Genomic DNA, 1153433 nt, shown 5'->3' with positions numbered 1-1153433 from the left:
TGTTCAATTTCAAGTGTCTGGGTAACTCCATTTGGGGTAACCATTTTTGTGCATGTTATTCTCTTAAAGGAATAATGGATTTGATATTTTTGTACTGTCCAGGAGAGGACTGGGCGGTACAGGACATACCTTTCTGGGTGGAAAATACGGGGCTCAGAGTGTGTTGGGATCACCCTATGGTAATCTTTGAGGCTGGTAAGAGCCAAGGTGTGGCTCTCTGGTTGCAGCACACACAGACATAGCTGGGAGTTACTTACATGCTGGAGGCTCTTTGTGAGTAGTCCAGGTTGGAGACTTGTAAAGGGCACTCTAGGTTACAGGGAAGGGGTGACACAGCTACTCATTGATCTGGATTGTACCCTGGTATGTCACAAACAGATAAGAGCAGAGCCCAGGCTAACTGAAAAAAGTACTTTAACAAAACCAGTTGGATTTTAAAGTACACCACTTCCACCCCAAATTCTAAACTTTATTGTTTGTGGACTGAAATTTATTTTTAATGAGAGTGAATTGAATTTTTGTAGGTATCAGTGCACCTTGAGATGTTTGGGAAATTCTTACATTGACAAAGCTTGTCCTTTGGAAAAAGTACTCTATGTAACAGAGAAAAGGGTTAGATTGGCATCTTGTCGAGTCTAATTTGTAAATTAATAGCAGTAGTACATATATCCTGTAACTTACTTTCACCTTCACCAAGCTTCGTTTCCCCCCATCAGTTGTTCTGCACACTCAGATTCATTTTGACTGGTGCTATCATCCTTTACCTGATTTTCTAAACATTACTGTGAATGTATATTGAAAATACAGCACCTTGATTTTGGAAGTACTCCTCTATCAGACACATCTTGCTGATGTATCTAATATGAGTTTTAAATAAATTTGGCATTGCAGGTCAGAGCATAACAAAGTTTTGCAAAACTATTAGCCTTCCTTTTTACCCATGAAATCTTGGGATCTCATGTTTGATACAAATGGTTCACAATTTTGATGAACGGGTTCTCCAAAGCTCACAAATTGACGACTATTGTTTAACCAGCATTGATCTAGCTTTCAGATTGAATATCTAGGAACATTATGTTGTTACAGAGTGAGCTCTAAAAAAGAAAGAAAAAGTTGTCACTAAGCCAGCAGAATGTTGCAACAGCATAAAGCAAGGAATTTTTTAATGAAGATATATTTAAACAAATATAAGAGGGGTTCTAAGACAGAGACTATGACAATGGGTATAAAAACAGCAGAAAAACTTGTGCAAATTCAGAATGCAACATGGAGCAGAATGGCCTCATTCTCAGAATTGAACCCCTGTCTTCTTATGTATTATAAATACTTTTGCTGAGCTATTTGAATTTAATACAAGAAATAATCATGAAATACATGTCAAATTTCTAGGTAGCAACAGTAAAATTTCTGGTGAATTACATGGTACCAAAAGTCTGTGTAACTCAGAACAGGAAAATATGTTCATCTATTTTGTTATTCTGCCTTTTTTTATTTTATACAAATAAATTGAGAAATCTTGTGGTTTCTGGTGGAGATTCCCTAAATGTTTCATATGCCTTCCAAAAACAGGATGAAGCTCAGCTACAAACAAGGAAGAAAATTAGTGAAAGCCTCCTCATCATTTTATTAATAGGATTAAAAATATTCTACATTTTCATTTACACTGGGGATAAACCAAATAGAAAATTAATTTTGAATCCAATTTAAGTTTTCCAAAGCAAACAAAACCTGGGAAACAATGTAGTCTATAGAGAATAGGGCATAATGCTGGATTTTCTCTGATCCCTTTTCCACTCAGCTTCTCCGGAACACCTTGTCCAGTTCTCGGGGATCCAAAAAATGTATTTTGAATAGTATTTGTCTTACATCATCTTCTTGAAGTAAGTCTGAGAAATGGTTTGGTAGTGGCTGGTTAGTCACTGTGTTCTCAATGTGTAAAATTTTCCTCTGGATCTGCTCACTATGGAACTCAGCTTTGCTAGATATTTGTCAGTGGAGTGTGGTTCAGACATCAGTGTGCCTTTTCATTGTCCTGTGATATCCTTTCTAAAACCTTCCATAAAGGAAGGTCTCTCCAAGAGGAAGTGGAGCTAACTCCACGAAGCATCCATTCAGAAGAAATCAACTTAAATGCTAGTTCTGCAAACACTTCCATTTTATTGGAGTTTGTGGACAAATCACATGAATATCATTACTCAGGTGCATAGGGAGTCATGGGTTATAGATATTTCTGCATCATTGAATTGTTTTTTTTGGGGCACTTTCATTCCTATGGAAAAATCTAAGACCAAATGCACTCTGCCTTTGCACTGCTTCTGCAACATAAAGAAGACATAAAATTAGCTTACTCAGGCAATTGTTAGGTTTGTGGCTCCTTTGCATTGTTGGAGTAGTGCAAAACAGCCTAATGTTTTGGTGCTTGGGGCTGTTATTTTATACCTCTCATTTATTTAGTGCTCAACAGATTGAAAAACTATTAATATTGTCAATATTATATGTTTAGTACTTTGATTATTTTTTTCCATCCAGCTGTCAAATTCAGCAAAATAACATGTCAAATACATTATTTATGAAAAAATGGTAGCATTGTAGAGTTGATCAAATACAGTTCAGACCACCTCTTTTAAAAAACAAATTAGTGTTTCTTTGAAATGTTGTAATATATAGATGTGACTATTAGATGCAAATGAATACACACATAAATATGATTGAGATTGTCTATAACCTTCAAAAACCACATTTAACTTCCCTAATTTCAGTGCTCACAATACCATTGTCATCAAATGCTGGTTTTATGAGAACCATTCACATATGCTTTTTTTAAACAGCAACCCAGTAAAGGAAAGACCTACCTATCTGTCACACAGTGGCTCACTGTATTGAACTTCCAGTAATTGTTCAGATGATTTCACTGACCTGTTTTTAATGTAATGGAGCCCTTTCAGTTTGTGGATACCCTACGTTAGAATTATTTTCAGATTCCATTCAATAGCTCTGTCTGTTCAACGTCAACAGTATAAAATGAGTTCCACTGAGGTGAGCAGCCTAAAAGCTGTAAACACAGGTATATAAGCTTCTTTACAGAAGCTCTTTTAAATGTACAGCTGGTTTACGAAGGAGCTAACAATTTAAACCTGACCAGTTTCATGTGCCAGTTAAAAATAGTGCTTATACTAATCAGCTTGGTTCCTGTGACATGTAAAATAGTGGAAACCACAGGGAAGGGAATGTTAGAAAAGAAGTTAGAATCATTTGAATAATAGGAAGAACTTGCATAACTAACCTTCCTGATGTTTGGACAACAGTGATAATGGCAGTTCATATCATGTAATGTATTTGAATTGTCAGAAAGTCATTAATGAAGTTCCATATGGTGGGATCCTGCATAATTTGCTGGTTAAACCTCAGGGGCCCAGAACAGTTCACAGGGATGGATGAAGACCTGGTTCTGAAGAACAAAAATTTGAGCAGTACTTGTTACGAAGTGCTGCTACAGGAATAGTGCTAGTGATTCATTAGGTAGCACTCTTTCATCTGAGTAAACTGAATCACTGACAGCAAAATAGTGTTAAGTAGGGGCACCTCGCTGCCTGTGCTGGATGAGATGTAAAAATCTATGCCAGTGGTGGTCACAAAATATCCAGTGGCAGTTATCATCAGAGTAATGGTGTTAACCTTGCTGCTGAACTGAATTTCAATTTGGGTACCTTTATTCTGCCTACCTAAAATCCCCTTCCCTTCCATTTGCAATTAAACTGCTCCTGACTCTGCTCTTAGCTTGTAAACAACTACCACCTTTCACCCCAGAGGCAGCTTGTGACACGTGTAGGTGCTTTTAAATAATTATTAATCCTCTATCTGGATCTGCCACTGGCATGGTGTTTCTGTACAATATATGGGGATGTATATTTCATCCTAGGGGGCTGTCGGATAGCGGAGCTTCCTTAGGGCAGGAAGGAGGAGGCTCTTTTTAATAGTCACCTAAAAGTTTCCATTTAAGTGTTATTAAGATACAATGTCAGAGCCATTAAGGCTAATGGCTGTAGTCCCTTATCCTGAGCAGCACACAATTTGACCGGGCGGGTCTGGGCCCAGTTGTATTAATTTAGATCGAATATATATGCTAAAGGTTTTAAGCTACCTCAGTCATTGCCTAACATTAAACAGTGTTAAACAAGGTTCAGGGCTTAGTATAGAGAGACCTCAGCCTGCTTAGCAAACACACCATTAAAAGTCATTTTAGCCTTTTATTAAAGATACAGAAAAGAAGGATAAACAGTTAAAGCATTTGAAATGTCAAGTATTAAATAAGACTTTCATTTTAACAAATTCTCCCCCCTCTGGATCTGGGGGGTGGGGGGTGGGGGGCTAGCCTGGGGCGGGGGGCGGTGGCCGCAGTGGGGGCGGGCTGGACTCCAGCGGGGGGGGTGTGCATGGAAGGGGGGGCCTCTGGCGGAAGGGGCGGGTCTGGGGGCTAGCCTCCCCCAGCCTGCAGTTCATGCACTGCCCATTGTTAGAGCCCATATGTGGGCAGTCTGGACGAGTGGTCAAAGGCCAGAGTAGAGTCAGAGTCATGGTCAGGAGTCATCCAAGGGTCAAGCCAGAGTCAGAGTCACACTAAGGGTCAAACGAGAGTCAGAGTCTGGGCTAGAAGCCACGCCAAGTATAAAACCGCAGTCGGAGCCAGGTGTCAAAGCTGGAGTCAATAACTGGGATCAGGAACAAGGAGCAAGGAGAGGTAATAGTCACAAGGAGTGGGAAGGAGTCAGGAATTTAATTTTAGGGGTCTGGCCACCAGCAGGCCTAGCAACTAATTGATCAGTCAAGGGTGTGGCAGGAACAGGGAGCTCTATGCAAGGTGGTAACCAATCAGCAATTGGCTGTTAGCCAGCTGATCTTGTTGAATCAGCAGGTATAGCCTCTGTTTGTAGGACATCACCTGCAATTTCCCTGTCTGCACTGGGTTGCAAAGAGTAAGGCTCCCATTTGGCTACCCCACAGGTATGGGTTGGAGACCTGCAGTGTCTGACAACACCACTCGGGATCAGGATAATGAAAATCTGGCATCCCAGGAGTCAGTGGGGGTGGCAGGCAAGGTGTTGAAGTTTGCTCCGGTAGCCTGTCTGTTCTTTTTGTTCTTTCCTCACTTTCCCCACAAAAAGGACCCCAAAAGGGAGTGATGGGTAGAGTAGCCCATCCCCTCATATTTTGTTCACCAATTAAGGCTAATATCTGACATCCTAATTTTGGTTCATTAACTTGTAGCTCAACATCTCATGTTTTAACAAGCATAATTTCAACACAGTCCTTGAATTAAATCAGCTTGGGCTTTTTTTGTTTAGACTAATTCAATTTTTCTGTCTCCCTTTTGCACGGTTTCCCATTAACATTTGATGTTATAAATTATTGTAAGATTTTATGAACTTTTACATACTTTTTACTGTTGAGCTCACTATTCTGGTAAATGTGTGAGCTCAATTGTCTCAACAGCCTACATAATCTTGTGACAGAACCTAAGAGGACAATTGTGGGAGGGTGTGGGTGGATGATATAAGAACACAGACTATCTCAAGAAAGGTCAGAGAAAACAAGACTGGGAATCCCATAAAGCCACAGGAATCTGGCAGGGCATCTGAAGAACATCTGTCTAGGTGGCCATCATGGGATTGGTAAGACCTTAAGCTAGACATACATGCAGGTTGGTGGTTGTTTTTAAATTGTTTTTCTCAAATATTTTGTTCTAACAACTAGGTCAAACTATTTTGTGTTAAGAAGCTTGTTGGGCAATATCACTGGTCACAGGTTCCCAAAGGGAGAAAATGCAGGTGCTTGAAACCCAATCAGATAAGTAGTTACTATGCTCAGGGTAGTGTACATAGGTCCCAGTCCAAGAGTAGAAGAACTGCAAGATTCCAGATGGAGACAGGTATGAGTAAGAAGCCCAAACCTGGATGCTCTCAGAGAGACCAGAAAGAGAACAGATGCTCAACTATCCCCAGAGCTGTGACATGGCTGCCTGTCCATGGTGGAAGAAATGATTTCTGTGTGTATGTTATATATCAGTTTATGTTTATAGGGACTGGTGATCTTTCCTCTTATGCCAGCTTTACCCTGGAATCACTCCACTGATGTTATTGCAATTACTTCTGAATTACACCAGTGTAACTAAGAGATTCTGGCCCATTAGGACTCACAGAATTTTCTGTGATGAAAAGTCCTATATAAACATAAAGTGGCGTTGTTGTTTATTATTCATAATGACCCATGTCAAAGGTAGACATACAAAAGGATATAAATCACTTTCCTAGGGGGTAAATCCAAAGTGGGATGCATGTGTGCAAAATGAGTCCCAGACTCAAGAGTGGGTAACCCAGAACAATATTACTGATGTGAAAATGACAGAGCAGAAAAGACTCAGGGCAGGAACCAAGGGAGAAGGAGGAAACACACTCTTGCACCTCCCTGGCTTCCCAGAAAGGAATGCCACAGTGGGTCCCACAGAAGATCAGGGCCCACCATCGACCCACAGATAGTGGGAACGTCCTTTATTAGGGTAGGGTTTTCAAATGCTTTCAACAAAATTCCCATTGATATCCCTGAACACAGAAATAAGGGCAATGCTGAGCCCTTTTGAAAAGCCCACCCCTAATAAATTTCAGATAATATTTTGTCAGCACTGAAAATTTTGAAATTATATAGAATATCTTGACTTAGTAGGTGCTGGCCACTTCACAGGATCACGTCCTGACTAGAACCCATGGAGAAACATAAAGTTCTTATTTCATTTGCGAAAATAACAAATGCTTCAGTATATCAATTATCTCATTGCTGTGTATTTACACATATGTGAATGCCTTTGTTCATTTGTACCCCATCACTTGAGAGCAGTTGGAATTTGAACTCTGAAAATCATTGAAGAGTCTGGCAAAGGAACAAAGATGAAGTAGATTCCACCCAGAACATCCATACTATAAGCAAATTGCAGCATTTGTTGTGACTTGGGCCATGTCTACACTACCACTTATGCTGGCAAAACTTATGTCATTCAGGAGTGTGAAAAAACATCTCCCTGAGCGATATGAGTTTCTCCAGGATAAGTGATAATATGCACAGTGCTATGTCGGTGGGAGAGTTCTCCTGTCAATATAACTACCGCCACTTATCGACGGGGGAATTCTCTCCCATCGACATAGAGCGATTACACTATTTCATGGTTACACTATTACACGGTTACACTCACTAGTGTAGACATGCCCTAACTTAACTATCTATTACACTATTACATGGTTACACTATTACACAGTTATACTCACTAGTGTAAACATAGTTTAACTTAACTGTCCGCAGGCAGTGGTACTCCATGTGCTGAAAACAGTGACAAATTACAAAAGTGTAATTCACTCATAGTTACCTATTCATTTGTTAAAGTGTACAATACAATCACCACTGCATCACAGATGCTATAAAGATATAGTTAACAGTTTCCTTGTTGGTATACAATCTGTATTCCATATATTCTTCTTCTTGCCTTTCAGTGTTGGAATTGGTTCTTCATTAATCTTTTAAAAACATGATTAACTTATATACATATAATAAAAGAAGACAGTGCCACAAAACACATATAAGAGGGGAATGACACTGGAAGGGGGTTGGCATTGCTCATTATATCCAGTTACTTGCATCAAGAACACAAACTTTGCATTAAAAAGCTACCAGAAACACTTGTGCCACATTTCATGAATGCATGATATTTCATACCTTGCTTGGATATTGCACAGGAGCCCTCTAGATGCATAGTTAATTGGGAGTTCTGCGCTTACATGAGATTTACAGCCAGCTCAGAAATCTACATGTAAAAATCTAATTTTCAGGGACAAGAGGTGGATTTGTTAACACCTCTGGAGGACTGTGTCTTTTAAAACCATGAATGAATTACACTCACTTACATAGGCTTTTTCATCTAAAAAGTTGATAAAATTCTAATATGTGATAACAGTTGGTCAGAAAATGTGTCCCTGTTTATTGGAAAGCTTTGAAATTCAAAAATGTTGATCCTCTCTAACAGCATTTTTTAATTTAATAGTTTGCACTTCCTTAGCAGCTTTTGTCAAAGTGCTTTGCAAACATTAATATATTTAACCTCACCACACTCATGTAAGGTAGGTCATCACCATTTAATCATAAAGAAGTTATTTGTCCAAGGTAACAGGATAAATCTGCAGCAAAACCAGGAACAGAACCTAACTATAGTCTTATGATTTTACCGTGCTTTGCAAATCTCAGACTATACCTGGTTTTATGTTGTGTTCAAAAAAGCAATGGGTTTTAGCATCCATCCTGGAATTGTCCCATATTTGGAAATAAGTATTGATTGAACCACTGACCCAAAATTGGCAGAAGTACAAATAAAGAAACTCTCAGCTAAATCTGCACACACATGTATTTCCCAAAAAAACTGATTATCACAATGTGAATAATAAGTTGTTCTGCCTTTATAATACGTAGATATGCCATTTGTTCTAGCAATTTCATTGTTTTGTTACTGTTGTTCAAGCCCTTGTGGAGATGGTTGAATCTTTAGCTGTCTGTCGAAGAACAAGAATGTCCTCCATCCCACAGCCTCAGAAATGGGGAGGCTGAGGTTGGCTCAGCAGGAGAAAGAAACCTCTGTCCCCCTTAAGGATTATACCCTCTCCTCCCCTCCTTTGTGGTCTTGAAGACAGGAGGAGATGGGCTGATTGGTTGGACAGAAGGGCACAGCATAAGCCTGTTGGCTCCTGCATGCCCAAAAGGGAGAGTTTATAATTCCTTCCACTTGCCTGGCAGCACCAGTTTGCACCAAGAAGTAAAGCTGAGCAAAGGGAGATGCAGCAGGGTGACCAGCAGGGGGGTCCAGTAAGGATGGGCTGGAAATCATCTTCAGAGAGGCAGTCAGGGTAGCCGGAGGGCATGTGCAGCAGGTGAGGTTCCAATAAGGTCTCCCTTGGGCAGGAGTTTGGGCCAATACACAAATATTGGGTATTGGAGGGATTCACCTTTTCTCGAGATTTTTCGGGAGCTAGCTGCAGCCTATGGTGCAGGATCCAGGTGCTGCCATTTCTGCAGCTGGACTGCCAGGCTAGGATGGAATTATGGATTTCCTGGGTCCTACTACACAGACATTATGGAGTTGTTGTTGTTATTATAAAGCACCTTAAAGTCACATTGAAATGAACATGAGCACAACACTCAGGAGTCATTAGCCAACAATCTTCCTCTGTGTTTCACTGTCTTAATTCAGCCTTGAGAAGCACAGCATGCCACACCCTGTCCAGTCAGCTGCATCTCAAATCACACTCACCATGGGCTTCCACTGCCTCTTTAAGGGTTTGTCAATGCAAATGCCCCTTTGGTGGAATCTGGGCGTAGGCCCTATGAAGGCAAGATTAGGGTAGTAGCAGCAGCCAACAGAGTATAGGTCTTCCCCAGCAGGCAGAATATTACATATCAAACACCTTTAAATCCAGCTCAAGTGAGAATGTAGGTACAGGTGCCAAGGCCATTGAGAAGGCTGTGCCTGTGTGAAGGATCATAGAGTGTGGTGGCTGTCATTGCAGCTAACAGTCCCAGTCTTCCAGTGAAGGAGGCTTAAACAAGAGTGTCTGCTCCAGTCATGGTTTGCCTTCTCAAAACTGATAGAGATAATATTTAAAGAGCAATAGATATAGAAATCACCTTATGGCATAAGGAAGCCATGACAGAAGGCTGGGCTGACTGACATAGGAAGGGCAGGGAGACTGACTAACCTGAGGGTGGGAAAGTGGGCTACCCACCTGCTATGTTCAGACATGTTTTCAGGGAGGTTCAGCCTTGTCAAAATACAACAATTTACTCTGCCAGGCACATGATATCTTTAGGATCGTAGCATGGGTCTATTCGTAGGAATTTATGTTGATGCTGGCAATCTGCACAGGAATGAAGTGGAACCAGGCTCATATAGATCTCTGATTAGACTGCTGTCCTTGGCTCATCTGATGTTATCCTTTGCACAGAGAATGGTTTATATGTTCCATGGCAGGCAAACGAGAAACCTGATATTAGCAAACAGATATTCTGATCCTTCACTAAGAGCAAATGTTGTTGGAACTTATGCAAATGTAGATGCAGATACACAAAATAAAATAAAATTTTGGACCCCACACAGCTCATTTGCCCTGGCCCCCAGGGGAGGTGACACTCCATTAGAGGTGGTGGGAGTCAGTTAGAGGCTTGCCATCTAGGTACAGGACCTGTAGAGGAAGTTTGGAAATGGCATCATTTGCAGTTTAGCTACAGGTGCTATGGTTACTCCTGTGTGGTTACCATGGCAAAGCTCAGCATAGCACAGGAACAGTGTTCAGTAGCACTAAAGATATCTATCATATAAACAGGTAGGTTGGATGGAATGATTCCAGACTTACATCACATATTAAGAGGAAAGATATTTTATTTGTTTTTTAAGTTTCACGACCTTTCAGGATAGTGGATCACTAACCATCTCTTTTGAAGTGGATGCCCAAAAAGGTATCTGGGGAACACCACTTGGATCATGACCCCATGTGAGGAAGTTAGTGAATGGTGGGAAGGACCTGGAATAATGTCTCTCTTATTCTGCCTGCATTCTTCTCTAGACATGGTGAAAACTTGTAGATTGAGTGACATTAACATAAAGCAGCTTCCTGACTATTCCCTGTACTCGTCGGATGCTAATCTGCTGGTTTTTATTATGAGGGTCAAGTTATTTGCAAAGGCCAAGGCCATGAAGGCTCATGGTCATGCTCAGCATCTAAAGGTTCAGTATAGATGTCAGGGTGGACATTGGTATGCAGACTAGGTTTGTGTCTTACAGGTCGTGGGCCACCTGGATAATATTTTATTTGCAGAAAAGGTGGATTCAAGAGAAGATACAGGCCCGTTGGCCTTATTTCAGGTTGTCTGGTAGGTTGGGAGGACTTCCAGAAAAAGAAATACAGAAAGTCCCCCTCCCACACACACATACACACTCTAGGCTGGCTTATCTGGACATTGAGTTAGATAGAGAGGCATGTATGTCTACTCTCAGCTAATAAACTGGCAGGATTTGGGGAGCTGGCTAGAATGGCTGGGGCATCCAAGAAGATTATTTTGCATGAAATAGAGGCTTGACCATCTTTACTTTCACACTTCAAGGGGTGCCCTTTGCGTGGGTATTTTGCAGTTGGTGGCCTTTTCAGTCATGCCAGACCCAATTTATTTTTGAGAGCAAATCAAAAAATGGAGAATTTGAGTGTTGGACAGTTCCTGAATAAGAGTAATAGGGTTTATTTTGAAGGGAGAATTAGATTCCAGAATTGGACCTGAGATCTAATTCGGTAGTAGGTTCTATTTAGGCTACTGATGGGGTGTTCTTGATCAGTTTATTAAGGGGCCATCAATGGAAGATTTACATAGGGCTTTGGTTTCAGGGATCTGCAAAGGGAAGAGAGATATCCAACAGCCTGATTCTCAGAATATCATAAATGCAAATAAGAGGTGGCAAGGTAAGTCATAGTACTATGGGAGTCTGGGATATGCCCAGTCAAAGCAGAACAGACCTGCCTAGTGTGGAGGCTGCTGATGCCAGGACACCTTTCTTCACAGGGAAAGAGTTTACTATAGAAAATAAAATTGCAGTTCATGTCAATATCAAAGCATGTATATTTTTGAGGTTCCCGTGGTGAACTGGGATCCCATTAATTTAGGATTAGTGTGGATACATCCACAACACATCTTGAAGTATGAGTCCAGTGGTTTATACCTGCCAGTGGTGGCATCTGAATGCACAGCAGGGTAGGGGACCCCCTGTCAGGAATGATAAGGCAGTGGTATAAATGTGCTAAACTCTTTCTGTTTATCCCTTCCTTCAGGAACAAGTGGTCTGAGATGACTGAGGATGGCAGCTGCCAAGTCATAGGAATTGGTGGCTAGATGTGCTGGTATAGTGTTCTGCATTTGGCCCAAAGGCAGGTGATCAATTCTCCTTGGAAATTCACAGTTGGGTTTCTGTGGTGAGAAAATTCAGAGTTGTGATGAATGGAAGGGGGCACGTCTGCAGATCCCCTTTTACATTTGTTGGCCAGGGAGTGGCCAAAAGAATGAATCATTGTGCAGCTTAGAGGAATCAATGTAGAGAGTTAGTAAAATGGTGGATTTAAGTGTTAGGTCAAAGAGATTAGGGGTGGATCCAGTGCCTTTTCCCAAGCTAATGTCACTTGACCTGAGATGCTGCAGTGGAAGGTCTGGGAATGGGAGCTGCTGGAGAGAAATAAATTGGCTGGTGGCTAAATTGTGGGAGTGGGAAAGACTAATGATTGCCCAACGTGGAATTGCATACCCAATACCAGAGTTATTCAGTGAAGATGTGGCACACCTCTCCAGCTGGGGAGTGGATATGACTCTGGGTACTCGTAGGGAGTGAATTGTTAACAATCTGAGAATCCAACAGTGAGTGGGAAGGGAGGGAAGCAAGGCAGCTAAACAAATTGCTGGCATCTGCTGGTGGCAGGTACCCACTGCACATAATTGTTCCATGAAAAAACAGAATTGGAAGCAGATTAGGAGAAGGCTTCTCCTACAGAAGGTAGGGAATGGGGTTGAGGCTCCTAATGTCTGGTATAATAAGGAAACAACTTTGTCTTCCCTATCCTTTTAACTATTGTATGAGGGGAGGACATTGGTGTCCTAGTAGTGATATAATCAGGTTCATGGTATGAAGAGGGGGTTGGAGGTAGTCCCCTACTATGCAGAATGGATTATAAAGAAAGGATGGCATCCATCAGACATGTTATTGTGGATAGTATCCAGATATGTAATTTAATATATTTGTGGCCTAGTTAAACCACATTCTTCGTGTCTTGTCCAGTTTTCCTGAGGTGTCCAGGAATTTTTTTTTATAATGTATAAAAAGAAAATGTACAAACTGGTGAAGCTGATTGTTTTCTTCAATCTTCAAGCATACATGAGTTTGCAGATATTGCCACCTTTACTTACAACAGGTAGTACCTTACTCTGTGGGTAGCTCCACTGAAATCACTGGGACTACTCATGGAGTGAGGTGCTACCCAGGATGAGAAGGGGTGGTAGAACTTGGTTCTTTGTTATTATGAGTCAGTAATAGGGTAGAGGAGTAGTTCTTACGTTTTATTTGCAGGAAGTGAAAAAATTGTAACTTCCTTTAACTAGCAGTTGCTGCATCTTTATTTCCTTTCCTCTAGTAACCAAATTTACTAGATACACATAGTTAGATCAACATGCTGATGGTGGTAATATTTCAGAAACTGAACGTTTGGTCTCAATAGAGATAGATACACAGATAATAAGATATTAATATTTGGCTGTTCCAGAGTTTAATGGCACCTAGATTATTATTAGTAGTATAAATACAATACGCCTGCAGTGTCTCCACAAAAGCTTTGTTCTCTATCACTCTTTTCAAGTACCAGAATGTTTCCTTAGAAAGGCAACAGCTTTAAATAAGCTTCTCAATTTTAAAATATATACACATACATTTTGTTGATTTTGGGTTGCTGTATTTAGCAATAACAGCTTGTCTCAGTTTGGTGTCTGTGTGTCTATATGTTTCCCCTGCCCGCTCCAATCTGTTAGATGATGGTGAACATGGTAAAAGTATAATAAATTTAACATTGGACACTGTCCAAAATGTACACAGTTCAGTGTGGCAGAATGCATTTTAATGCAGATTATATTGATTGGAGACCTACTGCAAAGTAACCAGAGCTGCTGACCTTTGATATGTGTTTTCTGTGGCCTTGTAGATGACGACAACTTGGAAGGGAAAGAAAGTGCATTTGAACAAATTTAAAAGCTCAGCTACTGAGAACTTCATTTAATTGAGACTTACTGAAACTCTGTGAAAAGGGGGAAAGAGGAAGGGCTCAACAACACCAGAGAAAATTTAAAACTCCCTCCTCCCTTCTTCATAGGGTGCTGATAAAACTGTCTCAGGATGAGAGTTAGTAGTTCAAGGTGCACTCACAGAAAATTCCATAGGGCATTCATTGTAGTTAAGGCCAGCTTTGAAGGTAGCAGGGGAATTGTTGGATGTGGTCCATCTTGAGTATGTTTATAAATAACCCTGCAGCTGGCATTTAGCTGAAATATAATAAGACTGGTGCCAAAGAAGTAACCTTTTTTTCCCTCCAAATCAGTTGAAGCAGGAACATCATATGTAAGAAGAAACAGCTACAGCTTGTATGGCAGGATGGCTACTTTGGTATTGAATTGAGTTCACATTTAGTGACTGCATCATTAGCAGCAATCTGAAAGAAAATATATTCTATATATGGCTCTTAAACTGCAATGTTATAGTGACTCAGCACATAGTAATACAGAGACTAAAGTAACTATCTTTAACGTTCAGCCACAGTGCTGGCAACAATTGAAAAGGTGTGGGGGCAGGCAAATAAGGGATGTGTGAAATTATGTTAGGAATTTTTTGGATATTATAATGCAGAGGAGAAAATCTTCTATACTGTCAAAGCATGAGTCTTCAAAATTTCTTTGTCAAAAGTGATTGATTGCTATAATTTCATCTGTTAGTAAATGACTCTACAGGGTCAGGAAATAGCTTTCTACATTTTGCAGGCAGGACAGAAAGCTATCTAGAGATCTGCAACTGTGGAGGCTATGGGTGTATCAACACTATGAGCTTGGGGTTCTTTGATTCATAGATTCTAAGCCCAGAAAATACCATGGTGATCATCTAGTCTGACCTCCTGTATAGCAGAGGCAATAGAAATTCCGAAAATAACTCCCAGAGCATATATTTTAGAAAAACATCCAAACCTGATTTTAAAATTGTCAGTGATGGACACCAGATTCTTGGTAAATTGTTCTAATAGTTAATTATTCTCACTATTAAAAATATATGCCTTATTTCCCATATTAATTTGTCTAGCTTCAACATTCAACCATTGGATCGTGTTATACCTTTCTCTGCTAGATTGAAAAGCTCATTATTTAATACTGGTTCTCTATGGTGGGTACTTACAAACTGTAATCACATCTCCCCTTAACCTTCTCTTTATTAAGCTAAATAGATTGAGCTCCTTGAGTCTATCACTATAATGCATGTTTTCTAATTCTTTAATCATTCTTGTAGCTCTTCTCTGAACCATCTCCAATTTATCAGCATTTTTCTTGAATTGTGGGCACCAGAAATGGACACAGTATTCCAGCAGTGTCAAATACAGAGAGAAAATAACCTCTCTACTCCTACTCGAGATCTCATTTGTTCTTTTGGCCACAGCATCACACTGGAAGCTCATGTTCAGCTGATTATCCACCATTACCCCCCAAATCTTATAAGAGTTACTGCTTCCCAGGATATAGATCCCCATCTTGTAAGTACAGTTTACATTCTTTGTTCCCATATTTATACATTTACATTTAGTTGTATTAAAATGTATACTGTTTGTTTGTGTCCACTTTACCAAGTGATCTAGATTACTCTGAGTCAGTGACCGGTCCTCTTCAATATTTACCACTTCCCCCAATCTGCAAACATTATCAGTGATGATTTGGTGGTGGTGGTGGGATGCGGGGGGTTGTGTAATCTGCAAACATTATCAGGCCTCAGACCTAAGAAACAATCCCCACTGGAACCAGACCAACTCAATGATGATTCCACATTTAAGTACATTTTCAGACCTGTCAGTTAGTCAATTTTAATCCATTTAATGTATGCCATGTTAATTTTATACTGTTCTAGTTATTTTAATTAAAAATGCCATGTGATACCAAGCCAAATGCCTTACAGAAATTTAAGTATATTTCATTAGTTTTCTTTATCAACCAAATTTGTAATCTCATAAAAAAAGTTAGTTTGATAAGAACTATTTTCCATAAACCCATGTAGATTTGCATTAATTACATTATCTTCCTTTAGTTCTTTATTCTTTGAATCCTTTATCAGCCACTCCATTATCTTGCTCGGGATCGATGACCAGCTCAGAGTCATCCTATTTACCCTTTTTAAAAACTAGCACAACACCTAGCTTTCTTCTGTCTTCTAAAATTTCCTCAGTTATCCAAGACTTATTGAAAATCAACATTAATGAGCCAGTGAGCTCTTCAGTCAGCTCTTTTAAACTTCCTGGATGCAATTTATCTGGACTTGCTGATTTAAAATTGTCAAACTCGAGTAGCTTCTATGTAACATGATCCAGCAGTACTAGTAGAATGGAAAGAGTGTTATCTCCATGAGATAGACTGAATCATCTGTTTTCCCCCCCTCAAATACACAACAGAAATATTTATTGAACATTTTTGTCTTTTCTGTATTATTACTGACAATTCTACCATTGCCATCTAAGTAATGGACCAATACCATTGTCAGGATTTTTTTTTTTTTTTAGTTTCTAATATATTTTTAAAAACCTCCTTATTGTCCTTACCTGTTGGTCGCAGATTTTTCTTTGCATGCCTTGGTTTCCTGTATCAATTTTCTACAGTTCCTAACTTCTGATTTATATTCATTACTATCAGTCTCCCTCTCCCTCTCCCCCTGTGTGTGTGCGCACGTATACATATATACGCAGACTAGATGCCCAAAATGTCACAAATGAAGAAGGCTGTGCCGGTTAAAAAAAATGGTGTAGAGAGAAATGAAGGAATCTGTGTGTGTGTGTGTGTGTGTGTGTGTACACAAAATATGTACTTCAAGGTCTAAAGAGCCAGACACTTCAAAGAAAAATAATACTCCCATAACTGATTTGTTTCAGCCATCCTTAATTTTCTGTGCTCCAGAGACAGATCCCAATCACTTTTCTCATTATATGTTACAGTGATCAAAGTCTAAAGAATAATACCTCCTCAGAAAGACATAGAGATGTTATAAGTTACTATGTTTTTGTTTTCAGAACATCTGTGTGCAAAGATGACAGTTTGCCTTTCATTTTTGTAACAAATGCAAGGAGACCAAAAATAGAAAAAACAGGAACAGAGCTTGGACTAAACTCAAGAATTTGTTTCCCTGCACAGATTAGACAAATAACCTTTGAATATGTTTGGTCACTTTTCTTCTAGTTGTATTATGTACTTAATTACATATCGATAATTAGTTATTAAAGATTTAAAAAGTCTTTTACTGATATATAAGAATCATGTGGTTGAGTAGGTATTCCCTAAATTTATATTTGGAATACCATATCCTTCAAGGTTGTGATGTGAGAACTTCAGAGGTTCTTCCCCCTTCTGCCCCCCCCCCCCCAAGAAAAAGGAAAAAAAAAAAGGAGACTCATAATAGTCAAGGCTGGAGATGACTAAAGGCGGGAGTAAAGTTTTAGATGTAAAGATAGAGAAGAAAAATGACATAACATAGAGATTCAATAAGAGAATAATGAGTAATTTGATCAAATTGAGTCTACATGGTTGATTGCATTGCTTCCTCATATGTAAAAGATGGATGATCTTTTTAGCCATATTTGTAACGTAAAACATTCTGAAATATACAATGAACAGTTGCCTGGATGCTAGTGCATGATGCTAATTTATTTTGGAGGTGATGTATGCTGAATGATAATTAAGAAGTGTATCTGCTTTGCCAGGTAGAAGATCTATTGAGAAAAAAGTTAACTCCCTCTGTCCTGAATACTTGAACCAGAATATCATCATTAGGATGCCAATGAATCTTATTACTGCTACAGGCCTTTGAAAATAATGTTCTTAAATCAACACAATATTTATACAACTTGTGTCTTGTCTACAACATAATGTACAATATTGACAGGCTCGATCTTTTATTTAATTTATTCCATGACCTTCTGTGATGGGAATTAACTCCTATCACCTGCAAGGCTGACAAAGGCCTGGTGAGTCATGCTTTGCATCTGGGGAGGTGAATAGCTAATTGGCTTAGAGCCAGAGGGGGCGGAGCTAACTCATGACAAGTAAACAGTGGAAAGTTGGCAGAGGAGACAGGCCTCTTTGGCTGATAGAAGCCCAGAGTTAGGCCACATAGACAAAGACAATGGAGAGAACAGTGTAGGCTCCTGCAAGGGAAGCCCTATATAGGGTGTGTAAGTAGAGAAGAAAAGACTTCAGTAGCCTAAGAGGGTAGGAGAACTGTTCAGTGGCATTTGGACTCATTTATGTGCCCGAGAAAGGGTCTGAACTTAGGTGACTTGGCCAGAGGACTGAGCCACAAAAGACCTGGGGCCAGAGGCAGGGAGCCAACAGGAGGTACTGGAGCCAAAGATAGTAGCAATATCCTGCACCAATGCAAGGGGGCTCTCTCCTGATGAGTGAACCCTGCCACACCTTCCAGTTTATGCTTTATATTATCCACCTGTATTTATTCCTTGACTGTAACAGAAACAGTCACCAAGAATTGCATTGACCTTCCTGAGGAAATGAATATTGAATTCAGACACAAGGTATTTTCTTTGAAAACACTATGCTGTTATTTCTGTCTACATATTTCTTCCTCAAACTCAGAAATGTGATTATCAAAAGAAAAAGTTAACAGCAGAAAGGTATTAGATTGTTGGGAAATAATTTAATAATTTTTTTGAGAATCTCCTTGTTAGTTTTTTGCTGAGGTATTTTTTGAAACACAAAGTTGTGTAATCATCCATCATGTCATATTGAGATAATATGATTTTCCCCTAGAGTAACTCAATCAGTGTTGTACTGCAGAATGATATGAACTGCAATCCTCTGGTCATCTAAGCACCATTTTTAAAGCAATTTCACCAAATTGTATTTAATTTAAAGGTTATTCGAAGATCAAATATGAAACTTCTATTGATTTTTTTCTGTGTTAAGCCTATGAATGAACATTGGTATTATTCTTGGAATAGCTAATTGAAATTTCATCATTTAAAACTTTTGAGGAGCTATAATTTTAGCCTGGTTGTATAACCTGAAAATATTACAGGTCAAAGATTTCTAGGACCTTAGAAATAGCCATACAATAACAGACAAAGGAAAAGCTATTTCTGGCATTTGTCTATACCAGAAGCTCACGAGGAAGGTCAACAACTCCATAATAGAATCAGAAGAGAAAACATAAAAAGCTCATCAAAATTCAGAATTTCCATTTTGCAGGAAATTTTGAACTTTGGATATTGTTCCAAACTGGATTTCAAACATTTTTTAAATTTCCTACAAAACCAAAAAATTCTGAAAAATCCATCTGCAAATTTCACATAGGAAAAAATTTGGAAATTTACTTCAAGCAAAATGTAAAAAAGAAAATAAGGTAAGATAAGCACTGTACTAATAGAGTGGCTTTCTTCAATATTGTTGTGCTAGCCTGGAACCATTATCTATTGTATTGAATAATTATTGTTCTAATTGCTACAGTGTATTTAGCTTATTTTCTTTTGCAACAGAATGCCGGATCAGTCTGCCCATATGCAACAAAATGCCAAATCAGGACCATATATTGCTCTGGAATCAAAATAAAACCATGACAGTCCTGCTACCCTGCCGTAACTGGCACAGTTCAAAGCAACTGCAACTGCATCTCAGTGGTCTGTCCTGTGAAGGGCACCCATGCTCAGGCTTACAGCTCCCCTGACATTGTCTTTCTTGGGTGGACACCTGCATCTTACTCTGTTCTGACCAACGTAGTCTCAGGCTACACAGGTCCCTGCCTCCACCAGGTTATTCTTAGAAGAGACAAGGTGCCTTACTTACTTTCACTCTGATACCAGAGTGATTGTCAACGTAATTGCCACACAAGCCTTTCTGTGCAAGCCTATTTTATTTTTAAGGTAAAAAGCACTAGAGATAAAATATGTATTAAACAATAAAAGAACTTACATGCATGCTAATAAACTCAGACACCCTCTCAACTGTAGCATGGACTCTGACAGGAGTACTCCTTCAACACCCCCCACACAGGGTTTCATTTGTGGTCACAAGTTCATCACAGCTTCAGTTCAGAACAAGTACCAAGTCCTATGGGCCTCAGTAGGCCCAGTCCTTCCCATCTTCCACTAAGGATTGTGGCTCTCTGTGGACCAGGGGTCCTGTCCATTTGCTGGAACAGGAAGAAGGCACTAGGTGAGCCTAAACTCAGGCTTTTAATCTAAAAGTCGTTTCTTTGTCTGTGTGTCTCTGGAGAATCCAGATTGAACTAGGAGATGCACAAGGGTGACCAGACAGCAAACATGAAAAATTGGGATAGAGGGTGGCGGGGTAATAGGAGCCTATATAAGAAAAAGACCCCTATAAAATCTGATCACTCTAATATGCACACCTCACCAGAAGGTGGCTTCAAAGGGCTGATAACAGAGGAAGTACATTCATATCCTCTTCCTGCTAAACAAGATATATATAATTCCATAATAAAACATACACAATTGCATTTTTAATACAATGGACACCCCCAAAGTATTAACCCTAATTCAATAAGGTTAAACTTAATTCAGTACAGTTTTTCCATAAGGTTTGTCCAGGATATTGCCAGTCTGTCATGTTACATTTCATCCATAAGTGTTCTTTAGTGAGGAAGACATGGTGACTGAGATTCAGGTTAATGCCAACTCTTCCACAATCAGTAGAGATGTATACCTGTGCGTAGCTCCACATTTTGTGGATGTATATGTGTGTGTGTGTGTGTATATATATACATACACACACACATACATATATATAAAACAAATGTCTGTGGTCTTTATATGATGGTAGAATGCTCTGGTCTTCTTTCCCTGCTTTTCAATAACTAGGAAAATGTACAGCTTAAAATGCAAAGCCACATTTTATATATGTATTTTTCTAATATATGCAGAAGATAAATCTACAGTGATGGCTCTTTACACAATTCCAACCACACAAAAAAGTATATGTAATTCAAAGTCTCTTTCCATATCTGTGAAGCAACCATTACAGAGACAGTAAATCTACTATTATAGAATACCAAGTCCCAAATATTAATGCAACGCTTATTTGATTTTCACAGCAGCATATTATATTGTAGATACCTACACTACCCCTGATCTTAATCTTGAACAGCCATGTATCACAGCTTGACCCCACTGAAGTCAATGGAAAACTCTCATTGAACTTAGCTAGAGGCAGATTGGGTCCCATAATTTACCTTCCTTTTCCTGTGGTTCACCTTCATCAAATGATTTGCTTTGCGCGTGTGTGTCTATGTGATTGCTCAATGTTGCAAACCATAATAATTCATATTCATAAGGTTTAAAGCCAGAAGGGACCATTAGATCATCTTGACTTACTTTCTAGACTGTATCACAGTCCTTTAAATTTCATTCAGTTATCCCCCATATTGAACCCAATAACTTGTGCTTGACTAAAGGATATATTCCAGAGGTGAAGAATCCAACATTTCCACTGGTAGTTTGTTCCAACCGTTAATAACACCCATTGTTAAAAACATGTGCCTTATTTCTGATTTGAATTTGTCTAGCTTCAGCAATTGATTCTTGTTATGTCTTTCTCTTCTAGAAGCCCTATAGTATCTGGTATTTTCTCCCTAGGGAGGTATTTCTACACTGTAATCAAGTCACCTCGCAATAGAATCATAGAATATCAGGGTTGGAAGGGACCTCAGGAGGTCATCTAGTCCAACACCCTACTCAAAGCAGGACCAACCCCCAATTAAATCATCCCAGCCAGGGCTTTGTCAAGCCTGACCATAAAAACTTCTGAGGAAGGAGATTCCACTACTGCCCTAGGTACCGTATTCCAGTGTTTGACCACCCTCCTAGTGAAAACGTTTTTCCTAATATCCAACCTAAACCTCCCCCACTGCAACTTGAGACCATTACTCCTCGTTCTGTCATCTGCTACCACTGAGAACAGTCTAGATCCATCCTCTTTGGAACCCCCTTTCAGGTAGTTGAAAGCAGCTATCAAATCCCCCCTCATTCTTCTCTTCTGCAGACTAAACAATCCCAGTTCCCTCAGCCTCTCCTCATAAGTCATGTGTTCCAGTCCCCGAATCATTTTGGTTGCCCTCCGCTGGACATTTTGCAATTTTTCCACATCCTTCTTGTAGTGTGGGGCCCAAAACTGGACACAGTACTACAAATGAGGCCTCACCAATGCCAAATAGAGGGGAACAATCACGTCCCTCGATCTTCTGGCAATGCCCCTACATATACAGCCCAAAATGCCATTGGCCTTCTTGGCAACAAGGCCACACTGTTGACTCATATCCAGCTTCTTGTCCACTGTAACCCCTAGGTCCTTTTCTGAAGAACTGCTGCCTAGCCATTCGGTCCCTAGTCTGTAGCGGTGCATGGGATTCTTCCGTCCTAAGTGCAGGACTCTGCATTTGTCCTTGTTGAACCTCCTCAGATTTCTTTTGGCCCAATCCTCTAATTTGTCTAGGGCCCTCTGTATCCTATCCCTACTCTCCAGCGTATCTACCTCTCCTCCCAGTTTAGTGTCATCTGCAAACTTGCTGAGGGTGCAATCCACACCATCCTCCAGATCATTTATGAAGATATTGAACAAAACCGGCCCCAGGACCGACCCTTGGGGCACTCCCCTTGATACCGGCTGCCAACTAGACATGGAGCCATTGCTCACTACCCGTTCAGACCAACAATCTAGCCAGCTTTCTATCCACCTTATTGTCCATTCATCCAGCCCATATTCCTTTAACTTACTGGCAAGAATACTGTGGGCGACAGTGTCAAAAGCGTTGCTAAAGTCAAGGAACAACACGTCCACTGCTTTCCCTTCATCCACAGAACCAGTTATCTCATCATAGAAGGCAATTAGATTAGTCAGGCATGACTTGCCCTTGGTGAATCCATGCTGACTGTTCCTGATCACTTTCCTCTCCTCTAAGTGCTTCAGAATTGATTTCTAGAGGACCTGCTCCATGATTTTTCCAGGGACTGAGGTGAGGCTGACTGGCCTGTAGTTCCCCGGATCCTCCTCCTTCCCTTTTTTAAAGATGGGCACTACATTAGCCTTTTTCCAGACATCCGGGACCTCCCCCGATTTCCATGAGTTTTCAAAGATAATGGCCAATGGCTCTGTAATCACATCCGCCAACTCCTTTTGATTAACTAAATAGATTGAGATTGCTAAATATTTCACTGTAAATCATTTTCTCCAGCCTTCAAATAATTTTTGTGGATCTTTTCTGCACTTGCTCCAACTCTTCATTAGCCTTTTAAAATGTGGACACCTGAACTGTATACAGGATTCTAGTATTAATTTAACCAAAGACGTACACAGTGTTAACATCACCACCCTACTTCTACACACTACTCCCAGTTACACACCCATTAGTCATACATCACATTCATAATTTTTACCACAGTACCACACTGGGAGCTCAAATGTTAAGTTGTCCACTATGTCCCTGGATCCTTTTCAGAGTCACTGCTTCCAGGATACAGTCCCCCATTGTGCAGGTATGGCCTACATTCCTCATCCTAGACATATAATTTTGTATTTGGCTCTCTTAAAACACATTTTATTAGAATGGGCCTAGTTTATCAAGTGATCCAGATTGCTCTGTATGGCTGCCCTGTTCTCGTTATTGTTAGAATTCCATCAATCATTGTATCATTTGCAAATTTTCCAAATTTTATATCTATATTTGAAAACCAGTGATTTTATATTTAAATCCAGATCATTAATAAAAATGTGGAATGAACATATCAGAACATAAGAATGGCCATACTGGGTCAGACCAAAGGTCCATCTAGCCCGGTAACCTGTCTTCCGACAGTGGTCAATGCTGGTACCCCAGAGGTAATGAACAGAACAGGTAATCATCAAGTGATCCATCACCTGTCACCCATTCCCAGCTTCTGTGTGGTATCGGGAATAGTACCAATCTCTGTAGAACCCCAGTGGAAACACTTCCACTCAATGATGATTCCTCCATTGATGACTGTTTTTGGAAATCTGTCAATTAGCCAGTTCTTACTTCATTTAACATATACTTTATGAATATTGTATAATGCTGATTTAAAAAAAAATAGAACATCACGAGGTACTAAGTAAACTGCCTTACGAAAATGTAAGTATGTTACAACTATGCAGTTGTCTTTATTTACGCAACTTGTCATCTCTTCAACAATAAAAGCAAGTTTGGCAAGACCATAAAATCTTGATGACTGGCATTAATTATACTTCTGTGCTTTAATTCATATAAACATTCTATGAATTCCACAGCCTACTACCTGTTCTCTTGAAAACAGACTCATAGATATTAAGGTCAGAAGGGACCATTATGATCATCTGGTCTGACCTCCTGCACAATGCAGGCCACAGAATCTCACCCACCCACTCCTGCAATAAACCTCTCACCTATGTCTGAGCTATTGAAGTCCTCAAATCATGGTTGAAAGACATTTGTTTCTCTAAGGATTTTTATAAACAATAACTAGTTGTTTTTCAAAATGCTCTCTGATTAAACATGCTGGATGGAATTTAACAATGTTTTGGAAAGTTGAGTGAAATTTTACAGCATTGTCATCAAAAAGTTTCAGCTGTGAGAGCAATCCCTTTTAAGGGGCAGAGAGCAAGGTCTGGTCTACACTGTAGACCTATATTGGTATAAGTATGTGGCTCAGGAGTGTGAAAAATCCACACCCCTGAGCAATGTAGTTATACCAATTTATCCTCCCGCCCCCTTCATATAGACAGCACTATATCAGTGGGAGAGCTCCTCTTGTCAACGTAGCTACTGCTTCTTGGGGAGGTGGATTAACTATATCAAAAGGGAAAGTTTTCTCCCCTTGGTGTAGAGTGCTTTCATTAAAGTGCAGCTGCACCAATGCAGCATTTTAAGTGTAGACATATCCTCACTGAGAAGGTTTGCTTCCTGGCTGAACATGACTGGTGGTTGGATGTCTAGTCAGGAATAAACTTTGTCAGAGAGAAAGAAAAGCTCTACTAAGGGAAGATGATTAGCTAGTAATTGTAAAGTGCTATGTATCTTTAAAGAGTCATGTAAACATTGACCATGTAATCCCAATAGCATATCTGTGAAGCAGATAAATAGCAGGAGGGAGTTTTTCAAAGGTACTATGGGAGTTTGGCACCCAACTCCCATTGAAAGTCATTGTGGGCTGTGAGCCAGTCATCCTTTTTTGCCTTTGAATATGTCCCCTCAATCCCCACTTTGTAGGTTAGGAAACAGATATAAGGTGCCAGATTCTGTCCTCACCTAGACTTCATACAGCTCCATGGGGCCAGATTGTCAGCTGGTGTAATTTGGAGGTAAACTGCATTAGACTAAAGCCAGCTATCTCAACCAGTCATGTGTCCCTAGGGCAAGGAATGAGAGAAGTTAACCTTTAAAATATATATGTGCCTTTGAACTTTCTCGCTTTGACTTAGCGGACATTCAGATTCCAGTGTCCTACAAGAGCTCTATCTTCATTTCCAAACCTGAGAGGATTTCAGATGTGATGGCTTTATGATGTTAGCTTTTGGAAGTTTGTCTGAAGGAGTTTGCTATTAACTTCAATGGGAGCAGGATAGTACACTCTGTCTCTCGTTGTTCTATTCACCAGGAGTATTTAGTTTTAGAATGTCGATTAATTTCAGTTAACTCACACAATTCACTCAATTTTTTTTATCATGATGAAAAACAAAATTATAATAACTCACACTGTTAATAGAATCCCAGTTGAGATTATTAAATATTTTCGGATATTTTTCTACATTTTCAAATATATTGACTTCAATTACAACACAGAATGCAAAGTGTACAGTGCTCACTTTATATTATTATATTTGATTACAAATATTTGCACTGTAAAAATGATAAAAGATAGTATTTTTCAATTCACCTTATACAAGTACTGTAGTGCAATCTCTTTGTCATGAAAGTGCAACTTACAAATGTAGATTTTTTTAATACATAACTGCACTTGAAACCAAAACACTGTAAAACTTTAGAGCCTACAAGTCCACTCAGTCCTACTTCTTGTTCAGCCAACCGCTAAGATAAACAAGTTTGTTTACATTTATGGGAGATAATGCTGCCTGCTTCTTATACAATGTCACCTGAAAGTGAGAACAGGCATTTGCATGGCTCTTTTGTAGCTGGCATTGCAAGGTGCCAGGTATGCAAAACACTTATATGCTCCATCATGCTTCAGCCACCATTCCAGAGGATATGCTTCCATGTGGATGACACTCGTTAAAAAAATAATGTGTTAATTAACTTTGTTACTGAACTCCTTGGAAAGAATTGTATACCTCCTGCTGTTTAACCCACATTCTGCCATATATTTCATGTTATAGCAGTCTCAGATGATGACACAGCACATGTTGTTCATTTTAAGAAAACTTTCACTGCAGATCTGACAAAATGCAAAGAAAGTACCAATGTGATATTTCTAAGGATAGATACAGCACTCAACACAAGGTTTAACAATCTGAAGTGCCTTCCAAAATCTGAGAGGGATGAGGTGTGGAGCACGCTTTCAGATGTCTTAAAAGAGTAACACTCTGATGCAGAAACTACAGAACTCGAACCACTAAAAAGGAAAATCAAATTTCTGCAGGTGGCATCTGACTCAGATAATGAAAATGAACATACATTTGTCCGCACTGTTTTGAATAATTATCGAGCAGAACCTATCATCAGCATAGATGTATGTCCTTTGGAATGGCGGTTGAAGCATGAAGGGACAGATGAAACTTTAGTGCACCTGGCACATAAATATCATGCGATGCTGGCTACAACAGTGCCATGCGAACACCTGTTCTCACTTTCAGGTGACATTGTAAACAAGTAGGCAGCGTTATCTCCTGCAAATGAAAACAAACTTGTTTGAGTGATTGGCTGAACAAGAAGTAGGACTGACTGGACTTGTAGGCTCTAAAGTTTTATATTGTTTTATTCTTGAATGCAGGGTTTTTGGTACATAATTCTACATTTGTAAATTCAACTTTCATGATAAAGTGATTGCACTATAGTACTTGTAATGGGGGAATTGAAAAATACTATTTCTTGTTTGTTTACCATGCAAATATGTGTAATCAAACAAGTATAAAGTGAGCACTGTACATTTTGTATTCTGTGTTGTAATTAATTTCAATATACTTGAAAATGTAGAACATCCAAAAATATTTAAATAAATGGTATTCAATTATTGATTTATAGCACGATTAATTGCATGATTAATCATGATTCTTTTTTAATCACGCAATTAATCACAATTAATTTTGTTTTAATCGCTTGACATCCCTAGTCTATTTTTGACCTTGCCAAATGTGTTGTTTTAAGTTTTTTAAGTGATTTTTAATTTAAGGAGTTTTGTTAGCTACTTTTCTTACAATCATGTCCCTATTACTCTGACTTTATAAAGTTAATTAAAATATATGACTCTGCTAGCTTTCTCTTTTGAACAACGCTTAAAGATGTTCCTAATGGTGTCTTAGCAATGAAAGGTGTATGCATAATCCATACTTTGACAACAGAATATAATTTGTGCCTACTATGCATATCTGGTATACTGGTACTCCACTTAATCCAGGGACATTTAATAAATTATACTTCAGACCTCAGGTAATAGATTTGTTGTATAATTGTGTTTGCATTAGCAAAAAATCTCTGCTGTGTAGGAATGTGTAAGGCCAGTTCTAAGTTGTTAAATGGTGTTTAACTGGGTATTCAAAACATATACAACTCTAAATTTTGATGTATTAATAGAGTAATTGCCAATTACAAATTAAAAGAAGAAGAAATGCAGATCAAATATCCACAAAATACAATGGTAATTTTTATTTTTATTTAAGAACATAAAAATGACTATATTGGGTCAGACAACAGGTCCATCCAGCCCAGTATCCTGTCTACCCACAGTGGCCAATGCCAGGTGCCCTAGAGGGAGTGAATTTAACACGTTATGATCTAGTGATCTTTCTCCTGCCATCCATCTCCACCCTCTGACAAACAGAGGCTAGGGGCTAGGGACACCATTCCTTACCCATCCTGGCTAATAGCCATTTGGCATGGTATTTTATGCCAGACTCTTTAACAGATCTACTCTAATCTTAATAATAAAAGCTGCTTAATTGGGATGAAAGCTGCCCCCACAGATGACCCAATTAAAAAGAGTCTACTGACTGGTTCTTCCAGTTCAGTGTCTTTGGCAGAGGGATAATACAGTAGTTCTTAGACCAGAATACTTTTGTCTTAGAATATATGTCTGCAACTGGAAATTTGGTATTTTTGCTACATCTTGGAGAATCTCTATGACATCGAAATATCCATAAAATATCAGACATTAATTTAACTTGAAGTAATCATCTCCTGTAGTTTGACGAGAATTACAAAATGTGCTCATTATGCACAACAGTGAGGATTACTCTAGGAAGTATAGAAAGGGATTACTTTACAAAGTCTTGTTCCCTTTTTGCTTAATATCTATAGTTTTTGGAGAATATTATAAAATCCTGAGATTAATGTTGGCTGAGAATTAAGCCTGGAAAAAATATTCTATTTGCTGCATATAAAACTGAAATGAACTTCTAACTAGATCCTAGCTTTCAAATACATTATCTCCGCATTGAAATTATAGTTACTGTATTCAAGATTTGTGCTTCTAAGTTCAAAAACACATTCATGTAGAAAATCCTTTCAGGGCATGAATATATACTGACATTTTGAAAGTTTCTCAGTTATCAAATGTGTGGAAAAGCCCATGGTTTTATATAGTTGACCCTGACAATCTGACAAGGTTAAAGGAACATTCTTATCCTGAGGTTATATACACTAAGGGTATGTTTACACAGTCTGTCACAATGAGCTTCCCAGCCTGGGTCAACAGACTCAGGCTCATAGAGCTTGCACTACTGTGCTTACAAATAGCTTGGGTTGGAGCTCAGGTTCTGAAGCCCACCCTGCTCCCTAGGCCCAAGCCCCAATGTCTATACAGCTATTTTTAGCATGGTAGCTGACCCAGGCTTGGAGGCATGTTGCCATGGTATGTGTAGACATATCCTTAACCAAAAAAAAAAAAAAAGTATGAGAAATGTCTGGGTTTGTTCTTTATTTTGGAGAACTTACTATTCTCTATGCTTTTGTTAGGCCAGAGTGAAAAAACAGCTTTTGATCTGTATGCTACATTGCCAACTCTCATTATATTTACCAGATTCACAAAGGTATTTAGGCACATAACTTCCACTGATTTAGTTACGAGACTAAATACCGTTGTGTATCTGAGCCTTAATGTGTTTCTTAAACCCATTACTCCAGGACTCGTGGTCATGAGAGAATTTTTCAGCTTTCACTTAAAGAAAAAATGTTTCTAGCACTCTGATTTGTGCAACAAGCTTGATAATGTGAACCTAAAAGGCTTAAAATCCAGAAGGCAAATGAAAGAACCCCATATTTATTCATTTTCCCCCCATCAAATTTCATTATTTTTAAGACAGCACCATTATTCTGAGGGGGAGGGAGGACTAAGTCATTAATTTTGACTACTTGGGGTTGACAATATTGAATTGTCACAATGAATTGTGGGTAAAGCTGGTTGGGACTTTAAGAAAAAAACATTTTACTTGGAAAATTCTGATTCTTTAAATGGAAATTTATTACAGAAATGTATCCATTTTCCCTAAATTTTCATCAGATCCAGGATGGAATTACTGGACAAAATAAGAGAAAGATTAGCTGAATATTTAAATAATCATACAAAGCGGAACAGCTCCAACAGGAAAGATTGAGAGACTGACACCATAGCCCTGTGTTTAGGGCGTTCACATGGGATGTGGGGAGCAGGGACTTGTAACTGAGTCTCTCACATCCCAGGTAAGTGCCCAAACCATAAGCTACACATACAAAATGATAGGGTGTAAATTAGCTGTTACCGCTCAAGAAAGAGACATTGGAGTCATCATGGATCATTCTCAGCAAACGTCTGCTCATTGTGCAGCAGCAGTCAAAAAAGGTAACAGAATTTTAGAAACCATTAGGAAAGGGATAGAAAATAAGACAGACAATATCACCATGCCATTACATAAATCCATGGTCTGCCCACATCTTGAATTCTGTGTGAAATTGTGTTTGCCCCACCGCAAAAATGATATGTTCAGTTGGAAAAAGTACAGAGAAGAACAACAGAAATGATTAGGAATGTATATATTTTGGACCAAAATACTCATTTTTCTTTGGCTGTACTGCTTATTGTTGTGCTTTATTTGTCTTTCTATATGCCCTTGTTTGTAAAACTGTTACCCTTGACATTTTTCATTTTGTTTCTATTGTTTCCCCGATCATATTTTGTTATGGCATCTGTATAATACTGTAATATGTTGTTCCTTTTAGCTATATTTTTCGAATGAAAATATGTGAGTAAACAAGTGGCAGTAAGGCTGAGATTCAATGGGAGTCTTATATAAAGGTTGCCTCTGTACTTGTATTGATTCCAGTAATTGCAGTGGAAAGTTCTTTCCCCCCCCTCCATTTGTTAAGGGAAAATAGAGCAGATAACCTACTGCCTTTGCAATACTTGTATTACTATATAAATAAATATAAAAGCTGTGATAGATGGTGATCAAGTTGTTTTTAATACATAGATGTAGGTGGACACACAAGCTATATCCATAAACAAAAAGTTCTTAGTCTTAGGATAAATTATCCTGACATATATATACCCCCCTAATTCTGTTCTGAAGATCATGATGTAGCAGTTTCATTCTATATAGTGCTTATAGTTTCAACAGCTCGATAGGTTCCAAGGATTTGAGCCATTTGTATCTTTCTAGAGGCTTTGGGTAGGATTCACAATGGTAACATTTAGGTGCCCTGCTGCCTAGTGGAATTCACAATCCTAAAGTAGGCAACCAGTCTCCTCTCCAATGCATGGGGACACTTAAGTATTTAGGAAGGGAATTCACCAAAGCCAGCAAGCTGGGAGGGGACTCACCTAAGCAAGCGAATAAGAAATGTTGTCCATAGGGATGTGGCCTGAATCTGGCCCCTCAAGGCCAGAGGGATTCACATCCATGAACCTTCTTCTAGAGTTAGCTGTCTAAACCAGATTAGTCTTTTTTCAAGAAAAAGTGAGGAGGAGGAGGAGGAAGAGGTGGTGCTCCTTATAGCCCTAAGCCCAGTGGTTATCACTCCCCTGGGCAGTGTCACTATTTCAACATCTGTGTGCATGGCCAGCACTGAAAGCCTTAGGAACTTTGGAAATTAAGGTGTCTATAAATTTAGGTGCATATAGGTTTAGGCAGCTGCTGAGCAGGGGCTTTGGGAGCCAGTGGCATCTAAAAGTTGGACTCAGGTGCCTAAATGCCTCTTGTGAATCCCACCCTCAGTAACTCACTTGTGCAATTGTTGACTTATTCTTTATTGCGTGTCTAATATCAAACCCTGTCAGTTACATAAACTTTAGTGATTGAACCTTTAGGTGGGAAAATCCTCCCCCAAACTTCATTTCCAAATTTTGCAATCATCTTAAAAAGAGGTCCAAACTGAAAACCTAGGTCTGAATTGTCTTGAAATATGGGGAAAATCAGAAATGGCTTCTCTGAATAATGGACCAAACCAAAACCCCTCATTTAATATCCCACCAAACAATGGGGATGTTTGGATCAGCATGAGTTAATCTCCAATCGGATTAGGAAAAATGTGTAAAAACAGAAAAAAAGGGGAAAAAAAAGGGCCAAAGTCTACTAATGTCTAACACGATGGTGTCACTGAAAATGCTTCATGTGGGATTGGCTTACCTCATGTCAATGGATGATTACTGCTGAGTGTCAAGAAAATGTGAGAAACCTCCAGATGCTTGCCAAAAGCCATAAGAAAAAAAATGCCTTCTAGAATGAATTGCTTTACATTTGCTCATATCGAAATCTCTAAGCCATTTCAAAGTTTTTAAAGTGTTCTAATATTATCTGTATAACTTAAGGTATTAACAAATAGATAGGTAAATAATTTAAGGTGGTTAAATGTTCAATGGATAAGGCCATATTCTTCCTTATACACATGAAGAACTTTTAATGAGAGTTGAGCTTATGGAAGTGTAGGCAGAATTTGTCCCATTGTCATGGCATGCTCCTTGCAGCTTCTTAGTAGCAGCAAATATATGTTTCTGCAACTTTGCAGCATTATTGCCTGACATAATTAGTAGTTTATATACTATTCACTGTGACAAAACATTGCTTTGCAGAAATAAATGTTGCAATTACTTTCTTTTCCAATTGAAAGAAAAGGACAAAAATGCAACTTGTTCATGGAAACAAAAATCCGCAAACCTGAAAATGATTTCTTATAATTAAAAAGGAAATGGATTAAATTTTACCAGTCCAGTCATAGTGGTAATTTAGTCATTTTACTTCTCAGTGCATAATTCTGAACTTGTTTTCCCTTGGCTTTTCATTATACTTTATGGATCAGCACTCAGTACAGTGAACATGAAACAGTCAGCATTTCCTTTCACTATACCTGTTGGCAATCATTGGTATATAAGACTCTCCTGAGTTCACTAAAGGCAACACTTTTTTTTGCATCTCTGAAGAATGTGTGACCTTTATTGCTTCTTTATAAATCCAGTTTATTGATGTTTCTTTTGCATATTGGAAAGCTTACTCACTTTACTGCTTTAGCTTACAGTATTTAGCATGGAAGCAAATAAGCAAGCTGGACAGAGGTTTGGGGACATGTAAAACTGAAATTTTATTAAATACAATTAATTTTTAATATCTTTCATTATCTTGTATAGATTAGAGCATGTAAAAATCATCTCTCATATTTTACTACAGATTATACTCAGGAGTGAACTATTATGTAGAAAAATTTGGACTCAGAAGTATTGTATCTGCCAGATTTCACCCTCGATTACATTTAATTTAAAACTATTTTCAGTTTTAGGCCTGGGTGATTGAACGAAGTCACTTATGTGTGCATTGTTTGTTTCTTTAAGTGCACTAGAAGTTGGAAATCTCTTTAAACATGATGATGAGCCATTGTCAAGCAATTTTAAATGTAGAGATTTCTTCAGTTGGAAAGAGCAGACTCGTGCTTTGGGGCCTCCCTTATTCCCATATCAGTAACATACCGTCCATCCAAAATACAACTATTTAAAATGATCTTTCTTACCCATCAATCTGTCCACATCCCTCTCCTCGCCAAATCCTTCCTCTTGTTAAGCATATAAAAGTTTAAACTCCTTATCCGTGCATTCAACCCATGTCCATCAATTGCCTTTTCCACTCTACAAAGATAGAGAAAAATGTACCACTCACTGTGAGTAATGGTAGCATAGTCTGGCTCAGAGGGATTAGAAGAGAGATGAAGGTGAGAGGGTAGAAGAAATTGGACTTTCTTCCATGTGTCATGTGCAAATAAACCAAATAAACAGATTAAACCTAGTGTTCACTAATGCCTTTATTAACCATTACTATACATACTGGACAAAGGCCCAGTTCTGCTCCCATTGAAGTCAATGGCGGCTTTGCAATTGACTTCAGTGGCTGAGCAATAGCACTACATTTAATAATATTTACATAATTTTGAGGATATAGACAAAAATATCCAGTTCCTTTAATGCACAGATGGAAGAAAATGGTACAAAAGGGGATGCACGCATATAGGATTGTAGAGCAGGGCATGAACTTGTTAATGATGCCAGGCTTGCTCATGTGAAGAGACATCCAGGATGACAGTAAATGGACTTCATTCTCTATGCAAAGAAGCAACAAGAAGAAACCATTGCCTACAATGCTGACCAGTACTCTCTTGTTTCCTTGTACTCCATCTATCTGTGCATCCCAATCTGTTGTCTCGTCTTATATTTAGATTGTCAGCTCTTTGGGCCAGGGACTGGGACTGTCTGTCTGTCTTGTTTGTACAGTGCCTAGCACAATAAGGTACTGGTCCATGACTGGGACTCATAGGTGCTATGATAATACAAGTAATATATAATAAGAAGAAAGACAGCTGCATAAATACCAAAAGGTTAATTTGCAAAGAGATTTTCAGTTTTACGTTTCTGTGGTGAAATGATTAATAGGAAAACTATTTTTTTAAAAGTTTTAAAAAACTCATTTAAAGAATGACAGTGCACTCTTAAGATTGCTGTAATAAAAACACGCAAGATCTTTCAGGTTTTGATGCATTCTTGGTTTTATTACACAGATACTGTAGTTATAAATATTCAACCTGAATGGGTTGCAAACAATTTAAGTTCATTGAAACACAGGAATGCCATGGATATAGCTAACAATAATAACCTGCATAACTCATTTCTAAGAGTTATGTCAGCTTCAAGTGTCTATTTAACTTACACAATAAAAATACAAGGGGAAATTAGCAGCACAGCACTGAATATACAGAATTTACCATCACGGTAAGATACTCTTATACTTATCAGTCAACCAAAAAATGTGAAAGTCAGACAATGGGATATCTGTCCCTATGTATGAATTAGTGTCAAGGTACAATATGTATCTGATGCTTTATATACTAGTTATGTTTACTATTGCATTCGTGTGAATAAATTGGAATAGTGCAAAACCACTGTAGTTGGTATACTTGTTTATCGTAGGCAAACTGGAGGGCTTACCATGAAGACTGATTAATTTCTTCTTTATTCATGTAATTGTATATTCTATTTATTAATATCCCTTTAGTAAAGAACTAAGTTTGTGAGCTGTCAAGGTTCCTCCCCCACTCTGAACGCTAGGGTACAGATGTGGGGACCTGCATGAAAAACCTCCTAAGCTTATCTTTACTAGCTTAGGTCAAAACTTCCCCAAGGTACAAAATATTCCACCCTTTGTCCTTGGATTGGCCGCTACCACCACCAAACTAATAGTGGTTACTGGGGAAGAGCTGTTTGGACGCGTCTTTTCCCCCAAAATACTTCCCAAAACCTTGCACCCCACTTCCTGGACAAGGTTTGGTAAAAAGCCTCACCAATTTGCCTAGGTGACTACAGACCCACAGACCCTTGGATCTTAAGAGCAATGAACAATCTTCCCAACACTTGCACCCCCCCTTTCCTGGGAAATGTTGGATAAAAAGCCTCACCAATTTGCACAGGTGACCACAGACCCAAACCCTTGGATCTGAGAACAATGAAAAAGCATTCAGTTTCTTACAAGAAGACTTTTAATAAAAATAGAAGTAAATAGAAATGAAGAAATCCCCCCTGTAAAATCAGGATGGTAGATACCTTACAGGGTAATTAGATTCAAAACATAGAGAACCCCTCTAGGCAAAACCTTAAGTTACAAAAAAGATACACAGACAGAAATAGTTACTCTATTCAGCACAGTTCTTTTCTCAGCCATTTAAAGAAGTCATAATCTAACACGTACCTATCTAGATTACTTACTAAAAGTTCTAAGACTCCATTCCTGGTCTATCCCTGACAAAGACAGACTATAGACAGACACACAGACCCTTTGTTTCTCTCCCTCCTCCCAGCTTTTGAAAGTATCTTGTCTCCTCATTGGTCATTTTGGTCAGGTGCCAGTGAGGTTACCTTTAGCTTCTTAACCCTTTACAGGTGAGAGGAGCTTTTCCCTGGCCAGGAGGGATTTCAAAGGGGTTTACCCTTCCCTTTATATTTATGACATGAGCTCAGTACAAAATGACAATTATTGAGTAGGTTCAGACTACTTAAAGTGAATGCTGAGATTCTAGTTTACAGGTCTGTAAGTGTTGGGCTATATTAAAAACAGATTCAGGTGAGCCTCTGACAGCTCTTCATTGGGGAAGTATACTTCTGTGTGAGAAAAAAATCACTATCTATTACATCACTATCTTCTTTCAAAGATTCTGCTGGGGTTAGCAGCCTTAATTTTCAGTCCGATATCTATAGGACCCCCACCAGTCAGGCTACCCTAGTCTGAATCCTCAAGCCACCCTGGCTATCTTGGTACTAGTTGTCTATAACCCTGCTCACTGGTCAAGAGGTAGATTCAAGGCCCCTTGATCCACCATAATGACACTCTATGCAGATTTTTCTATTTCCAGGCCCCTCTACCTTGAGATATACTACCGTAAACCTCTGTAACCCAGGACTGAATCTTGTCCCACCGAATTAAATCAATAAAATGTACATTTAGCTGATAAAAATAAATATGGGGACTTGGTTCGAGAGAATTGAAAACAATTATGACATTTTGACCCATTCTTATAAACGGCAAGATCTGGTTCCTGGGCTAGCAGCCAGGACAGTGATTCAGTTCCATGGATAATGTAACAGTTGTCTGGCCAAGTTTTATAACTATAGATGTATTTCTCTGTCTATGGCATTGTCTTTATCTACATCTTGTCATTATCAATATCTATATTTACTGAGCCCTGAAAGATTTTGTGCAGCGTTCCTATAGGCAGCCGATCGATCAGAGTGAATTGGCCATTCATTTATCACATTATTCCATATTTGAACACTGCTTTGGAAAGTTACATGTCCTGGTAAGACATTTCAGGATCTCAAAGTTTTCTTTTGAGGCCAAACGTAAAATCAATAGTGACTTTTCAATATGGGTGAGTAAGAGGTGTAGCCTCAGTACTATAATGATAATATATTAGAGTGTATAAATCAATGCATGTGGTATGGCAGGGAAGAGGTTCAGAAAGTTGTTTTTTGTTGTAAAACAGTTTGAAAGGTCTCCATTCCATTCCACACCACAACATAAACAAATTCCAAAACTGCAGCGTTTTTTTGAAAATTAAAATTCTTTTTTCCAGACAGTCACATTTAAATCAGTGACAGTTTGGGAACTTTTAAAGTCCACATGAACAAGAGTTGGCAGACGGAACTAACAGATAGCAAATGAACTCTTCTCCCCCGCCTCCATCAAATTGTGTGGACTTTATAAGCAGGAATTCAGGGATCATGCAACCAACAGCAGGTGCATCTACACTAGAAAATTAGTACCTGTGTGCCAGCAATGATGCAGGTGCACTGGTTCTAAATTGCTTGCATTGTTAGGGCTTTATGGCGTTTTTACCGCCATGTAATGAAAATCAGCTCAGAGTAACTTTACCTGGCATGGTGATAAACAGTGCTGAGTCATATCTACTGCAGTGCATATACTGTTGTTGCCAATGATGTAGCTGCACCATGTTAGCAGTTGCTGTAATACCCACATTCATTTTTGTGTGTGTTGTTAAGACTAGTGTGTGCTGTGCATTTCCCGTCTCCTGCTCAGCAAGCCTTTCTGTGTGTGTGTAGGGCTGTTATCATTCTCAGGCTAGACACGAAAATAGTAAGCATGTGTTTAAAAGGGGAAAAACTAACAAAATACTTCTGTTGCTGCTATTTAGTAGTAAGCAAACCAACGAAGGCACGATGCAACCTCCAGAAATTATATAAGGCATCAAAATAAACAGGCTCTGTATGACTTTCCCTATTAATATTCATGGAGAGAAAGTGCTTAGGAGAGACAGGGAAGAGTGTACTTGGTGTAGATAGGAAGGCAATAACTTTGCCATGACCTATTCAATAGCTGTACTGAGAACAAAGATAGTATTACTATCCAGAAACAATAGAAGCACCGCTTGTGGCTTAGTCCATCTGCTAACAGTTGTACACCCTCCTAAGAGCTTATATAACTTGCCTCTTACCGCTTAGTTTGTTCTCTTTTTCACAAATGCCAAAGCAACTCTAGTATACAAAAGACGGATGTTAGATTCCAAGTATATGCAGCAGTGCAGATAATTCAGGCAGGCATTGGGGTCGATCTGGTTCTAATTATAGTTCCCTATTGCATACATCTATTATCATATAAACAGCAGTTTAATAAATCAACAATGGTAGATGGATGAAATATATGGTTGTGTAACTGTGCAATATGGGCTATATTCTAATACTCCAGGTAGAGTCTGAGTAAAAGGATCATAAAAACTACATGGGTGTTGAATGGCAGAAGGAATCTTCCAATCCAACCCACTGGGTGGGATGGTGCATATTGTTAACTTGACTTTAGCTACTGTTATATCTCCTATAGCTACAGTGTTGCTTGCTGACGGCCACATTGCCCCTACATAGAGTTGTGATTCACTGAGTGGACATGCTGGCCATTTTCTACCATGCCCATAGTCTCCCAGTTCCTGCACCATGGTACTTCTCTGAAGAAAGAGTCACTGCAGAGTTTGCTGCCTGAGTACATCGGCCTGCCGTGCTAAGTTCTCTTGTGTAGGCTCTTTGCTTCTCAAGCCCCACACAGTGGAAACACGGCTTTGAAGGCACACTGTGGGCCTTCTGCAGCTGTACTATTTGGCCCACTACATGTATCTGGAGAGAGTTATTTTTTTATGATTCATAACAATCATTTTCTCTGTAACTTGTAGTTGCTGCCTACGAAATCACCATCACTGTTTCTGTACTGGCTTAGAGTTTCTTTAAATCTTACAAAGAAAAATTCCCAAACAAACCACACACCAAAAAAAAAAAAAAAAAAAATCACATCACCCTTAATTTGTTGAAGTTGAATTCTTGAAAGTACTTTTACATTTGACCAATATTTGCATAAAGTGGACTTAAAAATTATGCTGAATTACTAATTAAACCACTTTGCATGTGCAAATTAAAATGAGAAGGTCCTTAAGGAGTAATCCATATCAATGATGATCTTAACCTCTTTTAATTGGATCATTGGAACTCATTTTATCACACTGCATTATACACAATACTCAGAGACACATTCAGAATAATCTGAAACATTCTCTCCAGAGTGAATGGAATGTTAGACTCACAAAAGATTTTATTGTTTCAATTTTCTTGCATGGGTTTAAGTAGTCTTCATCTATCCCAGCTTAGTGTATTTCAATGTATGCCATCTGTAACTATATTTCCCTTTCTTCAAAAATTGCTGATGTCTAGTTACATGCCAATATCTCTGTAACTGCTTGAAATTTCAGCTAAATCTTGGTATCATTTTAAGCTTTAGCCAAAATACTTTGCTTGCTGTTCCTACCACTTTTGCCAGTCATCTCTTTTCTTTTTCTCTCTTTACTTTTCTTTCCTACTTCTATTGAAGACAAAATCATTATGCATTAGGAATTATTTGTTCTTTGATGGACAAAGATGTTCTCATATATATATATATATATATATATATATATATATATATATATATATATATATGAATGAATGAGAGAGAGAACAAGGTTACTTTTTGTTTTGGTTGGTTTCATTCGGATATTTATTTTTAGGCTACCTATGATGGCTGTGCTGTAGCAACAATAATAAAGGAAGTAAAAAGGAATACATATAATGAGATGCATTAGAAAGACAGATCTTACCCATCGTGTGCCAAGCCTCTGGGTTGCTATACTGTCTTCATTACTTGCACTCCTTTTATTCAGGAGGAATACATCATGGAGCCATATAGTTGTGGATGCACCTGCATGATCTTTCCCATTCTTTGACCTTGTTTATGGAAATGCCACAGAAGAGAGCTCTGCAAGCACAGAAGAGGGTTGCATCCCCTTGCATGGGATTTCCAAGTGCTATTTCCCCACCAGGTCTGCTGAACAGTGCTACTTTCCCTGTGGCTAGGGGCCCTCTGCAGACATAATAAGAAAAAGGGAACTTCAAAATAAATAAAAAACTTTCCCAAAATTATAACACAGAATATGGAAAAGCCCTATTAGACTCTGTCTATCTTTTTCTTCTCCTTATAATAATATGTTGTAGAGATTTTGTCCAGGCTCTCTCTCAATAACCCAGTTAATGGGGCTTTATTGTCGTGAGCAGGGATGGATTAAGGCATAGGAGTAACATTAAGAGTAACAAGAAGGGTTTCTTCAGGTATGTTAGCAACAAGAAGAAAGTCAAGGAAAGTGTGAGCCCCTTACTGAATGAGGAAAAAGCTAATGTACTCAATGCTTTTTTTGCCTCTGTCTTCGTGAACAAGGTCAGCTGACCCAGACTGCTGCACTGAGCAGCACAGCATGAGGAGGAGGAGACCAGCCCGCTGTGGAGAAAGGAGTGGTTCGGGACTATTTAGAAAAGCTGGATGAGCACAAGTCCATGGGACCAGATGTGCTGCATCCAACAGTGCTAAAGGAGTTGGCGGATGTGATTGCAGAGCCATTGGCCATTATCTTTGAAAACTCAAAGCGATCCGGGGAAGTCCCGGACGACTGGAAAAAGGCTAATGTAGTGTCCATCTTTAAAAAAGGGAAGAAGGAGGATCCGGGGAACTACAGACCAGTCAGCCTCACCTCTAGTTCCTGGAAAAATCATGGAGCAGGTCCTCAAGGAATCAATTCTGAAGCACTTAGAGGAGAGGAAAGTGATCAGGAACAGTCAGCATGGATTCACCAAGGGCAAGTCATGCCTGACTAATCTAATTGCCTTCTATAACGAGATAACTGGCTCTGTGGATGAGGGGAAAGTGGTGGACGTGTTGTTCCTTGACTTTAGCAAAGCTTTTGACACGATCTCCCACAGTATTCTTGCTAACAAGTTAAAGAAGTATGGGCTGGATGAATGGACTATAAGGTGGATAGAAAGTGGGCTAGATTGTCGGGCTCAACGGGTAGTGATCAATGGCTCCATGTCTAGTTGGCAGCCGGTATCAAGTGGAGTGCCCCAAGGGTTGGTCCTGGGGCCGGTTTTGTTCAATATCTTCATTAATGATCTGGAGGATGGTGTGGATTGCACCCTCAGCAAGTTTGCAGATGACACTAAACTGGGAGGAGAGGTAGATATGCTGGAGGGTAGGGATAGGATACAGAGAGCCCTAGACAAATTAGAGGATTGGGCCAAAAGAAATCTGAGGAGGTTCAACAAGGACAAGTGCAGAGTCCTGCACTTAGGACGGAAGAATCCCATGCACCGCTACAGACTAGGGACCGAATGGCTAGGCAGCAGTTCTGCAGAAAAGGACCTAGGGGTTACAGTGGACGAGAAGCTGGATATGAGTCAGTGTGCCTTTGTTGCCAAGAAGGCCAATGGCATTTTGGGCTGTATATGTAGGGGCATTGCCAGCAGATCGAGGGACGTGATCGTTCCCCCCTATTCGACATTGGTGAGGCCTCATCTGGAGTACTGTGTCCGTTTTGGGCCCCACACTACAACAAGGATGTGGAAAAATTGGAAAGAGTCCAGCTAAGGGCAACAAAAATGATTCGGGGACTGGAACACATGACTTATGAGGAGAGGCTGAGGGAACTGGGATTGTTTAGTCTGCAGAAGAGAAGAATGAGGGGGGATTTGATAGCTGCTTTCAACTACCTGAAAGGGGGTTCCAAAGAGGATGGATCTAGTCTGTTCTCAGTGGTAGCTGATGACAGAACAAGGAGTAATGGTCTCAAGTTGCAGTGGGGGAGGTTAAGGTTGGATATTAGGAAAAACTTTTTCACTAGGAGGGTGGTGAAACACTGGAATGCGTTCCCTAGGGAGGTGGTGGAATCTCCTTCCTTAGATTTTTTAAGGTCAGGCTTGACAAAGCCCTGGCTGGGATGATTTAGTTGGGGATTGGTCCTGCTTTCAGCAGGGCGTTGGACTAGATGGCCTCCTGAAGTCCCTTCCAACCCTGATATTCTATGATTCTATGATAGGCACTCTAGACCCATACCTATGGCTTCAGTTGCTGGAATTACATGATAAAATCAGAATCTCAGCTTTCATTTAACCAAAAAAAAAAAAATTCTCATCCTCATGGATGCAAAGAAAAGCCTATAAAGAGGCACCACATCTAACCGAGCCTGGAGACAGCCTGAAGCAATAGCTCAGAGGAGTGGACTTTACCCATTTATATGAAACCTGTAACCACCTCAAGGAGTGGCAGGGCTATAACAGGGGTGCATGGGTGAGTTTGGCTTAGGGCACCAGATTGCATTAGTTTGGCCCTGACAGTGAGTAGTATTTTACTTTGCACTTAGTCACGCTGGTTTAAAAGAGAATACTTGTGTGGTAAAATACCAGAACCAGCTGGAGTAATTGCAAAATAATGTGCCATTCAGTACAAGAATGTCAATATCTAGACTTATGACTTTTCCCCCTCAGTTAATATATGTCTAGTTTTTTCCTTAAATTTGCAGATATTAATTGCCAGGATCATTTTTCTTTCTTGTTAAAATGATACCACCTGTTCTTTCTGCCAAATTGTCCATATCTCTGCAGATTGTTCCCAAATATTTGTCCATAATAGTCATGTCAGTGTGACAGGGTTGGGACTCACCACCACAGCACCTCCCGCTGGCACATCTGGGAATTAGCTCTGTCCTCTGCAGGGCACCCTCTGCTGGTGGTGTCCCATCTGTTGTCTCCGCTCTGCTGTCCTGGGACCTGCGTGGCTCCCTGCTCGGCAGCATCCTCTGCAGGACACTCTGCAGCCACTTCAGGACACTGCCCTCCAGCACTCTGGTCTCAGCCCCTTTCGGGGGTGGAGGGGAGGGAGGGAGGTTACCAGCAGTCTTCCAGGTCGCCCCTGCCGCAGTGGCCAACCATAACCCCCAAAGGCTAGCCCCTTTGCTCAAGGGCCGGTTGCAGTTTGTCACAGCCACTCCTCCATAGCCAGGTGCAGTACAAGTGGGAAGTGGGCGGGGGGAAACCCAGGCCCTCCCACTGCTCTGGGTCCCGATCCAGGGACCCTCTAGCAGCAGCCTCTCCGCCCTCCTTCTCTCCCCTCATCTGTCCGTCCTCCCTGGGTCACTTCCTCTCTGGCTCCTTGCACCCTCTAGGCCCTTCTGGTCAGGGCCCACAGTCTGACAAGTATCGGCTGGAGCTCTCCTCTGCTTCCTGGAGCCGAGCCGGGCCGGGCCGGGCCTGCGCTCCTTAGCTCAGGAGACAGACCTTCCCCACGTCTCTCCTGGGCAGCCTTTATATAGGGCCTAGCCTGGCCCTGATTGGCTCTCCCCAGGCCTTGTCTGATTGACTGCAGGTCTGCACAGCCTCTCAGGCCTGGTTCAGCCCAATCTTGCCTGGGAGTGGGGCACCGCCCCACCATAGGCAGTATTTGTGGAATAAGGTGCTGCTCAGTAAAGTGGTATCAGAAATTAGCCCTGTATGGGAAGGAATAAATGTTTTGTCACCTAGAGCACAACAAAACCTTTTGTTATAAGCAGGCTGTCTTCTAAAAGAAGGTGAAAATTGTCTCCCCCTACCCCTCCTTTTCCATGATTAGGTCATGCTTTTTCTCAAGAGAGCAAAACAAAAGTAAACTATATTCTTTATTTTCTCCTGCCATTACACAAGGAAAATTGACAGGGAACAGGGAGACCCTGAAGGTATCATACTGATATTTTATTGCAACATGCAGGGGAAACATCAAATTAGTCAGTGACAGAGATTTGGCCTTGGGTTAAATTGTCAGAAGCTGATACAGCCCAAGCCCAGGGCCACTGAAGGAGAATATCTGTTAAAGGGATGAGAGTGGGGGCACGCACTCCCCATAGTACGACTTCTGCTGAGGGGACCCAGAGCCAGCCAGCACAGCAATGGAAGTGGCTTGGGAATGTGTTGATTCAGGGTGACCCATAGAAAGCCTTCACTGACTAAAACTGCTGGTGCCTGGCAGATTCCCTCAGGGCACACCCCAACTGCTTTCACTCAGGGTAAGTTTCCCACAAGACTCAGAGTCTGTTTCTTGTGCTATCATACAAGAAGATGTATTTAACTTAATTTCCCTCTTCATTAGGTCTAGTCAGAGAACATTAGGTATTAGCTAAACCTGGGCCAAAACATGTTAAAATCAATACCTAATCTAACAGGCTTATAAAATAATTTAAACACATCTTGGTGAAATAGGAGCCAAGAATGCTATTTTGCCTTTTTTTTTGTCTGGCACATTTCTGTACGTAGGCAGCTCCAGTGGCCCTCGGACTTTGCATAGGGGCTGTGGAGGAACAGCTACAAACCACCCCAGAAGCTAGAATGGAAGCTGTGGCCTATGCTAGAGCTACATGGACGGCCATTGTGTTAATTGGCTACAGTTAGTCCAACTGTCCTCTTTTTCAGAGTTACCTGCAAGAAGCCCAGTTCCCATTGTTCTTGGATGGAAGATGAGAATTTCACCCTCAGCAAACAGGCATCAGCAGAATTAATCAGCTAAGGTCAGAAAGGTGGAGAATGAATGCTGCCTATAGTATATTCCATGACTGCATGCCACAAGAGGAAGAATTTAAAAAAAATCAGTAACAGAACGTTCTTTCTTTTTCAACGGATGAAGAATTTTCCCACATAATGAAAATTAACTTGTTCTTTAACCACTTTTCTATAGAGATGGAAATCTCTGGGATGCTAACCCAGCTTTCATTAGATGGGTCATCATTAAGGAAACTATGCGGACCTCAGCCTTGTAGATCGATGAAGCTGAGGATTTAAAAAATAAAATACAATAATTTGAGAAGGATTCCCACAAGGGACCAACTAATGAAGGCCTAAGAGAGCTCTGAAAAGTAAGTAATCATGATTTACATTTGTATTGTTGTGCTTATTTTGATGTTTGTATATGCATCCTGAGGCACTCTGGGGTATGTGTGTGTGGTTTATTACTCTAAATAAAGAGATAATAAAATATCCTGAGTATGCTATATTCAGAAATAAGAGCATTACTCAGAGTCTGACAACAAGGCTGGTTAAGTTTTAGCAGGGCAGTTAAAGAAGTTAGAAAACACAAAAGGAATTTTAAACTGGAAACAGGCTCTCTGAAACCTTTGCTGCTTCTATGAATACTTGCATAGACCTGAATCTCATCAAAACAAAATTAAATTTAAGATATTCTTCTCTAATATCAAGATAAATAAAACATTTCCAAATACACATGTTTTTCCTAGAGGCTTTTCTGAATGAAGTTTTTAGAGTAATTATAAAATTAATTTCAACTAGGCTATTTCTAGAATTCTTTGTGTGGCTTTACTTAGATTTATTACTCTGATAACACCCTACATTCCTTTTGCAGTGGGGTCTTGTCCCTAAAACATGAATGTTTTACATAGTTTGTCCTCTTGAAATAAGGGTTAACTCTGCATCAAGCTGAAATAGTATAAAAAGGAGATGTCCAAATCTAGATAAGACACTCTTAGGTTTGTCTCTTGAGATAAATTCCTTAGAGTTACATTTTTTCTTATGACAATTAAACTTCTGTTAAATATTTTGTTAAAAGCACAAATTTCAATAATGAATAAGTGAATATAAATATGGGAGGCTGAGATTTTCTTCCGTGGCATTTCTTGTCCTTGGGTGATGAGACAGAAACTTCTTAAAATTCCTTTGATGAACATTAATATGTTGCAAAGTAACTAGCTAAACATAATATCTATTGTTATATTTCAAGCATCCTGGTTATAACATACTTACAACTACATCTTAATAGTCAATAAAGATGCAAACATATTTGTAACAACCTAATCAAAAGTTATAATTTTAATAATATCATTTTTGCATCAGTTGGAGGGGTCTCTCTTACACAGGGATGTGATCATTAGGTCAAGAACTATTCACTGGCTAAAAACTCCACTTAAGAAGGCCAAACTTCTGCCCCATCTCTCTGAGTTATAGTAATGGCTCAGACCAACTGTGCATATACTCTGTCCCTGCCTTCTGAATTGTTGGGGAGGATACCGTTCCCTTTGAAACCCCATAGTTACCTGGCTCAAGGATTATTTCTAGGACTTTGCACAGGGATATAGTTTCACCCATTTATCATAAATGAAAGCCGGACAGGATTAGAAGAGCTAATTACCTCCTTCTTGGGTGCATCCGTGTGTAACTAAGAGCCTTTTACCCCATGTAGTGCACACATTACAGGAGGCAGGCATAAATTAGGTCCTAGCACAAGGGGGCACAAATGGAAGGTCAGTAATGCTGGCAGCTGTGCTAAGGACCAAAGGGGGTGAGTCTTATCTAAATTAGGCATGGATGAGACTAAGTTCATCCCTGCATGATGGGTATGTTTTCACCTCTGACACAGCTACAAAGTACTGAGGGATTCTTTCCCCTGGGCCCAGAAGGCATTATGTCTTTTATAGGCACATTGCCCTCTGCTACTTCTGCTTGGACAGCATGCTTCATCCTCTTCCAAAGCATGAATGAGCTTTGCAAACACATATAATTGAGCCCTAAATATCTTAAGTTGTGACCATTGTACCTTCACCACTGAAGTCTTCCTATCAAAAAAAGAAGAATGCTTGCAAAGTTTGCTATATTTCTCGCTCTTCAATATACCTCAATCTAAATGCTAATTTTTCCCTTCCATATCACTTCTGTGAGAATATCTTCATAAAAATTCTATTGGACGACACTTTCCTTAAGTCTTCTTGAAAGACATATCAGTTTAACAGACTTAAAATGTATGCCCTTGATTTTCCTTTTATCTGGCTGATCTCAATGTCAAATAAAGTTTCCAGTAAAATAAAAACGTGGAATTATCTTTCCATAATCCAATAGGATTTAATGCTTAGAGTGCATCCAAATTAATTCTGCTGCTTAACAATGGATGTCACACAGTGGAAGAGATTGGTGTCTTTTTTTTTTAATATCACAAGTGGTGCAAAGTAAAGTATAGCATGAAATAAATCTCATTTGTTTATTCCTTGAATTTAAGATATCATGGCTTGATTTTGTATTTTTCTGTAAGATTTCTAAAAGAATTGCAACCTTGTTTTCTTCTGTCACACTTAAAGACTTTCCTAATGTTAACTCCAAAGTGTCAAAATCCCTCTAAAAAAATTTCTTGCTGCCAGCAACGTATATTAAATGTTCAGTAAAGCTGGAATTTGCTATGCTATTTTGGTAAAAGGTGCTTTCAATATTCAGGAGAAGGTGCTTATGTCATAGCACAGTCTAGTTGAACTAAATCCTTAGAAAAAGAATATGCATATTTATGAGTTCTCCATAACCTGGCTGTTGCGTTAACATAAAATATACCTTCCAGTATTTAAATGCAAAAAAAAAAAAAATGTCCTGAGGTCAGGCAGTGACTCTCCATGTTGATGATCGCATGTTGTTGTTCTACTACTAAAATACTGAGAAAAAAGACTTTGTAAAGTAAAGAGAGTGTCAGAGCAAAGCTAAATAGCTCATCAGCATGAAAAAGAAAAAAAATGGACATTCTAACTAATTTAGCTTAATTCTGACACTTACCCACATCCCTTTAGAGTATGGCATTAAATACTTTACTGAGGTTTTGTTTCAGTTTATTTTACTTTCTTAGACTAGCAAGTCCTTTACTGCATTTTGCTCCTCATGCTAAAAACCACATCTTCAAAAGCCCATCTTTGTTTTGAAGGAATGTTGCTCTTTTATCCACAACTGTGCTATTATTTCATGTAAATTAGAACAAAACTTATTCTCAGAAGGTGCTTTTGTTATACTTATATACCGACATACGTATTTTACAAATCACTGTATCACAGTTTCAATATAACTCTCCATAAGTTGAGATAAAGTTTAGATACCTCTCCGCTTTGGAGAAATGATGATGCCACCTCTCTGTAAGTCTATATGCGGGTGAAGCAACACCAGCAGAGCTTTCATATTTCTCTTGTTCATTCAAAAGCAGAGTCAAGCCATTTGGCAAAGATACAGGCTCTGATGAATGAGCTCTTGTAGTTGTACCTGAAGAACGTGGATTTGTTTTAGTTCATTAGGCTCACAGCTGGCTAACATTATTTTGTTGTTATTTTAAAATATGCACTCTGTCATCAGTGAGCTACATTAAGTCAAAGCTCTTGCTTCAGTATAACCTGACAACGTTGACATTGTTATTCGCTGCAGGCTTTGTACTTCTAGAAAATATCTTAAAATATACATCATGAGAAAGCACGGGACGAGAGCATGTCAGAACATTTTCAATAACAGGGTTTTTTTTCATCAAAATATGCTACATATGCTAATAAGACAGAAAATATAATAATACCTCTATATAAATCCAAGGCATGCCCATATCTTGAAAACTGAGTACAGATCTGGTCATCCCATCTCAAAAAAAATATATTGGAATTGGAAAAGATACAGAGAAGGGCACAGTTCTATATGAGGAAAGATTAAAAAGTCTGGAACTTTTAGCTTGGAAAAAAGACAACTAAGGGGATATAATAGAGGCCTATAAACTCTTGACTGGTGTGAAAAAGTGAATAACAAAATGTTATTTACTCTTTCACATAACACAAGAACCAGGAGTTGCCCAATGAAATTAACAGGCAGCAGGTTTAAAACAATCATAAGCAAGTATTTCTTCACACAATACACAGTCAACCTGTGGAATTCTTTTCCAGGGGATGTTGTGAAGGCCAAAACTACAAACAGGGTTCAAAAAAGGCCTAGATAAGTTCCTGGAGGACAGGTCCATCAATGGCTATTAGCCAGCATAGTCAGGGATGGAACACCATGCTCTGAGTATCCCTAGCCTCTGTTTGCTGGGAGTGGAGGAGAGGGGATAGATTGCTCAATGACGGCCAGTTCTATTCATTCCCTTTGAAGCACCTGGCACTGGCCACTGTCAGAAGACAGGATATTGGGCTAGATGGATCATTGGTCTGACCCAATATAACAGTTATTGTGTTTTTTTATGTTCTTGTCAAGGCTGAAATATTTTGGTCCCTAGAGGGAAAAAAATGTATCAAACATTTCAGAACTAAAACTGCAAAGGCAAATGAAAATGCTAAAAGTTTTCTTTTTTTGGTTACAGATATAACCCATATTTGAGATGGATGCGCCATTATTGTCCTGTTGAGTTTGCTTGTCATTCTTTAATGGAAGATTATTTTGGATACACAATCAAAGGGGGTATATTTCCCCATCTGTAATATGGGGATAATGATACTGACATCCTTTGAGGTCTACTGATGAGAAGTGCTATATAGGAGTTAGGTGGTATTATAATTTTTAGTTTACTATGAAAGGTTTAAATGTTTCTCTTAAGATTGTGTTTCCCAAATATTGGGTCATGACCCACCAGTGATTTGCGGGAAGGTTCCAAATGGATCATCCGGGATGTGATAGCAATATTTATGTTTATGCCACGGACCAACTTTTTAGACACCTCAAGCCCTCTTCCACCTCTGCAGTGCCTGTCACTGCCTCCCATGTCACTACCCACCCAGTGCATGTCCCGGAAGTGCTCCCCCAGTACTCTCACTTCTGCTGGCCTGGGGCAGCAGGCAGTGGTATGTGGAGTGGGATCTGGGCAGGAGAAGCCTGGAGGAAGTAGCTGGAGCCAGCCAGAGGACAGTCAATAGCCTTGTGGTGATTGCAGCCCAATTGTAGGGGGAGAGGTGTTGTCTGGGATGCAGGAGGGAACAGGGCTGGGAGAGTAAGATCAAGGGGGTGAGGGGAGCTGACAAGGGGCATGGGGCTGGGAAGCAAGGGGGAACAGGGGTCTAGAGAGCTGAGACCAGCTTTTCCACACTGACCACAATTAAGACCAAACTATACAACAAATTTCTTGTTGAAAATGATCTCAGACTCTGCACCTCCAAAACTGCCCCAAAATTAAATATATACAAAGCAACTCAATGACATCCTTCTTATTAATTATGAACAGGTCTTGCAGTGTGGAAAGCACATTCTGCTGTTTTTCTTTTTTTCTTTCATGTTTGAATTAGTGGCTAATTTTGGTTTAACTGAACACAATACTGTGGTATGTTGGCTACAGTAATGTTTTTATCAAATTAATCCAAAAATCAATATTTCTGTTGCACAGATTTTTTTAAAAAAGTAAATTGTCTCTCTCCCCCTCCCCCTTTTCCTATATATAGATGTAATGGTGGGTGTCCCAAAAAGACAAATGCAGTTCGTGGGGTGCCTTAGTAAAATTTTTGGGAACCACTGATTTAGAGATTCATGCTTGTTGAAAATGAAAACGAACAAAACAAAACCAAACACCCTCATTTACCTGACTTTTCTCTCACCCATTCTACTTTGGTATCAACAAATAAAAGTCCTAGATTGCTTATATCTAACAACATCATATATAGGACTTTTACTTGCACTGTGGAAACTCTGAAGATGTTTTCCATCTCAAAGAGTTGATTAACCTATAGGCAAATTTTAAAATGTCAATAACAATGTATTTTTGTACTAGTTGAATTAGAAAATGTCAAAGTGGTTATTTTACCTATACTTCTCATGAAACCACAGGTGAAGTTCAAAGGTAGCTTAGAATGCTTATTATTCTTATGCAAATTCTTGATATGCAATTTGGTGTGAGCAGGAGAACTGAGAATTGGTTCTTTTGCTCAAACTGCTTATCCACCCACAGGCTAAAGAACTGCACATTTTTAATACATTCTGGGGAAAACTTTGTTCTCAGTTATAGCTGTGTGAATCTGGGATAATTCCATTAATGTGAATAGAGTTACTCTGGATTTACATCAGTATAACTGAAAACAGAATTTTGTCCATTGATTGTGTTTGTTTTGTTTTTTAATTGAGAAACCACATTTTATATCATGTAAAATTCCAAAATGGTGCAGGTGGAAGTGAGCCCTAAACCTCCATAAGGAAGGATTTTGTATTTACTCCGACTAAACAGCTGATCAACCTGCAGTAAAGAGGAACATCTGCATAATTAATGTATATTATTTCTACTAAGCCAAATCCACAGAAGAAGTATTCTGGACAACAGTTTTTCTGTGTCCCATTGCAGTGTAGCCATCAGCCCAGAGGCAAAACAAAAATATGATTTCTTAATGTCTAATAGTCTACGTAAGCAATGTCTCCACAAGAGGAAGTGAGTCATGAGACAAGGAAAATGTAATGCACTGGCTCCTGCACCCTGGAAACCATGAAGAGCTACTGAAGCCATTAAATATTGATTTCCAATGCTCTCCATCCTTGCAGAGCTTGCAGTACTGAAGAATCCCACCTATATATCTGACCAGTGGGTGTACAGCAATACATAATGATAAATAATCCTCCATACATGTTAATGATGAAATCATCACCACCGTTATAAATGGTATTCAAAAAAAATCACCATCACTAGGAGGCTGAATGGCTGAGAGTTGGTAATAGAAGTTAGAACCTTCAACTTCTCCAGCCTCCTGGTGAAGATGGCTCAGATGAGGCCGAAAGGCTTGAACTTGAACAGTGCTGTGCATGCTGGCCCTGATCCAACAAAGCACTTAACCACAAACTTACTCTTCAGCCCTTTAATAGCTTCATAGGAGTCAATAGCAGTACTCACACCTGAAAGCTAAGCCCATGCTTGAGTGCTTTGCTGGATCAGGGCTGGAGTGCTGAGCACTGAGCAGGACTAAGCCCCGTGAGATTATTTTCTGATAGCTGTTCATGGATTTATGTCAGATGATTGCTGGTCTCAATCCCCTTCTAGAGAGTTGGCGTCCATATCATGACTGAATTACCTTGCAGTTTCAGAAGGAAGGCTAAAGTGTAGGTATTGTATTCGGTATCTGCTCTCCGCTAACAGCAGTCTTTTCAGGTCATTGCTGAGACACATTTATAGGCTTGTTTGAAAGCTTGCACTACTGCTGTTTGTGCTGCATTTTTTCTGCACATAGGTAGAATATTTCAGTCTTCAAGACTGTCTGTCTGACGTAGGCACTAAATTCACTTACATATAAGGAAATAAAAAAATCAATTGGCATTTATGATGCTAATAATATTAAATGTGTAGTGTAATGTTCCTAAAGACATTTTATTTCATGTAGTGATTTCCATGTATCTCTCATTCAAAGAGTGCATATTGATGCATACTATTCATTTCTCATAACTAATTTTCAGTAAAATTCAAATGATAAACACAATTTATTATGGAATTTAAACATCAAAATATTTCATATTCACCTGTGATAGTCCGCTGTGCTCTTAACAGAGTATTTAGAGATGAACATGTAAGATGGAATTTTCAAAAGGACGTAAGTGATTTTGGAGCATCCATCCCATTAATTTCAGTTGACATTAGGCACTTTTGAAAATTTTACCCTTTGTCTGAAATTAATGGGATATATGCTCCTAAATTGTTTGAAAATTCTATCTGTAATGGAAAATGCCATTGTGAACCCATATTTCACACACAGGGTAAAATTTTCAAAAGTACCTAATGTCTTAAGACATTTTCAAAAGTGACTTAACTACTTAGGAACCTACATCCCACTTCACTTTCAGTGAGGCTCTTGTGTGTTATTTTATGTGCATTTTAAAATTTATCCATGGAGAATTCAATAGGATGTACAACTCCTATAACTGGGTGCTGAAATTGGCTCACAGATTCCTTTTCTCAAAATGTCACTCATATGGCCACGTTTGAAAATTAGCTTTCCTACATTAAAAGTTTGCATCTTATTTGAATGTCATTGAAATCTCCTGTGAATCTAGAAACCTTGTTGATGAGCTCCTTGTAATTATTCATAATACAGACCAGTCTTAATTTTAAAATGGGCCACTGCACCGTACTCACAAAATAGATTCATGTGTGCACACATAAATGTGAAAATAAAATTACTCTTTAAATTTGAATTAAATTAGATTAAATTAGAATTATTTGAATACTATATGATCCAAAGCATTCATGATATTGAAGCTTGACTACATCATTTTGCTAAAATTTTAAGGCTAAGTAGAATGATGCCTCATCACGGTCCTTTTTAAAAGCACTATGGATGCCAGTTCTGGAAATGGTATTGACAAACACACTTGAAGCAGATTCAACCTTAATTCTCGAGTATGTTATGACTTTGCAAAAGGAGACAAGGGTGAGAATTAGTAACCCAACAGAGTAAACAAAGGAATGCTGGATGCTGAATGATTCCGTTTTGATCCAGGTTGGGGCTAGCACTAGTTTTGTGGGGACAAACTCAAAAGTCTGATGCTTTTGGGGCCATACTCCAATAAACAAGAAGAAACATGTTGATTGTGCTGTTTTTACAATATATTTTGAGTACATTAATGGAGATTAAACACACAGATAACTACTATTTCCCTGCATGTTCTAGGAGATGCTGCGATAAACCCAAATGCTATTGAAAATGATCAAGCTTTTCACATTTTAGCTGAGTTATCTATACTGCACAAAAGCTGTTTCATCAGGCAGGTAGAGAGGAGCCAGCCAAAGAGCCACATTAAGAAGCACCTGATTTTCACATGCAGATATTCGCTACAAACAGCTGGTGAAGTTATAGATGTAATTACTATTCAATAAAGTCAATAACCAAGTTGCAGAGCAAATAATTTAGTCCTGATACTTGATCAATGGAGAAGCATTCTTCTTAAGGACTTAGGTTTGAAAGAGAGGAGATTCTTGAATACAAGAGCCTTTTATCTGTTTGCACCTGACACATTCTAGAAAAGGAGCAAAGACATCTATTGAATTGTAAAATCATAAAAAGAAAAAAAAATGCATAGGCTTATCTTTCATGTGGTTGTCATTGTAGAGCAAACGGAAGTTTTGGGAAAAGGCAGTGAGAAACTTTCAGAGGTGGCAAGCAATCCTCCCGAAGCAGAAGAAAAAAGGTTTGACTGCAGTACTGGGTCAGAAAAAATGAGACCATACCAAAACCATTGTCTGACCCCAAAACACTACACGGAGACACTTTGTCTGAATAAGTCTGCTACCCGGTAGCACACTCATTATTGCATGAATAAATTCCTATACACTCCTTCTGATGCTAATGATTTTTATACCGATGCTGCTATGTGCAGCACTCCATATCTCATCAATGGAATAAAAAAAATGGTAATTTCAATACCTAAGAAAGCAACTCATCAAGCTAATGAAATATAATTTAAAAAAATAGGCATTAAAAAGTAAAGACCTGTTACTAACACACATCTCAAATACTCCTCATTTGATGGAATGGCAGTAATTTTTGTCCAACACTTGCCTTTGTTCCACAAATTTTTGGTATCCTATCACTTTTGCAGTTGAAAAGTTATTCACATAAAAAATAAAGGAATAAGTAGCTGAGGTTACACAAACTATTATTTTTACTATAGGAATGACTCTTTCAGCATTTGTTTCCCATATATATTTCAACTCTCATTTTGGTCTGTGTCAGGCAGAGATGAGGTCCTTGGCAGCTTGGGAAGTATGCTTGCTAGTAATGTTCTGGAAATAGTGATAGGATTATAAACAAAAAGGAGAAGAATTAAAACAAAAGAGGTTTGATGTCTGCGATGTTCCTGACTTTATGAAAAATACGACATTTGTGATAAGGATCATGTAAGTGGAGTCACACAACGCATATCTGAAAAGATTTTCTTTTCTGTGCTCATTTTCAACCTGTTTCTCCTTCAGTGGGATTTGCGGGCACTCATAGTTTTTCACAAATGTCTAAGGACCTCAAAGATTAGGGCCTTTTGCACTTTCCTATTTTGCAAGCATTGATTTTTTTCTTCTTCTTTTTTCTCCCAAACAAGCTGTAATTAACACAGCTGGACGTAAAAGCTTCAATCTACAGAACACCTTATCTTCCCAAAATATTTTTCTTTGTGTACCAATATAATCAATAAAGCTTGCTCAGCTATAGGAATAATGTCAATTAACTTGCAAAAACGTAGTGTTTTAAAGTGTCAACAGAACTAGCAGCTATTAAAATCAGAGAACCCCAGTTTCCTCCCATACTTAAAATAGGAAATATCTGTGGTACCTGTACGGTAACAGTTGGCAAATGTTGACTTTTTAATGACTACATGTGAATTGCTATGGAGAAACAGAAACAACTAATAGACATTTCTAACTAAGTGACTTTTACAATGGAAAAGCTTTCTACTTAGACTCTCTCTCTTTTTTTTTTCCCCTCTTTTTTTTTTCAGTTTGGTTTTTGAGTTTGCATGCCCAAGTTTGCATCCCCAGTCAGTTGCACATACAAGTTCTACGTCCGTATGCATCTTATGGAGTATAGATCCAGCAATGGTTATTAGCCAGGATGGGCAGGGATGATGTCCCTAACCTCTGTTTGCCAGAAGCTGGGAATGGGCAACACAGGGGATGGATCACTTGATGATTACATGTTTTATTCATTGCCTCTGAAGCACCTGGCATTGGCCACTGTTGGAAGACAGGATACTGGGTTAGATGGACCTTTGGTCTGACCCAGTATGGCCGTTCTTATGAACAAAATGATGTTCATAACATGCTCATAAGTCGTAGTATCTCCAAATTCAAAGTTTTGAAAATCTGGCCTCTTTTATTTTTAGGGCAGTCTCCTTATTTATGCAGTAATACATTCCAAAAATGTGTGTTTAAACAGGTATTGGAATAGCACCATGTAATGAATTGTACATTATGCACACACACAATCACATTATTGATAACAGAATACCTCTGCCTGCTCCCCCTTCCCCAAAACCTTTCACATATAATACATTGTGGCATGGGATAAAGATTATCAGCAGTCTTTACTCAATACCCTGAGCTTGCGGTGGTGTGTAATAGCACTGCCTCAGGAGGACCACAAGGAAAGAATTGAGACTCAGTGAACCACCTCCAAACTGATTCAGTGGAAGCATGTGTAAACACACACACACACGTGAATGGAGAACTTCACATTTATATGATTAAACAGTTCTGAGCCTGCCCCAAGGGAATTGTAATAGGAAATAGGGTTTTTCACCTGCAGATCCTTACTTCATACTGAGAAATTCAGTCCAAATTGGTAGTGGTCAAAAGTTATTACGATCTAATAATTATTTCTTACCCATGTGCACTAAATTTTTGTGCTTATTCTAGCTTTTAATGAATACATGTTCATATCATAAAACCCAGAACTTCTATGACATTTGGCACTAATCAACACTTTTGTTAATTGTCCGAGATACCAACAAATGACTGAACTTGGCAAATAAATTCCCTTCGCAGTCCTAGAAGCCATCCCTTCAGAATAGGGTAGAGGAACTTTGTCTATGCTGTACATGTTTTGTGGTTAAATAGAGATTTAACTGGTTTTCATCAAGCAGTATTCAAAAGCAGTAAATTCTTTCCTTTCCTTTCCTTTTGTAAGTCAAATTTGGGGCCTATCCTTTGGTAGTGTTCCTTTACATAATTTATGCTTTTCTGGAGATTTGTTTTGTTTTACTATATTTGTCACCAGTTAGGCAAAAGCTTTTTCAGAGCCCAAATCAAAAGTTAAGCAGAACATTAGGTGCTTTAATATTACATTCTTCAAGATTGATTCTGTTGTATATTTGAGAACACAACACTCAGCATAACTTGTGGACAGCCATAGGCAGGGAGTTTTCAGTTCATACATCATTCACAACTTTCTGTAGTAATTCAAAACATTTAATCTAACCTTATTGGACAAACACATTAACACAAATACTTTACCTTTCTTCCCTTCTGTTTAGAAAGTTCTCTAAACTACAATACTACACTGCAATAAAACACCTGTGGCTGGCCTGTGTCTGCTGACTGCAGCTCATGGGGCTCAGCCTGAGGGGGTTATAAAACTGCAGTGTAGACATTGGGGCTTGGGCTCGGACCCTCCTGCCTCACAAGATTCCAGAGCCCTGGCTCCAGCCCAAACCCAAATGTCTACACTGCAGTTTTACAGACCCCCAGTCTGAGCCCTGCAAGCCCCAGTCAGCTGACGGAGACCAATCTCAGGTGTTTTATTGCAGTGTAGACACATCCAAAGTGACTTAATGCTTAAAATACAGCTGGCTTTTCCATCTAATAAGTATGCTTGGCTATTGTGTAGTATCACCTTAGTCCTATCTCAGTTGTTCAGGCATATACAATATACTGCGCAGGGATTTCATTTCTTTATATCAGAAGTGAGAAATAAAATGTTGTCATTATTTTCATTTAAATCTCATTTTCCAAGCTACTCATTTTCCTCATACTGGGGACTGAAATAAATTTAGTTCCAAAGTCGTGTCAAATAACAATTTGTTGAATTTACTGTTAATTTATTCAGAGTAAGTGTTCTGTGTTGTTATTTATTCAACCAGATCATTGTGTCCAGTGCTATGCCAATCGAGTGGGGGGAAATGGGCTTTACCTCAGGAAGTATACAGTCTAAATCAGAGACACGGTGACATACGATACATGGCACAGATTTGGATTTAATCTAGTTTTCCTGAATTACCTTGAAACAAAGACAATATAATGTACTTGTCTATATGAATAATATTCATCTAATACAGACTAAAAACAAAGATTCAGATCCACCAAAATGGTTGCTTTGGAGGTATTCATTATTGTGTTGGAAGTACAGTATTACTCTTATGCGTGATGCAACTATCAATGCCTCATGCAATCAGATGTATAAAATCTCTCTCACACCTTCTTGTTGAACTGTCCAACCTTTTGAAGATGAAGATAACATAAGGATTCTGTAATGTTTATAAAGTCAACTAGCAATTCTTCTATAGGTCAGCTTCTCCCATTAAAAAAGCAGCGATATAGAGACCATTGGTCCAATTTTCCTAAAAGGGGTTAGGATGACAGAGATTCAATGAGGCGCACAGTAAAGAGTGCGTAAGCCTTTATTCAAAGAGAAATGGTCTCATTGTTAATGCTCAGACTTAAAGGAACAGAAGGGTTTTGTTTTAATAAAATATGTATATGAAAAGAATCTAAAATACTTTTTTCAAACATTTTTCTGTTTAGATATTTTCTTTGTAATGTCTTACAAATCATTTTAAGCACATTTAAGTCCATTGGGGGTATTTAATAAGACCATAACATAGCTGAAAAAGAAAACATGGCAAAGTATGTGAGTAGAACATATTTCAGTCAACCTTACGTGAGTACAGTCAGTTGTCTTTCCAATTACACATTTTCAACCTCGTCAGCCAAGGCAGTGTGTGTAGGCTCTTCACCATATCTCCTGTAGCAAGCCATCTGACCAGACACTCTAAGCATATTTATTTGCATCATAATTTTTAGAGTCTCTGGCTAGAGTGCTTTCCTTTTTAAGATATGGCAAGGTGCCTTCAAATGCAAACATTGTTGATTGGTCTATGGAGAGTTAAGGAACCTTATCCAGGTGTTTGGCAGAGAAACCTAGTACAAAGGCATTTGTTACCATTGCCCAGGTTATTTTGGCCAGATAGTGTATTTGTTTTAACCACAGTGTGGTGCTATTTCTCTTGTATATGCCCTCTTGGATCTAAATGTTCCTGCATGGTTTGCAGATTGGAAGATACCAATTAAACAGTGTGCTAGTGACAGTTAGCGGTGGGTTGTCCTTGAAACGAGGCTAGATAAATTGGTCAAATCTGGGGAGGTTGGGCCTCCCGATTTATTTATTTTTTGTTGTTTTTGAGGTTGGAAGTATTGAATGAAACAAGAAAAGCATTAGGGAGTTGTCAAGGCTGAATCCCAGCTCTGTCACTCCGAGTGCAGAAGTGGAGCCCTCAAGGATTTAAAAAAAATTAATACTTTCCGCTCCAGGCTTGTATGAAACTCGCAAGGTTACAGATTTTCTCTGACTTTGGCTTGGTAAATGCTGCCACCACACAAATGCAAAAAAAAAAAAACCCACAAAACCTTTGAACCCAGGAAGGAGAACTTGGGAATTCCTCCCTGTGGGGTACCCTCAAGCTCTTTCACCCCCAGTGCAGGGAAGAGCTGAGAAAGGAAACACAGGAAATTAGCTGTGGCTACCAGCTAATCAAACATGCACAAACCTCGTAGGACATCAAAAATCCAATCCTGTTCTTAAAAAAGGTAAATTGTATTAAAAAAAAAAGAAAGAAAATACATCTGGAACTTAGACTTTTGTTAGATTTTAAAAAAGCAATTCCAAAAATCAAGCACCCAAACCCTGTTGTGGGGGTTCAGCTTAAAGGTTACAAGGAAACAAAAGCATCCGGGATTAGCACAGAGGAGTTCACAAGCCTAAAAGAAATAACCCTAATCATGTCTAGCTAAACATTCTGATCTACTTACACATTTGGAATTCAGAGAAGTAGTTCTAAGCATGATCTAATAATCTATGATCATACCTGGCTTAAGCTGCTTATAGCATGGCTGCTCAGCTCCTCCAGCTCAGAGACAACCGACAAAGGGAAAGTTTCTTTCTCAATTTTAAAAAGTTCTACCTTCTCATTGGCTCTTTTGGTCAGGTGTCCACTTTTTTTTCTTTACCTGAGGGACTTTTTAACCCTTTACAGGTAAAGCAAGTAAAGAACAGCTACCAAGAGGGATTTTACAGCTAACTGGCTGGCTGGGGGTCCATCAAAGGGAGCTATCCCCCCCCCTTTATTTATCACAGGAGTGATGATAGATGTTGAGTTATGAGAGGGTTTACTCTCTCATTGTGAGCTGCAAGGCTCTTTGTTAGGTTTAAGCAAACACCTTTGTGGCCACATCATACTCAATTGCTATTGTAATATTTCAGCCATTTTGATGATGGATAAGATCAGTTCCTCTAGTGAAATGTTCACCATTTCAGCCAAAATATCACACGTTCTCACAAGATTTCTGATTAATTTGATCTGGAACTGACCAATAGTCCTCATCTATTTGTGAATCAAATACAAAATTCATGGATTCAACTCTGCCCTCTACCTATTAATTATTATTAATCATGTTTATTATGGTAGTGCCTAAAGGCCAACCAAAAATGGGTCCCCATTGGGCTACGCACAGAACAAATACAAAGTAGAAGATGGTCGCCCCTACCCCAAAGAGTTTACTATCTAAACAGACAAGATGGACACAGGGTTGGGGAAGGAGTATGACACACAAGCTGAATGAATAATGAGATGGACTCAAGTGCATGTTAATTCCATGATTTTTTTCTTTTGGTGGGGGGATTAGTTAAGAAGGGTCAGTTGAATGGGAAATAAAAAGGAGGAAGAGAGCTGAGGGAGACAGGACAAGGGAGAAGATGGTAAGAAGGGAAGGGGTGGTATGAAACGGAAGTGAAAACACAATGAAGGAGAGGGTTGGAGCAAATAGGCAATTGGCACACAGCCAAGTAAGTCCTGTCAAAACTGTAGAAAGTTCTCCGAGTGTCCAGAGGTCTCTGCTTTGGCTGCTTTTGCTACTACCAGCTGGAATCTCTGGCTGGCTCCTCTTTTCAGTTTTTCTCCAAGGCTACATGGTGAGGGGAAGAGAATGGATCTGAATGCCATGGATCTGAATGCCTCCAGAGGTTTTTCTTTTCTTTTCTTTGGGTGCAGGCATATCCCCTGCATAGTTCTGGGTCTGGAGTAGGGTGACCAGACAGCAAGTGTGAAATATCAGGACAGAGAGTGGGGGATAATAGGCACCTGTATAAGACAAAGCCCCAAATATCGGGACTGTCTCTTTAAAATGGGACATCTGGTCACCCTAGGCTGGAGGGAGGGAGGGACTGGGGGAAGAAGTGGCTCTGGCTGGCCCAATTTTATCACACCGTCCCCTACCACCACTGCAGCAGACCCTGCTAAAGTATTGATTAGTTATTTATTTTTTAATATTGCAATAACACCCAAAGACCCAATCAGGGGTCAGATTTCCACTGTGCTAGATAACAAACTTATAGGAAGACACTGACACTAAGATATTATAGTTTAATTATTGTTGTTGCGACACCTCATGTCCAGTATTGTTCATAAACTGGCTTGATGGCCCCAAGTTTTACTGACCCTTTAATGTGTGTGGGAATCATTTTTGAAATAGTCCTTTTTAGTTTCCATAATTAAAGTGATTTAAAAGTTATAATTAGGAAGTATATCTATGGCACATGAGCTGACAAAGGAAAATGGAGCTTCAAAAACTATTCTTTTCTATGAAGAGCTCCTACTGTGTCAGAAAATTACAGTGTCCATCTTTTAATTTGGCTCAGCGACAAAGGATTTTCTACCTGCTCAGTTAATGCCTTTTGTGTTTTTATTTTTCAAATGGATGTTCGGGGGCTGGGAGGGGGGAAGAAGGGGAGGGAAATGTGCTATGCTGCGTATAACAGTGTTCTGGTGTTAAACAGGAACAGAGGAATGAAGGAAAGTTTCAAATAGAAGGAAGCCAGGGTTCCATGTAAGTCCATTCCCTCTGTTAAAGTGCAGCAGCAATTGTGCTGTAATGTTGTTTTTCCTCTAAATATAGAACTTGTCTAATTAGTCTTTAAGGATGTTTGTACTAGTTATTCCTAATGGCTTGTTCTTTTCATTTGGATTTTAATTGCTCCCTGCAGCAAGAAATATTTCCTAAATCTCTTCAGGATTTATCCTCATCCCTTTCAGATCTTAATTATGACTCTTTGGCTTAAAAGACCCAACAGATAAATGTAAATGGATAGGGTGACAAAGATGTTTAGGTATCTAAAGATGTATGAGATTTTCAAAAGTGCTTAGGTGCCTAACTTTAATTGATTTCAATGGGAGTTAGGTGGCTAACCACTTCTGAAAATACCACTGGATGACTATCTGCATCTTTGCTGCCTAAATACCTTTAAAAATCTGGCCCTAAGTGTCCAGCCTTAGGATTTTATATTATGCTCTATCATACTGGATAATGCAAGGGCCAAACTGTGCAGTGCAGGCATTGGCTCTCATTGGGGATATTGTGGATCCACCTCAGAATGAAGGATTATGCTTCAGCATGTAAGCAGAGAGGCAGATGGATCCTGACAAGTGAACAGGAACTGTTTGGCAGCCATGTTTAATCCATTACTGTATTGGGGTAAATTATGAAAAGTACCCATCCATGTAAGGTATCCGTATATGGTACCTGATGCAATTTTTGTTCACACTTGATAGGACCATGGACTTCCATGTAATATAGGTGCTAGAATTGAAGCCCACAAAACAATATTTATAGGGCCAGATCCTCAGCTGGTGTAAATCAGATTAAGTCAGTGCTTTACAGCAGCTGAGGATCTGGCCCATAATATTTAATTTCGTTGTTCAAACAGATTATAATGAATGAGGGTTTAAAAAAAAATCTGTATGTGATGCGCTGTTCACCCCACCCTAGCATAGCAGGGGTTAATGAGGCTGATAAGGATCCAGTTAATCAGATAGACCACTGCTGAGGGGAATTAGTGGCCTAAGTAATCCCTGAATGATGATGGAGCCCACCTGACAAGGAACAGGAGGGGCTACTATAAAGCCAGGAAGCTGAAAAGGGTTGTAGTGAGGAAGCCTATGGTCACTCTCTAGGCATCAGAAAGGGAAGGAAGGAAGTGGAAACCCTGGAGATTCAGGCCCTGCAGAAAGAGTTTACCCAGAAGGGTGGTGGTGTAGAAGCCTGAGAGAGGATGAAGGGAGAGGATCAGGGAAATGGCTGCAAGGTGGGACACTGTAGACCTTAAATGCTGATTAGAGGGCCTCTAAGCTGGAACCTGGAGCAGAGTGTCGGCCCAGGTTCTCCTCTCAGTTACTGGGGAAGTGGCATAGTTAGGGCAGTGGATTTGAAGACTGTGGAATGGTTTGTCCTGTGGGACTTTGATACCCCTGGAAAGGCAAAACAAGTAGTTACATGGCTGGAGGACCAAACTGTGAAGAGGGAGCACTCCGAGTCACACCGAGAGAGGGTGCATGAATGAGCGATGGAGGGGGATGTTGAACCCGGAAGGAGCTAATTCCCAGACCAACCAGGATGTGACACCACAGCGGTGAGTGAACCCCCTCCTGGTCTAAGATATCATATGACAAGATTCAGTGCTTGGGAGAGGCTTTTTAACACATGTTTATTTTGTAACTACTGGAATATGCATATATAGGTAAAAAAAGTGTTCACAAACTGTGACAAAGTTCCTGCTCTACCTTGGTGGGTCTTGCGCTTATTGGCGGATTTGCTCGCCTTGGAGCTTCACGGCAGCCCTCAGCTTGGCCATTTTTCTGAACCCACAGTCCAGGTCAACTCTTCCTGCGTCTGAACAGAAGTTGGGAGGATTTGGGGGGAACCCGGGTCCGCCCTCTACTCCGGGTTCCAGCCCAGGGCCCTGTGGAAGGCAGATGTCTAGAGTGCCTCCTGGAACAGCTGTGCGACTGCTACAACTCCCTGGGCTACTTCCCCACGGCCTCCTCCCAACACCACCTTTATCCTCCCCACAGGACCTTCCTCCTGGTGTCTGATAATGCTTGTACACCTCAGTCCTCCAACAGTCCGCGTTCTCATTCTCAGCTCCTATCGCCTCTTGCTTCCAACTCCTCACACGCACATCACAAACTGAAGTGAGCTCCTTTTTAAAACCCAGGTGCCCTGATTAGCCTGCCTTAATTGATTCTAGCAGCTTCTTGATTGGGTGCAGGTGTTCTAATCAGCCTGTCTTAATTGTCTTCAGAAGGTTCCTGATTGTTCTGGAACCTGCCCTGTTGGGAAACGGAACATCCTTTGCTTGCTCCTCAGCTATCTGCTTTCTATTCTTTCCTAACCCCCCTTACTTTTTGCACCTGCCTTAGTCCCCCCCACCCCCGACCGGGCCAGACACTTTTTTTTGTTTTCTTTTTATTTCTGTCTTTTTTTCCGTTTACATGCTGTCGGCCCTCAGCTTGCCGCCAGCACCCCCCCCCCCACGCCTGCTTTCAGGCGCAGCTATTTGCTTCAGCTGAGCCCCTGGAGGAGGGGGGGGAAGATTGCCGATTTTGCTGTCCGGAGGGGGGAGTGGAAACCCCCAGACCCAGCTGTTTTGCTGGCAGCTCAGACTTTACAACATTCTCAGCATGCCGGAAGCCTTGGAACACAGCCAACTCTTCTGGAGAAGAAGATTTCAGAAGACAGGAGAAATAATCCGGGGAAGCTATAAATCATCATGAAGGGGGCCGTAAAACTGAGTAATTTTCTGAATTATACTCTCGTGGGGGGGGGGGGGGGAGTTTGACTGTGGTTATTTGCGTTTGTGGCGGCACAGGGGATGTGGCGCGGAGCCCCCCCCCCCGATCCATCGGTGTCCCTAACCCCCCCACCATTACTACAGCTGTCACGGCCCCCCCGCCGTCCGTCCCTGCTGGTAACCTGCCATCTCCCTTCGGATCCAGCTGTTCACTTTGAACTTTGCCTTTTGGACCGGACATAACAGCCGACCAACCGAGACTCTTTGGACAAACGTGTGTGGGTCTCCCCCACCCCCCCCGGATTGCTTATCCCACAGCTTGCCCCTATTACTGGACCCCAATTTTGTCCCCCCCCCCCCAGTCCAACCCCCTCGGCATCCCCCCCCCGCCTGCAGCCCAGTGGGGAGGAGCGGTTACTTCGCTTCCCCCTCCCTCCTCCTCCTTCCGGTGTCTCCCCGTCTCTCCCTGCTCACAATGGCGGGGAATGAGAGGAGCGAGGCCCCTTTAACAATCTCAGTTGCCCCCCCCACCTCCACCCCTGCCCAACCCCCAAGCCCTCCCCCCCACCATTGCTGTCAAAACACCTGCCACTGCCCCCGCTGGGGCATCGGCAGTAGGAGGCACCGGGGCGACTACTGATGCTGCTACGTCCACCCCCCCCCAGATTCCAGGAAACCCCTCCCCCCCCCCAGTTGGCCGGAAAGGCCAGGGTGTGAAGAAAGGAAAGGGCCCCGCTAAAACCACCAGGCCCTCCATGGCAGGGGCTGCCCCCACCGCTGTGGCCTTGTCATCGACCATGGCGTCCCTCCCTGCTGTTCCCTCCACCAGCTCTGCGAGCATCCCTCCCCCGGCCCCCAGGACGTATGCCCGGGTGGTGGCAGCCCCCCGCATGCCTGCTGCCTTGTCATCCCGCCCACCCACCACCTCCGCTACCATCAATAGAGGCCGGGGCCCCTTTCCCACCATGACCAGGAAGCACGGCGTCCGTTGCCTCCTGGTGCCCACCTCGCCCCATGTGGAGACATATGTGCAGGCGTTGGTGAGGGTGGTAGGACCCACGGCTATTGTGGCAGCCTCCAAAATGTATGGGAAGTTTGTCTTTTTCTTAGAATCGGAGGCTGCCACCCAGGAGGCGGTGGAGAAGGGTCTGGAGGTGGGAGGAGTGTTTGTCCCCCTGGAGCTGCTAGAGGACCTGGGCATTCGCCTAGTCCTCACCTCCGTCCCTCCCTTTCTACCCAATGCCGCCCTGTTACCCGCTCTCTCCACCCTGGGGAACCTTGTTTCTGTCATCAGCCCTCTCCTGTTGGGCTGCAAGGACCCCACCCTCCGTCACGTCCTCTTGTTCCACTGGCAAGTGCAATTTCTACTTCCACCGGCGGCGCGTGATGGAGAGGCGCTCGAGGGGTCCTTCCTAGTCCCCTACCAGGGAGCCCACTATCGGGTCTTTTCCTCCACGGGAGAAGCCCGCTGCTATCTCTGCCGCTCAGTGGGGCATGTCCGAAGAGACTACCCTTTGACGCAGCGGGGAGGGGCCCCAAGACCCCTCCGAAACCCGGCAGGACGTCGGCTCTGTCGTTGCCGACACCCCTGGCCGCCCAGCACCTAAAACCACCTCTCCTCCTGCTCGATCCACCGCTGCTCCCGTCCGGGCCCAAGAGACACCTCCCCTGCAATGCCCAGACGAACAAGGGAGTCCCACCCTTGCTATTAACAATCCAGCAGAGCCTATGGAGGAGAGTGCAGCAAAGATATTACCGGGCATAGGAGAGGGCCCGCCCCAAGGAGAACCCCCTGCCCCTCATGCTGCCTCACCATTACCCCCCCGAACCCCTGAACCATCGCCTCTGCCCCCTGACAGGACCCCTGCTAACCAACCCCCAGATGACACTATGGAGGGCTAGACCCTAGTCCAGGGGAAGCGAGGCAAGCGGAAGGCTCGAGCTCTGCTGCACCCATCCGATGCGGAGGCCCCCCGGAAGACCAGGAAGGGAGGCAATGATACTGAGCCTTCCGCTATGCCCACGAGTAAGATCCATCCGCCAGTGTTGGGAGGAGAAGAGAGAATGGCATTGGAAGGTAGAATCTCCCCTCCACGGGAGACCCTCCCCTCCGAGACCCCTGAGGAAGCGCCTTTTGCCCGGATACCACCCAAACCCCCCGCGAACCCTGAAGTGACCGTCGAGGCGGGCCCCAGAGAAGAGACCCCCGGGGTGGCAGAAGACGACCTCTCCTCCATGTATGAGGAGATCGAGGCCCTAGGTTTGATCCCGGTCACCCAAGGAGAGGATGACTGACTGCCAGCTGGCCTCGATCTGGGCAACCTCATCCCAGCCCCCCTTTCCCCATGCTCCCTCCCCCTAACCACCTTCCCGGGCAGGCACCCTACAGAAGGTGGTCCACCACCTGATGCCATGGCCGCCAAATCCACCACAGAGCCTGCGCCTAGCATCGCTAGGAGCCCCCTCCCTCACCCCTCACCCCTCGAATCTGCTCAAGAGGCACCACCTTTCCGCTGCTTGCCTCCCGAAGCCCAGATCCTTGCCTTTGCCCCTGCCCCCACCCCTATCCCTGCCCAATCCACCTCCTCCTGAAATGCTATTGCTGCCCCTGGGGTTATTTCTTTTCTGTTTTTTGCGGATTCCCCCCAGGGAGCAGCCTTTGCATTTTCCTGCCACGACCCATTAGGAGCTGCAATTTTCCCTCCGCCATCCCCTTCTACCCCAAGGCATGAGATGGACCTAATAACTTTAGCCTGTCAGACGCCCCGTCGGTGGTCTGCACCCTGCCTGCCCGCCTCAGCAGACCACGAGGCTGCATCAAGAGCCCCACCAGGGAATAACCCGGAAATTGCAACCCCACCCCCCCATAAGCTGCGAAATGCATTGCGGAAGTTTTTAGAAAACATCCGTGGCTCCCGCAACAGGGTACAGCTAGCTCTCCAGCTATGGGGGGACTTTGATCAACTCCTCCAGGCCACAAGGGCCCTTATAAAGGAGGGTAGAAGGCAAGGAAAGCACGGTGCTGCGGCCTACGGGCGGGCCTGCGGCTTCCGTAATGATTTACTCACTTACGGGATGGGTCACGGATTGCTGCGCGACCCGCCGGGGGCCGCAAACACCCCCGCCAATAAGGAACCCCCACCCCCCCAGCCCTCTGCATGACGCCTCTCATCACAACTTTGAACACCAGGGGCTGTAGGATGGCTCTCCGCAGGTCCCAGGTGCTCTCTTACCTTCGGGAAGGGGGGTACTCTGTAGTTTTCCTGCAGGAGACCCATACGGATCCGACTGCCGAAGACAGCTGGCGGCTGGAGTGGGGGGACGGGGTCTATTTTAGCCACTTCACGATTCGGTGAGCTGGAGTGGCAACCCTGTTCTCCCCCAACCTACGGCCCGAGGTGCTAGGGGTCACTGAGGTCGTGCCAGGCCACCTGCTGCATCTCCGAGTCCGTATGGAGGGGCTCGTGGTAAACTTTGTTAATATCTGTGCCCCGACAATGAGCCTGAAGCGGCCACAATTCTATCAGCGGGTGTCCGACTTCCTCGGCACCCTAGATTCTCACGAGTGCCTAGTCCTGCGAGGGGACTTTAACACCACCCTCGAGGAACGGGACCGCTCAGGGGCCGAGCTGAGCCCGGCCGCTGCGAACATTCTCCAAGGAATAGTCGAACATCACTCCCTAGTAGACGTCTGGCGTGACCACCACCCAGATGACACTTCCACGTTCACCTTTGTCCGGGTGGAGGCCCATCGGTCACACCACTCTCGGTTGGGCCGTATTTATTTATCCCGTTTCCATCTTTCACAGGCCCACTCCTCCAACATTCAGCCAGCCCCATTTTCCGACCATCATATAGCCACCGTAACAGCCTCCCTCCATGCAGAGAGGCCGGGGCTGGCCTATTGGCACTTTAACAACAGCCTGTTGGAGGATGAGGGCTTCGTGACGTCCTTCCGAGAGTTTTGGCTTGCCTGGCAAGAGCAGCGGTATGTCTTTCCCTCGGCACGGTGATTGTGGGATCTAGGGAAGGTGTGCGCCAAGCTCTTCTGCTGTGACTACACCCAGGGCACCAGCCGACGGAGAAATGCAGCCATAGAGCAATTGGAACGGGAGGTCTTAGAGATGGAGAGGCGTCTGGCCGCCAGCCCCGAGGACCCGTTCCTCTGCAGAGTGTGCCGGGAGAAGCGGGAGGAGCTCCGGGCCCTCGAGGACCATCGGGCCCGAGGTGCCTTTGTTCGATCCTGCATCCGCCTCCTTCGGGAGATGGATCTCGGCTCCCGTTTCTTCTACGCCCTGGAGAAAACGAGGGGGGCCAAGAAACACGTCACCTGCCTTCTAGCAGAAGACGGTGCCCCCCTCACGGATCCGGTGGAGATGTGTGGGAGGGCCCGTGACTTCTACACAAGCCTTTTCTTCCCGGATCCGACCGATCCTGGCGCTTGCGGGGTGCTCTGGGAGGAACTCCCCATGGTCAGCGTGGGCGACCGAGACCGACTAGAGCTGCCTCTCACCCTGGCCGAGTTCTCGGAAGCCCTCCGTTGCATGCCCACCAATAAATCTCCGGGCACGGACGGGCTGACCGTGGAGTTCTCCCTCGCGTTCTGGGACATCCTTGGCCCAGACCTAGCCACTGTCTGGGCTGAGTCTTTGCAGAGCGGGGTCCTCCCTCTGTCGTGCAGGTGAGCGGTGCTCGCCTTGCTGCCGAAGAAGGGGGACCTCTGATTTACGAAACTGGCCTCCCGTCTCACTCCTTAGCACGGATTACAAAATCATAGCAAAAGTAATCTCGCTGTGGCTAAGGTCCATGATGGCAGACATCATCCACCCAGACCAGACCTATACTGTCCCCAGTCGCAGCATTTTTGACAACCTATTTCTAGTCCGAGACCTTTTGGAACTCAGGTGTAGAGACGGTCTGTTGTTTGCCCTCCTGTCTCTCAATCAGGAGAAGGCGTTCGATAGAGTAGACCATGGGTACCTCCTGAGCACTCTACAGGTGTTTGGATTCAGACCTCAGTTTGTGAGTTTTTTCCGGGTGCTGTACGCTTCCGCGGAGTGTCTGGTTAGGCTCAACTGGACCCTGACCGAACCAGTCAGCTTCAGGCGAGGAGTACAGCAGGGGTGCCCCCTCTCGGACCAGCTGTGCGCTCTGGCGATCGAGCCCTTCCTCTGTCTCCTCTGAAGGAGGTTGACAGGGTTGGTGCTGTGGGAGCTGGAGCTGCAGCTGGTCCTGTTGGCGTACACCGATGATGTGCTCCTCGTGGTCCAGGACCCGGGCGATTTGGCGTGGGTGGAGGCTTGCTAGGCCATCTATTCGGCAGCCTCCTCCACCTGAGTCAAGAGCTCTGGCTTGGCGGTGGGGGACTGGCGGCAGGTGAGCTCCCTCCCACCCGCGCTTCAGACCATCTGGTGGAGCGCGGGTCCATTGTTCTACCTAGGTGTTTACCTTTCTGACACGCACCCTTCTCTGCCGGAGAACTGGCAAAATTTAGAAGGCAGGGTGATAGAAATGGCTCCGGAAATGGATGATGCTACTCCGATGTCTCTCCCTCCGAGGGAGAGCACTGGTGCTTAACCAATTAGTCCTGTCCACGCTCTGGTACCGGCTCAACACCCTGGTCCCGGCCCCGGGTTTCCTGACCAACCTCCGGACATCCATTCTAGAGTTCTTTTGGTCAGGAATGCACTGGGCCCCTGTTTGGGGTTCTTCATCTACCCCTGAAGGAAGGAGGGCAGGGCCTGAAGTGTCTGCACACTCAGGTCCATGTCTTCCGCCTCCAGGCCCTGCAGAGGCTCCTTTATAGTGCAGGTAATTCAACGTGGAGCATACTGGCGCACGCCTTCCTGCACCGCTTCCAAGGGCTCCGATACGACCGGCAGCTCTTTTATCTCTGTCCGAGAGGTTTTCCGCGAGACCTCTCCGGGCTGCCAGTCTTCTACCAGGACCTCCTCCAGACCTGGAAACTGTTTTCAATGACTAGGTCCGTGGCAGCCACCGTGGGAGCCCCTCCTCGCGGAGCCCCTGCTACACAACCCCCAGCTTTGTCTGCAGGTGGCGGAGTCCAGCTCGGTGCGCCAGATTTTGATCCTGGCGGAAGTCACGAGAGTCGGAGACCTCCTGGACTACGACCGGGGAGACTGGCTGGATCCCCTGACGCTCGCTCAGCATATGGGGCTCTCCAGACCTCGTACCCCCCGGCGTGTACTTCAGGAGGTGAAGGCCGCCTTGACGCCCGCTGCTCAGGCTTATCTCAATTGAGCCCTGTGCGAGGGCGCACCCCGCCCACCTTCGACCCCAGGCCTGCTGGACCTTTCAATTGGGCCCCTGCATGAACTGCAGCCAGTCAGCTTCCAAATCGCGCCACGGAAACATCTATACACACTCACGCTTCACACCCTTCATGCCCCCACCTGGTGTCCCGCCCCGATACAAAGTGGCGGGACCTCCTGCCACCTTTGGAGGGTGAGCAGCCCTGGTGGGCCAGCCTGTATTCCACCTTGGTCCCGAGGCCCGTCGGGGACATTAGTTGGCGGCTCCTTCACGGATCTGTGAGCAAGGGCGTGTTTTTGATGCGGTTCACCCTCATCCTGGATACTTGCTCTTTTTGCAACGTGAGGGAAACCCTGGCGCACATATATTTAGATTGTGCCAGGCTGCAGCCCCTTCTCTGGCTCCTCACGAATATTTTATTATGCTTTTGGCTACACTTTTCCCCTCACCTTTTTATTTACACACTCCCCATCCATGGCCCCACAAAGTCACGGGATCTCCTGGTTAACCTCCTCCTAGCCCTAGCTAAAACAGCCATTTATAAAACCAGAGAGGGGAAGCTGGCCAATGAAGCGTCCTGCGACTGTAGGGCTGTCTTCCGATCGTCATTACATTCACGTATCCGGGTGGAGTTCCTCTGGGCGGCGTCCACCAACACCCTTGACGCCTTCGAGGAGCAGTGGGCTCTGTCGGAGGTTCTCTGCTCAGTGACCCCCTCTGGTTCCCTCCGTCTGACCCTTTGATTAAGGGGAAGAGCGAGAGACCCCAGTCGTTGCCGCTGTGGACACCATCATCACTGTCACCTAGGAGGGGTCCTATCACACATGGGTCTCCTTCCCACACCCCCAAACCACCCACCCCTCAGCCGTGCCCATCTTGTTGGGCACTCTCAGGAGAGGAATAATCGGTGACACTGGGCGTGGCACTAGGTAACTCGAGGGAGTGGAAGACCATCAGTGTCGAGGAAGCCCCCCAGCTCTGGGCCCAGGCTAGTCTGAACACTTCTCCCTCCTGAAGGCTGCTGTGTCATACCTTGCATTTGCTTTTGTTTTGTTGCATAGTTTTGCTTTATCCCTTTTGGTGATTCTTTGTAAGTGTTACACAAATAAAACTCTTTTCTGCTTTAAAAAAAAAATTACTCTCCTGTAGCCATCTGGCACGACCCTGTCACAAAAGATACATCTACTATAAATATTACCATATACTGTAGCTGACCCACAGCTTACTTAACAGAGGTTCAATATAACAAATACTCAGTGACCTAAGATTCCCTTTAAGAATACGGTAGAAACATGCTTTCCTGTTTCGTCTGTAGCTTTCCACCTTTGTAAATTATACTGTACTCTAAATAGCAATTACACAGCTTCACCATATATATAATTAAACTGCATTCATTATAAGATTATTAGCCTATTAAAGCCATCAACTTCTCACTGATAAATAATCAGTATAACTATGTGCACTTGCCTCTTGGTTATAATTAAGTAACAAATGGTACATTATTACTGTGCATCAAGATCTTTGCAGTCATTGGAAACCATTAGTAGGTAGTCAAATGCTGCCTTTTTTTGTTTGTTTTTTGATGCAACAATACCAATATTAACAAATACTGGGCAATTGTGTGTCTAACTATAACCATAGATGAAATCCTGACCCAGCTGTAGTAATTGACTAACTTCCCTTTAACTTTCATGTGGCTGGGTTTCACCCCAAGAGTGTAGGAAGATGATTTAAAGAGCCTAGCCCTTCAATTACTCCTCACTCATGGGAGCTGAGCACAATAGTAATCCACGTGCTGGGAGAAAAATCAAGAGGCCCATCACAAATCATCCTAATGGGGATGGGCATAGAGAGGGAGAAAGGGGGCCTTGAAGCCACTCTTCCTACATCAGCCTAAAGAACTGGGTGGTTATGAAGGAACAAGTTCCAGCAACCCAGTGAATGATGCAGCATGCACATTCCACAAGGGGGCCTGGTGGCTTTAAAGTGAATTCTGAAGCACAGTCCCTCTCAGCACCTGGCTTCAAACCAAGCTGAATTGTCAATTACAGTGGTCATTGTTTTTACTGTACTTAAATGTTACAAGAGTGAATTCAAAAGCACCCAGAGTTGGTCTCTTCTCCCACTGAAGTCAATGATTAAATTCCCATCCTGCCTGTACAAATCTATAGTAATTGTACATCTAAATGAAAATCTCTCCCTCTTTTTAAAATATCTGAATGCTAAAAGCTGTAATTCTAGGGCTTGTTTATAAGCCTGAGAGATCCATAAGTCTCTTGAATTATGTATTATCTTTTACAATGTAAGAATTGCTATATCCAGAAACTATTATTGCATCCCAAAGCTCTTAAAAAGCCCAAACTAAATTAACTCTTGTTGCTGCCACAGACGAGGCTAATGGACACAGTAGCCAAATAAGGTGCCTTGAATATGAGGTGCTTAAGTCACTCAAAAGACAGACAAATATAAATGTGTAGCTTTTCCTTGACTATGAAGTTCACAATTGCTAATGTTTCTGCTCATGGCATGTACAAGAGCCAGTGTAGAATTTAACATTCCTTTAACTCCTAAATAAGAATATTCTAAAAAAGAGTTAATACAAACAACTGTGGTGATTCTTATACCATTATCTAAACCATTTTGCCTTTAAAAACAAAACACACCCCTTTGGTCAAAGTGCAAAATCATCTTCAAGTAGTTTTGTTCTTTTCTATTTTATGTATTGAAACTACTTTCAAAACCTAAAATTAAACCACTCCTTTTGGAATTTCAGGATTATATTGTTAGCTCTCTTTTGATTGTAAAATCTAGGTATTATATACTTTGGCTGAAAATATAGGAGAGAACTTTCTCTAAAGCTTGATTTGATCTGTTAAAACATTGCTTTCTAAGCCCTCTGGGTGAATTTCACTTCCATGCAGAGGACAACACAAAGCCTATATGGGACTTAAATCTTATTTTGCTGGTATGAATGGGATTTAAATGGATTATGATCTTTGTGAATTTCACCCTTTTAGAGCAATGGACCCTTAGCGAGCGGAGATGATGCTCAAAAAAATCTGAGGTCAAGGTAGTGTAGGACAAATATTAAGATCAATGGGGCTATATATAATAGAAACGTGGAATGAAGTGCTAAATCAACAGCTATATAATTTCAGATATGGGAATTTAGTCCTAGTGATATAGCTCGCCCACTATTATTGCAGTTGTGTCACAAATCTGTTGTATTGTTCCTCTTGTATGCTATTCTTACTAAACTCGTATTGCTGCTTATGTATGGAGATGCTGTCAGTTAATGATATCAGTGAAAACAGAAAAGGAGGACTTGTGGCACCTTAGACTAACCAATTTATCTGAGCATAAGCATCCGATGAAGTGAGCTGTAGCTCACGAAAGCTTATGCTCAAATAAATTGGTTAGTCTCTAAGGTGCCACAAGTCCTCCTTTTCTGTTTGCGGATACAGACTAATACGATGGTTACTCTGAAACCAGTGCAAATAGAGGAAATGAAGGAGGACTGCTGCAATATGGTATAGATAGTAGTAGAAGTTTCTAGTAACTCCTGCTACTAAGGGAGGCTACAGAGCTGGCCCAGGAAGTAGAATCCGTAGAGGTACTAACATCAGGGGACATGCCTCTTTAGATAATGAGGAGAAGCCAATTTCTACTACAGCTGGTATCACTAGCTACAGTGAACTTACTCAAATACAAAAACTTGTAATATAAGGATGCATGCTAGAAATCTTAGTTAGTAATCTTAGAAATTAGTAATAGCCTTCTTCCTCAGAGCAGCTGTGTGGAGGCTGAGGTATTGTTAAAATGAACTTGAAAGATGTCTTAGTAAATATGGTGGGTTTTCCATAAAACATGGCCCCAATTTTGCAAAGCACATGCTTGAATTCATCCCTATTTAGCACCGCACTTAAGCATGTTTAACTTTAAGCACAGACTTAAGTGCTGTCCTGAATAAGGATGCTTCCCTAAATTGGGGCTCAGTCAGCAATATTAGTGAGCTTGAATTAATGAAGACCAAACAAACCAGCTGGGGACAAACTCTGAAAGGCTTAATCAGTCAAAATTCCTATTGAAATCAATTTATTTTTGACTGAATAAAAAACAAGTAAGGGTTTTGGTTAGTTCTATAAAACTGTCATTCCTGAGAGAGGGACATGTTTACTCTTTACAGCACTATAGATCCCAATAGACTATGGGCAATATGTATAGTTTAATGGATAACAACTGTTCAACAGATGACATCAACTAATGTACCTTCAAAATCTTCAGTTCTGCCAACAGATTACAGCTAATTGGGTAGACTGTTTCAAGATTTTGTTGTACTAACTGATCAGAGGAAGTTAATTGCATTGAAAAAGGAAAATCCTTTAAAAGTTTAAGATACTTCCATATTGTGAAATTGTTCCACTCAGATCCCAATCCTGGAACCTATTGCATGCATGGAGGACCCTTACTCTGAATGAGGCTTCATGTAGATATAAGTTCCACATTATACATGGAGTAGATGGCAGAATTGGAGCCTCAGGGCACACTCAAGCACCCCATCAAGGTGGTGATGTACACACTGCCCTTACTGTACACTGTGAACTGCCTCCTAGGAAACAAAGCACTTAAGACTGTAGCTAATGAAGTCCCCAAATGAGGGAAGCCAATCTGGCAAAAGCTGATTGATGTAGCAGAAAGTCATACAAGAGCTGCCTTGACTGAAAAGGATAAATCTGTTGTATTGCAGACATCAGTGTGTCTAGAAAGGAAGATTTCTGTGGAGTCAGAGGAAGTCAATAATTTCATAATGAAGAAACTGTTGTCTGGCTCTTCACCAGCTGCACACCATTCATTTGCTTCACTGCAGTTATTCAATAGTTGACAACGTTAAACATGCACCAAATGAAATAGGTGGAGGATGAACATTTGTACATCTTAGAGCAGACATTTAAATACTTAATTTTTGTTTGTGTTCCGTCTGCAGAGTGTAAAAGAGGATTTTTGTCCGAGTTAAGTAATTCTGGTATAATGAGAACACTGTTTCATGCTTCATTCATGCCTCGCCTTGAGGTTTCCATTTACACTGACAAGATTTATGCCCTTTGTTGGGGAATAGTGATTGGAATTCCTTGACAATTAACACATTGCTGATCATGGGGTTAAGATAAGATGACTATTTAGGTATTTTGTGTGAAACTTTAGAAGGCTGAGTCAAATTTTCTGCTTGTTTAACTCCAGCAATGGAATTATACCAGCAGAGGATTTGGACCATTGAATTTATACTGGAAGTGAGATGAATTGGAGTATGTAGTACCGTAAATTTGTTCTGTGAATCTCTGATTGGTAACTGATGACTAAGAACTAGACATGGATCTGTTTAGTGTACTTACATGGTAGGAAGATGAAGTGGCTCAGGAAGAATAGTGAGTTTCTGTGCATGTTGGAAAAAGTTAAGCTTTGCTGGGTCTTCTCTATGAACTAAACTCTGCAACAGGAATGAACTACTGGACTTCATCCCATAAGTCAGTAAAAATATTAAGTCTCTAAAGTAGGTAAAAAGAGTATATTCATTTGAACACAGTGATTAAAATTGGATCATGCCCGTCTATTGGTTAACACAAGGAAACATTGGATCATCTTAATAAGAAAACCAGCATTATTTCTAACCTCTCTGATGTCTGAGTCTCAAGTTTTTCTTTTTTTTTTTGTTTTTGTGTTTTGTTTTGGGTTTTTTTTGGGGGGGGCAGTGTTTTCGGAAGCTTTCCAGACAATTGATTGTCAAATCAAACAAAAACCACCTTCGTTCATTTGTTTCTCTGTGCTAATCTGTTTTATTTCCCTTCCTTTCCCCACATAGCAACAGTTTAGCCAGTTGTCATTTTTAGTAATATAAACCTCCATCTGAATTATTATTTTTGGGCTTGTTGGTGTTTATTATATTGTTTATAAGGCTGACACGAAAACATTTGTAAACAGGAGCCACACTGCTGCTTTTCTAAGTCATTAGAAAGCTAGTCTTTGACAGGCTTACTGTGTTAGTGGATGGTGGGAAGCAGTAAATGTGATTTTTTTTTTTTTTTATTTTTAGTAAGGCTTTTGACACTCAGGTGACATTCTCACAAGCGAACGAGGGAAAGGGTCTACATGAAATTACTACAAGATGAGTGCAAAGCTGGTTGAAAGACCATACTCAGAGTAGTTCTCAATGATTCACTGTTAAACTGGAAGGGCCTATCTAGCGGGGGTCCCACAGGGGTCAGTCCTGGGTCTGGAACTAGTCAATATTTTCTTTAATGACTTTGATAACAGAGTATATGCTCACAAAATTTAGTTGACACCAAGCACTTTGGTTGTAAGCACTCTGAGGGTAGGATTAGAGTTCAAATTGGAGAATTGGTGTGAATTCAGCAAGATGAGATTCAATAAAGACAAGTGCAGACTTGCAAAATAGGGAATAAATGGTGGGGTGGAAGTGCTACTGAAAGACTGTGGGGGTAACCGTGGATCACATATTGAAAGTCAACAGTGTAATGCAGCTGCAAAAAAATACTAACTGTTTGGGGGCATATTAACAGGAGTGTTGTCCCACTCTACTTGGCACTGGTGTGGCGACAGTTGGAATACTGTGTCCCGTTCTGGACACCAAACTTCAGGAAAGATGCAGACAAATAGGAGGGAGTCCAGGGGAGGTTAAGAAAACTAGGCGTGTTTGGTCTTAATCTATGGCAAGTGAGATTAAGATTATATAGTAGGAGAAACTTTCTAACTATAAGGGTAGTTAAGCTCTGGAGTAGGCTTCCAATGATGTTGTGGAATTCCCATCATTGGAGGTGTCTAAGAACAGGTTGGACATACACCTGTCAGGAATGGTCCAGTTTTACTTGGTCCTGCCTCAGCACAGGGAGCTGACCTCAGCTTCTCGAGGTCTCTTCCAGCCCTACATTTCTATGATTCAGAGAGCAACAGCTCTCTGAACTTAGAAATAGTTATCAACGTCTCATCACACTAAGCCTCTGGAAATCTGTCAAATACTGTCTGGAAATCAATAAAATGTTTTCTGCCCTCTCTTTATAATAAGATGATGTAACGAGATAAGGTCATGTGAACTACAGTGACCTCTGGTCAGTGTTTAAAAATGATGTATGAACACTATCACTAACAAAAGAGGCACTGTGGCCTAGAGCACTAGACTGACACTCAGGAAAGTTGGGTTCTATTCCTGGCTCTGTAGCTGGTCTGCTGAGTGACTTTGGGCAAAGTTGATTTCCTTTCCCATGCCTGAGTTTCCCCTTCTTAAAATGGGAATGACAGTACCCTCTTTGCAAAGTTCTCTGAGGTCTACTGAGAAGAGCTAAATAGTATTAATATTTAAACATGTATTATAGTGAAACCTGAAATAATCACTTCCATATTTTAAACCTTCAATTTAAAATCATATTCCACAAGAAGTTGATTATTTTAGGGTAATAAAAATGCAAACTCAGCCTGCTTTCATCTTGTACTAATAAAATATATTTTATGGGCGACTTAGTTTTTATGACATGACTGTACCAAAACATTACAATCATGAAGCAGAGAAGAAGTCACCTGGCAACCCTCAAACCAACAGTGGAGTTGAGGGTCAGGGAGGCAGGGGGCTTCCAAGATTGCAACAGAGAATTTGGGGATGATGCAAAGCTGCCTATGGAAATACTTGTTCGTAGATGAACTCAGGCCACAAAATTTGGCTTTGGATTGTGAACCGCAAAGCTTGGAGGTGTTCTCAGTTTTGGGCTTGGTATAACTCGTTATAAAAATGGATCAGGATCTGAGTTCATATTGCTTAGGGACTGATTTTAGCTATTATGGCAAATCCTAAAATATACTGAATTTCTCCTGTCACCCCACGCCACCCCCCTCCACCCCGAGTTCATGCATGAGATACTGATCCCACTGAAGACAAAGGGTATTTTCCAGTGTCTTCAGTGGGGCCTAGGTTTTTCTTCATCTGTTTTTGAAAGTAGTGTTTGGGCTTTGGCTCATTACAACATGAAATACAGCCATCTGATTCTACCACAGTTATTAAATATAGCATTTTTCTCCCACTAGTTGGCAGTTGGGATTTTTGCTATATCCATTAAATATATCTGTACCTCTGTTACATTTACAATTCAACTCACTTCTTAAACAAATACCTGTTAAAAGAATAAACCTGTCAGAAAAAGCTGCTTCTTGTGCACAAAAAATATAAATTACAGTATGCCAAAAGAACAGACCTGCAATCAATTTTCTATTCTGCCCCTAAAATTACAGAAAATAATGTAGTGGAACTCTATTAAACAAAATAAATCTGTTGAATCAATGACTTCTCAGGGTGATATACAGACATATATAAACCACAAGAAATAGCATGCAGAGCTTGAATAGAAAGGGAAAAATATAAATTAAAATAAACAGAAGCCAATTGCAAATAAAATCGCTCCCCTCCACAGCAGAAAGTATAGCTAAAGAAATCAACAGTATATTTGGAATAAATTTAAATACTCATAGTAACAAACATAAGGAAAAGTGTAAATACCAGCAGACCACAAAATACAGGTTGTCGCTTGATGCATGTAATTTTCATCCTACAACTACAGTGGACTTGGTGTGGGTACATGGGTCCATCAGTGCAGTATCAGCTGTAGGAGAGAAGCCATATATTTAAATGATGAATTCTAATATACAGGCAGAGGACTGGGCATCCAGGTGTTATTAGGACATGATACAGAAGGTGATGAGCTCCTTCTGTGAGATTCTTTCATCAACTTTTGGATTAGGTCCATCATAGGCACTGACTTCCCCTCTACCTGGGGGCTGCTTGATTTTTCCCCCAGTCCCTGCCCCCACTCCACCCCTTCCCCAGCCCCGCCTCTTCCCACCCTGGTTCCTTTTAAATTTTACTGTTGTAGTTTATGCATCAGATTGCAAGCAATGGAACTCTCATCTTGCCAGAATGCAGCAGAGGAATGAGGCATTCATTCAAGGGAAGCGCATAATTAGACAAACTGGTCTATAGGACCTCACCTTATTACATTTCTTTAAAACAAGGTGACATTTGAAAAACCTCTGGATGGGACCTCATTTTATCATAACCCAATATCCAAGTTGAAACTTAGTTGCTAGGAAGTTTGTTTTAAAACTGAGATTCAGAAGGTCCCTAAAAGGGAGGCCAGTTAAAGTGCTAGATCACCTTATGCTGGCTATAAGGCAGGCATTTGAGATTTCACCAACAATTACTGGCCATATTTCATAGATGCAAAATTCTGCTCACCTTACTCCAAACTATTAGTTTAATGGAAGTTTTGTGTTAGCAAGGCAAGCAGGATTTGGCCTAGAATATATGGTGACAAGAATATAATTAGTGTGGAAGCAATGTGACATGAACTGTTGTAGTCACGAATGGATTTTGATCCAGCACTAAAAAGAGAGCCAGATTTTCAGATGGCATAAATTGACATAACTCCACTGAAGTCAGTGTAGCTCCACTGATTTATACCAGCTGAGAACATAACTCAGAATATGTATATTATGGATAGAGCTGGTTGAAAATTATTCCTTCTGAAGATTTTCAATTGGAAAATGCTGACTTCACAAAACTGAAATGTTTCTCAGAAATGTATCGACTTTTGTCAAACTGTTCAATGGGAAATTACATAAATGTCTTGTTTCAACCTTATTTCCACTTTTATGTTGGGATAAAACCAAATTTTGAAATCTTGATTTCTTATGGGTTAGGAATTCTTTTTTTTTTTAACAATATCTAATTGTGAGAGTAATAGACTATAAAACAGAATGGTATTAATGTATACTTAGCTGATGGATTCGTTTTAAAATCTCCTTGAGGAGTTTATACCTTTTTTCAAGGTGATGGGCTTTAAAACTAAAAAGGTGCTTTAAAAGTTCATGCATGGCTACTGCTGCTATGCAATTGCTCCTATTCCTCTACTTAAAGCTTCTCTTGTAGAAATTATGTGGGAGAATTATGAATCCAGTCACTCCCACTAGAAGAAGGATTGGAGAATTTACTCTCTCTCATACTGCAAATATTCCTGCTCAAAGTGAGATGTTTGATCTCCCTACTGTTGTTGGGAGGTTTGATTATTTAATTTTCCCTATTTGGCTGCCTCCTAATCTAGGATTAATGTATGTGGGTAATAAACAGTCTCGGTTTACTCCAGACCCAATCTTGGAACAAATGTTTTTAATGTTTTCTTCAGGAAGATAAAGATGTTTTTCAAAATCTCACTTGGTGCTTTTGGGCCAGTTTTCCCTTCTCCTTAGTCCTATTGTATAGTACTGGGCTCCACTCTTAGTCCCACTAAGATCAAAGGAGTGTTGCCAGAGTCAACTATGGATCCACATGAGTAAGAATCTGACTCCTAGTAAATATGTAGAATATTTAGACTCCTCTTTATTTGCTTCTCATATTTGTGAGAATATTTATTTGCATTCTTGAGATCAATAACCAAATATTAGAAAAATCTCTTGTCCTTACTCTCAACACAAATTGTGTCTCTTGTATCATCTCAATATGCATAATTTTTTACAAGACTCCATAATCCCTTACCAATAATGTCCCTGTGCCTCTTATTTCATTTTGTGTATCCCTTCAGTAAACTCCTGCTGTTTTAAATCCCCAATCATTTTTCTCATTCAGCCATGTCTGTTTATGTTCAACAATATGTAACTCCCATTCAGCAATCTTACTGTATAAGATGTGCAGCTTTTCTCTTGACTCTCCTTTGATTTATATTTCACTAGAGGTATCTCCTACTGAACATTGTTAACCAGTGGATAAATTACCTTGGGATTTAGGCAGCAACATCTAAAACTCTTTCCACCTTCATTATATATAATAAAATATGGTCATGTAATTTTCCATATTATCATTCAACTGGTTTGCTCCTGAGCTCTTGAAAGAAAGCCTTTTTCTTTTTTTCACATACCACTCCGTTTTTCTCCCAAGCCTGACTCAGGTGCCTGATAACTTTCTTACAAAGCAAAGGCAAGGTCTAACATTTCCAAATTGAGAGTGCAGGTGCTTCTGCACCTTTTGAAAATCAGGCCACTTACTTAAGCATTTGGATTTAGGAAACTGTTTGAAAATTCCAGCCAAGAATTTCTGGCATGTGTCACTGAAAATTAGGAAGGAGCAATGACTTATTTTTCTTGCAAAAACATTGATAAATCTAAAGGCGTAATGGTATCCATGTTTCCTGTGCTGTGCTACAGTGGTAAGACTTCAGGCGAAAACACTGATTTTTCTGTGAGATCTTCACTGCCATGTAGTGTATTGTGATACAGCTCTTCTTAATTTCTATACAGTATCATACATAGCCTGAAATTGAATCTACCCACATAAAGCTTCAGTATTTGGACTCTACATGTATAGAGTGTGGGGTGGTAAAAGCCTCTTCCCACCTCAGGGCCAGGTGGTTGGGATGCTGTGCAGCCTTCACTATAGCTGCTACCCCAACCTATGGACTAGCTTAGTTACTCTACCTTGGTTGCATGGGATCTCCCTGAAACATGCCTTCTATGGCTCCGGATAGACCTGCACAGAAGCCTGTTCTGCAGAGGGTGTATAGGAATGACCTGCATGACTGCTCACGTTGCCAAGACTTGGAGAATGTCCTTGCATGTCTTAAGTGGTGCAGAGCGCTGTCCACTGACGTTCCATACCAGGCATGAATTTCACTTGGATTTTTACAGTGCAAGCCAAAACTTCTCAACTGTACTATCACTGTATCCCCAGAAGTTTATTTACAAATGGAAATCTACTGACAGACTCTCCTCTCCTCCATCCCGAAATGGTAATGTGTAAGGCTAAGATTTTGTCTCAGATATTTTTAGTAAAGGTAACGGTTTTAGTAAAGGGACGGTTAGGTCATGGGCAATAAAGAAAAAATCATGGAATCCCATGACCTGTCCCTGACTTTTACTAAAAATATCCCTGACAAAATGGGGAGCTCAGCTGCGGGGTCCCCATACTGCCTGCAGAGGTTGGGCAGCTGTGGGGGCCACTCCAAGCTCTGGGGGCTCCCACTGCCCTTGGAGACTGGGAGCTCCAGGGTCCCTAGGCTCTGAGCTCCAGGGCCCCAGGGGCAGAATTCACAGAGATCTCTGGAAGTCATGGATTCCGTGACCTCCATGAAAAAATTAAAAGGAGTACTTGTGGCACCTTAGAGACTAACCAATTTATTTGAGCATAAGCCTCCGTGAGCCACAGCTCACTTCATTGGATGCAATTGTAGCCTTAGTCTTGCTTACATAAATATGTACAGTGATACAATGTCTAATAGGTTAAATAAATACCTAATTGAAAGCATCCCTGAACTGGCTACCTTGCAGTATAATAAATAATACATACTTACAAACATGTATTTTTAATTGTATTTGAGATGTGATCAGCAAACAGATGCATTCCTTATGTAATGAGGTGTTTAGGCTGCTTGGTAAATGCATAGCTTATATTTTTCACTCATAGACTTCAAGTCAGAAGGGACCATCATGATCACCTAGTCTGATCTCCTGCATATTGCAGACCACAGAACCTCAACCTGCCCACCTACTGTAATAGACCCCTAATCTTTTTTTTTTTTCTTTCTCCTGTGATCAAGTAATTCCCTCTCTCAAACACTTAAGGAGCAGTAAAAGGAGACAGTCTAATTCCTGCTCAGTACAGGAAAGAGTTAGAGCTCAAGACCAATACTTCCCTACACAGAATAAATCCAAAATTGGAGCAGGAACTTTCCATCATGACTTTGAGCTTTATTTCCTCCTGACAATGCTGGTGATCCTTACCAGTGTTACATCTAATTTTTCCCACCCACGTGCAGAATGATTTTTGTTATGTGCACCAATATGGAGGTAATGTGTCACACATCACCTCCATATTGGTGCACATAACAAAATTTGTGGGATGAGGTGGGGCAGAGGGATTCGGAGTGTGGCAGGGGGCTCAGGGCTGGGGCAGAGGGTTGGTGTTCAGGGAGGTGAGGGCTCCGGCTGGGGGTGCAGATTCTGGGAATGAGAAGTTTGGGGTGCAGTGGGGCTCCCCAGGGCTATGGTGAAGAGAGAGGACTCCCTACAGCAGCACCTGGACTCGGGGAAGAGGTACCTCTCCCCCAGCTGCGACAGGTCTGGGCTGGGTTGGGACCCGGGGTGGGGGGTGCCTGTCCCCTGGCCATGGCAGGTTCAGGACCAGGTGGGTCTGGGGCTTGGGGACAGGCGGCAGGGAGAGTTGCAGTGCTTAATAGGCAGCTGCAAGGCCCTGTAGCTTAGAGGGAACTTGCATCCTTACTCCATTTTTATGCAGGCAAACTGCATAAAATGGCAGTTTGCCTGTGTAAAATCTGAATAAAATCTGGGGACCAAATTGTGGAGCTCATACTCAAATTGAATAATAATTAACGAAGGTTCTTAAATCACCATTACTTCCTCTAAAAATGACACATCAAATTGTCATACGCTGTACTGCATTATTTAATTTGAAACTCTTTTTCTGGTCTCCATGTCACCTGATATAAATGCCATAGAACTGTGATGGCACAAGATAAAACACTCCCTATAGTCTTGAAATATGTTCCAGAAATACATGAGGGCACATATTTGTAGTTTTTTGCCTTAGACTGAGGAGTAGTTTAAAATGATACATAAAGATTTCAAGAGAATGCTGTCAAGGGTGGTTACAAAGCAGAGCAGGACAAACTTTTACTTCTCTGTGGATTCACACTACACTCCTGGGGTTTTTGAACTGCCTATTGAGAATCAGGAGGAACTTTATTAAATCTTAACATTTGTTTCTCCCACAGTGGATTTTGGCTAAATTCTGGTTTCCCATGCCTCAGGACTCTTAAAAATAGAGTTCCCCTTGTAATTTTTATGATATGGTTATAAAATGTAATCATCACAGGAAATTATGGTGTATCCGACAAGTTCTAATTTATAGAGCTGATTGAAATGTTTTGAATTGATTTTTACAACATTTTCATAGAAAATTCAAATGTTGGGGGAAACAAACCCTGAAAAATGTTGATGAACATTTGTATCAAGGCATTAGCTTATTAAAAACCCTATTACCAAAATGGTGTTTTTATGAAAAATTGCATTTTAAAAAAAATACACTTTTTTTTTTTTTACCGGATCTAATCTTTTTACTGTGGTTGTTCTGGGTACTCGGGACTATTCCCCCATAGGCCCACCTTGAACTAAGCTAGTGGAGACTTAATAGTGCAGTTGATATGGGAGTTTCCTGGAGGAAGTCAGGCAGAACAGTGGCAACTGAGGGACAGGAAAAGATGTTTGAAATCAATGGAGTGGAATTCAATGACAGTGTTGCTCATTTTGACCTTGTGGGACTACTCCTGTGAATAAGAAACAGGATTTCACCCAACAGAGAAATTAAAAAAATAAATAAATACCTGCAGTGGACAGTTTTCTTAAAGCATGGATTTGCTCAAACTCTGCTCCTCAGTCTCCAGGCCCTTCCTATAGATGACAAACAAGTTGAACATTTCAAAAAGAACCAGACCTAGAGCTCAAGGTTTATACTGAGCACCTCAATCTAGCTCTTAATGATACGCATGGAGCATACAATACAGTTGGTTCAATCAAAAAAAAGAAAATCACCCTTTCATTTTCCTTGACACAATAACTGTGTAATAAAGTTGAAAATTGAGGTGCTAATCCCTGATTCTAATAAAATGCAACTGAAAACCTTTTGCATGGTGAAGCGGACAAAAAGTCATACTGCGGTGCTTAAGTTTCAGGAACCGTTTTCCCCCTTGAGCGGAATCGACTACTTTGTGCAAGGCACAGGCTGTGCAACTAGTCTAACAGCACAAACATTGGGTTCATCCACCTTCTGTGCTTGTTTGATTGGGGCACTTTTTATTTAGAAACCTGTAATGTTACTTCTGCCACAATGTAAAGTCCTGTAGTCATCTAATATTGATCAGTTTGAGGCTTCTGAATCTGTAAAAGAATGCCTAAAAACTACCAAAGACGACAGAATCCTAAGAGCATGAAGCTAGTTAGATCTTTCGGAAAGTAAAAATGTTTGCCTGAGGAAGCTGACAATTCCTGTTTTGATCCCTCGGATGGTAATGAAACAGAGGCAAAGTTAACAAGTCAGCATAATTCTGTCCACATGCCAGACAAGTTATTTCAAACGGCAGTTTATATCGTGTACTTGGACCATATCATTCAAGAAATACATGTGAAATTTGATCAAGATGATGATGCCTGTTCTAAACTTCAATACTTCATCTCTCAGCTTGCTGTCAAAGCTAATTTCATCTATATACAAGAAGTTATACAGTATTATGCAAATGATATTCAGCAGCCGTATTCAGCAATTCTAAGTGAATATAACTGCTGATTCAGCAAGTGGTCTTGTCAAAGATATCCAGCAGCCAAACAAATTTTTTTAAGTTATGTTTAGAAAAATCTACACCAGTGGTGGGCAACCCACAGGCCACCCACAGCCCGTCAGGTTAATCTGCGGGTGGGCCACCAGACAGTTTTTTTACATTTGCATGGCCACCTGCAGCTCCCAGTGGCCACAGTTCACCGTTTCCAGCCAATGGGAGCTCTGGGAAGCATCAACCAGCATGTCCCTGCAGCCCATGCCACTTCCCGCAGCTCCCACTGGCCGGGAACAGCAAACTCCCAAAAAACTGGGAGCTGCGGGACGCCTGGTTGCCTCAAACAAACTGTCTGGCAGTCCGCCAGTGGATTACCTTGATGGGCCATGTGTGGCCTGCGAGCTGCAGGTTGCCGATAACTGATCTACACTGTTCACTGTTTTAAATACTTGGGATTTTGCCTGAAAATGTTGAGTGCTCTTGGAAGGCTTAAAAACCTCACTTTACTCCAGCATGGGTTTAAAAAAAAAGTTAAATGGTCCTGAACATCTTACTATGAAATTGAGAGATTAAAATTTTTCCTAAGGCTATTTTTGATGGGTTAGTTCAAAACTCATGATGCCTACATTTTATTCTTTGATCATATAACATTCATATAGCTGGTAAAGTGAGGAAACAGATTTCCCACCAAACTCCTCCCTCTTCTTCTGGTCACTGAAATAGGCTGTCAAAATACCTACCATTTGGATTCCAGTCATTTAGATGATTGGTATAAAGTGGTTATATCTCATTTAGGAAGCACAGGCAGAGGAGGGGGGGGGGGAAGGAAATGATGTTGCATTATACATGGTGAATATATTCACTTGTTCTGAGGTCTAGAAGGAGGTAAGAAGCAGACAAGTTGAAAATCTGTGTGAAGATAAAAGAGGAAAAACAGGGGTGATGTTATGGTAGGGATCTATGCTAGACCACAAAATCAGGAAGAGGTGGATGAGGAATCTCTAGAACAAATAACAGAAATATCCCAAACAAAAGACCTGCTGGTAATGGGGGACTTTTCCAGCAAATCATAGAATCATAGAATATCAGGGTTGGAAGGGACATCAGGAGGTCATCTAGTCCAAACCCCTGCTCAAAGCAGGACCAATCCCCAATTTTTGCCCCAGATCCCTAAATGGCCCCCTCAAGGATTGAACTCACAACCCTGGGTTTAGCAGGCCAATGCTCAGTTAAAATAATATGGCAAAACACAATGTCCAATAAGTTCTTGGAATACACTGGGGGCAAATTATTTGTTTCTGGTGGTGGAGGAAATAACTGGGGCACAGTCATTTTAGACTTGATTCTGATTAATGGGAGGAATAGGTTGTGAATCTGAAGACAATTTGGGTGAAAGTGGACAAACTGGAGAGAGTCAGTGACAGATATGGCAATTTCTTGCAATATCATTGGAGGGAAAAGTTACTGAATCAAATTAAGTATCTTTGGAGTCTAGTGCATTAAATGCAAAATTTATGTATTTTGGCCTGGGCTTTTGTTACCTCCCACTCCCACCCCCAAGAGGTATGATGTGACCCCAGGAAGTGTTATGAGCTTCAGAGGACTATGTCATACAATAATGAACTTATGGGACAAACAGTATCAAGTGGTTTGCCTGGGAATCTCTAGGGGTAGTTGAATGCAAATTCCCCACCTTCAGTTATGCAAAAAAACCCAACTTTTGAAGCTACCCCCTGTGGAGATAACTTATCTTTTGATTAACTGTTCCTGGAATACCAAGGTCAAAGCCCAAGCTGAATAAAGGAAAGACTGACCTACTCATGGGGGTGCTAGTTCTGATGTAATGCTGCTGTGAACTTGTAACAACAGGAAAAAGCCCTTTGTGGTATTTGAAGGACTGACTCTTACTAGATGCCTTGTTGGAGCTGGGGGATGATTTCTGGTAAGCTTATTAGCATGAATCTAGGGTTTTGTTTTCTCTGTAAAGCTTCATCTTAAGGATAAACTGCTTGCTTAGAAATAGTTGTGACCCAAGGACCTCTTGATGTCAACTGGCAGAGGATACAGAGATGTACATAGGGGTAAAGCGATTCTCTGGGCTCATCCCAAGAGGTCATGTAAGGTCTCTACTGAAAGCATTTGCCAAACTTGCCTTCATAATCATTGAGATGTATGTTAGCGTATATACATTCCTTACATATTTTCCATTTATGTTCTCTAGGCCTTGTAGGTAAAGGTAGTGTAACTTGAGACTCACTTCTCCAGACAGGAGGTGGGAGACACTTACCTCTCTGGTGGACCATTGTGTATTTTGTGTCTCAACAGAAGTCTATTAGAATACTGAGTTGTGCTAATGAAGACCTTGCAGAGACTTCAGAAGGGAACTAACAGGAAGAGATAAAGAGCGGGGATGGGGAAGCCCTATTTTAAGGGGAACATCAAAGGTCTGGTATATCTGAAGGTGCATGTGGAGAGACACCCTGGCATCCTCCAATTTGAGGACAAGCTGCCAGTGATCTTGACTTTATGAAAGGAGGATCTCAGCAAACCTGACTGGAAATCCTGGGAAAGGACCTGTGCTAAACTGCCATGTAGGAAATGGGAATGTCTTGAGTTAAGTTTAGGCTCTAAAAAGTGTTATGATTTTATTTTATATGTAACAATATATTTGCAGTATTCTTTCATTTGAACCTCTATTTGTTGATAGTATGTATAGTGAAAACCAGAACATCTATGTTTGTGTCAAGTGGAAAGGTAATCCTAAGTTGAACCTAGTAAAATGGTGTGTATTCCTTTGGGAATAGGAAATTTGAGAGTGTTTAGTGAAGCAGGGACTGAACACTTTAGGAGGATGCTTGGAGGGTTTAGGTTTTGGTGTGTGCCTATCTCTAACTTGTACAGAGAGAGCAACGCCTGCGGAGGCCTGGAAGTTCACGTGTGTTGCCAGATACTGGTGAAGTCAGGGAGGTGATCTACAGAAGGCACAAACGAGACTTCCTCTCAGTAAAGGCTGATTGTAGTTGGGTGCCTCACAACCCTGGGTATCTGTGGCAAGTGTCACAATAGCTCAATGGTAACTTGTAATTGTGGCCAATTATAGCTGTTCATAGTCTTTGAAGAGAAAGCCAAGTGCAGACGCTTACCCACTTAGGCAGCCTGGCATGCTGGGAATATCACACGTAGGCAGGGTACTGTGGAGCCTAGAAAAGCCCAGTCAGGGAGAGAGATGTGGATCTTTGCCCAAGAGTGATGACTGCTGAGGGGCCAGGAGCCTGGACAAGGTGCCCTTGGTAGACCACAATGGGGGAATAAAGGTGCAGTTGCCTTGAACAATGACAGTCCGGAGAAGGGCAACAAAAATTATAAAAGGCTTAGAAAATCTGACCTATGAGGTAAGGTTGAAAAAACAGAGCATGTTTAGTCTTGAGGGAAAAAAAGGGCTGTTAGAACAATTGATCACTGTCCTCTTTATATGTCCACTGAAGTCAGGACAAGAATGACTTAATCTGCAGAAAAGGAGATTTGGGTTAGATACTAAGAAAACTTTATAAGTATAAGGATAGATAAGTACTGAAAAACTTATCAAGAGAGGTCGTGGAATCCCTGTCACTGGAGATTTTTAAGAACAGGTTAGACAAAAACTGGTCAGAGATGGTCTAGGTATATGTGGCCATGCCTCAAAACAGAGCGCTAGACTAGATGACCTCTCAACTCTTCCAGCCCTACACTTCTGATTCTGTGACATTGCATGAATGTTGTGATGGAATTTACTGACTGTTGGTCCATGAGGTGGTTTTTTTGCCTATCCATATGGTAATGAACTACACCACCATTAGCTGAGTTGCAGGTGAGCATGGTTGGACAGGCTTTGGATAGATGGTGCTGCCTGTTGCCAGCTATATGGAAGAAGTGCTGCTGTGTGAGGGCTCTGGCTGCATTAACAGTTTGTTGGATTTTTAGACAATGGCATCACCTCATTCCTTCAGATACCCCTGTTACACTAGTGTCAGAATTGCAGGATGCTGATGAAATTAACCCAACTCAACAAACAGAAGGCCACATTAAGCATCTTTGACCTGGAAGAACCAACTTGAAACGAGGTGGGTCATAGGCAGGCTTTCAACAGCTGGGGGAAAGCTATAATAGTTCTTTTTGAACAATTGAATAATTGAATTGTATATCTCAGCAACTGCTGATTACCTGAATTTTTAAATTGTGCGGCTCTAAATTAGAATCTACCTAATACACTGGAGTTGAGAGATGTGGTGGAATTTCAGTCTGGTCAGAGCACTAACCTTCTGGAGGTTGTGGGACACTACCTCATCAATGAGGAGAAGACACTTGGGACATGGGTTTTCTGAAAGGCATGTCACTCTGGGTAGTGACTACCTTCCTTACTGAACAGTTGCACTGTTGACATAGCTGTTTGGGGAGAGCAAAAAGAGACGGCTTTTGTCTGCTTTTGTTTTTCCTTAAGCCTGATTGGTCAGGAAGAAATCATAATATACTCCAAAACAAAAGTAGCACAAACAAATAAAACAGCTATTTATGGCCTCAGGTGCCTTAATAAGGGCTTAGTTTCTAAAGCTGCACAAGATATCTAAGCGAGCAAGGTTTCATATAGGGGAGGAAAGACTATTTTAGTTTTAAGGGACAGGACCAGGAGCAGGACTAAGGCCGGATACTCAGCGAGTGTAAAATGAGTTATCTCAATTGAATTCAATAGAAGCTAGATCAATTTACATTGTCTGAGGATCAGATCTCTGGAACTTATTCCAGACTTGTCCAGATTTCCTCTGTGTATTTGAGAGAATCACATCACCTATATTCTTGCAGTCTCATCTGTTAAATGTGAGTAGCCTAGTGGATAAGGCACTGGACCTTAGGAGACTTCGGTTTAATTCCAGGCCTTGAACTGGTTTGTGGGTAATCTTAGGCAAGTCACTTCTCCTCCCTATGCCTCTATTTTTCATCTGTAAAATTAGCGCAATAGTGCTGACCTCTTTTGTAAAACACTTTGAGATCTAATGTTGAAAAGTATAAGAGCTAGGCATTATTATAACTCCTCACCTTTCCTCTCCTCCTCTTATTGGACAATCCTATTGAGTACTGATGTTTTTTTCCAGCCTCTAATCGAGCAAAGAAACCTCTCACTATTTCCAAGTTATTGTAAGAAATGAATCTGAGAGGGAGAACTATTGCCCTGTATGTCAGTTCATCACTGCCGAACACTTTGCTGTCGCTGAGCTTGTTTTGGGTTGTGGAGAAGACTGATGGATGCAGTGCTGTGACTGATGATCTGCATCAGCACTTTATTGGATGATTTTTAACCTATTTCAGAACATCTGTCCATTTAATGTGGTTTGAGAGAGAGAATGCAATGACTCCCCAGTTAATGAAAATGAACTAAATTCAGACTGGTAGAAATGAACAACTGGAGAGTCTAAAAATTAGCTATTCTATATGACATTAAAATAGCATAAATTAACTTTATAGAATGGTTAACATACAGAAGGTGATGTTTTGGTGGGAAAAATTCATCTAATGCAAATAAGTCCAATCATGATACTGAGAATAATTGTGTGTGTATATATATATATATATATATAAGACAAAAAATCTGGGCTCACCATGCACATTTCTGTAAACTCCATACTGCAAAGAGGAATTAAATATAAACTTCATAAAAGGATACAGTAGAAGGATACAGTTAATCACATAAAATGTTTAAATGACATAAGCCCCACAAAAAGCATCAAAATTACAATTAACAATCAGGAATAGAGAGACAGATTGAATTTTGGGGTCAGGGAAGGGGAAAGAGCATGAGAGAAATGGTGTCAATGACAAGACAGAGGCAGGGGAAAAGCTCACCAGATCAGAAAAATGAGTCCCTAGAGCAGTGATGGCAACCTGTAGCTCATCAGGGTAATTCGCTGGCAGGCCATTTGTTTACATTTGCATGGCTGCCCACAGCTCCCAGTGGCTGTGGTTCACCATTCCCGGACAATGACGGCCCCCCAGTGGATTACCCTGATGGTCTACATACAGCCCACAGGCCACAAGTTGCCCCCCCCACCACTGCCCTAAAGGATGGACTCTGAGAGTTGCATGGTACTTCAGCAGATGACATCAATTGAGGTAAATGCAGGACTAGTACTTTCTCTGAATTTGTGAAAGTAGGAGTCTATTTCTCATTATAGATCTCAGTAAATCATCCCTCTCTTGCTTTCGCTTGGAAATTGTCACTTGCTGCTTTTACTACCATTCTTCACTTACGTTCTTTCTGGAGGAGCTGCACAAGGAAAAACAAATAAAACTGACGGCCCATAAAAATCAATTAGGCGCATAGATTTGCAAAGCATTTCTGGGATGTTTTCAATAGCACAACTTAACTTCGCCTCATGATTTTTGAGGTTTCAAACTCTAACAACGTTCTTCTATGTATTTGTCTTTAGCAAGATCTGAAGGCAGTAGTTCTGGGCAAACCACAAGTCTGAGTTCAGGTTCCATTCAAATATCAAAAAGTCTGAATGTTTCTGACCAATTCCTACCTTCTGTCTGCCCCTGTACTAGCAAACTTTTTGCAGGAATGCTTCACCAGCCACACAGCTATCCTGGTGGCAGCAACTGTGGAAACTGTAGTATAGATGATGATAGGGTTAGATGACATGGTGATAAATATCTGAGTTGCATAGCCAAGGCAAAATGCTGCACTTCCTCTGATCTATAGTATTGAATCAGATATCTTGAATCTTTAGGGTGATGTTTTAAGGATGCTACATTACATCTTCCATCATTGGTCCAGTCTTGGCAAATTATGCCTATAAAATCTGAACATGGAAAGAAGGCCTCTTTGGCAAAGAACAGCATTAGCCATAGAGTTTTTAGCACTTCCAGACAATATAGGCTGGAAACAGGAAGTAAAATAACTCAAAATGTCTCAAACTTAATAAATGCTTAAACTGTGTTCTATTTTACAAAGAGCTAATGGTTTGTTTTATTTGTTTGACAGGGAAGGGGGTTGTATGTTGCCTCAGGCTAGTTTCTTCTTCCCCCGCTAGATGGGTATTCCATATTGCAGCAAGGCAGAAAAGCCATGTCTCTCTCTCTCTCTGCTACGCTACCCAGCCATTCCTCTCTACCCCTTATCAAAAAACCTATAACCTTTTGTTATAAAACTTTGGCCACTGATTTCAATGTAGGCAACGGAGTTGACCACCTGACTCAAAACAGCAGTGCTGCACTTGACACATTTTCATCAGGGTCATGGGTGGTGGGTCAAGTTGCAAGATGGACCAGTTTTAATGGTATTCAATTTTGGCTTCTCCCTATGAAACTATCAACTGGGACCAACCATCATTACCTACTTTCATTACAGTAATGGGAATGTAAAAGTCACATTCATGGAGATAGGCCAACAATGCTGAACTTTGTACAACATATGTGAGTGAGTTCTGATGCAAGCTATTTTGCACTTACAATTCTAGAAAAGTATGATGGGTTGTGAAGAAATTGCTAAACTAACAGTGTTTGCCAGTTGAGTCACAGAAGCAGTTGAGTTGAAAAATATTTGATTACATTATTTGCCAGCTGTTGGAAAATGTCATACTTTCACACATGCTGAGTTATAATCTATAGAATGGATTGAGTAAGGGAAAATTATTTTCAAATACTGAGTCTGACAATTGATGAGGAAAATTTATTGAATAAATTGTACATAAATATTATTCAACCAGCCCCACAAATCATAGACATTCAAATTATGGCAGCTAGAAAAAACATGGCACTTTGACAAATCCTTCGCAGCTGATGCCTCATTATCAGATATGATAAAATTAACATCTGTGGGTAAAGAGTGATATAATGAGCCATTCATTGATCTTGACATGCAGTTTTTGTGACCTAGTGACTGTGGAGTGAGTTCCCCTCCCCCCAGATGTCAATGGCATTTGCTGATATTCATCAGATGACTTTTCTGTCAATAAAGACCTGAGATGGATTTGATCTGGTAGTTGTAATCTAAAGGTGATGGTGTCCATAAACCATTAACCTGATTACCTAAAACATCCCATCCCTTTTCATTGTCTTTTCAGATGTATTAATAGGAGCGTTGTATGTAAGACACGGATGGTAATTGTCCTGCTGTGCTCAGCGCTGGTGAGCCCCTCAGCTTGAGTACTGTCCAGTTCTGGACAGCACACTTCAAGAAAGATGTGGACTAATTGGAGAAAGAGTCCAGAGAAGGGCAGCAAGAATGATAAAAGGTTTGGAAAACCTGACCTAGGAAGAAAGGTTACAAAAACGGGGCATGTTTAGTCTTGAGGGGTGGGGGGAAACTGAAGGGGAGCCTGATGTAATTAAGGGCTCAGCTGTGTGATGGGGTGTATTCCCCACAGGGACCCCTGAGAGGGTAAGTTAGGCTAGGCAGGCCTAATTAGCCCATTAAGCAGCAAGTGGGGGGAGAGGCTACAAGGAGGCTACTAATGAGAAGCCGACTCAGCTGGGCAAGAACAGGAGGGGTCTGTATAAAGCCCAAGAGCTGTAGGCTGCAAGAAGGCAGGTTGTAGTTACTCCCTGAGAGGAGGAAGCTGGTGTACTTGAGAGGGTGAGAGCCAGTGATGTAGGCAGTGGCTCAAGGAAAAGCAGTAAGGGCTAAGATAGTACAGGCCTTAGATGAATGTTATAGGGTGCCTGGGCTGGAACCCAGCATAGAGGGCCAGCCTGGGTTTCCCTACTGACCATTGGTAGTGGTGCAGGGCGTTGGAGACATCAGATGGATGGCTAGCCTGAAAGGGCTGTGTTTTCCCCAGAAGGGGAGGAACTTGGTGACCTGGCTGGAGGAGCAAGCCACAGACTAGAAGCTGCTGCTTCAAGAGTAATAGGGGCTGCGGACTGAGAGAAGAAGACTGGTAGAGAGACTGCTGAGGAGGGTGCAGCACCTGGCAGAGTTAATCCCCAGCACAGCAGCGAGGGAATCAATTGTTCTCTCTGTCCACTGAAGGTAGGACAAGAAGGACTTAATCTGCAGCAAGGAAGATTTAGGTTGAAAACTTAGTTACTATAAGGGTAGTTGAACTTTGGAATTGGCTTCCCAGAGGTGATTGTGGAATCCCCATGATTGGAGGCTTTAAAGAAAAGTTTGGATTGTCATGGATGTCCTAGGTTTACTTGTTCCAACCGAAGTGCAGAGGGCTGGATTTGGTTTCTTCCAGCCCTATGTTTCTACTATACTATGATTCTATGTTTCTTTCAAGCATTTGACATCTTCTTTGTTGGTAGTTAGGTATTTTAAGTAGGATTTTCAAAAGCTTAACTCTAAGAGTAGTAAAACTCCCATTGACTTCAGTGGGAGCAGAATTAGGCCAATGCTGAGTGCCTTTGAAAATCCCATCTGATGTGTATTTCCTCTTGTCTATAGTGCTGCTAATGGATACTAAATGTGGGGAAGGGCTAAGGGAACCATTTACCTGCTGCAGATGTAGTCTAACAGGTTTTGTTGCTTGGGCGGAGGGGGGAGACAAAGTAACAGGGACTGTTTAATGAGTCTGCAGTATTATTCACATATCCAGTATAGGTCCCTTCTACCATCTGAAGAAGGACACTCGGAGCCCCCCCCCCCCCCCCCCCCCCCGCAAAACCCTTAAACTTGGCACCATTGCTGATGTGTTACCAGTGCCTGATGTATGTTAAATGCAGCAGCAGCAAGTTCTCAGCTCTCTGAGTAGACTTTTTTGTTGCACTGAGCAACCTTTTTCACAAAAGACACCAATGCCAGTTTCTAGTGAGTGACTCATCCCCAAGAATTGACACTAGTTAGAGAAATTAAGGCAAACAGACAGCTCTCTTGCTGCTTACTGCTGACACAGCATTTCTAAAAGCTTGCTTGCACACTGAAACCTTGTATAACTGTTACAATACCATCTAGTGATCCCTGCCATAATATTGAACACTGCATAAACAAACTCTATCAATTGGGTCTTGATTGCCTTCAGAAGGGTCACAATGACTGTTTGTTTGTTTTTTCCCTCTTAAGGACATTTATAGAATGATTTTAAAACACATTCAAGAACATGCTAAACTCTCAGTAAATACAGCTTCTACTTACAGCATATAATTTTGAAGCTAAAAAGGGTCATTTAGCTGGTCCTGAATACTAGGATTCAAATGCATAGATTTATATTGCAAAAGTTGTGCTATTTTAGGCAGGGTGTGCTGACTATTCCTAATGCAGAAGCATAAATACTGGGATGAGAATACTAGAGTTAAATTATAGTGACTAAATAGCGAGGGTGCTTCCATAGCTTCTCATAAGTGTGTTCAGCTTTCTGTAAGGGGTGGTTGCATGCAAAGGTCAGTGAGAATGTGGGGTCTCCCAGCAGGTTATGGGAAAATAGCTATGCTGCTTAACGCTGACACATACCCATGTGTCTGTAGATTCCAAATGCTTTTTATGTTTAAATTAGCTATAATTTATGACTGTCCTAATTGTAATTACCCTATAACATTAGCAAATTTACTATTTCTGCAGCTTTAAAAATGTTTCCAATTGTTAGATACAAATGGAAACCGTATCCCCCTGGGGCCAGGAGCAGCAAGCATGAGACACTTAGCATTCCATGCTTCCAGAATATTTATACCTGAAAGGGACCAGAGCTCAGGTTTCCTAGGACCATTAAGCTAAGTGAATTTTATTGCCGTGATATTAGGCATTTTATTGTCAGGCTGCTATCTAGGAAAAGCAATTTATCACAACCCAGAGCATGCCACTTTAGAAAGATAGGTATGGGCCCCATTTCAACAAAGTTCTTGACTATAAGCATCAACAGGACTACTTCTGTGCTTAGTCAATCACTTGCTTAGGGACCTTGAGCTTCCATGCATTTCTGGGTGTAAAGTAGCTGGCCCCTAAAAGGAAATTGAGCCTAGCTCTCCTGTTCCAGTCCAGGGGCACTTGAACTTGGGTTAATGAGGAGGATATGGCTGCCCCCATAGGTGATGAAAGTAAGGGTGTGGGGCTGCGGTGAGGCTCCAGAGTCTTCTCTGGTGTGTCTCAGTCCATTTAGACACTTGGGTATGTACCTGATGTGTTGCTGGGCTGTTGTGATGGTAAATATTCAATGTACTGTTCAGACTATGCTGGAGGATTGTGGTTGTGACTTTTGTAATAAATTGACCCTGCCAAGTGCTAGTGATATCTCCAAAGTCACTGGGGCCACCAGAAGAGGGAAACTGACAGAAGGGCTGCTTGTAGGGCCACTTTCACTCTAACAGTGAAATTCTGTTTCAGGCTCATTGCTAATCCTAACCTCTTGAATGTGGGAAAGTTTGGTGGGAAATTTTACAAGAACATGAAATCTCCACTTCCATTTCTTGGCTGTGATAGACTTTCTCATTGTTTGGAATTTCTAGCTCTGATCGTTTCCAAGAGGTAGAAGACGAAGGCACTGTGAAATGAAAACAACAAAATAAGTTAGTGGGTTTTAGCATAGTTTATAGAGCATAGAAGTCCTAAAAAAGAATCATGAGTTTTCTTGATCTGCATTTCACAGAGCAGTTGTCTCATAAGACACTCACTAAAAATATCTAAGATTCCTGACAATTTTTAATTAGTCTTATTACAGAATAAAATGATTTTAGCTTATATTTGCCTGAAAAAAACATTGAAAACATCTATTTCTCTAGTAGTGCTAGTTTAAAGCCTATTCTGAGTGTCATCCTTTCAGATGTAGGTGTCTTGCAGGTCAGCTTCCTGTTTGAAGGAGAAATCAGTGACAGTATCAAGGTCTGTTTTTAGTGCAACTTGTTTGTTTACACATCTACACCCATCCTAGAACATAGGGAGCTCATAAAAGGAACGCAGACAACCCCCTCTTCCAGAGATCTAAGCCTCGATATTGTTATAAAGTGGTCATCAGGGTGTTAATTGTTACTCAGAATATTGTGGGTTGAAGCCATGCTCCATTCCTTCCTTACTGCTTAACTCTAGCACAGAGAGTCCTTCCATCACAAGAGAAACCCTTGTCCCAGTAGTCCTACCTGCCCCAAACCTAACCATAAACCCAAGAGCCCTACCTATGAGCCTAAAAGTAGATTAGGGAGTCCTAGCCACCTCAACCATAACCATAGTCCATGGAGCTCTACATTCCTCAACCCTAACCCTACCTTGGGGAGCACTACATGGCACAATACTAACCCTGACCCAGGGATGTTTATCTTCCATAAACCTAATCTGGTGAGGCAGCCTGAAACCTGCACCTCTAGTCCCAGGAGGCCTTCACATCTTAACCCAGATCCTAGTCCAGGTAGTCCTACCCTCTGCAATTTTTACCCTAACCTGGGGGCTCTACTTTCCAAAAACTGAACGCTATTTGGGAGAGCTATATCCACTTGAATCCTAACTCTAACTGCAGGATGCCTAACCTGGGAAACCGTACCCTCCGCAAACCTAGAGCTGGGCCAATCTGTGGTTTGGTTTGGTTTGCTGTGGTGGTGGCACTTCCAATAAATGAAATTTTTGTCTAAATGAGTGAAATTTTTCAGACTTTGTTGAACTGAAGAACTCAAAACCAAGTCTGTTCCATAACAGAGAATGGAACCTGGCTCTTCCGCATCTCAACTGAGTCATATTCATGAATAAAGAAAAGGAGTACTTGTGGCACCTTAGAGAATAACCAATTTATTTGAGCGTAAGTTTTCGTGAGCTACAGCTCACTTCATCGGATGCATACTGTGGAAAGTGTAAAGATCTTTTTATATATGCACACAGCATGAAAAAATACCTCCTCCCACCCCACTCTCCTGCTGGTAAAAGCTTATCTAAAGTGATCACTCTCCTTACAATGTGTATGATAATCAAGTTGGGCCATTTCCAGCACAAATCCAGGGTTTAACAAGAACATCTGGGGGGGGGTAGGAAAAAACAAGGGGAAATAGGTTACCTTGCATAATGACTTAGCCACTCCCAGTCTCTATTCAAGCCTAAGTTAATTTGCAAATGAATTCCAATTCAACAGTTTCTCGCTGGAGTCTGGATTTGAAATTTTTTTGTTGAAGAATTGCAACTTTCATGTCTGTAATCGCATGACCAGAGAGATTGAAGTGTTCTCCGACTGGTTTATGAATGTTATAATTCGTGACATCTGATTTGTGTCCATTTAGTCTTTTACGTAGAGACTGTCCAGTTTGACCAATGTACATGGCAGAGGGGCATTGCTGGCACATGATAGCATATATCACATTGGTGGATGTGCAGGTGAACGAGCCTCTGATAGTGTGGCTGATGTTATTAGGCCCTGTGATGGTGTCCCCTTAATAGATATGTGGGCACAGTTGGCAATGGGCTTTGTTGCAAGGATAGGTTCCTGGGTTAGTGGTTCTGTTGTGTGGTATGTGGTTGCTGGTAAGTATTTGCTTCAGGTTGGTGGGCTGTCTGTAGGCAAGGACTGGCCTGTCTCCCAAGATTTGTGAGAGTGTTGGGTCATCCTTCAGGATAGGTTGTAGATCCTTGATAATGCGTTGGAGGGGTTTTAGTTGGGGGCTGAAGGCTGAACGCTAGTGGCGTTCTGTTATTTTCTTTGTTAGGCCTGTCCTGTAGTAGGTGACTCTGGGAACTCTTCTGTCTCTATCAATCTGTTTCTTCACTTCCGCAGGTGGGTATTGTAGTTGTAAAAATGCTTGATAGAGATCTTGTAGGTGTTTGTCTCTGTCTGAGGGGTTGGAGCAAATGCGGTTGTATCGCAGAGCTTGGCTGTAGACGATGGATCGTGTGGTGTGGTCAGGGTGAAAGCTGGAGGCATGTAGGTAGGAATAGCAGTCAGTAGGTTTCCGGTATAGGGTGGTGTTTATGTGACCATCATTTATTAGCACTGTAGTGTCCAGGAAGTGGATCTCTTGTGTGGACTAGACCAGGCTGAGGTTGATGGTGGGATGGAAATTGTTGAAATCATGGTGGAATTCCTCAAGGGCTTCTTTTCCATGAGTCCAGATGATGAAGATGTCATCAATATAGCGCAAGTAGAGTAGGGGCATTAGGGGATGAGAACTGAGGAAGCGTTGTTCTAAGTCAGCCATAAAAATGTTGGCATACTGTGGGGCCATGCAGGTACCCATAGCAATGCTGCTGATCTGAAGGTATACATTGTCCCCAAATGTAAAATAGTTATGGGTAAGGACAAAGTCACAAAGTTCAGCCACCAGGTTAGCCGTGACATTATCGGGGATAGTGTTCTTGACGGCTTCTAGTCCATCTTTGTGTGGAATGTTGGTGTAGAGGGCTTCTACATCCATAGTGGCCAGGATGGTGTTATCAGGAAGATCACCGATGGATTGTAGTTTCCTCAGGAAGTCAGTGGTGTCTCGAAGGTAGCTGGGAGTGCTGGTAGCGTAGGGCCTGAGGAATGGCCCAACTTGATTATCATACACTGTAAGGAGAGTGATCACCTTAGATAAGCTATCACCAGCAGGAGAGTAGGGTGGGAGTAGGTATTTTTTCATGCTTTGTGTGTATATAAAAAGATCTTCTACACTTTCCACAGTATGCATCTGATAAAGTGAGCTGTAGCTCACAAAAGCTTATGCTCAAATAAATTGGTTAGTCTCTAAGGTGCCACAAGTACTTCTTTTCTTTTTGCGAATACAGACTAACACAGCTGTTACTCTGAAACCTGTCATATTCACGAATAGTTTCAGGTCAACTGAAACTGAATTGTTTGTCGAATAAATTATTAGTCCAGAAATTCATTAAGTATATCAGTTACTGCTGCCAGGTGCAACTCTAATAAAACCTTTAAAGACCATATTGTACCCTTTCGCTTCCATGGAATCTCCTATAATTTATTTTTAACACAACTTTTGTGCCCTGCTTGTTTTTTTGTGTGTATTTCTTGACTTCCTTCTATAAGTACTTTTTAACTTTTGTTCTCACCTTTATACTATTTTCATAGCCGTGGTTTTAATATGCTATGAGACATGTGGTTAGGCTCCAACTCATTCTCTTTCCTAAGGTGTATGTGGCCACTGAGGCCATGATCCTGCAGACAGATCCCTGGCAGTGGACCCTGCAGCCTTCATGGAGCTCTCAACTTTCCTGGGGATCTGCATGGGGTCAGGGCTGTGGCTGCATTTGCAGAATGGGGGCCTTAATTTGTTTTACGTTATTGCAGGATGTTATGCTCTATCAGACATAAGCATTCACACCTCAGGATGTTTTATATTGACTGTTATCCCAAAATAAGAATGTTAAAGTAATAAAAAATATTAGTCTGGGTCAACTAAGAGCCTCATCTTAACCCCACTGATGTCTGTCTTTTCATTGAGTTGAGTGGGCTTTGAGTCAGGCCCCAATGAAGTCTCATTCAACAGCTACTGCTAGAGTAATTCTGCACCAAAAAGATAAATTCTGTGCACAATATTTTAAAATTCTGTACATTTTTTGTCAAAATAATGCAATATAATTATGCCAGTTTCAGTTATTTGGGTAATTTATTTGAAACACAATGGATGGAGAATGAGAAAGCATTGGTGAAAATCCCCAAACCCCCTTTGTCTAATAGTAATGTAGCTACGTTTGACCCTTTAGTTTTAGTTATTAGTCAACAAACACATGCAGCCATTTGCTCACTATTCCATCATAGGCAACTGAAGAGCAAGTGAGTGTTTGAGGAATCAAACTCACAATGTATATTGGCTAATGCTTATCTTCAGAAATGTCAGTAGTAAACAGTTCATGGAACACCTCTTGGAAGGAATTTTTTTTTCAGTCCTAAAAAGCAGACCAGTTCTAATCCCTAAAGTACAATAAGCATTTAAAAGGCCTTTTTGTCATTTTCAATAAGTCTCCTTTATGTAAATGTAATGTAAAGGAGCCTTAAAATTTTTATACCTGTTTTATGCTCCTGGGGGAATTCACTAACAACAATAGGAACAACTACAGCAGGCAGACTGCAACATTATGCTCTGCCTGAAAGGACAAAGCCTGCCTCTCACTTACCTCCAAACATCCCGAAGCCCTGCCCCTCCATGCTGGGCACACCGCCATAGTGAGCCAGAGGGACATCTCCGCACGCACGTGCACACAGCCCCCTCATCACCACATGATTTATGTCTCCTCCAGCTGTTCCCAGCTGGCAGGGGGGAGCAAGTGACTGCCCTTGCAGCTTCCCTTTGATTCCCATCAGCAGTCATTTTTCTGTGGGTAAGCAAAGAAATCTGTGGACAACAGATAAATTTGATGCACGTGCAGTGGTGCAGAATTCCCCCAGGAGTAAATAGCCACTCTTTCTTATGATTTGTGTTCTTTCAAAGCTACAGCTGAGTGAAATTTTTGGCCAGAATTTTTTTCTCAGAAAAATGCAGATTTGGATCTACCCAAATATTTTGCAAATTCATGTTTAATCTGGCAAATAGTTTCAGTGGAAAACACAATCCGTGTTTAATTTCAATGTTTTCAGAATGAAATGTTTTGATTTAAAATGACTGCTTAAAATTTTACTTCAATTTTAATATTTAAAACGTTTTAAAAACCTCAAACTAAATGCAAGACTTTGTTGGACCTGAAATACCTTTAGATTTTGGTTCAGCCATTTAACTGAAAAATCAGTTGTTTGCACAGATATAATCAAGGCACCATGATGTCTAGATAAACTCTATCAACACATAGATGCCTAGTCAATCAGAGCATGAAGTACTGTTCTACACTATTTCCCGTCATTATTTATTGATCATTTGTTAACATCAGTATGTTGTAATTCCAAGGTGCCCATCCTCATTAATGTCTCTGTAGCCTACATGGCCAGTAAGTATAAAAGATTCTCTCTTTCTGTGAAATGGTTACCAGCTGGCTTCAAACTATAGCTGTTCATCCCTTTTTTCAACTTTTTAAAGTATTATAAAAGCTCTGTTAGAGTATGTGTGTGAAAGCTGTGTTTCGTTAGATGAACAGGTCAGGCTTGATCTTTCCTCAGGTGATACAGACAAATCTCAGGAAGTGAGCAGCTGATTTGAACTGAGGGATTGCAACATGGTATATGGTTTTACAAGACACTGATAGTACAGAGGGAATGTTTCACCAATTCCTATGCACATGTGTGCTGCTTTAGGTTACCACAGTGTTGAGATTTTTCCATGTATGAAGAGCAACCATATATTTTCAATATAAATTACTTTAATTTTGGAATCTAAAATGTTTGAACCAACATCTTCACTACATCTTGTATGAAGACTGACAGAGCTGTTAAAGAGGCCTCTGGGGTGATGTGACACACATTGATACATATAGCAGAAAATGTCCTTAAATTGTAACGTATGTTCATGAATTACTTTAGGTCAGCACCAACACTTCTTTTCAGAAAGTATTAGCTGATACATTATTGAAAATCTATAATAAATAGTGTTGTCCCCTTGTAGTGGGACTTAAATATTATACCAGTTTTTATTATATTGGGACTGTATTTTAAAAACTTCTCAGGTTCCTGGATGACAAAAACATCGATGTGTTTATGGACCCTTTGGCGTCTAGGTTGCCAATTTGCATTCAGTTAATATTAATGCAATGTCCAAAAGTAATATTGTTTGTCTGTCAACTTCAGGACTGCCTAATGGCTTGGCTGCTAAGTGCTTGAAATACAGTTTAACACACAAGCAGGAATACAGCAAGACTGTTCAATTTGAGCACTGACCTAAAGTCATAACCTTTTATCTCAGGTAGATTTGCATGAAGAGTGAATTCCAAAGCTTGGGGCCCTCCAACTAGAAAATTCTGCTATGGGACACTAGCACCACCATTTTCGCATTTGGGAGTAGCACTAATCAGAAAATGGTGGTTTTTTCCCCCTCTAGAGAAAATTTCAACAAATTAGTTTCTAGTGAAATTTTCCACAGAAGATTTTAGTTTTTCTTTTGTTTTATGAAAAGTCAACAGAAAATTAGGGTTTTTTACTAAAATTATTTTTAACAGTTCTGATGGGAAAACTTTTCACCAGCTTGGATAAATGGTAACGGGTGAGATCGCCCATCCTTGATAGGGCTACTTGAGGCTTTAGAGGTCATTACCAACTACACCTAGAATCTAAAAGGAATCTAGGGTGCAGATTAAAAAGTTACACATAATAATTTGGGTGGTAATCATTTATCTCCTCATGAATCTGTGACCTTTGTTACCAGGCCTTTCAATGGGTATGGAGAGTGAACTGCTCTCTTTTTCTGAGAGTTGGTCTCTCTCCACAGTGGGATTGAGAACTACTGGTGCAGCAATGAAATGAAGTTTACACTCTTTATACATGAATTAGCTATTCTTACTGTAATAGCATCCAAGAACATTACTTAGTAACAGTATCTAATCGAAAAAGTTATTTATTACTTTTATTAGATGTATTTTATTGTAGGTGCAATTGGTATACATATACAGATTTCCCCTACCCCCTTAATTTTAGAGCTGTATTTATTGGCATATGTATGTATTTATTAACTAGTGAATGAAAACATTTATGGTTAGTTTAATTTTGAGTTATTTGGTAAGGAGATACAATGAAAGGCCTAATAGGAGCCTGAAAATACAATTAACCCATGTGTGGCACTTGGAGAGGTGTTATGGTTAGTTAGTAGATTCACCTGAAAAGGAGTGAGGTTTCCTTTAAAGGACTGAGAAAGCTCAGAGTTAAGGAAGAGACCTAAGAAAGTAGATTGGGAGTTCCTGTTTGATGAGAAGGGTCTGATAGAAGCCAGGAGAGAGGAGAAATGGTAAAAAACAACAGAAGGGGAGTTAGTTCCTGTGATGGGTCTCAAAACGGACAAAACATTAGGCGGCAACCCTCTGATGTTGGTGTTCAGTTGAGTAGTAGCGTATTATGGAAATGTAGTGAACTTCAGTTCACACCCATGAAGGGCAGAAGTGGTTTAAGTTTGTATTTTTGATTTAGTATTTCTTGGAGAACTCTAGAGAAGAATCCTGCAAGCCATGACCCTGAAAGAAGGGTGGAGCCTTAGAGGAATGCAGGTACACAGTGAGCCCAGGAAGGAGCTGGTGAGAAAGGCCTGCAGATAGGCTGAGATGGGAAGAATTGGGGGAACTGTTTAGGTACACTTGCCTGCTTATTACAGGTTCCCTGGGCTAGAACACAGAGAAGAGGGAGGACCTGGGTTCACCTACTGGCCCCTACAAACAGTGGTGTGGAGACCTAGAGACCAGGGGTTAGAGGACTACTGAGTTAGCACTTGGGCTAAAAGCCTAGTTTGAGGCTGTGGGACTAAAGTTTTGTTGGATTTTCAGTTATCCTAGAAGGATGGGACTAAAAGTGACCTGGACAAAGGGCCGAGTCACAAAGAGACAAACCACCATAGGGTCAGAATGGCTGTCAGCAGGGGATGCTAGATGAGAAACTCTACCAAATTAAGTCATGAGAGGGCAAGACCGAGTGCACTCCTCTGCAGGAGGAAAAACCTAGAAAGTGGGAGATCATCAAATCGGCTAAATAGGCTCAGACAGACATGCTCAGCACTTGAAGTCACAGTATTGGTTAATCAATGCATAATACAACTTTAAAGCCTAGGTGTTGCATACAAGTATAGATAAGGGTGTACATGTATCCCCCATTGGAAATCTAAAGTACTAGAAGTCTCATCTATCCCCCACCCCGACATAAATTCAAAAGAGAGGTGCTTGTAATGGGACAATTTTCCTAGAGTCCTGTTACCAGTAGATCACAAGAAAAGCTGCCTGCTTGACTTTTGTTTCATATGCATTGGGTCAGATCTGTACATTGAGCAGATTTACTTTCTGAACAGCATGGCAACTGAGTCACACCAGGGCTGAAAATGTTGGGCTTCTAGATTCTATGTGAGATCAATCAATTTACTACAAGTACAAGATGACCACCATCCTGAGGCTTAAAATTTTGAAGCTATTGCCATTCCACAGGCAGAATTAAATAACTTCCCAATGGCAGTCTCAGTTCTTCCTGTTTTTGTTTTTTCTGTCCTTTCCATCACAGTTGTCCCTGTGTTCCTCCAAATTGTGATGAATAGTTTGACACACTACGAAAATTTGCAACATGGACAGATTCTATAATATGACCAGTTATACATGACATTGTCTTCAGTGTTGACACTGGGCTAGGCGCAGAAGTAAAAAATGATACATGTAGTCTCACTTGAAGGAAGGTTTTACTCCCCCTTCCCCCTCCCCAACCTGAAATGGTACTGCCTGTATGTTTGTATACAAGTGTAGTTTACTCAGGGGTTTCCTCATTTACTTCATGGGGCATCTATATACAATATAGTTCATATAGATATATTATCTTCTTGGGTAGAAAAATAGGCTTTACTAGGTCTTAAAATCAAGAGGAATCATTTGTGTGTCTTTATACAATTAATAGTGGAAAGGATGAAAAATGTCTTAATTTGTATGGTGGTGATGCTGTCAGCCCACATTCTGCAAATTTATATAGAAACAAAGCCAGAACATCATCTGGCATAAATTGCCATAGGTCCATTGTCTTCAACAAAGCTATGCCGATTTACATTAGCTGAGGATCCAATCCTGAAACTAAACTTTATAAAGCATGCAATTATACGCCTTCTAGTAATGTAGTCTGGACTAACCCTGCTGAGATGTTACCTTCTACGACACACGATGTTGCAAGAAACTAAGGGAGCGTAAATCCCTGCATGAGAACTGGAGAGCAGGGAGAAAAGTTCCTACACAATAACTTTGATCCTTATGAATCTTTTAACCTTTTTAACAATCAGAATGTGATTCAACTCCAAGCATCCAAACTGTATAGACAATATGCTCACTCTGCTGGATGTTTGAGATGTGGAGGAGAGTGTAGAATCTTCTGGATGGAAAAAGGAAGCATATGCAGGGAGAAGTAGCAGTTTTCATTCAGATGCATCTGTTCTATAACAGGAATTTTTCTCAGTTCGGTAAAATACAGGATTAATTTCTTTTTTCTGTCTTTCTTTCTTTCCTAACATAGACTTACTGCTGGAAAAAAAGTTGTATAGCATACAACAGAAAGTAATTTCATCAGCTAATTTGCTTTTATTGCCTTTCAAGGTGCCCTATCCAGCCGTTCACTCTCCTAGTTGGTACAGTGAAAACTAAATGTTCTCATTACTATATTTCACTCCACTGAAGCTAAAAGTGTCTGATATTTTCCTTGCACTATATTGGGTTTTTTCATTTCCAGTATTTAAAGAGAATTAATTTCATCCAAGACACTTTCATCCAGTATCAGGACACTTCTTAGGTGTCTGATCACTTTTTGGCCAATCATAGAGCTTCAAGTGATTTAGATGTGAGGGTCTCCCTTTGAATGAACATTGGGAAATTCTCAGTGCTTAAAAAAAGCAAGGTGGAATAACCACTGGAAGTGCACAGCAGGATACTGAGATAAAAGACTCAGAGAAGCACCATTAAAGGTTCAGGGGAAAATGGAGATAGTGTACCTGAATCATGGTAAGAGCCTTGCTTTCTCATGGGACTCCTTCCTTAGTTCACCCATTGTGGCAAAAACATATGTTGGCCCTAAGATTATAAAGAATATGGTTCTTAAACTGAAGCAGACTGGTGATTTTTTTGAGCCAATATTTTTAATTTGAGTGGCAGCAGCAGCTATGGATACTACATGAATGGCTTGGGATTTATCAGCCATTAGAAATGAACTCTCTAGTCAGTAGTCAATTGGAAATGATCTGATAGTCTAATTCCTAATGAATGAGGGTCTACATTACACAACACTTTGCAATTAATTAATTTATACCACTGTTTTCAGCAGAGAAACCAAGGGCAAAATGGGCAAAGAGATCGAAACACCTCCCCATCCCACTTAGCCTAGTTGCAGTTACATCAACAGGGTGATGTGGAGAAGCTTTTTCTGAAACCATCTGCACTAGACATCTTAGGCTAAAGAGAAGACATTAGTCTCTGGAAACTTTCATAAGCTATACATTATTTAATATTTTCAAAGGAGTGGAATGCTGTGTATTTAAAGACCTGGTTTACAGACAGCTAAGATTGCTCTTAGTGCTACTTAGTAAGTATCATTACAGAAGATAAAAAATCAGATATTGTAGTCAGCACTAGAATAGCAAGAATGAAAGACATCCTGGAAGATCAAACATCTGATGAGAAGGGACAAAAAATTGAAAACTAAATTCCAGCACTTAAAATTACATTTGCTCTGTGTTAAATTATGGCTGTGAAACATGGACACTCAAACAATTGATGATTTAAAAAAAAAAACTTCAAATTGTGGTATTATAGAATTCTGGAAATTATAGATCCCATAACTAATGAAAAAGTATTGGAGATTATTGGAACTCTGCAAATGCTAGTCAGATCTTATGAAAAGAGGGATTTGATTTGGAGGCCATATTTAAACAAGTTCAGTGAACGATGCATGTTTATGGGTACTAAAAGAGAAAATTGAGAGAAGAACATGAGGCAGAAAAATAAGATTGTGTGTGGACAATGAGAATGGAAGAAATGTAGAGCTGGGTGGATCAAAAGGATTATTCAGCCACAAAGATTAGCAGGGTATCGTACAGTATCGGCTACCATCAATCCAAACCTCCAATAACGGAGATGCTACATAAGAAGGTTGTTGTTGTTTTTTCTTTTTCTAGTTCACACTTATCTATCTTTGTAATTAGGTTCAAAACTCCTCTTTCTTGTCTCTCCTCCTGTTAAATCAAAGAAAGTCTTGCTGTTAATTTCATTGGGACCAGGCTCCAGACCAGGTTCAGAACCTTCATAGTTTTGAGGCTGAAGCTGTCAGTAACCACAATGTGTATTAAATGAAGCTCAGTGCAGCACCACTTGTTAGAGATCTGTGTAATCAAAGAGTAATAGAACACTGCTACTTGGGTCATAAGAGTTTTTTGAAAGCTAAATTCTGAGAATTTAAAACTGACTGGAAACCAAAGTCTTAAAATAAACGTTCCAGATTTCATCTATTTTTATGGCTACTTAGAACAATAATGCTAAAATGTTATTGAGCTGGAAGTTATCCAGGTCTCATCATCAAAAGCACTTTGCATATTTATAACTGACTGACTTGTTTAAAATTTAAAAGTATTGTGTAGCATAATTCTTAAGAGTTTTATTTGTTTTGGCTAAGAATAAATCTGATTTTACAACATGCCTGTATAAACCTTTCCATTACAGTACACTACATACTATAAACTATTAACTGTATTTTGGCCACTGCTTTCTAGCACTTCACCATGCTTACAAATATTCATGTAGTGGAAATCAGATTTTCACCATTTGAGGATCTGACCCACAAAGTACAAATAAAATAGAAAAAAGATATTGACCCTCATTCTGCTCTCAAATGATCTAAATTAGAAGTAACTCTATTAAAATGAGGAGTTACTCACTGCCATTGGAAAGTCTTTCCAGTGACTTCAGTGTTTGAATACTAAATTACATTGACCAATGTGAGTGTACACAGATCACAGAGGAATACAAGCAAGAGTACAGAATGGAATTCTTCTTGCACATTTTTATGTTGTACCAGGTTCTGATCTCTGTTATGACACTACAGACCTGCACCGCTGTAAATCTAGAACAGCTGGATTGCAGTCAATAGCATCACTCTAGATTTACAGTGATTTAATGGATCAGACATTTTGGTTTTCCCTGAGAACAAATTTTTGTTGTAACAACTATTGGACCAAAATTCGGAAGAAAAGCCTGGGTTTGCCTTATAGCAGGGATTGGCAATCTTTGGCACACGGCCTGTCAGGGAAATCTGCTAACAGGCCAGGACAGTTTGTTTACCTGCAGCGTCCGGAGGTTTGGCCGATCACAGCTCCCACTGGCCATGGTTTACTGGTCCAGGCCAATGGGGGCTGTGGGAAGGGGCTTGGGCTGAGGGATGTGCTAGATGACACTTCCTGCAGACCCCATTGGCCTGGAATGGCAAACTGCGGCCAGTGGGAGTTGCAATAGGCAGAACTTGTGGACGCTGCAACTAAACAAACCATCCCAGCCTGTCATTGGATTTCCCTGAAGGGTCGTGTGCCAAAAGTTGCCAATCCTGGCCTTAGACAATTAAGAAATCAGTCAGACAGTTTATCCATGTGAAAACACAACCCTCTAATGCTGCCAGGGTCTGTCCCCCATCCATCATGTATTGTTATATCACTAGTAATGGTCAAACAAGTTGAAGCTGCCTTTGGGCTCCTCTAGTTTATGCTCAGAATTTCCCCAAGTATTCTGGCAAGCACATGTGCTAGCTTCTAATAACTGTGATCAGAATATGGCTCTGTGGTTAAGATTCATTTAAGCTATTTCTCACCCTCCTGGCTTCTCAACTCCATTTTGTTTCCCTGCAAATGTCTGTAGATTTGTATCAAATGCTACATGCAGGAAGAAAGTGATCTCATGTATGTGAGTTCAATCCTTGAGGGGGCCATTTAGGGATCTGGGGCAATTTAAGTATATATGTCACTTTTCATCTCATCTACACAATCTGCCAGTATTAGGGGTGAGTTACTAATGATATCAGGACCCCTACTTTATATATATTCTCCATAAAGAAATATACACTATAGCAGTTAAAATGATCCTTCTAAAATACACTAGGCTAGGTTTATATATAGCAGATCTTTTTTTATGGTTTCATAAAACATGTTACATAATATAAACTGAGAATTATTAAGATAAACACATCTTTTTGTTAAAAGGTGAAACAGAAAAAACACCACAGTTGTAATTTAGCTTTAGATTTAGTGACTAAGTCAACCTTTCTGACATATTTCCCCTTCGTTTTCATTCAGCACTCCATATTAATGTTAATAGGAGTGCAGTTGACATTCCTGAGCACATCAAGGAGATGCAATGCGCCTAGGATTCTATACAAAAGCTTTTAATTTTTGCTACCAATGACTCCACCAGGTCTGTCCTTCCATTTTCTCCACTATTAAGTCACTAGCTTCTACAGAATTTTCAAATGTCTCTAAATATAAACCATTTAGTACACTGGTCATTTCTCAGACCCAAGACACATAACTGAAAATGAGAAATAGGAATAATTTCTAAATTAATCACTCTACTGGATCATGGATAATACCAAAGCCAACAAACCCAGAGTTCGCAAAAAGAAAAGGAGTACTTGTGGCACCTTAGAGACTAACCAATTTATTTGAGCATAAGCTTTCGTGAGCTATAGCTCACTGCATCTGATGAAGTGAGCTGTAGCTCACGAAAGCTTATGCTCAAATAAATTGGTTAGTCTCTAAGGTGCCACAAGTACTCCTTTTCTTTTTGCGAATACGGACTAACACAGCTGTTACTCTGAAACCCAGAGTTGTTTCTGATCAGAAACAAGTATGCTTGTTTGTCTCATTTTTATTGAGTAGTATCTGATGGACAGGAGAGGACAGGACAAACCATGGACAAGAATGAGTGGTGACACTGTACTGCTCTTTCTGTCTGCAAAGATGCTCTGGGATAAGAGAGAAAGATCATCTAATATCTCTTTCCAGATATCTGTCTGTCTCTCCTTATTTCTAGGTTGTCTGTCTTGCCTGTATTTTTCACTAATATACAGTTCTTAAATTTCTCAAGCTCCAGCTGAGCACATTGTGTTCAAGGTGTTGTCTACTCCATTGTGATTATTTTTCTGTGGTACAAGTACCAGGAACAGGCTATTGTGGCTAAAGATAATAAGGTATTGATTAGCACACACAATCCAATTGAAAAGGCCCCTTCTTTTTCATTGACAAGTGTTTTTTAATTAGTTAATTGAAATCCAGAAGCTTTAAGTGCAGATGCTTCAGTCCTATGTTATCCTTGATTATTACACAACTTGTTTCTTAATGGACATTGAGCTGACATTTGATGTCAGACCAAAACTAATTTGGGAAAAGTGACCGAGAATGTGCTTTGTTTAAAAAAGGCACTGTTTGTAATTGCCACAATCACATTCAGTTTTTTCTTTCAAAATTTAATTTTTAGCATAACATACCTAGGGGTTTGTCCTCAGAATGGTTTCTGAATAACCATTCGGGGATATTATAACAGAATAACCATTCTGGGTCTGGGATAATTATAACATTCACTGTTGTGCAGCTCAGATCCTACCAAATTCCATGTTGTTGGGAAACCGATGTTCCCCATGAAAATTTCATCATAAAGCTTAAAAGTTAGCATTGAAAATGTTTTTATTGAACTTTCAAAAATGGTTTCTTTGGGTTTTTTCCAAATAAAACCCCCCAAAACTGTCATTTTCCTATAGAAATATCTATTTAGACAAAATGTTCTTCTCCCTTTTGTGGACTTTATCACAAGATGGGAAAACAGGTTTCCAGAATCTCTCCCCTTTTCTTTCTTCAGGGCTTCAATTGAGCAAGGCACTCACTGGGCAGCATGAAATATAAACATTTCTTCCCACAGAGGCAAAACTCCTCCTGATCTGATCATGAGTTTTGCCCAAATACTGAATGAACAGCTTCTGTTTATAGATCATCCGTTTACGCAAACTTCATTTTCTGTGCTTATGGTAAGCAATTAAAGCAGCATTATACATACACTTCACTTTTCAATGAGTTCTGGGGGGCAGGAAGGAACTACAACATATTCATCACGAAAGAAGAAAGCTAAATCTACTCTAGTGTGGGACGCAATGGTACCTTTACCGACAGGTGGTTATTCAGGCAAAATTAATCAATAGGCATTGAATTTATGATAAGTAGAAAGGAACAGTAAAAGGAAAGAGACCCAGACAGAGGCAAGGAGACAAAGAAACTCCAGATTTTATTACTCTAATGGCCAGTGGTGGTTCGTGCAACCTCTACTGCATTTATTGCTCATTGATTCACTTTAATCATCATTAGACTGTGATCTAAATATTTTGCTGTCTATGCATAATTACACACAGAGAGCTGATCTAGGATATGTTAGCTTCAGTGGAAATTTGTCTGACATAGTCATAGTATTTAAATGTTCATTATATATCAATACTTGCATTAAATTCTAGTATTTAGTCAAACTTAAAGCTGCATGGTAGAAGTCCACTGATATATTGATTATTTCTTTTTCATCTTTGTAACTTCCACTGCACAATTGCATGTTTGCTAAGGCAGATCCATCCATCCACAAGTTCTTGAATTTATACAAATAAATATGATTGAAGGATCAGTATTAAAGAATCCTCATCACATAAGTGCAAATAATGTGCTTATATATTCTATATAAATCTGTACCATCGCTGATTCAGCTGCAGCATATCTAACATTGAGCATGGCATCATCTAACCATGATTTTCAGGAGTAAACTTTCTGTGTAATCATTAACACATCAACTTCTCTCTTTCTAACTTCAATGAGTTCAGTCTATTTTATCTGAGCCTCAACACATAATAACTGGAAGGGTGTTGCCACTCCTTATGTTTATCATAATAGTATCTGTTCCTTCTCAATTGATTAAAATTATAAAAAATATTGACGAGCAAGTCATAGGCTCATTAACATTATCACTAATCATCAAGAGAGAGTAAAGATGTGTCAGATGGCAAAGGATCAAACCCTCATATAATCAGAAAACAAAGATTTGTCAATATCTTAGTGGTTAATGGGGTATGAAACACAAAGGACATGCCACATTGTTATCCGGGGTTCTTTCAACCCAAAGCTCTTGCTAACTTTTACTCTGTGTGAGGTGGTGTCAGGAAATAAATCAGGGGAGACACGACCGTCCAACCAATAGATGGCTGGCACAAACAGGACAACACAAGAGTGCTTTCACTTAAAGCTAAACTTTACTTAGTCTCAAGCACTTATACACATGTCTGCAACAGGTTAGTAAAACATCCCCAACCCTTGATAATTACCAAAGCTGAGTGTGGCTCTCGAGTGGCACGGCGGCAGCCCGTCTGCTAGTGAGGAACACAAGATGCATCCAGAGGGAGAGTCCAGTCCTGAAGAGTCCCCCTCCCTCAAACTTTTTCCCCTTATTTATACATTAGTAATAGAATGACGTCCCTTAAAGCAAACTTGTTAAGTAAGCAGTTTCTATGGTCAACCCAGAGGTTCCTTCTGATTATCAATTAACCAGTTGTGGGTTTTTCCAGAGTTTGCAGTCTTGAGGCCCCAATACACATTCCTGGGACACATTCTGCTCTTCTAAGATGTATGTATCAGCAACATCAACACAATTCTTATCAGGAAGGATGTGGGGGTCAAGCTGCCCTTTCTGTGGCACCCCCCCCCCCGCCGCCTTGGTTAAGCTAAGCCTGCTGACTTGGCTAATTTACAGCCTGCTGACTTGGCTGATTTTAGCAATAATCCATAGTGGTTTCAGGCACTTTACTGGTTTGCCAAAGTCTCCCTGTACAACATATTTAAATATTCTGTCTTAAAAACTAAAATGGACTGTTGAAAACTGCTTATTTTGTTAACTTTAAGTCATTATGCAAGGTAGCCTGTTTCCTCTTGTTTTTTCCTACCCCCCCCCCCCAGATGTTCTGGTTTAACTTGGATTTAAACTTGGAGAGTGGTCAGTTTGGATGAGCTATTACCAGCAGGAGAGTGAGTTTGTGTGTGTATGGGGGTGGGGGGGATGTGAGAAAACCTGGATTTGTGCAGGAAATAGCCAGACTTGATTATCATGCACATTGTGTAAAGAGTTGTCACTTTGGATGGGCTATCACCAGCAGGAGAGTGAATTTGTGTGGGGGGGTGGAGGGTGAGAAAACCTGGATTTGTGCTGGAAATGGCCCACCTGATGATCACTTTAGATAAGCTATTACCAGCAGGACAGTGGGGTGGGAGGAGGTATTGTTTCATATTCTCTGTGTATATATAAAATCTGCTGCAGTTTCCACGGTATGCATCCGATGAAGTGAGCTGTAGCTCACGAAAGCTCATGCTCAAATAAATTGGTTAGTCTCTAAGGTGCCACAAGTACTCCTTTTCTTTTTAGGGTTTACCTAGTATCATATGCCCACTTTGTAACAACCACTCATTGTAGATCTTTTTTAAACAACAAATTATTTTAATACAAGACTCTACAAGGAATTACCAATGCTACTTTACTTTGTGGAAGATACCTTTTATTACACAACTTCTGTGACTGACAGTCAGACTCACTAAACTTGTATCTTCAGACAGAACTTACACGTTACTCCATGTCAGAGGGACACACTGTGTTGTAAAGCACCCATAAAGTGCTGAAGTCCAGCAAAGTGTGGAAAAAGTCAGAATCTCTGACGTAAAGAAGGAGAGGTTGAAGAATAAACCAATGGTTCCCAGACTGAACTGGTGGTTCATGGAGCAGTTGTTGGTGCTCCATTGAGAACTGTCTGGTCACAGGGCATTGGCTTCTTTTCCTTATTTTCATCCACTAAGTATTCCTTTGTAAGACAAATATATGTTAAGGGTGGGATTTTGAAAAGCATAGAGCGCTAACCTAATTCTGCTCTCCTTGAAGTCGATGATAAAATGCCCATTGATTTATACCATCTTTCCATGGATATATTTGCTGTGGCTTATACAGGAATGTTATATGATTGTGAATATGAAGGAAGTTGCCCATGAGACAAGCTGTCTATTGAAATGTGGTGCACACCATGAAAAAGTTTGAAAGTCCATGAATTTACACTATTAATCATGTAAAATAAAATATAACTCAGAGGGATAGTGTGAAGAGAAGCTCACCTTTCTGAGACAACTTGCCTCTCCGATAGTGGCAAAAGCTCAGCAGAAGGCAAACACTGACACCAGCTGCATGCATCTTACTGGAAAGGAAGATAGGGCCAGGGATCTAGAAATGGGTGATGACCAATCTCTTATAAATTACATGCTAAAAATCACAGGAAGATGCATATTCATGTCACAATATTGTGCTTATGTGTGATCATTTCCCTCCTTGATCTCAAGTGTGCTACATCACTGTTTGCATTTTATTACCTTTTCAGAAAGAGAATGAATTTTTGTAGCCTTTGATGGACATCCAATTTACTGGCCATGTTTGTTTTAGAAATGAACACTCTCAGTTTGTCTGGCTCTGAACAATCAATACCTGAAACAGTTGAGGACAAAGACTGTAATCCCCCCTCCCCAAAAGCATTCTATACTCTTGTGAGAAGCTTAAAACAAAACAAACTGCCAAAAAATTGTGCATTATTTAGTCCTCTGAATTCTATGAGTTGGGTAAAATTAGTATATGTTCCAACTGTTACTTGTTTGTTGCACATTGCCTATTTTCTCCATTTCCCATGTTGTCTTTTGTTCTATTTTGGTTTAATTCTTAGTTACGTGTCTACTTTACAATTTATGTTTCTTATTCCTATCCCAGCTCAGATTTTTTGATCTCTTGATATTGAGTGAAATAGACTTTTGAGCAAATGATCACACTTTTTTGTCCTATTTACATTAATTTTAGATATTTATTTTTTTGAACCAGTCTCCAATCTCCTTTTCATTTTTCAGGTTGGGGACTGAAGTTCTAAGTAGGAGACGTATGTCACTACTGCCACATAAGCTGAAAAATCATGTTAGAGCTAAGAAATTTTAATATTTCATTAATGGTATTTGTTACAATGCGAAAGATTCTCCTATGTTTATCTTTTTACAGAGAGCGTCAAACTTACAGTTAGTTTAGTCCTAAGAACTCCTGTAAACAAAAGATTTGAAGCCACAGTCTGTCCTAATATAAAGACATCTGAACTCATCCTAAGTCATTGTAATTTCCCGTGTTTTATACCAGAGCTGGATATGTCCCTGTTTGAGTTTTTTTAAAAATAACATTAGCCTATCCCCTTTAAGGCAGAAAGCTAGGGATGTGACTTAGAAGCATAACTCTAGACTGGTACTTCTAAGTCAATTAGACACATTTGAAAATCCCACCCTAAAATATTACAGAAGACTCAGTTGAAGACTCAGGGTCTGTCCTCGGGCCGGTTTTGTTCAATATCTTCATAAATGATCTGGAGGATGGTATGGATTGCACCCTCAGCAAGTTTGCAGATGACAATAAACTGGGAGGAGAGGTAGATACGCTGGAGGGTAGGGATAGGATACAGAGGGACCTAGACAAAGTGGAGGATTGGGCTAAAAGAAATCTGATGAGGTTCAACAAGGACAAATGCAGAGTCCTGCACTTAGGACGGAAGAATCCCATGCACCGCTATAGACTAGGGACCGAATGTCTCGGCAGCAGTTCTGCAGAAAAGGACCTAGGAGTTACAGTGGACGAGAAGCTGGATATGAGTCAACAATGTGCCCTTGTTGCCAAGAAGGCCAATGACATTTTGGGATGTATATGTAGGGGCATTGCCAGCAGATCGAGAGATGTGATCGTTCCCCTCTATTCGACATTGGTGAGGCCTCATCTGGAGTACTGTGTCCAGTTTGGGCCCCACACTACAAGAAGGATGTGGAAAAATTGGAAAGAGTCCAGCTAAGGGCAACAAAAATGATTCGGGGACTGGAACACATGACTTATGAAGAGAGGCTGAGGGAACTGGGATTGTTTAGTCTGCAGAAGAGAAGAATGAGGGGGGATTTGATAGCTGCTTTCAACTATCAAAGGGTGAAAGGAGTGTGGTGAAACACTGGAATGCGTTCCCTAGGGAGGTGGTGGAATCTCCTTCCTTAGATATTTTTAAGGTCAGGCTTGACAAAGCCCTGGCAGGGATGATTTAGTTGGGGATTGGTCCTGCTTTGAGCAGGGGGTTGGACTAGATGACCTCCTGAGGTCCCTTCCAACCCTGATATTCTATGAAATTAACAACAACAACAACAACAAATCAAAGGTGACCAGGGAATCTAAAAAGGAATTCTTAAATTGAAAGACACATGAGTGCTACAGAGAGAAGAACATTAAACAGAAGATCCCAGTTAGGCCTCAATCTTGCGATGTGTTCCTTAGCAGCAGACCCCTGTGCCCAGTTATAGCAGAATCAGCATCTTAGAGTCTGACAGTTAGTCTGGCAAAACAGCAGTCTCTGCAATGCTTTTTGCCTGGGTTTTTCTTTTTTTTTAATAAAATATTAAAAGAAATAGCATAATGCCCAAAAGTCTCACTGGTAGGAAAGACTCCCATTAGAAATAACAGTGTGCTTTCTTAGTTTAATTTTAAAATTAGATTAGATTAGAAATGAACAGAGGGAAAAAATATTTGAAAGAGTTTCCAATTAGTGACCATTGATCTGGTATAACAAAAGAAAGGATTGCTATTTGTGGTTGCATTTAAAGTGTAACTGGTGAAGACTGTCTGCTTGACAATGAGCAACAGCACCAAAAGAAGCGTTATGCCTGTTTCTGAGAGTGGAAAAAATTAAAGCTTTTGAATATATTGCAAGTATTATTGCTAAAGTATTATTTTATTAAATACCATTTTACATGAGCATGTCTTTCATTATAAAAATGTAGAGAGAAAGAAACATATTAATATTGCCAGGTTCGTTGTGATTGACCGAAGTAATGTGTCTGATTTGGAAAGCAGAAGAAACAGAGGGTCAGACGGTCCATGGTTTTTCATGGCTGAGCTAAAATCTAGATTGTGCAACATCCCTCACAGCCCCAAACACAGTTAAAGAGCAAATCGCTGCTCCAGAGGGTACACACTCTATTTAAAAAACAAAACAAAAAAATAAGCAGATGAAGGATTGGGGACAGGGATGTAACATGCAAGCAAATTAATATGATGACAACCTGGCATTGCTTTGTTGTTTGCATGAGTTGGCAGCTGTGGTTTTTTTGGGGATATGTATTAAATACACTAAAATAATAGTTTGGTGGGGGCGGAGGGGTTAGGAATGCATTTATCTTTCCCAAATAAAAACTCACAGAAAAGGAGAAAACCTTGAGGATCTATAAGTAGTTAAGAAAGTCAACCTTTGTCCCAGAACACATTTACCTCAGTAATAATAAAATCACAATGAAAAACCCTCTTTCCACCATCAGTCACATTGAAACCACTATGGGTACTTTATTAAAAAGAAACAAAAGAGCAAAGTACATTTAAGGCAGCAGTATTCAAGTCAGCCCTGGTGGGAAAGGAGTACAATGCTTTCTTCAAGTCAGTGATTACGTTTTAAATAAATGGAACTACACAAGCATGAGACCTTGGGAGCTTCTGATTTTAGTCTCTCTGAATTGATAAGATTTAATAGTGAAAAAAGTTTTTCCAGAGCTCCATATTTGAAAACCATTGTAAATGTTGCATTCCCCCCCCCCCCTCCCTTGAGGGAAGCTTTTAATATAATTGAGAAAATGCCACAAGGAATGTTTTATTCCTTACAATTTTTAAGCTGTTCTGGTACAAGCACCTGCTTTGGTAATGGGGGAAGTGGTGGCGGCAGCAGCAGCATTTGTGCTTACCGCAGTGGGGTTTGGGTGGCAGTAGCCCAGCCCTTGACAGCTAGATATGCAGAGGGCCTATATGCTGCACATTCATCCTACATCCATTATACATCATCCAACATCCATACATGTACTCCGTCAAGCACAGTGGGGTGAGTTAAGGGCAGAGTAAGAGCTTCCATTGTGATTTCTTCTGTTGGTTTGTGACATTTGAAAAACAAAAATCAATCCAAGAACAAGTGGGATTTTGACTATGCATGCCTCTGTTTTATTGTACTCAGCATCTACTAAATGGTCACTGCCAGTAATGGTAATTAGACTAGAGTTACAGATTTAAAACCCTAGAATGTGGGTGCCCAGTTTAAGATATCTAGATGTCACAAGTTGCACCAGACATTTTAAAATGTGGGCCTTAGTCCCAAATTCAGCAAGGTACTTAATATCTGCTGTTATGGGGCTGTAATGCATATAATACAACATAAAGAAAACACCTAAACTGACTTGATTGACCTATGGTCTGATCCATTGTGGCAAATTACATGGCTCACAATTTTAGTCTATAATCCCACAAAACTCACTTCAAATGAGTCCAGCCTGTAATATTTACAGTGTCTAACGTACTGAAGTCCATCTTACCTATGAAATTGGAAGACCAACAGATATTACAGCAGACATTTTTCTCAGAAAAGCTGCTATACATCACTTGAACTGTCTTATTTTTATGTAATTCTTTCTTCTGCAACCATTTAAAGCAAAGTTAAGCAAAGCTTTTTGATTTATTGCAGTTGCCAACTCTCTTTGATATTTTTCATCTTTAATCATTGTGGCATGAAATCAGGGGCAGCATGCAACTGATCCGCTAAATGAGTCAAAATGGTGCTGGACTCCTGGACTCTGGATGAAAAATCAGTTATATGACAGAACTGATCTATGTTAGCAGGTTTTCAGTGTGTATTATAGACTGTAAATCTGTTATGTTTTGTTCAGCTCAATATGATTTGTATCTAATCTGTATTATTCAGTATGCTTTCTGTCACAGATGGCATCTGATTTATTCCGCTTAATATGGTTTATAGGCATTTGGCTATCAAGTACAAATTTAAAAAAATATAATTTATCATTTTATGGGATTAATTAGATTCAGACAATTTACGTCTATTGAATTAGGTGGAGATTTTGTGTAACTGTGATAAGAACTGAGTTGGCTTGGTATAAAGAAATTTAAATATTGGTCCCTCGGGCTAAAGGAACAATACAAACTTCTGAGGACTCCTCGCATGGAATTTGTGCTTTAGACATCTGCTCAGATAGTAACAAAGCCCCAGATAAGTGATTAACAGTGTGTCAAGGATTGGGAAAGTTTTTGCTTTGATTAGAGCTCTTCTTACAATGAACCAACTATTTTGTTTTGGTACCTGATAGATAGCAGAACTATCTGGAAGCAGGATAATCCACGCAAAAAGCACAAAATGTGTTATTTGACAGCTGGTGGTTTCTTCTGTAATCTCCATCCGCGGTGGATGTTTTATGCCATGTGTTTAACAGAGTCACAATGGCATAAAACATCCACTGCAGAGGGAGAGTAGTAGCATAACATGCATGCTGCCAGTTAATACTTCTGGTTTCCAGTAATTCCAGTAGGAATAGTGCTTTCCAGGTTTCTCAACTCAGAGATTTGGACACTAGTTGGAAATATAACTCTCCTCATCACTGGACATTAGTTACTCACTAGTAAGTCTCTTGCCCTGAAGAGGGATGAGGAATCCTCACAGAGAGAATTGGAGACATTGATCCAAATACACCAAATACAGTGTAGCATTTCTGGTAGTTAGTAGCATAATTCAGGAAAATGGGACTGTCAAACAGCAGTTTATTGGCAATAATTGCAACAAGTCAATGTAATAGCACAGTAAAAAAGCAAAAGCAGGATAATAAGGCAGCATCTGTTGGCATATGGTGTAGGATAAGAAACACTAGTTGCAAAGTGACAGTAATCGCATACACTGGTACAGCAGTCAAGCAAGACTGGTGGCACGATAGTACACACAACAGCAAAAATGCAGAATGCAAGACTGAGCTCGCATGAGCAAGGAAGGTCAAACAAATGATGCCTCTCAATGACATTTGTAACTCAAATATAAATGTGATAGCTACATGATTTAAGGTGATAGTATGTTTATCAATAGCCCTTAAATATCAGAGCAGACCGCAAACCACACAGGTTATTCACTTTTGCACACACAAAAAAACATTCTCTGCTAGCATTCAGTGACTGACAAATAGTATCCAAGAATCTCCAATTGAGATGATATGCCATCTGCTTGTCATTCATTTCTAAGGGCTTTTTACACTGGGAAGAGGAGAGATCTGATACAAATGATTATGGCCCTGTATACCAGAAAAAAATACATATTTTTATCCTTTTAGAAAATGAAATGGAAAGCATCTGTCATTGATTTTAACACCTGTTTCAAATTCTAAAATAAGTGTAGTAGTTTTCTTTTTATGGATGAAGAATCTCAACAGATGAAAGACATTCTATTCTTTGCAAAACCTTTCAGGTTAATCAGCTAAATTTCACTAATAAATCTGATGCTTTTGTTGTTGACCGACGAGGTCTGTTGCTTCGAAAGCAAGGAAGTGATTGACTAAAAGGCACAAAAACAGACAAGCCGGAGAGCCGGCTTAAACTCAGACTACTGAAAAAAAGGGCGGCGGCGGGGGGGGGTACATTTCTCATGGTAAGATTCTTTCCCAAACTTTATATATACAAAGTTCCCCACATGTGTGTGTATATATATTAATATTATACTCTCTCTTGGAGAAGCATTTTGTAAAAATGTTTAACGTACAAAGCTACACACTAAAAAAAATGGTTAATGTGAGGGTTGTCCAGTCCATGAGCAGCAGAGAAAGTGATCTCCCGACATATGTAATCACTTAAGTTTGCTAAGTATTATGGTGCTGTAGAAATAACTCTAGCATTATTGTTGCCGCTGAGTTTCCATTATAACCCTGATTTTGGTTCCCTTCTAAAAATTACCCCTAAGTCATATCAGCCTCAAAATTAACAGGTTAATTCTGATGGATGGACATATACTGTAGATTTCTTTTCTACCAAATTTGAAGTGAATTTGACAAGCGGTTCTTAAACTAAATCCCCTTGCTCATGGAAGGTGGGTGAACCTCCAGCTCGGGGAGGTTAGCCCCCAGTCGGGCCTGCCCCTCCTTACCCCACTGGAGCCCAGAGCCCTGTCTCCTCCCCATGGCCTCCAGCCCCACCCCAATGCTGGGCGAGCGTCATGTGCCTCCCACAGCTCCTGAGCCGCGGGGGGTGGGCAGTGCACAGCACCAGTGCCTTCAGACCTCCGAGCACCAGGCAGCATGGCCCTAGCGCCCAGGGCTCCCCCTGCCCCTCCCAACGCTGGGCGGCCCCAACCACCCTAAGTTCCAGCCACCCAAGCACCAGACCCAGCACACTTCCTGGAAGATGAGTTGCCTGTCTGAACTGGGGAAAAGGGGGAAGGGCAAGCAGGAGGGGGCCTTGGGATAGAGCATGGGTGGTGCTACGCCTGGCTATTTGGGGAGGCATAGCCTCCCCCAGCCTATGATACCTGCCACCCATGTCCTTGGTAATAGAAGCATTCATCACAAGTCCAAAATTTAGGAGAAACTAAAAATAAAAAAGAGAGCAAGCTGGACTTCCCTAGCTGAAAAATTATTAATACTTTATTGCAATGTGCCATTGTCTCTGATAAGCGTACTATAGGTGTCAATAGAATGCTGCTGACCTAAACTCTCATTTTAAAAAAGGAAGACTGTGGTCTCAATCTAAACTTTTCTGAAACTGGAGTTAATATTTCTGGTCCATATCTGTGATTTAACTTTAATGGGATATATAGGTTTAAAATAAAGTTAAAAGGCCATGAAATTAAGTGTTAAGGTGCCTTTCTGAAACACATTATTAACACTCTCTCAGATAAAACTATAATTTTAACACTGTTCAGTTCAGGGCCAACACAAGTGAACTGATGTATAATCACAATAAGCCGACACATATTAAAAGAATAAATGAAAAAACTGCACCACTGTCCCAACTCGGGGTCTCTGTGAGTGCACCCCCCCAAAGATCAGGTCTTGGGCCTTTACCTCTTCTGGAGTGGCATTCTGCTATTTGCTTCTTCTCAGACTACAGCCTAGATACTAACTGTGACTAATTCAACAGGTCCAAGTGGGGTTGGACCCCTCAAAAGTTTCTCTTTAATAGTTTGCAGTGATACAGAAACAGCATCTGTAAAAGCAAAGCACAATGTATTTTGCCTAAAAGGTACAATGCTCTTAGAAAGGTAGATTTAAAATAACGAAGACCTACATGCACCTAAGCTTATCCCTTTCTATCCATGGTTTAGGCAGATCCTCCTAACTTGGATGGGGAATAAGGAAGAAAATTCTACACTGTTTATAGCCTTCTATCTGTGTCTGTCAGACTGTCAGCCTTTTCACTGACACATACAGGCCAGTCACTCTCAGCTCACTCAAAAAAACCCTCCCTTTCTGCTAGGGCCCCTTTTTTAACTGGTTAGGGTTGTTTGAGCTCAGGCGTGGCCTTGGGAAGGGTTTAACTTCCTGTCCTGGATAAAGCCAGTTTGGTTGTTTCTCCTCCCACAGTTCATGACACAGCAATTATCAGCTTGATTCCTTTGAACCTGAGACACTGTCTTTTCTGTGTCATTGTTTTATCTGTCCTGGATTCCTCACAACTTCTCTTTACGGCCTCTTTTGATTTAACTATATTCATTCAGCAGGTGACAATACCAAATTGAACAAGGAAACAGAGTCACACATAATATAAAAGATAATACAGATGTTTCCCCAGTATGTTACACAAGTTTTGTATGCATACAAACTTAGTTATGTTGTACATAAATTAACTAATAACTTATGGGCAATAAATTTGTGTACTTAATGTTTACTAATTTATTTGCCCTCCTTCATGCTTCAAGTTAACATAAAACTTTTGAAAGACATTCTCCCATGGAATTCTAAATCATCTCATTAATGACCAGTTTCACTATACCGCCATATATTTCTTTATCTCCTGTAAACTTTAACATGTCTCTCAACAGTAAGGCAAACTCCATAAAACCAACTAAAATGAAAAACAACCTTTTTTCCATATTCTCTCTTCTTTTTTTAATTATGGTACATTGTGCTTACTCTACTGGGGCACAGTTAAGGTTGTTAAAATGAGAATCAGTTCCTTTGAGAATCATAGAAGGTTAGGGTTGGAAGAGACCTCAGGAGGTCATCTAGTCCAACCCCCTGCTCAAAGTAGGACCAACCACAACAAAATCATTTCAACCAGGGCTTTGTCAAGCCGGGCCTTAAAACCTCTAAAGATGGAGATTCCACCATCTCCCTAGGTAAGCCATTCCAGTGCTTCACCACCCTCCTAGAATAAATGTTTTTCCTAATATACAACCTAGACCTCCCCCACTGCAACTTGAGACCATTGCTCCTTGTTCTGTCATATGCCACCACTAAGAACAGCCTAGCTCCATCCTCTTTGGAAACCCCCTTCGGGTCGTTGAAGGCTGCTATCAAACCCCACCTCACTCTTCTCTTCTGCAGACTAAATAAGCCTAGTTCCCTCAGCCTCTCCTCATAAATCATGTGCCCAGCCCCCTAATCATTTTCATTGCCCTCTTCTGGACTCTCTCCAATTTGTCCATATTCTTTTTGTAGTGGGGGGGCCCAAAACTCGACACAATACTCCAGATGTGGCCTCACCAGTGCTGAATGGAAGGGGATAATCACTTCCCTCGATCTGCTGGCAATGCTTCTACTAATGCAGCCCAATATGACGTTAGCCTTCTTGGCAACAAGGGCACACTGTTGACTCATATCCAGCTTCTCGTCCACTGTAATCCCTAGGTTCTTTTCTGCAGAACTGCTGCCTAGCCATTTGGTCCCCAGCCTGTAGCAGTGCATGGGATTCTTCCGTCCATTCTGCACTTGACCTTGTTGAACCTCATCAGATTTCTTTTAGCCCAATTTTCCAATTTGTCTAGGTCACTCTGGACCCTATCCCAAAGGACATTCTTAACTCTTAATTTCTTGGTTAACTTTTCTGATTGTTTTTAACACAGATGTTCTTGAAATGCAATACACACTTAAATCCTCGCATGTGACTGAAAATTTAATTGAACAAAGTTTTTTGTTTTTTTTTTGTCTAGGAATCATTGTAATAGAACATGAAATATGAGAAATAGTGTGACAGAGGTGGAATTGCTAGGCATTAATTTATAAATACTGATGTAATCATTGTACAAATATTGTAAGTTATCTATTCAGTGAAGTTACTGTGTAAGTATTAGGGGATATCAGAATTTCCTGTATGACTGAATTGATTGAACTTAATAGAGGACTATGAGAAAAGCAAACAGAACAGCAGCACAATAGACCCAGATATAAGGACACCCCAGCACACATTTGAAAGACATTGGAGCAAGCTGTTAGCTTCAAATGAAGTTACAAATCTTGTTTTGCCCAAACTGGGAGTTACCAGATCAAAGGACTACAAAGAGTTAAAAAGCTTTTTGAGGAAAAGAAGGGGAGTGAGTCACCAGGGGCTGTCCAGGGAGTTTCAATGAGATCTTACAGGGGAGCCAAGCTGAGATAGATATTGGATCTGCAGAGGAGTCTCGAAGAAGTGAGACTTACCAAGGTCCCTATGTGGAAGATGATTAAACACCTCGTAAGCTGGACGTGATTATGGTCTCTTTTATTGTTTTTAAGATATATTTGCTCTGAACACATTTAGTGCTTCCTTTGTTTTAAGGAAGCTGTCTGGTCACCATATGAACCACTGTCATTGCTCCCAAAGAGAAAAGAACTGCAGTTTCAGAGCCTAAGGGTTTGCCTGTAGTTTGCTGCAGTATGGTCTATGGGGATGTAAATTGGAACATACCAAAGTGTTGCACTGTAACTACCCCGGGCGGAGACTACTGGCGCTAACTAAAAAGTACCTAGTTCCTATTAACATAGCTGGAGGACTGTACTAATAAAAGCTATTTACTTTTTAGTCCATGCCAGCAGCATCCGCATAGAGCAAAGTGCAACACTTTGGCGCACTCGAGAGGGCAAACCCCTGTAGTTCACATTGCCCAGAAGTGTGGACGTAACCTCGGGCAGACTGGCTGAGATAGATGTAGTCCCCTGGGTATAAACTGTGGTTAAGGCTCATTCTGAGAATGGGGGAATCATGTGATTCTACCTCAAAATAGAGGTGACAGCTTGAGGCCTAAGACCTAAATGGGTTGCGCTTGAAGCAATGAGGAGGAGTCAGAGGTCCAGTTCACCTAGTAACTGTGACATAGGGCAAAATGTTTCAAAGTAAGAATCCACAGCTAGCTTTCATGATTCATGTTTGTGAGTATTTGGCAGTTCTATATATCTATATCTAGCTTTGAATTTCAGGGACTACTTCAGTCCTGTGCTCCGTACTTGGGCAAAATTAATTTGTCTGAGTAAGGAGCGTTGGATCAGAGTCTTAATACAGAATTTCGCACATAGGATAGTATAAATCAATATTTATAAAATTAAAAAGTATGAGAACTGGAGAGCAGGGCAGCAGCTTGTATCAGAAAAGAGGGAGAATACACAGAATATCAGAAAAAAGAAAGATTACGAACAGAGAAAAGGGCATCGGCTCATTCTATTTCTTCTGTTACTGACAGATTAATTTGATATCTTCCTGGAGTTATATTGACATAATCTTGAGAGCATTGTGTGCTCCCATTACAGTTAAAGGGATGTTTAACTGTGTGATATTTTTGTCACAAAGAGTGTAATTAAAACTATCTACCTTGCAGGCTTTCTAGCTCTTTTTGCAACTAAACTTTGTGTTGCTTCCAAATGAGAACATGATTTGATCTACACAAATTTATGAACTGCCTACAGACTAGTGATTGTTGAATGCATCATGCAGTATTTGACTTGCTGTACAACAGCTTGAATAATGTTTCTAATGCACAACAGCAAAAAACTTACTTCAAATATAGTGAAAAAATTCCAATATATAAGTAAAAGAGACTTTAATTCATGTAAAAAGGTAAATATGAATGCAAAGGTATTACTTATATACATGGCTTACCCTGCACACAAACTGGATGCTATATTTGACATTCTGCTGTTTTAAATTCATTAGATAGTATTTGTGTCAACAAGCCTTAATAAGGAAAAAGCCAGTCATGATCAACAGTATGCTAAGACAAGTGCTATTTGTGGAAGAGGATATTGCATTGTGATGGAAATGGTATTGGGCACAGACTCAGGAAGTTAAAACCTATTTACAAACCCATAAAATGCCATTATATTATGTGCATTTAGTACTCAGCACATTTCTGAAAGACATCAATAAAAGGGACGTGTTGTGTGGTGTGTGTGCTGTTGAGAAGTAGTCTAACAATCCTACATAACATAATTCTCACTTTCCCAGCCCAATGGGAAGATTCGTACTGGGATAAAACAGGAAATAATTTAGAGCACTTACATGGAACAAATCTTCAGAATCAATCAAATGGAAATATAAAAAAAAATGGAGCAGCAATATGTTACAGAGAATGACAGCGTAGATACTGTCATAAACAAACAGCTAAAGTCCTTGTCCTAAACACTTTTTTTACTCAATTAAGAAACAATATTTTCTTCTCATTGATCTTCTTTCCCACCTCCCTTTTTCAAAGTTCTGTTTTTCTCTCCTTTTATGCTATGAGCAATGATGAATTATGGAAAAAAAACCCAATACTTGATCCAGTCCCCAAGCAACTGTTGTTAGGCAATGCATCACTGTAAGCTTATAAATAAGTTACACTGACTTTCTCAGGTACCAGGCAGGTCCCGTTAAATCCTGCTTACTGTGGTCATATTTACTTTACACAATGGCACTTGATAGAAAGAGATATTTTAGTTCTGACTCTTTTCTAGTAAGTTCCTATCAACCTTGCAGTTCTAGCATTCACACACGCATACTAACATTCCCCAAATTCAACCCCTGAAGACCAAAAATAAAACAGCCTCTGGAGTCCAAATAATGGGAAAGGGTACATAGATACTACATGAATTCTCATGGGTTTCAGAATGCATAATATAAATCAGTATTCAGTTCAGAACACAGAGAGCCCCAGAGGTCAACACAGCCACATAGTGCATATACAGAAGTAACTCAGATTTTGTAGAGTGTCAACTGACAGGTTAGGAATGGAGAAAACACCCTTTCAAATAATGCAAAGTGCATTCACCCAGAAAGACTGACAGCAAACCTAACACTGGACGTGTGACAACACCTAAAGGCAAGAGGAAAATATAGGATACAAACTGGTAAACTCCATTTAACAATACAACAAACCAATACAAAAAAGAATGCTCTTATCTGTTTTGGCAACAGTATCTACAAAAGACCATGGCAATTGCCAGGGAATTGCAGCAACATCAACCAGCAACGATCTAACCGGAAAGTGGCACTCTGAGAACACATTTAACATTTTAATCCTTTTTTGCAAGATACATAGAAAGCTAGGACATTCTCTGAAGTAGATTCAGCCCTGGTGTATTTCCATTATGGCTGGATATGTAAAGCTAGAGAGAGGGCAGAGACAAAGATGACATGCAGGTTGTGGACCTGAGTGACCTGAAGGATTGTGGTATTGTCAAGAGTTACAGGGAAAGGGTTGGGAGGGCAGATGAAGAGCTCACTTTGGCCAGCTGAAATTAACAGTGAGACCATCTTGAAGAAATGTCAGAAAGACAGGTTGAGATGCAGGATTGAACAAAGGGAAGCAGGTCAAAAGCAGTGAAGTAGCTATGTGAGTAACAAGAATAAAGAAGGTAGCTGAAGCCACGGATACAATCACTTCAAGAGAGAGTGCAAAGGGATGGTGGTGGGGGCAAGTATAAAACCCTGTGAAACCTCCATAGAAAGTGTGAGAGTGGTGAGGGATACCCACTGAACAAGACAGTAGGGGAATGACTAGAAAGGCAGGAGGAGAACTAGGAGAGGGTAGAATCAAGGACACCAAGGGAAGACAAGGTTTTGAGAAAGGGCAGGTTGATGATGTCTAAAGTAGTTGGCAGGTCAAGGAGAATGAGGATGGAATTGGAAGAGAGAAACCTGAGACACCAGAAATAGAAACACATTCAAAGAGTTTGGAGGTGAAGGAGTGAAAAAGAAATTGGAAAATAATTAGAGCTGCATGTGGGGACAAGGGGTTTGTGGTTTTTTTTTAATGATTGTGAATATGGTTGTATTGTAGGTGAAAAGAACGTGAGGACAGAGGCTGAAAAGACAAGTGAGTGAAGGGGTGAAAATGGAGCAAGGGAGGTCAGGAGGCAGGAGAGGAGGTAGTGACTGGGACAGATTGCAGGGTCAGAGGAGAACAGCAGCCTGAAGACTTTAGTGTTGGTGAGTGGGGAGAAGGAGGCGGAGATAGTAGCAGAGAGGGGGGTCATGAGAGATCCTGTTGATCTTCTCTGAATAAATCACTAATTTTTTGTCAAAGAGGGAAAGAATGACTGAATGGGGAGGAGTTAAGGAGGTCAGAAAAGTGGTGGATAGATGACTGGCATTGCCAGTGTGTGGCTCATCTACAGTGGAGGAGTAGAGCTGCTCAACCAGGAAGCAGCTGAAGGACGGAAGAACAAACTCATAATGAGAATGGGAGACAATTTTCTTTTTCTTTTTTTCTTTTTTTTGGGGGCGGGGGGGTTTGACACAATAAAAACTTTCACGGAAAGTGTCTGTTTTCTTTGAAAATGTCAGTGTTTTGTTAGTGTCAGGAGTAAGGGTCTGCACCTGTTCAAGGTCCTGACAGCCTGAAGGGTCAGGTAGGCTACCTGAGTGGACCACCAGCCTGATTGACTGAGGATACTAACAGGCCTGGTTAAGCCCAGCAGTAGCTTGCTGGTAATTCAATAGGTATGTGTCTGTGGATTCTTTGTCTCACTCCAAGCCCTGCACTCAGCCTTCAGGTAATCTGTTGCTGAACCTCAGCTCTGATTGCTGGTTCCAGTTCTATCTTGACCCTTGGCTCTAGCATTCAGATTCTGACTTCGATTCTCACCTTCAGCTCTGAACGTTGGCTCTGACTCTGCTTTGACTTTAGGCTCTGGCATTTGGACTTTGACTACTAGGCTTGATTTCCTACAACCTAGTCCCCTGACAGAAAACAGAAAACCTAGACATAAAAAAATTTCAGTGGAAAACTGATCCTCCTTTACTTCCTTCCAGCTGAACATTTTCAGTTTTTAAGGTTTCCATTTTTTAATGAAAATTTGAAACTTTCCTTGGGGGAAAAAGAGAGTGAAACCTGAAATGAGAAGTAAGACAATTGCAACCAGTTTTAAAGTCTGTTTGATCATGGGACTTTCTCTTGGATGCATTGGAGCAGGAATGGAGGAAGCAGAACTGGCAATAAGCCTGGGTTGGGGTGTAATGAGATGGACCCTGTCATGGGGAAATGGAGCAAAGCTGTCAGGGAAGGTAGATAACAGAAATCTGATGGAGTCAAAATGAAGAGAGAAACAGAAGGAAAAAAGTGAGTGGGGTGTAGAAGGAGACTGACTGCAGTTTAGAAGTCGTGAGTGTTGACTATAGGAGGTTACAGAATGATTGTGGAGCTGGCTGAAGCGGGTAAGGTTGTGGTCAGAGTGGGTGTACAGTGATTGGTGAATGAGCCAGGGAACAATGAGTCAGTCCTCAGATGTGTGTAGTATTTTCATGAAGCATCAGAGATTTCATAAGGAAGATTTCATTAAACAGCACTTAACTTAAAAAACCAAGAGACAATTCTTATTTCTCATCTCAAGTGTCACTCTCTAACATCTGCCTGTGCTGTTTTGAAGTGTCATAATAACTAGATAAAATGCTTTATATTTAGAGAAAAGATTAACGCTTATCTCCAGATATTAAAAATGTCTCAGTGTTATTGTAATGTTGATCAGCAAACAGAACATCAAGGGCATGATTGTAGATATCACAACAAATTTGTGTTTGAGAGTAGACCAGATTAATCACTTGGGGGGGGGGGTCTATTATTCTTTGTTCTGCATGCAATGTTCCCATTCACATGAATGAATGAGTTTCTTTTATAAAAAGAGGAGAAATAAATTCCTTAAGGATTTAGCACAGAGGAGAATTTTATAGTCTTGCAAAAGGGAGGAACTACGTAACTGGAGGATGGAGCTAAGACTGTGATTGTACAGCCCTTAGTGTCCTATGCATCAGGCACAGAATACCATGACACCCTTGAAAATAAAAAGTTTACTGTGTGGGTTCAGATGAGACCTTTCTGTTCTTTATGGATATGAAAGATCTAATGGATGTTTGTAAGTGTAAGGGTTTCCTCATTCTGTCTGTTACCCCTTGTTCTGCATGCAATGTTGCTCATTCGTACCATTGAACAGACTATACCAATGCCCAGCCCTAGTCCTCTACAATTGTGTAGGGTACTGTGCACCGGCTGGCTGGTGCCCTCTGCTCCAGCTTTAGCTGTCTTTTAATGGCTGTATATGTATATAGTCCATGCAATGCTTAAAAACAAAATACCCTGTGTTCTGCTTGTTCTATCACTGTTATTAGAGGACTCCGGAGTTCCTTCATAGCTATCCCAGTTATGTAATCTCTTTTAAATGACAATTTCTGTGGGACATTCCTCCTCTATCCCAGAACTAAAGCACTGGGCATGGCATGCCTCTCTAATACACTTGCCCAGGGAAATCAGGCTTATAATATTTTCCTGGGGAAACCATGGAGACAATTTAGAGTTTCCAAATCTATATACAATTTTGCCCTCTGGTGTCATACACTCATTAAAAGTGAACTGCAAAAGTTCTGCTGAAATGGAAATGCTTGTTTGTAATATCCCAAACAGGGAGGGAAGCTGGAAACATATAGCAATTTACAAATGCAATTGATACTCTGTTTTAAAATAATCTGGGATACAAATTGGCTTTCTGAACAATCAGAGCTGCAAGCTTCCTGGTTCTTCTGTTGAAGGGAATGTCATTATGGCTTCCCTAAAAATAGGGTAAGAATGTCACTTCATTCAAAATCTAAATGTCATTACATTCTAAAGCACCTTTTTCATTCCTTTGTACAAAAAGTAATTCCTTTTGGTCTGAAATTTCTCATATTTAAACTCAATTCAGAGGTGAACCTTTGGGAAAGGTTGAACAAAACTGGCTGAGCCATTTCTGAATTATTATGATCCTGTGGGAAAAAAACACATGCCCCCATTTATTAAAACAAATGTTATTTTAGAGGCTTGACTAGCTCAGTAATGGATTTAAAAAAAAAACAAACATGAAACTTGTACTAGATTTAGACTAGTTCCTCCTTGAAGGCAAATGACTGTGGCAGGTTTTGGGGGAAAGTTCACAATAAAAAATGAGTTACAAGTGTCTGAAACTGACTTTACCAGCTATGCACAATACTTCTTCTTTGTAAATGTGGAAGATGCATCAAAGGACAAATGTCGCATCCTAATCACTACGTGGGGATGGAAAGCCCTCCCTGCAGCAGAACTGCAGTGATTCTGTGCATGGGGATTCTGTAACCCATACATGCCATGAAGTAGACCTCAATCAGCAGCAGCTTTTTCTGCAGAATCACAGAGATGCAGTTAAAGTGGGGGGCAACCCAAGCTATATGGATCCACTGCCCCAAACTGCTACAGCATCTGAGTACTATTTAGATTGTTGCTCCACACTTTGGGTTGGAAGATATTGTCTCCCAAACCTCTGCAAATATCTCCTGTACAAGACTCATCTGTAGGCTTTTTCCAGTGGCCCAGGAATTAGTCCAATGTACATATCTCCTGGGATTCACACGTTCAAATCCAGATCAGCCTGGAGATGACTTTAAACATAATTGGTCTAAAACCAATTATGAAAATGATGAATTCTGCATAGTACCAAAGACAAAAGGCCAGTCTGGAATCTGCAGAACTGGAGGGCTATTGTGTGAGTCTGTAAGACATTTTTTTTAAACCTCTGATCAACTGATACCTATATTGTATATTTAAGACACAATTTACTTTGTTCCTAAATAACTGCAGAATAAGCAACCTCAAAAATAGCACACTAAAAACTACATTCATCTTCACCTTTTTTATCCTGTCCTTCAGTTTTGCCAGAAAAATATTAAACCTGAGCAACTGCCAGCTTTTCTGTCATTAATATTTATGACACACATTTTGAATGAGTGCTCATTAATTTCATCCTGGTCAAAACAATATCATATCCACCAATCAAAACTGTAAACTTTTGCTATGGAACAAATCGTGCATTTTAATTTTATTTTTATTCTGATCTGAGGCAAACTTTTCCTGGCAAATATTACCATTTTTGCAGGGGGGGGGGGCAGGGAAGGAGGGAGAATTCTTTTCCCCACTGAAATTTCAGCTTTGTATTTGTAAAAATCTACTTTAAATTTTTGCAAAACAGTTCCCCACTCCAAAAATGAGCTTGTTCTACATGCTTCCAGTAAGGAATTTCTTGTCTTCCACACGGACCTATTAGGGTTAGATACTATAATACACTAGATCACTTGAGTAATGGGAAGTTCGATAGAATACACTCCATCTGATCTCCATATTTCTGCCTGAAGATCAATCACTTACAGCTTGTTTATTGCTTGATCTTGAATTAACTGTGTTGATTTACCTGGATGAAGTGACCCAGAACACGTACAAACAGATTAATATTTCTCCAGATAGTCCCTGTCTGTGCAAAATTCAGTGTCTTGCTGTCATGGGGCTAGTTACCCTTCAGGAAGGATCAGGACCTAACTGACCCATGCTGAACCTGTGGGCTACACCTGAGAATAATCAGGTGTTCCAGGTGTTTCTCCTTTAGCTAATCAGTAATGGAATAACTGAGCTAGAATGAGGCTGCTAGAAAAAGTATGAAGAGTGAGTTGGTAAGCAGGAAGGTGGTGAGAGCTGGAGAAAACTCACAGTTGCTATGGCCTTTGGAGGTAGAGTAGGTCTCTGTGGGGTCAAGCCCTGAATGCGGGCTTGGATTTGTTAGTAAAAGCCCCAACGAGCACTGACTGGAAAAGGAGACAGTTGGATGCATCATTAGGCTCTGGGAAGAGAGCAGAGCTAGTGTAAGCTTCCAAACTCAAGAGTTGTATCGTTAGACTCTGAGAAGAAGAGCATTCTGAGAGAGAAAAGACCCCAGAGAGAGGATCAAAGAGGGTTTTTTCTTTTCTCTCTCTCTCTCTTTCTTTCTTTCTTCCACTCCTCCCCTGGGAGAAGCCAGCTAGAGGACCCAGAGGGAGCAAAGCAGGCTCCTGTTGTGGGAATCATGAGTTTGGGTCTACAATGGGTATAAGAAACCTGGAGGTTAGGCTCCTGTAGGTGATGTCCTGAGATAATGGCTTATAAGTGGGGACAGGTAACCCCTGAAGTAAACTGCCAGAGTCCCTGAGGAAGGGAGGCAGTGTGGGAAACCTGCTGCGAGGAAGCAGTGTAAAAGAAAATCTGCAAGGGCCAGGAGAAGTAGCCCAAGAGGCAAAGCAGAAGCTATTAGTCTAAAGATTTATTTTGAACATGCATTGAACATGAATTTGGACCTCTTCTCCCTGGAAAGGGAGTGAACTTTTATGTAAGTTGACTGGAGGACTGAGATATTGAAGGCCCTGTGAGAGGAAGAATGGCCTGCAGGAGGCTTCAGATAATGGCAGTGTTATGCCTTTATGCAGTGCGGTGCTCTAAGGCTAAGTGTGCCCCACATCACGTGTGTCTCAAGTAATGTAGCCAGATGGCAGTACAGTGTTCTCTGTTTGAATATTATTCTTTCATAAGGGATAGTTCTTTGGTTTAGTAGAATCAGCCTACCTTACACAAAGGAGATTGCAAATATGTAATATTCTCCTTTTTAAAAAGGAGAAAGGACAAACCCGTGACCTTAAGGAGGTTTTAAGATGCCTTGTAGACTTTGTTAAATAGAACAATATATTATAATTGTGATAGACCCAGGCCAGTTGGATACAGCAGAGTAGTCGAAGGCAGAGATACTGGCCACTGGATAAGCAGTTTTTTTTTCCCTGCCTGACCACAGCAGGGGCTCCTACAGGCTAGGGTGGACACATGACTCCAAATAGCCTTCAAAGAGTTAGGTGAGGCTGTTAAGCTAATGTGAACACCTGACTCTAGTTAAGGCCCCTCTGATACTATAAAAGGGCTCACTCCAGCCAGGCCAAGGGGAGCCAGATGAGAGGAAGTATGGCTGAAGGGCTGGGTAGTGAAGACACCCTCATGCTACTCGAAAGAGAGCCCTTCGGTAAGGGTGAAGAAAGCACTGAGAGAGAAGCGCGGGAGCTGTGGGGAAGTGGCCCAGGGAAATGTAGCAACTCTGGTGGTGAAAGGTTGGATGCCAAAAGCTGCTGCCATTAGGGTCCCTGGGCTGGAACTTGGTGTAGAGGGTGGGTTCCCCCCCAAACTCCCACTACAGAAACACCTTCTGGGAGGGGAAGACAGGCTCCTGTCAGGACAGGAGGCTAAACTGTTCTGAAATAAACCCGTAGGGACAACAGAGACTGTGAGAGTTCTCTCACCAAACTCCTTGTTGTCTTATGAAAAGGGCTCAGTAGACTGTACCTTGGCCCTAGAAAGAGAAGGGCTATGTGGAGGGTTGCAGTGAGCCTCTGAGGCTAGCATAAACTGCCTGGAAACGCGGGACCCACGGGGACAAGGTTGGAGCTCTGCCACATGATCATTCAAATAGCCTGATGGTTCTGATTTACACTTTTCAGAAAGCAAGACTTCCCTGTTTACTGAAGAGACAGATTGGCCTATAGTTTAGGGCACTAGCCTGGACCTAGTGAGACCCAACTTCAATTATCTGCTCTGACTCAGTTTAAAAGCTGTAAACTGGGGATAATAGCTCTTCCTTCCTCAGAGAGGCATTGAGTATAAATACACTGTAGACTGTGTGTGGCTCTTGAATACTATAGTAAAGGGGAGTGTGTATGTATGTATATGTCTGAGTGTGTGTGTATACACACACCCCTAAAATAGAATGTTGGAACTCCATATTTAATCCATTAGCCAATTATTCACCCCACTATACACTGTGTGTGTGTTTGGGGGGGGGGGAGGAGGGAATAGGTGAGAGAGGGCTTTGTGGGGGGGAAAATTGAGTAAAGGATACCAATGCCAAGTTTTCCCACATTCTTTTATCATGGGAATGATGGGAGAAGGGTTTGAGCAGTTCAGTTGCCAGCATCCATTTGTACAGAGGTCCTGTGGAGCCTCTTGCTCTGGGGCTTCCTACACCCTACTCGGTTATGAAACCCCTCTTCATATAGGTGCCCTAAACACTCAAGCTGGGATTCCCCAGGAGCCACTGCACAAATGTGAAAGCTACTTGTGTTCATCTGGGCAAATTTACCACTACTGGCTAGAGGTGGAGGGAGAAAGCAAATGTATGCCGCTCCTCCCGTATGAATCTGAAGAGGGAGACATACCAGGTAGACCTCTGACTCCTGTGGGAATGATCCCTTTCCTGGAGCTGTGTAACACCTTGGTTAGTAAATACAGTTGCCTCAGATCCTCCAAATGGAATGTAGGCACAATGGAGGGGATTGTAATTGAATGCAAGAGAAGAAAATCTCAGTTTCCAAGGGGGGGTTGGTTTGCATATTAAACTCTAAATGTTTGCATCCAACTTGCTTTCAAGAAAATTTTAAAAAAGCTGGATGATGTGCTCTGGGAACTAGTTTGTCTTTGAGCCCAATGCTGTATGGACTGACCATTTAAGTTTCAGCTGAGTGTGTGTATTTAAATATATTTTCAGAGCATAAAGAAGCTGTTATACTCCCTACTGGGAATAGTGATTTACAAGGGTATAGTTCTTGGGATCTGTAAACATATGCTAAACATCCTATTAAAAAAAGAAATTGTGCTGGCACGACTAGATGCTTTTAAAACGTGGAGTCCTTGGAGATTTACAGAACATACACGGCACTAGAAGTGGAGAGGGGGATGGCATTAAATGTATCAGAAAGAAGTGTCTTGCCAGACTGCTATGCTTTCATAATGCTTTCTTATAAACAAAGCATTAACGTGTGCTGTGTACTCTTTCTCAGCAGGAACATAATGAAAATTCAAGTGTTTGTATTAAAAGTGGGGGTAGGGGGAGACAATCTTGATTTTTTGGGGGGAGGGGGGAAGTATCAGAGAGCCCCTAATAAAGCTCTGCCCAGTCTTTTTAGCAAGAAATTCTTCAGAAGCCCCAATGAGGCGCATTATATCTTATGGCTTGGCAGCCAATGTTTGAACTGCTAATGCCCGAGTTTCCTTTCCTACTGTGTAAATTGGGATGAACTCCACGAAAGTGTCTGAAGCTAGATGGGTTTAAATGACTGAGGGAATCAGATCCCTACTTCCTGGAATGAATAATATGTACTTTAAAACCTGGATCCTAATGACTCAAACTGACAGTCAAATGAGGAAAAACCCTGAAAATTAGCCCTCCAACATGCTAGAAAAACTGTTTACCTGCATATAAAAGCCAGGACCAGTGTCGGCGGGTAGCAAGCAGGCAGGGCTGGCTCTAGATTTTTTGCTTCCCCAAGGAAAAAAATTTGCTGCTCCAAGAGCACAACTGCCCAAGCAAAAAAAAAAGGGAGGGGGTGGAATTGTGCCCCCAATTGCCTAGGGCCCTATGCCACAGGGGCTCCCGTCAAGCTATGCTGCTCAGGCTTTGGCTTCAGCCCCAGGTGGTGGGGCTCAGGGCCTCGGGCTTCAGCTCCATGCGGTGGGGCTCCATCTTTCTGCCCTGGGCCCCAGCAAGTCTAATGCTGGCCCTGCTTGGTGGACCCCCTGAAGCCTGCTCAGGGCCCCCCAGGAGGCACCGGACCCCTAGTTGAGAACTGCTGCTTTAGTGATCAAGTTCTAATTAAAAACAATGCTAATTTATTCTATGCATCAATCTGTAGATAGAGCTGTCACCCTTCACCCAGTGTGAGTGAGTGAGTCATCTCATGAGCAGCATACAGCTGCTAAGTGTTTAAAACTTCCATGGCCATTGTTAAAAACACAACACCCTTTCTTATACTTCAGTGCCACTCGTCTTGTATCTGAGGACCAAAACATTTAAGTAATAAAGCACATGTGGAGTGTGAAATCGAGATGATCAATGACTGATGACAAATCCAAATCCTCATGTTGAGTGTAAAAGCACACTGAAGCCATCTGTTCTGTGATATGTGAAATGAATAGCAAGTACTCATTTTCTCACTTTATTTCAAATGAGTAACCCACTACAAATTGAACATAATTTACAGAGAGTCTGGTCATTTTAGTATACATAATCTGGAAAAGAATAAATCTCTAAACAGCTGAATTCATAAATTATGCATTTTTGACATTTAAATGTATCAGAAGGACACTGCAAATCAGGCTCTCTTGCAAGCTCTAGTGCATGGCTAACTTTTTCAGACCTGCCTGATATTATTAGGCCTATATTTCTTGCACTGCACTATGGCATTCAGAACTAATTACTGTCTATAAAACATTCAGTGTGCCAAACTTCCCTTGACATAATCTGACTTTGATTTGTTGTCTTTTTTAAACCCATCTGCCCTGCATGTTACGTCATTAAGGTTTCAGCTTCTCTTGAATGATTTTTAAAACCCATATTTGTATTAGTCTCCAATTTTTAGGGGGTTAACATGGATGCAGCCATTCACAGCTCGCTCAAACGTATACAAGAGCTCAGTCTGCGAGCACATTTTCTGCGTGTTTGTTTTTAAATATGTGAGATTGTAAATTATAGGAATGTAAAGACGAAAATCCCTCCTTCTATATGAAATTTATCCAAAGTCCCAATAAAATCAATAGGAATATTTCCATTGATTAAAATGGACTTTGGGTCAGACTTTGTCTCAAGAAAATCTCTCCTGGTATACATTGTGCAACCTGTACTCCCATTACCTACTTAAGTAATGTGTCTGGTTGCAGTGCATCTACTCAAGTGAGTAAATGCTTATAAGGATTGTATGTTCTGGCCCAAATTTAGGTTTCATCCAATCTCTGTGGGTGAACTCATAGCCTCACTGAAGTCCATCACAGAACTCCCATTGACTTCAGCAGGGCTAGAATGTGTCACTCTGTCTTGAATAAAATAAGAACTTTCAACAGGGATTTGATTTTCTTAGCTACAGCTAGCTGTAAGACAGCTGGACACAGAAGGCAGTGGACTGGGCTGACTTGGAGGATGCCTGACAAGCTTGTTGTTGTCCTTATCTTCAAGACAATCACCTGTGTCATTGTTCTTTCCTAGGTCAATACTTTCTCTTTTTGCTTCCTCAAATTATAATTTGTGAGATGTAAAATAAGAGTCTATATTTATGAATAGATTAATACTTATGTAGCCCCTTCCCTGAGATATGGATCAAGACCCTCCCTGGTGCTGGCTACTTGGAATGATTTTTCTCCTCACATGGGTTGGGTTCTCAGTTTTGTTTTTTGTTTTGTTTTTGTCATGCCTGGTCTCTCCGCCCAAGGTGACTCCAAGACACACGAACTGCAATCCCTCAGGGAAATGAATAACGCTACCGCTGCTGTAAAACCCAGAACACAAGAAAGGACATGAACACAAACCCCAGTGAAGAAATGATGCACCCCAAATTCCAGTATAACAAAGGGGGACTGTGATGGGTTGTCTATGCCACACAAGGCAGAGCAGGTTAAATTAGGTAAATTAAGATGGTAGGCTGCACCTGGGAGAAGATTTAGGCTTAAAGGAAAAGCCCTAATGAAGATGGATCCCAAATAGGAAGTTGCAGGTTGAACCTATATAAAAGGAGGAAGCTGAGCACATAAGGGTACTGTTAGGGAAGTAGTCACTCCCTGGCAGAAGGCAGGGGTGTTTGGGGACACAGAGTCTGGCAAGAAGTCAAAGAGACAAGTAGCCTATAATGATTCCCTGACAGGAGGGAGTTTGGGCTGGCAAACCTGGGAGTGAGGATAGAGCAGAGAAGTGGGAAGGAGTCCAGGGAAACAGCAACGGACCATAGCTGCTAGATGTAGGATCCCTGGAGTGGTGGATGAACCCAGGTTTCCCCAGCAGCTGCTGGGAAAGTGGATCAGGACCTGGCTCTGGACTGGAGGACTGTCTGGATCAGCATAAGGATCTGGTGGGAGTTTGATACCATGTGACAGGAGGGCTGTGCAGCGGAGGGCACAAAGAGAAAGCACTGTAAGTCCTGGAGACTGAGGGGGGCCATAGTGTGAGAAAAGGGGTGTCAGACTGGATGAAAGCTGATTCTCCAGATGCAGACACAAGGAGATGTCCCAGTGGTGAGTGAACCCTATGACAAGGTCTTTATTGGGAACAGGAAACTAAGATCTGAGGAAGGAAAGGCTTAGGGTTAACTAAGTACTAACACATCAACAAATTTCCAAGTACTCTCCCCCCATCCCCTTTTTGACACCTTTCCCTGGCAAATGGTAGGCTGGGGATGTGTTCAAAGATGAGTGCTGTGAACACTGGCCAGCTTAAACAACAACAAAAAGTCTCTCCTTATGATGTCTTTGCCCCTGTGGAGGCAGTGTCCCCTCCTCACTCACAGGTCTATATTCCCGTGGAAGACTTGGCTAGGTTTTGGTAACTAGTACAAGGTCAGATCTCTGCCACTCTGGATGCTGGTCTTTGTAGGGTTGGCACTGCCTGATCTCACAGCTGTTCAAAGACTCCCTTTGTGGGGTAGGGGGGATAATCAGAGATTACCTGAGCTATTCAGCTTCTCTTTCAGCTCCCAAACTTAGTGCTTGAAATTAAAACTAATCTCTTTATCTCTAAACCCGCTGCTTCCTCCTGCTGAAGAACCTGAGCAGCCTTGGCTCATTTTTGGCCCGGCAAACTTCTGGTCCATGTCACCATGCAGAACCTGCCTTATAGGCCTCAGCAGGAGTTTCTAGTCCATTGTCCCCACCCCTGACTCCAAACATGATGAGAAATAGTGTCAAAATGTTCTGCTAAGTTAGCCATTATTGTTGTAGTCTATAGGGTACTATGACTCCCTAAAGGCTCAGTCTAGAGCTGGTAAACTCCAAGAGGGGATTAAACCAGAAAAGATCTCTAGTAATTTTATTGTCACAAAAATAGTTTGGAGAGAGAATCTGAGAGCTACAAGTGCACTTTTCTCTGATCTGAATTTCCCTGGTGTTAATTTCATCATATTCATTGGGGTTACTCCTGATTTTCATCAATAAATTCACGAGTCTATCATGGCACCTGCCTTCTTGTCCACTTGATTGTAGATCCTTGACCATGCTCAACGGCGTACTCTCAGGCTCAACCAGAGTTGCCATAATCTAGCATTGGTTTGGCCTGATTTCCTCCCACACTGTGAGGCAGTATCACAGACAATGTCTGATGATGAAGTGCCCAGCTCAACATCTACAAGTTGTCTATAATGCCTAGCCTCCCTTGATTTAAAGGTTGTCCTATGTAAGTAAGGAACCTGGACATGGACCATGAAAGAGAGAGAAAGTCCAGAATTAGTGCAAGTGAGAGCAGATTCAGATCCTAATACTCAACAAATGGCTAAACATGGAGGAGCAATATCCAAAACTTGTCTTTTGGTGCAAATGGTTTTGAAAAGAGAAACTTTCCAAATAAATGAGTTTGGAGTCATTACATGTAAAAACTTATGATATAAGGTAATATGCAGTCAAATGGTGAGGCCCTTTCCTCAAATTTTATTCAGACCTCACTCAGGCAAACTCCAATGGACCAATGTATTTGGTCATTTTTAATAAATCTAAGGGCTAAATTCCCCAATGTTTAATTCCACTGGTGTCAGGAGAGAAAAGCCTACTCATATGAGAAAGTCCAGCATGATTTGATCAATGATCTGACTATTATAGGCGTTGGTCTGGAATCCTTACTCAGGCAAAAGCCTTGCACAAAGTTTTGCCTAAATCAGGAGTGCAAAGTTTTGCCACTTGTATGTTTTTGACACAAGTTGTTGTGATGGGTGCATGTTATGTCCCTTTCTCCTCTGACAATGACAAACAAATACAAAGACCAGGAATAGACCACCCCAGACTAACATAGTATGCTAGCTCTCAAAACATTGGAGAGATTTTTGCATATACCAGTCTAATTTTACTTACTTTTATGGTAGGAGAATCAAATGTGGGGCAGGTTGGTACTTTCAGCATTCACTATGATATATTATCCTAGTCTTAATACTTAGACTGAAGTCTTTTAAAATCTATTTACGCTCCTGTTTAAAAGACTCAGAGTTTTAGAGAAGTACAGGTGTCCTTAATATTCTGTCATCACTTCCCCCTTTTTTCTCTTCAGCATGTTTGATCTTTAGTTTAGTTTCTTATTTTTCCTTGTGGACTTGATTTATTGGATATCAAATGGTGCACAGAAATCAATAGGTACAGTGTTTCTAGCAGTGTGTCCTAAATGGCGTAAAATAGTCCTCTCATGGGGAATAAACTTCGCGTACCAAACCCTTCCCACTTAGACAGAATGGAAGAATGAATATTATGATAAGATGGACTGAGTCCTTGAGATGTCTGACATGCAGATATAAGGCAGAAAATTTTGGTGTGTGTGTAACAGACATACTTTTGTAGAGACAAGCATTTTTGCGACCCTCTATAATTTAGGAATTAGTCCAGATGTCTGCCAGTTCTAAGCACAATGATCAATGTCTCGGATCATAACCAGGTTATCAATTTCTACTAAGTATCTTGCCACAAACCACAAGGTTCAAAGGGCTAATCCAAATTCATATAAAATAGGATGACATTTTATACAAAAAGCTGAAGGACTGCACATGTCATCGTCAGCAGAATGCCCCTAACAGATCTGCTTCCAGTCACCATCTACCCCTCTCATGTATGGTCTATTTCTGCAGTTGCTCTGTGCTTATAGAAATGCTATTAATTTTAATGGCAATTCCACTTGTGCCATGGATGCCCATTTTGACTAATAGCAGCAGTAAAAAAGTCACTTCATTGTGGTAGTAGTTTGCAGACTTAATACCAATTTATAATGGTGATCACTTATGAGCAGTTGTAGTTTGGCTATTATGGTAATTATTATTAAGGTGATTTGAAGAAGAATTTCAACGGCTGCCTTATTTGAAAAGCAACTATATTGAACATTTTTAATCTGCTTGCTGATCCATGACCCTATAGTTTGGTTTACAACTCTTGGAAGACTTTCCCCGTGAATTAATTTAGTTTGCAGAACAAAACACATCATGATGCATTTTGGAAGCATCTATACCTGTATGCATGGTATGTAATACAATTGAGTTCCTGAGCAGTTTTACCATTTACAACTACATTGCCTCTTTTTAGACACGCAGGCTAATTTTCTCTAGTCATTCACTTGCAACTATTTTAAGATAATTATATAACACCTGTGTATTTGATACTGGAAGTTGCCTGGAGGCTTAAAATTGATTCAGTGGAGGCAGTTTCCCAAATGAAAGAGAGACCTTTCCAAACAGAATCTAAAGATCATATAATTTCAGAAATATTTTAGCTTTTAGTAGAGATGCTTGAAGGAAAAATCATATCCCTTGGCTTAAGTATCAGTTGCAAATTGAACTTGTCATCCTCACTTTACAGTTGTCCTACAGTTCTTTTAGTTTTAAGGTCATATTTTCATTAATCTCCTATTTCCAACAAGGCTTGTAAACAGAATTCCTGCTATAAAGGATGTTAAACTCTTTGTAATCGTCAACTGGGGAAGCATTCCAAACATTTTTGCATTCTTAAACTACACACAGTGATCCACAAAATAAGGGCTATTATAACACAGGTCTCCTTGCTGCGTTTTGTTCCCATATAAATCTAAGGCCAAAATATAGCTCTTGGATAAAGTGGAATGTGTGTATATGCAAGAAAGCACCTGAGTGGTGAAGAGATGTATTATGCCTCCTAAGGCAGAATCAATCCAATAGTTCTGGGGGAAAGCACTGAGTTACACACTTGCTACACCTGTGTGGAAAGTTGAACATGCACTAACCCCTACCTACCACTGCCCCACCCCACTCTGAACCATGCAGTGTTGGCATTAGTATTAGCAATCCTTGCACTCAGGAAATGTAGATTAATTATAGTTACCACTTATATGGGGGGATATGAAGATAAAGAGATCTCTGTGCTTTCTCCTAGAGCAACACTCCCAGGCAGTGGCAGGCAGGCTATTGGAAGAGAGGATGTGTGATGGTTAAGTAAAGTGACTCTCTTAAGGGATACCATTTAAAAAAAAATAGGAAAAATCTCATACAAACAACCAGCATTTTATCTGCTTCAGTGAACCCAGTAAAGCAAATGGTTCCCACAGTCTCATATTCAATGCCTACTGATTCAACTTTTCATCAAACAAACAATAAAATGCCACCTATGGGATATCATAACTCTCTTATTGAGCTCAAAAATTTAAGATCCACTGATCTGTGGTTTGTATTGATGTTTATCTCTTTATTGCGTCTTCAGTTCTGACTTTGTCTCGCTGTCTCTAAGCAGTCTGACATTTTAAAACTAATTTAAAGGATATTGATAGGATACACAAACATTATACATATATATTACTGTACATTATTTGCTAGTTTGTTGGCGAGAAGAATAGTCAAGTGGGAGTTTTTAAAACAAGATGCAGGGATGATGGAATAAATCAGACCACTCTGGAATCTTCTACATGATCCTATCAGACCTAATCAAGGAAATTCAGGTGATCCTCCCCAGTAGGAAACAAATTAGAAGTCTGAGCGGACAGCTACTACATATGAAGCCTATTATGGCTTTGAAACTCACAAATCTGACTGAGACGGGGTGGGTTGTGTGTGTGTGTGTGTGTGTTAGTAATTAATGCTTCACAGTGTATCAATCCATAAATGGAGCTAGTGAATGGATGAATACTGACAAAATCTTGAAGTCCTGACTCTAGACATACCAAAGGAAAGCTATTAAAATCTTTGGGATTTTTGCCTCAGTAAGGATTGCTAGATTTGGTCCATTGTAAGTATGTACTTTACCCAGCTTGTGGGCAATAACTTAGATAACTGTAAGTGGGGGAATAGTCCCGCTATTGTGGGGAACTTTCCTGGCTTCTGCACTACCCCGGTGATGTGGGCTAGGGAAAGGATCTGAACCCTCGCTCCCACTTCTTTTACCCAGTGGTCTCCCTGCCCTTGAGGACTCCTCTTCCGCTCTCCTGTCTAGCAGTGTCCTTGTAACCCCAACAAGGCTGAGCCCAGGATTCCTGGGGGGCTCGACCCCCAACCCTGCTGTGGTCACCGAGGATAGGGGCTAGGGTGTCCTCACTCCAGGGTACTCTCTCTGCACTGGGCACTTCCCTGACCCACTGATCATTACATACAATCTGAAGCAAATGCAAGTTATTTAATCAACAATTAATTTTAAAAAGAATAAGGGAAAATGGGAAAGGTTAAAGGAAACACGTCAACCTGCTCTATGGCAGGGAACATCACAAACAGTGTCTCTGGAATGTCCGGGCAGTTCACAGTCTGTTCCGTGTAAGTCCCAGGCCTTCTTCTCAGGCCCTGGCTGTGCTGCAGGGATGCTGTGGGTTGAACACTCCCTCTGGTGGTGGCCACATGCTCTCAGGCTTTAGGTGGCAGGACCCTTCTTCCCAGCTTTGCCCCGCCCTGTCAGGGTTACCAATCCCCCTGCAAGTCTGGCCTGCAGAGCCTCCTGGCTGAGGCGTCTCCCTGTGCTGGGCCCGCTGCCCAGGGTCCCCCCTCACCCTCCCCAGCTGCTCACGACGCCCGGCTCCGGACTGCTCCATCTCTAGCTCCACTCTGTCTTAGTTTCAGTTCCACTCTGCCTCAGCACGGCTGCTGCTGCTCTGCCTCCAGCTCCCTGGGCTGCTTCTCTGGCCCCTCTGCCTCTGGTTGCTACAACTCTCTTCCCAGGGCAAGTCTGCTCTCTCTGGGCTGTGCCTCTGGCTTTGGGGCTGCAGCTCTGCTCCCAGGACAGGGTCTGCTCTCTCTGGGTTGCTTTTCTGGTCCCTCTGGATCTGGCACAGCCCTGCTCCCCAGTTCAGCTTGGGCCCCTGCTTTCTCCTTAGCTCAGCCCCACTCTGTCTGACCCCGGCAATTCCAGCTCACAGGGAGGATGGGACCTCCCTGGCCTCCTGACTCCCTGATTAGCCTGCCCGCCCTGTCATTCAGGCTGACCTGGAGCATTAGCCTCTCCCCATTGCTCCTAGGGACGATCAGTCTCAGGGTCCTGATTTCCCATAGACCCTTCCCCTTTTAGTACTGGGAGCAAGCAACTAAAACACCCCCACTGAATGTTAGTAAGGGGGCAACAGTGCCCTTACATAAAGATATGTGGCACATTGTTTGTTTTTTAATTGTGCAGTATACTACTTGCATATCATTTTAACAATACTAGTATTCCTCAATGTAGGCTTTTCTGTGTAGAATGCTATTTCTAATGTGAGACAGAAGTGGATGACAGATGGGGGCAGACCCTATGTAGTAAATGTATTGGCTCTGGGTAAATGATCATAGTTTTGTTTATTCAATAGATTCATGAATGAAAATGTAGACAAACTTGTGAACAGTTGAATAGTGAAGGTCAATTTAAGTCTAACTTATGAAATTGCCACATGTTGGGCAGATAAATACCAAATATATTGATAGTTTTTTTTCTGAATAGCGAGGTTGAAGTGACTAAATTGCATGCTAACATTTCCACAAAGTCACTAAGCAATGACTAAACTCTCCACCAAAAAGCCTGCTCAAAATTAGGCAAGTCAGTATCTTCAAGCACACACCCGGGCGACAATGTGTAACAGCAAGAAAATTAATGCCCATGCTTCTTAAAGAAATGACCAGCTACTTCAGTGTGGTTTCCAACAAGGAAATGACAGCTGTGTCAAAGATGGCAAACATCTTTGTAACCTGCATATTTAAAATGGCTCTTAGAAAATAGTCCTCCCCTGGTTAGGGTTGGGCCTGTAGCCTGGTGGTAGAAAAGAAAGGGGAAAGATGAAGGCCAGTGAAATAAGCAGCAATACTGATACAAACTTTTTGTGGTACACAGTATGTGAAAGGTGATATGGAACCATACTGAAAGATCAAGTATACTCCCTGTAGTACATTGTTTTCTCTTTGAAAATAAACATACTGGCTTCCATTAGCCACAAAGGAGAGGGATTCTGGTCCAGCTATAACAGTATCATCCCTTCAGTTACAAAAAAATAAAAGCAGACACCTTTAAAAAGTCAGTTAAAAGAAGGGAGTTCTCTACCGCTTACACAGATGTTTTTGCACTCCTGGAAGAGTGACTTGGTGCACTGTGTTCTAATCTGGTATACAAATTACACACTCCTGACTACATCCACAGCTAATGTAAACCAGTGCAGCTCCACTGAGGTTAATGGAGCTATCCCAATTTACCCTGGTTGAGCAACTGGCCTATGTTTAGTATTCATTCCCAGTTTTGTCCTGAGGGGGTATAAACCCAATGCAATAGCGTTAGATAAAGTTGAGTTACTTTCAATTTTTAACTGCTGTAACGGAGAAGAAGATTGGGTTTCCAGCATTATCAATTGTTGGTTGCTTCTCGGCTGAGATTTGCTTTCCATTAAGACCCATTTTGACATATACATCCCTAAAATCCTCAAAGGGATCATTTCCATTTCAAAGTTTGCAGGTGTGGTCTTTGGCCTGCTGAGAGTGTTTTGCCCCTATTTCAGGTGATGGACGTAAACCACTTTAAGCAGATATTAAACATATGGTAAAGTGTATTCTAACACCTTTTTAAGCCATATTTTATCCCCCAAACCACTTTTTCTAGAAAACTTGAATGAAGTTTATTCAAAATATTTTAAGAACTTTGCCAAGGACCAGTTTTAAGGCTGGGAAAGTCATATTCAGAATTTATATTGTGAGCTCTTTGAGGCAGGTAATGTCTGTTACTATATATCTGTGCAACACCAAGCACAATGACATCTTCATCATCTGGACCCATGGAAAAGAAGCCCTTGAGGAATTCCACCATGATTTCAACAATTTCCATTCCACTATCAACCTCAGCCTAGACCAATCCACACAAGCGGTCCATTTCCTGGACACTACTGTGCTAATAATCGATCGTCATACAAACACCACCCTATACCAGAAACCTACTGACCACTATACTTACCTACATGCCTCCAGCTTCCATCCAGGACACACCACACTATCCATTGTCTACAGCCAAGCTCTAAGATACAACTGCATTTGCTCCAACCCCTCAGAGACAAACACCTACAAGATCTCTATCAAGCATTCTAACAACTACAATACCCACCTGCTGAAGTGAAGAAACAGATTGACAGAGCCAGAAGAGTACCCAGAAGTCACCTACTACAGGACAGGCCCAACAAAGAAAATAACAGAACGCCACTAGCTGTTACTTTCAGCCCCCAACTAAAACCTCTCCAGCGCATCATCAAAGATTTACACCCTATCCTGAAAAATGATCCCTCACTCTCACAGAACTTGGGAGACAGACCAGTCCTCGCTTACAGACAGCCCCCCAACCTGAAGCAAATACTCCCCAGCAACCACACAACAAAAACACAAACCCAGGAACCTATCAGCAACAAATCCCGATGACAACTCTGTCCAAATATTTATTCAAGAGACACCATCATAGGACCTAATCACATTAGCCATGCCATCAGGGGCTCGTTCATCTGCACATCTACCAATGTGATATATGCCATCATGTGCCAGCAATGCCCCTCTGCCATGTACATTGGCCAAACCAGACAGTCTCTACACAAAAGAATAAATGGACACAAATCTGACATCAGGAATCATAACATTCAAAAACCGGTAGGAGAACACTTCAACCTCTCTGGCCACTCAGTAAAAGACTTAAGGTGGCAATTTTGCAACAGAAAAGCTTCAAAAACAGACTCCAGTGAGAAACTGCTGAGCTTGAATTAATATGCAAACTAGAAACCATTAACTTGGGTTTGAATAGAGACTGGGAGTGGCTGGGTCATTACACATATTGAATCTATTTCCCCATGTTAAGTATCCTCACACCTTCTTCTCAACTGTCTAAATGGGCCATCTTGATTATCACTACAAAAGTTTTTTTTCTCCTGCTGATAATAGCTCATCTTAATTAATTAGCCTCTTACAGTTGGTATGGCAACTTCCACCTTCTCTGTATGTGTGTTTGTATAAATATATATATATACTTCCTAGTTGTTCCATTCTATGCATCCGATGAAGTAGGCTGTAGCCCACGAAAGCTTATGCTCTAATAAATTTGTTAGTCTCTAAGGTGCCACAAGTACTCCTGTTCTTTTTACAAATCATCTGCATAACCCATTAGAAACTGGCATTCCTCTTCCTTCCTTTCTGATTGCCACTTAGACTCTTCTGTCTTCATGCACAAACCAACTACTGCTGCTCCACATAAAGTAGAGTGGAGAATAGCAAGTCCTTTGCTTCTTCTCTCCCTGCCTCCTGGGAGTGAAAGGGAGTGCACTAGATCCCTTGTGGATCCTTGCTTCCCAATTTCCAAGGTGGACACTACTTACCAATTATGTCTGATTGCAAGGAGAAAGGACTGGAGGTCTGCCCAATTATGGTCAGCCTTTAGAGGCTGAAGAATGTGTTGGGTTTTTTAGGAGAAAATAAATGAAAATATCAAAAAAGTCTATCCCGAGGGTATTTTTACCTGCAACACACCTTTGCTAACACCCTTTTAAAAAAAACCTTTCATAAACTGGAATTAGCATATTTTATATTAGTTGCTAAAGGTGGGGGCGCCTCCATTTGATGACATTGGTGCTCAGTTTTATGATTCTTAACCTTTATAAATTTAAGGTGCTAATTCTAACAACTAGAGCAAGTTATTTATTTGCTTACTTGTTTTTTCTTGTGTGGTAGAAATCTCATTAAAAGTATACTGAACAAAGCATAAATGTGCTATAGGGAATAATCCTGTGCTCACAGTGAGAGACACTAATGACCTATTTGGGTCATTTCCAGTTCTAATTCCTTTGACATTATGTTTAAAACATGAGGGGCAAAATTCATCCACAGTGTTAACCCATTTGAATCAATGGAATTACCCCAGGAATGAATTGGGTCCAGTGTTTCCAACTTGTACATGTGTAGAGTTCTCATCACACCTTAAAAAATTAAACAGCAGAATAGATATAAATACATTTCCTTCCATTAATCTAAATTTAACGAGAAAAAATGTTGCAATAAAATTAGAGATACTGAACTATCCATAGGAGATTCCAGTACATTATTAGCCTACTCACCCTGCCACTTATCTTCAAATGCACACACCACCAGCAGAAAGGATTTAGGTTATATTTTAGTAATCCAAATCTTGTGGGTAGTGGGTTTTACTGAAATTGGAGCACTTGTTACTATAATTTAACTACAAAAACCCCACATTTAGTAAAGTAAAAGGTTTGAATTCAATGCACAAAAGCAACGAGGTTTACAGCAATATCAGTAAGGTTGGGGTGCCAGCCAGGATTTCCAACCTTTAAATCTGAATTTCCTTGGTTTTCTGGATTTGTCAAACATTTAACAGTGCTTAAATATAGGCTTCCTTCATGATGATAATGAAATGTCCATAATGGTAGCATTTTTAAAAGAGAAAAAAGGATAGAATAAGCAAAAAGACAAGACTCACTGCAGAAAGGAGAGTTTGTAGTCTAGTGGCTAGAGCATGTTACTGAAGTTGGAAGATTGGAATTGTATTGACTTTGTGTGACTTTGAGGAAGCCATTTAGGTCCAGATTTTCAAAGGTACTAAGGTGTAACTACAGTCAGTATTGCAACATCTAATTGATTAAGGAGCCTAAATCTCATTTTCAAAAGAGATTTTTGACACTCAAGAACCTAAATCCCATCAAATGACAAGATTTTGGATAAGTGCCTAAACCCCTCTTGAATGTGAGATTTAGGCTCATTAATCAGTAAAGCATTGTATTGCTGAGCATACGAATGCCACAATACCTTCCAAAATCTGCCCCTTAGCCTCTCTGAGCCTCAGTTTCACTAGTTGTAAAATGGGGATAATACTTACCTATTCAGAGGGGAGTTTTGAGGCTTAGTTCACTAATATATGTACTTTGCGATAGTCAGATGGAAAGTGCTATTTAAATGCAAGGTATTATGCTATTATTATGGATGGGAAAGACCCTGCAATTACTAGTTAGCTTCCAAAGTCTCTCAACAACCTATTAGTACTGGCTGGACTGTTTTGTGATGAAATTCCATTTTATCGAAGCTAATGTGTATCCATAGACTGGTGGTTAGGGCAGTGCCCTAGGGTGTGGAAGATCCAGGTTAGAGTCCCTGTTGTGCCTGAATCGCAGTGATCTGGCATGAAAACTGCTCTGAAACTGGGAGAGTAGGGACTTGACCCCAGGCCAGGCCCCAGGACAGTGCTGAAATCACGAGACTACACAGGGTGAGAGTATCTCTAAAACAGACGTTTTGACACAATTGTATTTGCAAAAAATGTTTGAAAGGGTTCCTTTTTATGCAAGTGTGGAACAAAAACAAACGTTGAAACCTTGAAAGCTGTTGCTGTCCAGGGAACGAAAATTCTGTTTTGCTCTAATAGCTACATTGTAGTTTCTGCATACTTGCCTCAGAAAAAGCCTAGATCTACTTTTGGAAGTTTCATATTTAAATATGATGAAGAGAGAACTAATCCTGACACTTTCACAAAGGATATTTTGTGTGGGTTTTTTTTTAATGTACTATAATTCTAGCCAGCTATGTACATTTTATATGGTATGTATTTGTAAATCCAGGCAATTGTGTGTGGCAGTCTATTGTTTTTTTCTGTCACACTGCACGTTACAGTCTATTACCTTCCATTCCAAATCTAAATAAAATGTTTTTAGAAAACTGTGCTCTTACATTTAGCTGCTGGTTTGCTATGTCAGGTCTGATTTTCTCCAGCAATGCATGCACAGCTTTTAGGGAGACTTATAGAATGATAAATTGTATAATAAATGAAAGGGAGTGGGGTGTGACCCACTCCCTCACAAGGTCTCAGAGCCCAGGCTCTTGCCCAAGCCCAAATGTTGGCTGTGAACCAACTTTATGTTCTGAGTGTAGATGCCATCGATAATGAGGATGTCAGAGACCACATCCTGAGCTCTGAGGGTATGCCAACACAACTTCTGGGAGCAAGTTGCATCCTGTGTCAATAGACTAGTGTTAACAGGTCTCATGCTAGCATGGGTGTATGGCTCAGTCTGGCACTCAGGCTCTGAAGCCTACGGAAGAGTGGGCTTCAGAGCCCAAGCCCAAACATCAAAGCTAAGTCTACACAGCTATTTTTAGCATGCTTGCCCAAGACCTGCTAACTTGACTCTGACAACCTGGGCTGCGAGACTGTCTCCCAGCATCAGTATCGACCATACCCTTTTAGTCCCTTTTCCTATCAGCTGCATCTCAATCCTGTCTGTGTTCAGCTTTGCACAGCTACTCTTTATTAAGGTGTAGATTTTGGCTAAGTACTGAGACAGTTGGAAGGTGATGCTGTTTGTTTGTTGGGCTCAGTAGCATGCAGACTACCTGAGTTGTCTCACTACTTCTCCTAACTGCTCCAGGCAAATGCTGAATAATATGGAGAGGATGGAGCCTGTGGGACACAGCACCTGTCTGTCCCAGACACAGGACATTTGTCCATAACAACCCACTGGGTTCAGTGTGAGGGAAGAACCAGAGCCATTTCAGGGCATTTCCATTTATCTACTTACAGCTTCTTGGAATGAAACAGGAGTATTTAATAATGATCAGTATCAAACATCTGAGAGGTCTCACAGGATGCATATGGATGCATTTCCTTGTTTATGGTCAGGTGGTCACCCACCAGAGCCAGTGCTCTCTCACTGCCATGCCCACTCTGGACCTGAATGAAAAAGGATCTAAGAGATTGTCAGCTAATATGTGATGCTGGTGACCTTTCTCTCCCTGTCCCCTAGTTCCCAATTTCCTTGCTCTACGAAGTGGAGGTTAGAAACTAAGTCATAGTTTGTCCGGTCTCTATTATCTGATTATATAATGCCTGATAGCCCATTCTCTCTGCTTAGCTCTCTTTTCTATGATGACAGAAGGGTACTGAAAAGTTTACTATCTAAATTGGACATAATATAGTAAGGGTACATCTACACTAGAAGCAGACACACTCATAATGCTAGTTCTCCTTGAGCTAGTGCGCTAAAAATAGTAGCATACCCACTGTGGCATGGACTAGCTGGACTGAGTACAAACCCTTCTGAATTCCATGGATGTGTACTTGGGATCCTTCAGAATGAAAAGCTCAGTAATCTATGCATTATTATGGGACTTTATATAATAATTAATAAAAAGGCCAGATCCTTAGCTGGTGTACATTGACACCAATTTATGTTAATGGAACTATGCCAATGTACACCAGCTGAGGATCTGGTCCTACATGCCTCAATCTGATCAGCGTTGTTAATAGTGGAAAATGGGGAGCCATCCTGCTCAGGCCCAGATTAACCAATGAGCCCTCAATGCATTTGCACAGGATCCATATCTCAGAGATCCCCTACCATCAGGGAAAAGATAGGGGGTGGTGTGGAACCATAACATGTACAAAAACAACCCAGGACCAAGAAGAGTGAGGGTGGATGGGTATCTTGGGGTGAGAGCCCTGCCTGCAGCCTCTGTCATGAACCAACTGGTCAGAGCAGGGAGCTGGGTCAACCCCGTGTGACAGGAGAAGCTGCAAGATGAGTGAGGGTGGGTTCATTGTTCCACATCCCTGAGGCAGGGAAGGTAGAGGTGGGGAGTTCCAATTGCCATAGTGCACAAGGCCCCACAAATGTTTAATCTGGCACTGCTCTTACTCCTTTTTCTAAGGGATTTTGCCATCTATGTCTATTAATTCTGTTCCTCCTCTCCCCCATTTTTCCAAATAAACCAAATTGTTTTGGGTACAAGGATATAAATGGGACTATATCCATGTTATGGAGGCAGAAAACTGCTATGGAAGTAATGCAGTATTTTGTATTAAAATTTGGAAAATCACTGTACACACTGAAGATTGGAAGGCTTCTCTGTCTCTCTCTAGTTCTATAAACTTCCACAAGCATTAGACCACAACATAGATTTAGAGTTATGGCTTTAAAATGAGACAGCAGAGTTCCTATTTGTAAATGTTCTCTCAACTCCCTGACTTCTGCACAACCATCTCTTAATAAGGGTTATGGTAAGGTCTTCCAATTTAAAAAAAGGGGGGGGGAAAGCCAAAATCAGTGACAGCTGGGTTTATGAGGGTGTATTCATTAGTTAACAGCACCCTAAGTTAGCACTGTATATGTTACATCACTCATGCTTTCCAAACTAGATCCCTGAGATAAAATTCACTAGTTAACACAACAATGATGAAGTTAATTTGAATCAGTTGACATCTTGGTTCTTTAGCCTATACTGAATTCAGAAAAAAATATTCAATTAAATATGCTATGTAAAGTGGACAACTTAAGGGCTTTTTATTCCACCTAAATGTCCTTCTTAACTTCGAAACAAGATGACCTTAACTTAACTTCGAAACAAGATGACCTAGGTGATGTCATGAGGCTACCCCGAAGTATCTATGAAACCAGCAACTTACTTTAATTGTTCACATTCCTCTGTATAGGAAAAGTGTCAGAAATTAGTAAGCGTAAACACATCTTTACTCGCATTTTCATATCCAGTGTGGGTTCTTATTCTTCAGTGTTAGTTACAGGGGAAAAGTCAGTTCTGGACAACTTCCTGTTTTCACTAGTGGCGAAGAAAATATTTCTGATATTTTAAATTGTGTATGTATCTATATCCACTGTGATGCATCTTTAGAGGGAGTTGTCCCTGAAAATGGTATTTAGTTATTTCCTGGTCACTTACTAATGTTCCAACATAATTCCAGGAAATAATTTATTCAATATACAGATGCACTTACCAGACAGAAACTAATCCAAGTTGCAGAGCTGCCAGGATGATTGCTATTCTTTTCACAGCTGGTTTTGGGATTTCTTCAAAAAGGAGAAAAAGGGGAGGAAATTACCTCTAACAGAACACTTTCATTGAAACAATACTCATTACCCATCACTGGAGTTCATTAATTACTTTGAGATTTTGCAAAAAGAAAAGGAGTATTTGAGGCACCTTAGAGACTAACAAATTTATCTGAGCACGATGAAGTGAGCTGTAGCTCACAAAAGCTTATGCTCAAATAAATTTGTTAGTCTCTAAGGTGCCACTAGTACTCCTTTTCTTTTTGCGAATACAGACGAATACGGCTGCTACTCTGAAATTTGAGATTTTGGTTATCTGAATCAGCTACTTTGGGTAAGATATTACAATATGTCTCCCAGATCTCTAAATATCTTAGATCTTCAAAACAATGTTTGGAATACATGTAGGAACATAACAAATAATAAATGTTAGTTTTATTATTTATTATAGGAGATTAAAGGGAGATGAGGAAGTCTTTTTCATACAAATATAACAGGAGTAAAGAAGTATTAGGAAGAAAGTATGTCCATTAATAAATGATGAAGGTAAATAAATTATTCAAAAATGACTGGCATGCTAAGCTTGTTTTTTAAAATCTGCCTTCATCAAGAAATCTATGGAAAGAAAATCTGACCCGTTACTAAGGAAGCAAGATTTTGCTAAAATAATCACTGATACAAAGCAGACATTTATGTACAAATTAAGTAATTGACATTCTGCAAATCAGTCAGTGCAGATGACGTGGGATCATAAGAGTTATTACTATTGACAATATTGAAAAATGAACAACTAGGAAGGCACTAAAAGCTTTGAGGAAAACAGATGTAATACCAGTTTTCAAAAAAGGGAAAGCACAGTGATTCTGATGCTTACTTTCCTTTAAGCCTAACTCTAAGGGTCAGACAACCTCGGAGGGAGGGGGAGGAGAGACCCTGGACAGACAAACTTGATTATTATTGGTTTCCTTATATAAAATTACTGGAAAAAGGGAATAACAAATGTAATCTATTTTACAACATATTTACCAAAAGTAAATTTGTGGATGACTGACATGCATTTAGATTTAAGAAAGGCATTTGATATACTTATCTCAGCAATCACAGCTAAATGACACAGCTCAACTATCAATCATTTACAACCAGTAGAGTGCAAAAGATTAAATTATTTATTAGTAAAAATTGAAATAGTGAATAAATTTGAGGAAACTGATCTAAATAAATGAATTGCCATGATCATTTGCTTTTTTTCTGCTAGAATGGTGCACTGTAACATGAAACAAAAACTATCTCTACCTAAAGGAGTATAAACACAGGGAATTAAGATTATTCAACTAGGGGCACAGATTCAAAGGCATAAAAGGCAGAACATTAATGGAAGTTTGGGAACGTAATTCCCATTTGTGCCTCTGAAAATCTCCCCCTTACTGGTTACTTCAGGAATTGATGGGAAGTCTGATTTTTAATTTAACATCTACCTTGGACTGTAAAAGTCAGCCTCAGGGCCTGAGTATGGCAAGTGTAATATGCCCAGGGTCTTATCCGTGCAAAGGGATGATGCACCATTTGTTAGTAAATATGCCACATCACACAGTAATAGTTCAGAGAAGGTCAACAAAAATAATCAATTGTCTAAGAGGAGGCATGGAATTATAGGGATAGATTAAATGAGAGAAGTATTATGTACTGTGGCTTGGATGTGGCTAAGGTGGACATACTAGCTGTCTGCAAATAATTGAAAGGTGTAAACCATATGGATGTAAAGGAATTATTTTGTATGCATGATTATAACTAAACGCTATAGGATGAATATAAGAAAGTTAATGTTTAGCTGAATATGGGGAAAATAACCCTGAAAGTGAGACGTACAAGACTGTGGTATAACTAATGTCCGTTTCTTGTTCCTTTGGAAAATAGGCAGGGCAAAGCACTAGAAAATATTCTGTAGACAACACATCCTTGTTGGCAGGCATATAGACCTAGTCGGTTTTTTCCCTTAGTACCTTCTCTGATCATTCAGAGTGCTCAGCATCAGCAGTGATTTGTTTCAAAGAAATAAATGACCCAAAACAGATTAATGAATCTTTTAGACATACTAATGAAAAGGAGGATTGCAGACTTCTATTCTAGATACAGATCTCTCTCTTCAATTCTAGATCTCTCAGCTTCCCTGAGCCTCAGTAGCAGGTTTTCTCAAGATAGTTAGATGAATTCCCCAAGGTTATACATTTGGGGCCAAATTATACCGTCACTTATACCTGTACTTCTTAATTCAAGGGCCCTCTGTCATCAATCAATGGGTGCTTACAGCCCTAAGCCTAACATTTCATCTATCTGTTGTGGAATTTATTCACTCTCAGGGTCAATTCCAGAGAACAACCAACTTATTACAAACAAGCAAACAAAGACACTCCTTGTCTGGAGGACAAATGTAATTACAAGTCTCCTTGGCTCTGGATAGGTAACTAGTGGAACTTGTGTGAATACTGTGTATGCTGATATAATATACAGCTATGGTTAAATCAAGTCTCGTGGCAGCCATCAGCTTTAAGACCAATTACTTGCAGTATATTAGGATATGCAAGAATTGTCACAGTGGATTCTAATTCAAAATCATTACTGTCCATTTTCTAACAGTTTGCAGTCAGCTAATATCACAAACATCAGCCTTTGCAGAAATCTTCTATTATTTCCACACCAAACCAAGAATTTAATAAGCAATTAATTGCTGAAATGATGCATAGCTATCTGCAATAACCATTTATAGACATTCAGTTCAGAAGGAGAATAAAATTGAGCTGGTCTGGTACATCTAAATGTACCTGTGGGGAAAAAATGGCTCATGAGTGATGTGATTAATACAGGGGTCAGAATAAAAGGGGAAAGGACAAGGTGTCATTTTGAAGGTTAACTTTTCTTTAAAAATACAAAAACAAAAACCTCACCAAATGAACATGTGAATGAAGACACAGGCAAACATCTTCAAATGCAAGTGCATAATTGTTAGATACATGGTGAAACCTGGTTTCATTTAAGTCAGGCAAAACCCCCATTGATTAGTGAGGCCAGGACATCTCCCATAGATTTATATTTTGGCACCTAAATGAAAGTCACCTTAATTTCAAAGATAAGCAGCTCCCCTTGATTTCTTGGGATTTGTGGGTAGCTTAGCACTTCTTAACATCAAGCCACTGATGCCAATGAGAACACACATTTGAGTAGCTGCTCATGATGGAATTAAAGATGTGATTTATTGTCTGACCCTAAACAGGCAATTGATATATCCTTCAATATGCTAGATTATAGATAGCATAATTCCTAGTCAATCAGCTGAGCGTAAATGTTTCATTTAGAAATTACATGAATAGGAAACTATTGGTAAGAACTTTTTTTAATTAACATGATGTTTTTAAGCAGGATAAGGCTTTTATAGCAAGCTTTGTGCTGACCCAAAGTCAGTGCAGAGAACTTTGGAGAAAACTCAGGAGCTACCCCGTTGAGTCGGCATTTTGTTTTTGTGTTATTGAGCTTACTGTTTGTAAAACTATTTGAGAGAAATGTTCACCTAAAAGGTTTGCCAAGTTGATTCCCAAAACCCCTGTAATAGAAGCCCAGCTCAAAGAGAAGGATTTGTATTGACCCCTAAACCTCAATGAATCTTCTCTTCTCTTCCATTATTTCATCAGGGGCCTTCCCAAATACTTTTGTGCCAATCTGCACCATGATGTAATTTACCCAGAAAGAGGTGACCATTGGCTAGTTGTAAAGAGAGAGAGGTGAGGGAAGGATGAAGTGAGATTGTTTGGTTTAGTGTCTGGGTGCTAGCTGGTGCTGCTGGGCTGTGATATAAGGGAGATCGGACTAGATGATCTGGTGGTCCCTTCTGGCCTTAAATGCTATGACTGTAGGAGGAGCCATCTCCCAAATACTGAGAGATGGGGATGCCCAAGACCACCATTGCAGGAAGACCCAGAGCCAGCCCCCACCCACCACCAATCAAGGGGGGGAGATGTACCACCTGCTGAACTGAAGTAACATTTTTCTGTAGCTAAAAATTTTTAAAAAAGAGAGAGAAATACTTTCAGTTGTTTTCTGTTGCTCCCATTGGTGAGAGTCACTACAATCTTCTTGACACTAACTCCCATTTCTTTTATATGTATACCACACCTACCAATTAATAGGATATTTTTGCTTAGATTGTTTGTTTTTTTGCTGAATTGTTTCAGTTGACCCCTGAGTCAAAATTTGTAATATAATTTTTTCAAAAAAGTTTCATCCAAAATTTTTATATTTTATTTTCTCTGTTCTTCATGTCTATCTTGTTCTTTTTCACTCTAGTAACTTATCTCTCTCTCCCCCCTGTCCCCTCCCCCCGTTCCTTCCTTCATCTCTTTCTACTATCGCTGTTCTTCCACAGGCCTACCCTTTTTGCCTTTGGCATACACATGAATGAGGGAATGTCTGCATTTAAAAAAAAACAACAAAAAACGGATGTTTCCTTCAACTCTCATTTGACAAGAAATGCTTCCTCAGGAAACACTTAAGATCACAAGGTGTAGTTTTGACAGCCAGACCTAATGATTAGTTCTCAGTAGCTAGGAGAAAAAATATTGTGAAAAGGCTATCAATCCTTTATAAACTGGGGTATAAACTGGTCACTGGCTGGGGTCAAAAGGAGGAACTGCAGAATTGTCAAGGTGCCTTATGGAATTGTCATCATCCTCTGGAATGTCCTTTATTGTCAACTCTTGGTAAAAAGGCAACAGGTTTGATGATCATTCAGGTACGGTATCTTGTCAAAACAGTGTAAAGCATACCTTTTAAAGGTTTAAAGACTGGAGTACATTCTAAGTTCATGTGGGCTGTCGCAAGTGTTTGTGGGAACAATGTTAAACCCGACTCTTTCTTATCTGTTTAACCAGTGCAAGCAAAACATAACTTTTTTCTAAATCTTTTTCCTTGAAGTCTGAAAAGGCATTGATATTCCAATAAGTTTGTACCTTCTGGGATAATTGCATCTCATCCTTATAAATGTCCCCTTTCCCTTACTTCAAACATTTTAACAACTTTAAGATAAATTATTATTACCACCAAATTACCACAGGGGTACATTCTCCTCTTTCTGCTCAGACTTAACTCCCAGAGCTATGCACGTTCATTGAAAGGACATCATATCATTTAATTTATACACACATTGTCAATAATGAGTAAAGCCTCTATTTTGTTCACACTTGCCTGGGCGTAAAAGTAGCTGTCTACTCAAAATTACAAATGGGCTATTAAAATGGAGTGATCCACATATTCATGCATAAATATTTAACAACGTCCCCCAAACCAGCAAACAAAAGGCTTATTAAAGTGTGCCCATTCTGCAGTATTTTTACATCTATCTAACATGCAGAGTTTTACAAACTAAGCCCAACTGACTGGTATTAAAAAATAATGCAAATAGAGAGGTTTGTAATGTGTTTCTTTAGAATAGCAGTGCTTAACATATGGTATTTGATAGCGGCAGGCAGTGTTAACTATAAGACCCATTTGGTAACTTTTTTGAAATAATTCACTATCGTCTCTAATACTATGTGTACTATGGAATTCATTATAAGTAATTTAGTGGTGTCATTTAATCAAGCAAGTAGTATGCTTTATTTCTTTTTGTTTGTCTGGTGTTAATTCAGTTTTAGATTTTTATTTGAAAACTCTTGCTGACATTTTTATATTTTTACTCACGTCTCTAACTATATTTATCTGATTTTTCTGATAAATCTTTAGGGCAGAATCTAGTGAATCCATTATGTACTCTACACTACTGGAATATGTTTTAGTACCATTGGAAAAAAAACTATTTTTAGACATTCAGTTCTTCATTTTGCTGTTTTTTATAGAGCAGTCCAGTGCAACTAACCTCCTACCTCTTTATAATTATTCATATTATCTATTTTGATCCTTAATGAGCCTTTATAACTTTATTTTAATTTTACCTTTCTAAAAGACTATTAACGGCCTATCACACTGTGCACAAAATTATAAAAATAAAAATGGCCATACTGGGTCAGACCAAAGGTCCATCTAGCCCAGTTTCCAGTCTTCTGACAGTGGCCAATGCCAGATGCCCCAGACAGAATGAACAGAACAGGTAATCATCAAGTGATCCACCCCCTGTCACTCATTCCCAGTTTCTGGCAAACAGAGGCTAGAGACAACATCCCTGCCCATCCTGGCTAATGATCCATGGACCTATCCTCCATGAATGTATCTAGTTCTTTTTTGAACCCTATTATAGTCTTGGCCTTCACAACATTCTCTGGCAGAGTTCCATAGCTTGCCTGTGTGTTGTGTGAAGAAATACTTCCTTTTGTTTGTTTTAAACCTGCTGCCTATTAAGTTCATTTCATGACCCCTAGTTCTTGTGTTATGAGAAGGAGTAAATAACACTTCCTTATTTACTTTCTCCACACCAGTCATGATTTTATAGACCTTTATCATATTCCCCCTTAGTCACCTCTTTTCCAAGCTGAACAGTCCCAGTCTTATTAATCTCTCCTCATACGGAAGCTGTTCCATTTTTTGAGGGGATCAAAAAGCACATGGACAAGGGGGATCCAGTGGATATAGTGTACTTAGATTTTTCAGAAAGCCTTTGACAAGGTCCCTCACCAAAGGCTCTTAAGTAAAGTAAGCTGTCATGGGATAAGAGGGAAGGTCCTTTCATGGATTGGTAGTTGGCTAAAAGATAGGAAACAAAGGGTAGGAATAAATGGTCAGTTTTCAGAATGGAGAGAGGTCAATAGTGGTGTCCCCCAATGGTCTGTACTGGGACCAGTCCTATTCAACATATTCACAGATGATCTGGAAAAAGGGGTAAACTGTGAGGTGGCAAAATTTGCAGATGATACAAAACTATTCAAATAGTTATGTCCAAAGTAGACTGCAACAAATTACAAAGGGATCTCACTAAACTGGATGACTGAGCAACAAAATGGCAGATGAAATTCTGTGTTGATAAATGCAAAGTAATGCACATTGGAAAACATAATCCCAACCATATGTACAAAATGATGGGGGTCTAAATTAGCTGTTTCCACTCAAGAAAGGTCTTTGAGTTATTGTGGACAATTCTCCGGAAATATTTGCTCAACGTACAGCGGCAGTCAAAAAAAGCTAACAAAATGTTGGGAATTATTAGGAAAGGGATAGATAATGAGACAATTAATATCATACTGCCCCTATATAAATCCATGGTATGACCACATCTTGAATACTGCATGAAGATCTGGTCACCCCATCCCAAAAAAGATATATTGGAATTGGAAAAGGTTCAGAAAAGGGCAACAAAAATTATTAGGGGTATGGAACAGCTTCCACATGAGGAGAAATTAAAAAGACTGGGACTTTGCAGCTTGGAATATAGATGACTAAGAGAGGATATGTTAGAAGTCTATAAAATTTGACTGGTGTGGAGAAAGTGAATAAGGAAGTGTTATTTTCTCCTTCACATAACACAAGAACCAGGACTCACGCAATGAAATTACTAGGCAGCTGGTTTAAAACAAAAACAAGGAAGAACTTCACACAATGTACAGTCAACCCGTGGAACTTGTTACCAGGGGATGTTATGAAGGCCAAGACTATAACGGGGATCAAAAAAGAACTAGATGAGTTCATGGGGGGGGATAGGTCCATCAACGGTCATTAGCCAGGATGGCCAGGAATGCAACCCAGGCTCTGGGTGTCCCTAGCCTCTGGTTGTCAGAAGCTGGGAGTGGACAACAGGGAATGGATCACTGAATATTTGTCTGTTCTGTTCACACCCTGTGAAGCATCTGGCATTGGCCACTGTTGGAGGACAGGATACCGGGCTCGATGGGTCATTGGTCTTACCCCATATGGCCTTTCTTCCATTTCTAGGGTAACATCTTGGAGCTAAATGAAGCTTCCCAGGTGACTTAAGACTATCTCAGTAGATGCTGCTTTGTCAAGGTTCTCTACATTCCAGTGGGGTAAAAGGGAAAGATTGAGGCCTCCTCAGTCTTTGAAGCAGAGCACTGTGTGAAAAAGTTATTTTATTTTGAAAAATTGTATTCTTTGACTCAAATGTTTGGTGGTTTGCCCATGCATGCTGGGTTCTCTTGGCTTATCTATCTTATTTAGTGTTGCCTTCACCAAAAAAGCATATCACATGGCAAGAGTACCCCGGGCAGTAAATTGGCAAGAACTATCATCTTGTCATAGGAGTCCTGGGTCTTTGATTTCCTGCCAAATGTATACACCAGTTACATCTCTCTCTCTCTGCCCAGTAGCAGTACCACAGCTAGCATTCATTATAAGCCCTTCAGCTCTTAATATTTACCTCAGGCTGAAACTGCTATTCAGATTGGCAGCCAGAGAGTGTTTTTGTTGCTGTTCCCATTTGCAAAATATAATATCTTTTTTTTAAATAAGAGGTGATCCTCAAAGGAGCATGACAATGAGTCCTTCCTTCTTTGTTTCCCTTGATTTTTGATTCATGTTAAATTTTTAACCCTCTAAATTGTTAGTCCATAATTTATAGACCTTTGGATTTTGGGGTGGTTGGGGGAAGAAGAAATGTGTTATGTACTACCACCGAATGCAGTGATACTTTGGTGATATTGTAATGTCTATAATACTCAGCTACGATTTCTATTATAACTTAATATTATAAATACATATAACTGTTAGGTACAGTGCTAAAATAAAAAACTGAGCAAAGTGAAATCTGCTTTATTTAAAACATGAGCAAAAAGGTTTACTAGAAAACACCAATTTTTTTGTAATTTTTTTTCTCTTTCTTTCTGTATTATTGAGGCATGGATAGCAGCCCCATAGTTAACGGTTATGGATATTACTTGAAATGTAAATTCTTGTTTCACATTTTCAGGATTGAATTGGTCTCCATATTGGTATAATAACTTTTCATCGGACAAGTAGATGGGGAAGAAGATTTTTGAAAGGCACAAATGGCTGTTAGGGACCTAACTGCCATTCGTGCTCTTGACAATCTCCCCTTGAATTTTTTGAATGTTTTTTGTAGTGGGAATATTTTAAAATGTCTCTTTCTGAAAATTGGTCCTGTTTCTTCATATTTTGATGGGGGGGGAGTTCTCTAGCTCAATAAACAATACCCCGCCCACACACACACACACACTTTGATAGTGTATCAGACATAGGTGACTTTTGAACATTTTTTAAAGATGAAACACAGAGTTAATCCCCTTCCTCAGAAAAAGATAATTGATTTTCACAATTCTAGCTGATAGAATTCTTCAAATCCCTCAGCTATTTCCATTACCTGCTGCTCTCAGCCTGGCTCCCTGAATAGAGATACAATTTCAATCAAACTAAAATGATTAAATGCAAATTTCCATTTTTCATCAAAATGTTGTCTTTGTCCAAGTCTTCCAGCCAGCTCTGCCTGATTCACTAGCTGAGCTCTGCACATGCCCCCAATGGCACAGGAAGGCAGGATGGAAGATACGGGGTTTCGCTCTGAGGAAGGGATGTGGCTTTGGAGGGACATGATAGGGTGAACAGGGATATGGTGGGCAACCAGAGAGTTAGTAGAAGATTTGAGGGCTTGTTCAGGGTGTTACAGGGACTGAGAGAGAGGTTACCAGGGATATGCCGGGGGCACAGAGAAGATTCTATCTTGTGGGTTGTCAAGACTGGGGCTTTATTACCAGTTGGGAGATAGCACAGAGTCACTGAACTTCCTCTCAGGCTTCAAAGGTTGAAGCGTTCCCTTGAAGCATCTGCCTCTGCTCCCCAGCCCACCAAGAGACAGCAGCATCATGAGAAGACCGTGATACACCAATACCTCCCACAGAGAAACTGAGGACTGCCCCAGGATTGGTGCATCAGCTCTCCAGCGAACTAGACAGGAGTACGAGGAAAGTCCCGAGTGTTTCTGTGCCAAGGCATCAGCCCATCAAGGACTTGCTGCCTTAGTGCAATGAGGAACAGGCTGATCGATTGGTGGAACCCACCAAGTGCCAGTGTAGCAGAGGGTCTGGTCTTTCCTTCATACTCAGTTTCACTCACCCCACTCTAGGGTCCAAGCTTTCATAATCATTCCCCTGCTTCTCCAGTATTTAGCTTTCTCTTTTCCCCATGGCAACTTGCAGCAATACCATGGGAAGTGAAGGGAGATGCAGCCAAGTAGAAGACATTATGAGGAAGGGTTGAATTGGGATTTGGGGGCGTGGTGGGCGAGAGGGCATGTGGGTAAATCTTTGATGGGCCAGAAGAGGTGCTAATGGATGTGGGGGAGGATGTGGAAAAAGTAGGTTTTAGTTGGGAGGAATAGAGTGGAGAGGTGAGGAATTGTGCTGGTCATTCATATATATGTGCTGTCACATGGATTTACTTTAAGCACTTTTGAAAAAATTGGTCTAGTTCAATAGTCAATTAAGCTTATCTTGAAACTCAGAAAAATACTTCATTTAATAGTTGAAAGCAGTAGCAGCTACTGCAGATCCACACAACAAAATAAGCCAGCAAAATGCTCTTGTCTTGCATTTTAATCTGTCTAGCAAAGAAGACTCATTTGGTAGCTTATCAAATCTTTTGTGTGTTTAGCATTTGAACATTTGCAAGAGAGAGTGACAGGAGAAACAGCATCTTTCCAATAGTGTCATTAGGGAATGATATTTAGAAAAGAGTCAAAAACGTATTAAAATTTGATCTATGCTTCAGGACCTGCTGTCGAGTGAATCATTCATCTCCACAGTCAGCCTTTGTGCAAACCTTTAGCTTGGTTTCTGTATTCCAAAATCCTTAAAGCTTTATGAATTTAAGATGACTAAAGAATGTTGAGAATTCAAGTATCAGCTTGGGATGGTGTATGATTTAGAAGGAAACATTCTAGACTCCTGCCTCTCTATTGTTCTATGCCTTGCAGTCTGCATTAAACGTACTGACCACTGGCTGGGTAGAATGTAATTAGAGAAGCTGCTGAGAGCTCTTACCATCACTGAACTCTGTAGTTATACGTTTCAGAGTAACAGCCGTGTTAGTCTGTATTCGCAAAAAGAAAAGGAGTACTTGTGGCACCTTAGAGACTAACCAATTTATTTGAGCATAAGCTTTCATGAGCTACAGCTCACTTCATCGGATGCATACTGTGGAAAGTGAATGCATTCACTGAATGCATCCGATGAAGTGAGCTGTAGCTCACGAAAGCTTATGCTCAAATAAATTGGTTAGTCTCTAAGGTGCCACAAGTACTCCTTTTCTGTAATTATAGGTTGCATTCATGCTGAGTCATGTTTATTTCAGTGGAAGTTTACTAAAGAGAATGGTACTCCTACATTTGGTACAGTGACAATATTATGAAGAGATTAAAACATCTTTTTTTTTTAATGTTTCTCCCCACCCCAGGTAACCAGATTGGTGCTTAACAAAATTGCATGCAAAGGAGGTTGAACTGAAGGTGAAAGGGAAAATTCAGCTCCTAGCTACATGATCAGCCAGTATTCAGATTAGAGAACTTGGAAGAAGAGGAAATTCGTGCAGGTGGTTTCTTTTTCAATTGAAAAGCCACCTATGGCATTATCTTACAAATCTACCATTGAGTTTTCTTGAGTTGTGTGAAGTGCCTACCTATACCGATTGAAGACTATTATCACAGATGGATAAAGAGCAGTGTAGTGCTTTCTAATTATGTGTACCATTCCCAGTGACACTGTGTCATTACAATTGCACTAAACTCAGAGGTTTTTCAGACATTTAGGAAAACAATTGGTTCAGTTTCAGGCTATGCTGATTCACACTACTTGAATTTTGCCTTGAGTTTCAGAATAAGTCAATTGATTACACCAAATTGCACCTGGTTTTGTGTTGTAACCATGTATATCTGAAAACTTCATGTGACTTTTGATGCAAAGTCATTAATTGTCCCCAGTTTAAAATGGAACTACATACAAGTTCACTTGAAGTATAAAAATTGCACAAAGCTTTTCACAGTATGCATCCGATGAAGTGAGCTGTAGCTCACGAAAGCTTATGCTCAGATAAATTGGTTAGTCTTTAAGGTGCCACAAGTCCTCCTTTTCTTTTTATGTAATTCAGGTGTACCAGACTGTCAATCAGAAGTTAGAACTACTGAATTGGTGTCAACAGGCAAATGGCTCTATTTTGGCATTTGTACTGAGAATCCTCAGCCAGGAGCAATACCCTTTGAGCTAGGGGAGATGTTCTCTTAGCTGTTGGTAGTAGTAGGAGTTGTTACTGTATATCCCCTTTTTAGACCCATAATCATGAAGGGTACAATGAAATCCTCAATCTAAAACTCTGAAAGGTTCACATCATTTGATATATGCTAATTCTCAGCCCTCAGATACTAACCATTTTCAATCACTACCAACCCAGTCTGGATTCAAATCGGCACCCTAGAGGCTATATTCTGTTATCACCTCCCTGAGCCAATTAAACCTCATTGCTTGTTGTTTGGTTTCCTGCTATTTGGTGCAGTATAGTAAGGTTTCTTGCTCTTGCAGTTCACTTTTCTGGAATATGACTGTAGTGCAGGCACTATAGGTCCCAGCATCCTTCAGTATTGTCTGTTGTATTTTGATGATGCATTGCCTTCCTCTCTCTGTACAGCACCAAGCACTCGGTGACTCAAAGTCCCTTCTGCAAGAGGCTTTACATTTTAAAATCCAAAACAGAACAAATTGTTCCAATACATAAAGCTTTGGCTGAGGGTCGAATCTGAAATGGGGGTGGAGTTTTGGTTTTGTCTAGTATCTCCTGTTAAATTAGCTGGCTTTCCCTTAAAGGGTTTAGATAGAAGGAAGTTGCTTGCAAAAGGTGGGGAGGAGTGTTCCAGGTACAAGAGGTAGCATGAGTGACCAGAGTGGAAGAAGGATACAGAAGGGACATTTAGAAGCTCTTAAAGAAGTATGAGAAATGGGGGGTGGGGAGGAAAAGTAGGAAGAAATAAGAAAATGTAGGTGCAGGTGGGAGGGAGGGTGTATGAGAGAGAGACATTATGCAAGGCTTTGTAGGCAGGACAATAAGCCTGGATCTGATATGGATGGTAAAATTAAGCCACTGGAAGAATATGAAGAGGAGAGGGACATAGTAAGCAGGCAGCAGAGGAAAACAACTATAGCAGCAGCAATCTGTGTAGACTGAAAAGGAGACTGGATGTAGCCAGAGAAGAGGAGGTTGAAGTAGTTGAGACAAGAAATCTAAAGCATGGGGAAAGGGCGGGGGTTAGGTCCTTGCTGTACCAGATGTTAAGAACCCCAATTCCCTTTCTCCAGCTTCCCTAGGAAGTGTTTTCCTCTAAATCCACTTCCAGCTCCAGGCACTGGGTCTGCCTTCTTCCCAATCCCAAGATGAGTTTCCTAATAGTTAATAATTACCTCCCTAATATTGGCTAAAAAGGTATGCACACCTCCATCACTACTGCCAGTCTGATATGTGCATACCTAAACCCAGTATGAAATGTCCTAATGGACATTACCCATCCACTCCACCCCATTCATGTACAATTTAGCCACCTTTCCTGCCATACCCTCTGCTGTCTCAATTTGGACCAAATTATAATAAGCTCTGGCAAAAGATTCTGTATCTGTCCCAAATTCCTCTTAGCCCTGATCATAAGTCAACCCCCTTGGAAATTCACAAATCAGTGTCTGCTCTTTGACTGCTAAGGTGTGTACATGGGGCATCAGCTAGTTCCAGATTATGGCCATCCTTCCAGTCCAACTCCGCATTGCATCACCACTGAGACCCAGCTAAAAATCTCCAGGTGAACTGGCCACCTATTTCTGGGCCCAGTGCACAATACTTCATCCTCAGATCCACATACTCTCTCAGCTGATCTGTTCGTTTGCTCCTCAAATTGGATAGATAGTAAAATTAACTCTTCACACTGCTAGATGCTGAGTCTCCACCTGGAGCCTCACATATGTCCTGTGTCTATTTGAATGTCAATATTCAATCACTTGTATCCCTGAAAACCTCTGGTCCTAGTTGGGCCACAGCTGTTGCTGCCTTGATCCTGAACAAGTGGGGCCCAAATTCATGTGTAGAGAACACTGCCATTGTAAGACCCCCCCTTCAAAACAGCCATCAACTTTTGTGGGGTGCCTCTGTCATCAGGAAGAAAGAAGGAACCCATATCTGGTTGGCCTCATTATATAAATTCTTAATGCCCGCAACGAGCAAATTCCTGCCTCACCATCCCCTTGAAGCACTTGGCTGCCCTCACTGATGTGTTTTTTTCACATCCTCAGAGTCAAGATAACCAATCATTCACTCCACCGTAAGTCCCTGAACATCAAAACCCTACTTGGAGTATCCCTTGCCAACCCACACACCGGTTCATTATTCTAAATGGTTCAAAAGATGCTATCAGGAATGCGATCTTGAACAAGGCCATCTTCTGGATGCTTTTGCATATCTGGTGAAGAACTTGTGATAAACCTCTCAGCCTCTGAATACTGATGGGATGTCAGGTATCTTCCCTGAGGCCTTTGTTTCATGACTAGCCCTCTCACAACATCTTTACTAAGAACCTGCCACAAGGCTTTGGGTACCCTTTCATCCTACTAATAATCCTGAAAAGCAACCTGAGATGGTGGATCGTGACAGCCTGCAATGTACCAATGATGCCATGTTCTGAAGTATCTGGTCTTCAGAAAGAGGTATAGTAATACCATGTCAAGAGAGGATTTTGGCCAGAAGGAAGAGGGTATAAATTCCCTCCCTTGCATGGTGAGCATGGCAGGTCTGTGTCCCACCCAAGACTCTTCCAGTCCACCCTTGGCTGAAGTAATTGACAACTTTCCCCTCTCCTCAAGCCTCCCATAGCCCTTTTTTTTTCTCCTGCTAGACAGACATGGTCCCCACCCTCGCCCCCCACCAGGCATTCAGGTTGCGGAGGGTGCATTGTCAGCAAGGCCGAGTAGATGATCTAGTAGGTATTTTCTTTACTGTAACTTCTGTGGAGAGGAGAGGACAATTTTATAAATGAGTGACTTTTACAAACTGAGCTTTTTCTTTCATTGTAATGAATCTAGAAAACAGAAGGCAGATGCTGCATGATTATGTTTAATGTGACAATGGCAGGATTTCATGTGTGTTATTCCAATTCATCTCTAACTGTACAGAATAGCCTTAAATGGGGAACATTTTCCTTATTTATTCCATGTTTATCATCATTACATTTTTCTTCCTGAGCAGTACAGAAGAAAAGGTTGCAGGTGGTGTGGATCTAGGAAGCTCATATATATAAAGACTATGCTCATATATATAAAGACAGGGTGGCTTAGCACAGACTAATGTAATGACTGGTCCTGTAATGGTCATAAACAGGAAGAAATGTACATATGTGTAAATAAGCAATCACCATATGCTATCTGGAGCTGCTTCATGCCCAACTTTGATCTTTAGGATTGATAAAAGAAGCTTTTTTTTCTGAGCCACAGCCACCCTCAGGTCTGCCTGTCCCCTTTTTACCATGATACATTAGTGGAGTGATTAGGAGTCCAAACAGGTGTGCATTGTATGAAAGTGTTGTGGGCTGTGAAGTATTTCTTAAGCATTCAGTACCTTTTTGTGCTCCTGCTGTAGTGTGCAAAGCTCCTCTGTACCCACTTCTATGCTGTGCAAGCAGATGCAGGACTGACCTCAGGAATAAGCAAAGATTGAGGGAACTGATATGTGAAGTGTTCTTCTCAAAGAGTTGACTGCCTCCAATGATTGAAGCCAGGGGTGCTCAGTACCTCACAGGATTGTGTTCAAAATTTTTCAGTTGATTTCTTTTAAAAAAATCATCAAGCACGAGCCATTTCTTTTCTTGATGCATTATAACATAAAAAATGATCATGCTTTAAAAATATTTATCATGTGATCCCTCACCTGAAGTTTCCCTGCTCATCCTATTAACCCCTATTTTTATATTTCAAGTACAATAGCCCTATTCTATTAAAAATGTCATCCTGTTTGCACAAATATTGCACAGGTAATAGTGTTTGTTATAGCACCTGATACAGGAGTAGCACAGAATCTGGAAGTCAGCTGAGTCAGAGAAGTGAAAAGAGGATTGTTTTTCAATCATTTATTTAAAAATTCTAATGTCTACCTGTGATTTGAGATTTTTAAGCAACCTGTTTTCATGCATTTACAAAAGCTTTGTAGATCACTATGGACAAATGGAAATCCTCTAGACCATCTAGCTGTCCCACAGACACCTCTGTTACAGTGTGACCCTTTGTTGTTGCCTATATCCTCCCTCCCCTTGTCTTACTTCTGCTCGTCATTCTCACTTTTGTTGCATCTTCTCTCAAATCAGACTGTAAGGTCATCAGGGCAGGGACCTGTTTGTAGAGTGCTTAGCATAATGGGGGGCTCAGTACTGTTTGGGTCCATAGGTGCTTCAATAAATAATAGAAAATCCCTAAAGTATTTTCAATGTGTGTACTAAGTGTTGTATAAATTATCAGTAGCTTTGTGAATCATTGCTTTATGTATAGGTTACGCACAGTATCATTACCCATACTGCTAAGATGTCACTGATCTCAATACGATATTAAAGTGGTACATTATCTAATGGTGGCTTACATTTTAACAATATACAGGTTTCTAACATGCAAATTAAAATAAGGTCATAGTCAGATTCTGAAAGTCAATTAACTCAGAAAGCAGAATGAAAGTTCATACTAATCCGCTAATGTGCATCTCAGTGGTAATTAATTCAGGTCTTTGTAGTGGTTCCAGGAAAGTAATTTACTATTCTGTAGGACGAGTCTGCGAAATGTGCTTTTTGGTTCTGAGGCATTCAATTATGATGAATAAATAATTGCCATAGTTTTGTTTTACAAAATTATTATGTAGTCTTGGACTATTAGAATTGATTTGTATCAGTGATAATCTGCAAAGCTAGAGAAGCAAGAGACACAGAAGGCTCAGGTCGCTTTTAGTTTTGTATTACTGAAATGTCTAAATTGTATCTTACCTTAGATTTACTGGCTTCTATGAAAATAACAACTATCCAACTAACTTCAGGATTGACATTTTTAAATAAGATTATCTAAAAGAGATCAGGATCATCATATTCCCTTTATGTGGAAGAGTATACTTTGGATAACATATTTCACAAAGGATTAACTTGTCTCAGTTATGCCTTGCAGACACTGGCTCATGCTTGTGGCAATGTAGAGATTCACTGCTGCAGGGAACATTCCACAATGGAACTTTTTTTTTCACTTTCCACACTTTTGGGGCTCTTGGGCTCAAAGTGTGTCCTATGGTTTAGTTTTATTGTTGCATTAGTAGTAGTATTAACAAGAATGTAGTCACAGCTGAGATTTTATGGAAAGAACCATTCACAGGTATAGAATAGTAACCATTGTTCAGTCACCCATGTCCACAAGGAAAGGGCATATCTTAAAATAACTTCATTTGTCATTATCCACCACTGGCCTAAAGAGTCAATTATGGTCTCTGTTTACTTAGCCCTTACATCACTTAGAAATATTAGCCCTGGGTGAAATATTTGCAGTGAAATTCAATTGTCATATAATAAGATTTTCATATTTTGTTTTAAAAGGAGTGATTATCCAATTTCATGAAAACAAACCAAACTTTTGTGACTTTGCTTGCCCTGAAAAACAGTCCCTATTTATTTATTTTTTTAAGCAACAATCTTTCAATTTGTTGAAATTCTGGATCTTGTTCAGATAAAGGTACATTTCTGGGACAATGATGATACTTTTCTGGTTCAGAACAGCATTGATTTGTTTAGCAAAATGCAGCATTTCTGAGCTTGATGCTTTGCTGCTCTGTAAAGTTCTGTAGCTTTGCTGTTTTGCACAGCAATAATATGTGGCTTCAGCAGTCTATCCCCAGCCCCCTTTCCAGCATAAGCCTACCTCCTGAGAACTAAATGCCCTCCCACTTCTCCATCCCACCTTTGAGAACCAGAGAGAGGATATTGCCTCCTCCATCAGTTAAGTGTTCCCTGACTAACTTTCCTTTACTGACAGGCCTGCCTCCCCACATAGACATTCTTGATGCACACCTGTTCTTTCCCAACCACCTTTGACTCTGGCTGTGCTCCATCTCTCCACTATTGTCTCTTGATCTGAGGAATAGACTGGGATCCAACAGATGGGGTAGGGAAACCATATTGGGGGGCTCATGTCGTGGGGAGACAGAATGAGATGAAATTGGGGTCTCTTAAGAGTCCTGATTTAGCCAGAAACGTTCCTTCCTTCCCAGCATTTCCTCTAAACCTTGGAGCCTAACCAATCCCAAGGGTTTTAAATACCTATGACCCTATTCAGTAAGAACTCCAATAAGAATTTCACTTGTGTAACTGGGGGTTAAACTGAGACCCAAAGGATGATACAGTGTTAAAATGAGCTATAATGTTAATTATTCCTATATTAACAATTATTATTTCTGCAGAAAAGGACCTGGGGATTACAGTGGATGAGAAGCTGGATATGAGTCGGCAGTGTGCCCTTATTGCCAAGAAGGCCAATGGCATATTGGGCTGTATTAGTAGTAGCATTGTCAGCAGATCAAGGAAAGTGATTATTCCCCTCTATTCGGCCACACCTGGAGTATTGCATCCAGTTTTGGACCCTCCCCACCCCCACTACAGAAGGGATATGGACAAATTGGAGAGAGTCCAGTGACGGGCAACAAAATTGATTAGGGGGCTGGGGCAAATGACTTAGGAGAGGCCGAGGGAACTGGGCTTACTTAGTCTACAGAAGAGAAGAGTGAGGGGGGATTTCATAGCAGCCATCAACTACCTGAAGGGAGGTTCCAAAGAGGATGGAGCAAAGCTGTTCTCAGTGGTGGCAGATGACAGAACAAGAAGCAATGGTCTCAAGTTGCAGTGGGGGAAGTCTAGGTTGGATATTAGGAAACACTATTTCACTAGGAGGGTGGTGAAGCACTGGAATGGGTTACCTAGGGAGGGAGTGGAATGTCCATCCTTAGAGGTTTTTAAGGCCCAGCTTGACAAAGCCCTAGCTGGGATGATTTAGTTGGTGTTGGCCCTGCTTTGAGCATGGGATTGGACTAGATGACCTCCTGAGGTCTCTTCCAACCCTAATATTCTATGATTATTGCAGTAAAGCTATTATATCCCAATTAGGATTAAGGCCAAGTTGTGCTGGGCTCTGTACAAACAGTTTGGACTCCTGTGTCTCCTACCTATTCATAACATAAATTCATAACATTCAAAACATAAAATATAAAGCTACAAGGCTTGTTTTCAGGCAAGAGTCCAGTCTTAGCTATGGTCTGAGTCGGCAGTCACTTCTGTACATGGGTAACTTTATGAATGTGAGTAGGCCCCTTGAGTTCAGTAAGACCAACAAGACTACTTAGATGTATAAAGTTAGTCTGAAGTCTAAGACTGCTGGGCAGAAACATTTGTTCACCTTTATTGATAGTAAACTTCTAAATTCAAGCAGTTGTATTAAGTCTAATGTCCACAGGCAATAAAAGAGAAAGAGAGAAACTAAAACCATCCATTATGGCTCATTGCCAACCAACCTCAACATTGCCTTTGTACCAGCCCAGCAGGATTATAATACTAATTGACTTTGGATCTTTTTTGGGGGGTGAGGGGGGATAGACTTTTTAACGTATTTGTTCTTTAATTGCTAACCACACTAACTTTACATCTAGGTGTTTGGGGCAAGATGGCAGTGCCCAACTAGATTCCACTTATATTTGGAGACTGATGATATGTACCCATTTCCAACTACAAATAGAGTGCCAATCATTGTAATATGCAATCAACATAAAAGTAAAACAGAGGAGCTATTTTCTTACAGTCATTGAGAGACCTTTGTTTTACTGACAAGCAGAAATGAATTATAGAAGGATAAAATACAAAAAAAAGATTTGACTTATAAAGTGCAGTTATCAGAGTAACAGCCGTGTTAGTCTGTATTCGCAAAAAGAAAAGGAGTACTTGTGGCACATTAGAGACTAACCAATTTATTTGAGCATAAGCTTTCGTCAGCTACAGCTCACTTCATCGGATGCATACTGTGGAAAGTGTAGAAGATCTTTTTATATACACACAAAGCATGAAAAAATACCTCCTCCCACCCCACTCTATGCAGTGAGCTGTAGCTCACAAAAGCTTATGCTCAAAAAAATTGGTTAGTCTCTAATGTGCCACAAGTCCTCCTTTTCAAAGTGCATTTAATGTACAAGGGATCTAAAAGGAGGCGCAGTGCTGTCCATTTCTTGAGCCAAATTTTTAATTTTGCTCACAGCAAAAGTAAGGAGATCTACTGGGGTCTAAGAAGGAAGAAATTCTCTCACTTCCTCCAGGCAATGAAACAAAAGTGCAGCTGTCCCATAATCAAAACTGTAGTCTCAGGGCTGAAATAGCAGGACAGTTGATGCTTCCCCACTCCTCTGCTACTCTTGATCCACCCCTAAAACCTACTGTGTTCAGGGAAACAGAGGGATTCCCTGGGTGCAGTCCTAGAGCCTCCAATACTTTTGCCACTATATTAAAGCCTGCACTATAGCCTGTCATGAGTTGAAATAATACTGTATGAAGACTATACACAATATAACATTTTAAGAAGTATATTAACCAGGAGCTGATGAAAGTGAAGAAATGTGGGGTTTGTTTTAGCTACAGAATTCAGAAAACTGAATTGCAAAATCCAAGAACAGCTCAACACCATGACATAAGTGTCAGAACATTACAGCATCATTCCAGGTACCCAGACCCTGGAGTGAAGATGGTGGGAGAACAATGCTGCCTGGAGCAGCAGATGGCACCTTCTAACTAGTGTTCTGGGAATGGACTTCTGGAGTGCAGGGTTCTTAAGTTGCTTGCACATGTGAACAGACCTTTCCTGTTGTCTCAGCTCCAAGAATGAACACCTGGAGTGCACGTTTTGTGTGTGTGTTTCTGAGATCTTCTAAATGTGACAGTGTTGTGATACAACATCTAGCAAACTCGTTCATATTTGGTTTGGTTATCTTGCTAGGGTTAGATATTCGATACCTTTTGTTAAACCCTTTTGGCAATCCTGTTGTGTTGAATAATTAGTTGTTATTATCCAGTCTATATTATGAATGTATATTTAATGGAGAGTCAGTTAACAGGAATAATATGAATAATTCATAGATGCTGGTATCTCAAATCCACTATGGATAATTCATCACTTGAGCATTTCTGTATAACTCAAATGTGGATATTTTCCACGATCTCCAAACAGTCATTTGTAAAGTCAGGTTATGGTAATAGTAGAATGGCTGCAGTACATTATTAGAGGATACTGAGCCCTGGAGAATGGAGATAATTATATTTTCACACTAGTAAAAGTATGCACTAAAATAGCACTAAAATTTTATTTTTATACTTTAAAAATATGACATTTTAAAGTCATGAACATTTAATATTAAATAATTGCAACGTATGGAGTGGTATTTCTTTTTTGATTACAGACAAATGAACTGTCAGTGTCACCTTCAGCACCAGTTATTACTTATTATCCATTATGAAATGCTACTTGTAAAGGATCTATAGCAGTTTATAGCCATTAGCAAAGTAAATTAAATGCAATATCCACTGCTACATGAACTTTGCATTTATTTTACTATTCTCTTTGGTTTTGTTGACCATCACAGTCTCCAGTTGAACAAGTATGACCCAATTTAAAAAAGTTTTTGAACTCACACCGATACTGCATCTCAGATTTGAGTGAGCAGTTCTGCTCAGTATACTGCCCTTTTTATGCCTTTGGATTTAAATCAGCTTGCATTTTTTAGTACTCTGCATTCCTTCCTGAATCTAAACATCCCCATATTTTTGAGAGAGTGGGATTTTGAATCTGAAATATGCCAGTTAAATTCAAAGCAATAAGAGAGGTTAAGCATTAAAGGCATGATCTGAAGTCCATGAAAGTCAATGGAAAGATGACCTTTCACTTCAGTGGGCTTTGAATTAGGCCACTTAAAATATGTCCACCCAAGACTTATTGGCTAAAATGTTCTGCTCATAGACTATATGAGGTATATTATCCATTCAGTCTTAGTATTGGTTTCCCACCCAAATACTGTTTCCTGAAGATTTGTTAAAGTGAGCAGGATTCTGATGTGGGAGTTCACCCACACAGTTCTCATTTCAGGAGCCAGCCTTAAGTTAATTGTCGACCCTGTCTTGAGTTGTCCTCTATTAAGTTATGTGCAAATGGAATCCTCTGCAGGCAGATCTCAGGATTTTCACAGGGAAAAACACTTTTTTTAAAAAGAAATGTTGTATATTAAGTATAAATTTGTATTTTATCCAATGTAAACATTGGAATCACCGTTTTAGGGTGGTCAGCACTTACCAGTTTACCATGTGGACATCAGACACCTATTCTAAACACACAGAGAGAGACTGCAGTTTCTGACACCATGATGTGCTAACTTTGGATAGAAGTTGATGTTTTAATGGCTACCACTGTATGTAACCAGAGCTGGGTAGAAAATGGTTTACCCAACCAATGAGAATTTCAAGATTATGAATTTTTACCATCCTGAACTGGGACAAAAAGTCACAAATGAAAAATTGGAAAAGCTTTTTTTTTGATAAGTTTGATCAGTTTTGAAACATTTTGTTTCATTATAGCATATTGGAATGAAAAATGGAACTTTTTTTCATTTCCAACTCGTTGAAATGGGTGTGTTCTACAATTTTAAAATCTTTAAAAAAATTGAAATGGGACGTCGATCAAAACCCACTCTTTCCCAGGAATAGTTGGCTTCCAAGAATAGATATTTTCCAACAACATAGACATAGCCTTAGACAAGCACATACTTAAGTCTTTTGCTGGATTGGACTAGAGTGCTCAGTACATTGCTGGATCAAGCCTCCAGTGAAAGACCAGAAGCAATGCACATCACTTATAGAACCAGTCAACCATCAAAAGCTTGAATACCACATATCAAATACTCCCAAAGCATCATTCACAGGCAATCCATAGGCAACAATTAGAAGAATGATCAATATCAAGATCTGCTGGTGGGAGTTGTGTGAGGAGAAAAAGGGATTAACTTTATCAGTGACATTATTTGTTGTTTGTTCACTCACCTCTCTCTTATTAACTTAAATCTCTGTATTGTTGGGGTGTTAACACACAATGTGAAGATGTTAAAAGAGAAACAAATCCTTAGTAGAGCTAATATTTTTAATTGCTTTTCTGTGCCGTTTTCATTACAAAGCAGGCAGTACTGTAGGTGACAGCAGGTTTCCTTCAGACCTCTATCAGCGTTAAGTTTAAGCTTTTTTAAAACTGCTATAATATTTTGATTTTAGGCATTCTGTTACTTCTAGCAGCAAGGTAAACTTAGAATATATTTTTGAAAAAGCCCAAGATTTTTCAGGGAAGGTAGACCTTCAGTAAGAATCCACATAATTAAAACATAAGACATCATGAATATTTAAAAAACTATATAAACAATCAGTACAAACTCTTCTGATTTTTTTAAAAATAATTAAATCTTTAGTGGTAATGTGCCAATATCACTTAAAAAAATTGAGTTAAATTTTGTGTAGGCCTCCATCTTGTACATGTACATACTTTGCATGTATCTTTTTTTGCAGGAATGCCATGTATTTATGCATGCAAATAAGCATCTGAGTGTCAAATTATCCTTTCCTTTACATTGTTTTTACCCACCACTGAATTAAGTAAGAGGAATTACCCTGAATTGATCTGTGTGAATGGAAGATCTGTCCCAATAAGTCTAAATAGTCTCATTCTTTTAGATAACTTCCTGCCTAATCTATAGCTTTATCTTTTCTTACCTGGTGTGTTTGTTTCTATTTATGATGAGCCTAGATGCCATGGTAATAGGTGCACTATACATGATTTAAAGTAAATAAATGTTTTGTATCCTCTGATACAGCTATGGAAAGGAACTGCATTGGGGAGGGAGAAGAAATAATTGTGTGGATAGGGGAATGTAGGTAATTTCTGAGCATCTATGGAAATGTTTCTGAACCACTGCAGTGAGTACAGCAAGAGGGGAAGTGGACAGATCATCTGAAAAAGGCTCTCTAAAAAGAAGACCAAGATTTTCAAAAATGGGTACATGAAATTAGGCTGAAAATGCTAATTGTTGTTCCTAAGTAGTTGGTTGTGGGGTTTTTTTCCCACCAAAAGCACGCAGCACATAGCAGTTTCCAATGAACTCAGTTACAGTGCTTTCTGCTTAGCCTTTTTGAAAATTGGCCCACTTATTTAGGAGTTCAGGGCCTCTATTCTGGAAAGCACTTAAGCACATGCTTAAATCCCATTGACTTCAACTGTCTTGAAGTCCTCTCACTGTCCTCTTAAATTGAGGTCTACATTAGAATTTAGCAGCCTACAGTTAGGCTTCTGGTTCTGAAAATTTTGATGAAAACTGTCAGCTTTTGAGTTCTAGAGGCACAGAAAGTGTCTGATGAGTGATGAGTCATTTCTCTCTCTCTTTGAACTCGTTTTAACTCAGATACCATTGTGAAAAAAATAACATTTTTCCCAAAGCAAGTAAAAAAAAAATCCATTAATCCTTCACTGACTCCTTGTATGTTGCATTTGTGTCCAGTGAGACGTTTTAAAGCCAAATTGTACACCCTTGTAAACAAAGATTTATAACTGAAATGTTGGCAGACTCTCTACCACAATGGAATGCTAAGGCTCCTATAGGACACAATAGAACTGGATGTACATTGAATATGTTGTTTCTAGTTCTGAAATGTGGCCCCCATTTTCCAATCAGATCCATGTGAGAGACCTCTGCAGTCACGCACTGCCTCATTTCCACCCATGTGCAGAATCACGGAGAATTTTTGTTTCGGGGCTGATGGCACTTTGTGGCCCTAAATTTTACATTCTGTTGGTGCAATTGGCCCTTAAATCAGTCAGCACATGCTCTTACCCAACTTCACCACTCTTTGTGTTGAAATTTGAGCCACTTTTGGGGAGCATATTTCAAATGAAGTGGGAATCTACTCTAAGAAAGTTTAACTAGTAAGACAGCTTACTGAGTTTAAATGAAATATCATTCACAGCTCAAATGGTTTTAGTAAAAACACTTTTTTCTGCACTTTCAATAACAATTCCTATTTTGCATGCATAGCAGCTCACTTAGGCTGTATTGTCGACCATGTGCTCCCCATTGCACTAAACAGTTGCATTCTGTTACTTTGAGCAAGAATAAATATCTGAATCCACTGTGTATTTAAAATACCTGGTATGCTCTGGTCCATCTCTTAGCAAAGGTGTCCACACTATGCAAATTCCCACTGATGGTGGCACCAACTGGTGGACTTGTTGGGCATTTCAGCAGAAAGACTAAGGATTTAATAATCAAGAAGACTGAACTACTCTTTCAGGCCTATAACTGATTCCTTGAGGACAGGGATGAGGCAAGGCAGTTTGGAGAAACCTGGGCCTGATTTTTGAGAGGCACAGAACTCCTACAGCTATAACTAATGTCAGTGGAAGAAGCAGGGATTTAGCACCTTCGAAAAATCCCTCAGGCCTGCTTATTCTGGGAACAGAGGACCTTGGTCTCCAGGATGGTTGATCTGGTATGTTTATGGAGCACTAAGTTCAGTGTGTGTGTGTGTGTGTGTGTGTGGTGGTTTTTTTCTTAGAAAGGAGTAATATTTGTGTATTTTCACTTTCTGCACAGAAGTACATACTGTCAACAGAAAAGGTCCCCTGCAATCAGTTAAATGTTGATTATATTGCACTTCAGAAGACTGAAACTCAGAAATTTAGAATGCTGCACAGGGCTGTTTCAAAGAATCACTCCTGCTTCATAGAAACCCTCTTTCTGCCCTCCTTCCCTGGTATGTTAGGGCAGCGGTTCTCAAACATCATTGCACCGCAATCCCCTTCTGACAACAAAAATTACTGCACAACCCTGGGAAGGGGGACTGAAGCCTGAGCTGCTCCTCCCTGGGTGGGGTGGGGTGGCAAAGCCAAACCCAGAGGTCTTCAGCTGGGAGGCTATAACCTGAGCCTCACCGCTCAGGGCTGAACTTGAAGCCTGAGCCCCACCGCCCAGGGCTGAAGCCCTCCGTCTTCAGCTTCAGCCCTGAGTGGTGCAGCTTTGGATTCGGCTTCAGCCCCGAGCCTCAGCAACTCTAACGCCAGCCCTGACCACCCTATTAAAACCCACTTTGGGGTCCCGAGCCACAGTTTGAGAACCACTGTGTTAGAGGGTTATTTCTTGTTCAGCTGTTCAACCAGCCCCTGACAGCTGTTGTTTCGTGTTGAGAAATGCAGACTACAGCCATGTCAAAATTCTTCATGCTTTCTAGGTAAATCTGATGGCTGGAGCAACCTGATCCCACTTCATCTCCTTCGCTGCCTGCCACTGGCCATTAATCTGTCAGCGGACATTTGAATTTCCCTAAAAGAAAATAAGATTATTTTCCAACACCCTAAGTTATTACAATACCTTAAAAAAGAAGAGCCATAACTAAGTTGTTTTCTGAAACTGAAACCTTGCTTAACACATTTATAATGCCTAACTGTGACGTTACTGACATAACCTGTGACCGTATAGATCATTGTTGTAAGCAAGGTCCTGTAGTGGCACCAAATCTTGTATAAAGGGGGTCAAATAAGGTGTCTAACACAAGGTTATGGGTTACTGGTTATGATTATGCTATCTGTGTGTGTATCATTTTTGTAGTTGAAGTTATGAATATTGGCTCTATACTGTCTCTATTTCAAACTTATGCTATGCTTCTGGATGACATCCCAGACAAGTTGGTGTCAGCTCTGCCTAGCCTGCTTGATGGCCCATTAAGGACCATCAAATATACAACTGACCTATTGAGAGAAAGGCAGATACACCTTATGCTCAGCAAGGTATGCAGGAACCTGCCTATGGACAGAACTCTAAGGTTTTTCTATGCCATGCGCTGGATAGCGTTTCCTCAGGACAAAGAAATCAGAGACCACATGGCAAGAGCCGATAAAAGGCTGATGCCTCATCTCCCTCTTGTCTTCAATCCTGCTTCTTACCTCTGGAGGGACTTTGCTACAAATGGAAGCGCTACACAAAGGACTGATGACCCATCCCAGCTGTGGATGTACTCCAGAGACTTGATTTGAACCTGCAGTTTATTCCATCACTGCTACAAGCCTGAACCAAGAACTTTGCCATTATTGTATGTAATTGATTCCATTTAACCAACTCTTTCTCTCATCTATATCTTTTTCCTTTTATGAATAAACCTTTAGATTTTTAGATTCTAAAGAATTGGCAACAGCGTGATTTGTGGGTAAGATCTGATTTGTATATTAACCTGGGTCTGGGGCTTGGTCCTTTGGGATCAGGAGAACCTTTTTTCTTTTACTGGGGTATTGGTTTTCCTAACCATTTGTCCCCATAACGAGTGGCACTGGTGGTGATACTGGGAAACTGGAGTATCTAAGGGAATTGCTTGTGTGACTTGTGGTTAGCCAGTGGGGCAAAACTGAAGTCTTCTCTGTTTTGCTGGTTTGGTTTGCCTTTGTGTGCAAAGGAACCCCAGCCTTGGGCTGTAACTGCCCTGCTTTAAGCAATTTGTCCAGAACTGGCACTCTCAGTTGGGTCCCACCAGAACCAGCATTGTCACACTAACAAACAGTTTTATATTTCCTGAGATCTCCATAAACAATAATCAATCCTCACCACAGTCCTGTGGGGCACAGGAAGAACTACTACCCCCATTTTACAGCTGGGGAAACAAAAACAGCCAAGTTCACAAAGTGAGTCAGTAGCAAAGCCAGGATTGGATTGAAGAGTTAAATGCTCAATCCACTAGGTCACAATACTGCTAAGGGGCACAAGCACTGCTGAAGGTCTAAGGGGACAGCCCCTACAATGTTTTATTTTACTCTTAAGCATGGCCGCATTCTCAGCACCCCCTGAACCTTCAGACAGATGTGTCCCACAAAATCTGGCCTCACTTCTAAACTCCCAGAAGTCTAGGTGCCCCCTTCAGCTTCCTTTGTGAGTTCAGAAACTTAAGTCTCCAAATTGAATCCGTATGGATGATTTGTTTCCAAGCCCTGCAAACCAAATCCTAATGGGTTCATGCAGTCCTAGTGAAAAGTAAATATATTTATGATAATTTTGGATCCTCTGAACTCTGGATTTAACACATCCTCATGTGGGTACATATTTGCTCCAGTAATTTCCCTGTCTAAAACCTTAGGTCAATGGATTTTAAGTAAAGTAGGCAGCAATACTAAAACCTGAGATTGTTTTGTCTTTTCTGTAAAGCATATCAATACCCATCGTTTGGTTTTTACACAACACAAGATGTGCTGTTTAAGTATTGAAAAATGAATGAAGAAATGGCTTAAAATTAGTTTTCTAATCTCACTCTCCATATTTCAGAACCCATAACTTTGTAGTGGCTGTTTATTGGACACCTGACTTCAATTATCATACATTGTTGTTTGCAGTGTTGTAGCCATGTTGGTCCCTGGATATTAGAGAGAGAAGGTGAGTGAGGGAATACCTTTTAATTGGACCAACTTCTATTGGTGAAAGAGAAGCTTTCAAGCTCTAGAGAGCCCTTCAGAAGACCTCTGTGTAGCTTGAAAGCTTGTCTCTTTCACCAGTAGAAGTTGGTCCAATAAAAGATATATTACCTTACTTACCTTCTCTCTTCAATTGTCATAGAAATTTACATAGTGAGCTTATTTAAAGAAAATACATTTTGGGAGGCATCAGTTAGGAGGATAATAAAGGAAATGTGAGTAGTAATGGGATGAAACTAAGAACATATAGATTTAGGACTAGATTCTTGTCCCTGAATCTGCCTGTATTGCACTGCCTAAAATACTAATACTTTTCAAACCTCAGTAACCAGATCCAATGTAGCATTTTATTTTACATGAACATCTGTTTCAATTTGGGAGGAGGTTTGTGCAGCTGACAGGGGTTCTGATCCTGCAAGGTGCTGTCCATTGCCAACGCTGAACGCCCTGGCTTGGAATCTCACTGGCTTGGAATCCATGGGGACATGTATCCACAACTCCTACAGCAGTCACCGGTGCTCAGCACCTTGCAGGATCAGGCACAGGCTTTTACTGATTCCAGCCAGTAGGGTCCTGGTTAAACAGGTATTGAGGTAACATTACTGTGCTTGTTAGGCAAGCACTGGTATTCAACTTATGGCATATATGACATTTTATATTAAGAAAGACTGAACTATAGAGAATGGAGGAGAATATCTCCAGGAGGTCTTTTTTTTCTTTGTTATAAACATACAGCAAAGCTCTTGACTTATGCCAAGACAGGAGGGGAAGATTGTACCACAGAGGTGGGGTTTACCCCAAGAGTTTCTTCTAGGGTCAGGCAGTCATGTGGGCCAGCGCTGACTAGCCATGGTACCGGAGGGCCTACGACAGAAATCTATGTAATCATCAAGGGCCTGATCCAAAGTGCACAGGAAGCAATATATATATATTTTTCCCATTGACATCAGTGGCGTTGGCTAAAGCTCTACATAAGCTGCAGGAGACTCTACGTATTATAACTATCTCTCAGTCTTGATCTTCTGAGGTGCGGTGATTCTCTTATTTGCCATTGACCGCAAGTGTGATGGCTGCCATCTTGGCCAACATGCCCAAGACTGAACTGGAGCCCTCCAGAGCTAAGAGCCTGAGCTGCTCTACCTTGAGCTGAACAGGCAAGCCACTCCAGCTGGGGCTGTAACAGACGCCCCTCCTTTGCACTCTAGGCACAGAGGGGGACCTGGAATACATATTCACCAGGGAGTTATACAAGCTCAGCACCTTGCAGGATCAGGTCCCTAACGATCCTTAACTAAGTCAGTGAACAGCCCTAAAGGGTGAGGGAATTTTTACATCTAAACATTAATACATAAGGTAGCCACCTTATAATAACTGAACATCTCACGGAAAGTTTTCCCAAGAAATTGACACCCACACCTCCTAACCATTTCATGGAATGTTTTTAATTTTCATCATAATCTTACCTGATTTTTGTGTATGTTTCACCTTGAAGACCCTGCACCGCTCTGACATAATCTACATCTTTGCCTCTATTGGCATTTCTTTTTGACTACTACCCTCACTGATCTGCTAACCATGTCAGTCTTGGTTGTTTCCTTCTCCCAACCCCATCTCCTTGCCATAGGAACCAATTCCATGGGTGCTCTGGGGGGAAAATAGTTCAGCACCCACCAGCCATGACCATCAGCTGTTCGGCGGCGGGTGGAAGGCGCTGGGGGGAGTGGGAGGGAAGAGGCAGAGCGAGGGTGGGGGCATGCTTGGGGGGAGGGTGCAGAGTAGGGGCAGGAGGGGGTGGAGCCTTGGGTAAGGGGGTGGAGTGGGGGCAGAAGGGGCAGAGTGGGGGTGGAGCACCCCCAGGGAAAGCTGAAAGTCGGCGCCTGTGCTCTTTGTTGTTTTTCCATGATCCCAAGATTTGCCTCTTAGCAAAGGCATCACACTTTCCTCATTCAAATGACCTTATTTTGCATTCACAAGTTGCGAGTTAATAAATAAATAAATAAATTCATTCCCGCTTTGATTTGCCTAGCATGTTCTGTCTTCTCGGTTCTTTCATATGGGGATATATTCACCTTTGTGGCTTGTAACGTGTAAAGCACGCTGTGGATCTAAATAAAGATAATCATTTACTTTATGACCAGCGATGGTTTTATTGCATTGTTTAGGAGGAAACTGCATCAAACAGATACAGTGGTACTCCTAGTTGTTCATTCCGGCCTATCAATTCTAATGAGGAATACTCTGCTGTATTTAAAAACACAACAAAACCAAATAAACAAAAATCCCTTATAGTCAGGGGAGGAAAAGAGACAAACTACTGTGCTTTACAATTACTTTATCAAGCCAGAATGCCAGTTTCTCCAATCAAATGGTATAGCATTTTAAAAATATATTTGTCTTCCTGAACTGTTAATGTCTGGTTTTGTCCAATTGATTTGGAGTCCATTAATACTGGGTTGTGAAAAAACCTTTTGTAGTGATAAACACCCATTTTTTCATGGTTTGTGTGTATAAAAACATCTTCTGTATTTTCCACAGTATGCATCCGATGAAGTGAGCTGTAGCTCACGAAAGCTTATGCTCAAATAAATTGGTTAGTCTCTAAGGTACTCCTTTAGTTTTGTTGCAGCGTGCATTGTGAAGTATTTTATAGTTCATACTGAGGTCTTTTTTTTTAAAGAGGAGGTACAGTGTGTACATGTAACAGGTGCCATCAGATTACTTTGGATTTGGTATATTCATGAAGTCTATAATCCCTCATGGAGGAAGCATTCCACTGCTAGATGCATCAGTTGCCACCTAGTATTCTTGAATTACTAGGGTCGTGATTCAGAAGGCACTTAAGTCTATCCCAATGCAGAAAAACATTTCAATACCCGCTTAACTTTAAGCATATGCTTAAGTTCCATTGCAAATGCCTATAAAAACTGCTTATTTGTATATATGATATTAGTATCGTAGACTGCACACCACATTTTCAGACTCCTGTACACAATAAGTAAGCTGCTGAGCATCTATGGCGCTTTAGAAATAGAACAGAAACATTCTTCTCGGTGGGTTAAAGCCTTCCATTGGAGCTTGGAAGCTTATACAGATCTAGTTACAAAACCAGACACAATTTCAATTGCATTTCTTTGAACTTGGTTTGAACCCAAATCAGGAAAGGTGCAAAGGTATATGAACTAATCTATTCTCCTTGCTAGCCTCAAACAACAATAGCTTTGTAATCGGTTTAGTGTGGTTGAAGGATATTCATCTGTTTCCGTGACTACTCATCTCTCCACACAAGCTAACAATAATGGCACCCTTTAGAGCATAATAACATACATCAGACTATACCCAAGACATTGTTCTTACGCTGTTTCTATAATTGAAGTATTGAGTTGGAAGCAGTCAGTTGGCACAATTGTAAAAGTATTTAGAACTAATGTTCTTGGAAGCAGTTATTGTACATTCAAATAATTCTCCATTGTACTGGATAATTTTTTTTCTCTTCATGAAACTTGTAGAAAGCTTGAAATCAATGCAGGCTTTTTTATTATTATTTTATGACCTTGAATCTTCAAGTTTTCAGTAAAGTTTTTTTTTCCAAACAGTGTATTTGCACACTTGAAACTAGCAATAGAATGCCTTACGCATTAACTTTTTGAAGTACGAAGAGTCAAAAGAGAATATAAAGTGACTGTCACAATAGAGAACTTCTACTATTCAAAAAGGTTTCTGGGCTGGAAAAATTTATATAGTGACAAACCCAAGGTATTTATACAACAATGCCGGTCCTAAGTTGGACAAAAGAGGGGCTTTGCAGTTAGGTTTACAACCTAGTCAGGAAAAAAACGTACTGCAGTAGAAGCAGTTCAGTTAAACAAACTGGAGGCAGGTAGGTGCCTATGGAGTTCAAAACCCAAGTATGACAGATCTCAGTGAAAGCCAAAAGGAAGCTGAGATCTCGAGACATTGAATTCTTATGACCAAATCTGTACAAATTAGGTATGTGGCATGTATTTACTTTGCATAGTACGGAAAAGCTGACACAGGTTACATGAGAGTATTTTTTTCTCTATCTGAATATACTTGGTGTCATTGAGATGAGATGGGCAGGAAGTGACAAAGTGGTGTCTGATGGCTCTACAATCTCACACCCAGGAGGAGGAATGTATGAAAGAGTTGTAGGAATTATGCTAGATAACATCACAATGGAGACCCTGCTGGCTTTAGAGCCAGTATATGACAGAATAACAACAGCCAGGCTGCAAATAAGACATTTCAGATATACACTAATCCAAGTATATGCACCAACAAACACAGCAGGTGTTCAGCAACTATTGGATGAAATACCTAACCATGAAATCAAGTTGATAGGCAACTTCAGTGCACAAATCAGCAACAACTGTACTGACTGGAAGGGAGTCATGTGCATAGCACTGAAAGGCATCTAAACTGATAATGGTAAATGACTCTGTACCACAGAGATTCAAATCAGCCTAAAGATAGAAGGCACTCTCAAGAGGATTCACAAGTTCACATGGAGATCACCAGACAATTTGACTGTCAATCAAAGAGACAGCCATCTTCTCTGACCTATGTCAGAATCAGCAGAGGAGCAGATGTTGGCTCAGATCATTATATTTTAGCAGCCAAATTCAACTTCCGATCATGAAGATGGACAAAATGTGTCATAGCAATAGAGAAGCTCAAGGACAAAGAAACACAGATCAGATTGCATTTAGCAACCACTCTAGCGTTTTACAGGACCAGGCTGATGCAAGTCTGGGAGACAGTCAAACTGGAAGAAGACTTAGTCGAGACAACAGAGGAAGTAGCAAACCTCCAAAGAGGGAAGAAGAAAGATGCATGGATTATATGTGTAACGTGGGCAGCACCGAAAGCTCTGAAGTAAAGAAAGGAAGAGTGCAAGACAGGATGAACTCTTAGGGGTGGTTGCAAGATGCAGAGAAAAAGACAAAGAAATTAAGAGATTGAGGCAAGATAGAAATGCCTGGGTTCAGGAGAAGGCAGAAAAACAGTAGCACAAAGAGGAGACTTTAAGCAGTTCTATAGAATAGTGAATGACCTTTCAGAAAGAACCAGACCACCACAGGTGAGTCCCATCAGGGACTCTGTTGGAGGGATGTTGAATATGCATGAAGATCAAGATAGAAAGGACACTTTCATTCCATATTAAACTGACCAGAGGGGATGATCACACACAAGTTTGAGAGACATATCAATAATAAACAAGAAATAGAAGTGGGACCAATAACACTGATTAAATTAAAGCAGTCATTAGAGGCCTCAACCAGGGTAGAAGGCAACTGGGGTTGACAGAATTCAAGCAGAAGTGCTACAAGTGGGAGACAAAATTCTGACTGAGCAGTTAACAAAACTCTAACAAAATATGGGTGAAAGAATAAGCGGCACAAAACTGGAAAGATGGCATCATGGCATTGCCTAAAAAGAGCAATACTCCATACCCAAATTGGAGAGATATTATACTGTTATCAGTCCCAGGCAAAGTAATGACTACTGTTGAATAGAATGAAGAAGGCAGTGGATGAAATACTATGAGAGAAACAGGCTGGATTCTGTCCAGGTAGATCACATTGTGAATAGACAGTCACTCTTTGACAGATCCTCCAAAAAGCTACTGCTTGGCTCAAATCCATCTTAATAAAATGTATTGACTTTGAGAGTGTTCAATGGTGTCTACAGAGAGATGCTGAAGAATTTGGCTGGAAGCTAGGGATACCAGACAAAGCTGATCCAACATAATGAGGTTATATAATGGAATTAGATGCACAGTAAGATCAGATACAAGACTGGGTGAGTGGTTAGATAGCGTAACTGGTGTTAGACTGGGTGGAGGTGTTTATCACCAGTTCTCTTTGGATTAGTAATAGATTGGATAATGAAGCAGGCAACAAAAGGCATCATCAATGGTGTAAAAGGGGTTAGCAGAGATGAGATGCATGACCTTGACTTTGCTGAAGGCATTGCTTTACTAGGTCTCTGATATGGACTTAATTGATTGTCCTTACATCAGAGGTAGAACAGGAAGCAGCAAAAAATAGACTGAAAGTAAATAGAGAGAAAACCAAGATCATGAAAGTAGGAAACTGGACAACAGATGCAAAGGTGAACATTGACGAAGAAGAAATCAAACAAGTAGAAGAGTTCTGCTATCTGGGGAGAGTGATGCCATTTGAAGATGGCTGCAATTTTAAAAATATTCATACGAGGTTAGGAATAACAAATACCACTTTTGCAAGGATGAACAGAATCTGGTCAAACACAGGTCTCCATACCAACCTAAAGGTCAGATTATGCCCTGTGATTGTATTGTGCATGCTAGTGTGAAGTGACGATACCTGGCTCATGAGTTGATGATAAAAGAGATTTGGAGGCTGCCCATCACAGATGGTTGTGGAAGATATTACACATTTAATGGAAAGGCAAAATAACAAATGCGAGAGCAAGGGAGCTGACAGAGCAGGTTAGAAAATATCATTGAAGAAAGAAGGCTCAGGTGTTTGGGATATGGACACGATATAGAAGATGGGAGACCTGCTAAGCAAGAATTTAATTGGGTATCCGAGAGAAGAAAGAGAAAGCAAGGCAGAACTGGCAGAAGACAGTGACAAGATGATACTGAATGCATTGGCATCATTGGGAAGAAATACTGCAACTAATGAGCTACTGTAATCAGTGGAGGAACTGGACTGCCGGGTATGTCAGTGGCACAGAAGGAACTAAGTTCTAAGGTTTGCACATGGTGCAAGGCTTTGTTTTTGTGGAACAGTGGGCCAGTACCTATAGGGAGAGGTGTCTGGACAGCTGGATCTGAGATGGAGGCTATCTAATCTTCTAGGGTACGGGCTGGCAAAACTAGACAGGAGCATATTAAACTACTAACAAGAGGGAGAGTGAAAAGGGGGAAGAAATGAGCACTCATTCAGCACAAAAATCAAGATGCCAAGAATAAAATTAATCAAGGCACCAAGAGACGTGAAGAGAAGATTGTTTGTTTGTTTTTAATAGTCTATACAACAGTGCTAGCAGACTTAATAATAAGAGGAATTGGAATTACTTGTTTATTAGCATAAATTCAACCTGGTTGGTATTACTGAAACCTGATGGGAAATTTGCATGACTTGAATGTTGGAATCCCTGGTTATAACCTATTAAGGAAAGATTGAGGGGGCAAAATGGGAGGGGGAATAAGAACTCTATTAAAATGGCATTATGTGTTTTGAGTCATTGACAACTTGGAAGCAAATGATCTTGAGTGCTTTTGGATCAATATTTTAACCAGATAAACCACAAAGTGGGGTACTACTTGGTGTCTGCTTCAGACCACCAAATCACACTGGAGAATAGGATAACCAATTCCTTATGCACTCATCTATAATGTGTAGGAGGGGAAAAAAACCTGTTATCATGGGAGACTTCAATCTGAGTGACATATTCTGAAAGTCTCATGCTGCCAGTACTAAAAGGTCCTTTGAATATCTAAAAATTATAGATGTAAATTTCCTAACCCCAAAAGTGTTGCATCCAACATGGGGGAATTTTATATTAGATAAAGATTTAAAAATTAATGATTGCTGAGGTGCACATGATCACGACTTGGGTACATTTGTTACACACAAGCAGGATAAAATCCCAACCAGGAAAATGTATATACTTGGTGCTTTTAAAAAGAGCCAATTTTACAAAGCTGATACCAGTTATGAACCAGATTGGCTGAGAGAGAGAATTTAAACAGCAAAAATGACTGATAATTGGTAACTGTTTAAGAACATTTTACTAGATGCCCAGAAAGTCACAATCTTAAATGTAAGAAAGAAGGCTACAGTGGCTAAAAATACCAACCTGTCTCCGGTTATGTCCATACTGTAAAATAGGGGTATGATTTCCCTGCTTGCATCGCGTACTCGTGCTAGCTGTCATCAAACTAGCATGCATATAAATAGTAGAGGACCCATAGTAGCATGGGCAGTCACAGCAGAGGCATGGCTTATTTGTGCAGAGTATAAACTCACCTGAAACTAGCGGGTACCTACTTGGCATGGCTAAGTCATGCAACCACTGCTGCTATCTGTGCTACTGCAGCTATGCTGCTCCTTATTACTCCTGCTAATTAATGCGAGTATGTGAATGCAAGCAGGGGAATCACACCCCTAGCCTGTAGCACAGACATAACCTTAGAAGGGGAAGTGAAAGCAGCTATAAAAATAAATATTTATGGAAGCTGATAATAGACTTTAGAAGCTAAGAATGGTAGAAAAAATGTTAATGAAGCAAAAGGACATGATTAAAATGACATGATAAAGTGATTAAACAGGCTCTGGACAGGCAGGGGGTATTACACTTATTTCCCTGGCTGGTTATTGTCTATTGTGCGTCTACAATGCAAGTACAATGACATACAAAGCAACCAGCTAATCAAGATTGCAAAGTTGACAAGAGATGACAAAATCTTCAGGAAGGAACACACAGCAGGACATATCCTGTTTATGATCTAAGATCAAAGAATTAGTCTGGCATATAAGAAGCATGGTAGGAGACACACTGTATCTTCAGCTAGGGGACAAGCTGCCAGTATGCTTGTCTTATGAATGGAGGGTCACAGCCAGCCTTGCTGTTAAGCACTGGGATAGAGTGAGCTAACCTTTTAATGAGATGGGAGAGGGTCTTCTTAGTTAGGCCTAGGCTCAAGAAGGCATATTATGACTTTATTTTAGGTGTAACCAGTTTGCTTCCAATATTCTTACCTACTTGCTATTACTGAAATCTTTTGTTAAATAAACCTATCGAAGTGCTGTGATTTAAAGTGGAGCTGTGATAATGAGGTGAAACTGGTAAGCTGAGGTTTATTGTCCCCTTTGGAATAGCTTATCTGTAAATACTGTGCGTGTCCAGTGGAACGGGAAACACTGGGGGATGCTCAGTGGGCTTGGGAGTTGCTGTGTGCGGAGGGAAGGTAGAGGCTGCGTAGGCTGGGAGGAGAGTGCTTGTGTTGCCCATGACTGATGGAGTCAGTGAACTGATACCTGCCAGGCACAGACAAGGCTTTGTCACTCCTTACCCAGGGTTGCAAGGTGCCTCACAACCCTGGGTAACCTTGGGAAACATCACAGAAAAAATCTTAATACCTAGGTTAACCCAAGAAAATGGTTAGTTCCAGCATGTCTGTATACCGGAAACGATAAGATGTTTGCACAGCCGTCCTCGGTAACCCCATGGCATTATTGTAACCCTGATCCTCCCTTTCTCATAACTGTTCCACCTACCAAGGGTTTGCAGAGATTCTGTGACATTGCCAAACCCTTTTAGCCTTGGGGGTAAAAGGCCGAGTGAGACCTAAACTCTCAGTCCCTGTTTGACAGTGTGTGGAATTACTGTTAGGTCACAGGGCTCAGCTTTTTATTTTATTTTTTTTAATTTTTGTAATGCTTTCTCAAATAAAGTCATGTTCGTTAAATCCAGAAGCCTATGCTATTCGAAATGCCAATGTTTCCCACCACACAAATGTAATTTGAACAGTTTGGTATACAGCGACTAGGAAGAAATTGCAAGTCAATAATAGCATATAGGTTACATGATTTCCAAAGATTCCCTTCTCAGTAGATTCTTCCAAAAAGCGACTTTATATATTTTAATCCCCACCTTCCCAACCCAGCTGGAAATCACATAGCACAGTCTTAAGTTATTTATAACTGCAACATTCTTTATTTTTACTATTATAATTTTTTCATGTCAGGATTGGTCAGCTATGGGGGAGATAGAGTATGACATTGCTTTATTAAAGCTGACACTTTCCCTATGGATTGAATAAATTTTCATCCTCTGTATATATATAGCCACAGATCATTAGCATTCAGGATCTGTTTTACTATCAACTAATCTGCTCCAAAATATTTGAAATCAAATTTATTTGCCAGTCAGCTATGTCCAAAAATATAATTTAAAGACCCGGGCTCACATTTGTGTGGTTTAGTTATTTAGCATATATAGGAGTTATCAGTCAGTCTCATTAGCAAGGAGAATCAGTGCATTCTGCAGAAGCTGTCACTGCTTTTCTCTCTGGTGCTGATTTATACAGTATGAATCACAAGTGTTTAAAAACACCTGTTTCTCTGTGCCTTACCAGGAAAGGTGATGACATTAAGGCTTCTTGAAAATTTGTCATCTCTGAAGTTTGTGTAATGAAAATGTATGGTTTTTTTTTAATTGGTGAACATTTGCTAAATACATTTAAAAAACACAAACAAAGGCCCCCACACATAGTAAGATCAAGGCTGTAAAACATTCAGGCAAATAGAAAAATCAGATGGAATGGACACTGCCAAGTGCTGTTTGCTGAAATTAATCGGCTTTCATTTGTTCCATTTTTAAAACCCTCTTAGAAGCTTGAAAATATTATTTTCGTGAGATTTTTCTTCCCTCCTTCTATTTGTCAGCTATTGAGGTAGAGCACAGGTGGTAAACTATGGAACATTCATGCCTGCATAGACTTTTTAGGGCTTGTAGCCTTTTTTAGGCTGCATCCAGTACAGGGTGCCATGATCACAAAAGGTGCAATTGTGTCAGAAATTGGCAGCTTTGACTAGTGTTTACTGCCTTGAACACTCATTGAAGTCAGGACCTCAGAATCTGGCCTTCACACTGTACAGATGTGAGTACTGTGGCAAGAGTTATCCTGAACAACATGAGTGCCTGAACCAAAATCCCAGCTTCAAGCACCCCAAATATTGAGGAAATTCCAAACCAAGCTTCTCAGGCTCATCTCTAACTAAGAGGAAACATGATAACACCTGCATACTTGAGCGTGTCTGGCACCATCCAGAGGGCAGGAGAGGAAACAAACATGTTGTGAAAGTATAGACACTCAACATTGCCTGTTGTGAGATAGAAAGAGTTTTGTCTTACAAAGTCCAATCATAGCTGTGCCTTGTTTGCTGCCTTTGTTTTACAGAATTAAAACAAAATTACTATAGGGCTTATGGTTTTTGTTCTGTAATTTTTTCTCTGACACTTGCAGAAGAAGGTGGAAAACAAACAAACAAATAATTATATCCTCTCAGGATGAAAAGTTTAAAAAACAAAAAAACAAACAAACCCCCAAATTAACAGCTTACATATGCCCCACAGATGATAATGGTTTCTAGGAGTAATCAAATTTAGACAATTAGCTCAATTAGCATTACGCCATTAGGGGGAAAAAATAAAACCTGCTTCTACAAGGTGCTGTGTCACAGAGATATAAAATAAAAACAATGTTAATGGCTGAAATTAAAGTTGATAGTGTTCAGCATCTTGCAGCTCTGGACCCACCATATGTGAAAGCAATAGTAAGAAAATAATGTTCCCTAGACTTTTTTCCCGTTTCTCCCACTTGTGTGTTGTTGATGGCTCTAATGGTTCTATTAAATGTGTAATGTCTCTGATACTAGGTGCTGTATAAACACATAGTAAGAGACCGTTCCTGACTCAATCTCAGGAGTGGCCTCTAGCCTTACCATAAGAGAAATACACTGGGTTTTATTATTATTATTTATTATGTAAGCCCTCCAGCCAGGGACCAAAGACATTTATTTTAAGGGCTAGAAAGAGATGTTGTGCTTCTTTATGTAATGTGGTATTCTTCATCCATATTTATTTTACGAACTCAGAAGCAGTTAAGGAAACTGAGTTAGTCTTTAGAGTTTTGTTGAAATGGCAAACATTATATGATTTGTTATCTATGCTTTAAAAAAACTCTAATAATGCCAAACACTTTTCATTCTTATTCACTTTATTTTCATATGAAAAATGTATATGAAATTTCTCTTCGTCTGGCAACTAAAACTTGAAGTATGGAAACCCTTATAAGTGCATTCTCATTTTCTTGCATTTGTCATGTTTTATATAGTTAGAGCTTAGTTGTCTTAATATTATCTGTGCTAACCTAGCTGGATTGCATTTGTAAAAACTTTCTGATATTGATCTCTCCTGGTTTCATCAAATCTTCCAGAGAAGATTGCCTTCAGACTCCTCTTTAAGGGAATGCTAATTAGAGTACCCCGTTTACTGTAATACTGAAGGAGTATGAAATGCAGCTCTTGATAGAAATGCTCCATGGCCTCTATGAGGAATTAGTTACCTGACAAGTTAAGGTGAAATACAGATAACTAGGTGGCCAAATTTGTGTAGACAAATGTAATTGTTTTATGGGAAACGTAAGGCCACTGCTTTATATAATGTAGTTGTATCTGCACTTTGTGTTAATACCATTTTCAAAACTTGTGGCCTAAAATTAGGTTCCAAATTGTTTTTCTTTCTTTTGCATGAAACAGTTTCTTAGAAACTTTAAAAATAATCCCATGTCTGTGCTTTCTTCTCCATTAGGTAGAGATTAATAGTCTCCCCATTTCTTAAGGAGCACAAGATAAAATGAGTCTTCCTTTGCTTACAGTTCTGTAGTAATATCTTACACAATAGCTATTTTTGATATCCCTTTCCAGTGTTAAACCTTTGTGATAGAGCACTGATTTAAAACTAAACGAGGCAGATACTCTTATGTGCTCCATTCCCTTTGTTCTGCTCAAGCACCACAAAAGTAGCACAAGACTAAACACAAACCACCAACTGGGGATTCCTACTCTTCTGTTTGTCCCTCTTTAGAGCTTAGGGGGTTTGGCAAAGGCGGGGGAGGGGACAGAAAAGCAGAAATGACTTGAGTAATGCATGATGTTCCAGTGGAGACAGGTCACTGAAGTGGCAATCAGGAGAAATGGGTTCTAGTCCTAGTTCTCCTATTGATCAGCTGACTTCCATCTCCCCTTTCTGTTGTCTTGTCTGTTTAGATTGCAAGCTTTTTTGGAGGTAAGGACTGTCTTTTACTACTTGTAAGTAGAGTCCCAGGAATAACAGGGTCCTGCCAGATGGTACTACTGTAGTATAAATAATAGAAAGACCCACCATTTCCCTATTGTTTAGTTTGAGAGGTCTGGAAAGCAGCCGGTGGATCAATCCAAATATATCCTCAAATAAGCCTTTGGAAAATCTCCATCCACGGTAACTGTATTAAAAGCAAAAACACATGATTAGTTGCTTTTTTTTTCCCCTTCAGAATTAGAGGTAATTTCAAATGAATTCACAACTCTTGGAAGGTGACAGATAGACATAATTGGACACTAAAGTCCTCTTTAGCTACTATAGAACAAGAAGAGAGATTGTCCTTGTTTCATTGCTAGTTTTATGCTCCATAAGAAGTGACAGGAAAGGGAAGAAGCTGGTATGAATTTGAGTAATTACACTGAAAGCAATAACACAGGAGAAATAGGATGACAAAAAGGCAGCAATTAGGGGTTGGCAGACAGTTGTAGTAAAGGGATGAGTAAATTAGTCCAATATATTTCAAGTTTTGGGTAACAACAATGATGCTCTTTCAGAGAGACTGTTGATAGAATGCACACACAAAAAAACTGAATGAGGATATGGAAGAAAAGCAAATATAATGAATAAAAAAAGGTAATCACAGATCAATACTGTGCTTGGCAGACCATTTCCTTAAAAAAGCAATAAAAAAAAACAAAACGCACCTGAGCTTTTAAGGTGGTCGTGTAACTTAGAAACAAATGTGAAGTTGTCTTTCTTTCTAATCAGGAGAATTAGAAATGACCTTATTCTTATTATGGTGAAACAAATTATGACCAAACCAATCAGTGACACTAAAAAAAAAGAGGCTCAGATCTCTTATTCACAAACAGAAGAAATGGTAATTTTTGTGATGTTAACCAATTTGAAATCAGAAGTGATGGTATAAATCCTTTAGTAGGGTACTGCAGGTGAATAGCTATCAAACCCAATGCTAATTTAAGTGTTTTATGGCAGTTACTCTGATCCCCAGCAATGTTTGTAATATTGGAGAAAATGGCTGAATATCGAGCGTATGTAAGAAATCATATTATCTGTTTATATGGAAAATTACCATTTTTTAAGATTAGTGATGAGCAATTGCTAAATATTATAGATTTTTTTTCCTTCAGCAATTGGTCTTGCATAACCTGCACAATGCTTTCCAAGCCCCTTTCGTAGTTAAATGTTTTAGTATCCATTCTCTTAGACCCTCACATCTCCGCTGACCTTTTACTCTTATGAATAAATACCATGTACTATTGTTGGCTAGTTAAATTCTGAAACACTGCCGCCTGGTGATATTAGAGGTATAACACATGTGGGTCAACATATTTCTGACTTTGACTGAATGGCTCACATTCTTATAGATTTTATGTGGCACGATAAAACATCTTGTTTCGTGTAAGAAATAGTTCATGAGCAACTTAATGCAGTGTGACAGAAGATTATCTGTTTATAGACTCCAAAGTGTATTGTACACACGCTGTCACCAATATGTTCTAACGTGGAATTATGAAAAAAGAACTCACCAGATTGTTGCAAAAACTGGTTTGTTACGTTTACTAAGTTTTGCATATTGCCACATGTTCCCCATTGATCATTTAGGAGCCAGGGGAGCTGTCAGAGTATATAACTGATCTACTTGTGCTTAGACTTTGCAGGTACAATACCTTTTAAAAGTCTGAACATGTAGTCTGATATTTCTATGACTGCTAGTATTTGCACCCACACACACAATGATGTCAAGAGACATGATAATACGGTGGAGACGTAGAATCCTGGCAGAAACATACAAGGACAATTCCCAGCAAGAATGCAGAAGAGGATCATATTTAAAAACAAAAAATAATGTACATTCTCAATTGCTTTGCCACTGGGAAAAAATAAATAAGTAGTTCTTGGAAAACTTACATGTCTTATTTTAGAACTGTTCATTACTAAACTTCAGACAGGTAACACCATCAAGTCCTAAATACTGGAAATATGCTGTAGCATAGGAATGACATTGTTAGCACAAACCCATGAGGGTTTAAAGTGTGCACTGTGCAGATTCTGAATGCTGATCAATAGCTATGAAAATTGTATAGTTTTGAAAATAGATTTCTATGAATCAAAACAAAATTGAGATTAATTTCTTTCTAATCTCCATTATCCTGAAATGGAAGGTCTGTTGCTGAGAAAGTCCTCTTGACCAGCGCTCCCATGTCATCCCCAAAACCTCAAGGAGCCTGCAGCAATAATGCATTTGGGAACAACACATTTAGTACCTTTCGTTGTCACTCTTTGTTTAAATGAGTATTTAGGCATATAAACTCACAAATGAAGGACTTGGCATTCCTGGGGATTATTGCCAAACTGGATCTTCACCTGCAGTATATTATAATACTAGATGCCAGCTGATCCATTTGCAATGCGTGTTTTAATGTGAAATTAGGTTAAATCTAAAAACTTAATTAAGGGGGAAATTTTTTGGCTATGGCAAAGACAAAAATTGGCTTTTACATTTTCTGGGCTGGAAGTGCAAGAGATTTGTTGCTTGTCGTGTTAAATGCTAAAAACAAAAGGCAGAATAGTCTGCAGGCCACTGCTTTTGCTACATTGGGCCATATATTTAATTAGAGATGGGGGAAAACTCAGGTTACTTGTGTTGGCCCAACCTTATGTGGCTCCCAAATAGTCATGTTTGGTGGATTTGGAAGTTTAGGGCTCTACAACCCACCTGGTAGGTACCTACTTTCATATTTTTAGTCTTTAAAGGTTCATATGCTTTCCACCTTTCAACAGGGAACACAGTTGCCAGAGATGCCACAGAGAGAACCATGGCTCTGTGCACGTGGCTAAACTGTGGTGGCTCAGGGTTGTCTACTTTGAATACCGGAAGGGGGAAGAGTGATTCTGCAAACTGACTGGGAGCAGAGATGTTGACAGATGCAGCAGTGAGACCCTTTCCTCTCAGCATCTGAAATTACCAGCTCAATGGAGAAGATTCTTTTTTCCCCCTAATTGCTGACAGTTTCTTTTTTCCTTTAGTTTTCCAGTGTCAATTTCTGTTTTAATTTTCAGCGAATACTGACTGTTCTTTGTGGGTTTGGTAGGACAGCAAAAGCATCTGGTAGGATACAAGTCTTGGGCACTCAGGCACTTTGGGAGGAATCAGATGAGCTAGTGCTCCCTATAGAACAGAATCTATATTCTGCAAATGTCAGGATTGCTTATATGGCAACTCAAGTTCTATGAATAAGAATGGACCAGGTGGACTGCACTGACCTGTCCCTTTCATGAATAAGATTGCTGTGGTTCACACAGCTTTCAGGAAGCAGATCAATATGTATGGAGTCAACAACATTTTCTGGTTATAGCCGCAATGGGGGGATATGTCTACTCTGCATACTAAGGCTGGGCTCGACCCACGTTTGTGTCCAAGCCCCCCCCCCCCTTCAATCCACACACAAATCAGTATGACTCCGGTCAACAAGCATTCAGGACCCAGGTCCTAGGATCCTGGTGGGGTTATGGGTCCAAGCCCTGTCATATTATGGTGTGGGCACAAGTCAGACCACAGACTCGAGTCAGAAGAAGGCATTAGCACAGCTGGAGACCCAGGTCCAGTAATTGTAAACTCAGGTTTACAATGCAATATGGATGCTCAAGCATGGGCTTGGAAACAGAGTCCACAAACATGGGTCCCACATATCCAGGGCTAGTGTGCAGTATAGACATACCCAGTAAAATGTTGGAGAATGTGTGTGAAACTCAATAAATGGCAGCAGGGCTAGGCAACTGGTACCTCCAAGAACATGTTCCTGCCGAGAAACCTAATACTTTCTAGCTGGTTTCATCTCATCTCTTACTATTATGCTAAATCAAAGTTGATGAGAACAGGCAAAGCGGGAGTTGGAATAACTGAATGAAGAAAAGTTCAAAAATGGTGAAGATTTTTGTGCAAAAGAAAGGAAACAAAATGTAGATGAGCACTAGAGTGTGAATGTGGATTTACAGACATGAGGATAAGCAAAATAGTACCAAAAATAAATTTAAAAAACCCCTAATTTTTAACGCATACTTTTTCAGTAAAATACAGGACATATAGAAAATACATGATGGTATGGTATAAAATTTTTGCTGGCACCATATCTCATTTAATGAAGGTATATTGGAAAGCTTCATGGTTTATATCCCTTCCAAAAACTCTTGTATTTGCTATTATAACTCTGGATATTCTAATGATTTGTACCAATCTCTGATCTTTTTTGAATCTACTAAGCTTTTAGCTTCAGTGGTATCTTGTGGCAGTGAGTGCCACAGACTAATGGAATGATATTTTTTTTTCTTCTCAGTTTTTAGCTGCATAATTCTTTTGTGGTTTCGTGCCCTCATAAATAATATGGCCATCCCATACTCATGCAGATAAAACATATGTACCGCACACATCAGAATGCCATGTAGTCATCTCTCTATACCTAATACAAAAACAGTAGCTGGGATATTATTTAACTGAATTTTAAAGATGGAAATTGGGAGAGGAGAGGAAGGGAACGTAATGTTAGGGTAAGATATTATTGGACACAGGTGCTGGAACTCTGGGTGCTGCAGCTCCCCCAGGCTTGAAGTGGTTTCCATCGTATAGAGAGTTTACAGTTTGGTTCACGGGCTCTCAGCACCCTCACTACAAAAATTGTTCCAGCACCTCTGTTCTTGGATTTTGAAGAGGGGTTGGCTGCTACAGTATCACTATGTTCTGTTAGTCTGAACACTGACAAGGAAAGGTACACCCATGCAGGAGCAGCGGAAGTGCCCTAAAAGTGCAGGGCACAGGTGCCCAAACTGAGCCCTCTCACCCCCCCCCCCCCACACCAGCCCTTTTCCCCCAAGGCCCTGCTCTCATAAGTGGCTTTGGTCCCTCCACCCCACCCCCACTCAATTCTGGCACCCCTGACTCCATGCAGAGTGCAGAGAGAATCAGTCACTTGCAAAGGAACATCCCCAGTCATTCTATTATGACAGTGTCCATTCACATCACTACACCGAAGTGGAAAGACAAAATCTAGTACTAGTTTATATTTCTGTCACTTGACTTACAATCTCGGTGAAATAAATCAAGCCTATTTTCACTACAACATTATTTTATGAGGCTATTTTGCACCTGAGGTTAGTGCCATTGCTATTTCTAACCAGGCTGATTACCAGCTATAAAACATACAATTAAATTGGACAATGAAGGAAACAAATGGCCCTTGTACAGATTGGAAACATTTTATATGATGTTTTTGTTTTTTGTTTGGGGCAATCACACAAAGAACATTCTTGATACTGGAAATCTCAGATCTACATCCCCAGGCATACAATACAATACACACCTTATTTTTGGGAATAACTAGTTAGATTGGATGTAACTTTAAAAATAATCTCTTTTCATTAATGTCCAGGACAGGCATTCTTTATAAACTAACTTTTGGGGAGTAGGCCTGTCTTAATCCCTTCACTCTGCTACATGGGTCACCCAGGAATTAGGTGGCAGCACCATAAAAGCCAGCTAGCCAAAGATCTATGTTTCCTGATGAGAAAGTGGTCCAGGACTGGATACTGTGTTTGCACATCTTGGAGACTTTACCAGCATCTGTACAAAAGTTCTGACTGTACGCGTCTGTTGGCACCTACTAACCAGATGGAGATATATTTTATGACTAGTCCTTGGGCCAGTCACAAACTGTGCCCAACCAAGATGGGAATCCTCATCTGTTTTGGTGGCTCTGGTACCAAGAACTAGGGCCCTCCATCAGCTCTTTGTATTGGGATGGTAGTAAAAATGTACTATATTTCATGAAAAAGTAGGTAATAAACCCATTTGTTTTTAATATAATGCACAATTATTATGACACTTTTGGTTTTGAGTAAATGTTAAGCGATTTTTATTGACATTTATTTTATTTATTGGACCAAAAAGTACATTTAGTTTCTGTGCATTGTGGGGGAAGGCAGCGTCTCACTTACTACTTGCAAAAAGGGGTTATGAGAATAAAGTCAGAGAATATAGAATTTTTCTGATTAACATGAAACAAAATCTTTTAACATTTTTTTCCAAAATTTCACACACATTTGAAAAAAGAAATGCTGATTTTTTTTTCATTTTGAATTTGTCCAAAACCAAAATCCAACTGCTTTTCCAAAACATTTTAATAGCATCACAATACCACTAACTTTTTTCGAGTTGAAAAATTTCAATTAAGCGCTGCCTGATAGATGTTCTTGGAAGCTATGGAAGGCATGAATACACCAGCCTCCCAGTCTCACCAAGAGACTGAAATCACATGCATGTGGTCTACTTTTAGACCATGTATCATCTAAATTTCTTTCAAGGAATGTCCTTTAGGGAGAGCATATTGCCTAAAATTTTGACATAATTGAGTACATAAACCCCCAAACCCTGCAGGCAGTGCTAGTAACATCACTAAGGGCAGGTCTACACTACAGCAGGGATTGGTGAGATCAATCCATCAGTGGTTGATTTAGCAGGTCTAGTAAAGACCCGCCAAAGCAACTGCAGATCGCTCTCCAGTCGACCCCTGTACTCTACCCCCGATGAAAAGATTAAGGTAAGTTGATGGGAGATTTTTCTCCCGTCGATCCACCACAGTGTAGACTACATGGTAACTCGATCTAAGGTATGTTGACTCCAGTTATGTTATTCACGTAGCTGGAGTTTCGTAGCATAGGTCAACTTACCACAGTAGGGTAGACATAGCCTAAGTTAAGTCATTCATGTTCTTGTCATGTCCTCATACTGCTTCCAGCCATGCACATGCACTTGCCTGATCGTTGCACTCTGCCAGGTTCCAGGGAGAGCAATTGTGCTCAGGCTGCTGGTATCGCAGCAGATGCTTCATATTTTGAGGCTCTCTGTCACAGTCACAAGTATCTGGGCCAGTGATGTAGCTTAACTTAATCATCGCATCTCTAGACTGGCCAGATCCAGTGCGGAATCAATTTAAGGCAACTCCATAGAGTCCAGGTCTGATCTGCACTGAGTGGTAGGTACTCAACTGGAGCGAGCTGGGGCATGCAAGCTAAAGGGTTGTTCTCTACTCTTGTTTTCCTTGTCTGTTTGGGTGACAATGTTAAGGGTTTAATAGTGGCAAGAAAGTTTTGTCATGACTTCAGTTGACTCAATGTTCATGTTATATCACATATCGGATGTCTTAGATCTGTGCATTGCCTTGTGCACTCAACTCTGCTAGCAACTTCCTATGCTGGGCTCCAGCCAATCTGCAAGCCAGGACCTGGTATGAAGACTCCCAGGGCAGGTATATAAACTCCATGGGAGGAACAGCAGCTCTGTCTGCTCAGTGTCATTCCTTGGAACTCTCTCCTGCCTGACAGTGGTAACTGACTCCTCAAGCCTTAGCCTGCTCCAGCCTTGCTCCCACTCCAGCCCTGTTTCTGGCCCTGCTCCAGCCTTACTCTTGGTCCACTCTTGCGCTGGACTGCTAATTCCAGTTTGGACTTCTGGCTCTGACCACTAGGCATGACTATCCCCATTGTGTTTTATGACAAGAGGCTGTTGAAGTTGGTAGGCATAAGGAATCATGCAATATAGTGGCAGGTGGTGTTACGTACATGGTCTAGCTTCATTGCATGTGGGGATCATACCCACAGTGGGCAGACATATTCAGCAAAGTTCTTTTTAACCCAGTTCTTTTAATGGTGGCTGATGGAAGCACGGCTATAACCCTGACCAGACTTTGCTAGCACTACTCTAACTGACACAGGTATAATATTGGCACTAGACTCCAAGATCACACCACCACCTTATCAATTGATGATGCTCTGGATTATCAATATTAAATCTGATTTTTAAATACATCAAAAATATTTAGTTACTAGAAAAGTTTGGTTTTGGAAAAAAAAAATCTGTAGCTATTTCAATGAAGCCTTTGAACTCTTGTCCCCTTTCCCTGCCATCTCCACCAGTGTTTGATCTATATAGGGATTTGAACAATTGGTTGGAGAAACTAAATGGACCGCTGCTGAATGAAAACTCTTGAGCAAATTAAAGCAAATAGCTCAACTAAACATTACAACAGCAAAGACAACAAATAATAACTAGATAATTTAGTTGGAATCTTTGATTCCCTAGGGATTCATTCAACAACAAAAACAACAGGGAGTCCGGTGGCACCTTAAAGACTAACAGATTTATTTGAGCATAAGCTTTTGTGGGTAACCGGACTCCTTGTTGTTTTTGTGGATACAGACTAACACAGCTACCTATACAACAACAAAATATACTTAGCTTCTATGCCAAGGCATGCAAGGCCCCAAAACCTCTGCTTCTTTCAGATTTTGTACAGTAGAAGGAAACATTCTTTTTTTGAGTTACGCTGCAAGAGAAGCATAAAAATATTCTTTTCAATTATCTCATTCAAACCATGTCTTCAAAGAAAAGACAAAGAAAAGACAAAGATAAAAATGAACTGCACACAAAGATATTTCCTGTGCGTCTCATCTGGAAAATAAGACAGAGTAAAATGTGCAAAATAAAAGTAGGTTATGACTGAACTCGAATGCTTTGCTCACACTCAGTAAGCACAGATCAAAAGCTACACTGGAAAACCAGATAAACATAACTCACAGATATTGGAGATCACAAACTATTCTGAAGATAATTTATTTATTGAAAGTGGTATTTATTTGAGAGGATACTTTATTTTATATGTTTATTTTGAAACTAAACATGCCTTTATAAGTTTACATTATTAATACCTGTGGGGCCAGATCCTTTGCTGGAGCAAATTGGAATATGCCTATTTACACCAGCTGAGGATTTGGTTCACAGTATAGGATGGAATAATTAAGCAAGCACATACAAAGAATATCTATCATGTAGTAATAATGCTAATAGTCAGTCACCCAGACAGTTTTATCTTAAGCAAAAAATACTCTGAGCTTCCATACGTCAATGCTCAGTAAAATGAGATAGAAGAAGCAATCTGACCCTCTTATCCGCCACATATGTTTTATTTTGACTTGTTGAAATAAATATTGGCTGAACAAAATCCTGTCTTTTACCACTATATTTACTCAGAAAACACAGCCTTCAGTTGAACAGTGCTATATTAAATTAATACTTCTCAAAACTTTGCGCTGCCGTTTGTGAAAGGAGTAATTACCAGCTCTGGTGCAATCTACACTGTATAGTATATGGGCTATTTTTCAAGATTTACTGCAAGGCATAGTGAATGAACAATGAAAGACTCCTGAGCTATAATCTTAACAAGGAATAGAAATAGTGAGTGCACTGTTGCTAAAAAACTCAGGTTTGTCAGTACTATCTTGTCCAGGACATCAATATTCTTAATTTGTAACTGACAGGGAGATGGCATTTTGAAAGGCTGTTTTCTATTCAACTTGATTTTCTGAAGGTAATGTACTCAGCTCAGGTGCAACTTTCAGTTTTTAAGGCAGGGCAGTTTTTTACCTGAATGTACAACTGGATATTGACTTGGGTTCCAAGACGATATGTAACTTGCCCAAAGTCATGAATGAATCACCAACTAGTTCTCTATGATCTGACCACTAAGCCATGTATATAGCTTAGCAGGGATTGCTATAACTGAGGCTGTAAAGGAGTTTCTGTTATACACCTTTCCCCCACACATTGCATTTCTGAAACAGTCACTTTTTGGACTGAAATTTCCATGGCACTGAAAACTCAAGAATGCTTTTTTCCCCTCCAAAAAGGTAACTGAAAAAAAACATTTGATATTTGAACTTCAAACTTAGCAGACAAAACATCAACATTTTAATTGAAATTTGGTTTTAATTGAAATTTTCCATGGAAAATTGAAAAACAACTGTTTTTCATTTGAAAACTGAAAATTTTGAATCAGTAAATGCCGCTGTAAAGTGCCTCATAGGAATTGAAGTTAGGGTGCCTCTTATCTCAGTTCTTCTCTATTGGCTGGACTCCCTGACTGGACCATCTCCCAAGATACACTGTGTCCCCCATCTTACTGAACCACTGCATGCATCATGGGTGTCTTAGGCCACTGTCCTAGAGCATTTCCTGAAGCATAGCCAGTCAAGAAAGCTAAGATAGACCACAATGAGACTGCTACTTAATCGCAGTATATTAGGTAAGAATATTTTGTGGCAATGTGAAATGTAACAGTGTCATAGTAGAGGCAGTTTTACAATTTCAAAGACCCTTTTTCCTACTAAAGCTCCATCCTCTGGCTTGAAGGATCTTCAAGAAGCCTCTTCCTCTGTTCATGACCTTCTACAACAAATACTTTGGCAAAAGGGCAGGATAACCAGTATTCTCAGCAGGTTCCCTTCTCTTCTTGCTATTGGTCTTTTCTCTGAGATCAAAGCAGAGCTCCTACTTGGTCATTCCTGTTACATCTCAAACACACACACTGTTCAGTGTTCTACATAGCATATGACTGTGCACCTTCTAACCTTAAAATGGATGACTTCACATGTATGGCCTTTTTTCCCCTTCTTTCCTTGCCCCTTGATGTAGCTCCCTTCTTTCCATCTCTATTCTAATCCCCTAAGGCAGTTGAATATGTGAGCCAATCAAAATGCAGAGCTTATTATAAAATAATTACTCTTGTTTACTTGATGGTTAATTATGTATCTAACATAGTTTGAAGCGATAACTGAAAGCCAGCTCTTTGTTAATATCAGTCAAGCAGTTCCACTTGTAGTAGAATTATTAGTAAATCTGGATCTTTAGAAAATTGTTATCTGAGTACTTGGAACATCTGGTATAATAAAGTAGAAAGGGACTAGCAAATTCATCAAAAACTAATTCTTCAAAATTAAAACTGCCTAAAGCTAATAATGGAGAGTACCGATTGCAGACACCAATTTGTGCCTAATAATTTGTTAGGAACATTATGACTGATGCATTTTGCACTATACTGCTGTTAACTAGGATCTCAGTGTTTGTTCCTCTTGTTTGAACCCACACAGTTTACTGTTCACTGTGATGAGTGCAGCAGAGATTTATCCTGTATAAAAAAAAATCCTAGAGCCATCTGAGTGGTTAGAGATGGGAAATATGTTTTTAATTATCTAGTCCAGTGATTCCCAAACTTGTTCCGCCGCTTGTGCAGGGAAAGCCCCTGGCGGGCTGCGCTGGTTTGTTTACCTGCCGTGTCTGCAGGTTCGGCTGAGTGCGGCTCCCACTGGCCACAGTTCGCTGCTCCAGGCCAATGGGAGCTGCTGGAAGCGGCGTGGGCTGAGGGACATACTGGCCACCGCTTCAAGCAGCTCCCATTGGCCTGGAGCAGCGAACCGCGGCCAGTGGAGCCGTGATAGGCCGAACCTGCAAGCGTGGCAGGTAAACAAACCGGCCCGGCCCGCCAGGGGCTTTCCCTCCACAAGCGGCAGAACAAGTTTGGAACCACTGGTCTAGTCTACTGCTTTGTCAAAGTAGAGCTGTTCCCTTTCACAATATTTCCCAGTGCTTTGTCCTATTTAGTTTTAAATGCTTTCAAAAAACTGGGTCTTTACCACTTCATTTTAGAAGATTATATCATAGTCTAACAGCTTTCTTCATTAGGAAGTTTACCCTGAAAAATCAGTGTTAAAAACTTTTCATTTTGTTAATTTCTATTCCATGAGTTCTATTCTAAATAATTCTTCCTCCTCAAGGATGATTACAACTTCAAATACCTGAAAATTTATGTCTGAACGGAACTATTTTTTTTATTCCAAAATACTGTTGAGTAAAGGCCACTAAAGGTTTATGGGGGGGGAGGGTGGGAGGGAACCAAAATCTGAATCTGATAATTGCTGCAAGAATTAAGTAGAGAAACTTTTTAAATACACATATAAAGGTCTTCTAAAAAAAAATAGTAATTTAGAATAATTTTTTGGCTTTTATAACATCCAGTGAGACATTTTGAATTAGTATAATTCTTTAATCTTGTAAATTAAAATGATGAATCTGATTGAAAACTTGATCTGTGTGATGCAGCATCTGAAAGCTGTACGAGAAAATAAAGTATTTTATTGCCCTCATAAATTATTCAGATATACCAAGATCAATAAACTTTGTTGTGGCATTAAGGAGTTCCATTAAAAGTAAATCTGGTTAAGTAACCACAAAACTGTCTGTGCCTTCAGGGAATTGTAAAGTTTTTCATGAAGTACTTCACATAAATAATCCATATTTTATTTATTTATTTTTATTTATGGATCAGCCCTATGAGACCGAGTCACCTTTTTAGTGGTAACCTACTGCATTTCTTTTGAAGATTACATTAATGTAATGTTACATTGGTGTACATTAATCATACTTTAAATTACTGTGTTTTAGGGGGCAGACTCTGATGAAATGGCCTACATGCCATCTGTGCATTATAAAGTGCAAAGGGCTGCTCAGTAATTGACAATCCCATCCTACTACTTTTGATGATCATATTGCAGCGCTAATATAATTTACTAGTACTATATATGATGATATCTTTAGTTATCTTCTTTAGTTCTATTCATCTGTAGACTCAAAGCACCTTATGAAGGAGGTAAGTATAGATAGGGAAACAGAGGCACTAAGAAGTAAAGTGACTTGTGCAAGGTCACCTGAGTCCATGCCCTGTGCTTTATCCAGCAAGTTAAATAGCCTTTGGCTATGCATATATAATGAGGTGGACATAATAAGCAAAACAGGTTTTGCCTATCAGTCAGTAAACAAACATTCCTATTGTTGTACAATATTAGAGGCCTAGAGACCTCAGACATGAGTGGAATCTTATGCTAGGAACTGTTCAAATGTGTTAAGAGGCAGTCCCTGCTCTAAAGAACTACAAAGATAGTTCTAGGCAGGGAATTGAAACAGAAGCAGAGAGGAGTGAAATGATTTTCCCAGTCAGTCACAGAAAGTCAGTTGAGAACTCTCTAAATTTGGTTGTTATATTGTTCCTTTTCCATGTTTCTTGAGATGACTATACATACTTATGAGACTTAGACCGCAGTTCAGCAAAAGAACTTAAGCACAGGGGTAGTCTTGTTGATGTCAATGAAGACAAATCTTTTGCTCAGTGGAGCTTAAAGAAAACCTTAGTTATTTCTGATTTTGAGACGGTCACTAACATACCCTGATGTCATAACTCAGAACAGTTATTTCCAACAGATGTCCTTTTGCATGGTGGGGAAACCCCTTTAGGGAGGTCCAGGCTGCAAGGAGGTGTCCATCTCTGTTTAGCACTAGATGAATGGGAATCCCTCTCCTGGAGACAGGCAGCTTAGGCACCTAAGGTGTTTCTTATGAGAATGACTATGTATTTGACCATGGTGGAACAGTCATTGGGCCAGAGAGATAGAGTGTGAGAGAATGGCCCTGTAGCCCAGTGTTTACGGCACCCAGCTGGGTCCAGCCTCTCTGCTCCAATCACTCTTTCATTATTTATCCACAGTGGAACAGCTTCGGCAGGACAGATTGAGGGAGACACACACTCATCAGCATATCCCATAGCTCAGTGCTGAGTGCACTTTCCTCTGGCAGAGAGGTGGCATTTAACCTGGGTCCCCCACATCCCATCTCCTCCTGCCAGATTTTGTTTGAGACCCAATCCACTAGGCAGTCTCTGAACACACCTATGGTATCAGGCCCCACAAGTGACATAGGAAGATGAACGACTATCTTCCCCCCGTTGAATCATTCTAGGGCAGGGGTCGGCAACCTTTCAGAAGTGGTGTGCCGAGTCTTCATTTATTCACTCTAATTTAAGGTTTTGCGTGCCAGTAATACATTTTAATGTTTTCAGAAGGTCTCTTTCTATAAGTCAATAATATATAATTAAACTATTGTTGTATGTAGAGTAAATAAGATTTTTAAAATGTTTAAGAAGCTTCATTTAAAATTAAATTAAAATGCAGAGCCCCCTGGACCGGTGGCCAGGACCCGGGCAGTGTGAGTGACACTGCAAATCAGCTCACGTGTCGCCTTTGGCATGCGTGCCATAGGTTGCCTACCCCTGTTCTAGGGCTTAGGCAGGAGACAGGCATTCAGAGGACTAGAGGGAGCAACAGTGTGCATACCCAGAGGCAGAAGTGTAGGTTGCCTGGGGAACTTTTACCCTGAAAACTGAGGCACCAGTGAGTTTAAATGCCTGTGGGGTTTAACAGGAGTTTTGTGGACTGCAGTGAAGCCAAAACTGGGATTTAGGTGCCTAAGTCTGGGGTTTAGGTACCTAAGTAGCTATGTGGCTCTTGGCCCTTCTGACATGGACTGTAACTGGACAGGAGAATATAAACAGTAGTCATAGGTGGTAATGTCTGAGTTGAGATGGGGTCAGGGATTCTGCTCTGCAGTGTGAAATTTGGGCCTGATTGGTGTTAATGGCTAAACTTCCATTGACTTCAAATAGAGCCAGTATTTCACCCTGTATATAGACTGGGCACCTTCAGGACTGGCGCTAGACTCACTGAGGCCCAGGGCAAAAATAAAGGAGTGGGCCCTCATCCTGCTTCCCTTATCTGCTCACACATTGGATTTTTGCCAAAGCTCAAGCCCTGCCACACATAGCTAAAGCCCAAGCCCAAGCTCGAGCCCTGCCATGCTGCCCCCTAATGCCAGCCCTGAGCACCTTGGTGATGTAGAAAGATGTAGTTAAACTGAAAGGAATTCAGATAAGAGGAATAAAAATTGTTGTTTATAGGGTGATTGACCCTGTTGTTTAATTGTACAGCCAATTGATTGATTATACTTATAGTTCGTTAAGAAAAATATTTGAGACCAAATAACCAAATTCAGCTGAATATACTTTTTCAAGACAAAACAGTAACAATAGGAAAAGGAGATGTACATATCTTCCTTCTGGGAAGCAATTCTTATCTCACTGAATATTCACGTTACACAGAAGGTGTGCTGTAGATATATGCATTTAAACTAGCTACCTTTTTAGTAAGGTTTTACAAGTTACAAAACCCTCTATATGTCACTAAAAGCTAACCCACCATTTCATAACCATTCCTTAAGTTGTTATTTTCTTAACTCTCTTTTGGATACTACATTCCAAAGCACTTGCCTATGATAATATCTGTACTAGGACATTGAATGAATGTATCTTGATTTTGATAGATATCACATTTGCTGGTGCCTAAGCTGACTTCAGGTTTGCAAAATGTTATGGGATACTTAGCATGAGTGCACAAGAGTCAGCATAATGCCATTCAAATATAAAGTTCTGTGCTAACTTTATATATAATATAATGTGTAATACATAATAATATGGTGTGTAATATGTATAACATGTATTGGCCAACAATGCTTAGAGTTTAAATATGCATAATTTTACCAAATGAAAAAAGAATAGCCATCTTCAAATCTTTAAAGTGTGTAAACACCAACAGAGAGGAAATGTTCAGGGTCACCCAAAAGAAGAAAACTGCAAGTAATAGAATGAAACTGAGAAAAGGAAAATTTAGGTTGAATATCTGGAAAAACTTCCTAACAAGGAGATTTATAAGGCTGTACAGAGAAGTGGAATCTCTCAGAGGTAATGGTGGAAATCCTTCACAAGAGTCATTTAAAACTAAACTGAACAAAACACTCCATATACTGCAGGGCAGTTCCTGTTTTGGCAGGGGTGGACAAATGACTTTAGTCTTTTCCATCTCTTTTTCTTTAGGTCATTTTATGCTGCTCATATTTACAGCACAACTAGAAACATCCTTCTGATCTCTCAGCCATATTTATACAACTGTTTCCTTTGCCCCTTCATTATGCACAGCCGTGGAGCTATACACATATTACAGGAATGAAAATGATATAGATATGCCCACTTTTTCCACTTCACATGAGTATAATATGTTTCATAAACTGATATTCAAGAAGGTGGTACTGTAAACCGAGAAGAATTACATTTTTTTACTTTGTTTGCATCAGGATGCGACTAACTTATTTATGATTATTAATTCGTGAAGCAGCTATAGTGTATCACAAGCTTAAATGTAGCATTTTAAATATCTATAGTGTTGAGATAGTCAAAAGGCATTCCAATCTGAATGTGGGAGTTTTGTGTCTAATAATTCTATTAAGGATAGAAGAGGGGAGTAGAGGGAGGGCTTGTAACTATTGAAAGGCACAGTTTTAAAATCCTATGAAAGCATCAGCAGAATCCATTCATAAAGTCGTATAATCCCTGTAGTCTCTGTTTCGCAAAAAGGTCCTGTATGGCTGAGGTATCAATCCAGCGTTTGGATGTGCAGCCACACATTACTACTCATCTTGCAAAATAAGTGATTGAGCATGCTCTTAGTATGTATCTGGGGCAGGATGAAGCCTTCCTTTATGTATTATTTTAAAGCTGTATTTCATAAGGAGGCATATGAGCTGTGAGACTTGGGGTCAATGAAGTTGAAATGATACACAACACAAGTAGTTAGAGTGAAAGAAGAAGGGAGGGGGGAACCACCTTTGGGGGGTTTAAATGCAATTTCTGGCTCTCTTGTCTCAGAATGAAAATATTGCTGTATGGAATCAGCTGCCCATCTCCTTCTCTCAGACTATCTATTTATAATGCCTAAATAAACTCTGAAGCATTATCAGACCTTTGTTTTACAATTTACTCCTTAGGTTTCTATCCATTAGGAGCATCTAAGGAGAGGAGCATGGTTTAAAATTTTGCTCCCTTTCGCAGTTTTCTTTAATTCGCTTGCTGAGGAACAGAGGCCACCTGACCTGAATAGATGAGCCCTCACAGATAAATCTTGTGTATCTCCCTCTTTCCAACTTACCTACCCAAACTAATTGGAGAGGGAAGAATTCTTGCTCAGCCGCTCTTCAGAGATTCTGCTCTTCAGAGACCCACAAGTCACAGCTATAAGCCTGAGGGTTCTTTAGACGCAGCTTCCTGGGTACTACAGCTGACCTGTATACATCCCAATACACATCTTTTACCAGTGCATCCAACCATCCTTTATAATGACCATTGGGATTTATTCTAGTACAGAAAGTGAAGCAAAGTGTTTCTGGCCCATAGAGTTCTGAATGGCTTGCCTGCCTTGTCTCAGACACATTGTTCACTGATAAAAGACACACAACAAGCAGGATTTTTTCTTTTATTATTTATTAGCTTAGTTGTTCATTTAAGTAAGGCATTACACCCCTCTAAGTACTCACTTTACCCACTCTGTCAGTGTATAGGCAGCTTTTTACTGGAAAGGGTTACAGCTTGAGCCTTTTAAGTTTATTGTGTAGCTATGCAATTAAAAGTACAGTTATCTGTAGGAACAATCCTTATGAAAATGTGTACTAGGCATTTGTTGAGCTTTTAATATCTCAATATACCTTTTTTCACAAAAGATCTAAAATGATTAGTCGATGTTATAGTTTCCAGACTTGAGGAATTGTTCTCTTAATAGTAAGGAGGCAGAATGATTCCGATTAACAGTAAAATTCAGTTAAGCATGAATATCAGTGGAAGAACATACATCCTAGATGTATTGTTAAAGTGGAACAATGAGATCAAAGAATGGGTTATACTGCTTGTTTTTATTTCTGTATATTTCTGCAACTCAAATAGGACCAAATATATTTTGTTTTTTAAAACTTGCACAATTTGTTCTTTTGCTGAGATCTCGTAGGTCCAATTTCAGTTCAGAGTGGTGTTTCTTTTAATAGCTAAGTTGTAAACTCTGGGAAATAGGGGTTTATAATGGAAATCCTGACAGCTATAGTACTGTGAGCACTAATGTCACTGTAGTACACTCTTGACCCATTACTTTTGGACAGTTCATTTTTTTCAGTAATACATTATTAGAGAAACTTTCACGAGTGATAGATCACTACAAGCATGGTATTGTCCAGAAGTAAATTCAGAGCAGTGCAGAAGGATCAATGCTTTTTCAGCCCCAGAGAGAATAGTTATACTAAATCACTTTCTTTGGCATCATAATATCAGATTCATAAACCACAGAGCCTGCTCTACTGACTCCAAATTCTTCTTTTTTTATATATTTTGTTAAACATGTTGTATTGTGCTATAGATTTGCCACACATATTATTTATCAGTAGAGTCTACTACAATCCATTGTAATTACATAAAATACAAATTCAGAGATTGTATAAAAAATATGGGCCTGATATTCATTTGATATAAATTGGCATAATTCCATTGGTTTCAATCAAGTTATTCTGATTTCTACCATCTGAGGATCTGGTCCAGTTTCTTCAGATTTAGACTAAAATATGCTATTGCTATTACTTTAGACAAGTGTCAAGAAAGAACACATACTGGGCTAGATGGACCTTGGGTCCGACCCGTATGGCCATTTTTATGTTCTTAAATACTCCTAAAATATAATATTATTATTTATTATATAAAAATTTTCCAGAAATATGCTTCAATTCTTGGCATCCTATCTCAAAAATGACACACCACAAAATGTGTTAGAAAAGACTGAAAACGTAGGACTGTTTGGAGAACAGATAAATACAATAGGAATAACAGAGGTATGTATAATAATAACGAATGGTATAAAGAAGGATAACCACATGTTCCTCTTCATTCTTTCTTGTAATACACAAATAAAGGGACGTTGAATGAAATGAAAAGGTAACATCTTTTAAATAGATAAAAGGAAATAATTATGCATTGCATACATTAATTAACCTCTGGAACTGATTGCCACAAGATAGCATTAAGAGCAATACCTTAGTAGGATTATATTACATTCATATGACTAACAAGAAGATCCAGAGTTAGATAAACTAAACTCCCTATATGGGTCTTTTATTCTATAATGGGTTTTCTTACATCTTTTACTGGTCACTGTCAAAGACAGGATACCAGACTAAACAATCCATCAGGTTTGATGGAGGACAGCAATTACTATGTTCCTAATAACTGAAACTGTGTTCTGAGTACAATCCTGGAAAATTGTAAATGTTAATTTCACCTCTTTTTTCTCTTTTCTAAATTTTACCTATAATGTACCTCAATTTCATCCAGTCTTTTGGAGATCTGAAAATGTGTGGCCCAAATTGTCAAAAAGTTTAACTCAATTTTATGGGAAAAATTTGTGCCCATGCTTGTACTTGTAAATCAGCAATCTGAGTACTTGCACTCCTAACAACTTGCACTCCTAAAATGTTTAACAGTGTGAGCAATTAACCATTGGAAGAATCTACTGAGAGTTCTTGTGGCTTCTCCATCACAGACCATTTTTAAAACAGGCATTATTTTGGGGAAGTTTGGTGGCCTGTGTTATACAGGATGCCAGACAGGCTGGTTGCAATGGTTCATTCTGGTCTTGGAAACTATGAATCTATGAACTACCTGTTTGTGGGTATAAATCCAGGCCCTATGTCATCCTGCCACCCATCCACATAAGCCTACACTGTACCAGTTCTGCTTCCTGTGTTGCAATGTCTGAATGCTTCAGTGTTTTCCCCCATGTCTGGAATATTCTCCTCAATCCTAAATCGCCCTCCCACTCAGTGCATCAGTCATTTGTTCGGCTGATGCAGGGATTGTGTCTCTATACTTCTGGTAAGGCACTGTACCCATAACTTCTCTTCTACTGTTTCCCATTTAAGTGATTTAGCCAAGGCTGATGAGGGGCTCAGTGTCATAGCCAGAATTAGCACTCATGAATTTCTTTATCCTGTGCTTAAACTTTAGATCTTACCTTTGTCTCTAAGGGCTATTATACTGGTGAATGAATCATCATAAAAATCATAGATAGTGCATTTGTATGTGATATTTCACCACCAACATATTCACTGACAATGAGATTAGTCTCTGGAACAGTCTCCTAAGGTAAATGATGGAATCTCCGTTAGCTGGAACATTTACTGGAGATGGCAAAAGAAAAGGTACAGTAATAAACTGTTGCATACAGGCAGGGGGTCTTCCACTCCAATAGTTTTTTTTTCCAGTTCTCAATTTGCTGATGACTCTATAACACTGAAGTAACAGTATGTTCTTAACAAAAAAGTACAGAATATCACCAGTATAATAGCCTTTGGAGACAAATGTAAGAATCTTTTGTGGCAGGTTATCCATCAGTGGGTGTAACGAGCAGCAAACATTTGTTGTCATATTTTACCAATCAAAACACATTCTTAAATAACAAATAAATAATACACTGGGCTTACTGAATGATTTAGCTGTTTTTATTTCCTTCTGTATTGTATTGTCTTATAAGGCAATTTTATAAACTTGGTGAGAAACTGTGCAACATAGTGTGAAATGATATTAGATACTGTGCCTAGAACACTATCAAAATTGATAGATATCTGCTGGGCAAAACATGAATTCAGAGTTTCCCTTAATGCAGTTCTGTTATTATTAGTTTCATATTGATTGTTGCTATCCTACTGAAAAGTATTTTAGAATAGGATCTGAGAAATTTTGATATAATTTGGCGACGTCCATACAGTAAAAAACAGACACTGAACTGTCATATATTTTCTGACTTGATTTAGTGCACATTAAATTCCAACAGAGTTAGGAAGATAATCTAAATGAACTAAAAAATCTGATATGAATGCCTACTATGTGACTAAAGTTCAAGTCACTCAACTTCTTATAGAGAAATAATAGTTAAAGGTCTCCAGTGTGGGCTATTATTGACTTACATAGGAACCCCATGTGATTTTGCATGGGTAGATTTGGATTTAAGATTATTCTCACGCTATACGAAATGGGCTGAAAAATTCAAACTTAAGGCTTACACTGCTTTCAGGTGTGCCATTGTGGGAAACAATATCCCTGTCATTGTGTGAGTTCATAGTAAAATGGGACGGTTTTTGGAAGGTACACTTTCACGCTACCACAAACTATAGAAGAGAAAATTATTAAAATAATATAATGTAACTAACTGATATAGACTGTATTCCTTCTCCAATAGTTCTTGCGGTCATTAGCCACATTTTCAAAAGGGCTTCTGTCCAGCCACAGTTTGCCCATATGAAACATTGTGTCTGCGAACACCTGCATGCATTTTTCAAGACGTAACATTTTAGTCAATTTGCACATCCAGATCTACAGCTGCAAAACCCATTTGCTAAGGCATAAGCATCATCCACTTATTGGGGGGGGGAGAGGAGGCCCAATGTGTACAAAGTTCCACTGGATTTCAGTAGGTGTGTAGACCATGCAATGGCTGCAATACTTCGACTCTTACACTAAAAACTGTAGACCAGGCTTACGTGGGCGAGCAGCTTACCCACTAATAGAGACTGAAGCATGGATAAAACTAACTGGCTTCAACTGAATCCAGGCATAATAAACAATAATTCGCAAACCGTGGGGATAAAAATGGAAGTAGAAGAAATTCTGGAGACCATATAGGCACTGGCGGAGGGTTGCGAGCCAGACCTTTTGTGCTACAAGTACTTGCACTGGGCAGCTGTGACAAATGGGACTAGCAGCTAGGAGCCCTGGTGGGGGCACTCCCAGCAGCAAGGGGGAGATTATACCCACCTCCACCTATGGGAATCTCCCACAGCTTCAGGAAGCCCTGCGGCAGCTGCCTTCAGAGCTGGCCTCTGAAGGCAGTGCAGCCATGAAGATACACGGAGGTGGGCCTGATCTCCCCCCGAAGGTAGCCATGCAAGGGAAGAGGAAGTTCAGTCCTTCCCCAGCCCGGTGGACTAGCAGCTGGAGCCTGGTGAACAGTAGGCACTCTCGGCAGAGTGCCCCGAGCTCTGCCCTTCCCCTGCCCCTCTAATAGCTAGATTTCACAGGGGAAGGTCTGATTTCACGGACTGTGACATGTTTTTCATGGCTGTGACTTTGGTAGGGCCCTCCTCATTATCTGTCCCACTAGATTCCTGACCTGCTGTGGGGAAGGCAAAAAACCAACAACTATGTTTGCTTGGCCAATCTGCTAGTGAGGGAAAATTCCTTTCCAGACACACAAGAAAAGAAGTGATGGTGTAATGCCTACAGCAGATCCTAAAACCCAGTCCTACTATGATCCCACATGTGGGAGGGTGAGTGCCACTGGTCTGTGATGAGAAGGGGTCTGGTTGGAGGGAATAGGATATAAACATCCTCCCCCTTATGTGCATGGTGGTCGGTGTCCCAACTGAGCCAGTAGATCCAGTTGTACTTTGATCAGGTAATTGTCCCGTTTGCCCTTCCCTCTAGCCTAAGGCAGTAGGGGAACTTTAAAGAAGCCACAAACGCTTTCATTACTGCCGGAAAGACAAAGCCAACCACACTTAGGTTGTGGTGAGCACAATACTTAACTTGTACATTCCTAAAAGAAAGAGTCCTAAAAGAGATGCTTAAAGACCTATTATTGCAGCAGGACAAATGGGCAAGGATGAAAGAGACACCTACTGTATCTGTGCAGACAGTACGCTGACAATTGGCATATTTGAGTTAGCACAAAGAGGTAACAAAAAATAGAAACATCAACTCAAAAAGTGTGCCTCCTTAGCAGCATGTGCAGTAAATCATTCTGGCAACTAGAAAGCATCCTATTCATGAAGATCAAAAATAAACTGATCCTAAGAAGCAGGTCAGCGGTTACCCTCTATCAAAAAAATAAATTAAGTTTTTGAGTTCAGTTGATGGCACTTTTTCCCATTTTGACAACTACAATCTTCCAGAGACATTAAAGATGGAGAAAAATGCACTACTCAGAAATACTACCTAACCCAACTGATCAGAAACCAAGCATCATGATGATGTCTCTGTATATTATTACCCTCTGATGCCATTGGTTTGTAGATTGAAGGGGAAGGATAAAATTTTAGTGTCACAAATATGTATCTATATGCTTTATTCTACATCACCTTGCTGAAGAGAAGAATTTAGATTCCTTAAGAGAGCGTGTGCCCAGTAATTGACCTATTTGACCGTGTTCAATCATTCAGGTTTTCTATTAGTGTCTTTTTAATTAAAATTTCTTTAACATTTTTACAACAGTAACAATAAATAATATATTGTGCTCTGAATCATACTGACAATTATTTTGTGTGTATCTAGAATAGCATGAAGGACATTACTAATTTAGGAAGGGGGAAACAATGCTTACAAGTCTTCCTGAAAAGTGCATAGTTACCACAATATTAAGTTTAATCAAGAGTTGTGTTTGAGTTTTGACCCAAGTGCTAATCTGCCTGGCATGAATGTGAAATGGATCTGATAGCTTCTTGGATATGTTTTAATGCTTTAATAGAGCAACACAGATCTCTAATTGTGTACAACCTGCCCATGGGCCATTCCTAAAAAGCTCAGAGAGTTCAAACAAACAAATGCATGTAAAGTTGGATCTGAAATGAGAAAGAAATAAAGGCTTCTGTTTCCATCTCTCTACAAACAACAAAAGTCTGCCTCATCTCCCCCAGTTAAACATCTAAAGCGCAGGAGAACTAAATGGCTCAGGAAACTGGAGATTGTCTTTAATAATCAGTTCAAATCCATCAAATTGCTACTGAGGTTGGTTATTATATTATTGTATTTTGATACACACAGTATGTGCTGAATAACCAAAACTAGCATTTGGTTTGTCCAACCTTTTGTGAGTTAGCATATGTGAGTATGAACTCATAAAAGTAAGTTCCAGTCATTTACTCCTTTTCATATTGTTGTACTCTCCCTCACACGTAGGGTGCTCTTATTCATTTAATTCACATATAATTAAAATATGGTCTGCTTTACTAATTATACATAACCAAATTCAACTTCCAACTCTTACAGCTGCTTCCTTTTAAGTGACCCATTTCTGTTCTGTATAGAGATATTATGAAAAACCAAAATGGATTATCCTATTGACCCCCATTTATCATGCTTTTTCAGCTAATTCCTGTTACTCAGAGATGGAGTACATCCAACTTAAAGATGGAGAATTGCAGTCTAATTGTATATTTTTAAATTAAATTTGTTTTAAGTAAATTCTACCACATTCAAATAAGGCATCATCCCCCAGATGTCTAGGAAGCATTGTTATTTTTAATACATTTCTTTCTCTTTAAAAAAAAAAGAGTTGGGGAAAGTAACTTCACAATCACTTTTCTACTGAAGCATCAGTCTCTGACTATTGTCACTGGGCAGGATACCAGATTAGAAAGGTTGGTTGTCTGATCTCTTGTGCCCACACCATATAACAAAGTCTACGCTCCCTTGTATTAGTTCTTTAGAACAATTATATTGTCTTCCAGTTGCAGGGGGTTTGGAGTATGAATGACAGAGAGCACTACGGCATTTGTGTTCATATTTAAGAGCCTAGCAAATGTAATAGCTTGTCATGGTATTCAATTTTAACCAGTTGGCTTTGCTCACATTATTCAATACCTGTTTCAAAAGATCCATGGGCCTGACATCATACTGATAGTTGGCTTTCCCATTCAATTTTCTGTATTGTAGTCCTTTTATTATAGTACATTTCTCATTTGTAAAACTGCCATATATCAGGAAATCAAATTGGAAAACTCATGTTACATTAATTATCATTTCTAATTTGAAATACAAAAGAATGTAAGCTCTTCTGCATAAGGGCTATGCTTCCCTTTATGTTTGTATCTCACCTAGACATTATAGCCAAAGATGGAAGCAAGTAATAAATAAAAATAATAGGGGCTAGACTGAAGGTACAAATATTTAAGAGTTAAGAATGTCATTCCTACTCAATCTGCCCCAATGTGTCTAGCTACAAAGTGATGGCACTTAAAGTACTCAGCCATAACTATACTGTTTGCTAAAATGTAATATAAGATTATAAACTGCTCAGAGACCTTTGCAACACAAACACCCAAGACTTCCATTTGCCAGTGCAGTTCAACTCTTAAGTCTTACTTTAAGCTGTTTTTGAATTAGACAGATTAATGTTGTTCTGTCTAGAGTAATAGAACTATAGTGAAGCACTGTAGCATTTCAGACAGTACAATTAATCTTGGTGAGCTGTCAGTTGAATTTAAACAGACATAGACCAGGTAAACATATGTTGTTTCATAGCCTTTTGGTCTTATCATACTGTTCTTCAGCACCGAGAAGATATTTTGAAATTATTACTATAAAGCTACTCTAGACATGCAGACAAAGCAAAGGCTACATTTTTAGATTAATTGTCCCAGTCTGCTCAAACACATAATAAATATTATGTAAATAACTAATAATTTCAATTAAATAATTGCAAAACATCTTTAAAGAGCTAAAAGCCAGCACAAACCAAGCTTCCCCCACCCACTATGGCAGGTAGGGAGGAGCAGAGCTAGCCAGAGAGATTGTCCTCTGTTCAAAAGCCCTGTGGCCTGACTTGGCAGGAGTTATATTATACTAATCTTATTTACTGTGATAGGTCAGAGTTGCAGATAGCACCAGGGATTCTGTATTTTCTTGTTTTAGCATTAAAGGCATTTCTCTTTGGCTACAGTGAATAGTTAAAGGTGAAAGAGAAACTCCATTTCAGGAATAAAAGCAAGGAATTAAAATAATTAACAAGGCTCATTCCTCATGGCATCTTGTTCCATTTTTTTCTGTTATTGTTTTTCTGACTTGTCTTCTCAGATCACTCTGAGCTGTCTACTCTGTGCAGCACATAGAACTGACTGCAGCTTTTGGGACAATAAAATAGGGCTCAGTGGTGACTTTGCCATGAGCCCAGTCTACGGAGCAACACCTTGTGACTCTGCCCAAGGAGCAGATGAAGAGGAAAATTGTGTCTGCTCCCCCTCAGTGTTCAGCTGGGGCCATACCCTACACCTGCCTTCAAGCTACCACAATTTGCATCCCCGGGTGCACCACTCAGAGCACACTGGGGCAGATCCCAGTGCTCCCGCCACTTTCACGCATTCCTACTCACTCACACCTACATATGCAGGAAGGGCTGTTGCAGCTTGGTAGATTCTGTTCTGCCCCCAAGCAGTTATCCCCCAGTCTGGGTAACCCAGTGCAGGGAAATAAGGGTGCACCTTACTACTCCATACTCCCCTATGCAGGGGGACAACACAGGATACCATCTGGCCCATAATAAATAATAATAATAATAATAATAGTTGAGGGCACCATGAAAGGAATGAACTTTTACTGCACTTAGCTTTGCTGTGGTATTTGTGATATCCCCCTCTACTTAGAACAGGAAATACAGCACATTGACAGACATAGGTTATTTCTGAGAGTAGGAAGTGTCAAGTTTTAATGGTGCTCATTCTGTTTGATCTCTCTTCCCACTTAATCAGTGGTTACAGAGTAGTCTTGATTTCCCCTATAATGAAGCATGACCTTTCTCTATGAATGCCACCATACAGTTGTTTACATGGAAAGTTAATGGGAGGGAAGGGAACCATGACGATCACATTGCAAAATCCTAGCATATTTTCATTTGATTCCCTGTCTGCAAAAAGTGACCTTATGAATGATGCAGGTTAGAGAGAATCTCAGACACTGAGCTGCTGCAGTTATGGATTTGGCTAGACACTGTCCACAACAACCCTAGAGCAGAGGATAAAAAAACTGAGATCTGTTAATGCCTTGGTCATTGATTTGAATTTTTTCACATATGTAATGAAAGCCAGTGGGCACTGTAGCATAATATTAACCACTGCAATTTGGTTTCACGCAATTGCAGTAGTAATGAATCCATTAGGCAGAGTGAAAGTTTGTCATAAACTTTTGGCTTCTCTTAATTAAACATATTAAAACATTTGGGGTTAATCTTTAAACTTTGGCACTGCATTAGAAGTTCCAGAGTAGGTTTTATTTCCTCCAGTTGCCAGTCTCAGCTGGAAAGCTAGACTTCTAGATATACTTTCAAAACAATTTCATCATTATTACTGCAATCACCACACAAGTGGGAAATCCTTGCAGAATGCATCTTGTTGCTAAGGGACATTGTGGCAACAGCACTGCTTGTAAATTGATATTATCCATCACAATTTAGTCATTACAGGTTTGCAATGTATTGCTGGCCTACAAGGATTTGCTACTGCACGACACAAAGATTGTGAAGGAGAGCAGTATTACACAACACTGTCAAAGTATTCTATTTTAGGAATGTTGTGACTATTCAGCAGTTTATTAGGAGCAGCCAATAGGCCGAAGTAGACTTTTTGTTTCTATATAGACATCTTTTCTTCTGTATCAGTACTTGAATATTCATTGGAGCAAGGACTAGAACACAAGTGTGCACCCTGCCTTAGCCACTGGTCTGCAGAAGTCATTCTCACTCCCTCTCTCGGCCTCAGTGGCTATTAAAGTATTTCATACAAAGTGGAAAACTTTCAGCAGGACAGACTGAGAACAGCCTACTCCAGAAAACCTAATAGCCCAGTGGTTAAATCACCCCTGCCAGGAATGGGGGAGATCTGGACTCAATCTGTGTTCCAGAGCATGGATTCAAACCATATCCGATGTAAGTGCTCTAATGATTTGTATACGAGCAGGGCACCACCACTTCCCTACCTGTTTTCTGAATCGAACCAAAAAAATTAAAAACCTGTTCTATTTTGATAATGTTCATTTTGACATTTCCAATCTTTTTTTTTTCTTTTGGCTGAAACAATTGGCCCAAATTGACATAAGTTCATGAACAGTTTTCATTCAAGCTGAAATTTCCTTTTCCGGCCAAAAAAAAAGTTTTGTCCAAATGTTTTTGCCCAGCTCTATTCATGTGTCCCAGGCCCCAGCCTGCTTTACCCACATTTATGTGGCCAATCCCATCCACTCTGCAGACGTGTACCTAAAATAACATGACATCAGACTTAAGCATGACATTTTAACTTAAGATTAAAGTTAAATATGTGCTTAAATACTCTCCTGAATAGGGGTCTTCCTGAATTGTGACCTTATATGGTGTATACCAAGTGAATCTCTATCACGCACTTTAAAAGTCTGTTCAGCTATGCTTTTCATTTTCAGTTTGGAACAGCAATGACAATCTCAGCACAACCTAATTCCTGGTGTCTGGTTTGTTATTGCTTCAGTTTAGATGTTTGAGCCCACTTATTGAGTTCATTAAAGGAGCTTTGCAATATTTTAAAACACTGAAAGACTTAAGAAACTGCTGTCATTTTGTAAAGTCGTGCACAGGAGAAGGGCTGCTCATTACTGGAAGGATTGATGTTTCTCTGCAATATGAAGGTCAGACTTCTTTATTAACTTTATAAGTTGTCAAGCAAATGCAGCTAACATCATCTGGATGAAATTGGTTGTCTTCAGTGCTGTTTAATTGGCAGAAAATTAAAGGTCTGAAATAGCACACGAAAACTGAAGAGCTAGAGGATAAATAGCATTTTAAGATATACTGAGGATTCAATACAGAAAGACATTAATATTTTTTTTAATTATACTGCATGTCACTGTTGTAGAAACATTTTTACCCATTAATCATGATGGAAGCAGGGTTTACATGAGCTTAATTTAAGTGTAAATTTTAATGTGATTTTTCTAAAATTTACAGAAACCAAGAAGTGACATTGACATTGAATGTAAAACTCAAGGGGTCTAATAGGTAGCAATGCCAGGGTTCCTGATTGGCTCCTTGCCCCATATAGAATCATAGAACTGGAAGGGACCTTGAGAGGTCATCTAGTCCAGTCCCCTACACTCAAGGCAGGACTAAGTATTATCTAAACCATCCCTGACAAGTGTTTGTCCAACCTGCTCTTAAAAATCCCCAGTGATGGAGACTCCACAACCTCCCTAGGCAATTTATCCCAGTGCTTAACCAGTCTGACAGTTAGGAAGTTTTTCCTAATGTCCAACCTAAACCGCCCTTGCTTCAATTTAAGCCCATTGCTTCTTGTGCTATCCTCAGAGATTAAGAACAACATTTTTTCTCCCTCCTCCTTGTAATAACTTTTTATGTACTTGAAAATTGTTATCATGTCCCCTCTCAGTCTTCTCTTCTGCAGACTAAACAAACCCATTTTTTTCAATCTTCCCTCATAGGTCATGTTTTATAGACCTTTAATCATTTTTGTTGCTCTTCTCTGGGCTTTTCCAATTTGTCCTCATCTTTCCTGTAATGTGGTGCCCAGAACTGGACACAATACTCCAGTTGAGGCCTAATGATTGTAGGGTAGAGTGGAAGAATTACTTCTCATGTCTTGCTTACAATACTCCTGCTAATACATCCCGGAATGATGTTTGCTTTTTTTGCAACAGTGTTACACTGTTGACTCATATTTAGCTTGTGATCCACTGTGACCCCCAGATCCCTTTCTGCAGTACTCCTTCCTAGTCAGTCGTTCCCCATTTTGTAGGTGTGCAACTGATTGTTCCTTCCTAAATGGAGTACTTTGCATTTGTCCTTATTGAATTTCATCCTATTTACTTCAGACCATGTCTCCAGTTTGTCCAGATCATTTTGAATTTTAATCCTATCCTCCAAAGCACTTGCAACCCCTCCCAGCTTGGTATCATCTGCAAACTTTATAAGTGTACTCCCTATGCCATTATCTAAATCACTGATGAAGATATTGAACAGAACTGGACCCAGTACCGATCCCCGCGGGACCCCAGTCATTGTGCCCTTCCAGCATGACTGTGAACCACTGATACTACACTCTGGGAATGATTTTCCAACCAGTTATGCACCCACCTTATAGTAGCTCCATTTAAGTTGTATTTCCCTAGTTTGTTTATGAGAAGGTCATGTGAGACAGTATCAAAAGCCTTACTAAAGTCAAGATATACCACATCTACTTCTTCCCCCCTATCCACAAGGCTTGTTACCTTGTCAAAGAAAGCTATCAGGTTGGTTTGAGATGATTTGTTCTTGACAAATCCATGCTGACTCTTACTTATTACCTTATTATCTTCTAGGTGTTTGCAAATTGATCGCTTAATTATTTGCTCCATTATCTTTCCAGGTACAGAATTTAAGCTGACTGGTCTGTAATTCCCCAAGTTGTCCTTATTTCCCCTTTTATAGATGGGCACTATATCTGCCCTTTTCCAATCTTCTGGAATGTCTCCTGTCTTCTATTACTTTTCAAAGATAATTACTAATAGCTCAGTTATCTCCTCAGTCAGCTCCTTGAGTATTCTAGGATGCATTTCATCAGGTCCTGGTGATTTGAAGAGATCTAACTTGTCTAAGTAATTTTTTACTTGTTCTTTTCCTAGTTTAGACTCTGATCTTACCTCATTTTCACTGGCATTCACTATGTTAGATGTCTAATAGCCACCAATCTTCTTGGTGAAAACCGAAACAAAGAAGTCATTAAGCACCTCTGCCATTTCCAAATTTTCTGTTATTGTCTTTCCCCCCTCCTTGAGTAACAGGCCTACTTGTTCTTCCAAGGGGCATCTAGGAAGCCTCCAGCTAACAGTGTTGATTTCCTATGACTGCCATGACCATTCCTTCTCCTAAATTCTGGCCAAGACCTTGGCTTGATTTGGACTTCGCATCCTGGACTGGATCTGAAACCTGACTTGCACTCTGATCCTTGGTATTAACCCTAGCCTGGAACTTGACTATGAACTTTTCTGCTACTCTTTGTCTCAGGTTTGACCCTGTTTCGATCTTTGGTCCTGACTGCCCTTGTCAGGATCCTGACAACTTTTTATTCTACTTGTTCTAATTTTAAAACTGCGGGAAACGAAATATGCACCCCCTTCAAACAAATTGAAAAGAGCCTCCGTCACACAAAAAAGAGGCTGCTTCATGGTCATGCTTGCATTTGTCTAACTTAATAAATGGCCCTAAGCTAGTTTGCAGAAAGGGATCCCTTTCTGCTTTATCTTACCTGAAGTTGCATGCACATGATGTAACTGAATTGTATTGTAATTCCATTTGAAATTAGAAAACAAAACATCCCCCTGCACACACACACACACACCGTAAACCAGGCTCCTAAAATTTTAAAACTGAACTTTAAATTTTAAACTTTAAACTACACTTTAAATTGTATGCATGCATATCCATGCAGCCAATGAATGACCATAGTTTTCCGCATAATCAAGCACAACACCTGGTTCTACTTACTGAAGCTTCTTGTCAGTTTAATACAATTAATATTCATTAAGGCTGATACTGGTACACAGTGGGCTTTGCTTTCAGTGATTAATTAAGTGCAGTAATGTTTTACTCATTACACTGGATCAAACACTTCTTCAGAAAGTAACTAATCTAACTTGCCCATCCTTGAAACAGTGTTTGGAGAAAAGAATGGTGGAAGGCTGTCACGATCAGTAGACACCAGTTTTTCAGCCCTGTTACTCCAGCACTACTGTTACGCTCCATGCCATGAAATTGTCAAGAGGCAGCACAAAATGGATAACTGGAGACTTGGAGATAAGCAATAGCCTAAAATAGGCTTGTGTTGGAGTAAGGTTTTTTTTGTAAAAAGATAAATTCTCTAGGAGGGGACTTTAAAAAAAATACCCTTAAACAGAAACCTATGAGCAGATAATCATTAAAATGCATCTACAACACATTTTATTTAATACGAACTCAAGTGCATGCAAGAAGAATTTCAGGATCCAGCCCTTTGATTCCTTGTTTCACTGAAAAAGTTCAATGCATAGGGTACTATAACAGCTGATCTTCTACACTGATGGCACTGATGGCAACACAAATATGCTTATGTCATCCACCTACTCTCATGTGTACTCATCGGCATGTTAACAGGAACATCATCTTGTCACTCTGAAATCATTACTGTACATTTCAGAGGCACCACTTAGCACTTGGGTAGGGATGGTTCTGCTGCCTTTACTGTCAGTGACCCCTTTCTATACAAAGAGCTCTCCTGAAATCATAGAGGTTTGCTACTCATTGTAAGGGCACCATATCTGGCCCAGAGTGCTTTTTTACTTAGCTGCTGCTTTTTAAGGGATGCAGTATGGTCTAATGAACATGTCACTAGGCTGGCAATTAAGAGACCTGGCTGAGAGTCTGTGCTGTGCTTCTCTGAAGTGAAGTACTGTACTCACTGCCCAGGGTTAGGGGAGGCTAAAGTGGCATTAGGTAACCTTTGTACTCTCCCAATCTGCAGTGGTGCCTGGAATCTCTCCAGCTCTGCACGCTGCAGCGCAGCACCTCAGCCTGGGCTTAGGAGGATATTCTTGCTTATAGCTATCTTCCACAAAACTTATGCTTGTGGAGTCCTACCACAGCAGAACCAGGGCTTTACCCTTGTAAAGGGGCTAGAGTGGGAATAAAAATCTCATTGATAGATTCCGTTCTTGGCTTTGCCACGGGCTCACTTTATGACAACAGGCATAAGGAGAAAGGAATAATAATGAATATTCACTGCTGGGCAAGTGCCAAACATTGTTACTCAAAGAGAAAACACTTCTTTAAGAAAGAATTCAGTTTGGGGCCTAGGAAAGACATTCACAATCTCTGCACCAATATCAGCAGGAGTCTGCACAAAAGTGAATAGTGACTCAATCGTTATTAACCTTTGGGCACATTTTCTCCAGGTAGCAGAACCCTCTGCTCTGGGGTGTTTCTGGGAAAAGTGAGGGTTGGAGAGTCCAAAAGAGCCAAATGTCTATGGAAGTCAGGGGAAAAGTAGCCCCAGAGGTGTTTCAGAAACATGGGGACTGAGCACAGATGGATTTAGCAGGTTTTATGTGCTTGAACGCCTGGCCTATTCCACATGTGTGTGGAGAAGGGGAGGAACACAAACTCCACCCTGTACAAAGAAACTCCATTAAGTAAAAGATCTACCAAGACAATCCGATGCAGTTCCCAGCCCCTTACATGTTTAATTCCAGTGTAGTGGGGACCCAGAGGAATGTTTATACCCAAAGAAAGTTTTGCCTAAATATGAAATAAAAAAGACTAAGCAGAAGCTAGTTGAGGACCTCAGGATCCAGCCCTTTTATTATTTGTTAATTAATCTTTTGTTGAAGATTATTTTATAAAGGTTTGTATTAGGGCTGGCACACCATTAAAAAAACTAATAGCGTACCATTTATTTAAATATTTTTGGATGTTTTTCTACAATTTCAAATATCTTGATTTCTTTTACAACACAGAATACAAAGTGCTCACTTTATATTATTTTTATTACAAATATTTTCACTGTAAAAATGATAAAAGAAATAGTATTTTTCAATTCACCTCATACAAATATTGTAGTGCAATCTCTATAGTGGAAATGTAACTTAAAAATGTAGATTTTTTTGTTACATAATTGCACTCAAAAACAAAACAATGTAAAAATGTAGAGCCTACAAGTCCACTCAGTCCTACATCTTGTTCAGCCAATCGTTAAGACAAACAAGTTTGTTTATGTTTACGGGAGATAATGCTGCCCTCTTCTTATTTACAATGTCACCTGAAAGTGAGAACAGGCATTCGCATGGCACTTTTGTAGCTGGTGTTGCAAGGTATTTATATGCCAGATATGCTAAACATTCATATGCCCCTTCATGCTACAGCCACCAATTCAGAGGACATGTTTCCATGTTGATGATGTTCATTAAAAAAACAGTGCATCAATTAAATTTGTGACTGAACTCCTTGGGGGAGAATTATATGTCTCTTGCTCTGTTTTACCTGCATTCTGCCATATGTTATAGCAGTATCTCGGATGATGACCCAGCATATGTTGTTCATTTGATTTACGAACACTGTCACTATAGATTTGACAAAACACAGAGGGTACCAATGTGAGATTTCTAAAAATAGCTACAGCACTCAATATAAGATTTAAGAATCTGAAGTGCCGTCCAAAACCTGAGAGGGACAAGATGTGGAGCATGTTTTCAGAAGTCTTAAAAGAGCAACACTCTGATGCAGAAACTACAGAACCTGAACCACCACACACACACACACACACACACCAACCTTCTGCTAGTGGCATCTAGCTCAGACGATGAAAATGAACATGCATCGGTCCACTCTGCTTTGGTTTGTTATCAAGCAGAACCAGTTATCAGCATGGATGCATATCCTCTGGAATGGTGGTTGAAGCATGAAGAGACATATGAATCTTTAGCACATCTGGCAAGTAAATATCTAGCGACGCTGGTTACAACAGTGCCATGCGAACACCTGTTCTCGCTTTCAGGTGCCATTGTAAACAAAAAGCGGGCACCATTATCTCCTGCAAATGTAACCCAACTTGTTTGCTTGAGCAATTGGCTGAAGTAGGACTGAGTGGACTTGTAGGCTCCAAAAGTTTTACATTGTTATATTTTTGAATGCAGTTATTTTTTTAACATAATTCAACATTTGTAAGTTCATCTTTCATGATAAAGAGATTGCACTACAGTACTTGTATTAGGTGAATTGAAATATACTATTTCTTTGATCATTTTTACAGTGCAAATATTTGTAATCAAAAATAATATAAAGTGAGCACTGTACACTTTGTATTCTGTGTTGTAATAGAAATCAATATATTTGAAAATATAGAAAAACATCCAAAATATTTAATAGATTTCCATTGGTATTCGATTGTTTAACAGCACGATTAATCGCGATTAATTTTTTTGAGTTAATGGCGTGAGTTAACTGCGATTAATCGACAGCCCTAGTTTGTATATAAATGCAAGGATAAAAAAGGAGACAAGAAAAAATTTGCTGTGAAATGAAGAGTACATTAAACATATTTACACAATATCAGGCTCATAATTTGCCTGTCTCAAAAATGAGCCTTAGAGTTAATCCTTTATTAAGAAAGATCTGACTCCAGAGGCTATGTGAGTAAACCTTCTTAAAATAATCTCTCATTTGGGGGATGGGAGGACATGTGATTTCCCCTTCCACATCCACTATCACTAGAGATATGTGCTGCTGGCTGACACAATATCAGTCTACTTTAGGGCTCTATGCTGCTACCTGTTGTCACAGATCCTAGAAAGCACCTCCTTTGCAGCCACCCACTAGGTGCTGTGAGGGCCTCTGTGCTCTGGATCCCCTGAGATGTGTTTAAGCTTCCGGAATCTCAGTAGAGTGCAGCACTCATTCCTCCCTTGGCCTCTATGGCACACTTCCTGGGCACTGCCTCTCTATCTGCTATCACTTCTTGGATATGAGGCTCCTCAGCCCACCTGCTCTAGGTTACAGGAGCAGTGCTCACCCATTACTGAAACACATCCCTCTCCCAGAACTCAACCCAAAAGGTGTGAAGCTTCTTATTTACAGTTTCCCTCTCTCTCAGGTGCATGCAGCATTTGTGAAGCAGTCACTACAAACATAACTTTGGATAGTTTAACACCTTTATGCTCTTTTATACTTGATCATGTAAAGCACAGAAGAGTACAGACCATATAAAACAATGAGGCAGGGTACGCATTTAGTGTTCAGTTTCCTTACCACTTCAGGGCATTTTTTGTGTTGGAGTATGAGTCTCGTGAGAAGTCCAGAGTCCTCTGGGGTCCATCTGGGTTCAGGAGTATGGAGGCTGCTACATGCTGCCCCCTTCTGCCCACCTCTCCCTCCTTGGAACCCTCACACAGCTTCTGTGACCTTGCTCTCTCCTTCTCTATGCTTCCTTTTCCTGTCTCGCCCCCTATTCATGTGTTTCTTTGTTTAAACCCCTCCTGCTCAACTGTTTCTTTTGTTCTAGTCCTAGTAAATTTCCACTGCTCCTGCGTTCCCTTCAGAGGAGTTAAGTAAAAATGGATTTTCCAACGCTTGAGCTGCTTTTTAGCATAACCTGTGTGAGGTCTAAGTATCATTCTTAATCTTAAGTATTTCTCATTGTCTCTGTCTGGTCAGCATTGATGGATCCAAAAATATATAGGCACTCATAACATATCAGTTTCTCATAATACAATTTCATAATCTCAGTCAGAATGTATAAATTATATAGATATAGCCCTAATTCATCATCATACCATCTGGGAGCCTTCCCCATAAAATAGACTGTTGTTTCTCAACTTCTACATAGAGTGCTTCTGCCAACGGGCACTGGCTGAAATTGTGGAAAAGCAGCATCACTTGCCCCATAACCTCAGCCATGCAGAATACAACGCCATCCACAGCCTCAGAAACAACTCTGACATCATAATCAAAAAGGTTGACAAAGAAGGTGCTGTCATCATCATGAATAGGTTGGAATATGAACAAGAGGCTGCTAGGCAGCTCTCTAACACCACATTCTACAAGCCATTACCCTCTAATCCCACTGAGGGTTACCAAAAGAAACTACCCCATCTGCTCAAGAAACTCCCTGAAAAAGCACAAGAACAAATCTGCATGGATACACCCCTAGAACCCCGACCAGGGGTATTCTATCTGCTACCCAGGATCCATAAACCTGGAAATCCTGGATATCCCATCATCTCAGGCATTGGCACCCTGACAGCAGGATTGTCTGGCTATGTAGACTCCCTCCTCAGGCCCTATGCTACCAGCACTCCCAGCTATCTTTGAGACACCACTGACTTCCTGAGGAAACTACAATCCATTGGTGATCTTCCAGAAAACACCATCCTGGCCACTATGGATGTAGAAGCTCTCTGCACCAACATTCCACATAAAGATGGACTACAAGCCATCAGGAACAGTATCCCCGATAATGTCACAGCAAACCTGGTGGCTGAACTTTGTGACTTTGTCCTCACCCACAACTATTTCACATTTGGGGACAATGCATACCTTCAAGTCAGCGGCACTGCTATGGGTAGCCGCATGGCCCCACAGTATGCCAACATTTTTATATCTGACTTAGGACAACGCTTCCTCAGCTCTCGTCCCCTAATGCCATTACTCTACTTGTGCTACACTGATGACATCTTCGTCATCTGGACCCATGGAAAAGAAGCCCTTGAGGAATTCCACCATGATTTCAATAATTTCCATCCCACCATCAACCTCAGCCTGGACCAGTCCACACAAGACATCCATTTCCTGGACACTACAGTGCTAATAAGCAATGGTCACATAAACACCACGCTATATTGGAAACCTACTGACCGTATACTTAACTACATGCCTCCAGCTTTCATCCAGACCACACCACACAATCCATTGTCTACAGCAAGCTCTAAGATACAACTGCATTTGCTCCAACCCCTCAGAGACAAACACCTACAAAATCTCTATCAAGCGTTTTTACAACTACAATACCCACCTGCTGAAGTGAAGAAACAGACTGACAGAGCCAGAAGAGTACCCAGAAGTCACCTACTACAGGACAGGCCCAACAAAGAACGAAACAGAACACCACTAGCCGTCACCTTCAGCCCCCAACTAAAACCTCTCCAGCGCATCATCAAGGATCTACAACCAACCCTGAAGGAAGATCCCTCACCCTCACAGATCTTAGGAGACAGGCCAGTCCTTGTTTACAGACAGCCCCCCAACCTGAAGCAAACACTCACCAGCAACCACATACCACACAAAAAAACCCACTAACCCAGGAACCTATCCTTGCTACAAAGCCCATTGCCAACTCTGTCCACATATCTATTCAGGGGACACCATCATAGGGCCTAATCACATCAGCCACACTATCAGAGGCTCATTCATCTGCACATCTACCAATGTTATATAGGCCATCATGTCCCATCAATGCCCCTCTGCCATGTACATTGGCCAAATCGGACAGTCTCTATGCAAAAGAATAAATGGACACAAATCAGAATCAAGAATTATAACATTCAAAAACCAGTGAGAGAACACTTCACTCTCCCTGGTCACTTGGTTACAGACCTAAAAGTCGCAATACTACAACAAGAAAACTTCAAAAACAGACTCCAACGAGAAACTGCTGAATTGGAATTAATTTGCAAACTGGACACCGTTAAATTAGGCTTGAATAAAGACTTGGAGTGGATGGATCATTACACAAAGTAAAACAATTTCCACATGCTTATTTTCCCCCTACTGTTACTCACACCTTCTTGTCAACTGTTGGAAACGGGCCATCCTGATTATCACTACAAAAGTTTTTTTTTCCTCCTGCTGATAATAGCCCACCTTAACTGATTACTCTTGTTATAGCTGGTATGGCAACACCCATTTTTTCATGTTCTCTCTGTGTACATATATATATATATATATATATAATCTTCTGACTGTATTTTCCACAGCATGCATCCAATGAAGTGGGTTTTAGCCCATGAAAGCTTATGCTCAGATACATTTATTAGTCTCTAAGGTGCCACAAGTACTCCTCGTTCTTTTTGATGATACAGACTAACACGTCTACCTCTCTGTCCTAGGAGACTTTTTGGAGTATGGTTCTTTTCCCCTTTTGGGTCATAGAAAGCATTGTTTCCATTAGGATTGTTACGTTTTCTATTTCTTTCTTTTGTGTGTGTGTGTTGATTTTTTTTGTTCTTTTGGGAGGAATGGGGAAGAGGAGGACAGGTAACATTGTAATGGTCACTCTGGTTATGGAAGGAAAAGCCATTGATAATAAAGGTTCAATCCTGAAAGTGCTGGATTGACCTTAAAACCCACTGCAAGTTCCTTCACAGGGTAAGAGCCAAATATAGGTTTCAACCATCAGACCCACATTTCTGCAGCTAACCAGATGAATGTGAAAATTTACACATTGTATCCTACATTTAATTTTAAAGTAAAAGGTTTTCAGCAAGGGTCATTAGCTATTGTTAAAAGGAGTTTGAATCATCTCTAATTTTTACTACTGCACTTATGGTACATATTTAGTTTCTCCGTCTTAAAAAAAATATTCTCAATCATATACAGAGAAGCAATATACAAAGCACTGTTCTTGCCCTGGCATGTTTACAGGACTTGTGACAGAGCACGGATTACAGTTACAAAAGGTGTTACTGGACAAATGGTGGGAGCATCTTACTTTGCTTTCTGAGCTATGCCTCTTTCTAAAAGGAATGTGCACATGAAAATACTTGTAGACTGAACATGCCCAAATCTGAGTTGGGAATAATACTCACTCTCCTGCTTTTGACAAAACCAACAAACATAGAAGGGGGAGAAGAAAAATGGCTTTTGTTGATGCTCTGAGGATATTGGGTGGCTAGTGAGTCATGGACAGATGCTTTGTGCTGGCAGGTTGGCCATGGAAGCTGTTGCTCTCTGAATCCCAGCTAGCCTAACCAGTCAGGGACGTCATTTGGTTCATGTAGTCAGTCCCACTTGTTCAGTGCTCCTTCTCAGGCTGAGCAGAGTTCGATGGGCTGTCTCATTTTACCATGTGCTGCATCTGATTTCAGGGTCAGGTAAAAAGCTGCAAGAGGACAGAGTAACGATAATATGTGTGGGTAGAAGAGGGAGAAATGGGTGAAACAGAAAGGGACCGTGATGGGGCAGAGAGGCCCCACACCAGAAGAGAAGAGGTTGTCCTATGGGCCTAGCTAGCCCCAAACTGCTATACCTGTAGCCAAAGTCAAACCTGGATGGGGAATAAAAGGAGAGAGTCTGGCTCAGTTCAAGGCTGTGGGCTGTGTAATGTGTGCAAAACCAAAGAAACTGTTGATCATGTTCTGTGGCATTGTGGGCAGTATTCTATGGAATGTTACTTTATGGAAATCTGAGTCTTCTTGGAATCAAAGTTTGGGGTTTTTGTTTTGTTTTTTTTCCTGAATGGGACTAATGAGAATATCATGGAAATGGAACAGTGCAAAGACGACGTTGCTATGTTTCCTTAAAGGTACTGGACTGAGTGAAAGGATGGAAAAACATGGAAAAAATAAACTTGGCTAAACATAATGAAGAAAATGGTGGTCACAGCCTTGTATGATGAGGCTGCTGCACCAAAGACAAAATTCAGGCTGACTGGCCAGGAAGAAGCAAGGAGCTCTGTCTTTCAGCCTGAAAGGAGCTTTCTCTGCAGAGTTGCAAGCCTACTAGCTGGAGCAGCCACTGGGGTGGAGAAGTTAAACCCCAAGAGCGAGCAACACCTGAATAAGGGTATGTCTATGCTCCAATAAAACACCCACAGCTAGCCTGTGTCACCTGTTTTGCATTCAGGGTGCAGGACTATAAAATTGCTGCATAGATGTTCAGGATCAGGCTGGAGGTGGGGTCTGGGATCTTCACCCCTCATGGGGTCTCAAGGTCTAAGCTTCAGCCCAAGCCTTAACATCTACACTTCAATTGTATTGCTCTGCAGCATAGGCCAGCATCAAGTGTTAATTGCAGAGTAGACATGCCCTAAGAGAATGTTTGTTTGGGATCCAAGCCCGAAGGAAAGGGCAGACGTGCCCCATAGGAAGACTAGTGAAGCCCACCTCAGAGGACACTAAAGAGAGACTTCTTCCCCTTTGGGAGACCTGTGGCTGTATCGGTGTACTTGAAAGTTCCACGGGGGTGGGGAGGAATGCTACTCCAGCCAACCTGCTATGAGGACACATGAGGGAGGAGAAGACATGTATCAGGCTGGAATGCTTGGTGGTACAAGCATCCCCACTGATGTGTCAAGGTCTGCATGTCACAATGAAGCCCTCTTTTCTTCTCTCCCCCAAAATGTCTTTTTAAGGGCCACAAAAAAGGCATGATGTGCAGAATAGCTCACCCTCCTTCACTATTTTGTCCATTAGTTAGGCCTAATTTCTTGTCCCACACTCCCCTTGTTTACCAAACATGAGCTTAACGTAGTCCTTGGTTGGTATCAGTCATTGTTGGTGATCCCTCGAGGTCAAGGATGTAGATCTTTGTTTAGATTAATTTAGTCTCTCTGTCTCCTCCTTGCATCTTCTTAAACATTTTATATAAGAGGTCACTGTGACAATTCATGAACCTTTACCTGTTGAGTTCAAATTAGAGTACATTTTTAGGTTCAGTTACTGAAACACCCCTGCATATCCCCTTTAGGCAGGGGTGCAAACTAGTCCTTAACCTCCTGTTTGTTCTCATAGTGCACAGAAGAAAACAAGGTGAAACCAACACAGGTGCAAGAAATCGACATGAGAGAAATAATGAGTGAAATACACATTATTAATTCAGTGGCCTATGACCTTTTTTAGGAAAATACAATTAGTTTCAGTAAAGAAAACTGTTTACTGGTGTTTATGCTTGTTGTGAGGAAACTGAAACCCAGAATATTGAAGCACTTTTGTTAACCAAGTATATGTCTACCTAGGTATCCAGAAAATAGCTCACCACACCATGGGTGTTTTTAGACCAATGACTAATGCACGTATGAACTGAGGGGACATTTTTAAATGAAATATTTACTCTCTAATCCATTATTTCACTAGTGAATTTCCAGTGTCTCTCATGGAAAAAATGCATATTCGCTGCAATTATTGCCTACTCAAGATCATTTATGTGAGATCACAAATACTTAGTCATACTTCTTCATGAAGACCACATAAGCTACCTCATTCATTTAGTCATATTGAGACTATCGAGTAAATGTTCCAATTAATGATAATCAGAAGATAAACAGCCATGCCACATCTCAGGCATGCCGTGTTTTTTAGATAGACTATACAAATTTCTCCATGAATACTCCACAGACCATAAAAAGATGAAACTGCTTTTGTAATAAGAAATGGCATTAAAATATTATTAAAAAAATAATCCAACCTCTAATTGGAAATACTCTGAAATTAATGGTTAAATCTTATAGCAATGTATTAAAAGGTTACCACTGTCAATTTTTAATGAATTCATTTTAATTATTATGATAAGGACATAGAATCAAATGGGTTTAAAGATGTACATTTTCAGTCATCTGGGGTCTGAACATTTTTTTTCACTTCTATTATTCTTTGATCATGGATGTTGATTGAACAGACAGTATTTGCCTTTTCAAAACTCTTTGAAGATGCATTTCTCCATTTTTTTTAAAATTGGGAACTGTTCAAACAAAGTAATCCTAGACTTTTCTTTTCTTTTCTCCCTAACTTTTTTCCACAATGTGCAATTTTTAGTTGTATTGTTCTCCAGCTACTGAGGGTTCTGTTCTCCATTTGTCAGGCTTCTGTTTAAATTGATGCACTCAAAAACAATTTATTGAAATAACTCCCTTGATTTTAAATCTTATCTGATTAAACCAAACAAATATTAAAATAAGATAAATCATACTGAAATGATGTTATTTCAGTCTACTACATATCCTAAATTATGACAAGCAGCTGACCCAATAGTCTCTCTCAATACATAAAGTCAGCTTTAAAAATGTATATATTGGTTTTATAATACACGCAATGTAAAAGCAAAGGCACTCATAGGAAATGTAAAGGGCCTAATATACAGGGACAGTTCCTACTTGAAGTGAGTAATATTTTGACTGCATGATGACTACAGGATCCAGGCCACTTTGTGCTAATTTACTAATATATAAACATATACACTTAATGAATGTATTGCTATTACTATTGTTGCATAAGCACGCAAGACTCAGAAACTACCGCATTTCTGATCCACTTTGTTGCTTTCTTTGAAGGTAAGATCTAGGAATCCTCAAGGGATGATAGGAGATGTAGTTGTTCTTCGCAAGAAAGCAGCTCTCTTGGCAAGAAGGTAGATTGCACAGTATGAAGGCAGAAAAGCTTATTGGTGGGGACTGGATCTGGCAATAGCAGCAGCTCGGCTTACAAGAGAGAGAATGGCAAAATGAGCCATTTTGACCCAGAACTGTGCAGGTGAACCCTCCTCTCTTTGGGGACACCACGACCCTCCCATTCCACACAGGAAACTGCAGAGGAACCAGCCAGAGACCCCAGTCAGTAGAAGAAGCTGCAGAACTAGCAAAAGCAGTCAGTGTTGCACTGGAGACATAGTGGATAAAATGACGTCCAGCCAGATCCTCCCTTCAACTTTCGGTTGGACTTAGAATGGTGGTACCTCTGGGGGTACTAGGAACCAGGTGCTGTCTCCCCACCATGCAACCTTGAGGAAAATGTGCAGAGAGGAGCCAGTCAGAAACTCTTGCAGGTAGAAACAGGAGCAGCCACAGCAAGGACCTCTGGACATTCAGAGAACTCTCTACAGTTTTGACTGGACTTTCTCTGCTGTGTGCTGATGGGCTGTTTGCGCCTACCCTCTCCCTCACAATTTCTTCACTTCAGCTTCAGTCCAGACCTACCCTTCTTACACTCTTCTCCCCAACCTGGCTCCTCACCCCCTTTCCTTCCCTTGTCCTTCCAATTAGCTTATGCCCCCTAAGTAACTCCTCCCCCTCAAAAATGGGGAACTAACATGATGTTTGCTGGTGTCACATTGTTTGCTTTGCTTGTGCGTTATATCCCTTCCCCCACCTGTCTGTCTTGTCTATTTCTATAGTTAGCTCTCTAGGTCAGGGGCTGTCTAGTACTTTGTGCCTGTACCATGCATAGCACAATGGCGTCCCGTTCTTGGTTGGCCCTGAGGCAACATGATGAAAAATAATGAGACAGATTATGGACTTGTTCTTTTAATGAATAACCTGTTAGTGTTATAAAACAATGGCAAAGCAGCTGTCTATTTTAAGAACTACTTTCTGATTGTCTCAACCTGTGTGACCTGGGGTGTACACATACCTAAAATGTGCATTGCTCTTAAAATTCAGGGGGGTTAGTATAATTGATACTTATTGTGGCAGTGCGGGACTCACTGCTGCAGCGCCTCTTGTCGGTCATCCTGGGAATTAGCTCTTTTGACCTGGAGCACCCTCTGCAGGCTGGTGCCTCACTACCGCTGGCCCCCATGTCCCTCCCGGACCCTGGTGCCCTTTTATCTGGGGTGCTGCCCCTCCAGGCAATACCCCACAGATCTGGGTCTCCCCTCCCCAGGGAACCCCCACCCTCTATCCCCACCTTGCCTCAGCCTATGGGCTACTGCCAGTCACCATCTAGCCCCCTTTCACTGGGGCTGAATGCAGTCTGTACAAGCCAGTCATCATAGGCAAGGGAGATTCTGACCTGCTGCCTTTCCCTGCAACCCAGTACCTCCAGCCTGGGGAGTTGCTGGCCTAGAGCTCCCCAGGCATCTCCCGAGCCCTGCTTTACTCCACTACCTTTAGGCTTCCCAGGCAGCTGGGTCCATCCCCCTCCTCAGCTAGTGGGAGAGTGTCTGATCTTGGCCCACTGCTCTCTTATAAGGGCCAACTGGGCCCTGATTAGGGTGTGGCCTAATCTGAGACTGCTTCCCCATTCAGCCTTTCCCCAGCAGCAGCCCTCTCCTGGGCTGCTTTTAACCCCGCCGGGCAGGAGCAGGGTGACTATCCTGCGACAGTTATATTAATCTTGTCATAGATATTGTTGTGTGCACTGATATCTAGCAATGAGGTGGAAAAGTGCATAAGAAAATGGAAAAGGAAGGGGGGGGTGGCAAACAAAGGAGGGTTCCACATGTCCACACGAGAGGTATGGGAAATTGAACACTTTCACATGCTTTAGAACAAATGTGCCGAGATGTGGTTGGATGGCTGATTACTGGGCCAAACATCTGCTCTGTTCATTGCACGATCATTTACATGTGTTATGTCCAGCTCATGTATGTGATCCTTTGCTAGATGTGATCTTTGTTCTTGTATGAAAGGTTTTACAAGTCTCATTCTCTCTCAACACCCGGTATGGGTGGCTGGTTTCTTAGAACCATTCAACAGTAGGGACACGATGCTGCTACCCTGCATATCTGCCACCATTCCAGATGAGAGCAGAAAGTCAGCGCCTAAGAAAGAAGTGATAAACATGTATGGTACCACGCAGTACAGTTATTTTGCTGCACAGTTTTAAAAATCTCTTTCTCAATAACTTGGGCTTTCAAAGATAAAGACTAGCTGCTTACCAGCAACCAGGCCACTAGTCACCAGTGTATGACTCTGCTATCCAAAATACAGCAGTAGAGTCTAGTCTCAGCACAAGCCATTACAAACAAAGCAGTGGAAAAATATGCTGATCACTTGAAAGCCTTTACATGGGATTGCTCATTTCCACCGTAATCTAGAACTGTACAATTTCAATCCAACTATGTTGGCCTCCTGCCACAGAACGATATTTAAATTTCTTCCTCTGCCTTTTTCATCATCCTCAGAACGTCTTACTTCTGCAGCTTGTCCCCACTGCATTTGTTTATCACCACTGGTACCTCAGGTCTTATGGGAGTGCCAAACTTTGAAGTCTTGACCTATATGTCATGTGTCTCCACAGGGAAAATATGTTCCTCATATTTTTGGTTATGAAGTTCATGCCACTAGGGCACAGATTGATGTTTGCTATTGGATTATGCCCGCCACTTACTGTGTCAGAGCTGCTACTTGTTCTGTTGCAGCGACTCACTTTTGAAACAGCTAAACTTGCTAATAAGCCTTATGGCAGCTGGCTCTTCAGCCAGTGTGAGTAGGTAACAGGAAGAAAGCCATAGTGACCAACAATAATCATCTCACTTTTTAAAAACTAATTTTGTTTTAAAATACTCTACAAGAGCTGGTCATAAAATGATTTTTTCTCTGCAGAAAATCTCAGCAGAATACAAGAAAAATTGAAATTTGCTGTGGAAAATTTTGACTTTTCATTGAAAAACAGAAGCCCCCCTCAAATTGAAATGTCTTCAGTTGCCAAAAACTGAAAAACAACAACAAATGGATGAACACTGGCAAAAATAAAACATTTGTGGGTTTTGGCCAACATTTTTCAGTTTCCAAAAAGCAGACTTTCTATGAAATCTCTTTGATCAAAAACTCAATTTTCCATCAAAAGTTTCTAAGGAAATTTTTTGACCAGACCTCAGTTCTGTCCTATACTTACATATCTGAAACCAGTAATATCTGTCTCTAAAAGCAGACTGACTTGTTTTTAAGAATGACCAATGTATGGCCCAATACTGGATCTAGCTAGAAAACCTAACATAGGAAAATATAGGAATTGATTTCTTATTGTTTCCCAAACTTTTTTTTAATTGCAGGTTACAATGAAAAAGAACGTAATCAGTACACTGGTTGTTCACAGGATCAGGTAAGTTTCATTTAAATCTACAGTATAATATATTAGTTTGGGATAACATTAGACAATATTTTTTCTTTATATAAAGACGCTCCCCAACTTACGCAATCGTTCTGTTCTGGAAAGCCTTGCGTAACTCGAATTTTGCATAAGTTGGAAACGTATACCTGAACGTTACGCAAAAAAAACAAAACCAAACCTTGTTTCTAGCTTATGGAACTTTTTCCATAAGTGTGAATTCGCGTAAATCGGGTCTTGCGTAACCTGGGGAGCATCTGTAATGTAATGGCTCTTCCTGCACAAATAAATGCTGTTTGTAGAACCGTAATAAAGAAATTCTTTCTAAAACTAATTATCTTAAATTCTGTCTCTCACTTTAGTGAATTGTTTATTAAAAGACCAATATACTCCGATTTCCAGTCCTTAGCAATAGTAGCCATAGTATAAGCACTAAGTGGTAGTGATCAGTTTTGTCAATACCAAGCAATACTTCTAATCCTGTTATTCTCTATATTCCTGTAATGTTTTCTAATTTGCTCCTTTCTGAGTGAAAATAATCTATGAAAGTTCTGCCATATGTATTCAGAATTCCCCACTTCACAACAAACCATCTCCTATAAAAGCCTGATCTTGCAACTGACTGTGGATAGACCCTGTGGAATTCCATGTGAGTGCCAGATGCATTTCTCTATTCATGGGTCTTTCATTGGTTCATTGGTCCAGGTGTATCTTGTAAATTATTTTATAGGATCTTTAATAAAGTGTTAAGAATCATAATGGGTAGAGCTTGAAATAAATATCTGAGCCTACCTAAAATGTTCATTTTCAGAATATTAATGTTAAAGATCCAAGATGTAAAGGTTTCCCATGCTATAAATCTCAAAGACATCTCTTGTAAAAGAGTGTATAATTCAGGTCAAGTGGCTCTGTAAATTTTCCCTTGAGCTGCACTCTAAGGGCTTGTCTATATGACAAGTTACTGCACAACAACCATAGTTGTGTGAATCTACAGAGCACCACCAGCTTGCCATGCAGTAATGTCCTGTGTGGATGCAGCAAGCTGAAAGTCCCAGAATGTGGTTTAGCATTAAATGACACTCCAACATTCACTGCACTGTGGCAGTGTTCACATGGGACGTTTCTGCGTGGCAAGCCTATGTGTTGTATATTAACAACCTCCCACCCCTGCTTGCTGTGCAGTAACTTGTCATGTAAACAAGCCCTAAGATACTAAATGGTGAGCATTTCCTATCTGAATGCTCTTTTAGATCTTTCAAGTAACCGTTATTATTATTCATTGGGTATAGACAGTGTGCTTGGTGCTGTACAAGGTATGGGTATATAGACAGTTCCTGCTCCTTGGAGATTTCAGTAAAAAGCCCTGTCCTGCATTGAGAACCACACACATAGCCCGACTGCAATGAAGTCCATGAGTCATTCTCAGTGCAGAATAGGGACCTAAAAGACACACCAATAAGCACCCAGAGATAATCAGTTCAAGAGCTCTAATGAAAGAGCTGCACAGGAGAAGCCGTTTGTAATCCATAGCAAAAAAAAATTGTATTGGTCCTACAAACCCAGGAGCCGATGCCATATTTGTGAGTATCATTTACTGACACCTTATCTAATAACTAGCTATTCTGTTGACATGTGAGCCCTGCTGCAACCCATAGAAAGCTGTTAACTTGGGTTGGGTTTTTGTTGCTAATATTTTCCTGATCTCACCGTCTTTCCCACATGTGTGACAGAGAAGGTATTTACAAGACTGATAATGTCTGTGCATTACAGAATTAGTGAGTTTTTGGAGGGAATTGAATGCTGTGGGATGGGGGCAAGGAATTTCCGCACTGGAGTTGGTTGGGATTCCAAGCAAGAGGGAGGAACTGAGATGGGTGTGGGAGAAGGAAATGAACAGGATGTTGAGTCTGGCATCACTGCACCCAGTAAAGGAAGGTATTCCACAAGGCAGAGTGAGGAGCAGTGCACTTAATGAACCTTAAGCAGAGCTGGTTTGCCACACAGGGAGTAGTAGTAAGCTATACCCAAGAAAAGTGTGTGGTAATAGGGACAGCTCCTAGCTCCTCACTCTGGGCTGGGCCTACAAGGAACAATGAAGCCCACTGTGAATAAGGCTTGCAGGACTGACCCCATTCTTCTATGAGACCAATTTCTACCATGTTTAAACAATGAACTGAGCTGTAACTATATTTTCATACCGGATGTTGTAAATCTAAATTCAAATAAGTCACCCTACAGGGTTTTAACCATATGTCTGTAAAGGCCATTAAAGAATGCCATTCTCAGCTATGTGGAAGTATTTATCATGTATTATTTAGCATACTAATGGGAACTGAAAGTATTACTTCTTGTTACTCCTTACATGATTCATCTGTTAGTATTTCTTGCTGGACAGTATGGACTTGATTAACTGGAAAATAGCTAATGCAAGCTGAAAATAAGGCCTGCATTTTTCTTTCCAAATAATTTTTTCAAGCCAGTGCATGCTACTAACAAAATAATTGAAATGCAAAAATTAGTTATGTGCTAGTGTTAAGGTTTTTAATTTTTTTATGGAGCATGTATATTCAACATCAAATCCCAAGTAAATGATAGGCATAGAATAACGCATTGTACCGAAGTAAAAGAAACACAATGATTAGGCCAAAACTAATCATGATATTGATCATGCACCCTAGTGTCTTGTCTCAGAGACCAAAAATATATCTTCACGGATAGGGTGACCAGGCAGCAAATCTGAAAAATCATGGGGGGTAATAAGAGCCTATATAAGAAAAAGACTCAAAAATCGGGACTGTCCCTATAAAATTGGGACATCTGGTCACCCTACTCACGGAGGACAAGAAAAAGTCACACCAAAGAACAAGTTGTAATGAAAGACATTTACAATAAAATAACAGAACTCCAAAAGAATTACATTAGTACCTAAAACCAGCAAAGAATGTTTATAGACATTTAAATGTCATTCTAAAGAGGAAAATGAAGATTATTCAACCTATGGGTTATTTCTGTTTTAGAACATTTTGTGTGTGTGGAGGGACTGGGGCTATATGGCAATGATTAGAAAGCTGCATTAAAATGTATAATGTGACTGTTACAACCCTGTTGGGCTTCCTCTTCTGGACACTCGCCAGGCTGCTGTGTTTGGATTCCAAGGCTTGATCTGTGTATTTAAGTTTGCCTTTGGTCTTAGTAGGCTCCAGCACTGTCTTTCCTTGCCCTCTAGGCATACTCTGTCTGTCTGGTAGCCCTTTTAAGAAATGGGATCCTGCAGTCCAGCTGCCCAGACCCCAAGACCAATGCTGAACCCCACAAGATTCTCTAGAAGTTTAAGGACCCCTCACCCTCAGAACTCCACCCTTGTGCGCACTCTGGTTTATATTTTAAACCTTCAGGGACTCCTGATAATTGAAGCAAACAGACATATAGACAAAAGGATTTCTAAAACAATCACTCTTCTTTAGAGAGCACAAGAGATATACTGATCTAAGCAAAACAATAAACATCTGTATGCTATTCCCTGCCTCAGTTTCCTCACCATGCTTGAGTGTTCTTTGGGGTTTGGGTCAGTGCCCTTTCAGGTTCAAAGTTCCCTCTCCTGAGCCTCACTCCTCAAGCTCATGGTGTTTCCTCTCTGACCCCTGCAACCAGCTTCAGCTGGTCTAGTAGTCAAATGGTGGCCTCTCACCCCTTCCTTCAAACCCTAACTCCCCTGCAGACCAGCTGGGGTCAAACTATTTTCACCCAGATTGGAGCTAGCAAATTGTTCTTCTAGGGTTAGGCCTCTTCAGTTCTTGGTGATCTTTAACAACAATTCCATTCAGAGGGAGATCCTCAGGTATCACTTCTGTCTACGTAGCATAAGGAGTGTCTCACGAAAGAAGCTAAATCTTTGAGAAGAGGTAGATTGCAGCACAACAGTAAGTGGGTATACGGAGTGACGCAGTTTTTTATAAAAACAATACAGAAATTCCCCACAATCTCCACAGTGACCTTTGCTGCATGCTCACACAGAGTATTTTGGGGTAGCACAGTGATTGGGGGGGAGTCTAGGGGAGAGGGACAGCAGGGGTTGGGAGTGGGCAGCATCAAGGTTCCATACCCCGCACATCAGATAGTGTAACTGAACTGGAATACCATGGAAGCAAGCTGTGCCACACATTCTTATGGTATCGATTATTTCCATCCCAGAGCCAAGGAGGGAGCAGGACCAGGTTGTGACTCTACAGAGTCAATGGTTTTCTTCATTTCTTATCAGTAAGTGGCTAACTCATAAATGTGGCCTTTGTTCTAGATAAAATGTTTACATGTGGGCAGACCTTTAGTTTTGTTTTGTTTTTTTGTCACTTGTGTGAGTCATATATGTTGAAGAAGCCCTACTGGGCTGAGAAAAATGAAAAGGAAAGGGAAGAATCACCCATCTGAGAAGCAACTGAGTCCTTTCAGCCTCCTGGTACCATAGAAGGCTGCAAAACAGAACGAGTGGCAAATACTGGGCAATACAAAAGAGTGGACTTTTTGTGGGTAACTCTTTCCTTAGGGTTCTGTGTGAGACTGCAAAATTGCTATGTCTTAGCCAGAGCTCAGAATTATTTCCAAAGATGGACATGTCCATGCTGTTTTTAACTTGCTTGTCTCGAGGAAAAAAAAATGAAAATTTCTGCCTAAAATGTTTTAATAAAAGCATACAGGTGAGAAAAAAATTCCCACATGGTAATCTCAAGAAACTGTGTGAAATCCCAGGGAGGTAACTGGAAAACAAAATAACCAGCCTCTGACAATGCAGAATAGAAATGTTTACCTATAATTTAAGTGAAAGCATGTCGCAAAAGCAATTCTAAAGTCACCTTTGTGGCACTGGTCGATTCATAAGGAACATGAACTTCACCCTAACCTGTGTTTTTCTTAGATAGGTGTCAACTGGATAGCATTAGATAGACTGTATATGTATGTGTGTGAGATTGAATTTCCTAAAATTGTAGGACTGGAAATACATTGCAATTACCTGTATAGTGAAAGTAATTTACAGAAACATTTCATTAATGTTTAGGTAGTTTGTGGCAGGGTGATCTTAGCTCAGGTTATTTTGGGCAATTACCCTGTGACACTGAAGTACACATGAAAAATTTATTTGGAACTAGACTGTTCTGAAATTAATTTAAAGAATAAGTAGTAAATAGTATATTTTGGCTTTTTGACACCTTTAATTTTAACTGTGAACGCCTGTCTCTTTCTTCCATAGTAGTTGGCCAAGTCACTTTTCACTCTAGGGATCTCACTCTGCTAGCAGTATGGTAACAGTTTTTTTCCTAAATCGACTAAAGTTTGCTTGAATCGTATTTTGGGTGCATTAAGGATTCTGTCAGAACCTGTCAAAGCCCTAATGGGAAGCCTACACCTCATCTATACAATACAATTCCAGGACTGTCACCTGTTTGTGTGTCACTCTGAAGCCCAGAATATCTGAGTCTGTCTGAAGTGGTGAAAAAAGCTACAAGCATGGTTGAGAGCTCTTGTTCAGAATATCACTTGCTTGACTCGTCAGTGGGATTTGCACCCTACCATCCAATTTTTAAGTTCTCAGTCATTTTGATTTTATGAATTACACTTGTCCGGTTTACAGATACAGTAAGGCATATTAAGAGTCTTAGACAATCATGATATCAAAGATAACATAACCAGTCACCACCTGTACTTTGTAGCTAATTTACATGCAACGATTTCATTGATTGTATGAGGGAGACTGCACAGATGGCGAATTACTTGGCCCAACTGCAACACCGATGCAACAGTATGGGCTTTCAGCTACTAGTAACAGATAACACAATAAGTAAAAAAATCACTTTACAGTCAGCAGCATGCAGAAACTAACCCTGGGAATGTCAGCATGGTACATGCAAACAAAACTATAGACATGGGGCCATAGACTCTATACTGGTATCCTTACCTCCTATGGCAGTGAATTTCATGAGGCCTATGGAGAAACTTTTTCTTAGTGAATTGAGTTGACTTTTATGTTTAGTCTGCAGAAGAGAAGAATGAGGGGGGATTTGATAGCTGCTTCCAACTACCTGAGAGGTAGTTCCAGAGAGGATGGTTCTAGACTAGTCTCGTGGTGGAAGAGGACAGGACAAGGAGTAATGGTCTCAAGTTGCAGTGGGGGAGGTTTAGGTTGGATATTAGGAAAAACTTTTTCACTAGGAGGGTGGTGAAACACTGGAATGCGTTGCATAGGGAGGTGGTGGAATCTCCTTCCTTAGAAGTTTTTAAGGTCAGGCTTGACAAAGCCCTGGCTGGGATGATTTAATTGGGGATTGGTCCTGCTTTTGAGCAGGGGGTTGGACTAGATGACCTCCTGAGGTCCCTTCCAACCCTGATATTCTATGATTCTATGATTCTATGGTGTCAATATTTTGCTGGTTAGAGGAATCCGCTTGTTGTTTGTGTTGGGGGGGGGGGCGCTGAGTGAATATTAGTGGTAATGAATGTAAGGCACTAACAGAATTAGTTGGTCTGCAAGTGGGAAAATATTGTTAGGAAGTGAAGAAATGGCTCTGTCAAATTTGGAGCCCACTCAAAAACAGAATAGAAGTGAATATTTGAAGTTTGAATTGTATTTTTCCATAGACAAATGAAAGTTCTGGGCTGATGAATGATTTTGTACTTAATTTTGCTAGTAGTCTTGGGAGAAGGGCAAGAACTGTTATCAAAAAAAGAATTTTTGTTCTTATTGCAACAATTCCATGAACTAAAGGTCTGATTTCAAAAACAGGAACCATATTTATGCACACAAACATTTGGCCTTATTTTTCAGCAGCGCTAAGTAGTCACCTGCTCCCTCTGAAATCATGTTCTTAACATTTTTGAAGATCTGACACTTTTTTAGTGCCTGAATATGGATTTAGGAGCCTAACTCTAGGCTCATTTTTTAAAAAATATACATTTATTTCAATGAAATATTTGGAAAAAACCGCAGTGTTTTAACTGAGTCTACATCTACGCAACTCACACAGACATACTTATGCTGGCTGTCGTTTGATCTAGCATACTAAAAAGAAAGATGTAGCATGGACAGTGTCGGCATAGGTTAGCTGCCCCGAGTATAAACCCACCTGCACCCCATGGATACACATTTCGGGCAAGTAGTCCAAGCCACTGCTGCTGCTGCCAATGCTACCGCAGCTACACGACTGCTGTTAGCATGCTAGCTCACATGAGAGCTACTGTAAGTATGTCTGCGCAAGCTGGGAATCACACCACTAGTTTGAAGTGAAGATAGACCCTAAAGGGGTGAATATATTTAATGAAAAAATTCCAGCTGGTTCTCCTGAATCTGCATATTATGCAAGTTTCTCAGCTCCGCCAACAAATCACAGGGTGTGTATGCACTCTCAGCTGGGAGGATAATTTCCAGCTTGAAGAGACACACCTCTTCTCATTGAGCTAGCATGCTAAAAATAGAGTCTGGCCACAGAAGTGTGAATGGTGGGATGGGCATCTTGGATGGGTACGTACTCGGGGCGGCTAACCCGCCACTCACTGCTCACACTCTTGCAGCCAGACTCTATTTTTAGCACACTAGCTTGATGAGCACTAGTGAAATTGTCTCCTTGAGCTGGAAATTACATCTCCAGCTTGAAGTGTAGACAATATCCTTTGTCCTCCACCGCAAACTGCCCCATTCCAGTTCTTTCTCTCTCTTGCTCTCTCTCTCTGAAAAGGACTTTCAGTCATGCTCTATTTTGTGAGATGATCAAATAAGGACAAGTATCAGGCCACTAATCTCCTCCTTTTTATATGATTTAATAAGGATTTGAACTCTTATTTCCAGAGGTGAAAGACCATTCCACTAAACCACTGAAAATCTTACAGTATTTATATTCCTTCCACTACGTGGAGGATTAAGGAGATCAGAAGACTATCATTTGCATTATTGATAAAACTGAATTTGTTTGGAGTGAAACTTGAATTCCCCTTTACTGCTACTTCTACAACAGAAGAGTTTTTCCATCGCTTTAGAGTATGGCCTTTGTCTCTCTGTTTTCTTATTGCTCGACTAATTTTTTTGTTCAATCCACAGAGTGTTTTTCATGATGAGTCAATTGTGCTATAAGTTTTACCATTAATTCTCAACTATGATTTAAAGTGCCGCCACCAGCTAGCAGTACTTGATTATAAGGCTATTACACATGTAATATCTGAAGTTCAAATCAAATGAAAATCTCTCACTTTTTTTCTGTATTCGTTTATCCAACACAGCCATTTTAGTCTGGAGCCTGACAGGCAGTTTCATTTGCATATGGACTGAGGTTATCTCACTACCCAGAGCAGAATCTTTATTTATGGCTTCTCTCTCAGTCTGAAAATCTAGGTTTGACTTGCACTGTGCTCTTCAACAATTGAGAACAAGGAGTCTATGTTGGTCTGGTTAGAAGCTGCCTTTGGAACCTCATTTGCATAAGAGATGGAATATTTTTCTTCAATTTCATATTGATTCCTGGCATACTGATCTACAGGTTAAACCCTTGTACTACTGCAGTTGGGCTTGCAGTTGAAGAACCTGCTCTACTACACCACCTTTTTGTTCATAATTTACTAAGACTTGTTTTCAGTGTTTAGAAGACTGTGTTGTAACTTATTTAAAAATATATCAAAGTATATCACACTGGCAATTGTAAAAAAAAGAAAACAGAATAAAGACAAAACTTCAGCTAAATAGGTATTTGATCTTATATATGCCACTGAGTCAAAACCCCACCGTTTTTGGAAGCCTACATAGCAGTTTGCAGTTTTTGTTCATGTGTCTTTCACAGTTGGTAGACTTAAGAGCACTCTTCTGTCAAGTGTCAACAATGCTTTCTTGCCATAGATAGTGTAACTTCATTTTTGTGTTCCCCTTCAGAGTTGCTCATCTCTTTTTGATATCTTCAGCACTTCACCTTAATCCTGTTAGTGAAGCAGTGAATGCAATCCATCTTTTTTTTTTTATCAGCCTTGTTCACTCCCTTATAAATAAACTTCTCACTGGATTATCGCTTCAACTAATATATCAAGTTCCGTATCGGTGAATGTATATGTTAACAGCCACCCTGGATAATCACTGATATCAGCATCTTTGGAAAAGGATCAAAATTATATCCCCTATAAATAAATTTTAAAAATTAGCAGTGCTCTAACACAGCTTATCTGAATTTCTACCAATTTGTTTTCTCATGCACCTTTGAAAGGTTCTCTGTTCCTTAAAACAGATACACTAACATAGCTGCAACAAACACTACAATAAACAAAGTAGAATAAATACAAATTCACACTTTTATAGCACCTTAAAATACTTTGAAGACAAGTGAAGACCAGGAATTTCAAAGGGGACAAAGGAAGTTCGGCAGTGAAATTCAAGGGGGACTGGAAACTTAGCTCCATTGGATCCCTCTGAAAAGCCCAGTTTGACTCATCTCACTCCTTGAGAATAGGTATTGCTCCCATTTAACAGATAGAGAAATGGAAGTTGAGACAGGACAGTGATTTGCTCAGTGTCCCAAGGGAGATGCTGAATATGGCTTAGAGATAGATTTATTGCAACTGTGCTGTGTGGTGTGATAGCTTTGCTGATATAGCTCAATATTCCCTTCATTAGTCCTTTTGCTGCCTTATTGCACTGCAGTGCCATGCTGATTGAACTAATAATCTAGCAATATTGTATCTAATTTGTTCATCACTACAGCAGGTCTATACTGTCAAATTTCCTCCCTTTCACTCAATATTTATTTCTAATTATGTTTTTTTACAAAGTTATACTGGCCTGTTGATTATAAGAACATAAGAACGGCCATACTGGGTCAGACCAAAGGTCCATCTAGCTCAGTATCCTGTCTTCCGACAGTGGCCAATGCCAGGTGCCCCAGAGGGAATGAACAGAACAGGTAATCATCAAGTGATCCATCCCGTCATAGAAGATTAGGGTTGGAAGAGACCTCAGGAGGTCACTAGTCCACCCCTCACTCAAAGCAGTACCAACCCCAACTAAATCAGCCCAGCCAGGGCTTTGTGAAGCTGGGCCTGTCGCCCATTCCCTGCTCTCGCCCATTCCCAGCTTCTGGCAAACAGAGGCTAGGGACACCATCCCTGACCAATTTACCATCCTCTGTGAATGTCATGTGTTGCTCCCTTTCCCTACCTCATTAACGAAGATATTAAATAAAACATGAAATAACTCAGATCCTTGAGGTACTACATTATAGCGACTCTGACTGTGAGTGTATACGTGCACATACCTATATGTATATGCATGATGTTACATTCTCATGGATGGTACACAGAGAAAATAGGGGCCTCCAGAGAGATCTTGTTTAGACTATGAGGTAACACATAATTTTAAACCTGAAACATGAGGATTCTTGTCCCAGTTGTCCATGCGTGTCATTAATATACTCACTGTCTGCCTGAAGGACAATGATTTGTTAGAGTGTCCCCATTAGACACCTTCCCCTCTTGCAGTTCTATTCATTAATATTTATCATTCTTCTGTGAGGGTGAAAAGTGTTCTCTGTATAGCTCATATATCCATCTCTTAAGCTTACTGTATGATGTTCTCAGTACTAGTGTACAGGAATGCACAGCAGCTAACACAGGGGGAAAGGAAATGAGAAAGCTACCATGCCACACAACCTGATTTTTCTAGGTGATAGTCCTATCATCACAGGACAGCACTTACAGACACTGACGACAAACATTTTAATTAAAGGTCCTGCTGAATCTCTCAGTTAATACATACTGAGTAGAGCCCTTTAAGAATTTCTATTGCTCTTTGTCATTTGACTTGCCATCATTGAGCCTGGGAAAGCCTCTCTCCTTGGGCTAGTCAGAAGGGTCATGGGAATGTTGAGCCACGCATCATGGATATAGTCATCAGTGTTAAAGGCCGTACCTGTACAGAGATTATTTTAGGTACAGTGTCTATGACTGAAAAGAGTAGAGCCATTCATGCATGTCCCTCAGGTCCTGTAGAGTCAATAGGTGCCTGATGGGAATCTCCATTACAGTGCACTGGCTTGCCTAACAGGACACCTGCAAACTCTGAAGGATACCTGGAGACCTACAGGAATAGCTTTACATTTTCCAGATGATGGCCATAGTGTACCATATACCGTTAAAGGAAAGACAGAGCTGCAAGATTTAAGTAGCAAAGAGGTTTGCTGGTTCTGCTCATGCATCGGACAACATGTAGCTAATGTTCTGATTCTTGTCTATTTTGGCTGTTTGGTGGTTATGTTTCATTTTTACATCTTGTCTTCTAAGATTGCCTTTCTGTTTAAAAAAAAAAGTCCTTATTTTCTTCCATTCATTCTCCCTTTTCAGTAGTCACTATAACTCTATCCTGCCTATCATCCATTCAATTCACTTCTTTCTTCCCCACACATCCACAGTATGGCCACAGCTAGTTATACTCTTTCTCTACCACGTTAAAAATATATGACCTAACCTCCCATACTCACTTCTATTATCAACTCCCTTATTTCTTCTTGCATTCTGCATCACGTTGAAACCCATATATTTCTCATCCACTCTTAAACAACTCAGCCCTGCTATATTGCTGCTCAGGTTTCTTCCTGTTCACTCCAAACCAGAGGTGAAAGTAAGCCGGTACGGCCTGGTACGGCTTACCGGTTAGATCCCGTGCGCTGTACCAGGACCGGCTTTCCAAGAGGGCAATTTAAAGTCCTGGGGTAGCGGCGGCGGGGCTATGGCGGGGATTTAAAGGGCCCCGGAGCTCCAGCCACCGCTACTGCCCCGGGGCCCTTTAAAACCCCGCCAGAGGCCCGCCGCCACTACCCCAGGGCTCGGGCAGCAGGGCTCAGGCGGGGATTTAAAGGGCCCTGGGGCAGTAGCAGCGGCTGGAGCTCTGGGGCCCTTTAAATCCCCGCCACCGCTACCCCAGGGCTCGGGCAGCAGGGCTCAGGCCGGGATTTAAAGAGCCCCAGAGCTCCAGCCGCCACTACTGCCCCGGGGCCCTTTAAACCCCCGCCTGAGCCCTGCTGCCCGAGCCCTGGGGTAGCGGTGGCGGGGCTCTGGTGTGAATTTAAACGGCCGGGGCAGTAGCGGTGGCTGGAGCTCCAGGGCTCTTTAAATCCCTGCCAGAGCCCTCCCACCCCTACCCCAGGGCTTGGGCAGCAGGGCTCAGGCGGGAATTTAAAGGGCTTGGGACTCCAGCCACTGCTACCGCCCCAGCCTTTAAATCCCCGCCGAGCCCTGCTGCCCGAGCCCTGGGGTAGCGGTGGCGGGGCTCTGGCGGGGATTTAAAGGCCTGGGGCGGTAGCAGCGGCTGGAGCCCCAAGCCCTTTAAATTCCCGCCTGAGCCCTGCTGCCCAAGCCCTGGGGTAGGGGTGGGAGGGCTCTGGCAGGGATTTAAAGAGCCCTGGAGCTCCAGCCACTGCTACTGCCCCGGCCCTTTAAATCCCCGCCAGAGCCCCGCCACCGCTACCCCAGGGCTTCGGCAGTAGGGCTCAGGCGGGGATTTAAAGGGCCCCGGGAGGGTAGCGGGGGCTGGAGCTCTGGGGCCCTTTAAATCTCCGCCAGAGCCCCGCCACTGCTACCACAGCGGAGCCCCAGGCCCTTTAAAGCTCTACCAGAGCCTAGAGCCCCGGGATAGCGGTGGCAGCCAGGAGACCCCAGGACTCCTCAGTGATTTAAAGGGCCTGGGGCTCCGATGCGGTAGCGGCAGCTGGAGCCCTGGGCTCTTTAAATTGCCCCTGAGCCCCAGGGCTCCCAGCCACCTTTGCAGCTGGTAGCTCGGGGGTGATTTAAAGGGCTCCAGGCTCCCAGCTGCCACTACTGCAGTGGATTTAAGGCCCTGCCTCTTCTGGTTGAGGCCACGCCCCCTGCTCAGGACTCCAGCATACTGGTAAGTCCTGTAGCTTACTTTCACCCCTGCCCCAAACTTTCCCCTTAACCACTCATTTTTTTATTTTTCTCACATTCTTGCCTTTGTGTGTTACTCCTTGCTGTATTGGTGCTCAAAGTTACTACCCCTCTCTTTATTTAAACTCCTCCTGAAAACTTATTTCCTCCATCATGGCTTAAAACTAGTTTCTTCCTTGAAGCCCTCTGGTGAACTCAGTGAGAAATGCTTATAATGAAAACAGGGTTGCAGCCTTCAATAGAGAGAGAGGCCTGCTGTTTCTCATTAATAATGCTAACTATAACTGCTCTTTTTTGAAAGAGGTTGACTTTCTTCATCTCAAATAACTAAATATCAGGGAGGAAGTAGGAAGGCCCAAGGATTCACTTGCAATACAAGAGTTGTAAACTATAAGTGCCTTGGTGTCAATTGTCATTTTGATGTCCTCTCCTTTTGCTTTAAACTAGCTATTAAAAATGCTATAACTTTAAACAATTCAAATATAGGGTCCAATTCTATAGTCCTCACTCACATGAGCAGTAATTGAAAGTAACTGGGTAGTGCATAGTAATTATTCTAACCTGTCATGAGACCCTGTGATGAGCGGAATGTGTTTTCTGCTAGGCTACTGATTGAAACTCGAGTGGAAGTGAGGAAGTACTATTCAACCTGAGTAAGGGTTGAAGATTTAAGCCTATAATGAGTGATTTTACTATTAGGTGAATAAAATGTTCTAAATCCGTAATGCTTTTGAATTAAAATACCCCCTAATTGAGTAGTACATCATTATCTTTCAAGGTGTAGTATTATTTCCACTCTGCCTCTGAATATTAATTTATTGTAAAGTAGAGCTGATCAGATTTTTTCCACAGAAAATTTCAACTTTATATTGGAAAGCTTCATACCAAAAAAGGTGAAAACTGCCAATGATGGGGAAAAATGGCCAAAAAATATGGACATTCAAAAAAACAGTAATTTTTTTGCCTAAATTTTTGCTTCTTTTTGTGTTTTCAGTTTTTCAACAAAAAAGTATTTTTTTCTCAAAGAAATAAGACACTTTCCATTAAAATTTTTGTTTAGTCAAAAAGCCCAATTTTCTGTGGAAAAAAGTTTTGAAGGAAATTTTTTGACCAGCCTATTGCAAAACTATAGAAATTGACTACCACAGGATTTGTAAGAATTCAGGTCTGAAATGAAATATCTTCCATATAGCTCAAATTTTAGATGATAAAAAATTTATAACTAATTGAAAAGACTCATCAGAATAATATATGTAGGACATTATCATAATCATTTTAATACACAAGTACAAAACATGGTAAACATGCTATAATCTATTATATTTGAATAAAGAAAACTCTTATCCGACATGACAGAAATGTCTGAGGAAGTTTGACACACTTATGGCCTAATTCTCTAGTTCGAATGACTTCAGTGTGACTCACATGTTAAAAAATGATGGCAGTAACCTTCCTTGAAAATGTTTGTCCTTGTCACCGATGTCCTCTTTCTTTGCCCTTTCTTTGGCTTGGTAATAAATAATGGTGATTATTTTATTAATATAATTATTTAAAGAAAATCAATAGCAACCCCATGTCAAGAAAAAGGAAAACAAAATTTAATGCAATAGCATTCTTATTCTGAAAAAAGAAAAGGAGTACTTGTGGCACCTTAGAGACTAACCAATTTATTTGAGCATAAGCTTTCGTGAGCTACAGCTCACTTCACAGCTGTTACTCTGAAACCTATTCTTATTCTGAACTACAATAAATGGAAAACAAATTCCTTACAAAATGTAAAAAGCAGAACAGTCATGCAAATCCCACAAAACTCCTTTCTTTGCAGTTCTTCAGTATGTGTAACAAAGGATGGCTCATTACATCTCTCCATTTTTATTCAGGTATTTGGCCATATTACACAGTTATTAAAGGTTATTTGTTGTTGCTGTTGCTATTGTTTAAACTTTAATTTTAAGCACCAGTATGACTGTCTATGTGACATTTGCTGGGAAGGAGCATGCATCCAGAACCCCCAAGTATCAGCTTAGTTTCCTCTGACCAACAGAAACCATCTGCACTTTTTATTTCTTTCACTCTCTGCTAGTCAGAGCTTTATATTGACTTCTGGCTAGAAAATTGAACTTCTTTCCCAAGTCTGGCTGTCTCATTAGAATCCTGATACACTCATTCCGTCTTCCCAGACTGGTGGCACGCTGTAGAGACTAACAAGAAAGGAAAGTAATTGTGATTTTTTTCCCCTCACAAATTCTAGGCTAGTGTCACATCAAGCTCCCAATTATTTCTTGGGGTCAGGGAGCCTATGGAAATATCTCAGTATAAAGCCAGATTTCCAGGCATGGACATAACAGGTGTGCACCCATAAACATGTGCTTATGTGACAGTCTGCAAAATATCTGTCTGCAACAGGAGGGTTAAATGTGCTCTGCTCAGGCCATGTAGCCATATGCTAGGGGAAGGAACCAATACCACAAGAGTCTCAGCAGGGGTCAGTGGGGATGGAATTGACTCAGGGCAAAGGAGGAAGCAGCCAAACTTCTACATGACTCACATACTGCTGTTTTACAGATCATTGCCTTAAAATACTGCATGCAGTTGGTTATAAGAAAGCTGGCTTGTTAGTTCTAAGATTTCTGTAATTGATTAGTTACAAGCTAGTGGTCTGATTCTCTATTGCCCTGTACTTTTTGTAGTCCTATACAAGAGTGCCAAGTGAAGGCAAACTATGTGTAAAATGCTACCAGATCAAAATATTAGTATTTTACAGCCACTGTGTGTAGTCATTTACAAGATTCGACATGTAGCACAATGAATAATAAGGCAAATGAATTATAGGAAGATGTGGGGTGGTTAAACCTATTATTGTTATATTTATTTACATAGTCCCCAATTCTGTGGTATCTGAGTGCCTCCCAAGTATTTATCTTTATAACAACACTGAGGGAGTGGAGTGTTTTCCACACTATACGGATGGGGAATTGAGGCACCATGAGGTTAAGGGACTTGCCCAAAGTCACTCAGGAGTCCCAGGACCTCTGCCACAAGACAGTCCGTTAAACTGAATTCTCCTGGGAGCCACAAAAGTTAATGTGGGGGATTAAAACTGCAGTGGATGAAACACTAAAAGTATTTGGTGTTTCAAGTGAACTTTATACATAATGGGCCAAATCCTCAGCTAGTGACAGCGATGGTTTTATCTGAACTGTGTTTAAGGCACTTATCTCTTGGCATCTAAGAGAATTATAGTTTGTAACTAAATAGTGTTTTCTTTCTCTATTACCTTAATTAAAAAGTGTGAATTTATATGTTTTTAATTATGTGTTTATTTGGTATAACAATTTATTTACAGACATTCCTAGGTACAGCCTTTATCAAAATGGTATGTGGAATGGAGTGTATACACCCCACACAGGATTAGAAAGAGCTAAAGGGAGGCAGAGAGCTATATTAACTTCACCTAGTACATCTGGGGAAGTGTAACAGGGTCTTTCACCCCCTGAGGGCCCCTGAGGACTGAAAGGCTTGGGCTAGCCAATCCTGATTACAGAATAAGCCACACCTGGGAGAGATCAGCATGATTGCCCTATAAAGAACACAGGAGGCTATAATGAAGAGGGTGGAGGGTAAAACTGAGAGATTAGTAGGAGTGAGCAATCCTCATCTGAGAGTTAGGACTGAGACTCCAACCAGGTAAGGCGTGGGAGTAGTCTGCCAAAGCAGGAAGGTCTGGGATGATGAAGATAAACCTTTGTTTTATGTAGCTGTCTGGGTGGAATTAAAGACTTGATTTGGCAAGTTTGTTAACTTAATAAAGCAAAACCTGAGAAGGGATGGGAATGAATAAAAGTGATTGAGTTTCTTAAGCACTCCAAGAGGGGAAAATGAGGTAGACTCTCTGTAGTGTAACCTGAGGCCACTAGTGGGTGTATGGGAGGAACTAGCCCTGCTACTAACTGGTGTACTTGCAAGGGTCCTGTGGTGCTCCTCCCATTAAGGAGGGAATGTGAAGGCATGGGGCAGGTCAGATCCAGAGAACAGAGAAAGCAGTTTGTTTGCTAGCTCAACACCAGCAATGGATGCAGGCTGTTCTTCTGTGGTAGCAGCATAAGACACAGTGAGACAAACAGCAGGTAATCCAAGTGGTGAAGCTCCAGGCACAGAAGGAGTGATAGGAAGACCACTGTTCCCAGCAAGTGAGGAGAATCCTGCTGACATGTTAAGTTTTAAAAGTGGGAAGTCTGGACATAAGAGTGGAATGCCTCAGTTGGCAGTGGGAGTGCTTGGAGTGAGCTCAGGGAAGAGATGCTCCTGGAGTGGTGTGGAGGAAGAAGGATCTGTCCAAATGTTTTGAGAGGTGGGGCATATCAGGGGGATCTATAGCTCTAAGAAGTGTGAAAATGCAAAGGTAAAAGAGAGAGGCAATGAAGTAAAGAAAGTTCCCCCTAAGAGTCAGGGGAGGAGTATGTACAAGGGGGACAAGGATGGAAGACCCCTCTACAAGTTGTTTTGTTTGTGGAATGGAAGGTTGCATATTAAAGACTTGTCCGGAAAAGATCTAGAACCTTGGGGATGTTACAGAGGAGAGCCTGTGAGACAGGGAATGCTAGGCCTTCTCAAAGAGAAGTCCCTAGACCTGTAAATTACATTGCATGGGTTGTTTGTTTAAACATAAGCTACTGGAGGTGTTTGAACTAGGAAGGGAGGAAAGAATGCAGCTTTCCCTGTATAGGAGTGAGAGAGCTTCTGCAGGGAAGACCATGGCACAGGGGAGTTTGGAGGCTTCTGTGGGAAATACTGACTGGGAGAGAAGGGTTGGACCTGGAGGCCACAGCCAGAAGTAGCTGTGGGAGCTACAGCTGTCCTTACTGCCATGAAGCAGGGTAATGCAGTGAGTCCAGAGGGGAAATAGCTGTTGAAGGCTAGAGGAAAAGATATTAAGTCTGAGAGCAGCCCAGTCTTGGAAAGGCATGACCAGAGCGTGGAATCATGTAGGATGTGGCAGGACAAACTTGGTGGGTAAGAGAAGGGTGTGGAAAGGACGTTGATGGTATGTTCTCCTTTAAGGAGAAGTACCAGAGGGAAATTGCTTGCTGGTTATCCTCCTTCAGAGCAGCCCTGCAAGAAAGGAATGAACTAGCCCTGCAGAGAAGTGGGAATTGAAATGCTGGTGGATGAACGGGTTGGGCTACAGCTCCAAGTGGGGGGAGATAAAAGGAAAGAATCCTTTTAGCCCTGGAGTTTAGTCAACTGTAAGTATTGCCAATGGAAAAATAAACTGGCAAGGGATGACAAAGAAAACAAGGCATTCTATCAAGGAGAACTTGACCTGGGGTGGGCAGCAAAGGTGTTTTTTTTCTTTTTAAAAGGTGGGTGGGTGTGGGGAATATGTAATCTTGCCAATCCTTATTGCAGAATGAGTCACATCTGGGAGAGATCAGAGTGATTGCCCTATAAAAAACAGTGTAAGGTTGCAATGAAAGGGCAAATGCTTAGGGATTAGAGACCATGTCCTAAGCACTAAGACTCAGACTCTAGCCAGGTAGGGTTTGGGAGTGGCCTGCCAAAACAGGAAGGGCCCCACATGGGAAGGTGAGGGAAACCTTTGTTTTGTGCAGACGTTTGGATGGACATAAATTTGTTTGAATGTTTAATGAAGCAGAACTTGGGAAGGGACACAAGTGTTCGGGTTTCTTGAACAGTCTGCAGGGAAACTGAAGGCAGGCTACCCGCCATGAGGCAGTGCATCGGAGGCTCAGTTATGGGCAGGTATGCTTAGGTGAATGGAAGAATTCAATGGCATGCAAGACAGTCAAAGGAAGAGGATGGGCAGAAGTCCCCTCTCCTGGGAGCGGAGACTGGATAAGCTAAGGATAGGAAAAAAAGATATAGCTTTTAGTGAGCCCTGTAAAGGGGAACGACTCACAGGCCCTGTGAGTAAATGTCCTGAGGTAAGGGCAGAGAGGTGGAGTGAGGAGGAGGAGCAGTTGAAACCTCAAACCTATCTGGAGCGAGAGAGGTCCAGTGATATTTATGGTTTGGATGCACTCTTGTTGGAGTGGTGGACTGAAAGAAAATCCCAGAAGGGGCATAAGGCCTTTGGGTTTTGCTGGGTTTGCTTTAATGCCCTGGAAAGAGTGAGACTTTAAAGGAATCAGGCCAGATCCACGATGCAGGAGACCATCCGAAAAGGCCACAGAGGAGCAATCCACAATGACAAGGCTGCTCAGTTCAGTATTCACTTTCATCTAAACAATCGGCTGTGTGCTCACTCTGATCATTGCTGAGGTCCAGCCAGTACAGTTCTTCCTACAGCACCTGCAAATAGAAATCCTGGGTCTCTACAGCTACGTCATCCCTATGGAGTGCAGCTTCATGAATGAGGCGGTCTCTAGACAACTTAGATCCCTACCTGTTAAGGACTCTGTAGAGTAGGATCAGGGCTTTGAAATCTTTTGAGAAGGAAATGAATAGCTACAGAACTTGTGAACACATCCTATGCCGGTTTCACATCAGCCTTTGCTGCTCAAAAGATGCTGCAGTATCCGGCACCAGCTTCACTGCTTTGGTAGCAGTTCTGTTCAGCATCTGTATAAAAGGTAGCATCAGCTGAATTTAAAGGAGAGACAAGCATGGATTTTTGACTTGGCCTTTGCCTTAGAAAATGGTGTCACTTCTGGGTCAGACAAAAGTGGGAGAAGGCATTCTAAAAAAAAAACCTGATTCTCATTTTAATGCAATAGTATGCTGTGGCAAGTGAGAGCGGGAAGCAGCCAGACCTACATGTGACTGTGTCTTTGCACTGTGCTATGTCTTTTCATTTTGCTATGTTAGTAATACCATTCTCTCAGTGCCTTGGTGTTTTGAAGCCATAACACACACCCTACTCTGTGTACAAAAATCTGTATTTGCATGGCCAGTCGACCAACTAAATATGCAAACAGGCAATGAGGTTCACAATTTTTTTTTTTTTTGTGACTTGGTGCAGGATTTGCAGATGTACTCTGTACAGCACATGGCTGGAAACTTGCCCCGTAGCCTCGTGCAGCTTCTATATTAAAGTGGCTGTTACAACTAGAAGTTTACTAGCATTCCATTTTAGAATTCTGTTTGTCGGTTTATAAATTAACAGGAGGAAATGATGCTGTGCACAGAAAGTTGTCATAGAAAATCTCTGCCAGGGATATTGTGTGTGTGTAAATCAGATTGGATTCCCATTATTTTGGCTACTTCCCTTAAAAAGGTGATGAGAAATGGCAGCTGTTTTGTGGTTGTGAACGAAACCTTCTTTTAAAAAAAAAAAAAATTACTACATGGGCTAGGTCTAGAAAGTAATTTACTTTCACTTCCATGGTTGACAGAGTGAGAATTTGAAAGGCTGCGGTTTACTAGCAAACCTTATTAGGTAGTTAAACATTTTACCCAATATGCTTTTTTATATCCAGCAGAGTACTTGGAGTACACCATGTTTTAAATGACTTCTTTTTTTTTCTGTAGAGGAGGCAAGAAATTAACTATGCAGAATATCTTTCTGCAGAAGCCTTAAAAGAAAGGGTGACAAGGTGGGTGAGGTGATGTCTTATTGGACCAACTTCGGTTGGTGAAAGAAACCAGCTGCAGAGCTCAGTGAGAGCTCAGAAACTGAAAGAAAGGGTATCAGATATCCAAAACAGGGGTCTGTCTCTCTGGGTCCTTAATGTTGCTTCTATTATTGTAGTAGCTGAATGTCTGTGTCTCTCCCTTTACCGCTACACACATACACTTAAGTAGCTGCAGTAGGCCTATGTGCAGCATACAAGAAAGGGGGCCATTAGCAGCCCTGGGGTGCTGTGCTGGCTCTGAATAGACCAGTGAGAGGATATGGTTGGAGGCAGGGCAAAGGAAGGCACACCGGGTTTACACTTACATGGATTCTAAGGTTTCAGAGGAACAGCCGTGTTAGTCTGTATTCGCAAAAAGAAAAGGAGTACTTGTGGCACCTTAGAGACTAACCAATTTATTTGAGCATGAGCTTTCGTGAGCTACAGCTCACTTCATCAGATGTTTACCGTGGAAACTGCAGCAGACTTTATATACACACAGAAATCATGAAACAATACCTCCTCCCACCCCACTGTCCTGCTGGTAATAGCTTATCTAAAGTGATCAACAGGTGGGCCATTTCCAGCACAAATCCAGGTTTTCTCACCCTCCACCCCCCCACACAAATTCACTCTCCTGCTGGTGCTAGCCCATCCAAAGTGACAACTCTTTACATAATCAAGTCGGGCTATTTCCTGCATAGATCAAGGTTTTCTCACATCCCCCCCACCCCCATACACACCCCCACACTGTATGGGGGTGGGGGGGATGTGAGAAAACCTTGATCTATGCAGGAAATAGCCCGACTTGATTATGTAAAGAGTTGTCACTTTGGATGGGCTAGCACCAGCAGGAGAGTGAATTTGTGTGGGGGGGTGGAGGGTGAGAGAACCTGGATTTGTGCTGGAAATGGCCCACCTGTTGATCACTTTAGATAAGCTATTACCAGCAGGACAGTGGGGTGGGAGGAGGTATTGTTTCATGATTTCTGTGTGTATATAAAGTCTGCTGCAGTTTCCACGGTAAACATCTGATGAAGTGAGCTGTAGCTCACGAAAGCTCATGCTCAAATAAATTGGTTAGTCTCTAAGGTGCCACAAGTACTCCTTTTCTTTTTATGGATTCTAAGGTAGCATACCTCACAGGAGCTGTAGTGCTCCTTGAGTGCAGCTCTGTACCCTGTCTCAGTATTGGGGAGGGCTGAATTTCAACCCCAGGACTTCTGCCTAATTCTTCCACAACATATGTGATTCCTTGACCTTTTTCTAGGGTGGTTGCATTTCTCTTTTAGATGGTAGAGCAGAGTGGAAGGCATACAGGTCATGTACAGAAATTGGTTTTATATCAGCGATTTTGTTTTCAAGTAATTCTTCCCACTTGCTCCATCTTTCAGTTAAATATAACACCACTGTTAACCTAAATCAGGCAGTCCGTATCTCCTTTAGTGGCTATTTTCAGACGTCCATTGACGTAGCAGGCCAAATCTCACAATGTCACCTTGCCTTCAGCCTGTCAAAGCAGGAGCAGTGCCCTCTGTCAATCATGGACAGAAACTGTGCTTCAAGAAGGGCTGAATAATCAGAGTGAGGAAGGAACCTGTGAACTGTCAGCAGCAGCAGATGGAGGAAATGTGGCTGGAGCAGTGTGGGAGCCAGCTCAGGGCAGGCTGTGAGGTGGGGAGGAGGTCTGAAGGGAAGGAAGACAGCCTGTTCTAGGGGAAAGGTCCAAAGACCATGGCAGATGGACGGAGGGGGTGGGGAAGACAGGAGTGATTGCTGGAGTGCTGTGCTGGGGCACAGTGCCTGAAGCAAAGGCTAAGACATGGAGCAAAGAGACAGTGAAAGTGACAGGCACTAAAAGGAGAAGCAGGGAGAGATTAATGTAATGTAAGCAAATCATTAAAACCAATGAATATCATCAAGGAACAAAAGACAAACTAGGATAGTTAGTTGAATATAATTTTTAAACATTTCAGCGTTTTTCCTTGGGCACCAAAACCTTTTACCCTGTCACTAAATCAGTAACAAGCAGCACTGGAGAGAGAAATCCCCTCCTGAGCCACAAAGAACAGAATGGGCAGCAGCAGGGCCAGCTCTACCATGCAGCCCCATTAGTGACACATTGTCATTTTTGACATAAGCGGCATAAGAACCTGAGGGAGAAGATTGCAAGTACATTTCCCTACTGGCTTTTTAGCTGCCAAGTGAACTTTAGTGTCTGCAGTATCAGAGATGGGCCCAAGCTGCACTGTCTGAAGATGCGTGGTTCAGGATGCTCGATCATTCCATCTTATAGATCAGGACAGTTTAAATTCAAAGAGATCTGGATCTAGAGCCAAACTTTCTCTAAGTCTGGAAGTGCTTGGTCCGGGTTCCTCTGTGTTCAGAATTAAACACTTTCATCATCAAACATTTAAATGGGTTGTGACTAGCCATGTGCAGGTCCACAACATGGGGAAGGTGCAAGGAATCTTCTTTGTTTTTCCTATTTGGGTTGTTCATAATTGCAATCCTTGTTCCTAATAAAGGGTAAGGTGGAAGTGTCTATGGTCCTGCTCCTTCTCTCCCTCGCACCCTTCACTGGATAGCAGTCCTGGCCAACTACACGTGAGCATCATAAACTGTACCCCCTTATCTTCTGTAGTAGTGAGCATGATCCCCTGTGAAGCTGGGAGTTCCTGCAGGGGTAATGTAACCCAGAACCACCACCACTACTGCTGCAGCCCTAAATATAATGCTTAAAGGCCCAATTAATCAACCATGCAGGGCAAAATCCTTCTCCGTCCCTCAATTGTTTACAGGTGAAGTCTTAAATATCAGCAGAAACCAGTGGGGCCACCACATACCTCTTCAGCTCAATCCAATTCCTGTACTACTTTTTTTTTTCCCCTCATGACAAAACTCCTTGTTTCTGTACTAGATCTTGTAAAAGACCAATATAGTGGACAGGTTCTGGTTTTATTAAAACATTTTTATAACAAATCCAATGTTAAACACTTTCTCCTTTAAGCAATGTATTATCAATTATGCAGTTTGAATCGCAACACTTGAAGTTTCAAAACACATCTCGTGCAATGTTCAGAGAGGGGGTAAGTACAGAGGGAGAACCTTTCCCTTTTAGTTAAGTGACTCGATGGGAATTAGGATTCAGGGGATAGGAATTCAGTTCCTAGCTCTGCCACAGATTTCTTATGTGACATTGGGCAGGTTTGTCTGTTAGATTCCCCCCCCCCCCCCAAAAAAAAAAATCAGCTCTCAAGCACCTAAATAAACTTGCCACACTTTCAGAAGTTCTCACTGAGAACAGTGGTAGCTGCAGGAAGCTGAGCACTCTTGAAAATCTGACCCGTGTGGGCATCAGTTCTTCATCTATAAGATAGGAACAACAGATACAGCGAGGGAGAAAGGAAATACTATCTTGTCCACTTAAATCATGATATATGTACAGCACCTGGCACAATGAGGCTCCAATCTTGGCTGGGATGCCGAGGGTATGGTAACTAATAATTTGAATTGATTCATTATCTCCCTGATTTTTCTTAAAACTGATTTTTTCCCCAAATTGATTATAGATAACTGTAAGACTTGTAAATGGTGTTGCTTTTATAATAGGTCTCTCATCAGACCAGAACACTTCCATTTAAAAAATGGAGACTAACAATTGTATGCTTGATTACCCATGCAATCCTATAGCTGGCTTAGGTTAATGGTATGTATTGAGTTATTGATCATGCACATTATCTATTCACTGGAATGCCGTAAGCAATTTTCTCCTATGATATTTGCAAAATATTCAGAAAGTTAATCCCGTAACAACTGTCCTGTAAAACAAAGTGATTGGCATATGATTTAGCACATATGTATATTTCATGCGTTTGTACAACAGGGTCTCATTCTTGCAATCATCTGCTCATGAGAGTAGTTGTATTGACTTCAGTGGGATTTTAGAGAATGCATCTGAGTGATATCCTTGCAGTTGTTCTGCTGTTTTGCCTTCTTAGCTGGACACTTCAGCAGACTGGGAAGGTGACACAACAACTGTTTGCAAGTTTACGCACTGTCTAATGTTACTAAGGTAACTGTAAATTGCACAGCAATCTGCTCAGAAGCCCCTGTGAAGATGAAGTGGTCAGAGCTTTTGCTCTTTGGAAATGTCAGGCATTGGCACTTTTCATATTACTCAGGATCTAATGAAAGAGGCAAAAATTACTTGGTCACAATATCTGAGATGAATTTTTTTATCCAGATTTTCTGTAAGCTGTACTCCCTCCCACATGCCTTTTTCACAGCATTCCCCACTCACTTGAAACATTACACATTCAAGGCTCAATCTTCAGCTGTGCTGAATTTTCACTTGGCACAGCTGAGAGGGGAATTGCAGGGGAAAGTGGCTCTAAACCACCTTTCTAGTTTCCCAGTTCTGGGCCAGCCAGGGGGCAAAACAATCCCCCCTCTAATCGAGTAGCCCTGCTGTACTGTGATGTAGTTAATGTAGACTAGCCAACTGTTGTACTAACCATTATCCAGCAATGTGTCATACTTTGTGATACTCTGTACTCTAAAGTAGCTCCCTGGAACCCCCATATTCACCACTGCCATATAATTGTGGAAGACGGTACAGGTGTGGAGCTGGGGGGAATTGTCTGGAGCCTTTCTATTGTTGGTTTGAGGGGCTGGGAGAGCATTCATTTAATTCAGTTGGGTGTGTCCCAGCCTGGGGATGGCTGTGCAAAGTGCAGTACCTGCCAGAAGTTTGTAACTTGACATCAGCATCAATGTGAGGGCCAGCCCCAGTCGGTGGATGTGGGACTGCTGAGCCCTGCGTCCCAGGTTGCACCCTGGAAACCCTGTCACAATACTCTGTCCCCTTCAGGGCCCACCCTTTTGCAACCCCTTAAACCACCCCTATGCAGAGGAGTACAGGTTGTGGATCGCTTACAGCTGGCAGTGCCTGCTTTTTTTGCCCTGTGACAGGGAGAATCCTTAGTTGCCCCTTTTGCATTACATTGTCATTGTTTGCATTACCTGATTCCTTCTTTTTTTTTTTTAAACCCCACCATGCAAACTGGGCAGGGATGGGTGGGTGTATAAATAAAAATAATAACTTTTCAAACTGTGTTAACTTTTGGGGGAGGGGGGATCACACCTGGGGTATCTGGCAATGCAAACAAGCCAAAAAGCATGCTGTGTATATACGTGTATGCATACATGCACATTTCATTACAGTTGTAAAAATGCATGAAGTGTCTGTCTGCATTTGCTCTCACAATGAGTTGCCAGAAAGACGCACGAGAGCAAAACTGCAGTCATGATTCACTGAAAGTGTCAAATTGTGACCTCAAAAATGGTAAACCTGATTTTCAAACTGGTTATTTCCCTTCATGAACTACTACCCACAGAATCTTTTATAATGTGGGATTGAAAACTAATGCTAAAATGATAGCGTAGATGGGGAAGAGGTTTGAAACAGATTTGTACTCAGTAGCAGGAAGTGGGATCCTTCAGATAAAGACATTTTGTTCTTTTGAGAATATAAACTATTACAAGGTGCCATAAATATAAAGGGAAGGGTAAACCCCTTTAAAATCCCTCCTGGCCAGAGAAGAAAATCCTCTCACCTGTAAAGGGTTAAGAAGCTAAAGGTAACCTCACTGGCACCTGACCAAAATGACCAATGAGGAGACAAGATACTTTCAAAAGCTGGGAGGAGGGAGAGAAACAAAGGGTCTGGTCTGTCTGTCGATACGCTTTTCTGCCGGGGATAGACCAGGAATGGAGTCTTAGAACTTTTAGTAAGCAATCTAGCTAGGTATGTGTTAGATTATGATTTCTTTAAATGGCTGAGAAAAGAATTGTGCTGAATAGAATAACTATTTCTGTCTGTGTATCTTTTTTTGTAACTTAAGGTTTTGCCTAGAGGGGTTCTCTATGTTTTGAATCTAATTACCCTGTAAGGTGTCTACCATCCTGATTTTACAGGGGGGATTTCTTTATTTCTATTTACTTCTATCTCTATTAAAAGTCGTCTTGTAAGAAAACTGAATGCTTTTTCATTGTTCTCAGATCCAAGGGTTTGGGTCTGTGGTCACCTATGCAAATTGGTGAGGCTTTTTATCCAACATTCCCCAGGAAAGGGGGGGTGCAAGGTTTTGGGAAGTATTTGGGGGGGGGAAGATGTTTCCAAACAGCTCTTCCCCAGTAACCAGTATTTGTTTGGTGCTGGTAGCAGCCAATCCAAGGACAAAGGGTGGAATATTTTGTACCTTGGGGAAGTTTTGACCTAAACTGGTAAAGATAAGCTTAGGAGGTTTTTCATGCAGGTCCCCACATCTGTACCCTAGCGTTCAGAGTGGGGAAGGAACCTTGACACAAGGCTAAATTTGAGACTTTTGCATTTTAAAATACATTTTTATATCCTGTACCGTACTGCACTAGTGAGCTGCTTGTCTTAGTCCCTTTGGGGATGTCAGACCAGTTGTCTGTCTCTTCACCTTCTTATGAGCAACTCATTACCAACAGCTGCTTTCCGGTTTCATAACTGCTTTCCAGGAGTCCAGTAGGATTACAAAAAAAACACAAGCTGCTATTCACAAATGATTATGTAATAGTGAATATGAAAGTCTAAACACTGATCTTTTAAATAATGATAAAGGTAGTTAAATTATAAAGTAGCTATTTTCTCCACTCAATGTTCTCTAGTCATATTAGACTAAATCAGTCATTGCATTATCTTTCTGTACCCATGCAAAATCTGTTTGCTCACAAAAACCAACACCGGTATATGTTCATGGACAAGTACATGCGCAGATCAGGTGACTGCATGCCTAACTGCTTCATTTACGCAAGCAAATATCACCTTTGCAAGGTCAAATATGGGGTTTATGTGCATAAACAAGTGTAGATACAGGCTTATTTTTCAGGCCAGAAACATGCTGTTTGAAAATGTGGGTTTATGAGGAACAAATCACAAGCTTGTTCTCTGCTTCCCCTTTTCTCTTCTCTCCCCCGCAACCCAAAAGAGTAGCTAAGAGATATGTCGTCCCGGGGAACCTTAAACTCTGGTTCATTGTCTCTGGAAACTTAGAATACCAGACCAGTTGTTTGTTACTTGATTAGCTGCCTCTTCATGGCAGTGGGTTTTTGTTTTTGTTTTTTTTTATTTTTCTTCTCAGCATCTTATTTTGACAGGTGTGCTATACAGCCCCTTAAAAATTATTAAACAATATGCTAATCTCAGTGATTACTTCTTTTGGACAGCAAAATATTTACATGAGATTGTTCTTGACTAATTTAGTAAGCAAGTACTAATTTATATGAGCATGTCTTTTAGGACTAATCCATGCAAATAATGACCCTAACTTTGTTTTCATACAGTAGTTATGACTTATTTAGGCTTTCAAACAACTTTGAGTTTCTAAAATAGGCACTGCATAAATTATTCCAGCTTAGTCACATAGTGTACTACAGCTAGTAACTCCTGATAGTATGTTTTTATTGACTTTTTATCTTGCACTATTTTACAAATATATACTCCTACACATAAGAGCGTTCAGACACATTGGATAATACATTGTAACATCTTCCTACTCAGAAGTCATAAAATTGTTTTCTTTTCATTTGTCTTCTATAAAAGTGTCTCTCTTTATAGTCAGACAAGAGACTGGATGACTCAGTGTTTGGAATAGGATGTTTTAGAGAACTTTTTGGAGTCAGGATATATAATTCTATTTTACACACACAGTTTGTTTAGTACAACCAAATGTAGAAATTAAACAGATTTTATGGTTTTGAAATCCATGAGACGTCTAAGCTGTTGGTGGTTGAGAGTTAGAAAAAGTTGCATTTGTTTACAGATGGTCTGGGGAAGAAACATCCAAGACCTGCTAACAAAAAGCCTTACTCCAAAGTGTGTTGGAGCGTTCTTTAATTATGACACACAGCTCTATCTGGAATATAAACTATTTTCTGTTATTTTATCTATGTAAGTGCTATTATGGCTAAGCTCTTCTGTACAACGAAGGCCCACAGATGGGGTGGGCTAGAAGAAAGTAGTTTTGATATGTCCCAATGAGATGGTCTTGAGATAATGCTCCTAGATTCGAAAACAGGAAGGGTCTAGTCTGTGAAAACCTAAGAGAGCTGGATTTTTCACTATACAAAAGACGGTCCCTTTCTGAAAGGGCAGATGTGGTCTTGGTTTTCATTAGCTTCCATCTGAACACTATTTGGTATTTTATTTTTAATTTATGTTGAGGATACTTTAGCTGGAAAGCCTCAACTGTGATATTATGGCCTTATAAGGAAGATTCCCATAAGGAAGATCCTAATCTTTTGACTTCATTAGTCAAATCCAGAACCTTAACCTCCACCCAGAAATCCACAGGTAGCCAATACAGATTATGAAACAAGGGTGTAGTGCTCTTTCACTGAAAGATCCTATTTAACAAGCAGGCCAATTAATTCTATAGTTGTTTTGGTTTCATAATTGATTTAAGATGTAACCCTAAGTGAAGTAAATTGTAGTAATCTACTCTTGAAATGAGAGAGACATGAATCAAGGTAGTGAAGGCTTGCATCAGAAAGTGTCAGTGTCCCTGAAAACTATTGAAATCCAATCATTCAGCAATAAGAGCTAATCTGATTGGACTCCTAAATTGCAAATGTGGCCTTAAAGAAAAAAGGCAAGAACACACCTTCTGTCAAAGGGACAGGTAGAACCCTAAACATATATTCCAGTTTCTTTTTCCATCCTAATGCCATCGCCTATGTTTTATGTAAGTCAAATCTCAATCAAATAGCTCCCATTCATATTCAGTTTCTCAACCAGACACTGGGAAAGATACTTCCTCACTCACACACTGAACAGGAAAAGCGTCAAGACAGAACACCGGATAACGATAGTGGGCAACCTGCAGGCCACATGTGGCCCTTCAGGGTAATCCGATTGCAGACCACGAGGCATTTTGTTGACATGTACCATCCTCAGGCATGGCCCCCCGCTGCCCCATGGGAGCATGGGCTGTTATAGCAGGGATAAAGGAGAGACCAGTCAGAACTGGGGGTGGAGGGCAGGAAATCAGATCATTATCTTATATGTCTGTATACTGATGCAAGAATTATGGGGAATAAATAGAACTCAAAATGCTAGTAAATAAACGTAACTATGACATAGTTGGCATCACAGAGACTTGGTAGGGTAATGCACATGACTGGAATATTGGTATAGAAGGGTACAGCTTGCTCAGGAAGGACAGGCAGGGAGAAAAAGGAGTCTTGTACATTAAAAATGTATACACTTGGGCTGAGGTTGAGACAGACTTGTCAAAAGTCTCTGGGTAAGGATAAAAGGGATTTTTAAAAGGGTGGTGTCATGGTAGGGGTCTACTACAAACTACCTAACCAGGAAGAAGAGGTGGATGAGGCTTTTTTTTTAAACAAAATCATCCAAAGCACAGGATTTGGTGGTGGTGGGTGACTTCAACTACCTACACTTCTGTTGGGGAAAATATCCAGTAAGTTCTTGGAATGTATTGGAGACAATCTTTTTATTCCAGACGGTGGAGAAAGCTACTTGGGGAGAAGCTGTTTTAGATTTTTGTTTTTGACAAATAGGGAGGAACTGGTTGAAAATTGGAAAGTGAAAGGTAGCTTGGATGAAAGTGATCATGAAATGATGAGTTCATGATTCTAAGCAACGGTAGGAGGGAGAACAGGAAAATAAAGACCATGGATTTCAATAAGGCAGACTTTAGAAAACTCAAGGAGTTGGTAGGGAAGATCCTAAGGGAAGCAAGTCTAAGGGGAAAACCAATAGAAAACAGTTGGCAGCTTTTCAAAGAGACATTATTAAGGGCAAAATAGCAAACTATTCCACTGCGTAGGAAAGATTGGAAGTATGGCAAAAGACCACCCTGGCTTAACCAGGAGATTTTCAATGATTTAAAAATGAAGGAAGAGTCCACAAAAAGTGGAAACTAGGTCAAATTAAAAAGACTACCCGTATGGAGTGCAAAATTAGAAAGGCCAAGGCACAAAACGAAATCAAACTAGGTACAGACATAAAGGGTAACAAGAAAACAGAATGTGGAATTGACAGAGGTGCTTAATGACTTTTGTTTCAGTTTTCACGAAGAAAGTTGATGGTGATTGGATGTCTAACATAGTGAATGCCAGTAAAAATGAGTTGGGATCAGAAGGGCCTAAAATAGGGAAAGAACAACTTAAAAATTACTTGGACAAATTAGATCTCTTCAAGACACCAGGGCCTTGATGAAATGCATCCTAGAATACTCAAGAAGCTGACTAAGGAGCTATCTGAGCTATTAGCGATTTATCTTTGAAAAGTCATGGAAGACAGGAGAGATTCCAGAAGACTGGAAAATGGCACTATAAAAAGGGAAATAAGGACAGCGCAGGGAATTACAGAGCAGTCAGCTTAACTTCTGTACCTGGAAAGATAATGGAGCAAATAATTAAGCAATCAATTTTCAAACATCTGGAAGATAAGGTGATAAGTAACAGTCAGCATGGATTTGTCAAAAACAAATCATGTCAAACCAACCTGATAGCTTTCTCTGACAGGATAAGAAGCCTTGTGGAGGGGGGGGGGGAAGAGTGGTAGACATGGTATGTCTTGACTTTAGTAAAGGTTTTGGAAGAGTCTCACATGATCTCATAAACAAACTAGGGAAATGCTACCTAGATGGAGCTACTATAAGTAAGGCTGTGAGTCTGTCATGGAGGTCACAGAAGTCACAGATTCTGTGACCTCTAACTTCTGCGGTGGCCAGCAGCAGCAGTTAGGGTGTGTGGAAGGGGGCTCAGAGGTAGGGGTTTTGCAGGTGTAGGGGGCACTTACCTTACTTATCCAGCTCCTAGGTGGGGAGGGGGGGCTGTCCCAGTTTTGTGCGCGGCAAGTGCCCTCAGGCCCCACCACCAAAGCTTCCATTGGTTGCGGTTCCCAGCTAATGGGAGCTACAGCAGCCGGTGCTTATGGTGGGAGCAGCGGAGGAGCTCCTGCCCTGGCCCCTGCCTCTGTTGCTTAGGAGCTGCAGGGACCAGGAGCTGGGTAGGAAGCCCCTGCCAACCCCCCTCCTTGCTAGCACCATCAGGGGTCCTGCACACCTCCCTCAGCCCCCCAGACTGGCCCCCCAGAGCATCCCTGCCTCCTCTCTCTCTCTCCCCCCCCTGCCCACCGAAGTTTAGTCATAGCGGGTATTTAGTAAAAGTCATGGACAGGTCACGGGGCCCATGAATTTTTGTTTACAGCCCATGACCTGCCCATGACTTTCACTAAAAATACTTATGACTAAAACATAGCCTTAACTGTAAAGCGAGTGCAAAACTGGTTGGAAAACCATTTCCCAGAGTAGTTATCATGGTTCACAGTCATGCTGGAAGGGCATAATGAGTGGGGTCCCACAGGGATCAGTTTTGGGTCTGGTTCTGTTCAATATCTTCATCCGTAATTTACATAATGGCATACACAGTACACTTATAAAGTTTGTGGATGATACCAACCTGGGAGGGGTTGCAAGTGCTTTGGAGGACAGAATTACAATTCAAAATGTTCTGGACAAACTGGAGAAATGGCCTGAAGTAAATAGGCTGAAATTCAATAAGGAAAAATGCAAAGTACTTAAGAAAGAACAATCAGTTGCACACATACAAAATGGGAAATGAGTGCCTAGGAAGGAGTACTGTGGAAAGGGATCTGGGGGTCATAGTGGACCACAAGCTAAATATGTCCACAGTGTAACACTGCTGGGGGGGGGGGGAAGTGAACATCATTCTGGGATATATTAGCAGGAGTGTTGTAAGAAAAACATGAGAGGCAATTCTTCCCCTCTACTCTGTGCTGATTAGGCCTCAGCTGGAGTATTGTGTCCAGTTTTAGATGCCATATTTCAGGGAAGAAGTGGACGAATTGGAGAAAGTCCAGAGAAGAGCAACAAAAATTATTAAAGGTCTAGAAAACCTGACCTCTGAGGGAAGACTGAAAAAATTGGGTTTGTTTAGTCTGGAAAAAAGAAGATTGAGAGGGGACATAACAGTTTTCAAGTACATAAAAGGTTGTTACAGGGAGGAGGGAGAAAAATTGTTCTTGTCCTCTGAGGACAGGACAAGAAGCAATGGACTTATATTGCAGCAAGGGAGATTTAGGTTGGACATTAGGAAAAAATTCCAAACTGTCAGGGTGGTTAAGCACTGGAATAAATTTCCTAGGGAGGTTGTGGAATCTCCATCACTGGAGATTTTTAAGAGCAGGTTAGACAAACACCTGTCAGGAATGGTCTACATAATACTTAGTCCTGCCACAAGTGCAGGGGACTAGACTAGATGACTACTTGAAGTCCCTTCCAGTTCTCTGATTCACACTGATCACTTGAGCATGAACTTTCTTGTTAAAGCTATAAATGGCATAGAAGAAGTGTTTAGTAGTCCCATTATTCTTTTGCCTCCTTTTGACAAAAGAAAATGAAATTTCATATGTTTTTAGGAACCTGTGATCCAAATAAATCAGCACTGAGTGAGAGGAAAGTTATAACAAAACTACAAATGCTTAACGTTCCAAACTCTTAAAATATAACATGATTATATTCAGAATGACTGAGTCATGATATATTGAATACTTCCCCATCTTATGGTTTGTGAGTGTTAAAGAAATCTGAATTATCAACTCCAAAAATGGAAATGCTTTATCTGCTGTTACTTAAAAGTGATATTTTCAAAATAATGCTTTAAAAATATAAAATTTAGACTGCTTCCCCCCCACCCCCCCAGCTTTCAAATTAAATAAAGCCACTCAAATGTTTGTAGGGAATATTTGTTTCAAAGCTCAGATGTTTCTCTTTTTTTTTTTTTTTAAGGTTCTGATGTCATTGCAGCAATTTCATGCTGTTCTAAAATATTGCAAAAGAATCAAAGAAGGCTGATTAAAGAGTAAAATATATTTCTAAATATTACACATGAAGACAGAATGAAAAAGAATACCTTAAAGAGACTTCACTATTTTAATAGGAAGTGTGTGTCAGTCGCTGTGGAGTTCATAGTTTTCCATAAGTAGCTTATTGGTTTGTCCTTGAAATGTGCTAAACTTGTCCCCCCAAGTGGTGAATGTGAGGTGCACATAAAGGTCGTATTTACCTTCCATAATGCCATGTCAGAATGTTTAGAGGGCCTTCTTAATGGATTTTAGAGATCAAGAACAGTGGCTACTGACATTTTCATGAAAGATGTAGTATGGACATAGCACTCCGATTTCAATTATTTAGAGATTAAAAATCCCGGTGCCTGAAACAAATGATGGAAATGGCAATCTTGATACTTCTTTGGGAGAAGAGATGTAGGGGGAGGCATTTCTCACCTGTTTGTTTTCTGGATGCAGGCCCCTCAAATGGTAATAGAAAATTGGAAGCAGAGATGTATTTAACTGTTCCAGGTACTGGATATATAGAAAGGCAAAATAATAAATGAATTCAACCTTTCATTCCAGTTATTATATGTTTAGATAGCTGAGACAAGATCTCTGCCCCAGAGCAGAACCACCTCAATATATAGAGTAAATCTGCTTAAACTACTCTACATATAATGAAACATTGAAGACGTAACTTCTCTCTTTAGCTTCATTCACATCATATTTATGAGCCACAGAAGTCATAATTAAAACTTCAAATAGTGTAAAAATGAAAGTAAATACTTTTGTTTCCAAGGTTTAAGTGAAGATTCCATACAAAGAGATGATTTTAAACTCATGATGGTAGATTCTGGCCACTGGACCTCTCTCACATCTAAAGAGCAGAATGCCCCGCCCCCCCGCTCCAGAAGGCAATTTCTCCAGTGCAAGAAGAGCATAAGACTTACCTAGATACCCCATCCTTCCTGGCTATGGCTGGATTGGTCAGGGTGTGAGGGGGAATGGCTGGATCTCTCTGTGCTCTGGCTATTCTGGGAAGTTATGCAAGGCTGCCAAAAGTCCGAGCATCCCCAGGAGCTGCTCCAATGTGTACCGGGGGCTTTATCTACCATCCCCCCCCCCCGAATAGCACAGAATTAGGGTAACACTCCCTTTGCTACACCACGAGAGGCACAGCACTGAATTTGCTCCTGGATTGTGTAAGTAAAGGATACACGTGAGTTTCCTTCAGCCTAATTGCAGAATGTAGGTTGTCAGTATAAATTATTGAAAAAGGAGCAGAGAGTAAATATTTTGCAGTGTCATCAGCATTAGTAAAGGAAACTAAATTACACAGTGGAAAGTTTTTGACCTTGGAAATTAACATGAAATATAACAACTTTCAGATTGAAGCATAGGAGTTTATAAAGAAATGTACAGGGCTCCAGGTGCGTCCAGATGAGGACAAGAACAGCCAAAAGGAAGTGGCATGCTATATAATTATAGAGATTTTTTTATTTGTTTTAGTCAAATGGTGTAGTGGGATAGTAGTGACTGCTGGTGGACTCTAGGAATCTACAAAAGAATTTAGGGCAAATTTGTTTGTAGTTATCTTGGTGTTTGCCACTTGTGCCACACAAAAAGAAACATGAGACTTTTTTTTTAATCACTGGATTTAGCTTCAGTCAACAAGAATAAGAGACATTTGAGTGCGTTGGAACCACAGGAAGTAGAGATGAGAACAGTAAGGGCCCTACTAGGAAAACCTAACAAACAGCCAAATTTGGGGAGAAAACTTGTGGGGTTGGTGTTTTTTTTTTGTTTTGGTTTTTTGGTTTTGGGGTTTTTTTGAGCCTTTGCCTAAGTTTGGAGTATATATCATATGTGAATACTCTGCCAAAGCAAAGTGAGAACTTCCCCTTCTTATAATCACATTTGATACAAAACAACTCATTTTGGAGTTACTTCAACCTCCTTGGCAAATGCAAACAATGTTGAGATAGAATATGGACCCGTTTCTCTCTCACACACTGTGTACAACATTACACAACAGTTAAAAACAGGAATAGAAGAATATTGCCTCCAGTTGATTCCTACTGTAATTAGTCAAATAAGAATACAGTCTAAGCATTCCAGTTAACATTCCCATTCTTGGAGTAAATAGAATCTTTAATCAAAATTAGAATATCTGCTTCACAATCCATCAGTCAGATGGAACATAGTTTTATATTATACCTTGTGTTGAAGAAGGGAATATTATTATAGAGCTAATCAATCCTCTTTGAGATACCCTTCTGTATTTTCCCATAGGCCATATTCTCTTCCAGCTACAAAGGTATGAGGATGTCAGACTTGGAAAAAATATTAGAACATTGTACTGCAGATGCTCTCAAGTGAGTGAGCACCTTATCTGGGCTTTCTTAATTTGAATACCAATTCCTTAAGCATTTCTTGAAGTATCAGTTTTTTTTTTTTAATTTATAGCATGCCAAGTGACAAATTTAGGGCTTCTAAATGATCCAGATTTTTTTTGGACATTGCTGCAAAGAATTGCATCGTGTGTGTGTAACAGTTTTTAACAAAGAGGCCAACATCTCTTTACAGCAGCCGAATCTGATTTTGGAGAGGGAGGTCATGAAGCTAAAACACCAACGTTTGTGCTGTATGTGGAGAAATAATTCATTAGAGCTGGAAAGTCATGAATGGGTTTCTACAAGGTCAAGAGCAGACCTTTTTTTAGTCTCTCTTAGAAAGAAGAAACGTTTCTTCTTTCTAGAGATGGGCCAACTAGAAAGAGGCCAGATGTGTTGCTGTTCATCTGAGCCCAGTCTTTTGGAGTTTAGTTGAAATGCAGGGGGATCTGAATCCACCCCACTTGGTTTGCAAAACCTGACCAAGAATTTATGAATCCTTGCACTCCAACTTCATTATGTAATACTTACCTTTACTACTTAACTTCTCTTTCATACCTACAGTATAAACTCTCACAGGAAGGTGCTGGATTGCTGATCTGTACCAGTGTTTGCTTATAAGTAATCTACTTCTCCATGATCTTTTGCTTAAATGCTAATGGTTTGGATAGTTGCAGATATTGCTTTTATCAGTCACCCCACCCCATCCAGTTTCTGGCACCTGTATGACCAGGTAGTCATCTGTGCACACTGAGAAGCACAGAACTGCCTATATACATAAATAAAAGTACAGCATCCAAAATACTGATGGAAGAACACTAAAGCCAAAAAAGTCAAACTTGAGTTCCTAAAATTAGACCCCTTAAAGTCATATTTAGACAGCTAAATACTTCTGATTTTTCACAGGCGATGAGGCCCCACAATTTGTAGTTAAAGCTAGATTTCTCAAAAGATCTCAACACCAGTCAGTCAAAATGTTCTTAAAAAAAAATTGGTTTGTGCTTTTTCAGGGGTTTATAATTCAGGTAGGATTGCTTGAAAAAGCAAAGCTTTCTTGGTTCATGGTAGTTGCCAGATCAGATGTACAAATGAGACATTCAGAGTTGTATAATCATCCCTAATAAGACTATGTGAATATAATTCCAGAGGCATGGGCTTGTAGTATGTTCAGAAATAGCTTTTTTTTCTATCCTGGATAGAATCATTACATGTATGCAATATTTCTTGAATATCTGATCAAGTTGGTAGACCGCTGGTATATAAATACATGCAACATTGTCATCAAAGATATGTTTGTATTAATAGACTGTAAATTAACATGATACACCTTCATAGGAATATTTCAAATTATCCAATTTGATCATTTCTATCCTTTCAGTGTATCCCTTTCACTCACTCTGTTGTGCCTCACGTATTTTTCTTCCATTCAAGTAAAATAGCACAAAGGTATTACAGTTGCTGTAGAAATGCTTCCTTTTTAAACTTAACATCTTTACTTTGCTGTGTTTCATCTGATCTAAATTGTTTTGAAGTTAGTACCTTAGAAATCCCATTATTCCATATGAGCGACCGGATACCCTGATGAGTAGATTTTCCTTTAAAATTGCATTTTGTGTGGATTTTTTTTTAAAAAAATCAGATGTAAGAGTCCCTGCTGGGAGTACTGTATGTATTCAGACATAGAATGGAAATAAAGCAAGATACAAGGAATACTCTTAAGCACTTACGTGTAGCTTACTCTCACTAAGCCAATGTAAATCTTCAGAAAATACTGAGGTGTTTCTCTGTCAGAGAATAGATCCACTCAGAAACAGGCTGGGGATACAAAGACTAAAAAAAATTCTATTTGCTATTGCACAGTACTCCAGATAAAAGTGCTCCTCCTGTAACAGTTTCATCTCAAAGGCACATAATGCTATTCTATTCTTGTATTTCAGTTCAATTTACTTTGTATAATATGAACTGTATCCCAAAATGTTTATGGATCTAATTCAATTAGAGTTAAATAACAAATAGAAGCAGAGGGAGAGAGAAGTTAAGAAGTGAGATGATTGCTGAAAGGATGGCGAGCTGATAAGACAGACAAAAAGATGGTTAAAAACGGCAAGAGTTGTAGAGGAGAAGGCTCTCATACTGAGGTTAAGACTGTAAAGGAACAAAAAAAATGTGCTAGGCAAGCAGGATGAGTAGGAAGGGAAGTGGGGAGAGAGTAAGTTACTTTTCTGGTTATCTGGGGTTTTGCAATGTGTCAATCACCATGGTTTCTGAACTTGGAGATAAAGTTTGAGGAAGGCTGGAGCAAATGCAGGGAAGATTTTGAAAATAAGGGTCCTATTCTGCTCTCATCCGGATGACCAGATAGCAAGTGTGAAAAATTGGGATGGGGTAAGGGGTAATAGACACCTATATAAGACAAAGCCCTGAATATCAGGACTGTCCCTACAAAATTGGAACATCTGGTCACCATAGCTCTCATTTATACCAATGGGACCCGGCTGAAGTCACTGAATTGGACTGAGGAAGGCTAATTCTGAAGTCCACCCTAAATTAAAAGTAAAAGTGTAACATGCATACATAGCAGGAATAGTATTCCATGTAGCTTGCTCTGGATGAGTTCTGGTATGCTCTCAGTGGAGAACCCGTGCCATGGCTAGACCCTGAAGTGGCCATTAGAAACAGAATGTAGTAATCTTCCTATTGCTTTATAATGACCATTAGGCTACATCCTTTAAACAGTAGGGGAGCAAGGGGGGAGGGATAGCTCAGTGGTTTGAGCATTGGCCTGCTAAACCCAGGGTTGAGAGTTCAATCCTTGAGGGGCCCATTTAGGGATCTGGGGCAAAAATTGGGGATTGCTCCTGCTTTGAGCAAGGGTTGGACTGGATGACCTCCTGAGGTCCCTTCCAACCCTGATATTCTATGATTCTAAGGGTTCTGTCACTCTCTTCCATTTTGAATAATTGCTTTATTTATTCTCTGCTGTTTCATCTCAGTTGGTCAGACAACAGTTGTGCGTATTTCCATGTACTCATTCTTTGATATTTAGGACCACACTAATGTACATTTATAGACTTCAAGGCCAAAAGGTACCATTATGATTTAGTCTGACATTCTGCATAACAAAGGCTATAGAACTTCACTTAGTAATTGCTACATCAAGCCCATCACGGAAGTGTAGAACTGACAGGGCCATTGAGAGGTCAGCTGATCCAGTCCCTTGCACTCAAGGCAGGACTATGTCAGGAATGGTCTAGTTATTACAGGTGTTTGTCTATCTATTCTTAACCTCCAGTGATGGAGATTACACAACCTCCCTTGGAAATTTGTTCCAGTTCTTAACTATCCTGACAGGAAGTTTTTCCTAATGTCCAGCATAAACTTCCCTTGCTGCAAGTTAAGCCCATTATTACTTCTCCTATCCTCAGAGGTTAACGAGAGTAAATTTTTGCCCTCCTTCTTGTAGCAACATTTTATGTACTTGAAAATTGTGTTCCCCTCTCAATCTTCTATTCACCAGACTAAACAAACCCAATTTTTTTTCAATCTTTCTTCATATGTCATGTTTTCTAGACCTTGATTCATTTTGTCCCTCTTCTCTGGACTTTTTCCAAATTGCCCACATCCATCCTCAAATGTGGCACCAGGAACTGAACACAATACTCCAGGTGAGACCTTAGCACAGACTACAGTGGAAGAATTACTACTTGTGTCTTGCTTATGACCTCCTGCTAATACATCCCAGAATGATGTTTGCTTTTTTTGCAACAGTGTTACACTGTTGACTCATATTTAGCTTGTGATCCACTATGACCCCCAGATCACTTTCTGCAGTACTCCTTCCTAGGCAGTCATTTCCCATTTTGTAGTGCACTACTGATCATTCCTTAGTAAGTGAAGTACTTGGCATTTGTTCTTATTGAATTTCATCGTACTTACTTCAGACCATTTCTCCAGTTTGTCTAGATCATTTTGAATTTTAATCCTATCCTTCAAAGCACTTACAATCCCTCCCATCTTGGTATTGTCCGTAAACTTTATAAGTGTACTCTCTCTCTCTGCCATTATCTAAATACATTATGAAGATATTAGACTCACAGACTTTAAGGTCAGAAGGAACCATCGTGATCATATAGTCTAACCTGCACATTGTCAGCCACAGAACTTCACACCCGCCCCCCATTCTCATAATAGACTCCTAACCTCTGGCGGAGTTAATGAAGTCCTCAAATCATGGTTTAAAGATTTCAAGTTACAGAGAATTCACTGTTTTACGCTAGTTTTAAATCTGCAAGTGACCTATGGCCCATGCTGCAGAGGAATGCCTTCCAGGCAAAGGGAGGGGGGAAGTGAACTGGAGTCTCCCCACATCCTTTATGAGCACCCTAATGCCTGTGCTAAAGGTTATGAGGGAGGCTGCCACCAATTTCTCCTCCCTGGCTGTATTTTGTGGAATCAGGCAGATTTAGAGCATGCCTACCAGATTGGGCCCCACAGGCAAGGTAAGACCCAGCAGTGTCTAGCCTGAGAGTTTTGTTGGGGTTTAGGTGAGAGAGAGGCATCCAGGAACTTGCCTGAGGCAACAGTGGCCATAGCTGGTGGCTGAAACTTAGGTGTGTTGGCAAAAATGTAGGTGCTTAGGGAATTTAGGCTCCTCCAGACTTTAGGTGGCAGTTGGGGGGGGAGGGATATGAATGCCAGTAGTGCCTAAATGTTGGACCTAAGTCCTGTGAACCTGACCCTCTGTGCCCTAATTAGAGGGGTAGCTGTTTTCACTATCCTTGTGTTGGCCTGGAGTCATGTTTCTAGGCTATTGAGGCATTAGCTATTCATGAGAGGCTATTTTCATGGTATATCCCCAGACCAGATCGAAGCAGGAGAAATCTCACAGGAAAACTCTAGTAGCCCAATTCTAACCTGCAAAGTAGGCTGGATAAATTTGGAAAAAAAACCTGTCTCTTCCTCCCCCCCCCCCCCCCCCACACACACTCTCTGTCTCTGTTGCTTAGATGAAGTGAACCTTTCTAGGCTTGTCCATCACAGATATAGCAACAAGGCCAGGTTGGTTGGTTCGTTTGTTTTTATGAGCCTTTGCCAGGATCTTTTTCGTACTTTCATTATTCTTAACAAACTCTTCCATCAGTAACTTCCAACAATGTGCAAAATATGACACATGAATTTGTCATCTGGTGCTTAGCTATCAACCCTACAGTAGCTTTATTGTTGTTAGTGCTAATAAAAGAAGGGGAAAGGCCTCTGGAACGAAGCTGTACATTCATTTCTTCCTGCGGATTTGATATGTTCGCTGTTGTGTGATCATTATTCAACTAAAATCCAAAGTGCAGCCTATTTTTTTTTAAGTCACTGCCAGTGACTGTGATTGTCCCCGTCCCCCCCCCCCCCCCGTCCTCTGGCCACTTCTCTTCCTTAGCCAGCTTTACCCATTGTTTTCACTGTGTTGGGTTGGTGCAAGGTCCCCCTATGGATGGGAAGGTGCAGCGTCTGAGAACCCCCAAGGCACTTCCTAACACAAAGGGGTCCCTCTGTCTGATTGTACGCTGGAATAGACCAACGTAGATGGATAAGTTTGACCCATATGGTGATAAAGTAGTTGCTAAGTATTAAAACTAGAGATGGGCAAATAAAAAAACATAAATCTGGGTTTTAAGGATCATATCTCCTTCCTGCCCTGGACCCTTTTCCTCCTAATTTCAGGAGTATTAGGATCCAGAATTTGGATTTGGCTCATTACAGGGAAAGAAACTAGTTATGGAAATCAGAACTGGATCCAGATTTGGGTTCTTTGTCTATAGGAATATTTGAAAATCCTTTTGTTTCAGGCCAGTTTCCACTCTTAAAAAAAGAGAGAGTAAGAGAGATGGTGAAATATTTTTTTTTCTACTGCAGCTACCACTGGGCCCAATGAAATTGGAGTCAGACAATAAACCTTTATTCCCTTCTGCTACACTATAAAACTCCAGCCAACCATACAGCTGTTCATTTGTGAAAGTGCCATATTCTTCATATGTACAGTACTGCATTCCAGTTCTTCTGATATTTTTTCCTGATTGTTGAATATACCATATCTCTTTTCTAAGTCCAGCAAAATTTAGCTATTCAATAGTTGTATATCAAGCAACTGTCACTATAATGTCCTGATATTTATCAGACTAAATAAGTACATCAACCATTTGATATTATTAGAATTAATAGCCTTACGGGTGGTACTGGTGAATCGGAAATTGGCATTCTCTTGAGCTTGTACTTAACCAACGGTCACTGTGTGAAAGGGGGTTGTACTCTTAGGGGTGTTGTGATCAAATGAAACATAAACCCCAACTCTTTGACTCTTGTCATTAAAGCTCCCATGATCTCTGCTCAAGAGTTGGAGTTTTAATCCTGCCATTAAATTACAGATCAGATAGTTTGGACAAGTAAAAAGAAACTCTATGGATGAGGGATTCATGTTGTAAATTTTTTGCCTGCCATGAATATCAGTAGTCCTTGGGTGGCAGCAAACACTCTGAATGCAGACCATGTATGGTCAATTGCATGACTGGGGTCTTAGTCCATCTCTTCCCATGTACATAATGGAAATGAAACAAGTCCACCAATCATAAGAGCAAAGCTAATGAGAATTGTGCTAAGTGTGTGTGTGAGTTGTTTGAAACTGCCTGATTGCCTCAAGCAGCTGGGAATTATAGAGGATTCAAATTGAACTGTTTTTTTTTGTTTTGTTTTGTTTCTTCAACTTTGAACCATTTGAAGCACCTAGGGCTAACTTTTGTTCTCAAGGAAAGGGGGAAAAAAATATTAATTTGATGAATGGCTTGAACTTGACTTATTATTTTGTTTGTTAAATAATACAGGTATTCAGACTGAATGTCCAGATATATATCAAAGCTAAAATGGTGTACTATGTGAACTGTATACCACTGGCAAGATCGTTTCTGATTTCAAACAGGATATCATGAAGGGTTGTATTAAATGCTTTGTAATTCTAATAATTCAGCAGGATTAATGGTGTTAAACTGTAAGGACATTGTGTAATGTCTTTCTAACCAACATGCATCACCATTATCCGTGATCTCACTTTGCCTTACCTTATTGTTAATTTCACTAGAGCTGGTCTAGCACAAACATACCTGATGTTCACGGCTTTCTGCATGTGTACTCAAAACATCCCATTTATTAACAAAATGTGCGCGGGAAGTGAATCATGCATGTACAGTTAAACTCTAGAAATTCATAGAAGAATTCTGACTTGACTTAGAAGTTACAAAGGTTCTTATTTTTAAACGAGAGACTCGGCACATAGTATTTCTTCTACGAATGGAAACATAAAGTACTGGAAATTGTGTAAGTGTCGGTCTTATGAGATTTCCAGCCCACGTTTCAGCACCAAGATTCTTTTGGAAGCTTCCACTGTAGCAAATCTTTTATTCACAAATTATGATGTCACTATCTTAGGTATTGATCCTGCAAATCAGTGGGACTAAAATTAGGCACGATTTCTGGTGGACTCCTTGTAGAATGAGGGCATTTTACAAAAAGTGTCGGCAAAAGAGAGATCTGTCTATTTGTTCCCATACTGTTCAAGAACTTTGCATGAATAATCTGCAGTTAGTTCATAATTATCTGGAATCCACACACATTTTGCTTTTTCTAATTAAATGAAATTATCACCTGCCATTTGTATGTTGTACACTTAACTAGTTAATACCTAGTAAGGACCCTAGCAAAATGAATTATTTTACAACCTATTTGTTGACACTGCATCATGGCACACTTTTGTAATAATGAGTCAATTATATCTGCAAGACAGCCTGGCATGCAGAAGTAGCACCCCACACCTCCACATCCCTATAGCAGGTAACCTATTTCCATTCCTACATATGGCCCAACACCTCTATTTAGATGGGGTGTATGTGGGGAGGATATCTCTGGCTCCACTGATTTCCATTGAATCCATTTCCTCCACTGAGGAAGTAGAAATAGAATGCCACCGTACTCCCCGCAGCACAGGTGCTGCAATTGTGGCTGGCCCTTATGATGATGTCAGTAGGTAATTGATAGATTTTAAGGCAAAAAGGAACCATTGTGATCTGATAGTCTGAGCTACTACATAACAGTACACAGGACTTCCCAGAACTAATTCCCCCTTCATGTCCAGTAGTAGTGGTTGAAGTAAGCCATGTCTTTCAGAAAAAGCACATCCGTTCTTGATGTGTGGGGAAACGTCTTACCTTCCCAACACCCACACCCACCTGACACAGAGCCACATAGAATTTGGTTGTGTTCTGGCATGGAGAATACTGCACGCCTGCAGAATATGCATCCATATATAATATAGCCATTACATCCATATTACCATAATGCTGTAGCTTCAAGAGGGTTTTTTTGTTATATTCATTTTATTTACTTTTAAACCAAATCCATTTGCAGTGTGATTTAAGACTTTTCCCCCTGAATTTCATAACTTCATTAACCGCTGAAGCCAGCTTTTACTAGCAAGTGTACTTAAAACTTGTTAAACAGTAATGATTTCAGTTATGCTTTTAAGTTCAAAAAGGCTGATTTTGCTTTTCTCCAGCAGGCTTATCTGTTACAGATATAGAAGCACTGCAAGGATAAGGTGGGTTGTTTTTTCCCCTCTAGCCTTAGGTTTGTATATATGTATTTGGTTTAAATAGAAAATAGTGATTTTAATTACCTTCCTTCTCTAGGCGTAACTTGTATAATGTTGCATACTGTGAATATGGTGTCTTTCTACAAGCTTCTCTTAGGGTCAAAGCTAAAGGTCCTATAGAAAATAATGAAATCATTGAATAGACAGCTAGATGGTTTAGAATTCACTGTAGCAAATGAAGTATGCAGAAACATAATTAAGTAACTAGACATCTGAGACACATTTGGACCATAATAGTTCAGCAGGAAGCAGTGACACCATGCTATTAAAAATCATAGGTAATGAAAAATACTCTAGTTTTAATTTTTAACCCACCATAAAATGTACTGATTAACTATGCTGAAGGGGACTGGAAAGGAGTGGTCTGCTGAATTTTGACTTATTCAAGCATTACACTGGAACCTAGACAATGTATGCAATAAAAAGGTTCATATTTTCCTGAAATGGTGACAGTTGAATTTGGTAGCTAAGAAACAGTCCAATGTATGATTTCTAAGACTACAAATACATCCAATTTAAGAGAAAATAATGCAAGGGAAGAATTTCACTTTTAAATATACTTTCAAAGTGGGCAGTAAATTGGCAAAATATTTGAGCTATGAGTGCCTATGAAAACCCATCTGGCAACTTAAGGTTTTTAAATTAATGTAAAGCTTAGCCAAGCTTAACAAAAGTGGCAAATAAGAAGACAAGATGACATAGTACAAAACTAATTCAAAATTGCCAAAGCCATATCAGGAATGTAACAGGGACCTGCTTCTAGTGATCAGTGATTGAAATAATGGTATGTCAAGTCTAAGGAATATAATGAGGTAAATAATGAAGCAACACAATAAGGTTCAAATTTTGGGTTTGGTTCAGATAAATGCCCCATAAGCAGAAAACAGACTTGTTTCAACTACAATCCCAACTTCTTCAGTTAAGAAGGAATGAGAGAGAGCAGTGGACATGCAGGGCTATATACTCTCCTGCAGCTGAATGAGGAAATATCCGGGACAATATATAGCACTCCATGATGTTCAATGACAAAGTATCACAGATTTCTCAGCTTGATATTCAGCAGTGACGCTAAACTAGAGGGTTCTTTGTCAAGGCAGATGATAATATTTGGCACATGCCTCTCAGCTCTCATCACACAGACAAATTTAACTTGCTTCCCACTCACACAATGTGTTCACATTGACATGATTGTAGATTAATTACATTACAAATGCTAAGTTATGGAACTCAGGTTACAGGCAATGTTAGATTCTTTTAGCAAAATGTTCAGATTTCTAGAGCCCAGCTGCTCTTTTGACATTTATTTTCTGCTTCTCTTTGAGTCCATTAGGACACAGAGTCCAAAAGGGGAAACGGTAGAAGGGCTGACAAAGGGAACAGGGCAATTTCTTGCTCAGCCATCTTGGAGCCAAACCCAGAAGCAAGGAGGACTTGAGAAACTGACCATCTTGCTTACATAGAATGGCCCCACCTCCTGCAGCCTCAGATGTGGGGAGGTTTTGTCTGGGCCAGTAGGGAAAGAAAACCTATGGCCCCTTTAAGGATTGCCCCTTCCTTCCTCTGGGCTTGAGGACGGGACTCCTTGGCTTATGTAACACCTTTTTTTTTCTAGCCAGCTAGCTCCCATATACCCAAGAGTGGGTTAATAAGCCCTTGCCCCCTGTCTGGTGCACCGAGTTATGCCCTTAGAAAAAGTTTCCTCCCTCCCCTACTTGTGAGAGTAGAGTTAGGACCAGGCTTCAGGACCTTGCCCTGATCATATTACTCACCTGGGAAGGAACTTTTCCCTTACTGCCAGATTGAGCCTGGGCTGGGTGGGTTCTTTCCTCTTCCTCTCAATGTACACCCAAGTTCCCTGGGCTGCTAAATTGCAACAACATAAATTTTACGCTTGGGAGGTGCCTAGTGCAGGTACTTGTTCAATAAAAACTCTGATTCCATGATAAACCAGCGTTGGAAGGGGATTAGGAGAAGGCTGTTCCTAAAGAAGGTGGGGAATGGGACTGGGGCTCCTTCTGTCTGGTACAGAGAGAAAACCGCACTTCCTTTCCCACTCTCTCTTAATCCTTGTGTGAGGGGAGGGCACTGCAGTCCTAGCAGCAGCGCTAGGATCAGGTTCACAGTATACAGGGGGTCTGGGAATAGCCCTCTACTAGATGGTATGGATTACAAAGAAGAAAAGCCTGCACTGGACAAGTTGCTGCTAGATAGCTCCCATACATCTTACTTAATCAAGATGTGACCTAGTTAAACTACATTCCAGGTGTCTTGCCTTCCTGTGGTGCCTAGGACAATTGCAATACTGCTTAAAAGAGCTATTTCATTTAAGGGGCTATTTGTTTGTTACCCCCACTGAAGAAAATCCTTCTTTCTTTGTAATTTTCATGTATTTTGGGAGTGCCGAAGGGGATATCAGATTGGAGGTAGCTGTGATCCTGAATCCCCCTGTACGCTGAATAAGGGCAGATAAATGTTCTGTTCAGCCGTATTTGTGTCTTATGTTAGTAGGTTTTGGGGGATTTTTTTTATTCTCCCTTTCCTGTTACCTGTGGCACTGGCCCGTGCCACACTATGCAGAGCCCTTGTCGTGTGAAAACACAGCAATATTTTAAAACGGTTTGGCAGCCTGCATAGATATCAACTGACCTGCTGTCAATGCTAGGCTGTGCTGCTGCCACTGTTGAGCTGAGCCAGCAGTGCGGGCATATGGATCAAGGTGAACAGACAGAAAGAAATTGTGAGGGAAGATGTCTGACGAAGGCAGGGAAGAAGGGAAGGGGGCCAAGACAGAAATGGACTCAGGAAGGCAGAAAACTGATGGAATATGGAAGAGGAGATGAAGGGGACATTTGGGGTATAGAGGGAGCATGAATGGGAATGCTTGGCTGGAGCAGACATTGAAGGGAGCAGGAAAAGACAGTGTGTCTTGGCCATGGTTTGTTTTATTAATCTTTTTTTATTTTAAATTTGCTGGAAATATCCTAAATCTTTAAGGGCCTGACTTAGAGAAATGTTGAGTATGTACAACTCTTACCGAGGTCTGTGGGGTCTGTGGATACTTGACTTTTGAAAATCAGGCTCTAAACACTTCACAGTTCCAGTATGGACAAAACCTCCTTGTACTACTCACCATAATCTTAAGTATGGCTGCAGGCACACAGATGTGTGCACACATTTTATAGACTTACTGAATTCTTTGGAAAGGGAGCCCTGATTACATGTGTCGCTTGAGATTTGCTAGAGCAGGAATCTCTTACCTTAGACCTTAAACACTAGCTTGATTTAAGTGCTATGGCCTAGATCCTCAAAATAGGTACTTAACCATTTAAATCAATAGGATTTGGGTACCTAAATCCTTCTGAGTATCTGGGCTTTTGGTCCCCTTCAAAAATACAAGCAGGTTTGCAAACAAAAAACTTCTTAAAGTTAAGATAAAACCTCATCTCTTTTAATAAGGTTTGTTTACAATACACCCCTCATTAAAAAAGAGTTGAGATTGAATAATCTAAAAATATAGAGAGAACAAATCCTTTAATTTCCAGCCTGATGTGAAGTAAAGGGCATTTAACGTAGTACCAACCCTTTTGAGACTGATTGAGGACTGACATGGAAGATATCATATGATAAAAATTTGATAGGTTTTCAGCCATAGGCTTTAACCTTTCTAAAGACTCCCATAGTGTCACAAACCATAAACCAAGAAAAACATTCCCTTCAACCTTCCAATGAATATAAGTTTACTTCTTCCTCTGAGCAGTCCATTGCCTTGTGTTCTGAATGTTGATCTTGTAGATGGAGTGGAGGTATTTTTAACAGGGACAGTCTTTACACATGGGTTGTACAGAACTGAGCAAATTTGTTTAATGTGATTTTTGCATCCACGAAACTTTGAATTTTCATGAAATTTAAACATTTAGGATCTCTGCCTAATCCATTGGACAGCTATGGCTTCCAGGCAAGTAAAAATGGCAGCCTGTGAAGGAGGTTAAGGGCATATGGCTTCAATCTTCCTTTGGAAGCAATGCCTCATAGTCGCAGTCTCCTAGAAGTGTAGGACCTTGAGCCATCACCTAGTCCAGCCCTGCACTGGGGCAGGACGAAGTATACCTATACCAGTGGTGGGCAACCTGCGGCCCATCAGGGTAATCTGATTGCAGGCCGTGAGACATTTTGCTGACGTTGACCATCCACAGGCACAGCCCCCCACAGCTCCCAGTCACTGCGGTTCGCCGTTCCCAGCCAGTGGGAGCTGCAGGAATGGCAGGCTGCAGGGATGTGCTGGCCACCGCTTCCCGCAGGTCCCATTGGCCAGAAATGGTGAACCACGGCCACTGGGAGCTGCGGGGGGCCGTGGCTGCGGATGGTCAACGTCAGCAAAATGTCTCGTGGCCCGCAATCCGAATACCCTGATGGGCCGCAGGTTGCCCACCACTGACCTAGACCATTTATGAGAGGTGTTTGTCTAACCTGTTCTTATAAACCTCCAATGAGGGGGATTCCACAACCTCTCTTGGAAGCATGTTCAGTACTCAACTATTCCTAGTTTTTTTTTTCCTAATATCTAATTTAAATCTCCTTTCCTGTATATTAAGCCAATCACTCCTTGTTCTACCTTCAGTGGATATGGAGAATGGCTAGTTAGTATCTCCTTTATAATGGCACTTATGATATTTGAAGACTATCAAGTCTCCCCTCAGTTTTCTTTTCTCAAGATTAAACTGTCATTTTTAACATCTCGACATAGGTCAGGCTTTTTAAGCTTTTTATCATTTTTTTTGTTGCTCTCCTTCTAGGGTGACCAGACAGCAAGTGTGAAAAATCAGGATGGGAGTGGGGGGGGTAATATGCACCTATAGAAGAAAACCCCCCAAATATCAGGACTGACCCTATAAAATAGGGACATCCGGTCACCCTATCTCTTCCAGACTCTGCAATGTATCCATTTCCTGAAGTGTGGCAAGCAGAATTGGACACAGTAGTCCAGTCAGGCCTCACCAGTACCAAATAGATCAGGACAACTCCCTCTCCATGTTGTGTACATATGACTCCTTAGAATAGTAGCTTCTTTGGAACTGCATCACATTGTAGACTCATTCAGTTTGTGATCCAGTATACCCCTCGTATGCTTTTCAGCAGTACTACCATCTACACAGTTATTCCCCATTTTGCAATTTGATTTTTTTCCTTCCTAAGTGAAGTATTTTACACTTGTCTTTATTGAATTTCATCTTGTTGAACTCGGACCAATTCTCCAATTTGTCACGGTCATTTTTAATTTGAATTCTGTACTCAAGTGTTAGCAATCCCTCCCAGCATGCTGTCGTCTGCAGATTTTATAAGCATACTCTCCGCTCCGTTATCAAAGTCATTAATGAAAATATTGAATACCACCAGACCCAGGACAGACCTCTGTGAAGACCCACCAGTTTAACAGCAAACCATTGATAACTTCTGAGTTCAGTTTCTAAACCAGTTGTGCACCCACCTTATAGTAATTTTATCTAGACCCCATTATAATATAATTTCTTAAGCAAAATAGGGAAATGAGTCTATGAGAATGTCCTATGGAACAATAGGGGTGAGGAAGCCCTTCTAAAGTCAAGATATATCTAGTGCTTCCTCAATATTCACTAGGCCAGTAACCCTGTCAAAGAAGGAAAATAGGTGGTTTGTAATGATTTGTTCTTGACTTATCCATGCTGGCTATTCCTTATAATCCTATTATTTTTTCTGTGCTTACAAATTGGTTGCTTAATAATTTGTTCCATATCTTTCCACATTTCGAATAGATTGACTTGTCTATAATTTCCCCAGGTCCCCCTCCTTGCCATTTTTAAAGATAAGTATTCTGTTTGCCCTTCTCCAGTCATCTCGGATCTCACTTGTAGTCTGAGTTCTCAAAGATAATTATCAGTTCTGAGGTGGCTTCAGATAGTTCTTTAAGTACCCTATGGTGAATTCAGATTCTGCCTAGCTGAATACGTCAAACTTATCTAAATGCTCTTTAACCTGTTCTTTCCTTATTCTGGCTTTTATTCCATCCCCCTTTGTGTTAATGTTAGTTAACTACTTTTTCATTCAACTACTGTTAACCTTTTTCTTCAAGACAGAAGCAAAATTGGCATTAAACACCTCAGCATTCAAGTTGTCATCTGTTAGCTCTCATTCCACAAAGTATTAGATGTACATTTTCCTTGTTCTTTCTCTTTCTCTTTTTTGCTCCACCCCTAATGTATGTAAAGAACCTCTTTATTACCTTTTATATCCCTTACTAGATGTAACTCATTTTTGTGCCTTAATTTTTCTCATTTTCCCCTATGTATTTGTGCTATTCTTTTGCATCCTTAGCAATCTGTCCATGTTCCCACTTTTTGTGGGAACCCTTTTTAGTTTTCAGGTCATCCATGATCTCCTTATTGAGCCCTATTGGCCTTTTCCTATTCTTCTTCTCTTCACATTTGAGTCATTTGCTGTTGTGCCTTTACTGATGCCTCTTTGAGAAACTGCTAGATGTCAATTCTTTTCACTTTTTCCCATGGGACCTTGCCTACCAGCTCTCTGAGTCCGTTAAAGTTTGATTTTTTTTTTCTAAGCCCGTTGTTCTTATTCTGGGTTCATTCCGTCCTTTCCTCAAATCATGAAATCATCATTTCATAATCACTTTAGCCCAAATTGCCTTCAACCTTAAGATTTGCAACCAGTTCCTCCCTGTTAAAATCAAATCTAAAATGAAACCTAGTTAGTCCTTACAACTTGTTTCAAAAGGTGGCGCCGATACATTCAAAGAACTTTGATTTTTGTTGCATTACTCTTCCAACAGATGTCTGGATAGCTAAAAGAGTATCAACTTCCATTATGGGAATGAAAGGGCCAAATGACCTGAATATACGAGGTGTTGTCCCTGTCTGGAATCGGAGAGATAAGGACTGTGAATTGACTAGTCAAAATGTTCCTTATGTATATAACCATGGATTTTTATAATTCTTTACAGTACTGGTAATACTAATACTGTCTGATTCTTCTCCCGCTGAAATCAATAAGAACAGACTTTAGCAATTCCAGAGGGGGTGTGTGTGTGTGTGTGTGTGAGACAGAGAGAGGTATTTACACCAGGGTGGGATATCAGGGTAACATGAGGAAGGAGAAAGACCAGACTTTTTTTCACATTGAAAAATTGCATGCTTTATCATTTTTCAAATCGGAATTTTTAAAAGAGCTCAGATGCAAACTATTTCCTTTGCTCCATTAATTCTTTCCATAAAAGTATAAAAATGGTGGTCTAGATTCTCAGCTAGTATCAATTAAAGTAACTCTGAAGTCAGTGGAGCTATGCTAATTCACACTAATTTAAGATCTATTCTGATTTTTGTTTTTGTTTTTCAATACCTACTTACTCGCCATTGAAATATTTCAAAGTGGTTGGCCCAAAAATATCTTTATCGAGATCCCAAGCATTTAACAACTGTCTAACTGGCTAGACACCTATAAGACAAATTAAATGAAACAAAGTATTATATTTGAAACTTAAACTTTTTTGGATAATCAGTACAATAAAAGTGCTAACAAAACTTCCTTCAAAATTATTGGTTTGATTTTGCATCTGATATTTACCACTGTTTGTGTTCCACATTTCTGTTGCTGAAGGACTGAAGAGAAGGTTTTTTCTGATCTATTATATGAGCCATATTCTAAATGCATTTGAGCTGAACTACAAAACTATCTGCTCTAATTTATTTTATTGTATCATGTTGCACAAATTGCACCAGCTAAAGATCCTAGTCTGAAAGTTAAGATGCTTCAATTGATTTTTTTCACATCTTAATTTCTCATTCTACATCCTAGTAATAAAAATAAATTGATATAAAGGAAGCTGTTCATGTCACTACTTTTGTTTCCATTTCAGAAATATATTCAGAGTAGTGGGTAGCCATTGTTTCTCCTATTAATGCATTAACCTGTCTTGCAAAGCTTAGTTAAAGTAAGCACTATATTTAACTGTTCTTTCAACTGCCCAAGGGGTGGGCAAAACCTGCCCAGTCCTTCAGCAGCTGTGGCTGGACCAGAACTCAGTGGAACCAGTGTGGTCAGCTGCATGGGGAGCTAAGATTTGGGCAGCGAAGTACTATGGAGGGGCTCCTTGCAGGTAGGGAGCGTTTTGGGAGGGATGGTGTGGGTGAATCTGTGGAGATCCACCAGCCAGACGCACCCATAAGAGAATGAGCACAGAATCCTCGGCTCGGGGGAGGGGAGCGGGCTACTGCACAAAAATAGCTAAAGAGCAGTTGTGTGGTCTGCAGGGAGGATTCCTTTCCCAGACGCCATCAAACAGCTTTTGCTTTGTATTCTGACTGCAGGCGGCAAAGAAGTCTTGTCCCTAAAAGACACTATGCTTATTTTTACAAATGATTATCCCTGACTGTCTGTGGGATGACTAGCAATAATCTTAATTGCTACTCAGGTCCAGAGATGCTGCCATTACTTGGTATTCTCTACCTTCCAGAGTAGTCATGGAATGTGCCCCCAATTAAATCCATGTGATGAATTTAGGGGGCAGATATGATCACTGGAAAATTCCTGCCTGAATGTTGTCTATTACTATGTGTTTCATGCAGTACCAAGTAGTAGAAAACCTATTCAGTTATGTAAATTGGACCTTGTGGTGCATTTTTACTTTTCTGACAGGAAGGGAATGCTGTTACTGTAATAGGGTCTGGAAAATGTAGGCCTGAGTTAAGTGTGTGTGGGATGCCTCAAAACTTTAGAACGTCATACTCTCATGAACCAGGTTTGTAATCCTCCCATAGACTGAAAATTAAACTGCAGAGGCAGAAAAGAAAGGGATGGGGGACTACAAGAACTAAGTCAATGTGATGCTTCCTGTGAAAACAGAACTGATTTCTCAGGGAAGGGGTGGGTCCCCTGTTTCCTTGTATTCACTTTCCTCTCATTCCCCTATTGTGCAGTTATCTAGTTTGTAGGGCAGGCTAATTGCTTCCTCTCAGTGAGGACTGCTAAATGATTCTGAAGCTAGGGAGAAGGAAAATACCTTAAGAACTTAGGTGAAAAAGGGACCTATTCTTCCCCATCCCAATCTCTTAGCAAAGACATGTTTTTTCCTCTTACCACTTCTGAATGGGGACTTACCACATTTGGCAAGCCCTACAGTCTACTCCCCAAAAGAACTTACCACTTTTGGGGAGTAGACTATAGGGCTGTTCTAAGCTCTTGTGGGGAAAAATGAAAACAGCTCCTATTTTTCATTCTTCTGCAAAACCAAATACTCTGATACTTGGGGATCTAGATGAGGCGTTCCTGTGAAATGGATCTCAGACAGGCCAGGGCCAGCATGGTAACCTCCAATATGTATCATGGAATTGTGCTTGTGTGTTTAACAAGCATCCTCTTGTCCTCCAAGGGACATATCCACACACAGTTTTTGGCATTATTTGATGCATATAGCCTGATACATTTATAGGCCCAAGTTCAGCAAGGAACTTAATCATATGGTTAACTTTTAAACATGTAAGATGTTCCATTGACTTCAATGGACTTCTCACATGCTTAAAGCTTAGGTATGTTTGGGCATAGTCCCCTATTCTGTAATCAGAGGTGCATGGGCAGACTTTGTGGCCATGTGGAGACCCATTGATGTGATTGCAGGATCAGGATTTTGAACATGGAATAACGCTATAGTGGCCATTCCAGCTAAAATGATATGGCAAACAAGTGCAGTTTTTTGTCTGACATTAAAGAAAATGTAAAGATGAAAAGAACAATTGAAACAGATTTCAATTGTTTGATGTCTGCAGCAAATCTGTCATTCCAGGAGCAAAGCTATATTGCATTTTGTATCCATATTAGTCATTGAAAAGTCCTGGGTCTCAATGTCAACAGGGGTTAATGAAAACCTCCTAGAACAACAAAGAAAAATAATTTCACTATGAAAGATTTGTCAAAATTAAGAACATAAGTGATCTCTTCAAATGGTGTGTCATGAAAAGCTTTCCAAATTTGATTTTGCATTTATTGCTAAATGACTGATTATGAAATAGATGGAACATGGCAAGCACCATATGTTTTGTTTACCTAAAGGCTCATAAATTCAGTGTCTGTTGGTCTCTCAAACATGATGTGTTAGCAGAATCCTTTCAGGAAAACAAAACCAACTACAAAGTCATCAGGTTGAAGTATTATCCCTTTCAAATGATTTTTCAACCCAATTCATTCTTTGGCTGTAAATATGAGCCAGATGCAATATAGAGTTCTGATTAATTGTTTGTCAAAATGTATGTAGCACATTGAGTATAGAGGCATTGTTGACATCTTGGGTTGCTAATGATCTGTACCCAATAGCCTTCAAAAAAGTGTATCTGTAGATAAACAATAAATCTTCCAGAAAAAACATATGTTTCAGTAAACTATGTTGTCTTATAATTGGTGATGCAAACTTCACAGTAGGACTTGAGCTGAGGTATTGGTAGAAAAGCATACATTTTTAATTCGAGACTTTTTTTACAACCCCATACCCAACTGGAAATAGCCTGTCATGAGCAGCAATGGACCTAACCCATTGGGTGAATGATGAGTAGCTTTAAATCTGGAGCAACCAGATAATGGATAAATCATGTTAAAATCTTATAAACTGTTATGTACTTACTGAGTTGACACCAAAAGGCCCTCAGTGATAAAAATTTGCTCTTACTATTTATGCCTCACCATAACCTTTTGAGGTACATAAATATTATTGGTGCCATTTTTCAGCTGGGTAAACTGAAGCACAGACAGGTTATGTGGCATGCTCAAGATGACACAGCAGATCATTGGCAGGGCAAAATGAACTAGGATATCTGGACTTAGTCCCTTAATCTGAACAGCAGCCCACTTGACTTCATAATATATAATTACACTTAATATAACATGTAATGTTGATTAATTACACACACTTGTAAAGCATAAGGTTTCTCTTCAGGTTTTGTTCAAACAAGTCCAGACAGCTGTTATGCACTGGTATTTCACATGGCCTTACAGGGAAGGAAAACCGCTTCAGCTGCTGTATATTGTCATAGGTGCATCCTAGTACTTATGTTGAACAGTGCTATGGAAATCTACACTGGCTCAGACTCAATTCCAGTTAGGTTAACTATCTTACTTGTGGAGGCATTCAGCGTCACTGGCCACTTTTGAAAATTTATGTGATCATCGCTTATTAGCACCGTAAACACCACCCTACACCAGAAACCTACCGACCACTGTGCCTACCTACATGCCTCCAGCTTTCATCCAGACCACACCACACGATCCATTGTCTACAGCCAAGCGATTCAACCACATTTGCTCCAACCCCCCAGACAGAGACAAACACCGACAAGATCTCTATCAAGCATTCTTACACCTACAGTACCCACCTGCTGAAGTGAAGAAACAGATTGACAGAGCCAGAAGAGTACCCAGAAGTCACCTACTACAGGACAGGCCCAACAAAGAAAATAACAGAACGTCACTAGCCGTCACCTTCAGCCCCCAACTAAAACTGCTCCAATGCATCATCAAAGATCTACAACCTATCCTGAAGGATGACCCATCACTCTCACAGATCTTGTGAGACAGGCCAGTCCTTGCTTAAAGACAGCCCCCCAACCTGAAGCTAATACTCGCCAGCAACCACACAACAGAACCACTAACCCAGGGACCTATCCATGCAACAAAGCCCATTGCCAACTGTGTCCACATATCTATTCAGGAGATACCATCATAGGGCCTAATCACATCAGGCTCGTTCACCTGCATATATGCCATGTGCCAGCAATGGCCATGTGCCAGCAATGGCCCTCTGCCATGTACATTGGCCAAACTGGACAGTCTCTACATAAAAGAATAAATGGACGCAAATCAGATGTCAAGAATTATAACATTCAAAAACCAGTCGGAGAACACTTCAATCACTTTAGTCACTTGATTACAGACCTAAAAGTGGCAATTCTTCAGCAAAAAAACCTTCAAAAACAGACTCTGAGAGACTGCTGAATTGGAATTAATTTGCAAACTGGATACAATTAACTTAGTTTTACTTTGTGTAATGACCCATTCACTCCCAGTCTTTATTCAAGACTATTTCCCCATGTTTATTCCCCACCACCACCACGCTGTTCCTCAGACGTTCTTGTCAACTGCTGGAAATGGCCCACCTTGATTATCACTACAAAAGGTTCTCCCCACCCGCTCTCCTGCTGGTAATAGCTCACCTTACCTGATCGCTCTCATTACAGTGTGCATGGTAACACCCATTGTATATAAACATGGTAACACCCATTGTATATATATTCTATGTATATAAATCTCCCCACTGTATTTTCCACTGAATGCATCCAATGAAGTGAGCTGCAGCTCTTGAAAGCTTATACTCAAATTTGTTAGTCTCTAAGGTGCCACAAGTCCTCCTTTTCTTTTAACTTCATGTAATTATTTCTCTACTCATCTTAGGTTGTTTGTAATTTGTGCATTAAAACTAGTTTCCTGTAAAAATAAAAAAAAAAACATTTGTTCATATGACAGTTAATTTGAGGGATTTTCTAAGGGACAGAAGAAGAAAAAAAACATAATGTTCTAAATATTAAATAAAAATGTTTCTTGGTAATGAGCAATATGCATATTTGTGTGGGTTTATAAACTGTCACCATTTGCAGCAAATTATCCTTCACATTTCCTCCACTACACATTATGCAAAATCCCCATACTCCATGCACACAGTGTTGCAGCCCTGTCAATATTGTGCACAAGCAGGGATATATCATCTCGTGGTATTTTAAGCAGTCTTGCTGACTTTAAAACTTTGCATCATGTACACTTATGTTAACATACGTTTAAATTAACGTGTTAGAGGGGAGGGTTATTTATTTGGGGGGATTGTTTGGCTGAGTTGTGGGTTTTTTGTTTTTGTAAACCCTATTTATTTATCTTAATTTCGAAGAACGTTTGTTGGTTGCCATTAGCTGCATTTTATTTGGACCATTAGCCGCTGCATTGGATGCAGCGTTGGATAGTTTTTTTGTTTTTTGTTTAAGGCCAAAAGGGACCATTATGATCACCTTGTCTGACCTGCTGAATAACATGGTCTAGAAAATTTCACTCCGTGATTCTTGCACCTAGCTTAATAACTTCTGGTTGAACTAACAGAGCATATATTTTAGGAAGACAGCCTGCTGGGATGCTTGGCCCCTCTAGCATCATTCCCAGGAGCTCATTTGCCATGTTTGCCAAATGCTGCCATTCAAACTGGAGGTTTGTCTCTCTGCCTTATAGGGTTAGACTTCAGCACCCACAAGGCATTCCACAGCCTTAAAATATTCCGTCTAGAGTGTTACAAAACATTTGAACACTCATTTGGTATCCTAACATTCACATACATGAGTGAGCATGTGTTTCACTTTCTTCTGTTTAAACTTCCAACAATACATAATCTTATTGTGAAAAATACACTGTATCAACTTTGGAGGAAATGTTGTGTTGTTCTGGCGCAGGGCAACTGCTGTTCACGTGCTGCTGTTATATAAGACAGTAGTATGTTACTGTGTCAGTGGGCCCTCTCTACTGGCCCAGTTTTTCCTGCAGTTCAGCACCTGGACACATGCTCAGTAGTGTGATATATTGTTTCATGCTTGCTTGATTTTAGATGTTTGAAAGTTGCAGTGTGGCTTAAAGCAGGGGTTTCCTGCCTCTGGGTCATGACCCCCTAGTAGGGTGCCAAGAAGCCTGAGGGTGTTAGGAAAATAAATCTGCCTTTACTTTCCAGTCCCAACTTGTGAGTCAGAGTTGGTTTTGTTAGTCAACTTGCTAAGTCAAATATAAATGCATTTGTTAGTATTACTATTATGCACATGCTTGTTACAACAAGCTTATAATTAGGGCAATTAAAATACATCTTGCTTTGTAATACTCCTTTTCTTCCTTCCTTCATTCATTCACCTTGAGGTTTGTGTCTCCAATATTGGGTTCAAAGCACTTTATCCCGTTTTGAAAATTGTTCCAACAATTGATTCATTTTAAATAGCAAATGTTAGTTACAAAATCTACGAACATACCATACACGTTCAGTCAGAAGATGGAGGAGAAAAGGGGACTATTTAGGGCAAAATAGGATTCCATGTTCTCTCCAGTCGCACAATATCTGTTGCTGTTCTCTGAAACCCCACAAGCTTTTTTGTTTTGGGATGGCTAGAACTGAACATGATCAGCCGGATCTTCAGATGTAGATTGGTGTAGCTCATTTAATAGCAAGGAACGTAGGCTGTTGGCAAGTGGCCATTATGAGGGGTGGTCACCCAAGAGCTAGAGAGAGAGAAACTCTGACATCCCTTCATGATAGTAGTCTTTTATGTATGTGCCCCCACACTGAACTAACCCTTTGCACACAAAAAGTTATGTCTAATTTGCTGTCCAGCATGACCCATTGAGTCTCCCTTCTTTATTACTGCTGTTCAACTCTCTCTGTCTCTCATTGATTACATGAATTTCCACATTTTCCCCATATGTATTACTCTACTCTACATTTTAAAATTATTTCTTTACTTATTTCTACACACTGTAGATCAGCAGTTCACAAACTGTCCAGTACTCTTTTTTTCCCTCATATATTTCCAGAATGTGTAAATCACAATATATGTTCTGTCATGAAGCCCTGCTGATTGATGTGGCTCTACTTAAACATTTAAGGGACTTTTTGAACTACCAATAGGGAATTGCCCATGTGGATGGTAAGCAGCACAGATCCACTGGTTCTACTAAGATACTCTAACATGAAATATTTTGCAATACTGTATTATGTATTTCTCCTAATTGTTCAGTATTGGCAAACCTGATCAGTAGGGAGTTATTTCCATGCAATGACACATGCTAATTTAATTGAAGGGGAAATGACTTTGCAGATTTATAAGGCTAAGAATCTGCATGAGTGCCTTTAATTAAATTCATTTTTCTGCATAGGCTCTTGTCATTTCAGATATTCAAAAAAACTACATGTGTTACAACTCCTCCTATACTGGTTTTTCAATTTATTTGCAAGGCTTCATTTAAACAGTTGTCAGCTGCCTGCAAGCACCTGATGAGGTTGCAGTTATTCCAAACATGACATGGAAATAAAAGTTAGAAAACTAGAGAGGGAATTTCTATTTTTATCCTATGATTTTATAATATCCTACAGTTATCACTATAGCAGGTAAGAAGATACCCTAACAAATAGGATAATTAAAGTAAAAGCATAATACTGAGGGCCAGATCTTTGGACATCTCTAAGTGCCCTTTGTACCTCTCCAGTGGCATAAAGGGTATTTAAAACTTCTTTAAGCAGGCCATCAAGGATTACATTGGAGAGAGCTCCTCAAGTGGTATATTTAAAAAAAAAAAAAAAGTAGGGACTGGAAGTCTGTGGGGTAAAGTGATCAGAGCAATGTGAGAGAAGAATCCTTTGACTTCCTGAATGATAGATTGCAGAGGAGATAAATGAGAGCTGGAGAAAATGGATGTGATAGGCCAGATGACAGAAGTCAGCTGTGGAACAGTATATTTGCTTATGGAGAAGGAAAGATGGATTTTAGAAATATTCTAGCTGGAAAAATGACAAAACTTGAGAGCCTGACTCTGAGGGGAGAGAAGATAAGGGGCAGTTATGAAGTTGTGTGTTGAGTGAAAAAGAAGATAGTGGATGTGTCTGAAACCACCCCTGTATTCACACCCTGCACACTACTGCAGTATTTTTTTTGTGCAAAACATGCCTTTCATTTAAAAGCTAATAACACATTAATCAGTATTCTTGTGTAATGTATATACAAAATGCAAATTAAGAGTTATGAACATAAACTGAAATTATGACTATAATATGTTTACCAGACAAGATGGGGATGGGAAAAGGAGGGCAAACCAGTTTCTCAGAGACAAAGGATAAGCTAATGCCTCTAGCCAGGTGTCAATAAAGTTGATTGGCAATCACCTGTAAAGTGGCCATTCTTTGGCAAAGAAGTTGGGCAGGAACAGATGGATCTGCATTTTAGAAAACCGTATAGAAGAGTGGTGGGCAATCTGCCGCATACAGCCCGTCAGGGTAATCCACTGGCGGGCGGTGAGACAGTTTGTTTAAATTGACCGTCCACAAGCATGGCCACAGTTCGCCATTCCCGGCCAATGGGAGCTTTGGGAAGCGGCAGGCCACTAGGATGTGCTGGCTGCCACTTCCCACAGCTCCCATTGGTCAGGAACGGTGAACTGCAGCCACTAGGAGCTGTGGGCGGCTGTGCCTGCAGATGGTCAATGTAAACAAACTGTCTCGCGGCCTGCAGATTGCCCACCGCTGGTATGGAACCTCGTTCACTGTGAGACTCCATGTCTCCTTCCTCACTGCTGGAATGAATTTTAACTAGGGGTAACCCTCGGGAAAATGCATTTCAAAGGGTGACTGGACTAAAAGTGAGGGGCAAAAACACTCCAATTCATCTTTCATCTAAAATGACAAGGGAACCAGCCCTTTGACTTTGCGGGGAGATCCAGACTTGTGAACTTGGTCAGCTCTGTTTGTGGGAACGTGGTAAGAATTTTACCTTTAACCAAGTCTAGTTGGTTAAGTTTGAGCTATTTGAAAGTGTTTTATCTGTGTGGTTTTTTTTTTTTTTTTTTTTTTTGTCGCCATTTCTGACTTTAATACTCAAATTAACTTAAAACCTCTCTTTGTAGTTAAATAAACGTGCTTCATTTTTAATCTAAACTAATCCAGTGTTGTATGTAATCTGACCTGTTTGGTAACTCTAGTTAAAACAGCCAACTGTTGAATATTGAGGCTTTACATGGGCACTGACATTTAACATCGGCACTGTCCAGAACACACACTTTGTAGAAACATTGAGAATGGGAGTGTGTGGTGGGCCACCCTGCAAGTAGTATCCAATGCTGCTGGAAGCCCCAGAGTGTGACTGGAGTGTTGCTGACAGGCTGCTGAGGTCAGAGTTGCTGGACCAGTGTTGCAGCTATACACAGACACACATGGACTGACCTGCATGCTGTTAGGTTGTTTGCGAATGGCCCCTCTTGGGAACTACAACTGCAAAGTATTATGATGCACCCAAAGTTGTGGGGCAGGTGGTAACAAGTGAGGGGTTGCCTTCTGGATTGCACCCCAGCATCTGACAGTGGAGTTGTCAACCACAATGGAGAAAAAGAAGAGGGTTCAGTAGGAGAGATGAAAGTTCAGTTTTTGCCACGATATTTTCCAGCAGGCAGCATGGCCCACATGAGAGATGATAGTTGAAGTGAAATAATAGTGGTGTCTGAGAGACGCTAGAAGATGTATTTTCATATACAATGAGCAAACCATGTACTTCAGTGATTACTTAGTTCAGCTTATCTTGGTTTTTTTTTTTCTGGAATCTAATGTCTCCATGAGAGAACATAATCCTTGCTGACCTTTTACAGGCTGCAATAACTTTAAGAACAAAATGGCTGCTCAACTTTGCTGCACAGAGTTCTTAGAAAAGTAAATGTACAGTATACAGAAAACAAAAGGCGCCACAATATTGTAGCCACACTGCAAGGAGACAGGGGCCTTACCCAAAGCTCTCATTGAGTTCAGTGGTCTTTGGATCAGGTCCATGATGTGAAAGGCAAGATGTACTGTGTTAATGTCAGAGGAAAACCAAAGAAGAGAAGTGATGCTGATGCTACCGTGCTGCCAGAGTTATGAAAATAGCAGTTTCAGGCTGTGTGCATTGAGCCGTATGAAGCCCATAGGAGCCTTATTTTGAATGATGCTCCTCTTTCCCCAGACTCAGGAAGTCAAGGTCCAAGGGGAACATCCTGCTAACAGCTGCAGACTCATGCTGTGTAGAGGGGCAATTGGATGGAGCCCTGTAACCGCTTTACTTTAAAATCTTGCCTCTCCTAGTGGAGGTATTTCCAAAAGGAAACCAGTTGGCTGCTACAGTCTCTGGGTGTGGAGTGGCAGCTGCACAAAGCTGTCAGTAAAAGCACAGAATAACGATGAAGTGGGTTTTTAAAAACAGGTTCTTACTGTCTGTCAGAGGGACAGGAAATTGTAGCCAGTTAAATACCTCTAAAATGCCTGCTCCGTCTAGTGTGGAAATCTGAAAAGAGGCCCAAAAAACAGGTGGAGGTGATAAAAATCTTAGTGAAGTCAAAGGATAGCTAGCATTGATGTGTTAATACTCACTGTTTATCTAAGGAAGGACAAAGACATCAAACTGAAGATAATCACTACATATTATAAACTTCATTTCACATGAGAACCAGATATTTTAATTTGAATGGAAATAAATATTCATACCATCTTTTTTATAATGTGAATATTCTACAATAAAACCTCATTTTTTGGCCTTTATAACAGGTGGCCACCCATACCGTGTTAACCAAATAGCCATTCAAACACGAGTCATTCCTCATGCATTTTAATGAGTTACAAATGCACAGCGGGGCTAAAGATGCATTGTCTTATGTAGTGCCCCTCTCCACCCGGTTACCTTCTTTAATGCCAATCTGCTTACAGGTTTTGATGGACAGATCTGGGTTCTTCTGGATTCCGCCATCCACTCGGGGGTGTACCTTCTTTCTTTTTTCCTATGAATTTATTTGGCAGTGCCTCCACCCCCTCACTCCTTCCTGGCAGAGTCACCAGGGCAGCTTGGGAGGAAAATTCTAACCACGGGTAATTCCCACTTACTTGCCAGATAGTTGGAGACTTCCAAGAAATAACAAACACACACACTATATTCAACACAATTATATTAAACAGGAGAAATGTAACAGGGTAAAACACTATTTTTAGGTTCACTGGTGCCCACGCTGATAATATCGGTGTCTTTCCCCAGTCATGTGACTTGATTGTAGCAAATGTAAGATTGGTGTCCCATTGATACATGTACTTTGTTGGGACCCTTGGTGACCTATGACCACAAAATTCTTCTCTGCAGTGGTTTAGCAGTGTAGCTGACTGGGTTCAGTACAGCTCAAAGGACTCACAAAGGGAAGAAGGAGGTAAATTGCTCCACAGGTTTAATATGCAGCAGGTTATAAAATCTCTAAACCCTTACTCCCTGGTTTGAGGGCACAGTTCAGGGAGTAAGGGGTCCCCAAAACAAATTCCCTGATTGACTAAAAGATGATACATTTACAAACTCCATGAATGACTCTGGACTCCTCAGTCACTGCAGAGGGGCTGATCTCTGCTGGCACGAATCCTCTTCAGGCAGGAATTAGGCTGCTTCAGTCCCAGGATTTCCCCTCTCCACAAAGAGGTGCAGGGCTCAAAGTGAAGATCACACAGCTGTCCTAAAATCCAAACTGTAGTTTCTAGCCCAGCACACACACACACCCAGGCAGCAGCCCTGAACTAGCAGACAGAGCAGAGCTAACCATGTGGTGGTTGGTCTCACCTAGGGAGCTGGAGGGCTAACTCAGCCTTGCTGGGAAAGTTTAACAGCAAAACTCTACAAACTGGAAATCATCAGTGGAGAAGGAAAAGCCCAGCTGAGGGATCTTGCTTTCAGGTCCATAGAGGCCAGTTCTCAGGGGGAACCCTCCATACAGGCCTGGGCCTTAGCAGCTCCCCACGCAGCCAGTCCTGCCCTTGCCCTGGCTGGCTCCAGACTGACTCAAAAATAGCTTCTCCCCTTTCCTGAACTCCCAGGGGGAGGGGCATCTCACTCCCTACCAGAGACAGTGTGCCTCTCCCTGAGCTGCCAGCAGACAGAGCCCCAGGAATCTAGGTAATCTCCTTGGGGGTTACGCTTAGTTTGCATGATGAGGCAGATAGGGCTTGATCCAAAGCTGAATGAAGTCAATGGAAGGACTCCAATTGACTTCAGCAGGTTTTCAGTCAGAACCAAATTGAGTGAACAGGAAAACATGCATATTATGCCTATATGCTTCTGCATGTTGTATAATAAAGTGAACAAACAACATTTCACATAACAAGTGAAGAGTTAGACAAAACAGCTGATGTGAAAGTTTGCCTTTTATGAAAAAAACTACACGAACAAATAAACTGTAACTCACTGCATGGAAGTGGGTTCTAGGCCACAAAAGCTTGTGCCCAAATAAATTTGTTAGGTCCTAAGGTGCCACAAGGATTCCTCATTGTTTTCACTGCATGATGTACTTTTAATTGAGAATGCATAGCACATTTTTATCCAAGTTTTATCTTGTAAAAATAAACTGAAAAAATAAACTGTAACTCATTGCACAGTGATCAAAACTTGATCTTGGATGAGAAATAGGTATTTTAATTCAATTCCATATAAATATTCATAAACAATTTTGATTTATACCATGATCCTCATACTGCATGATTTAAATAAGGTTCTTTCAAAATATGTGTCCAAGGTAATATTCTGGCTGTTAATCTTCAATTTATGGTGTGCTTTGATTCATTTAACCACACGTTCCAGCAGTAGCATAATTCCACAAGTGTCCTTGTGTGAAGTGCCAAATAAAGAGGAGCTGCAGTGTAATATAATTTAAATCAGTTTTTAAATATTAATATATACTTCAGCTTTAAAGCAGTGGATAGTTGAAGGCTGGTTAAGGTTCTTTAATGAGAGAGTTCCATGTTGGAGCAAACTTGAGGAAGGAACATTTGTATTTTCTAAAATGTGCTTAGCCAATCGTATTCTGTATTCCTGTTGCAGTTATGTCAGATATAGATTTGAATGAGAACTCACTCTTAAAATCCAGATTCTCATTCATCTCAGTCTTGAAGCCAAGTAGAACAGGGTAGTCTATCCCTTTAAGGGCCAGGTGTCCTGAGGCCACAGCCTAGTTCAATGATCAGGCCCAGCTGGGAAAGTGTCATGTGATCCCTATAAAGGGTTGAGAAATCTTACTTGGAGGGGAACTTTTTGATCCTGTGACTGGTCCTAGAGAAGAGAAAAAGGCCTTTGGTCCCTTGCAGCCTGTGTGGATTAGTGGAATAGGTCTGTTTTGTGTGGTTCTGTTTCAATTAACAATCCATGGCCTGAGTGAAAGGCGTGGAAGAGATCTGATGATGATGTGTAATCCTTCCTGGGCTGTGGAAAAAGGTCAGCAGCACTACACCAAGATTTAAGCTGGGTTTGGGATATCAGTTGCTGCTATGTCAAATGTGAAAATGCCCATTCAGCATCATGTCTTTGGTGTAGGATCAAGTAAACCACAAAGGTGGCCTAGAAGTTCTTGACTATTTTATCTCATTTTACATTTTCAATGCACAAGTCATAGTGCAGCCAGAATGGATTGTTGAGTTGTGCTTATGGCAGGAAACTGTTCTGGGTGTTGAACAGGGAATATTGGGTACAGAGTGAGTCTACTGGGGGTGATAGAACCTCACTCGCTCCTCTAATAGGCTCATAACCTCTGGCTGAGTTACTGAAGTCCTCAAATCTTGATTTAAAGGCTCAAGTTATAGAGAATCTGCCATTTACTCTCATTCAAACAAACAAATTACCCAGGCCCCATGCTGCAGAAGAAGGTGAAAACTCTCTGCCTATCTGATCTGGAGGAATATTCTTTCTCAACCCCAGATATGACAATCAATTAGACCCTGAGCATGTAGGGGTGACCAACCAGCCAGACACCTGTGAAGGAATTCTCTGTAGTAATTCAGAGCCCCCATCTCTGGCCATTGGAAATATTTGCAAATGGCAGTTGCAAATGGGCCATATGCCATTGTAGGATCCTCCTCATACCATCCCCTCCATAAGCTTATCAAGCTCAGTCTTGAAACAAGTTTATTTTCCCCTACTACTCCCCTTGGAAAGATGTTCCAGAACTATATTCCTGTGATGGTTAGAAACCTTTATCTAATTTTAAGCCTAAACTTACTGATGACTAGTTTATATCCATTTGTTCTTGTGCCAACATTGGCCTTAACCCCTCTCCCTCTCTGATTTTTATCCCTCTGATATATTTATAGAAAGCAATCCTATCTCCCCTTGGCCTTTGTTGTGTAAGGCTAAACAAGCCAAACTCCATAAGGTAGGTTCTCTATTCCTCTGATCATTGCAGTAGCCCTTCTCTGTACCTGATCCAATTTAATTCATCTTTCTTAAATAAGGGAGACCAGAATTGCATATGAGGTCTCACCAGTGCCTTATATAATGGTAATAAGTGTTATCTGTACTGCAAGTACCTCCCTTGATATATCCTAGGATTTCATTAGCCTTTTTCATGGGTCACATCACATTGGCATCTCATAGTCATCCTTTGATTTACCAATGCACACAAGTTTTTTTTTCTTCTATTGCTTCCAACTAAGGGCTGGTCTACACTAAAAAGTTAGATTGAGCCAGCTACATTGCTCAGGGTTGTGAAAAATCTACCTTCCTGAGCAAACTAGTTAAACTGACCTAAATCTCCTTGCAAACAGTGCTAAATTGATAGAAGAATTCTTCTGTTGACCTCGCTACCACCTCTCAGGGAGGTGGATTACCTATGCTGATGGGACAACCCCTCCGATCAGCATATGTACTGTCTTCTTGTTGCCAAGAAGGCCAATGGCATTTTGGGATGTATAAGTAGGGGCATAGCGAGCAGATCGAGGGACGTGATCGTTCCCCTCTATTCGACATTGGTGAGGCCTCATCTGGAGTACTGTGTCCAGTTTTAGGCCCCACACTTCAAGAAGGATGTGGATAAATTGGAGAGAGTCCAGCGAAGGGCAACAAAAATGATTAGGGGACTGGAACACATGACTTATGAGGAGAGGCTGAGGGAGCTGGGATTGTTTAGCCTGCAGAAGAGAAGAATGAGGGGGGATTTGATAGCTGCTTTCAACTACCTGAAAGGGGGTTCCAAAGAGGATGGCTCTAGACTGTTCTCAATGGTAGCAGATGACAGAACGAGGAGTAATGGTCTCAAGTTGCAGTGGGGGAGGTTTAGATTGGATATTAGGAAAAACTTTTTCACTAAGAGGGTGGTGAAACACTGGAATGCGTTACCTAGGGAGGTGGTAGAATCTCCTTCCTTAGAGGTTTTTAAGGTCAGGCTTGACAAAGCCCTGGCTGGGATGATTTAACTGGGAATTGGTCCTGCTTCGAGCAGGGGGTTGGACTAGATGACCTTCTGGGGTCTCTTCCAACCCTGATATTCTATGATTCTATGCTTGAAATGCTAAGTAGAGCAGCTGCAGCATTTCAAGTGCAAATAAATCCCGAGAAGTCCCCAGTTTATAGCAGCAACTGTTAGTCCTTAAGTGGGTGACTTTTTGCATTTTGCACTATTAAATTTTATCCCATTTCTATTACTCCTGTTTTTAAGGTCATCCAAATCTTCCTGTATGATATTCCAGTCCTTCTCCATACTGACAGTCCCTCCCAATATTGTGTCATCTGCACATTTTATTTGCACACTCCCACTTTTTGTGCCAAGGTTATTAATAAAAATGTAAAATAGATTGGTCCAAAGACTGATCCCTCTACTGGTAACCTACTCTACTCTTACTCTACTGGTAACCTCCCTCTAGCCTGGTAGACTTCATGAAAGATGAATTTTCATGTAGATTCCCCTTTAACCAGTTCCTTACCTATCTTTTGATTCTCCTATTAATCTCCAGCTTCTCCAATTTAACCGATAATTTCCCATTTGGAATTGTATCACAGGTAGATTAGATCTACTGCATTTCTGTCCTCTAGAAAATTGGTCATCTTCTCAAAGAAAGATAGGTATGTATCTCATGATCTTTAATGAAACCATATTGTATTTTATCCCAATCATTGTTTATCTATATGTCCTTAAATACTTTCTCTGTCAAAATTTGCATTCAATTGAGGTCACACTAACAGGCTGATAGAAATAGCCTCTCTCTCTCTGGCTCATTCTTGTTGAGTCCTAGCTCCTGTAAAACTTTACTGTATATGTACTTGGTTTGATGCCTGTTGAAGTCAATGGAAGACCCACATTGTTTTGCTTTGTTTTTTTTTTTTTTGATGGGTGTTTTCCCTTGACTGGTTGTATGTGACTCAGCAGCCACCCGCTCACAGCCCATATTGTGTACACACCACACATTGAGAATGTACCATATTATATTTTCCCATGTGTTAAGGTCTGGGTAGTCTAATTTTAAATGTCTAACATGATTTGGCATCTATGATTTGCCTTGAGAGACTGTTCCAAAATTTTTTTAAAAACCAAAACCCCTCTGTTTTGGAATTTATTTTTTTCCTGATGTTCAGCCAAAATTCTTCTTTTAAAAATCCATCTTTTTGCTTCTTTGCCATGATACTACTAGTAATATTTTAATGTCCCTTTATTTCAAGGTATATTGACTAGGTTGCTAATAAAGAATTAAATTCATGTCCTTTGTTGTTCTTATGTGCATAATTCAGAATATTCCCTAAAGACAGTAAAAATAAAAACTAGAACAAAAACAGAGTTTTAGCTGTCCGAATTATTTAAAAGTGTGCTTGTGTGTTGTGTATGTGTTTTTCCACCTTTGACTTTGGTTTCTTTGATGTAAATGAATGAGATGACCTTCCCCTGGCAGAATAAAGATAAAGTAGGCTAGGAAAGCTGTATGATTTTTGAAGTATTCTCCACAGATAAGAATAAATATCCCATATAAATCACATCGTCATGAAAGTCAGGAAAACAATAACATTTCTAACGGAAGTGGTGCAGATCATAATAGCCTGTCATTCCCCACATCTTATAATTGTTAGTAAAATTTTGTAGATAATGAAATAAATATGTAATGATATCTACATGTTCTATGATGTCACATACATTTTCATGGAGAATGGAGAGGAAGGAGTAGGGGTAGAGGCAGTGGCACAATTCTACTCAAGCCCAACCCACAATTCCACAACTTCACTTGACATACCCATATTTCTCAACATTTTGAATTGTGCAATAAAAAAAAAATCAGTGCTGATTTCTTTAATTCAGGGCACCAACATATGAAATGTGTTCCTGTTAAAATATATATTCTTCATCAGCATCACTATTCACACATTTTCATCCTCTCCGAAATCAGGTTCGATGGAGCTCATTGTTCCGAAGGGCCATGCTTTGGGCATCCTACTCACCCTCCAGGATAATACATGCAGGAACACAAATATTTGAAGCTTCAATGGAAGCAAGAACAGGTCTATAGTTGAATTAGATAGGCAATGTCTTCTATCAAGCATATGTACTGGGCCCTTGTGTAGTGTCCACTTTCACAGCCATCAAATCTATTGTGGAATTTGCCCATTGCTGCAGAATTGTGAATCCCAAATCTCAGCTTTCCTTTAAACATTTATGTTCATAGGCTTAATGGTAGTGATGGAAAGTTCAAAAACATGAATAAAGTGTAAACTGATGTAAGATTGTCTTGCTGAATCTATAGTGTCCATGAAACCATAGCTCTGAGGTGTGAACTGCCCCATTTCTCTCAGTTGTGGCCCTACAGACTGCAATTCCATAGCCACTGAATTTAGTATTTTTCCAGCATACCACAGAATTCACCACTTTGCTGTAGACAGACACCTACTATTTGTTTTCTTTCTCCCTGTCCTTCTGTACCCTGTCTGCAGTTGCCTCTTATTCTACAGTTTTCCGCAAAAAGGGGAATTAATTAGACTACACTCTGCATTGTTCCATGTAGCCATGAGTAAGGGGCTGGGAAACTGAGCTAGAGTCCAGCTTGAATGAAGGAGGGAAGCCAGAAGTGTAGAATGGCCATTGGGGCTGCCTGGAGACCAGCACTGCATATGGGACCTGAGAACTCAAGGAGATGAGCTGCTGAAGCAGCTATAACAATTTCCCCTTTTCCTGGCACATATCAGGGTGAGGAAGTTCTCAGCCGGGTCCACTAGACAATACTACAAGAGCTGAGACATGGGGAACAGATCCAGGTAATTAAGAGAGAAAGAGAGAGTGTGGCGGTGGGGGGGGAAAGAGGGGAATCCTCAAAAGTACTCATTGAATTAGTACTCACCGAGTTTTGCATCAATTAATATTTTCAGCTATGAGACTAAATGGCCCCATAGAGCCCTGTGTAAATAGACATGCATTGTATAGTACTCTAAAGATGATTCTGTTAAAGTGGGAGTATGATTTCCAGACTTGAGAGACTTCCACTAAAAACAACCTGCCTTTACAACCAAAACATTGGAAATATTTTTAAATAAATGATCAGAGTTTGGTGCATTCCTTTAATAAAAAAAAAAAAAAAAAAAAGAAAAGAAAACCAAAAAACTCTCCTTCCTGAAATTGTATATTGTGATGTAGGAAATGATTGTATTGTCACTTCTCTCTTACGTATCTAATGTGATCAAAATCAAGAGCAAGAGTTATTTCTAGCTAATTGTTTGTTGCCTGCAGTTTTGATCTAGTTAAATGAAAGATCAAAATAAAAATTATCACATTTTTAATGGGAGTTGGTCATTGTAATTATTTCGTAAAATACTGTACCAACATTTTTGTTCTACCCGGCAGTTTGGATTACTTCTTTCAGGTCTGATCCAGCACTCACTGTTGACTTAAATCGGTGTTGGATTAAGTCCTTTTATGTAAGTGAAGTGTGTTTGTAGGTTATTTGTGAGTTTTACGCATCTGAAGCTAGAATAAATATGTTCACACAGCAGAAATTGTGACAGAATGAAGCGGCATCATAGTGTGTTACCAAAATGACTTGAAGTGATATAGGCTGGCGATTCTCTGTATTAGAGTCTTATTTAAAAAGTAAACATTACTTTTGTGTGAGTAATAGCCATATTCCATACTTAGAGATATTCAGCTACATATTTGTGCATATGTTTAGCAAGCAGTGATGTCTTGGTACATTTATATACCAATAATCTTAGAAATTCTAGCATAGTGAACGTTAACAAACAGTACATCTGCATTGGCCTTTTGTTGATTCAGATTTACACAGGTCAGAATAGGCCTGTAACTTGCTTATTTCTCCTTCTGGTTATTATCAGCAGGTTCAGATGAAATGTGACCACTGACAGAAAATCATTTTGCTTGTCAATAGATATCTCTTAAGCTACTGCAAGATAGTGACCACAGATTAGTTCAGCTGTATTTTTACATCTACACTGCATTGGTAATATAATTCAAAAACATTGACAGTCTTCACTTGGAAAAGATGCCAATCCACTAGTCAGAGGACAACAAAAATGTAATCATTGACTTAGATTCTACAAGACTGTAGGAGCCAAATCCCTTTTATACACTGGTCTCTAATATACCATCTCAGTAAAAGGCTGCTGAATTTGTTCAAATACATGACATCTGTTTAGTGTAACACATGATCCTTTCACAAAACTGTCAGTTTTTAATATGATATTGTATCCAATTATTATTTTTGGTCCAGATTCAAATATTGTTTACACTGTTGTCACATTAGAAACCATCAGAGCAAGAAAGCTCCAAGGTTTTCTGATTAAGGATCTGCACTAGGACTCAGGAAATTTGGGGTTATGGCTCTGCTACTGTGTGATCTTGGAAAGTCACTTTATTAGCTTGTCCATTTCCCATCAATAAATTATAGATTCATAGATATTAAGGTCAGAAGAAACCATCATGATCATCTAGTCCGACTTCCTGCACAACGCAGGCCACAGACTCCTGCGATAAACCTCTCACCTATGTCTGAGCTATTGAAGTCCTCAAATCATGGTTTAAAGACTTCAAGGAGCAGAGAATCCTCCAGGAAGTGACCCATGCTCTATGCTACAGAGGAAGGTGAAAAATCCCCAGGGCCTCTTCCAGTCTGCCCTGGAGGAAAATTCCTTCCCGACCCCAAATATGGTGATCAGCTGAACCCTGAGCATGTGGGCAAGACTCATCAGCCAGATACTCAGGAAAGAATTCTCTGTAGTAACTCAGATCCCACCCCATCTAACATCCCATCACAGGCTATTGGGCCTATTTACCATGAATATTTAAAGATCAATTAATTGCCAAAATCATGTTATCCTATCATACCATCTCCTCCATAAACTTATCGAGTTTAATCTTGAAGCCAGATAGGTCTTTTGCCCCATTGCTTCCCCTGGAAGGCTATTCCAGAACTTCACTCCTCTGATCGTTAGAAACCTTCGTCTAATTTCAAGTCTAAACTTCCTTGTGGCCAGTTTATATCCATTTGTTCTTGTGTCCACATTGGTACTGAGATTAAATAATTCCTCTCCCTCTCTGGTATTTATCCCTCTGACATATTTATAGAGAGCAATCCTATCTCCTCTCAACCTTCTTTTGGTTAGGCTAAACAAGCCTAATTAGGTTATTAAGGTATTTCCTTTCTCCCAGTGTATGTCAGCATTGTCCATTTAGATTATATGGTCTCTGGCACAAGGAATGTCTGTAACAATGTGTTTGTACAGTGTCTAACACAATGACCCCCAACCTTGGTTGGGCCCAAAGACACAATTATAACAACAATAATTAGCTGCAATGAAACCAATTAAATTCTTCATGTTCTGCTACTATGTGCAATAAAAATAAGTTTTTATAAAAATAGTTTTTAGTGACAAAATATATCTTCATTTTGGATGCTGTGCCAGCTTAAAATGTACCTTTTACATGTTTATTGAGCACACTCATAATATGCTGGTTGTGATGCTGCACTCTTTACTCAAGCAGACTTCTCACTGAATTAAATGTAGGCTTGTTTTTGTAGGGTTACTAGGCTGCATCCCATTGTGTAAAGGGTTTTTTTCTTATTGGTCAAGCTAAATGTTTAAACTCTATTGACAATGCTTTTCCTCTAACTTCTTGTTATAGAAGTATTCAGCAGAAGTCTTTGTCTACTATTAAATATTATGTCTTAAACTTGACCTTGGTTTCTCCACACTTGATATCTCCCCTTAAATAGAAGGTATTGTGCAGGTCTGTCTTTTATTCAAGCTGTCAACTTTACATACGGTAAAAGGAGTCATGGATACTCTATTCATTCACATTCGATTGTTTTATTACATCTTCTAAAGAATAGTCTGAAGTGTCCCATTGTTATGCCATCTAGATCTCAAAGCTTGCCAAGATACATTTCTTATGTATATAGTATTTTGGTGTCTTATTGTGATACTATTTGTGGAGTTCTTTAAAATGTTGGATAAGGAGTAGGGCACGTTATTTAATACCTCTGCTCTGTTATGTGGATTACCTTTAGGATAGCCTCTTTACACAAAACAACTATGACAAATATTTTATGATTTAAAAATACTCTACTTGGCCTTGTCATTTTGCTTTATTGTTTTCCATGCTTTCAAATGTTTCATTTTTCTTTTATTGTGGTTTACCTTGAGCTCTGAATTCCTTGATTTTTCAAATGGTTGATTCTTCATGACTTCAACACTTTTGAGTTTTTGTTGTTGTTTCTTTATCCTCGAGTTACTGATGTGTATTCTGAACCTAGTCTTCTGGGTAATGCTGGGGGATGGAGTTTGTTTTTTAAAAGGTCTTCTGTATTAAGAACAGGCACTTGGAAGTAAGATACCCTGAAGAGACCCTAAGCTCTGCAGGGCATGTGGATGGAAGAATGCAAGGGAGTGGGGAGCTTTAGAACTTCAGTAATATAGAAACTCTGTGTTTCTTTGCTCTTTATTCCCCAGCCTGTCTGCTCCTACAGGTTTCGTACCCTAGACTCCTGCTCTCAGTTTCAGATTTGCCTTCTGTGGATTTGGCAGAGATTTGGCCATTCTGACTAACTCAGCCATGAATAACTTCCAAATAATTCCTTTCCCTGTCTCATAATTGACCTTGTGTGTTACGTCTTACAAAGATCTTTAAAATGAACTGCAATTGTAGCTTCTCAGGCAAGCCATGTGTGGCAGAGAAGTATTAAATAGATTTTCATAATATGACTATCATTTAGTTTTGTTTGAAGTCCTATAGCTTAAAACTGTCTTGTCGGAATCACCTCAAATTTGGGCCGAAAATATATCTATAAATGCTGCATGAAAATATCAAGGGGAAATTACCTTTTCTGGGAAGTTTGAGGCGGGGTAAGGCAAAGTCACCCTTCTAATTAAAACAAATTTTAATCTAAACTATAGAATGTTACCATCTCTTCAAACTACGGATTTCAGACATATAACCTGTTGCCTAACCTCAAACATAGTTTTCTCATAAACTTAGTTGAATCAGAGGCAATATCGCAATAGTATTTTCCCACATAACCCTGGCAAACGGGGTACGGTGGTAAATGAAAACTGTCACTTCTGGTTATCAATGAAAACAATTGCTTCCTCTTCCCTTGGACTGATACTGCAAGCAAAATTGTATTTCAAGTCCTAGAAGCCCCTAAAATAAAGTAGGTCAGCATAGAGGGTCAGATCCTCAAATGGTATAAATCATTTATTGAATGGAGCTATGCCTGTTAACATTAGCAGAGGATCTGGACCATTCTTTGAAAAGGACCCCAGTACATAAGTGCAGAGAAATACTTACATGTTGCAGATTTAATCATCAAATATTAGTCCAGGCCATTCCTTCTCCTGTTTAAAGGTGTGGGAGGAAATCTCCATGAGGCTCTTGGAGATTCCTACGATTGTCTTACTGAGGGACAGGGTTGCTCTCCTCATGGAAGAGGAGACTGGGCCCACCTACAAATACCACTAATTACTACAGATGCACAAGAGCCTACAGACATCCGTGACTAGGCCTTGTGCCTCTACATCAGCTCTGTCTCCCATGACACTCCCACCACTACCCTGGCTGGGCAATACCATTATCTTTCAGGGGCTGTGTTGTTGCTGTTTTTGTGTGTGTGGATACATTCCATGGGACTGACAGGAGAGAGAATATGTATTTGCTCTGGCCAACCAAGTCTCCACCCTGTTCCTCTGGCCTGCACTGAGCACCCTGCACAAGGCTGGCAGGGAGGATGATACCACAGAACTAGCTGAGTCCCCCCTTGTATGAGTAAAGGGGTCGATCCCCACAGTGAAGTGACTGAATATGAATCAAGATGATTCAAGTCCACTGTGTGAAATGATTGATGTACGTTATGTGGCGCCAGCTCACAAGCCTTACAGAATCTTCCCTTATCACTCTTTATAGCCGAGTTGCCGTAGGACAATCACCACCTATCTACTAGTGTTAGACAAACCTCATGAGCATTTATTTGTGTTAGCAAAACTAGTTTGAGTTTGAGTCTTTTTTCCCAGTCGTCTAAACCCATATTTCTTTTCAAGAATTATTTTTGTTTTAAGGCTACCTTCAGGGAAGTCTGTGCTATGTGTCATCATGTATAAATGAATGTTTCCCAAATACTATGCTGCCATAAGCAGGTGAGTTCTGGACAGTGTATACATGCTGTATCTAAATTTAACTAGACATATACACACTCTTCCCACCCCCCCTCAAATTTTCAGTCTCGCATAAGCCAAATAGGAACTCAATAATACTTAATTCTGAGTCCAGCATTTGAATCCATGCAGTGGAATCCTGATCCCATTGACATCAATGGTAAAATGCCCACTGTCTTCTGTGAGTCCAGTATTTTACCCATGATGTTTGAGTAGGTTTGAAATTGGCAAATGTGAGTTCACCCATTCTTCTAGTTCCTGTTTCTTGCAGGTAGGTTCCTGTTTCCTAGCTCGGGTATGTAAGTTCCTATTACATGTGATTTCAGGGAATTCTACTGTGTGAGCGCCGAGAGTCACTGTGTGTCCCAGGACAGGAAGGGCTGGCAACAGGCCTGATGCTGACCCATGGAGGGCTTTGAAGTCTGATTATATTTAAAACAATTAAAATATATATTAAAAATGATTAAGGGCTCATTATCACTGATCACATAAGAGGAAGAAAACCCCTTTCCTCCTGAGAAAAACAACCCACATTGATATTTTTCTCACCCAGCTAGTAATGATGAGAGGCCCCTTTGGTTGACATTTAACAAGCTTAATTGAATTTAATGCTGGGCTTTCCTAGCTATCTGCAGCTGGTTTAATAAAGCTGCAGTAAGACATGGCATGTTCTCCTCCCCCCCACCCCGCTAATCTACTGAGTGGGGGAAGCAGGGGCAAGAAATTTCTGCTCAGCCCAGTTGCGAATGGATTGAGGAGAGACATGACCCTTCAATGATTCCCCTCTGCAGATCCTGATGGTTTAGACAGTCATTTGGACACCTCAAAAGATTAAGTGGTGTTCCACAGTTGGTAAGGCAGACATCAGATCACCAGCCTTCAACCCACATGAAGGATCAGATTAGGAAAGTATGGGGTTGTCAGGGAGACTAATTGCAGTGGGTATTTTATGAGAAGACAGAAGTTAAAAGTATCTATGGCAGGTGGCATTTGCCAGCTCTATCAGATTTCATGCATCTGGGCTGATTGTATTATGACCTCTTTCTACACTGATTTCAAGTGGATCCAGGTATTTAAACAAACAATTATAGTAATTTCTTGGTTATCAACCATGAACATGCAAAACATGGTGGTAGCCATGTTGTTTCCGGAGAGAGAGAGAAGGTGGGTGAGGTAATATTTAGAAATTGGTCCAATAAAAGATATTACCTTACCCTCCTGGTCTCTCAAGGAACAAACTAATATTATGAGCAAGATGAGTTTTGGCAATAAATATCATTCTAGTCTCTCTTTGTGAATATATCTAAAGTGAAGAAGGTGCCAGAAAAAAAAATAACTGGGTAGTCCTCTTGGAAAGTGCCAAAAGCCACTTTGTGACCTCTCAGTGCTCCCTAAAGCCTTTGTTTGAATATTAGGTAGGAACATAAGAGATTTGAGGCTCCAAATAACAGGAAAGATTATTTATTTTAAAAAGTTGAATGCTATGAACTTTTATGAGGAGAGTAACTGATGCTATCTTTATTATTTTGTGTTAGTGCTTAGAACACCCAGTGTTTGTCTACACTGCAATCACATGGTGTGATTTGTAGCCAGAGTAGCCATACCCAAGCTAGATTTAATCTAGCTAGCTTTAGTGCCAGAAGAGCGAATCTCTGTCTGCGGGACTTCAGTGCAGGGTAGCCTCATGAATAATTACCTGGGGTGCTAGGCAGGTTTATACAATCCTCACTGAAGCACACTCTGTTGCAGCTTCACTGCTCCAGGACCCAAGCAAGCAAGATTAAAGCTAGCTCAGGTGTGTCGGTTCAAACAGCAATCATACCCAGGGACTGCAGTTTAGACATACTCCCAGTCATGGCCCAGGACCCCATTGTACTAAGCAGCATATAAACACAAAACAAAGACTGTCCCTGCCCCAGGGAGCTTGCAATTTAGTGTAACAATCTTTTCATTAATAATTTACTTCTGACTTTTGACAAAGCAAGAATGAAACACTCCTCTTCCTGCTAACCCAATTAATAATATCAATTTCAGGGAGATCAGTACCTGACTTGCAAAAATAACTGTTGCTACTTTCTTTTTAATATTTGCCTATTTTGAAATCACCCAGGGGGTCTGGAAATGGACAGGTTTTTCAAAAAAGAAATTTCTGTTTTCATTTACATTTCTTGAACTTTCAGAATTTCCAATCTAATGGATGTCTTCTATATATGGGCTCATTGACTTTAGAGGTCATTCTATGGTAGCTTCCTCTTTCACGTTTTCATGTCAATAGTTACTGTGTATTAAGTTCTCAAAATAAAAAAAATAGAGAATATACTGAAATGATTGAAAACCAAATACCTGTTCTAAGACTGTTTAAAGGGATCTATGTAATGGCCTTTCCTCCTTGTAAAATAATTAGAGGCTGTAAAATTCTCTTTGTTCTTTGGCTCACGATAACAGCACTCATTTGTAAAGAGCCAGAGAACCAATTTCCGTTACTGCTACTGCCTTTACTTAAAGATACATCACTTAGTATGTACAGCATTGGCACTATCTGTAGAGATATGTTTGTAGAAGATTATAATTTAGAGACGCTCCCTCATAAGGGACAGTATTATGAACATAGGAATTTGAAGATGTGCCCAGGATGCGGGGGTTGGGAACACCACATGGCTGTGTGTAGCAGCTCACTACAAAAGCTTTCAAGTTTGTTATATTAAAGTTTTATTCTTTTCTCATTCGCTGGCTTGTTGTTTAATGAATCCTGAGGTCGTTATACTATCTGCTCATTTTCTGTGCAAAAGCTCTGATTCAAAATTCCTTCAGTGCCAGGAGTTTGGGGGATGTGAAGACTCCCATTAGATTACACCTTGAAAAACGTTTAGCAGCTAACCCATTTTCTAAGAAATGGAGGCTCAAACTTAACTATTTTGTAGACTAAATTTAATTATTTGCAAGCACAGACCATTGAGTTAGAAGAAATTTCACCATCCCAGAAAGATCCTTTTATAGCTTGGCAGAAGAATTCCAGAGGACTTGTAAAGAGACTTTACAATACATCATTGTTCTAACTTCTCTGAACAATGAATGGTATTGGAGCACAAAATTATAGCTCATCAAGCAATGAACAATAGAAAGATGATGTAGAATACTATCTGCACAGTTGCAGAATAATTGATCAAAGAAGATAGTGACTATGCAGCTTGAGTTAATGACCATAACCAATCATTCTAAGCAAACTCAGTACCCTAAAAGTTTTTTTATTTTTGTTTCTAAAGATGAAGAAAGGCTCTTATTTTCCCTCTACTGTTGCCTGTACATAGCTATTTGTATGTTCAGCACTTATCAGTATTCAGTCTTACACAGGTATTAGAATATCTAGATTTTCATATTTATTGTGCCGTTAGGCTCTAGAAAATGACTCAGTAAAAACAGCATTATGGGGTTCCATATTTATTAAGTCAAACAATTTCCAGGTCAAATTGGTAAGTTTGAGTCAGAAGATATATATATTTTTTAATTGTCAGCTGCACAAACACGTGCTGAGAGGAGTTCAGACTTTGTTTTTCTCTTAACACATCATCATCATCATCATCAGTATTCAAGATTTTTCAGGCAAATTCTGTGTTTGAGTTCAATGTGACTGCACATGTGGTGTATGAAGGCCTTCTTTGGACAAGCTATACAAAACGTGTATGCTTATCTACACATCCCATTCATTTTCTGATCTGGAAATTTCACTAGATCAGGCTTCTTGTGAGATTTCTGTTTCCTAGTTTCAATGCATCTTGAAGTTCCATAAGAACAGCTGTTCTCTTAGTTCCCAGTTACTAATTCTGGATCCTGCAAAATAAGGAGTGCACAGGCATGCAAAGGGTTAGCTAAGCTCTTTCAAACTTGTAAAAAGGATTAATTAGATTCTAATATAGGTGAAGAATCAGTTTTGCTTGTATTCAGGTTGATCCAAGTTGCTTTGTCCTTCCCTGCAAGGGATGTGGATTCCATTACTCAAAAATGTAATTTAATTATCTTTCAAAATGTTTGGAATCTATATTCTGAGGTGCAAGGTAAGAGAGATTAGATATTCTTCTTGCTTTGTTTACAGATTTCTAATTTCATTAGGCCTAGGACAGGGCCTGTTTAGTTCAGGGATAATGTCTATGGAACTCACTCCTTGAGTGTGTTTTCCAGAGTCCCTCTGTTGCTTTCTTCAGCATTCAGGATGCCAGGTGTTTCTCTTAGGTCAGTCTGTCTGATCATTACTTCCTCCCTTCTTCTACCATTCTAAGAGTGTGTTTATAATTGGAGGTCCACTGGGTCTGTTTTTGTTTTACTTCCTTAAATATTTGACTGTGTCCCAGATGCTTGTGTGTGCTTTAAGAAAATAGTAAAGTAATAAAAATGCAGGGGAGGGAGAGTTGATAAATCCAGAGTTCAAACTGTTGGGCAATGGAGAATGGTGATAAGTGGCTGCTAGAAAACAAATTAGTCTTTGACACAGTTAGCCACTTGGCTGAAGGACAGTGGAAGAGGGTCTATGTGGCAGGAAGCATGTGGCAGCAAGGTGCCAAAAATTGGAGGATATCTCTGAGTCTCTGCAGCCAGGGATAGAATGAAGAAAGAGAACTGATCTGCAGGAGGGTATGGGTTGATGTGTGTCTGGGACCAGGGCTGAGGTTCTAACAGCAGAATCATATATGTGCTGATACAAATTCTGCAAAATTGCCAAATAAGGGAATCATCCCAACTGTTATAATATAATAAATGAATAATTTTCAATGTATGTAAAACATATCACTGGGGAAGATAATGTATACATCCAAAGTCAATGTGGCATTGTGAATAATATCACGGTTCTGTCACAACTGTTTTATACACACAGAGATATTGGGTGGATTTTCTTGTGAATCACCTTCCATTTGGAAAGAAAATGGATCCCCTCCCTGTGTTTTGTGGCCCTGGGACAACTCTCCCACTATTTTATTCATTGTTTGGGGCCAAAAGATGCCATTGTGATCTTCTAGTCTGACTCTTGTATTGCACAGGCCATAGGACTTTCCTGAGTGAATTCCTGTTTGAACTGGAGCATTTCTTTTAGGATAAAAATCCAATCTTTATTTAAAAAATCCCAGAGATGGAGATCATCCACCACCCTCGGTCATCCATGGGTAATCACCCTCACTGTTAAAAAAAGTTGCACCCTATTTCTAGTCTGAAATTGTCTAGCTTCAAGTTCCAGCCCTTGGATCTTGTTATACCTTTTCCTGCTAGGTTAAAGAATTGTCTATTAAATTTCCATTCCTTATGCAGGTTTAGAGCCTGCTCAAGTTACCTCTTAACCTTCTCTTTGTTAAGCTAAAGAGACTCAACTTCTTTTTGAGCTGCTTCTACCTGCTACAATTCTGGAGATACTATCGGTTCTACTCTATTACAGCTATGTAGTTTATTTAGGGTCTGATTGATCCAGAGTTCACTGAAGCCAATGGAAAGACTCCAAGTGCTTTCGATCAGGCTTTTAACCCTTCTACTGCAGACAGATTTTTTTTTTACTTTCCATTTTAACGATATATTATCAAATATGTAGTCACTACGAGATGATATTTTGTACTACTATCTTAATGTTTAACATCTTTTTTTGGCAATGTTCAAAGATCTACAGTATTGACTTTTTTTTTTTCTGAAGGTCAAACACTAAACAGATTTTGGGGGCGTGTTTTCTTTTAAAATCTTTTTTTGACAGTTTCAGTTTTTTCAGAGGTATTTGATATGATTCTCTTTGTACTTCCTTTCAGCCAAAGAGCCTCGTTCAGAGAATCAGACAGAAACAGCCATTTAAACAGTGCTAGTAAAAGAAGAGAATAAGAAATTGCAAAAACCACAGAAACCTTTTTAATAGGTCGGTTACATGCCACAGATGAAGTTTACACTAATTAGAAATCATCTGGAGGCATTGTAGCAGATTGAGCCTTCGGCTGGAAGTACTTCCTGACAGGTGGTTCACCACAAAGCAACATTACAATTACCTAACACACTGTTTGATTTGTGTAAACCCTCATTACTACTCACATTATTTAATGAACTCTGTGCATTCTCTCACCTCCCTGCAGAATGCAATGTTCCATTCCAATTTGACAATGAAGGTTGTTCAGTTTTAATCCCTTCTTTTTCGGACAAACAGGAATAATCCCTTATGAGGAAGCAATGGTTTAAATTCAAGTGTCAAAGCATAAATGTTGCACAAAAGTGGTACCTGCTTGTGTGAGGTGCTGAGCACTCTTCCAGCTCTCACTGAGTTCAGTTTAATAAACAGTGAAGCTCAGTTTAGTGAAACATCTAGCATATAGAGAAACAAGTCATGATAGGATGCTGAGTGAGTTAGTGATTTCTGGTGGAAAATTCATGTAGTTTTAGTACTCATCTGAAATATGAAAGAAGGAAATTCAGGCATGGATTTTCACTTTATGGTAAACATATATTTAAGATGCTTGGCCTCATTTAGTTCATTTGTTGCTATGGTACTTTCTTGTATTGGTTTTTCAGTCGTACAAATACATGCAGACTAAACAGTCTGAGGCAAAGATAACAGACCTATATAGACAATGTAGAACTTTGTTATGGGGTAAAAGACACTCAGATGTGCTTTACATGCTCTCCTCTATTAACAGTTCTATTTAATGGTTAGAAAAGCACAAATTAAGAAAAGAAAGAATTGGGGAAAGCCAATAAAAGACAAGAGGAAATTCAACTGTGTTCAAGAAATTATTCCCAAATACTCTCTCATTTGTCAGTATTGTTTTGTAATGTACATGGGTTTGATTGTTTTTTCCATACACATACAGTTCCTTTTTGTTTCAATGGATATTATGCCTTTTGTCCTCAAAACTGTTTCAGTTAAGAAAATTGACCTTGCCCTTCCTGATTATTTATGTTACAGTATTGCCAAGTGACTCCCAACTGAGATTCCAGTTCCACTGAGGTAGGTTCGTGTACCTATGTTGGAAGATGCTCCAAAGAGCTTATGGTCTAAATAGATAATATAGACAAAGATAGGAGAAAAAAATATTGCAATCTTGATTTTACAGATGGGGAACTGAGACAGAGGGTCAAATCCTGGCCCCATTGACATCAGGGGTAAAGCTCCGATTGATTTAAATGTTCTGGGATTTCACCATAAAGCCTCAGTAGCCTTTATATTCAAGGTCAATAGGAAATCTCAATCCATGATAACTACAGAAGCATTTAGATGGGGAATTCTCAGATTTCTAATTTGTTAGGATTATAATTTGGGATTCATTAATCCTACAGTAGTAATCTAGGTCTCTTTTTCCCAGTTTTTTTTTCTAACTCAGTAATTTCACATAAACATTCATGCCATTTTGTATTGCAAGATTCAATGAAAATGGCTCATACAGGATTCAGAGAGGATCTCCTTATGGTCACTGATGCGTAACCTTGAAATAGTGTTGTAATGAATGTTCTGCATTTTATTTAGATTTTATAGTTAACTCCTCATTATGATCACTCATTTGGTGAGCTGGAAAAATCATATGTAACTGGTTCAACTGACTCAATTATCTCTCTTTTTTTTAAAGAAAACATATTCAAGATCTCACATTGATCACACAAACTTTTTTATTAATTTATTTATATTCCAACAAGGGTTTTGAAATTTATAGACCAGGTTTACTCAAAAATGAGAAAAGGCAAATGTTCCCCTTCTGCTAAAGATGAATGAATTCCACCACTTTTCCTCTTTGTAGATTTAGGGTAAGAGTCCCTCAAAAGGATTATAGTCCTTGATTATATGCAGCTCTCAACAAAATTCTTACTATTTTACCACTGTCCAAAGCATTTTAGAAATTATGTGCTGAAAGTAGCATATTCTGTGGAACTGAGTGCTCTATGACCCTTAGGAACGCCCTCAATTTTTTAGGTAATACTTACTGTCCAACAAGCACATGAGTACCGAAGCTTTCCTTCTTATGGGAGGCTTGCTGACTGCTATTTATTCCAAAAACCCTTTAGGAAATTGAACTACAACTCTGCACTGATAGTCTTAGGGTGTAAATTTTAAGCTGCTTTTTTCGCTGCACCTTCAAAGATAACAAGTCACTATTTAGACCAGAGAAGCTAAAAGTCCAAATCTTTCTTGAAATCCTAGAAACATTACCATTATGCCAGAATTGTGGTCCCCATATGATTACATAATAGAGATCAGAAAAGTATTTCATTAAAATTACTTATCACTGGGTAGAGTTGACTAAATATGCATGTAGTTATCTATGTGAGGTATTACAAACGATCCTGTAGAAAGGGAATTTTGTACAAGTTGAATTCTACCAAGTTTTTCTAAGAGATTCACTGCATCAGCTTTGTATGAATAAAAACATAATACTTGATTAACTGAATAAACAATAAAAGCTCAGTGAACTAGTGTATGTAGTCTGTATATCAGAATTGTTGTTAATCAGTAATGTCTAGTCTTCATTAACTGTAAAAATAATAGTTTTGTTTTACTGTGTTGGAGCGTCAGTCAAAATAAAAGACTTAAAAATGTGTATAAATAAGGGAGCTGGGTTGGGAGGGGATTGGAATAGTTTACATAGAAAAGGAAATAGTTTTGAAAAATGGAATACTGACATCCATTCAACTTGAAGGTCAACACAAACAGTACAAAATCATGCATGGCATATGTGATCAGGGGGCAAGGTTGGTGCAGGGATTCCTACTTAGCAGTCATAGTCCCAGCAGCAGCAGTCCTGCCCAATGGGTGAGCAGGAGTAGGGGAACCTGGGCCCACCCTACTCCACTGGGTTCCAACTCAGGGCTCTGGAAGGCTGACTCGGCTGTTCACCTGCTCTATAGGGTGTCTCGTCAGCTTCCCTGGGTCACTTAGTACTCCAGTCCAGGTTTGATCTGGCCACTGCCTGACTCTGGGAAACATTGCCTTTGGGCTCCCAGCTCTCATTCCTGCTGCTGGGTATTGGGTCTCTTCTGCTCACTGGCCCTATTGGGATCCGCTCTGGTCATCCCTGGGAGGTACATCCTCCTGCTTAGCTGGTCAGCCCCTGACTGAACTGGCTGGCTGGCTTTTGAACCCTGTCTTCAGTCTGAGCATGCTTGGTAAACACTAAAGGTGGGGCCTCCTTAGCCCATAACTGTTCCTTAACCCCTTCCTGACCAGCGAGGAGTCTATACAGCCTCCACCTCAGGGCCAGTGTCAGGGTGCCATTCTGTGATTCTTTCACCTCCTCATCTCTTGAAAAGAAACCTGTGTTCTTATTGTCCTTCCCGACCGAGTGAAGGATTTCAAAATTATATGGTTATAATGAAAGGTACCCTCTCGTGATCCTAGGGTTGGTGTCCTTCAGAGTGTTCAGCCAGTGTAGCAGGGCACAATCGGTCACTAGTTTGAAGGGGTTGCCCCACAGGTAATATCTCAGTATGTCCATGGCCCATTTCAGAGCTAGAGCTTCCTTCTCAATGACTGAGTAGGAGGTATCCTACAAGGTGTACCTCACCGTTGATGTTTTGAGATAATACCATGCTCCTACCCACCTCTGAGGCATCTGCCTGGAGCATGAACTTCTTGGCAAAATCTGGGTGGATGAGCATGGGCTCTCAACTAAGCTGCTCTTTTAGTTCATGGAAGGCTTTCTTGCAGGCTGCTGACCATGGGATCTTTTGGGGGCTATTGTTCTTTTCCAGATTTGTCAGGGGGGTTGCAATAGTAACAAAGTCCAGGATGAAATGTTGTCAGTATCCTGCAAGTCTGAGGAAGAGCATACCTGTCATTTGGTCATTGTGCATTGTGCCAGGGCCTGTACCTTGTCCATGAGTGGCCGCAGGCTTCCCCTTCCCACTCGGTATTTCACCTCCCGCCCGCCCAGCCAGCCAACATTTGGTTGGATTCACCATCAGCCCCACCTTCTGAAGAGCCTGCAGTATGGCCAAAACTTATCTCTGCTGATCTTCCCAGCTTGGACTATCCATGACAATGTCATCTATATATTTCACAGCATATGCTCCATGTGGATGTATCACCTGGTCCATCAGGCACTGGAACACCCTAACCCTAACTCAGTCAATGCAAAAATGGGTCGACAAGAGTTTCAGCACTAACATGATGCCAGTCACTCTTGGATTCTTCGACAACCCCTATTTCTAACATCACCTACAGCTCCTGGTAGACTGTTTCCCACATCTTCATTGGTAGTTCTCCCAGTGAAGGTTCTCCCAGATCATCTTCTCTGGCTCTGTGCCTATATGTTGCTGTTTCATGTGGGTATGACCTAGCTGCCCAGAAAACACTGATTGGAAGGCTTCTGCCAGTTGTCTTAGCTGTTGTTCTTGCTCATGCAGGGGTCCTTCCTCCACTGTCACTGATCTGTAGGTGTGGTTGGAGACTCCTTGCGGACCCAACTCTGGTTCTGGTGGATCTGGCATTGTCAGAAGGCCTTCTTCTTTGCACCCAGTCTTTGAGCAGGTTAACGTGATATACCGGAGTTTCCTTCCATCTTCTGAACTGGAATATCACATAATTGAGAACCCCAACCCTTCTCACTACTTCAAATGGGCCCTGCCACTCACCATCAGTTTTGATACTGCCAATGGGAGGAGGAGGAGTAGAACCCGGTCCCTGGGTGCAAACTCCCTTGTCTGGGCCCCTTTGTTATGAGACCATTCTTGTTCCTGCTGGGCTTTCTTCAAGGTCTCCTGGGTGAACACTCCTACCTTCTCCAAGTCCTCCTGCAGTCGGATCATGTACTGGACCACATTGTACTTCAGGGCTGCTTATTCCTCCTATGTCTCATGGAGGAAGCCTGTATCTTTGGGACTGACATCCATACAAGAGTTTGAATGGGGAGAACCCTGTTGAGGTTTGTGGTACTTTATGAATGGCAAACAAGAGGGGGAAGTAGTTGGTCCCAATGGCGCAGGTCCCTGACTACGAATTTCCACAGCATCCCTTTCAAGGTCTTCTTAAAATGTTCAATCAGTCCATCTATTTGGGGGTGCTAGACCAATGTCCTTTAGTGATTTGATCTTCAAGAGGGCCCATAGCTCTTGCATCAGCTTGGATATCATATTAGTCCCTTGATCTGTCAGGATCTCTTTAGGCACCCTGAACCTAGCAAATACCTTCAGCAACTCAGGTGCTATGCACCAGGCAATGGCTGACTGAAGGGATATGGCCTCAGGTACTGTTTAGTGTAGTCCAGTATCACCAAGATATATTGGTAGCTGGTCATTGTCTTTTCTAGTGGACCTGCCAGGTTCATCTTGATCCTTTTGAATGATGTCCTGATTATCAGGAGAGGGACCAGCAAGGCTGTCATAAATATAAAGGGAAGGGTAAACCCCTTTGAAATCCCTCCTGGCCAGGGGAAAGCTCCTCTCACCTGTAAAGGGTTAAGAAGCTAAAGGTAACCTCGCTGGCACCTGACCAAAATGACCAATGAGGAGACAAGATACTTTCAAAAGCTGGGAGGAGGGAGAGAAACAAAGGGTCTGTGTGTCTGTCTGTGTGTCGGTCTGTATGCTGGTTTCTGCAGGGGATAGACCAGGAATGGAGTCTTAGAACTTTTAGTAAGTAATCTAGCTAGGTATGTGTTAGATTATGATTTCTTTAAATGGCTGAGAAAAGAATTGTGCTGAATAGAATAACTATTTCTGTCTGTGTATCTTTTTTTTGTAACTTAAGGTTTTGCCTAGAGGGGTGTTCTATGTTTTTGAATCTAATTACCCTGTAAGATATCTACCATCCTGATTTTACAGGGGGGATTTCTTTATTTCTATTTACTTCTATTTTTATTAAGTCTTCTTGTAAGAAAACTGAATGCTTTTTCATTGTTCTCAGATCCAAGGGTTTGGGTCTGTGGTCACCTATGCAAATTGGTGAGGCTTTTTATCCAACATTTCCCAGGAAACGGGGGGGGTGCAAGTGTTGGGAGGATTGTTCATTGTTCTTAAGATCCAAGGGTCTGGGTCTGTAGTCACCTAGGCAAATTGGTGAGGCTTTTTACCAAACCTTGCCCAGGAAGTGGGGTGCAAGGTTTTGGGAAGTATTTTGGGGGGAAAGACGCGTCCAAACAGCTCTTCCCCAGTAACCAGTATTAGTTTGGTGGTGGTAGCGGCCAGCCCAAGGACAACGGGTGGAATGTTTTGTACCTTGGGGAAGTTTTGACCGAAGCTGGTAAAGATAAGCTTAGGAGGTTTTTCATGCAGGTCCCCACATCTGTACCCTAGAGTTCAGAGTGGGGGAGGAACCTTGACAAAGGGCTTTGGGGGTTTCTGGGCTTCTGACAGTTGACCCTCAGGGCAGGGTGCACAGTAACCCTTGACCTCTGCATGCACCCCAAGTCAGTAGAATCAGAGCATAACTCAGGCCAAGTTCTTCTCCCACCTGAGATGTCCCTCACAGGGTTGGCCAGCTGCAGTACCTGCCATGAAACTTCATAGGGACCAGTAGTTAGGCCCAGGTCTCTCCTATCTGTTCATCCCAGCTCTCATTCCTACTGCCGGAGATTGGTTCTCTCCTGCCCACCTGCACAAGTAGTCCAGTAGTCCCCTGGAGTTCCAAGGGTACAGCCTCTTCTTTGGCTGATCAGTCCCTGACTGAACTGCCTGGCTTTTGAATGCTGCCTTCAGTCCCAGCAGGGGGTTTCAGTATAACATAGTCATAAAGAAATAGAACCACAGATTCCTTAAAACATTAAAAAAAGCCACAAAAACCATGACACTGATGTTCATGGTGATCACAGTGAAGTAAAAATTCATCTGCACCAATTACACATGCCAAACCTTGAGGATATTTGGATACAATTGCATGTCTTCTCATTATATCTTTTGAAGAACAGAGTGCTGCTGCTATGAGTAAATCGCCTACAACTCATCAGAATTATCCCCTGATTGCTTTCCAAGGAAAGCTCTCTCAGACTTTTTGGTATCTCATAGCTTGCCCAGTACAGTAGAACCTGAATAGTTATGAACACCTCATGAATGGATGTTGTTCATAACTCTGAAATGTTCATAACTTTGAACAAAATGTTATAGTTCTTTCAAAAGTTTACAATTGAACATTGACTTAATACAGCTTGTAAACTTTATTATGCGGAAGAAAAATGCTACATTCCCTTTGTTTTTAGTAGTTTACGTTTAACATAGTACTGTACACTATTTGCTCTGTGTGTGTGTGTCTGCTGCTGCCTGATTGCGTGCTTCCCATTCCAAATGAGGTGTGTGGTTGGCTGGTCAGTTCATAACTCTGGTGTTTGTAACTCTGAGGTTCTACTGTACTTCTACCTGGTTGCACTATATTCTTATAGCTAAGAAAAAGAGAGAGTTCAATGCCTGTATGATTTCAGAAGTGTGTACTTTATGTGTAAGTACTGCAGAAGCTCCAGCAAAGTACTAAGTTTGATATGAACTGCTGCAGTTAAGCCATTTGAGAGACCATTGAATCCCACCATGACAAAACAGCAGAGGGAAACTTGCACAATTGACTTTTGCCTCCAGGTTCTCCAGTTGAGGAGAAGGGTAAATTAAGTAGTGGGATTCGCTCCTGGGAAAGGACATGTCTTGTTTGCACCCCCAACCCCTTGCTTCCCTCTTCCCCCTGCAAGTAAAAGAAAATATTTAAACTGTGGCTGAAAATCCATAAGCATTCCACCTGAAAAAGCTTTCTGCTGAATGAATACAAAACCTTGGCATCTGGCCATATTTCTCTCCAGGCAGGGCTGATTTGTGTCTGTTATGGCCTATCTGAGCCCCACACTGGAGCAAGGATTTCAGGTGCTCTTAATTTTAAGGCAATAATCCTACAAAAATCTACACACTTTTAGCTTTATTCCACTGACTTTCAATGAGATTATTCACAGCCCATAAAATTGTGTGTCTAAATCTTTGCTGGACTTGAGTCTAACACTGTACTGAGAGATAAATCTAACACATGAGAACATAAGAATGGCCATAGTAGATCAGACCAATGGTCCATCTAGACCAGTATCCTGTCTTCTGACAGTGGCCAGTGCTAGATGTTTCAGATGGAATGAATAGAAAAGGGCAATTATCAAGTGATCCATTCCTTGTCATCCAATCCCAGGTTCTGGGGGTCAGAGGTTTAGGGAAACCCAGATTGGTAGACCTAGTGTCCATGAACTTATCTAATTCTTTTTGGAACCCAGTTATACTTTTGGACTTTACAGCATCCCCTGGCAATGAGGTCCACAGGTTGACTGTGTATTGTGTCTTCAAAACAAAAAAGTACTTTATTACGTTTTTTTTTTAAACCTGCTGCCTATTCATTTCATTGGGTTATGTGAAGGGGTAAATTACACTTTCCTGTTCATTTTCTCTGCACCATTCATGAGAAAGTTCTTTAATTTATTTTATTAAAGAAAAAGTGGCATGGGAAATCCCTTACCAAATTTGAGTCAAACACATTACCAAAGTCCAAAGACATTTCAAAATGGATTTATTTTGTGAAGTGTGGAGGAAATTATTCTTTGATTTTGCCTAACTTAACAGCTGCTTCCCACATGAAGGAAGATCTACATATGAAGTGCCAAGAGCCTAAGAGCCAATTTGAGTCATGGTTATTTGAGCTTCACATAGGACCTAATCCAAAATTGGAAAGACTCCCATTGACTTCACTGGGCTTTGGATCAGACCAATAAAGATTCAAGCTTAAGTGCCTAGTGTTAAAGTAATACATAAAACCACAATAAAGATGACAGATTTCTTGAAATACAAGCATTTTATTTATGCAGCTGTAAAATCACAAAAATAATGGATATCTTTCAAGAATAGTGAGTTTAAAATGACGGCTGCATTTTGTGTGGAGCTGATAGTTAACATTGTCAGTTCTTTGGTATATTATTTATTTAACATACCTCCCACTCTTCAACTCCCCCAAAAAGCATGAAGCTGAAGTCAAGAGAGGGCAAAATGTCATGGTTTTTATTTTTGTGACAAAAATAGCAGGTCAACTATCCATTAGTAAAGTTGTGAGAAGCTCTTTCCTTTTAAGATATTCTTAAGGTTTCTTTGTCAATTATTCAAGATTTAATGAAAAGATCATACCTATTTCTACCCTGCTACCATCTCAATGGCAATTAATTAATCTGAAGGCGTTGTGGAATGTCACATTAACTCCAGAAAAATAATATCTCTGCATGACAATTTAAACTGAGAATATTGACATACTATATCAACAAGCTGCCTAAAATGTATGAAAGAGCACAACTCATTTTAAATGAGATGGGTAGCATTTTGGTTTGAGTTCCAGACCATTATTCTAGTTAGTGTCACATTACCTATATGACAGCTTGTCATTTATCTGATATCATTTTGCAAGCTTTAAGAACACAATTTTTTTTTAGAAATTGTACAGCAACGGCAGCATCCATTGCCAGTCATATTTCAATTAGCTTCTCAACTGCAGTGGTAATGGCAGGGTATTGCCACTAAGCCAGTATCTAAAACTAGCTGTTTTACTATTTATTTGCCAAGGACCAACTAGAGCCACTGAATGGAAAAGCACTGAACTGAATCTAATGGAGAAAGCTGCTGTTTTGAGGCCGCACCACATGTGAGAGAACTTTAGTCTCTTCAAACTTCTTGTATGAATGATAATCATACCCCACTATCGTCCCTTTGAGGATTGTCTCTCACTCAGACTTTGGAAAGCCCAGAATTATTAATGTATGTATGAGGTGACAGCATGATCTATTGTATAGGGCAATGGACTGAGAGGCAGGAGACTTGGACTCTAGTCTTAGCTCATCTGTTAACTTACTGGGTGCCCCTGGGAAAGTCACTTCACCTGTCTGTGCCTCTGTTTCCCCTCACCCTTTGTCTGTTGGTGCTGGAAGCTCTGTGGGGCAGGGATGTGTTTAAACAATGCCTAAAATAATGGGAGCTAATCTTTTTTTACAGTAAATAAACTGACAAACATGAGAACTATTGAATGATTATATTAAAAGGAAAGAAAATGTTTGTGAAAGTCAATGAATCCCACATATGTTATTTCAGCAGCTTCCTGCACTACGGTTTTTCATGGATTCTTCATTTGGGTGGTTTAATCTTTGAGGTGAAGCAGGATATGAGTTATGATGAAAATTGTAGGCATGGAAATATGATGCAGAATTAAAAGGTGTCTCCAATTCCATTAGAAAAACCTGACTCAGCTGCAGAACCCAAACATGTCAAATTATTTTAAGGAGAAAGTTCAGGTTTAATAAAATTTTACAGTACCATATCATAGTGGATCCTAGGAAAATAGAGCTGTTCAGTATGCACCCATCTACTGCAAGTAGAAAGCCAACAGAGACTGTGGAGCGGAATGTGTCATTCAATTTAGCTTTATCCTCTGCCTGTGTGAGGTGGTTACTCAGGAGGTTGGAGCTGGTATTGTGAGCTTTAGTTAAGAGATTCCACTTATCAGAAACATGCACCTTTTGCTCAAACAAATGTGAACACAATCTGAATGCAAAGGTGGTGCTGCTGCAGTAGTCTTGACAAACAGCATGACTTTGAAGCTGGCCACAGACTCCAGAGTCAGTGAAATGCCTGCCAGGAAAAGACATGCAGTATTAAAATTACTTCATCTATATCCTGTGTTGAGAGAGAACCTTTCATAGCATGTAGACAAAGATTATTGGATTTTAGGAAATGAAGTGATCTAAGACAATGCCATATTCAAACAAACCTCTGCACTATTCTTGGGGAAACTGCCTACCAGCTGAGTGCAAAACAGATTGAAGAAACAGTGACTTGGTGGCAGCAATGGTTAGGAGAGCATGAGTCACTGCAATCAGTCCTACACACAATATATTTATTTCATCTTCGTCTTGGAATACAGCAGCACAGCCACGGCCATAGTTCTAGTAGACAAATATCTGAATGATGAAAGGTCAATCATTCAGTGACCCTTTAATGTAATGAGAACCGAAAAACCAGCTGGGTAGCCAACTCTGGAAAAATTGACTTCGTCTGTTCAAGTGCTGTGTTTAATACAGATTTAGTACATCCAGTTGTTCAGTGATAGACCGTATGAATAAGCCTACTTTGTATAGACGATGCAAGACATGGCACTCTCCTTCAAATAAATTAGTGAAATACTGAAATTTATAGGCCTGTCTTCTTAATACGTACTTTGGCAGAAGAGGCAGTGTAAGGAGACATGGATGACTTGCCAACTTTTTAGTGGCATAGGTCCACTTTCAATCCTAAAGTTCCTCCCCAAGTGGAATTCCCATTGAATTAATAGAAGTTCCCCAAATAGATCAGATGCAGGAGTGGGCCTCTCACTGAAAATCAGTGAAGTTTTTCTGATTTACATCAGTTGAGAATTAGCACACCTGATAATGTTCTGAAAAACTGTACTAGGTAATTTTATGACTGTGTGTCTGCATTTAGACCCCAATCCTCTGCACAGTTCCTAGCATGAGTAGCTGGGCCAGGATGTGGATAGATACACGGGGGGGAAAGAATCCTCCCCACAATCACATGGACTGGCTCCAGCCAATGGCTGAGGTAGCCGTGCATGCCTCTACCATACCCTTCTCCCCTCTAGGAAAGGAGACTGGAGGAGCATCATAGCAGTACATTCTTTTTGATCCTTCCCCAGCCCAACTCTCAAACTTTGTGTTATCGTGTATTAGGCTCCAGGGAGCTGAACTCTGTGTAAGGAGTGCATGGCCCCTGCACAGCAGCCCAACACACAATCCCTGCCTTGTACAGTGGGACCATTCCGGAGGTGGAAGCAGCATGATTTGGGCATCAGAATAGGAAAAAATATTATAGGGAGGTAGTAGCGCCACTTTAGTTAAGACTTATTCATAACCATTGAAAGTTTGAGGCCTCGAACACTACAGCCTTCTACATGTTCCATCCAGAGCTGTGCGGTACGGTTGGTTGAGGATTTTCTCCCAGTCACTAGCATAGGCCCAGTTTTAATCATGCCATTCCTCCACATGTGGAATTCCTATTGAATCAGCCCAATGAACAGGTGCAACAATAGACCCCTTTCACTGCATGTCAATAGAGCTATGCTAATTTACACTAGGAACTTCTTTCTCAGTAGTAAGTATGGATATTAACTAAAGGCTGGATTTTTTGTGTGTTTCTCCATATTTGTTAAGAACTTCTCTTTAATAATATATTTTTGCATTTTAACTATGTCTCAGTTTTATAATTAAAACTTCAGTCAGGACCTATTTCTGTTCTTCTACACAAAGAATTTGAGTAGAATGACTACTGTGTAATGAGAAAAATAATGTCAATGAACAGAAAATGCTTTTGGACCTATATTTTGGTGCAGTCTGTGCTGTGTCATTCTGGGTAGAGTCCTGCACTCAGGCAAAATTATCCAGCCATTGAGGCGTTGATCCTTTGCATGAAAAGAACACCTTGCCTTCACAAAGAATTCTGCCACTAATCTGGCTGTAACTGAGGCTATCCATCGTGTCAAAATTTAAAAGGAGGAGTTGTTTTCATTTAAAGAAGTCAATTTCATTAATGCATAATTTAAGAATGTAACTTTATTATCTATTTCCCTCTGCCTTCTACAAAGACATTTGGGAAGACATGAATAAATGAGCATGCAACTCTACAAGTTTTACTGAGTTGTAAAACAAAAAATTAAATGCCCTTGCTTTTGAGGCCATGCTAAATGGAGTACAGGGAAAAGTCAGATTCTTCTTGCCAGCACTGGCTTTAATATGAACTCTTAGGACAGTGGTTCTCCAACTTTTGTATTGGTGACCCATTTCACATACCAAGCCTATGAGCGAGACCCCCCCCCTTATAAATTAAAAACATTTTTTTATATATTTAACACCATTATAAATGCTGGATGCGAAGCGGGGTTTGAGGTGGAGGCTGACAACTTGCGATGCCCCATGTAATAACCTCGCTACCTCCTGAGGAGTCCCGACCCTCAGTTTGAGAACCCCTGACTTAGGACATTGATATATGGATTTATTACTTGTGAAATGAAAATAAAAACAGCTGTCTATGTATTGTGCTGTTCACCATCTACACTGCTTTAATATGTTTGGGGTGGCATGCAGATAAACAGGCATTTACTTTCAACATAGCAGTGCTAATCTAAAGTAACTGACATTCACTACCACTGCATCATAACACATTATTAAGGTCTCAAAATAGCAAGAGAATTATTAAGATCGTGACAGAATTTTCTGTTTTACAGGGACTATACTCAGTGTCTCACCTTTATTCAGAACCCTCTTTTGTAATTATGCCATGGGAAATTTGAACCCAATTTCAGCCAATGATTAATATGTGTGGAATGATGATGATCTCCCATGTTTGTTGTTTTTTAGGAAATATGGGGAAAATGGAAAAGCCTGATTTCCTTCCCTCCCTGCATAATGCACATTTGCTATCCCATACTCCTACCTAAGCAGTAACGTTGGGACATTAGAAATAATCAGCCACTCATCATTCCCTCCCTCTTGTTCATTTGTATACTTGCGGAGGGTCACTGTTTCCCTAGTTGTTATGGCAACAACTGCCTTTGATAACTGATGTCTCAGACTCCCATAACATTATTATGTTAATTATTAACATAATATACATAATATACATAACATAATATATAATTATGAAATATACATAATTATTATATAACATTATTCCAAAGAAGGATCCTAGGAGGAGATGTAATGAGCTCCTTTTGGGTCTCTACAGGGTAGGTTACACTGTTTCTTTTGAAAGGGCAATTGTTCATTTTATTTTTTTTTTATTTAGAAATACAAGTTTACATGACGATAAGATACAAAATTCCAATTCCTTTTCCTGTATATTTTTACCTGTTTCTTACAAAGTGGAGGCTATGGCTTTCTGAATATTTACCTCTTTAAAAATGGGAAATGTATATCACTGAGCCCTTACTCAGATTCCTGTCACACAACTTTTATATATATATTCAATGGCACTCGAACTTAGTCCTTACTGATGTCTCTTCATAATAAATTTTGTAATATTGGTAATGTACATAGGACTACACTAAACATACTTATCATAGCATCTGCAACTACTATTCATACAGCTTTTGTAATTATCCTTGCTAATTACAGTTGGGATGTAGAATTGGGTACTGTATGCTACATTAAAGCTAGAGAAATTAAAACAGAGCCATTTTATGGAACTATTACGTTTTTGGGGGGGCTGCAGCTCTTAAGGAAGCATTAGCTAATTAAAAACACTAGCATAGTTCCTGAATAAACCACTAAAGTTAAAGGTTACTTTCATACTTGAGTGGTATATGTCAAAACACTTTTTCCTGGTTTGTAGGCCTTGTGGCATATATAATTTAGAAACCGTGTGCACAGTGGAAAAATTCTGTATATAATGGTGACACAAACACATTGGGTAAGGGATCTTGAAAGGAGATTTGCGGTGTTGTCAATTCTCAGGTTCACTTTCTTTAAGAATATTTTTTCAAGTCTCTATCTGACTTTTTAGATCAGTCCTTATCTGTGGGCTGTATTAGTTTTTTTTTTTTTTTCCTGCTTTTTGTGTTTGTAAACTGAGCCTGTTGGAGTGTGAAATCTATCAACAGAGAGAATTTTTAATATTTCACTATATTATATATTTCAGTCTCCAACCATGGTATTGTTTTCAGATTAGGGAGGTTTCTCTAAAACGGTTTCATTTTTTACCTAAATGTACAAATATCTTTAGTATCTTACCTTGCTCCAAGCTGATCAATTGTGATAGAAAATAAATAGACCTAACAGACCCAAAGAAAGGCAATCTTAGATTAAAAATATTTAGGCTTGAAAATATTAGATTTTTATTGTCAAATGTCAATAAACATTGAGTTTGTGACACACACACACAAACTGATGTAAAGTATTTCTGTCGATGATAATCAAAATGTACCGGTAGACAAAATGAAAAAAAAAAGTTAGATTTAAGGATATTTATTTTGTATATTTTGACATATGATCCTTGAAAGATTTATGAATTTGCTTCTGAATAAGCAATGCAAGTGAACTCTTCAACGGTTTGTGGAAACCTCACTGAAATGTTGCTCATGTATGTTTGTGACCTCTGTAAAATGAACATTGATCAATGCTGATGTATCTAAAGAAGTTCCATAACTTTATTGTTCATATGGTGTAAAATCTGTTGGCAGGATCAGGACACCAGCATTCATCCCTAGCATCAATACCAGTTACTTCTACTCTTGCCTTTGAACTTTACTTTGCAATGAATTTCCTAGCTGGACATAATGGATGCAGGGGGAGACTGAGAGTTAGGTGCCTAACTGATATTTGTACTTTTGAAAATCTTTCCTACTGTTTGGAGTAAGTATGGATTGTTATGAGAGAGGAAGGAAAGATCTTGCCATTGGCATGAAAGGGTGAAAGCTTGCGGGGGGAAGTATTGCAGGTAAAACAGATCAAGTAAGATGTATCTAGAGAATCATTAGTATGAAGAGAGATTTAAAATAGAGGACTTGTGTTGTATTTAAAGAGAGAATATCATATCTTTTTGATGGATATGCCCATAAAAATGTTTATTAGACAAAGCCCATTAAGTTTTGGTATCTCAGAATTTTGGGCTGGCTTCAGCCCAGTTGTATAGCATGGTTGTTTTGCTTAACCACTCTTAATGCTTTCTAATGCCCCCATAGCATACAATTAAAATTGACTTCACTGACATCAAGAACAGGCCTTAAAACTGCAGAAACCTCCATTTTATCTTTCAGAGTAACAGCCGTGTTAGTCTGTATTCGCAAAAAGAAAAGGAGTACTTGTGGCACCTTAGAGACTAACCAATTTATTTGAGCATGAGCTTTCGTGAGCTACAGCTCACTTCATCGGATGCATGCCGTGGAAACTGCAGCAGACTTTATTTATACACAGAGAATATGAAAAAATACCTCCTCCCACCCCACTGTCCTGCTGGTAATAGCTTATCTAAAGTGATCATCAGGTGGGCCATTTCCAGCACAAATCCAGGTTTTCTCACCCTTCGCCGCCCCCCCCCCCCCACACACACACACAAATTCACTCTCCTGCTGGTGATAGCCCATCCAAAGTGACAACTCTTTACACAATGTGCATGATAATAAAGTTGGGCCATTTCCTGCACAAATCCAGGTTCTCTCACCCCCTTTCCCCCCTCCCAAAAACCACACACACAAACTCACTATCCTGCTGGTAATAGCTCATCCAAAGTGACCATTCTCCCTACAATGTGCATAATTAAGGTGGGCCATTTCCAGCACAAAGCCAGGTTTTCTCACACACACCCCCCACCCCCATACACACACAAACTCACTCTCCTGCTGGTAATAGCTCATCCAAACTGACCACTCTCCAAGTTTAAATCCAAGTTAAATCAGAACATCTGGGGGGGGGGTAGGAAAAAACAAGAGGAAATAGGCTACCTTGCATAATGACTTAGCCACTCCCAGTCTCTATTTAAGCCTAAATTAATAGTATCCAATTTGCAAATGAATTCCAATTCAGCACTTTCTCGCTGGAGTCTGGATTTGAAGTTTTTTTGTTTTAAGATAGCGACCTTCATGTCTGTGATTGCGTGACCAGAGAGATTGAAGTGTTCTCCGACTGGTTTATGAATGTTATAATTCTTGACATCTGATTTGTGTCCATTTATTCTTTTACGTAGAGACTGTCCAGTTTGACCAATGTACATGGCAGAGGGGCATTGCTGGCACATGATGGCATATATCACATTGGTGGATGTGCAGGTATACGAGCCTCTGATAGTGTGGCTGATGTTATTAGGCCCTGTGATGGTGTCCCCTGAATAGATATGTGGGCACAATTGGCAACGGGCTTTGTTGCAAGGATAAGTTCCTGGGTTAGTGGTTCTGTTGTGTGGTATGTGGTTGTTGGTGAGTATTTGCTTCAGGTTGCGGGGCTGTCTGTAGGCAAGGACTGGCCTGTCTCCCAAGATTTGTGAGAGTGTTGGGTCATCCTTTAGGATAGGTTGTAGATCCTTAATAATGTGTTGGAGGGGTTTTAGTTGGGGGCTGAAGGTGACGGCTAGTGGTGTTCTGTTATTTTCTTTGAAAGTCTCTTATGAATGTTTCCAGGTCCAAATGTATACATCTCTTAATTCAGCATAAAATTTTCTACACTACACTTCTGACCAGTCAAAAAATTATACAAGTTCCGGGCCTGGTATTTTTTATAGCCCTAGGACTGCATAAAAACCCAAGAACATATCCAGGGAAGCAGATAGGAGTTGTTCTCACAAAACCCTCAGGTTTTAGTACTGTCTGCCTTGTGTAAATGCTAAGTAGTATTCTAATTGCTATTATCACCAGGGATTAGATACTACTGGAAGGACAACCTTGGCTGTGGGTGTTCTGTAGGCATTTTCTTTTATTTCCTTAGGGCTCTGGCCTTATATGCTTTTTAGAATTATTATTATTGGGAAACACATTTCAAGACTATATCTGCTTTTTACTTTTGTCTAAAATGTAAGTCACAACTGCAAATCTTTCAAGTGTTCTAACAATTCAGTTTGTGTGCTTCTTACCATATAGATCTGTGCATAGAAACCATAACATACCATGCTGACCATATTTGTCTCCTTGTTTCTTTGTACTCCCCCATCCATCTGTATCCATCTGTTGTCTCTTGTTTTAGATTATAAACTTTTTGGGACAAGGACTGTCTTTTTGTTCCTGATCCATGATAGGAGATTCTAGGTGCAACTGTTCTACTACTAAATAATAATAATAATAATAATAATAATTAATAATTATCCTGGGGAGAAAAATCTCACTGTGAACTTGTGGTACCATTCAAATCAATGGGAATTTTGCCATTGGCTTCAGCAGGACCAGGGTTTCCCTCAACATTCCTGGGTAGCTTTCAGAACTCTGCCTATGAATGTTAGACATTTTCTTGAAGCGTATGGATTTTGTTGTTTTGCTAAGCACAGTCTATATTTGTAGTACTGTACAAAACACAATGATAAAGAACATGCCTGTCCTAAAGTCTAAAAGGGCAGACATAAGGAACACAGATGGTCTAAGAAACATAGCATAGGGAGTCACTTGTTTTTATTTTAAATGAAATAATCTTTAATTTCCCAATGAAACTAGGTCATATTTTCATAGACCAGATGATATTGCAGTTTTTATTCCAGATTTGAGCTGGGAAAGTAATATTGTACCTGTAATACCTTTACTAGTTTATTTAGCAGATATGTTCAGGGATCTGAATTGGGGTATAACATCACCCCTACAATAACCATTAAATAAACCAAAGTGTGGGCTTATCCTGCAAATCTTTACTCATACATGTATTTCTTACTCCCATGAGTAAAGCTTTGCAAGATTGTGCCATATAGCATTAACAAGAATAATTAATTTATCTGTTATTTTAATTACCCAGCCTCATACAAAATCATTCCATATCATTCCAGTTCTAATTTCCCAGGAGGTAGTACACTATGCTACAGCACTATAGTTATTTTTGTGTTCCTTCTGAAGCCGATTCTGAATAGAAAGTGTGCTACTCTTGACCTGGTTCCTGCCTGTTGAGATGTCCCTTTAGATCCGTATAGGCAAAGAATCTATATACGGTATGAGACAGAGGATGCTATGAATCTTTTTCTTTCTCTTTCTGTATAAGTGGTCTTAGCTCTGAAGATTTTAATACATTTTTTTCTAGTCAGAACTTCCAAAAGCTTAGAGTCTTACAGATGTATTTCTTTCCAAAAAAGTATTGTTTCTGCACAAACTGGGAAAGATGAAATCATTTATTTCAGTGAATGGGCTGTGAAGGCTGAAGTACAGATAACTATTATGAAGGATTACAGGACCCCAGACTGAAGAACTCCCAAGAAAGAAATTGTTGTAGCCACCTACAGGAGGAAAAGGGGAAATGAACCGAATGTGTACTATATTTGCATATACAAAGTAGATACTGTGTTTTAAAAGTTGTTGTTCATAATTTGCAGACAGGTTATTTTATTTAATTAACTGCAGAATTTGTGAAGCATTTGTTATTGTTAAAGCTATTCTCCTGAACTGCAAGAAGATGAAGATGTTCAGGTGAAAAGCAATTTAAGAGATTTTGCCATAAATTATTGTATTAATTATTATTATGGATTATTTGCATTACAATAGTGTCTAGGAGCCTAGTCATGAAACAGGACCCCATTGTGCCAGGCACTGTAGAAACACGAAACACAAAGACAGTCCCTGTCCCGATGAGCTTACACTCTAACAGGATCTAATTTAACTTGCCAAATAGCCACCACTGTGATAAAGGAATTAAGTCAGATGCTCTACAGTGTTTCCATAGATAACCAGAAATCCTAAAAAGGCCATGTATGAATCCCTGATATAACTGCAGATCAGCTTGACCAGATGATTTCAGGATGATTAACAGAAATCCTATATTTGGAGAAATGACCATGAATTTTAAAATAGTTCAATACTGACTCAAGTAATGTCATCTCAGAAACCTAATAAACTGTAAAAATTTCTATTTGAAGTCTAATATTTCCATATTGCTTCCTTAAGGAGGTTGATTGAATTGGTGATTAACTGAACAAGCCCTGTCTTGATGAGCAAAAAGAGTGTGTATTTTCAATTATTTAAACTCAGTCAGGTTAGTTGAACACTATTGGAAAACCCTAGTAAGATGCAGGTTGGTATGCTTAAAGCTGTGTTAGCTGGCCATGTGCTAGTCTGGAGGGGAAGTCGAGAAGAGATTCCAGATATTTGTGCTCGGTGTTAGAGGTTAGAAGGCCACTGTTGCTAAATTAACATCATCGATTATTATGTTCCCAGCAATTGGGAAGGAGAGAGGATGAGGAGATCAGTTGGATGGCTACTCTGATGCCTGAAGAATTGTGCCCACTAGCTTGAGCAGAGCTAATGCTTGTCTGCATACTGGGGCTGGGAAGCATGCTCTATACTCCAGTGGCTAGCCTGTGCCGTCACTCTTGCCAGAGTGGCCACACATCTATTTTTACTCTCTAGTTCAAGCAGAGCTAGCCCGTGTCTGTCCATTCAGGTTGGGAGGTACACTAATAGTTGTGTAAACATACCCTCAGAGATTTCTGCTATATCTAAACTAGGAGGTGCCTTTGGTACCTGTGTAGTAATAGCAAATTCTGACATTTTCATGTCTTCTTCTGTACCTACATCACAGGCATAATGTGGGAATTAAATAGCTAATATTTGTAAAATACTCTGAGGATGGAAAAGTGTTTAAGTATTTATTATCAAATAGAATAAAGATATTGAATTTCAATGGAACAAATTTTAGAAAAACTGACAATATGTAGGGGAATAGAATAGGAGTAGAAAGGAGATAGAGAAGGGCAACAAAAAGTTTTTGTAAAAGATAAGTTAATGAATATCCAATGTTTATGTGCCATCTAGGAGTCAAAGCAATATCAAGAGGTAATAATGGGGGGGAGGGATAGTTCAGTGGTTTGAGCATTGGCCTGCTAAACCCAGGGTTGTGAATTCAATCCTTGAGGGGGCCATTTAGGGATCTGGGGCAAAAATAAGGGATGGTACTTGGTCCTGCTGTGAAGGCAGGGGACTGGACTCAACAACCTTTCAAGGTCGCTTCCAGTTCTATGAGATAGGTATATCTCCATATTATTATTATAAGAGGTAATAATGTGCAAAATGTACTTTAAGCGAGAGAGTCAAGTGAGGGATAAATAATATTTTTGGCTTGTCAGTTATTTTATTTTTCTCTATTTTCTCTTTGTTTTTTAAGCAAATGTTGAGTTTGTGTCAATTTTAATCCAGACTCATCACCCAGGTACACAAGAGGAATGGAAATCTGGAATGAGGAGGAAAGAAATAGTTTAGCAGATGGTAAGAAACAAAAAGCTACAGCACAGAACCAAAGGCAGACTGTAAAAACGGGTAATATTTCAAGTACGTAACCAAGTAGTCAGTGAGGGAAGCAGTAGGACCTCCTAAAAATGGCAAGTGACATTTATAGACAGAAAGGTAGGCATTGCTTAAGAAAATAAAATAAAAATGAATTCTTTATCTGTGTTTAAAAGGAAGATGAGCAACAAAGACTAGAATTTGACCTAAATTTTCCAGTGGGAATAAAACTAAAAGTGATAAAAAAAACCCAAAAAAACCCGAAGATCTTGTTAGGAAAGGGGATCTAAAAATTGTCCAAAAACTATTAAAATGTCCTGGTTCAGATTTTGAAAAAAGTGGTCAAAGAGGTAGGTAAGTCTTAAATACATTTAATTGGTCAGAGAGAAGGTTATATAATACCTACTCGATCTGGAGAAGATTCAGAAAAACTCTAAACCCTGAATGATTGATATAAGTTGCGAAGATATCAGAAATTCTTAAAAAGCACAGAAAGCAGAGAACATCTTCAAAATTATGATTAAACTAACCACATCCAGGAATGCATTTACAGCAGGTCATCCCTAATGAAACAAACATTTTTTTTAAAGTAAGCAACAGAAAATTGACACATGGTAAGTTTTTGATATACTTCGTCTTCATTAAATTAGCACAGTAATACACAGTATCTAAATGGCCCCTAAATATGGAAAGAGATAAACTACTTCAGCAGATGAAGAACTGGGTTTTGTAGGAAAGACAAAATAAGTGGAAGCAGATCATACTGAAAGGAAGTGGGGATGTAACAATGTTCCGAATCAGAACCAATTGCCTTCACTTTATGTTCTATATCAATGACCTCAGAAAGGTGCATGTATTTGGGAGAGAAAATTTACTGCTGATTAACTGCTGGGATGCTTGACATTGGACTATGAGTGCAAAGGAGGAAGCAGATGAGGGGTGGGGTGAGATGGAATTGAGAATTTGTTGGGTCTGCTAGGAGACAAGCAAATAAGTGACTTATGCAATTAACAGTAGAGAAATATGAGGTGAAAATAGAGAAAGGAAATAAACAGTAATCTCAGCACTCATATGCTATAAAATATTCCAGCAGGAGAAACATCTGGGACTCTGGAGGATAGAATGAAAATAAAACCTTTGGCATAATGCTCAATGGCATTAAAAATGATTCTAAGTACAAATACAGAAAGTGGATATTACTTAGAGGGATTTATTTTTAGTACTATGCAAAGGGGTATCAATTTAGCAACAGTCAGACTGTATTTTAAATTGTGTGCAATTCATCTCACCTTATTACAGCAAGATTTTATAGCTATACATACAGGTGGTACAGCAAAGGACTGCAGAAGGCAATAGTCTTATGCAAGCACTCAGGATTTTATTTCTTTCAAAGGCAAAAACTATGTTATAATATGATTATGTTGTTATAAGTGATTGAAACAAAGATTCTAAATATGTTCTGGAGAAACTTGGGCTAAATCCTGCTCTTGGCTCAAAGGTGCAATAAGAGATTCATTTTTGCAAACGGGAGCTGAACATGGACTCAGATTTTATTTGTTTGTTTTTCAAGGGGTAATGAGGAAGATTCAAGGAATAGTCAGAAAGCGGGAGAGCAGACTTTTATATGCAATTTGTATTATGTATAAAGGTGTTGGAATGGATGAACTTTTGCTGTTTTTCATCCTAAAATTTCTTATGATATAAAATGCAGATCTGTGTGTGTTCTTCTGAGTATTTGGGAAGGATTCTAGAGATGAATCAGTGGCGTATAGAGGATTCTGAGGTGGCTATATTTTGATACTACAAGAGTCTGTGCATAAAGGGCTTATAGGAAGGGCCACATTCCACCATTGGATGTACAGATGGGGGATCTCAATGAAATCCCACTGGGATCACTGTGCATGCATCAAAAACTGGAAATTAGCCTTTGTGGAAAATATGATGAATTGTTAAGCTACAAAAGAGCCAGATAAGAAAAGAAAATAATTGGAACTTCTTTAAAAACAGAATGGAACTATTGTAATACCAAGGACTAATTTTAATTTTTTCAGGCAACTGTAATGTGATGCATTTGTTAGCAAAGGGATTAAAAGAAGTTCCATCTATGTTATTCTAATGTTTAATTAATAAATTAGGGGGATTGACATTTGAATAATTATAAAGAAATTGGGATGAGGAAATAAGGAGGGGTCTGTTAAGAAGGAGAGTGTTCTTTCTGAGTTAAAGTAATTTTGACATTAAACTCAAAGGCCACACTGATCATTCAGTGTAGAATATAAAACCAATTTTCTATGTAGAGCATGAAATAATCACATTGGTTCATTCATCAAAAGTGTGATCTGGCTGATCAAAATTGAGTGATAACAGGGTTTGTCTATTTTCTTCATTTCCAGCTCTCTGGATTCTTATAGGCTAGTGCAACATTTCTGGGTGCTGGAAGGGGGTTTAAAACTAATAATCTGTTTCGCATGAGTCTCCTAAGTCCCAATATAATATGTTTGAGCCAATGGTAGGGAAGGGAAGAAGGGCCATGTAGTGATACTGATTTAGTACATTGATTTTAGGACTTTGACATATGAAAACTGGACTTTCAAAATTATTGAAGATTTGAGTGAACTGAAAATCTCAGTCTGCACTTCTGTGAGACTGATCAGAACCAGTAATGTGAAAAATTAATGTATATCAGCAAGAAACAGAGTTTAAAATGAAATGTTTATAGTAAAATTAGCTACATGACTTCTTTAAGGTTTAACTCTGAAGCACTGCAATTCTGAGAGAGTCAAATCAAATATTTCATTTAGGCTATATATCAAAGTTTTAGTGGATTGAGGAAAGTTGTACATGTACATGGATTGGTTTGGTGCAGTCCCACAAATCATATTTTGTGGGATGCAGTGGACCGTAAAATTGGAAAATAGGTACTATTACTGCATTCAATGAATGCAAACCTATATGAGGAGACTTAATGTTCCTGTCTGGAGTGTGGAGCATTTAAGAGGATAGATTTTTAATAGCACTTATTATACTTTTATATAATTTCTGCCGCATCCAAAAAAAAAACTTCTGTCAAATGCAATACAAATAGCTTTGTTGTTTAGAGAAGCCAATAAATGGAATGTGTAGAATTTTTGAAAGATAGGAAAAATTCCTTCAAAAATGCCTGGGAGCAAGAAAATCAAAGAAACTGTAGTTACTACAAAATGAGAACAAAGGAAAGACCCATTTGAGATTACAGGCTAGTCAACATAATGTATACCAAGTGCACTTGTACACTCATTTGAAGTAGGTTGTAGGCTGGCCTATTTGTCACAGCTTAAAAAAGTAAAATCAATTGTAAGAAATATCATAATTATATGTATTTAGCTTTATCATGGAGAAGGCTGTAAAATCTCATGAAAATGAGAGAAATATTTGTATTTAAACAATCCGAATAACAAAAAATATTTAAATGTTTCCCCACACTCTGTTCTCAACTAATGGCTCTGATACATACAAGTGAATAATGTACATCTCTAAACTGTCCCCCTCCTGCACTGGCTTATTTACTGAGCAGCATACTTTCCATGTGGATACTAGGTATTACTTTTTAGTGACACTATTGGTCTCTCTAAGGGGTAATAAAGTGTCAGCAAAGGAAGAGTTAGATGTGGCTTTGGAGTTTAGGGATCTGCAATGTGAATGGAGAGATCTAACACCCTGACTCTCAGACAGTCAACAAACCAGTTGTAGGATGGTGAGGTAAGTCATAGTACTACAAGAGTGTGGGGAGGCTGAGATGTACCCAGTCAAAGCAATACAGACTTGCCTAGTCTGGAGGCTGCTGGTGCTAGGGCACTCTTCCTCTCCCCCCCCCCCCCCCCCACCCAGGGAAGAGAGTTACTTCAGAAAATGAAATTTCAGTTCATGGTAATCTCAGTGAGTGCCTATTCTTGAAGTTCCCCTGGTGAACTGGGATCCTATTTGTTCCAGACTGGAGTGGTTATATCCATGTCACATCTTGGAGTAGGAGCTCAGTGGGTTATTCCCATCAATGGTGCCACCCAAATGAATAAAAGAGGCCTCTGTTGGGGAGGACAGTTCAGTGGCTATGTCCTAAATTCTTCCTGTTTATCTCTTTTTTCAGGCTCAAATGAATGGGTCAAAGGAGTTGGAGTGGCTGGAGTCAGGTCCTTTTCCCGGGGGTAATTGTAACCTGGTTTGAGAAGCTGCATACACAGAGCCTTTGTGAATAGACAAGGCCATGCGAGAGGGGTAAATCTAAACTATGTGAGTGGAAAAGGTGGCTGACTGCTTATCATGAAATTACATATCCACTGCTAGAGTTATTCCAGGAAGAGGCAGCAGACTCTCCAACTAACGAGTGGATCTGACTGTGGATACTATTAAAGAAGGGATGAGTAACAATCTGGGAATCCCGTACTGGCGTGGGGAAGTCAACCAAGTAAATTGCTGGTGCCTCCTAGTGGCAGGTGCCCAGTGAAGGTACTCATTTAATAGAGGCACTGGTTCCCTGATAAACCAGAATTGGAAGCAGATTAGGAGAAGACATTTCCTAAAGATTGGGGAATGGGTTGGGACTCCTAATGGCTGGTACAGTTAGGAGACAACTCCCTCTCCCCTACCCCCTTAATGGTCAAATGAGGGAGGGTAGTGGGGTCCCAGGATTGGTGCTGGGACCTGGTTAGCAGGGTTGGGGGGCTAGCAGTAGTTTTGCTCCAGGTGTTAAAGAGTATAAAGGAAGGATGAACCGCTCTGGATGAGTTATTACTGGATAGTTCCCAGATGTGTTAGTAATAAAGCTGAGGCCTAGTTAAACCATATTCCTGTTGTCTTGTCTTCCTACTCTGTCAAACCCATCAAAGGCTTGCCCCAAACACAACAGGGAGTACGTAGTAATGCTAACTCTAACATCTTAAGCTACCATAGAAAGCAGTAAGACAGCCACATGACTTGGGGATATGGGATCATGTCACATACAGTGCCTGCTTCCTGACCCTCTATTCTGGCTGGCTATTTCTGTTTTTCTGCACACACTGTGGAAGGCACAAAGCTGGTGTGGAAGAGCTAGCAGCTATGCTGTGTGAGAAGTAAACCACATGTCTGCCTTTCCTGTCTGTGCTGTCCCCAGGGCTTGATTTGTATGCAGTTACTATTCATTTGCTCCCCTCAATGCTGTGCGTGGGAGTAGAGTTCTCCTGTGTCAATATACGGCAATCTTGATTGCTAAAGATATCAAACTTTATTAAGATATCCCCCCTTTATAAATTAAAAACTTTTTTTTTACATTTAACACTATTATAAATGCTGGAGGAGGGGCAGGGTTTGGGGTAGAGGCTGACCGCTCGCAACACCCCCATGTTATAACCTTGCGACCCCGAGGGGTCACGACCCTCAGTTTGAGAACCTCTGATCTAAGGTGCTGGTCAGCTGAGGGTGAGCACCTCTCAAGATCCAGTCCATAGCTGGACTAAAGTCCATAGCAGGGATACACAGATTGATATATTCTTTAGTGCAACAAGACCCTATCACCATCTATTGTTTATATCATATAGAAGCATGTTTGATCCCAAGTGACATATGTGTATGAATTGCAACATTATTGTAATGGCATTATTTTTGGCTTATTAATTTTTTTATACTATAGGTAAGGACAATTTATCTTATTCAACTTTTCTTTGATTTTAAAGAGACATTGTCAGCTGAATTTGGCCTCAAGTGTACATTTTTGTAAAAACAACCTTTTACAAACTCTCAGACCTTTGACATGTTTTCATGCACTAAAAGACAATCCAACAGAAAGTTGGTTTTAAGAATTTTGCTATCTAAACATTGTACCTTATATAACCTAAATGTGGAACTGGCTTAAATGATCTTTATGTCCAAGCTTGAGAGATAGCGTGCTCAAAGTGGGGGCATCACAAGGGTTCACAGACCTAGCAAAATAAATAAAAAAACAAATAAATAAAAATCAAGCCATGTTGCAGAGGGCAGCACTTAAGAACTGCCTTACCAAAGTTATTGCTCCCAGATTAATATTAGTTCCCACCACAACCACTTATTTCAGGCCATAAAGAGTCAAAAGGCAGCTGGATTTTAAAAATTCTTTCAGCTTAAATATTTTAGTGTTGCTGGTGACATGTTTGTTTAAAATGCACTAAACTTACAATGTCCCAATAAAAATGGATTAATAGGACTGATCATAAACAGTTTACAAAAGTGTATACATCTTTGCATTTCAGCAAACACACACTAACATTTTATAACTCTTAATTTCTCTCTTTTGAATACTGGTTCTATAACATTTATTAAAAATTATTTTGCGGTGTCATGTGACTGTTGTGTACCATGCTTTGGTGTCACCTGACCTATTTTTGCATTCTGAAACCCTGAAAACAGTGTGATGTACATGACCTATTTTATTTCCGCACAAACCAAACAAGATTACTAGTCTCTTACAGTTTTACAATATGTTATGTACAAAACTTAGTAAAATGGAAGGAGGTCACTTTTTTGATACAGTACAGAGTTTGCTGTTTGATTCCTACTTAGGGTATAAAAGTCCATGCTTATATTATTTCATGTGTAAGAGAGTGGATACTCCTTTTTAAGGGAAAACTTCTGTTTAGATGATTAAATGATATATCTCTGAGATCTGAATGCTAAAATAAGTTCTCACAGTTCGCTGGAGCAATGACCTGGAAAAGGGGAAAAGAAGATATTTTAATAAAGAAACAGTGGTTAAATGCTACATGGCTAATAACCCCTGTTATCTCTAATTAGTTTCTAAGAGTTCGCATGGATTTCTGACACAATAATGGTATACTGCATGAGTGGAATGCATCAATAACAGGTGAGTGAGTATGATTTATTTCTGCAGCTTCCCCTTGTGGAATAATCAAACACACTGAATGGCAGATGTATAGAAAATATGAGTAAATCATGGAAGTCTGTACATTGTTGAGATTGTAAAAGCTCCACTTTAAATTATATTTAGACATTTTCCATTAGCATTTTCTCCATATAATTGTATGTCTGCACCCATCTGGAACTAATTTGAAAATCAGAGGTTAATGGTCACAAAAGATGACTTGTACCAATTACATGGAATATTTATAAGTTCAGTCTCAATGCCAGTTCCCACTTTAAATGTTGTTTTCACTTGTCTGGCAGTGACTCCAATAATTGTTTTAACTGTTACATTGTTAACATATAATTAACATAGAATCCAGCTACAGTAATGGCATTTTTGAAAATTGCTGTTTGACAGAGAATCCCTATTCACTATAATAGTATATTCCTTTAAAACACTAAGAAAATATAGATTGTTTCAGAAACAATAACAAAAGTTATTATAAGACCTCTGTATGGGGATTTATCACCCCTTTGAAGTTCCTATAGTGAGACTTCCTGACATCATTAAATTATATAGTGTGACAGGGTCAGGCCAGATGGCTATAGGAGAGTAATAGAAGGCAGATATATTAGCCCCAGGTTAAGTAGGTCCCTTTTCCCTGGGTTAGGTAATAGGGAAGGTTCCAGAACAATCAGGAACCTTCTGGAGACAATTAAGACAGACAGGCTGATTAGAACACCTGCAGCCAATCAAGAAGCTGCTAGAATCAATTAAGGCAGGCTAATCAGGGCACCTGGGTTTAAAAAGGAGCTCACTTCAATTTGTGGTGTGCGTGTAAGGAGCTGGGAGCAAGAGGTGCTAGAAACTGAGAGTGAGAACGCATACTGTTGGAGGACTGAGGTGTACAAGTGTTATCAGACATCAGGAGGAAGGTCCTATGGTGAGGATAAAGAAGGTGTTGGGAGGAGGCCATGGGGAAGTAGCCCAGGGAGGAGGAGTTGTTGCACAGCTGTTCCAGGAGCATTCTAAACAGCTGCATTCCACAGGGCCCTGGGCTGGAACCCGGAGTATAGGGCTGGCCTGGGTTCCCCCCAAACCTCCCAACTCCTGGTCAGACACAGGAGGAGTTGACCTGGACTGTGGGCTCATGAAAAAGGCCAAACTGAGGGCTGCTGAGAAGCTCCAAGGTGAGCAAATCCGCCAATAAGCACAAGACCCACCAAGGTAGAGGAGGAAGTTTGTCACAATAGTGTCTGTATTTGTATATATGCAACATTGTTGTGTTGTTTGTTTGTTTTTTTAAAAGGCAGACCATTCTCATTCCATTAAAAGAAGTTTTCTCCAAAGTGAGCTCTCTCAGGCTGCAAATTAATTGTGTGCAAGGGTTAACTTAAAAGTTAAAGTCACAGTGACCACAGGTTGTTTCTTTTTTACAGGAATTGTATGACTGTCTTGAGTGTTTGTTTGAAGTCTCACTGATGGAAAGTGCTTTTTGTTTGTTGTTTAATTTTTTGGTTTAAAAGATGTTTGTTTAGAGAAAATATTCTGGAGAGATCCCCTTGATCAAAGCATGGGTGATTGTCTTTCCATTGGCCCTGATCAAAGTATGTGCTCTATGTGTCTACATCTCAACAAATAGAGTGTCTCAGGAAGATATTGGCCCACATGAGAGGATGTCATAAAGGCTTTCACTAACCTTTCATTTCAGTTACCCTTCCACATATATAATCCAGTTATAAATTCCCTCAAAGTAGCAACCAGAACTTTTGCTCTCACCTATGTGAGTGTAGGTGGGTAAACCAAAAGGATATGTGAATGGCATTCACATGCTTTGTTTTGCCCAGGTGTTGAAAGCATCATTGGTGTGATGCTCTTAGGGGAGAACTGATTAATGGAGATCATTCCAAGGTAAGGTTCTCAAATTTGGTTTTCTGCTTAGCAACATATTGTACTGTATGTTGGGCCAATGGGAAGTAAGAAGACTAAATCCTAGATAGAATTAAAGGTGTGTCATTAGAGGTTAGGGATAATGCACAAGACATAATTTGTCAGATTTAGCCTCTTTCTGTGCATGTGGAATATCTACAAGCAGATTTGGGTTTCCTGGATATTATTAATTATTCAAATGTAATAAATGAATATCTTTTTAACATTGTTTTACACTGAGCATTAACTGTGAATATTCAAAATTTGAGCTGTGGCACTGTGATGTGATTGGCCAGAAAGGTCATGTAGTATTAAGCGTATCATCAAATTAAATAGAAAATCATATTCCTGGCTGTAGAATTATATAGGAAGGTTAACAATATATAAAAAAGAATATCAGTGTCTACCGCATCTTATACAGTTTTAGAATTGTATCCACAGAAAATCTACTGAATTTCTATTTAACCCTTATTAAATTCTATAGAACTTTCCCATAAGGGCTGTCATTTCCATCTAAGAAAACCCACAGAAACAAAACACACAAAACAGAAGAAAACCACCAAAAACCCTCCAGCACATCTACATCATCTACTACAGAACTATTGAATTAATAATACAATATTGAAGAATGCTGTAATATCAACAATCATTTATAAATGAGCACAATAGGACAAATTTCACCCTCATGCATCTCTCTTAACTATTATTTTATAGTTGATTATATTCTAATAAACTACCACATTTAGGCCCCAATCCAGAAAACAAATACATGCTTAAATTTACCCACATCAATGGTCTCATTGAAATTAATGGAATCATACATGTTAATAAAGTTAAGCACCTACTTAAATGTTTGCAGAATCTGGCCTTATCTTTACTCTTCCTTTCTTAAGGGGAAAGGTTGCACTCACTGAAGTCTTCAACTTTCATGAGTCCTCTTTCCTTATTCCCTACTAAGCTTTAAATTTGTATCTTTCAACTTTACCCTAGTGGGGACAAGTTACTTAAAGTATTTTTCAAGGTTAAATGATTTAATAAGGGGACTTCTCTGGACCTCTCAAATCTATGAAGCCCAGGGCTCTAATATTATTGCTCAGCAGGGGTTCAAGAATGGTTTGGATTTTACTTTAATTTACATTTGCCTAGCTTCTAAAATGTAGATGACAAAGAATGTCAGCAATATGATAGATAGTGATGTCAATGGTCAACAAAAAAAATGGATCTCTCTTTAGATAGAAGAGAATTTAAGATAAGTCTAAATAGATGGGCTAGTAGCAAAAAACTATAGTCTCTGAGTTTGGAAAAAACTTTTGTGGGCAATGGTACTCAAACCTTTCGTGTTGATTATTCTTTCAAACAGTGCAAGAATGATTTTCCATTTACCCAGCAAACATAAGGTTAATTATCTCAAAGAAAAAACACAGTATGTAACCACTATATTTCATTCTGTTAAAAAGTATATCAAGATTTATTGAACTAGAAGATATTTATCATTTTGTTTATATCAAACCTTTAGATTTGGCAATCTTACTAATGACTTGGGGAAATATGAGATGCACTTTTTTTTTTAATCCAGAGGTTGAATTGTGTTGGCTTGAGGTATTTCTAATACATTTTCTTGGCAAGTCACATTAGCATAATCTTATATACCCTTCAAGGTTCAAGGAGGAGTTCAATACATTTAAATGTAAACAGCTTCCCATTAAAATATATATCTTGGAGGAAATCTTGCAGGATCAACACTGCTGAGTAGCTCCCGAAGGATATATAAGTATGCACTTTTTTCCAGAGCACTAGACTTGTTGTATGATGGCACAGTTCCTTGCCCTTTCAAAACAGGAGCCTCAAATGGATTAATAAGGCATGGAAACCAGAAGTCTGTCATACAGAGTTGGGCTATTTTCATCACAGGCCATAGAACACAGTTAACCTCCATTATCATCAACAGCTTACAAACCACACTGGATGGTCGGAGAGAATCAGATTAAATTTGTCAAACTACAGTGAACATTGGCTTAAGTGCAATGATGGGCCTGCAACTAGTAACCTCTTGCAAGCTTGAGAATTAACTCCATTTCCTTACCATACTTTTCCTCCATCACACAGGATTTGTTAAAGCATAATACTGTAGAGATGCACATGACAGCTTGGCTACTCATATGCATTTTTTTTTAAAAGCATCAACTGGTAGATGCACAAATAGTTATGTATTTGTACACAGATGCAATATAAGAGGAAAGAGGAAAATAATCAAGGTACATAGAGTATGAGAAAGCTGGTGCTACCTCTTACAGGAGTGTTCTATATCTGTGTATTTGCAAATAACTAACTAATAGGTAAGGTGTTGCTGGTACATGATGCTCAAGAATATGTAGCATGGTTTATGAGTTTATTGGTTCTGTAGGATGAATATAATTTGTTGTACACAGCAAATGGCTTCCTCTGGCAGCTCTCAACACTGTCAACACTAACAGACATTTGTTAAGCCCATGATACTCTATGGCCTCTGTGCCATCCCACCCACCCCAGGATCCCTCATCTTGGCCCTATGACCTTTGCTCCTCTCCTAATTTTCTCATTTTTGCCCCTCCCCCACAATCATTTGCCTACTGGGCTCAGTCATTCCTCCCGAACATTTGAGGGGATGGAACTTTAGGTTTGGGCCGCTTAGGCCCACCTACACCAATATGTGCAATAGGTACTCTAATTTGTCACCTGTTTTCCAAATTCTTCCCACTGTGGGAAACCTGCATCGATGTCAGGAATCTGATTCTGAGCTACAGCACTTTCTCTGTGGGGAGTAGTGGGGTTAGCATATGCCATAACAACAAATAGGAGGAGTTCCATTGGCATAAATCAGACAGTGGTATAGTGTTCTGAGCTCCAAATAGATCCTGGGTTACTTATGAAAGGGTACCTCACCTATACTGAGGCCCAGAAAGTCTCATGCTCAGTCCCCCAACCATTTGTCAGTGTCTCCTTGCTGGCCATTGCCCTGAATTTTTTACGATTATGCTTGTTCACTCAGTAAAGGGGTCACGAGAAGCTAATGGTGGGGAATCAACATGAGGCTTAACAAGGATAGATATTATGTCGAAGAGGGCAAGCATCCAAATACACAGTCCAGTGAACCTGAGGAAAATCATCTATGATTGAGAAAAGGGGCAGAACTCCTGTTCAATGGATCCTCCTCTTGTCATGTTTGCCCCAATGCTATGATCTCTAGCATCCAGAGAAACGAGCTGACTCTTCCACCAATAAGTGCCATTTTTCTGAGGATTTATTTCTGCATCTCTATCAGGTGCACAGTTGCACAGTTTCCCAGTTTGTTTCATCTTTGTCAGCTTGTATAATGTAACAGGGTAGTCTTTTGAGCAACCATGGGCAAACCCCCTAACGGCCAAGGGTTCTGGTATTGTAATCTATAGAGTGAGCACATGACTGGGAGGGGTTGTGTGACCACATGCTGAAAGCAGGTCTGATCCAAAAGAGGCAGCCTTCTCTTAAGAGATATATCAGGTTCTAGCAAGACCTTGGTTTAGGGCTCTCCACAGAGGCCCAAGGAAGAGGCCTGGAGAAGAACAGTGGTTTGGAAAAGTGCTGGGAAATGGCTGGCAAGATGGCCTGAATAGAGACAATAATTCTAAGCAGTGGCTCTCTCTGTACTTTAAAATAGCAGGACCTGTAGAAGGCTGACGGTATGAGCCCTCATGATACCACCTAGAGGATGGTGAGAACACCTCTGTGACCCAGAGATAAAGGAATTTGAAGAGCCAAGGAACTATTTAATCTGTAATACAGTTGGTTGAAGTTGGATTTATAAGATGAAGGTTGTGGCCCAGGGAGCCCTCGGACGTATTTTGCTTTGTGTTGGGAGTCATGTTACAATAGAAGAAGAGGATGTCTTAGTGTGGCTGGAGGGCCAAAGCACAAAAGATCACAAGCTACCACAAGAGCAAGGGAAAACTGAGAGTGGACATGTCTCTATGCAGGGGATTAGTAAATTCTATCTTCACATAATTTGTATATTAATTTTGTCTGTAAATCTCCTTATCTCTTAATAAAAAGGGAATAAGATGAGTTACAGGAGAACTGACTAAACAAACTAACAGCTGCATCAATGGAAATCAGTGGGGCTCTAGGTCTGTGCTACTGATCTGATTTCAAGATTGTTTCCAAAGGCCCCAGTCCTGAAAACACTTACTATGTGCCTAACTTTATGTCCTTGAATAGTGTACCATTGGAGTCAGAGATTATTCATGTGCATAAAATTCAACAAGTGGGTGCATGTTTCCAGGATTGGGACCTCAATCAAAAAAGTATTTGTTTTATATTGGTGAGATTTAATTTTAAAATCAATAGATACCTTTAAAAAATTTAATAGGATGAGACTTTGTCAGATTTATTTCACAGGAATGACTGAACTGTAAACAAGTGAATAAATGGTGCTTCTAATGGAAGTACTGATATGACCTTCAGTATCAAATTACAGAAAGCCCCCTCGCCTATGGGCATCTGACAACCTGATTTACAGATTATTAGGAAGTCACAGACAGACTGGATTCCCAAGCCCATTGTAGTTTTCTAATTTACTAGATACAATCCGATAGCTTACACCACCTATTTCCACTGTCCAAATAAGAGTACAACACAATAAATGTTTGGCATGTGGAAAAGATGGTCCAAATTAGTAATGTAGTGCAGTTACATTAGCCATCTTTCTTTACTGTGGTTTTTGTATAGTGTATTTCAGTCAATAACAAGTGCTGTTTTGACTGCCATCCAGAATGATTCTTAGTTTTTGACCTCTGCTCTCATTCCCAAAGCTGATGTCATGAGCAGAAAATAAATTGTCCAATGATCTGGCACCAGCAGTCTCCTCTTGAGAGTTAAATAAACCAAGAATATTCTATTCTTAATTCAATGGGATTTTTTTCCATTTGAGTTCAGTGAATGTACAAATGCATTGCTTTCCCCTGTTCAGTTGTATATTGTTTTATTATGTCATTAGTACTACAGATGGAACTTTTGAAAATGTCTTGATCTATATTGTTCTTCAGTCCAAGGGCAATATAACAATTAGAGAGCTGATATAAGTTTTAAAAGAGCCCAAAACTTAAACTATTCTCAAATGGTTTGTATCCGAAACAATGCTTTATTCATTTTCTACAGGCTGTTTCCTATTCTTTGCAACTGTGAAGGAAAAAGAGTACATTCTTCTATCTACAACAAATATACAATAGAAAACATTATTTTGATAAGGTAAACTATAGGATAACAAACTTTAATAACGATGGTGACCATCACAAAAGCCTCCCCCCTCCCAAAAAAAAGGGGGGAAAGTTAGCCACACATAAACAGCTTAACAACATTATTTAAAGAAATTACATTCAAAGGCATCATTCCTATAGTCCTTCTGTACCTTAAATTCGTTTTGATTTCAATACGAGTTATGCACATGGGACCATTGTATGATCTATTCTTACCTTGATTACTCAACTCTGCTATCTGAAATGGCTATCCAACACAGGATTATGTCCTCTGACATCAATTAATTCCATTACAATTCCCTTTAACCCAAATTCACTTAATCTCCAGTGACATTTGGATATCTGGGGCAACATTTATTACGTTATATAGCTGAAAAGATAAAGTTTAAATCAAATTTAATGTGATAAATCCAATTCACTGTATTCACAACATTCATACTGATGATTCCTCATACAACACATCTTTTAAAAACAATCAGAATAATTCAGGTCCATATAACAGAATGAAGCAGCTCTACTCTGAATCCTGCAGCAGAGTTAAAATGCATGCTGAACTCTCCTGCAGCCTGATCACATACAGGTGGAGAGGTTTGGGGTGGTTAAGGTAATAAGTAATGGCTCCTGACCAAGGGCAATGAGATGCTAAAACCAATGTTTCCAAACTTGGATGCCTAGAGTTGGTCACCCTCAAAGCAGTATTGCATGAGTCTGCATAACCCCTCAATCCTAATCTAGCCATTCTTGCTAAATTCCTCACCACTCTCATTCCATAGTGCTCAGATCAATGAGTACATAGAGGTTCAGGCTGTCTGCTTCTCCATCTGTTCTTACCGAGCTCCTCACAGCAAGGACCATCCTTCCTCAGTATTTGGAAAGCCCTTACCACATAGTGCTACTGTAAAAAACTAAAAATAATATTGTTGAGTAATGTATACATTTCACTTAACTAAGTGAAAGACTTTCTAAAAAGGCACAGCAAACACTCTCAATACAAGAGCTTTGGCTCTGTGCAAGTTTTTCAGCTGCTTTTATCACAGTGAAGGACTGAATGCTAAGGAGCACAGATCTTCATGGCAGTTAATCAGGCACAGGCTTTGCTTGGTTAGAACAATACCTCTTGGCTTTTAGTTTTTTTTTTTTGTTTTTTTTTAAACTAATCTAAGTTCTTGTTTTTGGAAAACTTGTTTTAAGAATAAATAATTGGGATAGGGGAAGGAGAGCTCCAGCTATTCATGACCATGCTGGCTTACTTCATCAGCTTAAACCATGTCCATTACATAATTTAATAATTATTCTTTTGTCAGGTGAGAGAACTAATTTGATCATCTCAAAGTCACCCAGAAAATCACATGGAGTGATCTCTTGAATTTTCTTTTGCAGTTGTTTTTTCTTGCACGGGAGCTATAGAGACAAATCCTTTAGATCAAAATCTCTTTATCTCCTTCCCACACGGAGTCTGTCAAATCAGAACAAATACAATGTATTCAGTTGGGGAAATGATCCATTTTTAAGTTAGTTAAACCAGTCCAATGGGGTAACTCTACCACTATCAAAAGGAAAATACTTTTGCCTGACATCTCAAGCATGTTCAATAACCTCTTCAGCTCAATAAAAAGTTGAGGTAGCACTGAAAGATTTCTTATCACCTTCTCTTCAAAATGTCTCTTCAAAGAAAGAAAACCCGATAGAACTCATTGCAGATGTCCAGCATACACTACAAAGCCCTGATTCAACAAGCTACTTAAGCATGTGCCCAACTTTAAGCATGTGAGTAGTCCACTGAAATTAGAGGATTTACTCCTGCTTAAACTAGGCTACCTGTTTGAGTACCCTGCTGGACTAGGGCCTCCGATAGTAGGTACAGAAATGGTTTCACACTAATGGACATTTTATTTGGAGTGATCTTTAACATTAACAGCTGTGCATTTAAAATATCAATCAAAGATATTTTAAAGCAAGGAAGGTGCTGTTATTTCTCAAGTTGAAAAATTGTTTCTTTACTCTGTTACAAATGTTCCTTTTACCTAAAATAATAAATGTAAGTAAAGGTAGTTAATTACTCAGTAATTTGTTACTTATTCATCCTAAAGTCAACTTTACTTCTTAACAAACACTAAAAATAATTAAGAGAAAAGAAGTGACCTTGTTTCTTCTTTTCATGGTTTTTGTCATAATGTACGAGAGAAACTTGGGGAAGGGTAATGGATGGAAGAAGAGGGATCTGAGGGAGTAGAACAGTCCCTAGAGCCTGCTGGTTTTCCACAGGAGGGTGGGGGGAAATAACGAGCAGTGCAGCCCCTGAGTCTCTACCCCTTTAAGAGTGGGGGCAGGGAAGGGAAGAGTAGTGGGTCCAGCAGAAGGAGGAGAAGCTGGGGAACAGATGAGTCTTCTGAATGCCCTAGCAAACAAAGGGGACAGAAGCTGAGGAGCCCTGAAAAGAGGTAGGAAGGCACCAATAAACATGTAATCTTTGCTTCAAGTAAATAAAATACTCAACAAGCCATTTTCAGCCAATATTACTGTACATCTTCTCCATGTGCAATACTGCCCTTACCAAAGAGCAAAAAACACCTGTCATACTCACAATATCTAGCAGCATCTTATCTTTCAATCAACGCATGTGCAGTAATTTTGCTATGGTAGCACTGATGACCACTGTGTAGGATGGGAAACTTTCCTCCAGTGGTGTGAACTGGCCTAGCCCAATTGACTTAAATTTTTCCTCTAAATCTTTACACATTTTCAAATATAATTGAAATGGCTTTGCTCCCCTTGCCTTTGAAAATAGCCATCCTTTTGCAAAGCACTACAGAAACCTGACTTTCTGAACAGATCTCAGCAGCATGTTGACTAAAGCATGGTCAATTGCTGAGCCTTGAGTTTTTTACTTGAAGTGTTTCATTCTTGTGATAGGAAATGATGATGAGGGCTGCAAATCAATGCATTCTGTATGTGATGTGAATGTCTGTGAGCAGTTCTGCAGTCCAGAAATGTCGTATCTGATGCGTGTTAAATCAATTGGTAATGTAAGTCAGGTACTGAACGTTTTCTTCTTTTTACCTTTTAGTTCTATGCTACTGTTTATGATTTAAAAACACTCCTCTCAACACAGTAATGTGAGAAGATAAATCAAGGGCCAAATTATGTCCTTATTTGCATACGAGGAGGTCTCTTAATTTAAATAGGAGTGACACAGGCAGATGAGAGTAGAATTTAGGATATAGTGAAGAAGGGGAGGGCAGGGCTACTTTTATGCAAAGCTTTGTACAAAAATAGAGCATCCTTGAGTTCAGCATGTAAGGTCTGAGGGAGTCTTTATTTCCTGCAAATGTACCTATATAGAATAATTATCAAAGAGCTTCCTCTGTGTTCTCAGGGAAGGATTTGGGTGTTCATTGTGGTGTACTCAGAGAACTCAGAGAATTTTCAAAGCTGAATATAGGTGGTGCATGATGACCATATCTTCAATCTACTGTGAGTGTTGTCTCGTGGGTGGAGTGTAGTCTTTTCTTGTGCATGCATGAGCAGGAGAGGAATGTGAGAGAGCTAAAAGATGGTTTCTATACAAGACCAACATTTTCAAAAGCATGGGGATATGCAAATAGGCATTTGGGCCCTCATCTAGAAATTCAAGTGGGCACCTAGGGGATTTTCTAAGCTTGTGTTTGGCTATCCCCAGGTTACTTGAGCACTCAATGTGATTTTTAAAAGCACTCATGAAAATGTGCTGGGTGTTCAGGGCTGAATGTCTAGTGCTGAACAGTGTAGAAAACTGTCTTTAGATACCCCTGGATAGTGGTCAAACCCACAGATTTGGGCAAGTGCAGGAGATGGGAAGATGACAAAGGATGAAGGAGGCAAGAGGAACCCATCTACCCAACACCTAGGAACCAACACAAGCAGATGCTGTGGGTTCAGGTGATGAATTGGTTGCATACTGCTGAGTCCAGTGGCAGGACATAGGAATCATGGGATGTTTTAAGATAGCATGCCATCACAGACATATTGTATGAATACGGTGACAAAATGATGATTCACTCTCTGCCCTGGTCCATTCAGAGAAAGAAAGTTGCAGTTCACAAGTCCAGTACAGATGGGAATTTCTGCTTGCTTTAGTATTGATAGCTCTGTCTATCACTAGGGGATCTATAATTCTACAGATCACAGAATTTAGAATCCTGCAGGCACAAGGGGGACTGGCTGATGATAAACATTACCTTGAGGGTCTACTGAAAAGATCCAGTGGCAAGGATGTCAAGTGCAGAAGTGACCCTGAGTGGAATGGAGAGGGCATGGCATCTTTGATTCAATCTATTTCCCCCAGCAGCTCATTACAGAAACCCTGGATGGCTTCATCAGTAGACCATCACCTCTGCATGATCTGAAGCTTAGTGAGGTTGAGGAAGGTCCTCTGAGACTCATGAGCCCTGTTAGAAGGGTAAAGGGTGCCTCCTCTGACCCTCAGCCTTCCTTTCTCCTACCTACTTTTCCTGAGTCAATATGTGATATGCAGCCATGACATAAACAGGTGTGTACTGCAGCCTCCTGGAACTCTCCCTTTGCCCCCAAATGCCAAATGACCCTTTCCTTGAAGCCTTGGGCTATATGCCCCAACTCGCCAGGGAAGGTTATGCTCCTCACAATCCCCAGTGCCAGGATGTGCCTGAATAGTAATTTATGCCCCTGTTATAATGTGATTCCTGATTCTATATGGCTTTTCCTCAAAATTAATAATGCTTGTGGGATGTGCCAGAGATCCTGTAAAGTCAGGATGGCTTCTTCCCATGAGGAGTTAGGTGAGTAGTGTGGATTTAGAAGAAGTGATATAAATAAACTTTGTGCTCTAGCCTGATATTTTTTTGTTCACAATGCCAGAGGAGAAAAGTGGGGGGAAATTAAACCATCTGCCTTTCCCCCCTTTTGCAATTTTTTTGGGGGGTAATAAAATCAATTCTCCCCATTCTCTGCCCCCAAGGGAAAAAAAACAGTTTGCCTGGTCTGAGAGTCTAGTGAGGTCTGATTAAAGCCAATGACAAATTTATATTTATAAGCAAGACAACACTGATAAAAATGAATCCAAAAGAAGCCATATTTCTCCTATTTGAGTTATCATTAATTAATTTGATTATGTTAAGCATAAAGTAGTATCGTTAGGTAACTTTTCTGCAACAATGCAGTGTGGAAGGAGTGGATATCTACCTACCCACTTAAAAGACAGCATGTTAGAGTAAGTTTATGGCTAAATATACCTTACAGTAACAGAGTTAAATATTACTTCTCTGATCGTAGGAAATGTTTTTGTTCTGCATGTTTTGTAAAGTATCATGTATCTCAGCAGTGAAATGTATTAAGAGCTTACGGGCTAAATTCACTGGTAGTGTAAATTCTCGTAGCACCATTGAAATCAATGGATGCATCAAATTACAGTGGGAACGAATTGGCCCTACCTTCAATTATAAGGAGAGATAATTCTATACTTTTGAGGGAAATGTTGTTCTGTGTTGGTTGTTTCCCTTTGCCCTTTTAAGTGGCAGGTGAGTTCTCCTACAGATCCTTGTTCCATAAAGCTTGCAATTAAACTCCCCTGTAAATACAGGTTGCTTTCCCCTCACAGCTGGTTTTTAATCAGACAACCTCAAGAAAAGCTAAAACGTGTATCAATCTAAAATTATTATAATCAACAAGGAAGAAATTGGTTAAAGGGATAAATATAAATACAGTCAAATATAAGCAGTATCAGCTAGAAAGCATAGCCCTTTTCCTTTCTGTGTAGAACCATAAACATTTGTAAAGTACACATAGAAGTCACACTTTCTAAGAACCTAAATATATCAGGTAATGTCCCAGCTGCACCGTCCAAGTTAAAATCTAAGAGCAGTGAAATGACTAATCTTCAAAGGAAACATCATAAGGCCTCAGCTCAGTAAAGCGTGTATTTAAATACTCCCTAAAGTTAAGCATATGCTTAAGTGCTTTGCTAGATCAGGGCTGGCCATAACTGGAAGAAATAGTCTTCACCTCGATCCTGTTTTGGCTTCTGTCATAGGATATGGGCTCTTTGAGTCTGTGCACTATCTAACTGGTGCTTACCATCTTCTACCTTTATTTGTTGTTCCTTTTGTGGAATCCTGATGTGCTGATTGTTCCATGATGGGTGTTCTAGAAATGAATGTAGTAAAAAATAATTGGTAATGCCATTAATTATTAGTAAAGCTGGTCAAAAACCAACCATTTTTGTGGGTTAGTTATTTTAATTCAAATACAGAAAATGCTGATAATTTCTAATGATTAGGGACTTCTGAAAGGGAATCTTCATCTCTTTCATTCAGATTTAGCTCACAGAACTAAATGTCTGTCAGCATTTCTGTATGACATACTTGTTGCTTTTTCATTCTGAAAGCTGCAGCTCAGTAACCTGTTCCTGAAAACCAGTACTGTGGAATTATAGCCAGCATCATGTAGATGAATGTCACTGAAACCTTCACTTCTTGTGCTCTCCTGGTATGTGGGAACCCAGCTTCCTCAAAGCCACTGGGAAGTCAGTTAGGAATTGTAGTTAGTACTCAGTGAAACTGTGGACTAGAATTAATATGTCAGTCCAGCTGGTCCATCATTTTTTTTTTACCAATATTACTCAATATATAGGGAAGGAGAGCATACAAGTACAGAAATTGTAGACCATTTTAGAGGATAGAACTTTTGGACATCACCAGCACCTAATATGTCTCCTTTGGAAACATATAATGTAGGAATGGTGAACCTGAGCCTGAGAAGGAACCAGAATTTACCAATGTGCATTGCCAAAGAGCCACAGTAATGCATCAGCAGCTTTCCTCCCTCCCTCCCCGTGCCCTGCCCTGCTCCGCTCCCAGCATCTCCCATCCACCGGAAGCCCGGCCAATCAGTGCCTCCCACTCCCTCCCTGCACCTCCTGATCAGCTGTTTCATGGTGTACAGGAGGCTCGTGGGGGAAGGCGGGAGGAGCAAGGGCATGGCAGGCTCAGAGGAGGGGGTGGAGTTGGGGCAGGGCCTATGGCAGAGACAGGGGTTGAGCAGTGAGCACCCCACAGCACATCGGAAAGTTGGCGCCTGTAGCTCCAGCCCCAGAGTCGGTGCCTGTACAAGGAGTCGCATATTAACTTCTGAAGAGCCGTATGTGGCTCCAGAGCCACGGGTTGGCCACCCCGATATAATGTATTGTCAGTAGCTACTCCACTAATATTTTGATTCACCTGAATTCTTCCATCTTCTAAAACTTCTTTGGACTAGATCCTGAGGCAGCACAAATCCACCAGAAGGCTCTCCTAAAGAGGTAGCTGGAGGTGTCCCTTGATGTAGGGGAATCCAGAGGTGGCATTATGCTTGCATGGCGCTCACCTCTTTAAAATGCATGGTGACTCATGTGATCACATTTTGTAGGGCATAAGTTAATACTTGATATATTTACAGAACAAAAGAGAATTACAAAACATTAATCAGCTCATTGGGTCTGGGCAATTACACTCAGTTGACAAGTATAAACATAAATGAACTTCATTCCTAGTTCACATTTTTTCTCCACTGAGGAAATAACTAAGGTTCAGTCCCTAGAATGCTCAGTAAGGCACACTGACAGTAAAGAGAAACACACAACTATGACTAGGCTACATATTTGGATGAACACTGGCCATTTTGGCAGAAACACAGATCTGATCAAATATACGAGATATGTTTGTACACTAGAATAATGGGTGAAAAAGCAATATTAAACCTAGTGCCCTGATAACAAAGATACCTTCAAAATGACAGAATCAGACTCTAGAATGGTGTTCTTTTCTCATCCCAGTTGTTGGAAGATATGTACTTAAAAACAAAATATAAGTTCTGAAGGAGGGGTCGTGCTAAACCCACTTTCTGCTGTTACATTCTAAACATAGTGCCATTGAAATCAGTTGGATTACTCGTGGTAGTAAAGTTAAGGTAGCATGTACATAAATCTTTTCAGGATTGGGACCTAATGCACTGACTGGTTCAAGTTCATGTTTGTTTTATCCTTTTCCTACATTTTCCCCGAACACACAGATAACATTCAGAAAAAACCCTTGATGCAGTGATCTCATTCTAAGTATAACCTTCATTTTGGTGACTCTGTTGGCTCTTGTTCTTGTAAAAATTCAAATTTATCTTTGCTTCACTGGTGCAAACATGAATGTTTTCTTCAGCTTTTCTCTTCATTGTATACCCAGGGGGCACATTCAGGCTTCTGATGGAAAGTGATCACACCAGAGGAATAATCAGAAAGCTTGTAAGCTTTGAGGAGCTTGTTTGTTTCAGCTCCTGCAGAGCAAACCGCTCACAGCAATCAGAGTCAAAATACAAATCCAAACTAACAACATTTTCATCATCTTGTGCTGCCATATAAAATAGAAAGGGACAAACAATGCAAAATTCAAAGTTCGGATCTGATTCAAACTTTCCTAAAGTTCAGGGGTCAGGTGTGCCCATTAGAAAAAGAAGGGCCAGTTTGGGTATAGCTCTATAATTCCCCATAGTTCAGATTCAGAATTTTCTTCAGGACTATCCCTAGCATAAAGAAACTAGCAAAGAGTCACGGAAGAAATGTATAAACTACAGTCATCCTCCACCAACCATTTCTATATTGTATTATTAGTTTTGTGGCTTTCAAGTGTGGCTTCTTAATTTGAATCCATCCAAACAGAAATGAAGTTGTTTAATCTCAAAGCCCTCCTGCAAATCCCCTCATTAAAACTCTTGGAATTCTTGATGCCTACAACAAACCTGACAACCGTTAAGCAGCTTGGTATGCTGAGACCACTGCTTATCATCCTGACCAATGTTATCTCATTGTTTCCTTGTACTTGTCTGTGTCTGTCTGTCTCCCCACCTGTTATCTCCTGTCTTATACCTAAATTGTAAGGTGCCTAGGGCAGGGACTGTCTTTTTTGTCCTATGTTTATGCCGGGTACAATGGGATCCTGATCCATGACTAGGAATCATAGGCATTACTACAATACACACTCTCTCTCTCTCTCTCTCTCTCTCTCTTCCCCCCCCCCCCCATAATTTTCAAGTAACAAAATATTCTCATTGTGCAGCATTTTCCGAAGTTCCTGACTAGAAAAGAAAATACAGAACAATATAAAAACTTTGGGTGGATGTTTTATCAAGTTAAACTTTATAATGTCACTGATCTTTCATTTAATTTGCTGCCATCCTTAGAATGCATCAAGTCTATATGAGTTAACAGGCAATTTAGGTTGTTTGGTCTGTCATCAGGCAGCTGTAATACTCAAGATAATGCACTAATGAACTCTAAGCAGAGTGGTAAATTTTAAAAAACCAGCTAGTCACCACATTTTATTGTCATGACCTTCAAGGTTAGAGACAGATGAACTGAGAAGCTGGTTACATATTGATGTGGGTTTTTTTTCTTTTTAAAATCCAAAGCTAGTGTCTAGAAATTTCAAAATTAGGATACAGCTCCTTATCTCTACAGTGAAGTGCCAATAACCTTTATCTCAGCTTATTGAATATACTTTCTGAAGAGCATTATTAGGTTTTATTATTTCCATTGTTTTAGATGATGATTTCTGTATCCTCTGGTTTAAATGGTTTCTGGTAAATTGTATTGCTTGATTTCACTCCACAAGAGTGAAGGAAAACAGTGCATTAATCTACTGTGTCATTTATTCTCTGGTAAACCATTTTAGTTATACTTTATAAAATCACAAGGCAATTTATATTTGTCACAGAGGAAATAGGCTTTTGTGTCATGTTACTTCTCTGATTAGATCATGAATTATACCAACCAGGCATGTATTTTAGATGGGATGCTTAGTAAGTGAAGCAGAAGATTTTTATCAGTATAACATTTGAGATTTTATTTGTTCTGTTCAGCACAGAAGAAACTATAATTTAAAGCTTTGACCCTAGACCTTAATACCTGTACTGCATACACACAATTCATAAATAACTGAAACTATCAAAATATTAGTGCACGCTCTGCTATTAACACCAAACATCATGGGGAAACAAATTCTGAGCTCCCTATTGAGAGTCCTTACTTGAGCAAACTTGCATCTTGCACTGAAGGGTTAAATCCTGCTCTTTTTGAAATCAGCAGCAGAGCTTCTATTGATTTCAATGGGAGTGGATTCTGACCCCAAGTAAGATGTTGGGGCCAGATATTTTCCAGTATTTAGGTGCCTAACTCCCATTGATTTCAGTGGGTATTAGCTCCCTAAATACCTTTTTAAAAATCTGACATTTGGTCTGTTAGCAATGCCTTTAGAAGCAAATAACAATTGGAAGAGTTGATATGATACTTCGTAAGTTTCTTTTATAGCTCTAAGTATGTAAAAAACAAATGATAGAACCTTCCTTACAAAAAAATCTGATTCTGAATATTTCATTATCACTTTCGTTGTTTTCATACTAAGCATTTTAAGATAAAAGACTGATCTGAAATAATACAAAGCTGGGAGGTATTGCCAATTTAGAGAAGGACCGGGATATCATACAGGAGGATCTGGATGACCTTGTAAACTGGAGTAATAGTACTAGGATGAAATTTAATAGTGAGAAGTGTAAGGTTATGCATTTAGGGATTAATAACAAGAATTTTAGTTATAAGCTGGGGACGCATCAATTAGAAGTAACGGAGGAGGAAAAGAACCTTAGAGTAATGGTTGATCATAGGATGACTATGAGCCGCCAATGTGATATGGCTGTGAAAAAAGCTAATGCGGTCTTGGGATGCATCAGGAGAGGTATTTCCAGTAGGGATAAGGAGGTTTTAGTACCATTATACATGACACTGGTGAGACCTCATCTGGAATACTGTGTGCAGTTCTGGTCTCCCATGTTTAAGAAGGATGAATTCAAACTGGAACAGGTACAGAGAAGGGCTACTAGGATGATCCGAGGAATGGAAAACTTGTCTTATGAAAGGAGACTCAAGGAACTTGGCTTGTTTAGCCTAACTAAAAGAAGGTTGAGGGGAAATATGATTGCTCTCTATAAATATATCAGAGGGATAAATACCGGAGAGGGAGAGGAATTATTTAAGCTCAGTACCAATGTGGACACAAGAACAAATGGATATAAATTGGCCACCAGGAAGTTTAGACTTGAAATTAGACGAAGGTTTCTTACCATCAGAGGAGTGAAGTTTTGGAATAGCCTTCCAAGGGAAGCAGTGGGGGCAAAAGATCTATCTGGCTTTAAGATTAAACTCAATAAGTTTATAGAGGAGATGGTATGATAGGATAACATGATTTTGGTAATTAATTGATCTTTAAATATTCATGGTAAATAGGCCTAATGGCCTGTGATAGAATGTTAGATGGGGTGGGATCTGAGTTACCCAGGAAAGAATTTTCTGTAGTATCTGGCTGGTGAATCTTACCCATATGCTCAGGGTTTAGCTGATCACCATATTTGGGGTCGGGAAGGGACCCCAAATTGGAAGAGGCCCTGGAGGTTTTTCGCCTTCCTCTGTAGCATGGGGCACGGGTCACTTGCTGGAGGATTCTCTGCTCCTTGAAGTCTTTAAACCACGATTTGAGGACTTCAATAGCTCAGACATAGGTGAGAGGTTTTTTGCAGGAGTGGGTGGGTAAGATTCTGTGGTCTGCGTTGTGCAGGAGGTCAGACTAGATGATCATAATGGTCCCTTCTGACATTCGTATCTATGAAATAGATTAAAAATTGTTAGAATATACTGCATGTATCATTCATACAAATATTTTTATCCTCTCCTAACATCCCAACAGCCCATTTACTTTGAAAATCCACAGTCTTAAAAAGGCATCATTTATTCAGCATGGGGTAATGCACATCAAACAATCAGCATCAGTAACCTTTTTTGTTTGAAGATTCTTGAAGAAAAACTTAACTAATTCCAGGTTTAAAATTTGAGCTTTTGGCAACAAAAAATGGAAAAACCTCCTATTGAACCACAAGGGTTAATAATCAGTTTTCTGTAGAACCATGATAGCCCAGTGACTCAAATAATTTCCTGTGAGCATATAGAGAAAGGTAAATAAGCTCCAATAAGCTACACTGCCCAAAAGATAAATGCACAATACACCTGATACCTACACAGAATTGTAAATCAGTGAAATCCCCATTTACCTTCAGTATAAAACCTTTCCACTTACTGTTTTTGAAAATATCTAGTAAAAACACAAAAGGGTTTTATCTTTTCCTTGATAGGAGAATGTGTGACATCCAGTACTATTACTGTCAGTTACATGAAAAATGCACTGAGGGAAGAAAAGATCCCTAAAATGTATCGAAATGTTTAAAGTTCAAACTAAAATGGCAAAGCAGAGTGAACCTCTGTTATTCATCCTTTTAGAAATAACACCATAAAATGATTTGGGGGCCCTGTACATGGAAATATCACGCCTGCAGATACTCAGGAACTGAATGCTTCCCAGGATCTTTAGCCATGGAGGTTGCTGCCAATACTGAGGAGCTGTGGTCATTTCAAACAACCCCCTTCCACCAGAAGCAGAGTTATGGACTTTGTCCAGCTTATTAGCCATATGTAATTATTGGGGGTTCAGGGGAAAAAGCCCAGCAAGAGGACAGGTGCTTCCATGTTTGGCTGACAGCTGAACAGCCAGGGGAAAAAATGATGTCAAATAGCCTGAAAAGAGAAGAATCTCCTTGACAGACAGCTTCATTCGGGTCACTAGTTGTCATAAATATAAAGGGAAGGGTAAACACCTTTAAAATCCCTCCTGGCCAGAGGCAAAACCCTTTCACCTGTAAAGGGTTAAGAAGCTAGGATAACCTCGCTGGCACCTGACCAAAATGACCAATGAGGAGACAAGATACTTTCAAAGCTGGAGGGGGGAGAAACAAAGGTTCTCTCTGTCTGTGTGATGCTTTTGCCGGGAACAGAACAGGAATGGAGTCTTAGAACTTAGCAAGTAATCTAGCTAGATATGCGTTAGATTCTGTTTTGTTTAAATGGCTGATAAAATAAGCTGTGCTGAATGGAATGTATATTCCTGTTTTTGTGTCTTTTTGTAACTTAAGGTTTTGCCTAGGGAGATTCTCTATGTGTTGAATCTGATTACCCTGTAAGGTATTTACCATCCTGATTTTACAGAGGTGATTCTTTTACTTTTTCTGAAATTAAAATGCTTATTTTAAGAACCTGATTGCTTTTTCAGTGTTCTTAAGATCCAGGGGTTTTGGGTCTGTGTTCACTTATGCAAATCGGTGAGGATTTTTATCAAGCCTTCCCCAGGAAAGGGGGTGTAGGGTTTGGGAGGATTTTGGGGGGAAAGACTTTCCAAGCAGGCTGTTTCCCTGTTATATATTTGTTAGACGCTTGGTGGTGGCAGCAATAAAGTCCAAGAGCAAAAGATAAAATAGTTTGCACCTTGAGGAAGTTTTAACCTAAGCTGGTAAAAATAAGCTTAGCGGGTTTTCATGCAGGTCCCCACATCTGTAGCCTAGAATTCAGAGTGGGGAAGGAACCTTGACAGTAGTCCAAGGACCTAGCTAGGTGAGGAAACAGAGAAGAAAGATGGAGAAAAGAAAGCCCATTATTTCTTTCTGGGAACTGAATATAGGAGCCACAACACCATTGTCTGGTAATTGAGGAACCAATTCCCCTTGCCCAGCAGATTGGTAACTGGAAACAGAAGCTTTCCCCGCTTTCCTTCCAGGGAATTTTTTTCAGAGGTGATGCCATGGTCTGATCTGATCTCCCTACCTCAGAACAGTTACTTCAGCTCTGGGCCTGTGGGATTTCTTGTAGTCAGTAGGAACAGCAGGAGAAGAGACCTAACTTTTCTCCACCCCACTACATCCTCCACTCTCCACTGCAAAAAAAAGTTGATTTCCATTGTAGGACAGCCTTTGCACTGCATGTGGTTAGCCCTCTGGAGATCCAGCATCCATGATGCTGAAGGGGCTTGCATCGCTCAGAAGACTGGCATTATTTTTTCTTTTGGATTGTTCCCATACACTGTATAAAAATCCTTCTTTTTCGTGGTTTCATTTGGTTACATGTAAAATATGATAGTTCTAATTGTTTTGCAACTGAAAATATTGACTTTCCAAGTATAGTTTTATATTAAAACTGGAAAAAATTATTGGGTATTTTGCTGGCTCTGTTATAAATTTGACTCATTCAGCAATGACACAGTGCAGCATATTCTCTCTAATTCTGAGCAACAGATTTGGGAATCTCTGTCAGGGCCTCAAGATGGCCTTACTCTGAATGCCGTCCTGCACTGCCATGGTGGAGACCTTTGACTTCACTAGAGACTCTCTGCATATGCAGGGGGTCTCTGCTAGCAGATGCTGATACAGGACTGGGACTTAATTACACTTATCTTAAGCACTCAGATGGCTCCCATTACAATAGCATCTGAGCATAGATGGACTAAGGGTGGGGTGCATAAAGATACTTAGGCACCTAAGTCCCAGTTTCAGGCTCCACTGTGATCTTCAAAACTCCTGCCAACCCCCAAACTCACTCAGTGCCTAAGTTTTCAGGGCAAAATCACCCGGGGCCTAAGTTTCTGTGTCTGGGCCTATGTATTGCTGCCTCCCTCTAGGTATCTGAATACCTACCTCTTCCCAGAGTGATTTACAAATTGGGCAAACATAGGTATTTGGCTGCCTAAGTCACATGTGGCACCTGATCTGGTAGGGGTGCTCAGAGGCCACCTACTGGATTGATTCCTGTCCGAAATCTGGCAGGAGGAGGAGGAGCAGGTGATGCCCAGCTGTTACTGCATTCACCTAGCATGTCTGAGACCCAGGTTAAATCCCCACCCCTCTCTGCTAGAAGGGGTCTCTTCCTCTTAAATAGTCATTGAGCCAGAGAGAGAGAGTGGCTGTATAGCCTGGGAGGTGAGAGACCATAGGTCCAGCCCCCGATCCAATCACTGTTTCATTATTTATCCACAGTGGAAAAGCTTTCACAGGAGAGATGGAGGGAGATCCCCTCAACATCAGATTTTCCCATAGCCCGGTGGTTAGAGCACTCCTGAGAAGTGGGAGAGACCTGTTCAAATTCTTTCTCCCTGTGAGGCAGAGGGGGGAATTGAAGCTGGGTCTGTCACATCCTAACTGAATGCTCTAACTACTGGGCTAAAAGTTATAAGGTGAGACCCTAAGTGGTTTTGTGTGGAGCAAGGTGGCTAATTCATTACCTCAAGAAACAACTAAGGTTCATAAGCCACCTGACTTCAGGAGAGGGGTGGCTGGTTGTGGATTAGTAATCAGAGCAAGGTACCTCCCTGCAGCCCAGACTTAGGTGCCTATATTCATGAGAATGACAGGGCTTAGCAAACACTCCTTCCATCTGCATCTCCCATTGGCTAGCTCAGGCAGCTCCCTGCTTAGCACTCAGGATCATATGGCAAGGCAGCACACTCTCCCCATGCATTGTATAGGAAGCTTGGACCTAGCTGAGGCTCTGTAGATTGTAGTGTTTTTGTGATTTTTCTAGGTGCAATGAGGCTGAGTGTCTCCAGGCCTGAAGTCCCTTTGTGGATCAGGCCCTAAGAGACTTCCTGTGTAACCTTGGGCAACTCAATGGGAGACCAAGGATATGAACTGGGTCTTCCAAGTCCTCGGCCACCCTAACAATTGGACCATGCTTCCTCACTACACTTTGCCAGTCATGACCAATATTGGGGCCACCATCATTCCACCTGCACAATAGATGTGGCTTCCAGAAGGAATTCACCTATAGTGAGATATTCAGGACAACCATGTCTCCCAGGAACTCAGGCACTGCCTCTAAAACACTCCTAGCCCACATATATGAATGTTAAAATTTGAGCTGCTCTCAACAGCAATATAGCCCTTTTTCTCTCAAGCCAAGCTCTGAGCAAGCCAACAGAGAAACAAAGTCAAACAAGAAGGAGGAATAGCACAGTTATTCTCTGTGTGTCTGAGAATCTCCCTCAGGTGTGAGTTCACTGAGCATCATAACCAGCCTTTCTCTTTTTTTTACAAAGCTTGTTAAGTAATAAATCTCAACAATCCTCTTTAAAGTTTTCTCATTCCAAAGTGCCCTTCAGCTATGTTAATAATTTATTGTTATTTACCAAAGCATAATTCTTACTCAAATTAACTTATAATTAATAAGCACTTGACATCTTCAAAGCACTTTACAAACATTTGATTCTCTCAATACCCCTGTAAGTAGTTACTGTTATTAGGGATGAGATAAGTCATTTTGGCTTACTTCAAACCTACTCAAATATTGTGGGTTTGGAAGTGCAGCTTGAACTCAGGTATTATTGAGTTGCTTCTTATTTGTGACCATAAGGGCAGTGTGGAAATAAGGGGTGAAAATGAAACATTTGCAAAGAGACTGGTAAGAAGATGGGATCTGAGGGGAAGGGGGAACAGTGGGTGAAATACTGTCCCCACTGAAATCAATGGCAAAACTTTCACTGACTTTTGTAGGGCCAGGATTTCACCCAGAGTGTGTACGATAGTTAGGGTACCCTCTTTTCTAGAGTAGCTTTGGGCAGTGTTCTGTTGTTCCAGTTTTATAGCACAGGCATCCCTTTAGCACAAAGAGCATATTTCTTCATTTAACTGAATCAGATTTTAAAGGGGAAGGTTCAATAACAGGAAAAAACAACTCCACAAAATTCAAATAGGTTTTTCAAATAAAAGTAGTCTGAGGTTTCTATAAAATCCCAAACTCTATGAGGTTTGCTCCCCAGTCCCCAGTTGTTGTATCCATCTCACACCTGGGAAAAATAAGGTACAAAGACTAAGGCCTGGTCTACACTGCGAGGGGCAGGGGATAGATCTAAGATACGCAACTTCAGCTACAAGAATAGCATAGCTGAAGTAGATGTATCTTAGATCGACTTAGAATCACTTACTTCGCATCCTCGCAGTGTGGGATCGACAGCCGCCACTCCCCCATCGACTCCGCTTCCGCCTCTCACCCTGGTGGAGTTCCGGAGTCAATGGCAGAGCGATCAGGGATTGATTTATTGCAGCTACACTAGACGCCATAAATTGATCAAACATAAATTGATTGTTCCAATCCGGCGGGTAGTGTAGATGTGGTTTGCCCAAACCCACACTGGGAGTTGGATTGGAACAGAGGAATTCCAGGCTTATGCTCAGATCATTAGACCTCTTTTTGAAAGTCAGCGTCACATGTTGTCAGCTCTTTGCTGACCATATATTTTGTCTGCTTCTCTTAAATGTATATGTCTTATATTTTAACTTCTCAGCTATGTCCATTTTCCAGGGCTCTGTTCACATTCTGTGTATAATAGAGCTAGACATCACATGTCCTCATCCTTCTGACTCTACAGTGCCATTTTCAGGATATCTGTTTGGTGTGAAATGTGAGTTTTATTTTTATAAGCTGTTCATCCCAGCAGTCACCTCTGGCCTTCTTTGAAGATGAGACAGAGGCAGCATGATAAAAGATACATATTTCCAGTTCTTCCATCTTAAAAGTCACACAGGCACCTCATGATCACAATGTTAAGGTTTGGTTAACCAACTTTTCTTGTGCCAGGTAACTCAGCTGCAGCATGAGTAAACAGAATTCATTTACAAACAACAAGACCATCTAATCGAGGACTTATCTGGCACTGTCGCGAGAGGAGAGTATTTGCTAATAAATCCTAAACTAGATTCTGAGTGGTAGAGTATTCCCTTGACACCTAAACCATTAGCTGACACTTTTCACCTGTAACAGTCTCTGGTAAATCCCAGTTTCCTGGCCATGGTTTGAATAGCTTTTAATTTAATCTTCTGTGAATACTACAAGCCACCTTTTATTAACACGCTATATGGATGTAAAACTCAGCAGTGTGACAGTTAGCCAGCTAAAATAGGGGATATTCTTAGGATACGTCTTCACTACCCACCGGCTCGGCGGGTTGTGATCGATCTATTGGGGATCAATTTATCGTGTCTCGACTAGATGCGATAAATCGATCCCCGAATCGATGCCTGTATTCCACCTCAGCAGGAGGAGTAAGCGGAATCGACGGGGGAGCTGCCGCGACTGACTTGCTGCCTTGAGGACGGCCAGGTAACTCAAACTAAGATACTTCAACTTCAGCTACGCGAATAGCGTAGCAGAAGTTGCATATCTTAGTTCGAAACCCCCTTCCCACCTCCGCAGTGTAGCCCAGGCCTTAGATGCCCACCAGTTAAATACATTGCAACTCCTTAGGAACAGACCGTGTTATTTAGTGCTGCCCTTGGACAGCAGTAATGTATACATTAATAATCAGAGATGAACACACTAGATATATCCTTATATTTGAGTTCTGCAGCCCATGCAGATTCCTGCCATCCCATGGGTAGGTCCCGTAGTCTATCACTCCTGCTATCTAACGGAGGGTTGACATTGCTATATATATTTTTGCACCATTCCTTTAAGTATCACAATTACGGCTACGATAATGTCACGGAGGTCACAGAATCCATGACTTCCATTGACCTCCATGACATTTTCTGCCCTGGTGCTGGAGATCCCAGCCAGCCCCGCCCACACAGCTCCCAGCCCCAGCTCTGGTGCGGAGACCCTGCAACTGTGGGCAGCCGGTGGACCCTACAGCTGCCCATCCACGGTGGGCAGCCAGCAGATCACACAGCTGCCCAATCACGGTGGGCAGCCAGCAGACCACACACAGCTGCCTGGCCATGGCAGGGAGTGAAGTTGGGGTACTCCCCAGAGCTGTCCAGCCATGGCTGGGGGACATTGAAGCTCCCAGCTCCCCAGGGATGAGGGGACCCCGCAGCAGCTTAACCCCATGGGCAGGGATATCACAGAGCTCCCACCCACCACAGTGGTGGGGGACCCGGGACCCCTAGCAGCAATGGGTGCTGAACCTGCTTGCCCTTTTGTCAGGGATATTTTTAGTGAATTCAGGGACGTGTCATGGTCTTCCGTGAATTTTTGTTTGTTGCTCCATGGCTTTTACTAAAAATATCCGTGACAAAAATTTAGTCTCTATCATAACCCAGCTCAAACAATAACTTCAGCTGTTTATTTTTTCTCCACATCCCTGTTTGAGCCTCTGTGATTGCTCTTCTCAGTTTTAACTGCTCATCTCAAAGTCCCACTTTGTGACCACCATATGTCTAGTTGTGGACACAGATCAGGGTCTTGAAGCTGGTTGGTTTGGCTCTCTAAACTTTCCAAAGGGAATACTTCTGAATGGCAATGTGTCACTGTAGCGGGGTAGTCACCCCGCTCTGGCCTTGAAGGGGTTAAAACATCCCTGGGAGAGGGCTGCCTGGGGGAGCCAATAGTAAAAGCAGCCCTGCAGAGGGCTGTGGCTGGGAAAAGCTAGGCTAATTGGAGTAGCAGCCAGAGCTGTGGCCAGCTCAATCAGGGCCCAGCTGGCCCTTACAAGAGGGCTGGAGGCCAGGATCTGAAAGAGTCTCACTCCAGCCCTGGACTGGGAAGGGCTAGTTGCCTGGGAGCAAGGTACCGAAGCAGAGCAGTGCTGGGGAAGGGCAAAGGGAGTTGGGGCGCTCCAGCCTGGTAAACCACCAGACTGCAGGCCTTGGTAAAGGCCCAGAAAGGTACTGGAGCTGCAGAGGGGCAGCCGGGAAACAGGCAGAGGCAACTGGTCCTAACCGCTTGCCAGTGACGAGTAGCCATTACACTGCAGTCTGCCCCAGTGAACGGGGGGTTAGATGATGACTGGCAGTAGCCACTGAGGCAAGATGGGTTTAGAGCGTTGGGGGTTTCCCAGAGAGAGGAGACCCAGAGTGTGGGGGTACTGCTGGGGCAGAACCCTGAGATAAAGGGGCAGTGGGGGCCCTAAGGCAGGCGAGACACCGGCCTTCAGAGGGTGCTCTGGGCTGGAAGAGCTAATTCCCAAGATGACCAGCAGGAGGCACCGTGCCAGTGAGTCTCACCTTGCTACAGTCACCCCTTCTCACTTCCCAAGTAAAAGAACATTTGGACTCTAGAGCATTCCTAGCTCCTGCTTTCTTATGGTGTAAGGCAAGAGGTTGTTTTGATTAGGGTAATTTGCACCTGTTCCATTGATGTATAATTACCTGTGCAAAACCCAAATACAGGCACACTGCGCAAGTAAAATAGATCTTGCACCAGGGCAATTTACCCACTTCCCATTGTACAGCCTCAATTTTACACTAGTGTGGTACATCTACACTGGGACTTTCTGCCCATGTAGCTGTAAGTCCCTCTGCAACACCTGCCACATACCCAAAAACACTTGCTATAGACTGGAAAATAAAGCTCTCCTTCATGGAAGTATTGAACAGTGTCACTAAACCATTCACCAGCCTTTTCTGTTCTCTGATAAGAAGGGAAACATTTAACACACACCTTCATATTACACGGTGTAAATGTCTACAACAGGTTGGAGGCAACAAAGAATCAGGGCCAATGTCTTCATCTCATATCTTCGCTTTTTATCAGGAATCATGGTAATCCCCATTTATACTACTGGTAAGTGTGGAAATAACTTGATATGACTATGTAATTTATTTTCTTTTAATAATAGGACCCTTGAGAGATGAGTTGAAACTACTTAATTCACTAGTTCTGGTGCTCAAACATATGCTCTCAGATCTCTTCGTTTGATGTGGTTTAGTTTTCAATAGCTTCATTATTTTATTTTATGATTTGGCACAAACATCATATTCAAGGGTTAGAGGTTAGAGGTGAAAAAAATATTGCTGTTGGCAACAACTCAGTGTATTAATTTCAGAAAACATGAAGGATTTTTGGCTTTTGTCTCAAACCTTTGTCCTTCTTTTCATAAAGGAAGACAATGGCCCCACTGTCCTTAACATTATCGATGGGCATGGATCAGGACCTATATGAGTCCTGTGTTTGAAAAAAGTGCAGCAACTAGGGACACTTGTGTTGGCCGTTAAAGCTGGGTGGACTAATGACTGTCTTTTTAACAACTAGCTGTCCAGGGACAGAGCTGCACTATAAAACCCTACAGTCTTAGCTAGTTTTCCTTTCACTGGATATTTCTTTGTTTAGGATTCCATTGTTGTTTTGATATGTTAATTTTAGACAACAAATTACAGGTGTTGAATCCCCCATTCATCATTCATAGTTTTTTCTTCTGTCTTGCCTCTTTTCATAACTCAATTTTAGCACATCAAAAATCTATTTAATTTTATTTTTTAATCTCCTCTATAGACCCAAACCAGCTCCCATTGAAGTCAATGCAAAACTGTAATTGACTTTAGTGAGCACTACTTCAGTCACTGTATGTGGGTAAACAATCAGTTTATTGCAGAAGATGGAGAATATATCATCAATAACTCATCCATCATACAGAGTTATTTTCCCTTGTTAACTAATCAGTGATTAGTATTTCCTGAAACAGAACAAAGCTGCATTCTCAATGACTAAATCAGTAATGCAGATTTAATTTTCTTCTGAAGTTTACTTGTCAAATCTTTCAAATATAAACTTTCCTTCAGTACACAAAACTAAACTGGTAAAATTACCAAAAAAACCCCAAACCAAACAAAAAAACAACAACAAAAAAAGCCCCTTCACTGTGGAGATTTACTTAGAAATATGAGTCCCTTTACTCATTTTTTGTGGTCTGCTTTCACCATGCAGATCCTGGAAAATCAAACATGCATGCTCCACCTTATTTATTTTCTTAGCAGTCATCAAGGTGAGCAGTGAATCCAAAGCTTTGATAGGGTTATTACCATAATACCTCCAACACAACATTAGTCAAAGTTCTGTAGTGCTGTTTATCATAAACAGTTTGCTTTAAAATGTAAATATATCAAAAGACATGGATTCTCTCTCCATTAACTAATTGGGATCAAAAGAATTTCACATTCACCGGTGGAAATCATAGGAAGTTTCCTAACACTTTGTGTCTCATAAGGTACATTGTAATCAAGGGAGCACATTCATTTGGGGCATAATTTCACTGATGTGTTTACACCTGAGAAATTTTGCCCACTAGTTTTACATGCACCAAGCACTCAAACAATTTTCAGTTAAATCGGTTTGTGAAACATTCTTTGTCCATTTGTGTTGCACGGGAAATAGCAGTGAAAGTTTCCCCAGATATGAAATTTAGCCCCTGGTCCATTTGCTTAGATTATCAGTAACCCTGCCAAATATGGTTGTGATTTGTGGAGTCTGTCTACAAAGAACAGAAATGATGTATTCATTTCATATATAACATTCACTTCATATATAGGCTACCAAACAGCTTTGATTGGTTCATTAATTGTGATCATTTGAACTCACAACTTAGAAATGAAATGTTCTGTTTATTCCGTTGTCAATCTCTTAAGCCATTCAAGTTCCTTTGTAATCACTAATTTTTCATATATTGAACTATTCACCATAGTGAAAATATTTCTGAGACAGAATGTATAGGAGTCTATGATATGCAAAAAACAAGCAACTGGAAAAAGGTCTTTAAAGATTAAAAAAAATCACTTTTCAGTATTGCTTTTTCTTTTGGATGTGATCATCCACTACTGACAAGTTCATTAAAATAAGTTTCCAAAATGGTATTTAAAAGTTACATAAAATATAGGACTAATTTATACAAAAGTCTGGGAATGAAGGACATCTTGAGTGCAGTGAAACTTTACTCTGTCATTCCTATTGTCTTCCATGATAATCATCGTTTTCATTAGCATTCATTATTAATATTGGAAGCATCCATTGGAAATAAGTTCCTAACAATGTATCATATGTTTTGCACATCACATTTTTGCTCTTTGACAGTTGCCTTTATTTTAAGTCTTTTATGCATTTCAACTCAACCAATCAGAAATACTGTGAAACAGTTAGTAAAGAAATTGGCAACTTTGTTATATTTGTTAGAATCCCAGGCTGCGTCATTTTATCTCAGGTTTATTAGGTCTGTTGCTTCCTGGGTAAGCTGGAAAATAACATTGGTAATTACTTGCTATAACAAATTCTGAGACAAATTTAGCAGTCAAGGGCAATATTAAGGTGCTACCTGTGATATTTGTAAGGAGAAGCAGAGGGCACCAGAGAGATCCCCTTTGCACGCAGCACTAGATGGGCAGTCTGTGAGCTGCTTTTCTTGTAATTTACAACAGCAGAAATTGGGCTTTTCAGTGTTCACCAAAATCAATAGGGTTCTGCTTAGGCCTTTCCATGGAATTTTGGAATTGATCAGCTGTGGTGTTCAAAAGTTATCATGTTACAGACAGACAGAAGTGTCATCAAGTTGAGAACAGAGCCTCACCTCACTTGATTCAACCAATTATGTACCAGATTTGTAGAAACCATCTGTGCAAATAAAATAACATTTACCAAAAAAAAAAAAAAAAAAATCCCTCCCTCCCCTTCTCCCCAGTACAATATACTTTTGTACAAAGTGCAATATCCAACCCAAAATAAATCAGAGCCTCTCAGGGATCTGCTCTGACTAATATAATTAATAAACATTTACTGATTTTTTTTTTTTTTACATTCACAGTTTGGCCAAATGACAAACCTTTATTTTTATAAAAAGAAAAGGAGTACTTGTGGCACCTTAGAGACTAACCAATTTATTTGAGCATGAGCTTTCGTGAGCTACAGCTCACTTCATGCATCCGATGAAGTGAGCTGTAGCTCACGAAAGCTCATGCTCAAATAAATTGGTTAGTCTCTAAGGTGCCACAAGTACTCCTTTTCTTTTTGCGAATACAGACTAACACGGCTGTTACTCTGAAACCTTTATTTTTATATATATTTTTAATAAGACATACAGAGTTAGAGTTAGATGGTATGGCTATTGCAAATGCAAATCAATTAAAAATAAACCCAACCTCCGATTTGTTGAATCGTCTTTTTCTTTTCTTGGATCGGTAAATCACTTCTGGTAACAATCCAGTCAGATGGGTAATGCACAAAACAAGTAGGATTGGGAATCCTTGTTTAAAAAATAATCCCTTCTATCTGAAATAAAATAAAGTTTCTTCTGCAGCATATACATAGTGTAGCAGAAGGAATTAAATAACTCTATGGCATTGATTAGTTAGGCAAAAGAAGACTGAGACACATTGTTCTATTCAGAGTGTATTAAATTGTCTGAGTTTTGGGAAAGATTGAATGCTTGGAGGTTTGCACACTTGCGTGCGCACACACACCCCCAATAAACATTTCACATAGGAGGGTTAAACAGAAGCTTCCCTTCAGGAGGGAAAGAATTATTTTAGATTTGCTAGGGCTACTTTCTATGTTTTCTGAGAAGGTCACATTGGAAACTTTTATAAACATTTCAAGTTAATATACAATTTTTCCATGTATAATTCGTTTTTGGTCTCTCACATGCCTTTTCATTATGCTAAGTCCTAAACCTTTCAAATGATATTATAAAAACCATGATGAAATGAGTGTTCTGAGATATGAGTCAGTAGGAACATTTGTGGTTTAGGATTTGAAAGATAATAGGAAGATCAACTTTTAATCCACGTGACTACATTATCAGCTCTGATGCAATCTCTTAAAATAATACAACTAGCTTGCTGTGAGGAGGTTCCGGTTAGCTTAGTACAATGCAACAATATTTTTTTAGTTAAGTCTGTTGATTGCAAGCTTTTTTGGCTGATTTCTTGTAATCTATCTAAAACTGATATTATTATAAATATATATTACTTATAAGGCTGAAGAATCATAGGGTGTATATTTGCAGTTAGGTGCATAGATGTATGCATGATATTCAAAACGTATCAGGATTATAATTCCATTGGTACTACATGGTGTGGATCAATCACTAAGGGAAAAATCCAGATCTTGTTTGTACCTGTGTACGTTTATTTTGTCACCTGTATTTATTCCATTGACTTCTATGCTACTCTGGATTTGCAGTGTATAAGGCATTATTATAGTTTTTTCAAAATACATGGAAAACTATGAAAAGGTATGTTTTCAGTAGTACTTCAATTGTGAGCAATTTTGTTACATGGGTTTTATCAGAAAAGATGTAGCCCCAATTGTCTAGAGTCAGTAGACTGTACAGTAAGGAAGCATATGAAATAAATAACAAAGCAGAGTTGTCATAGTAATTATAAGCTAAATCTAAGGAGAGAACCATTGCCATTAAAAGTGCTCAGCCGGTACTCAACACGTCTAATCATTTGCCCCTTAACAAATAGAGAATTTCTGTTATAGACTCTGACTCTTTCCAGTTTCTGCATTTGCTCTCATCAGACACATGGTTGTGGTACTGTAATTTACAAGTTATAGCGAGTACATACTGCATGGGCATTTCAAGGATATACACTAAGTGACAGCTCTTGGATGATAAGCTGACAGTAAAGCTGAGCAGCAGTCTTTTTGTCTATAGATTCATGTTCTCTTTGGAGACGAGGATATCAAACAGATGTCAGTAGTGCATTTAGCTGTTTGCTAATAACAAGTGCTGCACTACTTTTCTGAACGTTGAACAGCACCTTCAATTTCATGGTAAGACTCCAGTCTGCATAAAAATATATCTATTAGACCTGCCAGCAGCAAGCTTTTCTAAAGATCCAGCACATCCTAGGCTCAAAGTCAGCAACAATTAGGAATAGCATTTGCCAAAATGTAACAACCAGTTTACTACATGTTTCAGAGTAACAGCCGTGTTAGTCTGTATTTGCAAAAAGAAAAGGAGTACTTGTGGCACCTTAGAGACTAACACATGGTGCTGTACAGAGAATAGAAGTCCAGATGCAAGGCCCATTGAAGTCAATGAAAAATCTACCAATCACTTCAGTAGGTGTTGGATCAGGCCCAAAAGGAATACAAATGAGAAGGGATTATTCCTCTGGCTACATGTCATGTTTGAGCCCCAAATGCAAGCATTAATGGGTAGGTATGGCTACAGTGGGGATATAACCCTTAAGTGGTATGATCTGGTGGCAGCAAGCATTCTAATTGTGCTGTGGTTTATTTTATAAGGGGTTGATAGTGTTGATTGCTTTCCTACTGTGACAAAAAAAAATCTTATACACCATATCGGCATGACTTAATAGTGACTAAAAGATATTGCTTCCAATGGAAATAATGATCTGTGACCCACTGCAAGTTCCCACAATGGGGCAATAATACATTTGTATCACCACAATATGTATGTGGTGTTGGGTTTGTTTTTTTTAAACTGCCTCTATGAGTGAACAAATGGGATTGTTGCATTTTCCTAGTTAAAGGCACTTCTCAGCCAAAAAAGTTTTTAGCCATCTGGGATGTGAAAGACCATATAAATTCTCAGTGCACCAGCATAATTTCTCCTACAGAAAGCCTCACAAGAGCAAAGTGAGAATGTTTTAAAAGTCCAACTCCAAGGAATTGTTGCTCCCTATTCTCAGCACATCTTTTCTTCCTAGTGTTCGGGCTGCAGAGAATGCAGCGTGCTGTTTAAGTGTATGGGCAGAGAGGAAGATCCCTCTTCTCTCCATCCCTTAAAACTCACTGAGGAAAGAGAAATCTTTGGCCTGGTGGGCCCTATTAGAGACTTGACTGAGTTCCTGTAGTAGATGGTCAGTGGTCTGTTATAACTGGACCCAACCTTTGGAACCCATGTACTTCCAGTCCAGCTCAATTTGGGCAGAGTCTAGACACTGTTTCTAGCTCTAGCCTCTAAGGAGCATCTCAAGGTGCAGACCACCTCTCTGGCACCCCTCCTTCGGACTCTTCAGTCCAATTTCCCTAGACCTTGAAACTAGTGCTGATCCTTTCCGTGGTCTGTCCTTGATGTTTTTAGGCTGTTAGTGTTACATACTCAAAATGTGGGTCACATTCTTAAAAATGGTGATTGCAATGTCAAGGGAAGGAGCATAGATAGAGACTTGTACAGACATTATACCAGTCTACCACAGGTTGCTTTTCATCTCATGGGCTGAGGATCTCTGTTTCAGAACTGTAAATGTGGGAGAATGATTCAGGCTATGTAGCCCCCTTAACACTGCCTCCCCAGTGGAGTGCAGGTTAACCATGGTGACAGTGCCCTCCCTGTTTTCTATTCCCCTTCCACTTGGCTAAGATGTCAGGAGAGGTATGTTGCATTCATCAAGCTCTGTGCATCTCCAAATGCAATTCCCAGTGGCCTGGTTGGTGTCCATGGGTAATACCCTAGATGTAGTCACAGACTCCATCCCAGGTAGGGTGGGATATGTTTGTACATCTGTATAATTCTGAAATTGCTTTATGATGCTGCATTCCTGTAGGGACCTATCCTCCGGAAATACGTACCAGTTGTTGTGTATCTGGAGCTCGTCTGGACTACACAACTGCAGAGGAAATTATGGGCTGGATAGATTTTTTTTTTTTTTATAGAGACTAAATGTACTGAATTTGTTCGATCAGCGACACTGAAAGAATTCCCTTTCCCGAAGAAAATTATATTGGTTCATTCTGTCTCAGAGAAATATATGGCTATTGTATCTAAATTAATCCACATAGAAAATAATTAAAAATATTATTATGCATTTATACTGATGCATTTAATTGAAGTGTACATGCATAGGTTTTGATCGACTCCTCATATTAATGATCTCTTATGAAAAACAGTGAGAAGTTATACTAATAAATAATAAATACGGCCTGAAATGACGATCGCTACAAAAGTATTGGAAGCGGTAAAATGTTTGAATCCTGAAAATTTATTTACTTAATTTACTAGTTCTGGGTGGTGCATGTAAAAAGATTTTATAGCAAACAAAACCATTCATACACAGAACTTGCTAGAATGCAGCTTAACTATTCGGTTAGCTTGAAATGTAACATATGCTAGGAATAATGTATTTTAGTAATAATGCTTTTAAGCAGCTATTAGTGCTGTACCAGAGCAGCATAGAAATAAGAAACACTCACTCATCATTTCTGGAGATTATGGAAATAAAACATCTGAGAAAACAGATGACAAATTTAAGGCTTTCATGAGACTGGTTTAATTTTCTATCATTTCTCATTTTCATTACAATCATTACCCGCACCCTAAGGGTGAATGTCTTATTCTCAGCAAAATCATACTGCTCCTTCTACAGGTTGTATACTAGAAGCTTTAGCTGGTCTTCCTACACTTTAATTAGTGATGTCAAAACCTGCTCAATAGGGAATTAACCTTAATCCACTCTCTTCTGAATTCACTGCAGAAATCACATTGCAATATTGCCCCTTGCATGTGTGCACAGGATGGTGGGAAGAGTGCGAAGAGTCATCTCCACCTCTCTGTAAGGGACAGACCCAGCTGCAGTCCCAGCCCTTGGAGACTCAAAGCATCCCAAATGGGACAGTGAATGTTAGGGGATTGGTAGGATCATCTCCACTGCACACTGGCCAGTCAGTTTGGCCAGGCACATAGAGGGAGCATATGGATCTAATGATGGTGATTCCACTACATATCAGTGGAGGCCTGGGAGACAGGGTGCCAGAACTCTCCTGGAGCAGAGAAGCTGCACATAAAACCTCACTCAAGGATTTGTGCAACTGAGCCCCAAATATGTACCCTTTACACATCATTACATGACCCATGGGGGTCAAAGAAGGGGTAGGAATCCTGTTTCTGATCTATTAGTGAAGTCTGTTCATTTCAAGGCCTCTAACCTGGGGCAGAGGAGCCAAATATGTGAAGAAGGGCCTCATCCCCTTTCTTCAGCCACCCACACAGCAAGAATTCCACTTCCCTTCCTCAAACAAGATGCCACCCCACTGAATAAATTAATGGGAGCTGGAGGAGTATTCTTCTCATTCCTTTGTTAAAAGCGGAGGAGACCAGCTGCTCTCCTTGGCCTTAGAGAGTAGCTCTCCCACAGCTCTCCCTCATCTATGGCTAATGCAGGGAGAGCTCTCCCTCTTGGTTCAGATGGTTTAAGCATTCTCCCTTCTACCTCTCAAACATTCTCTTAGCCATGTCTGCAAACTCTGAAAGATATCCACTCTAGTAAGCAGAACTTGTACTGGCCGGCCTCCTCCTCCTGACACTTTGTGGTGCCAGCAATATACTTTTTCCTCTTCATTTCTGTTCTCAGAAGTTAATACTGCTTTCCAGCCTAATGGAGGAGGTAGGACCCATGAGTGAGAATGTGAAGAGGAGGGGACAATAGATCAGACGTTCATATGGGGGAAAGAGAGAAGGAATGAGATGGGCTGTACTGGTTTCTGTCCAAAAAGACTCCCAACCCTGCCTCATCTCAAACACTTTCTAACTCATCTTCACCAGAGCCACCTCTGGTGGTCCATCTGAAATGTGGAAAAAATAGTATGTGATCATGTAATTAAAGTCTGTAATATCATACATATGCACAGAGTTATGCATATGACTATGCATATGAGTTAAGGTTACACAGTGCTTGACTTTGCAACTTTAATTTTCTTTTAATGCAGGGTCCAATCAGGACTGGAAACCCTAGTGACAGATGTGGGAGTACTTGGTGGGAAATATAGATCTTTACCCCCAGATGTGTTTTTATGTGTGGGATTTCTGAGATAGAGGTTTGGAATGTAATGGGGAGAAGTTACTTTGGGGAAGTTCTATGTACTATATAGGAGGTCAGACTAGATGATCTGCCCTTGAAATTGATGAAGACAGTTTTCAGCAAACTTCCCTACAGACACAAGCCCAGTGATTACAAGCCATTAAAGCTAAATGGGTCTTTTTGCCCAACGGGGAGCAGCTATCACCAGGATATTAGCTTCAAGGGCTGAGTTGGGTGACTGGGAAAAAAAGCAGTTGGAGGCTATGTCTACCCATGCATGCTTCTTGGGTATGTTTCCAGGTACTGCTAGCACATGTCCCATACGTGCACCAAGTGTCGATATATGCTGAGCTGGGTATGGGTTCACCCTGTGGACAGGGATATAACTATGTCCACACTACCTTTTTTGGTAAGTGATGGTGGTGCTACCGTTTCACGGGTGGTTTCAGAGTAACAGCCGTGTTAGTCTGTATTCGCAAAAAGAAAAGGAGTACTTGTGGCACCTTAAAGACTAACAAATTTATTTGAGCATAAGCTTTCGTGGGCTACAGCTCACTTCATCCGATGCATTCAGTGGAAAATACAGTGAGGAGATTTATATACATAGAGAACATGAAACAATGGGTGTTACCATACACGCTGTAACAAGAGTGATCACTTAAGGTGAGCTATTACCAGCAGGAGAGTGAGTGGGGGGAGGAGGAAACCTTTTGTAGTGATAATCAAGGTAGGCCATTTCAGAGTCTTCTGTGACACATGAGACACTCTGGGAACTTCCTTGCTGATACTGTAAGCCTCCTTCACGGATTTGGCAATGGCAGCTTCTTGTCATCTCTCCCTGCTGCCAAACTGCATTGGAGATACAGAGCTAATGTATGATGATATGGGTCTGCTCCTGTTTCTGCTCGCCTGACAAATGTTCATGTGATGCAGTACCAACTACAGGGTGGAATTGGTCCAGAAAAATTTTCCTGATCAGTTTCAGAGTGGTACCAGCAAGTCATTTTGGATAAACTTGAAGAACTTTAAATTAGAGGTTCATTAGGTGCAAGAAATGTCTCCTGACCCCTCATGGGAATAGAGTCATAAAAGTGTCAGAGTGGAAAGTTATGGCCCCAAGTATAATTGAGATGCCCGTGTTTTAATATGAATAATAAGGGATATAGCCTATAAAGAACTTTCCCAAATCATAAGGTAATTTCCATTCTATGATCTTTGTAATATGGGTTGATGTTATGAGAAAGTTACCACATAGATTTGATGTGATTATACTGTGGTTATTCAAAACCCTAACAAGACACTTTTCAGAAATGTACTGACCCCTTCTTTTATTTGTCCCAAATACTTCACAATTTAACCAGCCAGCAGTGTAACATAAGCCTTCCATAAATTAAAAAAAAAAATCTGTTTTCCTGTTAAAATATAAGGAAAAACAAAGAGCCATTCAAGAACAGCCACTGAATATAATAGATACTATATACCCCTCCCCTCCTATGAAGCTCTAGTCATATATTTCAGTTCTGATCTATGAGAATTCATAGGCCTTGATTCTGCTTTTGATTGCACACAGTCAAACCACTGCAGAGCCCCAAGGATTGGGATGTCACTATTTAGAGACTTCAAAAAATTTCTAACTGCATGAAGGTTTTTATGATGTTGCCAATGCCAGACATTTATTAGACGCTACTACCCCAGCTCAATAAAGCATTTAAGCATATACTTAAGTCCCCTTGGTACGTGAGCAGATGCTTGAAGTTAAGCACACTTACTTTGCTAAATAGGGATGGACTGCAGAACTAGGGCCTTGTGGAAAACCACCTGCATCCTTTTTATCTGTGAACTTAACTTGAATCTTGATATTTAGAGTTGAAAGCTATTGCATTAACCTATCTATTACATTATTTTGTCCTAAAAAAAAACATTCCATGGCCTTCTGTATTTAATTATGCTTCCACCTTCTCTAGCGACTCTGCATTTTTTCTAGCCTAGAAATGTGAGAAATAATCACAGTATCTAATGAGTGTTATAACCTAATGTGGAAGAAAATCTTCAAAAGCATCTGCAATTATGAAAGCTGAGGATTGTACAGTCATTCCTTATTATATATTGCAATGCACTTTCTGTAGTACGGGCTGTTTAGTACCCACTTATGTCTAATATACAGCATACATTGTCAGCCTCATATTTTAAAAGGGGTAAGCATTGATGGAAAAGTAAAACTGAAATTACTTTCTGAATTATTTAGAACAATGACAGGAGGTAAAAACTGCTTAGTAGTTTCCATCATGTACATAATGCATCATGATCAATAAATGCAAGGTCTCCTTAACTTAAAACCCAAATGTATAACTGCATTAATAAAGAAGTATGAAATTGCTTGGCTTCATTAGTTATTCAAATACTCTGGAAAAAGGTATATTTTAAAATTAAATGCAACCGAATGTCTAATGGAGCCTCCAGAGATCATGGAATACATTACAAAATGGTTGTAAATATGTACTGTAATCCCCATGTAAGTTTTAAAAGAATACTATAGTAAAAGTACGCTCACTTATACCAAATAGGATTTCTTTTCAACCCATCTGATTATTATAAGATGATTATCATTACCTAATAAAAGTATTTTATGTGTGTAAAGAACCAAGTTATTAAGTAGCTTATTTGTAAGAGTACAGGAAGTTTTCTAAAAATTCTTCTTAGTCAATTATTGACCAAAGAATAAATAAAAAATACAGGAAGACAGGAAGACTGTGAGACTGTCTTCAAGCATGATATGTCTTTTATTATGACTTTGTACAGCATTTAGTACAATGATACCTCAATCGGGGTTAGAGAAGGTAGGTACTACTGTTAGGAAAATAAATAATTCTGATACAATTTACAGTGGCTTTTCACTGGTGTAACTCTGGTCACTGAAAAAGGCATTTAAATCAGGCTTTCTCAATTTTTCTTCTGACTAACCTTAACATTACAAAGGAGGCAAGATATCACTACTACATCTTTAATTCGTTTAGTCACAAGAAACGAGTCAGCTGGTAGTTTCTTTGCTTCATTTGGCTTTTTAAAAATTGTTAGATTTGCATTGTAGTACAACATTTTAAAATTCTATAAAACAAATCTATTAAAATGACTGTAATCCCTGACATAATGGCACTCAGAAACTCAAATTAAATATGACCTATGCAGCACAAGTGAATGTCGTTTCAAAGTTTTCAGAGATAAATTGAATTCAACAGGCTAATATTGTTACATTGTTATGAGAGTTGGAAATACTGAACACTTGTCTTCTCATATTCTCAAGTATTATCAATCAGATGATACAGAAGGATCTGGGACTGACGACATTTTAGGGCTAGGATGTAAACTTTGTTTTGGCTCAAGAGAAATAGACTGAAATCTGGTCTCGGTCTTCACTGCCTGTTTCTCCAACACTGTTCACTACTCTTAAAGCTGTTTGAACTGCTGTGTAATCCCACAGAGCTAGTCTAGAATATAACATTCTCTGTAGGGATGGTAATTATCCAAGTACCACACAGCACATAATGTTTGAGTGCATCTTTGTCCAAGGGTTGTGAATTTAGGTCTGGGACATAATTTAGAAGCTGCTGAATATTAATCTGTATTAAAGAAAGCATATAACAGTGTTATAAATTTGGATGCATTACTAGTTAACTCTGGGCACAATTTGAGGATGCTGATTGATTGTTAATATCCATTGCAATTAATGGGCTGCTGGAAAACTTCCTGATGGTGCCTTAAGTCTGCTCAAATTACAAGTATGAATAAAATTGCAGAAAGGAAAAATATTAAAAATAATACACAAAATGATCTTATTTAATATTTTACATGGAGTCAGAATTTTTTATTAGAGCATTTCTCTAAACAGCCATATGCCTAAATAATTTACAGAACTAAATAATATAGATGCTGTATATTGTCTTGTAATTTCTATCGTCCCTCTGATATTATTTAAGAAGCAGTGAAGCAGATACAGTTTTCAAGAGAGGCCTGGAATGAAACAGGTGTTGAACACTTCGGTTCTGAACCTAAATTACCTTGTCTACTAAATAGAGTTGCCAACTGTCTACTCTCAGAAACCTAATGCCCTTGCCCCTCCCCCCCTCCCTCCATCCCCCCTCCCTCCATCACTTGATCTCCCTCACCCTCACTCACTTTCACTGGGCTGGGGTGGAGGGTTGGGGTGCAGAAGGGGATGTGGGCTCTGGGCTGAGGGATGGGGCTGAAGGGTTTGGAGCGTGAGAGGGGAATCCGGACTGGGGCAGGGGTTGGGGTTCAGTTGGGGTGTGGGGTGTAGGCTCTGAAAGGGAGCTTGGGTGTGGGAGGGAGCTCCGGGCTGGGGCAGGGAGTTGGGATGCAGTCTGGAACTGGGCAGCTCCCTGAAGCAACTGGCAAGTCCGGCTCTTAGGCTCAGGGGTGGCCAAGTGGCTCTGCATGCTGCTCCTACTTGCAGGCACCGCCCCTGCAACTCCCATTGGCCATGGTTCCCGGCCAATGGGAGCTGCGAAGTGAGCACTCAGGGTAGGGGCAGCATGCAGAGACCCCCTGGCCACCTCTCTGCTTGGAGCTAGAGGGACTTGCTCTCTGCTTCTGGGAACCACGCGGAGCCAGCGCAGGTAGAGAACCTGCCTTAGCCTCACTGTGCCTCCGGACTTTTAGTGGCCTAATACCTCCCAGATTGACTTCAGCAGCCTCCAGAAGATCAAGCCCGATTCCAGGAAACTTCCAGCCAATCTGGGAGGGTTGGGAACCCTACTATTAAAACAGGACTAGATGTTCTCCACAAGGAGAAAATCCACAGAGGTGATAAGCACTCCTAAAACTCTCACAAAATTCTCCTCCAAGATTTCTCACTGTACCCTTCCTTTAAACAGAGGGCTTTGCTGCTTATAGAGTAGAAACTTCAAACCTCAGGGATCTACAGGAAAAGCCAGAGTGCTCTTTCCCAATCCACTCTGTCTTGGGGCAGTTTCCTGATGGAACCATGCTGTTATTTAGTGGACATATAAAGTATGCTCCCTTATAGTGGCATAGTGGATTAGTTAATGTTGCTTCTAGCTGCATTAACTTCTGCACACATAGCCACATATTTACAAAGGAAACAAGCCCTGGAATGCAGCTTTTCCCCAGCACGCCCCCCCCCCCCAGTTCTTATATAACATGGAGGAAATTCCATAAGCTCTTGCAGTAGCAGTGTGTGCATGGGTGCAGAGGCAGGAGGTGAGGGGAGGGCAAAAGCATGCAGACAGCTTCCTTTATCCATGCTTTCTACCAGTGTATTGCCCACTTTTAGTTCTCTTCTGCTTACATGGGACAACAGAGCTGGGCGTTCCAGTTGTTTGTTTTTGTTTGTTTCTCTGTTTTCTCTTTGAATCCCATAATTAGGTCATGCTACAAACTATATATGTGAATATAATTTAATAACTTCTTTGCTCTGTGGGTGAAATCCTGGTTCCATTTGAAGTCAATGGAAGTTTTACCACTAATGTCAGTTGAACCAGGATTTCACCCCAATTTTTCTTTGTTCTCCATAATTTGCCATCCTTGTCTGAGTTTTATTATGTTAATATAACAACCTATTTTTAATTAATACACAGTTTGAATGTGCATGCACAAAAGATGTTAGTTTCATAATCTGTGAGGTTTAGTGTAAAGGAATAATTTCACCTTCTGCATGATCCCATTTCAATGTTATTTTTAATGTGCATATAGTTTTAATTTAAAAAATTCTGGCATTGATTTTAAAAAAAATAAATGAAAGTCTAATCCATTGCAGTAGTAGCAAATAGTATTTTCAATGCAACAGCTAAATTGACTTATGACCTCCAAAGAGAACTTCAAACAGAGCTGAAATGTTTTTTTTAATTGAATTTTGACTTTTGAAGATGCATTTGCATGTTAGGCCTCAAAGGCCGAGCCAAGTAGGAGGTCTGGAGCTAGCTTGTGCTTTGTGTTATTGTAAATCCTGCTGTATCTCATGTAACATGAAACAGTACTATTGTATTTTACTCGGTGAGGAAGGACTCAATTTGTTACATAGTATAGCGTTTTAATAAAAGTATGGCATGGCATATGGGGGATTTCACAGTTTTCTGAGCCGTTCGTGGAATCTTTGCAGATGTTTTGTTTTGTTTCCAGATTTCAGTGTCTCATGTCAGGACAGAATGTATGTAGCTTCTTCAAAGTGATGCATTCCCTGGGTTGAGAAGAGTTCCAGCAAGGTCAGCATTATGCTCCTCGTTGTCCTGGGGGCTGCTGTGGATATTGTAGATACCCAGAAACCATTAAGTAGTTTGCTCCTTTTCAATGTGAGATCTAATACTATAAATTTCATCTCGCCTTAGAGACTTAGTCGTCATATAAATTATGTTGTAGTCTATTGGCTGGTGGTGAGGCAGCTTCTTGTAGGATATGGCTTTTGGTTGATAGTCCTACTTAAATTTGATCCAACTGGAATTTATTGCATTTTAATTATATGACCATTAGCAGTGAAATCCTGGCCCCATTCAAATCAATAGGAGTCTTTCCTTTGCCTTCACGGGGCTAGGTTTTCACACTGGTTTTGGGTCACTCCCATTTCCACATCTAGTCCCATGTAGGAAATTGTTGAGATATGCTCCTTTTGGGTTTGGTACACTGGATCTAAAGAAATGAACCCAGAAGAACAGCACCACAGGGGGACCCTGAAAAGCTGATCTACGGAACTTAAAACATCCTTTCTGCCCATTCTTCAAAAAGATTTTAAATACTGGGGGATAAAGCAGTTTCTTGATTCTTTTTTAACTATATCCTTTATTCTTCAGATTTTCTTTTTATAAGCAAAAATTATTCACTCTTTTCTGACAATTACTTTGTTCAGGTATCAGCAGACCAGAAACAATTAGACTGGACTTTTGTGTTAGGGTTTTCCACAGCTCTAATCCCATACATGTTATCACCTGGGACTGATTTATGACAGATTCTGAAATGGTGACAGAAATGTTGCCTTATGCTTTTATACTAGTTTGATAGAATACATGTATTTGTAATGCTAATTCTGTCTTTTATTGTGTGTTTTTACTAGAAAGTTTCTTATGAAGAAGAGACTGCTGAAAAGATGCTTTATAAATCTGATGGTGATGTGCTGTTTAGTTCTGTATATTATATACCACAGTATCTATCAAACCCAGTCATACTGGCCTGGCTGTTGTGTGGCTGTATATCATGTAATTATAACTTTATTTTGCATTGTAGCACAGGAGCTACTGAATTCTACTTCATACTTACTCCTGCCAAATTTTACAGGTTAGCGTTTTTATTTCATTGTTTGCTTCTTCCTATTTCTCCTGCTGTCTTCCCTCTTGGCAGGATTGTAAGGCTTTATCTTTCCCATTTCCTTTGTTGCTCAGATGCAGAGAAAAGGAGTGTATCTGGGAAAGACTAGAGCAGAATCCATCAATGTTACAGGAAAAGCCTGTGTGGCAAGGACATTCCATTATAATGTACACTATACACAATGTTCTCAGATAACAGAATACCCTGAATGTAGAAACTTCACATGAAGTAACTTCCTCTGATTATGGGATGTTAATTGAAGGCCCCTTCATATCCTAGGAATGCTTTTGGTTCAGTCTCACTTATTAGAAAATAATTCACTATACTAAATCAATAGTGAGGAGTAGATTTAAAAACAGAGAGAATGTTCAGAGCTAAAGTTTCACTTTATCCTACAAAGGAACTACATAGCATATAGGGAAAAGTTGTAGATGGTCCCATGTGAGTGAGCTAGAAGTGGGAAAGTGGATCCAGGAATATCCTTTTCCTCATCCCTGTACACCTGGGCAGGTTGCAGGAATAATTCAAGACAGCACGGTGTGAAGGCTGGTCAGAACTGCTGATGGTGGCTATCTGCCAAGAGGAAATATATCTACATAGGGTTGTTTTGGCCCTGCCTGTCTGAACACCAGGCAGGGGAGCACAGAGACGTAAGCAGTGACTACACCTTTATAAAGTCATGGCATATGCCACGGCCCCGCACAATCCTCTCTTAGTGCCAAGGAGGAATTATGCCCAATATGGGCATCCTACCTCCCTGCACCACTGCTAGAATGCTAAAAATCTTTCATAGCACCCTTCCCCACCACCACCACCATTCTCCAGGGGTTGGGATAGCCATCATTTCTCCATAGCGCAATACTGCCTGCAGAGCGCTATCAAGCACCACATAGTGAGATGGGAGTTTCAGCATAGCTTCCTCCTATAAAGGGTTTTTAGTATGTTCCTATGATAGCATCTAGACCTCCCAGTCAGGATTAAGGCCTCATCAAGGCTAACGGGCCCTCCCTAAGAAAGCTTCGAATCCAATTTACATCTCATGTTATCATAGGTGCTGGAACTAGAGGTGCTGGGGGTGCTGCTGAGCCCCCTGGCTTGAAGTGGTTTCCATCCTTTACAGGGTTTACAATTTGGTTCAATGGCTCTCAGTACACCCACTATAAAAATTGTTCCAGTGCCCCTGGGCGTTATCCTATATGCTTGAACTCCTGAAGCCTTAGCTCCAGCAATCAAATATAAAAATCTGAAGGGGCTGCGCTAATGTGGTATTTGATGTACAAAGCTTCTTGTAAGCCATAATTTCGTTATAGGTCATATGACCTTGCAGTGCGACAGTTTTGCTTTGAATATCCAGTAAACCTGAAAAACTCAACCTCAGATGCCATGTATAAGATATATGTGGCTATTGTTTGCATATGACATTTGGAAGTTTTGCTAATGGCTATATTAGCAATCTGTATGTTGGACAGAGAGTGGCCATCCCTGAACTCACGATTTACCTGTTATTGATATTAGTAACTGGGTAAATACTGTATATCTAACCATCCATCTGCCCTGATATTTTTCTGATATACTGCAGATGTTTCTCTTCTGTGTATGGGGAGATAATTGTGGCATTGGAGAAACCATCAAGTGGTAACTGGATAAATATTGACTTGTTAATGGCAACCAAAGTAGGAGCAGGCAGGAAATGGTTTTCCCATCTGTGACGGAGTACTGGGTCCAGCACTCTGGTCATTGAAACTCTAATTAATTACTCCAAACCAGACCTTATTAAGAAGAGCTGTACCTAATTGATGGGCTGAGGAGAACTAAGAAGCTTATTAGGCCATTAGACAGATGATACAAAAGGCACAGGAAGGATGGGGGAGAAGGGCAAAGCAGAAAGAGAGAAGGGGAGAGAATGCTCTTCCCTGCTTGCCATAGGAGCTGAGGGCTCTCTAGGACTGTAGAGATGAGGCTATTTAGCAAATAAAAGTGGTAAAAATTAATATTATAAATAAACTATACCAGGTGTTTTACCAGGACAAAAGTCTCTGAGCTCTTTGTGGACTTGGGCAGTGACAGGCATGAGTGAGCCCTGCCACAACAGCCCATGAAAATTTAAGATTTCAAAAACAAACATACAAATCCTGTCCTGAACTGGGATGAAAATTTAAAATCTTGAAAACTTTCATGATCTAACAAATGAACAAAATTTTGATTCAGGTAAAACAAAATATTTTGATATTATCAAACCTAAATATTTCACACTGATTTTAATCTTCTTTTCATATAAATTAAGTTAAATTTTGAAATGAAGACATTTTGAAAAAAATGAAACTTTTCATTTTGAAAATGAGATCTTTTTTGACAATTCTGAAAGTTTTGTGTGCGTGTGAACTTGTTGAACCTCAACCTGACCCTTTCCCATGAACAGTTTGGGGCTTTTGGGTGCAAAAATAAATAAATAAAGTTGCCAAAAAATTCCTGACCTGCTCTAAACCAATATAGGTAGTTAGTTGGACCTTCCTACATAGTTGGACACAGGCATAGTGTGACTGAACTAAAATACAGAATCAACCTAACTGTTCAAGATGAGGGAAAATATGCCTTGTGGTTAGAAGAGTTGTGCCAGTCTGGGAAATAACCACTTATAGCTCATTGTGTTTTGGGGGTCATCAGAGTGTCATCATTGAGTTCCTGATCCCTACTAGTCTTCTGTACGGACAAAGATTTAATTAGATAGCTCTCAAAGTTCACAGGGAAATTGGTCAACTTTTTACCAGGAAATCTAGCTATACACAAAAAGTTTCCGTGTAAGGATTCTTATTTAAAACAAAATAAGCCAAAAAATCCACTGACACCATGGACCTAAGTAAGAGGTGATGTATGAAGTATAATAACTTAAATCTGTGAAAAAGTGTCTTTTTCCAACCTGTTCCACAATAAAGCACTCACACTGTAATCAAAATGCCACTTCCTGAGGTGTGAAATTACCAATAAGCGAAAGATCAGCTAAAACCTTCTCACTAATTCAGGATAGCTCAGTCTATAACTAGATCTTCTCCTCCAGAAAGCCACTCCCACCTACTTTATATCTAAATATACAGCTTGGGGTAAAGAGTCATCTATCTTTGTGTGTGAATTGAATCCGTGTGAGCCTTTCGCTGCAGGAGGAACATCTGCTATTAGGGCATGATATTTCAGGCAACCACTGCTGCCCTCTTACATAACCCTTTACACTGATTTAGACTAAGTTAGATTCCTTTAGGCCTACTTACGTGAAATCTACTGATGAGTAAGGAAGTCTAAGTTGATGTAACTGACTTGCTGAGAAAAAGGAAGAAGGTGTAAGTTATGATATAAGTTAGTTCAGAGCACCATGCAACTTCTAAAGGAATGCTACAATTCAATGGCAAGTGAAAATTCCTTAGAAGAAGCATGCTTTACACCTTCTTCCACTAACATAGAGTCCCTTACACATCACATGAGTGAATATAAGTAGTCCTAAGGTGTCTAAATTATTGTAAGGGGATCCAATTTACCCCACTTCACATGTCCCCATGACTCCATTGTTTGCCATGACCAACACAGCCTTATTCATTTTTTCATGTGGTGCAACTTGTCTCCTCTAAAATCTGATGTAGTTCTTTACCTCCATTCTGTAGAATCCCACAGTGAGTCCCTTCTAATTCTATTCTCTCTTGAATTGTACTTTAAAAGTTGTAGTAGTCTTTTAGAAATTACATGGTATTCCTAATTAATTTCTGTGTAATGCCCTTTATTCCATTTGTACTAAACCTTTTCCCCTTTTGTTTTCAATGTCACCATGTCATCTGTTTGTTCTACCCCTTTTCCCCCCACTCCGTTATAGAAAGGGGAAATAAAACCTAAACTTGCAGAGATAAGCATTAATATTAAAATATTCACTGGATAAGCCTGTAAATCTTTAGGCTGAATAGTTTTTGTCTGTACCTTTCAAAATAATTCACCTTTGGAATGAATGTGGATTTGTGCTACAACTTAGTTATCATTTCTTGCTTATTTAAATTAGCTGTTCAGTTTAGACGCCTGAAGTGAATTTCACCAGTGTTGTCATGCTGAGGATTGTCAAGACCAAGAAGTGTTCCAAGTTTAATGCAAACTAAACAAATAATATCACAAGAGATTATCATGTGAATATAGCATTTTAACAAGAAATTTAAAAGCTATTTGTAAGCGTATTGTTTTTTGCTGTAAAATATACATCTATATTTTATTAGTAGTATAATCAGTGCTAAGTATATAAGTTTACAGCATTCAATAAGCGTACAAACGAAGGGCTAGATACCCTTGCTCATACAGAGTAATTCCTTACTCCACAAAGAGGTCCATTGATTTCAATGGGGCTGTTTCGAGAAATGAGGATAACACATGTGGCCCTTTCTCACAGGTCAGTCAGTCCTCTTCTATTTAAAAGATGCAAACTTTAATGGAGGAAAAAAACAACTGAGATTACTTTCTGAATTATTTAGAAATAGCACAGGAGATGAAAACTGCTTAGTAGTTTCCAGTGTGTAGATAATGCATCATGATCAATAAACGAATGCTATCCTTAACTTAAAACCAAATTTATGAATTAATTATTAAAAAGGCATAAAATTTGGTGGTTTCATTATTCATGCAAATGTTATGGTATAGATTACATGTATGGCTGAGGAGGACATACAGTGCAAAGAAATAATTTGGTTTCCTGGTTTACACTCTTTACAATTTTAGAAGGATGGTTGATGACAAAATTCTATTTTAATTACTCAGAATTCATCACATGCTGTCAAGGTCCCTTCCCCAGTCTGAACTCTAGCATACAGATGAAGGGACCTGCATGAAAAAAAAACCCTAAGCTTATTTTTACCAGCTTAGGTTAAAACTTCCCCAAGGTACAAACTATTTTACCTTTTGTCCCTGGACTTTATTGCTGCCACCACCAAGCGTCTAACAAATATAACAGGGAAAGAGCCCACTTGGAAACGTCTTTCCCCGCAAAATCCCCCAAGCCCTACACCCCCTTTTCTGGGGAAGGCTTGATAAAAATCCTCACCAATTTGCATTGGTGAACATAGACCCAAACCCTTGGATCTTAAGAACAATGAAAAAACAATCAGGTTCTTAAAAGAAGAATTTTAACTGAAGAAAAAGTAAAAGAATCACCTCTGTAAAATCAGGATGGTAAATACCTTACAGGTAATCAGATTCAAAACATAGAGAATCCCTCTAGGCAAAACCTTAAGTTACAAAAAGACACAAAAACAGGAATATACATTCCATTCAGCACAACTTATTTTATCAGCCATTTAAACAAAACAGAATCTAACACATATCTAACTAGATTGCTTATTAACCCTTTTCAGGAGGTCTGACCTGCATTCCTGCTCTGGTCCCGGCAAAAACAACTCTCAGACTGAGAGAACCCTTTGCCCCCCTCCCCCCGCCGAGCTTTGAAAGTATCTTGTCTCCTCATTGGTCATTTTGGTCAGGTGCCAGCAAGGTTGTCTTAGCTTCTTAACCCTTTATAGGTGAAAGGGTTTTTCCTCTGGCCAGGAGGGATTTAAAGGTGTTTACCCTTCCCTTTATATTTATGACACATACTTACCAGTCTTGATTCAGTACATGTCATTCCATAGAAACAGTTCACACATAGGGTTGGATTGAAACTAATTGGGATTCAGATTCAGCAGCATTTAGGGGAAGGTGACCTAAAACAGAATCTCCAGTTTCCAGCAGACTCTTGTTCCCATCCTTATATCACTTCGTTCTTCTTGCCACGACACCCACTCTCTGCACTCTCATATCTTCTCACCCCCTTTCTCCATGCTAATTTTTGCATCCAGTAAACTCTGCTTTCTGCTATGTATAGATTTTCAAATGTGTCATGTTCCCTCATATCACCAGCCCAGATTCTGTTCATTCTTCCTTATTCTCCCTTTGTTAAAGTACAGGATCTGCTTCACCTCGACTCTTTTTTTGTTCCTAATTATTTTGGACATTGCTATCGCTTTCAATGGTATTAGTCCCACATTATTGCTTTCTAGTCTTCCTGTGTTTGGCTTTTGGGGACTAGTTCTAGACTGGCTTTTGTTAAACCTCTGTCAGTTTGTTCTTTTAAAACTATTTTTAATATATCATGATATTTGTAGACGTACTTCAAGTATCTGTTCTTGGTCCTTGTGTATTTTCTTTTTATTATTTTCATTTGTAGTACAGTAAAGCCCAAGAGGTCCTAATCATGATCAGAGCCCCATTTTATACATGTAGTAAGAGACACTGAAGATCTAAGTAGAGATAAGCCAGGAAAAAAAATGAGTGAAAAGAAGAATGTGTTGAAAATACCTGAGGTCGGTCTACTTTGCTGTCTATGCAAAAACTAGCAGTTGCACCAATACTGGAAAACAGACACAAGCTTTCTTAATGTAGGTATATCCTCATCTCTGAATTTGGCCCTTTGAGTCATTTTAAGGCTTCCCTTCATCTTTCCGGGCTATTATTCCTCCTATTGCTTGGAGAGCTACAGCATTTCTTCAATAGACTTTAACTTTTGTAAATTCCAATTGTGTTGGACTTTGCCTGGTACTTCATTGCCCTGAACCTGGTGCAGTCATTTACACAGTACAAAGTGGGTGTAACATGCTACCAATTCAGAATGGAAGGGTTCTCTACCAGCTTTGCACTGGTCTAAGTGATTACATGGGACAATGGAAAATCAGGCTGTATCTTTCTTCCAAAGATGCTGTTAGTTGTTCAAAACCAGCAGCTAGATTGATTTATCCCTGGGCTCACTTGTTATGTCTCTTTTCACAAAGCTACACTGTAAGACACTGTATTCTACTAGCTGATGACTGGTGACAGGTAAAGTTCAGAAGGAGTACCCCATAGTGCAAAGTACTTTTCTGACCCTACCAATCTGGAAATATCCACTAATTGATACCTTGCTAAATCAGACCATCCTGAGACTTCCAGTATTTCTGGGTTCTAAACAAGTAAAAAATATTGAGATAACTGCTTTTATCAAAAGTCACATAGAGAAAGGTTAATAATATGATCTCAACTTTCATATTAACTATTGACATATTTGAAACAGTGCCTGTTAGGCTAGACCACTTCCAAATTTTTGTATTCTTCTGCAGAAGGTAAACCCTTGTGAACTTCTCTGAAAGATTCAGTTTCCAGTAAAAGTCAAAGAGCTTGTTTTTTGTGATAACATGCAAGACTTTTAAATGTTTTTTTTAACATGCAATACTGTTCACAAATAAACTTAGAAAATAGAAAAAATGGAAACTGCAGAGCACATAGAGTATGGTATATAAATTGCTGAAATGAACAATCACGATGAATCCTCTCACAGATAAAACAGAACCCCATCATTTGAATTCCTACAGAATGTGTGATTTATAATGTCACACCTAAAAAGCTGCATTAAAGTAAAGCTAAACTACAAGAATACAAGGAAATTTAAATTGAAGGCTGATATCTATGATGCCAGTGCCATATATTATCTATGCATAATGGATTTCATTGTTTGTTTTTAAAAAAAAAAACACTGTAAACATGGATCCATGGAATCTACTCTGATCCATCACTGGAGTGTTCCTGGATTACCCCAAAAGTGACCTTCTATGCTGCTCCCAAACTGACTGATACAGAGACAAGTTGCACATCCATAGAGATGTGCACAGGCATCTTGAGTGTTTGCCACCTGGCCCTCCTTTTCATGCACCTTGTGTGTTAGGGCTTAAGTCAAACTTTTGTACTGGTGACCTCTTTCACACAGCAAACCTATGAGTGTGATCCTCCCCCCACTTATAAATTAAAAAAGCTTTTTCCATATTTAACACTATTATAAATGCTGGAAGCAAAGCGAGGTTTGGGGATTGAGGCTGATAGCTCACGACACCCCATGTAGTAACCTTGTGACCTCCCCCGTGGGGTCATAACCCCCAGTTTGAAAACCTTTGGCTTAAGTGGTGCCGAATTATTTCAGCTGACTCTCTGCACCAGAAATTAGTTTCATGTTGTTGCCAACTCTTGCAATTTTATCGCAGGTCTTTCAATATTTTTTTGTGTTCTTTAAAGCCCCATGTCCTGGACTCCTGTGATCACAAAGAGCTGTGATCTCAATTTTCTTTGTTAATATAACCAACTTCCTGACCCTGGTGGTCATGGAGTAAAGCTTGAAAACATGAGCCCTAAAGGCTCAAAAAGAAGAAGGCAAATATAAAGAACCCCAAATGGGTTTTTTTAACAAATGTTATGATTTTTCAACTTATCTCATGATTTTGGGGGCCTGACGCATGATTTTTTTGAAAGGTGGGGGTTGGTACTGTCAATTTCACCCAAAATAAATGTGAGTCGTAATTATCTAAGACTGAATAAAAGCAATGGAGAATAGAAGTTAACTCTGAACTATTAAAGAGTTTTATACAAGCTAAAACTGTTTCTCCTTGAGGACAGGGATTGTATTGTCCTCTGTTTGAAAGATAAGCCACATTTTAACCACACAACAAAAACACTAACCCAGGAACCTATCCATGCAACAAAGCCCATTGCCAACTGTGTCCACATATCTGTTCAGGGGACACCATCACAGGGCCTAATCACATCAGCCACACTATCAGAGGCTCGTTCACCTGCACATCTACCAGTGTGATATATGCCATCATCTGCCAGCAATGCCCCTCTGCCATATACATTGGCCAAACTGGACAGTCTCTACTTAAAAGAATAAATGGACACAAATCAGACGTCAAGAATTATAACATTCAAAAACCAGTTGGAGAACACTTCAATCTCTCTGGTCACTCGATTACAGACCTAAAAGTGGCAATTCTTCAACAGAAAAACTTGAAAAACAGACTCCAACGAGAGAGTGCTGAATTGGAATTAATTTGCAATTACATTAGGCTTGAATAAAGACTGGGAATGGATGTGTCATTTCACACAGTAAAACTATTTCCCCATGTTTATTTCCCCCACCCCCCACTGTTCCTCACACGTTCTTGTCAACTGCTGGAAATGGCCCACCTTGATTATCCCTACAAAAGGTTCCCCCCACTCTCCTCCCCCTCCCACCCCGCTTTCCTGCTGGTAGTAGCGTACCTTACCTGGTCACTCTTGCTACAGTCTGTATGGTAACACCCATTGTTTCATGTTCTCTGTGTATATAAATCTCCCCACTGTATTTTCCACTACATGCATCTGATGAAGTGAGCTGTAGCTCATGAAACTTATGCTCAAATAAATTTGTTAGTCTCTAAGGTGCCACAAGTACTCCTTTTCTTTTTGTGAATACAGACTAACATGGCTGCTACTCTGAAACCAGTCACATTTTTGTTACTCCTGTTATGTAAATATAGAAAGGCTAATAATTTGTTTATTTGTTTTAAGTTTAACTCCTTCAGTGCCAGTGGAATTGGATTTACGGGATGCTTACAGGACTAGAAGAATATTCCAGACTCTCCTGTTGTCTCTGGAATAGAATAGAATAGAATAGAATAGAATAGAATAGAAGCTTTGCTGCTTCTTGAGTAAGGCAAGATTGTCCCTTAGCCTGTATGAGGCTCTAGATGTGTAATGGAGAATGACCTGCAGGGCCATTATTTCTCCCATGAACAAGTGGATGTGGTGGGGCCAAAATGGAGGGAGGAGTAGATAGTTAGACCTCATCCCCTTCCTCAATGAGCCAGCCAGCGGAGCTGGTGGAGCGTGTGGCAAAGAGCGTATGCTGCACCCTGTAATGAACTGTAACAAAGTAGGAAGCAAGTAGTGAGTTAAGAGCGTAGTTGTGACTCCAAACAGCAATTAATTCCCAGGGTTCTTCCTGGGGCAGTGCGGCTTCAGGCCGCCCCTTATTCAGGGCTAGTAGAAATGTCTCCATCTAGTCCTTAACGATTACACTAGGAACAAGTTAAAGACCTAGATTCTGTCAAGAGGATTCTTTCTGTTGTAAGTCTGTACTATATGCAACAGTATATTTCACATATTTAATAATACAAATCACTATTTTTTAAAGAATGGAGCAAGGTTTAAATAGCACAATTCAATTCAAAAGGAAGCCACTTACCTGCCTCTACGTGTACTGTGCATTTAAGGGAAAATGTTCTGTAATTCCAAATAAGTAGGTGATTCCTATGATTGAAATCATCAAGACTGCTAGACCTTAATCCTGCAAACACTTTTGCAGGATCAGGGAATGAATCATTCTCAAGGGCTTCAGATAAAAGTTGAAAAATATAGAAGAAGGGTGGGATTCTCAAAAGCCATCAGGATTGGCCTAGCTCTGCTCCCTTTGAAGTCAAGTTTGAAGCTCCCCAAAGGAATCCCACCCAAAATACCATGAGTCATTAACAATAAAATAAGGATGGTTTTTGTTAATATTTTTATAGTATAAGTAAGGATTTAATTAGTGTTTGTTAAAATATGATTGTCTTTTTCGTGTTTTGGGTAGGACTCATGCTTTCAAAAAGAGTAGGAGTACTTGTGGCACCTTAGAGACTAACCAATTTATTAGAGCATAAGCTTTCGTGAGCTACAGCTCACTTCCTCAGATGCATATCGTGGAAACTGCAGCAGACTTTATATATACACAGAGAATATGAAACAATACCTCCTCCCACCCCACTGTCCTGCTGGTAATAGCTTATCTAAAGTGATCATCAGGTGGGCCATTTCCAGCACAAATCCAGGTTTTCTCACCCTCCATCCCCCCACACAAATTCACTCTCCTGCTGGTGATAGCCCATCCAAAGTGACAACTCTTTACACAATGTGCATGACAATCAAGTTGGGCTATTTCCTGCACAAAACCAGGTTTTCTCACATCCCCCCCCACCCCCATACACACACAAACTCACTCTCCTGCTGGTAATAGCTGATCCAAACTGACCACTCTTCAAGTTTAAATCCAAGTTAAACCAGAACATCTGGGTGGGAGGGGGTAGGAAAAAACAAGAGGAAACAGGCTACCTTGCATAATGACTTAGCCACTCCCAATCTCTATTTAAGCCTAAATTAATAGTATCCAATTTGCAAATGAATTCCAATTCAGCAGTTTCTCGCTGGAGTCTGGATTTGAAGTTTTTTTGTTTTAAGATAGCGACCTTCATGTCTGTGATTGCGTGACCAGAGAGATTGAAGTGTTCTCCGACTGGTTTATGAATGTTATAATTCTTGACATCTGATTTGTGTCCATTTATTCTTTTACGTAGAGACTGTCCAGTTTGACCAATGTACATGGCAGAGGGGCATTGCTGGCACATGATGGCATATATCGCATTGGTGGATGTGCAGGTGAACGAGCCTTAATAATTCCAACATGGGTAGCAATAAAGGGGGTTGAGAGCAAGAAATAAGTCTTAGCTCCTTTAAAGAACTTCCAGCCATTCACTGCATTTTCAGAAGTCACTGCTATCGATTAAGTGGAATGTGAATAAAAATAAAACAGGCAATGCTTACTTACCTACCTCCCTTAATTTATTTTGTGGGTGGGGGGATTCGGTTTAAGTATTCTTCCTTTTATTTTGCATGTATTATTCACACTGAGAAGCCATCATTAAACATGTGGCTGAAACCAAATTTCAAATGTGATGGATAAAATTGATTATTCTTACCAGAGATAATAGATTCCAAGGTCTCTGGCTTTTTCAAGGCCACAAGCTCTGCTGAAAATAGAATGCAGCAATCAACTGAAGGAAACCAAAGTCTCAACCCTAAGGCTCTCAGAAAGCCTGAAAAGTAACATTTGTGCAAGACTTTTACTGGTAATGATTGCATGTGCTGGTAATGATTGCATGTGCACATGGATTTTTGATGATATAAGGATGAGAGCAGATCCTGCACTGACCGAAACTTGCTAGTGAGGGAACTAATCTATACAAGACATGGACACAATACTCCAATTCTGGGCAGACACACCTCACCTCTGATTGACTGCTTTTATTATGTATCTAGTGTTCCATAAAAAGAAAAAATAAGCAAGTGGACTATTTTACTATAAAATGATCTCAACCTGCAAGAATGTAGGATCCTGAAGTGCCCAATCCTGAAAGAAGGTTGGATCAGGCCCTGAATAGATTCTTCAGTCTGGAGTTTTATCTTTGTTCTCCTGTCATCCCTTGCCTCTTTGCCACCTTTATCCAGCACAGTGTAAACTTTGGGTGTGAAGAGATTGAGTTGGCAACTGCTTAAAATATGCTAAAAAAGTCTAAATAAAATAAAAACCATCTCTTCCTATATGAGTAACTCTGATCGTTACAAAAGCAACACTGTTATAAAAGTAAGAACACACTAGAGACTTGCAATGGGAATTAGTCCCTGAAATGTTCATGTGTGCCTATGTGAAGCCCTTCTTACTTTCCTCCAGTCCTAAATAGCTAGGTCAGAGCTCTGTTGTTTCATTTATTCACTAACTGAACCAGTTACCTTGGGTGATTTATGCTGCTTCATTATACTGATGCCTTTGGAAGTATGTGTCATATTTAATCAACCTTTGTATAAAGATTTTCTTTTTAAATTTGTGTAAGGGCTGGTACCTACAGCTTTCATCCTTGACCCCTTGGCATACAAGGTTTTAATCAGTTGCTCTTAAGAACATCTTATTGGCATCAAGATCTCCTATATATTAGCAAATATCCTTCATATATTCCATTGTTCTAGGGTTTAGAGGCCAAGTTTGGCTAATCTGTCCTCATAACTCAAATTCCCTCCCCAAAATCCTGGATAAATTGATTGCTCTGAGCTGCACCTGCTTGATCTCTGCAATGTCTTTATGTGGTAATCAAAATTGCACATAATTTTCCAGATGAATCTTCAATATATATTGCCAGAATAACTTCCCTGATTTATGCTATGTTTTCGTTTGTCCAATGTACCACCTCCTACTATTGCACAGATGGTTTTATTATCTGAAACCACCACAAGATCTCCCTTCTGGTCTCTGTATCTGACAATGAGCTCTGTGTTTATTTTTGGTTCCCAGCTTCATTACCTTACTTTTGCCAGCACTGAACAGCTTGTGTTCTCTCTTTGCCCATAAACCAAATCTATTCAGGTCATCTTGAGTTTCGTTGTTCTATTCTACTTTACTAAGAGGCTACTATTTTTGTGTCATCATCAAAACTAGTCTGGAAACTTAAAGTCCTCCAGGTTATTTACATACAAAACAAATCTGATTTTAATGTGCTGACTCTAGCAATATCTTATTTGTTACCGCTTTCCAACTCTCAAATGTTGCCATATAGCAACACTTCTGGCTTTTTGTAAATAGGAAAATATTTTAATGCATTCCTGTATCTCTCTATCTTTCTTGCTGATTTTATGGCTCAGGCATTCATTGTCCGCACAGTATAAACCAGTTTTCTGAATTTAAAATCCTATCAAACCTACTGCCTCTTTTTTGTCCCTCAGAACAGTAAACTCTTAAAAGAAATTGAGCAAATTTGTCAAGTTTCTTCTTTTAGCAAATCCATAATTAATATCAGATTATTTGTTTCTGTTACGTGTAAACACATCCATAACTTTCCTTGGATCATCTAACGTGGGGTTCTTCTGCAGTTCAATCCCAGTTAGCATGGTTGTCCCTTGTCTCAGATAATATAATTTGCTCTCTCTCTGTAGTTACGTATACCATGTTTTAACTCTGCTCCCAAGTCAATCTACATCCTTAGCCCCAATAGGAATGATTAGGGGAAATGATTAAAATATCTCATTTATATCTACATTGCAATAGCAAACATTTTTAATCAATGGTGGAGGACAACCGTGCTGTAAGTGGGCCCCAAGGCAGGTTTGTTTTTTACAGTATAAGCTGGCCCATTGTCAGATATGGAGCTTATATCACTAGCTCTAGATTTGTCACCTTCAACCTCTATAAGCTATCAGAAATGTGCTACTTATCTGGGAATTCTGTAGTGAAGGGACATCAAACATTTTTCAGACTTGAGGGTCACTCATATTTCTTGTTCTAGTGTGCAGGGAAATATCAGAACACCCAAATATGAATGCCATCTAGATCTGATTACGATTCTCCCCTAACTCTTACCTAGTGCCGTCTTGTAGAGACCTGGAAAGCCTTCATAGATATTTCAGGGGGCAGTGACTAGGCTACCTACTTGCTCCATCTTGTCTTTTTTGGGGAACTCCCTGTAATCCATTCTCCTTTTCTGCTACAGAATGGTCCTACTTCTCTTGGTTTTTTTCCTACTTCCGCACATTCTATTCAAAAATCTCAAAACATATTGTAAACATTAAGTAATTAAACGGGTAACACCAAGTTATGCCTGCAGCATGATAAAGATAAAGACTCTGGGTAAAATTTTCAAAAGTATCTACAGCCCAGATTTTTAAATGTATTTAGGTGTTGCTTCACTCAGTGTTATAATGCCTAATTCCCATTTTCAAAAGTGACAGGAATTTAGGAGCCTAAGTTTTATTGAAAGTCAAAGAGGAGTAGGAGCCTACAAAGCAAAGTCACTTCTGAAAATGAGATTTAAGCTCCTAAATCAGTTAGGCATTGCAACACTGAGTGGAGCAATATCTATATACCTTTAAAAATCTGGACCTTAAATGCTTTAGAAATCTTTACCCACCCTCCCTCCCTCCTTGCCCTTAAAAGCAAGCAATCTGAAAAGACCCATACAAGCTGTAGAAAAGAGATGTAACATGCAAGGAAAAGGGTTTGATTTTTAAGAGCACTTGGCTTGGGCCTAAACATACTTCCACTGAAATGAATCTGTTTTTTAACCATTATCCTCAATGCTGAATGCTTTTGAATATCCTACCCAAAATGATTGGGCTGAAGATAAGTACATAGTCTTGCTCACCACATAAGTTGGTGACAGTTTAAACTATATATATGTATTAAATCTATTCTCTTATTATTGACTAGATTGTAAGACCTTGTTTATCTTAAATAGTAATCTATTATGCATGTGGTCCTGCTGGTTTGATTACTACTTGCATAGTAAGTTGCTACCCAAAGTAATCATAATTCATAATCTGTCCCTGCTTTTGTTTTAGGCTAAGAAAAGCCAATCATGGCCCACTGTATTTGGTGCACCAGACTTTGTCATGTCTAAAAATAAAGTGATAGATATGTAGAAGCAGTACTTCAGCTCTCTGAAAATTAGTATTCTCCAGTGTTAGTAAAGTACAATGTATACAACTCTCGAAACTGAAGAGCTGACAGGAAACATTGAGCAATTGCAGTTGCCTTTGAATTGATTTGATTTAATATGGAATTCTAATTAAAGCACATGATATGCCTTATACAATTTTAAGGGACACTATTGATATAAATTACAGGAACTCTTTGTCCTTTCCTGAGGAAATATAAGAATCCAATCTGGAGTATCAGTACACTGATAATAAGGTTGGCTATTAAGCATTATTATGCTGTGTGCTGGCATGCGACAGCATTTTGAAAACAAAACAAAACCCAACATTAGCCGTTAAATAATCCATATATACTTGAGGCTAGACAGTCATTTGCTAATACCCTGAGCAAGGGGCAGTGCATAGTTGTGTGGCCCCTGGACCACTGTGGGAAGCAGATTATGACTCAGAGAACTGCAATCAGCCCCCTGCTCTGCGGAAGAAGTAAGCCTGGCCAGGCCCGTACCTGGTGCAGTATCTAAAACCCTGTGAACTGGTATAGCTGTGCTGGCTTGTGTGTTGAGCAAGGAGAGACAAGGCTCCACACAGTTCCTGTCTGCTTTGGGGAAGTAAGAGCTCTGAGGAGCCTGCTTACCCACTGATGCCAGGGGATAAAAGGGTGCTTGTGCAGATGTGTAAGGGCTAATCCTTACAACAGAGCAGAGCAACACCTTCGAATACCTTTAAAAATGTGGGCCTAGACATCAAACTCATTCAGTGAGAGTTAGTCACTTACCTCCCATTGAATGAATTAGATCTCTCAGTGCTTTTGAAAATACCACGAGGCACTTTTCTGTATATTTAGGCCCCTAAATACCTTTAAAATCTGGCCCTAAGAATTTATTTAAGACCTCTGTGACATGAAAAGAGACTACAATCACATAATTGTGTTGCAGATTTGCTAGGAAGTTATAAGTTTGGGATCTGAATGGTGTCACATGTCATTCAAAAGTTGATTAGACTGGCATACCCAGTTCTAGCAATGGACCAAGCCTATTGATTAGTAGCTTGTGTTTAAAAGCGTAACACCTACCACTGGCAAAATGTTTTGCTGTCCTTTCGAGATGTCCATGTTTTAAAAGATTTTTTTTGCCCGGTGTTAAGTATTTGGAAATAACTTTAGGGCAGTGTTTAGAAAATGCAGCTGTTGAGTGCTGACCTCTTATAAAAAACAACAAGGAATCCGATCGCACCTTAAAGACTAACCAATTTATTTGGGCATAAGCTTTCGTGGGTAAAAAAACACTTCTTCAGTTACGTGAAGTGAAAATTACAGCTACAAGCATAAATATACTGGCACATGAAGAGAAGGGAGTTACCTGACAAGTAGAGAACCAGTGATGACAAGGCCAATTCAATCAGGGTGGATGTGGTCCACTCCCAATAATTGATGAAGAGGTGTCAATACCGAGAGAGGGGAAATTGTTTTTGTAATGAGCCAGCCACTCCCAGTCCCTATTCAAGCCCAAATTAATGCTGTTAAGTTTACAAATGAATTGTAGCTCCACAGTTTCTCTTTGAAGGCTGTTTTTGAAGATTTTTTGTTGCAGGATAGTTACTTTTATATCTGTTATTGAATGTCCAGGGAGATTGAAATGTTCTCCTACTGGCTTTTGTATGTTACCATTCATGATGTCTGATTTGTGTCCATTTATTCTTTTGCATAGAGACTGTCCGGTTTGGCCAATGTATATGGCAGAGGGGCATTGCTGGCACATAATGGCATATATCACATTAGTAGATGTGCAGGTGAAGGAGCCCCTGATGGTGTGACTGATGTGATTGGGTCCTCTGATGGTGTCGCTAGAGTAGATATGGGGACAGAGTAGGAAACGGGGTTTGTAACAGAGATTGGTTCCTGGATTAGTGTTTCTGTGGTGTGGTGTGTAGTTGCTGGTGAGTATTTGCTTCAGGCTGGGGGGCTGTCTGTAAGCGAGGACTGGCCTGCCTCCCAAAATCTGTGAGAGTGAGGGATCATTTTTCAGGATAGGAAGTAGATCATTGATGATGTGCTGGACAGATTTTAGCTAGGGGCTGTACATGATGGCCAGTGGTGTTCTGTTATTTTTCTTGTTGGGCCTGTCCTGTAGTAGGTGACTTCTGGGTACCCATCTCGCTCTGTCAATCTGTTTCCTCACTTTCCCATGTGGGCACTGTAGTTTTAAGAATGCTTGATAAAGATCTTTTGGTGTTTATCTCTGTCTGAGGAATTGGAGGAAATACGGTTGTATCTTAGGGACTGGCTGAAGACAATGGCTCGTGTGATGTACCCTGGATGGAAGCTGGAGGCATGTAGGTAAGAATAGCGGTCAGTAGGTTTCCGGTGTAGGGTGGTGTTTATGTGACCTCCTATGAAACTCTCTGGTCCTTTAAAAATTTGGGCTTGTCCACTGAGTCAGGCTGTCTTTCACAAAGGCTACATCTAATTAATAGCATCGGGGGGAGATGTTTGCATGTCTGTGCAAGACAGAGACTAAGAAAGAGAAGCAAGCAATGCAATGATGGAAAAAGGAAAAAAATATGTTGAGATTTCAGGATTGAGTTTCCTCTTTGGATTATTTCTCATTTGGATATAGTGTTTATGCAGACAGAGACAGAGGCATGAGAACTAGAGCTTTCATAAACATACCGTGAGGCCAACAATTTGTGTCTATCTAGCCTCTGCTGTTTCTCTCCACACCACGTTCAGGGTCTAAGCCTCTAGACATGCTTCTGTATATGTCCCTCTTGAAATCTGATCTTCTTTTTCCAGTGTCACTTATGATGTAACATAATGGAACAGTTATTGTGAGACTTTAAGGGTATTTCTGGTCTGTCGTATCTCTAATTCCAGAACTCTTACATTGTTATCTTTAATCTCAATCAAAAAACACAGTTAACCCGTCCACACCATTGAACATACCTGTTGTTTGATCCCACTTTGCTGGCTTTCTAAACAATAAGATTGCTATTTGAATAACCTCTAAATCTTCCAGTGCTGCATTTGATTATTTCCGATTAGCTTGAACTTTTGATTTATTTATGCCACAGCAATAAAATTTGGCATCAATAATTTCCATAACAATAAACAAAATGAGAACTCAGAAGAAGGCGGCCCACAAAGACAAAAAATGCGACACTGTGCTCTTATTACATATTGTTGTCTCTATTATAAAAGCATTTCAGCCTCTCAGATGGCCTCCTACATTAAACTGCCTTCCATTTCCATCTGTGTCTGGGAAATATCATTTTATTCATTTGGTGCTTGCTATAAGAAAAATTACCATTTGTATCATTGTGGCCACCACTTTTATACCATTGCAACAAATTTTATACAAAGCTGTCAGTGGAAATACAAAGGTGTCAATGGAAAAGTTACAATCTAACACGTATGATTATCCTGGTTAAATCCATGTATTAACTTTTTATCTAAAGTTATGAATATTGGCTATGTATCTGTATCTTAAACATGTGGGTTTTTTCCTGAGTGACACCCTCCAGATAGCTTTCTAGCCCTGATATAAATCTATGTGTTGATGGCCCATTAAGTACACTCCACTCTCATAGTAGGCCATTGAAAAAAAAATGTTCCCATCCAGACAGGTCTTCCTGCAGATGCCTCAGAGAGCAAGGAGCCAATGGCACCTCTGTGATTCAGCAAACCATGTAAGGACACGTGATATGCTCATGTGACCCTGGACTCCATCTTGGGCTAGTAACTTTGCATACACAGAGACTGTGGGATTTGTTTGGCACAGTAAATTTCCAAAGGAACTAAAAATACATTTTGCCTTTTTACTGCTCTAATTCTCTGGACTGTGGATTTACAACTCAAAGGAGCATCTTGAACTATGGCCTGAGGACCTTCCAGTCTTTTGGAAGTTACCAGAGAGACTTTTCCAACCCAGCCGTCTATTCCATCACTGCTACAAGGGCTTTGCAATAATTTTGTATGTGTATGATCTATTAACCATTTATAACTCTTCTTTTTTTTTATTAATAAATCTTTAGTTAGTTTACTAAGGATTGGCCAATAGCATGATATTTGGGTAAGAACTGAAATACATATTGACCTGAAGGAAGTGTCTGATCCTTTGGGATTAGTAAGAGCCTCATATATAGTTAATTAGGCTTTTAATAAACTCTCACTATGTTAGACCTTTTTGTCTGGATGGGAGCCAAGGGCTGGAATGCCTAAAGGGGACACTGTGTTCGGTTTCTGGTTAATCAGTGTGGTACTGCAGAAGCTCTTTTGCTGCTGGTTTGGTGAATCTATAGAATAAACCACCAGTTTGGGGAGATTGTCTGCCCTGATTCATAGAATATCAGGGTTGGAAGGGACCTCAGGAGGTCATCTAGTCCAACCCCCTGCTCAAAGCAGGACCAATTCCCAACTGAATCATCCCACCCAGGGCTTTGTCAAGCCTGATCTTAAAAACCTCAAAGGAAGGAGATTCCACCACCTCCCTAGGTAACACATTCCAGTGCTTCACCACCCACCTAGTGAAAAAGTTTTTCCAAATATCCAACCTAAACCTCCCCCACTTCAACTTGAGACCATTACTCCTTGTCCTGTCATCTGCTACCACTGAGAACAGTCTAGATCCATCCCCTCTTTGGAACCCCCTTTCAGGTAGTTGAAAGCAACTATCAAATCCCCCCTCATTCTTCTCTTCTGCAGACTAAACAATCCCAGTTCCCTCAGCTTCTCCTCATAAGTCATGTGTTCCAGTCCCCTAATCATTTTTGTTGCCCTGCGCTGGATGCTTTCCAATTTTTCCACATCCGTCTTGTAGTGTGGGGCTAAAACTGGACACAGTACTCCAGATGAGGCCTCACCAATGTCGAATAGAGGGGAACGATCATGTCCCTCGATCTGCTGGCAATGCCCCTACTTATACAGCCCAAAATGCCGTTAGCCTTCTTGACAACAAGGGCACACTGTTGACTCATATCCAATTTCTCATCCACTGTAACCCCTGGGTCCTTTTCTGCAGAACAGCTGCCTACCCACTCGGTCCCTAGTCTGTAGCAGTGCATGGGATTCTTCCGTCCTAAGTGCAGGACTCTGCACTTATCTTTGTTGAACCTTATCAGATTTCTTTTGGCCCAATCCTCTAATTTGTCTAGGATTCTTGCAGCGTAGTTCATCCCAGGCACCCGGTCACAGTTCATTCAACCATGAAGCTATTTTTATTTTAAAAAATCATTTTTATTCCTCAACTACCACAGGTGGTCAGCTTTGGATCACATCAGAATGATCTGGTTAAAAAGATACCTCTTGTAATATTGCTTAACCTTTATTTTGTTTCTCTCTTTCCACCAGTAACTCTTTTATCCACCAACTACCTTTATCAGGAGTCCTCCAAAATTCAGAAATCAGTGCACTGTAAATGTCTGCCAAAAATCAATCTGTCCACATCTACTCCTTCTCCCCTCTGCACGTTCAACTGCCTCTGATCTCTTTTCTTCAATGTTCTGCCAAGGCCACAAACTCAGCATAAAGGAAAGTGACATCTGTAGTTTCTCCCCCAATTTATTCTCTCTCTCGATATATATATATTTTATATATATATAAAATGGAGCCATGGCTGGAAATGTGAGCTACAAGCTACATATATCGAGAGAGAGAGAGAGATCCTTCCACCTGCCTTCTTGTAGCTCACATTTCCAGCCATGGCTCCATTTTTTATGCTAGATTCCCTTTATCCTCACTGATACTTCCTCTGCAGTATGTTTTCTTTCAGTCCCTGCAGCCAAATCCTGACTGGTAGCTCTGATCACCTCTGCATTGGCTACTGTCATCTGCTCCTTTCTCCATGCCCCTCTGGCTCTCAATTTGCTTCCCTTCCATCCAATATGCTCCATCTTTCTTGCCTGTAATTTTTCATTAGCTACCTGTACCTTTCCACAACTCTTCTTCAGCCTGCATATTCAATCTCTTTTTGTCCCTATTGCCCTTTGTATCCTTCACTTCACCACCTCTGTTCTGTAATTCTGGGACACCAATTTCCCCTTGTTTAGAAATAGTCTAAGTGCTATCTAGTCCATCAAGCTAGCATTGCCAAAATTCCATTTCTTTCCTCTTCTAAATGTAATGCAAAATCTGAAGCCAGATCCTTAGCTTTGTGATATCCACTCATTCCAATAATCTTAACATCTCCTAATTACATAAATACAAAATTACATATTTACTGCAATAATGAGTATGTAGAGAATGAGGGAGTTATGTGTATTACTTTTTATAAACATCTTATGCAGCTCAGTTCACCTGTTTGATATTATCCTGCCTGACTGCAAGGAGTTAAATCAAAGGAAACTGTTGGGAAGACGCAAACAGGAAATGAAACAACAGCAGAGATGAGGTTCCTTAAGGGAACTGTGTGGAGAGCTATGAACTGGGGAATGCCCCTACCTTGCTCCCACCAGGCTGGCAGGACTTCCCTTCCCAGGCCTGAGCCCAGGATCAAAGAGCATACTAAACCATTAAAGGACCCCAGCCTAGAAAATGAAGGGGGATTGAGTGGGTTGTCCACGGGGAGCCTCAGAGGAGGTGGGAGGAAGACACACAGAGAGAAGAACAGACCGCATCAACACAGTCTGCTACTTCCAGGCCAAATATGGAAGTAACAGAGCTGAATGGAAGTTACTAAAGTGGGAAATGATTAAAGTTTAGGTAAGGGGGAGAATGTGTATAGGCCCTTATTGTTTTCACCCTTTACTCTGCATGCTGTGTAATGGCAGGTGAATAAATAATGCTTTGTTTTGAAGATGTTTTTGTCACTTTGATCAATGCTGTCACAGGCTCCTGGTGGAAAAGCACTTACAGGTGACAAACAGAATTGGATCTGTTGTGTTGATTAGTAAACACGGAGCCTGCAGCCCAGAGACCCAGTGTAAGAATGGTAGGACCATGTGGTTCCACCCAGAGAAGGGTAAAGGCCCCAAAAGGGTGGACTCAAGAGGAACTGAAAGAAGTCTAAGTGCAGCTCAGTCTGTAATTAAAACAATAACTGCAAATATAAAGAAAGTATAGGGAGTTCCTTATTAATAGTACTTGTGGTTTGAATGCTAAGATGTGCAGCAACAATTTTAAACTTACTGAAACACCAGAAGGAGGCTTGATACAGAGATTTTCTGGAAATCACTGGAAAATTGATAAGCAAATCCTATCCTTCTAAATCAAGATACTGAAGGGTTGCCAATTTCCATTATAACTTTTGAGATGTACACACACTTTCTCAGCCTGTCGAGTAACATCCGTTCCTCCTTGTTCTTAACAAAGTGAATTAAACAAACATAATAAAACTTACATCATTGGATTCAGAAGATGTTCTTGCCAGCTGCTACCATGTTATTGAGCAATACATTATCAGGATGATAGTGTGTTTGTGATGATGTATTACACTGATACATCATTAGAGCAATTGCATTCTTATGATATATTATTCAATAACAACCCCAGCTAGAAGGAAAACATTTTGGAAACTCAAACTCTAAAATCTTATTTTAAAAGTTGTGTACATACACAGTAAACATTTTTTTAAAAGTTATGGACAGCATCTCTTTGTATGTTATAGAAGCTTCACCTATGGGTGAAAGGCACTCATTTTATGTACTTAATTTATTAACATAATTTTGATATCAAGCTGTTAAAACTGTTGTTTTGCAATTTTTTCCTTGTTATGGCTTGTGGTATAAAGGTGTGATTGATTTAAATATATAAAAGCTCCATTTGTAGATGAGATGTCTAGGTGCTTAGTATACCATCTAAATTCTACTGAAACTGGGGTGAACAATCACATATAAGGCATTCATGTGAGGGTGACATAGGGTGCCAGCCACTGCCGAGGAACGTGAGGATCTTCAGGAGGACTGGCTAATGGAAAAGTTTCCCTCCTTATCGCTAGACATTTGGAGTATGTTCATAGCCAGGAACATTGTCTATTTCAAAGACACTGCCAGAAAATAGGTCCATATTGTGGCTGATTCACTTCTCTTCTTCAAACACTTCTTCCATTCATCCGCCTTTCCTCTTGCCACTATTGAAAACAATTAGCTCCATTGAAAGTGCTGAATTCAGGGTTGCTCTACAAAAGTAATACTTAGGAGTTAAGAACCAGGAATCAGAATCCTGCAAGATAATATCTTCAGAGAAGAATGAAAAGAAGGTAAATAACTTTTCCCTTTCCACTTTTCTTTCCCATTAGAAGACACATCACCTACATAATAAGATGTGACTTCCCACGATGTACAGTGGTTATGAGAATAGTGACAGCATGTACAGTGAATTAGTTGCATCATTTGTTCAAAATATGTACAACTACTTCCCTCCTGTTACTGGGTCAAATTCTTTTATGTTATACACAAGGAATCTCTTTGATGTCAATGGGGGATATCCCAAGGCATAAGGGATAATATAAGGTTCTTGGCTATGAATATATAAACTACTAGGGCCAAATCTTCCCTCAGTTACACTTAGGCCACCCTACTGAATTTTAATAAAAAGAAAAGGAGTACTTGTGGCACCTTAGAGACTAACAAATTTATTTGAGCATAAGCCTTCGTGAGCTACAGCCCACTTCATCGGATGCATTCAGTGGAAAATACAGTGGGGAGATTTATATACATAGAGAACACGAAACAATGGGTGTTACCATACACACTGTAAGGAGAGTGATCACTTAAAGTGAGCTATTACCAGCAGGAGAGCGGGGGGGGAAAAACCTTTTGTAGTGATAATCAAAGTGGGCCATTTCCAGCAGTTGACAAAAACGTCTGAGGAACAGTGGGGGGTTCAGGGGGGAATAAACATGGGGAAATAGTTTTACTTTGTGTAATGACCCATCCACTCCCAGTCTTTATTCAAGCCTAAGCTAATTGTATCCAGTTTGCAAATTAATTCCAATTCAGCAGTCTCTCGTTGGAGTCTGTTTTTCAAGTTTTTTTGTTGAAGAATTGCCACTTTTAGGTCTGTAATCGAGTGACCAGAGAGATTGAAGTGTTCTCCAACTGGTTTTTGAATGTTATAATTCTTGACGTCTGATTTGTGTCCATTGATTCTTTTACGTAGAGACTGTCCAGTTTGACCAATGTACATGGCAGAGGGGCATTGCTGGCAGATGATGGCATATATCACACTGGTAGATGTGCAGGTGAACGAGCCTCTGATAGTGTGGCTGATGTGATTAGGCCCTGTGATGGTGTCCCCCGAATAGGTATGTGGACACAGTTGGCAACGGGCTTTGTTGCATGGATAGGTTCCTGGGTTAGTGGTTCTGTTGTGTGGTGTGTGGTTGCTGGTGAGTATTTGCTTCAGGTTGGGGGGTTGTCTGTAAGCAAGGACTGGCCTGTCTCTCAAGATCTGTGAGAGTGATGGGTCGTCCTTCAGGATAGGTTGTAGATCTTTGAATAGAGACTGGGAGTGGATGGGTCATTACACAAAGTAAAACTATTTCCCCATGTTTATTCCTGCCCTCCACCCCTCACTGTTCCTCAGACATTCTTGTCAACTGCTGGAAATGGCCCACCTTGATTATCACTACAAAAGGTTTTACCCCCCCCCCCACCCCACCCCGCTCTCCTGCTGGTAATAGCTCACCTTAAGTGATCACTCTCGTTACAGTGTGTATGGTAACACCCATTGTTTCGTGTTCTCTATGATATAAATCTCCCCACTGTATTTTCCACTGAATGCATCCAATGAAGTGAGCTGTAGCTCACAAAAGCTTATGCTCAAATAAATTGGTCAGTCTCTAAGGTGCCACAAGTACGTCTTTTCTTTTTGCGAATACAGATTAACATGGCTGCTACTCTGAAACCTGAATTTTAATGTAATCACGAGTGTGACAAAGAGCATAACTTGTGCCTTTTTATCTTGATAAACTATGACATTCTTGATACATTTAGTCCAGAACAGCGATCATTTGGTAGCACGATAGTTTGGCCTTCATTATGCAATGAATCTATTGACAAAGTGGAAGTCATAGAAAAATGGATCTTCTTCCTTTCTTTCTCCCAATATAATAATCATTTTGGCCACTTTTGCAGTGTTCTAGATACAGTGCTAAATTCTGCATTCATTTACACTGGTGTAAATCTGTAGTAAATTTAAAGTCAAGAGTTTTGTTCTGATTCAAACAAGTATAATGAATATGACCCATTGGGTGACATTGTGACTCCTTTAAACTTAATGGCAAAACTCCCATTGACCTCAGTGAAATCAGGATTTCACCCATTGTGCTCTCATCTCTTTTTCTCCACTCATATATAGTGATGTGCCTGAACTTAAGCTCCAAATAAGAACAAATATGGATTTTGTGGCGGTTTGATCAGAGCCTGAAACTGAATTTTGCTAGTCAGGCCTCGTTTCTTCTTTGTCATGTTGTACTTTTTGTGCTTTTCTTTTTTTCTTTTTAAACCAGTTTAATTATCAACAGCATAAGTAGAAAGCTAAGTATTATAACGGTAAAATACAATCACTGTAAAAAAAAACCAGGTTAGCACATTTTGTTTTGCAGTAACATGACTTAAACTGTAATATAATATTAATTTCAAATATTAATTTCAGTTAATTATTCTATTTTAGCAAAACCCAGCTTTGTTAAATTAATTATGTCTAAATTGTAGGATTTAATATAGATTTATATAAACCCAACATAATTACTAGTAAATGTTTCCATTCCTATAATGTGTTATATTGGTTTCTCTGTGTTAATGTTTTATATTTAAAATGAAGGATTAAAACTCAGAAACAGAGATTTCATGAGGACAGAAATACCTTCTTTGTGGCTACTTGGATATGTACAATGGATATTTGTAGTGTACTGGTTACATGATAGTCACGTATTCTGAAAAGTGAAAAGGCTAGATTCTCTCTATGGATACATGGAGATGCCTCCCATAGACTTCCTTGAGACTCTTTTGCTTGTATTACATGGTAGAATTTGGCCTTGTGTTTGGTGATTATCCAGACCAAATACAAAAAATCCTCAGATTACTTATTGGGATTCGATTTAGTACTATTTAATCAGCATTCAGTTTCATGAGTATTAAGCAGCATGAAAGTGTTAAACGAAATGGGAATATGATTGAAAACCCAAGTATAAAATGACATAATGGCAGAAGTAAAAGAAAATAAATGTATCTTAACTGATCTTTGGAGAAAGGAACAGGTCAATCTCCAGTGAACTAAGGACCCAGTTCTTCAAAGCCTCATTCAAGTGTCTAGTGATAAAAGATGGTTTGCAGGACTGGACCCTAAGTCTGTATCAGATTGAGCTATAGTCTCCTTATTTTCCTATTTCAAATTATTTTTGTTGAATAGGAGTGGCTTTGACAGATTATAATATACCACCCCCTCTTCCTCTAATTAACAGGCTCTGCTGTGATTACATTCTACATTGTGACACAAACTCTATTATTTATCTCTAGAAAATTACCATGCCTATAGACGTATCTGTTAGAAGCAAATTAAAAGGGATAAATGGCGTTTAGTGTATAGCACTTATTGCCTTTTATTGAGTAGGTGTGAACATGAAGTGCAGGTGAATAATTACAGGGGTCAAAAATACTTATAAAAATAAGGGTTTGTTCTGCTCACCAGACACAAATGCTCTTCTCCTTGTTGTTTGTCATCATTTTGAAGACAGAAAACAAAATACTGTCTGGGACTAAGAATTTAACTTTCTATGTGCATATTGTCTGATAAGCATCGTGACCTTATTAAAGCAAAGTTTTCCCTCCGTTGTTGGCTCTTAGGGTTCATTTCAAATCTGGACTGATGGGATTAACAATAACATTATTATTCTTGTAAAACTCTGCAAAAAAAGAAAAAGTGGTGACGTCTATTTGCTCATTTTAAGCAGTATTCTTTTCAAGACTCTTCTAGCGAGCTACTAATTCAATGGAAAACTCTCAGATATGTATGCCCAATGTTATTAAATGATGCTAACGTTCACTTTGTTTTGACAAATAGAAAAATATCAATTAACACTCGAGCCTTAGTTTTCTCTAAAACATTGTTATATGGTTAAACTAGCATTTATTAATTTGAGCTAAAATTGTCAAACCAACATTACTAAAGTGTTTTGAGATCTATGAATAAAAATTGCTAAATACTTGTAACTCTGACGTTCTATAAACACTTTGGGAATGGAGGTTGTTCGTAACTCTGAAATGTTCATAACTGAACAAAACATTATGCTTGTTCTTTCAAAAGTTTACAACTGAACATTGACTTAATACAGCTTTGAAACTTTACTATGCAGAAGAAAAATGCTGCTTTCCCTTTATTTTTATTTTTTTTAGTAGTTTCCATTTAACACAGTACTGTACTGTATCTGGGGGTTTTATTTATTTATTTATTGTCTCTGCTGCTTCCTGATTGTATACTTCCAGTTCCAAATGAGGTATGTGGTTGACTGGTCAGTTCGTAACTCTGAAGTTCTACTGTAGTCGTAAAAACCGTGCAGTTCAAGTCTCTTTTAGGAATCAACTTCCTTAGCACCTTAGCAGATTGGGTGCCTCCTTTTAAAGAATGATGGATGAACCTCAAAAGGATCAGAACTCATGTTTGTTTCGGAGAAGTCTGTATAATTCAGCTTTTTATATGAGCTAATCAGATAGAAAAATGTAAGAACAGGTTTTTGTATTGTCTTTTTGACCAACTTCATGCTCTGGTTGGAAAACAGAATTTTTTAAAAAAAATATGTGGATGTTTCAGAACCTCCAAAAGGATTTGGTGGGTTTTTGATGGTAGGATGGGTGTTTGGATTGGAGTGCTCTGAACTTTATCCACACCAGTTTCCATATGCTTACCCTTCACTGGTATAAGCCTGAATTGACACAGAGGGTCCAAAACACCCTTTTCGCTAACAAACTTTGTGGAAGTTCATGTTCTGGTCTGATTCTAGATTCAAACTTCAGCTGCGTCTTTGTCTTTAAAATTAACAACAGGCGTTGTCTCCAAATTCAGCTGCAGGCTTTGCACAGTGATTTCACCATCTCATGCCCGAAATGTAGAGTAATTTCATATTTACTCTACTTAAATGATACCGTGCCCCAATTACAGCCTAATAAGTTTGTCGTTTGAAATAAAAGAAAACCCCTGGGCCCAGACTGAACACCACGTTTAAAAGTATCTGCTTAATTCAGGTGTCTGCTTGCACATGGCACAACCTTGACGTGACGAAACAGCTTTATTCAGTAGATACGTTAGGCAGAATCCCACAGTGTGGAAATTCATGGACCTAGTTTTTTACATTTGGACAAGATCCTAAAGCAAGGATCTTGGCTATGCTGCCAACTTATTTTGTCTGGTCTCTCCAGTTAACTCCCTGTAGGCAGCCTATTGGAATTGAGTCTTCTTTTAAATAAGCCTCCCCTTCTCTGCTGTTACACTTGCTCCGATTCACCACTGCCAGTAGTTGGCAGCTGCTCCTGCAATTTTTCAATTAGAGCTAGGTCATGAGTTGGACTACATATTGAGTAAGGGATTAAGGGGGAGCAAGCACTCCACTTACACCAGTCCCTGAGGCAGGCTACCTCCAGGCATGTAGGAGACAGTCAGTGTTCACAACATGCACTTCCCTCCCTCCATCGACAGCAGGTGGACAGGGAGGGGGAGGGAATGAGTGGAACTGCAGCAAGTCAGTGGCCTGGCTGTTGTAACTTGTTGGTATAGGGATTTACAGCTGGGTGGGAAACAGTTTTTCTGTCCCATGAACATTTTCAAGATTTCCAAAAAAAAAATTCCTGAGCTGAATTGACACAAAATGTCAATCTCAACAAATTATATGAACTGAAAAATCCAAAAAAAATTCCAGTTTGGGTCAATTGAAATGCTTTGTTCTGATAATTTTGACACTTGTTTTCATTTTGACCATTTGCTTTTTTTTTTGACCATTTGTTGTTGTTGTTGTACTTAGTTTAGATTTCAAAATGAAAAGTCAGTTCAGACCAGAAAATCAGATTTGTTTTCATAAATGGTCAAAATGGGATGATTCAAGAACTTTGAAACTTTTTTTCTTTTGCAAAACAAAAAGTTCAAAATGAGAAATTTGTCAAAATAGACCCTTTGCAGAGAGGTTTTGGTTGAAAAATTCCTGACCAGCTCTATAAATGCCTTCCCCCCTAATGTCGGGCCAAGATGAATCAGGGAATGAATTGCAATTCAGAGAAGTGTGTCAGAGTGACAGTGTTTCCTGGGACTACTCCAGGGGATATGTAGTATCTGCGTCACCCTTGATTAGGTATTTTCATAACATCAAAATTTAACAATTAATAAATAAAAATAATGGGGCATATTCTGCATCATACTGAAGCACAACAACAAGGTTTGGCCTAATAATAATAAAGCTCATCCACGTAAAGTTGAATGACTCCTCTCGAATCTGACTGATCACTTACCTGGTACTTTAACCCACCTAGCATAAGTTTCCATAAACTTCATTTCTGTATCTTCTTTGCTTTTGGGGGCAAGGGGAGGAGGTGAAAATGGGAGGAAGGTTTCCTCAGTTTTATAGAGTAAACTATGTCCTTGATCAATGTTTATCTCATTCATTTTAAAATTACCTTCAGTGTCTGTTGGGCTCTCTAGACCACGTGGGCAGCAGGCTTGTTGTAAATTTGCCTTAAATGACCTGTTTCTTTCAATTTGTGGAATTGTAAAGTGTAGGTACTTACTGAAGTTGTGTGAAATCCACAATGGCGTGTGCCCGTCAAAGACAACGTTGCCATTTCATTGTGTGATTTCACATGACCCACCATTTGTTTTATTTGCAATTTTGGTGTAATATTTGCTTTTGTCTCTAAATTATATTAAAATATGCTGATTTGCATCCCTGTCTGCTGAGTTAGGTCCTTTTTCATAGTCATTTTGACATGCAAAACTAAAATGATTAGGGCATATTTTAGTATTGTTTTCAGACTGTTTCACACTGCTTCAGTGCTTACCTTCTGCATACTTCATATCTATTGGGAAGCTAATATATTGATGCTTTTGGGTGGGCAACAGTGGATTGTCAATAAATCCACTTGTCATTCAGCCAACTTCTGACTAAGAAATAGGCAGATGTAAAGGTCTGTGTAACAATACGATGTTTCCTAACAAATATATACCCACCATGGTGTGTAGAGAGTCAGGAAGGAGCTAGGTTATTAGCAGGGCCACATGTTTAATTGTTTATAGCTAGGGTGGACCAGATGTCCCGATTTTATAGGGACAGTCCCGATTTTGGGGTCTTTTCCTTATATAGGCTCCCATTACCCTCCCCTCCCCCGTCCTGATTTTTCACACTTGCTGTCTGGTCACCCTATTCATAGCCATTTTCCACTACATACCTCCTTGAATATCAAACATTATGTCTCCTCCTTTCACCCTTTGGGGATTGCTTTCAATCCAGGCTCAACCCTCACACCGATCTGTAATCTATCTACTTTCAGCTCTGTAGAGCTTTCTTCTTTCTTCTCAACCCTTCACTCTGGTTCTGCACTATGCTGGCTATGCCTCTAATGCCCACCTTGGTTCTGTCTTTGTACTCGCTATTTCTGCTCTCCTCCTGCATCATTCAGAGTCTTTGGAGAAAGTCTTAAGACAACACCAAATTTCTAATCTTTGTTTGCTCTCTCTCCTTCCATTATTTGTGGTATTCTCAACTGCCATTGCCCTCTGACTCTTCTTTGCCCTGAACATTCCTTAAACCCTCTTCCCAGACTCCTCCTCATATTCTCAGAATCCTGAAAAATGGAATTGAAATAATCTGGAAAGAATTCCCTTCTTCCATCTACCCTTCATATCTCCTCTCTTCATTAGTTCTCCTCCCCGCTCCCCTCCCCATCACAGATTTCTGCTGAGATTCCTCCTTCAGTTATCTGCATGTTATGGATGTTATAGAATGTTCAGAGCCCATGAAGTCCCAGCTGCTAATGAGCTAACATGTGACTGGTGAACCTGCAACAGCTGGGAAAATAAAAAGACTGCAGATCAGAAGGGAAGCAGCTGGCAGAGCAACTGAGGAACTATAGAGAGCGGGGTCCTTCAGCAACAGATTGGGAAGATAGTGGGACCTCCAGAAGAAGAGGATCACAGAATATTACTCTGGAAAACAGCCTACTAGAGAGTCATGGTAGGAAGCAGTCCATTGAAGCAGTAAGGTACTGGGATAAACTGGTTCCAACTGCTTCATACAGACTCCTGGATTGGAACTCAGAGGAGTGGGTGGGCTTGGGTTCCCCTGTCAACCCCAGCAGGAAGGGTTACTTAAACCTCTAGAGCAAATAAGTCAGAACCACCCAGGCAACTGGAGACTCTCTCTCCTTCTCTAGGGTTGCTAGACTCTTGATTTCCCCAAGCGGGGACCTGGCTGGAGTCCTAACACAAAACTCCTAGGCATGGCTAAATGGTGATTGGCTGAGCAAAGGGGAACTGAGACAGACTCTCCATAATACCTGCTCAACTGCAAGGAGATCACCAGTGTCTGAAAGCCACCCAGACACTGCATCACTACTTCAATCTATCCCTTCCTTTTCCCACTTAGGCCTCATTTCCCTTACTCAACTTATCAGTCCCACCAGTTATTTTATATTTACCTTTGATACTGTTTTCCCTGGATCCTCTTGCCCTACCTAAAACCATGCTCTCTATCCTGTTTGTTTGAAGAACACCTTCCTTGATTTCACCTGTGTCTAACCTCTGTCCAACCTCTCTCTCCCCTTTGTTCACAGAGTTGAGGCATATAATGACTATTCACATTGCCTACACATCCCCTCTCCAATTCTCTTGTTGATCCCCTGTAATCTGGCTCCCATCCTCTGCACTCCACGAAAATATCACTGATCATTCAATTCCAAAGGTCCAATGACCTTCTCATTTTAAAAGGTAATTCTTCTTGCTGCTCTTTTTGCCACAAAAGTTAGGTATAAAGTCATTCTTATTCAGTTAGTTGGGGAGATAAAATTAAGGGGTGGAGGGTGAAACCTAGTGCTACTTAAATGTAATAATGTAAACCATATAGTAGGAATGCAATTTAAGTCACAGATGCACAGGATAAATCGCAGAAAACCATCTCCATGCCTGAGAGATGGCTTCATTATGAAAGTGAATGCATATGGATGAGAGTAACATGACAACACTACCAGAACTCAGCATACTGATATATTAATATAGTTAGGAAGGTAGGACAGGATGCCTGATAATTGATTATGACAATAGCCCATTAGGATAATAACATATTGACCGTGAAGAAACAGCAGAGAATAGAGGCTCAGACTTAATGAAAATACCCAGCAAACAAATGAGAAATGCTCCAAAAGGACCAGTGCCCTTCCATGTCAGGAGAGGATAACTGGAAAAAATAGGAAATCGCTTATCCCAGCACTGGGTATGTAGCAATAGACAGCTTTCAAATTCAGCTCAGAATGATCATGAATCACCAACGGATGATGATATTGATTATTATAATTCGTATTACATTCGTGTCCAGAGGTCCCAACAGAGATCAGTGCTCGTTGTTGTGTATGCGCATAATATGAGGCAGTTCCTTCCCCAAGAAGATTACAATCTAAGGAGACAAGAAACAGCAGAGGAGGAAAAGGGGAACTGAGGTACAGATTGATTAAATAACTTTCCCAGGATCACACAAGGAGTCTGTGGTACAGCTGGAAATCACACACAAATCTCCCCCGTCCCCCTGCGCTGTTCCAGTGTCTTTACCAAGAGACCTTCTTCCTATCTTCTGTTTTAGAAACAGTGACAGCTATTAATGCCCATCTCTTCCCACTGAGCCAGTGGAATTTTTGTGTTTGATACCTATAGAAGTAGGATCAAGCCATTAATCAGTGCTCACATGTTTATAGTAGTTTTCTAATTTTGCTTTCTTTGTTCACCAGTTTCATGTTTGGTAGTGGGGATTACAAATCATTGTCCTTGAATTTCAGTAATCCTGTGGTGAGCCTGCATGACACCAACAAAATGACCACATCTGTAACTATGCTTATCTCTGTATCCATGTATTACAGAGAGCACGAAGAATAAGACATGAGATCCCTGTACTATCCTTGGTCCACATGTGAAATGCCCAGAGCAGTATATAACCCTTTGCATATAATCCTAGTTTTTACACACAGTTGACAAAGATTAACTGGACAGGGTATTAAGGAAGCTGGGATATTGTGCAAACAACTGTGTTATAGGTCCCCTCTGGGCTGACCCACAGAGGATATGAGTTGTTAAAGCCCCCAGCTGCAAAGCCTGCGTTGGTTAGCTCATGCTGTAACAGATCATGCTTTTAGCTTTGGAGGTCCTGGTGTGTTAGTAAACTGTGGTGGGCCTCAGATGCTCAGGATTGGCTTGAATCCTAAATGAGCCACCACTTATGTGATGGATAATGCACACTTCAGGACAAGTCGTCTTCTAATGGTTATTAATGCTCTTGCTGTACTTTTTTTTTTTTTAAGCTTCAGAAATAACTTCTATGATTCCCTATTTGTTTTTCAAAATGGCTTACAAAATTCAGCTTGCCCTTGGCACAAATTGATTCACAACATCTGGGTAAGTATTGATGGGGGTCACATGACTGAAACACTGCATCACTCTTAGAATATTTGTTACACTACTATTATCACAATTACATCAAGATACTTTCCATATGTTGTATGGAAAACCCACTTCTACACTAGACATTTCGCTTCTGTCTTGTATCTTCACTATGCAAGTTGTGCACAATAAGAACAGTCATTTCTGCAGGAAGGCTTATATATTTTTTAAGTGCAGTTACGTTGTTGATATAAATAGTGGGGGACGCATTTTGACAAATAGACCCAAAGTTTCACTCATGAAATATACATGGATTGACACACAATTACCTGTTCCTCATGATTATTCACTCGTTCCAATGTGATGACTGTCTGCATCTGCTTATTTGCAGGTGAAATTTAGATGCCCAGTTTTGAAAAAAAAGGTTTTAGAAATCATTGAATAATCCATCTGGAATTTTAGGAGAGATTTCCTGTTGTAATATAGCAACTGCTAACTTACATTTGTGAGGAAAGTAGAGCACAGACCTGAGCAAACACTTGAAAATATTTCCTGTGAATATTAGCTTGAATAACACAGTTGAATCCCCTTTCATCTGTGCCCATGCCCTGTTCTGGTGCACCTTCCACAGTTATTTTACTGAACTTCTTCACTGGCAGGCATTTTAATGGGCAGAGCAAAAAGCCATTATTTGCAGAAAGCAAATATGAATATGAAACATGAGTGATGAATACGTTTCAGAAAATCCTAAACTGTGCATGAATAATCCACAAATTTAAAAGGGCTGTTTTTGTGTTTTGCTAGATAAATGATGGTTTGCTCAGCTCTGGGATAGTACACAGAACAAAAGAACTGGGCCACTGAAGAAACTATTAAGTAGTGTAAGTCCTTGCTGCCAACAAAGTAGCTGAAATACTTTAGATATTCTGGAGAATGAAGATGCATGCTCAGATACCAGTGATGGGCACTGTATAAGAATCCAAATAGAACAGAATAATTCCTTTGTAAGTGACTTGCTATTATATAACTATTCCTGACGCTTCCTCCTTATTTAAAAAACAGACTTTCTAAAGCTTCTATAACTTCTTTTTGAAGAGGTACCAAATGCAGGAACTATTGCCTAGCAACAAAGCGCTGAACTTAGCTCACTTCTTTGTTTTTGTTTTAAGCAATACCTGTTTTTACTTACTCATGCATCAAGCTGATCTGCAGGGGAAATATACACTCTGCCAGCTCATTTTTCTATTGTCAGTTTTTTCCATGATTAATGAGACAAAGGACTGTTTAGCTCCATTGTAAATGACACTTCTGGTATCACTCAGTACTTGGATTTTTGGGGAGTTGTCATCATTAACTAAAAAATAAATTGAAGTTAAACTGCAAAGGCAGATAAAACAATTTCCTTTTATTTCTTGTATATTTTTGTATTCTCCTTCTGGAATGAGTGCATCTACCTCTTCATATGTTTTGAAAATTGCTTGCAACCTTAAAGATCATGCAATTAAACAGCAATTAAACTTACTGTGTTTTTATTATTTAGGGTGGATATATTGATATCCTTTTCAGTAGATGGTTTCTAGCTTTTATAATTATTAATGTACTGAGAGAATCCTGGGCCCTGAAATTACTTGCAAATGAAAATCTGTCTCCCATCTCATAAGCCAGCTTTAAAGAGAATCAATACATAACTCTATCACATGCTTTGTAAAAATGCAGTGCACTATAACAGAGGGGGGGAAAGTCAAGAAACTATTAAGCACAGGAAACATTTCTAACCAGGTTTATGATAAGCCTCAAGGGGGGGAAAGGGAATGGAAACATTCTGTAAATTGGTTTTAAAAGAAAAAGAGAGAGAGAGAGAGAATCTTAATATTGGACATGCACTTGGAGTGAATGTTCATGCAAATTCACCTCTGTACAAAGGGAACTCTTGAGATCCCATGCACAAGCTAAGCTCCATTTAAATCCATCATGGCGTTGTGCAACAGAAGTGGTGTGGAGGTCCTTGAACAGGGGTGAATTATAACAGGGCCTTATGTGATGATCTGGACAATATCCTACCTTTGGTGCAATGGGACATGGATAGGATGTTCCCAGAAGAGGCTAGATTGTCACAGCCCTTATTCAGACGTTCAGGCAGTAAAGGCCCCCTAAGTCCCCTGCTCAGATTGTAAATGTGGCCATGTGAAGGACAACAGGAGCTACTCACTCATTACTCCCCACTCAAAGCATGTGAATAGGAGTGGGGCAGAGAGAAAAACGAGCCCCTAGCTCTGGCTCCCTACTTGACATCCAGAGTAACTGGCTGGGTGCAGAATGGGAGAATAAGCTGCTGCACAGAAAGTGGCAAAATAATGTATTCCTCACCCGAGCAAGCAGACAGTAGGAGAGAACTAGTGATCCCGAGTCATAATTAACTTGATGCTCAATACTCAGAGCAGACTGTAAGGTTACAGAGTTTCCATGGAGTTCAAACCTCTAGTTTTTTGACAAATGTAAGCAATTTATCTGAAATACAGCAAAAAAGGAGAAGGAGGACTCCCCCCCACACACAATCATATTTACAAACAATATCTTGAGATATTTACAGGAAAGAACAAGACAAAAATTGAGTTATATTCCTCCACTGTACTCTTCTTTTGATTTAATGAAGCTCAAGAAAGATTGTAAGTTGTACATTTCCAACAGTAGAGAGTAATAGCAATTTCCAACACTTGCAACTTGGGGTGTGCATTTTTAACATTCATACACAGATTACATTAAAATAGCTTTGAAAGAGATGCTAGGTAGGTTAAAGCTTTCAATGGTCCCCATAATAAGTCCACAGTACATATTTACAGCATACAGTGAGTCTTTTCACCTGCTGCTCCTGAACCCACAGGCAAAGCAAAACTGCCTATTGTTAAAGTGTATTATTTCATAAGCAAACTTCCCATCAACTAGCTGGCAACATAAAAAATGCATTATTAAGGCATATCATTAATACTAGGGAAACGGCTCATCCACCAGCTGGCAAAAAGAACTTGTGAATTATTAATATGTATTATTAATTCTACACAAAATCCCTTAAAGGGAAATGAAAGGTTTCAGCATTCCTTTTGAAGAGATTTTAGAGTAGTGAGTCTGGAATATGCATAGCAACCTTCTACAGCACATTAGAAAAATATAAATTATGAACAAGGTATGGAGCATCAACCCACAGGAAAAGAAAAGTATGCATTGTTATTTTTACTTAGTGAAATCCCAGAAAGGGGAATTTTTAGGACCTGGTAAGTGGCTGTCTTTTGCAAAATTATTCAGTAATCAACAGGCAAAGTGAAAGTATATGTAGGCTTGGCAGAATTTGATTTTTATTTTTTTATAATTTTGGTGGATAACATCAGTGTTTCTAAGTATTTTGTCTATTTTTATTTATTTAAACTTTTTCAGTCACAGGATATTATTGGGAGTCAGATGGAAAGGTCAGACAATAATTATTTGATTTACTGATAAAAAAATTAATCCTTCCAAGTCTAAATATGTCATTAATGTGCTTTATTTGTCTTAGCAGCGTGAGAAGTTCAAAACCGTACTTGAAAACTAATTTGACTCAGGGCAATTACTGTTAGATGTCACAGCAGAGAGAGGAGAGGAAAGTCAAGAGTATGTTCCTCTCTTCTCAAATGGAATGTTTCCTATGCCATTGTCAGCGAGGAGTATAACTTGGGAAAGGAAGAAGGTAGTGTGCATACAGACAAATAAGTGGAGATGCTGAAACATAATTTGTTAAATCCATGCAAAAACCACATCTATTAGTTTAAGTATATGGGGCTGTATTTTAATTTTCATCTCTTAAGATAAGAGAGTGGGAAATGATTAAATGGAGCAGGGTGGGTCCTGATGCAAACAATGAAAGGGACAATGATGAAGCAGCTGAATGTGTCCTTCATTGCATTGTGCTGTGTCTCCAAGGAGGGCTTCCACTTTCCTTGAGGCTAATGGATGAATCTGGGCTTTGACAGAACAGAAGTGGCAACATTCCTAACCAAGGCCCAGACTTTGAATTGCACTTTTTTTTTAAACAGTGCTGAGCACTTACATGAGCAGTTTCCGTGGTATTTGGTTCAGTGGTATTTCTTGTGTGAGTATGGGTTCACAATCTGCTCCCAAGAGACAGATGATCCTATTGTAACTACATGCGTTACCACAATTTTAATCAAATATTTTAGATGGAAATGTTATATCAGGTCATCTTGATGACATTGAGCTTGTTGGTCCCAGGCCATTTAGCCCAATTCTTAGAACCTATTGAATATTTTCTATCATTTTAATACAAAATAATAAAATCGGTTTACTTTGAACACCAAGCTATAGACTCAATATACCTAACGTGTTGACAGTTTGCCCAATCCTGAAGTTCTTACCCAGTCTGTAGTCAGTTCTCACTCAAACATAACTCCCCATCATTAGGAACTTTACCTGAGGAAACAGTATGGGCCAGGTTTTTATAGGTATTGAGATGCCTACAGATGCAGATAGACGTCTAGTGGAATTTTCAAAAGTGCCCCAGTGCTCAAATTCCATTGAAAGTAATAGAAACTGGCCTCCAGGCACTTTTGAAAATCTCATTAGGTGCTTATGTGCATCTTTAAGGGCCTAAACACCTTTAAAAATCTGGCTGTGTGTAAGGACTTCAGGATTTGGCTCAATATGTGTTTATTCATGTTCAGATACCAATATTACCTCTTTCTTTCCATTCTGAAGTAAACATTAATATTAGCCTTTGCTCAAGGTAGTGCTGCTATAGCTACTAACAGCCAGATTGACACCCTTATTACGATCTTACTCCACAAGGTAGTGCTGCTATAGCTACTAACAGCCACATTGACACCCTTATTACGATCTTACTCCACAAGGTAGTGCTGCTATAGCTACTAACAGCCACATTGACACCCTTATTACGATCTTACTCCACAAGGTAGTGCTGCTATAGCTACTAACAGCCACATTGACACCCTTATTACGATCTTACTCCACAAGGTAGTGCTGCTATAGCTACTAACAGCCACATTGACACCCTTATTACGATCTTACTCCACAAGGTAGTGCTGCTATAGCTACTAACAGCCACATTGACACCCTTATTACGATCTTACTCCACAAGGTAGTGCTGCTATAGCTACTAACAGCCACATTGACACCCTTATTACGATCTTACTCCACAAGGTAGTGCTGCTATAGCTACTAACAGCCACATTGACACCCTTATTACGATCTTACTCCACAAGTAGTTCCACTGATTAAATGCTACTTATGACCATAAGCCAAGCTGTGGAATACTTACTTATATGAGGGTCCCAATGAAGACTGACTATTCAAAGTACTTACCTGCCCCCTCTTACCATAGTAGGAAGCCTTATAGCCTTCAGTGTATTTATCCTCATAACACCCCTGTTAGCCCTGTTATATACATAGGGAACTGAGGCATAGAGATCCTAAATGGCTTGCCTATAGTCACACAAAGTCTGCACTGAAGGAGGGACTTGACCCCAGGTCTCTGAGTCCAATGCTAGCTCCCAAACCAGTGGACTGTCCTTACTCTTTGGAGTAATCGTGTGAGTAAATCTCACCAGCATAAGTAAGGGTGTCACAGTTGTACACTATGGCTAGTCTAGAACTGGACTTGGCTGCTGCTGGGCACCAAGAATTAATATGGGGATCAGGGATGAGAGCAGTCAGGATTTTCAGTCGTCACATGGTGAGTGATTTCAAAGCAACATTTCCTGGGTCTATCTGATAAAGAACGGTGCCATAAGTGGTAGCACCTATTTCAGTTCCCACCGGACATCCTTAGCACATGACATAACATATATCCCTTATATAAAAATGGCAAGAGGAAAATCTGCCTTGCCTTGATGCTGTATTTCATTACTGTATTTGTTTGTAAACTCATGTTTTACCTTCACCTTTATATTCGTAATGTAGTTTAAATTAGTTCACCTGGTAATTTATTGTTTTCAAATAAAGAATGTTGCTTACCTGGCAGGTTGTCAGAGCTCTAAGAAATGGGACACATTTCACTTTTTATTCACTTATTTATTTTGCAAAATGAACGAATACAGAACGGATAGTTCAGCTAGTAATGGAGATTGAGGGTTCTATTCATAAAATGTTTCTTGGCCATTTCTATGATTTTTGTCAACTCTTTGGCACTCTGCCCTACATTTCCACATTGCCTATCATATGAAATAAAAATTTACACTAATAGAAATGTGAGCCCTACAGAGATCTGAGAAGCACAAAGAGTATCTGCCAGCTTAAGGGTAAAATCAATGCTTAATCAAATGTGTTGCCAGCTGATCACAACAATGCAGTCCCACACTTCACATGGTCCCTGAGACACTGGTACTTTCAGAGTTCTAGTGACTCACCTAAGGAAAGTTTGGAGATTCAGTCTGCTAGTTCATCAAGGGTTCATCAAGAATTCTCCAGCCAGGGGGAGACATTTGCAGTATCCATTCTGAAGAGTGCTTAGGTAAAGACCCTATGCCACACAGTTTGCAAAGGGCTGTGATTATTTCACTACCTCTTTACAGCTGATTAGTTAAGGGATCATTTACCAAGATTGTGGCACTGGGATTGTGTCCGTCTTAACGATTAATTATGGTAGGTCCCATGCCCAGCATTTTCTTACAGAAGACTGTAACTTTTGGTACAGGGAATGGAGAACAATTTAACTAGTACCCTTATTTCCCCCAAAACAATTCCTTATCAACAGTACGTTTTTTAATTTATATTTTTCAGAAGTTTTAACATATCCATAGAGACATACTTAAATACGACAAAGGAAACACAGCAGGAGTATGGATTTAACAATAACTCAGTGAGAAATATTCATAGACTAAATACTCCTGAGATATAGAAGATAAAAATTCCGTAACAACTCTTTCCCACACCCAGCAAAACAAAACAAAAACGTCAGAAGTCAACCTGGAGTAAGTTTGTAATGGTCTCATGAAAGTCCAAGTGTCTTCATAGTTGGAACTTGTGTGTCTATAGATTAATGTCAGTTTTTCCATGAGGATGGTGTTGGTTAGCTCAGTTAGACAATCAAAGAATGTGAGGGGAATAGCAGATTTCCATTTTTGTAAAATGACACTTTGGGCCATTATAAGGGTACTGCATCCATCAGCTGGCATTACGTAAACAGGGTAAATCTTCCAGAATGCCCAAAATACAGAGGCTTGACGTAGAGGGAAGATAGAATACCACACACTTCCTTCCAAGAGATGGATATACTTTAACATTCAAAGGTTACATGAGACAAGTTTGCATTGGAGCTGTCATATCTCCAATGTTTATTATGTGGGGCAAGTCCAGCTTTATGCAATCACTCAAGAGTCCAATACGATCTAATTAGATTGTTTTTCTGAAAAAAAAATGCAAAAACAGAGAACTGGATGTTCTGTGCATATTTTGCCAAATATTATTCCACCTGTTAGAGGAAGGGGAGATATTCAGCTCATTCCCCCACTTTTCTTTTAAGGTATAGTCAGATTAAATCAAGGAGTTCAGCTATTGTATGTGTTACCCACAAAATGTTTTTGGCTCACATACTTTTTAAGGTGAACATCAAGTGATGTGATGTTTGTAACCTGCCAAGAATTCCTCAGCTCTTTCATAATTTTGAGTAGCAGTTTACTGTAGAATAATCTTGGTTTCTTGGTAACTGGTATTTATTATGAAGATATGTGAAGGCAACTCAAGTTGTCCATTCAATAATATCTTTAAGATGAATATGCCCTGGTTAGTCAAGTGGGTTTGAGTTTTGAACTATTAGCAGATTTAAATCTGGGATTATTCTAGATTGGCATGGAAAGATAGCTGGTGAGATTAGAAGTGCTAATGGACTTGATTTTCTGAAGAACACTCCAAGAGCAGGTAAATATTTCCTTTTTCCTTAAAAGTGCAAGCAACTGTTGTTGTTGTTTTGCTTTTTAAATGGAAGTGCAGAGAGAGAGCAAAAGATTAACTAATTTTCTTCAATCTCAAATCACACTGGGTGTTTGGGATGTGTTAGAGGGACAGAATGATTTTATTAAAAATCTTAATTGAAAAGCCAGATAATATAAATACAGATCAAAATAATCCCCCCCCCCTTTTGGAGAGAGGGGGCAGATTTATTAAATATCTTGTGGGATATCTGTGGTATCTTCATATTCCACAAGAATTATTGAATAACTCTATTCTTATAAAAATTGAAGCAGGAAATTTAAGTGGAATTAAATTAGACATATATGTTAATCTTAGTCCTTAATTAATCAATAATAGCTTCTACCTTTCCCAATAAATATATTGGTGAACACTATTTCTCCATGTCTTTTGTCACTTCTCTGAATATCATCCATGTTTGAGGATACTAGTTTTGATAAAGCAGATCATATCCTGATGCCTAAGTACGTTATCTCTTTGCATGAATGAAAGTAGAATGATTGCACTTGAGATGGATTTGGTCTATGAGAAATATTAATCAACTTGAGACTTGTTCCAGTTTATCCAAAATCCTGGTAGCTCACAAATTAGCTTATTGCAGACAGTAGCAGTGGAATTGAAGAAGAGAGATTTTTGAGAGTGAGCAGAACATTATCCACATTAACCACTAATCTTGTACTTTTTATCTTGATGGTAAATCCTTCAGCAGAGGATGTCTGGCTGATATATGCTGTTAGCAGTTCCATGGCTATGTCAAATAGTAGCGGCAATAGAGGGCATCCCAGATGTGTTCCTCAATTTCACTGAAAAGTGGAGGAGATAACAGCACCATTTGTTAGAACAAGGTGTAGTTTGTAAATAATATCAATCCAGATCAGAAAATTAGGTCCAAATCATTTTTACACAATCATTTTATTAGAATTAGGGTAATTATCGCTGTCCGCATATCCGGTGACATTATTGCTGTTGTAAATATTTACTGTAGATTTCTGGCAGTATCAGTACTAATTGATTGATAAATGTGTTATAAAATTCTGTTGGAAAGCCATCACACCCAGGTACTTTGCCTGAGTTGAATGATCCAGTTGCCTTCTGAGCTTCAAATAGAAAAATATCTTCCTCCATGTAATCAGTTTGAGGTAGTAGCAACAATGTGTTTAGGGGTAGTCCATCCGGGAATTGGTCAGATAGATTGGAATAGAACTCATCTTGAAATGTGCAAAGGGATTCATAAAAGTCTTTAAATTGTTTGTTAATTTCATTAGGTTCTAGTACAGAAAGACTATAGTAAAGAGGATATAGTGTTACTGGATGAAGCCATTTTAATTTTTCTCACTGGGAGTTTGTCTGCTTTATCCCTTCATTCATAATGCCTCTGTTTAACTCTATTAAGAAAGAATTCACATTGAATTCAATACATTCATTTTATTTGTATTTTGAGGTAATGAGAGAGTATAGCAACTCATCTTTCTGAGGGCTTTCTTGTTTGTTTTTTTTTCAAATTTGGTAACCCCCTCTGCCAAAGAATTAAGTTTTTCTTTCTTTCTTTCTTTCTTTCTTTCTTTCTTTCTTTCTTTCTTTCTTTCTTTCTTTCTTTCTTTCTTTCTTTCTTTCTTTCTTTCTTTCTTTCTTTCTTTCTTTCTTTCTTTCTTTCTTTCTTTCAATGTTATGAATTCTCCCCCTAATATAACCTTCAGTGCTTCCCATAAAGTTGTAGAGGAGACAGTATTTGTATTTGCCTTCAAGCAGTTGGTAATGGATATTTCAGTCATCTGAATAAATTTAGGGTCTCTAAGTAGAGGTGCGTTTAACTTCCATCTTGAGGATCTGTTAGCACTTTGACTAGTATCTGTGTGAAGAGAAATGGGAGAAAGAGCGAAGGTGACAATATTACTTGTGCCTCCAGACCTACAGGAGCTAGCACCTTAGACATCCATTAAAAAAATCTAATCTGGAATAGGAGGCATGAACCATGGAGAAATATGTGTAGTCACGCTTTGTAGGATACTTCAGTCTGCAAATATCCACTAGTGCAATTTCCTTTAGTAGGGATAATAGATGGTTTACAAAAGCCTCAGATTTTCACCTAGAACACAGAGTTTTTTGTCTAGGATATTATCCTTGACCGCGTTCTAATCTCCTCCTCCTAGTTCCACTGGGGAATCAGCTCTGTTGGAAATAATAACAGTTATTTCTGCAATAAAGGATGCATTCCCACCACTAGGGTTATATACACTCTGCAAAACTAATTTCTTAGCATTGAAAATGCCTTCAATAGTTATGGATCTGCCGTCTGAATCTGACCACAACTGAATAAATTGAAAAGTTAGGCTGCTATGGATTAGTATCACTATTCCCCTGCTTCTGGAGTTGAAAGAAAAGCGATGTTCATATCACACCCATAGATTTTTAATTCTGTCTGCAGCTTCATTCCTTAAATGGGTCTCCTGAAGGTAAGTTATGTGGCATGCATTTGATTTTTAAATGCCTTGAAGTTTTGATTGTCTTGGAGGGTTCATTAAGCCCTGTATATTCTAGGACTAAACCTTATTAGAGTTCATGTGGTTGTTCCACTGCTAATTGATGCCCAGTTAGATTGACAGCCTCTGTGTGCCTTTCTGTGTGAAAGAAATAAATAAAAAATACACAACCCCCATTACTCTTAACATCCCAGACTTCCAATATGGGCACATTGAGATCCCAGATGGCATATGCCTACACCCACCTTTTCTCCCACCAGGCACAATATGAATCCATTAGGAATCTGCCAGAAACATACCTATATTTACCAAAATACATACATCTGCCATGGTAAATGAATGAATGAAACCTATTACTTCATAGATATGAATGCATAAGTAATAGTATATAGTACATAAATGCTAATGTGCATGTGGTATATAAATATTTATACTGATAGACTAATGAAAAGGGTAAACATGAAGTGACATAAAGAATATGTGTGCAAATAAATAGATATGAATATATTATTACCATACACATATTATAAATATATAAACTTTCAGTATAGATAGAAATGTAAAAATAAATATACATGAGCCCATATTAAGTGATATAGGCAGTCACAAATAACATCCAAGGAAACAGTTATGAATATATCAACATCATGTATATATAATAAACAAATAAATAGACTTTTAAATATGATTATGTAAGGAGAAATAAGGCAATAAGAGTATTATAGTTATGACTATATAGATACACTTATGCTGGCTTATCAATATATTGAGAGTATTAATTACCAAGTTATACTAAATATCTTGTCTATCGGTACTAATTACACCCTATTACATTATTAAATATATCAGATACGTCAAATATATGTACGTGAGTGGCCTGGTTTTCCCAGTCACAGTTCCTTTTCTTCAGGGCTTATACTCTTCATTTTCTTTTCCTTTATGAGAGGATCATCCTGTTACCTGTCGTGAGATCTGGTCTCAATTTCTGTAGTGCTTGCCAAGCCTGCAATGGGGTACTGGAGTATTTCACAGCGTCTGTCATCTTCATTATGAAGATTGCAGGATATTTGAGGCTGTGTTTAATATCTGATCCCCTGAGAGTTCGTTTGATGCCTTTAAATGCTGCTCTCATCTTGCTTATATTTACAGGGAAGTCTGGATACAAAGAAAATTTAAAATATTTGCACTTCAGTTCCTTTTTGCCTCCTGGCAAACATCAGCTTAACTTTATTGTTAAATCTTAGCAATTCAAAATTATGGATCTGGGGTTATTATTGTTTTCTCTCATTCTGGCCCATGCCACTCGATGAGACTTTTCAGCCTCCAGGAGAGGCAAACAGTGATCCAAACCCAGTACCTCAGAGAGTGTGTTCTGGAGAAAGCTAATCATATTGTTTTTTTTTCCTTCCAGCTCTTCAGGAATCCCCAAAATCCACAAATGATTCCAATGTGCTCTGTTTTCAAGATATTCTTGTTTCTCCTCAAGACTGGTTAGTCTTTCCCTTAAGGAAATATTCTTTGCTTTAACCTCCTACAGATTGCAGTTTGTAGTTTGTTATCCAAATAGGTCAAATGAACTTTGACTTCTTCCGCATCTTTAGAGCACTCACATGTATCTTGAGATACAAGGTCAAGTTTCACTAGTTAGAAAGTCCATCATATCTGCAAAGTCCTGTGTGAGAAAACCCAGCAATCTCTAAGTCTTACCTGTCTTTGGATACTCAGGCTTTGGTTATTTGGCATTTCTGTTGTTCCCAGCAGGATCCATAATACAGCAAAAAGGGGCGGTCCTCATCTAATTAGTACATTTCTGAGAGAAAGTTATGGTTTAGATGCCTGGGCGCCCTTAATTGATGAGGATTAGTGCATTGGGGTTAAGGAGACCAGGAGGCAGGCTGCTGTCTTCTCTACAGGTCGAATGACCCCACCATCATCAGCATCTTCTAAAGCACAATTTTCATAACCTAAAATATCTGGATACATATTTTTAAATTTAAAACTTTCTCTGTTTACTTTTTGGTTCATTATCCTTAGTTTTAATTGAGATTATTTTTGCTAACCATCAAGATTTTTAGTGCATTTCCGTAATATATGTTCCACGGAGGAACTTGCAGGAACAATGAATTTATTCATGCAGATATTGTGATATTTAAGTGACTCACAAGACTCTTAGGGTACTGAGATCTCAAGAACTGTGGGATTTTAGATGGGGCTGTATTCTTGTGATAAATTGAAGATTCTCATTTTATCAAGCTATGCCTTTGCCCATTCCTTCTCCATACAATAATAAGTTTATGCGGTATACATTGTCTGGGCTATAGAGGATTGTGTTACCTTAAATGTTTTCCTCTATTATTTCACCCTTATGGGAACATTAGGTGGCATAAACTATTTAAGAGAGGGGAAATAAAGAAGAGGTCCTCCTTACCCAGGCCCAGGCCTCCATGGAGGGCATAGGTGGAAGTGAATCTTGAGTTTTCTGGGGCAAAACCAGGATAGGTTTGTTTACAAATCTTATTCCACCATATTCTCTGCCAAAGTAATAAAACCCCTGAAAGAAGCTTCCTTCTGGAAATAGCTTGAAGGTAGCTTTTTATATCACTCTCTTCACTAAAATGACTATTCAATAGTGAACATCAATCCTGAACAGTCACTTTCAGTTTTCCTGAATGGTATGGCCTCATTTCTGCACTGTAGTTGTCTTCAGACTTTTTTCTCTTTATAAAAGGCATCACAGGTGATATTAATAACACTTAACCTGCTCCCACATGAAATGCTATCAAGGTTTCCATTAACAAAATAGTGTCTCTTATGATGTCAGCTGTACATACACTGCATGTCAGGTAATTATCAGTGAAAGCATCTATATCAGTTATGCCAGCAAGAAGGATATTTGATTGTGTCTTTTGTATCTGGCTGCTGAATAAGACTTTTGGAAAAATTGCTTGGCATCTTTAAGCCTCATACGTGGCTCATGGTATACTAATTGTAAAGAGATGATGACCATGATAATGTTACGGGAGTCATTAAATAAAGAACATTACAAATTCTTTGGCCCAGCCCACCAAAACACTTAAGTATGTGATGCTTAACTCTATGCATGTGAGTATTTATTTTCTGAAAACTGAGTGCATTGTTTTGCTGGAGACCTTTCTGCCATATGTTGTGGTGCAAAGATGTGAACAGCAGCGAGGACTGTTTCTGGCCTGTCATCTGGTACTGGTAAATATATGCAGTACTGTTCCATACCTCAAGAAGCAATACAATAAGATAAGGAATGAATATAAACTGTTTCGAAGACTGCATTAATCTTTTGGATTCTTTAAATGCTTCTTTGTGTGTTGGCCTGGGTATTCACATTTCTTAGTGTAGTTATTGTATTAATGCCAGAAAACTTGATAGATTTGGCAGCTATTTGGTGAAATAATTGATTTCACTAAGAGAGTTACTCTATTAAGTCCCATAGAGACTGAGTTTAAGAATAGCTTTTCTTTGTTTGTTATTCTGGTTGTAAAAGGAGATCTGCAGCTGCTAGATTCTTGCCTGTGAATATTTACCCAACAGGAACCATCCCATTTGTTTTGGTTAGAGTCACATAGCTGCCATTTTAAAGAGTCACATAGTTGCCCCACTTTCGGTTGCTGCCCCAATTTCCCTCTGCCCCCATGTGGGTTTACTGTTGTGTAGGAAAAAAAGCAGGCAGAGAGTCTCATCACTCCTAACACGCTTGCACAGCCATAGTTATAATTTGTCTGTGTGCACTCATTGGTTTATATTCTCAGCTTTTGTAAATCAGCATAGCTCCAGAGGCGACGCGTGGAGGGGCACGCAGGGGCATGTGTCCCCGCAGATTTGCTGCTTGGCTTGTACGGGGCACGTTCACACAAACTGAGCATGCTCAGTAACATCTGCTGAAGCTGCTGCCCTCACTCTGTGCCCCCCCTCCCCCTCTCAGCAGGTAGGGGTCCTCTCTGCATAGCTCCATTAAGTGCGAAGGAGCACCAGGATTGCCAGAAGGATTGAATGATTCAGAAGAGGTCTCTCTGGGTGTAGCAAGGCCTGCAGTTCCCTATGCACCAGACACAGACTGGAGCTGTTCTCTTGGGGTGGGGCAGATATTAAACCTTTTCATAAAGTGAGCATGCTTCCCCAGTGCACTTGCAGTCAAGTTCTAGCTTGCTTCCAGACACTGCTGTGCACCTTACACCACCTTCACCCCTCACTTCCCAAGGGTGGCTCCGTTTGTAAGTATATTTTATTCCTATATTGTCACATATATAGATATGCAGAGAGAGATTCTAACTCAATATGAAATCCAGAGGAATATCAGTCAAGAATCCAAATACTTAAACCCTTCTTAGTTTAACTAAGTGCTTATCTCAGTGATTAAAAATTCTTGAGAGGAGTTGTATGGAAAAAGCCTTGAGGTACTCATTAAAATTCGTAGGCAAGGGTTATTTGTTCATCTGTCAGAAAAGGAAAACAAACAAGAATATTCTCAAGTCTCACTGCTAATGTGCAAGAGGTGAAAATTGTGATGTAACATGTACCACCAACCTATTTCAAGTCAAAGCCTTGTGAATATGTTTGAAGATGATGATGTAGTGAAGTACAAGGGAGTGAAAATTTACTAACAATGAAATACCAGAAATAAAAATGAAAGGAGACTAATTTCAATGTAAGTACAGGATAAACAGAAAAGAGATTTGGGAACTGATGATAAAAGGATTGGAATGGAGGTGTGACATTTCTATGTATAAGGGCCAGAGCCTCAGCTGGTGTAAACCATTAGTTTCAGTGGAGCTACACCACTTTACACTGTGAATCTGGCCCATAAATATAAAAAGATAAATTGTTGATAATTAACAGTAAATATTAAGTTCAAGGGTTTAAATAGTAATTTAACACTATCAAAACAGAGCAAGGCTCCTTTATAATCAGTAAAATTATGAGTGCCTTCAATTTGGAAAGCACATAGAGGATGAAAGCAGCATTTTCACAGGCGTTAAAATTAAAACAAATTTGTAGATCAGATTAGTAAAAGAGCTGTAAATAAATATTGACTGTATAGTAAATATCCTGTTCAGAGGTGAGTATCAAGGAATGTTCAGCCATGTCATTTGTATTTCACATGATACTTCTATCCCAGAGAGAGTATTTATGATCTATCCATTCTCTCACCCCTGAAGTTTTTCAGACTGCCAACCAAATAATGAAGGCTTAGTTATACATAGCTTACATGTACTATATATATACTGCACACTGAGTGTATGATTAGTCCATCAACTGCATAATATTATCCATACTCTATACAATAACATTGAAAGTTCTTCCAGAATTTTTAGAGAGAATAGGTTTGTATTGAATGGTGGAAGGATAGTTTTTTCTATTATTTTAATCTTCAGGATAAAGGAGAGCACAGACTTTTCTTTTCTTTTCCCCGTTCTACTAAATTTTCACAGTAGCTTTGTAAGGCGGATCTCTCTCTTTCCCCCTAACTAATTATATATATAATGTTTCTGGATAACTGTGTCTAGAGGGTTAAATGTCAAGGTTGTTAATATTGCAATCAAAAACATTCTTACTGTATCTCTGTTAGGCAGGATGTTATTACTTTTATCCCCAGCTGAGCTGTCGTCGTGTTATTCTGACATCTAAATCTAACTGGAATGTTTTAAATAGATTGCAATTTGCTAAATCGCAAAACAGAGACAATAACAGTCTCTCAAGGAACTGTGCAGAAAAAAAAGAATATTTAAAATTGACTTATAATGGTTTATAATGTACTAGATTGACGGGACTCAAGGGTACTTTTGGAAGGAGCAATGTAATTATTACCAGCATTGATGATGATGACAACAAGGCTGATTCTAGAATGATAGTGAGGATAAAGAAAGTTTGACTGTCATTTGAATAATTGGATTGAGACATGCAAAATAAGCAACCAATAATTTAGAAAGGAAGGGATAATTCCAGATTAGAAGTGGTAGGTTTGGGGATTTTCATTAGTCACAATACAGAAGAAAGAAGAAAAGGTTTAAAAGGTTAATTATTATCAAAACCCATTAAATGGGCTAAAAGTAAAATGAAGAAAAGAATAGGAATTTACTAGATAAAGTATTATCCCCTGACAGGCCCCCCGGGACTCCCACACCTATCCAACCACCCCTGTTCCCTGTCCCCTGACTGCCCCCCAAAAGCCTGTACCCCCACCCCTTATCCAGCCCTTCCCCGCCCCCTTACCATGTTGATCAGAGCGGCAGGAGCTCGCAGCCGCCCAGCCAGGCCACCCAGAGCGCTGGCGGTGCAGCGAGCTGAGGCTGCGGGGAAGGGGGGGGACAGAAGGGGCAGGGCCGGGGGCTAGCCTCCCCAGCTGGGAGCTCAAGGGCCAGGCAGTACGGTCCCGTAGGCCGTAGTTTGCCCACCTCTGTACTACTGAATGTCACTGCATTGGGGAAGCTGAGATACATTTAAGGCTGATCCTGCATCAGTTGACATCAACTCTCCTATTGACTTAAATGGTTGCAGGCCAAGCCCTTACTGCACAAATGGTCCCATTGACTGGCAAGGCAGTACACATTGCAAGGTGCAGCATTGAGTATTCGGCTCAATCATGCCATTTAGACACAGCTACTAGGTTGTGCATAGGGAGGTGGGCTACATCCTGAGACTGGGTATGTACCTTCATTGTAGTCAAGTTTACACCAACTCAGGATCTAGCCAAATGACTGTAATTCAATGTATTCACCTTGGAAGGCTGAAGAGTTAAGTTCACACTGTTGGGACTTAAATCTTTGATTCCTGAGAATCAGGGTAAATTGTTGACACTGATCTTGGATTTTTTTTTTCCCTTTATTACAACTGTAGAGTGAGCTGAGATATCATTGTAAAGGATTGGAGCAATAAAAACAATACTAATGTTTCCTAAATTGAATATATTGTATATTTGAAATGTCATCCAAGCTCCCTGTAGGTTGCCGCTTTGCATTGCTAATAAGCAAAGGGACAAATAATGTATACAAACTGCATGTAAAAAGGGGAACATTTAGACTGATTAAATAATACTGTGGTACCTGCAGCAACAAACAATGGGGATAGATCTTGTGTGAATTGGAGATTCCTCTATACTGCAGTGAACTCAGGAACATATGTGCAAGATTGCCTTTTATCTGTAAAGGGGCAGACAGTTGGATAAAGCTCAGGAATGTCCCCCATATTCCAGAATGAAGAAATGTGCTACCTTATGACTCCCAAAAGATGGTACCTAAGAGACTGAGGATGAAGGTCACACAATTGCTATCAGACAAGGAGGTCACTTCCCGCACATACCACCACATTCCCCCCCACAAAAAAACCTATCACCATAGATATGATAGATAGGGAGAGGATATATGGCTTTCTTGGTGCTACCACTACTCACATTTGAGAAGGGAGATGGATTGGGAAGCACTGTCCTTAATGGCACTTTTCTGAACCTCAGAAATTGGTTTGGTTTGGGTTAGTTTTATAAACGGCAAACTGTGTTCTCAGGAGTGAAAGGAACTGCCAATGGACACCAGAGGGAAAAATCTGTTCTTTGGAGAGATTTGTTTTGGAGTGTTCTTCCTTTAACTAGACTGTTCAAAGAGAAATTTTAAATGTTAGACAATATTGATTAGTCAACACAAAGTTTTCTTTTAATTACTAAAAGTAATTATAACAGAAACACAACACATTTCGGGAGCTTCTAACCAAGTGGCTGATGCACTCTCCTGTGAAAGTTTCCACAATTAACTGGTTAAAATCGTCCTTAAAATGTGAAAAATATTGTTAGTTTTTATACAGTCAGTAGTTTATCTAAAGGTACATGTGTCTTATTAACTCTGTTGTCTCCTAAAGCTCCAGGAAGAAATCACAGCCAGTGTTGAACTGGCTGTCCAACACTATCTGTGATTTGGGGGGCGTGTCATAAATATAAAGGGAAGGGTAACAACCTTCCTGTATACAGTACTATAAAATCCCTCCTGGCCAAAGGCACAATATCCTTTTACTTGTAAAGGGTTAAGAAGCTGAGATAACCTGGCTGGCACCTGACCAAAAGAACTCATAAGGGGACAAAATACGTTCAAATCAGGGGGCTGAGGGAGGCTTTTGTCTGTCTGTTCTGTATACTTGCTGGAGAGAGATCAAGAAAGCAAGCAATCCAACTCCATTGGAATTAGTAAGTACTAGCAAGGAAATGCGTTAGTTTACTTTTGTTTTGGCTTGTGATTTTCTCTGTGCTGACAGGAAGGTGTATTCCTGGTTTTCTTTTTGTAACTTTAAAGTTTTTGCCCAGAGGAAAATCCTCTGTGTTTTAAATCTGATTGCCCTGTAAGACTAGCTTCCCTTCTAATTTTACAGAGGTGCTTCTTTCACCATTTTTCTTTCTAATAAAGTTCTGTTTCTTTTAAGAGCCTGACTGATTTCTCTATTGTCCTAAGACCCAGGGGTTTGGGTCTGTGATCACTTTGTAACCAATTGGTTAGGATATTATTCTCAAGCCTCCCCAGGAAAGGGGGTGCAAGGGTTTGGGAGAATATTTTGGGGAAATAGGAACACCAAGTGGTCCTTTCCCTGATTCTTGGTTAAATCACTTGGTGGTGGAAACGTACCCTCCAAAGGTACGTTTGTGCCTTGGGGAAGTGAAACTAGAATGGTCAAAGAGAAATTTTAAATGTTAGACCATATTGATTAGTCAACACAGTTTTCTCTTAATTACTAAAAGTAATTATAACAGTAGAAGAAAAATAAGAGATACAATGATAGTTAAATGACATTAGTAAAACTTGTTCCTGTAGATTCTATAGCTGTTGCTGTGAAAATAATCACAAGTGTCATTCTCAAAAATCAATGTTCTGGGTGGGGGTTCTGGGGGTGGTCAGGGGACAGGGAACAGGGGGGTGGTGGATGGGGCAGGAGTCTCAGGGGAGCCGTCAGGGGGCGAGAAGTTGGGGGATCAGATAGGAGGCGGGGGCTGGGCCACACCTGGCTGTTTGTGGAGACACAGCCTCACCTAACCGGCCCTCCATACAATTTTGGAAAACCGATGTGGCCCTCAGGCCAAAAAGTTTGCCCGCCCCTGCTGTACAACATTCTGCTTTGTTCATCATCCATCTTTCAAAGATTGGTCCATCCACCTATCAAACCTTCACACTTTGGAATTGTGACAGCATATGCAAGTTAAATGGAAAACTTTTAAATAAAACACAGACATTGTTCATCAATTTAAATGTCATATTAGTGTATTTAATATTCACTGGTTCACATAATGCCAAACTTCACAGTTATCTCTTTTGTGACCTCACTGTATGCAAACTTGCAGTCAATCTCAAAGCTCATAGTGGCATTCACCAAGCTCTCAGCAAAGGGTATTTTTCTGCTTGACGTGACTCAAATATTCACACACGATTTCACAATATTCCACAACTGCCATATGAAATGTAATCTGCTAACTAATCAAATTATTTATTGCCAAGATAAAGTCAGGAGAAACCTCAGTTTTGTAGTTTTATGGGACTGTTATTTTAACAGTTATGACCTATCTGAGGCAGCTCTTTATTTTGAGAATAATGCCAGTTAATTATTTACAGCACACGGCACATCTTGTTTTGCTTTCAAGAGGAACAGCCAAAATGGATGACAGTTTTTTTAAAGCAATAATGCCAAACGTCCATATACTCAGTTTTTAAGTTATGTTTCACCTGTATGAACAGGTCATTCATTTTTGCACTGTCATTTATATTCCTGGATAACTAAGGCCCTGATTTAGTAAAATAATAAATAATGAGTAGTCCCAATAGGGACTATACCAAAAGGAACTACTCAGATTGTTAAAATTAGGCACATAGAATCATAGAATATCGGGGTTGGAAGGGACCTCAGGAGGTCATCTTGTCCAACCCCCTGCTTAAAGCAGGACCAATCCCCAACTAAATCATTCCAGCCAGGGCTTTATAAAGCCTGACCTTAAAAACCTCAAAGGAAGGAGATTCCACCACCTCCGTAGGTAACCCATTCCAGTGTTTCATGCTGAAGTACTTTGCTGTATCAGTACTTGAAAGTTTATGTGGGTTGCCACACTCAATTTGCAAGCCAACATATAATTAATAAAACATATGTCTAGCTTCATGCAGATCGCTTTGCTAGTATGTTGTATCCTAATCTCTTGTCTTTGTTCAGATGCTGTGCACTTTGGGGTAGTGACTTTCTGTGTGTTGAAAGTGCTAGAACACTTTGGGTTCTACCATGATCTAAATAATAATTATTCATCAAACCAGAAGAGACTTTGGACAGTTGTCAGGGTCTAGAAGATCAGGAGCTATGGTATTCCAAAAGAGTCCTCATCCTCACGGCAATTGAAATGATCCATAATAATCAATCTGAGCCCAATGACCTTGGTGAAAAGCAAAAAGATAAAACCAATATTAAGGAAAATGTCTTTAGATGCTGCTTTTGTTTCTGATGCATCAATGAATGCAATTAATTTTTTGGCAAGAGCTGTAGCATTAAACACTATGATCAGAATATTATTGTAACTTGGCTTGGGAGGATGGAGAAATAAAAACTATTGTCATCAAAATGTATGGAGAAAAGTTGGTTGTTTCATGAAGCACTAGGTGAAGAGGTGTTGGACTCAAAGTGGGATGTATCAGAGTGGTCAGATCATCTTTTTGACACTCCCAAGCAGAGACAAGATAGAAGAGACTGCTTGTAGGTAGGGATAGAGGCTGACCTGCAGAGGATGCAAAATGGAGGAGAAATTGCAGAAATCATTCTTCAGTCCTATAAAGTATTTTACTCAGTTAGGCCACATTCTACCTCCACCCCACCCCAAAAAAGCAACCAGGAAAAAACGGTTAAGTAGACATAATCTTATACATGCAATGTAAAATATTCCTCAGTTTACCAAAATATTAGATTTTTTTAATGACTTCAATGGCAGATTAACTGGGCCCTTAAATAATACAGAAAATATGCAAATTTTATGACTGAAAATATTGCTTTTTTAACTAAAACTGTCTCAGGTATTTTATTAAAATTAAAAGGATGTGGGGCCTGATGGCTCATTGGAAGCCAGTGAAAACTCCCATAGAGCTTAAAGGCCCAGAACCATATTGTTTAGAATATATTTTGACTGACAAAAGATGTAATATTTGTGACCTTAATAGTAATACGTAGTTAATGAGGTATTTTTTTAAAAAACAACAACACACACACACAAATACCATAATGAAGTCAATAGGAACTGTTGGGTGTTCACCCTTTGGAAAAATCAGGTAACTTAGGCCCCAGTACTGCAAACATTGGCCTAATGTTAAAGAGGTGCATAATCATTTGCAGGATGAGGGCCTTAATTAGGAGACTATGTCATGGTGTTAGTCACTTAAAATAATATATAAACTTAAAATGAAAATAATACTGTACATTTTGCAAATAGAAAGATCAGAAAGAAAAACCTAGTTCAAAGTTTGGATTTATCAACCTTGAGTATGTTCCCTGTGACAGTACAGAAATATAAATAGAAATAAGATCTTTTGTGCATTATCTGAATAAACACATTCCATCCACTTCTCCAAAATAATGCAATATATTTGGACTCCACAACGTGGAAAAGGCAACTGCATAATGTAAGAGTTCCTTGATATTAATATTCACACCCTTTTTACCTCAGCAAGTCATTTATCATCTAAATGTGTTGTTATTCATTACTACTACATATGTCAGCCATTTACTATGTAACAATTAAAATATTACATTTGACACCCACTATTAAGTTTTAATATTTTATCTCCCTCAAGCATAAATTCCATGTATTACTTTCATAATTTCTTTTTGTATTAGCAGTGTCTTACTTCATACCTTTCACATCTAATTGGTCACTCTTTCTTCTCCTTGACTTCCCCACAGAGCATCCCAGACCACAGCTGAGTGCGGCGGACCCCATGCCAGGTATAGTTTAAATATCCACTTATAAGAAGCTTGACAATGTAAATAAATATTGCCATTTATTTGAAAATGAATTAACTTGTTCAGGGTACTCTGAGCAGCACAAAGCCTCCCTGATACTTTTTTTTCATGCTACTTTCCCCTTCCCCCCCTCGCAAAGAAAAAATCTTGATACCTTTTAAAAAAAAATCTCCATGCAGGTAATAAAAATGATGGTCCTGATCCTGCAGGCATTTAGGCATGTAAGCAACTTTATTCACATGAGAATTTCCATTGACTTTAGTGGAAGTCCTTCTGCCCTAAAGTAGTTGCATGCCAAAGTGGTTGTAGGATCAGGCTTCAGGTGTGTTAATACAATGGTTATCATTAAAAACTTCACAGTTTACAGGTCAAATAAATGTAAACAACATTCCCAGCAATCCTGTACAGAAGGATGTAGCATACCACAGTAACTGTCCAATGTTTAATGTTGGCCTGTGTGATATCATGAAACACCAAAATGCTGGAGATCATGTTCCACGCATCCCTAATGGGTATTAAAATGTGATGGTATTAGTATAAAGATGGTGTCCTGATTTTTTTAAATTTATTATAAGTTTGCTCTCATTTTGGAATTTCAGTGGTTGCAAGTTTGATTGGGTCCTTATTGTCCCATGGTGTGGCATCTGACCATATCAATTGTTCAAAACATGAATTAAGATTTTATGATATGTATCTAATCGTTCAGTCTTTCAAACAGCACTTAGTTACTCTGAAGGAAATATGGTTTTACATATGTACCAGATGACACTGCAGTGTTCAACACAGTAAGAATATGAGAGGTTCAAATACTTAACCCAGCAGACATTTGAGTGAAAATGTTGTGGGCTGGGGTGTTGTATTGGAGACGAGAAACAATTCATTCCATTGCTCCAATGCACTTTCACTGGAGGAGGGAGTGTCTGGAATTTAAGAAGCATGTGGATACATCAGACCCACTCCTACTCCTTACCAAGCCAGCCACTGGTAAGGTGCAAGGTGTTCTCATGAGCCATTGCCCTGTAACATGCAGAGGTTACATACTTTATGGACAGAGTCGGCTCCTTGAGCAAAGCTTTTTTTAAAAAAATAATCTCTAATTGTGTTTATCTGAACCTCTTCGTAACTTAGACTGTCCCTGAGAGATTTGAAGTCCCAGAAAGTTCTCCAAGCATTTCTCCTGACTATAGGCCTGCTCCTACAAGTACTGAAGTCAATGCCAAAACTACAATTGACTTAAATGGTGCAGGATCGTGGCTAATAAGAGTTATGCTCCCTAATCAGGAAGTGGAAACAATAATATGTGGCTTCTACAACTGATCGCTACTAACCAACACAGCTTGAATTTTGAAGATAAACTATCGGATAATTGCAGTGAACTATCTGTGATAAAGGCATAGATTAAAACTTGCACACACAAATGCGTCCTGTAAATTCAAGTATGGAATAAACTTAAGGAAACTGCAATTTGCTCATGGAAGTTCTGTGAGCTGAGGAAGAGGCTGAACTCACTGAGTAATTTATTTCCTGGGTTCGTGGCCCAAAATCATGTAAAGGAACCACCTCACTAAAATGGAAGATGGAAGGTTATTATTGTTTCTTAATTCTGTATTGCCTATTAGAATTTTGTCCCTCACTAAGCTTCTCCCGATGAAAGGAGATATGCCTGCAAAAGTTTTATCTTAAGCAACGAAAATACTTCTTGAAACATCCATATCTGTTGCAATATTAATTTGATATTGGTACTATTAAAATATTGATGTGTTAAAGCTCTGCTAAAGACTGTTTCCATCTAAATAGTAAAATGCATATGTACCTTGGAGCTGTGTAAGCAGCTAGACATTTTTGAAGGCTGTAGTCTGGCCCACAGTATCCCAGAAGAAGTTTCTTCTCTTCATCCTCCTGCTTTATTTTTAGAGTTTTCCCTGTTCTTCTCAATTTCCTTTTAATTTTCTCTTGATAAAGAAACGAGGCTCAGAGGCCTAGAAATTCCATAGGATTCTGTTGTAACTATGTATCTGAATCACCCCAACCAGCCAGGATTTATACTGGATATAAACCCAATATTTTTGCAGAAAAAAAGACTGTACATCAGTAGATCTGAAGCATTAATTTCACTCTAGCTGGCTGGTAACATCTGTAAGATTTACTGCCAGGTGGAAGCTCCCGAGCAGAGGAAAAGTAGGGAGAATAGAGATCCTAAGCTACACTAAGAGACTGAGGGGACACAGTTGTTCCTACTTCCTTTTTTCTTGGTTTCCTTTCCGAATTCTCCTTTTTAATAGTCTGTTTTTTCTCAAAATTAATTGTTTTAATTGTGGTAAATGGCACAAATGGCTCATTTATAAGAAGGGCATGAAAATATTGGGGCAGTTTAGTATAAAGAGGGGATATTTAAGTCAGCACACAATGGAGGTATACAAATAATGACAAGTAAATCTGGTGTTTCTACTTATCCTCTGTCTTAATACAAAAAGAAAAGGAGTACTTGTGGCACCTTAGAGACTAACCAATTTATTTGAGCATGAGCTTTCGTGAGCTACAGCTCACTTCATTCTTTTTGCGAATACAGACTAACACGGCTGTTACTCTGAAACCTGTCTTAATACAAGATCAAGGGACTTTTAATGAAATTGAAAGACAGCTAGATTAAACAATTAATGAAAATAAACAAATACATAATTAACCTGTGGAAATTAATTCCCACAAGATATCACAAGAAGCCAAAAGCTAAGCAGGATTCAGAAAAGGATTAGACATTTATATGGTAATGAAAATGTTCCATAGTTGTTTTGGATGAGATAAAAAAAATGTATAATAGGTATAGAGTTTGGTTCAGCTCTCGTTAAAGGCAATGTGAATCAGATCTGCACCATTAACCCTCATTTTTCAGGACATAAACCAACCACTAATTGATATGGTTAGGAAGAAAAATCTCTAAGGATAGTGTAATGGGATGTGTACCCCACTCAGGCTCCAAAAAGGTCAATATGGTCCTAAGAAGTTGTCTAACATACCAAGCTGTCCCTGGAAAGTGGAACAGGCTTAGCTGAGGATGAAACCCAGCAGAGATTGTCTGGGTGGTGCTGTAAGCAGAGGAAATTAACAGTAGAAGGGAGCAGCAGGGAGAATCTCTAGTCACTCTTTGGGACTAGTTTCAGAGTAGCAGCCGTGTTAGTCTGTATCTACAAAAAGAAACGGAGTACTTGTGGCACCTTAGAGGCTAACAAATTTATTTGAGCATAAACTTTTGTGAGCTACAGATCACTTCATCGGATGCATGCAGTGGAAAATACAGTGGGGAGATTTTATATACACAGAGAACATGAAACAATGGGTGTTACTATACACACTGTGATGAGAGTGATCACACTGTGATCAGGTATGGTGAGCTATTACCACCAGGAAAGAAAAAAAACCTTTTGTAGTGATAAGCAAGGTGGGTCATTTCCAGAAGTTGACAAGAACATCTGAGGAACAGTGCGGCAGGGAGGGGGGGAATAAACACGGGGAAATAGTTTTACTTTGTGTAATGACACATCCACTCCCAATCTTTATTCAAGCCTAATGTAATGGTGTCCAGTTTGCAAATTAATTCCAATTCAGCCGTCTCTCATTGGAGTCTGTTTTTGAAGTTTTTTTGTTGAAGAATTGTGACATTTAGGTCTGTAATCGAGTGACCAGAGAGGTTGATCCGACTGGTTTTTGAATGTGACAACAAAAATACTAGCCCAGGAACCTATCCTTGCAACAAAGCCGGTTGCCAACTGTGTCCACATTTCTATTCAGGGGACGCCATCATAGGGCCTAATCACATCAGCCACACTATCAGAGGCTTGTTCACCTGCACGTCTACCAATGTGATATATGCCATCATGTGCCAGCAATGCCCCTCTGCCATGTACATTGGCCAAACCGGACAGTCTCTATGTAAAAGAATAAATGGACACAAATCAGACGTCAAGAATTATAACATTCAAAAACCAATTGGAGAACAGTTCAACCTCTCAGATCATTCGATTACAGACCTAAAAGTCACATTTCTTCAACAAAAAAAACCTTCAGAAATAGACTCCAACGAGAGACTGCTGAATTGGAATTAATTTGCAAACTGGACACCATTATATTAGGCTTGAATAAAGACTGGGAGTGGATGTGCCATTACACAAAGTAAAACTATTTCCCCATGTTTATCCCTCCACTCCCCCCCCCCCCACTGTTCCTCACACCTTCTTGTCAACTGCTGGAAGTTACCTACCTTGATTATCACTACAAAACGTTTTTTTTTTTTCTCTCCTGCTGGTAATAGCTCACCTTACCTGATCACTCTCATTACAGTGTGTATGGTAACACCCATTGTTTCATGTTTTCTGTGTATATAAAATCTCCCCACTGTATTTTCCACTGCATGCATCCAATGAGGTGAATTGTAGCTCACAAAAACTTATGCGCAAATAAATTTGTTAGTCTCTAAGGTCCACAAGTACTCCTTTTCTTTCTTTGGGACTAGAGAGAGTAGGTACCGGGAGGGTCGAGGAGAAAATATGGGAGATCTTTTCCTGAATAGAGAAGTCTCTTAGGAGGCCCAGAGAGAGATGAAGCAAGCACTCGGAGTGGAGCAGGCTTCACTAGTGAGCCCTGATTAAAGAGGATGATCTAGACTTCCAGTGAACGAGTCCTAGGAGGTGTTCAGTGGAAGAACAGCAGGGGAAATTTAAGAATCATTAAAGGAGGGTGCCCAAAGGAGGGTGGAAGTTGGTTTCAGTTTGTACCTTTGATTTGGGTTTGTTAGGTGATTCCGGAGGAGGGTTTTGGAAATCCCAGCCCTGAGAGAAGGGTGAACCTAGAGAGGTTGCAGGGAAGAAGGCCTCTGAAAGGCTGAATAGGAAGAAGCCCAGAGAGGCAGCAGTAAGGAGATAGACAAAATACCCCTTGGCTACTTGCTATTGTGTTCTTGAGCTGGAACCCTGGTGATGTAGTGGGAGGGCCTGGGTTCCCCGACCAGTCACTGGTAGGGGGAATGGTGGCATGAGGCTGAAGAAAGGGACAACAATGATGGAAAGTCTAAGAAAAAGGAGTGAGTACCATGGGGCCCAAAGTTGGAGCTGAAGACCTGATACAAGTTCTTGGACATTGGTTAGTTGGCATTTTTCTCCACCCCAGAAGGCATGAATTTAAATCATGACCAAGTTAGAGGGCCAAGTCCTGGGAAGAGGTGGACCACTGGAGGAAAAGAGTGCCCATTAAAAGGGGGCACCAGATGAGGGGAGAGAGCCACCACACCTGGCCATGAGGAAGCATTCCAGCAGTCAGTTCACCCTTTCACAGGTAGGTTATTCCATAATTTTCTACTGCAGAGTTTCTTGTAACTTCCTATCAGGGGCAGGATGCTGAATTATATGGGCCAGTTGTGCGGTTGGGATTGTCAGGTAGAAGCTGAAAGAGAGTTTGCACTAATTAAATGGTGAAAGCATTATTTATTTGGGTTTTCATTGTTCCTTACTGATCAAAAGAGGCAAAGTTTTTATCAGAATCAGCTGAACACAAGGTTAACTAACCACTACTATATGTGACTATTATCATTGCAGTCCTAGAGAATCAAGCAAGAAAAGAATATAACAACCTGAAAAATGTAAGAGGTGTGACAGGGCAAGGCCAGATGGCTATATAAAAGTAGTGGGTGATAGATATATTGGCTCCTGGCTAAACAAATCCCTGGTACCAGGATAAGTGAAATGGCAGCTGCTCCAGGTCAATTAAGACACCCGCTAATTAAGAACTTTCCAGAAGGCAGGGAAAATGCTAGGTTGATTGGGACACCTGAAGCCAATCAGGCTGGCTGAAACTAGTTAAAAGCCTCCCAGTTAGTCAAGTGGGTGTGCATGTCAGGAGCTGTGGGAGGAAGTTGTGCTGTTGGAGAGACTGAGCAGTACACACCATATCAGGCACAAGGAAGGAGGCCCTGAGGTAAGGGTGAAGTGAAGCTTGAGGAAGTGAGGGCTGTTGTGGGGAAAGTAGCCCAGGGAATTGTACATGCCATGTTTCTAAAAGGTCAGCTACCATAGCTGATACTATTAGGGTCCCTGGGCTGGAGCCTGGAGTAGAAGGTGGGCCTGGGCTCCCCCCACCCTTTGCCCCCTGATTAATCACTGAGACTGGGAGACAACAGAGACTGTGCAAGGAAGGATAACTTCTCCTCAGCCCCCTTTCTGGCTTATGATGAAAATGGCTCAGTAGACTGTGACCCTTGTCTCTAGAAAGAGAAGGGTTACGTGGAGGGTCACAGTGAGCCCCTGAGGCTAGGGAAATCCACCAGGAAATGCGGGAACCACGGAGGCAAGGACAGAGCTTTGTCACAGAGGATATTGCTTAACTTTCCCATTCTCCTATGTATTCACAATATTAAACATTATAATGGTGAGTAGAGTCCAAGACTAGTTTCCTTCTAGCATCTGAAAGAGTAGCAGTATAGTTCTGTATTTGTTCGCTACACGTACAGAGGGAAAAACACTGAGTTTAAATAAATCTACTAGAATATGTATATAATTCAGAATGTAATGGAACCAGAAGCATCTTGTCTTTACTACCATCACAATACACAGAACCCAGTTTAAGAAATACAGTTCAGAAGCTCATTAATGTAATATTTAAAGCAGCTTTTTAAAGTCAGATCCACTACAATATGTGTGCAACTGACAAAATGTGTTCATGTTCAGTAACATTTTATCATCTTTGGTTAGAAGACTGCATGTAGTATCGTGCTCTTCCAGCCACAAACAAACCAGATTAGTTTCCAAGATCAGATGAGATAAGACTTGTATGGTTATAGTGTTATCAGGAACACCATAGTACTGTATCACCTTGAATGCTGTTCTGCTCAACCTCGTGTTGTAATTTATTCTGTTTTTCTCAGGCAGCAATATTTTAGGATAAATAAATGTCAGTGTAAAATCTGTAATAAGAGAATTTCCATAGGCATACGTTGCCTAAAGTTTGGACTGCATTTTCATGCTGGGGATCTCTACCAATATGCGGAACACCAAAGAATTCAGATGACCTAGATGGCATTATTTTAAGCCCATTTCCCCTTTACTAGTAATACTATCTAAACTAAGTTTGTGAAATCTCTATTTACAGGACATGTAGGGAACTGTTCTCTACAAACACAGATGTTTCTGAAGAACAGAAATGTAGCAGACATATGGTAGGCTGGAGCTGCATCCCCATTTCTTTTGTTAACCTTTTCAGGCTTTCTGCCAATAGACGCACATAACTTTTTGACACCCACACCAACAGTATTCATTAATCCAATTCTTTTGGGTAGTATTTTGTTGATCATTACTACTCTAAATCATAGCATAATCTCCACTGTACCATGATAAAAATTGAAATCTCAAAATCTTCATTAGTGCACAATTAGTCTTTTAGCAAGACCACTTATTTATGACATCTTGTATCATACATGATACTTGTAAAGCTTTGTAAACCTGACCAGTGTGGTCTAAGATATCCAGGATCCTCCCCCTTCCCCTCCATAGCCGCATGTCAAAACTGTAACTTCAAGTGTTATGCCATTAGCAACACAAACTTGGTTATTTTTTGAGAACTTTGAGAAACAAAATAGGGTAGAAGAAACTAGGTACAAAGAATGTATAATTCAGTTAGCTAACCTCACTTAAAATCCATTCCTAATGTACATATTTGGTCAGCCCCTTAGATTTAAGATATCTGTTTATCTTGCTGTCATTAAAGCTAAGCTGCTGTAAGTTATTAAACCCAGCAGTGACTGTTTTCACTCTTGCACAGTGCCTTTTTCAATCATAGATGAGCAGAAGCAAGCAACGAGTCTGAAGCCCATTACTTCACGTATAATTAGAATGTTTAGTTTTTGGTGTACTTGTAGAATTTCCCTCTGGGTTGTCCCTATATGGCTCACTAAAATGCAATTTTTTTTTTCAGTATTCTTCTGGCAATATAAACTATTTATGTACTGGTATTCCACCTATTTTATACATTACAAGGCTGATGGGCACAGTAATAATGTATGAACAAGGCTATCTGTAGATGTGTTGCTTATGAGTGAAGATACAGTAGTAGAAAAGCTTATCCTGTCTCCTGTGGATCATTTACATGCCAAAGAAGTAACTGACAAGCAGCTATGCATGTAATGGCTGGTCTTGCAATCTGAGTGACATCCAAGTCTTAACTTAGTTATTATTACAATTATTATTATTTTATTTGGGGCTTGTAGGTTCAACCACACTACAATCAAGAATGTTGTACCATTGTGCTAGGCACTGTACAAACACAAAGTAAGGAACAGTTCATTAGCTCCCAGAAGTAAGAGACATGGGATTTTGCTGGTGGATCTTGGGCCTTGGGAAAAGGGGAGACCTGAAGTCTTAGCACACTGAGATCCCTCTTTTGATATCTCTGTCCATATCATGGAGGGGGAGAGGATTCAGCAGAGTGAGCTGAATCTTAGGGCTAGGCTGAGGAGAGTTTACCCTTGGAAAATTTGATAACCACAGCCAAGCTGAAACCAAATTCCCATACAAAATCTTCTTCTAGACTTCTTGTAATCTAACTTTTTTTGTTTATAATCTGCAGCATGCAACTAGCCAGTGTGAGAGAACTTTTAAAATCAAACCTTCCATCTGTTTTCTTCTCTCCAAGATACACTACTGAGTTCAGCTGTAATTATCATTACAACTCCACTATGCGTGACTATGCATAGATTTTGTAGTCCACATTTCATAAATTGAGTTCAATGTTGGTAACAGTAACAAGAGAATTGTCTTTCGGTTCCTATGATATCTTGCTTCCAGTTAGTATTAGTTAAAAACCCAACATGGCTCACGGATGAATTCTGGTTGAGACATCATGAAAAACTGAGGGCTTGTCTACAGGAAGGGTGGGGTGTTAATCTGAACTTTTTTGCAGAACCAGGTAATACACATTATGCAAGCCACAGTGATAGAATGCACACGGGATAGTGTGCCCTTTGTCAATGCACATCATTGTGTACACACACAGGCAGTTTGCTATGAACTGACTGTATCCTATGCCTGGCATTCTAGAATGGTATGCTATGTTCCTTTGCTTTGCTGCTAAGTAGTGTGCATTCTGGGATTTTTCTTGTTGTACACATAGCGGAATTCAGGCTAGTTCAAATATTTTTTTTTAAAATCCCATGATTTATCTGTTTCTGCCCTGTACTTCCTTTTTGGGCAGTCTAGTGCCATTTTCAAAATGCTTTCGGCAAGCGTGGACACAAAAACTCTCCACACCACTGTGCTGGCAATGTCTAATATGCAGAGGCTGCTTAGGTTGTATTTTAGCACTCAAAATGGTATGAATTTGGCTTTGGACTTCACCAGCTGCACCACTGAGCAGATGTGTGTAGCAGTAGAAATATACTACAGACCACCTGATCAAGATGTTGATTGTGAAATGCTCAGAAAGATTAGAAAAGCTATAAAAATAGAAAACTCAATAATAATGGATTTTAACTATCTTCATATTGACTGGGTACATGTCACCTCAGGAAGAGATGCAGAGATAAAATTTCTAGACATCAGTAATGACTGCTTCTTGGAACAACAAGTCTTGGAACCCACAAGAGGAGAGGCAATCCTTGATTTAGTCCTAAGTGGCACACAGGATCTGGTCCAAGAGGTGAATATAGCTGAACTGCTGGGTAATCGTAACCATAATGTAATTAAATATAACATCGTTTTGGCAGGGGGAGAGAAGGTGATACCAAAGAAGCCCACCACAGTAGCATATAACTTTAAAAAGGGGAACTGCCCCAAAAATAAGGAACCCAGATAAATGGGCATTAAAAGAAACAGTTACAAGTGTGAAATGTCTGCAAGCCATGGAAACTTTTTAAAAACACCATAATAGAGGCCCAAAGTAAATGTATATCCCAAATTAAAAAAAAACATGCACAATCAGAGGACCAAAAAAATGCCACTACGGCTAAACAACAGAGTAAAAGAGGGGGTGCGAGGCAAAAAAGTCATCCTTTAAAAATTGGCAGTCAAATCTTACTGAGGAAAATAGAGAGGTGCATAAACTCTGGCAAGTAAAGTGTAAAAGTATAATAAGGTGGGCCAAAAAAAGAATTTGAAGAGTGACTAGCAAAAAACACTATAAAGTTAATCAAAAACAGGAAGGCTGCCAAACAATCAGGTGATCGAGGTGCTAAAGGAGCATTCAGGGAAGACAACTTCAATTAATTCTTTGAATTGGTCTTCACTGCAGAGGATGTGAGGGAGATTCCCACGCCTGAGCCATTTTTCAGTGACAAAGCTGAGTAAATGTCCAGATTAAGGTGTTGATGAAGGAGGATTTGGACCAAATTAATAATTTAAATAGTAATAAGTCACTAACACCAGATGGTATTCACCCAAGAGTTCTGAAGGAACTCAGACATGAAATTGTAGAACCACTAACTTGGTATGTAACCTTTCATTTAAATCAGCTTCTGTACCCAGTGATTGGAGAAACACTAATGTAATGCCAATTTTTAAAAATGGCTCCAGAGGCAATCCTGGAAATTACAGGTCAGTAAGCCTAACTTCAGTACCAGGTTGAAACGATAGTAAAGAACATAATTATCAGATACATAGATGAACACAATTTGTTGGGAAGAGTCAGCACAGCTTTTATACAGCAAACTCATGCCTCACCAATTTACTGGAATCTTTTTAGGGGGTCAACAAACATGTGGACAAGGGTGATCCAGTTGATACAATGTACTTTGACTTTCAGAAAGTCTTTGACAAGGTCCCTTTAAAAAGGCTCTTAAGCAAAGTAAGCAGTCATGGGATAAGAGAGAAGATCCTCTCATGGATCAGTAACTGGTTAAAAGACAGGGGGAAAGTAGGAATAACTGGACAGTTTTCTGAATAAAGTGTGGTAAATAGCAGGATCCCCTAACTATCTGCACTGAAACCTTGTGCTGTTCAAAATATTCTTAAATGATCTGGAAAAAGGAATAAATGGTGAGGTGACAAAGTTTGCATATGATACTAAATTACTCAAGATAGCTAAGCCAAAGCAGACTGAGATCCCTTTGTAATTCTTGGCACAAAACTGCCTGCCTGGGCAACAAAATGGCAGATGAAATTCAGTGTTGATAAATGCAAGGTAATGCACATAGGAAAATTTAATCCCAACTATATATACAAAATGATGGGGTCTAAATTAGCTGTTACCACTCAAGAAAGAGATCTTGGAGTCATCATGGATAATTCTCTGAAAACATCTGCTCAATATACCATGGAGCTCAAAAAAAAAAAAGCAAGAATGTTAGGAACCATTAAAAAGAGATAGATAAAACAGTAAATATCGTAATGCCACTATATGAATCCATGGTACACCCATAACTTCAATATTGCATGCAATTTTGGTTGCCCAATCTCGAAAAAAGATATATTGGAATTGGAAAAGGTACAGAGAAGGGCAACAAAAATGATTAGGGGAATGGAACTACTTCCACATGAAGAGGGATTAAAAAGTGGGACTGTTCAGCTAAGACAAGAGATGACTGAGAGGGGATATGATTGAGGTCTATAAAATCATGAATGGTGTGAAAAAAGTAAAAAAGGGAGCATTATTTACCCCTTCACATAAGAGCCAGCAGTCATCCAATGAAATTAATAGGCAGCAGATTTAAAACAAAGCACAGTCAACCTGTGGAACCTGTTGTCATGAGATGTTATGAAGGCCAGAAGAATAACTGGCTTCAAAAACAATTAGATAAGTTCATGGAGGATAGTCCACCAATGGCTATTAGCCAAGATGGTCTGGGATGCAACCCCATGCTCTGAATGTCCCTACGTCTCTGATTGCCAGATATAGGGACTTGCTGACAAAGAGTGGATCACTAGATAATTTCCCTCTGTGTTCATTCCCTATGAAGCATCTGACATTGGCCACTGTTGGAGGACAGGATACTGTGCTAGAGGGCCTAATGTTCTGACCCACATGACCATTCTTGTGTTCTTATGATATGACAACAGTAGGAACTCCTTCAGCAGCAGGGTGTTGGTGACAGCTGAGCCAGGTTGAGGACAAGGAAGAAGCGGGACGCACTGAGCAATTGATAGTATGGACTGGTTCCAGAGCAGCCTTACAGTGTACAACATCAGGAAACCAGAACAGATTGGTGGGACAGGATTGTTATGCATACCTGGGATGACCAGAAGTGACAAAAAACATTCAGGATGAGGAAGGCAACCTTTCTGGAAATATGTGCAGAACTAGCCCCAGAGTTACAGTGGCAGGATACCAACATGCAGTGCACCACACCCATAACAAGCAAGTCACAGTTGCTCCTGTATATCCTTGTCTTTTTCCATAGTGGCTTTAGGCATGGCAATGCTTTACCTAACAACTACCTTGCAGTCCTTTATCATTGCAATAATCTCCCTGGAAAGCTCCTTGTTGGATTCCCTCTTGGTCCTCATATACGGCCTCCACCTCTCTGCATTTTTTCTTTTTTCGAGCGAATCTCTATAAAGATGTCCATAAATATTTCATCAGATATTTTCTGTTTTTTTCCCCTCAGGTTTGCCAGCTATTCTGCTACTGATAAAACAGCAGTTCTGAAGGATCTGGCCAGGGCAGGTGCTATAGTTGTGGGGGTATGTGATGAGGTGTCCATGCCACACAAGCACTGAGTGGGTTATTGTGGGCCAGGAGGGGTCAATTAAACTTAGATGCTGCACCTGGAGGGGAACCAGGGACTGATAAGGCCTAATGGCAGATGAAGCCCAGCTGGAGGAGGATCCGGGATAGGATTATAAAAACAGAAAGAGAGCACAGGGAGGGGGTCTGTAGTTACTCCCTAAAGGAAAAGGGAGTTAGCTAGGGACACGGAGGAGATCCAGGGGAAGAGTAAACCCTGGGATTCTGCCCTGGATTAGGGAGTCTCACAAGAGGCATAGCGGGGTAAGTAGTCCTCGGGAGGGAGCAGAGAAAGCTCCATTATTAAACCCAGAGTTAGGCCAGGAGATAGAGAGGGAGGTAGGAAGGAGCTCAGGGAAACAGCAACTGAGAATTTAACAGAGATGTGTTGCTAGTCAGAGGGTCCTTGGACTGGAACATGGAGTAGTGCGAGTGTCTGGGTTTCCCTACCAGCAACTTGGAAAATGGCACTGGACCTAGACTTAGAACACTTCCTTAAACAGTGTCTGAACAGTTTGTCCACTTTGACTTTGTTATCCTGGAGGAGGTGGTTTATATAGTGACCTGGCCAGACAGCCGAGTCACGAAGAGAGGGAGAGGGGTCACTACATTAGTAACTGAAGGCAGGGAGTGTGAGATGGAGTGAGAATTAGTTCCCAGACCTACCCACAAGGAGGAGTGCCTGTAGTGAGTGGAACCCTGTTATTGGGTATTTAAAAAGTGGCAAGTAGTTATTGTTAATATTCTGAACAATGAGGCTGTGACAGCATTTTTTAACATGCATTTCTGCCTTTACGTCACTGAGATTCTTCCCAGTCTTGGGGAAACCTTTGAGATGGCAAATAGTGGGTGCATTTGGATTTCTGCATGTGAAACATATGCTGTGGTACATTGGAGGCTGCGGATGGAATGGGGTGGAGTAGGAATTACGTTCCAACTCTGGGGATGGTGTTTGGTATTATATTCCTGGTCTGGCTTTGCCGTTTTGTATCAGTGTTCCAGGAGTGGAAGGGAGTTGTGAGCTATACTGGTGGGCAGCTATTCCTCATAATCTCTGAACAAACACTGAGCAATTTCCAGCCTTAGATTTTACTTATGTCCCCTGCAGACATGTTGATAGTGAGAAGAAAAAAAGATAGGATTCTGCAATGATGGCCTGAAGCATTCACTGTTACCAGTCCCTAAGAATTCATGTTACAAGGAAGCTGTGCTCTTTGTGCCTTTACAGGCATGCACTATCAATATCTACCTCATGCAGAGTAAGAACATTACACACAAACTTCTCTTCCTGTAACCACTGTCTTGTACACTTGCATTTCACACAAAAGAATATTTTCTTCATTGAAATATGGCATGGGGTATCATAGACTGTGGCTGAATCACACTGCCAGTTGCTATTTTGAGGTGGAAAGTGGGGTCTTGGGGTAACAGGCTCGTGTTTGCCAGGCACACCAACTGAGGAAAGGGGAAAGGAAAACAAGTCCATGGGCATGTGTCTTGCATGGCATAGTCATGAAAACAGTCAGTATTCATGGCTTTAGCATGAGATGGAGGTTGATTGCCCGGACAGAGTAGATGCCATTTTGGAAAAGTATATAGGGTGGTTGGTGTGAACAGACCATGTGAGCTGATGTAGGAAGGGAGGCAGGTGGAGACCTCTGCCTAGGAAAGACTTCTAGCTCACATCCACCTACAATGGCTGAGGTCCTGGGGCACCCAGAACAAAGGCTAGCACAGCCATATATCATAATAACTAAGGCTACGATTTAGTCATGGGTATTTATAGTACAAGTCATGGACAGGTCACTGGCAATAAACAAAAATTAACAGGCGTGACCTGTCCATGACTTATGCTATAAATACCCATGACTAAATCTTGGGGGTGGGCCAGGGAGCGCTGCTATGGGGGAGTGCTGCTGGGCGGGGGGAGGGGAGCGGGCCAGCAACACCATCAACTGCGGGGAGGGGCACTGCTGGGAGGGAGGTTGACCAGCGGCCAGGAGGGGGGTTCTGCTGGGGATGGGGGGTGGGCCAGCGGCACCAGGACTGCTGCTCGGGGGACCTCTCTGGATAGCGGCCAGTGCGGCTGGCTGCAGAGATGGGCAGCAGCCATGTGGCTGTTCCTGGGGCCACCTGGGCAGCTGGCCCTGTAGCCAGCTGCTTGGGCAGTCCTGGAGTCAGTGATGCTGGCCACTGCAGAAACCACAGAGGTCATGGAAAGTAACGAAAAGAATCCATGACTTCTGTGACCGCCGTGACAGACATGGAGCCCTAATAATTAAACACATTAAAGGTTAAATAATATATTATTTTTAAAAAAAATCTTGCAGCTGAGATTCCCTCCATGGGACTGAAGCTAATCCTAATCTGGGTTTCTGCCTGAGATTTAGGGATGGTTTAGGGAAGAAGTTGGGCTCTCCTGCCTGGTCAGCAACAGGGTCCTGATTCCTGAAGATATTTATTTAAGCTCAAGTATAATGTTGGCACAAGAAGAAATGAGTATAAACTTGCCATGAATAAATTCAGGCTGAAAATTAGAAGAAGGTGTCTCGCTATTAAAGGAATGAGGTTCTGGAACAGCATCCCAATTATGGAGGCTGATTAGTTTTGAGAGAAAGTGGACAAATTTGAGTGCTTGTGATGGGCAGGGGGCAGCAGCCCCATGGCTCACCCCAAATGTGTTCTGGGGTCATTTTTGATCTTTTTTTTCCTCTGAAGCAACAGGGATGGCCACAGCTGGAGATGGGACACTGGATGGGATGGATCAGTGCTCTGAGCATTCTCTCTCTCATGTGCTTGGCTGGCTGGTTCTTGCTCATATGCGTAAAGTCTAACTGATCAGAATAGGTGGGGTCAGGAAGGAATTTTCCCCCAGGCCAGATTGGCAGTGACCTTGGGCGGGTTTTGCCTTCCTCTGCAGCATGGATTGGAGTTGGTTGCCTAGATTATCTGTGTATATCTCACTTAATTATTTCCCTGCCATTTCAGGTGCCTTGGACATTGGTGTGCCTTGGTCCCTCCTATTTTTCCCCTGTTGCACTTTGGTTTCATTCCAGTTGTTGGGTTTAGTGTGTGTGGGTCCTGGGTAGTGTTGCTGGCCAGTGATATACAGGAGGCTAGACTAGGTGATCGGCTGGTCCCTTCCGCACTTAGTTCTCAAGAAAAGTCTTAGCATTTTATTTTATAATTGACTTGCAGTTAGATTATGAAAGGATCCTGATATGTCACACACACGTCACTGTTCCACTGGAAATAAATACTAAATAATCAAACGGAGTTGACATACTTCAGAGTAGAATTCATACTTTCCTGTAATGGTTTTTCCTTGATCATTGATGATTCAGTTGGTTGAAGCATTGTATGACTAATCCGTATCGAATCCAACTGGAAACTCTCACTCAATAGGTGGCCAGTGTTCTAGTCAGTGGCATCTGCACCTGTTCAAACAGTACCCTATCCAATCCTGGTATTTTAGTTGGATCTGGCTGGCCATTTTTTTTTTGACAGCTGGTTCATCAGATCCACATTATTGTCTGGGCAGTGTAGCTTTATTGCACAGAGAGCCCAAGGCACCTATATGGCGTTATCTAAATCTGTCTACTCCTATCCTATGAAGAAGTTCACAGTGGAAATATGGTTCAAACCAGTCACAAGTGCTGAATTATTTCCTTTTGCTACAAAAGAAATATGACTGACTTTCTTTGATAAAGTTCTGTCCTTTAGGGTCTCATTAGGAAGGACATTTATATATTTCTTACACTGAGGGAAAGGCTTCTATTAAGGAGGTTTGATTGTTTGAATTCATCTAGATAAGCAGATTATTCAAAATACAACACAAATACAAGATTTCTCATCAGATTTTGTAAACATTATTTATATACATTGGATATCATATGGAGTAAAAATACTCCTTTTTGTTACAAAATATCCAAACAGCATTTGAAAGACAAATTTTTTGATCTATTTATAGTACAACATTTTATTTGTACTAATAAATTTTATTTGTACCAAATATTTTTAATATATCAATATATCTGTGAAACTCAAATTCTGATGCATCTTTGACAACGGTCTCAATGCTCCACCATAATTAATCTCTCTAAAGCAGTGGTTCCCAAACTTCTTCCGCCGCTTGTTCAGGGAAAGCCCCTAGCAGCTTGGGCCAGTTTGTTTACCTGCCGCATCCGCAGGTTTGGCTGATCGCAGTTCCCAGTGGCTGCGGTTCGCTGCTCCAGGCCAATGGGAGCTGCTGGAAGCGGCGCGGGCAAAGGGACATACTGGCCGCCACTTCCAGCAGCTCCCATTGGCCTGGAGCAGCAAACCACTGCCACTGGGAGCCGCAATCGGCTGAACCTGCAGACGCGGCAGGTAAACAAACCGGCCTGGCCCGCCAGAGGCTTTCCCTGCACAGGTGGCGGAACAAGTTTGGGAACTACTGCTCTCAATCAATGAGACCCCTATACTTTCTGTACCTCTAGACAATACAAAAAACAACAAAGTTCTGACTCTTGTCTTACAAAAGATGTTTATCCAAAGAATTAATTGCAATTTTTAAATTTCCCCAGATCATAAAGACATCCTGTAAAATGTCTTTTGGATGAACTTTACATAGACTCATTAAAAGGTTTTTAAGGGAGTACATCTTTTGAGAGAACCATTGAATCTCTTCAGTGATCTAATGTGGCAAATTATCAATTTAACCAGTCATGTAAGTGCTCTTTTGAGAATCATTGTGGGTGCGTGGGTTGGCTTGTTAAAAAGCTGTAGTTGACAAGTTCAAGTATTGTAATGAATTGGTCTTCTGCAAGTAACTTGCCAACACAGCTACTAAAAATTTACCTTTATAGTTTGGGAATTAATACAGATCAGCAGCACTTCCGCCCACCCACTCCCCGCCCGCTCCACTCTTGCTAATGATTCTGCATCTTAATCAATCTCATTGAGGTCAGAGGGATTAATCTGATAGGGACCATTCTTATGCATAATGCTTGTAGGGCCAGTCCAATAGTGAGCATAGAAACTTTGCAAGTTTCTCTTCAAAACAAAATCTAGGGTTACCGTAGTCTGTATTTTCCCGGACATGCCCGGCTTTTTGGTTCTTAAGTTGCCATCCTGGAGGAACTTTTAAATATCTTAAAATGTCCTGGATTTTGTCATTATTATTTTTCCCCAAAGAAGACTTGATCATTCAAGAAAGAGAGTGAATGTTGGGCACTCTCTTGAGTGATTGCTTTTTTCCCCCTAGCTCCCAGTGCTTGCACCGCAAAACAGCTGTTTCACTTGGCTGGGAGGGACGGGGAACATGACGCGCTCAGGGGAGGAGGTGGGGCTAGGGCAGGGATTTGGGGAAGGGGTCCAATGGGGCAGGGAAGGGGCAGAGTTGGGGGTGGGTAGGGGAGGGGGTGCAAGTAAATACCCCTCCCATGGAGTGTCCTCTTTTTTTGAATGTTCAAATATTGTAACCCTACAAAATCACTGTGAGGATCAGTTGCAAACCATAAAGTGTTTTATGTGGTCACCATTTAAAAAATATGCTGACTCTAAGGATGTTGTCACACCTACTATTTTTCTTGTATATCTTATTAATTATGGAACTTAATGAAGCATAAATAAGAGCTTGGTGTGAAGGCCTTCTGCTTTGTGTGGCTAATGTTTCATTAGGCCTCAATCCAGGAAAACATTTAAACACATGCTTAAATTTAAATCTGATTAATTTAAGTGATTAAAATTAAGCACATGCTTAAGTGGTTTGCTGGACCAAACTATTATTTCCCATATTCTAGCTCAATGCACATATTTCTGTTTGTATATACTCCTGCTTGTTCCAACAAAAGTTAAAGAATAGGAAATGCAACTTTTTCCCTAACGTATTATGTAATGTCATTCATTAGAGAAATTAGTTTATTTATCATGCATTTCTGCTGATAGGAGCTAAAGTTTTTCTCAACCCATATTTCCTTGTAATAAATATGTTGAAATATGAATGTACCATTTCCCTAATACATCAGACAAATCACATTTATCACCCTCCGCATATGCTTTGTGGTAGCAATTTTGCCAATATTTTATTTACTCTCTTGATTTGTAGACATCCAAGGAGGGTGGGGGGGAAAACCCAGTAACAGACCACTTGAAATAGCAGGTAATAGATATGCTAAAGGTTTAAATGATTGCATATAAAATCTGGGATATACAAAGTACAGAGTCAGTGTTAGTACCATTATACAAGGCATTGATGAGACCTCATCTGGAATACTGTGTGTAGTTCTGGTCTCCCATGTTTAAGAAAGATGAATTCAAACTGGAACAGGTGCAGAAAAGGGCTACTAGGATGATCCGAGGAATGGAAAACTTATCTTATGAGAGGAGACTCAAAGAGCTTGGCTTATTTAGCTTAACCAAGAAGGCTGAAGGGAGATATGATTGTTCTGTATAAATACAGCAGAGAGAGAAATACCAGGGAGAGGGGTTATTTAGGTTAAGTACCAATGTGAATACAAGAACAAATGGATATAAACTGGCCATCAACAAGTTTAGGCTTGAAATTAGGTGAAGGTTTCTAACCACCAAAAAGTGAAATTTTGGAACGGTCTTCCAAGGGGAGTAGTGGAAACAAAAAACCTAACTGGCTTCAAGATGAGTTTGATAAGTTTATAGAGGGGATGACATGATGGGACTGCCTACAGTGGTATGTGGCCATCGGTGACTGCCAGTAGCAAAAATCCCCAGCGACTGGAGACAGGACAGTAGATGGGGAGGGCTATGAGTTACTACAGAGAATTTTTTCCTAGGTATCTGCCTGGTGGTCATGACTCCATGCTCAGGGTCTAACTGATTGCTATATTTGGGGTAGGAAAGAAATTTTTCCCTGGGTCAGATAGGGAGACGTCCTGGGGAGTTTCGCCTTCCTCCGCAGCATGGGGCCTGGGTCACTTACAGGTTTAAACTAGTGTTAATCATGTATTCTCTGTAACTTCAAGTCTTTAGACCATGATTTTAGGACTTCAGTAACTCAGCCAGAGGTTGAGGGTCTGTTACAGGAGTGGGTGGGTGAGGTTCTGTGGCTTGCAATGTGCAGGATGTCAGACTACATGATCACAATGGTTCCTTCTGACCTTAAAGTTTGAGTCTGAGGCCATCTGTCCTGATATCTGCTCCAGAAGCACCTGGACTCTTGCTCCAATCAGGAGCTAAGAAACAGTGAGTGGATCTGCATTAGCTCCATTACATAGATACTGAGTGGTTCTTCAGACATTGCCATCCTATTGCTACATTATGAAGCTAATCACTACTATTCCTTATTTATGATAAGACCATCCCCTACTAAAAGCTATCACATCAAGACAGAAGTTGTTGCCACTGAGCACTCAGCAGTCTTAACTATCTCAGCATTTTGAGTGTTATCCCTTGTGCAAGGTTCATTCAATGTATGTGACCTGGAGGTGGGTGGAGAGGAGTTGTATTTGTTGGCTTTCTAGTATTAGTCTATTAAGTTTGTATTTGTTTATCCAGCATTTTCTTAGTTTCTGATTCTTCAGTCTGCCTACCTCTTTTTGCCTACTTCACAGCAAGTAAAGCCATTCAGGGTGAACTGGCTGCCTTCTGTTTTGAATCTTGCCCTCTGAAGAATTCCACAGATGAATTCTGGCATAAACAAAGAACATTCCAGAATCATAGACCCTCAATGGAGATGGCCCTTTGACTCATGTCTTATTATAATGAAGATACGCGGTAGTCACAGAAATGTTAAAGTACTAAAAGCTAGCAGATGGGCCTATATACATGTTACATTACATCTTTAAAGTCCAGACTGTAGATACCAGCGGATGTAGAGGAAACTTTCACCTTTGGCCCTTGTACGGGGGCCTGGCGTGGTCCTGACATGTGACTGTATGAGGCAAGTAGCCTCACTGCTCTTTACCAGTGGTTCAAGTAGGTACATCTCTACATTTGCCAGTAGAGTTTGCATACTGCAACTTTCAACAACTGTACTGAGATCACACTAGACATTCCTCTTTCAATTGGAGTAGTAGGACTAGAACCTCGATTTCCTATTTCCCACGAGTGCCCTCACCATTGGGCTATAGCATCATTCTCAAGCATTATGGGCCATTCCACATATAATTAGTTATATACAACAGAAGTGCTTCAACAGCAAGAAAGAGACATGTGCCCCAGAATACACCATAGCAGTGATTAGGACACACTCTTAGGAGGGGATGACGCAAATTCAAATCCATTGTCCACATCTACTGGGGGGAGGAGGAGGGGAGAATTGAACCTGGGTCTCTGACATCCCAGATGAGTGTTCTAACCACTGGGTTAGAAGTCATAAAGGGAGTGTGCCTGCAACGGCTGGGAGGAAGATACCAGCAAAAGGAGGACACTCAGGCCTAAGAATAGTAAACTATGCTTTATTGAAGGAAGGAAGAACTTACGCTCCAATCTGTGCAGGGAGCCCCTAGGATGTGCGGAGGGACTGCAGGGGACTCTGGCCGTTCGGGACAGCTGACCAGGCAGGACTCCACTGTGTGTGTGTCGGGGGGGGAGTCCTCTGCGGCGCTATATTCTTCGCGCTTTTCTCAGGGTTACATGGGGTCAACAGCTGGTTACATTCTTAAATATATATATGATTTATGCTTATTACATAAACTGACTTATTTACAGGCAAAAATATCCTGAGCTAGGCTACAATATCTTTTGGCAGGGTCTGTCGGACAAAGTTCATTGAAACTGCCTGTATCCTCCACTTACATCCGGTCACAGACTCAGTCCACCACTTAGCTCCTTGCCAATCTTCCGCAACCTTGCCCCTACAGGGAGGCACCACCGTCTGCTCTGGTTGTTTTTTAGGATGCTCTGGGAACAGCTTCTGGATTGGGACTCACAGGTGATATAAGCAAAGGAATGCCTAATTTGAGTCTCCATCTTCAGAAAGAACATACATCAGTCAGTGCAGAGCAACAGAGATAAAAACAGGATATAAAATCTATTACCCTTGTTGTACCCAGACTGGTATCAAAACTTCCAAGACGCATAAATCTTCAGAGGTTTCTTTTATCTAGATTTATGATTTCCTGGGATTAAATACCTTAATTTTTTTTAAAAAGGGTTAACTTATTTACAAATTATCAAATTTCTTCAAACTGATATTCTTTGCTGTAAACTTGAGACAAAACCACAACATTTTTCTAAGGACAATTTATTCTTAAGTTTGTCTTCACTTTCCAAGCATAGAAGAAAAATCTATTGATTTATCCTTAATCTGCTCTGTTCTGGAGCAATTGTTTCCAAAGTGGGAAGGATATCATTTTAAAGATAACCATTTAGGCATGGAATATATTTTTAATGAGAAGGGTAGTTCAGCAAAAGAACATTTAATTGATTTCTAACTGTTACATGGGTAAAAAAGCAGATTAAGATATAATTGATCAAATTGCAAATGAACAATTTGTATATGAAACAGTTACCAGTCTGGTAAAAATATGTATACTGCAACTTATTTGTTACAGCTGTAATGTCTTCAAATAGGATTGTATTGCTAGCAGAGGATGGCTAAGGTAGGCACAGAAAAATGTAGATGGACAAATCTTATTAAGTCCTGGTACAGGTGGTGATGTCCCTAAAGAAGATACATTGCTTCTTAAATCAGTACTAATCTTGATCTTCAGCAAAAAGTAAACAAGTATTTATTATTTAATTGTGGCAGTGACTAGGAGCCCATCATAGACCATGATCCCACTGTGCTAGTCCCTGTACTAACACAACAAAAAGACAATCCCTGCTTCAAAGATCTTACAATCTGAGTAATTACGCATGTTAGGGAAGCATTTGAGGTACAGTTCTCAGAAGTATCACCCCAAAGGACCCTGCAACCACCTGGCTGCAGTGTGGATCACTGCAGTCTTGTGACAGATAGCATTTGATACCAAGATTGCCAAGTGTTTTGCTGACTCACTGTTGCAGGTGGCTTAACTATAAAGGGAAGGGGAACTGGGTCAAAAACGGAGAGAGAAAGAAGTGAGAATATGGATCGAATGCGGAGCATAGCCACACTTTGGAAGCCAGCTTGAACTAGATGTTGTGTGGTTCATTTTGACTTATTTTTGTAAGTAAAGCTAAATTCCAGGAAGTTGGTCGGATTCAGCCTTGTAAAATGTGTTTGGAACAGGGTGTGGTGCTCCCTTGCTCACAAAAAACTTGGAATGCTGTTCTTGGGATTTCAGAGAACTGTAGAGCCTGGATGGATCCCAGGGGGAAAAGTATAGTATCAGCAAACCCCAGGGGAAGTGGCTAGTGTAAACATCGAATAGGGATAGGAGATTCATTTAGGTGAGTGGAATACTAATAAGCCTTCACTAATGGATATTTTTAACTCAAAATGCCTCATAGTGCTTTTCCTGGGGTGGTGTGTGACTTCATATGCCTCTTAAGAATGTGCTGAAATGGCATAATCTAGTCCTTTTGTCTTTAAGTGTTAGGTATCACTTTTACACTTCCTGGTTTCAGTTGACAGAGGAAATAAAAATCTAAATATGACAGAGCACCGTACTTCCAACCAAAGCAATGTCCACACATTTAATTAATCTAACAATGTAGTCTATGCTGGTGAGGTTTGCAGCCTGATTTCGAAGAACAAAGGAATCTGGATATATTTGTATAATCATCGAAGAAGACAAATGAGCACTTAAATATCATGTTATAGCTTCAAAACATAGTACATCTATCTAACAAATCCTCAAAACTCCCTGTGAGGGAAGTAAATATTTCCATTGACACATGGAAAGATTAAATGTATTAATAGTGTTTGAAGTTACTAGCTGCCTCCAGGCCAATTTGAGAAACTGAGCCAGATTAGAAACCAGGAGCCCTGTGTTGAATCCATACTTGTCTCTGCTTATCTGAGTCCAACTTCTGAAGAATTTGCTATGAGTCTCAAATACTGTAGTTTCATGTATTTGTTTTGCAAGAGGGAGTTTCTCATCCCGGAACAGTTCTGTTCCTCATCTTTGACCAGTGAGATTGATCCTATTGTAATCCTGCCAAATAATGAATGACTTTTGGACTGACACTAACATTATGTTCTAAATGAGACAGTTATTCAAATTAATCATACAGTATGTATTGTGTATTACATATGTAATACATAAACCAAGCAGAAACTTGTCTCTGTCTTCCTTCCTAATGTAGGGAAGCGTGGTGCTGGAATGTAACTGGAAAAATTACTGTGCAAGCAGTAAAACCATAGTGTTTGTACATAGTTTTCAGAGACAGACAAAATGATTTACACATGTCCAACATCTTATTTTGTAATTACATCATAGGAACAAAGGGAGAAGATGACTACATAAATTAATTTCCAAAAGATGGTGTTCTACCTGAGTAGAATTGGTTTGATGCCTCTTCTTTTCAATAATTTGCAAAGTAAAACAAGGCCTTACACTCAACTCAATGGCAGGTCTCTGTGTGTGTGTATATGTCTTGTCTAATGGAATAACTTTAGAACATTAGATCTGATCAATTTCAAAGCTTCAGGGAATGTTCTGGGTATCAGTGGGTAGAACCCTATTGATTTTTGTTAGAAATTGTTTACTTAAAAAAAAAAAGGCAGGGAAAAATGGGGACACATGAAGCCCCTCACAAGCATAAGCAATGTAAGTGACTCCTTAGACAAGACCTAGCTTGTCATCTCCCAGACTGGCTTAACTTCCAACAGCAGATAAGACTATGTTCCTACCTGGGATTTTTTAAAAAAGAAAAGGAGTACTTGTGGCACCTTACAGACTAACAAATTTATTTGAGCATAAGCTTTCATGAGCTGCAGCTCACTTCATTGGATGCATTCAGTGGAAAATGCAGTGGGGAGATTTATATACACAGAGAACATGAAACAATGGGTGTTACCATACACACTGTAAATTGGTTAGTCTCTAAGGTGCCACAAGTACTCCTTTTCTTTTTACTGTAACGAGAGTGATCACTTAAGATGAGCTAATACCAGCAGGAGAGCGGTTAAGGTGTTCTACTTTGGGGAGTCGGGCTCTTGAGGCAGGAAGAAGCAGCTTCGTTGAGGAGGGGGGGTTGTCTCCTCCCGAGCGGCCGGGGCTCCGGCTGAATAAGGAGGTTGCACCTCTCCTCTTGAGGTTTGCTGATTCTCTCACTAGTCTACACCATTTAGGGGGAAAAGACGTGTTTCACCACTGATCCTCCTACTCTGGTCTAGTTACTGGGGCAGCGAGAACAACAGATCGTTAACCTTCGCGCATGCCCGCCGATCGCCACCTATATGGTGGTGACCAAGAGGATCTGCTGCCCTGCCCCACAGGGTGACTGGGCTGGAAAACACGCTGTGGGAGAAGCCAACACTTCGGTGTTGAAAAACAAAATTATAGCTGCGCCTCACGGTTCGCAGCAAACCGCCCTCCATTGCTTTGAGAATTGTGGGGTTCTCCTGAACTACCACCTACGCCGACATACTCTCCAGAGCAGGAGGTGACAGTCGTTTTTCGAATGTAAAGGGTTGGAAACCAGGAAACTCCAGACCCCGAAAAGATCAGCTAAGTCTCCGGACGCTGTTGCCTGGGAAGGTTCTGCGCTCTCCTTCTGGTATTAGCTCATCTTAAGTGATCACTCTCCTTACAGTGTGTATGGTAACACCAGTTGTTTCATGTTCTCTATGTATATAAATCTCCCCACTGTATTTTCCACTGAATGCATCCGATGAAGTGAGCTGTAGCTCACGAAAGCTTATGCTCAAATTGGTTAGTCTCTAAGGTGCCACAAGTACTCCTTTTCTTTTTGCGAATACAGACTAACATGGCTGCTACTCTGAAACCTGGGATTTTTGTGCCTATTAAAATAAACATCAAGCTATATGCTCTGTATTGGAACTTCTACCTCTTTGATTGTACTGACATTCCCAACATACAGAATAGCATGAGGGTGTTTAAGCCTGTGGTGCTAGGAATGCACAGTACTGGTTAAGAATTGAACTCTTATGGCACAGTGAAATCTTTGCAGTTGGAAATTGCTGAAAAAAATGATGGCTTCTTGCTTGTTTGCTGACAGGAAGTCAGTGCTGCTTCATCCTTTCCCATTTAGCATACATGTATGGAAGACTCACTAAACCTTACCATTCTGTCACTGACTGTGGTTCATGTTGAAAATTGGTGCCTGCAGAAAGAAACCTTGACTAGAATTGTGTCTAACCTGTAATCTCAAGCTGTTGTGCACCCCTTAGTATTATGATTTTCAAAATAGCCAAGATGGTGTCATCCTGTGGTTGAGGTTTAAGCTAATAACCCAATGTAGTAAAAAGGAATTAAAACACACCACTGACTTCCATTCCCACCTCTAAAAAGAAAAGGAGGACTCGTGGCACCTTAGAGACTAACAAATTTATTTGAGCATAAGCTTTCGTGAGCTACAGCTCACTTCATCGGATGCACTCAGTGGAAAATAGTGGGGAGATTTGTACACAGAGAACATGAAACAATGGGTGTTACTGTACACACTGTAACAAGAGTGACCACTTAAGGTGAGCTATTACCAGCAGGAGAGCGGGGGGGGGGGTGAACCTTTTGTAGTGATGATCAAGGTGGGCCATTTCCAGCAGTTGACAAGAATGTCTGAGGAACAGTGGGGGGTGGGGAATAAGCATGGGGAAATAGTTTTACAGAATACAGACTAACACGGCTGCTACTCTGTGTCCTTTGCTTGACTTGATTCCTACCTCTGTGTCCTTTGCTTGACTTTTTGCTGACTCCTTGACAGGTATTTGAATAAACCCACAACATATTGTGCTTACTCAATCTATCCGCCAACTACTCTCACCAAAGTGAAACTGAACATGAACAAAGAGGATCTATTTTGTGGGCCCTATGAGGGGAAAAATATTTCTTAGAAAGCGCAAAGCATCAATTACAAATAATGTAACTGAGTTGCTGTATGCTAAAATGGTACCACTCCCCCTCTTCTCCATTGTTAAAGCACCGGCCCATAAGCATAAATAACATGGGACAGAAGGACTGTGTTGAATGACCTTTCCTATCAAAAGGAATTCTGGTTTTGTATAAAATGTAATATATCTTCTCAAGTGCTAGTGTATAAATCTTTCTTCTTCCATCTTGCTAGGACTTCTACTCATAAGAATCTAAAGTTTAATTTAGGGTGAATATGATGGGTGAATTCAAATGGTGCATGTACCAGAGAGGCAGAAAATATCTGCAGTTGTAACCTGAAATGCTTTGTCTTACTAGTTTATTTTCTATAATATTTCAAATTAGTCAAAATAAGTAAATTAATGGTATTAGCAGAAACCAGCGTTACAAAACCTCACTAAAGATACCCTGGGTCAAATTTTTAAATGGCTTCTAAGTTTAATTCTTTTGGCCAGTGTTTGGGGGGCAGGGGAGGTGATTCCCTTTCTGGCCACATAGATCTTTCAGTCAGGGGAACAGAAGTACTACTTTCTACTCAGCTTCCATGTGGAGAAGGCCTCTTTGGGTTGTTTTCCTAAGGGCCTGATCCAAAGCTTGTTGAATTCAATAGAAAGTCTGAGGAGAGCTGGTAGTTTCTTGAGGAGACAATATTAAAAACACAAGTGAAGCCTATCATGATGCAAAGAAAAGAGCCATATATGTCTCTTACTAGTCTTCCTATCAAAAGCTCTTTAATTTGAAAATCAGAAAGGAATCCTACAAAAAGTGGAAACATGGAAAAATTGTAAAAGAGGAGCGCAAAAGAATAGCAGAAGCATATAGGCACAAAATCAGAAAGACAAAGGTACTAAATGAGTTACGTCTAGTAAGGCTTATAAAATGCAATAAGAAGTTATTTAAATATATTAGGAGCAAGAGAACTATGAAGGATAGTACAGATCCTCTACTTAGCAGGCAAGGAGAATGAATAACTCATATCAAGTCTTCACTAGAAAGGTTAGTGGCAACCAGATACTTAACACAATGAATGTTCACCATAAAGGGGAAGAAATGCAGGCCAAAAGAACAGGTTAAATATTTAGATGTATTCAAATTGGCACGGCATGATGACATTAATCAGAGGGTGCTTAAGGAACTATCTGTCGCAATCTCAGAACTGTTAGCAATTGTCTTTGAGAACTCCTGAAGGACAGGTGAGGTGCCAGAAGACTGGAGAAGGGCAAATATAGTACCTATCCTTAAAAGGGGGAACAAAGAACTTGGGGAATTATAGGCAAATCAGCTTAACTTTGATACCTGGAAAGATACTGGAACAAATTATTAAGCAATTAATTTCTAAGCACCTGGAGGATAATAGGTTTATAAGGAATAGCAAGCATGGATTTGTCAAAAAGAAATCATGCCAAACCAACCTAATTTCCTTCTATGGTGTGGTTACCAGCCTACTGCATTGGGGCACGGAAGCAGTAAATGTGATAGCTTGATTTTTTTTTTTAATAAGGGTTTTGATGGCATCTCACATGACAGTCTCAAAGCAAACTACAGAAATATAGTTTCATCTAGACCAATATACGGTAAATGCACCATTGGTTGAAAGTGTACTCAAAGAGGATTTCTCAGTGGCTCACTGTAAAACTGGGAGGGTATTTCTAGTCAGGTCCCACTGGGAACAATCCTTGATCCAGTACAAGTCAATATTTTCATTAATGATTTGTCTATGATGATAATGATAATGATAATAATGGAGTAGAGAGTATACTTAAGATTTGTAGATGACACCAAGATGGGAGGGATTACAAGCTCTTTGGAGGACAGGATTAGAATTAAGAATGACCTTGACAAATTTGAGAATTGGTCTCAAATCAAGAAGATTAAATTCAATAAAGACAAGTGCAAAGTACTTCACATAAGGAGAAAAATCAAATGCACAACTACAAAATGGGGAATGACTGGATAGGTGGTGGTACTGCTGAGAAGGATTTTGGGGGTTATAGTGAATCAAAAATTGAGTTTGAATTAACAATGTGGTGCAGTTGCAAAAAAGGCTAAATCACTTTGGGGTGTCATATGTAACACAGGAAATATTTGTCCTGCTCTACTTGGCACTGATAAGGCCTTATCTGGAATATTCTGTCCAGTTCTGGTCAAATTGGAGAAAGCTCAGAGAAGAGCCGCAAAATGCTAAAAGGTTTAGAAAACCTGATCTTTGAAGAAAGGGTTTTTTGTTTTTTAAAGGGCACGTATCATGTAAGGTGTCAATGGAAAAGTTATCTGTCAAGGATTTAACCAGGATTATCCTACATGTATCATTGTATCTCAAGTTATGAATACTGGCTACGTATTTGTACCTCAAATGTTTGTTCTTGGGTGGGGAGGGTGACACCCACAAGATAGTTTACATCCAGTCTCACGAGCCCATTGTGAATGGACTATTCAAGCTTGATGGGCTATTAAGAAGAATCGATTCTCCAGATTGCTCTTCCTGAGGACACCTCAGACCGCAAGGAGCCAATGGCCACCCTGTGATTCAGCAAAACATGTAAGGCCATGTGATGTGGACATGTGACCTTGGACTCCATTTATAGGGGCTTTGGGCTTTGTTTGGGACAGTAACTTTCCATGCATGTGGCAGAGGATGTAAAAGACACCTGAGACATCTCCATTCTGCCTCATTCCTGCTCCAATTCTCTGGACTGTGCATTTACAACTAAAGAGTATTTTGAACAATGGATTGAGGGCCTTCCAATCTTTTGCAAGTTACCAGAGAGACTTTTGCAAGCCAGCAGTCTATTCCATCACTGCTACAAACCTGATCTAAGGACCTTGCAATAATTTTGATGTATATGATCTTTTAACCATTTTAACTTCTCTTCTCTTAATAAATTCTTAGTTTACAAAGGGTTGGCTGACTGTGATATTTGGGGAAGATCTGAGATACATATTGATGGGGGGGTAAGTGTCTGATCCCTTGGGACTGATAGAATCTCGTATATGGTGAATGGGGTTATTATATAAGACCAATTTATCTGGGTGGGAACCAAGGGCTGGAATGCCTAAAGGGGTCTATTTTGTCATCTTGTTAACCAGTGTGGTGCTACAAAAGCTCTTTTTGTTACTGGTTTGGTGAATCTAATTGTAGTATAAATCACCAGTTTCTTGCAATCTGCCAATTTCTTGCAGTCTGCCCTGAGCGTGGCATTCTCAGCATGGTCCATTCCAGGCACACCAACTAAGATAGCTTAAAAGAGGAAGCCCATCAGAAAGAACCCTTGACACAGATGTTCAGCCTTAATTCCATTACAAAGAAAGAGATTGAAAGGCAGAGAAAATAGGCAATTTGTTGGATCTTTTCCATAGAAATGTTGCTAGGTTCTGCATACAGTTTAGATATTACAGAATCACAGAGGGAATTGAAAACATGGCACTTGTATAAAGATGCTGTGTTCCCTTGAAGTAAAATTCTATGTACCATGTAAACTCTGCAGCTAAAAGTCAAATATAATTTTCTGATATAATAAACAGAAAAGACATTAAACTCATCAAGAGATTGTGCTAAACAACAAAAGAAGTTTATAAAGATTATTACAAAAATTAAGTTCCCCTCTTAACCAATTCAAAAATAGAAAAGATTACTCTTTTAAAAAATGAAATATGGATTACCAGGCAATAAAAATAAATTTGTCTTGTAATGATATACATTTCATTTACAGCATCTTATGATTATTCTGGTTTTGATACAAGTGATGAAATGTGATTCCATTAGAGTACAGCATGACTGTCCATTTGTAGAGTACTTCTGTTTTTACTAATGTCCATTAATGCTCAATCTAGTCCATTTAATATCTCATCCAGTCTAATGTACTATTTCAGCTTTAAGAGCTCAGAAGAAAAATTACACTTTAGTGTTAATCATTTTGTTTTTCAATCTGAGTGTTGTTGCAGATGCAACAGTGGGGGAAAAAACACTGTTCACTTATAGGTTCCAGAAAGTTACCCAATTTTTACATTTAATCCTATCTAGTAATTATCTTCAATTTGTGTTGAGGGATAAATACACAACAACTTGTGTGAATATACAAGATTTGTCATTAAAAACAACCTTCCTCAAGAAACCTGATAATTTACAATAGAAACTTATATTGAAAAACACTTTTTTATTCAGTTATTTTTCTCCAGTATAATTTCTTCTGAAAGATATCCATGCTCCATAATTTCAGAATATTTTTCTTTAGTATGTATTTTTCCCATTAGTGATTTGGGGCCTAATCTAACTGATTGGAGGAAATGGAAAATCTCCTATGATTTCAATGAAAGGAGGATCAAGCCCTTAGAAGGTTGCTTGTTTATCTTTTTCAGTTTCTATAGTATGCCTACCCAAATATCTCCATACACATGCAAGTCAGTACAAAGCCCATGTTCTCACAGAACTCCTACTGATTCTACTGGGAGTTTCATGTGCAGGGCAGACACAAAAGTGCCCCAAAGCAATAATTTCTGAAAGGGCAAAATTAATTCCAGAGACCAACAAGTGGGCTATGCAGCATTTATGTCCTCAGAGTAAGGCTTCAGAGGGACATGGGATCTGCATCAGTGTAGTGATGGCCCTCTCAACTGAAACAAATGTCATCCAAACTGGCTGACAATGCAAAACCATGGGGCTACTCTTGTGAACTGTTGCTCACATTTGAGAAGAATGGGTTCAGTCTGGCCCATAATGTTATAGTCTTTATCCAAAGTAGACAGCTTCACATTCATAATGCCCATTTTCATGGATTACAGAGAATCCTCAATGATGATGATCACGAGTTGTGTAATCAATTGTCAAAGATGGGATCAAGTCTTTGGTAGCAACAATTTCATGTTGATAGGACAAATCCTGACTCTCTCTTATCTCTAGAATGGCAGAATTACCACACTTACCAAAAAAAAAAAAAATACATGTCTTGGTGGAATTTCTTTTCTGACTGAGCACTGTGCTTTGATTAATTCCTATCACTTCACACAGTTTGAAGCACAGTTTACTGTAATCTTAGTTTAACAGCATCTTCAAGACTGACCACATTTCCATTATAAGACACTCTTATAAACCTCAGCTAATGCTTTTTGTCTCAGAGTGCTATAAAAGACTTTGTCACCCTTGACTGTAGCTCTAACAAAGTGGATCAAATATTACTTTTTTAACATAGTTTTCCTGAGAATTCACCCATACTTTATCACTTCATTCTTTTCAATTAAGAAAAGCTACCCCTTGACCTATGTTCTTACATATTTATCTATTATTGATTGACTAACACTGGCATTTCACTTCTTTTTCCTTCCTGGTATTTACAGGTGCTTCATCACAATATTGTATTCCTTGCCGACTTGAACCTAATTTATAGTCTCAAAAAGGTACAACCACACTCTTCAGGTCTTCAACAGCTTCTACCTTTTTAGAGTAATGGATGACAAATGTAGAATTGCTTTAGCTCAATGTATATCTGACTCTCAACAGTCAGAGCATTTTACAAAATAGTGTCCCAATCCTGAAAAAAGAGTTATGCACTTAGGTAATGGGGTTGCCCATGCTTAAAACTCAGGATGTGTGTTAAGTGTGTGCCTTTTCAGAGTTGAGATCTACTTGAGTAGTAGTAAATCTAAAAGATCTTATAGTAAAGCTATAGAGCTTCTGTATTTACTTCAGAAGACGTATTGGTATGGAAAACAGGACACATCCTAGAACTTTAATTCTTAACCAAACTATGAGACGAAAGGATTAGCCTTAAATTTCTTAAGGCTGAAAAATTAAACTTTTTTTTTTTTTTGGCTTGCTGAATGTGTAACCTATAATTTAGGAAGGTTCCTCCAGCTTACTTTTCCAATCTCACAGCAGGTTACTTTTTCCAAAGGTCAGTAATTACTCTGCAAGAAATATTTCATGGCTTATTGCTTAAGGATGGATAAACTTAAAATATAGGATGGATAAACTTGATCAGTTAATTTAAGAACCAACTCAAAGTTTCATTCAGTGCTTATATAGGAATTTTGATATTTAAAAATTCTGTTGTGATGTATCTTTTTACTGTGTATCTTTTTTTTCTTTTTATCTGTGCACTTGGTCTTAAGCGAGACCATTCTGAGCAAAGCTTCTCTTTAGGCTTTCTGGTCTGGCTTGCACTAAGAAAACCATGCCCTTATGATGTGTCCACACCAATTTTTAAACTAACAAGGGTTAAGCTTGGCAGAGCTTCATATAAATATCACAGTGCTCTTCAACAGTGACTGAGAAATTCAGCTGTGAAAGTGAGAAGGTATGGAAAGCTCCCTCCTTACAACAATGCTAACCCTCGTAGGCTTCCAGGAGGCAGGGACCCATGATGCCACTCTAAACCCACTGTTCTTACTTGCTACCAAGTTAATGATGCAAAGTTAGCTCTGCTGGCTGGAAAAGAGCTCAACTGGTAAATGCTATTTGAACAAAGAAACAACATAGTCTCTCTTCAAAGTATCCTGCACTAGAGATGCCATGTATGATTGAGCTCTTCAGTTACATTTATATTTAGTCATGTCACTAAAGGCAAGACTGTTCCTGTTGAGCATATCCAAGAGTTAAGGGCAATGCAGAGCTGCAGTGCCCTGGAGTGGAGAAGGGGGAAGCACGAGAAAGCTACTACATTCATCCTACTTTCCTGCTAGTCCTGCTGCAAAGGTTGGGGTGGTGCTATGATGCCACACACCTTCACCCCTCTTCTCTCAGTGTTACCCCGGGGCAAGATAGAGGGCGCAGTGTCTGCTCTTCCTTGACTGCAATTCTGCTGACCCATAAGCAGGCCGTGCAAGTGATAATGATATGATAATATATTGGCTCAGTCTATGTAGTGGAGTATATGAACAATTAATAGCTTTTTTTTGTGTGGATTTTTAATTACTGTTTTAAAATCCATTGTAGTCTACACATTTAGTGAATCAATTTACATAAATTCAGCCTATAAATCGGACCTGCTTAAGTCTCCAAGCCAAGTTGTAGAAGTAGCAATTATAGAAGGTGTGAGAGAAATACAGCTTCAGAGCCTAGTACCAAAAAAATTGACAAAGTTTCACAACCAAGCCATTTTTTAATCTGTTTTGCTATCACTATAGAAATTACTATTCAATATTTCATCAGTACATGTTCTTTGTTTATAAGAGTCAAATATAGGAATTGGTCATTCTGGCTTATTTATTAATATATGGGTACCACTGAGCACAATAATATTTGCCTCTGTAAAATGGGAATAATAGTATTTTTCTACCTCACAGGCCTGCCGTGATGATAAAATGTACAAATACCTTAGATTGGTCTGAAGGTCAATATTTAGGGCAAGTATTTGGATCCCTATTTGCAATCAGAGGTCTGACGGCAGCATGTTTTGACATGCCCAAGCTAGCTCTGATCTTGCTAGCTTTAATACCAATAGCAAGGAATCTGCAGCAGCATAGGCTAGCTGCTTGTGTATATACCTAGGGTGCTGTTGTACAGCCTGTCTTACCGCCCATGCTGCTGCAGCGTCACTGCTATTGATCAAGATAGCTCTCTCAAAGATACCTTGGGTATGTCTGCTGCAGACAGGGCCTGTATTAGTAGAATGTCCAGAGCATCATTACCCCTTCTAACACTGGTACTTCCTGAACTCTGTAGGCAATAAAATGTTTCCAGTGACAGTCCAGCATCTCGATATGATAGCCTGTATATTAATGGGGATTGATTAATAGGGATTCAAACAGATTATGTGGGTAATTTATTTTATCTCTGAAGGGGAGAGTTCTGGGGGCTGTGGTGGTTCTTGTAAGAAAGATACATGAGCCGAAACAAGAAAAATCACTCCTATTCAATGTGGGCAGTGGTAAAACAGGCACGCCTATTGTGGGAGGCACACCAAGAACTGTTGCAATGGCAGTCAGGGAGATGCACATGACAGGACTTCTGACAGTTGTGAGGGGATTGGAAGCAGTGTCCTCCGCTTCTCATCATTTCCGTTCTCAGCCAAGTAATCTTGGTTTTGCTTTTAGCAGGGGAGAGCTGGCTGACATGTGACATTTGGCTTGGATGGTGGGAGGTGTCCTGTCCCAAGCTGACAGCTCTCCTTACAGGTCTGATGATAGGTCGTTTGTTGGGGTCCTCATATAGTAGTCTGTTACAGGCTCAGCTGACGAGTTTAGCTACAATATTAGGTGCAGCAGCCCAATGGTACCTTTAAGTGGCCAGGATCTTATAAAGATTGTAGGGTGGGGAGAGGTGGGACCTGTTAGGGAATGGACCTTTAAAATGTAGATAGTCCCAAGTAATGAACAGTTTTATTAATCTAAGTCAAAGTTCTAGAATACCCCAAGCAGAAGAGGAGTTCAGGGACTTTTTGCCTTGTCCAGTATAGGGGTTTTCATAATCTTGAGAGTGCCATGGTTCATTGTCTATGCTGCAGATGAGGATTTGTTTCCAATAGCTGTTTCATACTTTTGTGCTCACAGCATTCTCTACTTTGAAGCACTTTGGGCCAAAATCTGATATCAATGTGACTGCCTGGGATATAGGTCAGGGTATATTTTGCCCATTTTCTTTCACAAGAAACACCATTATTTTTCAGATGAAAATGGATACAGTTTGTAATTTCTCTGGTTTATTGAAACTTGGTATTTCTCCCAGTTTTAAAGCTTCTATCTTTTAAATTTCTGCTGTTGTGCATATTCAGTCTACTTTATCCCGTACTGCGTGATCTAGCTGCTGTTGGTACTTAAGCATATTACTAGTTTAGTCCACTTACTCTCCAAATTGTCAGTATCCTTTATTGCTTTGGTTATAAAAGTCCTGTAGCTTTCTCTGTGTTGCATAGCATCTAACTTTCCCCTGGTTAAAAGCTTTAAGATTATCGGCAAACAGACAATGCTATCACTTTCCATGATTGCACTTTCAATATTATAATGTACATCACCAATCTCAATATTGTCTTCCTGTTCCCCAGTTTCTTTTGTAACATAACAGTGAAACCAGCCCTAGTTTTAAACTCTTGCTATGCCAGGGGAGTTTCCAAAGAAAATTTAATTTGACATTGTTGATAAGATTAAAAGATAGAGTTTTTAATAGAATTGGCTTTCAGTAACTTTAATCTACCAACCTTCCTCCAGTCCAAATATTTTTCAGCACTTGGAATAGTTATAGATGTTGTCTTTCCCCACTCACAGCACAAAGGGAATGACTTTCACTACCCCTTGAAAGCTTCATTAAAGGTAACGTGATTATAAAATGATGATTCACAAGTAACTGATGATTCTAAGGATTTGGGTGAGATTACTTTCATTATACCTATTGGTTTAGTAGGAGCATTACAAATACTTGGTGTAATTTCTCATACAATCTAGTGTATATTGCCCTATCACATGGTAGCCATACTATAATTTTAGGACACGATTGTCCCCACAGAAGTACATGCTTGGCTCCTATCAACTTCATTAAATATTACACTAATCCATCCAAGGGGGCAATTGGGACCTTATTGTTTCCTCTTACATAAATAACTTATCATACATTTTTTATTAATGACCAGAACTAAGTATTGTGGGACCTGTTTGGCAAAAATGAGACTTCTGAAAATATTTGATTATCACCAATTAAAAAAAATACTTGCATTTTGCCTGTTATTTATTCTGCCTATTTATGAAACATGAGTTTTGTGACTTAATATCTGCAACAGTAATAAAAATGAAAAGGCAAAAAAAAAAAAAAAAAACAATTCAGTTTCTGGGAGTTGATTGTGAGACCAGATGGCTGGCACTAAGTCTTACTCCAGAGCACTTACAGTGAAGCAGTAAATAGGAAGGCAAATGGCATTATTCCCCATGGAGTTCAAATTACATTCAGATTTGTTTCAGCAGGGTATTAATAGGGTTCCTATGATAGTTGCTATACTGCAAATCCTCGAGACAAATATTTAGTTTAGGTTGTTGCAGATTGTGACTATCAATACTTCAATGTCAACTGGCAAGGGGGTTAGAATAATATCCTGATTCTGGGATATATAGGTTTCTTCACCAAAGAATGTCATACAGGATTTCAAAGGTGTCAGTATCACAATGGTTATGCATATTGTCATAACATCTATGTAAGAATTTGTGTGTCTGTGTGTGTATGTATATATATGGAAATGTTCTTATAGTTTATATCAAGGTGTTAATCCCAAGCAGAGGTGGAAAACTGGTTTCCTGCCAAACCAGAGATGTGTATCCATCTACCTATTGAAATATAAATTGAATATTGTCTCATTCACAATCACTAGTCTGAGCTAAATGTAACTGTAGGGTTGTGAGATTTAACAGGAAGAGAAGAACAGCAGGAGGAAAAATACCTTATCTGAGGGTGCACTTCAGAGGTTTACTGGGCTATAACTAGGGGACAAGGAAATTACCTGTTATCCTGCACCTAGGAAGTAAACAGGTAGCGTGCCTATGTTCTTGAAAATAAGTTTGCAATTAGCCTGTGTAGAAGGCTGGTCTGGACCAGAGGCTTGCCTGGTAAGTTTAGTTTAGGCTCTGGAGAGCGTATATAGATGTTCTGGTTTATATGTAACCCTTTTGTTTCCATTAACCTCACTATCTCTTCAGTTTTGATCTTTGATAAACTTATGATTGCTTTCTCTATAAGCTTATCTCAGTTCTCTGGTGTTATACAAGGAGCTGATCCTGAGTTGAATCATTCGAGCTGGCGTGTACACTGTTTACTTCAGGATAGCATACCTAGTATTACTCTGAGTTTTCAGTGGATAAGGGGATGAACACTACAGGAGAATGCTTCAAAAGGGCTTGGGGACTGGGATGCACCTATTGACCTGCAAGGCAAAGTGAGAGCTGGCATAGCCCACAGGAGATTGATTGGGTGGCTAACAGGCTGGAGGTGTCAGGGAGATGACACCCAGTTAAGCACCAGCAAGTCTCCATCTCCTGGAGGATAACAAGGTGACTCTCAGTCCTGGGCACTCCGAGAACCATCACAGACTACATTTTTGTGTATATTTATGTTTCCATTCTTGGGTGTGATACTACTTACCTATTTTTGTAAAGCACTGTATAATAGCTAAATGGGAGATTTTTTGACATACTACAACTGTTTATTCCTAAATAAATATTCCAGGTGGTGGTCATCTTAATAATACATTCTGGCAAGATCCAACCTTACTACTTCAGACCTTGTACCACAATTGACAATTTCATGCTTCCATATCATGCTAAATTCATACTGCCTGAAGATATGCCTTCTGTAAGTAATTCAAAGAAAGTGCTTTGACTTAAAGTGCAGACTCAGCACAAGTTGAGAACAGCCACTGTTAGCATAGCTGTGTCACACCACTATGAGGGGTGTTTGGGGAGGAGGGGGAGTTAATAATAAAGATGGTAAAATAGTTTCTATTATAACATTCCACTTTCATGTGCTCAATTTTCTATTTCATAAGTTTAGGGCTGGAATATTTGATCTGTGGTGAAATTCTCTTGAAAGTGAGAATAACTCAGGCTGTATAGGCCCTCTAGGCACATGCTTAGACCCACAGTGGCTTAGAGCCAAGAGATGACATATTGTTTCCAGATTTCATAATTGCAGGGGAGGAATCTTGAAAAAGCTGACCACGTGCAACTGATGGAATGATGACAGCCTGAATCTGCAAACAGCTAAGTTTCTGGTTCCAGAAAGCATGATTGTGTCTCTCATGCACACCAGGATTCTCATAATAAATCTAATACCTCTGGGTCTGATCACAAGACAGGACCCTACCAAATTAGTGTTAATTGGCATTTCTAATTGATCAGCATAACCAATGCCCAATCAAACACCCTGAGAGGGCCCATAAGTGAGTGGTGCTGTGATCTGGGTGGCTCTGCAATCCTGCACACTAGGTCACAACACTACTTGCTCAAATTTGGCCTGGCTGCTCCTCCATCATGACAGAGGGACAGCCAAGCCCAGCTGGAGTGGTGAGCTAGACTCAGCCCTGCAAGATAAGAGCCACCACTGTGGGTGAGATAGGATGGGTTTGTTCTCCAAACCCCCCAGCCTGGGTCTCCCCTAAGTAGTAATTTTGTTTCAGTTTCAGATCTTGCCCTGGACCCCCAAAACACCTGGGTAGTCCTGAGGTCGGTCAAGCTGACGGCTGTCCTCTGCTCTACACCTGTGTATAAAAGTTTGTACAAAGTGCTATAGGGGGTGTATGATTTCGCCCATCTTCCTAACAGAAACCAAGGTGTTAGACCCCTTGTGTTTACAATAACCTTAGCACTTGCAAATTATGAGCATTTGACCAGGAAATAAGTAAGCTCTGGAACTTTCTTTTCATACTATGGGATTAGTATTGCAATACAGTAGCTTCATAAAGGAAAACCGGACACATGTGAGCACTTATAAAGATAAAGTTTTACCATATTCTAAAAGGCCCTGCTCTACTACTGAAAAGCATTTGCTTTCTGCCATTCCAGTGTGTTTAAAATGTTGGCGCAAGGAGTTTTTAGCATTGTGTTTGTTTAAATTGAAAAAACACAATGAGTACCACTGGGGCAGATAATACATTTATAATGGAGATTCCTCACAGTTGTTCAAGACATGCACCTTGCAGCTATTTACTATTGTATGCAACCAACTTCAGGATGATAGTCTTACTCAATTAAGGACCAAAGAAGCTAGTCATGTATATTTTTAGATTTTTCCCTGGGCTGGAACCATTCTTTATCTCCTGTTACTTGATATCCTTACATGCCTGGCTCTTTCGATGAGTCTCAAAGGAACAAAATGTAGAAAGATCTAACCTCAATGGAAAAGAGGAAAAATATAGCTATCTGTCAAAAGACGAAGACACACAGAAGAATTCTCCTCCAATACAGATTCTTTCTCCTCCAACACATAGCTCTTATCTTGAGGATGATGATCAAGAATGTCCATATGGCTTTGACTTGGCAGTACTGTTCTTTAGCCATTTGTACTCAGGCTACAGATTACTGTACTCAAAAAATTGGCACAAATAATATGGAACTGGATTTTGGTATTTTATTATTGCTCATTAGTACAAAAGATTGCTTGAGAATTCATCTTCACACTCATATTTATACTTGATTCTACTTTGGGTGAATACTGCCCTATGATGGACTACTTTATTTAATACAACATTTTCCTTTTCAAAGAGACTCCTCTCACTCCTATCTTGTACAGCAGTCTGTGTGCTTTTATTTTAACAGTGATCAGTAACATGGGTGGTGTTCGAATGTAGATTTGAGTCAGTCTAAGGGTGAAAACAGGTGGTGATTTTTGTGAGTCTGCAGAAAACTAGTAGTGACAGGGGAGGGGGGAAGTGGCTACCTTCTCTTTGTACTTCCTGACTTTCAGAGATTTGTTTCACCACTCTACGCATTCTGGAAAGCCATTGGACATCATTGGGCAACCTGAACTCTCTGTTAACAGATTTTGGCCATTTAACTTTCTTTGGTTTAAAAAAAAATAATTCTCAGCCATGCATTTACCACTTTAGTTAAGTCTGTTTAATGAATGACAACACTTGCATTGCAAACATCTACTGTTGTAACATCATGGCAATTGTACTCCAGTAATACACACAAACACAGGATGTGTGTCAGACCCAGGCTGGGAAAACTGGTATCAGACTGGTACTAGACTAACTGGCATGAAGGCCCACACTTAAGATATCTTTAAAATTAACTTTTCAGCACATCCACCGTCACTCAGGAATTAATGAAAGTATGACAATTACTTACTTCCTTGGATCACAATGAAATGTGAAGGGCCTAACCTAAATAAAAGTTTATGAACTACTTCAGTGACTTAACCTAGATACACAACTGCTTTTTACATTTTTTTTCTCTGCATAAATCCCATTGTTTTATTGTGAATGTTAGTTTTCCCCAAGTCCAACTCTAATGTAGCTTTATCTTGTTCATAACAGTAAACTGTTCACAAACCACCCATTGTGTGTGACAAAGAAATTCAAAAACCTTCTGCGGGCAGAAAAAGTCCAAGTGATAGAAAGAATCAGGAATAGCTAATGCTCACATACCACCTTCCAACTGAGGGCAAGTAAATGCTTTAGAAAGGGAGATTTTCAAAAGCACAAAGGGAATTAGGTACCCACCTTCCATTGAAAAGTCAATGACAATTAGATGCAAATTGCTATTTGTACCTCTGAAAATCTCCCCCCATATCTACTAAGAGTTAGATCAAGAGTTAATTTTGGGCTTTGTGTAAGGGCACATCGTTAGGCTGCCACTACGGCAGCCAAGGAGGGAGACGAAGTCCCAATCTGCTTTCTAATCTCCTGATGGTCTGGGGACAGTAGTGTGCACTAGCTCTAGACTCGGTGTATGCTTCACTGCTTCATGCTTCATGTATGCTTCATATATGCTTCCCCAATGTACCAGCACATCTACCACTAGCAGGGGCATTGAGGGAGCAGCGTCAACACGAAGTCTGTGCCCTAATCTGTCACCCCTTCCCCCCGTCTGTGTGAGGTGGTAACAGAGTGGCTCTATGCATCCTGCTTTCCCTCCCACGTAACTACCCAGGATGTAGGTAGCCAGCATAGAGGACACTTTACACCCTCTTATTCCTTTGTGCCACTACAATAACTGGGGGACAAACTGAAAGTTTAGTTAAGATCACAATCGCCCGTGGGAGGGTATAGTGAGTATTCTCTCTACTTAACAGATGGGTAAATGTATCATAGAGGTTAATATGAGTTATCCAAAGCCACATGGCAAATAAGTGTTAGAGCTGAGATTAGACCATAGCTCTGCTTATTCAGACCCATGATCAAACCAATAGACAAAGGGCCTTCAAAGACATGAGCTCTTAATAAAAAAAAAATCATATGGCTAATTGTTTATATACTTATAATGCAACCCACAGAGCAGGTTCCCAGGAGTTCTACTTAGTGCCTCTTTATCTTGTATTTTGATTGTGTTGCATACCAGTCTTTAGTCTGAAGTCTAGAGGTTAATGATTTTTTTAACTAGTAAAAAAAGTGCAATCAGAGTTAGTTATAATCCATTCCTGAGCAATGTTTTTTCACATTGTCCTCTAAGTAATCCAGATAATTAAAATTTGAAGCACAAACTAAAGAATACTTAGTCTCACCTTCAATTTAAGACTGCTACCGAAAGACACAGATGTTAGCAATAGAAAGGGGGAAATATCAGGGAAACATTGTGTTTTTCTCATGAATTGTATCATTAATCCCAATAAAGACGCAAACAGATTATGAAACACACCTTCGGAGTGATGGTAGGAAGATGAAATGATAGTAAAATAAAGTCTGGGGGGGAAATAATTTAGTCTTGCCACCATCTCTTACTGAGATTAATGAAGCGATAATTTGAAATATGCTATTGAACATTTGGTTCACACACATAACTTTATACATGATTTCCCCTTTTTGGGAGGTGGATGTATATATTGGCATATTTTTGGGAAAATAACTTATTTGATAAGTAGGGCCTGACCTACCCACTGATCTAGACAAAAGGCAAGAGCTTTGGGAGATTAGTATCTGCACAAAACACATGAGTAAAAAGGGTTTTCCCCCTTTATTTAAAGAAGCAACATCTTTCCCTACATTCTTCCTCACTAACATTATTCAAAGTCTTTGCAATTAATTTAATTTTGAAAATGTTTCAGTAAAAGGCCAGAGAGGACTCCCCTAGAACTTCATGCAAGTGTGTGTGGGTTTCCATGTCTAAGGCACAAAAGTTCTATTTTTGGAAAGCCAGGCAGCATGTGCTATATTTGGGAAATATCATTGTAATTACCTGTCTGTACATACTGCAGTGTACTAACCAATAACTTACACCAAATACAATGGTCACCTATTCAATTTCTGAGCAGGGGAAGAAAGATGTGTTCTGAAAAGACGTGCTTTTTAGAGGTTTTTAGGAGTCTCTGGGTTTTAGAGATTTTGATAGCTTTTTGTATAACACCTCTAAGGCCTCTCTTTACTACGAGAAGGGGGGGGGATCTTTCTTCCCCGCCCCCCACCTTGATCAGTTGTACAGCCAAAACTAAAGGTGGAAAGAATCCAAGTTACTTAATATCATTCTCAAATAAAAAAATACTAAGTTGCAAAGCAAACCATGAAAACTTGGGTGGGTTTTTTCTTACTAAAACATTTTAAAATAATAATTTAGACATGCTTACCATATTTGGGAGCTGACTGAGAAATGAAGCACTGCACTACATCTAGACAAGCCTCACAACCTGTCTGAGTTATAAGTGTATATATCTCTTCCTCCGGTTGTCGAAAATCTTTGTAGTCCCCTCAGCGCTGTTGATCAGTAGGCTTTTTGTACAATCATACTATGCATAAGAACCTTGGCATTTAAGTTATTAAAGTATAAATGAAGACCTAGCTAGCTCCCTGAATGATTGTAACAGACTGCTCAGCCTCATCAATCATGCAGTGGTCCATGCTGTAACTGATAAATGAAGATATGAGTGTGTAAATATACAAAAATGCTTTTTGGCTGAAATTCGTGTTCCCCTGTCCTCCTCCAGCAAAGTAAAGCTTGGTCTACACTACATGGCTAACTTGAAGTAATCTGCCTTGCATCCACCTAGCTATGGAAGAGACTTCACTTAAATTTGGCTCCTGCTGATGTAAGTGCATCTCGAAACCAATTTAACTGACCTGTAGAGTCAGCCTATGTAATGAGGTTGACACAGTGTCAGAGTAAACATTGCATTGCGTACATCTACTGTTACTGGCTTCCAGAAGCCATCCCACAATACCAGATGCTGACAATACAATCAATACAAGCACTCCTGGTGAGGTTGTGCACCCCGACACAATGAGCCACGTGTGTGCGCCCACAAACAATTTAATAAATGCAGTGGCTACATGCCTACGTAAGTCAGGTTGACCTATTTTTTTTGGTGTAGATATGGCCTAAGTAACCACAATATATGCTAGGAATTCTTGTGTGAGGATTCTGTGCCACTGAATCCACATAAGCATGTATCCTGCAGCACCTATCTTTAATACATATACACCTCTATTAGCATCAGGCTTACTGATTTCAATGAGAATTAGGGGCCTACATACCTTTGAGGATGTGGGCCTGTAATCCTTCCCACAGAGTACTGGCTGTGCAGAATATTTCTGCTTGGCTGGTCTCAACCACCAGTACCCCCATCCACCATTGTGCTACTGTGGGACTTAAATGTGGAATGCTTGTGTGAGCTGTTTGTGCTTAGGTGAATTTCACTTTGTTTTTAAATGAACATTGAGCTAGAGAACAATATACCTAGGACAACTTTGCATGGAATGAAATTATATCTGTCAGAAGAACGTCACTGATGCAAAAAGCTTGGAATCGCTGGAGTTATATTAGAGAATAATTAGCCTATGTGTCATATGTAACAAATTTGCTTGTAATCAGACTGAGAAATATGTGTTAAATATAATCTGTACTTCACAGTTCTATTGGTGTCAGTCAAAAGCTGTGTGTGTGTGTGTGAGAGGGAGAGAGAGAAAATAGTGACTGGTAAACTTAATAGGTTTTAACTGACACCAATATAGTTGTGATATACAAAGATTGTATTTAACATGTATTTCTCAATCTGATTACAAGCAAATTTATTACATCTCTTGTTGTACAAGAAAGATTCTGTAACAACTTTTGAGCCTTAGGCTATTAAAATTGGCCCAAACAAAATTTGTTCATGTTCCTAGTGTAATTACAAAGCCAGAAATATATCAACAACCATGCTGTTCATGCCAAGAGTTCTATTACAAATGCAAATAGTCATGAGAAAAATAGAAAGGTAATTTTCTGAAAGTTAAACTTGACTTATAGTGAGAGGCAACTCTGCCCAATTCTTATGCAGATTTCAGCAAGTAAAACAGTAGTGTGATAAAATACGTTGGTGAAATGTGTCTTAAAAAGAACAAAAGAGGCTACATACAGTAGATACTGCATATACCAGAAACCACTGTATGCTGATGATAGTGTTTAAGGTTTTGGCTTTGACTGTAAATGTCAGGGAATTTAGAATTAAAGTATAAACAATGGAATTCTTAATAGGATAGTAGGGCACAGGGATGCAGTCTCAGAGGTTAGCAACCAGAAAGGCAGTCTTTAATTGGATTCAGAGGCCTTGTTCTTGCTATTTTTTTAAAGTCTTTTATGATGGGTATAGTTAACACACATGAGCTATCCTGAAGTAAAAAGACAAGGCATTTTATTTTTTTTTCTGAGGTAAATTCACCAAAGACAGCTTTCTACCCTCAGGTGGGGTTGACCTCAGTGAGTTTACCTTTACCCTATGGTAAAATGCCTTGTCTTCATTATCTTTTTACTTCAGGATAGCTCACATGCATTAGTTACCCTGAGATTAAAAACACATTTTTATTAGCAGTGGAGACAAGTCCTGAGACTGATAAAGCACCATCAAGAGTGACAGGGGATGGGAATGTATGCTCCTATTTCCTGCAGTAAGACTAATTGAGCCAGTTCATTCCACACCCTTAAACGTTTAAAAGGCAGGTAAATATGATGAAGGCCCATTCCAACTTTGACTGAATTCAAAGGGAAGGCTCAGTCCCTAAAGATGGATTGTGACTGCTGAAGTGGGAAGCCATTGGTATATGGATACGAATTTCAGCAAGATAAGGAAAATATTTCAAAGTTTGTGACACAAACTCAAGGAAAATGTCAGTGTTACAGGATGTACTGCCCATTTAAGAGACTGTCATGGTCCACCTCAGTGGTGTTCTTGTTTTGTTTTCCGCCTGGAAGAGAGGCATTCTTGGGTTGAGAACAAGGCCTACTGGAAAAGGAAGTTGCATAAAGTGACTCTTCCTGATGATAAGAAAATCAGCAGTACGACACTCATGTATTAAAACCTTGAAATATCAGTCACAGCTGTAGGTTCCAGAAGAATTACATGGAAGCATGAATTCTCCATGTAGTTATCTTACTTCTACCTTCTCTAGCAAGTAGCTAAAGACTCCACTTTTAACACCAGTTCCTCTTAAATGAAATAGTAAAAGAGAAATGATTTTTTTAAAAAAAATCTATATATGTGAATTTACTTCTAAAAATATTCAGCCAATTGTACTGCTTGATCATGTCAAAAACAACAAAACTCTTTGGAAAAGACAATCACCCAGAAGCCATAAATTCCTTTACATTTCTAATTAAATCAAACATCCTGGAATGTAGAGCTTTATTCTCTATTGTGTAGATTCTAAACTAGAATCTACACAATTCTAGAATTAGAGAGCTTCCATCCTGCATGTTTCAGAGATTCATTGTCTGAGCAATCCCATTCCAAGCCTGGAAGCTCTTCAAAGATCTCATCCTACAGCCTGTACCTAGATAAAACTCCTATTAACTTCAATAAGGGTAAGGCTCTAACCTTGCTTGGTCACATGCCGAGTTCCCAAAGAAATTGTTACTTTAAAAAATGTTCCACAAAGTTGCCAACGAAATTCAAACTGCTCCTAGCATGGAAGCCTCCAGAAGCTCCTAACACAAGGAGATAATGTTCATAGCATGATCACTGTGCCATTATCTCATTCTAAATGTAATTTCTTTGAGATGTGAGCTTTGGAGAGCTATACCAAGAGGAGAAAATGATTTTAGAAACATGAGAGTTCCTTTTATGGGTTACTTCTTTCCCTGTCAGTGTCAGACTCTCAGACTCAGAGGAGACAGGGAATGAGCTCCCCACAGAGCACTGTCTTGTTGTAGTTCTATTTAATTTATACTTGTGGGTGATTCCAGAGGGAAAAATACTTTGACAAGAGGACAAAACACACACAAGTAAGTTCTTTGTGAGGTAACTGGGTATAATATGTTCTATTGCAGCACAAAGTCCTATGAGAACAAAAGTAGCTAGTTAGAATAAGATGAAAACAAAAACCACCAAAGCATCAAATCCATCTTAAATCTGCTTTATATATATTGGTATAAATTATATAGATTGGTTTACAAATTCATAAAAATTCTATTCTTTATTAAATCCTATAGGACTTTTTCATATGGAGAATTTGACTCAACTCTATCATATGTGAAGCTTTTATAACAAACAAAGAACGGTGAAATCCTGGCCCCCTTGAAGTCAATGGCAAAACTTCCATTGAGTGCAACAGGGCCAGTATTTTACTCCAGGTCTCTAACTGTATCTGGAACCATCCTGTGCAGTGACTGTAAGTGAAAACTCGGTGAATATCATTACATGCAGGGTTAATTTTTTCTTTTTAAAAAAAGGAATTTTAATTTTCTTAGTCAGCTCTTTAAGATAATTATGCATAGTGCACAGATTTTATTTCACTCAATGATTCAGAGTTGTCAAGGTTTGACCACAGAACGCAGTTGTATAGAAGTCAAATTTATTAATTACTTATTCACTCTCAGATCTTTAAATAGTTAGAATATATCGGCTGCCTTTGCAAATGTATATTTATTCCTCTTGTTTCAAAGTGTTTTAAAATGAAAAATGTGAAAAGTGTGAACTAACTTTTGTGGGCACATTTTATTATTAAATAGTTGTTAAATCGTGAAACAATGACTTGTGTAATGGGGAAAAAAGTAATAGTTATGAAATAATTGTGTTTTGTTTTGGAGAAACCACTAACCCTATGTGGAAAGTGTAGCTTCATCTAGCATTGTGTAGAATTAGACTAGTTTGTGAAGACAGCAGGAGCCAGAATTTCAAAGTTAAGCTTGCATAGGTGAAGCCTTAAAGTTGTGCACTCTTACTTTATGCATGGAAATATTTGAAGTTTGCTCACATGTCCATATGAGTGACCAATACAAACACATGAGTGAAGAATAAAAACACAAACACTGGATATTTTCATGCATAATTTTAGAGGTATGCTCAGCTGTGTCATCCAGCTGAAAATGTGACCCAAGATGCCTTTGATGGCAATAAGGCATTAGCAGCTAACACTTTAACTCTATTTCAAGAAAGGGGTGTAGGGCCATAAATTGAATTCAAATAGGTTTTTCTTTAGTGTCAAAATAGCTAGTTTGGCCCTCAGCTCCAGTGGTGGTTTAACTAACACACAGACCAAGTAGCTGAGTGAAGGCTTCAATTTCAAGTTTGGCATGGAGTTAATGCACGCAGGCTTTGTCTAGCTTAAGGTTTGTCTAGCTATTTAATTTAATTGTTTAGTGGCCAAAAATGCAGTTATGATCAACCTGAAACTATTTGTGAATTTGACACAAATTTGCCAAAATCCGCCCACCATCATCCTGGCAGAGAAGGCGGTGGTCCAGGCTAAATACACAAGGGGAATTAGGTGCCATTTACAAGATGCCTGGGTGAAGACGTGGCGGTGGTAGTGACTACTATATAACTCTTAGCCCGGTGGTTAGGGCACTCACCTGGGATGGGGAAAACAGGTTGAATTCCCCCCTCTGCCTGATGCGTAGCAGAGATTTGAATTTCAGAGAGCCTTAAGGACTCTGTGGTCCCCCTTTCTCTGATGAGGAAGATCCCTTCAGGAAGCTTCTAGTGGTATTTGCAGGCCAGAGTCACCTGATAGTGCGTACCCACTGGAGTTAGTCACAGGGTGTAGGGGCTGAGTCAGAGGCACAGGCTCTTTGATGGGATGGGTAGCAGAAATCTGCTAAAGTTACATGGTTCGTGCTAGATGTGGGCTGCAGAAACCAGTCCTGCAGCTTGCACAGTGGGGAAGACAATTTGGGACGATTCCCATTCTTGCATGGATGCCTGTCATTTCTTTACAAGAAATGCAAATGAGAAGTGAAACAAAACAATATGATGGACAAACCTCATACTCTGAACTGGTTCAAAGGAACTTACCTAAATGGAATTGTTTTTAGGACCTAGAAAGTCATGCTTTCAAGATCTGACAATAAGCCTTTACTTTTAAATCCAGCTTCAGACCAAAAGTCTTTAAGCTTGACTTCAGTTCTGAATGGAAAGCTTTTCTGGTGCTACCAAGAGCCTTCCAAATACTCTGTCTCTTTCCAGTTCTTTCCAAGAATCTTCCCTGGCCATTTTAGCTGCTTTCTCAACCTCTGTCCATTTTGACTACTCTTGCCTGTCTCCAGTATAGCCCTATGGCTCCCCCAGAGATAATAGCATTTGGTCTGAAGCTTTAATTTCAGGATTTTACAGTCATGTTGTTTGAATGAAGCAAAAAGTTTCAGCTTGGCTTTGTGATATTTCCATCAATTTGAAAGGAAGCAGTGCAGTTCTTTTTACAGAATGACAGATGAGATTGGAGCAAGCTAGTGTATAAAGATGCCTCAGACTATTGTGATGAGTCATACATCCTTTTTTTAAAATTTAATAGATACCAAGAGAAAGTGAGGGAGAGTTCTTATCTTTGGCTGGATTCCCCAATGCACTTGATTTTCTTATTGATTCGATGACCCCTTTTTATCCTATTTTAAGTACAATAGATTTAACATGATGATAAAGCTAAAACACCATGGGAACTTCTATAGAAAAGTGCAGGTCTCACACCTGATTTCAGTTTATTGGCTCTTTTCTGCCTGCCTAGTTATAGCTGGCTTAGTCTGGCGTGTTTGTATAGAGTGAGCATTTGGCATCTTTGTACCGCACTTTAGTTTTTAACTGGTTGAGCTGTTTTTATAGTGCCTTTCATCTTGATTATTTCATGCTGGGGAGTAGAACTTTCATTGGAACAGCAAACTTGACATATCACTGGAATCAAATAGCTAAATATGCTAACTCAGTGGTTCTCAACCAGGGGTACACGTACCTCTGAGGTACACAGAGGTCTTCCAGGGGGTACATCAAAAAATTTAAATATCTGCCTAGTTTTACAACAGGCTACATAAAAAGCATTAGCGAAATCAATACAAACTAAAATTTCATACAGATAATAGTTTACACTATTCTATGTACTATACACTGAAATGTAAGGACAATATTTATATTCCAATAGATTTATTTTATAATTAGATGGTAAAAATAAGAAAATAAGCAGTTTTTCAGTAATAGTGTGCTATGACACTTGTATTTTTGTGTCTGATTTTGCAAGCGAGTAGTTTTTAAGTAGGTGAACCTTGGGGTACGCCAAACAAATCAAACATCTGGAAAGGTTGAGAACCACTGTGTTAACTAAATTCCTTGTCTAGCACAAACATTTCAAATTAGTATTTTGTGAAGGAAAATCATGATAGCAAATGGTGTGAGATGATAAACATAGGACATTACAAGCAATTTCGCAGTTTTCAGGTTGATATGAAATTTTGGACTCACTGCAAAAACCTAGGGGACAGGGGTTATCAGAGGTGCTGGGCATGCAGAACTCCAGTTTTTATCTGGAGCTGCAGGAGCTCAGCACGTAAGCCCTAAAACTTTGTCTCAACTCCAAATCTTAAGTCTTTGTAATTCCATCTAAAACTATCATTAGCCCCTTGTGAAGAATGGTAGAACATCTCATAAAATCTAGTATTGGGAGACACTGAGAGCTGGAGTTATGGCTTGTCTGTTTAAGGTGCTGAGATTGAGATTGCTGACATCTTGTATTATTTGACCACTTTTGATTGCATGCAACAGCTTTCATATCTCCATGAGAATGAGTCATTAGTGCCATATTTGCCATCTAGCACCTCCAGACCAGATGTAGATAATATGAGATCCATAACGTAGAATAGGGCATGTGTCAGTTGCTTTACATGGAGTAAAGTTTTGCATGTAGAGAAAGTTTTTGTCATCATTAGGAAACAATGGGTGAAATCCTGGCTCTATTGACTTCAGTGTAGCCAGGATATCACTTCCCTCCAGCAAAAAATTGTTGCTAGGTCCTGAGGGATGTTGTTTTTTTTCCCTTCTACAGAGTGTATATTTGTTTGTGTTAAAACAATGGATCTGAAAAATGAGACAACATTTTATCTAGGCCCCGTCATTCAAAATTAGATTATTAATAAAGGTACTGAACCAAGTTTTGGTTAGGTGAATACTTGGTGGGTCAAGTTACCTGCTTTCCTGAAGTTTATTTGGATGGATATCTGAATTTAGGAGATATATGACTTAGATAACTTTCTTCTGAGAATCTTCGTGTTTGTTTGATCCACTGCTGATGTTGCTCAAGACAAGAGAAAGCCCTGGAGACTATTCAAGAAGCTCAGAAAGAGAGAAAAATAAGTAGTATAAAGGAGAGCGCTGTTCAGTAATTCTCTTCCAATAAGAAAGTTTGCATTGGAAAATTACACGTACTAATCATTGCTTAGGGAGACATTGTCTTATTAAAATGAAAACACAGTAGTGCACAAATAGAGAGAGAGCGTGTGCTCCAGTCATCAGCATATTATATAACAAATACATGATCCCATCAGACATACCAAACCCATGAAAAAAAACCCAGAAATTGGGCTTGTTTTTGGCTTAATTGCCTTGTGAGTTGCTTGTTGGTTAGTTTTTTTGGCTTGTTGCTTCTTGCTTCTTTTTTTTTGATTGGCTCCCCGCAAGCAGTAGCAAGTGGCAAGCAGGGGCAAGGTGGGAGAGTCACGGGAGCACCATAGTCCCAGTCTGCACGCGGGTGGAATCTAGTCACATAGAGAGTTCGGGTTCTCAGAGATTCGCTTGTTTTGGCCTTGTTTTGAAATGGGATTATCTTGATTTTTGGCTTATTGTGGAAGTCACGGTGCTTATTTACTGCGTGAAAGTTGGCAACTGTGGATCCCATATGCACACATTACTACTGACAAAATTTATACAGAATTCTTTTGGAATAATAACACAGGAAAACTAGACTAACTTATGTTTGCTAGTTTAATTAAAATTCTTCTTTTCCTTAGCAGGCTTTCTAACCAATAAGTCATACATTTGGATACATAGAGCACATGCAGAGTAATACCAGCATATAGGGGTCTAACTAGCAACAATCTAAACTTCCTTCAATAATACCCATCATACCACTACAAACCAGCAAAATTTGAAATCTCCATTGCACAGGTGATTCCAATATTACAGCATTTTGTTTTTTCATCCTGAAATGGTATAAAAAGTTGAAATTCCAAAAAATCTTAAATTTGGAAATGTCAGTTTCATTTCTATATTTTGATCAAAACATTGTGACATTCCTCAAATCAAAGGACTTAGTTTCATTTTGGTGAGATGCCACAAAAGGCTTCTTTTTGAGGCAGATCAATGATTGCATTTCTCTAGTGTATTGCCTTCTGGGAATTTTCATTCAGGCCCACATATTCTCCTATGGGCCAGACTCACTGGAGGACTACATCTCCCACAATGCACTCTGGACTCAGTTGACCTAACTGGCCATATAACAGCTTTCTTCTCAAACTCTTTAAAACAGTAATTAATTTTCACAAATATCTTTTAAGACTTACCTGTGTCTTGCAGATGAGGAAAAAGAAAGGGTGGTTAAGTGATTTTTGCCCAGTGGTATCAGGGAAGTCAGTATCGGAGCTGTCATAGATAAGAACAAAGTTGCCGATCCCTGTACATTGTTTAGGCCTATAGGCATATCAGCGCAAGCCCAATTACTATGCTGCCATGGTCACTGACTTGTGTACTGTGTTACTCAGAAGTTTATTAGCATTCTTGAAATGAAAAATCCAGTTCAAGCTTTTCACCTTTTGTATACTAATAGTATCTCCAATTCTGTTAGATCAACTGATTGGTCCTTAGAATGAGGTGATGATACAGTATGATAAAGTCATGGTGACGCATACATTTCAAAACAATTTACTATATTATTTGCTCCTAAAGCTTCAATGTGCATAAAGGCAGTGCATAATTCAATATGACCTTGTAACTCTGCTAATTGTGTACATCCAAGGCAAGTCATGTAATGATACTTATAAGTTAACTAAATAAGATGGCATAAAATACAAGCGTTCAGAGTTAAAATTAATAACATGAAGCTTTCTTCATTTCTTTCCATATCTCCATGTAATATGAAAAAAATAATTCCTCGTTGATGCTCTCAGCAATCTAAATTTACCCAGCCATAATATAAGTAGCCCAGACACTTCTCCTTTTAAAATTATATGTGGAAAATGTAATAATTCAGTTTTTCTACTGCAGAAATGTACATTGCTTCTGAATGCAGCATTTGGACCCAGTATACAAATGTTATATACGTTTTTTTTCTGTACCTGAAAAGTATGCTCTTTTTATTTTATGTTTGGGTTGCAATACTTTGAAAAGTTAGCATACTATTTAAGATCATGATTCAATTTCATTTTTTAAAAATATTTTGCTGTCTTTCAGTACAGAGCAAACACATGCAATAGTAAATCAGCATTGTCATAGAGTATGGTCTTGCTGTGCTCTGCATTTACTTAACAGGATTTGCTTCCATTTACTTACAGGATTCAAAGTGGGTCACACTGGAACTCTAAACAGCAGCTCAAACTAATTCAGCTAAAAAGTAATATACTGTAGAAAGATCAATAGAAAGAAATCAATGCACAGTAAACAGTAATGCACCAGAAATGGCAGTCTGGTGTCATGTATATGAAAGTAGTGTACATCAGACCTACCCCGGAACAAAAAAGAGTGGGCCACCACTGGAATAGACGTACAGAATGTAAATAACTTTACCCCCGTCCCTTCTGGAAATGTGGTTATTAAAACTTACTATATAAATATTTAGACTTAGAATGTCATCCTTCAGTATTGAAAATAGTTGTTTTATACAATGAATCGTTCATTTGAGTCTAAATGTTTTGGTTTCACGGTACTGAAATGAAAGTGCAGCCCAATTCAAATCTGTTCCAAATCTAGCTGTACCTTATCTTCTCTTCACAACTGCGCACTATTTTATACCCAATGAAGCATGTTCTGTCATTTCAAAAAATCCCGTTCGTAGCCCGGTTACAGCAGCAACATTGCCTCATTAATATTTTTTACTAAAGATTCCTTTGAATGACACTTAATTGTTTTCTTATGATCTTTGTTGTTAGACTAAAATCAGGGAAAACCCAAAAGTTCAGCTACTGTATAAAGTATTTCTCTTTTCATTCTCATTATCTGCAGGATATATGTCTTGTCCTCATGAAAAGACTATAAATGGGAGATAAGTAATTGCATGACCACTGTCTTCCTCACTGGGATTCTATGACCCTTCTTTCCATTACTGGACCAACCTCTGTTGGTGAAACAGACAGGCTTTTGGGCTCTTCTGTATAGCTCAAAGGCTTGTCTCTCTCACCAACAGAAGATGGTCCAATAAAAGATATTATCTCACCCTCCTTGACTCTAATATCCTGAGACCAATCTTTCCATGTCCTTTACATTGACACCTCTTTCCGATCAATGTCTGATATTTGAGCAGTAGGATCCCTTAAAATTCATAGTACAGTCTTCTCTGCTTCCCATGGACACCTGCATAATTCTTAAGTTTTTTTCTATATTCATTTTCTAATCACATTTTTAAAATATTTTTGCCACAACAAAAATACAGTAATTGTATCGTGTTATATCAATGTTACTAATTGATTATATTTATCATACTGTCTTAATCCTCTCTACACTTATCTGAGATCCATCTACTTAATTGTTGGTCAAATCTCAATCATTGGTTATATCCCAATCCGACTATGTGTCAACCTGATTGAGGTGCAACAAAAGTGGAAGAAGAGGTTGGAACATTCACTTAAACCTTTTTCTAATATGCGATAGTAGCATCAAGAGCAACAAAATTCAAAGTAGGGGACAGTAACAGCAATTACAGATTGTGTTATAATCGTTTCCTTGGGTGGTACATGTTGAATGCTCACTGTGAAATCACTATGAAATTGCAGTTATTATTATTCAATATGGTGTGCACAACTTCTCTAATACAGTCTCTGCCAGTCATTTATTTTGAGGGACCAGCAGGTGTTCAACAATGTTAAAATGCAGTTTCAGTGGAAATCTGTTTCCTATTCCAAGCCATTCTTGCATTCTCATTGGCTGAGTTGTGGGCTAGTTTTTCTTTTTAATAAGGGGCACCTGGCTACCATACAAAAAAGCAATTTACCTAAAGTTATATTAAGGCATATAGGGCCCAAATAGCTTTAAGCACACACTGAAAATGGATTGCAAATCAAGTATTCTCCATTTAAATTAAGGTAAAATATATCTTTAGCATGCTTAGACAGACTGTGTGCAGGGAAATGTTCTTGTTAGGCAATCTTATTTATCCTTTAAACTTTACGTTTGAAACGAAGTCAAATTAAGGAAATCCATAGCTACTTATCTAGTACTGCAAGGAAAATGAGGGTCCCCCGCTCCCTCACAAGTGCATTAGTAGCACAAGTTAAGTTCCTAGTTGCTGCATAATATCACGTAGAATGCATTTGGATTGCAATCAGTGCAGAATACTGGTTGCTGCATATTAACACCTGCAGGGTTGTACCTGGGAAAAAAAATCTGCAAAATGAATTTATCTTGTGGTCTTAAGAAGCAGGAGTGTCCTTCAATTCCATTAATTGTTTATTTCAATTTAAATACAAAACAGACTTTGGGCCTGATTCCCCATTCTGTTACAACAGTTTTTTTTTCCAGTTTAACTCCATTAAAAACAATAGAGTTACACTTAGGTAAAAATGGAGTAATGGAATGGAGAATCAGACCACCATCCACAGCTCTAGGAGCCCAAACAAATATGTACTTTAAATTAAAGCAAAGGAATAATGCACCCAGGGGCATAACAAAGCCCCTCCCATCACAAAATTAATTTAACAAGTAAAATAATTAAAACTGGGAAAATTATACCCACACCATCATATTCATACCTTCAGTTCTTCCCCATAGGCCCTTTGCACACAACAAACCTGGGCTATTTGGAATAAGAGGGGAGTGGGAACAAATTCTAGAGCCACGCAGTTCTAAGTGACAAATGTTTTGTCAACAGCTCACTCCCTTCTGTACAGAGGGGATGCCAGCTTGGTCATCTCCACTGCACAGGACTGTGTCAGAGACAGACATTGGGTCTAGTTGTTACATCAGGAGTTAGGGGGCTAAATGCCAGGGCCAAAGTCAGAGTAGGAATCAGAAATCAAGACTCAGAGCCAACAGTCAGAACTGGAATCAGTAATCAGAGCTGGAAATCAGAGCAAGATTACCTGCAGTGAGGCAAGGTAGCAGTAGAGACAGCAACAAGCCACTATCTAATATTCTTTAGCCGTTCCTGAGACACTTATCAGGAGACACTTAGCCTTCCCAGTCCACCAGGAATTAAAGCATTCCCCTAATACCCAGAGAGTCGAGGATTTGGTAGACCAAGTACTTCTCCTGTCTGCGGACAGTTATGGGTGGCAGTGGTGGGTTGGAGCAGTTTAGATACATCTTCTCAGTGTTGGGCTTTAACGTGAGATGTGAAAAACGATGTGGATCTTCAAGAATTCTGGAAGCTGTAACCTGAAGGCCATTTGGTTTACCCCATTCTGTAATCTTGCAGAGGCCCGGGTATTGGTAGTCTAGTTTGTTAGCTATGTGGCTTGATTTAAGGTTGTGGGCAAAGAGACACACCTTGTCCCCTGAAGCCAAATTGGGAGCAGCATGATGATCTTGGTCTGCGTGGTACTGATAGGCTTTTTTGGCAGACTACAAGTGTACATTGAGCTCCTGGTGCACTGTGGCTAAATCCCTGGTGGCTGGTACTAGGCAACTGATGGGTACATCTGCGTGGAAGTGGGGCAGTGAAAGCCATAGCTTGCAAAGAATGGGCTATGTTGGGTCGGGGCATAGATTGCATTGTTATACACAAATTCAGCATATCACAGTGGTGGGGAGCAGTCATCTGGATAGAAACCCGGAAAGCAGCAAAGAGTTTGCTCCAAGATTTTATTAACTCTCTCTGTTTGCCCACTAGTCTGTGAGTGATAGGTGGATAAGGCAAAGTACTTGATGCCAAGGAGTCTGAGAAATCCCTGCCAGAATCAGGAGATGAACTGGGGTCCACATCCGATACATCACCTGTTAATAATTTGTGATCCTGGAAGACATTTTCAGGATGAGCTGAGCCATCTCCTTTGCAGTAGGAACAGTATGGCATGGAATGAAGTGTGCCATCTTTGTTAGAAGGTCAACGGCAACCAGGATTACCTGGAATCATGGCAGTTCTCCAGTGAAGTCCATTGATGATATAGTAGACTGTTACAAGGTGTGGCTCCTCTCCCACCTTCTCCCCACAGAAACTGCAGGGAATCCAGTGGTTGTGCCTTCACCATATTCTTTTATTTTAAGTTCCCTCCACCATTTCTACAACAATCCCTGTGCAACAGTCTATTGCCAGTGCCAACAGCACTTTGGCCTTCTCCCCAGGACCTCAGGGGAACAGAGTTCTCCTCCCTTCAGGCCTTTGTGTTACTGAGCTCAACTAGCCCTAGTCTCAGTCTCCGTCTCCATCTCCGTCTCTCCCCTCCCCCCCTCCCCCTCCCCAACCATTGATGCTTCCTCCCTGCCTCTTTATCAGACCAGCCAGCCTGATTGTCTAATTATCCCCATCAGCTTTATCAAGGGGAACTAATTAACATCTGAGTGATCAAAGTGCAGACTCACCTGTTCACACCCTGTACTCTGTCAGACCAAGACTGCTGAGGTGTGGGCAGAGACTCGAGGAGACCTAGGGGGTTTGATTGTGGGTTCTTGTTAAGGGTGCAGAGGTTACAGGATCTTATGTAATTCTTAATGTAAGCCTGTAGGCATGACCACCAGAAGTTCCTTGAGACCATATATCATATATCAGAGACCATATATCTTTGAACTGGCTAAAATGTCCCACAAGTGGCAAATCATGGCATAGTTTCAATATCTGGAGCCTGGGATGTCCCTCCAGAACATAAATACAACCCTTGAGATAGAGAAGGCTGTTCCATAATTGTAACTCAGTCAGGTCAGGTACCTCCATAGTTCAGGGACTGGGGGGATCTGGGTTGAGAATGGGTCACCGGGGAGCAGGGAGTGGATGGAGGACATCAGACTGATCTTGATCATTCTACTGACAAAGATGGATAACTAGAGCACAGTACAGTTGGCTCTTTGCCAGATTTGAGATATTCATCTTTATGCAATAGGTCATCTGCATTCACTTTTCTAGTCCCTGAGTAATATGTTACCACAAATTTGAAGCGAGAGAAGAGTGTCCAATGGATCTGGCATTTGTTAAGGCCTCTGGCAGTCAATAGGTTCTCCAGGTTTTTGTGTTTCTTTAGGACTTGGACCAACAATCAGACTCCTAGGAGATGGTATCACTCCTCAAAAGCCACCTTGACAGCCAGTAACTCCTTGTCCCAAAAATATAGTTTTATTCTGACATGGTTAGCTTCTGAGAGTGAAGTGGAGTTGGTTGCAGAGGGGCTCACATATTGAGATAAATATGCACCAATGGCAAAATTTGAGGCATCTGCTTCAATCATAAGTGGTTTGGTGGGGTCTGGGTGAGTCAGGATCAGTGCTGAGGTGAATGCCTCCGTCATTTGTTCAAAGGCCAACTGAACCTCTATGATCAAAGCAAACCAGGCCCCCTTTTGCAGGAGCACTGATATGTTTGCAACCAGGCTAGAGAATCCTTTAATAAATCACCTGTAGAAGCTGGTGGACCCTGGGAATCACTGCACCCTGTAGTTGACATCGGATGTGGCCCAGCTGACTATTGCCATCACCTTACATGGGTCCTTGGTGAGTCCCTTGGGTGAGATGATCTATCCTAGGAAATCCACTGTGTCCTTATCAAACTCACATTTCTTGAGCTTTGAGAAGAGGGGGGTTTTGGTGGCGTCCCTCCAAGATAGTGGTGGTAATGCTGATGATGGAAATCCTGAATTTAGGAGAAAATTAGGATATTAACCAGGTAAATGACAACAAATTGATCCAGCATGTCCCTAACGATGTCACTTATGAAATGCTGGAAGGTTGCTGAGGCATTATGGAACCCAAACAGCATGACTACATACTTGTACTTAAGTATGTACAAAAGGCAGTCTTCCATTCGTCATCTTCACAGATCTTCACCAGGTTATAAGCTCCTCAGAGGTCAGCTTTGTGAAGATCTTGGCAGAGTGGAATCTTTCAAACAGCTTGTTAATAAGCGGTTTCAGATTGTAATCTTGTTCAGAGTTCCGTAATTCAAACAAAGGCCAAAGGGAGCCATCTTTCTCCATCATGAAGAAGATTGGGGCCCCGTCTCGGGATTAGAGGAGTAAATGAACCTCTTTTGCAGGTTTTCCTTGAGAAGGCTCTGGAGTACTTGTAGTTCAGGTTTGGAAATGGAGTAAACGCACCCAAAAGGAAACCTCTGCTGGAGGTCAGTGGGGTAGTAGGGTGTTGGCTTTCTTTTTATCAAATACATCAGCATAGTGCTTATATTTAATAAGAATCCCTAGAGCCACTGGGAATGTTGTGGGCATTGTCAGGGTAACCTTTTGATCCTCCCTCCATGTCTCTGAATTGTTTGGAGGAGCAAACAAGCCTCAAAAGGTTGCTGATCACAGATCAGTTCTTGGGAAACAGGAGTGTCTACAAAACAGGAGTCAAAGCTTACTGTTCCTGACCACCAGTGGATGCATGGGTTGTGCATGATGAGCCTGGGGATGCCAATGAGAACTGATGAATGCAATCAATGGAACTCGCCCAAACTGGAAGATTTCTCGGTGACGCAAAGGAGCCGCCCCTGCAAGGTGGCAAACTGGACTCCCAAGATGTATAGGTTTCCCACTATCTCCATCAGAGAGAGACTGGAATAGGCTGCTTAAACTGTCAGAGACTGGGACATGACCAGTTCTGACAAGTGATTAGAGCAGGAGTCATGATGAGTGGGTTGGAGCAGGAGTCAGTAGCCAGGAATAGGAACCAAGGGTCAGAGCCAAAGTCAGAGACAAGGATCAGAGTCTGGTTACCAGGGATGAGGCAAGGCTGGGTCTAAGGCAGGAGCAGGGCTGGAACAAGGCTGGGAACAAGCAGGCAGAGGAGCTATTGCAGCCATAAGCGAATGCTTTGAGCAGCAGTTGCTGCTAGGCTTAAGAACTGGCGCTCACTCTTCTATATTTAAGACACATCACATTAATGTAGTGCACTAGTCTAATGTAATATGAATGGCTATTTAAATAACTAATATCTTACATTTATAGAATGTGATTCTTAATAACGGCTCTAATCTTCCTCAGGCAGGGAATTCCCAGTAATTTTAACTGGTTTGTCTAAATCAGAAATGCCACATTGGGCCTATAATTTTGTAAAATACTTCAGTATTCCATAAGTTTCAGCTCAACCCAACCCAAGCAATTCTGTACTATTTAACAAAATTATGGGACTTATCTTCTATTTCATATTCAAACAAATCAGACACCGCTGTAAGTGGGAAGTTTACTTGAGTGAGAATTGGGACATTATCAGGAATCCCTGCACTATATAATTGCAGTGTACTGGTGCCTGTTTTCTACCATGTATCCATTCAGAAAGTGGAGTGGAGCCTGTTTGTTTAATGGTGTTGCTCATTGAAGTGCAACTCTTTGCCAGTATTGGGAAATGCTTCACACACAAGAGAGATACAGCCAGGCACCACCAGGGTGAAATGTGGTAGGTGCCTTCCAGCAACGGATTAGGACAGGAAGTTCTGAATACTGTGCCAAATGAGAATTGCATAGGGAATGTAGATTAGTAACTGGACTAAAATCTCTCTACTTGCAAAATCAAGAATGTCACTGTATTTTGAAGACCAGAAGTGTGTAAGACCTTGGTTTTGTCTCCTCCAAAATCCAACAACACACTGAAGCATTAATTGACATTAATTTAAATGGAAGAGTAGTACCTACTGAGTGACCTTCCTGTAGCATTCTGAGTCTTTCCTACTGAACTTCCTTTGAAGTACCTAACGTCTGTATAGTGCTTTGAAGATCTAAGCACTATATAAGTGCTAAGTACTGCAATAGTAAGGCGGAATTATGCTTAACTAGTGAAATTTGATAAGATGAAGCCCAATTCGGGACCTGTAAAAATGGTAACTGATGACCTACATTATGTGTGCTAAGAAAAGCAAAAATTACAAAAGTAGTAAAGCTTTTAAAAGATAACTACTTTCAAATTTCAGTTTCTGTGTATGTCAATGGCAATTAAACTACCAGTAGGTCAAGAGTTTTCTCTTCATGCAACTGCTTATGGATAGTCAATAAATATCATTGCAGTTTGGGGATGAGCAACAGGGAGGTACAATTTTGCTTTACAAAGGGATAATACTAACGATGTTTATGTTTAAGTTTTCTAAAACTATAATAAAGAAACAATCTGGAAATCTAGCAGTTCAACTTTTTTTACTACACAGTGTTTTGTAAAAAGTTTACAATACATATAGTGAGGGATTTGCAGTATGGCCAAAACGTCACTAAGTGCCTATGAACTAGACAAATGTACAAAAGTCAGTGAAGTTTCCTTTTCTGTTCTCTCTCTCTCTCTCTCTCTCTGTCTCCCCACCTTCCTGCCCCCCGCAAGTACTCAGATGGAAAAAAAGAAACTGTTTACGCTGGTTTGGTTTCTTATTTTTGGGTGTGTGTGTGTGTGTGTGTTACCGAGGTTGATATTTGCTTTGGGTAAAAACTGTGCACTTTGTCAGTTTTGGAAAAAAATCCCGGCCTGGTGTTGTCTAACTTTTATTTCAAAATACGGATATGTTTTTTTTTTAAATAGCTATTCTTAGTCATAACAGTTTCAATACTACTTAACCAATCTATCAAAAACAAAACATTTTATTATGCTGTTGAGATTACACTTTTTTAATTTTACAAAATTGGAAGTAGATTTGCCTATTAAGGAAAAAACAAAAACCTAACTTTCCCTATGACAATCCCATCCTATTCTTTTATGCTCTACTCAGTGTTTTGCCAGTAACGACCTACAGAGGGTATAGTTGTGTAATGACAAATAATGGGGTTAACTTGGTAAGTGGTTTCAAAAACAATATTGCACCCTTAGATACACTGTGAAATCCAGGTAGTAGAGTTCATCCTCTGCTTTTTTTAAATCTTATAACATTAAGGCATAAATACGCTTATGAAATATTTAGTAAGAGATCTTTATTCTGAACAATAAATTTTAAGTGAAGTGTCTTACCCTAAAGAGGTGCCTGTCTGTGCTCTCATCTAGAGTTGAATGCATTTTGGTGGAGCCACACTTTCTCTTCTCTCTCATGGTCAGCACAGGAAAAAAGAAGCAACCAAGCATTAAAAATGAAAAGAAAAGTGAAGTTGAGAGAAGAGGGGATTAAAAAATGGAGCTATGTGGATAATTCCTTTCCTCTTGACCCCCTGATTGAACAGCACCTGTGGAGTTCTAAAGATGCTGATGGTGTTAGGAGAAAGTGTTCAGGCGTAAGGGGCTCATGACATCTTTGAAGTGACAGCTGGGTAGATCATTTGATGGAGGAGAGAATCAGAGGAGGAACAGAGGTGCAGACACTTTTTGTTCTGAGATTCAGAACCTGAGGTCTTGGTGTCCTCTACCAAGTTGACCAAGTCAACTGAACCCAGAAGAGGAGGCATTCTGAATGAGTGAAGGTGACAAAACAAGTCAGTGTATCCGGGGAATGCTTTGGAAGATTAAGGTCATCCTCAGCTTTGCCCTTTCCTGACCTTTGAGCGCTGAAACATACAACAGTAATGTTCTCTAAACCTCAGCTTCTTATAGAACTTGTGTGTATATACACACACACAATTGTAGGCAGGGGTGCTGGAACAATTTTTATAGTACGGGTGCTGAGAGCATCCCCACTATCCCTAGTTCCAGGACCTATGATTGTAGGAGATTTGGGGAAGAATGTCCATGACTTTACAGGCAGCACATATATTGCTGAAATGATTAAGATCATGTTTTATATTGGGGAACAAGTCAAGTGTTCTTCTCACAGTGTATTCAATAATGTAATGTTGCTATAAATGTGTGATAAGAGTGAATCAGTCAAGCAAGTTATGTTAATAGCATACATTTCTTTTAAATGATGTAATTATATCCTTTAGGGCATTTGACAGGTCTTTGCATGGGTTCATGGCAGTAAAGAGAGGGTGTACAAGGAGCCTCCTTTCCCCTTGGATAACCCACAAAGAAGTCTGTACCAACTGGAGTCCTTCTGGTTGCTGTCCTCCCTGAACTGGCATTAAAAGCAGCTGGCTGGCCTGAAGCAGATTTCAGTATCCTAAAGAGCAATGTCTGCCTACGTACCTGGCCAGTCAAGAAACAACTGTACCTCCCTGAGGAATTGTACGTCCCCAAGTTCTCCATGAGGCAGCGCAACTCTGTTTTTTTCTGAAACAAAATGGAACCTTGGATCTGCAAATACACTGCAGAACTTTTAAATGACATTATACTAGCAATGTTAGTATTTATTGTTGAATAGTTTTTTTAAAAGGTGTACATTACTCATTTATTTCCATGAAAAGGAAAACTCTGCCTCAGAATTAGTTCTATTTTACATTCTCTCCTATATGCAGAGTGAATCAGAGCTGCTTTGCAAAGTTGTTTGCATCACAAACTCTGAAGACTGTGTGAAAGTAACAGTTTGCAAGTATTTACATTTTAAAAATCAATTTAATTAATATTTGCAAATCTGAATGTAAGGGAAAATGTCACTTTTGCAGTGAACCTGGTGCTTTTGCAATGAATAATAGCAAAACTCAAAATATTTGTGACTTAGGCATAGAAATAGATTTTCATAACAAAATTCAGAGGAAAGTAGAAGCCCAGTAATAGTCTGTTGGGGATAACTTGCCTTTGTGCAAAGCTTATTCCTAACCTGGCCAGTTAGTGGCTATCTTATGTTTTGAGACATCACTTACTATTTTTATCCTATCAAGTATAACTCAGGATATTCTCTATCTCTATAGAAGTCTAGTATTCCTTAAATTCTACTAAAATCTTGGCCTCAGTGATATATAAAGGAAGTGAGTTCCATAGGTTACTGATTATAGGGTGTGGGGGTTATATATGTAGTCCTTTCATGAATTTTAAATTTGCTACTTCCTGTTGACTTTAATTTGCTCTTTAAAGTAGAAGCAAAAGACCAAGAATTTGAGGCTACAGACAAAGGCATGGACAGTATATTACCTGGAAATCATCCCTTGAGATCTGCGTTGAAGCATACTGCCAAGACTATGTGGGGAAGTGTACATTAATACTGCCTTATGCTGTAACTATCCTTTGAGATAACTAGAGAATTTTGGTCTCTAGTTCTATTGAAACTGAAGTAGAAGTCAGTCAATAAAATGAGAACAGAATTTCTTTGTGTGGGTCAAAACATGAAGAAAAGTGATTTTTCTCTAGTTTGAGCAGTATTGAAAATTTCTTCTTGCAATCCTAGAAGATACTGTAATTTAGTAAGGAGTCAAATTTTATTGTACTAAGGGTTATTATATCTAGCCTGTAAGGAGAGGTTATTTTTTTCTTATGGGTGCAAAGCAAGAATATATCTGACTGGCTAAATTGCACCTTTCAAAGTTAAAATTTAATGGTAACAGTCTTATGTTAAGCAGTAGTTTTCATTTAACAAGAAAGCAGACATGTAATTTCACTTAGCAATTATTAAAATAGATGATACAAACTTCATAAACATCTGTTGGGCCTTGAAAAGTTTTTCTTTATTTTTTATTTGAATTATGTTTAGGTGATCTCCAAATACTTTTGATTGTAATGTATTATCACATTTTTATTTGTGTGTGTGTGTGTCTTTGTGATTTTTAACAGACTTCAGCAAAAAACAGTTGTAGCCACTAGGGTAATCAACATTTGTTAGCTGGCAGTACTTCCAGATGCAACAATATTACTCTTACTCCTAGTAATATTACTCTTACTCCTGCCAAAAATTTAAAATTCTGCACACAATATTTTTAAATTCTGCAAAATTCTGCATATTTTGTCAGAATAACGCAATACAATCACTCTGGTTTCAATTATTTTCGTAATCTATTTAAATTACAATGCAATGGGTGGAAAATAAGAGTGGGGAGCATTGGAGAAAATCCCCAGACCCTCTTGTGTAATAGTAATGTAGCTAGGTTTGACGCTTAATTTCTACTTATTAGTTAACAAATATATGAATTTATATGCTCAGTGTTACAACACAGGCAACTGAAGAGCAAGTGAGGGAATCAAACTCACAATTTATATTGGCTACTGACCATTTCCAGAAAGATGGGCATATAAGTACTCTTGCAGCTTCCCTTCCCTTCCCAGTCAGAAGTCATTTTTCTGCAAGGAAGCAAAGGAATCTGTGGGGGTGTGAATTCTGCACATGCGCAGTGACACAGAATGCCCCCGGAGTAAGTTGCTATGTGATTTAGAGGCAGTAGGCTACTTTTTTAAATAAAAAGTATTTGCTGTGTTGTGACAGCTTTCTCGTGTAACACTTATTTTGCATATTTGCTTTAGAAAGCTTCTGAAAAGGGAAAATGATAACACACATTTTCACTCTCTCATGTTATATAATTAGCATTGAGGAGAAAATGACAGTTCCCAGGTCAAATTTGCATGTCAAAACTGATTAAGTCAATACCTATCCTCTACCTGAGTTCACCAATGTTTTACTTCGTAAATCTGGTTGGGATTGCAAGATTATATTCTAAATTAGTTAGGTGCTGCAAAACTGAGCAGAGCAGCACCTAAATATGTTTAAAAATCTGGGTTTTAATCTCTCAGTATCTCAGTTCTCAATCCATTTAAAAGAGCAAGTAACTTAAGAACGGCCATACGGAGTCAGACCAAAAGTCCATCTAGCCCAGTATCTTGTCTTCTGACAGTGGCCAATGCCAGGTGTCCCAGGGTAAATGAGCAGAACAGGTAATCATCAAGTAATCCAACCCCTGTCATCCATTCCCAGATTCTGGCAAACAGAAACTAGTGACACCATCCCTGCCCTGGCTAATAGCCATTGATGGACCTATCTTCCATGAATTTCTCTAGTTCTTTTTTGAACACTGTTATACTCATGGCCTTCCTGACATCCTCTAGCAAAAGTTCCACAAGTAAACTGTGCTGTGTGAAGAAATACTTCCTTTGATTGTTTTAAACCTGCTGCCTATTAATTTCATTTGGTGACCCCTAGCTCATGTGTTATGAGAAGGAGTAAATAAAACTTCCTTATTTACTTTCTCCACACCAGTCATGATTTTATAGATTTCTATCATTTCCCCATTAGTCATCTCTTCTCCAAGCTGAAAAGTCCCAATCTTATTAAAATTCCAATATATCTCTTTTGAGATGGGGCAACCACATCTGCACACAGTATTCAAGATGTGGATGTACCATGGATTTATACTGAGACAATATGATATTTTCTGTCTTACTATCTTTGGGGGGAGGGATAGCTCAGTGGTTTGAGCATTGGCCTGCTAAACCCAGGGTTGTGAGTTCAATCCTTGAGGGGGCCATTTAGGGATCTGGGGTAAAAATTGGGGATTGGTCCTACTTTGAGCAGGGGGTTAGACTAGATGACCTAGTCCCTGACTAGATGATCTTCCAGTCCTGATATTCTATGATTCTATCCCTTTCCTAATGGTTCCCAATGTTCTGTTAGCTTTTTGGATTGCTGCTACACATTGAATGGATGTTTTCAGAGAACTATTCACAATGACTCCAAGATGTTTTTTGAGTGGCAACAGCTAATTTAGACCCCATCATTTTATATGTGTAATTGGGATTATGTTTTCCAATGTGCACTACTTTGCATTTATCAACACTGAATTTAATCTGCATTTAGTTGCCCAGGCAGCCAGTTTTGTGAGATCCCAGTGTAACTCTTCACAGTCTGCTTTGGACTCAACTATCTTGAGTAGTTTTGTATCATCTGCAAATTTTGCCACCTCACTGTTTACCCCTTTTTCCAGATCATTTATGAATATGTTGAATAGGGCTAGTCCCAATACAGACTCATGGGGGCCACCACTATTTATCCTTTCCATTCTGAAAACTGACCATTTATTTCTACCCTTTGTTTCCTATCTTTTAACCAGTTACTGATCCATGAGAAGACCTTCCCTTTACCCCATGACAGTTTAATTTGCTTAAGAGCCTTTGGTGGGGGACCTTGTCAAAGACTTTCTGAAAATCTACACATTATATCCACTGGATCACGCTTGTTTATCCCCTCAAAGATTTCTAGTCTATTGGTGAGGTAGGATTTCCCTTTACAAAAACTATCCTGACTCTTCCCCAACAAATCGTGTTCATCTGTGTGTCTGATAATTCTGTTCTTTGCTGTACTTTCAACCAATTTGCCTGATTCTGAAGTTTCCAAGCAACTTGCAAGTCCCAGTAAATGGGTTATGTCCAGAGAAGGTTGCATGGGGTCACAGGATGCACAATCTTTTGCCAGGTCGGTGAGTGGCAGGGCTGTATTATGATATCAAGATGAGAGTGAAGATTTTTATGTTTAACATTTATTTCACTGTTATTTCATCCTTGCTTTTGTCTGTGTCATCTACTTGTTGTGGCTTGTCATAATCCTAGAAATATGAGTTCTCTGGGTAAGGGACTGTCTTTTCATTAATACTTGTTTATATAGTACCTTGCACACTGGGGCCTTGATCCTTAATTGGCACCTCTAGGTACTACTACAGTACAAATAATAGTGGTAATTGCCATCCTCTCACTATTCTAACAAGCAGTGTTGAGAATAGCTTTGCACCTGAAACATATTATAAGACAAAGAGAAAAAAAACCCTTCTTTTTATATAGTCTCTAAATATGTTTCAGGTAGAGAGAGGTTGAATCTGGAGATTTTTCTCTGGATTTAGAATTGATATCCGGTATTAAACGAGGGATTTTGCCACATGCCACTCCCAGAAATCCAATGCAAATAATTTGAACTATACTTATGGGTATGTAGATATTCTGGGGATACTCACCATTAATAAGAAACAAATGGGGAGCCATATTCTTTCCATAGTGGCATATCATCGCTACAGAATAACTGTTTGGGTATAACTGTAATTTACAACTTTTTTTTAATTTTTTTAATAAAGAAAAATATTATTTCATTCCCAGTGTCGTACTGACCAATATCTTACAATTGTGTTTTGGGGTCTAACATAACACTAAAAGCAGTTTAAATTCCCAGAAATGGTTTCTGGAAGATGTGGTCTGGTGCTGAGTTCCTAATAAAATGATGAACTGCAAACATTGCTCAGCAGCATTTAAGAATTATTTTCCTTGTTGAAGTCCTTTTCTAAATTGGGCTGTAATCTCAGTTTAAAAAACTCCAAGTAAAAGCTCAGGGCTGCTATCAGCCAGGAAATTATACACTCTTTAGTTTATATTAATTAAATAGTTATGTGGAAAGGGGAGTAAGCCATCTGTAATAAGCTAAAATTGCTGACACAGTACTCATAATAAGTTCTTTCCCAGAGGTCTTTATTGCTCTAATATAAAAAATCATTGACTTATGAAGTTCAAAGAAACTTTCAAAATCTTTTTTGTTATATTTTTGAGAGCTGTAACAGAAGAACATGAAGATATTGCTCATAATACTTAGAGCAATGAAACCATGGGAAAATATGCCTAGGGAGTAGGCACACTGTGTGTGAGCTCACAATGCTTTTAAACTGAGGGATTTACTTAAAACCTGAGTCAAAGTGGTCTTTGAGAATGGAAACCACCATAATGAGGTATCTAGGCTTTCTAGTAAATCACAGGAAAATAAAACATACTAGTATAAACGTGGGTACTAAAGTGCTAGATTTTTCAGCCTGTATATACACTGTTACACACTAACACACATAAACAGTTCCAAGGTGAAAACTGGACTGACTTTACCTATGCCAGTAATATGAATATGAGTTACGGTCTAGCTGACGTTTGTTAATCCCTGTTTGTAGCGGAATGCGCACACTTCATTTTCCAACATGGGAACTGGATTTTAATAAACAAACTGCTTTTTCCTTACATATGAGACTGGAAGGTTTTCAGAGATTGGACTACAGAATCTACAGTGCTGGCAGTGATTTTGTAGAGGAGGGCAATGGAAAGAGGGGAACTTGAAGGTTTATTTCAGCACATCCAATTTCAGGACAGAAGATGCCATTTAAATTATAGGGACAGTTGTGGCTTTTCCATAGCTATCTTTGTGTAATATTTATGAAAGAGGAAAAGAATCCCAAATGTATTGTTTTGTAAACTAATAGAAAATTTAAATGGGATATCTGGCCTTTCTAGGCAGATTTTCTATTTGGATAACTGTACTGAAACCAAGCATGCAAGAGGCCTCCTAGGTACAAGGGAGGTAGAATTAGGCAAACCCTAGTGAGATGCTCTGCGCTAGCATAAAAGGTGATTTTCACTTCTTGGCCTCCCTGGTTTCAATATTAATGGTGGAAGTGCACCTGTGCAAAAAGACCCAGTGTTGACAAGCATATGCCTTTGCTGCTTCAGTGAGGGAGAGCACATTCCATCTACACAGTCTTTATGCCAAGAGCCTGAAAGGATAGCCTTCCTTCAAGGATGAAATACTTTGGGCTTGACTCAATAAATAGGCCTCCTTATTGGACAAGTGAAAAACCCAGCTTCACTTTCACCTTCCAGATTCAGTTTGCAGGTCAGGTAGCCACAAAAACATTCTAAACACATTTGATACAGGAATCATGGCAAGGCAATTGTGAGATCCCAGGACGCCATTTTATACTAACTTTTCAGAGTTAAACTCGATTTTAAGTGAATCCAGGAGACTTCTTTAACATTAAGTCCTTGACCTCCAGTTCCAGGTAAAACTTCATGTGTTTAAACTGTCAAAGACCTGAATATTGTCTCTGTTTCCATGTGCTTCCTTGTCTATTTATGGTGTCAACCTGTTGTTTATAGTCTTATACAGTACTTAGATTGTAAGTTCTTTAGAGCAGGGACCATTGTTGTTTCTAAAGTTTCCCAGAATGGAGCCCTGGCCGTTAAGCACCACTGCAATGCAAATAACAAAACATAACTGTAACCTTAGCATTAGCAGGCCTTGGTATTCACAAAAGAATATCTTGGAAGGGAGTGGAAATTTGCACCCAATAATCAAGACAAATGGGCTGCTCTGGCCATTCCTGTTTGCCAGAAGGGCTTCCATTTTGCACAATGGCCTGTGCTTTATTTATTTGCTTGCACTTACTAGAGATAAAGTGACTGAAACCTATAAGTACCATAAATCTCTTGAACTTTGATTTTATAAAAATTCTCACTGCTCATATCCTTTCTCTCACTATGCTCTGAAGCACAGAAGATCATGGCAACTTCAGCTGGGGAAATAAGCCTTTTTCATAAACCTCTGCTTTCCTTTCTCCCTGGGACTCTGTGCTTTTTGCTACATTAAACTCCCTGCCACAAATATTACAAATATTTGATCTCCTTAGTTCTTATTATCCCCTGATCCCAAGCATTGATTGCCTTAAATTCCAGTCAGTACTTTTTAAACTCTTAACCATACCTCTGTTAATGTTGTTCTTGGGCCAGAGTTATAATGCAACTGGAATTAGTGTATTATAAAATGATCTATATAGTACACCTGACACCATGACCTCTATGATGCCTAATAATTCATGTGTATTTAAAAAATAACTAAGACACAGATAATTTCCTAGGGATTAATTCATTTTGAGATTTATAAATTAAGTGCCAGTATGAAGGAACAAAAGTCCATCTTTCATTTCCCCCCTCAGGGGAAAAAAAATCCAACTTCCTCCATTTCACAAGCAAAAGCTTGAGTAAAAAGATGAACCTTGCTCAAAGCCTTGGAAGTCAACAAAAAATACTTGAATTCTACTGGACAAACAAAGCAAATTCCAGTGGTTGTTACTGCTTGAACATTTTGTCTCTAGTTTGGAAGTGAAGACCTAGAAGCAGAAACACCCAGCAGGTAAGAAAGATGCAAACAATATAATTATATAACATCAATACCTTGAGTTGCATCCCAAAGGAATTAGAAGTCAGTGTATTCACAGAGAACAGGCAAAACATACTATTCATGGTTCACATCCCTAAGCAAGCATTCTGTACTAGTGGAAGGTCCTTTGCAGTCTTAAAGGGTGAGCCCATAAGAGCTCATTGGAGTCACAAAAATATCAGAGTAATATTTCTGAAGTGTCTAAAGTCCAGTTGTACAAATGCACTTGGGTGCCTAGCCCTCAGGCTTAAGTGCCTAAGTCCTGTTTTCAGGTGTGACTTCAAACCACCACATCCCTGCTTAGCTTCCACCTAACCCTGCAGGCACCTAAACTCACTTGACGCCTACGTTTTTGCAGTATAATGTCCCTAGGTGCCTATGTTTCTGCCTCTTAGTCTGTGCACTGCTGCCTCCCTCTAGGCATCCTGATGCCTATCTTCCACCTAATCCCCAGCACGATCCACTGGGCAATAGAGTGATTCTTGCTCTTTCTCTGGCCCCATTGGTGTTAAATTATTCACTTATTTAATTAAAGTGGAACAACTTCAATGGAGAGATTTAAGAGAGCCCCACATCAGAATATCCATAGCCCAGTGGTATGCACTGGAGAGGTGGTAGATCCCCTTTCAAGTCCTTGTCACCAGGCAGAGGAGGGACTTGAATTAGTGTTTTCCTATTTCCAGAGAGTGAGCCATAACCACTGGACTAGAGGTTAAAAAGGAATTGGAGGAATATCTCCCTCCTCAATGCTGCCCCACTCCCAGCTGTAGTGGGGGATTAAATGGCCTGTGAGCACAATACACCTGCTGCATTGGGCCCCAAGCTCAAGTTAGACAAAGGAATGTCCATCTTCCCCAGTTTATGGTTTGCAAGCAGAGCAATGTGCTTCCCTGCAGCCTAGATTTAGGTACCTATTTCCAAGAGAAGGCAGGGTTTAGGACGCAGCCCGCTTATTGGCATCTCCCTTTGGCTATCTTAGGCAGAGTGCTGCCGAGTGTGCTGGGTTTGCGGATCATATTCTTAGGCATCTCACTCCCTATTCATTGTATAGGGAGCCTAGCCATCTAACTCAGGTTTTGTGGATCACAGTGGTGTTCTTGTAATTTTTCTACGTGTTTAAAAGTTAAGCATTGTGACACTCTGTGTCTCAACACTTAAGTCCTTTGTGGATCTAGGCCACAGACTCAAGACACCATCAAATGAAAAAAGACCTAGACTTGAATTATCAAAAGGTTGGAGATGATGGCCCAAGGCAGAGTAGTACATTGAGAAAAGGTCCTAGAACCAGGTCACTGTTATAAATTGAAAACTAAAATTAAACCATAGTATTAGTTGCTAATTCATTTTCCTAAGCTCTTCTCAATTTTAAAATGTTACCTTTTTACTTGTCACATTTTCATCTGCTAGCTCATCATAGATCAGTTGATTTGGTATTTGCTCGTGTAATTCATTTGTAGAACATGCCTGTGCATCTTAATCGCCTCCATCAACATTGCCTGTGTACTCATGAAACCAGCACACTCTAATACAGTATTATTGAAAAATTTGGCCCATATTTTCTAAACTTGGCATCTCTTTTCAAGCATCTGCAATATTTATGCACAAATTGTTGTATGTGCAATTTAGGCCATTTAGACATCACAGTTCCTGACTGAACTTGCAATTCATGGTCAGATAACTACAGTTCATAATTATTTGTACTTGCAAAACTGAGGTGCAAAAGGTAGGCCTAGTTAAACCCTGGCTGAAAAATCAGGCCATCTCTCATGCCACTTTAACTTATTAGTGCCCAAAGATGTGGCCCATGAAGTCTTCTAGCGTTTTCATATGGTGCTAGTAAGGGAATGTCTTTGCCCCATGGACTCTATCATAGGAGCACTATTATAGTGCAGAGTTTCTGTGTTGTACGTAGATGGTTATACTATAAGGCACTTTTTTTGTGTTAAACACAATACTCTGGAGTTTTTTCATACCCAACTTTAACTTTTCCTGTTCTCACTGTTATGGTTTGTTCAAGTTTTTTACTACTTTCATTTTCTGAAAACGGACATACTACAATTTCCCCCATGCATTTAACTAGTCTGTTGCATAAAGTCTGGAAAATATTTGCCTGCATCACAGTTTTTATTCCTCCTATTTTGCCTTTAAGCAACCTGACAGCTTCATGTTGAAGATTTTAAACTTTATAATTCCCATTGATTAGTTTCTTCAGTGCAACTAATAGCCATTCAGTCCCTGCTTCAGTCTCTGTGGTTATAGCTATATCGTTGTAGACAGACACCCCACAGGGGTTGCTGTACTCCTGCCAGCACCTTACCACTTCCATCTCCTTCTGCTGATATTACGGCCAAGTTCATTCCCACTGAAAATCAAATAACTTGCTATGTGCATGACATTATCATTCCCTTCTCCACTGCCTACCACAGTAGTTTTCTAATCCCTTGTAAACCTTAGAATATTTTCTTTAAATTACATTTTGGCCAGCTGTTGCATTACTATTTGCCCATTACTTGGTCCAAGAAAAAGAGAAGAACTATTTGTTGATAGCTGAAGGAAGGTGCTGGATTAACATGAATGCAGATGTTTGATTTTTTTAGTGGTGATGAGGTGTGAATTGTTTTCACTGCAGGCAGTAGTTTGAGGGCAATTTTTTTTTAACTTAAGGTTGACAATGTTGAAGAAAGTAATATTTTATTTTCAATACATTTCATATAAACAACATAAGGAACTCTTGGAATTATTTTGTAGATAAGACATTCTTGATGCAAAACTTGGGAAGTCTGATGAAGAAGACAGCCAGTTTGATAATGGACACACATCAGTCTCGATACCACAAAAACTTCATGCACCATGAGGAGTCTCAGTAACTTCAGTGGGACCCATCACAGTGCATGAATTTTTAACGTGTGTAACTCTTTACAGGACTGGAGCCATGGTTAGTACCAATGAGCCAGATCATGTAGTCCTTATTCCTCCAAGAAGTCCCATTGAAGTCAATGGGTCTGCCCATATCAGTAAAGATTTGAACTACCAGTCCTTTAATATGTGGTTCCTATACATCTATCTAAAAACATCACATTAATAAAAAAAGCTCTTACTCTTTTCCTCTCACAATGCTGATTTTCAGGAAGAGAAGGGACCTATTTCTTTATGTGCTGTGTATCACTCAGGCCACAGCTCAGCAATGGTATTATTTATATGCTTAAAATTAGGCATCTGTTCTTTACTCAACTGGGGGCCTCATGCTGTTCCTTTCTTGTATATAGAGCTGCCTTATTTTCTGTCCCACTGACACATCCATAGTTGCTGAGGTCTCCATAAGTAACTGAATCAGTTTGAATTCCAGTTGATGAGAATAAGCAGGATTGGCAGGGGGGAGGTTCCCGTAGGGACAATCTGCAAAACACTCTAGCTCTATGGTGCACTGTCAGGCAAGAGAGATTTAGAGGCATGACAAGCAAGGCACAGTAGTGAGGCTGGCAGTTCTAAGCCCACAAAGATCCATAAGACATTACCTCTCCAAGGCGGGGTGCGCAGGAGCTCCAGGGATAGTCTTATGGCTGTAATAGTAGCCCATGGTGGGGCAGTGTCACTCCATGGTCCGCAGAAAGGCATCCTCCTCCCAGCATGACTTCTTCCTCCCTCCCCCACCATAGATATCCACAGTACACGATGCCTGATTCTTTTAGACTGCAGATTGGGGCTAGGCTTTGGCCTGAGACAATGATCATACTTTTAAATATATATTTTTAATAAACTTTGCCCCATGTTCATTACTGTAGCTCCAACCCCAGACCATTCCCTTTTCCTTAAGATATTCACTACTAAATCATGAGCAAATGTGTATTTAGAAAAGTATTCCTGTGTTAAGAGAATGTCAGATACAGATAATTTTCCTTCATCACCCACCTTCTTTTTAAAAAATATTTCCTTATAACTATAATGAAAAACAATAAAATATCTCTGGCAGTTTTGAATAACAGTCTATTGTTCAGGCAACTGCAAATGTTGCTATTTTATAGCCACATTTGATACATAACTTTATCAAAACAGATGTACCCCGAGATGAGTTAATTAAAATATTGAAATAGGTTAATTGTTTTGAAGCTTAGCCAACCGGTTACTTGTGATGTTTTCAAACAACCCATATTGCTGATTAGTCACATTTTGTGTTTTGATTTACCTCTTGAAATCTGACATTGCTGTAGTCTTTCAATGGGAGATATCAGGCCATTTGATGCCCGAAGAAAGGAACAAATAAAATAAAACACAGTATATTCTAAAAGCAGGGAAATTGGAGTTAGAGTTTTCAAGTGTCTTGTGTACCGCTTGTGTACATTTGATACAAGATGAAATCTGATAAACATAAGCTCATGATAAGGTGCATTCAAAAGGCACCAATGACTTTTAACATGTAAAGGACATATAACTATATGGTTGTGAGCAGCACTGTGAGGTTTGGGGATGACTGCATTGTGTCCTATTGCATAGACATCTCACCACCCCCCATACCTAAAAGCTTTTCTATGACATAGCTAAAAAAAATAATTTTTGAAACATGTAGAGAGTGTTAAAAACTGTTAAGTACTGTTTTATGATCCTTCTGTCTGTTCAACCCAATTTTTAATAATCAGATTCTCAACAAATAGTTGGAAAGTAAAATATATATTAACTTAATAGAGCTTGTTGAAAGATGACAAACATCTTCAAATACTTTCAAGGGAAAAAAATGTATATCCCAATGTTGTGCTGTTGTAATTTCTGGGGGAAAGAACTTGGTAGGGTTGTTCTTTCTTTTTACAATGTTCGTTTCAAAATGTATAAATTTTCAAAGTCAAAAATAATGCTGGGGCAGAGATGGCTTGGTAGGAAGCATACAGATGAGATAGGATGTCCCAGTGGTTAAAGAGGATTGAGGTTCAATTCGTTACTTTGTCACAACATTTCTGCATGACCGTGGGCAAGTCACTTAGTGTCTCTGTGCCTCAGTTTCTCTTCTGAAAATGGGGATAATAACATGCCTACCTCCTGGGGTATTTTGTAAGGACAAATACATTAATGGTTGTGCAGTGTTCAGATACCATAATAATTGTGACAATATAAAATATGTTGTTAAAGCTGTAAATTTAAGTTTATTCCATAGTTACACAAATAAAGGAGTGTATTCTTTGGTTCTCATGACCACATAGGTGGTGCAAATAATATGTCTGGGACCCTGTTCTGACTTCAATTGACAGCAGTTCAACACCCGATATGGTCAAAATGTGTGTACCCACATAACTGTGGACAGAACTAGGCTCATGGGATGTTGGGAGGGGGGTACACGGAGTTCATAATCACATAATTTACTTGGTTTGAAATGACACAAAATTAAACAAAGGACCATCTGGGATGAATATTACAAATGACTTCATCTAAGTGAGGTTGAATCCTGGAAATATGCTCCTTAGCAAAGAGGTAAGCTGATCTTTCAAACAAAATTCTTTGGTTTAAAAGGTAGATCGTGTGTGTGTGTGTGTGTGTGTGTGTAGATTGAACCATAATTAGTGTTTGTATTGGTTTATCCCATTATTTCACAAGACTTCTGCCATCTGTTAAAACTACAGAGCTGGTATATTCCCCCTCCATAGTCCCCTCCAGTCTATGGTAATACAGGAAAAGCAGTAGAAGCCTGGGACCTATAAATATCGGACCTGAATCCTCCGATCCTCTGTCAGACAAACACTGTCCCTCTGATTTTTCTCTTGTTCCCCTCCAGTAATGACAGCAACAAAGTAGCCATTCTGTCAGTGATTACCAAGCCATGACTACATCACTTTTAAGTGAGAGGGAATTTTAGGGCATACCTTGATCGTTAATATTAGGACCTCATTGGAGCAGGATCCTATATTCTCCTTCTCTTCCAGTCAGGGAAGTGTGCTGTCATAAAACTTGACATTTCTACCTACTTCTTGAGATGATTGCTCCAGTCATGAAGTGTGACTAGGTAGAGACACAGGTATCTCAGAAACACAGTCTCAGTGATAAGTAACTAAAATAAAATAATTTTCTATCCTCTATGTGTGGGATATTTAGTTTTCTCTGAAGAAATGAATGATGTCCTTGATACTGTGTTCCTGATTGTAAGAAAATGCTAGTAATTTAGGCTTGACAGTTGCTCAGTTTAATATAGAGAAGTATTATTAATAATATTATTAGTTATATTTTGCATGGTGCTTTTCAAAACAGAGGAAAACTTTATCTTTATCTCTGAGCTAATGTTCTAAGGCACTGATCCTGCAAACACACACGTGAGTAACTTCACAAATGTGGGCAGTCCCATTGAATTATTTTTTTCATATGTCAGAGCATGATTGCAATCAAATTTAGGAAGATGGAAGAAAAGTTGTGAAGATGCGAAGCTTCACATTTTTGTAAAGATGCACAATCTGTGTTTCTTGCAGATTGCATATATCAGATTATCAAAATAACAGTGTAGTAGAGCTCTGAAAAGTGACACTGTGAGAAAGCACCATGCCATTCCATGCTCATAGTCTCTCAAAATTGCATATAAAAATCATTTTAGAATTAAACACTATTTTCTAAATATCAACCCTGATAACTCAAGCTGGGATCAGAAAGTCAAGCTGAGTTCTTTCCTTCTGATTATAATCATCATTAATAAAGATTCTGTAGGCCAAATTCTGCCCTAATTTACACTTCTGCAGCCGTCAGTGTGTTGCTTAGGTATAATTGATTCACTCTGAAATTGTTTTAACGATGCATGAGAAGGAATAGAATCCAGCTCATTCTGTTAATGGCATTGGCCCTGATAGATGACAGGAATGAAGGGTAGTTTTAAAACAAAACAAACTTATTTTTGTTCCTGAAATCTACAAATATGACTAAATATACAAAGGGAACAGTTCTGCTGAGCATGAAGGGGCCATTTTTTAGGCACACTTTTCACAATGTAACCTCAGTTTAAGGTTGATAAATGATGATACTCTTGAAAAACAGTTGATTATGCAAAGTATGTGAGTTGTAATTACAAAGTAAGGTTATTTAACACCTGTGGTTATCAGCTGTTACTACAAATATTAAAACTTTTTTAATGGATTGTGAATGCAATTAATTTAGGGATGATACTTTGGTATTAGTATTTGGATGTGCCTGTGTTTGAATAGATCAATGTAACATTGACCATCGAAAAAAATTACTAGAAAGACAAATTTTGAGTCAGTTGATATTTTAAACATATATTTATCTAGGTAGGCAGTTGACTTTATAGTTCACTTCATTGGACGTCTCAGAAGTTTGAATGACTCTAATATGATCCAGTTCTACAATGACATTTGAACCTAATTATTAACATTATAGTTATCTTTTCAGAATGGGATTAGGTAAGAGTCAAATTTTATTGTTAAAGCAAATATTTTCACTAATTGTATAAAACTTTACTATAGTATATGATCATTCCATTTTAAAAACAAAAATTGGGGGAGGAGGAAGGTTTGAAATCTTATAACATCTTGCTTTTTATTTTTTCTGTCCTTATCATTCTATTTTAATGTTTATTTAAGTTACTAAAACTTATAAAATTAGACATATATTGATCTGTTTTAAGTGTAAGCAACAAGGATCCAATTAATTTAATAAAGTTATAATTATGAAAAGCTAATAAAATAGAAACTATCATTCATAATAATTCTTAGTTTTATTCGTTATTGTTTCTACATATAGCACTTCATAAATCAGAGGGTGCACACAGCTATTCCCACCATACCAATATGGGATTATATAATATACTGCTTCAGCATAGCATTGTTACATTCTGTTTACTTTTTTGCTGCTTCAGCAAATAACCTTTGCTTCCCAAGTTAACTCTCGGCAACAGAGTTCTAATTCTGTCACAATTTTAACTAAATGAGATTTATTAGAAAGAGAAAGTACAGATTTTAAAATAAGATTTAATTTCCCAGTGATAGTGTTCAGAAATGGGAGGTTATGCAACTTTGTAGTTAACATACTTTTACATTTCAAAATAAAGTGTGTGAGGACATCTTTGTACCTCTTGCCTGTGAAGCATCTGTTTTCCTCGTCTGTTATGTAAAGGTTTCATTTGACGATTCAGATTTTTCCAATGCATTCATTTTCTTGGGAGGGAAAAATTCAAGTTCCAATCAAAATAAAGCTCCAGGCATATTTTCCCTCTCTCTCCGTGTGGACTCAACTGCAGATGGTTGCCCAATTACGTGGAAGTATAAAATGACATACTAGGTGACTCTTCAGTCGGAGACCTCATTCACTGTAGGGTCAACTTGCACTGCAAAATCTGCACTTGCAGTTGAATTGCTGGTATAAATTGTACATACAATTCAGCTATAGCCATAGATCTGAGCAGTTGTATCTCTAAGCATCTGAATGTGAGCACAAATCAGACAAATAAAAGCTCAAATTCTTAGCTTTGCACCCACAAGTAACTCTTATGAGCACAAAATTTTAGGCACAATTGTACTATTTTAAACCATTCCTCCTCAAAGATATAGAGAGAGTGTGTCCTGAAGATCAGTGAACTGTGTCAGACCAACTGGGAAAGAGACTTTCAGAGTAAAGGGCCATTCATTGAAAATCCTTTGCCTCAGTCTCCTTCTAGTTAAACCTGGGAACTATTAGCTTGAGTGTCTCTTCTCAATTCATCTTGCATGGTATTACTCAGAGAGATGTAGTCAAATAGCAGCATAGATTGTTAGCGCGAACACTGCAAAGGTGACAGTGAGAGGCAAGAAGTAGCAGAGACAGTGGGCAGTGGCAACAGCAGAGGAATTGCTCAGCCTCCCTCCCCCACCAAGGGCTGGGATGCAAACCCACATGAACTCACTCCTGAATTTTGGGACTTTGCCAGCCTCTGATAGCTGTGAATGTACAGCAGAGGGAGAGGCAAGTGCCTTTTTAAAAGGGCATTCGTGGGTCGGACTTTCACACCACAAGGTGAGAAACTGAGGCAAAGACCACTGCCTAACATACTGTGGTTATGGTTCGTTATGGTTTGTGCTTTTGAATCATTGTTGCAATGTTTTTTTTTCCCAAACTAAAGCTGAGTTCCCTCTCCCTTTTATTAAAACATTTATTTTGTTATGTACAGACTCTCTGCTTGTGAGTGGGGAAGTTTTGCCTTGTTGAGGCACCCAGGGATGGTGTTTAGTTTTCCAAATTATTGGATGGGGACTTGAGTCAGTTCTGTTTTGTAATGTTAGGATGAACCCCTAGATAATGAACCTGGCCGTTGTTGCTGCTGACACCACATTACATGGTTACATTACAGGGTCACATTCAAAATCACTTAGGAATGGATCTGTAGAAAGCCAAACCTGGTATTGTAACAAGAAACAAACTGGAAACCAGCATAGAACATAGTGGTAGCACAATCCCTGTGAGATGCAATTGAGCAACCACCTTCTACATTCATTGATATTTGAGAATGGTCTTCAGGTGTAGTTACGTGCACAGCTAACCACAATCCATATGTGGAGTGACCGATGACTGTAGCATTGTGTGCTCTGTGAGGGTCACAATCTTATATCCAAGATCAGAAGCGGGGGGGAGGGAAATGTGGCCCTGATGACTAAACACCTCATGTTGCTACTTTTTAAAAAAAAAAAAAATCTGGATTCTTATTTCACCTAAGGTAGACTCCCCTTTTTTTCAGATACCAGAGGGCTTTGTACAACTGAGGATTTTTTAGAGAAGGCTGCTTTTGTGGCCCTAGCTACTAAATATATTCCCATTCAGATAAACCTCTACAAAGTTTGTAGTACTAGACAGTGTCAAATGAAATTCACCAAAACGCAGAGGTATTAGAATATAGACTAATGTTCTTGACTAAACTGTTATACCAGCTGACACAAATTCTATTAAAACCTGTAGGTTTGTGTCAGTTTTAAGATGAATGTATGTGTAATTCAGGAATATAATAAATCATATTTTAAATGTCACGTCACTTATTGCTCTCCAGGTTGTAGAAACCTCAAGCTACTATATTTCTAAAATCCTCAAAGTACTGTAATTCACAAAAGTCAAGAAACAGAGTCAGGAAAAAGTCAAATAGCAAGGGCTGAAATGGATCTATACAGTTTCTTGTAGTCAGGAAAAGAAATAGAATTTCTCTGCATATATTTTTTTTCCTTTATAAAAATGATCTCTGTTTTCCACATGTTAGAAAAGTTGCTTCTAAATTTTGCCAATATATTTACGTAACACTGTATCTCTGTAGTGCCTTCTAAGATACCTTTTCATCTCAAATAAATTGGTTAGTCTCTAAGGTGCCACAAGTACTCCTTTTCTTTTTGCGAATACAGACTAACACGGCTGTTCCTCTGAAACTTTTCATCTATGAATCTGTGATCCTATCTATATTGTGTACAGAAAAGGGGAATCTTATAGTGAATCCATAAGAAAAAAATTAATTATATTAGAATTATATATTTTACTATATGTGAAGCATGAGGACAGCAATGCTGCATTGCAGCAAGAGGAATACATGTATTCAAACTGTTCACATCCTACTTTTACTGGTATAATTTGGGGAATGTTATTTTTGCATTCATAACTTAGAGCAGAACAGATGATGAACATTAAGTTTGAAGACATTAATCCATTATGTTGCTAGTGATTCCTCACTATAGGAAGAGTTTAGATTGCCATAATGTGATTTTTGTTCTGCTGGAGAAAGTTCATTATAAGAGAATTCAATAAAAGTGGGTAATTTTAATCAAACTGATGTTTTTCTTCCATACCACTATATCATAAATCCATGCTAGTGGATTCATAGTTAAGGCTGTAACTGTGTTTCTAGTACACAAAAGTGTTTGTGACTCTTATACCTCAAGGTCCTGGAGAGCAAGGGGTGCACAAAAACTGCTTTGTACCTGTAATTACTCTCTAGACAGGGGACAATTTCATTTTCTTAAAGTTTGAAGTTAAGAAAAAAAGGAGATTCAAACGAGTTTAAAACTGAGAGGCTTTCACGCTAAGAATAGTCCTTTCTTAAAATTTTTTATTTAGATCTCTATCTAAAATAGCTAAGTCAAGAATTCAAAATGTGTGTTATTCTGATGACCTCCATGGGAAATACTGTCTTTGAGAAGACTTATGAAAGTTGAAAGGTACATTTTAGAGAGATTTGCTACAATATGTGAACCTTATAAACTCTGCTAATGGAGTTTTAAAACTTTTTAAAATGACAGTGGTTAATCCTGTAAATGTCTGTGCTGATTTTTTTAAAGTGGTAAAAAAGTTTATAGCCTCCTTTTTGTTATGGAAGATACTTTTGAAAAGGCTTGTACTAATACAGTGCTTTCCATTTGTAGATTTCAAAGTGTTTGGCCAATGGCAGCAAGCATGATTGTCCCCAAACCACACATTGGAAAAGGGAGGCACTGAGAGGGAAAGTGACTTGCCCAAGGACACATGGTGAGTCAATGCCAGAGGAGGGACTAGAACCATTTGTCCTAAATATCAACTCATCACTAGAGTTTAAAGTTTTCAATGGAAATTTCTCTTAGAAATCACAGTTATTCTCTTATTGTATTCTCACCAGGACCTACTCCTCAGATCTGTCAACATCTGTCATCTATAAGAGGTCCTTTCTCAAATTTCTAGTTTTTCTATCCTTACTCACTCACTTGCTATCCAGCAGGTGATGGTGGGGGGGATCTCCACCCCAACATATTCCCCTCACATCCATGCTCTTTGATTCACTGACTGCCCCAGGAGAATCACCACTATGAGAGAGAATACAAGAGAATACTCATTCTTGTGCTGCTGCTACTTCCCTGTACTCCTTCCTGGGGCAATGGAAGGAACATTACTCGCATTACAACTAGGGCTGTCGATTAATCACGGTTAACTCATGCCATTAACTCAAAAAAATTAATTGTGATTAATTGCACTGTTAAACAATAGAATATCAACTGAAATTTATTAAATATTTCTACATTTTCAAATATATTGGTTGCTATTACAACACAGAATACAAAGTGTACAGTGGTCACTTTATATTATTATTTTTATTACAAATATTTGCACTGTAAAAATGATAAAGGTAATAGTATTTTTCAATTCATCTTATACAAGTGCAATCTCTTTATCCTGAAAGTGTAATTTACAAATGTAGGTGTTTTTTTTTAATGTAACTGCACTCAGAAAAACAACAACAATATACAACTTTAGAGCCTACAAGTCCACTCAGTCCTAATTCTTGTTCAGCCACTCACTAAGACAAACAAGTTTGTTTACATTTACAGGTGGGAAGTTTGTTCCTCTTCCACACACACACACACACACACACACACACACATACAATAGATGGTCACTCTTGAGAACATGTATAGAATGGTTCACTTTGATCATTGAACTCAGTGTCCTTAGCTATAATAAACTAGTATGAGGATGGCGGGGGAACTGAGGGAAACAGAACCATAGTCTTGTCCCAACATCCTTCCTTTGTGCCAGAGCAAAAGGTAATGTCCTCAGCAGGAGGTGGTGATAGCCATCTACAAAATAACTTTTGCTGATTTGTGATTGGCAGGGACTGCTCAAATTGAAGAAGTAAGAATGTCTTAATCTCCTGCTATTGTAAGAACATAAGAATGGCCATACTGGGTCAGACCAAAGGTCCATCTAGCCCAGTATCCTGTCTTCCAACAGTGGCCAATGCCAGGTGCCCTACAGGGAATGAACAGAACAGGTAATCATCAAGTGATGATGTAGTCACTCCTATCATCTAGATATTAAGGGCCATATTCTGCCACTTGGATTCATCTTGAGTGGTTTCTTACTCCAGACATCTAGAATAGCCCCACTTAAAACTTAACAATAAATTTCGTAGAGAGGGAGTTGTGAGTATAAATATTTATTAAAATATATTTCTTTACCATATAGTCCCTCTAATTAAAATATAATAATGACCAGAAGGGGCAGCTATGATTAGAAATTTAAACAAGAATGACTATATTATCATTGCAATTGTTGCTTTGCTCTTAGAAGTTCCAGAAAGGGCACTGGCAATGACTTCCCCGACCTATTTTAGTCTACTAACAATCACAAGCACAGTGAGACTAGATTCTTGAAAACAAGCAACATGAATGCATTGCTTTTTGATCAGCAAGGATGTGACTATGCTTGGGTAGTTTAGAGAATTCCATAATTGTTTTGGGTGACTAGAAAACGAAGTATCTGAGTGTGATAGTGAGATGTAAGTAGCCTGAGAAGATCTTTTATATGTATTCCTTGCTGTTAAATACTGAGTCATTTCAAATGTTCATTTTGGAAAAGACCCCTCCAATTCAATTCCTAGACAATGGCAAAATGTTGCTTTTCTCTAATTAATGAGGTAGACCAAGAGGTCACTAAATTCAGAAACTACTGGCAATAAATAAGGAATAGAGTCAGTAGCATTTGGCAGAAAAAAGAATAATGAACATAAAGCAAAACTTTTAATGTTTGAGCCAACTGAAATACTATGACCACTCAAATTCTGACATACTCTTTTTAGTTTGACTGATAAATCAAGTGTAAGTATATAGGAGCTGAAAAATTTTATCCTTATCTGAAGTGCTTTCCATAGCAACAGAATGAGAGAGTTTTGTTTGTCAATAATTGGCTAAAACCTAAAGTTGAGGCAGTCTGGGAGATTTAGGGATCTATCTTCCATTAATTCTGCAAAGGTTTGAAAATCTCAGTGCCCCACCACCATATATCAATGAATACAGAATCCAAGATATGAAAACTAGTAGAACTGTGAGTTGGATATATGGATATACGTGAGGAGAGACTAAAAAGATTAGGGCTATTTAGCTTAGAAAGGAGATGACTAAGGTGGGATATGATAGAGTTCTATAAAATTATGAATGATGTGGAAACAAGAATCATCTTGTTTACTCTTTCATACAGTACAAAACTCAGGGGACATCCCATGAAGCTAATATGCAACAAGAGGAAGTATTTTTTCACACAATGCACAATTACCTGTGGAACTCATTGCCATGGGATGTTGTGATGGCCAAAGTATATCTGGTTCAAAAAAGAACTGGATAAGTTAATGGAGGATAGATCTATCAATGGCTATTATCCAAGATGGTCAGGGATGCAACCCCGTGCTTGGGGTGACCCTAAAACTTTGACTACTAGAAGCCAGCAGTGGAAGTCAGGGGTGGATCACTCCATAATTGCCCTATTCTGTATGTTACCCCTGAAGCTCTGGTATGGGCCACTGTAGGAGACACGATATTGGGCAAGATATTCTGACCAAGTATGGCAGCTCTTATGTTCTTTTAGAGATCACACTGGAACACAGACCTAAGGGGGATAAATAAGACTGGATAAAAAATGGTTATTTCCATCAGTGACCCAATCCTGCTACTGCTACATTGGAAGTTTTGTTATTTGTTATTGGTTTCAACAAGAGGAAGAGTAGGCCTTTGATCTGTTCTTGCTGGATGAACAGGAATGCCAGTTCCTGAATTGTCAGGATATGATTGCTGAGGATGGGTGTCTTAGTTTTATTATGCTAGCTTCCATCTTTCTCTGTAACAAAATTTTCCAGTAACATGAGCATATCTTTTAGATTGCTCCGTAATGCAGTTTGTGCATATTCATATTCTGCATATATTTCCTGTGCTTTCTGATGTGCAGCCTTTTAAGCAATGTTAAGTAATTACATTCTCTTCAGTTGCATTATATATGACAGCATCGTCCGGCTCATCTTTCAGAAGCATGTTGCCCTGTGGAGAAACAGTCCAGACTGCTCTTGAGAATGCATTAAATAGGCAAGTTTGACTCTCAGACCCCAGTGCTTAGACATATTTTCCATGCCAAACTAAGGAAGCAGCAATGCAAAAGAGCTAGGAATTATTGTTTATTATTACTGTAGTGCAACCTTGGATGTCCCTTAAGGCTGTGTCATTTGTGTGAGCACTGAACTAACCTGATATTGTCGTAGTATGAGTACTGAAACTACCTTAAAGAAAGCAACAAGTGGCCTCAAGTTTGCTAGTCTTATGAGCATGATATTGTCATAAGCAGATATAGTGAAGAATTGTAAAAGGAAGGAAAAATTGGGTCAGGAAGCCAAAACCAAGATTTTTCTTTTTATCTGATGCTGTCAACATTCTGCTTCATGATTCCCTCTCAAAACCAGCCATCAATCAGAGCAACTGCCAGAGATGTCATGTTCTTAAGATGCGGTAGCACTGTTATAGAGTTCAAAATATCTTGTATCTGTTTGTTCATGATGATCTCAGCTTAACTTTGCTATCAAAGGACAACTTTCCTATCAAACGACAGCTTGATGTTTTCTTAAGTGAAAAATGTATTCTAATCTATTTGACCATTTTCACTAACTTTACTACTGTTTTTTTTTTTAAAAATGTGTGGACCCTCAGCCCCTGTTCTGATACTTTTTTCCTTGTCGAGCTGACTCTCTTTGGCTTGGGAACTTTGAAGACTGCCATCTCATTTCCACAAAGCCTAGTCTGCTGGAAATGCTTCCAGTTTCATTATTGTCAGAAGTCTTTTTCTACATTAACATTACACGATTTAAGAACATAGGTCTAGTCATAGTCAAATCAATTTTCTGAGTATATGGCAGGGAGGGAGGAGATGCTGGAGCATTCAGAAATTTTAAAAGTACATTTAAATTATTTACAGGGTTGCATTACTTTCTGAATAATGCGGCACTGTAGATGGATGATTCAAAGCAGTGCCAAGTCTTTTGTAGTCATTTAAGACGCATTTTATGAATCTATCACTCTCCGTATCCACCCACAGACACTTCTCAAACAGCTGAGGCCAAAATCATTATCATGTAGATAAGAGTGAGCCTCACAAAACAAGTACAACAGTTTTAATTAGTCTAATGTATTTAAATTCTCAGAAGATTTTTTTTTTAAAATGCACTTCCAGCTGTTTGGAGCATAACTGCATAAAACCCAGAGTGAGGCAGTGGACTGTATTCATCCCAGGGTGAATGGTAAAATACATCCAGACACACCACCCCCAGTGGCCAATGTCATCACAATTCTCTCTTGATGAAGGGACCCTTAATAAGCCAGCATTACCTAAAACAGTGCTGGCAGGGAAAGGAGATGCTTAGGATAGCAAAGGTCTGTGCTGATTCAGCAGCACCTTTTGGCATAAATTCTACATGGCCATAGCTTAAAGGTGGAAAACCCCTAAAACGTGTGGCAGAGACAAACGCTGAGAACATCGGGGGGTGCAGAAAACCAAGCTGTCCTAAAGGAAAGTAATTTACAGCTTTTCATAAGCCATCTTTGGTAAATCTAGCATTTTCACCCAACTGGTAGTAAAGACTATTCCTGTATTCTCTTAACATCACATGTGAGGATAAAGGTAATTTCACCATGCACTATTGTTTTTTTTTCCCTTTTATTTTCTGTTTTCATTTAGAGATGGGAGAGTGTAACCAGGGGAAAATGTGTGTGCATCCAGGAAGGTTAAAAGGTAACTATGAATGGAAATGAAAGTATTTTGTTTCATAAGAAATAAACTAATGTAGATGGCTTCAATTTCATCTTCAAGGATAGGATTAGAGAGGTGAAGTAATTCAGGTAAAATAAGACCTCAAGCTGTAAGAAAAGGAAAAATTGTTTTCAGTAAAATGTAATGTCAATATTTTTGTAGTATCTTTCTGGGCTATTTCTTGACTCAGAAATTTTGCTTTTTATTAAATTTCTATGCTATCATCATATTTTGCATTGAAAATACAAAAAATGTGGATTTTTGATGCAAGCTGACCTTTAATTGTCTAAAAAATTATATTTCAAATTTTAAATTTGAATTCAAATTATATTTCAAATTTTAATTGTATTTGTTCACTAATAAAAAAAGGAGCCTACAGTCCTAGTCGTTCTATCTCTGATCATAAAAATAGTTTTGGAAAACTAAATTGTATTTGAGAACTTGTTGGCTATCAACCTGTGTCTGATTCTCTGGGGTTAGGTTCCACATCTATATATAGAATCTTATTTAGCCCCCCGAGCATCTGGTCACCTTACAATCTTAAATGTATTTTTCCTTACAATGTCTCTGTGAGGTAGGAAATGCTGTTACCCGCATTTTACAGATAGGCAACTGAGGCATAAAGAGACTAAGCCTTAACTAATTTATGATCCTAAGTCTCGCTGACTGTTAGTAAGACTTAGGCTTGTAAGTCAATTCGGTATTGGAGCACTGAAAGGAGTACACATACCTTTTAAAAATCTGGCCCTAAAAGTGACTTGCCTAAGGTAATATAAGAAGTCTGTAGAAGAGCAAGGAGTTGAAACTGGTTCCCTTAAGTCTAAGCCTAACACCCTGACCAGTGGACCATCCTTTCTTTATTGAGCTTTGATTATTCCCTCTGTTTTTCTACTGACATCTAGTTCCGTTGTTCCTTCGTAGTCTTGTGCCATATCAACCTACTCCTCAACTGCAGCCTCAGTTGCTCATTTGCTGATTCAATGGGGGTAAGGAACTAGGTTTTCAGGAAAGTAACTTCTGACTCTTGAACTAAAGGAAGAAACATGTTTGTTTGCCTAAGACCTTCTACAGCCATGAGTGCAAATATTCCTGGCTGGGTCTGTATAGTGTGCACTTGACATCTCTACTCACACAGGATGAAACCAGACTCTTTAGTTCCACTCACAGAGTGGAAGCAGTACTGCTTAGCTTAGCACATAGGAATCCTGACCAGAAAAAGGCATCATCCTCCAGTGTAAAAGTGACTGAAATGACATATTTATCTTTGCCAAATTCAGTGGTGACATAAACAATTGTGTAACTTAGGATATCATAGGCCAGGTTCATCCATGTGCTAGCTCAGGGATAGAGGGGAATCCGCTTCCTGCCCTTGATATGACCAGAGCCCTTTGTCTCCAAAAATCCACCTTCACTGAGGTTTTCCATGAATGGGGGGTATTCCTGTGGCCTTTTTACTTGCTTGTAAGTGGCATAGAGGGTCTATAGGGCAGGGATTAATTCCTCCTGGTCACAAAATGAATGTAAATGGTGGTGGAGTTTACATAAATGTGGGAGTTGGGGGTAGACCAAATGACTGAATTTACATACTCAGCCTGTCCCAGAAACCTCCTTGAGAACTGCACCTGTTCCTCCAGGCTAAATGTGCCCCTTTATATTTATAAACATCCAACATAATCATCAGACAGTAGATGATGGTTAATAGATTGGGTGAAGATTTGTTTTTGAGGATACTGCATGAATAGATTAAATGATTCATTTTTGTCTAGTTTATACTGTTTGAAATCATGGCATGATGGTCATAAATTCTGTGGGTCAAATTCATCCTGGCATTAGCAGTCACAGTTCCATTGAAATCAGTGGCATTATTCCTCTTTGCAGTATTATTGAATTTGGCCCGGAGTCTTCAAAACTGTGTGCTGTGCTGCCCTGTGAATATGTTTGTCTCTGTTTTGGGTATAAATTATGAGAAAACAGAATTTATAACAAAACAAAAAGTCCACATTGTAGTATTATGCAAAACAAATGCCTTTTTTAATTTTTTTTTTGCACTGTAGAGTTCTTTAGTTCATTGCTTCTCAATCAGTGACCTCCAGGGAGGTCACTAAAGGCAATGGAGTGGGGGGAAGCAGGGAGGGAGTAGCCATGAAGTGTTGAACTTTAGTTACAATTAAAAACAAAGAAAAACTTGCTCTCCTACTCCCCATATACCCCCGCTATTCATGGTTGAGTACTGTCTGTCAGCCTCTCAAAACACATGCACAAATAAATTACATAGGCATATCATTCTCACTGATACATTTTTTACATTACTTTTGTAAAATGTAAAGGGATTGGGGAAATTTTTAACTTCAGAATAAGGGACCACCAATCTAAAAAGGCTGAGAAACGCTGCTTTAGTCTGTGGTTCATTAACTATGAGCGTCTATAATCCTTACTTCCAAATCTAGGATAGAGGACCTAATACAATTCATTCACAGGAATAGTCTCGTTAATAAATGTTTTTGTCACTTCCCGCATGCTCATAAATTTTATCTAGTTGTTTAATTCTATTACAATGATAGTTACATTTTTGGCCCATTTAAACCGCAGTGACATATTGTACTTTTAAATGATGCCTTGGCTAACATTCTTTGTCAATAAAAACAGATTCTGATACTCAAGCCTGTGTGAAAGCTATGGTTGAAAACATAACAATTGCTGTGTTCACTTACAGAAGTATCTTTACTACCAATATTTTGGGGTACCAACACGGTTACCTAAAATCTAATTATATTTTCTTCTGTTCCATTCTTTCATGTAGTCTACCTTTGTACTCCAAAGTCCAAATCAACCCAAAATATAAAGCAGAGAATTTTGAAAAATACAGTTTTTTATTTTAAAGATCTGGGGTGAAATTGTGTTTTCAGTTTCATCGGTGTAAATCGGGAAAAAAATCTATACTAATTTCAGTAGTTACCCCAGTCTTATTGAGAGCAGAATTTAACCCTGGTACATTTAACATTGGGAACATTTTTGATAGACTGTGACTTCTGCAAAGGATTTACTTACAGGGTGAGATTTTGGCATTTCTGTTATAGCCCTGAGTAGGGGCAGTGTGGAATTGCACAGCCCAGGAACAGCACTGGCAAGTCAGTGCCTTAGGCTAGTATAGTCTTTTCCAGGGCTACTCATAGTGCATGGGAAGTGGGCAACTTGCTTCATCCAACAGAATGCACCAGCCTTTCTCTGCAGAAGGGTACTGTAGGTGGACAATGCCATAACTCTGGCCCTTTCCTATCTGGATCCATCTTCCTTGATATCTTTCTTTGCTGGAGACCAGGGAACTAGCAGCACCTGTAGCCCAGCAATGCTGCTATTTTGACAAAGCTCTGTGTAAGCTACATAAGAGTGAAGCTTTTTATAGAGCCCTGTGCAGCTGTGCAAGGACTTCTTCTGCTCCAGCCTATAATGAGCATAATAGATGCATAGTACACCTTGAGATTCCATATCTGTGCAGGGGCTAGTTAATGGAGCGTGCAATATTTTACAATAAACTGCTTCATAGCAACTCCATCAAGTGAAAAAATGTGCATAATCCTTCTTCTCCACCCGTTCCTTTTAAAACTTTGCAAGCAGTCCAACGAGTAATACTGGAGGTGACAGCTCTGCTAATAGACGTATCTATTTATTGTTCCAATTACCTCATAACACTACCATAAAATTAATTAATAATTTTGTGGCTTTTTTCCTCAATCTGCTCTGTGCCAGCTCCTGTGTAAATGAATCTATTATTGCTCCTGCAAAAATAATAAAGTGTGCACAACAAGGAAACAGTGCATGAATATGTAAATAATACAGAAGGCCACTAATATCATAAAATGTGAACGTTCAGTGCCTGGCTTCCAAACTACAGTGACTCTATCTCCTACATAGCCAAACATAGGCAGCAATCCGTGGGTTTTCCCAGGGAGCAGCCGGTTATGGAGAAGTTATATTTTTACTGAAAAGTATTTGCATAGAAAGGACTGTTCCCTGTATGGGGGCAGCTGTAGAAACAAAGGAAGAAGAAGAGGAGTTACGGAGGTGAAACACCAACAATAGTCTTCATTTTCAAGGGTAAGAGGGGTGATTTAGCTATACCCAGATATAGTAGCTGTGGTGCTGTCCGTGTGAGGCCACTTCAGCCTATAAAGATGAGCCCCAAACGTAATAAGGGTGAAAGAATTCAAATAAGTGCACTATTGATCAGTAGTGTAGGAAAGCTACTAATTGTCTGGTGTATAAAAATAAGATTGGTCTTGTCCATTTCCTCATGTACAGGTGCTCATACATTACAGAAACCATCACTAATTTTTCATTCCTTCAGCAATTAAATTACTACATGGTCCAGATTAGGAGGCTCAGTTTGCTACATAGAAGGGCATTTAAAGAGGACCAGAATATTCTCATTGTAGAGAGAGTGCAGATTACATTTGCTTTGAGTGCAGATTACATTCTCCTTCTCCATTCTCATTAAATCTCTGTCAAAAAGAAGCAGTTTCTGAATTGTAATGTGTTTGTATTTCTTGTAAATCACAGTGCTTAAACTGTAAGAATCTGACCTTTCCAGCATTCTGTGATTTGACTGGTTGATTATTTCTTCATCTCCTCACCACCCATTCTTTCAATGCTGCATAGAGAGGTAATTAAAAAAGATTTAAATGTCTATCAATTTTTCAATTATGGTCTACTGTTTGACTAAAGAAAAATACAGTACTAATCACTGCAGGTGAAATTAAAAACTCTGTCCCTTTTCGGGACTTTTTTCTACCAGGTGCTCTAAACTAAAACAAAATATGCTAGCTTATTATGTACTCATACTATTCATAAAGGGAGATGTACACCCCTGTCTAGAAAACTAGCACCAGGTCTGTGCACCCTTTTTGTGGCCATGTACTGGACTGCATACACCGGCAACGGAGTGTATCTCCTTACTGAATATTCCATCAAATAAATAAAATATTTTCCTTCAATATTTTCAAAACGAGTTTCTGATGATATGAAAGCTGCTACTTGCCAAAATGCAACTTACTCCCCGCTCTGACTTACATATACATCACCTCTAAATTTTGCCCACTGAAACTAAGGGAATTTCAGTTGGTTTAATTCAAGTGATGGGGTCTAAAAGAGAGTTCTAGCAGGAAAAGCATCTAACAGAAAAGTGAAAGGTTGTGAAAGTTAGAGTATCTTTACCTTACAGAAAATTGACTGTGGCCTCATGGGGGTTTTTTCACATGCCTCATAGCATTATAGAGACACAGGTTAAATAGATATAAAATTTAGGAATTGTATGAACATTAAGTCATCACAACTCGTGTCTAGTTTCCACTGTGGCTAAAAGGCTATCAACTAGAAAATTAGAGACATTCAATTTCACTGGTGGACTCCAGGTCTATGGGGAAAAGTTCTTGCAAACTGGGGTCCCTCTTTTGGTAACTTCTGTCCCCTTCACAAAGGGGAAAGTGAGAGGATCCAGGAGAGCACACTGAATCCTTGGGGTGAGCTGTGCAAACTCTGCCCTGAGTTATGGACTCCATGAAAAATGCCTTGTGAACCGTGTGCTGGACCCATGTACATCCCTGGGGTGGGGATGTGGGCAGCTAGTGTCCCTTTCTGATGTTAAATTTTAATAAAGTTGCAGCCTGTCCCTTAAAATCTATCCTTGCATCTGTCCTCATTCATTTGTGAGTCCTGATCAAGGATGCAGAAGAAAAATAAGAGAATAGCAACAGTGATCAACTGATTGTGTAGCTAGTGATCTTAGAAGTGAAATTACTGTATACTTTGTTGTGAATGTTGTAATCTTGCTGAGCCATGACATATTCAAACCATTTAAAACCCATTAGCAGATAGCAACCAATATTTCACAGGCATGATTTGTGTAGTGATAACCTTTTCATATTGTCCCTAAAGTTTGGTGCTGCTTCTTCCTCTTGAATTGCACTGATAAACACATACTTGCAATTAACCTTCTGGAAAATAACGAGTCCCTTTCTACTGGTAAAGTAAGCAAAATTAAACCACTAAGTAACAGTTTATTTGCCTCTGTTTTTGCTTGGACAAACTCCCAATGAAGTCCTTATGGGGCAGAGTCCATTACCCTTCCTCACATTAAGTTGTGCCTTCCTCTGGAGTAATACTGCCTATTCAAGAAGTAACACTCATGGTGAATAAGAACATAAGAATGGCCATACTAGGTCAGACCAAAGGGCCATCTAGTCCAGTATCCTGTCTTCCAACAGTAGCCAATGTCAGAGGGAATGAACAGAACAGGTAATCATCAAGTGATCCATTCCATATTGCCCATTCCCAGCTTCTGGCAAACAGAACCTAGGGACACCATCCCTGCCCATCCTGGCTAATAACCATTGATGGACCTATCTTCCATGAATTTCTCTAGTTCTTTTTTTGAACCCTGTTATATTCTTGGCCTTCACAACATCCTCTGACAAAGATTTCCAAAGGTTGACTGTGCGTTGTGTGAAGAAATACTTCCTTCTGTTTGTGTTAAACCTTCTGTCTATTAATTTCATTTGGTGACCCCTTAACTCGTGTGTTATGAGAAGGAGAAATAAAACTTCCTTATTTACTTTCTCCACACCAGTCATGATTTTATAGACCTCTATCATATGCTCCCTTAGTCCTCTCTTTTCCACGCTGAAAAGTCCCAGTCTTATTAATCTCTCCACATACGGAAGCTGTTTCATACCACTAATAAATGTTGTTGCCCTTTTCTGAACCTTTTCCATTTCCCATGTATCTTTTTTGAGATGGGGCAACCACATCTGCACACAGTATTCAAGATGTGGGCAATACCATGGATTTATATAGAGGCAATCTGATATTTTCTGTCTTATTATCTATCCCTTTCTTAATGATTCCCAACATTGTGTTCACCTTTTTGAATGCTGCTGCACATTGAGTGAATGTTTTCAGAGAACTATCCACAGTGACTCCAAGATCTCTTTCTTGAGTGATAGCAACTAATTTAGATCCCATCATTTTATCTGTATAGTTGGGATTATATTTTCCAATGTGCATTATTTTGCATTTATCAACATTGAATTTCATTTGCCATTTTGTTGCCCAGTCACCTAGTTTTGAGAGATCCTTTTGTAGCTGGTTTCAGAGTAACAGCCGTGTTAGTCTGTATTTGCAAAAAGAAAAGGAGTACTTGTGGCACCTTAGAGACTAACCAATTTATTTGAGCATAAGCTTTCGTGAGCTACAGCTCACTTCATCGGATGCACTCCTTGTTCACATGCTTGTTGACCCCCCAAAGAATTCTAGTAGATTGGTGAGGCATGATTTCCCTTTACAGAAACCATGTTGACTATTCCCCAACAAATTATGTTCATCTATGTGTCTGACAATTTTGTCCTTACTATAGTTTCAACCAGTTTGCCCAGAACTGAAGTCAGGCTTACTGACCTGTAATTGCCAGGATCACCTGTGGAGCCCTTTTAAAAATTGTCATCACATTAGCTATCCTCAAGTCCTTTGGTACAGAAGCTGATTTAAATGATAGGTTACAAACTACAGATAGCAGTTCTGCAATTTCACATTTGAGTTCCTTCAGAACTCTTGGGTGAATACCATCTGGTCCTGGTGGAATCAGGTCCTGTATTAGTTAGATATTGTTTTTAATTTTCAACTTGAGAACTCAAACACCTGAAAGATGGGATTTTATTCTAACTATGAAGAGAAAAACTCGCCTAGGGCCAAAGCAAGCATGGAATATTTCCTCAAAAAGGTGTATGTTTTGGAAAGTGGGGTTATGAATCCTTGTGAAAATAGGGTTATATTCTAAATTGTTTTGCAGCAGCTACAATAGGGGCTATTAAGCTCCTGCCTGAATATGACTTATAGCTTCCTGAGATATAGGTTTTATATTCCTCTTTCATTTACTTGCATGTTTTAAGCAATTTGCTTGTTTAACAGGCTACAAAATACCATGTCTCCCCTTGTTGATATAATTTCACTAAATTGTCCATTGTTTTTAAAGTTTCATGTTTCTACATTTTTCTTTAAATTTGGTTTACAAGATTACATTTCAAACCTGCCTTTGAAATTACCTCGGTACTAAAGTCATTTTCTCAGGAACCAGCAATCTTTGTTTCTTCTTGTCACCTGTAGGCATAGCAAGGAACTCTTCCCATTTAAATGAATACGAGAAGTCATCATAAAAGATTTCTGCTGCCCCATTTTTTCTTATTTATTCCTAACATTCTGCCCATTTACCATGAACTTTTTCACATTTCACAAACCACTAGTCGTCTTTGAAAACAAATTGTGCTATTTACTTATCTCCTCAGAGGAAGCTAATGGTTTACTGGGTGAAATGTCCAGAACAATAAGGAAAAGTGGAGATGTGTATTCCAAATAGAAGTATACATCTTCTGTAAATAACTCCCTGTTGAAATTATGGGATGTTATAGAATTAGACACCGATTTTTATTCTTATTGTATTTCAGCAGTATCAGAGCCTATCCGTGAAAATAATAATTTAACCTGACCATTGCTATACAAATATTTTGTTCTTCTTGTGGCAAAAAAATGCATATTTGCAAATTTATTTTTATTTCATAAAGTACTGCATGTATTTTCCCATTCCATTAACTTGTCTTTGAAGGGACACCATCTCAGTTCTGAACCTCAGGGGCAAGCTATAACTTTTAAAAAGTAACTTCAAAGGAAGGGGGGAAAGAATTGACTGAAACAAAGGCATTCTTAATTCTGCTATGCAAACGTGCTTGTTTAGCTATTACAAATGGAAAAGAGAATAACAAAAAGGCTAACAGTAGCATACCTTCTATACATGTGTGTGATAATCCCAGCCCAATAAATGTATGTACTGTCCATGTCACCATTACAGACTGACCATCTAGGGATTTTGAAGGTCCTCTACTCTTGATCCCCAGTTAATTGAAGTCAAAGGGAATCTTCTTAAATGTCTTCTTTAACACCATTGACTACAGTGGAGTTACACATCAATGAATTTGGTTCACACGATCTTATGTTGATCCATTTTACACTTTCAAAAGGATTTCTTCAGAGTTGAAAATTGAATATAGGGTCACATTTTCAAAAGGTATTAAGGCACCTAAAGATGCAGCTAGGTACCTAATCTGATTCAAATTAATGGGAGTTAATTGATCTGATTAAGCACTTCTAAAAATGCCATTAAATACCTAACTGCATCTTTATTCCTTTGAAATTCAGGCCCATAGTGTACATTATGAATACTTACCATGACTAGTAAGGATTCCTGAATGATATTTTCTTTAATTTAATTTACATTTCTCTATTACTTTTGGCAAATTGTTGACATTCACTGGTATTTTCTTACGTTGAGTCTAGCAGCAAGTGAAACGTGGTTACAAATGTTTTGTTTCTTCTACAATGGAACTTCATGGCTTCACTTGCGAACATGATATACTAAGGCTCTGATACACAAACTAAAGAGTCCGATCATGCAAACGGTTCCCCTGGAAAATTGTCAGGATTTTTGGACAATCTAGGCAAAATTCATTTTCTAACTACAAATAGATGTTCTGTGCAGCATAAGATGATATTACGTACCTTTTGAGTGAATACAGTTTAAAAGTTGAGATGCCTGAGTTTTGCAGAAAGGCAGCTAGACCAGCTAAATTTCGTGGATGGGATCCTTAGAAAAGAGGTATCAGGAATATTTTGCAAAAGAAGGATAACCTACTTGAGGGTGGAGTGAGAAATTTCTATCCATTGCAAAGTGCCCTAATAGGGAGTAGGATGAGGAAAGGAGATTGGAATGGGGGCATGTGCTAACTGTGTGGCGCTGCCAAAGCCTTCCTAAAATTATTAAGTACTCTAGACCTTCACAAACAGTTCCTTAATTAACTTGCACTGTGTCCTACCTATATCTATTTGCCATTACTTAGTCCTGTAATATAATGTTAAAAAAAAGTTAAGGGACAAATATCTAGCAAAGTTAAGTATGCTTATGAAATCACTAAGTACTCCATGTCTGCAGTTTTCTACACAGCATTATGTCAGATGCTGTATTTGGACAGTTGCTGGTATTTAACAGGGAGTCATGATTTTGGATAATCGTGAACACGGAGCCGTTTTTCTTAAGTTGTGAACAAATCAATTATTCTAGTTCCTGAAACACTTGAAAAACAGTGAGTGTAGAAAAATATCAGCTTAGATATGCAGGTGTACTGACTTCTAGTGTGACATACTTGAAAAGCTGTGGATGCCAGAAAAGCTTCAGTGAGACTACTCACTTCAGTAGCAGTTACAGGATCAGCTCCCTGTACTGGTTTTGCAGAGTACATTTGACTCTTAAAATCTTCCAGTATACTGTTAGAGACTTGGGATCTTTAACATTTTGTCCTCTGTTCACCTGAATTTAGGATTTACTAACAGCTCCCAGAAATCAGTTTGTGTGTGTGTATATTTACTCTGACATTTAGAAATAACCAGATCCTTCCTATCTATCTATCTATCTATCTATCTATCTATCTATCTATCTATCTATCTATCTATCTATCTATCTATCTATCTATCTATCTATCTATCGGATCTGGTTATTTCTAAATGTCAGAGTAAATATGCTTCATTCCCATGTTGTGTTGCCATGTCATCCCGTTATTGAATCTATTGCCCACCTGGGCTTTCTAGTACATATGTCCTACTTATTACATCTAGGAAGTCTTTACCTAACAAACAATCCCTGAAAAATAACTTCCCTTATATTTTCTGCCATTTTATTTCCCTTTCTTTGCTGGTGATGTATTTCTTGTGAGCCACTCTATAGCTTTGGTTGTAATCATTATTCAGATTAATGTGCATTAAAATGTGAATGTTCTAGAGTAAGATGTCCACTAAAGACTTAAACTCTAGTGACCAATTCCTTGTGGGCTTGCATGGAAAAGCTTGCAGTCTCACTGCTGTGTTAGCCATTGTTTGTTAGATTGCAAATGAAAACCACCCTGAAAGCTGCCAGTAGCTGTATCAAATTTATTTTTGTAGAGTTGTTTGTCTTACTTGAAAGGATGAGTCAAGGAGCAGGAAAGATCACTAATGTAACCTCGAAACAAACACACCATATTTCTGTGCTTATTTGTTTGCTAAAAGTTGTCCATACAAAACGATTACCCTTTTAAGTAGGTTTCTCTCATATTAGAATTGACTAGAAAAAGATGTAGTGTAGGTGTAGCTAACATGACATATCCCAATCTTGTACCAGCCCCTTTGTGTTATCTCAGCATCTGGTTCCATCATTTCCCCTCAGAGAGTCAAGGCAGTTGTCAAGGGAAAGGGCATGGCTAAAGCACTGCTGCTTTTTGCCAGTTCCTTTGTGGGGTTGGTACTTGATGTTGCTGGTGCAGACCTGAGGCTGTTCTCAGACAAGGGTTCAAATTGAACCACACAGCTCTATCAGTCAGAAGTGTACAAGGAATAAAACCACCCTGCTCAAGTCCTGCACTGTGCCAAACTGTGTAAAAGGTGGTTATTTATTGTTATAGGTATATCATCAGGTAACAACACCAGTAAATATACTTACATAAGTATAGGAGTACTTGTGGCACCTTAGAAACTAACCAATTTGTTTGAGCATAAGCTTTCGTGAGCTACAGCTCACTTCATCGGATGCATACTGTGGAAAGTACAGAAGATCTTTTTATACACACAAACCATGAAAAAATGGGTGTTTACCACTACAAAAGGTTTTCTCTCCCCCCACCCCACTCTCCTGCTGGTAATAGCTTATCTAAAGTGATCACTCTCCTTACAATGTATATGATAATCAAGGTGGGCCATTTCCAGCACAAATCCAACCCTGGGGATAAGCTATTACCAACAGGAGAGTGGGTTTGGGGTGGGGGGGGGAGAGAAAACCTGGATTTGTGCTGGAAATGGCCCACCTTGATTATCATACACATTGTAAGGAGAGTGATCACTTTAGATAAGCTTTACCAGCAGGAGAATGGGGGGGGAGAAAACCTTTTGTAGTGGTAAACACCCATTTTTTCATAGTTCGTGTGTATAAAAAGATTTTCTGTGCTTTCCACAGTATGCATCCGATAAAGTGAGCCATAGCTCACGAAAGCTTATGCTCAAATAAATTGGTTAGTCTCTAAGGTGCCACAAGTACTCCTTTTCTTTTTGCGAATACAGACTAACACAGCTGTTACTCTGAAACCTTACATAAGTAAGTATATTTGTTTTAGGTGTGGTATATACGTACTTGGTGCAGCATTGTTTATCACAAATGTGTTATTGCAAACAATATTTGAATATACACTGTTGTAGATGAGCGGGTATTATCCTTGCATACAGGTATATGGTTCAACATGATTATACAGGTGTATGCTGAAATACATCACCAGTCTATTGGTGGTTGGTGGACTGTTTTGCGCATACATGCAAAGTGGATGATTTCATATGATACTGTGATTATCGGAAGTTTAGGCTGTGAAAATGGAACCCCATATCTCAATGGGTACTTGATTTCCACCACCCTGGAAACACACACATACTTGATTTAATATAATACAAGTGTCTGACATCATAGTCTTGCAGAGAATAATTTAACGGAAAAGACAGACATTTGCACTTTTGGATACCTGATCTAAGTAAATAGAAAAAATGTACAGAAAATCAAGGGTTTTGTTGTATTCCTATTCTCATGCTATTTTATAAGCTTCAACCTCCTCATTTGTTGTGAAGTCAAAACATCTTGACATTTTGACAACTGACAGGGATTTTATGATTAAGGAAGACAAAAATTCACACTCAGATGCATCTTTTATTCGCAGCACATTAACTGCACTCAGTATTTCTAGTCAGTCATTGTTCACATCAGAAAATAGTGAATTGCCATCCTGTTTTTTCCCTTTCATGCAGCGTGATTAACATATATTTCTAGCTAGCTAGCTATCTGTGTGTGTGTGTGTAAACACCCACACACATCACACACTGTTGCACAGTAAGACCTTGATTTAAACTGACAAAAGACAAGGGATCCCAAGTTAAATCTTCTATGGGATTCACATTTTGAACAGACCTTCTGTAGCACATATGGTTTTTGAAGACAACTCCCTGTTCTGAGGTCATAATACCTATGTTAAACTAGATGAACTTAAGATGGTGCACCAATTTTACCATGGAATTTCCATGGTTTTGTTGGTTTAAATCAAACTTTTAACTTTATGGTACCCTATACTTAATTTCTTTATCTAATATATTTTTATCAAGTTTTCTCCTGATAAGTAATAATAATTCTCCCAGTTTGTTTATAGTTTAATTAATTTTGTCCTTGGCAAAAACAAACAAAAATGTGGGAAAATATAAAATATTGTTCTTTTAAATCTTTTTCAATCAAGTAAAGGTTGCTGGCAGTCATTGATGTCTTACAAGGTTCCATTAATACCTATTCCACTTTTCTATCCTTTTTCTTGACTTGCAAACCAAAATGAATTTTAAATAAATTTTAGTTGATTGCAGGCAAAATTGGCATGGACTCTCCAGTGTAAAACCATATGAAATAAAACTAGAGAGAAAACTAGAGAGAAACCAGAATAAAACTGTTACTCCAATGACTTCTCTACTTTGTGCCTCTTACCTACAACTATGAGTGGAAATCATGGGGAGCTATTGGCAGGGACATCTCTGTGGCAGGTTCATGGATCTGCAATATGCTGTCACTGGAAATCCACTGCAGCCCAAACCTGACCACTTTTAGAACATAATGCAAGAAAGTGCAACAACTACTGTGAATAAGATGAACAGAATTTGTTCTAACTTTAAGTCTTTGTTCAAAATTTTATACTATCTGTAGCAATTCTAGTTCTGCAGCTTCTAGATAAGTTGGTTTGATCATCGTAGAGAGATGTGCAGTACACAACTTTATATTTTCTTGATCTATATTAGATAAACAGTGGCTAAACATTAGCGACCCATTGCTTATAAATAAAAATCAACCAATCATTATTAGAGATCAAAAAGTCCCGCATGATGTCCATCCCACTACTAATATAGGATTATTTTCTATATAATGTTTAGACACATTTGCATAATTTTAGTGATGTCTGGAGCTGGATAGGAAATTTTCATCAAAATAGTTTTCCATTGGAAAACTCTGTTTCAACAAAACAGAATATTGTTCACAAAATCCTATTTTGACAGTTTTGTTTGGGGGAAAAAAATGGATAAATGTTTTGAAAATGTTAGCATCTCATTTTGACATTTTCTGATTGAAAATTTTGTTTGTTTCTTTGTTTTTTGGTTGAGGACTATTTTACTAATTCAAATACTGCCTTGATTTCAATCAGCTGAAGGTCATACAGCGGTGCTTCTGGTGTGAGTAAGAGAAACAGCATTTGGTCCCCTGTTAGTTAGTTATTAGTGTAATAAATAATACCAGCAGCTATTTATGTACAGCTAAGTAAATTAAATAGAACATATTACACTATTATTCACTATTTAAGATGCCAAGAAAACCATTACAATTGTTTTTTTTTCTCTCTTTAAAACTTTAATTGTTGCATTTGTCAGTTAGCAAGAGTGTCAGTGTGTTATACCATATCCTTATAGGTGAAGAATTCCTTACCTTCTCCTCTTCTTATTCTTATTCCTGCTGCTGCACAAATGCCTGATAATGCCTTCACCTACTAAAGATTCAGGTGTCTGTTTAGAGATAAAACTGTGCTTTTAGTACAGCAAAGGCTGTGTCACTTTCTTCTATTGGCATCCCCTGTTTTTAGGCAGTTCAGAAGAAAGATGCAGGTATGTTTACCAGAAATTGGAGCTGTATCGATTTCAGAGATGAAGGGTGTTTGGATCAATTTTCTTTTTAATTTGGGGCATTCTAAAGGTAAGAGTCCAGGAAGATCTGGGTTCAGATTTTGCACATCCCCCAAGTTTGAGGTGTTGAGATCTGGCGGTTCAGTTCATGCCCACCTGTGCTACAAAGTTAACAGTTTTTTTTATACTTCATGTGATCCCCTTCTTACCACTGTGCATGGTGTGTGATGTGAAAACAAACTGAAACATTGTCAGAAGAAGAACACAAATCTTTAATACAGCAAAAGCTCTCAACATGCACAAGTAATTCATTTTTCTTCTTTTTGGAACAGAAGCCTTGTTCACATTTGTGCCTACCCTAAACTAGTCCAAACCTATTTGAGTGTATGTGGAAAGCATTTAAAAACAATGCCTAGCTGAAGTTAGTTGGAAAGCTTTCGTTATTTTTAACTGCCACCCACATAAGTTCAAGTAGGTTTTGCATGGTTTATGATAGGCTCTGTAGGATATGAAACACTCTGTTATGAAAAGATGATGGACAAATTAAGACATTGAAAGCCCTAATATTTCATCATCAGTCATAGACTCTTGACTGTGAGAAAAATAATACTTTAACATATAAAACAATTTATAAATGTTTCCTTTCAAATTAGCCCGTTGATGGGAAACATTCAGACTTTTACCATATTATGACTGTGGATAAGGAATAGGTAGTAATATTTTGTGACTATTCCTGCAGGACACTAAACAGAAGTTCTCAGCAAAAGAAATGAAGTGCATAAAAGATGGGCCTGCACAGAGAATTCCAAATTGTAATCCCTAATTCTTCCACAGTTTGCATAAATCTATAAAATGTTTAATACATATGGCATATATTGTATGTAATAAAGCAAATTGTTCCTCATATGTTTCTCTTCCAGATGTACAATGGATGTTAAAAAGTGTACTCAAAGGCGAAGGTGGAGAGGAAAAAAAAAAGCAGGAACTCCTTACAGTGAGATGATGATATATGGGAAATATATCAGAAGAGTCCAGAACTAAGTCTTATTCAGGTCTTATTGACTTCAATGGGAGCTGGATTAAGTCTATGGTGACTAGAGAACATAATATATACAATAGAGATTGAGGAAAACACTCTGTAAACTTTATATCCTTCATCTATGAATAAAATATGCCTTCAACTCAGGAATTCTTTCCTATACACACATGAACTTTTTTATTTCAATCCCCATCTAACTCCTTAGACAAAAACATCAAATCCACTAGGGAGATCTATAATCCATAGATAACATAGGCTGAAAAGAATGTCAGCATTTCAAATAGCAATTTCTATTTTGTATGGTTAATAACATAGCAATAAAAACATATCCCAGCCTGAAATGTTGCATTAAAGGTTTCCACTGAAGTTTGTGATTGTTTGTTTGTTTAGAATGATAAACCACTGGGCCATTTTTGAGTAATAAAATTACAAAAAAATGTAGGGATGCAGATTTTTAAGACTTTTTTAGTGCATGTAGAACACAAAGATGTTTCAAAGTAAAATACAATTATCTGAGCCTACATCATTGAAAGTTTGAGGAAAGAAAACTTTGGTTGATGGTGTCAAAGAACACTGTCTGATACACAAGGACTCATTTCCCAGTTCTGAAGAAGAGCTCTGTATAATCTTGAAAGCTTGTCTCTCTCTCACTAATAGAAGCTGGTCCAATAAAAGATATGTTCCTGCGCCCTGCTTATCTCACAAAAGGACTCAAATAACTCCTACAAACATATCCCACTGCTATGATGGTAGTGAAAAGAACCTAACTCTCTTTTGCCATAGATGTGGTAATGTTATGCCTTGCAGAAATTATCTGCACTGTAAATTACTTTGTATACTCAAGTTTCAGAGTAACAGCCGTGTTAGTCTGTATTCGCAAAAAGAAAAAGATGCATCCGATGAAGTTAGCTGAGTGAAGTGAAGTGAAGTGAGCTGTAGCTCACGAAAGCTCATGCTCAAATAAATTGGTTAGTCTCTAAGGTGCCACAAGTACTCCTTTTCTTTTTGTATACACAGATTGACTCCACTCAGTTTCCGAAACACTACATAATTAACTGTGAGGAATGATCTCACCCACTTCTGGGGTTGTCTCAACAGCTGCTAAAAACAAACCAACAGGAGGACCATAAGAACGGCCATACTGGGTCAGACCAAAGGGCCATCTAGCTCAGTATCCTGTCTTCCGACAGTGGGCAATGCCGGTGTCCCAGAGGGAATGAACAGAACAGGTAATCATCAAGGAATCAATTCCCTATCGCCCATTCCCAGCTTCTGGCAAACAGAGGCTAGGGACACCATCCCCGCCCATCCTGGCTAATAGCCATTGATGGACGTATCCTCCATGAATTTATCTTTTTTGAACCCTGTTATAGTTCAAACAATCTTGGCCTTCACAACATCCTCTGGCAAAGATTTCCAAAGGTTCCAAAGATTTCCAAAGGTTGACTGTGTTGTGTGAAGAAATACTTCCTTTTGTTTCTTATAAACCTGCTGCCTTTTAATTTCATTTGGTGACCCATAGCTTGTGTGTTATGAGAAGGAGTAAAAAACACTTCCGTATTTACTTTCTCCACACCAGTCATGATTTTAGAGACCTCAATCATATCACCCCTTAGCCGTCTCTTTTCCAAGCTGAAAAGTCCCAGTCTTATTAATCTCTCCTCATATGAAAGCCGTTCCATAGCACTAATAAATTTTGTTGCCCTTTTCTGAACCTTTTCCAATTCCAATATATCTTTTTTGAGATAGGGCGACAACATCTGCACACCGTATTCAAGATGTGGGCATGTCATGGATTCATATAGAGAGGCACTCTGATATTTTCTGTCTTATTATCCATCCCTTTCTTAATGATTCCCAATAATCTGTTCACTTTTTCAACTGCCACTGCACAATGAGTGGATGTTTTCAGACAACTATGCACACTGACTCCAAGATCTCCTTCTTGAGTGGTAACAGCTGATTTAGACCCCATCATTTTATATATATAGTTGGAATTATGTTTTTCAATGTGCACTACTTTGAATTTCATCTGCCATTTTGTTGCCCAGTCACCTCGTTTTGAGAGATCCTTTTGTAGCTCTTCACAGTCTGCCTGGGACTTAACTATCTTGAGTAGTTTTGTATCATCTGCAAATATTGCCACCTCACTGTTTACCCCTTTTTCCAGATCATTTATGAATTAGTTGAATAGGGCTAGTCCCAGTACAGACTCATGAGGGGACAAAGCTATTAACCTTTCTCCATTCTGAAAACTGGCCATTTATTCCTACCCTTTGTTTCCTATCTTTTAACTGGTTACAAATCCATGAGAGGACCTCTTATGCCATGACAGTTTGCTTTGATTAAGAGCCTTTTGTGGGGGACCTTGTCAAAGGCTTTCTGAAAATCTAAATACACTATATCCACTGGATACCCCTTGTCCACGTGGTTGTTGACCCCCTCAAATAATTCTAGTAGATTGGTGAGGCATGATTTCCCTTTACAGAAACCATGTTGACTATTCCCCAACAAGTTATGTTCATCTACATGTCTGACAATTTTCTTCTTACTATAGTTTCAACCAGCTTGCCCAGAACTGAAGTCAGGCTTACTGACCTGTAATTGCCGGGATCACCTGTGGAGCCCTTTTTAAAAATTGTCATCACATTAGCTATCCTCAAGTCCTTTGGTACAGAAGCTGATTTAAATGATAGGTTACAAACTACAGATAATAGTTCTGCAATTTCACATTTGAGTTCCTTCAGAATTCTTGGGTGAATACCATCTGGTCCTGGTGACTTATTACTGTTTAGTTTATCAATTAATCCAAAACCTCCTCTAATGACACCTCAGTCTGGGACAATTCCTCAGCTTTGTCACCGGTTTGGGAATCTCACTTACATCCTTTACCTTGAACACCAGTACAAGGAATTCATTTAGTTTCTCCGCAATGGCCTGATCATTCTTGAGTGCTCCTTTAGCATCTCAATTGTCCAGTGGCTCCACTGGTTGTTTAGCAGGCTTCCTGCTTCTGATGTAGTTACATAAAAGTTTTGCTATTACTTTTTGAGTCTTTGGTTAGCTGTTCTTCATATTCTATTTTGGCCTTCTTAATTATATTTTTACATTTCATTTGCTCCTTTCTATTTTCCTCACTTGGATTTAACTTCCACTTTTTAAAGGATGCCTTTTTGCCTCTCACTGCTTCTTTTACTTTGTTGTTTAGACACGGTAGCTTTTTTTTTTTCTTCAGTTCTCTTCCTATGTTTTTTTAATTTGGGTTGTACCCTAAAGTTAAGCCTCTATTATGGTTTCTTTAAAAACTTTCCATACAGCTTGCAGGGATTTCACTTTTGGCACTGTACCTTTTAATTTCTGTTTAACTAACCTCCTCATTTTTGTGCAGTTCCCCTTTCTGAAATTAAATGCTACAGTGTTAGGCTGCTGTGGTGTTTTCCTCGCCACAGGAATGTTAAATTTAATTATATTATGGTCACTATTACCAGGTGGTCCAGTTATATTCACCTCTCGGACCTGATCCTGTGCTCCACTTAGGACTAAATTAAGAATTGCCTCTCCCCTTGTGGGTTCCAGGACTAGCTGCTCCAAGAAGCAGTCATTGAAGGTGTCAAGAAACTTTATCTCTGCATCCTGTCCTGAGGTGACAGGTACGCAGTCAATATGGGGATACCTGAAATCCCCCATTATTATTAAGGTTCTTTTTTTAATTTTAATAGCCTCTCTAACCTCCCTGAGCATTTCACAGTCACTATCACCATCATGGTCAGGTGGTCGGTAATATATCCCTACTGCTATATTCTTATTATTCAAGCATGGAATTACTATCCATAGTGATTCTATGGTACAGTTTGGTTCATTTAAGATTTTTGATTCTACACATTACTTTACATATAGTACCACTCCCCCACCACCACAACCTGTTTTGTATTTTTGTACCCTGGTATTACTGTGTCCCATTGATTATCCTCATTCCACCAAGTTTCTGTGATGCCTATTATATCAATATCCTCATTTAATATGAGACACTCTAATTCACCCATCTTATTATTTAGACATCTAGCATTGGTATATAAGCACTTTGAAAATGTGTCACTTTTCATCTGTCTCCCATTACATGATGTAATTGAATGAGACTTTTTTTCCATTTGACTGTTTCTCATCAGATCCCACCTGTATTTTATCTTCCATCCTCTCCTCCTTACTAGGACATAGAGAATCTCCATTAGTAGATCCTCCCCTAAGGGATGTCTCTGTCTGAACCACCTGCTCCTCTGCACCCGTCGGCTTTCCCCCTGCCCTTAATTTAAAAACTGCTCTAGGACCTTTATAATTTTAGGTGCCAGCAATCTGGTTCCATTTTGGTTTAGGTGGAGCCCATCCTTTCTGTACAGGCCATCATTTCCCAAAGGTTTCCCCAGTTCCTAATAAATCTAACCCCTCCTCCCTAAACCATTGTCTCATTGAGACCCTGCAGTTCTGCCAGTCTAACTGGCCCTGCACATGGAAACACAATGCCTTCCTGCCTAGAAGAAAAGGAGTACTTGTGGCACCTTAGAGACTAACCAATTTATTTGAGCATAAGCTTTCATGAGCTACAGCTCACTTCATCATTCACTTCACTTCACTTTCATGAAAGCTTATGCTCAGATAAATTGGTTAGTCTCTAAGGTGCCACAAGTACTCCTTTTCTTTTTGCGAATACAGACTAACACAGCTGTTACTCTGAAACCATTCCTTCCTAGAATTCTTCTGGAGCGACGTGTGGAAACTTGAATGGGCATTGTATCTATAGGGTTGGTAAACTTTTTATTTACTTTAAAAGAAACTTGTGAGCCAGTCTCATCTCTGTAATTCCCAGGATGTCCTATCTTTTCTATTTTTATCTTTATAGCATATCTAGCTTTATTTATATAGTCTGAATATTATTTACCTCTCATTTGCAATCCATGCTTTCTTTTTCCCCAATTGAATGTCTTCATGAAACCCAGGCGTATTGTATTATTGCAAAGAGGGAGCTATTTTTGACGATTCCACGATGGATTTGTAGATTTTTCCATATTTTTAGATGTTCACATTCCTTATGATGATTCCTTTAAGCATATATGATAGTAAAACAATTTTTTTCATTTTATAGTCAGCATATAGAATAGTAGTGATTCACAAAAGAGAAAGAGAGGGGAGACACTTTACAATAGCTAGTGATAAGAGAGTTGGATTTATTTCTGTTGAAAACTGACTTATCGTATTAAGCCCACATAGATCTGTGGATAGCATAATCTAATATTTCTGTAAGTAAATACAAGTCTCAAAGGCTTGTACCTCTTATTGAAATCATTCTTAAAATCACTGGATATATATTTCAGTTGATGTTGCTGTACAATTGAAGTTTAAGTTTCTAGTTCTAATTTGTTCACCTCTTGGAACTTATTTCTGTTAGGCTTCTATTCACAGCAGATGTGCCATTATCTCTATATCTAAGTCCTAGTTCTGTCACAGAAAATGTCTGAGTCATGTAGGGCACTGTTTTTGATTAGTTCTAACTCATAAGGGTTCATTTTCCCTTTGAGAAAACACAGTCTTTATAGATGTGAGCTCTCCATAATATCAATAAGGATCATCTTCAATTAGAAGATAAGCACCAGTTGCTTTGATGATAGGTATTCCAGGTGCATCACATTCAGTGTTCCATTTCCCCCCTCTCACTTTGAATCTTCTTATTATGGCTTTATGTGCAGCTGAATGTCATTCTGTATATCCAGTATAACAGCATGGAGAAAATACTCAAAATGACATGGAGGAGAGACTTTAAGCCCTCTTTAAAGTGGAACTTTAAACTGTAGAACACTGAGGAAATTAGTAAACTGGTTTAATTACACTTAGGGTATGTGTGTGTGTGTGTGTGTGTGTGTGTGTAAAATCCATCCTTCTGGGTTGTGAAAGCTTTAAAAGGCCAACCTGAGTTTCTATCTAATCAACCCACCTGTTCAAAAGACAAGTAAACCCACTGCCCAAGGAGAGAAGAATACATCACAGTTCTTCCCTCTGCAGAATTATAGTGCTGTTCATGGAGGTAGGGAGCTGAGGTAAATGGACAAATAATCCTTGAAGGTGATGAGCATGGTATAAAGCAGGCAAACCAAGAGCTAGACCTGCTGCTTTTATCTGCCCAATACCTCAAATTTGCATGGATTCTGAAAAAAAAAAACACTGGAGGCTTTCACACTGGCTCCCTGACCTCTGTGTTCCCGACTAACCACGCTTTCTGGAACTGCACAGATGGGGCTATGGAAAAGGTAATTCAACCTGTAGATGCACTAGCTTTCCCATGGTGTGGCCATTCTCAAGGGCCACTGCTCTGCCCACAGTGGATGTTCTGCTGGCTCTGACACGGGGACAGTACTGCAGAGGAGGCTTATCCCTATTTCTCTTGGAAGGATTGAGATCTGGACATGGATATTCTTGTTCATGTGAAGATCTATGGTGAATGATCACCTCTGGGATGCCAGCTTTGATTAGGAGAAGGGGAGAGAGGCTTAAAGACGACTTGTTTCTCTTACAAGTCATATCTACAGATAGCCCCTTTATATGCTGAATTTGCTCAAAAATGCTTTTGTTGGTGTTATTCTAACATAAATAAGCATTTTCAAAGTTCTAATTCCTGCTGACCCCACTGCCTCTATTGTCAAACACTCCTGCTGTGAGCCTGTACTTGTCTCCCACAGGGTTGGATCATAGGGGTGTCATGGGTCTGCTGCACTTTTTGAGAAATGGCACTGAGTTACAATCACTGAAAAGTTCACAGTTCAGTCCTGCAGGGAATCTCTATTGCAAAGCATTGTCCTACCCTGCAGGAAATCTGTATGCCCTGCAGGAATGGACTTTGAAATGGTAATTGCTATATAATTTTCACTGCATTATTTCAGGTCTTTTAACTCAGTTTTTTTTTTTTTAAGGAAATAATTGTTCAATCAGCCTCATATAGTGTGGGTGGATAGTTGGAGAGGCACGTGGGTTATTTGTTAGTATTTTTCTTTGTTTTTTTTTTTTCAGATGTGATCTTATAATCAATGGATCAGTCAAAGTATGTTGTGTATTGTGTATATTGTTACTGAGGGGTGAAATTAACTGCCCACCACTTAAAGCCCAGGTATTCAAACTCTGAGCTAGAGAGCTTGGGGAGGTGAAATTCACCTCAATCCATGGCAAGAATGTGGGGCTATTGTATTCGTGCAAATTGGAATCTTTTTGGACCCACCACCAGCCAGCCCAAAAATGCCTTCCATGCCAGCTCTCCATAGGCTTGCACATAACTATTATGTAATAGACAGTGGGAATGTGCTCAGTTTTCTGACTCCCTATGCAGTGCTCAAGGGTCACAGAGGGTTGGCACAAGATCCTCAGCACCACTGGTGAACTGCTACCAACTATACATTTACACTTCCACTATTTCACATATTTCAAATTCACTAGTATGCTCTGACTGTTATGGGCTCCTCCACCCCTGCAAAGCACACACAGTATACTGGTGAATCTGGCCCAACGTACTCAGTGCTAGTAACCATTTTTATATGTGATGGATTTGGAGCTGCTTTGTAATACTGCTTGAATACTGTATGTTGGCTTGGGTTCTGGGGTGTTTATTATATCAATATATTACATTAGGGAGCTGTCCTGAAAAACAGGCAGGAAGGAAATGAATGGCGCAAAATAGCCACCTCTCATCTCACTTAAGAATTGTTAACAGACAATGCCAGAACCTATTCTCCTTGGCAGTTTTGCCTCCTCTCCAGCTAATGTACAAAACTGATTTGAAAACAGGGCAGGAATAGGCCTGTGAACACGGAAGGATGAAATAACTTGGCCAGGATAAAAAGGAACCCTGTATTCACCTGTACATGCAAATAGCTAATGCAGAGTTATAAGGAAACAATGCACATCTGCACATTTTGCATAACACTTTTGTTTCAGGTTGCTTAGGCAATTTGCCCCATAGGTGCAAATATTATTATAATTTGTAAAAAGTTAAAAATATTTAACTCAGTAAAATCCTTCTCTTCCCTCTGCTCCTATTCTGAGAGGTGGGAGCTGTTTGGGGAAACAAGACATAGATGGGGCTTGCCTGCCTAAGTCCCTCTTAAAGGATGGTAGGGCTTTAGATAAAATAGACGTGTGTAGAGACTGTTGTTTTAAATTCCTTATTCTATAAAAGCTTTGTTCCTACTGCTAAAATAGAAAATACTTTTTTTTTTGTATGAAAGCCAATTTGTCATTATATACCACTGATCACAGATTACAGAAGAGAAGAATTGCAAGTGCCTGAAGGAGATCAAACCTCAGGGTAAAAACTGTTGATACACAGGGCCTGGTCTAGGAGTGGGAGAAATTTGAAATTCTACCCCGGGTAGGTAAAGTACGAAGCCTGACCCCTGTGGTTGTGTACTCAGAGACACCACAAAAGTACAGAGGTGCATACAGGCCTGGAAGCATGTCATATTCCACATATTCAGACAGTAAACATCCTGATACCTCAGCTAACATGCAGTATTTAGACATTATTTTTGCAGAACAGCTCCAAATCCATCATAGTATTAGTTTGGATTCATTATGATGGATATACCCTGAGTTGAAACCCTTTTTATACAGTAGTTCTTATACCTGCCTAATTGTTTCTTTGTAAACCACAGTATCTCACCAATATTTTAAATACCAAAAGAACCAGAATTTTTAGATTCAGACAGTAAGGGCATCATATTAAATCCCTGCAAACCCCCATCCTCTGTGTATAAACTACTTTGCACATGCAGATAACTCATGTGTGGAAGCAATGCTTGTCTGCACATTTTGCGTAACACCCCTGTTACAGGTTGCTTAGGCAATTTGCTATTCTAATTTATAAAAACTTAGATGTTTTTAACTCAGTAAAAGCCTTTTCTTCTCTCCGCTCATGTTTTGTTTAAAGGTTGTCAACCTACTTTGTCTTTAACCTTGTAAACAAAAAAAAAATCTACTTGTAAAAACTTGGCATGTTAAATGTTCATCATAGGCAGATTACTGTTTGTTTTTATGGCCGTGTTACAAATATTCCTGAAAAGAGTGCTTCATTAGGAGAAAACCAACTGTCCATGAACTAGTCAGTTAACAAACTATCACTTCCTCTCCCACTCTTATGCAGTATTGTCATCTCAAAGCAGTTCAAAAAAATAATCATGAGTCAGGCTCCAAAATATCGTGAGATTTTTAGAAATAATAGATGTGGGATTCTTTTTATTAGACTGGGTTTTTCAGCCTTGAGGGAGTCACATTTTTATACGTTTCAGAGTAACAGCCGTGATAGTCTGTATTCACAAAAAGAAAAGGAGTACTTGTGGCACCTTAGAGACTAACCAATTTATTTGAGCATGAGCTTTCGTGAGCTACAGCTTCATCCGATGAAGTGAGCTGTAGCTCACAAAAGCTCATGCTCAAATAAATTGGTTAGTCTCTAAGGTGCCACAAGTACTCATTTTCTTTTTACATTTTTATACTTTTTTTCTGCATCCACTTTTCTTTTAAAGAAAGTGAGATGCTTACATATCACTTAATTCCACAAGATGGGGCTTTGAGTAAAAATATTAATATCAAGAGTTTTGAGATTAAAATAATGAGTTGCAACACCGGGGATGTTTGCAGTTGGCTTTTAACACTTTTGCTCTAATAGGTGAAGACAGCGTTCCCTTGGTTACAAACACACACCAACTGTCAATGATGCAGATGACGACACTAATGAAAACAATATATAATTTAAATACTTTTCACTACTTAGATTTATAACACATCTACATTTTATATTAGTGTTCATCCTTCTCCCCCTGAATTTACTGAGCATTTGGTCAGGATCATGACCCTTTGAAAATATTTTGTCACTGAATTACAGCTAAATTACATGCCAAAAATTGTATGCCAACTGGTATTCCATGCCAAAAATGGTACATTAAAATGCAAGAGTCAGGAAACAAGGTTTAATGTGCGCACATCACTCTGTACCGAGAACTTTGGGCGCTACAAAACATAATGATGTTAGAAAGCAAGCTCCCAAAAGGACTGTTATAGCTGGGGTGAGGTTGGGGATGAGCTCCCAACACCTGTGAAAGGCTGGCATCTATGATAACCTCTGACAGCCAAACTCCCCATTACTTACCTTCACATGGCAGAGGCATTTTTGTAAAAGGTGGGTATCTGGCACTTGTAAATTACCAAATAGCTCAGTGCATTTAGAGCCTGTTAGTCTGGGAGGGCAGCCTATCTAGGAAAAGGAAAACTGTGATCGCAACCCCCCAACCACGGGTTCAATGAAGCCTGGTGTTACGCAGTGACAGGTCTATGTCAACAAGGTGGGAAGAGATTGGGCATGTACTTAATCTAACTGGGGAAGGCCCTCTCACTGAGATGCCAACTAATACGCTATAGCTGTGGTTCCCAACCAGGGGTCCGGGGCCCCTGGGAGGCCATGAGCAGGTTTGTGGGGGGGGAGGGGCTGCCAAGCAGGGCCAGCGTCAGACTGTCTGAGGCCCAGGATAGAAAGCCGAAACTCCGCTGCATGGGGCTGAAGCCTGGGGCCCTGAGCCCCGCTGCCCAGGACTGAATGCTGAGCAATGTAGCTTTGTGGGGGGTCCAGACAGCTGCCTGCTCGCTACCCCCTAACGCTGGCCCTGATTTTTATATGCAGAAGACCAGTTGTTGTGGCACAGGTGGGCCATGGAGTTTTTATAACATGTTGGGGGGGAGGGGAGGGCTCAGAAAGAAAAAGGTTCAGAACTCCTGCCCTATAGATGTTATTGGTGCAAGGTGACTACGTTGGTGAAAGCAGTTTTCTTCTTTTTGTGGCATGTTCCCCAAGGATTGTGCCAGCTCACCTCTTCCCTGCCCCCAGGCCGTACTCACTATGGCTGGGACAGCCAACTGATTCAATGACTCCCTGGCAGAAATGAAAACGTACTGCTTTACCCTTGCATGGGTTCAGGGGAGTGATTTCAATATAGCAAGTCTGCACTATAGCCTCTGTGCGTTGTATGTTTTGCAGCTGAAAATGTGCCTTCAGCTCTCCCTCCACATCAGTGGAGAGTCTGAGCCAGACAAGGAGAGGAAGAAAGAGAATGCACAATGACATGTTTGTAAAAAAATCATGCCTCTGGAACAGTGGATGCTGAGCAGAGGGCATGGAGGATTGCTTTCTTCGGAAAAATGGACATTAACAGCAGGAGAAAAGCTCAGGAGAATGAGCATGACACACAGCAGAAGATGGTGATTCTGAAGGACCAAACAGACATGCTGAGGTGTCTGGTTGACCTTCTGATGAAACACCTGTCCAGAGCTGCATTCCAGCACCACTCTATCCCCTTCTGCCCCTTCGCCACATACATTCCACATAGTGTCAGGGGCCGGTGCTTTATCGCTGCCATGCCATCCTGCAGGATGGCGCATACAATCACAGCCGCAAATGAAGGAAATTGCTATGTTCCGCACAATGGCTCCTCTCATGGCTATGGAAATACTGCAGGATAAGGCACATGGTGTTTGCAACACTCCCCACGACAGTGCAGAGCTGTGTAAAATCCATGCTTCTCTAGAGATGGTGGTGGTGTGAGCTTGCTAGGCTTTTGAAAACAGCTTTGAAATATTATGGGATGCAGATGAAATCAGTGCAGAGAAGAGAAGACTGCATCCTGGGACGTTCCGGCCATGTTCCCGGGCACTCTGCAAGCATGTTTTGCTCTCAGGAGACATTGCAAACCCTTCCCAAAACACCTTGCAGTGAGTTGGACTGTGGGGTAGCTACCCACAGTGCACTGCTCTCTGCACTGATGCAAGCGCTGCAAGTGAGGACTCATTCCACTGACACAAGAAGCATAGTGTGGACATACGCAGCCAACATAATTACTGTGGTGGCTGTATGTTAACTTAAGTCAACTTAAGTTTGTAGTGTACACATGTCCATAATCCTTTTGCCTGTAATATATGCTGTTTAAACTTGGCTGTTTAAACTGTTAAATATGGAAGCTGCCGCGCTGTAAAAATATTTAAATTGCTGTCTTTTTAGATCTTATCACTGCTCTCTAAAGGCTCTTCAAAAGGGTGTTCATTGTTTCTGTGAACACTTCTTGCTGCTGGGATTTAAAGCTATATTCCATTTCCTTCTCAAAAGTGCGCCCGTATGATGCTGAAGATTAAAATGAATGTTTATTTCTAACTAATAAACAGTCTGCATTTTCTGACAGATTATATTCACAAGAGCAATATCATAACATACTTCCTTTGATGTGTATGTTTCCCATGTTGTCAATTAGCTGAAGAGAAACTGTCACTCTTTCCAGCATCTTTATTTCCATGACCAGATCTTGTCTGATAGCTGACATTTTGACAAATGATGTATGTAATTTTTTGTGTGTTTCTGAAAATATTCTGAAAAGCTGTTCTTTCATTATCCAGTATACATACATACATTTATACATACAACTTCTAAAGTTGACGCTGAACAAAGACTGTTGAGTAGATGAAATTATTTTGTTATAATAGGGAATACTTTTTCTTTTTAAAAATAATCCCTATTTCTACCTCCTCTTATAGTGTAGCCATACAAACAAACAAAAGCTACAGCTATTTTATTCAATAATAATTTTTTTAAAAGAATCTGGAATATTAAATTATACAGTATGAAATATTGAAACAGTGCGCTTATGCAATGCCTTTCATCTGAAGTTTTGTATACACTTTAGAGACATCAGTGAATTAGCCTGACAACACTTCAGTAAGGTAGGCAAGTAATTGTACTATTCAGATTTTATGGGTAAGGAAATTGAAGTGCAAAGAGTGCGGTTTTCAAAAGCATTCAGCACTGGCCTAACTCTGCTCCCAGCAAAGTCGCTTTTGTTCAATGGCAGATACCAGCCTGTTGCAAAGCCAGGGATAGAGTTCAGCTTTCCTAAGGTCCAGGCATGGGTCTTAAACCCAAGACCACCTTTCTCCTATTGGTACAAGACATCCAGCAGGGAAAAAACCATGAAAGGTCTGCATGACCTTTCCAAAGAGGAAATTTCACCTGCCCAATGCATCCAAAATGAAGTTCAGTCAGGGATAAGAATAAGATAGCATATGGCTAATGACTTACAACGCACAGGGCCAGTGTACACTGCAACAGTGCATCGACACTGATGCAACTGTGACGCTGGAGCATGGCTGCTGAAGACACATTACGCTGATGGGACAGCGCTGTCCCATATGCATAATTACTCCACCTCATCAAGAAGCGTAAGCTATATTGGCAGGAGAGCATCTCCCACTGACATAGCGCTGGTTTGGACAGCGTGAAACTTGTGTCAATCGAGAGGCAGGAGGGGGGCTTTGTCACACTCTGCGCGATGTAAATTAGATCAACTTAAGCAGTATTGTAGACCTGCCCACAGAGAGTCTCCCTGAATTTTAAGGACCCCTGTTCATTTCCAACATTCCCACTTCAATCAGCAAGAAATCCAAACATCAACAATAATAAGGGATGGGGTGCCCGGTCATATGAGACTTAACTCCTCCCTTCATCTTCATTCTCATATAAAAGTCATTTTTTTATTGAAATAAAAAATAGGACTTGACTAGGAGCCCTCTGTCTCCCCTCCAATGTGACTGTAGCAATTCTTGTCAGTGGTTTAGTGGGGGAGTGATGAACGATAAGAGTTGGAGAACTCGGAAGGTAGGGAGCTTTTTTATATTACTCCCTCTCCTGAGTAGCTTTGGAACTTCTGGATGTTTCTGTGTTTCCTTCTAACATTTTGCCATTGACAATTAGTCTGACAATAGTCTTGGGACTTTTTTACCTGGGAGGGTAACAAATTTTTCTCTAGCTAGAGTCCACTCTGTTGAGAAAGAGGAACAAAATAATGTAGCCAAGCTATTCTCAATTAAAATTAGCTTGGTAAATTACTGCAAATCAACTTCTGACTTTGAAGGTCAGACGGTTATTGGAATTTGGGGGAGGAGGAGAGACAGGAAAAGATTTTGGAGAAAATAACAGCAACTTTAAAAAAATACTTGTGATCCTCAAAAGGCTTTTGAAAATACTTTTTGATTTTTACATTTTATATATTTTTGTAATCTTTTCCTGAGAACAGTCGAAACTCACACAAAAGTTTTAAGGGTGTGCTGTTTTGAGCCTTTACTCTGCAGATACACAGATTGTTAACTTTGGTAGTTTACTCAAAAAAAGTTCAGTTATCCCTGAAAATATATTTTTTGTAAACTCAGACTGATGTTTGGGAAGATGTGAATGTGAATATGAATATGTATTTTGTATACATACCTTTCTCTGTAAATATAGATACCCACAGTCTTCAACAAGTTAAACAGCCATAGTCTTTCACCATAAGCATACAAATGTTTGTAACCAGATTGGTTCTTTTCCTCTTTCTAGTTGCTGGAGTAAAGATTATATCTAGATCATTTGTATATAGGGATCAAAAGGGAAGTGAGATCTTCCCTTCAGTAATGAGAATGGGGATGAAGGTAGATATAAACACTTTCATGCTGTGATGGAAGTGTATGGATGATTTAGCCCTTTACATACATATGTATGACTCATGAAGGCCACATTTGTAGTTTATAAATATACAGCAGAAGAAAACTATTTCCTTTGCTGAGTGTGTCCATCATAACTATTTTAAATCCACAGATAGTGATATGAATCCATCCACAATCCAAGCAGTCGAAGAGCTTTCAATAAAGTTGGAGCACTGGTTTTCATTAACCAAATGGCTTCACCCACTTGTTTTGGTGGGGAGGGTTAGCTCAGTGGTTTGAGCATTGGCCTGCTAAACCCACTGTTGTGAGTTCAATCCTTGAGGGGGCCATTTAGGGATCTGGGGCAAAAAATTGGGGATTGGTCCTGCTTTGAGCAGGGGGTTGGACTAGATGACCTCCTAAGGTCCCTTCTAACCCTGATATTCCATGACTCTATGAAAGTTGGTTGGAATATATTGTCTGCAAAGGGTAATTCCTCCATACACTTTCACCACAGTACAAAAATGGTCATATCTCTTCTTTTTCTTCCTGGTTACAGAAGGAAAGAATTCACATATATGGGGCACATATATAAATACACACACACACACACACACACAAAATGCCTCCCTTTTGGTTGGTATAATTTTTGTGTATTTATATTTACCCAGTGCCACGTACATCGTAGGTAGTGAATATGTAATTCTAGCATAGGTTCCCGTAATGGAAATATTGACCTTAGGGAGAAGTTTAATCAGTATAGAGATGAGCTCATGCCAATTCTTGGGCAAAGTTAAGATACTTCTCAGTAAGGAAGGAACTAGGCAGCCTGCGTTTCCTTTTATGATGGTTTTACACCAGTGTAATTTTATTTACTTCAGTAGAGACATTCCTGATTTATTCTGAGATAAGAAAATCAGCCACTAAAAATTAATACAAAATTTTCCTCTGTGAAAATACTCACAGATTTTTATTAAACCTATGAAAATCACATGTATTTCTACAGCTTAAAATTAGAGCCAGGAAAATTGATCAATTTGCTCTGCTGGGGTTTCTGTCAATATTTCTAATCAGTGTGTGTTTGCTTCTTTATTAACTTTCTTAAATGGTATCTCAAGTTTTAGTTTCAATGAAATCAATATTTCAAATTGAAAACAATTTGAAACCACCACATTTCCGTTGGGTGGGTACTGAAGCCATGTGCCAATGTGATTTACACATGATTTCTACTGAGAAACTACTTCCTGATTTTGCCAGCTGCAGAGACTAGCACAGTTCTTCTCCAGTGTGCAATCTGCAGATAAAGCAGAGGTGCAGATTCAAAGTGTGTGACGAAGCAGAGGGCAGTATTGTCAGTGAAGAAGATCTGGAAAGCAGAGAGATATTATCAGATTGAGTAACTGAGTACTCGGTATCAGAGGGGTAGCCGTGTTAGTCTGTACCCACAAAAACGAGGAGTCCAGTGGCACCTGAAAGACTAACAGATTTATTTGGGCATAAGCTTTCATGGGTAAAAAGCCCACTTCTTCAGATGCATGGAGTGAAAACAGGTGAGTATGGAGCCTCACTGCTAGCTAGAATCATACAATCATAGGGTTGGGAGTGGCCAAAAGATTCATCGAGTCTAATCCCCTGCCAAGAGATTTGTTGTTTCTAAACCATCCAAGAGAAATGACTATCCAGCCTCCTTCTGGAAATCTCCAGTGAAGGAGTTATCACAACCTCCCGAGGCAGTCTGGTCCGTTGGCCTGCTGTTCTTACAGGTAGGCAGTTTTTCCTGAGATTTAATCTAAATTTGCTGTGCTGTAGTTTGAAACCATTGTCTTTTTTTCTTCCCTCTTTGGCAAGAGAGAACAATTTTTTCCATTTTTTATGGCAGCCTTTCAAGTATTTGAAGACCGCTATCGTGTATCCCCTTCATCGCCTCTTTTCCATACTAAACATACCCATCCTTCAGCATTTGTTCCTTTGGTTTTCATTCCATCCCTTTGATCATCTTTGACGCTTACGTCTGAATCCTTTCCAGTTATTCTCCATCCTTTCTGTACATTGGTGACCAAAATAGGACACTCGACTACTCGAGCAGAAGCCTAGCCAGCACCCAGTAGGACAGTGCTAGCACCTCCCGTGATTTGCCTGCTACGCTTCTGTTAATGCAGCCTAAAACTGCATTTGATCTTTTGCACCAGCATCACACTGTTGACTCCTGTTGAGGCAGTGATCAACCGCAGCTCCCAGATCCTTCTCAGCAGTGTTGCTGCCAAGCCAGTCGTCTCCCATTCTATACCTGTGCATTTGGTTTTTCTTCCATCAGTGCAACACCTGACTTTGTCTTTGTTGAGTTTCATTTTGTTGGTGATAGCCAGGTTCTCCAAGTGATCAAGATCAACTTGGAATTTTAGCTGTGTCTGCCAAAGTGTTGTCAACTCGCAAATTTGATCACTGTGTTCTCTATTCCCACATCCTGGGCATTAATAAAGATGTTAAACAACACAGGACCCAGAAAAGATGCCTGTGGAACCCCACTGGAGACCTCCCTCCAAGCTGACATCATTCCATTAATGGTTACTGTGTTTGCAGTTGTTTAACAAATTATGTAGCCAATTAATTGTAGTTTGGCCAATCCCCCATTTCTCCAGCTTACTTAGCAGAATGTCATGTGGGACTACATCAAAAGCCTTTCTAAAGTCCAGGTATATTATGTCCAGCACATTCTCTTATCCACCAGATCAGTAACCCACTCAAAGAAGAAATTAATTAATTTGATTTCAAAGAACATGGCAGAGATCTTCTGACTAATCTGAAAGAACTCAAAGACATTGATGTAAAGACCCCTACTACCTTCAGCCTTGCTTGCCATGACCCCATGTGATCCCACTGACAATCTGCAGCCTTTAGAGACCCAGTGCCCTAAGACTCATCCTTACTGACCTCACTTTCTCCAGACATTCCCTAAATGACCCCTCTGTGATCCTGACAGCCTCCAAACTTATCAGTGATCCCCCCTGCATGACCACCTCCAGTCATACTACGTGTGACCCCCCCACTACTTGCTACTGGCCCTCACTAACCGCCCTTGAGCTCTATGACCCGATGTGACCCCACTGTCTTGCTAGTCAGCCTCTTTGACGCCTGCATGATGTTGCTTCCTCCAGCAAGTCCCTAACTGACTCCTGTGACCCTGACAGCCTCCAAACTTATCATCACTGACCCCTGTGTGATCCTCGCTCTCACCGCTGTTGCTCTCCAGGACCTCATTTGCGCACCCACCCCAGCCCTTTGATACTGAAGCCCATTGACCAATGAATGACTGCGCACACACCCGCTGTCTTCAGCCTTGCACTCCATGATGCTGTGTGACCGCGTTGACCTGATACTTAGTCTCTTTGACACATCCCAACATAACCCCTCTTTCGCTAGAAACTCCCTTATTGACCCCGCTGTGATCCTGGCAGTCTACAAACATCTCAGCAGTGACCCTGCCCATGTCCTGAGTACCACAAGTGTTGCTTCCTGTGACCCTCCCCAGCCCCTCCCCACTTCCTGGTCCTCGCTGACCCCCTTCATGACACCCACTACCATCAATCAACCTTGCTCACCATGACCCCACTGACATGATATTCAGCTTCAGTGACCCTGCTCACCCCTGCACACTCTGGGCATTCGCCTACTGACCCCCCTGACTGCCTCTAAAAGTAACATCATTGATACCCCTGCCTGACCCTCACTGCCACCTCGTGGACCACACTGCCTTGATACTGAGCCTTATTGACAACCCCCGCCACTACATTTGGCCTTGATCTCTAATGCCCTGTATGCCCCTCCACCCCCACCAACTTGATACTTAGCCTTGTTGTCCCCTGAATGACCCCCCACTTTCTCCAGTCATTCCCTAAATGTCCCCTCTGTGACCGTGATTGCCTCCAAATGGATCAGTGACACCCCCCACACATGAACCCCACTACTTCCCAGCCTTGCTATCCATGACCTTCTGAGAGTGCATACTTGCTACTGGCCCTCAGTAACTCTCTCCTGCCCCCACCAGCCTTGAGTGCCAGGACCTGATGTAACCTCCCTATGTGAGCCTCACTATCAAAACTATTGCTCTCCATGACCACGTTTGACCACAATGGCTTGCTCGTCAACCACATTGACCCCTGCATCAATGTGTTTCCTCCAGATACTACATTAACGCCACCCCCCCATGACACCATTGGCCTCCAAATGTATTATCAGTGACCACTGTCTGATCTTCACTGTCACAAGTGTTGCCCTGCATGACTACACTGCCTTGACATGCATTAACAGTATATTAACTACCCCTCCCCCACACATAACCCTCAGCTGTGCTCTCCCGTGATCTTTGTGCCCCCACTGACATGATAGCCCTACTGTCCCCTGCATGACCCTACTTTTACCAGCCATTTCCTAAATGACCCCCCCCCCACTCCCTCATGATGCTGACGCCTGTGTGATCCTCATTATCACAACTGTTGCTCACTATGCCGTCGTTTGACTCGCCCTCCCCCGCCTTGCTACTCAGGCCCACTGAACCCTACATGACCCCCCTTTCTCCAGAGACTCCCTAATTGACTCCCTGTGACCCTGCCAGCAGCCATACTTATCACCTGTGACTCCTGCACAACCCCCCCACTCTCCCCAGACTTGCGTACCATGGCCTCAGATCTTTAATACTCACTCTCACTGAACCCTTCATGACCCCCAACTCTCTTCAGTCTTGCGCTCCTTGACCCCACTGTCCTTTACGCTGTTGACCATAGATTTCTCCTTGTGTCCCGTTGCTTCCCATAGCAATTTGCTACAATTTCTAGCTTCAGCTTGATAAGTGCTACTATCAGCTTCACCGCTCTTTCATTTTTTTAGGTGCCGAAGTCTTCCTTCACATTGTACCGGGAGCTTGGGTACCTAACTTGGGGTTGTGAATTCCACTCACCCATCAAAGTAAGACCCTTGTGAAGCCATGCTAGTTAAGCACGGTTTGCTCAATCCCTATATTTACTGCCTAAAGCTTGATAACTGTCAGAGATTAGTGTCATGTCACCATTGTGCCAACTATGCTGTCTGTTAAAACTATCAGCAAGTGGATAGCTGTATTTATATCTGGCTTCTTTGTGTCGCAACACTTCATCAGCTGTTTGTGACTAGGACAATCATATTTTGAATCTGTAGATAAAGGTTGATGAACCTTAAATGGATGTGACTGGCATTTTTCTTCCCCCTACATTACCACAAGGAAGTTTGCGGTACCAGTAGGAGTTGAAGAGAAAAAGGCACTTGAAATGCCCAGAGTGAAAATGTCAATTAAGTAGTCACCCTGCAAGCTTTTTATGTTTGGTTCACATTTTTTATTTTGAGGTGTCTGATTCCTAGCAGGAAAGAAAAGCCTCCTTAATGTGTCTTTACGTGGGAGCAATAGCATAGAATCATACAAGTCAGGTGGTCATATAGTTCATCTATCAATGGACGCCGTTTCTTTCTTGTGTATTTTCTAGTGGCTTTTTGGGTTTAGTTTTAAATTTCCCATGGGCCAGAGCATTACCCCTTTTCTTGGGCAACTTTTCCTCAGTCTAGCAGATATTACCGTTAAGAAGCTTTTCTTGATGTTTAGCCCAAATATTCTTTTTGTCCCTGACAGCCAGGCAAAAAGACAAGATGCAAGGAAAGTGGTTTAAAGAGGTCACAACTTTATTACCTTCACTTATTGCACAACTTTTAGGCAATACTGTATTAGGCAGTACAGTGCAAGTCACCCCTCCACAACTGGTCCAATCCTATTGCTTTTGCATGACAATTAAAGGGGTGTGAAAGATGGGATTGTCGCCTCACTCATTAGGATCTCACACCCGATTCTCCAGTTTCTTTTAGAAAATGCCTTCCCTGATGTCCACATCTGAGCCTGGTTTATCAGGGAACTGACCGCTCCCCCCATTCCGAGAACCTTCAGTGGACACTCACTTGGACTTGGGGGAGATGGGGGAGGGTGGAGGCTCAGGCTGGAAGGATGTGGTTTATATCTCTTCCTCCAGATGACGAGGGGCCAATGGCTTACCTCAGTGCCACTTGCCCACCCACCTGCCACATGGAAGCCCTCACAAAGCCCTCCCCCCCTTAATTCCCTGCTAACCAAGACAGAGTCTCCCAGAGTGCAGAGGAAGGGGCAAGGGCCATTTATTTAAATCTTTATGCAGCTTTGGTGCTAGTCCAGGTGCCACTGGACCAGGCTTGTACAAATAGAAACCATGAATTAGGCTAAAGCAGGGATTGGCAACCTTTGGCACACAGCCCACGAGGGTAAGCCCTCTGGCGGGCCAGGATGGTTTGTTTACCTGCCACGGCCACAGGTTTGGCTGATCGCAGCTCCCACTGGCCGTGGTTCGCCACTCCAGCCTAATGCGGGTTGGGGGAAGTAGCGGCCAACACATCCCTTGGCCCATGCCGCTTCCCGCAGCCCCCATTGGCCTGGAGCAGTGATCCAGTGGGAACTGCGATCGGCCGAACCTGCAGACACGGCAGGTAAATAAACCAGCCCGGCCTGCCAGAGGGCTTACCCTGGCAGGCTGCATGTCAACAGTTGCCCGTACCTATGCTAAAGGTTATAAATGAAGCAGCTGCTGCTACTTTCTCCCCCTACCCTGGCTGGTCTCTGCAGTGATGCCTTTACAACTAACTCAAGGAGACTGTGGAGCCCACAAGGCAATAAGCACCTAATGCCCTGAGGGATGAGGCTTAGCTCACACCCCTTTTTCCTACTGTCGGGCTTAGCCTGGATTTTGTGAATCTTCCTGTGCATGATATAGGGAGCTTGCACAGCTGACTCAGGGTTATGAATTCCACTAGCTGGCAAGGCCCCTGAAAGTTAGGCATTGCAATGATAAAGTCCCTTGTGTGAATTTAGACTTCAAAAAGACACTGTCTCTCATTTCTTCAGTGTTACAGTGCACTGTCTCTGCTATTAATAATCATCTTTTTGTGAAAGGTCTTTAATAATCAATGATTGCCTGTTGCTCTTTAATATTTATACCTCACATTGATGAAATCTTGTAAAAGGTGCTCTTCTCTCTTTCCAGTCCCCTCCACCACTGCCACAAACACTTTCTGTTCCCCTTTCTTCTTGGCTCCCTCATTGGGAGGGAGAACAGAAGAAAAAAAGATGGAGGTGCTCGTCTAAGCTCTGCACAAACTAAGCTCCACCAATCTGAGTTGCCAAAATGCTCTGAGCTCTTTTGGATTTCTAGTGCAGCTTTGAACGTGCCCATGGGCTCTGCTAATTTTCTTTGACTTGGCTTCTTCCTGAGCTGGGAGGAACAATGAAGCAATGGAGCTCAGCCAAATGCCATCTATGTATAGCATCAAAATGAAGTGTCGCTTATAGACAGACAAATTTATTACAGCATAACCTTTCGTGGGCTACAGCCCTCTTCATCGGATGCATAGAATGGAACATATAGTAAGATTATATACACACACACACACACACACACACACACAGATAAATTGGAAGTTACCACACAAACTGTGAGAATCTAATTAGTTAAGATGCGCTATTATCAGCAGGAGAAAAAAACTTTTGTAGTGATAATCAAGATGGCCCATTTAGACAGTTGACAGGAAAGTGTGAGGATATTTAACTTAAGGAAATAGATTCAAATAAATTTGTTAGTCTCTAAGGTGCCACAAGTACTCCTGTTCTTTTTTCGGATACAGACTAACACAGCTGCTACTCTGAAACCTGTCATAGACAGCCATGCAGCTCTGAAACCCTCCCTCTCCTTTTTTATGTGAGGAATGAAACCATTTAAAGTTATCAGCAAGTGGCTTAGCTGAATGTAGCAGTTCCCACCTTTCAGAACTATTATTCCAGGATCTCTGCTGACTCACTGCATCAAGTTGAAAACTACAACATTGTCTCCACGAGGATTTTACAGCAGGACAGCTAACTTGAGATAGCCAGTTCAGTGTAAAAGCTTGTTTTGCAGTGATGAATTAGCCACTTGGTTCATATTTCTGAGGTTTTTCTTTAATGGCTGCAGACTTGGTTTTTTTGTTTGTTTTAAAGAGCGTTTGGGCACTTTTCTTTACATGTCTCCTCCCGTGGTGTCTCCTTACCAGAAATACCATGGGAACTGTGGTTCTTCTGGTACTTCAAAATGTTCAACACCAGTGATAGAAGAAGCTTTGATGTGGGGTTTGTTTGAACCACATTATTAATATGGGGAAGGTGCTTTGCTTGCCTGCCCAAATCAAGGCAATGCTTTAGTTAAAGGGGACACCTCAATAACCTGCAAAAATTAAGCTCTCTATTACTCAGCAAAAGATCTCAGCGAAATCTTAACATGTTTTCATTAATATGATATGTATGTTCCAAAATCAGCTTGTATCCATGTGAGCAAGCTAAGTGAACATACGTACTAATCATGTCGGAATTAAGTGGCACAGGCAAAATTACATGTCTTAGTGCAGTATTATGCACAATAGACCTTTTTTAGTTCTTTGTTTTTTTCGCTATTAGTATAGCTGAACAAAATACAACAGCTGATGAAAATATGCCTGTGGAGATGCTTTAAAACTGCCTCTTGCCCACCGATGGTTAATTGCTTGTTGTCCATGTAAGTTGTGTAAATTTTTCAATGCTGAATATTTTCTCAGTAAAATCAATTTGTAGCACCTGAAAGTAGAGAAGAGGTCAAAGGAAGAAAACGGGTATGAGTATATAATAACAAATCACAATGGAGGGAAGCCCAGCCCAGTCATTCTTAAGGATTTGGGGCTAGATCCACAAAGGGATTTAAGTGACCAAACTGTCACTTTAGGCACCAAAATCTAAATTCTAGTTCTTCAAAAAACCCCTTCAGCTGCCACTTAAGTCTGAAGTCCCCACGCACATAGATTTCCACTGGTAAACTCCCCTCAGTGCCTACTTTTTCATTAGTAAAGTGTCTAAAGTATTTAAAAATCCATCAGTGAACATATGCACAGATGCCTCAGTCTAGATGCCTGGCTCCCAGCTCATGTGTAAGTCCCAACAAGATTCTTAAACTAAGCATTTTCCTGCCTAGCTCACTTGCACCTTGGTCTCCCAAGTCTCACCTGAGTGCCTCACTCTCACACTTTCTCTGGTCCAGTGACTCTTTCTTACACACAGTGGAATAACTTCAACAGGAGAGATTGGGAGAAACCCATCTCAGAACACCCCATGGGCCAATGGTTGGTGCACTCACCTGGCAGGGGGTGGAGACCCAAAATTCAATTCCTTTCTCTATATAAAGCAGAGGACGGAATTGAACCTGAGTCGCCCTCATCCTTGGTGAGTGCCCAACCACTGGCTAAAAGTACAGGGGGCACCACCATTTCCTCCTCCTTTTTGGTGAGAAATGGCTAAGGCAGCTAATTCCAGGAGAGAGTTCGGAGCTGAGAATCCAAAGCAGAGGGTAGCACCTCCCTCCAACCTGGATTTTAATACCTAGCTCCCTTTTTGTGGGGAGGAGGAGCCTAATTGCTCACCCTTCTCCTCAGCATTTCCTACGGGCTAGCTTAGGTGGCTCTACATTCAGTTTGCTGGCTTTTGTAGATCCTTATTTGAAGAGCACCTAACTTTCCCCATGCATTGTATAGGGAGCCTGGGTACCTAACTTGGGACTCTAGAGTCCACTAGACTGCAGGGTGCCTAAATGTCAGGCATTGCAACATTGAGTCTAAGTCCCCTTTGTGGAACTAGTCCTCGGTTTATTGACATGCTTTCACTCAGGGCTCCACAGAGGTTATGCCCATTTGGAGTTCATTGCAGGACCTTGGTCTAAAAGACATGACTGAGTATTATATGTTGTGTAAACTATGTATAATGGAAGAGCCTAGGAAAGGATACAGATTTCTAATGAACCAAAAAGGCTACGTTTTCAAAAGCATTTTTTTGTTTTAAAGTTTACATACTTCAAAATTACACAGGATAACTAATCATTTAAACAGATTTCCCATTGAACTGTCAGCATTAGTTATAAGGTGGGTGAGGTAAAAAAAAAGGTTACTTACTTTCTTGTAACTGTTGTTCTTCGAGATGTGTTGTTCACGTCCATTCCATATTAGGTGCGCGCGCGCTGCGTGCACAAGCGTCGGAAACTTTTTCCCTTAGCGACTCCCGTCAGGCCGGCGGGGCCCCCCGAGTGGCGCCACTGCGCCGTGCATATATACCCCCGCCGGCCCGACCCCCTCCGGTTCCTTCTTGCCGGCGACTCCGACAGAGGGGTAGGAGGGTGGGCAGTGGAATGGACGTGAACAACACATCTCGAAGAACAACAGTTACGAGAAAGTAAGTAACTGTTTTTTCTTCTTTGAGTGCTTGTTCACGTCCATTCCACATTAGGTGAATCACAAGCTTACCTCTGGAGGAGGGTAGGAGTCACAGAACAACTGCTCAGAGGACCACTCTGACAATTGCCGCGTCATAGAATCATAGAATATCAGGGTTGGAAGGGACCCCAGAAGGTCATCTAGTCCAACCCCCTGCTCAAAGCGTCCTCTCTGGCCTGCTGGTTGACCGCGTAGTAGGTTGTGAAGGTGTGCACCGAGGACCAAGTGGCTGTTCTGCAGATCTCCTGGATCGGGACCTGTGACAGGAACACCATAGAAGTCGCTGTGCCCTCGTTGAGTGGGCCGTGACCGCCGGGGCCGGAACACCTGCGAGCTCATAGCACTCCCGGAGGCAGCTTGTAATCCAAGACAAAATCCGCTGAACCGACACTGGGAGGCATTTCACCCTCTTGGCTACAGCCACAAACAGTTGCGCAGACTTGCGAAAGGGCTTGGTGCACTCCAAATAGAACGTCAGTGCTCGACGCACATCCAAGGTGTGCAAGCTGCGAAGACTCAGGTCCGTATGGGGTTTCGGGAAGAACACGGACAGACAAATGTCCTGGCCCATATGGAATTGGGAGACCACCTTAGGGAGGAACTTGGGTGCGGCCGGAGCTGCACCTTGTCCTTGTGCAATACTGTATATGGTGGCTCAGAGGTGAGGGCCCTCAGTTTGGACACCCTTCTGCCCGAGGTAATGGCACTCAGGAATGGCACCTTCAAGGAAAGGTGGAGGAGCGAACAGGTAGTGAGGGGCTCAAAAGGGGGTCCCATGAGTTTAAAAAGGACCAGGTTAAGTTCCATGGAGGGACTGGGGAGTGGGAGTATGGGAACACCCTCTCCAACCCTTTAAGGAACCGTCCCACCATTGGGTGGGAAAACACCGAGCCCCCCGAGAACCCCAGATGGAAGGTGGAGATGGCCGCCAGGTGCACCCTAAGTGAGGACGGGGCTAACCCTTGCTGCTTGAGGTGCAGGAGGTACTCCAGGATGGCCTGCACTGGGGCCTGGCCCCGCCGTACCTGTTGTGGTTCACACCAACACGTGAACCTTTTCCACTTGGCCATATAGGCCGCCCTGGTAGAGGGCTTTCTACTGCCAAGCAGAATCTGCTGCACAGGAAGGGAGCACTGGCTCTCCAGGGCATTTAGCCACAGAACCGCCACACCATCAGGTGCAGTGACTATAGGTTGGGGTGGAGAAGCCTCCCACTGTCGTGTGTAATGAGGTCCCAGTGGAGGGGCAGGACTACTGGGGCCTCCACCGACAGCTCTAGGAGTGATGTGTACTAGTGTTGGTGGGCCCACGCTGGGGCGATGAGGGTCACTTCCACCCTGTCCCTGCGCACCTTGAGCAGGACCTAGTGCATCAAGGGGACGGGGGGAAGGCATACATCAAGCCCTCTCTTCACAGGATCGCAAACGCGTCCGCGAGCAAGCCTGGGCTGCGGCCCTGGAACGAGCAGAACTGCGGGCTTTGGGCATTGGCCCTGGTGGCAAACAGGTCTACCCGGGGAAACCCCCACCTGCGGAAGAGCGAAAGTATAACATCCGCCCTGAGCGTCCACTCGTGCATGGGGTACGACCTGCTGAGGAAGTCCGCCAGCTTGTTTCGTACCCTTGGGAGATAAGCCTCAAAGTGTATTGCATGGTCTATGCAAAGGTCCCAGAGGAGGAGAGCCTCGCCTCGACAGAGTGGCGAGGAACAAGCCCCACCCTGCTTGTTTATATAAACCATGGCAGTAGTGTTGTCTGTCAGAACTGTCACGCTGTGACCACTCAGAGTGGCGTGAAATGTCTGGCAGGCGAGACAAACCACCCTGAGCTCCTTCACATTCATATGGAGCAACCGCTCTGCTCCGGACCACAACCCCTGCGTCATGAGGTCCCCCAGGTGAGTCCCCCTTCTGTGGTCGAATGCGTCCATCACCAGCGTCAGGTCTGGTTGTGGGGCGGCAAAGGGGATGCCTTCGCAAACCACAGGCTGGGACTGCCACCACAGAAGGGAGTCCAGCACATCCCTTGGGGCTGTCACTACCAAGTCCAGGGGGTCCCTGTGTACCTGCCTGGGCGAAACACCTGAGCAAGCCACGCCTGCAGAGTCCTGAGTCTCAGTCTGGCATGCCTGACCACGTGCGTGCATGCTGCCATGTGGCCCAGCAGCTGCAGGCAGCACCTGGCCATTGTCGTTGGAAACTAGCACAGGGAGGCCACCGCTTGTTGGATAGCCTGGAAACAGGACACTGGAAGGTTTGCCCTGGCCTACACTGCATCCAGGACTGCCCCTATGAATTCCACTGTCTGCGTGGGCACGAGCGTGGACTTGGGGACATTGACCAGGAGCCCTAGCTCGCGGAACAATCTCAGGGCCACCTCCACATGGCCCCGCACTTCCGCCTCGGATCAGCCCGCCAGGAGCCAGTTGTCGAGGTACGGATACACCCAGATTCTCTGCCTCCATAAGAAGGCTGCCACACCGCCATGCACTTCGTGAACACCCTTGGGGCCGCAGCCAGATCGAAAGGGAACCGCAAACTGGTAATGTTCTTGGCCCATGGTGAAGCGTAGGAACCGCCGATGTGCTAGGTGGATGGTGATATGAAAGTACGCATCCTTCATGTCGATTGCAGCGTACCAGTCCCCCGGATCCAGGGAAGGGATGATGGTGCCCAGAGAGACCATGCGGAACCGGGCCTTGACCAGGAACTTGTTGAGCCCACGCAGGTCTAGGATGGGGCAAAGGCCCCCTTTGGCCTTGAGGATGAGGAAGTATCAGGAGTAGAACCTCTTCCCCCTCAGGCTGTGCGGCACCGCCTCTACCACCCCCGCCTCTAGCAGCGAGCGGACTTCCTTCTCTAGGAGATGCTCATGAGAGGGGTCCCTGAAGAGGGACGGGAACAGGGGGTGGGGAGGGAGGGAGGCGAACTGCAGCAAATCCCTGTTCCGCACCATGCGTAAGACCCAACGGTCTGACGTAATGGTGGACCACGCACGGGAGAAACGGGACAGGCGGTTCAGGAAACAAAGGGATGGATCCGGTGACTGGTCTGGACGCTGTCCTCGAGCGCACCTTCAAAAGCCTGGCTTAGTGCCCGATTGGGGTTTGTGCTGGCCTTGGTTCTGGCCCGGCGCATTATTGTTACCATTGTTGTTGCGCCGTCGCCTGTTATCCCTGCCTCACCTATGGTAAGGCTCATGCCTATGGTGAGGCTGGTACTGGCTGGTACTGGGGTGTGCATACCCAGCGACTTAAGCGTAGCTCGTGAGTCCTTGAGGCTGTGCAGCCTCGTGTCTGTCTGGTCTGAGAAGAGCCCGGACCCTTCGAAGGGGAGGTCCTGGAGTGTATTCTGGACCTCGGGCAGCAGGCCTGACTCCTGGAGCCACGCCGAGTGCCTCATGATCACCTCTGATGCAATTGTTTTAGCCACCATATCTGCCAAATCCTGGGAGGCCTGGAGAGAGGTCTTGGCTACTGCTTTGCCCTCGTCCACCAGTGCCGTGAACTCCTGTTGGGAACCTTGCCGGAGGTTGTCCTTAAACTTCCCCACTGCCACCCAGGAGTTGAAATTGTGCCTGTTGAGGATGGCCTGCTGGTTCGCAATCCTCAACTGAAGACTCCCAGATGAGTAAAAAGGTCCAGGCGTTTCGCCTCCGTGGCCTTAGGGGCCGGGGCCTGCTGTTCATGGCACTCCCTTTCGTTTAACGTTGAGACCACTAGGGAGCATGGACTCGGGTGGCAGAACAGGAACTCATAGCCCTTAGAAGGGGCAAAGTATTTACGCTCCACTCCCTTGGCCGTTGGAGCGCTGGAGGCCGGGGTCTGCCATATAGTCTTATAGGACTGAATGGTCTTAATGAGCGGGAGCCGTCTCAACTCCTCCCTGTGCCGGTCTCTGGGTGGTGCTGGAGAGCAGCATGCCCTTTCCGGTGCTTCCTCGTGCCAACCCACTGCTGGTGCTGTAACCTCCTTCTGGGCCACTGGCAACTGTTGAGTCTGCAGAGTCAGAGCTCAACTGGGACCAACTCCGGGAGCAGTGCCGGGACGGTGTCTTCGAGCGGCACACCATTGCCGGCTTACCCCTCGATGGCACCCGCCGACAGCTCAATGAGGTCCTTTGCAGCCTCAAAGGTGCCAGGCGTAGAGGGCTGATCCATTATGCTCTCGAGCCCATCGTCTGCACTGAGCTCACTTAGGTCTGGGCTCGGTGGGGCTTCTGCTGCCGGACTGCCAGTCTCAGCACCGGTACCACGGCCTTCCTGCTCTTATCGGCGCTCGGTGCCTTGGGAGTTTGCCTCCTGTGCGGGGAATGACCACACCTTCCTTTCGGCTGCGCCAGGAGCCGCGCCCGGAGGACGAGCAGTGCCGGGGCCTAGCCTGGCACTCTGGGGCTGACGGTGCTTAGCCGGTGCCAGGTCTCTTGACGGCTCTGGGGCACTACGCACCGAGGAAGCCTGAGCCAGCATTGGGTGCTCCTGGCCCGGCGGCTGCAATGCGGCCACCATTAACAGCTGCTTTAGACGAAAGTCTCTTTCTTTCCTTGTTCTAGGCTTAAATGCCTTGCAAATCCTACACCGTTCAGTTTGATGTCTGTCCCCCAGATAACACAGACACGAGTCGTGGGGGTCACTAACCGGCATAGGTTTGTGGCACATGGCTCAAGCCTTGAAGCTGTGGGCCTGCAGCATGCCCTGTGGCCCGGGGCGGATGCTGGAAGCCTCCAAGCACCTAATGACTTAAGTGTCCACAATAGGTATGTTAACGAACTGACAACAGCTTGGGCCAGCAGGGGTATAAAGACACAGCACAGTGGCGCCACTCGGGGGGCCCCGCTGGCCTGACAGGAGCCGCTAAGGGAAAAAGTTTCTGACGTTTGTGCACACAACACGCGCATACCTAATGTGGAATGGACGTGAACAAGCACTCCAAGAAGAATATCTTTTACTGGAGCAACCTCTATTAGTGAAAGAGACAAGTTTTCAGGTTATACAGAGCTCTTCTCTTGACCTGAAGAAGAGCTCTTTGTTGCTTGAAAGCTTGTCTTTTTCACTAATGGAAATTGTTCCAATAAAAGATATTACCTCACCCACCTTCTCTCTCTTTAATATCCTGAAACCAACATAGCTACAATAGCCTTGCAGATAGTATTAGTTATGGCTTAATACTCAATTTTAGATAGAAAACTAGGTATGCAGTCTAATTGTAATAAGCAGTTTGGAAGATCAGAGTTAGGTTCAGAAGTTGTATCTCTTTCTCCTTAAGGTATTTTAATTAGAAAATTTATACATTTAGTGCACCAGGGTATTCCAGGCTCCTGTACCACTGGCTATATTTAAGAACACAGCAAGTAAAAACACCCCTGTTTGAAAAAGGTTTCCCTACCTGTGTGGAATTCTATCAGGTTAACATTATGCAAGAGTGACAGCAGAAATGGGACAAGGAAAGGACAGTCATTCAAGTTCAAAGGTAGGTAGACGATCAAAGATTAAACACAAGAAAAGGAATGATTCTATTCAAGTTGAAGATAGGACACTGTAACCTAAATAAATGCTTAGCTTTAATTAAAACTCTTGGAAACTGCCTCTGCTCTGTGGGTAAGTTCTCAAAGTCATGAGAATTTTATTTATTGCTTGAAATGTTATATGGGAAGAGAGTGAGAGAGATTAGGTTATCTCAATTTTCATTGGAAAATATCTCTAGTTATAAAAAAAGTAGAGGGCAGGAAAGATTAGATCCATTTTAAATTACAGTGTATAGAGGTGGCATGAAAATGTTTCGTTTTCTAAAGGTAGTTCAAGAGATGGAAAGGGTAGAACCCTTGAAAGCATTTTCTCATGACTGATAGCAGCATAGGAGGAACAGAAGGCAGCAAAGGCTGTCAGTGAAAATAAGAAAAGAAGGAGCAGAAAGAGAGCTTAGCTCAGTTGTGAGAGGTGTTAGATTAAAGGAATCAAATGAAAACTTGTAGAGGAAGCAAGAGCAGCCTGGTATAAGTAAACAACAAAGCATGCTACCTAGCAGTCACTGCACAGAAAATGGGTTGGTGAATACTAGACCTAGACAAATTAATCTAAGGGTAAGGAATCCACAATGCCTGGAATTCTACTTTCTTTTTATTAATTTCTAATATGAGGAAAAGTATTTTTTAAAAGGAAAAACAAATAGCTTTGATTTATTTAGTCCCTACTTAAGGAAAACACTAAAGCAGGCATTAAAAATTAAAAACATGCTTACAAAAAATTAAAGTGCTTTCCTGAATCAGGGCCTTAAATCAGGGATGTCATTTGAACACAAATAAATCCAAATAAGGGGTAGTTACCAACCCTGAATGTGTGTTTTAATATCTGAGCCTCTGTAGGAGCTGGGGGGAAGAAGCGGGTAGATAGGAGCAGAGCGGTAGGAGCCAGAAAGGCGGGGAGACAGACTGAGGAGAGAGGCAGGAACAGTAAGTGGGGATGCAGGGAATCAGGAGCCAGGATGGGGAAGTCAATAGGAGGAGATGGAGATAGAGTCCACAGTTGGGGTGAATAGAAGTAGAGAGACTATGTGCACAGAGGCAGCAGACTTTATAACCACTAAAACACACTCCCCTACAGAACCTGGATTTGAATTCAGGATTCTTGAGCCTCTACATTTCTTTGCTATCAGCTATCTGTGAAATCCACTGGCAAAGCATATTTATCACCCCCTCTTCAGTGACTGGTTGACAAAAGAGGACAAGAGCCTATTACTGCTACAATTACTCCATGAGCTCAAATAATCTGTTGATCAAAAGGTCCTAGCCCTGCTGATGATCCAAATTATAGGCCATATGGTTCTACATAATGGATTTTCTGTTTTTCCAATTTGTTTGCTTGCTTGCTTGAAATTAGTAAATTATATCCAAAGAACCATATTACCCCAAAACCTTCAGGTTGCAAAGTCCAGCACTAAAAAGTTAGGGAATGCCAGAATTAAGACTGCTTTAATTCAGCCCACTTGTACACATGCATTATGATATAGTCTGACTATATGATCACACATTTTTCCCCCACAGGACTCTGCCTCATTCAGTGCACAAGATATATGGTACTATTGGAATTAATCAGGGTTATATGTGAATGAGGTCTGTAGATTTTCTGCATCATTTGTTGCAGAATTGCAGAAGTTTGAAGGTGTTTAGGCAGGAGACTGGAGGAAGGGAAAGGATGGTTCCAGGGTTAAAGTAGCTGCATGTTATCCTGGAAAACTCGATTCCATCCCTGTCTTGCATGCTGAATTCCTGTGTGATACTGGTCTTCACCTAAACAAACATTTTCAGTGAGCCACTAAATTCCTCCATTTTTTGGATGTCCAGTGTGAGATACCTGGGGCCAGATTTGGAGAAGTGTTGGGGACTCACCACTGCAACTCCCTCCCTAAGGAACTGGAGTCTAACCCTCTCTGCCACAAAATGTATGTATGATGCTGGGCCCACAAATACCATGGTGACAGCACCGCAGAAATGCCATGAGGAAATATATAATCTTGCATTCAGTGCAGAGTTTGGGTGGTGTGCATTAAATAGGCCTGAGGGCTCACACTGAATATGGAGGATTAAAGAGAAACATTGAGTAACTAACCATTCAGTGAATGAGGCAGGGGTCCTGGAGAAAACCAGTATGTGATTCTGTAATTAAAGGCTGTATCATAATGCAAATAAAAAGAGGGTCGAATTAAGGTTGTGGGATCAGCCTTAATTCTGGCATTTCTTTACTTTCTTTTAATGTAGGTTTTTTGAGATGTAATTCATTATGTAAGCCTTGATGCTATGCTTAGGAGTGTGCAAAATGAAAACTGACACTTCCTGCCTGGAAGAGCTTATTTGCACTGCCTAGGCATAACAGGGAGATTTAACAATGCAGTTTCAATCTAAAATGAATATCTTTATGTCTTGGGTTTATATCCAGCACTTTAAATTATTGGAACATACATTAAAATGCATACAGTGAGAATACACAGAGAAGTATAGACTAAACAGGAAGGGTTTTTTATAACAGTACTTGAGAACAAGCAGATTAATAGACTTTAGAATTTTTATTGTAACCAAACCTTTAAATTTTTCACCTACCTGATTTTCTTGGTTACTGGTGAAATTAGTAATCACATGTGTCTGCCCATCATAAGTGACAGTAACATTTGTAATCTGTTGGCTTCCTATTCCCCAGATGTTCATATAGCCAAATTTCAAAGGATTTGTGTTAGTTAGGAAATTGTTGTGCAGCACACTCATATTAACAGTACTCTGAAAAAATTGACAAAAATTCAGGAGAAAAATCAAATGTAGTAATATCAAAACAGTAACACAGATAATCTTCCAAATTGAGTAATGTACAGCAATTTAAACCAAGCATCCAGGGACCATGGGCCAAATTCACACCTACTGCAATTTCATTGCCAATAGAATAGGATCTTCTAATTTCATGTCTGATTTGGCCCTCAAGTACTCTGTAGCACAAACCCTTATTTAAGTTGCAGAAACAGGAGCTGACATAATTAATTTCTAATGTTTATTTCTCCTTATTTTCTTGGCTAATGGCAGCATTCAAAAAGGAATTGAGTATCTCAGCCATAAGAATCAGCTCCATTCCACCCTCTTCTCACTTTTCTTTCCTTACCATCTGGAAAATTTTTCACTAGGTGCTTTAATAAAGTAGACGATTGCCTTCCAGTCTTCCTTTATTCACTGGTTTTATGAAGTGAGTTTATTGCATGTAAAACATTTTGTGTGCCTGGGTGATAAAAATATCTTATAGGAGAGGCAGCCTTTTTATTCATTGTTCCAGGCATACAACAAGTATTGTTTCTGCTGCAGTTTGCAAAAACTTCACATTCACCATCTTACTGATGTTTTTCATTATCCCAAGAAGTATAAGACAGGAGACAGGCATGATATTATCCTTGGCAATTCTCCTTTTCCTTTACCCGACTTTGATAGCTTTATTCTTCAGCTGTTGAATTTCAAGACCAGGAGCTACTGTGCAAGTTTCTCATTGGGATCACTCCCAGTCTCATAAGACTACTCCAGAGGAAGCCTGATTGGGGGCTAGGGAACATTTATCCTATCACACCTGGGCTTCATCATGTTTGAACAAAGGGAACATAAAATGTTTGTTTCCTAACAGGACAGTTCCTCCCAGGACTGAGCTGCTCTTTCTGAATGTTCTTATCCAAACTTCCCAGCACAGATCACAAGACAATTGATGTATTCAAGTCACCAAGGCCCAGCAAAATTCACCGCAGGGTACTTCAGAAACTAACTGAAGCAATCTTGGAACCCTTAGCAAATATCTTTGAGGACTCATGGAGGATGGGTGCGGTCCCAGAAGACAGGAGAAGGAAAAATGTAGTATCTATCTTTAAAAAAGGGAACAAGGAGGACATGGAGAGTTATAGACCAGGCAGCCTAACTTCAATACCTGTCAAGAACAAATCATACCAAACCAACCCAATTTCATTTTTGATGGAATTGCTGGCCTTGTGGATGGAGAGAAGCAGCAGAAGTAATATAGCTTGATTTTAATAAGGCTTTTGACACAGTCCCCCATGACAGTCTCTCAAGCAAGCTAGGGAAGTACGGTCTAGCTGAAACACTAATGTGGGTGCAAAACTTTGTTGCAAGACCATATTCAAAGAATTGTCATCAATGGTTTGCTGTTGAACTGGGAGAATGTATCTAGTGGGTTCCTGCACAGGACCAGTGCTATTCAACGTTTTCATTAATGACATGGATAATGTAGTGGAGAGTATGCTTATGAAATTTGCAGATGACACCAGTCTTGTAGGGGTTGAAAGTATTTTTGACAGGACTAGGATTCAAGGTGACCTTGACAAATTGGATAGTTGGTCTGAATTCAACAGGATGAAATTCAATGAAGACAAGTGCAAAGTACTATACTTAGGAAGGGGGAAAAAACAATCACTCAAATATAAAATGGGGAATAACTAGCTAGGCAGTAGTACAGCTGAAAACAATCAGGGGGTAACAGTGGATCACAAGTTGAATATGAACCAACAATATGATGTAGTTACAAAAAGCCTAAATCATTTTGTGACGTGTTATATGTAAAACCCAGAAGGTGATTGTACCTCTCTACTTGGCACTGGTGAGGTCTCAGCTGTGTATGGTTTCTGGGTGCCACATTTTAAGAAGTGGACAAATTGGAGGGAGTCCAGAGGAGAGCAGCAAAAATGATAAAAGGTTTAGAAAACCTGACCTATGAGGAAAGGTTAAAAAAACCTCGCTTAGTTAATCTTGAGAAAAGATGATGGAGGGGGAGCCTGATAACAGTCTTCAAATATGTTAAAGGCTCTTATAAAGAGGACAGTGATCAATTGTTCTCCATGTCCACTGAAAGTAGGACAAGAAGTAATGAGCTTAATCTGCAACAAGAGAGAGGTTAGGTAGATATTAGAAAAACAATTCTAATATAAGTACTGGAATAGGCTCCCAAAGGAGCTTGTGGAATCCACATTTGTGGAGGTTTTTAAGAACAGGTTAGACAAACACCTGTCAGGGATGCTTTAGGTATATTTGGTCCTGCCTCATCATGGGAGGCTGGACTGGATGACCTCTCAAAGCCCCTTCCAGCCCTACATTTCTATGATATAATTAACATGCAGGAATGTTGCAATGAATGGTATGGATACAATGGGAAACAGTTGAATGGGGGGAAAAGAGTGATTGTAGATATAATTTTAAATAAAACTATTGAGTCTTGAAAAATTTTCATTGGGAGGTAAAAAAAGAACTTAAAATGACAAAATATATATAAATACATACCTGGTTTGCGGCAAATGTTGCAAAGAAATAATGACCATTTTCATATGTGTCTATAAAAGAAGGAAAAAATTGGTAGAATGTAATCTATTCTACTACCAAAAAAAGATAAAATAACAACATTAATGCAGCTAAACTTTTACAAAACCAATACCTGTCCCTAAGTTTTCTTTCCTGTTTTCAGTTTAAATGGTACAATCGAACAATCACATAACACCTGTCACTGTTCTCCTATTTCTATAAATAACACAGTTAAATTAGTGTACAAATTTGTTCCAAGTTTGAACTATCGTATTTCAGTGGACAGACCTAGAATTCTGCACAAATTTTCAAAATAAACTTGTTTGTAGATTTTTAAATAAGGAAATAATTAGGTCTAACTGCCCTTAGGGATTTTTGGCAATTCATTATTTCAAATTAAATTAAAGGACCTCATGGTAATGTACAAATCTAGGAAATAACTCAAGAGGTGGGTGGATAGCTCCTTGCACTCACCTGCCTTAGGCATCTCTGCAGGGCTGGGTACAAACTAGCCCTAGGTTTATATACCAAATCAAAGCAACATACTCCTGGCCTTGCATCCCCACCCATGAATAGTTGGTACTCGGGGTAATGCAAAGAGTAGAAAGGAAATGTGGCTAGAGCACACTGTTCTCTGACCATTTGGGGCCAGCAAATAGCCTGGAGACTGTTCCAACTGGTGAATGTTAGGAACATCCACAAATCAGCCTCTGGAAGGAGCAGAAAGCCACCTATACTCCCACCTTCAGACACCTCTGAAGAGATGGCCCCTAATATGTCAAACATCTTAGTTTAAAAAATTTTAACTGTTGAAATCAGTTTGGTCCTGATCCTGTTTCACCTGTATGCTGTCACTTGCAGGAGTGGAGCCCATCTTTGATATTATACCAAAAGTGATCACACTTACCAATGCTTACTCCATCATCCCAGTAAAGCTGACCTTGAGCGACCTCGTTATCATCCAAAGCAACAGTAAGTCCCATAAAGTTTTGTCGGCTACAAAATAAAAAGGAAGCCAGAAAACTCATTAATTTTCCTCCTTTCATTGGAGTCACAGCTGTACATATTGTGACAACTGGAAGTTGACTTCTGGATTTCCTGACACACACTTACAAATATATGAACTTGATTCTCAGTATTAATATACTTTTCCATTACATCATCAGACTGAGCAGGGACTGTGTACTTAAAAAGAAATTGCAATATTATTCTTATTTAGGACTAATTCTTGTCAATTCCTGCTCATCTGAGTAATCTTATACACGTGAGTAAAGTCAATGGGCTACTCATGAATATCAGCATTATTCACTCAAGGGATGCGGGATCACGGCCATAATTTCCAAGCTCGGAGTTATGGGGAAAGACAATAAAGAACAAACAAACAAACAAACTGGAAGCTCATGCAGCCTTTGTTCTGTATGCACAACTCCCTGAAACATGGTTGGAAGCAGGGGAGTGCCAAGTGTGTCCTTTAAAAAGAAAAACATAGCATAAAATAAAGAAACACACAAATATGTTTCTCTTACTGTATTATTGCTAATAAGGGTCCTACAAAGGATAAAAATCTCATCCATTTCACTGAGGTCTCAAAAGCTGAGTAAATAAACATCACTCACTTTCCAAGCTACAAATTAACAGATCAGTTCAAATTCCCATGTAGAAAATTGTTAAATATTGGGTAAAATATTAGCTAGCATATTGTTTTTCAAAAATTACTGTAAAATTGTTTTAAAGGAAACACTCCAATTTACTTCATTTACCTTTGATTGGTATTAAGACCAGGTTCTTGCCAGGGGATGATGTAACCACCCCGGACATGAAGATTGATATGCTCAAGAGGTGCTGGCAATGTCTGCAATTGTCCCCTTACTCCAAGATATTTTCCCTGTAAAGGAAGATTTTTTTGAGCAGGAAGGCATACAAATTCTGTTGAATGCTTACAAATGTACAATACATCTTTCCTCTGCCTGGGAAGTCAAGCAGTGATGCACATACACATCATTTTATACAATTAACTCACAGAAACACTAACGGAAATCCGTAAATATGGCCATTTCCAAATCCATCTGTGATGCAATGTTAATAAACTGTGCTGTAGCTTTAAGTAAAGATTTGATTCATGTGTTATATCATAAGGAGCACTGTACTTTGGTTTTTGCTTTCTGTTGGTTTTGTTGTTGTTTTGTTTTAAACTTTTCTGGTGCTTTAACTGCAAACTATCGACACTTCAGAGGTGAGGTTCCTCAGCCACAGGACAAAGAGGAGGTATACCAGGTGCACGAGCTAGCTGTTATCATGCAATGTGCATACATGCACACATATCTCATTGTACCAATGCTAGTTAATTAGGCAAAGCAATGAAGAAACTCAAAATAAAATGATGTGTTATCCAAGGGGAACCAGACAGTCACTCTGAAACACCTTTGCTTTTCTGGCATTTCCATATATTCAGCAGTTCCATTTTAAAATGGTGACAGCAGAACTGTCCAAACAAAATATTATTGAATGAATCAAAGTTTTCTATTAAAAATGGCAACTCTTGCCAAATAATATCTGACCAGTCCTAGCTGGTCACAATTATTTGACCCTTTCCTAAGTTTTGGGTGCTCAATTAGAGTTTAGTGTCTTTTAAAATAACTGGAATATAATATTAGGGCCTGACCACGCAAGCTGCTGAGTGCAGTCTGAGAGGCACTCACGTCAATGGGAATTAAAGGTGTACAGTATCTCTAAGGATGTGCTCAGCACCTTCTAGGATCCAATTCTTTAAAAAGGTCTATTGTACAAAGAACACTATTAATTAAGTTGCTTACCGTGTAATAATCATACCAGCGTGCATTGGGTATATAAGCATTCACTTCTGTAGCTCCCTGAAATGGGAAAGCATACTTATAATAAGAATTAAAACTTAAATCAATGTTTATATAAACTCCCTTTGAAATGTTCATTCCATAAAGAACATAAATGTTGAAATGCTTACTTGATCCAATACAGGGCTAATCAGCAGTGCTGGGCCCCACAAAAACTGTTTGTATATCTCCCACGTTTTTTTGTCATCCACAAACCTAAAAGAATGGAAACATTGTCAATCACGGCTTAATCTTTTCAGTCTTATTTTTTATTCTGGGCACACAGTCAGGTTACTATCGCCAATCAATTCTACTTGCCAGGAGGCCCCCATACAGAAGTGAAACACCATTTTTCTAGGTGGTTAAAGTTACTGATATGCCATTGTAAGAGCATCATTAGCTGGATAAACTCCCTTTTTTCAGCTCATGCCATCTAGATTGCACTTCCCTACAGGAAGGGACAGATTGTCTGCTACTGTATCCCCAATTAGTCAGAGGTGGGGAAGGGCCAGTCAGAACAGAGAAGGACAAAGGGCTATGGAAAGGAATGTACTCATAGTGTCATACAGGTCATAGGGAAAAAACATGCGTGAGGTTTATGACTGGGCAAAGACTCAACTCCTGCTTCATAACGATTCAGTTATTCTGTATCAGCGTTGCTTTCAAACGCTTAATACTTACTCGTGGAGCACAGGACGAGCTACAGTGCTACCAAGAACATGGGCTTCGTGCATTAAAGTGTAGAGATAAGGTAACAGTGTGTATCTTGTATTGAGTATGTCCCTGGAAATATTTTGAAATTTTTCATCAAAGGAAACAGGATCTTGCCTCTAAAAATAAAGATAAAACAGGGTTACTCTTTGTATTGTAAAATCTCTCTTGTACCCATCTTCCTGTCAAAGGGAAATGCATGTGGGCATCCAATAGCAGAATTTGGCTTTATTGACTAAAGTTCAAACAAAAAGTTTTAGACGGAAACCAGCACATTTAGAGAACTCCAATAAACTGAGTAAAGTAAAGCATGCATCTTTGTGGGTCCAAAGCAAATCCAAATAAAGCTGGTTATAGCTGAAGTCTGCTCTGCTGGCTTCCTGGGAAATGAAGTCAGCTCCCTTCCAGACAGCCAAACGGCAGGCATGATACTGTGGTAATGGATACTGAGAGGTAGGTTCTGATCCAAGCCCCAGTGAAGTCAATGGGATTGTTTCCATTGATTTCCATGGATGCTCAATCAGGACCTACTTTAGGGTGAATCATCCTTTCATTATTACAGAGCACTCCCTTGGAAAGGGACTGTAGCTAATGGTATTTGAATTGACTAATCTCAGTGGCATATAATTTACAGAGAACCGTCAACTCACCATAGTTCCTATCACATTATGATTTCTAGAATAGGTGTAAAATGATCCAAGCTGCATCCAGCGGGCACACATTTCATACGTTGTATCATTGAAGAAGCCACAGATATCTGCTCCAATCTAAAAGCATGTAAAAGGTAATTAGAACTTAACACTGTAGATGATTAGAATGGTATTAAATTCCTATTCTAAATGTTTTTAACTAATAGCTTAACTTACATAGGAAATTCCAAAGAGGCCAAACTCCATTATACCTGCCAAAAAATCCAGAAATAAATAAGACAAACTCTTCAGTTGCATCTTTCTCTGTCAGGCCAAATAAGGAGGGATTCTTAGAAGGGGAGGTGGGGCCAGATGGGATTCCCTACAGACAAAGTCTGTCTTAGTCCCACTTCCCCATGATACAAAACTGTAAAATGGCACAATTCCACTTTCTTGCTGTGATATCATCCAAATTTACACAACAACTGAAAGTTGCTTTTCTTGGTAGTTTACATGACAACACAACATAAACCTCAGCCTAAGCCCTCATAGCTTGAATGTTTCTAGGGTTTTCCTTATGGGTCTGATCCCTCTTTGTTTCTACATCCATATACCTGAGAAAGCGCCATAGGTTGGAGCTTACACCCCTACACTGAAGCTAATTAGATACTTGATACAACTTTGCAGTGATTCAGCAAAAATACCATTGCCTCTTATGCATGGTTCAATTACCCGGTGTCTGGATGACTCAATAAAAAGAGTTCTGCATCCCTATTCAAGCTCCAAGGATTTGTCCCTCTCTTACTGAAACTCTCTAATGTCCCAGTACAAAACCACCTCGCAGTTTTCCCATATCTGTTAGCATCTGGAGACTAGCCAGTGTCCCACTGGTTATGTAGTGGTTTTCCAAATGTTGATTTTGTACTATATGCATAGAACCGTGGGCTGTATGTCACAGGAAATGTGATTTCCTGTAGTTCTGTGGTAAGCTCATGCAGTTGATCTTAATTAATCACCTCTCTGAGTGCCCTATGATCTTTTGGTCACGCTAATGTGGAGATTCTTGATATTTCCGCTCCTTACGTTGTACCTTCATTGGTGTGTTTTTAAATACATGTAGCATCAACTGAACAGCCAGTCTTAGCTGTCTTAGTCTATCTGACAAAGAGATGTTTAATTTTGTTTAAAACAATAGCTCAGGTTGGATACAACTTAACATGTTTCAAGGTTGCTCAGATGTTACTTATTCATCAATAAGGAGAGTTGTTCTACACTGGGCAATCCTAAGAAGTTCATTCAGGCTTCAGGGCTACTCCCTATATCGAAAATAGTGATAACATCAGAAATAGCTCGAAAAACAAAATTAACTCTAAGTGCAGCAATTGTGCTTCAGCAGACATTTTTCCTCTGTGATGATTTGAAGCTTGAGGGCCATTAAAATAAGTTACTCCTCATACCAATAATAGATTTTTCAAGTTGGTCCCATCTTGCATAGTTATCTCCAAGCCAGTGACCTGCCCATTGTCCACTAGAGGGATATGTTGATCGGGTGATAACAATTCCACGTTCCCCTGTGGCATTGCGTACAGCACTGATATCAAAAATACAAACATAAGCACATTAGATGCAGCAATCATAGGGAAAAATCCCTTCTGTAAAATACCTAATTAGGAGACATCAGATGGAGAGACCACATTTCTATGGAAAACGTAGTTCTTAGCTTCTGAAGCCTTGATCCTGTAACCATGTATGCACATGTTTAAATTTACTGTCAGTAGTTCTATAGAGTTAAGAAGAATTAGTTGCAAAAGTAAAGTTACTTATGTGCATAAATGTTTATGATTTAGGATGAGGACCTAGATCAGAACTACTTGCCAGTGGGGAAAGAGTTGGGGCTGCTGCCTTTGCAGTCAGCATCAGCGTTCTCCAGAACAAACCTGTGAAGTGCTCAGCCCCTCTCAGGATGAAGCACTGGGAGCACAAGGATTCAGATTGTTCTGGGACTGAGAGGGAGAAGGGGCATAATGTCTTGCACACCTACACTCTGGCCCTTAATATTTTTCACACTAGACTAACATTTTATAAATGCTGTATTGTGGTTATATTACATACTACCCAGTGAACTAACAACAGTGCTAATCGCTTGCACTTCTGTAGTATTTATTATTTGAAGTTCTCAAAGAGCTTTGCAAGTTAAAGTTATACAAACTTCAAAAGTTTTATATTTTGGTATGGATTACCATTCTCTCTTCCAAGCACATAAACAGGAGAGGCAATTTAATTGTTACAGACCTGCTATATCACTGGCGTGCAAAAAGAAACTCAATGGCCATCTTTTACCCTGGTAAATAAAGCTGTATTTGCTGGGACCACATTTCAGATGTCCAAGGTAGCGGTATTAGAAAATGGCAACCAGCTTTTTGGACCTGATCCAAAGCCCATGGAAGTCAACAAACTATTAATGATGGAATTGCAGATCATCAAGGGTGAGGCTCAATTATGCCACTGAAGCTACTTCCACTGATATCAATGGAAATACTCAGGGTTTACACCTCAGTAATTGAGACCACCATCTGGCTGCAAAGACACTAGTTTTTTGAGAATAAAAAAGTGAAAATGACTTACTAGTAGGTAGGTTTTGCCTGTGACCATCCATACAGACTATGTACATCATAGTGCCTGACAGGGGTCCCATCTGGCAGGAACTGTTGACTTTCCATGCACAAGGTCACAAGATTCAGCCCTTTTTCCTTTTCTGCCAAAGCTAACAAAGAGGAGATTAAAAGTCAAACCATTAAACATAGTGCCAACAAGAAACCAGGTAAGTCACTCACTCTTTAAACCTCCATTTTTCCTTTACTACTGCCCTCTTTCAACTACCTGTGTCCTGATATATTTTGGCAAGAACATTTAGGGCCATGTCTTCCCAGCAATTTTGCAACAGTAGTTCCTCAAGTAGAATGATGGCAGGATGGATCCCTTGATGGTGTCACTCCAATTTTTTGAGAATTTGTCTCCAAATACTATCTACGTCCAGCACTCTTGTGTACTAATTCACTGCCACAATGTTATTACAAACTGGATATGAGCGTGTACCAACTTCCATTGTCCGCACTACAAAAGTACCATTTTAGTATGTGGAATCAGGACCTTAGTTTGCATGTTCTCCTTAGATTTTTAACTACAGCCCCAAAGTATATCATAGGAAGTAATCTTAAATAAAATATTATTATTGATGTTTACAATCCTGGATTTTAATATGAAAAAATAAATTAATGCTGAATATTTTATGCACGGTTGGACCAAATAAACTCTCTTCTTTTGGCCCACAGAGAATCATTAATAATAAAGAATCCAGTTTACAAATCTTTTCTGCTGGGTGACACAGGGTATGATTTAATAACAATGTATGTGGTAATAAGAGTGCAAACTACAGACAAGATTCCTTACCTGGCATATAAGGGGGGTGGTTTAGAAGTGGTTCTCTGCAGCCATTAACTGCTCCATTAATAAAGCTTGCTGGTTCATTCATGTCCTAATATATATATATATATATATTTAAGAAAAGAACACAAATATTCAGTAACTTTGTCCTGAACCAATGTCAACTCAGATATTCAATGAACTAAAGTTTCCTAAATCTGCCCGTTTGAATTCTAAGGGGAAAATATGCCTACTTACAAACAAGGAAGCAAATATACACACAAACTGAATACAAATGGAAAATTCATCAGAACCCTTCTGCTGACAAATGCTGTGCTGTTACGAATGTTATTTCTTTTCCCCACTAGCTGTTGGCCTCCCCGAGCTCTGACTGAATTAATTAGGGTGCTTCCCCAAACTTGCATTTTATTTCCATACACTAAAGGTCCCTACTTCTCAGGCTCCTGGCTGAGAAGCTATGGACGTGGCTGTATAACTCCCTGTGGAGTACATCTGTGACATTTCTGAATCAGCATGGGGAAGAGAGAAGCTCACTACACAGGACAGAGGGGTGCACTCTTTAAGCCTAGAAGCTGCACGTGTTCCATGTTTCTCACACAGCTCCAATTCGGTTATCCATATGCATGCTGAGTAGCGCCATATGCCCATTGAAATGTCCCCACAGATCACTGCAATCTGAACTCTGTCCTTGTATTCACCCGTCAAGCATTTTACTATTCAACAGGCTCCACTTTGCATATTTTACTCGATCTATCCAAAATGCTCCCCCGTCATTCGTTTTATACGCGCTAACACACAGACATTTGTGCTGGATTCAGAAACACAGAATAGACCAGCAATAGATTTTTTCACCGCTTGTCAAAGTACAGTATAATGATATTGATGGTGTTTATCCTAATTGCCATATCATTATTGTACTGCATTAATAAGCTCAGAAATCTCTGTGTTGACATATTTCTTTAGGAGATGGCTACAGAGTAACATTTTCTATAAATGAAAGCCAGACATATTGTAATCTCTTGAAGTTGTGATTTTCAAAGGAGTCTAGGGAATTTAGACATATCTTCCAATAAAACTAGTGTGTGTCATAATCCCCTAGACAGCTTTGAAACTCAACCCCAAAATTTTATATATCAGCCATTTACATAAAACAAACTGCAGGAACACAGATTTTTCTTAACAGCAGGTTTTCCCTCATGGTAATAATACATTAACCCAGCTATTTGACATTGGGTGGCTACAATTATTGAGAAAGCAAGATGATCTTTTGCAGTGATTTTGGGAGGAGTTGTTAAGAGAACATTATTTGTCAAAACAATGCTGACTGATACGGCCCGTTTAGTATATGTGGATACACATTGTACACTCATCACATCTAAAGATATTACGTGAATTGTTTAGGTGGTCTACATTATTGCATTTTGGGCAATTTCATAACCTGAAATTTAACTTTTCCACAGGGACGGATGTGCACTGATAGTGATGGGAGGAAGCTTACACAGTGCCCAACGAAACAATAACTCGATGAAGTCAATTTGTTTTAACCCCAACTGTTTTGAGCACTAAATTGACTCACAAAGATTACACAACTGGGAAATATCCTTGCAGGAGCAGGTGTTAGATTACTTTGCTAGAACTAGTGCTCTGATTTACCTTCTTGCTAACTTGCATTTCATCCACAGTTGTTTATACTGGCTCACCACAAAGTCAGACCCGATCCTATAACTCCCACAGAAAGCATTATGAAATGTGGCCATCAGGTACAGATCCCCCAAAACAAACAGCATTAAACTAATACGTAGTGTTTGAACTTATTGGTGAGGCTAACACTCAGGTTTCTTCATTGTGGGCTGGATGAAGGAGCAGTCAACATGGTATTAAAGATAATGAACTACTTAGTGGCATAAAAGTTACTGAAGCCTTCTTAGAATAGTAAGAATTGTGTGAAACCAGTAACAAATCTCCTACATGGGGTATTACTAAACAAAGAACCAAAACAAGACAAGGCATGCACTTACAGTCCACAGGCCATCAAATTTTACACTCTTCTCTGGATTAGCTGGATTAGTGTGGAATTCTACTATTTCTTTTTGCCACCACTGTGCTGTAGAATTGCAGAAGAAATCTGGGAAAGCTGCATAAGCTCTGTACAGCTAAAATAGTAACATACAATATATGAAAAGAGACACAGGTGCTGGATAGCAATATATTCAACTGATTTAACAACCTAATCAAATGAAACCACTGACTAAGATTGCAGTTAAACTACAGACATCTATTGTTAATATGCGCCTACAGTGGTATGAAACTCAATCCTAAAGCTCGTATTCTTTGTTAACTGTTTAAGTTAACATGTCTCAGACTAAAGTAAATAGTCTCAGGTAAATAGAGTATCAGACTAAATGCATAATCCAAATAAAAAAGAGAGAGGAAGAGCACCAAAAGAATGCCACAATGGCTAAACAGCAGAGACAGGGAGGCCATTAGAGTAAAAAAGGCATCCTTTAACATTTGAAAGTCAAATTCAAGAGAGGAAAATAGAAAGGAGAACAAACTCTGGCAAGTTTATTGTGAGAGTATCATAAGGCAAGCCAAGAAAGAATTTGAGAAGCAACTTCTTCAAGATGTAAAAACTAACAGTAAGATTTTTTGTAAGTACATCAGAAGCAGGAAGCCTGCCATTCAGGCAGTGGGGCCATTAGATGACAAAGACGTTAAGGGATCACTCAAGGAAGATCAGGCCATTGCAGAGAAACTAAATGAACTATTTGCATCAGTTTTCACTGCAGAGGAGGTCGGGGAGATACTCAAAATAAAGCTATTCTTTTGGGGCAACAAATCTGGATAAAGATAATTTTGGGGGGAAGAGTCTTTTGTAAAAGTAAGCCATGCCTCACCGTTCCATTAGAATTCTTAAAGGGGCTCAACAAACATGTGGATAACGGTGATCAAGTCGATATAGTGTACTTGGAATTTCAAAAAGCCTTTGACGAGGTCCCTCACCAAAGGCTTTTAAGCAAACTAAATAGTCATGGGATAAGAGAGAAGGTCGTCTCATGGACCAATAACTGTGAAATGGCAAAGTTTTCAGACAATATAGAATTATTCAAGATAGCTAAGTCCAAAGGAACCTGGGGAGTTAAAAAAGGATCTCACAAAATTGGGTGACTAGACAACAAAATGGCAGATGAAACCCAACTTTGGAAAGTAACGCACACTGGAAAAAATAATCCCAACTATACATATACAATGCCACTAAATAAATCTATGGTACACTGATACCTTGAATACTGTGTCCAATTCTGGTCGCCTCATCAGGGAAAATAAAAAGATATAGTGGAACTGGAAAAGGTTCAGAGAAGGGCAACAAAGATGACCAAGGGTATGGAATGGCTTCCATACAAGGAGAGAGAGAAAAAAAGACTGTGATTATTCAGCTTAAAAGAGACAAGACAAAGGGAGATATGATAGAGGTCTACACAGTCATAAATAGTGTAGAAAAAGTGAAGTGTTATTTACACTTTCGCACAATGCAAACACCAAGGGTCACCAAAGGAAATTAACAGAAATTAACAATCCTTGAGGGGGCCATTTAGGGATCTGGGGCAAAAAACTGGGGATTGGTCCTGCTTTGAGCAGGGAGTTGGACTAGATGATTTCCTAAGGTCCCTTCCAACCCTGATATTCTATGATTCTATGAATCTGGAAATTACATCTCCTAGCTCTAGTGCAGACATATCCTAAGCCATTGATTTCAATGGAGCCAGGATTTTACCCTATGTTTCCATAGGATTCTATCCAGCACCAGTACAGTTAGGGGGAACCAAAATCTAAATGAATGGAGGGTGAGAAACACTAGGGATTACATCATATGAATGGCCGGGGCATTTCATAGCCAACACTGTATGTGATTAGTAATAGTCCTCATTAACAATCCGATGGCTGTTCAACGCTCCCAATATTGTAAGATTTCACAATCCAACTCTTTTTTTATTATACAAAGTGTAGGTGTAGGATGACTAGTATATAAAGTACATTTAATAACAACTATTATTTATTATTTACAGTTTGTTTTACAGCCTTACAGACCAACTGGGAACATGGTCTCATCAGTACTATACAGAGTGCTGGACAGCCCCTGCCCTGAAGATCTTACAGTTTAAGTCCATAAGAAAAGGGTGGAAGGAATATAACACACAAGCAGAGGGACTTTTTGAAATGTCATTTTAGTTCCATGGTTTTTTCCCCTATTAAAAGAAAATCTGTGGTGTGGGGGGGGTGTCAAGGAGTGATTAGCGAACTGGAAAACCAGAGAAAGGGAGATCATTCACAGAAAGGAAGGAAGGAAGGAAGGAAGGAAGGAAGGAAGGAAGGAAGGAAGGAAAGTAGAGCAGGTTGAGGTGGAGAGACTGTGAGAGAGGGGGCTGAAGGGAACACTGGTAGAAGTGTTAAGCGTACATACCTGGATCTGTGTTTCTAAATCTGCAGAATCATTAACTACTATATTAGGATATTCTGGCCAAACCTAAAGAGAAAGGAGGGAAGAAAAGAAATTAAGCTACACTGAATTGATATTTATGTAGTTTCTGAGACATACTACAGCTTTTAAAATGTACTCTTTGCAGGTCAGAGTGCACACACAACTGCAAAGAAAATATTACATGTTTTGCAGTGTACGTACATTTAGCACTGTACAAAATAAATTCCTTCTATGAACATGCACACCCCTCCCCTAAGAAAAAAAGGGATACAGCTGAATAACATTATTATAGTGATAGCACTACAGGCTAAATTATCTCTCTATTACCTCTCCCAGAGGTAGCACAGATACACTTAACAAGAGGGGTGGCAGGCAAAGCTCGAGGACTCCACATAAAATAGTCCTCAATTTAAAAAAAAAAATGCAATTTACTCAGAACAGTCATTTTGAAATCCACTCCTCATTTTTAAACTAGTTCTCACAACAGTACCTTTGCCCAGACAATCTCAGTGCTGTTAGGCCATTTGATGAAGACATCATCCTGCACACCTCTTGTGAATGCTAGATAATCATTTGTTTCATTGCCTGATATGGGTAGGTCCTAAAATACAGAGTGAATCCAGTTTTACAGTTATTTTAAGGAACAAATATGTACGTTATTTAATTCATTAAGTGAATTATGGTATTTCACTATCTATAAGTATACTAAGTAAAGAAAAAAGTACCAAACTACTGACCAGAATAATGATGAATCTCATTCCTTCAGCTTTTATTCGATTAATCAGAGCAGGAAGTCCTGCAAAGTTTGGGCTGAGAGTAAAGTCTAACTTCCGGTTCATGTAATCAATGTCTGTATATTGTACATCCTGCAATAAGTGAAAACAAGACACAGAAAAGGTTAGAAATTATTTTAGACGTCAAAGGCGTAATGAACTTTAGAAAGATTGTATTAACTTCAGAATGTTCAAATGGTAACATCTGGGGTTCTTATTTTTTTCTGAATTAGTTTGCCTAACTAATATTTAAAACACAACAATCAAAGTAAAAGAAGTGTTGCCTTGAACAAAGGTAAAATGGCAAAATGCTGTATTTTAAAGCAAAGATATTGGGCTAGATTCATCGGTATGTTCTGCATATTCACCCATATTATAAATGTTGTGGATTTGCATCAGGAAGATGTTGGCTCAAAATATTTATATAGAGGCACAATTTAAGATTTGAAGGAAGCACCGTTTTCCATGTACATGTTTTTACAATGGTATAAATTGGGGCTTTCTCTCATGCAGGGAGAATGCCATGAAAACAAAATGGTATGGTGCAACAGTAGTGCCAGAATTGTCATTTTAGACACGGTGGAAAAATTTTATGGTCCTTTAACTTAAGCAGTAGTTTGTGCTGTTAGCTCCTGATGTCAAGAATTCAATCCTGTAAATAAACTGACTGGGGTTATTGTTACGAGTGGGGGCTATGCATAAACGGAGATGAACTGCTGTAGCCCTCTGACATTTGGGATAAACTTCCCTGCCCAGAAGAAGTGTATAACCCATGCTAACATCAGTAGCTATTTATCTGACTCTAGGCCTTGTCTTCTCTTGGACAATATGATGTGTTCTTAACTCAGATTATTTAATTCAAGTTAACTAATACTAGATAAACTCATAGTGAAGACCATAACAAGACCCACCACCAGATTTCTACCCCAGCTACAGGAAGCTCTGCAGTTTGTAGTTTCCACACATTAGGTGGAAGTAAACCACTGGCCACCAACAGAGTGTAAATTGAGTTAAGAACACACAATGGCTTTTTTTAAAAAAGATGCATCCCCTAGTGACCACATATAGAGGTTTATGAGTTTGCTACTTTCTCTAAGATAATGTGCTTGGTCCTTTAATTCAAAAAGTAGAGGCTCATGCTTTTAGATCCAGAGATGTGGGTTCCATCCTTACAGACTACTTGAAAAGGGGTATCATTACAAATGGGGGCCCGTAATGGGATATGACCTACTGTGGACTGCTCTTACACGAAACCTTAACAGTGATCTCAGCAATGTTAAGGAAGAATAATTTTCCAAATGAATGTATTCTGACAGCCAGATGCACGGATACAGGGAATATGAGGCTACTATTAAGGTTCTGCATGAGGGCACAATATGGATAAAGTTAGAGAATGTGTTGCTCTTCAGAATCTGTAGGAGATGGAAGCAAACGCCTTATGGTATGTTGGACAACCTTATCAACACTGTTGGAGGTGATGGGAAAGTGACAAGGAATGATACAGACTTTCCCCATAATGTCTGACTTTCATTCTTTCCAGGCTGAACAGCAAGAGTTGGTCCTGATAGGATTAAATTTAGTTTTTGTTTGGGCTAATGATAATGATATCTGTGAACAGGGCATAATGATTTCTCATTTCTTTTTCCCAAGAGAACAAACCTGTGATTAGAGAATTCAAATAACATCACTAATTATAACTGTAATCAACATACATAAGGTATCCGGGCTGCCTTCATTGCCTCGTACAGGTCAGAGACTTCTGTGTCGTTTTTGTATCCATAACGGCACAGCTGGAATCCCAAAGCCCAGTACGGTGGCATGACCGGTCGTCCAATCAGCTAACAACAGTAAAATAGGGGGGGGAGAAAACATTATTTAATCATGGTGATATGGAAAACAGGACAAAAATACAATTTATTGTATAACTTTTAACATAATCAATCCTACTGCAGTGTATTCCTGAACAACAAGCTCTGGCGTTGGGCCCAACACCATGTAAAAGTCCAGAATTCCTCCAATAGTGCGATATGTCAGAGCAGGAGTTGGCTGGAATGTGACATCTGAAAACCCAGAAAGTGAAAGCAGAAAGTGAATGTTTAGATAATCCACTCTTAAGGAAAAGGACATAATGTATGAAAACACTTCAGGAATAAAAAAAATTGTGTGATTTTTTTTTTTTTTTTACCCATTGCATTGCTGTTAAGCAAGAGGACTCCATGAGCATTTCCATCATTTTCCAGGCCCATGTAAAAGGGATGTAAACCATAGGAATTCAATTTGTACTGCAAAAACAAGAAAAAGAAGTTATGGTTTCACTTTGGAGGTGAACATATTTGTGAACATTCTACTGGCAAGTAAACGGTCTAATATTCCTAAATGACTACTGATAAATCCACTCTCATAAAATACCTTTCCCACATTTTAAATTTTTAAGAACTTTTCTTGTACTGTATGGATACATTCAAATGGCCTTTTGACATTTCTGTTTTATACAAAAAGTTCTAAAGGTGTAATTGTAAAGGTCAGGAGAGTACAGCTATGTAGGTAGAAGACAGCAAGATATATCATCATTAGACTGATGAAGAAGCATATAAAGGAGAGAAACATGTAACAGTCTATAACATGACCCACACATGTATTTTCCTATCACACATTTTTAACAATGACAGCTCAGCAGTTTACAACTAGAAAACCAATGAAGTGGAAAGAGAGTGGCCCATGGAATAACTTCAAAAGTTATTTCTCCTCCCTTGGTATCCTGCTGTTAATTGATTGATCTTGTTAGACTGACCTAACACTTGGTAAAGCAACCCACATCCTTTCATGTATTTATACCTGCTCCTATATCTTTTACTTCATACATCTGATGAAGTGGGTTCTAGCCCATGAAAGCTTATGCCCAAATAAATTTGTTAGTCTCTAAAGTCAGGCTGAGTTAGTGATCAGTCTTAGTCATTTTACATATGTGTATAGAAATTACTATTTACATCTGAGGCCCCAGACAGACCCACTTCTCTTTCTGTTTGCAGGTAGAAGCCCTACCCGGGCACACTTCTACATCTTCTCAGAGAGTGGGGCCACCTTGGGCAGCAGCCCCAGACTATGAACTTGGAAGAGTGGACATTTTTGTACCCCCTTAACCCAGAAAAGTTCACCCAGGATTATGTCCAAGTCCTCCAGCATTTAGTTACATTTATAGGAGCAGCCTTAAAGTGATATGAGGCTGGCTCCATCTGAGCTAATGCCTGCTCTGCTCACAGGGAGATCTGACAATTGTCTTCTCCTTGCTCCCTGCTTCTTGCTGCTGACATCTTGGTGCCTCAGGGTGGCCCACGTAGTGCGGGGCTGTTGGGATTGCAGGACCTGGTACTAACCCATCTCACTCTTGGAGGTGGAACCATTGTGCTTATGTTCCTTGCCATTTCTGCCCCAATCTCACTTGCTTTCACAATTGCTGGGCACCCTCCTGCAATTCCCATTAAAGCCAATGAGAGCTCCGAGCATCCAGCATCGCAGGAAACCTGGCCAAAATCTATATTTTAACTAGGCGTGTGAGAGTGATTGTCTATGGGTTGCTCTCCCTCTCCTTGTCCTCTCTACACAAGGCAAATTTCCAAAGGGGATAAAACGGCTGCCAAGACATGTCTATATGAACTATTAAAACCACAATATTTCAGGCTAGAAGTGTATTTCACAAAGTGGCCTTCAACAAAATAATCAAACCTTGACAAGTTAATAAAAGTTAAATTTCCAGAACTTGGGAAGGATGAGAGAAAATTGGCAAAAAGTACTGCCAAAAATAGTTCTCCAATTCTGCTCAGCTCTTATAGAAACCAACATACACCTCAGAAACAGAGGAGTTGACATGACATAGATAAGATCAGTGGCCCATATAGCCTGCTATCCCATCTCCAGATGTGGTAAATATTACATGCTTCAGAGAAAAGTGCAATTAATCCAAAATGGAATAACCTGTTTTAAAAGAAGTTTTTTTCCAAACCCCAAGTTCCTGATAGGAACTTAACTGTTACTAAACTGAGTTTTGGTTTGTTGTAATGATAATGATATCTGTGAACAGGGCATATCATACACCAATATTACTGCCTGCATTATTTTAAAACAAAATATACTACAGTCACCCTGGAAAAAACTCAAAGTCATGTGTACCAAGAACATCATTGCTGCTTAGGAAAGAATCTAATTCAAACTTCATCTCTACTTACACCAGGGGGCTGGTCCTTCGTAAACATTCCCCAGGTGTTCCAGTTCATATCACGCCGAAACGTAGCGTGTTCAGTTTCACCAAATCCATAGACATATTCTGATGGAAGACGGGTAGAAATCTGAATGAACATGTCGCTAAAGGTGAAGCCAGGTACTTGAGAATCCCAACTGAAAGAGAAGAATTACCCAACTTTCATCAGTAAAGAGCTGGAAAGATACACAAATAACAGTGGCTGAGAAATTTGAAAGTTACAGAGAATATTTGGTGTATTAGCCATGTATTTGCTTTTATTAATGAAGTGCAGGATGACTGTTTAATCTGCTAGAAGACTATCTGTGTCAGAGTGCAAGGAAGTTGGGTATTATTGAATACACTCTTGAATTTAGTTTAAATGAACACTAAATATGTATTCAGAAGTTTCTTAGAACTGAAGGAAACTTTAATTAATCTATATATTAATTTCAATGGTAGTGATGTTTTTAAACCCAGTGTATTGTATGCTTAGTAATGATGGGACGTGGGGAAGCAAAAGAGATGTTAGAGAGACTGATGATCTGATTGAGGTGGAACTTCAGACATAAACAAGGTGTGGCCTAAAAGAAACTTTATCTTTGTGAAATGTCTTAAAAGGGGGCTTGGCTAACAGTGTCTGAAGCTCACCCTTTTGGCAGATTGTACCTGACTGCTACCAGAAACACTATATTCACTGATAGCATCAATTATAAGGATGTTGTTGCTCAAAGATCAAAGGGGGAGACCATCAAACAGGACAAAACTAAATTCATGCAGTGGATCAGAGACAGCAGGGCACATGCAAATGAGGACTTTTAAGAATTGATTTCAGAGTAGCAGCCATGTTAGTCTGTATCCGCAAAAAGAAAAGGAGGACTTGTGGCACCTTAGAGACTAACAAATTTATTTGAGCATAACCAGTCGGAGAACACTTCAATCTCTTTGGTCACTGGATTACAGACCTAAAAGTGGCAATTCTTCAACAAAAAAACTTCAAAAACAGACTCCAACGAGAGACTGCTGAATTGGAATTAATTTGCAAACTGGACACAATTAACTTAGGCTTCAATAAAGACTGGGAGTAGATGGGTCATTACACAAAGTAAAATTATTTCCCCATGTTTATTCCTCCCCCCTGCTGTTCCTCAGAGTTTCTTGTCAACTGCTGGAAATGGCCCACCTTGATTATCACTTGATTATCAGGTTTTTTTCCCCCCCGCTCTCCTGCTGGTAATAGCTCACCATACCTGATCACAGTGTGTATGGTAACACCCATTGTTTCATGTTCTCTGTGTATATAAATCTCCCCACTGTATTTTCCACTGAACGCATCCGATGAAGTGAGCTGTAGCTCACAAAAGCTTATGCTCAAATAAATTTGTTCGTCTCTAAGGTGCCACAAGTCCTCTTTTTTTTTTTTTTAAGAACTGAGGCATCAAGAGATGCGAAAAGACAGAAAACCCCATCTACCAGTGGATGTATCACAGAGATGGAGGCTAAGTGCCCCCTTAGAAAACTGATGAGAAAACCATGAGATTTCAAATATAGCAGGTAATCTCATATATGCGTAATGTCTGGATTCCTTGGTGACAACCGGTGAGACTCAGTTCCGACTGAGAGCCTTTTCCATTTCATGGATAAGTAGCTCTGGTTGTGCCCTTCCTGCTGCACACCAACATGGCTTGGACATCCTGAGAGCAAACTCTTTCCTCACTGCCAGTCATCCAAATAAGGAAATATCTGAATGCCTAAAAGTTGAAGATGAGCTGCCACTACTGCCATACATTTGGTAAACACCCTCAGGACATGTGTTAGGCTGACAGGCCTATTGCCTACCATGAATTAAAGATACTTTCTGTGGCCAGGAAGGATGTATCCTGCAGCCAGAGGGCAACGTACTAATTCCCCACCTTCAAGGAAGGGATAACAGATGATAGGGGAACCATTCTTTTCTTTGTTCTCTTGGTTAATCTGTTAAACTTTCTTAGATCTTAGATCTAGAAATCTACATTTCTCATCCAAAACAGGCTTTGGAGCCATGGCACCCGGAGAGGCACTCCTTGTGGAGGAATGCTCTGCTCTCGTGGTCAGAGGCAGGCTCTTAAGAGGGACACGGTGCTTTTCCAGAAAGACTAACTAAAGACAGGAATTCCTTGGTTTCTTCATCCTCGTGGGGAAAGAGGAATGGATCGGACATTTGTTCCCCACTTGTCCCTCTCCTAAACCAATTAGGCAATATTTGAAACTCTCAATAACAGCTGTACATGTGGAACACAGATGTTTTGGCTTTTTTTGCCATGCAAAAATCCCCTGGATTTAAACCATGAGCTAACTGACTAAACTGTAACTATACGAAGTGAACTGTAAGTATGCAAAAATCAGAAAATCTCTTTTACAGATGGCTAAGTGAGGCTCAAGAGCGACAGAGAACTCTCCAGCTCTCGCCACAGATGGTAGAAAGGAACTGAGAGGGAGGTGGCAGTCATGTCCCTTTTATGCCCTCAGGCCCATGCACGAGAAGGGCAGGGGCACACATACTGACTAATGGTACTGCTGGCAGAAGTCTCATACACAAGTGCATTGGGTGCACATACGCCTACAGTGAAATGGACTCTCAAAGGAGAATGTTTAGCTATCTTCATTTGGTTTAAGCCACAGCTCCAACATCAATGGGATAGCCTCTCTTTTCAGCTAGGTATCAGCTCAGAATCAGCATCTGTAAACCACATTCTTTTTGTGCTGAATTTGATTAGAGAATGAGTATGATATTTTGCAATCGATTTAGTTCTAAGTGAGAATTAATTGCTCTGGAAGCTCTTGAGGATGTTATCACTGATGTAATAATGTTCCCTCTAAGGATATGTCTACACTGGAGCTTCCGGTGTGATTTCCGGCTCAGACAGACATACCTGTGCTAGTTCTCATCAAGCTAGCATGATAAAACCACAAGTGTAGCCACAGCGATGCCAGCAACAGGACAGGTTAGCTGCCCGAGTACATACCTAGTGTTTCGGATGGGATTGTACTCAAGGCAGCTAGGCTATTCCACCTTTATAGGTGCCACGGCGAAGCCAGTACTCAGGGATTTCCACCAAACATACAAGTTAAAATTAAAATGTCATCTATAGCAAACAAAGTTTTCACTTACATAATTGTTCCGGTGCTTTTGCGCCTAATCTGGATACCAAATGGATTGTTCTTAATGGTCACTTCATAGAGTCGACCTGCTTCTGTACTTGTTGGAGTACTAGGGAGAAATAGTGGGACTGGAACTTCATATCTTTTATTGTTGGCATCATAAACCTATGAAAAGAAAGGCAGTGGTCTTGAAGGTGTAATACATAAGACCTGCTTCTTGCAACTGTAGTTTTAAATAAAAGTTCTCCTTAGTCAAAGAGAAATAAAAAATTATTTCTGTGTGTGGTCATGTTCAAGAATGTAAGTAAATATCATAGGGAAAGTAACAGCAAACATTATAGTTGTGGTCCCTGCACTCGACAACAAATAGGACCTAAATTCTGGGGCTTTTTTTTCCTGGATTTTGTGGCAATGTGTGGCTGCTTCCTTTACATATGAAAAACACAATCAACCAGCACAGTAGCCTTTGTGTTGTTTATTTTGATGTTAAATTCACAGTTTATTTATGCTGCCTCTACATTTTTAGTTTTCAATACGCCAGAAAATTTCTGCACTGGCCTTCAATAACTGCATTGTAGACAATGTCAGGGGCCAGTCTGGAGGTTTTGGCTGCTAAGTTGTGGATAGTTGGAGGCTGGGGGAAGTGGGAAGTGGGAGGTAGCTTGTGATTGTGGGATAAAGCACTTTAGCAGGACTTTCTGCTAAAATAATCAATGACAGTTAATTGTCACCTGAAGATTTCAGGCTTAACTCACTAAGAGTATTAGGGCAGTGTAAGAGATAGACCTCTATAGAGATTAGAATACCTTTATTAATAATAATTAATAATTAATTCTTATAATATTGGTTTATTACAATTTGCCTGCTCTGTTAACTGAATATTAAAAGGTACTTACAATTATTGTTATTCCCATCATGCTTAGAAAATGCAATACCACCTGCTTATATTTTGGTTACGTCTGTTATTAAGTGAAATGTAAGGCTAATTCCGGGAGGCTTCCGCTTCCTGTCAGCTAGTGACAAGCTCCCAAAATGTCAAAAATGATACCTCTCTCGGCCATAAAACATCCAAACATCTTTTATACAAGCTCAGACATGCAACTTTTATAACTTATGTATTGCTTAACTATTTATACTATTTTCTTTTATGCTATATTTTCAATTTGTGTTTGTATCTAACTGGTAGTTATTCTTAAGTGTTTACATCGAATATTTGATGAGAGACTAATTGCCAATGTACTGAACATGGGCCCGTTGTAAATCTAGGATACACAGGGTCCAAAAGAAACAACCACACATGCTTGTTTCAGAGAACAAGACACCAGCATAACACACTGATAAAACAATCTCAAGAGAACAAACTTGGCAAGATATGTTTTAGAAAGAGACCTGACTTAAAAAGAATGTAAGGATATTCCTGTTCAGGAGCAAAACTTAGGGATCCTTACTAGGAGCCCTAAAATCGTAAAAGCGGGTTTTTCTTTATGCCCCTTTGCAAGTAAAAACCTCTGGATTACTTCTGCTAAAGAATTTGCTCACGGAAAGTAATTTACTTTATTATCACTCTAAAGCCCTCAACGTTTAAGAAAAACATGAAAGGTTGGAAAATATTTGGTAGAAGACCTTTCTTACCTCTAAATTCATGTTTTGGGTTAAAAGTGAATACCTTGGTTTTGACTTAAAGACTGAGATGACAAGCATTTAGAGATATGTATTTGCAAATATGTTATAAAAATACAAAGCTCCCAACATAATAATCTTCTAATACCATTGCTATATACATGGTAAAATGGTATATGTATTAACATAGAGTTCAACGACCTTTCCACAACTGGTTACTAATACAAGCAAACATTTGAGTGTACCATTTTTATATTAATTGGGGCATTGATTAATGAGTATTCTAATGAAACTTGGCTTTCATTAAGACTGAATTCAGATCTTTATCATATCCTACAAAGACACAGTACATTTTGCACAGGGATTTTCAGTACTTGGTTAATTCTGTTGAGCAGTTTCTCACTCCTTGAGTAGTCTCACGGATTTCAACTGGATGAGTGCTGGATGAGTGCTCACTGGAGAGTGAGGTGCTACTCAGTCTGAGTAAGAATCTGGCCCAATGAGAGGAGTCGCAGAACATGATACTACTCAGCCTGATTAAAGGCAGCAGAATTAAGCTAGTAGAATGTTCAGCTAAGGAAGACGATGCTGCACATGTGTTGAACCGTGAAAAGTAAGTGGCTGCAGAGTCCTTGCTCAAGCTCTTGTTCACCTTACATAATGTACAGGAGTCCACTCTCAATCCCTGTGTCCTTTATAAGGTAAACAAATAGGAGCCATCTCTGAGGCACCTTATGCGGGTTACACCTGTGGATGCTGATTTCTCACAGCTTGAACTGGTTCTTCATGTATTATTACCTCAGTGCTTAGATAAAACCCTGCACATCTATGTTCATCATTGGTGTTTGTTGAAACTTAGGTAGCTCAACTAACACACTGAGCTGTCTGAAAAGAGCTTACTGAGAAAAAAAACCCAAAGAGGTGAGAATAAGCACTATGGAACCTCACACCACTTCTAGTATTCAACATGTCCACATTACATATGGAATAGGTCAAATGGATCAGGAATCAGCATGTCATGCTACTGCAACAGTACGAAACAATGCAGTGTGTGATCCACTTATTTGCACAGCAAGCCATCATTAGCAGTTTAGAGAAAACGTGATCACTCTCTTTGAATGATAAGACAAAATAAAATGAAATAGTCTCTAGAACGGTGGTTCTCAACCAGGGTAAGCGTATCCCTGGGGGTACGCAGGCGGGACATCAACTCTTCTAGATATTTGCCTAGTTTTACAACAGGCTACATAAAAAGTCCTAACCAACTCAGTAAAACTAAAATTTCATACTGACAATGACATGTTTATACTGCTCTATATACTGTACATGGAAATGTAAGTATAATATTTATATTCCAACTGATTTATGTTATAATTATACAGTAAAATGAGAAAGTAAGCAATTTTTCAATAATAGTGTGCTGTGACGCTTTTGTGTTTGTATGTCTGATTTTGAAAGCAAGTAGATTTTAAGTGAACTGGAACTTGGGAGTAGGCAGGACAAATCAGACTTCTGAAAGGGGTGCAGTAGTCTGGAAAGGTTGAGAGCCACTTCTCTAGAAGGAGGCAGGTATGTAGTTGCTCCCAGAAAGATGCATCTGATGGGGAGCCCCGGAGCACCAGGGTTTCAAATGTGGCGGCCTTTACATAGGCCATTCAAAAGATGGGTCAATTCTTATTCTCTCCTACTCTCCTCTGTAGCCATGTATGGTCTAGTCACATTTCAGCTCAGTAAAAATGAAAAAGTATCACCATCACCAATCTCAGCATAGATTGTCTCAACAGATTCAGACTGAAATTACCTTGAACTGCAACATGTTGTTGTCATGATATTTCACTTCCAAGCGAAGTGTGTTGATAGCGGGAGAACGATCCCTATAGCGGTCAGGGATACTAAGATTTCTGGAGAGGTCAGCTGTAAGACCCGAAGCGGTGTTTTGAATGTTACTGACAGAATAGCCATAATTACTTGGGTAGTAACATGATGGAACAAGGGAGTTAGAGGCAACCTGAAAAACATATTGCAGATTAGAAAACAGTAAATGAGATCATTCATTTTAATAACAGTAAAAGACAATTCCAGAAAAATCCCATTTTTAACAGGTAACTCATGAGCAACCGCTTGGAAAGGTGACTGCAACAATGCTGAACAGTGTGAAAACGAACCCTAACAAAGAACACAATGATTTATGCAATTAAGATCAGAGAAAACTTCCCGTCATTACAGTGGGGTCTGTTGGAGGAGGACATCCCATTGAGTTGACAATTTCAATGCAGAGAATTTAAGTAAGTTTAGAAATACGAAGAAAAGAACTTCCTGGGATTTAGTTATGATTCATCATCACTTATTTACATTTAAAAAACATCAGAGCTTGATAACTTTATCTTTCCTTTTCTTAAGTGTATTTTTAATAGAAGCATCTCTCATTTGTTTATAAAATGATATTATATTAGCAGTGGCAAGGAATGCTGCATTTAATGCAGGTGCTTAGCAGTCACTATTCTAAATCCGCCTGTCAAATTCCTTGTCTTTTTCTGATATTTTCATTTTCAGAGTGAGATTTTTTTCTTGCTTTATGTAAGCCCAGAGGGTTTTTCTCTGTCTGAAATCTTTTGATAAGCAAGCCCACCTTTTATTGAATACACGAATGGGGGGAAAATACACTTTTTCTCACCATTAAAAAGAAAAATTATGACAACAAGAAAAACTCTTGCGACTTCCTCTGAACAGGTATACAATCAAACATTGTTTGAGAGGTGAAATCAAGCATACATCAAGAAGCACTAAATGACATGAAGTGCCTTTTGTTCTTCAGGAGGAAATGGCTGGGAATTCACCTTATTTCCTTACTAATTTCATTGACTGAGCATACCGACAAGATCTTTTCACTGAGGACTCAATCTTACTTCCATTAGAATCTACTGAAATCTTTGCCTGGCACACAGATTACCATTGTCCTCCTTATCCTAACCAACCTTGGAATCAAACAGCTAAAGAGAAGGATGGGAAAGAGAGAAAAATAGAATAGGGATGAAGTGACACTTGAGAAGGTACTAAGTGTAGAAACTTTAGGTTCACATCTTTGGAGTTACTCAAGACACAGCTTTGGGGGTGCTGATGTCAGCTGATTTCCTCTTTATGTTTGGTCTTTTCGGATGAGGAAAAAGAGAGCCCAATGGCAAAATGGCAAAAGCCTGAGTCCCAATAGTGGTGGTGATGCTTAAAGTGGTAAGGATGATTAATTCTGCCTTCCATGCATAAGCAAGCTGCCAAGTGATCCCCTGAGAGACAATGTCCCAAAATAGGTGGCAACCTTGATCCATAGAGTCAGACTTATTTTCATCACTCAAACATTTTGTTGTGTTGCTAAAACAATTCTGCAAGTTCATCAAATACTTAAAAACCCTAGTCAGCAACTCTTTTAGTTTAGATAAATTAAGTTAGTGTCATTAAAGCAGTGTCCTTATTTCTTGCTTCACACAAATCATTTCTGCTTACCTGCCAGATACAGCCACGAGCAGTACAATTTTCTTGTGATGCACCTGAGTCAGGATAACAGTTAAATTTTTCATTGTCTTCAACCAATGACTCCTGTGAAGACCAGTCAACTGAGTAGGGTTTCCCCAATTCAAGCTGAAGGCCAGTAATATGCAGGAGCTTTGAACGGAAACAAAAAAACAACAAATCTACCTGAGGCCGTTGCATTTTTCAGCTCTCGCACTATCTGTGACTTATTTTAACATGGCACTGATTTTGAATTCCAAACTATGGGCTTCCCAGGGACCCTGTAAAGATCAGGATCCTGCTCTTTCTTTTTAAAAGCTTGGAGTCCATTCTGATTTCACCTGTGCACAGGAATTTCTGCTTTCCCATCCAAGGAATGATAGCACAGCTAAATATGATAGATTTTTTTGTATGTTTCAGGCACAAGGCAGAAAGGCAAGAGATTTAATAAAAGATACAGTTTTGTAGAAAGCCTTGGGAATAAGCTGGGGGTGGGGATAACCTTGCATTTTTCCATCAGAAGAGTGGAAACCCTAAAAGCAGCTACAGGAGTTATGTTTATATTTGAAAGGCAGTTCAGAGGAACGTGTCTTGAAGATCACCATGATACTCAGGATTTGTTTCAATTACATTTAGGAGTGCTTGACTCAATTATTATTTATAGTTAATACTGACTTCTTCCCCATAATTATACATATGACAGAGTCACAGGGGAGATTTTTTAGTCCTGGGACATCTTTTTATTAATTTTATGAGACAGTAAGAAACGTGTTGGATATTTCACAAAAACATGCAGGGTCAAATCATGGCCCATTGGGAGTTTTGCCAATGGCTTTAGTGGAGCAAAGACTTAACCCATAGAGGTAGGGTCTTTGCCCTGAACTGCATATAGCCTATATTTGACAAAACACAACAAAAAAGGTTTACAGTTATACAGGGGCAGGCGAAGGGTGGAGGAAGGAAATGGGTGGCAAGAACAGAACCGTCTAGCTTCTCAGTAAGTACTTGTTGGAGATGCTATATTCCCTCTCAGTTCTCTTAGGGCGTAAATAAGCTTTTAGGAGGGTTGAAAAAAAATCAAATACTCAGAGTTAGGAATTTCCAAAGATTAAGGATTTTACTGCAGCAATAACTTAGCCATATTGCACATACGCTCTGTCATATTTTCTTTTCCTGTTTGCCCTGTCAAATTGAAACCTTGTTTGATTACATTTTGTATTATTTACTAAACATCATACAACAATTCCAGGTTGTTTGATTTCTCAATGCAAATATTTCATTAGTGGTACATTTTTGAATTTATTAAAAAATATAGGACTTAATATTGCAACTGAGATCTGATTCAATGCCAAGTTTAAGGAAGAAAGGTTATATTATTTGGCAGATGGTTTAATACCCTTGAATTAGCTGCTTACCTTTTTTGTAGCATCATAGTTGACATTATGGAGAGATGGAACTGTCACGCCATTTTGTTTTACTGTAGCAGCTAAAGGTCGTCTGACAACTCCCAAAATTTTAATTTCATCAAATTTTAAATTGTTTGGGTCAGTGTATCCATTGTTCAAAACCTTAATCTCTAAAACACTCTGAAAAGACAACAAAATATATTAGATTCATATTGTCTCAACTTGCCATCACATTGACTATGACATCTAAACGTGTCTTGAAGTATGATCGTTTATCCCTGATTATCAGACTAAAAATCATGCAGTTCCTTCTTTCCAGGCCCACTTATGTGTTTCTTATGTTGGATGGCTATGCAACAGGTACCTACCTGTATGTAACACACATATGCATCAAAATGTAGCTTCTCCGCGTAGGACTAAATATTAAGGGGGAAAGCAGAAGGAGCATTTTCCTCTTCCCTTCTGTACATTCACAGAGGGCAGCCACAACCGCAGTCCTCCCTTAAGTGTACACTGCTCCTTGCTAGGGATCTCTATTGAAAAACCAACCCCAAAGCAGCATGGAAGCAGCAGGGCCTTGGGCTCTCCTTTCCTCCTCACCCACCAGCTGGAGAAAGAAACACTTGGTACACCCTTGTGAGAAGTGGAGCAGTAAACGCATGTGCAGAGCACCAGGAGGCATTGCTGCTCCAGCTGGGTCAGATTGCACGCACGCCACTAAGGAGACTATCAGAGAGCTAGAGGTTTAATTTCTAGCTTGGGTAGACGTATCCATCCTGCTGTGCTCTGACTGAGCTAGTGTGTGGAAAGTGGCAGCATAGTTGCTGCTGCGACTGCATGGGCAGCAGGACAGGTTAGCGATCCCAAGCACAGTCCTCTATCAAACCTAGGTCCATACTCGGGGCAGCTAGCCCCTCCCTCAGCCTGTGCAGCTGCAGCTAAGACAGCTATTCAGAGTGTATTAACACCATCAGAGCTAGCAGAGGGGTGTCTACCCGAGCTGGAAATCACTCCTCCAGCTCCAGTATACACATGCTTTTAATACAGTCTGTAATAACAGGTAAAATCCAGACCCAAAGGTGAGGGAAGGCTTGGAACATCAGTAACCTCAAGTTCTTGATTAATTTCAGTGTAATTATAGATCTATTTGCTTCCCTTTTGTTTTCTTCCAAGGAGGAAGAATGACCAGTTAGGGTACTAGCCTGGGATCTGAGAGATCTAGGTTCATTCCCTGCTCTGCCACGGACATCTGTATGTAAATAGCTCATTCACTTTTCAGGCAATCATTAATCAGGCAAAATTCTTGTTGAAATCAGTGGGCCAAATCCTGGGCTCCTCTGTGCAATTACAGCCTTGCACAAGGTGACAAAGAACTCCCTTGTCTCGGAGGGAGCGTGTACAGATCACTATCCCTGCTCCAGAGCTGTTCAGCCCTGCAAACCAGCGTGGAGGGGGTCTGAGTTGTGTAACTACACGTCCCCTCCCCACCACATATGGGTTGAATTGTGCCTCAGATAATGCTAGAAAGGAGCCATCTCTGTACTCTGGAAGTGCAGGGTTAGCAATTTTGTCTGGTCCTTCAGGTTATGTGAGGGAAAATTGCATAAGTCATTTCACCCCCTGCATTATGAATTACCGCTACAACAGCAGCAAACAATAAAAACTGGCATATGAATGTAGGGGCAGGCATATTACCTGAAAGCACCGAGAACTTTTTTTTTTAAATGTGACTATATTTCAAGTTGGATGAGTTCCTTTATATACATGTTGCTTTTCTCTATACCACAGGGAATTTGTAGATGTGTGTGTTTAATGGCATGTTGCTTTTAAAAATATGCATGAGATGATGAGCTATAATGTACTCATTTAAATAGATTGGTAAAATGACAGCGAAAGTGCAGCTGACAAAATGGTACTATTAGCCTTCATGTTACTTTGATTTCTGCATATGTAAATGTTTAAGTTTTGCAAATAAATTTTATGAAATATAGATTCACTATCAAACAGAGTATTTAAAATAGCTTCACAATACTTCTTAAATATGTATTTATTACAATTTATTCATATAAAATATAGCATGTTAAATGCAATTACAGACAATCTCAATACAACAGCTTATCTCACTCCCATTTCTACACCACCACCCCCGGAAACTACAAGTGTTCAGAACTGGGATGTTGATATAGCTCACTGTAGAGTGAGACCAGCTGTGACATTAGGAACCATGATCTGGGTTTGGATTGTGAACCAAACTTTCTCTTTGAAAGTCTGAGTGTAATCAATTCTGGCCTGAGCCCACCACTAAATATAAGGTAAAAGATATAAAGATCTCTGTTATAACACCCAAAGTTAAGGAAATTACCCCATGTTTACATCTGAGTTTGCTGAACACTAATTTATGAACACCAATCGTAATCTGAGGAACAATTAGGAAAGCAATAGATAATGAAACAATAAATATCATAATACCATTGTGTAAATCCATGGAACACCCACCCACATCTTGAACACTGCATGGTGATCTGGTTGCCCAGTCTCAAAAAAGATGTATTAGAATTGGAAAAGGAACAGAGAAGGGCAACAAAAATGATTAAGGGTGTGGAACAGCTTGCATAAAAGGAGAGATTAAAAAGATCAGGGCTGTTCACTTTGGAAAAGAGATGACTAAAGGTATGTGGCGGTGGGGAGGGAGGGGAATATGACAGGTCTATAAAATCATGAACAGTGTGGAGAAAATCAATAAGGAAACGTTAATAACCCCTATACATAACACAAGAACAAGATGTCACCCGATACCCACCTGACTTGCATTAAATGTTTCTAACAGATAAGCACCCTGTTCATATGCATCTGTAATGAGAAAGCAGTAGAGTAAAATGTATCCCACTATAATTTTCTTTTGGTGAATATTCATGACCATTTAAAACAAAAATTATTCTAAATATATTTCTGGTATTAATGTGTAAAACATGCTACTGTTTCCATAATAAACACACTTAGAACCCTCAATGGAAACATATGTTGTTTAAGTCAGAGAAAAAGCTCTAAAAGTTTTCTGTTTCTAAAGTCAACATTCAAAATCTTAACAAAAAAAAAGTGGTACAAATGTTCAAAACCTGGTTTGACTATTTTTAAGTATTTTTAAGCTGTGCCAAATGAAATTCAATTTATTTGGTTTATTCTGTCCCAGGTTACATATGGGTACATCATTATTAGTAAGACTGTCATTTAGTCATGGAGGTCGCGGAAGTCACAGAATCCGTGACTTCCAGCGGTCTCCGTGACTTCAGCTTGCGGTGATCGGGAGCTGCAGGGTCCCCCACCACCCACTACCCCTGCCACCTCTGTTGCCCCCTCCCTGCTGCCACGGGTGGCAGGGGAACCCCACAGCTCCCTGCTGCCGGGGGCAGCGGGGGAACCCTTTCAGCTCCTGACAGGTAACCCCCGCGCTCCTGGCTGCTGCAGCTGCAGGAGGTGGAGGGCAGCTCCGGGGTACTGCAGAGGAACCCAAACTCCTGGCCCCCATGGGTGGAGGGGAACCCTGAGCTCCCAGCCCCCACAGAAGATGCCTGGAGCTGCAGGCAGCAGGGATACCCCACAGCCCCAGCTGCTACAGGCAGCTCCTAGTCCCTACAGCTGCCCCACTTGAAGTACTGTGGGGTTCCACAGATCCCCATTTTGTCAGGGGTATTTTAGTAAAAGTTATGGACAGGTCATGGCTTCTATTACTTTTTCTGTTTTGCCTGTGATCTGTCTGTTACTTTTACTAAAAATATCTGTGACAAAATCTTAGCCTTAATTATTAGCAGTAAGGGCAAGGGAAGACTGAGGCTGGATTAAGTACCTGGCTTCAATGGGACTACTCATATAGTTATAGTGACATACATGCTTCTGGTACTTTCCTGGATTAAGACCTGAAGAGGATTCTTGGACCCTTTGGATCTGGGCCTGGTGATTGGAGGGGATCACACAGAACTGTGACTCAGTGAGAAACAAAGCAAGTGCTGGGAAAAAGGCTATTGGGGCCAGGGGAAGAGTGTGTCTGAAGGATGGGCACTGAAAGGAAGAATCTATTTGCAATAAGCAATAAGAATTAAAAAAAAGTTGTGGGGAAGACTATTTATTCCATGTTTGGGTGGGGCAAAGTTATGTAATGAAAGTTCCAAATTTCTATCCACCCCATTTGACAGAGGGAAAGAAGTTTAGTATGCACAGGGTCAGGTCAGTAAATTCATATTTGACTGAGCGTCAATCAGCTTCTTATTTCTCCCTATATTTTGTAAAAGACTTTTGCATATCAGCGTTAATGTTCCCTTTGATAAGTCTCATGCTGTGGAGTTGGAGACCTCAAATCACAGGTAAAGCTAACAACTCTCTGAGAATCAGTACATAGGCTCCTGTTTCTCAGTCATCTCCCAAATGTCAGGGGAGGACTGCTCCTAATGCTTCAGACAGAGATTTAAGGATTTGTGAGCCTCCTTCGAGGCACATCAGCAATTCCCCACCTCCTACTTTATTCACTATCCATTTACACGTTACCATGATGGATAGGAATGTCTCTTTTGAAAACAACAGTGTCTATTTTCTCTATAAGCCTCAGATTGGGATCTAAACTACCACACGGTAATGCAGATAACCAGAGTCAGTGCAACTTCCTGATTTCTGAAAAACAGATCACTGAGAGATGGTTGAAGTGCACCTTGCAAGCTAGTTTAATTTAATTAAGCTATGATTAACTCTATGAACATAGTAAATAGTTCCAAATCCGAGTCACTCAAAGCTTGGCATACTTCAGTGCACCTCACAGCATGCTGACAGCACCCTGCGCACTTCTACTGAGATTGTTAAGGATGCCAAAGGAGCAATTGAAAGCTCAGAGGAGACTTATTGTGCATAGTGTGTGGTACACACCTGATATGATGGATATATTTTTAAAATTTACTAACACTAGGAAAATCAATTCAGACTTCTCACTTCATTCTTAACTCACATGGTTATATTTACCATAGATTTTGCAAAATTCTGAGGAAATAGCATGATCTCTCTTATTACACATACTAAACTAAGTCTAATGGCATAAGTTAAGGTGTAAAAAATTTGAATTCTGAAAGCAATAATGTTATAGGACTTTACTGAGACAAATCAATATTATTGTACTGTTCTATGGGTTTAACTTGACTTTTTGTTTTTCAAACACTGTTCTTTAGAGCTTTCCAGCTGTGGGCCCTGATCCTGAAATGTATAGCATACATATGGGAGAGACCCCCGTGCTCATATGGAGTTCCCTAACTTCAGTGGGGCTCTGAGCAGGTTCAGGTATCCACATATGCATGGTTAATAGGACAGCATTATCAGGATCTTAGTTATGACTAAGATCCTGCAAACACATGTATAGGAACTATTTACTATGTTCATAGAGTTAATCATAGAGGTACATATATTCACATGTATAGTCCCATTGAATACAACAGTACTATGCACATGTATAAGTGTTTGCAAATTTCTTGCATATACTGAAATACACGTATCTACAAGTGTTTGCACATCAAATACTTTATAAAAATGACATTTTATACATTCAAACCTAAAAACTGTAGAAGGAAAAAAACTTTATGCAATTTAGGAAACTTTACTCTTGATGTAAGTAAATCTTCTCACTTCAATTTACTATTAAAACTTACCAATGCTCTTCCCATCATCCCAGTAAAGCTGACCTTGAGCGAACCCATTATCATCTAAAGCAACAGTAAGTCCCATTGAGTTTTGTCGGCTACCAAAAAAAAAAAAATTTGTCAGCAAACACATTACTATTTGTCTATTTCTCCAGAGTCATAACTATTTAAGCTATATAGAAACATCCTTGGACTAGATTGGCTCTCTCTCCCCACCTCTGTTTCTCTCATTTTCATCAACCATATGATCAATCGAATTCATCTCATACCTCACCTGCAATCTGTCCTCTAGGCCATTTTAACTGGGTCTTTAATGTTCCAAACCACTAAGCAGCTTTCAAAGAGCTCCCATTAAAATAAAATAAACCAGTTTTAACTTTTCCAGTTAATTTCATAGTACCTGTAAAAGGTATTATTAGCAGGGTCCTGCCATGGGATGATGTAACCTCCGCGGATATGAAGGTTGATATGTTCAAGAGGAGCTGATAGGTTATAGGACTGTCCCTTGAAACCAATATATTCCTCCTATAAAAAAAAATTGATTTCAACTGAGTTACTTCTAATTCATACTAATGTAAATGAACAAGGAAGGAGATCCTAAATATGTTAATTACTTTTTGCCACAGAAATATTGATTTAAATGTATAAATAGGGCTGTCATTTCCATGTTCTTCAAAATATGGAATAAAAATTTGAGAATAGTGGACTTTCAAGTGCAACAAAGTGGGGCACAGATCAAGGAGCTAAACCACAAAGTAATTGCAATTTTGGTGCCTTTTTTACCGCCTATTTGTCTCTCCATCTTCTTTCTTCCCAGTCTTTTCCTGCCTCTGCAGAAGGCAGATGCAGCTAAAGCTGCCCCACTTCTGCTCTCTTGCCAAAGACCTCAGATAGAATAACTCAGGGATTAAAAATCAACAGAAGTATTTTGGGGCAAAAGGTGTTTGAGAATGTAACATGTTTGTGACTTTCAAACACCTGACCTTTTAGCTCACTCATAAGTAGGCGTTGGGTGAAAATTTTGTAACAAAGTTAAGTTACACTATGCTAACACACCATATTAGTGTGAACTTTTTGACCAGGTTTGCAAATCTGGGTGAATAGTTTGGAAGAATCGGAGAGAAAATTCAGGTCAGACCAGAGCCTTCCTAACTGTGCACACAAGTTCTGTTATCTCTCTATGGGGGAACCTGGTGGCTTGTAATCCCCACTCCTATCTTGACATCTACAGGGGCAGCTTGACGGTGACAAGTACCCTCAATTCCTATTGATGCTCAGTGGCTTACTGGATTGGATCCAAGGTCTAGAGCTTCATTTCCAAAATTATGTCATTTCCCAACAAAACCTTGGTTTTAAAAGCCTCCATATCCTATCCCAAGCACCTTGTCAATATCTATTTCCCTTCCTGCTCCTCTTCAGCTATCAGTGGCCTCCCCTCTCTCATTCCACACCATTTAACAACCATTTCACAACTATGTGTTACTGTAATTCTGCTGCTGATGTTAAGGTCTATATCTCTTGCCAATTTTCACAACCTTCGTACTCCTCTCTTTGTTATTGGCTAGATGTTTTTCTTCCATTTAATTCTCTCACCTTCTTGTACCTCTTAAGTCTATAAAAACACTTGGGGATGTAGTTTGCATGAAAAATATAAACAAAGTATAGTGTAAAGTTGTATTTAAACACACAAAGTGAGGAATTCCACCACCACCTTTGGCAGATTATTCTGCTAACAGTTCTTACTATTAGTTAGAATATCAATAGAAAACATTTATGTTACTTACTGTGTAATAATCATACCAGCGTGCATTGGGTATATAAGCCAACACTGATGTAGCATTCTGGAATTGAAACACATACATGTTATCTTCTTGAAAGCAAAAAAAAAAAAAAGAAAAAAAAAAGTATATCTAAAAGTACTCTCATATATAACTAAATATCTAAATTCTTACCTCCAGTACAGGGCTAATGAGCAGCGCAGGTCCCCACAGAAATTGTTTGTATACATCCCATGTTTTTTTGTCTTCCACAAACCTTAAAGCAGTAAAATCATTACTACATATATGATATTAATCTTTTCAAGAGAGTTTCCTTCTTAAAGTACACTGGTGGTTAAAAATTTAATCTATCCCCACCACACACATCCCAACCTTATTTATGTTACTTCTTTTAATAACTCAGATTATTAAAAAATGAGCAATTTTAAACATCTAATTTACTTTTCCTTATTCATGTGATCAATTCATATATGCCAAGGGTTAACAGATCCCCAATGAAAGACATTATAGAAGTGTAAGGTACCACTATTCATATAGGTTGTAGTTTAGATCATGAAACTAAAAAGGTTGGTTTCTAGTCACTTTCATTTTTAACACAATAATAGTAATATTATCTAAGGGCCAGACTGAGAATCTCTTCCTCACGTTGTTGTACAACTGCTTACATAAATTGCCCCACTGCAGTCAATGAGTTACTCAAGTGAGTTATAGTCATCAAAGGGAATAACGTGGTCACAGTCTAGCCCTAATATTTTTAAACCTTTACAAAGTTGGGATGCAGTTTGATTTTGACAATAAGATTTAGATCAGTTGTTATTGTATTCAGTCTATTTTACCATCTCTAAAGGACACCAATGAAAACATTCATTTATCTTGAGGCCAAAGAAATGGTAAGAACCAAGTATCTACAAATTCTGAAGCAAACCAGCTAAATCTATTGCTAAACTTGGAAATGATTCCTATAATACATTTTTTAATGCTGGGATTGGAAGGTTTGTAAAAGGAGAAACAGTGACTCAATTTCCTCATTGTGATTATTCCACAGAACTATAATAAAGTGTTTGACAGAAATTAATGCTGAAGCAAGAGAATGGATAACTTCACTAATCTATTCTGATAGATGCTGAAAATCCAGTGTTAAGGAGAGAGTATATTACTGTCAGTTAAGGCTGAAAGCTACAAAATGATCAATCTCCTTATTTTTCCCCACCCTTCAAAAATCAAAATGTACTCACATCTGAAAACTCAAGGGAAGTCCTATACTTTAAACATAATTACACTGCAATAATTACATAGTTCATGTCTCTCAGTCCATAATGCTAAGTTTCTGAATCCAGAAAAAATATTTTGCGATATTTTGAGCTGGATTGCAACTTTTAGAGCAGAGCAGCACCATCCCCAGTCAAATGTCCAGAAGATACAGTGCCTCAGGAAGGAAATCCTGGAGCTGAACAGTTAAGTCAATCACCATTTACTTTAATGTAAAGGGTTTTTGGTCACACAATTCATACCAATTATGGTTAATAAAGGGTTAAAGAATGATTAATAAATGGTAAATCAATTGTTATAGATATATGCACAGTCCAACAGGTCAATAGGTTGTTTAAAATCATCTATAACACCTTCTATTGATGTGCATATAACAAATGATAAGATATAGAACTCATATCTGTAGCATATTATAAATCTATTAACCCTTTATAAACCATTGATAATTTACAATACAGAATGTGATCTTTATTTTGTTTTTAATTTTTCTCTATTCTGTTTTCAGAACAAATGCAACAAGAACAATAGTAGTATCAGAGGTGGTTGGGGGAAAAGAACAATCAACCAGCTTCTGGTACAATCTTCCTGCCATTGGTCAATTTGATGATCATTTTTAATAATCATGGCCATGATTTTCAGGAGAATACAGTCACTTGACTGCACACATTTTAACCTAAATTAGTTTTTAAAAGAATTTAGTCAAATCAGGCAAATCACTGTGTGGTCACACTTATGTCAGTTTGAAACTCATATTGAGTTAGTCTGCACCTGTAAACTTAAAAGGTGAATACTACGGATTTTAATCAATTTAAGATTATCCACACAGACAGTTGTACCAGATAAGCAAAATCAGTTTAAAAATCACATCTTTTGTTAAACTGGTGTAACTTTGGTTGTAGACACCAGACTTCAGCGTTCAGATATCTAACTTGAGATACCTTAAATGACCTGATTTTCAGAAAGGGCTGAGCGCACACTCTTTGAAAACTTAAGGTTTCTCAAGCTGAGCATCCAAAACTGAGTTATCCAATATCACTAACCATTCTGACACATTTTGGACTACATGTGTCCACCCTCTAAAACAGACAGCACTCCCATCTACTCAGTAAAGACTAACCCCTAAAACTGGGAAACACATTACACAGAGACATAAATGTAGAGTTTTGCATAGAGCCATATAATGGGTTCTTGCCTGACTCACGGAGCTAGGATTTGAATTAAGACAGAGTCCATGAGAAGGAAAGGAACAGGAAAACTATTAAAAGTGGTCGGAGATATGTAGAAGAGGACTCCGCCAGTAGCAGAATTATAGTAGCACCTAATTGTGAGATGGTATGAAGAGAGAGAGAGGGAAATCACTATAGACAAGGAGTAGGAAGAGGAACAGATAACGGTCAATGAGATACACGAGAGTCCAGGGAGGGTTGTAAAAACAAGAAATGGACCCAAGCCTATGAGTTGCTGACACCTTCAATAGGAACTGAGAGGGAACTTAGTACCTTCAAGCTACCCCTGAAGATGTGGGATTACATGCCACCAGGTTGCCCTCTCGAAAAAAGAAAGGGAACCAAATATCCCTAAATACTAGAATAAACATTCTTATTTAAAAAAAAAAAAAAAAGCAGAAGAGTACACTTTGAGCTAATTTCAGGAAAACTCATGAGTTTAAGTTAAAAAACAAACTGTTGTCATACTTACTCATGGAGGACAGGACGCACTACTGTGCTACCATGAACGTGGGCTTCATACATTAAAGTGTACAGATAGGGTAACAGTGTGTATCTTATATTGAGTACATCTCTGGAAATATTTTCAAATTGTTCATCAAAGGCCACAGGATCTTGCCTCTAAAAATGGAAAGAAACTGTTACTCAACTGCAGAATCTCTCTCATGCCCCTTTTCACCTTTCTTCCTTGTTTTTAATTATTCATTTATGTAATTTTAGAAGCACATTATGGACCTGATCCTCCACGGTACGTTAGCACTTCCTGAAAATCCTAAATAATGCATGCTTGCCTACCTGATTTGCACATGCAAGTTCCTGTTTACACATGTATATGCATTTGGGGAACATACACAGGGAACATACACTGTTCAGCTGCCAGCTGGAAAGTTTGGCCCTAGATGATGGCAGTGATTGCAGTGACCTTCACAAGGAAGTGAGAGAAACTGATTCTTCATGGAATTTATTACATTTAAATTATAATTATTATAACCTCTGGTTATATCTATATTGATTCAAATCCAGCTTTTGCACCAAACCCACAATTATGAATAAAAGCATCTATTTCACAGCCACTTACAATGATATTGGTAGTATTTTATTGTTTTATAACCTGAGAGAATGGCTATATTTTTGATTCCATGAACATTTCCATTGGCAACTCTTTTTTTGGAGGGAGCTCTAAATTAATAAATTAATAACTAATATTAATAACTAAATTAATAACTAATATTAATAACTTGCCACCAACTTGACATTTGGTTGAACAGTTCTCTGCCAAAGAGTAATATTAAAGGATTTTTCACAGCCTTACCTTTTGTAGCTATTTCCCTGACTTAAGCCTAGCATTTTTTTAAAAATTGAAGTAATAAGATAGTTGAGACAATTGGTAATATTTACATAGGGACTAATATGCATGTTTCCTATCTTCTTTATATTATACTTTTACTGTAAATTCCTATCAGCTGTGTGGTAGTAGCATCAATAATTGAACACATGAATCAAAGTCCACATAATGAACTATTCCTAGCTGAAAAGGTCTTTCTGGGACTAGGTAATGTAAACTCTTTTTCTCCCTAAAATGCAGTGCTTTTCTCTCCTAAGGACAAAGTGACATTAAATAACAGTAGGTGTCACTGTGGGCCCTAACTAGAGGAGCTTAGAAGAAAAGCTTGAAAACCCTAGTGAGGGCATGGGGACAGAGGAGGGGGGGGGGGAATTTAATACAAACTCCCCTGAATGTATGACACATTGTGTTGTACATAATTTATTATCCTTCTTTCCTCCAGGGCAGCACTCAGGACTTTCAAAAAGTAAAAAGAGCACTAATGGGTGATGTCAGGGAGCACTTTCAATCTTTATTAAATGTACTGAACAATACCTTGGCAAATATCTTGGGTAAGAATGGAAGCAACATGATAACCCTGAATCTGCATTTTTAAAGGTTTTAAAAGGCCTATTGAAAGGTGTGCTGCTGCAAGATAAAGCACACTGTTTTTAAAAAGGAGACTTTAATCCATTAGATATATGCCATATAAATAGCTCGACTCTGCTAGACCTGAAGCTCTAACTAGGACATAAGTACTGTTTCTATTTTTTGTTTTCCCACTTATCTTGTTTTACAGCTTTCCGCAGTACGTTCCTTAGCTAAAACAGTCTGACAGTTACACAATTATTTTTTTTTATTCTTTAACAACAGTAGCAGATGGAGGCAGAATATGCAAAGTAGAATAAATTTGTACTCTCCCTCTACAATCTTATTAAACTATTCCATGTTCTGATTTGTCCTCTAATTGTGAACTATTAGGGGAGGAGAACACAAAGGTCATTCTTACTGCATTAAGTATACTTTAGAGAGGAAAAAAACAAACCAAACAAAAACCTTACTTGAGCATTGTAGGTGCAGATTTTGTTTTAAAGGCATGCAAGTAAAAAAAATGTATGAGCTTGCTTCAATCCTAGAATATGCTGGCTTCACTGTCATAAATCAGGATGCAGGCCCTTTAATGGTGTAAAACCTGCATGCAGTGGGCAGTGACGCCGCGCACAAAGGACTCCCACAGCTGCAGCAACTTAGAGCATGTCTAGGGAGCCAGGATGGGCACATCCACTGTGCAGCTCTGCCAAGGCAGCACCCAGGGGACCCAGCGACAGTTCTTGGCAAATGCCCCATGAAAGGTGACCGTGTAAACACCATATACTAGCCCTGGGGATCAATCACTATGAGCTCAGTAGCCCCAGCTGGCACATGAGAGTACCATTTACATTGCTCTATATCAGTCACAGTGAAACAAGTTTCATGTGTAATTAGGGTGACCAGATGTCCTGATTTTATAGAGACAGTCCCAATATTTGGGGCTTTGTTTTATATAGGCGTCTATTACTTCCACCCCATCCCAATTTTCACACTTGCTATCTGGTCACCCTATGTGTAATTAAGAGTCTGTATCCTCACAGCAATGACTCAGTGTAGCTAACATTAAATACCAATGTACTGGTTGCCTGAGTCACTAGGTTTTGGTGGGCCAACACTGGGAGGGAGAAAAAGAGAACTAAATTAACTAAGGCACAAAATTTTCCAAGATCAGTTGAAAGCTAGGTCACAAATATTTTGTGTCAGAACCAGTCTGCAAAACATGAATTTCCAGAAGGTTTATGTTCAAATAGACTTAATTTTTCCTAGTTGAATCTTGATGCAAACCACACCCAAAATATGGGTTTAACAGCTTCATGAATGGTCACAGGAGTAAACAGGAACCAAAAGTGGGACAAGAGGCCATATCAGAGAATACCATGGAATCTGCGAGGCCAAAAGAGACTATTGTAGTCTGCCATCCTGTATAACTCAGACATTAGGACTTCCTCATATTAATTCCTCTGAACTAAGCATATCTTTGGGGTGGGGTGGGGAGGAGAGGAAATCTAATCTTGGTTTTAAAATTGCCTGTGATAGACAATCCATCACACCACTTGGTAAGTTGTTCCAATGGTTAATTACATTCATTGTTTAAAAAGTGCACCTTATTTCCAGTTTGAATTTGTCTAGCTTCAACTTCCCATATAACACATTTTGAAAATGAAATGCACCGGTGCACAGAATGTAAATACTAGCATTAGCTAGAACTATTTCTCCTCTGATAAGTGAGTTAATAATGATGACAACATTTAAAAAAAAGCATTCTTTTCACAGTGTGTCCTCCCTACTTTGTATCTGTTTTCTTTAGCTTGTGAACTCTTCAAGTTTGGGGCTGTTCATATCTTATGTAGCCCAAGCACATTACTGATGTACAGTAAATAATAAAAATAATCTATGACCCACCTTCGTGCCTATGGTATTATGATTTCTGGAAAATGGGTAAAATGCTCCCAGCTGCATCCAACGGGCACACATGTAATACTCTGCATCATTGAAGAAGCCACAAATATCTGCTCCAGTCTGAAAGGTTTAAAAGAATAAATTTTAATGCTGTAGATTATTGCACTTAGGTAATGATGTTTTAAATGTGTAGTAACAACACTAACTTACATAGGATATTCCAAAAAGGCTGAATTCCATCATACCTGCAAGAAAAGTAAGGTGACTTTATTTACTGCTATTTTCTTTGGTATTCTAATAGCCACCTGCAACAGCATTCATTTAGCAGAAAGGAATGAAAATAAATATATTTCTGTAGTTTCTCTGACATATTGTTCTTCTTCCCCCTGCAGGATATGCTGGCAGCAGGCTCAGCAGGAGCATATAAAGGCAGCTGGGCCAGGAGCGGGAGAGAAAGAAAGAATCACTAGGACCAGGGGTCAACAGGGAAAGGCTAAAAGTAATGGGTGGGCATTTTGTGGGGGAAAGGGAAGTTGACTTCAGTGGGAGTTGATAGCATTCAACAACCTCCAGGATCAAGCCCAATGTCTATTTTGTAAGCACATCAATTCTAAAGAGTTGCTTAGCACCCATTAAGAGAAGGTTAAAAAACAAGCAATTAAAACACGAATGGTGATTGTTAAATTGAGCAGCTTGTATTGCCTACAATTAAATTTCTTCTGATCTAAGCCTAATAAAAGCAAGTAAAAGACAAACGTGTCCAGAAGTAAGTTACTGCATAGGATCAATTGACTGTAAATCCTATTGCTTCCACATACCAATTATAGATTTATAAAGTTGATCCCAAGCTGCGGTGTTATCGCCAAGCCAGTGTCCAGCCCATTTTCCACTAGAGGGATACGTTGAACGAGTGACAACAATTCCACGTTCACTAGTGGTGCTCTGTAAAGCACTAACATTGAAAATACAAAGAATAGTAAATTAGATGTGGAAGAAACTGTTCTAATAAAAAAAATATTACATAAGGTTTCCTTTGAAAATAAAAGTATTTTCTTATATTTTGATATCTAAGTTAAAACCATGTAGTTACTGGTATTATGAATAAATATAAGAACCAGATTAAAATAATGTTTTCAGAAGTTATAAGGCTTCACGTTTGCACTGGAATATATTATGATTCAGACTGATGAACTTGTGCACATTTAAAAACTGAAAATCAAGTGCAAATAAAGCTAAGGTACAGTCAGAAATGTAAATGCCAAAAGAGAGGACGCTAGAATATGGAATTTCACATTAAAACCAGCTAGAATTCAGGAGAATTGGAGGGAAGAAAATCTTGTGAATATCTGTAAGATTGAATGCATGAGGTGATGCACGGTCCCTACAGAAATACATACCAGCGACCTAGTATTAGGTGAACTGGAAACAATTAAAGACAACTTTGAAAACATTCGCAGACAAACATGACATCAGGACAAGAACTGGGTGAAACATTGTTGTGGACTGAGTTAAAACCTTGTTCAAACTAATGTGTGCACTGTGCACAGACCCTTTATTTAAGACAGTTCTAAGAGACAGTTAAGCTGTCACACCTAAAACAAAGCCGATTAGCTTCCACCTAGAAACTAGCACAACGGGCAGGGGCTCCGCTGGGCGTTGATCCATGATGGGGGGTGGTGGTAGGTGGGTGAGAGAAAACACAAACTAACAACAGACAAGAACAGAAAGAAAGACAGAGGCAAAATGCAAGAAAGCCAAGAAGTAGCCTGTGAGTACAATGTCACCCTGAAAAAGCTAGAGATAGCTTTTGGGTTTGTTGGCTAAAGAGTCTTGGGGCTGTGAGCTAAGAAACTGTTCTTTTCCTCCCGTGTTTGGAGAGGCAGAACTTCATACATACTTTTAAAATAATCAAGATTGCATCAAAGAGAATACGAGACTCCATCAATTTCCACTTCCAACTGGAATATACCCAGGGCCCTGAAATTTTACTAGCCACTCAGGCTGAAAAGTGGCTACACTTCTGTCAAAGAAAGTCTTGTGCCTCTGCAATCCACTCCACTAAAATTCTTTGGTGGGTTTAAAAATGGATAAAAGACAGATTTTCAATAAGCTTTTGACAAAAATCACTCATTAAGGAAACTGAAAGACAACTCCCCTCATTCAGATGGGCAAGGAGGGCTGCTAGCCCCAGGATCTAGTTTTTTCAATCTTGCCTGCCTCCTTTCCAGCTGGGAGAGGTGGGCTGAGGTGACCCTGCCCAGCCTGGGCTGTTAAGAGGGTGCCTGCATCTTGTCCAGCAGAGGCAGCCTGTCCAATCCTGCCTCCTTCCTCTCAATGCATTAAAACCTATGATCATTACCGCAAGATATCACAGAGCCCAAGCAGCTGCAATGTTAAACACAAATGCATTAGGGCAAACCAATTACTAGCTGACAAGGTTAGGAAGAAATTTCCCCTCCGGGTTGGTTATTGCATAACTGTCCATTTTGAATATTCCTCTGAAGTCTCAGAAATTGGCCTCTGTTCTGATAGAGTAGTTGGGACACTGGTCTGACCTCCTTGGACAATTCCTATGATCCTACGTAACAATGTGAACAAACACATACTGTGAATCATTATACAAAAATAATAAACTACTAGTTTTAAAGCTACTCTGATTAAATCACATTGCTTTCTAATGCTATCTGCACAATAATAGCCTGAACAGCTGCTTCAATAAGGCACTGTTTATTTTTTTTCTTCTGCAGAATTTACAGCTTTAGTGACATTATAATTACAGTAAAAACACACAAGTCACTTAAATTACCATAGTAATTAAACTAGACTAATGCATTGTAATTATTTCTTCCAAGATAAACAGTAAGTTTTCCAGTATCTTCTACTTCTTTGTCATGTATTATCAGACACTTTCATACTCTGCTTGTGTTACTCTATTTGTAGAGTGACTTGGAAATTGCACATAATGCTGTAAACATAAAGTGTATGTCAAGAAAATTTCTTTATGGGACTAAAATGTGTAAAGTTAAGTGTGTGCTTAATTGCCTTGATGGATTAGGTTGAGAATCCTCAGTACCTTGCAAGATTGACACCGATACACACCTGAACATCAGTTATATGTGATGTAACAAAAATCTAATTTAACCTGAAAGTCTATGACTGGCTATTACATTTTACTTTTAAAGGCTTTGTTTTTTAAGGGCAGGTTTCAGAGTAGCAGCCGTGTTAGTCTGTATCCACAAAAAGAAAAGGAGGACTTGTGGCACCTTAGAGACTAACCAATTTATTTGAGCATAAGCTTTCATGAGCTACAGCTCAATTCATCAGATGCATGCAGTGGAAAATACATTGGGGAGATTTTATATACACAGAGAACATGAAACAATGGGTGTTACCATACACACTGTAATGAGAGTGATCAGGTAAGGTGAGTTATTACCAGCAGGAAAGAGGGAAAAACAAAAACAAAAAAACAACCTTTTGTAGTGATAATCAAGGTGGGCCATTTCCAGCAGTTGACAAGAACGTGTGAGGAACAGTAGAGGGGGGAAATTAACATGGGGAAATAGTTTTACTTTGTGTAATGACACATCCACTCCCAGTCTTTATTCTAGCCTAAAATAATGGTGTCCAGTTTGCAAATTAATTCCAATTCAGCAGTCTCTCAGACTACTAATATATCTGCTTGGTGCTTTAATGTGCCAATTTCAGAAAGCTGGGGGGGGGGGGATATTATGAGTCGAATCAGCTGGGGGGGGGGAATTTCATCAGAAAAATGTGAATAATAATTGGGAATCACTTAAGAACACCTTACCAGATGCTTAAAAAGTAACAATCCCACAACTGAGGAATAAGGCTGTGCTGGTTTTAAAAAATGGTTTAGAGGGGAAGTGAAAGCAGCTGTTAAAACAAAACAAAACAAACAAAAAAAAACAGTAATACATAAAAAATGGAAGGCGAAGCGGATAATGATTAATATAAATCAGAAATCAGAAACTGTAGAAAACTGATAAGGAGAAGCCAATGGATACAAGGACAAATTTATAGCCAGCAAAGCTAAGGACAATAGGGAGTATTTTAAATATATTAGGAACAAAAAGAACACTGAAAATGGCATTGGTCATTACTAGATGGACATGGTAGAATTATTAATAGTAATGCAGAAAAGGCAGAAATATCCATTAATATATCTGTTCTATATTTGGGGAAGTGTCATCGTATGGTGATGATAACACTCTTTCCATTCCACTAGTATACCTAGAGAACCTCTAGGTTTCCTTTCTGGGGGTGCGAGACATGCCAGATTTTTTTAGAAGGTAAATAATCAAAAACACAAATTAAGCACAGGCACGTAAGTACAACTACTTTGTTTCATCAAACCTACGTATTTATTAACATTATACATTTTTAATGATTATAAACATATCTAAGTTTAAAGAACTGACCTACTTCAATGATTTTTGATAAGGGGTGCGAGAACATATTTTGAGAACCAAAGGGGTACAGGCTGCAGTAAAGGTTAAGAACCGCTGCTCTAGAGGATGTTCAACGGAAGCTACTAAAATTAGGTAGTTTTAAATCAACAGGTCCAGATCACTTGTATTCAAGAGTTTTAAAAGAGATGGCTGAGGACTATTGGACCATTATTGCTGATTTGTAATAAGCCTTGGAGCAGTGGGGAAGTTCCAGAAGACTGGAAGAAAGCTAATGTGCTAATATTTAAGAAGGGTAGACATGATGACCTGGGTAATCATAGGACTTTCAGCCTGACATCAGTCCCAGGTAAGATAATGGAGTGGCTGATACAGGTCTTGATTAATGAAGAACTAAATGAGGGTTACGTAATTAATGCAAACCACCATGGGTTTTTGGAAAATAGATCCTATCAAACCAATGTAACATCTTTTTTTGATGAGATTACAAGTTCGGTTGATAAAGGTAACCGTCTTAACATAATAGCCTTAGACTTCTGTAGGCATTTAACTTGGTACTGCATAACATTTTGATTGAAAAACTAGAACAATATAAAATTAACATAGCACACATTAAATGGATTAAAAACTGGCAAATTGATGGGTCTCAAAATGTAACTGTCAATAGGGAATTGTCATTAAGCACATCTGTTTCCAGTGAAGTTCTGCAGGAATTGTTTCTTGACTCTACACTGTTTTGACTTTTTCATCAATGACCTGGGAAAAGTTTGCAGCTGACATAAAAATTGGGGGAGTAGTAAATAATGATGAGAAAAGATCACTGATTCAGAGCGATCTAGATTACTTGGAAAACTGAGCAAAAGCAAACAACACGTGTTTTAATACAGCTAAATATAAATGTATACATCTAGGAACAAAGAATGTAGGCCATACTTACACAATGGGGGACTTTATCCTGGGAAGCACTGACTCTGAAAAAGATTTGGGGCTGAGGTGGATAATCAGCTGAACACAAGCTCCCAGTATGAGGCTGCGTCCAAAAAAAAACAAATGCAATCCTGGGATGCATAAACAGAGGAAACTCAAGTAGGTGTAGAGAGGCTATTTTACCTCAGTATTTGGCACTAGTGTGTCCTCGCCTGGAATACTATATCCAGTTCTGGTGTTCACAGGTCAAGAAAGACGTTGATAAGACGGTTCAGAGAAGAGCAACAAGAATGATTAAAGGATTAGAAAACTTGCCTTATAGTGATAGTCAAGGAGCCTAATCAATTTAGCTTAACAAAGAGAAGGGCTAACTTCACTATAATCTATAAGTACCTAAATGGGGAACATATGTATAATAATGGGTATTCAATCTAACAGAGAAAGGTGTAACATGATCCAATGGCTAGAAGTTGAAGCTTAACAAATTCAGATGGGAAATAAGGCGCAAATTTGTAATGGTGAGAGTAATTAACCATTGATACAATTTACCAAGGGTTGTGGTGGACTTTCCATCACTGACAATATTTAAATCAAGACTGGATGTTTTTTCTAAAACATCTGCTCCAGGAATTATGTTGGAGAAGCTCTATGTCCTGTGCTATACTGTAGGTCAGACTAGATGATGAAAATAGTTCCTTCTGGCCTTAGAATCTATGAACTACATAAAACAAAAGTTTCAATTGGAGTGCTACAAAATCGTAAATGGAAACTCTGTTTTGGAGGCCACTGCCTAGAGAGTCCTGCTGAATGGAGATTAAAGTCTCTTGTTTACTCATAGAATAGTTACAGCTTGGACAGAGGCAATGGTAAAGTGGAGGACAGGCATACTTGTCCTCAGTTTTTTTCAAGAGTTCGAGCCTTTTTTGGTGATGATTTAGGGGGTCTAAGACTCAGGTTTGAAATACCTAAACTTTCTAGAAGGGCCAGCTCAGCCCTTTATCCGAGAGAGAGAGAGAGAGAGAGAGAGAGAGAGAGAGAGATTGAGAAACTGAGTTCCATGCAATTTACAGTTTATGCAGGACTTTTAGATGTGAGTTTAAAGAGAGAGATCTTGACTGCTTTTTGCAGACATTGATAAGCCCATGTCACTTTCATCAGGGTAAGCCCTTTGTCTCTCTTGCCCCCCAGGTTTTGTGTACTGCTCTGTATACCAATTAATCTTACACCTTTCCATATCAAATGTGGATGAATTTCATTGGTGCGGTGCTTTGGGTTTTTCAGAATAAAAAGGTGTTATACATATACGCATAATACTATTATTTTTCTAATCCCTGAATAACGATGTGCCAGCAGATTCTTCCATGAACCAGTAACATATTAGGAATTATTGCTTAGTGACTTAAAATGCACAACTCAGGTATCCAAAGAATATGATTTTATAGCCCCAGTTTTCTCATCTTTTGATAAAAATGAACTTCAATATTGCTGCTCCATTCAATAAATATTTGTACCACGGTGGCCAACTCTTGTGATTTTACTGTGATATTTGATATTTTACTTAAAGGCCCAATTCTGACAAACAAATGCTTATGTGACAATCTCTGCTTTTGTTTAAAAAAAAAAAAAAAAAAGTACATTTTTAGCCCTTGTGGTTGCAGAGAAAAGCTTTAAAAAATGTGACCCGAGTGAAACCACAAAGGTTTAAAAACCAGAAGACAAATAAAAAGAACTCATTTTTAAGACAGTATCTTTAAGACAGGGGAGGCTGTGATTGTCAGTACTTTTGTACTTACATTTTAGGAAAGTATTATTGAAAAAGTAACGCCAGGCAGTACGCTAGCGTAAATAATTACTGATTGCCTATATGTTATAGAGGTTCATTCTGCTGAAATGCTTTTGTAATCCTGAAGTTTCTTACAGAGTATTCTGTTTAATCTTCTTTCCCCAGTTTTGTGAATAGAGACTATAAACTTCTTGAGGTGCAAGACTACTTTTTTTCCACAATACGGAGGGCAATACACATTTTGGCTAATCCTTTTCACAATACAGAGGGCAATACATTTTGATGCTGCCATATGGAGTATGAAAGGCACCAAGATCATCTCTGCTTTACCTTTCCATCTTGTATCACGCAAGACCAAGTAAGAATGCTGCAGCTAGCATTTCCTTAGCATTAGGGGTAGAGTAGAGACAACTCGGCTATCTAAGGGTCAAGCTAGCCAGGGCCCTGATCCATCTGTGCACCTTGTGGGGTCAAGTAGATGGTCCTTGGGGAGGAAATGCTCTCAATTTCTGAAACAGCAGTAAGCATCCTCTCCCTGAGTCCTCCTGCCTGTGTCTGTCTGATCTGTTCTGGCAAAATGCTCAGGAAATAGCTCCAGTCCCCTGTCCCATTCTTTTCCCTGAGAAAATGTCAGAATTTTGCCCCTGGATTGTGCAGGTGCTGTATGATATAGTCTAACTTGAAGCCATTCCAGAATGATGGCCAGAAAACATCATTCATTAGGTTCATATATGTAAGCTATATTGAACCTCCTGATAAGAAAATTGTACTTTGCATCATTATTTCTTGACTCTGATTGATCCCATGTGTACTACTATGGCACTTCTTAATGCTGGCATAGAAAATAAATTTGGAACATTTAAGATTTTTAAATAGATGTTTTGACCATATTTTCAAGTATAAGAAGTGTTTGAATGAACTATCATTTATCTTTGTCATTTCTGCTGTTCAGGTAAACCTTTTAAAAACAGAAAAAAAATCACTACATTTAATTTTATCCTTAAAACTCAGAAGCAATGATAATATTCCCATCAGTGTAAAGTTATCGTGTAGAGCAGTGGTTCCCAAACTTGTTCCGCCGCTTGTGCAGGGAAAGCCCCTGGCGGGCCGGGCTGGTTTGTTTACCTGCCGTGTCCACAGGTTCAGCCGATCACAGTTCCCAGTGGCTGCGATTCGTTGCTCCAGGCCAATGGGAGCTGCTGGAAGCGGCGTGGGCCGAGGAACAAGTTTGGGAACCACTGGTCTACAGACAATTTCCAAATTGTACTTTGGTTTGACTGACAGTATAAGAATCAGAAATTCCTTACTGTCCTGTCAGCAATTCTGTGAGTGCCTTGATTGACAGTGATGCACTGGCATACTTCCAAATATAACATCCACTCAGTCAAAAATTCAAGTGGCCTTGATATTTTCTTTCTTTATGGTAATATCAAAGTTACCAAGGGCTTTAAGGTCATTAAGGCCCATAGAAAAATGCTGTTCTTTGCTTGCTCATTGAATTGGAAATGAAACAACCTAGATATATTATCATTAGATCAGACATTATCTAAAATAGGATAGGATATTACTCAGTAAGGAATTAACATATAATAAATTAACATATAATAATAAGGAATTTCTCGTCTTGGAACTGAGAAAATAAATTGTTAATGAGAAAGGCTTATGCATATCATTTACATAAAAAGTTCACTAATTTCCCTGTTTAATATTATTTCTTATTTTTTGTGAAGGATGTTAATTCAAGAATGTATACACAGTGCCCTGCATTTAAAATAACAAATTCACATACCGTAGCTTGATATATACCATAAGACCAAAACAATATCAGTGCTATAATTAAGCAGTCCATCACAGCTATACCTGGAAGAAAAAGGCTATTTCATATTTTAATTACTTTAATTACTTAGGTTATTGTTGGGTAATTACTTCTCTTAACAGTTGATCAAAATGCTGAGGATAGTCCCGTCTTGTAAATGAGCAGCAGAGTGAGCACTTTCATGATTGACTGATCTTGTTTACAATGCAGAGCACTGTCTCAAGATGGCCTTGGTAGCTGTCTCATAATAGATATCTCAGTTGAAAATGCAGCATGTTGAGTCTGAATGTGTTGGGACAAGAAAACCTTTGATGGCATCTAAAATTAAACTATATTAGGAATAGCAACATGACCATCTTCTCTTCTCAAGCCAGGCAGCAATTAAGGTTGCACAATATAAAAATTATATGGATGAAGTCATTAGAATCTGTGTACAACTAATTTCTGCCAGGCAAATGAGAAAATAATCTTCTGTAATATCAGACTTGGATAAACTCTTTTTTTTAAACGTGACTTGAAAATCGCATCTGCTCTGAGAGGGTGATTGTGAAACGGCTGGACTCAAACCAAGACACTGAGTTTCTTTTGAAGAATTAAATTCAGCAATTGAAAAAAAATTCCAAAGGACACAAAACAATTTTGCTGCTTCAGATTCCAGTTATCAGAGCAGAATCCTCTTCGGTAAGACACACTCATGGGCACGCTGTCTCGAATTAAGTGGTTGGTGCAAACAAAAGAAAAGGACAGTCAGTATTATCTGTCTGGTGCAATCATCATAGTAACTGAGCAATAAAATAGGAGTGAATAAAAGCAATCAAGAGTCCAACAAGTAGACTATATCAGTGGTTCTCAAACTTTTTACTATAAGGCCTCACTTTTGTCAGTCCAAATGAGTTCAGTTCCCATCTTCACTTGTGCTAGAGACAATATTGATATATCTCAGCTATTAGTAAAATACTGGCACACTAAAAGTACATACACTCATAACAGCCTCACATTTCAGTGAGAGGGATTTGCTTGTTTCTGTGAATACAACTTACCGAAGTGTGGAAGGACTGACACAAATTGAAAAAGAAAGTAATCTGCAAACCTCTCCAAAAGGATCACAGGCTCCTGCCACATAGAGTCTCCCATTCTGCCACTGCCCCCTCCTCAGTTTGTCTCCTTTGGGTCCCCAGCTATTTCCTCCTATAGCTCCTGACCTCTTTAATTCCCTCTTAGCAAATATGACAGCTGCCTTCTTGGTCAATGTCAGAGACTGAATCAGGGATCTCCTGAAATAAAAATCAGAAGTCTCTACAACTTTAGACAAAGAGCCAAACTCACTAGCAGAAGGTTCTAACAGACCCATAGCCTCTGCAGATTAGGTACAGAGGAGATCACCACATACACCAGGTATGTCCACTCTGCAGAAAAAAACCCACAGCAGAGAGTCTCAGAGTCTGGGTTGATTGACTTGGGCTCACACTATGGGGCTGAAAATAGCAAGTGTAGACATTCCTATTTGGGCTGGAACCCAGGCTTTGTGACTCACTCCCACAGGATTGGGGAAGGGAATGTTGCAGTGTAGACATACCCACTGACTATGAGTTACACAAGGCCCTGTGGTAGCCATCTTGTCGCCCCCTTCCCTTATTGTTCTCTACTCCTCCAGCTCCTTCAAGCTGGCTAGGCAAGAGCTGGACATTCTTCTAGGTATTACTAGTGACACACAATCCCCGGTTGGAGAAACTGTGCTGGCCGTGAGAGAGAGAGAGTGAGAAAGAGAGTGAGTAGTTAGAGCTAGAACACACACACAGAGAAAATCTTGCTACCATCTTCCGCTTAGCTGTTCTGTCAAGGCTAGACTAAAGCTAGACTTAAAAACAATATTTTGTAAAGACGTAATAATTATTTTAAAATCCCAATATCTACAAAAAATAATAAATTTGATCTTTTGCCTTTTTTTAGTCTTAATGGTTTCATATGTTCTCTGCAACCATAAGTGCTATAAACTTATTTATTTGTTTTTAAATGAATGCTGAGGTTCTCAACCTCATTGCATGCCTGAAGCCTCTGTAGCCTAGCATAGCAATATGGGGGACTGATTCTCCTTTTCCGCTAAAAAACCCCTCTGTTGCAGGGAAGGGTATCTATGGACCTCTGTGAGTGGGTGGCAGAGTACCATCCATCTATATAGGTATTCATATGACCTTCATCATGGTAGTAGCTGAATGCCTCATAATCTTCAATATATTTATTCTCACAACATACCTGTGAGGTAAAGAAGTGCTGTTGTCCCCATTTTACAGATGAGAGGTGTCTATCAGGAGGTAAGGAGGTTGTAGAGTTGGTGGAAAGGAAGGAGAGTCCTAGGAGTTTCAGAAGTGAGTGGATAAGAGGGAGGAAGCTAGGGGTGCAGCTGGTTCCCTCCATAGCTAAGAGCAGAGACAGTGCTCTGGTTGCCATCCTTTCCCTCAGATAGAGAAAGTACCACTTCTTTCAGTACTCTCCCTGATGACCTTTCAGAGGTCACCTGACAGGAGAGAAAACTTTTTCAGTGAGACAGAGTGTCTCAGGTATGGTCACTGCAGAGAAAAGAAAGAATAGCACCATTCCCACCTTGCTATGGAGAGGTGGAGAGGTCTGGTGAGTCATCAACCTTGCTGTGAGAGGCTGGCTAAGATAGGGAGATATGGATTTTCCATCTCCCAGAGAGATTTTTGAGTAGGCCTAGGTTTCTGCTGGAAGACCTCCAGTTATTTCAGAGAAGGTCTGTCATGGACTGGACAGAATTAGAAAGAGAACACAAAGGCAATAGAGAGGTTTGTCCAAGGAAATGGTATGACTGGATGCTTTTTAAAAAAGCTGTAGGAAAGAAGTCAACCTGTCAAATAGCCAGGAGAAAAAAAGAGACCTAACGTTGTTGGTCACTGACTCGAGTGATCTGGATGTGGTTTGGGAATACAGGTAATTTTTTTAGTATAGACCAGAGCGTAGACACTGTAAACCTTGTGTACGTACCTATTTTTACTAATTATTATTATCTATCTTTTGTTTTCAACTTCCTGTTATGCATTATGCATATTGAAATACAAAGCTACTTTACTGTACACCTAATATCTCAGGTACGTTTTCCAGGAATAAACAGCTTTCACTCAGTACCTACACACACACACACACACACTTGTAAGACTGTTTCCCATTGATGTAACACTCAGCAAAAGTACAGTATGCAGGAAAGGACTATATTTTGTTTAAAGCACAGGTGATCAGGTTTCAGATAAGGTTCTGAAAGAGGTTTGTTTTGGTTTTCTATTACAATACCTGCTTTGGCTGAACACTAGTTTCTTCCAGTAGACAGTGCAAGTCAGCAACAACAGTGTCACTTGAAATTCTGCTCATAGGAAAGAGATCCCAGCTTCTTGAAAGCCTACAGCTTTTCCCTCTTTTCTCATCTATTAGCACTAGGCAAACACTGTCATGAGACAAGAACATAAACCTAGTCCATTTGTCCTTAACATGTATGGTACTTGCATGAAAAATGTGTTACATTTTCCAGCTTCTAACTCCATTAACTGTGCTCTTACAAGCTGTTTCTGGATCCTTTCGGTCTGCCCTTTGCGTAAACCTCATGTTAGATGAAAAGCATACTGCCAAGCAAGAAGGTTCAGAAGTGTGATGTGTGAAACAGAAAGATATGAGAAAAACTATAAAGGAAACTATGAAGAGGAAAAAGAGAGAAATACAAAACAAAGCATGCTTCATTACACGTTAGACTGTGCTTCTTTTTGTGGTGAGAGAATCAGCCATATGAATGTGAATTCTTCATCCTCAGCACATGCATGGGGTTGACTTGAAAATGGATGCAGAATACAAGCAGTGATTTGTTAGGTATTTCCCCCCACTCTTCCCTTATAGAGCTACCTTCAACTGGTAATATACCTATGGATACGAAAGTCAGCCCAGTGTGGGAGTAAAGAATGCAAACGTGGCTTTAACTCATATTTACAATACCCTGATCCTACACCCCTTCAAACACTATGCTGGTCCCAACTTTAATATTAAAACAGGAATGATCTAACTTACACTGGCTGTCAACAGCCCCCAAAAGACTGTTACAGAAGCAGAGGATAGCCAGGCTTATGGGCACCCTGTTTACCTTTGCCAAGGTCGCCACACTGAGGATGCCCTTATAAAGAGGCACCAGCTGCGTCAAATTTACAGTTGCTTTGCACAACTGAAGTTTCTCCTGGCAAAGCTGCCATAGTAGCTTTATGCCAGCCCCTTCTGTGGGACAGTCCATCCTGGACACAAAAGAAAACAGGCAAGTTATGGTCATGGCAGGGTTGGGGTGGGAAGAGAGCATTTCAGTGTGGCAACTGAAAATGGCAGCTATATTAAAGAGAGGGCTGAAGCACAGTGTCTAGGAAACTCTTCCAGCCAGAGTAAGTCAGAACATTGCTGTGGCTCTGAAGACTGAGCTCATAATATATTATGCTGGTGACACAACTAAAGCCAGAAAAGTCTCCAGGTTACCGCTAAACTCAACATCACCAATCAATCATGCTCCTTATATATTTGAAACAATTCATCTTTCAAATCAGGAACAAAGAGCAGACAAAAAAGAGAGAGTATCAATTAAATATAATAAGGTGGGTCAGAGATATAAATAGCTGGACACAAAACATTAATTTTAAGCATATTTTGCCTAAGTCAAAGTAAAAAAATAACAGAGGGTCACACGCTTCATAGAGTCTATAGGCTGAGCTCATTGCACACATTAGGGGCTCCTTGCTTCCCTCCATTAGGGGCTCTTTGCTTCCATTCATATTCCACAAGCTCCCTATGTACCTTCCTCGCATCTCTCTCTATTGAAGAGAGTCCCTGCAACTCCCTCTGCTCCCTCCCTCATGCCTGGGGCTCTGAGTCCCCCATTCCCTCCCTCTCCGGCAGGGGCTCTGTGTTCCCTCACTACCCCTCTCCACCAGAGTACCCCAGAGCCTGCAGCTCTGCATGTGCCCCGATTCTCCCTTTCTCCCCATACCAGGGTTGCTCACTACCCCATGTCCAGGGCTCTGTATGCCCCTATTCTCCCATTATCCCCTGCCACATGGCATGGGCTCTGTATGAACTCACCATTCCCTCCTTCCTCCTGTTTTCCCTCCACACGGACACCAGGGCCTCCTATTCTCCCCCTCCAGGCCATGTGTACACACCTGCACTTCACCCCCCACAAAACCCCTTCCCCTCACACAATTATTTGTCTTCATTCTGTCTGGGAGATAACTCTTTCAGAGTGTCAACATGTTAATCTCTACTGGGAGGATAGACAGAGATGAGATAGGGGTATTGTTATGCTGGAAGGCATTAATGGGTGTCATCAACCCATTCTTTGGTCTACAGACTCTTGCAGAGGTGCTTGAAGCTGTGGCTCTGATAAACAGAGGAAAGGGGCTCCATGTGCCCTACATTTTCACTCTTTTGGTTTTTCAATTTCCCCAGAATTGATAGGTATTTCTCACTGATGCCTAGAATGTTCCTTGAAATTTTGGAATTGATTGGATGTGGCTTTCAAAAGTTATTGAGTACATATAAGACAGACAGGCAGAGAAAAGCTATCAGATTGAGCATATGCCCTTGAAAACTTGGCCAATAAGTTTGTAAACTTTACAGAGACGGTGTTTATACTTTGTTGTATTTTTAAAAATTTCCAGTTGCTAACTGTTTCCAACTATTACTGTCAGTAAAGAGGTGCCTGGATTATTGTGGAACAACAAAAAGAGTAGCTTCTCAAGAGGAGAGGGGAATAAAACAACTTACTCATACGTAGGTTTTGTATGTGACCATCCATAGAGATTATGCACATCATAGTGTCTAACAGGGGTTCCATCTGGCAGGAACTGCTCGCTTTCCATGCATAAGGTTTTGTGATTCAACCCACGTGACTGTGATTCCAACCCTAATGAGAAGGAAGTTTAAATATCTGTATCGTTAAATCATACCAAATTGTTTACCATATTTAACTGCCTGTGCATTGGGGTTTTGTTTTGCTTTGTTTTCTGTAAGAATACCATTCTAAATTTTCTGACAATTTAGATTTTGAATACTAGCTGTTCCCAATAATCCTGTATACTAATTTGGAGCTACAAAATTACTATAATAATCTCATGTTCTCAGCCTTTATGAACAGGATCTCTTAACTCAGAGGATGCTGCAGATCTTTAGAAGCATCTCTCCACATCATCCATATAACCTGAATAATGGGAAAATATCTGTAAGTATTAAGCTAGGGACAACTACAAAAATTAATATTGAGACACTGTGTACGGAAGCAGTGAAGGAAGAAGTAAACATGATAGTAGTCTTACATGAGTAGAACATTAGGAGGAAAATTTTCAACAGCACAAAGAACTTTCAAAGGGACCTTTTTGTGCCTCTGAAAATATCCTCATGGATAATTACTTGTTAAGGTATTCTCTGCTAAAGTCCCATATTTTACAATGGCTCTAGCACAAACTGAGCCAATAGTGTACAAGCTATGACCCTGAAGTCTCTAAACTGTGGAATGAAGAAAATTTTTATTTTATTATGAATTCTGTGTTTTCCCCAAGCCACGCTCTGTGATTTTTAAATGGAATTGTTTAAATCAAGTCTTTTGCTAAAGGTAAGAGGTAGGAAAAATATTCTCTAAATACTTGAAACTGAACTGCATTGTTCATGTGAAAAACAAAGTAATCTACAGACAGTTTGATCAAAATGCTTGGAGACATTTTTTCCAAACATGCCTACACTTAGGCCTCTAAATCTATGTTATGTAGGCACCTAACTAAAAGTGGCTTTATTTTCAGAAATCCTGAGCAAGCACATCTCCTCACTGCAATCAGGAGTTGTGTATGCACAGAATCGCTGAAAAAAATCAAGCCCCTTTTATTTAGCTACTAAATAAGGCATCAGAGTTTGACAATTTTGGCCCCAGATGAAGTCTCAGTGAATGATGCAATAAATAGAGTCACTTACGGAACTACAAGATAGTTACTATACTTACTGGGCATATAGGGAGGATTGTTTAGCTCTTGGTTTCTACAGCCTTCAACTGCTCCATGAACAAAGCTTGCTGGCTCATTCATGTCCTAAAAACGTTAAGAAAAAATGAACATTTTAAAATGAATTTTGTTTGTTTCAATTATGTGACATATTAAATGCTATTTTGCAAAGAGATGCATAATAAAACATCCTTCAAGAGCATTTACAGTTGCATTTTTTAACATTAGTGTTTCAGCCAATTTACCTTTTCTTGACATGATAGTGATCAAAATTTATATTTGTAAAAAAAGAAAAGGAAAGGAAAAACAATGCACCCAACTGAGATCTAATATGCAAGGCTCTAGCTTGCAACAGTTTGTTTATGCTCAATTTATAACCCCCTGAACATGCAAGGTTACAATGGATCTACTGACAAACCGAGCTACCAAGATACTGACAGAATAGTTTCCTCCATGGCAGATCCTCTGAATTCACAGAGACCTTTGGGAAGCTCCTTCTTAGTCACTGGAACAGGGATTTTGAACGGGGATCTCCCAGATTCTAGATCAGTTATCTAACCAATGGCCTGTCTATAGAATGAGAATGACTCTCTCTCTGGCCCAATGCCTATTTTATTATTTATATACTGTGGAACAGTTTCAACAGGAAAGCTTGAGCAAACCTAACCCACAGCGCAGTGGTTAGGGCACCTCTCCTGAGAAATGGGAGATGAGGGTTCAAATCCCTGTTCCACATCAGACACAGAGGTGATCTGCCACATCCCAGTTGAGTGCCTTAACCACTCAGATATTGTGAGAAAGGGCTTAAATTTAAATATGCATTTATGTACTTTCCAGCTGGTGCTATAGTTTGTCACTGGGACTACACAGGAGTGCTGCCTGCAGAGGTTGATGATCTGATGCAGTGGATCAATGCATCCTCTGAACACAGACACCTCTCTTCTTATCAAGTAACGCCTACTTTTTGGTATGTGTTCCGCCTTCTGCATGACTCTGGCAGAGCAGAGATTACAGCCACATTCTTTTGTGGCAGTTCCCCAGTGACAGACTGTCAGGATCTTGCTGAAGGGTTTATGCCAGCAGAAACTGGTATAGAGCCCAAGATGAACTCAGCCCTTAGAGTTTAAGGCTGTGATTTTTAAAGGACTCTAATGGAGTTGGGTGGCCAAATCCCACTGAAATTTGGACCCCTACCTTCCTTAGGTATTTTGAGAAATCCCAGCCTAAATGTTTCTTTTTCTTTTTCAGAGGGCCAACTGAATAAATTAACTGAGTCTCTGCTGGGAAACTTCCTTAATATCCTGCTTCCTAGAATGAAAGCATAGATACAGGTATAGAAAGTCTCCAGGGAAATAACAAATTCTGTGATGGGATCTTTGAGATGTGGCCCATGGTGATTATTGAAGGTACTGGACTAATTTTTAAACAAACTCTTATGTATTAGAGGTTTTGTACATAGATAAATTATTATTTACATAGATCTCATTTTAAATTATTCATCTCTGACCTTCAAAACGTGTAATAGTTTGTGTGGCCTTGGTTGCTACATTATGTTGTCCACTGGTTAAATAAATAAAACACGGGTGGCATTATTGAAAGATACCAAACATTTTACTGGATGCCTAGGCACTTCTCTTCTTTGAGACAACAATATATTAACATTAGATATCTCCCATAGCTATTGCATGTCTATTCCATTTTAGAAACAAACAAAACACTCCATCTAGCATAGTTCTGCAGTTGTCCTGCAGAGATGGCAGTCGTAGCAAACTGTTCGGGAGACTTCAAGTGTTTACAAGAAAAATCATCCTAAAAGCATATTTTAAACATGGGGGTGGTTTAGAGGGGGAGGGAATCAAGATAATGTTAATTAGGTAATGAAATTAAATATATCAATAATAAAAGAGTTAGGACTTGCTCTTCAGCAGATAATGTTCTATTAACAAAACAGCTAATTTTTGACCATCAGTAACATATTCCTAACAAATTCAACTGAACTTCTTCATGCTTACTTTCTGAGAGGAATGGGAGTAAAAAGGAGTTAGGCATGATTGGATTTATAAAAGAATTCTTTGAAGCACAAGGTAGTATGGGAAAAGTCAGTCAGATAAACTTCCATATTTTTCATTTCTTATGCTGAGGGAGAGTGTAGCCTTCATAATTGTGTGAGGTGATCATTCTACTGCAATGATGGGGTGATCATTCTACTGCATATCAGAGCACAATATGCCACAAGCAACAACCACACCAGACCATGGCATGAGAGAACATTGTAATGGAGCTGGGAGAGGCAGGTGCAGATCCATCACAAACTGAAGAAGTCTCTCCAACCCACTGTCCTTAACACACAGCAGCAAGTAAGCAAACCCACTGAATTTACAGGTGGGATTAACATGCAGGTTTCCATGGTAATTTGGGCTCTGCCACTAAGGTTATAGAGCTAATCTGCTACAGTTATATCAAGACAATATGTTATTTTTCAATGGGTCCAAACTAAAACCCTGGACATGAGCCCTACCAAATTGGAGGGAGTGTAGACCTGCAATATAAACATCCTGCTTGGCCCCATCTCTATAATGCACAAACCCTAAACCCCGAATCTGGACAGGCCAAACTTCGGGGAAGTTTTGATCCAGAACTGGCTCTGAACTTTGAGAGTTGGGCACATCTCCACATTCTTCAAGATTTCGAACCAACCCATAGAAACACTAAAAAACAGTTTCAGTAATTTAAAATACTTTTTTACTTCAGCAAGATTTTCCTATAATTATTAAAACCAAAGGTAAACAACAAAAATGAACAAAAAACCTAGCTATAAAACAGAGAAAATATATACACTTACAATCCACAAGCCATCAAACTTCACACTTTTCTCTGGTTGATTTGGGTTAGTGTGGTATTCTCTTATTTCTCTTTGCCACCACTGAGCTGTGGTGTTGCGGAAAAAATCTGGGAAAGCTGCATAAGCTCTATATAGCTGTAAAAGTAACAGACAACGTAGAGAGAAAGATACGTATTATTGAGATGGAATTACTGGATTTCCAACCATGCAAATTTTGCATGGTTTCTGATTTCCTAGGTAATGGTTTGAACACTTCTAACTATAAACGCCATTTTCTGTGATGCTTATCATGCTGATGGACTAAAAGATTTTACTTTTATATGGGTTGTAACACTTGGAGAAATGGTGTGGTTATTTTTGAGTTATAATAGGAACATAACAAAATAAGAAAGCTTATATTTCAATATGCATTTTAGGTTTTTCTTTAAAAATAAATGTGGATCAGTATTCCATAGTACAGTTTAACCACTTCTGGAATTTTCAAATGTGTAAGCTGAGACACAGAAAGTCAAGAGTGAATTGTGACGAACACCACTCCAAATCAGTGCAAAGCCCGGAAACTAACCTCAAAGTTCTGACATTTGCATTTACATGAAGACTTCTTTACAATACTCTAGCTGTAACAAGGGGCCTTAGATCAGAAATGTACACTCACTTTAAACCCCTTTACGTTGCCAGAGCATAAATGAGCACCAATGGCTCAGATATTATGGTGATGGGCAGTAGTATAAACCCCCTGAAATAGAATGGCATAACTAGACTTAATGTAAATGAAAATCAGGTTCTTACCCTCTGCTCTAATCCCTAGATAACACACACCTTTTTATCAGTTTGTATCTGATCATACTGGTTACTTAGGGCTCAGAAAGATAATTTGCCTAGAGAGGCAAAACTTAAACTCAGTGAGACTATTCTTGAATAGGGAAAAATATGATGTTCTCAATGAATGTGAGGACAGAGGATTATAATCTAGCCACATACATGGAAGACTTCATAGCTAATAGTTGGTCTGAGCTTTGAAATTATATGCATTTATCATATTAATTTTAATATTTTGACTAGTTCACCACTTTACTCTTAATTGAGTGTAGATCTTAATTTTGCTTGGGTTCAAATCCCACAAGAAGTAGTTTGCCCTGAACTCCTACTGAAGTCAACTAAGGGTGTTGTCGCAGGGTCGAGCCTTAAGCACATGATGGGGTAGGATAAGCTTTATAAAATATTTAAATGAAACAAACATCACATTAGGGCACTGAATTTTATTAACTGCATGAAGATTTGCAAGGCAAACACTTATTTTTTCCAATGAAGTATAAAGAAACAAGAAATAAAGTAAAGGAGTACTTGTGGCACCTTAGAGACTAACCAATTTATTTGAGCATGAGCTTTCGTGAGCTACAGCTCACTTCATCGGATGCATCCGATGAAGTGAGCTGTAGCTCACGAAAGCTCATGCTCAAATAAATTGGTTAGTCTCTAAGGTGCCACAAGTACTCCTTTTCTTTTTGCGAATACAGACTAACACGGCTGTTACTCTGAAAGAAATAAAGTGACACAACACGAATCCCTTTTACAATGCATGACAAAGATTCTCATTAGAACAAGAAGCATTGCTAACTTTAAAATGTTCGGGAGCTTGTAAAAGGCTCCAGATGGTCTTATGTTTTTTTCTTAGAGGCTATAGCAGATTTGGCTACCCATTTTCTATGTCTCTACCTTATCTGTTAAAATAGATTACATTTGATAACTGCTTTGCTACTTTCCTTGAATAACTTGATACCCCCCTCTTTTTGCCAATAGATGTAATTAAGCAATCAAAATACATCATTATAGAAATGCAATACACTTACCTGCACTTGAGTATCCCAGTCTAGTGATTCATTAACAACTACGTTGGGAAAATCTGGCCAAACCTAATGAGAGGAAGGATATTTTAAAAAACAATCCTTCTAAGTTACACAGGCTGATACAAAATTTATGACAGACACTATGTTTTAGGCACTATGATGGAATTCTAAAAAACAAAGCAGCTGTTGCTCAAAAGAAATACCCTGATCACACTCTACAAGATTTCCTGATCCTCCCTTCATCTCTATTGCTTTCATGGAGACCATGTCCCACCACACATGACCCTTTCCATGCAGACCATCCCTAAAGCTGATGGATAACCAGATTCACTTTTTCATTGTTCTGCTGCAAATGACGCACCATTTGTCATCAGAAAAACATGAACCTCATTTGAACCAAGCTCAAACATAGTACGGTATATAATTAACAGGAATTGTGTTCTGTGCTCTGTTTCCACCACTGAAGATTTGGACTTCCTTAGAACATGGAGCTATTTCTGTTTTGTTTATTAGAGACGAGCCCTTAGGCTCTCTAATATATAAATGGCACTGCATGGCGCATGGCATAGGCTTAATTGTGGTAATACATAAAAAAAACAGCATTCAAGGCACACTGAGTGCCATGATGTCTCCAATAGAGGAAATCTCACAGAGAATGTAGGAAAGTACTTTGCTCCCCTTCAGAACTAAAGACTCAGCCCCAAAACACACCTAGGCCCACAGATCCCACCAGATCCATGCAGATCCCAGGGAAATCACCAGAGGTCATGGCCATCGTTGTGAAACAATATAGTTCCATACTACTTCCCAGCTTTCCTACTCTGCCTCTCCAGTTCCCTGACAGGATCAAGGGCTTCTCAATAAGCCAATGGCACTGGAAAATTACTGTCAGTAGGATAATCCCACAGTGTGGAAGTGAAAAGTGCCTACGTTGATATTGTGGCAGTCAGCTATAAATAGGAAAGAAATTGCTGTGGCTTTAGAGTGGGACATATCCACAGAACGCTGTCCATCACCCAGCCATTTCCTCCTTTGCTTGGCCTACCCCTTCAGCAGCCAGCTATACTGACCCCCATGATTACCTATATCTTGCATGTTTCCCTCCAGAAAGATCTGCTGCTGTGCTCTCTATCCACAGAGCTGGAGGGACCAGTTTGGGTCACAGATACATGGGTGTGACATTTGCACGCTTCTTGTCTGCAGCTGTACCAGATGATGATTAACCCTGTAAGAGGGCAAGTAATAGTGCCACTGACCTCCCTAACAGGAGGGCAACTTTAAATAGCAGCGCCAACGCTACTGATTGAATCAAAGCATCTCAGGTGTCCTGGCCCCAGTCTCCCACTGGATGGTCCTATCCACTTTCTGGTTACATGGGCCCTCCAACTGCTTCGGAGGTGCTGACACCTTGTTCCAGTGGGCATACTGCTGCTGGAAGCCTGCAGCTGGTTTCCACCAGCAGAATCCAGTCAGTGAACTTAGCTAATATTTGTAGATCTTTTCCCAAGAGGACTTTACTTTTGCAGCTATGCTGTGGGATGAACATGCACAAGACATACAAATGGCTATTGTAGGAGAATTTCTATTTAATTTGCTACCGGAATTTAGTTTTAAAAGAAATACTTTTATTAAAAGAAAACTCTGGCAACCAATGAAAATAAGATCTCTCACCTACTTATGGAATAGCTTACTGTTCTCTTTGCTTTGTTACTTCCAAGGTCAGATTCATAGAGTTTTAAGGCCAAAATGGACCATTATGATCATCTAGTCTGACTTTGTGCATAACACAGGCTGAAGAATCTCACCCAATTATTTCTGCATCAAGACCATAACTTCTGTGTCTGCTATAGCATCTCTTTTACAAAGATATCCGGTCTTAAATTCAGGACTTCAAGTGAGAATCCACCATGTCCCATGGTAAGTTGTTCCATTGGTTAATTACCCTCACTGTTGAAAATGTGCATCTCACTTCTAGTCTGAATTTGTCCAGCTTCAGCTTCCAATTACTGCATCATTTTATGCTTTTTTCTAGATGATTAAAGAGCTGCTTACTATCAGAAATCTCTTCCCAGTAGGTACTTGTAAACCATGATCAAATCACCTCTTAACCATGCTAATATGATTCATATTTGGAAATAACATCTCTGGTTTTATCAAGTAATCTAAAAACAGTACCTTTCCCCATACAATTTCACTGCTATTGGGCCATTTAATAAAAACATCTTCCTGGACACCTCTTGTGTAGGCTAGATAATTGGTTTCGTTGCCTGAAATGGCTGGATCCTAAAATTAAAGAGAATACAATTTTACATTTGTATGGAGAACAATTTAATACACATCAAGAGTATTAGGTGAAGTATGTAGCTTGGTGATCAATGGCAAAGGAAAAAAGGAGATCTCAACACTGACCAGGATAATGATGAATCTCATTCCTTCCTTTTTCATTCTGTCAACCAGAGCTGGTAGTCCAGTGAAGTTTGGGCTGAGGGTAAAGTCCAATTGCCGATCCATGTAATCGATATCCGCGTATTGTACGTCCTGCAGTTCACAAAAAGAATGGATGTAAAGTGATAATCATTTTTGCTAAGTATATATTTATAACAATACAGTCAAATTAAGAGAGCTGCTGCTTTTCTGTAAGTAAAATTGGAAGCTGCAGTATCTTAAAACAAAGGATGTCACATGAACATACTTACACACTCCAAAAATCAAGATCACTATGAAATTAGACCTTTTATCAGCTAAACTCATTCTGAAGTTTGCTATATATTAGAAAAATTTGCTATACACTAGAGAAGAATAATTTCCCATTTTTATTGTGGGTGAGTGGGTAGGTAGGTGTCAATGCCATGAAATAGTGAGGAAAATGGACATGCACATCAGTGGGTCACATATTGAGAGGCTTCCATGTCATGCATTGATCTGCATCATAAAGTGAAGAAACACCTTCAGCTTGATGGATCATTATGGTGAGTCCTTCTGAAGATTCCTTTGTGTGGGTGCCCAGCCACGGTCCTTCAATGATACTTTAGAGTAGAAAAATGTAACACAGAATATTTTTGCATTTTCCCTCCTCCATCTCCTGATCCTTCCTACTGGTTTCTATAACATTATACCATTGTACCTAGGCACAACAAGAGGCCTCATTTCTGACGGGGCCTGCACGTGGTACTGTAATGCAAATGATAATTATATGAGAAAATGCAAGGGAGTTGGGGTATAAGTTATGTACCAAAGCTGTTTGTCTCACAGCATTTTTTAAAAATGTTATAAGCCATGTCTGTGTGGGAGGTACAAAATAATTTCCACAATGGCATCAAAGTCTCAATCTGTGGAGCCCAAGGGAGTTAACAAAAATTCCTAACAGGGACTCCAGCTGCACCACTCCCCAGCCCAAGACGATCCTGCCTTCAAAAGGCTAAATCTAGCCAGTGCCCCAGTTGTCTGCACCATGAACCCAGTCCTGTATTCCTTGCACCTCTGTTACTCCCACTAACTCAATAAGACTTTTAAGAGCACAGGGAACGTAGGACTGATCTCAAAGCGGGTGCAATGTGTATCCATATTTCAGGAATATACAGACATTTGAATTATGTCAGCTTCCTAATTGCAACCATGCCTTATATAAGCTAATAAGATTTTAAAATATGAAATACGATAGTACAAAATAGTTCCAACTAATAAGGTCTAGCTAATAAAAAGAAAAAAGAGCACTATTGTTATTTCACTCAGAGTAAACAAAGAAGTTTAATTACAGTTTAGTGCATACACTAGTTTCTATTCTACAGTGGCTGTTTTTATTCTCCTTTTTATCAGGGGACAGTCTGAAAAAGTGTATGCTACTGTTTGAACTCTAATTTAATTGGAATAACATACATAAGGTATCCGAGCTGCCTTCATTGCTTCGTACAGGTCAGAGACTTCTATGTCATTTTTGTATCCATAACGGCATAACTGGAATCCCAAAGCCCAGTACGGTGGCATGACCGGTCGTCCAATCAGCTAACAACAAAATAGGGGTAAATATAGTATTGAAATCTGATGATAAAAGATATCAAGACCAAAAAATGTAATTAATTGTGACATCATATCAATCCTACTGCAGTGTATTCCTGAACAACAAGCTCTGGCGTTGGGCCCAACACCATGTAAAAGTCCAGAATTCCTCCGATAGTGCGATATGTCAGAGCAGGAGTTGGCTGGAATGTGACATCTGAAAACCCAGAAAGTGAAAGCAAAAAGAGAATGTTTAGATAATCCACTCTTTAAGGAAAAGGACACAATATATGAAAACACTTCAGGAATAAAAAAAATTGTGATTTTTTTTTTTTTACCCATTGCATTGCTGTTAAGCAAGAGGACTCCATGAGCATTTCCATCATTTTCTAAGCCCATGTAAAAAGGATGGACACCATAAGAGTTAAGTTTGTACTGCAAAATAAATAAAAATAATTGAATTTTCTACTATAGAAATACCCAAAATATTCATATATTTTCCATTTATTTATAGTGATCATAATATATGATTGGACAAATAAGGTCAAAAGAATTATCAGAGAATCTCTTCCTCTGCCTACACACACTTCTAAAACAGACTGAGGTAAATATTTAAGTTTCCTACAGAAAGATTATTTTCAACAGTTTGACACTTTTGTACTCAATGTTTGAGAGCAATCGAGTAAAAAAAAAAAATTGGACTACTGTAGATCCCTGAATAACTATTGATAACATGAAACACCTTTCCCAGTACAAAGCATTCCTATTTTCAAGCAGTTTTGTTCTGTAATCAGTATCCACATTGGTGACTCTCTTATTTGAAAGGCATTATAGCTGAAACTGTAATGATTAGGGGACTATAAATGTGGTGACTGGAGTTGTGGAGAAGCAGCATATATAGGAAAGAAATGCTACAGAGCAATTGAAGGTAGATTATAATTTTTGGCTGATGGGTGGGGAGGGAAATGCAGATTCAGCAAACCAAAAAGTTTCACAGATTCATGTCAGTTTCACTGAATTGTTTTAATTTTAAAAAATTGAAATATGTGTTTCAAAATTTTGAAACAAAACCTTTTGATTTTTCAGTCTACAACACTTTTGTTTCGTAACTTTCTTTCACTTTATTTTTAAAAAATGTAAAAGAAAATCTTCAGCAAACTGAAGTTTTGTTTCAGCTCAACGAAACATTTAGTTTGACCCAAAGTAAAAAAAAAAAAAAACCCCACAATTTTAGACTCGCTGAAATTTTAAAAAAATTTTAAGTTCTACCTGAAACAATTTTTTTCTGATTTTTTCAGAACTGCAAGGGAACCAAAATATCCATTCTGTGGACAGCTCTGAGAAAAATATGCTACCACTTTCATTGTTCACTTTATAGGGGTTGAAAACCTCACATCACCATATGTACTATTGCATATGATGCATTTGCCACTGTTCAGGTCTGCATCAAGACTTGAGTTCCAATCAGGGTCTTTGATCATAACTAAAAAGACAGGATTAGAGATGGCCATAAGCTATTCCCTGAAACACATTTTTCCACATCATAAACTACAGTACTTCCTGGGCCTGATCTAGTGTCCAACGGGACTTTTACATTGACTTCAATGACCTTTGGATGAGCACTAATACTGGTCTCTCTCAACTCAAAGGCCTACGACTGAGATATGAAGTCTGCAAATCAGGACTGACAGGGCTATATGGGATCTCAATGCTGGGCCTGCCTGCATATTTAGTCACACCTTTTGTCTTTCCCCGCCAAGCCAGGGGAACACAAATGTAGTGTAATGCCACGTTTGCCCCCTCCTCAGTTTCTGTATGGTCGAAGCTCATTCACATCTGTGGATCTGTCCTACAAGCCATAGCCAAAATGAGCCCACCACCCCCAGACAGAATTCAGTGGATTGTACATTAAATTCTCAAAAAGTGTCTGCCTTGATTCAGTTTAAGTGAATAGCAAGCTACATAGACCCAGAGGCATATAAAGCAAAGAAAGCAAAGCTACTTAGAGAAAAAACAAAATCTGTTTCTACTTACACCAGGGGGCTGGTCTTTAGCGAACATTCCCCAGGTGTTCCAGTTCATATCACGCCGAAACATAGGGTGTTCATTTTCACCAAGTCCATAGATATACTCTGATGGCAGACGGGTAGAAATCTGAATAAACATGTCGCTAAAGGTGAAGCCAGGTACCTGAGAATCCCAACTGAAAGAGAATGAGAATTATCCCATTATCATCAGTAAAGGGTGGAAAGAATAAAGAGAGAATATTGCGGAATAGAGGTTTTCAGTGCTATGCAGGGCTCAGAAACAGCTAGTACATGTCCATATACTGCGCTATACTGTACTGAAGTTTCCATCCTGTCCTCCAGTAACACACCTTTCTTTTACAAAAAAAGGATGTCTCTTACTGTTACAGTTGCAAAGAACACATTAAAAATGTGAACCAAATGTAACTGATGCAGAGATGCGTACGAAAATTTGCAAAAAGCCTGAAACAACAGCTCTGAGAGGCCATCGATTTCAGTGAGGTGTTTCAACTATTTATTGTAAGTAGCCTCTCATTTTGTCAACATGTATGGCAGAGCTTATTTTGCTGGAGCTGCTTGAAACAATATGATCAGCTTCCCCATCTGCCCCCTCTACAGTCCAACCCTGGTGCCACATGTGATTTAGTCAACAAGGAGATGTCATTATTGTTTATATCAGATTTTTGCCCGGTGCTGAAAATCTACTTTTGAATCTCATTCATTGCAAATGAAGTGTAATTCAATTCATTCTTTGTTGTTAATCTGATTATGATCTGATAATAGATCTTCTGAATAATTATGCAGTTCCAGGAGAGCGAATGGTTAGGGAATGGTATGAATGGGTTTTTTTCTGGTTGGCCAAGCATTCACTACAATTCAATTTTAAGTACCTTAAAAGAACAAATTGTATTACAAAATACATAAGCCATTTTCACAACTGCATCACATTGTTGAATCACATTCAATTTGTGGCCCACCATAACCCCAGATTTTTTCTGCAATACTACTGCCTAGTCAGTTATCCCCATTTAAGAGTTCGGCATTTGATTTTATCTTTCCTAAATAAAGTACTTTGCACCTATCTTTATTGAATTTTGTCTTGTTGATTTCAGACCAGTTCATTTTGTCAAGATTGTTTTGAATTTTAGTTCTGTCCTCCAAAGTGCTTGCAACCCCTCCCAGCTTGGTGTCATCTGCAAATTTTATGAGTACATGCTCTACTCCATTATACAAGTCATTAATAGAAATATTGACTACTACCAGATCCAGGACTGACCCCTGTGGGACCCCAGTGGATATGGCCTCCCAGTTTGACAGCAAACCATTGATAACTACTCTTTGAATACGGTCTTTCAACTGGTTGTGCACCCCACTTGATAATAATTTCATCTAGACTGCATTTCCCTAGTTTGCTCAAGAGACTGTCATGTGGGACTGTCAAAACCCTACTAAAAGTCAAGATATGCCATGTCTATTGATTCCCCTATATCCACTATGCCATTTTTCCAGTAAAAGAAGGAAATTAGCTTGGTTTAGCATGATCTGTTCTTGAAAAATCCTTGCTGGTTATTCCTTATAAACCTATTATCCTCTAGGTGCTTACAAACTGATTGTTTAATAATTTGTGTCAGTTTGTTTCTAGCATTGAAGTTAGGCTGACTTGGCTATAATTCCCAGGGTCCTCTTTGTTCCCCTTTTTAAACATATTTCACCCTGTAGCAACAATGGAAAATTTTTACATGAAAATCGTATATTTAGGTATTTTCCTCTGTCTTTAATATAATGCAACAGCTAGGAACAAGGAGGAGAGTCTCTGTCTGATATGTACTGTACCCTCTTCCCAGAACCCTGCCAGAGTCTGAACGACAGTCGCAAACAGCAAACCCCAAGACATTCTTCAGTGTTAAGGAGGGGATCAGAAACCCACTTCTTCATTTTGGAATGCCAGCTTCAGACCATGAACAGAGGCAGCTGTTTGCGGTTGCTTTCCACAATCCCTGGCACCTTCCTGATACGTTTTCCTCCCTTTGCCCACTAAAGGTAAACCCCTGTCCCCCAGGTACGATCCTGGGGGGAAAAGACTGTTGAACGGGGTAGTGGACCAAGAGGGTTACCCTCCCCTGCCATAAAGTTCCAGTGTACCCCATTACACTTATACAGCATTAGACTAAGTCCTTAGTTATCGCATTTATGCGCATCTTCCAGAAAACAGCTCTAGAAGCAACATTACATAGAAAACATCTCCTCTCCTCTCTTCTCAGTGCTTACACTTCTAGGTCTGTCTTAGTCTCAGGTGTAAGGTCTCTCCATTTGAGTGTGTATCAGCTTTGAACAGCTGTATCAGCACCCGTAATTCAAAAGATTTAATGTTTCAGAGTAGCAGCATGTTAGTCTGTATCCACAAAAAGAACAGGAGTACTTGTGGCACCTTAGCGACTAACAAATTTATTTGAGCATAAGCTTTCATGGGCTAAAACCCACTTCATTGGCTGCATAGAATGGAACATATAGTAAGAAGATATATATATACACACATACAGAGAACATGAAAAGGTGGAGTAAGAGGCTAATTAATTAAGATGCGCTATTATCAGCAGGAGAAAAAAAACTAGATACCATTAACTTCGGTTTGAATAGAGACTGGGAGTGGCTGGGTCATTATACATATCAAATCTATTTCCCCACGTTAAGTATCCTCATACCTTCTTGTCAACTGACTAAACGGGCCATCTTGATTATCATTACAAAAGTTTTTTCTCCTTCTGATAATAGTTCATCTTAATTAATTAGCCTCTTATGTTGTGTTTTAAACATAAAAAAGCAACATATAACAAACAAACAAAATTTTCACCAGAAGATGTGGTACTTTAGAATAAGGCAATTTACTCAGATATAAGCCAACATTTTTGGTATTTCCATCTAGCACATATGATGAAAGAGCACACACTCAAATGATTACACTGACTGGCTAGATATTGGAATAGTATCAGGTCAACATGTACAGGACAAGTAATAACTCCTAACCCTAGGGCAGGAAGTCCTGCTGTTGTAAAAAGTGGGAATGCTGATGTAAGCAGTGTCAGGATGAGCTCCACCCTGACATCTGGTGGTGAGGTGTGGCAAGTTGTGGAAAAGAACTTCAGGGGCCGATCTCATTTGCATAGGCACGTTAGCAATGATAGAGCAGCCGATGGGAGGAGAGCTCCCTGAAGGAGTGCTGGTCCCCAGTGGAGTCATAACCCTACCTGCTGAAGCCCAGGAAAGGGTGACTATACCGATTGCTAATGAAACGAGTCGTGATATTTTTGTGAAGCAAGGACAAAAGATAGCAGACCTCTTTGAGCCTGAGTCGATTGTAAAACCCCAGTGTGAAACTCAAGTTCCGACAATAGACCCAGCAAAGTTTGACTTTGGAGATTCACCAGTGTCCGAGGACTGGAAAGATCGCCTGAGGAAGAAACTTTGTGAAAGATCCAAGGTGTTCTCACTGCATGAGTGGGATGTGGGATGTGCAAAAGGAGTAGAGCACAATATCAGACTACATGACTCTCGACCTTTCAGGGAGAGATCTAGGAAGATTGCTCTCTCTGAGATGGAAGATGTGCGACATCATCTTCAGGAGCTGGCTGCGAATGGCATCATTACAGAGTCCCGCAGCCCATACGCCTCACCCATTGTGGTAGTCCGCAAAAAGAATGGGAAAATCCGGATGTGTATTGACTACCGCACCCTAAACAGCCGTACTGTGGTCGACCAGTACACTATGCCTCGAGTGCAAGACGCCTTAGACTGTTTGCTGGGAAGCCAGTGGTTCTCTGTGTTGGATCTTCGAAGTGGATACTACCAGATCCCTCTGGGAGAAGAAGATAAGGAGAAGACAGCCTTCATCTGCCCATTAGGGTTTTATCAGTTCGAACGCATGCCCCAAGGGATTTCTGGAGCACCTGCCACCTTTCAACGTCTCATGGAGAAAGTTGTGGGAGACATGAATTTACTGCAAGTGTTAGTTTATTTGGATGACCTGATTGTGCTTGGAAGAACCTTAGAGGAGCATGAAGAAAGACTTCTTAAAGTGCTTGATAGGTTGGAGGATTATGGTCTGAAGCTTTCAATTGACAAATGCCAGTTCTGCAGAACCTCAGTGAAGTATGTGGGTCACATTGTGTCCCAAAAAGGTGTGAGTACTGATCCTGATAAAATAGAAGCACTCACTACATGGCCACGTCCAAGTAACTACAGAGAACTCAAGACCTTCCTTGGATTTAGTGGCTACTACCGCAGATTTGTGAAAAACTATGCTACGATTGTAAAGCCTCTGAATGATCTTACCAGGGGACATCAGTCCAGCAAGAACAAATCTAAGTCCAAGAATAAGGGGAGGTCCCCAAAGCCTCCTGTGCAGAGACACAATGGCCCCTTTGCACCATTTGGGCCACGGTGGGATGAGAGATGTGAAAGGGCTTTTCGAGAAATCATTACTTGCCTAACTCATGCTCCAGTCCTAGTTTTTGCTGACCCAAGCAAACCATTTATCCTGCATACTGATGCCAGTTTGGAGGGTCTGGGAGCAGTCCTGTACCAGGAAGTGGAAGGCAAATGTAAACCTGTAGCCTTTGCCAGCCGAGGATTGTCTGATAGTGAAACTCGCTATCCCACCCACAAGCTGGAATTTTTGGCCTTGAAATGGGCCATCACTGAGAAATTTCGAGACTACTTGTATGGTGCTCAGTTCCAGGTGTGGACAGACAACAATCCACTGACTTATGTGTTAACAAGTGCTAAGCTGGATGCTACAGGGCAGAGATGGGTGGCCGCCTTGGCTAGCTATGAGTTCAGCATTCAGTACCGATCAGGGAGAAGCAATGTAGATGCAGATGCATTGTCCAGGCGTCCGCAGGCTCCAGAAGTTGCTGTGATACCCACAGATGGAGTGAGAGCTATTTGCAGTGTGAGTCGCCGAGAGCCAGAGGCCCGTGAGGGCTTTCAGGGATGTGTTGCAGAAGCTTTGGGCCTGCCCCCTGAATGCATGCCTTCTGCTTCGGTGAACTATATTGCATTAGACCAATCTCCTTTGCCCATGCTCAATGCGGCTGACTGGCAAGAAGCCCAGCGGCAAGATATTGACATTCGTGATACACTACTTGCCAAAAGGGAGGGGCGAAGCCCAGCTGCGGTTGTCCCACCTAACCCGGAGGGTAAACTACTATTGAGAGAATGGACCAAACTAAAACTGATTCAGGGAGTGCTACACCGAATGACCACTGACCCTTTACAAAAACAACGAGCACAACTAGTACTGCCAAAAAAGTACAGAGCCCTGGCCATGAGGGCCCTGCATGATGACTTTGGGCATTTAGGGATGGAGAGGACCCTGGAACTTATTCGTAGTAGGTTCTATTGGCCTCGAATGGCTGAAGATGTTCGCAGGAAATGTGAGACTTGCGCTCGATGTGTTCAAAGGAAAACTCTGCCCACGAGGGCTGCATATCTCAAGAACATCACCAGCAACAAACCTTTGGAGTTGGTATGCATTGATTTCTTGTCTGTAGAGGTAGACAAGAGGAATGTTGGAAACATTCTAGTAGTGACTGACCATTTTACACGGTATGCACAAGCATATCCCACACGTGATCAGAGGGCCACCACCGTTGCTCGAGTATTGTGGGACAAAATATTTCTCAGTCTATGGATTCCCGGCTCGGATACACTCTGATCAGGGGTGGGATTTTGAGAGTCACCTTCTGAAGGAGGTGCTGAAGATAGCAGGAATTAAAAAGTCTAGGACAACGCCTTATCACCCCCAAGGTGATCCTCAGCCAGAGAGGTTCAATCGAACCCTATTAGATATGTTGGGAACTTTGCGACCAGAGCAGAAGGCAACCTGGAGCCAGCATGTCGCATTTCTGGTGCATGCCTACAATGCCACAAAGAACGATGCTACGGGAGTCACCCCATATCTCTTGATGTTTGGGTGAGAACCAAGATTACCCATAGACTTGTGCTTTGGTGTATCAGAGGATGGAGATAGCTATGAAACTCATCAGCAATATGTATCCCGACTAAGAGAAAAGCTGCGGGATGCTTATCGCTTAGCTACCGCTGCGGCTCGGAAGAACGCAGACTGCAACAAACATCGATATGATGCTAGAGTGCGTTCGCAGGAGCTCCAGCCGGGGGACAGAGTCCTGCTGCGAAATTTGGGTATTGCTGGCAAACACAAGATAGCTGACAGATGGAAGGCAATACCTTACCTGGTGATGGAAAAGCTGGAAGATCTGCCGGTCTACAAGATCAAACCTGAAGACGGTCCAGGGCAAATAAAGACGGTGCATAGAAACCTTTTGCTCCCTGTGGGGGAATTGGTAAGCACCCCTTGTGAGATGGGCCACAGCAGGGCCGCCGGGCAGAACAGAGGTGCTAGACCAAAGCCGCCATCCAACACAGATAGTGGGCCCCCTGCAGCTAACTTACCCCTATTCTGCACATCTGAGAGTGAGTCTGAGGAGGAAGACACAACCCTGGTGTATCCTGGGATGGAGACAAGATTTCAGTCTCGATCAGCTGAACCAAACGAGAGTTTTCCCTCTTCCGCCCTAAACCCAATGGCGGAACTATTTAGGCCCCTTTCTGATACCCCGGTGCTGCTGATGAGACCCCCCTGTGATGACACACACAGGTTATTGGACAATGGGGACAGACAGGTAGAGGATGTCCTGGGCACCTTGGACCCTCCAGCGTTAGAACTAGGAGTGCAGGGGCCTACGCCAGTAGCCGAGGGACCCTCCAGGGAAGCCTCTCCATCCGTCACTCAAGAGGATGTTCCCCCTACCTCGGCAACAGAGATTCTCAATAGACGTGACAGGGTGATAAGACCAGTGAAACGGTTAACTTATGATGCACCTGGGTTGACTAGTGAGGAGCCAATACATTTAGCACACAGGCTTGTGGAAGCTAAAGTGGGCTTCCTGAGGCCCTTTGGAGGAAACCAATGAGTTGGTATAAAGGGAGTGTGATTTGTCGGGACGACAAAGTCTCGGCTGGGGGGAGGATGTAAGCAGTGTCAGGATGAGCTCCACCCTGACATCTGGTGGTGAGGTGTGGCAAGTTGTGGAAAAGAACGTCAGGGGCCGATCTCATTTGCATAGGCACACCCACCACGCCTAGAATGAGACCATAGCTGCCCAAATGGTCACTTTGGCTGCTGTGGGATCCCCAGTGTCTCTGTTATTGAGGCAGGAAGAATAAATTGTTATTACCCTGATTATGGGAACTGTGCTTGGAACTGTACGTGGCCTTTTGTTATGATGGAGGGATTCACCATCAACTAAGTAGCACTCGCTAGGCAAGGGTCATGGGTTCCAAAACTGTGTGAATGGAGAGAGGCTGGGGACAAGTATTAATACTTGGTGGCATGGGCCCCCTGGTGAGGGCCTTACATGCTAATTGCACTTCCTCCTCTCTCCATTGTAGAATATCAGAGCTAATTTTGATTTCATTAGAAGTCTAGTTATAGGCTGCTGAGCTCACTTTGGGCTGACAGTGCACCAGCACTGCGGCTCCCCTATTATAAGCTGAATTCACCTAAGAGCTGAAATCACTGAGTGTTGTGTTAAGTAGTGGGGGAGCCTGAAGATATATTGTGGAGCAGTTTGCGGGACGGCTGGTGAAGCAGTTCGACGCGGCGCAGTGTGTGGATGGCAGGAGCTGCTTGTGGGCCGTGGAGCTGAGTGAAGGAGTTCGTGGGGCGGCTGACGGAGCGGAGCGGAGTGCAGCTAAGCGAAGGAGTTCGTGGGGCGGCTAGCGGAGCGGAGCGCAGCTGAGCGAAGGAGTTTGTGGGGCGGCTGGCGGAGTGGAGCGCCGCTATGGAGCTATGGGGCGGTCAGCTTCAGATCACGTAAGGTGCCTCTTACCCCTGTCCCATTTCCACCCAGGTTGGGAGGTAAAGCTCCGCAGATAAACTTTCGAACTCTGGGGCTGCCCTGACCAGGGACAGAGACTTTTGGGGCATTGGACTTTTGGGACTTTGGGTGATTTGGGGTTGCTGGATTCAAGAACCAAAGGGAAAAGGGCATGCCCCCAATTTGCCTGGGGTGGGTTTTTTGCTCATGGGTTGTGTTATGAATCCTGTTGGTGGTGTTTCCCCAACATAATGCCACATTGTTTCTCTCTGTTATTAAAAGACTTTTGCTACACTCAGACTATGTGCTTGCGAGAGGGGAAGTATTGCCTCTTGGAGGCGCCCAGCGGGGGTGGTATATATTGGTCCCAGGTCACTGGGTGGGGGCTCGAGCCGGTTTGCATTGTGTTATTGGAATGGAACCCCTAGATATTGAACCCGGCCCTTGTTGCTGCCAACTCTGACGGGCAGAAGGGTTACACTTAGATGGTCTCAAAAGGCTACTTCAACTTTCTTTCACATCTGGGAAATTCAGGCAAATTTTATGTTCTGTCTGAAGACCTTGCAAGTGACAAGGCCCACAAAACAACGACACCTACTGATCAGGGCTACCTGGAACAGTCACCATCCCCTTCCCATTTGGAAAGATGGGGTCTGGTCTTTCCACTGTCCAATCCCTATCAGTTCTGGCCTATGTTTAGGTAGATGCCTTTTTAATGGACAGATATCTTCCCATTTCCCAACTGCTGCAGGTGCTGAGAAACTACACCAAATTCCCTGGGAGAAGTTAAAATACCCTATTGACTGGTATTAACATGCAGACAAACAGATAGAAAGGCAGAAAGTGCACTGATTGAAAGAGGCAATTTTGACCACTGCTGTCAGGGCCACTTGCCCTTTGTTCTGAAAGTTTCAGTCTTGGAGGAAAGGGGATGTGGGGGGACACCTACTGAAGAACCATATTGCTTAAAACCCAAACAAACAAAACCCCTAGCACCAACAAAAGTAAGCAAAAGGGTGTCCATTTACAAAAAGAAACAGAACAAACAAAAATCAATCAATCATAACTCATACCAAGAGATGAAAGTTGCAAGTAAAAATATCTTACAATCACAACCTTGATGCTAAGGGGAAAAGTAAATCACAGCACCAGGCAAGCAATAAGATTTGCTGAACATCTTTTGTCATAACCAACAATTACCCATGCCAAAGACAAAAGCAAACTGCTAATTATTCTATTCAATTGAAACATGGGATTGCAGAGGGAAATAAGATACTGTCATTAGAGTCACTCTACCACGAGATCTAAAACTTACAACAGCCAATTATGTGAGGTGATAAGGGAAACTTCTTGGCCATTTGGTGAGGAAAAGAGATGTTCCTCAATGCTATTAGCCCTAAGAAGTTCAGTCCATTAACATTCAGTCTATTAGGCTATTAACTGAGGCAAGTGGTCAATAGTTAGGCATATCCCAAAAGGAGGGGCTGTCATTGTCTGACTGCTACCACTAGGGGGAGAAAACAAGAGGTAATACACCTAGCACAATACAGTGGAAGCTAACATGGTTTGACTCAACCTAAAATAAAAAATGTTACCTAGAGCAAAAAAAAAGAAAGAAAAGGATTCACTTACATAACTGTCCCTGTGCTTTTGCGTCGAATCTGGATGCCGAATGGATTGTTCTGAATCGCTACTTCATAGAGTCTATTCTCATATGTACTTGTAGGACTGCTAGGGACATGTAGTGGTACTGGAACCTCATATCTTTTATTGTTGTAATCATAAATCTATGAAGCAGAAATCAGTTCACTTGAGTGCATATAAAATATTCAAACGATCCATACATTGATGACACTTAAAAGTTCAATCGCTTTTTAGAAATATTACAAGTTCAATCACTATTCCCCATATTAATTACAGGGTACACCTCTCAGACTGGTAGAACCTTAAACAGAGGAAGATTTCTCACAAACTTTTCCAAATGCAACCAATATAGTTAAAAGACTTGAACAAACATTTAGCTAAAACAGATAAAGAATTGTAGTGTGAGTGTGTTGGGAAAGGCATTCTCTTTCACTATCAGTTTTCTTAGTTATATCATTATAATTCAAATAATAGATATATGGACTGGTATATAAGAAGCAATGAAGGTTGAAGAATCTTTTGTTTTGTTCAAGAGATTACTGTTGGTTAATGTGGCCCCGAATTTATTTTTATACATAATAAAGAGGATTTTCACTTTTTCACACTTTTTAAGCCACCTTTATACGTTTTTTGTTAATGCTTTATGTTTTTTGCTATGCTTACATACCAAGTCTATGTTCCCTTTATTCTATAGTTTGTCTTAGTAGGTGAATTCAATTATGCAATATGATCACTTTAATAACCGATTAACGTTATTTTTAGAATATAGTTTTATAAGTGTCATTAGCACAAAAGTTATCATAACTACAGTAATACTTACTGTTAATGCATAATACTTACATCCCAATGATAAAGTTCCTCAAGATTCCCCAAATTCTGATTGGTTGTTTGGGTGCTTATACACTATTACATATGATTAAGTTACAAGAACTAGGACATAAGTTCTTGTGAGGAGAGGATTTGGCTTAAACCCAAATAACAGCTATTTAGCTAAATGAAGAAACCTACCTCATCAGGTGGAAAAGTCAGGGTAGTCAACCAATGTACAAAAAGCAGACAACTGATTTTAAAAAAAGATAATTTATATAAGAAAAAAAAACTTAACCAATGGAAAATCTCAGTTCACAACAATTTCAGAATGAATTTACCTTAAATTGCAGCATATTGTTGTCATGATATTTCACATCCAAGCGAAGTATATTGATAGGAGTAGTAGAATCCTTAGCACGGTTAGCGTAATTACCATTTCTGTTGAGGTTCACTGATAAACCTGAAGAGGTGTATGTAATTTGACTGACAGAATAACCATAGTCAGAAGGGTAGTAACAGGATGGACCATTACCAGTGGAGACAGGCTGAAAATTCAAATATATTGTAGATCAGTAAATAGTATTTGGGAACCTGAATTTTAAACCTTATTAAAAGAGAATTCCACAAGACTCCTATTTTTAACATGAAACTATTTCATTTCGAGCTCCTTGAAAAGGTTAATGTTACTAGAGTGTTCGGCAAAGAGGAAGCGATCAATCCTTTCAACTCTATAGCATATTGCATCTATTAAAAATGCATTCATACTGTTCAGGCAAAGTTGTATGAACAATTTAGATAGAAACCCAAATCCATTCAAAATTAAGAGGGGATGGTTCTACCTCACCCTTTCAATTTCAGCCTAATTCCACAAAAATATGCAGTCTTGGGCAGCTGCTGTTCATACAATTGACACACCATTCCTCCACATGGTGCTGGGATCTCTATCCTTACTATTGGATGTCTTCAAGAGGACATCTTCAAGTGTCTCTGCCGTCTTCTTTTGGTCTTCAGAGGCATATCAGGGTGGCTGCTCCCTGAAGGCTTTTATTATTAATTAATTCTTATTATTATTCTCTAGAATAATGTTTAAAATTCCCATCCAGGGTTATAGGCTAGCTATTGTCTGAGAACTGACAGCAAATGACTTCCAGGTCCCTGCTCTAACTGAAAATGAACATCCAAAAATAATCAGTCTGTGGTTGCATCTGTTGATGTGGCTTAATGCAGTAAACTTTCACCTCTGGGTACCTAGCTTCAAACTCTTGTCTAGTTGTTCTCAAGTGAAAATAAGTTTGCTGGGCACATCCCAATTCCCAGTGGAGATTTATTCAACTGCACAATGCACAATTTGATAAGATTAAGAGTCTCTATTTTTTAAAAAAAGTCCCAGCTCAGAACAGGAATAAAATTTCATTTTACACAGAGACAGACAGGCCTTTTCAAATGTTCATCATCCCAAAGCATTTCACATAGTGATGCTGTATTACAAGTATCCAGTGTGAGTGGAGGTAAACACATCAGCCATCATGGCTGTTATGTTCTCAGGAGTGGCTTGCAGTGAATATTAGACTTCAGAGCCAGAGATGCATCCAAGTTTTAAAGCATAGATTTAGATCCAGAAAAGAAAGTCACCCAAGTTTGAAGAACTTCATATCAGCTGTTCCTGTCTGGATCTATTTTACAAAGAGATATTCAATTCATTAAATTAAAAACTGGATGAAAACTTCCTTAAAGTTCAAGGGTTTCTTCAGATCTCATGTTCCAGTAGAGCTAATTTTTCATTAGAACCTGTTTTATTGCTGACAAAGGCAGATTGACCTGCAAAAGGCACTCTGAGCTGAAGTGCAGGGGAAGAGCTGTATGTGGAAGCTTTTATAAAGTCCTATCTATTCTGCATAATTATAAGCATTATTTGTCCCTGTCTTTTAAGAATACCACATCTTCTTCTATTTTTAATATATGTTGGTCAAATCCCAGCTGTTCCAAACTGTCCTGGTTCCATTGAAGTTAACAGTGCTATGATATCACGCACCAGCTGACAATGTGGCCCCTTGTTTTAAAGAAGTCTTGTAAAAGGAGAAAATTGTCAGACTAATTCCCTTCTGAAATTGCCTTGATCCATCTTTTTCATCACAGCAAACCATAAGGAAAAAGATAAAAGTTTCTTAATTTTTTACTCTTGTTCCCTGTTAGAGAAATCATTTTTCCTCACCTTCCAGATACAGTTCAAGGCTTCACAATTCTGTTGTGTTGCGCTGGGGCTAGGGTGACAATTAAATTTTTCATTGTTATTTAACTCTTGATTCCATTCCAGTAAGTATGATTTTCCTAATTCAAGTTTAAGCCCAGTTACATGGGTAACCTGTCAAAAATTAAACAAAGAACAATTATTCAAACTGACCTCAAGCCAATGTTGTCTTCAACCCATATAGGGGCAGATCCTCACTGAGTATAAATTGTCATAGCTCTATTGACATTAACAGAACTGTGACAACATACTCCAGCTGAGGATCTACCCCATGAATACTTAGTTTATTAATATTTTTAAAATGAGTGAAAGCTAAAATTTTCAGACTTGAATTCTATAACAAGCACCTAAGTTAATACTTAAGCAAGTAAATAAAAGTGGCTCAGTACTTACAGCTTCCACTGAAGTTTATAATGAATAAAAATAAGACCACTGTTAATTAGGTGCCTAAATATGGATTTAAGTGTCTAATCTTAGACACAATTATTATAATCAATTTTGGGGCTATTTGTCTTATTTCTATCATTTTAATTTAGCGCAATCACCTGTAATAGTTAAAAGATGGTGCAGAAACCAGATACACAGCAGTGGCAGGATCCTCAAGTTCCTTCATGAGATTTGTCATGAATGGCAGCTCAATGGGGTTTTAAACTGACTACTTCTTCAGCACATACACCTGCCATGTGGCCGCCACTCAGAACTCATCCTGATGAGGAGTGCTCGTGGCACTGATGCCTGAGAAGCTTTAAGAGCCACGCACATTTTAGTTTTTAAAGGGACCCTTTGAGCATGGATGTTAATGTCAAATACTGTTTACCTTGTGCAAATATGACACTCTACTCTTTAAGTCAAATCCAGCCATCTGGGGTTCATACACAACTTCTACTGGCAACTGAGAGTTGTAAGTGTGTGTCTGAGAGCAAAACTGGCATGCATTTTTTATATACTTGAGCATAACACAATTGTATCTTTAAGTGCCTTTATTCTGCAACAAAATAGATTTACTATACATGATTACATCTAGGACTTCATTCTAATAAGCACCTGAAAGAAAGTTTATAAAATTCTTTAAGATGGTTCTGTCCCTGAATTCAAATATTATTTACCTTATTTGAAGGATTATAGCTGATATTATGAAGAGAATTCTGCACCACACTATTTAAAGACACAGTAAGAATTGTAGGTTGAAGGGGCAATCCAAAGATTTTGATTTCCTCAAACACTAAGTTGTCTGGATCGATGTAGTTCATGTGCAAAACATTCATTTTTAAACTATTCTGAAAAACAAGATATTCAGATTATATTGTCACACAGTCTGTACAGTTTACTGGGAAGAGTCATGTTTTGTTTTTCGACACAATTCTTTACAATGCAATTTATAAAATGACGCACACACTTTTTTTTTCTTCCCCTTAGTATCTTCTTTAATTGGATATTTCTTAAAGACCATGGTCTATAAAGCAACATATGTTTAACATAAATAAATTTTATATTATGAACACTATGTTTCATTCTTGTAATTTGTACAATGTACTTCAATCTTATCTTTTACTTTTTTTACATTTATTTTCTTAGAAATAAGGAAAGAGCAGATGAGGGACATGAGTCACTGAAGTGTTGAGGTGGCACTCTTGACTTATATCCTATTTACTTTGATACAACAGGATTGAACCCTAGTCAGTCACAGCAGGTACCCAATTCAGAGATGTCAGTGTCTTCTGTCAGGTGCTGAGTGCTTTCAGCTTCCACTGACTGAATCACTGAATTGAAAACAAACACGAGATCTAGTGGCTTCATCATCATCTAGGTGGCTGTGGAACAACCACCAGGATAGCACTTTGGCTGTCATTGCAACCATAAAATCATAAATACACTCAGAAAAATCATTCTTGTGAAGATTGAAATGCACTATAAATCTCAGCATCTCCAACCTCACCATGATCTGTCCATCTTTGGCTATAATACCCAACCCTCTCAGCTTCAATCCTAACCCACATATCAGATCCAGAGTATAGCCAGCTGTCTGAGTTCAGAAGGGAGGGAAAAGCCATCAATAAAACAGAGGTTCACTATTCTTTGTTTATTTTAAAAAAACGATTAAACTTTAAAGGACCAGATTCCCACATAGCTCCATTTACTTCAAGCTCCACATTCGCTTTGGGAAAGCATACGGTGGAGAGGAGGAGAGCATTTCTGATTCGGATGTATTTACCTTGACTATGTAGGGAAAAACCCTGGTCTCATTGAAGTCAAGGGCAGAACTCTCATTACCTTCAGTGAGACCAGGATTTCACCCTTAGTTTATGGTCTGCAGCACAAATGTACTAGGGAAATGAAGATAGTTGGTGCATTCTTGAACAGGGAACTATATTTTCTAAGCAATTTACCTGTTTAATAAAATGTCAGTTATTTGTTTGTTAAAACTAGATGTTCTCCATTATTGATTGAATTGATACATGGCAGCTTTATGCAATGAATTAACCTCTCTTTATTGACTTTCAATCAGAGCAGGAAATATGCCCTTGATTACAATGTCTTTGTAAGCACAAACAGTAAATGATTATTAAATAAATTATATTAATTACTAATAAACTTTTGATTACTTATGCAAAAACAGCAATGCTTGTGTGTGGATTCAGGGCTATGGAAGACTGATAGCCCTGAACATAAGCCTGTGGTTATGCAGTGATTCCCAGAACAGGTGCATCACAAGTAACAGAGACATTTTCCCCACAGCATCCAACAAGTGGATGACTGGAAAAAGGCTAATGTAGTGCCAATCTTTAAAAAAGGAGGATCCTGGGAACTACAGGCCAGTCAGCCTCACCTCAGTCCCTGGAAAAATCATGGAGCAGGTCCTCAAAGAATCAATCCTGAAGCACTTACATGAGAGGAAAGTGATCAGGAACAGTCAGCATGGATTCACCAAGGGAAGGTCATGCCTGACTAATCTAATCGCCCTCTATGATGAGATTACTGGTTCTGTGGATGAAGGGAAAGCAGTGGATGTATTGTATCTTGACTTTAGCAAAGCTTTTGACACTGTCTCCCACAGTATTCTTGTCAGCAAGTTAAAGAAGTACGGGCTGGATGAATGCACTATAAGGTGGGTAGAAAGCTGGCTAGATTGTTGGGCTCAGAGGGTAGTGATCAATGGCTCCATGTCTAGTTGGCAGCCGGTGTCAAGTGGAGTGCCCCAGGGGTCGGTCCTGGGTGCCGGTTTTGTTCAATATCTTCATAAATGATCTGGAGGATGGTATGGATTGCACTCTCAGCAAATTTGCGGATGATACTAAACTGGGAGGAGTGGTAGATATGCTGGAGGGCAGGGATAGGATACAGAGGGACCTAGACAAATTGGAGGATTGGGCCAAAAGAAATCTGATGAGGTTCAATAAGGATAAGTGCAGGGTCCTGCACTTAGGACGGAAGAACCCAATGCACAGCTACAGACTAGGGACCGAATGGCTAGGCAGCAGTTCTGCGGAAAAGGACCTAGGGGTGACAGTGGACGAGAAGCTGGATATGAGTCAGCAGTGTGCCCTTGTTGCCAAGAAGGCCAATGGCATTTTGGGATGTATAAGTAAGGGCATAGCGAGCAGATTGAGGGACGTGATCGTCCCCCTCTATTCGACATTGGTGAGGCCTCATCTGGAGTACTGTGTCCAGTTTTGGGCCCCACACTACAAGAAGGATGTGGATAAATTGGAAAGAGTCCAGCGAAGTGCAACAAAAATGATTAGGGGTCTGGAACACATGACTTATGAGGAGAGGCTGAGGGAACTGGGATTGTTTAGTCTGTGGAAGAGAAGAATGAGGGGGGATTTGATAGCTGCTTTCAACTACCTGAGAGGTGGTTCCAGAGAGGATGGTTCTAGACTATTCTCAGTAGTGGAAGAGGACAGGAGAAGGAGTAATGGTCTCAAGTTGCAGTGGGGGAGGTTTAGGTTGGATATTAGGAAAAACTTTTTCACTAGGAGGGTGGTGAAACACTGGAATGCGTTGCCTAGGGAGGTAGTGGAATCTCCTTCCTTAGAAGTTTTTAAGGTCAGGCTTGACAAAGCCCTGGCTGGGATGATTTAATTGGGGATGGGTCCTGCTTTTGAGCAGGGGGTTGGACTAGATGACCTTCTGAGGTCCCTTCCAACCCCGATATTCTATGATTCTATGATTCTATGAAGTGCATCTCAGCTATGACCAGAAGGAACCAGTTACATAATTTATTCTCTGCACACATCAGGTCCTTGGCCTCTCCGCTAAGAATGCAAACAAGGCGACCACTTAGTTCACACCATAAAAAATCACCCCTAGTGCACTCTTTCTCCACTCATGTCACTTAATCAACATTAAGACATTTACACTATCACATTCCCATCAGTCAGTAGCTTTCAGTCACAACGGAGCTGTGGTAGTATCAAACAGATGACACACTAGTAAAAGGCTCTACATCCTGTTACCTGTCCCCAGAACCACTCAGTCACCAGGAAAGGATACTGTTAAATTCTATACAAGTCAGTGTCATGGTAGCTGTAATAATAATACAGACTTATTATGTGAGACAATTAGGATTTTTTTAACTTTATTCACTCTCTTTTTGAGTGAACTGAATGCAACCATTAAATAGCTGCTAAAAATTCTTGTTTAAATCTAGAAGAGACAAAAGAGACTATCAACTATCTATGTACTGACAGCCTAATTAAACTGCTGATATTCACTCCTTATAATAAAAATTAAAAATTGACACCTCTAAAATGCCAGCTCATTGGCTTCACTATACACCACTGATGTAGGAAAAATACTTTAGATTAAGAATAAGGAAAAGAAAAATGATAATCAGATCTATGAAGGTATTCACGGTTCCACTCCTATGCTTCCTGTGAATTTCCCCTCCACCAGCTGTTCCCCTGGGTGAATTTCAGCACAGTAGAGAAAGGAACACCACCTGAATTAATTCTTACCCAATCAGAATTATCTAGGTTTGGAATCGCCATGCATTGAGGGGGACAATGCTGTATACAGTAGCTCTGATCCTGGCCCCACCACTCCCTTTAAAGACCCAAGTCCAATGGAGAACGCATGAAAGGGCTTCCGTGGGGTCAAAGGAAGGAGTGAATGATGCAGTAGATGCAACATTCCTTCCCTACCCTAGTTCTTCATCCCCACAGAATGGACACATTCAGCCTTACGTGCAGACTTTATGACTCTTTTTAATGTGTAAGAAATCATAGACTTGCTGTCCTAATAAAAGTATTATTTGTTAGCAAATACATGTGGGATAGTTACATTTATTTCTACTGACAGAATATCCATCTAGAGTCTAACCCCCCCCAAATTATGCGGAAATAAATTAAAATACATTTTATAGAGCCCACGACTACATTTTTAATAGAACTGCATCTCCTCCCTTACTCAGGCAAAACTCCCATTGGTATGTTGAGAGCTGAAGGCAATCATCATCTTGCAGTTCTACTACTTGATAAATAGTTGTATGTCAATTTTATTATCTATCAGGAAATATGGGTGTTTTCATGATATCTAAAAGTTAGTAAAAAAACGAATGAACAAACAACAAAACATGATGCTCTGATTAACTGAAAACATTACCGATTAAAATGAACACAATGAAAATAACATTATGAAAAATTACTTACATTGGTAACTGAAAACTGGTAATGAACGTAGTTTTTAGTTTCCACTGTATCTAAAATATTGAGAGAGAAATGAACATTTTCTAAGCACAGTGCAGATATTACGCAGCATTACTGACAAGTTGAGCATAGGATTCTGTCACAATTAGAAACCAATAGACTGCTAAATTATTATTATAGTAACACCCAGAGGCCTGAGTCAAGATAGGGGCACAATTGTGCTTGGTGCTGTGCAAACTGATATAAAGAAAAGGAGTACTTGTGGCACCTTAGAGACTAACCAATTTATTTGAGCATGAGCTTTCGTGAGCTACAGCTCACTTCATCGGATGCATACCGTGGAAACTGCAGCAGACATTATATACACACAGAGATCATGAAACAATACCTCCTCTCACCCCACTGTCCTGCTGGTAATAGCTTATCTAAAGTGATCATCAAGTTGGGCCATTTCCAGCACAAATCCAGGTTTTCTCACCCTCCACCCCCCCACACACAAACTCACTCTCCTGCTGGTAATAGCCCATCCAAAGTGACAACTCTCTTCACAATGTGCATGATAATCAAGGTTGGCCATTTCCTGCACAAATCCAGGTTCTCTCACCCCCTCACCCCCCTCCAAAAACCACACACAGTTTCCACGGTATGCATCCGATGAAGTGAGCTGTAGCTCACGAAAGCTCATGCTCAAATGAATTGGTTAGTCTCTAAGGTGCCACAAGTACTCCTTTTCTTTTTGCGAATACAGACTAACACGGCTGTTACTCTGAAACCTGATATAAAGACATAATTCCTGTCTTGCATAGCTTCCAATGAGGGACAAATGAAGATTTACTAAACTCTTTTGCACACCCTGATGTTCATGTAACTGATCCTACATTATGGGGATATTGACCTGGTTTAAACGCATGCTCTTTTTCTATTCCTTTTAAAGAGCAGAATGTTAAAGAATGATTACAGAAAAAGCTGTTGTAAAGGCAAACCTGTGGAAACATTGACTACAAAGTCCTTATGCTCTAAGGCAAAGCATGCTTAAAGACAATGCTTAATTGTAAGTGGTTAAGTGCTTCACCAAATCGGGATATAAACAAGGCAGGGGTCCTGTGGGAAAAAAACAGCATGTGCAGCTGGTGCAGTGTGTAGCGTGTGTGTGTGTGTGTGTGTGTGTGTGTGTGTGTGTGTGTGTGTGTGTGTGTGTGTGTGTGTACTCGCCATCTCAGTGCTGATATTCCCTAACTTTTGAGTGTTTGACTTTGCAAAAGTAATAACATTATTTGAACATTGTTCTTTGCCATGCAATTGGCATAAAGAGAGCCTAAACTTGATATTCATCTGCATTGTAAGTAAAATGCTACTTGCCAGAAGGATTGTATACACTTTCTTTTAACCTTATGTACATATTTCAAAGCCAACTCCTTGAAATATTTTGAACAATTATCTATTATCGAAAGAGTTTATCTATTATACTTATACTCTACATAATGTAGTTATGAAACAGGGAATAAAATACCTCACTGGCAGCAAATGTAAGAGTTGACTACTAAACACTTCAGTGTTGGATTTTAAAAAAAAAGACAGACATGAAGAAGGTTGTGGTTGCTAGTAAATTGTGAACTATTTCTAAGGAAGATTGCTACTCATAAGCTTTTAGGAAGACTTGTTTTAGAAAATGATCAAAAAATCGTAACAGTTCATATAATTTTGTTTCTCAATATTAGTACAATAAAATCTGAGTTATTTTAGATCTTGAAAATGAACATGTTCCCTCTGTAGAAATATCAGCAACTGCCCAGGGGCATCCAATATTTATTGCAGCAATTATCAGCCAAATCACAATGCTTTTTCTTTAAGGCAGCCCAGAGTTTCATGAGACTGAAAAGAGCATGGACAGTTTGAAAGGTTTTGCTTGACTCAGGATTGGTAGAGTCAAAACAATAAGAGCTGGATTCTATAAGTAGGATACGTATCTATTATTGAATAGATCTTTAAAAAACACTTTCAACAATATAAAGCAAAATCATCATACAATAATCCTTCTGAGCACAAGCAACCCCACTTTTTGGCATCCAGCTAGCATGGTGCCCTCCTACTTGAGATAGTGAAAAACTTCCCCTTACTACCCCAATTCTTCAATATCAGGACACAGAGACTCAGTATTCTGAGCTAATATTTACAGAGTACAATGTGATAGTAGGGAATTGTAGATTGGGCACTTTATACTTGAAAGGGACAGCAGTGAAACCCAGAAGAGAATCCGAGCCCTTCACAGCTCAAGTATATGAAGGAAGGCAGACCTCCTAGGACGATGGCAGTACTGTTGAATTGGGACTGAGAGAGAAGTTAGGATGATGTAGCCAGCCAAGTGTCCTACAATGGGAGAATCAGATGGGCAGCACCTTCTGGTCTTTCCTCACAATTAGGTCTGCCACTCAGTGAGAAGTTTAGGGTTAGTGTGGACCATTTGGGGACCTCTCCCATCTCCCTCTCAATTAAAAACTGATGTGTGAATAGGTGAGTTGGTGGCAGGGGAACAGTAGCAGAATCCCAGAATCTTTTTGAAGATGGTTTATTAGGGAGACTACATTTAAATTTTCTCTGAGTTCTCAAACTTGAGCACATTTATAGAGGTCATGGATGATATATTCAACAGTTTTACAGATCAAAAGATATACACTATCTGAACATAGAGGTTAGAATGAATTTCAGTACTAGACAGTCAGTACCTGACAGAATCATAGACAGAAATCAGAATAGTTAACACGAGTAATCCTACATAACCTTCCCACCACCTTTAGATCTTAGCCCTGAAAACATTTATGTACAAGAGAAGTTCCATTTCACTCAGTGAGAATTGTGTATAAAAACACTCAAATGCACAAGTGTTTGCAGGATCAGGGCCATATTTTGCAAGACTAGAGATGAAACATAAGTGGAATGACATAGTGTAATCTATTCTTGACCACCGCGGTGGTGCTTTGACCATCTCCATTACGCGTAAGTCCTTATTGTTGAGACACTTCTCGTAAAATTCCTTCTTAAATTTATCCAGCATGGCTAAATCATGCTCAAATTCTTTTGCTATTCCCTTCTCTCTATGGATAGCATGAGGCTGTTGGATTAAAAATGTAAGGTCAGAACTTCCTGAAAACCAGGTATTCTTGAAATACATTAGTTTTAATGGGCATATGCCATAAACCACAGCCTTAGCTTTTTTACACATATATAAGGTGCTACAACAGGTTACAAACAAACAATAAAAACTATCACGTCCTTAAATCTTTTTTTAATAAAAGCCTGAGTGTGCAATAAAAGGTCTTCAGGAAGTCATTTTGGAATAAATGTTTAAACTGCTTGCTGGTTTGTCTAACAAAAGTATAATAAAAAGGACAAAGGCTGGGATTGTCAAAGAAAGGATTTACGTGCCCAGATCCCATTAAATTTCAGTGGAATTTGGGTGCATAACTCCTTAGGCGCCTCTGGAAATCACAGCCAGTTATTTTATAATTCAAATTCCAAACTCCTTTTATTTTCCAAATTAGCTTTAATCTCAACATTATCATGACTCATTATGGTATTTTAAAGGGATAAAACTCAGATATTTTATTTGGCTGAGTTGGCCATTTGATAGAAATGAAAACATATATAAATTATTATTTTGATTCAATTTATTAAACAAAAAACTGCTACTTAGGTGCACTTAGATCCTCCTACTTTTTGTTGTGTGTGTTTACAGTATCCAGAGCAGCTGGATCCTCAGCTGTGATTAGTGGCTACAAGTGCTACAACAACAATACAGCAACAACCCTAGAAGGCATTAAGGCTTATTAACATTATCAGTGATGAAATATTTGATTGTTTATGACAGCAAAAGCATAAAGTTCAGTACATAGGGCAAAATATCGGCTTCACTGGGTGCTCAGTACATCTGAAAATGAGGCCATTTTCAATCAAAGATGGATTTAGATGCCTCACTTTTAGCACTCAACTTTATCACTTTCCGTATTTAGCCCCATATCCAAGGGTATGTTCACAGTAATTCAGATGCGTGACTGCAGCATGTGTAGACGTACCCGAGCTAGCTTTGCATCCACTGGAGTTAATCTGGATTTACAACAGATAATTTGAGAGTAGAATTCACCTCTTAGTGTATTAAAAATATCTCAGCAATGTGGTATACAACTTTGGATTTTTTAAAGTGTTAATAAACAACAATTCTAACAAGCCTTTCAGCACCTTCATTGTGAATAGAACATTACATTTCTCCACTTGAGGTTGCATATCCAAACCCTCACTAATGTCTCACTGAACTATTCAGATGAGTAAGAATTTGCAGGACTGGGCCCCCTGGTTGTAACATATATAATTTCCAAGTTATACCACTAATTTGCTTAATATAAAATACTTGATCCATGAAACCAATGAAAAGATTAAGATCATTATTTTCAAATATACTAATACTTCAAATGTTACGGGTATCTAATGTGCCTACCTCTAGATTCTCCATCATCCCAGAATAAATCTCCAGCTGCTTGTTCCTTGTCATCTAATGCAATTATGAGTCCCATCGGATTCTTGCGGCTGTAAAATGAAAGACTTTCTCTGAAGAGTATAAAAGATATCTAGACATTGTTTATACTGATACATCTTGAAAAAATATTGATGCTACCAATTTTCATTTCCAAAAGATTCGTGTTAAAAACTGAGGTTTTGTGTTTACAAAATTTTACAGATTTCCTTTCACCATTTTTTGGCTGAGAGCTTTTAATAATTTCACAACAGAACAGATTTTCTCTAAACTACTTTTCACCTGGATAAATTGCCTTTCATTTTCACGGAAATGGATGAAAATGTGTGGCAGGACTAAAAATCGTTACACAAAATTAACATGTGATTAACCAGTAATCATATTATTTCATTAATCATGAAAGTATGTCAATGCTTTCAGCAATTACCAATCTCAAAGTTTAAATACTAAACTCAATAGGACAGGCCATTTTTTCCTCTTAATTACGTGGGTATCAATAGGTTATTCCACATATACACTGAGAAAGGAATTTAGTCTAACATCCGCACTTTGTCCCACAGGCAATAATCAGTCTGAGCAACTCATCCTTCATATTCAGACAGGGCAACAAGGGATCATCCCTTTCATCAGTAGTAGAGATGGACGACAGTATTCTCCACAGTGCTGCTAATCACACATATGGGCTAGCAGGGAGTGGGACAAATTGGTGAAGACTATTTACCCCCACTTCTCTGAAGCAAAGGGGGACCTAGAGACCAGATTGAGAGTCTCTGTCTTAGTCTGGTTTCTAGTCTGTTCCTCGGGCAGCTCAACTATGTGTTGATACTTACTCATGACTTGTGACATAGCTACAGTTTAACCCTGTGTGTGCAAACTGACAAGCAAACTGGGCCATATGTTTGACTGTAGAGCTTCAGGACCTGATCCAAATACCACTGAAGTACTGATCCTGTACCCCTGGCTACAGTGGGACTTTAGCTTGAGTAAAGAGCGTAGGATGCAATGGACTTCAGACGTTCCCATATGATACACCCAATGGTTTGAAATCTGACAATTCTGAGCCCACTCCTGAAATCACATTACAGAGCAGTGTGATCACAGGGCTCAGCCATAAAACGTACCTGTACAATGTTGTATTAGCTGGCTGCTGAATAGGAAATATGTAGCCTCCTCTCAGATGAAGTCCTAGTTTGTCTGCTGGGAGATACATCTGTGCTTGTTGTTTTCTCCATACTTCTCTTCTACCCTAATTTATGGGAATGGAAGAGAAAATGGGTATTTTACATTACTCACTACAGAGAATGGTTTCTCACATCCTGAGCTTCCATTCCAGTTCTCCTGATTTCTCCAGTTATAATACACAAATGTCTATTCAGACACTGTCTGCCTACTACCACAGAAAATCACCTTAGATTACAACACCAAATAAAAAAAGTTTACTTTTTGATTCCAGCACGATCAACACACAAAAGAAGGCCAATTCATCCTGGAAGGCTGAAAGTAGACACTGTCTTGTGTCAGGCATAGGGTAGAACCTTACCTTCTTCCTCCAGCCAACAGGCAAAAGAATTGGCACAGAAGTGGTTAACTTAATTTCTTTAGAAATAAGGGTAACATGCCAGTGTTTGAATGCCCAGAAGAGACTGCAATTATTATTATTATTATTACATTGTACTATTTATTTTACTGATGGTGGTGTTCAGAGCACTGTATAGAATGTAGAAGAAACATAAACCTTGCTTAATATTTGTTACGAGCTCTCTCTTCTCCTTTCTCTCTGTCTATTCTGCCTCCTTCCCTTAATTATCTCTCTTCCATCTTCTCAACTTTCTGCTTCCTTCATGTTTATCTCCTCTACCACATCTAACAATCACAACCCAATCCATAGAGGACAATGTTGAGAAGAATACACAGACATGGACTCAGCCCAGCATTATTATATGCTTTTACTTACTGTTTCATAGTCATACCATACTGCATCAGGAATATAAGCTGTCACTGTTTCCACACCCTGAAATGAGAATAAAGAAACATCTTTCATATTTGAAGACAAATAAATCAAATAGTAACTAAAGCAGCATTTCCAAAGTGACAATTTCAAGCTGACAAGAGAATTTCAATGATATTTGTTCTGATTTTTTGTTTATGAAGAAGGACCTTTCTCTCTAATTGTCTGATCAACGTATAAGACTTTTTTTCCACAGTATCACAGAAGTTAGAATAGAAAAAAAATGTCCTTGTTCATCCATGTGCAATGAAGATTTATGCCCTAAAGTAGGCTTATTACTGATCTATCTGGTTTCATTTTAAATGTGCCATGCAATGAGGCTTCTGTCACTTTCCTTGTAGATTATCCCACAATCCAGTAGTTGTCACTATCAGAAATGTTTCCTGATATTTAGCCTCAATTCTTCCTTTCTCTTATCCCACTTCTCCTAGTCATATCCCCTTGTACCAAACTAAATTATTTTTTCTGGGGTATCTACACCGTCAGATGTTTGTAAACTATTATCATAGCTCCTTTTAAATGTTGCTTAGCCTAGCTATGCACAGTTCCTGCTTTTCACTTTTCTTCATAAATCAGTCCTCTAGCTCCTAATCAATGTTCCTTTTCTCTGAATCCCACCAACTTGTTAAAATGTTAGTAGTATGGAGGTACCGATAAATGCATACAATAATCCTAGCAAAGTCACATCAGAACCATAAAGGGACTGTTACATCACTGCTCCATGACAGGATACCTTTGTGGGGTATGCAGCCCAAAAATCACACTGGTTCATTTTGCTATCATATCATGTTGCAAACTGATGTCTTATTTGATATTCACAATTACCCCAAAGTCTCCTTTTGTGTTGCTTTGTACCAGACATTTCTTTTCAGATATGCCTTGTTTTGTACATTTAACAAGTGTATTATGATAGAGCTTGAAAAATGTGATTGCCTATGTGAGACTGAGGGCCAAAGGGGAAATTTTGAATTAATGAGGGTCATCACTACAACAGGAATAATCCATGATCTTGGTGTTCTCCAGTGAAATTACAAAGAGATGAAGAGAAGCTGCTTGTGAATTTTAGAAACATGGCTTGACAAATAATTGTATTATGTCCTGGTCCCTCTTATCTACCTGCTTGTGAATGGTCACATTCATAAGTGTTTCTGCATTAGTTTAGCTATAACTTAGGTTCGCTCTACTAGGTCATGGTTCACTGGTTACTTGATGAAACTATCTGGTCAACATGTGTATATTAGTAAACCTATTCACTCTGGTTAAAACATCTTTTTGGAGATCTGCTATCAGCTACAAGGAGAACAGCCAGAAGTCAGATGTATTCTTTGCAGCATGGAAGAATCCAAGCAGACAAATGGTCTAATGTAAAGACAATAGGGTGCCCTCCATTATATTAGCTGTTACAAATATTGGAGATATGCAGTGACGTTTAGGGGCAAAACTGAGTCCTAAATAATATGAATGTCAGTGCTCAATTAAGAGTTAATAAGATAGATTTTAATATATAATCAAACATACTGGGTCCAGTACAGGAGTGATCAGAAGACCAGGGCCCCACAAGAACTGTCGATCAATAGCCCATGTTGCTTCATCTGAATAGAACCTAAATGATGGAGAAAGTAGCAGTATTTATTTTGTTTGTTTATTGCCATAGGTAACACTATATTGCCTAGAATCAGCACAGAAGAATGGCAACACTGATCACTGGAAATTTATAACACTATAGCTTGTTTTTATCTCCATATGAAGAAAATCAGCAAATGCCAGAAATACATTCCCATGTTTCCTTATTTAGTTTATAATCATATTTTTCATATATTTCCTGTTTAGAAATAGTTTGTTAAAGAATTTAAGAGCTAGGAAATGGAACTTCTAGAATGCGCAGCCAAAAAGCCATTTCCTTATTTACCACTGACATGTCATACTGTTCATAGCAGGTGTTAGAGCAAATGATAATAATTTAGGAAACTAGAAATGATCTATGATTGATCTTTCTTAAAAGCTATTGCATTATCAATGTGTATAAATATGATGTATACAATAGCATCAAACTCTGCCCCACGGAATGCCCTCTTCCCAACAAAAAATACCGTTTATGCATATTTTGATCAGCGAACTTACTCGTGAAGAAGTGGTCTCACTACCGTGTCTCCTTGTGTATGAGCTTTGTAGAAAAGGGTATAGAGGTAGGGCAGTAAAGTGTATCGAATGTTCAAGTAGTTCTTTGATGATCTCACCAAAACAGAATCTGCCCCAAACACAGCTGGATCCTGAGGCTGAAAATAAAGGTTGGATTGTTATTGTTGTCATGAAGAAGGAAACATGTTGTGGAGAACACTGTAGGCCAATTCCACTGTAAGCAGCTGCAACTCCACTGGAGTCCACATGAACAGTGACACAGTGAAGTTGCAGCTGCTGCGGCCACTGGTGAACTTGGCACAGTACAGACAATTATTTCCAATGGAGGTGAATCTTTTAAAGTTAGAATTTCATTAAGACAACCTACGAATGTAAAATTTAAACTGCAATCCAGTGAACTGTATAGCTCACTTGGACCAGAAAACCGAATCGAACAGAGTATTAGAATGCAGGAGACAGAATGCCCACACTATGCTAGTAGGACAACAGTTGTTTCAATGACTGAGTAAATAGTAACTAAGGACAATGGAAACAATTCCATTACAGTGGGTTTGTTCCAGCTCTGCTGCGCTAGAGGAGATACGGAATGTTGGTAGTCTACTTGTAAGTTCATTGATACAACAGTAGTAGGGAATTGGTGATGTAATGACAGCTGTATGGAATTTTGTAAGAGTATTAGTAACCTACCGCATAATTTTCAGCATTGTGATTTCTGCAAAATGGATAAAATGCTCCAACTTGCATCCATCGCCTGCAAAGTTCTTCTGTGACGTTATCAAAGAAGCCACAAATATCTGCACCAATCTAAAAAATTATACACGAATAGTGTATGTATGTGTCAAAATACTGTATATACCCTATATGTATTACACAGCATACCACATCTCTTCACATATGCTTGTATACATATTTTTTAATTGGCATACTACCAATCTTACAAAGATGAGATGCAAAGTGAAAGGTATAATTTCCAGTGAATAATCAACATATCCTTAATTGTCACAATAGCAAACCTGAGGGAGGTGTTCACCATATTTCTGCCTGACATCTTTCTTCTTTCAGATCTGATCTTACTCAGACCCAAAGCTGTCAAATGGCTTCTGTTCTGAATAACACACAGCCATTATCAAAGATTATTATTTGAAGGTGGGATGTCAGGTATATCTCCTTTTTAAAAAAATGCTGTAATATTTTTCAAAGTGTCTTTTAAACTTGTTTTAATTTTATACCCCAAATGTTATAATGTAATAAAGAAACTTAAGTCCCATTTCAAACAAGACCATGTTAACACAAACTAGGTACTTTTCAGTTCTCGCAGAGTCTACACGGGGCACTTACAGCGAAACATTTTAGTGTGCACTGCAGTTCACACCCCCAGTAGTTCACACTGCAGGGCCATGTAGACGAACCCTTACATTCTTTTGCACATTGGTAGCAGTAATACGAAGTATTTTTCCAAGTAGTTCTGATGGAGCCCAACTAAGTGTGAAGGGCTCTACCTTGCACATCACCTATGAAATTAGTCCACCATCTTAAAAAAACACCTTCCTTTTCCTATTTCAGTGTGAAAGGTGCATCAGAAGGAACTAGTGGGAAATTAAAAGGGAAGAGAATGGCATGATGGGGAAAGGAGTGGCTTGGTGTTAAATACAATAATTGGAGTATTTTTGTACCTGCACACATAGGGCTTTACTGAGCAACCTGTAGTCACATCGGTCAGTTTACAGTGAATGAAGTTGACTTGTATCTAAATTGGCTACTATGATTCCCCTTCTCCCTAACCTCCATCTTGTTGTCTTTAGATCACAAGCTCCTTGGAGCACCACTCGTGAATGTTTGGAAAACATTAACACACAGCGGGTGCCACCATAAATACATGATTAAGAAATAAATAAATAACATTAAGCAGTCTACAAGATGGCAGCGCAGTACAATCACAGAAATGCAAATCCTGAAGATGGAATTTGGCCATTTCATTCATTTATAAATGAGCAATCCTATCCCACTGCCAATGCAGTGGCAAAACACTGTATAATGTCAGCTCATAGAGCTGATGACTGAAGATGAAACAATAATAAAGGGTGACAGATAGCTTGAAACATAGGGAGTAGTATACTAGATCACACCATAAGTCCATCTAGTCAGAAACCCAGCTATGGGAGTGGCCTATACCTGATACTTCAGAGGAGGGCAAAAATCAGTAACAACAGCCTCATAATTAATCCAGCCAATTGTGTAAAGCTGTACATGGCAGATGAGGGTTGTTTGTTTGTTTGTTTATTCTGGACTTCTGCATATCACTATTTATGTTTTAAAGAACAAGGTCATGATTTATATTGGTTTTGATTAGATAACAAGCAATTAGATGAAAAGATTGCATTGTTAATTCTTAATCTGTTGCTTTGAAGGGTTATCGCAAATAACTATGTCATACATAAGGTATCCCAAAGAGGTTAAATTCCAGCATTCCTGTTATCGCCCATCTCAGATCATTCCATGTAGCAGCATTATCCCCGAGCCAATGTCCTGTGTATTTTCCTGATCCAGCAAAAGTAGACCTAGAAATCGTAAGGCTTCTTTTTCCAGGGAAAACAGCTTGTATAGCTCTGAAAATTAAATGAAACTGGAATTAATACCACATGGTAAGTGTACTTGAACTCTGATAGATTATCTGTTTTCCATATTGCTAATTAAAATTCATTAATTCATAAAAATAATAAGGCCCAGAGATGTTGTCTCACTTCCAGTTAGCCAGATATATTTTAGCTGAGCTTCTGATATTAACTCCAAATGAGCTATCTTTCTTAAACTGTTTAGCCCACTAAACTTTGGGCCAGGTACTCAACTTGAATATACTGGCTTTGCTTCAGTGGAGCTGCACCAATTTAGATCAGTTGAGGGTCCAACACATTAACTAGTTACCAGTTTGAGTGTAGGAATTTCAAGGGAGAAAGGAAATGTTGAAAACTTATGATTTTTTTAAACCACACTGCCTAAAGAAGCAGAGAACAAAGCACAGAGAGAGAGCTCCTCTATTCTAACACTCCACAATTCAAAATCTGTCATGCAGGACATGTGTGTCTTACTGGAAACTTTAGATGCAAAATGGGACGAGGTGAAGACAGTTATCTACCAGGATAATGGTCCATTAGGCTATGTTAGTCAGGACTAGAACCATGGCTTTATTTGTTCTTCAAATTGAAATAAACTTGATTGAAACAGTCTTGAAATTACACCAACTTTGAAAATTGGCAGTTCACTAGCACTTTTAAAGACAACACAAATTTTAAGACTTTTTTTGAGTTGAACTTTAAATAGTAATGCAGGGTCTTCCTTTCATTAACCAATTCTACAAGCAAACTGGCCACGTCGTCCTAAATTTTATTACAGGCTAGTGATTTTTGGTGCTTCAGTGTTGGATGCCCAGATTCAGAAACCATAGAAGGACCTGATTCCCAGAGGGCAGATGCTCAACAATCTCTGAAAATCGGACTCCTTTAAAGAGTTTCAAGGTGGGCACCTAAAAATCACTAATCACTTTTGCAACTTTAGGCCACCTAGTATACCTTTACGTAACAATTATTAGAAAGCAGTTCTTACTTATCAGTAGATAGGGTCATGGAATAGCCGTATAGACTGTGAACATCATAGTGTTTTCCCCAGGATTGCACTGCATCCATGCAAAGTGTCTTTGAATACATGAGTCCATCAAGAATACCTTTAGAAAATGATATGACAACACTGGAGTACGCCTTTATTTTGAATATTTCCAATCTTTTATGTTAATACATAACAAAATGGAGGGGCCCTTTTTGTTTAGTATTTACATTCATCACAGTGCTTCAAGAATGAAACTATGGGTGCTAGTAAATATCACATCATATGACAGTAGGTTAAGCTAGATTGAGGTACACTGGCTTTATTCATCAGTGTTTAAACTGTGGTACTTTCCTGCTTTGGAGCTCCCTATACCTCATGGCACTCAATATGCGAACCCTGAACAATTCACCAATTTACCTCTAACGCTTCTATAAATGCAGCTTTTATATCAGAGTGGAGTTTAGTGAATTGATATATAATCTGATTCAGTTTGTTCAGGACATAAAATTATTAAATCTTTTCTCATATTTCTATAGGCAATATTAAATAGTAGCCACCAGCTCTCTTCAGTGTCATTGCCTCCGGCACTTAGAACTTTAGCTCAGTAAGGGCTTAACTGTCACCTTGATTGCATGCCTTTGTCGCGGAGTAAGGAGGCATAAGGAGCTTCCTTATTTCCCTGCATGGGTTACTTGCTTTGCTAAATCCTGCTAAGAGGGGAAGAGCCACTGCTCCGCTGCTACTCTTTCTCCAGCACAGGTGCATGGTCTCCTCAGTAGGGAGGGAGAAGCAAGCTCTCAGAGATGCAGTCTGGGTCCTGTCTTGCTCACAGAGCAGCACGGCCATGCACTGTCCCTTGTTTCTGCTAGAGTGCAAAGTGCCAATCAGCTCTGTACAGACATTCCCTGCTCTTTGTTTCTTTCCCATTTTCCCACCTCCTAAATACTGCTGGAAAAATGCCCACACAGGTTACAACTGTATCTCTGACAGAGTGAAATCTTTCCACTCTTTTCATTAGAGCCATGTGTGATCAGAAAAAAAAGCTATTTTTTACCTTCAGATGAATCTAAAATTCTGCACTAAGTACTAGATGGTGCAGCCCTTCATCGCCTTGCTGACCACTTCTTTGCACAAGCAGATGCACTGAGGCCAATGGGACTACTCCTGTGAGCAACCGCTCACAAGCATGTGGAAAGATTGCACAACTTCACCCTAAATTATTGAACTATTGGATCTGCGACAGGCCTACAAAAGTTATTGCTTGATAAAACATTAGAATTCTAGTTTAGTTATGCTTACAGGCCTAAAGCTATTAATGATCAAGGAAAATCAATACTATTGCTAGACTTAATTAAAGCAATGGCAACATTTACTTTAGCAAATGCAGCTAATAATTTGAAAAATGATTAAACATTTTACTGGAAAAAGCCATTTGCCTTCAGGAGTTCTGGAAACAGTACCTAAGCCACTGAGAATAACATACTATATACTCATCTTTTCTGTCATTAGGAATGTTTAGAACATAAAACATAAAAAAAAAAAGTAAAAATTTCCCTCATCTCATTATAATTGATTACTTGTATCTCACACACACTTGGATTTTTGCCATATGATTAAAAACTATAGACTTACTGGGAGTGAAAGGAGGATAGTTTAAGTTGTTTTGCTGACAGCCAAGTATTGAACCTTTTATAAAGCTGGATACTTCATTCATGTCCTGGAAAAAAAAATGTAGACTATGATAGGATTTGCTTAAATATCTTTCCCTAATGAAATCCTTATATTTTATTCATCGGATCATTTAGGAAAGGGGAAAAAAAGTTTAACTAAAGACTCACCACCTAAGGTATAGATAGTATAGATAGAATATTATACCCATTTATCCACATAATAATATGGATCCTGATGCTGCAGAGACTTATGCATGTGAGCCCTCCCATAGTACCTTGTGCAAATTTACTCAGCTGTTTATTTGCAAGACTGCACCCATGATCAGTATAAAACAGTAAGGAGTCTGGTGACACCTTAAAGACTAACAGATTTATTTGACCATAAGCTTTTGTGGGAAAAAAACTCACTTCGTGGGTAAAAACCTCACTTCTTCAAATCTGAAGAAGTGAGTTTTTTACCCATGAAAGCTTATGCTCAAATAAATCTGTTAGTCTTTAAGGTGCCACCAGACTCCTTGTTGTTTTTGTGGATACAGACTAACACGGCTACCCCCTGATACTTGAGTATAAAACAGTGGGTTTCAACCTTTTTTTACTTGCAGACACTTAAAACATTTCAAATGCCAGTGTGGACCCCTTTGAAAATCTTAGTCTGCAGACCACAGGCTGAAAACCACTGATATAAATGGTATGTATATATTATATTTCACTTCAAGCTGTGACAGATCCAGTCCCAGAATGACACTTCATAATGCACTGTCTCTCACTGGACATTTGAAAGAATTGGGCACGAACTTACATAAAGAATTTTTTGAATCAAAGCACATAAATCTTTTTTATAAACCCCACCGTTTTGCAACATACAAAAGATAGTGGGCCTGTCTATGATATTATGTATCCTGGTATAAATACAAAGCAACTAACATAAAGTCAAAAAAGTAACCCCAGTGTGAAATGAGTGCCTGTGAGGTCAAAATCAGGCCATGTATAATCTTATCTTATTCTATTACATTAATTGGAGTTACACACATTGTAGTCAAATCAAATATTAACATGTCGCTGTATATTAAGGAAAGGTTTCTGTGACTTATTAAATAGCAGCGTGTACAGGTTAATTGCTTTTACATTTGTACTTTCTCTTGAAAAAGGAATAGGTCAATTTTGTGAGGCTTTATCAATTGAATACATCCAAGAAGTGAGAAAATAATAAATGGAAGAAAGGTGGGCTCAACGAAAAAGGCTCAATTTTGCAAACATATAAGGCCTGATTCACATCACCACTCTCTGGAAATGTAAAGGAATCTTAAAGTGAGACTTTAAATACCTTCATACAGACACTTAAAAGCATATTATCAAAAAGTGTCTGTTTTTTTTTTCATAAATTGCTCAAAAGCAACATCTCTTTGTTTCAAGGGATTGCAGAATACAAAGATGTTATAGACACTGAACCATTGGGAACTGGTTCCACAACACTAAAGGAGAATAAAGCATTATAGACCAATTTATATTGGGAACAATTTGCCACCATATTAACCTTCCCGCTTACTAAAAATGAATTATGGTTGTAGTCTCCAGAAGATGGTGCTGTTTCACATAATCTAACATGGGTTTTGTTTATGTTTTTTTGTTTGTTTGTTCATTCTGGGGGGAGTGGTTTGTTTTGACCTTATGTGCTGAGTACCCAGTGTGCAGTCTTTGAAGAAATGCTGTGAAGTTGTAAGTATTTGTGATGTCATTTCTTGGGGGTGGGGTGGGAAGCAGTTGTTATAAACACAAGCCAGTTTGGTCTCTGACTATAGAGTTAATTCTTGGGGCAGAGTTGCTTCCTCAGAACCAGGAACTGAAGTTTGGGCTAAAAGACGCAGCATTTGTGTGCCCTTTCTGGCCATGTTTGTTCAAGGACTGGTGGGTATATGATGTTGAAGAAACCACTTACTCAAAGAAAATAGCAACTCACAGATTTCTGCTCCATCAGAGGACTGATCTACAATGTCCCAACAACTACTACCACTTAGCAGAGAGACTATAAATATAATTCTAGATTATGAGAATCAGATCCTCTACACACACACACACAGGACCCTCTGTAAAATGTGTGGTTTGCCCTCTTTTAAGCAGTCCTCCTGTACGATCAGAAAAGGTTTTTGCTGATTTTTAATATAGTATCAGACAGTAATAAGCTTATGCAGAAATGTATGCATACCTCACTGGGTGATAGCTCAAACAGGGCAAAAATCAAAATTCAACTGACCCTTTCCCATTTTGAATAGAACTTTGACTCTGCCAGCTTTTGTACTGGGACTGCTTAGTGCATAACAGAAACACTCTACTTGCAGTACTGAAGGCTGGGAACCCATGGCTTTATTTGGCTACCTAACAGAGCAGAGAGGGGAAAGCAGTACACCCACAAACAGGAAATAAGAGAGGGGTGGAGCATGGGTGTGACCCATAATACTGGAAAAATCCTGGTAAATCCTTGATGACCACTTCACTATCTGAATAGTTCTATTTAAATCAATGGAGCTACATGCATAAAGCTAAGGCAGAGCCTTGCACCGACGAGCAGAATGGAGTCTCACTACTCCAGAAGGTCCACTGGGGCAGATCACAGTTTGCCCCCTTGGTGTGCTGAGTGGATCATGATATCCCCTGTGATGGTGCAGCGTTCTTCCCCCACCCATGTGGCTAGCCAGCTCCACAGGCCAGCACATGGGAGTAGAGACATGGCTCCAGCAGTTCCCTTCCCCACCTATCTGTGGATGCATTGCAAGGTGCCTGCCTTGGAGGAACATCCCAGAATCAGCCCTGTGCTCACTGATGTGCAAGGGGCATAATTTTAGCTGGCCCTATTTCAGTGTTGACAGGCAGCTCCTTGCCTCCTCTCTTCACTCTGTGCCTGCATAAAGAACAACCAGAATCTAGCCATGAGAACTACAACAGGCAAATAAAGGTGGCACAATTGAACCCTGAGATAGGAACATGAAAGAATAACCAAAGTCTAAGGATAACCTTTTCCTTCCATATATAAATCTTCATGGTACCTTCAGCACAAGTGTTGGCTCCATGCCATACAGTTTGAGAGAGACGAAGGGTCAGGAAGGGTATTTTGTGATTGTCTGTCAAAATCTGCAGTGTAGCTCGAGATTGTTAAAGATGTCCTCGATAATATTTCCTATAGATGGTGACTGACATGATTTTTAGTTGACATCACAGCACTGTGGCTTTGTGTGTACCCCTAAATTCACTATGCAAAAGGTTATGCATGGAAGAACACAGCAAATTTATAAACTTGGCAGTGTGTTAACTCAGTGAATCTCCACAAATAAATACACAATTCCAGTTTAAACAACTATATCATTTGCCAGGTAGAAATTTGTCTAAAAACTGATTTGCAAGAAAATTGAAATAGCATTTGTTGATTTAGAAAATATTGATTAACCATTCTAATTTGAAATCAGCAGTTTAAGGTTGTTAGTTATTATTGCAATATGTCTTAGACTCTTTTCTCTGAAGTGTACTAGCTTGTTATGGGCAAGGAAGAGAAAGATTAAAATTGTTGCTTAACGTTTTTATAAGAACCCACTTCCCAGTAATCCCTGTGGCTGAAAGTAACAAATATGGATAAAAGGATTTTCCTCTTTAAACAGTGGATTGACTACCATTGCTATTCTATACTACACCCACTGACATGTTAACAGTCAGCCTGATTGCTTCTTACTTCCAGATTTTATTTTTTGCCCCTTCATTGGGTCATGAATGACCCTTTAAGTACCTAGCATAATTTTGGATGCTGCAATATAACTACTTGTAACTTCTGTTTGCACTCCTGCCCAGAAAACAGGATGCAGGAATGTGAAATAATGAAAGAAAGAACAAACAAATATTATTTCTGAATGTTCAAATGAAGTGAGGGTTTATTTTGGGGCCAAAGTTTGGAGGCTGGGGTCCCAATTCCAGCAAAACTCTTCAGTTGGAGTATTCACAAACTTGAAGTTAAGCACATGCTGAAGTGCTTTGCTGGGTCATCAAGTGCTTTGGTGTGTTAGAGAGAGAATTTTACTGTAGCTAAACTGGTACTTAATAATCCAAAGCCCATTGAAGTCAATGGAAAGATTCCCATTTACTTCAGTAAACTTTGGTTTGCTCATTCCTAGACTGAGAGTATAAAAAAACAAGTTTGGTCAGTTAAAAGTTGTTTTTCATCAGCCTACCACATTTTTCACTAGAGGTGAAAATATCGTTAGCATTGTAACACTCGTAACACCGGTTTGGAAGAGTTATTAAAAAGGGCAAGAAATCTCATTCACTCTCCCTCCTTTATTATTTTAATACTTTTTGGCAGGGTAGGGTTTTTTGTCGTCGTCGTCATTTTTTGCAGACATTGAAGCTTCCTCTCCCATTTACACAGTTATGACAAAGTCAAGTTACTTTAGATGCACCGTGACAACATCCATAAATATAAATACACTAAATACATTGGATGAAGTCCAATGGCATCAGTGGGGCCAGGATTTCACCCAATGTGTTCTGTTCTCCAGTTAAGAGATTAGGAAATAAGTAGTATTTTTATTTTAGTTTTTAATAAGAAACATCCCTACGGTACAAAGAGATGAGATTGAAAAGATGTTTCATCCTAAACTCTCACTAGCTTCATATGAAAAAAAAGGGTGAATGACTTACAATCCAAATCCCATCATACTTCACTTGATCGTAGAAGAGCTTACATTCTTCCACCCACCAGTTGGTACATTCTGGGTTGGTGTAGTCAGGGAACACAGTCCGTCCTGGCCACACCTACAGTGTAAGAAAGTAAAGAGCAACTGGTTAAACTGGCTATTCCATTAAGAAAGATTTAGCTTTATAATTTATTTCAAACATTTCCATTAGTTTCTAATAATTCTCCCCAGGACATAATTTGAACCATGTTTGGATCTAGTCCTGTAAGAATCTCAGAAAACTCAATGGAATATTTTGTTCTCCAAATGAGGTGGGGGGAAATTACACGGCAATCTTCAAAACTGTTTCAAACTCTACTTTCAATGATTAGTAGTTTATATTTTTTCTTTCAGTTCTCATTTCAAAGAAGCTATAATGGATGCCAGAACTGAAGCCAAGAGTAAATGTCCTGTGTGCGCATACATTTTTTCAGCCTCATTTGCCTGGCAGTCCACTTCCATTTGAAGTGCACTTTTAAATAATAGTGCAAAAACCCTTGAAGCAGCTTTGTGCCGGTTTCTGGGAGCAGCTTCCTAAAATACAATCATCAAGAATTAAGTTGGTGAAGGAGAACATTAGCATCTAAGAATATCCATGTTCTTGCATCAATTTAGATGTGGAAGTTGAGCCAATTGTTCTTCCTCACTATAATAAGCCATACTTTACGTTTACTCTGTGTGTGTGTAACTGCATTGACCTCAAAGAATAAGAAAGAATAAGTATAACATACATTCCAAGCACTTTGGGCCAGATCTGCAAAGGTATCTTGTCTAAAGATGCAGAGAGTCACCTAGTGGTATTTTCAAAAGTGCCTAAGCAAGTTAGGCATCTAACTTTCATTGATTTCAATGGGAGTTAGGCACCAGTCTGATTAGCCAATTTTATACCGTTAGGCAAAATTTGGAAATCTGGCCTTTAATCCCGCTTCCATTGAAATGAATGGCAAGAGTCCAATGAGAACAATACTGGGTCTTACACTGCATTTTATATAACCAAGAAAACCTCAATTCAAAACATTTCTTTTCTCCTTAATAATATTTTTATCATATGTATTTCATAAAATATGTTCCAGTTACTGTATTTTAAGGTTTGGGACCCAATCACAACAAAAACAAAGAAAGTCAGGCTAAATCTGAGATTCAGTCCTTTATTTCGCATCACATTTGTCACTAGCCTATATCACAACATTAGTATTATGAGTATCAGGGGGTAGCCATGTTAGTCTGTATCCACAAAAACCGCAAGGAGTCCGGTGGCACTTTAAAGACTAACAGATTTATTTGAGCATAAGTTTTTGTGGGTAAAAACCCCACTTCTTAACTGAAGAAGTGGGGTTTTTACCCACGAAAGCTTATGCTCAAATAAATCTGTTAGTCTTTAAAGTGCCACCGGACTCCTTGTTATTAATATTATATACATTTTGAACAGCTAGAGGGAGGGAGTCGTTTTAATTTCCTTTGATTTTTTTCAGTGGTATTTGTCTTTTCTTCAAGTAATGCACATGTTTCATAGAAATATATGAGAGTTGTCACATCATAGCTGTTATGGGCTCATGTAAATGCTTAATTAGGTGTTTTAAATGTGATTCATCAGCCCAACTTCTTCAAACAGCTCTCAGAATTACTAGGGTCTGCAATATAAATACCTATTCAGGGAGTTTTTAAAACCAGATTATCGACTTGATAGAATGTAATGGTCCATATATCAAGTAAATAGTTATGCAGGCAATTTAAAAATGCATATTCTTTTTGTGATAGAGGCTAACAACTGTGAAAGTTTGTTGTGTTATTATTTCTTTAGACTATTTAAAATATGTTGACATGCCTGATATGTAGTTGATTTAGTTGCTTACCATTGACCTAAAGCAAAAAATGTAATGAGTTGGAAACATCAATTTGTGCACACAATTGGCTCAATCTTCAGTTGCCCTAAGCATGAGCGTGAGACAAATTGGAGGAAGAGGCAAAGGTGGTTCTAAGTGATTTTTTCACGTTCCATGATCCTGGAGATTTTCAAAAGCACAGAATGGAAGTCAGATGTCCGAATACCATTGAAAAATCAATAGCAGCTGGCTGCCAAACTGTCCTTTGTGCCTCAGAAAAATCGCCCCTGTATCCCACTTTTTCCCCTTTTAACACCTAACGGTGTAAATAAAAGTCTTTAAAAAAAAACCCGAATACACCTTACATTCCTAGATACAGCTTTATAAAACAATTTCTGTGAACAGCTACTTTTACTGAAAATTTTAAAAATGGAGTTTGTAACAAATGCAGTGACCCAACCTTATCTGCTATGACAACACATAGTACAGATGGGGTTGCAATTTCCATAAGTAGCTAGTTACCTCTCCAATGAGTTTTGTTTGTCCATCTGATTCATTTACCCACACTGCCTTGTTCATTCCTCGTTCATAGGTAAGATATGAAGTCTTATTAAGGAGAGGGGAGATGGCAATGGCAGGGTCCTAATAAAAATAAACACAAGAGAGAGTTGGTAAACTCTTCCATTTTTCCGAAGCATGGCAGAATTAGGCAATAGATATATACAGTACATACAATCTACACAAATTATAATAATAAACAATTATTGTATGCAGTGGAGTCTCATCTTACGCGGGGATTAGGTTCTAAAGGCAGTGCATAAGGCGAAAATCATGTATAGTCAAAGAGAGAGAGAGAAAGAGATGGAAGAATGAAAGAATAAAAAAGGGAGAAAGATGACTTCAACGTCGTTATGCACAAACCGGAGTGCCTCAGAATGGCCAGAAGCATTGTCTACGATCAGCAACACTTTAAAGTCAAGTCTTTTCTCTTCGAGGTACCGCTTGACCTCTGGAATGAAACACTTGGGGAACCAATCCAGAAATAATGCTGCTGTCACCCAAGCCTTTTTATTTGATTGCGAGAAGCAGGAGATTTTTGTTCTTGCCTTTTAGGGCACGGGGATTTGTAGCCCTGTAGAGCAAGCCCAGCTTTATTAAATGCCCAGCCACATTGCCACAAAACAACACAGTCACAAGGTCTTTAGCTGCTTTGAAGTGTAAGTGTGGTTGGGCATTTTCTTCCAGAAGAGCCCAGTCTCATCAGCATTAAAAACTTGTTCCAGAAGATAGCCCTTTTCTTCTATCATTTTCTTTAATTTTTCGGGGTAGGCTTTTGCTGCCTCTTCATTGGCAGATGCAGCTTCACCAGTAGTCTGCACGTTTTTGAGGTTGAAGCGGTTCCTAAAACTGTTAAGCCAACCTTGGCTGGCTTTGAATTCCTTCTCATCAGAAGGCTGTCCCTCTTCAACAGCGCATAGAGGCTAAGACCCTTTTCTCGCAACGTGTTGCCATCGATAGGCACACATTTACAGTTCATGTCTTCCAGCCATAAGTTTAATGCCTTTTCATTCTTCACTAAACTCTTATCATGGCTCGTCACCTTAGCAGTTATTGGAGCACTTGATGCCACGGCTTGACAAATTTCTTTGTTGAATCTTGATGGCACGGATGCTAGACACGTTGCGGCCATATTTACTTGCCACGTTGGACACCGACATACCATCTCTCACTAAGTCCAGCACAGCCAGTTTTTCCTCCAGCACTGGAACAGATTGCTGTTTCTTCAGCTGAGCATTAGACGAAGTAGTTGGTTTGCGTTTAGGGCCATGTTGTACGAAAAATATGTATCTTTAAATACTAGAATCACACTCAGCGTGGCAAGATGCTCACCGGATCGGCGGGCAGCGATCGATACAGCGGGGGTCGATTTATCGCGTCTAGTCTAGATGCGATAAATTGACCCCCGAGCACTCTCCCATTGACTCCTGTACAGTACTCCACCATTGCGAGTTATTGTTATTTCTCTTTTTTTTGCCAAGCACGTATAGTTGAATTCACGTAAGTCAAATGCATGTATGATGCAACTACACTGTACAAGTAATTCTAATAGCAATGTTGTTTCAGTGGTAAAGTGAAATAGTTAATTAGTTCATTACCAGTATAATAATGTATTTTTGTCCATGGTCATGTAGGTCCACAGCAAATTTAGGAAGGTCCTTAAATTTCTCTTGGTCATAAGTAAAGTCTTTCTTCTCCTCCATATAGTCAATATCAGTGTATTGAATTTCCTGAAAGATAGCATAGTTTATTTTGTATATTAGAAACAATAGCCTGGGGCCTTGAGTATTTTCATATGATTATGTTCTGTTTACTCTGGAGTAAACTTATTTTTGTTATTTTATTATGGAAAGACAGTAAGACCTCTGGCTAATTTTCATACTAACTGTGAGCAGCACAGAGATCATGTAAGCGATGAAATTTATGGGGGAGATTTTCAAAGGTACAAATGGCAGTTTTGCACTCAACTACCATAGAAACTCAGTGGAAGTTAGGTGCTAACATCTCTGCCATTTAGGATCTCTCTTTACAATAGTATCCCTCAACAAAAGTAGGCAGCTGTAAAGACTGTATGTCTCTGACACTGCAAGGTAGGACAGCTCTGAGTGGTGACGGGGAATGTGCTGTGTAACACACTTCAGTGACGCTCTACAAAGGAGCAGCAAGTATGCTAGGCGCTAGCTCTGGGTGTACTACAGCATGTAAGCATGTATCTCACTTTCCCATCTGCAAAATGGGGATAACAGTGCTTCCTTTGTCTATCTCTTGAGGCACTAACTGTCTCTTAGCATGTCTTAAAATAGCACAAACGGGTACTGATTTCAACTGGGGCCTTTGAGGGTATGTCTACACTGCTGAGCCTCTCAGGCCAGGTCCACATAGGGGGTTCATGTCACTGCACTAAAAATAGCTGTTTAGACAGTGCTCTGAAGTTGTGGCTCAGGCTCTGAAGTCCACCCCCATTCCTAGCTTTAAAGCTCAAGCCAAAATGTCAACACAGCTATTTTTAACATGAGCCCAGCAAGCCGGAGTCTCTTGCCCCAGTCTGGGAGGTGGTTTAGACATACATTTTGAGCTACTGTAATACAAAGAATAATAACTGTAACCTCCCCAATTTTGACTCTCAATCTAACATTAAAAGTCCTCAAAGATACCGAAGTCTCTATAAGGTTTGTTAACAGCAGTTTCTATATGTTAACCAGAACTAACTTGTAATAAACTACTCCAGGACTGTAAAAGTAGATCCTAACCTATGATTTATTCCTGACCTGCTTCAGCATCCCCAATCGACCCCCCCCCAAAAAAAAATATTTTACTTACATAGGGTATCCCAATGTCTCTGTTTCTTGCTACAACAACTTTCAACTCATCAAGAGAGGTATAATTCCAGCGACTAAGCTGGAATCCAAGACTCCAGTATGAAGGCATTGCAGGCATTCCTATCAGCTGAAAGTTAAGAAATGAAAATTAAGTAAAAAAAGGGACCTTGCATTTTCAATTTGTATATGTCATTTGTCAGTGCAGGATTCCCTAGTTCTTTACTTCTCTGAAAGTGCTTATAAATTACTCTGATTCATGTCTAGCACTTGGAACCATAATGGATATTATGCAGTTACAACTGTAAAGTTTTTCCATATTTACTTTTAAAAACTACAAACTTAAATTATTTGGATCAATGAAGTTGTGCATATTGCTAGTACTATGGGACCACGTAATCCTTATAGCTATTACTCATCTTCCCTCTCCCTCTAGCCCTTATTCAATTTTACAATCACTTCTTGTTTCCTATCTTAAACTAGACTGTAAGCTCTACAGGGTAGAGATTGTCTTTTATTATGTGCTTATACAGCACCTAATACCTAATAGGGAGCTTTGATCCTGAATTATGCCTTTGGGCACTATCACAGTACAAATTATAACAATAATAATTATGATTTGAGATGCAACCAATTAATTATTGAAGAGGGATATCAGATTTTAAGTCATAAAGACAAACTATAGAGGAAGAAATATCACTATGGAAAGGACAGCAAGTGTACATTAAAATACTGGAGCATATGAGAAGTCAGGATTTTAGGACTGTATTACCGTGGATAAGTAATATTAATAGAACTTGGGCCCAGAACCACAAAAGGACTTAGGCATTGCAACACTCAGTATTGCAGTGCCCCCAGCCGGGAGGGGGGTCCAGCTGTCCAGCTGCCCAGGAGCTGTGAAATTGACAAGACAGCCAATAGCCCATGCAAGTAACACAGTATCTACACTGACACTGTGTCGCCCTAACTACACTGACATAAACCTTACTCCTCTTGTGGAAGTGGAATTATGTCAGTGTAGCAGGGCACTTACTTCAGTGAGGGGACGGCTGTAGTGTAGACACTGACGTAATTAGGTCAACAAAAGCTGCCTTACATCGACCTAACTGTGTAGTATAGACCAGCCCTTTGTTAGGTGCCTAGATGCCTTAGAATGTGATCCACAAAGCCAGCACAGTAGGGGAGGAGCTGCCTAAGGTAACCAGTGGGAGATGCCACAGGGGAGGCATATCTTAAACTCCAACCCTCTCACAGAGATGATTGCCTAAATCCAGGCTGCAGGGAGGTGCCTATATCTGCTAGCAATCCATGAACCAGGGGAAGATAGGTGGTCCTTAGCCAACTTGCATCTAGGACCCAATCCCATAGTATGCCCACCTAACTCAACACAAAACAGAGAGCTGGGGAGAAGAAGGAGGCAGCCCTTCCTTATATCCTTTATTCCACACACCGGGGATATGGAAGACCATGGATTCAAGTCCCCCCCTCTGTCTGATGAGAAGAAGAAATTTGAATGGGGATCTGCCATCTCTCAAGTGAGTGCTGTAACCACTGGGCTATGGAATATTCTGACGTGAGTCTCCCTCCACCTCTCCAATTGAAGTCGTTCTACCTTAATTAAATAATTGAAATAACTGAACTAAATATTAATTGGGTCACAGAAACAGGGAGACTGACTCTACAGTCCAGTGCTTTGCCTGAGGTCACCCTGCACTCTTGCGTCCCAGTTCCAGAGCTCTGTGCACTAGGCTATACTGCCTCAGTAAGTTTTCAAAAGGGACAAAAGGTGATATTATCTCGCCCACCTTGCCTCTCTAATATCCTGAGAGTGACATGGTTACAACTACCCTAAGTTTTCAAAAGGCATTTTATGTTATATAAGAGCATTCCTTGAAAATGATGTTGATCTGAACAAAGGGAAACCACATAAAAATAATGGCTAATGTTGTTATTAGCATTACGGAAGGTTTAGAGAAGCATTGGCGGTTTGTCATTGATAATGGAATCTTTACACTATGGGAAAAAGGCCAGGGAACAAAGGGCAGCGCTCTCTTTACAGACTGTTACATGCCTTTAAGCATCCATTGAAACATTTCATTGCAATATAATCACAACAAATACAAAATGACTAAATATATTGTGATCATGCTAGAGAGTATCTATCAGCGCCTACATTATTTACAGTACTGCCTCATCTGATATAAACATACCTTTACATACTCTTGAACAACTTGCTCTGGAGTGTCTCCTAAGAAGACATAAAAATCTAGAATTCCACCAGTTGTTCTGTAAGTTGCTGCTGGGGCAGGCTGGAGAACAAATTCTGTCAGAAAAGGAATTATAGAGGAAAGTTTAAACATTAGCTAAACAGTCAATGTATCCATTCAATGTTCGCATGAAGGATAAGTAAATGAGTTCAGAAAAAAACAAGGACATCCTAAATCATCACTTGAAACCAAATGGAAGTTGTGAAATATTCAGATTTTATTTTATTTGACATGCCTTTGCAAAGAAAAGGGAATCTCTAGAAAGCCAGTGAGGAAGCCGTTTCTCATGAGATTTTCAATGCATCTTCTCAAAAGACTTAGACAGTTCTGATAAGCAGGGATAGTTGTGTATGTTGATCTAATGAAAAGCAACACTATGATCCTTTCATGACCTGTCCATTACCAATTGAGGCCTTGATCCTGCAATGCATTGCACATGGGCAGATACCTGCACAGAGCACTATACTCTTCAAAAGGGCTCCAGCCATAGGCAAATACATTGTGGAAGTAGGGCCTTATATGTGATCCTAAAGCTAGTTGTAGAATAGCCATTGTTCACCTTAAGTATATTTAACATTGCTATCTTTATTATTATATATAGCTGCTGCTTGATATTTTTAAAGACACAGTTTCCTGTCAAGTTTTACACGTGTAGCTGTGCTAAAAACGCATGCCTGATTCTGACCTTTAAATCAACTGACTTTTGGTTCACTGTGTAGCAATCCAGCAGATAATTTTTTTTTTAATGTTAAGCTGTAGCAGTTAGAAATAGTTATAGAGAAGTCTTTCTTACCCATGGCATTACTGTTCATTAAGAACACACCAAAAGAGGCTCCACTGTTATTTTCCAAGCACAAGAAGAAAGTGTGAGCTCCATATAAGTTATGAGTGCCCTTAAAATAAAAGGGAAGGAAAAGAAGAAAATTAAAACCCAATAGGCACACAGATTGATACATTTTGAAAATTTCCTGGAGAGATTCAAACTGAAACTGCTGATCATACCTGCTAAAGAAACAAACAAAACCCCTGAATTTTTCTTATATTTTTATTTCCTATTTTCTTGCATTTTTCTCCTTTACGGGGATGTTTTCTATTCACCAATAAATGGAAAATCAGTACACAGACAGTTTGCTTAAAACATGCAGATAAAATAAGTAGACAGACATGACAGACCTTTTGATAAGTATGCATGCATCCCAATAATGTTTTTGTGAGCTATATATGCACATCAACTCGACAATATACTTCACATGCCATTCAGGGCGTACATATATCCATATGTATTCAATGTAAATAAGAGAGCTTTGTTTCTTTTTAATTATATGACTATCGATATTTGTTTCTTCTATCGTTAGCAACAAAAAAAACTTGTGAACTGATAACGGACTTTGTCATAGTCGTCCTCCTTTCCTGCAAAAGAATGATCAGCACAAACGACACTGTGGATAAGATCCTCAGGAAAAGGAAATCAGTGTAATTGCATTGATTTCAATTGAGCTATGCTGGTTAACACAAGTAAAGATCTGGCCCCATAGCTCCACCCACCAAGAATCAAAGTGAAGCAAATAGCAGGCTGTAGAATTAGTAGAGATTAACCAAAACCAGAATCATTTATCCAACTGCCACTGAAATGTGTAAAGGGACATGCCTTACCCTTGATTTTGGTTTTGCAAAACAAAATCAAGACTTGTGGTTTCGCTGAGTCACAGTGGTTTTGCTGAGTGGGTTTACAAAGAGAGTGAGTCTGTAGTAATTAGACCTCACCTGTGTATAATTAGCTCCTCCTACCTAATTCCCGCAAGGCTGACCAGCTTCCAAAGGAAACAGATAATGGAAAAAGTAAGGCAGCAGAAAGGTAGAGTGAGGGCAGGAAGTCCTGTGACACGTATCTTTACCAATACATAATTAGTCTGTCATAAATCCCCTTTTCTCCCTTCCTGTGAAGGATAATTCAGACCACCACCCAAATCCCTTGGGAAATTAAACCACCATACTAGAAGAACAGGCATGCCTCAGAGCTGGTCCTACATAATACTTAGAGAAAGCAGTTGCTACATTTGTTCCACCAATGTAGCTACACTCCCTACAGAACAGTGAGAGAGAGGGGCCATGGACGTACCTCCAGACCCTCTCTATGGCCTGGCTGCTGCAGTCAGAGCTGCTTGCCTCTGCTTGAGAATTAGGACCAGATTTTTTTAATGGTAGTTGGGTGCCTAGTGATATTTTCAAAAGTATCTAGGCCCCTAATTTCCACTGGTACTTTTGAAACAACTCCTAGGGACCTATATGCATCTTTAGGTGCCTCAACACCTTTCGAAATCTGGCCCTTACGCCCAGATCCACAAAGGGATTTAGGAGCCTAAGGCCAAATTTAGGTACTATTGTGATCTACAAAACCCCTTCTCATCTGCCACCTAACCCTTTAGGTGACTAAACTCACCAGGCACTTACATTTACATTTCCACTGTAGAAATCTCTTAGGTACCTAAGTTTCTGCCTGTGCGCAGATGCACTACTACCTCAAGTGAGCTTCCAGATGCCTCTCTCATGCTTAAACCTTATTGTGATTCACAGACAAGGTGGAGATAGGCATTGCACTGCCAGTCTTGCCTGTGGGGCCCAATTCAATAGATGTGCTCAGAGCACATCTAACCACACACACACACAAAAGCTAGGGGGATGGGGGGAGGAGAAGAAAGAGACAATCTCATTTATAACCTTAAGTCCAGTGGGTAGGGCATTGAGCTGGGATGTGGGACACCATGGTTCAATTCCCTCACTCTGCCAGGAGTTTCTTACCTCTCAGATGAGTGCCCTAACCCTGGGACAGTGCGATATTCTGTGGTGGGCCTCCCTCAATCTTCTGTTGTTCCATTTTCTATTCAATAACTATTAAAATGTTTATTGGGCCAGAGAAAAAGTGAGTGTGACTCTACAGTCCCTTGGCACAGTGGAGAATTGAACTGGGGCTCCCATATCTTGGATAAGTACCCTAACCACTAAATTAAAAGTTATAGGGAGACCACTATTTCCCTCTTCCACCTTTCCCTCATAAACACCCACATACACACATAATTTTGTGAGGAGCTAGGCAGGAACTGAGGCTGTTTTTAGAGCCTAAGCCATTCTCACAAGAGCGCCTAACTCCAGTAGAGAGATTCCCAGCAGTTGACTGCAAGGAAACACAGGCAGCAAACTTTGAGAGGGGTGGAGCTTATGACACACCCTTCTCATCGGCATCTCCCATTGGATAGCTTAGGCACCTCCCCACATAGTGTGTTCGCTTTTCTGGATCCCCTTCTCAGGCATCTCTCTCTCCATAGGCAATGTATAGGTGCTTAAAAAGCTCAGCATTGCAACACCTAAGTCCCTTTCTGGATCGAGGCCTAAGTGACCAAATAATGGCTGCCACCTGTACCGTGCAATGAGGGGGAAAGGATTCTATGCACTGACTCCTCCTCTAGTATACTCATGCAGGACAGCCATAATTTAGCTGTATAGCAACCCAATCTTGCACTCTTTGCTCAGACAAAACTCCCACTGAAGTCAACTGGGAGCTCTGCCTGAATTACAACTGCTGGATCAAGACCACAGATTTCAAAATCTGAACTAATTGCAAACAGGTAAGGTTTTCCTTAAAGGCTGGTAGTCAAAGAGATAGGTTTGAATACTCAATAGAGGCCCTGATTCAGCAAAGCATGTGCTTAAAATTATGCACCTGCCTCAGAGCTTTGCTGAATTGGGCCAGAATGATGAATGGTCTTCATTAAAAGTTATATTGATTAGTTTAGACAAAGCGCTGTTCACGCCGGTGCTTTTCGTCGGTAAAACTTCTGTCATTTGAGGGTCTTTTTTTCCACACCCCTGAACAACAAAAGTTTTACTGACAAAATTCCAGTGTAGACAAAGCCTAAAAGATTTTATATATGGCAAGAGATTTGTTATTAGTAAGCAGTCCTTCATTAATAAGTTTTTTTTCTGTTGATCCATAATGGTTAAAATCTGTCTACGTACCAACACCTATCTGATCCTTATCTGCTTATTTGCAAATAGTTCACTAGAGGGCTTACAATCCTTTGCAGCCATTTCCCCTTGTTCAAAGGTTTATGGTAAGGGAGAACAAATACCAAGAAACACCACCACCACTACCACCACCACCACAGTGAGATATGAATGTCTACACCACCAGAAGAGCAGATGAGGTTAAGTGTGGGAATATATGGTCAGAAAAAATGACAATCAGAAAATGAATATCATTTTTTTTTAATCAGAACCTTTTATCTGGCACAGCTGACTTTACACCACTCATACTCAGTAGCCTTTTAGTTAATAAGGCATTGTGGGTCAGGAATCTGAAAGTGCAGTACAGTTCGTCTTTTGTGTGCAAGTGTCAATAAAGCTTGGAACAAAGCCTAGAGGGTTTCAAAGCTGCTAGCAAGAATCTTCAGTTATATTTATTAGAAAATGGGTGTCCAGGAAACCAAGACTCAGGGCAGACAGTAATAAGGACTGGAAACAAATAGCTGTTGACATCCATGACTTACCTTGCAAAGATTCAGCCTCTAAATGAAACTTTACTATTATATGCTTAACTCTGTTGTCATTAAACTGAGAATGCATGTGTCATCTTTATTTGCACCGAGCACCTCTTTGAACATATTGTTATCTGTTTAGTTTAGTAGTTGAAACTAAAGACTCATATTAATGTTTCTCAACTTACCCACTGATTCTCAACATTTCAAATAAACATACAAATCAAAATATTTCTAACTTTTTTGTGAGGCTTTTTTTCCAATTAGTAACATCTAGCATTGTGTGGCTGACAAGTCTTTAAAGAAAAGCTCAACCAGACCATGCTAATGACTGGCTTTTAAGAAATATCCAATCCATCGTGGATAGCAAAAACTAACAACATTTTAAAATGTGTTTAATGCATAATCACTCTTAATTCTCAGAAACCACTTGCTAAGACCAAAGCATAATAAATTAATCATTCCTTACTCCATTGGGGAAAGCATCTCTGGTAAAGATGGGCCACGTTCTCCAGTTAACATCATGCCGGTATTGTGTGTGGACGTGTTCTCCGATTCCATAAATGTTTCCAGTGGGCAGTTTGATTGAGAGCTGTAAATACTGGTCAGCATACTGAAGTGGTCCTATGCTAGTATTGAACCTGATTAAACAGTGTAAAAAACAAAACAAAAAAACCCACATTATCTTACTGATACATGGAAGGACTGCTATGGCAAAGCTATGTGCTATGTCTCCATAATACACATGTATTATCTGCCAGTTTTATGATTTTTTTCCTCTAGGGCTCTTTCTTTTTTAGTACAACACAAACAAACAAAAACAATATTTAACAAAGAGTACAGACCAGTCTTAAATAAGCTATCACTAGGGGCTTTGCCATAAGCCCCAGGAACAGACTAACCCACTGAGGTTCGGATAACCTATTCCCCTCTATGGACTATGTACCTAGGAGGTCCAAGTACAGAACAGGGACAGCAACCTGTATGGGCTGCTATTCTCCTTCTTGCACAGGTGAGCATGGAGTAAGCAGCCAGAGATCTGAATTGGGCAGAGCTGTGGTTCTGCCCCCGCTGTGCTGGCCAGCGCAGCCATGCTGTCATGAAGGGGGAAATGTTCACTACTGGTACAAATCTGAAGCAGGTCAGGGTCAGATTTATGGCTCTCAGAGTCATAATTCCCTCCCTGGTGTGCTCCTTATGCAGGGTAGATTATAAAATGGAATTTTGCTCCTTGATATTTAAATGCTCCAAATCCATTAGACTGTTCTCATAATCCCTTCGCGATTTTTGGACAAAGCAGCGGCTAAGCTATTCAATTTGCATCCTTATTTCTAAAACATTAAAAATATTGGGGAGCTATTGAGACATAGCTGGCAAAACGAGAGACCTCTGGGAGAAGGAGAGATGCCGGTTCATCCCACTTCGAATATTTAACACCATTGTAAAATTTGTCTTACTGCATGGCACAGAAACTAGGAGACCTGAGTTTTCATAAACAGCTGCCTTAGACAAATCCTTAGTATCAGATGCCAAAAATCCCTCACAAACGAAGATGGCTTGGAAATACATTGAGGAAAGGCCTGACTAACTTAACAAGGCAGGCGTTGGATGGGTACCCCCAGGGCAAGAGGTGATGAGGTAGACCAGGCATAACATGGAAATGCACAGAAGAAGCAGAATTGACAGCTATCAAAATGACATGGGAAGAAGGTAAGACTACATCAAGAGACTGTCCAAGGCCAGATCTACACTACACACTTACTTCAGTAGAACTACATCGTTCAGGGTGTGAAAATCTACACCCCTGAGCAACAGAGTTATACCGACCTTCACCACCCAGGTAGACAGCACTAGGTCAGTGGGAGAGCTTTTCCCGCTGACATAGCAATTGCCTCTCGCAGAGGTGGAGTCGCTAAGTCTATGGGAGAGTCCTCATCAAAGCACTACAGCAACACAGCAGGGCAGCTGTGCTGATGCAGCGTTTGTAGTGTAGACTTGCCTGAAGATAGAGGCAGTGGTGACAGCCCTATATTCCGCGTGGAATAAAAAGAGGCACAAGTCAAGTAATTCATACCAGTATAAGTGCTTACACACAAGGGCGATGGTAGTTCTTTAATTATACTGGTATAGTTAAAGCAGTACTTTGTATACTTCAAATATTAGAATATTAAACTTTGTATTAGAAATTAAGAATAAATGATGCATAAATAAGTCAGTACAATGGACAGAGTTTGGGCTCTTTTCATTTTGATCTTTTTATTTTTTCCTCTACCCTATTTTGTCAGTAATATATAACATGACAATACTGTGCAGTAATATAGGGCATTGTGGACTAGATCCTTAGCTGGGGGGAATTTGGCATAGCTTTAATGATTTCAGTAAGGTTCTGGTCCACATATTCACAGATTTTTATAAATATTAATGATTCCATGGGAACAAACTATGTACTGTTAATGAACTAGCCCAGTGCTTTGTGCATTTTGTCTGGGACAATAGTGGTAGTTATTGGCCTATGAAGTTTCAATTATTAATTGGTGGGACTTATTACAGTAATGAAAGATGATGGAAGTTATTAGGTTACTAGCTCTAATTATTTTTATTTTAAAAGTAAATTACAAGTCACAAGTATTGGTCCCTCCTTATCCTCCTTCCCCAAAGAAGAAGATTTTTATTTTTAATTATTGAGTCAGGTCCTCATCTGGTGTAGCTCAACTGAGCTCCAGGAATTTCAATGGATTTACACCAGTTGACACCAGCTGAGGAGCTGCCCCTTTTTAAACAATGGTTTGTGATTAGATAATCATGTACAGGAGTCAGCTGTAACTGAATTTCCTGCCTTTTGTGGGTATTTATGGTAAATGCAACAAAACAGTGAAAGACAATTTATGCAGTCTTTCAGCAGTGTTTAATTCATGTGATTTTTCCATACTCATCCCCTTGAACTAGATTTACAGTCCCCCGCCATGCCCCCATTCAAGCAGTCATCAACCATTCATCGAATATTAAATCCGCCCATTGTGCATTTAATAGTGGTGAACTGATCATTCTGGAGGATTTTAACCTCAGTTGGGTAAACAATACTAATAATAGTTTAAGATTAATAGCCAATGAATTAAATTTGAAGAGTTGATAACAACCCCAACTCATAACTGATAACAACCCCAGCTTTTGACAGGTAATCATTCTTTGATTCATTTAATAAGCACATTAGCCATGACACTTACTACTACTGGATTTCAGAGTTAGGCAGTAAATTTCATTTTCAGAAAATAAGGGGGATCAAAGTATTTAATGTGTTTATAGGCTTAAGAACTTTTAAACACATTTTATCTACATTTTTATATCACCTAGTCAATGTTGACTGGCACCAGCTTTTCCTAGACAGCAGATGCCCAGCAACAATATAATTTGGTAATTCAGAACTTCAAACTATTTGTAACAAGCACATTCCATAATATGCAGTTACCAGGGTTCACATGTGATTTTATTAAGCACTGGGCTGGCTCCCGGCCCCTGCTGTTGCCCTCTCTCACTGGTGGCACAAATGGGCTGGAAAGCTCCCCTAAATGGGCAGATGAAGGTTCCCTGTATGGGAGAATCCCCCGGTGGCATAGGCAGGGGTGCTGGAACAATTTTTACAGTGGGGGTGCTGAGAACCATTGAACCAAACTGTAAACCCTGTATATAATGGAAACCACTTCAAGCTAGGGGCTGTAGCAGCATCCGCAGCACTCCTAGTTCCCGCACCTATGGACATAGGGCTGGTTTAGCCAGCTGTATATCACCCCACCCCACCCCCAGCAGAGAGGTTATGTTGTGGGAGAGGAGACATGGCTAGATTCCTTTGCGAACAATTAGGTGGCATAGGTTAGAGCTGCCCTGAACTCCTGAGGCTACACAGCTGGAGGCTGGAAGCCAGACAAGGTGGACCAGTGCTCCGAGGTGATACTGTGAATTCTCTTTCTTAAGGTACATCTACACTGCCCGCTTCTTTTGGCGGCATGTAGAGGATGTACACAAGTAGCCCCCCTAGCCTGGATATAAATAGCAATGTAGACAGTGATTGACTGCTTAGGCTAGTAGAGTGAAGACATGTGGTACATATCCTACATGACTCTCAACTCACCCAAATCATGCCTCTCCATGTACACGGCTATTTTTAGCAGTGTAGTAGTGTCCTACTGTTTCCCCTCTGCTGGAACCGTTCCCTGCCACAGGAAGAGACTCCGGCAGCGGGGAAAGGCTAATCTTTCCCCATTGCCTGCCCCCATGATATCACTAACACGTATATCTACATGCTGCAGTGTGACACAACTTGCTTTTCACTGCAGCATGTAGCCATGCATACTTTACATGCCACTGCCACAGGTGTGTAGTGTAGATATAGCCTACGATGCTTGGTTGGTATGTCTTGCTCATATATTCAGGGTCAAACTGATCGCTGGATTTGGCGTCAGGAAGGAATTTTCCCCCAGGACAGATTGGCAGGAACCTTGGACATTTTTTAACCAACTTCTGCAGTCTAGACATCAATCACCTGGGCATACCTCACCTAGTTCAGTCCCTGCAATTGCAGGAGCCTCAGGCAATGGTGGTAGCTCGGTCTGTCCTGTTCTTTGCCTGTGGCACACAACAGCTTCATCTAACTCAAGTTATTGGGCTCAATATAGGGGTATCAGGGTGAAATTTAATGGCCTGTGATATACAGGAGATCAAACTAGGTCAGAGGTGGACAAACTACAGCCCGTGGGCCACATCCGGCCTGTGAGACGGTCCTGCCTGGCCCTTGAGCTCCTGGCCGGGGAGGCTAGCCCCCGGCCACTCCCCTGCTGTCCTCCCTCTCCCACAGCCACGCGACCACATGGGCAGCACAGCTGGCTCCGGCAGGGCAGCGGGGCTGCAAACTCCTGCTGCTCTGAGTTGCATTGAAGGGGGTGGAAGGGGGAGGGGTGGGGCTTGGATAAGGGGCAGGAGGTCCCAGGGGGGCAGTTAGGGGACAGGGAGCAGGGGGCAGTTGGATAGGCATGGGAGTCCTGGGGGGCCTGTCAGGGGGCAGGGGTGTGGATAGGGGTCAAGGGGGACAGTCAGGGGACAGGGAAGGAGGGGTAGGGTAGGGGGTGGGGTCCCGGGGGGGCAGTTTGGGGCATGGGGTCCCGGGGGGGGCAGTCAGGGGACAAGGAACGGGGGGGTTGGATGGGTCAGGGGTTTTGAGGGGGGCAGTCAGAGGGTGGGAAGTGGGAGGGGGTGGATGGGGGTGGGAGCAAGGCTGTCTGGGGAGGCACAGCCTTTCCTACCCAACCCTCCATACAGTTTTGCACCCTGATGTGGCCCTCAGGCCAAAAAGTTTGCCCACCCCTGGACTAGGTGATCCCTTCTGGCCTTTAACTCTATGAAATTTACACCAGGGGCCAATCCACTGCCAGGACCATGAGTTCAAAAGTAGTTTACGGCCATCTTTTCATGCCCTTCACTTGTGTTCTGCACCAAGCGCAGCTTTGCTGAACCCAAGAATATTAGTGGCTCTGTTCAGATCTTCTGTGAAATATTTTAACATAAAAAAAGGCAAATTAATACATGAGAACTAAAATAAATTAATGTGGATGTAAAACAAAGGTTTATGAGGCACCCCCTTACAGAACAAAATTCTTTTCCTGACTGGGAGTTTTGCCTGTGGAAGTTGCATGATTCAGGGCCTGAACCTTTGACATATTGGACAAAATATTACTCCGAGCAAATGAGTAACACTGTTGAACCAGAAAACTCTAGAAAGAGTTTATAAATTGAATGAGCCTCTCAAAATGTAAACCGATCCCTTTAGTTCCTTCTGATGATATAACTGGAACTTTTGAGGTCCGTTATGTTCTCATGAATATTATATTTTGTAGTACATTTCCTGCTTTTGCTGGTTGCACAATTCCAGCTCCTGCACTCACAGCTTCCTCTGAAATATCCAGGCTGTGTTGCATCACTACTTAGAATTCTGCATCTTCCATCTCCTCCTCACACCCCTTAATTTGCCTTTACCCAACTCAAAATTGTTAAAGATTAACTGAATATCAGCTAACACAAAAGGCAGTGAAGATGTGTCATCCTCTGTCTGACACTTTGAAGATGACCTGAAAAGGAAACAAAATGTATTTCTGCCCTTTTTTTGCTTCATTATGACAGATAATGAAGGCCGGATTTTCTCTCTCTCTCTTTTTTTAAAATCCCTCTCCCCTGGCTTTGTGTTCAAAAGAAATTCTCACTCCACTGTGGAAGCCTGCTCTGTAGCTTGATGTGGAATGTCGCAGGCCCCTCTACACTTCCTTGTCTCCTTTGGGTCCGACCAGGCCCTGGGTCCAAGCAAAGCACTTCAGCATGTGCTTAAAATGAAGCACGAATAGTCTCCACTGAAGCCAGCTGAATAACTCACATACTTAAACCAAACCACATGCCTTAGTGATTGGGGCCCAAGCAAGTAATTAGTATATGTAATTCCGTGAGGACAGAGACCACAATGGTTACAGATGCATGCAAACAGACATAAGAGACTTTAACTGTCTGGCCAATAAACTTACATCTATTTTTAAAGAGATTTGAGGAATCCTTACTCTTTATAGATACAGCCCTCATCACCATGGTATCCAAGCTAGGACTCTTGTCTAGCCAGAAAAAGCCATCATGTCTGCTAGCCTTTGCAATACTAAGAAAACACCCTGTAATAAGGGGATGCTTCCTTAAACCAGCATTACCCGCTTACCCAGTCCTACCCCTGTCCCTATGACTCCATCCATTCAGATTACAACCCTATGTCCTGAAGTGGCAGGAAGCTTCTTCACTGCCTGGCTTAATGTCAGCCAGGAGAGAAATTTTAAATGGATCTCAGGCCTAGTCTACACTAGGAATTAGGTCAATATAACTACATCACTCTGGGGTGTGAAAATTCCACACCCCAAACGACACAGTTAAATTGACCTAACCTTCGGTGTGCACAGCACTAGGTCAGAATTCTCCCACTGATTTACCTTCCACCTCTCAGGGAGGTGGATTACCTACGCCAACAGGAGAAGCCCTCCCATCAGCCTAGGTAGCATCTTCACTGAGGTGCTAGAACGATGCCACTGCAGCATGTTAAGTGTAGATAAGCCCTCAGGATATCTCCCAGGCTGATCTCCATTACAGAATTATTTGATCGGTCAGTTAACAAAAATTGGTGCTTTGCCCCAAGAACTAATAGATTTCATTACCGGTCCTGCACACTCTGGCATTTGTAGGCAAGAGTCTTCCAGCCATCTCCCTTTGAACAACCAGGGATAAAAGATGCACCTGTCTCCTTCCCCTTCTAAAGGCCTCCCATCAGATAGGTATGATTTCCTTGTACTGCTGAATCTGTTCTTAATTGTCCCTGGCAAGAGCTCAAGGGTGTTACTCCAAAAGTGGGACAACAATGTCCAGCCACATAATATAGTCCAAAAAGTTATGCTAGCTGCAACTTGGGAAGTTGCATATAATTGTTCCTATATTTCCTGGTTCAAGCTTGTGGTCAAATCTGAAAATTCTTCGGCTGGATTTAAAAACAACATAAAAAAGGTAAATGTGGAAAATATAGCTACATCTCTCGAAGAAAGGCTTAAAATCACTATGCAAAAGTACATGATTACATTTGCCCATGCAAATCACTAGACTGAGTACACAGATTGTGTGTATAATTGAATGTAATTATGCCCACAAAGGTCAGCAATGTGCAGTTATGTGGGTATTTTTGACCAAAGACCTCACACCTCCTTATCTGCACATGTGATCCTTAGCTAAACTGGACAAAGTAGTACTACAAACAAGGAACAAACCTAGAGTGGCAGAGAAACAGACTAGATGGCCTAATTGGAGTCTTCATTCCATCTCTAACAGGTATTATTTTATTACATGATTTGAGCATTCAGGGTGAACACCTATTGTAGTGTTATCTATAAAAAGCACAAAAATTACTTACAGCATTGTGCCGCTGCTCATTCTCATCACAGTGATACCAAAAGGGTTCTGAATGATATCGACTTTATACTTTAAATTGGAGGCTGCGGGTCCACCAAAAGCTTCTACATTCTCATGAGGAACTTCAAATCTTTTTTTATTAGGATCAGTGATCTGCACAGATTAAACAGTTACATTTAAATTATTAGAGGTCCAAAAATTAACTTCTACATATCTACTAGAACATTTTCCTGAATCACAATATGTATTGAACTAACTATATCAACTGATCAAGTCAGCAAGAGCAAACGGGACAAATGCCTCCTTTTGAAAAAAAAGTCGGGACGGCCGAGACAGGGCTTTAAAAAGGGACTGCTCCGGCCCAAATGGGATGTATGGTCACCCTATCCTGCCGCTAACCCTCTATGTGCCTGTGCCACAGCCCCCCATCAATTAATTGTGTACCCCTAGTACCTTACCATCAGTCAAGTGCCTTCCAGCTCCATATTAATTAATTCTGGCCCCATCAGCCCCAAATCAGTTATATTTGTGCCCCCAACCCCAAACCAATTAGGTTTGTGCTCCCCAGCCCTATATCAACTCTGCTCCACTCCAGTCCCACATATTGCCTCCTAGCACATGTGTTTCCCTGAAGCCCCCCAGGGGATCTTAAACCCCCGCTTCAACCTGCGGGGGAAACACAACCTGAGGGGCTCTTCATCTTCCTCTTAGGCCCAAGTGGGAAGCAGGAGGGTGGCACAGCACCAGGCGCTCTTCACCCTTTTCCTAGGCCTGAAGTTGCAGTGAAGAGGAGAGGGGAGACAGGAGCAGAAGGGAGCCAAGCCATTTTTCACAGGAAGGGAGGAGTGGAGGGAGCAGAGATGCCATAAGCTGCTGAGCTCATTCTGTTCCCAGTTCCCCGCTTGTAAAAATGGTATCAGCAGCTCCCTTTCCTCTGCTACCCCCAAACCTCTCACAACTCCTGCAGGGATGTGGGAGAGCTCTAACTGCCACCTCTAATTGCTTCCCCAAGAGGTGGGAGGAGTGGGAAAGGCAGCCAGTCAGAGCCAGTTTTCCACATAGGCTGATGGATTTTCCCTGCAGACCTCTAGAATGCTCTGGAAACCCTAGTGTTGGCGGAGGTCTGCAATTGTTAGGACAAAAAATTAAAAATGACTTGTATTTGATTGAAACTAAAAAGGGAACTTTACCAGAAATTTGTCTAAGACTACATGGCTAATGTTCCTTAGTATTTGAAAGGTGCCATGGGATCTTTAATGACTACAAGTAATAAAGAATTGGATTCAATATCTCATCCAAAAGATGGCACTTCTAGAAACTCATTGGCTGGTTGGGGAATTGGTTCAGTACTGACTTTCAGAATAAGGGGCTAAGCACTGAATAAGCAACAATGCTTACTATAGTTCCCCAATTTTTCTTTGGAGGTCTCCCCTCTAAATACTAACCAGACTTGACCCTATACAGCCGAAGATGATGCAGTTGTTAACATATTTATATTTACTCTTAGACTGTATTTAATCTCAACACCACTGGAATTTTTATTTAGGAATAATGGGGAGTTTATAGCAGTATTTCTCAGACATTTGTTTTTGAGCCACTACCCAGTTCTTCATTTCAAATGAGATGGAAAAACAAAGCAGCAGAGGACTTTTGATGACTATAGATCCCGTGCTTTTTTGGGAGGGGAATGGGGGGCATAGGCACTGACTCCCTGGGTGCTCTGGCCCCAGAGCACCCATGCGGAAAAAAATAGTGGGTGCTCAGCACCCACTGTTGGCCCCGCGGATCAGCTCCTACCCCTTCCTCACAGCGTTTCCCAGCGATGTGGGGGAGAAGTCGGAGTGAGGGCGGGGTGCGCTTGAGGAAGGGGGCGGAACAGGGCAGGAAGAGGGGGCAGGGAGGAGTGGGAGCGGGAAGAGGCAGGGCTGGAGTGGGGCCTTGGGGGAAGGGTGGAGGGGCAGCTGGGCCTGGGGCGGGGTAGGGGTCGAGCACCCCAGGGGAAATGAGGAAGCTGGTGCCTCTGGGGAGAGTGGGGGTAAGAGTGTCAATTTCCCTGCCCTGGTCAAACAGACTTGGCTAATAATCCTAACTATTCAGATTCCAATTGGATATGGTATTGTTATTTACTACCTCTCCCACATTGCTGTAGTGTTGTGGTGTGCTGTAAAACAGCTAGAGCATGATTCTGGAAAGCAGTTTGACAGTCTTCAGGATGAATTAGAACAAGCAGAGACTGGAGAGAAAAGGAAACACTACCAATCTCCTCTGCCATTCGCTTCTCCAGTGTTATGAAGCAGTGTAAAACACTAATCTTAAACAGCATAACAAACAATGTAACCTTGAACCGGAAGCGATTTGTTGTCTGATATTCTCCCGTGAGCTGGACAGTGTTAATATCATTTCCAAATAGGGAAGGTGAAGGCAGCCTCTTTAACTTAGCCATAAAACCTTAACAAGAAAAAATATATATATATTATATTGTTGCTTTATTGCACCATGGAATCACAGAAATGTAAATCTAGAAGTGTCCTGAAGCAGGGCCAAGGATACCAAGACCCTCACTCTCCAGTGCTTTGCTAGCCTGTTCTTCAAAACCTCCAATGATGGGGATTCCACAACCTCCCTTGGAAGCTTATTCCAGGGCTTAACTATCCTTACAGTTAGAAAGTTTTTTACCCAATATTTAACCTACATCTCTCTTGCTGCAGATTAAACCCAATACTTCTTGTCCTACCTTCAGTGGACATGGAGAATGATTGATCACAGTCTTCTTTTGTAACAGGCCTTAATGTATTTGAAGACTTACCAGGTCCCTCCCACCTCCATCCAATCTTCTTTTCTCAAGACTAAACATGCCTAGTTTTTGTTGTTGTTGTTTTTGTTTTAAACTTTTCTTGGGTCAGGATTTCTAAACCTTTTATCATAAAGGAGATCTACATCTCACAGTTGCTATAGAATCCTTAAGGATTAATGCATTTGGTGTGCATTAATTTCAAGTTCCTTTGAAAAGTCTTACTATAAAAATCATTACATTACTATAAAGATCTACATGGTAGGTTCATATATAAAAATATTTATATAGACCTCAAAAGGGTGCATGGAACTTTACAGCACAAATGCAAAGAGATGGCCTTTAGATGGCCCCTCCTCCAGGGAGCTTTCTATTTAACTTTACCCATGATGCAGCAAGTGAGAGTAACAAGTGAAGGGGATTGCGCAAGAAAGGACAAGGGTTTCCACCATGTCATGAATTTACTCAGGGCTAAATTATGGCTTTGCCACAAACCCTGGGCATGGGGCTATGTGTCATTGCAGTGCCCCAGGAACAGGACACAATCTGCTTCACATTTCCCCCTGCTCTGGGTAGATGGCAAGTATCCTTCGCCAGCTTGATTCTGCCTTGGTAGGTACTTCTAACCTCTGCATGATGCAGGTAACTGATATAGACAAGCATAATGGGCTACATGAACACCTTGATGGTGCCATTACATTTGTTATTTATAAATAAATACACATTCTAATGTTTTACACATCCCTTATTTTTTGGAACCGAACCTCCAAGGTGGATAGGAATCAGAGTTATTATGACACAATTCAAGATAGATCAAAGAGCAGGCAGAGATCAGCCCCAGCCACTGCAACAAAAATACCAGATTTTTTGGAAATGTATCACATCAATGGGGGAAAACTTTATATAAAGAGAATATTGTTAAAGAGTATACATTAACAGTAATTGGACACCAAGGATGTACTTTACTGCTTGAGCACAGCTTGCTACTTACCTGTATCTGTTTGCTTCACACCTCCCTCTACTTGATACCCATGACTCTTGGAGAAGAAGCACCAGGGTATGTGTGTTTCATCTTGTGGATTCCAGCAACAGCCACGCAGTGTACATAAGCTCTGTTTCAAAGGCAAGGAGAACTTGATTATATTAACAGCACCAATTAGCACCAAATAACCATCTAGATGAAAATCATGCATGATGTGTATTTCAAATACCAGCAAATTTTGTTATACCATTCACAAGCACTCCTCTTTGGGGAAATCAATAGTTGTTTGACTATATAAGAACATGATAGAAGCAAAGAATGGCTTTTCTAGATCCAAGGTAAAAATGAGTGAATTAGTTCAGGAAGAACTAGGAAGTCTGACTCTTCACCCATTCTGAGAACCACATTGCAAGGGAGACTTTAAGGTTCTGAAATGTTTGGATACTATTTTTTTTTATGATTTTTTGTATTTATTTCCAAATTTTAGCTGGGACCAGAAGTGAACATACTGAAATACATCAAGAAAGCTTTTTTTAAATCAGATTTCTAGCCCATTTAGGAAGATCCAATAGTTTCACTCATGGTTTAGATAAGTATCAAAACATCTGCATGCACTTCTGTACCAAAACTAAACTCCAAACCTTCTTGACCTTTCCCCACTGATAGTTTAATATGGAAGACTTGTACTTTTTAAATGGAGAGTTCACATAAACATAACACTTTCTGTTGTTAAATTTGTGCTAAATAATACAGTGATATCAGCATAAATGAGGAAATACTCATTCCACAATATTTCACTGTTCATCTGCCTTCCATTAATGTAATATTTCTTTCCAAAATTAAAAAAATGTACAAATAATTCTGGCAATTGACAAATTTTCTCATCTGTTCATGGACCAATCACACACAAACTCTCAGCAAGAAACAGAACAACAGACTTATTAGTTCCTAATTTACTGTAAGATGTGGGTGGATAGGAATCAGCCCACATCATATATTAAATTGTGAACTAATAAGTCTGTAACTCTGTTTCTTTGATCTGAATCATGAGTAGAGTTGTGTGAATAACCAATTTTTCAGTTTGGTAGCTGAATTAAAATACAAATGTTTCAGGTTAACCCAAAACCCTCAGTGAAGTAATGTTTTCATTTGACTAAAAATAAAATGCAGTGACATAAACATATACTCTAGCTCTGTGTGCATGTTAGCCTGAATAGCTTTTCTGTTAGAAATAAATTTCTTTACAGATTGCCTGGCCAGCGCTATACATTTGTAAGTAAAAGCAGTTTTGGGTAACTTCATATTGTTTCTGATGTCTACATATTTTTTCTCAGTACGGATGTAACTGACCACTTGGGTCATGTGCACTACTGATATTTTAAACTAATATCAGTGAAAATTAGTAGCAGAATTAGACAGCCCATCTACCCTAACAGATCCTAGAGCTGGTGAAAAAACGTTGACACAAATGACAGGTTTCAGAGTAACAGCCATGTTAGTCTGTATTCGCAAAAAGAAAAGGAGTACTTGTGGCACCTTAGAGACTAACCAATTTATTTGAGCATAAGCTTTCGTGAGGTACAGCTCACTTCATCGGATGCATACATACAGTATCCGATGAAGTGAGCTGTAGCTCACGAAAGCTTATGCTCAAATAAATTGGTTAGTCTCTAAGGTGCCACAAGTCCTCCTTTTCTGTTGACAAAAATGAAATTTCAATTAAATAAAATGGAAACCATTTTATGAAAGTGGTTTTCTGTTTTCCAGCCAGATCTAACAAATCCCTTTAGAATACTTTTCAGCTGTCACTGCAGAGTTCAGCAACATTATGATAGGTAGACCTGATTCCATATAACAGAGTTTATACCACCAAGTGCTCCATTGCTTTTGCTGGCTTCCCATTCATCTCTGAATCTAAATTGCTCTGTTGGTTTTCAACCTCTCCCTGAGCTTGCTTCACTTAAGTGCAGTTACCGACTAAGTGCTTGTCCCCTGGAGCGCTTAGTGAAGACGCAACTTATGCCGATGGGAGAGCTTCTCCCATCAGCATAGGTACTTCCACCTCCCTGAGAGTTGTAACTGTGTCCACAGAAGAAGCTCTCCCATCAACATAGTGCTGTCTGCACAGTCGCTCAACGGTGTGGACTGAAATTTTTTTAATCCATATCCCTTCTTTTAAGGCCACTTTCCTTATCAAACATTTCTCATACAAAAAATTTGATTCAACACTATTGCTGATACTTCATTTTAGGGTACTATAGAAAAATAAATGAATTGTTCTGATATTGTTATTATTACCAGTTTTAGAGATATTTAAAAGGATATTAGATCAAAAAATTGCTGTACCTTAGAGAAGCCTAAGGATCACATATACAACATAATCATCCAAATCTTTGGCTCAGCATTGGTTCTCACCTTTCAAATCCTTTCTATTTAGTTTTCAAACAGAGCCTTCTAATCACAGTGGGGGGAAAATAGAACCCTAGACTTACCATGGGACTCTCAGTAAACAAAGTGTTGCTTGTATGCATGCATTCATCTCCTACTGAAGGATGAGTGCACCATTTAACATGGGAAGATTAGATCAAAGGTACCACTTAAAGATTCAAGTAATCTGCATGACTGCACCTATATTGTGCCCTACTTCTTGAGCAAGATAGGAAACCAATTTGTTCCCAGTGAAAGAACAGGGGAGTACAATATGTTTACCTGCGGGATATTATTGAACCATATAATATAATACAAGCTATCAAATACCAAGAGCATTAGCAACTGTGAACTTTGGAACTCATCAGGGAATTCTCTCATGTTAGTGTTCAGAGTAGCAACCTTGTTAGTCTGTATTCACAAAAAGAAAAGGAGGACTTGTGGCACCTTAGAGACTAACAAATTTATTTGAGCACAAGCTTTCGTGAAGCTTTCATGCATCCGATGAAGTGAGCTGTAGCTCACGAAAGTTTGTGCTCAAATAAATTTGTTAGTCTCTAAGGTGCCACAAGTACTCCTTTTCTCAAGTTAGTGATATTTTGATTATTTTTTTAAATGGCTGCAATTAGCCATCACATACAAAAAAAATCCCACTGGATGGGGCAGGGGAAGGAAAATACAAATCACCAGCTTCTATCTGAAAAGAACATATCATTTAAAGAGGAATAAAAGTGAAAGTCATGAGTTTAAGGGCAAGGATAGAAAAACTGAAATGACAATATTTCCATTGGATAAGAAAAGTATCTAAGTAGATTCTTAACCAGGAAGGTCTCTGTGCTCATCTGAAAAGAGAGAGAGAGAGAGATTGAGACTAAAAACTTGATATGGAAGCAAACTGTGGCACACAAGATGCAGATCTGATGCATCTTGAGAAGATTAATAGTTAATCAGATGTTAATATTCTGCCCTAGGGACTGCACCTTGACACAGTAGGAAGACTGCTATGTTCCAATGACTGAGCTAGGGGGAGCGGAAGATAGGTCAAAAAGTAGGTACTAGATGAAAAGCAGTCCATTGATCCTCCAGGTTGGGGGTTCAGTGACAGGTCAACAACCTATTCTTGTAAAGAAGCTAGGTTATAGGAAAAACAAGGTAACCATTCTGGCAAGCAGCATAATAAACAGGGAGGGAAAGCCTTATTCATGCTCTGAGTGATATCTGATGACATGGGAAGGATTCAGATTCAGAAATCTCATATGTAGCTTGTGGAGCAGTGGAAAGTATTTGCATCACCTTTGATAAATTTCAGATGCCCCTCAGTGTATCTGTGTGATCCTACCCTGCTTGAATGCAGGGCAAATCAAAGGGGGTGGTCAAAGAGATAGGCAGGAAGGGTAAAACAATGGCCTAGATAAGGAGCTTCCCCTCAAATCACATTAGCCTGGTTTATAGCCCTGAAATATCAACCTGAACTCCTCAGTTCCAATCAGGTGACGGTGAGAAGGAGATGATCAAAAGACCCTGATCTGTGAAAAGATCTGCCTTACAGAGTGGGTGGAGGGAAGTTGTCAGCTGCTACAAAAGCTGACTCAGATTGACTGAGCACCAGGGTCTGCAGCAACCAGGCTGTAACTTGGCCCCCAAGAGAATAGGAGATACCAAGGCTAAATCAAGTCTAGCTGGAGAGGAATGTCAAGAGTAGGTAAGACGGTATGCATGTAGGTCTGTGTTATCTTAATACCCTTTGTGTGAGCACTGGCAAAACAAATCATGCTTTGTTTTGGAGAAGCTGTTTCTGTACCACTGCATATTGTTACTGATTACAGGCTCCTGAAGGGGATCTCTTGCTAGTGCCAAGTCCACTGGGCTTTCTAGGTATCACAGTTGGCAAACAGGGGTTGTAAACTGGACACCCTGTTGGAGAGTGGTGTGATTGTGGGATCCCACCCCAAAGAGAAGTGAAGACACAAGCCTGCCACTTGAAAAGGTTGCACTCAGGGGGAGGGGAACTGGAAGAGGGTTTAAGGTGCGGCAGCCTATCCAGGGACTGTGCCATTATAAATGTTAATATGTGAATTTCAGATAATGAAGGAAGGAATGGTTTCAGCAGAGCAAGGTTGTATTATATATTACGAGTGAGATTTTCCAAAGCACCCAGTGTGGATCTACCTTTGCTCTCACTGACATCAGTAGCAAAACTCCCAGATGTCAAAGGGAACAGAGGTAAGCCAGCACTGAGAGCTTTGGAAAATCCCATCCTACAGCTCCCAGATTACAGGCTTGAGTTTTCCTTGTGTCCACAAGGTTGTTTTTATAGTCAAATCTCACGTTTCATTGTTTTTGGCCCATTTTCTAATTAACCTCATGTATGTGTTTCAGACCTTTGTTGCCACTCGATCTGGAATGCAGTCAATTCTCTCTGCGACGTTTACTGCTGGACAGTCTGGAGAAAAGTCTGTTAAAAAATGAATGGATTATTATTAATAGTGCTGAATTATAGAAATAGCTTAATTACATTTTTAAATCATTTAAATCTAAAGGCCTGATTCCCCAGTACCGTCAAACTTGTGCAAACATGTACCTCTAAGCAAAGTAGGCATAAAACACTGCCATTCTGATGTAATCATTTTGGGACCTACTTCTTTCAGGTGTATATAACTACACAAGACGCAAGACAGCACAGAATTCTTCCTAGGTATACCCAACTTTTTTAAATGTTATGGCAGAAAATAAAGATGCAGAATGTGATAAAGTTTCAAAGAACTCCTGTAGCCTTTATCACACATTGCTTCATTTAAAATTCACCAGGTATTAAAAATGGAGAGACTTTTGCTCCATGTTCATGATATTGTTCTGCTGCTCTTATATGTGCTTCCTACCCTGTACATGCTTTCTTCCACAGTATCCAGAGTTTGGGCATCCTCAGAGACACAAATATCCCAGGGATATGAAGATGTTCCATGAATACTTTTATAATTAAATTTGTGGGGCTCTAGTCACTAGTGAACTTGAGAAGTCCAAGAGCCTCCATTGCCAGATGGTATCATAAGGGGCGTTGCATGTGCCCATTGGAAGTTGTAGCCTTTTTTCAGTTTATTTAGTTAGTTAATTAAGTTCCAAACTGAGGCCTACAAATATTATTCCAACTTGAGCCTTATACAGTGGGGTTTTGTCTGTTTTAACTGCTATGTCAGGTTGATATGTTCACATCCAAAAGCTGATACAAATAAATGCAAGTATCTGCCGCCGCGAGCAGCTATACTCCCAATACCTGAGCACATTCACTTTGTGTTAGAATTTATCACTTCCTTTTATACACACTGCCATTTGCATGCACAAACTGTGGGCTTGATTACCCAGTCTTCACATGCAACTGAGGATGCATGCAAAATGTGGCCATGTCAAAACGGAGGCTCCTTGCACATTTGGCTCTGTATGCTAGCCTAACTCTAAACCAAATTTTCTTCTAATTTATCGATTCATTAAAAGAAAACTCTTGTCTTTTATGGTATTTTCTTCCACACAACAGAATCTCACTGAAAAAATAAATCAGTTTGCATTTAGTTACAAATTAGGGTTTACAAGCCATTCTAAATGATATAACTAATTAATTAAAAGTATAAAACATGGGGAGACTTAAATCAAAGGACCAAACGATATTTAATCATCTGATAAGATATTAATGCATCTTATCAATACAGTTATCGAATGGGTCAAAATCTTTGAAGTCTTTCATTTCTACACAGTACATATTATACATACATAGTATATCAGCTGGAGCGATTCCATGGAGTTGTTCGCTGACATAAGAGCTCTTAAATTTTTTCTCTCTTTTGGACAGCTAGTAGTTGTTAATCAAAATATTGAAATTCCACTTTCTTCATTAAAAAAGTAACTTAAAGAAATACACAGTGCAGGTATTGGAACAAGAGGAGTTGCATTTACTTTCAACTGCTTTAAATTCTTAATCTTTCTAGTTTTTTTACTCATTATAAATATTAACATTATCTATAAAAAGGGAGAAACCACTGTGCTTCGTCAGCATCAGGGCCCCATTGTGCTAGACACTACCAATACACAGGGAGATGCAGTCTATATCTCAGAGTTTACCATCTATACACAAAAGAATTGATTTTGTGAAGGACACCATATAAACACATGGAGCATAACATGCTCTCATGCTTGAATTTTGTCTATAAGCCTGATCCATTGTCCTCTAGAAAGACTCCTATCAACTTCAGTGGGCACTGATTAGACTAAGAGTCAATGCCATGGTTCATTTTGTTAATCAAATCTAATACATTTCCTCTTCGAGCAATTCAAATTCAGGGACTATTCTTGGTTTGACCTTTGAGTTCTACAATAATCATGATAAATAATAACTGTTACCTTGGAGTCCAGGTTGTCCTGTTGCTAAAAGTGCCACCAGAATGCAGGCTACAATCACCACCAAACAAAATAGGACAATCAGGGAGAGCTCTAATCCGCTGAACTTCTTCTTCCCCATCTAGCCACGGATAAACACCATTGTAAAAAATAAATACATAAAAAAAGTTTCAGGAATGTGCTTTTTAGTAAATATCTAGCAAATATTTGCTTTAAGAATGAATCCTTTGCCCAAAGAAGTTAAAATACAACCACACCTCACAAAGTGTAATATTCTGATGTTCAGATTCGATTAAACAGAGTAAGTTACTAAAGCTGGTTGGGAAGTGTATTTAAATTGTCTGTGACAAATTTCTGGGAAACAAAAAAAAAATAATTTTATTCAAATTTTTCCATGACACTTTTCAGCTTTTCCTTGAACTTTCCAGGAACTTTTTTTTGTTTAAAGTTTTCAACAAACAAAATGCCCCAAATTTTGGTTTTCAGTTTTGGGTGTGGAAGAAGGGACAAAGACTGCCCAATATTTCCACAAAATGTGAAGTTTTCTTGTAAAAGTTGTCAGGGCGTATTTTGCCAAAAAAATTGACAAAAAATGTTGAAGAGCTCTATTATATATTTCCATGTATAGTGGAAATAATAAGTATACTATGGATCAATGGTGACATAAATGGTGGTGTAAGTTACAGATCAGTAAGTCAGGGGAAACTGTTGCGAATTAAGCTGGTGTAATTACTTAAGTGGTGTAATTCTGAGAAGGCAGAACTGACTACTGTCATTTTAAATTGGTGTAGCACACTGAGAAGGACAGAGAGATGATCTTGTAATACCAAAAGCAGATAATGTGGGTGGGGTTATAGGCAAAATTGCTGTATAAAATTCATGCATTTCCCTTGTGTGACTCAGTTTCTATGTTCAAATTTTTCTTTACTACAGTCCACACTAGCAGAGCAAGGCATGCCCTATTGACACAGATGTATGCAATACGCAAAATGATTATCTATAGAATTTGTATTAATATTTTAGTATGCATAGCTGATCTTTTAGCATGTGATTTGCACGGGTGACTGTACCAGCTGATCTGACAAGATACCCAGAGCGACAGAGAGCCCACTTGGTAAAGTTAGGAAAAGTGCTATAATTGACAAACGGTTAGGGCAAGTCAATATTACAAAATTAATGTACAGTCACCACAGTAGTTAAACTGCTTTTGCATGTCCACACTATGCTGCTTGTATTGGTGATGCGCATCCTCACCAGAAGCACTTGCAACGATTTTCCTGTCAGTGTGGGGCATTGAGGGATGGCTTCTGAAAAGCAACAACAGTTGATGTAGGGTCTACACTGACACTGAGTCTACTTAACCACATTGACTTAAGCGCTCCATCTGTCATGAAGATGGAGTTATTAAGTCAGTGTACTGAGTGAGTTACATCAGTGGGAGCTGCATTTTAGTATAGACACTTACAAAGTTAGATAATGTAAGCTGCCCCACTTCAACCTAACTCTATAGTGTGGACCAGGGCTTACTGTTGAAATATTCAGGCTGCACAGCCAACTGCTCAATCTCATGTGAAGAACAACATGGTACCATTAATGTTTAACTGTATGCCAGCAATTAAACTCATTAAAACATCTGCAACCTCCAGATCAATATACCAGCAACAGTAACTGCATTTTTCATTCGCTTAAAAGTATTTTACCTGACAAAATTGGCTTAAACACAGAGAAATAACTTTCTTTTATTTAGTTAAAATAAGAACAAAATGCAGTTTTGCCAGTGGAAATAGTGTAGTACTGCTCATTGCACTGATCTTTTAAAACACTTATACAGGTGTTCCAATAATCAGCAGTACTGGGGGAAAAGCTTTTTGACATCAGAACAGTTTAAACTTGATGCTCTTTCCCCTGCAGCCTCCATGTAACGTGCCCTGCCCTTCCCCCGCTCACTCATTGGTTAGTCTCTAAGGTGCCACAAGTACTCCTTTTCTTTTTGCGAATACAGACTAACACCGCTGTTACTCTGAAACCAGTCATAGGAATGAAGAGGTAGTTTATTAACTCATTTAGAAAGACCAGTCTCAACTCAGCAACAGTCTTCAAGGGAAAGTGAAAGCTACGATAAAGTTAAATATAATTTTCAAAATATAATCAAAGATACTTTTATAAACTGCACAATACATTCATATTTTACATATGTATATAGGTTTCCCAGACATTTTCTATACTATAACATTGGTAGCTTCCCAGGGAATATTGTATTTTCAGCCTGCAATTGTTTTATTATATTGAAAACCATATTGCTCAATGCAATAAAGAAATTACAATCCAACCGTTCCTAACTGAAGTTCTCAATTAACCCTTTCCACAAATATATCAATCAGGAACGTTGCAAGGCAACATTCAACATTTTGAGATCTACAGTATGGTTAAAGGTTTTGTCAAAGAACACAGAATGAAACATGGTATTGAAACTCTGCACTTCTCAGGGACGCAGAAGTTGAAAATGAGGATTTACGGTACAAATCCTACTGTGTGATATATACGCTTGAATTTCCTGAAACTTGAAACCCAGGAATAAAAGCACATACCTCAAAACCCCTTTGTTTCACCGTCTATGCATTGCTCTTGTTCCAGCCCTCTGGCACTGAAGGTTCAACTTGAAAACTCCAGCTTTATATTGAGCCCCTATCAGTTTATGGCATTATCTGTTAACTAGTCTATCAGTCGAAGGTACTTACGTATACTCTCAGGCAGATTGCACAATCTCTTCGCACTGAAAATGGTTGCCATGGATATTGCATGTATATTGCAGCCAGAAAATGGCTAGTTAATTAATAATCATTTTCTCTGAGATATCACTCATGTCACCGTACACAAGCAGAAGAGTAGCAACAACCTGATGACAACACCTCTTGTCAGGTGACATGCCTGCAGTTTTTTGTTGCACCATTCAATTCATTTTCATCTAAACTTCATTTTTCTTATCTGTTATTTCTGCCTTCATCACATTATAAATCACTTAGTGTTCCATAATTGGAAAAAGCTATTTAAAAATCACACTGTAAAAGTGGGTGAGGTCATACCTTTTATTGGACCAACTTGGTGAGAGAGACAAGCTTTTCAGTTACGCGGAGCTCTTCTCACGTTTGGGGATGGTACTCAGACTCACAGCTAAATGCAAAATCAAACAGATAGTTTAGCATAAGTAGTTAGCACATATTCTAAGGAACCATTCAAGAGGAAGTGGCATGTTAACACCCTGATAGTCATAGGACAAAAAAAAGGGGAGGGGGGCTAGTGGTTACAGATTGTGTCTTTATTAATACCATGATTGTTAGTGTCAAGCAAAATTATGAATTTAAATTCCCAGGCTTATCTTTTGAAAGTGTTGTGCGGGTTAGCCTGCAGGCTAACCTATTTATGCGAACCTATCTGTTTGATCTTGTATTTAGCTGCATCACTCTGAGTACCTTTCCCAAGACTGAGGAAGAGCTTTGTGTAACTCCACAGCTTGTCTCTCACTCCAACAGAAGCTGGTGTAATAAAATATAAAACCTCATCTACCTTGTCTCTCTGATAGCCTGTGGTGAACATGGGTACAACAACACTGCAAACAACACTGCCATGGATATTGAATGTGTATTGCAGCCAGAGAACGGCTAGTTAATTAATAATAATAATTTTCTCTGACAGGTTTCAGAGTAACAGCCGTGTTAGTCTGTATTCACAAAAAGAAAAGGAGTACCTGTGGCACCTTAGAGACTAACCAATTTATTTGAGCATAAGCTTTCATGAGCTACAGCTCACTCGATGAAGTGAGCTGTAGCTCACGAAACCTTATGCTCAAATAAATTGGTTAGTCTCTAATTTTCTCTGAGATATCACTCACATCACTGTACACAAGTAGAAGAGTAACAACAACTTGAAGACAACACCTCTTGTCAGGTGACATGCCTGCAGTTTTTTGCTGCACCATTCAATTAGTTTTCATCTAAACTTCATTTTTCTTATCTGTTATTTCTGCCTTCATCACATTATAAATCATTTAGTGTTCCATAATTGGAAAAAGCTATTTAAAAATCACACTGTAAAAGTGGGTGAGGTCATACCTTTTATTGGACCAACTTGGTGAGAGAGACAAGCTTTCCAGTTACATGGAGCTCTTCCTCATGTCTGGGGATGGTACTCAGACTCACAGCTAAATGTAAAATCAAACAGTTGGTTAGCATAAGTAGGATTCAGAGTGGTAGCCGTGTTAGTCTGTACCAGCAAAAACAACGAGGAGTCCTTGTGGCACCTTAAAGACTAACACATTTATTTGGGCATAAGCTTTTGTGGGCTAGAACCCACTTCATCAGATATATGGAGTGGAAAATACAGGAGCAGGTATAAATACATGAAAAGATGTGAGTTGCCTTGCCAAGTGGGCGGTCAGTCTAATGAGACAATTCAATTAACAGCAGGATACCAAGGGAGGAAATATAACTTTTGAAGTAATGAGAGTGGCCCATTTCGGACAGTTGACAAGAAGGTGTGAGTAACAATAGGGGGAAATTAGTATTGGGGAAATTAGGTTTAGGTTTTGTAATGACCCAACCACTCTCAGTCTTTATTCAGGCCTAATCTGATGGTGTCCAATTTTCAAATTAATTCCAGTTCTGCAGTTTCACATTGGAGTCTGTTTTCAAAGTTTTTTTGTTAAAGAATTGACACTTTTAGGTCTGTTATTGAGTGACCATGACTGACTGGAAGGTATAAATTGTCTCTAAATCTGAAATAGTCGTGGGTGAGGACAAAGTCACAAAGTTCAGCCACCAGATTTGCCATGATGATATCGGGTATGCTATTCCTGATGGCTTGTAGTCCATCTTTGTGTGGAATGTTCGTGTAGAGGGCTTCTACATCCATAGTGGCTAGGATGCTGTTTTCTGGAAGATCACCAAAGGATTGTAGTTTCCTCAGGAAGTCAGTGGTATCATAAGTAATTAGCACATACTCTAAGGAATCATGCAACAGGAAGTGGCATGTTAACACCCTAATAGTCATAGGACAAAAAAGTGGGGGGAGGTTAGTGGGTTACATATTGTGTCTTTATTAAGACCATGATTTTTAATGTCAAGCAAAATTATGAATTTAAGTTCCCAGGCTCATCTTTTGAAAGTGTTGTGCAGGTTAGGCTGCAAGCTAACCTGTTTATGCAAATCTGTCCATTTGATCTTGTATTTAGCTGCATCACTCTGACATAGGCGCCAATTCCGTGGGGGCTCCGGGGCTGGAGCACCCACAGGGAAAATTTGGTGGGTGCTCTGCACCCAGCGGCAGCTCCCCACCCTGCCTCCCCAGCTCACCTTTGCCTCCTCCCTGAGCACGCCTTCCCCACTTCTCTCAGCGCTTGCTGCCGTGAAACAGCTGTTTCACAGGTAACAAGCTGTGGGAGGGAGGGGTGAGGAGCGGGAACATGGCACACTCAGGGGACGAGGCGGGGAAGAGGCAGGGCCGGGGTGGGGATTTGGGGAAGGAGTTCAATATGGGCAGGGAGGGGGCAGAGTTGGGGTGGGGACTTTGGGGAAGGGGTTGGAATGGGGGCAGGGCAGGGTCGGGGGAGGGGGTGGGAGGGCACGAGCACCCACGGACGCCAGGAGAAGTTGGCACCTATGTACTCTGAGTACCTTTCCCAGGCCTGAGGAAGAGCTTTGTGTAACTCCAAAGCTTGTCTCTCACACCAACAGAAGCTGGTGTAATAAAAGATAGGACCTCACCTACCTTGTCTCTCTGATAGCCTGTGGTGAACATGGCTACAATAACGCTGCATACAACACTGTAAAGCTAATAAGATTTTGACCATTAAAACTTTTTCAGGAATCATCTGTAAATTAATAAGACACAATATATATCCGAAGAGTGAGAAAAAGAGCAAAGCTTACAGGGGGGGAAATGCACTAAAATATTTGTAGGGGACGCACTTTTACCTGTTTTTCTTACTGAGAAGACATGTGAAGGGTTTTTGTCCCCCCCCCCCCCCCCCCGAAGCCTCCCTTTGAAATCAAATTTCAGTTATAGAACAGGAGTTTCTGTCTATTCTGGTAAAATGTATTTTACAGTGCATGCTGAATGCACTGCACATTGCGAATTAAAAGGTGTTATTTAATCAGTCTACTGAACATTCCACCTCCTAGTGGCAACCACTGAAAAGTGAAGCATTTCCCCACAGAGCCCGAATGGAACGTTTCTCTTTTTCACTAGTCAGCACTTAAAGGAAAGAGAATCCGTCATACAGGCACAGCACTGTGGTCCTCCAGTAGCCATCCATCTCAGTCTAAAAGTGTCAACACTCACACAGATTCACTGCTTTGGAAATGCAGGCTTTTTCTAATCCATTCAACTGTCTTGCCCTCTCTCTCTCTCTCTCTCTCTCTCTCTCTCTCTCTCTCTCTCTCTCTGTGTACTATTGTAACACACTTCCTGTGTATTAGTTGTATAAGCTCAGGTGGACTTTTCAAAGTAGTTTTGTTCGGGTTAGTAAAAATATAACCTTTTGCTCTGCTTTAGGGCATAACAGTTTCTCTATATCTCTTTGGATGGATAACTTAATTTTAGCTAAACGTGAGTTGATCCTGCAAGATTCTGAGAACTTTTCCACCAAAGCACGCAAGCATGAGCTTAACTTTAAGCATGTCAGTGGCCCCACTGCAGTCAATTCAAGCCTATGACTAAGTGCTTTCCTGACTTGGAACACAGTGCTAGTACCTTGCAGGATCAATTTCCTGGAGAACATTTTCCAAGCCATTTGAGGGCATGAGCACACAGCACACAGCACACAGCAGGAACTGAAAAAGAGGACCGGAAATAGGGCTAACCACTCAGAATCCCCAGCAGAGTATATTTCCATAAATCTACTGAGGATAATAGCAGCCAGCATTTCAGGCTGAGATGCACTGTTGAACTGCAGGAATGGGAAGATTACAGATAGAGATAGACTGAGACAGTAAAAAAACCCTGAAAAAAGAATGAGGAGTACTTGTGGCACCTTAGAGGCTAACAAATTTATTTGAGCATAAGCTTTCATGAGCTACAGCTCACTTCATCGGATGCATGCATGCATGAAAGCTTATGCTCAAATAAATTCGTTAGTCTCTAAGGTGCCACAAGTACTCCTTTTCTTTTTGCGGATACAGACTAACATGGCTGCTACTCTGAAACCTAAAAAACCCTGAGAAATCAATGAAGCTGAGAACTGGAACAACATGGACTCTGCTGTGCCCTAATTTGGTTTTAGGGAATTAAGAGTTGATCATTCAGTGACTGGAACTGTTGGAACTTTGTGAGTATATCTAGAGTAGGAAAATAGGCTGTGTTTTAAAAGGTATTAGCTAGCATGCTTTAACTAATACATTTTTTTAAAACTAGTGTAGACAGCTTTAACACCTTTAAAAACCTGTCAGCTGGCTACGGTCCACCCTAGGACTGCATTTATTCAAGTACCTCCAATAGTGACTTCTTGGGTGTGGCAACACTTTTGGATGAAGATGAATGGCTACTGGAGTGCCACTTTGATCAATAATTTGGTACATATGACTGACACTCTTTAATGTACATTGTGCCTGCAGCCTGCCAACTAGGGCCAACTTATGCACTGTAACAATGGCTGTAACACTGAAACAAACATTAGGAGCTTGGTTCAGCAGATAGAGAGTTAATGTGCTGTCATGGCTCATGAGAAAGGAAGATGGCTAACCACTTTTCTACAGTCAGTCCTGAAGAACCTCATGCGCAGTGACCCCACCCCAGGAGCACTGGCAAGAGGAGAAAGCTTTGTCCGGGTTCTGCGTATGTGAGGATTAACTCTGTTGTCAACTGCAGAATCTAGTCCCCACCCACCTTCTGCATCACCAGTCAGGTCCTCTGTGTCATTTCAAAATCAGTAGAAGATTTTTCTTTGTCTAGTTACCCATTTTATACTCTGAGGCAATGATTACTTGTGTTTGGAGCAAGGGACAGGGAGTTGGGACACCTGGGTTCTAGTCCCAGCTCTGCCATTAACTACTGATGTAACTTAAGCTGAAACACCTTCCTGCTCTGTGCCACAATTTTCCTCTCTCTCACACACACACACAGAAATATTCCATGTCTGGTGTCTGTCAAGAAGTGATTTAAAAAAAACAACACTAAATGTAGAAAATTTTTGCAAGATAATTTCAGGCACTTTTGAGCTGTTATTACTATTATTCATAGTGGTAGTGGAAGAGCTAGTTGAATTTTTATTTATTTAGGCTTTTTTTTTTTTGATTAAACAAAACCATTCCTGAATTCAGGCCAATTTTGGCATATAGTTTCAGCCAAATAAAAGTGTGTGTGGGGGGGGCAAAACAGCTCATTGAAACGTTTTCTAACGAACGTTTTGACTTTTCATTTTGAGATGTTTCATTTAGAAATGTAGCTAGATTTCTTTAAAAATAAAATGAAAAAGGGTAAAAACCCACCAGACGACATAACAAACTTTTAAAAAAGCAAACAAACCGAAACCGAACTTTGATCCAAAACAGAATGGTTTATCGTTTCAGCTTGAACCAAAAAAGTCAATTATTGGCTCAGCTAATTATTATACAGCACCCAAAGCCCGTAATCAAGTTTGAAAGCCTATCATGCACTATAGACGTAGACACAATCCAAGGCCCCAATCTTGCAAACAATTGTGCATATTAACTTTAAGCACAAAAAGCGCTTTGGTGATAATGGGTCGTGCCCCCCTCCCCACGTGGCAGACAAGCTGTCCTCTGTGTGAAGGGAGGACAAGCTGAACTCAGCCAAAGTGAGGTACAGCACAGCAGCCACGTTTCCCCTGCCCTCTCTGAAACTCCAGGAAGCTCTGCAACTTCCTTGGTGCAGTGTCTGTGGAGCTCCTTTAGTCCTTAGCCTGGAAGGCTCGGGGGTGGGGGTGCCCAATGGCATTCTTTAATAAATGACTCTACATGACATAAAATAGATATGCTAAATGTACCAGGTGGATAACTGAGTCTAATTAACAGTACTGTTGGAACCTCAAAGTGTAGCTTATATGAATGAATGAATATATTATTGGCAATGGACAAGATTCATCCCTGCTGTAACTCCACTGCCTTCAAGATGACTTATACTGAGCATGAATTTGGCCCAAAGAGTTTAATGAAAAGTTGGAAAATTAATGAGGAAGATGCACAAAAACTGGTTCAGGACTCCTGGGAGCCTCTTGATAAAATTCCACAATCAAATTGAAGGGAAGGTGATGTTGCTGTTTCTTATGGACTCACTCTGTCTCTCTCTCTTGACACTACTCAATCATCCCTGTCAGAGAGGATTCGTTCCTGTGGTTCATTAAAAAACATTTCTGAAAGTCGAAATTCATAGATTCCAAGGCCAAAGGGGACCATTGGATCATCTGACCTCCTGTATAACACAGGCCATAGAACTTCCCCAAAAGAGTTAATATGACCCTTTCATAGAGAGTAGATAGATTGCACCAAAGGAGTGGTATTTTCAAAACATATCCCCCACACTCTCATACTGTACACTCAGGAGAGCGTTCCTAACAGAATATCAAGTATCAAAGTGCAGCTTGACTTCTTTGCCCAGAAAGGGAGTGCTGCTATCCTCTTTGGTTGTGGTTATGAGAGTTTGTTTGCAGGGGGCTGAGGGATAGATTCCCCATTGATCACACACCCCTTGCTGTGAGTACATGCGTCTGGACATGAGGTCTACCATAGCCTGGACACGAGGTCTACCATAGCCTAAAGGAAAATGTTTCTTTGTGGAATCCCCTTGTTAGCACATTGGCAGCACATCAGAGACATTTAAATGTGCAGCTTGTACTGTACCTTATTTGGTGAGCTGTAATTAGGTGCCCTCTTGCTTTAGGCCAACAGAAGCAACAGTGTGTCACTGGAGAACTGAAAACCATTAGGTCAGAAACACTCTGATTGCAACTTATCACTTTCATTCCCCTCTAGATGCCCAAACTTTTGTTTTGTCTTAGCAAAAAAGGGTGTGGATGTGTGAGGGGAGATGGGAAGAAGGCAGAAGAAAGGAGGAATAATAGAAACAGTGAGAAGTAGAGGAGGCAGAGCAGGAATTAAAATGGGTGAACTCTGAGACAGAGAAAGATTGAGAGGATACAATGACAAAGACAGACAAGGGGTTTATGGTACAGGAAAACCATCACTTGGCTTTGCAACACTTACAGTTGCTCCTGATGCCTGGTCAAGAGCCCAATGAATGTCAGCATGGACCAAAAAAAGACTTTAAGGCTTTGTCTACAGTAGTGCTTTTGTTGGTAAAACTTTTGTCGGCCAAGGCTCTGAAAAAAACACCCCCCTGAATGACAAAAGCTACGGTGTGGACAGCGCTATGTCGGCGGGAGACACTCTCCTACTTGGTAGAGGTGGTTTAATTATGCCGGCAGCTGAGCTCTCTCCCTTCGGCATATAGCAGCTACATGGGAGACTTTAGTACAGCTGTGCTGCTGAAAGGTCCATTGTGTAGATATAGCCTAAGAAAGAGACTGAGGACTTGTCTATACGGGAAGTTATACCGGTATAAAGTAAGATGTGGATTCATACCACTATAGTTACACTGGTTTAATTCTCCCTGTGGACACTGTCATTTGAAATAAGAGCAGCCTTTGGTCAGTTTCATTAATTAACTTCCAAAGTAAATTAAACTAAACCAGATAATAGGCCACTTTTTTTCCAAATAACAGTGTCCACAGGAGGACTTATAATGTTAAGAAAAACCCTTTGGGACAAGAAGAAAACAATGAGGATTTACCCAAGTAGAGTGAAGATTTAGTAGATACTAGCAACTATGTATCAGAGGGGTAGTATCCACAAAAACAGTCTGTATCCACAAAAACAAAGAGGAGTCCGGTGGCACCTGAAAGACTAACAGATTTATTTGGGAATAAGAGTTCATGGGTAAACAACCCACTTCATGCATCTGTAGAAGTGGGTTTGAACCCACGAAAGCTTATGCCCAAATAAATCTGTTAGTCTTTAAGGTGCCACTAGCAACTATTAGAGATCTCAGCCATCCTAAAAATGTGCTAGGATGAGGGAATTTTCAAGTCACGAAAACTGCAGAGGACCAAGAGGAAGAGACCAGGAAATGGAACTACATTGGAGGAAAGTGTAAGAATGATAGAGACACAGGGCTAGAGCCTCAGCTATAGCTGAGATACAATCAGTAGGGTAGGAGAAGTGGGGCAAAACTGACCAAACCAACCATGTGCTCCTCCAATCCTAAAGGCTTGAAATCAGCATAAATTAGAACAGACATCTATGGTTTATGAGAGCCACCTAACCAGATTATCTTGTCCTGCCCCTCTGTCAGCCCTGTATGCAAATCCCCCCTCTACCTTGTGCAAAATAACTAGTACAGACCTTTGATTAAATAATTAGCACTGATCTGTGTTCTTATTGGGGGCAACCCTCAGTGGAGGAATATGGGTTACAGGGCTATGGGTTATTTTGCCCTGTCCTTCCTGGTCTGGTGGCTGAGCTAAAAGATAAGACACAAAGAGCTCAGTAGTGATTCAAAATGACATGGTGCTCAAACTCCTGTAAAAGGCAATATAATTAGTATAGATCTTTGTTCATTTAAACAACTACACAACCTGAACCTGTAGGTTACATAATACCTTCATTTTAGTTAAAGCTGCTGGGCTGATTATAGCAATTATTAGGAATACAGATGGTTATGTTGTGAATTGTAGATACATAAATACTGTTTGGCCTGAGTGGTTAGTCAAAAATTAATTTGGGGTCTTGAAGATCGCTTCCGTTAGGATGAGCAATTGATGCTGGAATCAGGTATTTCTCTAATTCAATCCTGTTTATTTACAAAGAACATACAAAGTCCTCTTTCCCAGAACACCATAGAAATCAATCAGGAAACCGTTTCTTTGCCTACTGTTTTGAAACCCCTTTCCAGAAAGTACTCTACCCAAAACCTCCCTCTCAGGGTCATAAAACAAGTGCTTCTCTGGGGTTCCTTGCTATGTTCATGGCATACACAGTGAGAAATTAGATAAAACGTATAGTACTTTTGGTGGAAGGTTGCAATGTGTGCTGTTTCTTAGAATTCAACAACACACATTAACCCTAAAACAGAGAGAAAAAGCAGGCTGTTCCCTAAACAGAGAGGTACAACTCAATCTACCTATTCTAGGCTGGTTTCAGAGTAACAGCCGTGTTAGTCTGTATTCGCAAAAAGAAAAGGAGTACTTGTGGCACCTTAGAGACTAACCAATTTATCTGAGCATGAGCTTTCGTGAGCTACAGCTCACTTCACTGATTCTCCACAATATGACTCTGATCACACACTTCCTGATAAAGCCCCTTAGCCTGCAAGCAGGTCCAGGAAAACCCTCATAAGTTTAAGTGACAGCTTTTAATTTTAACACCATTTTCAATATTCCACACTTCTGTGGTGTTTTATCTGCTTCTCTCACACAGATCCAACACTATCTAGATCCTGTGTTTGCATTCAGCCCCAGTCAAATCCTTCTGCCCACAGCTCAGATTCCTCAGCAGCTTTGCATGTAGCCTATGTTTTGGCTGGCACCTATTGTTTCAGCTATCTATTCCACAAAGGAGCTTAATTGCTTCTTACATTTATCTTGAATGAAAAGGAGTACTTGTGGCACCTTAGAGACTAACCAATTTATTTGAGCATAAGCTTTCATGAGCTACAGCTACAGCTCACTTCATCGCTACATGCATCTCACATGCTGTAGCTCACGAAAGCTTATGCTCAAATAAATTGGTTAGTCTCTAAGGTGCCACAAGTACTCCTTTTCTTTTTGTGAATACAGACTAACATGGCTGTTACTCTGAAACCTGTCATTTATCCTGAATGAAAGCCAGCTGTCACACTCACCAGCTTCAATAAGGTTTCACCCAACCCCCAGAACAACAATACGCCCAACATTAATAAATTGTGAATCAGGCCCCAAAAACTGAGATTGGCTAAAAAATCATGCTGTATCTGGGAGCGGAGAATGGTTTTAAGCACATAGGATGTACTTGGGTCAACATTTTTAACCTTTTCTCCCTAACCATGAGGGTTAGATACTTAATTATTCTTTTACAATAAAAGCTAAGATTCTCGGCTCACCAGATGCATCCAGAAGATGTGACTTCAAGAAAAACATCAAATTTTGTGAGATAAAATTCACAAGAGTTGGCAACTCTAACAGGACTTGCTTTGATTTAACAAAAACTGGTGCTTAAATAGCGCTTGATACATGTCTTATTAAATCTTAATTTCAAGGATCTTTGTGAATCATAATTACCCAAGCCACTGTATTTTTTTCTGGTGACTATTGCCCCAAACCTGAAATAACCAGGCCCTCCCCAGTTTTTGGAGTGAGGGAAAGACGTTTCTGACTGAATCCTTTTGGTGAAGTCACAGCTCTGACCCTTTGCATTGTTTCCTCAAAGCTCCCTAGCTTACTTTTTTCTCTGACTTGCCTCATTCTTGTTGCAGATGGTCCTCCAGCAGGGCCTGTGCTTCTTTCTGCTACTGAAACAAAGCAGATCCAAAGCCCTTATTAACTGGTTCTCAGCCATTTTTATTAGTAGTAGCATTAATAATAATTTTCATTACTTTAAAATTCTTCAGGAGTGACAAATATTTGATGAAAAATAATTAACAATGGAACAGTGGTATTTTTAATACACCACAGTTGAAAGATATTAATCATCAGTGCCAGGACTCGGTGTTTTTTCCTGTCTCTATAATATTTAGTAAGCACCCAGCAGGCAGCACAGTCAGGAGAAAAGGCACAGCAAAGATGTTAACTGCATGAGCAGTCAGCTCACACTTAGGCTTGGTCTACATTAGTAATTTATGTTGGTATCATTACGTTACTCAGGGGCGTGGAAAATCCATACCTGAGCAACGCAATGATACCGACCTACCCCCCGGTGTAGACAGTGTTATGTCAATGGGAGAGCATCTCCTGTCTACATAGCTACTGCCTCTCGGGGAGGTGGGTTACCTATGCCAACAGGAGAAGCCGCCCCATCGGCATAGGTAATGTCTTTGCTGAAGGGCTACAGCAGCGCTGCTGCAGCCCTTTAAGTGTAGACAAGCCCAGACTGATCAAGCTGCCGGAAACCTCTGGTTCAGTGGTTCTCAATCAGGGGTCCAGGGTCCCCTGGGGAGGGCTGCAAGCAAGTTTCAGGGGGGCTGCCATGCAGGGCAGAAAGCCAAAGCCCCACCACATGGGGCTGAAGCCCGGGCCCCCAAGCCCTGCCACCCAGTCTGAAACTGAAGTCTGAGCAACACAGCTCCATGGGGGCCCCTGTGGTGTGAGGCCCCAAGCAATTGCCCTGCTTGCTACCGGTCCTGGGTTTTATACACAGAAAACCAGTTTTTGTGGCACTGGTGGGGGCAGGGAGAATGGGGGAGGCTCAGAAAGAAAGAGGTTAAGAACCTCTGCTCTAGTTGACACTGGGCACATTAAAAGGCTCACCACCTATATTAGTATAGTCACTCTCATAGTGACAGTCTAATTGACATGGTCACCACTATACTTACAACAGCTATCGCAGCACTTGCCTCTCCCGAGGTTGCTTTCTTCAGCATAGACTGTACACATGAATTATTGCCCATCCCACATGTTTGAAAATCATGAGATTGGCTGAAAAATCTTCAGATATTAAAATAATCAAGGTGGGTGCTTTTATTTGCCTTCTGTTTTTTGATCCTTTAAGTACTATTCAGGTTACATTTTCAAGGTTGCCTCTGCAAACATGAGGGCTAGAAACTTTTGTTTTATTTATTTATTAAATGAACACAGAGATTCTCATGTAATCATTTATCTCCAGGAGCTGGGAGTTTAAATAAAACATCAGAGCTGGTAACACTGCAAATGTTACTGAGCAAGATCAGCATATCATGGCCTAGACAGGGACTTTGAGTAGTACAAAGGTTTTTTGCCTATGGCCAGCCACAAAAAGGGCCAGATCTTCAACTGGTATCAATCAGCATAAATCCATTCACTTCAGTGGAGCTGCACTAATTTACACTGGCTGAGGACGTGGCTTAAAATGTTCACAGCACGCTTACATACACACTAGGAAGCTGTACCAACTTCTGAATTGTCCTGGATTTGAATCAATGTTCACTTTCTACAGAGTCACAGTTACAGGGCTAGCTGCACCCCTTAGCTCATCCCCACTTATTCCTTTACCTCCTTAGGGTGGAATCCTTATCCTGTGATTCTCCTACTCTTAGACCAAGTCCTGGCCTACAGTACCTTGTGGATCACCATGCTTACCCCATCAGGTCCAGCTGGGTTTCGGCACTTGCTGTTCTTCAGAAGCTTGTGGCCATCAGTGAAATCAGTGACCTACAACATCCTTCTCAAACCAAATTTAGGAACCAAACATAAGAGAAAAAGGTTCAAGTCAGGAGTCTTGGGTGTTTGCTGAGAGGCAGGGCTATTGTCCTCCTTTCTGCCTGAGTGCTTCTCTTGATGATCCTACAATAGAATTAACTCCATATACACACACAGCCAACATTACAATAACCCAGTCAAGATACAGTATTAATAAATTATTACAGGACAATCCAAATCCATCATACATCAAGCAATTTCTTCTAAACCTGAAACCAGTAACAAAGTGTTACTCCTTCCATAGAAAACTCTTATATCTTGTGGCTCTTTCCCTATTCCTTTGTTGCTATCGAGGGCAATTCAGATTTTCAATGCTCTTTAACAAAGCTTGCTTTTAACTGTAGCCTTTTATTTTGTTTGAAGTGAATTTAATAATATTGTATTATACCACTGGTTGCTACAGTTTCAAGCTCAACAGAGTGAAAATCACCTCTGGGTCCTTGTCTCCAATTTGGACTCTAGGAACACAAAGACCAAGGACTGTGACTACAAACACACTCATAAATACAAAGTGTTATTTGTAGTAAAGTTACAATTACCCATCCATATATAAATTCTACAAAAAATCATGCAAGAGGTATAACTGTAGTCATACTCACATCCTCAAAAATATTCTAGAGTCTGATGGATCTTTCACCAGATGATCATCAGTAGAGGGATGATTTCTGTTGGGGTTTCCAGTGGATCTTCCCACTTTGTACCCAACCAGGGAACTCTCTTTATATCTCTCTTTATATATCTTTAATCTCCCCACTATATTTTCCACTGCATGCATCTGATGAAGTGAGTTGTAGCTCACAAAAGCTTATGCTCTAATAAATGTGTTAGTCTCTAAGGTGCCACAAGTACTCCTTTTCTTTTTGCGAATACAGACTAACATGGCTGCTACTCAGAAACCTCTCTTTATATTGTAATTCTGACTACACCTAACACCTTATGTATATGCATGAAGGTATCAACCTTCTTTTCCCTACCTGTACTCCCACACCCCATGAATATTGACATCCCCTTTTCTCATAGTTTATGTTCCTCTTATTCTCATTAGCATCTACACACCTGTGGTCAGCTTCAAACATTCAGAGATTGTTACAATCGGGCATCTCTTGGTCTTGGACAATATATTACAGTCTATTGTAATCCACTTTTCTGTAACCTTGTGACCTTATTCCTGGGTCACCCACTCATGTGCAGCATTCTTAAGCCTATGGCTTAGTATGGCTACACTAAAATTTTACAGGTCTCAGCCTGTGTAGGCCTTGTGTTTCAGCCATATTCAGTTTACTTATATAACTAAATGTGACAATGAGTACTTGTGGCACATTAGAGACTAACCAATTTATTTGAGCATAAGCTTTCATGAGCTACAGCTCACTTCATGTTCCTCCTCTGCCTTGGTGGGTCCTGCACTTATTGGCAGATTTTCTCGCCTCAGAGGTTCACGGCAGTACCTAAGTTTGGCCACTTTCGTGGCTCAAATCTGCATTCACTCAGTTAGCCTCATCACTGGCCAGCATGGGGAAAGGAAGAAGAACAATCGCCACAGCCTCTGCTGATCCACCTAGTGGATCGGGGAATAGGCCAGAGACCTTCCCCTCTGGTGGAACCCACAGTCCAGTTCATCTCCTCCAGTATCAAGTAAGGAGTTGGGGGGATGGAGGGATGGGGGGAACCCAGGCCCGCCCTCTACTCTGGGTTCCAGCCCAGGGCCCTGTGGATTGCAGCTGCCTACAGTGGATCCTGTAACAGCTGCGTGACAGCTACAACTCCCTGGGCTACTTCCCCATGGCCTCCTCCCAACACCTTTTTTATTCTCACCACAGGACCTCCCTCCTGATGTCTGATAGTGCTTGTACTTCTCAGTCCTCCAGCAGCACGCCTTCTCACTCTCAGCTTCTTGCGCCTCTTGCTCCTAGCTCCTCGCACGCACACCACAAACTGAAGTGAGCTCCTTTTTAAACCCAGGTGCCCTGATTAGCCTGCCTTAATTGATTCTAGCAGCTTCTTGATTGGCTGCAGGTGTTCTAATCGCCCTGTCTGCCTTAATTGTTTCCAGAAAGTTCCTGATTGTTCTGGAACCATCTCTGTTACCTTACCCAGGGAAAAGGGACCTTTTTAACCTGGGGCTAATATATCCACCTTCTATCACTCTCCTGTAGCCATCTGGCCTGACCCTGTCACATAAGATAAATGAATAATAAAATAAACTAATTGGCTGTACCCCCTTCTTAAAGACTGGCTTATTCATTCTTGAGCAGTTGAAGCGTTACACTTTCCATACAATGAATCTCTCAGTGCAAGTATATTCTTATACAAATTATTTGCTAGAGGAGATGTCAGCCCACTTTCTCATTTTAAGACCCTCCATCACAACTCCCTCTCCCTCATACAGAGCTGCTGTACTTTGGATTCAAACTACAGCAACTCTCTTTAATATTAAATGCCCCAGACTCTCACAGTAGCCACTATAATGAGCAAATTGGGGAGGGGAAAATGTTCTATTGACTGTTAGTCTAGGACAATATGCTATAGCTACCAGCCAACAATATTCTCTTCATCAAATGCTTGCTGGGTGACTGAGGCTCTGAACCCAGCATGCCAGCTAAATGGTCTTGCAACTTATTTGGCTTCATGCTCCAGCTGAGTCTCTGATCAGAGTGTCACAGGCTATGGAGAGCTGGAGCAGTGAGCCAGAAACAGAAAGCAGAAAAATCCAGATAACACACAGATGGATAAAGAATGAAAAGGGAAATAAATTGAGACCAGAAAAGCAGACTAATGAAAGTTCAAACTAAAAACTGAGCCTGAAAATGCCATGTAAGCATACAGACAGAGACTAAAACATAGGTTGAATGATATAGATCTCAGAAATGGATGCAAGGGGTGCTGAAGAAAAAAAATGGGTTTTATAGTCATGTCACAGGGTATTCAGAATGAAACCTAGTAAATAGCTTTTTTGGAGGGAGAGGGGGTATCTAAAAGTGCTCATCAGTCAAGTCTGTCTTTTTCTTTCATTTTTTTCCTTCACATTTTTCTACCTTGTCCAAATATTTTTCTTTCTTCAAAAAGAGGAGTTTATGATACATTAAATGGAGGGGAAAGGTGTCTTTAAAAAACTAGCTTGGTTTCATATATCTCCAGCAAAAGGTGTTTGCTGTGCTTGACACCAAACTGCACAACAAAAACACAGACCAGCAAAAATAAAGTTATTGCTCTTAGCTGTAGAATTCACTGACATAAAAAACACAATAAATTCTGTTACCAGTTTATTTGCACTTTTCTGAAGCAACGCCCACACCCCTCTTATCTACACTATTGCTAGCCTCATTTATCTTGGGTAATCCCAGGGAAGAACAATCAATAATTGTTCCTTCATGTGTGTGTGTGTGTGTGTTTGTGTAAGGGTTACCAAGACCCACCTAAAGAGACTCGAAGGAAGAAATTGTTAATCAGGAATAGGAAAACCTGAACAAAATGTTAACTAATGTGCCAATGAAGGGCATTGAAAGAGTGGCCGGGGGGTGGGGAGATTGGACTCATTATTATAATAATAATATAATGTGCCCCTAGATTATATGTTTGAGGAGTTTGTGGCTACTTGAACTAGCCACCATATTTTGTATAGGTTTCAGAGTGGTAGCCGTGTTAGTCTGTATTAGCAAAAAGAACGAGGAGTACTTGTGGCACCTTAGAGACTAACAAATTTATTTGAGCACAAGCTTTCGTGGGCTAAAGCCCACTTCACCAGATACATGCAGTGGAAAATACAGTAGGAAGATGTATAAATACAGGTATATATATACCAACTGGTTTTTTAATGTTATAATTTTTGACGTCTGATTTGTGTCCATTTATTCTTTTGCGTAGAGACTGTCTGATTTGGCCAATGTACATGGCACAGGGGCATTTCTGGCACATGATGGCACATATCACATTGGTAGATGTGCAGGTGAATGAGCCTGATGGTGTGGCTGATATGATTAGGTCCTATGATGGTGTCCCTTGAATAGATATGTGGACAGAGTTGGCAACGGGCTTTGTTGTCAAACCGGACAGTCTCTACGCAAAAGAATAAATGGACACAAATCAGACATCAAGAATTATAACATTCAAAAACCAGTCGGAGAACACTTCAACCTCCCTGGACACTCAATTACAGTCCTAAAAGTCTCAATTATTCCACAAAAAAACTTCAAAAACGGACTCAAACATGAAACTGCAGAACTGGAATTAATTTGCAAACTGGGCACCATTAAATTAGGCTTGAATAAAGACTGGGAGTGGATGAGTCATTACACAAACTAAAAACTATTTCCCCATGCTAATTTCCCCCCTACTGTTACTCCCACCTTCTTGTCAACAGTTTGAAATGGGCCATCCTGGTTATCACTACAGAAGTTTTTTTTCTCCTGCTGATAATAGCCCACCTTAATTGATTAGTCTCGTTAGAGTTGGTATGGCAACCCCCATTTTTTCATGTTCTCTCTCTCTCTCTCTATATATATATATATCTATATATATCTTCCTAATGTATTTTCCACTACATGCATCTGATGAAGTGGGCTTTAGCCCATGAAAGCTTATGCTCAGATAAATTTGTTAGTCTCTAAGTGCCACAAGTACTCCTCGTTCTTTTTGCGTATTTTGTATAGCACAAGACTGGATCCTTTCCAATGTAAAGTATCTAGGGGGCACTTTGTTCATATGGTGGGTTGGTGCTGAATTCTCTTACCTAACACACAGGAAATAAGGAGCTGAACTGGAGCTCTCTTAAGAAGAACCAGGGGTTCCTCAATTATAAAAAAGTCATCCTACAAAGAGGGGAACAAACAGGAGTGTTTAGGTTCCCAGACAGAATGGGAAAGGCTAACCCAGACCTAAGGCAATGTGGCAAATACTTTTGTGGTCACCTGTATACAAGTGGCAACCCTGTTTTTTGCGGAAGTTCCCATATACCTTAAATTAGCATGATACTGACTACAGTAACTGGTCCCTAGGGACCTAGTAAATTGGGAAGTATTTATTTTTAGAGTTTGTATTGTTTCGTTAAGAACATTTACTGAATGAAGTGATATGATCTATTATTAACCCTATAGAGTGGACAGTGTGGTAGTCAGTAGTTTCAGAAATCCTGGCTCTGAACAAGGGGTGACAGCCCACCTGTGAAAAATTACCCCTTAACTTCAGTTTGAAGGATTTCTGTTCTACATCTTTTATAAACGTAATGAGGAATGCTGGAGTGGTGGTCCTCACGCCAAGCATCTATCCTAAAGCAACTCCAGGAACACATGGATACCCTCTGAACAAAACAACAGTTTTATTGGTAAATAAACCCACAAAACGCTCTCACTATGTTGGTAGTGGATCCATTATGGGTGGGGACCAGAATAAACCTGGAACCCTGCAGGCTTCAAATGTTGAAGTCGGTTCACTGCTACAATCTTTCATGTGTAATGTAACCAAGATTCCTCTTCTCCTTTACAGAAATAGCCATGAGGTTTGGCCTTTGGAAAGGTTTTCCCACAAACTCATGGTTATCCAGTTGGTCTGGCTGAACCTGCCTCCTCTACTGTAGAAAAGTCTGGCTTGGTCTGTATCTCACTTTCAAGGTAGTGATGATCTTCTAATCTAAACCTGTCCAGCTCTCCAACATACAGTCCCTGTTGTAGTGGCGGCCAGCTATTGTTGCTACATATTAGATATAGCCAATGCACTAGATCTTACATCAAAGACTTGATTTGTTTTTCCCCCGTGCAAAACTCTACCTTCTTGCCATCCTCCACAAGTTAGGGTGACAATAGTGGGTCATATCCTACCATATGCCCACATATATAACCCAGATCAGACCAACAAAATTGATGAGCTTACAACAGTTGTAATTAAAAAAACTCCACACAAATTCAGATAGTCACCAAAGAGGACCTCTTTGGGTGTCTTGCACATGGAAAACGCCCAACAGTTCACTCTTCTTCTCTTCTAGGTGTACCAGCAATGCAACTTTCAGAAAGGAGCCCTGTACTCTTATATAAAGCTAAGAGTATATTTGATTAGTCTATTTATAACAAATAAAAACATCTGTCTGTCTTGAGGTAGGGAGACTAAGGGCATGTCTACACATACAACGCTGCTGCAGCGCATCTCATGAAGTCTGCCTATGCCGATGGGAGAGAGTTGTCCCATCGGCATAATAAAACCACCTCAGTGTGTGGCAGTAGCAGCTCTCTCACCGACACAGTGCTGTCCACACTGGCACTTATGTCAGTGCAACGCTAAAGGGGGTGGTTTATTCACACCCCTGAGCGACATAAGTTATGCCAACATAGGCACCAGTGTAGACATAGCCTAAGGCACAGGCCAAAAAAAGAAAAGTATTTTTCCTCTAAATCACTGATTTTAATCTAAACCAAACCAGATGGCAGAGCAATACGGTATAATCATGGCATTTAGCATAAGTTATAATTAAGCAATACTAATTATGAATTAATAATGATGTATTTTGAAATTGTACTGCTTTGCTAACAAAATTTATCTGGCCCCTTATGAAAGTTTAGATTTATTTATTTACCTTTTAAATTTTATTTAATACAAAGGAAAATAAGGAAAACAAGGGGGAAAGGGTATGATAATAATAAATAAGTTAGCATAATGTTCTTGGTTTATCAGCAAGGAACTAAGAAGTCTAATGAATTACCGGTAAGTATGCAAAGGCTTACCAGAAAGTGGCAATTTTCTCTCATTCTGCAAAGGTGATTTTGTAACAGCTACAGAAGCTTTGAATAATTTAATACAGGGCCTTGCTAACTGACAGTTTAACCAGAATTAGCTCTAAAGTTAGAAATGTGATTTGAACTTTTCTGTTAAATTTCTTAAACATTAATAAAAACTCTCTTTCCTGGGGATAATTATGATAGTTGACCTTTTTCTCATTCAGACACTTAAATTATATATCATAGCATCAACCCCAAGTATCTGTGCTCAATGCTTTTACTTTTAAAAATCGTCTGCTTGACAACAGATAAATTGTTTGTTAACTTTAATCTTTTATTTTACCATGCTCATGGTGCTACAGCATTTTTGCTCAATTGTAAGGGGACAAATAGAACAGTCAAAGGAACAGACAGGACACAGTCTAACAGAAAAAAGTTAACTGCTGACAAATAATAGCCAGGCTTGTCTACCAATTCAAAACCCTAACTCCCAGAATGCAATCCATGTTGTTCACCAATAGTTAGCAGAACAAGCTATTGCACAGAAGTTTAGCTGAAACATAGAAACATTGATTCCAGAAAATTAGACTTGATTCCAGAAAATTACAGAGATATGTTTAAATAACTTAGTGATCAATGGCTCGATGTCTAGTTGGCAGCCAGTATCAAGGGAAGTGCCCCAGGGGTCGGTCCTGAGGCCGGTTTTGTTCAACATCTTTATTAATGATCTGGATGACGGGATGGACTGCACCCTCAACAAGTTTGCAGATGACACTAAACTGGGAGGAGAGGTAGATACACTGGAGGGTAGGGGTAGGGTCCAGAATGACCTAGACAAATTGGAGGATTGAGCCAAAAGAAATCTGATGAGGTTCAACAAGCACAAGTGGAGTCCTGCACTTAGGATGGAAGAACCCATGCACCGCTGTAGGCTGGGGACCAACTGGCTAAGCGGCAGTTCTGCAGAAAAGGACCTGAGGATTACAGTGGACGAGAAGCTGGTTATGAGTCAGCAGTGTGCCCTTGTTGCCAAGAAGGCTAACAGCATATTGGGCTGCATTAGTAGGAATATTGCCAGCAGATCGAGGGAAGTGATTATTCCCCTCTATTCGGCACTTGTGAGGCCACATCTGCAGTATTGCATCCAATTTGGGGCCCCCCACTATAAAAAGGATGTGGGCAAATTGGAGAGAGTCCAGCGGAGGGCAACAAAAAAAATCAGGGGGCTAGGGCACATGACTTACGAGGAGAGGCTGAAGGAACTGGGCTTGTTTAGTCTGCAGAAGAGAACTTTCATTGTAACTAAGAACATAGACATTCAAATCAGGGGTCTTAGTATCAATATACACCATGCAGTCTTTGTGTTAATTTGAAAACTGTATAAGCCAGCCAGACCACATATACATGTTGACTGCACATTTTCCTACTTAGATGTTGAGATTTTCAAAGCCAAGTATGGGCCTGATCCAGGTCATGCTGAAGTCAAAAGAAGACTGACTTTTAAATAATGCTTTGATCAGTACCTATGGAATTTAGCCACCCAACTCCTATTGAAATAAATGAGGATTGTATAGTGAAAGCCCCCCAGCTGGTTATGAAAATCTCAACTGGAGATTTCACTCTATATATTCAGTCACCATATCTTGTGATTCTTATGAGTTGTAAGTTAAAGAGCGCTTAACAGTCTTAAAGAGTAACATCTTGTGGTAATATTGACAGCAGGTCATTGACTACCTGACTATGACGAAATCCTTCAGACAACAGGACCTCACCATCACGTTGATTTGCAGGAGCATCCAGAAATATATTGGTTATCATAATGAACAATCTGAGATTAAACACTACTACTGAAAGGCATGCAGTTGTAACAAATGGCACCAAGTTCACCATTCTCATCAAATCATTTCATAACTGTAAGTAGTCTGTGAGCTGTACATTTATGTTGTCTTTCCACAGGCTCATTGACCTGGACCAATTTGAGATGGCTTATGTTTCAAAAAGCTGTCATTGTGCTCCTTCTGTGGTTTTCTTGCTTGAACACTGTTCTGACTATCGTATGTTTAAAAGCACAGTGGAGTCTTTAAGTCAAAGATGTAGAATAAATTCGGGTATCAAGAGCTGAATTTGCAAAATCTGATGTATCTTGTCAGATTGAGTATATGATCTGTGCAGTCTGATGGTGACTGTTGTGCCCTACTGGAAGATGGAAACAAAAAACTGCGTAAGTATGGGAAGGTGTTTTTGTTGAAAAAAATACACCTAGAAATCAAACATTTTTTAAAAAAAAATAAGAGGCATGAAGATGAATTGAACCTTCCAAATGTATGCAATGCCTTTTTATATAACAGACTATAGAGAGTGAGGGGGCTACTTCTAAATAATGTCCTAGGGACTTTTTCCTTCTATTTAGAATCATGGAGTAGCATTTTTATTCTGAAGCACTTGAAACTTCATGTATAACATTAAAACTACATTCAAACCATGCACATGACAATTAGGAGATATCATCTACTATGTCATGACCAGGTAGAGAAGAAAATGTAGAGATGTTGCCATGAAAACCAATCCAGTTCTCGCTATTCCCCCTCCTAATTTCCCCAATTTAGTCACATTCATCACCATCATTTAATGGACCACCATTTAAGACCCTGATTACACATAGGGTATGTCTACACTACGAAATTAGGTCCAATTTATAGAAGTCTTTTTTTAGAAATCGGTTTTATATGTTCGAGTGTGTGTGTGTCCACAGAAAATGCTCTAAGTGCATTAAGTGCATTAACTCGGCGGAGTGCTTCCACAGTACCGAGACAAGCAGCCAGAGTGTTGCACTGTGGGTAGCTATCCCACAGTTCCCGCAGTCTCCGCTGCCCATTGGAATTCTGGGTTGAGATCCCAATGCCTGATGGGGCTAAAACATTGTCGCGGGTGGTTCTGGGTACATATCGTTCCCTCCCTCCCTCCGTGAAAGAAAGGGCAGACAATCGTTTTGCACCTTTTTTCTTGAGTTACTTGTGCAGATGCCATACCACGGCAAGCATGGAGCCCGCTCAGCTCACTGTCACCGTATGTCTCCTAGGTGCTGGCAGACGCGATACTGCATTGCTACACAGCAGCAGCAATCCATTGCCTTGTGGCAGCAGACGGTACAGTAGGACTGATAGCCATCTGCTCCTGATTGCTTCTGTGAGGTCGATCAGGAGTGCCTGGGCAGACATGGGCGCAGGGACTAAATTTGGAGTGACTTGATCAGGTCATTCTCTTTAGTCCTGCCGTCAGTCCTATTGAACCATCTTATGGTGAGCAGGCAGGCGATACGGATTGCTAGCAGTCCTCTTGTACCATCTTCTGCCGGGCAGGCAAGAGATGAGGATGGCTAGCAGTCCTATTGTACCATCTTCTGCCCAGCAGCCATGAGATGTGGATGGCTTGCAGTCCTTCTGCACTGTCTGCTGCCAGTCAGAGATGTAAAAGATAGATGGAGTGTATCAAAACAAGAAATAGACCAGATTTGTTTTGTACTCATTTGCAAACCCCCCTCACTCCCCGCCTAGGGGACTCATTCCTCTAGGTCACACTGCAGTCACTCACAGAGAAGGTGCAGCAAGGTAAATCTAGCCATGTATCAATCAGAGGCCAGACCAACCTGCTTGTTCTAATAAGAACAATAACTTAGGTGCACCATTTCTTATTGGAACCCTCCGTGAAGTCCTGCCTGAAATACTCCTTGATGTAAAGCCACCCCCTTTGTTGATTTTAACTCCCTGTAAGCCAACCCTGTAAGCCGTGTCGTCAGTTGCCCCTCCCTGCATCAGAGCAACGGCAGACAATCGTGCATCTGAGTTGAGAGTGCTGTCCAGAGCAGTCACAATGGAGCACTCTGGGATAGCTCCCGGAGGCCAATACCATCGAACTGTGTCCACAGTACCCCAAATTCGACTCGGCAAGGCCGATTTAAGCACTAATCCACTTGTCAGGGGTGGAGTAAGGAAATCAATTTTAAGAGCCCTTTAATTCTAAATAAAGGGCTTCATCGTGTGGACGGGTGCAGGTTTACATCGACTTAACGCTGCTAAATTCGACCTAAAGTCCTAGTGTTGACCAGGGCATAGTATAGTGGATCTTACAGTCAGGGCCACAGTGAGAGAGCTTGATTAACATCAAATGCTCAACAGGATAAGTACATTTACTTAAATGTGTAGAACTGGCCAGGGGGAAGAAAAAAAAAAAGCTAAATATATTATGCTGAAAATCTTTTCTGTCACTGTACATTTTGTTTAGTTCAAAATTTTCCATGATTTCTTTTTATCAAAACAAATGGTTTTTTTTCCCAAACTATTTCAAGTAATTTTGGCTTGCTTAAGTGAGAGAGTTTTTTCCTCCATAAAAAAATGGAGTGGGAGGTAAAAAGTGGGAGAAACTGTTTTTTCCCCCATCAAAACGAAGTTTCTTAAAAACAAAACAAAAAAAGAATTTTGTCATTGAAAGTATGAAAAAAAATATGACCAAAATGTGGGGGGGTAGTTTGTAAAAATTTTCATTTTGATCAAAAAGGAAGTTTTCATTAAAAAAGTCTGGTCAGAAAATTTTTTATCAGTTCTAATAATTTTCTGAACCATGTATTTGCAAAAGAGGGAGAAAGAAAGAAAAGACAAGAAAAAGGAGCAGAAACAGTAAGAAACTGGGACACATGACTGGAAGATAGAAAATGTAACAAATTGACACCAAAATAAAAAAGGTGCCATAATGAGCCACTACCATCTGAATGTTGCTTGATTTATAAATAAATATATTATTTAAAAAATTCATAAAAAGCTAGGTGATTAAGTCAATATTTTTATGAGACCACCCCAGGACAAATATTTTAAAGAACATTTTCCCGAGTCTGATGAGGAAAGAAAGTAGCAGAATATGATCCCTCTGAATACATTCTGGTGTAAGTTAATAAGGTTGTTATCCCAGCTGATAAAAGCAAGGAATTGAAAGGTTAACAACCAAGGCTGACAAACATATCCAGAACTAATGTGGTTCTTCTGAAGTTTAATATGTCACAGTGCAACATATCTGAGGCCTGACACAACACAAATTTATCTCTGTGGCTGTTGCTTCTGAGAGGCATTCGGAGTTTCCTGGTTTTTGCAGCTATAGAGCAGTGGTTTTCAAAGTTTGGGTCACGACCCAGTACTGGGTCTTGGAATGCAAGGCACTGGGTCACCTTGCTCAGCACCCAGGGACCCTGGCGGTTGGCCAGTAAAAACAACTGGTAGAAAATTAGTAGTCCTTACTTGGAAGCGGCCAGCAGCACGTCTGGCTCGAAGGCAGTGGGGCCACGGGGCTCCGCGCACTGCCTCTACCCCGAACACCGACTCCACACTCCCACTGGTCACGGTGGTGGTACCTGCAGGCGAGAGCTGCGTGGAGCTGCTTGCGCACCTCCAACTAGAATCCGGACCTGCTGGCCACTTCCGAGGCGCAGCATGGCCCGCGGTGCCAGGACAGGAGGGAAGCCTGCCTCTGCATCCTGTCTGTGCCTCTGACAGCGAGATGCTGGAGGTAAGCCCATGCCCCAATCCCTGCCCCAAACCCCCCAAACCCAGAGCCCCTTCCTACACTCCAATCCCCTCATCCCTGGCCCCACCCCAAAGCCCACACCCAGAGCCCTGACCCCCTCCTACACCCTAGCCCCCTGCCCCAGCCCTGAGCCTCCCCCCAACCCAGAGCCCCCTCCTGCACCCCAAACCCCTCATCCCTGGCCCCACCCCAGAGCCTACACCACCAGCCCAGAGCCCTGACCCCCCTCTGGCACCACTGGCTCAGTCCAGAGCCTCCTCCCAGAACCGGAACCCCTCATTCCTGGCCCCACTCCGCAGCCCTCACCCCCACACTCCAACCCTCTGCCAGAGCCCTGAGCCCCCTCCCACACCCCAAACTCCTCATCCCCAGCTCTGTTGGGTCACAGGCATCAACAATTTTCTTCAACTGGGTCACCAGAAAAAAAAAAAGTTTGAAAACCACTGCTACAGAGTCATCTTCTGGTCCTGAGAGGGTAGTTCTTCTTTAACCAATGGAGGTCCCCTTGTAGCCTACAAAGTGTTCCCTTTTCACAGGGGACTTGGGCTCATGAGAGTGATATTAAGGAATAAGATCTCCTGATGCCTTCATGTGATGTTATTAGGGAGGAGAAATGCTTAACCTTTCTTCTCCACAAAGAACACTACAAGGGGTCTTCTGTGGCTATATCTCCTCCCTCTGCACCTGAAGCCCAAAGCCTGTTGACTCTTCTTTCTCAACATGCCAAATGGTAGACTGGTTTTCTTTCCCTACAACTAAGAGAGCTGCCTAGGTCCTGGTCACCCACCAACCACATAATTATCCTCTGAGTCTTCCCTGATCCCTGCTTTGCTCCTTTCCAAATCATTACCATCCAAATCATTATGGTCAAATGACTGCACCCACTAATCCATCTCCACAATGTCCCAGACTAAAAATACTATTTTAAAACATAGGTTGTAAGTGTGCCCATCCTCTATCCCTATCAGTGTGATTTTGCCTAAAACTGGGGTGTGGCAATTGAGATATTGCTATGTCAGCCAACGTCATGCCAAAGGCATTAGTAAACTCCTGTGTAGGACCTTGCTGGAGATAGAAGAGGAAGGTATCCTGACGTATAATCCTCTCAGCAATTTAAAGCTGATGCAGAGGCTCACACATCACATTCCAGCATAGAGGGGGGAAAGGGGCTATGGTAGAGGACATGTGGTTAATACACCATTAGACCATGGGGATCCTGATTCCAACCCCTTGAGACCATTAGGGGCCTGAGTTACTTAGAGCAGCCACGAGATTATTGTAATGCACAGTGGGAGAGATGGCATTTATAAAGCAGCAGCATGACGAGGACAAGTCAGAGGACTTTTGCACACTTTTTCTGATTAGTAATATCCCTCCCCTCCACTCCGCCAGATGATCATTATTGCATGATAATTGTGAAGAAAATGTTTTCCAAAATTTTTGAACAACTAGAAGGATCTGGGGATAGTTATAAAAGGTTGTTTTTGCACTAAATCTATCACAGAGTTCCCAGTGAAATAAAACACAAGAATCTGAGAAGACACACTTCTGCAGATGGATACTAGAATGTTTCCTAAATTCCTTGAGGGCAGTATTTCAGGAAACATGTGGCTATATATTCATATTCTCTTTGAACTGCTATCAGTTTATGACAGAATGTCAAGAAATATCTTCGCATCCCTTCAGGTTACAATGATTATAAAAAGTAAACATTAAAAAATCATTGCAAGTGAACATGGGCAAATCACTATGTAAATTAGACTGTTCATAGCTTTATCAAAAACAAACATTGCCAAAATGCTTCTCTGTTCAATTCACAAACTTTTAACAGTGACAGCCCATCCAGTATTTCATCTGCCTTTGGAAGTTCATCTGCAGAGTATGTAATTTCCATAGTTATATTAAATTAATTCATTCAAATTAGGCATATTTATTTAGGAAAAAATACACCAGAGTCAAAATGTGTCCTTTGCTTTAAAACAGTTAATGGGATATACGATGCTGTATGGAATCTGTGGGATTTGTCTCAAAATCACCATTGTTTATGTATGTGCAGCTTTGTGAATGCAATTCTTTGTGCTGATACCTTTGGCTACAAAGGTTTCAGAGTAACAGCCGTGTTAGTCTGTATTCGCAAAAAGAAAAAAGAAAAGAAAAAAGAAAAAAGATGAAGTGAGCTGTAGCTTACGAAAGCTTATGTTCAAATAAATTGGTTAGTCTCTAAGGTGCCACAAGTACTCCTTTTCTTTTGGCTACAAAGGTAATTTACGTGTATGAGTAAGGTAAATAAGAGTTTCAGAATCAAACCCACCATAAATAACATGGGGTAGATTGTGCCCTGCCCTCATATAGCTGTATGGGGCACTGGAGGCGATAAAGACTTCCACCCCTCTGTACAAGACTCAGGGAAGAGCCAGCCACAGTACTTATGGGAGGCAAGGCTGCATCATAGAATCATAGAATATCAGGGTTGGAAGGGACCTTAGGAGGTCATCTAGTCCAACCCCCTGCTCAAAGCAGGGCCGATCCCCAATTAAATCATCCCAGCCAGGGCTTTGTCAAGCCTGACCTTAAAAACTTCTAAGGAAGGAGATTCCACCACCTCCCTAGGTAACGCATTCCAGTGTTTCACCACCCTCCTAGTGAAAAAGTTTTTCCTAATATCCAACCTAAATCTCCCCCACTGCAACTTGAGACCACTACTCCTTGTTCTGTCATCTGCTACCATTGAGAGCAGTCTAGAGCCATCCTCTTTGGAACCCCCTTTCCGGTAGTTGAAAGCAGCTATCAAATCCCCCCTCATTCTTCTCTTCCGTAGACTAAACATCCCCAGTTCCCTCAGCCTTCCTCATAACTCATGTGTTCCAGTCTCCTAATCATTTTTGTTGCCCTCCGCTGGACTCTTTCCAATTTTTCCACATCCTTCTTGTAGTGTGGGGCCCAAAACTGGACACAGTACTCCAGATGAGGCCTCACCAATGTCGAATAGAGGGGAGCGATCACATCCCTCGATCTGCTGGTAATGTCCCTACTTATACATCCCAAAATGCCATTGGCCTTCTTGGCAACAAGGGCACACTGTTGACTCATATCCAGCTTCTCGTCCACTGTCACCCCTAGGTCCTTTTCTGCAGAACTGCTGCCTAGCCACTCGGTCCCTAGTCTGTAGCGGTGCATTGGATTCTTCCGTCCTAAGTGCAGCACTCTGCACTTGTCCTTGTTGAACCTCATCAGATTTCTTTTGGCTCAATCCTCCAATTTGTCTAGGTCCGTCTGTATCCTATCCCTACCCTCCAGCATATCTACCTCTCCTCCCAGTTTAGTGTCATCTGTAAACTTGCTGAGGGTGCAATCCACACCATCCTCCAGATCATTTATGAAGATATTGAACAAAACCGGCCCCAGGATTGACCCTTGGGGCACTCCACTTGATACCGGCTGCCAACTAGACATGGAGCCATTGATCACTACCCGTTGAGCCCCACAATCTAGCCGGCTTTCTATCCACCTTATAGTCCATTCATCCAGCCCATACTTCTTTAACTTGCTGGCAAGAATACTGTGGGAGACAGTGTCAAAAGCTTTGCTAAAGTCAAGGAACAAAACGTCCACGGCTTTCCCTTCATCCACAGAACCAGTTATTTCGTCATAGAAGACAATTAGATTAGTCAGGCATGACTTGCCCTTGGTGAATCCATGCTGACTGTTCCTGATCACTTTCCTCTCCTCTAAGTGCTTCAGAATTGATTCCTTGAGGACCTGCTCCATGATTTTTCCAGGGACTGAGGTGAGGCTGACTGGTCTGTAGTTCCCAGGATCCCCCTTCTTCCTTTTTCAAAAGATGGGCACTACATTAGCCTTTTTCCAGTCGTCTGGGACTTCCCCCGATCGCCATGAATTTTCAAAGATAATGGCTAATGGCTCTGCAATCACATCCGCCAACTCCTTTAGCACTCTCGGATGCAATGCGTCCGGCCCCATGGACTTGTGCACGTCCAGCTTTTCTAAATAGTCCCAGACCACTTCTTTCTCCACAGAGGGCTGGTCACCTCCTCCCCATGCTGTGCTGCCCAGTGCAGTAGTCTGGGAGCTGACCTTGTTCGTGAAGACAGAGGCAAAAAAAGCATTGAGTACAGTAGGTTTTTCCACATCCTCTGTCACTAGCTTGCCTCCCTCATTCAGTAAGGGGCCCACACATTCCTTGGCTTTCTTCTTGTTGCCAACATACCTGAAGAAACCCTTCTTGTTACTCTTAACATCTCTTGGTAGCTGCAACTCCAGGTGTGATTTGGCCTTCCTGATTTCACTACTGCATGCCCGAGCAATATTTTGCTCATGGAACGGACATGAGCAACACATCTCAAAGAACACCAGTTACAGAAAAGGTAACTTAGGTAACATAGGCCAAAAGTGCAGCCGACGAGGCTTGCACCCTAGTCGAGTGTGCCCTCACAATCGGCAGTGGGGGGACTACCGCCAGGTTGTAACAGGTGTGAATACACGGGTGATCCAATTGGAGAGCCACTGAGTGAAGATCGGCTGACCTCCCATGCGTTTGGCTGAAGCAATGAACAGCTGCGAGGACTTCCTGAATGGCTTTATATGTTTCAGGTAAACAGCCAGAGCCCATCTCACATTCAACATGTGAAGGCGGCACTCCTCACTGGACACATGGGGCTTGGGACAGAAGACTGGTACGAAAATGTCCTGACCCATATGGTAGGCAGAGACCACCTTGGGGAGAGATGAAGGATATGGTCAGAGCTGGACTGTATCCTTATGGAACACCGTGTATGGGGGTTGAAAGGTCAGGGCCCAGAGGTCCGAGACCCGTCTAGCAGATGTGATCACCACCAGGAAGGCTACTTTCCACGAGAAGTGCGACAAGGAGCATTTAGCTAGTGGTTCAAACGGGGAACCCATCAACCTGGTCAGCACCAAGTTCAGGTCCCACTGCGGGACTGGGGACCTAACATATGGGAAGAGACGATCCAAACCCTTAAGGAATCAGCGAGTCATGGCATGGTAGAACACCTTGTGGCCCTGCACCAGCAGGTGGAAGGCCAATATGGCCACCAAGCACACCTTGACAGATGAGGGTGCTAAGCCTTGGGCTCAACCATGCCCAACCCCCCTGCCCCCCGAGAAGAAGCGAGAGCACCGGCGGTTCTGCCATGTCGTGAACAGGTCCACCTGGGGAGTGCCCCATGTTTGAAAAATCCTGTGCACCACCTCTGGGTGTAGTGACCCCTCATGCTGAGAGGAGAAGTCTCAGCTCAGGCGATCCAACCAAGAGTTCTGGGCACCCAGTAAGTGGTGGGCTTCCAGGCAAATATCGTGAGCTATACAGAAGTCCCACAGCCTGAGGGCTTCCTGGCAGAGGACAGAGGAGCAGGGCCCCGCCTTGCCTGTTGATGTAGAACATCGAGTCCGTGTTGTCCGTGAGAACCCTGACCACTCTGCCCTCCTGGTGCGAGCAGAAGGCCACGCATGCCAGACGGACCGCCCTGAGCTCCTTGACGTTTATATGTAGGGTCTGAATGTTCCTTACATGGGCTCCCCACCCCAGGTCCAACGTGTCGGACACCAGCTCCTCGGACAAGGACCAGCCCCTGAATGGGACCCCATGGAGCAGAGTGCTGGGCTACTCCGCTCAACTCGAGTTGGAGGCCAGGAGGCCGAAGGGACCGAGAGCTGCCCAATGCGGGTCTAGTCTCTCCCCTGGTCTTGCTCTGGTGTCTCCGCAGAGAAGACCTCTTCTTAGCCTTTTTGGAGTGTCCTGTGGACAGGGAGTGGTGCCGGCTGGTGGAAGGCACCGAAGGGTCACCGCGCACCAACACCACAGTGCTCGGTGCCAACTTGGAGCAGCACAACGGTGTTGGGGTCAGGGCCGACTCCATCAAAATAGCTCTGAACCAAATGTCCCACTCCTTCTTGGTCCAAGGCTTGAAGGATCTGCAAATCTTGCAGCAATCGCTCATATGGATTTCCCCCAGAACGCGTAAACAGTCCGCAGGCAGATCACTCATGGGCATCGGCTGCTTGCAAGTGTTGCACAACTTAAAGCCTGGAGCACAGGGCATGCGCAGACCCACGCACACTAACCTAACTCTAAACTAAACTACTTCTAACTACAGGTACTACTAGCTATGAACTAACAGAGTCCAAGAGGGAAGCTGCAGCAAAGCTGGAGCAGAGCAGTTCCAACACACCTTCACTGGCGGCAAGAAGGAACTGAGGGTGGGGGGAGCACGCAGAGCCAGAGAAGCCACTCCAGGGGCCGCTAGGGGGGCTCCCCTATGGGAACTGCTAGGTTGAGAAACTTCCGACACTGGTGCACATGGCAAGCACGCATACCTATTATGGAATGCACGTGAGCAATCACTCGAACTACTACTGGTGAGTCAGAGTCCATTCTGATAACACACCTGGAATATTCTTCTTTGACAGATTATTTTTTTTGTTATTGCTTCTATATGTATTACATAAATAAGAGATAAGAGACCGTGGTTAGAGTCCAATGGCCATATTAAAAAAAAAAATTGCAGAGCAATCATACAGTGATCCTGTCGTGATCCAGAGATGATCATGTGGACCTCCAATATGAAATATCTTTGGTGACCTTCACTCATATCCAGGTCACAGAAATTGGCTCCTAAATGGGACAATTTTTCCTAGTTAATGAAAGGAAGCTATATGAAAGCAACTGAATCATGTGAAGAGGCTATGAACCAAAATGTTATAATAAACATATGGTGGTAAGAGATTCAGCTTTCCTTTCTGGTGCCAGTCTCAAGAGTCACATGGCACTGACTACTGTGGCTACTGTTAAAGACCAGTTGTTAGTGTATTTCTCCTACACGCCCACAAATGGTAATTGTATGTCCCTTCTTTATATGGTAACGAAGTGTCACTTCTGATACCACACAATTACATATATATTTTTATTAGAAGGATTTTTGTAATTATGATTTTTAATTTAAAAAATGGTTATGCACAGATAACTTGTTATCCAAAGCTCACAAGTGGTTTTGACCTGATAACCCTGCATGCTGAAATTCAACATTTAAACAAACAGAGAACAGGTACAGTGCAAGCTTCCCCATCATGCCTCAGCCCTGACTTGGACAAAATGCTTTGAAAAATGAGATAGTAGTTCAGTCTCCAAGTTGATTCCCATGTTTAGCCTGTGCTGAAACTTCCAAACAGGTACCAATTATAAGGTATAAATGTACAGTTATATAGGTGGGTTTGTGACAAAGACACCTGTACAGGAGGAACTGCTCAGAGACCCATAACTTTTTTCCCTATAGGTCATGAAACAGTCTCCTAGAATATTAATTTTGTGTCAGGCTTGAACTTCAAGGTGTGTTACAAGGTCTAATTAGCAAAAACACCAAGGAGACTAACGAATTTATTTGGGCATAAGCTTTCGTATTTGGGTTAAAACCCACTTCATCAGATGCAAGGAGTGGACAATACACTCGGCAGGTACATATATATATACAGTACATGAAAAGATGGGAGTTGCCTTACCAAGTGGGGGGGTCAGTGCTAACGAGACAATTCAATTAAAGTGGAAGTGGGCTATTCTCAACAGTAGAATAACAAGGGAGGAAAAATCGCTTTTGTAGTGGTAATGAGGCTGATATAATCAGGGTGGCCTATTTCAAATAGTTGACAAGAAGGTGTGAGTAACAGTAGGGGGAAATTAGTTTTTGTAGTGACCCACCCACTCCCAGTCTTTATTCAGGCTGAATTTGACCGTGTCCAGTTTTCAAATTAATTCCAATTCTGCAGTTTCTCGTTGGAGTCTGTTTGTGAAGGTTTTTTGTTGAAGAATTGCCACTGTTCAGTCTGTTATTGAGTGTCCAGGGAGATTGAAGTGTTCTCCGACTGGTTTTTGAACATTGACATCTGATTTGTGTCCATTTATTCTTTTGCATACAGACTGTCCGGTTTTGCCAATGTGTATGGCAGAGGGGCATTGCTGGCACACAATGGCATATATCACATTGGTAGATGTGCAGGTGAACGAGCCCGATGGTGTGGCTGATGTGGTTAGGTCCTATGATGGTGTCTCTTGAATAGATATGCAGACAGAATTGGCAACGGGGTTTGTTGCAGGGATTCCTGGGTTAGTGTTTTTGTTGTGTGGTGAGTAGTTGTTGATGAGTATTTCCTTCAGGTTGAGGGGCTGTCTGTAAGTGAGGACTGAGGATTGTCTCATTAGCACGGACCCCCCACTTGGTAAGGCAACTCCCATCTTTTCATGTACTGTGTATATATACCTGCCTACTGTATTTTTCACTCCATGCATCTGATGAAGTGGGTTTTAGCCCACGAAAGCTTATGCCCAAATAAATGTGTTAGTCTCTAAGCTGCCACAAGTACTCCTTGTTGTTTTTGCTGATACAGACTAACACAGCTACCACTTTGAAATGTCTAATTAATTTCTATAGTACTCTGAAAACAAAACATCATATAATTACTATTTATTAAGAAAGGTGAAAAGTTATGTATCCAGTCCCCTGAGTTACCACACAGCTATTATGTTGTTGGTCTTAGAAGTAGGTTTTCAGTGTTAATCACATCAATAAAAATGCTCCTTCTAAACTTACCTCTGCTTGTTTCTTAGCATTTTCTGTTTTATTCCTATTTGAAGACAAAAGCTAAGTGTTGATATTCTCTAAAAGGAGCACAGCCTTTGAGTGAATAAATAGAAGCTGCATTATTATGCCTTAAGCTCTGAATACAATGAGAGACTAGAGATGTCATCTCTCTCATTATTCTTAATAATTCCATATATAATTAATGACTCTACCCTACATGTACCTGCATCTGAAGCTGAAGGGTAGCCGTAGTGCACAGCAGGAAAAGTGACCCCTGGCCTTCCTCATATCAAATGGTATCCATCCAGCAATGGCAATCTTCTTTTGGTCGGGGCCAGGGGGGAGGGACAGCCCAGCTGTTGGCTCCTGCCCTCACAATTAGCCTTTCCTAAGATCAGCTGTGCTGGGGATTCTCCTCTTTCCCTTACAACTAGTAAAACTGTTTCAATCTCTGTGTAGCAGGCATAGTGCTTGGATCTATCTGCTGCTTCAAGCCACTGCCACCCTGACCCTCTCCTTGGTCCACTCTAAAGGCCCAAAGCTCTGGTTCTTTACTTCTCCTGCTCCCACCCCCTATGCTCCAGCAGGGTAAAGTTGCTTCTGTTCCTTCAACCTGCTTGAAAGGAACAGAACTACCACATCATAGTCTTGTGAAACTATCTATACTTCCCAGTCTCTTGACACTCCAGCACAAACTGCTCCCACCTCCCTGGAGCTTTTTGTTCCTTTCTCACCCGGGGACTGTCCTTTGGGATTCCTTTGGAAAGTTTTGGCCTTCCACACGCGTACTTGACTCATACTCATTCCAGATCTAGGTGGCAACAGCGGTGGCTTTGGCTGGTCTATCTAATTAGTGAGTTCAAGCATTGGGCCAATGAATTTTGGATCACCTCAATTTTTAAGTATGTCCCCACGGTTTTCCTACCTCCAATCCCCTCTCCTTCCCACACACAAATAAAAACACAAACCCCGACAGCTTGGAATGACAAGCCTCCCACTCCTTTCCCACATCTACCCCCTAGTTTCTATAATTTACAGTTTCTTTCATAGGTCTTGTCAGTCTGAATACAAACACAGTAGATATCCTACTAATCGATGTCTGTATCCTTGGACTCAGCATTATTCACTGGGCTCTCACGGATCTCATCTTGGCTTTCCCTATGTCTTGGAGATGACAGTACATGCACGTGACCAGAGACACTCACAAACACAGCCCGAAAAGAACTGAACAATAGAGCAGATGCTGTTCTCGCCCACTTTAAGGACAATGACCTGGTCATCCAATACAGTGCATGCTTGTTAAAATACGTAAAAGCAGACTGAGGCTATGTCTACACTACAGTAGCTACAGTGGCACGGTTGCAGTTGCTTAATAACTCCTGCCTCTATGAGAGAAGGTAGCTATGCTCTCCCGCCAATATAGGGCTGTCCACACCAGTGCTTAGGTAAGTATATCTTATATCTAGGGCTCTACCAAATTCATGGTCCATTTTGGTCAATTTCATGGTCATAGGATTTTTAAAATAGTAAATTTCATGATTTCAGCTATTTAAATGTGGAATTTTATGGTGTTGTAATTGTAGAGGTCCTGACCCAAAAAGGAGTTGGGGGGGGGTCAAATGATTATTGTAAGGGGGGTTGCGGTCCTGCTACCCTTACTCCTGCACTGCTGCAGGCGGCAGCGCTGCCTTTGGAGCTGGGCAGCTGAAGAGCGGTGGCTGCTGGCCGGGAGCCCAGCTCTGAAGGCAGCAGCAGAAGTAAGGATGGCCAGGTATGCTATTGCCACCCTTACTTCTGTGCTGAAGCCTGCAGAGCTGGGAGCCTGGCCAACAGCTACCACTCTCCGGCTGCCCCGCTCTGAAGGCAGTGCAGAAGTAAGAGTGGCAATACCACCCCTCCCCAAAATAACCTTCTGACACCCCCCTGCAACTCCCTTTTGAGTCAAGACCCCCAATTTGAGAAACTGGTCTCCCTCATAAAATTGTGATAGTATAGGGTAAAAGCACACAGAAGACTAGATTTCACGGGGGGACGCCAGATTTTATGGTCTGTGATATGTTTTTCATGGCCGTGAATTTGGTAGGGCCTTACTTCTGTCACTCAGGGACATGGATTATTCACATTCCTGAGCAACGTAAATTATACCGAATTAATCTGTAGTGTAGACACAGTCTAATAATCATTTATCTGTTTCCAGCTCACTCTTCCACCTTGGTCAAAAATATTGCTGTGGCCCCTGCAGTGGTCAGAACCAAGAGAGGCGTCAGCCATGAGGAGATTTCATTTCCTCCATGAGGTGTCTGATCATTAGCCACAGGTCTCTGACTTCCCTGAATTTGTTTAACTCTCATACTGTCTGACTCTCAGGGTGTGAATCTACAGTGTGGCAACATCCTGCATATATACTGCTACAGTGTATTAAAAATTACTTAGTGCGGTCTGACGTACTGCTGTTTAAAATGGAAGTACATCAAAGTACACTATGGAACTTTTGGTGTGCCGTAGCAGTGTCCACCTGGGCTGTTACTGTGCGGCAAGATACTATGCTGCAGTAGCTGGCTTGCCGCACTAATATCCCATGTAGACAAGCTCTCAAGAATCTTTAAACTAGATCTCTGGTCCCGAATGGATGGATGGTTGGTAGGTAGGTAGATAAAAGGATAGAGAATGCCAGACAATCTGACTGGGAGCATCTTGTGGAAGTAGGTGCTGGCAAAAGGGGATCAACAGCTTATAGATCTACCAGGTCTCCCAGCACTGCAGCAGTTGCTAGATAGGGACACATTTCCTCACACAGAATAACAAGTCCTCATATTGGCTGATAAGGGTTTGTTTTCAGGATGATCCCATTCTTCCAATTAGGGAGAAGGTAGCTCTTCCAATTAGGGAGAAGGGCTGTTGGCACCAATTGCTGTGGGCAGTAGCGAAGGACTCCTTATAGACATTGGGGCATGAATAATCAGTGGATCAGTTGGAAAGTCTTGCAGGATGTCTTGTATGGGTGTACCTGTGTGAAAGAAAGGGAGAAGCAGCAAACAACTGAGGGCTCCTGACTTTTTCAGCTGCCAGGACTTCCCGCCCAAGGGTTTAGAGTCAATTGTGTGGCTGTAACAAAGTTGCTGCTTGGTCAGCCATTTCTATAGCTCATGAGTCAGTCTCATTGTTCAGGTGTGCCCTTAATGGACATAAAAAACATATTGAGTGCAGTTATCAATGCTGTTGGTGATGTATTTTTTAATTGTAAGAGTGACATGACATTTAACAGGAAAAGGGTCCAGCCACAATAAATACATGGGTCAATACAGATTTCATAAAGTTGTGTATATTATGTGCCTAGTGAGAAAGTAGTGGCTAGTGACTATAGCAAGAGAATGGGCTCTTTGTTCTCTTTATCAATCTTTATTTATTATACACCTGTTTTGCAAGAGGCTTACTTAGAAATATTTTATTATTTTGTACTGCAGTTTGTGATACAGCATTTAACTGATCTCCTAAAAGCTGTCTCCAGCCAAAGTATTGTGGTGTTCCAGGCAATAAGACCCCAAGGAAGCCACTTGTTCTGCCTCAGCAGCTGTATTCCTGGTCCCTTGGCCTGTCAGGGATATCAATCGGCTGCTCCTTGGTGGGACTGAGATCATGGGTGTGTACTTGGTGCAGTTCACCACCATCCCTGACTCTTGCCCCTTTTGCAGTGTAAAGGAAACCCTGGCACACATTTACATCAAGTGCGCCAGGTTGCAGCCCCTTTTCTGGCTCTTCTACAGCCTTCTTCTGAGGTTCTGACAGCACTTCTCCCCACGCCTCCTGATATTTGCATACCCTATTAGTGACCCCATGAAGTCATGAGACCTCCTCGTCAACCTCCTCCTAGCACTGGCCAAAGTGACCAGCCACCATACCAGGAGGAAGATGCTAGACGGGGAGGTGCTCTGCAACTGTGGGGCCTATTTCCACTCCTCCCTTTGCTCATGTATTTGGGCAGAGTTTCTCTGGGCTGCATCCACTGGCTCCCCAGATGCTTTCGATGAGACAGGGGCGTTGTCTGGGGTTGGTGTCTCCATCTGACTCCCTACTTATGACCCTGTGACCCTCACTCCTGTCCCTGTTCGACATTAGTTGTCCCCCATATTTACTTGAAATCTGGGTCCAGTAGTTCCTCCCCTTAGGCTGTGGGGAGGGGCCTTCAGATGAGGACGGTCTTGCGTCTGCCCACCCACGGATTCTCAGTAGGTGGCCAGCTTCCAGGGTGGAATGTGAACATGTCATACAACGCCAAATAAGCCTTTACAGTGGAGCAGCTTGGGATGTGGCAGTATAGACAGATGCAAGAGCTTTTCTTAAGTATTCCCTCCCTCTTGTGCACTGCAGTTTCCTCTACAGAATCAGGTCCTCTTCCTGCTGCCAAGGCCATGTAAAACCATTGGGAGTGCTCAGACATGGTATGCTCTTCTGTCTTTTTGTGACCTCCAAGAAGTCATTAATCCAATTAACAACAAAATTACCTGCCTGATCACTAGGAGGCCTGCGTCAATCCATGTGCACCTTCACACATCCCATGGACTCTCAGCGAGGTTATAGTAAATGAAGCATTTCATATGCACTCCCCAAAATTGAAACTTCCACTCAGTTTCAATTTTTGGAGAGTGCATATGACCAAAATGTACATATTGTCACTGCTTCCATACTCAAAACTGGCTGATCATCCTTGAGCAGACAACAGACTTGAACAATTGCAACTCAGAAGATGAAAGTTTGAGAATGACCCTTTAGCACTGAGATTATTGTAGCTAGAGCATGTGACAATCATAATTAATTTATTTAATTATTGCCAGTGTCTATTGCCAGAACTGTGGGTGGAAAATTGCACAGCCGCTACCTTAATCTTTGACTTGCGGCAAAGTTACTGGACATCAACCAGAACCCCTCCCCTCCAATTTATTTAATGCTATATTGATTCTCCACTGTAAAAAGAAAAAGCCAGAGGTACAGTAAAATGTCTGACTACGCTTAGCCACAAATGGTGTGTCTGCATTGGAAAGATTGGGACTCATAATTCACTAGTACAGTGGTACTAGTGGTGAAAATGGTGGTAGCAATGGTGAAAGCTGTAGTGTGGATGAACCTAAGGTACTTTTACCCTGGTGTCTCTAATTTTCCAGCAATGTAGCTCCACGTGGTCAGGATTAAAGTTTTTTTTCAGAGCTTTAAGGGCCACATTTTCAGGAGTGGTTCTAGATAGCCTTTATTTGTGGTAAACAGCTTTGAACACACAGTCAACATGCAAGACCAAATTTTAAAATCTCTGTTTGATCATTTGTGTCCTGAACATTCCACATGCAAAGGGCAAGTTTATAAATGGACGCTATGTTTTGGAAAATTTGGCCCTGAAAAGCCAATGCTTTGCAGCAAAGGAGTGGGCTTTTTTTTTTTTTAAGTTAAAATCACTTTTATTCAATATAAGACTGTTTGCTTATCGCAGAAAGTTCTAATGCCCAGTATTATAAATTGAGACTACTAAGCAATAAGAATGACTGTGAGACTGGAGTTATATTGACTATATTACAGTATCAGTGTAAAATGTGTAATCTAATGTAAAGATTGTGATTTGAGAGGAAAAATGCTCCACCAATATTCTTGGCTTAGCACATTGTATGTGTGGGACTCGAGGCTAAAGCAGGACCCATGCAGCAGCTGTGGATTTCACTCAAGGCGAGATAGAACTGTTTCCATGCTAATTCAGTTCTAGCCAAATGGCACCAAGCAGTGCAAAATTATGATGGTATTTTTTGTGATGTGGACAGCTGTTCACAAACACTTGACAGACCAACAGCTATTCACATACATCATGAAATAACCATGAAAAACAGTAATGATATTGGTCCAGATTTGAAGCCAGCAGACAGAGCGGGTGGGGAGGCTAAGGGCTTGTCTACCCTAAACCCTTCCATTAGTATGCACAGTGGTGTTAAAAAGGTAACCTTTTCAGGTATGTGCTAACTGTTTTCTAGGAGAGGTGTGTTTGTTTTTTAAAATCCTGAGCCATTCCTAATACTTGAGCCATTCAGTCAGCAAGAGAGACAAATGTTAATTCGTTATGAACAAATGTTAAGTTATGTGACCGACCCAGCTTCCCCTGGCTGACTCTTTAAATTACTGCCACCCACACGGACAAAACTTGAAACAAAACCTTCATGACAAAGTGAGCTTTTTCCTCCAGGTAATCTCTGTAGGGGTGCAGTTTTCAAGTGTTCACCCACAGCTTGGAAGTAGAGTGGGGGAGAAAAAAAGAAATACAAAACAAAACCCCATAGCCCCTCATTCCCCTTGACCAGGAAGAGGTTAGCAGGTAGCCCTCTTCTGAGGCGGGGGAGGGAAAGCAGCTCACATGCTGCCCTTCTTCCCAGAACATGCCCTGGTTGGCTGAGAGAGGAGCCTAGCCCCACCACTACAAGGCTCCAGATCCAAGGCCCTAAAAGGAACAATAGCCTGGTTTGTTTCCCCCACCCCCACTGTTACCACATCACTACTTCATCACGCAGTCTCTGTCCATTCTCTGGGTCTCTGACTGCCCCCAAACTCCTTGACTAAGGTAGGTTAGACCCTTAGATTTCCCCCTTTGGCCATAAAATACCAGCATACCCTGTAACAAGATTAAACATTAATCCTTACCCCTTATATAGAAAAGGAGTACTTGTGGCACCTTAGAGACTAACCAATTTATTTGAGCATGAGCTTTCGTGAGCTACAGCTCACTTCATCGGATGCATGCCTGTAGTGAAGTGAGCTGTAGCTCACGAAAGCTCATGCTCAAATAAATTGGTTAGTCTCTAAGGTGCCACAAGTACTCCTTTTCTTTTTGCGAATACAGACTAACACGGCTGTTACTCTGAAACCCTTATATAGAGTTTCACATCTGCTGATCTCCAAGTGCTTTACAAAGGATGTATCATTATACACGTTATAGATGGTGAAACTGAGGCACAGAGAGGTGAAGCCCAAGGTCACCCAGAAACCCAGAGGCAGAGCCAGGAACAGAACTCAGGTCTCCTGAATTTCAGCCCTATGCCCTTTTGGGCCATGCTATTCTCTTAACATGTTTCTTCTTACAAAGAAATGTTTCTATTCCTATTTGCAGAGTAAAGCAAAGTGATGTGCTGTTATCTAGAATGAGTACAGCTGCTGAGATAGTAAATAAAAGCTCTGCTTTATTCCGCTCTGGCTACCACATCAGAAACTAATGACATGTCTCTCATTACTCTGCATCATTTGCTTTATAATTCATGAATCTATATTGCATGTATTTTGAGTTGTAAATGGTATCTACATCTGTATGTAATGAAAGGCATATAAAGGATGGTTCACAATAATGTTGCTAGAGTTCTAGCCTTTTATGATCAGTTACAGTAAGTGACTCTTAATATGAAGTGTCTCCTGCTACAATAAGTAGAAAAGTGAATTCAGGTTATATACATTTGTGTATATTGAGAATATTCCCAGTGAGGGTGTATTGAATAGTGGTTAGATCAGGGAACTGGGAGTCAAGACTCCTGAGCTCTTTTCAGTTACTCAGTCTTCACCTATTACGCATCTGTTCTGCAAAGACACACTGCCAGTAATACACTGTAATAGAAAACAGAATAGAAAATTATTCGAATACTCCTGTTAAACTAGATCTTAAGGAATCTATCCATCCAAAATAATATGTAGCCTACTGTTATCCATGGCTAGAAAGGGTTAAACATCCTGCAAATAAATAACCCACAGAAGACATGTGGGGAGATAATGTTTGTGTTTTTGTGTATTTACATATGTATGAGTAGGGTGGACAATGTGATCAACAGTCCCTGTCTATGCTTTATTCTGATAATTCAGAGGTCCAAAGAACATCCTATCATTTAAATGGATTGTAAACACAGGATATCTCAGTATTCATCTCTCTTTGAAATGTACTGTGAATGGTGGAGGAACAAGCAAATGGCCTTTTGTTAATTCGTATAGCTAAGTACTAAGGATGGACCTCCTTCAAAGTCATCCTAATTACCTTTTGTTCCCTGAGGAATTCCAGCTTGTGAAAAGACATGAAATTGTATAAAGGATCCTTGGGTCCTGATTCTGTCATCTCAGATCTGCTTAGGGCTAGTCTACACTGGCAACGCTAAAGTGCTGCCATGGCAGCGCTTTAACATGCCTTGTGTGGTCCCGGCGCAGCTCTCCCAGTGCTCTAAAAAACCCACCTCAACGAGGTGCGTGGCTCCCAACGCTGGAGCACTGTTTACACTGGCGCTTTACAGCGCTACAACTTGCTGCGTGAATGGGGTGTGTTTTTTCACACCCCTGAGCGAGAAAGTTGCAGCGCTGTTAATTGCCAGTGTAGACAAGCCCTTAGGCTTCATCAGGGGAAGTCTGAGTTGCAAGACTGAGGTCCCAATTATGCTGGTATGCCCTGAATACGAGATTTGGACATTGGACTATGACCTATGAACTGAATTCAAAGGAACTCTTTGCAACTACAAAGCTCATGATCTCTGCTGTGAAGCTGAACCTCAATGAATTGAACTCATGTCTGTATGTATACTGATCTTAACCACACTCTCTCTTTTGTTTTTCAATAAATTTTAGTTCAGTTAATAAAAATTGGCTGTAGTGTGTATTTGGGTAAGATGCCCAAAGGGACAAGAACATTAGATACAGGGTTTTTGGGGGGGGAGGGATAGCTCAGTGGTTTGATCATTGGCCTGCTAAACCCAGGGTTGTGAGTTCAATCTTTGAGGGAGCCATTTAGGGATCCAGGGCAAAAATTGGGGATTGGTCCTGCTTTGAGCGGGGGTTGGACTAGATGACCTCCTGAGGTCCCTTCCAACCCTGATATTCTATGATTCTATGATCTGAAACGTTCATTAACCTGGGAGGTAATGTATCCAATCCTTTGGGATTGGTAGAATGTTTTCTTTTATATGATGAAATAAGATTTACAGAAATGTTCATCATATTTGACGTGGGTACCTGGATGGAGGCCTGAGAATGGATCACTCTTAGGGAACTGTGTTATTTGGACTTCTGAGTAATCAGAAAGGTAATAAAGAAGCTGTTATATGCTGGCTTGGTGAATCTAAGTATTGGAATATCCATCAGCTTTATGAGGATTGTCTGCCCCATTCTTTGCAGTTCACCCTAATTGAGTGACCACAGCTGGCTCCCCACTATGACCCCGGTCACACCTACCATACCATGTAGGTCCCAGGCCAAAAGTGCAAGCCAACCAATCTCGAAGAAAGGTGGACGTGCTATATAAAGCTGATAAATATGAACAGGATACTTCCATGCTGGGAAGTTATAGAGCTGCTTGGAATGTAGAATAGGGATATGGGGAAGATGGGGAATGTGGTTGAGAGATCTCTGGCTCTCAAGCAATGCAATTCCCTATCCCGGGCTACATCCTCTCCCTGTTGCTGACAATGCATGAGCCAGTTACTATCCTAAAACAAAACATGCCCTTGTCTGTCCCCACCGGCTATGCAGCTCCAAGAACAGAGGAAAAAAAGATTCAGACAACAAAAAAAACATCTTTCCGTGAAGTGGCTTACGCTTCCAGCCCTGGGGAAATTGGTGGAGGTCAGATTCCAAGACCCAGTCTCTGGACAGGGGTGGGAGCCCTCCCACAGCATTGTATGGCCCACATCTGATTGTCAGAGTGAGGAGGATCTTTCCACCGCAATTCTTGATGGGGTGTAACCTGTTATCCATTTATACCTACCCTCAAACAATCTCTGTTTTCTGAAGATTCACAGTGGGGACCTTCACCTCAGTGAGACTTTACCATTCTCAAAAAGAAAAGGAGTACTTGTGGCACCTTAGAGACTAACCAATTTATTTGAGCATAAGCTTTCATGAGCTACAGCTCATTGCATCTGATGAAGTGAGCTGTAGCTCACGAAAGCTTATGCTCAAATAAATTGGTTGGTCTCTAAGGTGCCACTAGTACTCCTTTTCTTTTTGCGAATACAGACTAACACGGCTGCTACTCTGAAATTTACCACTCTCTTTTCTCTGACAGAGCTCCTTATCACAGCTCATATGGGGTTGTTAAGTTAGGACCCATAGTCTTCTTTTCTTTCTGGGTGCGATCCCATATTATAGCATTTGGGATGGGTGATTCATGGGATCTCCCTAGGGAAGACAAGCTTGAACAGTCACATAATGGATGTGCAAAAAGAAAAGGAGTCCTTGTGGCACCTTAGAGACTAACCAATTTATTTGAGCATGAGCTTTCGTGAGCTACAGCTCACTTCATCGGATGCATACTGTGGAAACGGCAGATGCATCCGATGAAGTGAGCTGTAGCTCACGAAAGCTCATGCTCAAATAAATTGGTTAGTCTCTAAGGTGCCACAAGGACTCCTTTTCTTTTTGCGAATACAGACTAACACGGCTGTTACTCTGAAACCTGGCATAATGGATGTGCTCTCTCTCAGCAGAATGTAACCCGCATGGCTATACAGTAGGGAGTACCACAGGGCTTCTGAGGGGCAGCAGCCACGGGCACCACTTTTTACTAGCTCAAATCCTAAATGGTTACAAATCTTGCCTTTTTAATATATGAAAAAGAGCTAAATTCTGCTCTAGGTTATAGCCAGGTACATTGGAAGTATTTCAGGGCCAGATCCTGCGAGGTGCTGAACTCCCTTTATTCCCATTGGAATCCTTACTGGGAAGGATCAGACCCTGTGAGTTAATTTAGCCCTCCCTCAATGTCTAAAAATGGGAACTTTTATTTCCTTTGCTAAACAGTATGCTTTTAAAGGATCAGTCCACACCAAAACTTCCTGAGTGTGATTCCTCTTTCAGTGTTGCTCACGATATTCATCAGGTCAGATCCAGATCTTCCCTGATGCTAACCTTCTGGTGAACCTAATAAAAGTTTAGAACTTTGTGTGTGGTTTGGAGTTTCTTTGTGAATATTCTGCACAGTGCTATATATAATATTCCACATACATTTTAAGGCAGGATCACTGTACATTTCTACCACCGCTTTGTGGTAGTGAGATAAGCATTTTATAGATTGGTAAACAGGGAGGTGAGATTAAGGGATTTGCCAAAAGCCACACAACAAATCAGTATCAGAGCCTAGATGAGAATTCGAGAGATTCCTGGCTCCCAGTCTCTAACACACCCCACCAGCTCAGTAATGATTGCTGATTTATGCTTTCATACACAATTACTACCTAATCCTTTCCCATTTTTTTAAGTTTCTTCAGCCTTTGTATTCTGCAGATCACTCTATAAAAACCATGGGCAACAACCCTTCTGAACACCTCAGCCTTGCTCCCCAGTATCTTATTTGCTGAAAAAGGCAGGAAGAGTTTCACAGGCTGCTTCTACATCTGATTTATAGTTTGAAGGTAGCTTGACCCTCTAATCAAGATTTTCAAAAGTGACTGCTGATTTGGGATCTGATTTTGGAATACTGGGTACTCAGCACTTTGTCTCAAGTTGGACATGCAAAATGGAGTCACTCTAAAGCACCAGTCACTTTAGAAAATCTAGGTCTCTGTTCTAATTTTCCTACCTTAGATTCATTACCTTATGCTTCTTTAGGAAGAACTGCTTGAGTCACCTAGCTGCCCATAAACCCAATCTGTGCATATAATTGTGAATGTTTTCAGTGTTCTGCTGCAGAGTTTAAAGTCCAAACTTCATCATCAGCCATGCTAGCTATCTTGGAAATGATACAACCTCCTTTAAGTACTATACAAGATGAATAAAAGTGATATAATGCAGCTCTTTTCAGCACTTGTCTTGCTATCACCCAAATGGTTTCCTTTTGCTGACCCTTCCTCTTTCATCTTCCTAGGACTATATTCAGTCTATGTTACTGTTTCTCTCAAACACTGCATTCTTCCCTTGTAAATCAATCTGTTTATCAAACATTTTTTGAGTCCACATTAAAAGCCGGTGTTGCCATTTTTGGATGACCCTTGATCGTCAGACATAATAATAGATTATTTTTCTCTATTACTGCACCTTTATGTGGTCTACTGATTTTTTGTAGAGGGTTATCAGAAATATATTGAAACACACAACAAATATAACTGTGTCAATTTACATTGTTTGTATATGGAGGGGAGGGGACAATCTTTAAGTCTCTCCACAGCCTTCTAATGTAGAAGTCTAGCACAAATACTTGTTCCTTTCAACCACATGGATTTATGTTTTCAAGCGTATTAACACGAATTAAAAGGGATCAAACGTTTGGACCATTTTTTCAAAAGTAGTCACTGATTTGGGGTGCCCAACTTGAGACCCTTAGGACCTCATCTTCAGAGGCACCGAGAACCTGCATTTTCTTCAGAGCCAGGCTTTTAATTAGTTGGGAATGAAACAAAACTGACAACCAATTTCACATAGGCCACCAAAGAGCTTTCAGATGGTATTGACTTTCAGTCAGTAACCAACCTAGGCACAATTTAAGTTATCTGTAAGTGAAAGACTCAGAATCTCATTACCTTCTCCTTGAGCCATCCAGGCTCCTGACAAACATACATGTAACTTTTTTACCCTCTACTGACTCCAATCTATGTCTGATCAGCAAAAATCTCCTATTATAACCATGCTAATCCTTTTACATTTCTATTACACTATTTTAATATTTTCCAGTCAAGTCACTGTGTTAATGTGTCAAGTGACCTTGACTGAGTCATATAGTTGCTTTATTCCCTGGAACAACTCCAACCTCCATTTCTAATGACTCCACATTTTCCCAGTGCAACCCACACACCTCCTGAGTGTGGTGTTCTGTCCCTTCTAGTGGCACCGAGACCATTTAGAGACTAATGAGTCTGCTCTACAGCCTTAGCTAAGATCCAGTTGGCTTTTAACTCATGAAGTACAGGCTCATGCACTAAGCTCCAGAGGTCCTAGGTTCAATCCCGCCCACCAACGACTGGGGCTCTGTTGGTGTTATACCAGTATCTCCCTAAACCTTTCTTCCAGGATCTAACAAATCAGCAGCCACCAAAAATAGGGTTGTACCTTAACTTCTGCCCGTCCTTCTAAATCATTTGCAGTATATCTCATCAGTGATTGTCATTTTCCAGCCAAGTTTAAGCTCATAATGTCAAACCTTTGTATATGCCTCAGTCACTTTTATTTTATTTGCTAGATTTAGCAGTTTTTTGCAGTGGTATTTATATCGTAATAAACCACTGTACTAGAACCTGTAAACACCTAAATGAGTCTTGTATTTAGCTTTCTGGGAGGAATCTCTCCACTGACCTTAAAAGACTCTGGATCAGGCCCTGGACATGCATAGTTCCCTATCTGATTTATCGACAAAATTGTCCCTTCACTACTATAGGTTGCAGCCAAATGTCAGAATTTTCATTTCAGGATAACTGGTGAATTTACACCTCATCAAATGCATTCTCTATCAAAGATAGTTTTCTATATAGCACAGCTGTCATACACTAATATCTCTGTGTCTTTCCTGGTGGTCCATTTTAGGAAATTTAACAAAAAGCTACCACTGTTGCTAAGATTTCTTAAATATCTTGCAAGTTAATTTCCCCCCTAACACTCGGAAATACAACTTTAATTTAGAAGTAACATTCCATCCATTTTCTATTTGTTCCAGTCCTTTCAAAGGGTGAGGCAGATTGACAGTAATCAACAAGAACCTGATTCGAAGCCCAGTGAAGTCAAAGGATGGGATCCCGCTGACTTCAATGGCGAGCAATGACTTCAATTGAGCAATCACGCTGTGAGGTGGAGGGCTGCTAGGTTGGGTTGAAGAAGACAACATTGGTCCTGAGAGAGAAGGTCCAGGCAGGCTGGCAATGGCCACGCAGGGGATGATTGCCAGGCTCGTGAGAGTCCCGTACCAGTGCTGTCTGGGCCATACTGGGGCAATCAAAAGGATGCAAGCTCCGTCCATTTTGCTCTTTTCCAGCACCTTGCTGATCAGCGGAATCAGGGGAAAGGCATACAAAAGCTGACCTGACCAGGACAGAAGGAAGGCATCAGAAATTGCGCCCGTGCCAAGGACCCCCTTGGAGAAGAAACGAGGACATTGGCAGTTCTGTCTGGTCGCGAAGAGGTCCTCTTGGGGAGTGCCCCATGTTCGGAAAATCCTGTGCACCACCTCCAGGTGCAGCAACCATTCGTGCTGAGAGAAGTCCCGGCTCAGTCGATCCGCCCAAGAGTTTCAGACACCCAGTAAGTGGTGGGCTTCCAAGTTGATATCATGGGCTATACAGAAGTCCCACAGCTTGAGGGCTTCCTGGCAGAGGGCTGAGGAGCGGACCTTGCCTTGCCTGTTGATGTAGAACATCGAGGGCATGTTGTCCGTGAGAACTCTGACTACCCTTCCTGCCAGGCACGAGCGAAAGGACACCCAGGCTATTCGGCCCGCCCTGAGCTCTTCGACATTTATGTGCAGGGCTAGTTCCTGCACAGACCACAGACCTTGAGTCTGGAGGTTTCCCACATGGGCTCCCCACCCCAAGTCTGATGCATCGGACACCAACTCTACAGTCGGGGGCTAGCCCCTGAACGGGACCCCTTGGAGCATGTTCCCTGGGGTAGGCCACCAGCGGAGGGAGGCTAGCACGGGTTCGGGCACAGTGAGGACTTTGTCCAGCCTGTCTCTGGACTGGGAAATTGTCGAGGCCAACCAGAGCTGAAGGGGCTGCATCCCAAGTCTGGCGTGATGAACCATGTACATGCACGCCGACATATGACCCAGGAGTTGGAGGCCCACCCTGGCAGTCGTCTTGGGAAACCTTGTGACCACCCCAATGAGCTCCGTCAAGGTGTTGAACCTGTCCAGTGGGAGGGAGGCTCTCACCGATGTTGCATTGAGAATCACGCCAATTAATTATATTTGTGGCACCGGCACCAACATGGATTTGGTGCTGTTTACCAGCAGCCCTAGTGCAGTGCATGTGGACAGGAAGAGTGCTACATGGTCCTGTACCTGTGATCTGAAGCTGTCTTTGACAAGCCAGCCGTTGAGGTAGGGAAAAAACTGGACCCCAAGACGCCTGAGGTAAGCCGCTACCACAGACATACACTTTGTGAAGACTCTGGGTGCTGTTGAGAGGCCACACGGGAGGACGGTGAACTGGTAGTGTTACTGTCCTACCATGAAGCAGAGGAAACCCCTATGGCCCTCAAATATGTGAATGTGGACGTATGCGTCCTGGAGATTGAAGGCGGCGTACCAGTCTCCAGGATCCAGGGAGGGGATGATGGAGGCCAGAGAGACCATGCGAAACTTGAGCTTTACTATGTACTGGTTCAAGCCTCACAGGTCCAGGAGGAGCCTGAGGCCCCCTTTTGCCTTTGGGATAAGGAAATAGCAGGAGTAGTATCCCTTGTATCTGAACTCTACCGGCACTACCTCCACTTCCCCTAAGAGAAGGAGCCGCCTCACCTCTTGCTCGAGTAAGTTCTTGCGAGAGGGGTCCCTGAAGAAGGACGGGGAGGGAGGGCAGGTGGGTGGGGTAGAGAGAAACTGGAGGGTATAGCCTCAGTAGATAGTGTTGAGGGCCCATCAGTCCGAGGTCAGCAGGACCACTCCGGGAGAAAAGTACATAGATGGTTGGAGAAGGGCAGGTCGGGTGGATCCCTGGTACAAACTGGTAAGTCGTCCCCGGGCGTCCCATCAAAACTGATGCTTACCTGCCTGCTTGCCCTTGGAGGGCCCAGGCTGGGGTGCAGGCTGAGACTGCTGCTCTGGGAGCTTCTTATAGTCCCTTGGCTTTTTGTAAGGGGACTCGTATTTGGAGTGGGTGGCCTGGCTGGGAGTCTGCTGCGGTTTGAACTTGATCCTGGCCAGGGCCGGGACACAGAGACCAAGAGTCTTTAATGTTGTGCGGGAGTCCTTGAGACAGTGTAACTTCACGTCTGTTAGTTCTGCGAACAGGGCCTTGCCGTTGAATGGAAGGTCCTGCAGGGAGTTCTGTGCCTCACTGGACAACCCAGATAAATAGGAGCCATCATGCCCTTCTGATGGACACTGCAGAGGCCATAGTCCTTGCACCCGTATCCACAGTGTTGGAGGCCGCCTTAAGGGCCGCTCTGGCGGCAGCTGTGCCCTCCTCTACCAGGGCCTTAAACTCCTTCCTACCACGCTCCTGGAGGGAGTCCACAAACTTGGGCATTAAGCCCCACAAGTTAAAGTCATATCTGCCCAGCAGGGCTTGGTGGTTCGCCACCCTCAGTTGGAAGCTCGAGGAAGAAGAAATCTTTCTAACGAACAAGTCTAGTCTTCTCGAGTCCTTATTGCTAGGGGTAGGGGCAGGTTGGCCATGACGGTCCTAATGGTTGACTGCCTCAACCACTAGGGAATTGGGAGCAGGGTGGGTAGATAGATATTCGTGCCCGTTGGTGGGCATGAAATACTTTCATGCTACCCTATTAGAGATGGGGGGCAAAGAAACTGGGGTCTGCCACAGGGCATTTGAGATCTTTCCCACCCCTTCGTGGAGAGGGAGAGCCCCCTAGCCAGCACTGTAGCTGAGAGGACATTGAAGGGGGAGTCCGAGGGCTCCTCCACCTCCTCAGCTTGTAGGTTGAGGCTTGAGGCCATCCTTTTCAAAAGTTCTTAGTGGGCTTTCGTGTCCTCCTGAGGGACAGGAGGATGGGGGTGTGGTACTCTGTGTCCCCACCGGTGCTGCAGGTCCCAACACTTGGTCCCCTTCTGAGCGTGGAACTAGGGAAGAGCACTCCACTGACCCCTTCCTGGGGGGATGAGAGAGGGCGGCCGACGGTCTTTCCGAGGCTCCAGCCACCGAGCGAGCCAGCACCTGGGGCTGCGTCAGGGTCCGCGGGGCTCACTGGTACCAGGTGCTGGCCAGGGAGCCTGGTGTCACTGCACCTGCGGCAGCACCGTCGAGCAGGCTGCCCCACCTGACTCGCCTGGCTCACCAACTGTCAACTCCAAAGGGAGGCCAGGTTGGCATACGATTGACTGCTACCCGAGATCGGGATGAGTGACGTCGTTGCGAGTGGTGCCGAGCTCACGACCGTGATCCTAGTGTGGAGGAGTAGGAGTACTGTCTGTAACGGCTGCTCCGCGAATGGCTCCGATGGGCGGATCTGCGACTGCCGGTTGCCGGTGATCTATGCCTGGGGCTGCGGCAGTGGTGCCGTGTCGGGGACCTCGACTGGAACGAAAAGCGTGAGCAGCGTCGATGTCAGTACCGCAAGGGGCTACGATGGCTTCTTAGAGACAGTGACCTCCGGTGCCATCTGTCCCGGTCCTGGTGGAGCACGCTCTGATCCTGAGGTGATGATTTAACTGGGAATTGGTCCTGCTTTGAGCAGGGGGTTGGACTAGATGACCTTCTGGGGTCCCTTCCAACCCTGATATTCTATGATTCTATGATTCTATGAGGTCCGCGCTCCCTCGAGACGGAGTGGTGCCTGGATCCCCTACTGCTTGGCACTCAGCCAGAGAACCTGGTGGGGGTCGACGGGGACCGGTGTGGGCTGCAGGTGGTACGGTCACTGCGTCAGGAACCTTCCCTCGACCATGAGCGGTACCATCTGGCCGGCGACTGTGGTGCCAGCTTGCCTCTGGACTGGGGCACCGCTGGTGTCGGTGCAACCGGTATCGGTAGACACATTATGTCTCAAGCCGCCTGTAGGGCCTCCGGCGGAGGGGGCACCAGTATGTGGCCACTGGCATCCGGGGAGGTTGTCTCAGCTTGAATCAGAGGCCACAAGGTTGATCAGGATGGAGAGCTGCACAACGTGGGTCTAGTCTCACCCACAGCCTTGCCGCAGTGTCTTGATGGGAGAAAACCTCTTCTTCATCTTTTTAAAGTGTCCCGTGGACGGGAAGTGGTGCCGGCTGGTGGAAGGCACCGCTGGGTCGCCACACATCAATGCCCCAGTGCTGGGTGCCGACTCGGAGTGGCGCAGCGGTGTCGGGGTCAGGGCCGACTCCATCAATATGGCTCAGAGCCGTATGTCCTGCTCCTTCTTGGTCCGAGGCTTAAAAGATCTGCAAATTTTGCAGCGGTCGCGGAGGTGGGTTTCTAGACAGCGTAACCAGTCAGTGTGTAGATCAGTTATGGGCATAGGCCTTTTGCAAGTGTCGCACGACTTAAAGCCTGGGGCATACCCCAACCCAGGCACACCCCAACCCAGGCACACTTATCTATTCTAACTGTACTACCGTTTAAAAAAACAAAACAAAACTACAGGTACTAACTAACTATGAACGAAGCAAAGTCCAAACATGTAAAGCTTCAACAGAGAGCTGGAGCAGAGCAGTTCCAAAGCACCTTCACTGGTGGCAAGAAGGAACTGAGGGTGGGGGAGTGCACAGCACACCTTATAGCGCACCATAGCAGCGCCACTCCAGGGGTCGCTAGGGGAGCTCCCACATGGGTACTGCTAGGGGAAAAACTTCCGGCACCAGTGCACGTGGCGAGCACGCACACCTATTGTTGAATGCACATGAGCAATCAGTCAAAGAAGCTGGTACGTCAATAACAATAAAAACCTGCAATATCTGGTAGATCTGGACTTTGCAGATGTACGAAAAAGAGTTGGTGTTTTAAGTCATTCATCTGCTCAATCCCTTTCTGGTTTTATAGTTTCTTATCACTTGAAAAGGTTGTTCATAAACCAGCGTTGCTGCCTTTTTCCTACAGCTACACGTCACGTACTTACATTTTCTTATGTGTATTATTATTTTTAATAGGGACAAGATGGAATATAAGAAAGATGAATTCAAATTATAGTTTACCTTGGTAATAATCCAGTGTAGTAAGGGACAAAGTCAATGAAGGTGCTGACATCTATCCAGTTGGAGTGTGCACTCATAAACCACCCGTTGACTATATCTATATTCATTGTCACTGAATTAGATTTTTGCATCTCCAAGCCCTTTGCCAACTATGGATTTGACAGGTGCCACAAAGCACAAAAGGACTAAAGTTTCCCATCCCTCACCCTGGTAATAGCTGACTTGTAATGTTGATCGTAGCTCTACAGAAAAATTCTACGTGGGTTAGTACAAAATTTTCTGATTAAACTTTTTTTTTTTTTTTTTTTTTAAGAAAAAGGGTTTTCAAAAAAAATGAAAAAAAGACCAAGATTTTGCTTTCCTCAAAAATATTCAATTTTTGTTGGAAAACCAAAAGTCTCAAAAATTTCAGTTTTGGGGTTTTCAGGTTTTTTTTATAAGAACTGTAACTTTTCCACTGAAAATGTTAATGAAAACATATATTTTAGCTTCATCAATATTTTCCATAAGAAAAAAAAAACATTTTCCAACATGCTCTATATTCTATTCAGGTTCATACTGTGGCCATCACCATGTTATTGAAATGTCTAAGCTTTTTCCCACTCAGTCTCAATATTATATTTCTTCAGCATATTTTTAGAGCAATATGAATCCTTTCATATATTTTACATAGCCCAAAATGCATCTTTATACACACACAATTTTACACAGTTCAGACTCATACAATATACAATTTGTGTAGAAGCTACACACCGCTTAAAATCTCCTGCTAAAGCAGGAAACAAATGGCAGATATTTTTTTTTCACTTTTTCTATCTATGGTACTTAAATGGTTCCATCGCCACAGTATCTGAGCTCCTCACAGTTTTTAATGTATTTATCCTCACAACACCCCTGTGAGGTAGGGAAATGTTATTATTCCCATTTTACAAATGGGGAACAGAGGTACATAGAGTAAGTGACTTGCTCAAGGTCACATAGGAAATCAGTAGCAGAGCATGGAACTGGAACTGGTCTCCTAAGACCCAGGCCAGCACCCCAACCACAGGACTATCTATCTTCTTCTTTTCTGGGAAATGTTACATACCACTCTTATTATACTTTTATTATACTGACAGTCTGATGGCTTGTTTTACACCTCAACATATGTCACTTTGCTTTAATTGGTATTATATTTTTGTTTTACTTGATGCTATACTGGTGAATCAGTGCGAGCGAAACTGCATTATTAAATATTTTGTACCATAATGGCTTGTGACCATAACATTAGCCTCAAGATCAGAGACTGAAAAATCTGGGGAAGGTGGTGTAATGGTGGTTCTTCCGGGCCCTAAGAGGGACAAAGGAAAAAAATAAGCATTGCGTTCAGATACAGACGATGGCAACGTTTATATACAGAATATCATTCAGTTCTGTACTAGCCCCACAATATTCTTGTTACTTCCCAGAAGACTTCATTCTTTGCTCATTAGCTACCTTTATAACCATTAAAACTGCAGTCTTTCAAGTTCAGCTCCTGTGCCAGAAGACCCATATCTAATCTACTCTATTTTAAAGATAGGAGTTAAAAAAAAAATGACGTAAATGTTTGTAACAACAAAGGCCAATACTCAACAACCTGCTTAGTCATTAAATGTTTTTAAACGATACAACAAAAATTATTCTTTTACACCAGCCTTGGTGACATCTTGCTTTACAAAAATCATACGATTTCTAATCCCTGTAATTTTTCAATGGCGTATTCTACTAGAACGTCACTGGACTTTTTAACAACTAATTTAAGGTTTGGCATAAGTAACATTTATAAAAGGTAAGAATCAGATAATTTGCATTTCTTTTATTTTTACCCAGAAGGACATGAGCAGGGTTAAGTCAGAGTGAATACTCTTGCAAAAAAATCAAACATAAACCTGGTACACTCTTTGTGGAGGATTAATGAGCTATTCACATGCTGGTCAATAGCTTGACTTTCTACAATTCTGTATGCAACAAAGCAACAAAAGCTTTATTTTACTGCATTCCCATGAGTACAACAACCTCCAATGTGGTCCGGGGAGAATAGCTACCTATAGGGTCAGAATCTCAGCTAGTGTAAATCAGCTCCATTAACTTGCCAATTTACACCAGTGAGAATCTGGCCCACAATCTTTCATCTCTTTCTTCCTTTGTAATTAATTGTTAAAAAATAAAAACACCCTAACAAAGAACACTAATGGCTGCACATAAAATCCCACCAAATGTAATGCAAATTCAAAAGGCTATCATACCATGAGAATGACAAACAGACTCTTATTAACACTAACAGAGGGCATGTCTACATTGCAATGAAAGCCCACCGAAACTCAGGATCAAGTCTATCCTTACTTCCGTCTACACACAAATAGTGCTAACCCAGGGCTCGGACCCAGGGTCCCAGGATCCCATGGAAATGGAGGATCCAAGCCTGAGTCAAGCTGGGACTTAAGGTTCAAGTCCTATTATTGCTTTTCAGTGTAGATGCAATACCACTGGACTCATGCTCTGGGAGTTTGCCAAGAGTATCCCACAATCCCATGAGCTGACATTCTTTGTCCTCTGGACATTCAAGTTTTCCCACACTGCAATATGAACAAAGGGCTACAGTGGGCACATTTTGGGAGGACACTAGGATATGGGTGGCTGGACTTGTGCCCGCGTACTGCAGTGCAGATTCTGGAGCCCCAGGCTGGGACTCGGGGTTCAACAATTCCTGATCTGGGGTTACAAATGAGTGTAGACACTGAAGCAATAGGTTAACAAACACAGGGTCTGCTAACTTGAGTTCTACTAACCTTGGGCTTACTCTAGGCATACCAAGACTGATGTTAAATGTCTTTTCGGCAGAGCCTCACTCAGTATAAATCAGGATAGCTCCACTCCTGTCAATGGAGCTGCACTTATCTATACTAGCAGTGGATCTAGTCCTATATGTCAAACAGATATGGGTTAATTACTTGTATGTCTAGCTACAGAAATAACATGGTCTTGTATGTTTGATCTTGAAAACATACTGTATATTTTCTAAATATTAAAGAGAACAGCAAGACTCTTGTATTCAAGGCATTTTTGAACTGAACAATTTATCTATAAGCCAAATTTATACTGGATTTAATTCGACTCTGTACGGTACACCTGCAAGACCTAAGCACTATTTAAGCTTTCAAAACAGGATTTAAGTAGGACTTAAGTGATCTATAGGCTTTGTTTGTGAGCCCCTGCAAAAAGGTGAATTTCATCTCATAATCAGGTTCCTTTATACCGGCTTTGGGAGATGCAGAATTAACCACACAGAACTATCTGATTTGCAAATTTCAGAACATAGTCAACAGGCTCATAAAACCTGAGCTTCTTGTGAAAGTAACTGTTCTCCAAAGGACATGGAAGTTTATGCATCTTCTTTAACGCAAAGAAAATAGACAAGCCCACCATTTTACCAAACCCTCTGAGTACCCTAGATGCTCAGCAGAGCAGCACTCATCTAACCATGTGCTATAAATCTGATGCTTCCCTCTAAAAAAGTGGCCTATTTGAAAATGATGCAACTTTGCATAGCCAAGAGATACTGCACTCAGATGTGCCATTTTACATGTATGAGTTGATTAAACAATAATAGATTTTTCTGCTCCCCTTCTGCAGCAGTCCCCACTTAGGTAAATATACACAAACATAGCAAATGACTTTCCTTGCCCAAAATATAGAGTGTGCATTCAGCACATTTTCTGCATAAAAACATGACATTTCTATTGAAATGACATATTTTACTTGAACAAGGCTGCTAAATATCACACAAAGTTTCACTGTAACATTTATGTAAAAACAGATTGTAAACTGCTTTCCCATAAGATGCTTGCTTCCCTCAGACAGACTAATAAGGTAAAGCATAACAAAAAAACTTGAAAGAAGGATTTCATCAAATAAAGCATATTTTAAAACCCCATGGAATTGTTTTCATGTCTGTGATTAATTTGTTTGTGTTTTTTTCTGCACTGAAGGAAGTAAAAGACTGAAAATGAAATAATCCACTTCTCCCCCCTTTTTTTCTCCCCCTAATACCATTACAAATGGTGACAGATTGGCAGCATGACAGATTCATGCTGCTCTAGTAGCCATCCGATGAAGTGAGCTGTAGCTCACGAAAGCTCATGCTCAAATAAATTGGTTAGTCTCTAAGGTGCCACTAGTACTCCTTTTCTTTTTATGAAATAGAAGGTCTGTTCTATTTAAAGGCTGAGAAGCTCATTTTGTCTGTGACACTTACCCAAAGACTGCTATGCATGCCACAGTATGTGGTCAGATTATGCCATGGACTTTAGTACATGGGAGCTGAACTTGCAATGACAAATCCTGTCATTACTGTGACCTACTTTTAATCCAACATAAAGCACGTGGCAATTTAGTGATCAGAAATCATTTAAAGTAGATGGCTTAGGGAGCTGCTTGAAAAGAACATTACTTTACAGCCTTGCCTTTAAACTGCAGCATATTATGAATGCATTAACCAAGTGAGCTGTTATAGCACCTAATCTTGCTCCTACTGAAATGAATGGCAAATCTTCTATTGACTTAATTCAATGGCATAGGATCAGGCCTCTAGTCCAGTGGTTCCCAAACTTGTTCCACCGCTTGTGCAGGGAAAGCCCCTGGCGGGCCGGGCCGGTTTGTTTACCTGCCACGTCCGCAGGTTCGGCCGATCGTGGCTCCCACTGGCTGTGGTTCGCTGCTCCAGGCCAATGGGAGCCGCTGGAAGCGGCAGCCAGTATATCCCTCAGCCCGCGCTGCTTCCAGACGCTCCCATTGGCCTGGAGCAGCGAACCGCAGCCAGTGGGAGTTGCAATCGGCCAAACCTGCGGATGTGGCACGTAAACAAACCGGCCTGGCCCACCAGGGGCTTTCCCTGTACAAGCGGTGGAACAAGTTTGGGAACCACTGCTCTAGTCAGTTCCTTGCATCCACAGTATCTGTTTAAAAATCTCATTGCTATAAATATACTGTAGTCATTATTTAGGCTCTCAATTTACTACACAAGCATTATTATTAGTAAGCTCTATTTGAATACCACTGCACAGTTAGGGAACCATTTCACATTAGTGTATCCTGCAAAACTCTGGGTCTGATGTAACTTCCACTGAAGTCAAGTACAAAATTCCCATTGACCCGAATGAGTCTAGGTCAGTTCCTTCATGAATTGGGAATTCTCTCAAGTACATCGCGTGCAATTGCTACAACAATGAAAATGAAATGATTTTAAAAGAACACAACTTAAGGGCCAGATCCTCAGCTAGTATAAATGGGCAGAGTCAATGGAGTTCCACTGCTATACATCATCTGACAATCTGACCGACCGGCTTCATGGTACCTTTATTGTCACCCAATCTAAATAACAACACTTCAGGTCACTTACTTGAGGCAAGGAGTTTGTTTTCCTCTGTTTTTGAAAGCATTTAGCATATTCTGGGCACTACAACAATCTAAATAATCAAGATATTTAGCACTTATAATCAAAACTCTTTACAAAAGTTAAGGGGGAGATTGTCAAAAGTACAAATAACTTAGAGTTCCCAACTCTATTGACAGTCAATATCAATGCCTTTGAAAATTCTCCCCCTAATTAACTAGGACACCCCTCTTACTAGGCAAGTATTTTATTTTCCCCATTTTACCTGGAATGCAGTCTAACAAATGTTATACCTAGAATTAAAAGAGAAGAAATAAACACACAATGTTAAAATACATATTTTTAAGTGTTACAAAACCAGTTCAAAGGCTACCATGTTTTGGGCTGGAGAACACCCTGAACCCATGGAGATGAAATTCGAAGCAGTGGGAGATGTGATGTATTGCTATTATCACTCTTACGTTTGCTATGTGAGAATCCAAAATGCTAGTATGCCTCAGAGGTTTCCTGTACCTACATATACTAGGAATGTAAGGCTTCTAATAGAGATGGGTGCAAAACAGAACATTACATTCAAACCCTGGAGATGTTCAGCTTTAGATCCAAACTTTACAGCTCTATTTATACTGGATCAAAGTAAAACCACAGATCTGAACATACTAGAACTTTGCAAAGTTCATCTCTACACTCAGGGCCTGTCTATATGGTGGGGGTGTGATTCCTAAAACACATAAACATGTTGGTTTCAGAGTAACAGCCGTGTTAGTCTGTATTCGCTAAAAGAAAAGGAGTACTTGTGGCACCTTAGAGACTAACCAATTTATTTGAGCATGAGCTTTCATGAGCTACAGCTCACTTCATCAGATGCATGCCGTGTGCATCCTGCTGGCACACACTAAATGTGTCAGCTGACTGGAACAAGGGCAGTGTAGTCTAGTGGTCAGAGAGGGCAGCGGACCTCGTGGTCAGGGTCAGAGCCATAGTCAGTAGAAAGGAGACAAAGCAAAGGTCAAAACCAGAAGGCAGAAATCAGATACCTGGCTGACGGCTGAGTTGGAATCCATAGCCAGGAGCCAGAGCCCAGGGTCAAATTGGAGAGCAGGAACTGAAGTAAGTAGGGTATCAGGCAAGGAAAGCTTCAAGGCAGGCGCAGGACAGAGGCAAGACTAGAGGAAAGGCAGGAGCAGCAGGAACCAGATATCACAGTAAAGGGCACAGCGGTGGGTATGAACATTGAGAAGCCAGCAAGCCGTAGCTACAGCTGGCTTAAGAGTCAGCTTGCTGGCCTCTGCAAGCAATCGGGGGCACGGCTAATCAAGAAGCCTGCAGCAGGCAAGCTGTACTGAGGAAGCTGTCTGGAGACTAGCTCTGCTGCAGGCCCTGATTCCTGACAATGTTTCATTAGTGTGCTTTAATGCTGCACTATGTTAACATACAATAGGTAGGGGCCCACCAAATTCACAATCCATTTTGGTTAATTTCATGATTATGGGATTTTAAAAATCATAAATTTCATTATTTCAGTTATTTAAATCTGAAATTTTACATCGTTGTAACTGTAGGGGTCCAGACCCAAAAGGGGGGGGGTATCACAAGGTTTTTGTAGGGGGAGTTGCGGTACTGCTACCCTTCCTTCTGTGCTGCTGCTGGCAACGGTGCTGCCTTCAGAGCTGGGGAGCTGGAGAGTGGCGGCTGCTGGTGGGGAGCCCAGTTCTGAAGGGGGCGCGGGTGCAGGCTCTGGGAGGGAATTTGGGGGCGGGAGGGGGGGTGCGGGAAATGGGTGGGAGTGCAGGCTCGGCGGGGGGGGAAGGCTGCGGCGCTTACCTGGGACTCCTAGGCAGGCAGACCAGGGGGCCTCCACAGGCTGCTACCCCCAGGCACTGCCCCTGAAGCTTCCTATTGGCCGCACGGGTGCTTGGGGCGGGAACAGCATGCGTAGACACAGATCCACCCCATGCAGGGGCCGCAGGGAGGGGCCGGCAGCCACGTGGAGCAAGCAGGCAGGAAGCTGCTCAGCTCCGCTGCGAGGCTGGTGATGGGTGGGGGCCCCATTCTGAATCGCTCGGGGGACACCGCTGGGGGGAGCGCCCGGGGGGCAGAAGGCAGGACCAAGGGAGAGATCCGGCCTCAAACATTGCTGGAATCGGGCCCCAGGCCAGGAATATTCCTGCTGCCGAGGCACCCCAGGCCCATAGAACTCGCCGCCTATGCATCCAGCATATCCCATATAGCTCTTTGAATACTCTAATACACTGTGGATAGATTGCAGATGTGCTGGCAGCATACAAGGCATTGTAAAATGTGGAATTACCGCTGTTCCCCTATGAAGCCTGCTTGCACACCAGAACTAGTGCATAGGCAGGCTAGCCCAGGTAATACATCTTGCAGGATGGAGTCTGTACATGTAAAGCACCACTCTGCCAAAAAATCTGGCATGCATTGTTATATTTTTAACTGGCTTGTTTTCTGCACATGCCAAATTTAAAAATGCATCCTCTTACATGAGCAAACTGGATGCACCGTTGCCCGACTTACATTTATAAATGCCCATCTGTACATCCGAATAGATAAATGGAAATGCTTTGAATACAAACAAACTGGAAGGTGCCTGGAAATTTGGCTTGAAAAATTATATCTGTTTCTTTTCACAGAGTAGAGAACAAAATCTGCTTAACTGCTTTAAGAAACAGAGGTCCTTTTCCAGGACACAACTGATTTCCCCCAGAAACTCTTGTAACATTAACAAACTCCCTCAGAACATTATATTGCCCCCATGGCTATCATCTCCCTCACAATGACGGCATTGCTGCCTGCCTCAAATATCTACAAGATATGATGGGAATAGCCCCGGGTACTAGGATGGCTCTCAAATAGGCTAGCCTTTTCATGGGCAATCTTGAAGAAGAATTTCTGGACAAATGAATCACAAAAGCAATGATATACCTGAGTACATCAGTGATATGTTCATCCTTTGGACAGATGAGCTAAACTCCCTCATAGATTTCTACCACAACTTCACCAACCACCACCAATCCATCAAACTCTCTCTAGAATTCTCTCTAGAACACTCCCACACCAGCATCAACTTCCTGGACACCACAATCAGATTCAACGGAACCCTACAGACAACTATATACAAGAAACCCATGGATCACCACACTCACCTTCACATCCAGTAAACACCCCAAACACATCAAGAAATCTGTTATCTACAGCCCGCCACTCAGATATTACAGAATATGCTCTGAGATGAAAGTATGGAACTGCCTTCACCAAACAAGGACACTTCACCAGAGAAGTAGCTTGCATCATGGAATGGGCTATGATATTTTGGGAATACCATATACCCTGAGATAACAAGCTTCTATACAGAAAAAACAAACCCTCAGCTGCACAACCCTAGTTGTCATTTACCACCCCACACTGGAACCCATATGCGTTATCATTAAATAATTACAACCCATACTCAGTGGGAACCGCATCCTGAAAGAAATCTTTCCTGAACCCCCTCTTCTGACCTTCAAACAGCCCCCAGCCTCGCCATGCTCATCATCAGAAGCAAGCTCCCCACAGACCATGACACACCAACTCAAAGCAGCAGCACCACACCCTGCCAAAACAACAGATGCAAAACCTGCAGACGTATCTCCACTGCTATGATGATCAATACCCCCCACAACACACCTTTCAAGATCCATGGGTCCTACACATACCTATCAAAACGTGAGGTACCTCATCCAGTGTACTAAATGCCCCAATAACAACTATGTGGGTGAAACCAGACAATCACGATGCTCCTAATGAGCTCACACAGAAAAATGATAAAAGACAAAAACATCCTATCACCCATGGGCAAACATTTTTCAAAAACGATCACTCCCTAACTGACTTCTCTAAAAGCTATTACCTCACCCATGTTGTCTCTCATTAGAGACTTTCATAGTCTTATAACTCAACAATTTTGTTTTTAGGCTCACATTTTGCATTTTGGTACTGTCTATTAGTCAGAGCTTGGTCCAGCTACCCATCAAGTTAATGACATAACTCCCATTGACCTCAATAGCAGCAAGATCACAGTCCATTAGAGTTCAAATTGAGAAGGTTTTCTGAAGTGATTATACATACATTTCTCACCATTGCTGGTTGAAAAATGGGAGGGAAATTGAAAAAAAGACAGAAAGTTTAGTGGGTGTTTTTGAGTGCATATTATAATTAGAGCCTTAGATGTTTTCAGTGAAGGCTGCCTAGCTAGCAAAGACTAGGCATCACTTGCCCTGTTTACAGTCAGATACCGTAGCATCTTTACATGCCAGATTTCTTTGACTGACTATTATACCCACTAGAGAGACATGATTAGTGACTTAATATTTTATTGGACCAACTTCTACTGGTGAGAGAGACCTGAAGAAGGGCTCCTGTGTAAGCTCAAAAGCTTGTTTCTCTCACCAACAGCAGCTGGGTCTAAATAAAAGATATTACCTCACCCACCTGGTCTCTGTAATATCTTGGGACTGACACAGCTACAACAACACTATTATGCCCATTTTCAGATATAACCAGGCTTTATGGAACACTGCAGACAAACATAGTAAAATTACATCAGAGAAAAATCCATGCTGTCTAATCTAGAAAAATGCGGGGATTGTGTGTATTTTTCAGTTATGCTGTCAGGAAGATTTTTAGGATGCCCATGCACAGCAGTCCCAATAACATGAGAGAAACATAGTGATAGGTTTTTCAAAGAGCTCAGGGACAACATTTTAAGTGCTCTTCAACTATAACAAGGGCCAGATTTTCAAAAGAATTCAGCTCGCATCTAGGCACCAAAGTAAGGGTCAGATTTGATGGTATTCACTGTCAGAGACGGGATACTGGTCTAGATGGGTCTCAAATCTGGTCCAGTGTGGCAATTCCTATGCAAATCGGGTCCTTGGGTCTCCAAAGAAAAAAGTAAGAACCACTAAGTTAAAAAAAAACTTTTAAAAATATGGTTTCTTGGTGAGGATATAGGAACAATGGACCAGAAGAGACCCCCCTGGGCCATCAAGTCCAATCCCCAACTTTTGCAGACAATCCAGTCATATCATCCCTTTCGTAAACTTGTCAAGGTCCATCTTAAAACTAGTTAGGTTGTTTGATTTACATGTTATACTACAAATATGCTGGTGTGGCTGTTTCTGTTTGTTTGTTCGTTTTAAACAGACCAAATAAATGAATACAAGTAAGTCCTGAACAGCTGAACCCCAATTATCCCAAAATTTCTTATAGCAAATAATAATGGAGAACGTAGCTGGCAAAATTAAATAAAAAACACTTGCACAGCCTACCAGGTAAACAATCTCACCTCTAGTACAATTACTTCCATGGTAGATTTGTTTCATTTTAAATTATTTATGTTCAAATACCATTAACTGATCCTGCAGTTCCTCAGCACATAAAATACCCACTAACTTCAGTATAGCTACAAAATTCCTATCAAGGTGAAACTGGAAAAAAAAAGAGAATAACCCTGTTCATAAATAAACTCTTATTGCCTACTCCATATCTGGGCACAGATCACGAATCTCAGGCAAAGTAATCCATATTCAAGCCCAACTCCAACCCTTACAAACCAAATTCACTAGAGTGGATCTCTCTTTGGAAAGGGTGCTACCTTATATGCTATACATATGTAGTTAGTTAGCAGGATTTTCCTGTGCAATTGGTGGAAGGACATGGGAGGATTTGTCCCTTAGGTACATTAAAATGTTTCTTTAACTAACAGAATATGTGAAATGCTCTATGAATATTTAAAGACATTTACTACTAGGAAAAGAAGGAAATTTTAAAAAGTGAGGTAACAATTATTATCTTAAAAATGCAATGTGTGATTCTGAACCGTTGACATGTTTTATGTATCATTGTGTTCTGTTATTTTACAAATCAGGTATTTATTATTATTATTATTATTTGGAGAACCCAACATCCTGATTCTGCATATGGCTTCTCTGTAGTATCTAGGCATAATTTCACAGTTTAGATTGGAACTATTAACATACCCAGATATAGACCTGATCCACTGAAGTCCTTGGGAGTTTTCCCAACAGAACGACCTGCTGGGAACTCTGTGAGAGGACCCTTACAGGACTTTCCTCCCGCTTGACCTTCCTTCCACCAATTTTCCCAGAGAAGGAATGATCTCAGTCTTTGTTTTCAAAGCCACCACAATAACTGCCAATTTGACAAAACACCGGTGAATATGTCCTACTACTCTCAGCACAGCAAAAGGTGAGTAACCAACAAAATTCCATTCTTACAGTTGTCCTCCTGATGCAATCCATGCACAGACAGAAGATTAAACGGAGCTACTGACGCTTGCAAGGTGATGAATATCTCCCATATATATATATATATATATACACACACACACACACACACATACAGAGTTTAATTAAATTAAAGTAGAAAACATGTAAGAGAGAAAGAAAATGTTGAGATCCTTAAAGGGTGCTACAAACGAAGATTAACCAATAAAAAAACTATATAAAAAACTAATTGACAGTGTCCCTTTAATTTCACAACTTCTGTAAAAAAAATAAGGTACTAACAATACTAATACAGTATTTTCAAATGTTTAAATAGCAGACATTATGTGATGAACTTGGCTAGCTAATAAACATTGTGATATTAGACCTCAACCCCCAAAGGCTGGCTGAATTGCACCAATTTCACTTTCCTAAAACCAATTCAGGTATTTTAGTAGAAGTGTGTGTAAACACTCATATTTCAGAATAAAAATGGCTAAAATCAATTTGACTAATGCTGGTCTGTTGGTAAAAAAAAACTTTTCCTAAATTGACTTTAGCCACTTTTTTGTTCACACAGAGATTTACAGCAAAATACCGACATCAGTTTTAGGTAAGTAATTTAATTCAAGTGGTACAAGTTTGTATGCAGACCTGCCCTTTCTCTTTATACAGGCAGAACTCCATTTGACTTCAGCTGGGCACACTGAACCCAAAACTGCATCACCGAAGTCAATGACTTCAATGGGAGTAGGATGACACCCACTGTGGATATCCAGTATAAGGGTCTGTTCTAAAGCACACTGAGGTCAATAGGGTTATTTTCACTGACTTCAACAGGTTCTAAATCAAGCCCTAGTTGCATAAGCCAGGGTGGAATAGCAGGGCTATGTGAAGAAATTCTCACCACCTGAAAAATCCTATTTTCAGGGGAAATAAAATCATTTCCAGACTTGCTTCAAACGTACCTGAAACCAGAAGACAGAAAAATGTCATTTTACTTAAAAAAGCTGCTATTTAGTGTGGAAAAGTTGTGAATTTGTGTATTCAGCAAATTCACAGTATATCATATCTTTCCATGGGAAAAATCTGGTCATTTTCACTAGAAAACTCTCATAGCTATAGGAAAGTGTCACTCAGGAACAAATTTGGGAATACTCCCAAGAGGGTTATTTTTACCTTTTGAATATTCTCAGAATTAAAATACGAAAATTCACAGAGCTCTAATTGTTTCAACAATATAAGCAACTCCATGTTAGAAAAACAGACAACTTTGGACAAATTGCAATTCTTCATCATGTTCACACTTGTCAGGTGCTTGAAGGAAGCTGGACTTTAGCCATAAACCTCACAACAGCTAAGGAATGGAGACACCCAGTACACCTACACATAGAAGGCCACATTTTGTACACCCTATTCACACAAACAGTCCTACTTAAGTCAATGTGGCTACTTACTTGAGCAAGTCCTAATTTACATATCACTCATGAGTTAAGTTTCAGAGTAGCAGCCGTGTTAGTCTGTATTCGGAAAAAGGAGTACTTGTGGCACCTTAGAGACTAACAAATTTATCTGAGCATACGCTTTCGTGAGCTACAGCTCACTTTATCGGATGCATTCAGTGGACAACACAGTGGGGAGATTTATATACATAGAGAATATGAAACAATGGGTGTTACCATACACACTGTAAGGAGAGTGATCACGAAAACCTTTTGTAGTGATAATCAAGGTGGGCCATTTCCAGCAGTTGACAAGAACATCTGAGGAACAGTGTGTGGGGGGGAATAAACATGGGGAAATAGTTTTACTTTGTGTAATGACCCATCCACTCCCACTCTCTATTCAAGCCTAAGTTAATTGTATCCAGTTTGCAAATTAATTCCAATTCAGCAGTCTCTCGTTGGAGTCTGTTTTTGAAGTTTTTTTTGTTGAAGAATTGCAACTTTTAGGTCTGTAATCGATTGAAGTGAGAGAGTGAAGTGTTCTCCGACTGGTTTTTGAATGTTATAATTCTTGACGTCTGATTTGTGTCCATTGATTCTTTTACGTAGAGACTGTCCAGTTTGACCAATGTACATGGCAGAGGGGCATTGCTGGCACATGATGGCATATATCACACTGGTAGATGTGGAGGTGAACGAGCCTCTGATAGTGTGGCTGATGTGATTAGGCCCTATGATGGTGTCCCCTGAATAGATATGTGGACACAGTTGGCAACGGGCTTTGTTGCAAGGATAGGTTCCTGGGTTAGTGGTTCTGTTGTGTGGTGTGTGGTTGCTGAACCCCCACCCCCCACTGTTCCTCAGAGGTTCTTGTCAACTGCTGGAAATGGCCCACCTTGATTATCACTACAAAAAGTTTCCTTCCCCACCCCTGCTCTCCCGCTGGTAATAGCTCATCTTAAGTGATCACTCTCCTTACAGTTTTCAGAGTAACAGCCGTGTTAGTCTGTATTCGCAAAAAGAAAAGGAGTACTTGTGGCACCTTAGAGACTAACCAATTTATTTGAGCATAAGCTTTCATGAGCTACAGCTCACTTCATCGGATGCATTGTTTCATGTTCTCTATGTATATAAATCTCCCCACTGTATTTTCCACTGAGTGCATCTGATGAAGTGAGCTGTAGCTCACGAAAGCTTATGCTCAAATAAATGTGTTAGTCTCTAAGGTGCCACAAGTACTCCTTTTCTTTTTGGTTACGTGCAGTAGAGCTTGAGAAACCTATGGTAGTTCAGGAGGACATTTTTTAGTGAGTTTTGTGTGCCACTGACTTAAATGTTTATAGCTAACAATACTAAATTGACCATTATTGTACATTTCTAGCTCAAAATTAAATGAACTGCAATCAAAAAATAAAATAAACAAAGAAATAATAAAATTATACAATATTCGTTCAAAGTACTTTGACATAATCTTGAATTGAAAAGGCTGTTTTCAGGCAAGCAACTCTACTGAAATCCTTCATAAACGACCCCTTTGAAATATTAACTATAACACACTTTTTTTGGCTTACAAGGACGACTTTTAGAGAAGGAACACTTTACTGAACTCAGATTTTGCATTAGGAGAAGAGTATTCATACCATTAGAAATAAACACCTTCTGTTCTGTTGATGCAGTAGGAAAGACCTTTTATTTCCCAGGCTCAAACACTTCTTGTTAAGTGGGATTTTCTTTGTAAGAATTGTGTGAAAAGTCCTGGGAAATGGGGAAGAACCCTGAAATTTAGTTATCTTCCCTTTCTAGCTAAACATTTATTATAAGCTATGACTGTGACTTACCTGGCCTTTTTTCCTTTACACCTGTAGGAAGAATTTCAACACAGTAAATTAGTGAATAAAAATAATTGTATGATGAATGTTCTACCACAAGATTCTGAGCATCAGCACATACATTAACCTGATGTCAACTACTTGTCAATACAATACTGAATTAAGCTAAAAAAAGTATTTTTATTTAAAATATTGTTCCATTAAACATCACTTATGTGAATGTGGATAATTTTATTTCATTTCATTCCTTCCAAATAGTATCAATTTTATGAATAATACCGCTAATAATGATAAATAATCCCTATTAATTAGGTTCACTCAGGTTGATGGATATGAATAGTCTCCCTTCACCAGATCAGATATGATAGACCCACTTTCGTTTTCTGAACTGGACAGTAATTTTACCATCCACCCATCCACAGCTTATCACAATAAAATAAAATTAGAATCATCATATTACACATTAGATATCACAGTTAAATATTCTGAACACTTCCACGAGAATCTCCCCCCACTGATTTCAAAGAGTTTATAATGCACAAGATAATGTTTCCTACACAATGAAAAAAATAACTCAATTTAAGCCAAAAAATTCTCTCTTTTAATACAAAATTCCATTCTCATAGAATAAATTTATTTCCACTGAATAAATATATTCCCTCACCATTTGCAGGTGAAATTGCTACCTCTATTTAAGTCAAGATGCTCTTGCCTTTTTGTAGTTTAAATAAAATATAAACATTATTTATAATGATTGGCTTACACTTTGATATGATTTATGAACACTCAGGTTTTGCTTCCCTCCCCCCCCCCCAAATGTATACAGCAACAGTCACACCATGGATTGTACTTTAACCTGACATATCATCCTCCATTTTCTGCATGCTGCAGCATTATCAATGGAATTATAATGATTATCATCAGAAGGATCTGGCCTTGCACTTTGATGTTTATTTTTTGTAAATACCTGCATGCTTTTCTAATATCCATTAAAAACAGATTAGTGCTGAATGCAGAAATAATGAAACCAACATCAATACTATAAAGGGATCTGGCAACTTGGCAGTTCATAACATTAACCAATAATATGGAGGTGATGCAAAGATTTACAGACTTTTGAAGCTGTTCCCTTGCACCCTTCTCCCCCCACCCCATTATCTCTATGGTCCAGAGGGCTACTATTGATTCCCAGAAAATGTTTTCTACTTCCTCCACATGACACTCAGAGACAGAGAGAGCCAGTACTGTGCATACCTGCCAAAGCTGTAAATAGGGGCATCCTGGGAGAACATCCGCCTTTTAAATCCATTGGAATACAATGTGCTGGGTGGAATAATTTTGTTGCACATGAGACAGGGAAGCAGCCTTTCCTGACCAGGGCAGCTGGCATGAATGTAGCAGCATGGATGTGGCACATCAGTTCATGCAAACATAGGCTCTCTTTCCTCACCCAATCCAAAAAGTTGCAACTTATGAATGGACATATAGTCCCATAACAAATGCCCAAAGCGACAAGAATATTAGATACAGGGGTTTTTTTAATGCAGTGGAAACATTTTTCAATTTACCTTGATAAACTGCCATGATTGTTGTTTTTATTAACACAAAATATATTTTTGATTTGATATTTCTATATAAAATTCATTAGTTGAGATCTTTAGGACAGGGCCTCTCCTGCGTAACTGCACGGCTAAGGAGCTGACATTCACATTCCCATTTAATTTGTTCCTAGCTTGATGTAAGGCATTAGTGACGTCTGGTGAATTACATTCAACGTAACGATTACATGCTATTAAGGGCAGACTCAGAAGTCCAAGAAGAAAGTACTGGACGGGCGGCACAACTCAGCTGCAGCCTTTGCTGCGATCGCTGGAGTTCCGGCGCCATCTACTGGCCACATTGTGTAAACCCCCCCACCACAAAGCTTTCCCTTGGCTTTTTCCGTGTGTCAGTCCAGATCTACCAGGAACAAGATACCAGCCAGTACCCTAAAAGAAAAATCCGTTTTTCTTTGGTTTTGTTCAGATCTAAGTGGGTTGTAAACTGGGTGACGCGGCAAGTCTATTTTGCAGCATCATTTTAATGACACACATTTTGTAAAATCAGCCTGACCCCCCTAGTCGTTCTGATTGCAGCAAGGCAAGGGAGAGACCCAGCAAATGTCAGCTATTGGGCCTGAGTTTCCCACATTGTTTCAGTCTTTTTCAAACGAGGGGAAAGAACATTCCAAGCGCAAATGTATCAAATATTCAAATTTACATCTAAGCCTTTCTCCACTCTCTACTTATTTCCTTTTATAATTGATGTGAATTTAAACACTGAAAAGTTGTAATACTAATGCCTTATTTTCTCTTAGGTTGTAGCAGAACTTAGATTCTACTAGCAATATTAGTAGAAGAAATTGGGTTAATTCAGCTGCTTATTTTGAAATAAAAGAAATTCTGACATAGTTACAGTGCAATGTGGAAGAAAAACAGGTTTCAAATTGGATTTTTTAAAGTCCTAAGTGGTACTGTGGCAGAAGTTGAACAGATTTTTTTCCCTGTTAACATCACACAGTGCACTGAACGGTGATTAATAAAATAGCTTTCAGGAGTAAGGTGAGAGAAGTAATCATGGGTAGGGGGAGAGTAAACTGAAATGTTAGGTTCAAGCTTTGTATCCTCTATATATCTATATGTATTTTTTTCAAAACTTTTTATTAGGAAAGCTATACCAGACGCATCACTGTACAATGAATGATTAAACATTACCTTTACAATTTATATTCACTTGAAATTACAGAATAAATATATGCACATTGTTGTTTGTATCTTTGTGTGTGTGTACGTGTGTGAGAGAGAGAGAGAAAAAACATTAAAAGTGCTTCCTACAAAGCCGTTAGTGATAGGTACCCAGTAATTTATTTATTTATTTTTGTATAGTTGTATGGGTCTGTTTTAATAAGAAAGTGCGGATGTCCTCCAAAAACTCATGGCGTCATGAAGTGCAATTGATCATCCCCAGGTGTGTGTGCGTGAGCCACGTGGTTACATCCAATGGGCTTCTTTGTTTCGGATGACTTCACACTGGAAATGGAATCCCCCCTCCAAGAGGAGAGGAGGGGAAGGGCGAGCGGAACGGAAGGGGAGCCGATCGGAGCGGCTAGGGACCCGACCGGCGGCTGGGGTGGGGAGCTGCGTGGACGCGTCTACGTGTGTGTGCATGTGAAAGAGAGAGACAAGAGTGAGAGAACATTCGAATAAGACCCCCGCCCCACCCCCCTCTTTCCCTCTTGCAGTTTCCAGGCATGCAGCAAACTGCATTTGATTGTTTTAAATAAATGTACAGGATCTGTGCCATGATGGGCAAGAAGAAAGAAAGCCACAAAATGCCATCACCCCCTACCCCCCCCCCAGGAAAAAAAAAATATATATAAAGTAAAAAGTTTACTGCAACGGAAAAAAAAAGACATAGAATTTACTTAGTTAGGATCAATACAAAGATCCCCGTAGTAATAATAATAATAATTAATAATAATATACCTTAGACATGGCACAGTCAAAGTCTCAGTTTCAGTATAAAAAAATAATGATTAACATCTGCTGGCAAGTCTGCGAAGGCACTTCATTGATTAATGATCTGAGAACGGCCCTTCCTCCAAACACACACATCTCTGGTGGGGGAGAGCACACAGCTGTATTCTCTATTCTCAGCATGCGGTTGCACGGGGGCTGGAGAAGGGGGGGCCGGGGGCGCTACTGGAGGGCGGGGGGTGGAAAGAAAAGCTCTCTGGTCAGAACCTATAGGTTGTCTTCTCCAGGACTTCGAGGTAATCCGGCTTGGTTTGGAGTTTGGCCCTTAACTCGAGGTATTCGCTTGGGGGGGGTTGGTCTGTGAAGCCCTTGCCGGCCGAGAAGAGAAGGGTTTCTTTCAGCCTGGCGTCCTGCTGGAGGTCCGGGTACTGCATGCCCGGCGGGTGGACGTGCAGTTCCTTTAACTTGGGCACCGTGCCGTAGAGGCAGTCCACGAAGCCCACCGTGCAGGGCGGCGGCGGCCGCTCTCTGTCTAGCCCGGCGCCGGCCGGCGGGAAGAGCAACACCCCGCCGTTCTTCTCGTGGGGGAAGCCGGGCGGGGCCGGCGCCAGCGCCAGCTCCCCCGCCAGCGCCAGCCCGCCGCCGCCGGCCGGGTGGTGGTGGTGCTGGTGGTTGGCGGCCACGATGGTGTTGAGCTGGGAGCTGGACACGGCCAGGCTCCACTCCTTCTCCTTCTCCAGCAAGGTCCGGTAGTGGGTGCTGTTCGCCTGGTGGCCGGGCTCGGCGAACGGATCCCCCGTCCCGCCTCCCCCCAGGCGCTCGCCGGCCTCGCCGCCGCCGCCGCCGCCCTCCTCCCGCTCCGCCTCCTCCTCGCGCGGCTTGTAGATGGGGTTGTTGCACATGTGGGTCACCGGGTGGGGGATGTAGTCGTAGACGTGCCCCGCCGGGTGGCCCTTCTCCGGCGAGGCGCCGCCGCCCGCCCCCCGGCCGCCCTCCTCGAAGAAGCGGTGGCACTGCATGTGGATGCCGCTCAGGTCCCCCGCCTCCGGCCGCTTGCTGCGGAAGGGCAGTTTCTTGCGCCGCCGGCGCAGCACGAAGGCGAAGAGCCCCGCGGCGATGAAGACGGCCGAGAAGAAGAGGACCAGCAGGCTGAGGATGAGCACGGAGAGCGGCACGGCGGCGGCGCCGGCCGGGGAGAGCTCGTAGGCCGAGGGGCTGGTGGGGCTGGGCTTGCCCCCGGGCGGGGCGGGCGAGGCGGCCGCGGCGTGCAGCAGCTCCGGGCACAGCGCCTCCAGCTCCACCGAGCGCACGTCCCGGCGGGTGAGGTTCTCCGGGCTGGCGCACAGCACGTCCCCCACCACGATGACCGAGCTGATGGTCTCGATCCACTGCTTGAGGGGCACCAGGTCGCAGGTGCAGTCCCAAGGGTTGAGCTTGAGGTCGATCTGCACGATGGCGTGGAGGTGCTCCAGCACCCCGGCCACGGGCAGGTAAAGGAAGTGGTTGTTCCTCAGGTTGAGCCTGGCCAGGGAGGTGCCCGCAAAGGCATCGGTGGGCAGGCTCCGCAGCAGGTTGTCGTTGAGGAAGAGCAGCTTCAGGTTGGGCATGAGGCTGAAGGCCGCGGGCTGGATCTCCCTGATCAGGTTGTACTCGAAGTACAGGTAATGCAAGCTCTGCAAGCCCCTGAACATGCCTGGAGTCAGCCTCTCGATGTCATTGCCGTTCAGGTACAGGCTTTTCAGGTTAGGCAGGTTAATAAAAGCCCCATCCTGCACGTAGGAGATACGGTTGTTCCCAAGGTGTAACAGATCCAAGGAAGAAAAATTCCAGAAATCCGAGCGGTAGATTTTCTGTATCAAATTGCCGCTCAGGTACAACTTCTTGGCGTTCAGGGGCCTGGGCAGAAGCTCGGAGATGTTGTGAAATCCTCTCTCCTTGCAATTGACCGTCAGGCCCAAGTCGTTGATGTGCAAACTACAAGAGCACCCAGTAGGGCATATGATGGGAATCGGGGGCCTTGTCTGGTAGGCAGCTATAGGAGGCTGGTTTGGCCCAGGATACAGGCCTCGGGATGTAGGGGGAGGTTTGGGCACTCTGGGCTGCTTGGTGGGTTTGGGCTGCTTATTGGATGTTTTGTATTCAACAGAGGAAGCAGTGAAATGGAAGGAGGATAGCATGGAAGAAGGCTTCGTAGGCCATGCGTTCTCCTTGCTAGATGACAACTGAGGAATCCCCAGACTGGCCTCGACTTCGGAGTCAGACAGCATGGGGCAGAGTTTACTCCTTTTGATTTCCCTCAGGTCCTTACCATGGAAGTGGAAGGGGGTCTCACAGGTTATGTCTCCCACAAGGGCAGTGTAAGGTATGCGCTCCAGCCAACTTTTCAGCTGCACAATCTCACAGGTACAGTTCCAAGGGTTCTCCTCCAGCTGGATTTCCATCAGGCTCCTGCCAATATGGTCCAGCATCCCTCGATAGGAAAGGACTTTTAACCTGTTTCCCCGCAAGTCCAAATGAGTTAAAGACACAGATTTAAATAGGTTGGTGGGAAGCATGGGGATAAGGTTGTCATTTAAGATCAAGACTCTCAGTTTGCTCAGATTTCGAAATGCCCCACTTTCAATCCGTTTAATGACATTGTAATCTGCCTGCAGATATTCCAGACTTTCCAAACCCAGGAAAGTGTCGTTTCTGAAAATGTCTAATTTATTCTCGTGCAGGTACAATCGCTTCAAAACTTTGAGCCCAATGAAGGCTCCTGTCTGAATGTCCTGCAGTGCATTGTTCCCAAGGTTAATAGACACAGCATTGTTCAAATGAAGAAAACTGTTTGTGTATAATTTCCTCATGGAATTCCTCTGCAGATAAAGTTTAAAAGGTCTTGACCACGACTCCGTTATCTGACTAATATTTATAAATCCTTTATTGTCGCAATGTATATGGAAAAGGCTCTCTTTTACTTCACAGTAACATGGATCAAAGCAGGGCTCGTCAATTTCCTCTGAGTCCTCTATCAAGGGAATTGGTGTAGTCCATGCTAGAGCAATTGTGCTTAGAAGAATTACCCACAACATCCTTCCTTTATGAAGAGTCTCTGCTGTGGAAGGTTTCATCATTTGTGGCTGATTACAAAACTGTAACAGAAATAAGAATGCAGAATTTTAGTATTTAGTCAGGTCACTGTTCTTAATAAACTCCGTTTTTGCTAGACTTTTATTAGGCTCCTGGAAAGTTCAGCAATTTTTGGGTAGACGTTCAAAACAAACTCTAGCAGTGCTTGATGTTCAAGGCTGGTTTCAGACTTAAGAGCTATAGAAATCTCTAATCATAAGATGCCATATTTTCCCTTCCCCTATGATATTTAGTAAATGGCATCTATAATGAAAACAGCATGCACATACCATATAGCAAATGAACATATAGACTGAGCGTATTACATATATACATATTTTTCACCACATGACCAGTGTTTAGAGAAACACTAATTTGCAGGCTTACCTGTGTGTACATCATAACCTGCATTAATTACAGGAGAAAATATCAGTGGGTATCTTTCACCAGCATCATGCTACATCCTTTAGATATACACATACACACACACACACAAAAACCCTCCCAAAGTTGCTAGATTGCAATGGTCCAATATCCAGTGCACCAGCTCAGTATATTCTATATGGAAGTTTGCAGGAATTTGCAGGGTTTGTAAATGTCCCTGATCTAACAGTTTCCTTTAGAAATTCTCACAGTGTCTTTAATAATGCTTAACAACCGTGATTTAAAATAAAACCTCCCACTTCCAGGTACACTGATGGATTAATGCTATTGGTATATTATCAGATAAATACATACTACATATTAGTCATTTTAGCTGATTAAAGCATTTAGAGATGATTAATCTTTCTAAAGCACATGCCCATGCGATCATCAGATCTAAGGCGAAGTGACAGCTAAAGAAGCATTTCGGATTGAAATGCTCAGCCTGGTTTGGATTATTATATTTTGCGCCCCCAGGACCAACCAAGAGACCCGGTTAAAAAGCTGAAAGTGGAAGAAAAATACCTTGACACCAGCTGATAAATTATCTATTGTACTGTCTACCTTTCAAAAAGAAGACACCATTCTTCTCCAGTCAAAGGAAACAAATACTGTACTAATGAGATGCAGCTCTCCAAGATACAGTTTTCCCCCTTCCTTTTGCCAGATATTTCAAATGTTTGGGGATAAATAAATGTTAATGATTATGATAATAATAATAATGGTGATGCAGCCCTTCTTGAGTCAGTGAAATACCAATTGAAAATGTCCAGAAAGATCGTTGATTTTAATCCTAATTTATCAATAAAAATGACCTTTTTCTTTTGCCTTACCCATGTACAGCTAGAGAATTTCCCCCCACCCCCTTTCCCCGCACAAACTTAAAATCCGAAAGACGCATTTAGGGACAGAAATGGGAAAGGAATACAAATCCTTAGGATCAACTTGCAAATAAAACCCTCAGCTGTAGGAAAGGGGAGAAAAGAGAAATATCCTGTGCAATTAAAATCATGATCTAATTGTGAAGAAGGGGGAGAGAGAGAGAGAGAGAAAGGAGAGCTATATTGCAGTATCCGTCAGTCCTCTCTGTCTCTCTTGCAAAATAGCGACTTAAGTTCTCTCTGTTCTGCAAGGGCTATAATAAAAATGATGGGGGGGGGGGGAGGGATAATGGTGGTGGGGGTGTCTTTGAAGCTAGGCAGAAAGAAGAGGACCCAGAACGCTTGTACTTACCGATTTGCAGGAGAGATTTTAGCACATCTAAAATAAATAAATAAATAGAATTTTTAAAAAGCTCGAGTTTAAGGATTGCTGGTTTCACTCTCTCTCTTTCTCTCTCTCTCTCTCTCTCTCTCTCTCTCTCTGTACTCCTGCTGAGGCTGAGGCAAAAGGAGAGGAGGGGGGAAAAAAAAGAAGAAAAAAAAGCAAGCAAGCCTGAAACGTGCTGGGAATGCAATGAGCCCCTCAATGAGCTTCTTTAGGATGCAGAGCGGCTGTTTGGCACACTCAATGGAGGAGGGAGGAGAAGGGGGCTGCTGCAGGCTTCCAGCTCTGCTGCTGCTGCTTTCTCTGGGCACCAGCACATCGTTGGGAGGGAAGCTCAATCACAGCGGAGAATCTCGGGCTTCTCTCTCTTTCTCTCCATGTGTGTGTGTGTGTGTTGTTGTTGTTGTTGCCCTGGATCAGGCTTTTCCACGTCATGAAAATGAGCTTCAAGAAGGGGAACAAATGAAGGGGGCGCGCTTGGCACCAGGTCGGGGGCGCGCATTTGGGAAGCCCTGACTGTACAGTTTTTTTTTCCGGGGGGGGGGAGGGATGGGGGATGGGAAGGTGGGGTGGGGGAGGAGTGGGAAATAATCAGACTGGGGAAAGCCGAGAAGAACGAGGAAGGAAGGAGCAGCCGCCAGAAACGAGCCACGGTCCCCTCACCCCAACTCTCAAGGAAAAAGAGCCCCCGATTGCCAACTGCAAATTCCAGCAAGGCGCTCGTGCTGCGGGTAGATCATGGGGAGAAGTGTCTCTCTGGGCAGCTGCCCCCCAGACAGGGTCCTCTCCGCGCACAGACACTGCTGCAAAAAGCCAATTGATTAGTTTACGCAGAGCCGTAGGTAGCCGCTCTCCATCACACCTGGATGTCCCAACGTGAAAGCTCGGGAAGCCCCAGCCTGGGTGACTTGAACAAGGTGGCTCCTCTCCCCTCGCATTTCTTCGCTCTCTTTGATCCCTTTGCACCACGAGCGCCCCCCCCCCCCTTTTTTTTATTGTTGTGCTGCAACTCAAGCCTTCAATCTTCCCCAGGATCCAACAGCCTCCTGCTCGCTTCCAGCTTTAAAAGGAGGCAAAGCAAATCGCTGGGAAGAGACCCGGAATCACTTGGGTAACAACGGCACATTTTGCATTCTGTCACCGAGCAAGGCATCAAAAGCGAAGAGGAGGATTTAACTCCTTAACGGCCGCAAGATTTTTCGGTCTGGCTTTGGGCGTGTGTGTGCTCGAGAAGAAAATCATGCCCGATGCTGACTGGATCCGGGAAGAGAATACAACTCAGCTGACATCTTTACACGACAGAGGCAGCAAGAAGGTAATACAGTTTTGCTGAGAAACCGGGGCGAAGGAAAGTGACACTGTGTGGGCGGGAGTAGATTATTTGTTAGTGAAGAGCTACCAGCCGGTAACAGATCACAAGGAGGGAGCGCCTTGCAGCTGAGACTCCAGACTCTGTCCAAATTTATCCTTGGATGAAATTTAGCTGGCAAGATCGGTTGTCAGGGCGAAGTTCTTTTTAAGCAAGAGAGGGGCTATTGGGTCAGTAATGCACGTCTCAGTCCCTGTCTGTGCATTTCAAAGATCAAATTCTGATTTTTTCCCCCAGCGCTGGGCAACGTAGCTAGGGCAGGGAGATGCAATCCACCCCGTACACTTTATTGCCCAGGTTGGGTTGTGGTTTTTTTTTCACTCCTTCAGTTCGCACACCCATGACATGCACATACATGGGAGACACACTCCACATTCACCAGGGATGGGGCTCGCTCCCTAACTTGAAATGGGCATGGCATTCTGCCCTCCACCTCTGCTGGGAGTTGCAAGCGAGCCTCCAAGCAAGTGGCGAATCTACCATCCCTTCTGGAAGCCACGAGCCCCTGGGTCCGGAGAGTCACAGCAGCCTTAAACCAAACCTTTAACATTGTTATTCTAACAAGTCCCCCTCTCCGCTCCAAATGTGTGGGTAGGTAAGCTTGCCGGACAGAGGCTTGGCTGGAATCCTTGAAGAGGCAGCAGGTTGGTAGAAAAAAGTTAGTAGGCAAGAAGCCCGGCTGTCAGGAGCACAGATCACTCACTGTCGACTCCCAAATAGGAGGCTAGTGCCCACTCTGCTAATAAGGCCAGGAGCTATCCATATTCCTTTACCACCTCCTCTCGCCCTGACCGCTCCCCATACCTGTCGGATCAGTAACATCCCCCATGTTATTTTAAACATCTCAAGCGCTCGTTAAACTTATTCAATATGGAAGCAGCACTACTTGCTAATTAAAACGCTGCATCATTTATTTGCAGGAGCAAAATCTGGAGCCGTCAGGCGAAATGCACTTGATACCTCTAAAAAGGTCGGGGGAGTGGGGGGGGAGTGGGAAAGTGAAAACAGTTTTATTAGATCTCTAAAGAAATAAGAGGGAAGAAATACCGAAGCAGATTGTAGGAGAATGTCTGTTATTCTTGCCAGGGGTCTCTGTTTCGCAGCTGCCTTAGCGACGCACTGGGGTTTGAAATACATTCACAAAAGGTCTGTATTTTTGCCCACACCACGTTGCCATATCAATAGATCTTTTCACAGGCCGCTTGCAAGTACGGAACACTGCAATCAGGCGAAGTTATCCTGCGCTAATGATTTTTATTAGGAAAGTAGCAAACGATCGCGGTTAGCACCGATCCATGTGGAGTGCTAAAAGCTTACCGAGATTTGCTCTGAAAGGGTAGGCGACGTCAGGCGAACTCTTTAAGATGTATTGCATCCCTAATGCCATAACCTTGTACTTTCACTCCCCCACCCCCACCCCCGGCCAGCAACTTCCAGCAATGGCACCAAAGAAGGCTTGTAATCCGTTTAAGTGGTTCTCCCCTCAAGTTTTGCAGATGAATTGGGGAGGTGGGGGCGGGCGGGGGGGGGGGGGGATGGTGGTTGAATACAAATAGATAAGCATTGCATGGCGCCTACGGTATCACAGTACAGAGCGTTGTGAGCCAAATCTTCCCAGGTTCAATCGCTGTCGGGTCGAAGCTTCCAAGGACACCCCCTTTTTATTTTAAATCGGAGTCCTCTCGGATGCAGCAGTAAAGGATTTGGTCCCCAGGAGTTCAGCGGTGGGCTGCTGCTGCTGCATGTCTTTCCCCCCTCCTGATAGGATGTCACACAGTGCAATCCCTGCCTGGATCCGCCCTGAGTCCACTGGAGCTGGGATATCTCCCTTCAGCCCCACTGTATCCTTTACCCGTGTCCCGCGGGTGGGTGGCTCCAGCTACTTTATCCCAGCACCGACCCGGCGGCGAAATGGCACAGAGGGGGGAAGGAGGAGGGGAGGACAATCCCTAGGGTTCTAGATGCTAAAAGTCTGCAATTTCGATGTAGGGTACTGCAGTCAAATCACAAGGCTAAGGATGGCAATCAACCAGCGTGGGGAGCAGCGTGTCAGGTAACAACTCCGCGCTGCTTGGCTAGGGGGATCTTCAAGGAGGGAGGGGAGATTCCTTAGAAGAGAGACAGAGGCGCCTTCCCAGACAGACCTGCTTCAAAAGTGCTACTTAACGGCCACGAATTAACCGAGAAGGGGATTCGATGTTATTTATCAGCGGCTGTGACTAGCCCGTGCTAGAGAGATTGTTATGAAAAGGAGAACTTCTCGTCTGGGATCGGAATCATACTTACCAGATCCGTGTTTAGCTCCTGTTCCAACACAGTGAGAGCAGCGACCTCTCTGATGAACTAGAAACAAGGATCACCACACACCCCTCCCCCCCCGCACAAGAATTTCAACCTTACCTCCCCCTCAATACAGGGAAATGGAAATCGCCCAGAGGTCATTTCATAAACATCTCAGCCCAAGCAAAGAAAGGCAGAAATGCTTTTATGTTTCTGCTTGTTTGGTCGACATACAACCTGCTCAGCACAAGATCCGTGTTCAGGGATTGGCAGGAGAATATGGCAGAGCGATGTAGCCTAGACTGGGACCTTCCCTTATCCCTTTTTAGTATTTTGATTTTGACTGGTAAATGAGCTGCTTCCTTGCAAAAATCGAACCCAGTCCTAGGGCTATAGACTCAGGTAAAGAGCATCTGATCTGATCTGTGTGGAGGTTGACTGATATCTATTTGCAGCGTATTCTTTCACCTTAGCTGCAGCAGGTAAAATGCCCCCTTGTTAAAAAAAAAACAAAAAACAAAAGAAGAAGCCCTGGACAACTTTTATGACAAATTAGAGAAGGGTACTTGAACAATGATTGCACCTTTTTGAAAAGTACCATTGCAACATTACATTTCCACTGTATGCGACCATTTCTCCCACTGCAGTCATTCTAATGCAGTCATTTAGTGCTTCATTCAATCTGCAGTGTAAACCAACTCGTTCCCTTTTTAATAGATCCTCTACATAAATGACAATGGTTGGGAAAAAGAGGGAGCTTTCTACCAAGCTTTCTCCGCCTGACTAGAAAGAAATATTCCGAGGTTTAATAGTCTCCTCTCCCTCCAGCAAGCTGTGGCCAGGGTGAACGCAATAAACAGTGCAAGGACAAGGGAAACTCATAGCTGCTGTAACTATTATATACAAGATCTTCTGTCTAGTTTTCTCTATATTTTGGAAAACCAGCATGCAGCTTAGGCTTTGCAAGAATTGTGTAGATCTTTATTTAGCAGTAATTTAGGAACAACCATAAGCACATGCAGTGTTTCAGGGTCTTTGTGGATTTCTGTTTAGTAATCACTATAACCACCCGTGTGGTATGCATCTTACACAGGCACCGTCTGCATAGAGAGGACATAGAGTGGGAGCAGTACTGAGAAGAGATTCATCAGGCCAAGTGAACATGCTGTATCCCAAGTGGGAGGAGGTGAAAAAAGACACAAGTGGGCTGCGAAGCTTATTAATTTGTGAAGCAAATTCCACATGTAAAAGTGCTTGGGAAAGATATCAGGTGGAAAGCTTTGGAGACTGGAGTTCTCTGATTATCCACAGACCAGGTACCATAGGGACAGTGCAAGCTTCCCTAAGCCATGCAGTGTGCTTCAACATTCTCCTGGAGGACCTACCTCTGGGGATAAGAGCATACTTTATTCTCCATGTCCACTCAGTTTTTGGGTTCTCTCCTAAGAATGCTAACACAGGTGTCAGTTAGTGCCAACTGCCATGGTGATTTTAAGCTGCGGACATCTTTCCATTAGGAGTTCAGGGCCAGATCCCTCTCCCATTGAAATATAGTCGCATGACTTTTAATGAGTTCAGCTACAGGAGAAATTCCTAGATGGAGACCACCAGTGCTTTTCCCAGGCCACAAAACAGCAACCACATGTTAATGTCATTAGTGACTATAGACTGGGCTAAATTCAAACCAGTGAGGAAGAGGTAAAAGGATTCAAATCCTATTATTAGTCCATTACTGAGCCATCCATTTGCCCTGTAAGATACCACTTTGTCTGTTCTGTTAAGAAAAATGTAGTTAAAATAGATTCTGTTTCCTCAGAGGGGAAAACTGGCTTTAGGGTCATGTATGTATGGATAGTTTAGTCTGAGGAATTCTAGTGAAGATGTTGAAAAAGAAGAACCGCAATACAGTATGTTTTTGGCATAACATGTTCATTCAATACTTTGTATGGTATAAACCTGCTTTTTCAACATTATTTAGTTCATTTATCCGATGGGATTTAGCCGATGGGATTTATCCACACTACTGCGGGAAAGAACATTTATTCCAGAAGCTGAGACAAACTGGTCTAATCCTAATTTAGAAACCAAGATCTCCTTGCTACTATACCAACATGTCAAATCAATTTCAAGTGGAAATGAACTGTGCTACTGGTGGTGGGACATATATGGTCAGACACAAAGGACTGAATCCTCCAGTCCCGAACCCACTGAAGTCAGTGTAACTATTCCCACTGACTTCAATATTTACAGTGTAACTATTCCCACTGACTTCAAGGTGAGAAAAACTGGACCTTATGGACCCAATTCAACTTCCACTGAAATTAAAGGGAATCTTTCTACTGATTTCAATAGGAGTTGGGTAAAGCCCTAAATTAAGATTATTTCAGCCTTGTTCAACTGAAGGCTCTCTTTGCACTTTGCACTCTACAGTACAGATATCTAGGTTGACATTTCATTTATAAATCCAAACACAGATTAGTTTAATTATATAAATATTTATGAACACATATGATATTGATTATACATAATATATATAAACTTGGGATTTTCTAAGGGAGTTAGGTATCCAGCCGCACTGAAATTCTTTAGGATTTGGGTACTTAGTTCCCTAATGGCCATTTGGAAATCCAAGTTATAATTTTTATAATTATATGATTATTCAGTTCTTAACAAATAATTACACATTACCCTACAGAGTACCAATCTACTATATTTTCCATGGTAGATCCATCGTAACTGATATAGCAGAATGACATGCAGTGTACTTCTGTTATGAGATCAAAGGTACAGAAATGTAAGTTATCACACATTACCTACTAATTTACAGGTCCTAAACTAATTTATGTTGAATTTAAGGACAATTTTCATGTATTTTACATCAAAAATCCCTCACACACAGGGACCCTTAGACAAATTACATGAAATCAGTTTACAGCCATAGGGATTGTTTGCTGCAAAGTATTTGAAGGTATGTGTGAATATTAAAAAGAGCTGAGTAAGAGGGGAAAATGGTGAGGATTCAAACTGAACAGCCAACACCATTAAATTATGAATGCAAAATGTTATTTAATGCAATATTATATTTAAGAAAGAGGCCACTTGCCAATCTTTTGCACATCCTCTATACCCGTCAAAAGATGCATGTGTTCTGGAACACCACAGTCAGCACTCTCTCAAAAAGTTTAAGTGTCAATATCTTTTCTTCTCCAATCTTGTGTATTTTAAGAGTGATGGAGGAGGTGATATTACCAGATAACATTAAGAAATGGATTGTAGTAACTATTTAATAGCAAAGGAGTTATTCTGAGAAAATGGAAATCTGCAATTCCTTCCTCATACACAGACTGACTTAGTGAGCTCTCTACTATGGCATTAATGGGAAAAAAAGACTCTGTCTAATAGAAATACTTGGAAAAAATAATAATGTGTCTGGTCAGACATGAACTATTGCATACTTTTGTAGTATAGTGTATATTAGTCCCCAACACTTATAGGTTATGTTTGCATTTATTTATCTATTTAGTCACTTTAATCATTAATATCCTGCACGACCTCTATGGGTTCAGGGGTTTGTTTGCTTGTTTTTGTTGTGTTTCTTCCAGGTTTTGCAAATAGTGAATGTTGAATTTTGTTATTCATATGCTACTTCCATCTTGTGTATATATTCATACATGTTTTCTTTTGTTATGTATTTATATTTTACATAAAAACAAAAAATAGTAAACAAAAGAAAGAGAAAGGTACACAAAATTAGCTAACATGGTCAACAGATGCATGGGACATAATATATAAAATCCAGACCTAGTGAACATTTCAGGAGCAATTTTTAACTAATGGTACAATAGTCTTGAATATTTTTTCTGTTATATTAGGCACAGATAAATTACTTGTTTCCACCTCAGCATACAACCCACATTTTTTAAAAGTGTCCAAATATTTATTTTGGCCAATGTCAGAAAACACCCTCCAATTTATGTGTGAATTTCTCATTTACCTTTATTAGGGTAATATGCAGTCATGGTTATGCATACAGTTTCCTGTGACAGCAAGGAAAATTTCATGCATGGATCAAAAGCCAAATAATTCCCTTAGGGTGTTCCCGGAAATAATGAACTCTCTCTGTTATAATGCAGAAATGTGGCTTCTTCAGATGTTTTCATGCTCCAAATAGAGATTTCTGCAGCATGTCAACCGCAACCACATTTGTGCCAAGGTACTGCATCTTCTTTGGTGAAGCCAAAGCAGGGCAGTTTTAATTCCCTGCAACACAAATACAAATTCTGATATATTGAATTAGGTTGAACACTGATGATGTGAATAAGGTGACCAGATGTCCCAATTTTATAGGGACAGTCCCAATATTTGGGGCTTTGTCTTATATAGGTACTTATCCCCCTCCCCTGTCCTGACTTTTTACACTTGCTATCTGGCCACCTTTGGTGTGAAGGAAGAATGTAGATTTGGAAATTCCTTCCACAGCAAGAACCACTGACCTAATATCGAAGTGGCAAGAAGAAGAGGATTTAAAATGAGATCTACTGCCCTGCTCATGTGCTAAGATCCTTAGGCAATGTGGAATGTTATCTTCAGACCCCTCCGAGTAGAAGATTTCATCCAGCATCCCAGGGTACTCATGTACTATCAGATTATTTCTACAAGTATCTATTTTAAGTGTCCTGATTTCTATTTGCAACTACTAGTGCGGAGTGTGCTTTTCACCAATAAATCTGTCTTTTGTGCATACCACTTTCTTTGCTTAATTTGAGTATATGAAGATAGAGATTGCCCAAGAGTATGCACTGGAATCAACAGTACAGATTTGCAAGGCATCAGTTAGAGTTAGAGTTGCCAGAATTAGAAACATCAGCATGAACAGATCATGTCATGGCAATTCACCAGCATTACGCCATAACATGAATAATTTTACAAAGTATATTGATAGAAGCTGCTTCTGTCTTGTTGAATACTGTGTGAAGAAAGACACTTGCTGCTCATATGAAAAGAAAAGCTCACATTTGGAAAAGGAAAGGAGGAAAGAATGGGCTGCAGCCCAATTTAACAGTCCAAATCAACCCCTTCCATTGGGAAATGTCTGCCCTCACTAAGACAAGGTCTGTTAATCCTGGATAGGCCTCATTTGTCACCTGCCAATCTGCTAGCGATAACCGGCAATCATTTTATTGGAAGACAATTATCCTCAAACTCTAAGGGATTGCCAACACATGGGGAATTGCTACTTTGATCAGTCCTGATCCTACTCCCAATGAATTTAATGGCAAAATTCCTATTGGTTTCAGGCGTACAGTATCAGACCCATAAGAAGTTGATCAAACGACCTGTTGGACAGTGGCCAAAGTGACATTTTTTCAAATGTTCATTGGAGTAAATGGCATGAAACAGCCCAACATTTGCTGTATATTGCATGGGAGGATTGTGAGAAAAAACACTTATTTGGCCAGCTATCCATATAGTCTATGTGTTTATATCATGTTAATCACCAGGGTGTCTGAACTACTTAGTAGAACTATCTAAAGTCAGCAACTAGACTAAGGAACTAGATTAAACACACTAAATCCCTCATTCTTTCCTCCTTTTCTCCCGGCATATAGGTGAAACCCTAGCCTCATTGAAGTCAATTGGAGCTTCACCATTGACTTAAATAAGGCCAAGTAATAAGATTTACCCTCTTTTCCTCTTCTTCCATTTCTCCCTCTTCTTTCTTTTAGAATCTTCTACTAGACTTAGTTACTCTTTGAAGTTATTAAAAGCTAGGATGTAGATGTGGGCTTTATATTTCATGCCAAAGGCAGCCAGATGAATAGTCATTGTAATCTCTCATGGAAGGTCATGGGCCAGATGCTCATGTCACCTTCTCCTGCAAGGCTCACCCTCCTCTCTTGTTCTTGATGACACAGCTGTTATAGTAGAGTCTGATCTTGAATACAGAGGCAGTAGTATCTGATCTGACATCAACTCAGCTCATTAAGGTTTTGAAAATCAAGAGAGGTTGACTAATTCTGACCTAACTTGTACTGGAATAATTTAAGTCAAAGGAGTTATGCTGGTGTAAAACTGGGTAAAAGAGCGAAGAAACAGTGCTTAGCACCTTGAATATCATCTAATATTTGACAATAATCACCATAGTATTCAGATTTCTAGCAATCGATGCCTAAATACATAATCATGCTTTTGAGACAATACTTTTAAACCTAAAGGCAATAATTTCCAGCTTTCTTGTCTCAAAGAAGGTGCTTTAAGTTAATACAAATTGGAGGATACTGGAGAAAAACTGTTTTAGATTTATTCAAATAATCAATGTATTTGCTTACTAATTTGCTTGGTCTTATGACATTTTAAATAATATATACCTTGACATTCTGTTAAAAGGATTAATGTGAGCAATGATTGTTTTGATTCACGAACTTCCCCAAATGGACATGCTCATAGGAAGAAACTCTATCATGGAAGAAAAGAATGACTTCTTTCATAATGACAAAGGAAGTAAAAATAAAATAATTGATTTTAAATGACATACCTATAATCGGCAATAATTTTCACCAGGCACCAAAAAAGGTTGTTCTAAGATTTTTGGGAAAAAATATGAAATATTTTCAACTCTGATCTTTCCAGCCTCACTGAATCTTGCATTTAATATTTTGTCCATATACTCATACGCTACAAGCAGTAACCAGTAATACTGAATTCTTCTCTGTTGTCTGATGGGTTTTTTTATTTGTTTTTGGTGGGGAGAGGGAAAGGGGTCAGATCTTGTATTCTTTTTGCTCCCAAAATTCCCATTGAATTTAATGAGAAGATGATTGAAATGGAGGATCAGGCCCAGTGTTTGTCACTCTCAGCAGTCATTATTCACTATACATTAAGGAATGAAATGTACATGATCCCACATTCCATCCTTACAAATGCAAAATTACAATCAAAATTAATAGGAACTTTGCATGAAAAATAGGTACAGAGTGTAAGTAGATACAACAACATTAAAAAATAATACAGTACGCTAAACAACAAGCATTCAAAAATCATGATTTAGATCCCTCCAGAATGTTGAGATTGGCTTTAAAATCTTCAAATATACAAAATGTACATCTCTAGCCCTTATGGTTGCAGAGAAAAGTTTAAGTGCCTTCTGGTTTTTGAGCTTTAGGGTTCACATTTGCAAACTTTTCTCTGCAACCGTAAGGCTAGAAACTTACATTAAAAAAATTAAAGCTGAAATACTTATGTAATAACCTGATTCCAGGACCTGGGGCTTTAAGAAAAGTACCAAATATTGTAAGACTTGCAACAGAATCATAATTGTTGGTAACTCTGAAGATAAACAAAAAAGTCTGCATTCTTAATATATGAAAAACAGTGGTATGCTGTATTATAAAAGTTTTAACAAACTCAGAAATGCACAAGTACCTTTGATGTATTATTTATTAGCTATTCTAAAAGAGAAATGAAACATCCTGTTATCTGTTGATTTAACTAATCTCAAAATCCAAGGAATAAATTGTATATAATTCATTAATTTGTGGGGTATACAGTGCCCAAGCATCAAATAACATACTATGTCTTGCACTGTCAAAGGTTTAGCAATCACACTGCTGAGGAACAGTGTAAATAAAACATACAATGGAATCATAAATGAAATTACCAGATATTATTTTAAAATACAAGAGCTTAAATATATCATATCTGTCATCTGAACAGTCAGCAATCATTGATATCTGTTATATTTTGAAAGGACTCTGGGGCAGACTCAGCTATGCTTACTCACATTGAATAGCCCTTTACTCCTTGAGTAGTCTGATTGAGGAACCAAGATAGCTCACTGATTATGGAGGTGCTACTCAAAATAGGCTGGCCTGATCTCCCCCTGCTAGACTATAACCGGTACAATAATAATACCTGCTCTGTTTCAAGTCAGAAGATGTGTTGTAGAACTGGGAAAATTCAGTGTCCATTATATTCTGCTATATTAACTGCTTTTGTTCTGGTTTACAAAATGAGTGAATTAATTTACAGCAATTATCTCTTGTACCAGGCAAGCTGCAGCACTCATCTGCAGAGGCCAGCTTGGAGCAAGAAAATGATTTGCCATGATGATTGATTGTATATTATAGAAATGCCAAAGTGCCCCAGTTATGGACCAGGGTTCTGTTGTGCTAGGTTCTTTATAAACGTGGAATAAGAAAGGCCATCCCTAACCCCAGAAATCTTTCAATTTCAATAAATATCTATGTGAATGCATATATGGTCATCCTCTTTTGTACTAAAAATTTCTGGCACTGTATTCATACAAGAGATCACCCAGAGCCTGATTCTGGTCTCTCACAAGTTTTTTGAACCTCAAAGCTCATTAGTTTCAAGAGCAGTTATTTTGTTAATTTCCAGTGTGCCATATAGGAGACCTAAGTTTAGCAACTTCTCTAGTAAAGCCACATGAATATTTAACTATCAGAATATCTTCTACACTTGTATAGTGTCTCCCTGACAGGTATTTTTTCAGTGCTGCTGTGTTTCTAGCTAGGCTCTGCTTAGGTATAGCTGCTTCAGCCCATGACAGCTGCTTAGGTCTTTTGTCACTTTTTTACCACTGGAATCCCAACTAAGAGCAGGGCCTTATTGTGATAGGCTCTGTGCAATTGCATTATAAGAAATGGTCCCTGCCTTGAAGACTACTATCTAAAAAGACAAGACAGTTGAAGGCCGGGAGGGAAAGAGGGGAAACAGAAGCCCGGAGAAGTGAAGTGACTTGACCAAAGTGCCACAGGAGCTCATTGGCAGAACTGGGAATAGAACTCTGGTCTTGTAACTCCAAGTCCAGTCTCCTACCCACTAAACTTTATCCAGGCAGTTAGTTTTATCTTTCGTGACAGAAGCCTTTTGTCAATTAGTTAAAAACTGATAACGTAAAATACATTCATTTGTGAGGATGTGCAAGGTCAGACAGCTATTTTGTTGGGACATGCAATCTCCCTTCCTGCCGTTTAACATTAGAGCCACTTCACATTTCAGCAGAGTTACTTCTGATTTACAGTGGTGTGAGGTCAAAATCAAATCCCCTGTCCCTATACTCACACACAGGACCTGCAGCTCAGTAATGTCCAGTTAAAAAACTATAACTGAAAATCACACAGAAACTGTATGCTTAACTACAACCAAATTAAGCAAACTCCTGAAAGCAGCAGAACTGCAAAAATGCCAACATTCTATGGCCACACATACCTTCCCAATTCTCCCCTGCCTTGCACCTGTGCAAAGCAGGTGAGCACTACTGGGTCAGAATGGCAGCATTTCACACTCAGCTTGCACATGTGTAAATAATTATACAAGGCAGTGGAGAATTAGGTCCACCAGGACTGATTAAAGAGAATAGAAAAGGATATAGGCTTTTGCATTCTGGTTTTCATTTTACAATTTAAAACAGTGTCACCTCTCAAATTTCTTTATATATTTTTTAATGTATCAACATTCTAAATAACATATAATTAATTTTTAAAATGCACATTACACTAGCCTTACACAAAACAATGCAATTCTATTTTATAGCAATAATTAATGTTTTATCTCATGCAGTTTTACAAATTATCCATATAAAGCTCGTTTTAGGGAAAGCTGCTTAGAGAGATTTCAGGGGGCACTAATCCACAGGACTTTCATTGGAATACTAAACACAAAGTCATATGAAAACCTTATCATGGCAAACCTAATTGAAACATATTTGCAATAATATAGTACTAAACTACAAAAATCTCAAACACACCATGAATTATGGGTTTGCTATGTATATTTGCTGGAACATCTTTAAAACTGCATCATTTCTATTTGTTTGTACAGAGGAATAAATTAGTCATTAACACACACACACACACACACACAATTTAGATATAGAAACCCTGATGATCTTTGTGTTTTCCCCTTCTTTCTGCTCTTGCAGAAAAATAATTAACAATATTGACACTGTTAAACAGTCACTGTTTACACTTCCAGCTTTGTGGGTGGCTAACTATTTATGTTGCAGGACCCTAAGCAGAGAGCTGTAAGGAAAGAGCCCACACACATACCACAAACACCAGAGTACTGCTTTGTGCAAGCTGATTTTAATTGTAAAGTGAGAACATGGGTTTTCCAACCTCTGAAAATACTGGTGAATATCAAGCGGCACCATAATTATCATGCTAGGTCCAGTTTGCTGCAAAAGCCTTCAGGCTCCCCCAGATGGCGCTTTCATGTCCTGTTCTCCCAGTGCTGAGGTTGGTCAGTTACCCTCAGAAGGTTATAGCTAGCAGAGCAATTTAGGTTTAGAAGCTCAGAAGGCTGATCCCAGAGCAGCAGCAGCCTTTTGGAATTAGTCACACACTATTCCCAGCGCTGGGAGGAAGAGAAAGCAACAGCTTCTGTGTGAGCTGGACTTCCAGTTTTAGCAGACAGTTGCTCCATTTCCAGTCCAATCTATCAGAAAACACTGAATGGAATAAAGCAGGTATCCTCAAAACAGGTTTCTTTCTTTGTATATGACTCTGTTTGTTTGTGTGTGCTTCATACAGTTGTGCCTATGGTGGCAGTCATAATAATGCACATTCTCACTAGATCTGGATCATTAATGCACACTTAATTTTTCTAGCAAAAAAACCCTCTTGCTCCTGGCTTCAGGTTTTCACTATCTGCTAGTGTATGTAAAACTAAGACAAAGCTAGTTCATAAAGAATTTTTACTTCTTTATTCTCTTAATAACTGACTTGTATCTCCAGTTCATCCATCCTTTTTGAATTATTTGATTTTTGCTAATGTATTTAAAAAAATTAATTTACTCCTATGGGCTATTATCCACACCCATATTATTTTGTATAATGTGCTGTGTGAGGGCTGAGACAGATATAGGTCAGATCATATCTCCCCTTAGCTCTGCATGTATGGGGGGATACTCCTTGCACACTCTTCCCTTATCCATGTTCCTTGCTCCCCATACCCTGAAGATGGCTCTCCAGAAGCTGTAGAGTTAGTTTGGGGGTAGGGGGAGTCAGGGCAGGTGAGTGGAACAGTGGGTGCATCAGTGGGTCCAGGGTAACACACATCATCCTCCCCCCCAACTCATGGAAGTTATCTAGGCTATATTAATTTTTTCTATGAATTTCTTCTCCTTAGGAGTCATTGTGCCCTGACAGGGCAGGGCCTGGAAGTATTGTGTGGGAGCACCTAGGAAAACAAAGATAGTCTCCAAACTCTTGGCCTCATATACTGCAAAGAGTAAAGGAACACAACATATGGTCAGGGGCTTAAAAGAAGTTGCCGACTCATGGAAATGACAGTCCTGGTTTCAAGTGGCTTGCATGACCATTAAAATCTACCAAAGGTTATTTCAAGCCATTGCAACATCATAATCTTACCATAGTGTATTACAGCTTTGTGGAAAGTCAAGGTGTCATGTTGCATCTTGCAGATGTTAAAAGGAGCAGTCCTTAACAAGGGGAAGGAGTTAGATATGTGTATTTTCTCCCCTCTCCTCATCAGTTACAACAGATTTTGAAGCTAATGTGAGATGGAAAGGATTAGAAAGGAAACAAGAAGATTCCCCCTCCCCTCAAATTCCAGCTGCGTAACATGTAGTCCAAACAACAACATAGCAACTTGCAATTTAAAGGTTGTTTCAGCAGGAGACTCCCACCAAATTCATATGTTAGAGGTTTTGTTATTATTTTATTTAGTTCTAAGTAGCTTATTTTAACCAAAGATACCCACTAGAAAATTTACAAATGCAGATCCAAATTATGCCCATTTAACTTGGGTGTAAATAGTGAGTAAATCTTTGAGCCAGTGAACTTTCTCTCAGATTGCACCAAAGTAAGTGAGCAAATACTTTGGCTTGAACAGAACAGATAAAAATAAAACAAGCAGTGAGCAAAGCCAATTATGTTCCACATTGCCTAGGGATGGTCAACCTAATTTACAGCTGACAGTGATTTGATGGACTGAATCATATTTTCTGACCTAGCATTTGGAGTAATTTTTATTGTAAAACAATCATTACAATATAAGACTTTCAGTACCATCAGTGTCACCATGACAAATGCCCACATGAGCATTAGCCTTGCTGCTAGGGTTTTTCCTCCAATTTTTCATTGCTTGGCATGTTCTAGAAGGTAGCTGGATGTGGTGTTCCCTGATTCTATCCTCAACACAAGCCCCAGGCATGGCAACTAATGGGTCGTGTAAGGGCTGCTATGCCAAATACTACCGTTTTGTCAGTGGGGAGATGTTACCTGTCTCTCTGCTTGTAATTTTTTCAGTGGCACCTAATTTAGCTCGTTTGTTCAGTTTGTAACTGAAGAACACCAGTCTGGGGGCTTGGTAGAACATTTTTTTCTTCTCTTCCTCATCTCAGATCCAGTGGTGCAATTAGAAATCATTTCTTGCTGGTACTGCACTCATGGGAGGGACACAAGGGGGGGCACGTGACCTCCCCACGTGACCCTCCATGTGACTCCTCCCTGCCCTGCCCCCACCCCAGGGCCTCTACGCTCTCCCCGTCCCCTCCAACTCTCCCCTTTGTAAATAGAAACATCAACATGCTTAACTAGTCACTTTCTCCCCACATATGTAGTATTCAATCTGTTTATATGGAATATGGGAGTTGGGTGAGGAGCCATTTCAGCATATTTATGACTTATTAAAAGACAAATTTTAAGTACAACTGTATCCTAAACTGCTTTATGGTATTGTACCCAAACATTGCATTTCAATGGGGGATTCAACTTCCTTTAACTCCTGAAACTCTTACCAGTCCACAAAAGTGGTCCATAGTTATGCAAATTGTCCCATTATCTTCAATGGAATTGATCAAATGATTAAAGGTTTGCAGGATTAGGTTCCAAGTTTTTAAATTGTTCTGGATGAAACTGACAATATCTGAGCAGTCTGATGAGAAGGAGCTTCATTCAAATAAAGGTGGGCAGATGTGTGATAAATCTTAGCTCCGTTGCTAAGATGAGGAAAATAGTTTCAGCAAAGTTCTTGGCAGATTCCTGAGGCAGCTGGTTTAAGGCCATCAGCGTCCGGCATTATAATTTCACTTATAGTTCTCTCACCCACAAAGCTGGAAAATGAGGCATTTGTTTTTGTTGTTTTGCTGCTCCAGTTCCAGTTAACAAAATGCATGTTAGACTAGTTTGGCTGCAAGGAAGAATTCTGTGTACACTGGGGACAACACCTGATCTGTAAGGCTGCAAAACTGGGCTAACATCAGAATCCAAACATCCTCTGGTCAGTGTAAGCGGAGGCATTCCTCTAATGATTTGGACTTGATGTGATGCAGTATGGATGTCATGGATAATTCAGACCAATGGGGTGAAACAGAATAAAAAAACACTGTTTAAACACCTTCCACCCTGCAATCCCTCCCCTCTTGATGACTCCTGACCAACGTAACAGCACAATACGTATGCTAACAAACTTAAACAAAGCCTTTGTTTAAGTTTGTTAACATATGCATTGTGCTGTTAAAGCCATTTAAAGAATGAATGCCCTCTGGAGCCACGTTCTGCTCCTTTAAGGAGTAGAGCACAGCCCTTGCTAGCCCCAAGTCTTTCCGGTACCCTGTACCCACTAAAAATCTCTTGCCGGTACTACGTACTGGCGGGTACCGCCCTACTTACACACCTTTTCAGATCCTCTCTAACTTTGCCCCCGTATGTGATTTTATTCTTTTGAGGGATTGATTTTCCCCCCCTAAATATTTAGGGATATATTATCTCCCACAGTGCATTGCTGTGCTGTCCAGGAGCATGCAGAGAAGGAACTGCAAATCATTGAATTGCTTCCCTGCTCCTCCCTTGGTTCAGGGGGGTAGTAATTTGCTGCTGGGCTATGCCAACCATAGATAACTACCCACCTCCCTGTACTGGCCCAGGTCTGTGGGCTGGCATGCTGGAATGCAGAGACAAGGCACTATCACTCTCTCCCACCTGCAGGAAGGAGCAGATGCGACACCCCCTTTAATCTTGCGTGCACTGATCCAAGATCCAGGTAGTCTGTGTGCAGGCTTCAAATGTTGTCTTACTTCCTCTTACTCCTCTGTCTAGGCACACAATCTGGCCTTCTGCCTAGCCCTTTATGAACAGAACACAGTGACACCCAATTTATTTCCATCCGTTATTAACAAATTACCGGTATTCTTACTGTATCCTCAAGAGGTCTGATCCTTGATTTTTCTAAGCTGTTGGGGCTGGCTACTCTGCAGAAGACATATCCCATGCTGAGCGGTAAGACCCAATGTATGGCACAGAAATAAAGGGAAGCTTAGTGAAGGCTATTGGAGGAAGGGAAAGGTAGGGATGAAGACTTATGCTCTTGAACATGGGAGATTTTGCACTACCCACCTGCTCAAATCAGATGCTGGTAATTAGGATGTAGTGCATGTGCAGAGGACTTTACCTAATTATTTTGATCTTATTTTTGTTTGAGCTGTTAAACCTGGGATTTCTTTTTTTCCTGTGCAATATCTGGTAAAGATTGCTTATCAAATAATAGATAGGCACCCTGCTACATATAATTGGGAGGACAAAGGACCATAATTATGCAAAACCTCTGGTATAGAAGCAATTGGGACATATTACCAAGATTTGCTGTAATGTATTGCATACATATATCAATACCTATAATCCATCTAAAAAGCTATGTGAAAAGAACATTATTAAGGGTTGTAAAGTGAAGCACTAAGAAGCTAGGAAATGCCAGAATTGTGGTAACCAATGTACTCTTAATTCTGCTCTTTATGTGTTTGAATTTTAATAGAGTGTCTAATTACATGAGCACATTTTTTTTTCCACCCAGGACCAAAAAAACGAGGGTGGAAGTGAAGAAATGAATATATTTGGGTGACCCATCTAAACATCAATTAATTGAAGTTTGGTCACATGGGTTTATGTACTTGTAGTAAATCCTGAGGTCCTTATTCTTTACTCATGCTTTACTCAGACAAACTTGTATTCCTTGTATACAACCTGTCGTTAAAGTTTGGTTTAAGAAAATCCCAATTTGGTCCAGCAACATCTCTTAATTGATTGGCAGTCACAAATGCGTGAAGAGAGCTTCAGTAGGTCCCCAGGCGAAATAAGTGGGCAGAGTGGCTATGAAGAAGGGAAGCTGCACCAATGTGCGCCAGGAAAGCGGGCTCTGTGCTAGCCTGAAATACATCTGTACAAAGGGGATGAAACGAGGGCCACACATACATGAAATTAATACCTAAGAATCTCCTCACAGAAGATGCAAATGGGAAGCAAGTGCTATTTTAGCCCATAGTTTGGTGTTGGATTTACAAAGAAGCTTCATCACCTACACAAAGTCTATTTATGTTTGTACCTGAATTTATGTGCTTGTGTAAGGAAGGTCAGTGAGCTTCAGCCAAATATGCCGGAGATCTGGCTGTGAGGGGGATGGATAGCAGAACACAAGCAGATTAGCTGTTTGTTTGGGATTGCAACATTCAATACTCTGTGTAGATCTATGTGTGGATCTAAGATCACAGTTTTGCCCAATAAGCCCCTTAAATGGCTAGAACTCCAACAGCAAATGATAACAAACAATCCTTGCAGACTTGTTTCAAGAGCAAACATGTTAAAGAGATGGATTGCTTCAGGCAAGGCATTTAAAAGGTCTTACTCTTCTTGCTTTATAAGTGCATGTTCCTGTTCCCAAATAAATATTCCTTCTCTGAAATAAACACGCTGTTCAGGAAATGTTCAACTGAAATGAGTTACATTAACTTATGAGATGCCTGCATAGAAAAGCATGTCTCTGGGAGAGGAAATTCATGTCAATGAACAGTGTTTCCTCTAAGAGATGTCAGATAATGAGCTGACTACAAAACAAAGAGAGGACTCAGCAGCAGTGTATTTAAGCCTGTGCTCAAGAGAAGCGTACTGCTGTCCAGTTTATGCACATTATGGGCTGAGTCTTTCCCCCACGGACTTCAAGAGGTATTTTAATTGATGTTAGTGGGAACAGGAGCAGGTGCTTTACACTCATACAGTTGAGGACATTCATATTTAGATTGCAGAAGCAGTTAAAGATGCCCATAAATATGCACTAAGCCCCAAAAGATATACACTGAACAACTATTAGTCTGGTTTGACTGGGCAAGGTGTGTGTAGAGCAGCGCTGTCTGCATTTCTTAGCTTGAAAGCGAAACATATTGTTTCAAAAAGGTCGAAGAGCCACAGTCAATAACTTGGAGCAGATTCCCTGCCCTGCACTTTTTGGCTGGCAGATGGCACTAAGGGCACAGGAACCAGGGCCGTCCCTAGACATTTTGGTGCCCCAGGCCTTCGCGGGGGCGGGGGGGGGGCAGCCCCAGGCCTTTGCGGAGCAGGCTTGGAGGTCAGGGGGGAAACCGCCCCCCCCCGCAGCACAAGCCGGGAGAGCAGAGGGGTTGGGGCTGGCTCGCTCCACTTCCCGCCGCCCAGGGATTGCTGGATGGGCCCGACCCCCGACCCGCCCCAGCCTGCTCCGCTCCAGTGGCTCCCAGCCTTGGGACTTGGAAGAAGCGGGGGGCGCCCCCCAGCACCCACTGGCGGAGCGGGCTGGGGCGGGGGCGCTGCACTTCCCGCCGCCCGGTGAGTGCAGGGCGCGCGCGACCCCTGCTGCAGCCCCGCAGGCTGTAGCTCAGGGGAAGGGGTGGGGAGAAGCGAGGCGGGCGCGGAGCAGGGCCGGGGGCAGCTTTCCTGGTTGGCTCAGGCGGCTGGGGGATCGGGCTGGCTGCTGGAGCAGCACGCAGCTGCGTCGGGCACCAGGAGATTTGGGAAATTGCCCGACGCCGCTGCGTAGTTTGAGTCTGCGTAAGGGTGGACCTGGCAGGGACCACCCACAGATCGCCAGATGGGGATTTCACCAGTGGACACGGTGCTGGTGTGGCTGGCTCCTAAGCTTCCCTCCTCACATCCTGGTACAGTGAGAGCAGAGAGGGATATTTTCTAAGGTGGGGAATTGGAGTAGCTGGAGCTTGCTGTACTCTAGCGGTCCCCAGCTGGCTGGGGCAGAGAATCAGGGAGCCGGACTGGGTTGTTATTTCTCAGCTTATCCTCTGTTCTCCCTCTCCTTGGCGACTGCTGGGGAAGACAGACCTCCGTTGTTAAGTGCTCTCATCGGCTTAGTTCAGCTCCTGTCCTGCTATCCCTGTAGCTCTCCCATCCTGGCAGGAATGTAGACAATCAAGCAGCCAAAGCTATTCTCTTCTCCCTCCACTACAGTACTATAGGAAGCCAGCAGAGGCGCTGCTGAGCAACTGCAGTTAATAAAGGACAACAGCTGGCTCACAGCATTGTTGCTCCTGGGTTTGCTGGGACAGTTTTGTGAGGTAGTTGAGGAGGTGCTGCCTGCAGCAATGTGCTTGATTCAGACGCTTCTATTTAGAGATGGCAGGGCCTGACACAAGGAACACATCTCCAGTTGATAGTCAGTGCAAATGGACAGCCATAGTTTTGAGACTGGAGGGCCAGATTTTGGATCACTACTGATGTACGTTATATGTATGTGGTCATGAATAACATGGCATGAGTGCCTGTATTCCACTCAGCATAGTATACAGGAGAAACCCTTTCATCAGATGACTTTCTGCTGCACAAGTGGACATGGTGAAGCCCGCCATGCCAATGGCATCATGGTTTCCATAGCAACTGATGTACCTCAGTCAGAGAAAAGTAGAGGAAGACTGAGTATAAGGGTAAACTCTGAACAGTATCAGAAGAATATAGTTTTAGACTGCACATTGGAGAAACAAATCATGGGAAAGTGTATAGGGACACTAAAGTATTTATTGACAGCTCACATGGCTTCCCCTTTCATCGACAGAGTGATCACCCTAAATTTATGGCAATGAAAACTTTATAGAAACAGGCCTCTAGGGTGGGATTAACCTATCACTGGCCCTAAGTGAGCACAGGGTTGCAGCGCTGCTCAGGTTTGGCCTGACCACCATTATGATGGAGGGGTGGCAGGGTCAAAATTGAGTGAGTGGTGTTGTAACCTTGCGTACAGGGTGACAGCACCTCTCGGGGTTTCCCTTTCCTCTGAATTTAAGCCCTATGCGTGTGCCTCATTTGCTTATGCATTAATATCGTCCTGTACTCCTCCATAATACAGAGATAATTTTTTCCTCCTTCCTTCTCCTGCCGTTCTTCAACCTACTCTGTCATCTCTCCCTCCTCTTCCCCATTCTTGCTCTTTAGACAGACAGAAACAATATGTTGTGTTAAATTGGTAATTCCCATTGTACTGACTAGGCGGAGTTTAATCCCTTCATTAGATCTGGTTGGAAAAACTTTTGACAGAGCCATTTTCCACTTGAAAATGCAGTTCTGTCAAAAGTGAAATGCCTTGTGAAATCATGTAGATTTTGCCAAAATTTAATGTAGGAGTTAAAACAGGAAAAAGATTTCCAACGATGTAAAAACATCAGAATTCAACATTTTTTTAAATTAAAATTTCATTTTTTTGAGTGACTTCAGTTAATTTTTTTAAAAATTGTATTATATTAAAAATAAAAACTCAAAATAAAATCAAAACATTATCCAAAACAATTTATTTTTTTTTCTGAAATTTCCTTTGTGAAGAATTTTGAAATTTTGGGGTTTCATTCCAATTTGGAACAGAGGCAAATTTTAAATGCTTCACAGAATGGAATTTCTATCCTCTGCACAGGTCTGTCCTTCAAGTTGAGTTTAGCCAAGATTTTCAAAATAGGAGTCTTAAATTAGGTTCCTAAATTCATGCTTAAGCACCTAACTAAATGACTGATTTTTAGAGCATCTACACCTGCCATTGAGTTAATGGCTCTACACTTTCCATTGACTCAAATCAGACCATAGGAACCTACTTACCTATCTTAGAAGCCTAACTTTACAAACTCATTTCTGAAGATTTTGGTGTGTATTTTTAATCCTATTTTATTATAATAAGAAAGAAAGAAATCCTATTTTATTATAATAATCAACAAAGACTGCTTCTCCTGTATTTTTCTTACCAGTTCTAGAAATATGGGGCCATGTTCACAGATCAATACATTTTTAAGGCCAGAAGGATTCATTCTGATCATTTAATCTGACCTGCTGCATAACACTGGCCATAGAACCTAAGGTAGTAATTTCTGTATCAAACCCATAATTTCTGTCTGAGCTAAAGCATATCAGTTAGAAAGACATTTAGAACTGGAATTAGTTTGCAAACTGGACACCATTAAATTAGGCTTGAATAAAGACTGGGAGTGGATGGGTCATTACACAAAGTAAAACCTATTTCCCCATGCTAATTTTTTTCTCCTACTGTTACTCACACCTTCTTGTCAACTGTTTGAAATGGGCCATCCTGATTATCACTACAAAAGGTTTTTTTTCTCCTGCTGATAATAGCCCACCTTAATTGATTAGTCTCCTTAGAGTTGGTATGGCAAAACCTATTTTTTCATGTTCTCTCTGTGTGTGTGTGTGTGTATATATATATATATATATATATTCCTACTGTATTTTCCACTGCATGCATCTGATGAAGTGGGGTTTAGCCCATGAAAGCTTATGCCCAAATAAATTTGTTAGTCTCTAAGGTGCCACAAGTACTCCTCATTCTTTTGGCATCCAGTTATGGTGATCTTATGGAAGTTTTGCTGTGGTTTCCTGCTCAACATATCATTGGAAAAATACCAGTTACATATCACTGATTGACTCCGCAATTGAGCACCTGTGACAGGCAACTAAGTTATGCCAGTAATTTCCTCAAAATAATTACCCACTCTAATTAACTACTTTGCTGCAGCATCAACTAACATGTTCATTCTTAAATATAAGTACCGGTAAGTAATTTTATGAGGCTACCGCTTGATAGTAAGCCTAGAGGAGCTTGATCTTATTTTGATTGATGCAGAAATTGGTAGTAATTATTATTACATGACTACCTTTCCACAAGAGCTATCTTGTAGCTAAATTTTAATAGGCCCATATACTGTGACACTTTTTTCTTGAAGGGGTGAAAAATCTTTTTCAACTCATTTTGGGTATTATAACAGCAGTAATTTTCTTGAAATTGGTCCTTAGTACAGTGGATAGCTCTCAGCTTTACCTCAAGATGGTTAACAAACCCTTCATTAACTGTGTTTAATGAAAATTTATATTTTTTATGTGAGTAATACTGAGCGACAAAGCATTATAATCTTGTCCTTGGTTATTGATATGTCAGAAACATGAACAAATGAGGTTCAAAATTCATATGTGTATAAATACACAGTACTGTATGTGGATATAGACTATATCTTGCCAGTTGTTACCATTTATTTCTTCACTATACCTTAACGTTTCTTCCTGAAATTTTCAGAACAATGCCTCATCACCTCCTGAACTCAGGAAATGGAGCATGATGAATGACTGAGGACATAATTTATGAAGATCTAATAATAAATATTAACACTTCATATCATCAGGAAACATTGCTATCTACAATAGAATTATTTGCACCAAATTTGAGGGTAATAAAGCACAATTGTGAAGATTAGAAAAACCTGGCAAAACCATTATAATGGACAACAGGATATGATACATCACAAAATTACTTGGCTGGATTTTCATCTTTTATACGCTATTGATAAAAAACACCTACTGGAATGTGTGAAATTGCTCTGGTTTAATTTTACCTAGAACAACACACACACAAAAGATTACAAGGATGATCAATTATTGACTTTGTCCTAGAAACTGTGATAAAAAGAACGGTCAAGGAGGAAATTTTCTGTGTGGGAGGCAGGGAATGAAACATTCAATATTTTTAAAAAAACCCTCTATATATGTAGATCATGTTCTGATAAATGAAATAATATGATAGGATTTCTCCCCTTCAAAACTGAAGGAAAAACTACAGAACGTTACTTCAGGTTCTTAGCATGTGGGAACAATTCAGTTGACCTAGGAGAGCATTTAATAGGTATCACTGTTGATCCTCCTGACTTGTCATACTCATCCTCCCACCATGGTTCAGGTTTCTTCCTTTGCCTGGTTGGCATTCTCATACAAGCTTGTGGTACCTTCTAAATAGCAGTTGAAGAATGAAGGGTTTGTGGATGCTAGTGGGGGCAATTTTGCCAAGGGGGTACAAAGGAAGAGAATAGAATTTATGCAACATGCTCTTCTCTGTATATCGAGGGCACTTGATGTGAACAATATATTTCTCAGGGTCTGAGGTTGTTTGGTAAACAGGACAAATCTAGGAAGTAACTGCTCTCTCTGGCATCTTCTCCAGGAAAATCAAGACCATCATGTTTAAAAGCTCAGTGAAGCATTAATTCTGATTCAGGTCTTGTCCCTACCTTTGGGGGAATTGATGTGCAGGTTTAGTGAGGCCCCAGTGGTAATATTGACACTGCTGATGATCCACCTTGCTGCCAGCTAGGAAGGGAACTCTGGAAGCCTCATGGAGGAGCTGGACTTTCATGCAAATGACCTGAGATCAATAATTTTGAGGTTGGGATTTGCTGTGGATCCTGAAGCTCTGCACAGATGAGACTCCACACTCATTTCCCCCATTTCAGCCACTAATCTCTCCTTCATCACCACAGTTAACATAAACTGAGTTAAAATATAGAAAGTTTTTACTTATTTTTTCCACATCTGAATGTTTTTGTGCAGAAGAAGACAACCTAGGTGCTTATTTCAAGCTTTTCTTCTTACTGTGCCAGAATATGGAATGTAACCAGCTCCATCTTTATGGTAAGTGTCAATTAGAATGGGATGAACAGTTAAAAACACATTTTGGAATGTTTCCATGAATAAAAGACATGGAGTTCAGGTCCCTATGAATTATGGTGTGACATTATATGTTACTCTTGAGTATTTGGGTACAGGGTAGGTATGCATAAAACATTTGTTAAAACCATGATGTCAAGAAGGTTAGTATGACTGGTTATTCAGCCAAAAATTCTATTAATTATTCTCCTGTTCAGTTATCCAATCAAGGAACAGAAAAAATGCCATGTGACTTAGACACAAAAAGAATAATAACTATTTAAAACACTCACTATTCTAAGAAGCATTTCACAAAACAGGATGTAAATCATTTGGTGAATCCTACAACTGTTTCTCGGAAATCAGGACTGGTTTGTGAGCAGTACCCTAGCCTCCAAAGGGGATACATTTGTATTGAATTTTATTCATAACTAATAGTTCAAACAGATCTCATTTCAAGGATGACTAAACCACAGCACCTGATATTATGATAGCACCTAGCGGTCCCAACTGAGATTTATGTTGTACAAACACATAGTGAGAGACAGTCATCCCCTGAAAAGTTTACAGAGTAAATAGACAAGACAAACAAAGGGCTAGAAGGGAAACAAGTGACTTATCTAGGCCACACAGCAGGCCAGTGGCTGACCTGGGAATAGAGCTCAGGTTTTCTGGCCCCTGTTGCCTCCCATTGGATATTTGAGGTGATTGAATTTATGAAGCCTTTTTTACTGAAGACAAGGGGGGAATTTGTTTAACTTTAAGAAGAACAGGAGTACTTGTGGCGCCCTAGAGACTAACAAATTTATTTGAGTATAAGCTTTCGTGGGCTACAGCCCACTTCATCGGATGCATAGAATGGAACATACAGTAAGAAGATATATATATACACGTACAGAGAACATGAAAAGGTGGAGTAAGGGGCTAATTAATTAAGATGAGCTATTATCAGCAGGAGAAAAAAACTTTTGTAGTGATAATCAAGATGGCCCATTTAGACAGTTGACAAGAAGGAGTGAGGATACTTATCATGGGGAAATAGATTCAATATGTGTAATGACCCAGCCACTCTCAGTCTCTATTCAAACATTCACTTTCCTTTTTCTCCCCCATCTCTACTGCCCAAGTTGCAGCTATTCCTTTTTTACGTTCAGAGAACTTGACCTCTATGTCTTCTTCCTCCTTTTTTTTTTCTCCTCCTAAAAGTCTGCAGCATGCACTCTCAGGTTTAGTACTTATTCTCTTAGAGCTTAAGTCATTACCTTCACTTCCACTCTCTGCCTCACCATTTGATTCCTTCTTTCCTCTTTTATACCATGTTGCAGTAATTGCAACATTGTAGGTTGCAGTGAAATGAGCAAATGTACCTTTATGTTTAGTACAGATCAAACGTTACTTTTTGACATGTTTGCCGTTTGGATTTTTAAAACACAGCTCACTTTTGTGCTGTGCATTTTGGAATAGATGAGGTGCAGAAAAGAGGCAAGAAGGGTATCTTTTTATTATAGCACGGTGCCAAAATGATTGTTCTGAAGTTGGCAATGAGAATCAACAAACAGATTGCTTTTCCTGAAGAAGGCTGTGGAGAAAGTCATTAGGATCAGATCACAGAAAGCAGCAGCAGGAGCAGCTGCAAGTTCTCCTTCATTGGACATGGTTACAGATAGAATAGAAAAAACATACATAGGGCTTGATTCTAATCTCTCTTACACCAACGTAAATCAGGAATGACACATGTAACGTTAGTGGTGTTACACCAGTGTGAAATGGGTATGGATCAGAATCAAGACCATTTAATTCAGAGTATATCAGTATCCTCTTTTGACCTCTTCAACTGTTTTTCTCTTTGGAAAGGTGATAATTGAAAGACAAATATTAAAACAAATCCAACAGACCTCAGCGATGTAGACATGATCAGGGCTCTACTGATGTTTCCTTGGTATTACTTGGAGCACTTAGCATGAATAAAGTTCTGTTGTCCCAACAATGTCTATTTTTACAAATAATATCGTGTCTCTGAATACCTTTTTTAATTAGAAATGGTCCCAAGTGGTATATAGTTCAGTCCTGGATCCAAACTTCCCCGAAGTCTGGAAATGTTCAGATCCAAGGATTTGTTTTGAAGCCATCTGATCTTTAAATTTAAAAGCACTGGATGGTATATTAATTGTATCATCTGGCATTAATCTGGCACATTGGAAAGAACTGCTTTGACACAAGTGTTGCAGTGCTTTCCCCCATGTTTTGGAATTTTTCTGTGGCAAAGTTGGCTTTCCTGGTGTGATTCTGAAGCCTCCCCACCCAGCCCAAATCTCCTGCTCTTCATCTTCCTCTTCCCCCAACAGCTGGTACATAGCTGCTTCACTGCATGTAGTTTCTCTTTATGGCTGGCTAGCCCACCTGTAGCTGTGCTCTTTGCCAGCTGGCCTGCAAACTTTCTGGGTCCAGTGAGAATTTCTGATTTGCAGGTTTTTAGTTTCCCAATAAAAAATAATAATAAAAATTGCGGAAAGTAGATACTTTGTTATAATTTTCATTTAGTTGAAAACCCAATTTTCTGTTGAAAAGAATCATAGAATATCAGGGTTGGAAGAGACCTCAGGAGGTCATCTAGTCCAACCTCCTGCTCAAAGTAGGACCAATCCCCAATTTTTGCCCCAGATCCCTAAATGGCCCCCTTAAGGATTGAACTCACAACCCTGGGTTTAGTAAGCCAATGTTCAAACCACTGAGTTATCCTTCCCTCCCCATTTCAGTAGAAAATTTTTGACTAAACTTAATTATGACCTATCCCAAAAATGTGCTTAATTCTAATCAAGATATTTAACATGATGCAGATGCTGGGGTAACAAATGGGCTATATTCACCGCTGGTCTATATAGTGTCATATCAAACACTCACATATCACCAAATAGATTATATGAAGTAAGGTTTATCATTCACAGGAATGGTTTTCAAATCTTACTGAATATGATATTTATTAGAGACTTTTCTACAGTGGAGAATGCTGTACCAGAACATAATACAAAAATCACCTCTATCATGTGAAATGTGCAATCATAATAAGCAGATATTTAACTCATAGTGTTCTCTTGGGCTCACAATTCCAATCAGAGGCTTAGAAGGTGTAATTGCTTCATCTGCAGATATACTGGGGCTGGCTGCAAAGCTGGTTTTGTGGAACAGGAAATATTTATGCCTGGATAGTAAATGCAGGTCAGTGTTTGTTTTGTGATAAATATATACAGGACAAGCCAAAAAATTCAATGGCAGAAGGGTCATATATTGGGAATATCAGAAGAAAACTTTAAACCAAGTAAAATACATACATATGCTGCCTCTCCTACCCACCCCATGATTAACTTTCTTGCAGAATGGTATAAAATTGCATCTCCTCTGAGGGAACTTTGGGAGAGACTGGGCTTTTCTGGAAATCCTCTGACGGATAGAGGGAATGGTCCCTGCATGCCTCCATGCACAAAAACTGCAATTGTACTCTGCTGTTGCATGGGAATGGGAAAAAAGTATCTTTGTGACTGCCTCCTTAATCTTCCTGTAAGGGCTTGGGACAATCCAGCCTGAAGGAAGTGCCCAATACCAAACTTAAATCAAAATCCCATTTCTGGAATAGCTGTTTTCTTTTTTACTGACTAGTGATGTGATGTATCATTATTCATGAGTATTTTCAGGAAGAGACAGATGGATGAACTCTCATTTTCTATGGAAGGTTTCTTATGGAGCTAGCATTACCATGCCATGATGAGATAAGATGATACCGCAGGAAATTCAAGATGGAAAAGGGCCAGAGCCAGGTCACTGCAGAGCTGAAATCTGTCAATCTAAATTTCAGTTTAAGAGGCCCTCATTTAAGACAAATTCTTCCATTCAGAAGAATTCTTTCAAAGGCACTAACTCTTAAATGAGGCTTAATAATCTTTGGTTTGTCAATAACCAGGGGTAGAACCTAAATGCATGCTTAATAGGACTGCAGCTGCACTCTGTCAGCCATTTGTATTTGTAGCTGGAGATAAATGTGTACATTTTTCTTTTTTGTTTTGTTATCATAGGTTATGGGCCTTTTATAGGAATGGGTGAGTGATGTTCTGTAGCCTGTGATGTGCTAGGGGACAGACTAGATGTTCATGATGCTCTTTTCTGGCCTTAAAGTCTGAGTTTTTTTCTTGGAGCCAGCATTGCAAGGAATATATTAAGTAACAGCACAGGAAACTCAGGGTGGACAAGGGCCAATGCACCAGTTCACGGCAGAGTTGAAAGTTTGTCAGACTCCATTTATATATCCAAAATCTTTTAATGAAAATCAGTTATCTAAGAAAAATCATATCCAGTGGCAATAAAAGAGATGGCATGTCAGCATATATCAGGTCGCTAATTGCTAACACACCAATGAAATCCTTTCCTAGGGATTGTGCATGGGTATGTGTTTGAGCCCCTTTGTGTGAAGGAATGAGGAGAACCCATAATCTGAGGAGCCATAACAATGAAAAGTTTAGAAAACGAAAAGTAGAACATAGGAATTAAAAAAGAGAAGAGATGATTGTAAAGAAGAAATAAACAACATACAAAGAGAAGCAGAGAAAAACAGAGAAAGTAGAACAGTTTATCAGAATAAGATGCCAGAAATCCTTGCACCCACCTAAATAGAAGATATTTCATTACATAAGGTATTTACATGACATGCTCACATAGGCCCCAGGCAACTGTTTCCATGAAAATCCCCTGTTCAAGTCAATGGGGTCTGCCCAAGCAGGGAAAGTTGCTGGATCAATACCATAAATATGCTGTGAAAATAAATATGGACTTTGTGGGCTTGGTCCTTCAAAGTGCTGGGTACTCTCAACTCCTATTGACTTCCAGGTCAGTATCTAATGTATGAATGAGAGTTAATGCATCAATGGAGTTGCAATACATGGATCAATGGAAAGTGATGCATTAGGAGGAGCTGAGAGAGCTCAGCATCTTGGAAGATCAGGTCATATATATTCATTTTTATTAATTTAACAGTATTGAACATATATTGTTAAACACATATACACAAGCTGGTAGTAAGAAAGTGAAGGGCATAAATTTAAATTCTGAAATTGCAAAACATTTCTGAAATAGTATTACAGAAAAATTATCAGAACTTTGCTTTATGATGCCATCATATTAATAACTTTGTCCCAAATGCATCATGGTGCAACATTTCAAATAATACTGAATTATGGATTAAGTAGACCAACAATGTGTATGCAATGATTATTGCATATAGGAAGTAGGCATTTTGAAGCAACATAATCAAACCTCCCATGCACTGTATTGAATATTTACCTTATAGAAACCCAGGACTGTGGAATGTCAGCAACAATGATATGATACAAAATAATTAGCTTGTTTTGAGTGCTTAAAACATCATTAATTTGTTCTGAAGTCTCTAATTAAGCTAATCCAAGTTTATAATGCATTAGCAGCAGCACTTTATGTGGAAGTTACTTCTTACAATTAAAAGGACTTTTTCAAAATGTAAAACTGCTCAAAATCAGAAGTAGAATACTGGAGGTTGGGATTATGAACACTACAAATAAAAGAACTGAATCCACCAAGGATGATAATTGATTTGTTCCTTAGTTCCCATATGTAATTTGTCCAAATGAGGTTTGCAGCATTCTGCTGGCCCATGTGAATGTTTGAAGGTTCTGGTGACCCATCTCTCCTTTTCTGGTTTGAAAAGCTACGACAATCCGTCACCTTCATCTACTTAGGAGATCCTGTTATAGCATTATCCAGTTATTCACTAAAATGTGTAAAGGTCTCCTGACTCAGACTACAATAGATGAAAAAATGATTTTTGGTTTGATGTTGGACTTTAGTGGGAAAAAAAGAACTGATGATAGTATAAAGCTGACATAGAACAAAGTATAAAGCCTGAAATCTAGAATACGATTAGTCTTGACCCTCTGTCCACCATGAAGAAAGCAATGAAAAAGTGGAGAAGAGAGATTTTGGCTAAAAAAAAAAAAGTAGAAGTTTATACCTAACACGTTCCTTTTTTCACTATGTGCAAAGTTATTGCTTTTGCCAACTTTGTGTCTTGTTTGCAAACTTAACCAGTGAGAGTGAGATGTGATTAATCTTTAGTTGCAAAGCTTGAAGGACATTAAGGAATAATTTCATGAGTTTGCAATAATAATGGAATAAGCATAAGTGGAAAACTATATGGTGATGTGGAAAATAAAATATTCCCTCTCCCAGTTGAAATGAGCAATAGATCAAAACAAATACTGAAAATTCAGTCAATGAAGGCTGTGAAGAGAGATCAAAATGAACTGGGGAAGACTGGGTCCTGGTGCCTGGCACCCTTTAACTTATTAAAGGCAAGGATTTACAAATTTTGTAGACACAGAGAAGTGAACGTGGTATTTAAGAACTATGTAGAAGCCTCTGCATCCAACTACTTCATACTCAAGAACAAAAATAGGAAAAGATGGCATAAAAGGTCAATAAAGCTACCTCAGGTCAACAATATCTGCACTGAGTAATGAGCTACAAGATCTGTTACAGAACTATTTATAGCTGTAACCAGCTAAAATGTGTGGTTGCTATAATAACTACCACATCATGTAGCATTCTTTCTGTTACACACAGCAGCTCTTTCACAGGTAGAACAGGTATCAGTATTTCGTGTACACTTCCCACAAGCGCTATTTACTTTGTTGTAAAGAGCAAAATATACCTGGTATGTAAAAAAGAATTCCTTTAACCTGCAAACCTCATTTAATAGATCAATGAAACTTGGAGATGGGGAAAATGGGAGATGTGAGAACAGCTGTCATGTATGCACCATGACAATTCTCTTTCAAGCTCATTTTTTTTCATGGGGGCTACAAACATGACTTCTATAAACATTTTATTTGAGATGAATTTGAATGAATCCCATTTTTTAATCTATACAAAATGAAGAAAAAAAATCCTTTATATAACATTATAGTGTACTGGGAAAAATGTTAGCAAATATACTACCCGCTAACTCAACAATTTTGTTACCCACATATTGTACTGAGAGTCAAGTCTTCTGAGTTAGTGACTAACAGGTTTTGCTGGTGGGAACTCATGTTAGCATTGCAGAACCTACACCGCTAAGGGAGAGATTTAGCTCCCATTGAATCCAGTGGAAGGACTCACATTGACTTCAGTAGGGGATGGATCAGGCTTTAAGAGAGAGATGACCCCATGCATCAACAACAGAACTGTCAGCTAAGTTCCAGAATCTTTATTGCTAATGATACAAGAGACAGAAAGAGCACTGGCTGGCTTTCAGATATAATGCTAAGTTCATAATTAGGCGTGCACACCACCACCAATGCATTTTATCTGTAAACTGAGCAGAGTTAATTTGGATATGCCGGGGTGGAAGTACACATGAAATTCTGCAATGCTATTTGTGCAGAGTCACTTTTCAGAACAGAACCACACTTTAAGGGACTCTTGGAAGCAGAGAATCTTCTAACAGGTGCTCAGAGTTATGGATCAGTCCCTGACTGGGGAACACACCTCCATTAACTCTCAGTTTCTTAGATTGTTATTATTATTCATAGACAAAGGCAGAAAGGGGCAGAAACTGGGAGGTATCTCCCCTGCTGGGTATTCTTGTGTGTGGAAGTCATCAGCAGACACAGAGCTGGCATAACTGATTCCTACACTACCTGCCCCTGATAGGCCCTGTCATAGGGGACATGTCATGGGCAGAGTGGGGCATGTGTGAAAAGAAGTTGGAAAAGAAGGGGCTGGGGAAAAGAAAAGAAGTTGGCCAGAGGCATCTCTACACCCCAGCAATCCCTGGATGCCCTGAAATCATTGACAGTTAATGTAGTTCAGAGCAACCTTGAGGCTGCTGTACTTTACACCATGGACCAGACTGGCAGCTGGAAGGCCCCAGGGTGCCAGGGGGAGGAGGTGGCATAAAAGTGGTTTAAAGCCACCTTTGGCCCTCTGGCTTGGTCAGACCAGAGATATTTATTCATTCCACATATTGACCACTGGTAGAGAAATGACATCTGACTTCAAAGACCCATGTTGAATTCTAATATTTTATTAAAAATGTTTTTCATATTGAGGGAGTTGCTGAACCACTTTTTGCCATCGAATAGGGTAGATCCATCTTTCTTCATACATTTTCCAGATGTCAGCTTCCACACAGTAACTTGCAGCTCATAGTGATCAAAATACAATTACGTAACTGATGTGTTCTATTTAAAATTGAAAGAGATACTTTTTAGTTGTAGTAGGACAATCTGGAGATAGGCGGAAGGGATATTATTTGGTAGCCATAGCCCCACAGGATTAGAGGTATGAAATATACAAGGACTCAAGGGTGTGATTATCTCAGGATAATACACCCTATAGGATTTTAAATTGCATCCACAGCAATCAAACCTGTTACCATAGCATTTATCTTAATGCACAGATAAATTTGTAGTCCTTGTTCATATAGCTCATCCTCTGGAGGCACTAATATGATTTCCTTTAAAACTCAAGTTAATGAGAAAATAATATAAGCAATATAAGCAAAATTTTTTCATTGTCACTGTCATCATCTCTAATACAGCCAGAGGGTTCTCTGAAAATATAAGTTGGATTTATTTTATGTACTGCAAAACCTTTAACAATCTTTCTTTACACCAAGCTTCTGATTTCAGCCTAAAGCCAAAAAAACCCCTTACTGTCTAAACAGATTTCTACATCAGTATATCATCCATAAGCCTTACCTTATCCCTAATAGGAAACTTAAAATTGTAGCTCTTAAAAACTTCACCTTGGCAAAATACATTCTCATTTTATTGGCTTTTCTGGGCTGAAATCACTGATGAGATACTGTATGTGACCAGGAAATAGGGATTGCATATCAGCTGCTGAATGTAGTGAACTGTGTAATGAAGCCATGCTTGTTTACTTTTCTTTGTGTATAGCGCTGCCATGAATCTCCAGACATTTTCAGCTGTTCGGTGATTGCTCTTTACTTTGTCGTTTATTCTAAATCCTTTGGAACAATAGGTGAACTTCATTCTCATGGAATTTCACTTGACTTCCTTTTCATGTAAATGCATGATGTTGACATAAGTGGGTCTGATAGGAGTTGGCATCACTCAACAGTGATAAATTTCACCTGGGAAATAGCTTATTTTTTTAAAAAATATATACATTAAACAAGCAGCTATAGGGATTTTGGCTCCTGACATTCCAAGCTCCATTAACATTGCACTTCTCTAGCTCTACGTGATTGGCTTGGGCATATACAGTAACACAAGACTTTTTATTGCATTCCCACTGGAGCGTGGCAACAGCAATGAAACAAGTACCCTAGAAGGTGTGTAGGGCGGGAAGGTAGAATTAGTCTCTGCCCCTCACTGCCCCGTGTGGAAGTTAAGGGAGTGGTATCTCTTTGCCCATCCTTTACATGAGCAGTTTAAAGCTTCTTGTCCCTGCTGCCTCTTTTCGTACTTAGCTAAAGTCCAGGTAAAATCTAGCCTTCAGTTTGTTCCTACTCATTCTAGAGTAACATTATGAGCTGAGTGAAACCTTGTTATGGGTTGACTTCAAACTCCATTGAGACAGATAGATGTGAACTCACCCTTCAGTTAACATAACTGTAAGCATAAGCTCCTACTTAAGACAAAAAGGAGTATGTTAACCCACTAAGGAGCTTTTGCTGAGTATTGGGGGTGTGTGTGTTTGTGTGTGTGTGTGAGAGAGAGAGATTGAGAGAGAGAGAGGGCAGAATGGACAAAACTGGGAAAGCCAAAGAGAGAGATGCAACCTGAAGCAGCAGCTAAAATCATGGTGGCTGAAGCTGGAAGAAATACGGGGAGAGGTTTTGGGTCAAGGATGCAGGCTGAAAGGAGTGCTCTTGGTGCTCTGAACACTTGTTGCTGTTGTCTGATTCCTTGATTCTGTGTGCAGAAACCTAGACCATGCAAGGTGGAGAAAGGTGCCCACTGCATAGTCCTAAGAGTAAGCATCAGGCACAACTACAGTACTAGTGCTATTTGGAGCTCAGGGACTGAGCAGAGCCGTTGGCCATTATCTTTGAAAACTCATGGCGATCGGGGAGGTCCCGGATGACTGGAAAAAGGCTAATGTAGTGCCCATCTTTAAAAAAGGGAAGGAGGATGATCTGGAGAACTACAGGCCAGTCAACCTCACCTCAGTCCCTGGAAAAATCATGGAGCAGGTCCTCAAGGAATCAATTCGGAAGCACTCAGAGGAGAGGAAAGTGATCAGGAACGGTCAGCATGGATTCACCAAGGGTAAGTCATGTCTGACTAATCTAATTACCTTCTATGATGAGATAACTGGCTCTGTGGTTGAGGGGGAAGCAGTGGACGTGTTGTTCCTTGACTTTAGCAAAGCTTTTGACACTGTCTCCCACAGTATTCTTGCCAGCAAGTTAAAGAAGTATGGGCTAGATGAATGGACTATAAGGTGGATAGAAAGCTAGCTAGATTGTCGGGCTCCACGGATAGTGATCAATGGCTCCATGTCTAGTTGGCAGCCGGTAACAAGTGAAGTGCCCCAGGGGTCGGTCCTGGGGTCGGTTTTGTCCAATATCTTCATTAATGATCTGGAGGATGGTGTGGATTGCACCCTCAGCAAGTTTGCAGATGACACTAAACTGAGAGGAGAGGTAGATATGCTGGAGGGTAGGGATAGGATACAGAGGGACCTAGACAAATTGGAGGATTGGGCCAAAAGAAATCTGATGAGGTTCAACAAGGACAAGTGCAGAGTGCTGCACTTAGGACAGAAGAATCCCATGCACCGCTACAGACTAGGGACCGAATGGCTAGGCAGCAGTTCTGTAGAAAAGGACCTTGGGGTTACAGTGGACGAGAAGCTGGATATGAGTCAACAGTGTGCTCTTGTTGCCAAGAAGGCCAATGGCATTTTGGGATGTATAAGTAGGGGCATTGCCAGCAGATCGAGGGACGTGATCGTTCCCCTCTATTTGACATTGGTGAGGCCTCATCTGGAGTACTGTATCCAGTTTTGGGCCCCACACTACAAGAAGGATGTGAAAAAATTGGAAAGCATCCAGTGGAGGGCAACAAAAATGATTAGGGGACTGGAACACATGACTAAGAGACTGAGGGAACTGGGATTGTTTAGTTTGCAGAAGAGAAGACTGAGGGGGGATTTGATAGTTGCTTTCAACTACCTGAAAGGGGGTTCCAAAGAGGATGGATCTAGACTGTTCTTAGTGGTAGCAGATGACAGAACGAGGAGTAATGGTCTCAAGTTGCAGTGGGGGAGGTTTAGGTTGGATATTAGGAAAAACTTTTCACTAGGAGGGTGGTGAAGCACTGGAATGTGTTACCTAGGGAGGTGGTGGAATCTCCTTCCTTTGAAGTTTTTAAGATCAGGTTTGATAAAGCCCTGGCTGGGATGATTTAGTGGGTGTTGGTCCTGCTTTGAGCAGGGGGTTGGACTAGATGATCTCCTGAGGTCCCTTCCAACCCTGATATTCTATGATTCTATGATTGATTCTGTGACTGCTCCTTCCCTACTCCCAGGCATGGAGGGACAAGGAGGAGGCTGGGTCACAGCTCTACCCACTCATGCACCAGCCAGCAGAGCTGGCCAACTGTAGGAAGTGGAGAAAATGTACTTCCTGAACAGGTGGAGCAGTAGGCACCTTGCCTCTGCCTTCTGGAGCTCCGGGGTGCACATTCAGGTGTACGGAGAAAGACTCCTGATACTTCTCTGTGGATTGTGCAGCTCTCCACTGCCCCCAGTGCAGGGCTGTGACTTGCAGGCATGTCTGAGGACATAGAACTCCTGCTCCCACTGAAGTGTAACCTGTTGACTTTGATGGGAACTCAAGAATGAAGTGAGCCTGGAATGAATGGTTCAGAAAAATGTTTCATTTTTAAACCACTGAGAAATGTAAAGATGAATGGTCTCTAATACCAAGAGAAACAAGAATGTAAAGCTGCAATCGTGTGTGTTTAAAACAGAAATACATTGTGACTGGGCTAACTAAGATTTAGATAATCTAGGAAACAGGCTGCGAATATTAAAAGGCCAGCACAGAGGATTTAATAAAAGGCCAAACTTAATGATTTCTCCAATTCCTAAAGGCCCTGATGAACTAACCAGCTTTCCTGGCCACTTCACTGCCACCAGATTGCCTTACTGCTGCTAACCCTTGCAATGCTAAACATCCTGTTTTGCAGCAGCATTTTTGCTAATACCATGTATTTGACACAGTTGGAATCAGACACCGCCTGTACCTTTGGGATCTGATTGGGAAACCCATTCAAATTTTCCTTCTGACAGATTTACTTTGAATGAGTTTATCCCAAAGGCAATTTGGAATGTAAGAATTATATTTGGAAAAATCTCAAGGGGTCAGATTATGGAGTTTTAATCATAATGCTGGACTCCTACAGAAAAGCAGTACTTGAGCTACTTTGTACAAGTACAGGACAAATATATTACCAGGATTTTTTTAAATTCTGCTTGGTGTGGAAGAATTTTCAAAACCTGGCCATAAAATGGAACCTGAATTCAATCTTTATATTTTATCGAATCTATCTACCAACCCCATCTAATGTGTGCATTTCTAGTGAACCCATGACTGTAGTAACTGGTCTTATGTAAAGATGGAGAGGGATTGGAATAGAAATAGCCCCTAAAAGTAAGTACATACAATTATAAAGATTAGAAATTAAATAAAGATCTTTTAGGTTACCCAATCCATCTATCTATAGCTGTATGAGTGTATCCCACAGTATATTTTCTAATTCTTTGCCGATGCTTCTAGCATTTAAGGAATGTCTACCTTGCAATAAAAAAAGACATGCAGCATGGTTGTGGCTGTACAAAGTCAGCTGACCCGGGTTTGTAGAGCTCGAGCTGAGGGGCTAAACACTGCAGCATAGAGGCTTGGGCTTGGGCTGGGGCTCTGAAATTGTCAGCCTGGGCTGCAGCCTGAGCCCAAATGTCTATGCTGCAATTTTTAGCCCTGCAGCCTGAGCCCCAGGAGTCTGAGTCAGCTGAACAAGGCTCTGAACTTGGTGCTGCGGGTTTTTTATTGCAACATATCCAAAGATGTCAAATGATACAGCTTCTAATATTTCCCTTAGGAGGCTATTGTAGTCTAACTGTGTAGATATTCTCTCCATTGGGAAATATTTTTTTCTTAATATTCAACTGTATTTTCCCTTTAATCCCACTAATCCTAGTTATACTTCTGTGTAGCACCCAGACAATTCCTCCTCTCCATTGTGCTGGCTCTTCAGATACTGCTAGACCAATATCATGTCCTCTCCTCATGGTAGTTTAGCCAAGTTACACATATTTTACATGATTCACTCTTTTTATCTCACATAATAGATGAATCCTTTAAACCCATGGATCATTGCTCCTGAGCTTCCATCAGTCCCATACAGTGTGCTTATATGTTACGTTTTGGTATTGCGTCACCCAGAACTGAACACAATATTCTAGGTATGGTGTCATCAGAAAAAATACGATATAGCTAGGGTTGGCAGAATTAGATTTTTATTTTTTTGTTAACTTAGATGGATAATATCAATGTTTATTTTTAAGCTTTTCATAAATTTAAATTTTCACAGTGCACAAAATGATGGATTTTGAAGCTTTTTAAAAATTATTTTTAGCCATTTACATTTTCACAGTTGTGGGAAATTCTGAGTGGGGGGTGTCAGACTATTGGGAATGGCGGTGTCAGTAATTATGTAATGACAGTAGATGTTAAGATTCAAAAAGTTTGACGACACAAATAGTCAACATTACATGTCAAAATATAAAAAGTAAATATCCTTAAATCACACTCTAATTATTTCTCAAGCAGTATTTTTCTTACTTTGCCTAGCTGTAAACTTCAATTATCATTGGTGGAACTATTTTTTTCATCAGCTTGTTTCTACAGTGAAATCTACATTTATTGACATTTAACAATAAAAATCGAATCCATCCAAGACTATGTATAGACAGGGACTGTCGCTGGAATTGTATGAAAACTTACTTGCTCTCCCCCCAATCCCTTTTTCTCTTCAAGTTTACATGGGGCTCACAGCCCCTGAATTTTGCTTTATGTTTTGGTCTCCAAGGGCCTGGAGCAAAGCCCACTGGAGTCAGTGAAGTCTTTCCATTGACTTTAATGGGTTTGGGGCTAGATTCTGAAACCCTAGTTCTGCAATTTATTCTGGATAAGCAGGCCCCTGCACCCAGGGGGAGCCCCATGGATTTCAGTGGGGATTCTCCTGAATGATGTCAATTAGCAGGATCGAGGCCTTAATGATTAAGTGCAATCAACGGATTTAAGCACATGCTTAAATCCTTTGCTGAATTGGGGGCTTATAACAAGTCATTCTGTGGTTCAACATCAGAATATGGGAGCTGTATTTTAAAACCACTTTGAGAGTTTATATGTTAGACATTAGACAAAGAACAGTATGATTATGGTAACAAACTGTTCTACGATAGGAAGGCCAGCATGACTAACAGACTGGCCTCAGACAGAAATGGATATTTAATTTACAAATTTATAGAAAGACTAAGTCAGTGTTTCTCAATCTGTTCAGATCCTGTATACAAAGTAAAATATTTTCATGACTCCTCACATTTATTATAAAAGTAAGCGTAAAAAATGTATCAACCATAGCAATGATAAGCCTACATAATTTATCTGTGTGTGTGTTTTGAGAGGTTGACAGAGAATTCTTGACCTTGGAGGGGAAAGGTGTATGGGGAGTGGGGCAGCTGGATTTTCTATGCCTTACATTGTAATACAATTTTCAACATGCCTTGCAATCCCTCTGATTACTTTTCATGACTGTTGTTTGGGGTCGCAATCCTCTGGTGGAGAAACACTGTACTAAGTAAATCAAATTTGGCTTACTGTGTGAAAAATTTGCTCCAAGAGAGTGATCTTTTTCATCTTTCATTCTGGAAATACATTATTATTAGAGCAAAACAATACCCAGATCAATGATGGAAGAGACCCAGGGTGAAATCTTGCACCTTTGTAAATAATAGGAGATTTGACATTGATTTCAATGCGGTCAGGATTTTGCCCCCAGTTTTGATTGTTTGCATATGTGTGTTAGGATAATAATACTACATATATATGGTGATATCATCCACGTGGTAAATATGTGATAAGTTGCATTTACAATGTATGAATCACCTGTACTCTGCCAACTAATACCTTTCTACCGAATCTATTTCTGACCTTCCAGATCTTTGAACAATTTTCAGAGTTTCCATATATATTATATATATATATATATGGAAAACATTTTTGAGGTAAGTAGTTTATATATAAACTCTGCTTTCCCACATACTATGAAACTGACCCTCAAAATTATACTGGTCTGGTGCAGGTTGGGTAATAATTAATTCTGGGCCAGTAACAGATGTAAATTCCAGTAGCTCTGAAACCATCATGGCTAGAAATGGGTGTTTTATACTCCTGGAAAGAAGATAATAATCCCAGTTTGTCTGTGGTACAAGGGTTGTAATTCTTTTCTTAGGTATGTCATAAAATACCAGACACTAAATTCATGATCTCTTGATATATAATATAGCTCTTTTAGATCACCTTTAGAAGTTACTAAATTGTATTTGTTATATATATATTCTCTCTCTTCCTCCAAGGTCTGTAGAATAGGATTTTATGTTTCAAAGGCAGACTGGCTTTACAAGTGGAGGGATACAAAAAATAGTTCAAATAATTTTTTTTTTAAACTCTCAAACATATCCACAATTGTAACACATGTGACATAAACCAAATATCCCATGGGGTTAAACAGAGGGTCGACTAGATTCTGTTTGGGCTGACAGAAATAACACACTTATGGCTTTCCCAGAGTAATGTAAACATTTTCCAACCATACTGTTAACATCTTCACACCACACCATCATATATTCCACACACATGCATACACACACACACACACATAAACACGGTATTTCTTGGATGATGGCACAAAGAGCAACATTTTCAGATGGTGGAACAGCAAATAATGAGGCAGTAGATACAGAAAGATTTGAGTTATATAAATACATGGGCAAATAAATGTTGATTGCTGCTCCATGCAGATAAATGTAGCCTATCGAAATCTTGGAGAAGGGGAAATGTCTGCTAAATGGGACGGTGGTGCAGAATACTAACCAGGAAAGAGATTTCGGTAATATTGTAGGGAAATCCCCAAAGTCTTTTCTGTGCTGCTTCAATATGCAGCTGTAGTGTGCACAGGGCAAACAGGATGCTATGTGAAAAAATACATATCATTCAAAGGAGAGGGTAACATAGACTAATAGGTCTTACAGCCAAATTCAGCCCTCTGTAACTTCTCTGATAGAACTGGAGTTGCACCAGGAATAAACCTGATGCATGACATGAAATATTACCATTAAGGCTGGCTGAATAGTATTAATCTAATACAACATTTGGTGAATTTGATTTTTTTGTTTAGTAAATGTTTTGAAAACTAGTCTTGTGTTTTGTAAATACATTTTGTAGTTGAAAATATATAATGAGTGAACATTTAACAGTCTATAGAGTAATTGTGAAGTATCAAGCAATTATATTAAATATTTGGTATTAGAAAAGCATAGAAAACAGTCATTCAAAATATATGTTTTGTTTCTGGTCTAACTGGATGAGTGAAACTTTTAAAAAAGAAAATACCAAAGGACAAGTAATGCATGTCCAGTAGAAATTTCTAATTTGAACAAACATTTCATGAATACAGTACAACCACCCAAATATTTACAAGTACTGAATATTATGACCCCACAAATAGAAGCCAATACAATTTGAGCTGTTTATTCTCCAATATAGTTTTGAAGTTGATTTTTTCATTATTTGGCTGCATCTAGTGTGCTTTGAGAGAAAAAAAAATCTCTTGAGGATTCTTCAATGCATGTGAAAAAAGAGAAAAGAAGATAATATTAGATCCTAATGTTTCCCTCAAAAAGTAAGTCCTACATTTCAAAATGTAACTAGATCACGAAAGCTTATGCTCAAATAAATTTGTTAGTCTCTAAAGTGCCACAAGTACTCCTTTTTTTTGGAGATCTGGTCAGAAAATGTGTAAAATGTTAACAAGCTCATGAATTTTTCCTGTGAAATGTTTTCTGTTTTCTCATTAGCTGTGACTTTGATGGGCCTCTAACTGTTTAAAAGTTATTTTAAAGGGGCTGATAAAACGGAAATTCTGTATAGCTCTGAAGAACACATTCACAGGAAGGATGGTCCAGTGGTTTAGTCTTGAACTTTTGAGTCCTAGGTTCAGTCCCTTGCTCTACCACACGCTTCCTATAGGAGCCTTAGTCTCCCTATGCCTCAGTTTCCCATCTGTAAAATGGGATAACAGGCAGCACTGCTCTACCTCACACAGGTGTTATGAGGGTAAATACGTTTAAGACTGTGAAGCACTCAGATACTACAGTAATGGGGGGGGCTATAAAAGTACTAAGATATATGTAGATTTAGTTATAAAATATGGATTACAGGGTTGTGGATGCTTAAACAAATTAGTTTTAGCAAAAGCCTTTTTCCATTTTATACAAAGATGACTAGATTAAGACTAAAACCATATTGAAAACTTGGTGAATAAGGACTCCTAAAAAAACAAACAAACACAAACCCTCACATGTCAGGTTCTCCAGGCTGGTGAGCCTGAATGTAAGAGTTATACTTGTGATGTTTACAAACAGGGTCGCTCTAAGAGAATGCCAGCATGGAACCAGGTATACTCTACTGGGAATAGTCTAAGAAATTATGCTCTTCCTTTGCTGTCCCTATGATCCCTTGCCTACAAAACTGATTTAAATTAAACTGTAAAAATGGTGATCTGCTTTTCTGTTCCTACCAAAATGACACATTTAATCCCCAATTTACAAATACATGGATTAAATATTAAAATAAAGATGGCACAATCTGGAACCCCATATCCATACAACCCCACAACTTTGTGGGGGTTGAAATCTGGATCTGAACCTGGATCCACATTTTTCAACTGGGTCTGTCTCTGTCAAATATTGTTCTTTGTTTCTTACTTGCCTACAGCAAAATGAGACCCTGGTTTTCACAGGTACGTTTATTTATAGTAACACAGAGACATTGAAAAATCTCTAATAGCCTGTTATCTCATTATCATTTTTTAAGCTTATTATCCACCAGATTCAAATGACAACACTGTGACAAAAGCAGACAGGATCAGAACAGAATGCTCTAATTAGGGTGACCAGGTGTCCGGTTTTCGATTGGAATACCTGGTCGAAAAGGGACCCTGATTGCTCCAGTCAGCACCGCCAACTGGGCCGTTAAAAGTCCGGTCGGCAGTGCTGAGGAGCTAAGGCAGGCTAGTCCCTACTTGTCCTGGCTCCATGCTGTGTCCCGGAAGCAGCCAGCAGGTCAAGCTCCTAGGTGTGAGGCGGAAGGGGAGAGGGAGGGCACAGAGCTCCATGCGCTACTCCCGCCCTAAGCTCTGGCTCTGCACTCCCATTGGCCAGTGGGAGCTGGGGCGGGGGGGCCGGTGCCTGTGTGCAAGAGCAGCACGCTGAGCCGCCTGCCACGCCTCCGCCTAGGACCTGGACCTGCTGGCTGCTTCCAGGGTGCAGTGTGGACTCAGGACAAGCAGGAAGCCTGCTTCAGCCCGCCCACTGTGCTGCTGACTGGGAGTCACCAGAGGTAAGCCCATGCCCCAACCCTGAGCCTCAACCCTCTGCCCCAGCCCTGAGCCCCCCCCCAAACCCAGAGCCCCCTCCTGCACCCCAAACCAGTCATCCCTGGCCCCACCCCAGAGCCCACACCCTGAACTCCTCTGCCTCAGCCTGGGAGCCACCTCCGGCACCCCAAACCTGACCCCACCACAGAGCCCTCACCCCCTCCTGCACCCCAACCCCCTGCCCCAGCCCAGTGAAAGTGAATGAGGGTTGGGGAGAGTGAGCCACTGAGGGAGAGGGAATGTAGTGAGTGGGGGGCATGGCCTCAGGGACAGGGCGGGTCAGGGGCGTGGTCTCGGGTAAGGGGTGGGATTAGGGTGTTCGGTTTTGTGCAATTAGAAAGTTGGCAACCCTAATGCTCTCTGACATCAACAGCCTATTGCCCTATGTAGGTCTATTAAAAGGCAGGGGTCTTCTGAATTTATAGAAGCAAACCATTAGCTGCAACACCTTAACAAGGTCACAGAATGAAGTACAAAAATTCACTTAAAGTAGGAGAATATATGTATTTGAAACAGGGCTGGATTAACTTTTTGTGGGCCCGGCTCCGAACATATTTGTGGGCCCCTATGGGGGTAATGGAACATGGCGCAGGGAGATTGGACCTTGGAGTCAGGGGCCAGCCAGGGGCATGGAAGGGCCAGGGCGGCTCCGCTCCGCCCAGTGTGACTGCACTGTTTACAAACTGGCCCACCCAGCCCTGTGCTGCTGGCATGCCCCTTCCCCGTGGGAGTGGGTCCATGCCGCACCACACAGCCCCCCCACCAGGGCCAGCTCTAGGTTTTTTGCTGCCCCAAGCTCCGAGAGTGCAACTGCCCAAGCAAAAGCAAAAAAGGGTGGCCGGAATGCCGCCCCTGGAATTGTGCCCCAAGGACATGCTTGCTTTGCTGGTGCCTAGAGCCGCTCCTGCCCTATACCCAGCACTCCCTGAACCCGCTGTGCCCAGCACCGCCCCCACACACAGTGCCCTGAACACCACTACCCCTGCCCTGTACTCCAGACAGACCCCACCACTGCCCAGCACCCCAACATGCACAGATTTCCCCCACCCCCACTGCCCAGTACCCTTCCCCACAGGCCCCCCACCACAACTACACAGCGCCCCCCAACAGACCCACACTGCCTAGCACCCCAAAATACACAAACCTCCCCCATGGCCCAGTGCCTCCCATCTCCTCACATCCCAGCATCCTGCCCACAGACCCACTCCCCCATGCCCTGCCGAACCAGTGCAGAGCAGGGATCCCCCCTCCCAGCACAGTGCTGAAGCTTGGGAGCACAGAGCGGCCCCGTGCCCTGGGGCACCACCCAGTCCTACCACCTGGCACTGATGGTGCTTGCAGTGGAGGAAGCGTTTCCTTGCGGGGGTGGGGGGAGTGGGGGGGGGAGGCAGCCTCCAACTTCGCCAGCCTACCGCTTCCGCAGAGCTGCAGGGAGAGGCAGGCCCGCCTCTGGGGAGCCCAAAGAGGATAGTCACTGGCCCAGAGTGGCAGCAGTTGAGGGCTCCTTTCTTTCCCCAGCTCTGCTGGCAGCGTCCTGCCAGTGATGGGGGCAGAGAGGAGTCCTCAGCTGGCCAAAATGAGCAAGCAGTGGGGAGGGGCCAGGGAGGGGCCGGCAGACAGGGCTAGGGGCAGAGAGAAGCCCTGGCCAGACATCTGAGAGGAGCAAGTAGTGTATGTGGTGGGAGGAGCCAAGGGGCAGAGAGGAGCCAGCTCTCCGGGCACAGCACAGGTGGAGCGGGCTGGGCCGGGGCCCCTTTTGAGCATGGGCCTGGTGCCATGGCGCCATTGTAAAGCTGGTACTGATTTGAAATGATGATGGGTTTCTGAACCGAGTGAACAGAGAAGTAGGCAAACAAATGCAGATCAGTGGTATGGCATATGGAATCACAACTGTTCTTAAGCAGGAGATGTTTACTAAACAAAAAAAACTATAACTACAGCCACAAAATAACCTACTTCCACATTGCTTGAATTCCAGCTTTCTCTTCTTTATTTGCCAAGAACCACACCCTGCCTGGAATTCTAAACAGCGCACAGAGACATCTAGTGACGGGATACTAAAGCTTATGCTCAAATAAATTGGTCAGTCTCTAAGTTGCCACACTCCTTTTCTTTTTGCGAATACAGACTAATACTGCTGCTACTCTGAAACCTGTAAGTAAACATACCTCTTTGCAGACTGAATCCTTCTCCCCCACACACATAGGTCATGTTCATGAAAAATTCTAAATGGTATACAAAAGGTGTCCAGCTTTTATTCCAAAGGGAAGAACTGAAGTGTTTTGGGGGCATATAATAGAAACGAGCATGTTAATGGAGTTTATTCTTAAAACGCCTTTATTCCCTGTAATAACAGATAGCTAAGGTGTTAGTATGTTGCCAAATGCTTTCTAAGGTCACAGTTTGGGACCTGTCTATTGCAAGTTGTCTGAAACATTAAGTAAATGTATTTGAGAGAGATGGGAAAGGAGAAAGCTTGATCCTACAACTGTTAGCCATGTGAGTAATCCCTGCTGGCTTCGGTGTTCTTCAGTGGGAATTCTCACATTTGTAAGAATTACTCAAATGTGAATAAGGGGTGCATATTGGCCCTGAGAGTGATAGAGAGATCCCAACCATTGCCACGTATCTCTCATAGATAGTTCTATTGTCCCCTTGAGTGCAAAAAAAGCACCAACAAGGCACACAAGCATGCACAGAAATATACTTTGACTCATTCAAATGCTGTTGCTCCTGCTCCCATTAAATCCCAGGTCTGATGTGTCATAGTCAGTGCTTAATTTGTAATGAAAGAGGCGCTGGGGCTCAAGCAATTTTTTTTTTTTACTTTCACAACTGATGAGGCAAGTAGCAGGTGCTGGTGCTCAGCCCAAGCAAGCTCTGGAATAAAGGAAGCACTGGTCATAGTGAAGGGATGTGGAAGAAATGCATCCAAAGCAGCAATCACACGGGCTGCCACGCATACCAATGCAGGACTAAGGGGTCCCAAGAGAGAAGTATTTAAGAGTTGCATGCAGCAACAAGTGGAATGCAGGTGTCTATCAAAAGCTATCTCCCTGCCTTCCATTGCACATGCTCAAGTCACAGTTTGTACTGCTTGGTACTTTTAGGCAGTCTCTGTCTACTTTCACATGTACTCCTCCTGCAACACCCTATGTAGGACAGTCATTATTAGTGGGAGGAGTCTGGAGATTGTCCTTTGGCCACACCCTACTTTTGAGTTGCCATACCCACTGCATCCAGGTATGTTAACTTCTCCGCACCCAGGTGTGACATAACAGAGCCATGGTTTCTATGTAAATTATTCCTTCTCAGTGACGAGAAAGTGTAAATTGTATGTTCTTTCTTCACAGTTAATGGGCTACTCATCCCTTGCTTCTGCCCTTCCCCCTCTTCCAATGGAACCAAGCACTAACGGGGGAAAAGTCAGGTTCCAAAAAGCTCTACAACAGAGGAATGCTCTCTAATTATCAGACCCTCATCAAACAGAAGTGATGTCCGTCAGAAGAGAGCAACAGTGAGTTATCTGTCCATGCTATGCATTCCTTCCTGCTGGCAAGCATTGTAGCTAGTAGTGGCTGCAAAATCCAGGAGCAAACTGTGATGATAGGACAGTAGACCCCATGGCAACAGGGTGCAGGCAGCTGTCTAATGGAGACAGTGTCCATTTGCAATACAGGGGGATGTGTATTAGTGAGGACTACCAAGGAAGTCATTACTGAACCAGATGGTGCAGTGAGAGCCACTATAAAATAGTGGACAGGCCACACCATTCACAGCTAGTTGTGGGCTCATGGCATCATGATCTTGGGTACCAACACAGTGTTGCTGGATAACAAACACACAGCAGGCCACAAGCACTGTGGGCAGCTTTGCAGAACACCTTCTTGACAAGACAATGAGCTGAGGTCCTGTAGAAACAGCAAAGTCAGATGTGCAACTTTACAGCGAGCTGGACCATGTCCACTCTTTACAGTAGATAGTACGCCTGGTCAGAAAGAGAACTGGATACACGGTCCATTTGTCCCTGAGTAGCCCTCTGTTGTCTTGAATCATGCCCACTTTGGTAGCAAAGCACCAGCCCCAGATCAGGATGCACATCTCTCTGTGCTTACCTAGGGGCCAGCAGATTCAGTGTACTTTGTGTGCTTTGGATAACACTTGCTCTTTTCCAATGCAGTGTGCCACACAATGATAGAGACGACTATATTTTCTTATCAAATTAGTACTCTGTGGTGTGCTCTAGTAGCCTAAGCGTAGGCCTAAAATCCAGAAAATCCAGAAAATCCTAGATCTAGCAGTGATTTTCTCCATTACCTTATGTGAGTCACTTAATCTCTCTGCCTCAGTCTCCCCATCTGTAAAATATGAATAATAATACCTGCCTCACAGAGGATTAAAGTTTGCAGAGTACCTAGAAGATTTAAAAGCTTTCTCTACATGCTAAATATTGTTATTACCTGATTCTTCTTTATTTCCTTGTTGCTAGTGTACCTTAAGGCTGTATTGTTCAACGCTGACAGGGCAACCAGTGGGCCACACTCATAAAAATCATGGCTGGTTTGTGAAAATGAGTTATAAAGACCCAGAGAGCCATAAATATTAAATGTATTGAATAACAAATCCCCAGCACTTTAATCATAGCACAACAATTGATATTAAAAAAAAATCTGATCTTTTTAATCTCTTTTTTAAACCCTCGTCGTTAATGAGGGATAATGCTAGATTGAAGAGGGCCAAAGAGATTTATTGATACAAATTCAGAGACATCAGTGTAAATCAGAACAGTGGAGAAGTATGCCACTACTGGCTTATGTTCTCTTCCTGCAAAAGGACAGGGATGAAAGAACGAGTGTCTGAATGAATGACTGAATAGATGAATGAATGAAAGAATGAATGCAGAATCAAATAACTACATTAAAATAGATTGCCAGCTTGTTGGACTGGCATAGCAAGGGAACTAACTCTTCAGGGCCTCGCTATAAAAACTGTCGACAATGTCCCCATTTTTAATATAAAATTAAAATCCGCTTTGCCCAATCCCTCTGTGTGTGTTTAACTTCAATCGAAGGTCAAAAGAAGGTTTGCATTTGGAAAGACTGCGGGATCTGGCCTGCGGTGCTATCAAATTTATGCTATTGTATAGCTTAGTTATTAAAAAACAAACAACAAACCAAAAAAAACCAAAACAAAAAGCCCAAACCCCAGATTATCTGAATGCTACATTTATGAACTACCACACTATGTACATTAATATTCATTCTGCCTGTGTTACCTCCAGGGCTGGCTTAGACAAGCTGACAACCTGCAAGTACAAGGGGCCCTGGCTTGTTGTGTATATGTGTATGTGTGTGCACATCGTGCTGGGGGCCGGGGGAGTGGTGCCCCACCAGGGACAGCTTGCAATGCTAGTGTGATGTTTACTGTGCACGCCTCACTGCTGCCTGGTGTGGAGTTCCAACTGCTGTGAGCTGACAAAGCTCTGTGGTAAAAATAGCTTCAGCCATTTGGGAAATCAGGATGTCTTCTCATTTATCACAGCCCTAGCTAGCCTGGGGCACACTGAAGGTTCCCCTTCTGCCTGTCTCACAGGATCCTCTGGCCCCATCTGAAACACATACATGAGCTTTGGATATATTTCTTGGGCTGCCCCTCCAGCCCTCTGAGTCCCATCAGGACTGAATCTCTCCCTCCAGACCCCATGCTAACATTTCAGAGCAGTTGGCAGCAAATGGGAAAGGGCTGCTGAGCAGTGAAACTTTTGCCTTGCAGCTGTAGGAGCCTAAATGCATGGCTTTGCAGGGGACCTCAGAAGTGCTTGAACCAGGTCTGTATACCTTATATTTTACTTATTTCATACAATATCAATACACTACACAGTCTTTCAATGAAGGACGTCAACCCACTTTACAAACATGAATTCATTACACCTCACAACAATCTTGCAAGAAAGGCATCATCATCCCTATTGTATAGATGTGGAAACTGAGGTACAGAGCAATCAAACCACTTGCCCAAAGATAGTCAGTGGCAGAGTTGGGAACAGAAGTCAGGAGTTCTGACTATCTACCAACACAATATGGGACCAATTCTCCTCTCACTTATACTGGTACAAATCAGAAGTAACTCCACCGAAGCAGGTGAGAGAAGAATCTGACTCTATATGCCAAATTGTCTGTTGGTGTAAATAGGTGCAGCAGAATTTGGCCCTTCATCTATATCTTTCTAAATCGGTCTTGCAAATTCTGCTTACTTGAGGCAACTATGTATTTTTTGATCAGTGAGTCAAATATCTTTAGTTTTCTCATTATTTTCAATCATCGTAATAAAAGGCAGAATAATGTAGTTTGTGCCAAGGCTGGTAAATTTTCGTAACAATTTTACATGGCTGCTCTACATATATATGCACTACACATGAATGCAACATTTAATTTTCATTAATTTGAAAAGTGCCATTCTCCTATTACCAAGCTTTAGCCTTAACCTTGTATGGACAAACAACTGCACCTGCATGGATCTGACTGTAGGATCAGGTCCATATTAGTAAATACCCATTTTCAATTTTTAATTAGTACAGCACATAATACACAGGTGTGATGTTCTCATTCCTGGGAAGGAAGGGGAAATATTGTGGATAGAAATCTTGTTTGTAGACACTGACAGTTGCAGGTTATTCTTCAAAGGATTTAAGATATTTAAAGAACACAGCAAATGCCCTCTTCATTGCTTCTACCTACACATACCTCTTTTCTGCCTCCTCAAAAACAATTTTATTGCTTTTGAAGACAGCCTGGTGAGCTAAGCTCATGCTTTTCTGAAAACCATCTCTTTTTTACTTTCCTGATCTGATGAGCCGAAGGTCACTAGCATGCCCATTTTGTTCACCACCACTTCAGTGTGTAATAATACTGGTAAAACCTGGCATAAAGAATCACAGCACAGAAAATTCATCCTGAAGTTTTTTGGGATTAGCAGATACCACTAGTATCAACAAGTGAGTGCAACAAAGGTCAGTGACAATCTGAGGGCTGTTTTTTGGCCTAAAAAAGGTATGTTCTTTAATAAAGAAGAAGAAGAAGAAGACCTAGCTCTTATATAGCAAATGTGGCATGCGTTTGGTGGTCACAGCCAGTTCCCAGTGAACAGGCATTCACATCACAGACAGTTACCACATTGATCAGTGTTGGCAATTTCAGATCAGTGACCTCAATGGGTATGGTAACCAATTTAGTCTTCCATCCATAGACTTGGACACTCCAAGTCAAGAGTGGGGCAATTTTAGAGGTTCCTCCCTTCTTTAAATCTGTTTGTTTGTATATTACTACTAATGGGTAGCTGTATTATTTGCTGCCAGCACTGCACATATTTTCATTCTGTTATACTTGCTTTTTCCCTATGTGTCTCCATTTGTATTTTGAGTAGATTTTTTTTATACACACACTATTTCCTCTGGGGCAAAAATATAGAGGAGAGACATTCCGCGATGTAAAAGAGAAAAAATAAGGAGTGTGTTATGGCATATATCTGAGATTTACATGTAGCAAAGCACAATATATTCTCTTGGTACCCAAGCTACACATCTTATGTAACTGCTTTCAGCAGGCTCGGTAACTGCTTTCAGCAGGTGTTTATTCTGAAATGGTAGCAATGCTTTTCTGTCATGTTGCATTAAGTCACTTATGACGCATCATGTTAGATTGCACCACGTCATACTAGTGCATACGGCAAAGAAGCCAAAGCAAAACAACATGATATGACAGACAACATTTAGTAAAAATATTCACTTATTTGGCTCAGATACTTGCCATCAGTTTGAATCAGAGCATATTGCCCAAAATGAAGCTGGCAGATTGAGGTGAATGGTTAAGTGTCTGTGGTTCACAAGCAACTGTACCTGATGTAAATTTTGAAGTTTCTTGGCATGAACCTGGTATTTATCTTATTGTCATCTATTATACCTCTGCATGTTCTTTCTCTCTCAGTTTAACCCCTTCTGAACTTTTTCCTCCTCTCATTGCTTTAAGTAGGTTGATCATTTATTCCTTAGTACCTTTTGTTAGTTTGACATAACACAAAAGAGTTCCTGACAAGGAATCAAGATCACATTTTGAATCTGTTTATACAGAAGATTACAGAGCATTGTTAAAGGACTGACTGGCTAATCCACAAAATCCAGATTTAAAGTTTTTAACAGTACTGCAGAAGCACTCTTCATTGCAAGTCTTCCAGATTCCAAGTTTAAATAAGCACTCTTTATTTTGATGGAATTGCCTTAAGGGCTATTTTACATAAGAGTGAAGTTATTGGGGACTACACAAAGACTTCGATGCATCAGGAGAGGTATTTCCAGTAGGGATAAGGAGGTTTTAGTACCGTTATACAAGGCACTGGTGAGACCTCACCTGGAATACTGTGTGCAGTTCTGGTCTCCCATGTTTAAGAAGGATGAATTCAAACTGGAACAGGTACAGAGAAGGGCTACTAGGATGATCCGAGGAATGGAAAACTTGTCTTATGAAAGGAGACTCAGGGAGCTTGGCTTGTTTAGCCTAACTAAAAGAAGGTTGAGAGGAGGTATGATTGCTCTCTATAAATATGTCAGAGGGATAAATACCGGAGAGGGAGAAGAATTATTTAAGCTCAGTTCCAGTGTGGACACAAGAACAAATGGATATAAACTGGCCACTAGGAAATTTAGACTAGAAATTAGACAAAGGTTTTTAACTATCAGAGAAGTGAAGTTTTGGAATAGCCTTCCAAGGGAAGCAGTGGGGGCAAAAGATCTATCTGGCTTTAAGATTAAACTTGATAAGTTTATGGAGGAGATGGTATGATGGGATAACGTGGTTTTGGTAATTAAATATTCATGGTAAATAGGCCCAATGGCCTGTGATGGGCTATTAGATGGGGTGAGATCCGAGTTACCCAGGAAAGAATTTTCGGTAGTATCTGGCTGATGAATCTTGCCCATATGCTCAGGGTTTAGCTGATCACCATACTTGGGGTTGGGAAGGAATTTTCCTCCAGGGCAGATTGGAAGAGGCCCTGGAGGTTTTTCGCCTTCCTCTGTAGCATGGGGCACGGGTCACTTGCTGGAGGATTCTCTGCTCCTTGAAGTCTTTAAACTACGATTTGAGGACTTCAATAGCACAGGTGTGAGGTTTTTTTTTGTAGGAGTGGTGGGTGAAATTCTGTGGCCTGCGTTGTGCAGGAGATCAGACTAGATGATCATAATGGTCCCTTCTGGCCTAAATATCTATGAATCTATGAAAGACGAATGCCTGGCACCTGTTTGCTTATGTAGTCAGGAGGACTATTTTAGGAAACAACAAGTTTATCTTTCAAAGCACCTATATTTTATAACATAAGAAAGTGTTTTTTACGGACTAAAAAGAGAAATATTGAAACTTTGTTATTGTTATTGGGATTTTTGGAGCTATTTCACGATAATTCTTTTTTAAAAATGGAGAGCTCTCAAAAATGAGGGGTGAAGAGCACTTGCTGGAGTCAGGTTTTACTGAGGCAAGTGCTGTGCAGGCCTCACCATACGGCTCTGTAAATACACCTCATTTCTGAGGTACCAGGCCATTGTTAATTCAGGGAGGGGTATCTCTTGAACATAGATGGACAACTGTATTAAACGGTGTGCTAGTATAATGTGCGCTAATGGAATTTAGGAGGAGAGGACATCACAGTCATTATCACCTGTGACTTAAGAAACATTTTTAACTCAGGTCTCCAGAAGTAAATGGCTAGTCCACTAATCCATGGAGCAGCCTCATCCATCAAGTTAGTAATACATATAGGTGCAGGGAAAAGTCAAAAGCCACAAGCGCAATAGATACCAGGAGCAAGGCACTTCATGTTAAAGAAACAGAGAAGTATGCTGCCCTCACTGTTCTTTGGTAATAGTCAAGCACACACTGACAGACTGTTATGAACTTGATGAATTCCATCCACCCACTCGGGGAGACAGGGAGGACAGCATGGTCCTTTACCTCTGAAATCCAAGGTTCTGACTCAAATAAACTCAGTATTTATATTTTCCACAGGGTCAGAATCAGAATGTTCTGTGGCAAAATCTCACTCTGTAGATGGGAAGGAGAAAAGAGAGACCAGCAGGTAGCGGGGCTGGATATCACACTGCCAGACATTTGCATGGATTTGAAGACCACGCTGTCTGTTAAAGCTGATGGATCCCAAGGAGGTAGGCCAAATTGCCACGATATAATGTAATATTTACTAGTAATTTCCTTATTTATATATCATAGTCTTTTGATTCGACTAGTAATGCTTTGTAGATAAATGTAACTCTAATGAAAGGAATAAGAACAAATCCTATTGATAATGGTCAAGATTTCCAAAAGCTATTATTATTATTTATTATTTGTATTATGGTAACACCTAAGAGCCCAGTCCTGGATCAGGACCCCACTGTGCTAGGCACTGAACAAACACAGTTTCTGCCCTAAAGAACTTACAATTTAAGGAAAAGTGACTAATGATTTTGGACGCCCAAATTGATACACCTTAAAGGCAACTGATTTTCAATGTGCTCAATACTTTGTGAAAATCGGGGGTGTCTCAAGTTGGGCATGGAATCATTACTCCCTTTTGAAAATCTTGACCTATTACCATTTAACACCATTGTAAGAGACAACTTTATGTTCTCTGGGGAGGATATTAATGACAAAGGAATCAGCCTGCTCTGTTGTTCCTGACTAAGGCAGGAAGGGTACTGGGAGCATTCTCTTGCAAGAGGCTGTGAATCCTGAACTCGCATTGATGTTGGGTTCCCTTCATTCCTGTGACGTTTTTGAGTTAGACATGTAAGTTTAAATAGAATTATTGGGCCATTCCCCTATAGAAGTTGCTGCAAGCTATTTTGATGGTTTGAAATCCAAACTTTTGGATGTTTATTTTCCCCCAGTATGAATGTACCTGAAGCTCTTTGGCCATGAAATCAAACTGGAAATCTTAGAATCACAGGCTTTTTCTCCTGAGAGATCCAGTATTTCCTGGTTTCAATCAGGTCAGAAATATTGAGAAGAAAAGCTCTTCACATGGTATCACCTTATTCCTCCTCCTGATTCTAGCTGAAACCAATAAATACGGAGGCAGCATGAGAAACTGAAATAAATAAACAGGATTTGACTGAAATTGTTTTGAACTTCTAAAATAATTTCAGGTGCAAATCGAGTTTTGAATGATGGGTTTGGGTAAAATAGGAACTAACCCAAACAGTTTGCACATCTATAGAGAAGATATACATTGAACTCCTCATCAAGACTATCTGTTTTTGACTTTTGTAGGCTCACACTCATAAAACATCCTACTGTCTCAACTTCACCTGCATTTGCTTTTCAAAGAAAGCACTTCCTTCATGGTTCCTGTGCAACAACTTCCAGTTGCAATATAAGTGAAATTGATGGATACTTTACGGACTGTAAATTAAGGATGTTCTCATTTAGTCTCATAGGGTGAATATGGCATAAGCACCCTTGTCCTCAACTGGATAGACAAGGTCGGGGGAAGAGGATGAGGAGGCAAAGCATCCATAAAAAAAAAGATGAGAGGAGGGGTTGGGTATGGAAAAGAGGGGAAGGGAATTTTCTTTTGAAGGAATAGTATTAATACTAGTCATTTCCCCTTCCTCTCTTACTCCATTCCTCCATTAGGCCTTCCACACACACACAGGTTGGTTCTTTGCTTTCTCACTTCCTATAGATGGACTTGTCAAGGTGGTTCTAACTCAGGCATATCGCTATTTGGGTTTGATCTGAAGTTTGTGCAGATATCTCAATGACGTACATAATAAAATAAGTAATAAATAGTAACGATAATTAAGTGATGCATCATATATAAACAGCATATAAATGGAATATTTGCTGTGGTATCATAACATGGCACATGTTTTCTCTTTAATCCCCTCCCCTCATCTTCACCAAGGATCATTAGTAACTGACAAAGCAGCATGTCTACTCCAGCAGGATTGTCCTAATTTCTCCTTGAATCAGACCAGCACCAAGGTATCCTGACAAGGACAGAAATATGATCATGTGGCACAGTGATATTCTCAGTTGTTTTGACAGAGACCATTATAATTGTCACATTCTTCTTTCTCCTTTCATAGAAAGTAGGCTCCCTAGCCTGAGCTGTGCAACTCCCATTCTTGAAAACAAAAAGCTGCTAACTCAGATCAATTTCCCAGGTACTAACATAATGAGATTAAAGTTGTAAATCAACATACATGCACACACAATCCCACAACCAGCTGACACAAAATACACACTTTCAAAAGAAACAAATTAGTATAAAAATGTTATAAAGAATAAGACAATGCAGATCAAATCAAACCTAACAAATACAGTTACAGGTGAATTATATTTATTAATGTCAATTCTATATAAGCAGACTTTATTCATGTCTGATCTACTAGACACTAGGGCTTTGCAAATCCTACTCATACTAGTTCCCATGTCTTTGTGAACTAAAGCTGGTAGCTGAGGTTCACCCTAGTACACAGCACTTCAGTTCTGCATGGCTTCTGGATTTGCCTGAACCCTTAAATGGCAAGTGTAACTGGTTAGCCATCTCCTGAGCATCCCCTGTGGCCTAGGATCTGCAGCACCCTGCCAGTTTCCCTATCCTCTGGGCTCCTTAAGAACAGTCCAAAAGTTAGAAGACTAAATTCCTCCGATGGGGATCTCCTTTATTAAGTCCAAGTACACTCAAAATAAAGTCTCTTTCTGCTCAGAGTCAAAATAAAATCTCTTCTGCCCAGACTCCAGCTGAGCCCAGTTCCTCTGACATGAGGATCTGTTGACTGTAGTTCTCTGTGGTTGCTCCTCCATGAGAAGTGTCACAGTCCTTCTCCCTCGGGATGTGTAGAGTCTGAAACTGGATCCAGCACCTCCTCCCCAAGGGACTGTCTCTTCCTACTCTTGGAGCAAGCAGAGAAGATGCAAGGCCTGCCCTGCCCCCTATTCCAGCATCTGGCTGTCTCCCCTGGCTATCCATAGACCTCAGATTTTCTACCTCCTGCACCCACCCTCCCCCAACTATCCATGGGCTTTTGTTTTTCTAACCCTCCCTCCCCCCAGACGCCTCATTTAGTTGCATGATCATCTGTCACATAGCTTAATTCATTCTGTCCACCTGGAGAAGCAAGTAGGCAGAGACAACCTGTGCCTGCCGATAGTGGAGGGCAGAGTAAGGGCAGCCAGCTTCAGCAGTGCTACTGAGCATGCTCAGTCCATCTGAGTATGCTCAGTACAAGCCAAGCCGCAAATCTGGTGGGGCACATAACTCCGAATGCTCCCCCGATGTATCACCTCTGCAAGTAGGCTCTGTCAAAGGTAGGCTGAACTCTGTCTTTCCTTAAAGGGCCAGTCTCCCTGTGATAGTAAGTAAACTTGAAACAAACCCTTGCAAAACTTATTTTGTATGAAAGCAGTCCCTGTTGCCACTTGTCCCTTCCTGCCTCGTTCCCTCTTCCCAACAGAACTCAGGCACCTATATTATCTTGAACAGCCTCCAGAAGATGTGGTGGCCAGGTAGTCTGCATCATTACCCCCAAGAGGTCTCCTAAAGGTAAGGTGGTCTAGGGGCTTGTTGGGGGAAGCAGATCAGTGCAAGTAGGAGAGTGTGTGTGTGATGGAGTTCTGCTTCAACTTGGTTCAGCTGAGATGATGATTTTTTTTTTAACAGCTGTACTCTACAGCACCACAGATGTACACGATGCTTTACATGACAGCCAAGACCCCATCCCTGCTCAAAAGAGCTTCCAGAAAACATTTTTAAAAGCACTTTAGTGTCTTAAGGAAGTTATGTTCCATGACTCTTAAGTGTCTTAGTCATTTGTGGAATTGACTTAGGCACTTTTGAAAATGTTACCCTACAACCTAAACTGAGCACAATACGAGAAAACACGAGAGGATAATAAGAACAGGAAAAGGGGAGGAATCCCCAGAATAAAGTTATGGGATTGTTTGGGTGGTACACAGCACATCAAGTAAATGCCTAGGAATTTGTTTGAACTGCTTAAAAGCTCATGGCGTTACCCCCCTTTATGGAGGCTATGAGTGCATCCCCCTCTGCGCTAACATGGAGCAGTGGCTCCACTTCCCAGCCACATTCTAGCTGACTCCTATGCATGGCTATGAATGTGCATTCTGGGGAAACCTACTTGTATCCTCACTCCCTTCTTATTCACCTAGACAAAGCTAGCCACAGTTTGGTCTTTAAATGAGTGCTTAGTGAGGTGTCAAAATGCACATATAAAAAAGAAACAGCCCCTTATTCTCTTCAGTTACACCAGTCACTCTGATTGCCTTTGTGAAAATATTTCTCCTTATCTGTGTGTGCAGTTATTATTGCGCACATTGCAGCTTGCTCTGGAAACTTAACTCCACCTGTGCCAGCATTCTGAGAAATGAACATTGGAGTGAAAAGATTCCATTCTCTTCTCTTTTACCTGATAAAAAATAATCCAAAGAAATTGAATAATTAACACTGAATGTAGCTGAACAATTGCTAAGGAGTATATTTAATAATTTTTGGTTGCTTTTTTTTTTTCTATTTTAGGAACAAAACAGGGACAATTGAAGCATATTCTTCTCAAGCAGCACAATACTGTTGTGGCGAGAGCTGAAGGAAATGCATTGTTTGGATTAGAATATTTTTTTCATTAACAGGATGTTCAAAATAAACAAAATTACTTGATTCACAGTGCCTGTGGCTGTATCAGGTTAACACTGGCGTGCTTTCATACTTGAGCTCATCTTCACTAATCAATCAGAAACACACTTGCTGGCAAGAAAGGTCACATCATTAATCACACAACAGCAATGTTTTGACAAACAGGTATCTACATACAGCCAAATTTCGCTCTCAGTTACAGAGGTTTAATGTGCAACATACGGAAGATGATGGGTGCCAGAGAGAGAAAGAGATGAAGCTGCAGTGTCTCCCATAATTACACCTGTGTATACCAGGTACTGTAAACTAGAGCAGAATTTGTCCCATTCAATTAAATTAGAGATCATGATATTATGCCCTCCATATACACTTGTATCTTGGATTAAATTCAAGTTGATTGAATGAAAGGAGAATGAGATAAAATGTAATGTATAGGTGGGCACTGGCCTGATCTCTTTGGTTCAGGACCAAAGTATTACTGTTCATATTGAAGAAACACCATAGTGAGCATGATGGTGCTGATGATTGATTTAATGATACTGGAGGTATCATCTTTCAGAGGATATATATAAAAAAAGTCCTCGACTTCTTTGGTCATTGAGGATTCTATGACAAAGGCTGTTAGCCCCAGTCTCCTGACTGGATTACGTCTCAGAAAATTAGAGTTACTATTCTCATTAATAGATTGCAAGGCCAGAAGGGACCACTGTGATCATCTAGTCAGACTCCTGTATAATGAAGGCCACAGAACTTCCCCAAAGTAATTCCTAGAGCTTAGAAAAAAATTCAATCTTAATTTAAATATTACAGTAATGGAGAATCCCCACCATGACCCGGGGTAAATTGTTCCAATGGCTAATTACCCTCACTTAAATATTTATGCCTTATTTCCTGTCTGAATTTGTCAAGCTTCAGTTTTCAGCCATTCCATTCCAGCTGGATTGAAAAGCCCATTATCAAATTGAAGAGTTCATTGTAGTTACTATCCTTCTACTCCTAAAAACTCTGCGTGCCATTTCTGCACACAATGGCAATGTATTTTATCATTGGGTGAAGAGAATCCTGTATGTACAATCATTGGGATCAAAAATATTTAATAAATAAGAAATTATTATAAATATAGTTTAACTTTTCTAGGCTAAACTCCATGATCCATGTATGGCCTTCCTCCTCTTTAATTTTATCTGGCTCCAATCTATACTGCAGATGAGGAAGAGAGAAGCAGCTATGTTATGGGCTATGGAGTAGATGCTGAGGCTATGCTAAGGGAGAGGAAAACATCTGTATCTCTTCAAGTGGGCACTACCACAGCATAGGGTATTTACCAGAGTCTGTGTCAGAGTGCAGTGCAGTAATCCTCAGCTAGTGGATGGTTCCTTTTGGACTGTAGCTAGTGGTTGTAGGTTAGAAGTTAGGTTCCTTGAATGCTATGGTTGGAGCTCAGGTAGAATTAGGCAGAGAAGCAGGGAGCCATAACTGGCTCTTCTTAGGCTCTCCTCTGTTGGCTGAGCAGATCTCTGTCACCTCAGAGAATCGGGCCCCTTCTTTACTCTGGATGAAGTCCAGGTCCCATTGGGTATGTCTACACTGCACTACTCTGATTCAGGTTTCAGCCCAAGCCCCCTTCCATCCACACACAAATCAGTCTGACTCGGATCAACAAGCACTTATGACCTAGGACCCTGCTAGGGACATGGGTCAGAGTCCGAGTCCTGCTCTGACTTGGGTCTAAGCTCTGCCATTTTTCAGTGTGGATGTAGATCAAATCGCAGACCTGACTCAAAAAGCCTGCAGTAAGGAAGCATGAGCATGGCCAGACCTAGGTCTAGCAATGGAAAATTGTGGTTTACAATGCAGTGTGGATACTCAAGCATGGGCTTGGAAACACCAAGTCCACAAGCTCATATCCCAAAGATCTGGGCTGAGCATAGAGTATAGACCTACCCATTGAAGACAATGGTAAAATTCATAATGACTTCAATGGATTCATGGTTTTACCTTCAGGCTGTTGTGGTATGTGTACACTGCATTGTAAACCCAGGACTGTGAGAACTGGGCTTGTGGTCTCAGTGTTTCTAAGAGATTTTTGGTATGAAAAGAAGCACACATTACATTATCTGCAGCACATATTGTGTGGCATAACACACACATAATTGAGTTCTGGGCATCATTAGCTTAATGAAAACTGTGATTATTGGCTCAAACCTACAGGCCATTGTTGTATATGGCGAGGGGTGGAGGGGCCCGCAGTGGAGGGGGAGCAGATGACATAAGACAGAAAATAGTTCTCTAGTTAAAAATTAGTTGCCTAGGCTAAAAATATGATCAAATGAGGTCTACAGTATTTTATAAAGAGCTAAGAGATAGCAGCACTTAAAGCAGTGCAAAATTTGCATATTGTTAATTTCTATTCATGTTTTTACATGCACTTGCTTTCTGTATGCTTGTCAGTCCAATGCACTGGTACAATCCTCACATTTTCAGATCTAGGCTCTCGTCAAACTACAGCTGAAAGCGTACTAAAGATAACTGTGTTTAACCATGGTTGTTGCTAGTCATGCTTTGATGATAAATCTGGGCGAGCCACAGCAGTGTAACTATAGTGGGGACAGAGCCTTACACTATATCTTCTTTCTACATTTAAAAATAAAATTGAAAGATTATTTTTTCTCCAAGTCAGATTCAAGGATTAAATATTCCTTTAGCTGAAGCCGTAATGTAGGGAGACCCATTTTCAGTACTCTCTCTCTCTCTCCCACTCAGATGCTGGCAGCAGAGGCCAGTAGCACTATTATAGATGCTCTGCTCCATTGCACTGAGAGGGGAAGGAGAGCATCACATCACTCTGCAACTTCACCTACAGGCTGTTTGAAGAACAAACAGCAAATTAGAAGACCGAAGAAGTCCTTTAACCTTCTGACCCCTGCACAGCTCTGTTAGCTAGTAGTTTTTTTATGCATAGTGGTCAATGCTAAATCCCAGATTAGAATTTGGATATTACCTATTTAAGGGCTTGATCCTGCAGTTTGTACTCATGTGAGTAATCCTACATGCATGAGTAGTCTCACTGACTCACATGCATAGGAATTACTCATGTGAGTAAGAGTTGGGGTCTTAATGGAATCTATTCTCCCTCCAGTGGATGCATTTAAGTCTCATTTGTGCTCATGGGAGCTATGCATATTCAACAAGGGGAGAATAGATTCCCTTAATCTGATGAAATGCAAGGAATTTGATTGTCATGTTTGATTTAATGATACGTTGTTGAGGGTAGAATGGGCTGTAATGTTCAAATTATTCTATGGATTTAGCCCTTTTGTCTGTGTGAATTTTCCAGGAACAGATCATATTTTTTACATATTTGTTCTTGGTTCCAAAGTTGATTGCTGAATTTTTATACAAACAAATTTCAGCCTGGCAGCTGTTTGTGAACTTGTGCTATGACTGCTTCTTTGAGAATTCTGTGTCCCAAATAAGAAGAACTGTTGTGGTAGATGTCTCAGCCTGTATACTATAGAATTTCATGGACCCAAGTCATCACTGCATTACTCCAGTTTTATGTCATAGTAAGTTCACTGAATGGAGTTACAAGTGTAAAACTGGAGTAATGTTGTGATGGATCAGGCCCAGTGTCCATTGGTGTGGTGACTGTCCTTCCCACATACAATAATATACTGTATCTACCATGCACATTCATTGAATTTGCCAGTCTACATTTCCTGAAAGAAGCCCTTTAATGAACACGAAGTTCAGTGGGTTTGATGCGAATATTTGCTACGTGTTGGAATATCTACCTGTTGGAAAAGTGTAGAATATTACACAATAAATATAAGAAAACTGGTCTGGTGCTGACTCAAAAATCAATGGATGAATGGATAGGTAACCACCAATTTAGAAATGCAGGAAATCTTTGTATTATTGCTATAAAAGTGGCCCCCAGATTTTTTTTAAAAAATCCTTCTGCCAAAGAGATGGAGAGAGAGATATTAAGCCACTGGAAACAGACTAAAAATTGACACAGAGGCTGCAGTGGCTTAGTACATTTGACAGAGCAATGACCCAAAAGCAAGGCATGAACGGAGTCGCCACGTGAAGGGAGTTGCCACAGCATCACCAATGTGCAAACATTTCAGAGTTAGGGAGGTCCTTGTGGGACAGCCTACCAGACTTTGGCCTTGCCATCATTGTTCCTCCCAGCTTTAGGAAGAGAAACTTGAAGCTAGGATACCACACGTGTGGCAGGATACCAAGTTGCAGCTGACATTACTGCCTATGTGTCCATCGTCTTTCACATAGCTGTACAACACCAACCCACCAGTTGCTCCAAACAATGCTGAGAGAATGGCCTTCATTAGAACAAACAAATAAAATGGCTATATGACACTTCTATTGCAAATAAAATTTTGTGACACTTTCTGCTTCTACATACATTCTTGGAAACAAATATTTGCTAGTACAAATGTCCACAAAAAAGAGAAGGAAAGAGCTAGTGAATGCTGTTGCAGAAAAATTCTAATTAGAATCCACAAAATGTTCATGAACAATATTCCTTCCTATCTGTCTAGCTCTAGTGCGGAATACACTTTGCCTTATGCCATTACTGACTCCAGGAAACAATAAGCAATATGAAAATAGAAACAATTTGACAATTACATCACGACCACCCCTTTCAATTAGGTCCTCCATTTCTTTGGTATACTGTAAAATTTAACTCATAATTATGCTTTAATTCATTTTTGTTTATTTAACACTACAATAAGATCAAAACAGAAAGCCATCAGAATGCAAAATGCTAGCTGCATTTCCATGTTGTAAATGTTGTATTTGAGCTTTTATAACAAAATGTAGTATTTTGTACCATTCTGTTTAAAATGTATCTGGCTAAGCTCCAATACTCTTTCACTGTAAACAGGAACTTCCTTGGAGGACAAGTAATCATACTTAATGACATAAAAGATCATTAAAATAATGTTCCAAAAACATAGCAAAATTAAACATTGCAAGATTATTTTCTTCTTTGAAGTCTTTCACCAGATGGTGAAAAGTGCTGAAATCATAAGTCTGAGTGGGAAGGGAAAATGTTTCCACAATCCTTTCTTGATGCTAGTGTCAGCATGTATAATCTTTACATGTGGCTATACAAAACTGCAGCTCAGACCTTCTTGGAGTCAAGTGTTTGTGCTCAAGACAAAATTTCCATTCTGAGGTGTTCTAATGAAGCTTGTTCTGAATCTGAGGCAGGGAATTCCCTGATACATTTCAACCAGATCTATTCATAAATGAGAATAAATAAGCACATCAGCAGAAGTTATTGGGGTAATTTGGAAACTTACTGACCTATTTTCAGACACCATATAAAGGAAGAGCTATGTCATTAAATTAGTGCACTATAATTTTATTTTGATACAGGAATAGAGTTCACATTTTATCAAAAAAAGATACCCTGATGCATCTGTGACTTGAAGATGTGTGGTTAAATATTTAAATGAAAGAGGCTCTAATGGCTTCCTTAGAAGAAAGAGCTTATGCACCTAATGAGGAATAGAAAAAAGAATGTGCCAGTTGCTGTACAGTGTGAAGTGACCACAAAGCAAAAGTGAATTTGTATCTCTTAGCACTGTTCACATTCTTATTTGACGAATTCTACAAAGTTGGCTTCCATAATATTCCATGGACTGTTTTTGTGGACTGTCTGGTGGAAAATTTTGATGAATTTAGCATGATTTTGTAGCAGAAGTGGACAAAAATTAATAGCAATTAAAAAAAATAGACTACATTGTGGGTAAATGTTCCCTAGTGCAAGTTATACGGTATGGATGGGATTTTTAAAAGCTGTCAGCTTTGGCTTAACTCTGTTCTTATTGAAGCCAATGGAAATTTCAGCATTGGCTTCAGCTGGAGCAGAGTTAAGCCAACACTGAGTTCTTTTGAAAATTCAACCTCACTTCTTCAAACTTTCTGACTTTAACATTTTAGGACTCTAAAGGCCATATTGTTCCTTATGTGGCCTATTGTACATGTGGCTCATTGTGCTCATGGCATTTCCTATCAATTCTTTCTGCTAAGATTGGGTTTTCTTACTATTAAAGTAATAAATCCCTGCCCTAATAGCCACATCTGGATCTTGAAGGAACCACAGGACTCACAAGATTATGAGCTTGGAGGCTCTGAGCATAGAATCATAGAATATCAGGGTTGGAAGGGACCTCAGGAGGTCATCTAGTCCAACCCCCTGCTCAAAGCAGGACCAATCCCCAATTTTTGCCCCAGATCCCAAATGACCCCCTCAAGGATTGAACTCACAACCCTGGGTTTAGTTAGGCCAATTCTCAAACCACTGAGCTATCCCTCCCCCCATCTGCAGGGCTCCCAATTTCTAACCTCCCCCTGGCAGCATCACTCCTTTAGGAAGCCAAAGACTCCTTTATTGACTAACCTATGCATGGGAGTTCTTGTTCTGAGCTGAAGCTGTTATGAACTTGTAATCACAGACTGGTCTGAAGACTAGCTGCTATCTGAGCCCTTGCTGGAGTTGGGGTGTGTGTGTGTGAGAGAGAGAGACCGACCTCCGGTAAGCTTATTAACAGGTTCTTTTATTGTTTTTAATATGTTTTCTATGTAGTGCCTTAAGAATAAACCTTAAAAATAAATGTGTTTGCTTAGAAAGAGTTGTGTGTTAACCTATAACTGTGGGTAATTACACTGTTTATAGCCTCTGAAGAGAGACCCCAAAAATATGGATGCTGGCCAGTTTAGTCAGTCTGGCTGGCTGGGAATAACAGAGTAGGCAGGGAACTGAGCAGCCTGAAAAAATCCTGGAGGAGGAAAAGAGACATGGGTCTCCACCCAAGAGAGGTGATGGCTGGGAGCCAAAAGCCTAAAAGTGGGTGCCCTTGATTGACCAAAGAAAGGGAATACAGGTGCAGTTGCCCTGAACTGTGACTATGGATGAGAATTATGGTACCTCAGCAACACTTCCAAGCCACCCTGGACTGGATCTGTTGGTTTTCACAGCTTCTGTGACCAACAGCTTCTGTGACCAAGGGGATAATATGACCCTACAAATTCAGCATCCAAAAAGAAACACATTCTTTTGTAACTAATGAACTAGCAAAGGAAGATCATTTAATTCATCTCTTCACTCATTCTAGTTCAACATTTACATACTGCAAAACAAAACAGCATCTATGGTTTCTTCTTCAGTACATTACACAGCCTTTATGGTGATATATATGTAATAATCATAATGACTCCATGTAACTTCATAGAGCCTGTTTTGTGCATGACATTTCATAGCAGCATTTAACTTTTCTATATATAATTAGTAACTTACAATTACACACAATCCGCATCTACTTTCCATATATTCAGGCTAAGTGGGAGTTGGTGGTAGGGACCTTGTGAATTGGTAATGGCATAACAAAGCCTTTGACCTCTGTTACCGGTTCAAATCCGGACGTTGTCATTAGTGACCAAAAGCTTGTATCTGATTGCTGTTTATGGCCTATCTGAAACAAATTGGTGATCTCAGTCCAGTTCTTTGCAGACAGATAGCCACATCCCATACACCAATACTGCAGGTGGCAGTAATTGTCACCTTGGATGTCATTATCAACAGAGATTTCAATTGGTGTAGAACATTAACTATCACCCACCTCCTAAGGTTGGTCCATCTTCATCAGAGATAAAGCAAGCTGATGGGGTTGGGTAATGAAGCTTACTCTGGTTCTCACTGCATTATACCACTGTGACTCAGGAGATCCAGATACCTGCTCCACCACGGATTTCATGTCTGACCTTGGACAAGTCACTTCTTTTCCATGTGCGGAGGTTCTTCATCTGTAAATGGGGATAACAGCACTTCTGTACCTCACTGATGTGTTGTGAGGATAAATACATTGAAGATTGTAAGGCACTCAGATACTATAGTAATGTACCTAAATAGATTATTTATCTGTGGAACAGATCTATGTGAGAACAATCTCTAGGGCTAAACATTTCATGACTTTCCAGAGCACTACATTAAATTAAAAACTAACCAAACAACTCAGGTGGTCGTTTTAGCCAGTGTGAAGGCTTTCACATGAATTTTATTGTTTGTGATTTATGATCTTTTAATAAATATACACTGAGAAACCCTGAGGTATACATTTATTCTGGGTCTGAAGAAAGATTTCATGACAATACTTGCTTTGATACAACATACTCTTATGAACACTGTAGAACCTATTCAGGTTTTTATGAATCTACAATTATTAGAGACCACACAATCATCAGAAGGTTGATTGATGCAATACACAGTTTGAGACAAAAGACCATCTGTCATAATTAATATACATAATTTTTCTTGGGAGGGAGAGGAAAACTAGAAATAGTGTAATCTTTATTTCAACTGCAGACATATTGTAATCAAATGCTCTCCCAGCTTGGTAAGACACTAGGTAAAGACAAAGTTAAGAGCTCAGCATCTATCTGCCACCAGAGGTTGCTGTTAGGTTAGCGATTAAACTAGGAGGTTAAAAATATGAAGGAAATAAAACAAAATATTTCAATGGTTAAATTACCTAGAAATTGGAATTACAGAGGATAAAAGGAGCTCTAGAATGTCACATGTGCATGGTCGTTTCTGTGGGCTAGATTCTGCCACCCTTACTCGTAGCAAGGAGAACATTCATCTGCAAGCATTCCCTTTGATTTTGATGCTATTGGTCCTTATTTACCAAAAATGATGCCCACCCCCCAGTTATTTATTTCCAAGAATGTAAAGTGGCATTCCTAACATGAAAGCAGTTTATTGATTGCCAGGAGCAAATCCTGGCTAATTTAAGAAAATCGGAATTAAAACTTTTGAAATATATCAAGTCATGTTTATAAAACCATTATCATTCAAAACATAAGCCCTCTTCAATGCACTTCATTCCTGTTGCCACCCTAAAATGTTTCATCAACTGCTTAAAATTAGGTCATCTTGTGATTTCAATCCTTCTCCTTTCCCACGGAATCAGAAACCAGCTGCTATTTTATTTTCATGGAGAAAATTAACTAGTGAGCTTATTTTTAATAACCAATAGCAGATGAAAGAGTGCAATGGCCTGGACAACGAAACATTTAAATCTTTGCACACGATGAGCTGCTTGTGCTAGACTGATTTCATAAACAATAGCTGGGTAGTTTGTTAACATATGAATCCCCTTGAGGTGATTTGGAGAAACTAAATGCGCTAAACTAAACACCTCATTAAAACAGTACTTCAAAAAAAAAATCTATTTTCACATTCCAGTTTAGATTTTAAAGACGTTAGCATGAGAATATTCTGTGACACAAAATGCATTGTTGGAAACTACTACTCTTTTTTTTTTTTGTCCTCTGTAGCATTATGGGTTTTTTTCTGCTAAAATGCACTTGAGACAGAATTGCCTTTGAAGTGTGTTCTTTGCCAAAGAAATGAAGACAACAATGCTCTTGCATCCCCAACTATTGACTAAACTAAAGGGACAGGCCCCAAGTCTGCCCTCAATATATAGGACACATCTATTGAATTCTGAGACTCAGTGGGGCTGATCCAAAGCCCACTGAAGTCAATGGGAGTCTTTTCTGGTCTTCCACGGACTTTGGATCAGATCCAATCGGAATTGTGCCCATGTGTCTAAGGGATGATTTAAACCCATAATGTGAGTGCTAGGGACAATCTGAGGCAGCGAGTAATGGGATGAGGAAGTGGGAAATGCATCTGCACCAGCTCCACAAGAGGTATACTGGATGCCTTTCAGGAAAATATGTATTAGCCAAACACAAGTTATTGGGCTCCCTACAGGAGTAACTGGGTGAAGTGTGAGATTCAAGAGATCAGGCTTTCAGTCCAGTGAAGCCTCCATCTCTTCCCTGGGGTTGACAAGGTTTCAACAAAGCAGTCATCAGGCAGAGATGGGGCACTTCAAACACACATGCTGCATTTAAAATTCCTCACATGGGCCATTCAGTTTCCATGCTCACCTGCTAATTTTGCTGAAGAGGAACTTGTTTCCCCTGTTGGAAAATCATGGGGAGACTGCATGCTTTGTTACCCAGATGCCTTTCCCTATTCCCCTATAGCTGTCTATGGCAAATGAGTTGGTGAAAAGGCAGAGTCATGAAGGCCTGATTCTTCTATCATACATGTTTGACATCAATGTAACTCCACTGGTCGCCGTGGAATTACTCCTGATTCACACTGGTGTGAGAGAAGAATTGGGCCTGTAGGAATGAGGAAAGTTTGCCCATCCATATAAACATTATGATGCTGCCTCAGAATGTATTTTACCAGTCAGGATTTCAATATACTTTTTCAATAGCCTGGCAGGCTACCTAAGTAGTCAGTTCTGGAGAAGCAGGAGGGCTGAATAGTTATCCCGGATAATGCCCCAGAAATGTAAAACAAACAAAAAAAGGCGTGCAGATTTGCTTTTGGACTGTTTCATCTCCAAGCATCTGATTTAATCGTAAATACTATCATACCCCAAAGCCTGTGCTAAACTACAGAAATTGCAGAAAACAATTTTCTGTGGTTTCCATGGTCTTGTACAGGACTAAAGGCTGAACATTTTTTCCCTCTAACTGAATAGTTGCTTGAGTTCCTCATGCCCATTGCTGCCTGCAGTCAGTATTGCTGAGACACAAGATACAATCTCTACTTTTAGGGTCAAATTTTGCTCTCAGGTGCACCCTGTCAGGCTGTGAAAATTGGAAAAGTTATGCGTTTGAAGAGCTTATATCAGCCCTGCACTTAAAACATGATTTTCCCCTTCCCTTCTGGACAGCAAAATGAGGCACATAGCAAGCACACAAGTGATTCAGTACAGACTCATATGTAGACAAAGGCATAAGTTAGTCATGGATTGTAAACACATATATGGAAACCCCTTGTCAGAGCCATGAAATTCAAATCAAAGGGAAGAATGAAATATAAATTCTACTGCCCTGACAGAGTCACAAAGCTATACAGACATTTCTCTTTTGTACTTTTCTTCAAGGGCCAGAATTTCATCCTCAGCTAAAATCAGTTAAATTTGCTTGAAAAATGAGCACAAAGATCCTCCAGTGTTATTAGAACCGAGCTCAGCATATTACAACATAATTCAGGTACCATAAATAGACAGTGAGTCATTGAAAAATCAGACACATATGGTAACCTTTTACTTTCCCAAGTAAATTTTAATTTTAGAAGTGGATTCAGTTGAATACAAACAACGCCTCCCCCCAAATCCTTAATTTTCTTACTATATGTATATCATCCACAGAACAACCTAATATGTTTTATTGCCACGTGTCTGTTAAATAATAAAAAAAAAGAGTTAAAGCATGAAAAATAACCAAATTCACTCCATGATATGAGAGGAATATATATATATATATATATATAGAGAGAGAGAGAGAGAGAGAGAGAGAGAGAGAGAGAGAGAGAGAGAGAGACACACACACACACACACACCCCCCAAAACAATAAATGACTAAAGGAATAAATGCTTGCCAATTATTCAGTGGTGAATTAAATGAATGGTCCAAATGCAAGCTTTGACTGCTCTTCCTGCTCAGGATTTACACCACTAATCAACTAATGTTCAAATCCCTAATGAAGCAAAGAATTTGTCTCTAAGGCAGCAATAATTTAAGATTGCTATCAAAACGAATGCTTTTCCATTAGGCAAAATAATGATGAAATATATTCTAAAGGTATATTTGGACTTCGTTTTTTTCACCAAAGAGATTCTGACAAAGAGATTTGTCAGCTAGAAAAAATTTGATCGAGAACCCTGCTAAAACTTTACTCTTTGGCAGGGGTAAAATGTAAATAAAAAGTGACACTGTGTGTCACTTTTGTGACTATTTGTGAAAGTAATTCAAGGCCATTCATGAAAATTAGCATCTAAATGAAAGGTCAGATGTCATTGTGTAAGTCTGGTTGATTTTGAGGAACCCAAATGAAATATTTACATATTTTAGGAAAGTGCCAGTAATTGTGTACAACTTTAAATTCTGCCCAAATATATAAATAAGAACTAAATCCAAATCATATTTTGCACTGTGCTTTTCTAGGGATTATAACTGTAAACAAAATCAATCTTTATGGTCTATGATTATTTATTTGCTTATTTTTAAAATTCTCCAGCAATGTATGAGACACTTTATCCTATACAGATTCTTCTATTTGTGGAACAAACTCTCAACATTTCCTGTTTATGAAGTATTTTTAACAAATCATTTTAGTATAAGCAAATAGAAATAGATGAGTGACTTTCCTTACCACACTGCTGTCACCCTGAAATAACACAGGAGAGTTTGGAAAGACTTAACATAAAGATAGCCTTTGAAATGAAATTATTGACCCATACAGCACGGTACTAGGGGTCAAAACTCTCCTCCTTGCTCTACCATTAACATACAGTCTGACCTTGCGCAAGTCTTTTAATCTCCCTGAACCTCAGCGTTATGCATCTGTTCCTTCACTGGGGTAGGGTTTGTCTCTCTGCAGGATAGGCTGCTGGGTCCACCAAACAACCTTGTGGAATGATAGAGGATCTGCTCCTAACCTGGGAGTCAGTGGGAGACCTGGGCCATTCTCTAGAAGGCCCATGCCTCTGCAGCAATTCTGCCTTCCAGAACCCAAATAAGTCAAATTCGGAGGGATCACCCTTGCTGCAGCTGCCGCTGGAGCCACCTCAAGGTTTATAATTATTAATATGTGGGTGTGCATACCACGTGGAGCATAAGAATTGATTCCACTTAGCCTGGACATCTGGCTCACTCTGCTACTCTTGTAAAAAGTCTCATGGGATTTTTCACAAGCGTAAACTTGGGTTTGATTTTATGTCTCACCAGAAAGCTGTCACCTTCAGCAGCTTATTGACTCTTAACACTATGCTCGGGTACCTATTAGATATATTTGGAAAGAAATACCTCGACTGTACACACGTGATGGTGTCAAAGACAGAATTTCAGGTGTGTGGAAGGGTTGAAACAAAGACTCGAAAAAGAAATAGAGCAAATGATTATTCATTCATGTGTTTGAAATCATGATATTCAATTAGTATCATAGACCTAGAAGGGACCTCGAGAGGTCATCTAGTCCAATCCCCTGGACTCAAGGCAGGACTAAGTATTATCTAGACCATGCCTGACAGGTGTTTGTCTAACCTGCTTTTAAAAATCTCCAATGATGGAGATTCCACAACCTCCCTAGGCAATTTATTCCAGTGCTTAACCACCCTGACAGTTAGGAAGTTTTTCCTAATGCCCAACCTAAACCCCCATATAGAAAGGAAGTAATCATAGAATTGTAGAACTAGAAGGGTCCTAGAGAGGTCATCTAGTTCTGTTACCTGCACTCATGGCAGGACTAAGTATTATCTTGACTATCCCTGAAATCCTTGTTTGTCTAACTTGCTTTTAAAAATCTCCAGTGATGGAGATTCCACAACCTCCCTTGGCAATTTATTCCAGTGCTTAGCCAGCCTGACAGTTAGGAATTTTTTCCTAATGTCCAACCTAAACCACCCTTGCTGCAATTTAAGCCCATTGCTTCTTGTCCTATCCTCAGAGGTTAAGAAAAATATTTTTTCTTCCTCCTCTTTGTAACAACCTTTTACATACTTGAAAACTTATCATGTCCCCTCTCAGTCTTCTCTTTTCCAGACTAAACAAAACCATTTTTTTCAATCTTCCCTTATAGGTCATGCTTTCTAGACCTTTAATCATTTTTGTTGCTCTTCTCTGCACTTTGTCCAGTTTGTCCACATCCTTCCTGAAATGTGGTGCCCAGAACTGGACACAATACTCCAGCTGAGGCCTACACGGTGCAGAGTAGAGCAGAAGAATTACTTCTCGTGTCTTGCTTACAACATTCCTGCTAATACATCCCAGAATGAGGTTTGCTTATTTTCCCCAACCGTGTTACACTGTTGACTCATATTTAGCTTGTGGTCCACTATGACCCCCAGATCCTTTTTTGCAGTACTCCTTCCTAGGCAGTCGTTTCCCATTTTGTATGTGTGCAACTGATTGTTCCTTCCTAAATGGAGTACTTTGCATTTGTCTTTATTGAATTTCATCCTATTTACTTCAAACCTTTTCTCCAGTTTGTCCAGATCATTTTGAATTTTAATCCTATCCTCCATAGCACTTGCAACCCCTCCCAGCTTTGTATCAACCACAAACTTTATAAGTGTACTCTGTATGCCATTATCTAAATCACTGATGAACATATTGACAAGAACAGGACTCAGAACTGATCTCTACAGGACCCCACTCTTTATGCCCTTCCAGCATGATTGTGAACCACTGATAACTACTCTCTGGGAACGTTTTCCAACCAGTTTGGACCCACCTTATAGTAGCTTCATCTAGGTTGCATTTCTCTAGTTTATTTATGAGAAGGTCATGCGGGACAGTATCAAAGGCTATACTAAAATTAAGATATACCATATCTGCTTCCCCCCATTCCACAAGGCTTGTTACTCTACAAAGAAAGCTATCAGGTTGGTTTAACATGATTTGTTTTTGACAAATTATGCTGACTGTTACTTGTCACATTATTATCTTCTAGTTAAGCTGACTCGTCTGTAATTCCCTGGGCTGTCCTTATTTTCCTTTTTATAGATGGGCACTATATTTGCCCTTTTCCAGTCTTCTGGAATCTTCTATCTTCCATGACTTCTCAAAGATAATCACTAATAGCTCAGATATCTCCTCAGTCAGCTCCTTGAGTATTCTAGGATGCATTTCATCATGCCCTGGTGACTTGAAGACATCTAATTTGTCCAAGTAATTTTTAACTTATTTCCCTATTTTAGCCTCTTCTGATCCTAACTAATTTTCACTGTCATTCACTACATTAGATATCCAGTCACCACCAACCTTCTTGGTGAAAACTTAAACAAAGAAGTCATAAAGCACCTCTACCATTTCCACATTTTCTGTTATGTAATGGGTCAGTGTTCCTGGAATTCTGATAAGAATGATAAATACAGTTGCCCGAAATTGCTCATTTATTGCTGACCCAATAAATACTTCATTCTCAAATGTAACTGTAATCACAAATGATTTTATAACTTCCTGTGATGTTTCATTCACAAAGCAAAGATAGTAAATATTAATTTGTCTCTGTTCCTATCTCATTGCATCTTTTGACACCTACTTTATAAACACTCCAGCAGCAGGGACTATCTAACTTGGTTATATGTTTATACAGTGCCTAGCAATATTGGGGTCCCCGATCCTTAAATGGGGTTGCCAGCTGCTACTGTAATGGACATCACCATAACAAGGATTCTAAGAAAAATGGAAAATACAAACATTGGAATTTTCTCCATGAAGTTATGTTTTTTCTTCAGCAAAACAAACGGATCTATAAAATTTTATTGTCGCCTGTTCAGCTAAATGATATCTGGACTGTAAATGATGCAGTAAAAAATGGGCCCATTAAACCTAGGGCTGTACTGAAATTCAGCTTCTAATAGGTATCCAGATTAAATATTTGAAAACAAATAATAAATTGTAGGCAGCATTCTTTCATGATGGTACCCATGGCATGGCAGTGTTGGACTCTTCCCCACTTCTTCTTGGCTAATTCTGAGTGAGACCCAGAACAGGGAGGAAAATATGGGATGGAGATGAGGTTCCATTCACTTGCTGTGACATTAGCCCAGTGGTCCCTTCAAATGGTATTTGGTGTTTCTTCTTCCTGGGTCTGCATGACCAGTTCACTGCCTCCCACATTCATTCCCGTCTCAGGTTGCAGCCAGCACATTTCCCAGTTCCTTTGGATATCATCTCTCTCCCACCCATCTCCACCACTATCAAATCTTACTCAGGTGCAAATTTAGGAATCCTGGCAGTGATCAATACACTTTGCTTAAATGAGGCAGATAAGGATATCCTCATGCAGCCTTACTTATTACTTTAACACTCCAGGAGCCGAATTTTTAGAGGGGCTGAGCATGCATAACTCTATCTGAAACCAAGGGGAGCTGCAGGCCAGCCAACGTGAAGATTAGATCCAAAGTTCAATTTTTAAGTGAGGGAGCATTTAGAAGACACTTATAATGTTTCCAGGACACATTAGTCCATTGTTCCACCTTTTTCTTAAGAACTAACCTACCAAAAAACCCATTTATTGATTTATACAAGAATTAGGCTCCTTTTGAGCTGATACCATTGACTACCATGTTTATTCACTTGTACTTTGTCTGTCTGTCTCCATCTGCTGTCTTTTGTCTTACACTTAGATTGTAAACTGTCTTTTTGTTCTGTATTTGTACAGCTCCTAGTGTAATGGGGTACTGATTCATGACAAAGTGCTACAGTAATATTGTTATTATTATTATTATTATTATTATTAATAATAATAGAAAATAATTTTTAGAACACATTTTTGACTAATTTCTCTTTATAGGAAGTGGGAATGACAAACCTGACATTTGAATAGCAGTTAAGTTTTGAAATGCCCAAACATCAGTTTCATCAAAAGCATATATTACATCCATGGTGCTTCTTTCTTATGTGATAATGATGATAGCAACTTATTAGCCAAACATAATACAAAAAAACCCAGCTAATTAGTGTGCTCTATTTTGTGAAGTTAATAAATTGAGTTGTTGGTGTGTGTGTGTATACAAACACATATGTAGGTTTGGCAAATTTATTTTATTAATTTCTAATTTGAATGGCAAATTGATTATTTTTTAGCATTTTTAATTTTTTTTCTTGATTTACACTTTCACAGTTGTGTGAAATCTTGTGGGGGGAGACAATAATTATTTATTGACAGTAGATGTTGAGATTCAAATAATTAAATCTTTATACCCATTAAAACAGAAATTGTCAACATCACATGGCAAAATATAAAGAGTAAATATCCTTAAATCAAACTCTAAGATGTTCTCAAGTAGCATTTTTATTACTTTGCCTATATGTATATTTTTATTATCAATGGAAATATTTTTTCATGTGTTTGTGTGGTGAAATTGATGCTTACCGACATTTTCCAATAAAAGACGAATCCTTCCAAGGCTACACCTATGTATTCCGCAATGAGCGATCAGGTATAATACAGATGACTGTGCCATTAATTCTCCTGTTCAACAGCTAATTCAGCTTTACACAAATATTATTGGTTTCTAGTTATTTGTTATTTAAATGACAACAACCATTAGATACTTTAGATAGTCCGTGCGCTGCTAATTAAAATTCAGGAGAAAGGAAGCTTTGTTGAGGCCTTTGCTCATTACGGGAAGGACTGCTCTGCCCTCGGTCATTCTTGGGAACCTGCCTGCTTTTGCTGGTTAGTTTATCATTGGACAGCAGTGCAATGGCAACCTCAAAAACTTTTGGGGCTTCACTGTTCCTGCCTTAACAACGCCCTTAGGTGATCAGCTGTCCCTCTTAGGTACTGTCTTGCATTAAGGGCAATTCAGAGTCACACTGCCTTGAGTGAGGATTTGTGATCAATTCTGCTTCAAGGAGACAAATTTCTTCCAAAATTTCCATGCCATGCTTCAGAAGTGGCAGCAAAGGTGGTTGACCAGGCTGGGGTGGGGATGGGGGGGCTGTGGAACCATGCCCCCACTTCATTACTAGGCCTCCTTGCCCCTTTTGAAGCATTCGACTCCTTGCCAAGTGTCACAACTGTATGTATGCATACTGTATGTCTGATGCCGTCTTATAAAAATCTCCTTTGACCCAAAGTCTGTGACAATGTTTCAGAGCTGTTATAGACACACAGTTCCTGGTATTAATGGTAGATATGTGTCCTGTGTCAGGAAATTACTTCAGCCTATTGGCCAGGGCAAGTTGTGAACTCGTGTTGATCCCCGAATCGATCTCCCTCTGAAGCAATACTTCATTGGACATTTTCCATTTAGTTAGTCCGTTGTGTCCAAGACTCAAATTAAGAACTATGCATCGATGCAAGAAGCAACATGGTCACGCTCAGGATGCCCCTATTCCCCTGAGAGAGGGGCAGAAGATGAAAAAGGAGCCTTTGTTTAAAAGGAATCACACTGAAATCCTAGGCTTAATAGTACTCCATACAAAAATCTCAACTGTGCTACTGGGAGATCTCATTCCAGAATTAGTAAAAATAATCATTTTATTTATAAATCAGCTTCTCCCAAGCACATGATGAAAGACTGACTAAAGAGTTAACATGCAATAAAATAAAAAGGAAGAATAAAATATTAAGAAGCCAGAGGTATATCACTGAGCAAAGTTTGCTTCCTTATGAAACACATTAATGCAGGGAAAAATCCTCCACTGTTAAGATGATGAACTTGAATGAATAAGAGACCTTTCTATTTCTATGAATCTTACAAGAGAAAACAAAGCAAAAATCAAATGGGTATAATCAGAGAAACTTCCATTTATTTGTCAAGTGAAATGATGGGGTTTTATATACAAATAGCAATAAACAATTATACTTTTGAAGCCATCATTAACAAGGTCAGGGTAATCATAGTGTCATTTTTGCCTGTTACACATCTCTTATTCTCTCATTAGTTTGTTGTTCCACACTATAATACCAGCAAATATTGCCATATATTCTCAGGATGGGGCAGATAACCTCCTGTTTCTTTCACTTTCAATTCCCAAGAAAAATCATGCAGGTAAGCAAGGAAAAGTTCCTACCAAAATTTCCCTCTTAGCTGACACAACAAATTTCAAACACTTGCTTGTCCCCAGAAACCTGCCTTTTATCCTTCATGCCTTCTCATCTAAAAGCTGATTTCCAATTTACAACACATTTTCTAAATCCCAACCACCAGAGCCTCCTATGTTGAATCCCCTGTGCAAACTTAACCCAATAATTACAAATCAAGAAACACAACCTGTTCTCCTGTTGTTAAAAACATCAAGCATGTTTTTCAGCAAATAAATCTATAGCACTAGCTAACACAGAAAAAACAACACAAATCTTTCTATATAGGGTTAAAAGTCTTAATGGAAATGTAAGACTCTTCAGCATTTAGTGGCTTTCAGATGCTCTGATTATTGCAATAATCCACTGAAGGTTCAGACTTGACTTTAAAATTAGCAGTGCAAGCTGAGGGAAATGAAAAGGATTTCAAAGCAGAAATCACAGAGGAAACTGATAGAATACACAGCAGTGTTGAACAGCTACACTTATGTGGCATAAATTTTGATTTAAAATAATCAGCAATTTTTTCTCATGATGCTGCAGAAAGCATTTTAAAAACAGAATTCCTAGGATTGCATTTAAAGGGACTCTTTCAATCTACCTTGAAATCATATGTTGTAAACATAATATTTACTTTTGTACTAAAACCACCTTCAGTTATTAAAAGTCAAACAATTTTAAAAATCCAATTTGCCACTGTTTTGGCTTTTGGGTTTTTTTTGCTAGCCTGAACAATGGGAAACACTGTAGTCAGTTTCACTTTTCTTCAGTTTGGCCCTGATCCTCAATGGTGTTTAGGCACCTAAATAGCTTTGTGGATCTGGACCTTTCACTTTCAGGTTCTTAGTGCTGTAACCCTTAGGTTTCAAATGTTGTAAAGGAATGTTTATTTGTATAAAACAACTCCTTTCTCTGGAAGGTCTTTAAAAAAAATGAACCATTTTTACTGACGTTACGTTTTCCAATAGCTTGTTGTTTTTTTTCCAAAAATTAAATTAGGGGTGAAATTTAAGTATCCCTTAAAAATATTGTAGTTTTACTGAATATGGCTCTTTCATCAATAGAAATATAGTGGGCCAAATTCTGATATAACTTACACTACTGTAAATTAGGAGACACTCCATTGAAATCAAGTTACCCTTGTGTTAGTGAGAAGAGAATCAAGCCTAGTCAGGACCAGATTAGGCATGGACATGATAAAACCATGACTAGGACTCTAGTTCTTGGAGTCATGTGATAACTGCAGAATTTCAGCTTTATTTTTTCAACTCTTCTGGTTACAAAAAAACCTTGAAAATTAGACTTCAGTGTAACAGATACAGTGACAACTGCCTGAGTCTGCAGACAGCCTGAAACAATAGATCTGAAGGCGGGAACTGTCTTGTACATTAATTTCAAGACTAACCCCAACAAAGATCTCTGTGAGTAGGAGGAGAAGAGTGCAGCAGGCCTGCCCCATCTATGTAGCTTGTCATAAATATAAAGGGAAGGGTAACCACCTTTCTGTATACAGTGCTATAAAATCCCTCCTGGCCAGAGGCAAAACCCTTTCACCTGTAAAGGGTTAAGAAGCTAAGGTAACCTCGCTGGCACCTGACCAAAATGACCAATGAGGAGACAAGATACTTTCAAATCAGGATGGGCAGGGGGGGAACAAAGGGTCTGTCTGTCTGTGTGATGCTTTTGCCAGGAACAGATCAGGAATGCAGCCTTACAACTCTTGTTAAATTAGTAAGTAATCTAGCTAGAAATGCGTTAGATTTCCTTTTGTTTAATGGCTGGTAAAATAAGCTGTGCTGGAGGGAATGTATATTCCTGTTTTTGTGTCTTCGTAATTTAAGGTTTTGCCTAGAGGGATTCTCTATGTTTTGAATCTGATTACCCTGTAAGGTATTTATGATCCTGATTTTACAGAGGTGATTCTCTTACCTTTTCTTTTAGGGAAATTCTTCTTTTAAGAACCTGATTGATTTTTCATTGTTCTTAAGATCCAAGGGTTTGGGTCTGTATTCACCTGTACAAATTGGTGAGGATTTTTATCAAGCTTTCCCCAGGAAAGGAGGTGTAGGGCTTGGGGGGATATTTCTGGGGAAGACGTCTCCAAGTGGGCTCTTTCCCTGTTCTTTGTTTAACACGCTTGGTGGTGGCAGCATAGGGTTCAAGGACAAGGTAACGTTTGCACCTTGGGGAAGTTTATAACCTAAGCTGGTAAGAATAAGCTTAGGGGGTCTTTCCTGCAGGTCCCCACCTCTGTACCCTAGAGTTCAGAGTGGGGAAAGAACCTTGACATAGCTATATGACAGTTACTGGTGTGAGTGATAGGCTAATTCCTGGCTGCCATTCCTACCTCTCTGGGGAGCATAGGAGAACCCTGCTACTACTCTGGCATCTACAAGAAAGGATGATGTTGCCTTTCTTCAGGGGAATAAGAGGGCTTAATGCCACTATCCTTGACTCTCTGGGAGGGGAAATCCCTAACAGTGCTACTCAAGATGGGAGTGACAGAGTTGTATGTGTCCGGAGCCCCATATTCCCTTATTCTGGCCCTTCCCCCAGTGAGTTCATTTTCACCACTGTGTGATAAGCCAGTTGCTAAAGTAAATTCTGATTTAAAATATTTAGGCTGCCCCTCTGTTCTGTAGCCCAGTGGGCTAGTTTGCTTTATTATATTCACCGCTACTGTAGTGCAGTGGGCTAGCTTGCCTTCATCATATTTACTGCTTTGCGTTATATTCTGCTTTGCATTATATTCAGCGGTAATGCAAGAAACTTACAGGCCTGTATCCTGTAAGACATTAGCTTCAGCAAATTAGCATAAGGCTTGAGACCTGTGATCTTTGAACAGATAAACGGCCCAACAGAAAACCCCCAATTATTTGGGGGAGCTGAAAATAGTTTTTAAAGGGAAGTTCTGACCACAGGTAAATAATTCAACCAGAGAAGTGCCCGGGCAATGAACTGATGTACATAACATGTACAAATGAGATACATTTAAGGCTAGCCTGCTTGCTTGCCTATACATACATATATATAAGTTTCTTATAGGTTTGATTATTTCTTTTATTATAATAGGTTTATATTAGGGTATATTTTGGCTGTAATACAAGGGACCTGCAGGCCATACCTCCTGTATGGTGAGCTAAGGTAAAGTTAGCATACTTATGTCTGGGACCTTTCACCTAGATAAATAGAGCCAAAGCATAAGGTCCATGTATGACTGCATCCTTTAACATGGAGGATGTATTAAATCAGGTTGGCATAGGGCCTTTAAGTTCATACCCTTTCAAACTTAACAGGTACGCCACAACTTAGAACTTGGAAAGAACCAAAATAACCAGTTAGGACAGAAATAAGAAATGTGATAACTAACCACAAAAGGGCCATGGTAATGAATTGACGTATGTAATAAGTTGAGATAATTGATATACTAACCTATAGGAAAAAGACTCTCCAACATTAGTGAGGTGAGGAAATACAAATAAGAGAAAGGAAAAAATCCCCTACTGAATATGCATCGAACATAACGGTGTCAGCGTAACACATTATAAAAGTGGCATCCCAGCCTAGGGGCAGTAGGAGAGAAAGCTGTAGTCCTTGGGAGGTGCCAGAATGATGGTCACCAGTGATGATGGGGAAGGTGGTGGGGGTGGTGATGAGAAAGATGATAGCTAACATTTCAGGTTGTTCTATGAGGGATGGTGTGTGTAGCTGTACATTCTGTAGTATCTCTATCTTACAAAATTGGGGTGTTTGTGACTGTGCTAAATGTATGAATAAGCTATATTTGTAAATATAAAAGAGTTTCTATATTGTGAGTTTTGCAGCTGTGCACAACAGGGTCCCAACTAGTCACAGGCTGCAATAGTCACAGAGTACCCCCACACCATCCAGCTTCCTTCTCCCAGAGACTTGGCCAATGCCAGGAGGAGGTTGAAGAGGAGGTTCCACAACTTTGCTGACTAGGGATTGGGGTGACAGGTCCTGACACTTGGTGTCAGGGTGGGATATGAGGACAAGGAAGTGGATGGTATGACACACACGCATGTACAGATCAGACATGCCAAACCTGGGGGGGAAAAATGCAGATATTGGGCTTCTTTTTGGCTTAATTGGCTTGTTGGCTAGTTTTTGGCTTGTAGTGTGTTGCTTGTTTGGCTTGTAGCTTGTTGCTTCTCTTTTTGATCAGCTCCTGGCAAGCAGGGAGAAGGGGGGAGAGAGTCAGGGGTGCACAGTGGGCCCACCACAGTCCAAGACTGCACGTTGGAGGGATCTATTCAGAGAGTGTTGGGGTTCTTAGGGATTGGCTTGTTTTGGCCTTGTTTTGAAATGGGATTAGCTTGATTTTGGGCTTATTGTGAAAGTCGGGGTGCTTATTTACCATGTGAAAGTTGGCAACTGTGGTACAAATGTCCTTTAAGTGTGCTTCAGGTGCAGACCAGTTTGATGTCCTGGATGGTGACAGCCAAGGAGGCTCACAGAGCAGAAGTCCGATGACAAGTTCCAGAGGGCCAGTAGTGAGGGGTGGGCAAGGAGCATCATTCCACAGGGCCTGCTTGAGGAAAGTGGAAGAAGCAGGAGGCAAGGCTGCCTTCACCTCCTGGAGCACACAACAGGGGACACCTAGAGTGGGAAGCCACCTGTGCTGGCCAAATGTTGAGGGGTTCCCCAGTCCCTGAGATTAAAGTCCAGGAGGTCTCTAATTCTGGTGGCACCAGCCAGGACCATCCTCCAGTGTGCACAAAAAGATGAGATTGTGTAGCGGGGTTCTGTATGGAGGTTCTCTCCCTCGGCAGCCATTACAGACCTGGTCACTGAGTTTAACTTTCAGGTCCTGAAGAGGTCCTGATAAAAGACCAGCAGCTCAGAGTGTCAGGGAGACCTCTTGGGTGAAGATAAAATAGCTGTAGAGAATTTTGTGTGTGAATGGGAGCCACATTACAGATAACAAAATAGGAGCCCAGGTTTACTCTGTAATGAAGACAAGCCCTATGTCAAGATGGGAAGTTAGGGTCTTATCTAAAGCCTGTTAAAGTCAATGAACAGGTTTGTATTAACTTCAATGGTCTGTGAATGATATCTTTAAAACACTTCATGATGTTGAAAATGTGTTACATGTATGACAGAAAGATGCTTTTCATTCTCCAAATATTGTTGTACTGTAATTTAGTTTTCTCTGGTAATAATTGTCCCTTGATTCTTTGCATGTTTCTCTTCTGAAACATGGAATGACAGATTAAAATGACAGTTTGTTTTTCTTTTGTCCTATTTGAACTACTTTGCAGGTATTTTACAAAGAAAATATTGAGCCTAGTTTAGCCTAGCTACACTGTATAAATTCTATTTGTCTCCATTTTTACATTTCTAGTGTTGATTCTACTTTACAGAATTGTCAGTCATTTCCTGGGTATGTTTTCTCTGTATGACATTCTGATAGGACTGTCTCCTTTTCAAACATTTCCTGTGTACGTTATGAGGTCCTGGGGCTGAGATAAACCATCTGGAGGCTGGACCCATGGACAATGCTGCTGTTCAAAAAGAACCTTGTAGTTATGGGTCTCATCATTACCATCATTGTCAGTGCCTCTCTAGCTTCTAGCCATGCAGCATCTGTTTTTAGGCTTCTATGGGGTTCACCACTAATTAAGAAATATTCCCATTCTCTAGCTGACCTATCTTGTTTCCTTGCTAGCTGCTAGAGAAGTTGGTGGCTGAATTGCTTCAGGCTCATCTCAATCAAATTCATTTATTTAAGGAATTTAAGTGTCAGTATGGAAGCCACAATGATGAAGGTATCATATGGCTTTCCTTTGGCTACACACAATGACTCTACCTTGTTTTTCATTACATTGAATTTGGCAAATGACTTCTGCACTGTTGATTATTGGCTCCTGCCTCTTTATGATCTTAGGGTGCAGCCACATTATTAGCTAATTATAACCCAGCACAAATGATTTCCCCCTAAATACTATTCAGCGTTCATATTTCCTTTTTTTTGTTTTACAACCCTCAAAAATGTAATATTTGGTGGATTATGGCAAAGTCAATGGCTTAGCTGGCAGAGAAACTTGAGGCACCTGCTTACTTAAGAAAGGAGGTTATGGGTGAAGTTGCTGATACCCAAGAATTTTGATTTTTTTTAAAGTTTATTTTTTGTTGAGACATCTGATATCACTTTCGTTGCAATGTGTGTTATACCCATATGAAAAGGATCAAGACCTTGGCTTGCCTGAGGACATTTGTAAGCCCTGATTGTCCTTACTGTTCCAACCAATGATTTTTCTCTCTTGGGACTGTGGGAGTTTCTGAGAGTGAGGCTGTGTTTGGTATGTGCTACGTGCACTAGCTGTGTTTCTGATAGTCTGTGTTTGTTTTGTTTTACTTGCTAGTTCTGTGTTTTTGGGGTGTGTGATGGGGTGTACCAATCCCATACTAGTGACATGAGGGTTAAAGAGCTGCTCTGGGCCCAAAAGGCCACTCCTCCTCAACTCTGCTGGTCATGCTCTGAGTGGAGAGAGCATTTAAAAGGAAGTGACTCAGCTCAGTTTGGGCTGACAGAGGAGAGCAGTCAGGTGTAGCAGTCTCTTGCCACCAAGGTCTGCCAGGACCAAACCTCATATCCAAGTGCCGCTGGAAGCCTGTTGGCCATGTGAGTTAAGGGTGACAACTCTATGTGGCTAGCGAAAGAGACTCTGGAGACTGATCGGAGGGGAACACAGGAGGGACTCTTAGTCTAACCCATATCGACATTAGAGGGACTGGAACAAGCATAGGAAGTGACCCAGGGAGTGCACTTAGAGGCATCAGGCCTTGAGCCCTTTGCAAGGGCAACTGTTTTGAAGGGTCCTGGATTGGAACCTGCTGGAGTAAGGTGGGCCTGGTTTCTCCTATCCACACCCTTCATCAGTGGGCAACACTACCCTGAACTATAGTCACTAGGCAAAGCAACCGTTGGACTTTTACCAGTGGGTGACACTTCCTCAAACTATATCCGCTTGGCAAAATGACCTTTGGATTCTCACCCATAGAGGACATTACCCTGAACTATAGCCACGAGGCAAGGTGGCCTTTGGATTCTTGCCAGTTGGAGACACTACCCTAAACTATAACTGCCAGGTAAATTGACCTTTGGACTCTTGCCATTAGGTGTTGTGCCCTGGAGTATCACGATAAGGCGGTACTGCTGGCCTAGAGCCAACCCGTAACGCATGGTGGAGAATGTGGGCATTGACGAGGTCCTGTTAGAAGGGAAGACCAGGAAGCCCCAGTACTAAAGCCCTGAATTCCAGCAGAGGCTGGGTGAGGCAAGAAGAATGGGGACTGCTGATCTGACCAACCCCCTGGGAGGTATTTCCAACAAGAGGGAAGAACTTGGGTACTGAGGCATTATGAAAGAGAGACTGAGAACCCCAGGGACAGGAAGACACACTACCCAGGGGCCTTATCGTCCCAGAAAGGAGCACACCAATGGGGGCCCTGGAAGGCCAATGCTTCAAGTGCAGATAGGAAGGGTATTTCAGGCAGGAGTAACCCTTTAGGGACTGTATCTATGGTGTGGACCGCAGGCCCCTGAGCTCAGAAGAGGGGCTCACCCAAGCTACTGCTACCAGTGCAGGTCAACAGCACCCAGATAACAGTCCTTGTGGACACTGGGTGGAGCCAGACTATTGTTTGGATCAGTCTAGTGCAATCCCCATAGAGACGTTCAGCCCTACCTGGTGACGAAGTAGAAGGCCATGGGGAAATGTGCTTGCTCAGCCTAGTGACCAACCTCTCCTACCCTGTAATTCTGGCATGGGACTGGATGTGGTTTGGGGAGATCTGGAAGTGAAGGAACAGCAACCGCCCCACAGAAACTAATTCAGGCCTGAAAGTAGAAGGGTCATGGGCTGAGAGGAGATGGAGGACCTGGGCAAGGGGTCCCTCAGAACAGGCAGAGACACTGTTGTTGGGCCCCTAAGATAGGGAGGCATTAGATGAGATAGGCCAAGAATGGCTGACAGACAATGGGGACTTTGTGAGGGAGCAGCGATAAGACCAGACCTTAAGTAGTGCCTGGGTACAGATAGTTACCCGTGAGGGGAGGGGACCCTCAGACACCACAGGGACCCCACTTCAAAATCCACAATGACTGACTGTAGTGGGTGATGAAAAACCCCTAAACCCAGGAGATGCTGCGGCAGCTATTAGTTCCAAGGATGTTCTGGTGGGTGCTATTACATCTGGCCCAGACACTGAGGGACAGAGAAAACGCTGCAATGGGTAGCCCTCAGGTATTTCTGGCCAGGCATCCACAAAGAGGTACACAGTTTCTGTGCCTCATGCCCTGCATGCCAGTTGACAGAGCCCAAAGGGATGTGCAAGGCTCCCTGGTCCCACTTCCCCTGGGGGGATACTATTTGAGTGTGTAGAAACGGACCTGATGGGACCTCTGGAGAAGAGTGTGTCCAGGTTCTGGTATATACTGGTGAATGTAGACTATGTCACCCAGTATCCTGGGGCCACCCCATTGCAATGAAGGCGCCCACAATAGTGGGCGAGCTAATGAAGGTCTTCACCAGGGACAGAATCCTGAGGGAAATCTTGATGGACAGAGGGTCCAAATTCTTGTCTCAGTTGATGAAATAATTTGATCTCAAGGTGAGATACAGTGCTCATATTTGGCTGGTTAACTTTTTGCTGGGTCAGGCAAAACAAGCTATTTTGACATCTCATAGAACAGAATGGCCCAGGGTGGAGTGGTATGATGAACTTGGGCTGTTCTGCACACTGCTTTGTGGCCTAGGTGCAGATTGATTATGCTTTTTATATATTGACTTGAAACCTGGACACTTTTTGGATGACCTGGGGTGTTAACCACATTTTGAGTGAACTTGGTGATGACGATGCTTTAGTGATCCATGTTTGATGTTGTCTTAAGATGTGTGTTGGATCATATTAAAGAAGTTCTGTATTAAAATCACAAATGAGTTTGATTCCCCAGAGTTTAAATTCCAGGGTATTACTAATTAAGAGGTCTCTTGGTTTTTGGTACTGTTTCTCTCCCTCTATGTGTGAAACTTGCAAGCTGCTAATTGTGTTAGTACATTCTAAGACAGAGTCTGTTCTCAAAGCAATTCACAGAGAGAGAGACTCAAAGCAATACTCTAACAACAGAAACAGCACCCAGAGACTCCCCACCCTTTTGTTGTATTAACAATTGTGATTAAAATAGAGATAGAGGATGGATGTGGATGGATGCTTGGTGTGGATAATAACTGAATGATCAGGGAGGTGCCAGCCTAAGAATCCAGTGTCCATCGGCTGAAGAAGGCGTCAAGTGGAAATAACCAGAGGACCCCCCGGAGGGCAGACTGGAATCCACCCAACAGCCTCAAGAATGGGAGAACCAAAGAACAAGATAACATCTTGGAGCCGTCAGGAATGTGCTATCTGCTGATTGATTCAGCAACAGCATGATGAAGCAATTCCCATAGACTGGGATAGGAAGAAATTCCTATAAAAATAGACTCTAAAAAGTGAGAACTTTGGGGGTCTGATTCTGCAAACCAACTTCCAGGAGCATCAGATGAGCATCTGACAAGGCCCTGCTCCCTCCTCATGTCCAGGCCACCTGGCCAGTGGCTTGGCATGAGCAACTCTAAGGCTGGTAACTATGATAACAACCTTGCAGAACCTCTGTGTGTGTGTGTGTGTGTGTGTTTGTATGAATGAATGTGTGAATAAATATGAGATTGAATGGAATGTTATAACTATAACTAACTGCTTACTATGATTCTTTCTGTATTCACAATAAATGTGGTATTTTGCCTTTTTCCCTTTAATAAGATCCTGCTGGTTTTTATTTTATTGGTATAACATGTGTTTTGCTTTATTGTGTGTCTTGTGTATATATTGTAATTTTATAACTTTTGTAATAGTTTTAAATTATTTTTAGCGGTTTTATGTGAATAAAGGTGGTTTTCATGTTGTGTCTCTGGTTCTGATTTGCTCAGACAGATATATAGGCTAAATGATGTAATTATCCACTTAGATTTGCAAAATAACCAAAAGCATCTGATTCCTAAATCCTTGGCATCATACCATTACATAAAATCACAGACATTATACAGTAAGCCTAAATATCTAAAGCAACATGCATGATTTGAATATGTCTGGATAGCAAGCTACTCAGCCTGAGGAACACTGTAAAAACATTGGGCATGTAGGGAAAATGTTCATGTCTCTTCAGAGACTTGTGCATATCATTGCTGTTCTGCCTTCATCTCTCTCACTCAAACTGACTGATTTACTCAGGTGTAGAAACTGCTTACATGCTATACCTACACAAGCAAACAAAACATTACACAAAGCCAAAACACTACAGTGCATTACTGCTGGCACTATTAAATATTTAGGAATAAAACACAAACACACATTCTCTTCAACTACTGCACTTTCCCTTTCTTTGTTTCTGACAAATTTGCATGTTGCTGTCATTGTCCAAAAGGAAAATGAAAAGTTCAGCAAATGTTGGTGAATTTATGAAAATGGGTGACATTTAAAATGATATTTTAAGCACAAAAAGTCTGTTTTATTTTGACAATTAAATATAGTAAATCCCAAAACTTGTAACCTCCTTGAAGGGCTTAGTTAAACAAAAGCTACTGCCTTAACTGCTGATCTATGGGCCTCCTTTGCTCCAGGGCTAATCACAATTCTTCAAGGCATTCAGAAAGGAGTCCCTAATTCCACCCACCATACTCAGAGTGCAATTCAAGTATCTTAATATAAGGAAGGGTTATTCCCTTGCTGGCCTAAGTATTAGGTGTCAGTCATTTTGAAAAGATACCTGGAGGTTTGGGAAGTGGTCTGGAAGTCAGCCAAGAAAATCAGTGAACACTAACATTAACATATATATGTGCCTTTATTTTCTTCTCTACCTCTTTCCTACCTGCCATTTCTCTTGCTTGAGAAGGAAAGTATTTTTCTGTTTGCTTGTTTTTATGCCATTTGTCTCTGCTTCCATGCGAATAATAAAGTGTAGTAAATGCAAATGTTATCATATACTGTTTTTCTTCGCTCATGAACACATCCAAACTCCAGCCTATAGCACTTTAAAGACCTTCCTTAGCTCACTGATATCCACCACATGCTTTGTCAGCTAGAGAAGAGACTACTCTGCCAATAACATCAGTTTAGGGCTTTTCATACCCAGAGGTCCACAGTAATTTTTTTCTATTACAAGAAAGAAAATGACAGGGCCATTCAGTGATGGGTCGCCCGCATCCTACCTGTTTGCTCCCGCATTGTCAAGCTGGCAAATTACTCTAGCCTATGTCTGGAATAATGCTCATTAGCAGCATGGCATGGATACAGGTCATGATGTCAAGACCCTTTATGATCTCTCCATCTCTTAGTCGCTCAGCAACTTTGGGATAAGTAGTCAGTGCTTGAAAAATACCCTGAAAATGATATTTGTATAGTTCCCATGACAAATAGGCATAGGCAGAAAAACATTTACAAAAACAGACAACATTAATTGCTTCTGGGAGTGTCAGGGGACCGTTCCACCTGAAAATGCTTGCGATTTTTGCTGAAAACTCAGACAGTCTGGTGTACAGATGGAAGAATAAATATTTCCCTTGTTTCCTCACTAGATTCCAAAATTAAGCACAAGAGAAAAAAGAATCCTACATGTATTTCCAAAGAAACTTCACATCTGTGCACAAAAGCCCATTTTAAAAATCCCTGTCTAGCGTTTTATTTACTGCATTGGCTTCCACAGCTACACAGCCTTTCTAGTGAGTAAAGTGAGGCAGTATCTCTTGGATCCAGGTTCTATGTCTTCCATATCCAGGCCACTAGATTCTGAGAATAGCCTTGGCAACTCTGTCCAGATGTTCAAAAAATGAAATTGATGTAACTGATATTAAAATGGCACTTTCCAAATTTTTTAAAAAGTGTATTTAAAGTCAGGAATGTATTTATGGAAAAAGTCACCGTTTTACACAAGAGTACTTCTGGGGGCTAGATTTTAAAATAATTTCATGCTCACAATTGTACATGCCTAATTTAGGCAAATATTATGACTTTGTGCATAAATTGTATAACTGACCATCTTGTGAAAAAGCCATCTGGTTGGTGATCATGTTCACATACAAATACACAGAATGCACAAGGTACCATTAGATCTGTGCATAAATTAGGTGTGTAGCTGCACACATCCAGATTTGAAAAATCTAGTCCCATAACATCTTCAAGTCCTGATGCACATACAAAATTATTTGCTATTGTTTGAACTGCAGAGCTAATATGGCTATGAAAAATCAAACTAGATTCCGCACTGTGTTGTGCGTCATTATCAAAACTGTTAGCACTTCTGTGGCATTTTGAATTTTCAGAGCTCGTTACAAATGTCTGTCTTTCTAGCACTAATCCTGAAGTCCTTATTAAGAGCCCCAACACTCCTGGTGGGTTCTCCTCCAAGTTATTCCATCGAGGATGGAATTCTCCCCCTCCCCTCTCAAAAAAACCCAAACAAATAAAGAATTCAGACTGCTTATGTATTATTATAATTCCCAAAAGTCCACATTGGGATTGCAGCCTCATTGTCTCTTTTCTATGCACAATGCCTGCCCAGAAGGGCTTCAAACCTATAGACAAAGGATGGGGGATGGAGATGTGATATACAAGCAAATGAACCTGCTAAAGATTTGGTCTAGCTTTACAAGTTAGATGGATTGTATAATTTTTAATTGGGGGAAGAGGTAGGGAAGGGAATAGGAAAAGAAGAGAAGGGAAAAATCAATTGTTATATGATCATTAAGGATTCTGTAGGTGAGTGGTAAGGAGGGATTTGAAGGAAGATGTATCCTACCAAGAGCCTTGAGTGTCTCAAGGACTTGTTGACGGACAGGGCTCTGTGCCACTGATTCTGCACTCCCTGCCCTTCCTCATGGAATTGTACTGCCAGTTCTTCTCTCACCTGCAGATGCCCCATGGGGATCTGCTCAGGACTTAATACAGTTTGAGTCTGTATTTACTCATAAGTGGATTCTCCATGGGGTGAGAGATGTGCTTTGTGCAAACCCAAAGCGAGAAAACAACAAGTCAGTGCAACATTCAGGCTTCCTTCCCTCCTCCACATATACTGTGCTCCCTCATCAAGCACTTCCTAAATGTAGAGTTCTCAGTTCCAATATACAATCATACTATAGCACCACCTACTGGGGAACTATTTATCATAAATAGAGGGATTCTGTTCCAGCACTGGTTTCAGAGTAACTGTGTTAGTCTGTATTTGCAAAAAGAAAAAGGGATTACTTATGCTCAAATAAATTGGTTAGTCTCTAAGGTGCCACAAGCTTTCATGAGCTACAGCTCACTTCATCAGATGCATACTGTGGAAAGTACAGAAGACTTTTTATACACACAAACCATGAAAAAAAATGGGTGATCACTACAAAAGGTTCTCTCTCCCCCCACCCCACTCTCCTGCTGGTAATAGCTTATCTAAAGTGATCACTCTCCTCACAATGTGTATGATAATGATTGTGTATATATTGTGATATATTGTGATATAATGATTGTGATAATGTATGATAACAATGATTATCATACACATTGTGAGGAGAGTGATCACTTTAGATAAGCTATTACCAGCAGGAGAGTGGGGTGGGGGGAGAGAGAACCTTTTGTAGTGATCACCCATTTTTTTTCCATGGTTTGTGTGTATAAAAACGTCTTCTGTACATTCCACAGTATGCATCCGATGAAGTGAGCTGTAGCTCATGAAAGCTTATGCTCAAATAAATTGGTTAGTTGCTAAGGTGCCACAAGTACTCCTTTTCTTGTTCCAGCACTGTGGTCTGCCCACATATAGGTACAGACTTGTGGAGATCCCTTCACCTGTTCAGGAATAGGGTTAATGGGGAGTTGCACAATTGCACAGAGATGGTTGACCTTCTTCCTATCATGGGGGCTTGGTAGGATCCATGAGTGGAGCGACTTCTCCATATACAGATCTCAGAGGGACCACTGGCTACATAATTTATACTCCATCCTATCTTACACAGTGAAATTTACTGTTGGTATAAGTAGGAATTTTACATGAGTCAGGGTGAATGAAAGCTGAGTAAGGGCTTTGGGAGTTTACCCCATGAGTGCAAAATTTGTACTGATGAGGCAGAATGAAAAATCAAGTGATTTTCCACACAATAGGTGTTGGATCATATTAAAGAAGTTCTGTATTAAAATCACAAATGAGTTTGATTCCCCATAGTTTAAATTCCAGGGTATTACTAATTAAGAGGTCTCTTGGTTTTTGGTACTGTTTCTCTCCCTCTATGTGTGAAACTTGCAAGCTGCTAATTGTGTTAGTACATCCAAAGACAGAGTCTATTCTCAAAGCAATTCACAGAGAGAGAGACTCAAAGCAATACTCTAACAACAGAAACAGCACCCAGAGACTCCCTGCCCTTTTGTTGTATTAACAATTGTGATTAAAATAGAGATACAGGATGTATGTGGGGATGCTTGGTGTGGATAATAACAATGATCAGGGAGGTGCCAGCCTAAGAATCCAGTGTCCATCGGCTGAAGAAGGCGTCAAGTGGAAATAACCAGAGGACCCCCTGGAGGGCAGACTGGAATCCACCCAACAGCCTCAAGAATGGGAGAACCAAAGAACAAGATAACATCTAGCAGCAGGGAGCCGTCAGGAATGTGCCATCTGCTGATTGATTCAGCAATAACATGATGAAGCAATTCCCATAGACTGGCCTAGGAAGAAATTCTTATAAAAGGAGACTTTAAAAAGTGAGAACTTTGGGGGTCTGATTCTGCAAACCAACTTCCAGGAGCATCAGATGAGCATCTGACAAGGCCCTGCTCCCTCCTCATGTCCAGGCCACCTGGCCAGTGGCTTGGCATGAGCAACTCTAAGGCTGGTAACTATGATAACAACCTTGCAGAACCTGTGTGAATAAATATGAGATTGAATGGAATGTTATAGCTGTAACTAACTGCTTACTATGATTCTTTCTGTATTCACATTAAATGTGGTATTTTGCCTTTTTCCCTTTAATAAGATCCTGCTGGTTTTTATTTTATTGGTACAACATTTGCTTGACTATGCTTCCATTAAAGTAAATGGAGAAACTCCCATTGACACAAGAGGGAGCAAAATCCGTGTTTAGTCCCAATGTCATTTTTCACAGTCACTTTTCATTTTCTGGAAAGGCCATCTATTTTGTCAATCTCTGAAACAAAGGCCACACATGCAAATGCCACTTTTGTATCGCTGAACTTTAATGCAGATTTAACTGGAGAAAGGCTTGAGGGCCAATGTTATCTGTGTTCCACTTGCAGAAAGAAATCCATTTGAAATACATGGCTTCACAAATTTACACAGGATATGAATCTAAAGAATCTACTTCATTATAAACTGGTAAGGATTTTTCATTGAGGTTCCAGAAGTAAATTGGAAATGAGGAGACGGAGCATTCATATAACAGACAGAGGTTCAAAATAACTATTTAGGATCTTTAATCTTTACATGATATAATGAATACTTCAGGCAGAAAGACAAGGGAATATGGTTACAGAGGAGACTCTAAAGAAATGTGTATTTACATGCACAGAATCCACATTTCTCTCTCTATGCTAGAATCTAATCTCTGCCTAATGCACAAATCTAATACCCATTAAACTTACTGGGAATTATATATATTTGTCTCCTGTGACAGGACCTCAGATGCTGTGGTGATGAGGGCCATGCAAATACCTAGATTGAATCCTGGAAGCTGCTGCGGGCCTCCCAAAAAGTGCCCATCACCCTCAATTCCTAGGTGTATGAATTATGGTGTGACACATGGTAGTGAGTAAGAAAAAGAGTGATCTTTATTGCCTGGTCCTAGTCACATGACAGGGAGCAGGACTGCACAGAGTTTCACTCTTGTCATATGATCATGGTTAAAGGCTGATCTATTCTGACATCAGTGGCTTCTGCAACAGAGTGTGGGAAGTATCTCCCCAGCGGCTTGCTGCACTTCACAGAGGTCAGGTCCTGGGGAAAGCGGCTATCCCATGAGAAAACACAAGAATAGAGTGAGTTTTAAAATATGTAGAATCCACAGTTGGGGGGGGGGGATTTTTTGTTTTGTTTTGTTAACCGCATATGTAACCCACTGGCGAGTGTATGTGTTATGGGTCCCTCTCTCTGCCGCTCCACAGAGGACATGAGCTGGTACAGCCCCTCGCTACAGAGGTTTGGCTTTTTACCTCAAGCTGTAGCAGTTCATTCTTTTAGCCCTGGAGCACCTCACTTCAATCTCCAGTGTGTCTGCCAACAGGATGGCCATCGTACATGCATTAACAGCAAGGTCTAAGACCATGTCCAGCTGTTTCAAAGAACAATTATTCTCATATATAGATGAGAGACTCTGATTTTGGACAACATCAGATATTAGACCAAAGTTTGTGGAACCAAAGCATACATTAGCAGAGTAGCTGAATATACTGCAATATGTCCTGTGCATCCAAGATCACAATTATATCGCAAATTTCCCCCATTGCTGCTTTTGTTTCTCCACCTCATTATCTCAGCAAAGGTAATAAAATAAGACTTCTAATTATGTAGCAATAAGGTAATTGTTTGTTATATTTTGGTAATGGGGGATTGTGGCTAAGGCAGACAATACAGGCATAGCACTTCCACAGTACAAAATAGACTCACACAATAGCTTATGAAGGACTAATCTATTCAAATATATAGACATTCAGACATTTTAATCACACCCTCCCCTTTAAAGAGACACCTTTTCTTCTGAATAAATAATGATCGAGTGGGCATTTCTCAAGAAAGTACAAAATGTGTTTTCCATATTTGATTTACAATGATACTTTCCTCCTCCCAGGTTTTCAGTGCAATTATATGTTCAATACTTTAGAAGAGAGTCAGAAAACAAGCAAGCTGCAGCTTCTAATGGCGCTTTCATAGCAGTGAGAAAAACTATGAAAAAGCATTTAAAGCAGCTCATCTCCTCCTCTATTCAGGCTCTTTCATTTCCAGAGGCTGTTGTGATGAGAAATTGGATGCTATCCAGTTTGGATTTATATATGAAGCAGTAAAGGAGATAATGGTGAAAACACACACTTCCACCCAGTATAAAGTCAGATCACCTCTAACATTTGGTCATTTGTTTATTTAGAAAGACATGAGACCAAGAAAAAGCAGGCATTATCAGCCATATTTTCTAATATTCAGTGAAGCATTGCAGAGTCCCTTATATCCAGCTTAGCTATTTAAATTTTCCTTTTATTATTTGGTAAGTCGTAGAAGAAGGCCATTTTCCTTGTTCTGTTATCTGACTATAAAACCTTGACTCAGACCATCTAAATGTGATTCTTACTATACAAGAGCAGAAATACACCCCATTCTTTTTTACTGTCATGTTGCCACTCTAATAAGCTGAAAATATGTATGTGAGAGGAGAAGACATTTCAGGATCATAGGACTAGTTAGTTAACGATTTCTTACTGAGACCTACTTCTTTGACAGTTACAGTTGCCAAGCCTCCAGGATTGTCCTGGAGTCTCTGGGAATTAAGGATTAATCTTCATTTAAAGATTGTCATGTGGAATATGTCCAGCCAAAATTGGCAACCCTATTGACAATCAACAAAAGCTAAATGTGACCCAGTTGGGGATGTATTTACTAGGTAAAAGTAGTTTCCCTTCCCCTTTATGGCACTATCTTTACTGATACTACTATTGCCAATTGTCTAATTAGAGACAAACATTTTTTAGTTTGAAATTTGGGCAGGGGTGCTGGAACAATTTGTATAGCGGGGGTGATTAGAGCCATTGAACCAAATTGTAAACCCTGTATACAATGGAATCCAATTCAAGTCAGTTTCTAGTTCCCACACCTATGAATTCAGATGCACAAACACACACACTCACTCTATGAATTGCTTCTGAGCAGGGGTGCTAAAGCTGTGAGATAGAGTAGGGATCGCATTCCCTCCCTGGATTCCCATGCAGCAGACAGCCACAAGGGGCATCCACACACTTTTCTCTCTTAACCTTCTTCTCTTTATGTGCAAATACAAGGACACAGTGTTTATCAGAGACTAAGATCTAAGGAATGTAGCAATTTCTTTTTCTGATTAAACAAAACTGCTCTCTTCTCACCATAAGCAAGATAGTGCACAAGACAACTTGGCAAACAAACTTATATCAAGCTTCTCTTTCAGGAAATATTTACACTTTGTCACTGAAAAATATAAGGGCAAAACCTGATGTAAGTGAATTTTTCAAACTTGAGCATCTGAGTACTTATGTCCATGATTAGGTACCAAGCTAAGTTACCTGATTTTCAGAGGTGTTGTCAAAGGGAATTATCCTGGATAGCTCAGCACCTCCGAAAGTCTGGCCACTTTTATGTGAGTGCCTTAAAATTGATTAAGGGAGACAAGTTTTGAAAATGTTGACCAGGTGGTGGGGTTTTTAACAAGGGGCTCCCAGGAGTGCCCGAGAGCACCCTATAGCACAACCTTCAAACTACACTTGGACAAATCTGAATCTCCGGCTCTTCTCACATTCAAAAAAAGTTTCTTGTGTGAATACCTGCAGTAACTCTAATCGTGACTGTAATATATTGTGAACTCTGACTATAACAATAGATGCAAACTACTCAATCCCCCTAGTCAATACAGAGCCCAGCGAGATAATCTGTTTGAGATAGGTGTGGCTCTGCATTGCTCCTTATTTAAGGCTGCATTTTAAAGGCACAATCCAGCCCTAAATGTCAATTGCCTGGAAATGACTCCTGGTTTTTTTACTTTGAGTATGTATATTTCACAGCTCTGAAATCAATGAAGAGGTTTTATGGAGCTCTCGTAAAATGCAATCTCCAGTTACGACTTAGCTGTAAAATATACAGTAGGGTGTTTGTCGTTGTTTTCCTTACTTCCAGGCAGTGAGTTTTGGCCATATCAATTAAACCTAGCTCAAAAAAAAAAAAAAAGAACTATTTAGTGAATCCAAGGAGAGATATAAAGGTATACAACGCCAGGAGGATTTCAGACAGTTTTATACAGTCCATCTCAATTCATATTTATACCCTGTGTTTTGGTGACCTGAAATTGGCTTAGCCATGTGGAGAGTAGAGGAAAGAGGCATTATTGCTTTGTTGCATTTAGGGGATCAAGCTGGGACACAATAGAAGCCTGAAAGAGGGAGATGTTCCTATGGTGGCTTCATAGAGAATGAACCCTGCTGTGGTATATTCTTGTAAGCATTTTAAAATAAGAAATGATGGTGCTCGATTAATAAATACAGACAAGAAGAGGGAGACAAATAAGTGTTTAGTATGTGGAACATGCAACTTTTGTTAAAAACTAAGAACTTGCATTGGCTTAATTTAGATCATGTGTGGGATGTTTTGTTCTGGAATCTCCTTCTACACGCAGATACACATTTCCTAATATGGAATATGAAAACCTCCTGAGCTGAGAATGCATGTTACTATCCAGCTGTGGGAATAATTATTGATTGAAGTTGAATTATGTGCAAGAAATCAAGAACCTCCTCCCAGATCCACAATGCCAGAGCAATATTCTAAATACTATGAATTACAACGCTCTGCCGCTGATGTGCAGACAATGAGATAATTGACCTACAGATTTTCCTGATCAGATATTTCATCCTTACTGGGCAATTTACCTTCCCATACTCATAACATACTGTATTGCATTCCCATGGATAGGTAAAGCTGAACTGATTGACTTCAGGCCTCCCGTTGCTAAACTCAGCAAATAAGCTGCTCACAACTCAAGCAAATGTAGATACTTTCTCGAATACTTTGGGATTAATTGAACTGTGAAGGTTTGGCTGGAAATGAAAGAACATGTATCTAAGTTCCCAGAAGAGGAAAGGGGTATACAGCTGCTGTTTAAAAATGTAATTAGCTCAGTAGTGTAACAAAATATGAGACAGTCATTAGGTCTCCAAGATCCTGACCTGCAGTTTTGTTGGTTCCTTTGCCAGAACAACACAGTTGCTGATATGACACAGTCATCATAAATGTAGGTTGAATACAAGGATAAGTTAGAACCTTGAATCTGAAACCTTTCAAGTTTTGCATGTCTTCATCTTTGAATCTCTACCACCACAATTTTGTTTCAGGGTTGGATCCAATTCTGAAAGGGTACAATTTTCCAGTTCCCATTTGCCTATGGCCAAGATCCCATGAGAGTAATAGTGAAAATCATGATGCTGGGAAAAATGGTGGAAATCTTGTGAAAACAGTTCACCGCATAAGATTTAAATCATATGGCACTTAAGAACAGATTTTGAATTTAAACTCACCCACAAAATCTTTGTCAAAGCTAATCCATTTCTGAACAATATAGGCCAAATACTCTGTTCATGTCTGACAGGGTCAAGACTCACCACCGCTGGCACCTCCCACTTGTTGCTCTGGGAATTAGTTCTGTCTAGTCATGGAGTACCTTTTGCATGTGTTGCCTTGCCCTTTGTCTGCTCTGTTGCTTCGGGGACCCATGTTGCTCCCCGCTCAGCAGCATCCTCTTCAGGACACTGCCCTCTGGCAGTGCCCACTACTGTGGTCTCACCCTCTTTCAGGGGTTTGGTGTTATCAGCAGTCTTCAATCTACACCAGCTCTAGCAGCCGACTGCAGCCTCAAAGTCTAGCCCCTTTGTCGCAGGGGCCAGCCACAGCCTGTATCAGGCCATGCTCCTCCTCAGCCAGGTGTAGTGCAAGTGGGAGGACCCAGGCCCACCCGCTACTCTGGGTCCCGACCCAGGGACCTTCTAGCGGCAACCTCACTGCCCTCCTTCTCTCCCCTTGTCAAACTATTCTCCCTATGCACCTGCTCAGCCCTTTGTAGCAAGGCCTGCAGCTTGGGGCTTTTCTTAGCCAGAGCTCCCCAGCACTGCTCTGTCCACAGTGCTACCTTTCCACTCAGGAGCCAGTCCTCCTCCGTTACCAGTCAGGGAGAGACTGCCCTACTCCCTAACTGGGCAGCCTTTATATAGGACCTTTCCCGGTCCTGATTGGCTCTCCCCAGGCCTTCACTGATTGGCTGCTGGTTTGTGCAGCCTCTCTGGCCTGGTTCAGCCCTTTTCTCAGAGGGTGGGGCTCCACCCCACCAAATCATGTAATTCCATTAAAGTCTGTAAAAGCTGGGACTTTAGGAAAAATACCGCACATTGCAAGATCTGCAAGAAAATCACTAATGTTGGCAACACTGGTATTGTTATTATTAGTTGTAATGAACTCAGTGGCTACTATCTATATGGATACTGTCTATATATCTTTTTATGCCACACCTATTAACATGGTGTCTGAGCATCTGATGGGCCAGAACAAAACACAGAGCAAAAAGAGCTTATAATCTTCTCTTTGGTCTTACTTGAAGTAGACTTCTTTGCCCAAAATGCCCGCTGTTGTCACCATAATTTTAGCCTCACTGGTGGTAACAACATTAGGGCACTAATGTGGTCAAGGCATTGGTAGCTGCCGGCATTTTAACCACTGTTTCATGTAGATCTGCTTTAGCAGCTTTAGATGATATGGTGTTTAAGATACTGGTGATTTCCTGGAACCCTCTCTACACTAACACTTCCTTCATTACTATCACTTGAGGAACTGGAAGAAGCAGCATTGGAAACATTTTTGGGGGGAAAAAATCTGAGGATAGAGTGGTCAAATATTCCATGTCAGTTTTGGCAAGAGAAAGGGTTTCTCCTGATGTTAAATCCATGTAGGAATTGATCCATGTTTGATATGAATGGATCAAACAAGCTCCTTCCTGCTCCTGCCTCTGCTGCTGGCTGCAAAGTGATTGACCAAATTTAGTGGTTGGTATGAACAGAGATAAACTGTATTGAATTCCTAATACAGTATGATCTAACAAGGTGCATTTGGTATTGAACCCTATGCACTAGGATGCTTCACATCAGGAGACAAAAAATGTTCAACAGTGGCTTAAGGTAAAATGAAGGTAGAAGGGCTTGGCTGAGTTTTAAAGCACATCTCAATTTCTAACATGGACAAGGCTTCTGATGTTCATGCAGAAGAAACAGGACCTCTGTTTCAATGTACTGTCTGAAAGATCTATCAGTCATATAAAATAGCTACATTTAAAGGTAATACAAAATGTCTTTTTGACACAGAGAGTTACGTTCATTCCTGATGAAGTTCCGCTGAAGTTATTGGCATTACACCAGAGGTAGATTGGCTACTAGGGTCTACTGAAGAGAAACACAGTCTTAAAGAGAGATTTAACACATTCCCCATTACACTTCACAATGAAAACAGGTTGTAAACTTTTCAGGACAGTAAACATGTCTTCCTAGGTGTTTTTATAACACCTATCTCAACAGAGTCCCAATCCTAATTGTAGCCTTTGGAGTGCTACTATCGTGCAAACAGTATATAATAATGATTACCATATGAACCGCTAGTAGATACCATTGACATTTTTAGGTCACAATTGTGGGAAGAAATATTTTATTGCTAAGATATTAGGTGTGAGTCACTTCACAACTGGACTATTATGCGGATTTTATAAAGGTGCTTTTTATATTAAAAAAATTCTTAAATTATTTGAAATGGAATCAGTTTGCTTACTAAATAGTTTGTGTTCACAGATCGACTTGTTATTGAACTGTTGGATGACAGAGAGGCAGCTGGCATGTTTTGGGGTAGAAGGGTTATTTATTTGTTTTGTTTTTTAACTTTTAAATAAAGAAAGCAGGTGTATCAAGTAAATTGTTGAAAACAAGTAAATGTCAAAAGAAATTACATTGAGGTAGCAATTGTGGGACATAGTCTACTCTGGGCCTGTATCTATATTTATACCTCTATATATAGTACAGGTCAGATTTTGACCCTACCAGTCTGGCAGTGTCCTTTTTAAGAAGTACACAAGGTAGCTAATGTGATACAATATTTGGGACCAATAAGTAATTTATTTGAGCTTTGGGATGTCTGATGTTTCTCTAAAACCAATTTTCTTCATACTTTTAATTATTTTCCCCACTCCATAATGACAGCACTTGCTTCTCTAAAACTGTATATGCAAACTTGTATATGCAGAACTGTGTATGCAAACCTGGAGGCAAAGAGGAAAGGAAGTAGGATATTTATATATTGCAGTTGTGGCTCACTCATCTGTATAGTGAAAACACACACATAGAATCTTTTAAAGAACCATATGGATTTAAAAAGTAAATTTTATAGCCTTCATATTCAGTTGTCCGATGAAAAGGCTTAAGGATCTTATTGGGCAGCATAGTGGATATTAGTATTGCATGGAAAACATCTTTGAGTTTGTCTACATGGGGACATCCAGGAAAATTAATCTGAATTAACTAATGATATGAATTTGAAGTAGATTAGTTAAACCACATTAAACCCCTGTGTGAATACCCTCATTCCAAACTCAGGTGGCAGTTTATCTTAATTCATTTCCAAAGTGGCATGACAGATTCTGTCTATAGTAGTAGTCTTGTGAAAACCATTCATGAGCCTATGAATAATGTATGAATTTTTACTTCAGTTTCACTATATCAGGTTCCATATATTAATTATATTTTTTTCTGAACTATGCTTTGCCTAAAAGGGTGGTTTTTTTTCCCTTACTCCTTAATTTATTACTTTTTGGCAAACATTACATCCAATAAACGTTTTTGTTCAAACATGTAACATTTATTTGGATCAATTTTCTTGTCCTGATGATCTTCAAGTAATCTTTTTAATCCAGTAAAAGTAACTATTTCTTTTGTCAATTAAGGTTTTGAGTCACATTATTTCTGGGGTCTCCCAATGTTCTAAGAAAAATTAATGCATGGTGATCAGCACTGGAATCATACCAGTGTTTTATGTAGCAGTAATGCTGTCTTCTTTGATTCATATTTCTTTTCTCTAACAATCATAATGTAGGTTGTTTATAGTTTCACATCTTTATTGCAATTCTGCATTAATTTAAAGGCTTCAGGGATTTCGACCGTAATAACTCTTTAATCTCTTTGGGCAACACTCTGATGACAGTGTAAGCCTGAGGTAATGTGACTGTAGTCATGGAGTTAGTGCACAGATATACCAGTATAGCTGAGATCAGAATTGGTAGTGACAGAGCACCTGCTCATTTGGATGCCATCTTGTTGAGATGAACTTGCTGGAGCTGGACTTCTGGTACATCTGCTAGTCAAGAATCTACTTAACTGAGACAAAAGACACAGTTTCCAGTTCAATCAATGAAACAGATACAGACAATTCTCCATGAGCAATTGTCACTTCACAACCGGAAAATAAACTTAGTTGTTAACATACAGGGCACCTAGGGCTTCAAGGCTGTCACTATGCTGTACACCATAGTCACTTGTAACTTAACAATACCACTGGGGATGGAACTGTAGATCTTCTTGCTCCAAAAGCACAGTTAAGCAGTTCTAATTCTATCCATTACAGAGAGCTGGTATACACAGCCATGAACAGACATTGAGGAATTTCACCCTCTGGCAGCCAAATCTTAGGCAAGGTTGGGTTAATGAGTGAAGAAATGTCCATAAGAAATTTACCTTCTGGTAGGAGAGGTTAGGGGAAGTCTCAGTTTTGGAGTCCATGCATCCTTCTAAACACAAAGATATTGGGCAACCATAGAGAAGGCTATCCTCTTCCATGTGCAAGGATAGCTCCTGGCTTTGTTGGCCCCTCTTTCCCAATGTGGATCCTGCCTATATATTTACCTTTCTTAACAGGCCTCTATTTTGCATTTGTTGTAATGCCCTGGAGATGTCTTACCAGGCCTTTGGAGTCAATTATCAGAGGGGTAGCCATGTTAGTCTGGGTCTGTAAAAGCGGCAAAGAGTCCTGTGGCACCTTATAGACTAACAGACCTATTGGAGCATAAGCTTTCGTGAGTGAATACCCTCTTCGATGAAGGTGCCACAGGACTCTTTGAAGGCCTTTGGAGCAACCAGAGAAGAGACTGACCTCAGGTAATTGATCCCAGATTTTACATTGAGTCTAGTGAATTCTGGGACAGGACTTTGACAATACAGGCAATGTTGTGTGAATGTTCTCATTTAATTATCAATAAGGCTCAAAGTTATGTATCCCGTTAGTGAGTTTCAGTGACTTGATTTAAGTTGCTCACTAGTAATATAGCCTACTGTATTTACTGAACCAATATGTCCAACTGGTATTATACCAAAAGTATCAATTCACTCTGATAATGACGAGGGTTAGGGAGACAAATGGGAGCTACCTTTAAGGCTTAAGACTCCAGTCCTACAAAAGCTTATTACTGAGCATAGTGCTTACCACCATGAATAGTCCCCTTGCTGCCAAGCCATGTGTACATTATTTTGAGGAAGGTCAGTCACCAAGTTTGGTTTGATGAAGAAAATCTGTTTAGAGTGAAGTGTATTAGGGATGCCAGACAATATTTATAGAAAAAAAAGCATGAGACAGATCATGGTAAAATCCATAAGGAGTAAAATATTACAACATGAATATGTGAAGAGATTTTTTTTTAAATGACTGCATTTACAGATTGAGACCTTTGGAATTTGCAAGTTGCATTTTGAATATTAACTTGCACCATAACTGTCTTTCATAATAAATATTTCTTGAATAAACTTTGCAGCACCTTTAATATTATGTAAAAAAATTCAGATGTAGAGGAAACATTTTCATATGAAGAGTCATTGTTATAGCTAAACAGGAAGCCTGACTTCAGAATGACTTTGGGTGGCTTAAAATGGAAGGGTTTGGAAAAACCTGCCAGTTGAGCTGAGCAAGCTCAGTTAAAAAAAAATAAAAAAATGGCTGCTAAGCTTGAAAGCCTAGGGAGAGCTTTAAAGGAAACTTCAGGGATTAGTTATAATACCTTATGTAACATCTTGGTGTTCATCACTCATGATTAGCAACATACTGTACAAACCACAATCCTCATTGCAACTCTCCGTGATTCCTCCCTAATATCCATAGCTCACGAGGATCTGCTTTTTAAACAGTTCATTGGAAATTAGCCATACCTCTCTTCTCAGGTCCCACGCAGCTTTTTCTTTCCTGCGCTTTTCTACCACTAATCCACACCAGGTACTCAAAATGTGGACAAGGCAAGACAAGAGAAGACAAGACAATTGACCATATAAAAATTTACTGTACAGATCTGATCCCTGATAGACATGCAGTGAGTGCTAGGAGCACTGGTCCACATATCTATGGTTAGTTGTACCTTCGCCAGCCTCACAGCTCTCAGAAGGCTGTTGAATTGCAACGTTTAGTGCAGGACATATATTTGACATAGCCTTTTGGAAATAAAAGGATTTCTTGGCATTTTGAGAAGCCGTTGGCCTTCACATGGGGGAAAGAGAGTAGGTCAAGCACCAGGGCATTTGTCCAGCTAGTATTCAGTAATGGGGGAGTGTATTGTCTTACCTTCTGAATGTGCCCTCAGAAAGAGCGTGCTTGGTGATGATGACCTTTTATGGGTATTTAGCTTTGTATGCTTGTGACACTGTTGGTGCTGCTGCTGTGCCTCACACATAGCTGGATTTGTCAGGCCGTGCTGCATACCTCTCAGAAAAAAACAAAACCAAAAAACCCCAAAAGTCTTCCTGCAGTTGAGCCAATCCGCCCTCTTTGTTCTAGAGAGTTTCAAAACCGCAGTGGATTTAATAAGGCACTGTTAATAAAAATTAGGTTACCCAACAGGGAAGAGAAACACTTCTGTGATACCAGGGTGACCAATCACACAACATGAACAGCAAATTACGAATGAGTAATAATCACATGAATTCTGCCGCAGACTGGCTCACAAGCAGCCCAAAAGCTGGAATAGCTCTGTTGAATAATGGCAAATAAAGAATATGTGCAAAAATCAAGACCTGTTTGCAGACAATTTGCAAACAGGGGAAAAAAAAAAAGATTAAATTCAACGAATTGTTCAACCAGCTCTACTCATGATCGCAAACCTGGGAAAACTGTAGAACTTTTGTTTCTTTAAAAGTAAAGTGAGTTTGGTCAGCTAGGTTATGGTGTTTTGTTTTGTTTTATGGTGTTTCTTTTTTCTTTTCCATTCAGTGGTTCTTCCTAGAGAAATGATGGTCATTATATCTTATAAAACTCAGGCACGAGGCATTGCTTTATTGATCATTATACCTTACTGTAAAGCTATAATTAAAAACAAGTATTAAAGCTCATTACAGTATAACCTAGCACTCCATGGCTGGCTGAGTACAATAAAAATCACATCATCATGTTCCTCTGGTCAGAAAAGCCATCACTGATCCAATTCTAAAGTTCTGCAGTGGTAATTGAAGGCTGCAGGAGGTTGTTCAGCAAAACTTCAGATTAGGATTTAGCTGAGAACATGTCAGCACGAAGCAATAACTCAACCACATCTTTTACAGACTATGAGCTGGAAGTTCTGCAGACTAGGACTTGATATCATTACTAGCTGACTAGTACTAGTCAGCTAGTAATGACTAGTCAACTCGATCCAGGGCGTATGCTAAAGAATCAGGAATTTCTAAATCATATTTCAGAATTGATCCAGTTTTAATTATTATTTTAAATTAATAAAGGATTAATGCTACACCTATATCAGGTTGCCAGCTTTCGTCTTCCAGATTCTAAGGAGTTGACTGAGTTATTGGATGGCACGAGGAGCTCTATCACCATGTGGCTTACACAAGCAGTTACTGTGCATGTGTACTGTATGAATGTATGCCATAAATAAGTTACAGAAGTAGGTCAGGATAATGCGTGCCTGAACATCTAAGGTCAGGTTGAAGCCACTAATGGTAATTTTTTCAATAAATTGATCCCAGAAGTCTTGCAATTGTTTATGGAAGATGCAAGCCTGATTCCTTACATTCCAGTGTATATTTCCCCCTTGGTATTTAGGTTATTCCAGCAACTTGAACTAAGTAATTTTTAAAGGCAAGCAACCCATACGGGGTTTGTGAGCCCTGCCAGTCTTTCCTACAGTGCATGAGGAGGGCCGATGTAAACACTTTATCACCTCACTTGCAACACTGACATAGGACAGAAACTGCCCTAAAGCCTACTACTGGACCTCTTGTTTTTGCTCTGATTGCCATAGCAACAAGAACACATCTGTATCAGCTGGAACTCCTAGGGGAATGGAGGACTCAGCCAGAGTTCTCAGCTTATCCTCAGCACTGTCATTGCTGGTGAGACAAGGGCCCTCAGTCCATGAGTATTTATTGACTGCCCCAAGCTTCAGGGTAAAGACTTCAGGGAAAACACCAGGCAAAAGAAAAAAAGATAGCAAAGATCCTTAGCAGGTACTGCCTGGTCCTGCCCTTCTCAGAAGCACCTTGGTTCCTGCCCCCCAGCTAGAAAGATGGAAACCTTGAGGAACCTTCTGAGGAACCTTCTGTCACAAATCTGAGAAAGTTCCACAACATCACTCCTACACAGAGACTGTGTTCCTGGGAGATCTCCATGCTCGTTCAGCCTCTCTCTTGCCTGATCACTGCTGTCCCTTACCCATAGCAACAGGCCCCTACCACCTAAAGCTGGGCAACTTCTGTGCATATTTTTTAAATAAGTGAGTGCTCAGTAGTCCCAGCTAAATGATAATGTATGCTGGATGTTAGTCTTATCTGCAAGGGATTAGCAGAGGGCATATCCAATGAACATATGAAGTGGGAGAGGTTGGCTTGTGAGATTTTTATTATTACTATATTTGCCATAGGGTTGTTTAACCAGATTTAAATTTTCTATTGCCAGTTTAATCTGCTCGTTAATTTAAATACAGCCATCCAAGCTGGGCTGTCATGGCTACTGTGCTTTTACTGTCCTTGTGTGTGTGTTCTATTGGCTCTTGGATTGCAAGCATCACTTCTATTAGTGTGGATGAGTCATTAAGGATAGCCCTGTAAAGTTGACCGGTCTCTTCTTGTGGGTACTGTTTCCCCAGATGGAGGCACCTTGTGCCTTTTAACCTGGTGCTGGATGTATCCTCCTTTTAATGATTGCTGTTACCATAGCACCTAGATGCCTCAACTGAAATTGCGTCTGTTTTGTCCTAGATGCTATATGAACACATAATAAGAATCACTCCGCGCCCATAAGAGTTCACAGTCTTAACAGACAAGACAGAAATGCATGGAAGAAAAGTATTACTAAAAGTAACCCCTTTATACAGATGGGGAACTGAGGCACAGAAATATTTTCCCAAGGTCACGCAAGAAGTCTGTGGTAGGGCCAGGAATTGAATCCAGATAGCTTGAATCCCAGTCCAGAGCTCTAACTACAAGACCATTCTCTCCTGCATCCCGCCCCTCCCGCCACACCAAATGCAGTAGTTCCATCACCCATGACCCTTGCTTAAAACCTGCAAATAGCTGTGCAGAAGATGGCCCACTTATCCAGAGGCAAATGTGTGGCATCCCCATGAGGGTATTGTTACTGATATATACTTGGAATCTTTTTCAATTCATCTTAATTTCTCCAAATCTAGAAAGCTGTTTTTTATTGATTTGTGATTTAAAAGCTGTCGGGTAAAGATGTAATATTTAAAATTTGGTGTGTTGTTTTTGTTATTTTTAGCATATTTAACCTGAAATCAATAATGATTTCACAACATGCTGGATCATTTCCATATCAGTTACTAGAAAGTTTCTTCCACATCTGCCTTTGTATCCATATTGGAGAAAGCATCCTAAATAAATAATTACAATAATAATAAAAAAATCAGCAGACTGTTAATTTTGCCACTCTCCAGAGAGAGTCACCTTCTCTGAGTACTTATAATATGTCACTTAAAAAAGGATGTTAGATATTTATTCATGAATTGATTTATTACTGTTATCAGTGGCATATATGCTTCTGTAGAAATTACAGTGTAGTTTTTTATATCAGCTATTGGACATTTTTACCCATTCCTAGGATCTGTCATTTGACTAGCCCCTTCATTTTTTCCCATGAGACATTTCATAGTATTCCAAACTCAAGGACCAAATCCTCTGCTGATATAAGCTGGATACCTCAGCTGAACTCAATGGAGCTCCATTGATTTACACCAGTGAGGATCTGGCCCCAAGTCTAACATGTGCTAGAACATGTGTACTATTTAGGTCAGTGACACCAAGACAGTTGCATTTACTTAAGCCACTTCACTGTAGATAAAGCATCATTTAACTTATTTTATTTGCTCTCCAGTTTCCAATACACTCTATTATTTAGGGTAATTTATATAATATAAAATCCATGGATAGAACTGATAGCTTAAATTTTTAAATATAATGATTAAATAAGCTTACTGTAACTGGTTTAATGTGGAGAAAACCGTGTACTGAATTTATGAGTAGAATTCTTAACCATATATCATGGTAGCTAAACTAAGCAACAATACTCTTCATTGTTTTTGAATAAGTTCTGTTATCACAATTTCTGTAAACTTTATGGGGAGACTTATCTGAATAATTAGCAAAGCTAAATCCCCAAGTGTTTTATTGATAAGGTCTTTCTCTGGATTTGACTTCCAGTCAATGGGACCTTTGCCTGAGAAAGAACTTCAGGATTGGACCCTAAATGACAAAAGAAAATAAATTAAGGCAATAGCTTTTCTAAATCTGCAGTATCATCTAGTCATCACATGCACAACCACTTCCTTGTTTCGGGAAGATTTGTACAGTAGGTTGCTCCTTAGACTATATGCCAGAACTCAAGAAATAACGCAGTATCCTCACTGAGAAATAACCGTAGATTTTCAAAACAAAGCAAAACTAATCTGGGTCTTGCTGGATTTATAGGAAAACAGTGCACTTAGCCCAAATACTGCATGACTTGGCAAGTGGGTTTAATAGTTGAGGCTGGCTCTTTCTTTTCCCTGATAAGCTCCAGGTCTAACAGCATCAGCAAGTCTTTTCTTTTATTGGAATTTAAGAACCATTTACCAGCTCTTGCAGAAGATTAGAACTAGACATTTAGAGCAACAGTCATAACGAAGGAAGTATGTTTACTTCTTAAAATACCTCATCATCCTGTTATTGGGTTTTGCATGTGAGGCTGCAGTTTATCCAAAAGGAGAGACGACTGGTAAAGTTATGCAACAGATTATGGCTAGTATCAACCACTGATTTGTTTGTTTGTTTTGCCCAGTTTAATGTATCATTCCTGGGGACTGCAGAATCCTTAGCCTGTCTTTCATTCTCAAACTCAGGGGCTCATCTGCTGAGTGAATGTGTTCTGCCAAATACCATTCTTTGTTTCCTTCAGCATGCTAAGCTGAAGCTCAAGACATTCCTTACCACCAGTAAAGAAATAACCACTGCCAGCTAGAGGAAAAGCAACATGGTCTAGTGGTGGAAGGAGCACAGCACTCACAGCCAAGAACTCCTGAGTTGAAATTCCAGCTTTGACTCTGGGATGCTTTCATTGGCCTTCTCAGAAGAAAATCATATTGCTTTTTACTATTGTGTAAGAGGGCTACAGAAAAAAATCACTTGTGGCCAAATTATGGCATTTACCCACTGGCCTGTGTTTATGCAGGTGCATCTCCATTAGGAAGCAACAGGAGCAATGAACCCTACTCTAGAGGGTTAATGTGTAGGAGGGCTGTCCAGGCTACATCACTTTTTATGGGTGCCCTGAAGATTCAAAAGTGGACAACTGGAAAAAGCAATTTTCCATAGGAAATCATTTTAATGGTTACTTTGGATAAAATATTTACTAGTAAAAATAATCAAGCATGAAACAAATGCTGAAGATGTAATTCTCCATGTGCACCATGTGTCTTTTTAATTTCTTTGCCTTAATGCATGGGTGGATGTATGTGTCGTACCCAGTTAAACTGACACAATGTAATAGAATGTGATGCATCATCTGGCCACTGATGTTCAAAAGGGATCAGTTTGCTGAGAAACTGTGAAAGAGGATCCTTTCACTTCACTTAAACTCAAAAATATTTCCAATGTTTGTTTATTTTTATTTATTTATTTTTGCTAAAGCTCAATAACCTAACATGCAAATGGAGGAAACCTTATTCCAAATTCCTCAGACTTCATACATCTGTATTTACATATAATTTGTGGCTAAGGTCACTCAGTACTTTATATTCTGTCATGAGCAAATAAGGGATTAAAAAAATCACCTTGAAACACAATTTGGATGGAAGGATCAGCTGTGATTCATTGCATCAAGTTCACCAGCCAAAACTATAATATTTTCTAATCATATTCTAACTGGTTCTGAAGTACAATAAGCCACTTGGTGCCTTCTAAGGTGGAGATGAATTTGTCCTTTTGCAGTTGCATAACAGATCATCTAGTGCACTTAGTTGACATTTTAAGACTCAATAACTCATTGTTAGTTGATATATAACGTGACTGGCTAACTACATTTTTCAGCTGTTGTTTAACTTTGCAGTCTGTGACCTTTACAGCAATGCCCACATATAACTGAAAGACATCACAAAAGTTTATAAAATGTCCTTATATCTACTACTTTAGCAACAATTCCTGGAATCATTATACACAATACTTATACACTTGCTAGTATAGCAGAAGCTATGATAATTTATGTCCATTTTTTGCTTTCCTTACTTATCACAAGTATCACATTACTCTTCAAGTCTGCATGTCTGAGTTGTAGCGTAAGGTGCTTCCTCAACATCAGTAAAGGTTGAAGAATTAAGCCATTAACACTTTATACATAATTAGATAATTGTAGTGTATGGGAAACCCAAGAAAAAGTTAATTCCTAAAAGCCAAGGGTGAAATCCAGGGCCCATTGAAGTCAATGGGAGTCTGCCCTTAACTTCAATGGGGCCAGAATTTTCCACAAAGAATGATACAGTGTCTTGACTCCTACATTTGTACAGCCAATGGGCATTTGTTCTAATAGTTACACACTTTTATCTTGTGTTTTACTATTTGAGTGTTTACTTGATATTTTCCCAGAGATTTAATATGGGTGAAATTTATTTAGCATTGTTTGGAAAGTGATTTGAAACTAGCACTTGTCATTGTGGTTTCAATTAAGAGAAGCTGGAAGTGAATATCTAGATCCCATGTTTATCAGCACCATATAGATACATATCAATAGATCTAATTCACATTTTTTAATAAACGCAATTGTTTTATTCTAATGTGCTTCTGGGCTCTCAATTACTATTATTCCAAGCGTAATGACAATGGATATATCTGTTAATGTACAATCTTCATTAAAAAAGTTGATTTTAAACTTACAAAATTTTGGCTTCAAGTGCTTCTCAGATTTTTATCATGGATGTGCTATGTATATATATTAGAGATGCTATGATCTAATATTCCTTGAGGATGTTCATTTGTTCATTAATCAACTTTATCATGGCTGCTCATGCCCAAAGCAAGTTGAAAATCACTAACATGAAAAAATAATGTGCTCTGAATAAAGTACAGAATCAATGCTTCCATTTAAAACAATCACACTTATAGCACATTTCATTGTAGTAAAGACCATTCAGTTAATGTCTCCTCACCAACTTGAGTCAGTCTTGCAGAAAACTATCCACAGCCGACACCAGTAAAGATTGAAGTCCACCGTTGATTTACCTCACTGAGGGGTTTGAATTCACAGATTACTTAGATTTAAGTGCCAGTGTTAATATGCAAGCCATACTGAGAAACAAATGTTCAAGTCGAGTTAAAAATTCCTTTTTGTCAACATTGTTTTCACAGTTGGAATGATATGAGCCAGAGCAACGTATAATGCATGATCTTGCAGTACTTTCGTATATAAGTCTCTCACTGACTTCAGTGGGATTTATGGCTTCCTGATCAGACAAGATGAAGGATTGGAATGATAGAAAGTGCCTTCTATGGAATATTTATACAATTTTTATAACTTAGCAAAAGAATTCAATGTATCTATCCCTTTCCTCCATAGTTTCCTTTTACTCCCACGGGTCTTACACCAGAGAGAAAAGAATGGGAGCAATATCCTAACTAGCAAGAAATTCAAGAAGTCATTTCTTGCTGTTGTAGCAGTCTCTATGTTTAGGCACAAGCACAGATTTTTAAAGGTAGTTAGGCATTGTGATGCTGAGCACAGCAGTGCCTAACTGATATAGGAGTCAAAATATAATTTTCAACAGGGATTTAGGCACTTAGGAGTTTATATTCCATGAACAGTTCATGGGATTTAGACTCCTAAGTACCTAAATCCCTTTTAAACATAAGATTTAATCTCCTAAATCAGTTGGGCATTGTGACACTGAGCACAGCAATGCCTAAATATCTCTCAAAATCTTGGCCAAAGGGTACAGTAGAATCCTTAGACAATGAACTATTTTTATGACAGATGTCCACAGTGCAGGTCATTACTTCAGCTAGCTCTTCAAATGGTTTCTTCTTGATTATTCCAGCATCATCCCTATTTTACCTGGATTGAGTTTACCTGCTTTTCATCCATGAGTTCATTTCATTTAGTCTCTGGGACCTCTGAGTGAAGATGCTGTCTGAGTCTGCTGAGAAGGTGCACAACTCTTTGCCTTTGGCATATTAACACTGGAGCTCATAGTGCCTCACATTGTCTTTTGAGAGTCTTGCATATATGTAGAAGAGTAGAGGGGATAGGGTTATACATGCGGGACTCTACAGGTAAAAGCTCTTGCAGAAGAAGACCAGGACTTTCTGGGATCTATCCAAGAGCCATGAATACATCTTAGTACTGTACCATCCACTTCTCCTAGGTCTTGCACTAGAGATAGCAGCATCTGTGATCAGTGTGGGAATCTGCTGAGAAATCATGAAGTATGAGCACGGATGAGTGGTGTGGCCACAGTGTCATCCTACTCCCTGGGGTTGTTGAGGAAGTGTGCAGATGCAGAAAGGAGAGCTGGCCCTGGAGAACTAGGAGAAAACCCACTGCAAACTTCCTGCTGCCAACCAGCCTCCCCATTGGAGGGGAGGGACATCACTTCAGATCAGGGACAGCGGATTGCCTGCAGGTCATCTCAATAGTCTTGGCCAATTGACTGGCTCTGGGGTAGGGTGAGAAAGAGGACATACATGCTGAGATAAGAGCATGTGTTGGTGCTGCTTGGGAGCAGGCTCAACATAGCTTGGATCCAGGGCAAGGTGATCAACCTAAGGAGCAGGCCAAAGCCACAGCCAGCTGAAGGAGCAGTTTAGAACCATCAGAGGAGTCCTACCATCACAATGACTACAGAGATAGGCTCCAAGCAATGCAGCAAAGAACAGAACTCAGTACTCTGAGTTTGCACTGTGCCTAAGCACCAGTGACCAGCACAAGGCAGATTCTCAAAGGTATTTAGTCTCCTGACTTCCATTGATTTACATGGAACTTAGGAACCTAAATACCTTTGAGGATTTGGGCATAAGAGACTGGGGATGGAGGGGCACTGGCACTAATAAAGGTGACTTACTGCTAAGGGTGATGATGTGCTATTAATAATGATGTTGGAAGATGTTACTAGAGCCTCCTTGGCATTGCATTGCATTCTCAATGACTTTGTCCAGGAGTGGGAGGTTGGAGCTGGGCCAGTAGTTGGCAAGATCATGGAATCAAGTGGTGGCCATCAATGATCTAGTGATGACTGGCCAGACTTTTGCCTTCTGTATAGGCAGTGCTAATGCTCTCATTCAGGTCCGGCTTAGGGGTCTTCCCTGGCTTTTGTCAGCTAAGAGAAGCAGGGGTATGATCCACATGTTAGGGCCTATATGTCTCTGAGAGGTATAGCTATCATGATCTCCACCTCTGTCATGATCCAACAAGCCTATCTTGAATTTGACTGATGATATTCTGTGCACAGAGACACACAAAATCCCCATTGACTTTGGTTTGGCCCAATATATTTATAGTTTAAAGGGCAGCTATTATTGAAAAGCTTAAGATGTTTAATTAAATTAAACCTAGACATGCAGGGAATATTTAAACTTTAGTGCAGAAGGGACAATTTGTAAATAGAAACAATCAAAGCAGACAATGTTTAGACAATAGCAGTGACAGCAACGGACAGCTTGTAAGATAATGTATTAGAATTATAAAGTATTCCTGTCATTGGTGATCCCTCCATGTCTATACAACTTTGGTATAAAAGGTCTAAACCTTTTTTGGAATGGATGTGCTGTTGTTGATAACCTGGGAGTAAAAAGAAATAAGAGTCACTCATTAATTTAAAAATAAATGCAAAAAAGGAAATTAGCTTTGCACTAAATTAAACGATTTAAAAAAATTCACAAAATCAGAACTGTGGGGCAAAATGGATTCACTCTATATGGACATTTGTTATTTCCACTACATTTTTCCTTGAGTGCTTTGAAGAGTGTAATAATTGTTTATAATCTGATATCTCTGAAAATAGCAGAACAAGCCCTCAGCTGTTGTAAATCAGTCTAGCTCCATTATTATCTATGGAGTAACATGCCTTATGCCAGCTTGAAATCTGTTCCAACAATTGATAAATTTCTATATGCTGGATCCATGACCCACCTACTGAAACATTTCCATGGGAACCTGTTGTGAAATGTAGTGGGAGTGGAGGTTCCTTTGGCTTCAGTGTTTCCCAGTAGCAACCCTTGAGAAGAGAGCTATAGGCAGACATTTGGCAATGTAGCTATTATTTGTTATCTGTATTGCATTAAAACCTAGAAGCCAAGGCATGGACCAGGAACCCATTGTGCAAGGTGCCATACAGACAGAACAAAATGATGGTCCCTATTTGTTGTTCATACCCTTCCATAAGCCTGAATTAGTTCTTGCTGAATCACCCACTTTTGCCAGTGATTGTTCTGCATCTCCATTTCTTTCCCTCTTTCTTCCCTAGTCCCTGGACCATTTTCCTCCTAACATCTCTCTTTTCTCCAAATTATTTCTCTCTTATCCCCCTATCTCCCTCTTTTCCTTTGCCCCTCTTTACACTTTCTACAGCATTTCTCATCCTTCCTCTGATTTTCTCTGATTAGTTTATTCTCTTCCCCCGTTCTCTTCCCCTTTCCCACTTGGGCTGCATTGCCCCTACGCATGCTCTGTTGTCTCTCTGCTCCCTTCTTCTCATGTCCCCCTTCCTGTGATGATGACATTAGGAGGAACTACATTTCACTGCCCAGCCAAAGTAGCATTTGCAGGGTGTTTTCACAAAGTCCCAGGCCAGGTTTGAGAGTCCTATTTGTGGCCATTTAAGGATATGATATTTAACAATTTTCCTACTTCTGTACATCTTACATCACATAACAGATTCCATTAACATTGCACATATCGGGCCATATTCTGCTTTCACTGACACTAGAGTAAAACGAAAGTAGCTCCAGAGGCAGCAATGTAATTAGTCCAGATTCTTGGTGGTGTAAGAGGTGCATCAAGCTATTAGTCTTTCAATCCATCGATCACTAACACTTCTCTTTTTGGCCCTAATGTTTATTATTAAATTGTTCTCAGTGCTATTTTTAATGTCTGTCATTCGACAAGTGAAACCCAATTTTAGTTTCACCAGAGCCTCATGAATCAAGGCATCAGTCATCACCCTCCTAATTATTCCTGACTGACTTGTACTTTTAATTTTTTTTTCACCTCATCCCTTTTCCATTTTCCAACTACATAATAATGGCATTTAACTCACAACCAAGATGTGAGCCACAACTAATATTTTCTGTCACTGCAGCTGCTTCATATTATGTCTTTAAATCAGTGGTGCACAAACTTTTCCAGTCGTCCCCTCCCCCCCATTACCATTAACCGGGGCTAAAATTCTTAGATTATTTCCCAGAGCCTCCCACGTGCCATTCAGGACCCTAGGCTTCAGCTGTGGGGCTGGGGCTCTCAGGGCTTTAGCCCCATGCAGGGGGAGGTGCTGGGGCTCCGTGCTTCAGCACCATGGTAGGTACTGGGGCTCAGGGTGTTAGCCCTATATCAGGCGCCGGGGCTCCCACAGGCTTGAAAATATTTTCCGGAACTCTGCTCTGGTGGGCTTTGGATGAATTTAAGCGCTGCCATTAATGGAATCTGTTCATGCCCCCACTCCATTACCACACAGCTCAGCAGCGGAGCTTGGGGTGAAGTGGGGCGGAACTGGGGATTGGAGAGGAGCTGGGCCTGGAGGCAGAGCTGGTCTGGGGGCAGAGAGGAAAGGAGGGCGGAGGTCCGGTGGGGGCAGAGTGGAGCTGGGGCTGGGGACGGAGTGGGACTGTACGTGGATCTGGCCTGGAGGTGGAGCAGGACTGGGAGCTAAATGGGGTTGGCATGGAGCTTGTCTGAGGGTGGATTGGGGCTGGAAAAGCATGGCACTCTCTCCCTGCCTCCTGTGGGGGCTGGTCTAGGCCCCACACATGCCCCCGAACATTCCTCCATGCCCCCATAGGGGGCACGTTACCATTTGGGGACCACCACTTTAAATGCATTATACCATTTCAAGGATCAACAAAATAAAATATCTCTAGCTTTCCAGTTTCTCAGACAATGGCTCTTAGGACGTCCCACAGAGCCATTGGGTTACTTGGAATAAAAGCTACACTAATTCATACTCTCAGTTTAAATCCTGCTCTGACCTAACATTACTATATCTATGTATTTTTTTCTCCATTACAAATAATGAGCCATTTCTTCCGCTGGTGTAAATTGGCATAACTCCACTGACCCCAAGGAAGGCAATGGAGATCATGCAGATATATACCAGCTGAGGATCTTTCCCTTTGTTTATTTTTTAGTTTTTGTAACACCTGTGGAGATTGTATCAGACTTGCATAACAAAGGTCACAATCAAAAATTTGCTTAGCCATTATAGTTGGCCCCAAACGCTTAGAATCTTAATAAAATATTTTGAAATGGCAAATAAATCATACAAAGCATCTCCCACCCATGGTTGGATTGACATCACTACAGAGTAAATGTCATGGTGTATGTATCGAAATAAGTCAAACTGTGGTTGACACCATGTTGTGGCTGCAGCTATTTCAGATGTGTTTGAAATACTCTGATTTATGCACCAGGGGAGACACTTTTACTGAAAACGTATTGTAAGATCAATGGAACAGATGCCACTAACACTGTAACCAGTTCTAAGAAATCACCGGGACATCAAACAGAAGCATATGACTTCCACTGCCATCATATGGAGCCACAAGTCCTTCAGGTGTAATATGACTTTGGAACCAGAAGATTTCTGTAATGTTTTATCAGTTTTACCATTTCTGCTACAGATGACAAGTAGCTATTGTACAGCAGCTCTTCAGAATAAACAACAGCTTCTTTTCATCTTCAAAGAAGCTAACAATTTTACACGTGGGATATAAAAATCCCAGCGAACAAATGCCACCAGTTCATGCTAAGGAGCAGTTTATCCTAAACATTTTTTTAAAGAGCGAATTTATAACCTCTGAAGCTCCTCTCCCTTATATGTATGTAAATCTACTCCAGTTCTTAGAAACACTGATCTCTTGGTAAGCCACTGGTTTAGAACTCAGAAGATCTTGGTTCAATTCCCAGCTTGGCCATAGACTTCCTGGATAACCTCGAGCAAGTCACTCACTGTCTTTGCTGCTCCAGCTCTGTAAAATGGGGAGAATACTTTCTTCATTCCACCCTTTATCTGTCTTGTCAGTTTAGGTTGCAAGTTCTGCAGGGTAGAGACCATCTCTAATTATGGTATGCGCAACACCACGCACAATAAGACCCTGATTTGGATCCCCTGGCCACACACTTATTGTAAGAATAACAATGATGATGAAGTCAGTAGATTTGCACCTATATAAGTGATCCCTTTTGTAACTAGGTTGACGTAGTTTATGCCGTGGTGAAGCTCAACGGTAATTAAAACAACTAAACTATAATTCCAGAAGAGAGTTTATCATAGAAATGTTAGTCTAACCCAGTGCAGAGTTGGGCTAGTGTGTGCTATTATTATTTGGCAGTAGATAAATATCAAATATTAATATTTTTATTAACTGACAGTTTGAAATATAAAAAATCTAATTAGAGCCTTAATAAAGAAAAATCTTTGCCAGAGAATTAATCACACCTTACTGCATTCCACTTCACTAGTTTTGAAGTCTTCATTTTAAAGGACAGCTTTAGCATCCATCTCTGACCATTATTTAATACAACTAATTGTATGGATATAGCTGCTGTAGTGCAGTTTACTGTAGCTGAGATGGAAATTTGGTTGCAAAGTCTTCCATTATAAATAATCCTGGAACAGATTCTGACAATTCTGGAAGTAACAAGGTTCTAACAAGACCACTTAGGGAAATACATTCCTCATTGGTACATCAACCAAGAGGGATTGCTCCACTTACAGTTATCTGCCAGCCTTAAACCGCCCCTTGAGCTTTTTATAGTTCATGGCTTGGTTTCTTCATAATGGCTTTAATTGGGTGTTATGGGATTTGAAAATAGTGGTTACAACAACAACAACAACAGGAAAGATGTTTTCCATGTCACATATCTAGGTTTGAATTGCACACAGGAGTTACTGGGTTCATGTTTCATAGAACCAGAGTCACGGAAACTAAAAAAAAGGGGAAAAGCTTTTATGGTTTTCTAATCCCTCCTTTTGCCAGTGCAGGATTTCCCCCTACAATACATGCACAAATGCATTGTCCAAATTAGCTTTAAAAATCCCAAATGATTAGGTTTCCCTGCAAGATTATTTTATTTTCAAGATTTTCGTTCCAGAATATTCACTCTTCTTTTTCTTTTTTACTTATTTTCATTCTGATACTCCAAGTTATGAAATTAAATATTTGTCAGATATGGATAGACAGTGTGGCCTAAAGGCTAGAGCACTGGGCTGGAACTCAGGGACCTGGATCCTATTCCTGGCTTTATCATTGACCTGCTGAGTGACATTGGGTAAGTCACTGCCATGCTCTGTGCTTCAGTTTCTCCATCTGTAAAATGGGGATAATCATACTTACCTCCCTTTGGTGTAAAGCACTTTGAGATCTACTGATGAAAAATGTTTTATAAAAATAAGCTATTATTATTATGAGTTATTACTTATTTGTTCTTTCTGCTTCACAGTCGAAAAAAAACCCAGTGTAATTAATGATAAGCGTACAGTAATGGAAGAGTGGATTGAAGCAAGCAATGCTGACCAATTAACTGTGTTTTATGAAAAAACTCATCCTCTGGTTATAAATTAAATGTCTTGCAGTCTGTAGATACCGGTAATAGTACTTGGCAATTATACACTGTATTCTATGTGAGAACTGTAACATTCTGGACACTCATTGGTTTGACTTTACAATGCCCTGTGTGTAGGTATCGTATTCCTTATTTTACAGTTGGGGAAACTGAGTCACAGAAACATTATGTGACTTGTCCAAGATCATGTTGGAAGCTAGTGGTAGAGTCAGGAAGAGAACACAAATCTTTTTAGGGTTAAGTGATATGACTGGGAAACAGATCATCTTTTCTCTTTGTTGCTGTATAAAGAGAAATAACTGATGTGTGTATATATATGCACACAGTATAATAAGGCTGCATTACTAGCAATGCCTTCTGGTGTCAACATAAACAAGAGTGAAAGCTGAACGTGTTTAAAGCACATAAAGAGCATGCAATATTTTATAAGAATTGGTTAACATAAAAACAAAATGATCATGAAAGATTAACAGAGAGGATCTGAGGAGTCATTTTTCTAGCCAGTCTATAAAATGAACTGCGAATAAGCAGCCACAAAACACTAAGTAGGAAATACAATATAAAATCTACACCAATTTATGAAGCTTTTAAGTTGCCTCTCTTCTGGATCCCTACACAACATGCACCCTATCAAAGATGGAACATTATTTAATCAACTGGTAAATTCCCAATCCTTTAAATCACATTTATGGGCTGCCAAAATATACATCTAACAATTACCCCATCTCCTCCTGTCTCCTGACTATTCTCAGGTTCTCTTTTGCTGCATACTCTTATGGATGTCCACTCCTGCAGGCTTGCTGCAGAAAAAAACTCCTTATTTACATGTGAATAAAGGCCACTTATTTAAAATTTCAGCCCAGGCAGACAAACAGACTCCACCTTTAAGGTGGAAACAGATGTGCAAGAGATGCTTTAGCTGCACAGATATTAAACAGATATGAAAACCTGTACTCTGAACATCTACATATAAATGTGCTAATGCCCCATCTCACAAAGCAAGCTAAGATTAGCAGTCTAAAACATGGTAGTGTTTTTTGACGCTCCCTGAAGATGCTTTTCCTAGTCACCACAACACAGACTGGAAATTGGGTCTCTCCCACCATCTCATCTGAAAGATTTTCTGGAGCTCAAACCAGAAAGGGGAGAACAGAAATACTATTATAAAGAATTCTCATAAAATCTACTATCCAAATGGTCAGATCAATATGTCACAGTTTCAAGGTAACTGCACCTTTGACTCTCACCCCATGCTTTCCATCGTCCACTCCAGGAGTGCCCCTCAGACTGAGGCCTCTAAGACTTCATCTCTCTTTGGGCATGTGTAGAGTGGGCAGAACAGCTTCCTGTCCCTATGATATGAATTGGAGGTACCTTAACTTATTGCTATAATTGAGCAAAGGGGCCGTAGGCAACAATGAATTGGGACCAAAGGGAGTAGGGGTTGCTCAGAAGCTCTCAGGAGGAGGTCCACAGAATCCATAGCTTTGAAGTGATTCCCACTGCTGGCAAGACCAAAAATCATGTAGTGGTAGGTTCCAAAATACTGATTATTTTCATCTCATGTGCACTTTCCTATACCAAGAACCTTAAATTCAAATTTTCAAAAAGGACCCAACCTAGCCAACAATTTTCTGGGTCCAAGTTGAGAAAGCAATTGCAGACACAAATGCTAACATTCAGATGTAGGAATATTGATTTATAAGCACAGCCAGATACTAAGTCATCAAAATGCAAGTATTGGATCTTGCAGTTAAGATCACCTCCAGTTTTGCATCTATAATTAATTGCAGGTGCACCTGCAAAATTACAGGCCTGGTAAAAAATATCAGGCCCACAAAATGAAAATTAGTGGCTTAGCATATTTTTGTCAGAATGGGATATTTTTTCCCACAGGGCTGAGAACACAATACAAAGACTAGAGAGTGTATTGTGTAAAGTATAAAAAGAGAAGAGGAGATAAAATGAACTGAGTCTTCAAAAATCACCTTAATTGTTTATATGCTGCTTTTGGGATTCTTTTCTCCCTCCTCTATTGGATACTTACATAAAGAACTTATGTCTGATTTCTGAAAGGAGTTCAAGGAACTAAAGTCCTACCTACATCATAGAAATGTGGAAGTGTGTTTGGCTACACCTAAAATGTAATTCAACCTAGCTACATTGCTCAGGAATGTGAAAAATTCACACCCCAAGGAACTGATTAAGCCAACTTAAGCCCCAGTGTAGACATGTCTATGCTGATGGAAGAATTCTTCTGTCAATTTATTTTCTACTTCTCAAGAGGGTGGATTTACTATAGCGACAGAAAAAACCCTTTGGTTGCTGTAGCAAGTGGCTAAAGTACAACTCTACAGTAGCACAACTGCAACGGTATACCGCATAGACTTAAAGGTCAGAAGGGACCATCGTGATCATCTAGTCTGAGTTCTGACACATTGCAGGTCACAGAACCTCACCCACCCATGCCTGTAATAGACCCCTAACCTCTGGCTGAGTTACTGCCTCAAATCATGGTTTAAAGACTTCAAGTTACAGAGGATCCACCACTTACACTAATTTAAACTTTTCCAGTCCTACACTTCTATGATTCCTCTCAGAAGGTAGGTTCCCCATTTGACCATCCTTCTCTGCACCAGTTCCAGTCTGAATTCATCTGAATTCATCTTTCTTAAACATAGGACACCAGAATTGCACACAGTATTTCAGATGAGGTCTCTTGCTTTGTATAACGGTAATAAGACTTCCCTATCTCTACTGGAAATATCTTACCTCTGATGCACCCTAAGACTACATTAGCCTTTTTTATGGCCACATCACATTGGTGGCTCATATTCATCCTGTGATCAACCAAACCACCCAAGTCTTTTTCCTCTTCTGTCACTTCCAACTGATATGTCCCCAGTTTACAGCAAAAAAAAAAAAAAAAGTTTGTTAATCCTTAAATGCATGACCTTGCATTTTGTGCTATTATATTTTCCCCATTTCTATTACTCCAGTTTTCAAGGTCATCCAAATCGTCTTGTATGATATTCTGGTCCTCCTCTGTATTGGCAATACCTCCCAACTTTTTGTCTTCCAGAATTTTTATTAGTATACTCCCACTTTTTGTGCCAAGCTCATTCATGAAAATGTTAAATAAGATTGGTCCCAAGAGAGACCCCTATGGAATTCCAGTAGGAATCTTGCTCCAGCCTGACAGTTTACTTTTCAGCATAACCTGTTGTAGTCTCCCTTTTAATGATTTTCTTACCCCCTTTCAATTCTCATTTTCATCCCAGTCTTCTCCAATTTAATTTATAATTTCCCATGTGAAATTGTGTCTAATGCCTTACTGACCTGTTTTTGTTTATCCTTCCATTTAGTTTAAGCCAAATTAGCTCATGATCACTTGAACCAGGGTTGTTTTCTATAATCAGTTCTTCTATGAGGTCCTTGCTACTTACCAATTATAAATCTAAAATGGCATCACCTCTTGTTGGTTTGGTGAGTATCTGAAGAAGAAAACTTTCAGTTGTCATGTCCAGAACAGAAGCGCACTACTATTATTAATAGCACTTGCCCTCCAATTTATATCTAGGAAATTAGAGCCTCCCATAATCACACAATTCCCAATAGTATTTATTTAATTAATAATATTAAAGATGTCTTTATCCATATCCAAATTGGATCCTTGGGGTCTGTGCATTGTCTCTGTGGAAGCCTCTGTTAGCTTTCTTCTCTAAATGACACTATGACACAAACAGATTTTGTTTTATCCATTCCATCACTTCTAATTTCTTTACAGTCTACCTAGTCATTAATATACAACACTACTCTATCACCTTTACTTTATTTCTCTCTTTCCTGATCAGTACATACCCTTCAGTGTCTATTCTTCAATCATGCCTACTATTCCACCATGTTTCTGTTATCTGGTTTCACTTCCTCCACCAGTAATTCTAGTTCCTACATTTTGTTACCCAGGCTCCTTGCACTGATGTACAGACATCTTAGTTGGTTCTGCTTGACTTTGCCCAGATTCCTCACCTGACTAGGTAGAGTCAATCTACTGCCAATATTGCCTGACTATTAGTGCCAATACTAATGCCAGTCTTTCCTTTTGATGTCCACTTGCCTATCCTTTGTTGTTCCTTTCTCCATTTATGTATCCTGTTACTTGATTTTTCTCCTGCTGAATATTAGAATCAGTGTGGAAATTTCATGAGCATCTCCCAATGATCTCCCCCTATATTCCTAGTTTAAAGTTCTTTTAATAAGTTGTGGTGACTTCCATCCCAGAAATCTGTTTCCCTCCCTACTCAAGATGAGTCCATCCCATGAAGACAGTCCTTGGTCTATGAATGCCTCCCAGTGGTCGAACATCCCAAAGACCTTATAGCACCATTGCATGAGCTATCTGTTCATCATCATAATCTTGTCTAGCCTTCATTATCCTCCTCTAGGGTCATATAGAATCTCACTGAAAGATCACCTGAGCCTCCATTTCTCTAAGTGTCTTCCCTAGCCTGCTATAGTCTCCCTAATGCATCCTAGGGAGAATCTAGCAGTATCATTTGTTCCCATGTGAAGGACAATCAATGGATTCTTTCTGGCTCCCATTAGGATCCTCTTCAGCCTCAGGACGTACATCCCATATCTTAGCTTCCTGTAGACAGAACATCCTTCTGTTCTCTGGATCTGCTCTGGTGACAGGCCTGTCTATTCTTAATAGGGAGTCCCTAAACCCATAGACCTGCCTCTTCCTGGTGTTGGTGCAATTTTCCAGCCTTCCTCCTGTTCTTTCTGTATGCAAATCTTCTTGTATTTTGTTCTCATTTGCAATCTTCTGAGAGTCATCCTCTATTCTCCTGAAGCTCCAAACTCTGGCAATCTACGTTGGTACATCCCCTCTTCTTTTAGGACTAGCCACTCCTCTCTTCTTCTGTGCCTTCCCACCTTCTATTACTGCCTGTCACATCTCTTCATTTTTCAACTCAGCAAACCTGTTCCTCAGCTCTGTTTCTTCTTTGCTAGCCAGTCTTTTCCTCTGGCTTGTTCTTAAAGTCACATGCTTCCATTGGCCACTTTCCTTGTCCAGCAATCGATCCTCACAGTTCTCTGGTACATCATGCATCTACAAATCTTGAGTTTTCTCTTCGGCCTCCTCTCTCCTTCCCTCATTCATCTGTTCAAATCCTCTCTGAATGTCAGCCATATTTTCTCCCTGCATCTCCAAACCTCAGCTCTTCTTTTTCATCAGATCTATCAGGTGGCATTTCATATAAATGAAGCACCTTTCAGGTACCCCCTCCAGGATAATGTACATCCCGCAGCTTTCACATCCAGTCATCTTCATTGTCTCTTTCATTCCTTGGGTCACTACCACTGTTACCTCTGTAGCTGTTGTAGCATTCCCTCCTAAGCAGCTCTCTCTCTCTCTCTCTCTCTCTCTCACACACACACCAGAACACCACAAATTCCCACTCAAATTCTCCAGATTTCAGCTCTGTTTGCTGGCTCCCATGCCTCTGCTTAGCTGCCTTTATAAACTTGCTCATTACAGAACCGTGCCCCCTAATCAGGGCTCCCCTGTGATCAACACAACACAAGGCCTCCTGCCAGCCTCTGCAAACAGAAGACAGAACAGCAAGCCAAACTAACACTCTCAAAGACTCACTCACTGCCCCCAAAGAACGTGGGACTGCCTCCCTTCTCCCCCAACAGCTCTCCACTCACACTCCCCTGTTTTCAGCTCTGTTTGCTGTGTCTCGTGCCACTGCTCCTGAACTCCTAAATAACGTTAAAGAATATGCATTTTTTTCTTTAGGTACGTTACACAAAAAAAAAGAAAAAAAAGAGACATCCAAGGGACTGGGAAAACCTCCAAAGTAGCACTGTAAAATACAGTTTCTGTCACCCAGATTCATCTGAGCGATAAAAGTTGGAGGAATCACGGTGTGAGGAATAAAATATTCACACACAAAAAATGTCAGAGGTACAATTAATTGAATATTTGATATTTTTACTCTTTCAAGCATTGTGATTCCCCAAAAGCATTTTAGGTGCTTGCACTTTTGAATGAACGAACGAATGAATGAAAGAAATTTGCTTTAATATATTTCCTTTCATCCACACAGGATCTCAAGGTTTTTTACCAACATGGCAGAGTGGAATCGCTCATAATTATCAAGTCAAATGAAAGGGAAGTTCCCAACCTTTGCTCTCTTTATGAATCTATCATTTTTCAATGTTCTCTCAGAAACACAGCAGTCCACAGGGGTATGGAAAGACTGTGGGCCTAATTCACTACTGCAGTACCGATACCAAGCTGCTTTGGAGGATAGGATTAAAATTCAAAATCTAGACAAACTGGAGAAATGGTCTTAAGTAAATGGTATGAAATTCAATAAGGAAAAATGCAAAGTACTCCATTTAGGAAGGAACAATCAGTTGCACACATACAAAATGGGAAATGACTGCCTAGGAAGGAGTACTGCAGAAAGGGATCTGGGGGTCATTGTGGACCAGAAGCTAAATATGAGCCAACAGTGTAACACTATTGCAAAAAAAGCAAACATCATTCTAGAATATATTAGCAGGAGTGTTGTAAGAAAAACATGAGAGGCAATTCTTCCCCTCTACTCTGTGCTGATTAGGCCTCAGCTGGAGTATTGTGTCCAGTTTTAGGTGCCATATTTCAGGGAAGAAGTGGATGAAATGGAGAAAGAGCAGAGAAGAGCAACAAAAATGATTAAAGGTCTAGAAAACCTGACCTATGAGGAAAGATTGAAAAAATTGGGCTTATTTAGTCTGGAGAAGAGAAGACGGAGAGGGGACATGATAACAGTTCTCAAGTACATAAAAGGCTGTTATAAGGAAAAGGGATAAAAATTGTTCTCCTTAACTTCTGAGAATAGGATAAGAAGCAATGGGCTTAAATTGCAGCAAGGATGGTTTAGGTTGGATATTAGGAAGTTTTTCCTAACTGTCAGGCTGGCTAAGCACTGGAATAAATTGCCAAGGGAGGTTGAGGAATCTCCATCATTGGAGATTTTTAAAAGCAAGTTAGACAAACAAGGATTTCAGGGGTAGTCCAGATAATACTTAGTCCTGCCATGAGTATAGGGAACAGAACTAGATGACCTCTCTAGGACCCTTCTAGTTCTATGATTCTATGATTACTTCCTTTCTATATGGGGTAACTCCACTGCTTTCTAAGTCCCTGACATTTAATAGAATGACAGCGTTATTCAGAACAATGAAAATCAGTATACTTTCCCCTTCCCCCAACCCAGCTCATGTTAGAATGAAAATAGCAGGCCTGGAATCCACAAGACAAAGAGCCAAGCCAAGGACTCCAGAGTGAAATTAATTCAGCTTGCTGCCTATACCAATGCACATGTAACATGGACTAAAATTATATGCAAAAGAAAGCAACCAGAGGCTACCAGAAAGTGCTGGGTTTTGAGTGAGGATACACAGTGCAAGCAGCAGTCATAAGTAGCACCAGCCAAATGCTGAAATTGTTGGTTGGCTATTTCTTTCTGTGCTGATCTCACTGCCACCAACCGAGGGTGTGTGTCTCTGATACCTAGGCCCTCATTCAGGACAGCATTGAAGCACACGTCTAGGTTCCATTGACTTCCCGTAACTATCCTTTGCTGCAATGCCTATGAAAAAGAAACAAACAAAACCTTGTTTAGGCTGCTGGTATGCTCTTGACACTGTCTGTCATGCTGACCAATATTGTCTCATTGTTTCCTTGCACTCCCCCATCTGTCTGTCTGCCTCCATCCGTTCACTCTTGTCTTATACTTAGATTGTAAGATCTTTGGGGGCAGGGATTATCTATTTGTTCTGTGTTTGTATAGTGCCTCGCACAGTGGGGTCCCAGTTCAGGACCTAGGAGTCCTAGTCATATGGTAATATGAATAAACAAAAATAGTATGCTGAATAGAGATGGTTTCTTGAATCAGGATCTCACAGAGGTGAGAGCTGGGGTGTGGAAGTTAGTCTGGGGCCATAGATCTATGAATCTATTAAGCTAGATTTTTAGTGCAAAGCAGCTCCAGAGCACAGGGGGTTGGATTTCTCCCCTCTTCCCCAAAGAATTCCCATCAAGTCAAGTTACTTGGGCTGTAGGATATTGGTCCCAATAAACAGAGTTTATTCTAGAACTGGTTAAAAAATGAGGAAACACAATGTCAGCAATCTCCTCCTTCATTTTCCTTGTTGAAATTTTGACTAGATCTGCTATCTTCCTTGCTTGGCCCTCAGACTTTGCTAATACTTAATCAATACTATGAGGTTACATAACAATAGCTTGTTTTCCATGCTTCAGTCCTAGGAGTGTTTGGGCCCACAAGTCTCCTGTGCTCTCAATAGTGCCCGGGCTGAGTCCAGGGAGTGTGAAGAGGAAGCTGCTTGATTAAAATACAGAGGAAACAGGAGCCAGACTCACAGGGTGGGGGGTGGGGGGAACATTGGTGAGCAGAAGGGGAGAGGGAAAATAGGACTGGGAGACAGATATGGGGAAACTGGAACTGGCTGGACAATGAGACTGAGACTGGAATCCAGAGACAGAAATGGGAGCCAGTGGGTGGGGGAAGACTGAGATCAGTTAAAGAATTGGGGTGAAGAGAGTGGGAACCAGTGGGGAGGACATCTTGCAAGGCTATTTTGAAAGGTTGTGAACTTCTTTATCAATCTCCTTTCCTTCACCCCAACCTTCTATAGTAATGTAGGTTATGTCTTCCAGTATCAAACATCTGACTTTACATTTGTGATGCATGAAGGAGGTCAGATTAAGAATAAAAATATCTTGTAAAAATTTAGACAGGAAAAGAGTTTCTGTGATCATTCATCTCTACTAAAACTCTCATCTTAGTACCTGGGATCAAAATCCCCTCTGATTTCTATATAACACATGTCAGCTCCAATATACTATGCTTGCCATATTCATTGAATTTCTGTTGGCATCATCTAAGAAATCCAACATACTGGAGTCATCAGCACTGTGCAGGCCTGAGAAGAAACTTTTCTTTTGTATTTCATAAGAATAATCAAGGATTATAGGGTCAGTGGAGAAGACTAAGTCTACTACCTGAAAAGGCAGGAAACAGTCCCTGGAGGACATATATTAAACATCTGTGCATGTGCTGTTCATTTTTACATGCTGCTGACTGCTCTTGCTGCAGTCTCTCTAGAGGTCCCAGCTTTCTCCCTGATCCCCTTCAATTTGACTACAGTTAGATCAGTCCAGATATTCTTAACCTAAATTGAATCTATCAACCCTTAAACTCCAGAGTTTGCAGCCTTCTTTTAGCTCCTTGTCAGTTTCTTTGAGGCATCCTGGCATAGGGCTGTTACCCCACTGCTATTCCAGGCCTTTCTGCCTCTCTTTCTCTGTTCTCCCTCTGTTATGACTGGGTTTGTTTCCTTTATTGGTTAGAGCTGTAGGTGCTTGCCTCCAGTTGTAGCAGCTGTCTGGGGGTGTGGTCAGCCTGATTGCCTGTAAGCAGGGAAGATTCTTCTATCTATTCTGCTATGGTCAGTATGAGGTTTGTAAACCCCATTTCACATGCTTTTCATGTTGCAAACCTTGGAAGCAAGAAATTCATTTTAATTTTTGCATTCTCTGAGATGCAATGACAGGCTTAAGCTGATTCAGCAGAGTAGAAATAATTTTGACATTTGCAGTAACCAGATCAGGTTTAATGCAGGGATACAGGATCACATGGGAAATTTGCAAGTGCTTGCAGATTCATAAGTTTATCCATAAATGTTTAAGAATTGCAAGTATTAGAGGCTCATTTGCAAAAAAAAAAAAAAAAGGATAATAAGGAAACTTGAAAAGATTTCCAAGCATTTCACAATTCATTACCATTAAACTGTTTCATTTTGGAAAAAGTTCATTTGACAAACAGAGTGTATATAAATGTTGTTCTGTGTCATTGTCAAAAATTATAGTTAGTGTGTCTCTGCAAAGCTAGCCATATATATGAATGGTTATGTGTGTGTACACATATTTATAATGATCAAAAAATTGTAGTTGTCAGTGGAGAAGACTATATGTATTCATATGGACATGGAAACAGCACGATTTGAGATCTGCTAAGAGATTACACACTTCCCGTGTGGTGTGGAGCCCACCTCTATTAGGGCACCTGTGCAATCTCACATTGTTGGGCTAGGGCACAATGTGAGCCCTGATAAGGATTTGCTAAGGACTGAGGCTGACAGAGTCACTGCTGTACAGTTCTACCAGCCTCCCACAACCCCCTTGCTTCCCATAGAATGGGGACTAAAGAAACACATGGGCTATCGTAGCTTCAGGGCTGCAGTAGCAGGGAAGGTGCAGCTTGCAGCTGTTCTGCGGCCTATGGGGAGGTTTCCTTCCCCACTTGGCTACCCTTTGGAGATCACCAGCACACAGCCTGGCTTCTGTGTCCAGCATTTGGTATAAAGCAACCAATAAATGAAAGGGAACAAATTAATACTAATATACAAGGAAGAGGAACTAGAAAAATACCCAATCACCAGGATGTGATTCCTAGTTAGAGCAGGTTTCAGAGTAACAGCCGTGTTAGTCTGTATTCGCAAAAAGAAAAGGAGGACTTGTGGCACCTTAGAGACTAACCAATTTATTAGAGCATAAGCTTTCGTGAGCTACAGCTCACTTCAGCTGTAGCTCACGAAAGCTTATGCTCTAATAAATTGGTTAGTCTCTAAGGTGCCACAAGTCCTCCTTTTCTTTCTAGTTAGAGCATTAACACTCTTCACCAATTTCTTGTCATTATGCAAAGGTCTGCAAATGTGAATCTATATAACCTTTAACATTCTCTTTCCTCCCTCTATTTTTATCCCTCTTTTAGCCATCTGGAAATTGTTGTTTTGACAATTCACTTCAGTTTGGATCCTTGGGAGTAGATGCCAACGCGCTGTAGCTCAGCAGGAAGGAATTCTCAGTGATCCACGTGGCTAGTAGCCCCTCTATTGGAAAGTAGCATCTCTCTGCTCCGATATGATTACCATCCGATAGTTCACGAGATGGAATTCAAATTCCCAGACTTGAACTCAAGGCTCCCAATTAGCAGCATAACGTTCTACTTATGTGCCATAGGGATGGCTCAGGTGACATTTTCCCTGACTTGATTCTAGCTGCAGTGTGGCATTTCTAATACTCTCGGCAGTAGGGGTATTATATTTATTTCCTGATTAGCCATTTTCTTGTTTTAATTATGTTCATTCGTGAGTCTAATTTTGGACTCCACGTAATGATCATTAAAAAGTATCAGACTACCAGGGAGTTAAACCTACAAACTTCTCAGTACCACACTTGCCAGTGCATTATAACCCTGTATGATGGGATAATCTTTAGGGGTGAGAGTGTAGCTTAATTGCTGTGTCCATTTAATCTTTGCTTCCTTGATGAGGCTGCCAGTTAGTGTCAATTATGTCAGTGATTTTGAAAAGCAGACAACAGTCCACTAGGATCAAGACTTAGATGTCTAACCTATTCTACAATGATGGATGCTCAGCAGAACAGCTTTCAAGAATCTGGAAGGATTCAAACCTATAGCCTAGAAAGGAAAAGCTCTGTAACAGAACCCCATCCTTGAGTAACATTTCCCTCCTGCCTTGGTTCCCAATCATGTCCTGAGCTCAGTAAATCCCTGTAAAGAGCTCATTGTAGAATCAACATCTTGGTTATGTTCTTGATGATGTCACAATGTCAGCTATACAAAATTACTTCAGATTCCAAAAACTATTCTGAAATAAAAGTAGAGTGTTTTCAAAATTAATAAATGTGGTCATGGTGTTTTAAGTGCATTGATGAAAAGTGCTGTGGACATACAAATGGTTTGCTCTTATTATATTTAAAGAGAAATTTCAATAATTTTGCTATGATTTATATTTTGATTGGCATGCTGCGGCTGACACCTGGTAACACTTTACCGTTCTCATGATTTATTACTGAATATAAGTTATTATTATTTATATTATAGGAGGCTCTGGTGGAATTTAGGTACAGTACAAACACATGAAGACAAACCCTGCCCCACTGAAAGTATTTTAATTCATATAATTTGCTTTAACAATACCTGTCCACAGTATTAATATGACATGAATTACATGTATTTCTTGTTTTGTGAATCACAGTTATACTAGAGCCACTAGTTAAGCCAATAATTTTTATAATAGTTTACTATTTGTGATAGAGCAGTGTTTAGAGGCCCCAGTTGAGATTGGAGCCCACTTGTGCTAGGGGTGGAAGTTTTGTATGAAGAGAACCATGGATGGAAGTTATTGCTTTGAGAACCTTTAATAATAATAATTTATTCTTTGCATGACAACAACAGCTAGAGGCCCCATTGTGCTGGGAATTGTACAAACACATAGTAAGAGACAGTGTCTTCCCCAAAGAGCTTACAATTGAAATAGACAAGAAAGACAAAGGAATCATTATCATCGCCCTTTTTTACAGATGTGGAATTTAGGCTAGAGACATGAGGTGACCTTTCTAAGGTTATACTGGAAGTCTGAACCCAGATCTCCTAGCATCTTCACTGCAAAGTCATTCTTGCTCATGTATAAATATTTGTAAGCAGAATTTTTCTGTTTAACTTGACTACCATCATTGTATGGTAAGAGATTACAATTCCTAGCTGTGATTTTTCACTAAGCTCTGGTCCCAGAGTATAGCATCTGACTATCAGAGTTGGTCAAGAATTTTTTGACTAAACATTTTTTCACCAGAAAATACCAACTAGTCAAAACCAAAACTTTTCTTGGCTATGTGTCACTTTTGAAATTTTTTTCTCAGGTCCAGAATAGAATATCTGCTCACAGACAGAAATTCATCTCAGACTAGCCAATAGCCTTGTGGTTAGACTAGGATGTGGGATATTCAAGTCTCTGATCTTTTTGTGTGAGTGAAAAAATGCAAGAAGTCTAGCTTTATTCCGCTGCAGAACAAAAATTAAATGTCAGAAATTCAAAATATTTCACAAAACAGAATTCTTGTTTTCCAGCCAGTCCTACTTACTGCAACCAAGAAGTAACAAGCAATAAGTCTGAAGCAATTGCTACTTTCAACTTCTGCAAGGTGTTCTCTAGAATGTAGAGGAATGATATCAGGAGGGCCAAATCGCACCTGGAGCTGCAGCTAGCCAGAGATGTCAAGGGTAACAAGAAGGGTTTCTTCAGGTATGTTGGCAACAAGAAGAAAGCCAAGGAATGTGTGGGCCCCTTACTGAATGAGGGAGGCAACCTAGTGACAGAGGATGTGGAAAAAGCTAATGTACTCAATGCTTTTTTTGCCTCTGTTTTCACTAACAAGGTCAGCTCCCAGACTGCTGCGCTGGGCATCACAAAATGGGGAAGAGATGGCCAGCCCTCTGTGGAGATAGAGGTGGTTAGGGACTATTTAGAAAAGCTGGATGTGCACAAGTCCATGGGGCCGGACGAGTTGCATCCGAGAGTGCTGAAGGAATTGGCGGCTGTGATTGCAGAGCCATTGGCCATTATCTTTGAAAACTCGTGGCGAACCGGGGAAGTCCCGGATGACTGGAAAAAGGCTAATGTAGTGCCAATCTTTAAAAAAGGGAAGAAGGAGGATCCTGGGAACTACAGGCCAGTCAGCCTCACCTCAGTCCCTGGAAAAATCATGGAGCAGGTCCTCAAAGAATCAATCCTGATGCACTTGCATGAGAGGAAAGTGATCAGGAACAGCCAGCATGGATTCACCAAGGGAAGGTCATGCCTGACTAATCTAATTGCCTTTTATGATGAGATTACTGGTTCTGTGGATGAAGGGAAAGCAGTGGATGTATTGTTTCTTGACTTTAGCAAAGCTTTTGACACAGTCTCCCACAGTATTCTTGTCAGCAAGTTAAGGAAGTATGGGCTGGATGAATGCACTATAAGGTGGGTAGAAAGCTGGCTAGATTGTCGGGCTCAACGGGTAGTGATCAATGGCTCCATGTCTAGTTGGCAGCCGGTATCAAGTGGAGTACCCCAAGGGTCGGTCCTGGGGCCGGTTTTGTTCAATATCTTCATAAATGATCTGGAGGATGGTGTGGATTGCACTCTCAGCAAATTTGCGGATGATACTAAACTGGGAGGAGTGGTAGATACACTGGAGGGGAGGGATAGGATACAGAAGGACCTAGACAAATTGGAGGATTGGGCCAAAAGAAATCTGATGAGGTTCAATAAGGATATGTGCAGGGTCCTGCACTTAGGACGGAAGAACCCAATGCACAGCTACAGACTAGGGACCGAATGGCTAGGCAGCAGTTCTGCGGAAAAGGACCTAGGGGTGACAGTGGACGAGAAGCTGGATATGAGTCAGCAGTGTGCCCTTGTTGCCAAGAAGGCCAATGGCATTTTGGGATGTATAAGTAGGGGCATAGCGAGCAGATCGAGGGACGTGATCGTTCCCCTCTATTCGACATTGGTGAGGCCTCATCTGGAGTACTGTGTCCAGTTTTGGGCCCCACACTTCAAGAAGGATGTGGATAAATTGGAGAGAGTCCAGCGAAGGGCAACAAAAATGATTAGGGGACTGGAACACATGAGTTATGAGGAGAGGCTGAGGGAGCTGGGATTGTTTAGCCTGCAGAAGAGAAGAATGAGGGGGGATTTGATAGCTGCTTTCAACTACCTGAAAGGGGGTTCCAAAGAGGATGGCTCTAGACTGTTCTCAATGGTAGCAGATGACAGAACGAGGAGTAATGGTCTCAAGTTGCAGTGGGGGAGGTTTAGATTGGATATTAGGAAAAACTTTTTCACTAAGAGGGTGGTGAAACACTGGAATGCGTTACCTAGGGAGGTGGTAGAATCTCCTTCCTTAGAGGTTTTTAAGGTCAGGCTTGACAAAGCCCTGGCTGGGATGATTTAACTGGGAATTGATCCTGCTTCGAGCAGGGGGTTGGACTAGATGACCTTCTGGGGTCCCTTCCAACCCTGATATTCTATGATTCTATGAATCTGTCATCCAGGCATCACTCTATTCCCCAGTGGGAGCAGGTGGCTGTTTCTTGCAAACATACAATACATGATATTAGGAAAAATACATAAATAAAAATAAACCCCACAAGAAATTTCATGACAACATAAAATTCACTGAGGCAGGGAGGAATTTTGGAGATAGAGAGAAGGGCCAATTACAGTTTTAAAATGCATAAATTAAAGGATTAATGCACACATACTGTAGCAAGAACTAAAATAGGTTATCTGCAATGAGAAGAAATAGGCTGCAATATTGTTGTATTTTTCCATAGTCAAAGAGAAAGCGTGTGCTTTTTAGTTCCTTTAAAAGTTTCCCACTCATAAGGCACCCCCATTCCATCCAATAAAATCTTGCTTCTTATTTATGTAACATTCGCAAAAAGAAAAGGAGTACTTGTGGCACCTTAGAGACTAACCAATTTATTTGAGCATAAGCTTTCGTGAGCTACAGCTCACTCCATGAACAAGAGGCTGCTTGGCAGCTCTCCAACACGAGTTTCTACAAGCCATTACCCTATGATCCCACTGAGAGTTACCAAAAGCAACTACAGCATTTGCTCAAGAAACTTCCTGAAAAAGCACAAGATCAAATCCGCACAGACACACCCCTGGAACTCCGACCTGGGATATTCTATCTACTACCCAAGATCCATAAACCTGGAAATCCTGGGTGCCCCATCATCTCAGGCATTGGCACCCTGACAGCAGGATTGTCTGGCTATGTAGACTCCCTCCTCAGGCCCTATGCTACCAGCACTCCCAGCTACCTTTGAGACACCACTGACTTCCTGAGGAAACTTCAATCCATCGGTGATCTTCCTGATAACACCATCCTGGCCACTATGGATGTAGAAGCCCTCTACACCAACATTCCACACAAAGATGGACTACAAGCCGTCAAGAACACTATCCCCGATAATGTCACGGCTAACCTGGTGGCCGAACTTTGTGACTTTGTCCTTACCCATAACTATTTCACATTTGGGGACAATGTATACCTTCAGATCAGCAGCACTGCTATGGGTACCCGCATGGCCCCACAGTATGCCTACATTTTTATGGCTGATTTAGAACAACGCTTCCTCAGCTCTCGTCCCCTAAAGCCCCTACTCTACTTGCGCTATATTGATGACATCTTCATCATCTGGACCCATGGAAAAGAAGCCCTTGAGGAATTCCACCATGATTTCAACAATTTCCATCCCACCACCAACCTCAGCCTGGTCCAGTCCACACAAGAGATCCACTTCCTGGACACTACAGTGCTAATAAACAATGGTCACATAAACACCACCCTATACCGGAAACCTACTGACCGCTATTCCTACCTACATGCCTCCAGCTTTCACCCTGACCACACCACACGATCCATCGTCTACAGCCAAGCTCTGCGATACAACCGCATTTGCTCCAACCCCTCAGACAGAGACAAACACCTACAAGATCTCTGTCAAGCTTTCTTACAACTACAATACCCACCTGCAGAAGTAAAGAAACAGATTGATAGAGCCAGAAGAGTTCCCAGAAGTTACCTACTACAGGACAGGCCTAACAAAGAAAATAACAGAACGCCACTAGCCGTCACCTTCAGCCCTCAACTAAAACCCCTCCAACGCATTATTAAGGATCTACAACCTATCCTAAAGGATGACCCAGCACTCTCACAAATCTTGGGAGACAGGCCAGTCCTTGCCTACAGACAGCCCCACAACCTGAAGCAAATACTCACCAACAACCACATACCACACAACAGAACCACTAACCCAGGAACTTATCCTTGCAACAAAGCCCGTTGCCAACTGTGTCCACATATCTATTCAGGGGACACCATCACAGGGCCTAATAACATCAGCCACACTATCAGAGGCTCGTATACCTGCACATCCACCAATGTGATATATGCCATCATGTGCCAGCAATGCCCCTCTGCCATGTACATTGGTCAAACTGGACAGTCTCTACGTAAAAGAATAAATGGACACAAATCAGATGTCAAGAATTATAACATTCATAAACCAGTCGGAGAACATTTCAATCTCTCTGGTCACGCAATCACAGACATGAAGGTCGCTATCTTAAAACAAAAAAACTTCAAATCCAGACTCCAGCGAGAAACTGCTGAATTGGAATTCATTTGCAAATTGGATACTATTAATTTAGGCTTAAATAGAGACTGGGAGTGGCTAAGTCATTATGCAAGGTAGCCTGTGTCCTCTTGTTTTTTCCTACCCCCCCCCCCCCCAGATGTTCTGGTTTAACTTGGATTTAAACTTGGAGAGTGGTCAGTTTGGATGAGCTATTACCAGCAGGAGAGTGAATTTGTGTGTGTATGGGGGTGGGGGGGATGTGAGAAAACCTGGATTTGTGCAGGAAATAGCCCAACTTGATTGTCATGCACATTGTGTAAAGAGTTGTCACTTTGGATGGGCTATCACCAGCAGGAGAGTGAATTTGTGTGGGGGGGTGGAGGGTGAGAAAACCTGGATTTGTGCTGGAAATGGCCCACCTGATGATCACTTTAGATAAGCTATTACCAGCAGGACAGTGGGGTGGGAGGAGGTATTGTTTCATATTCTCTGTGTATATATAAAGTCTGCTGCAGTTTCCACGGTATGCATCCGATGAAGTGAGCTGTAGCTCACGAAAGCTTATGCTCAAATAAATTGGTTAGTCTCTAAGGTGCCACAAGTACTCCTTTTCTTTTTGCGAATACAGACTAACACGGCTGTTACTCTGAAACTTATGTAACATTGTGACTGCTAACTGGTGACTGGACCCCACCCCCACCCTCACTACAAAAAATGGATTTAAACTACTAATCTTCTCGCTGTGTTTACAGAACATACACCTCTGCACCCTGGAACTAATACCTAGTGGCCCAGAAGCAGTACATAAAATCAGACAAATTAAAAGTTCGTCTTTCACCGCTGGTTGAACCAGAAGGATCTGCACTCCTCTTAGCTTGTTATCAGCTGGAAGTCACTTTTCCCTCCATACATCACAAAGATTATTGTTCTCATTGTAAACTGTGGTGAAATACTAACAAGCATAATCCCTCTCTACTACAATTTATCCACTAAAGTAACTGCAATATTGATGAATGAAACTTAAAGGTTCAGAGTTTTCATTTCAAAAAGCCTCTGAAATTCCAGAGTTTATCCTAATCTCTAGGCCCTGCAAAATTGGGAGGGGTATCTAACAAGAAAAGTTCCTGTCATAAGATTTCTGGACACGGCTTTGCCAGTCAGAGCTGGAATAGCCTTTCTTGATATATTTTATCCCTTCTGGTTCCAATTCTGGATAAACATTAGAAGTGGGGGGGTGGGGGGTTGGGGGAGGGAGAACAAAGGCATTTAAGAATCTTCTCAACCTATGGTTGAGTTTTGTTTCTAAAGAAGTGGATGAAAGTTTTCTCAGTGCAATGGTATTTTTCTGAACTGGTTAACCCATTCCTACTCTACAACTCTTTAAAACAAAGGTGATAATACTATAGTGCTGTGACAACAGCAGTAGAAAACCCAGCTGTCATGCTTCTCAAAGAGATATTTGATTTAAGGTTGTGTCACTAGTATTTCTCAAAGGAAACCTGCACAATGCTTTCAAAAGACAAGCCTGGGAGTTTAAATTTATTACTCCACTCCACACTAAAAATCATGGACTGAACAGAGACATTTATGGCTTATTACAACCATCTTTGTAAACTTCTAACCCCCACTTTGTATCTTATGACTTCAGAGGTGTTAACGGGCCACTCTATCTTGACTAAAAGAAAAGGAGTACTTGTGGCACCTTAGCGACTAACCAATTTATTTGAGCATGAGCTTTTGTGAGCTACAGCTCACTTCATCCGATGAAGTGAGCTGTAGCTCACGAAAGCTCATGCTCAAATAAATTGGTTAGTCTCTAAGGTGCCACAAGTACTCCTTTTCTTTTTGCGAATACAGACTAACACGGCTGCTACTCTGAAATCTATCTTGACTGGTCCCTTACAATATGTGCTAACTACTTGTGCTAAACAATCTGTTCCACCTTGCATTTTGCTGTGACATTGGGAGTTGCTTTCCCAGACCCGGTGAAGAGCTCTGTGTGGCTTCAAAGCTTGTCTCTCTCGCCAACAGAAGTTTGTCCAATAAAAGATACTACCTCAACCACCACAAAATATATTATCTCAACCACCTTGTCTCTCTAGTGTTTGTTTAGTAGTCTATATATCAGCTAATTCTTAGTTTGCATGTATACAGTATAGTATCTTGCACATATGAGCACAGAACATTTATGTTCTTTTTACCAAATATTCATATTCAACAAAAGCCATTGGACATAATTAAAATGTCACTGCACAGCCATATAGTCATACATGTTTTAATGCTCAAGGCTATTTTCTTAAATGACAACCTGGAGTTCTGTTTTCTTCTTTTCATCTCTTAGGCCAGTTTCAGTTCATGATGCCAAATTACTTTGGGGAACTTCAGGAAGAGCAATAAGATACATGAAAACACCCTGCCTCATCAGCCAAAAAAAAAAGGCAACCAGGGAAAGCTGATTAAAAAATGCCAAGAAGCAAATAACTGAAGTTTTGTCTTTCAATTTTAGTAAAACCAGTCTTTTGTGTCATTTGTAAAGTTTTGGGCCTGGTAAAATCTATTAAGCCTCATAGATTCAGAGATAAAATAGAACAGACAGTAAAGGTCAGATTTTCAAAAGAACTCAGCACCCAACAGCTCCCATTTAGGCACCTAAGTAAGCAGCTGGATTTTCAAAAGAGCATTGAGAGCAGTGGGGAGTGGCTGGGAAGTAGGGAAAACAAACAAAGAAACAAACTTTTGAATAATTCAGAACCTTAAATGTTTGGTTCAGTTGTATTAGGATTAACTGTATTATCATCATTTTTAAGTAGCAACAGTGTGTTCTGCACAATACAAAACATAGAAGAAAACATAATCCCTGTCCCTTAGGTGCTTACAATGGACAGTCTCAATCAAATCAGACAGCGAATGCACTTAGAGACCCAAAGGAATGTTTTATATTAGAGCATCTTTGCTTTGCTTTTTAATGAATGGGTTGGTAGAAATATTACTAGTGTTGGTTTGTGAATCTGGGATTTGTGAAAGGAAAGAGTGGGCACTGTGGGCCTAATACAATGTTAGTTGATTACAATGGATGCCTTCACATTGGTTTCAGTGGGCTCTGGATGAGGCTCTCAGGCCAAGTCCTCAAAGGCAATTAGGTTGGAAATTAGACGCTCGGCCTACGTGCGCAGATTTAGGAAGGTAGTTCCAGACACAGGGAAAATCATTTAAGAAAGCACAAAAAGGAGAGCAAGGGAAGGGGATCAAAGGAGAGGCAAAGCTATTTCTCTCTTTCCTAAAGCAGATTTTCCCTCTGAATACCAACCACCAATCTTGAACATACAGCTGCCAAAATGGACATACTTCTACACCAGAAACCAGATACGTTGAACTAGCCGTGCCATTCAGAATGTCAATCCCCAATAACTTATCAGTTCATAGATTTTAAGGTCAGACAGGACCATCATGATCATTTAGTGTGACTACCTGCATAACACAGGCAATAGAATTTGACCACATGATTCCTGCATCAAACCATAATATGTGGTTGAGTTAGATTGTAGCTTTTAGAAAAATATCCAACCTTGATTTAAAGCCTTCAAGTGATGGAGAACTCAACATGGCCCCTAGGTAAGTCATTCCAATGATTAATTACCCTAAAAAATGTGTACCTTATTTCTAGCGTGAATTTGTCTAGCTTCGGTTTCCGGCCATTGACTCTTCTTATGCCTTCTTCTGCTAGATTAAAGAGCCCTCTACTATCAGAAATTGTCTCCCCCTGATACTTACTAGTGAATCATATAAGATATCCACTTGGAATTAGAATACTACAATACTACATTTTGTGCAAGTATATGGGTGCCTATACAGAGTTGTAGGGTGTTCTTTGTGTTTGTATATCTGTTGCTTGTCTAGTATCTAATGCACAAGACATAAGTGTTGCTGTATTTTTGTGCTATTAAGGAAATTGATAGATTAAGTGAATATCAATGCTCCCATCTCCATTGTTCATAGAACAGCAGAAATAAAAGAGATAAAAGATGGACCACTTACATTAACATCTGTTAGAAGAATCAATCTGTTAAAATATAAATATTGAGTGCAATGAGGTCTTAAATCTGGCAGTTTTCTATTTCATAAGCAAAGAAGAACAATTCCATGAAAGGGTAGGTGAGACAGCAGAAAACAGTGAGATTTGTAAGTGCTGGAATTATGTAATACAACTAAAAATAAAACAAAAATGACATATGAGTGACTTGCTTCATGAAGGTATGTACTGATACTAAACTTTATGGTAAATTAAGAAAGTTGAATATGGAAAATGTGGCTGTTTCTTACTGAAAAATTTTAATGCTTCTTGGCAAAGATGTTGGGATAATTCTAGAAAATTCATTGAAGACTTTAAATGAAGAACATTAAACAACATTTCAATTGATCAAATTTGCACACTAAAAATTGGCAGCTTAGTGCTGCAGCTGAAAACTGCAGTTATCCAACTAAGACATTTTCTGTACTTTCCAGTGTATGATTTATGCATGCACCAGTTTTAAGCCTTTGTGTACATAAATGTCATTTGTATAATGGTTGGCTTGTTTGTCAAATTAAGTGTCTGATCCACTGATCAATGCTTGGCTATCGCAATGATAGACACTATGGATGGGATTTTCAAAAGTGTGCAGCATTTGCCTAACTTTGTCTCCATTGCAGTCAATGACTCATTGACTTCAATGGGAGCAGAATTAGGCTAATGGAGCTCTGCCAGTTTTAACCCACCTGAGGGTCTGCCCCTTTGCCTTAACCTGTTTAACCAGAAAACACAGTCTCAGGCACTGATGTGTCAGCTGAACATACGTGTGTGTGAGAGAGCTGCTGCTGACCCATTTTCAGAACACACTGAATGCCAGTTGCCTGAATGGGTTGGGATGGTGAAACCCCTGGAGACAAAGGGATCCACAGTCCACAGGACTGTCCACAGTCCACAGGACAAATCAACCATACATTTGAGAAAGAGTTGTTCTTTTCACTGGTTCTTCTCTTTTCTCTCTTCATATTACACTTTTTTTTTTTTACACTATGGCTCCAGTGCTAAATTCTGGTGCTAGGGTATTGCCCTAGTCTGTAATTTATTGATATTTTGTTTTGGTGCCAAGAACCTTATTTGTAGGAGTAAGGTAAATCAGATTAACTTTGAGAAGTTCTGTGGTACCAGCAATTAGCCAGGTATTTCAATATCCATCTAAGAACTGAGAATTCTACATAAAACCCGAGGATACATAAAACCTATTTGAAATGCCTAGTCCACCCTCAGTTTTTTACTCTTGCTAACCTTAGGGCATGCAGTATTAGCTAATGGATTTTAAACTAGACATAGCTCAGAGGAGGAGGCATTTCCATTTTATCTACAGCTGAAAACCTGAGTTTTTAAATAGTAATGATATTCCTTGTTGAATTGGTGCCCATTTGCTTTTGATCATCATGAAAAGTATAAATCTACTGTAACATTCCTTTGATTATTTACCCTTTTACATATAATCCTTCGGCAAAAGAAGTTTCATGTTTGCACTCAGTGAATTTGCTGTTGTGTATTATTTTTTAAAGTAGGGTGCTAGTAGCTGACATTTTTATGCAACCACATACCGGACAAGTTGCACCAACTCATCTTGTTAGTCTCAATTTTCAGATAAGACATGAGACTACAAGGTTTTAATCACATTAGTGGAGAGCAGGGCATAATAGTAATTTTGTGGAGGAAAAGCTATTTCACACTTTGACTGCAAAAACCTGACTAGTTAAAGTATAAACAGCTACTGCATATGCAGTTAGAGTGGGACTTTCTGTATATTGCATGCACATTATAGTCAGAATTATCTGATAGCAAGCAGTGCCCCTTTGTAAGCCTTTGGACATAAGCAAAAGAATCTTAAAATGCCTTCAGTTTTGGAGAGAGCATACTGGAGCAATTACGGTCTTGTTGATTTATATAAAAAAGACATTTTACCATTCCTGAGCTTAAAGGAAAATGTTTCCATATTAGAAACACACAATATAAGGATGAGAACAACACACATTCTTCAAGACATTATAAAACTAGTTCCACCCACTTTAAATCACAGGAAGATAAGGAATCAAAATGAAGAAGAATGGCAGGATGTTCTAACAATTAAGGTGCAGCAGTAGGAGTCAGGATGCCTGAGTTCTATTGCTCTGGCATAAATTTCATTGGTGACTTCAGGCAGGTCATTTAATTTCAGTGCCTCAGTTTGTTTATTTGTAAATGTATATTACATAATTTTTACAATACTTACGTCACAGCTATGTTGTGAGGTTATAATCTAGTGCTGAATAAATAACACAGTAAATAATGACAGGTTTCAGAGTAACAGCCGTGTTAGTCTGTATTTGCAAAAAGAAAAGGAGTACTTGTGGCACCTTAGAGACTAACCAATTTATTTGAGCATAAGCACCGATGAAGTGAGCTGTAGCTCACGAAATCTTATGCTCAAATAAATTGGTTAGTCTCTAAGGTGCCACAAGTACTCCTTTTCTTTTCACAGTAAATAATGTATTCATCAAAAGTAGACTATTTTTATGTGTGTGCAGATTGTCCATATAAGCAGCTTATAATTCTCTAGAATGTATTCACTATCTTAAATTATTGCTTTCTTTAAATAGTTCTTGGTTTGTAGATTGTTCCTTTCAATTTTTTCATATTCATATCTGAGATATACGAATTAATTCTGATTAGACCTGATCCAGGAAAGCACATAAGCATGTAAATAACTTTAAGCATGTGCATAATTGTACTAACTTCAATGAATGTAAATTTTAAAAAAATATACGCATGTGCTTAAGTGCTTTGGTGGGTCAGGACCATCATTCACAAGGCATTGTTTTTAGTTTCTGGCCGGATGATGCTTACACTCAGATTTCAGGGGTGATGACTCAGGCTTACAAATCCAAAATTGCTCCCTGCAAAAGTTCTCTAACATTTGCTTATAATGTACTGTTTCTCAGGCCATTCTTGAAATTTTTGTTTCTTAGAATGTATGCAACAAGCAAATACTGAACATGGCCCAAGAAAATTCAGTTTTTATCTTAATCAAGCCATCACTAAAACATTAACATTTTGATCCTGAAATTCCTAGTGTTCTGCACAGTGTTTTATACAATGGTGTTGTGCTCCAGCATGAGCACTAGTAGAGGCTACAAGTGACAAAATTACAGGCTTAGTGATGTGCATGGTAACAATGGGTCTGGGTGTAAACGAAGAATGGAAGCATCTAAGAAGACATAAGTTTCTGTGAACTATTTTGCTAGGGGTTCCCATTGTATGCCTCACTACTGCTATCTGCCTGGGGTAACGGGAGGCCATGCAGCACCACTTACTCTCTTGAATGCAGGGCCAGGTTCTCTTGCACAATCTGTGCTGTTCATCACTTTTCACCTTGCACTTACATATTCACCACTCCACTCTTGGGCTGTGCAGGCTCAAACCCGAAATGCTCATAATAAAGTTTAAAAGGCTCTATAAACGGACCTCACTAGGATCCAAAACTTGCTAGATTCAATACAAGTCTTTCCTCAAAGCCTTTTGTTGTCTTTGTTTAGTAAAAATGAAATAAAATATCATTAGTTTTTTCTTGATTTCTAGTAACAGGTAGAACATTTCTAGATTACTTCCTCTGCTATCTTTTCAATCTGAAATAGTCAACAGATGGTAAATGTGCTTCAGATGTGCTGACCACCCTTGCTGAAATACTTGGCAATAGTTGGGACTTTTATATCTCTTTGCCTTTGGCTGAAGAAGAAATAGAGTTGATGGATGGATAGACAGACAGATGTACGGTTTATTTTATTACCACTTTCACTCTGTGAATTTTTTCCACTGAACAGTTTTATATCAGGTTAGCCCATCCGTGCAGTTGGACAAAAAGGAATGAATTCAGAAATGGTTTTCTGCCTTGGAACTTATTTTACAAACTATTTATCCAATAAGGCACTAAGAATATCAGTTCAGATCCTTATGTAGTGGCTCTGTACCTAAGCCCATTTACCCTAACTAGGGGCTTGTCTACATGGGGAGTTATCCTACACTAATTTATGTTATTGCGGACAGCACTGCACTGGCCAAACAGCCTGCACTGGCCAAAAATTCAATATGCAGGATATACATATTCAAAAGCTTTTTATCAAACGAATCTCAAACACAAAAGGCTAACTAGTTTAATTACTGCTCTGGGTATGGAATGGATATTGGTTAAATAAAGATATGCTTTTCTACTAAACATTTCCTAAAACAAAAGAAAAAAGATCCACCACAAATTCCAGTTAAAATATTCCATTTACACATAAGTTTACAGTAGTATATGTGAAATCAATAGCCATACAATCATATATATAAAGTCTGCAAATGGGTTTTTTGCTAGCTATCTGCAAACCTCAAAAATGATGGGCTCTAGAATGGTTTAATCTGGACAAGCATCCAAACATTTGGAGACAGGATTTACTAAACCACTCAGCATGTGCCTAGCTATGCTCTCATTGAAGTCAATGGTAAAAATCTCATTGACTTCAGAAGGAGTGGTGTAGGACTAACAAAAATCATTTTTGAAAATCTTATCCTAAGTGTTTATCCACAGCTTTTTTGAACTACCAGAAACTGTTGGTTTGCAGGATTAGGCTGCAATTTATCATCAGATTCTTTGCATTTTTTTATTTTTATTGGGAAGGAAATACCTCAGAAACAGCCTTTCTTGCAATATTCTACAGCGATGCTTCTGATTCTTTCCTTTCTTTCCAAGGACAATGATAAAGTTTTTACCAGCATTTACAAGTTACCACACAGCCCTTCCAAAGCAAGCACATTTATTCTTAGGGTAAAAGCATCAGAGAAAACATATAAAAAACAACAATAAACAAATTTAAATGCACATTAAATGTACCAGGAATCACCCATCTCCCACACGCAGAGTCTGGTAGGCCAAAGTCTTTCCAACTCTCCTGAAAAGGTTGGGGCCACCCTAGGCCAAAAGTCCTGTTTGCTGAATCAAAAGGAAGATTCTGAGTCTGTTTAAACTCCGCTTTTAGATATCCCAAGTTCTTTCTTTGTCTCTTGGTCTTTAGAAAACCCAGTTTGAACCTGTATATGCAAAGCACTCCGAGGAGTGATACCACTCTGGAATTGTTTACAGTCTCAGAGACTCACCATAATTACTCCCCCCAAAAGAGTAGGAGCTGTAGTAACTGTCCCCCCATGGTATAGAACACAATCAGACATAACATTCATACATTAATACAACGGTCCCCAAAGATACTGTATGTGGCTGCAATATCTGTCAAACCTGGGAACTCTTGTTCTTAAAGCATGAGGTCTACTGAATGAGCTAAAAAACCGAGCTCTGTTAGCCATGGCTGTAGCGTGCTCATCAATTTCTACATGTGGGCCAGACACCAGTAGAAGAGGGACAGACTGGAAAATAATGTGAACAAACAACCTTAATTTTTTTCAGAGCACCAAAATGTTTCATTTACTTTGTGAAATCCTTAATTTCAACTTCTCCTAACCATTTCCCCAACAGCTGCATAGGATTGTTCTCTTTCAATTCACAACAAAGTTTCAAAAACACCTCAAAGCTTGGTGAGATATATGGCTCTGAATACAAACAGGACATCAATGTACAGGTGGGTTCAATTAAAATAGCAGTGCCTAGAAGCCCCAACCAAAATCAGGGCCCCATTGCACTAGGCACTGTAGAAACACAAAGCGAGATATAGTACAGGAAAAGTTTATAAACTAGAGACAAGACAAAGGGTAGGAGAAGAAACTGAGATCAGTAAAGTGGCTTCTACAAGATCACAGAGTAGGGGAACTGGGAATTGAATCCAGGGGTAGGGATCCGAGGGTGCTGGTCCTTGGTTTTGGCAAATCTAGAACCTGGGGTTTGGGGAACCCTCAGTCTCCAGGACTCCCTTGTTGCCACCAAGGGAGACAGATAAAGCACCACATTACTAATCTTGGAAGGTCATACCACAAACAAAGTGCCATTGTGACACCTATTGCCTAGGGCACCTGTTTGGCTCACACACGTTACTTAAGCCAGGAATTGGCTTAGGTGGCTGGTCTGAGCAACTATGCAGACTCCCTGTTGCTACTTCAGCATCAGACTCTGCTCTTCACCTGTCTCCTGTTATCTACATCCAACCCTATTCCCGGTTCAACTCTGCTCCTGTCCTGTTCATCATCCTGCCTTGCTGCTACCACTGCTCCCAGACCCTGGGTTCTCCTTCTCCATACTTGATCATGGCCTCCTCTCTGGTTTCTGTTTCTGTGCCTTGCTCCTGACAATCAACTTTGACTCTGGCTTTGACCCTTTGCTCGACTCCTGGCTCCAACTCCTGCTATAATGATTAGGCTAGACTGCTTACATCCCAGTTCCTTAAGAGTTGCTTGGAGCCTCTTAATCCCCACTCCTCACAGTGCTGGAACGGAGAAGGTGGGCTCGCTGTTACCTCATGGTCCCCTTTGGCATTAGACTTGCATGAACAAGTTAACCAACTCCAGACTGAGAATCTAGTATTGGACCCAAATGCCTCAGCTTGCAATGTAGTTGTGAACAATTTGTTTCTTCCCATGAACAACTTGTTTGCTCCTAGGGAGAAGTGGCTTCACTCCAGACTCAGACTGGGACCTGAACAGGGTCCTGTAGTCCCCCTACTTGATCATTTTGACTGCAATTGCTGGAAGTTTAGAGGATTTTGAACCATTGCCATTTGCTTTTCTTACTCTGTCCATGCACACACCCCAGGTACCAGGTGAAGATGGCACTTGTGGTAAGCTTACTTACAAGGGAAGCACTGTAGTGGGCTTTGCCCCTCTTGGAGCAAGGCAGCCCAGCTTTGACATTTGGGAGACTCTTTTGCAAGCATTCTCTACTATATTCGATGACCTGCATTGAGCTCATTTCATTGAAACAGCACTGAGGAAGCTTCAGCAAAGGCAGGGACCCACCATTATTTATACTGCTCACTTTCAATGACTGACAGGAGATGTGGAATGTAATGAGGCAGCCCAATTGCACCAGTTCTGGTGGGGGTTGAGTGAAGTGATGAAGAACAAGCTGGCTCGCATCAAGAGCTCCTCCCAACTGAATGCTTTCATTGGCCTAGCTCTCCACATTGATTCCCAACTTTGAGAAAGAAAAGAGAAGAAATGCACAGGTCCACCCCTATGACTGCACATTAAACCAAAGCCCCATACACTAGCTCCGAGCCAATGAAGACTGACCTGAGTTGGGAGAAAAGGAGCAACAATGTTGTGAAAATTTGTTTTTCTTTTGCAGGGCATCCAAATACACCCTCACCTCTTGCTCAATCAGAAAACTGCTGGGTAACAACTGGCACAAGCTCAAGTAGTAAGGAGAGCTGGCTTGGGTACCATTAATTTCCCCCACTCAAGTACTGCCTCCCAGCTGACCACCCAGACAGGTACTGAGGGCTGAGGGGCTTCCACGCATCTCCCAGTTCCCATGCAGATGCATATTCTGGTTCTGGCCATGCCTATCCCCTTCCAATGGGCCCTGATTGATGCTGGGACTGCTGAAAAATTCATTGATGTTGAGGTAGCCCATGCCTTGCACCTCCCCCCCTTCAGCCGATGGGCACACCAGATCTTATGGAAATTATTAGTGGATCTTTCTTGTCTTCAGGTCTGGTGACCCATGATCCTGTATCCTTAGAGATTGACCTCCAGGGACACAGAATTCATGAGACTAAGTACAATCTGTTCACTGCACTTTCCTCTGATCCTTGGAATTACTTGGCTGGTGCAGCATGACACCATTATTTCTTGCCAGGAGACAATAATCAATTTTTCTTCCAAATATTGTCAAAGGGTCTTCTGTAACCGACCCTGTCCCATTCCCTAGACCCATGTTTGGAACTCCAGCCCAGGAGTGTGACCGTAGGCGCCTACTGCATGGGTGCTTCAGGGCTGGAACACCCTCAGGGAAAAAATGGTGGGTGCTGATCACCCACCGGCCGCCCCCCCTTATCAGCTCCCTCTATCCTCCCCAGTGCCTCCTGCCCGCTGGTGGGCCCCGCAGATCAGCACCTCCCTCTCCCTCCCCGCACCTCCTGCCTGCCACAAACAGCTGTTTCGTGGCATGCAGGAGGCTGGGGGTGGGGGAGGAGGAGTGAGGACATGGCGCACTTGGGGGAGGGGGTGGAAATGCTGTTAAGCACTATGCTGCAGATATAGAGTTTTATCACTACTACATCTTCCATCACTACAATCTGCTGTTATTTCCTGTAAAACAGAAATAGAATTTGTGTAGAAGGTGTTTCAATATCAGTGAATTTTGTTCCTCTACCAATATTTACATAAATAAAATAATCCATAACAATCCAATTTAGAGCTTACATGATTGCATTCATTTCCCACCTCCTTTGATCCCAGAATATTTGAAATGTGATTCCTTTTCTCAATACAGATACTGTCAAATGAAAACATCTCTGAGCCATATTTTTAAGTTGTTAGTGAATGTAACAAGCCTATCACTTTTAATAACCTTCACATTAAAAAAATAATAATTAATATCCTTGTTCCTAGTAAAATGATGAGTGGAACATTTGTGTGTCTTAAATTATTGATTGCCCTTAAGCAACTCATTTCAGGCATTTTCAAAGGAGAGGAAAATAAAAATGCATTTTCCAAATAAATATCAGTTTAATGAAAAATACCATAAAACAAATTGATTATTATTCTTGCTTGGTTTTGATTAAAAATGTTTTAAAATAGTTTTGGAAGCTATTTTCTCTATCCTTGTTATATTTCTGCATTCTCTATTTACTGAACTTTATAACCCAATGTTGGAAGAAAACTAAAAGATGAGTTTAATTGGTGAAGTACAAAGAATTTCTGAAGGAGGTTTAATTGAGAAAGGGGTTCTCACTTGCTTAGATTATGGAATGTATTTATGTATGTGATTCAAAATATATATTTCAGAGAGAGAGTATGTGTTCTGAGTCTATAAATATTGTAGTCTTGCAAGAAATACAAAGGAATCACCCTATAGAATACTTTCCTTATGGGCAAATCTTCAAATATTTTGGGCGTCATGTTTTAAACATTCATAAATGTTGTTACATCCCCCACTCTTCCCCCCATTACTATAAAATATCTTTTCCAGTATTGTTGTAGCCATGTTGATCCCAGAATATGAGAGAGACAAGGTGGGTGAGGTAATATCTTTTATTGGACCAACTTCTGTTGGATGAAGAGACAAGAAGAAGAGTTCTGTGTAGTTTGTCTCTTCCATCAATAGAAGTTGATCCAATAAAATTTTTTACCTCACTCATGTTGTCTCTCTCATAAAATAACTTTCAGGTTTTCATATTTGCATATCTGTGATTCAGTGATACTCATACAACATAAGGACCTTTCCAGTCTTTCCAGGACTGGGTCCAAAATAAATAAACAATGGCTTGATTCTGCAAAAAGAAAAGGAGTACTTGTGGCACCTTAGAGACTAACCAATTTATTTGAGCATAAGCTTTCGTGAGCTGTAGCTGTAGCTCACGAAAGCTTATGCTCAAATAAATTGGTTAGTCTCTAAGGTGCCACAAGTACTCCTTTTCTTTTTGCGAATACAGACTAACACGGCTGTTACTCTGAAACTTGATTCTGGAAGTGTACCTCACCACACATGAAACTTCCCGCAACGTCACTGGGAGTGTTTCATCTTACAGCTTGAAAGATTCAGGGCTCTATCCTGGATCTGGAAAACAACCAGTTTGTGCCAGTATGGGAAGTACTTAGTTGGCATAAGGCCAGCAGAGTTAGCTGCTATGACACCTCCTGTATAAATCCAGGTGTAAGGGGTGTGCTGCAAACATTCCCAGGGGGAGGATACATGACCAGAACCCAATGTGCTTCATCAGTTCTTGGCTGGAGGAAACCCTCTTGGGCCACTGCAATCCTGATGTAATTTAGAGCAACTTCATGCCCTAAACTGAAGCAGAGGCCAAACGGATCCTTGACTGGACTTCATGATCATGGAACCACAAACAGCTCCCATTATCAGCCATGCCCATCAGATATTGGGCATGGTGGTTGAAGTCTCACATTATAATGGGTATAGTACTAAAAGGCTTGAACCTGCAGTCTTTTCTGAGGCAAGCCCTCCCACACCACTAGACACATTTATTACTCGGAGAGAATTTGGCTTAAGAAAGGACTGAAGGATCAGGACAAAATTGTACTTTTATTTCACAAGGGAAACCTTGCTATGATGTAAAGAATGGATTTTTTTACGTGAAACACTATTCAGTTATTATTGTTGTTTTTATTGTTCTTATTATATTTGTTCTTTGAGCATATTTTGCAGCTTTTCATTTTCCAGTTCTATACAGTAGTTTCTTTTTTTTCACAATGAGGAAAATGGATGAAGAGGAAAAAACGTAAATGCAGCATGGCTGTACTGCTATTTTCTGAAGTTATTTGCAAATCAAGACATTGAGGGGAAATACAGCATTATGTAGTGGCACTAAATGATCAACAATATTACATAGTAATTTAGGTATTTAAAAAAACAAGACAACAGAATTGCCTGACATACCACACAGTAACTGCTGCTACCACAATGTAAGTAAAGAGAGTGAGTACATGTAAAATTACCTTTTTGTGCATGGAGGTCATTGAAGGGTACCATCAGCAGAAAATACCCTAACTTTTCATTAGGGAGCAGTAAAGTTGGTATAAAATATGATGCACTTTCATTTAACAAGCACACAAAAGTCATAAAACTCTATATGAATCATGTAAACACAAACACTCCTGGGGGACCCTCTTTGTTCTAGAGGAGAAGTGAAGATACTTTGGAAAGTACATCTGCTCTATATCTTCATCCAAGGAAACAGCCACAAATCAATTAGATTAGAGCAGTGACTGGTGATACAGGAGTTAAGGCTGTGTATGTCAGCATTTCTATTAGGTTGATAAGTAACTGGCTGTGAAAAATCTAAACAGAAGCATAGAAGGTCTCAGCAAATAAGTTGTCTTATTATTTTCTCCAAATTTTAAATCATTGGCCATTTGGAAGTTATGTCAGCTTCATTTTGATGCTTTGTGTCTGCCAACTTCAAGAACATCTTTGTGCTGTTATTAATAAATGAAATATACCATACATGAGTTCCATCTATCTGCTTGAGACTGGAAAATCCATCAGGAGCTGGTCCTTACTGTTATTAATGTTATTATCTAAATGGAGTTGTTAAGGTCTTGTGGTTACATATTGGAATATATGTGTTAAAAATTCTCAGAAGCGTATTGGCACAAAAGATGGAGCCATTAATGTTTCTTGGGTAAATGATATGGTTTAAATGTACTCTAAAAACATCTTTTGTAAAATAAACAATTTTAAAAAACAAATTATATGTGCATTTTTAAAATGATGGATGATAGATTTTTAAATACCAATTAAAAATAGCAGGGCTCCAAATACAATTATAGCAAAAAAAAGAATATGAATGTTGAACGAACTTCCTTGCTGTTCCTATAATAACATATACTACATTGGTATGTCAATCACACAGGTCCACATTCAGCGGTACCTTGCACCATTGCACAGGGGATCAAATAGGCCAAATTTACTTTGAAAAAGTGTTGGAAGAGAGATAGTGCACCTATGTGTGTTACCAGCAGAATCCAAGAAGATCTGAAAAGCCAGGTAGCAACAATTTCATTGCATAGCCTAAGTTCAGTGGCTTTAGAGGTGCAACTGTAAAGGACTGTGTTATGCCCCCAGGCACACTTCACATATTAATCCTTCCAGACACAAATCTGGGAAGCAAAATACCCAAAGGATTTGTTCTAGCTATCTTAGGTGACCCCCAGTATCACAATATTTGGGCACCTTATAATCATTATAAACATAAATTATAAACATAAATCTCCCCAAGCTACTTTGGGAGCAAGGTAAATAATGTCAAGCAAATGGAAGGACATAAAAATGTATCTTCACTATGCAGAAGGAAAGTAAATACTGTATTCTTGACCTTAACAAGTTCATTTTCACCTGAAAAGAAATGTAAATTGAATTAAAAATAATATGTGCATTTATATTTTGTTTATTACTTTTTCTCATTTGTGAAAAGAACACAAGTGCAGCAACTATTAACTCAGGAAAACATAATTAATATATTCAAATTAGCTTCAATGGGTCTTGAAAATAATGCTGCCACTAATAATTCATTTAAACTGTTTTTAAATTTTACTGCCATGTGGTGAGGGAGTGTGAGAGGGAAAAATACAACATTGTGTCAATGACAGATATGTAATTGCAAAGCAGGACTTGCATAATTTATGTAAATACAATTAAACAACCTTTTAATAAAAAGTAGTGGTATTTTAAATATCATTTTTCATATAGTGTGGCTGCTGTAAATTTCAATTAAGGTGACATCTTAAAATATAATGATTGGAATGATTTTTGATAAACTGGTTTTGGAAATGTCTTATAAAACTGCATGTTACAATGTTTAAGTTGTGTAATAAAAATGTATTTGCTCAGATCTACAGTTAACTCTGAATAATATTGATAATAATATATTACCTAAGATTGTTATAATTGTTTTGTTTAAGGAAGCCACATTATAATCACATTAAGACACTTCAGGGTGTCTACCGTAACGATGGCATGTCCTGCTGTGTCTTATTACTTAAATGTGGTCTCCCTGCTGATTATTCATTTGTCTTTCCTAGGCATAGATAGATAGCAACTTGTATCAAATTGTATTTGCTTTTTTAGGAAGAGATTTGATCAATACTACATGAGCTGAGACTAGCAAACTCATTTTTCTGATTATATATTTACAGCAAGTCTGAAAAGATATATTTATATGCACTGTACCTTGCAATAAATTCATTTATATAAAGAAATAGTCAATAAGAAAGTAAGTAACTGTTACCACTGATTCCCTATTCTGGGAATACTGGTTAGTTTCTATGACCATTTGTATCCATAATATTGGAAAAATGATGCAAATCCAGTCCCATGGGGCCTAACTCTGCTTTCTTTGCCCACCAGAAGAATCCTGCCAAAATGACTGTTGGAGCTTAGAGTGTATAAGCTATTTTGTGTGTTCACTGCATACCATGAAAAATGCCCAAATACTTACTTCCATGAAAGCGCAGTACAGCGGGTGGATGTCAAAGAGATGCTATAAAATGCACCTAGGTATATGAAAGGAAACACTGAGACCTAAGAATGTATTAGATTAGCTTCCTGATATTGAAATTCATTTTAACTATACAACCTATATTTTTAGCCATGAAAAGACAGATGGAAAGACATTGACCCACAACTTCAAAAGAATTCAAGCCAGATTTCTGAACTGCCTTCTCGTCTGTGAATGGTGTTAGTTTAAGTCGTCATCTTAGTTAAGGGTTCAATAGTTACATGGACGTACTATATGCCTGATAAACATATTTAGTAAAAAACATGAAGGCATTACCTCAGAAGCATCTTTAAAGAGCTTTCAGATACTTCAATTTAAATTAGTTCCTTAGTGACATAACATTCAGTCTGAGTTATACTTGACATTCACTTTGGGCAAAATTAACCCCCCATGCAGAGGGCCAACTCAAGGCTAATGCACCACTTAAGTGCTCAAAATAGGCCCTGAGTGGAATGTAAGCTGATTTTAGGCCTCTGCACAGACATAAATATTACCATAAGCTAAAGTCAACCTAATAGTGAAAATACAACTTTCTCCTTCATTATTTGGACATTAATCTAACTGCATCAAAATAAATTTAAAAGTTGTAAGTAGTTAAAAGTAAGTAAACACGTAAAAAAAGTATCAAAAAATTAGGTATAACACCTTCAATGGATCTTCCCATTCACAATGTAATAGGATCTGACCAGCAAGGAGTACTCCAGATTAGAGAAGAGCATAACACAGGAATCTTTTTCAATGAAGGTTCATTCAGATATGAAAGAAAATTTCAACTTCATTGTATTTTGCAATCCTTCTGTGATTGTTTCCCAAGAATATTTGAGAGCCTGAGCATTACTAGTTTGAATATTCAGTTAAGGCTAATTTTATGCAAGACTAGTCACCCAAATGACTAAGCCTAAAACTCTGATTTTTATACAAGCAGATTTCCAGAAGGCTGGAAACTCTGAAACCTAATTTAACTGGTGAATTAGCTTTCTCTAGGCTTCTTAGTGCAATGACATGGCTTAAGTTTGGCTTATGACCCCTGTTACTGTCATCAGCCAGGAAATTGTTAACGATTAAGCTTAAATACATAGCAAAATTAACCTTAACCCATATGAAATAATTTTAGCTATTGTACAATTTGGATCAAATGGTAAAGTCCATAAAACAATATATATTAAGGCTGGATGTAGAAGTTGACAGACATCTATATTCATTCTAATGATGTGGGACAAAATACTAATCTTAGCTTACTGGATAGGCTAAGAAATCCTTCCTTTCCCCAGCTAAAACAACCATATGTGGCCAGGGCATGATACAGACCATATAAACTTAGTTTCACCATCAATTTTAAAAAAAACAAAGCTTCGGTAGAATCCTTGGGCCCTATGAGAGTCTTGAGGATCCCTTTTTTCAACTCCTAAATCCTTGAACTCCCAGAATTCTTTAGGTCCAATGAAAGTATTTCCTTTAATTTGAGTTTATAGCATATTTTTAATTAATATTATGCCCAGTGACCTTGACCAGATCAGGGTCCCATGCATTATGCAGTATACAAACATATAATAAATTACAGTCCCTGCCTCAAAAAGCTTGTTACAGACTGAAAGAAAGGCTACTATCTAGTGGTCTCCCAGTTCTCCTAGATCTAATACGTATCTTTGACTGCCAGTCAGGAGCCATACAAGATATAGTCCATTAACACTTAGGAGGATGTTAATTACATTTTCTTACTTCCCAAATTGCAAACCTCAAAATCACTTAGCTTAATTTAAATCTTTAACTCTATTACAAATATTTCAGGATTAAATACTACTTTTATCTCTTATGTGTCTTTATAATTGAGTTTGGATTTCTATATGGGTCTGGAAACAAATTGAGTCTGATAGCCGTTTTCCAGAAATATAAAGAACCCTAAGTAACTACTAGCTGTACACAAATATAAAAGCATAGTTCTCCCATGTAGGTCAATTACTGGATAATTATCATCAACGACAAACACTAGAAAGTAAATGTGCAGCTATTTCTATTGAAGGTGAAATAAGAAAAGGAAACATACTTATGTGGTATAAGAACATTTCCTGAATTATGACCTGCAGACGCCAGTACTTTGAAGAATTATAGCCTTGATGTTTCCAGGGAAAATATATTGTTCCTTAAAGGAGCACCATGCAGAGGCATATTTCTAGGCGCTGCATTACCCTACAAGCCTGTAGAAGAAAAGGAAGGGGATGAGGGGAAAAAAAGAAGCCAGAAGGTATACACTGGCATATGTACCAACAGGCCTAGCCTTTTTATGAGTCTTATCCACTGAGAACAAGAAATGCAATCTGTCATAATTATTGGTAATTAATTTGATTCAGAGCTTTCTTAACACTGTAAAATGCAAGGAAATAGGCTCCCACTCTAATATCTATTATGCCATCTGCCACACATTTCTTCCACTCCCATCTTTTTACTTTCTTCCATCTTGCTCCTTACAACTGGAATTCTTTCCCTTTCTTCATAAATCAAGAATCTACTCCTTCTTCCAAACACAAGGTATATCTGGACCTCAATAGTACTTAGACACCTTGTGGGATTTACAAAAGCACCTAAACAGGTTATGTGCCTATCTTAATCTTTAGGTGCCTAAATACCTTTGTAAATCTATCTCCTTATCATTAACCTATCCATTAAAGAAGAATAATTCTTCATTCTAAATTTCACCTATCTGATCATCTGCTACTTTATGTTTCTGAACTGTATTTTTTGTTTAGAATATAAGGGCCAGTTTTCCCTTCTGTTTAATCAGTACTGCTCATTGTTAGCACTTTAAAATTCAGACCCTGTATTTGAATGTTTAAACATAGATTTAGGAGCTTAACTTTAGGGACCCATTTTTGAAAATGTTAGACACAATCTATGGTTCCTCATCTTCAGAGTGCAAAAATATTCTGCACAATATTTAGCATGGTTTCTTTTCTCAGGGTAGTTTTAAGTATTTTAAATCATGAATTAATATACTACAATCTAAGCTATATATTTTAGGTATTTACAAAGCACCAATCATTGCATGGTTGGATTTTCAAAAAAGAGCTCACTTCCCTTTTAGAAACCTATTTGAAGCATCCATATTTTCAAAACTGCTCAGCAACCAGCAGCTCCCATTGCTCCCAAATGGTAGCAGAACTTGTTTAAAAATCCAGCCTGTCATATGTAGCTCCTGCTTGTGTCTCCTTACGCTGTGACATTGTGCTTTCCTTTCCTTTTTAGCTTCATATTTTCAGATTATCTAATTTTATATGAATCTCTTTTTATATACACTTTGTACCGAATATTTATTGTATGTAGGTTTTTTACAGGAGAACAAATGGTTAGTTACATCCGTATGCAGAATGTAAACACCTATCATGAAAGGGCACATGAATTCAAACAAACGAACAAAAAACAAACATACAGATTTAACAGAAAATCACTAACTTTGAGCTATACATGATGGATAGTCATTGTGACAAGGTAGCAGAGTTCTAACACATGGTATATCTCAGGGGAAATTATTGCAAGCCTCCGAGTGTCAGCAGTATTACAGGATGACTGTCTATACAGGTGGCAAAGGTGTGTTGCTGAAGGGACAAACCTTCAGATTTTTATGCTCAGTCATGTTCTTATTGACTCTGTAGCTGTTGAAGAAAACAAGAAGTCTTCAGTGTAATTCATCACTGTGTGGCCAGTGTACTCAGCTAGCTGGCAAAAAAACAACCAACCAACCAAAACACATCTGCCGTCTAGCTGACACTATGTGGCTACTTTTATTACAACCTTTAATAACAACTCAGTCAAAGGTCAGTGGGCTATTTTTATACTTTGAGAAGCATTTAAGTGAGTTTTGTTTTATTATACATATATCCTTATTGTTTTGTTTGGGACCAAAGCATGGCATTTAGTCACTGGCATGAGTAATGGACAAGGCAAGTTGCACTTCCTGTATTTATAATATCCCCCAATGTTCATTTCTGGTTGTCCACCCCTGAGACACAATCCCTTCCTGAATGGTGCAAGTGCACATGGAGACGATGTGATGGTGCAGCCTACTTTGGAAGGGGGTGGAGGAGGCACTTTTTCCTGAGCTCTTCCCAGCCCCTTTCACTCTTTCTGGAACGTCATTTTCCAACAAGAGGCACCTACTGAAGCTCCTACAGGAACAGAGATAGCACTTGTAATAGGATGTTGCATGTACCATGCAGAGGGAGCTTTTCTGTACACTCCCCCTTCTCCTTACGTACTTGCAAATGGAAGTATCAAAATCTGGCCCTTGATCTTAAGCCTTAACATAAGGAGATATAAAGCCTGATGAACCACTTTATGGTTCAGTCAATTCTGCAACTTTCAGAACAGGTATAATATTACTGATACAGTAATATCACTGTTTTCCCGAGAAGGAGGTGCTGAGATCTATTTCACATGTGGTGAGGGGCTGATGTCTGACTTAACTAAGAACTGGGTATGTAGCTAGAATAAAAACTTTGTGTTGTGGTGATATTTTTTTGACCAGGCCAGGGTATATGACAGATTTCCAGAGGAGAGAATTTTTCATGTTTATATGTTAACCCTACTTATTTGGTTAGATAATATTTCCCTGGTGAGCAGCAAAAGTAATGAGTTGTTAAGCCTCTATTTCCAGAAGTCTTTGAAGACCCCTGTGTATATCCCTCAGAAAAAACACTCCAAGATCTAGACTTATTCTTTTCCTCACATTGTGTTACAGCATTCCCCTCCAGGTACAGGAAGGTCTCATTATCATTATTCTAACTAATGGTGTGACTTTAGGAAAGTCTTGCTGACTGTGCTCTTCACAACTAAAGCGTGCTTCATGGAGTTGGGCTTGAGCTACAAAATCAGATTGGTTACAAGGTCACACTGGTTTAGTAGTCTAGGAAGAGATCTGGGAATTTAGATGAGACTTTTGCCTTATAGTGAGTTTCCTCTGGAGGAGGTGTTGTTCTGCATGGCTGGGATTGATTCTCTGGAGCCCACAGAGGCTGTTTGTTGCCTTTGTAATAGCTTGTATCTGGTAGACCCATGTCCACGTAGGTAAGGGTGGAAGAATAAAAATGAGTCATGGACTTTGCTCAGGGAACTCAAGCCCATGAAGCTCCACATGGAGGAAGACAGCTGACACAGAACCCATATAAGCAAAGCTCTACACTGAGAGAGAGCTATCAGAGAACCCACACAACAAGCACTGTGCATGGAAGGAGAGCTACTAAAGAAGTATTGGCTGAGAGAGTGCTGGCACTCTTAATAGTATATCAGGTGTTTAGGAACTGGATTATATTTATTCTGCTTGTATCTATTTCTTCAAAGGCTATTGTTTATTTATTTATTTTTGCTTGTTTGTTTGCTTTACAGTTGGGTTTCCAGGCTCCAACCAAGATCAGGGCCCCATTGGTCAAGGCGTTGTACACACATATAGTAAGAGACAGTCTAACCTGACCTGAAGAGCTTTCAGTCTATATAGACAAGACACTCAAAGGAGAAAAAGAGGCACAGAGATGTGAAATGACTTTTGTCATTTGCTGAAGGTTTGTATCACATTTTTTAATGTCCTCTTTTTCCTTTTGAAGATATTATAGTTCTTTGTTTTAAACTCTCTGTTGAGCAAATGTTATTAGGGGAATTTGGGTTGAAAAGCTGCAGAAGGTTCTAGCAACACCTACCCACCCCACCCTGGATTTTGAAAAACATCCTCTTAGGGGTTTTTTTAGCGGGGGAGGGAAGTTGGGTTACAGTCCTGTTTTGGCCTGATTTTTAGTATTTCCATATAAGCCATGTAGAAAATTGAATTGAGAAAGACAGCTCAGTGACATGATAACTGTGGTCTGAATTGGCTCCACATCAAACTGTTCATCAAGTCTAATGTCCTAGTCTTAATTTCTGAAGTCTTCAGTGGAATAGCATATGGCTACCTCAGGGACCGCCTCTCTCTGTGCAATCATCTAAGAACACTTTGATTTGCAGAACACTATCACTGATGGAGACAAGCATAAATCTCTCACGAGGCTGTGGAAGGACATTTTCAGTAGAGGGCCTCTGGCAGATAAACACCCTATTGCTGGAGATCAGACTAAGCTCATATTAGAACTGAACACAAGACATTAAGCTTTGAGAAAGTTGGCCCCCAAGAAAGGAGTTATTGTCATGCACACCATTTTCTTTTTCCTCTATCATCCTACACCTTATGTACACTATAAGATTATTTTTCCCTCAAGCAGACAACCAAGACGTGATTTTTTAAAAAATAACTGTGCTTAGATACTATAGAGATCCATGCTTGACAAAACCAGTGATTTGGAAGGTAGGATGAGCAGAGATTAGTAATAAATTACATAGAAAAAATATGGCCCCAATTCAGGAAACCACCAGGACAGCACTTAAACATATGCTTAAATCCCATTGAAGTCCATGGAACTGAAAGATATTCCTATAGCTCAGCATTGGCTTAAAATGATTTCCTGAATTGGTGCCTATGTGGGAAATTTCCAGAGCATCTGGTCCTAGCAAGAGCTACTAATTTCTCAAATTCACAAGAGTTACATTCACAGCAAAATGTTATAATTTAAAATAAGTCAGTGAAAAGGAATCATTTTAAAGAAACACATTGTACTATTTTTTTTTCCAATTTTCCTCAGAATCTTTATTGGATCATCATTTTTAAAACTGACTTGTTGGCAATATATAAGAGCCTTTCGAGCAAATTTTCAGAGTCAGGAAAGACTGAATCCATCTCACTTGCACAATGATTGGGTTTTTGTTTCAGCCAGTGTTTCAAGATAAGTATTTTTACAAAGGGATTTTTCAGTCATTTACATTCTGAAAAGAAGGAGTGAATTGCCATTGCTCAGTACAAAAAAGCACCCAGGCACAAAGAGACACCCGAAGGAAGGAAACGGTAATAGAATAACTAAGATGTTCTGCATGTTAAGTAATATTATAAATTATACATGGGTTTTTTGGCACTTGTCACTTGAAATGCATTTTGTCTTTGATGTTTTATTACAGATGTTTGTCTGTTATCATTGGCAATTTCTAATTAAACCCTTCTGTATATTTGGGTCCTGGTGTGACTTTACAGGCTTAGGGTCATTTACTGCTGTTGATTCACACAGCAGTTACATACACAGATGAAGGGCAGTCCCAAGATAGAAAGCTGGCAGAATTAAAAACAGCTTATTTTTTCCCTAAATAGACCTGTCTGACCTATTAAAAATTATAAAGGTAGTTCTCAAGGAGTCTACATTGCAATAGCGTACTTAAAGAATACATATTCAAATATTCCAACTATAAATAGCTACAGCGCTTAATCGATCTGTCTTCATTTATTTATTTTATCTTTCATGTTCTGATCCTCCATTCCTGTGCACCTAAAGCTCCTGTAGGAGATACTGGATGTTAGTAGTATATAAAGAAGGCAGCATCAAACCTTCCAGTTCTTATTTACTAATTTTGTACCTTGACATTAAAATGGGAATTTAGACCCAATCTAGACCCTCCTCCCCAAGTCTGCAGAATTGTTGTACTGAAGCGACGTCAGCCCAGCGGCTGAAGCAGCCTCTGTGGACCTTTACACACCTGCTCCCTGAAGATAGAGGAAGAACATGGAAGAATCTGTGCAGAAGCAGATGCTCCACACAGTCCATCCTTACACTGCCCCTTCCACTCCCTGTGCAGTGTTGAACAGGAAGTCTGCGTTGTGTGGGGGTTGCACACCTGCTAAATGATACCAATGTACATGACCTAAGCAAAGTAGGATGAATATACTATTGGTGAGTAGCAACAGGGTACGCAAATGACCTCCCTTAACCATGGATTTACCCTGAATTAATATATGGATTAACCACATAACTACAAGAATCTATGAAAGGTAGGCATAACAGCATGCTGAAAACACTCCAATAGCTGATTTTCTTTCTCCATTACCTCAAATTCAACTTCTAAATTATTAATAGCTTCTTTTATTCCACTTTACTACTGCCTTCTCGTGCCCATTAATAAATATGATCATTATTTGTATGATACCAAGAGTGTGCTAAATACTAACAAAAGTAAATGTGTTCTCTCTATGAATGAATCCCCAGGAGATTATGAGATCTATTTTTTCCTTGATTTGAAGCTAGCATTATTTTTCATGACGTCTTATTAGTGTCCAAAACATGCCTGTAATCTACTAACTACAGGTCCTTTAAAACTGTGTGCCTTAATCCAGTCATTTAATGTATTCCAAATTTGAAATTTTGTATGATATTTTTAAATTAATTTTTAATCCTGTTATACATTTTTAATTACGTTATTAAAGTGCTTGTGTCAAAATTTACCTTGAGTGCTGCACAGAGATAATTAGTAAATGTATGACTAGAAATCCTATTCTATTGAGCACGACTGAGGATTACCGGAATTCAAAACCATCTGGCTTTTTAACTTTTAAGATCATAGGCGATCGTATTGTCCAAATGTAAAATTCTATACAAAATATTAATTTGGTAAGTATGAATGAGAAAGACCAAAAGGCAAGCAAATATTAATTTTTCCTATTTATTGTATAATACTCAATATTTGACTTGACCAGCAGTGACACTGCAGATGAATCTTGATTCAAAAACCTAACTGCTGGGTGAGTATGAAAAAAATGAATAAAGCAAATAAAGAAATGGCTTTAATAGAGAAGGAATTAACTGAGGCACAATGAATTCATAAATCCTGCAGTGTAGCACAGATTAACAAACCAATAATTAGTGCTGGAAATCCAGAATGCTGGGTAATAATCTCCAAATGAAGCTCTGGTAACTACAACAAAACCAGGGGCATTCCTCATTTAAATATTAGGGGCTAAATTCTGCTGTCATTGAAAACAATGAAGTTTCACAGGCATAACTGACAGAAGAATTAATCTTTATTTTAATTTTTTTAGCATTTTCAGGTGTGTAGATGTTTTGTTTGAACACAACTATGGCTTTGAGAACCTCGGATAATAATTATTTATTTATTACTGGCATGAGGGTAGTTCTTAGAAGCCTCAATAGAGAGCAGAGTCCCATTGTTTTGGGTACTGTACTAAGACATAGTAAGGGGAAAACCATGCCATGAATAATTTACAACTTAAATAGACAAAGAGTGGGAGTGGAAACAGAGACACAGAAATAAAGTGTCTTGTCGCAGGTCACTCAATGGCTCAATGGCAATTGAGAATAAGGGAATAACATGAGAATGTCCAGGAGACAAAGCTATGACATCCATTAAAATCAACATTTAATCTAGTTAGGATCTTTTGGCATCTCTTTGCCAAATACTGCCCTTGTGAGCATGAGGATTCCATTGACTTCATTGTCAGTGGATAAACCTCTCTGACTGGTTTACTCATGGTGAATTGTGCTCACTGTGAATTAAAGCATGGAAGGTATATACACAGTTTAGAAGCTCACTTGCTCACAGTAGAAAAATGTGTTTAGTTCTACCATGTACATAAGATCCTCAAATGCTTGCAGCAAGGACAGAATCCTTCTTTGGGAACATAGCAGCAAATTCTGAGAAAGTGGGGATGAAAATTTACACTTACATTGTAGCAACCAGGGTCCTGTGGGGCTTGTTATTATTTACAACAGGCAGCTTCAATAAAATATAAGGAAAATAGAAATATCCAGAGTAGAGCTGGTCAGAAAATGGGATTCTTTCTTTCTTTCTTTCTTTCTTTCTTTCTTTCTTTCTTTCTTTCTTTCTTTCTTTCTTTCTTTCTTTCTTTCTTTCTTTCTTTCTTTCTTCGCATAAGATCAAAAACCAATATGTTTCAGCCAAAACCTGAAACTTTTTGATTCAGAAATTCTATGGTGCTTTTATGGAGTGATAGTTCTGATGCCTCATGCACCCATTCTCCTCTATAGACATCACCTATCATGCACCAGGGCCTTTCCTTTTGGTAAGGGCGAAGTTGTGCATCATGGGAGATGAAGTCTGGTTGGAAAGCCTGGCTCATAGAGGAGAATGGGGACATGAGGCAACTAAATTTCAACTCCTTAGAGACACCACAGTAGCATATCCAAATCAAAATATTTTAGGTTGGGTGCATTCATGTTTTAATTAAGAATATCAACATTTTCCAAGGAAAGCAGACAATTTTTGCAAAAATAATTTCATTTAGATGAAAACACAGTTTTCTGTTGAAAACCAGTTTTGACAGAAAGTTTTCAATCAACTGTAATACAGAGAACTGGAGGCTGCCCATATTGTATATTTTATATTAGTGCTCACTGCTGGATGACTAGCTCACAGCCCACACAAATGTGGAAACCCAGGTTTCAATGTTCCTGAGGTATCATAGATGCTTCCCCCTGTGACATTATTGACAGGAACTGTGACTGTATAGATCATTGTAGCAACCAGGGTCCTAGGGTTGCACTAGGTCTTGTACAGAGGAGGCCAAGTAGGGTGTCTATGGAAAGGTTGTAGTTTGCTTGTTATGATTAGGCTGTCTGTATGTGTGTATCATTTTTGTATTTGAAGTTATGAATATTGGCTATGTACTTGTTTGATTCTAAGTAGCCTCAGTGAAGCATTTGGTCAGCTTCTTGAGAAAGGACTATTCTCAGTAAGTGCCCAATCAAGAAACACTTAACTAACAATGGACTTTGGGAGACGCCAATCCACATCTGAGCTTTCCTCGAATGTTCAAACTAACATGTAAACAATAGCATCGGCCTGCAAAAAGCTCAATCAGCCATAGACATATGACTTGCCCAGGTGGCTACGGACTCCATCTTGTTGTTGTGATTTTGCACAGGAGAACAAAGGGGTTTCCACAAGAGAGAGAATATAAAAAGACCTGGAAACACCTCAATTTTGTCTTCAGCTGGCTCAGAAATAGCCTCTCCACCCCAAAGAGATGACTGAAAGAAACTGGAACAAAGGACAGCAACTACGGGTGGTGGTGGGAGGGGAGTGATGGATCCAGAATAGGAAAGAGTCTAGTCTGTGAAAGAAGCTTATTGGAACATCTCTGAGGGTGAGATTTACCTACATTTGGTTCCCTACTATATTAGGCTTAGACTTGCGTGGTTTTGTTTTATTTTGCTTGGTAATTTACTTTGTTCTGTCTGTTATTACCTGGAACCACTTAAATCCTACTTTTTATATTTAAGAAAATCACCTTTTGCTGATTAATTAACCCAGAGCAAGTAATTAATACCTGGGGGAGCAAACAGCTGTGCATATCTGTCTATCAGTGTTATAGAGGGTGAACAATTTATGAGTTTACCCTGTATAAGCTTTATACAGAGTAAAATGGATTTATTTGGGGTTTGGATCCCATTGGGAACTGGGTATCTGGATCCTAGAGACAGGAACACTTTCTAAGCCATCTTCAGTGAAGTCTGCAGCTTTTGGAGGACATGGTTCAGACCTGGGTCTGTATTTGCAGCAGGCTAGCGTGTCTGGCTCAGCAAGACAGGGTACTGAAGTCCCAAGCTGCCAGGGAAAACAGGCTCAGCACATCATGTGGCAGTCCCAAGGGGGTCTCTGTGACCCAACCCGTCACATCCCTCTCCTCTGCAGGGCCACCTTCACCCTTCACACAACACCTATCCCATGGGCGAAGTGGTAAAGGCACTCAGGGCCAGGCTTCCACCAAGTTTAAGGAAGCCACACTAAGCCACAGGCTTCCCCTTGAACTGAGGATGATCCCCACGAAAGGTACATGAAAAGTTAATGACACCTGAGGCAGTATTAGGGTTTGATTTTGCCAGGGCCTGAGCTCCTCATTCAAAATTCATGTGTCCTCAACTCCTGTTGACTTCAGTGAAAGCTTAGGGATCCCAGCACCTTACAGAATTGGTTTTTATGTAGTCTCCTCCATTAAGACATAGAGGGCAGATGAGTGCTGGCAACCAATGTCAGCAAGGCTACATTGGTCTTACCATATTGACGTGATTTGTGGGGAGGACTCTGGAATGTAGAAGGAGAGATCCTCCAGGATCCTCCAGGCCAGGATATAGCTTCAGTTGACTTCAATGGAGCTATGCTGATTTACACCAGCTGAGAATCTGGCCTGGAATACTTATTGTATATGCTTGGATATAGGTAAGTATGGAACACTAAGTGTATATTTGTCTTAGTGGCTCTGAGACAGCTTCATCCTTGGAGTAGTTCTAATCACTTCATTCAAATTACATTAGATAAGAACTTGTAACACTTTCTCTTTACTGTATGTGCCTACATCTACTCTTCAAGCTAGGGGTGTGAGTCCCCTGCTCATGTACATGTACTTATGCCAGCTTGCACTGAGCTAGCGTGAGTAGAAGAAATAGTATTGTAGATGCAGTAGCACAGGTAATGGCAAGTACATACCCACCCATGGCTCAGCCTTTCCTCTGCTGCTGCTGCTTGTGCTACTGTGGCTATGCTGTTCTTTATACTTACTCTAGCTCAAGGAGAGATAGATTGAGTATGTGTACACATACAGGGGAATCACACCCCTAGCATACAGTACAAATGCAGTCTGTCTCTTCTTAAGCCTATGCGGGAAAAAGGAATAGTTTGTTTCAGCTGTATAATAGAATGTCCTTTACAAGGATCTTACATGCTGCAGCAAGGAGAGAATTCTCCTCTGGGCACAAAGGGACATTTCTGAAAAAGGGTGAACAGCTCCATCTCCAGTAGGAGGCTTGTTGGTTCTAGTAGTCTAACCTTTGGAGGCAACTTCCAAGAGTTCTGAAGGAATCAAATGTGAAATTGCAGAACTACTAACTGTGGTATATAATCTATCATTTAAATCAGGTTCTGTACCAAATGACTGCAGGATAGCTAATGTAACTCCAATTTTAAAAAAGGCTCTAGAAGCGATCATGGCAATTACTGGCTGGTAAGCCTAACTTCTATACAGGGAAAAATTTAAACTATAGTAAAGAAAAGAATTATTAGACACATAGATGAACATGATTTGTAGAAGAGTCAACATGGTCTTTGTAAAAGGAAATCATGCCTTACCAATCTATTAGAATTCTTTGAGTGGATCAACTAGTGGACAGTGTAAAGTGTACTTCAATTTTCAGAAAGCCTTTGACCAGATCCCTCACCAAGGGATCTTAAGCAAAGTAAGCTGTCATGGGATAAGAGGGAAGGTCCTCTCATGGATCGTTAACTGGTTAAAAGATAGGAAACAAAGGGTAGGAATAAATGGTCAGTTTTCAGAAAGGAGAGAGGTAAATAGTGTAATGTCCCAGCGGTCTCTACTGGGACCTTTACTGTTCAACATATTCATAAATGATCTGGAAATGGAGTAAACAGTGAGGTGGCAAAATTTCCAGACAATACAAAGCTACTTAAGATAGTCAAGACCAAAGCAGGCTGTAAAGAGTTACAAAGGGATCTCACAAAACTGGGTGACTGGGCAACAAAATGTTGATAAATGCAAAGTAATACACACTGGAAAACATAATCCCAGCTATACATATAAAATGATGGGGTCTAAATCAGCTGTTACCACTCAAGAAAGAATCTTTTAGTCATTGTGGATAGTTCTCTGAAAACATGTACTCAGTGTGCAGCAGCTGTCAAAAAAAGCAAACAGAATGTTAGGAATAATTAGAAACGGGATAGTTAATAAGACTGAAAATATCATATTGCCTCTATATAAATCCATGTTACTCTCACATCTTGAATGCCACGTGCAAGTGTGGTCGCCCCATCTCAAAAATGATATATTGGAATTGGAAAAGGTACAGAAAAGGACAACAAAAATGATTAGGAGTATGGAACAGCTTCCATATGAGGAGAGATTAATAAGACTGGGACTTTTCAGCTTTGAAAAGAGACGACTAAGGGGGGATATGATAGAGGTCTATAAAATCATTACTGGTGTGAGAAAGTAAATAAGGAAGTATTATTTACTCCTTCTCATAATATAAGAACGAGGGGTCACCAAATGAAATTAATAGGCAGCAGGTTTAAAACAAAGAAAAGGAAGTATTTCTTCACACAACTCACAGTCAACCTGTGGAACTCCTTGCCAGAGATGTTGTGAAGGCCAACAGGGTTCAGAAAAGAACTAGATAAGTTCACGGAGGATAGGTCCATCAATGGCTATTAGCCAGTATGGACAGGGATGGTGTCCCTAGCCTCTGTTTGCCAGAAGCTGGGAATGGGTGACAAGGGATAGATCACTTACATTCATAGACTTTAAGGTTAGAAGGGACCAATATGATCGTCTAGTCTGACCTCTTGCACAATGCAGGGCACAGAATCTCACCCATCCACTCCTGTAACAAACCCCTGCCTATGTCTGAGCTATTGAAGTCCTCAACTCATGGTTTAAAGACTTAAGGTGCAGAGAATCCTCTAGCAAGTGACCCATGCCCCATACTGCAGAGGAAGGTGAAAACCCCCCAGAGCCTCTGCCAATCTGCCCTGGAGGAAAATTCCTTCCTGACCCCAAATATGGCAATCAGCTAAACCCTGAGCATGTGGGCAAGACTTACCAGCCAGACACCCAGAAAAGAATTCTCTGTAGTAACTCAGATCCCACCCTATCTAGTGTCCCATCACAGGCCATTGGGCATATTTACCGCTAATAGTCGAAGACCAATTAATTGCCAAAATTAGGCTATCCCATCATACCATCCCCTCCATAAACTCATCAAGCTTAGTCTTGAAGCCCGATATGTCTTTTACCTCCACTGCTCCCCTTGGAAGGCTATTCCAGAACTTTACTCCTCTGATGGTTAGAAACCTTCATCTAATTTCAAGTCTAAACTTCCTGATGGCCAGTTTATATCCATTTGTTCTTGTGTTCACATTAGTACTGAGTTTAAATAATTCCTCTCCCTCCCTGGTATTTATCCCTCTGATATATTTATAGAGAGCAATCATGTCTCCCCTCAGCCTTCTTTTGGTTAGGCTAAACAAGCCAAGCTCTTTGAATCTCCTTTCATAAAACAGGTTTTCCATTCCTTGGATCATCCTAGTAGCTCTTCTCTGTATCTGTTCCAGTTTGAATTCATCCTTCTTAAACAAGGGAGACCAGAACTGCACACAATATTCCAGATGAGGTCTCACCAGTGCCTTGTGTAATGACACTAACACCTCCTTATCTCTACTGGAAATACCTTGCCTGATGGATCCCAAGACTGCATTAGTTTTTTTTACTTGATGATTACTTGCGCTGTTCATTCCTTCCAAAAGCACCTGGCATTGGCTATTGTCAGAAGAAAGGATACTGGGCTAGATGGACCACTGGTCTGACTCAATATGGTCATTCTTATGTTCTATAGATGGGTTTATTGGCTATTGTCATAAATATAAAGGGAAGGGTAACCACCTTTCTGTATACAGAACTATAAAATCCCTCCGGGCCAGAGGCAAAACCCTTTCACCTGTGAAGGGTTAAGAAGCTAAGATAACCTCGCTAGCAGCTGACCAAAATGACCAATGAGGAGACAAGATACTTTCAAAGCTGGAGGGGGTGTAGAAACAAAGGGTCTGTCTGTCTGTGTGATGCTTTTGCCAGGAACAGATCAGGAATGCTTTTCAGAACTTCTGTTCAGTTAGTAAGTAAATCTAGCTAGAAATGCGTTAGATTTCCTTTTGTTTAATGGTTAGTAAAACAGCTGTGCTGAATGGAATGTATATGCCTGTTTTTGTGTCTTTTTGTAACTTAAGGTTTTACCTAGAGGGATTCTCTGTGTTTTGCATCTGATTACCTGGTAAGGTATTTACCATCCTGATTTTACAGAGGTGATTCTTTTACTTTTTCTTTATTTAAAATTCTTCTTTTAAGAACCTGATTGCTTTTTCATTGTTCTTAAGATCCAAGGGTTTGGGTCTGTGTTTATCTATGCAAATTGGTGAGGATTTTTTATCAAGCCTTCCCCAGGAAGGGGGTGTAGGATTTGGGGGGATATTTTGGAGGGGAAGATGTCTCCAAGTGGGCTCTTTCCCTGTTCTTTGTTTAACACACTTGGTTGTGGCAGCATAGGGTTCAAGGACAAGGCAAAGTTTGTACCTTGAGGAAGTTTTTAACCTAAGCTGGTAAGAATAAGCTTAGGGGGTCTTTCCAGCAGGTCTCCACATCTGTACCCTAGAGTTCAGAGTGGGGAAGGAACCTTGACAGCTATACAGTTGCTCTTGGAATGGCTGTGAAAGTTCAGAGAGGATTTTCAGACTATGCATGGAAAACTTCTTAAAAGATGTTTAAAAACAAACTCAAATCCAACTCAATGTATTAATCATTGCTTGAAAATACACAAGCTCTATTTTTGGTTTGCTGACATGAGCCTGATTCAAAGCCTAGTTAAGCCAATGGAAAAATTAATTCTGTAGCTGGTTGAAAAATGGGATGAAAATTTTGCACAAAACTGTTGTGAAAAATTCCTCTCATTTTTTCATTGACAAATTGAAATTCAGAAATTTTCTGCCAGCTCCGGTTAATAGGTTGCTTAAAGCTAGAGCAGGGCATGAAACATTTTTTCCATTCCCAGAAACATTTTTGAGATTTCAAGAAATGTTCCTGTCTTGAATTAGGACAACATGGTAAAATCTCACAAATTTTCATGAACAGAAAATCTGGAAGAAAAAAAAAAAAAGGTTGGGTCAATAAGAATGTTACATGTCCATCATTGCAAATATTTTCCGTTTGAATTTGAGTATTTGTTTTTTATTCATTTAGCAGTATTGGTTTAAATTTTAAAACAAAATGTTCAAACCAGAAAACTGGAATTTTTTGTTCTAGAAATTTTGAAATGAAGCATTTCAAAAATTTCAAAGCTTTTTCTTGTCAAAACTTTTTTTCTTTTTTTTGAGCTGAGAAATTCATCAGCATGAGCATTTCCTACGGAAAAGTTTGGTTTCAACAAACCAGCATTTTCTGATGAAAAAAATGATTTGTCAAAAAATTCCTGACCGGCTGTTTTGTGCTAGGCCGCAGCCTATTAGGAGTGCTTTGAAAGAACGAGGCCTACACATAGCAAGGCAGCGAGTTATTGGCTTTAATGAAGGTAAGTGACACACCCGCAATGGGGACTCCAAGCGTTGCTGTCATGGAGGTGGGGAACCCAGCGCACCGGAGCTCTGCCTAGGACGGAGTCTGACAAAGGGGTGACCAGCGAGCCATAATAAACAGTGCACAGAAACAGCTCATGAATATATAATTAGGTACTTTTTTAAAGGGGTTTTTTGCTGCCTGGCAAAGGGCCATGCAGGGCAAACACAACCGGCCTGAAGCTGGTTATAGCCAGATTTTTATGTCCTACGGTAACCTGTTGGCTCCGAGAAAGCGGAAGTTCCCTAGCTAGGCTGCAACAAAGTCTTCTGCAGTCCCTTACACTGGCTCTACTTATTGTAGAGATGTTTGTAGAATATTATAATTTAGAGATGCTCCGTCATAAGGGACAGTATTATGAATACAAGAATTTGGAGATGTGCCCTGAAGGCAGGGGTTGGGAATACCACATGGCTGTGTGCAGCAGTTCACCAGAGGCACCTCCCATTTGTTTTATTAAAGTTTTATTCCTTGATCAGTCATTTGGTTTGTTGTTTAATGAACCCCAACATTGTTGTACTTATTACTAACTTGAATTCCTTCTACTTATTCCACGAACACTATTCATGCCTGTAACATCCTTAAAAACATCTATTAATTATTTATTAACCCTTTAAAAATAGACTGTACTCTTACTGCAGTTTGTGACCTAAGGTGCAGACCTTGGTGGGGATGTTAGAATATGGTCAAAGTTGAAACACTTTCTCTCCTTTCCCTTAAAAGATTCTCATAATTGAAAGCATAGAAGATCAGGGGTGGAAGGGACCTCAGGAGGTCATGTAGTCCAACCCCTTGCTCAAAGCAGGACCAATCCCCAGTTTTTGCCCAGGATCCCAAGTTGCCCTCTCAAGGATTGAACTCACAACCCTGGGTTTAGCAGGCTAATGCTCAAATCACTGAACTATCCCTCTACCCTAAACAAGTGGAGAAACAAAGCATCTCTGAAGTTACATTTCTACATAATCAGTCAAATCCTTTTATTCTTTGAATTGGCCATTTAAGCAAAAAATCGGCTCTGCCTCCATAGCCATGTGTTCACTGAAAATATTAGACTACAGCTGAATATTCTCTCACAGCTGTTTTAGCACTGGTGGAAGCAATCTAGCATAAACCATCTGCCAGAGTATTTACCACTGTGTAGCCTTGACCTGCTCTTGGGGCAGGCTTCTTAGCTCTGAGTAAGAGGCTTCCTAGTTAAACACTTTCCCATGGGTTTTAGGACAATATAACATAATGGCTCTGATTCTGATCTTAGTTACACCCACTGATAACCTGCGTAACTCCAATAAGTGTGAGATCAGAATCAGAACTAAGAACGAGGAGTACTTGTGGCACCTTAGAGACTAACAAATTTATCTGAGCATAAGCTTTCATGGGCTAAAGCCCACTTCATCAGATGCATGCAGTGTAAAATACATTAATAATATATATAGATATAGATATACAGAGAACATGAAAAAATGGGGGTTGCCATACCAACTCTTAACAAGACCAGCTGATGAAGGTGGGTTATTATGTCCTCACCAAAAGAAGGGGTGTGTGCAATATTTCAATTACCAGAGAGAACAAGGGAAACAGGCAGCATGATGTTAACAGAGGAGAAAAAATATTGAGGCTCAATCCTGCTCCCTTTGAAGTTAATGACAAAGTCAGAAGTTTGGGACACAGTTGTTCCGAAGTTCATCCCAATCATGTAGGTTTATGATAATGGGCTGGAAACTTTCACGTGAAATTTCTAGTGCTCCTTGCTTTTGATTAGGCCAAATATACCATAAGAAAAGGTTTAAGCACGATCTTTTGACATGCCTGTTTCACTTCCCAGCTGGTCCTAGAAGAACCGAGACATGCATAAATTAGAGTAATAAAACATTATGCAAAACTAACTTTTCCATAACCGCTAAAGGGTTTGCCCAGACTCAGTATATGTTCTGTGGGCAGAGGGATTTTGTTTTACACATATATTACCCATCTCTTAAAAAAACTGGAACTACTAGTAATTTTACTATGTTTCAAAGTGATCACTCAGAACAGAAATCAAGCTGAGTCTTTTCAGTTGTGCCACAATTCAGTAGTTAGTATAACAGCATAGACTAAAAGACAGAACCAAAACTTGTTTCATAAGCATAAATTAGATGGAAACTCTAGTCTAGATGTGACAATCTTATTTTATCCAGCAAGTCACCTGACTTTCAGTTTTTACAAGAGTTTACAGAAGGGAAAAGCACTGTACAAGCAAGATGATGATTCTGGAAAATCCAAATAAAAAAAAAATCCACTAAAATGTAATAGTGGTTTAACTAATCTACTTCACCAGCCATGTCAGACCTTAAAGCATGTCACTCTATAATCTCCAAGAAAGTAAAACATCAGTATTTATCTGTCAACTCTGCTTAATATATAGTCAGCAAAATGAGAAATAGGCCTAAGTAAAATAAAATCTTGCCAAACCACAGGCACTGCTTTCTATCCAGCACTTTCCAAAATGTCACTGAATGACATATTATCGTATTTTGCAATAGAAACCACTGCCATCCAAGTATGCTGAGATATAAACAGACATATATATATATATATATATATATATATATATATATATGTTATCTCTGATCATATCCACTGGCTAATTAAAACTTATTTTTTAACTTTGGAAAATCTTGATTAATTTGCCTTAGGTCTCTTTATCATTGGAATATGCAATGAAAAAAAAATAAATCTTTTGGCTAAACAAAATTCCTGGCCAAGCATAAAAGCAATGAAAAAATAACACAGGCTTTTGAACCGCCAATCCTCTCCATTTAATGAGATTATACATGAAGCAAGAAATTATTTCAAAACCAAACATTTCATCTATTACACACAGAGACAGAGTCATAGCCTTTTAGCAAATATAACAGCCATCAGTATCACTGCTTTAGATTATAAACCTTCAAGGAAAATTCTGAGAAACTTAACTACTAAAAAAACCCACCTTTATACAACATATGCATCCCAGGCAATCAAATAAGAACCCCTGAGGGGCTGATCTGTTAAATCCCCTGTCTCATCCTAATTACCAAAGGATAAACTGCTAAAACAAAGCCCATCCATAGGTTTATTTACTATAAATGCAACTAACTAGAATATACAGACAAGCTATGTGGATCTGGTGAGAAAGTCCCAAACCCCAAATTAATCTCTGTGAATTGGTTAGGTACAAAAGGATGAGATTTGTTGATTATTTTCATTTTAGTAGACTTGTCCTTCTTTACCTCCCTTGCAAAGTACAGAGCTGATGTTCAAAAGATATCTGGAAAGCAGTGATACTGTCTGGCTGCATATGTTCTTTTGCAGCCCCACATGAGGCTCTTCTGGAGTCTATGGAGCTGATCAAAGGCACATGCTAATTTTAATGTGATGGTTCAACATTGCTTAGTGATGGTTTCATTGTGATATTGCATAAATAAGTGGTAATGGTAAGTCATGACTATGTAATATTACAGAGCACCCTCTGCAATTAATGCTGGATGAATATCACAATGTTCTGCTAATAAAGCAAAATAAAAAGAATAAACTTACAAAATCTCCCCCATCCATCATAACAGTTGAAATCAGCTTGATGCCTCTGATTAACAGTCTCTAGATTTGAACATCTAGAGGGTGCTGGGAAAGTACTCTCAGTACAGAGAAATTTTAGACCTCATTTTCACTGCTAGTCTAACTGACCCTGAGTATGGTATGGAGAAAGACCTATCTGTTTTCTCAGGCCTTTGCCTGGTGGAGGTGATTGCTACACTATATTTGTTAATGGTTTAATTTACATTCATAGCAACATATGTATTGTAAAATAGTTCATGTTTTACATGACCACAGAGACAAGTTGTGATGGGTGCACTGTTACAATTAAAAAGAAATGAGGTCAAGGGAGAGAATAAAAGTAACTTTGGATTCCACTGAAGCTCCTTGGGTTCCACTGAAGGCCCTTTCCTCCTATTCCCAGGTGCTGTTTATTATCCATGAAATGATCCAAAAATGCTACCCAACTGAAATCAAAGTGCTTTTTAAAAATATATTTTCTGTTTTTTTGTCATAAATAAATAAAAGTCAGCAGTTAACACAGATAATTTTTCATGGATTCATGGATAAATAACCTGATACATGCATTTACCGCTGGTTAAAAAGGGATCTGCAGAATCTAGCATGTCTATTTTTAGCACAGCAGAGCTGTATAGAAAACAGCTACAGAAAAATGAGGGACCACCAATCTGCTGCCTACATTGCTGCATGAACCGACAGCCTACACTGACAACAACCAATGAAACCAGATACTTACTATAAATGCAAAACAACACATTCAACATGAAATGCTGGAATACAGTTGTCTGTAACATGGCTCACAGTTGAACTATTAACATAACAGATTACTACTCAAGATAACATGTCCTGTTTTCTTGTCAGATTTTGAATCTGTCTGCCTAACTATGCATTAAAGTACCAGACACAGATGGTTAATTTCATACCTCTTTGATTTTTCATGAGGGTGCTATAATTGTAAAGTGAACTGATGAATATTAAAAACATTTGCTGTTTCACCTAAATATGAAAGCAGCGACACTTTAATAGAATCTAATAATTGTATTGCTCTCTTTCCATATTTTTTTCTTTGGATCTAAAAAGCCTCTAAGACAATGATGACTTAATTCTGAAACTCTTAACACTTACATCTGAGTTTTCCATTGAGCTCCTTCAGCTGCCTGATGTTAATAATAAAATAATAATAAAATATAATTATTTAGTCAAATTTTAGATGTTGTGTTTAGTGTGTGGGTGCTGGATAGTGTTGGTGGCTTGTGATGTACAGGAGGTCAGACTCGATGGTCTGGTGGTCCCTTCTGGCCTTAAATTCTGTGACTCTATTATTTACACATACAGGACACTTTATACCAATTCATAGAATCATAGAAGATGAGGGTTGGAAGAGACCTCAGGATGTCATATAGTCCAACCCCTGATCAAAGCAGGATCAACCCCAACTAAATCATCCCAGCCAGAGATTTGTCAAGCGAGGCCTTAAAAACCTCAAAGGATGGAGATTCCACCACCTCCCTAGGTAACCCATTCCAGTGCTTCACCACCCTCCTAATGAAATAGTTTTCCCTAATATCCAACCTAGACCTCCCCCACTGCAACTTCAGACCATTGCTTCTTGTTCTGTCATCTGCCACCACTAGGAACAGCCGAGCTCCATCCTCTTTGGAACCCCCTTTCAGGTAGTTGAAGGCTGCTATTAAATCTGCCCTCATTTTTCTCTTGTGCAGACTAAATAAGCCCAGTTCCCTCAGCCTCTCGTCATAAATCATGTGCCCCAACCCCCTAATCATTTTCATTGCCCTCCACTGGACTCTCTCCAATTTGTCCACATCCTCTCTATAGTGGGGGTCCCAAAACTGGACACAATACTCCAGATGTGCTGAACAGAGGGGAATAATCACTTCCCTTGATCTGCTGGCAATGCTTCTACTAATACAGCCCAATATGCTGTCAGCCTTCTTGGCAACAAGGGCACATTATTTACTCATATCCAGCTTCTCGTCCACCATGATCCCCAGGTACTTTTCTGCAGAACTGCTGCTTAGCCAGTCGGTCCCCAGCCTGTAGCAGTGCATGGGATTCTTCCATCCTAAGTGCAGGACTCTGCACTTGTCCTTGTTGAACCTCATCAGATTTCTTTTGGCCCAATCCTCCAATTTGTCTAGGTCACTCTGGACCCTATCCCTACTCTCCAGCATATCTACCTCTCCCCCAGCTCTTTGTGGTCCACGAACTTGCTGAGGGTGCAATCCATCCCATCATCCAGCTCATTAATGAAGATGTTGAACAAAACTGGCCCCAGGACCAACCCCTGGGCACTCCACTTAAGATCGTCTGCTACCTAGACATCAAGCTATTGATCACTACCCGTTGAGCCCGATGATCTAGCCAGCTTTCTATCCATCTTATAGTCCATTCATCCAGCCCATGCTTCTTTAACTTGCTGGCAAGAATACCGTGGGAGACTGTACCAAAAGCTTTGCTAAAGTCAAGGTATATCATGTCCACCCGCTTTCCTCATAATCATAGAAATACAAAGGTCCATCCCTAAAGAGCTAACAGCCTACGACCCTGATCCTGCAATGTACTGTGCCACTGCCGACCCTGCATTGAGCCCCTCTGACTTCCCTGAGCTCTGTGTGTAGGCACAGCAATCTGCCTGCATGGCGTACAACTCTGGATCAGGGGCCTGGTCAGACAAATGGTGTAAGCAAGTTGCTAATAAAGGGGTGGGAAGGCACAGGAACATTTCCAGGAAGAAAATGAGTGTCAGAAAGTTTCACAAAAGAAGGGATGCTCTCTCTGGTTCCATCTTTCTCTCCCTGTTGATTTAGCACAGTTTTTAAAGAGAAAGAACAAAATCCTATCCTTTAAGGCCAGACATTAAGCTTTCCATTAAAATGTCATCAGAAAGGGAGTTTATGGTACTTTACCATTTTTTGTACAAACCTCCCTTAACCACTCCTACACAAACTCAACATTCCCTTCTTGATGTCTTTGGGGGACTTCTGTAGATGGAGGGAGTGCAGAATAACCATCAAAAACACACTGTGTGTTCTGAGGAGGAGAAGTGAGCCCCTAGATTGCTAAAAGTCAAAGGGAAGAGTACATTCAGCACTCAAGAACATGTTGCTTGCAGCACATTTTATCATTCAGACTAACTCTCCTAGCCTCCTCTGTGACACAGCTAGGTTCAAAGCAACTACCCACTAGGTAGTTTGCTATCCACCAAGGATCAAAACAAGTAAAACAATGTTAGCAGAGGGCTTGATGTTGGAGTCCTGGCCCACGGAAACACCGCCAACGTAACCTGAATACAGACTGCAGTAGTTGGTCCAAAAACCAGTTTTTCCACCAGCTTTTATAGGAATCAGGAAAAAAAGTTCAAGGGTCCTGATTCTCTATTCCCACACCCTTTCTGAACAGCTCTGTGAGGGGCAGGGCAACAGAGAATTAGGAGGACAATCTTCCAGTTTCTGTGCACATATACAACCAGACTGACTCCAGAGATCTGGGCGGAGGGATAACTCAGTGATTTGAGCATTGGCCTGCTAAACCCAGGGTTGTGAGTTCAATCCTTGAGGGGGCAATTTGGGATCCTGGGCAAAAATTGGGGATTGGTCCTGCTTTGAGGTCACTTCTAACCCTATGATTCTATGTAAGTATCATGTGCAAATTCAGAGGAGCTACACTGGAGTGGTTGGCAGGGGGTGCACTTCCCTTCCCTTTTTAATACCTCCTGCTAAGGGCCAGACACAATAGCAATCCCTGTTTTCATGGCAACATGGGATTGTTCCCTCCTAGCATCTCTGGGGGTACAAATTACACCAAAGGGGGTAGAGGTGGAATCATCTTTGTCACAGTCCCTCCTTGATCTCCACCTGGAGCAGTGCAGCTCCATGCCTCACTTACTCTGACCCCTAGGAAGCACTACTGACCCACTCTGCAAACTGATATCAATTCGCTCTTTAAATTTGGAGGTTGAATTTTAAAGGCAGAATTACTTGGAATATATTGGAATTTCTACCCCATGAGCAGGATTTCCAGGATTTCTAGTAGTTTATCATGTCACGCTCAGCTGCATGAGCAGCACATTAGGTTCTGTTTATTGCATGGGTTTGAAACATCTTTATAACACCATGCTGATCTATGAAATCTGCAAAACTGCAGTTTGCTCATAAACACAGCTAAAAACATGTCTCTTTCCCCCAAGTAAAACACTCTAAATAAAAGTAAATGTATGATCTGGATTCCAGCCAGAAATCTGCAATTTGATTCTCTTCTGAGTAAGGACTGTAAATGGGCAGCTGAAGATTTCCAGGAGGACCTGTTTGATTTATTCTCACTCTCCTCAATGCTTGTACCTGAATGTCTAGCAAAAAGTCAGGTGCTTCAGTGAATGTACTCACATTGTTTGAAATAATTTAGTGTGTTATGAGTCTGATCCAAAGCCCACTGATGTCAAAAGGTGTATAGCCAAGGACTTCGAGGGCTTTGGATGAAGGCCTTTGAGAACATCACATTGTTTTCAGATGTCTTTGTAGATGTGTTTTTATAGGCTAAATTCAGACCCTCTAATTCACAGGAATAAGGGGAATACTGGTTCCTCTTACCATACCTGGAGATTCCTGGAAAAAGGGATGTCTTCAGCCCCACTGAGCCCACTATTCCTGTCTGACAGCGAGGGGCCATCCAATACAATCTGTCTCCCCAGCTGTCACTGAATCAGGGCAATTCCACCTCACCCTCTATTAGAATGCCAAAGAGATAGTGACTCTTCTAAAGTCACTACCAGGCCTCCAATGCTCAGCTGCTGTTCAGGGGGATCCCCAAGCTAGAATTCTACTGCCATGGCAACCATGGGTCATGGACCTCAGGATTCAATTATGTCTCTGCAGTAGCAGAGCCTGACTGGATCACAGTGATCCTGAACGTAAGATTCCTGAGAGATTCCTGGTATGGAGAGAGTCTGAATGGTGATTGGGGGTTTACGTTCATTTTGCAAATGGCTGAGCTGATATTTAAAGGCAAACATTATACTCTGGGATACAAGCCACTGAAGTGGAATGCCCAGTTCATGTTTATCAGAGCTAGCGGTACAAACCTTTAAGCAGTGATGGATGAGCCTCAACAGTTCCATTCTCATGACTATGCATGTAAATATGATTAAAATTTTTAATGCCTCTTTTGATTTCAGACTGGGTTAGAAATCTCATGACAGCAGATGTTCCTTGTGTCACTAAGGAACTTCCATTGTCTGACCCAGGTTGGAGCCCAGAAGTGAAGAATCATGAAAAAAATATACCAGTGTGAAGGGGTGTGGGGGGTGGTCCCCCCGTCATGCCTTGAAGGGCTTAAAGCATCCCTGGGAGAGGGCTGAGAGGGAAAAAGCTGGCCTGTTTGGGAAAACAGCCACAGCTGTAGCCTGTGTAATTAGGGCCCAGCTGTCCCTTATAAGAGGGTAGTGGGCCAGAAAGAGAGAGAGACTCTCTCTAGCTACATGGAGAGAGGAGAACCTGGCTGCCTGGGAAGCTGAGGAGGGAGGGCAGGGCAGGGCAGGGGGAGCTGGGGAGCTCCAGCCTAGCAGAGCCCCGGGCTGCAGGCCGAGGTAAAGGCCCACGAAAGGGTACTAAGGCTGCAGAGGAGCAGCCCAGACATAGGCAGAGGCAGCTGGTCCAACTCCCCACCCCTTGCCAATGATGAGTGGTACAGACTGCACTCTGCCCCAGGGAGTGGGGGCTAGTTGATGACTGACAGTAGCCACTGAGGCAAGGGAGGGATAGGGGGTTGGGGATTCCCCTGAGAGGGGAGACCTAGACTGAGGAGGGTACTGTCAGGGGGAAGAACCCTAACCTAGAAGGGCACAGGGGTCCGGGAGGGGCACGGGGCCAGCAGCAGGTGAGACACCAACCGGCAGAGGGCACTCCTGGCTGAAAAGAGCCGATGCCCTGAACAACCAGCAGGAGGCACCACAGCAGTGAGTCGTCGCCCTGCTACGGGGAAAGAACTGTTTTGCGTTCTTGGTGATGCTCAGTAAGGGTGATGGTGGTGTGTATGCATGGAACTTTCAATCCCAACTGGCAATTTAATATAAGATTGTTCATCCATCCCAATATGTTATAAAACAATGAGTGAACTAATACCAGCATTTTAAGTACAATTGGGGTGGCAATTTAAATAAAGGGCTAAGTGATTCCTTTTACTACCTAGCTCTTCCTAACAGAAGAAATGAAGCACATCATATAATGCCCCTTTCAAATGGTCTTCATTCTCTCTGACCCCATGTACCACACACGAAGGAAAAAAGATGTTGCAATACTTTGCGTCAATAAAATGACTGAAGTCCAAATAATAAAAAAATAATTCTAAAATCACAGGTCATTTGCAATTTTTTATTTTCTGCTCACTTACACAAGTTTTACATGGCTGTAACTGCCTTGATTTCAATGGAGCTATTCTTTATTTATGTGAGAGTCTGCTTCAAGCAGGTGTTTGTAATAAATTCTACTTCTGCCTTAAGATGCGGCAGAAAGAAATACATTTGAAGCAGGAGTAACTAAAACTGTCCTTTCACTGAGTTTCTATTCTACCTCAGGTCCAGAATATTGTCTGCTAGTGTTCAGCTTTAAGTCTTTGAACTGGTGAATTTAAGTCTTTGTCATTGCTATTTCTCTCAACTTTCTAAACTGCCATTTTCATAGAAATCTACAATCTGCCCTCCTGAAAGGTAAAATCCTAAAGCTGGAAGGGCTAAATTTTTTTGAGGGGTCACACATACTTCTTCTCCACATTTGCTAGTCTTGCTGAATTCAGACACTGTGTTACAATTTTTTTTATTGTTTTGCCTTAAACATTTGCCTTTGACAATAACAAGTGTCAATAATGTATTTTAGACCAAATGGGACCACTAGCTAGAAGGCACAGAGAGCTGATCACATGGGCCACATCCTAGATAAAAGTGAACCTAACATTTGCAGTCTTCTGTTTTTTATTTTACAATGTCTCCCAGAACTGACAAAGGGAAATGTAAATTCTGCGAGACTGGAGCTTCATTTTAATGATGAACAAAGAGAACAAATGTCCTTGCTCCTTTCCTGATCTAAATATCCTTACAATAACTTTTTTTTTTCAGAGCTTCACGTTTCCCACAGAGATGCTGGAACTATAGCTAAACTGAAATATGTAGGGGACAGAAATGAAGAAAAAGGGCTAGATCTGCATATACAGAATTCTCATGGCCATCAATGGATTGGGCCCAGACTGTGCATGCATAAATTACAAATAAAATGGATTTCTACCTGTTCTGACAGGTTTATTAAAAGCTCAGTCTTCTCTTGGAGACAAAAGCCTAAAGTGCTTTTTATTTTGCTTTCCCTGCTGCTACTTTCTCAGAGACATTTGCCATCTGAAAGTGGTCCTGCACATGCTAAGCATTAAGGAAAGAAGAAACTTAAATAGTCTGCACCAGATTGTTTCTGAACCCAGGTAGGCATTCAATGGAGTAGGGAGGACAGATTGCAAGGAATGTCTTCCTCTCCACTTGAGTGCCTGCAACAATCCAGGCCTTTGCTCCTTAACCCCCTCCCCCAGGCCTTGGATACTCTACTCTACACTCTACTTCTCCAGCCTCCAAGCACCAGGACATACTCTGAGATCCAGCAGGATCTCCAGTGGTCAAAGTAAAGGGAGGGCTGAAGTAATATTACATCCTCTAATGGAAAAGCTCCATGGCTGGATGTTGCTAAATCAACCTTGCCAGAGATGACTGATTCCTTGGGCTTTGGATTTCAGCAAACAGCACAAAATTAAATTAAAAATTTAGCGGAGGATACCTCTTTCTCCATATGACATCTTCACCACCCCTTCCTATTATAGAAATTGAACACTGTTACATCACCAATATTTTTCAGGAACAAATTGTTTCATACATAGTAATATTTTTCACCAGCTCTGTATATTTGTCAGCTGGTGAACCTGACATAAGCTTGACAAGCAGTAGTTGCCTTCTGCCTCAGTTATTGCTATGAGACAGCAGTTTTGCTCATAGAGGAAAATAATATCAATAGATTCCCCACTTTTCAGTCAGCACATGCAACCCTGGCATCTGGGGATTATCCCAGAATAAAAGAACAATTCTGTGGGAGAAACTTGTTAAAATAATGGCAGCAAATTTCTGTTCCCAAGCCAGTCGGTCTGGGCCAAGGCCAGAGCATTAGCTGATGAAATAATCATTTGCAGTGGTATTGATCCTGACATGGATCAGAAGCGTGGACAGGGAAACTCTAAAGAAGAAAGCTAAGCTATATGAGCTAAGCTTTGCAGGGAGAAGGTGGTCTGAAGAAAAAGGTGAAAGCAAAGGGAAGGTAAAAGAAAGTAAACTGGTATGAAGGAGAGTGGGACCTTTTTCCATTAGCAATGAATGATGGGGCACACAAGCAGAAATATAGGAAATATCTTTGTCAAGTATGCTGAGAGGCGAGCAACATAATGAGGCTCAGCAGTCTAAGAAATAGCAGCTTGGTCTCTGCTTGCATTCCTAAGCCCCTTGGTGTCCAATCAAAGCAGGTTCCTCCTGAAACCTGACCCTTGTTTTCCGATTCCACTCATCATGCTACAGACCTAGCGTCAGAGGTTGAAAAGTAAAGAACCAGAGGATCAGAGATACAAACATTAATAACTGAGAAACAGCGACATGCAGGGTCACTGATGCCCAAAGGGAGAGGGATCTAGCAGAAGAGAGAGAAAGCAGAGAAAAAGTTGAGGAGGGACGGCTTAACAGTGAGAATCTTATTGAACAGAGATGACCCATTGGAGAGTATCTCAGGTTTGGCACACTTCTTGCTTTGCCCCGATTGGCTGCCTACCCTGTTCAAATCAACCATGTTCTGAGGCTTCCCTAATATGGACATTTTCAAAAATGTTGTTGTGCTTCCTTTATTCTAAGAAGCTTCAGAATTTGGAAGGCATAAAGACAGCAAACCTGGCAGCTGAGAACGACTTCAGTAAAGACAGGAAGGCCTCATAGTTGTCTGTCCAAACCTTTCCTAATCTAAAAATGGCATCTGGTGCAGAGTGAGGTCTGGGTAAGTGTGACAGGGTGTACAGATACTGATCCTTGTGGTCATGATTATCCCACATACCAGTTTCCCTAACTAACAAGGGCCAAAAATGGAGACACTACGACACAGAGGAGTTCCTTCAGATCTTCAGGGAACAAGGTAGGACAGTTGCATCCAATTTCCAGGTGCACATGGAGAGAGGATAGATCATTTGCCTTGAAAAGAGAAGACTGAGAGGGGACATGATAACAGTTTTCAAGTACATAAAAGGTTGTTACAAGGAGGAGGGAGAAAATTTGTTTTTCTTAACCTCTGAGAATAAGTCAAGAAGCAATGGGCTTAAATTGCAGCAAGGGAGGTTTAGGTTGGAAATTAGGAAAAACTTCCTAACTGTCAGGGTGGTTAAGCACTGAAATAAATTGCCTAGGGAGGTTGTGGAATCTCCATCATTAGAGATTTTTAAGAGCAGGTTAGACAAACACCTGTCAGGCATGGTCTAGATAATACTTAGTCCTGCCTTGAGTCCAGGGGATTGGACTAGATGACCTCTTGAGGTCCATTCCAATCCTATGATTCTATGATTTTGCTAAATAGGGCTGTTGTTGCTATGGAGAGAATAGCCCTCAACTCCCTGTAAGGGTATTCAAAAATATATATGTTGTTTTCTTGGTTTGTTGTGAACCTTATTTTGAGTAAGGAGCCCCAGGATCTGAGTACAATACCTGTTTAAGAATGTTTACTTTGTGCTGGCCATGTTAAAATCAGGACTCTTTCCCTGAAAGAAGATTTTGGTTTCTCCTCTTCTTGGCTGTTTTCTCTTGTTTGTGAGAAGGAGCTTAGAACTGGGGCTCTGCCACATTATGGTTTGGAAACATGCAGTGTTTTATTATCCAGCTTGCTTATCCCAGCATGTTTTGAAGAGGGAACTTCAGACAAGCTATTTAAAAGCCAAAACTAACATCACCACTATGTTTTTCCTTTAAAATAAAACAGTGTTTTTCAAAGAGGTTCTAAAATATTTCATAAATCCTTCATGTCTGGAGAGTGACTACAAAGCATATAATATACATCACACTCAGAGTGTCCTATGAATTAATCTCTATTTTAATGTACAGTATGGATCAAAGGAAGAATAATTCTACAGAACTTAAATATAGGCTTCTGAATGTAATCTGCAGAGTTCCTTCATTTGCCCCTCCCACCCAACACTCAAGTTTCTGTGTAAGTTTGTTTTTTCCCCTTAATACAGGTTATTTCCTATGTTTATCTACATAATGCAGTTTTGTTATTTCTTATAGATACCTGTAATGCAATTACACTGCTCTGCTTTCCAAATATATCCTTTGGCCGCAAAACATAGTGAATCTCTTCAATAGCGATCCTTTCATGATGAAACAATATGTTAATTACAGCACAGTACAAAACAAAATTTCAACATATAAATGCTAATGAAAATCCAGGTTTCAACTTTTCTTGGGCATTAGGAAAGACCTGGTGTCCTGCAAGGTATAAACAATTCCAAATCAGTATTAAGTATAGGTAAAATTTTCAAAAGTGACACAGTGACTTAAGAGCCTAAGCCCCATATTCAAAACGGACTTTGGTTTTAAAGAGCTGAAGTCCATTTTAAATTTGGGACTTAAGTGTCCAATTCAGTTGCTTTGGAAAATTTCATCCCATGGCTATAATTCTTGAGAACTCATTATTCCAAAACCATACTGATGACAGAGAACACATAGGTGGTTATGGTCATTCCATGCCACACTGATGCACATCTAGATGTCCTAAAGAATCTCCACTGACTCTCCTGGTTTCTAACTCTTAGAAGTGTTTTTTCCTCCTTTCTAATATTCTGAGCAGATTTTGGGAATGTCATTAAAACAGAGAATGCTGAAAAATGGGAAATTAGTTCAGGTTGGCCCAGTGAGTAGAGCAAGACACAGGAAGGGACTTTCCAAGATACTTATTTTAAAATGAAAAGGAGTACTTGTGGCACCTTAGAGACTAACAAATTTATTTGAGCATAAGATTTCATAAGCTACAGCTCACTTCATTGGATGCATGCAGTGTTTTCCACTGCATGCCTCTGTTGAAGTGAGCTGTAGCTCACAAAAACTTATGCTCAAATAAATTTGTTAGTCTCTAGGGTGCCACAAGTACTCCTTTTCTTTTTGCGGCTACAGACTAACACGGCTACTACTCTGAAACCTTATTTTAAAATATTCATTCAGAAATATTATTATGGAGAGCTGGATTCAAAAGTCATTTTGGGATTCTCAGTCCATATAGATTACAGAACAGAATTGTGGCCTCATAGGAAGTTGTATAGCAAGACATAGGGCCAGCACTATATTCATGATTAGGTGTATTAGACCATTCCGAGAGATGAAGTTGCAGTGGGAAGACCTGGGGGGAAAGATAGCACAGAATTAAGGGATGCATAATAATTTAGCCTAGTTAAAATACTGATTCAGGCCCTGATTCAGCAAAATGCTTAAACTTAAATCCATCCCTGTTCTGCAAAGCTCTTAAGCGCATATCTAAATAAGTCAATTGGCTTTAATGGGATTTAAGCCTATGTTTAAGAGCTTTGCGGAATAGGAATGGTTTGCTGAATCCACACCTTGCTGCCCAAGGGGTCTGCCAGATAATTTAGAATACGCCCTGACAGCATTTCATGGAGCAAGATGGAGAAATGGTCATGCGACTAATTTCATGTACAGTCACGCACACATTCTCAGGAAAATCATCAGTAGAGACAACCTTTACTATTTAATTAGAAGGATTCCAAATGAAGATTTTACACTTCCCAGTCTGTAATTTATGAATGAACTCTCAGCAACTGCAGTGGCCCTTCAAGTCCAAGAAGCTGGTCCATATACATTTCTAGATCACAGTAATTCCTACTGAGTGTAACTTTCTCCCCAAAAGAATACCTCTTTATTTTAATCCTGTATAGTTACAGCTCTCTAATTTGTAATCTTAAACCTAACAATAAGTAAAGAATAAAGAAATTGTTAAAAAAACAGAGAATTTGTATAGGCTTCCCAGTTCATTTATAGGAGTTTATCTAGTGTTAAACAGTGCTCTCTATTAAACAGAAAAGCTAATAAAGGGTTAAAATACCCAGGAATGTTGTCATCCATGCTTAGGCTTATTAAAGCATCACTATTTTTAGTACAGATCTCACTTTAGTTGATGCTGTTGAGAACTCTTGTTTTGTCTGTGTTGTGCTCATGATTCCTTCATGTAACCATTAATCTTTTCTTAAAGGATATTAATAATATTTTCCTAATGGAGGGATTCATCATCTCTGATTATAAGAACGTGCTAGAAAACAAATGGAATCAATTAGCAGTAAAAAGAGTACTCTGAAGAAATGTTGAACAAGGACTATCCACGATGGATCGGGCATCGTGTCCAAAAGCGACTAATGGCAAACACTTCACTCACCAACACACAATTTGCAAGTGTTTCTGAAACTCAGGTGGGATTTATCACCAAATTCCAAATAAAAGTATTAGCATAGATAAATTATATGTCTTTAAACAGGTGTAAAATACTTTGGCTGCGTCAGTAGTTACAGTATAACACTATTTACAAATTCTGGGCCAGATTACTATGTGCTGACTAGTACCTTTCTCCAGAAGCAGTGCCAATGAAAATCAATGGGTCAAATCCTTGCCCCATTGAATTAAATGGCAAATTTACCATTAACTTCAATAAAGCCAGAATTCCACGCAATGGGGCGTGGATATATAAGTACCTGTTGTAGGTGCTTGTTTTGTCATACACAAAGAGCAAACAAGTGTTTTCAATGAAGTTGGCTTTATTTCATATTTTAAAAAAACAAGAAAGAATAAAATTAAGTTCTCCTTGGGAGAGCAAAGAGGACTAAAATATTAAAAGGATCCATAAACTTGGGGGGTTTCAACTTTTGAGAGCCTAATATTATATGCCTAGGGACTGATTTTCAGAGGTGCTGGGCACCACAACTCCAGAATGGCCACAAGGATGCTAGTGGCGGTTACCAGCTGCAAAATTCAGTGATAATAAGTTGCGTGGAGTTCAGTTCACAAGGCAGAGGGTCAAAATACCAATAAAAATAATGTGGCGGGGCTAATCTAGTTCCCTTGGTTAACATAAAGTGGCTTGCTTAACTAATATGAGAAGAGACCAGAAAGGAAGGGTATTTACACTATTAAATCATTACCATCCAACCCCTGAGCACTGGTAATAAGAGATGCAATGCTAAATTTTACAGATAGTAATTTTACTTCATACTAAATTGGCGTCTCAGTCTTTATAAAGCCTTCCTGGTATCAAGGATAAAGAGACAGTCAACAAGCATAGCTGTTCTTAGGCACATGCCACATGTGCTGTTATATGAGATGCCCCACACATTCTTCCTCCTTGTCATAAATAAATTCCTTAATTATTGCTATACAGCCAACGAGGTGCCCAACTGCACTGTTAGGGCTTGATCCAAAGCCCACAGAAGTCAAATGAAAGGCTCTCCTTGACTTCAAAAGCCTTTGGATTAGGCCCCCAATGGAGAGAATCGAACTTGATTGAAACAAATAATGCTAAGGAAAGCACAGATACTTAAATGATTCTCCTTTCATTTTCCTGGGACCTTAATAAACATCTTGGAATGTTAATTACCAATGGGAGCCATGAGGTCAAAAACTAGACTTTGGAAAAGCAAGAACAATAGGTATACTGTGTTAGCCTGAAGCTTTTATAAGTTTAAACAACTTGAGGGAGGGAGGGAAAGCAACATTTTTAAGAGACGGACTGCAGCTGAAATCCTGTATATGGAAATACAGAGATTGGCAACCACTATGGAAAATTACTTTGTTTTTTTTGTTTGATAAGTAGTGATGGAGCAAAAGGATTTAAAGAAGTACTGCCAATATCTTTAGGTAACATAATCACTGATTAACAGCATAGGAAATAGGGGCAAGGGAAAGCAAAGGAAAGCTACAGTAAGAGAGAAAGAGAGGGAAAAAACAACAACTCCTCCTCCTCCTATTCCAGTGCTTGGGGCATACATAATAAGACTGCTGAATGGGAGATACATATTTTCAAAAATTACTATATTATCAGACTAACAGAGGTATGGCTGAACCATGAAAATGAACACGGGACTAAAATACCAGGTGCAATTTACTGGAGGGAGAGAGGGGGAAAAGGACAAAATGAGGTGGCTATTAGTGAGAGTTGATATTAATCTTCAGAGAGAAATCATATAAATGTTTTGGCTGAGGCAGTTTGGACAGAAATTTAAAGAGCATAAAAATGTTACAATCCTTAGATGTTGCTCTAGATCCGCCAGGGCAGTTGGAAATAGCAGCTTTGGAAATGGGTTCACATTAAGAGAGCCAACACTTGTCACTTGCTGGATTTTAATTATTAAAATATTCATTATGAATACTATTGTGTAAAAATTAAAGAAGGGAACATATTGCTGGTGGCAGTGTAAGTTCTCTTCCTTATACGGCTTGTTGATTAGCCAGTTCAGTCAGAGGGTCTTTTAGATCTCAATTTAGGCAGCAAGCCAAGTAGGATAAAACTGAAACTGGGAAGCAAAATTGGTGGTCACATTATCATTCACTTCAAAATACTTGCTGGTGTTGAGTGCTAGCAAAGCAAGCAACAAAAAGTTTTGCCCTTTAGTATAGCTGATACAGAAGAAAATCTTCAGTCTCAGCATTTTTGATCATATTTCTGGATATGTTAGGAAAACCTCAGATCTACAATAAATGTATTGAGCTGCTCTGATATTATTGAATTATAGTGTGCCTCAGAAGCAGCTAAAATATCTGGCTAGGGGACTATAAGTGAAGTTGAGCAGATAAACCCTAATTCTCAAACAGTGAATGAGAAATCCTATAATTCACAAGGAAATACCCTTGGAGCAATGCATGTATTTATTACAGACCACAATTCATTCCTTTACATTTTATTTTACAAAGTCTCCATTACTTGCTTCAGTTACAGTGAAATGGCCCGTTGTATTTCAGAGACCATTCTCTTTCTGGAGGACCTCTCTGTTCACTTTTACATGGCAAGGAATCTTCAGCCAATTGAACAACCCGATTACTGAACAACTGTAAGTGCTTCATAGTGCAGGAAAATGTGAAATATTTAAGAACTAATGTGAAAGTCAGCAACTTAAATGCAGTCAAGTGAGTCTAAAAAGGGAAAGGGGAACATAGGCCAGTACAATTAAGTATGACTGTGCAAAGACTTTATTCAATAAACACAAGTTGCGTTTAAAATATTTTATGTAGTGAAAGAAAGGTAATTCATAAAAGATTTTTCAATTTTTTCTAGAGAACAGCATCTTTTTCACACAGCATGTTTTACTCCTTGCATTCTTTGTAGCTCACAGAAATAGTTTGATAATGGGGATTGGGAGTCAGACAAATGAGAAGCATGGCACATTAAAGGAGCTCAAATGATTCCTGCATGTTGAACACAGCAAGGATTATTTCAATTAACAAGGAAGGTTTACTCAAATATCTTTGCAGTAGAAAAGATGTTGAAGAAAAACATATTCCATAAACAATGGTAGCCATCTGATGGCAGTTCAGTGGGTTTTGGGAAATGAGTGGTTGTCTCATTCTATTTCTGAGTGGACACATCACAAATTTGGCTGGCAATCTCAACTGATGTACTGAATGGATATGTGAGCTGAAGTGTCATGTTATCTTCACAAAAATAGACCTTAACATTTATGCTATGTAGTGCTTTACGGGCGAGATTTTCAAAAGTGCTAAGGATTGGTGTCACTCTGCTCCCACTCAAGTGAAGGGTGAAATCAGAGATTTTGAAATCCCATGCAAAAAAAATGCCCAAGAAATCTTCACTTATCCTCACTAGACGGTGCAACTGGGACTCAGTTAATTTAAATAGACCAGATTAGACCTCAAGGAGTTACTAGATCCCACCTTATGCTTAAACCAGTAAATCAGCCCAGACTAAGCTCCAAATCCATGTCAGTCTTCTTGGGCAGACTGGTGGAACAGTATAAGGGTCTTGTATCGATTACTGTTCTGTATGCTGAGCTGGAAGGATCCACTGCAAAATGGTGTAAATTATATTAATCTTCAGGTATAAAAATTCTGGTTAGATAAGAATGGAACTCCACAGTGAAACAGAAGCGCTATATATCTAACTGGCTTTGGCATTATATACGGATATCATTATAGCAAGCATGGCCAGGTGGCACTGTTCCACGCAGTCTTCAACATTATCTTTCTTAGCATGTGAGCAAATGGGAAAAAATGCTATAATCTTGTTCATTTGGGGATCATGCAATGTTCTTTGTACAGGCAATTTCTGGAGAGAGGGATTTGTGTGAGCAGAAGGAGAATTTGCTGTACGCCTTGGTCTCTGATTAAGGTTAATTCTGAAGGCAGTGTTGCTCCCTGGGAACAAAGCATTGGTGTTGGGCTGAGATTCCTGAAAAGAGATTGCCTGAATGCTGTCTGACCTCTTCTGTTCCAAGGCTAGTGTATAAATAAAATTAGTTACACTTAGAAATTAACCCAAACTCCTTGTAACTAATCTCTCCTCTACTGGCAAGCTGACCTGTTACCAAGTGGTGGTGCTGATATCCGAAGAAATCCCTAATGCATTTATAAATTACAGCATTTCTGTGAAGCAGGGAAGTGCTACTATTCCCATGTTGCAGACTGGAAACGGAGACACAGAGAGGATAAATGATTTGCCCAAGTTCACGCAGAAAGTCTATGTCATAGCAGGAATTGAATATTGGTCTCTTAAGGCCCAGGCTACTGCCCCAACCACTGAGCCCTCCCTTTTCTCCATAAGTCCCATAAACACCAGAATTCCATCCTTGTACTTTAACTTCTGTACTGCACAAGTGAATGAGTGATTTTTAATTGCTCAAACTCTTCTACTTTAAAACATGCTTAGAATCCACTTAAACTATTAGACAGTGTCTGAGAGAAGATGGAAACTTCTACTTGTAAAATTTTGTTTTTCATGAGTTACACATGCGCACATATGAAAAAAAAATCATAGAAAATTTTTTACATAAGGAAATCCATTTTGTCCACATTACACAGCTCAAAGCACTTAAATGTATTTTTCTCAGATTCTCCAAAATGAAATAAAGCAAGCATGGAACCCAAACCCCAATAATGAACATCTGGGGAAGTTTCAGAAAGTTATGAAGCGGTGATAACGAAGGTGGGGATTTTCAAAAGAACTTGAGGGCATTAGGCATCCATATTTAATTGAAATTAAAGGAGAGTCAGGTCTTAACTCCACCAAGCCCCTTTGGAACTTCCAACCCAAAGGGTTATAAATGGAAGTCTGATTGTACCTTTAATTGTACAGTTCACCCCAAAGAATACTTACTATGTCAGATACACTGAATGGAAAGATTATAAATATTTTTATAATGGCTGGTCAGAAGAAATGTACATTCTGTAAAATGTATGGAGTTTGGATAATATAATTAATGGGTCAATTTGTATTCCAATGAATTACAAAGAGTATCAAAGGGTAAAAAGATAATTAGCAGATCAAAGGGTAAGAAGCCAAATGTTGAAATAAAGTGGTAGTAATATAGGCAGTTAAGGAGGAGTTATTGACCAATAGTTGTACCACTTTAGGTAATATCCGCTTTGTTAAATCCATTAACTACATTAACAAGGTCCTTAATGCATTTTACAAATCTAAACTTGTGTGTGTCTAGACAGCAGCAAATTCCTTGCAAAGCTATAGCCTCATGGTACACTATTTTTAGGATCTTTTGGATGAGGTGCAAGATAATATGGCCTTTGTTACTGATTATGCTGCATGGACAACTTTTCTTGGAAAAATATAGATAAAAGAGAGTGCAATATTAAATGGCTTGGCACAAAGCATGCTTTTATATTAATATAAATTGCACAGTTTATCTGCAAGAGGAGGTGATGACATCATAATTTAAATGAGTCTGTGCAAATTTACGTCCCAGTGTTCTCACTGAATTATGGAAATCTCTCTGTTATTCAAAAGACTCCCAAAGATCTATCAGTGGTGGCTATCTATCATATATTATGAGGCTGGGGGACACCCATACTCATCAGAGAGAAGGACTGGGTTTAATGGCAGACCACTCTGTCTTGTGGGGAATTATAAGGCACGTAGGAACTGCTAGACTGGATTAGACTCACAGTTCATCTAGCCTAGTTTCCTGCCTCTGACAGTGGCCAGCACTAGAAACTTTAGAAAAAGAAACGAAACACCTTCCGTAGACATATGTGGGATTACCTCCTCCCCCACAATGAAGTCATATGGTGAGATCTAGTAATTGAAGATTGGCTTTAGCCCTGGAGTATGAGGTTTTATATCCCTTTCAAAACTCTTTTTAGCACTAACTTTTCGGTATCTCCTCACATGTGAGGCCTGCCAAGCCTCAATTGATTCTCATTGCCACCGCCCCCGACACACCCACTCCCCAAGGCTCAGTAAAACCCCAGTAAAGGCTGGATCACTGATTTATTTAATGATATTATAATATTTTCCATATTACTCTCCATCCCATTTCTTATGTAACTTAACATCTTGTCTGCCTATTTGACCATAGCTGCACATTGAGTCATGGTATTCACTAAACTGTCCACATTGATGCCAGGTCCCTTTCCTGAATTGGTACAGTTAAATTAGAAACCTGCAAGATTTATGAATAGTTCATATTTCCCCTCCACCATTCATTATTATGTATTTGTCAACACTGAATTGCCCATGCAGCTTAGTTAGTTTTTGAAGTTTCTTGGACTAGATGAACCTAAATAATTTTGTGTCATCTACAGATGTTGCCACCTCACTATTCATCTCCTTTCCAGATAATTAACAAATATATTAGAGAATGCCAGTCCCAGCACAGAGCTGTGAGGCATGACATGACATGACATGACACACTTGTGACATGATGAAAATTGATGATTTAGTCCTCCTTTTAGTTCCCTTTCTTATCCCCTTTTTTTGAAAAAAATCTCCAAGAAGGTTCTGGCTAGTCAAATCTACTCAAAAGTACCACAGTCAGCCATCACTCCTCATCCATAACTTCCAATTCCCTCATAAGTTTAGGTTGATTCAAACCCAGAGAAAAAATCTGTGGCAACAGGCTTTTAAGAGCTTTGAGGAGCTGGGAGGAGAGTATAGCTAGGCAGAACTGAAGATACTTTATAGAATTGGCCAAGGATTCTGAGGGACTAGTTCTCCATATTTCTGCTTCCTTCTCTCATCTTTCTCTCCATACCTTGTCCCATTTCAAATCCTTCCCTCTTCATGGGAAGAATTGGACAGGAATTCAGAAAATGTAAAGCAGATGGATTTAATTTTTAACTTCCAAGGAATTTTCCCCTGAAAGGCAGCATGTGATCCAGTTAGTCCCCAGCTTTGCTCTCCCACTGACCTTGTCACTAAGAGAAAGTATGTTTTCCCATGAGCATAAGTATGTGCAACAGGGGTTTTTCCGAATATGATATTAAATGTCTCTCACCTGAAGAATTGGGAGAGGAGGCTAGAGTAAAAAGATTTGTAAATATCAGTCAAAGATCTCTTCCTGCAATGGCAAAACTTTCATTAGTTCAATGGCAAAAGATCTGGGCCCCAGAATTTTTTGATTAAGGGAACAGACAACACAAGGTCATTCCCTAAGACAGGCTGACCGTTTCTATTATAAACTTGAATTTGAGCCTGTTGTTTTGGTTTCTAAGAACTCTTGCTGACTCCAAATTTGTGACTTCAGTGGGAGTTCTATCTGAATCAGAAGGAGAAGTTCTTTATTATGATATAATCACAGAAAGAAGAGATGGGGAAAAATAAAACTATTAATCCATCAACTTCTTCCCTCCCTGCAGGTCAGGATAGTTTCCTGAAGTATATTTTCACTTACATTACATTACATTACAGCACTACAGGTGAAATACGGAATGGAATGAATTCCTAGCTAGCAATCTAACCTGTTGAAACAGAAAAAAAAGTAATTTTTCCAGACAAATAAATCCTGCAAATATAAATTTCCTTACAAATGAATAAATAAATAAATAAATAAATACATACATACAATCTTTCCACTATGCCTCATTTCTCCTGGTTTCAAACAAATATCTTAACAGTCATGCACATCAGTATTATTTAGTGGCTCTGGGGTAACTCCAACTAGCTATACCTATAAAATGTGCAGCTCTGTAATTAGTGAGTGGGAGAAAGTTTGAATATTTCAGAAATATTGTTTTGGATGTGTAATTCATACTAGCTCCCCTGTCCTAAATAAAATCGACATGAATTACTTTCTAAACAATTCTTGATGAATGATCAGTCAAATCTCTTGGGGCTGGTTCTGAGTTAACCCCCTTAATTCTCTCCTCACAGATGAGATAATAAAATAAGATCAGTCTGAAGACCTTCACTGAAATATACATATCTATTTTGCAAGAAATGGTGCTATCTAGCCTGTAATAGAGAGAAGATGATGAGGTGCCTGAAGTGATTAGACATGCAGCAAGAGTGGATTTAATTTGGAAGATTAAGAGGTGTGTAGATAACTGCTTTCTGCCTACACATTTTTACCACTGCTCAGTATAACTAAGACTTATAAATACTTTATAAATTAAAGAAATTAACCGCAGCACTCCAAACTGCAAGAACCACCTACACCATTTGTACATTATTCTATTAATAGTGGCTAAAGCATTAGCTGTTGAAGCTCTGGAATAAATTAAAATGGAAGCAGAACTTGAAGAGACAGGAGAATGTGTTCTCTTACTTGTATGTATGTTAATTGGGAGGTACCATACAAGAGATTAGTTGCTATTCAGATCTGAAATGAATATAACATCTGTTAAGGTCAAGGACTCTATCCTGTCTTTCAGTATTGTTAAGGAAAAGGTAATATGTTCAGCACAAGGATTTGACTGGAAAAGTATGACTGACCTCCAGAGGTATGTATCGCTACAATGAAGCCACTGGGTTAGTCATATATTTTGTGATGCTGCTGGGGAGCAGAACAAATATCAAACAACCTTTCTCCCTTTATTGAGATTGGCATAGCAACTACTGTATTACAATTAGACTATATTTTGGGCTCCAGAAGAAACAAAGTGATGCGAAGTATCCTCCTCTCCTGCCCTAATCTACCATCACCCATTTTTTCCTTTCATAATGTTTGTGAGCCTTATTTATAATCACCAGCAACCCAACTAAAACCCTGTTAAAGTGCACACCTGCATTGACTTTAGCATCACATCACTGCATTATAGTCATTAAGTCTATGCATCAAAGGTTTTCTGAATATTGTACATCTAATTTAGTCTATCAGAAACATGTGTAGGCTTGCATACAAAGACAGGGGTAATCAATATTCATGCAGCAAGATTTCAGCAGGGATCAGGAAGGAATTATCTCTCCTTATGAGCATTACTAAATCAGTTAATTACTTTAGGGCATAAGATTTGGTCCTAAATCAACTGAAGTCTCTGTAAATGCTTTTGGACTTTTAACTGGTTGAATGAGTAATTTGCCTGCTTTGTGCATTATATCAGAAAGTTCTGTGACCATATTTAAACCAATAGGATTTGGAAATAGAGTAATAGATGGTATATATGTGCTTTACACATCATGTTTTTAAAAGTAAGTTTTCATCAGACAAATCAATATTTCTTACAAAGGTTGAAATATATTTGTGGGATACAATGTACTAAGGAGATTATTCATAAGGATTGTGCATATGAACAACACACAGTAGTTTAGGAACTTAGCCATTGCCTAATCAAGCCCAGTATTTTGTCTGTGGCAGTGGCCCTGAGGAAAAAGAAAAACCCTGTAACGTACCCTGCCAATTTTGCAGTGATGTATATACTGAGAAATTTCTTCCAATTCTTGCAGTAATCACCTTGGGTTTTGATTACTCCTACCTTATTATGCACAACTGCAAAATGTTTTCTTGCTCAGAAAATTACCTGCTCTTTCAAAAAATTCAGCTATCTGATTGGCTGTTATGAGCTCTTATTAAAGGAACGCTACAGTGTCTAAGAGAAAAAGAGTAAACTGGATTGGACTGTGAATGATATTTTTTTTAAAACTGCATCAGCCTTAAAAAAAGAAATGATTAAATGGAAAAGTAAAATGCACTGTACTAAAATGGAAAGAGATGGAGGGATAAAGTGATTGAGGGAATATATATATATATATATAGAGAGAGAGAGAGAGAGAGAGAGAGAGAAAATATTCTCTAGAACTTTCCATTGTTTTTATATATAAAATGGAAAGCTCTAGGGAATAAACATAGTCAAATTTAAAAGCTCCTAGAACTAGACTAGAAAAGCATGTGAGAGCTTCTATCATTTGCTAGGGGAAGAATGAAAGCCCTAAAAGAAATTTTAAGACAAAAAAGAGGGTATAGGTCTATTGGATGGACACAGAACCTCTGAAGTTAACATCTGTTATCTCTACAGGCTGAATCAGTGCAGTGGCTGTCTTAGCTCACCAGGTTGAAGGACCTATGTTATCAGAGTCAAAGGCTATGATAAATTCTTCCCCCTAAGCCTTGCTAGCCATACATGTTAGCTGCTTTCAAATAGTGTCTATAGATCATTGGGATGTGGTATTCGAATGGTGAAAAACTTGTTGCCAAAAGGTTAGAGTAAATGTTTCCTGATTAGTATTTAGCAACAATTACAGAGAACCAGAAAACCACCTAGAAACGTAAGTTACTGAGGAGAGAGAAAAATGCTTGTTAAGGGATTTTCTCTAATGGATTCTTGCTTCCAATCCACCCAGAGTGAATCAACTGGCATGTGGCATGTACTACAGATGGATCAGCAATGGTAAACATATACAGCTGCACATATCTGTTACGCAGGTGCTTGGTTTTGTAATTGCTAGCTAGCCAAGAGCAGACAGATTTGTTGGCAAATCCCCATCGCTGCACAGAGAGTGAGAGAGAAAGACAAGCAAGAAAGTAGTCAGCTGGCACAAACACGTCTCCCCAGTAATCTGCACGCTTGGGCCAGAGCTGCTCCTCTCATTCCTCACCCATATTCTGAATCACTGTCAGATTCCTAACCTATTTCTTTAACTCAGTGGAACAAAGTTATAGCTGAAATTAGCAGAACAGAGATACCATAACGCTTAATGCATCCATATAAGCAAGCTCCTCCACGTCCTCTAATTCTTGCTAACTCTGGAACATGTCTTGTTTTTTTAACAGTTAATTCACTGGAGGAGCAGGAAGAGCAAGGGGGCTGTGAGGTTTTCAGTGTGGTGGCTGGTACTGATGACACATGCTGTTTTTTAATAGTTGGACATATTGCAAGTGTAACAGCGGTACTATGATGGTTATTATGTCCATCTGAATCAGCTATTGCTGATGTCACAGAACCTGTGTAGAGCCAGTGGAAGTGTGACCCATAACAATGGCTGAGATGAAGACAACTTTCTGATATAAATATTTCCACTTTTAATATTATTTTTCAGACTAAGCTGAATGTTATCTGTCTGTGGCAATGGGCTAGATTGCTTTGATATTAAGTTACACAGTGGAGTTCAGACCCCAGAATATTTGATCAATTAAAAATTGCAACATTATGATGTAGTTTAAAAGATAATACGTCCATTGCATCCTATATAATAGGAATGGTACAGAGGCCTAAAAGTATGGAATTCATATTGAGTCTGTACATTGTACAATGTAAAGGCAATGTTTTGGTTACTCCATCAATTTCTCCATAGTTTACATTTAAATTTCATTTTCCAAATATGAATTGACACAGTGTTGTTTTAAGTATCAGAGGGGTAGCTGTCTTAGTGTTGTTTTACTAAGTCTGTTGATAGATAGAAACAATGACCCAAATTCTATCCGTTTATGTGTTTACAGAGCAACAATCACTTTGGTACCTAGGCCTGTGGCAACACCATGATGAAGTTAACCCAATGTCTCTGAGCTAGGTGTCAGCTGACCCCACTCAAGTCAGTGTGATGTTAACTCATAATCACATTAATTTAAATGTCTGATGGCATTAATTTAAATGTCATCACTGTTAATTGCAGGGCTAACCATGTTTTCAGAAACTAAAAACCACTCAGGTATGGTAGTCTTTGGATCCTGAGAGGGTGTGTCAGTAGAGTAGCAGCATATTTTCCCCATCAACCCCTGGTTGCAAGCCCCCTTTGAGCCAATATAAATATCATTAACCATAATACATACACAGTGAGATCTATATTAAGGTATCTTCCCAATAGGCAATGACTGTCTTAAGCAACTACTTTAAAATATCCTTATGCAATTTCTAGTACAATTTTGTTCAACATTTAGCTATAAAACCACCTACAGTGGGTGACTGATTTTTTGCTGTTCCCTTCATTAGTCACTTATGACAGCTTTTATTGTATTTGCATAAGTGTAGGATAGAGACATATGACTAAATGAAATCAGCACAGCATAGGAACGATGTAGTAATGGTATTTTACAAAATCCTTTCCCAGGGCAAGAAAAATGAAAGCATACAATATATTCACACCAACAAAGTTAGCAAGCCAACAAATGAATGGGTTTAAGTTTCATTTTATTCAGTTTTTCTTCCCCTCCCTTTCTCCAACCTCTGTTAGGGTTTCATGTTACAATGTCCAGCTACAAATTGTAAAAAGAGTTTTATTCTTCAGATACACTCATCCAGCCCCACGCTGTACAAACAGATGAAAAATACTACATATCTTTTAAATGCTTAATTTAAAAAAAAATTATGCTTGTTAGCCCTGAATTTTTTTTTAAAAAAAGTGTTGTTGCTCGTCTCATTTTCAGAAACAAACTGAAAAGGTTTGAAATGATGACACCAAGAATTTGGGTTTGATTTTTCAGAAGTACTTAGGGTTGACCTTACTTTGCTTCCTTTGAGATTCACTATTGACACTTTTGACAGCGTTAAGCCCACACTGAGCCCTTTTGAAAATCATACCAATTAAGTCAATAAAAAAGGACTGCCTTCTGAACCAAAAGAACCAGCTGGGTGATGCACAGAGACTCATAACCTTTTGGTAAATTTTTCCAATGGTCTGAATAGCAGGGGATAGGCAGATAGCAGGTGCTAAACATTCAATACTCTGTACATCACCACAATCCTGCATGTTATAATATTATCATCAGTAACAATAGTAATTTATATAGTGCCATAAATGTGTATATACTATAAACATGATACACTATACACAGGGTTTTTGCAAAATCTAGGGCTTGTCTACAGCTGCACCTCTGTAGCTCTTCAATGTAGACACTACCTCCTCTATTAGTTAAAATGGTCAGGAAGGCAACCCCAACTTCTGGCTGCTAGAAGCTGGGACTGGATGACAGGCAATGGCTCACTCGATAAACTGTCCTCTTTTGCTCACTCCTTCTGAAGAATCTGGCACCAGTCACTGTGGGAAGACAGGATACTGGGCTAGATGGACCATTGGTCTGACCATTCTTATATTCTTACACTAATGCGAGGGGTTCTCCCATTGGTGTAGGTAAGTCACCTTCCCGAGATGTGATAGTTAGGTTGACGGAAGAATTCTTCAGTAGACCTAGCACTGTCTACATCAGCGATTAGCTTGGATTAATTACACCGCTCAAGGGAGTGGATATTTTAAAACCTGGAGTGCAATAGCTGAGTTGACCTAACTTTTTAGCGTAGACCAGGTCCTAGTTAAACATTTGCATTCCTTACTCTATGTATGGTAATTGCCTGGCCAAAAAACTGATGGCCTTTTGATTGTGCAGGTTGTAATCCAGGAAACTGGTCTTCCAAGAAATTGTGATAAAAGTTCTGGTACTGACTTCCAAGAATTTGTATAAGAAATTTATATTCCCTTTTCAAAAGGGTGAACATTTTTTATCAGCTAAAGTGCTTGTTGCAAAGGAAGCTGTCAGACCTTTCTCTTGGCGTTTACATCTTTATTTTCATCTGCTTCTCCATCATCTCAGTGTTATTCAGATCTCTTTAGTCTGCCAACATGGACTATAAATTTCACCAAAGCCTGCTGTCTCAGGAAAATTCTGATAATACTTCCTTCTAGATTGGACCAAGGATAGCATCTTACTGTATTTTGCTTCACATTCAAGCCAGAACCAAGAAGTACAGATTAATGGGGAAATAATTATCTACATTTTTGTTTTGAAGCCACAAAAAAGATTCCTTTGGAGTTTGTGGAAAACATTAGTGGGGATTTATATGAACCAAATCTGGGGCTCAGTCCTACAAACCTAAGGGCCCACTTCTGCAAAATAGTGTTCTCCTTCAGCTCCCAATAACTTCACTGAGGGACTTGCCTGAATAATGACTACACACTACAGGATAGGGCCCATGATCTACAGATTGTAATTTTTCTACCTAATCAGGAAAACTGAGGTTATATTTCTGGTCTTTGGGAAACTGATTCGACTGACACTATGTCAAATCTAGTCACTTAGGAGTAAATCTGAATCCATCCTTCAATGTGCAGAGAGCTCCTCGCTACAGTGAATATGGGCTGGTTCCATTGGGTGAAGAAGGACAGAATTATTCAAGGGTTGGGGTGCTCAGTGGGCATTTGCATCACCTAACCAGCTAGGTGCATAGGGTAAAGAGGGAGAGATGAGCAGGGAAAGGCTGGCACTGGCTGTGGATCCATTACTTTGAGCCATTGCTGCCTGATAAGCAGAGGTGCTACACAGACTGGCTGCACAGTGGTTCTATAACATAGGGGAAGGATTCTTTTTATCCTTGGCTCCTAGTAGGGAATATTAATGTGTGAGAATATATGAACTGTGTGGTGATTCCCAGGGACTGGGCCTTAAAGAAGCAATTATTCAAGGTTTAATAACTCTCTTAAAAACCCCTTTGCTTTAACAAGCAGTTAACATTTGTTGTGTCCAGAAAAGTTATCGTTTGTTTATGTCAACTAAATTACAACTGAAGCAAGGTTCATAATGCTGTGACATAATGCTTTAGCATAATGCTGCTAAAGATCTACATCAGCTGTGCTTTCCAGACAATATTATAAAATACTGATATTTCTATTTAAAAAATTACACTTTCTGTAATAGATTACAATGTTTCCTTGAAGTGAGACTTTAAGCCGCTAGTGTTTATGATAACATGTACATCATTAATCTTCATACTTTAATCTCTATAGTCCTATTTGACATACGCTGAAGGGTATGAGTGCCATATATTGTTTATTGAGATACAAGAGAGAATATAAACTAAAAGATCTGGGGAATCAATATTATATTCATGACATTTTATTTAATTTACAAAATATGCTTTATTGCTAAACATGTTAGATAGTTCCTTGTATGTTTGCCTTGATCAATGGTAATATGGACATTCTCAAAAGGGTAAACCTATTAATTAGAGACCTGCACAGCTTTCCTTCTTGCTAGTGTAATCATTAAATTGATTTTTCCAGTCCATCATGTAATTGTTCCAGCGATGGAATCCTGCTTTCCATTCTCGTTCTGCTTCATCAATATTTCCTGTAAAACACATAATGGGTTGTATTAATCTAAATTTGAATATTTTTTTACATTAATTGAAAAATAATGTTGATTACCAGTGCCATTTTCTCTAAATGGCACAACAGTTTCTCCTCCCTCTCTCTCATCCCTAACTATTGGAAATTTAGTGGCTAATATTTTAGCACTGCATCAGAAAGTAGCGACTTAAAATGAAGAACTATCATTCTGGCATAATCTTAGGTGTTATACATTGATGAAGATGAATTTGTTCTCTTTACACTGTATATATGTTTATCAAATAAACGTGTACGGTTTATCTCAGCTTTTAAAAGCAACCTCTGTTTATTTTCATCAAAATAGAATTATTTAATACATAGTTTAGAGTACAGCCCAGAAGCCCCAATAAGGATCATATCTCCACTGTGCTAGGTGCTTGTGATGGAGTATATAAACCCTACAGTGGTATGGAAGGGGTTAAGGAGCTGCTTTGGGCTGGAGTGGCACTGCCTCCTCACCTGTAAATCATTCCAAGACAGGAGGAGTTGTTAAAGGGAGGGAACTCCACTCAGATAGGGTAACACCCTGGGAAGGAAACACTGTTGAATTTCTCCAGCCCCAGGAGAGGTGATAGCCTGCAGAAAGAGGGTGCAGATCACCTGAGCTAAAAGGGAGAGCGGGGGACTGAGACTTGCAGTGGAGACCAGGGAACTCTGAAGTGGACAGTAATCCTCCCAGGGCCCTCTGAAGTAACAACAGCCCATGTCCTGGAGGGAACTGTTGACAGATTTTTCTTTTCCTTTCTTTTGTTTAACCTCATTTGCTATCTGAGGGCTGTTTTGTTGAGTCACCTGAGACCCTGAGAGGGGATGAAACAACCAAGAGGCCTTGGTCGAAGAGATGAGCTGTGGTCAGCTAGAAAGACACACCTTGCAGCACCTGTTGGGGTGGGGGCAATTTAACTCATGTCTGCACTCCCCACATAGCTCCTACAGGGGGCACTCTACCACCAACAGATTTATGGCAGTGCTGTACAAAAACTTATAGAGATATGTGGTGGAATCACGGATCCATTCAAGTTAAGGCTGTGGCAGAGAAGTTAAATGAAATATTTGCACCTGAGCCATTCTTTTTAGGTAACATATCAAAGGAACTGTCCCAGATTGAGGTGTCAGTAGAGGAAGTTTTGGAACAAATAGATAAATTAAACAGTAACAATTCTCCAGGACTGGATGATATTCATCTAAAGGTTCTGAATGAACTCAGATATTAAATTGAAGAACTATGAATTGTGGTATATTACCTATCACTTAAATCAGACTCTATACCAGATGACTGGAGGATAGTTAATGTAATGCCAATTTTTAAAAAAGGCTCCAAAGGTGATGGCAATTACAGAGAATCATAGAATATCAGAGTTGGAAGGGACCTCAGGAGGTCATCTAGTACAACCTCCTGCTCAAAGCAGGACCAATCCCCAACTAAAGCATCCCAGCCAGGGCTTTGTCAAGCCTGACCTTAAAAACATCTAAGGAAGGAGATTCCACCACCTCCCTAGGTAACCCATTCCAGTGCTTCACCACCTTCTAGTGAAAAAGCTTCCTAATATCCAGCCTAAACCTCCCCCACTGCTATGTACAGGTTGGTAAGCCTAACTTCAGTACCAGGAAAATTGATTGAAGCTATACTAGAGAACAGAATTACCAGATACAGAGATGATCATGATAGGGTAGAGTCAAGATGGCTTTTGTAAAGGGAAATCATGCCTCATCAATCTGTTAGAATTATTTGAAGGTGTCAACAAGCATGTGGACAAGAATGATCCTTGCAAGTTGATATAGTGTATCTGAACTTTCAGAAAGCCTTTGACATGGTCCCATACCAAAGGACCTTAATCAAAGTAACCAGTCCTGGGATAAGAGGAAAGGTCCTCTCATGGATCTGTAACTAGTTAAAAGTTAGGAAACAAAGGATAGGAACAATTGGTCAGTTTTCACAGTGGAGAGGGGTAAATAGTGGAGTCCCCCAAAGACCTGTGCTGGGATCTGCGCTGTTCAACATATTCATAATTTATCTGGGAAGTTTTCAGGCAATAATAAATTACTTAAGATAAATTCAAAGCTGACTGTGAAGAGTTACAGAGTGATCACACAAAAGTGGGTGACTGGGCAAAAAAATGAATTTTTTTTAAGAAGAAATTTAATGTTAAGAAGTGCAAAGTGATATACATGGGAAAACATAATCCCAACTATACATACCAAATGATAGGATCTAAATTAGCTGCTACCACTCAAAAAGATCTTGGAGTCATTGTCGATAGTTCTCTGAAAATATCTGCTTAATGTTTTCATTAATGTACAGAATGTTAGCAACTATTAGGACAGGGGTACATAATAAGACTGAAAATATCATAATGCTACTACATGATATGCCCATAGGTTGAATACTGAGTGCAGTTTTGACCTCTCCATCTGAAAAAAAAGAGATATATTAAAATGCAAGAGGTACAAACAAGGGAAACAAAAATAATTAGGATCATGGAACAGCTTCCATAAAAGGCAGATTAAAAAGACTGGGAGTGTTCATTTTAGAAATGAGATGACTAAGTGGTGATATGAGAGAGGTCTATAAAATCATGAATGGGGTGGAGAAAGTGAATAGGGAAGAGTTATTTACCCCTTAACACAAGAACCAGAAGTTACTCAATGAAATTAATAATTAGCAGGTTTAAAACAAACATAAGGAAGTACTTCACAGTCAACTGTGGAACACTTTGCAAAGGGATGTTATGAAGGACAAAAGTATAACTGGGTTGAAAAAAGAATTAGATAAGTTCATGGAGGATTGGTCCATTAATGGCTATTAGCCAAGATGGTCAGGAATACAACCTCATGCTTTGACTGCTAGCAGCTGGGAGTGGATGATAGCAAAGGGATCATTTGATAATTGCCCTGCTGTGTTCATTCTCTTTTAAGCGTCTGGCACTGGTTATTGTCAGAAGACAGGTTACAGGACTAGATGGACCAATGGTCTAGCCCAGTATGGCCATTCTTATGTCAGAAGGGATAAAGTTTATTTATTTGCAGGTCAGCTGAATTTTTCCAAGCCTGTTTGGTCTGGAAATCAGGTTGGTAATTTAATGATAAGAGACTTTTAAATAAGATTTTAATTCCTTCCTAGTTTCAATTATAGCAGAAGTAATTCAGTACCTTTGCTTCCAGAACATAGTGAAGGCAAGAAGAATGAAGATGTGCAAAAAATAAAAAAAATAGATGAACCAAACTTTTTGTTTTCAAAGCTCCAAAATAGTTAGGGCTTCACTAGATTTGAGTTTTGGGAAAATTTCAGGTAATTTCTTATTTTCTCCTGGCCAGTTTTCTCATTATCAATCCCCCCAAAACTTGGGCTTTCCCAATATTGATAACATTAAAAACTTTTTTTGGTCAATAAACTATGTAAATATGATTCATAAGACCTATAAGGAGCAGATATACTCAATACTAAATGTTCTACTTTTACAGTCACTTTTTTTTCACCATAAAGTGTTGCTCTCTGCTTATATATATATTTTTTACTTTAAATAAGAAATCAGACTCTTAGATAAAGCCAGATTATTTGCAACTATGTCAAATGGATGGGTAATTTAGCTTTGGACCATTACTAGTACTATTTTGAGAAAAACACCTGGATCTTATTGCTTTTCTTAGGCTTGATTATGATTATCCAGTCTCATTTATCCATGCAAAGTTGCCCAATTATTGATTCAGACAACTGTTACATTTCTTCCTGAATATTTCAGGTACAGAGGCTCAGATATTTGTGAAGTCTTAATGACTGGAAAGTATTCATGCCCAAATTTTTTATAAAGTTGAATACATCTCCTGTCCATACATCTCTAATCAGAAATAATTTATCTGGACCATAAATTATGAGACACTTCAGTGCTACCTAATGACATTAATAAAAAGTGAGTGAGCTATAGAAAACGGAGAATGAGAAATTCAAACTAGCCACCATTATGAATCTAAAAAGGAAAGAGAGACACTAAAGCCCTGAAATAAGAACCTGGGTTCCCATTTGTTTGCTCTTTTTCAGTGATAAGATCAAAATTGAAGTCACAAGTCAATGCATCCCATTATCACCAACATCATCAATCTCTTTGAAGCAACCACCTGTGACTTAGATGGGCTGGCAGAAAGAAGGCAAAAAGAGATTAGAGAATTCATCTTGACCAATAATTACAATTCAGAGCATGAGGTTACTTGAATTCACTACCATATAACAAAAGTCAACCAATGAAATAATTAATACATTTTAACAGATGCAACAGCATAAATGCAGTTTTATATGGCCAAATCTCCTTATATTTGCAAATCTCGAAAAGTTTTGTAGTTGATTATCCAAAAAGATTTGCAGGACATGATTATAAATAAAAATTATAAATTATAAAAAATAACAATAAATAATAATAATGAACAATAGATACATAATAATTAACGCTAAAGAGAATCTTTTTTGGATCAGGCCTTTAATGCTCATGAAAGGGGCTGGTTTGACAAAGCAAGAAAGCAAAGTGTTCAAGATACCCACAGATCAAACAGTTGGCAGCACATCCCTTCCCACATGGCTTTGGTGATGTCACAGTACCCTAATTTCAGTGGAGTTACATCAGAGATAAATTTGGCTCCATGCCCTTATTTGCCCCTCTGTTAAATCTGCCAAAAGGGCACCAGTTGTGAATGTATTTTTGTGTTATGGACACTAGGAGCTGGACAGAGGTCATGTAACAGTTATGATATAGTATAATTTACTAGGAAACATAAGGCAGGAGTAATATTTCCTTCCTACCCAGTTGCTATTAGGTACTGTACCTGCAAATATCTTCCTGACTCTTAGCTCTGATAAATATTAAGAACTGTCCAGGTACAAGGCTCTGGAGGATTAGGTGTATTTTGAAATCTCTCTTGGATATTCTTTAGTCATCCATACAATTTCGGGAGATCTGTGCATCTTTAACCAACAAAGCAGGTTTTATTGTTTGCTTGTTTGTTTTTAAGGAAATCACCAGATTTTTATTTTCTTCTAACAGTAAGTAGAAATGTTTGGATGATACAATATCGTAATAAGTTTTACCTCCCTTACTAACTAGGGTGCAGGAGGGTGGGGTTAGACAAATAAAATGAATGGGCAGAGGACTTTAGGGGCCATATCCTACCACCCTTATATTAAGTATTGCCTTACTCTGAGACTAGTCCCACTGGCATCAATGGGACTACTCAACATGAGTTATGGTTGCTGAATCTAACCCAAAGTAATATGGAAACTGGTTCTGATATTGAACTTTCTGACTTGTGGCATAAGAACATAAGAACGTCTTCCTTTTGTTTGTTTTAAACTTGATGCCTATTAATTTTGTTTTGTGACCCCTAGTTCTTGTGTTATGAGAAGGCATTTTAATGATCTACATACAGCTGACTATTTGTCTAATGTATAATACTTTTGGATACTATTTTTGTACATGTAAGATGTTCAAGTTTAATTCTTAGTTTTCTTAGGATATTTTTCTTAGCACATTCACAAAATCCATTGATAGGACTATTCTGACATTTTATCTTTGTTTTGTTATTTCATAGGTAATATATAATGACACAATCTCACTATAAATTAAAAATATATATATTTTTAAAAAGACCAGAGGAACTAAAAGTTGTTCGACCTATAGCCAGCTCAAGGGGAAACAGACACAGTGGTAGTTAGGGCTCTGGATGCATTACAGGTTGTTGGAGTATTGGAAGGAACATTCATTTGGATACACAATATTTTGATCATTAAGATCTTTTAGAACTGGAGGCTGCTAAAGAGTTAACAAACTTCTTTTGAGAAAATGAATCCATGATTCTAGTTCCTATTCCTTACAGTTAAGGACTAATGTCTTCTGGCTCTTAAACCTGATAACCCTTTTAGAATCTGTCATCAGGAAAACTGCTGTGAATTGTGCCAGTGCTAATACCCGCAGACTAATCTTTTTGCCTTTGTGCACGATAAATATTTAAGCCTGTTCCTCCCATGGTGTTGAGCGCCCTGAGTTTTTCTTAAGGCCAGTGAGAGTTGAGGGTTTTCAGTCCCCTGCTGGACACGTCAGCTCCCGGCAGGACTGCAACCTGAGGCAGCAAGAGTTCTGTCTTCTTCAGAATCAAGAGCACGCGCCCGACAATTCCAGGGCCCAATTTACCAGGCTACTTGTATTGTCAGAACAAAAATATATATATATTGCCACTAAGGCCCTCAATGATAGCGTGATAATCCACCCCAAAGTAAAGACACTAGAAAACCCACAAAACTGTACCAACAGTAAATACTTTAGAAATATTCAGAGACTGGCATTTCCATTTGTGTCTCTTCCTGCTATCTGGATATATGAGATTTGTTTTTCTCTTATTAATTTTCTAAATCTGCAGCCATACTATAAGCTTTGCCAGCTCTGGGCATTTTACTTCTCTAGGAAACTGGAAAAGATCCACCCTTGCAGCCTGGAGTCACTAAACATTTTGCTGTCTCTTATATTTTACTTCTTTAGCCAACTGTCTGTCTTGCCTAGAGTGTGGTCGACCAAGCTTTGCTTACATGTTACATACTGGTGCTGGTCATTATGTAGATAGGAGACCTCAAAGTAATAAACAGAATAGCAAAGGAAGATGAGCTAGTGGGTGGCTCAGTACCAAACTGATTCCCCAGCATCGTGACAGAGGACACATCATAGCGGGAGGTGCCATTTTTCAGATAAAACTGAGGCTCTGACCACTTGAGGTAATTAAAATATTCAACTGCACTTTTTGCAAGAGTAGACATGTCAGTTTGGGTGTCCTCTTCAGATTCCAGTTGGAATCATTACACTCCTGTCTACCTAAATTCCAGCTGCACTTTCAACTGGATATGATATTTTTCTTCACTTCTGTCCTAATGTTGTGCAGTGTTGCTGTACATTAAAGCAGTTGTGACTTTCCACCTAAGAGGTGGCTGTGTTTCAGTGCTGGGTAAAGTGATCTGCAGATGTATCTCTGTCTATGGTATGTAAAGTGCTTTGAGTCCTTTGGGAACTAAAGAGATTTCAAAAATATTATTTTGTACTCAGTGGTTCATTGAAAGGAACCTTTGCAATGAAAGTGCAGCCTAGGAAGTTTATCAGTGGAAATTAAAATGATTTTTTTCTCACAGCTGGAATAGGTTGTGTGTAGGAAACATAAATATACAAAGGTCTAACGTTTCTGTTCTAAAGACTGGCAGTGCCAAAACACCACCACCCACTAGCAACATTCAGTCTCCTTCCTTTACTTTTGTCAAGAGTATGTTATGGAATCTTTCAAAAAATATTTTAAGCATGCATATTAAATTAGGGGTTAAAAGAAATGATTTATGGTAGATCAAGAAACATACTTTCATTTTTCTAGGCAGATTGCGAGAGGTGGTTTGTAATCCTTCCCAGCCCAAGGCCATGCAAGGCAACTCTGCTGGCCTGCCAAGAGATGCTGAAGCATGTGTGTTGATATAAATCGTGTCACAGAACATTTGGTATACACAGTACATTCGTATATCAATAACATCATCCAAACAGATGGAGTATACAATTATCATTTTTATGAGTAATGCCTAATGATCAAAACACGGATTAAACCAACTTTGTGTACATCTGAAATACCCATGTCTCACCTGAAAATGACCCAAATTCGCACACACAAAAAATATACTTGCTATTTTGTAAAATCTCCCACGTAGTCGCCAAATGGCAGGGTGTCGTGATAAGAGACACAGCAAAGCGTCACCCAATCAGCAAATAATACTTTGAATTGGTTACAAATGCTGCTTCCTTTCTCTTTTTTATTTAATAAAATGAGGTCTGATGCTGAGAGCTACTGAGCATCACCTACAACATACTAATGAGCCCAACCTACTTCTATTGAAGTGAATGGGAACACTGCACTCCGATAATGTGGCATAGTTATAAGAACCTAAATAAATCAGAATAGATTAAAGCAAATGGTTTCAATAGACAATTTGAGACCATTCCCATGATCCAGTCCTATCCCTTTAGATTCTGTGATTTCAAGTCCAGTAAACTGCCGTGATATGATCTCAATCGAGTATAAAAATATTGATCTCATCACACTCCCTTTGAAGTAAATGGGAAAAGTAATAATGATTTCAGTAGGAGCACGATCAGAGCTGTAACAGACCAAAGGGCACAAAATGGGAATGAATTAACCATTTCAGAAAAACAGAACAAAAACGAACTATTGCCGCCACGGACACTTACCCACTTCTAGAGCCAACCTTAAACTGAACCTTATGGAAGGGTGTGAAATTATGATTTAACCTTTCCAAACCCTGATTTGCTTTTCACACACTTCTTTCCTTCTAGGCTTAGATGAGGGTTGGAACTCTGACATTTTTTTTTTATAAAGACTGTTCCTGAAGAACATCCAGAGGCTCACAACCCTCATCTGTACCATTGGCTCATTAAAATGCAAGCTACCAGAACCCTGACAGGAAAATCAGTTTTCAAGAGATATCTAGCCAGGTATTGAAGTCTGAATGGATTTGGATCACAGAGCAAAGTTTCCAAAATTTTCAGTCTTCATAACTAAACCCAAACTCCAAACCTCCCTGAAACTATAACTCCAAACCTGGTGACAATTATCCATCACTAATAAAAAAATTATGAAAAGTGATTTAGAAAAACACTCCTAAAGCACTATGCAGACAATCTTAATTAAAATCCAGTGATATTTTGCATTGGCTAAACCCTGAGGTCTCTCCGTTCTTTTTACACAGTCTTTATATAACTACTGCATGGTTGTCACCAGAGATTGAGCCCTGGAACTCCAGAAATAAATCACAAGCTTCTACAGCGTGGTCCTAAAGAACCAAATCCCGCAGCTGGCAGCAGCAGCAGTAAACTCACATCCTCTGTGGATTAGGTACAAAGGGTAGAGAAAACCCAGTCTAAGCATCTGCACCCGTGGCAGTTCAAATCCCAGACAAGCTCCCATTTTTGGCCATCATGGTCATCACTGAGGACCGAACTTGGTACTTCCAGCATTAACAGCCTGCTGCACTATAGCTTCACCAAAAGCCCCTCACATGGAAGCAGACAGACCTGTTCTCTATCAGACACATTTGAGTTTGCATAACACACTGAAGAGTAACAAGGCAAACTCCTGCTGAAGTGAATAAGAGTTTGCTTGAGAAAAGACATCAGGATTTGATTCCATTGAAATAACATTTTCAAATATAAGCTTGGAGATTCAAATTGAAATACAGTGCTACTATCAGGAAAGTGAGCTTGTATTGAGCAGCATACCCTATGTATGCATATTTACCAAAAGTTTACCTGTTATCTCCAGGACTTTGGGAAAAAATACATTCCAGAATCGACACTGCTGGGCACGTAATTTTGTATATATCTTTGAAGCATCAGTGTTTAATGTTAAGTATTTTTGTTCAGTGGTAGTGAAGATTGGCCATCTGGTTCCATTAATCTGAGTCCCATTTGGAGTTCTAAATGATTAAAGAGAAATATTTCATTTCTCATGGGAAATTACCTGTGCACATCAATAGAATAAAATTATACTATTGACAAGTTATTTTATTTCAGACATCAGCATGTTAGTTTGGAATTACTGGAGCACCTTTTGTACATGATAGAAATAAAGCCACTACCCAAAACAGTAAAACTTTAAATTTTACATATCACTAAGGTTAATTAACAAAGTAAAACTAAATATATTCAGATTAGTTTTTGTTTTTTTCTTATCCTAATGGAAAAATGAAGTTAATAAAACCAACCTACATAAATTGCATATGTTGAACCCAGAAGGTCTGACAGAAGATATAATCTGTTACAGGTGACCCCAAAACAGTAAATTTAGGAGCTTGCATTACATATATTTTAATATAAATGCTAACATCTAATTCTAATGAAGTGACTGGACTCCACCTTGGTTAAAGCAAGGTCGAAAAGAGGAAGATGATGTATTTTGTATTAGAAGAAAAGGCCCTTAACTACAATGTGCTAAATACCCCCATTGTGTAATTGAGCACACTGAATCACAACTCATTCTGAACCCAAAGAGAATTAAAAGGTGCTCAGCATCTAGTACAGGGGCGAGCAAACTTTTTGGCCTGAGGGCCACATTGGGTTTCCGAAATTGTATGGAGGGCCGGTTAGGGGTGGTCTTGCCTCCCCAAACAGCCAGGCGTGGCCCGGCCCCCAACCCCTATCTGACCCCCCCTGCTTCTTGCCCCCTGATGTCTCTCCCTGGGACTCTTGCCCCATCCACCCCGTCCGTCCCCTGACTGCCCCCCCACCCCATCCAACCCCTCCTGTCATTCCTGGCTGCCCCCCCGGGACCCCTGCCCCATCCACCCCCCCATCCTCTGACTGCCCCCAGAACCCCTGCCCCTGACTGCCCCCCGCCACCCCATCCAATCCCCCCTTCCTGACTGCCCCCCTGGGATCCCTGCCCCCATTCAAACCCCCTGTTCCCTGCCCTCTGACTGCCTCGACCCCTATCCACACCACCGCCCCCTGACCACCACCCTGAACTCCCTTGTCCTTTATCCAAGACCCCCTGCTCCCTGCCCCCTTACCGCGCTGCCTGGAGCACTGGTGGCTGGCGGCCCTACAGACGAGCCGCCCATAGTACCAGGACAGGCAGCCGTGCCGCGCAGCCAGAGCCAGCCACGCCACCGCGCAGCACAGAGCACCGGGTCAGGCGGCGGCTCTGTAACTGCGCTGCCCGGCAGGAGCTCGCAGCTCTGCCGCCCAGAGCATTGTGCTGGTGGCACAGTGAGCTGAGGTTGCAGGAGAGGGGGAACAACAGGGGAAGAAGGGCCAGGGGCTAGTCTCCCAAGCCAAGATCTCAGGGGCCGGGCAGGCGAGTCCCGTGGGCTGGATGTGGCCCACGGGCCTTAGTTTGCCCACCTCTGATCTAGTAGGATGCAATTAACTTCCAACCGGAACAGGGCCATGATTATTATTAGTTGTAGTGGTGGTAAATATTATAATAGGACCAAGGGATAAACTGAATTTAAGATGGGGATGTGGTTTAAGGCCATAAAGATTTTTATTAATCTTTTTTCCAGAGAGGGGTGAGTTTTATTGTGTAGAAACAGATAGGACTTGATGAAAAAGAAGTTGGTTTAAGTTGTAGAAGAGAGGAAGTCTTAAAATCATTTATTGGTGCAGGAGGCCTTTGAGATAGAGTATGGTTTACATAAAGATGGGTGTTTTTTGACTATTAAAAGGCATGGCTTAGGGCTTGGCAGCTTAGGGCTTGGCTACACTTGTGAGTGAGAATGCATTAAAGGAGCCCCGGGCGCATTAGCTCACTACCCGTCCACACTGGCAAGGCACGTAGAGCGCTCTGACTCCATGGCTACAGCGCTGCTAGTACTCCACCTTGGCGAGTGGAATAACGTTTGCTGAGCCCCTGCTGGAGCGCCGCGGCTCCAGTGTGGACGCCCTGGTCCTATAGTGCGCTCTGATCGGCCTCCAGGAGTGTCCCACAATGCCAGTGCTAGCCACTCGGGTCATCACTTTGAACTCTACTGCCCTGCCCTCAGGTGACCAACCGTCAGACCCGCCCTTTAAATTCGCTGGGAATTCTGAAAATCCCCTTCCTGTTTGCTCAGCCAGGCATGGAGTGCTCGCAGCGAATCTTTCCAGGTGACCATGCCTCCACGTGCCAGGCGATCCCCAGTACGGAGCAATGGCGAGGTGCTGGACTTCATTAGTGTTTGCGGGGAGGAAGCTGTCCAGTCCCAGCTGCGCTCCAGCCGTAAGAATTACGATACCTTCGCGCAGATATCAAGGGACATGATGGAAAGGGGCCATGACTGGGACGCACTGCAGTGGAGGATTAAAGCGAAGGAGCTGCAGAATGCCTACCGCAAAGCCCGCAAGGCAAACAGCCGTTCCGGTGCTGCCCCTGAGACCTGCCATTTCTACAAAGAGCTGGACACGATATTTGGGGCCAACCACACCTCCACTCCGAGTACCATCATCGACATCTCGGAAGCCAGTGCAACAAGGCGGGAGGAGGAGGAGCAAAATGGGAGCGAGGGTGCTGAGGTGGAGGAAGACACCCTGGAATCCCTAGATGCATGCAGCCAGGAGCTGTTCTCAAGCCCGGAGGAAGGTAGCCAGTCGTGGTGGCTGGTGCTTGGGGAAGGACAAACACCAGAGGAGGTTCCCAGTAAGCAGCTTTTATTTTGGGAAGGAAGTTATTTGGTGTGGGCTCTTGGGGTGAGGAGGATTAGGGCTGCATGCATGCCTAGATGCGGAATAGGGCGTTGATGTGCTCTCTCACATTGCGTTAATCAGCCTCGGTGATCTCTTCACAGGTCTCATCCAGAACATGGGCAATGTGCTTGCACAGGTTTCTCGGGAGAGCTACTGTGGTCCTTGTTCCAGTAGGAATAACTTGTCCGCGCCACTGTGCCATGAGGGGCAGGGGGACCATTGCTGCACATAGGCAAGCTGTATATGGGCCAGGGCGGAATCCGCATTGCAGTAGAAGACCCTCCCTTGCTTCCCAGGTAACCCTCAGCAGCGAGATATCTTCCATGATGAACCGCTGTGGAAAATGTGGGGACAGTGTTCAGTGTAGGGGCCTCCTGCCACTGTTGGCTCTCCTCAAGGCACAGAAACCCAGAGGACAGTACAGCTGTGAAACAGTCAGTCACGCTTGACCCTGTGCTTACTCACCATTTTGGGACTCCCGGGGGTTATGTGCGCTTGCTTTGGGATGGGCAAATTATGCTATTGTGCAGACTGTGTTTGCCCTTAAGTATGGGGGAATCATTGCTCTGTCTGGTGTGAACAATGCTGCCTCTGTTAAGTGTTGCATTTTGCCTTTACAGATGCAACCTTGAGATCTCAGCTGTACGTATTATCACTGGCCAAAAGACTCCAAAGAATCAGAAAGAGGCCACGTAGAAGCAAGGAAGATATGTTGCATGAAGTAATGCAGCATTCAAGTCATGAAAATCAAAAACTGCAGGAGCGGTGGGACCCTGAAAGGAGGATCCACCAGCAGAATGAGGAGCGCCGGCACAAAAGCGCGGTGCTCTGACAGCAAAGCACGGATCAGCTGATAAGCATAATGGAACGCCAAGACTTGATCCAGGCGCTCGTAGCCATGCAGGCAGAACACTAATGTGCCCGACCCCCCCGCAGCCCTGGTCCCAAAACTCTTTCCCTTGTGCCCCCATGTCACCTCCAACCCATTTTCCCCAACATCTGGGTTCTTACCACCACCAGCTGCCTCCAACACCTGTAGCTTCACCACCCAGCCCTGAAAACTATGACCCTTACTCTCTGCACTCAACTCCCATCACCATGCAGTATAGCCATCCTGAAGGCTAGGTGGGCTGGTGCCAGAACTGGAATATGTGTGCCATCTATCGCCCCTCCACAGTTAGGGAAACTAATTTGTGCAAAGCCATCCACAATGTCATACATGTTACCCAGAGTCACAGTTCTTCTGAGCAGGATGCGATTAATGGCCCTGCCAACTTGCATCAATTCGATTCCAGTGGTCGACTTCCCCATTCTAAACTGGTTAATGACCGATCGGTAGCTGTCTGGAGTTGCCAGCTTCCAGACTGCAATAGCCACCTGCTTCTCCACCATCGGGCAGCTCTCAATCTCGTGTCCTTGCACCGCAGGGTGGGGGCAAGCTCCTCATACAGTCCCATGACAGTGGCTTTTCTCATCTGAAAGTTCTGCAGCCACTGCTCGTCATTCCAGACTTGCATGACTATGTGATCCCTCCACTCAGTGCTTGTTTCCTGAGCCCAAAAGCGGTGTTCCGTGGTGGTGAGCATGTCCGTGAATGCCACAAGCAAACTCGTGTCATATGTGTTACTCGAGTTGATATCATTGTTGGAGCCCTCACTGTCACTTTGGATCATAAGGAATAACTCGACTGCCAAACATGACATGCTGGCGAGACTCGTCAGCATACTCCTCAGCAGTTTGGGCTCCATGCCCGCAGACCAAAAGGGAAGACAGAGCGCGCAATACAAAAAGCGTTGAAAGATGGCGCCAAATGTGGACGGAAGCACAGGGATCACTGGGATGCGAACCGATGCATCACGGGGGGGTTGGGACAGGACCCAGAATGCCCCGCACTCCCCGCCCCATTCCCACAAGCCACAGTGCCAGAATAAGAAGAGGTGTTCTGTGGGATAGCTGCCCATAATGCACTGCTCCCAATACTGCTGCAAGTGCCGCAAATGTGGCCACGCCAGTGCGCTTGTTTCTGTCAGTGTGGGAAGACTGCAGCGCTTTCCCTACTGCGCTCTCTGAAGGCCGGTTTAACTCAAAGCACTCTACATCTGCAAGTGTAGCCATGCCCTTAGGCAGGGTGGAAAAACAGGTAATTAAACATCCTACTTCAGTGCTTCAAGTAGGCAAACACTTTTGCTTTCCTTGCTGGAAACTGCTGCCTAGGAGTCTGGAGTGTCTTCACCTCAGATAGTCAGTACAATGGTGAAGTCCTGGACAGTAGCTTTTCTGCCTGGCATCTGATGCATTATGTACACAGGACAGTCCCCTGACGCCACATCAGAAGTCTTTTTCATGGTATGAGGGCAATTCCAACCACATGCAGCTTCCTGAATAGCTGTTGAGGAGGAGGGGTGGCATTCAACATGGAAAAGTAAATAAGAGGAGTACATAGTTCAGGCCATAACTGACCTCTTTCAGAGGACAAAAATAAGTAGAGAATCCCAAAGGGTATGGAATTCAGATGAGTTCTACTTTCCAGTGATGCGGGTGGGGGTGGTTGGAGGATAAGTAATACTCATATTCAGTTATCTAAATATTTATAGAACACCAGGCCTATTCTCTGTATTCCGAATGAATCTAGTTATTGACCCATCTCTAGTGTTTTGCTTTATTTTAAAGCATTGGGTACTGGCCACTGGTGGAGACAGGATATTAGACTAAAAGATCCATTAATCTGATCTGGCATGACAATTTCTATGTTCCTAACTTGCTCACTTCTTTACTAATTCTGCTCTTATTAACTTATGGAACCCTTTTAACTGCACATTTATTTGTGGCTTCTGAAGACAGTGACTTAAATAGAGTTGACTTGTACTTCAGTTCAAAATCAGAGAACTAATAGTGCTGTCAGTATTCATTTAATAGCTTTATGCTATAAAATAAATCATGACATTCCAAATTGTAATTTACAGATAATAAGGAGGTTTATACCTATGAATGCAGATACACTTTACTAAAAGTGATTGAAAACATGATCAGATTAATACAGCATATTGCCATACAAGAACATGCTGATTATAACATTCTCTCTACATTGCTAGAGCACTTACCATCTTAACAAGAAATGTACTGTAACTCCCTTCTTACTGAAAACTTCCAAAGATTAAAAAACAGTTCCCAGATTCAACAATACAAAAAGACCACAGGATTATAATATTTTCAATTTGAAACAATTATTTAGGGTTGTAATCTATCTGCACACATCACACCTATTTTTCATTCCTTCTTGTTAATAATGTTGCCATGATCATTGTTATTCCCAATATAATCTGGAAAATTCCATGGTTTATGAAGTTAATACAGTTAATAGAAATTAACTGTATTAAGATAATGCTATGATTGCATGGGCAAGAAATCAAGTGCCAAGCAATGACAAAGATGAGGTTGTATGCACAGCATGAACTCTGCCCCCTTGTGGAAGCAGAGTTCTATGTAACTGGTGGGAACCTGGTCCTGCTGAAAATTTTCTGTGTAGGGCTCATCATGATCCATGGAAACCTGACTCCAGTTTCAGTGGCTGCCTATCTCCAAAGTCTCCTCTTCACCATCTCCCCAAAACTCCCACTCCCTAATCAACCCCAATTTCTGATGCCTCTTCCCCAGGAAACTCCACAGTTTGCCCACATACTAAAGAGCAAAGGAAGGGAGAAGCCACTCCTATGCTCAAGGGCGGCAGGTGAACCACTGCCTCAGGAAGGCTAGCCCCCCAGGCCCGCTCCTTCCATGCCCAGAACCCCCCACCACTGCAGCCGCTGGCCCCCTCACCAGGCTAGTGCCCTCAGCCTCGGAGCACCTCCAGCCCCGGAGTGTCAGGAGGCCGGGCAGTGTGGCCCCAGCCCCCCTAACCCCAGAGTGCTGGGAGGCCAGGCAGCACAGTCCCAGCACCCCCAGCCCTAGAACGTGGCCCCAGCCTCCCCTCATCTCAGCCCCAGAGTGCCAGGAGGCCAAGCAGCATGGCCCCAGCCCCTTCTGGCTTCAGAGCGCTGGGAGGCTGGGCAGCATGGCCCCAGCCCACTCCAGCCTTGGAGAGCTGGGCCGCAGCCCTGGAGCACTGGGTGGCTGGGCAGCACAGCCCCAGTGCTGGCCCCAGCTGGGGACATAGCACAAGAGAAGAGCCACCCAGAGAGTGGGAAACAGGACAGGACTGGGGGTGAAGTGTGGGCAGGGCCACACCTGGTTGTTTGGGGAGACTCAGCCTCCCCCAGCCTCTGATACTTGCCGCCCATGCCCTATGCTCCTTGCCAGGTCTACAGCTGGGGTAATGCTTGCAAGTAGAACTTAGATCTCCCCTGGAACATATCTTTTTAATAAGCTTTCTTCTTTTACAGTTGCTTCATCAGTGCTTGGGCATGTCCCTACACACTTGTCCCCAATATCTTCCTACAAGCTCTGGTCAGCCACAGCCTCCAACTTTATTTTGGATGGAGAAAAGAGATCTTCTTTTGCACATCTTAGGAGGAGAGTAGCTCCCCTCTGCACTCCCCTAATATCCACAGGAGCTTCTTTCGTGTACTTTAGGAAATGCAGTTATTTTGCATCTTTTCCCTATGAAGGGCAATTTTTCAATGTCAAAACCCACCTCAAACTTTGGAAAGTAACCAAACTTTGATACATTTCATCTATGGGAACAAAAGGGGAACAAAGAGTACCTGTGGAATCATAAAGACCAGTCAGCCTAATTTGATACCTGGAAAGATACTGGAACAAATTATTAAACAATAAATTTGTAACCACCTTGAGGATAAGAGGGTTATACATGATAGCCAACACGGATTTGACCAGAACAAATCATGCGAGACCAACCAAATTTTTTTTTGGACAGGGTTACTGACTTTGTCGATAGGAGTGAAATTGTAAATTTGATAGATCTTGATTTTAGTCAGGCTTTTGACATGACATTCTCATAAGAAAACTAGAGAAATATGACCTAGGTGAAAATGCTATAAGGTGTGTGCAAAACTGGTTTAAAGACCATACTCAAAGAGTAGTTATCAATGGTTTGTTGTCAGTCTGGGGGCCATATCTAGTGGGGGCCTGCAGGGGTCAGTCCTGGGTCCGGTACTATAAAATATTTTCATTAATGACTTGGATAATGGAATGGAGAGTATTCTTATAAAATGTGTGGATGACACCAAGCTGGGCGGGGTTGCCAGCACTTTGGAGTACAGGATTAGAATGCAAACCAACCTTGAGAAATTGGAGAATTGGTTTGAATTCAACAAAATGACATTCAGTAAAGACAAGTGCAAAGTACAGCACTATGCTTAGGAAGAAAAAATCAAATGCACAACTACAAAATGGGGAATAACTGACTAGTCAGAAAAAGATATGGAGGGTGTAGTGAATCAGAGGTTCAATGTGAGTCAACAATGTGATGCACTGGCAAAAAAGGCTAAATCATTCTGGGGTGTATTAATAGCAGTGTTGTAGGTAAGACATGGTAGGTAATTGTCCCATTCTATTCAACACTGGTGAGGCATCAGCTGGGGTACTGTGTCCAGTTCTGGGCGCCACACTTTAAGAAAGATGTGGACTAACTAGAGAGAGTCCAGAGGACAGCAACAAAAATGAGAAAAGGTTTTACAACCTGACCTATGAGGAAAGGTTAAAAAAACTGGGCATATTTAGTCTTGAGAAGAAGATTGAGGGGAGACTTAGTAACAGTCTTCAAATATGTGTTATAAAGAGGAAGATGATCAATTGTTCTCCATGCCCACTTTAAATAGAAAAAAAAGTCATGGCCTTAATCTGCAGCAAGGGAGATTTAGGTTAGATATTAGGAAAAACTTTCTAACTATAAGGATATTTAAGCATGGAATAGGTGTCCAAAGGAAGTTGTGGAATCCCCATCACTGGAGGTTTTTAAGAACAGGTTAGACAAACACATGTCAGGGATGGTCTAGGTGTACTTGGTCCTACCTTAGCACAGAGGGCTGACTAAATGTCTTCTTGAGGTCCCTTCCAGCCCTACATTTTCTATGATTTGCGGGAGGGACAGCACAGTGGTTTGAAAAAGCATTGGCCTGCTAAATCCAGGGTTATGAGTTCAATCCCTGAAGGGGCCATTTAGGAATCTGGGGCAAAAGTTGGGGCTTGGTCCTACTTTGAGCAGGGGATTGGACTAGATGCTTCCAACCCTCATATTCTATTTTCCATTATATCTTTTTGTCTAAGGAAATGCCCTGAAACCATGCAGAGCTTCTCTGGATTCTGACTGTGGCACAGCATGCTGTCATTCATAGACACTCATCTGTTTCATGATGATAAGTCCTTAAAAAACATGAGGCAGCCAAACTTATTTCCTGGTCTCCACAACACTACATTGATGAAAGGGAAACTGTTCCTCTGATTTGATCTCCATCTTGAGTTGCATGACTGGAGCCAAGTAATTCAGGTATCTCATCCAACTTAGTAGGATCAGTTTCAGACAAAAATAGAGCCAAAATCTCATCAACATGTTGTATCCACCTCACACAATGTATGCGAACAACAGAGCAAAGCTAGATTGTATTAAAGTCACATTTCCATACTTCATATACAGGGTACACATACAGGCCCTATTCGATCTTTGAACATATACATGCTCCCACTGAAGTCTGTGGGCTTGATTTTAATCTCAGTCTCACTGGAGTAATAGAAGAATAGCTACATTGAAGTCACAGGAGCTAGACTAGAATTACATCAGTGTAACTGAGATCAGAATCTGACCCTTTGGACATTATTTATCCATTAACTGGTAGCAAAATTTGCCCCTCAGAGTTCATGCATCATAAAACATGGCAGATTTGGCTTACAGAGGGAACTTTTAGAAATCTATACAATTTTAACAGGGGTTGTTCATTGATAATTTCTGTATATTCCATGCTCATATATAGTAGTCCTAGCCAAAGAATTCCTTTTTGCAACAAATTTTGAGGTTTCAGAATTGGTTTTCATTCTACTTAAAACCAAACAGGACACCTTTCAGAATTTCTGGAGAGGAAGAACTATACCCCAGAATAGCCAATACCCCCCAGTTAGGCCAATGCATGGGATGTGGGAGGTCACGGTTTAATTTCCTGGTCTCCCTGATTCAGGGCAGGAACTTGAACCTATATCTCCCACATCTCAAGGGAGAGCTCTAACCACGCTCTCTCGGTGATTTTGATCAGATATTCCATCCTGGACTTGAGAATCCTTCCCAATAAAAGTTGCACCAAAACATCCGTGTTTCTGCAAAAAGTTTTGGTTGTGATGAATCAGCATTAAAAAAAAAAAAAGGTTTGGCAACAATTCCCAACCGGTTTTAATATTAACAACTTCTTGAGTAGAACAAAATTAACTTAGTTAAAATGGAAATTGTGACATCCTTGTACACAGAGCTTTATTAATCATAATAAATATATTTCCATTACCTTATTTTTCTCAGTAATATGACTGATACTATTTGAGAACACAATATAAGCATTCATTACATTTTTATTGGTATCTCCTCAGCATTACTTTTATGGATGATTTATCAATCGCACACACAATTAGATACACCTTAATCTAAGATGTGATGAATAGGGTTTGGTCATCATTTTGCAACAACTCATTACATTTTTTTACTAGCATTCAAGAAATGAATTCTCCAAGACCTGTAAATTAGTGCACTTAATTTCAGTGAAAGAGCTTCAGTTGGCTTTCTGCTTTGCCCCTTTACCAATCCCCAACACAAATGTGCTGTTGGATGCTGAAATGCTCCAGAGGAAAGTTTTCTATGCTCAATTTTACAAATTTCTCAGGGGAAAATACAGCTGAAAATGGCTTAGAAGTGTTTAGTTATCCTTTAACTTAAGAACATAAGAACAGCCATACTGGGTCAGACCAATGGTCCATCTACCCCAGCATCCTGTCTTCTGACAGTGACCAATGCCAGGTGCCTCAGAGGGAATGAACAGAACAGGTAATCATCAAGGGATCTACCCCTGGGGCCCATTGCCAGCTTCTGGCAAACAGAGGCTCGGGACTCTTCAGAGCATGGTTTTGCATCCCTGCCCATCCTGGCTAATAGCCATTGATGGACCTATCCTCCAAGAACTTATCTAGTTCTTTTTTGAACCCTGTTGCTGTCTTGGCCTTCACAACATCCTCTTGCAGAAAGTTCCACAGGTTAACTGTGTATTGCATGAATAAATACTTCCTTTTGTTTTCTGTAAACCCAATGCCTATTAATTTCATTTGGTGACCCCTAGTTCTTGTGTTATGAGAAGGAGTAAATAACACTTCATTATTTACTTTTCTCCACACCAGTCATAATTTTATAGACCTCTATCATATCCTCCCCTTAATCATCTCTTTCCCAAGCTGGTAAGTCCCATTCTTATTAATCTCTCCTCATATGGAAGCTTTTTGCTCATATGCTTTCAGTACTGGTAGTAGCACATAGTAAAATACATTTTCATAGCTTATACACACAGCTATTTGGATTTGTGTATGTGTTTACATGTGTATGGAATAAAATAGTAAGGAGAAACGTTTCCCTTCATATGCTGAACATGGGCAGAATATACAAGTATTTCTCTTTTAATAGGCTCATATGCTGAAACACTGCCCAATTCCTTATCTCTTCATCTATGCCCTGAATCAGTCACTGTCACATTTCTTACCATTCTGTGAAACTGGGTGGGTAATTATTCAAGGCTTCTGTGGTGCTATAATAATAATAACAGTGACCATGCTAGCACTAGGTTCCAATTTGACCCCAATCTTTAAACAGTTTCTTTAAGAGAGGAGAAGGTGAGTGTCAATTTCTATTTTATGTCTAGTTTTCATGATTTACTCAACACCAGGCTGTTGTTCAGTGGGTCCTATTCTGCTGTATGGTATCATGACAATGGGAAGCAAGAATGACTTCTGTCTCTTACATTCCCTATAGTTGATTTTACAAAGGCTTTAAGAACTATGAAAGTAGCTAGGAGCAATAGTAAGGTTTGCTCTGTTTAGGTTCAGCAGTGAGTAAGGGTTGATAAACAAATACTTCACCCCAGGGGCAAGTTGTGGGAAGAAACTGACTCAGTGTCACAAAAGTGATTGTGTGGCTCTTGAATTAATATAGCTTATTTCCCATCTCAAGTAAGGTCCCACGCTCTTCCATCCCACCGTTTCAGAAAGAGGGACTGCCCTTCAGATACGACGCAGGTAGGATGAGCAAAAGGATGAGGGATCTTTCACCCCTGCTCAGCCAATCTAGCCTACTGATTTCAGTGGGAATATTAATAGAATAGTGAATTACTTAGTGAGAGTAAGGACAGCAGACTCTGGCTCTTTAGAAATAAACAGACACAAAGAGCCAGACTTTAACAACCGGTCACTCTGGGGGAGTAGTTCAATTAATTTCAGTGTAGACAGAGACTACTTGATGAGAGTCCTGCAGTTTGAGGAAGGAATTAAGGACTATGGAATTGGGACCCCCAGTGATACCTCTTAACACTCAGTTCTATGCTAATGATTAAATTGCATTGCTGAGAGTTAACCATGCTGAGAGTTGAGCAAACTAGCCAAATAAAATATCTTTAATATCTTAACTAGGCTTTTGGGCAAGATGGATGAACAGTACATTTTATGGTCTGGAAGAGGTGGTTTTGCTGTTCTCTCTCTCTTCTATTTGGACAGAAGGGCACTCTTAATTAGCTGGAGAGCTGAAGAGGAGCACCAGGCATGTTTATGGTGTTCCAGCCCTTCAAAATGTAACTAGCTGTGTGGGACACTAGATCATTTCAGAGAGTGGCAGGAAGTATTTGTTGCATTAGTCAGGCACATGTATCCAGATGTCTCACATAATTTCTAAAGGCCATGATGTATGATATTTATACCTATTTTCACTTTCTAGTCACAACATAACAACTGCTAGGCTAATAACAATTCAGGGCTGTGGTTTGATTCCCAGAGAGATTACAAACCTGTGACAGCTCACATTTGCATCATGCATATGGTATAACACTTACAAGGGTTTTTTCTTAGACCGGAGGATGACACTGGGAGCTAAATGGATATTTACCTGCTGGATCTTATTGAAAGGAGTTGCAGATTTGGTGTTAAATCTTGGTTCAATCTCCCCAAACCCTGCTAAAACAATTTGGCCTATCTTCTGTTTTCCTCAAACTCAGATATCAGGTTCACACTATTTCTTGTCAAGTAGGCACTGGGGAGTACCACAAATTTGATAGCTCAAACCCTCTCAGCTTGAGGAGCAATACTATACAGTGTCAGAAAAAAATAGTTCTGGAAACTCTGCTTCATGGCAGCATAGACAGATGCTGAAGAATACTTCAAATGTTTGGAAAAATAAACACAAAATATCCCCAGAAGCTCTAATTATTGTGTAAACTTTTCATTCAAGAAGAGGGGTCTGCACAAATGTGAAAGGCTTTCACTGCATGAATAAATAGATTACATTTGATGCCAATATCACTACGAATTGGGGCCACCTATGTGTGATTCAGTATAATGAGTTGACTCTCCAGATTTTTAAAATTCAGACAGCTATTCAGCACATTTTCCCAAGTCAACTAATCATTTACCTTCTAATAAAATGATCTCATGGGCTTACTGGGTAAATACTTTCTACTGTGCCAAAATATTTTATACTAAAATGCCCTCTTCCATCCCGCTGTTTTTTCAGTAACTCTGAGAGAAAAGACAAGATGACAGAAGCATTTTGCTACTCGGTCTATTATCCAAAGTTTGTGAATGTGCCATTTAGAATAACAAGACTGTGGGAAGCACCACTCCTGAATGAATAAAATGGTAACGTGACACACTATCACTTCACAAATACATAGACTACCTTTAATGTCAATATCATTACCAACTGGGGCTACCAGTATGTGAGTTGGCATAATGATGAAGTGAGCTGTAGCTCACGAAAGCTTATGCTCAAATAAATTGGTTAGTCTCTAAGGTGCCACAAGTCCTCCTTTTCTTTTTGCGAATACAGACTAACATGGCTGTTACTCTGAAACCTGGCATAATGAGTGTATTCTCCAGATTTTTAGAATTAACACACTTCAGAATATTCCTCCACATCAGCTAACCAAATGATCTGATGGACTCCCTGTGAAAATGCACCATACTTAAAATTTTATTCAAAAATGGTCTCTTTGGGGCTTTGATTCTCACAAGGCTAAAATAAAAGACACGATGAAGTGAGCTGTAGCTCATGAAAGCTTATGCTCAAATAAATTGGTTAGTCTCTAAGGTGCCACAAGTACTCCTTTTCTTTTTGCGAATACAGACTAACATGGCTGCTACTGTGATAACAGAAGTATTTCACTATTCTGTCTCTTATCCAAAGATTATGTGTGGTGCCATTTACAATAGTGAGACTAAAGTAAGTACCCATTTGAAAAGTGGTAACTCCATTGGTGTCATTATCACCATGTGGAATATTTAGTGTGGATGGGAAAAGATGCAGTAATATTATTCTTAAAAATCCAGTTCCCTTGCACTCTTTCCCACCTCAGCCACCTTTCAAACAACAAGCCACAATCTGACCCCAGGTTCCTATAGCACTAGGTACATGTATAATGCAGGCAGTTTTTAAAGGTATTAATGTACTTGTTGAATCTAATTTAATTTGATCTTTGTAAGAAGGGATTTCTGAAATTCTGCATTGTTCCTTAAGTGGAAGATGACACAAAAACACCAACCCTCTTAGGTCTTGATTCTGCAACCTTTACATTGAGTCTGACATAGGTGAGTATTCACATTGAACTGAGTAGAAAAAACATGTGAATACTATTTAACTTGAGTAAGGGTTGCAGAATGAGGCCCTCGGTTACTTTCTATATTAAAAAGGTATTTATGGAAAGTTTGGCTTTTATTGCTGTACTCAGTCTTCCCCACTCCCCCATCCCCAAACAAAATAGAGGTTGTAATCTAATGACCAGGAAGTGGCTCCATTGCCCTGTCGTAAGAAAACTGCAGTATAACTGAAAGAGGAATATCAAAAGCAAACATTATTTCTTCTGCTGATCCCTGGAGAAATCTGTGTGATCCAACTGGCTCTCATTTTAACTCCCAGAAACTGGAGAAGGACCTGACAGCTAGCTTTCTATCACTTATACATGCTATATAAGGCTCAGGATATTCCTTCCAGATTCTTACTTGATGACAACAGTGGTGTGTATAAACATCTGAAGCCATAAATTATTGTGGCATTCCACAGAAGTAACATTCTGCACCTTCTGTTTTTGTCTGATTCTGTTCTACTCTAGAAAAGACTTAAAAAGTGCAACAAGCCACAAAAGTTGAGATGGTTCTTCTGGGTGAATTGCGTGGGCCTCATTTGTCAAATTTTCTCACACATTTAATGTCCTCAAGACTGGTCTTCAAAATATTGGGACTAAAACAAATAAATAATGTATAGGGAAGTCAGCGTGTGCTGCCAAGTGCAAAACCCCCTTAATGGACAATTAATCACTTAAACAGCTTGAATCTCAGGGGTTATTTTGAATTAAACCAAACTCTGCTTTTTTTTTTTTTTTTTTTAAGGTTTGTACTGGTTTAGAAAAAGTAGGGTGACCAGATGTCCTGATTTTATAGGGACAGTCACGATATTTGGGGCTTTGTCTTATATAGGTTCTTATCACCCCCCCCAACCCTTGTCCCAATTTTTCACACTTGCTGTCTGGTCACCCTATGAAAAAGAGTCCTTCCTCCCAATATGCTCCAGGCCCTCTTATTTCTCAGCTGGCAGAACCTTTCTCTTCATGACCTCCTAACACATTCTCATACCTCCCAATCCCTCTATGCAACCCCTTACCACAGGCCCCTAACTCAGGGTCACTTTGGAGTGTCTTGGATAAGAAAGGCCTCGCATTGTGGAGGAGTAAGGAAAAGCAAGATTGACAGGAATGAATGAAATAATAATAATTTAAAAAAATAGATGGGACATTTGAGGGTGTCGGGAGAGACAACTTCAGTTTAGGTCAGCTTTAAGTAAACATTTGAACTTTGGGTTATTTATGCAAATTGAATTTCCAAACATTTTGAGGTTCGCTCACCGCTCTTTTAACAGACACTGTTATTAATTCACAGTTATGCTGAGGTGCTCCAACATAAAGGACAGTTAACACAGGCTGTCTAACACATATAAGAATAATCACATGTGTATCTCAGACTGTATTTGTGAATATCTGCAAATAAAGAAGCAGACAATTTTTCATTCTGTATCGTCTTCCTCTGTCTTAATCTAAATGGAGCTGATACTGTTGTTTGAGATGGCATTTGAGGCCTGATCCAATTCCCGATAAAGTCAAGGAGTATCTTAGAAGCTGATCTCAATCAGACTGCCCTTGACTTCATTGTGTTTTGGAGCAGGCCCTTAATGCATAAATGTATAGAGCTGTATAGAAAACTCTCTTCTTCACTTGCAGATAGAATTTACAGTACTGGCATAACAACTTCTTTGTGGGTCTAGTCTCCACTTGCTGTATGCATAAACTCTAGTCACCAGAAATGTGTGGCCATCAATGAGCCTTTGTGGTTTGTCGATCTGAAAGCCCTTTCATGTGGTGCCAATTAAAGCTTTCAAGGACTACCTTTCAAACTTACTCTTCACACTCTCTCTTAGTTGCCATTAGAAATAAGATTAAACTATAAATCAGGATTACTTTGTAGCGGTCAAAGGGGGAGAAAAAAGTGTTAACTACTGTAGAAGTACTAAGAGTCTTTTAAATCCCCAGTGGCTTTGGTAAAAATGTATTGGTGCCATTGGTTGTGAGAGAAGAGTAATACGGTACTCATATGCATATAATTACTGTATTTGGCTATCTGCTTCTCCACCATTAGTGGAGTACATTCCCAGTCACTCACAGACTGTCAGATAAATGGTTTCAGTGCTTTCCTGATCTCCAAGGATCAAACTTTCAAAAACAGCCTCTGTGCAGCAAATATGGCAGGATGTGATATCTGATATTTGGTTTTATACTAATACCCTAATTATTATTTCTTCCTCGACTGGATACTCCATTCACAACTGAGTAAAATGGTTGAAATTTGTTGGTCCCCTGTGGCCTTGTCTACAAAAGCATTTTTCTTGACATTTACCACTTTTGAAGTTCCACCAGTGGTAGGAATAGTGGGAGTGCGAGTGTGGCCCACCAGTGTCTAAATGCTGTGTAATCTAGACCTACTCTGAGCAGGGTTAGATATGCAGGATGACCAGTGGCAGGTTTAGCCTAGAACTTCTACCTTTACTCCCACATATGGAGTTGCACTGGTGGTAATGCAACAATGGGAAATTTCAAGAAAAAATGCTTGTGTACTCATAGCCCAGGAAAGCAGAGCTGAGTAAAATGCTGGAACAAGCCACTTCAACCAGAGTAAAGTGATATCTAAGTCTTTCATGATCTCAAGGCTAAACCCATTGTGGAGCAATGAAGTAAGATGTCCACAAGGAGGCAGAATACAAACATCCCCTTAGGAATTTAAATTACATCTGGCACCATAAAATACATTAGATTTGAAAAGCTGAAGGGGAATCTTACCAGAGAAAGCAAGGGGGGAGGGGCAAGTTTGTGAGGACTAACAGAGGGAATGTGACATGAAGTGATGGTTTCCTTTTCCCACAGTCCAGATGCTATGAGAGCTTAGAGAAGAATGGGTTGTTATCATCTGTATACATCTTTAGCTTTCTTTAGTAATGACAGCAGAAATGATATGCTATGAATCTATTAATTTCTGTATAATCCATGTAATGTTCTAATGTTTTCTATTATGTTTTGGCCTTGTAGAAATATCATGTTATATCCACAATAACCTTCGAAGTACTGGGATTCCAGGAAGTTCATCCCTAGGCTGCCACCTTACCAAATCAGATCCATCACAGGCAGATTTGTTAGACTCTGGTAATCGAGACAACGGTCAGAGTATTTGTATCGCAGCCTCAGCCCCAAAAGGATCTCTTTGTTGTAAACTGGAGACAACAGACCTTGGAATTTTGAACTGCTGTGGTGTAACCATAGACAGTCTTTAAATGGTTCAGGCTTTGTCCTAGGGGCAAATGCTGAACAAACATGAGGGCTGAAGCATCTGGGAGAGAAGACTAACAGCTTCTAATTTTATGCCTACACTAAAATACAGTTTTGTGAGTTCAATCAACTGTGAGCATGAAATGACTGAATTTAGACATCAAACTTCCAGATTTGTGAGCCCAAAAAACAACTGCTCCCACAAATCATGCAGCTAGATTGCTAACTGCTACCATTTTCACCCTTAATTGACTGCACCTGTGGCTGATGGGAACAAAACTGCAGGCACAGAATTAGACACCAGATTGAGGCCCCTGTGACAATTTGGCCTTAGATTCATAGTTATCTCTCTATCATTCCTCATTGCCTCTTCTCTGACACAGATTACTCTCCATGGAAACCATTCTCTTGTGTTTGTGAGTGAATTGAAATGTGCAGGTTTCTGTTCCTCATGTTTCTCATCAGGATTTCAGTTAAAAATGCTAGGATTATCCAGAAAAATAATGGTTTGCAAAAAATTTCCTCTGCAGTTTCAGTCTCTTATGAGCTAAACTCACATGGCATTGTCCAGTCATACAAAAATGGAAAGCAGAACATTTTTGAACTTAAGTTGTGTCTATGGCAGAAGACCAGGGTCTATAAAATTAGGATTTTACCCTCGATTAACACTGATTACAGGTAGATGTTCACACGAAAGAGCAACACAATTTGGTTCTTCTCTAAAAATGCTGTTGTAGAAAGTTATGGTCTAATGAAACTAAGTACTAATGTTGGACCCATGCTTTCCGCTCCCTAGTACATCTCCAAAAGTGTATGTGAAAAACTTAAGTGTGCACCATCTTAGACATGCACAGATCTTAATGTGGTCACAATTTGCACATACACATAAATATATATTTATGCAATTCCCATCCTTCACAAATACAAAGAGAAGTCAATCATGTGAAAAAGTGTGTCCCTCTGCCCCTGGGGCGTCCTTTACTTTGGGGCAAGTGGGGCAGTCACGCCCACCAACTTGATTCGCTCTTTGACTTTTCATGGGCCTATACTTTTTCCACATAGGCAAGATTGTGATGAATCCTGATGTCTTCCAAAGTGGTTCAGTATATTTACTATCTACTATCTACCTGTAAGTTTTATATAGCTCCCCTCATTTTGGTATCTGAACACCTGACAAACACTATTTTTTATGACAGGTTTCAGAGTAACAGCCGTGTTAGTCTGTATTCACAAAAAGAAAAGGAGTACTTGTGGCACCTTAGAGACTAACCAATTTATTTGAGCATAAGCTCACGAAATGTAGCTCACGAAAGCTTATGCTCAAATAAATTGGTTAGTCTCTAAGGTGCCACAAGTACTCCTTTTCTTTTTACTATTTTTTATAATCTTAGAGATGGGGAACAGAGGCACAGAGAGACAAAGTGATGTGCACAAGGTCACACAAAGATCCCACAGCATAATCAAGAATGGAACCTACATCTCCTGAGTCTCAGTCCAATGCTTTAATCACAAAACCATCTTTGGCCTGTCTTCATTAGGGAGAGACTCTTTACTTACTGCAATGGGTTTTACATTTTGTTAGATGGGACCATCATATATACAGCACTGAGTGGCACAATTCAAGACAAAGTGTTATATTGTATTTTTAGTTGCTAGTCTGTTACTTCATTTGATTGTTCACTATGATGCTTACACAGTTTTTAAATGAAGCTCTGATTTACCATTTGGAAGTGTGCAAACTTTTTCAGCAATGATTTGACCCATCTCTTGTCAAAAACAAAACTTCTATTTTCTGAGTCTGATTTTCTGTACATATGGGAAAAAATGTGTACCTTTTATTTATGTTGGAGATGATATTAAGCTAGTCTAAACATTTTGTAACCCTGCCCCATTTGAAATAAAATGACTAAGCCAAATATTCCTGTTTTCAGTTTTGAAATTCTATGACAGCTTGTCAGTTTGCAAGCCAGAACCTCAGATGACTGCCAAACGTGTGTCTCCAGTTATTGGCTTCATGCATGATGTACTAGAGCCCAACGTACCAAATAGGTAAACAGTGGTTCCCATTACTGCTTTTTAATATAACAATATGTGTGGACATCAGTACTGATGTTGAATGATGCCGAGTCATTTAAAAGACTCCTGAATAAAGTGGAACCAACTGTTTATAATAAACAATGTATTTGTTAGGCGTAGTCCATAATTTTGTTTATGAACTATCTGTGAAGAAAGCATGATTTCCACAGATTTGTTTGTGGCTCTAAAATGAGTCACGTGGAAAAAGAGACCGTATTATGGATGTTCCATAGCCAGGACGTGGTAGGGTGATCAGACAGCAAATGTTAAAAATCGGGATGGGGTGGGGGGTAATAGGAGTCTATATAAGAAAAAGACCCCAAAATTGGGACTATCTCTATAGGATATGGAGAGGAGAGGGTAGGAATAAATTAGATTTTCCTCTTTGTGCTTCAGTACCTAATAAACATATTTATAAGGGCTTCCTCCTCCCATTCTCTTTCTGGAATTATAAAATGGCTCCAGTATGCCTCACATTGCCAAGGATTCCTCTCCCCTAAATCATGTTCCCTTCCAGTCTGGCTTCTGCCCTCTTGACTTGACCAAAGCCACCTGACTAAGGTGACTAGTGTCTTGCACTAGCTAAACGATAGGGGTGATTCTGTGTCCTTATTATCTTTAATCTGTCTGCTGCTTGCAACACCACTGATCACTCTCCTCTTCCAGCTCCTTTCCCCTTACACTTTGGTGATACTGTGCTATCCTAGTTCTTGTCCTTCCTTTATGACTTAATGTGTCTTCTCATCCTCTCTGTCTCTTGGTATCCCACAGGGTTCTTTCTTCTGTCTCCTCCTTGCTGAACAATCTCTCTTTAGATCATCTCATTGACACCAAGAGTTTCAACCATATTATGAAGATGGTTGAAATATTGCTCTCCATTTCTGTCCAATCTCACACCTGCAGTCTGTCAGATAGCTCCTTCTGTATGTCCTTGTCTTTCCTTCTAACTCTTCTTCATTTCCTCCTTTCTCAACCCAGATGGACAGCTGTGCATCTCCCAAACTTATAGAGTCTCATCTTTTTAACTCTCACTCTCCTTCTGCTCCCACAATTTATATATAGATATATATATGTATCTAATATTTCTTCTTGTATAATCTTGTCACAGTCTATCTTTTTGTCTCTCTTCCCATTACCAGAGTGGGTGAAATTTTTTCCTAATGGAATGTTTTTCTGATAGAAAATTCTTTTAGTTGAAACTGAAAATTTCCAAGGAAATGTGTCAATTTTAATGAAATTTCCTTTAAAAACACATTGAAATTAAGATTTTTTGATAAGATTGAAATGAAACATTTCAAGTTTTTCATTTCAAAATGTTACTTTATATTATAATATAAAATAGTCAAACTCAGAACATTTCTACAGATCTGAAGCAAAATTAGTTTGGAAATTTCATTTCATGGGAAATTTTTATTTTTTTTTTGTTTTCTTTCCAATTTGGAATGAAAACTTAATTTTGAAATGTCAGACTTGAGGAAATTGAGGAAAGGAAATTTCCTAGTTTTGAACAACTTTACCCATTGCTAAAAGTCTTGCCCATACCTTAGTCATCTTTTGTCTTAATTATTGTGGCCACATCCTTTCCAGCCTCCTTGCTTACCTTCCTGCAGTAGTGTGTGGAGAGTTCAGTACCTCTCACATAAACGTTGATAATGCCACTGACTCTCCTGGTGGCAAAACACTTCTTGATTGGACAAGTGCTGCCAATCCATTCTGCCTTTATGACCTCAAGCAGTCTCATACTTTCAGTCATCCCGCTGGGGTACTGAGTTATTGCCAGATCTTGTTTTCACCACTGTTGACACTCCATTTTCCATCTCTCAGCATACATTTGTTAACCTCCCACACTCTCAGCAATGTCCCATTTTAATGGTGGTAGCAGGGCTAAAGATTGCAGTGGCCAAATTAAAGAAATGGAAGAGATGGAACTTTTGGCATGCCATTTGGGACTGCTTCAGAGCAACCATATGAACCAAAAGATCCTTCTTCATTAAAACAGGATTCATTCTGGTCATGGGTGGTTTAACTTACATCTTTACCATTGCAGCTTCTTCATCTCCCTGTTCTGCCTCTGTGGAGCTCAAGAACAAACAGTATGCCATTTGGTTATGGACTGCTCTCTTTATCATCTTGATGATGGATGGATGTGATTTATGTCTCCGGGTGCTGCTGATCTGATGGAGTGGCTGCATCACTTACCCAATATTTAATTAATTCTTTGTGCCATCAGAAGCCATACACCAGAAGAAGCTTCCCTACTCGCCTGCTAAAGGCATCTTTCTCTTCCGTGGCTCCAACAATGTGTCTTCCCATACATCCCTAAACACATGTGAATTACTCCACTGTCTTCCTACCATATTTTGCATTTGGTTCAAACTCCTTGATCTCACCTACATTTTTCTGTCATCTATATGGCAGAAAAAAGGCAACATGAGGGCTCGATCTGCCAATATGGACCATGACATTTGGCTCTAGATCAGAAGGTGAAGGTTTCATGACAAGGCATGGGTTTCTTCTTTGAAAAGGGCTGAAACCATAAGCTCCAGTCCAACAATCTCTGGGCTATGTTTAAATATGCTTTGAATCCTGGGCCCATGCACCCCTGAATTTTGTGCAAATCCATATCTGAATCAGAGTTTTGTGGCTTGGGCCCAGTCATACGTCTATCTTTCTATGAATGTATGTAGCCCTCATTGCACTAGTATCTATGGCCCATGCTTAGTTTGTTTCCACAAGCTAGCTTCCTACTCTTTGTCCAGAGTGTTGGGAAGGTAAAAACTGAGTTCCTAAATTTTCTGTTTTCTACGATATATGTTCCTTTCTACACAACAAAGTCTTGGATCTTTAGTTCAGTCTGCTGTCTAGACTCAAGATGAGGCTTCTGTTTTTGTTCTCACTGTTATGAAACTACTCCCTGTAAGTATAGTGTGATAAATTGGTAAGAAAAGCACTGACATTTGTCATATGTCCACCACAGGAACATCGGGGAAGACGATAATAACCATGTAAGATCCTTCAGAGCTTTAACAATCAAAGCCACACAGGTTCCCCTAAAACATAGGGGTGAATATTTCAAAGGCTTGTTTTTTTTGTTTTGTTTTTAAAAAGCTTCAAAAGATTTGTTTAACCATTTGTGAAAACAGTGAGACAAAGTTTGCAAGTTTCTTTTTATCGGAGACATTTTTCTCAAAGCTTTAAAATATTATATTTATATGTTCTACTACATTCTTACTTGAGCTTTTGTCTCATCTGATTTCTGTCTCTTTGTCAATTTTCCTTCACTCGTGTCTAGAAAAATACACTGAATAAACATAATGAATAAAAGAATGCAAAAGACATAACCTAGCAGCAACTGATTTGGGATGCCATATATTTTTTTCCATGATAAATAAAGCCTCATCTTACTAGAAGGTAGCAGAACATTCAGCTGACTATGATTAATAGTACTAGTTAGTGTCACTCATTTGCTTCCAAAAGCTTTCTGAAGAGCAGCAAAAGTGGCAAAGAAAAATGAGAATAACAAATGTGTCTGTCATCATGGACCTCACTTAAAATAAAACATACAGGAAAAACTCCCAGATAAAGCCCACCAAAAACCTCAATCCATATTGACTATGTCTTCATGTCTGAACATAGATAGATATACAGAGCCTAATATCCAGATCCCAACTTTTTCAAGGAGTCTTATTCCACTGGTGACTTGACTGGGTCTTCATCAAGCACAACTTGGCTGAATCCATTCTGCTGAGCTCTGCTAGGTGCAGGCTTGAAAGGGGTACCCATTCAAGTCTCAGGCTGGCTGAGGCCTGGTTCAGACCCTGGTTTGAACTAGGTCCAGTTGCAAATGGTCCCAAGTAACAATAGAAACAATAGCAACTGAGTCAGGATAAGTGAAATATTATTTAAAACAAAAATAAATTAATTATGATTTTGTTCTGGAGCTACCATCTTCCCCCAATCCAGTTATTTTCTTATTTCTTTACAAAGAAGAAACAAAAGCTCTTTCTCTACTCCAGCCAGGAGAGTGGGCTTTTTTTTTTAGGGAAACCAAAAACAATGTTGTCTCCTCCTTGCTCAAAGTTGTGGAGAAAGATATTCCCTAAAATTAAGTTTATGAAACTAGAAATGCTCTGAGTGAACTACAGCATTTGAAAAACATGGAAGAATCTGACCCAATGTTCCAGTTCAGCCTATTAAAAGCTGAAATGACTAATGCAATAGCAAAAAGCTGCAGGTGACAGTGAATGTAAGTAGAAAATAGGTAGGGCTTTGACTTCCATTCACTGGAATCTTATTGACAGTTTAGTAATATTTACCTTTCTCTGCCCTTTAAAGAGCATTAGTTGTGAGCCTGGTGCTGATGACATATTGTTCAACAGAGGCCACTCCTAAGTATCTGCACTTTCTGCTTCAATAAAAAGAATTCAGTTTGAAAGCAAAAAGGTTGCTGGAAAATACAACTGTTTACCTGTCAATAAACTTCAGATGAAAAAACATCAGAGATACAATAAAAGGCATATAGTTATTGAAAGATAAAAGCACTCGAGTCACATCATAAAGGCCAATAACTCTGTGGCTTTTCCAAGGAAACAAAAATACTGAATATTAGAATGTGGCTCCTGTAGACAGAGTGTATATCAGACCATGTTATCTTTATTCATCACCAACATTTTCTTGTGGACCCTTGCCCAATTCATACCCTAGTCAGTGTTTTCCAAGGATATTTATCTGGTCTCTTCTTGCTTTGGAGTGCTCAATGTGTTGGAGAGCCATAGCAGCCAGATAAAGGTGCTCTGATGTCATGTGCTTGCACAGACCAGAAGCAGGTAGAATAATTCAGGGAGTACTGAGGGAATGGATTATACAAAATAGCATTCCTTATCCCTGTTTTTTTCCCCCATAAGTATCATGCACTTGCCTCTCAGAGATCAGATGTTAGTAGGTATGCAATTGGTTGGTATCTTGTCCATGTTGCTAATGCAACTGGCCACATCCCAGGATAGTGTGGTCTCTGTGCTGCATACTAGCCTGCTCCATGATCTTATTGCTCAGGATTGTATACTGCCTGGATTCTCCAGTTGGAGGAAAAGACCTTTTAAACCCTCATCCTACTCCTAGCATACTGCACAAAAGCAGTCATAATTTTGCCCTTAATCTTCATGCAAAGCACTTAGGAAAGATTTCTAGGAAAATGGTCACAACAACAGAACAATATTTGTATCAACAAAATGACAGAGAGCTATTGTTCTATTAAAAAAAAATCCAGCTGTCAAAAGATTCTTTTCATCAGTAAAATTCAGTATCATCCTAGTATGAGAGGGTTAATCTCAAACTGTATCCTGTTCTCCAACTATTCACACAATCACCACTGATGTGGCTGAGTAGTAGGAAAAAGAAAATATAAAATGATACCTATTCTACCAACACAAGAGCAAAGAGGCCACTTTATTATAAGATAGACTTTGGACTTAACTCTTTTTGGTAAAGAATGGTGGCTTCTGTTTGAACTACCATAGTGAAGACATCAGAAGTTGTGAGAAATCTTTTTCATTATCATGTGAGATAATTTAGAAATGTACTCAGATTACATGGAATCTATTCAAAGATGGATTTATTCTGAATTTTTAGCAAGATAGCAAATAAATATTTTCAAAATAACTCTTATTTTTTAGCAAAATTGGGCTAAAGAGGAGGCATTTGGATTGGATCTGAATTAGGCTCAGGCTAGGATTTGAGTACCAGGCTGAAGGCCAAATCAGAGTTTAGGTTTGGATTGCATTTGCAGTCCTGGAAGTCTTGCAAGATTCCCTGGAGATTTTGTCCCAAAATGGAAGAAATCTAAGTAAATCAGCTGATAGCATGAGATTTCTATTCCCTTGAGTCAAGCAGCACTGGAAAATACAGATCCCTGGGTGATTATTGAAAATTATGCAAATCTATGGTCTTGATGCAATTTTCAATGGAGGAGAGTTCACAAAGAGCTCACCCTATTGGACACCAATTATTGCTCTTCTTGGCAGACTCATAAGAGAGACCATTGACTGAACTACTTTCTCACCCTTAGAGATGTCCTTTCAGATCAGGGTTGAGGTACACTGGCATACAGTGTAGAGAAGTCTGCACTACAGTGGCTCATATTGCATCTGTGGATAAATAGAGGAGTTCAGTCTCCCGGGCAATCAATCCTGTACCACTCAAAAGCATGAAAGGCAAAACTGGGTGCCTAAAGATCAGTACCTCAACATATAATTTGCATCCTAAAATCAGGCCATTTCCTTAGGGTCCTAAATAGGAATTTTGGTGTGTAACTTTAGCCATCCAACTTTGAATATTTTGGCCAAAATTATCTAACTGGTTTGTTTCTGGCTCTTAATGTCTTTTCATCAACAAGAGTACTATTTTCTGCATCCTGATTAAAAAAACAGAAAATCCTAATCCCTGAGAGTGTCTCCTGGCAAAGTGGCCAGTCATGACTGACACCTTTATTTTTAGTGAGGTTGCTAGATAAAAGTGCCTACAGACTTGGAAAATTGAAGCAACTGTCTTGTGTAAAACATTCATTGGTCTTGGAAAACGTCAGGCCAGTTGACAGCCCTATTTTATTTAGCAAACAAAAGAATCAAGGATTTATATATCACTAGGGTACGTTTTGAAGGAATCATTTGTCTTTTGTTGATAACTTTTTTTTTCTGGTTTTACATGACATCAGGTATTTCTTGAGAATGGAAGACAGCTCCTTTAGGGTCATTGAACCTGCCTGTTTCATAATGAACACCCTTAATCCCAGCACTCATGTCTGGATGAAAAATATAGGGCCAAACTGCAAGCTCAAAGAGAACCCATGAGGAACATGCAGTTACAAGCCACAGCACTGAAGGCTAAATGAAGCACTCTGTCCTTTCTGAGGTAAGTTGAGCCACCTCGAAATTACCTCCAAGTGTAAAGTCATTGAGATAAAAAAAAAAAAACTTTCAGCTTTTGCTGAGTTTTTAATATCTCTTTTCATATGCAGGCTTCTGTTTCTTTCCTCATGCTTTGGTATTAGTGCACATTAGAATATTAGGTCAAACGCCTGCAGTAATAACTGTGCTGTATAATCGTTCTGATTTTCATCTTTTTGGCCCAGTTTTCTCCTCTGGTACTCAATGGCAAAGGCACTTTTGCCCCCTATATACTTACCCTTTTATTGCACTAGAATTTACTATGCACAATATGTCAAATGCAAGGAGTATTTGTATTTTTTATGAATCTGTAGCGTGTGTTCAGATATGTCAGGAAGAGGGGAGGCATACTCTACTCCTGATAATTTTTAGAATCAATTTGATCCACTTATTCTAAACTATGGGCAGTGTACATTGGTTAGAGCCATGTGTTTGTTTATGAAGTGAGTGACATCTAACAGATTAACTCAGTAGAAAACATACCAATGTGACTGTTTTGCTGGGGATTAGAATTGCATAGATGTATTATCTACCATAAATAGTCATGTTTTCAGTACTTGTGGTAGAAGCAGATACTGAGTATTTTCTGTTTGCTGTGGAAACCACTTGAAATACTATCCACCAGCTAATCTAATTATAGTCCAAATGATAATCAGACTAGATGACAAGACTATTGGCTGACAGTCTTTCACAAATTTAAACTTGCACACACACACCTTAAGTTGCCTAATTTTAGCTTGCACTGTGCCCTTATCTCTGTAACTTCATCTTACCAAGCAGATATTGAGAAACAGGAAACTATGTATTATACCTCTGAAACTATGCTAATACCAAAAGCACATATCTAAATATTGCTCTGCAAAATCTCTATGAAAAGAGAAGCTCATTTTTAAAAGAAATAAATGTTTTGATTTAAATTGAAACTTCTACACTTTTAGATATCGTTGTGGTGGCTACAGCATTGTTATTATCTGCAATTTCCTGCAGGATAGGTTTGTAAAAGCTGTAGAATCTAGTGGAGATCCCTAATTCAGTGCATTTTCTTAATTCCTGTTGAAAGGTCTGATCTCCACTGGTTTCAGAGTGCTATGGATATTGGATCCACCCTTAACCCTTAAGCAGAAAGGATTACCAAGTTTTAGCTGACCTCACTGTATAGGCTCCATAGCAGCAATTTATTGCAAAAAATTAATGCATAAATGACAGTAAAGCATCAAATGCATTCCTTTTCTAAAATGCAGCCCAACGTTAAAAAATTACTCAATGCAAGCACATTTTATTGCCTAAAATGCATGTAGCGTACTGCCTCAATGCTAATGAAAAGAGTTCTTAGATTAAAATAATTTTTCAGTAATATAAAAATTAGATTAAAATACTATTCATTTGAAGAGTTTATTTATCTGTGGTGTATGCTAGAATTCAGAGAGATGGCAAATATGTAGTATCTTAATTCCTTTTATAATGCTCATCAAGTACCATCAAGAAAGCCCCCATTCAAGCCTGCTAAAGGAATAGACTGGCTAAATGAATTATTTTTTCCATCCATGTAGCCAAATAATTACACCTCTTAAACGGAAAATCTGTTAAAGGAATGATGCATTTAAACAGACTGTTAGTTCCCCTCAACGTGTAATGTAAAATGAATACAAAACTAGGCCTATTAAATACAGTTCACCAAATCAATTTTTACCATTCTTATCATTCATGAAATAATACTGCCCTCTTAAATACCTTATAAACGCATAATCAACTCAAAAGAATAGTTTGGGTCAGAAATGTGAGGCAACAGTTTCTGAACATGAATTTGTTTCTAAGTAAGCAATATGACCAAAGAGGAAAGGTCCTAACAGTTTGCAGAGGACAAAGATTGGGGGAGTGGTAAATAATGAAGAAGAAAGGTCCCAGATTCAATGTAAAGTCATACATACACCTTGGAACAAAGAATGCAGGCCTGTCTTGGGAAGCAGTGACTCTGAAAAGGACATGGGGTCATGGTGAATAATCAACTAAACATGAGCTCCCAATGTGATGTTATGGCCAAAAGAGCTAATGTAATTCTTGACTATATAAACAATTCACAAAGGATGTTGCTAAGTAGGAGAGAGTTCAGAGAAGGGTCATTAGCATGATTAAAGGATTGGGAAAATATGCTATATTGTGAAAGACTCCATGAGCACAGCCTGTTTAGTTTAACAAAGAGAAGGTTAAGGGGATCATAGTCTATAGGTATTTAAATGAAGAACAGAAAATAGATAGTAAAAGGCTTTTCAATTTAATAGATAAAGGTAAAACAAGACCCAATGGCTGGAAATTGAAACTAGACAAATTCAGACTAAAAATAAGGCAGACATTTTTAGAAGTGAGACTAATTTACCAATGGAACAACTTACCAAGGGTTGTGATGGGTTCTCCATCACTGACAATTTTAAAACAAGATTGGACAATTTTTCTAAATTATATGGTATAGTTCAAAGTGAAATTAATTCATGGAAGTACTATGGCATATGTTATGTATGAGATCAGACTAGATGACAACAGTGGTCTACTCTGGCTTGTAAGCTATGAATCTATGAATGAAAAATGGTTAGGACATGATCCAAAGTTGAAGTCAATGGGAATTTTTTTATTGACCTCAGTGTGTTTTGTATCGGGGCATAAATGAGTTTAAGGAAATAGCCATGTCAGAAGCCAGTTACTGTGAGGATAAAAAAATATAGATAAAGTGATTTCTTTTTAATGTGCGGATAAGTTAAATACTGAAGTGTGCATTGCCATGGATACAGTTTTCTATTTACAAGATGTTTTTTTTTTTCCTTAGTAGATATGGAGAAAGTAACCAGAAGGCAGGTCAATTCTCAACATACCACTAAAGCAATGGTTTTCAAACTTTTTAGGCTGCATACCCCTTTCAAATAATGTAGTCTACCATATATACCCATCTGAGATAGGGTCATAATATACCTATGAAAACAGAAAAAAAGAAAGGTATGTAAGGCATGACGTGATCCATTGTCTGCCATTACAGAATTTTTCTCGCATACCCCTGATGAGAGCTCACATACCCCTAGGGATATACATATCCAAGTTTGAAAACCACTGCACTAGAGTTATAACATTAAGACTAACTCTGTATGGATCTACTAATTGCTATCGTTAGTGTAAATGTCTTCAAACCTAAAGGATATTTCTATGGCGACTATAGAAGTCTTACACAGATCCACTAATACAGATACCTTTCCCCACCATATGGGGACAATAGGTGTTATAGCCACTATTCCAGTCTATATGCTGGAACAGAAACTGGGTACACAGCTTGAGGGGGTTGGATTCCCTCCCCCAAGCCCCACTTAGTGCCGCGCATAAAATTTTGTTCTTTGGGTTTTGTGATAAATTTCAATCTCAAGGTGAGTCACACTTAAGTCAACCAGAGTTTTGCCATTGACCTCAATAAGGTCAGGATTTCACCCATAGTGTGTATGAGGTGTATGTATTATGTTTTTGAAGCTTGAAATGCTTGCCTTCATTTGCAACAGCTGCTGCCATAAGTGGGCAGCAGATGATTAACAACTTTGAAGGGTACACAACATTTTCTTAAACTCATATGATACTGTCAGCTGCATTTCAACACTTTATTTGACTGAGATGCTATTTTTTTTATCAATAATAAAAGAGAAGTCCCAGCTAGCTAGACAATTAATCCTTCTTCACAGTCCTCACTAGCCTCCAGAACACAATCAATAGAATCAGTATTTTTAGTGTGTGCATCTGACATAAAAATCAACCAGCAAAAGTTAAACTTACCCAGTTTTCGCAAAACTTGCCCAGTATCTCAATATGGATCTACTCAAGATTTGTTCAGCTTTGGTATAATTAACTCTTCTCTCTAGAGGTAATCCAAATACAAACTCAATCTCATAACCATGCATTACTCCCATCCATTCTGGCCAAGCAAGTTTTGAGGACCGATGTTCAAAGAAGTAGAAGAATACATTATTTCCTAGTTGAGCAAAAAAATTTGTGAACTCCATTACAGGACATATGATATTGTAATCCCCAATAATGTCATCCATAGCATCACGATAATTGTCAGGGTTCTGCTCATCTTCCCAGTCTGTGTAGTGAAAAATGATTGATTCCACCCCAAGTTCACTTGCTTCTGGAAAGGACAGACTTAAACCTACTTGAAATTCTGTTTTATTGATCAGGCTATCATTATCTTTGCTGAAACCAGGTGCCCCATACACTAGAAAAGCTGTCCCTTCATTTTTGTTAACTCCCACTAAGAGTTGGGTTTGTTTAAAGAGCCCATGCTGGATCAATGTTTGTGGCATTTCAGTGAGAAAGTCACCATCAACTATGGGACAGAAATACATTTTTAAAAGAGAGTTGTGTGTTAAAACAGAAACTTCATTCTCAAGGACATCATGGGGATCCTTGTTTCGGAGACAGAGAATTATGTCTGTCTCATTGCTACCAGAGCAGCTGAGTAATTTAGCTAAAGTCAAAGTTCTCTTCCTTGCCTCAGAATGTGTTAGTGTGGCCCAGGGAGCATTAGCAGAACCACTTTGCATGATGGCTCTTGTGAAAAGAGGATGGCTTTTGGAAGAAAGGATATGGTAGCTAACGGAAGCAGCCCCGGCACTCTCTCCAAATAAAGTCACACTTCTAGAATTGCCACCAAAGACGGCTATGTTCTCCTGGACCCACTGAAGTGCTAACCTTTGATCAAATAAACCTGCATTTCCTGGAGCTTCCTGGTTTCCTGGTAAAGCCAAGAATCCTAGTGCCCCTGTTCTATAGTTCACTGAAACTACAATGACTCTTTCAACACGTGCCAGAAATTTGCCATCATAGACAGGTAAAGAGGATGTCCCTGATTGAAATCCACCCCCATAAATCCATACCATGACAGTTGCATTTTTGGGTTTTGGAGAAGGAACCCATACATTGAGGTATAAGCAGTCTTCACTAAGGTTAGTGTTTGGATTCCACATCTCTGACCCGGAGAATCCAGGGAAAGTTTTATCTATATTCTGATAACAAGAGTTTGCATGTTTTGTGGCATCCCAAATCTCTGTCCACTTGTTGCGGGGCTCTGGTTTTTTGAATCGTAGTCTACCAAGTGGTGGCTCTCCATAAGGAATTCCCAGAAAGGCTGTCACAGTTCCCCCAAGTACAGGCAAGTGAATCCCTCTTACTTTTCCTTTCTTAGTGGTAACTATAATGTCGTCTTCAGGTAGCACCTTCCTGACAAACATATACAGTAGAAGAAACCACATCAGAAATCTTGTGCAGACACTTGTCCCATTGCTGCATGTCATCATTCCTGAAATAAAATAAAAATGAAGTTTAGGAGCATGCATTTTAATGTATCAGTACAAGGGCCAAACCTTGCTGCATGCAGAAGGAATGTGGAAGACCCCAAAGGCACTGAAACTGGGGTGGTTCTGCTGCACAGAGCAACAGAGCAGATTTTAGCCATGGCTTGTCCTTGGCTACACTTGCTGCTGAATCATATTCAGTAACGATCTCACTTCACCCCGTTCTGACATGGTTTTCCAGCAATAGGTAAATTTTATAGTCTAGAGTCAGACAATGCTTTTGGATCATAATCCTGCTTTCTCTCCTCACATTGGCATAGATGTCCCTATATACAGAGGGGATAGACATGGAGAGGATCCACATGGACTTTGCTGCCCCTAAGTGTTCCACAAGAGTTCTGTCCACCACAGCATGGAAGGAGGTAGGAAGTTGAGGGCTAGGTAGGGGTGGGCGAAAGAGAGGAAAGTATATTGCCAGTGAGTTTGTGACTATATGAACCATTAGCCATATGCCCAATGCAGCAGGTGCCTTGTATGGCATCACAGTAAAAGTCACTAGAAGTAGCCATACATAGGTTGCTTTGCTAAGGAGTATCTGTTTTCGTCCCACACACAATCACTGAACAAACACTATTTCATTTGGTTTAGCACACAAAAATATGCTCTTCAGGCCTTTTCATAATATTTACCCTTTAAATTGGTGGTAGTACATGAGAAGAACATCATGCAAAACATAATGCATGATTAGAAATTATTCTGGCGGTGGTTAGTTTTCTAATTCATACTATCCCGTAAATAGAGAGAGCTAGTAACAATGTGCACAATCTTAAGGATATCGAGGAAACTCCTACTAGAACTATGGGACAAAATTCAGCCCATGTACCAATTTCTTCACAAATAAACAGACACATTATTAACCCCAAAAAAGCAGCTTCTCTCATTTGAATTAGAATTTTGTGGGGGTGTTCAGATCTCTATTTTTGTTTCAGGGACCATGTGAAACTGTAGATATTGAACCATGTATTTATGATACAGAACCCAAGCGGGTTGAAATGCAATAGCAAAACATCAAAATAACTTCGCTATAAACTGAACAGTACTGCCTGGGAATTGGAGGTATTTTTCATAAGTCTGTACTTCAGTTGATTTGTATGTCTGTAATACTCTATAACTTCAGTTCTTGTATGTATTCACATACATAGTTATGCCAAAATCATGAACAAATAAATGTTTTATAGACATTGTTCGCCATAACAATTAACATTATTGTTCTTGCTGAGATTGTATATTTATTTGGGCAGGGACTATATTTTTTCTTTATTTTTGCAGTGCTTGGTACAGTCCTTGATTGGGGCCTCTAGGTGCTGGTAATTCTAGGCATTTAGACCCTGATTAGGTAAAGTACTTAATCATGTGCTTATGCATGTGAGTAGCCCCATTGATCTTAGTCATTTAAAGTTGGACTTATTAACTCTGTTATAAAAACGTTCTCTTCCTCTCAAAAGCCAAATGTCAAAAAAGAAGAAAACCCTCATTTGGCCCAATCCTATAGTCTGCTTCAGTGAATATATTCAACAAAGCTTGTCTTCTCTTTTTGTTCTTCCTACCGCCCCCCCCCCCCCCCCCCGCTTCTGTCCTGTTGTAAGTAGCGTATTCAGCATTGCCACTTTAAATAGTTCATTCTTTGTTAATGAGCAGCACTTCTCTCCTTACAAGGAGTGAGGCTAATTTCTGTGGAAAGTATAGCTGAATGCTTGATCTAAGAACACTTAATTTGTTTGTTTATTGTTGGAAAGTTGAGGGTGAATAGAAAAAATGGGGAAGTTTCTTGTTAAATGACAGGTTTCAGAGTAGCAGCCGTGTTAGTCTGTAATCGCAAAAAGAAAAGGAGTCCTTGTGGCACCTTAGAGACTAACCAATTTATTTGAGCATGAGCTTTCCTGAGCTAAGTGAGCTGTAGCCCATGAAAGCTTATGCTCAACTAAATTGGTTAGTCTCTAAGGTGCCACAAGTACTCCTTTTCTTCTTTCTTGTTAAAGTGATTCCTAAATATGAGATAGAATCAAAGTAACTCAGAGAGATAAATTATCACAGACAATATTTCACGCTTGCGTTCAACGCATGAGCAAATAAAAATCTATAGTACACAGATGATCTATTGTGCAAAAAGATATAAAGCAATAGAATGTAGAAGCTTCTCAGTGTGATTCATAAAGATAAAGGGCTCAGGTGCTTTATCCAACAATAACCAAACCTTAATATTTACTTACCTAGAATCCTGCAAACACACCCATGCTAAACTTTACTGGTGTGAGCAGCCTCAGACCAATAGAATTACTTCAAGTGTTTGCAGAATCAGGGATTTACTGCACCAAGCTGCAATCCTTAGGTAAAATAATATCACTTATTGCTTTGTACATCAGTTTACCTACCCATTCAAAGGTTACAGTGAGAGCTCCTATCTTTGTAAAGCACTTTAAAGAGCTACAAATGAAAAATGTTCTATAAGGGTTAAGGATTATGCATGAGTCAAATCCTGGTTGTATTACTTTTAAGTTAATTCATGAATTAAGTGATCAGGAGATTGCATCGGTATTGGGCTAAGGACCTAGCAGCATAGGAGGTCAACAATTATCCAATATACAGTAAACTGGATAAGGAGGGTAATTTTTAAAACAATCCAATATGTCACACTGAAAGCAAGCATTTAATGTAGCATTTAAAGTGCTATCTGGAACTGTAAAAGATTCAAATAATCAATGGTAATATTATAGGCATAAGAAAAGTGAAATTATAATTATAAATCATAAAGGGGAGATGTGAACATCAGGAATATGGGGTTCATGCAGAACCTTTAGACTCCATATATATATATATATATATATATACACATACACACACACACACACACACACACAAAAACTAATAGAGACAAAAGTAAAAATCCGCAAATATAAAACAGACCCTGAACTTTTGATCCACAATCCTAAAATGTTTTAGCTATTAATGCAAATGTTAAAGAAACAGTTAAAGTAAAAAATTCAACACTGTACATGTTATAATTGGCTCTCCAATGAACTATCTGATCATTTTAATGAGCAAATGAAATAAGTCAAACTTTGGGAAAAGTACAAAACTTCTACAGTGCTAAATGAAAGCATGGTAGTTTCAAGTAATGTTTCCTGCTAATAGTGACAAAACTAGCAATTGAAAGGTATGCTACTGCACTTGGTGGTGAAATATTATATTTTGTAATAATTTTAATGTTGCATTAAAACAAAGTCAGCAACATAAAACACACTGAGCTAAATAAATATGGCTTGATTATTACTACAAGCATAAAGGAGGTCAGAAGATTGCTTTAGCCTGCCACCCTTAACCAAGTAGAGATATGTCATTTACTATATTTGTATATTTTAAAAAGTTGCTTCTGTATTTGTTTAATCCAATAAAAATTAAAAAGAATATACTTTTGTATTCTTATTCAGTGAGGGAATATAATTTATTTCAAAGATTATTTTCTCTCCTTGCAAATCTTTACCCAACCAAGAAATCTATGCACAAGGCTACGTAATCTCTATTTAAATAGAAAAGATGGTTGAATTAATAAATGATTTATTGCTTAGTTCAATTTACTTAGCCCAGAATCCCTTGAATAATACCAAGGTCTGATACACATGCCTGCTCACTTGTTCCATCAGTTCCATTTGCAGAGCAGAGTGAGTATCTCCAACAGAGCAACAAATGGTCAGAGCATAACATTTTAAAAGATCAGAATCCCCATACAAATTGAGTTTAACTGGCATAGAAACATGCAAATAGAGAATCACTTACCCCAGTTTGTATAACAAAGACTACAAAGTTTTTAAAAGAGTCAAGATCTTTGTATACTTCAGTGAAAAGCAGTGTGCGGCTGCTACTTTAAGCCTGTAAATTGGACAGTACTGACATTATAATCAACTGTTTCTGTCAGAAAGCTCGCGAGAGTTGGCAACAGCAACTTGATCTGTAGGCAGCTGTTCTTTAGTATCTGACATCTGTTCAAAGGGTAATGGTATAGTTGTAGAAATGCTTCAGAATTATACCAGTTTTGATTAAATCAAGCATTAGATTGTATTGGAAAGAGAAAAATAAAATTATCCTTAATACAAGGCTACAACTTTATAACAAATCAGACTACAAAACACAACAGTAGAAGTATAAATCTTGCTTCTTTTTTTGTTTTTCTTTCATGAAGAACTATTCCTGCTTGTATTTTTTTCTCTTTTGCAAAAGTTCAAGATTTCTATAATGATCTGGCAAAATATTGAAAATATCTTTCCAGCCCAGGTCAATTGGCTATTTCCACTACAAATAGTGAAAGGAGAGAAAATGAGAACATTTTATACAGATATACTAGCAAGCAACAACAATCCATAGTATTAACTGAATTTGATTGTCTAATAGAGCTAGTCATAAAATTTTCTACAAAACAGTTTTCCATCAGAAAATGCAGTTTAATCAAAACCAAAATATTTCACAAAATTGTGTTTATTTTGACAAAAATGGAGTTAAACAAAATTGTTTCCATTCTGATTTGGAATACAAGCAAATTCTGAAATGCTGGAATTTCCTGTGAAATGGAAGTTCTGAGTTTTGATTGGCTCTGCTGTCAAATGCCCGTTGTACAATACTGTATCTTCTCATTCTAATTTTAGTTTTTAAAAAATGTATATTTGCCTGGCCTTATTCTACACAGTATCACTGTTTCAACTGGAGAAATAAGACATTAACAGGACTGGGAGGTATTTATGGTGGGGCCATCTGTCTTTTGCTTGTTTGTCACTTTTAAATTTATTATTATTTATATTATGGACGGCACCTAAAAACATCAACTGAGATCAGGAGTTTCAGGATCCTTTTGTGCTAGGCACCGTACAGACACAGAATAAGAGGCAGTCCCTATATCAGTCTAAATAAATAAGACTGACACGGCATGGCGAGAAGGAATTATTAATTATTTTATTAATTATTATTAATCCCATTTTACAGATGGGAAACAGAGGCACACAGCGATTAAGGGATTTACCTAAGGTCACACAGTGAACCTATGGCAGAGCCAAAAATTAAAGCCAGATCTCCTGAGTACCACTCAAGTGCCTTAACCACAACACCATCCTTTGGCTCTGTGTCCATGCTACTATCTCACTCAACTTTCTCTGGCACTGCTCTGAAGGAAGACCTCAGACTTTTACATGCCGTCAACTACTACAAAGACAGCCAGCTTCATCCTGGACAGCACAGAACTTTGTTGCCTTTGAGAGCTCAAGGCAATACATTTCCCTGGATATAATGATCAAACTAGAGTTCTATTTTGATTAGAAAAAAATACAATATTGGCAATTACAGAACAGATAGAAAGCACAAATAAAAAGTTAAAATATTGAGCTTATACTCTAATGTGAAGACAGAGAAAATTCTAGAAAAAAATCATGATAAATGGGATTTTTCATAGTGAGGATTTACCATGTATCGTTCAGGTTCACATGTCTGTTAGGCATACTCTTGGGACATGCCCTTGTGATAATGTATCATCAACCTGAACCCAAATCTCTGTTATATATCCCTGGAACTTTAGTGTGAAAGTGTCAAAGATGCACACTCATTTTCGATTAAAGCTTCTCAGCCTAGATTCTGAGCTCAGTTACACAAGTATAAATCCCAAGTATTGCAATAGATTTACACTGGAGTAAGGGAGAGCGGATAGTAAACTTTTATTTTGAACATGCTGAAATAACAAGAAGATGGATTTATGCATTACTTCACATTCAGCTGCTTTGTAACTGATAGTTTTGAGGCCCAGCAAGATGGGTCACCACCATCCCGTAAACATCTGTCCCCTGGATCTGCCCTATCACTGGTTCTGACACAGAAAAACAGTAACATTTACACTTCACAAATAAAGTATACAATGCTAAGGTCAATCAAACACCCTTAATGTGCCCCGATGCGACCACCCTGAAAACAACTATAAATTCTGTCCAACACAGGGATTTATTAAACTCAATGTATAAGGTCTTTGTGAACCTGTGTGACTGACAGATCAAGCTGTCTCAGACTCTCTTAGTAGGAGTCACTGTGTGTGCTATGAGTAAGTCCTCCAGGAACTGTAGAGATATCACACCTACTGTAGACTCTAGATGCTATGATTTGTTTTTTTGGTGAGGCACTGTTTGATGGGTAATAGAAATAAAGAAGAAGCACAGCACAGCCTGCTGCTTGAGATCATTAGGAAGTTAGGAACATTAGGAAGTGTTTTTTACCTTATTTCTGTGCAGTTTCCTTCCTAATAAGGAGATTACTTTAAGACCAGTCTTGTGTGTTGGTAAGTTACCTCAGGCACTATTAGGGCAGAATTACTGTTGTTTGAGTGATCTTACCTCTGTATCTAGACAGTCTCTAATGTAAATACCAAAATACTCAGAGGAACTACTTGAAGTATGCCAAGGACTTGGAGATCCTCAAAGGAAGATACTACAGGAGTGCAAAATATTATTATGTATTATTATTTCATAACTGAGGCCCCAGATCAGCAAATTACCTAAGCATATGTATAATTTTTAGCATGTGAGTAGCCTTAAATTATACATATGCTTGAATACCTGGATGAATCAGGAAGTAGCCCAGAGTGGCCAATATGCCAGTGGAAGTTATTACAAATGATAGACTTGATTGTTTTACAACAGATATGACTATATCACACCAGTAAGAATATTTCACTCACTAGGTGTTGCTCTGAACTTTAAGGATACTCTCTGACTTAAACACCCTCCTCCTTTCATCCCATCCCTGACTCAATCCTGCTTTTTGGCTGCTCTGATCTATAGAACAATGGGGGTCATATTTTTTCAAGTCGCACTGATAGCCACCACCATCATCAATGGAAATATCACACAGAAAGTGTTCGGGGGTGGAAGAGAGGAGGAAACACATTTTATCTGACTTACATGCCTCCATGTCAAGATATTTCCTTATTCATAGGGTGTAAACAGCACAGCTTTAAGCAAAAATTGTTCTACTTCAACCGTTTGCAGCTCTGTGGAAAATTACATGATGAAGGTAACAGTGTGGACAACATTTACTTAACTTTTTCAAAAGGCTTTGATAAGGCCCTTCAAAAGAACTCTTAAAGAACCATATAGAAAGTGTTATTTTAATAAGTGCCTTATTTATGGAGAAATGTATACTTACATTTAAATGTAGTTAAAAAGTAGAAAACCTATATTCTCTCTCTTCATCTTACTTCATCAGTGAGGAACAAAAATGCACAGTAAATTATGACTGATTTGTATGAATTGTTGCCCTGGGTCTGAAGAAGTGAACGTTTTGTTTAAATTCTCTAGCTCTTCTATTGCCTCTTCTGCCATACATTTTTTGGAATTCTCAGCATGTTGAATTGCATTTAAGGACTCTCATATGTTTAATTTAACTCTTCCACATTGCAGTGAATGTAAACCAATATCACTGCAGATACAGTTTTCCTTTAATAGAGTTTAAGGCTATAAAGGTGATTGGTGGCCAGTGGTTGGACCAACACTGCGATAATTTTTCTCATTCCTTTTTCCTATTCCAAAGCTCTCCTAGTCCAATTCCAAAGCTATTCCTTTGATGGTGGTAATTCCAAGAATGATGAAATTTAAGAGGGCAGCCAGCAGTGTGAAAATAGATGGACTAGCCAACACACTCACAAAAGTGACACTCACCATAGTAACTTACTCAATTGTAAATCTAGGATTCAAAACCTACAGCTCAAAACGTTCTCTATAGAATTATTTCTATAAATGGATTTCAGTGAGGCTTGGTGAGGATGCAGAAAATCTCTCAGTGTGATGCAGAACTGAGGCCTTATACTGAAGAGGATGCGGTATGTATTGGTGACATTGATCACATAGCTGTGTCCACCACATAATGAAAATCTTCCAGAGACAAATACCATTCCACTCTTCAAATATTTTTGAATCTCAAATCAACCTAACAACATGTCTAGCACTTTTGGAATGTGACAACAATCTTAACACTGATCCTTCTTGCCCTGTCTACGTTATTTATTATTAGCTATTAATCAGTGAGAGCTGCTAAATAGAAATTCCCCAATAATATTTCCATTAATAAATGGTTTTAAAAGTCACATGGAGCCACATTATCCTTGGAGAAATTGGCTAATATTAGAAAAGATACCTATGGTGAATATCTTGAAAATGGACGTCACTGCACTTTATAAAAACCATTGCGTTCTTATTCATTCTCATTATTGGTACAATTATATGGTGCTATAATTTTCTCCCTATTACTCTAATTATAGGCTGCTATAATTTTCTCCTTGTTAGTACAATTATCGGTGGCTGTTTTACAAAAATTCTGGGGAAATCAGTGTAAATGAAAAAAAATATTGCTAATTGTAAGATACATTTTTTATTTTTATTCATTTTGTTTGTTTATTTAGTCTTAGTTCCCGATGGTATCATTCAATAATCTAATCTTTTCTGTCTTTTTATGGGGACCTGTTTCAATAAACAGAATTTAAAACAAGATTAATATATACACAAAATGGCTTGCAAAACACTTTTACATTTCCCGTCTTTGGCTTATAAGAAAACAGACAAAATTAAGTGTCAGCACACAGTTGAAATGTTATGTTAATGTGTTGGGGCTAATTAAATTATAGTCTAGGTTCCAGTGCATTCTGCAAGAGATTCAGTCTTTGCATAGATGTTACAGCTGTGCTGTTTTCCACTTCTACTAGTTAAGTTTTTGTCCATCTGGGAAATAGATTTGCGTCCAACAGGTAGCAACCACTCCACTGGGTAGGTATCCAAGCTGTTCTGACTTGGCACAAAAGTAGATCCAGGTGTTTGTTCAAAGATCACTTGTGAAAATAATTGATGTCCCAAATTATTTCAATTTTCTGACAATTTATAAGTACTACAAGCAAACAGACTCTTGAACAGACTCTGTGGTCAATGATAAGACCCTGACTGGGATACAGACAAGTGAGTATGTTTGGATCTAGTAGGGTGAGCATGGGGCTGGAAGCCAGGAACTCCTGAGACCTAATTCTGCTTCTCTCTGTGTGGTTTTAGCCAATTTGTGAACTAACCTCTCCATATTTCAGTTTCTCTAACAGTAAAAGAGATATAACAATTTTTAATGACCTATTTCATAGGGTTGTTGTAAGATTGAAGTAGTAAATTTTTGTACAGCACTTTGAAATATAAAGCACTATGTAAATAAGTCACACCATCTACCTCAAATCAGTTGAATCCAATATTTTATCCACATTCTGAGTTACGTCTGACACTGGAACAGTGGAGAAACAGCAATTTTCAGATCTGGTTGGAAAGAGATGTGCAGCTAGATGACCTCAGAATTAAATGACATTGCATTTTTATAGCATTTTCCCATCTCCCCCAAAGGTTTGACACAGGCTTTTAGAAGGAGGGGTGATAAGAGTAAATTTTTCAAAATAATTGAAATTTAAATGCTTGCAGAATAGAATCATGATCCTCTGGGATCTCTCTGGAGGAATAAGTAAAACCAGTTCAATCCAACTTAGTCCACTCTTGTAAGGTCCAGTGAACAGGGCAGCATTACCTTGTGATGATGCTGAAAATTACTAATAATATTAGTTCAGATGTTTGTTCCTAGTCATGAGGTCTATTATCAGATCAACCAATACCATCTTATTGGTACAACCAAGTCAGAAGCTTGAACAAGAGAAGGTCTTAGTGACTAGCTATCTTCAACAGCATCTTAGTTCTACTATTTCCTCAGTAACCTTGCTCAAGAGATAGGAGGCCACAATGACATTAAATTGTTAGCATCAAGTGCAGGTTTCTCAAGGCTTTTTCAAGTGCACTAGGACAAAACTAAAAACTGTTCTTCAATCCATAGTATCTTTTTATTTAGTTCCAATCATTCAAAACTGATTTAGCTCTTCCCCTCCACCAAATTTTATTAAATTGATTTCATTTTGTAAAAACAAGATTACTCTGAGCTGATTTGTTCTTTATCCAGTTTCTACAAATAGGGAAAAATTACATTCATGTTTTGAACCACTGACATCACTTATGTCGTCAAAAGCCTATCAGACCTCTGATGATACAGGCTGTTATAATGTAGTCATAAAAGCATAAAGGCAGTAGGAGAGCCTTTCGTAACAGGAGGTAGCATCATTCTGTGAATGGGCAAGCAGTGTGTGACCATGAACATCTCATTATAAGCATCTGTGCAAATTTCCCAGAAACATGCCATCATTCCTACATATTAGGTAATTCATCACAGTACCATCTGTTTGAAAAACTGAGCTGTCAGGACAGGTGGTTTATTGGTAAAGTACAGTAAACTCCTTCAGGTTATATAAAGTACATATATAAAGCGCAGAACATTAAAATAAAAAGGATGTTAAAATAATACAATGAGGGGAATACAAATTGTAATATACAGAAGGTCAGACTAGATGATCTGGTGGTCCCTTCTGGCCTTAAACTCTATGATTATAACCCTACAAAGGGAATTTTGAGTTGCTGTCTCACAAAGACCTTAAACCATGAATCATTCCTAAATATTCCAACCTATTTTGCCTAGGGATAAAGGGATTGGTTCAGTCACTTTCATTAATTTCTTAAGCATATAACTTGCTAATGATCATTTTCCTTATTAACTCACTCCATGAATGGTACACAGTTAGTTTTCTTTTTTTCCTCTCACTTTGACATGGGCTGATGAAATCATTCAAGTCTGAAATAACATTGCTATGGACGTGTTTTCCCCCTCCCTCTGTTTGCGTTTTTTTGTCAATTAACTCTAAAAATCCCAAGTTAATTTACTTTTAAGAAGTAGCATTCTCAGAAAGATGGTGGCATCTTTCCAAAATATACTCAGTACATAGGTACAAGAATAAAAATTAAGGATGGAATGCAGGCACTTAGCTCAATATTTCTTTACCCCGCATCACCGGCTGCTTGTTATTGTTTTATGGTAACACCTAGAGACCCCATCTGTGATTGGGGGTTTTCAGTGGTTAAAATAGGTTGAACAAGGAGGGGGAGCTCTTGTTGCATCATCCAAGGAGGAAGGGGAGCACTAGGGGAGCACTGCCTAGCCAGGGAGAAGAGAGTAGCTCTCCCTCTGTTTTCAGCAATGAAGGGAGGCACTCCACCCATTCCCTTACTTTTGCCCACTGGGTGGGGGTCTTTACAAACACACAGTGAGGACAGTCCCTGCCTGGAAGAAATTAATGAGACAGACAAAGATTAGGGAAAGAGAGTGCTATTACCCCCTTTTTACAGATGGAGAATTGAGGCACAGAGGTGAAGAGACTTGCCCAAGGTCACTCAAGAAGTTTGACTTGTATTCAGATCTCCAGAGCTTTAATCACAAGACCATTGCTTATTTTAATTCCTTCTTAGTTCTGTAAATATAATAAATAGGGTTGCATTTTTAATATGCCACATTAAAAAAATTTTTTTGGATCTGCAGTTAATAGGCAATAGTGGTGTTTGCTCCTAACGACCACTGTCCATGGAGATCAAACTAGGGATATAGGGAATTGTGCTTGGTAAAAGTTTCCAAAAGCAGCAGCCAGGAGGAGCTATTATGCAATACATAATATTTATTAATAAGAGGTGTAGTGAGAGCATGGCCTGAAAAATGAGCCCCCAGCCCAAAGGGCCAAATGAGAAATGTTTGCACAATAATTTGCACATGAGTATGCTTGTACTACACAAATGCTGCCCCAACTGGCTTGCATTGCAGCCAGAGACAAATAGGCAGTCATTTTGCACCATTTGTTGCCGACTTTGCACTTCAGCAGCTCAAGCCTTGTGTTTCCTGTGTGAAAATGTGGGGGTAAGAATATTCTCTAATGTCATTGGAGGCACAAATAGGAATGGTTAAGGATTGAATGATAATGAGAACATTAGAGTGCTTCTAATTTTCATGTGCACACATAAAGCTGTGACACCAGCTGATGAAAGCGAACTAAGATTTTGACATGGACCACAAAGTAGTGCAAATGTAGTCTGAGTTTGTACTCTGGAGACACTTGTACTTCCAAACTGTCCTCCCCAATGAGAAAATATTTAACAGTGGTTATCACTCAGCCATGTAAATCAGCAGTTGCTTTGTGCTCACAGCCTCTTGCTCACCTTCTCCTCCCTTGCATGAGGCCAAAGAGGTTCTGGTATTTAGCAGACAGCTCTTGGCACTGTTGAAAGTAAAACCAGTGTACAAGTGCAGCCCTTGAATGCACACAAACCAGTGTGAAAAGGACAGGAGGACTTGTGGCACATTAGAGACTAACATATTTATTAGAGCATAAGCTTTCATGGGCTACAGCTCACTTCATCAGATGCATAGAATGGAACATTCTAACCAATGTGAAGAAGATAATTTTACCAGTAAATATTAACAAGAATAACAGTAGGAACAAGTATAAGAAAAACCACATAGTAAGAAAAACAATAAACAATACCTGAATAAATTTCTTACTAAGTAAATAGCATATAAAATATGGAGAAATATGTAGAAAATATAGACCCAGACAGAGAGAGTTCACATTTACTTAATATGGGTCTGGCAGCTACCTCAAGATGCTGTGTTCAGTGATTGAAGCTGCAACTTAATGTTATGAACTGGGTGAAACCTTGCTGTGGGTTGAGTTAAAACCTTGTTGAGTCTGACGGGTATGAACCCACCCTTCATTTACATAACTGTAGGTAAGTTAATCAAAATCCCCAACCTCAGACAAAAGGGCAATGTGAACCCAGGAGATTTGGACTGTGTAAGTGGATGCTTTTGCTGAGTATTGTTTTGGCTAATGGGATGTATGTATGCAGAACACAAACAACTGAGAGAGATGAGAGCAGAGGAAAAAAATCCAAGCAGAAGCCTTAAGCACAACGTGACCCCAAGAGAAACTTAGAGAGAGGTTTTGGGTCAAGGATTGGCTGAAAAGAAGCCTGGGCTTGTAAGCTAAGAAACTACTCCTTTTGTCTTTGGTTTTCTTGCATTTGGAAAAGCAGAACTTTATATGTTCCTGTGATGATCTGTACCCGTGTTCACACCTTTTAAAAGATTATGATAAATTTTGTACAAAGTATGACTTGTGAGTATGACTGAAAACTCAGAATTTGCTGACCATTATTGTCCTGGTAAAATACATGTGGCAACATTGTAAGGTTAGAAGATTCTACCATATGGTATTAGTAAGACATGTTTCAAGTCTGGGGAGTGGCTATAAACCAGTTCCTCAGAAACAAAAGGCAAGCTGACACCTCAGACAGGTGTCATCAAATACAAATGGACCATCACCTGAGTAAGTGGCCACTTTTTGGCAGGAAAGAGGGTGTGGGTGAAAAATCTACATCTTGACAAAAGAAACAGTTTCGGGTTTCCGTCCACACAAACTTTCTGTCTCCTGAACCTCAGCTGGAGATGCTTCTCAAAGAAGAGAAAGACTGGGAGTAGTGTTGCTCTGTAATGTAATTCAAGACTGGCTGGCTGCAGCACTCATACAATATAACTAGGAGTGAACTGCATGCTGGAGGCTGTGTGTAAGAAGAAACAACTCAGTAGATTGTTTCCCCTCCCTCCTAGGCTGCTGTCCTCTTGGCATCAGGTGGTCCCAAAATATCACCATGCAAGTGATAGTGATGCTGGGGTTTAGGCTGATTGTTCAATAGGCCACTCCCTGAGGAATCTACTATGGCTGGAGCCTGCTCTAATTATGGCCGTCTGGTCCTCACAAGGAAATAGGAAAAAGAAACTCTTAGACAGAAAATGGCACTGTCTAAAGCCAGCCCCAGGCAATCTCCAAATTTAAGCTAATGGGATGTTGGCCTCAGTGCAGTCTACTGGGTTAGACCATCATATGAACAGCAAATAACAGGATTTACAAGCAAGTAACTAACTGGGTTCTGCCCCATTTTCTAACATGTCCACATGGCTATCGTGGACTAAGGCCCTGTCATCCCTCAATTATCTTGGCTATCATTAAGCCAATCCTCTTAAATCACAGGATTCTATCTGTGCTGTGGAATTTTGTAACTATGAAAGGGCTATTGCACAGAGGAGACGAAGAAGGAGATGGGTCCGGATCATATGGTTTGCTGTTCTTGAGCCCAACCATTGTATTGATAATGTAGGCGAACTATTATATCTTGATTTCAAATAAAATATATTGAATGTCATTTTTTTCACTCCAAATACCAGTGAGGAACCAAGGGAGTGGTGAGCAGCTGAGTAGAGAGTTTCATGCTTTTCACTGTCCAATTGCAGGCAGGGACATGATTCTACAGGATGCATAAGTACTTCCTATACCTGCTTTATCTAAGCTAGACACATACTGAAATAAACCACCATGGGCCTTGTCTACTAGTACTGTCACCTGATGACCATGATAAGGGACAACATACTCTAATAAAACTTATCCAATGGTGGAGCCTGTGGTGACCTTTACTGGAAGGGTCTTGTGGTTAGAGGATGCAGTGGAGACCCCAGAGCAGATACTTTACAGTGACGGGGGACTAGTAAACTCCTAGCACAGAGACAGGACACCACTTTTGACATCACCTCATTTAATTTGAAAGTTGACCTTTACTAACAGAAAAATGCCCTCCCCCTAAAAGCTCAACCATTGCAGAACTATGATTTCTGCTTGTGACTATTATTATTTATATTGCGGTAGTACCTTGGAGCCTGTCAAGGTTCCTCCCCCACTCTGAACTCTAGGGTACAGATGTGGGGACCTGCATGAAAAACCTCCTAAGCTTATCTTTACCAGCTTAGGTCAAAACTTCCCCAAGGTACAAAATATTACACCCGTTGTCCTTGGACTGGCCGCTACCACCACCAAACTAATACTGGTTACTGGGGAAGAGCTGTTTGGACGCGTCCTTCCCCCCAAAATACTTCCCAAAACCTTGCACCCCACTTCCTGGACAAGGTTTGGTAAAAAGCCTCACCAATTTGCCTAGGTGACTACAGACCCAGACCCTTGGATCTTAAGAACAATGAACAATCCTCCCAACACTTGCACCCCCCCTTTCCTGGGAAATGTTGGAATAAAAGCCTCACCAATTTGCATAGGTGACCACAGACCCAAACCCTTGGATCTGAGAACAATGAAAAAGCATTCAGTTTTCTTACAAGAAGACTTTTAATAAAAATAGAAGTAAATAGAAATAAAGAAATCCCCCCTGTAAAATCAGGATGGTAGATATCTTACAGGGTAATTAGATTCAAAAACATAGAGAACCCCTCTAGGCAAAACCTTAAGTTACAAAAAAGATACACAGACAGAAATAGTTATTCTATTCAGCACAATTCTTTTCTCAGCCATTTAAAGAAATCATAATCTAACACATACCTAGCTAGATTACTTACTAAAAGTTCTAAGACTCCATTCCTGGTCTATCCCTGGCAGAAACCAGCATATAGACTGTCATAAATATAAAGGGAAGGGTAAACCCCTTTGAAATCCCTCCTGGCCAGGGGAAAGCTCCTCTCACCTGTAAAGGGTTAAGAAGCTAAAGGTAACCTCGCTGGCACCTGACCAAAATGACCAATGAGGAGACAAGATACTTTCAAAAGCTGGGAGGAGGGAGAGAAACAAAGGGTTTGTGTGTCTGTCTGTATGCTGCGCTTGCCAGGGACAGAACAGGAATGGAGTCTTAGAACTTTTAGTAAGTAATCTAGCTAGGTATGTGTTAGATTATGATTTCTTTAAATGGCTGAGAAAAGAATTGTGCTGAATAGAATAACTATTTCTGTCTGTGTATCTTTTTTGTAACTTAAGGTTTTGCCTAGAGGGGTTCTCTATGTTTTTGAATCTAATTACCCTGTAAGATATCTACCATCCTGATTTTACAGGGGGGATTTCTTTATTTCTATTTACTTCTATTTTTTATTAAAAGTCTTCTTGTAAAACACTGAATGCTTTTTCATTGTTCTCAGATCCAAGGGTTTGGGTTTGTGGTCACCTATGCAAATTGGTGAGGCTTTTTATCCAACATTTCCCAGGAAAGGGGGGGTGCAAGTGTTGGGAGGATTGTTCATTGTTCTTAGGATCCAAGGGTCTGGGTCTGTAGTCACCTAGGCAAATTGGTGAGGCTTTTTACCAAACCTTGTCCAGGAAGTGGGGTGCAAGGTTTTGGGAAGTATTTTGGGGGGAAGGACGCGTCCAAACAGCTCTTCCCCAGTAACCAGTATTAGTTTGGTGGTGGTAGCGGCCATTCCAAGGATAACGGGGGTAATATTTTGTACCTTGGGGAAGTTTTGACCTAAGCTGGTAAAGATAAGCTTAGGAGGTTTTTCATGCAGGTCCCCACATCTGTACCCTAGAGTTCAGAGTGGGGGAGGAACCTTGACATGGTGGCTCTGTGGTGGGATTAACCTGAAATCATTTTGAGATCCAGTTGAGATTTTTTGAACTAGAAATACAGATTTTAAAAAGGAATTTTTAGGAAGTCCAGAAGGCAGCTTTGAAACTGAAAGCAGCTTGGTTTCTCTCTGCTTTGTGGCCAAGCAGAGACAAAAGGGGATTATCTTGTGAATTGCAGGTTTTCTTTGCCTGGAGGCAGGGTACTTAACTCCTGCAGGGAAATTCCCAGTCTTCCAACCCAGAGGTTTTTTTTTTTTTTCTTTTCTTCCTAAAAGTAAATAGGGGGTGTGTGCTCTACCCATTTGCCTGGAGACAAAAGTGGCAGGGTTTTTTTTAGGATTTTGATTTTTGTTTTTGTTTTACAAGGAGCACAGGTTTGAAAAGAAATTTTTTTTCTTCTTTGGGCTGGGTAAGCAGGTTTCCAAGTAGTTGGAGGGTTTTTGCTTTAATTTGGGCCCAGAGCAGAGACAAGGGAATTGTCTTTTTCTGTAGGCTGACAATCACTATCAGAGAATAAGTATTCTATTCCAGCACAGCAAAATTTTACAGCCAAGTTTTGTTTGTTTATTTCTAAACCTCGGGTGTAAAGTTAGTTAAAAACAGAGAGGTTAGAATGGCCAAATCCTCAGCTCGACTACAGCTGGAATTAGCCAAATTTCAGGCTGAGGAAAAACAAAGGGAACATGAAAGACAGATAGAACTCATGCAGCTGAAGAAGGAACAAGAAAGGGAGGCAGAACAACACCAAGAGGCTGCCCACAAGAGGGAAATGGAGGCAAGGAAGCATGTGGAGGAGGAGAAGGAAAAAGAGAGGAAGCATGTGGAGGAGATGGAGAGGATAAAGGCCCAGCAGAATATACCAACAAACCCTAGCAATCCTTCTCCAGGTACCACTTCCCATCCCAGAAAGTTCCCCACCTACAAGGCAGGTGATGATACTGAGGCCTTCTTAGAAAACTTCGAAAGGGCCTGCCTTGGGTACAACATCTCTACTGACCAATACATGGTAGAGCTGAGGCCGCAGCTCAGTGGACCCTTAGCTGAGGTGGCAGCTGAAATGCCTAAAGAACACATGAACAAGTATGAACTGTTTAAATCCAAGGCGAGAGTCAGAATGGGGATAACACCCGAGCAGTCTCGTCGGAGGTTCAGAGCCCTAAGGTGGAAACCAGACATGTCATTTACCCGACATGCCTACCACATTGTAAAACATTGGGATGCCTGGATATCAGGAGCAAGTGTTGAATCTCCAGTAAATTTGCCCTTCCTAATGCAAATGGAACAATTCTTAGAGGGTGTTCCTGAGGAAATAGAAAGATACATCCTAGATGGGAAACCCAAAACTGTAATTGAGGCAGGAGAGATTGGAGCCAGATGGGTGGAGGTGGCAGAGAAGAAGAAAACTGGTCGCAGTTGGAGCGGAGACCAGAAGGGACCACCCCAGACCACACCCTATTACCGGGGGCCGCCCAAAGCCCCACCTACCTCCCAAAGAACCCTCCAGACCCCTTATCGTCCCACCACCCCGTTCTCCAGCAACCCTCCTCGCCCCAGTGACCCGTCAGCTGGACGATGTTTTAAGTGTAACGAGCTGGGGCATGTAAAGGCCAACTGCCCCAAGAACCCCAACAGATTACAGTTCATTGCACCGGAATCACACCAGAGGTCCACAGGCCCAGATACCTCCCAGATACCCTTGGAGCGGAGGGAAACTGTGAGTGTGGGCGGGAAGAAGGTCACCGCGTGGAGGGACACCGGAGCACAAGTGTCAGCTATCCATGCTTCCTTAGTGGACCCCAATTTAATCAACCCAGAGATCCAAGTGACGATTCAACCCTTCAAGTCCAACTCTTTCAATTTGCCTACAGCCAAGTTGCCTGTCCAGTACAAGGGCTGGTCAGGAATGTGGACTTTTGCAGTCTATGATGATTATCCCATCCCCATGCTGTTGAGGGAAGACTTGGCCAATCATGTGAAGCAGGCCAAGAGGGTGGGAATGGTCACCCGCAACCAGGCTAAACAAGCCGTGAGGCCTAGCTCTGTTCCGGAAACTTCTATCAGGACCCAGTCAGAGGTGATGGACCTGGACCCCAGGCCAATGTCTGCAACAGCAGTAGTGGATCCAGTCCCAGAGACCCAGACGGAACCAGTCCCAGAACCGGAACCAGCCGAACAACCAACACCAGACCCCGTGTCAGCACTGAATCCAGTACTTGCAACCTCAACACCAGAGGGCCCCACCGAACCTGAACTGGCAGCAGCCGATAACCCTACACAAGAGGCTCAGCCGGAGCCTGAATCCCAACATAGTGCACCAGCGGAGAGCGGTTCACAGTCAACAGAAACAGCTCCATCCCCTATATCGCTTCCAGAGGGACCAAGCCTAGGTCCACAATCCCATGAGGAACTGATGTCTCCAGCATCAAGGGAACAGTTCCAGACCGAACAGGAAGCAGATGAAAGCCTCCAGAGAGCTTGGACGGCGGCACGGAGCAACCCACCGCCTCTCAGCTCTTCTAATCGATCCAGGTTTGTTGTAGAAAGAGGACTTTTATACAAGGAAACTCTTTCTGGGGGACACCAGGAAGACTGGCATCCTCAGAGACAGTTGGTAGTTCCAACTAAATACCGGGCCAAGCTCTTGAGCTTAGCCCATGATCACCCTAGTGGCCATGCTGGGGTGAACAGGACCAAAGACCGTTTGGGGGGGTCATTCCACTGGGAGGGAATGGGCAAGGATGTTTCTACCTATGTCCAGTCTTGTGAGGTGTGCCAAAGAGTGGGAAAACCCCAAGACCAGGTCAAAGCTCCTCTCCAGCCACTCCCCATCATTGAAGTTCCATTTCAGCGAGTAGCTGTGGATATTCTGGGTCCTTTTCCGAAAAAGACACCCAGAGGAAAGCAGTACATACTGACTTTCATGGATTTTGCCACCCGATGGCCGGAAGCAGTAGCTCTAAGCAACACCAGGGCTAAAAGTGTGTGCCAGGCACTAGCAGACATTTTTGCCAGGGTAGGTTGGCCCTCCGACATCCTCACAGATGCAGGGACTAATTTCCTGGCAGGAACTATGAAAAACCTTTGGGAAGCTCATGGGGTAAATCACTTGGTTGCCACTCCTTACCATCATCAAACAAATGGCATGGTGGAGAAGTTTAATGGAACTTTGGGGGCCATGATACGTAAATTCGTAAATGAGCACTCCAATGATTGGGACCTAGTATTGCAGCAGTTGCTCTTTGCCTACAGAGCTGTACCACATCCCAGTTTAGGGTTTTCCCCATTTGAACTTGTATATGGCCGTGAGGTTAAGGGGCCATTGCAGTTGGTGAAGCAGCAATGGGAGGGATTTACACCTTCTCCAGGAACTAACATTCTGGACTTTGTAACCAACCTACAAAACACCCTCCGAACCTCTTTAGCCCTTGCTAGAGTCAAAAAGAGCAAAAAGCCTGGTATGATAAACATGCCAGAGAGCGTTCCTTCAAAGTAGGAGACCAGGTCATGGTCTTAAAGGCGCTCCAGGCCCATAAAATGGAAGCATCGTGGGAAGGGCCATTCGTGGTCCAGGAGCGCCTGGGAGCTGTTAATTATCTCATAGCATTCCCCACCTCCAACCGAAAGCCTAAGGTGTATCATATTAATTCTCTAAAGCCCTTTTATTCCAGAGAATTAAAGGTTTGTCAGTTTACAGCCCAGGGAGGAGACGACGCTGAGTGGCCTGAAGGTGTCTATTACGAAGGGAAATGTGCTGGTGGTGTGGAAGAGGTGAACCTCTCCATGACCCTTGGGCGTATGCAGCGACAGCAGATCCAGGAGCTGTGCACTAGCTACGCGCCAACGTTCTCAGCCACCCCAGGACTGACTGAACGGGCATACCACTCCATTGACACAGGTAATGCTCACCCAATTAGGGTCCACCCTTACCGGGTGTCTCCTCAAGCTAAAACTGCTATAGAACGGGAGATCCAGGATATGTTACAGATGGGTGTAATCCGCCCCTCTGAAAGTGCATGGGCATCTCCAGTGGTTCTAGTTCCCAAACCAGATGGGGAAATACGTTTTTGCGTGGACTACCGTAAGCTAAATGCTGTAACTCGCCCAGACAACTATCCAATGCCACGCACTGATGAACTATTAGAGAAACTGGGACGGGCCCAGTTCATCTCTACCTTGGACTTAACCAAGGGGTACTGGCAGGTACCGCTAGATGAATCTGCCAAGGAAAGGTCAGCCTTCATCACACATCTCGGGCTGTATGAATTTAATGTACTCCCTTTCGGGCTGCGAAATGCACCCGCCACTTTCCAAAGACTTGTAGATGGTCTCCTAGCGGGATTAGGAGAATATGCAGTCGCCTACCTTGACGATGTGGCCATATTTTCGGATTCCTGGGCAGACCACCTGGAACATCTACAAAAAGTCCTTGAGCGCATAAGGGAGGCAGGACTAACTGTTAAGGCTAAGAAGTGTCAAATAGGCCTAAACAGAGTGACTTACCTTGGACACCAGGTGGGTCAAGGAACTATCAGCCCCCTACAGGCCAAAGTGGATGCTATCCAAAAGTGGCCTGTCCCAAAGTCAAAGAAACAGGTTCAATCCTTCTTAGGCTTGGCCGGTTATTACAGACGATTTGTACCGCACTACAGCCAAATCGCTGCCCCACTGACAGACCTAACCAAAAAGAAACAGCCAAATGCTGTTCAGTGGACCGGAAAGTGTCAGAAGGCCTTTAACAAGCTTAAAGCGACACTCATGTCTGACCCTGTACTAAGGGCCCCAGACTTTGACAAACCGTTCCTAGTAACCACAGATGCATCCGAGCGTGGTGTGGGAGCAGTTTTAATGCAGAAAGGACCTGATCAAGAATTCCACCCTGTAGTGTTTCTCAGCAAAAAACTGTCTGAGAGGGAAAGCAACTGGTCAGTCACTGAAAAAGAATGTTATGCCATTGTCTACGCTCTGGAAAAGCTACGCCCATATGTTTGGGGACGGCGTTTCCACCTGCAAACCGACCATGCTGCACTAAAGTGGCTTCACACCGTCAAAGAAACTAACAGAAAACTTCTTCGGTGGAGTTTAGCTCTCCAAGATTTTGATTTCGACATCCAACACATCTCAGGAGCTTCTAACAAAGTGGCTGATGCACTCTCCCGTGAAAGTTTCCCAGAATCAACTGGTTAAAATCGTCCTTGAGATGTGGAAAATATTGTTAGTCTTTATGTACTTGGTAGTATATTTAGAGATGCATGTGTCTTATTAACTCTGTTTTCCTAGAGCTCCAGGAAGAAATCCCAGCCAGTGTTTCACCCTAGCTGAGATTTGGGGGGCGTGTCATAAATATAAAGGGAAGGGTAAACCCCTTTGAAATCCCTCCTGGCCAGGGGAAAGCTCCTCTCACCTGTAAAGGGTTAAGAAGCTAAAGGTAACCTCGCTGGCACCTGACCAAAATGACCAATGAGGAGACAAGATACTTTCAAAAGCTGGGAGGAGGGAGAGAAACAAAGGGTTTGTGTGTCTGTCTGTATGCTGCGCTTGCCAGGGACAGAACAGGAATGGAGTCTTAGAACTTTTAGTAAGTAATCTAGCTAGGTATGTGTTAGATTATGATTTCTTTAAATGGCTGAGAAAAGAATTGTGCTGAATAGAATAACTATTTCTGTCTGTGTATCTTTTTTGTAACTTAAGGTTTTGCCTAGAGGGGTTCTCTATGTTTTTGAATCTAATTACCCTGTAAGATATCTACCATCCTGATTTTACAGGGGGGATTTCTTTATTTCTATTTACTTCTATTTTTTATTAAAAGTCTTCTTGTAAAACACTGAATGCTTTTTCATTGTTCTCAGATCCAAGGGTTTGGGTTTGTGGTCACCTATGCAAATTGGTGAGGCTTTTTATCCAACATTTCCCAGGAAAGGGGGAGTGCAAGTGTTGGGAGGATTGTTCATTGTTCTTAAGATCCAAGGGTCTGGGTCTGTAGTCACCTAGGCAAATTGGTGAGGCTTTTTACCAAACCTTGTCCAGGAAGTGGGGTGCAAGGTTTTGGGAAGTATTTTGGGGGGGAGGACGCGTCCAAACAGCTCTTCCCCAGTAACCAGTATTAGTTTGGTGGTGGTAGCGGCCATTCCAAGGATAACGGGGGTAATATTTTGTACCTTGGGGAAGTTTTGACCTAAGCTGGTAAAGATAAGCTTAGGAGGTTTTTCATGCAGGTCCCCACATCTGTACCCTAGAGTTCAGAGTGGGGGAGGAACCTTGACATAGACAGACACACAGACCCTTTGTTTCTCTCCCTCCTCCCAGCTTTTGAAAGTATCTTGTCTCCTCATTGGTCATTTTGGTCAGGTGCCAGCGAGGTTACCTTTAGCTTCTTAACCCTTTACAGGTGAGAGGAGCTTTCCCCTGACCAGGAGGGATTTCAAAGGGGTTTACCCTTCCCTTTATATTTATGACAGAGCCCCAGTCATAGACAAGTACTCCACTGTGCTAGGTGTTGTACAAACAGAGAATAAAAAGATGGTCCCTGCCTCAAAGATCTTACAGTCCAAATATAAGACAATAGTGGAGACAGACAGAGAAGAACAAGGAAACAACGAGACAATGTTGGTCTGCATGATCAGCAGTAGTCTCAGCACTCAACTTTGATATAGGCATTATGGTAAAGGAGGGATTAGAAGGAGGACAAAGAGGTGGCTTTGTGAAAGTTTATGGGGTGTACAGCTCAGCAAAATTTTTCATCTGAAACTTTTTTTGGAAAGGAAAAAATGCATATTTGGCAACCTTGAAACGGTTCATGAATTTGTGTTGATTTTGTCATATTTCGTGTGATAAAAAAATCCAAAATAGTAAAAATGTTTCATTTAAACATTTTCAAAGTGTGCTGAAATAAATCATGGCTTGGATTTCCTCAGCTCTTCTACTCTAGATCTTTGATAGTATATAGAGTACTATGACAGTGCATAAAATAGAGTCATTACATGGATATTTAACACTATATATTGTGTCAATAATTACTATGGAGCCCTTAACAAGTAGGGTTTTAAAGCTCTCCTGATGCACTGTGCCAGTGTGTGCTATAGGATCATTAACATGTCTTTCTTTGACAGGATGCCTTTTAAGAGCTTCTTCACAGGACAGCCGTTACAATATATCATGTCAATGCATACTATAGAGCTCTTAACTAGCAGACATTTAATGCAATATACCATATCACGACAATGCATGCTATTAGGCAACCCTTAATCATTGTATCCCTGTTATTGATATGCCAACCCTAATGGCTCTGAAGCAGCCATTAAGAAGTATAGAGTCAAAGTGCTATAACCATATTTGCAATAGCATATTATGAAGCCATTAAGTGAATATTCAGAAACTCATTAAATCAAAGGGAAATTGTGCATTGTCATAATTGAGATGCCATCACATTCAGTGCAGGCTAAATATGTAATGGACAGTTGTTACTTTCCATGCAGAGGCCTTTTCTAATGTTAATATCTTGGTACTACCAGCCTTCCAAAAACAGAACAAGCAGAACAATCCAATTCACATTCCTGGCAAACCGCTTGCATCCTTTTCAATTTAGGAATTAAACTTCATTATTACGGTTACACAGACATAATTGAGTCCAAACATTCATGTTTATTTTGTTCTTCTTTAACTATAAAGTGGTCAAAATAATATGATTCAAAACTTGCAACAACAAAATGTGTCTGAAAACAATTCAAGACAGCAAGTTGAATGGGTATGATATAATTGTTACTACTGTGAGAAAGTACATTTCTCTGAGTGTATGGTAGATGCTGACACAGTATGAACTTTTATGGCATAACTGGCACCTTTATAATAATACAGTATCTATGAATGTTTACTTAATTTAGCTAGCAAAGGAGGATAGGTTCCTCCTTCTCAGAACACAAAAATTGGTTTCACGCTTATTCACTGAGTAGGTGTTTGATGCTAAAAGTCAATTATCATTGTTTGCCCAGATTGACAGACGTCCCCAAATGGTATGTCAAATTGTTGCAGCATAATTCATTTTGCATAATGTAACAATGCCAAGTGGTGTCAGGAAGTAGGAGGGGGAGCCGAGTGGAGGAATGATCACGTCAATGATTATGATGGCCATACTCCTTCAGACACTGGCAGAAAGTTACAATAGCAAATGTTGATTGACTCATCAGATCTAATCTACAGAGTTTTACACTGCTAAACTAATAATTAGCATTGTCACTTACAGTGTGATAGAAACAAAACTTCAAAGCTATTTGCTATTATCTAGAGTGATGGATAATAACTAATATGTGTTAGAAAGAAAATATATTAAGTGTTATCTTGGTAAACCTAAAGTCAATGTACACATCAGTAATTCTCAGTCAGCTAATGCCAAGGTATTTTTCTGGTGTTATTGACAAATACTAAGAGGACAGAGGTGTGGGAAAGCACTGTGGACAGCACATTTGGTTTCACATATATTTACTTGCAAGAAGCTGGGAGGTGGTAGAATCTCCTTCCTTAGAAGTTTTTAAGGTCAGGCTTGACAAAGCCCTGGCTGGGATGATTTAATTGGGGATTGGTCCTGCTTTGAGCAGGGGGTTGGACTAGATGACCTCCTGAGGTCCCTTCCAACCCTGATATTCTATGATTCTATGATTCTATGACTCTATGATTCCTTGAATTGTTAATGACATTTGTGTGTAGTGCCCCCTCTCCACCTGGTTACCTCCTTTAATGCCAATCCGCTTACAGGTTTTGATGGACAGGTCTGGGTTCTTTTGGATCCCGCCACCCACTCAGCGGGGTGTATTTCCTTTCATTTTTTCCTATGAAATTATTTGGCGGTGCCTTCACCCCCCTCATTCCTTCCTGGCAGAGTCACCAGGGCAGCTTGGGCAGAAAACTCTAACTACAGAGTAATCCCCACTTACTTGCCAGATAGTTGGAGACTTCCAAGACATAACACAAGCACATAAAAATATATTCAACACAATAATTATATTAAACAGGAGACAAATCAACACAACACGGTAAAACACTACTTTTAGGGTCACCGTTGCCCACACTGCAAATACCCATGACTTGATGTAGCAAATGTAAAATTAGGGTTCCATTTGTATGCGTACTTTGCTGGGGCCCTTGATGACCTATAACCACAAAATTTTTCTCTGCAGTGGTTTAGCATCGTGGCTGACTGGGTTCAGGACAGCCCAAAGGACTCACAAGTGGGAGAAGGTGGTAAATCCGTCCACAGGTGCAATATGCAGCAGGTTATAAAATGCTCAAACCCTTACTCCCTGGCTTGAGGACACAGTTCAGGGAGTAGGGGGTCCCCAGAACTAATTCCCTGACTAACTAACTAAACGATGGTGCGCTCACAAACTCCATGAATGATCCTCAGGTTTGAAGATGACTCTGGACTCCTCAGTCACTGCAGAGGGGCTGCTTTCTGCTGGCAGGGATCCTCCTCAGACAGGAATCAGGCTGCATCAGTCCCAGGATTTCCCCTCACCACAAAGGGGTGCAGGGCTCAAGGTGTAGATTACACAACTACACTAACATCCAAACGTTAGGCTCCTAGCCTAGCCTCCAGTCACACACTCAGCAGGCAGCATCCCTGGACTAGCAGACAGAGCAGAGCTGACCATGTGGTGACTGGTCTCACCTAGGGAGCTGGAGGGTGAACTCAGCCTGGCTGGGAAGTTTCCCAGCAAATGCTACAAATTGGGAATCATCAGTGGGGAAGGAAAAAACCCAGCTGCAAGATCTGCTGTCAGGTCCCTAGAGGCCTGTTCTCAGAAGGAACCCTGCATGCAGGCCTCACCAGCTCCCCACACGGCCAGTCCTGCCCTTTTCCTGGCCAGCTCCAGACTGACTCCCAAATGGCTTCTCCCTGGGAGGGCCTCTCACTCCCTATTGGTTGCCGAGCGGACTCTGAGTCTGCCTTGGCTCCCCATCCCTACCAGGGACAACATGCCTCTCCCTGAGCTGCCGGCAGACAGAGTCCCAGGCATCTAGGTAATCTCCTTGGGGGTTACATGTGCAAAGGGCAAAATTTTGTACATTTCTCCCAAGTGTTTGAATTGAGTATGATGAAATGGTATCACCTTACATGCCCTTGGCTACATTTTGGAGAAAGGTAATGAATTGCAGTATAGAAATTTTTTTTACCATTTTTAGGATATTTTGCCTCTCACATCCCTGCCCCTAGGGAAAGAATAAAGAATTATCCTAAAAAATACTATCAACGGGAAAAAAGAAGCAAAATCTGCCATAATCTTTTGCAGTTTCTCAAAAACGTGATTTTTCCTGGCTTCACTGATGCAGAGAATATTTTTCACAGCTTGTGTGTTAACATTTCCCCTGTAATTCCTCAGTTCAGGAGACCAGATCTATTCAAGAAAGGCACTTAAGCACATGCTTACATTTAAGTGCATATTTAAGTCTCACTGAAGTCAAAGCTTAAATGCTTTGCTGACTATGGAAGGGCTTATGCACATGGTTAAGTGCTTTCCTGAAGTAGGGCCGTGCTTTGAAGTACCTGCGTGCTTTGAAGTCAGTAGCAAAGCTCCCATTGAGTTCAGTGCTGAAAGGTCGGGTGCCTAAGAGCACAGAAAGATTGATATGTGAGAAATAAATTATAGCATTTATTTATAGTGACCTTCCTATAAGATTTATACGGTATAACAAACAATTACTTTTCAGCTGTAGGCACCATCCATGTGACTTATTCTAAGTGTGTGTAGAGTTTCTCTCTCAGTCGATTATTAATAACCATCTCTTGAGAGTCTTTTCTCTCCTGTCACAATCTAGCTCACATTGGAATAAATGGGAGTATTCCTACTGATTTCAGTGGGAGGTGGATTGGACTCCCTGTGTTTCGTATGTAAACCGGAGACTCCACTGGCTTTCTCCTGAGAGTAGTGCCACCAGTGTATTAGGACTACTCATTTAGTCGGACTACTCATCAGAGCAAGGTGAGCAGTGTTTGAACCACTGTATGCTAAATAAGTACTTTATTGGAAATCAATTATAGTTGGCAGGAATTTCATTCAAATACCGCATCACTTGCCCAGCTGCATTCATAATAGTAACATAGCCCATTCCTCAGTACAAAGCAAAATAGAACATATAATGAATTTTATTTGAAAATCCTGTCTGAGCACTTTTCTGCCTGTTTCATTGCATCTTCATCACAAGATACACTCTGTGTAATGTCACATATCCCGAAGAAACAGAAGAAAGAGAAAAAATATTATTTTTTTGTGTTTGCATAGTCAGTCTATGCAAATGTATTATACTTTGCTCAGCTTCATCATCATGGAAAAAGCAAGCAAGATAAACTTTTTTTCCCCAAACACTTCACACATGTTCTTATTTTGCATAGTGCATTCTGTAACTCATTGCAAGCTTTTCTTTTTAGCTAGCCGCCTCGGGCTATTATTTTGGAACAAAGCTTAACTCCAAACGTATCCAGCATAAAATCACATGAAATAGTTGGCCACAGCTACATCTACAGGTTTTGGAATGAGATCCATTAGAAATGGAAAAGACCTATTAATCTGTCTCTTTGCAAAAAACCCTGCAGTCCAATCTAGTTTGTAAAACTCCCTTTAATCTCCCAGCATTTGCAGGTCCTTTTTGTTTATCAGGCAAACCTGCGTAAAATGTGTATTCTGCAAACAAGCTAATAAAACAAAATAAAACATAGTTTCAAACTTGCACAGGCAATTAGATAGTTTGTGTGACATTTGAAAGTCCTGCATTTTCCTGTGTAGAAATCTGGATTGAGGTATCATAACAACCATATACCACGAGGTTGTGCTGTTGCCCTTATGCAGGATACATTACAATGGAATTGTGCTACTATGTTCAGCCTGTGGACATTATTTATCTGGGAGGAGCCTCAAACCCTTAAAACCAGAAAAAGAAGTCTTTCAGACTCATTTTCTTCCTGGTTTTACTGCTCATTTTTTTTCTCAGAGATCTTTGGCTTGTTTTGTAAACCACTGGCAGTGTTTCTGGGCCATGAAATTCAGGTACAAAATAGAATACCCATCTGCACGGGCTTAGGATGCAAACACTGCAAAGCCGAGCTCTAGATTGATGTAACATTTAGTGCAGTTTCCAGCAAACCATCCATTAAGTTCATTGCCTTACTTTCTTTTTTCCTTTTTGGAAATGGTCCTTTTTGCAGCTTTTTTAAAGCCATATACTATATTCAAAATCTGAAGCACACCGAGGACTGAGTATAAACACCACCTCCAATATGTATATTAGGAGGAACAAACAACCAAGCCAACGAAACCCAAACTTGCATTTGAAAGGGTGACAATAAAGGAGCCTCTTTGTTATGATGCTGTAGAGCACTGCTGCTTGCTGCACATCATTATTTTGCCCCAGTGTGTTTCTGGTGTACACTTACTGGCACACCATTTTTTCAGATTTCAGAGTGGTAGCCATGTTAGTCTGTATCAGCAAAAATAATGAGGAGGACTTGTGGCACCTTAGAGACTAAAAAATTTATTTGGGCATAAGCTTTCGTGGGCTAAAACCCACTTCATCGGATGCATGCAGTAGAAAATACAATAGGAAGATATATAGAGAGAGACATACCCACTATTACGAGAGTGATCAGTTAAGGTGGGCTATTATTAGCAGGAGAAAAAAAAACTTTTGTAGTGATAATCAGGATGGCCCATTTCCAACAGTTGACAAGAAGGTGTGAGGAACAGTAGGGGGAAAAATAAGCATGGGGAAATAGTTTTACTTTGTGTAATGACCCATCCACTCCCAGTCTTTGTTCAAGCCTAATTTAATGGTCTCCAGTTTACAAATTAATTCCAATTCAGCAGTTTCTCATTGGAGTCTGTTTTTGAAGTTTTTTTATTGTAGTATTGAGACTTTTAGGTCTGTAATCGAGCGACCAGGGAGATTGAAGTGTTCTCCAACTGGTTTTTGAATGTTATAATTCTTGACATCTGATCGGTGTCCATTTATTTGTGTACGTACAGACTGTGTGATTTGGCCAATGTACATGGCAGAGGGGCATTTCTGGCACATGATGGCATATATCTCATTGGTAGATGTGCAGGTGAATGGGCCTCTGATAGTGTGGCTGATGTGATTAGGTCCTATGATGGTGCCCCCTGAATAGATATGTGGACACAGTTGGCAACAGGCTTTGTTGCAAGGATAGGTTCCTGGGTTAGTGTTTTTGTTGTGTGGTGTGTAGTTGCTGGTGAGTATTTGCTTCAGGTTGGGGGGCTGTCTGTAAGCAAGGACTGACCTGTCTCCCAAGATCTGTGAGAGTGAGGGATTGTCCTTCAGGATAGGTTGTAGATCCTTGATGATGCGCTGGAGAGGTTTTAGTTGGGGGCTGAAGGTGATGGCCAGTGCATTCTGTTACTTTCTTTGTTGGACTTGTCCTGTAGTAGGTGACTTCTGGTCACTCTTCTGGCTCTGTCAATCTGTTTCTTCACTTCAGCAGGTGACTATTATAGTTGTAAGAACACTTGATAGAGATCTTGTAGGTGTTTGTCTCTGTCTGAGGGGTTGGAGCAACTGATGCAGTTGTATCTTAGAGCTTGGCTGTAGACAATGGATTGTGTGGTGTGGTCTGGATGAAAGCTGGAGGCATGTAGGTAAGTATAGTGGTCAGTAGGTTTCCAGTATGGGGTGGTTTTTATGTGACCATCACTTATTAGCACTGTAGTGTCCAGGAAATGGATCTCTTGTGTGGACTGGTCCAGGCTGAGGTTGATGGTGGGATGGAAATTGTTGAAATCATGGTGGAATTCCTCAAGGGCTTCTTTTCCATGGGTCCAGATGATGACGATGTCATCAGTGTAGCGCAAGTAGAGTAGGGGCATTAGGGGACGAGAGCTGAGGAAGCTTTGTTCTAAGTCAGCCATAAAAATGTTGGCATACTATGCGGGCCATGCAGGTACCCATAGCAGTGCCACTGACTTGAAGGTAGACATTGTCCCCAAATGTGAAATAGTAATGGGTGAGGAAAAAGTCACAAAATTCAGCCACCAGGTTTGCCGTGACATTATCGGGGATACTGTTCCTGACGGCTTGTAGTCCATCTTTGTGTGGAATGTTGGTGTAGAGGGCTTATACATCCATAGTGGCCAGGATAGTGTTTTCAGAAAGATCACCAACGGATTGTAGTTTCCTCAGGAAGTCAGTGGTCACAAAGATAGCTAGGAGTGCTGGTAGCATAGGGTCTGAGAAGGGAGTCTACATAGCCAGACAATCCTGCTGTCAGGGTGCCAATGCCTGAGATGATGGGACGTCCAGGTTTTGGATTTTGGATTTCCAGGTTTATGGATCTTGGGTAGCTGACAGAATACCCCTGGTCGGGTTTCTAGGGGTGTGTCTGTGCAGATTTGTTCTTGTCCTGTTTCAGGAAGTTTCTTGAGCAGATGGGGTAGTTTCTTTTGGTAATCCTCAGTGGGATCAGAGGGTAATGGCTTGTAGAATGTGGGTTAGAGAGCTCTTAGCAGCTCCTCGTTCATATTCCGACCTATTCATGATGACTACAGCACCTACTTTGTCAGCCTTGTTGATTATGATGTCAGAGTTGTTTCTGAGGCTGTGGATGGTATTGTGTTCTGCACGGCTGAGGTTATGGGGCAAGTGATGCTTTTCCATAATTTCAGCCCATGCATGTTGGCGGAAGTGTCATACCAATAAAATAAAAACCAGCAGGATCTTATTAAAGGTGAAAAGGCAAAATGCCACATTTATTGTGAATACAGAAAGAATCATAGTAAGCAGTTAGTTATAACTATAACATTCTATTCAATTTCATATTTATTCACACATTCATTCATACACACACACACACACACACACAGGTTCTGCAAGGTTGTTATCATAGTTACCAGCCTTAGAGTTACTCATGCCAAGCCACTGGCCAGGTGGCCTGGACATGAGGAGGGAGCAGGGCCTTGTCAGATGCTCATCTGATGCTCCTAGAAGTTGGTTTGCAGAATCAGACCCCAAAGTTCTCACTTTCTAGAGTCCATTTTTATAGGAATTTCTTCCTATGCCAGTCTATGGGAATTGCTTCATCATGCTGTTGCTGAATCAATCAGCAGATGGCACATTCCTGCCAGCTCTGTGCTGCCAGATATTATCTTGTTCTTTGGTTCTCCCATTCTTGAGGCTGTTGGGTGGAATCCAGTCTGCCCTCCAGGGGGTTCTCTAGTTATTTCCACTTGACGCCTTCTTCAGCCGATGGACACTGGATTCTTAGGCTGGCACGTCCCTGATCATTCAGTTATTATCCACACCAAGCATCCATCCACATACATCCTCTATCTCTATTTTAATCACAATTGTTAACAAAGCAAGACGAATACAACAAAAGGGCGGGGAGTCTCTGGGTGCTGTTTCTGTTGTTACAGAGTATTGCTTTGAGTCTCTCTCTGTGTGAGTAGTTGTTGTTACAAAGAATTGCCCTGAGAACAGACTCTGTCTTAGAATGTACTAACACAATTAGCAGCTTGCAAGTTTCACACATAGAGGGAGAGAAACAGTACCAAAAACCAAGAGACCTCTTAATTAGTAATACACTGGAATTTAAACTATGGGGAATCAAACTCATTTGTGATTTTAATACAGAACGTCTTTAATATGATCCAACAGAAGCACTCTATGTAGAAGTCCTGTCTGTTGTTTTGACCTTCAGGAGGAGTCCACCCAGGATTCTGTGGCTTAGTATGCTGTTCAGAGGTGTGTTGGAAATATTCCTTGAGTCGGAAACATTGAAAATAGGTTTCTAGGTCACCACAGAACTGTGTTGTGTTCGTGGGGGGTGGAGGGGGCAGAAGGAGAGGCCCCGAGATAGGCAGATTCTTCTGCTGGGCTAAGAGTATAGCTGGATAGATTAACAATATTGCTGGGTGGGTTAAGGGAACCACTGTTGTGGCCCCTTAAGGCATGTAAAAGTTTAGATAGTTTAGTGTCGCAATAGTGCAACAACAAAAACTTCAAAAACAGACTCCAACAAGAAACTGCTGAATTGGAATTAATTTGCAAACTGGACACCATTAAATTAGGCTTGAATAAAGACTGGGAGTGGATGGGTCATTACACAAAGTAAAACTATTTCCCCTTGCTTATTTTTCCCCCCTACTGTTACTCACACCTTCTTGTCAGGTGTTGGAAATAGGCCATCCTGATTATCACTACAAAAGGTTTTTTTTCTCCTGCTGATAATAGCTCATCTTAACTGATCACTCTCATTATAGTGGGTATGACAACACCCATTTTTTCATGTTCTCTGTGTCTATATATATATATATATATATATATATATATATATATACACACTGTATTTTCCACTGCATGCATCCAATGAAGTGGATTTTAGCCCATGAAAGCTTATGCTCAAATAAACATGTTAGTCTCCAAGATGTCACAAGTATTCCTTGTTATTTTTTCAGAGTAATTCTTTAGCGTGGTCCTGTTTTCACTTTCCTGACATTCCCCATGCTATTTCTCTACTTGTTAGTCTTTTAAAGTGTATCTGTTTCTTTCAGTTACTTGTGGCAATTTCCTGCAGGCTGTCTGGCTGACTCCCTGCTGTGTGGTTTCTAAGGTGAAGGAAACATCAGAAGTAACCAGGGGAACCTGCCGGAGTGCCGATCACTTCAAGATCTGGTCTGATGGTAATTAGATATTGAAAGTTCTGAAATTTTTCACTATCCAGTGTGTTCCTCAGTATGTCTGGTTAAAGAGAAGTCTGATAATGGAGATAGTGACATGTTTAGTAAGCATATATCCCACTGAATTTTTGAATGTTCTGCAGGCAACTCAGGGACTGACAGCTGGGATAGTCTGCTATAATCAACACAGCATCTATATTGACACTGCATCAAGCTAACTACATCAACCTAAGCAGTATGCCCCTCGCTGAGGTGGAGTTATTAAGTTTGTGTAGTGGGCGACTTACATGGGCAGGAGCAACACTGTAGTGTAGACACTTACAGAGTTAGGTCGAGGTAAGCTGCCTTACACTGACCCAACACTGTAGTGTAGACACTTACAGAGTTAGGTCGAGGTAAGCTGCCTTACACTGACCCAACACTGTAGTGTAGACACTTACAGAGTTAGGTCAAAGTAAGCTGCCTTACACTGACCCAACACTGTAGTGTAGACACTTACAGAGTTAGGTCAAGGTAAGCTGCCTTACACTGACCCAACATTGTAGTGTAGAACAGGCCTCAGTTCCACAAGATAAAGTAGTATCAGAAATGTGATGGAGCAAAGGAGGCTATGGTGGGGACTCAGGATTGATCCCTCTTATGTTGCGTCAAAACACTGAACCAGTAGAGAAGACCAATGTTTGAGAGTTTAGAGTTTGGCAGAAGAGGCAGAATATTACCTCAGTGGAAGTTGTCCTGGCTTACAAGGGGATACTTTGATGAAGCCATCCTTTTCCCTTTAGTGGTACTACTTAAAAATATATTGATACCAGGAAGACCAGTTGTGAGGATTTGGTGGCAAACCTTGATCATTGGAAGTGGATAATGTTGAAAAATATTATTATTTGTTAATTGGCCTCTAAATCCAGATAAAATAGCCCTCAGTAGCCCTAAGGAGGTTGTTTTGGCAGGTTGCAAATCCCCCTTGCCTAGTAAACATCTGGCTCATTTTTGTTATCTCCCAGCTTTCCCCTTTCCTTTTAGGATACCTTCCCTGATGCTATAGTACCCTTACAATCTGACTGCTGCTGACAGCAGGTAAGACATCAGGCACCCCACACAGGTCCTTCTACCTTCACTCACAGTAATGGAGGAAAGAAGATAGATTGAGTGCAGTGCAAAATTCTGTCCTTGCGCAAGGCACAGCACTAGTTCAGGAATGAATTCCATCCCCAGTGTCTAGTTTCACACTGATTTGATTTTCCACTAACATCAGTTTTACACCAATGTCACACCATTGACTTCAGAGTTACTCTGGATTCCACTGGTGTAAATGAAAAACAAGACAATCTATTGGTCCAGACTAGTACAAATCATACCAGTTATTCAGACCTAAAGAACTGTAATCCTTAACAGGATGCTCTAAACGGCCAAATTCTGGTTGTAGTTCCATTGATGTAAATTAGGAGTAGCTCCACTGATGACAATAGATTTATCCCAGTGTGAAACAGGCCCTAAGACGAGGTTCAAAAGGTAGAAGAAACCATAAAGTCGAACCATCACAGAGTGTCAAAGTTCCTTCCCCACTCTGAACTCTAGGGTACAGATGTGGGGATCTGCAGGAAAGACCCCCTAAGCTTATTCTTAAACTTCCTTTAGGTACAAACTTTGCCTTGTCCTTGAACAGTTTGCTGCCACCACCAAGCGTTTTAAACAAAGAACAGGGAAAGAGACCACTTGGAGACATCTTCCCCCAAAATATCCCCCCCCTCAAGCCCTACGCTCCCTTTCCTGGGGAAGGTTTGATAATAATCCTCACCAATTGGTATAGGTGAACACAGACCAAACCCTTGGATCTTAAAAACAATGAAAAGTCAATCAGGTTCTTAAAAGAAGAATTTTAATTAAAGAAAAGATAAAAGAATCACCTCTGTAAAATCAGGATGGTAAATACCTTACAGGGTAATCAGATTCAAAACATAGAGAATCCCTCCAGGCAAAACCTTAAGTTACAAAAAGACACAAAAACAGGAATACACATTCCCTCCAGCACATCTTATTTTACAAGCCATTAAACAAAAGAAAATCTAATGCATTTTCTAGCTAGATTACTTACTAACTTTACAGGAGTTGTAAGGCTTGCATTCCTGATCTGTTCCTGGCAAAAGCATCACACAGACAGCCCAAACCCTTTGTCCCTCCCCTTCCAGATTTGAAAGAATCTTGTCCCCTCATTGGCCATTTTGGGTCAGGTGACAGCAGGGTCACCTTAGCTTCTTAACCCTTTACAGGTGAAAGGATTTTGCCTCTGGCCAGGAGGGATTTTATAGCACTGTATACAGAAAGGTGGTTACCCTTCCCTTTATATTTATGATACAGGGCAAAATCAAGAGAATGTGAAATTAGGCAAAAGCCGTCAGAAAAGAAAGAAAGGAGAAGGAGAGTTATTAAAGTCAGAATATCAAGTCTAACTTAAAGAGACAGAAAGAGAGAGAAAATGTGTAACAGGAAACTAAAATTAATCATAGTTAGGGCCTGATGTTTAGGAATTCTGGAAGAAAAGTTAATGTTAAAAGTTCATACCCACCATAGCTGTGATTTTGAGAGATCAGGTATTGGAAAGGCAACAGTTCTACAATCCAGGAAGGCTAGAAACTTATTTTTATAATTTATGGAAAGGTAAAGATTCAATGCCATAATGCACCCAACAGGTACCTGTCCTGAGTCCAAACAGTTTATTTGTGTAACAGAGGCAAGGCAGGGTTTTGTGCAAATAGTGACCAGGTTGACCACCTGTGGGGACCTGAGACACAAGCTATACCATCCAGTACCTCATACAAAGATCTGGGAAGCAAGTGCCTGATTACCAGAACCACATGACTCTTACTTGGCCACAATGGCTTACGAAAGCAGCTGAGGATTTAGCTAAACACCCATCCATCTGAGATCGCACTTGGTGGGGCATTTAAATTTGATTTTCTTCTAACACCAGAAATATAAGCTTGTTTTTGGGAATAGTGATTTCCCCTATCATGACATAGTGCTTTTTATGTCTCCAATGAACATCTACAACTGTAGATAGAGGGCATTAGGGTCTGTAGTATCATTCAGGTTGTCTTCATCAACACAACCTATAAGTCACTTGTTAGAGTCCTTTGCCAGTGTTTTCCTCATTTGCCAGCCCTTGGACTAATGAATACATAAAAGGTAACATTCAAAAACCAGTCGGAGAACACTTCAACCTCCCTGGACACTCAGTTACAGGCCTAAAAGTCGCAATTATTTAACAAAAGAACTTCAAAAACAGACTCCAACAAGAAACAGCAGAACTGGAATTAATCTGCAAACTGGACACCATTAAATTAAGCTTGAATAAAGACTGGGAGTGGATGAGTCAGTACACTAACTAAAAACTATTTCCCCATGCTAATTTTCCCCCTACTGTTACTCACACCTTCTTGTCAACTGTCTGAAATAGGCCATCCTGATTATCATTACAAAAGTTTTTTTTCTCCTGCTGATAATAGCCCACCTTAATTGATTGGTCTCAATAAGAGTTGGTATGGCAACCCCCATTTTTTCATGTTCTCTGTATATATATATATATATATATATATATATATATATATATATATATATATATATATATATAAAATCTTCCTACTGAATTTCCACTGCCTGCATCTCATGAAGTGGGCTTTAGCCTGTGAAAGCTTATGCTCAAATAAATTTGTTAGTCTCTAAGGTGCCACAAGTACTCCTTGTTCTTTCTTATGATCAAGCTGTTATGGAGCATGGTTATACATACAGGTGCATCATCTATGGCATGATTGGTATTACTCAAATGGATGTTTTAACACAGGATTCTACGTTTTCACACATTATCTCATGCTAATAAACACTATTACCTAAAGTATGTTTTAGTCTGCAGTATGCTTCAGTCTTGAACCTGCTCATCCTGGTGCTAAGCATCCTTGTGTGTTTGTCCAATACTGTTTCATAGAACAGAACTGATCATAGCTCTTTTAGTTTACTGGAAAGGGAGGGAAGGAAACAGAGGAGTGGGAACAAACTGAATGCATCTCCGGAGGACTTAGAAGAGGCTTTTCTATGAGTGTTCAGCTCCAAGCAGTAAAGTGTTAGGCATGTGAAATTAATAACTGAATTAGTAATAGTGAAAACTCCAGGACAGCAGGCTGTGCATTGATGAGCCATGTCCATGGATTAGCAGCAACCAGCCGTCATCACACACACAAACTCAATCTCCACCAAGCTCCCCCACCCCCAAATATAAATGAAGAGTAATACATTAGTGCAGCATATGAAGCACCATAATATTAGTTGCTGTAAAACTCAAGTGCTCAGGATGTGCTCATTTGATGGCACTGCTAACTGATACACTCACATGGTATAACAAAAAATCAACAGACAAAAATGTTTATTCCATTTCTTTTGTTTATAACACGCACCACAGTTGACAGTGTTATTAACATTAGAGCTGGGCAACATTTTTCCACAGAGACATTTTTGAAATAAAAACTTTTTTATTCAAAATGAGTTTTTGTTCAGAAATTTCCTTTAATTTTATAAAAAATTTATAAATGTAAAGAAAGGCTCAAAAACTAAATGAAATGTTTCATTTCGGGTTCCTCAAAATATTTCCTTTCACAGAAGTTTTCATCTTTTTTTTTTTAATTTGTTTTGCATCAACCTGTAACTAATTCTTTGTTGATTTTTAGGAATTGCCCACAAACTGAAAAAGCTGGGGAGAGAGGGACATAAATAGGGGACAACAAAGGGAGGAGTGTAGCCATCTGTATTGGTTTTATACTATGTGGGGATTCCGCACAATGAGGAACTGACCAACTTCCCATTTAGACAGCTTTCTCTGTCCTCTTAGCACTTCTCATGGCAGGATCTAGATCCTGTTGTCATTCACTTCCTTAGCGTAAATTGGTCCACCTTACAAAACTATCTCCAGCGTGGCATGATCAGTGTTCTTTGCTCAGAACAGTTTAAGACTGAGGGGCCAAACTAAAGTCAGTGGGAGTCTTTGACCTGCAATGGACTTTGGATCAGGCCCTAAAAGGAAGGCGATCTGGAAGTACATTGAGCTGTATGGGACAGATTATCCAGCTCCTGTCCACACTGTCTCTGGCTTTAGCTCTTGGTATAACCATCAGTTTCTTAAGCACTAAAACTTCACATACCCAGCAACAGACAATCATCTCCCCACTTGCTTCTTCTGGCATCCCCCACCCGACTCTAGATTGACACCTTCATCCCTGCTTTTAGCCCTGCTTTACAGAAATAGTTCATTAAGGAAAAAAAAACCCACATACCTCTCCCACTGACTTTCCAGACTATTTCTCCATAACACTTACCAGAGCTGTTTTCTCCAGACCAGAGGTACAAGCTAGTAATATCAGCAATTTCTGTTTGACCTGGCATAAACAATCAGATGAACATCAGGGCAAGGAGCTAGGTAGGTCAGTGATGGCTTAACAAGTGACCAGTGAGATAAGCCTATTTATTTACTTTTTAAGCAATGTGGTATGACTCTCTCTATATCAAGCTGTGGTACAAGATTCAAATAGCTGTCCTGCACTTTCTGTGTTTGCTTGTTACTTTCTCTCTTTGCTGTGAACCATTGTGGTTTGTGTTACTTTATCATTGGGGTTCATATTACAAACTCGTTTTTATGAATTTTCAATCTTCTTTGCAGCTCCAGAATTTTGGTTCCCCCCTCCTTTTTTCCCCCTTAGTTGCACATCATGTGATTGCTTTATTTGGCATGGATGTCTTTTTACTCCATTTCCTAGATTTCCACCCCTGCTTTATAGCGCTGGACTGGAGTTCAGAACTCCTAGACTCAATTCTTGTGTCTAGCACTGTCCTGCTGACTGAATCTGACATATCTGTCTCCCCCACCCCCAGACTGAATAATTAGACTTTTTGCAGAAAACTCTGAGATAGAGCTAGTGAGAAAAATGGCAGGGGGGGGGGGGGAGGAGGGAGAGAGGGAGGGGTGTCTGTGGGAAATTTTGAATTAAAAAAAATCCCCCCAAACCAAAATTATTTTGCTTTTCAGCTGAAAATGTGTCAGTTTTTGAATTTTCAGATTTCTGAGATAAAAATCTAATTTTTTTGAGGCAAGCCAATAGTTTCTGTGAACATTTTCATTTAGTCATTGACCGAAATTTTCCAACCAGTCTTGTCTGTGAGGGTTGGGGTATGGGAATCACCACCCACAAGCCTCTGCCAGGTTGCAGTATTGGAATACAGTCCCTCTGTGGTTGCTGATCTAGCCCATGGGTTGGAATGGTGGCTGCAGTCCCTATGCATTCCTTGTGTGGGTTTTTGGGACACTAATGTCTTTGGCCACCCACCAATCATTGCTTCCATGCTCACATATTTGGGTCCAGCATGGATGGGAGACAGAGGCCCCCTATGAGACTTCCCCAGTCTCAGGGAAGAGAAAGCAGTACATAATTCCTTGTGAGAGCTCTCCACAGCAGGATGAATTTCACGGTGGTGTCATGGGGCTTAGTGAATATTGGTAAAGTGTGCTGAGAACTGCGGGTAAAGTGCAAGGTATTTTTTATTATATTAGCAGTAGCTGAAGAAAATGACATAAGAAATACAACAATTAAAGCTATTTTGACATTCCTCTTTTATGACTTCAGTAGAATCCCATATGGTTCTTACCAGGTCCATAATTTTTCTGCCAGCGTGTGACATGATGCAGAAAAAATAACAGAACTTCATTGTGTGAATAAGCTTCGGAGACAAGCCCATAAATAGCTTCAACTGAGGAAAGTCACTGAAGAGGCTGTTTGATGTGCTGTTCTGAAATATTACAATTTTGACATAGAGCAGAAAGAGAGGCCAGCTAATGGATAATTGCAGTATTAAATACAGGGCAAGAACAGAGCTCAAGGTCACTGTGAGACAGACAGGTAAGCAGTGCTGAAGATGACAATGTCTGTAAGTGAGATTTTAGCCATAACCACTGTGACAGATAAGAAAATATCCTGCAACATCCTAGAGAGACGTTATTGAATTAAGTTTAAATATGTTAGGAGCTAATTGTATTAACAATGCAAATGTCATTGTACTATTGAGAGACTGCCTGTAACTCCATGGGGAAAGGCTGCCATACCCCTCCAGGAACTAAGAACAGTGCGGGGCAGTTAGGCAAATTCACTCAAGTTGTAACACCTCCAAAAGGCTACCACCTCCTGGAGAAAGGCTTGCATGTACTGGTTCTGACTAGATTCTCCAGGGACCAACAAATAAAAAAAAGCATTTTTGGTTAAATAGCCTGAGTTTAAATTGACTCAGAGCCTTCTTTCTGATCCAGCAAGATAAGACCTCTGATCCAAGAGGGTCCCAGTCCTTAAGGAAAGGTTAGCAGGATTTTGGCATAGTAAGGCACCATAAGACTGAGGGGGCTTGTTCTGACCAAAAGCTGTTATGAAGTTGTGATCAAAGGGAAAAAAAACATGGGTGAGGTTTGAAGGACTGTTCACTGGAGAGAAGCAAAACAGGTCAACATAGGCAGTCTATCTGTTGCTGCAGATATCACACCCAAGAGAGGTGATGACTGAGGAGCCTGGAGCCTAGAGTAGGTGCCCTGGCTGGACCACAGAATGGAAACACAGGAGCGGTTGCCCTGAACTGTGACAACTAGACCCTCTAGATTACAGTTAGATTCTCAATTACAAATACACACTGAGAATCTAAGAAAGTGACTGAAAACTGGTGGGCTATCTCACCAGCCCAAGAAAGGATCAGTGCCTTTCCTGAGTCTGTTCTAGGACAGCATTTATTATCCAAACACAAAGAGTCATGAAGAAACAAAAAATAAAGGGATTCTTCTGACCACAGCAGGCTGCAGTCCCCAGAGACCTTTCTCCTTGCCTGTCTCAGCCCCAGAAAGTGGACACGCCCATTTTGTCAATCCCCTGGCTGCATCGTATAACCCTTTCCTTGCTGTTTCACCCTGCCACAGTAACATAGAACAAATAAGAATAAACCTGTATTTCATCAGATCTGCAGGGGAATCAAGCCCAAAATTTTCAGAGCAAAACCTAGTCTAAAGGCAGAGCTTCAAAAGAAAGACCACAGTGTGAAATGCATGCAAAAGCATGCCTAGGCTTGTAGATGGTATTATAATCGGGCATCTCTGCTCAGACAAAGCATAAACATAATAAAAGGCTCAGTTGTGACTGAAAGAGCCTGAGCGCTGAAAGAAAGATGTGCACCGGCCAACTAGGTGTGGAGGCTTTATGAATGGAGTTGACATACTAGAGCAAACTCTCCGCTGGGTGCCTAATTGGCTCTGCTCACCCATGGAAGTTGCTGTACTGCACAAGGACTGGAGCAAGGGCTCCCCTAGAATCCAGTGGGAATTTTGTCTTTGGAGAGGTTTGAACTATCAAGCCTAAATGATGTAAGACCCAAACAGTGTAATTGTCTTGTAGATTTCAATTGTATTTTTATGCTGAAGGTGTTGGTGGATGCCATCCAGTGGGTCTTTGATCTATAGACAATCACAGACCTCACTGAAGCTGATGGATGTGCTCAGAACCTTTCTTTCCAGCTAAATGGAAGGAACAATTGGATGCCCCTTTGTGTAGTGATAGCTAGAAAGAATAAGAAGCCACTGCCCAAGGCAATGGATGCTGTGGTAGAACTGACTGTCAGCTGGGGTTTGTGGGCTTAGGGATTCCTGAGAGTGATTGTAAAATGCAGGGCACTATGGGATTGCCTGGCTGCGGCTGTGTGTGTCTGTGGGCTTGGCTACACTTGCGAGTTAGAATGCATTAAAGGAGCCCCGGGCGCACTAGCTCACTACCCGTCCACACTGGCAAGGCACGTAGAGCGCTCTGACTCTGCAGCTACAGCGCTGCTGGTACTCCATCTCGGCGAGTAAAATAATGTTTGCTGAGCTCCTGCTGGAGCACCGCAGCACCAGTGTGGACACCCTGGCCCTATAGTGCGCTCTGATCGGCCTCCAGAAGTGTCCCACAATGCCAGTGCTAGCCACTCTGGTCATCACTTTGAACTCTACTGCCCTGCCCTCAGGTGACCAATCGTCAGACCCACCCTTTAAATTCACTGGGAATTTTGAAAATCCCCTTCCTGTTTGCTCAGCCAGGCATAGAGTGCTCTCAGTGAATCTTTCCAGGTGACCATGCCTCCACGTGCCAGGCGATCGTATGGAGCAATGGTGAGGTGCTGGACCTCATCAGTGTTTAGGGGGAGAAAGCTGTCCAGTCCCAGCTGCGCTCCAGCCCCAGGAATTACAATATCTTCAGGCGGATATCAAGGGACATGATGGAAAGGAGCCATGACCGGGAGGCACTGCAGTGGAGGATTAAAGTGAAGGAGCTGCGGAATGCCTACCACAAAGGTCCAAACCTGCCGTTTCTAAAAGAGCTGGACGTGATACTTGGGGCCGACCCCACCTCCACTACGAGTACCACCATGGACACTTCAGAGCCCAGTTCAACAAGGCAGGAGGAGGAGGAGCAAAGTGGGAGCGAGGGTGCTGAGGCAGAGGAATACACTCCGGCATCCCTCGATGCATGCAGCCAGGAGCTGTTCTCAAGCCCGGAGGAAGGTAGCCAGTCACGGTGGCTGGTGCTTAGGGAAGGATAAACACCAGAGGAGTTTCCCAGTAAGCGGCTTTTATTTTGGGAAGGAAGTTATTCAGTGCAGGCTCTTGGGGTGAGGAGGATTAGGGCTGCATGCATGCCTAGATGCGGAATAGGGCATTGATGTGCTCTCTCACATCGCGGGAAGCAGCCTCAGTGATCTCTTGAAAGGTCTCATCCAGAACATGGCAATGCGCTTGTACAGGTTTCTCGGGAGAGCCACTGTGGTCCTGGTTCCAGTAAGGCTAACTTGTCCGCTCCACTGTACCGTGAGGGGCAGGGGGACCATTGCTGCACACAGGCAAGCTGCATATGGGCCAGGGCGGAATCCGCATTGCAGTAGAAGACCCTCCCTTGCTTCCAGGGTAACCCTCAGCAGCAAGATATCTTCCAGGACAAACTCCTGTGGAAAATGTGGGGACAGTGTTCAGTGTAGGGGCCTCCTGCCACTGTTGGCTCTCCCCAAGGCACAGAAACCCAGAGGACAGTACAGCCGTGAAACAATCAGTCATGCTTGACCTTGTGCTTACTCACCATTTTGGGGCTTCCGTGGGTTACGTGCACTTGCTTTGGGATGGGCAAATTATGCTATTGTGTTGACTGTGCTCGCCCTTAAGTATGGGGGAATCATTGCTCTGTCTGGTGTGAACAATGCTGCCTCTGTTAAGTGTTGCATTTTGCCTTTACAGATGCAACCTTGAGATCTCAGCTGTCCATGTTATCACTGACCGAAAGACTTCAAAGAATCAGAAAGAGGCCATGTAGAAGCAAGGAAGACATGTTGCATGAAGTAATGCAGCATTCAAGTCATGAAAATCAAAAAGTGCAGGAGTGGCGGGACAGTGAAAGGAGGATCCACCAGCAGAATGAGGAGCGCCGGCACAAAAGCGCGGTGCTCTGGCAGCAAAGCACGGATCGGTTGATAAGCATAATGGGGCACCAAGCAGACTCTATCCAGGCACTCATAGCCATGCAGGTAGCACACTACCGTGCCTGCCTCCCTTCCCCCCACAGCACTTGTCCCAAAACTCTTTCCCTTGTGCCCCCATGCCACCTCCAACCCACTTTCCCCAACATCCGGGTTCTTACAGCCACCAGCTGCCTCCAACACCTGTAGCTTCACCACCTGGCCCTGAAAACTACAACCCTTAACCTCTGCACTCAACTCCCATCACCATGCAGTATAGCCATCCTGAAGTGCAGAACTCATTGCACAGCACTCCAGACAGGAAGGCTGAGTATGACGACAGGACATACGCAAATCTGTGATTGTACCATTCCCCACCCCACCCCCTTGCCCTTTCTGTTTCCCAAACAGTTGTGTTCCTTTTCAATAAATGAATTTTCTTTTCAATAAATGGATTTTTTGGCTTTGAAAACATTCTTTATTATTGCATAAAGTAAAAGATACCTTAGCCCAGGAAAGAAACAGGCACTGCAAGTCAGCATAGCAAACACAGATTCCTACTAACTTTGGAACCACTGCACTTCGCTCCCGTGCAGGGCACGAGACATTACTGGTGGCTTTCAGACTCAAATTGCTCCCTCAAGGCATCCCTAATCCTTGCAGCACTGCGCTGGGCCCCTCTAATAGCCCTGCTCTCTGGCTGTTCAAATTCAGCCTCCAGGTGTTGAACCTCTGAGTTCCATGCCTGAGTGAATCATTCACCTTTCCCTTCAAAAAAGTTATGGAGGGTACAGCATGTGGATATAATCATGGGGATGCTGTCATTGGCCAAGTCCAGCTTCCTTACAGAGAGCGCCAGCAGCCCTTTAAACGGCCAAAAGCACACTCCACAGTCATTCTGCACCGGCTCAGCCTGTTGTTGAACTGCTCCTTGCTGCTGTCAAGGCTCCCTGTGTAGGCTTTCATAAGCCACAGCATTAAAGGGCAAGCGCAGTCTGCAAGGATCACAGTGGGCATTTCAACTTACCTTACAGTGATGTTCTGGTCTGGGAAAAAGGTCCCAGCTTACAGCTTCCTGAACAGGCCAGTGTTCCGAAAGATGTGTGCGTCATGCACCTTTCCGGACCAGCCTGCGTTAATGTCAATGAAACACCCACGGTGATCCACAAGTGCTTGGAGAACCATAGAGAAATATCCCTTCCGATTAACATACTTGGAGGCTAAGTGGGCTGGTGCCAGAATTGGAATGTGTGTGCCATCTATCACCGCTCTGCAGTTAGGGAAACCCATTTGTGCAAAGCCAGCCACAATGTCATGCACGTTACCCAGAGTCAGAGTTCTTTTGAGCAGGATGCGATTAATAGCCCTGCAAACTTGCATCAACGTGATTCCATCGGTTGATTTTCCCACTCCAAACTGGTTAGCGACCGATCAGTAGCTGTCTGGAGTTGCCAGCTTTCAGACTGCAATAGCCACCCACTTCTTCACCGTCAGGGCAGCTCTCAATCTTGTGTCCTTGCCCCACAGGGTCGGGGCGAACTCATCACACAGTCCCATGACAGTGGCTTTTCTCATCCGAAAGTTCTGCCGCCACTGCTCGTCATCCCAGACTTGCATGACAACGTGATCCCTCCATTCAGTGCTTGTTTCCCGAGCCCCAAAGTGGCGATCCACGGTGGTGAGCATGCCCGTGAATGCCACAAGCAATCTCGCGTCATATGCGTTACTCGAATCAATATCGTTGTCGGAGCCCTCATTGTCACTTTGGATCATAAGGAATAACTCGACTGCCAAACATGACATGCTGGCGAGTCTCGTCAGCATATTCCTCAGCAGTTCAGGCTCCATCCCCGCAGACCGAAAGGGAAGACAGAGCGCGCAGTACAAAAAGCGTTGAAAGATGGCGCCAAATGGGGACGGAAGCACAGGAATTGCTGGGATGCAAACTGATGCATCATGGGGGGTTGGGACACGACCCAGAATGCCCCGCCGTCCCCCTCCCACAAGCCACAGCGCCAGAATGGGAAGAGGTGCTCTGTGGGACAGCTGCCCATAATGCACGGCTCCCAATGCCGCTGCAAGTGCCACAAATGTGGCCACGCCAGTGCACTTGCAGCTCTCAGTGTGGACAGACTGCAGCGCTTTCCCTACTGCGCTCTCCGAAGGCGGGTTTAACTCAAAGCGCTCTACAGCTGCAAGTGTAGCCATGCCTTGTGTGCATGAGAGACAGAACGCTGCAGAAAGTGCGAGAAGCAATGGTGAGTGTGGGCCTGGGAGGGAGCTGAGAAACAGAGGTTCTTTTGGGTGCACTTCTCCCTGGAAAGGCAGACTTGAATCTGTACATTATAAAGATATTCCACCTGTTGTTGTTTGCTTGTACTGTGTTCAGGGAAACAGGGCTTTGTGTGCAGACATTGTAAATACACAGGATTGCAACAAAGAAATATATAACTCATATCAACAATTAGCATTTCTAAAGGAAACAACTGGCAAGGCCCTAAATATTGGCTAACTGCTCAGGCCAAAAAGAAGTGACATTATTAAGGGACACTAAAAAGGCACAGCATCTGAACTACCAAATATTAAAGTTTTGGATGTACATATTTAGATAGATCAAATATGCAGAGATAGAAAAGGTGTATTCCAAAGAAGTTACAATAACAGTTTTGATCTTTGTGCTGGCTCTGCAACAACTATCAACAAACTATTCCTAGCTGTTTGCTAGCATCATGCTTCTGCACAAAGATATTTTGGCATGATAAAATGATGCATATTGTGAGTCAAGTTGTTTTTTTGAACAAAAACAGCCAGGTTAATTTTAGCTCCAGTGAAAATAGGGAACAGAATCAATGTTTTCCTAAAATAAATGAACAAAAGAATACAATATATGCCATGCTCTTAAGTATGTATTACTAGAGATATGCAGAAGCACAGAATTTTATTCCGGATGGAATGTCACTATATTTTTCAGTTTTCATTTTTGCGTTTCTCTCTCTCATCTACTTTTCACGTGCCTGAATTTCAGGTATATGCCACTTAAAATATATATATCTAAACTGCATTCTGGTGTCTGCAGATCAGAAGTAACTTCAGTAAAGTCAATGATTTTAAAACATTGTAGGTGAAATTGAGCCCTGAGCCGAGCGTAAATTCCAGGCTTTTGCATTTAGCACCAGTTAAGTCTGACTTAGGGCCTGATCCTCTGTTGATGTAAATTGGCATAGCTCCACTGATTCCACTGCAACTATCATGATTTACATCAGCCGAGGATTTAGTAGGTTCATTGATATTAATGCCAGAATGGACAATAATATAATCTAGTCTGACTTCCTGACTTTGCCACATTACTAGGTAAGTTGTTCCAAAAATTACTTATCCTCTCTGTTAACAATTTGTTCGTTTCCCCAGCCTAAATTAGTCCAGCTTCAGCGTCCAGCACTGGATCGCAGTATGCCTTTTTTCTGATAAGTTAAAGAGCCATCTGCTATCATATCTCTTCCTAATGTAAGAAGATCATCCAGTTATCTTTTAACCATCTCTGAGATAAACTAAATATACCGAGCTTCTTAAGTCTTTCAGTGTAAGACAGGTTTGTCAACTCTCCCCTTCTTTCTGAACCCATTCAAATTTTTCAATATCCATTTTGAAGTGTGAGTGCTAGAACTGGACATAGCAGTCCAGAAATAGTCTCACTAATGCTGTATACAGAGGTGATTTCACCTTCCTACTTTCTTTCTACTTCTCTGCTTATGCCGAAGAGGATCACATTTGCCCCCCAAGGTACGGCATTGTACTGGCAGCAGATGTTCAAATGATTATCTACCACCAATGCAAGTCCTTTTCAGTGTCACAGCATTCCAGGATACTGTCTCTCATTCTTTGTTCTGAGAAATATGACCTTGCATTTGATTGTATTAAAATACATGTTGATCAAATGATCCCATCTTATTGGCCAGTACCCATCATTAAGGCTCTGTGTTTGTTATGGAGGTCACGGATTACATGACTTTCCGTGACCTCTGTGACTTCTGCAGCAGCCAGTGACCTGGCCTGGGGGTGACCTGAGCAGCTTGGGCCAGGAGCATCAGCCACTGCTGGGGCAGTCTCAGGACCCCTGGCTCCCATCAGGAAGTGTTTCGATGGGGGGGGGCTCAGGGCTGGGGGTTGGGGTGGTGCTTCCCTGGGAGGGGGGCTCTCTGGAAGGGCGATGGCAACTCCCCTCCCTCAGCTCCTAGCTCCACATGCTGCCTTGCCCACAGGCACCGCCCCCACAGTTCCCATTCGCTGCAGTTCCCAGCCAATGGGAGCTGCAGAACTGGGGCTTGGGGAGGAGCAGAGGCAACATGTGGAGCTAGGAACTGGGGTCCTCTCTTCCCAGGAGCCTGGTAGGACGCCTGCCCCGGGCCCACATCCCCCGTCAAGCAGCCGCGGCACCCCCTCGAGCAGCCGTGGCACCCTCCCGAGCCATTCCCCCTCAGCTCCCATCGCACCCCCCAGGACATCCTCCTGAGGGCCCCCCCAAGTTTTAGTCAGGGGTATATAATAAAAGTCATGGAGAGGTCACGGGACATGATTTTTTGTTTACTGCCTGTCAAGGTTCCTCCCCCACTCTGAACTCTAGGGTACAGATGTGGGGACCTGCATGAAAAACCTCCTAAGCTTATCTTTACCAGCTTAGGTCAAAACTTCCCCAAGGTACAAAATATTCCACCCGTTGTCCTTGGACTGGCCGCTACCACCACCAAACTAATACTGGTTACTGGGGAAGAGCTGTTTGGACGCGTCCTTCCCCCCAAAATACTTCCCAAAACCTTGCACCCCACTTCCTGGACAAGGTTTGGTAAAAAGCCTCACCAATTTGCCTAGGTGACTACAGACCCAGACCCTTGGATCTTAAGAACAATGAACAATCCTCCCAACACTTGCACCCCCCCTTTCCTGGGAAATGTTGGATAAAAAGCCTCACCAATTTGCATAGGTGACCACAGACCCAAACCCTTGGATCTGAGAACAATGAAAAAGCATTCAGTTTCTTACAAGAAGATTTTTAATAAAAATAGAAGTAAATAGAAATAAAGAAATCCCCCCTGTAAAATCAGGATGGTAGATATCTTACAGGGTAATTAGATTCAAAAACATAGAGAACCCCTCTAGGCAAAACCTTAAGTTACAAAAAAGATACACAGACAGAAATAGTTATTCTATTCAGCACAATCCTTTTCTCAGCCATTTAAAGAAATCATAATCTAACACATACCTAGCTAGATTACTTACTAAAAGTTCTAAGACTCCATTCCTGGTCTATCCCCGGCAGAAACCAGCATATAGACAGACACACAGACCCTTTGTTTCTCTCCCTCCTCCCAGCTTTTGAAAGTATCTTGTCTCCTCATTGGTCATTTTGGTCAGGTGCCAGCGAGGTTACCTTTAGCTTCTTAACCCTTTACAGGTGAGAGGAGCTTTCCCCTGGCCAGGAGGGATTTCAAAGGGGTTTACCCTTCCCTTTATATTTATGACACTGCCCATGAACCTGTCCATGACTTTTACTAAAAATACCTATGACTAAAACGTAGCCTTACCAATCACTACTGACCACTCCAACAATTTTTCTATCATCTTCAAGTATTACCACCAGGGATTTTTTATTTTTTTTGTAATCATTTATTAACATAAGGAAGAGAATGAGCTGTGACAGATCCTTGCAGGACCCCAAAGGAAATCAGTTTTTAATCCATTTAATATGGGCTACATTTGGCATTTAAGCTCTAAAGATAGGGTTTAAGTGTTACATATGCCTATAGATGGTCCTTGGCACAGGGCCAGATTTTATCCATTGTGAATAAAACTCAAGCCCTCTATATCTTTTGAACACACCAATACATACTATAAGCCAAGAAGACCAACACTGTGGAGACCAACACAGGTGCTGTGTATTTTCATGGCTTCATTGAAATCAAATTGTCAAATTTATTTATTTTCAAATATACAAATGTGTATCTGAAACTGAAATTGCCTTCCTCCATGCCTCTCTACCCCCACATTTGCATTTGAACCCAAAGAACTGGAAGAAAAAAATAAAACGGGGAAAATGGAACAGTTTATTAATTGTGACCAATTACTCTCCCAGTCATGAATATTAATTTTGTTTTGGAAGAAAAATGAATTGTGAACATTTATCCTCTGATGATTATTTTAGAGATGCTTTAACTTTTTAGCGTGAATTGCACTGGAATGTTGTTTTATGTAGTCCTGTGGGAGGCTACATAAAGTGGAAAAATATACTATTTTGGAGTTTCAGAGGAGTTGGAGAAATGATATTTATACAAAAAGAAAAGGAGTACTGTAGCTCACGAAAGCTTATGCTCAAATAAATTTGTTAGTCTCTAAGGTGCCACAAGTACTCCTTTTCTTTTTGCGAATACAGACTAACACGGCTGCTACTCTGAAACCTGATATTTATACAGAATACTTAACAGGTTATCTGTGTTCTCGGGGGCTTATGTACCTAATACCATTTTCTAAAGTGGTTCATTTGATGTTAAGGAAGTATGGCTGTGATCTGCCTAGGTGGAAATATCTACAAGTTTGTAGGGCAATAAATATTTTTTATTAGCTAAAAGGCTAGAGAAGCTACATATATTAAGGAATGGTCAGAGAAGATGATCTGAGATAAAAAACAAGAAGCCCCATGTCATGTGAAATATCAGGATGCATTGGAATGGAAACTGACTGAGTCAGTTCGTTCAAGGCTTATGGTGACAAAACTTCCTCTGCTAATTGGTAAGGTATTGTCCAGCACTAAGTGCAATGTGTTCAGTGACATCAAACTGGAGTCCTATATAGGGAGACTATTGCTTCATTATACCCTCTGCATTTAGCACCGATCCAAAGCCTATTAAAGTCAACGGATGTCTACCCATTGACTTAGGGTGACCGGATGTCCCGATTTTATAGGGACAGTCCCAATATATGGGGCTTTTTCTTATATAGGTGTCTATTACCTTCCACCCCGTCCTGATTTTTCACACTTGCTATCTGGTCAACCTACATTGACTTCAAAGGGCACTGGATCCCAAAGTTTCATTGCACTTTTTACCATAATGCATTGCATGCACATGTCTAAACTTCTGTCCACTACTATGTAGTATTCCTAATTCATAGGTTTCTTCTTCCCACAGAATGTGGGAGTTTTGGGCTGTTTTCCTTCCATTTGCATTAGCATGCTTTCTTCCCTAGCTGAATCTTGTTTTGCCATATTCTGCCCATTTTCCTAATCTATTTATTTATTTTTCTACCCTCACTGGTGTTTCCAAGGTCTTCTGGATTGGTATAATGTGTGTATTTCATTAACATCCTGTTTACACTCTCTTCCAGATAATTAATGAAGATGAAAATGATCCCAGACCTAACACTGACCTCTGTAGTACCCCCCACTGGACACATTCCCACCAACTTACTACAACATTGTTTATCATATTTTTTTTTCCTGCCTTTCAGCAAATTTTCAGTCCATATGAAAGTGACCCTGACCAAGCCAATTTAAATTAAATTTTCAATTAAGATTTCAGGAGACACAGTATCAAATGGTTTCCTAAAGTCCAAATATTTTCCCGCTACTGCATTTCCGCGCCTCCCCATCCCCACCCCCCAATTCAAGATACAATCCTGTAAGTGCTCTGCAGTTAAATCTCCCAGGGATATTGTAGCTGTTCCCTAGGTACAGCACTTTATGTATCAGGACTTTGTTTTGCAATAAAGCCCAAACAAACAAAGTAAATCAACACCACAATCAACTGTATTTGTCAATACTGATTGTTCTTTGTGTCTGAGCATGATTTGGTGCAAGGGGTGTGGGGCCTTTCAGGAGGCAATTATGGCTCCCTGATGCCATAGGTGCTGGAACTAGGGGTGCTGAGCGTACTGCAACAGCCCCTGGATTGAAGTGGTTTCCAGGGTTTACAGTTTGGTTCAATGGCTCTCAGCACCCACACTGGACAAATTGTTCCAGAACCCCTGCCTCATGCTGTAATGGGCAACCCTCCTGTGAGTTAGAGAAGCTTACCTCACTTCCATTTTACCAGGTCCTTAAGTGGCCCTATGCCAGTGAGGGTTGCCAGAGCTCTGGGAAACCTGCCCCCCCTTACACACACCCATATGCCCTCTATGCTGGAGGTAGGAGGTGAAGTTGGCATAATAGTCTGCTCCATTGGTTTTATGTCAATGGGGAGCTCCCCTCCACTTGAAACCATAAAACAGCTACTTTGTAGTGCTTGAGCCTAGAACTGAAAATCTGGCCCACAGGCTTTCTAAACCCATACTTCTCATTGTTCATGGTTCCATTACTATGGAAGGCCACCACACTTGCAGATGTAGAGCGCTGGGAGTTAAACCAGCCTTTAGAGACCGCAGCAGGGAAAATGCTGCTGTGTATTTACACTGTTAGCTGCAAGCGCACTGGCGTGGCCACATTAGCAGTTTTTGCAACACCACAAAGAGCAGTGCATTGTGGTAGCTATCCCAGTGTGCAAGTGGCTGCAACATGCTTTTCAAATGGGGAGTGGTGGAGTGTGACAGGGAGTGTTTTCTGTATATGTGGGGGGAGAGACAGTGTGTTTTGGGGAGCTGAGAGCGCGTCAGCATGTTTTCTTGTAAGTTCAGACTGCAGCAGTCCCCCCTCCCCACCACACACTCACAACAGCAACATTCCACAGTAATGGTTGCTTTTTCCCGGAGCAGATAAGCATGCCGGATGTCAGAAACGGAGATTTGAAAGGGGATATCCACATGCTTCCTGCCGATTTCAAAACAATGAGAAGAGTTGCCACTTGACTTCAGGGGATTATGGGAGGTTTCCGGAGGCCAATCACAGCGCAATAATGCAACAGCTCGTCCACACTGATGTCCGGGTGTTTCAGCCAGAGTGCAGTAAGCATTATGCTTCTCGTAGAGGTGGATTACCAGGAGCGCTCCAGCTGCAGAGTCCAGGCGCTCTACATGCCTTGCCAGTGTGGACACCTCAGGAGTTAGGGCGCCCAGGGCTGCTTTAATGCGCTCTAACTTGCAAGTGTAGCCAAGCCCTAAGGATTTGATTCTGTCATCCTTATTTACACTGAGTAGTACCTTACTCCTCAGGCATTCCTGTTGATTTAAAGGGAGCTAAACAAGACCCATTATATTCAGGGCTGAGAAGCCCCCCCACACACTGCTGAGAAGCCCCCACCCCCTTCCTTGCAGAACCTCACATAAGGGAAGTACAGAATAGCACAGGGGCTACTTCTGAGGTTTTTGCCCATACTGGAAGCAACTTGCCACAAAGGAGACAGGAAGGGAGAGGGGAGAAGGTAGGGCCACTGACCTGTGCACCTTCCATGGCTGCACCAGAACCAGGGCCAATCTTTCCTTTTGCTTGAGTAAATCTTTGCATTGATTGGCTGAGTTCTATATTCACAAGTGCAAGTACAGGAATGGTCTTTGCAGATCAGTTACGTTTTATTCCCTCTCATGTGTTTTCATATATGAGCTCCTTTTTCACCAATCCTTGATTTATGCTAATAGTCTGATAGTCTAATAGTCTGATAGTGGGCACTATTAAAAAACAACATTTGTCATTTTCTACTGACTGTGGTATCTTCTGTTTTAAATATAGAAAGACACTATTGATTACTCAGTATCTTGGGCTGTGAATTTAAATTAAATTTAGATTTAATCATACCCATTGTAACTTCTTTCCAGTCTTTAGTTTTCTTTCGTATGGGTCCGAGTCTGATCTCAGTTACCCTGGTGTAAACTAAAATTAACCCCTTGAGGTAAATGGTATGTTCCACTATAAAATCAGTGTGAGATTAAAATCAAGTCCCACTGTATAGTTTCCCTTGTTTCATCAGAGATTACTCCATCTCTGAGGACTAGAAATATATTTCAGACTGTTATGCTAAACATGGTGCTCCTGAAATCCTCCTTGTCAGAGGACAGTCTCTCTGCAGTAAAAAGAAAAATACAATATTCTCAGTTTAAGATCATAAACGTTATACAAACTTCCTACTCTGCACTTGGTAACTTCTCTCTAGTTAGCAGTTGAGTAGTCTCACCAATGAGTTATAGGGATATAATCAAACTCTCCAAAAGAGGGCCCCTCAACTATTTTCCCCCATTCACTTAATCACCTTCATTCCCTGAAAGCAGTTAGGAAGGGGATTGATCCAGGCTGTATTTCTACTTTATCCATCCCAGAATCTCAGACAAAAGCACTTGATGTTTCCAACTGTCCATGTGATTGAAGAGAAAGCAGATGAGCATAAACCAGAATGTGTGTCATTTGTAACCAAGCCAACAATAAAAATGAAGGTCTCCGGGCATTAAAATGATTTCCCATTGACTTTGGAAGACATTCACACCCATTGCTGTGGCTATAAGGCATATTTCTCCTCATGGACCGAAATACACTGCCCATGGTTTTACATTCTATTCAAAGTGCTGCCAGGGCATCCAAAACTATGTATTGGAAATTATGGAATTAAAATCCTTTCTCATTCTCTTATGACTTAAAGTACAATAGGACCATGCTTTTCTATAGTTGCGTGAACTGGAAATTTACATTAATTGGTTAAGGTTTATGATAATTTTCACAAATAATCACATTTGAATCTATGAAAGATTTAAAAAAGCCTTTGAATAATGAAGAAAACCATTGACATTAAATAAAGGCAACAGCTTCTTTTTTTATTGCAGACATATTTTAAGGCTTGACAGCAGTTGCAGTGCAGTGTTCCCCTAATTTTTGCTATAAAAGGGAAGTAAAACAACAGTTTATTGTGGCAATACTTCATACTGTCCTACTTCCGTAAATTGTCTTTGAGCTCTAGGGTGAAGACAAGAACATTCATGTTTTTAAATTGGATACAAAAGCATTTTCTATGCTGTAGCTGCTGTAGCATAAATTGCTACACAGAGACTATCAGATATGTCTAAACATATTGCTGCTCAGCAAATTGCAAACATTTTTTTGGCTTGCTTTACCTTCAGTAGTTATAGTTAGCGCTTCTGTTAAATACTTTCAAATGCTTGGAAGGTCTTTTGCAGGCCATTACGAGGTTTTCTGCTGGTTTAGTAAACTCTACCAGGATTCATCTACACTGATCCAGAACTCAGGTTACGTGAAACTGTGGAAACATGATTTGAAAGTGTTTTAGGATACTGCAGGGCTTGTGTTACATGGAGCACCAATGCACACGCCGGGGATATGATTTCTAAAGTATACTAATGGGCTGTGCATTGATTCGTCCATGAAGCCCCTGCTGTTGCACATTAAATGTTAAAGTCCACTAGAGAACTTTGAGTGCACACCAGCAAGGGCTACGCAGAGCAATTATTGTGCAACATGTCAGTGCACTTTGGAAATCACACCCTTATAGTGTGCACTACTCCACTGTTAGACAAGTTCTCGTTTTAAAAATGAATTGTGAATGGATCTAAGCCATATCTTTACTGGAAATTTCAGATAATGGAAAAAAACAAAGCCATGTTAATTTTTCATTAAAGACCAGAGGAAAATCAAGTAGATGGTATACAAATCTGGATTAGGTTCATGATTGGGGTTCAAGGTTTGGGTTCTAATCCAAATCAGGACCTCATGTGAGAAGGGTCTCAAAATGGTAGGAATGTCAAGATCAGATATTTTCATAAAATTCCCCCAGCCGTGGGTTTAATCTTTCAAAAATGCTGTATGAGGCTTTGGTTTCAGTCTCCTCCAAAAATAGGCTTCTTTGATTTTGGGATTCAACCAAGACACACACACTCACACCTGAGAGAGAGAGGATGAGAGAGAGTCAGTTATATCTGTGAATGAGAGTTAGGTGTGGAGTTACATAAGAACATGAGAATGGCCATACTGAGTCAAACCAAAGGTCCATCCAGCCCAGTATCCTGTCTACCGACAGTGGTCAATGCCAGGTGCCCCAGAGGGAGTGAACCTAACAGGTAATGATCAAGTGATCTCTCTCCTGCCATCCATTTCCACCCTTTGACAAACAGAGGCTAGGGACACCATTCCTTCCCCATCCTGGCTAATAGCCATTAATGGACTTAACCTCCATGAATTTATCCAGTTCTCTTTTAAACCCTGTTATAGTCCTAGCCTTCACAACCTTCTCAGGAAGGAGTTCCACAGGTTGACTGTGCGCTGAGTGAAGAAGAACTTTCTTTATATCTGCTATCCATTAATTTCATTTGGTGGCCCCTAGTTCTTATATTATGGGAACAAGTAAATAACTTTTCCTTATTCACTTTCTCCATACCACTCATGATTTTATATACCTCTATCATATCCCTCCTTAGTCTCCTCTTTTCCAAGCTGAAAAAGACCTAGCCTCTTTAATCTCTCCTTACATGGGATCCATTCCAAACCCCTAATCATTTTAGTTACCCTTTTCTGAACCTTTTCTAATGCCAGTATATCTTTTTTGAGATGAAGGGACCACGTCTGTACACAGTATTCAAGTTGTGGGCGTACCATGGATTTATATAAGGGCAATAAGATATTCTCTGTCTTATTCTCTATCCCTTTTTTAATGATTCTTAACATCCCTATTAACCATAGTTAATAGTTCTGCAATTTCACATTTGAGTTCTTTCAGAACACTTGGGTGAATGCCAGCTGGTCCCGGTGACTTGTTACTGTTAAGTTTCTCAATTAATTCCAAAACCTCCTCTAGCGTCACTTCAATCTGTGACAATTCCTCAGATTTGTCACCTACAAAAGACGGCTCAGGTTTGGGAATTTCCCTAACATCCTCAGCCGTGAAGACTGAAGCAAAGAATTCATTTAGTTTCTCCGCGATGACTTTATTGTCTTTAAGTGCTCCTTTTGTTCTGATTATGGCTCATCAGTAAGACCAACCATACACAGTAGCCTACTAAGATCCATTACAGTGGTAGGGGTGAGATGGATGAATTAATTTTTATAAAACATGTTATTTTACTTCCATTCTGGATTCTAAATTGCTTTTCGCATAATCATTTTTGTGCATTGATGCTGGCTAACTATAGGGTTCTCATTTATAAGTAATGGCAATATAAACACACCAAAATATTAGGAACCAGTAGGAAAGGGATCGATAAGACAGAAAAATATCACAATGCCACCATATTAGTCCATGGTACACCCACATCTTGAATACAGTGTGTAGTTCTGGTTTCCCCATCTCCAAGATACATTAGAATTGCAAAAGGTCAGAGAAGGGCAACAAAAACGATTAGGCGTATGGAACAGTTTCCATATGAGGAGAGATTAAAAAGATTGGGACTGTTAATTTCAGGAAAGAAATGGCCAATGAGGTTGTGATAGAGGTCTATAAAATCATAAGTCATGTGGGGAAAGTGAATAGGGACTTTTTACTTACCCCTTCACATAACACGAGAACCAGTGGTCACTCTATGTTTGTTTTAAACCTCCTGTTTATTCATTTCATAAAGAAGAACTTCTTCACAGTCAACCTGTGGAACTTGTTGCCAGGAGATGTTGTAAAGGCTAAAAATATAACGGGGCTCGAAAAAGAATTAGATAAGTATGTGGAGGACAGGTGTATCAATGGCTATTAGCCAAGATGGTCAGGGACACAATCGTATACTCTGAGTGTCCTTAAACCTCAGGTTGCCAGAATCTGGGACTGGACGACTTGGGACGGAACACTTGATAATTGCCCTGTTCTGTTAATTCCCTCTGAAGCATTTGGATAGTGTTGGAAGGGAGGATCCTGGGTGAGATGGACCATTGGTCTGACCCAGTATGGCCAGTCTTATGTGCTTATGATGTTCGTTTTGGAGCGGTGTCATTGAAGAAATCAGTGTGCAGAGCATAGCAATGGCTCCACCATCTATGGACAGAATCAGCATGGTTGAGGGGCAATTGATGCCTAAGGATGGGCCAGAAGATAAGCCCAAGACATTCCCCACCCCTAAATATTGTTACAACATTCTGGTCTCTTACATGGCTTTGGCTCTTCAACAACATTTTATTTTCATTTATTATAGAATAGAATTTTTTATTCAGTGTGGAAAAGGAAATACATTTTAAATCCAGTAACTGTTATTGCTTGGGTTCTAGGGCCTGATTGCACTATTCATGTTTTCCCAAACTAAACAGAAGAATAGACAGTGAATAAGAATGATGATGACAGGACCCAGGCCACAATCCTCACTCCTGCAAGGAGTCCCATTGACATCTGTGAGACTACTTGCAGGAGTAAAATTAGAGCTACTGTGCTTGCATGAATAAAGTTGCAAGTAAAAGTTGCTAACAGAGAAATTATCATAATGTAACATTTTATTTAATATTAGATATAAAATTACTTGCAAGTAAGTACCTTTAAAAAGAATAACTCCAACAGATGCTGCAGTTAAAAAAAAAGTTATCAGCTATCCCTTAATGTTACCTTAAAATTACTGTAAAACTTGGAGTAATTACTGTTAAATTAAATTAAGTTTTGTAATAAAAATACATGTTTACAAAGAAAGTAATTTTTCCTCTATTTCCCTGTTTTTCAAATTAGCAAATACAGTGAGGTTTAATCAAGAGCGGCCATTTCCACTTTTACAGTAACAGCAATTTTGAGTGTACTACATCATGTTTTTACTTGGGTAGCTATTTCTCATTTTTTTATTCCTAAACTAATGATATGAAACCCTGAATTTATTGTAATGAGAAAAATAGCAGTCTTCTTTGTTACTATTTTCTTGTTCTAAAAGGAACTGACAAACATGTCTGTCATCCATTTCAATTCAGAAGAAACACTGAAATTTGGATGCAAAGAAAACTCATCACATTTCCTGGGGTAGCAAATGCAGTTGCCATAGGTCCAGATTAAAACATGGCTAAGCTGGTTAAAAAATAAATGTTAACCTGTACACAAAAACGTTCAGATTATTTGGCAGACCTTGCATAATTGGAGCTGTTGAATCCACTGAAATCAATGGAAACAATGAGGAGTACTTGTGGCACCTTAGAGGCTAACACATTTATTTTGGCATAAGCATTTGTGGGTTAAAACCCACTTCATCAGATGCATGGAGTGGAAAATACAGAAGGAAGATATATAACAGTACATGAAAGATGGGAGTTGCCTTACCAAGTTGGGGGGTTGAGACAATTCAATTTAAAGTGTGCTATTATCAACAGGATGAAAAATCACTTTTGTAGTGGTAATCAGGGTGGCTCATTTCAAACAGTTGACAAGAAGGTGTGAGTAACAGTAGGCGGAAATTAGCATGGGGAAATTAGTTTTTAGTTCTTGTAGTGACCCATCCACTCCCAGTCTTTATTCAGGCCTAATCTGATGGTGTCCAGTGTGCAAATTAATTCCAGTTCTGCAGTTTCTCATTGGAGTCTGTTTTTGAAGTTTTTTTTTGTTGAAGAATTGCCACTTTTAAGTCTGTTATTGACTGTCCAGGGAGGTTGAAGTGTTCTCCGAATGGTTTTTGAATGTTATAATTCTTGACATCTGATTTGTGTCCATTTATTCTTTTGCATAGAGACTGTCCAGTTTGGCCAATGTACACGGCAGAGGGGCATTGCTGGCATATGATGGCATATATCACATTGGTGGATGTGCAGGTGAACGAGCCTCTGATAGTATGGCTGATGTGGCTAGGTCCTATGATGGTCTCCCTTGAATAGATATGTGGACAGGGTTTGTTGCAGGGATAAGTTCCTGGATTAGTGTTTTTGTTGTGTGGTGTGAGTTGCTGGTGAGTATTTGCTTCAGGTTGGGGACTGTCTGTAAGTGAGGACTGGCCTTTCTCCCAAGACCTGTGAGAGTGAGGGATTGTCCTTCAGGACATGTTGTCGACCAGGGGTCGGCAACCTTTCAGAAGTGATGTTTCGAGTCTTCATTTATTCACTTTAATTCAAGGTTTCACGCGCCGGTAATACATTTTAATGTTTTTAGAAGGTCTCTCTCTCTATAAGTCTATATATTATATAACGAAACTATTGTTGTATTGTAAAACAAACAAGGTTTTCAAAATGTTTAAGAAGCTTCATTTAAAATTAAATTAAAATGTTGATCTTACACTGCCGGTCCGCTCAGCCCGCTGCTGGTCTGGGGTTCCGTTCACCTAGTCTGGCAGAGGGCTGAGCGGGGCCTGTGGCCGGGACCCCAGCTGGCAAGGGGCCGGCAGCCAGAACCCCAGACCGGCAGTGGGCTGAGTGGCTCAGCCCGCTGCCACTCAGGGGTTCCATCCGCTGGCTCCTGCCAGCCGGGATCCCAGCTGCCGGAGCCGCTCGGCCTGATGCCAGTCTGGGGTCCTGGCCCTGCCCACATAGAGAGGGTACCTACCTTCTCCCTGGTTCTGGCCCATTCTCTTCCTCTCTCTCTGCACTGAGCTGAGGGTGGGAGTGCACTGAGCACAGGGCTGGGGGTGAAGGAGCAGGCTGGGGGTTGGGGTGTAGAGTCTGGCCAGGAGCTAGAATGAAGGAGGGGGCTCAGGGTTGGGGAAGGAGGTTTGGGTTTGGAGCGCTTACCTTGGCAGCTCCCATTTGGTGGGAGGGGTGCAGGTGGGAATGTGGGTGTGTGTGTGCAGGAGCTCCCGTTTGGTGCTCAGGGTGGGTGTGGGGATGTGGGTGTGCATGGGACGTGGGGGGGCTCGGTATGTGGGGAGTGGTGCAAGAGTCAGGGCTGGGCTTGTGAGGAGGGGGTGAAGGAGTCAAGCAGAGGGGTGTGTGTGGGGTTGCAGGGCTCAGGGCAGAGGGCTCGGTGTGTGTGAGGGGGTCAGGGCAGAGGGCTGGGGGTGTGGTCTGGGGTCATGGGGTGCTCACGGCAGGGGGCTGGAGGGGATATGCCCTGCTTCCCCAAGGCCCTGCTCCCGCTTCTTCTCTGCCTCCGCCGGGAGCATTGAGCATGCTGACTCCGCTCCTCCCCCACCCTCACCCTCACAAGGGCTGGCAGGGAGGGAGGGATGAAGAGGAGGAGGAGGGGGACAGGAACCCAGCACACTGCGGGAAGAGGCAGGGAAGCCGGCAGGACCAAGCTTCTGCCCCTTGCCCCCTGCCCCCGCGGGAGGGGGCAGGGAGCTGAGAAGAGGGGGCCGGGCCGGGCTGGATTTTTAATGGCACGCTGCTGCCTGCTGGGACCCCGACAGGCAGCAGTGTGCCATTAAAAATGGGCTCACATGCCATCTTTGGCACGTTTACCATAGGTTGCCGACCCCAGTTGTAGACACTTGATGATGCACTGGAGCGGTTTTAGTTGGGGGCTGAAGGTGACGGCTGGTGGCGTTCTATTACTTTGTTGGTCCTTTCCTGTAGTAGGTGACTTCTGGATACCCTTCTGGCTCTGTCAATCTGTTTCTTCACTTCACCAGGTGTGTATTGTAGTTTTAAGAACGCTTGATAGAGATCCTGTAGGTGTTTGTCTCTGTCTGAAGGATTGGAGCAACTGATGCAGTTGTATCTTAGAGCTCGGCTGTAGATAATGGGTTGTGTGATGTGGTCTGGATGAAAGCTGGAGGCATGTAGGTAAGTATAGTGGTCAGTAGGTTTCCGGTGACCATTGCTTATTTGCACTGTAGTGTCCAGGAAGTGGATCTCTTGTTTGGACTGGTCCAGGCTGAGGTTGATGGTGGGGTGGAAATTGTTGAAAACCTAGTGGAATTCCTCAAGGGCCTCTTTCATAGAATCATAGAATATCAGGGTTGGAAGGGACCTTAGGAGGTCATCTAGTCCAACCTCCTCCTCAAAGCAGGACCAATCCCCAACTAAATCATCCCAGCCAGGGCTTTGTCAAGCCTGACCTTAAAAACTTCTATGGAAGGAGATTCCACCACCTCCCTAGGTAACGCATTCCAGTGTTTCACCACCCTCATAGTGAAAAAGTTTTTCCTACTATCCAACCTAAACCTCCCCCACTATAACTTGAGACCATTACTCCTCGTTCTGTCATCTGCTACCACTAAGAACAGTCTAGATCCATCCTCTTTGGAACCCCCTTTCAGGTAGTGGAAAGCAGCTATCAAATCCCCCCCTCATTCTTCTCTTCCACAGACTAAACAATCCCAGTTCCCTCAGCTTCTCCTCATAAGTCATGTGTTCCAGTCCCCTAATCATTTTTGTTGCCCTCCGCTGGACACTTTCCAATTTTTCCACATCCTTCTTGCAGTATGGGGCCCATACTGGACACAGTACTCCAGATGAGGCCTCACCAATGTCGAATAGAGGGGAACGATCACATCCCTCGATCTGCTGGCAATGCCCCTACTTATACACCCCAAAATGCCATTGGCCTTCTTGGCAACAAGGGCACACTGTTAACTCATATCCAGCTTCTCGTCCACTGTAACCCCTAGGTCCTTTTCTGCAGAGCTGCTGCCTAGCCATTTGGTCCCTAGACTGTAGCGGTGCATGGGATTCTTCCGTCCTAAGTGCAGGACTCTGCACTTGTCCTTGCTGAACCTCATCAGATTTCTTTTGGCCCAATCCTCTAATTTGTCTAGGTCCCTCTGTATCCTATCCCTACCCTCCAGCATATCTACCTCTCCTCCCAGTTTAGTGTCATCTGCAAACTTGCTGAGGGTGCAATCCACACCATCCTTCAGATCATTAATGAAGATATTGAACAAAACCGGCCCCAGGACCGACCCCTGGGTCACTTCACTTGATACCGGCTGCCAACTAGACGTGGAGCCATTGATCACTACCCATTGAGCCCAACAATCTAGCCAACTTTCTATCCATCTTATAGTCCATTCATCCAGCCCATACTTCTTTAACTTGCTGGCAAGAATACTGTGGAAGACCATGTCAAAAGCTTTGCTAAAGTCAAGGAAGAACACGTCCACTGCTTTCCCCTCATCCACAGAGCCAGTTATCTCATCATAGAAGGTAATTATGTTAGTCAGGCATGACTTGCCCTTGGTAAATCCATGCTGACTGTTTCTGATCACTCTCCTCTCCTCTAAGTGCTTCAGAATTGATTCCTTGAGGACCTGCTCCATGATTTTTTGAGGGACTGAGGTGAGGGTCACTGGCCTGTAGTTCCCCGGATCCTCCTCCTTCCCTTTTTTAAAGATGGGCACTACATTAGCCTTTTTCTAGTCGTCCGGGACCTACCCCGATCACCATGAGTTTTCAAAGATAATGGCCAATGGCTCTGCAATCCCATGGGTCCAGATAATGAAGATGACATCAATGTAGTGCAAGTAGGGTAGCCCACTTTAATTGAATTTTTTCGACCCCCCACTTGGTGAGGCAACTCCCATCTTTTCATGTACTGAAATACATATATATCTTCCTACTCCATGCATCCATGTATTTTCCACTCCATGCATCTGGTGAAGTGGGTTTTAGCCCATGAAATCTTATGCCCAAATAAATGTGTTAGTCTCTAAGGTGCCACTCCTTTTTGTACTCCTCTTTGTTTTTGCTGATAACACGGCTACCACTCTGAAACCTGAAATCAATGGGAATTTCAGCCTTGTGACTGAGTACAGAATTTGCCCTTTAAAACAAGATTCTGGTAAAACAAACTGCAGCCATCACCAAATCGTCATTTTCCATTCCTGACTAGCAAGACATCTCCAGGATGTTGACCTATGTGTTCATCACCTCACATTGGACTATTGCAACTCACCTATCTGGCCAGCATATGAAGAGCACAAGGAAGTCACACCTGATGCACAGTGCTGTCAACTATCTCCTAAGCAAGACTTGATTTTAATTTAAGCTGAAGTTTTAAAATAAAATTTTGCTCACCTACCTTTATGGGCATGTCCACTAAAGAAATACAGTTCAAATGTTTTCAAAACTTGGACAGACCCAACATTCAGATAAAAGAAAAGCAGGGAAATTACAATTTGAAAATTACATCTGAAAAAAACAAAATTCTGCCCCTTTGCTCTCCTTAACTATTAATTTATTTCCAGCTGAAAGGATGTTGATATGGGAGCTAGTTATAAGATTATTCAATAGGTCGATGAGAAGTGATTGGTTTAAATCCCATTCAAAGCACCGGTGACTGATAGGTGTTTCCAGATGGCAGTTCTTTTGTGCATTGCATGGAATGAATTGGAGAAACTGCCATCTTTCATCTGAATTTGTCATCAAGAATTTGGCTCAGCCCTAACTAATAGTCCTTCAACTCACTGGTAGCATTTAGATAAAAACACCAAGGAGTAAGTATGGGTAGACAGAGTTATTGTGCAGCTGGAAGAGACCTGATAATTCAGTATTATGGATCATCTTCTGTATGCTAAAAAATCAGTCCCTGTTTAACTTTCCTTTAGGATGTTTCCACTCCCACCCAAGAGTGAATCAATTAAGCTTCATATTTCTTTGTACTAGATTTTATGTACTCATTAAGTTTGCTACTTGTGTCATGTACCCCTGAGTTTGCCTAGGAGTGCAACTCACACCTCGTGCAGTTCCCCAAACTGTCATTGTGGTTAAATGTGATGGTGGTATCACTATTGTGCTATTGATCTAGTAGTGTCTGGACACCTCACAAACAGTAAATGATTTATTCTCAAAATTTCAGGTATGCATAGTTATTCTGGGATGAACAATCCACAGTCCATTTAAATCCAGAGTTTACTTTGCAGAATTTTACTTCATCTCCTGGTACAGATATTCATCCTGAGCCTGGGTCCAATATTCCACCCATTCTACCTATACCATTAGATCCCTGAGTCACCCTAGGTCCAGAGGTAAATAAAGTATCACAAATCATTGCGGACCTTCTCTTTTTAATATAATTGCAGCATTATATTTGAGCATCACCTGTCAATCGTTTTGGTACATATTAAGCAAGTATGATTTATTGCCAATAAACAAACATTGAATTCTGATGCTGTCATCCTGAACTTTCAAACCTCCTGGAATAGGAAATAGAAACAGATTTTTAAACCCCAAAAGACGTTATTATGGTATTTACATGAGCAGTAGTAATAATCAGAGCCGGCTCTGGTGTTTTTTGCTGCCCCAAGCAAAAAATTTGCCACCTCAGGCTCTGAGAGCACAACTGCCCACGCCAAAAAAAAAAAAAAAATGGTGGCCGGAATGCTGCCCCTGGAATGGTGCCATCCCAAGCATGTGCCTGCTTGCTGGTGCCTAGAGCCGGTCCTGGTAGTAATTGTGTTTTAGACCAAAAGGAAAGAGGGCTATGAGTGTAGGATGTAGTTTAGCATTAATGCAAAGATATAGTTACAACAGAAGTAATGGTTTTTTGCACTGTCTGAGAATTAAAGGGCTATTACTTTATTGTGTCTCTTGAATATATATTAAAGTTTGTCTTTCCAGATGAAACAACAGTTCTCCTAGTAACCAGAGAGAGCTCCAAACTGGTTCTCCAGATCAACAATACATACTATGTATAATAATAATAATAATAATAATAATAATAATTTCATCTGCATTTGAAAAATCCTAAAATGATGTGATCATCTATGCTACCCATGACAGAAAGTCATATTTTAACATATTCTAATTTCAAATTTTATTAGCATGCATTGTTCCTCATATCCATGATATATTTTGGATTTCCATTCTGATTCTGAAAAAAGTAGCTCTTCATTTACCTAATCCAGGCAAGACCCTTGATCCTGCCAAATTAGAAACCCATCCATTCACTGAAATTCCTTTTTCATTTGATGAAGTATGCAGATGCTCTGACATTTTTCCTGGCCTTTTTGCCATATGCTGTACTTTCGTAGCCAATGGTACTTTAGCCAGAAGCATCTCAGTGAAAGATCTGATGATGATATAGACCTAAAGACTGATTTCCAGAGGCTCAGAGAACTCTCAGTTTCAATGTTTTTATTAATATTGACTGTCATAAAAGGGAGCATGGGCAGGAATAAGAACTCTTCTTTGACTCCCACATTGGCTACAGAGATTGGGTTTGTAGGAATAAACTGACATTGCATGGCCACTTACTCTCCCAAGCAACAGGTGAAAGGGGAGTGGGAAGGGAGGGGCAGGGAATGGGTCCAGCAGGGGCACCCATTCTAAACTTCTGACGTCCTAGCTGTCATCTCTCTTTCCCTTGCCTGGGGAGACCCATCTCTCTCTCTCCTGACGGGGGTTTTCCAGGCTCCACAGTTCCCTGTCTATACTGTGTTATTACCAGCAAGACAGATAGCCTAAACAGGTCAGCCTCTGTGCTTTGCTCTTTCTTCAGAGCCTATGAACAACATAATTGTCTGCAATTATAAGTTACCACATAGTTCTTTCTAAGAAAACACATCTATTCGTAAGGTGAAAGCCTTACAGAGAAAACATTAAAAACAGTAAAACCTACACAAATACTAATAAGCTTACCAGAGATCATTCCACAGCCCAACTCCAGCAGGTGCTCTGGTAGGAGTCAGTCTTTCAAACCCTACGAAGGAGTTTTTCTGTGGTAGCAGCTTTAGCTCAGCACAAGCACACCAGCTGGGCAGAGCAGCCTGTTTCTTTATATAGTTTGGACCTATGATAGTTTCCAAAGGAGAGGTGATCAGTAGACAAAGGCCCCTTCCTCAAGGCATAGTTTCAAAAGGATGAGTTTTCGCATGACTGACAGGCTGGGTTTCTGCACCTCCCTCCTAGATATTTCCAGGAATTCCACTTCACATGTATTGTCCCAAAACACATTCTTGTCTGCAACATTGTTCAATAGAGTACTTTGATCATTCAGTCCCAAAAGAACACAAAATCTTTTCATTTAATGCAATGGACTCCCAGGATAATTAATTTAATTCAATAAGGTTTTTTTTTCCCCAAGGACATTGCTGAAAACTGCCAGATCTTTCACACCTTGCTTCCTCCCCCTCCCTGACTCGCTAACTAGCACAGCTAACTGGGCAAATTTAGTAAAGTTCAATTTGCTGTTGGTATAGATCAACAGCAATGTACTGTCTCCTCATAGCAAAGAGGAATTGTGACTCAGGGGCATGTCTCCAAGTCAAAAGGCCTCTCAGGGCTACTCTTGGTGTTACACAGTTTATGCATCTCCCCATGTTCATGGCTGTGCCTAAAAATGTCACAGTTGAGCCCTCATTTTTGAGCATTATTCCAACACATAAATCACAGTCTCTGTTCCAAGAGCTTACAGTCTAAAGCGAAATCAGTGGAGACTCTAGGTCCTGGACACCTCTAAAAATCAGGGTCATACTATCCCAATATTGTTTTTTTTAAATGTCCTATTGTTCATACTAGATGAGAAGTCAGATCTCACCAGGGCAGATTTTCCTATATTTTATTTGCTAATTCACTATGAAATTGTCTAATAAAATAATGTCTCTGACTCTTTAACCTTTCCCCAGAAGAGATTTATGCAGAGAAGAATTACATGCATAGGTGCTTCATTTTCTATTTGTACAAGGAAACTCAAATGAAAATAATATATAGATTGTACATTACGCCAAACATTTTTTCCCACATTAATAGCACAATTTCCCCTGAATATTGCAAGGATAGGAGGATATTACTCATTTGACCCTTTCCCTTTCATAGAATCATAGAATATCAGGGTTGGAAGAGACCCCAGAAGGTCATCTAGTCCAACTCCCTGCTCGAAGCAGGACCAATTCCCAGTTAAATCATCCCAGCCAGGGCTTTGTCAAGCCTGACCTTAAAAACCTCTAAGGAAGGAGATTCTACCACCTCCCTAGGTAACGCATTCCAGTGTTTCACCACCCTCATAGTGAAAAAGTTTTTCCTAATATCCAATCTAAACCTCCCCCATTGCAACTTGAGACCATTACTCCTCGTTCTGTCATCTGCTACCATTGAGAACAGTCTAGAGCCATCCTCTTTGGAACCCCCTTTCAGGTAGTTGAAAGCAGCTATCAAATCCCCCCTCATTCTTCCCTTCTGCAGGCTAAACAATCCCAGCTCCCTCAGCCTCTCCTCATAAGTCATGTGTTCCAGTCCCCTAATCATTTTTGTTGCCCTTCGCTGGACTCTCTCCAATTTATCCACATCCTTCTTGAAGTGTGGGGCCCAAAACTGGACACAGTACTCCAAATGAGGCCTCACCAATGTCGAATAGAGGGGAACGATCACGTCCCTCGATCTGCTCGCTATGCCCCTACTTATACATCCCAAAATGCCATTGGCCTTCTTGGCAACAAGGGCACACTGCTGACTCATATCCAGCTTCTCGTCCACTGTCACCCCTAGGTCCTTTTCCGCAGAACTGCTGCCTAGCCATTCGGTCCCTAGTCTGTAGCTGTGCATTGGGTTCTTCCGTCCTAAGTGCAGGACCCTGCACTTATCCTTATTGAACCTCATCAGATTTCTTTTGGCCCAATCCTCCAATTTGTCTAGGTCCTTCTGTATCCTATCCCTCCCCTCCAGCGTATCTACCACTCCTCCCAGTTTAGTATCATCCGCAAATTTGCTGAGAGTGCAATCCACACCATCCTCCAGATCATTTATGAAGATATTGAACAAAACTGGGCCCAGGACCAACCCTTGAGGCACTCCACTTGATACCGGCTGCCAACTAGATATGGAGCCATTGATCACTACCCGTTGATCCCGACAATCTAGCCAGCTTTCTACCCACCTTGTAGTGCATTCATCCAGCCCATACTTCCTTAACTTGCTGACAAGAATACTGTGGGAGACCGTGTCAAAAGCTTTGCTAAAGTCAAGAAACAATACATCCACTGCTTTCCCTTCATCCACAGAACCAGTAATCTCATCATAAAAGGCGATTAGATTAGTCAGGCATGACCTTCCCTTGGTGAATCCATGCTGGCTGTTCCTGATCACTTTCCTCTCATGCAAGTGCTTCAGGATTGATTCTTTGAGGACCTGCTCCATGATTTTTCCAGGGACTGAAGTGAGGCTGACTGGCCTGTAGTTCCCAGGATCCTCCTTCTTCCCTTTTTTAAAGATTGGCACTACATTAGCCTTTTTCCAGTCATCCGGGACTTCCCTCATTCGCCACGAGTTTTCAAAGATAATGGCCAATGGCTCTGCAATCACAGCCGCCAATTCCTTCAGCACTCTCGGATGCAACTCGTCCGGCCCCATGGACTTGTGCACATCCAGCTTTTCTAAATAGTCCCTAACCACCTCTATCTCCACAGAGGGCTGGCCATCTCTTCCCCATTTTGTGATGCCCAGCGCAGCAGTCTGGGAGCTGACCTTGTTAGTGAAAACAGAGGCAAAAAAAGCATTGAGTACATTAGCTTTTTCCACATCCTCTGTCACTAGGTTGCCTCCCTCATTCAGTAAGGGGCCCACACATTCCTTGGCTTTCTTCTTGTTGCCAACATACCTGAAGAAACCCTTCTTGTTACTCTTGACATCTCTGGCTAGCTGCAGCTCCAGGTGCGATTTGGCCCTCCTGATAACATTCCTACATGCCCGAGCAATATTTTTATACTCTTCCCTGGTCATATGTCCAACCTTCCACTTCTTGTAAGCTTCTTTTTTATGTTTAAGATCCGCTAGGATCTTATGTTTAAGATCCGCTAGATCACTTTCTTTAAAAGTGATTTCACTAGATATCTTTCTTCATATCTTTGTAAAATAAGTACTGTTGACTAAATCTGAGGTACTGGAATGTTGTTATGAGCTGGGTGGAATCTTGTTATGGGTTGGGTTAAAACCCTATTGAGGTTGATAGGTTAATTGAAAGATGAGTTCATACCTAATTGTAAACATAAATCCCACCCAAGAGAAAAGTGTGTGTGAACCTACCAAAGAGCTTTTGTGCTGAGTATTATTTTGGTAGGTGTGTGTTGGAATGTGAAAGAACGCACAGATATTTGAGGTCACAGACAAAAAAAGAGAAAGAGGCAGAGTTAAAAGAGACAAGAAAAAGCCAAGCAGAAGCCTGTAAGCACAGTGACACCCTTGAAAAACCAAAAGAGCTTTTGTGTCTGATGTTGACTGAAGCTATGTCCACATTACAGCTTATGTTGGCATAATTTATGTCATTTGGGGTGTGAATAAACCATCCCCCGAGCATCAAAATTACACTGACACAAGTGCCAGATTGATGGGCCTGCTACAGCCATGGCTAAGAGTCATGTGGCTTTTAACTCCTGCAGTAGAGGTGCATGCATTTAGCTCCAGATGTCTCAGGTTCAATCCCACCCACCGACGACTGGGATCTGTTGATGTTACAATTGCTCACTGAAGAGTTATAACATCAAGTCCTAGAAAAGGAAAGTTGAAATTTCATATTGTGTACTATGAGCATTATATTGTCACTGACTTATGGAAATTCCTTACATAATCAACAAAAGTGTAATTAAAATAGATATATTTAGAGGAATAACATTTTGTAATTTCAATAATAAAAATTAGCATTTAAACATCTCATAAATCACAACAATTAAATATTACATTGTTCAACAGAAATGTGCTATATGGAAAATTATTTTGTGCTAAAATGTTATTCTTTATCAGGTCTATTCTTCCAAGAGGTCAAGTTTACTCTTCACTTTTCATTTTTGATCTGATCTACAGTTGACTCTTAACAGACTTATCCATAAGTCAACCTTCTTATCAAAATAAGTCCATAGTCCTACCAAAAAACAAACAAACCCTGAAAGGGATACTTACATTCCCTCCGCCTTGAATGGGTTGAACATATTTCTCGATGTTTTGATGTGCCAAATGTCCCTAGTAGTAGGGCTGGATGGGAAATTGTTTTCCAGTCCCACAAAAAATTTTGAGATTTCAGAAAAAAATCCCATTCCAAATGAGGATTAAAAAGTCAAAGTCTCAAAAAATGTTTGAATTGATAAACCAAACTTAATTGGTTCAATCAAACATTGTGCTTTGATCATTTCAAAATATTTCATGTTAATTTTACAGATACTGGTGTGTATCCCGAACAGTTTTATTTTATGACCTGTATCATTCATAATTAGAAGTGATGCCTTTTATATAGCTATTACATACAGCACCACTATTACGTCTATAACATTGCAACATTTTCTACAAAATCAGCTCATAAGTTACTGTCGAATTTGTCTTTTTTCACATTCCTTTCCTTTTGAGTCAATGCAACACATGATTGATTTGTGAGAACAGAGGCAAAGCATTTTGTTACACTTCATTTTAAGTGGCAGTTCTAATATACCTATGTATTCCACATAATGAGAAAATTAATGCAAGACTATACGGAATGTATGACCAATGCTTAGAAAAAAAACATTAATTTGAACATATTATCCTCTATTTTAGGTGGACGTTCCAGTGCATACTTACATGCTAGACACACTGCAGCAAGGAAAATTGGCAAAGTGCTCCAGAATAGAAGAAAAAGTTGTGAACTTTTCAATCAATAATTTGAATATATTATGTATTTTATACTGACAAACAAATCTATTTATGCAGCTACAGTGGGCACACTTAAAAAGCTCATTCCAATGCTAGTGACCTAGTGGACAGAGACTGGGACTCAGAAGAACTGATTTCTATTCCTGGCTCCACTGCTGGCATGCTGGGTGGGTTTGGGAAAGTCACTTTACTTCCTCATTCCTCAGTTTTCCTATCTGTATAATGAAGATAATGATACTGACCCCTTTTGTAAAACGCTTTGAGCTCCATTGATGAAAAATGCTGTATAACAGCTAGTTATTATTAGTATTAATGGTAGTCTCCATTTTATTTAGAAGGATTTCCCAGTAACTGGCTAGATCTCAAAAATCAGAATGGACATTTTAAACTATGCCCAAAGAAGCATGTCAAAACCTGCAGCATCAGCCATAACCAGGCTATCTATAGTGGGTGACCTTCACCCTGCATATATCATCTACCACTCAGCCAGCATCTGCAGCTGTCCATGGCTTGTTCACCCCAGCAGTTGATGAATAATTAATTCTGGAGCAGAACATAAGATTGTTTGAACACCACTGAAAAACAGAGACAGCTGTTGTACTGCTGCACCACCCGTTGGCCTACGTGTTTTACCAGCATACGACTAGCACAGCTGGATTTCTATAGGAGATACTGGGCTTGATTTGCAGATATTTGAAGGCTGTTTTACACTACTCTAGAAGTATAAAGGAACCTTTAGGCCAGTGACAATGCCCTCCTCTATATTTCGGGCCTCCCTGGCAGGCGCAGAACTGGTGTAAAACAGTCAGAGGACTTGGCCAGAGTGCACTTCACTATGGTTATTCTCTGCTTTCCAGACTTCATAAGGGGCCATGGAAAGCAAAGCATAATTTACAGCAGCTTTGAGGCTGCTCCAAGTTATACCACAAACTAAGCAGGCTCCTTCATAGCCCTAGAATACAGAATTTAAATTCATGTAAATTGTCCTAGCTCAGTTGAAGTCAATGGAGCTGTGACACAGTTATGCCAGGAGAAAGCACAAAGGCAACTTAAGTAAACACTTTTGCCTTTTACCCACCTCTTCCCTGCCCCAAGTCCAGGAATGAGATAAGTGAGAATCAAGACCCTCAGTTTTTCTTTTTTGACATGCCAGAAGAGATTTCTAATGCAGAAAATGATTCATTTTTAAATGTTTCAGCAAGTTAAATTTCTAGACTGTAGAGTGAATAGTAGTACAGAGTAAAACAGATATTAAAGAAAAGAAACAACGTTAAAAACAGAAGAGATCTTCAAAAATCTTGTAGACAATTTAGGAACAAAACTTTAGTGAAAAGTCCTTGTGATGAATGTCATGCAAATTGGTGTGTTAGAAAAGCTAACCAAATAGAAGCAGCAGGAACACATTTGCTTACTAAATTATGTAGAGAAATCAGCATGATATATAGGTAACCGTAAACACATTTCTTCTCCATTTGGAAGGATATCGAACAACATCGCCTCTATGGTCACCCTCAGAAGTGTGCTCCTGGTGTTTCAATGAGTTTTCTTTCTGACAAAATGAAAGCCTTTTGATCATGTCTTTTAAAGTGTGAAACACTATTAAGGTGTAGCCAGATTTTCCCCTTAAGTTTGCATGTGAATTTTTGAAATTTGGCCCAGGACATATTGAATGGCTGACAGCAACTTCCATATCATGTTTTTCATCTTCCAAAATATATAGTTCTTTAAATTGTCACATCTATCACATTATGGTCAATTGCCAAAATGGTGCATGTTTTGGGCACCTAGATGACTACTAATATCAATCCATTTCAAGTTGCAGTCCAGATACAGAGCATGGCCAGCTGTATCCTACTCCTGATTAATATTTTCTTCATGCATTTTAAAATTATAAATTTCTGACATCTGATGGAGGATAAATTACATGATATTTTGAACTTTGCTATGGCTGTTTATACATTATGTTTCCTCTTAAATGTGACAAAAATCTTTGTTTGTTCAGTTTGCCCCTAAAGGTCAGTTAATAAATATTGCATGATTTTGTCTTCCAAGTCTATCCAGAGAGATTAAATTAGTTATCAATTTGACTGATTTTTAAAATGGATCGTTAGTGTTACTAGAATGTATTGGCTGTTAATCGAAATATAATACTTAGACATTTAAGAATTGAAATTAATTTGTGCTGAATGATCAAGGAAAATAAAAGATTAATATTTTAAAAATCTTCTGATAGAACTGATGCTTCAAATACCCTGTCACTATTTTGATCAAACAACCAACATGATGAATGAATACAAATATATATCAAGCACTTATTTTGCTGGGAAATTACTAGGAACTATATTGTAGGCTTTAAAGTCAGTGTAGGACAGTGAAGGAGAATCAAAGGAATGCCTCTTAAGGAAACAAGGTTTGAATCTTAAAAACACATGTCCCACTGTCCCCCATGGAGCTTTCTGTCAGTTGACCAATTTCCTGGTTGACATTTACCCTCTGCTGGTAGCTTTTTCTTTTCTGTTTTAGTTTTATATTCTTTCCAGATATGTTTGAGGACACTATCCCCCTTCATGGGATTACTCTCCTCCGCAAAATTTCCTCTTCGGATTAATGCTCCATTCCTCCTACAAAGGTCCATAATTAATAACATTATAGAGTCATAGAAGACACAAGTGGATATGCCCTTTGAAGATCATCCTCCTGTTATTCATAGACTCATAGATTCCAAGGCCAGAAAGGATGGTTGTGATCATCTAGTCTAATTCAGGCCATAGAATATCCACAAAATAATTCCAAGAATATATCATTAAAAAAAAAATCCAATCTTGATTTAAAAATTGCCAGTGATGGGGAGTCCACCATGATCCTTGAGACATTGTTCCAGTGGCTAATTACTCTCACTGTTAAAAATTTACTTATTTTCAATCTGAATGTGTCTAGGTGCAACTTTCAACCAGTGGATCATGTTACACCTTTCTCTCCTAGACTGAAGAATTCATTATCAAATATTTTTTCACCATGTAGGTGCTTCTCAATTGTAATCAAGTCACTCCTTAACCTTATCTTTATTAAGCTAAATAGATTGAACTTTTTGAGTCTATCATTATGAGGCAGGGTTTCTATCCTTTAATCATTCTCATGGATCTTCTCAGAACCCTCTCCAATTTAACAACATTCTCATTGAATTGAGAACTGGACAGAGTATTCCAGCAGTGGGCATACCAGTGTCAAATACAGTGGTAGAATAACCTCTCTATTTTTGCTCTAGATTGCTCTGTTTATGCATCCATGGATAGCATTAAACCATATGGTCTCAGTATCTCACTGGGAGCTCATATTCAGCAGATTACTCACCATGACCTCCAGATCTTTTTCAGATTCACTGCTTCCCAGGATGGAGTCCCCAGTCCTGTAAGTTTGGCCTACACTTCTTGTTCCTAGCTGTTCACATGTACATTTAGCCACATTAAAATGCATATTGTTTACTTCTGCCCAGCTTATTGAGTACTCCAGAACACTCTGAGTCAGTGACCTATGCTTTTCATTATTTATCACTCCCCCAATTTTTGTGTCATCTGCAAAATTTAACAGTGATGATTTTATCTTTTCCTGTATGTCTTTGATAAAAATGTTCAGTAGTTGATTACCTATCCCTGAGGACGACACTAGAACTACATCTACTTGATGAAGAGTCTCCATTTAAAATTATATTTTCAGACTTATCAGTTATCCAGTTTTTAATCCATTCATTGAGTGCTATATTATTTTTATATCATTCTAGTTTTTTAATCAAAAGATCATGTAGTACCAAGTCAAACAACTTACAGAAGTCTAAGTATATTGCTTCAATACCATTACTTTTAGCAGCCAAACTTCTAATCTCATAAAAAATAGATATCACAATATTAGCTTCCTCTGCCCCCCCCCCCCAAATGTTTTGGAACTTCCTCTATGTTTCAAGACTTATTGAAAATAACATTAATGCTCCAGTATTTTCCTAGCCTGCTCTTTTGAAACTCTTGTATGCAAATTATCTGGATTAGATCAATTAAAAATGTCTAACTTTAGCAGCTGCTCTTTTACATCCTGCTGAGGTACTAATGGAATGGAAAGACTTTATCACTGTCATATAAGAATGACTACATCATCTGTTTTTTCCCCACAAATACAGAACAGAACTATATATTGAACACTTCTGCCTTTTCTGTATTATTATTGATAATGCTCTGATTTCCATCTAGTAATGGACCAAAATCATTGTTAAGTTTTATTTTGTTTCTAATATACTTTTAAAAACTCCTTATTGTCCTTAGCAGTGTTTTCCATAGATTTCTCTTTGTGTCCCTTGGCTTTCCCTATCAATTTTCTAAAATTCTTAGTTTCTCATTTATATTCATTACCATTTCTTGCTGTTGCTTTATTACATGCCCACCCACCCACCTACACAATAGATGCCTTCACTAAACCAGATTGGGGGTTTTTTAGCCAATATGACCTTCTCCCTTGACTGTGGGATCATGGATTTCTGGGCATCATGTAAAGTGTTCTTAAACAATTTCCACTTATCATTCACATTTTTCTAACTATAATTCTTTCTTTCAGCAGATTTGGTTGAAAATTGTTTTCAGCTTTGTGAAACTGGCCCTTTTAAAGCACCAAGTATGCATGTGTGTGTGTGTGTATGTATGTATGGTCTGGACTTTATTCTGTTTGCACATTGCAAATGTGATCAGGAGATGATCATTTGTACCTAAACTACTATTAATTGTTAGTTCTATGATCAGTTCCTCTTTATCTGTCAAGACAATGTGTAATAGAGAATTACCTCTTGTTGGATGCTGCATTTTTATGATGACCGAAGGAAAGAAGTAGGTGTCAAGAATGACTGAGAGATCTAGCACAATTGCTATAAAGATATGCACAGCTTGCTATGGAGGTTTTACAAACTGATCTTTCTTTTCCAAGAGTATAATAAAGCTTTAGGACCAAATGGACACATATTTGAATAGAGAAAAGAAGTGTTCTGCAACATCTTTAGCAATGTCAGACTTACAAATATAAATAAGCACAAACTAAAAGTAAATGATGATGCACAGTTCAGAGCAATAATATTTTATGCTTTGAACTTTGTACTTTCCATTGTCTGAAACTTGAAGAAGTCTATTAGTGTAGTGTCTTAACTAATACCATGTTTCTCCTTGCTAGTTAGCAAATAGTTCTGTACTTGTATTTATAGCAGAATAGGAAATTACCAATTTTCTTTTTATCCTTGTTTGTTCACCAGTGTCACTAATGACAGCAGCAGAAGTCCTGGAGTACAGTTTGCAAGTTAAAAGTGATCCACAGAGCAAACCAAAATAATTTTGTTTCTCTTTTAATGCTTCTGACTAATGTATAAACAGTATCTTCAGGTGGAAATGTATTTTATTTTATTTTAAACAGGCTTTATTATTCCTTTAAAAAAATGAGAAAGATCAGATCTTCACTTTCCTCTCTTTCCTGGAAGACATCGTGAAGATCTTGGAAGGAAGTGAGTTGTGATATCATACAAGATGTGACTTGCGCTGTAGTTCTCCCTTCCCCCAACCCTTAGCAAAAAAGGGGTGTGAGCCATAGGCTATGTAACTCATACTCACACCCATAGTGAGGTTCCACTGGGGCAAAGGAGTAAGGGTTTAAAGAACTGGGTCCTATAATTCATGTCTTTTCCCCTACATCTGCTCTGTCTGTGAGATCCTTTTGCCATGCTTATTCACTACAGTGAAAGAAAGAAAAAGAGAAAGAGAGAAAGAAAGAAAGATTCTGCTAGTCTAGGGTGACAACATGGAAGTCAATGACATTACTCCAGATTTATTTACAAAATAAAAGTGTTGATCTTGCTCCCATTATGATCACTGGCAAAAATCACACTGATTCCAGTGGGCTGAAACTAAAAGCCATTTCCTTCTTGGTCCTAACCTCCATGCCCTCCATGGGAAATTCATAGCGCTGGCTATCAAGACACCAGGATGGATTTCTCCTGAGTTGTGACTGTGGGATTTCTTTCTCATTGACAATTTCAGCCTTATCCAGTGATCAATGTAGGGGGCACATGGGCTCAAGTGTGCCACAACATGGAAATGCAGTAATTATGTATGTTAATGAGAACATTACATATGTTCCCAATTTTGGATCCAGGGTCCATCTCTAAATAAATTACACAGCATCCAAGCATACAAGCTGAAAGAAGTACAAAAAGGGTAGGACATGTTAAACCTTTCTGTGTCAGTTTAGTAAATAGTTTCAATTCTGTCACCTTCCAGCTGCATCCACATTTCCCACTGATCACTACCATGAGAGATTGGGAATTGTGTTTGGCTCTGATTTAGGCCCAGAGGGTGCCACAGGGGCCACTGAGCCCCCCTTATTCATGGGAGAAGAGAGTGGTGCACATGGAGGGCCCCTCCAGGCGTGACTCTCAAGGGGGACAATCTTCCTTGATCTAGACCACATATTGGGGAAGGGGGTGGAAATCAGATTTGCCAGGGGTGAGCAGCCCTGGGATCTTTTTTTTCCTGAGCTTTCTCTTGGTGATTCTGTAGGAAGCAAATGTCAGGGGGAGTTCTTTGTCATATGGCTCCTGGGGTTCATGTACTGCTTGAGAGCAAGGAGAAATGCTGTGGGGGAACAGAGTTAGTGGTGTAATGGGCATATGTGTGGATGATCTGGCCTATTGTGAATCTCTATAGATCTTGCAGAAACTACTGGCTTTCAAATCAGGCTCCGTGGACTTTTCTGGAGTTGGAAAAACATCTCCCTTTCTTCTCTCCACCAAACAGGATGATGTGGATGCATCCAAGCAGCAATTTCCTTCACCAGAATCCCTCCTAAGTGAGTTACTTCAGGAGATGATCTTTTGCTGGAGGATGTTAAGTGGGCTAATAAGAACCACATATTTAGCCTCGTCTTTCAACTTCTACAAAGTCTGGGGCTATCTCACTGGGTTCTGGTGTCTCACTGCTCACATTGCAAGTAATCCCTTTTTTTCAACAACTGCAAAAAAAAATGCTGAACTATAGAGTTTAGTATAGGTCTAAAGTTTACCTCCTGCATATTTATATTGCATCTCTAAATAAACCTTCCTCTGTTGACAAACACCCTTCTTGCATATCAAATATTAATACTTATTTATGCATTCAGATTGTGTACCTAAATAGTTTAGCATTCACATTTATTTAGTATGCACAGGTACACATTTCAACATTCAAGAGACATCTCATCTCCCTTACTGTAAATTCATGTTCAGGCCATCATATTCTTCTGTGCATCTGCAGGTTTATAAAATATTTCATTGCAGAAGGACCACATTTTACCCTCATTTATCCCTGAGCCTCCCCACTGCAGTCCTTGGGATAGTATAGGTATAACCAAGGGTCAAATTTGGCCCACAGTATTCATTATCTTAATCCGGATGATCATAAATTAACATGAGTGTCCAATCACAAACATGTCAGTTTATCCTAATGATTGTAATGTTGTGATGCAGGCAGACACATGGAGAACTGAGAGACATTTGTGGCAACACAGTGATTTATTAATAATGAACTTGAAGAGACAAAGAATAGTAAGCAATACTCTGCATGTGCAGATGTCTTCTGGATTAACTCTTAAAGAACCTGCCCCAACAACAATCATTTAATGAGAGCACAATCCAGTCACTATCATGTTATACTTTTTCCTGCAGGACTTAAACAAGAAAAAAAGCTTAATTATTTTCTTAAGTGCATGTTTTTTTATAAGTATTTAAGGAAATCAAAGGGCTTAAAAATAACTTGACTGTGAGTGACTAAAAGTTCCTCACTTGTGCTCTCCCAACACTTGATTTCCTTGTTAAACATCACTTCAAATACTGGTCTAAAGTCAAAGCTAGATCACTCAGTTCCTTATATGCTACCGACAAACATGAATACAGAACCAAACAGTGAGCAAAATAAATAAATAACCAACCACCAGGTTTGGAAGTTAACCTAACTTTGACCTTAGACAGCATCTTCCCAATTGTTTTTTGTTCCTTGTGCATAACGTGTTTCTTTTTCCTTCTGCAATGGGATAAGTATGTTTTACACATATGGATCTCACAAGTGTGGAAGTTTGTTAAGTGAGATAGTAAGAGCCACACATTCAGCCTCATCTTTCAGCTTCTATGGCGTCTGGGGTTATCTCACTGCATTCTGCTGCCTCATTGATCACATTGCAAATGAATATACTTTCCACTGAAAAAAGTGCGAGAGAAGTGCCAGCTGTGATGACGATTGTTTTCTGTATTCGGAATCATCTTCACGAGCATTTGTTGTCATCCACTATTTATATATCAGTAAGATCCTATTTAGAAAGAGAAAAATCAGGAGGCAGAAAAGGCAAAAATATTCCATGACACAGGGGCAAACTAAGCAACAACAGGACACAAATAACACAGGGCTAAGGGCTCTTATCTACTATGCTTCAATGCAGATGTATTTATTCACTTTAAAAATGGGCCATAAACTAATACAACTGATGGAATTCAAAAATTCCTCTCAGATAAACATCGTATTTGGAAATCATGAACCACAATAAAGAAATAGGTTGATAGAACTGGAGATACAATTAACCTCATCTCAGTAGAGACATTTTTGGCAAATATATACTTATAATTAACTAAAAGGACTCACTATACCCTAGAGCCTACTTAAGAGAATGAAAATGCAGAACTCAATAAAAAGGTATATATTTTAAGCATAGTGAAAGGGGATTTGCCATTTAGCTCTCTTTCATGTTAATGGAACTTATGCAGCTAAATTCCACTGCACTATACTGAAAATTAACTCATAAACCGTGAAAATTAACTCATATGATACCGAGAAAATATAAAGCCATGATTTGATTTTCCAGTTTAAACATCTTTCATTTCATCCATGGACATTCTACACAACTCAAAAGGATATACTTATTGAACCCTATATTTTCCTTTTTAATTTATTGGAAAAAGCAGTGATCAGTGATTATAGTAGATTCAATTAGATGCCCCAAAGACTGGAATTTCAAATTCAAATATTGATATTCAAGTATGTCATTGTGACAGATGTGGCAATTTCCTGCAGTATCCCTGGAAAACCTTACTGAATTAAATTTAAGTAGCTTTGGAGACTATTGTATTAATGCAAAGGTTATGTATTACTACGGGCTGTAATTGTACATAGCCTTTCTGGAGGTGATGTCTGATGTGAACCCTGTGAAGTGTTATGAACTTGAAAGGACTGTATTGAGCAATGTGCCAGTAAAGAATGGACTTTTGGTACAAAGTGTCAAGTGGTTTGCCTTGGGAATTTCTAAGGGGAGATGAATGACAATTTCCCACTTCTGGTTTTGCAAAGCCCGGCCTTTTCAAGCAACCCCTTGAGAAGGGGATCATTGTCTTCTGATTACCTGTTCCAGGAGTCTCAAGATCAAAGGCCCAAGCTGTATAAAGGAAAGACTGAGCTATTCATGGGGGATGCTAGTTCTAAGACTGTTATGAACTCATAACCACAGAAAAACGTCCAACAGAAGGAGCCAAGTGTGCACACACAAAAGCGATTTAATAACTGAGATGGCTATATACCGACATAACTTACCGTAGGTTGACATAATTTTGTAGTGTAGACATGGCCTTAGTGGGGTTTGACGGACTAACTCCAGAGCCCTTGTTGGGATTGTGGTGATCTCTGGAAAGCTTTGTTAGCATGCACATGGGTTCTTTTAGTCTTTAATACATTTTAACAGTAATGCTTTAACCTTAAATATAAACTTATAACTGTGGGCAATTGCATCTGTTCATAGCATTAGAAGAAAAAGCAAGGTGCAGGCACTGGCCTGTGGATACAACAGTGTAGGCAGGGAAATGTGCAGCCTGGAAAAATCCAATGAGAAGGGAGAGAGAGGTGGGTCACGCCCCAAGAAAGGTGACAGTTGAGGAGTCTTGAGTGGGTGCCCTTGCTGGACCATGGACAGGAATACAGGTGCAGTTGTCCTGCACTGTGACAGTCTTTTCAAGTGGTTAGAAATAAAGAGGTACAAACAGGGCCGCTGCAACAATTTTTATAGTGGGGGTGCTGAGAACCATTGAACCAAACTGCAAACCCTGTATATAATGGAAACCACTTCAAGCCAGGGGATGCAGCTGCACCCCCAGCACCTGTAGTTCCAGCACCTATGGGCATGAACTAGAGCTGGCTGGAAATTTTTGAACATATCAGTGAAAAATAGGTCTTTTTTTCCCCCACAATCATTTCTGTGAAAAATATTTTCTGACTCGTGAGAGTGAGCCCCCTAACATTTGCAAAAAAGCCTCAGCCCTCTACCAAATTCAACACTATCTACAGAAGGTAACACTTTACAGACTCCTATTACAATAACAACTAATTTATTTTTTACAAAACAACATGTAATTCCCTGGTCCTGTAAACAAATATGAAAATGCTCATAGGAATAGTCCTAATGATTTCATGGGCACAGGAAAATGCGTAACTGAGGGGGAGAAATACATAACTTTACAGCTGTGTATCAATAATTATATATCATCTTGCACTCTGATTGGCCTAGGTGATGGCATATTATGCTAATAAGTGTCCATCAATAATTGTATATCATCCTGCACTCATGCTGATACCACAGCATTTCACTACTACCAATGTCAATCTAATTGCTGTGGAGCCAGTATTGAACTATACAGGTAACAAAAAATATTTGCCCTTCTTTCATACACACCTTGGATGCCAATTTGATTCATTCCCCAGCGAGGAATTAGAACATTCAGTGCCATCTGCAAGGAGTAGAGAATATATTTAATAAAGTCAAACTATTTAATGATAATTTGCAGCATCTATCTCATTGAATGTATCCATCAATTTGAATGGCAAAGTTTTATTTCCCTCAGCTATCTGGAACATTTTATTTATGGGTTAATATTATTTTGTTAGGTATAAAACCACAATATATTTTAATCACATATGCAATAAGATTTAAATTATGATTGGAACACCTGGATTACATAAAATTTGAGCATTCAAAGCAAGCAAGCAAAAACAGCCCATTACCCAAAAGTGGTGCTTAAAAGTGAACTTCACTGCAGAAAAATACTTTAACAACCCTAAGGCCCAGCTCTAAAAGTACTTATGTTGTGGTCCATTTACACACTGATTTCATTTCATGTGCTTTACTCAAACAAACATCATCTGGACTTTTTTTCCCCCAAGCACACTGTTGCAATTACAAACTTCCCCTGGTATACTCTCAGGTGTTATAGTTATTATTCTGTTGTTCAAGTGGAGAAAACTTAAAAAGAAGACAGTTGGACAAGGGATGTCTCCAAAAGCTTATAAAAACTTTTGGGTCAGATCCTCAGCTGGTGAATGAACATCAGCATATCTGCACTGAAGTCAGTGGAACTACTCTGATTTGCACCCATTGAGGATCTGGCCCTTTGGGCAAGATATTAAAAAAATCTCAGCTCTATTATCCATCTCCAACCAGCAAGGAGCTGAGAGATGCGTCAGATGGATGTGCCGTCTTCCAAAAATGCAAACCTCATTTATTAAATAAGTAAAACTTCCAATAAAACAAAAATCAGTTCCTGAAAAAATGCACATAAAAGTTACTCTCTCTCTGAAAATCAATTTGAAGAAGTAAACCCAGCACAACAGCTATGCAGTAATTTGTTAAATAGTTAAACTATTATCCAGGGTTATGGACCTGGTCCTGCAGACTTTACTCATGTGAATAATTCTTCCTCAAGTGAGTAGTTCCACTGTACTTAATGGGAGTTTTGCCTGAGTCGGGATGGCAGAATTGGCCCCATGATCAGAGATTATTCTTCTAATTAAAAACAATTGTCTGTTTTTAAAGAAAAATAAAAATATATCAATAGATTCCAGTTAGAGCCTGATGCTTTAATTTGTTGGGAATGTTCAGGATAATGATCTCAGTAGGAATAAGCAGCATTCAATACTTTGCATGAGGCACACAGCACCTTACAGGGTCCTACCATTCAACCAAAAGTGTAATTTTTAGTCAACTGGATAAACATACAAAAACTGGTTTCCAAAACCAAACCAATTTCCCATACTTTCTGTGTTATCACGTAAACCAGGTAGAGTCAAGACCCTGCTTAGATCGTGAGAAATTCTTCCCAGAAAACCATTTTAGCATGGGTTAAGGTTTATTCAGCCTAAGCAGCAAACCAAATAATTCTAGCCTCTTTGTAAATGAGGCTGGACATTTAGCAATAACAGGCTCCCTCACAGGAATTATATCATGTCTCATTTTGATCCAGGCAGGAAATACCTTAAGGACCTAGAAATACAAAGCAGGAAATAGTTATCTATGTATGGCCTCCAAATGTTTGTTTCTAGCTGGCTTCTAAAAATTATTGAAGATTCCCAGTTGGAAGGTTGTCCTTATTTTAGTAAAACCTGTTCATCCATCTCTATTTGGAACAGTTTTCTCTCTGTTTGAAATTCCAAATGACTATGAATTCCTAAGTAGCCACTAATCTCCCCATTCTCCCTTACCCCACGCTACTGAGTCACTTGCACCCACTCAAACTTTCTCTACCACCGTTGCAGTCACAAGTGATACCCTTTGCTTCTAAATTTTATTGACTCTACCTTGCACAGATTTCCTCTCTTAACAGTTCATTCACTGGAGGAGGAGGAATGGTCAGTTGGCCCTTGACACTGTACATCACTGGCTTGATCCAAAGTTCATTGAAGTTAATTAGAATATTTGTGTTTACTTCATTGCACTTTGGATTGGATCCTTATATTGCATATGCTGAATAATGAACTGGATCAACTGCTGGTAGATGGTTCCCAAACAGGATTTGGATTGTGGAAATCAGCTTTATAATGTTAATTATTATGGTATTGTAAGCAGCCAGTGGTATTTGTGCAGTCCTAAACGAGAACCGTCCCACACATCAGATGCTGACAACTTTTGGGACCTTTGCCATTATGTGTAGCAGAGTATTAGGTGGACCAGGAGGTGAAGCACACATTCCCTATTCATTTTACTCTCAGAATTCAGAATGTTTCCTCCTTTGGAGGGCTCAGCAGTATGTATTTTATCTTCTCGCCTAGTATCTTTGTGTTATGCAGATTGTTCTGGCTGAAGATATATGCTGTAGATTCAGACTAAGCAAGGCAGCTGTTGCGTCGTGTTACACTTGCTATGAGTCTTAGCACTTGTCATGTGTATCGCAACTTCTCTTAGCTTTTTTAAACACTTTGTTCCATGAAAAAAAAAAAAAAGAGGAACAGACAGATTGTCAGCTGGCAAACAAAACTCTCTGCTCATACTGAGAAAGAAGGATACAGATATTACTGGGCAATCACTACTATGTTGATCTATTTTGATCTATTTTCTAGGTGCTATCTACAAAGCCATAACATCTCAAATCTATCTTCTATCTATATATATTTTATATTCATTTTTTTCCTTTTCTTTGATCATTCTTTTCTTCTTAAAACAGCTATGCAGATGCATATATTGAGATGATCATAAAGGAATCAGTCATGCCATCAAGGCATGCCCTTATGTTTGGAGTGGTCCAGAGTTGCACAATGGATGGGGAACCTGGCATTAGGAAAGTGTACAAAGGCATCCTGTCACCTAGACAACTGGTAACTCTGGCAGCCATTTTGCCTTCCTTAGTGAAAACTCTAAAGCCCTTCCGAATGTGTTAGAAATAACAAATATATATGATTAAATATACAACCTTTTGTATTAAATGTCATAAAATTGGTTATGGTTTTGGTTGATTTTCTATTCAGTTCTCCTGTCTTGATGTAGTTTGTCTGATACAGACAAACTGAACTGTGTCTGGACTTGATCCAAAGCACAGTGAAATCAATGGAAGGATTATAATCAGGCTTTTGGTGTACGGAAGTGGTATCTGATGCAAAAGGAAACATATACTTATATAGTTTGATTTTGTATCCCTTACATAGAATACTCACTAACTCAGATTAATAGTGCTCTTCACTTCATAAGGTATGTTAGTAAAGGTAGCTGATTCTTTACTTCATGTGAAATTCCTTCAGGGCTATTTCAAACTAGTAGTTAGATTTCTGTCTCTAATATCAATAGTAGCTTTTGTAGTACTAGCAGGTTGAGAAATAGATACATTATTTTCTGAACATTCTAACTTTCTTAGATATAAATAGGAAACCAAACCACTTGTCTCACTCCCAAGGTTTAAACCTCATGACATTTTTGATGCTTCTGTTCTGGCTTTGTCAGTAAATTTGTCTTTTCACTGGTTTCAGAGTAGCAGCCGTGTTAGTCTGTATTCGCAAAAAGAAAAGGAGTACTTGTGGCACCTTAGAGACTAATCAATTTATTTGAGCATAAGCTTTCGTGAGCTTAGAACAACGCTTCCTCAGCTCTCGTCCCCTAATGCCCCTACTCTACTTGTACTATATTGATGACACCTTCATCATTTGGACCCATGGAAAAGAAGCCCTTGAGGAATTCCACCATGATTTCAACAATTTCCATCCCACCATCAACCTCAGCCTGGACCACTCCACACAAGAGATCCACTTCCTGGACACTACAGTGCTAATAAGCGATGGTCACATAAACACCACCCCATACCGGAAACCTACTGACTGCTATTCCTACCTACATGCCTCCAGCTTTCACCCTGACCACACCACACGAACCATTGTCTACAGCCAAGCTCTACGATACAATGCATTTGCTCCAACCCCTCAGACAGAGACAAACACCTACAAGATCTCTATCAAGCATTCTTACAACTACAATACCCACCTGAGGAAGTGAAGAAACAGATTGATAGAGCAAGAAGAGTACTCAGAAGTCACCTACTACAGGACAGACCCAACAAAGAAAGTAACAGAACGCCACTAGCCGTCACCTTCAGCCCCCAACTAATACCTCTCCAAGGCATCATCAAGGATCTACAACCTATCCTGAAGGACGACCCATCACTCTCACAGATCTTGGGAGACAGGCCAGTCCTTGCTTACAGACAGCCCCCCAACCTGAAGCAAATACTCACCAGCAACCACACACCACACAACAGAACCACTAACCCAGGAACCTATCCTTGTAACAAAGCCTGTTGCCAACTGTGCACGCATATCTATTCAGGGGACACCATCATAGGGCCTAATCACATCAGCCACACTATCAGAGGCTCGTTCACCTGCACATCCACCAATGTGATATATGCCATCATGTGCCAGCAATGCCCCTCTGCCATGTACATTGGTCAAACTGGACAGTCTCTACATAAAAGAATAAATGGACACAAATCAGATGTCAAGAATTATAATATTCATAAACCAGTCGGAGAACACTTCAATCTCTCTGGTCACGCAATTTCTGATCTCAAAGTGACTATCCTTCAACAAAAAAATTTTGAAAACAGACTCCAACGAGAGACTGCCGAATTGGAATTAATTTGCAAATTGGATACAATTAACTTAGGCTTGAATAGAGACTGGGAGTGGTTGAGTCATTATACTAAGTGAAACTATTTCCCCTTATTTATTCCTCCCCCCTGCCACTGTTCCTCAGACGTTCTTGTTAACTCCTGGAAATGTGCTGGAAATGGCCCACCTTGATTATCACTTTGAAAAGTTTTCTCTCCCCCCCACCCCACTATCCTGCTGGTAATAGCTCATCTTAAGTGATCGCTCTCCTTACAATATATATTTTTTCATGGTCTGTGTATATATATATAATCTCCTCACTGTACTTTCCACTTTATGCATCCGATGAAGTGAGCTGTAGCTCACGAAAGCTTATGCTCAAATAAATTGGTTTGTCTCTAAGGTGCCACAAATACTCCTTTTCTTTTTGTCTTTTCACTGTTAACATCATTTTTTCCTCAGTGATATACACAAGCCTCAGTATTCATTAGAGGGGATTCTAAGTAATGCAGGAGACTACTGCTCTGACCTTTGTCAACCAGGAATGTATTCTACTTAGTGGGAATGAGTTTGATGTACTTATCCCATTCTACATTTATGCACAACTTGAAAATGACCACAGAGTCTGCCACAATTGATCACAATTGGAATTCTCTATTCAAGAGTCCAGAACTGGAATAACAAGTTACAACTGAGGACAGAGGCATATGGAATGGGAATCTTGCACAGTGACCGCCTGGGTTCTGGCCACTGCTGTTAGTTCTTCCCTCCCAATATATACACACATACATAAACTAAGAATTAAAATACATATAAAAAGTTAGAAGATATGTGGTTGCATCTTTCTTCTTGTTTCTAATGTTAAATTTATCTTCCAAATCTCACAATATTAAGGTATGTATACTGAGCTCAAATGTAACACAAGAAGGAGTGTTAGGACTAGGAAGGAGTGAATTACTTATGTTGTACAGGAATGTTTTCTCTACCAATGCCTAGGCATGACATAGCATTTATTAAACCTTTTATAGTGAACAGAATACCAAAGTAAGAGATATAACACTTGAGAATCTTTATCAGAATATTGCTTGACACCCTCTATGAGTCTTGGGAGGAAATAAGCCTTCCATAATATTGAACAAACATTTCTATTAAGTGCACTGAGTAGGTAGAACTTGCATTCACCTGCAGAAATTTTGCTTGGATGGTATATTGTATTAAGAGATTTTAATAAGTGATGTCTCATTTAATAAGTGATGACCAGTGCAAATCAATTACACCTGCAATTTTGAGGTCACTCCTGTTTGCAGCTGGCCTAATCACATAATTACATTATTCATCTACCTATTTTGGGGCTTTGTACTGTCACCCATCAGCACAGGATTTGAAAACCTCCCAGTTTATCAGTTAGATTGGAAGAGCCAAGTCTTCAAGTTGATATAGTGGAATTTCATTCTTCTCTGTTCATGCTATAGGAAAAATTACCTGGAGCAGGTTTGTGGGGGGGTTCTTTCTTTCTTGTGCAAGAGGCTGATGGTTGTTATCAATGTCATTCTGGTTCTGGTGGAAAAGCTTTGTTTCTTCTTGTGTCTGTAGAGTACTTAGGATAATTATTCCTAAGTTATTCTCTAGGCACTACTGTATTACAAATAATTATATATATTATATAGTACAGTAATTATATATATTATATAGTACAGTAATATATATTATATATATATTAGCAGTAACAGAGAAACGTAGGAAGGCTTGTGTTGGTGCTGGGCCATGCAGAATATTCGAAGGATTCAAAAAAGTAACTGATGCTGAAAATAAAAAAAATAGAGGGAGTGTGAACCCAGAACCAGAGAAGAGCTCTGAGATCACCAAAAGAGTGACCAGTTTCATAACATACATGACTTTTATGGCTACACCAGTGACTGAGAGGGTCAAGGTATGAACAAAACAAGAAATACTACCCTATTGCTCATCATCCATAATTTCCTTGAACATGTTGACTGAAATTTCCAAAGACATAGACTTTAAGCTGCCATCTTCTTGCCATTTATTCAGGATTTTCTACAGATTTCCGAATATGTTAATGGATATTGAGTCTTTAGTGAAGACGGCCACATAATCCAAGGTTCATGGATTCTTTCTGGTAGTGTTACCAATACAAGTCTTAACTTGGAGAGCAATAGTAGAAGAGAGAGCAAGGGAATCGGGGGTTGGAAGAGAGGCAGCAAGTAGTCTGATAGCAGCAGCTCTTGTGCTATGAATGAATTGCAAAAGTCATTTAGACGTGGATGGATCTGTACTGGTTCAGATATCAGTGAAGCATTGAATGATTCCCCATAGAGCTGTCTTGAGCAGTCTGGACAACTTCCTTACAGACTGTCAGAAAAAGAAGGTTGGCTGCACTGATCTATAAACTACATATGGCAAAAATAGTGGATTTTGCAACATGGTAGCAGTGATTTTCCAAGCACTTACATCCCTTCGTTTATATTGGATAATCACATGACAAATTATCCTCTGTGATCCCTTTAAAATTTTGCACCCCTCTGTACATATTATTGTCTTGAATTTGTATACAAAAACTGCAACCTTAGTGTTAAATCTACCCATGGCTGCCCAGCCGATGAGCCCATTGTATAAATTTGGTCCTTCACTCCATGTATCAGTGCGTGGCCCTACCATCATCTTTCCCTATAATGGACAGAACATTGGACAGAACTTGGCTTCACTTGATGCTTACACTCGGAAAGAAGAGTACTTCTCTGTAATGTAATTATTAAAACCTTTTATGAATCCAAGCCTTGTATTGGTATTTTTACTGCTGGTAAGTACTGTGCCAAAGGCTTTATAATTTTATCCACTATAGCCCTTTTTCTGCTCAGTGTTTTATGGCACATGGCCATTCAGAATGTTATCTTCTTCATGTTTCTTGAATCAGCCTCATTATCTTTTATTTTCCTACAATGAAATGCATACGCTACTTATCTGTTCATACACTTCGTTAACCTAAGTCATTCAAAAGTTTATTGATTGTATCGGGATTTTTTTTTTTTTTACATCAACAGATTTCACCACCTTATTACATGTTCCTTCATCTAGGACCTTTTGGTGTGTTGCTAGCCAGCTTTCTTCCTGATAAACTGCTTCTGGACTAGGTCTGACCTACTGAGGTAGTTAAACATTTTGTTTATGGAAAGAAATATCCAAGAAATTTAGTACACATGGCCTCCCTTATGTGCATGCATACTAATTGTTCAGAAGTAAATCATAACCTTTTAGGTGTCTCCCAGCCTCCAGCCGAGTGGCATTTTTTCTAGCGCAGGTTTAAGCACTGACGTCCATCTTTTCAGCCTGGATGTTCCCAACATTTTCTTTCTTGAGGAAACAAAATAAAACGGAACACCCACTGTATTACATTAACTTTGCATCTGCCGTTACATTCTGGGATTCCCAAAAGGTCTGGGGACCTGGTTTTCAAAGGCAATATCCAATTTTTGTTCACAATTAATTGCAGGCACAAATTATATTTAATTTCCTACCTGACTGCACCACCCATCAGGCATTGTGACTAGATAGCTAGGTCCTATTTTGGTGTCCACAGTCAGCTGCAATATAAAAATGTCAGAGATATTAACCAGAAAAATAATTCACATATTCAAAATCAAGGCCAGATTCTCACACCCATTCTCTTACTGAATAGCTTCTTTATTCTGTAAATAGCATCACTGAACTTAATGGGACTTGGTGCTAAGTAAGTCACTACTCAGTATTAGTAAGGGTAGCAGAATTTAGGCCCCATTCAGAAAAGCAACTGTTTTCAATAAAGCACTCGGCACGTGCTTTAGTCTCATTGGAGTCAACAGATTTAAGCATGTGCTTAAAGTTAAGCATGTTCTTAATGCTGATCTTTAAACTTAAGATTTGTTTAAATCATCTATAGTATTTATTGAATACGTTTGAGGAAGAGGGAGAGAAAAGCAGACATTCAAAATGATGGCTCTTCTCAAATAAATAGCAACAATACAGTAAAAAAAATCAGCAAGAAACATTTTCCTTTTAACTTACACATTTAACTTTATAAATGTCAATAAATAAAATGAAACGTTCTAATGTTTCAATTAGACTTTCTAATTCTTTAATTCAAGAAAAATACCTAAGAGTGAAAAGAAAAAATACATTTCGGTACTGACTTAAGTACTCTTTTAATTATGTTGATATTTAACATTCAGCCTCAGTTTTCCTTTGTAGAACATGAGAGTTCACTATAATTTAGCTATCTAATTTACACTCCACTACATACTGTTATTTGGCAAATTCTTTTAAACATATGAGGCCAGAGCCTCAGCTGGTGTTAACCAGCCTAGCTTAATTGAAGATCTGATCCAGGGAAAAGTATCAGCGTCTTTAGCATACAAGGTACTGGGGCATTATTCTGAGTACTTTCAACTCCACTGCTTTCAGTGGGAGATAAGGATACCAGCATCTCTCTAGAGATGCAAGAATGAGTCCCTTTCTTTTAGAGCCTGATCCATGTAGTCCATGCCTAATTCATATGCCACTCTTGTCAGCTATTTTCATATATATACAGCAAGAATTCTTGAGCTGCAAAATGTCAGGGCCCTAACCCATGTAACCCTAAGACATGGATTCTGACACCACCCTATCCCCAAGCAGGGTCTGTGGGCTTGAGTCCAGAGGGGTGGCTGGCCTGGCTCAGGCTAATTTCTGTGTGGATGGAAAAGGGACTTGGGCTTAAACCTGATTCAGAGCCCAGGCTTAGTGTGCTATGTAGACATATCCTTAGAGGCTCCAATTCAACAAGGCCCTTAAGCACTGATTAGTCCCACTGAACAACTGAGATATACTAGCAGTTCATGTGCTCCTGGGGCATAGAGACTTTTTCTTCCAGGAGTCCCATCAAGTATAATATGCCCCAAATTGGAAAGGAGGAGCCATAAGAAGAAGGGCCCATGGATCTCTCCTCAACACACAGGCAGATGGAGGTGGCTGGATGTAGTGGGAGAAATGCAGTGCACATCCTGAAGTAGGTAGCAGTGGATGTGCTGGGAAGTTCAAAAAGAAATTTTAAGGCAGAATTCCTCTCAGAGCTCCTCCTAAGGTGCTGTACCCCATAGCACAGCCAGCACAGGGCTCTGGCTAAACTTTGATTTCATGGGAAAATGGAAATACCCTCAGAGTGGAGGTGATGAACCAACCCTCCTTGAAGTTACTGAAAGAATTTCCTTTGAATTTTATGGAAAGTGAACAAAGTCTTAAATACTTTATAATTAGGAAAAGAGTTAAAACATGTGGCTAAGCTATAAGGTAACTATGGAAGCAATAACAGGCAGCAATTATGGAGGCCCGATTCTCTTCTTACGCCAACGTACTTTAGAGGGTAGCTCCACTACAGTGAATGGAGTTACAGCAGTGTCTGAAAAAGGAATCAGGCACCATGTGTCCTTGACTACAACATTTCTAAATCATAAGAATATAAGAACAGCCATACTGGGTCAGACCAAAGATCCATCTAGCCCAGTATCAATTGATCTATCCTCTGTTGCCCATTCCCAGTTTCTTGCAAACAGAGGCTAGGGGCACCATCCCTGCGCATCCTGGCTAATAGCCATTGATGAATCTATCCTCCATGAACTTATCTAGTACTTTTTTGAATGCTGTTATAGTCTTGGCCTTCACAACATCCTCTGGCAAGGAGTTCCACAGGTTGACTGTGCATGGTATGAAAAAATACTTTCTTTTGTTTGCTTTAAACTTGCTGCCAATTAATTTCATTTAATTAGTTCTTGTGTTATGAAAAGGAGTAAATAACACTTCCTTATTTACTTTTTCAACACCAGTCATGATTTTGTTGACCTCTATCATATCCCCCCTTAGTAATCTCTTTGTATGAAAAGTCCCAGTCTTATTAAATCTCTCCTCATATGGAAGCCGTTTCATACCCCTAATCATTTTTGTTAGAATCATAGAAGATTAGGATTGGAAGAGACCGCAGGAGGTCATCTACTCCAAGCCCCTGCTCAAAGCAGGACCAACCCCAACTAAATCATCCCAGCCAGGGCTTTGTCAAGCTGGGCCTTAAAAACCTCTAAGGATGAAGATTCCATCACCTCCCTAGGTAACACATTACAGTGCTTCACCACCCTCCTAGTGAAATAGTTTTTCTGAATATTCAACCTAGACCTCCCCCACTGCAACTTGAGACATTGCTGTCACCGCTGAGAACAGCCTAGATTCATCCTCTTTCGAACCCCCCTTCGGATAGTTGAAGGCTGCTATCAAATCCCCCCTCACTCTTCTCTTTTGTAGATTAAATAAGCCAAATTCCCTCAGCCTCTCCTCATAAGTCATGTGCCCCAGCCCGCTAATAATTTTCATTGCCCTCCACTGGACTCTCTCCAATTTGTCCGCATCCTTTCTGTAGTGAGGGGCCCAAAACTGGATGCAGTACTCCAATGTGGCCACACCAGTGCCAAATAAAGGGGAATAATCACTTCCCTCAATCTGCTGGCAATGCTCCTACTATTAACGCAACCCAATATGCTGTTAGCCTTCTTGGCAACAAGGGCACACTGTTGACTCATATCCACCTTCTTGTCCACTGTAATCCCAAGGTCCTTTTCTGCAGAATGGCTGCTTAGCCAGTTGGTCCCCAAACTGCAGCAGTGCATGGGATTCTTTCATCTTAAGTGCAGGACTCTGTACTTGACCTTGTTGAGCCTCATCAGATTTCTTTTGGCTCAATCCTCCAAGTTGTCTAGGTCCTACCCTCCAGTGTATCTACCTCTGCTTTCATCCATGAATGTGCTGAGGGTGCAATCCATCCCATCTTCCATATCATTAACAAATATGTTGAACAAAACCAGCCTTAGGATCGACCCCTGGGGCACTCTGCTTGATACCAGCTGCCAACTAGACATCGAGCCATTGATCACTACTCATTGAGCCCGACAATCTAGCCAGCTTTCTAACCACCTTATAGTCCATTCATCCAATCCATACTACTTTAATTTGCTGGCTAGAATACTGTGGGAGACCATATCAAAAGCTTTGCTAAAGTCAAGGTATATCACGTCCACCGCTTTCCCCATATCCACAGAGTCAGTTATCTCATCATAGAAAGAAATAAGGTTGGTCAGGCATGACTTGCCCTTGGTGAATCCATGTTGATTGTTCCTGATCACCTTCCTCTTTCAAGTGCTTCAAAATGGATTCCTTGTGGACCTGTTCCATGATTTTTCTGGAGACTGAGGAGAGGCTGACAGGTCTGGAGTTCCCTGGATTCTCCTTCTTCCCTATTTTAAAGATGGGCACTATATTTGTCTTTTTCCAATTATCTGGGACCTCCCCCGATCGCCGCGAGTTTTCAAAGATAATGGCCAATGGCTCTGCAATCACATCAGCCAACTCCATCAGCACCCTTGGATGCATTGCATCTGGCTCCAGAGACTTGTGCATGTCCAGCTTTTGTAAATAGTCCTTAACCTGTTCTTTCACCACTGAGGGCTCCTCACCTCTTCCCCATACTGTGCTACCCAGTGCAGCAGTCTGGGAGCTGACCTTATCTGTGAAGACCAAGGTAAAAAAAGCATTGAGTACTTCAGCTTTTTCCACATCATCTGTCATTAGGTTCTCTCCCCCATTCAGTAAGGGTCCCACACTTTCCCTGACCACCTTCTTGTTGCTAGCATACCTGTAGAAACCCTTCTTGTTACCTTTCACATCCCTTGTAACTCCAATTGTGCTTTGGCCTTCCTGATTACACCCCTGCATGCTCAAGCAATATTTTTATACTCCTCCCTTGTCATCTGTCCAAGTTTCCACTTCTTGTAAGCTTACTTTTTATGTTTAAGATCACCAAAGATTTCTCTGTTAAGCTAAGCTTGTCGCCTCCCATATTTGCTATTCTTTCTGCACATCAGGATGGTTTGTTCCTGCGCCGTCAATAAGGCTTCTTTAAAATACAGCCAGATCTCCTGGACTCCCTTCCTCCTCATATTAGCCCCCAGTGGATCCTGCCCATCAGTTCCCTAATGGAGTCAAAGTCTGCTTTTTTGAAGTCCAGGGTCCGTATTCTGCTGCTCAACTCAATTCAACCTGAACTCTACCCTTTTCTACTTCCCCTACCAATTCTTCCCTGTTTGTGAGCAGCAGGTCAAGAGGAGCCCCCAGTTGGTTCCTCCAGCACTTGCACCAGGAAGTTGTCCCCAACACTCTCCAAAAACTTTCTGGATTGTCTGTGCACTGCTATATTGGTATCTCAGCAGATGTCAGGGTGATTGAAGTCCAGCAGGAGAATCAGGGCCTGTGATCTGGAAACTTCTGTTAGTTGTCCGAAGAAAGCCTCATCTACCTCATTCTCCTGGTCTGGTGGTCTATAAGAGACACCCACCATGACATCACCCTTGTTGCTTTCACCTCTAAACTTAACCCAAAGACTCTCAACAGGCTTTTCTCCAGTTTCATACTGGAGCTCTGAGCCATGATTCTGCTCACTTGCAACTCCTCCACCCTTTCTCCACCACCTGTCCTTCTTGAACAGTTTATACCCATCCCTGACAGTGCTCCAGTCATGTGAGGTACCCCACCAACCTCTGTATTCCAATTACATAATAGTTCCTTGACTGTGCCAGGACTTCCAATTCTTCCTGCTTGTTTCCCAGGCTTCTTGTGTTCATGTACATTCACCTAAGGTAACTAGCCAATTGCCCTACTTTCTCAGTATGAATCAGGAGGCCTCCGCTGTTGCACCCTCTTTGTGTTTCCTCCTGGTATCCCATTTCCCCACTTACGTCAGGGCTTAGGTCTCCATCCCCCGGCCAACCTAGTTTAAAGCCCTCCTCACTAGGTTATCAAGCCTGCCTGCGAAGATGCTCTTCCCTCTCTTCATTAGGTGGATCCCATCTCTTCCTAGCAATCCTTTTTCCTGGAACAACATCCCATGGTCGAAGAATCCAAAGCCCTCTCTCTGACACCACCTGCATAATCACACTTTTCATTCCACAATTTGATGGTTCCTACCTGGGCCTTTTCTTTCAACAGGGAGGATGGATGAGAACACGACTTGCACCTCGAACTCCTTTATCTTTCTTCCCAGAGCCACATAGTCTGTAGTGACTGGCTCAAAGTCATTCTTGGCAGTGTCATTGGTATTCATGTGGAGAAGTAGGAAGGAGTAGTGGTCCAAGGGCTTGATCAGTCTTGGTAGACACTCCATCATGTCCTGAATTCTAGCTCCAGGCAAGCAGCACACTTCTCGAGTTTCCCAATCTGGACAGCAGATGGATGACTCCATCCCTTTTGGAAGGGAGTCCATGACAACCACTACCCATCTCCTCCTCTTGGGAGTGGTGGTCATGGAACCCCCATCCCTAGGATAATGCATTCCCTGTCTTTTGGTTGACGGGGGTCTCCTTCTGAGCCCTTCTCTCAGATAACTCTTCCAAACCATTCTCTGTCATAGCACCTGTGGAGAGAGCCTGAAAATAGTTTCTTACCTTTATCTGCATTGAGGGTACATGGGTTCTCCTCTTTCTTCTTATGGAGGTCACATGCTGCCAATTTTCTTCTCCTTTTGCACTGCCCTCTCTGATACTTCAGCATGCTGTGCCTTCAGTACCAAATACTGCCTTCTATCCAGAAAGTCTTCATATTACACTTTTCTGAGCCTTTTCCAATTCCACTATATCTTTTTTGAGATGGGGCCACCACCTCTGCATGCAGTATTCAAGATGTGGGCATATCATGGATTTATATAGAGGCAATGTGATATTTTCTGTCTTATTTTCTATCCCTTTCTTAATAATTCCCAACATTCTGTTCACTTTTTTGATTGCCGCTGCACATTGACTGGCTGTTTTCAGAGAACTATCCACAATGACTCCAAGATCTCTTTCTTGAGTGGTAATAGCTAATTTAGACCCCATCATTTTATATGTATAGTTGGGATTATGTTTTCCAATGTTCATTACTTTGCATTTATCAACATTGAAATCAGCTTCCTCTTCTCCCTGCCTGCATCCTTACCACAATAACAGTTGTTATCTCATGTTAATATTAGATATGTATTGTTATTCTAATAACTAATTATAGGACTCATAATGCTAATGATAGCAGTTTAGTTTATAATCCCATCTGTTCACTTTACCCGAGCTGTTTATTTTCTTTCATTCCTTCAAAATATTCCTGATTTGTAATTAATCAACCATTTTGACTTTTTTTTTAAATTACAGATTTGTTTTTTTTTCCCTAAAATAAAAATATCAGGAGGGAACAAACAGAAGCTGGCACGGCACCCCAAGGCAAGAACAGCTGGATTTCTAACCCCATGTCACTCAGTAAATAACTGCTAAAAAGAAAATCCCAGTAAAAATTACTATTGCAACAGCTGGAACACCTTATTCCAAAGAGAATGACCTAATCCTTTTTTCCTCCTAGAATGCTTTAAAATGGTAATCAGTAAAGAGGATGCTTCTGTCTCTCATCCATTCATCCCTAGGCAAAGTCATGCACCTGTTGTACATTTAAGTATATGTAGGCAGATCCTCAGCCAGTGGGAAATGGCATAGCATGCTACAATTCAGTGTAACAGAGCTACATAGATTTACACCAGCTGAGGAACTGACCCATTAAGTGTGAGGGAAGAACAGAGCATTTGTAACAAAATTTTGGATAAAAACAGACTATAGAGTAACTGAGAAAAAAACAAAGAGGTGTGTTCTGCCACAAGTAAATGTACCATGGGCATATTAAAGATAATACATAAATCAATGTGCACCCTTGTTAAGAGTAAAGAACCATCTTATCCCATCTACAGCATAGCAAACATGAAAGCTATTTCCCGTGGCAGTAAATTGTGCCACCCCGTGCTTCCCAGTGTTCAGGCAAGACTGGGTTAGCATAGCATAGCTGCCACAGATGAGCATGTATTTTATACAAGCATGTGCTACTTCACTATTCCATTCTCTATTGCATTGGTTGGACCAAAATCATGTTCAAGCAATAGGTTGCAAAGGGTTTGTAATAGCTATCTCACATGAACTAATTTGCTTTGGCTGTAGCTCTGCATACTTCAGATATGCTTCTCACAAGAGGACCAGCAGGTGCAGATATGAAACTTTGATAGCAATGTGGACATGATATATCACCATGCATATTTGAAAAGATTGAGACTAGAGCCTTATAATGCTCGCTCTTTCTTTCTTTCTTTCTTTCTTTCTTTCTTTCTTTCTTTCTTTCTTTCTTTCTTTCTTTCTTTCTTTCTTTCTTTCTTTCCCTTCCATATTCTTGCTCATTAGTAGATTTAGAGCTATGTCAGGAAGAGAAAATGAATGCATCTTTTAAACAAACTATAAAGTTGCACAGAAGGAAAATGACAGAGGGACAGGTGAAGATGCAACTCTGGGAGAACTGGGCTCCCTATTCATTTTAATAAGAATTTACAACTATTTTTCACTTTACAACTCAATCCTTGACTGTCATAAATATAAAGGGAAGGGTAAACCCCTTTGAAATCCCTCCTGGCCAGGGGAAAGCTCCTCTCACCTGTAAAGGGTTAAGAAGCTAAAGGTAACCTCGCTGGCACCTGACCAAAATGACCAATGAGGAGACAAGATACTTTCAAAAGCTGGGAGGAGGGAGAGAAACAAAGGGTCTGTGTCTGTCTGTAGTCGTCTTGGCCGGGGACAGACCAGGAATGGAGTCTTAGAACTTTTAGTAAGTAATCTAGCTAGGTATGTGTTAGATTATGATTTCTTTAAATGGCTGAGAAAAGAATTGTGCTGAATAGAATAACTACTTCTGTCTGTGTATCTTTTTTGTAACTTAAGGTTTTGCCTAGAGGGGTTCTCTATGTTTTTTAATCTAATTACCCTGTAAGATATCTACCATCCTGATTTTACAGGGGGGATTTCTTTATTTCTATTTACTTCTATTTTTTATTAAAAGTCTTCTTGTAAAACACTGAATGCTTTTTCATTGTTCTCAGATCCAAGGGTTTGGGTCTGTGGTCACCTATGCAAATTGGTGAGGCTTTTTATCCAACATTTCCCAGGAAAGGGGGGGTGCAAGTGTTGGGAGGATTGTTCATTATTCTTAAGATCCAAGGGTCTGGGTCTGTAGTCACCTAGGCAAATTGGTGAGGCTTTTTACCAAACCTTGTCCAGGAAGTGGGGTGCAAGGTTTTGGGAAGTATTTTGGGGGGAAGGACGCGTCCAAACAGCTCTTCCCCAGTAACCAGTATTAGTTTGGTGGTGGTAGCGGCCAGTCCAAGGTGTAATATTTTGTACCTTGGGGAAGTTTTGACCTAAGCTGGTAAAGATAAGCTTAGGAGGTTTTTCATGCAGGTCCCCACATCTGTACCCTAGAGTTCAGAGTGGGGGAGGAACCGTGACATTGACCAAGCCTCTTGATGGACTCTTGAGAAAGCCCTGGTTGGGATGATTTAATTGGGGTTGGTGCTGCTTTGAGTAGGGGGTTGGACTAGATGACCTCCTGAGTCTCTTCCAAGCCTAATCTTCTATGATTCTATGATCCTGCAAACTCTTACTCATGTGGAAAGTCTTTACTCAGAGATACTACCCATGCAAATAATAGTTTGAATGATCAGGGCTTAATTGACCTTCTGAAGCATCTGGCACCAACCACTATTGGAAGACAGGATACTAGGCTAGATAGACCATTGTAGTGACCGAGTATGCCATTCTTATGTTCTTAATTTATACTGAAATTATAATTGTGCTAATACTAAAATGCTCTGTTTTCACTTACATCTTTTTCAGCCTACAGAAAATTATTGTTGCTTCATCACATGTTCTGAACCACAACCTGGACAATTCTTGCTTTCCTTATCAGTGCTGGGTATAGATTCATAAAAAAAATCACCCTAAGTGAAATCCTGGCCCCTTTGAAATCTGTAGCAAAAGTTCCATTGATTTCACACCCAAATTCCAGGGGTTCTTTCAATACGGAAAACTTGATGATGGATGTATACTCTAGAATTGAATTTCTTTGAACTCTTGATTTTCTTATTCTTGTATCTGATTTTCCCTTCTGCTCAGAAAAAAAGTAGATTCTCCAGTTATCTTTGGTGGCTAAAACAATTAACTATGTTATGGAGGAAATCACCACTGATCTCCCAAAGTGAACACTAATTTAATTAGGTCATACTGACTTGGATGCCTTTTGACATTTTCATACAATCATTGAGCTAAATTAGAGAAGACAACAAGTATTTATTCTCCATCTAACTAGGGTGTTACTTCTTCTCTGTTTTAAGTGCACAGCAAATGCTTTTATCCATCCTTATTTTTATGTTCTTTATTATATATTGCCCCCACACTCAGTATTCAGTAATTGCAATTGCTTACTGCAGCACATGGCTTTATCTTGCTCCTATAGAAATCAGTGCAAAATAAAATAAAATGGGTTCCCTTCTAGCTGGTTTCTTTCTGTCAGTGCTTTTCCAATGATAAAAAAGTTGATGCAGACTTTATTAACTGATTTTAGGGTATATTAACTTTGCATTCTAAGGAGTGTACTGTTATTCATAGATTCATAGATATTTAGGTCAGAAGGGACCATTATGATCATCTAGTCTGACCTCCTGCACAACGCAGGCCACAGAATTTCACCCACCAGTTCTACAAAAAAAACCTCACACCTATATCTGTGCTATTGAAGTCCTCAAATCGTAGTTTAAAGACTTCAAGGAGCAGAGAATCCTCCAGCAAGTGACCCGTGCCCCATGCTACAGAGGAAGGTGAAAAACCTCCAGGGCCTCTGGATTCTGGAGATTTGGAATGCCACCAAAAGGGAAAGCTTTCAGTGTGTGTTTTCACTTATGTAGAATTCAAAATGTGTCAGTGTTTATATGGTTAAGTCAATTTTGCCATCTGCAGAAGAGAACAGTGAGGGTTTTTTCTTCTAACCTTCACTCTTTGTTGTGTTGTGTCTAGGCTTGTGTTTGTTTGTTTGATAGACTTCAATTATTTTCTTGACAGGATCACAGAATCATAGACTATCAGGGTTGGAAGGGACCTCAGGAGGTCATCTAGTCCAAACCCCTGCTCAAAACAGGACCAATCCAGTAGAGAGAAAATGCATTGCTGATTATGGTGCAAGCTAGTAATTTATTCTTGAGAGGAGAACATTCTTTTCTTTACATATTTTTATTTAAAGCCAAGATTTAAAAACTTTCTTCAGATTTCAGCTAACGTGATAAAGAAATGTGTTTACCTGTAACTAGGAGAGGGATCAAGACTTTATTCTACATTCATGTGTTTCAATGTGAGAGCAATGTAATGAGATTGTTATTTATCACAGAGCTTTCATCCACGGTGAGAATGTGAAACATCAGATAAATCTCATTTGTTTTCAGCTAACACATACGTAAAGGGGTCCAATCCTGTTGAAATTACATGAATGTAACTCAAACTGAATTCAGTGGGAGTTTTTTCTGTGCAAGTAAAGCAGACTCACACGTGTAATATGCTTGGTTAATGTCCAGTCCTGTGAGCTGCTGAACATCTGTTATAAGCTGTTGAACTTCAGAACAGTTGAATCTTTTCAGAATTTTACAAGAGTTTCTCAGCAGCTTGTATGTTCAAGCCCCAAGTCACTGAACTAATTGGGTTGTGGCCATTGGTAATCCTGATTTATTTATGTATTTGTCTAAACAAATAAATATGGTCTTAACCTTCCACAAATTGTCATGTGTGTTGTTCCCCTACTTGGAGTTGCTAATCAGGATTTTCAAATAGTAAGTGTTAAGGTAGAAAGCTTAGATTCAAGAAATTTTGATTGTTATCACCCAGGGATTAAGCACAGATTTATTCAGGTAACTCAGAACAAGCCAGGCATCTGAATTATCTGCTTCCCATGCATAACAAAACAACCTCCATACTTGAAGGGCTCCACTGCCCTTCTGGAGATACTGTAGGATCTCACTAACTCTCATGAAAGGTACACTCTTATTCTGTATTTGAGTAAAATTGTATACATGGAAATGATTTCACTGATACTGAGAATTAGCAATTTTTTCCAAATTAGCAAGCAAGCAAACACAAAGGGAGTTATATTGTATCCAGACCCCCTCCATGGTACTGAGGCCTTGGAAAGGATCCGTTTCACACTCAGCAGCATTCATATAGCTGCTACTTGCCTACTGAACCACTCCCACCTACTCCCCTGGAGGCTAATTCAATGACTATGCCTCTCCTCTTTGTCATAGTGGTGACCAGAGCATGGCGAAGTGTTGTTGAGGAAAAAACAGTACCTCCTGTGACATCCCAGTGTGCAGGCTAGGAGTTTCCCAGCTGTGAGAAAACTGGGGAAATAGCGAGTGACTGAGTGGGCTGCAGAACCAGCTGATAGTTCCAAAACTGAGTTGACATTGGAGAGAACTGATTCATGAAGGCCAAAGACTTTCTCCCTTCTTTTCCTGGGGAATGAGAAAGACAGAATACAGCCTGCTTCAGCTCCCCCAAGCCTCTCTGCCTTTCCCATCTTTCTCCATGGAATTTCTGTGAGGAGTTATGGAAGTTCATCATTGCAGTACCTCCTGTTGAGACTCTGCTTGGAGAAGAGAGAACCGGGCTCTTCAGAGTGCCAGTCAAGAAGTGGTCTTGGGTTGCATGACTTCTTCCAGAACTTAGTCATGGAACAGCTATGGAGCTGCCAATGCTTCTTTGCACATGGCCTGGCTTTGCACAGCTCACTGTGGAGCTCCCAGACACGGGAGTAAGAAGCTAATGAGCCCCTTACTTATGTGTAAGATAGGGTCAGCAATTGGCCAAATTTAAAAACAAGATAGATGGATCACAAAATATATTTAACTCATTTAATTTAGACAACAGTGGTCTATCTTAATTATGTATACTAATACTTCACAATGTGCCATAGTATTTTTGTAAAATTAGATCACACTAATCTGAGAATTTACAGCAACAGCCTGATATTAAATTTTTGCCAAGAAGTCGGGCAGAGAGAGACAGTTATGTGTGTGAATTATAAATTGTAAGGATTAACAAAGTGCATATTAATGAGGATCTACTGCATTCATTAGAAAATGTAGGGTGAACTATTTACTGTTGGTATTACGTGTTCTGGGCTTCTTAGAATTGTTACTAGAGATGGCTGAATAATAGAAAAATATATTTGATTATATTAATGCAAAAATTCTCAATTAATGTTATTTGAAATGGCCACTTCTAATTATTACCTGTCAACAAATGTAACAATGACAAATACTTATTAGCTAAATAGTAGGTTTAGGCTTTATGTGTTAGTCTTGATGAACCTTTTTAGTACACCTCGAGTGTACTTTAATGGTGAAACTCAAAGTTTCCTACATCACTATTAAAACTTGAATTCATAACATGTCTACTTTTAATGCAGGACAATGAATGTTAGAGAAAAGATGGGCCTTCTCTACTGTTTAGACAAGTGGTGTCAACTAGTGGTCCATGGACTCCTGAGAGTCTGCAGTCTACATTTAAGGGGTCTGTGAAAGACAGACTGAAAACTGACTGAACAGAATTCAATTATATATATATAGACAATATATTTACAAAGGGTCCACCCCTCCATCTGAAAGTTCCAAAGGGGTCCACCCCTCCATTTGAAATTTATTAGGGATCTGCAAATAAAAAAAAAAAAAAAAACTTGAGAACCACTGGTTTAGATTCCTATGACTTGAAGTGGAAGATGGTGGGCTTCAGAGAAATTTGGAACTTACTTTTATCTTCAGACATGATTTTCTTCTCCTCACGCTTCTTGGATAATGACTCATCCTTTTCTTCTAGTATCTTTCGCCTACATTGAATATAAACCTGAGGCCTAGCTTCATCTGTGCTGAGCCCCAGTGTTACAGATTCTTGTTAAACTGGTGTGTGTTTCTTCTTACAATGAAATCAGGAAAAGCTATAAATTCTGGAGCATGCAAGACCTTGATTGGAGTTCGCTAAAATATGGAATAACTCAGAAGATGCTGCACTGGGGTACACCACAGCTGCCACTGAAGTATAAGCACATATGTAATGTAGAAAGCAGAGAAATACAGGGTAATGGAAAACTTAGAAGTGATCCCAGAATAATGACAATGCACAAAAATCTGACAGCAGAGACACCAGTTGGCTATTACTGTTGTACATAAACCTTGGAGGAGAAGGTAGATTTTTCTCTCAGCAAAACTATTGCAGCAAAATATGTGCAACCCCATAGTTCATGGGTAAGCATTTCTGGACCCATTATTTCTTCAATTAATTACTGGGTAAACATTTCTGAAGCTTGGTTTTCTTTCAATTGCTTTGCTGATGTAGGTGATATCTGTCATCAGAACAGAAATCTCAAACATTCCAAAGGGCAGCTTACACATATTTTTCATTTTGACATGGTTTATGGCATGTCATTACTGGATTGCATTTAAACTTGCAGTGACAGCATGTCATAGGTCAATTAAAGTTTTAGACATCTCTCCTAATTGTAAATATTTCAGCACTTCAGGGTCCTTCATTTCATTCTTTTTTTCTTAATTGTTGTGGAAATCTAGAGCTCAGTAAAATAAGTCTGGGTTCTTTGTACAGAAATATGGAGAAGCCACATTATTGACTAGTTTTTCAGATGTTCTTTTAGAATTTACTTTCTAAAGGTGGCCTTCATACTGTACAGTACTCATAAAATGTGCAGGTGAAAACCTTTATTATTAATCTCAAGGACAGGGTACAATATGGGTTGTAGTAAAATTGCATAAGTATTTTCATATTTTCCCACTAATGTACTGCAACCCTGTTTTGGAGTAATCCCTTTATGGATCAGTGGGTACTTCAAACATTATTCCACTGCACTTCTTGACCTCTACTGAATCTGCTAGCCAGGGTACCAATTTTGAGAGTTGTTTTGGGGATGTCACAACATTAATACACTAGTAAATGGATTCAGACCTCTAACTCTGCTCTGAATTATCTAGGGCCTGTGAAGGGCTGCTTGAAAACAATTGAAAAACATTTTTGAAAGAAAGAAAAATGGTGTTTTGACTACATAACTTTTTTGGGTTTTTTTCAGAAAAAAAAATCTGATTTCCAATGAAAAAAATGAATTTTCATTAAAAAAAAATCCCCTAAAATGAAAATCTCTCTCTAGAGTATCTTGGTTACTTTTCTGGCTAAAATATTTTGGTATTCAAATTTCCACTAAAAGAAATCAAAATGTTAGATTAGGTGACGTAAGGCTCAGTGTTCAAAAGGAGATAGGCTACTTTCTTCTTTTTAGGCTCCTGACTTCTAGTAATTTAAAAATAGTAAGGAGCCTAACACCTTTTGAGCATTCAGCCCTGGATGTTTCTTTTGGAAAATGTATTGGTGGGGGAAGGGGCTGTTGATGAAAAAAGTGTTTTGTGTTTTATTAAATAATATACATGTAACTGGGTGCATTTTAGAAATCTAAAACCATATTGATAAATATACGTTTTCTGTAGGCCATCACATAACCTTTTGGACTTGGAGAACTGTTTGATTTTCTTCAGCACCAGAGCTCCCCTTGCCACAGAAGACCATGCTGTGGGCATCAGGGAGCTGGTTACTCATCACCCACACCATCCCAGGAGATTCTGGCTCTTAATCATTAGCAACTTGGGCTAAAGATCTGATTTTACTCTCATTTATGCAAGTAAGATGGGAATTAGACCTGGTCTCTTACCAGTCCTTGGAGCAACTGAATGCTCTCCTTACAATATTAGTTATTTTTCTATACAGTGTGAAAATTCCTTTAATAAACCTATCCTCTATATAATACATGATATGTTTTATGGAATGAAAATGTTGAACATCGCCTTGAGCAATTTGAGCTCATGCTGCAAAGGAGTGAGTCAAGCTAATGTGCATCTGATACCATCTTAGCAGAGCCCTATCAAAACCCTGAGCACCATCATAAGACCTTTTGAGGCAGCCACAAAAATAAATGGTAATAATGAAGCTGGTCTCAAATGGATCATCCCTTTCACTTACCTTATGAAGACAAACAAACAAAGAGCCTTATGCAAAAATACTTTAAGACTGCTAATGATGCTGCTATAGCGTATTTGTTGGCCAGCATGCTGAAAATGAATCCTCTCCTAGAGTATGCACAAAAGGTTTATTTATTTGCTGCATTGTAAGAACCTTGACTGAATATTACCATTATTAATGTTCACTGGAGGGTTAAGACTACCCTCAAGCAAGAGGCATTATTACTAATAAATTCTCAAATAAATAAAGAAGGAGGTAAGAAAAGAAAAAAAAAAAAAGGGTTCCTACTGGAATCATTTTGCCAGCCAATGAAAAGGGTGCTTGTGAAGGGTTGGATCACAGAAACCTCCTTGGGACTGCCAATTGGTGTACCAAGACTACTTCTGCCCCTGCCAGCTTGAGACTCCAGCACCCTGTCTTGCTGAGCCAGACACACCAGTCTGCTCCAACACAGACCCAGGGTCTGAACCATGTGCCCCAAAGCTGAGGATTTAGCTGAAAGCAACTTAAGAAGTGTTCCTGTCTTTAACACTCAGATGCCCAACTCCCAATGGGGTCCAAACCCCAAATAAATCCATTTTACCCTGTATAAAGTGAACTCATAAATTGGTTGCGCTCTATAACACTGATAGAGAGGTATGCACAGCTGTTTGGCCCCCCCCCAGGTATTAATATATACTCTAGGTTCATAGGTAAAAAGTGATTTTATTAAATACAGAAAGTAGGATTCAAGTGGCTCCAAGTAGTAACCGACAGAACAAAGTGAATTACCAAGTAAAATAAAATAGAAGACGCAAATCTATGTCTAATACAGTAAGAAACTGAACACAGATAAAAACCTCATTCAGTAAGCTTCCTTTTACAGACTCCTTCTAATCTGGGTCCAACAATCACTCACCCCCCTTATAGTTACTGTCCTTTGTTCCAGTTTCTTTCAGGTATTCTTGGGGATGGAGAGGCTATCTCCTTAGCCAGCTGAAGACAAAATGGAGGAATCTCCCATGGGCTTAAATAGACTCTCTCCTGGGTGGAGACCCCCCTCCTCTCTCCTATGCAAAGTCCAGCTCCAAGATGGAGTTTTTGAGTCACATGGGCCAGTCACATGTCCCTGCATGACTCAGAACTACAGGTAGCAGCCATGGTTCACATGCTACCTTGAACGACCTCAGGTAGACTTCTTATGTGGATTGGAGCATTCCAAGATCCATTGTTCCTTAAGTGCTTCTTGATTGGGCACTTAACTTTGCAAATTCCTTTCTAAAGAAGCTGACCAAATGCCTTACAAAGCTTACTTCGAAATCAAGTAAGTATACAGCCAATATTCATAACTTCAAGTACAAAAATGATACATACATACAAATAGGAGGAATGTATTCAGTTGATCATAACTTTTACAGAGATATGTTACATGACATATGTAGCATAAATATATTCCAGTTATGTCATATATACATTAATAAGCGTATTTCTATAAAGCCTTATGGGGGGCACCGTCATAGTGCTATCTCTGGAGTTGAATGCAGCATATGTTTCACAGCATAAAACAACACTACATAGTAGTTTAAGACAGTGTGAAGGCAGAATATTAAACCCAATTGAATCTAGAAGGAATACAAAGGGGGGAAAGTCTTTCTTTTTCATTAGTATTAGCTGTACCTGTGGAGGAGGGAAGTCTCTTGAAGTCTCATGAGTTCCCCTAGTATTACTATTAACAGCCTCCACAGTACTGAATTTTTGAATGATTAGTGTGTTACTAACTGGTGTCAATGGTGGACATTAGAAGAAAAATGCCATCTAGCTTTTACTGTTTGCTTTTTTTCCCCGAGTCTAACATATGAAAATTTCCTAACCTAATCTGAAATTAACATGTGTTTACAGCCTTTTAGTTACACCAGAGATTTACATTCAAAACAAAATAAAACAAATCATATAAAGTATTTTGATTTGCTAGTGGTCTACAGTTGACTCATCAGCAACAGCAAACGTACCAGCTGTCCCATTTGTCTTTGATTTGAGTTAAGGATATACATTGGTTTGAGGTAATGAAATCAGCAGTCTCTTCTATCACAGTAAATTCAAGCCAGGTTTTAGGAATGTGTGTAGATAAGAGGCTGTAAAGACTGTTTACTTAGGCAGTGAGCTCAGAGTCCAGGGTGACCTCAAGGGTCCTATCACAATCCAGCAGTCCAACATCCGAGTCCTGTCTATTCTCTGCCACTAGGGATACTTACATGTTAGTAAAAAGAAAAGAAGTAATTGTGGCACCTTAAAGACTAACAAATTTATTTGAG

General features: G+C 40.4%; 4 protein-coding genes and 2 long non-coding RNA genes across 29 annotated transcripts; 3 read left to right on the top strand and 3 right to left on the bottom strand.

The window, feature by feature from the left end:
* Nucleotides 1-241703: 241703 nt before the first annotated feature.
* LOC140916868 (uncharacterized) lies at nucleotides 241704-554433 on the top strand. 4 transcript variants are annotated; one of them, XR_012160673.2, is made up of 6 exons: nucleotides 267975-268057; nucleotides 348498-348640; nucleotides 451244-451285; nucleotides 533135-533237; nucleotides 538233-538286; nucleotides 554036-554433. It is a non-coding gene; the product is annotated as an uncharacterized LOC140916868 (long non-coding RNA). The 4 variants fall into 4 exon arrangements; XR_012160674.1 differs by lacking the exon at nucleotides 267975-268057 and adding an exon at nucleotides 324419-324466; XR_012160675.1 differs by lacking the exons at nucleotides 267975-268057; nucleotides 348498-348640 and adding an exon at nucleotides 241704-241753.
* A 20603-nt stretch (nucleotides 554434-575036) lies between these two features.
* Nucleotides 575037-727692, bottom strand: SI (sucrase-isomaltase). Of its 2 annotated transcripts, none has more exons than XM_073359491.2 (71): nucleotides 727649-727692; nucleotides 724569-724686; nucleotides 722561-722634; nucleotides 717762-717882; nucleotides 716318-716427; nucleotides 713981-714132; nucleotides 706478-706649; nucleotides 702270-702369; nucleotides 701420-701532; nucleotides 699214-699339; nucleotides 697992-698123; nucleotides 696358-696477; nucleotides 693978-694091; nucleotides 689260-689344; nucleotides 687628-687745; nucleotides 686462-686633; nucleotides 684715-684831; nucleotides 684010-684164; nucleotides 683407-683491; nucleotides 681835-681891; nucleotides 681002-681126; nucleotides 679845-679933; nucleotides 675359-675408; nucleotides 670814-670984; nucleotides 669672-669821; nucleotides 667798-668004; nucleotides 666638-666792; nucleotides 657115-657283; nucleotides 655419-655515; nucleotides 655185-655297; nucleotides 654961-655086; nucleotides 653494-653622; nucleotides 653260-653367; nucleotides 651088-651150; nucleotides 649238-649372; nucleotides 646398-646482; nucleotides 645173-645311; nucleotides 631233-631366; nucleotides 630625-630659; nucleotides 630418-630534; nucleotides 627073-627221; nucleotides 624280-624361; nucleotides 624112-624168; nucleotides 622728-622852; nucleotides 622337-622425; nucleotides 619456-619505; nucleotides 616665-616835; nucleotides 615244-615402; nucleotides 613547-613753; nucleotides 610136-610290; nucleotides 606974-607142; nucleotides 604936-605032; nucleotides 604698-604810; nucleotides 604463-604588; nucleotides 602715-602843; nucleotides 602468-602578; nucleotides 601960-602022; nucleotides 599516-599650; nucleotides 597504-597588; nucleotides 596679-596817; nucleotides 595511-595644; nucleotides 594291-594325; nucleotides 594075-594191; nucleotides 593395-593543; nucleotides 592845-592929; nucleotides 592678-592734; nucleotides 591625-591749; nucleotides 590772-590860; nucleotides 589847-589896; nucleotides 587135-587308; nucleotides 575037-577366 (listed from the first exon to the last, which is right to left on the bottom strand). In XM_073359491.2, exons 2-71 carry the CDS (start codon nucleotides 724684-724686, stop codon nucleotides 577289-577291), a joined length of 8142 nt encoding a protein of 2713 aa, XP_073215592.2. In that variant the 5' UTR covers nucleotides 727649-727692; the 3' UTR covers nucleotides 575037-577288. The 2 variants fall into 2 exon arrangements, with proteins under 2 accessions (XP_073215592.2, XP_073215591.2); XM_073359490.2 differs by lacking the exon at nucleotides 727649-727692 and adding an exon at nucleotides 727154-727273.
* Nucleotides 727693-795547: 67855 nt separating this feature from the next.
* On the bottom strand, nucleotides 795548-804315 carry SLITRK3 (SLIT and NTRK like family member 3). 4 transcript variants are annotated; one of them, XM_073359485.2, is made up of 3 exons: nucleotides 803595-804315; nucleotides 798141-801265; nucleotides 795548-797806 (listed from the first exon to the last, which is right to left on the bottom strand). In XM_073359485.2, exon 2 carries the CDS (start codon nucleotides 801245-801247, stop codon nucleotides 798392-798394), a length of 2856 nt encoding a protein of 951 aa, XP_073215586.2. In that variant the 5' UTR covers nucleotides 801248-801265; nucleotides 803595-804315; the 3' UTR covers nucleotides 795548-797806; nucleotides 798141-798391. The 4 variants fall into 4 exon arrangements, with proteins under 4 accessions (XP_073215586.2, XP_073215587.2, XP_073215584.2 ...); XM_073359486.2 differs by having other exon boundaries at nucleotides 803794-804315; XM_073359483.2 differs by having other exon boundaries at nucleotides 802899-804314.
* On the top strand, nucleotides 803511-861823 carry LOC144930879 (uncharacterized). Of its 17 annotated transcripts, none has more exons than XM_078854381.1 (9): nucleotides 803511-804246; nucleotides 805919-806141; nucleotides 838296-838642; nucleotides 850453-850616; nucleotides 852872-852926; nucleotides 857152-857306; nucleotides 859233-859310; nucleotides 860633-860692; nucleotides 861686-861823. In XM_078854381.1, exons 6-9 carry the CDS (start codon nucleotides 857165-857167, stop codon nucleotides 861790-861792), a joined length of 387 nt encoding a protein of 128 aa, XP_078710507.1. In that variant the 5' UTR covers nucleotides 803511-804246; nucleotides 805919-806141; nucleotides 838296-838642; nucleotides 850453-850616; nucleotides 852872-852926; nucleotides 857152-857164; the 3' UTR covers nucleotides 861793-861823. The 17 variants fall into 17 exon arrangements, 12 of the variants coding, with proteins under 12 accessions (XP_078710507.1, XP_078710502.1, XP_078710501.1 ...); XM_078854376.1 differs by lacking the exon at nucleotides 852872-852926 and adding an exon at nucleotides 849078-849253; XR_013636337.1 differs by lacking the exon at nucleotides 852872-852926 and having other exon boundaries at nucleotides 860604-860692.
* A 34634-nt stretch (nucleotides 861824-896457) lies between these two features.
* LOC140917202 (uncharacterized) lies at nucleotides 896458-942991 on the top strand. Its single transcript, XR_012160741.2, has 3 exons — nucleotides 896458-896552; nucleotides 934620-934794; nucleotides 941029-942991. It is a non-coding gene; the product is annotated as an uncharacterized LOC140917202 (long non-coding RNA).
* A 60605-nt stretch (nucleotides 942992-1003596) lies between these two features.
* Nucleotides 1003597-1049706, bottom strand: BCHE (butyrylcholinesterase). The gene is made up of 4 exons (XM_073359481.1): nucleotides 1049597-1049706; nucleotides 1044243-1045767; nucleotides 1013465-1013631; nucleotides 1003597-1004097 (listed from the first exon to the last, which is right to left on the bottom strand). Exons 2-4 carry the CDS (start codon nucleotides 1045763-1045765, stop codon nucleotides 1003973-1003975), a joined length of 1815 nt encoding a protein of 604 aa, XP_073215582.1. The 5' UTR covers nucleotides 1045766-1045767; nucleotides 1049597-1049706; the 3' UTR covers nucleotides 1003597-1003972.
* Between the last annotated feature and the right edge of the window lie 103727 nt (nucleotides 1049707-1153433).

Source organism: Lepidochelys kempii, chromosome 9 (genome assembly GCF_965140285.1).
Source record: "Lepidochelys kempii isolate rLepKem1 chromosome 9, rLepKem1.hap1, whole genome shotgun sequence".
Taxonomy (NCBI): domain Eukaryota; kingdom Metazoa; phylum Chordata; order Testudines; family Cheloniidae; genus Lepidochelys; species Lepidochelys kempii.
Note: the sequence above shows the minus strand (reverse complement) of the source record. Positions and strands in the feature narration are given on the sequence as shown.

Excerpts from the sequence above, each read along its gene's own strand:
- SI (XM_073359491.2), bottom strand. The coding sequence starts at position 724,686 with ATGGGGAAGAAGAAGTTCAGCGGATTAGAGCTCTCCCTGATTGTCCTA. Across the intron at positions 679,934-681,001 it reads GCTAATACAACATTGTACAG|CCGCAAGAATCCGATGGGAC; the intron begins GTACGTTTTATG and ends TTCATTTTACAG. Across the intron at positions 610,291-613,546 it reads ACAACATGTTGCAGTTCAAG|GTTTATGATGCCAACAATAA; the intron begins GTAATTTCAGTC and ends TTCTTTTCATAG.
- BCHE (XM_073359481.1), bottom strand. The coding sequence starts at position 1,045,765 with ATGATGACATGCAGCAATGGGACAAGTGTCTGCACAAGATTTCTGATG. Across the intron at positions 1,013,632-1,044,242 it reads GCAAGTTTTGCGAAAACTGG|AACTCCAAATGGGACTCAGA; the intron begins GTAAGTTTAACT and ends TTAATCATTTAG. Across the intron at positions 1,004,098-1,013,464 it reads CAAAGTCCTGGAGATAACAG|GAAATATTGATGAAGCAGAA; the intron begins GTAAACTTTTGG and ends TGTGTTTTACAG.
- LOC144930879 (XM_078854372.1), top strand. The coding sequence starts at position 823,057 with ATGGGCCCGACCCCCGACCCGCCCCAGCCTGCTCCGCTCCAGTGGCTC. Across the intron at positions 823,197-857,151 it reads GCTGCACTTCCCGCCGCCCG|GGTCAGAATCAGAATGTTCT; the intron begins GTGAGTGCAGGG and ends TATTTTCCACAG. Across the intron at positions 857,307-859,232 it reads AGCTGATGGATCCCAAGGAG|AAAGTAGGCTCCCTAGCCTG; the intron begins GTAGGCCAAATT and ends CTCCTTTCATAG.
- SLITRK3 (XM_073359485.2), bottom strand. The coding sequence starts at position 801,247 with ATGATGAAACCTTCCACAGCAGAGACTCTTCATAAAGGAAGGATGTTG.